The following is a 1,124,223-nucleotide window of genomic DNA, read 5'->3' on the forward strand; positions in this document are numbered from 1 at the left end:
CACACCCTTTCTGCCATTTTATGAAGTACCCTCCATTCTAGGGCTCAGTCCAGTAAGTGCTGAGAATCCTCATCTCTCATTAAATAAACCTTACAGAAAAATGTTTTACACTTCAAAGGAAAAATTCGATCTCTCCAAAGCCCCAGTGAGGAGAAGAGGTGGTGTACTTTCTGAGTAGTCAGTACTTTTGCTAGACTTCTCAAATCACTTTTTGGTAAGAGCAGGGCATTTTCACCTCTATAAAACAGCAGGTCAGAAATGAGGGATGAGAGGACTAATTGGCTGCTTTCTCCAGCGTTTGAAACATGAAAACTGTTGTGGTCAGAAATCTGCTTACTAGGGATGTGCTGTTTAATGAAAAACATTGCACTTGGCATGCGCTCCTCCTCACCTTCCTGGCACCAGTGAAGACGCTGCTCCTACTCACTTTCGGCCGAGAGCTTTGAAGTGCTTAAATGAGGATTATGGTAATATTTCAAATGAGGCAACTTACTTTATTGCCAGGAAAAAAGTGTTAGAGAATCTCGATTTCTAGTACAAATCTAGGCTATTATGAGAATCGGATATGTCCTTGAGAAGCAATATGTTACATTATTTTCCTGAGATGTAAAATCTATATATAGATTGTGATTAAGCTTTTTATGTATGTTCAGATTTTGTATTATTGTCTGGTTTATTATTCACTTACTTTCATCAGTTGCTAATTCTCTTTTTCCCTGCAGCCTATTTTATCCATTTTGAAAGCAGACTGGGTTTTGCTCATTGATTATATATAGCATGAGCTATTCCACACTGCAAACTTAAAAACTAAGAACTTTGCATTTAATTTTCCAACTTTAATACCTCCGGTATTTGTACCTTTTTGTACAGGACTTTATAAGACTGCAGGGGACTACTGTATCTGGTGCTCTTTGTACTGCATTTCTTGTCTCCGTGGTGTATAACACACTCAAGAACTCAGCTTTGTGCCACAAAATGGAAATTAAATGCATAAAAAACTGTATTTCACCAGGGATTAAGAATTGATATAAATTTCAGGGAATTCTGAGTGTATGTTATAATCAAAGAGAAGCCTGGATCTCATTGTGAGGATACGTTTCTTTTAAACATATACATCAGGCTAGACTTCTATTTTTAGAAATGTTCTTAATTGGTGGGGGGGTGGGAGGAACCCACATTTTTCAGTTGAGCAAATAGCACAAGCTTCTTGTTCTCTACCTCCCAGATTATGGACTAAGCAACATACCAAGAGCACTTGTAGGTGCTAAATCAACTTGACGTGACCTTTAATCTCTTCCAAAACAACCCCCATCCTCAGAGGCCCCAGCTGTGCACATATAAGCAGCAGAAAGCCCCTGGAGTAACTGCTCTTGCTGTGCTAGTTATCTGTTTCCTCTCACAATCCTCCTGACTTTAGGCTGCCTTTGATGGTACTTTCAAACAACATTCAACCCACAGTCACCACTCATATCCCTCCATGAGGTGTTGTGCTAGAACTATTCTTTTCTCATCATGTTATTTTCTCTTCCCCCCCCCTCCCCCCCAATATATGCACCTGGCTTCCCATTAAGTTACACCAGAAATTAATTTGATCTCCTGTAACTTGTTGTCAAGTTGCCCGCTATTTAGGCAGGGCTAGAACAACACTCAGTTTCCGAAGCATCTTTTACTGATTCTGCCTTTTTCCTTTAAAAAATAATTTTAAAATAAGCTGATGCTTCTCCCCTGAGAATAATTTACTGGGTTAACAGTGCAACAACAGGCAATACATTATTCAAAGCAACAGTTCTCTGCTTAGTTAATTCAGAGACAGCCGTAATGTCTGGGCTTTCAGAGCAATCGTTGAGTTTGTTAAGAAACATCACCTTTATTAAGGATTGTGGATCTCTTCACCTCTCATATATAAAATTATGGTTCATCAACTGGAAGAGGCAACCTTCAAACAGTTTAGAAAGTGTTTCCCAAGATATTGTGATGCTGCTGGGAAAGGTCTGGCTCTGGTATTTTATTTCTCCTGCTTGTACAGAGGGTGGAGAATCATCTCACAGGTGTTGAGACTCAAACCGAGCTCCCACTGGACACTGCAGAAATTTGTTTGCTTGAGATCGCCTCGCCCTTTACACACAACCCTAAATCATGTAAGTCCTCACGTGGCTAAATGCATGCATCTGGCTATAGGAGGCAGAGGCACAACTCCAATGCTTCAGCGTCGCAGAAGTGTAGAAGAAACATCAGCACCTCCCACTACTTTTTTTCTTTCAGTGTACTGACGGGGTTTGGCTTCTCTCTGGTCCCCATTCAGAAATAACCAGGACTAGGTTTTCTGGGGATTGGACAAAGTCTGCTATAAATCTGCCAATTTATTCTATATATCTACAGCATCCTAAGAGAGCTGCCCACTTTCAGATGCACAATCCAACAGCTGCCTGTGGCCACCACAGGCACAGGCACTCTGTGTGGTGCACAAGTCTCTGTAGTTCTGAGAAGACTATTCCACTGATCATACTGTTGACCTTCAAATAAAAATTTTAATCACATTTGGAAGATGAGTGGTACTCAGACATCACGGTTTGCTTATCAGCAGCCACTGCTCTGCCCAGCTTAAGTCCTGTACCTCTTGCTTCACCTCTCTACCTGTTTGCCACATCCTGATGTGATGATTCCTGCAGCCCCCGTGACATACGATGAGTGGGTGATGTGGTGGGGTCATAACACAGCAAAATCAGTGGCTGGAGTTCCTCATTTAGGAATGTCAATCCCATCAAGTTTCAGTGGAAATTGTCCTTTTAAATTACTATGTTATTTTTGAAATTCCTGTTCTGTCCCATTCTAGGAAATGTTCTGAACATTGATACCCTAGCATAGCACCTTTAATGACCAGCCATTTAGTTACCAAGTAAATTCTAATGTATTTCTATTGTAGCATTGCCCGGGCACTCCAGATCAAGGGCTAGCACCTCTGTATGTTAGGTTTTCCAAGTATAGCAAAAGATAACACCCCAAAATGTGGTTTACTTTTGGGAAAAATCCTTTGTCTATGTTGTTTCTTTCTTTCTTCTTTCCCTACCAAGGCACAGCTTCCTACTGTTACTGTTAGTATGATCTTTAACATTTTGACCCCTACCCTGAAAACCCAAAGGAAGAAGCCCTGGACATAATTTAGCCCAGGGCAGTGGTTCTTGGCATTCCCTGTGGGAGCACGCTTTAAGGAAGACAGCTGAAATCTGAAAAGAGGCTGGTGCCACATGCAAGCACCTGCAGGAAGACCAGGTCAATTCCCCCTTATGCACCTCCTTCCTCTTCTGTTCAGTTAGCAGAGAGGCAAGGCCGGCCCCCACAGCAGGAACACCTCAAACAGCCGAAGTCAGGATGCCACTCCTTCTCCAATCCTTTTGTATTCAGCCTGGCAGGTGAGCTATCAGGTTTGAGGGTTGGTTTTTGCATGGGACTTTTCAGCTGTGGTACTGAAAATGCTTTAGAATTATAGGTCAATTTTGTTTATGCTTTTGGTGGCAAAAGTACACCGAGCATTCCTTGCACTTCTGTTAGCGAGGGCAGCCCCACTCCTGGCTCTCACTTTCCCCAAGCACAATAAACTGGAGCCACGCTGGAACTCTCACCAGCGCTACCAGGGCAGTGCTGGAGGGCACAGAGGACACCTCGTCATGTGAGCCGTTACACAGCACTGGCCCATCCACCAGCACACAAAACCACAAATGTGCTTCCTCGCACTTGGTAGGAGCCTCAAAGCACTGACACCATCTAACATGCCAGGAGATAGGAGTCATGTTGGGAACAGGAGGTGGCAGGTGTTTCTAGGTGCATTTGATTTTCTTAAGAATCCCTTTAGATTCAGAGAGAGATGGGGCTAGACACATGAAGAATATAGAAGAAAAAGGCAACGTACTTTGACAGACAGTTATTGTTTCCTGAAACAAGACATCTGGGATATCTGACAGTTTTTCTTCCTGAGAAAGCACAATTGAAAAACCAAAATGCATCTCTCCATCCTGCTAGAGAAGGTGAGAAAAAAAAAGCCATGGTGAATGAAAGATTAGTCTACTTCGATTCCAGGCTTTTCAAATTAAACATTAATCCTATACAGTCCAGAAAAGAATAATAAAAAACCTGAATGAAAAGCAAAGCTGCAGCTGGAAGAGTGGTCAGATTCTTTGCTTAAAAAGTGCACAGGACAGCCATGTCTGGCATGGTTTCATTTAGAGGTCTGGACTGAACACCTAAGGCCAGCTTCCCGAAGTTTAGATTCCCAAATTTTTAAGCACAGCCAGGGGTGTTAGGCATACTCTCCCCTCACTCGGGTCAGCAGCAGGGAGCTTGAAACGTGAAAATGGGAGCCCTATCGTATTTTGGGGGGTGGTGAGCAAGCAGATATTAGGAAAGTACGGCCATGCAGCTTCTGTCTCTTGTTGTGACGAGGGGACGCAGCAACTGTTAGGGTCTGCAGGACAGTACACGTTCAGCCCTGAGCAGCCTCATTTCCATTGACCAGGACAGAAGCTGGAAGGCGGCTCCAAAACACAACAGTAATTTCTTTTTAAATATGACTGACTTGTCGTTCCTCGATCTTGAGCAAAGAGCTGAACTAAACACTTTAGTTCAGCATCTGTCTACAAAATTAAATATTAAGCAAACACTTTGCCAATAAGACTTCCTCCTACTTCAGCTGCAAGGTAGGACCTAACCATCATCTTTTTGTGGAGGTGGTAACTGCAGGTAAGCGCTACGAGATGTACAAAAACTCTGTCAGTTGATGGGCTGAATAAATCAATGTTAACCACATTTAAAAGGCTTCAAACTCATACCCACTCTTGGAATAAATCTGCATTAACTGTTGAGATGCGGGGCTAGTGTATTGCTGGTTCTGTGAGCCTCAAAATCCTCCACTCCTTATTTATCCCAATAATTACATATTTGGGAGCTGTTTAAACATCTGGGTGTCAACAAAAAAGTTATACTAACTAGGAAAAACAGGTTTATCTAACCTAATAAAATGCTGTTGCCATTGATTTCAGCCACATAACGCTGCGGAATATAAACAGCCCCAAAAGCTAATGTATTTCTATAAAAGCTGAGCAATCAGTGGTGGATGTGCTTCCTTTGCAGGATAGGTTGCTCAGCTGGTTTTGGCTGAGAAGGGGTTAATTTTCTTCACTGTAATGCCTGTAATAGTCAGGGAGATGTATATAGTCCATCTACATTTTCTAGCACATACCCATAGTGGGTTACCAAACAACTTTTGGTTGTTTCAGGGTTTCTAACGGGATGAGAGAGACTCTTGGAGTGAGTCAGAGCAATATTTCAGCTCTTTCTGTATTTATTGAATTCGGTATTTATTAAATTCGGTATTTATTGAAATACCGAACCAGTATTACTGCATTGGAGACTTCTGTTCACTTTTCAGAGGTAAATGGGGTTTGGATTGAGCAATTATATGTGAACGTAAGTCAGATACAGTCACCTCATTATTTTCTGGATGGTCTCAAGAACTTTATTCTGTAAAGATCAGCTAACAGGAGAAACAAAACAAAACTTCCTGGAGTTTAGGAGACTCAGAAAAAGTTATATTATTATTTGTATTTATAAGTACAGAGTTTGATTTGTTTCTGTACTTTTAAATACAAAACACTTTTTGAATAATTCTAGTCTTCTTCCATAGTTTCAGCAAGGAAAATTGGTAGATGAAAAATAAATATGACTTATCTACAGGCTGAAATAAAGCCTGCACTTTAAAAAGAATCTTATGCTTTTGGATATGGTTGCTAAGAAAAATGGTAACTCTACTTAATCCTTCTTCAAATAATCTCTGACCTCCATAATCTCTGGACTATGACACCTGTTTTCATGTGTGATGAGAGATCAAAAGGACACCTCTTGCTGTTAAGCCTGTATACCCCATCATACTGTAATAAAAATGAAGTATCAATTGATGCATCACACTAAAGGCTTAGTGTCAGATAAATCAAACCAAAAGCTTTTGGTCTCCCCTCTTTGATGTATTGGCTGTGACTTTTTCCTTAACAGTAACCATGCAGGCTTTGGAAGCCCTTTGGAAGCCAGGAGGAGTGAGCAGCAGCAGAAAGATCTGAAGAGGGGAAAAAGTAGTGTTATAAACATCTGAAGGCCACAGCCATCTTCCCATGCATCGCTCCTTTCAGTGACACCAAGGGAATGGAAGGATGAGAGAGAGGCAGAGGGGGTGTGTTTGTGCATGTGCCTGAGCACACCTGTGTACAGCGAAAGGAAGGTTACACTGGTCAGCTCCAAATACTGGCCCTGAGGGGAGGAACAGGACTAGGAGCTGGCTAGGGAGGGATACTGCAATATAAAATACCTGTTCTCAGAAGAGATATCCGCAGGGAGAACGGTTCAGGTCTTCAGTAGAGAACATACAGTTTAATTAATCTGACAGAGAAAAATATATCCAGATACATTAGCATGTGGCCCTGTATATTTACAAATTTGATTTCAGAAGTTGTGGCACCTAAAGAAAAAAAAATTTGAAGATCGCTGGGGTTTGCAATGCACGCGTAAATACCATTAACATTTCCCCCCCCCCATGTGACAGACAGAAAACCAGCATTAGAGCCCTCATGAGTTAAAGCATGGTAAGTCTCTCCATGCAGAGACAAACATCATCCGCAGTCAAAACTCCATGACCCCAGAAAGGAGTGTGGGAAGAAAGGAAGCAAACCCACCACCCTTTCAGTGACTTTGGGCTTTTTTTTTCCATGTTTATTTTCTTAGCACTGTTATGGTATATTTCCATTTGTAAAATTTAAAGAAATTAAAACTGTTATCTTTAGAAGTGGCAACTGAATAAATAAAGCACAAACATAAAAGACAATAAACAACAATGGAAGAAAATCAGAGGTGAAACAGTGACACAGAACAGGAAGTTACATAGGTAACTACCCCACTTGCTTTTGTCAGCCAACACTTTTTCCCCTCACACCCATAGTTAGCCTCTTAAGCGACCTGGCCAGGTGCAAATGCCAAACACTACTTCTTTCCTCCCTGAAGAAATTTTTTAAAATTATTTCTTTCTTCCTGTTTCTGTGACAAATACAGCTCTTCTCTAACCTAGAAAACTCTGTAAGGCCTAGTGAAACTAAGCATGAATCTATCCTGAGGCATCTGTGAAGCAAGCAATGGAAAAAAGCACCTAGTGTCTCATCTGCCTGGGACTAACAAATATTCTGAAAGGGAAAGATTTGGTGAGAATCTGAACATCCTGTATTTTCAAATGAAGGGAAAGCAGGACAGCTGAGACTATTTCAGTGATCCCTGAATAGAAGAATAAAAGCTGTTGCCACATTTGCATTTGTGCACGACGTCCCAAGAACACTTGGCTCAGGGGATGCTCTTAAAAGTAATGCCCACATTATCTTCCTGAGCAGGGGAAAGAGAAGCAGCAAGATACGGTGGATTTTCAAGTATTCTTTAAAAACCCTAACAAATTAAAACAAACCAAAGCAAAACAAAAAGATGAGAGCACACCATGTAAATGGTAGCCTCTTTCCATAATGGATACACTGATCAGAGAGGAGAAACACATTTTGTGAAAAAGGGTTTTAAAACACACTTAACAGGGCAAGTCCCCAAGTGCAACTTAGTGACTTCACGCTGAACCATAAACGTAATTTTGCCTTTCCACCAGCAGGTTAAGCCATGACTTCACCTGGCACAAGACAATGGTGAGAAACACCACGCGCTCCCCAGGACTTGTCTTCCCCAAGGCTTTCATTGGCTGTAGCGGACGTAACAGTGCTGCACCACAGCCTGGTGTAGAAATATCCCAAAGCCAACTTCCTAGCCAGCTGCATGGTGCAGAACATCCATCATCGCCTTTGGAGGTACAGAAAGAAATGCTACAGTAATCTGGAGCCCTTAATAGTTATGAATGCAAAGAAATACAGACTTCCTCACATTGTAAGGTCTTTTTAATTAGTGTTATAACCACAAATACACTTAAAAAGAAATTGTAACCCTCACCATATGACATTGATAAAACCGCATGCGCACAGCGTGCTTTAAAGAGTTGTACCGTACAGATACTGCTTGGAAGCACCAGTGCCTATTAATGGTGACTAAGGCTATCTCAGGTACTTGTGCATGGATTCACTCATCACGAGCCGTGTTTATATTTGGAAGTTCAACAGGTGGGACAGAGAAGCAGCCTGAGCCACTGTGCCCTCTCACCTGAATACACCTGGGCAAATACAGGCAAGCTATTGTTTACTGTAAATAAATAGTAAGTATAATATCCAATAAATGTCAGATTAATTCAGATTAGCAGTAGACTTTTGTCACTTCAAACATACTGTGGCTCACTAAGCAGTTTTGTGCATGAGCCCCTTTTACTAAACAGTCTCTGTGGCCAGTCTTAGCGAATAATTTTGTTTAAAAAAATCAGAAAATAAATGGGCTATGGAATCAGATTTGAGACATTAAATGTATTTTGCTTTTCCTAGTCAAGCCTATCCATTACCTACTGCTGTTCTCATTGCACTAGAAAAACCAAAATAGCACCTAAAGGTGCTAATGTCTGCTAGTACCTCCAGGTAAAGGATGGCTATGAAGACTTCCAACGTATTCATGGAATACGTTCATGGGGTGGTGCTCCGCTCTCTCAAGATTAGGCCTTTAGCAACTTTAGATCTCAGAGAGAGGGACTTCCACAAAATATTGAGGATTTCTGTCCTTAGACTGGCCTGATACTCCTCCACTGAGATGCTCTGACTTCTAGAGCTTGCAGCAATGTTTCCATCTGGAAAAATCCCTTCCAGAGCTGACTTGGAGGGATGTCGTTTTCTGCACTCACGGCTGGGCTCACAGTATTATAGAAAGGAAGTAAACGCATGAGAGATGACTATGGAAATGAACATTAACGGTTACTATTAGCATAATTTAGCTTCAGTTAGAATGAACAAAAAGACGACAATTATACATGAAAAATTAGCTTTTATTACAAATGTTTAGTATTAAGTAATGATTTTTCAAAATTCTTTTTACTTACTAAGCCTAAACATACAAAGTCAGAAGCAAACAAGAAATTGCTTGGTTAAAATCTTACTGAAGGTTAACTTGTCAGTAGTTTGATCAGATTTCCTGCAAGGCTTGCTTTTAAAATGTCTTATTATTGTACTACCAGCTTTCCTTTACAGAGTAGCTCATCCTCCAGTAGAGATGTGTAGTTATCAGCGTGGATTATTTCAATCATTTATATAAACAGAAGAAACAGAAAATAAGTTGTATCCATCTCTCAGTATATAACCTATTTCTATATGTTACACCTGGACATAATTTGGAGCCCAATACACCTGCTTCTGAAGCCAAAGACAGCTCTTACGCTGACCGCAGCGTGCACCATATCCGAAGGGCAACATTACTAATTTCATATTAATTGGTGAAAATATTCTTTGGTCACAAACATCCTGTATCTACCCAGTTTACAGTATCTCAGAAACTATTTTTCACCCATTTTAAGTAGCTTGTTTACATTTTTATTTTATTCCATGGCTTTCAGATTTTTCTTCTGCATGCATAATCCATACCTGTGTGCATGCATGTCCACAGAATTTAATCGAGTTGTTTCTCTGTAGACAGATCAAGAGTGAAGAAAGGATGTCCTTTATTTTCTGATACCTTTCAGATGTCCGACTGCAACAGCTCTGGTCTAAAATGGCCCTTCGCTGGAGTCCCTCTGGACAGGCAATTCATATTTAGTGCACTGCATTACTAAAGTTTTCAGAATATACAAAATATGAAAACTGTGATCACTTTATTACATTGTCTATTACACCATAAAGCCACATTATTCAAAATCAAAGTCTTATGTTTGGTGGGAAAAGTTTAAGAGAGTAAGGGGGGAAAAAAAGCTGCTAACAATGCAAGCAAGAGTGTCTCGACAACGACACTTCGCTTAAAAGGCACACCAAGAAAAGGCAAGCTAGGGTCCTCTCCTGATGGTTTAAATCTGTTTTATATCTTTTCTTATATACACAGCTATGCATATATATGTGTGCATACCTACACAAACATATGTACGCGCACACACCTTTGAGTTTGAGAATAAAAAGTTCAAGAATTAGAAATTCATTTTAAATAAATAAGAACCATACTAACAGGGGGAGGTTGGTGCCGTTATTTTTTTCTGCATTATGATTATAATACAATGACACAGTGATATGTTTATACCATTTTTTACTTTACATCATTTCGTTGTATAAATGTGAGGCATAAGACTACCAGGTGCAGTTATCTGGCCTAAAATAGTTTTGATGGATCTTCTGTGTTCTTGCTTTTTCATAAAGGATGGTCATTACTTTAAGAAATATGAAGAGAGTTGAGGGTAAGGATGTTCTAAACAATAACAATTAAAATTTATTTGACTCTAGGGTTTACATGTTAGAGCATGGCGTGCACACAAACACACACACAGAATGACAACGACAACAACGGCTGTACACAGCTCAAAGCCCAAGTACTGGTCCCAGCACGGCTGTAGCATGCTGATCTTGTAAAAACTGTTGTTCTCCTTTTGCATAAGCTTTATGATATAACACACCATTTCCAAAATCTGCATTGTTCCATCTTAGTGGTCCATATATGATGACGGTCAATGTTAAGAGGTATGAGATGATTACTAACTTCCAGGAAACACTTAACAGAAGATGCCCATACAGTAGTCACCATTAAAAGTTTAACAGCTGCAGGCTGAATGTAAAAATCTTCTCAGCTGTACTGTTTAAAGAAATATGACTATCACAGTAAAGTTATTTACACAAAAGGCAACAATAGGAAGGATATCAATAGAGAACACAGTAGATTGTTCAGAGAGTGGATCACATTTTCTGCTAAGTCTGAAATATTTCTTGCAATTGTAAGAGTAAATTCTACCTGCTAAATATCCCACAATATAAACCAGACAGAAGAACTTGTAAAAAGATATCAAGAGCTTGGTCCTGCATTTCTGTTTCCCCAAAATCTAGCACAGAAGACCACAGGAATTTTGAATGTTTACTGATTGCAGGACAAAACCCTCAGAGGACTGCAAAACACTGCATCTTTTCAGTACTTATTATATATACGCATTCAATTTATTTTCTTTGGCTTTTAAATGACTATCCCTTTGTATCTATAACATGAAACCAAATCAAACCAAACCCAAACCACTAATAACTCCCCTCTCCCCTCAAAATGGTGATAAAAATTAAATGAACCAAAAAACATATCTAGAAAGTGTAGATGTTACTTCATTATAAAACTACAGTGCAAAATAGAGGTTTATACTGGTCAGAATTGCAATAGCAATTGGAAATTTACACTGAAGGAGTGACTGCAAGTATTGCTCCTCCTGAATAACAGAAAAGTCAAAACTGATTAGGCACTTGTCTTCTTTAATGAGAGATTATTCTGTGTGTGTAAAAATGACAGAAATACTCTCTAAAAGAATGCTCTGTAGCGTAACCACTGTATTGCTCAACTACAGCCACAGTCCCTGGTTCAGGAGAGCAGAAAAACGTGCCTGTAACTTTATGCTTAAATCCTACTGGTATGAATGGGCTGGATACATGCTCAAGTGCTGTCCTGAATTGGGATGCTTGCTGAAATTGGAGTTTTAAAAGACAATATAGTGGTGAGCTTCTTTTCATTATACTACAATAACAATTTTATCTGATGTGGCTCTGCTCTCCACAATATTATCCTAGTAATTCCTAATAAAAAAGACAACAGGCACAAAATAAATAGTAGAACCAAAGATTACATAATAAATATGCTACTAAGTGGGAGGAAAATGTATTGCAACATAAGGCTCTGTAGTGTTGCACAATCAAGAAATCGTTCCAGGTGCTCCAAAACACAACTCCTAATGTACAACACCGAGTTACCACTGTACACCTGAAAAGACTGGGAAGCAACAGATTAAACTTCAATTACGTTAAACATTTGAAAATATAAATGAGTGGTAATAAGTTGTGCTGCCTTTGCAGAACAGCGTATGTATGTTCTTTCACTGCTCCAATTGTCATTGCTTGTGGAGGAATATTCAAAAGATTGGGTTTTTGACAACTGTCATAATCAAATTCCTTCAGACTTAAGTTAGCAGTGTCCACACTGACTCATTGTATTATCTCTGAAAGTAAAACAAACTCAGAAATTTTGTTGCCTCCTTTTCTTCGCATCCATCGCATCTAGGATAGGTTGCCTCTTTGCAGTGTACCTCTGACGAAGCTCCTCAATTTCTCGTTCCATCATAGGGTCCAAAGCCTTTAATCGCATCTGTAATTCTTCTAAACTCAGATTCTTTAACTGTAAAACAAGGAACGAACAAGCAAACAAACATGAAAAAGATTAAAAACTATTTCCAACAAAAATTAAAACCACCACCTTTCATAATTATTTAATTTACAGTTGCAGTGGGTTTTTGGTTGGGTTCCCCCACCCCACACACGCACTTTGAGTGTATGTACACACATATATAACTGTTTATATAACCAAAAGCCTTAGTACACTCTACAGTAAATTATTTAACAGCACATGAAAATACAAACACACAGAGTACATTTAATTTAAAAAAAAAATCACTTTGCAAATGTTGCAAATAAATATACGACTGGAGTTTAACTCATTAGGCTGAAAAAAGCATGCCACAGAATACACAATTATAGTCATGTATATAAACTGTATTGCTTAATCAAATACTTCTTAGTGAACTTCAGTCTCTTATAAAAGTCTGAAAAATAGACAGCTGCTGTAAGTAATAGTCTGAGAGATATTTATAGGTACTTTCTGATAAGAATGACAAGGCACCCGTCTTCCTCAACAGATTGCTGCCAGAACTAGTCAAGGCAAATTGCCAACAGAGCTTTTAAACAATACATGAAATAGTTTCCTGAATTCATGGGAGTTACCTATGACCAAGATCATCTCTTTCTAAACATATTTTCTCACAAATGTTAAACAGTTCTTTACATTGCATTTGTTAAAAGCCATGGGTCATGTAACAAGTAAACCGCTACACTTGCTTGCTGGCTGCTGCAAGTAAGTTGGAGTCTTGTCAGGTACTGGGGCACGTCAGGCACTACTGCCCGACCTGCTCTTGCAGGGAAGGATCTGCACTGGACATACGCTCCTTTGGCTGGCCTATGTGTTTTTTTCTTTTATGAAGTCTAGTGCCTCTGCTTTGTCTCTCGTCAGAATTGCCAAGGTGCCAATTACTGTTCACTGAGAGTGAAAAATATCAACAAATTTCAAATAGCACAAATGATTTAATCCTAGGGAAACTATAACCTATATTTTTTTGCAAATATTCCGACATTGCAAACGAGCACACCACCTAACTCGGGGCGGAGGGGAAGAAAACATTTTCTGAACCATCCTACTAATGAGTCAATACTTCGTTCTTCATTAATCTAGGGCAGTCTTCCATCAACACAATCTGATCTGTTTTCCCTGAGGAATGAAATACTACTTTTGATCTTTATTTTTATCAGCATCCGAGATGTATAAATTAGCAACACATATTGCTACATACACTTCTACTAATAGACTACATTGTACATAGTAAACAAACACCTTAAAGTCATAATAAAGAGGCAGTGCAGATAAGAAATTCATAGAAGAGCATATGCAAAAAGGTGCACATTTTCATCCAATATTTTAAAAATAACATTCCTAATGAAGCTGAGAATTAAAACCCAGATATCAAAATACCTTCCAGGGCCAAAGATCTTTAGACCTGTATGAGCTTCAGAGACCTCAGATGCACTCAGTAGCTAATCAGTAATGTCTGAAACCTTTTGTTTCTTAGGAGGGAAAGAGTTGCCGCCCAAGGAATTAAATATCACTTAGTTTACTGTATGTCTCCCATTTGATATATGAAAGAAAGCCTGGGGAAAAAGAATCGTATTTCCTCAGTCACCAAGACTTTTGCAGAAAAACACCCTTCCATTTTCAGAGAAAGGAAGGATTTAAAAAAAAAAACAAAACACAAACCACCAACCAACCAACCAACAAACCCCATTCTCTTTCATTTTTAGCCCATTGGTAAATGTAGCTGGCACATGACAGACACTTTTCAGTGAAGACGTTCTTTTAGAGGACTGAAGTGTCAGAGAGATTTGCAGTATAATGAGAAGAGATGACAGTGCCAATTCCCCTGTTTAACTGATCCCAATGCAACACAGATGAGAGAAGCTATAAAACCACATATTTTTTTTTAACACGTGTGAGAGGAGAAACATCTGGGGCTCCATAGACCAGCAAACGGACTAAGGACGGTACCATGAATAATCTCACATGCGATTTGTGAGAACTGCCACTGATGAAGTCTCCTACCCGCTCTGGGCCAGCCTGGGTAGCCACTTATTCCCTCTCAGTCACCACTGTAGACATCAGGCTTACACTGCATAGAATACATACAATCACATAATTATTCTGCACTGAAATTTTTTTTTTTTTAAAATAAATTGTCAGAGAAGAACATGATGGGTGAGTTTTTAGTTAAATTTCAATCAAGAAACAGAGCCAGCAAACAGAATTAAATATTCTTTAAAGATCACGGACAGCTGGGCTGGAAATTCAAATACAAAGAGAACTAAACTTTAAATCTGGAGAATAAGAATCGTTCAGAATGATCTCAGACACGTCACCCAGGGGACCCAGGGAGCTGCAGTACTCATCTGTATGAATGGCTGATGCTCAGGACGTTCAAAGGAAGTAAATAACAGAAAACAGAAACATTCATAAACTGAAAATAGAGTTATGAAGGTCTCATCTGACATCAGATGCTGGATTAGGCAGGAACAGTCAGAGAGCTCTATGTACTCTAGAAAACCACTTAAGCACATCTAAAAGCCACAGCTGCCTCTAGGATGTGCGTGTTTGTGTGTCCATGGACATACATGTCTCCTTGGTAAATTTAAAAATATTTTTCCTTGACTTCTGCGCTATAGACATTACCTTGTGAAGCCCGAAGCCTGCAAAAGCCTAAATGCTGAATGCAACAGGAAATATATCAAATCAGTTGTGCAGAAATAATTCAAACAAGATATCTAATTATTCCTATATAATTTATACCCCTGCATGATAAATTCTTAAAGTGATACAGCTCAGCACTCTCACTTACTTTCAAACAGTTCACTATTTTAACTACCATAAAATAATTTTGCCATTGGAACTACTGGGGCTATCAGTGTTAATGGGAAAACACAGAAGAACATTCAGCTGTGCAAGCTACAGGAATTAAAAAGTGCTTTAAATTATATTTTGGCAGCTTTTTAAAAAGCTGTAAACTGTAGCAGTTCCATAATCAGGACAGTATTTGTCTGACGATAGGTAGTTCAATTTCTGCCACTCCAAATAACAGAATCAGTCATGTCCTTTCGGAGATCAAACACCCACAGTCACACAACAGACAGCAATTAGTGTCCAGGTGGCCCACCACCAAGACAGAGGTCTTCAGTGACTGGAGCTTCCAGTAAAAGCATTTGCCTTCTCTGGGATCCTTCGTATCAGGTGGGTTTGGGAAAGCAACAGTCCAAACTCCAATTTATAATGCCATGAATCTATCAACTACATACAACAATAGAAAATATCCCAGAAAGTGTGTGCATTTGTTTTACACACACATATAGTCTTTTGGAGTGGGTATGCATACTTAGTTTTCCAGCAGAAAAATTGGATGTTTACAGAAGAAAAAAAAAAAAACACCAAACCTTTTCTCCCAAAAGGTGTATTTCTTAACCTAATCACTAAAGAAAGTTACAGTATCTAAGCAAAGCAATGAAAAAACAAGTCAAAAATGTCTCTAGAGCCAGATAACACTGAATAATTTCTTCTACAAGTTGATGGATTCTCAAGACACAGTTGCACCCAAAGAAGCCACACTGAAATTCTCTACCCTGCTTTGCTAGAGCGAAGGAAGTTGACTTTGTCTAGAAAGAGAACAGCTAACAGTCACCCTTGCGGGGCAAGCTCCCTGCCGTGTAAGGTGAGTGCCAGCAGCTCTTGCCTCTGTGTTCTCCTCTCCCTGATGGAGGGGAAATCCTGGGGGAGGAAAGGCACCTGTGCAGAAAGGAGCTCCATCAACCCAAGCTTCTAGTGGCAAAAGGTCCTTTCCACAGCACCACCTTGAGCTGGGACAAGCAGCATGGAATCAAAGCATAACCTTTTAACTGATATTACGCTGGTCAACACTAGTTTCAAGTTGATTGCATTTTGTACATGTCTTCCAACAGTGACACACAAGGAATTCTTCCCTCACATACTGATGCAGTTGTCTCTCAGAACCAAACTTCAGCAAGAAAAGTGCAACAATTTTTACTTTTTTGGTCTTTCAGTCTACCTTCTTGCACCTCAGATGGACCAGCTTCATTTGGATCAGTATTTTCAGCAAACCAAAGAATAACTGCTTGCAGTCAATACTACTTCTGCCTGCAGGAGGACCTACACCGTACCTTACATATTTTCTTTGCAACCCTGGTCAAATCATATGTTGACGAAAACTCAGACCAAAATGGGCACTTGGAAAATATATGTGCAATCCCACCTACAGACCTGAGTTCTGTAGCAGGAAGCTGAAAAGGGAGGAGATAAAGTACAACCAAAAACGGACTCTCAGAAGTCATCAAGTCAAAGGGTATAACGCAAATCCTAACTCCTGGCTTCCACCTGTGTCCAGCACAGGAGCCAGGAAGAAGGACATGCATCTGAGATACTCTGTGGTGCTTGAGATCCATGGATTTAGGCGACGGGGTCTGGAAAGGGGTCTGGAACTCATTAGCCACACTTGGCCAGCACATATCTGTAGCCATCCAAACTTTTCAGGGGGCGAAAGCCAAAGTTTTGGTGGATGTAGCAAGCTATAATCTTAATCCACCCTTGACAGCTAACAGAGGTAAATAAAAGCTCTAGGCCTGAGATGTTTTCAATATGATAAAATTAGATTTCATTAGTGATTCCATAATGTATGAGTTACCATTGCAAACCTCCAGTCTATCAAACTAAATTATGGAATACTGCCATTAAGCTGGTGCAACAAAAACAAGCACATGTATTTTCAGGGTTTAAATTGTTAAGAAAATAGATATTCAATCAAAAAATAATCTGTATCAAGTTTGTTGTGTTTACTGGGAGGGGGGGGAAATTCTTCCTAGCAACTGCTTGAATGAATCTTACAGATGCAACATGCCTTATTAGAGGTCTTTGATTAAAAAAATATGGATTGTTAATACTGTATTCTGAGTCATCTATTTTCCCATCTGCTAGTAATTCCTACAATATGAACTATCAACAGAATGGCTAACAACAATAATTTTCTAAGGCAATTGCAGAAGTGGGTTGCCTATAGCACTTTCAAGATTTAACCAGTGCATGCCTTGGATTGTTTTGTGTTGTTAGTGGCCTCAGGTAAGAGAAACTCTTTCTCTCCAGCTGTTCCCTCCCTCTACTGAGCAGTTTTCTTTTCTCTAATGGAATGAGCTCCACTGATGATTTCAAAATCCTTTCTTACTTATATAAAAGGTTAGACTTGAGTCAGGATCCAAAAGGTGGGCCTTATTTTTCTGGTCTACAAATTCAAACCCAAAATCTGTGAACCTGACTTAAGTGGCAGTTTCTTCAGGCTTGTGTGCAAGGAAATAGTCCACGGTTACTATTGTAACGAGGGGAGAACTGCTGTATGTCCTGTGCTGATAGAGGAAATTGTGCTGGGCTTGTGCAAGCAGTGTCAGGTGATGAGCTGAGACACCCACTGGCCACACGTCAGAGCTCTGACTTGCTGTCATCCCCACCCCTGCTGTCACTACAGTGGCCAAATCAGTCACAGGAAAACAAACTTGGATGGGGGATTGAGTGAAAGCATTTATTTCAGGATATTTGAAGAGCAAGTCTCCTTGTTGCAAAACACAAAACATGGGGTTATACAAATATAAAAAGGATGTCATTTACTATCATTATTTTTGACAATTTATGAGAGGGAAGAATGAACAACTTAACTTTCAAAAGCCAAAGTTCATCCCACAGGACCTGCAGTTACCTTAAACATTTTGGGGGTTAAAATAAGCCCATGGCACTGAGAGAAAATGAAAGACTGACAAGTTCACATAATTTTTAAGTGTCTTTTTAGGGACAAAATTGGATATGAGAGTCCCATGATTAATTCCTATTTTCACTAGTAAAACCCCCTCTGCTCAGACATTAAGATCGTACATCATTTTAATAACACACAGCTAAATCTCAGTTACTACCATCACCCTTTTTTCAGCTCTAGAAGGCTTTTTGTAGATTCATACAGTTACATTTCAATAGCAAACCAAGGGGAAAAAAAGTGTTAGTGCATACTATCATTTGCATACATTTGTTGAATACTGCCGAGGGCTTTGAGCACATTTAGTACTGGCAGTCCTAAAATTCCAAAATCATGAGCTGGGTCCTTCACTCTCATTAAATTACCCTTTAAAATTAGATTCCTAATATAAGAGGTTTTTAGGAGGAGGAAGGTGTCTTATTTTTATTTCCCTTTTCACTTCTGAGTCATAAGGAGGCAGCTAGGATCTAAACATTTATTCACTTAAAAAGGGTAAAAAGTTCAGGAAAATAAAACCTAGTAGCCAAAAATTTTAATGAGCAATCCTGACTACAGTAATGAAAATCTAAAGAAAAACATGGATCATTGTGAAGTACACTGTAAAATTAGCAATAATGCTAACTCTTGCCTGCTGCAATTTTACCCAGTTCCTGACAAAACCAGTCAAGTAGTGTGTATTAATCATATCCTAAGCAGTTCAAATATCGCTTACCCTGGGTTTACCTACTATTGCAACTATATGAACATCAGCTGCTAGGTATATAATTTTCACTCAGATGGAAGTACCTGAACACAGAGAAATAAATGGCAAGCAATGTATCTCAAACACCTGGCAGCTATTAATAAGCATCCATTAATAAGCACCTTTGATATAAAATCTTTAATATCAATAGACAATAAGTTTAATAAGTCTAATTTTAAAAGTGTACAGAAGGAAATAAATCCTACCATTCCCTCTGTCCTATGTAATTTACAGACACTATATTGTTACATTACACACTTCCAATTGAGTCTACTGAAGCACGACAATTCAATTTGCTGTTACCTTCTCTTTAGAATTGCATCATCCATCACAGACGTTTTTAAAAACTACTTTAGAGTATCACAGGCAAGTATTCACAGTTTGAAATGCATTAGAGAAAATCTTGTTTGTTTTTTTTTTTCCTTTTCTCCAATATACTGTGATTTTTTTATACATCTCAAGCTTAATGGTACGGTTAGACCTGAAGAACACTATAAATGTTTACTGGAGCTCCCTACAGAGTAAATAATCTAAAGCATACGAAAAACACTCCATATGGATACTCACCATGCTATTTAAGCTCGAGTGCAAATATACCCACACAGTGCTGACAGCAAAGCAGCTATCACACCTGATCTAAAAATATACAGGATTCCCCCCCCAGCCCTTTCAGCTTTTGGAGAAAAAAAAAAAAAAAAGCATGGGAAAACAAACAAACAAACAACCCCTAAAACACTACTTCTAATATTACCAAGCAAAGGTATAAAGCTTTAGAATGAAAGGAGCTCTTTAGCTAGAGCTCTTAGTGTGTTAAGTAAGTAGTACCAAAAAGTCACCAATTTATCTCTATTATCTGTAGCTCTCTTGTAGGGCATGTCCTTTTAGTTGTCCTTCATAAGGACCTCAGCTATCCACAGGTACATTACAGCGCCTGAGTTCAACGTATCACATTTCAGCAAACTGCAGTTATCATTCAGCTATTATAAACCCAAATGCTACATTCGTATTCAAAAGTTTTCTCGAGTTAAGGCATTGCCTCCTTGACATCTGGTTCTTTCATGAGAGGATAATTTTTTAAAATTCTCAGAAAACAACAGTTATTACATTTTTGTAAAATTCTACTAATCAACATGTAAATGCAAGGTCTATTAAGAAGAAAAAAAACTATTTGGGATGAGAGCCATTGTAAGAAATAAAGCCGTTCAGTTAAGACCCCCAAACATCCTGAAGATAAATTAAAAAATGAAAGATGTTCCCAGTTTTGCTAAAATATTTCGTAAATGCACGTTATTGAAAAGACATAAGTAACATGAAATAGAAGGCCTGAGGTAAAAAAGAAAGCTGTATTAAAACCTACAAATTCATGAAATACATAATGATATAATTTAAAGCTATTTTTCTTCAACAGTTCCATTTAAGATTATTTTAAAAATAGAAAAACTGGGAACTCACTGAATAATGAGTTATGACACAACAAGATGCATGCATGCAGAGGTAATCTTGACATTAAAACCAGATCCCGAAAAGCATTTAACCTGAAGAACAATGGAAGAGGCTAGAAGAATTTTAAACCTTAAACCTCAAACCTCATCGTCCTCGTGAGGGACAGTACAAGTGGATCTCAGGTTTCTTAAAGTACAGAATGCTGATACTCAAAACTAAAACAAAAGTGAATATAGCAAAACTAAATTCTTCTAACAGGAAAAGTCTGTTGGAGGAGAGACGCACCCCCCAACCCAAAATGCACACTCAAATTTATCTTACTTGCTGACTAACCTTGATTCAGTTATATTCTTTATACGGAAGAAAATTAATTTCAGTTTAAACCGGCCAATTTAAAAAGGATCTAGGCAAATAACATATCTTTAATAAATGGAAAAATGATAGACATACTGTTTGCTGGATTTTATTTCACGCAGAAAGCGTTCTGGTAATCACGTACAACAGAGGATGGGTTTCAGCCACTTTTGGTACAAGATGGACAGCAAAAATCCTATAGTCCAGAAACTTAGGGCAATTTATAAAGCAGCAAATGCCAGGTTTCCTATTCCCTGGGGGAAGGAAGAAAATACAGCAAAAACAGCAAAACTGAGACATTGTTTGAGAGAGGCCTGCAAAACATCAGAAAGAGCAGAATCTGAATGCAGCAACGGAACAAAGGCAGGGCTAAGCAGAGAGACTTAACTGAGCTGTCAGTTGCAGCAGGGAGAAGAGATCTCTGCCTCAGGAAAGGCACAGGGGTTACCGCCCTGGGAGAGGCATCAGGCAGAGGACAACAGCCAAGCCTACCTGAGCTTATGCACCAACACACAGCATGTGGATGCTGCACAGAGACCTGTAGCGATCTGGGAGGGGAGAAGCAATCCCCCAGCCCAAGGCTACCTGCATCTCTGTTAGACAGCAGCAAGTTTCATTTTCTGTACGACTTTAAGGATTTAACAGAAGCACTGTTAGCTTTTAAAGAATGAGTCTCAGTCCATAGTTTCTCAAATTTTCTTTATCCCCTCCTCATTAATTTTTTTAAAGATCTTCTCCCTCTCCCCCCGAACTGCTTAACTACTTATTTACTTTGATGTGGTTCACAGTTTGCTAAATGATTTGGGCTCCCAATGGCAGCAGCATGGCCTGAGGAGTCCCTGGACATCAGAAGGGGACCATTCCACTCCTGCATCACATTCACCAGCTCACCGGCCGCAGGGGATGGAGATTTCGTTTGCTTATGACAGCTTTGATGTTATGAAAACTTATCAAAATTGTTTAGGAAACTTTTTTTATTGTACTAAAGAACTGAGCAGATTTTTTAAAAAGTCTCTTTACACCTTAAACAGTAGCTTATTAACTCTTCCTAATGCTGGCTTCTACTGAAGTCTTACCTACAAATCATACCAATGAGACAGATACTGCAGAGTGTCAACTGGTTCATTAAAGTGGATTTAGTTTTCCTTTTGTCAAAATGCACCAGCTCCACATTTGTGAAACACAACTTAAACAAACACTATCAAATAACCTTTAATCAACCTGATGAAATCCACTTTACGATGGTCTAAACCTAGTAGACAGCTACTGTCTTGCTTCTAATCTGGACTTAATTAGATCTAAAATAAGTGCACAAATACAGAAACAAAAAATCTGCTGAATAGCACCACTTAGCTAGCAGCTTTTAAATTATATATATTATCTTTTCCTTTACAGACATGTAGTATAGGCTACTCTTACTACAAGTAATATACTAAGAAATATCCTGAAAGTAGGAAAATACGGAACAGGATAACGATAATCATTCATGTTAAAACACATTAATTAAGAAGTCCATGTACGAACATACAACTAAAGCAATACTAAATTAGAAAAAACAGACCACTCATCTTAATGAACAAGAAACCCAGGCTATCTCAACACCGAACAGTACTTAACCATAACCTAATTCTACTCTCTAAAACACAATTCACCCTGTGAAAAGTGTGATGTTCACTCTGTATTAGTTTAGAAACTCCATTTATTCACTGAACGAGATTCAATGATTCAGTGGCATATTCACTTACTGAGTCAGAACTGCCAAAATCATTTGCCAAAGAAATACTTTATTATAAAATATTTTGTCTATGACTCAAGCATTAATGTGATCAAGCCAAAAATTAGCATGGTTCTTTCTTACCTTCTTAGTATTATATCCTAGGAAGGTCTACAGCACTGTTCTCTTTGTCACAAAGCACAGAACAACACTAGTTTGTTTGATTAGGTTTTTCATACTATAATCTGCAGATACAGTTGTGGTTTATTACTCAGTGCAAACAGGTACAGTGCAAGCTTTTGTGCCAACACTGTTCATTAAACCCAGTCCTAATTTACAGTGCTCACCATTCCACTTCTGCATCTCTGGACTAAATTATGTCAATTACATAGCCCACAACTAGGGAACAGGACAAGCTCTGCAATCCCTTATGATGTGACCCAAGTCTCAGCAGAATCTTTCTGGCCTCTCTGCTGGTTTGCCAATTCATCTCTCGAGTGATTATCTAGGTTTCAATTATGTTTCAGTCCTCTAGACTTCAAATCCATGAAGAAACAAATTATAAGTCTTATTCATTGCATAGTATATCAACAATGAAAATACTACACATACTGCACTTGAACTTCTATAACGTTCAAGTGTCTGTAACTTCAAACCTAAATCCCTCTCCAGAAACGCACTGTTGGACATTTAATCCAGGTTTTAAAATTGATTTAGTATTCATTATTTGGAAACTGAAGTAGAACCAAGGGCCTTAACTATATTATTTCCAATCCTTACTACCAGGGCAGGAAATAATGAGAGCTCCCATCAAGCTCCAGCTCCTGCCAAACGATCCATCCAGCACATTCCTAGACCATATAAAAAGGATAAGGAAAATGTGAGCCAGACAAATGCATTCCTTAAATGCAAGGTGTCAGTACTCAGACAAAAATCTATGCTCAGTGCAGTCGACTGGTATACGGCTCACAGGCCCATCTTTAAATAAAATGATGTGTTTCACAACTGCACTTTCAGAAATAATTAAAAGCCAAATTTTATTTCAATTTACAGGGCATGTAAAAGCAGTTCAATTGTTTTGACCATCTTCAGAATAGTGCTTGCCCAAAGTAAAGACAAAAATATAAATGTTGAGGTTATGAAATGCTCTTGTAATTTATTTAGGCTACATCACTGGGGTTTCTGCTTGCAGAACATCTATTCCTCAGTTTGACTGTTATCCTGCATTCAAAGACATAACACTGAAGAGAGACAAATTAATGGCACTGTTCACATATTAAGTGTCATTGTTCAGAGTTTGTAAGAGTAGAGACGGCGTGAACAACTCCCTCATCACCAACAGATCCGACACACATGCATGAGCACAAATGCAGGGAAACAGGTTTAGTGTCAAAAAGTTGCATATCTGTCCTGGACTTTCTATATTAAATAGGAATTTAGCAACACACATGGGTTACTTCTTGATCCAGTTATTGCGCGCACCTTGATGTGGGCATTAGGATTTACTGTTGAAAAAAAACTACCGTCAGAAAGACATACAGATATACAGCTTATATTCTTGAATTGATGTTAATGAAATTAACCTTATTTGGCAGAAGGCTGCAGGGGGTGGAAAACTGTATCTCTATAAGGTTTGCATCCTGTCACAAGCAGAAAACAGTACTATATCAAATAGTTTAAAACTTGGTATTAACATACAGCAACAAATCCTAAGAGCCTCAGAAATGCAATAATTTTAAGAGTCCCCACTACTGGTCTCCTCTCCCCTTTCCACCCAAAAGAAATTTTCATTTGCAAACTCAAATGATTTTCCGGGTAGATTCTACTGGTGATGGAGAAGTGGCTTTTGGCTTTAAGCCACCATCTTCTGGAAAGTTACAGTTTTGAATACCGATTGCCTTGTCAAACCACCACACATATTGAACAGCGGACCGATTAGCCAAATCTTTTCTCCCAGAAGAAACAGACTGCAAGCTCAGGTTTGGATGGGTGAAAAATTAGACCTCTTTTTCTGCTTACTGCCTTTGAGACTGGCACCGCTGCTGACACAGCTGGAGACCTTGCATTCTTATGGTCTGAAATCAGAGTGTAATCAAAGACTAGATGTCCCAGCATCCTACCATCAGAGAAGTTCCACTAACAATTTAAGAATGCTATAGACAGTGAAGACAGCAATGTTCTGTTGGATTTTTTGACAGCAATGAAAAGGTAAGGTTTTCATTATGATACTCCTACTTAATCTCACACTTACACATCTGTGCACAGTTGAAATTACAAATACTGTGAAAGTTAGGAGAATTCACAATGCTGTAAAATCAAATGCACTGGAGAAAACAAAAAAATCATTCATTTTAGCAAATTATTTTGTTACTGTGAATGTCAAGTTCACCAAAGACTCTATTAAAAGGCACAATGACTGCAAGTTATGACTTCAAAATATTCTAAAATCCCAAATATATGAAGAGGTACTTTAAAGTAGTAACACAATCATGTTGTATATAAAAAAAAACCCCTGTAGACCTCATCCATCAGTTCATTTTTCAAAATAAGTAATTTTGATTGCTTCCATTTTCATCAGTGATTCTGACTTTAAACACTTGTTCAAACACAGAGGTATTAGCTTCTTGCAGTCCTCATCCATTTCAATCTCAACCACATTCCTCTTTCCACCCTTAGTATCTCCTCTTACTTTAAACACAGTCTTAGAGAAACAACTCATTCTGTTGTTTTTGACATTTGTACCTCCAAATGTCTTCCATTCTGGGAGTTTGTACTTATGCCATCTGATGGTCTGTATTGCACAGGGAACCCTAGTCATTATGAACTAAATGCCGACTAACCTGGTTGATGATGTTGCTAGAAAGCCAGTCACATTTAGCAGATCCTGGCCATTAGAGTAACAATAGCAAAGGAGTAGTTTCATTAATTTAACAATTTCTCCTACTTCCACAAATATAGTCTATTTATACTCTCCCATGTAGCATCACAGTGCGTAACTCCTTGCCTAGAAGCAGCAACACTGCAAAAACTACAAGGTAATTTCACTTAATTATATTAATTTGCTTAACTATTCTGAAAATATTTCACCTCTTGCCCAGCAATTTAATATAATGCAAAATTTTGAAAGCAATATTTCTTGAAATTTGTAAAATTTGCTGTTTATTGTTGCCATAACAACCACAGAAAATTGTGTAAGAAAATACTGAGCAATAAAGGATGAAACGCCATAGAAACAGATAAGAATAGAACATGTTGTATCAGCACTAGCCTTAAGGAAAATTTTAGGCACAAATAAGTCCATGGATAGAATTATAAAAAGGTGGAGAAATAGAAAAGGGCAGTTAAGGCGGGGAAATCGAAAAGGCAGTTATATGGCATACTGCCAATGGTCTCTAACAGAGATTACATGCAGATTAGTTGAAACCTCTAAGAAAACTAAACCACATTAGATAAAAATTCAGCAGAGATTATGATAGAAACTTGCCTTAATTTTTTTTTTTTAAATCTCTTGCTTATAACAACACTGCTGCAGTGTTGCACGACACAGTTAAAAGCCCTCAAAACCAGAATACAGTAATAGCTAAATTGCTGCCAGTTCTACATGGTTTTCTAAAATTCCCTCCAGCAGAAGGAACTAACAATTGACTTAGGAAGTTACGAAGGAATTCAAATGTAGGGATCTATTTTCCTGTAGGTCAACCCACTACTGCACTGTATAATAAATGTAAACATGAAATGATATCATTTCATCTCTGGTCCTCACCTTTCCAACGACCTTTCAGAGAAAACATCCTGGAGCCTGAATTTTGTTTGACATGGAAGTCATACAGGCTGGATAATATGACATTCCTACCTATGAGCAAAACACCTTTAATGCATTCATTTCTCCTAAAATAAAAAGTAAACTTTATACTGATATCTCTATATCAAAGCTAGAGTCAACACATGGACCAGTCAAAAATCAAAGTTTTGTGTACAGTAGAAGAAATAATACATTTACAGCTCTTTGTTTAAAGACTTAACAACGCCAAAGTCAAACCTCTCTCTAGTAAAACTCCTTTTTGGATGTTATCCACTGACTTGTATTGAGACCATAATCAAGGAAAAAATCTTTCTTTTCACATCTCTCTTGTTTCAAAGAAGGACAAGAAAGCAGATGGGATTAAAATGGAGCTCAAAACCAAAGATGGTAAATTTAGGTTTGATTCAGCAGACATATGGAAACCATTATATAAAGAAGGGAATTCTTGCATTAAAAATGTTAGTTCCGGTGAGATGCAACTAAACCAAAGACAAGAATCTTAACAGAAAGAACAGCCTTGATTTGTTGCTAATAAAACAACAGTAGAACTTGGGAGTAGTCTAAAAAGGGATAGAGATTAAGGAAGCAGCTTCATTCTACACTTAATCTGATCTAATGCCAGGATGTAGCCAAAAGGTTCAGTCCTGCTGTGTGAAACCCTTGGGCTCCTGACCGCTTCCTTACATGAGCTCTACTAATTCTGCAACTGCAGGGTGATCTGGGAGAGAAGGGAGGGGAGGACAAGGGAGTGTCAGATGTTTTCCTGAGCACACCAAATTGACTCATCTCGATTGATAGAAGGAGAGTAACAGAAACAAGCAGGTGCCCCCTTCTGCCATGCACATCTCTTTCCATAACCCCCAACTCCTGAATAAATCTGGGGTAAGATGCCACCCATCTATCCCCAGTTAAAAGCTACAAAGCCCAAGGTCACCCCACCAGCAGGCCAGAGACAACAGCTGTCTATTGACCTAAGACCGCAACCAATGTCTCAGCCTAAGTATTGATCTGGGTCCCTCTTCTCAGAGGCAAATTAGTAGTAGCAGTAGTATTGAAACTCATTGCAAATTAACTTCTTTCGAAATCTCTACCTTAGCTGAATTTGGGCAATATGACTCAAAGTTATCAGGACAGCAGCACAATCACACAAGCCTCATTCCCTCAGGAAACAGACCAAAAATAATATACAGCTAGGCTGCATAAAACTCTTCATTGTTTAGGGTATTCAAAAATTGGAAACACCAATATGAATAAATGTTAACAGAAAACACAGGGGAAAACTGAGTATCCCATTCTGATAAGTATAGGTTGGGGGGGAGGTGTCAAAAATCTATGAAAGATGACCATGCGTTTATGACGAAGTCAATAAAATTGATTTTACCTACTACAACTATTAAAGAATTAATTGTATAAAAATTTTTCTCCCAAAGCTCTGGCAACAGGATTAGTAGTTTCCTCAAATTTAGTCTGCAAGCAGAACTGTAAACAAGTAACTTAAATAAAACAGTGGGGATTCTGCAGGGCTGGGAAGCAACCAGCAGAGGCTTTTCTGTTTCTGGTGTTCATTGCACTTTAGAAGAAACACAGAGACCGTGCATCCTCAGCTCATTTTAGGATTCATGTTCTATTTGACAGCGAAATAACAAGACCGCCCTACCTATACCAAAAACGGCAGGGATTCTGAAAACCCAGCAAGCTGTAAGTGAAAATTTAATACCAGCAAGCAAAGCTTTTGTGCCAATTATTTCTTGTCGGTTTGGGAATAGTAAAGATTTTTCCCTACGTCACAAAGGTTTTTTTAAACGCAAAATGCACACAGTGAACGTTGTGGTATGTTCATTAGACATTACCAGTGGGCTACACAATACATGCTTTTGAAAACTTTTTGTAACACCATTTTACAAAGTAAACTATTGCAATAATTTCTTAAGTTTTTATATCTCTTCCTAATATAAACTAAAAATATAATGAGAAAAATGAAAGGGAATAAAAGCAATAGAACAAGAATCTAGTACCATATATTCTTTTATTCTCTATATAAATTTGATATTCTCACATTGTAAAAAGAATGTGAATTATGCCCCAGTAGTGGATGTAGATGGGAAGCTACTCAAACGCTGCATTTACACAACAGTGAATTGTAAAACACAATCTAACTCATCAAATGTATGTCTAAAAAGCCTTCACACCCTTGAAGAGGAAGAAATACCATCTTTGGAGAAAAATTTTAAGGTGTCACTGACCATCCACCCTTTATGTTGCCTCAGTGTTACTGCTGAAGCCCTGACCTGTGTTCAATTAACTGCTCAGGTTGCCCATGGTTGAATTTGGAAGTACTCAAAAGCTTCTCTCAGAAAAGCTGCCAGCTACTTGGCATCAGACCTTCTCACCGTTGTGCAAAAGCATCACTTTATCAAAAACATAACAAATTTAAAAGCAGAATACAAGTAGCAGAGTCCATAATTGCTTTGATAGCTCTGATGAATGTGCAAAGACAGTCTCTTAACACTTCAACAAAAATGTTTTAATTAAAATATTTCAGTGAGGAAATTGCTATTTCACTCTCTGTCATAGATTTTGATTATCATTTAAAGCAACACAGTTATCTACAATAAAAGTTTAAGTTACAATCACAGTCTAATTAGGAAACATTTCACCAAAAAGTGAATGTTTGTTAGGAAATTCTCTGTCCTATGAATTCAAAGGCATGTGGACCTACTTAATACAAAAAACAGGGCAAAAAATTCTGCAAGTATTGCAAAATAAGCTACCGCATAGCCCACTAAAACTCTCCAAATACTGAGATTCTGCAACACTGCAAGAAAAATGTATCTCACTCCTGAAGTAATGACACCTTTTACTGATAAGGGCTACAACACCTCATTCAGTTTTACTTCATGCTCTGCAACATGTAACACTGAGGTCAAAAGGCGTTCCTAAAATGACAGGCTAAGATTATTGCCAACCTAAAGTGGCAAATCAAAGGCAGCAGGGAAAGGGAGGTTTTCACTCACTGCCATCCAGGGCAGTACATGGTCCAGGACAATGTGATGAGCTATCACAGTACCTATACTGTAAGGCAGATGGCTTTTCATGAAGCAAAGTTTGAAGTGCAGTCAAACTGCATTTAGATTTCCTGTATCGCAACATCATGACATGTGCTAATTTAAAGGATTCAACTAATTTCAAGTAACTGCTTTGAAAATTTCAAAATCAGAACGAGTCTGAGATGGCTAGCCTCAACAACAAAGCTCTGACTGAACATGGTTCAGTTTAACCTTTAGATATGTATACCATAAAAGCAAAATATCACTTCCCACAGACAAAAACTAGAAGACCTTCTATACTGAATATGTGAAGTTGCCTAGTATATCCACTCAAGAATGATGAAGTAGAAAGGAAATTTTGGCAAGTAACGAAGACAAGAAACTCCATTAACAATGCCTATGACTGTCCATCCAGAAAAGAACTTCCTAAAGCACCAGTGTCAGCATGAGCTTGACATTTACAACAAACAATCTTAAGACATTCACCAGCCTCCTGAGACATCTCCTGTAGATCTCCCTAAATTGATACAAAGTCCTGCTGTATTTACAGCAAAATTCTATTTTTTTAATGTACAGATGTAGCAAAGATTCAACAGCAACCACTGCAGCAAGCAGAAAAAAATCCCTTATAGTGTAGCAAGTATGCAAAACATCACTCGTACATAAAAATATATATTCCATGTTCATGAATGCATCTAACACAGCAATTTCAGCTACACCTCACAAAAGGTTTGTTGTGATCATGGACTGCCTGGCACTAAGTACTATGTATGTAGATGAGTACAAGGCAAAATAAGGCTTGAAGTTTGCTGGCACAGTTGGCTAAAAAATAAAAATAATAGTAATAAAAAAATACAGATAAGCCACCCAGCAGTCATTTAAATACCTGACACCCACTCAATTAACAACTACCTGCATACAAGGTCGTTGGCAGTTTTAATATAACTTTCTTTTTTCTTTCTTTTCATTAAAGAATAAAATATTCTTCACGCTATTTCCTATCATATCAAGCACAAACACGCTTTCATTTAACTTCAGGAATGGCAAGTGTCTTATTTTAATCCTTCACCTTTGTTCAGTTGAAGAAACTTGTACAGTTGATAATAAGCGGCAAACCAGATCTTACTTAAAATAAAATTTATGCTACGTGTTTCTCAGGGACACTGCATTCCATATTGATAACTGCTTGGTTTTGTGGAATTTTCTGTTTGGTTTTATTTTCTTTTGCTTTTCATGTTTTTAATGTAGTCAGTCCTGCATAAGCAGCTGCAGGATCAAGAGGCTCCTGAGCCAGTAGTTTCATACATGAGGCGCTCATTTCCATTTTTAGCTGAAAAACTCTAGCATGCATTCCATAAATCATGGTCTGGTAATAGACAGGGGCATTCCCATGGCTCTGGCACCAACACCCGCTTTTGCAAAGGGGACTGCATATTCTCGGAGAGGGACTGCTGCAGGAGCTGCACAGTTAGACCCTGCACAATATAGCTGCAGGTGTATGCGTGTACACCTCCTTCTCTTTCTTCCAGTGCTTTGTTAGATCCCAGCACAGAAGTGTAGGTATGTATCAACTTCAAGATGGACATGTAAAAGATGGGTGCCAGTTTCAGGGTCCAGGGCTATATAGCCTCTGGGCTGCAGAGGACTGTTGGCAGCTACAGGAGGTTGCCATCAATTACGACAGCTCCAGCATATGCCGCAGACTGTGCCAGCACCACGCAACCCAGGTATACTCGATCATCTTTGTTTGCTTTTTGAGATGGGCTTTACAATATACAGCTTAGACCAGTTACTATATTTTCCAAATTAAGAGTAGGGTTATCATGTAATAAGAAACCAGTGCAATTGATTGGCAGCAGGTTCCAAGAAACTAATACTTTTGTGGATCCAAGGCTGTCACAGGACAAACTGCAAAAATAATGAACTCATTTTACAGTAGAAAATAAGATTAAGGAAAAAAAACAGAGACAACAGGAAACAGGATTAGTTATGTAGCAGTAAACACAAGGAAGGCAAAACCATGAAAAGAAAGAAGGATATCTTTAGAAAAATAAGCAGTAATCTGACATGAAAGTAATTGCAAACATTATCACATTCCCATAACTACAACTAAACCAGCCCAGCAACACCATGGTACTCCCTCCCCATGTGGGAATTTAACAAGCCTCAGTTCTAAAACAGATAACAAGATATAAAGAGAAGATTAAGAATTATCCCCTTGTGCTGACCCATTTGTTACAGTTTCTGGGCTTGTTGAAATTCTGGTCCTACCTCTACAGAAATACAAATGGCAAAAGGAATTGTTCAGCTATTCTGTGTGAGCACTCTAAAATTTCTCCCTCGGGAAATATGGCATAAGCCTGAAGCTCAGCAGCTTGCTTCTGGTGACTGTATTTCTACATGGCTGGCTGCTCTTGACAGTCCTTCTGAGGCACGTCTCCAACTCCTGATCACTTTTAAACAGGGTGAAGATCTTGATACAAACTGTGAAGAATAGGGGCTTCTCACTGAAAAGCATTTCCAAGCACAGTGTAGTTTATAGAAAATGTGTAACTCTCAACAATCTAGTTGTTATAGTCTCAACTGTATTGAAATCTTCTAAATACCAAAGCCCATGAAAACAAAATACAGACATTCCTTGTTTCACCTGAATTCAGTGAAGCCAATTTATGGTATTCCAAAAGGTACTGATTTTAGAGCGTGGACTCAATTTACTTTTAGAAAAAACCAAAACAAACAAACAACCCACCAAAAAACACCCACAACACATACACACAAAAAACCCCCAGCACCACCACCCCCAAAAAAACCCCACATTAAAACCACCCCAACCAAAAAAACCCAAAAGCCAAACCCCGCCAAAACAAACAAAAAACCACCAAACACCACCAACAACCACCCCCCCCAAAAAACAACCCAACCCCCCCCGAACTCCACACAAACCCCACAAAAACCCCAAGAGCCAATCACATACCACTTTTGTAAGTACTAGCTTAAACTTTACATACCCCTACAGCTTTGGAATATTTTAAGTTTTGAAGACAAATCTAAGGGCTTGCATATACACTTGCATATACGAGACCTAAGCAGTACACTTCACTGTATTTGTCTTCAACTTAACTTTTCCCAAAATAAATATGGTATGAAAAAAAGGATGCTAACCTTGGGAGACAGAAGACCAAGAAAGTCTCCCTGGTTAAACCAACTCCCATGGGCTCTGCCCTGGACTGTTGAGATCTGTAGTTTACATCCCCCTTCAGCCCTACACTGTGGGAACCGCAGGGCCCTCAGGAGAAGTGCAGGCAGGTGAGAGGTGCAGAAGCAATAAATATCACTGGTAGATGAATTCTGCCTCCATTAAGGTTTCCTTACTGTGGAGTACAGTTGTGGAAATTTGCTACACAGCATTTACAGACCAAGAAATTCCACTCACTAGCACAAAAGTAGTCCGTTCCCTTTCAGGTATTATTTCTGATGCTTTGAACCAGTTGCTCAGTACCGTGGCTGTCAGTAGTTCACCCAAATAATGTTTTGCAGAGTGCCTCGTAAGCCCTCTTACAACCCTTTTTTTTCCTCCTTCCCCCACACCTTTTCTTTTTTCTTAAGTCTCTGCCATAAAATTGTACATCATACATATTTTATTTCCATTCAGATTCAACACTAGGCATGGGAACATATTTCTACGCTACAGGTACTTTTGCAAAAGTCTGTGAGTAGTTTAATTTAAAAGCCATGGACAGCAACCTAAAGCAATTTTTGACCATGCAAAATGTTTTATAAATAGTTCCATGTGCGCCATTCATCTGGAGTCTCACTAGAGACGAATAATGACCTTGTATTTCATTCTCATTTACTCTGAATTAGCCAAACCTTGTGTTTTTAATTACATACTTAATACACCTGGCATGGTCTAATTACAGAAAACAAAACATCATTTAAACAAAAGGTGACCTTGAACTTAGTCTATCAAAATACTGGTTAAACTTTAAGTTTTCAATTTCTAACGAACTGCCAAGACATGCAATAGCAATTTTACAAATGCGATCATATGCCTTTAGAGCAACAGACTTACTGCATTAGGAAACATCTGTACACACTCTTTATGGCTTTGCTCATTATTAATGCAAATCCCTGTCAGATTTCAATAGTGCTATAAACAGTTCTATAGGTAAACATCAAGTTCACACTACTGATATTTTTTAATGCGTTAGACTCTACTAAATCTAGATTTGACAAGCAGCAGCCTGTTGAAGCTGGAGCAACTTTTTTCAGAAACTAGTGATTTAGCAGGAGTATTGCAACTATGAACAACGGGAACATGAAGCTGTAGCAATGATGATATGCTGCAGAAGAGGCAACAAAGGGCTTTGGCACCATAAACTGAAATAAATACGTTTGTTATCCTGCTGCTGGAATGTGGTTACTTACCTGCATGAAATTGAGTATTACTCAAATTCCTTCTTCAGTTGTGTTAAAGAGTTTTGGTGACTAATTGTTCTTACAAGAATGCTTCAATATATTAGTGAATGGTCTTCACATGTTTGATACAGGTTTTTACTCCTATTCGTGACTAATGCTTAGAAATTAGGCACAGCATATTTAATGAAGCATCCGGGATTTAAAGTCAACAGAATGTAATGCCTACACAAAATTCAATAAAGCCTAAAATTTCAGTAATATAACCAGATCACATCTGATTTTACCTTTTTTTTTTTTTTTTGACATTGCAAATTCATTTTAGTACAGGAATAATTTAAGTACACATTCTCCTCAAAAGATTTCTAGTCATTTTATTGTACTTGTGACTTTGGTCATCATAACATCCCTAGAGCTTCCCACCTCAACATGCCAGAACAACAAATGTACAGTGCATTGGAGGTAAATTATGCCAATAACAGTATTAAGGAAAGACTGGAATTAAAATTTGAGCATGCTCAGCAAAGACCTGCCAAACTACTGGCTAATTCATAAACAACTGGCTTTCAAAGATGTACTCTCAGAATATTTGTCTATGTTCTATGTTGCTGACCACTGCCTACTAAAACAGAATACTCCAACGCACAAGGGGTAGAGAAGCTGGCTATTTGAAATTTTGACAATGTTTCAGCATGAGGAAATACCACTATCACAGCCAACATTTTGAACATAGATGACAAGAAGGTTAGAGTGTCTTGCATATATAGTAGGTCTGAATAGGCAGATGCTTGTTATACAAATTCATACGGAAGTATCCTATATAAACAAGCAAACATACTCAGGGTTATCATGAACACTGACAAACATCCATCACTTAATTTACTTACTGGCAGAATAAGGACAACAGTGGTTGTCTAAAGGAGAAAAGAATCCCAAACTTTTAATACCAAACAGATGGACCTTAATAAATATATTAAAAGAAATGAAATAGTACAAAGAGATTTTCCAACATACACCATACACAATAGATGTTGATTAAATAATGATATACATCACTTATTATTTAACTGAACTGCAACAGCATCCAAGCCGAGACTCCATTGCCTGGCGTGTTCCAAACTGCCCAGAAGGGGACACAATCTAAATGAGATAAGCGTGTCAGAAAATAAACATCATTTGAAAGTGGAGATGAGATATGTGAAGCGTAAACTCTGCTCACTCTCGTACGAGACCTGACGGCAGGACTCCTGCATATTATTCTAGCTCTGCCATGAACTCATTGTGGATTCACCCACTTTCTGTCTACCATCATTCTCCTGATAACAGCACTTATTCATTTTTTGGTTATACAAGGCTATAATTAAGAAGTCGTCAAATAAATACTCAGATCTGAATCTTTCTTACTGTCATCTCTCCACCAAAAGGTTTCTGCCAGTGCAATTACAGTGCTTTAGCTATACCAGAAAATCCTGTTCTTACAACATAGGCGATGCCAAACACACAAATACTGCACCCACTAATATACCATGAAAATAATATATCATAGGTTCAAACAGTGCTTCATTCCCTTCAGATCTGGCATGGTTATGCTAGTTTGAAATGAAAACAATCCTGTCTATCAAACAATGCTAGTGACATAAACATAACCTGGAGCAAAATAGCTGTGTTGCATTAGCACAGAGGACTAAAGTCAGCACCAGCAGTTAAAAAGGTAATCTGAAGAAAAACACTTGAGACAATGCAGGGCAAAATGCTCTGGTGTAGCTGAGTTCTCATGAACTCTGAGATGAATGGGCACAAAGAGCTAAAATGCAGTTTATCTGCAAATAAAACACAGTAATAGTTTTTCCTCAGGAAGATTTCCAGGGGTGGGGAATCACCATTTTACAAGCATAACACTGGCAAATCCAAATAATCCTTTTGTTCAACTAAATCTGATCCAAGTAAACTCACATTTAGTCTCTGAACTGTTCAAAAGTACACAGTTAATTTCTATAGCTAGAATTACAGTACATTTGTCAAAAATATTGCAAGAAGGTAATATTTTAATATATTAATATTTTAATTTCACTTATCTGATGAAAATAACACAATCCTACAAATCAGTAAACAGTCATTTCTTTCCCTTGGCTTTTTGTTTTGGATCAAAATACAATCCTACGAGTTTCGAACACTTTTTCTTTAAGTTGGCATTCATATTTCTAGTAATGAACTTAATTAACCTATCTTAATATATGTATAGTATAAGATACTTCCTTCTTTCAAGCCCTTAATACCAGCCGTAAGACATGAAAATATAGCGCAAGCAGAAAATCATTAACTCTCAAAACGTTCCTACAAACCACTGGATTACATGAATGAAAATCTGAGACTGAAGATAATGGCTCAATCTATGCTTTCTACACTACACAACTATTTTAATAACCCTGGCAGCAGCCCTGAGGATAAATTCCTTGCTGTCTACCAGTGGCTAGACTCTTCCTTCTGTGAAATGAGTAATTTATTTATATATCTGAAAACACACATGAAACAGAGGGGCTTGCTTTGTTTGCTTGTTCTTTACTTGACAGTGTTTTGTTCTAGTGTCCAAAAGGAAAGACACTGAGCTCAAAAACCTTTTCTCTGAGTCTCTCTAGAGTCTGTTCAAGGAGTGAGTAGCTCCTTAGGAAGATGGCACACGGACCAACTAATCACCCCGACTGCTGCCAAGGGGTTCCAAGGCAGTTTTCTTTTTCTACTGTGCTGCTGTTCCAGACCAAGGATGGCTTGTCAAGGCCACTAATTTTAAGTTGTGACAGATGTCCTATGCCTAGAGAAGCAGCTATTCCCACCTGTGGATGCTCATGAATCAAGTACAGAATTGACACAGAACCGATGATATTCTTGGCAGCTACTGACACCTTGGTTGTGCTCCAGTGACCTTCAAAGTAGAAATGAACTCCAAATCTGTATAATAATTTCTGGGGTGGGTATTTACACTCTCATGCATATATCGTTTTATTTGTGCAATATTCTCCCTAAGACAGACATGTACGGGAAGATTTAATAACCTATAACTTGAGTAAGTTATTCCTCCTTGGAGGAGTAAGAATTGTTGAAGATAGTTCAAAGAGCTACAACTAGGAATAACATAATAAAAGAAGATTAAAAAAAATATTGTTTAGCTGTCAGGTCTATAAAACTGTGACACAAATCCCCCAGACAAAGTGACGGAAACACCTTCAATTCAGACGTGTTAAGCTAGTCTGGAAAAAAGCATTCAGTAGCACATTGTTGCAACAATCTACTTCAGCAAGAATACATAAAAGATCATTTAGTAATTTTAATATTTCAATTTTTCAGATTAATAGTAGTTGGACAAGAACTACCTTACTAAATAAAAATAATACAGTAGTACACAAGAAAATAAAACACTGTGCATCACAGTAAATGAGCTCAGGCTGTGCTTAGATTAGACATTAGGAAAAATTTCCTTACTGAAAGAGTGGTCAGGCATTGGAAGAGGCTGCCCAGAGAGGTGGTGGAGTCACCATCCCTGAAGGTGTTCAAAAACGTGTAGACGTGGCACTTCAGGGCATGGTTTAGGAGGCCTGGTGGTGTTGGGTTGTTGGTTGGACTTGATGATCCTAGAGGTTTTTTCCAACCTTAATAATCCTATGATTCTATGATTATTTAGTTGCTAATTTACTTTAAGATGATCTCTACATGTACTCATGCTTGAATTACCATGTCAACACATCCCAATTATAAGAAGCTCAGAAACCACAGAAAGAATAAGTTATTGTTCTGATCATTTTGAGTTGTAATGGATATCTCCAGTGGACCTGTGTGGTTTTGTGACTCTATCTTTTCCTTAAGTTAGGCATTCATTTAAACATAAAGGAAAGTGAAACTCACATTTATCCGAAATAAAAATTTTGAAAGGCCATGAAAAAATCATGACAGTCTATATAAGTCCCCTTTTATGCCCTTTGCAAGAAAACCATCTAATTATGACATTTTTGGACCTATCTGCTTTTGGTTTGAAGGAGAAAAATAACTTGTACAATTCTTTCACAACCACTTAGTATTTCCAGATTGTTTACGAAAACCCTAAAGAGCTAAGCTTAGAAAACAATGATCCTCAAGTAGTAGTGTATACAGGTACAACATGTCTTCAGAGAAATTCTGCCTGCCCACAAATTCATAGCAGAAGCAAATTTTCCTCAAATAAAAGTTGTCTTTAAGGTAACCCTGTTTACCCACTATTCAAAGGCAGATGCAAACTACTACTGAGACCCTGCAGATTTTCTCACATAATTGCCTTCATTTTTCTTGCTTACAGCACCTGTCAGACTACTAGATCCTCTGCAGAAAACATGCAGAAGGATAGACTCCTGACCAAAGAAGTGGTATTATAAACACAAGTTCTAAACTACTACTTGAATAACACAGGTAAGCCAAGTTAATGCCATGCTGAATTAGATGTAGAAACCTGGTATTTGCAAAGAGGATGGATGAGAGGGTCAAAGAGGGTCAGTACGAATTCTCAGAGGCAAACCTAGAGATAGGCTGATATCTTACAGAGATAAGAAAGCTTAAGCAGTTGGTAAGTACAAATTACTGGCTAGAACACCTAACTAAATCAGAATTAAGTTTACACATTTTCAGAGTTCATGCCAGAAAACGTGGTAAATCACAGTTGACAGATAATCTATTGACAATATATAGCTGACATAAAATATGCTTCCTGTGCAACTTCTATGTCACATCTGAGATTAATTTAATACAAATTATTTGATCTAGCCATTCATTAACTGTTATCACAGTGTTGTGCTCAACATTTATAGTAAAAGGAAAGGTAGAAGGAAAAGGCAGAAAAAGGTGAATCTGTTTGTACACAAGCAATGGGAAGCAATTACCAAAAAAAATAAACAAACCACCAAACAACAAACCCAAGAAAAAGCATTTAAAACAAGGGTTGCAGATGCTATCATCAGTCTTATACAGGAAAGTGTAAAACAGTTTTTGACTCTGTTTTTTACTTGTGTTGTTATCAGATAACTGGGATTTTACACTATTATAACAGAAACAAAGCAGCAACTCAAAAAAACCCTCTACTCCATTTCAAGAACTATCTTCTTTCTATTCTTTCTTTTTTTCATACTGTATGGATATCCAAAGAATTTCAGTTTGAACTGAAATACCAAAAACTGCTGAAATAAGAGAATGTGAATGTCTTCTACAGTGATATTAACATATAAAAGTATAACAATATATTACACCAACTATTTATCTCTATAACTCTGCTTCTATAATATGGTTATAATTAGATTGTATTGCCATGGAGAATAACCACAGTCCAAGCTTTTCTCTAATTTTGATTGCTGCTAAAATTTTTCCCTTCATCTTTGTCCCAGAATACCTTACTACTGAAAAAAAATCCCAGCTCTTCTAAATGCCCGGATAGGTAAATCAAAACCATAAACCTGGCACTGAAAGAGAACAAGCATTACAGTTTCCAATGTTACCAGAAGACTTGCAGCCTCATGGTGGTTTCATTATTTTCATTTACTTGCAGTAGTGTGTGAAGTTAACAACCCCAAAACTTAAATGAGTGGTTGTTATGTAAAGAACCACACATTTAGATTTAGGATTCTTCAAGTAGAAAATTAAATAAGCACAGTCCAAACTGCCATTAGCTCATCTTTAAGTTATTTACCCTTTTCCCTCATAAACATCCATAAATAACTACAACCTTGCCTATTTCTTAATCATCCTCCAATTGTGTCCCCCTCTATATCCTCCTCACCAGAACTTCCGTATTCAAAACCAGTTTTGTTCATTTTCTTCCCAGTTTTTCCCCACTTCCAGTATTTTTCCTACTCAATAATAGTTTTCTGTACAGTTTCTACCTATATTTTGCATTTTAAAAAAAGATTTAAGGAGCACACAATAAAAAAAACCCAACCTGTAAACTTATGTTTTGTTCTCCCTTAATTCTGCTAATTTCATTGAACTAGTCAATGTTGAAGTATACTTCCTGAAATTCTCTGTTTAATTCCCAAAGGCCTTTTTTTCATAAATAATATACATCACCACCTAAAATGAGTTACTGAACAGTAACTACAACGTATTTGAAACATGCTGCTTATGCACAATTCTAGAAAGATCCCCCCTCCCCCGCAGTATTCATAGGCATAAATATTCAGGGCCCTGCTGTGAAGGTTGCATATGAAGTGCCAGCTGCATCCTTAGTTCCTCACATCCAGAATCGCAAGCAACTTTTAATGGGACTTCAGGCAGAGTTAGGAATATAAACATGGATATAACTTCTTGAGGAAGTTCCATCACTGATGGAGAAACATAAAGCCTTGAGGAAAACAAAGACAGAAGAACCATGCTCAAGAGCTGCATCATGTGCCCAGAAGCCCTCTGTGATGGGACCATGCTTACAAAAAGCATATATGGAATTTATTGGGACAGATCCACAAGCCTCAGGGATGGGCACACTTCTCAGATCTCAAAGCACCCTTGTGCTCATGTGGATGCATATGAAACACAGCCCCAGACCTTTTGCAGTAGATCCTGACCTTGCGTGCTATTTTCACTACGCTATATCCTTGTGGGGAAATCATTATGCATACAGACGTTTTTGCCATCCATTTGAAAAGCTGACAATCTTCCTAACCCTTCTTGTCCAAATTAAAAAAAAAATTAAAAACAACCCACACACAACCAACCAAAAAACCCCAACCCGTGATGTCTCAGTCCTGGATGTATGACTTCGATAAGAACACAGGCAGGTTGATTTCTTGGCTTGAATCAGAATCTGCAGAAATGTCACCAAGTGCAACCTTGTATAGTTTTTTCCAAACAAAGAAAGCCAGTATGACTCCAGATATATTTTTCCCAAGTACGGAGTAATCACTAGAAAATACTATTTTCACTAAAAGAATTAGAGAAATGAAGAAGTGAACATGCATCCATACACTCATAGAGAAGATCCACAAGGGGATGTAAAGACATTAAAGCCGTAATAAAAAAGTGGGTCATTAGATCAGCCAGAAAACTCCTATTAAGCTCTTGGAAAATTTCACTGAAGAATGTAATGAAAACATTTCCAGGAGGGAGGTACACTCCTAAGGAGTGCCTAAAGAACAACTGCTATTTTTTGTTTTCAATAAAAATTATCCAAATCAAAGGGAAGGAGACCTCCCCCTCAAAACACAGAAGATGAGTACAAAGCTGGCCACCACCCACAGAAACCGGTCCATTTGGCTGTATATGTCCATACAAACAACTTGCTAGTTTTTTTTTTTAAATAAGGATGTTCTCAGAGAATCAGTGTAGGATCAGGAGACTTTCAACAATCTGGCCTAAGACTTGAGGAGTCAGGCAATGCGAGGCCTGTGACAGTAAGCCTGAAATCCCAGAACTGTCATCACAGAGAGGTGGAAGAGACTCTAGAATAAAAACTGCCTTCATGAATCTAGGGAAAACTTAGGTCTTTTCACTATCATAACTATCTGAGTATCTTTAGTAAAGATAAGTTACAAGAGAAAGACTAGTAAAATGACTGTGAGTAGGGGATTAAAGAGGTCTATCTAAATGGGACCCTGTGGATAAACCAGGCCAAGACCAAAAACATCTATTCATGTAATCAAAAAATATTTTTTCACCATTATCAGGAAAAACAGGCCCATTGAAGCATCTCAGGTACCAGAAAATTGGCCTGAGTATCACCCTGAAACCTGCTCAATCACAGTTCTTCAGTCTCCATTGCCCAATATTATCTGGGATCTCAAGAAACAGCCAGTAAGTCTGATACTAAATATGTCACTTCCAAACACCATCATCTTTTCCGCAGAGCATCAAGATCTCATTCTCCTGTTTGTTCACACCAATTATTGTCTTGGTATGTTCTTCATGTTCTTGACATACAGAGGCTTAGATTGTTCCTAATACTCTACTGCCACAGTGGAGCACAGCGTGGGATAGGTGGGGTGGGATATATCAATTTCTTCAACTGCAACTGCCCTTTGGGGTGTATCTGTACATAGCATGTGCCTGACTGCTGAACTTCACCAGCTGTAAGATTTAAACATTCACCACCATACCTACTTGCCAATCATCTAGCTGTTGCAAAATATCAAGATGCCTCTGCACCAGCTCTGACTTGATCACGATTCTGAGGACAGCTAGTCGCTTCAGCAAAAAGCCAAGAAATGCGTTCAGGCCACCCTGAAGCCCTTGTACTGCAGACAAGGCATTCTTCTCAGAAGTCCCAGAGAAAGCTGCCGACTTTAATGAGTAGGAATTTGGAAGCAGAACTTCTGTACATGTGATATGGGGCAATCTGAGGACACTTCTGTAAAAAGAAATGAAAAAGCAGCTAGACTGATTCTCTGTCTCTGGCAAGCGTAAGCAGTTATGTAGAAACTCACTGAAGTGATCTTAACTGTAGGACAGATGGTATTTGTGCTTTAGATCACTGAGGGGGAACCAGACCTGGCGCTCTTTCCAATAAAGCGAGCATCTGCAATGGTGCTTTTTAGTTACTGAGCTATGGCCGCACGACAAAAGTGCTGCATCAGGAAAAGATAAAGAAGAGCTGACCTAGACCAAGAGAACTTACTCTTATGTCAAAGATGGAGATGAAATTCTAGCTATAGAAGACTGCTGAAGCCAAGGTTAACCTTGGCTAACAGCCAAAAGCCCACTCAGCTGCTTGCTCACTCACACCCCTCTCCTTAGCTGGGCAGGGGGAGAATATAGGATGAGAAAGCAATTGTCTCAAGATAAAGACAGGGGGATTGCTTACCAATTACCATCATGGGCAAAATGTACTCAACATGGGGAAAGTCTAATTTTTTGCCAATAAAAATAGACTTGGGTAGTGAGAAACAAGAAAGAAAAGCATTAAAGCAATACCTTGCCTCCTCTCTTTCCCAGGCTCAACTTCATTCCTTCATTACTGACCCTCCTACCCACCACCACCACCTCCCAACAACACAGAGGGATAGAGGGTGAGCAGTTATGGTCCGTCCATAATGGATTCTTGCTGCCAGTCCTTCCCTCCTCATACTTTTCAGAGAAAAGTTTAAAGGTCTTTTCCAACCCAAAGACCATCTAGTCCAACTCCCTTACCTTGGGCAGGGACATCTTTCACTAGGTCAGGTTGCTCAAAGCCCTGTTCAACCTGACCTTGAACACTTCTGATGACAGGACATCCACAGCTTTGCTGGGCAACCTGTTTCAGTGCCTCACCAATGTTACAATAAAAAATTTCTTCCTTATGTCCAATCTAAACCTACCCTCTTTCAACTTAAAATCATTGCCCCTTGTCCTGTCGCTACAGGCCCTGGTAAAAAGTCTCTCTCTGTTTTTCTTAGAAGCCCCCTGTATATATTGAGATGCCACAGTAAGGTCTCCCCAGAGCCTTCGCTTCTCCAGGCTAAGCAACCCCAACTCTCTCAGCCTTTCATCACAGGAGAGGTATTTCAGCCTTCTGATAACGTTTGCAGCCCTCCTATGGACCTGCTCTAAAAAGTCCACATCTTTCTTGTACTAAGGGCTCCAGAGCTGGATGCAGTACTCCAGGTGGGTTCTCAAGGGAGCAGAGTAGAGGAAAAGAATCATCCCCCTCAAACTGCTGACCATGCTTCTTTTTACACAGCCCAGCATGTGACTGGCTTTCTGAGCTGCAAGTGCACATTCATAGACTCATAGAATGGTTTGGGCCAGAATAGTCCTACTCCCTTTTTAAAAGCATTTTAAAGCTCATGGAAGCAGAAATAATTGACATGTGAACTCTCAAGCCTTACTATCAGCCCCTATTCTCATCACGCAGTACGCATCATAACACATCTACTGGGCAATTCTGTTATACATGCGCTGTTATATGAAGGCTAGGTTGGACCGACTCTGCCACAATGACCGATGCTCAAAGCTACTTCAGAAATACATCTGCAGGACCAGCTCATATTAATCTTATCCCATGAGCAGGAGAAAAAATAGGTCAATCTTCCTTGTTTTCTTCCCTTCCCTGTTCCCTCCATCCAGGCTCCCAGTAGTCTTCTTCCGTTCTGTTTACTCTCTCTACCAGTCAGCATACGTATTCTAACAATTGAAGACACTATGATCTGGGTACCAGTGGTTAACAATTCAGCATTCAAACCTCACCAATGTTATGCAGTGAAAGGCTGTTGTGCTTGCATGAAATACGTCACTCTTCTTCCTCCTTTTCCTTTTTAAATGGATATGAAATTACATTCTACGATTCTATGCATAAAACTACTTGAAAGAATGTTAAGTCAAATACTTGAAAGACATTAGGCAAGAGCATGCTTACAACTCCTCAAGCAACCTTAATTTTGCTCTTTTCTTATTAAACACACATTCTTAAATTATATGACTACGGGTTAAAACTCAGTTAAAGAATGGGCCCATAATGGGTCAAATGATCATAAATGCATCACTCCCTAACTTTTGAGCATTTTATTTCAGCACCTAAAGACAGTTTTTAACACTTTTTTGCATTTAATGAGATTAGTCAAGAATCCTTCACACTTATCACATCACTTTTTCCCAGGTAACCAATAAACCAAACATCACAGATGAACATTCTCCTTCACCTATGGTCTTATACTCTTGTTAGAGATGGAGGAAGGCTTTCAACCCATGGCTCAACATGAGCAAGCCTGAAATAACACTAACAGATTGGGGGGTGGGGGGGGTGGGAAAGCAGCTAGCTAGCGTGTTCTTTCTTCTCATAGCTCCCACTCAGTAAAGCAGAGGCTCCAGTATTACTATAACTGAGGTGCTTCACTGGGCTCCCAACTACTCCTGTGTATCCAAAGTACAGCTATGATGAGGACTTCTCTTGATATCTGTGCTTGGCAAGAATGCCACACATAGTTGCTTTCAGACATAGATCACATTAAAGTCACTCTTCTCACTGCATAATAAAAAAATGCTCTAAATTGAAAATTGGATTACACCTCTACTAACCAAACATTTCTGTTAGCATACTATACTGTTGTCCGCTTACTAAGTGACAGTTTTCACAATAAGCACAGTACACTCCAGATGCCAGGTGAAGTTCACTGCACTGATTTTCAATTTAAAGTTCTAAAATAGTTTCTTGAATTGACCATCTGCAAAATCCTCTCTCTCCCATATGTTACAATGGCAACTGCCAGCAGCAGAGGCATTTCAGATAGTAATTCACTGATTAAAACTGTCAGGCTATTTTTCAATGAAGGGATCTCAGCTCTGGAATTAATTTCTCCCTAACCCATGGTCAAACAGCTTATGTTTGCCGATTCCCATAACATGGGATACAGAATTGCTGAACAAAATGATCACAGTGCTTGGTGACAGGACGGTTTGAGGACCACACGATACAGCAACTACCATTCTTTGGAGGTGCTCTATTTTGGGAAGCTGCAATACAATAGAGAAGATGAACAAAGGAAGAACTGAGTGAAGTCAAGCTAGATTAGTAAACTGATCCATTAGGACTTAGGTAATACATTTTCTAAAGTATCCGTGCTAATTCTAGGGTAACATAGGTATCTGTAAAAAAGGTGGGTGCAGAAACATAGCTTGGTGTTGGAAGCAATGCACTCCCTCCACACGCACAAGACTGCTGAACCTGTGAAACTTCGCAGCACTCGGTCCTCAGCAAGCTGCTGTTGCCATAACAACAGCTCTTTAAAACATGGAAAACAGGTCAGGTAGTTTCAAACTAACCACTGTTTCCAACATCAATGTTTTCCCCTGTAGGTTTGAATTGGCCCACCTCTGAGATGATCAGTAGGCTGTTGCCATAATGTCATCAGCCAGCAGAGAGGAGAAAACAAGACTCTTGAGTTTCACAGGCCATGGGGATGCTTAAGTAACACTGGGTTTGGCCTCCCTCCACCTACCGTTCCTTCCCCCAAATCCTCCAAAAATCCTCTTCAGAGGCATCAGCTCTTTTACATCTCTTTGTCTTTGCAAATATCCTTTGCTCTACAAGCTGTTTGGGGCTTATGTTTTTTTGGTTTTGCTTTTTAAATAAAAGGGTACTACACAATTTGGGAGTTAAAACCTGTTAACCACTGAACATAAGTGAAAGGGGCACTATTTAGCATAACGCCGTTCCTTCAAAAGGATCTATGTTACAGTACCAATCAGAACATGTTAGCAGTTGTAGGAGAACCTGATATAGGGAAAAACAGCCCCTGTAAACCAGGTCTCATTGACACCCTTGACAAGGAAGTTAACCAGCTCAAGAGGTAACAGATGAAACAGCTGAGCAAGCGCACACCAAGCTGCACTACGATCAACACACTCCTACCAATTCCTCCTCTCTTTTTAGAAGTAGCATTGATGGTGGGCTGCACACAGGTGCTCACATCTCAGTGAATCATTAGTCACAGAAAATCCCAAAGGACAAGTGTCACTTAAATTTTTTAATTTAATGTCTACATTAACTTAATCTGTCTGAATCATAGAATTATTAAGGTTGGAAAAGACCTCTAAGATCAAGTCCAACCGTCAACCCAACACCACAATGCCTCCTAAATGTAGGCTTACTTACATCAGCCTCTATCTTGACTCACAGTGGTATTTTATTAGTTAATTACAACTCTTTAGAAAGGCTGAAATAGCAATGAAATGTCTAACTTTGCAAAAGCAAAATAAAAAGCCCATTTCATTCTATACACACACACACACCCACAAGCACCATGGAAATACCACATTTCTACCTCTAAGAACATTATCAGGATAAGAGTTCTCATCTTGAGGTGATTATCCATCTCTGTAAAGTGCATATTCTTCTTGTGTGTGGATAGAATTTAGAACATGCAACAATAATTAATGGAAATCTTAAAGTAACAATTAATTTCAATGAAAAATAAGTGATCATTCTGTGAAAGTGATAATCCAACTGACACTTCACACAAAAGAGCCCCAAACTTTTGCACTAGAAGCACATGGAGAACTACCTTCAAAAAAAGGTTACCTCCTCCAGGTTCCAGTGGGACCAATGCTCAAGGACCTCCTGGTAAGAAAGCCTCCTCTTCCACTCACACACTTCTTCTAAAGAACTCACAAACTTCTATGCCAAAAAGCACAATCTTCAAAAGGGGACTCAACAAAATAAAAGAGAGTCATTTTGGGACAGCTCATTTTTACTAAGAGAACTTTTTGGATCTAGAGGACTTTTTGGATTGACGGGAAAGTCTGGTCTGTAAATGTCTTTGAAGAACATTTTTTCCCTCCATTCTTATGTGAAGGAAGAATATTCAAATATTTAAAAACTACTAAATATATTGGGCTGTAGTGACACCATGAGGGAAAAAAAATTCAAACATGTTTTTAGAAAGTTCCACCTAATTCACATTTACAAGCACTACAGCATGCTCATACAGTATCACGCAGTCAAGGCTGCATCTTTTGCAAAGTCCCTGCTTCTCAGTTGAAGACCTAACCTTGTCCATGGCCCTAGTCCGCTAAAATGCAAAATAAAATAAGTTAAATTCTTTAAAATCGTTTAAGCTAACTTGTTTTAGTTCTCAATATGGCCCACTAAAAACTGTCAGAGAAATGCAGTCAGGCTTCTCAGGTGAGCATCAAGCAGCTTTTTGAAACAGCTATAACTACGCTACCATACCGTTAGAGCTTTCCTACAGAGCAATTTTGTCCCAGTATATCTTATTTAGGTTAAGAAACTAAATTGTCTTACTAGCATTCTTACACCTGTACAACTCCTACTGCCAACACAAACGTACATGTAAGCAATACCAAGATCTTTAAGTAGGTGCTAGATGAGCCTTAACTCTTCAGGTATTTTTTTCCTAGGAAATAGGCATACTTGTCCTAAACTAAGGAACAGTTAGAGAAGCAGTCTAAGCTTGAAATTTCTAACCCTAAACCTAAATGCAGTTTCACATTTAGGCACACAAATGGAAGTAGTTTCTTTAATCATCTGAGCAGCTAAACTTAGCATTGCCATCAGTAGGAGCTTCACTACTGACTTTAGCAAGTATGAGATTAATCCTTCTACAGAGTTTTTCAATAGCTGCAGTTTTATATATTGGGCTTGCCTAGCTTTATTTTTAAATTGTTACTCATAAAACACTATAAAATAGGTATAAAAACTAGCCAAATTAATTTTGTGTGTTCATTGGGTTCTTCACCAACCCCCTTGGATTATTTTACATAGGGGTTTTTACCTTTTTAGGTACTGGTGTTGTCCATGAGACACACTTTTATCCAGACACAAATAACAACAATGATTGAAACAAAAAAAATAATAATCAAGTCTCCAAACAGTTAGCTTACAGCTTTACACAGCACACACCTCTACAAAGAGGCTTACCTTCTTCACCAAAAATAAAGTGACTAGTACATAGCAACGTTATAGCTCCCAATAAACATAAGCAGATATGGGCTAGAAGGCATCCATACGCAGATATCTATTGTAAAAGAACGACATTTACATCATTTTACTGTATAAATTTCACACATTACTAAAATACAAATAAATGAGAATAATAAGTGTATTCTTACAGAAACACAGATCTTGCTTTCAAGTTTCATTTGAGTTCCCTTTTATGTCCAAGTTATGCAAGTTATAAGAAAATGAAATAAAATTTACATTTAAACCAAAATATGCTGGGCAATCCTTCATTTTGCTAAATGTGTAGTAAGTCCAATCTAATCAGATATTTGAAGATATTGATTTCCTCTGTTTGAAGTCAATGCCTTAATGCAGAAGTCTTTCTTCAAATTCTACGAGTTATTTGCAAACAAAAACCACACAGAATTCTTTCTGTTGTTCATAAAACTCTATAGTATTAAATGTCAGCCATTTAATTTCCCATATTTTGTTTATGAAATAATGTTAACATCTATGCCTAATATATAGTCTACACATGGTATTTATTGGCTGCAGAACAAAACATGAAGCACAGGAATCTAATACAAGCTTTTTGATTATTGAGAGTTAGCCACACGGACACTGAACTGATCCAAAAATTTTTTTCTGTTAAATTGCTAGAATCCTATCTGACAAGTTCTCATGCTCCTATTTGAGTTCAGTAAAAATTAAAAAAAAAAAAAGCTACACTAAAAAAAAAAAAAAATCACCCCATGTTCTTTACCAAACCACGTAAGAAAATTCTCTTCAAAACTAAGGAGTTGCAAAAATTAACTTAAAACAGTCTTTCAAAATTCCAGTCGCCCACTCTCTTGAGGCAAGTTTTATTTTTACTTCTCTTCATTATCATTAATCATCATAGCAAAGAGTAAAAGAACAGTATTTGTTTCTTCGTGGTAAATTTTCATGATACTGTCATAGAGATGATATCAAAGTTTTGCTGAAGTCCTGAAGTAGAGCACACACCTCTTGGTGTCAGCACTCATTTTGGGGATCAGACGTTACACACAAAGGTGTGGTACACTGCCTTGACATTAACAGTGATTCATGCAACATGGAAACTATTTGGATTAAGTATCTTTCCCCCTCTTTTTTAAAGCAAGAGCAGAATAGAGAGACCTGAAACTGAATTGGTTCAATGGACAAAAAAAGGATCATCTAAAACTTGTCCAGCAAAAACTGGTTTTTTCCCCAAGTGTTTCAAAGCTCTTTCTAGGTTATACACATTACTTAGCTATTACGCAGTGATCTCAAAGAGGTATATTAGTACAGACAACTGGTTACTAAGGTAACAAGACATTACTTTAAACCAGCAGCGCTGCCCCAGCTCATCAGCTTCACTTATTTCTTTCCTTTGTTCTCCTTAAACTATGCATAAATTACAGACCTGCTGTATAACTGAATATATACACTAGGAGCTACACTTCAGTCTCTCTATTCGAGCTAATGAGGGAAAAAAAATGAAAGGGTATTAGATGATGTAAGCATTTAAACTCTTTGGAGTGAAGTAGTTTTGTTCTTTATATTAAGAATTTGAAAGTTGGCTGAAAAATAAGTTTTAAAGTGTCTTCTCACTAGAGACTATCTTGTAATTAAAAAACACATTGCACATTGAAGCTATTTGATACAATACAGTGAGATGGCAAGGATGCTTTAAACTTTTGGGAGAGAAAACATGGTTCAGTTTTATCTACCGAATCTTGGCTGAAATTTTCCAGAGGCAGACTCATGTCTGGAAATAAAGTTGACTGCTAATTGCAGAAATTGTCAAGGTTACCCAAAATCTAGCTCCTCCAAAATACTGACGCTCCTAGTAAATAAATTATGTCACTATTTTTGAAAGCTTGAGCTTGCAAGACCTATGGGTTCTCAACATCTTCTATGATTACAAACGTCAGCCATCAGCAGTAGCTTAAAAAGCCATAGGAAATAAGGTCACGGGAAACATCTATAGGAGGAGGCCACCTACAACAATCCTCTGCTCCAAGTGGGATCAACTCCACCAAAACTATTCCTGATGTGTTTGTTTAACCAGGTCTTCAACACTCACAATAATGGCAACTCCTGCAACCCTCTGAGGCAACCTGCTGTCGTGCACTGTTATCCTATGAGACGTTCTTCTTACTATCTAACTTGAAATAAATTACTGCAATCCAAGCCTGAGTTCTTGTTTTACCTTCAGAGGACATGTCAATGATAAGTAAAATCTTTAATTCTGTTTTTCACATGTAAGAATGCAAAAAGCTTTTTGGCCTAGAAGGGTATCTTCTGTGCTCTTTTAGGATACAAAATTCATATAACCTTTGTCAGATGGCACAATTCACCTTCCAAAATTGCAAAAGTACAGCTTTGGCACTTTCACGTCCTGTGAGGATGAGGGAGTTGGACTCTATGTTCCTTACGTGTCCCTTCCAAGTTGAGATATTCTGTTGTTCTGTTATTGATTCTGTTTACAGCCTAAACAATTTAGTTTATGCAAAACCAAATTACTAGGCTTGATTTTCAATTATTTACTCCTGTACTAATAGGTGAAGGGACATATTCAAACAGAAAGGATCTTATATTCCATACCAGTTGGAGAAACACTCTGCTCCAGTAGTGTTTCCCCCCTACTCTCTGCAAGAAAAATGATTCTCCTTTTGTGGTCAGCATATACAAACAGGGTTTAGTTAAATCAGTCAGTATTTGACTTGCAGAGGTTTTTTTGGGGGAAAATGAAAGGTGCAATAGGTTGGTCCATTCTCTTTGCCTAATGGAAAGAAAAAAAACACACCTAGTAATACATTTCTAGTTTACATGTCAGTCTGGCACAATCTCCCCTACTGCCTGCCTGAACAGCTGCATGATAAGCTTAACAAACCGTGACCACGACCTGCAAAACATCCACAGTGGACTCCTAATACGAACCTCCTTCCCATTGAATTACCCCTACACCTTTCATTTCTTTAAGTGACCACTCAACACACAAGAAGATTCTGTACTGGCAGCCCATTATAAGAGGTACAGAAAACCTCCACTGCTGAGGTTCACATTGTCCTCACAAAATGAGCGAGATAAAGCATATTATATTCATCTTCCAGTCTCTCCTCTCTTACAGGCTTCTGAACTGAAATTAATGAAACTCTGCGTGCAGGCTGCTGACACTAATAATACTTTTTTTAGGTATATGACTTGGTAAATAATCTCCTGTTTATCTCATATGCATACAGCCCATGCAAACCCAGAAACCCAAGTTTCATATTTGCTTAGTTAAGAAAATATTCTTCCTGTCAGCACCTGGAAATGCTTCATGATATTCAAGCAATTAATCAAAAACAAAGCAAAACTAATATATGCTAGTATTTCATTTAGAATTTTCAAATGACTTAGAGGAGAATATCAAATGGTTGAAAACAGATTAAATACATTCATTCCCACTAAGTAGAAAGAAGACAGTACCAAACAAGCTTAGCTCTTGCTTCAATAAAATCAGAGTAACCCAGCCAAGGTTTTGGACAAAGAAGTACTTCCAATGAAACTAACTCAGCCTAGCTTTATTACTGAAGTTTTAATAAAATTCTATACAGCCTTCAGCCATTTTATGGTATTTATTTTTTTACCGAACAATTGTCACATTATATGTTTATAAATGTTAACTAAAGTGTTCAGCATCTGCATTACTATTATTTCACAATGATTATATTCTAATCTATTTGTTCTGGTTGAAACCCAGAGAAATATTCTGCCTAGGATAACAGATGGCTCTTAAAATTTTCTTTTTGCTATTCCAGAATCTTCAAGTCACCCAAAATGCATCTACTTAACATGATACTGCAGTTACTGCAAAACACGATCTACATGGTCACAGTTTAACAATCTGGACAGCATTGCTGTTTGGAAATAATTCTACTAAAGACAGAAATCATTACCCTACCATTGCTATGAAAAAACAGATTTGCCTTTTCACATTTTATCATCTCATAACAAAAAGTAAATTACTCTCTTAAAATGAAATAGCATGTTCAATCAGTGCAAATGAAGTTTAGCAACTCATTCTGAGTAATGTTAATTCACAGGTCATCATCAATTAGATATCACTTCACTGTAGTTCATGTAAATCCTTCGTTAACATCGTGTCCCACGCTAATACACATTACTAAGGGTTACAAGGAGTTACAGAGCAATTTTATATCATAATGAGATGTAAAATGTCATGATACAGTAAAAATGTAACCAGCAGGTTATTTAACAAGAGGTATACGTAGCACATTAATCTAGCAAGCTAAAGTTTACCTGGTTTTCCCCACATTATAAAAATTTCAAGCACTTACTAAAAATTCACTTTTTTTTGTGAACACTGTCTTCTATAATGCCCATAAAAATGTGACATATGCTACACAAAATATCACAAAATCTTCAACTATGAACGACAAAAAGAAATTTGAGCAAAAGCTGCTTCAGCAACACCTTGCAGTTACACTGCTCATTTAACACACAGCTCTCTCCAGCACGTACATATCTCATGGAAAGCATTCCCCATGGAAGGAACAAAGCTATTATAATAGCAACATAGTCATACAAATACATAATATCTATAAAAAACCCCAACTGTTCTCAAAAGGACTGGTCACTTAGATGGTTGAAACAAACCTATCATTTGCTCTAACTCAGCACTCTGATGCAAGCTGCTGACTTGTGACCTAAGACTAAAAGTTGGCCCGTTAAACAGCTAAGCCTCATTATGAAAAACTGCTTATACCATGCATCATTAAGATTTCTATGATCATCATACCCAGACACTATATAGCTTTACCACAGCTTTACTAAATTCAAAGACATTATGCCGCTTTTCCTCACAATGAGTAGTATCTTATTGATTAGACCTACTGGCATCAAGGTTTGCTGTGATTAAAACATAACTTAACCCCAAGTAAAACTGACAGAATTAGAGTTAATATTGCTTTAATTTTGCCATCTGTTGCATGCCCCTTAAAAAGGATGTAAATGTGTGAAAGAATTGCCTATAGTCTGATAGTATTCATTGAAAACAAAAATCCACTATGATCCTAGACTGTGAAATATATATTAAAAGTGTTATATTAAGGCTGAAGTTTGAACAAACACTAGTTTGCTTTTTGCAAGATTTACATCCAGTCAGAGCTTCAATACTTCTGTTTCAAAGGCTGAAGTGGAAAAAGACAAAACGAAACGTCTACAAGTACTTGTAGAAGTAGAGAAATACATTTCTCTAGTAGTCACCGGTATCAAAGATCCATACTTTTGGTTTTCAGAATTTATCATGAGACACAAAAATAGACAACAAAAGAACTGAAAACAAAGAACAAGAAAAGCAACCCTATGCAAATTCCTAGTCACAGAAAAGACAACATTCAAAAATATTTGGGATTTCTTTTTTTTTAAAAAAGCAAGAAAAAATGTAGTAGAAAAACCCAAAAACCTCTTATACATGGAAAACAGCTCCTTAGACCTGAAGCATATGTAACAGGGTAAATTTGGAATAATGTAACATTCAAGGAGAATATACAGTACCAGAATTAAGTCTAGTTAAAAGTTATTTGCAATATACCTGGTTCAATATAATGCAAAACTGCAGTGGCAATTTTTTCTCATCAGTTCATAGAACATTACATCAGTAACCAGCTCAGATTGATCATGGAACTGAAGGCCTGCAGGACCAACCATCAAGAGAGGGATCTCAATTCCCATATAGCATTAGTGAAGAAGAAATAAGAAATAAGATCAGCTTTTGAATTTCAAAACAGATGTACTTCAACAGTGAAAAAAATACCAAGCACAAATATGTACTTACAGAAGAAGAAATGCTGCTAAAATTATTTTTTAAAAAATTTCAGATTGATGACCAAAGCATCTTAGTTTCTTGGAAAAGTCTTAAACTTCTATTTTCATTGGCAAAGAATCTTTAAAACAATTACGTCAGGGCAGAAAACTATGCCCACACAAAAACTTTCAAATCAGACTTAGTGCTAAGTTCATTTTGCTTTATTTTATACATTCATTTATCCACGTTCTGAGAAGAGTTTCCTGTATCATTTATTTACATCATCTAAAAAGAGCAGCAAGTGTGTAAGACTAAATGCTATATCTGCGTTCCATATATATGTATATTCAAACAAATTAAATAACTATGTATTGTTTTATCAAACAGTGAAATACACTAAGAATAGGGTAAAATACCCCTGCGACCTAAAGCAAATACACCATTTGGCCACAAGAATTAGCTTCCAATTCTGCAGGTCTCACCTTATATGCTGAAATAAGCAAACTGATGAGCTGCAGGGATAAGGATTGTTTCTTCCTCCTGTTCCTTTGTCCCTCCCACCTCAATGGCACTTCTGCCTCTCTAGCTTATGCTGTTAACAGACACATACACTAATAAACTTCTAAGTCCCTCCATTCGATACACTTGAGTATCTTTTCTTAGCGTGGCACTGCCATTCTGCCCTGGCTCACAAGTAGATCACTTGTTGGCTGCCAGCACTGGCGTGCTATGTACAGCTTACAAGGGTTTATGGGTAAATAAGAATAATGGTATCATTCAGCAAACGAGTTCTGTGACCTCCAACTTACAGAGCATCCCTCCTCTTCTACATAAAAGTTGGAGTACTATTACAGTATTCTACCATTAGGTTAGATTTTGATCATTTGTATTTTAGTTCTAGTGTATCAATCCCCTTTTTTAAATAAAATAATGACTGTTAGCAATTACTGTTAGGATCCCTTTCTAGATCACATTAAAGCTAATGCCAAACAAAATTGAATGGAATTATTTAATACAAAAAGTTTCCATTATTTATCCCTTTTATCAATCATTTAAAGACTTCATGTCAGCAACGGAAAACATTCGTGTTGATCTTACAAAGAGTAGACAATACATTATGCATGCTGCCTTCTGATTTATCCTTTCAGAAAGTCTCTTGCAGGCCACTTACCAATACCGCCCCTCGCTGTCTAAAATAAAAATAGAAGCGCTTCCAGAATATATAGATAAATAATAATTGCCTATGGTTCAGACCAGCAGGCTGTTAAAACCAATACCCTGTGTGACATCAGCTGGTACCAAATGTTTCAGAGAAAATATAGAAGTATTTAGCTTTTGTCATGTTTAAAAAAATACACACACACACTAACTACATACACTGCCCAAGCAAACACCTGTTCACTTTTTATTTTTAAATGCTATTTGGTCTTCAGTCAAAATCGTTTTGAAGCAACAAGCCTTATCACTGCCTTTTTAGGAAGTCACAGGCAAACTGTACATCGCGTAACTGCCATGAGACACTGGAGCAGGTTGTTTAGACAAGTTGTGGATGCCCCATCATCAGAAGTGTTCAAGGTCAGGCTGGACAGGGCTTTGAGCAACTAGTGAAAGATGTCCCTGCCCATGGCAGGGAAGTCTGACTAGATGACCTCTAAAGGTCCCTTCCAACCCAAACTGCTTTATGATTCTGAAGTCTTTGACTTGCCAGTCTAAGACCACTAGCAAGGTTTGCCTACAACACAGAGAGCAGTTAAGTTTCTGACAACCAGAACTCCTCAGGGTTGTTTCTAGGACAAATTCCTATTCCAAGAAGGCAACTTCATACATACAAGCAATGTCAACAAGTTCCACAGTTGTGGATGTTGGAATGCATGAATTACTCATGAGTAAGCACTTACAGAATCAAGATCTTAGCATTTACAAGAAGAATCACTTTTGCTTGCATTTCTTAACAAGCAATGGAAAACATAGGATGAATTTTAAATTGTTTTAAGGGCAATTTTGTTGCCACTATAATAACCCCACTTAAATAACAGCCAGTTGTTTTCCAACTAATAGTGCAAATAATTAGTTCGTTAGTCCATTATCAGGATGACAACTATTGCATTTTATGGTTAAAAAAAAAAGCCTAAAAAGACCCCACCCAAACCAAAATCCAACTTAATCAAAACTCTCCAGCAGCAACAGTTTGTACTGTGCTATTTAACTGGCTTTACTCCAGTAGCTTAAATTTAAGAGTCAGCTTTATGCAGAAATGCAGTAAGTGAAAACTGGGGAAAAAATCCCACACCTACAGCTGTCACCTAAAATTAAACACAACTTTTTTCTCCAAATCCCAAGTGTACTTTCAAAAAGGTGCTGTGTGATCATATTTAGCTACTGTACTGCAGTTAAGAACATGTTTTATCTGCAACAGATAAACTAAATTCTTTCATTCGAGCATGTTAAAAAGAAATAACAAAAGTGACAACCAGGTATAACTACCTCCAAGTCTTGAAACAGTAATTGTTTATTTCACTTCAAGAGCAACCTACAACTTAAGTAACATTTTTTTTTGCCCATTATAATTTGCAACATAGGCAAAAAGAAATACACTACACATATTTGGAGGGGGAAAAACCCCACCCTAAAATAGACTGGTGTTAGATAGAATAATTCTATGTAGAGAGATGTGCGCTATTGGAATAGTACCAACAAGCTGGCTCGTGCGAAACATTAGGTGATCTTAACTATCTCCAAGGAGATCAATTAAATGGCTCCAATCCAGTATAAAACGCTTGTCATTTTAGTGAGATACTCAGCAAACATGACAACAATATTCCATGCCTGTAGCAATTTATTTTTTTTAAGAGCTGGGTCAAATTTTAAAGTTGTTATAACACATAAATTACCCAGAACCAAAAACACTTAAAAAACAAAAAATAGTTCCAAAGAAGTATATTCATAACATCACATGCCACTTCTCATTAAAAAAGTTCTGCATTAAACAAATGTGCTTATTTCAACAACCAGGATAAGGCATTACAGTTAAATAATTGGATGGTATTCTTGGAAGTTTACTTATTTTACTTGTATTAACATAGTAACAGAAAGGGATTAACTATTTTTGGCACATAAAAATTAAATGGCATGCAAGAAAGTAAACAATACAAATGTACTTACGAAATCAAAGTCTCCATCTTGAGGGACTTTCCAGTTATCAGGGAAAACGTTTTTGGATATGTGGTAAGGTTCATGCATGTTCTGATTACAGTTTTCAGGGCTTTTATTCTTGGAATCTTGTTTATCAAAGTAGTCCATGAAAGAAGGTCTTTGAACTTGCGGTGAAGTAGCATTTCCTTTGTTAAAAGAAAAGAAAAAAAGAAGTTAAAACTATTTAAAAATTAAAGATTTATGGCACTATAAAATAAACTCCATTTATTAATTTTCTTGGATTTTACAGAAACTAATACAGTCATCTGTATGTGGTGCAAGCCTCCATTTGTCCCCTGAGGATCTTTGGCATAAAAGCTCATAGCCGAAGAATGATATTTTTGTAGCAAGATACAATTTGGAGAAATGTTCAAGACATTTCAGAGTTGCACACACAAATAATATTAGAAGTTACTTCATGCGATATGTATTTGTTGTTATAGAGACTGAATAACACAAGGTGCTAAGCATCCCTTTGGGTGTTGAATGCCCCTAACTTCAAAGCCTGGTCCACAGGCACTTGTAGGAAAGCAACAGAGTTGCACCAGGTCCACCAAAGGTAAAATTTAAAAATTATTTAGAAAAAGAACTTGCAAAAAACAACTGTAGAAACTATGTCTAGACACAGCTTAATTAAATTCTTGGCCAGTGAGGCGTCTCAGGAAATTATGGGATGACACTCTACAGATGGCTGCAAAGCACCCTATCTCTATGACGTGGAAACCCTGGGGGATTTCTGTCATCATCTACACACTGCAACAGCTTTATGAAGCAGATAGAGATCAGCATGAACTCCAGTCTATTACCCTTTTCATTAAACTAAATGTAAAAAAAATTTATTTACAACCCTAAATGACTGAAATTTGTCTTCATTTGTGGGATTTCAAAGCAAATTCATTAATAAATAGAATAAATAGAACCTAAGAAATGCTTTAGTAGTTCTACAAAACAGTAACCTCAGAGACTATATATAGTCTGCGTAGCATCAACACATGAAATGTGTACTGGCTTGAAGTGTAACACATTCTACATAGAGAAATAGGAAATAGATTTCCACAAGAAAAACATGAAACAAGATAAGAGTTTTAAATAATCAAGCGGGGGGCGGGGGGGGACACAACAGGGCACCAGGCAGACACAATAACAACAAAACACAACAAAAACAACCCACCAGATGCTTTTTAATTATAAGCATAATAAAGTAACCAGGAAGTTTTATTTTAACTACTTCTAACAAGTGAAAAGGTAAAGCACTGGAAATACCTTTTGGGTTTGTGTTTAACATGATCACTAGGACTTGCTGATCTTATCTGGCTTTACATTTGTTTTTATTAATTCATTAAATGTTTGGGGTTTTTTCCCCCCTCCTGTTTCACCTCTTATTTCATCATTCCCTCTAAGGTTTTTTTAATTCATTCTAGTTTTGCTGCATGATTAACAACAGCCTATTTTTCTCATTAATGCTTATTTTTGTACTGCCATCTTTTAAAGCATGCCGATTTACTTGTTCTTTTCTTTCTGCTTTTTCTACATTATTCTGTTCTAGTAAGATTTATTCTGGCTTTTTTAATGTGTTCTACTGTCTTACTCTAGGCTTTACTGCACTTGATTCCAGTTGCTTCTCTCCAACTCCACAATGATTCCTTCTTTCAGTCTGCCACGTTTCCATATACAAATTCTCCTCCTCACATTTTATTCAGCTGATTTTTCTCTCAGTTGTTGCCATGTTCTTTTCTAATCCCAGATCATAGTTACCTCTACTCACCATCTTTTGATTAATGACAACCACGACCATAACAAAAATTATAAGCGAATTATAAGTGAACTAAACTCCAGGTTGAATTTAACAGGCTACACAGCAGATACCTTGTCACCAGAATCTCCCAAGTTTATCCACACTCAATTCAAGATCACTTGAATGAGGTTTCTGGGACTGAGGGAGGGATGAGAAGTAAACAGCAGGGATGCCAAATAACTACAGAAATAAGCACTACAGAACTACAGAAATACGGGCAAAAATGGAAGAATCTAAACAGCAAAGTACAAATTTAGAAAACAGATCCAAGAGAAGGTAGTAGTATGAAGGAGGTAGAAGTAAAAACAGAAATACAATGCATTTTCTTAACACAAACTTTTTGTTACTTGCTGTTCGCTGCCCAAAAACCCTGAAACTATTTGTACCAAAAAGATAGGACACGACATTGCTGGCCTTTCACAACCAATTTTTTTCTTCTGCTGAGATGGTTGTACTTATGTTTCATCCTTCAGACTTACTTATAAACAAGATGATTACCAGTGTCTCTGTTAGAAACCCTATGTACCAAAATGTTGGCCCGTTACAGGTAAGATTGTCTCCCTCCTTTCGTGTAACAGAAAATAGTAAAGATTTTCCAAGCACTGCTTTTAAGTTTTAGAGCTATTTATAAATATCTTCCTTTTACAGCTAATAGAAGGCTGCCTACATATGTAAAAAAAACAACCCCTCCAAATTCCTTGCTATCACATGCATATTGAGCAAAGTGGGTCAACAGAACTGAAATTACTCCAAAATGAGCAAAGCACATTTATTTTACACTTTGAGAACTTGTTCTATTTGTTTTGATAAATAAGGATTTAGAACTCACTTCTGCTTCCAATTTAATATACAGTTAGTTAACCTGTTTAAAAGAACAACAGCTGCCTACCTTCACTGCAAATATAAAAACTCGCACACAAAACCAGAAATACTGTGCCTGCAAAACAACGGGACCAGAAATATTTCAAGGTTTGTTTGTTTGTCCCCCAATATAAAAAAAAGGATTTATTTAAAGATTCATTTTTAATGTTTTATTTTATTTTTACAAATAATGAAATGAAAAAAAATACTCTCTTAGATAACTAGCTAACTTAACACAAACAAGTTTAGTTAGTATTTCATGGAAAATGGGATAAGTTGATACCTACTGGTTTAAAGGCCCTGTGAAATCTCCTACCTCTTTTGTAATGACTCTATAAAACACTCAGTCTCTTTATGCCAGAGTAAACTGATGTAGACTGCACTTTTTTTTTTGCAAAATATAAGGTTATTAGAAGATCGTTTTGGTCTGAAAGCACTTTTTCTAACTTTCATGAACAACAGACTAACAGTATATTGTCAACTGTCTTTCAAGAACCAAGAAATTTATAAGTACAATATATAAAGATTCCTTTAAGGACAATTCATTCACTCAGCTATCCAGTAAGTTACTTTTTACACAAGCTTATATTCATGACAGAAAATCTGCAGCACCAACAGTATCACTCCACACTTGCACTGAAAACCTACTGTGCTACCGTTCTGTTCTAAGAGGATTTGGATTTTCCAGTTCTTCTCATTTTTCTTTGCTGTTCAGCAAGAGATGATCATGTTTAAAAATGTTTGCCACAGTTTGAACATTTAAGAATATCAGTTTCTTATCATCTCTATATTTGCCCAGTGCAAGACTTCAGGATGGCTTTGGGAAGAAAGCCACAATAAAAACAGCAGTCAGAGATGGCTGGCAAGCCACAGAATGCAGAGACCACCATGGATGCTGAAAATATACATTCTACCTCTGCAATACCCCTGATAGGAATACAGCCAATGGGGATGTCCTCAAATAGTTATACACGAAAACTTCTTCAAAAAACTATGCTGGAAAAAATGAATGAGGCAATGATATAACACCAACTCCATTACACTGTTTCAAAAACATATCATAGATATAATGAGTAATTCTAAACACACATTTCAAAATAAGAAGGAATGCATACTGTATTTTAATGCATGTTTTGATCAAATTCAATTGATGTCATCTATAAAGAAAAATGCTTTTGTAGTATTTGCAACAGAAAAGTATTATATTAATATTAAAGTGATTTTAAATACGTTTGAAGTTCTGTTGCTAGTTGTTGAATTTTTATACTCTATGGTGGGCTAAGCCACGTATACATTCCCCCATGCTGGTCTAGCTAACTCAGGGACAGATCATTGGCATGCACACACACACAAGAAAAAAAAAACACCACCCACAAAACACAACCTACCCCACAACAACCCAAAACAAAAAACAACCACAAGCCAAAAAGAATCCAACCCCACACCAAAAAAAACCAACACCTAGCCTTACTTTGTCAGGTGGAACCCATCTCTCCACAGCAGTCCCTGGTCCTCAAACAGGGTCCCATAGTCATAAGAGTCAAATATCTGTCAACAACACCAGAGGCACAAACAAGTTCTGACCCATAGGATCCATCCACTCCTCCAAGACTTTCATGACCAAGAACATCCTCATAACTCTGGAGTTACCCTTGAGGTCACTCTCAAGGTCTCCTCTGGCAGTATCATTGGCATGTGCCCACGTGCGTGGGCAGAAGACAGTAGTCCACGCCCTGGCAGCCTTTCAGTGTTGTGGGGCTGGGCTGGGGCAAGAAATATTTCCTAGATAGCAAGCAAGGTCAGCAGATGAGGATGTCTACCTCCTACAGAAAGAAGTCTACAGTTTCCTCGGAGGGGGCAGGTGGTGTTTTGGTTTTTTGGGGTTTTATAGGTTTTTTTTTTTACTATTCCCTATGGAAAGTCTCTAAGTCCTTCTCCTATTCCATTACTACCACAGCACTGGACCTCTTCCGCAGCTGCAAATCTACAGAGGAAAGCTTTCACAAAAGTCACGAGCTTCCACATCCTGGAGATCTCCATCTCCCACTCAGTTGAGGAACATTTCTAGCTGCTCCCTCTCCAGTAAAGTTAGGAGATCAGACCCTCCTGTCTGCAGTGCTTCTGTGAAGATCCTGTCAGTATCTTTATTTCCTCAAAATATATTGCTTTGTCACTATTAGAGCGAGAAGCTGTATTGCAATCATCTTTTACCCTTCTATGCACTACTACCTCTACCACAAAGGCTACAACAGATTATACAACAACATAAAATACTTCGGCTTTATATTTCATACATTCCTACCACTGCTTTCTTACCACGCAAGGTGGCCTACAACACAGAGGCAGTATATCTCCTGGGAAATGAAAGATAGGAGCTTTGAATACAGTACGGTTGGAGACAGCCTGAAATTTTGACCTTAGCCTCTGGGCAAACACATTCAACAGTGAACTACCATGTAGAAAGTTGCCACAACTACCTCCTTCAGCCATATTTTAAGCAGAAATTGTGACTATTTTATGAGTGGGCGAGTTCTGCTGCTAATACATGCCTATTAGACAACGACCTCAGAGAATGAGGTCAGTCTACTTAGTTTTTGTGTAGCGAGGAAGCGACAGCAGAAACTAGATCACTAGTTTCCTAGGCCAGAGCAGCTGGTGGTCTCCCAAAGGACGTATCAAAGAAACATTTGACCACAGAGAGCTGTGTAACAAAGTGGTTACTGAGTTTGCAATTTTCACACCACAGTGACTTATGCACCCAAATCTTCATTCAAATTCAGGCCTCACTGAGTATTTTGTTTGTTTTATAATATACCTATTTATCAGAAATAATTGCCACTAGCATTTAAATGGAAAATCCACATATTTTTCAACCAGCTGAAGCCTTCACAGATTTTTTGAAGGGCTATGAACTTAGGTTTAAAGGCTTTTTAATGGGGAAAAGTTTCCTGTACAAAACATTTGCTTTGCTTCCCGTGAATGAGACTTGTAAAACTGGTTTAGTAACTTTTGTTATATTTTTCCACCTTCCAGAGAAGAAAAATACTGAATGACACTACTATTATAAACCCATTAGTTCATTTCAGCTGAGTTATACCTTATTTCTGCTTTCAGCAAAATAAAGAATATCCATGTTAAGCTAGCATTTTGCAACAGCTCTTGAAGCAGAATTGCCAACATGAAGGGTTTTTTTTGAAAGAATTCCCATTTGTAAAAGATACTACTAGTGGTGTAAATGAACAACTTTATTACCAATCACAGGAGAGGGCTCAAGGACTGGAATAGGCTTGGAAACGTCTATCATCTCCTTCTATATATACACAGGAGTAAAGTACACCTGCATATGGCATCAAGCAAACCATCTTAATGTGGGCACAGTAAACACACTTGAACAAAACTACATCCATGAAATATAAATGCCCATGTTACAGCACCACTAAAACCAGTCCATAATTAAGCTCACTTGCTGAATTCCTACATGACCTGGGTCATAGGTTGTTATAAAACTTATTTCAATAGCTTTTGCTTTTCAGTTGAAAAACCAGCTGTAGGACTTACATCTTTTTAAGAGTTATGATGCATCAATCCGGAGTTACCCAAGCATCCACCTCCTATTACAGAGGAGACTGACTTACAGTATGGCACAGTCTCTCACTGGATGGACTGAAATCACTAAAAAAATAATAAGTAAGTAAAACCAACTCATGAATTCTCCTTTCAAAATGTAGGTTCTACAGCGTGGTGCATGTCCCGCTGTAATCAAAGATCCCGTAGTAGAATAACACAAGAAAGGTCAGTGAGTAAGTCATGGAACCAAACCAGTCACTTGCCAGCTGAATGATGAAACCATCACTTGCCATGAGGCTAACTCTGGTTTGCTGGCTTTCCTTCGCTGGTGTTACAGGTTGCAAGACAGTCACCTGTGTGGGAGGAAGGAGGCCTGCTGTCTTAACAGTTATATTCTTCTGTTTGATAAGAAGGAAGAATGTTTAAGAATTATACTGACTAAACCTAAAACATTTCATCTCTTATAGGGCAAAAAGTAATAAAACAAAAACCTGACCACTTTTCTACATTCTATCTGTCAAATGCCACTTCATTATTTGTCTGTCCTCTTTTAATATATTCAGCAGCAGCCATGAACGATCTAGAAGCCTGACTGAAGTCTGAAGCAACAGTTAGAAACCCAGAATAAGTCCAAACAGCAAGAGGCAACTTGTTTGTCAGCCCCAATCAGATGGCAAATACAAGTTCAACAGGAGAAAAAAAAAAAGGGGGTGGGGGGTGGAAGGATGGGGGTGTTAATGAAAAGGAGAAAGGAGAAAAATCAGAAGTACTCTTGGTGAACCAGAAAGCCCTAACACTAAGCCTTGCTGAAAAGGCACAAAGGGAATGTGGGGAAGCTGGTCTGAACACCAATCTTGGAACTGAGGTATGAAAAAGGTTCTATGTGAAAATAAGTACAATCTGAGCAGCTGAATAAAAGTAGTACCACCTTCCATCAATCCTACTCTTTCTTTATCTCTACATTAAACCTCCTGAAGTTCAGCTCTGTCCTCCCACCTCTCTTTATTCTGCATTTTTCTTGCCTCCTTCTAGGTACATACCACCTAGTCTCTGTTCAGAGCACACACAGGCATACTAAGCAAGAAGCCATAAATGTTGTTTATTGCTAGGCTGTATATTGTATGTTGGGGTAGAATGACAGGCCTCTTTTTGTTCCAAATCCCAATTTTATCTGGGCACAATTCCCTATTTGTGAAAAAAAATATGGTTTTAGTTATTTTCTGTCATGGCTCCCAGAGGCCTCTAAGCACGGGCACTTATAAATAAAAACTTATTATTGTTTCTTATTTTGTCCCTGGAGCAGGGACACAAGAGGCAGAAGGAAACAAAATGTGAAACTAAACACGAGCAATTAGGAAAAAAAAAGTTTGTCATAAATATTTTGTTGTCTCTACGAAGGAAATGAAATTCATCTTCCCCAGTTAACCAAGTTTATTTCTCCAAGCTTCTTAATTGCAATGTCCTATTATTCAGAAGTATCAAATAGTACTTTTAAGCTACCTGTTCTGATTTATTATAATCATATCACACAAGAATCTAGAAAGTGTCCACCTTGCCTATAAAGGTACATTGGAAAAAGCAACCAAACCTCAAAAACCTTGTATCTTTGTCAAGCACAAAGCTGCACAAAATCTATGTCTGCCTCTCAGGGAGAGCAAGGATTTGTACGTCCCTTCCCGGTGACACTTATTTAGGACTCTTGCTATTGCTCCTGTTTCAGCCAATAGCACATGAATCACAGAACTAGAGGAGGACCAGCTACAGTGGACATGACCTATATTTAATTTCAGCTGAGAGATGTGGACGTCCCATTCTTGAGTTATTTCTAGTTTTTTATTCAATGGGTGCCTAATGTAAAACACAAAAAGTTCAGCAAGTAAGTGCTAGAACCAAACCCGTTGCTTGCCTGCTGAATGATGAAACCATCGCTTGCCATCAGGCTACCTCCAGTTTGCTGACTTGCCTTCGCTGGACTTACAGGTCTCAGGACAGTCACTTATGGGGGGAGGGAGGCGAAGGAAACCTGCTGTCCCAAAGATTATATAGACTTGTTTGACAAGAAGGAAGAATGGGGTTAAGAATTATCCTGACTAAATGCTAAGGTGTAGAAAAGTAATTCCCTAACTACAGATTCCTACTGGAATCAATTAAAAATGGAAGACAACAGTACATTTTCAAAAACAATGTCTCCAGCAGCATAGCACACAAATAGGACATGAATAAGAGATTGCAGTGCAAACCTAATGACACTTTTGTGATCTGTTTGGCATAATAACAGATATTTCCTCTCAGCACATAAAAACTACATGGATAGTTTTTATGCCTGAAGTGATTTTAAAGGCTGCACAAAACCCTTCTTCATAATACTTCCACCCTAAGAATTACTTTATTACCATTTCCTCCAAATTTGCTTGTAATACCTCTTTCTTTTTTTGTTGCATCATTCACCTTTTCCTCAGCTTGTTGAAACTGATGAGCGAGATCGCTTGTACTAACCCTCTATTTGTCTATTAAACTGCCTTACAGTTTAATAGGCAAATACTCTGTTTCAGAATGAAAACAAATTAAAGTATGTACTGAGTGTTTCTGTGAGGTAAATCATCCTACTTAAACTAATCATCAGGTATGTTTATTATCTTATTGCTGAGAACTCTCGGAAAAAAAACCCTAAACCAACAAAAAAACCACACACAAAAACCCTAACAACAAAAACCACAAAGAAAACATATTCCTGCTTTGCACTTCCAACTAACCTTGCACAAATTACATCAGGTCTATAGGTGGAAACACGAATGGAACTTTGTTTGCTGTAAAGCATTCAAAGTTATTTGTTTGGCACTGATTTCCACTCGAGACATTAGCTTTATTACCTCTCACCCAAACAACTATCTGGAGTTAAACATTACACTGTGCCTCATGAAATCAGGCACCTACTGCCTGAGTTAGATTAATCTGTTGATGCTGCCCATTTAAGTAAATAATTATATTAAATTCAGTGGGCCTCATTCTCCAGTAGTCTCCAGCCAAATAATGAGCACATCTATATGTAGGTATGTAACTTAATTATTTAACAAATACATATCTATGCATATTTCAGTGTAACTTTAAAATTATAAAATGTTTGCAACGTTTCTTCCTCTTTGTTACGTACTCCCTCACATACTGTTGATGTCAATTTGGACTTTTTACTTAGGTTTCAACAATCTTCCGATCATTGCCTTAAATCAAGCATTACTGAATTACATTCCAACATATGTTCAAATAACAAGTTATAAAATCAAAATCTGCTAATTGATCATGAGTTACAAACCAATTTTGCAGCAAGATATGTACTGACTGCTGAACCCATGGAGAGTCATGGTGAGTTCCCAGGACCACTGACATTGAATCAGCAGCTTCTCACATAATAGTATCACTTCACTTTAGCCCCAAGGAACTGGGCCAAATGTATGTGTGACAGGAGGCAAAAAGCAAGAGGCAAGCAGTAGAAGGGAGAATTCACAGAAGGCTAATTTTAGAGTACTCCAGAGAGACTGAGCAAAACACCAAAACCAGGCTTCTGCTTTGACTCTCTCACTATAGCCACCTTTTTCTCCACAAATTTATAGAGAGCACTTAAAGACTCTTCTCCTGTTATAACCACAGGACTTGATGCTTAAAAGCCACTGATGATACAATGTTCTCACGCAGTATGAGAAAACATATTACATTATTAAAAGAAAAGTAAAAACATACTTTTCATGGTCCCATCTTCTTCATCATCATCATCACTATTTATTACCATGGTCCCCAAGTCAGATTCTAACATAGTGCTATTGTGTTCAATCATTGTCTGAGCGCCTTCACTCATCGTGCTTGTGGCCCTCATGGTACCAGCGCTCTCTGAACTGGTCTTCACCATGGTGTGAGAGTCCAGCTCATCTTCATCCTATGAAGAAACATGTTAGAATGCAGCAGATAGTTTAAAAAAAAAACACCACACAAAACAAAACAAAACCCCAACCACCACAATGTTAAGAAGCAATCACTCAATGCTTACTCATAAGTTCTATATCTCCATGTGACCTAGTTGTACTGCTAGACTTCCAGGTTTAAAACTTAAAAAGAAATTACAAAATAAAAAAATGTTCCATATAAAGGAAAAATGAAAACTGTCTTCTTTCTCACAGATGTAGAGCAGGATGGACATAGCAGAAATGTAGCCCACACACCCACTCTACATCAGCAGCCAGTTTTGAGTATCTCAGTGATATTCTTGACCCATTATACCTCCTTGGGTTGCAAAATCAATACTACCTTTTATAGACAATCATTTGGTTGTTTTGCAAAGGACAATCGCCAGGGACTTGTGCTGATCAGCCTTAACTAACTATCATGCCCAGCATCTTACATTACACACAGCACTCAGATGACAGAAACCCATTCGATTTAGGTATTAAACAATCCTCCAAAATAGTTTCTCAAGTCCACCTCAGAAACAGAAAATCAACTTGGCTTACTTCAAGTATTTAATTCTCTTTAAAAACCTCTGTCGCAAGAGTGAGCAAAGGAACTTGTTGATACTATGTAGAAAGATATCTGTAACAAACAAAAAAAACCACACACACCCCACACACACCCCCACAAAAAAAAAAAAACACACCACAAAAAAACACCACACCAAAAAACCCAACCCCACCTAAGCCTACAGGGTCTGGCACTTTCTATTTCTTACTGAACTCGTACTTTTTCTTTCCTATTATCCCCTAACAATTTGCGTCTAGTATAGACGTAAGTGCACAAGCCAGCTACGTTGCCTGAGTGCCTGTTTCTCTAATGGTTGGTGTAAGCAGATACTGAATTGTAGTTAGCAGCAATACCAATACAGCAGCTCCTGACTCTATTACATCTCAACTACAAGACACAAAAATTGATCTAATTTTGATTCAGAGTCTGGCTAACAGGATAACATACTGAAACCAGGATACAGATCTAAATCTGTGATTAAAGTTTCAAATGTCAAAAGAATCATTCTTTCCAGATTATAATTTGTGAAAATATTAAAGTTCTTCACTTGCGTTTTTTTGGGGGGTTTTTAGATGCATTCTAACACACTATATATAGTACCCTACCCTTAGAAAAACTATGATGTTCCCAAAGATACACATAGTTTACAGCTACAGCACTAGAGGACTGTGTCAGTAAATAAATGAGAATATTTTAGTACTGCTCCTCCTGGTGGCAACTTTAATTTTCTTTTACTTTCCGCCCTCCCCTGCAACATTCTTGCTAACCCCAGTGGTTTTTACAAGTTATATTTTTTTTCCCCCCTTTCTAACAAGGGTACTCAGAAAGTAAAGTCCAAAAGTGTCTTTTTGCATTATATTTTAAAAGTGCCAGGACAATTAAGTTATTATTTCCAAGTGCTTCTTTCAGTACTGCAATACAATGCCTAACTGACTCACAATGTACTCCTAGTTCTTGTATTAAGTGCTATAAATGTGGTGTATCTAACATACAGGCAGGCAAATCCTTGAGCTTAAGGCACAGTTACATTTGATTTACAGATTTGCTTGACTAACATTAATATCCATTTGCAGTGCATATGGTCCTAAACTTACTAAAACTGAAATTAGAAATGAAACAAACTTTTTTCCCTGAGGCTTAAAAGTTTTATTTTAGGAGTTAGTGAAAAAAGTGACAGCTAACAATAAGAACAAGTATGAAATGGAGTCCTAAGTGGCCATTTTCAAATATTCTGCTTCATTAAAAACACTGATATTTTATTTCTTCAGTCAAATCAAGTACATGGATTTGTTCCAAAGAACAGCATTTCATTTTCCAGTCTGAGAGTATCAAAAGCCTTTAACTTACTCTTGTCTCTCAGCAAAGGAAACAGTTACCTTCCAGTACCCAGGAGACTAAGGATCACAAAAGCCCACCTGGTACTAACAGAAGAGTTGTCCCAAAAAGAGAAGTACATGACGATTTTGACCAATAGTATTTTCCCTACATCAGGAATAATGTACCGAGAGAGAGCAATACAGAATTTTTTCTGGGCCTGTGCATGCCCCAAAATATTTAATTTTGTGGGTTAAGCCAGATTGTTTCCAGAACTATCATCCCAGCACTTCTCACAAATATGAGATTTAGATAATATGGCAGCAGACTATACTGGATCTGAAAAAGTAACTTTACAAAAATATTCAGTGGATCCAAATTATTTAAGTGCACATTTACATGAGAGATGAAAGTGATTTCTTCCTACGAATTCTGATTCATGCTTTACAGTTCATAAATATTGATGTAGAACTTCTGATCTGTTGTTAAAAAAGGTAAACTTACTGATTAAATAAAAACAAACAGAATCTCAATTTTAACCAGGAAAAAATATAAGGTATTAAAGCTGAAGTGTCATGTTCTTATAGTGTTTATGAAAACAGATCCAAGAATCAAGCAATAAAACCAGCTAACGCTGGAATTAAACTGTCTGCCATTCTCTTGTGTACAAGTAATAAACACCAAACTTGTATTTCACAGGGGTTTCCCATACGCCAGTAGACAGTAACAGAAAGAGTGCACGAGTGAGAGCTCTAATATCTCTTGAAATGCTACAGAAAACACAATAAACTATGGAAACTCTGAAAAACATTACAGCGTAAAGTAAGTACAAGTAAAACATTGCCAATACCCTGCAAAACTATGGGACTAACTGCTTGGATCTCCCCGTTCACCAAAATAAGCTGGAAGATTAACAAAACCAATCCTTAAAGCATGAAAATGCAGAGACTTTATTATCAGGACAGCCAATTCAAAAAGACTTCAGCGGAAACAGCACGCAAGACTTCACAACAAGCTTGTAACATAAGAGATATCATCACACAAGAAGTTTTCTCAGAAAAGGTGGCCTTGCACATCATACCTGAGTCTACATCACGATAGAAGAGAATGCACCACAGTGATAATGGATTTTTCTGTTGCATTCTTAACGTTCAAGGGAAAAAAAGGGGAAGACTGATAAAGAAAAAACTAAACAAGACAAGCAAATACAGCAGCTTGCCTTTAAAATGGCTTAACTACGGTTTGTGAGTATGAAAAGAACACTAGAGGGCACCAGAGACAGCTAACCAGACTGCAAAACATTAAAGGAAGATTTACATGCTGGCAAAATTTAGTATCCTGTAAAATAATTTCATTTACTATTAACACCTCATCATCACCTTTGAAAAACGTGGCTGTAGTCACAGCTATCTTTTTGTAAAAGCACTGTGGTAGCTACATAAACACATAATATAGTTTGGTGAAGAACAAGGATTTTTAAAAAGTTCCTAAACGTATAAAGCCCAACTATAACCCGAGTATATGCGTAATATTGAGTACATATTTAAGCTTAGACCCATCAGCAAAAGGGTGAAGACCTAACTTTCAGCACACACAGATCCCGTGAGATTCACTAGACGTATGTCACAAAACAGCGTTTAAGCTTGTTTTCTACCTCCTTCTAATTGATATACCTCGTAATAACAACCTGCTGCTCGCAATTACCTCCCTATGTTTACCCTTCCTATAATCGGTTTCTGGCTCTAAATTGCTGTGGATTTTGACAATATGCTCTTAAAAAGCTGTTTGTGCCCCTTGGGTAGCTATATTTCACTCAAAGTCATCTTTACACATTTCTAACTTCAGGACACTTAAAGGACTGCAACCAAATTTAATTACCACATACGTCAAGTGTTCTTTGGCTTAAAACTGTTTTTGTAGCATTTTTCCTTTAACACTGTCATGCAAAGTTACAGATATATATATATACACACACACACACACAGAGAGACAGTTAGGTAAATACATCATATACATACAAACACATGAATGATGCATGAAAGTAAATATAAAACCCTCCAGAAAAATACAGCCTGGTGTATCAGATTTAAAATACAGAATAACTCAAATGACTCACTAGTTCCTTTAAAATAACTATATAAATATTTCTTAAGGTCTTAAAGAGACAGACTCCAACTTCTCATGATTAATATAAGATTAACCAAAGAAACTTTTGTATGAATGAACAAATAAGTCTACATGTAGGAGTAACTGATTATTGATGGTTGGCTAAGTCGTTGATACTTGTCAAGCACTAAGCGTGTAAGAAAAACAAAAATGGTGTACTGAAGCAGTAATTCCCTGTTTGAATATTCCAAAATAATTAAGCATTCCTCACATAGAGACATTAAAATGTAAAAGAAAACATACAGGAAGAGCTGCTTGTTAGCTCATTCCTTTAAAGATCCACAGAAATAAATATTTAGACATGTTTCCTGCAAGCTGCCAGGCAACGAGTTACTTTACATTCTCCTAATACAGCTGCCCAGCCTCAGCATCCAATTCATATATCACACTTCAAAAAAATGCACGAGAGAAGAGATTGGTCATGTTTAGTAATGCCTAAACTAACATTTAAACTTTGATATTGGGATTAACCTTCCGTAGAATATACAATTTGCAATTTTTGCTTAATTAAAAAAATCTGTACAATTACCTCAGCACCTATCAAAACATTTCAGTTTGTCAGAAGGCATTCTCAATACACGAGCAGCTCTCATAACAGGCATAAAATCAATTCAGAGCGCACTATTTGTGATTATATTATATCTCTCTGGAAGGATACAGACATAAAGACTGTATTCAACCTGGCCATTTATTTACAGGTGTATAATACAAAGGTTTGAAAGCAAAAAAAATTTACATTACCACTGACTACTTCCTATACTACAAAATGTTTACAGGAAGCGGTAAAAATAAAAAATAAGAATCAATTTTAGGGATGTGATTCCTCCTCACTTGAAGGAAAACAACCTGAATCTATCCTGGATATAAGCACATAATTGTGAAATCTTTGCATCTAATTAATTCTCCAAAACCACCCACTCCTCTCCATTCTACTTTCAGTTATGTAAGTCACTTCTAACCTGAGTGCCCATCACAATACATATAGGGCTTTAAGAGGGAATTAAAGCTGTAAGAACTTATTCAAATATAAGTGTTAGGGTCAAATCTGGTTTCCTAACAAGAGGAACATCATAGTTAGGACATTTTACACCTTTCTTATTGATGGGTCCCCAAACACGTACCAGAGAGTAATGAGCACAACTGCTCACGCTTTACATCGGAAATTCTTGGGGGCTTAGATGAATAAATTCAAGCCTCCGACAGGTTAACTGAAACCATTCTTTTTCAATACTATATGGACTCAATTCACTGCCCACGAGAGACCTTTAACACTGATAGACTCTACTTAACACCAACACCAATATTTGCTCTTGCTTTTAGGTGTTATTAAATAGGCCTTTCTCCAGGTTTGAGTCTGCCTTTGCACTTCTACAGTGAGGACTTCACAGCGATGTCACTGGGAAAAATCTGGTTCTAAAGAATTATTTTCCAAAATGCATGTGCTAGGTGGCTATTACTTTCCAGCTGAAAACTGAACAGTGACTCCAAATCCATATGCAATCTGAAAACATTCATAGATATGAAAATATGAAGAAATATGCGCATGACTTACTGTCACCACTACTACCCATGGTAACATAGGGACTGTCACGATCTCTTTATAGAGCTGCTGCCATCACCGCGTGTTGGCTTATCAAAACTGTATTATTGTTTGAACTGTATGTTCGTATATTCATGCAAACTACACACAAACAGCCCTGTATTTCTTCACAGTTCTGTGGAAACCAGTACATAAAGAGGAGGTACATGCAATAGTTGTTTCTCTTTATACTTGGATGCTGGACTGCTGACTTCATCCACTACAGTATACCAAACTGACACTCATATTCTCTGTTGTTCATTCTTTCCCTTCTGGAAAGGAAAACTCAGAAGTGTAATAAAGAATTGGCTTATTGTTTTTCTGGCAGTTCCCCAAAAAAGTTCCAAATTTAATGAAAGACAATCTTTGAGCTTATTTCGAAATTAGGCATTACTTCACATTGAAGTGGGGGCTTTTGGGGGGATTTGTTGTTTGTTTGGGATTTTTTAGAATTACAAACACAAATGTTCCAATACTTTCATTTTATTCTTCTGGTTTTTAACCTGGTTTCCTTTAATAACTTGCAGGTCATTGATCAGTCTCTGCTTAACACACTTTAAAAACTAAAATCTGTGCTGTCCAGAACTTCACTTAATTCAGGCCACAACACACCTACATGTTGCTCAGGAGTCTCCTAGCATGCAGTACATGAATAACATGAATTCAGGAGACATGATACAGAAAATTTCTTTGATTAAATAAAAAAATTGTAACAGCTTGTCCTGATATTTTCTAGTTTGGCTGGTTTCGTGCTTTTGACTGATCAGAATCTTTAGTGACTGCAACAGAACAAGATGCTGCTGTCATCTCTCAAATCTGGAATTTCTTACAATGATGTACTGCATTGAAATTCAGGTGCAAGACATGGGAAATCTGATTTGGAAGAAGAGTTCTGCATTGTGACAACGCGAAAGCTATTCATAGGTCACTACCAAACATGGAGTTGTGACAAACTATACTTGCCAACAAGGAAATCCCTCCTCCTCACCTCACCATCAATATTCTTCATTTCACTCACTTGTACCCTCACTTTTTCTATTAAAGCTAAGTATTTCCAAACTTTTTTCACGCAAGGTTTACCAATACAAAATTATTAAAGGCATATATTTACTGACAGCAAAAGTCATATTTACTACCAAGTATCATATTACTGTTTTAACAAAAGTAAAAATTCTGCCCTAATTACAAAACTTCATCACAGATTATTTTTTAGAATCATAAAACCATATGAAAAATTAGGGAATTAAAACATCTTGACACCATAAAAGAACATAAAAATCTTTTTAAAAATAGGAACAAAAATCCCTTTTACTTAATCTTTTTAGAACGGCTAACTTGGAAAAAGTTTACTATTCGGTATAAACCTTATAGCAAAAATACCTGGACATCCTCTTGTCCATTACAAGATATTTTTTCAGTAGTAAATACATGGTGGCTTATAGTCTTCCTTCAGTACAACTGATGGAACCAAAGGGAAAAAAGGCATAAAACCTCTCAGAATAATCTCCAGGAGTAATGAAATTTATCTATCCATGATCAGGATAAAAATATGAAATTTTTGCACTGACAAGCACCACTCCTCACTTCACCAGCAGCACCAGCTAGTACTTCCCCTTTGTTTGCTCCACTTAAAAGTGGCATATCTTCTTAGCTTTGCATGTGTCCTTTCTCTACATTTGGAACTTTCCCCAAGCTCAGAGAGATCTATTCCTTCCCCCTACTTAAGTTTACAAGAATGGCACAAACTATTTGTAAAAGATATCCATTTTTTCTGCCATAAGCAAGGCTGACTTTGCTGGAGAACTACAGTTAAACCCTCAATCACCTTACCACAGAATTACAAACACATCCTTTGAATTCCTGTTGCTTCAAATGCACAGATAAGTCAGGCTGTCATATTTGCTACAGACCTATCTGAGCCCACAATGAATTTGACTACAGGCTATTTGTGTAGCCTAGTCTACTACTGGACCTCTCTCACAGCAAACAAACTAGATATAAGTTTGTAAGGATTAACCTCTCTGTGTTTTCCCCAAAGAAAATCAGTTACAATAGCCTGTTAAGCAGAGTTAGAATGTGTAGTTCAAGCAGTTACCACCTCTTTAGCAATATGCAGTGACCAGCCACTTGAACTCTTAAACTTGTCTCCTGCTCTAAACTATTAAGGCATAGTTTGCACTAATCTCTTCTGTGCTTTGTATTCAGCCTACCTTCAGTGTCTCTTTAAGTCCATCCTTCACAAAGTTTACTTTGCATTAAAATAGACCCATAGAGGCAGCCAGCTTATCTTGCTGAGGAAGCACACTACTTGGCTCAAAAATGCAACCACAAGGGCTTATGTAATTATGTCCAAATGCAATATATTATGCACTCAATATACAGGATATCTCTCTCAACATCTGCAAACATCATTCGGTATTACCTATTAATTTTAGTAAATTATAGCCTGTAAGTAGCATCACCATAGAAAACTAGAAAGGAGTAGAAGACATCAAATTACTAAGGATGAAAAAACTATTTAGAAAAGAACTTCAATAATTAACGCCAATGATACTATATAGCATGAAGTGCATGTTCAATATATGTTTTTTTAAATAATTCTGAAGTCTTTTGTAAGTACAGCAGTACAAAGGGCTTGCCCTAACAAACATTTTTTTTTTCTTCAAAATGTCCATATTGCTAAAGTTTTCATCCAGGATCTCTCATCCTTCTTGCCTATTTGTCATCTTAAAGTCTCATCTAGTGATCCCTCCACTCTAGGTAATACAACTATAAACGTTCATTTTCCAGCTTCTCCCCTTCTCTCTTTCATTATGTTGAAGTCATATTCTACTTTTAATTTTTCTACCACCTTTCTTTTCTGAGCTGACTAGTCTCATTCACAAACCTCCTTTCTGTCATTTCATTCTGTACACTGAGAAGTCAGCTCTGCCTGAAATTAGCCTCTTCCATTACCCACTTGTTTTCAAACCCCTTTATTCTTTTCCCAGGTCCCCTGCTACTACTGACAGGGCTGCCTCTAGCCCTCTGCAAGACTGTCATCACTGTCCTTTAAAACTCTTCTAGATCTTGATCCTGAAAACAAATTGAGCAAGGTGTGCCAATCAAGAGCTTCTCATGCTGACTAATCCTTTATCTCCTCTGCCTGTGCACCTCCGTCATCTACTCTGACCTTCTCCTTATATGTAAGAGCAACTTCTTTCAGGCAGAGGCTGACTTCTGGTGCTGAGTTTGCTGGTGCTCATGCACTGGTATATGTTTACAGCCCCTGAAATTCTGTTAGCATGAATAAAAAAAAAAGACAGACTTAGCATTTCTATAGACTACAACTACACTTACTTTTAAGAGTAATGCCACTTTGCAGCAAAGGTGGCTAATGGTATACCAGGCTGCATCAGGAGTATTGCCAGCAGGTGGAGGGAGGTGATCCTTGCCCCTCTGGTCAGCACAGGTGCTGCTACACCTGGAGTACTGGGTCCACTTCTGGGCTCCCCAGTACAAGGGAGACATGGGCATACTGCACAGAATCCAGCAAAGGGCCAGAAAGATGATTAAGGGACTGGAGCATCTGTCCTATGATGAGAGCTGAGAGAGCAGGAACTGTTCAGCCTGGAGAAGAGAAGGCTCAAGGGAGACCTCATCCATGTGTACAAACATTTGAAGGAAAGATGCAGAGGATGGATCCAGGCTCTTTTTAGTGGTGCCCAGTTACAGGACCAAAGGCAATGGACTCACACGGAAACACAACAACATCAGAGAACACTTCTTTACTGTGAGGGCAATCAAGCACTGGAATAGGCTGCCAGGGAAGGTTGTGCAGTCTCCCTCCTTGGAGACATTCAAATGCCACCTGGACACAGTCCTGGGCAATCAGCTCTACGTGGCCCTGCTTGAGAAGGGGGATTGGACCAGATGACTTCCAGAGGTCCCTTCCAACCTCAACCACCATATGATTCTGTTCTCTCAGCCCTGCTTACCAAAGATACTTCTGTTATTTTCAGATTTGAGGTACCTATCTTTTATACTTAGTGACAAGCAGAGTCTCACTGTCTTTTTAATGCATAACCTGTTCCCCCACCAAAGTACATGGTAAAATTCCCCTCTATTACAATGGCAACACAGCACATTCCTGCCCCAACCCTAGCTTTGAGGTTCCCTTATAGTAAACACTGAATAATACTGGGTTGGGCAGCGGGAAACCTAGTGTTATATTCTGGCTTTTGTACCCATGCAGGAAGCAGGAGGAGTTGCAAAATGCTTCTTCAGTCGAGGTGGACCAAACTTACCTTGTACCCTTCCACCCAGCAGCAGGAGAGAGAAGGTGTACACCACATACTGAGCTGGCATGGATTGTTTTGTCCCTACCTGGCAATCTGATTCCTCATCTGAGCCTCAGACTAAGTAATTAGATTTCATACCTAATTTTGGGTTAACGCAAAAATCATTAAAAACACACAAGTGTTTGAGATCTACAGTTCAGAAGGCAATAGTAGGGAGGAAAGCATGCTAGTAAAGACATCAGGTTTTTATGTTGATAATAAATCAGTCCCTTCAGAGATCAACTATTAAATACATCAGGTCGCAAACATCAACTCTGCATGTTAAGTCACACATCTCCACATAGGCAACATTTCCTAATGTAAAAAAAAAAAAAAACCCAAACATGAAGTCCCAACCTTCCCTGCCTGTTTTATTACTGTCTAAGCAAATCCAGTCCAGAGTAAACCATCTTTATAAACACAAGCTATCAATACTCTTGGAACAGGAAAACATCCAGCAAACAAATGACCATATTGTCTGTTGGGATACAAAACACTCCACAGAACCTGCTTGAAAAGTATTCCTATATAGAGATCGTCACCTAACACTCTGTAACATAACAAGGATTCTACAATTTGGGATAGGGCAGACTGCATTACTGCACTGCTCTTCTCTGTTTGCTCAAAGCTGTAAGACTTCTACTAACATTCCAGTCTCCATCTTCTGTGTGTTATTCCTGAATGACCTTGGCTCTCATTTTATGTGTGGCAATACACAGCTTTGAAGAACATACTGCTGCATTGCACAAGACTGCCCTAAAATAAATCATGTAGGGAGAGTAATAATGCCAGAAACACTGACTTAGTCCTAATGTTGCCAAACAATTCTAAATGCAACCTATTTATCACACGACCTGCTTCTCTCCTCAAACATATGCTGATGTCATTTAAGAATAAAATGCGGACACCATTTTCACTTTATAGGCGCAACTTGATTCAAACCATATTGTAATCACTACTGTGCTTCATATAACTAACTATTCTGTGTATTAGACTTAAAAAAAAGAAATTAAAAAAAAAAACTAAGTCCCCTGAACTGAAAATTAAACCACTTGCCTAGAAGCCCATATGTGACATTGGAACATTAGGAGTTCTGGGTTTTGGTTTTGGTGTTTTTTGTTTGTTTGGAGGTGGTTTGTTGTTGTGTGGGTGGTTTTGTTTTTGGGTTTTTTTGTTTGTTTGTTTTTAATATCAATCTGAACAGCTGAAGCTGACATGGTTTCCTTTCCCACCTCCTAGAAAAACTTTTTACTCAAAGCTGGCTCATACAGCATTACTCACAGCAGCATTACTCATCATAAGTAAGAGTGGAATACTGAGCCCTCACAGGCTAAAAACCAGGTAGAAACCTGGTAAAGAAGAGTATTTGAACACAAGTACAGGAAGTAGGGGAAAAACAGCAATTTATCTATTAAGTACAGATAGTTATATTAAAAACAAAAAAAGGTACACACCGAATTTTCTTCCTCCTCTTCCAGTTCTCTCTGCTGTTCCTCATGTCGCTTTGCTTTTATCTCCATAGCTTCAGTGATCAGGTCCCTTAAAATTGAAACTGGCTTGGCATTCTTAATAAATGTATGCTAGAAAAAAAACCCAAACATTAAATTATATAACATCATTGCAAGAGCTATGCTTCAGATGTAACTGCAAGTATTATTCAACACCACAGACTTCAGTGATAAATAGTATTTTACATTACACAATCATTAAAATCTACACTAACACAACATACAATATCGTTTAGCTGCTTCATAACTAAGATTTTATTTTAACTATTTTTAATAACAGCAAGCCTTGGGAAATGTAATTGTATAACAACTGTTTTATAGTTAAGGATATAATTGTCCAAAGGAAACATGCAGTAAGTAGTAAATAAGTAGAGTGGTGATTGTCTGACATAGAAAAACAAACTTTTTCAGATATTCAGTTACAGAATTTAATTAATCTTAACAAACTGACAGCATAAATTAGTGGCTATAAGCAGAGTAACTATGGCTGCCCACTTCAACAAACCTGTACTTTATGTGTCATAAAACATTTCTTGATCTATGATGCTGAAGTGTGGAACAAGCAGAAAAAATACATTACTTTTAGCAGGAAGATTAATTTTTAATTCAAGACCATTTAAAACACCACTCCTTCCTTTAAGACAATATGTGCATGACACCATTTACACTCATTTCATTGTCTAGTAAACACCTGCTGTTAGAAAAGTTGTGATTTTTGCATCATTATATGCAATACAATTTAGGTAACACTTAACTCTAAGCACCTCAGGAATATAATATTAAAAAATTGTTCTACAAAGAACAGAACTGAAGAAGCCTAGTGTCCTACACTTATTATCTATCTTCTCCTTTGATGTATTAATTCAATTACTCTCCTTTTTCCTGCATGATCTTTCCTCACAAGCAGTACTGTCATTCCCACTCACACACTCACAACACCTCCAGCTCCATCACACATGCTCCAAATTCCAGCTGGGGAAAAAGGCAACACATACTTGTGCTGGATACAGTATCTAGTTTTCTGGCCAGTAAGCATATGGAAAGAGGAACACTGAAGATTTTTGGTGTTTGTTGGTTTTTGTTTGTTTTGGTTTTTTTTTTTGGGGGGGGGGGGCGGGGGGGAGTTGGGTTGTTTGGGTTTTGTGTTTGTTTGGGTTTTTTGGGGCAGGGGGTATGGTGTGGTTTTTTTGGGGGGTGGGTGTCTCTCCTTACTTGCACACATTAATGCAAGCCTCCTCTATCCAGCTGCCAGTATTCAAATAACCATACAAACTTCAAATCTTTAAGGTCTCTAGTACTGATTCATACATTGTACAAAAATCTGTAACTTTCAATTTTTACTCTCCTTGCTGTCTACAGTTTGGTATTCTCACTGTGGAAAATAAAATATGCATAACATGATTTATGAATGTGATGATCTATTACTAGAAACTACTCTGCAAAATTTGTATGTTCTCCTTGTAGTGGAGTTCACTGGAATTTAAATTTTTAAAAAGGGTATTGCTAGCTAGAGACAGAATAAATCTAGCATGAGCGTCTTAAAGATGAAATTTCAGAAGATCAGGTTCTTATGGAGACTGATGAAAAAAGAAAATTAAGAATACAGCAGTGAAAAAGCATAAAAGAACACTAAATTATCCAGAAGTTGAATGAATTGGGAACCAGGAGCAAAGGACCTAGCAAAATTTTTCACTTCTGTCTCATTATCAAGGCAAGCTTATTTACAGGAAATTTTAGACTCCATTTCAATCATCACGGAACCTACTACAATTTTTCTAGAAATCTCCACACACACTACCTTTGTTCTTTGTTTTTCCTTAGTTACTTGTAGGCTTATTATGACAGCCCTGAAGGTGGTGGATAACACAAATACGGGGCCAAAGGAGAAAACTTAGAGTTTTCTCTCTTGCCCATGCACTAAAATGTGTGCTCCCTACAAAATTATGTCCATTTCACACAGACTAAATCTTCCATAGATCAGTTGCGTTGCTCCTGTTTGATTTTTGAGTTCTTTGAAATGTCTCTGCTTTATTTCTGTCTCAGTACTAAAATGATGCAACTGTTAAATTTCTGTAGCTGTTAGCAGCTCAGGTCAGAGAGCAGGCAAAAGCCCGGCACACCCTGCCCTGGCTCCATAGGTCCACACTGCCAACTGTGGCTCAGATTTAGAAGTGCCCACTTGGTATAACTCAGCCCAACAACAAACTCTTTATACTGTCCATCTGCATCTGACTCTTCTAGGACACAGAGCAACCTGGCTGCTTAATTTGACTTGACCAGAAGGAAACACTGAATATACTCCACAGGTGGTCCACACTGAGGGGTAACCTGGGCTGAATTCCTTTACTTAACACTTGCCTAAATCCTGAGTTCTACTGAGGGCCTCTAACCACAAAACAAGGATCCAATTTTAACAGCAAGAACCAGCCCTAAACTATATAAATAGCAATTAATTTTTAGGAGTGGCAAAGGAGGAACAAAAGGGGATAGAGATACAGGACCTGACAAAGACCACAAAATGGCAAAGAAATAAGGCGTGATCATAGTTAAAATGAGATTTGCCTTTAGACATTTTCACAACCGTTCTGGTTTGAGACTAGAGAGAAAAAAAACCAAAGACCATAAAACTTGCATTTCCTCAGTAACTTAAATACTGACCTGTAGCAGCTGTGTTGCTGTAGCTCTTTGTTCAGGATTTTTTACTAAGCATTTCTTCACAAAATCTGTGAATTCATCAGACCAGAGCTCTGGCTTCCGGAAGGTTGGAGGGGGATTTGTAGGAATCATAAAAATAGCCTAGATAAAAATCAAACAACAATAGCAAGTTTAAACAAAACACATCAGGACAGCACTGAAGCCAAGTAAATAAATTGCTTTATCCACCTTTCTTATCAGGCTAAGAATCTGGAAGACAAATTTGAAGTAAGTTAGGATTTCCACTCAGATCAAGATTCAGGAATTAAATCCATCTGCTACTAATGTAGCTACTTCCCATTAGATTTTCTCTGTTTAAACTGTACCCCGTTAAGCACATCACTCCTTATTTTATCTATTGCTGTTTACCAATCTCAAGAGATTATTATCTTATTATCAAGATTATTATCAAGAGATAATTTTGATCTTTCAGAAATTCTTAGTAGTAGCAATGACACTGCTTGTTTACACAGACACATATAAAGTTGCTGTGAAAAGCCAAGTTCACTCTCTCCTCTCTTAACTGCATTTAGTTTTATAGGAGAATTGCTTAAGAAATTAGGTAGGACTATTTCCTTTTGTGTTCACAGTTTTTCAGATGTAGTTTTAAAACTTGCTCTTCCTAATAAGATCTAGAAACATATGCCAGAAGACCTAAGACAACACCACTAAAAGATGACAAAAATAAAATAATCGAGTAACTTGTTTACTAGCAGTGAGACTTCACTTGAAATACAAAAGGCAGCATTTTACCTATATAACAGAAATGTCATACTGTCAAGAACCATATGCTGACAGATTTTTTGAGTAGGAAAAAAGCATTCATGCCATATAAAAAAACTTTTCCTACTTAAGATTACAAATACTGTGCCATTTTCTTTATTATTTTTCCAGGTTTTCCTTTAACCATAGATTTACACTTGTAGGAGCAAAAAAGCAGTACAATTCTGAGAGACTACTGTAAAAGAATTGGAAATTTTGAACTTCCATATGTAATCTCAAACGCATTCAGTATCATTGCTTAAGATTTACACATGACGGCAACACACTCTTCAGAGCTAGGTCTATTGACAGAAATAATAAGCTATTATTTTCTTCTAAAAACAGGTTAATTCAACCACATTTTCCACAGCGAAAGGGAGTAAATGTTTTACTTTTTGTTCTTCTACACAATATATGTGCTTGTTTTTCTACAGGCATAGGCAGAAAAGGGCAAAAACTTAAATGAGAGATTATGTACACCATTAACATAGTAGAGGCACCAGAAGCCTCAGCAAGTGCTTGAAACATGATAAGAAGAAAACTTCCTGAGATTTTATCCATAACTTCTTAAGAAGTCTGACCGGCCTTGAAAGTTGGGTTAACTTGTTCAAATCCTCATTCTAAAATTCTTCTCATATGCTGAAGAAAAGCAGAACCCATGCATAATTATGCAAAAGCTGTTTACTATAATTTTAATGAAAAAGTATTTCAGTACTGAATAATTTGCTTTAATTCAAATACTTAAACATTTACAAAACTAATTTCATTATCTGCCTAATACAAGAATGACAAAAAGGGACCTGGGGATTTTGTTTAATAGAGATGCATGCTACAATAGCTTTATATTCTCAGTGGGCAGCCGTGCCAAACTAGTATATGAACTCCGATAGGAAACACTGCACTCTATTACTCTGCAATTGGCCTTAGTTAATTCACTTGTGATACAAGATTAATTGTCAGTACAAGTGAAGTGCTTCTGATATAAAGCAGTGCCTAACTAATTCAACTGTTTCTGTCCTTGAAGGTAATGATCTCTCCTGAACTTTGAACTGATTACTTTTAATCTTATCTTTAGCTACTCTTCAATAGCTACTGCAGAGCTAGCTGTTAAAACACACAGCTGTAACAGAAGACTACTAACTTCTGTTTATATGGTGTCAAAACATATACCTCCTGTTTGACAATAAACATCGACCTGTCTCTTGGCAGGTGAGCAAAGCTTAGTTTCAGAGTCCTACTCAGCTCCAACCTTCTGGGAAAAATATTTGCCTTTGCCAATTATTTTCAGCAACTACACAACAATTAAGAACCACAGCAAAGTAGTGACTTCTTTATAATTCACGAAGGACAATGAGAAGAAAGAGGGAATTCATGAATCATTCTTTTATGGCAGGCAATAAAAGTCACAAAAGGAGATATTCAAGAGCTAGAGTTAGGGCCCTAAATCCACATTAAGGGTTTGTATGTTTGTTGAAAATACCTACTTCAGAAACATGCATATTTGTTTAATGCTTAAACTGTAGGCTTTTTTACATCTTGGTATGTGATTTGAGCTGTGTTAACTGGGGAAAAAAAGTTACATGTGTTTTTTTGTAAAACAAAAATATATATAGAAACTACTTATACCAAATGTTTAGTCCAACTTGTTAATTATGCCATGAGCTTGCTAGCGCATACCTCTCCCCCATCTCTCAGAACTTCCTTTCGTTAACTAGCCTGAAATGCTGGTGTTCAATTCTATTTTCCCCCTCTACTTCTTCATTTTGGCTTGCATATTTCTCTGCATAAAAGTTAAGCTCCCTCTTTCTTTCAAAACAAAGCTCCCACTCTCTCTTTCAAAATATTCTATGATTTAGCTTCCAAGAAGCTTGCAAAGCAATCACTGGAGAATTATAAAGCTAGTCCCAAATCTCCAGGAATAAAAACAAAACGCTTATCTGACAGCAATTTATTCCTCATTTTTGTTTCAATATCTTGTCAAATACATCTTTTCTATCTTAAAAGAACTCTGTCCTATTTTAAAACAAAACTAAGCTGTTTCACTCACACTGTTCCATGGGTGCCAAAGGAAGCAGGAAACCTAACAGACTTAGGGTTTTTCATGTTTCTTTCATTTTACCCTGTATTTTGCCCTCCTTGTGCTCTCCCAAACTATTACCTGTAGTAATTTTTTTGCTTCCACTCCACTAATAATTTCCCCTAAAAGTTTCCCACAGCTATTGGTATTAGTTAAGCACTCACAGCAGGGCTGATGGCAATGGTCTTACAGCCAGTGTTAGGCAACTGTTGATTAGAAGAGAAACCAAACCATAACAGCAGCACCAGCTAGCACTGAACATAAGCTACCATCCACCCAGTTACACAGGCTGATTGGGAGTAACAACCGCAGGAAACACTGGGAGGAAATTTTTTAGAAGGGGAAGGCTTTTATATACTATGAAAGAACTGGGGCTAATTCTTCTCTCCCACCTTCAATATCACCTTCCATTTTTCCCTTCATGTCTGAGACAGACTGACGAGTCTTACTCAAGTAACGAATCAGATACACAGCCAACTTGTTAGCTCATGACTCAGTCTTCAGTTTTAACCATTTAAGCATCTTTAAACAAAACAAAAACCCAAAACAAACCACAAAACAAACCACAAAACCCCACACAAAAAAAACCCAACAAAACAAACTCCAAGCTGCAAGACATCAGAACTCAGGCCTGAGGGACCACGGCAGCTTAAACAGTGTTTGTCTTCACCTGTCTGTAACAGAGAGCCCATTCCAAATTTGCCCTGAACTGGCCCTTCCACCTACGAACCTTGAGCGCAACTCTCTACTTTGAATCATTTTTCATACACTGCTGTGAGGCAAGCCCTACACACCGCAGTGAACACAGAATCCAAGGCAAATTACAGTACGTACCTGACAAAGGATGTGGGGGAAAGATACATTATCCAGGGCAGCTTTCAGTGGCTGCTTCTGAACTGGACACTGAACAATCCAACAGTTGCTAACCATAACCATTGCCTGGAAACACTTACCTGCCCAATAGCCACCAGTTCCAGTTAAGCTGAACACTGGACTGAGGACCAGGTCTTAAATGAGAGCAGAACTCTAAGTCAGCACATGATTTTCTTTTTATTATTCTTAAAGGGCCTAGCATTTTAAATGAAGTCCAGGCTGAAAACATTTTTATTGTGAAGGTTCTTTTCTGAACAGTTATATTGGCATGAAAATTTAATCAGATGAATTAGGAAACACCAAAAGAAAAGTGAGTCCCTCATATACTGCATTTGGAATTTCCTAATCAGAAAATCCTTGCAGCTCATTCTTCCTGTCAGTCAGGGTAATACGTCTGTATTACCCTGCCTGAACACATTAAATGATCAACGGTAATTTGGTAGAGGTACTATGTCTTTTGGGTTTTTGCTCCTTGAATTACTTAATTCTACTGTTTAGTTTAAATAAGTGACTTGTAATAAATAGCAGGAAATCAAAAGAATAACTTTTACTCTTATTATTTGCCCAGTATCACGAATGCTACTGAAGGAGACAGCAAAGATTTTTATACTGTGCCCATTTTATAATTTTCATGCTGTTAAGCTCCCTTTGCTAGAATCTACAAAGCGAAACTTTTTTTCCTAAGAGGGTAAGGATGCAAGACATTCACAGGCCGTTTGTGACTCCATAGATTTTGGCACCACAATTACACTTAGTTTATCAATCTACTGCAGAAAATGAACTCCAAAACACATTTAAACACAGTAATACATTTTAGAGTATGAAACCTTATTTAAGGCTGGGGGTGTTAAATTTTAAATATTTTAACATTTTATTAGCTTTAGAAACAAAGAATCTGGTGAAAGACACATTTTTCTCTTTGTGATAGATGTCGTGGAACTTCCCTCCCTTCTTGAATAGCCTGCAAAAAGGCTATTGCAACACCACTGATTATTCAACTGCACAATTCAACAGCTGTCTAGAAATGAAACATCAGCACGGACAAGGCGGGTGAGATACTAGCAGGTTCCACATTGGTTTTGCTTTGTTGACCTTGCTGCATGTTTGGTTTTTTTAAATTCAGAACTACAATATTGTAACAAAGTTTTTTGCAGAAGTTTGTAACAGTGAAAAACAAAGGTACTGAACAATGCTTTGTGTGTTTAAAGACAAGTAAGTCAGTTTATTATTTGCTTCAGTGTAGATAATAAATTTAAGTGTTAGAAGCATCCTAAAAATCACCAGCTTCCTCCTCCTGTCTGCAAACACAGTAGTTCATGAAGATCTAGTGTGCTTACACTTTCTGTGCAGAATGACAAACAGGTCTGGTTCTGTCAGACATCTATCAGATACTGGATCCAAGGAGATTCTCAATATCCCGAGTCTGAAAAAAACAACCACCCCTAACTGGAATCTGAATGTGTGATTCAAAACAATTGAACAACTTTATTCCTTTCTGGGTGAAATATTACTTCTGTTGAAGCAGCCGATACCATTTTTTACTCTTTCTTTTCAGAAAGAAAAAAGTGGCTTCTCAGTCACACACCAATTCTTACTCATCCAATTATATCTTTCTTTTTTAGGGGGAGGTAAGCATCACTGAGATTAGTAAAGAGCAGCAAGAGCAACATGAACTACAGAGATCAAGAAGGAACCACTCAAATCAAAACTGCACCCAGTGGCCTACACAGTTTTATTTTCTTCATTTTCACTGCCTATATCATACCTCACTTCTAACAGAGAAGCAGCTTGAAAAAAACACACTTAAGCAGAGCATTCATTTCAATTTTGCACAGGAAAATTTGGACATTTTAGCCTGAATTAAAGACTAGTAAAATGCAGAAGTTGTCAAATAAGTTTCATCCTCCTAATTTACCACGAACACTTTTTTGAAACTGTGTGTCATAAAAAGCATTTACTGGACATATGTTCAGTGAATAAATATTCCAGAGGGATCTAGCCACCCAATGGATAACTGCTTCTCCCATATCTTAGCTAAAACACATTTTTTTGTTTTAGCTAAAATATTGAAGAAGCTGTTACCAATTTAGGGGGGAAAATGTTCATTAAAGTTACTAATTTTTCAGTTGACTTGAATAATGAATTTTCAAAAGAAAAATGTTTGGAAATGTCATCTGAAAAAAAAGAATAAACAAACCACTGAAAACTAACAACAACAAAAAAAACCAGCAATTGCATTATTCTGAAAGCTAGATCATCAAAACAGAAATTAAACTTTTCCCCTTTCACTAATTTGAAAAATTGATAGTACCAAATATTTAAAAACACCTACTCCTAGCAATAAGATTACATTTTCAACCTTAAGCAAGGACTCTAAGTTTTATCACTGTTCAACCAAAGAGGCACTTCCTTCACTGAGAGTTAGCAATGACTGCTCATCCAACCGAGTAACAGGACAAGAACGCCATGCTGTTACACCCACCTGCCTCAAGCTCCCAGTGAAGTACAGCTAGAATTATCAACACCGGCCTAAAGGCAGAAGGGATAAGTAGAGATTTAGTCCAGAGAATTTCTGGACAAACAATAAATCAACAGAGAATTTTTAAATTCTAATGAAGGGAAATATATATGACATTTAACATGCAATTCTATTGTGCTAACCTTGATAGCTCTTTAGTAGCGGCCACTGAATAAATCACATGCACAATACTACATACAGTAAAAATGACATTCAAATTATTTTAGGATAAAATGGCAGACACCTCACATATTCACACTTTTTAAGGAATATTCACAGTATTCATGCATTTAACAAAATAAAATAAAATACCAGAATGGAGCAGGGGGTGACACCAAAAAACCCACAACTGTTCCCAGTGGTTTAACAGCCATTCATTGTCACAAGCTTCCCTCTGGAATGATGACCTTTGCTGTTCAAAGCAAAGTATGATGCACTTAAGATGTAAAGTAATAAAGTAATAAACACAGAAAAGATACATAATGGAAAGAATAATCACATGATTAACAGCAAAGATGGGTTACTGAAAGAGGAGCCATTTATATTGACCTGTATATTTATTATTGCTAGTAAGTTCATAGCATTTTGACAGTGTTACAATAGGTCAAGAATGTAAAGATAACAATCTCAAGCATTTTGCAATAGTAAATGCAATGATAAATCTACTGAAAAGCATCAACCCTTGCCTCATTAGCACCATCACGCAACAGAACTGTGCCTCCAGGTTCACCTCTGAACTTACTCATTCTACTGAAGGTGGGAGTTGGACTTGATGATTCTTATGGGTCCCTTCCAACTTGAGATATTTTATGATTCTATGATCCTGCCTTTAAAATAAAAATTGCTTTACATTTCATAAGAACAGATAATTTGTTCTGTGACAACAGCTCGAAGAAGTCTACATTCTAAGGCCACAAGTTCATTTTGGGTGGGATTTTTTTTTTCACTGGTTTTAAACAAGCTTACTTATACATCTGATTTTTAAATCCCATCACATATCATAACTTTAAAGTTGTACCATATCCTGAGACAAATATGCACTGGTATATTTAAAAGGCAGAACTTATTCCACTGGCTGTTATCCAATTAACAAGACAAAGAGCAAGTTCCCCCTACTAATTCATCTAAAAGGATTGTGTCATCTGCGTATGTCTGTTCATTATCAAACCTTTTTTTCAGATGAGTAATAAAAATATTTACCACCAATCTTTTCCCAGAAATACCACCTCAGCATGCTGTCCTACTGCAAGTCAATTTACCAATTTATCCAGTTTTTTGGGGTTTTTTTGTTTTGTTTGGTTTCTGAAAGTTTCTTGATGCCTCGTAAGTCATCACTTGCACTATCCAAAGAGATTTAGAAGTAACTCAAACAACTTGATGCAGTTGTATGCAAAGAAACAGAACTTGGTTTATCTGCAGTGGCCTTCTTTTGCTTGCTTATTTCTTATTCTTCTCCATGTCCATCAGACCTATCAATATATTGCCAGGCTTTCTTCCAACATATTTAAATAATTCCCTGTGATTTGGGGAACTCTTCATGACTTTTGCCTGTAGATTTTTCAGTTATTATCTTGTCCCAACTTTCCATCTTCTACTTCAAAATGGACTAGTTTGAGTTTTTATATCCAATTCAGTAGGGCTATTTCGATTTCCTGAACCCAACCCTTCAACACAAAATATTCCTGAATTCTGCCATTCAACCAAACATTGTCCTCCCATTTCCTTTTTATTTAGGGATGTAATATTCAAGTTCCCATTTCACCTGCAAGATTACAAATTCATCGATGTCAGTGAAATTAAAACAGAAGAGACAGGCAGCAATCTGATCCGCAAAATTCTTCCCTCCTTCAACTTAGATAGCAAGCCTTTAAAGAAGGGCAACAAATGCCTTCGAAACTCTGTAGAAATGAAAAATAAAGCATGGAAATACCTGCAATCTCATGAAAGATTTTTAACTCTTCTTTGGCTTCTTTGGGTTTTTTTTGGTGGGAAGGCAAGCGTGTTTTACATAAGTGAAATAACATAATTTTTAAAGCAAAGGCACTCACTGAAAACAAAAGTAATATCAGGCTACTCGAGGTTTTATGCTTAAACTACCCCAGGCAGCTAAAGGTCTTAACTTTTATTTTTAATTAACATATACCGGAATTTTCAGATAAAAAAACCTAACGTGCAAATAATCCCATAGGGTCGCAAAACAGTATAATTACTTTTTTATTGCAAGGTTATATTGAAAGTCCACATTCACAATATTTACAAATCTCCACATTTTTACAGTGTCCAGGGACAACAACAAAAAAAAACCCAAACATGATTACTAAAAAAATCCAAACACTATCAGAAAACAAGACAGTGAAAGCCAGCAAGTCTTACACATATGTACAAGTGTCAAACACCTGAAAGGAACTGCGGCATTCAGACACCATCTAAGACAGCTTTTCGAACAATTTCACTCACCAAAAGCAAAACCTAAATGAGCCACAAATTAATTCATTATTCTTGTTCTGAAAAGTATCCTCAATCTCAGCACTGGATGAGAAAGATACATTTAATCAGGAGGGGGAAGAAGGGTGCACACATGTATGCACATGTGGGTTTTTTAAGATTGGGGGGGGGGAAGATGTGTGGGAGTGTGTGTCATGTGGGGGTGTGTTAACATCAGAAAACGGAAATAGATACTAAGCCGTCCTTAGACTGAAAGAAGTATCAGATGGATGTAGTGGTTTAACCTTCTAATTCCATTTTTACTTGACACAGACTTGGAAAGGAAAGTATTTTTAAACATAGTTGTATAGGATAAAATTTTCTTTTGATAGTGACAGACACCACCTCCTCTTTGTGAGGAAATAACCGTGACAGACAGATGGGGCCACTTCAGACCACCTGCCAATTTGAGGTTCTACCATAATCCTCAGGGAACTTCACCAACATTTAAGAGCCTCTCAGACCATACTATACATTATAGCAGATCTTTGCTCAAGAGCCAAGCAACTCGCTGCCTAAAAGATATTTCCCAGCCACACAGGTGTCCAGGAATCAAAAGAGGAAGAAGGTGTCTTCATTAATGTTGGTACCTCTCTCAGATAGAATAATCCTGCTATCATGTAAATCTCCCCTTTCACAGAACCCAAGAGATCTAGAATATGAGAGTCCTGAACCTGAACAACTTTTTTCAGCATTGAACTTGAACAACTAGTTGCTTATCAGTTATGAAACAAGGAAATTATTCCAAAAGTGCACATTACATGACTGAATCCAGGGAATACTCTTTTGATTAATTTAGTCCTCTTTCACCATAGTTCTCTTACCCCTGATTCAGTACTATCTTGAAAATTCAAAGACATAATGCATACATTATGTGGCTGGAGAGCTGCCTGGAAGAAAAGGACCTGGGGGTGTTGGTCGGCCAGCTGAACATGAGCCAGCAGTCTGCCCAGGTGGCCAAGAAGGCCAACAGCATCCTGGCTTGTATCAGGAATAGCGTGGCCAGCAGGAGCAGGGAGGTGATCGTCCCCCTGTACTCGGTGAGGCCGCACCTTGAATACTGGGTTCAGTTTTGGGCCCCTCACCACAAGAAGGACATTGAGTTGCTGGAGTGTGTCCAGAGAAGGGCAACGAAGCTGGTGAAGGGTCTGGAGAACAAGTCTTATGAGGAGCGGCTGAGGGAGCTGGGGTGGTTTAGTCTGGAGAAGAGGAGGCTGAGAGGAGACCTTCTTGCTCTCTGCAACTCCCTGAAAGGAGGTTGTAGCAAGGCAGGGGTCGGTCTCTTCTCCCTAGTAACAAGCGATAGGATGAGAGGAAAAGGCCTCAAGCTGCAGTTTAGGTTGGTTATTAGGAAAAACTTCTTCACTGAAAGGGTTGTCAAACATTGGAACAGGCTGCCCAGGGAGGTGGTGGAGTCTCCATCCCTGGAGGTATTTAAAAGAAGGGTAGACGTGGTGCTTGAGGATATGGTTTAGTGGTGGACTTGGCAGTGATAGGTTAGCGGTTGGACTTGATGACCTTAAGGGTCTTTTCCAATCTTAATGATTCTATGATTCTATGATTCAAGGTTCCAGTTGTTACCCAGACTAAGAAACCTACTTTCGCTCAAGAAAACTCCAACAGTATAGCTTGCTTTAATAATAAAAATCTTATTCTCTTCTTCCCACAGTATTTTCTGCAGTTTCTGAGAAAATGAGGCAGTGATTACATCCAGAAATATATTAACATTTACTGAGACATGAAGTGGAAAAACTGCATTTGCAATTATCTTTACTAATGAAAGATTCAAGGAGTGAGTAACTTATATTTGTGAGAAAAAGCTGTAGTAAACTAGATGGACATTACATGTGAAACCTCATCCATAACCACACTCAGCAGTAATGACAGAAGGCATTCAAAAAATATGCAGTAGTTCTTTAGTCAGGATACATTAGACCTCAAGCAGCAGTACTGTGTTCAGTTTTAGGCATCACACTTTCAGATATGTGAACCAACTGAAGATGGCTCAAAAGCAAGCAACTATATTGCTTAGATATTTGAAAAACACAGATCTGCAAGAAAAGATTAAATGACTTAGGAATGCTTAGTCTAAAGAGGAGGTGACTATAGTGAGAAACATGATAACTGTCTCCAACATATTAAACGCCACTTCAAAGAAAGATAAAATATTCTTTGTTTCAAGTCTATAAAGAACAAAAGAGCTAAGAAGTTTAAATTTCATCAAAGAATATTCAGGTTACAGTGTAGGAAAGTTTCAAATAAACTACCCAAGAAGTTCCAGAATTTGTCATTGTATTCTACCAAAAATTATAGAGAGTTTCAGAATTGTGTGACCAAAATTTGGGCACATTTCCAAGATCTTTTCCACCACCACTTCCCCATTTGCCCTGTGTTCACGCAAATCACACAGTCTCAGAAGACAAAGTATTTTCCCTATGTCTAACCCAAAAATTCAGTGGAAGAGTGCATTACACAAAGATGAAGTGAAATGAAATACCATGTGCACCCTTCACAGGTTGCTCGCTCTCTTCCTGCAACAGCTCCTCTGCCTCTGATTTGATACGGATTATGTAAGGACTTACATTTAAAAGTAAATACTTTGAGAGGTTACTGGTAGCACAAAAGAAAGCAGAAATTTAATCTAGTCATGTCAAAACTGGAACAGAGTCTTGCTAGAAAAAATATTCTGCACACTGAATTTAAAATCTATTGTGGCTGACAGATTACCTTGGTAATAAAAAAACCACAAACCCCAAAGCAGAGGTTTATCATGTTTGGTCAACCTAGGTACAGAAACAGAATGATCATGTTTAACAGAAGAAACACGAAACAGAAAGGAACAATGCTTACAACAATGTTTGCTACTTCCTACTTAACCATTTACAATGGCAACACACAAACAGGTGACAGCAAAAGCCAAACCACCAGCACAAAGGAAAATGACCCATTCACTTGTGGTGTTCAAACTAAGAACTAAAATTAAACTGACAGAATACAATACTCCAAATATTAAATGCGTACATCCCACTGAAATAGAAATGTCTAATTACAGAAGATTTTCTAGTCTACCAAAGAGTATTGGTATATTAAGTTCTTACATCTTAAAGCCCTACCTTCAAGCAAAGAATGAAAACAAATTCTCCTGTCTCTGCTCCACTGACACCCAAGGTACTGAGAATCATAGGATTATTAAGGTTGGACAAGACCTTTAAGATCATCAAGTTCAACTGTCAACCCAGCCACCACCGTGCCCCCTAAACCATGTCTCAAAGTACCACGTCCACATGTTTTTTGAACACCTCCAGGGATGGCGACTCCACCACCTCTCTGGGCAGCCTCTTCCAATGCCTGACCACTTTTTCAGTAAAGAAACTCTTCCTACTGTCCAATCTAAACCTCCCCTGACAGAACACAAGAATACAAAACTCAACGGCGCTGCTTTCCCAGCTGCCAGGTACTTACAGAGAACAGTGCTGCTGTCCTTGCCTAGCTAGTATTTCCAATATTCTCCTTAATACCATCATAAAAATATAATTTACATTGTAGCCCCTTAATGTCACTGCTAGATTAGTCTAAAAGTTATCTACATCCTTTCCTGTAAGGAATTACAGTTGTTAGAGCAAACCTAACTTTTTTTTCTACCTCATAGGCCATGATGCAGACAGGAGCAGTGGGAGGCATCACAAAGTAAAATCTGAACACTTGATTTACCAAATGAAAACAGAAGTGTAACCAAGGTACAGTATTACTTACACAATGGTTTAAAAGGGGTGTTATTTTTTAAATTGTAAGACTAGCGTCAAAGTGATTAATACAGCTACAAGATCAAAGTCAGTTAAAATTCAAATATACCACAGGAACCAATACTTCAGTTCTTCATGGCACTTCATTATCTTGGTAGGTGTAACCACTGCTCTTAGACAGAAAGCAAAAAATATGAACTACATAATGGTGTTCAAAAGTAACCCTACCAAATAACAGAGGTAAAACAATATACCAAATTCTGGACAGGCTAGGTAGATCAAAAATAGATTATCTTTCTGAAATTTTATTGTGTCTGATAAAACTGGAATTGGTCATGATTTAATAACTGGCATGACATATATCCTAGGGAAGATTCTTCCAGAAGGGAAAATGTTCCAAAAGAGAAACCATACAGACAAAATTCAAATTCCAATTATTATTTTTTAAGAGACAGTAAAAAGGTTAAAAGAACTGTGAGCCAAAGTTGGCTCTCTGTATCTTCAGTTTTATTTATCAAACTGAAAAATCTCTCCAACTTTCTCTTTTCCTGTATAAGACCAAAACTATGAGATGTTCTGTTTGTATTACAATTACACTAATTGAATGCAGGTCACTTGCTTTTTACTGAGTCCAGATGACATTTAGTAAGCTAAACATGGGCCAATTAGGCTTTAAAAAAAAGGGGCGAGGGGGAGCTGATTGCCTCTGGGTAGGTCATACAGTGGCTACAGAACACAATTGCTTGAATTACAGTTTGACTAACATCAAACACAGAACTGAAGCTAAAAACTACCCTTCTTTTTCCTGCACACCTTCTAGATTTCTCACATTGAAATGTACTAATTCAAAAGCCATCTCTTTCCCACCCTGAAGCAATAGATATGAACAGACTCATGAGAAGTTTGTGTTGTTTCCTTTCTCCACATAATTTAAGAAAACCCCATTCTTAATATTCTAAGAAGTACAAACAATGTAGTTTCCACTTTATTTTTAAAATCCCCAGTGGCTAACTAACCTTTTCAAGCCTGCTCATCTGAACTTACCACAGTAAAAAAGAACAACATAGCACTGGAGATTTAGTGAACACTAAAAATAATAATGGTCTAAGCCTCTTCTATTTCTGCAATAACATTTGTATTCTTAAATCAACCTGAACTGCCATGTAATTAGCCATACAATAACCTTTACTGATAATGCAGAGAAACTAGTTCCAGAGGAGTAGGAAAATCTTCAAGCTTATCTCCAAGAAGCAAATAAACAATATGTCTTTGTTAATGTCTTAGTCGTGATCAAGGGCTGAACCTGCTCTGACAAAAACACTAGCTATAAATTGATAATTAAAATCTATGCTACTAAATAAAACATCGGTTTAGATTTAGTGTAACTGACTGCAAAACTGTCAATGGTATTCTTTCCAATCATGTCTGGATTGGACATCTCTTTTTTCAGTTTTCCGTCTTTCAAACAGTAGTATCGACTGCTAAAGTAAAACTTAAAATAGTAGCCCAGTTAGTTGCTTATTCTATAGCACACTGAATTACGCAAGTTATTATTTGTTTCATCTCAAGGTTTTGTACCCATCTCCACCTCCTCCCAACATGATCTGCTCCGCTTTTAACAAACTTCACCCAACGCAGGAAACAGAAGCATAACACAACGCACACTAATTAACAATCAATTAAATGTCTTCCAGACTTGGTCATCATCTTTAAAATATTGCACACCCTAGAGGAAATACACAGAAGTCATGCAGATAAACTGCTTAGTTGCGTGTACGTGATAACATTCTACAGAATCAAGGGCACAGGAAAAAAGTTTCTTCATGTAATTAAGAAATCATAGCATAAGATTTAACATTCTGAGGCCAGAATGATATACAGACACTGAGATAAGAGACCCACAATAGCAGGAACTGGCCTTGCACCTCAGTTTCTTTGCTTAAATCAAATTTTAAACAAACCTGAAGGGAGAGTATAAAAAAAAAAAAAATAGCAAGCATCTATCAAGATTCCCAAATTATTCAACCTAGAATATTTTATTGCAATGCTGACAAAATTTTATAGGTTTTGGTTCTGATCTGCGGTCTGTGTTGTACTGCTGTGTCCAAACACTTACTAATCACAATTTCTAAATTTTTTTTTAGGGTCTGGTTTAACCTGTTGCATTTTGTTCCATTCAAAGACCTGTATCATAGGTACAATGACTGACACTGCGGGCGGGGTGGGGGGGAACAAACTCCCACCTCACCCACCCCCACAATTGAAAGCAAAGCCCTGTTACTGTAGGTACACCAGAAATAACCCTCCTTCACAAACAGTTCAGGGAATAAAAATTCACAGCCTATATTACTGGAAAAATCACATTTTAGCAATGTAGCTGTTGCAATCACTCAAGTATGCAAACAATATAGCAACAGTTGCAGCATTGACTAGAAATGCTAATATCACATAAATGGGCTAAATCATACCCTTAATTTCTAGCAGTTTGTCCCCAGTTTATACAAAAGGACCTCAAGTCAGAAGGGGGAAAGAATTTTGAATGCAAAGGTTCTTCAAGACATGGCAGCCATATACAATTCCGTGTAAATAGCCTTTCTTCTCTCCTTCAACAGATATGTTAGTGTTTATACTCCTGGCTTTCCAGCAATACGATAACTATTCACTGAGTAAACTACATAGTTCTCATGAAAAGCATCTCAAAGCCTATCTTATCAAGACTCATCTCACTTGAACAGCCTCCAAATGGCACAGTGCTTTTATGCTGGTTTTGCCTGGGAAAGAGTTAACTTTCTTCATAGTAGCTAGTATGGGGCTATGTTTTGTATTTGCGCTGCAAACAGTATTAATAATACAGGGATGTTTTTGTTACTGCTAAACAGTGCTTACAGAGTCAAGGCTTTTTCTGCTTCTCTACCCCACCCCACCAGCGAGTAGGCTGGGGGTGCCTAACAAGTTGGGAGGGGACACAGCTGGGACAGCTCACCCCAACTGACCAAAGGGATACCCCATACCATATGATGTCGTGCTCAGCATATAAAGCTGGGGGAAGAAGAAAGACATGGGGATGTTTCGTCTTCCCAAGTAACTGTTACACATGATGGAGCCCTGCTTTCCTGGAGATGGCTGAACTCCTGCCTTTGAAAACACTGTAGATCTCACCTCTCTCTCTTGCCCTAATTTTATGTATTCATTCCACTCAAGCAGCTTCACAGAAATTCTTCTATCCAGCACGATGGTCCCCAGCTTGAGATAATAGTATCTAAAGACCTTCCTACAGCAGACAATAGAGGCAAGAGATATTCATAAGAAAATTGAAAAATAAAGCATGCCTTGCATCTATAATGTTAGTTGAGGGATGCATACAATTTTGGGGGAAAAAAAAAAAAGTGACAGCTGGTTAGCCTCCCAACACAAGAAAATAACTTAATTCTGTCAGGTCTGCACAAAGTCACAAAATTAATCAACTACTCCAGTCCCCTGGAGATCCAAGGTCAACAAAAAGGAAAATGGTATTAAAAGGTGTGGATGGAAGCAAGTGACTACAGACTTGAAAGAATTTCTGAGGGATACCACAGAGTCACAGAATGGTTGAGATTGGAAGCAACCTCTGGAGGCCATCTTGTCCAACCCCCCAGAGGCAGGTGCCCAGGATCATGTCCAGACAGCTTTCAAATACCTCAAAAGTATGCTCCAGCACACTTCCTAGCTGAATAGGTTCCTAGCACTCAAATACAACATAACTGAAGAAAAGCAGCACCTCATAGAAGCCAATAAATGGAGAAGTAACACAAGTGATAAAAATCCTGAAGAAAAGGCTTGACAAGGAATAGGGAGAATTGCTACTTCCTGTGAATTTCCAAGGCAAAAAGACCTCCTCTGGAAGTCCCCCATCTCAAATGATAAGTCCTGAAACATTGTCCCAGATGCAAATTTTTCTTAAAAGTGTCAGAAGCTATTTCTGTCTGTCATATGTACATATGATACGTATCTCCTCTCCGAGGAGAGACTGCTCCTCTTGGCCATATGTACATATAATGTCCCCAGGCCACAGAGGAGCTCTTATGTAAAAAGCTCCTGATGTGAATGATGAGAGGTGGATGATAGTGTCATCATCTTGTTAGAACCGGATGACGACTGAAGTTATCTATACCAGGCAACCTGAGCCTCAGAGATATTGTCAAAGTCAGTTACAACTCAGCACGCTGTGGATACAAGTTTCGGACATACAGTCCATTCATCCAGACCAAAGCAATATGCTAATATAAAACAGGGTCACCACAAGACTTTGCATTAAGAGAGTGCCACGACTGTACCTACAAACTCTACACCTCTATTAGTCCTTAAATTTTTGTGGAACAGTCTTTATCACTGTATTTGAAGCAGATGCCTTCCCTCTGCAACTCTACACATTTAGCCTAACACCAGGCTGCAAAGTGCACCCAAGTCTATCGCAAATCACAAATGAGAGCAACTGAATTAGAAGACAGCAAGAGTTAGAAAGCTGCTGAAGACTACTGGCTCAAACTTCAGGTAGAGAAAGGCTGCCTGAAGGCATGGCACTCAGCCTGAAACCACTGAGTGCAAGTGATAAAGCAAGGGTTTCTCCAGAACAGACAGCAAGACCAGAAAGCACAGAGGGTGATATCATGATTAGTCCTCCTGCAGTTTCTCTTGGCTCATTACAAGGACCAATGACTCAAAACCAGCATAGCATACCCCGAAGGACCTTTTCTGTGGCAGAGCCCCAGGCACTGCATAACCAAGGCCCCCAACAAGCCCAGTGTCCAGTGAAATATCTTCTTTGTAAATGGACATGCCCAGTGAAGAAGGAAATAAGCCTTCATAAGTTAAAGGGAATGTAAAAACATAGCTAGGAATGCCATAAAGATTATTAAACAAGCTATCCAACCAGGATAAAGAGCATTCACTTGAAGAAAATTTCACTTATTTTAAGCAGGCCTTTATTTTAAGCAGTAGCAAACTCCACAGACAACCCACGCAAAAGGAAAGGGAGATGCAAGACTCCTCCACCGTTCCTTTACATGCAGGAAACAAAGAGAGGGACTGTGAGCATGTCTGTTACAGAGGGCTGGGTTGTAATGCTGTACTATGTTGGACTCACACAAGCAACAATTTAGAAGGGAACCATGTAAAGAGAGAAGACAAACAATTCAATTGTAATTCCAGCACAGACTAAACTAAAAAGTTGATCTTAAAAACAGCAGCAAAAGTTTTAGATCGGATGAATTCATTCAGAGATTCAATGCCTGTAATTGTACCTTTCATACAACAATATCCAATGACTGGAAGTAAAAGATAAAATGTTTTCATGTGAATCAGCCTAGCAGTACAGATAAATACAGAATGATTTACCAAGAGGAGAATTTATCAGAGCTCCAAAGGATATACTTGACATCCAATCAATGTTGGGAATACATAACAAGACCCACGTAAACAACAAACATTTTCTACACACTAGTTTAGCATTCCCAAAGCACCCATTCTTAGCAATAAAACTGACAGAGCCTCACTTTAGTATCAGATGGAGATTTAAGTTCATCTAGCTCTTAGGCACAAACATTTCATTAAGAGCTATACAGAGACCAACTATTCCCACTCCTGTGGTCAAGCAAGAAGACATCATACAAATTACTGAACAAACAATGCCTTCGGAGTGGTAGTAAACATGGAGATTAAAAAAAAAAATTAAACAAATCCACAGGTTTTGTCTGCCTAAAAATATTCAGCTGTAATAGGGCATTATTTGCAAACATATAATCAAATAATTCATGTGTTTATATAGAATTCTTTAAGAAATATATCCATACCTATATAGCCCTGTGTATAAAAAACTCCATATGTATACACACACACGAGTTCTTTGATTATAGATACTGAGATATATACGTGGGTTTTATATAGACACATGTATCTCCCAAAGAACTAACTCCATATATACATAAAATACCAGTAAAAAATAAAAATTCATTGTTTTCTTCACCTTCACTCAATGGAGGCAGGTTTCCACAGGTTTGGAAGTTGCTCGTAACCACGGGACAGAGATTATGAAGAATAGGATGTTCATTTTTGTCCAAAAATCCTCAGGATTCTGACCATCTATGTATCTTCTGGAGCAAGTTTTTTAAATTCATTGCTCTGCCTCTGGGCAATGATTTGCCTGTATTTCCCATTAGCAACTCACACATACACGCTGACCTCATAGCCACTGGTGTTCTCCTTAGGAAGCTGGCATGCAGATACAACAAAATACAGATGAAACAAATACTACTGAAAAATCTGAAAGCAGAGGTTCCCTCAGTGAAGAGATCACCATGGCTGGGTTCTCATCTTCACTGAAGTTCCTCACACTGCACCTAAATAAGTCATAAAAAATACCAAATTAGAGTCAGGTGCAGTATGCCCTCTTCCTCTAATATGCAGACTTCACATATATGAAAACCAAAAATGTAATTCAAACAAATCCACACACACAATTTTCACAGATGTGGAGACAGAAGTTGTGTGAAACAGAACTGCAGCCTCTCAAGACGGAGACTTTGCCAAGCTCCACCCCTCTGGCTTTACTTACCTTTTCTCTCCTGCCTGCCGGATAGCTCCCCTTTGCCTAGCCAAAGCACCAAGGATAAGAAAGGAGGTGGAAGAGAAGAAAATTCATGTGAAAATCGGGGAGAAAGACAACAGTTCTGAGCAGATCTTGCCTGATCTTAACACAGACTAAGCATCAAAGTTTGGCCTTAACTTACAGTGGAAGACCAGCCAACCATTACTCTGGCTCAAAACAGGGCCATCTAACACCCTCCACTTCCAGAATGCAACCCACACCTGCCAAAGGACACAAAATCTTTTTTTGAGAACCACTGTTCTATGTATTAAAAATACTAATTAAAAATTTAAAAACCTAAACATACATATTTTAGTTGCCTATAACAAGTAGTCACCTTCATTTCAGTAGTGAATACTCAAAAAATTTCCTTAAATTATAAATACACTTTATGATAAATTGAATAAGTGAACATGTAGAACTTATAAATTTGCCAGAGTTTCCATAAAAAACGGCATCCAAAAACAAAGACGCCTTACCTTTGCATGCCACCCAGCATTAGATTTCTCTGCCACTTGGCCTTAACACCCCATACATATAAATGTCTCTCTCAAGGAAGGAAAAGCCGCCTTTGGTTGAATATCATTGGAATGGTTATTTGAAACCAGTAATCATAAAATTCTTTCAAATCCTTATCATATTACCAATATTTTATTGGAAACAGACGTTAGCAGCACAACTTAGTCAGAATTATTGAAAAACTTTTCTTTCAATTTCATAACAAATTAGGCAATGCTTAGTTGATACATCTGAAAAAAGTTACAGAATCACAAGCCCTAAGGCACAGGACTGGGTGTCATAATTTAAACCATCACCAGCTGAAATGCAAAGGCATTAGAAACATAACATTTTACTCTGCAAAGCAAATTTCTCTTGCAGATGATAATCTTTATTTGTTAAATTCTGAAGTCTCAACAGCAACCAAAAGCTACCATTTCAATGTCAAAAGCCTAGTAGAATTCTTACAAACTTAACACTAAAATTCCCTGAATGTTTACAAGTACTGAAACATGAAACAAATAAATGAACTAAGTTTTATTTAATGATTTATTAAAGGCTGCTCGGCCATAGCTGTCGTGAAATGACAGAGTTTTCAATTCCTAACACAAAAGCAAAAGATAAGCTAGTGAAGGGAATAATGTAGAAGTCAACTCACCTTGTGAGTCTACTACAGCAGTTGAGCCTAGGTAACAATTCACCAGTTTAAACAAAAAGGAAGATATTATCAGTTGTGGTCTTTAGCTCCAGATTTGGTGTCTTGGCCCCTAGCAATCCAGTCTACTGTCTTTAAAGCCACTCTGCAAGGCTATTTATAAAAACATATTTATCAAAGGAAACCGAAAAAGGTGGAGACTTTTGTCAATCACCGAAATTCTAGAGTATGAAATTGCTTATTTTAGTAAGATGTGTCAAGTAATATTATAAGAGGCAAAAAAAAAAAAATTTAATGTGTAATTGCCAGGGTTGCCAGTCTCCATCTAGTCACCGTGTATCTTCTGATATAACAGTTATGAGTTAACTGTGTTACAAACATAATTATGACATTCACTGTAGACTTGTTTCTTCCAGTAACTGCAAAGGTTAATTTTAGAGGAAGTAAGTTCCCTTGAGATCAGAAAGAAAGCTGAGCCAACCATGACTTATTTTCTGAATATACATAAGTAATCAAGGTAACATCTTAACTAGACTATTAAGAACACACTCAGTGCATGAAACAATACCTGGAAGACACGTATCTCTTAATCACGTGGCTCTTAATGGTTTATGAAAATGAACATTATACTCACTGACTTCATCCATAAGAAGTACTAAGACATCAAGAACAAACTCTACAAAAAGCCAGCCAATGAGCTCAAGTTGCCCTAGGAAGCCAAAATGTGCTATATAAAGATCTACACCTGCAAGGATCGTCAACAATATGTAGTCAGATATATAAAGCCCTAATGTTTTTTCTTAATTATTTTTATTTTTTAAAAATCTGAAGCTAACACCACAGTTCAAACACTATTATTTGGAAACACAATTTTACCCCTGCTTTGCAGTTATGTTAAAATATTTACAAAGGAATAGGTGATAAAGGAAACAGAAATGAAGGGGGAGACTGTTTTCATTTAAACTTTCTTTCCTGCATAACTGTACCTAACCTAATGTCAGGGTTAATAAAGCCCAACAGCACCAAATACTGATATCCTTTTTTTCAAATATGAGGAAACTGATTTGTGTGATACCATTTGCTGAAAGCAAAGCATGCCTAAATACAGGCCCAGATACAGGCCAAACAGTCATCTTGAAATTACCTGTCAAATACAGGCATAAGAAATAATAACCACAGGGATCATTTAATCTACCAACAAAAGGTAGATTAAGGCAAATCTGCCTTTCAAGAGGCAGATGAATCAGAAACAGATATAGTTCTGATGCGAAGTGGATGCTTGTAACTGCGTCATGTTTTAACACATATACAACAGATCTAACGTGAAAGGGCAACAGCCTGCTTTGACCCCCTTTTGCATAAATCAAAGTCTATGAGTAAACGTGCAAAAGCAGGTCTAATGAGAACAGCTTTTGTGAACAGTGAAAAATGTGTTGTTAAGTAATTTAAGTGTTCTGCGTGATTCAGAAATAAAGGGTGGGATTAAATTTAGACTACAAGAATGTAGTTAATCCCCTCCTACTTTCTTTGATGGGGCAAGAAACACCAGTCTTTTGATCTAAATGATTGATGCGTCTCAGAAATCAGAGCACTTCTTCCCAAAATTTTTAGGTTTTTCCACCTAACTCTTTGAATACTATAAATACAAACATATAATTTTTCAATTTGTTTTGAAGTCAGGTACTATTGAAAGCTCAGATACTCAATATACAGGGTCATTTGGTATCTCTGGGAACCTTTAAAAATATTAATCCATAACTCTCAAACATTTCAAGACAGAAAGACAGGTTGGCTTCTTGGGGAGCAGCTTCTCAAGAAATCCTCCATCTGCAAGCCTTTATGTTCATGTATACTCAGGTATTTCTTCCTCCAGGAAGTCCTCCTCCCCCACCCCCAACCAATATTACATCAATGAAACAATTTACAACTCTATTCAAAAACCAGCTGTGTCAGCACAGGTGACTGATACCATTATGCTGATGTAACAGCTTCTCAGCACAGGAAGGAGAGATTACTCTTTCCCATCACATGCTTCCAACTCCTCCAGTGCTTCTCTAGCAGCATTAAAATGAACTGAACTCATTATTTTGGTAGAAAATTACCCCATCTGAAAAAAAAAAAAAAACAAGCCACCCACCAAAAAAAACCCAAAACACCCCAAAAACAACAACAAAAACCCAAACAAGCAAGCAAAAAGAAGCTTCTATCAAATCACAAATTTGAATCAGCTCAGTGATGATACCAGACAAGTTTCTCAGGTAAGACAAGCACGACAGATCATAAAACACTAAGTGAAAAAATCCTGACACACCTAAGGTGTGTTTCCTTCCATGGCAGCACGCCAAGGTGATTAAATTTTACACTTTCATTAAATTGGGAAAAAAAGTAGCAAAGGCATTTAAAGTTTTTGATTATTTTCTCAATGATTTTTCTGAAAGCTTTTTTTAAATTATTATTTCACTTTAGGAACTATTTTAAATTTCTCCTTATACAGTTCACACTCTGAGAATTTTTTTCTTAACTTACAGACTTTTTGTGAAAGTTTTCAGAAGAACCCTGGATGACAAAAGGTGCAATTGAGGGTGTGACTCCACCATTCTGGTAGAGCTAGAATGGACGGAGTCAAGTCATGGCAATATCGATCTGCATTCATTGAGCAGCTTTGTCCATGACCATTGGCCAGCTGTCCCATACTGCTGTTCCACCACACCATCACTGCTATTAAGACACACGCCAGATAAAACACATTTAGCATAGACGTGTTTGTCACCATTACAGTCATGCTTGTGCTGTGCAGCCATATCATGGGCATGTTAAGCCAGTTGACTTTTATCAAAACTCATTTCAGGCAATACTAAAGCAGCTTTAAGAATCTTAATGCCAGATCAGAAACACTGCAAAAGAATACACTCTCTCTCCTCCAGTAAGTTAATTTAAAAACAGAAATTTAATAAGTTAAACTTTGTATAAGCTAGCTTTATGCTGAACCAAATCTTAATCTACCCCCACCTGGTATAAAGTCAACAAGCCAGCATCAGAGCTACTGCAGCGTATGCTTTAGGCACTTAGAGACATGCACTTCTGTGCTTCCACTCGGTCCAGGTACTATGAATGAACCCAATATTAAAGGTTATGAACTACAGCCTGAAACAGTAGGTATTCTTTACACAGAGGGAAACATGTAAACGAGCTCAGAGGCCAGATATGGTACTTTAGATACAGAGCACATTAGCACAGTGTACTGCTGCTGAGCTGGAGCCAAGTCACGTACTGCCCTCTGAGAGCACTGCTATCTGAGTACCCATCAACTTTTCAACACCCATTCAGACAGATGTGCCCTTTGGCTTTTAGCTCGTCCTACTGTTCATTCAGGGCTACCGCAGTAAGACCTTTCTCTAGCACTGTCAGCTTACTGTAGTATTTCCAGTCTAGCAAGAACCTTCTAGCTACTTCGTACTCCACATACTTTCACACCAAGAAAGAGGCTTCACATCCAGTTGCCTAACAGTCGCTGTTTATATATGACAATTACAAATGCACGCAGGATCAGCTTTGAAGAAACTTTGTACTGATTTTGCTACACAATTCAATTCATCTGACTGTTAAACAACACTGAATTCATGAAAGCTCCTCTTTTAATTTGTTTTAAAAGTTAGGAGCTTACACATGCTCATTTTCACCACCAAAAATCAAATCCTTACTGCTTCTGAATATCAAAAAAATACAGTTTGCACAAATCAGTTACATTATTCAGAGAAACAAATGAAAAGCAAGATGGAGCAACACTCCTCACTCATCCAACAAAAATTTTTAAAACAGTATTTAAAGTGCACGCATACTTGCTCTGGAGAAACTTGTAGAGAAAACTAAAATGAGGACAGCACGGGCAAAGCTCACTTGTGTCTGTACCTGCCCAACATAGGCATGCCCTCTGTCCCAAGGTCAGAGTTCATGATTACTGCATTTCTTACGGAACATCCTGGCTGAAACAGATTACTTTATTTCAAGACATGCATGTCAGTTTGCCCATAAATCTTGTGTTGCTAATGCTACCTGTTTTGCATTTACCTATGTAAACATTCATAGCATGAAAAAAAAAAAGGAGCAGCATCAGCAGAGAGAATACTGGGCTGCCATCTTTATTGCCGAGCCTCCATTCACAGCACCAGGACACTGGGACGTACTGCAGGGGCCATCAGAGGTTCCCTTGAATTCCATCAGAGGTCCGCCCCACTATAACAGTAATGAAGTGATCTGTTTTCAGAAAATATTTTCTAAAATTATTCTAAATTTCTGGGGGAGAATGGAAAACGTAAAACACACCTGAAACTCCCCAGACACTTCAGTGTTTCTGTAATTCTCACTATATATGAGAATTTCTCTCGTATAGTTCTGATTTGCTCCACCAGAACACCAACTCTTTTTTTTTTAACCTCCAATCATCAGCAGTGTAACATGGAGTTCAGGCATACACTTTGCAGAGGAGGCTTTTGCTGGTAAAGCAGAGTTTTTCAGGTAGGCAGGTAATGATAAGCAGTATTTCCAGGAATTACGTCCATGTTTGATTTTCTGAAACACAAACTAGAAACTGATAATGCATTAAGATTTGAGGTGTTTGGAATGCCATATGTATCATCTTCATAATCAGTGTGAATTCTCAGACATGGTAAAGAGGCACAGAAGAAAGAAGTCTGGAGTTAACACTTGTGTTGGCTTTCTTTCCCATGGGAATGCCAATAATGAGAACCCACATCTGGAATAAAAATTTGGGATCCATACAGACCACACTATCTAAAAACTGTGAACTTTTACTCTACTTTTCTGCAGGTAGACAACAAAGCTTTTTCTGCCATGGGATATCAAAAGTACTTCCTATATAGTCTCTCAATCCATTTTTAAAATAACGTAACACACACTGACATCAACACAGAAAATCCTAATACAAAAAAAATCACAAATTGCATATCCAAATCATTTGGGTTTGTTCACAAAGTACTGACTGTGTGTTAGAGCTTTGTTTAAGTATTTAGTCAGTAAAATAAAAGTCTGAAATGAAAAAGCCAGGCTGGTTTCATTCTTCTCTAAAACCAGGGTGGTCTACAGGCAATTTTTGATACCACTGATGTTGCCGGGGAAACAAAATGAAAACAGGTGCCATCAAATACAAATTAAAGATTTAGTTCTATTTTAAACCACCTTAAAACAAAGTTTCCATAAACTTTTTAACTGATACTACTACAAATTTGACAATACTTTATAACAAGAAAAGGATTATAAGTTGTCTTTAGACCATCAAGTTTTAACTGAAACAAATTTAGACTGATTGGCAACCCTTCCTTTTAAATAAATTTCTGCCATTAAATATGCATCATCCTCTTTAAAAATGACCTCGTGTACATTTTAAGGCAACATAATACCTAGACAGAAACAGGGCACATACAGTCTTAATAAGCTTTCCCCATTCCAAATTTTACCTTCCTTTCAATCCAAGCAATTTTTTAGATTTCTTTTTACAAAGTAACAAACCAGTATAGACTTAAAACATTTAAAAATCTGATGGTGAGTAGCAATAGAAGCGTAATATTTTCCTCTTAATCTGGCTGCAGTTTTCTCCCACATGATTTAAAAAAAAACAAAGGAATATCCCTTTAACTAAAACCCAGGTAAATACACACTTCTGCTTTTTAGAAGTGTAATAAAGCATTAAGAATATGGCGATACAGTAGTCAAGTCTCTCTAAAGCACTTTCTCCAAGTCAAGTAGCTATACTGGCATAAAACAGGGTAAAGTTTAAGAAAAAATGAACATATCATTCACTTTAATAAAGAAGCGTTGATCCAAGCTTCCAAGAAACTCTTAAAATTATTTACTGAGTTATTTTTTGGCTTAACAAGGCACTAGTCACAAACAAAAATCCAAATAGACCTACTTCAATTAAAAGCAATGCAGAAATTCTCTCCTCTTCAATACAGCTAGCTGCCAGACCTTTGCACAGAAATTAACTTGTATGTTTTGTGTTAATCCTGGAACTTGAAAGATGATAGAAACAAAAAGAAATAGAAGCATCTGTAGTAAATATATATATATATATATATATATATATATATATAGCTCTTCACTTAAAAGTTTTCAGATCTGTGTTATTTTTTACAATATCCTGCAGGGTATTTTAGAATTTTCAGTAAAAGGAGTTCTCATAAGTCTGTGCATAAATGCCTTGCTGAATAAGTTTCCAAGTCCATACTGAAAGTTTAAAAGAAATTGAATAAATTCAGCACACAATGATGTTTATAAATGATGGAAAAGCTTTTTCAAATAAGAATGTCTGTAAAGTTAATTAATAAAAAGTCTTGCACCATTAAACTTGTGATTCTAGCTTCAATGCATCTTGATGATTTACTACCGATTGCCTATTTCAAATATAATTTTCTTGAGATCTTCAAGTTGCAAAATAGTTTTGCTTTGCACTTCAATCCATGTTTACAGTTTTACTAACATCACCAATGAGCAGATCGACAGTGATCTATGAATGAGCTTTTTGGTGGGGGTTCGTTTACTTGTTTGTTTTTAACATTTGTCCAGGGAGAAAGCAGCCAGCTTGGCAGCAGAGAATAATGTTAACCTGTGCAGCACTAGGTTTGTTGAATACATTCCTGGCTTTACCCACATTAACAGTTCTATCAAATAGTCTTTAACAACGCTTACAGATGTAGGGCTTGATGCAATGCTCACTCAAGTCATCAAGAATCCTTCCATCAATTTCATGGCTTCATTCAGCCTCCACTTACTGTTCCAACACCTTTGAAAAATAATATTCTCAGGTCAAACATTTCCCTATTAAAGTATCTTGCAAATAAATGTGTAGTATCTTGGTATGGCACTTTTTTCAGATTAGCACTTCTAAGAATCTGAATCATATACAAAAGATACACAGTATTACATGAAACTAGCCAACATCAAACTTCCTTTACAGTTATTTTAGTTAAAGTTTCAAGTTAACTCACTTGTGTGTAATTATGAAGTTACTGTACTGATCCTCCGCTTACTTTGAAAGTGATTAATCAAAGTCAGAGAAAACCAACCATCAACCGAAGTATGTTTCAAATTTCCTATTCAGGGGTAAGTCTAAAAAGATGAACTAATTTAATTTTAATTAAATCCTCATTTAGAATCATGAAATAAATGTTTTCCATTTAATTCAAATTAAACTCCAGTTCCAGTCCAAATTTCAAATATTCTCCACTTCTGCTACTTTATTACACATGACAGATTAACATTTCCTTTTTGTGCACATATGCAACCAACAAACCTGATATCTTTTAAAAAATCTAAAGATTTTATACTTTTAACAGTAGAACGTTATTTATTCTACTCCCAAAAAATCTGGTGATATGAAGGAGTGAAGATGCATTCTCCAAACCACAGTGAAACATTTATGCTAGATTCTATAAACACAAATACTTTTAACTGCACTTTCTTTATATTGCAACAGTTTTACTACGTGAACTTTCAATCACCTCTTCACTGAAGGAAAAAACCAAGTTAGAGAGATGCAAGAAAAAAGGAGAGTAAATAAGAAAAGTAATACCTAGAGGAAGACAATTACATCAGATTGCAGACTTTTCAAAAGCTTTAATGTGGACAGAACAGGGCCTTGTCCACCTCCGCTTAATCTTCATACACACCTCAAGTAACCCAATGTTTTCATAGTATGTGTATCAATGCTAATGTCATATCATCTGTGCTGATTAAACAAATATGAATGTGAACCTTCATAAAAGTATTGATTTCTTCTCATTGGTGACCTCTTCCAGACTTGATATAGCTTCCCCTGTCCTACCTCAGTAGCATCTTCTGGATTTCTGAAGCTGAACTCAACCCAAACCTGTTTGCGGTTATCCCCACCTTTTACTTTCTTCTGCTCCTTACAGCCTGCTCGGTATCATTTTCCTATCTCTGAAGAGCCAGATACTGCCACCACGGTAGTATCTTGATTAAAAGAAACTAGATTATCAGGCCAGTTCTGCACCCATTTGCAAATCTCTAGGGAAAGAGAACTGAACTATTGGATGGATCTAGTCTTTCATGTGGTTTGTACTCTCAAGAGTCCCAGAAACCAGAAAGATATATCAATCTTCTCTGTGGGAAGAAGGGAGTACAGGCTCTTAATAAAGCAATGTGGCAAAACTTCCTCAAAAAGTTCCTTGGAGTATTAGGAAGAAAATGTTTCTCATCTGTACATCTTGACAGAGGATAAATTATATTTTTTCCTATCTTGCTTTCACAATGGTATTACAAAAAACCACATGAAATGGGCTGGTGTTAAGCATACTATCCCTTTACACAGCAAGCTGTCAAGTCTTGGAAACTGGATGCTGCTGTGCTAGCACATCATGGTCTAGGAGGCTTGATACATGTAAATGAATCTGATAAAGTCAAGCAATGAATTATCAACTGCAATTTAAGAAAATAAGTAAAATATCACAGGCTTTATTTCATCCGTTTTACAACCGGACATCTTTAAACTTGTCTTCATTGTCTGAGGACAACTCTCATACTATTTCTTTTACTCTGTCCATCTTGTTTACTAAGCCATGCTTAGAATATAGGAACCTTCATTAAAATTTTATGGTAGACATGCTGAAAAATGGGAAGAAACTCTATCTCTTTATCACAAGAAACTAGACTATACCCCAGGGCCACTTGCCTGGTTGACCTCTGCACTCATCGGGATATTCCCCACTGTCTCTTCTACAGTGAGTCCGTAGAAGGGCTAGTCACAAGGAAATAAGCAAATGAAATCCTGTTGAAATGTGCTTCCTCCATGAATCCTGCAGGCATTAAATACTAAAAAAGAAATTAGGTTCAAAAGGGTACTATGCCTGTATCTATGCCTAGCATTTCCACAAAGAATAGAAGCCTAAGTAGGAAAACACTTGAATCCTTCCCAGATCACCCTACAAACATAAGTGAACATCAAGCACATTTTAACTAAAACCATAAATCATAACTTTAAGTTTGGAGGTCCATATATATCTTGAAATTTAAAAATCAAAAAAAACCACAACAAACTATAGAGCAAGATCTCTGCAGCTCTGACCAGTTTACCCATGAGCCGCAGGTACAACCTAAACGATGATTTTTCTACAGGACCACAGTTCGCACTTCATTTAGTTTCAATCCATTGCTAAAAATAACTCAGCCACAGTGAAAACTAATGTCAAACTGACACAATTATGAAGTACCTAAAACCTGACTCTCTTCACTTAGTAAAAATTACATTGCTGCACTATTTAAGAGCTGCCATAATTGTATTCCTGAAAATTTATGTGTTTCCTCAAGTTAAGTTACATATAACAACCCATAGAAAACTTCCTTTTACTTACCTATTAAAGAACACTGACAAAATAAGCAACCAAGTCCAACTCTCATTACAATTACAGCAAGCACTAACTGGCATCTTAACTCTCAGAAAGAGCAGCTCTCCTGGTGATGAGATCTACTATCTAGATATTAAGGTTTTAGCCAAGTCTATGCAAATATTTCATTTAGATATGCACGAGGTATTTGCTCACAAAAAAGTGGAATACACACAGATGTGTATGTTCAAATATACACAATTACTTACTTTAGTTTGCCCAACATTTATCATCTCTCAATTCCAGAAGCCTTTCTGAAAGGAGTCAAATCGTGAACAGGGTGTTAGAAACTGGCCTGCACCTCAGCAATAACTTATCACACCAGAAGCCGTTCAGATGAAAAGGTCTGTTCACACACTATAAACACTAATCATTCTTCAAGGTTAGAGAAAAAAATATTTTTAAAACCCATGCTTATTTTTTTGACAAGTGAAATAAGTCTCGAATGAAAAAGCATTTGGCACTTTTTTGTTTTTAATGTACTGCTGAGGGAAGTGTCTTAATCTAGGTTTTTTAATTCATAAAAAAAAAAAATCACCACACAACAATTATTCACCTTTTGATCAGAGCAGGTGGACAGGCTGCTTACTGCTTTGAAGTAGCAGCATATTTAAATGAAAGTTTAAAGCTTTCCTTTTAAAGAACCCTTAAATAAAGTAAGTCACTTTAAGTCTTAGAGTTCAACCCTAACAACAGAGCTGTTGAACAGAAAAAGAAAACTACCAAAGATACAATTCCCAGATGGGGAATAGTATTAGTACTAGTATAGGTACAACTGGTTTGAACCACATAACACTACCACCTTCTCAAAGGAAAAATGCTACATATCCTATTACCATATGAAGTTGCATTTCTCACGGTGATTTATGTAGGTCTCAAGGTGATTTATGTAGGAAGCAACTCTTTTGACATTGGGTTTTTTTCCCCCCAATCTAAATAGAGAACATACTTTATTTCCCATTAGACAAATACTGACTGGTATTAATTGTGCTCATTCTTTTCCTTGAATAAAGTTTTAACACCTATTTGAAATTCTAGCTAGAAATAGTACCACAGAGGCAGATATATTATTAAGCAACACCTGCCTTCAGCTCCATGCAAACTGAAGGCCACTGGAAGTTTACCTCATGAAGTTCAGCTTTATCATGGCAAGAGCATTTAGAGATGGAAGAATAGGTGAAGTCTGGAAGGATGGAGGTTTTGTGGGGGTACACTTACCCATGAAAGATATAGAACCCTGTCTCATTTTATTGATATGCCCAACTAGAAAACATCCAGACAGACAGGTAGGAGAGACTACAAAAAAGTCAGTTTGTCCCTTACAACAGGTGTTTGTAAGGGCCATCTCCAGAGAAGCTCCACAGCTTGCAGACACTTACTAGTCTATCAGAAAAAGGAAGAGCAACCTCCTTCTTTCCCTTCAGACTCCCTCTCCATTCAAAAGGTAAATTAAATCCAGAGCAGCGAAACCAGCAGTACTGCACCTACAGCTATAGCTCCCAAGCATGACTGTATCTGCATACATTATGACCTTTGATGTACTTAGTAATTATTTAAGGAAACTCCTGTACACCTAAGTTTTAATGATAATAAATTTACAGACAGACATCTGAGACTCTGGTTTTGCAATTACTTTAAGTTGATCTCAGCACCAACTTGGCTGATGCCCAAAAAGGGATGATCCAATTCTACTCCTAGTTCCAGCCACACATTTTTAACTCCACCTAGTCCAAGCACTGTGTTAACAACATCAGTGAATGCTACTTCTTGTTACTTGGTTAGTTTTCTGATGGATTGATTTTCTGATCCAGCTCAGCTCATCATGTGGCCACGTAAATACTCATTCCAACAGAAATGGGTGATGAAAACACATGGAAATAGGGAGTAATGCCACCTCTTTGCAGCCATTGCCTGCACTTAGGAGAGTTTAAAGCAAACACAAAAACTCCATTTAAAGCCTAAAGAGGTCCAACGGTCTCCCAACAGCTCTTTGGGAAGCATACAGCAAGACACATGCTTCTCCAGCTCCAGTCTAGTGCCTCAACCATATCACGTCAGTGTCTTAGATCCCCACGGTAAACATACATTATATAGTACATCAGCATTTATTACTTAAGAATTTAGAATTAACATGGCATTGTATAAGACAACACACATCCTGGTTTCAGCTGGGATAGAGTAGAATTTCTTTGTAGTAGCTAGTATGTGGCTATGTTTTAGATTTTTGCTGGAAACAGTGGTGATAATGTGGAGGTGTTTTAGTTGTTGTTAAGTAGCACTTACACTGGGCCAAGGACTCTTTCAGCTCCCCGTGCTCTGCCAGGTACACCAGAAGCTGGGAGGGGGCACAGCTGGGACAGCTGACCCCAACTGACCAATGGGATATTCCAAACCATATGATGTCATGCTCAGTGTATAAAGCTGGGGGGAAGGAGGAGGAAGGGGGGGACGTTTGGAGTGATGGCGTTTGTCTTCCCAAGTAACCATTACGTGTGATGGAGCCCTGCTTTCCTGGAGATGGCTGAACACCTGCCTGCCCATGGGAAGCAGTGAATGAATTCCTTGGTTTGCTTTGCTTCTGCGTTCAGCTTTTGCTTTACCGATTAAACCATCTTTACCTCAACCCATGAGTTGCCTCACTTACTCTTCCAATTCTCTCCCTCGTCCCACCAGGGGGAAAATCCTGTCCTGAGAAATCAGATTCTTTTAAGAAAGAAAAGACACAATGGAAGATCCAGAGGAAGAGGCAGTCAGTTTTTTTGTTCTTTAACTATATGCATTCCTACAATTCAAAGAACTGGACGTGTTAGAATCTCACATGCTTTTTTAAAGACCTAAGATTTACCTACTTTAAAATAATCTTAATACTTTAAGTGGCTAAAAAGTACATACAATACATGCACAACAGAAATATTGAAGAATTATAACCTCCCTGAAGAATCACACTCAATGAGTTCTAATACAGTAAAATAATAACAGCAATGTACAATCAAAAATCAGTATTTTAAATCTCTCTAAATATTAGCTCACTCTAGAAATAGCAGGCAAGATCTCAAGTTACAAATTAACAAGAACCGTCTCACATAAAATTCTTAACTTCTAAAAGTCCTTTTCCTTTTAACTCAAACTCTTTTCTAAAGGTAAGCAAAAGCACTTAAATAAGAAAACCATATAATATACTTTTACAAACCTAAATTAAAAGCAGTAACACTGAGATAAGATAGGTAAACTCTGAAAGAAAATAACAGAAACCGATGAGACAATTCCATCCGTCGTAGAGAAGAAATGCAAGAGTAACTACACAGAAAGACATCTGACATTGCCAGAACTGTGTTTTCTTTTTTCCTCTCCTCAACTTCTGGCACAAAAGGCATAGAAGAAGCCATTTGCTCAATGTCTGAAAAACTGGTCCCGATCGGACAGTGATGCTCAACATGACACCTTCCTTGGTTCTTGCAGTTTACACAGCAATAATTCTCACTTCAATCTCCAGTTTTAATGCAATATGCTGAGGGGAAAAAAAAACTGGGAAAAGGTAGATTGTTGTAAGATACATCAGGAATAAAAGGTTATTACAAACAGATTAGTCCACGGTGGAAATGACACAGGCTAAGCAGGAGGCATGGATAATCTGGGTAAGTGCCATGGAAAAATAAATATCATGATTGGACTTAAAGCAAATGGAAGCAGTTCAGATTGGCTTCCTCCAACTCACTGCAGAACATGTGATGCCCACATGTCCATTTCCAAAAAACCTCACCATAAAGAAACAAAGGCCGTTGCATTTTTCAACACTTCAGTATCTACCACCAGCTTCTTCCATACCACACTAACATGAATTATTGCAGCTGCCTGATAAGCATGAAAGAAAAGAGTTTGTGGGTTTGGGGGCTTTTTTGACACACGCGCGCGCGCACACACCCACCCAGTTTATGGGTTTTTGTACGAGAGCTACCAGCATTTATCTGAAACACACCATCCTGTCAGTAAGTGTTGACCTTGCCAAGAAGAGCAAATTTTATAAAACACAGGTTGTAGTTTTAAAATAGGTCTACAAGGCTTGTGGCATAGCTGTCGCCAAAGGCAATAACTCCACTCAACCCACTTCCTCTGTCCATCTATGTGCTCCTACAACTTCTCTGGCTCAGTTCTAGCAGGTTTCTGTCACGTTAAGTTTTCAGAACATCAGTTCCTTTATCCAACTCCTTGTGGGGCCACAAAAACACTAGTGTTTGCTTAACACAAAGCTCAGGAACTCCTGGCTAGGTATAGGCTGTCTCTATAATCAGCAGCCCACACTTAAATTAATAATGAAAATCACAGCAATAAGTGATCACGTCATTGTGTGAATATAAATGAAAATTTGTGGTAAGGGTAGTCTTAGAGCAAGGACCTCAAAAAGCAGCCTTTCTTAACACTTTGCCATAAAACTAGTTTTTTGTTAATCTACTTGTTAACAAAGCCAGATATCAGCAGTAGGTGGATTATGATCAAAAACTTTGCAGCTTAAAGGATCTTCCACCAGAAACAACTCTCTTACATGACAAATTTGAGATCATGGCTTGATTAGCAAACACAGAAGATATTTCAAGAGCATGTTACTATTTTTTATCAAAAAGCAAAATCTCAACTATTACAGCAAGACAGCGCCAATCTCTATGCTTCCATAATAATTTTTTTAAAAAAAAATTAATTTAAAAACAAACATAAATAATAAAGACAGATATTGCATGAAGAGGAGAGACTGAACAAAGCAGTTAAGGGTTTGAATTAAATTCAGATAGCAGGAGGACATAAATACATTATCAGAACAGGACAGTTAACATGCTGTGGTCAATAAGAGACATAGGAGTGAAGCTGTTAAAACATATCACTGCAGCTTCAAAGTAGAAGACTGAGTCTTGCTCTAGAACCACACTGAAGCTCCCTTTAATTAGCTCCACTATAAATTTCTAACTGCTCATCCCAGCAGAGCAATCAAAGGTAGATGCAAACACTGTTAGCTCCATTAACCCTGGCTGCTGCACTGACCACTGCAACCAACAAGCTTTTAGTCCTGCCGGACGGGTTAAATTATCTAGGGGTTTTTTTTGTTTGTTTTTTTTTTTTTTTTAACTTATCAGCAAATTCCTTGCTATTTCTAGTGGCTGTATCACCACGTTACAGGGCAACCTTGAGGATATCTGTATTTTTCTTTTCCTTTAAAACTACTTGAAAACACTCTTCCTTTGATGAAAACTCAGGAGGAAACACAGAAGCTTCACTTTTCATTATTAGCAAAAGCACAAAAGGACTCTGACACTGAATGTGTGAGGCATTCCCTAATTCTTATGTGAATAAAGCATTAGGACTTCCTGGGCTGGCAAATGGTCTTGACCTTTGAGCCTCAAACCAAGTATGACAACTGCAGGTTCTGTTGAACTCTGATTTGCAGCAGAAACAAGTGACACAGCATTGATGACACTTATGCAGTCAAATATACTAAAACAGAAATACTGCAACATGAAATTTCATTTTGCAAGCCCCCACTTCTCATTCTTTCCCAACTGAAACTAGTACAATTCTTTGGAGTAGCTGGAGTGTGGTTAAGCAGAGGAAGCTATGCTTGTTTGCATGGAATCTGCTATTTCCTCTCTGCCAAAACACTTGTTTAAAGAAGTCATGTAATATTTCTATTAAGCTGTAAATACAGTTGACAAGGAAATGGCCTACTGGCAGTGCATTACCTTTGTGGCAGCGCCAACCAGCCTACAGCAAAATAGTGCACATGGTAATTTCAACATGCATTCCCAAGTAACAAAATTGTGCCTTACATAAATACCACAGAACTCCAGCAACATCTAGAAAAAGCAGCGAAAATTTGCCCAAGCTTTCATGCTTGCCTGTATCAATTCTGTGTCATAACTAAAACAAAGTAGGAAAGCATCTACATATGTCCAAAAGTCCTGTGAAGCTATATCATATGACACTGGGAAAACTATTGCAACTTAAATCTGTGTATTTCTTGTTAACCACTGTAAAAACTCACTAATAAAAATTAAGAAAAACTGTGGGTATCAAATATACAAAAGAGGACTAACTGCATACAAGCCCTTAAAAACCATAACGTAACTTATTAACAAGAACACATGTTCTACGTGATCCAGAATTGTTGTGTTAAATTACTTTGGCCTTTGATAGCATTCATTTGATTACAAGAATTAAACAGATTCACAAGCTTTCAAACTCAGTGACCTTTGATTTATAAGGAGCTATTGTAATGCATATAAAAATCCTCTCTGATAATGTAGTCCTCACCTTTCAACAGCTAGCACAACTACACATAATGTTAAAATGAACTCAGATGCAATTAAGGCATTTTCATTAAAAGTAGAGCAAAAAAACCCAGCATGATCAAATATATTTAATTTGTAATCAATAGTTCTTGAAAATATTTTAAAATGTTATTTCATCTTAAATTAAGTTCCCGCAAAAAACAAGCTTCAGGAGATACTTAATTTGTTCTCAGCTTTCTTCTGAAGAGTTTCAGTTTGAACAGTAATTTTAAAACAGTTAACTACACAGAGGAAAAAAAATATGGTGCAGGAAAATTACTAAGCTTTGCTTCCAAAATTATGTAACATTTCCGACTGCAAAACACCTACTAGCTTTAACTGGGCTGCACATTGCCATAAAAATTCAGGAAACTTCTCTGTTCCAAAAAGCACACACAAGGAGAAAAAAAAAAAAGGAAATCAAGAACCTCACAAACAAAAATGCCAATCAAGAACCCAACAGCTTTAAATACACTTGAACTCATACATGCAACGCCTTTTAGTACTCATATATGCACGGTACCTTCTCTTTCAACAGTGGTGGCTTCCTTATATCAAAATCCTGATATATGAGGCACCAGCAAAACAACGCTAAATAAAATATTCTAGTATGCATGCCATTTTTGCAGCAAATCACAAAGATTAAAAAATCTGCTTTTAGCAGTATAAAGTGCTTTATTAAATCCAAATGGCCTTTAGGTATAAACAATTCAAGAACAGAGTCTTTATTGATGCTCAGTGCAATCAGTGCAGCTATTCTACAGCTCACTTCAAAAAGATAAAAGCATGACTAACAGTGGCAACAATTATTCCTAGGTAAACATTGTTCCCCATGAACTTCTCCAAGTAATTCCTTTATAACTGCTACTTCTCATAAAGCAACTAATTCTATTTACATTTTATTTTGCAAAAAGTAAACTAATTCAGTAACCAACTTTAAGAATCCTAATATTAGCAATGCTCACATAGGACAATTCTGAACCCTTCTTTAGGTCATCTTTACTTCAAAATTCCCTTTCAAAGGAGGACAGCCTCTTAGTTACAGAACCCTCCCCTCCAGTGCAGGTACAATATGGCTCTATATGTTGCTTTCAAGTCAATTAAGCACTTATCACTCTAGTTCTTTCTCAAGCAGAGATAAAAGTATTCTGAAACCTTAGAGATGTGTGAAAACACAGGGAAACTGCAGTAAATAGGAAGCAAAACAGCAAGTAAAAATCCTTAGTCTTAAAATCATTGTCCATAAATGTACAGTTTTATGATTCCAGTAGTAAATTTTTTGAGCATTTGGGTTGGGTTTTTTGTTTGTTTTGGGGGTGGTGGTGGTTGTTGGGGTTTGGTTTTTTGTTTTGTTTTGGTGTTTTGGTGTTGTGTTGTTTGTTTTTGTTTTTTTTTTTGGGGGGGTGGGGGAGGTGGGGGGGTGGGCGCCTAATACAACAAACAAGACAATACCACACATACTCACCCTCATTGGATGAATATCAGCATATGGAGGTTTTCCTTCAGCCATTTCTATTGAAGTGATACCAAGGGACCAGATGTCTGCCACGCAGTTATAGCCAATCTCTTGTATTACTTCAGGAGCCATCCAAAATGGAGTTCCTATAACAGTATTACGTTTTGCCATTGTATCCTGCAAATATATTATTTATGCAATTAAAACAGAGATGTTTATTCTTAGATTCTTTTTATATTAATTCTATATTTACAAGTTAAATTAGCCACCCAAAGGTCAAATGGTAGTGACTTCCAATTAAGACCACACAGATTCAGCTCATCAGCCCACAGAGGCCAAACAGGTGATGATGATCATAAACCTCAAACAAACATTTAAAGTGGGATCATCAAGCTCTTGAAGTACACTGAGTTGTAAAAATAAACAACTAAAAACTGAATAGCCTTGCAAAACATTAAATACTCACGATGATAAGGACTGATAGCTCTACCACTACTCTATAGTCACTCCTCAGACACAGAATTCAAGACAGAAAATAAAAAGGAAAAGAACATGGTTAGGAGCACAAAAGCATTTTAAAACGATCTTTCCACAGGTACTTACTGTTAACTGGCCAGCCACACCAAAGTCAGCTAATTTTGCATGTCCCTCGGTGTTAAGAAGAATGTTTCCAGCCTTTATATCTCTATGTATTTTTCTCATAAAGTGCAAGTATTCAAGTCCTTTAAGAGTCGATTTCAGAATAGTTGCAATTTCATCTTCTGTTAGCTGCAAGAAAACATAAAACCATTTCCAGGGATACACATACAGTCTATATATTTGAACCACTTAAAACATAATCATTTCACAACATTTATTTTAAGTAACACAGACAATGTACCCTAGGTATTTTAGCACCAGAATATGCCCAAAAGCATTTACAATTCAAAACTCCGATCTACTAACTTGATCCATATAGCTAGATTCTTATACATCTAGAGTCCAATTAGAGCAAGCGAGCTGTAAAAACAGAGACAGGGCTGACTGATACAGATCAGATGGCAGAATATGCAATATTCTCTTGCCTGTCAATCAAAAGTTACTACTCTTTAGATGTCGATATCCTTCATGAAGACTGCTGCACAGTTTCTACAATATACAATACATTTATTACTAAGATAATACGTATTAATTGTCAAGTTATGCATTACCTTTGTCAAAATAAAGGTCATGATGGTCATCACTGGACTAGATGGCACATACCAGAAAATTTCCCTGGAAAAAGAAATAGCTCGCGCTCTGCTGTGGAAGGCTAGAGCTATTCCTCAAACGTCCATGACCTTAAGTTCTTTACACAGTTTGCCCAACAAACTAGCACGATCCTACATTTGGAAAGAGATTAAAGGAATACCATGTTTTCTTTATTTCTCAAATTCCTACATATGAAATACCTGATAAGTCTACAATTAGTAGTATCCAGCTTTTGTCTACTAGCTATTCCTAATTGCACTACTAATTTGTAAATTGACAGTAATGAGGAACTAAGAGCTTCTTCACAAGAAGAAAAAAAAAAAGGAAAAAGAAAAAAACACCACACAACACAAAAAAGCAAGGGACAAAGGTGTACAGAAAAATAGTCAAATAATTATTTATCCCAAAGCTTACAAAAAAATACATTCATCAGGGATAGCTCGCTACTTATTATCTGTAGGGAGATAATACAGAAACCAGAAATACAAATGCCCAACAGTTCCCAACTAGTTTACAGAATTGTACTGAAGTCTGTCAAGTAAGCCACTCCTTTTAAGGCTACTGCCTTCATTTTATATGGAATGTAAGTAAATTATAGTTTTCGAAAATAAATATTTATCACTCTTCTTGTGCTCCATACCAACACAAAGCTGTACAATTACACCCATACAAATGTGTCCCAGTGACCTTTCCAAAACCTTACTCAGCCCTGAAAAAGGACAACTAAGATGTCAGGGTACTCTTACACTGGAAGGTGCCAATAACTATTACCACATGTTCCTTTAAGCTGTAGACGATTACAGAAATTATTGAGATGCCAACCAGATGCTATTGGGATTTCCCTTATACCATTCTTCTTTTCTTGTTGCCAACTGATGCAGAGAATGAACACTCACTGAACTTCTAAGTTACCTGCATCACTTGAAAATTGCTGGATAATATCCTCATAGGAAAATATAATGACTGAATATATGGCTCTTCAATTTCAGCCAAAAGTATTGTATTTTTTTTAAGTATCTACCAACAACATTAATAAGCTTGCCATCTATGCAAAGATTTGCTGTTGTTAATATTAAGTGTTGATAATCCACAAGAGCTATGCTCTAGTATATCAGGTTACTATTGCACTATAAAGTTGTAGAATTGAACTAACATAAATCCTAACATAGCTGGCCCTGGATATATAAGACGAGGTACATTTCAGTAAGCACAACTACCATTATATGAAGATAATGCAACATGTCAGCCTGTGACTGTCAAAGTCATCACAGCCTGTTAATATCTTCTGGTCAATTTAAAAAAAAAAAAAAAAAACAAACAACCATATTCCTTTCCATAACATTTACCAGTGCATAATACTATCTTCTACAGCCATGCTGAATTTTTAATAGGTTTCTTCATGTTCTTTAGTAACAGTTACTTCTGAGAATTAAGGCAGAAGAGCTGAGGCTCTTTAGAGTTCCTGAAGTCAACAATACATCTTGCACAGTCATACCCAGCTCTCTTTCATATCATGTTTGCTATTTTCAGTCAGGATTGATGGAAAAGTACTCTCAAATTAGGCAAGTAACTGAATACAAACTGAGGAAAAAAAACCTGAAAACTTGAAGAGTAAGAAGTAACAGAGAAAAAGGGATCGCAACAGGGATAGCCCTATGCTATCTACTATGAAGAGAATTAACTCTATCCCAGCCAAAACCAGTGCAGATATTTAACTCTGTAAAAGCATCACAAAGGAAACACTAAGAACTCTTTTGCTTGACTTCTTTTCCAAGCAGACCAAGCTTCAGTTTTAAAACTTAAAAAAAAAAACCACAAAAGAAACAAAACAAAACCATCACCAAAACACAAAAACCACCAACCCAGAAACAGAAAAAAACTATCAATGATTAAATATCAATTATTAAAAACCTACTATAAATAAAGAGGTGGCATAGAAGACTGGGCAGTCCAAAACACTTCTCTTATTTACTACTTTAATATGTTGCAAACTCATATAGTATCACAAATGGTACAAGAAGCTTCAAGTATCAACTGGCAGCAAGCTGACAGACATTTCATTACCAAATAAAACACAATACCGTTAAAAAAAATTGACATATATTTTCATTTACCTGCTTCATAAACTACATGGCCTACTAAGTCATCAGCTAGCACAGTTGTTTATATTCATTGCTTTAGATCAACACAATAGGAATACATAAGCCCCTAAACAAGTGTTGACAGTAAGAGTGAATCTTTTGCAGGTACCAGACTCCCTGAGAACACTTCTCAAATTTTGTTCAACATTTATTCTAGAATAAAAGCAAAAAAAAAACCACAAGCACAGTTCATCCCATGTAATGCAGTTTCTCAAGGAAATACAAAGAAACTATTCATGCTGTTCAAGTACAGGATATTGATGCTTTAATATAAGAACTAAGCAAATTAACTTGGCATGTTCTTAGAAATGCAAAAAACTGCAAAAACAAAGATGAATACACTAATTTGGCTACAACACCACGTTGCATTTTTCCTTCTTTCTCTACTTTTCCAATCCTGTGCAGAAATTAAATTAAGCAAGAGCAATTCCTTCCAGTTTCAGTTTTGAAAGTGTTGGTACACATCTGCACTGCCCTCCAAAAAAAAACACCACCAAAAGCCCACAAGAAACAAAAACCCCACTCATGATCACTTTAAGCCAACGGAATGACTCAACAGAAAGGAAAAAGCAATTAGTCAGCAAGATTATCTGCACTTGAGTTGCTCATAACAAGTTTTAATTATTTAACAAACAGAACCACTTCCCTATTCCAGCTTCTATCCTCTATCCAGGTCTCATAAAACCCAAGCGTGGAGCCCAAGGGCATAGTTACACATACATTTATTTAAACAGCAGTGCCAAGCTCCAGTCCCTCCTTTCACTGCGGCCTACAGCAGTCACTCCCACTGTGTGTCAGCCCTTCCACTGAACAACTGTAACTGACCCTTGTTAAAAAATAAGCCTGTCTGTCAAATTAGTTTTCCAGCAAATCGGTCCCCTGATTCAATTCACAGTACAATCAACAAGGATGTAGCTGAGCAGCAGCTGCTCAAATTGGCATTGCTTTCCAAATCAGTACATGTGTTGCTATACCCAAAGAGTCCCAGTGACTTTTATAAACCTTTCCCTATGCAAGCAGAGGATGAAAGCAGTAGTGGCATTAGCTCCATGCTCCACAGCAAGCACTTACTGCCTCTGCTACGCATTATGCATTCCTTGCCTGCCATTTTTCTGAGATCTTTCATAGTTTCTATTCAGTGGCACACTGCTCAATGCTTTTATTTGTGCTACTTCTTCGTGCTCACTGCTATGCTGCCTCAAAGGAGTGTATGCTAGGAGAATTGAAAACCATGTTATACACAGCTCAAACAAGGCAGCTTTCCTGGCATTGCATCAAGGGAGTAAAACCATCTACCTGATTAGGAGTCAAGCAAGAAGGGACTTCAACTGTAAAATGAACTGAAGTATGGTCAGAAGGATATCTGGAGAAAGAGACAACCCTCATTGTGTAAGCTAATAATTTTGTGAAGTACACAGTGATTATCTAAAGACTCACACTACAGGCAATTTCAGCTCTGGCTATTAACAAATACTGTATCATGAACAGTTTATGACATACCAAGTGTAATACTTTCTGCCAAATCCACCCCACTTCAGAAAAAATACAATGTCCTGAATCTCCAAAGACCTCCATGCAGTTAATTCTGAATATGAATCAAAAATTATCCTGAGCACTGACAAATATATAGCAAGACAGGCATAAAACTTACTGCCTGCTTTCACCCAGAAACAACTGTTACGAGAAATTGTGCTTAGAAGCCTCGGCAGAGAAGGTCTCTTCAATATATTGTGTTCCTAAGGGAGGAAAATGCCTACCTTTAATTCTTGAAAAGTTAGCAGCTAAACCACAAGGAGACATTTGGATCAACTCTATAGGGAAAAGTACTTTTTGCAGCTGCATGGCAAAATCCAGCTCTCAGTAGAGGACAGTAACAGAATACCCATACCAAAAGGTTGGCAGAGAAGCTAAGAAAAACAGCAGAGCACAAGTTCAGCAAACCAGAAGAGAGCAAGTTCTCGAGTACTGCAGCCCCCATACACCATCTGGGGAACATCAGTAAAGGAAAGCTGTAGCATAGCTACATGTTACAAAAGTAAAAATAATTAAGTAACATCAAAATACATACTGTGGTCAGAAAAGCCCATAGAATTGAATGTCACCTATAAGAAGTAAGCAGAAAACGTAACTCATATTTATCAGAAACAGCAGTTAAGAGGGAAAATGAAGGGAGAACAGGCTTATTCTGCCATAAGTGATCTGAGACACATCAGTCTCAACTCCAGATGTCCTAGATCCGTCCACTTGTGCTTTGCAAAATGTGTACGTAAATATGTGTATATACACACATATATATAAACAACATATAATGTGATGGAGTTACTAAAGTAATTCCTGCTTGTGTTATTGCTAAACATGGCCAAGTGTATTCACAATACTACACAAAATGTTTAGCTTTAATATCCTATAATATTTAGAATTTCCAGCGTTACTCAAGCCAAGAAGCACACTCACCTTCCCTACACAAAATTACCTTTTCAGAAAAAAATGTACTGCCATATTGATTGTTACCATGCAATCATGGAAAAAAAAAACAACCCACCTTTCAAAATAATTCATTTCTTGATTTTTTGTGCAATTAAAACTTCTGTAGAACATATACTACCTATGCATACCACTGAAAACAAAGCAGAAAATGCCCCAAAAACATACTCCTAAAGCCACAAACATTATTCCACTACGGCAGTATGGCAGCTGAGCCATACACACACCATTTCTATCCTTACTGGACACACAAAGCATTGTACAAGAAGTTCTAGTTATGTTGTTTCTATAGACCAAAACTGCCTATTACATTTGTTTTTGCACAACATTGGTGGTATTTAAGTATTCTGTATGCTGCAAAGAAGGCAAAGGGTATCCTGGGCTGCATTAGACGAAGCATTGCCAACAGGTGGAAGGAGGTGATCCTTGCCCCTCTGCTCAGCACTGGTGAGACCACACCTGGAGCACTGGGGTCCACTTCTGGGCTCCCCAGTACACAGGAAACATGGGCATACTGGACATACTAGGACAAGAGAAAATGGCCTCAAGCTGCGCCAGGGGAAGTTTAGGCTGGACATTAGGAAAAACTTCTTCACTGAAAGGGTTGTCAAACATTGGAACAGGCTGCCCAGGGAGGTGGTTAGGTCTCCATCCCTGGAGGTATTTAAAAGAAGGGTAGATGTGGTGCTTGAGGATATGGTTTAGTGGTGGACTTGGCAGTGATAGGTTAGTGGTTGGACTCGATGATCTTAAGGGTCTTTTCCAACCTTAACGATTCTATGATTCTATGACAGAATCCAGCAAAGGACCAGAAAGATGATTAAGGGACTGGAGCATCTGTCCTATGATGAGAGGCTGAGAGAACAGGGACTGTTCAGCCTGGAGAGGACTCAAGGGAGACCTCATCCATGTGTACAAACATCTGAAGGGAAGGTGCAAAGAGGACAGAGGCAGGCTCTTTTCAGTGGTGCCCAGTGACAGGACCAGAGACAATGGGCACACACTGAAACACAGGAACTTCCCTCTGAACATCAGGAAACACATTTTTACTGAGGGCAATCAAGCACTGGAATAGGTTGTCAAGGGAGGTTGTGGAGTCTCCCTCCTTGGAGACATCAAAAGCTGCCTGGACATGGTCCTGGGCAGCCAGCTCTACATGGCCCTGCTTGACAAGGGGGTTGGACCAGATGACCTCCAGAGGTCCTTTCTAACCTCAACCATTCTGTGATTCTGTATTAGTATAATTTACAACTAAATTATTCCATACAGCAGGATTAGGTACACATGCCAATTTGAGTAAGTCAGGGGTGGTTGGTTGGATTGCTTGTTTTAGTTGACTGGTCTATATTTCAAGCTTGCATATTACCCCAAAATAAAGGGATTCTGAAATATTTAGCTACTAAGGAATATCCAGTAAGTTAGTTTACTGAACAAAATGTAAATATGTGTCCCTGTTTCAAGAGCTAGCTTTAGTTCTTGAAAAACAAGTGGTTGAGATCCCTGGAAACTAGTCAACGTTGTTCCAATTTATAAGCGTGTGAGGGAAGAGCCAGGAAACTACAGATCTGTTAGTCTAACCTCAGTTCCTGGAAAAATTACGGCGATCATCATCCCAGGTACTACTGAAAAGCATTTAAAGAACAATACGGTCATCACGTACAATCAACATGGGTTCACAAAGGGAGAGTCCTGTTTAATTTGATATCCTTCTATGATAAGGTCACTCGCCTATTAGATGAAGGGAAGGTGGTAGATGTAGACTTTTTGGATTTTAGTAAGGCTTTTGATACTGTCACTCACAGCATCCTTTTAGACACAGTGCACTGGGTGAAGAAATAGCTGAACAGCAGGGCACAAAGGGTTGTAGTGAATGGGGGTACATCTGGCCAGTGACCTCAGGGCTTAGTTGTAGGGCCAGCTCTATTTAGTACTTTTATTAGTGATCTGGATGCAGGATTTGAATGCACCTTTAGCAAGTTTGCTCATGATACCAAACTGGGAGGTGCTGTTGACTCTGCAGGGACAAGAGGTCTTGCAGAGGAATCTACATAGATTGGAGCATTAGGCAATGATTAATGGGATGAAATTTAACAAGTACAAATGCTAGATTCTGCACCTGGGACAGTAACACCAGGCACAAATATAAACTGGGAGAGGAGTGACTGGAGAGCAGCCCTGCAGAAAGGGATCTGGGGGTGCAGGTCAACAGCAGGCTCAGTAGGAGTCAGCAGCATGCCCTGGCAGCCAAGAGGGCAAACTGCATCCTGGGCTGCACGAAACACAGTACAACCAGTCAAAAGAGGGGATTATCCTGCTGTATTCAGCACTGGTGCAGCCTTACCTTGAGTGCTGTGTGCAGTTCTGGGCACCACAATTTAAAAAGGATGTAAAGGTCATTGAACATGTCAAGAGGAAGACAAAGCTGGTGAAAGGGCTAGAAGGAATGTCCTATGAGGAGCAGCTAAGGACTTTGGGCTTCTCCTAGTTTGGAGAAAAGGGGGCTGAGAGACAACCTCAGTGCTCTCTACAGCTTCACGAGGAGGGGAAGTGGAGAGGGAGGTGCTGATCTCTTCTCCCTGGGACCCAGTGACAGGACGCATGGGAATGGTTCAAAGCTGCACCAGAGGAAGTTTAGACTGGACATGAGGAAGCATTTCTTTACTGAGAGGGTGGTCACACACTGGAACAGGCTTCCCAGAGAGGCGGTTGATGCCCCAAGCCTGTCAGTGTTTAAGAGGCATTTGGACAAAGCCCTTAATAACATGTTTTAACTCTTGGTCAGCCCTGAAGTGGTTAGGCAGTTGGACTAGATTATTCTTGTAGGTCCCTTCCAACTGAAATTAGACTATTCTGTCCTATTTTTCCCCTGCCATAAGCACAGCAGTTAACCCCATTTGGAATTTACGATGTATTCCCTCATTCTAAACTTGTAATAAAAGGGACACATACCTGAAGACAGATGTGCTGTTTTGGCTAAGAAGGGGTTAATTCTCTTCACTGTGGTGGTTGGGGACCTTCCCAGCTTCCCACACTCTGCCGCATCAGTGGGAGGCTGGGAGGGGCGGGGCGGCTGACCCCGACTGGCCAATGGGATGTTCATTCCATACCATGTGACACCATGACCACTATATTAAGGGGGGCAGTTGCGGCTCAGGGAGGTGCGGCCTTGGGTCGGCAGGCGGTGAGTGGCTGCATCGCATGCGGTTTGTTTCAGTGGTTCATTCCCCTCCCAGACCCCCACGCAAGTTTCACGCTTCTCATTGTTTCCCTTTCCATTGCATTTTTTGGTTTGTTTTTTTAATTATTTTTATTTTAATTATTAAACTGTTTCTATCTCAACCCACAAGCGTTACCCTTCTGATTCTCTTCCCCGTCCCACTGGTAGGGGAGTGAGCAAGCAACTGTGTGGGGCTGAGTTGCCAGCTAAACCACGACAACAGATTACCTAAATGCATCAACAGCTTATGTCTTCATATATACAAGATATGAAAAAAAGTTTTGTTGGAAAATATGTAAAAATACGTTCTTTTTAAACACAACAAAACACAATGTATCATTCTTTACATCATATAGACACTAGCTGGCACACAAACTAACATAAGCATGATACAATTTGGTGGAATAGATGAAGCAGATACACTTTTTGAGCCTACCAATTGTTGGAAGCAACAAGGGACCAAAGTATACAAAAATGATTCAAAGCTCCTCCAATTATTAGTTTATTCACAAAATCTTCCAAAACCACAAATAAACTCTTAAAACCCACATCAAACTACTTCCTAATTATGTCTCCTCCCCTCTTCACCCTAAATCACAGGCTCTCCTCATAAGGATGGTTAAAAGTCACTACATAGGTAGCGTAGTGCCCGTGTCCCTGCAAGCACTTCAACTTACAAAGGAAACAGCTACGTATGGAATCAGGCTATAATACACCTTGTCATAGCACACAACTTGCCATCTACTTAATATCCAGTACTCTCTAGTTCTAACAGTAGTTTGAGGCTGACATACAAGTAATGCCATTGATAACTACCACACAGTATAATAAACAAAACTAATATTTTAATATTAGGAATATATTACAGCCAGTGTTGCTATCCTCGTCTGGATGTATGGCTCTTACACCATACTATTCCTGATCAAGCCATATGGGTATCACATTTCCTGTTATAACAGTTGATTTATTTTATCCTGAGCTTTTAAACATACAGCACCATTCTTCCATCAGCATAGCATGCTCTATACCTTGCACCTTAGTATAATTTCACAGTCATTACCTTTCTACTTCATTTCTGACTTCCAGTTGCATCAAGATCCTCATTTAAAATCCTGTGGAACACTTATCTGCCTGGTATCTTTGGCTAGTTCTAATTCTGTATGCTGTGTCCCTTTGATGGGTTGGTGCCACCTTCTAAACGTGAGTCAGCTGTGAAGCAGCTTCAAATCCCTCATCATCAAAACCACATGCAAGTTATATATTAAAACAAATGTGAATAATAAAGGTGAACAATTCTACAGCCTACATAAAAACATTAACCATGAAGCCAATCTTTAAAATGGAAATTTGGAGCAAAGCCGATCACAAAAAATTCAGGTGTTCCACATCTACTGGGAGACCAGCTAAGCCTATGTCTAACTGGCTGTGGATGCCGTGCACAAGGGGTGCATCTATACAGTCTATGACACACTACCTAATCCATGCAGCTGTTTGGACAACTCATCTACAGGTTGTCTGCTCACAGTCCACCATTCTCCTTCCTGAGGGTCCCTCTGAAGGGGTCTACGTCAGCTGAATTGCTTTAACTGCCTAAGTCCATTCCCAGCTGCTCTTTTTACACTAAGTAATACATGCACATTAAGCCTGATGCTTCCAGGGAAGTATCAGATCACTGCATCTAAACAGTCCAGTTAGATCAAGCACACTGGATAAGTCCACTCTCACGGCAAATAAAGGCACCATGGTATAATCATTCTTCCATCAGAAGCTATGAAGCTCCAACATCACTGATCTTCTCAGAATCACATACTTCTAGTCTTCATTTATGTGACGACAAGGCTGGACTAACAGAGAGGCTGAGATGCAGGAGAGATGAGCAAAAGTGCGAGGGAGAAGAGATAACAGTTACCAAAATATACTTCAAATATCACAAGCAGGAACGGTAACATGAATTAAGGCAGAAAGCTTCACAGAGAAGAATAGTTGTTACAGTTGCAGCTCTAGCTTGAAGTCACCTTATATTGTAGCAGTCAGTGGGAGCCAGAAACTTCAGTGAGACTATGCTCTCCAGAAGGAGCTTTCTTTGAACTTCACTTTCAGAGCAATTACCTTTCAGACTTTTTTTTTTAAAATGCAAAACTGCATGTTCTGTGTAATGACAGGCTGTGACTTTGTTTGAAGAGCACTAGGTCCTGAGTGAGGTACCAAATCATGACATCTAAATTACTTATGCTTACCAGGTTTGGTATAAGACTTTCAGTAATTGTCTCAAACTAATGGAGATGATCCCCTCTTCCTCCTATATTATAACTAAAGGGACACCTCGATATTAAGGTAATGGATGGAATAAGAACTCACTGTCATAGAAGAATTACCAGTTTTAGCCAAGTATAACAATTTAGACATAAGATCATACAAAGGAAGCAAGGGTCATTCTTCATACTGAGCCCAAGTCATGTTGCACATAAAGTCATATGGAAAATACACTGCAATAAACACACCAATGACCATTCACTGCACAGGTGATAATCAGTGTTGGTATTTTTTCAGATTTGTGTTTTTGACTACATAATCCCACTAACATAACTTTTGTTACGTTTCTTGAATGTAATATGCAGCAGACCCCATCTTCTCCTTAAATTAGCATTTTTATACTGGATAATTCAATACAGTCTTCCACCTGAAGTTTGAAAATTAGTATAGCCTAGTAGCAACATAGAATTATCTAAAACATATCTAGTGGCTCATATGCAAAGCTATTTCAGGATATCTTGGGCATCTCCCATGGCCACATGCTCAATATTAGCTAGCACTAATAAGTACACATAGGAAGATCAAGATCCGATTAGAATATGGAGGTCAGCCTCCTTAGCTCTTATTCTCCATTACCAAGTTCCAGCTTGCTATAAAGACATCTCCAACATACTCAACTAGCTAACCAGGTGTTCAGCACAACCTTATAAGTAACAGACAACAGAGCAGAGCCTCTTCAGCACTGTCCTAAGTACAGATAACATGGGAAAATATATTTTATGTACAATTCAGTAGCACGACAACATGCATTTGTCATGCCTACGCACAGCTGTGATCAGCACCAATTTAGTTAGTTTGGTTCTTCAAAGTCCTTTTCTGACAAAGCACTGTGAATAAGGTCAAGAACCTCAATGGAAGACCTAACCACAAGTCATTTAAAAAAACTATGACCACAAGCCTTTCAAACAGGAAGCACTTATTTGAGTTGTCCCTGTTTAAAAACAACCTTACTATCACATAAAACATATCTGCAAATAGATCACTGGGCTTACAAACTACACATCTGTTCACACCATCCACACGGGCCCTGACAGCACCACCAAGGGAGACCTTGGTGCATCTCCAGCAGCTCAAATTGGCAAAAGTTGCACCTGTGGTTTGAAGTCAGTTACTCACTTCTCATTCTCCTAAAATCTCCCCAAATATTCGTTTTGAAACTTGGGGGAGGGTGGGGAGTGAAAGGAGGTCTATTGAATATGCAACTAGACAGTCTGTACTGATCAGAAAAAAAATGTGAAAATTCTATCTCCCCCTCAACATACTATAGCCCCTCTCAGCTTTTAGCAGTGTCCCAACCGCAGAAAGAGATTAGTAGCGAATATAAACATCGTGAAACCCAGCAAATACAGCCATTAGAACTTCAGTAGGATTTTGTAAGCTTTCTTCTAAGAAGTGCATTTAAAAAAAAAAGTCATGCTAAGCATTTATGATGCTAAGCATTTTAACATTACATGGCTACAAAGAGTTTTAAAACTGGCTACAAAATAATCTCCAACATTTTATGCACCTACCTTGGGTAATCTAGGTGGGAAACTACAGAAATCACCCAGGAAGTTAATTCTCCTTAGAACTGACCTGTAGATTGTCACAGCAATAGCTGACTAGTTAATAACAGTATTTATTTTAATGGAAAGATGAAGGTCAGATGAAGTTTGGGGAAACAGAATTCTGTCTTCAGAGCACCATTTTAGTATTTTGCAAATAAGCACCACACCTCAGATTTAAATACCACACACAGTGATTCCTCACTGAGTGAATATGATCCACTAACACTGAGTCCTATAGAAAAAGAGGGAAGAGAGGACAATTAGTGTTTCACACTGCACATGTACTAGAGGATGCTCCATGGCCAGTTCTGAAACTTCCCGACTTCTGAATGTTGTTTTTTGGCAGACTTATTCACATGTAATATATAAATTGTTGCTTTAGAAACAGATTAATAACAGTGTAGCTCGAACTTTCTCTTCTTTCTGGACAATTAACCAACATATAACATACATCTTATTTCTGGCACAAAAACAACAAATACTTTTTTTTTCTGAGATGAAAACTGATTTTTTCCTATGAGCTAATTTACTGCAAGGTTGCAAGAAAGGTCTGAGATTCAGGCACCACAACCCATTTTTGAAGGAACCTACGATGCTACTCTAAATAACTAAGGAAAAATAATTCCTAAATACTGAGATAATCCCACCCAGTGATTATGTAACAGTCAATAATTCATTGCCATAATACGGATTTTTTTAGATAAACACTGAATAATCTCTGTGCTGCAATGAAGATGCAAGTATAGGCTACCTTGGTTTGTAAGACCAGATACAGAATAAAGCAACCAGGACATCTGGGATCAGCTTCCTTCCTCCTCTTCCTGAGTCTGGCTGTATAGAAAAGTACTTCAAGAGCCTTGGCCTAAAGATCAGTCTCTAAACAGTAACACAGCTGACCAGCCCATTGAATCAAGTCATCTCCCAGAAGGCTTACCAACAGAACATTGCCAACAGCATATCCAAGAGGGACTTGTCATTGCCATAACTTCTGGCCACCAAGATCAATTAAACAAGTTAGCCAGTGCAGAAGAAATTTCAGTCTTTGTGTATTGGCTGGCTGGCTACTAATTAATCCATATGGGCTCAACTGAGGAAGTTATGCTGTAATAGGTGCTACTTAAACAGAAAACATAGGAGCTATTAGGCCTTAGGTAACCAATTTACAGCTGCAAATCACATTGACCTTACTGCAGCATAGGCCTACAAATTTCACAGTAAAAATAATTTCAATTACTGATAAATGCAACTGCTTAAAACTACAAAATAGTTTTCTTATGAGCAAAGTGCCTTTAGCCCAGAGAGGTAACAAAGGTCTGCCCTGAACACCCATGGCAGCGTACAGAGAAAGCAAAACCAGGAGGATATTCAAACACAACACCTAGACATACAGTTACACTATTCATTTGAACTACTGGAGCTTAAACACATGAAAAACAGCAATTAACTAAGAAAACATGGCAGAAGAGTTCATGAGGCAATGTATATGTAACCGACAAATAAATTGGTATGAAAAGGAAGTCACAGTTCAGATGCAAGATGCAGGACATCTGGAACCAACAGCACATCACCTGTATAGTAGTACCTGGCTGCATTTGTCACTTACAATGCTGCCCCAATTAAGAACATTTTGTCTCCTAAACCCACTGCATAGCCACTACGTGGTATGCTACAGCCAACTGATTTTGGTCCCCAAAAGAGACAGGATTAGAATGACTCAGTTAATCATGATCAATAGATAAGCAAGTGCACCCTAAATTATCAGTAAAGAGGCAGGGTTGCCGGTATGTCAGTACTCCCTAATATGTTAATAGCAGCCAGCAGGACTAAGTATTGCTTCACATTGTAATTATCTCATTCTGTTGCAAGCTGCCACTGAAAAAGTCAGTCTCATTCATTCCTTTCCTCCCCCTTTCCTACTGCTCATTCCTAATGTCTCTCTCCTATCAGATGAAGCCACTGTGCTTCCGTAAGTCCCAAGTTCACTCACAAGGGAGCGGGGAGAATAGAGAGGAAAAAGTTCCCCCATCAGATCAAGCCTATCAAAAAACAAAACAAAAACAAACAAACAAAAAAAAAACAACCACACACACAAAAAAAAAATCACAGCCAGGTTGGAGGACAACAGTGGAACTGCTCTTTTTGGCAGCAACCCACAGTTTGACTGTGTAAGTTAGACGTACCTCCCAAATCAGTCTGAGAAAAGCAGGTAAAACTAGATAAACAGCTTCATTGCCTTGCACTGATGAACACCGCAACTCAAATGACTTCAGCGGGCATCATAAGCTTGCTCCAGTGCCACTGGCACACTAAAAAACTCCAGGACAGAATTCCAGAGGTCAATTTAACTTCAAAGTAGTGGCTCTGTCCTCTTGGACAAGAAACTGTTCCTCTCAAGCTACAAATCTCTTGATATGAACAGACTCCCAATAGTCACTAGGAGTTTCCTTAACTTCGAATTCTGCTTCCCTCATTTTTGGTCCATTAGAGCAAAGCCCGGTGTTTTTAACCTTCTAGACAAACAACAAAATTTTAAGAAGTAGGGGAAACAGATACAGAAAAAGATGACTGGGAAATTCTTAGTTTTAGAGATTAGCAACAAGGGCAAATGCACAATAATGTTTCCTCCCCAAATATGAGGGGACATCTACCTTTTCCTAGGATCATAATATCAAAATAAGTCATAACAACCATTATATTAAAGTAAGGTTCTTTCTTCAACTCTCTCTTCCTCAGTTTCTTTTCCTTATATATGGAGAAGGAGGAAATAAACTTTTCCTTGGCCCAACCACAGTCTTCATTTGACAACTTAGGAAAATTACAGAACACATAACCCTGTGTGTCTGGGCCTAGTCAACAAACATTCTGACAAAATAGGAATCAACTATCTCCTCACTTCCAAGAGAAGACATTTCTTTCTTTTTTTTTCCTGTGTAAAGTACAGTGAAACCACTTGTTCCATAAAAAAAAAAAAAAGGTCACAAACAGAATGCTGAAGTACTTTAAGCAGCCTCATTCCACTAACACAGTCACAAGCTTTCCATCACACCGTAGTCTGGGTGATCAGGTCACTGTTCCAAGAAGACCAAGAGAGTTCAAACAAGTCCAAAGCCTCTGCCTAAATCTTCCAAAACTTGTAAGACATAGGCATGGCATGTGAGAAATGGAGGAGTTCGCTTTGCTTTTTTTGTTACATGCACCAGAACACCCCCTATCCTAAATCAGGATAAAGGTTCTATCTAGCCTGATAGCCTGCCTGAATGTAACCACATGTCAAATAAACAGTGATAGTTGCCTGCTTCAGCTTCCCAGATATCTGAAGTACATGGATTTCCTGCTCCAGCCATTAAATATTTGCATTCAGCCATAGTCATTTCTTCCTAGTCTTATTCAATTGTCTTTTGAAAACAAACTCTTAGCATCTATAAGATCTTATATAACTATACAGTGGACCTCATCATCCTGTGTAGAGGAAAAAATTTTTCATTTACTAACACAAGTGATCTCTTGTTTTGGAATAAACAGTAAGGTATAGCCACATCTTACTCACTTTGTTTGTGCTACTCATGGTTTTCAAAGCCTTCCATCATGTCTCTCCCTCCAGGTACCTCTTCTCAGAGTATCCTAATCCATTTAGTATCTCCTTCTAGAGACGTATTCTTTACTTCCAGTCACCCTTCTCACCTTTCCCTAACTTCCTTAGTTCTGTTCTGTCTTTGGTACTATTGAAATCTTTGGCTACCACTTAATTATTTCTAAACCTTAAGCTGAAGTGCTTGTAACCTGTATGTAAAGACTTTGCCTCCCCCACCAAGCCAAATGTATCTCGTGACATTTATTTATGCTTATTTTCTCAGACACTCAGTACCACAAAGCCTTTCAGGTCTTTCCCTGTTTTTACTACTAGGAATATCTCTCTCCCATTAGTATTTCTACCCCCTTTCCCAAAGAAGATAACACAGACACATGTAGTATTCCCCAAGTGACCATTCACTCACACCGTCTTTTTCATATTTAAACCAACCACCCATCTATGACAGAACTCCCCATTTACTCCACTACAGGTGTATTTATTGAAAAGCCTCTGGAGTGGATGTCTGTCCATAAACCTTCCAGTACAAAGCACATCCAGATCAACTTTACCCCAACCAGCATTATTTGTGTGCCCAACAACTCCTTTATAGAACTCTACTAGCCAAGCACTGCATGACTTGCCTTTACAAAGTATGTTAACTTTACCCTCACTACATGTATCCATGTATTTATTTATTATTCTATTTCTTAGAATAGTTTATGCTATTTAAACATATCAACTTTAACCACAAACAGCAATAGAAGAGTTAGTTTGTCTGATCATCGGTATGCATTTGCTCTGAGACTCAAACATCTGCCTCCCTCAAATCACTAGTATCTCTACTATGTCAATATCCTAAAATAGATATAAGAGAAACTAGATTGCTGATTTAATATAAATACACACACTTTTAAAATAAAGTCTTCTACCATTTTCTCTCAATGCATACACAAGTTTGCTCCTTATTTTCCTAAATCCTATTTTAAATGGGACTTTTTTAATTCCAGACTAGCTTGCACCATTTCTTATTGGAGCTACTGACCATTAGAGAATATACAACTGTAAGGACACCAGCTTTAAAGGTTGCATGAAATCCAGCAATCTCCCATTGTTTTTGGCTTTTCCCCAGTCATCAGTTCAACATTACAGTAGCCCTGATGCAACCCACCTTTTCCAAAGGGGGTCCCTTTACTCTGGACATAAGTACTACTTCATAATATATCTAATTCCATTTTCCATTACATCTTATTTTCTAAGCCTAAACGTTTTTTTTCCTGTCCTTCTCTTTCGTTATCTGCTTCTAGGTATGCTGCAAGGAACATTTCAGGGCACATTTACAAAATGTAAAGAGCTAGCAAGTAGAGGGCTATCTCATGGTACTTGTTGGTAAAAACAAATACCTTATGTTTACAGCCCACTACTGAAGACAATGGACTCAGAGGAACTAGAGATTATTTGACATCTACAACAAAACATTTTTCAAAGAAGCTGTTTCTGAAGTAGAACTAACAAAGCCTGCTTCCTAGAGGTTTGCATCCTCCTCTACATTACTGCTGTTACAGGACCATTAAGACCCTTCCATACAACCCTCCTTTTGGTTCCTTCTCACATGCCTTAATTAGCACCCCTTCCCCTCCTCGTTCCTTGAGCAATGCCAATTACTTCTCATGCTCCCTAATTACTGAATGGGACCAAGACAATTCTCTGCCTATTTCCAAACCACACATCTACTAAGTGGCCTGCTGACAGACTGTGAGGTGGAAGGGGTAGGGGGAAGAAGCTACACACAGTTTTTCCCTTGTACAAAACAGTAATTTTCAAAAAACTTAAAAGGATCTTCATATTTCAAAATGCATTTGCTTCTGCTGATGATCACGCCACAGAGGAATCGGCAAACAGATAGTCAGAGCAACTGCACAAGCTTATTTCCTTGGCACAGATACACCCCTTGGCATCAGCCAAGATCTTGTCTCATAACTCTGACTTTTATTCTGGCTTCTAGTCTTAATTCACAGTTTAAATTTTAGTAAGTGTTATACATTTTTTGGAAGAAAAATTAAAAAAAAACAAAAACACTCACCGTTTTATTACGAAGTCTAATTATGTCCGAAACAGAGCCAGCTCCACAATATTCCATAACAATCCATAGATCTGTGTTCTTAAAATAGCTGCCATAGTACTTGACAACATAGGGACTAGATAGGTGAAAAAAAAAAGTTAAATAGATGAGTTCTTAGTAGGGGAAAACAATCATCATCACAAGGGTTAAAAATTACAGTTTGACACACACTAAAGAGCAAGTGTAATCAAATGAATTTTTCATTTGTAGTTAGCTTAACCAATGCCTTGTTTCAATAGTCTGACTGCTTAATAAAATTATAAAGCCACTATTATATATATAGTATATAGTAAGATCTATATAGTGAGATATACATATTTCTCTCTCAAGCCTTCAGTGATCTTCAAATACATAGTTTTCCCAAAGATTAGTCTTCTGATATAAAGCTTTGTTTTTCCCTCCTCCAAGGCCTCTCTCAATTTTTAACTCCTCTCACAGAGTTATTATCATAGAATCATAGAATCGTTAAGGTTGGAAAAGACCCTTAAGATCATCAAGTCCAACCACTCACCTATCACTGCCAAGTCCACCACTAAACCACATCCTCAAGCACCACGTCTGCCCTTCTTTTAAATACCTCCAGGGATGGAGACTCCACCACCTCCCTGGGCAGCCTGTTCCAATGTTTGACAACCCTTTCAGTGAAGAAGTTTTTCCTAATGTCCAGCGTAAACTTCCCCTGGCGCAGCTTGAGGCCATTTCCTCTCATCCTATCACTTGTTATTAGGGAGAAGAGACCGACCCCCACCTCGCTACAACCTCCTTTCAGGGAGTTGCAGAGAGCGATAAGGTCTCCTCTCATCCTCCTCTTCTCCAGACTAAACCACCCCAGCTCCCTCAGCCGCTCCTCATAAGACTTGTTCTCCAGACCCTTCACCAGCTTCGTTGCCCTTCTCTGGACACACTCCAGCAACTCAATGTCCTTCTTGTGGTGAGGGGCCCAAAACTGAACCCAGTATTCAAGGTGCGGCCTCACCAAGTACAGGGGGACGATCACCTCCCTGCTCCTGCTGGCCACGCTATTCCTGATACAAGCCAGGATGCTGTTGGCCTTCTTGGCCACCTGGGCACACTGCTGGCTCACATTCAGCCGCCTGTCAACCAACACTCCCAGGTCCTTTTCTTCCAGGCAGCTCTCCAGCCACTCCTCCTCAAGCCTGTAGCGTTGCATGGGGTTGTTGTGACCCAAGTGCAGGACCCAGCACTGAGCCTTGTTGAATCTCATACCGTTGGCTCCGGCCCAACGATGCAGCCTGTCCAGGTCCCTCTGTAGGGCCTTCCTGCCCTCCAGCAGATCAACACTTCCACCCAGCTTGGTGTCATCTGCAAACTTACTGAGGGTGCACTCAATCCCCTCACCCAGATCATCAATGAAGATATTGAACAGGACCAGCCCCAACACTGAGCCCTGGGGAACACCACCCGTGACTGGCTGCCAACTGGATTTGACTCCATTCACTACCACTCTCTCGGCTCGGCCGTCCAGCCAGTTTTTAATCCAGCACAGAGTGCACTTGTCTAAGCCATGAACCATGTTTCCCTTCTTAAAAGGGTTGCCTTGTTTTCTTCTCTCTTGAGAAAAAAAAAAACATGAAAACTCACCCATTTTCCTGGTTTTGCAAGCATGAACTCATTTCAAGTACAGATCTAGACTTCCATATTACACAGAACCTAGTGTTGGTCTGAGCAAGACTTCTGGATTTACAACTGCATTTGCAAATGCGTTTTCATATTCAAGTGTCTCATGTGAAGAAATAGCTGTCATAAACAGAACATATTGCTTTGCTACTCATCAGTTTGTTACTTGACATAATGCTTCCTTGGAGGCACTTGCAAAAGAAAGACAGACACAGATGTGGTAAACGTAGCAAGGATCATCCTTCAGAAAAGTGGCTAGGTGGTGTATTTACAGAAATAAGAAGTTGGAGGGCTTTGTTGGGGTTTGTTGTTTTTGGTGTTTGGGGGTTTTGGGGGGTTGTTTTTTGGGGTTTGGAAGAGGGGGGAGGGGGAGGGGGAGGTGTTGGTTGGTTTTGTTTGGTGGTTTTTTTTCAGGAACTTAAGCAAAGGAGGTTGAAGTTAGATTGCCATCCATCTCCCACAAAGTCAGGAAGTAAGATACTGATATCTCAGACAATGGCTTCTGGTCAGAACACCTGCGTTATGGGGTGGAATCAAGCACTATTAGTTTCGGAGTAAGGAACTATTTTAGGATCAACACGTTTGGCAGCAACATTTTTTGTTAGAAAACCAATGTAAGGAAGAGAGAGGACCTATAGTTGCCTCCTGCAACATGATGCTATCTTTATAAAAGATGGTCACAACTATCGGCAGTCTACTTGATTAAAGAGCAACTGGTAGTACTACAGGAACTTGCCTTTGCAGAAGGCAAAGTGGGTCAATTCCCTCGTAACTAGTCAAAGTGTCTACCATTTACAAGTACAACATACTGATCTTGCCCCCTATAAATTCCTGAAGCAAGGAAGGTTACTATTACTTCTGAAGAAAACCCACTGATTTTCATTACCATCTCTTGCTAGATTTATACTATGCTAGTATTCCCAGCAAAAATTGTATATTAGTACAAATCACGACAAAATAATCTTTTCAAAACATCAAGTGCTCTGCAATCTTAAAACACCAATCGCATTTGCTTAAAGCCTTGTCCTAGTTAGTGACATGGGCCAGCCTTTTCCATATGAACTGCTTGTCTTAGAATCTACATTTTTTTCCCCTTAGGAGAGCTTCAACACATAAAGCATGGCTAGTTCTAAAGACAGGCATGGAGAGGAAAGAAAGGGTATAGTGTTAAGATTTAATCATCTTTTGAGATGCTGCAACAGCTCAGTGTTCAGTGTTTTTCTGTAACATTCATGGAATCATCACATGTGAAAATAAAGTTCTAAAAAGCGTGCCATCCTCCCATGAGTACTGCACAGCACCGTATTTGCATGAAGGCACACAACACATGCAGACACATGGTGCAGAGCTGCAGCCCAACCATTCTTTTCAACCAGAGAATGGCTGCATCTTGTCAGTGAAGAAAGAGTTTGTGTTCTAAAATTCTGAACTCTTAAAATAAAGTCCAGTAGATCCTAGATGCAACATGTTGTTCAAAGAAAAGCAGGAAACAAAAAAGGAGGCAGAGAAAAAGGCAGGCAGGACAGGGGACATAGGAATAAGATAGTAAAGAGGCCCACCTAGGACAGCAATGAAAGTGTCACAAGGACAGTACAGAAAAAAAAAGTTAAAAATTTAGAAGATTCTCAAGTATTACCACTTCTTTTCTCTGTCAGTATATTTCACAGACACTTAAGTATCTATTTCAATCCTGATATAGTACTAACGGACATAAACACACTACAGCCTACATCACTGCTTCCAGCCAGTTCACGTGGCTCAAGCCTGTGCAGTGACTAAGGGCTGCTATCCCATCACTGACCCCACAGAAGAACTCCGAGAATTCCTAAGGTGCTATTTTACAGCTTATTCAATTCTTCCTTTATCTAAGGGGAAAGAAATAAAGCTGGGGAGATTAAAATAATTAAGAGCACAGGAACACAAAAAGTCAGAGTAAACATATTTTAACTCTTCTTCCAGTGCACCCGAAGAACTGAGGTCCTACTCTGGGGATCGAATCTAGCTCCACAGTTAAGCAGACAAATAAGACTGCTAATTCCTTTTTAATCTGTACCTGTTACACAACTCTAATTGGCAAAAACAGACAAAAATAGTCCCAGAGGGACAAAAAGGATTAAGAGGAGCTGCAAAGAAAACCTCAAGGGTCCCAAATCCTTTTAGTATTACCTGAAATAGCCTTATCAAACATCTACATGGAGCATGGGAAAAAACATAAATCCTTCCTTTTCCTCCCATTCCCCTGCTTACACATTTAACAAGCTTCTAGCATTCAGAGCAGTCAATGCCAGAAGAGAACAGATTACAACGTCCAGTGTGTTCATAGGTCACAAATACAGCCATCAGGGCTTGCACGCAGGCATTCTAAAGAGGTCTGAAGAATAGTCGCATTCTCATGTACTAGATATAATGTACTCTGAGGTCTCCATCTTCATACTTATAGTTAAGGATAACTATTTGAACCCTCTCTCCTCCTTCATAACCCCGTAGACAAGAGGTTGTGGATCAGTACAAGCTAGCTCTGTGTAGCACCTGAGCAAAATATTCAGCCACAAATCTGATTTAATTCAGACTGCATTAAGAAGATTGTCTTTAAATTTGGGATGAGTACTGCTCATTGCCAAACAAGAGCAAATTTTTCATTTAAAAGACTGAACTTAAACATTGACCACCACAAAAGCACAAACACAATTGAGAAATAACAGACCACTTGCTATAATACAATTCACCAACTTAATGACCAAAGCAATCAATATTTTAAAGAAAGTTTTTCCTAACTAGAGTGCAAAGCTTTCCTGTTTGCCTTTTAAGACATGAACAATAGACCCTTGTACCACTGATCAGACTTGAATAAAGACTCACCCTAGCAAATCTAACTTGGAAGTTGCAGCCAAAACCTTAAAAAGATTACCCCGCCAAAATACATAAATTTAAAAAAAAAAAGAGAGAGATAACTCCACAGGGGAGAGAAAATACAAAGCAATTTCTGTATCCTTGCAGACACATGGTGTTAAGGCTTCCATTCCTAAAATACTAGCAATCAGAAGATATATAATTTGTGAACAAGTGTAAGGTAGCAGTCCTTCTTAAGAACTATTAGAAGATTGCTCACTTCTAAAAAGGTATGTTCCTGCATAAAAGAGGCAACCAATAGAATACTATTTTGGAAGTTAACTGCTGGCCATTAATCTTGTGCTAGAAACACCTTTATTGATCTTCTGAAACAGGTAACTCAGAATTCACAAGGCCTAAGATGTTTTACAGGAAATATTAACCTTCAGGCTTGCCACTGCAAGTAAAGCGAAGCAAGCTTGGAGCACTCACTCGAAGCAGAGGCAAGTACATATTCTTTCAAGAGTTTCTGTTATGCACACTATTTGTAATTCCTTCAATCCAAGCTAAGGATAAGAGGAGGTCCAAAAAGTGGTTCCCTTAAGTAAACTGTCCTACACAGACTGCTTTAGTTTTCCATATGAAAAAAAATTTGCAGCTACATACATTTCAGCTGTATTCACAAGTACAAATACCTTTTCACATAGACTCTTAGAAAGGGAGAGGAATTGTCATACCTACCTGTCACATTGTTGCATTATAGAAATTTCTTTAATTATTTCTTGAAGATCGGACTCCACAGGGACCTGTTTAATTGCTACAACTTGTCCAGACTCTTTGTGTATTGCTTTAAACACGCTACCATAAGACCTAAAAATAAAAGAGGGAATTATTTTTTTTTAAACAAGATAAACTGCTTCACATTTCCATTATACCAAAACTGTAAAGAGGCACAGAAGCCACATGCTCGTGCAGAAGTTTGAGGGTTTTTTCAGGCTGCAAAAAGTTCAGTTCTATTGGGACCTCAGGAAAGACATGCCTCTGAATAATGAATCTTTGTCAAGATGTAGTGTATCTAACTCCAGTACAGGCGCAACCACCTTTGCTGCCTTGACAAACAATGGGCATCAAAAATGCATAAATAAATTTGGGGAAGCACAGAAGTTTACTGATGCATGCATTTGCTTTATTAGTAAAACTTGTCCAAAGCATTCCTGAGGACATTTACAGACACTCTCCCTGTAACTTAATATTCCAACACATGCTTTATATACTGTTTCCCTCTGATCCCATCCCATCATAAATAGCTGCACTTACCCTTCACCGAGTTTCTCCAGAACATCAAAGACTTCTTCAGGCTGCTTCGTTAAACTATCTTCACTTAGCTTTTTCAGTTTGCTAAAAGACAGACAAAAGTTATTTGTTTGTTTGGGGGGGGACAAGACACAGACCTCTAGCAAATTTTCATACAAATGAGCAGACAAAAAAAAGATTATGAAGAAAAATATATTCCAATGAAAATAAAATGCCTAATTAAAGGCAGTAATAAAATTTTAAATCAGCCATCATATAAGATGAAGTTATGACCGTTTTTGTCCTTATCACTCTCCCACTAATGTTTGCTCAATTCCAAGCAACATGGGACCAATTCACTATGCAAATCACTTCCTTTGCTAAAGTAGAAAACACCAAAAAATACAGCAAAGCTCACTTTCCAAAAAAGAGCCACCATACAAACATGCTCATCACTGCCTAGAGTACACCCTGTTACCAAAGAAAATTTAAACCAATCCTTCCCCCACATGAAGAACCCACTGTCTACACTATACCACTCATAAGCCAGTGAATTACATCAAGTTAAGACCAGAACCCAGGGTCAAGATGACTCTGGGAGCATATGGTAGCACTTCACCTCCACAGGTGGTAGCAGAACACTGAACTTCCAAGAGCCGAGTACTCCAAGAGTGGTTGGAGCAGTCCCTTTCGCATGTCTGTGAACGCACATAGGAATGGGTGCAACAAAATCTCTAATTACCTAACACCACCATATTTTGCCTTCCAGTTCTCTCTCATACAGTCTCAAATCACTCAGTATCACCCTACGATTTCTCCCAGCACCTTCAGCCCACTCTTACCACTATCCTTTGTCCATTACAAGCAGTCTTAGCCATTCCCCAGTCTCCAGCATCCCTATCTATCCAGCCGCCCAGACTCCTGGCAGATCTCAGACCCAGCTTAGTTGCAAGGTTGCAATGGAGCTGATGCTGAACATAGCACAGGAAAATATAACTGCACACACATTGCAGTGAGGCTGGGTAGCTGCAACGTGTAAATCCGTCACCCTAGACATTATAGAGAATTTTGCTGCGAGATTGAAATAACAAGTTAACTCTATATGATAGCCAAGGGTACTATTAAAGTAGAAGATGAGCTGGTGCTGTAGTGTTAGATATAGAAAATGTATTCCATATGCAGGAGGAGAAAAAAAAAAAAACAAAACTGTTTTTGAAGCACAGCAGATCATTGAGAACTTACGGAAAATACGTTATCCTGTGACACTTTCCTGGAAATTAATACAAAACAGGGCAAGGGAGGAAGGCACAGACAGAAAAGATTGTCAAACCTAACATTGGAAGAACAGTGTTCAGAAGAAACTCCTTCATATTAAGAGATACAATTCTGTGATATACAAAACTAGTAAAAAGATACAGTGAAAAAAACTGATGAAGGAATTCCTGAGTCAGAAGAGATTTGTTAATGCCAACCACCTAAGTAAAGACAAAAACTTAAAGTAATTGTATAAGCATGCAGGTCATATGGGTTGGTGTTAAACAAGGAAAGCAAGGGGGAGAGAAGGGTGCATATATTTATATATGAAAGTACTATTTCACAGATATAGCAATTATATGAATATAAAAAGCATCCACAATCAGTAAGGAAAGGTGCACGAACTGCTATAAAGACCATGTAGTTTTCTACAGTGAACAGGCAGGAAGCTGGAAAGCAGGTGTGTTTAAGGGAGGAATAAAAATCTCCACAGCAAAGGAAAGGGACAACTCATGAACATGAAGAAAAACACAGAAAACTCAAATGAGAGTAGCTAAATGAAGTTTGCAGGAAGGGCCTACAAATCAAACTCTTTCTTTTTTGCCCCCTCTCTGCTTGTTAGAGACTAGAAAGCAGAAATATGGAACTTAAATCTTGCAGGGAAGCACATATTTAATTACTGAACAAGTGTTAAGTTGAGACAAATAAAAAGGGGGGGTGGGAAGATTTTGCAGGTAGCTATTAAAGGACTAAATAATTCAAATTCTTTTTTCCCCCTCTGATCAGCTTATCTGCAGCCTTAAAGGCAGCATTCACAGAAGAAGTTACTGTAGTCATCCTCTGCTTGCCACCAACAAAAAGCATGCACAGTATGCTTACAATACGAGCAGAGCCTCAAAAAAATAAGAAGCATGACCATTAGCTGAGCCTCTCTCTTGATCAAACAGCTGTGTAACAGACGACATAATCAACAGGACAGTGGAGCGACTGAACTTCTTAGTAACAGCAAGAAAAGAGAAAACATACACTAACCTCAAACAAAGATGACTAGGAAGAGAACACTTCCACCTGCTCATCAAAAGAGCAACGTCTGCTAAAACGAGAAGTGGGAGGGGCAGGGAGGGGGGAATCCATACCAAAGGAGTTCCAGCAACACCATTAAAGCCAATGCTTTGGGAGTGCTCATTTCCCTAGCTCTTCTCAATCACAAACAGCCATAAACTGATCAAAACCAATGTCACCGTCAAATAACAGGTTATCTGGAGCATTTAAGAGGCAACCTGGAGACCAAAGAAATAAGCATTCTGTAGTTTTAAAACTATTTTAACATTATTCAACTCTGACAAACATGTTGTGAGACCAAATAATACCTAACACTAAGGCAGCTAAGTATTAAACCTATTTACAGGAAGAAAGATATGTCAACCTCCAGAATTTCATTACCAAATACACTACTCAAAGTACTTCACACCTCTTCACAAATATATTGTAAAAGTACAGATGCTAGGTCCAGCGTTCAAGTGACAGTATTCATTCCACAGCTCTTTGAACCACAGGAAGATCCTAATGACTCAGACTGTTTAAAGATTTCTGCTTCTAGAAGCTAATAGAATTCCCAGCTCTTTATCTACAGAATAGCATGTGATATACCCTGAAAGGGTTGCAATGAAGAAAGCATTTATGAAAACTTGATGAGAAGCAAGGAGGAAGACGACAACTGTTGTAACTGGCTGTGAAGCACTAAGTTGAATACAAGAAGAAAAGACTAGAAATATTATCTTATACTGGTTAAAAACAAGCAACTAAAAGTTGGGACAGAGAAACACATCTAAGACTTCACAATCAGTTTCTTAAACAGGAGTTGTTTGTGTGCATGTGTCCTACTATCCACACTTCAAGAATGTGCAAGATAAGACATATAGAGCCAAACCTTTCAGAAGGATCACTGCTTTTTTAAAAGCATTAAAGTGTTCTACGTAGGAAGTGAACACTATGACCACCCAGCAAAATACCTGTTTGCTAAGGCATGACTAGAAATATGAGGGGGGTGGGGGGAGGAGGCACAACTGAAAGACAAAGGGTTCAAGAACAATCAGAGAAAGGTGTCTTATTCCTCTCCCTCGCAGGTCCTCTACTTCAGTAACAGAAGCTTTTAAAACAGAACAAATAAATCAGTAAATTCAAGCACTGTCTTGTTCTGGACACAGGATACAAGTGCTGTATACACACACATATATCTATCTATCTGTGAGAAACTCTAAAGGAGGTGTGTAGAAGACAAGTATAAAACCTGGGGATAAAGGCATTCTGCTTTCATTTGTTCCAGAAAATGATCATGTAGTGCTGTGGGCTATTTCAGTAGTTTTCCAGGAAAGCTGCTCCTGAAAGCAGCAGGACTAACTAAACTACAATTCTGTGACAACAAGAGTTATCAAAAGGATTTTCTTGTTCCAAGCAGGTTTGACTTTCTGCATAACACCTAATTTCTTAAACAAGAAAAATATATCCTAGCAAAGAATTTTACTTTTATAAATCCAGTTGCTGTGAGAAAACATTCATACTTAGCGTAACCAGAATCTTGCGCATCATTGGTTACATCAGCAAAACTCCAAATAACTGAATGCAGAAAAACCTAGAAACAGTGAGAGGCACCCAAGACTACCAAACGTAGCATAAAGATCATAAAAATCTGAACTGGGGCCTGGAAGAGCAAGAGATATGGGTTTTTTCCCCCTACAATATGAAAAAGGGAAGTACGAGTTTAGTGACCTATGGTCATTATGTGCAGACTTCACAGAATAAATCGGTGATGTGCTGCAGAGGTAAGCATAAAAAACCTGAAAGCTAACAAAGAAAAATAAAGCAGGACTGAAAAAAGTAGAACTCCATCAATTTCCATAACTCATGACAGTAAACCGGACAGCTGCTCTGTGAAACATGAATATATGTGGCTTATTTTGCAGAAGAACTAGCACATTGGAACATTTAAAAACAATGGCTGGGATCAATTATACCAACGTATTAAAAGAGAAGTTAGCAAGAGAAATCTCTGCAGTCATCAGAAATAGAGGCAGCATACGAAAGCCTTGAGACATTTACACTGCTTTACACCATTCACACAAGTCAAAGCAAGTTTAAGACAGTTTACATTGGTAGAAATCTAAATGTAAGTACATAATACAACACTAAAACCCAAGCAAACTTACACTTTCGTCCCATCATTTTCAGGATGAACTTGACAATTGTCATCCAGATGACCTTACGCGCCCTTTGACACAAAAATTAAAACCAGTGTGTTTTTAGAATATGAACTGCCTGTGAAAAGTTAAGTTTTTCCCCTTCCCACAAAACTTAATTTTCAGTGAAAATTAAACTGCGCAAGTTTAAAGAAAGGACGGGAAAGCATTAACTGACAAGCTCTATGCTTGTTAGGAGGCCTCTTATTTGGCGGCACCATGCAGGAGATGGGCAAGATTAAAAACTATGTATTTGACAGAAATGCGACTAGCTACTTTCCTTTTCACTTGTATGCAATCTATCTCCTCAGAAACCTAAGTATGCCAATATATGCAATAATATTGCAATAAATAAGGGAAAGTTACAAGACACTGAGGTGAATTTTGTAACTGACCATTTCAAGAGCTAATGTCATTTTTAGTGAGGGGGGGAAAAAAGTATAAAGCACATCTGAAATACACTTAGAAGTTCAGATGCAAGTAAACACCATGTCGACTACCACACAAGTTGTTCAGTATAAAAATTGGAACACCTACTCTATTTTAAAAAGTAAACAAAATTATTCTCAAAAGGATTCCTCCTTAGAAGTCTTTTGTTACTGTTGCAGTACATTGGTCAAACAAGAAAATCTAGTGATTTGGACAGGATCCCCATTTAAAAGCCACAGCTGCTTAGCCTGTCACTTCGGCATCATCACTGCTGCTTTCTGAAGGGCCATTTTAAAGATTTACACAATACAAAACCGTGTCGTGTGTTCCTTTACAGGGAACAGAGGAATAAAAGTGCCCTATACCTGTGAGAAAACACTGGGATTCTAGAGCATCCGTGCAGCTTTTAAGTGTTCCTATGAAAGCCCTGCAACCTCTAGATGAATGGCTTGCACTACAGCTATCACGGCAATAGATCCCCATCAGTAACTGCTCCTGTGGACAGCAGGCACCAAAGCAAAGTCCAGTGCTCACATCTATTTCACCAGGTAAACATGGCGTGTCTGTCCTAAACCACTACTGCATCCAAAGCAGGCATCAGAAAAGTCAGCCCACAAAAAATAATCCGTACTCCCCTTCCAGGCTTGCAGAAAAAGGGGATGGCCTAGCAGAACAGTTGGGAATGCCAAACAATCAAAAAAACCCCAAACTTAAAAAACAACAGATAAAGGGGATATATATGCAGACTTACGAAAAACTGAGTTCAAATCTTCCCTCTCACTAAAGAAACAAATCCATTTGGTTCTCATCACATTCCAATTTCCAGAAATAAGCTTCAAAAAAACCATGGAAAGTATAAAAACATGGCAAAGAGTTTAGAAGTTCTCTCATTAGCTTTCTAATTCTTCCTGACTGAATCTAAGGATTTAAACAGCTCCTCACTTTCAATTAGGCCAGACACACACATCCAGCTTGGTAATAAAGTTAGAGCAAATCCCAGGTTTTTCTAGAAACACTCTTGTAGGTTATGCTACCTTCAAGCTTTATTTTCAGTCCTTTAATATCACCAGATCCCAAGCTTTGCACTGGTGGTGGTAACACTGATCACGCCTCAGACATTCCCATTTCTTCTCCTAAACTCTTGCTGGTGCCCGTCTTACTTCCTTTAGAGATATTCAGCACCATCAGCCTGAAACTACAGTGTAGGCCTGTCTCTCCTCCCTGCACTGCCTGCTAAAAACACTCTGCATAACAACGACAAATCAATTCTTGGTCGAAGTTTTCAGTAGTAGATACTGTTAGTTGATGTATTACTGGAGAAAAAAACAGTAGAAGTTCAAGAATGTATTCTCGTCAAGTCCTGTCATCCAGCAGGAAGCTGCCTTAAAGAATTTTAAGGGCATTAAATATTGAATGCAAATATTTTGAAGTAGAATGTAGACACTGATTTATTACCTTCTACCACCAATTTATATTGTGTAGTCCCTAGATTTTTTTCATTAAATTAACAGGAAATCAGAATAAAATACTCGGAGCTCTAAGGCAGTAAGTATATATGTAAACTGTGTAACTACATTCTGTATACCACACAGCTACATTCTATGAAGTACATAACTACATCCAAGAAAGGATTGTTCCAATTTAAATATATGATTAAATTTAAATACATTTAATAAATTTAACACATACAAACATACAGCAAAATTATTTTGTGCACTAAGACGACGGTGTCACATTTAAAGGAAAAGCTCACGGTTTCGCATCATTACACATGCACACAAAAAGTCATCAAATGTTAAAAGAAAAACCTACACTGTACTTAATATGACCAGAGAGGCTATATATTTCAGAAAACACATAGACTGTGGGAATACTCTTGATTTTTGCCTCTTCCCACTCCCTGATTTGCAACTGCAACTATGCAACTCCCACCCCCGCAAGCATCTCTCCACCAGCAGGACACAAGGGCACTTTCTAACGTGGAAAGAGAGAAACAACTACTTATGCCGGCTTATTCCAGACCCAAACTGTACAGTGCACGGACCTCCAGGCCACAAAGGGCTCTTCTCGACGATGAAATTCCCCTCATTCCACATTAAAGCGTTCCTCTTGTAACTCAGACAGTCCCGAAGGGTTTGGCTCCACCTGGACGTTTATCCAGGACGGTTATTTTGAGGAACCCCCTCCTCCCCCCCCCCCGGAAGACCTCCCTCAACGCCACACCGGCCACCGAAGAGGTCCCAGCCCCCGCCCTTCTCCCGCCACCCCCTCACCGCGCCCCGAGGGCCTTCCGCCACCCCAAGGCCCGACCCCGGACGCCCCGCCGCGCTCCGTCCCGGCCGGAGAAGGGTCGTTACCTCTTGGGCGCTGCCTGCTCCATGCCGCTGCTGGCCCCCCGGCCCCGCCGTTCGGAGGGGGGCTCCCGGCCGAGCCCCCGGGCACCACCGGGCCGGTAACCGCTAACCTCCTCACAACTTCCGCGCGAGCTCGCTGGCCCTTTAAACGGAGCTCGCGCCCTCCCTCGGCCGCCACCGCCGCTCCCGGCCTCTCTCAGGGCAACCGCCACTACCGCTACCTACCCGGCTACCGGCGGAGGCCCGCCCCATCGCGCCTCTCAGTGGTTAGAACCCGAGCCATCGCGAGTGCTGATTGGGCAGCGCGGAAGTCGCTCAGAACGGCAGGAGGGACGAGGCCCCACCCCACCAACGGGAAAGAGCGGGAGGCGTCGCGCCGGCGGGAGGAGGAAGAACATGGAGGGCGGCGATGCCGCCGGGCGCCGAGGTGCCGTGCTCCCGGCATGCTCCGCGCGGCGGCGGCGGCCCGCGGGGCACGCCGGGAGGTGTAGTCCTCCCGCCCAACCGGCCCTGCCACTTCTCTGCGGGACGGGCGCGGCCGGGCGAAGCAAACCGAGGAAACGAGAGACCCGGGGCTCCGCGGCGCCGCCGGGGCGAGGGACGGCCGCCTCTCCCCCACAGGCTGACCTCATCCCCAGGCTCTTGGAGCCGGGCCTTGGGGCTAAGGCAGGCCTAGGGCAGCGCTTGGCCTGAGGCGGAGGCTGAGGGCGGCTCGTCTCCCGCTGCCGCCCCTGGGGCATCTTCGGCTCGGAGCAGCGCTGCTGGGCGGCCCGCGCCTTTCATCCGCCTGTCTGCAGCGGAGAAGGGCCAGCCCGGTGCTGAGCTCCATGCAGCCCCGCCTTGAAAAGTTACATCTCCTCATGGACCGCTGGCTCTCCAGCACGGTGGAGTGGAAGTCTGAAGTTAGTCATGGCAGGACAGGACGGGGGAGCTGCTCTCCACAGCTGCCTTGGGCGACACCGTATAGCTCTGAGGTGAAAAACGCTGGTGCTTGGCTTTTTAATGCCAAAGCATACAAGTTACCCTGCAAAGCCATAGGAAGCTATTGCGTAATTATTCAAGCAACAGATTTGAGGCTGCCGAGTACTGTGTGACAAGTACCTGCAATTTCTCCACCTTACAACTTCTGACTTTCTGCTGTTTATGTAGCAATTTCAGATGCTGACTGACAGAGCATCCAAGTAGATCCAGCCAAGTCAATACCAGAAAAGCTGCATGTTCAAGCCAATTTCTATATCCTTTCCAGAAAGTGGGTTTATTTGCCTAACTAATGGAAATTCAAGGTAGTAAAACACTTGAGCAAGATCCATAAAAATACCGAGATGCCCAAGTCCACTTCAAGATGATTTTAGATGTGTGACAGCAGTCATCCCTCCCCCTAAAAAAATCCACACTCCATACCTAATTTCATCTCTGATGTGCATTAGCAAGGGAATGTTGAGTGACTGAAGTCCTACTGTTGTGCAAGTCTTCTACTTTGCCTGAGTCAATCCAATCCAGTTGACTCACTGTGGTTGGGCTAAATGCACACGGCAATACTGAATGAACCCATAAAACAAATCACACACCACCATATGACCTTCTGGGTTTCTTTGTTTTTCTGAGTCATGGAAAAACTGCAGTAGAACATCTTCCTTTGCACAACAGATTAATGCAGAGCTCTTCAAGTATCATCCCACAAGCCAGAGTGGCTCACCAACAGTACTGCCAGATGTGTCCATACCACAGACGACTGTTTGTAGGAGATGCCAATAAAAACCACCAAGGAGAAGGAGCCAACAGATGCCTCAGAAGCAGTGCTGTATGAGTGTATTAGAAAGTGGTGGGCAGGAACCCCACAAGACTCCCCATCCCCCAGTTCTAGGACAAGTGAGGTTAGGCAGGTAGAAGATGACATGTGGCTAGTGTCCAACTTTGTTTTACAGGGTATTTGGCTATACCCACTGACCAATTATTATTTACATTTCACCAGTTTCACCTAATGAAGGGTAGCCTGACATCCCTATTTGGCTGTGATACTCCTGGAATGCAGAGGCTGTCTCCACATCCTTTAACACATATCTTTAAGGCAATATTTCGTTCAGGTTATTTCAGAGGAGACAGGTTTTTTCCAGCTCCCCCTCTCAAGCCAAAGCTCCAATAAACTATACATTCAAGCAAGGAAAAGGAGTCTTAGAAAAAATACAGGTACTATATTATAGTTGTAACAGCGAGACAAAGAAAGGGAGCCAAGAAGTGCTCCCTTTCCCCATTGACACATATTTCTTTCTCTGGAAGAAGTTAGGCTAAACAGCCTAATCTGCTCCTCTTCCCTCCCCCTTTAACAACAGTTGACAAGAACAATTCTAAAGAAAATTTGTCCAAGAATAGCAGATTTAGTTATTTGTGCTCTTAATTCAAAACAATTTAATACCACAATCCCCACTCCCAGAAAACACCCTGACTACCTGATAACTGAGGATGAAGGGGGCAGGAGTGTCCTCCATCCATGTGACTGAAGAAAGAAAAGTGTGAAAAAGCCCCAAGATGCCTGAAACAGAAAAAGTTAGGTAGCCTGGCTTTATAACCTAGTGAGGCAGACTGTGCCAAAAAATGTGGCCTAATTCCATGCCCTTCTCACAGAAGTTTCAGTTGTGCCTTATTCAACCACCAGAATGCTTTCTAAGTACATTTATGCTGAAAATAAAATATCGCTAAGAAGATAACATATATACCATAGTATTTTTCAAGATCACTTTATTTATCTTTTACAATTTCAAATGGTATTTTTAGTCAATAATATTGGAATAAATAACACCATTTCACCTTTCCCCTGCAATACGATTTGGGAACCATGCTGTGAAATACAACACTGATTTGGTATTCCGTACAACACCGTACCTAGCCACCAGCAAAGAAGGAACTTTGAAAGGAAAAACAGACTCCCGCTGTTCTACTACCTCATTCAGGCTCTGCAGTCAAGGTAAGTCTAGATGTTCTGGAGGCATGAATATACTATGAGATTGCTGGTGTCTAGACAGCATGGAGATGAGGAAGTTGCAGACAATCTACATGAGTATTCCCATGGTTTCTTCCAACAGTGGAAGAAGCTAAGAAGGCAGGTGAGTAAGAAAAGGCTTAATGTAGTTCAATCTTAAACATATAGGAGAAAGCTAACTGAATTACTCTTTCTTCTAAAGTATTTCATCTACTTCACCAATTTATCAGCATGCATTTGGGCTCCCTTCTCTGCAGAATTGGCATCAACACCAATTCCTTAGACCAAAGGATGGGTGAAGACCATACTTAGTTTTTAAGCACTATCATTAATTTATATTATAATGTAGCTTTGTAAACAGATAAAATAATTTATATTATAATTACTTATCCTTCAATGGATTCGGGAATCATGATGGCATGGACAAGTTATTAGGTGCTGTATAACCGCAAACTAAGATAGTCCCCAGGCCCCTAAATATATGAACCAAAAAGTTCCAAGATATCACCACTGCCTCAGTTGCACATAATTCAAAATAAACCTGAGAAGGATAAAAATTGCTTGAGAAGCTCAAGTCTGAGTTTCTAACAGGTATTACCAATGGTAAGATTTAAATTCCAAACGTATACTTCAAAGTCATTCACAAACATCATGCAAATAAATTATGTATGTTATAGTAAGGACCTTATCTAGTCCTTCTGGTAGCAAATAAAAGCAGCATTTACTTCGAAGGTATTTGATCAGGCTCATTTAAACAACATGCATAGTAACCAATACATGATGCTATTAGAAAACAGCAGAATTAATAGTGCATGTTTTCCAAGAGATACATCTCATGAACACCTTATGCTCTCCAAACAAAATATCCCCCTAGTCCTTCATCACATCCATGGTGCTTTTCACAGCCTAGTTCTTTTCCATGTGTGCTTTCTACCTTTTCACCACAGCAGCTCCCCAGTTCTTTCACAGGGTCCTCAGCGCTCTCTCCCTCATGTCCCCTGTATCATTCCACAGCAGCCTCGTTCACCCCCTCGGCATACCAAAACCCGCAATATCCTTACTGCCCGCATAGACTCCCAAGCATGCCTGCTGCTCTGTGCTCCGTACAGCCCCTCCACGTCACTGATACCTCACCGTGCTTTGACCCACAGACCCCGGCGTTACCCCACAGAGTTACGAGTATCTGGTGTCTGCATCACAACCCGGTGTTTAGCTCACAGGAGAAGGCTGTCGGTCATTCTGCAGTGTGGTCCCAAATGCCGCAGCTAAGGACAGTTTTCCTTGCTTTTCCCTTGCCATCGGGTGGACGGCCCCACAAACAGGGCGTTTCCTCCTTTACCTATCACTTGTGAGTTTTGTAAAAATAGGAACGTACTATCTTTACAGACCTCCAGCTTTTCATCAAACATGATTAATATTGGCCAGCTAAGTCACAAATGATTGTGAAGGGGAGAAAGGCAAGGAACATCAGGCAAGCACAAAGACAGACTGAATGCAGGAGCCTGATTTCCTTAGAAACGAATTAATAAATTCAGTAGACAAATAGCCAACAACAACATGTTTGCATGTCTCTCCCTGGGACCACCTGATAGCAATCTGGTATGCTGAAAGTTAAGGAAAAGGCCTTGAATGAAATTCCAGCTTGTTTATACAGAAGATAAGAAAAACTGACTTCAGCCTGTATTTTTTCCTACCTATCATGTCTAATGTGAAGTAACCTTGAAGGCTTATCTAAGAATTTGTTATATACTTTCCTAACCCTATCAGTCATAAAATAGTTATAAATAAAATACAAAAGAACAGTGTACGCTCAAGTTTGGGCTAAAATTTATGGTTTTTTAAAGCGAGTTTTTAATCAAGCTTAGGAATAAAGGACAATTGTTTTTTATTTCTTTTCCTGAACTATTCACAACTTAATGGTTAATTAATGTCACATAAAAGGAAATTGACTTTTTGCAGGACCAGCAAAAGAAATATGCAGAAAATAAATAGTCAGGAAATAAAGGTACCATCTGCCATCCATATCCACTCTATTAAGATCAGCGTGATTCGCAAAATTCCTGCTTGACATTGAAATGAGCAGTAAAAACCTGCAATAGCAAACTATTAGCTGCAGTGCTGCGATTCTTCTCGCTACCTAGAGTACATAATTTTGGTGTCCAAAATGTTATTACTAGACCTAAAGACATTTGTTGATTAGCATAGGATTTTTCTGTTCACTAACCATTTAGCTCACAGTCTTACTAACAGGCTATATATAGACTTACCATTTGCTATTTTTCCTATTATAGCACACTCTGGTAAAAATAAACCATGGATACAGAGTTGCTGTTTACAGTTAACCACAGTCTGTACTACAGCTGCATTGATTGTGCTCGTGGGATCTATGGATTACCGTCATCTTGAAAAAAAATCTCATTTTGGTTTGTAAAACAATTACTGTTGTTGTGGTAATGCTCAGGGTTACTCTGGATTCTCTTCTACACAAAATTATTCCCCTTCTCTCTAGGGGCAACCATCTGTTCTCCAGCCTGCAAAGAAGCGTGCTCACACCCTGGAGAATAAATAAATAGTGTTTAACTAGCAAGGCTTGATGCCTGCATTAGGAATGGAAACTAGTATCTATAACTAAAGAATGATCAAATCATCGTTACTTGATGAAGCAAGTACTACACGAAATGAACTTCAGCTGCCTGAATACATACAGCTTTATGCCCAAGGCTTCCACCACCCTGAAGGCTGCATTTTCTGCCATCTTCCTTTAGCTCCTGAGCTGAGAGTTTGAGGAATACATGACAGAAATGTTTAGGGAAGATTAAAATTTTTTTTTCGGGACAATGCTTTCAAGAGGCTAACAAGACCCATTCTTTCAGCTTTAAAGAAGGGAAGTTTCCTTGCCTTTGTGGGCCTTCCACGGAAGTGCTTGAAGAGAATCATAAAAAGGTGGGAAGCACAAGTACAGAATAACAAAAGGCAAATAAGGAGAACCCAATGCAACTGGAAAGCACGTCGTGAATACTGACCGCTACAGAAGCAATGCCATGAAATGCTTACAGCTTATTCAATTGTAGGGCTTTTTTGTTTGTTTGTTTTTAATAAAACCCTTCCTATTTAGTTCTGAAGCACATCTCCAGCTTGCTTCATAGCTATAACAAGTGTTTTGTATATAGAAACACTCATTCTACCTACTCTAAAATCCAGAAACCACAAAATTTCAGTTTCTTACTTTCTTCCAACCTTTCCCAATCAAAACATGCCAAAAGATCATAATTCAAGTCCAAATAGGCTACTCGTATGACATGTACGTCACACTTAAAAAAAAAAAAAGACCTAAATACAATCCTAGTCTTAAAACTTCACAAAAAATGTTCAGTAGCATAACAGCCATTTCATAACTGACTGTGAAGTAATGGGTCTGATTACAAGATAAGATCCCATGGAAAGTAGAAATACATTCAAAACAAGAATAAGATTAAGATTTGAACTTAGATTCCCATCCTGCTCTTAAAAGTAGTGGGAAGCCACCTCCACAGCAGCCTACATAGTGAAGAAATAGCAAAGCAGCAAATAATAAAGTTCCACAAAACTGGTTTTATACGATGCACTGATTTGAGCCCCACTAATCATGCCAGGTTTGGTTCAATAGGGGAGAGTTTTACAGCATCCTCACTGCTCCCTGGGATGAGTGCTTACACTACTGTCACTACCGAGCACGGGAACTCTCTGCTGAAAACACAACTTTGAAGTGACTCAGTGTACACAGGTCAGGCTAGGAAAACACAGCAAAACACAGAGCAAGTTACTATCTAGAGAGCTTATGAACCCAACTAAATCTGAGACCTAAGCCTTTTCCACCAATCTGTCGGAAAAAATAAGTTTTCTTAGTTGCAACGAGAAAACCAGTGGAAGGTTAATGGATTTCTTTGATACCAAAAAAGAGTTTATCAACAGCCATTGACACTGATCATTTTTACCCAGGCTGGGTTTAGCAAAAAGAAAATGTTCTGGTGCTATAAATTTCTCTGCAGAGTGGAGGAAAACAGAGCAATTCCATATGCTAGGAGCTTTCTTAATGGAAACAGTTAATTTCCCACATGAGGAATATCACATGCATACCACTTCCACCTAAAATGAATCACTCCTTCCAGTTGAGAAAACTGAGGTCTTTTATCTTCCTCAGGGTGGAGTCCATCTCCTCCCATAGATCCCTACAGAGTAAAACTGCTAATCGTTTTAAGATTTAAAGACATTACTTCTTTTGTGTTCATATATCACATTTCAATGTCTTCTAAACAAGAGAGGGCTTAATGGTTTTGTGTAACCTTGAACTGGCCAGTACACAACTTTTATTGCTTCATCCTTGAGCTCTTCTGTAGTTTCATGATCTAATTTGTTGCACTGGTAGTATTAAGCTGCTCTTGCCGGATTAACAATATGCAGTTTAAATTCCTTAAAGCCAATTTTAAAATGAGTGTGCTAATTTGAATACTAGGTAAAACAATGAAAAACTGAAACAGAAGAAAAAGCCAAACTACAGGTTTTAATATATACTGTGTCTCTCCTTCGATAAGATTAATAGATAGTAAATCCCTGCTCTGTGTAGTTCAAACTAGGCAGAACGTCTCCAGGACCTGATCCAAAATCTGCTAACGTCAACAGAGTCTTTCTTTCAAATATACTACTTTGGGGATCAGTTCTCAAAGAAAAGTCCTGTTTAATTTGCTGATGGGAGTGTGAATATAAATGCAGATTTTTGCTTGACTGGTGTTTCCATCCTCGGCCTGATTCACCTCCCAGGAGGATGGAGGAAAGGTCAAAATCGGAGGCAGGTCGCATTAGACACTGACATTTATCTGACATAAACTCTTAATAATATGTCATAGGTTCATTTGATTAGAAACAATGCAGTCAGAGAAGATAAACAGTGTAGAACTGGTCCCCTTATCATGGAAGAGATACTAAGCATCTGAAATTTTAGACAGTGGGAAAATTTGCTGTTCAGAGTCACAGAGACACTTATGCGCTGTTGTATAACATGCATTACATATTAATGCATAATGTGTTACAATATCAATGTATAATATGCATTGTATATTTTACAATATGCAATGGTATAGCAATTTTAAGTGAGAAAATGTGTAGGAAGATTAAAGTCACACAACTGTGTTAGAATACACACAAATCTGTACAGCACTAATTATACATAGAGTAACAGGAACAGCACATTATAAACACAAATGCTTGATTCTATGATGTATTATGGGAATTTATCTTGACCTTTCAAAATGGTCTTTCAAAAACAAGTACCTCATTTTGACTGGTGTGGGATACTCAACAGCTCTTAATTAAATGCCTCAAAGGCAGGCTTTAAAACCGTGTTCTGAAGTATATTGAATTAGGATCCACAAGACTGGTTTTTGGCACCTGTTCTTGAAATGGAGGGAGGGGGGGGGAAGCACACTGAACCAAGATTATGCATTATTTTCCAGGAATTCAGCAATTTCTTGGAGAGATTAAATTTACTGCAGCTTTGAAATAACAGGGTTACTGCACATTCTGAATGGCTGAGTGTCTCTGTGGGACTGGATAATAGCTAGCACTGGGGTCCCAGGGGATTTTATTGCTGTTAACCCATCCTCCTGTTCTGTTCCTACTTTTACATGCAAAAGAAAATGTTTGTGCTTAATGCAATATTTATAGCTATAAGTAATAGTCAGTTCCTTTCTGGTTTTACGGTACCAGCATGTACAAGAAATACATAAAACTGTATATATTATTGCTACTACTTTGCAAGATGTTGTATATATTGTAAAGCTGGCTCTCTAATAGAAGGCAGCTAAAGACCTCTGCACTTAAATCTGCCAGAGCTGATACAGCAATCACAAACATGTGTTGTTACACTTCTTGTGGCTCATCTCCACATGGTGCAGCTGTTGTGTTGGCTAAAGAAAATGCAGGCCCAAGGGAAACAAATTTAATTCAGCTGGGGTGACTTCCACTAAAAAAAAGTGTTTTAAGGAGAACAGGTGTCTTACAGTAAGGGGGATTGTTTGAGAGGTTTTCCCCAAACTTGCTTTGCTTCTAGGAAGCCTATTCTAAAGTGGTGTGCCTGTGATAATAATCTCTTGCAGTCTAATTTTTAAATAATACCCTTCAGAAATGCAATGGATTCCAGAAATTCTACTTTTGTTTGTTTGTCATAGTCCTAGGGCAGGCAGGCTAGCACAGGACCTTATTGCACAAGTTAGAAGCTGGAAAGAGCCTCATTGCTGTTATTTGGATTCCTCAGCCGAAAGAAGGTTTGTTTAATCAACAAGTGACTGTGCCAAGGCAGACCTACAGTCCATGTAAGTCACCAGTTGATGCCCCTAGAGCTGTGCCAGTTTATACCTATATATCTATTGTTTTAAGCTTAATTTTTTGCTACAGTTTTACTTAAATATAGTTCCCTCCTAGATACGTTCTTACTTACTTAAAATAATATACTATGTAGTCTAATAAAACAGTATTGAGCGAACAGCTTTTCTTTGCTTTTCCAGAAAGGCATTTACCTTGCATACTATGATACCTTCTCTAGTTTTGTCATGCATTCCTGCCTCTCTGCTTCCTGCGTCCTCTTGTATATCAGGGTAGAAATTGTTTGAGTGCTGCTCAGTGGCTGACTCAGAAGCCTTCCTGCCTTGGCCAGTAGCAGATCCCACAGTGCTGAGGCAGCAGGATCCATGAAGCTGAGAAACACTGTTTTCCCAGCAGGCTCTTAGGAGTCTCCCTAACAGCCCTTCAGACAAACATAGCAGTGGCTGGCAGATCTTTCTCTTCCTGTAGTCAACCCTCTTTCCGAAATAAGGTTACTCCAGAAGGTAGTTTCTTCTTGTGTAGGTGTCTTCATACGGCAGTTTCCTCCTTTGGGCCTGTTTTCCCACAAGGTCGGAATTGCTTCTCTATAGGGAAACAGAAGTCCAAACAAGGGGTGATTTTTCCACACAGACCCCATTCCTACAGAGTTGCTTCTCCTACAGGGTGTATATGAGCTGCTCTTAGCACTTCCTTCTCAGATCTTAAATAAATAAATGTTATGACAACAAACTTCTGTTTTTCTTTTTGCAAGGTTAAGCACGTTAGCTCTTAACATCAATCTTTATTGCTACATGTTGTGTCCTCAGAGTGTCTTTTGCAGACCTTGGGCACTTTTTTAGGCTTCTTCTCAAGTTTCCAAATTGGAGACCCAGTACTCCTACTGACCTCCTCCTTTTGAATAAAATCCAGAGCTCACTGAGGTCAATAGCAAAATTCATGAGATTTTTGTTCTCTGTGTGTATGCACATAAAGACCTGCAACAAATCTTGTGTTTTCGCAGACTTCTCCTTACCAAGGAAAAGGAAATTCTGCCCTTGCCACTTTTCTCAGCAGGAATTGTGACAAAGCCCCTAAGTCTCACTGATGGTAGGAACTGCCACAGCCATGCCTGATGTCAGGAGGCAGGAGTAGATGGACCTGGGCTACACCACGCCAGTGAGGGAGAAAAGGATCCCAATTAACAAAATAAGAAGAACCAACAGCAGAATGAAACCTGCGTTCACAGTGAAGCCACAGTGGGGACCCTCACTCTTTACTCTATGTGTGTACAGCCAGTATCTTTTCCAAATACTGAAAAAAAAAAATAATTTATTATTTGTAGAGTGAGATTAATTCAGCAGAGTGTCTGAGTGTTGCCCAAGGAAGCTGGTTAAAGTGATATCTGAATTTAAGACTAGCCTCTTGTTTTTCATGGCATTGGAGTATGTGCTTATCAGGGACGTTCTGTGTTTGAGGTTCAGGGAGAAGGTGATGGCCATCTCCTCTGAATGCTTTCAGATGACTGATTTTCAGAACTCTGCTGGCATTCTTCCAGCTGGGGGCCTGGCCATTAGATAAGCTTAACATTATGGTGGCCATTTGCAAAACAGATGAGAGCAGAAATAGCAAGAGGAAATGAGAAACCTAAGAAACCTGCTGGAACTCCCTGCAAATAAAGATCCGACCTTGGAAGGAAAAGTCTTAGATCCTTCCACTGAAAGAAAAACTGGTGAGCATAAGTTTTCAGCTGCTAAAACTATAACCACTATCCCAGGGGAGATAAAAGCACCAGCCAAAGAAAGACCACCACAAGTGCCAGCCTCAAGAAATCTAGGAAACATTACACTTGCTTCCTTTGTGAGAGTCTGCACAAAAGTTTTCAGGTATTACCGGATAGGATCCATTTGCTTCTGCTTTCAGTTTGGTTTTTTTTTAACGATGAAGCCCATGGCCATCCTGGCTAAGAATCCTGCTTAATAATCCCTCCTTTGCCGGTATTTAAATAGTGTCACATGGCGTTGGAGCATTACACTACCAGCAGGTTTGACAGATATCGTTTGGCAGATCCTGTGGTGGCCGTTCACATCATCCTTCCAGCTGCCTCTTTCCCCTCTCTGCCAGATATTACTGTTTCTGGAAGCAGCTTGGCAAAAGGGGCCATACCTGTAGCTCAGCAATTCTAGTTCAGTCAGGTCCCATAATTCAAACTTGCAAGCAGATACAGCTGACAGCCATTCAGTTTTGTTCTTCTTTTAATAGCTGAAGTGTCCTTTGCACTGGCATTTGGAAACGTTGTGAGCGGCGATCCTTGGTTACCACGTTTTCCCTATCAGGATTTCACATGGCAATGGAACCGATGTGGTGGAAAACAGGAACGGGGCTCTCTCCACTGATAATTTCCTGGCAGAGGGAAAATATTAAGTCATCTTTTTTTAATCAAGTAGTCTCACCTGAGTAAATATTCTAGCAATTCCAACTTTTAATTTTATTATCATAGTCTATTGCTCAAGCTGTGTTTTCTGACTGTGCAGCAATAACAGTGCTACGAGCACATGAAGATTTTTCAAGCTGGCATTGTGTTCGGTTCCTTTTACATTTCCACACATAATCTGCATAACATTATTAAATCTTTCCTGTACATTATTTAGCCTCTGGGATCAAATGAAATCATACATAACTGGAACTCTTTGGGCTTTGACAGATGTCCTCTGGCAGATTTTTTGCAGCGGTTTAAGTTGTTACTGCTCTCAGCTATTTTCTTGGCCTTTTCCTGGAATGGGACAAGTCTCAGCTGCTTTGGTGGAAAACACTAACCTCTTAGCTTTCAAAGACAATAAAAGCAGGTTTGAGTTACTGCACCGGACTTTGAACTGAGATGGCTGAAACAAAGGTATGGTCCTTTTCACCAGCTCACCTCCAGGAAGAGTAATCCTTCACAGACCGCTGTCGAGGGGTTTGGGACGGTAACGTGTCAGGCTTGCTTGCAAGCTCTTGTAGGAATATTTACAGCATCTTGCCTCTGGTCCATTTTCTGTGGGAGAGCACAGGGAAGCTGGGTATTCTTTTGAAACAGTGAAGGTTGTAATAAAAATACGTAACTTCTGCCGCTCATTTTTGTAAGCATATAGATTCTTACGAAATCAATCTGCTTCATGGGCTGTCTCCTACCGTGGATCATGAAGTCATCCTAAATAACACAGTACCTAGACGGTGCAGAGTTTGTTTCCTTTCATCTGTACACCTGTGGAAGGCTTTTTACATGTGGTAGAGCTTTTTCTGCCTTGTGTATTTTGTAAATGACATCTTTGCTAAACAGAACCCTGGGCTTATGATCTCTGCCTAAGTTCCCACAATTTCTACTGATTTGGGCTGAATAAAAATAGTCATCCCAACATCCCTCATTTGTTTTTTAAAAGCTCTGTACCAACAATTTAATATGGCAAAAAAAAAAAACCCACACCATCCCATTGTAATGAGTTCAGATGGGTTTGAATAACTGAGCATTCAAATCTGTGAATAAACTTAAGCATGTGTCACTGCCTTCAGGAAGCGTACTTCAGTTTTAAGAAACCACAGCTGCAACAATAAGATGGAAATTTGACACACACTAGGTTGAAGGTGGCAAGGATTAAAGGTATGGAATTAGGAAAAAAAAAAAACCCTTGCGCTGTTGAACAGAATACGGGACATAAATCAATGACTAACTTTGGCTAAGCTTTGCCTTATGGAAGTACGCAGCATTGCAGCTTCGCAGTTATCAGTATTTGTCATCTGGAGTATCAGTACACATGCCAGATGCAAAAGAGGGGCCCAGAGAGAACATGGGGGATGAGGAAAAGAAAATTAATAATTTCAGTGACAATGTACACTATTTTGATGTGAAACAGAACTTCTGTAATATTTCAAGAGACTTACACACACACACATATATATATGTATGGACAAAAGCTGTTGGAAATAAGCCTTTGACTTCAAAATGTGCCTGATTAAAAAGAATACTGATAAGAATTAAGACGAGAACAGCTGGAACTTTGATTGCAGTTATGTTTTCTTCTGGATGTTTATTTCTAGATCACTTTGGCAGCTGCTTTTATCTACTCCTTAGAAGTTCTTGTAGATTTGAGGAACCATTAGCTGTAAAAGTAAACATCAGCTCTGGTCTGGTTTTATGAAACCATTGAGGGGGCAAAAGATAACAGACTAATGCTGAACTAGATCAGACTTAAGTGATGCTTTGAACAGCCTTTTAGATTTCAGGCTCCACCTGTAACTCTAACAGAAAGTCGAGTATCTCAGATATTCTCCTTTACCAAGCACACAGGAATGACCAACCTCTAGGAATGAAAATACTCTTCCTGAAAAACTTAAATTCATGTCTCACTGTTGGTTCAAAAGATGGAATGCTTTCAAGTGTGCCTCCACTGTCTAGGTACAGGGATGGTCCTTAAATGCAGTTCTGCTGCATTTCAGTATCTGTCATCTATAAATATTGTGCTTTGAATAAAACAGATCTGCGGTTTTGACTCCGCTTCACTCAATTTTGTTTTGTAGTTGTTTAAGAGTTATTTAATAACTGCGGTTTTGTATTTTCTTGAGCTGTCTGCTTGGAGACTGGAGAAAGGTCAGGGTTAACCCTGCTTAACCCTAGCTAATGACCTTTATCGGTGGTCTCCTTTTCAGATCCCGGGAGTGTCAGCAATGCTGCTGTGGCCACTGACTGACTCTCAAACCAGCTCCCACTGAAATAAACACACCGTATGATATTTACTTGATGCTTCTTCCCAATATAAATTCTTACCACACCACACTGGTCAAAGCCCTCCGGCCAATGTCACAGAGTCTTCTCCGTTTTCAGGTTTCACAAAGGGTTCAAGGACAAGATACATTTTGTTCAAGATTCTTTCAAGTGCCTTCATGAGACTTCTTGTGGGGCCTTTCTTGGATTCAGAAAATATTTTTTTCACTTACTATAATCAGCTTTGATTTCTCTGTCCTGAGCATTTCTGCTAGTGACGGAGGCTTCCTCACAACTCTCCACAGGCACTGCCTTAGGCTCTCTGAAAGCCCCTGGTCTTGCAGGCACCATTGATCCTTGTGTCCATCACAGCTGGGAAGGCTGTCATTCCACAGCGTGCCTTGTCCCAGGGTCTCTCTGGTGCTGTCCTCCACGCACACCCCACCCCCTGAAACGGCAGAGCGCTGCACCTACGCAAGTGGGTTCCATCCGGCGGTTCAGACAGGCAGACTCACAACCGCAGTGAAATTCAAAAGCTCCTGGTTTCATTGGAACAACCAGTAACTGTCAGGACAAATTTAGTGGAAAAGGGGAATACATATTACACTTGAAAGTTTCTAGTGTGGCTGACAAAATCTCTTTCCCCTCTCCGCTGATCTGAAAAGCTGAAAATAAGAGGCCTTGAGGCGGCTCTGTTTCTGCTGCAGTGTAATGTCCCTGGCTTTCAGCACTTCTCGGGTGCTAAAGTGAGTTCTGATGTTGAAATGAATGGGGTTTGTATTTTACTTGGAAACAGTTCCCAAGGGGGTATTTGAAAGAATAGCATAACCAACTAGTAATTTTCACAAAGCCTATCATGGGTGAGCAGGTCAAATAAATGAAATAGTTAATGCAAACAAGGCGGACCCGCAATAATCATTGATGCTCTGTACACGATGGACCATGCCATCTAGTATGGACAAAACAGGGGAAACGTTCCTTCACTAGTTTTCACCCTACCCTTTACCAGCCTGTGTAGCTCCCTCAAATACTTCTGCGGGGTCCACGAAAGGGAACTAAGGAGAGCAAATGGGATGCCGGGCCTCTGAGAAGGGACCTGTATCACCACGGGAGCAGAAAACGGGTCCATGGGCAAAGATGGTGGAAATCCACTGCTGGGTCTCAGCTCAGGGTCGTCCTGATTTTATATGCTTTCTGTCTGTTTCTGCCTCATGATACCCACAGAGCAGAAGCTGTCTGTCACGACACACTGTGTGTGCATGTTGTAATGGGAAGGGAAGGGAAGAGGGAAGGGAAAAGGGAAGGGAAAACAGAAGGGCAAAGGGAAGGGAAAAGAGGAAGGAGAGATAGAATAATATTCTTTACCAGAAAGTCTTGTGGCTAGTCCATGCCCAGCTCAAATACATTCTTGAACTGATCCATTCTCACCCACTGCTTTTACTGTGCAGCCTTTCTGTACGCCAGTGTGATCTTGTCCCAGTCTTTCTTGACAGTGGCTCTTTTTCCCATGCCACAAGTTAAATCCAAACTGTTCTGGTCTGAAAAGTCTCCAAAGTGTATCAGCATCACATCCGCAAGTTTCATCATGTTGGAGCAACCATCCTTTCACCCAACAGGATGGTATACACAGCGGTGCTCTGAGGTGGCAGCAGGGGAAGCTGAAGGGAGCACCAGCATTTAATGCAGAAACAAGGTGGTCGTAATAGATGACTGAGTGCCAGCAGCTGAACTCATGGAAAAGGACAGGAGAGCAGGCACAATGCAAAATCTTGCCTAGAAAGGTAACTGCTCTGGGATTTTTTGTAAGCTTTTATTCATTTGTTTATTGGTATCATGAGGCAACCTGAAAATAATGGCCCTAATTGAGGAGATCTTTTAAACCAGTGGTAAAACACATGCTCAGCAGTTAACTTCAGCATATAAAGAAATTGAAGCACCTGCTTAGGTACTGCCCTGGGTAGTGATGAACTTAAGCATGCGCTTAAGTGCTTTTTTGGATCATACCCAGCAGAGTATGGTAGTGGACACACCCGGGGTAGGGTCAGCCATGGCAGTGTCTTCAAGAGTTTCCAAATACCTTAGCATGGTAAGTTTTCCCTCAATTTCCTCGTATTTCAGGAACCTTCAAATATTCTTTAAAATACCCTGATTTTATTAAGAATTGCAGGGTTTCACCAGTAAGGTTTGTCTGGACATCGGGGTGAGTCTGCCCGGGAACAACTGGTACTTTTTCCTAATAGCCATTACTGTCCTCTTCTTTGACTTAGATGCTGCAAACAACTGGAAAAAGCATGCAGAGATTAATACAGTCATTGTGCTTGTCTGTAAGTGATGATTTGCATGTGCTTGCACCATGCTTGTAACGCTCTGAAAATATCTGAAATGCTCCGTAGTATCTTGGTTTATAACATGTCCTTCGCCACAGTTTACACATCAAGAATGCATGCTGAAAACAGGAAACACGCATGCAGAGGGTAGGTAAAAGGGGATTGCAGTATACATCTATTCGACGGAATAGTCCCGGTTTTAGAGCACCATAAGCATTGGGTTTGTGTAAACAAATCAGTGCTTAACCCACAGATGTATCTAATGACCATATGGATTCTGCATGTTTACAACTGGAAAAACCCCTCTGAGCTTTTCTATTGTTTGCTGACTTTCACCCTATACTATTCATTTTATTTGTGAAAACGGAGTTATTCACTGGGATATAAAACGTTCTTAAAAGGAAACGGAGTTATTTAATATACGCCACAAGACAAGATGTATGGCCCCTGTTCTCTGCTGCCTTGGAGTCCTCATGTCCTAGGTGAGTTACGAGGCATGCGACCAAATGTACAACCGCATTTCTTAAACCAATTTATTGCTTTTATACAATATTTCTCTTAGATTTCCCCCCACAACTGTTGGCTTGGAGACTGCAAACTTCATGATCCGACCAGGCTGAGGCAGCTGCAGAACTTCATCGGTGTCCGAAACCCCCCTTTACCCAGGAGCGAAGCGTACGAGCCCACGTCTCTGCAGCATGCGGGCGGCCCTGAAATGCCACCGACTGACCTCTGCCTTGCAGGCTGTGACTTGGCACATCTGCTAAGTGAGGTAAAATGCCACGACCAGAGAGCAAGCAAAGCTGGCCAGCCTGGGGACCCTCTGCAGTCCCTAGACTCAGCTCGGGGGCGGGGGGGGGGGGGGGGGGCTGAAATGGTGAGGAAGGGGCCCACTTGTTTGCGATGGGTGTCTGTTCTTCCAGCCGTGGCTGTAGGCAACAGCCCTGCTCAGTGTTTCGATGCTGACAGCAGGAAAGACTTCAGCCAAATGGTTGTTTAAACCGAGCTGTAATAAGGTACGGCACGTTGCATTTCTTTACATCATGACAACTGCTCATTTCAGGCACCACAGAAACATCTCGTTGCTGATGGCAGGGGAAGGAACGCTTCAGGCTAGAAAAGTCCACTTACGGAGGTCTTTTCTCCCCCTCTTCCCTGAGGAGATCAGCACGCAGCGGTCTGGGCTGAGCGGGAGGCAGCGCGCCGGGCTTGGGCTGTGCTGGGCAGGATCCCCTCGGGGCCGGACGTCTGTAGGAGAGGGGTCCTCCCGGCAGGAGACGGTCACCCCCGCCCTCAGGGCCGGGGCAGAGCATCCCCTCTTTGCTCCACGGCGACCCGCGGGGCTTTCCCGAGCTCGGGGCCCGCCGTCGGGGCAAGGCGTCCTCGCCCGGTCCCCGCGGGGCCGGCGGCCGCCTCCGCATCCTCCCTCGCCCCGTCCGCACCGTGCAATTGCGCCGCGGCACAGCGCGCAAGTTCCGCGGTGCCCACGGAGGGGTCCCCACCCGCCGCCGCGCTCACGGCGAAGCCGACATCGGCCTCGGGCGGTTCGGCACTTGCCCGGTGTGCCCCGACGTGGGAGGGGGGAGCGGGGCACGGCGACCCCGGCTGAAGAGAACTCCCCGGCCCCCCGGCCCGGGGCTCGGGGCTCCCTGGCGAGGGGAGGGCGAGGGGGAGCACCGTCGGGCCGGCTGCAGCTGTGGTGCCCGTCGGGGAGGCGTCGGGGCGGCAGAGCCGGCGGTGCCGCGGGCAGGGCCCCGCTGCCGGCTGCCCGGGGGCAGCCCCGCGGCCGGGGGGCGGCGGGCGGGGGGGGCGGGGGTTCCCGGCCAGGGGACGGCGGGTGGCGGTTGCGTGCCTGTGGGAGACGCGGGCGAGATCCAGCCCGCTAAGGTCGGTGTGTGTTTAATTGCTTTCCTCTTTCACGGAAATTAATCGCGGCGATGTTTTACGGAGGGCCCGAGTCTGGGTGGGGGAGATGCTGAGCGGGAGCTGCCTCGGCCGGGTCCCCCGCAGCACCCCCAGCGCCTTGCCTCCCGCCGCCGCCGCCTGTTCGCTAAACCGCGGCGTTCCTGACCGGTACGTTAAAAAACCAAAAAATTTTAAAAATCCCACCCCAACACATCTGCGTGAAGCAGGTGATGATTTAGTCACCAAGAAACGCCAGCGGAATCAGATGCCAAACCGACGGGCGGTCACCGTTTTCCTTAAAAAAAAAAAAAATAAAAAGGAAATTAAACAAGCTCTCGGTGAGCAGCCCGAGCCGTTTGCAGCTCCGGCCTGTCTGTCGCTGCCGAGAGGCACCTCCGCCCCGCGGGCACCGGGAGCCGTCGGGGCGCCTCCCTGGTCCGGCACCGGGCGCTGCGCTGCCGGTCCCGTCCCCCGGCGGAGCCGCTGCCCAAGGCCGGAGCACGCACGGGTACCCCTCGGGTGGGTCCTGCGGCACCACCGGCCGCGGCGACCCCGCTCCCGGCCGCCGCTTCTCCCTCCGGGTCCGCAGCGGGACGGGGCCGGCGGAGAGGGCAGGGCGCCGCGGCGGCCTCCAGGGGGCGCTGCAGCACCACGGGCCGCCGCCGCCGGCCGCTCCGGTGTCCCCCGGTGTGTGTGCGTGTGTCCCCGGCCCACCCCGCCCCGCCCCGCCCGGCCCCGCCGTGCCCCCCGCCCGGCCAGGGCACAGCGACGCGGAGCGCTCTGCCGAGGCGGAGCGGGGCACCTGCTCGGCCCGGGAGCTCCCCCCGTGCCCCGCCGGCTGCGCCGTGCCCGTCGGTGGCGGCTCCGCGCACCGGGCGGCGGGGGAAGGAAGGCCGGGGCACCGGGCGGCGGGAGGACCCCGCCTGGGGTGGACGCGGAAAGGTGACGCGGAAGCGCGGGGCCCGATCCGGCAGCCCCTGCCCCACCCCCCGGTGCTGTCACCCCTGCTCGACGGGTGTCTGCAGCCCCTGACCCACCCCACCCCCTTCCGACGTCCGAGCGGCCCCGGCGGGCGCGGCGGTACCGGCGGGTCTCGCCCCCAGCTCTCGCCGCGCACCTGCTGGCCGGGCCGGGCCGGGCCGGGCCGGGCCGGGCCGGGGTCACCGGGCGCTCCCTGGCAGCGCTGCCGGCGGCGGGAGAGCGCGGCTTTCTCGCTCCCGGCGGAGCCCAGGCGCACGGCGGGCGGCCGGGCAGCAACCGGCCCGGCGGCGGCCCCGCACCGCTGCCCTGCCCGCCCCAGCCCCCGCCTCTTCGAGGCTTTTTCGTTGGCTGGTCGGTTTGGGTTTGGGGGAGGTTGTTGCGGATTTACAAAAATTTTTTCTTTTTTGTTATTTGCTTGTGGGGGTTTCCTTCCCGCCAGCGAGTGCGGCTTATTTCCCCTTGCCGTGGAGATCAAAAAATGCCGGTTCTCCCGAAACAGCCCCCTCCGTCCCTTGTGTCGAGGAGGTTCCCTCGGAGCCGGCAGCGCGGGGCGGAAAACGCGGCTGTGTGAAGTCCCCTTTCCCCTTCGTTCTTGAAGCAAACCGGCCTTGCTCGAGAAAGCAAACTAACGAGGGGACGCGGGTCCCTCCCCCGCGGCGTGCCGGAGCTCCACAGCCCGGCGGCGGCCGGCGAGCCCTTGCCCCACGTAGGGACCCGCGGCCGCCCCGCACCCGGCCCGGGGAAATCTCTCCTTCTCCCGGAGCTGTCAGCCTCAGTGGCCTCGCTGTCCAGGAGGCGAAATACTATTTATTTCGGGTGAGACGGATTTAAAATAGGGCATTTTCGAAGAAGGGCTTTATGAAAAGAAACGAAAACCAGCCCGAGCGCCCGGCGGCGGCCGCGCTGCCCTGCGAGGGGACACCTCCGCGCCCTCCTCCGCCGGCTCCTGCGCCCCCTCGTCGATTAACTTTTTCCTACTGTATAATGAAAGGAGAAACAAAAAAAAATTATCCCGATGCAGCCGTCACTCCTGTCCCTCTCTCTTCCGCGATCTCGAATTAACCGGCACAAACTCTACCTTGAAAAATATTCGAAGCTGTTTTTAAGCGCCACTTCTTCCGACTTCTTTTTAGACTTCTCCAAGCCTACTTCCAGTCCGGATTATACAATAAATTCTCCATATCTGCGATTTAAGTAACGCACAGAACAAGATAACGTTACAGATAACAATTCGACACAAATTCGCCGTATGCAACTGCCCGCCTCGCAGCTAACGACGAAAATGAACACGGTGCTTTAATCGAGAAATTCGAAGAGGGTCACAGAGGCCCCAGTTAGCAGCAAATTCCCCGGTAATAAATCGAAACTGCTCTCGAAACTATGTGTCTGTTCCAGGTAGGGACTGTGTGCTCGGGCAGGGAGTGCGGGGCCGGCTCCGCACCGGTCCTGCTTCGGAACCCGCCTTTTTGGGCGCCCCAGCAGCGGGGAAAGGGCAGAGCCGAGCCGCCGAAGCGCCGGTCCGTAGGGCGGCCCTGGCCCGACGGCCACGCAGCCGTGCGGTCGTGAGCGTTCCCTGCCCCTGCGGGTCCCTCCCGGAGACGTGGGCGCCCGCAAAACCCCCACGCTCGGGGTCCGGAGGGGTTCTTTTAGGTATTTAAGCAAGTCACGCCGCCCGTGGCACCCTGGCTGGGGCAGGGAGGGCGCAAATCCCCGCGGCGGGGCGGCCGCTCTCGGGAGGGGGGGAGAAGTCACCTTAGGTGACGCGGTGGGGGGGTGGTGGGGGACACGGGGACAGGCGGGGGGCGTCCTGCCCCTTTAAAACCCAGTTGCTACCCAAACACAAGTAAACAGTGGGGCCGGCGGGGCGGGCCGGGGCCGGGGGCGGTCCCGTCCCGTCGGGGCGGAGCGGCGCGGCGCGGCCCCGAGCGTGGGGCTATGCACGCCGCGGGGTGGGCCGGCGGCAGCGGGCGGGCGGGGACAGCGCTCCACGCCACTCAGCGCTGAAATGTGATGGACCGGGCAGGGGGCGGCTCAGACTCGCTCCGAGCCTCGCCGGGGTCGATAGGCGGGAGGCTGCGGGCGGGCGGGCGGGTGGCGGCGGTCTATGCCGGGGCCGCCGCAGCCAGAGCTCCCAGCCGCCGCCCAGCCCTCCGCAACATGCCGGCCGCCGCCGGGCCCCGGCCCCGCTGAGCGCCCCCGCTGTGGATCTAATGTCTCCGTGAAGGTGCCGCCGCGGCTTTGCCCCGGGAGGAGCAGCCGGCTGCGGTAGGTGAGTGGCTGTCCCGGGCCGCCCTGCCCGCTGCCGTCGGCGGGAGCGGGGCGGCCCCCGGAGCGGAGAACGCGGGGCCGCCGGGCTTACTTTCAGTTTGCAGCTCGGCGGCGGCCGGGCTGGGGGTCCGTCGGTGCGGGACCCGGCGGCGAGAACCTCCCGGGCTGCGCGGTCGGTGTCCTGCACGTGAAACCCCTCGCGGGGAAGAACCGGTCCCTGCGTGGGCTGCGCGGGGTTGATCCGCGGGGTCGCGAAGGAGAAGTCCTCAGTCCCTGGACATACACCTGGGCGGGGGCGGGCAGCGGCAGCCGCGGCGCCCGGTGAGGAGCCGGCGGGGAGCGGAGACGCCCCCGGGGCCCACCCGCGCCCCCGGAGCGATCGCTGCGCCCTCGGGGCACGGCCGCGGCCCCGCCGCCGGGGGAAGGGGAGCGCCGGCCGCGCCGGCAGCGGGCAGGTAGAGAGAGAGGGGCGGTCTGCCGAGGCACCGGGCTTAATTTAATTAGGCGCTCTGAATGGCAAGGGAGAAGGAAGTGCCAAGGTTTAAGTAACATCCGTTTTTGGTTGGCTTTCCCCGCCGCACCTTACTCTAAGCAGCGTCAAAATCACGCACGAAGACACTTTCTGGTCTTTTTTGGATGGGTTTTAGTAAAGTTGCCCCCACTACAAATAGCAATAGGTGTGCCGTGGTTCAGGCAACAGTGTAGTTTTAAAAGTTTCCGCCTTAAACTACGGATTTCGCGTTCGGAATAGTTTTTCGGACTCGGTTCTTTGACCCGAAAACGAGCGCCCTGCGGTGACACCGCCGCACGCCGCTGCCGAAGGCGGCTGTGGAGGACGAAGCCCTGCCCTGCAGAAATGCTGCACCTTCCTCGATCCCGGCTCGCAGCCGGTGGCTCCCAAAGCCCGCCGCGGCCAGCCGGGACGGACGGGAGGCAGGAGCCGCGCTGGCAGCCGGCGAAAAGCGATTTTATTGCCTGTGTGTCCGGAAAGCGAATAGAAACTCACGCTACGACATCTTTAAAAATAAGTCTCTATATATAACCCCCCCACCCCCCCAAAAAAAAAAAAAAAGGACGCCATATATACTAGGTGGTATCGATACCACTGTCCCCGGTCTCGGTATAATCCCAAACGGGAAAAACTGGGCAGCAGCGAAGGAAACCCGGGAGAGCCACGATCCAAGGAAAACGAAAACAGGAGTGGGTAGCGCTGCAGTTCACACCCGACCTCCTTGCCACATTTTTTTCCCGGAGGGCCAGTTCGGTGCGGTGCCACAAACGAGGAGGAAAGGTATTTTAGAAAAAAAAAAAAAAAAATATATATATATATCCCAGAAGTGGTTTCTCCGCCCGGGGGCTGCGCGGTGCCTGCGGGGCGGCCCGGAGCAGAGAGGGCTGCGGGCCGGCGGCGGGCTCGGCGCTCCCGGAGCTTCGTTTACTTTTGTGGTTGTGTTTTGGGAGGTTTTGGGTTAGGAGGATTTTTCTGGGGGTTGTTCTTGTTTATTTTGGAAACTACGCGTTAGCAGTCCCTCCACCCAAATCCCGGGAGGCGCTGGGGCACCCTCGGCCCTAGCTCTTGTTTACAGGCCCGGAGAGACCCCGGCGCTTGCTTTCGCCGCTTTTCTGGGTCGTTGCGGCCCATCGGCTGCTGGAAGCGAACCCTCACCGACAACAAAAACAGGAGGGGCAGGGGCTTGCCCCCCACGCCGACGTCCCCCCCTTGCCCCGCGGGAGGGGAGCGTCTCCCCGGGGGCGCCGAGGGGTCCCCCCGGCCGGCGGGAGAAGCGGGCCCGGCGGTTTCGGTTGAATGGGTTGAGTGAAACCCTCTGACAGTCACACACCGCTCATTAGCTCAGGGCCCCGGCGCTCCGGCCGAGCCCCCGGCCGGGGGGGGGGCGGAGGGGTTGCGGAAGGGGGGCTCGGCCGGAGGGCTCCGTCCCGCCGGGGCTGCGCTCGCCCTTCCCGGCCCTGCGGGATGGAGGAAGGCGGCTGCGGGGCCGCCTTCGGAGGCCGCCGCTTTCCTCGCCGCCGGTGGGATCGCCCGGGCCCCGGCTGGGCTGCGTGGGGCGGCCCCGGCCATCTGGAAGGGATCTCAGTGCAAAGTGGATTTATTTAGGACCTGCGGCGCGGGGGGCTGGGGAGGAGGTGTGCGTGCGGGGTCTCTCTCCCTCGGTTATCTTGATAAATGAGTTGTTGTTGAAGAAAGAAAAATAAGCACCCGAGCTGGGATAAACGCGGGGGTTATCCCCACCACCACCCCACCCGGGGCCTGCCTGGGCTCTCCGGGAGCACCCTGCTCCTTCCCGGGGGGCGCCCAGCCGGGAGGGCTCGGGGTCGGGGCCTTCGCGCCCGCGGGAAGGCCGGGCGGGGGGTGGGAGCGACGCCGGGGGCCTGGTCGGGGCGGGGGGCCGGAGGGAGGCGGCCCCGGAGGTCCCCGCGGTGGCCGGGGCCCAGGCGCTGCGGGTGGGGGGGGCGGCGAGGAGCGGAGCGGCCCCGGTCCCGGCCACCGCTCCGTTCCGGGTGCATTTTCCACGATTCGTTTAATTTGACTCTGTGGCGCGTTCGGTTGGCTCGGCGCTGGGTTTTCTCCTTTCTATTTTAATTTGGGGTGGGTGTTTCTGGGAATGATACTTTTAAATATTTTTTTTTACGCTGTAGCTTCTCCGGTCGATGCGATCGGGGCGGTGGGGCGGTGGCGGCCGCCGTTCCCGGCGGAGGACGGGGGCGCCGGGGCCGGACGAAGGCGACCCGCCGGGGCCGTGCCTGGCCCTCCCCGGCTCTGCCGCCGAGCTCGCCTCCGCGGGGGGAACGACGCTGCTCTCAGTAAAACTCTCTTTCCCCTCCATTTCTCCCTCTTTCTTCCTAGGAGTTTTTTCCCCGTCTCGAAAGCCCAGCAGAGGCACCGGCTGCACCGCCGGCGTGCGCCCGCCCCGGGAAGATGGGAAGCAAGGCTCTGCCAGCCCCCATCCCGCTGCACCCGTCCCTGCAACTCACCAACTACTCCTTCCTCCAGGCTGTGAACACCTTCCCCGCAGCTGTGGACCAGTTGCAAGGTCTGTATGGACTCAGCGCCGTGCAAACCATGCACATGAACCACTGGACATTGGGCTACCCCAATGTGCATGAAATCACCCGCTCCACCATCACGGAGATGGCGGCCGCCCAGGGCTTGGTGGACTCCCGCTTCCCTTTCCCCGCACTCCCCTTTGCCACGCACCTCTTCCACCCCAAGCAAGGGGCCATCGCTCACGTCCTCCCAGCATTGCACAAGGACAGGCCCCGCTTTGACTTTGCCAACCTGGCCGTGGCCGCCACGCAGGAGGACCCCCCCAAAGTGGGGGAGCTCGCCAAGCTGAGCCCCGGACTGGCGTCGCCCCTGTCGGGCATCAGCAAGCTGTCCCCGGACAGGAAGCCTTCCCGCGGCCGCCTGCCCTCCAAGACGAAAAAGGAGTTCATCTGCAAATTCTGCGGCAGGCACTTCACCAAGTCCTACAACCTCCTCATCCACGAGCGGACCCACACGGACGAGCGGCCCTACACCTGCGACATCTGCCACAAGGCTTTCCGGAGGCAGGACCACCTGCGGGACCACCGGTGAGGGATCACCGCGCCCGGGGCCGGGCCGCGGGGAGCCGCCGCGGGGTGTGGGGGGAGCCTCTCCGGGAGAGATTCTTCCTCCGGCTCCGCGGCCGCGGAGGCGCCAGGGCAGCCCGGACCTGCGCCCTGCGTGGGACGGGCCCCCGCCTCGGGGGGCTGGGGGGTGAAGCCCCGGGGCTGCTGTGCTTCTGAAGCGCAGCCCTGGGTGTGCGGGGAGGAGGAAGAGGGCGCAGGTGGGTGCTCCCCGGCTGCCCTCTCCTCCGCACGCCGCGGGCTGAGGATCCCCGCTGCCCTTGGGGGAGAGTGGGCTCGGCTCCCGCCGGCCAGCGAGCAGATGCTGTCGCGATCTGTCGCCAGAGGGGCAATCACGCCTCGACACGAATTATGGCAAGTTTTTTTAACGGACAGAGGAGTTTAATCGTGAAGTGAATTATACGGGAGGGAAGAATTAAGCGGGGTCGGTTGGGGGGGGGGGGGGGAGAGCAGGGTTTGGGAGAGTGGGGCCTGGGGTCCCCGTGGCCCCGCGCTCCCGGCAGCGCTGCTCACCCCTCGGGTTCCCTTCCAGGTACATCCATTCCAAAGAGAAGCCCTTCAAGTGCCAGGAGTGCGGGAAGGGCTTCTGCCAGTCCAGGACCCTGGCGGTCCACAAAACCTTACACATGCAGGTGAGCCCGCCGCTCCCCGGCCTCCTCAGCGCGTGTGCCGCCGGCGGGGACCCGGCCCGGCCCGGCTCGGCTTGGCTTGGCTCAGCTTGGCTCGGCTTAGCTCGCCTCGGCTCGCTTAGGCCCGGTTCAGCTCGGCCCGCCGCGGGGCTGGGGCGGCGGCTGCCAGGGGGAGGGGGCTCCCGTGCGGAGGGAAGCGAGGGGGCTCCGGCGCTTGAGGGCTCCGTGCTTTTCCCGGGGGATGGAAGCGGCCGGCGGTAACCTCCGCGGCCGCGGGGAGACGGGTTAAAGCCAGCGGGGGAGCGGCTGGCGGCGGGCAGCGAGCTCCGGCTTCGGGTTTGTCCGCGCCGCCGCTTCGGGGCGTTTTTCGTTGAGGGCTCCAAGCCCTGGCAGGGCGCGGGGGAGCCGGGCGGAGCGGAGCGGTGCGGGGCTCCCTGCCCGCCTGCCCGGACCGCCGCCGGGCGGGCAGCGGGAGCCCCGGAGCGGGAGGACGGCGCCGGCGGCCGCTTTCCCTCCGCCCCGGGGGGTGCGAAATACCACGAATCAAGAAGTCTAAAATAACCCTTTTTGGGGCAGGACAGGGCGAGGGGGCGGCCTGCCGCCCGCCCGGGGCTGCTGGCGTTCGCATCCAACTCCGATATTTCAAGTTGTGCGTTGCGATAACAAAAAAATAAAAAAGTACAGTAATACGTTAAACCAGGTAGTTTGTGAAGGATTAATCCTTTGCTTGCTTCAAATCTGAACAGGAATCTCCACACAAATGCCCCACATGTGGAAGAACCTTTAATCAAAGAAGTAATCTGAAAACTCACCTTCTTACCCATACAGACATCAAGCCCTACAACTGTGAGCAGTGCGGCAAAGTGTTCAGGCGAAACTGTGATCTACGGCGGCACAGTCTAACTCATACCCCGCGGCAGGACTTCTAGAGCAGCCAGGGACCCGCGCCCGCTCCGGCAGCTCCAACGTGTCCATTTTACCCAAGGACTGTGTTGTAGGAACCCACAGACAGGCACACACACGCGCGCGGAGACACCCTCGCAGACTCGGGGCCAAGCTTTCCTTACCACACGTCTGCGAAACTCGTTTCGAGAGTGCGGACTGCAGGATCGGGCCCCTCTCCAACCCACACCCAGGCGTTAAAGCTCATCTTTGTAGATACTCGCGGCTCATTTTAGAGCTCTGTACAGAATGTGGTTTTTCTTCGTTTGTTTCGTATCGTCGTGACAGATGCACATCGGTAACAAATCGGGGAGGCAAAAAGTATCTCTTAAAAGTGTATTTCAAAATAAATCCTTTTTTTTTTTCCAAATACCTCCTGCCTTGTTGTATTATTCTCTTAACATTTGAGCTTTTTTTTCCTGCTGTGTCAATGCAATGGTAAAGCATATTGAATAAATTTCCTAGCCGGGTAATTGTACTGTCACAACAATTTTGGTGATCGCTTTTGTTTGGCCTGTTTCACTGTCGCTGTTGTGTTATCTATTGTTAAGTAAAACGAAAGTGCTATATTTGAGAGTTTATAGCTCTATTACTTAATAGTATGAATGTCTAAATATTAACTTCTGTACTTTTTTTTATTATTTTCCTGAGCGAAATATTATTTTTTTCAAAGAAGAGAAAGAAAGAAATACTTGCAAATAAACAGATCTTAGGAAATAATGCACAGAGCCGTTCTTATGCCAAAGCGGCTTATTAGTAACTTATTTGCAATCAGCCCATGTATTGTAAAAGTCATCCCTCTCGCGGAGATTGCAGCAGGCAGCCTCCTGCCTGTAGACTTTGGACACGGGCAATTCACCCGCGTAGACAGGGACTTTATCCTGCAGAAGACGATTCTTTCCCGACAGCTCTGGAAGCAAACAGCGAGGTGCAAATACTGCCCCCCACCACGGGGCTCATCTGCGGGGTCCCCCCAAGTTCACCCCAGTCTATTGGCGCCTGTGGGAGCCGCTGGCTGCCGGGCACAGGTTGCACCCGGTGGGGGAGGGGACGGATGGAGGGGCGAAAAGGAGAAGTGCTGTTCCCCCCTTCCAGGAGCCCCTCGTTCCCCGCCCTGCATGGGAGCTCCCCCTTCCCTTGCCACCCCCGTAAACCCCCAGACGCTCCCTGCCTCGGCAGCCTGGCGTGCCCACCCCATAGGCTGCATGCTAGGCGCCTGCACCCAGTATGCAGATAGAGGGGTGGTGGCACTGACACCTGGCCTCCCTTCCCTTTTCACCCCTGAAAGCCCCTCACTAGTGCCTCTGGTCCCCTCTGGGAAGGCCTGGTGACAGCACTGAAGCATTTTCCCTGATGTGTTGCAGGGTGGCTTGGTTGTGCTACCCCCTCTTCTGCCACCCCAGTGCTCTTGTCACTCCTGGCACCTTCCCTCCAGTGTCTCAGGGAGTTTGGGGTCCCAAAAGTTGTTCTTTTCCAGGCTGGGGACACCTATCCCGCCCTACTCCTCTCTCAAACTAAGGACCAGGTTAGAATGGCAGGGAGAAATCTTCCCCTGTCCCAGCTCAGGGAGCCCTGTCCTGGGAGAAGGGGGCAGCGATCCCTCCGAACCCAGCTCAGTGGGGGGTGCTCCACTTCTGGGCCCCACCTAGGAGGGTGCATGACTCCGGGGTGGTCTGTCTGTGGTCCCACCAGGCCTACAGGGAGCAGATGCTGACAGGGCTTGGGTGGCTGCTGTGTCCCCGACCCTCGCTGGTCCTGCCACAGAGAATCACACTGCCTGAACCCTGTTAATGAGTAGTGAGTCAAAACCAACAGTGCCTGGGCTGCAGCCGGGCCATCAGTGCAGAAAGAACTGCACTACTGCCTGAGGCCGCTTGTTATCGCTGTCAGCTGCCTCTGCAGAAGGCCACTGTGCCCACCCCAGGGCCAGGGGTAGGGACCCCTGAGCCAGCCCCGCTGTGCCCCAGGCCGAGGTGGCCAGGTGAGTTTCCACTGATGCGGCAGACATGGCGGTCTCAAGCTCGGCCAGCATTTCTTCGGCCATCAAAGCCTATCTCTCCATCTGCTCCTGTCCAGCAAGATCGTGAGGGAATACAAAGTTTCTGCAGCCAGAAATACTGGTCTAGTGGCTGAAGAACAGCCTCCCTAGGCAAAGTTTATTTAAGGGCCATCTGCTTTCCTCCTCTTCACCCCACTGTGACTTGTACCCCTTCCCTCGCTGGGGTGCTGCACCCCTGGGACTTCCTTCCTTCCTCCTGTGCTGGCAGCCCTTGTCCTCCCTCCCTAGCACACTGCTCCTCTCCAAACCTCTCTCCACCGGCGTCTCTCGCTCCCTTTTCACGGGCATCTTCCCAATATCTGATTCCTTCCTGTCTGACTGATTTTTCTGTTCCCAGTGCATTCCCATTCTCCCAGTAGGTTATTTCCTCTAAATTTCTCTGTCCTTATTGTTCTCTGAGTTCCTGTCCCCAGGCCCTTTTGCATCCCTAAGTACGCAAAGCGAGGCTGGGATAACTCCATTCGAGTAAACACCCCTGTCAGGATACATATGGGCTTAGTCCGCTCCTCCTAGGCCAAGCCCTGTGTGCAGTTTGTTTGGAAAGAACTTAATCAGATGAACGATATCAAAGGACTAAATTAAAACGATTGCATATAGCTAAGGTTTTATTTAATTGGTTGGGGTTGCTTGTTTAATAATCTTCCCCCTGAGCAGACACAGACTGTAAATTTATCTTCTGAGGATTTCAAAAGTTCAGCGGCGAGAGCAAAGCCCAAATTGCTGAAGAGGGGCAGTGACAAGTATCCCTAACAGTTGGTCCCTGGACTGGTTTTTAAACTTAAACCAGTAGCTATCACCTTAAAATGTCAAAGGATAATTTAGTATTTCTCCTTAATATCAATACACTTGCTTATGGCACTGACACGCTCCATTCGCTTTTTAAAAGATCATCTCTCCCTGGGAAATTTCAGAGACGGCTGTAAAGAACATGTTAAAATACAGATACGGTTTGTTCTTTTTAGACCTGTTGGTAACAGAAACAGGTCCTGTAAAGCTATCTCTGGGGCAGGGCTAGGGTTTTTATAGTCATAAAGTGCCATCCTGACTTTCACAGTGCAAACACTAAATACATTAACATCCCTGTGACTGCCGTTTGTGTGAAGTATCCTCCTTCCCTGTGGAGCTCAGTCCTAGGCACACAGCATGCAGCTCTGCGCTTCCGCAGTTCCCTGGAGCTTCCCAAACCACCTGCCTCTCACTTCCCTGTGTTCCACTCTCTCCCATTGCCCCTTTTTGTTTTTTTTTTTTTTTTCCACTGCCTGCACTGGCACCGTTTGTTCTGCGCCTTTTGCTGTGTTACAGGCAGCAGCTGCAGTGGGGTAGCTGGGAGGACTAGCTGTGCTACATACCAGGGACAGAAACCAGCAAATAATAAGATATACTCTGGCCATAATCCCCATTTTTTAAAAAATCAAAGTCCTTTAGGTTGCATCTGAAAACCGAGCTCTTTGCACATCAGTTGCTGAAATGGATGCTGTTCGCAGCTGATGGTGGAGCGCCTAAGCCCAGCTATGTTTGCACAACGCTTTTCTATGAAGTCACCTATTACATAGTAACAGCACGCCACGCTGTTCTAGACCAGCATGCCTGATGCCAGCACAGGTTTGCTAGCAAAGGCCAACTTTGTACTCGTCCCACCTCAGGAGCAGGCACAGCCTCGATCTAAATGGGAAACAGCCCAGCAGCAACCGAGGAATGCGGCATGGCCGTGTCTGGCCAGGGCTAAGGGCTGGTGCTGATGGTCCCAGGATTTGAACAAATCCAAGCCATTTGAGTAAAACATGTGAAAATCCATTATTTATTGGACTTCCCCCACATACCCCTTTCCTCTTCATTTCTTCTCACTGCTGTGCTTCTGGATGTTTGCTTCAAGAGCTGCTTCTCTCACCGCAGCCTCATCCTGTACTACACCCTGCCTCCTGCCTAGTCTCCCCTCCATCTCCTTCCCTATTTTTTTCCTCTTTTTTGCCTGCCCGTGTCTCATCCTGGGTTTCAACTTCTCTTTACCCTCAGCAAATTCCCTCACTCAGACTTTTCAGTTCTTGCTTTTTGAACCATCCCAGCTTCCACTTGTTCCCGTGATTTCTTCAGCAGCCACCACCCCATACAAACTTCCCTCTCTTCCCTAACCCAGACCTTGTTTTTGCTGCCTGGTACTTCTCATGGGCTGCCACTCTTTCCTTGCCCTCTCCACTAATCAATGCCATGGCCACATGGCACTCAAGAGGCATCAGTGCAGGTGCCCTAGAGGTACTCAGATCATTTTAAGCATGCCAGGTCTGGCACAGAGCCAGTAGCGTGGTCCCAGGACCTGCAGCACAGGTGGCTGGCAGCAGCGCCGGCTGTTCGGGGTGGAAGTGCTGTTGGCAGCAGCACTGCAGCTCTTGGACTTTGTGGCCCTCATGGAGGTCAAGAGGAGCCAATAGTTTGAGGTGAACGAAAAAAGCCATGTACTGGCCCCAGAATTTCAAAACTGAGTTTGCAGTTAGTCAGCTAAGCTACACGGGTGGCTCCGAGCCTCTAATCGCCCCATGCTCCTGATATTGTAACTGCAGATAGTCCTTTATGTGTGGAAGAGTGACTTTGTTTACCAAACTACATTACACAAGGATTTAGGCATATGTTGTTTTTATATTAATATTGTACTGTGCTTCCAGCATCTATTTCCCGTCTCACAGCGTCTCTTTTCCTCCCTAATTAATGGAAGCTTTTGTTAGTTCTTTTTCCTACTTACAGTGGTGTAATTATGGCAAAAATAGGGTTATCACTAGCCAAAATGTTATTTTTGTTGAAGTTATGAAAAAGAGGAATACTTAGATTTTAAAATGTTTATTTTCATTCATAATAAAGGCATCACATCTGTACAAAACATTCATTTTAATCTCTATTTTCAAAAATCCAGATGCAGATGTTTGTGAAACTTTTTCTAGAAGCTTCTAGTCTATCAAACAAGAGATGCAAAAATATTTATGCTGAGAACACTAAACAACTTTTCTAAATCTGCAGAATTAATTTTTCACATCTGCAGAATGTGAAATGTAGGCTGCTCCCCCTCCTCCGAGCCTCCCTTGCAAGCCTGAGCACCCTTTCCCAGGCACGACTTTCAAATACTGTCCAGGAATTTATGCTCAGCAGAGTGGGACCCTGAAAGCACTTAGTCCCCAGCACAGTGGCTTTGCACCTTCATCCCCACGCAGCTGAGCCGGAGCCATGCACGGCCACCTTCCCTGGGAAAGCTGCTTCCTCCGTCAGCACCAGATCAAAACTTTGCAGTGCCAACTGACTTTTAAAACTTACTAAAACTTTTACTGATATAGAAAACACCAAGCTTAGCCTGAAGTGAGCGTTCTACGCAGCAGGGCCCTGGCAGCACAGGTGTAGCGGGGGAGTGCAAACATGTCATGTCCCCAGCTGACATGCAGGCAGGGGTACAGAGAGGCGCACGGGTGGCCTGGCCTTGGTGGGGACCCCACACCTCTGGGGGCTGGACAGACATCTCCTCTCAGACTTGGCTGTGCTGGCTGAAACGGCATCTCTGCTGGCTGCAGGCTACTGCTAGCCCCAGCAGCTGGGCCTGGCGGCCGTCACGGGAATGGTTTGGATTTTGAGTGCTGGGGGAGCGCTCCCACAAGCCATCCGGCCTGTGACTCCATCGAGGCCACAGCAGAAAGGTGTTGAGGAGAGTGCTGGGCAGTCCAGTCCCTGGGCTGCTCGGGAGTGACCGAGCGAATCTCCAGGCCTTCGACATCTGTCTGCCATCACCCTCCTCCTGGTAGGAGAAGGGGAGCAGCAGGACTTCTGCTTCCCTGAAATTCTCGTAGGATCCAGAGAGTGGCTCCATCGCCTCACAGGGCTGACGGCTGCGGCTGGGAGATTACAAACTCTTTCAGCTTTCTCTCTGTGCAGAAATCTCCCAGACTTCTGGCTTTTCAAAGAGCAAACTTCACCTTCCCTGTACAGATCGGCAGGAAACCTGCTGGCGCAGGCGGCGCCGGTGGTGCCTTGCCGTAGGCAGCGCTGCGAGACTCCCACTCCTCTGGCAGTGCCTTGACCTGTGCTCCCTCGCTGCGTGATCATGAGGGATCTCCTATGCGCTGGGGCATTTTGGAGACCCATTCGTTCGTCTGGGGGAAGGAGATTGATTGATTGATTGTTTTTCTTTTTTCAAGCGTAAGAGGAAGTAAACCCTTTTTTTTCTTTCTTTCCTCGGAGATTATTTACGAGGCATTGTCTCTGATATTGCCAGCTGACATCCTTTGGCGTCACTACTACTCAGTGCACTGAAGATGCCTCAAGGTGTGTCAGCCGTGCTTCATGTCAGCGTGCTGTGATGTATCTCTTTGGCTGGGATTGAAAGGTACAGTTTCTAAATCTCCCGGTGACCCATTTTGCATGGATCACTGGTGCACTAGAATGTAGCTGCTCCTTCCCATCGTGTTAATGCAAGTTTGCCCATGTTCAAAGCAGCCTGCACTCCACGTGCCATGTTGAGCATACGGGGAGAGCTTGTGCTTGAGCCTCTGCATGAAATGGGTATGGCTGCTACAGGCTTGGTATCTTCCACACAAGTTGCGTGCTTTAGGTGCTTTTGTTGCTATATCACAGTCCTTTTATTTTAAACCTTGTAAATTCTTTGGCTTGATAAACCCAGGCAGGCAGGCAGCTGGATTATGTTAATCTGGGGCTCGCAGTTAGCAAGCACAGTGAATTCTCCCAGGTCGTGGAGGCGCCCTCTCCTCCCTGGGTCCTGTGGGCCCCACCAGGCTAAGCTGGGCGATGATGCTCAGCACTCAGTGTATAGCAGGAAAAGGATGAAAGCTTCTCTGAGGGAGCAGCTCAGCACCGCCTATGGTCACAGGGTGCCTGCTCGAGTGCCCTTGAAGCCAGTCCTGGGGACAACCCTAATTAACACTTAATTAATACTTCCAGTGCAACCCTGCAGCTCCCTGTGCTGTGCCAGCTGTGCACTGCCCTGTCTGCCTGCACACTGGGCTGGCGAGGAGAGCGGCAGGTACACAAAGCCTCAGGGGCCTTTCTAGAAGGCCCTGAGGCCCAGTTGCGATGGCAGATGGGAATTGTGGGCAGCTCCAGCCCCAGGTGTGCTCAGGCTGCCTGCGAGGGCAATGCAAATTCAGTGCACCTGCCTGCAGGGCACGCTGGCCTTCAGAGCTCTTTCAATGCAGCCTGACTGGGGTACAATGTAAACCTGGCCCTGATTTAGTCCAAGAGCTGGTTCTACTGGGATGAATCATTTAACCAGAGAAGAACCCCATGACTCTGTCTCTCATTTCCATGTTGTGGCCTCCTTTTCCCACTCTACTGTGGAAATGATGGTCTGATCCTGTCCTGGAGACACACAGGTATGAACCACAACAGAGAAACACCGGGAATAAAAGGAAGCCTTTGAGATGATTTCAGTTACATAGATGACAGAATGAATCTGGGTGGATGGGTCAGATCCCTCCCCTCCCCTCCCCATCTTCTTTTGTCACGTGCCCATTATCCTCTAATTTTCTTTCATGGAAAAGTGGGTCTAGAAATTAACGCTGCATTAAAAGGCATGTGGCAGCTCATATCATCACATCATGTTCTTGTCAAGCTACAACCATGTCTTTGTTGTGATTCATATTTTCAAACTCCCATTAAAAAAGTTGAAAAATACCTAATAGTTTTTCAGGAGTCCAGCTGTGGGCAACTCACATGTTTCTGAGTCTCATTTACCTGGTTAAAACAAAAAGCAAACTTTAGACACACAAAGATATAAATGAAAATTTAGACTGCGATGCAGTTGCATGGTCCTGTCCTTTCCTAGGGCACAACAGGCTCAGTTCCCTAAAACCACCCAGTAAATCCAAACGAGTTGGGATTATAGCACAGGAGCAAGGGCCGTAGGTGGGGACCTTGCTGCCTTTGCCCAAGTCTAGCCCTACAGAGGCAGCATTTGTTTCTTTGCTTTAGCAAGGTTTTCCAACTGGGAAGTGAGGATACGGGCAGATGAACAAGTTACTGCAGGGAAAACAGGGAGTGTGAAAGTTCAGCATCTCAGCTACTGCCAAGAATCTGCTGTTATGTATTCTTTAACCCCCTCATAAACGCAAATTCAATTTCCTTCTCCCACAAGGGATGAGATACCTGGCTTTTACTACACAGTACCGCCAGGTAAGAGAGTGCAGGTGGACACTTGCCACCAAAAAGCAGCCAAACTGTAGGCTGGTGCTACCTTGTCCTGCAGTTAGTTGGTTGTGTCCCCAAACTCTGGGGCACACAGGTTGATTTCCCTAAAAGCCCCACAGCAAAATCCGAATTCAGGTGAGGGAATGGCGTGGGAGCTTCCCTGCTCCCTGGCCTTTGCCCCACAGCCACTTGCAGGAAGCAACGTGGTTTGACTGAGATTCTTCAGGTTTCAGCAACAGGAAATTGCAGATGAGAGAATGTGCTGTAAAATGTACTTACACAGTTTCAGTCGCAAGCTGTGAAAAGTAGAAGCTCCCTGAGCTCTAAACTTTAACACTGCTATTAATACTGTTTTTTACTAATAGCATCGAGATCAATGAAGATCAGGGCCTCATCTTAGTAGACATCCTTCCAATGGTGCTCAAGAAACTCCCATCCTACCATCGCACAGTTGGCTCTCTAAGCATCCCAGCATACCCCCGAGTACATTACAGTGCCCCACCCCACAATAAAGAGGGTTAGGAATATGACTTTATTTTAAAACCTAGTTTTCAGGGGTTTCCTCTGCCAGGCAGCAGCAGAGGCACCCAGAAACACTCCTCACGGCAATGACGGATGCTGTTCAGGGGCCACGAGAGGAGAAATTGGGTTTTTGGTCAGTTCATTATTCCTTCTCCTTGGGGAGCCCTAGGGACTGTTCTCATACAGGTGTGGGTTGGAGCACTGTCAGGGAGAAGGTCCCTGCCCCAAAATCATGTGGGCTTTGTAAACTGCCCCCGAGGCCTTAACACCACTCTGGTTTCCACATTGCGTTTGCCGGTAATTTACACAGGCTGTGGTAGTACAAAGGCTGGTCAAGATGGTTCAGTGAACTCCCGGGGCTCCCCACATCTCTGGAGACTGAAAATATGTTCCCCCCAAAGTAGCCAGGAGAGGGGTGGGTGCATGGCTGGTAGGAGCAAGGCTGGCTGGTTTCTGCCCCATGGTGAGGCAGGGATCCTTCCCGCTCCCTGGGGACAATAGGCCCCATCCTGGGAGCAGACTGGTTTCAATATGGGGCTCTCCATCTTGATCCAGTTTGGATGGGTCAAGACATGTTGAGACATGCCCTTTCAATATGCTGCATTTTATTAAAAACAAAGTAGCTGTGGGCCAGATTGTAAAACTAGGTGGGCCTCATTTGTCTGTCCCTACTGTAAGCCAATGAAACCTTCAACATATCCAAACTCTCACCTTTTTACCCATTTGAATGAAAAAGCATCACTAATAAAAGAAAATGACTCACCTAATGCTAAACCTGAGCTCTGTAGATCAGCTTTGATCAAATTCACTGACATTTGGATAACTGCATTATTATAAGTAAAACATCTTTACAATTTTTTTTTCCAGACGCTCATTCTTTAAACTTTGCTTTGATCACTGTGCATATCCTTTTCAGCAGAAATTTGTCCACAGAGGGTGAATTTTTTTCATTTGTTTTTCATATGGATTCTCTTTCCTTTGTTCATATTTTAAATCAGTGAAGCTACCCTTCGAGCTAACCCTTATAATAAAAATGCAGCTACTGTGTGGCTTTTAACAACTCATTTAACTCATCTGTGTCTCAGTATTCTTGTTAGCAACCCAAGAAAACTAACACTTATTTATGCAATGAGGCTGATCGTGAGGCTTAATTAGATTTTTTTTTTCTTTGTAGGATAAGGTAAACTTTTCAGAAGGGCAGAGTAGGGAAGTGGTAGTTTCTGTTCTGGTGGTCTAACACCACCAATTTGCAATATGTTACAACAGTAGTGTTACAGAATGCTGCGTAAAAGAATATTTCTTTCAGAAAGTACTTTTGAATTAGTTCAAGTCCTCCAGTTTCCAAATAAGAGTCACAATCTGAGACGATTAAAATAAATGGAAGCAGGAATGTGTCAGGACAATTACAAATGAAAAGATTGAAATCACTGGAGCTGGAAGGGCAAAAATTCTCCTGTGTATAAATACGTGTCTGTGTATGAAGCTCAGCTTTAACTGCTGAGGAGGGTAAAGTTTTACTTTTATTTTTCTATGGAAAAAAAATCATACATCTATGATGCAATAAAATTTGGTTTAGCATTAGAAAAATGCATTTGTAACCAATTTTCCCCTTTCAAGCAAGCAGGAAGACTATTTAAGTTGTAATTTGCTAATCATTGTTTATTGTAATTTGACCATCCAGCTGGGGAAGGTAGACGCTGATTGTTCATTCCCAAAGCGGGCGGCTATCAGGCTCTAGAGTCAAGATAGTACTTATTAGTGTTATTTTACAGCATGGGCAGAGTTCTTGTTAGAGCTTGTAACAGCAGTGGATTAACTGCAAATAATCTTCAAAACTTTGAAGTCTAAAGCTGTAGCACCTTTTACTGTATTCTAGAAAAAAGTGATTGTGTTCAAATAATCTCTGCTGGCGAGCTTCTTCCCGTCTCGTACCAAAGTGCAGTCTTTAAGACTCGTATGACTGCCTGTGCGGCCATTTTGCAAACACGTATGCATGTCATCTGACAGAACGAGCCCTTAAACTCTGTTCGGCTTCTGTCACGAATAAAACTATTTATGAGTGCACACATTTGCAAAGATCAGGCCCCACGAACATTAGCTCTACATCAAGCTTGTTAGAGATGGCTTGTTTTCCCAAAACACTTTAGGCTGAGGATCCCTATTAATATAAACCTGCTTTAAACAGGAGATAGTAATTTTTTAGCACAGACATTCTCTAATATTTTCATGATGTGGCTCATACCTTAATAGATAGCAGTTCCAAAGCAGATCTAGCCGTGCAGCCCACAGTTGCATAACATATTTGCGGTAATGAGAACCCTAGCCGACATGGAAAATTAATATTAAGAAAATTAATGTAAGGAAAATCTTTAACGGGTTTTTGTCTGTGTCTAATGCAATTTAGCAGTTAGCAGAAGGAAGGAATTTAGTACCAGGTGAGTAGCCAGCTCTTCAGAAATCACGCTTCGTTGACCACATTTTAAGACCTGCTGTTTTGACTTAGTGCACCAGGAGGAATATCTGCTTCATAAACAACAACATGAAACATCTCATTCAGGCTCCCTCCTGGCAGTCTCAGCTGTTAGAACCTTGCCCACAAGAAAAAGACCCTTGGCACAAATGCTTTTCATGTTGGTGCCCTTTCTGCCTGGGGAAGTGTTTTGAAAGCTCAGAAAAGGGGCAGGAGAGCAGATTCCTACTCAAACCCACCTACCAGTGACAGGCCGAAAAAAAATGTTATCTTTTCATTAGCAGCATCTGTCAAGTCCTCTGGCAAAACAGAAGTAGAAGTTATCCCAATAAGAAAGGCTGCTGTGCTCATTTATTGTATTTTCAAGAAGCGAAGTGTCATAGCAACGGGGCAGTGTGCAGACACTCTTCAGCACAACAGGAGAAGAAATCCTGGATGGAGACCGACCTTCTCTGCCTCCCACCCTGGCCTCTCACGCCTGCTGCCCCACAGCACACAACTGCTACCCCGTCAGAGAACACCAGTGTTGGTATCAGCTTTTGTTCAAGGTGATCTGTAAAAGGCAGAGTGATTTAGATGTTATGGTCTTTTTGTCTCTTGCCTGGATTTCTCTTGAATCATGTATGAAGGACGTCGGGCGTATTTTTCCCCTTTTCGCTGCTAGGAAGGTAGGTCCTAACCCCCTTTTTTTGCCGGGGATTGTGATGTTAGAGATCATGGAAGCACAAGATATCTGACGTGACATGACATGACAGAAATCAAGGGGCAAAGAATTCTTGGAAGAAAAGCCATTTTTTCAATTTAGACAGCTTGAAATTGTTTTGTTTTGTTCAGCTCCTACGTAAATTCCTTGAAAACAATACTTAGTGAGAGGGAGGGATTTCTTGGTAAACACTGTGTATTGTCTGCTATTTTTCAAGGACTGGGCAGACTCCTAACAGCCTTCTGTGTCCTCCCTGAGAGACACCAATTGTGAGAGGAAGGGTTATAGTTGATTGGTAAGAAACGTGTGTGTGTGTATGTCTGCAAATAAAAAGCGCAGCAAATCCAACTCCCTTATCTCCCTTCTTTCTTGCATGCCAGGTCACCTTTAGCATCAGGCCCAGTCAGACCTGCTTACAAGCAGGTCTCATCGACACCAGCTGTTGTTGCTGACCTGCTCTGGGTACAGAATCAGGTCCTGCCTTTCCATATACCCTCCCTTCACCCTTTCATTCCCACAGCCCAAAGGAAGTGGAAAATGCAAGTAAATTGTTTTCTGCACTTGTTCAAAATAAAACTGAAGCAGATGCCAGAAGTCCTCTAAACTGAAAGATAATAATTATTTTCTAAAACACTGACATAATCTTTTTTTTAAAAAAAAAAAACCCTCTGCTGCTCATCCTTTTGTTACTGAGAGTGCACGTAGGCACAGAGTACAAAGTTTATTTTATCATGGAACTGACCATCTTCCTGGAAATCCCAATGGACACATTGGGAAATGTTAAGACGCAGGATCTTTCAGGATTTGGATAGCTTGTTTTACCCAGATCAAAAATAATTTCTTCCCCATAACTAATTCAGAGAATCTCTAAAACAGATTGACTAGCACTGTGTTAATTTGCGTCATCATCTCAAATATCGGCTGTAGCTTGATCACATTGTTCAGAAACAATGTATGTATAAAACACGCTTATAAAACATAAATATTGGTGTCCATTCTGTGGTGTGCTTGCCCATCTCATTTATTTACAGCCCTGAATATTTAAGATAACTTCATTCTGCAGCGTGTGGATGATTAATTCATCATTAGTTCATATATAAAAAGAAATAGAGTAATGCAAAATACTGTAATTTTTTTTTTCCTGGGAGACTGATATAATTAAAATCAACTTCTGTTAGTTGTCTATGTTTTTTTTAAGTCAAGTAAATAACACATATATATTTGGACACATATACATTATCCTCCATCCCCCTTCCCCTCCCTTCCCCCCCCCCAATATATAGGATGTTTTGTGTCTAAAACAGTTGCATTTGTCATCAGTAATAGCAAAACATGGACTTGATCCAATCGCTTTGCAGGTTTCTGTCACATAAATGTAAAGTAGTATTAAAGAAATACTCAGTAAAGAAATATTAAAATCGTATCTAATTGTACTCACCGTACTACAGTAGGAAGTTTTCTGTCTAGGTTTTGAACCCTATACTCATCTCCACTAGAAACCACTATTTTATCTTGCTTTACCATGTTCCTTTCTCATCAGAAAATTATTACTTATATTCTCATAAAACATTTGGCAGACCCATAAAGATAAAAACGTGCACAAAGAATAGATAACAAAGGTTTATATCAACAATACATATCAAGGAGAAGAGACTCCACTTCCCTTTTGCCACCTCCACCCGTATATTTTAACATTAATCAGATAATTGCTACATCACTGCTAGTAGTCACAAATGGCTCATATTAATTGATTTCTTCTCATTCAAAATGATTTTTTATTAAATCCTTAACCATCATTATAACAAAATAATATGCTAATAAACATTTTTACAAGTCGATAAAGTAGAACATTTGAACTTTTAGTCCTTGTTAGGCGAACCAAAAACCAAAAACACATCAGAAGAGAGGAAAATCTAAAATTTCAATTAATCTTAACCAGAAGTTCAAGCAATGAGAATATCGAAGAGACTTTGTAATACCTAATATTCCCTGAAAATGTTTAAAATCCACATGTGAATATAAAATAACTTCTTGTTTGACTTCGTTGACCCAGAATTGTCAGTGGAATAAAAAGTTCGGTAATTCCTAAAGGTAGCAAAGTGTGATTTGCTCTGATTTCAGCTTAAATGATCTATTTATCTGTATCTGCCTTTCCTCTCTTTCAGAAAGCAGAGAGGATTTGTTCGTTCATGGTCTTTAAAAACACTGTCTTATTTTCATTAAGCTAAGCCCACTGCTGATGTAATTCTTGCATTACAAAGGTCTTAATTTAAACCATGACATAAATGCTTTTCATCAGTTGATTTTTTGTTCTTTGTGCCAAATTTCTTGCATTTTTAAAATAAAGAATATGGTGTGTAATAACTGCTGCGGGACAGGCTGCTTTATTCTTCAATATGAAAGACAAATGGGGTGTGACATGCATACATTTCAACATGCAGCACTTACTTCTTCAGGACCTTTACTTTTTCCACTGTTTTCTCAGTAGACTATTTCACTTCCTTTGAATCAGGCCTAACGATAACACTGGATTTGAAGCACGGTTCTCGGCGTTGAGCACACTGACGGGACCAAGAGGTGAAAAGTGCTTCTAATCTCTCTCCTCTCTCTCTCCCCCCTCCTCCCTCTCCCGCTCCCTGCCTCCCTCTCCTTCCTTCCCCCCTCCACTCAAGGATTTGGGGTCTGCAGATGATAATTTACAGAGCGTTTTGGAAGAAGGGTGGGGATGCATTCCTAACACCCCAAATCCTGGTTTGCATTACACATTAGGGATTTCAAAGCACCAAGATTTAATCATAATCAGAAAGTAGAGAAATCGTTTCTACAACATTCTGCAGCGTTGAGTCCTTTCTTTTTTTTTTTTTTTTTTTTTGCTTTGGTCTCACTGTAACTAATATAGCAAATTTGTATCATCATCGTGTCATACTATCATTGCAATGATCGATGAGCTATGCTAATGCATCTGGGAAAACTGCATAACTTGTTTAATTTGGGTATTATTTAGAGTTTAGGAGCTTGGTTAATTTTCAGACGGAGTCAAAAGACACCAGCTGTTTCGCTACTTAAATGTGAAAGTACAGAAGAAATTTTTCTTGATTAACATTACTAGAAATGAATCAAGATTACAATGGGAAGGATGCAGATACTTTATTTAAGCAGAAGTTTCAATACGATCTAGCTGTAGTACTCTAACACCAAACCACAGTGGTTTTGATCTCCATGAGACAATATTGTCAGATACAGAACAGATTTAGAAAATCAAATGAATTTTTAGAAAGAATAAAATCTTTTCATGAACTCTGCATCTACTGCATTTTAGAAGATGTTGACCTGATACTTCTATATTTGCCCTGGCTTTATACTTTGTCCTTAAACAGATGCTTCTAAAAATTGCAGGAGACAGGATACAGTGGTAGTCTGACCTTTAGTTTGTCAACTTTTTTGTATTATGCAAGACATTAAAAGAAATGGAAAAAGGATCTTTTTGTATTCAGATTAAGTATCTGTAATTAATTAACCTAACTTCATTTAAAGTGATGTAAAGAGATTAATTTTATTTCCTGAATTGGGTATCTCAATAAAATTGAAGCTGGGGAAATAAATATTTTTGTTACTAAATACTTAGGACTACAGTATGTTGCCTATCTCTAAATTGCAGACTTTATTGATAAGGTTGGATATTATTTGGCTTGTTATTTTATCTTTTCTCCTTTATTCACATTCTTGTCTGAGCAAAATTCTTTTGTATGGACCTGAGCAGAAGAAGAGAGCAGGGCTATTCTTTAAGGGCGGGTTCATCTTTACATTTTTTAAACCTATTTTGATAGATTTATATTGAGGCTGAAGTAATTCACACTGGGACAAAACTTGGCATCAAAACTTTTAAATACAAGCACATTTTTCTTTTGATTTTTTTAAAGAAAATTTGAAAATCAGTCGACATGTTCTTAAAGACAAAGGTTTAAGTCCTGATCCATTTGAAGTCAATGGGAGTTTTGCCATTGACTTCAGTGAAGCCAGGACTTCCTTCAAATGATGGAAAAAAATTACATTTAGTATTTTCAGATGGAAAATTTGTGCTTGTATAAATTAAGATTGTCTCTTCTTTTGGGGGGGTGTACATATTGAATAATCCATAGCGTGAACTCATCGCTGGATATCTTTTTGTTAAGTGACTATCTTTTTTTCATTAAGATAAGTAACAGTTCAACATATGTGGTTACTTAAGAAATTCCTCAGGATCTATAGTGGAGTGTTTGGGATAAGATGTGAAATCAGCCGTTGTCATTCATGACAAAGATCCTACATAATTTTTCCAAGGAGTTAGGCATGCCAACAAGAGTGGATAAGCATGGGTGATTGTATTTTGCCCATGCACTTTCCATCTGAGGGTTGGATCTGAGGTGCGACTTTTGCCTTTCCTGCCCTCGGCTGCTGTCTAGTGTTGCTTTGCATTTAGTAACTTACACCTTTAGCCAGGCCAGGAGAACTTAATTAATTTGCTTCACTTCACAGAATGACGAGGTTATTGTTGGTGAAATCCTGCTTGCCTTAATCAAAGGACTAAACCTGACCCCCCCGAGAAGCTGTTAAGGACTGCTTGCATGGGGTACCTGCACGATCCAGCTTCCCCCCCCTCCCAGGTAAGGCTTTTCAAAGGATTTATAGCATGGCAAACCTGGAATTTGTTCCCCTTTTCACCTGGCAGTACAGGTTCAGTTGTGTTCAACTGTTAGTGATACTAAAGCTATCCGAGGTAGATGGCACAATTTCTGTATGAGAGACAAGTAGTTAAACCAGGCCTACCCTAAATGCCCTGCCTCAGACCCGCTGACCCCAATGCTCCCTTCCCTGGGGCTTTAACCCCACACGTGGGGCCTTTGGGCCGATCCAGGGTGCTGTGGAAGGGGCAGCTCCTTCCCCATGCTGGCAGGGTGGGACGGTGTCCGGCTCTGCCAGTTAGCACCGGTATTCCTGCAAGTGTTTCAGGATGTCAGAAACTGGATGAGCTGTATTGTCATAGTCTGGCCCGAGAGGTGAGCCAGCATTTAAGGCCTTTTTGGGTGTTTCCTTTGGATGTGAGATTGATGATAACTCTCTGGTGCAATTCTGTTTGTTTACAAAGAATAAACAGAGTCTGCTTTCCCAAACCCAAGGAGGGACCAGCAGCAGCGCGCAAAGTCTTAGCCCAGAATCCCTGCTCAGCCCTTCCAGAGAGTTTTCTGCTGAAAGTGAGCTCTGCTCTCTGCTTTCCTCCCTGGCTCTGCAGTCAGCACTTGCTCAGCTTCACCCCAGTTGCTGTCTCTCCTAACTCACAGATTTTGTGGACCTTTCTCTCTGTTGCCTGTACAGCTCGTGTCACCTGCACCGAGGAAGGCAGGGGGTCCCACACAATCTGGGGAGACCAGAGCTTCCATGTGTCTCCCTCCTCCACACACATGCCATGAAGCTGAACAAACTGGGTCAGTGGCACCATGTTATGGCCATGCCCTCCCAACCCGGGCAACGATATGACAGAGCTGCCCTTGGTGTGTGTACCCTGGAGGCCTGCCCTTCCCAAACGCTCAGCAGAAAGTTGAGTGACAAGTGTCACCTAATTGTCCAGAAAAATAACTCCTTCTGCTAGATACACGTGTACCATGGCCTTTTGAGCCCAAGTGTGTATCCTACTGTGCTCATGATGAGCGCACAATATCGCAAAGGCTTGAAAACGCGAGCGCTGACAGTGAGCACTGAGGCGAGGCTGAACAGTAAGTCGGACTCAGATAAAGTCAGCGACTGCTCTGTGAGCAAACACAGAAACAGAGCCAAGAGAGTGAAACGCTTAGCTTTTATTCCTCCACATATAACGTTCTCCCTCACCAAATGCTTTCTGCAAATGGAGTCCCTTTTACATACACTTTTATCGTTATAGTGCTTTCATCCATTTTGCGGAAAAACTACCTTACATGTTAATACTATCAATACTTCGCACCGTTAACATTCTATTATACCCCCATAAAATCTAATAATAAGTTAATATTTATTTTATATAGCTCTACAGCCCCAATCTGCATTTATGTATGTATGAACAAACACCACTTTTTTGCTGTCTAGAAGAAGTATCTTCTAAGATTTTAGGAGGTTGGGTTTTTTACATCAGCATGGTGTGCAAAACCTAACATAGAACTCACAGCAGCTAGATGTTGCAGGGACTGCCAGGCAGTCCTATGGCAATAAGGTGTGTTGCCTTGTGCTGCTGTCTTTTGTGATACAGCATTAATATTACCTGGTTCTTCATTGGCATAGTCCTTCCACGCCTGCCACCTTCTGCCTCCACATTTATGATCTGTTGTGTTATGGCTATGACCAAATACATCTGATTGATGTATTTGCAGATTCAGTTAAATATGTAAGGTGTTTCACTCTGTGACGAGAACTTGTTGTTTCAATTTGTGTAGCTTTTAGTGTACACAGAAATAACATGCTTCTGCATGGGTCTCCTATTTTTAAAGTATTGTAGCCTTTTCAGTTTGTTGCTCAGAGTAAACACTGGTCTCTGTATATCCATCCTGCTGTCCATCTGGTATTCTGAGATGGCAGGCAGTAGTAAAGGTGGGGCTACAGACATCAAAGATACTCATACGTCTTGAAACTAAGCACTGTGCTAAACTCCCTTTAATGCTGCTGTGGGAAAGTGTCTCCATATGTCATCCCATGTATTTTCTTTGCTATTTAAAATATTGCTTAATAGTACACTAAGCCGGTGGAAAACTATTTGCTTTGTTGGGTTAGTTCTACTCTGGCCTAACACAAGGCTGGGTAAGCACCAGAGCTGGTGCACGGGAATGACTGAGACCAGGAGCAGCTGGGGTGGGAGGAAGGGGGACTGGGGGACCCTGCAGGGAGTGGGCCTTCCATTGCTGGGAAGCAGTTATAAGTCCAGCTGAGGGGAGGAATCCTTGGCTGGCTGGGAGGTGGTGAGGTGGATATGTAACTGGGCTTGTACTTCATCAATTGCACAAACTCCCCATGAGTAAGTGGGGTCTGTATCTGGGAAGTGTTTTCAGACACACAGACAAACACACACATCCCCACACCCGTCTCCTTAGCTTGAGTCCTACTCTTTTTGGGCTGCTCGTCCCAACTTCATGTTTTCTCCCTCTTCTCCTCAGGAATTAGAGCATCTTCCTGCAACCTTGTGCTCTTGTTTCTTGTCTTCTCTCTGTCTTCTTATGATTCTGCCAGCTCTGTAATCACACTTTCAACAAGTCCCCTGGAAACTCCTTCTTATGTTCCCCTATTGATTTTCAAAGGGCTCTTTCAGGTTTTGACTTTGATCTCCTTCCTCGTTTTCTCTACACTGCACCTCTGGACCACCTCCTCCAGAAACAGAAACTTAGAAGTCATTATTGCACTAATGATTCATAGACCTACTGTGCATGTCCTGCCTCATCCTCCTGCCTTTCACTTTCACTGCCTGCTTTCAAACAAAAAAAAGGCCATCCTTTCCCATTTCTTAAATCTGGGCCACCACACAGCCAGGAACACAGAAGTCATGAGACCAGAAGGACAGTCACTCACTTAGTCTAGTTGTTTCTCTGCAGTTTTACGTCAACTTCATTTAGAAACTGTTGGTTTTTTTTTAATTTGGGTTTATTCTTCCATCTTCATTTATAACTACAGATCAAATGTCTTGTAAGACTTTGTCTTTCTTAGAGTTGTTATTTCTTATCCACCCCAGTACATGGTGACATCTGTTGTGTCTTTCTAGATTCTGCAGCTTTGGAGATGCAGTGTCCGGCACATTCCCTCCCAGCCATCCTTTGACACCATTTGGGCTACAGTGCTTTCTTGGTTGCTGCCCTACTCCTGCAAGACACCCCACCAAGAAATTTGGTTGAGAGGTGGGTCATTCAAAAAGAATGTGATAAGACTGACAAGACTGTCTTTCAACTCACAGTCTAGTTATCACTAGGTTAACTATTTCATCTGTGTTATTGAAGTGGTCCAGAGTCCTACTCTTGCACTAGGATTTCTCTTACACAAGAGGCAGTTACATTAGTGAAAGTCTTTGTGGATAAACTATTCAGTTCAGCCCTAAATCTCTCCTCTATGTTCTCCTCTCTGTCTTCCTGCAAGGTATGATCAGAGTGCATGAGACTGTTCGCATAAATGCACTTGGTACAACCCTGTCTGCGTGTTGCACAGTTAAGTCCTTTACATCAGTGGCTGCACTCAACCCCACATGCACCTTTTTATTACAGTATCCCAGTAGGAAAAATTAGAAGCTTTCAAATACAATGCTTTTATGGGAATAAAGGTGGCTTTTCAAAGGTGACTTTTAAATAGAAGGTAAAAAATTTCAAAGCTTCTGCTAGTGTTTAACTGTAATATAGCATTGATATGGAGGCTACATTATCAAGTGGTAATGAGCTCCAATCCTAACGGATGTGTGTGGCCAGCAGTTACAGCTAATCTGAGGGCTTTTTCTAAATCTTCTGTTTCATGAACCATGCATGACTCAAGCATGCCATATAGGAAAACTGTTTTTTCTCTCCCCCCAGTTATTTTATTTATAATATAAAATATGTATTATATTTTAATATAAAACATATAATTATATTTTCCAAAGACCTGCACTTATGGAAAAATACTTTTGACCATACAGAAACCGAGTGTGCACTACCTGTTATCCAAAGGATCTCATAGCATTTGAGTTTGAAAAAAAAAAACAGGTCTCACACCTCTTCATGAGGCAGCCTGTTTTGCATTTGGGAAGGTTGAAGGAGGGATTTGAGCAAGCTAATTCCTTACATTCAGGACTAGAAAAATGCCGGTCCATAAATTAAAACTTGTCAGAGAAATCAAATTCTCTTCACTTTGTTGGAAGTGCAACTTTCTTTCTAGCCAAAGAAGCAAGCAGTGAATCCCTCTACATTTAGTTTTCAGCATTTGAAAATTCAAGTACAAGAGAAAGTATCTCTCTGACTCTTCTATCGAGGGACCCATTTTCCTGCACTGATTTGAGTGGGGCTGTACCAGTGTAAGTGAGAATAGCACTTGACTTGACCCTGTGTTCGTGCTTATATTATTGCCCCTATTCACAGAGTGGAAACTTACTGGATTTTTGCCATTAGGAGGAGAAATTGATGATAGGAGTCAGGAATGTCTTTGGTTTATTTACAAAGCATGTACTCAGAATCTTGTTTCTCTGAACGCAGTAGAAACAAACAACAGGCACTTTTCTTACTCAGAGTTTCCAAGTTTGCTCCTGTAGCGCAGCATGTTCCCCATAGAGCCATGCCGCTCTGGTTTGGGCCCCTCGCAGGACTGCTTCTCTGGCTGCTGTTCCTTACGGACAGTGAGACACGCACATGCACACACCACTCCATCTTAGCAGCCGGCTCCCTAACCTCCACATCCCACAGCAGGTTCTGGTCAAGTTCAGCCTACTTCTGATTGAGCCCTGGCACAATTTGGGTGGCATCTTCCATTGTCCAGCTCCTACTCCTGAAGAGACTAAATTGCTCTGTTCATGTAGCTCAAAGGACAGACACCTGCATTAGATCAAAAAAATCCACTGCCATGAAAATTCCATATAGATACAACCCACACGCACATGCAAGCACACACATGCATGCGCACACACGGCTTCCGAGCCTTTGGAACAGATGAGTAACTTGTAGTATAACAGAATTACAAAATTGTTTCATAGCTGTCTAAAGAATTTACAGTTCTCAGTTCCTTTATCATAGGCAAGCTTTCACACTAGTTTTATAACAGCACAGCTTATTTCAGATCTGTGGTGTGAAGTTTTGTCAAAGGAAAATAAATAAATGACGGCAAAAATCTTGACAGTTAAGTATCATTTCTGAATGCCTGCAACAAGACAATGTTCTCACATTTCAAACTACTGCTAATTTTTACCGTATTAAGCCAGTCACTCTTTAGCTCTGCTACTTTTTTGATAGGAAAGTGCAGTGTGTAGTGTCAGAAAGAGATTTTTCCTCTCATAAAGAAAATTCCCCAAGCATTTCAAACTGAAAAGGTGGAGGCTAAGGGCAGGCACAGTTACACTGCACTGTATTTCTCAGCTCGCAGTCTTAAAGCTGTTTTCCATCTCAAGTAATATTTACTGGTAGCAAAGAACATTAGAATAGTTTTAAATGCAAGCGAAGCTAAAAGCAGTCTCTCATCAGAACCTGCTGTGCAAAAAGTGGAGAGCTGATGGAAGCAAAATATTCTTATGAAGTTGTAGCTTTGCAGCGCTTCCATACTTTCTTCCCAGGACAAACTGCTTATAACCTGAAGTGCACAAAGGTTCACTTTTTCTCTGATCTCTGCAGTTCCCCGATCTCTGTAATTTATGTATTTTCATATGGAAAATTGATCAGATCAATTCCATTTTAGGTACACATATACCATTCTAAAACAATCTAAGAACTATTAGTAGGGTGTGATAAGCATTACATTTATCATATTTACATCAAATAAGAGAATAGCTAATAGCTTATAAAATGGATTCTTTGAACGTGATGTTGGGCCAATAAGAAAGGGGTGTTTTCATATGTTTATTGCATGTCCACATTCCTTGTATTTGTCAATAGCATTGAAAGCTATGACTAGATAGGACAAAATAAACATTTTTAAACATGAACAGACTGCATTAGTAGCAGTGGGATGCATCTAGTTAACTAAAGACATTGTCCTCAGGCACTATAGAGATTATAATTACAGTTGCAACTCCACCTTCTGGCTTATTTTGCTCTGAGGAGTCCAAGAGTTTGGATTCTTTATTTTGAATAAATGTGGATACTTCCTTCAGGGTCTGAAAAAGGAAAAATTGACAGCTACATTCCAAAGAAAGCTTAGCTGGAAGGAAAATGACTGCTTGCAATACTAATGTGCTCTTTGTTTAGTGGCACAAATCAGTATCATCTCTTTAAAAGTGTGTAACTAGGATAAATATTGGATATGAGACCAAAGAGTTCTCTTCATGTAATGAGTTAAAGATTTCCATATGAAAATAAACGTATATGTGTGAAATACTTTTTGAACAACCTTCAACAAATTTGTGGGAAAAATACGGTGGAAAGCTCTTCTAGCCAGTGGCATTTGGGCTACTTCAAAGAAACACTGTGGGAACACTAAGATAAATGAATCAGATGGAGGTGGAGATTTAAAAAACAGCTCCATCCTTGACTAATTTTGTCCTGTCATATCAAAGAGTCTCAAGTTTTCCATAGTTGTCTCCTTATTTCTAAAGCTAGGGTACTGCCACAGACACTTTTCTATACTAAAGACAGTATTTTTAGCATTTGGTATTCCTCTTCACCACACCTATCTGTAGTGATTAATTTTCCGTTTACTCTCAATGGCTTCAGAACAACATCTAAACTCTTATGTTCTTGGTCAGAAGGATTTTAAGCACATAGATCTCTTTTAAAAAAGGAATTGTACACAGATTTGGTTATAAACATCTTTCTGCATCCTTAGAAATCAATAGGGACTGAGAGTCAGACATGGGGTTTAATGGAAAAAGTTATAACCCTGTGTAAAGACAAGCACCAGCAGTGGAACAGTGATAAATGAAGCTGTTCAGGCTCCCTGGCATGTTGATTCTGCAGAGTGCATTTTACTGAAACAGTTTCCATATCATGTTTGGCCTCATGAATGTTCGGTGGTAGAGGCCAAACCCTGTCCTCAATCCAATCTCTGCAATTCCCTTCAACCACGTTGCAGCTTTCATCTGGTTTCTTGCATCAGATTCTTTCACGGGAGCTCAGCTGTGCCAAGCATCTTGAAGTTGTATTACCAAGAATGTTTCAAGCACAAATCTCTTAGTCTCATCACCGAAGACAAGAGCCTTTGCCCAAGTGCAGAAAGGGTTGCTTTGCCCTAAATCCAAAGAAAAAACTGGCAGTTTTTGCACCACTTTGTGCTGAGATCTTGGCCTTTAAAGCTATGGCATAAACATAGGTGTTGAACCAAAGTAGGGTTTGGACTTTGGGAGAGGAATCAATGTCAGTAGGAATCTGTGAAATGTTTCCAGGTGAAAAGAATGTTCTCCCATGTGTCCCCCGACTGGCCTGTCTGAAGGACTTGGGAAAACCAGGATTCTAATTTTCCCCACTACAACCTGTGAAATCACAGCTGTGCCTTGGTCTGATTGCTGTTTCCACCCCCTCCCTCCCCAGGGAGTCAACCCTTTCTCCCTTCCTTCTGAGCAGAAATGAATGGGAGAGCAGGGAAGTTTTTGCTGGTCTTGGCTCAGGGCTGGGTGTGGCATTAATGGGCAAACCAAAGTGCCAGGACCTTCCTGGAGGAGAAAGGACTAATGGAAAAAAACCTGTGAGGAGCAAAGACAAAAAAGTGCAGCAGTGCAAGAGCTGAGGGCTCACAAGTAGATCAGGAAGGGGACCACCCTTAGAGGACCCACCAGCCTGCAGGTACCTGGGTTACCACTCAGTCCTTCACATTTCCTTAGCTAGCATGCTGCACCTTGACAACAAGCCTCTCCTGCCATCATCCCCCACGCTCCTGTACCTCACCATGCCATTCACCACATGCCTGAGGGACATCCCTCTGCTCCCATCCTGCTCTCCTGGCCAAATGCCTAGTTTGGCTCCAGGGAGGGCTGCTTTCCTCTCCTTGCTAGCCCCAGGGCAGCTTGCATCTAAAAATGACCCTGGCTGAAAGTAAGAGGAGAGAAGATATGTTTTCTCAATGCTACCATCTTATAAATCCTAGTGTAGACAAGCCGTTGCCTCGCAAGTGCTGGGACATTTAAGGGGCACAGTTTGGCTTTTGGGGTGCTCAAGCATATTCCTAGCTGAAATCTTGTCTAAGAGAAGCTTAAAGGTAGAGATGGGAGTGGGTGAAGGAGGAAAGGAGGGAAGCCTCAGAGAAAAAACAGCTGATGGCCAACAGCAAGGAAATGAGGAAGGTGGTGTCTCTTCCCCTACTGAGAATGGGACCATTTCATTTGAAGAAGAAACATCTGAGAAATAATTTAAAAATACTGTCTCAAAACAGCTAGGATTAGCAGACATCAGGCAGGGGAAATCTGTCTTTAAATTCCAGGCATTGGAACTGTATTTCTATTGTGTTTGAACCAATTCAGTCAACCCCACTTAATTTCCATTGTTGAGGGAGTCTAAAAGAGTCAAGAAAGAAAGAGAGAAAAAAAAAAAACAAAGCCTACTGGAGAGATACGCTGAGAAAGAAAAGAAAATTTTGAGAGGAGGAAAAAAGAAGTGGACAATTGACAGGAAGAATAGAAAATGTAGCTAGTTAAGTAATTCTTTGGTAATTCTTTTCCTGTAAAGATTTTGTCCTCAGACTATTGTAACCATCCACCTGTATAGTAACTATAAAATACACACTGGACATAACAAGCTAATCTTCTGACTTTTCTTTGCGTCACCTCTATGGGGAAAATGCCTATCTGACATGCTGTCATATCTCTTTGTGTTTTAAACCTGTCCAAAATGAGAAAGTGAAGCGGTTTGTTTGAGTTGCAGAAGGGGTTTTGGCTTACTCCCCATGAAAATATGATTATAAATTCCTCCTGCATTTACTGTTGGCATACTATAAACAATTGAGTCCACTGATTACTGAGTTATATAAGAATTCTTGTGTTATTTGAGACTTAATACATCAGGCACTGTATAAAAGTGACATACCTATTTTTTAACATCTAAAATCCAAACTAAAAGGAACTTTTTCTGTTCTGTGGGATTTTTATTGCTGGCTGGGGGAGGAGGAAAGAAAACTGTGGGAGTTCTTGCCTCATACTCCCAAGCTGATTGCTTTCAGTGCAATTTTTGCCCATTTGCAGCTGGGCTGTGAGTATTCCTGCTCTGTGACAGTGATGTCCCCATCCAGATATTCAAAGTGTCAGTGTCCTTATTTAAACCTCTGGGGTTCAGCCTCTGCGTTTGATTCAAGATTTTGAAAGTCCTGGCATCTACCCTGATGCTCCTTGATGAACTGGAGGGCATGAAGGAAACTGCATTTTGACCATCCCATTTTACCTTAGTTGTGGCATGCCACATTATCTGTCACAGATGGGAAAAAAACATGTGAATGAATGTAATCCATTTATTGGTTTATGGTCACAAAGTCCGCAAGGGAGTGTTCCAAATCCAGAACGCTGGATTTGGTATTTCAGTGAGCTAGCAGAAAGACATGGCTTCCTATTAACTATATGCCCAGCAGTGCTTAAAATTTTGGTAAAGCCATCAAATCTGCAGAGCAGCTACATATAAAAGTGTTCTTATCACACATGTTTACAAGTATTTTATTTCTTTGGAAAAAGCTTTCTGAGGTCTTCAAAATGTAAATGTAGACGACATTATCTGTGTGAGTACGACCCAGCTGAAGAACAAGTTTTCAGAAAAGAATACTATCTCATCCTGTGAAATACAAAGCTCTATGCATGCTGTTGTATTCTATTGGTGTTCTAGAGTATTTGTCCTATTCTGATGTATTCTTACAAACTGTATATTTTTGCCTATTACTGACATACCACGACAAACCTGAATCTTAGGTATTTGAGTAAGTGGGAGTGAGGGTGTTGTAAATTTACTTGTTCTGCAAGTGGCTCATAGGTTAAAAGCGTTCCTTAAAGACAAGGTAAAGCATGGGCAGTTACAGCAAAATGGACTCACATTGTCCCTCAAGTTTGCTTCATCTTGATCATGAAAGGAACTGTGGTATTAGTAAGAGACGTAATCTGGGAGAACTAGCAGTCTTCATTCTTTCAGTTTGGCTTGTCAGTTGTGGAATGAATTTTTCTGCTATAGGGACATTTTCCTAGTCAGAAAGTTGTGGAGACCATCACATTCATCTGCTGGAGTCCTGAAGCACCCAGCACTATTTGGATTTCTCCAGGTCACACCGGATTCCCAACAAACTCCAAGCGCACAAGGTGTTTAGAATGGATCATAGATCCCATTTGATAAAATGTGCAAGTGAGGCCTAATGTGTAACTTATTAAACTGATAGCTCAGGAATTGATTACTCATTGGAAAGAGGCTCATACAGCATACTGAAGAAGAATGCTATTAAATGGATTTCTACAGACAGGCTGTGTGGTCCACAACATTAAAAGAAGCAGGAAATCTTGTGTTCCACCTTTGATTCCACTATCAGCTATTTAACAACATTGTTTATTAATATAACCATTATTTGTATAACAGTGTCACTTAGAAGCTTTAAATACGGAACCCCAGCTGAGTAATTTCATCTCCAGGGTTCAATTTCCCTATCTCATAGTAATATTTTAGAGCCATGTTGTTAGGAAGCCTTAGCAATGTTTGCTGAGCACTTTGAAGAAATGAAGCAACGTACTAAGGTATAGGGAGGGTTGTTATTTTAAAAAAATCTTCATTATTTTTCAAAAGCAAACAATTTTGGCAAGATGATAAAAGGAAGAAAGAAAGAGGGAGTGTAGGACTGAAGACAGTATGTTCATTCTCTTCTCACTAAACAGTAAACTCTTTAAGGAACACTATATTTTTTCATTCTCATTGTTCTATCACCCAGCCTCTTGCACTCAAGAGCAGTCATTTCATATCTGTATTTACACTTCTCAAGCCATACTCTGTGCTCATGCTTTTCAGCACTTTATACATTTATTTAAGGATCAACTCAGACCACTTACTCCACTTATTAGGAAAACACATCACATTCACACATCACAGTCTGAAACTGCAAAGCTATTATAAATCATAAGATATAATTGACACCACCCTTTCATCTTCTCAAAGATGCAATGCTCTTTTCAGGGATTTTGCTTTTATTTAGGTTGCTTTGCTACTTCTTCCTTGGGATTGAAATAAATAGTCTTTCATTTCTTTTCTCAGCCAATAGATTTTTTTCCTCCTGATAGTGCACAACAACGTGATTGTTAGTTGTCAGTGTATGCAGGTCAATGCATGCATCTTTGGCAATCAAAAGCTATACCACAAAGATAATGCCTTTACCATAAGTCAATGCCCATACCACAACCATTAATCTAATCTTATTGTGCTCAAAGTATTGCATCATGTTTATTGGTAATATATTTACTGTACCATTTCTTTGTCTAAGTACCAGTTTGGGGATGACAAACAAGGAAGCACAACTCAAGTCATCACATTTGTGTGCTATGAAGAATAGGATAAAATGCTGACCTTGCTTTCAGGGGTTTTATGCTGAATTCAAGTAGTATAAATTAGGTAAATATCCACTGAGAGGAAAAAAGTAATTCACTCTAAAGAAAAAGACATAACACAGAAGAGACAATGTCAGGAACAGAAGGAGGATGTCTAGCAGAGAGGGCAGTGGGAAAGTGTCACAGGCAGCCAGAAGAGGGATAAGATTTGGAGGTTGTGATTGTAGAGATGCAGTCAGGAAGATTGAAAAATAACAAAACCGAAGAAGATATTATTCACTTGGAGCTCTGCTGGTAATTCTGTAGCATAATTAAGCTTCATCCGCAAGTTGCTGCTTGTCGCCTCATTAAGTCATCCACTTGCTTTTTTTAATCGCCTGTATTGCTGATAATAAGCATGTAAATGTTTTGTGGCGAAATTATGTGACATTTACTTACCACCATTTAAAATATGATCTAGCTCTGAAGGAGATGTGATTAATGAGACTCCACAGCTCTTTTGAAGTGTCTTTTGTTAGGATTGTGAAAAACAGAATTATAATTTTTAAAGAAATGCTAATTGCTTATGAACTTTAAACAAATAAACAACAGTCTGATCTGCACAGTTCAGGTAAATTTAGCTGGTGTGAATCAGTGGCTAGCATGTGACACAACTAGCTACTTGGTGTTCTGACAAATTTCTTTGTATTTTCTCTTTAAAGTCACAGTTAAGTCCATTGCTTAGCTATCCAATTTTTTTAAATCGTACATTAGTTAAAATGTTAGATGTGTTCTGTGAAGCTGGTCACAAGATACTGACTTGACTGTGCGTGAAAAACATGCTGGAGATAAGCTGTTTGTCTGTCTTTCTGCCTAATAATGAAAGGTCCAACTCTGTAAATTTAGTTAAGCCAAGCTATCTGGAATAGGAATTCAGTTTGTTTTAAAAGCCACTTTCTGAAAAGATTCATTTCCTAATCTATAAAGGGGAAATGGGCTCTTTTTGGATTAGAAAACTGAAGAATATCTTCTTCAGGGTTTGCAGGTTTATGCCTCCACTGCATGAACTCAGTATTCACACAGAATTGTGTAATGGTAAAAGTATTTGGCTGGAACAGCCAGCTTTATGATTGACTGATGATATTCTACTGAAGAAGATCTAAGCGAAGATAACATTTTCAAAAGAAAAATATTGCTGGCGCTTGACTACCTGTTCTGTACAGCATATATTCGCGCTCATCAACTAACCAAAATAAAAGCTTTAATGCTGCCAATTTGTGACCTTCTTTGCTGTAAAATATTCTGTTACTAAATCAGCACTTCTCTGCTGTCTGTGTTTGTCTTAAACCTTTTTGTGAAACAGTATCTACCTCCTTAGAGCCATTTACTGCTCTTGTTGTGTACGCAATGAGAGTTCTGTGCAAAGATCAAGGGGACATTAGGTGTAGTTACATCCAGGTGATAGTGATGCGGGGTTTACTTTAGGGTTGCTCATTTATTAGGATACATTTTGTGTGTTCTTACTGAAGGACAGCTCAGCGGTATTGGAGCCTGAACTCATTGTTCTCAACATTTAAACGCTTTTTATGCTGAATAGTTAGGATGAGCTGGGTAAATGTTTTGAGGTTTTTTAAGGTAATGAGTTAAAGACACATGAAACTACAGTTATGTTTTGCCAGCTTAATACAGCCATAAACTGTAATGCCTGATTTATCCTGATGAAATAATGAGAAGATGTTAACATTTCTCAGAATAATCTGTGATGAATAGGAAGTGTTCTTGCCTATGGCTATATTGTGCTAGGGTCTGATTATATCAGAGCTCATAAATTATAAAGTCAGAAGGGACCACTGTGATCATCTGGCTTGGCTTCTTTTATAACACAAGCCATGGGACTTCCCTGAATTAATTCCTGTTTGAACTGGAGCACAAAGTTTAGAGAAGCAGCCAATCTCAATTAAAATATTTCCAGTGATGGAGAGCCCACAGCAACCCTTAGTGAATTGTTTCAAGGAAAAACTATTCTTGCCCTTACATTTTTCTGCCTTATTTTTATTTTGAATTTGCCTTGATTCAACTTCCAGCAATTAAATCTTATTATGCCTTTGTCTGCTAGACTAACTCTCATTTATCAAAATCATATCCCTGCCATAGATACTTATGGTCTGTGATCATCTCATCTCTTAGCCTCTTTTTTCTTAAAATAACAGATTAAACCATTTGAGTCTGTTGCTATAAAACATGTTTTTGGATAATTTAATGAGTCCCATGGCTTTTCTCCATAGTCTGTCTAATCTATCAGCATCCTCTATGGATTGTAAACATCAGGAATGGACTCTAGCCCATCACAAGTCCTACCAATGCTAAGTGTAGCAGTCACATCTTCCTCACTCTTTGTAAGTGCTTCTGGTTGGATCCTTAGGATCCCTTTGGCTGCAGTGCCCATTGAGAGGTCATAGATTAAGTAAACTTTCTAGATCTTATGAGTAATTTAGAAATAGAAAAAATTTATATCAGAAGAGATTTTAACTTCCTTATGTAGAACTAAATCATATCCAGACTGAACCTAGCTGGACATGGGCACAGGAAAGAATTCCCTTCTCTGCCTCTCTCATATGTGTCTCTGTATGTGGTTGTGTGCAAAAGCTTTAGTGCTTAGTGGAGCAAAAGGGTTCACCGTCAGGTGCTCCACTCCACAGCAAATCATCTGGAGAAGGGAAGAGAAGAGAAGAAAGCGGTGGCTCCACCCAGCCGCACACCGACAGCAGATCTTGCTCTCTACCTTTCCACAGTGCAGCGGAGCTGGGCCAGGAGGAGGGCTGTCCTCTAGCATCCCCTCCCTGGGCACCACCAGGCCCAGGAGACTGTAAGAACATGAGGAGGCAAGGGAATGCATGGAGGTGAATTTCTCCAAATCCACACAACAGTGAAAGTCTGGGATCATTCAGTTTTCAAGCAAGGGCAGCAAGAGAGTCAAGACAATTCAATAGCCTGGCAATATTCCTTCAGCCTTGCATGCTGTCTTCTCTGACCAAGCACCTCCTTAAAGTCCCTTTATGCTTCATTTTGGAGTATGAGCGAGCATCCTCACACCACTTCAGAAAATGTCATCAGTAATTTGTGACTTACGCAGGCACCTATGTAAACCAGCTGCTCACCACTGGGAGATTAGTGAAGTTTATGCTAAACCTTGTTCCTGTGCATAGTCACTGTCGCTACATGAACTATTTAGATTAAAGCTGATGTAGGTATTGATGCTGATACTGGCATTGTATTTACTGTGGCAGCGTAGATAAGCCTTCAGCTCATAGACATTACTGATATCAGCCAATAGTATGGGGTAAGGATGGACAGGTTTTATACAGTAAATTACCCTGTGACAATGTCTCCATAGTGAATATATTTATACTAATGTCCCATTTACTGCATTTATTTGAGATACTAAAATTAAGTGCAAATACCATGGCCAATTTATATGCTTAGCATTCTGTTACACACCCTTGAAGTCTTAAAGTCATTATCATCATACATATTTAACACACTCATGTCTCTTTCTCTTTTCTTAACTATGTGTAGGATCTAAGATATTTTCCTTGGGGCTTGGAGAGGTGTCATTCCACACTGTCCTGTAGCACAGGGCCTTGGATATATCCCATAGGAGTTTAATGACTGTTTATCTTCTGATAGTGCCAAGAGGCTGTCTCGCACTCAGTCCTTCCAGTGGCTGTAGTTTCTCAATGCAGTGCTGATCATATCTCTGTCAAGGTACATTTTACTATCCCTCACAGCAATGCCAATGTCCTGGTGTTGTAATAGTGTCTCAGAGAAACACACGCTTGCCCATTGCTGTATTATATCAACATTAATTTACTTCTTCAATGCCCTGAGTCTTTTCAAGATCACAGTTTGTCCTGAGGAGATCCCCAATTACAACAAGGTCTCCTGGTTAGAAGGCAGCTAGGTTTTTTGTGGTAGTGAGTTCTCGTCTCTTCACATGCACTGTTCTTCCTCATCCTCTCACCACCACTAGTGACAGTGGTGCTGGGCCTATGGATGTGGAAATACGCAGACAACATTGTGTGCAGCCTCAGGATGCTGTTCAGGCTCTTGGTACATGTATTTTTTTATTCAGGAATGGCTGACTGTATATTTTATTGCTTTTTGCAGAGATACAGTCTCACACTGTGTTCAGGTGATTGCAACCACCCAAGCTAACACACTCCTGGGTTAAGTTACTGCCTCCCAGTTGGGAAACAGTCTCAATTCACAATATGCAGCACAAAAACAAAGTAATACAGGCTAAGTTTATGCTCGGCTGTGACAGTACTTTAACGTTGCATTTGCATTTGCGAGATGTGTGAATACTGTGTAAGTAACTTCTAGCTCGAAATTTTAACTTCTTGTGGTGCATTTTCTCAAAAGGTCCATTCCTACTGTGCTCCAAGGCCTGCTAGGGATGCTGCAGTTTTTCATAGTCTTTTCTGCTGTTTGGACCACATTTCCCCACATGTCTCACATCTGCTCACCAGGTTCCTGGATATCCTTGATATAATTTGGCCAGTTTATTGTGCCTCCGGCTCTCCAGATACAGACTTCTCTTCCAAAATGGCCCTGCTTTATTCTCCACAGTTTCTATTTTCAGTCATCCAGCTGCCCTTACATACACTACCTTGTGTGCCCAATTCTTCTTGATAGCTCCAATATTTTTGAGAGGCAAGCAAAGCTTTTCCCCGATGTCTGGCTACCCTATCAGAAAGCTAGACACAAGCACTTGTAAATCTTTTTCTTGCAAAGGTTGTTTTCAGATATCTTCCAAACCTCTGCCTTGAATCCAGCTGTAAAAAATAAAAAAAAAAAAAAGGAAAACTATCTACTTCACACATACATTGGGCAGAGGCCCATTTTTTTTTTATCCCTGGTTAAAAATGGTATATAGCTAGACTTTCTATCTGTCAGAGTACTTCTTGCTCATTTTCCCTATTTTCATGCTGCAGGATTGCTCTGGCTAAAAATTAATTTGGTGTATACAGAAATAGTTGAATTTTGCAGTGTCAGAAGCTTTTGTTAAAAGTTGTTTATGACTTTCTGCCCCAAACATACCCACACAACTGTATTGCAAGACACACTTCCCAGTGCGTGTTTTTATCCTGTTGGTAAGAGTGACCTTGACACAAAAGCTATGGGATATTTCTGTTTTCAGTGCAATGCCTCAATCCTGTTTCAATAGCATCATATTATAAGCTTGCCTATTGGCTATAGTAATTACATTTAAAGGTGTAAGATACATTCCCTGATAGGTGTGATGGGGGCATAGCGTTGAAGTTGTTTTCTTACTATGGCATCTTTCTCCAGTAGCTGCACCAAGGGCTTCCCATGTGTTTGAGAGTCTTGGAAGAAATATCGATAGATATTTCTTATAATATATTAAGAGAAAGGAGAGAAAATAGTGTGGAAAAGAATAAACATAGGTAATAAAAATATATGTAAATAAGATGATGAGAATATAAAAAGAGAATGTCATGGTAAAAGGCAGACAGCAGTCAGCCTTCCTTCCCTCTTCTGCATCTCCTCCTCCTGCCCACCACCACTCCCTGGGAGTCAGATACTCGTTAGCATTGTCTCCTCATTGAGCCCAGCAGTGATCCCTGAGCTAGTAGTGAGCCACGTCAGCAAGCTGGCATGGTGCAGATCACTGCTGTGCAAATGAGCTAGACTGGGTCTGGCAGCAGGATGGCGTAAGGCAGAACTTGTCGGTTCAGGAACATTTCTACTGCTTATCAACCCACGCTGGCTCAGGCAGAAGTTTCTTCATCAGCAGTGTAGACATAGAATCATAGCATCATAGAATGTCCTCCTGGACATTATTTAGCACATGAGACCAAACAATGTTACAGGGCTTTCGGTGAGGAACCTTGTGTGTACCTGCTTTTTCACACACATAATACAGCGGGAAGACACGACTATGCAGGTTTTAAACCAAAGCAGTACCAAGCCCTCAACAAAACCCACTGGATGAGAGTCTGTTCTGTGGCATAACTGGCATACACGTGAACCAGCCTGGAAACTGCTTACCATAAGAGAAATCAGGTGACTGTGAAAAGGATATGATATAATTTTATGCAAATAATAACTAGATGCTTGGAAGGTGGCTGGTATTTCATTCTGAAATGTTACAAATATTTAATTGATGGTTTAGTCCAATTGCTTCCCAAGACTGGCCATAGTTGGTTGCAAGACAAGCACTGGGTCCCAGAGTTGCTGTCCAAGTCTATCCGACTTCCTATTCCTGCTTTATTTGTAGGAGAGAAAGCACTCTGAGGTTCCTTGGGCACAACGAAGGTGCAAGTCTTCCAGCATTGCTTGCTGATGGGCATTGACATCTTCCCCACTGGCATGATGAGCTAAGGTTACCTTTAAACTGGTGGCCCTGGAAACATTTTGGAGTTCTTGAAGTTAAGCAAGCAACACATCTGCATAGGAACCCCATATTAAGTTGGGCTCTCACTGCATATCACTTTCCTCCTCGGCTTCATTGTACCTCCATTTCCATCAGAAAGAAACTCAGGCACCCTGTCCAGAAGAGAGCTGCCTTGTGTTTTAACCAGATCCCTGGTTTTGATCTAAGGAACCGAAACCCTGGGGCACACCAAACACCCACCTGTCAGGATGTCTAAATGCAGTTTGAAGAGCTGAATAGTTCTTTTTGTTGTTGTTGAAAAATTTTTCCAGTGAAGCTGAGGAGCAAGCTAGTTTGGTATTAGGTTGAGTGGAGAGCCTGAGAACAGCTTGAAGGCTGAAGACAACATGCGTGGCTTGGATCAGAGGGTTTTGCGGTGTGGTGGAGGCATTGAAGAGAGAAAGCACAGGGCAACAGGCAGGTTCAATAAACTTCAGTCAAGATCTTGCTTTTAAGTGCATCAATTATCAACAATGGAAAGTCTCATGGGAGCTGAGAGGGTGCTGGCAAGGGGAACATTGCAGAGGCCAAGGGTCACAATTCTGAAGGGCTGTTTTCAAATTACACTTTGAAACACTTCCTCTGTATCTTCACTGGGTAGCTGGTGTGTGCTGCATGCTGAGGCTCTGGCTCACCGGTCACATAAGGACCCAACCAGACTGAACCATGATGTCTGTAAGTGCTTGTCTTTCCTTTCCATGCGATGTAGTCTGTAGACGTAGCTGCAATGCCGAGTGCTCTGCTGACCTTCAGTACATTGGGTAGGCTGCAAAAAACTGTTCCAGCACAAAGGCTGGAAGTCATATCTCTGTATTGTCCTCAGCTGGGTGGGCAAGAGGAGGGGAGATTACCTGGAGAAAAGTTCTAAACATTTTTCCTCAAGTCCTGATAAACTCAGACCCTTTGAGGAATGTGTGAGCCTTTCTGTGCCACTCAGCCAGGCCTTGGGCAGGTTGGTAGCATTGTACTATTTACACCTCAGTCATCAGTCACATAAGAATTGATAGTTGCAGTTGTCCTTCCTTGCACTGCTTTGGGAAACCTCGCTTCTGTCATGAAACTGCTCTTATCTTAGTTTTTAATTTCTTCTCTGATATGCCTGAAGGCAAGCACAAAAGCCTTAAAAAAAAAAAAAAAGGGTGACAAAAGCATGGTATAAATAATGTTCTCTGAAAAGTCAAATGAGTTTTTTTCTAAGACCAAGTGAGGATAATCGTCCAGGCCAGTTGCTCAGCAAGCTGCTACTAAAATCCTACTTTTCAAAACAAAGATGCCTCTTGTTCTTTTCAGGAATAAAAACCTACAAACCCCTCTCCTGAGAAAACCAGGAGAGTTTTTCCAAACTGGAAGAGCAAACCTTCTCCCCCACAACGCTCCCCCCAACTACTTTCAGTCTAGCTGATACCTTATCACTCAAAACGTGAACCTCTTAATTTAAGAGTCATCTGAGGATGGATCAATCAGGAAAGGAGAAAACACATGAGAAGGATGTTCTGTGCATATGTGGAAAAGCAGTCCAGAAGAAAGGGGGGTACATGTGCTGAAGAGAGGTTGAACATGTGTTTCAGTAGGAGGTTGTATCACAATTCCCATATAAATTGGGTCTGGCGCAGAGCCTGTAAGCAGGCTTTGAATAGATTTGTGCAGCCTGCATGTACGAACACATATTGGGGAAATCTTCATGTATCCACATATTTGTTTCAGTTTTGAAGTGCTGGTGCGATGTGTGCACATAGGAGAGATTGAGAGCGCATGCAAGTGAAAGGAGAGAGGCAGTTTCTATGGATATGTCTGCAGAGCACAAATATATAATTTCTAGCGTGGGAAGAAGCTGGCATAGAAGACCCCTATGGTGATGAAAGGGTGATGAAACACCTGGGTTAAAAGAGGAATACAAAGAGAACACACAGAGTTAGACTGAGGAACATGGGAAGGAGAAAGACCGATAGGAAAGATCCAGAGACGGAGGAAGGGACAGCACACAAAAGGCAGAGGAGAAAAGCAGGGGAAACCAACTGTTGCACATTGTAAGAGGAAATATCTTAAAAGACAAAAAGATAAGAATGTTAAAAGGAAAGAAATAGAGTGAAGACATTGAAGAAATACAAAGAACATAGAGCCAATTTTGAAAATTGGTTTTGGTTAGTTGGATTTTTCTAGGGCGAGGACCTTCTGTTTGGATGCTATTGTTCTTTTGAGGTAAAATGCGCTGCAGAGCCATTACAGTCTTACTGCTTACAGTCAGTCCTGATTGCTTGCTACCTCTCTCATGATTTTGCCTTTTTATTTACTTTGAACAAAATTTTTCTTCATTGCCTTGACAAACCCCCTCAAAAAGTGGCTTTTTGTAGATGTACCTATGTGTCACTGTTACCGGCTAGTGTTCAAACTGTGCCATTTACTTACAAAAAAAAAAAAATAAAATCCCATCTCTTAAAAGATTTTGCCATGTTAAAGGAAATCCTCTGCCATTCCTCATGAGGTTAAATCTTGTCACACACATTGCAGGGAAACATGATACAAGAAGCTTCCCTCCTGGGCTTGCCTGAGATATTTCCATGCAGTACAGGTGGGATATAAGCAAGTACAGGTGGGATATAAGCAAGTACAGGTGGGAAACATAAAGGGTGCAGTGAAGGAGACCACCAGCTAGAAGAGGGGAGTAAAGAGCCAGTAGAGACCCAGAAGGATGTGGAGGTGAATTAAACAAAGCAAGGGCAGTCAGGAGAGAGGCTACAAAATGTGGAACAAAAGAAAAGCAGGATATAAAATAAGAAGAACTTGCTAAGTAAAGGAAATGAAGTGACATGCAAGCTGAAAATAGAGTAAAAACCAGAATTTAAAAGGAGAAAATTAGTAGGGAAATGGAAACGCAACAAAATTTGTACAAGAAATCTAGAATGGTGGGAAGAAACTACAGAAAATTCTAAGGCAAGGTAGAGAAAAGTAGAAATACTGAAATAAGTACAAGAAAAGCAGAATTATGAGCCAGTAAGTAATTTTTGAAAGAGTAAAAATTGACTGAGGTCAGTGTCCATTTATTTTTAGGTATTGTTAGGGAAGAGATGCACTATATTTTTATGTAAAACTTGGGAGGCTGGAAACAAATATTTAGACAGGCACTCCTGCTGGAAGGCAGATTTTTGTTTTCCTTAGGCTTTTTATTAACACACAGATCTCTGTAGCTAATTACACTGCTGCATTACTGATCATGTTATGTAGAGTATATTGACATTGAGAGAGGGTGGACAGGAGGCACAATAGTTTCAGTGATGTGTATATAAACATTTCTAGCTACACCCTCACGGGAAAAAGTTCCAACTCTCTCCACGCAGAAAACAAGTCAAGACCTTCGAGAAAGCAAGTGATAGAGATAAGTCTAAGCTGCAAGACTTTTAATCCTGCAACAGGATAGAAAGGGATGCTACGGAAATTAGAAACTTGGCTTAATTTCTCATACCCAACTTCTATGTATACACACCCCCATTTATTTTACCGCAGTGGTTCAGATCTTTGTGCTTTACTTGGATTAATTTCTAACCAGAACCACATCCAGTTATTCTAGACACTTTTGACCGCAGTTTTGCAGTATTATCTGCATTAGTAAGCACTTCATCCTGTGTATGCAGCCACTGACTTTGCTCGTGTAAGTGCTCACCATTATTAATAAGGCCTTTAAAATGTTTTAATTCACAGAATAAATTGTTCTTTTGGTGCGAAACCATACTTTGTCTTGGTTAAACACAAGCAACTGGATGGACTTTTTATGCATTTTAGTAAGGACAACACCGCTGCCCTTTTTTTTTTACATTTTCTTTGCTTAGATTGTACCCTCAGTTCTTGTATTTCCTATTTACAGTAAAGTAGAGAGATGAAAATGCTTATAAGAGTGAGGCAGGGAACAGTTTAACCTCTGACAAGGGCAGCATTTTTAAATTCAACTGTAAGCACTTAGTTAAGAAAAATCTGTTTCCACTTTCCTGATGGGATCCCTTTAAACAAAATGCAGGTTAACTACATACAGCAAAGCCATGATTGCAGCTTGCCAGAAAAGGCCAAATCCTGCAGATCCCTATTCACATGAGCAGCCCTTCAAATCTGAGTCTTTTTCAAGTAGAAAGAAATACTCATGCGATTTTAGGATTTGCAGAATTTGGCCTCCAGCTAACCACTTGGCAAAACTTGTGCTTCTACAATATTTGTAGTCCCAAGTAAAACCTCCTAAGTGGTTTTTGATTCCTTTGCAGTACTAAACCCCCTTAGAAAAAAAGACTGCTAGGTGACGAACTTTCCTGGGATTCAGAATGTTTGCTAAAATGATAACAAAACAAGTCCCTAAAAGCTGAGTCATGGTATTTAGAAAAACAAAATTTTACAACGGTGTAACCTAGGGACTAATGACTTCATCTTACTTCCTCTATGGATTTACATGAATGTAAACATGAAAAAGAATTTGGCTTGGAAAAGCTAATTGAAAACTGAAGGATAATCTAGTCATTTTTAGTGGGCCAACTTCTGTAGCCTTACTAGAGCAAAATTCCCAATGTTGTTATCTGACATTGAAAAAGCTTTGTACAGGGCTGTAGCTCTGTAACAGGAGATGCACGTCCACTGCAGTTAGTCTTTTTATACCCTTCCATATATATTTTCAGAAGTGAAGCAAAGGTTTTCCTTTCCTCTGTGGAAGGCAGAGAGGGGTTCCTCTTTTTCATCCTATTTGATAAGAAGTGCTGCACGGCACCACTGTCTCCTCTTGCCTGGTGCAATGTGAATGCCTACTTTGTTCAGCGGATATTTGAGGACAATATCTGTGCTAATCTCTCCAGTGATCCTCCTGCAGCCAGTAATGTCACTTCATATGGCTTCATTACATTGCAGGCCAGCACAATATCGAACTGTATTCAGCAGTCCTACCAGGAAGGAGAAGATAAAATCCACAGAGCAGGCATTCCTCAAGCAAAGTTCACAGCAGAAAAAAATAAAACAGAGCTACCGTAGGCTCACAGCAGAAATACAACCTTTCACAACTCCAAGGCATATCTATCCGATTATCCAAAAGGATTTGGCAAATGTCCAGAAGGAATGATACGGTTGTCTACTTCTGTGGGAAGAAACAAACTGGATAAAGTTAATTTCTTTCAGTGACAGACATCTGTGATTTTTTACTGGGTTTGCCAATGAAACTAGCTCCAAAATGCTGGGGGCAACAATATAGTCCTGAAGAACCCTGCCTCTGAATGTTAAATATTATTTTATTCTGAATACATTTTCCCTGTCTTCTAAAATCAGGCTACTAATTTTGCATGTGTGGAATTAGACAACCTAGCAGAGAGCATCTGATGATTCAAGAATCCTCTAAAATGACCCCAAAATAGCTGCTCCATGTTTCTTAATGCCACAGTTTTGAATTCTGCTATCTCTAGATCTCTCCCTCTCCTGCAGTTCCCCCTACTGAATCTATGCCAGATGCAGCACTAAATACCACTTTACCCGAGACTTATGCTTGTTCCACCTCTGAAGAGGAAAGGAAACCTTCATCTGACAATGTGTATTTTTGGTTATTTGGTTCTTAACATATTTTAGGTTCCTTCAAATTAGTCTCAAAGGTCTAGATGGCATCCAGAGCAGAAGGCAGGTGAGATAGTTCATGACAAATGACATTTATCTCACGAATATCAGCACCTCATTTCTGTATGTGTGTGTTTCTTCTGTTGCTGCGTTAATTATTCTTGGTAATAATATTGAGTCAGACATCTGAATGTATCATTGCAGACAAACCCATGTTATTTATGCATTTTCACTAAACTAATCCTTGCCACAGGCAAGGTTTTAGCCTTGTAAGGGGTTGCAAGCTGCTCATGCATGTAGTTGCTCTTCCCAAGGAACAGACTGTGAACAAACTTAGACTCGCAGTCCTGGTTCATGCCTTGTTCTCCCTCTCCTGTGAGGAGGAGTAAGAGACAGATCCTGAAGATTCTTTGATAAAGGTGAAGTCTTGTGTGACACTCATTTAAGAAAAATAATCCCGGGCCAAGGAACACATCTTTCTTAAAGTGATTGTAATTTCTTTATTAGGGGCAGGAAGAAAGAAAAATACCAGCTCTCGCTACAACGGAGATAATCCCAGCTGCCACGCAGCTCCCCAGGAGAGTCAAGTCCTGTTCGCTCCAGCACCTAATTCCAACTGGGCAGGGCACATCTTGTCTCCACTGGTATTTCTATTTGAAGGACCTTACCACCCCAAAGCTGGTATCTATCTTTTTTCTTTCCCTCCAGCAGAGAAGAGCCCAGCCTGGTGGTGCTGGGGCTGGGTGGGAGCCTGCGTGGCTGGTAGTGCACCTCTGCGGGCAGGCAGCGCCAGCTGCCCGCTGCTGGAGCCCAACGCTGCCCCAGTGCTGAGTGTCGGCGGCTTAAAGCACAGTTACAGGCAGCAAAGCTGCTACGTTAAGGCACACACTCTTACTCAGCAGAGCTGTTCCCTGTGTACCCTGGAATTAGAGCTGCTTACTTTTCTGACCAAAAGCCTGTTTTTACTATTGTTAGCACTGCAGAGCCATGGAGCTCTGGGAGGGTGAGCTGGCTTCTATTCTGTTTTGCACATCATCAACAAAATTGTCGGCTAATTTCCTATTGCAGAATCTTTATTACCAGCAATGACCTATGAGGCAGAATGAATATTTTTTACTTTCAAATCTCAGGTGGAAGATGCAGGTTGGCAGCTGGAAAAAACAGATTTTTGACCTGTAAGCTCAGCAAATATGATATGGAAGTCATCAAAAATGAAAAAGAAGGATCTTGCTTTTGTCCCTGTTAAAGAATAACTGAATTACAAACACATTTTTAAAAAGTCTGTTTGGTTTTTTTTTTTTCTTTATTGTCAGCTGCTCTTTAACGCTCTGTTAAATTCCTTGGTTTCAAGCTCATGTCGAAACATAGTTTTGCTAACCCTAAAGCTGGTGTCCTCCAGGTGTCAAAAATAGAGATTGGCTTAAAAATCTTAAGTTCCAGGAAAAATAAGGTGGAATTTTTAAACTTCTAACCTTTTATCAAATTTTTGTTTGTATTTTCAGATGTTACAAATGTGAGGGGTAGAAACACACTTAGAGAAAAAAGAAGCTTAAAACGGTCATGAGTTCATTCACGTCCAAGAATGGCAGTTATAAAGGAAGAAGCAAATATTGAAACTTAAGATAAAATCTTGAGACTTCAAAACTGAACATCACCATCCCCCCAGACCAAAAGCAGCTCTTATTCTGGAGTTCACACTCTAAATCTCCACTAAGGATGTAGAGCAAAAATAAAAGAGAAATTAACTTTAAAATATCCTGAAAGGAAAGCCACTTACAGCTCAGCAGCTGGTATGAAAAAAACTGAAGCACTGAAAGACTTGCGAGTGCAAATTAAGGTGTACTTCTAGCCATTCCTAAAGTGAAGCAATTATGTCTCCAGTCCTCTTTGCCCAGTGAATACCTTTCTGAGGTGAAGACAGTTAAAACCAGACTATCTCCTTATGGTTCCTCGAGGTCAACAGGAGTTTTAAATGTGAAAGGATGGCAGCACTTAGTCCTTGTCTAGTTAGCCATTATAGCAAGACCTGTTGACCCTATAGCCTCCTTATTCTACACTGATATTTTAGGAAGTGCACAAAACAGTTTAAATCAATCAGAGATTAAGAAAATAATAAAGAATAAAAGCATGTAACTGGAAAGCATCATTCCTTGTGGAAAGTGAACTAAATCAAACTTGTGCTGGACAGGTTTTCAACTATGCTGTCAAAAAGAAAAAAACAAGAGCGCGGCATTTGCACAGTTCATACCCTACAGTACAAAAACCCACTCCAGGCAAGGATCCAGTGGCAGGAACTGTAGTGCAATTAGAATTTGGAAGGAGGAATAAAAAGGGGTTGAATTCAACTTCTATTAGAAAGCTTATTGTAGCTCTAATTCTATAGAAACTATGGCCACTCGGTGTAATAAGCAGCCTACAGTTGGAGGCCATAGTGCAACTCCAAAAAGGACAAGAAACGTAGAGATCATATGAACCACCCCTTTACTCCCACAAAAAGAAGCAGTGAAAATAAGTCATTGGTGTAATGTGGGGTTCGCTCAGAGGAAACATGAAAAACTTATAGATCTACAGGGTATAAGATTTTCATTACTATAACACTTCTCCAAGGTGTAAAATATGTTTTAAAGAACTACTTATCCTATTGTTTGAAAATGAGCTTCTTTTGCTGATACGGAAGCTCATGAGACTCAATTTTATCAAAGGTTTGGCTGAAATCCAAATAAATTGTTCTGTGTGAACTTCTGTGTTTCTATCAGATTTGCAAAACTTTAAAAAGATAAAGTCAAGACAGAAGACTAATCAAACAGGGGAGATTTTTTTGCCATCCTTAAAGGCAGCAAACTAATCCAAAGTTACTAAAACTAACATGGGTGGAAGCAGTTTGCATGAAATTATTGTCAGCAACTTCGCTCACAACACGAAGTAAAATTTTTCTGAGATTTGAAGCGCCTGTTACACTTCTGAGAATGATTTTATTCCTTTACTATCCCATTTGCTCCACTTACTTTTGGCTGGGGCCCGAATGTAAAGAATGGCTGACTTTCTGGTATGTTGAGTGCAACCTTAAACCAAACCAGTCATAACCTTTTTCGACAGCTGTTCCCTTGAGTTTTCCAGCCCAGATCTTCATACTCACAAGAACCTGAGAAGTTGGAAAACTTTTAGATTGCCGGGTGTTCTTCCAGGCTGAACTCCTGAAAATCACTGCAGGGAAAACAAAATCAACATACTGCATTAATTTTATTTCAGAACACACAGCTTTCCTGAAAAAGGTGAATGGAAAAAAACCTACAAAATATCCCATATTTGAAAACCTTTATTGAATACTGTACCTTTAACCTGATGAAAAATCATATGTCTCCTGAGAGAATGGCCATTTCGTTGGCGGTTGCTGTTAGGCAAGAGAGGTGCACTCTGTTTCCTCCAAGAACAGAATTACTTTTATTTCTCGGTTTTGTCTTGAAATTAAAAGAAAAGCAACTTAAAGACCAAGAGAAAAGTGGAATGCTTCGTGTACATACATATACACGTACATATATATGTGCATACATACATATACATACACCCAAATATATTAATAAACTTATACATAAACTAAATAAACTTCAACTATAGCCTTAGACAGAGTTATTATTTGGTACTCACCTCCACTGTCGCACACATTTTGTTGTAGAGAAAACAAGAAGCCCTGCACTAACAGATGTTGCAAAGCTGCAGCGTGGTGTCCGCAACACCCTTCTCCAGAAGGAGTTGAATACACTGAAATTCCAGGCCTGATCCCTTATAATCACATCAGGTGCTATCACTGGTTTGCAAATCATCAACATACATAATCTTAGTTTTAATCAAACATCCAGCTACAGACTTCACTAACAAAATTACTCAGATTTTGAGCAAAAAACTCAGACTTCAACTGCCAGGCCAAACCTACATTTTCTGTGACAACTGCTGACTTCCACAGTGCAACAAGGGAAACTCCAAAAGGCAGTAGAAGAGCCCCTTCCTCAGTCTCCCTATCGAGCGAGCCCATTTTGTCCTTTGGAATAACGCATTGTATGGTATTTTCTACCTTGTTTGCTATTTAGAGTTGGAATTTATTGCCAGGCTTCCTGGCAGCAAGCTGTGCAGGTTGCAGGCGGAGGCTGATGGAGGTGAGTGAATTAATGTGGTGGCTGTTTGGAATGTCGTCCAGCTGCCAGGGAGAATTATGTTTGTTTGCCTTTGGCACAAGTGTGAAAGGAACAGCCGTAGATTTCAGAAGTGTGAGTCTACATTTTTATATCTCACACTAATGAATACATTTTTTTGTATCCTATACATTTGGGGAAATAGTAGAATTTATTTGTGGATTTTATTTACCACTTGTGTGGTAGAGAGGGAATGTTTCCTCAGAGACCGAGCTTGCACTTTAGAAAAGAAAAATGAAAAAAAAAAAAAAAAAAGAAAAAAGAAAGAAAAGACCTGACTAATCCAAAACAGTGTCAGTAAAAGTTACCCTAATTTGACTATTTTTACAACTATATCTGCAGTCAGATCAAAGGATGGGGAATTTCAGAGAGGTTTTAAAAGTTCTTTGTGTAACATTTTTTGGGGGGTGTGGGGGTGTGTGCGTGGAATGTCACTGAAAGACACAATTTCGTATTTGTTTTCTGCTGGAATTTGTTTCTTCCAGCCAGATTTTTCCTTTACCTATAACCTGTCAGTTATCCCTACACCAGCCTCCTGTGCTATCAACAAAGAGATGATAATGCTATTTGTAATGTGCTCTGATGTGAAAAGTGCTATAGAAGATTGAATTGTTGCTGCTGATAGGACCAGAAATTTCCCCAACTAGATCTGTCAATAGCTGACACTAAAACAACAAGGTACAAAGTGCATTTGAAGACTGTCAGACACCATTGCTTTTTTGTTTTCTCTAGCAAACTATTCCTTAGATAGCTGACTTGACCTAGCATGGTTTAAAAAGATCAAGGGCTCAGTGGCTCAGAAAGAAAAAAAAAAAGATGGAAAAGAATAATATTAGTTACTCTATACTCTGTAAAACCTCATGGTCTTTTTTCTCATTATAGTATGTAAATAAAACTGTCACTTCTATCTCTTCTGTGGGTCTTAATAATATAGGAAGGAAAAAAGCTTTCTGGTCTTTGTTCGGCAACAAACCAAAAATAATAGTTTGCAAAATTATTTTTTTAAATAATAATTTGAAATAATTATTTGCAAAGTCACTTTATGGGACAGATTTTAAAAAAAGAAAATAATGAATACTTATCCCTAGCTTCTTAGTTTCTATGTGCAGACATGTAACTTACACATGTCATCAGAGAAACTGCAAATGAAAATAAGCTTTGCAGCTTAATGTTAATGATCCTAAATTTAATGCATATATGTTAATTGATCGCCAGTAAGACTGAAATATACTATGACATAATTCAATGACTTTTTGAGGAGAAGCAAATAGATTAAACATCAGTGAGAAAATAATTTGTTGAATTGATATTCCTCAAACACTTGTTTCATTCCAGCCATTTAAAAAAATGTTAGTGACCTTGATCAGAGCCTGTTCCCTTCAAGGAAGGGAAGATGTATTAAGTGGCATGACCAGCAGGAGGAAGAAAAGTAAATGTGAGTTTGTAAGCAGGACTATTTTTTGGTAGGATGAGGATGTGAGATATCACTTTGGAGATGGGATTACGGGCAAAGAGGCAGGGACAAGAACATAGAAGAAGAAAGCAAAAGAAGAAAAAAAGGGGGGCAGCTAAAGGAAATGAAAAAAGAACAACAGAAAATAATGAGTGGAGGGTAAAGAATGCGACAGAGAAGAACAAAGAATAAGGGTCAGTGGGGACAGAGAAAGAGCATAAGAAGCAGAGGGGAAAGAAAATAAGAGGGAACTACATAAAATACGGGCAAAGTGGAAAAGCTAACAAGGGAGAAAAAGAAACCTCCCCAAATGAGTGCAAAACCCCTCTGAGGCACCCTATGGTCATAGCTGTGCAGCCTTGATGCCAAGATAACTATCGGGAGCTGTGGTCCAGTGTCAGAGGGAGCAGGAAAAGATGGCAGAAAAAGTCCTGTGGCAGTGAAACTTCACCTCACCTCGCCTCTCCCCGAGGCGAGCACTCCTGCCAACAGACCCAGCCGCAGCCAGCTACGGCTGGAGTCACTTGGTACTTGCTCTGTAAGCAGTGTGAGCCACCCAAGAGCAGCAGCAGCAGGGGCGTTGCAGGAAGCCAGATCTCTGCAGCTTCCCATCTTCTTTGCACATCGGTGCCTAAGGAGGTGAGAGTAGAAGGACAGCTGGAGAACAGAGCAGCAGGAGAAATAAGAAAAAGCAAAACCTATTGTAAAAAGGGTCACAAAAAGAGGGCAAAAGAGGGAAGAGAGTACCAGGGAAAAACAATTAATGGTCATGGCCTCTTTACAAGAAGAAATGACTCGTACCACATACATAAGTGATCCCTATGTGAGCTGTAAGTCATAGAGGCACAGCAAAGAGCCTTCTGTTGCTGTCATGAGCTGAGTGATGTACATGAAAGCAGAAGAGTGACACACGTTTCTGTCTGAAACCTAGCCGCACTTAAATGCAGAAATACTACTGCTAGGGCAGTTCAATGGCATGTATAAGTATCGGTTCCTTTCTGATCAGCTTTTCCCTTTTCCAGAAGGCAAGCCTGGATTTATCGTCTTTATTTATTTTGCCAACATGGCTGTATTCGTCAGCAGAGTAATTAGTTGAGTCAGTAGAGCTCTGGGAATAGACTTCCAGTTGACATGCGCTCCCTCTTCTGGTTGGCATTTGCCTCTACAGACCAAGATCAAAATAAAGAAAAACTTGGTTCCTCTAGCTTTTTAAAAGAAAGAGTTTTAAAACATTCTGCTTACTGTATTTTTATACAGCTGTGACATCCATGCTGCTCATACCAGCCTCGGTGGACCAACAGCACATGAGGATTGAAGCCTTCTGTTTTTCACAGCCCATGAAATCTGTTCACAGATTTGTTTGTTAAAATAGTATTTCTACTGTTTTACTGATATGAGTGTTCATTAGTGCCACCGTTTTCTTCCCCACAAGGACAGGTCAAGGACAGGAACACAGGGCAACCAAAGCTTGATTTTGGGGCAGTCTTGTACATGATCATCTGGGCATTATTGCAGGTAGTCTTGCCGGTTCACTTTTAGCTGAATGCATAGATAGTGGGGAAATGCAATACTGAGGTATATCCTAGGTGAAACAGCTCAGTCTGAGAATTTCTGTGAAAATAATTCATTCTTTGCTTTGGCTGTGGCCTGTTACAGCATAACCATGTGAGCAAGTACGCACACCTGGTAACACAACCGATCAGTTCAGAGAGCCGAAAAATGCTGCATTCAGAGGCATGGTTGTTAGGGCTGGGTGGCCTCTGGTGTGACCATCAGCCACAAGAGCACCAGATATCTAGTAGCGTGCCTTGCAGTATGAGTTAATGAACTGAACTCAATAGCAATCAACTCTTGAATTCTAATCCCGTCTCTAACACTGAGTCCTGGTCCAAGTCTAGTTATGATCTTCCTGATTTGTTTCCACATCTACAAAGTGGGAATAATCCATACTTGTAATACTTACCAGACACGCTCAAGCAGATCTTCAGCATTTACACTTCATATCATCTGTTAAGCTGCCTCTGCCTTACTAGGTCATGCCTCTTTGGCGCTACCACATAAATGTTAAACTTACCATCATCTGATCTTTGAAAAGGGCAGCTCCAATTCCCTGCCTTTTTTTTTTTTTTTTTAAATTACCCTTTGAAATACTGTTTTAATAAAAAAGAACAGAAGAAAAGTCTGCTTGGCCAATTCCTATGTCAAGATCTAGGACAGATTGCTGGATAGTATTTTACATTCAGACTGAAATTATTACCTTGGCCCTGAGGCAAAATGTACCAGAAACTTGTCTTGGGTCATGCTAGAAGCAAATGACAAAGAAAGCAAACATTTTTTATTTTAAATATAGTCTGTGAGTTTTTTTCAAACATAGAGTCTAAATTTAGACAATTGTCTTGTAGATAAACTTGGAGAAAATTTAGATTTTGTTTCTGTTCAGCAATTTTCTAAGTGTTCAAATTTAAAATAAGCCGTATCAGTCAATTGCTATTTCCTCTTCTAGAAAGTTTTCTTTACTGGCTTTAACTGTTTCCTATCATTATCACAGTTCAGTGCTGGCAGACAGTAAAGCAGCTGAACAAAATAGGCATCCACTAATATTTCAAGGACTTTTTCAACCCACAGGCAAAGCTATATTCCATTTGTCCCTAAGAATTTCTCTCAAGTTTGTTGAGATTTCTTTTGGGTTTTTATTGCAAGAAATCAATATTTAAATATGTATTCAGTTAAATTAAATTATCAGCTACTGTTTGCTAGGGCTTATAGCCAATCTGGAAAAGTTATTTTTTTTAGTATAATCCAAATGGAAATGTAATTTGTGTGAGAATTGCTTTACTATCATTATCTGCAGAAAAAGTCAGCACAAAGTTATGGCATTATTTTTGGGACACAAAATGCTCACGATACACTTAAAAAAATTGCTGATATTGCTATTGCAGTGATATGTATATGGCTCAAATGCATATGTATCTCAAAGTCTTTTTACCAACACTGTATTGTTTTGAAGGAACAAATCAAACAGCATTAACTTTCATTTGAGAGGAAATAAAGCAGAGCTGATGGGGTTCACAGTCTTTCTTTTCTATCCAAACACTGTTCATCAAACAGAATATTTGCTCCCTTGGATACCCAGCTCCTTGTAAACCCAGAGAGAAGCTGACACCTTAGAGATGTAATCTTGGGCAAATATCTTGCAGCTGTAACACAGAAACAACTCCAGTGACAGGAATTCTTGTGGCACACTATAAAAAAGCCAAGATACCAAACCATCACACCCAGTCCTTTTGCTTACATCATTGGTCCCCAAACTCTGCTTCAGGAGTGCTGGATGAGTAGATTGTGGGGAATACCGCTGGGCATAAGTACAGAGAGTCCTGCAAGGCAGCAGAACACAGCACTAGGGCCTGTCACCTGCCTTGTGATAAAATACACCACATGGATCCCCCAGCATATAGCATATCTCATGGCTAGACGATACTCCACAAGCAAAAAGCTCAGTGAACTGTGCTGCCTATCCTGCTGAGAGAGTTGCCCACCTCATCATCAGAACGGAATTCCAATCAAAATGAGGAGGATGGGCTTCACTTGCTTATGGACAGCAAATAATGTGATAGCGAGGAAATTAATCTTGCCCAGGGCACATCCAGGTTTAAATCACTGCTGTCAGATTTGAAGCAGTGTCTGAAAAAGGGTTTTCACCGCGACAGGTAACTACTTAGCCCCAGTGGTGTGTCTGTCTGTCTGTCTGTCTCCTTCTTTGACCGTCTTGCTTTCAAAACATGCTGAAAAGTCTTTATTTTACCCTGCATCAGAATGAAACCAAATGCCAAAACCTCAGAAATTTTCACGAAACAGAATCCGTGTTTCCTGGCCAGCCCTATTATTGAACCTTAATATGATACAACATGTGTCCATATTTGCACACATGGTCCACAGCCCTTACACATGTGTAAATCCTACTGAAGTCATGTATAAAGGATCAGGCTCGAAGGCTGTTATAGAAAAAGTTCATGTTTCACTGACTTTTTGGTATTCTTTGAAGATATTACATTAAGAGTAAATATAGAGAAGTACATGTTATATGCAAGATTTTCAGAGAACATTTAACTTCCACACCAGAAGGTCACATCTAAGGCAATATGGTCTTGGAACAAGTTCAAAGTTGTCACACTTGATAAAAATAGCTTAAAGGGCACATAACTGTGCTGGAATACGGGAAAACAGTGGAACATGAGAGGGAGAATGATTGAAGGCCCCATTACTAATTATGTACATACTTTGCTGCTATTGAAAGCTAGGTTTCCAAGCATGTACATGGTACCTAAGTTAAATAGAAGTCCAAGCAATTAAAAGGATATACAAGCTTTTGCATCGCTATATCTAAGGAAATAACATGTTACAAATGTAATTGTCTAGAATAATGGAAAATCTTTTACCAATAAACAAACAGAGGATACATGAATTTTTGTTTCTATTAATGAGGCACTATGATACAATGACAAAACAGAAGGATAAAATTAATTTATTCCTAGTTTCAAAATTATGTTTATGCACTTACATTTTTGCATTAGTTATTAATGTTTTTGTAATACTTTCTTGAAAACCAAACCCTATGCATTTATTTCGCTAACATAAGAAATTACATTCACTTTTTTTATGTTTCATTTGAAACTGTTGCAATTATTTTGTAAGGGAAAAATAATTGATAGTTTCTTCTAACATCCTGAAAGAGGGACAGATGTACACAAGAGCGAGCTGAACTTTAGGAAAACTTAAATTATACTGGAAGACGGGCTGTTATAGCACAATATGTGATACATTACGAACAAAAGTTTACATTAAATTGCTCTTGAAATACACATCGTATCATCTTGGCAGTCATTAGCCCTTAGGACTGTGTTTTATGTATTGGATACCTATTAAGCCATGGTCAAACCTCCTGGTGATACTTCAGCTGAATATTTAAGTGAGCAAAAAATAAGATCCTATAGTCCTTCTGCAAACTGATTCACTCGTGCCAAAGTCCCACTAAAGTTGTTTCATAACTATCAGGACACTCAGTAAGTCTTGGGTCATATGTGCCTTACACAGAAAGCAACACCATACATCTTCCAGTTTAATGTTTCATTTATTGTGTTGTCATCTCAATTTTGTCTCCGTAGAGAACATGCCATGCAGAGGAGTCTCCTGCTTTGCTTTTGAGACACTTGCTGTATTTTGTACATACCTTTTAATGATTGATGGCATGGTGCAATCTTTGTGCCAAAACTTCAAAAAAATTAATGTTTGATGATTTTGTAATGCAATACTTTTGACTCAGCTCTGCCCCGAATTACTACATGCAGGGCTCAGTCATGTCCTCATCCTATTTATCTCAGTGAGGCTCTTAATGATGAGAAAACAAAATTGCTATCTTCCATGCTTGGAAACAAATAACTTTTTTTCATCCACATTCTTCCCTGCAGAGAAACTGCCTCAGATACAGGGTTTTTTGACCAGGTTTCCTCTCACAGGAGACATACATAAATTACCATGTAAGGTAATTTATTTTACAGCATTGGACTGCAAAAAGTATGTTTTGTGACAGTGACACCGTTTTTGCCATAGCAATGAAGTACTTAAGAACTGAAGGTATGCCTTCAACCAGAGGAAGATGTCCAGAAGCACAGGTATCTCATGCCTCTCATGATACAAATAGCTAACAGGAAGATTTTATCTTTGATGATTAGGAAGTAAATGACAGCAAAAGTGCCTGGAAGCTACTCTAACTGGCAACAGAGAATAACCAAAACCCAGGAGGTGCGCTGGATACACAGAGCTTTTTATGCCACCCTTTTAAAAGGCTACATAATATTACAGCAGAGAAGCAACAATGTAATTTATGCTGCTCAGTTTAAAAGCATCACATTTTTATACAATAACAAAAAAGCAGAGAGTCTGAGTCATTAGAAAAATACTTGCACAGCTGGTAAATTGTATTTTCTATGGACCTTATACATGTGATTCTAAGCGCTAAGTACACACATTATTAGGGTCAATCCAAATCCAGGCTGTTGAAAAATCCAAAGTGTTGGAGGATTTAGGATCTTCCTGTGGATTTTGTTGTAGCCTCCACAATCTATGCTTTCATTAAAATAATATATGTTCTAACTTCCCAGGTTCTGAAAGGAGCCCTTACAATGTTAACCAGTGCACTGTCTCACAGACCGTACAGCTGACAGATTGAAACAATACTACCAGGATATGTAGAATAATAACAATATTTATTCTATATTTTTGTCTTCTTAGAATGGACTGACCACTGATTCAGAAGCAAAGAACTACTGTGATATGGCCCTGGCTTCTTGCTCAATTGGAGACGGTAATGTTTTAGTGGTTTTAGTGCTAACCATCTATGAAAGAGCACAAAAGGTAGCACACCCCTGGAAAGCAGGACGATCAGGGTCTGTGTGTCTGTTACAACCCTGTTACAAGGGGTTGTACTACTCTGTTCTTCCCTCTTTGCAAAGTGAGAGTGAAACAGTCCATCAGAAGTTTGCTTAGCTAGGAAAAATGACACATCTGCTGTCCATTCTTTTTTTGTCGCGGTGTCTGGAAAGTAGTGCTTCATTCCTTGTTGCATCTGGACAAAGAGAGACCTGCTGGAGGTGCTCCCAGTTCCCTGAAGTTTCTAGGATGTTTTGGTTTAAACTCCTGCTCTACTCAGACTTGGGTTCACCTACTTTCCCAGTCATATTTACACGCCGCATTTCTTTTGGCTGTATTTCTCTGTGGTCACTATATCCCTCTCTTTATCTAGTGTACAATTCTGAGAACTGCTGCGAACAGGAAGGCTTTTAGTCCCTTTGCCAGTTCACATAGTCTGCTGCTGGGAAGCCCTTGAGCTGGAAGAGATTAGGAGCCATATAATTCTTCATGAGCCAACGTCCATTGCTTTTAACTAAGTAGTTTTAAAGGCCATCCAAGTAATGCAAACTGGATTTGCATGACTCCAGTCCAATGGGTTGGATCTCATTGAAAGGATTGTGCTACCAAAATTATTTGCATTGAAGCAGACCTAAAAGCTGCAGTCAGGAATCAAAGTAGTATTTTACAAGACACTGTACAAACCCAGAAGAAAAAGAGAGTCCCTGCCTGAAAAATATACAATATAAAGGTGTCATCTGGCTTTGTGCTTTCCACAGATGTAACTGTTGGCATGTGTTTTGTACATCAGCTTTGCCACAGGAGAAAAAGTTGCACCTAATTACATCCTAAGGTAACAGATAACATGAAGATACAACTGATGGATGGGGAGCCCAAGGACATAATCATATGACAGGGATTCACCAGACAGGGAAAGTATCAGTTCCCTTGCTCCCAGCTGTTGTCATTTTGGTAGACATCCTGGTGACAGTGAGTTTTAAGAAAGGAGATGACAAAGCATAGTGAGGGTCTTTGCAGATGTTTAAAAAGTGGTGTCTCCATGTATGAAAGACTGCTTAGGTGATAACAAACACAGGGTGAAAAACTTGGTGTTGGGATGGTGATTTGCATCACTGCCAGAGCAGAAGTGAGTATGGATCTGCTGCAAGACTGAAGGAGGGGGAGTAAGGGTAATGTGCTTGAAAGAAACGCAAAGCACCGAAAAGGAAATCCTTTGTATCTGTTGTGATAAACTCAGACAACTTAGTGGAGGAATGCAAAGGGGAGGTTGGTACTTTGTAGAGAACAGAAATGGTGTAGATTTGCAACTGTGAAGTGCTTTAGAAAAGGGTGCTGTGCTACCTCAGACATGAGATGATGAGAACATGAACTTTATCTTTGCTGATTAATAGCAGCTGCACCACTTTCAGAGGTTTTCCATTAGTAAAGTTTAGGTTACCTCAATAATTATTTTGTCCAGCTTCCCTAAAACAAGTATTCATCCTTCCTCAGTATCAGATTTGTATGTCTGAAAGAAACAAATATGCTCTCTATGAAGTACAGCTATTTCTCCCTTTTCACATAGATCTGTTTCTTATTGAAGAAGCTGCGTGACACACGAGAGAAAGCAGAGGTATAAGAGAAAATAGCCTAAAATGGCTCAGTTTTTCCTGGTAATTTGTGACCAGAATTAAAATCAGCAGCTGTGTTCTATTGGAAAGAGAACATCTTTTCAGCACACTAAATTGTTAAGCCTAATTTGCATATCTAGAAGTGTCATGTGTTTGTTTGAAAACACAGTAAAGGTGATGACAAAATATCTGTAAGGGTATGACACCCATTACCATAAACCAGGGGATTCATGCGGTGTCAGCCTTGGAAATAAAACCCAAGAATTCATTTTTGTGAGTTCTTTCCATCTCATTGGACACATACGTATTTGTTCTTAGGTGTGAGGTATCTTCATAAAGCTTGAACAAGCTACCAGCAACCCGGTATCCTGATGTCAGCAAGCTTTATTTTTGCAGTCTGTGTCACAGTGTAAATTATTAATAGACTGGGTTAGTCACATTTTCTTTATTTCTTACAGAGACTTTAAGAATTTTTGAATAAGGAGGAAGATTCGGAAAAGAGCGAGTATTTTATCACTAATAAAATACTTCACAATATCTCGTAAACATTATAATAATCTCTCCCCTAAACCATGCTATAAATGTTTGCATACTTTATAAAACAGACTCTTAAATTCTGGCTGACATTATTAATCCAGGGTAAGTCAACACTTTTCTCATCCTTCCAGGTTTTAGATTATACAGAGAAAATAATAGGAGTATACAATGTAATTGAAATAGCATCAAGAACACTGATTTGAACTAAAATTCAAAATAATGTAAATTCAGTGGTATAATTACTCATCTTTGTACTACTGAATGATATTTATCTGTACATAAAGAACTGTTCACTGTATTGTGGCTGGATGATATAAAAAGCGTTACAGGAAGTATAAGAAGTATCACATCAATGCATGTTGGATACAGCACACTGGAAATCAATACCAGTTACTACTGAGCGTGTTATGTAAAAGTATGGATTAAAAAAAAAATAAGCCCTCGGAATATGCAAGATATGCAGTGCTGCCTACTCAGTGAATTTAAGATTGAAAGACATTTCTACTTTCTTCAACTTCCATTCTATACATAGATTAATGTTATTAGCGACGTTGAACCTAAAACATGGACAGAAAATTACATGAATGAAAAGAAAAAAAACAGGAAAACAAGTAATTGATAATGGCTTCCTAGATAGTTTCTTACTCTCTATCTACTTACTATTAAGCACTTGCTTAAAAGCAAGAACAAATCCACAGTGTCTCAAAACTCCTAATGTCTCAAAACTGCAGCCTGATGAATCAATGGTGTACCTATCTCCTAATCACCTTTTCCAGGTCTCTTCTACATCCTCGGTGTTGTATTCACCTGCTCTTTCTTCTCCTCGGTTTAAAATTCAATTGAATCATTAGGTTTCTGGCTTTGAGCATGGTGCAGTATCCTTTTTGGTGTCAGGGGATGGTCACTTGTTGCCCATCTTTTTACACTGTCAGTTCCCCCAAACCTCCTGCTGTGTGCAGATATTTTTCCCAGTCTCTACCTCTCATTTTTTCAGGGGCAGAGGGAACGCTCAGCAGTCATCCCCTTGGAAGTGGGTTGCTTAGAGAGATTTTATATCCATTATTTTGGAGTTGTGAAACAGCAACTTACTTTCATGACAAAATGTATCGGAAAATCATTTAGTACAAACCTCTGTAAATTTTTTGAGAGAAAAAGAGAGAGAAAAGCCTGCCTAAGGCTTGTAAGTTATATGCTAGCAAGAACAGCTGAAAAATTACCAAAAGTTCCAGAAATGACAAAAAGCCTCCCTGACATAGAAGATCCAAGAATCCCAACTGTATGCTTTACATGCTCTCTCCTTAGTCCTTTGTCTCTTGCATAGTCTGATTTCAATTTATATAGTCTGATTTCAGTGTTAGGACCCATGTTTATTTATTCATTCACAAAGTCCAAGAAATCCAGGGATCACTGCTGAAGTAATGAAGATTTCATTCGCACGGAGCTGTGGCTGCCAATCAGGTTCCAAGGGTGGCTTTTTGGAGCTGACACAGGTTTTCTTGGCTTTGCAGTTCTTGTAGCTGTTCAACATGTCTGATATTCATTAATATCAGCTCTACAATATGCAAATCAACTCTAAGGACATTTCCATTTACATTAAGGAGAAACTTTAGAACAGACCTCAGCTCCTGCAAAAATGCTCCTGGTTCCAGCTGCAGGGCAAGCCAAAGAAAGGGCATTGTGGAGCGTGACAGCTTCACTGAGAAACTCATTTTGCCAATAAATAATGAAGGGAACTGGATTTTAGCATAACTCAAGCAAAAACAATCCTGAGCTTTGCCGTTTCTGTCTTCATCCTCTAAAGAACCAACCAATGACACAAAAAGAAGCTCGCAGTTACTTTTTATCTTTTGATAATAGAATATTTCTAAAATCAGCAAAAATTATAATAGCACAGTAGTATTTATAAAGAATCATTTTAAACACACTTATAGAATATTTATGTATTTCATATTTATTGAAAGTTTTTTATAAGTACAAATACTTATAAAATATATATATTTGTATTTTTTTGTAAATAATATATAAATATTAGAGAACAGTGATCATTTGACTCTTGAAAAGCAGGACTATTTTAAAAGAATGTATGCTAGAAGTTGTCATTGGAAATACATATGTTTTGCATGAACAGTACAGCAACAGTCAAGCAAAAACCTGTGTGAAATTTTTAGCGCATAAATCTCCCCATGCCTGGAAGCAGTAATAAATTACGTGTTTCTTTACATATACATTTTAAAATTGTCAATCATACATTTCATGTACTGGGACCAGAAATAATATCTTCTTGGCTGACTTTTTTGATGTATTCCATAATTAGGTGTAGAAGTCAGATACCTCTTTATACCCAAAGGATACACAAACAGTTTAAGCATATCGGAACATGTCAAATATCTTTATATACTGTAAAATATCACTACTGCAAGGCAGGTAATTGTTCTTCTTTGTCATCAGTTTAACAAAACCTTGGAAAATACTTTCAAGTTTTAACTTTCCTGGTTTAGATGAGCACGCATACCTCTTACGATTTACCTGGAAATTACACCCGTAGAAGACCAAAACTGTGTTGCTTATAGATTCCCGCTCTGTTCGATTCCGCTTTCCTATCTTGTCTTTCATTCAGTCTGGTGTGTGAATAAAAGTTCAGTACCACAGGTATTCTGGAGGCACAATATAGCCTCTATATCAAAGGGCTAATAATTCCCAAAGCGATGTGAACATATGTAAAATGAATTTATGCATGCGGCCTACATTTTAAAACACCAGTTACTGCAGCTAAATCCTCACGTTTGAGTGCACTGTCGCTGTTTGGACCAGACTCTTTCCAACCCAACCCCGCTCACTCTGGCCAAGCTGGTTGTTAGTCCATCGCGCGCCCTTCTGAAGAGGGGGTTTGTCAGACGTTTGCCTGTTCCCTCAGAGCGAACATTCGCTGACGGAGGAAACACTGGGGGAAGCTGGTAAAGCCCCAGAGCCGGCTTAGCACCCGAATCTGCATAAACGTGCCTTGCTCCCCAGTGCCTGAGCATTCTGTCCCCAGGCTGCTATGGGGATTTATATTTACCAGAGATTTAGAAAGCGTTGGGAAAAATGATTTCCTGAAAAGCCAGATGAGGCAGCAATGAGCTGGGATTAGGTATCAAAAGCTACTTGCTTCCAGAGCTTTGTGACCTTCGTTCACTAAATTAATACTTTTCAGTTTTACTTGGTGTGAACTTAACTATTTCAGCACATTCTTGCTCATAATTATCGTTACAAACTCTAATTTTTTTTCTTTTCAACACTGATTTTCCACTTTAAATGTGCCACAATTCAGTCTATTTTCCTTTACACTTGGAAAAAAATTACTACTTCAAGACTACAGCTGAAGGTTTTTTTCAGATTTTAGGGAATAGAAGGACAAACAAAACTTACAACAGACAATAATTTGCACCTTTAAATCTCGAATATACCTAACATTCAGATTACAATGAAAACCTATGTGCAAATTTTTTTTCTAATTTTAATTTTTATTTTGGTTTATTTTTTCCAAATTTCAAATCTGTGTGCATTTTGGTGAACTTGAAAATACTCCATGGTAATAAAAATAGTATGGCAATTTTTGTTTCCCACTTTTTAATGGCTATATATGATTTAATAATTAGGTACATGACATCACTAATAAGCTATGTAATTCTAATACTGAAACAGATTGACTTATATTGCTTGCTTTTGTTGATGTAGCTTTTAAATGTCTGGAAAATATTAGAAGATACATAATTTTAGTCAGTTTAGTCATGGGCTCAGGAAATTCCCAGAAAAACAGAGGGGCAAATCTCAATATTTTGATAATGTACTTTTTATATATTATATTGTATATATATTTGTATACTTACATATAGTTTACTACAAATAATAATTTTTAGTAAAAACAGAAAAAGGAACCACCACGAAACACTACAGATTAACTAGTCCAAGTTTGAGCACCTAGAACAGCGGAGAAGGAAGAAGCCCAAGTAATTTTTATTTCCTTTACAAGTGTTTCTAAAGTGTCTCAGTTAGTTGTGCGTATTTAGGATCACCAACTCCTTCACGCTGTCAGTCTCATATTGTCTACAGGGCACCTGAGTAGGCTATAAAGAATCACAAAATAGTGAAGTATTTTCCCACATGGATAGACTGAGGGCTCCTGGGACCAACTGCCCGCATCCATGCCATTGTACTTGGAGGCATCGGAGCAGGACAGGCAGAATTGGAGCAGGACAGATGTGGGCAGCAGTTTACCCAGTAAGTTTACCTGGTTAAAGTATCCATGTTAGCTAACAGACATAGTGAAGGAGAAGTTTAGAGGATTGGAAACCCTTGTCCAGTGAAAAAAGATGCCGCTCAGAGGTTGTCACCCAACCCTCCTTGCCAGTAACCTCAGATTCTCTTGTGCCCTGCAAATGGCCGGGGCCAACCTACCTCCAAACCCCTCTGCTCACATGACTGCCCTGGGCTGCCTGATGTACAGGAGGCAGAGGACTGGAGTTCTGACATTAAAAGCACAACAGCTGTCAAACACCAACACCAGTACAGGGGTCTTTCCGAAACGGTGCTCAAAAGAAAAGGTTGGTTTAAGTTAATGAACAAAAGCGGTAGAAATGAACTAATACGGCTATATGTGTTTTTTAAAAAATCTATTTAAATGTCTAATTTCCTTGATTTTCTCCTTGACTGCAGCCTCAGGCAGTGGGATATTTACTTAATCATCCTCTACCTTTTCTTGACTTTCCTCATTTTTTATGAACTCCATTTTTCCTCTCCATTTTGCGCTTCATTGATTCTGCTTCTGTTGCATAAAATGGCAAATCACCCATAGCAGCAACATTGAAGCTGGAAACACACCAACAGTCTCTTTCATCAAGACACAGTCCTGTGCAGGTAGATGCATTTCCTGAGGACTTCCTTTAAGTCCTGTCCTCTTTTCATTTCTGGCCAAATGCGACACAATCTCGTGTACACTTTCCCAATCTCCAGGTAGAATTATACCCATTTTTGCTAGCTTTTAAGGGATTCAGAATTACTCAAGTTATATGAATGCACAAAATGTGCATACCACTAGATCTGCACTTTTTGGTTATATCTATCCTGCACATTTCACTAAATTGCTGAAATATTGAATGAACCAGACTAGCTCAGGCAGCTGACGTTTCCAGCAGACATGTCCTCGTTGCTTCAGTATATCCAAACTCATTGCCTGTTACGTGCAAATTCCCCAGGTACTCTGCTCTCATCCCTTTGTATGTCAGGGACTTCTTGTAACACTCACCAGCTACTTTCATTTCGTGCCACCCATTTCCCTACTGTCAAAGACTGATTCCCACATGACCCCTTCCTCCCATTTTTTGTGTTTTTTTTTTTTTCTTTTTTTCTTCTGTGGGAAATAAATTATTCAGGGCATCAACATACTTGAACTGGAACTGAGATGGAGGTAGTTATAATGAAATGCTAATAACTGCCAGGAAAATTACAGAGTTGTTCAGGGCTGCTGGGTCTGCCAAGCAGCTGCCAGGAGCACTACATGTCTCCCCTACTCTTCTTCTAGTTTACTGATTTTCACCCAAATTGGGCGTTGTTCTTCAATTCCAAACTTTCAGAAAACATTCCAGCGTTGATTGGATGTGTCATTCAAAAGTAATCACACAATGGACAAAGAAACAAAGGAATGCTTTTCTGTTGAATACGAGAGCTTTTGATGCATGCTTAGGGTGTGCTTCAACATTACACTTCTCTGTTGGCACATCCCTCTGTTGTGTCAATGCAATTCTGTAGGGAGGCTGTGCTATAAATGTGGTTGCTTTCGTTAATGCAGATTATTTCACCAAGCTGACTTGCAGTGCAGACTCCTAAAAAGTTTCACCAATAAAATTCACCACTCCCACCACTCTAGCAGAGGGGCAGAAACGTGTAGTGGTTGTGCAAAGGAACTCTTCAAGAACCCTAGCACTAGAGAAATTACAGGTCAGGAGCACATCCTTAATTAAAGACCACTGATGCTGTGAAGATGTTTCTGTCCCTCACCGGCCTGTTACCACCTCTTAGCCATGGGTTAAGATGCTGCAGCTGCTGAGGGACAGTCAAATGCTACTCTCGATTGTGAGCTGTGGGAGTGGTGACCTTCGTCATAAGAGGAAACACAGCCCAAGCTGCTTCATCTCTCTGTGAGGTGAATACTGTCTTATGGGCAGTGATTCATCAGTGAAGATGGCATAGCAAGCGAGGCGCTGGTGTATGTAAAACCAGGGTAGATTCATGATTAACTAAGCATGTGTATACCAGAGGCAGAGTAGACAGCTAACCCATCAGGAGCTGAAGCCTTCAGACCTTGACTAGCTCAGCCAGACTTCAACACACGTACTGCTACGGGAGGTAGACTCCTACCCAGGGTCCCACTCTTTGGGCTCTGCTTCACACAGACCTACCCCATGTTACATATATTAATTTATTTTCTGTTTTCAGCCATGTAACTACTCTGTGCAGATTAAACAGCCAGGATTTAAAATTTCCAGGAGGAATATATAACTCAACAGGCATTTCCCAGGCTTTTCTTTAAAACTCAAATCAGAGGTAAAAGGTTACTCATTATCTACATCAAAGCGATTCCCATGGGCACTCCCTACTGCACTTCACCTGGAAAAAACTGAGCCCACGCTCTTTTCCAGATCATCCACATGCCAACCCACGAGGAGTCCATTAACTCATGCTCCCTGAAGCGTGGGCCCAGGGCATTTGCTTGCTGCCAGGAGCAACCCCTAAAGGACTCAGGGCTGTTGGGGAGGGCTTTCCTCTGTCATCAATATATTAAGAGCTCTGGGCACACAGAAAATCGAAGGTATTTCTGAGTATTCTCTCATGCAAAAGGGTGATATTCAGAACCTATGCTGAACTTCACTCAGAAGATAAAATGGAAAACGTCCACCTTTATTAAACACACTGGAAACAACCAACATGCTTGCCATCACCAAGATGGTCACTCATCAATATCACACGAATCAAAATGTGGAGCTGGTGTCGGCTGAAGGCACACGATCAGGAGTAACGCTGCTCAGAGATTCATGGTGCTGCGGCTTAAATCCCACCCTCCTCACCGGAGGGGGCCTTCCTCACGCTTCCCCGCCTCAGGGACGCACACCTCTCCGCCTCTCCCGCCGCTCCCTCCCGGGCCCCGCCCGCCGCTCCCTCCCGGGCCCCGCCCGCCGCTCCCTCCCGGGCCCCGCCCGCCGCTCCCTCCCGGGCCCCGCCCGCCGCTCCCTCCCGGGCCCCGCCCGCCGCTCCCTCCCGGGCCCCGCCCGCCGCTCCCTCCCGGGCCCCGCCCGCCGCTCCCTCCCGGGCCCCGCCCGCCTCCCAAACGGCCAGCCCCGCCCCCTCTCCGGCGCAGCGCGTGGCCACCCCGTCCAGCCCCTCCGCTCCTGGCAGCGCGTGTGACCTCCGTCGGCTTCAAGCCCGACTTCCGGCCCCTGCCTTGGTGCTCTCGTCAAATCCTTCCGGCTGGGGACGCATAGGGTGGCGGACGCTGGAGGAGAGCACATGCGTCGGGGAACCCGGAAGTGGCTGTGCGGCGGAGCTGGAGCGGTGGCGGGTGTCTGCACCGGGCTCCCGTGGCCCGGCCGGCCCGGGGGTGGGGGCGGCGGCGGCGGCGGCCGCTGGGCGGGGAGGCACGGAGCACGGAGCCTGTCGGGTGTCCGGAGGGGCAGGTAAAGGGGCTCTGACGGGGCGTGGGGCTGGGGGAGGGACGTGTGGGTGGTGTCCCGGCGGTACGGGCGGGGAGGTCCCCGGCTTGCTGGGGGTGCTCGGGCGAGGCTACGGCGGCGGCGAGGGCGGGGAAGGGTCTCCTCAGGGCGGCGGCGAGGGCGGGGAAGGGTCTTCTCAGGGCGGCGGTGAGGGTGGGGGTACTGGGTAGGGTCGGTGGGTAACGTAACGTCGGCTTGGGTTTTGAAGGACTTTGGTTAAGAGTGGCGCGATGCTGGCGTTTTTACCTTGTGCCCAATGCTGAAGGTGTCGGGTCGGCGAGGTGTTTCTAAGGTGATGTTTCAGCAGGGACTGTTATCAGTCAAAAGTCACAGTGTTTCTGTCACTTCAATTTTCTATGAAAACATGGTAGACTGCTTGATTTCCTTGTCTGCTTTTTGGTTTGTTTGGGTTGGATTCTCTTTTAATAGTGAGAAAGCCAGTTATTAGCTCCAACATATATATGTATAAAAGCTGGAAATCTGTAAATGCAAATAGATGTGCTTTCATCTTGGTATATACTTAATCTTTATATGTAAGTATATGTATATAAACATCTAGACATATATGTTTAGAAAGTAGAATCTGAAATACAATTTTTCATCTGACTTGCTTTATTGAAAATTAGGCTCATTGTCTTGTCTCTTTTTCCTAGTGCTTGACCTGTAACACAGAAATCTTCCAGAATGCTGGAATCCTATGTAACTCCTATTTTGATGAGTTATGTGAATCGCTACATAAAGAACTTGAAGCCTTCAGATCTGCAGTTGTCACTCTGGGGAGGAGATGTCGTACTTAGTAAACTTGAGTTAAAGTTGGATGTACTTGAACAGGTATGTTTTGTTTGCAGTAGTTACAGTCTGTGTCTTTGATTTAAAAGAAGTTGACTAAATAATTTGCACTGGTCTGCACAGATAAATGTTAGTTTAGTACTCGCTATACTTCTTATTCAAGTCCTACCCCCGCCCCCATTTACTTATTCTTGCATTAATTCCATGCTGTTTGTTTAGTAATAAATGGTAATTCCTTGCAAATTCTGTAAGTTATGGGGTGTGAAAAAGGCTTTTTTGTGGATGTGTTTCTTCTTTCAGTAACCATTGTTTTACAGTATGAACATTAACTAAATTGCTTTTCCAGTCATATTTACTAATTCAAAATGTCACAAAGTAAAGTAGGACCTCTCTTTAATTATGCATATAAACACAGGTTTGTATTCTCCGTATTGTCTTATGACTCCAGTTTTCATCATTCCAGTTGTATCTAAACTTTAAGAGCAATTGAGGGATGTATTTGGTCAGTTGGTTTGTGTGGATTAGATCAGAGGCTTTGTAAAACTTAACCTTAAAAAGACAAGCTTGACGAAGTAAAACACTAGATACAGAATTTGGAGCCTGCTGTCAATATGAACTAGTGAAGTCTTAGCGGAGGGACTGTTTCCTTGCATGGTTATCTGATTTGACTACTTGAAGAGCTGTGTGTGTGTGTGAAATAGATAATGCTGTTTTCTGTTGTGCATGGTGTAGCAAGTCTTAGCTAGAGTCCTGTAGTCCAACTGAAGGAGCTGAGAGAAATGCAGCAAAAGATAACGGGATATTTAAACAATATGGCTATTGAAAGAAGAATAAAATAGACAGGGAATGTGTTTTTAATTTTGAATAAAATAAGGTGAGACAAGATAGGGCAAGAGTTATATGGATAAGGCAGAAAGAATGGAATAAATTGCACTCAGGGAGACTTAGGCTGGACGTCAAGGAAAATTTTCTCATGTTTTATTTCAGATTATGAGGCATTGGAGTAGATTGAGGAGACTGCATTGTTTCTATCAGGGGAGACATTTTAAAATTAAAATTATGGTTAATTAAGTATCTCTGATCCTGTTCTGGAAGAAGAGATGATCTTTCAAGAGATCCTGTCCTATTTTCTGTGCTGCTGTAAAAAGCCTGATTTTGTCTTCCTTCAAGTATTTGGTGGCCTCTGTGTATTTTCTGTCAAGTCTTTTGGTTCTTTGTATTCTTGGGACAGCTTGTCCGTACAGCTGATGTGTGTACTAGTCGGCAGTTTTGTAGGATGTGTTCCTCCTGTGACTATTCAAAGCCTTTGTTAATGTATGTATTATGGAATCAAAGAAGAGTTGATCAGAAGGGAATTCTGGAGGTCATCTAGTCCAACCTCCTGTTCTGAGCAGGGCTGTTGCCAGCATTATGTCAGATGTGATTGTGCTTTTCTCCAGTTGAGTCCTGAAATTTCCTGTCTTGATTGTGAAAACCTCCTCTTGGGCAAACTTTTCCAGTGCTGTTCCGTGTAGGGAGAAAGTTTGTCCTGATAACAAATAATGACTTGGGATGGATATATCGAACTTGCTGTGTTACCTGGCACTGTTAGGATTTTGCTGCTGTTGTCTATGTTCCCCTTCGAATAGTTGCAGTATGTTGGTACGTGATCCCTGGCTTCATTTTCGCCTGTGTATCAGCTGGGTACCTAAATGTCCAGTGCAGTCTGTTGCTGTCATGGCTCTTTTAAAGGCAGATGTTGCCGTATATACCTGTGCTCATGTCTTAGTTTGAATGGGGATGTGAATATGTGATGAAAGCAAAATTTAGCTCAGATTCTATTTTTTTTTTTACGTTATTTGGCTCTGTGTTTTTGCGAAACATAGTGATCTTAATTTGGCTGTTATTTGGAACTTGCCTAGCCCCACAGACTGTATCTAGGGTGTCTTTCCCACCCCCCTTTGCAGAAGGGATGCTGCTTTATGCCTGCTTAGCAAAAATCTTTGAGCACCCCAAGCTTAGGGAGCTCCTCTGAAAAGCTAATGACTCTAAAAGTTACCAGTATATGTTATTTTATTTGGATTATCTGCCTGAATGGATCAGTGATATCCACAGTTAATCGCTTTCACTGCTTGTCACTTCTAACATCCTTTTTGTCCTGTGCTGTTGTCCCCAGCATGGTTCCCTGCTCCTTATTTGGCATGAATGCAGCCTTGATTCCATGCTTTATGGTTTGGATAGAAATGCATGTACCCTGGGTATCATCGGCTGGAGTCTTAAACATTTTCATAGGATTCCAGGTTTTGTGGAACTACACATGATTATTTGGGAACTTTAGCACAGGTGCCAAACTACATGGACAAAGCACCTTATAACAGATCTGGGAACAAGTCTGTGCTTTCTCCCTTCACTCCTTGGACTTCAGTTGGTGTTAGCGTTCCCATGTCATGTGCTCTTACGGGCCACTAAACAGAATCCCAAAGAACAGATGAGAACAGGGCGTAAATTGCTGTCTGTCTTCTAGAAGATCTGACTTTAAAGGTCTTACTTTAATTTACTGTTTTTGGGATCAAGTTGGAATCAGTACTTTATGAAATCAGATGGAATATAGCTGTTGATGTAGAAGATTTATCAAACCCAAAGAGAACACTTTAGAACATTTTAGTACCTGAAAATACTTTGCATGTTGTTATGTATACTTATGTATATTTTATATGCCCTCATTAAATTAAGCTGAATGTTGCTGCAATAACTCTTGGTTTTTGTCCTCCTTCCCTGTCCTGTCCCGTCCATGTCCCTGTGTCCCCCCCCCCCCCGCTTTTTTTTTTTCTTTTGTTGGTAATACCAGTTCTGCAGTGAAGGCTAAGTACTGTTAGTACTCAGGTTCAACTTTCTAGGTACAATGTAGTTTTTGTACATAATTATGTCACTCTTTGAGTAGCCAGTTATTTTTATAATGATTATCTTTAGTTGAAGATTAAATCTCATAAAATTTTGATACTAGTTTTTTTCCTGTCCTGGATGTTTCAGTTACTAAAAGACTAAGCATTTGAAGAAATTTTCCATCTAGGCATAACTGGCATATTATCCAAAAAACTACTTAAAGTATTTTATACTTAAACTTCAATATTAATATTTAAATACTGTTTTATGGAAAAGCCTTTTAAGCACTTTTGGCAACTTTTATGTGAAGTCACTATGGTACCAGAGGTAACAGAACTACCTATGAACTTGGTAACTAGCTTGTGTGTAATGTTTCTGTTGACGCAGTGGTACCAAAGAGGTAAGATACATGGTGAGCTCTTCTTGCTGCTTGTGTATATTTCCACAGCATTGTAGCTTATTGTGTTACCTGTTTTACAAACTCAGAAGGGAAAGATGAAGTGGCCTTTGATTGGAAGACAAAGGAGAACTTGATTTAAAGATTACTGAGTTTTATTGTAGTGTGGACTTCTCACACCTGAAAGAATTTAGAAGGAAAGAAATATGTAAAATGGTAATGTTCTTAAAATAATTTAAAGGAAATGAGGGCATTAAAATATCCTTACTGTAAGTGTCTGTGTTATGTGCCACTAGGTTACCTGTGAAATACAGCCCTGAATGTGAAGAAAAGGTATTTGAGTTAATACTTGAGTTAGTACTTGGCTATCATCCCAAAATTTGGGAGTGTCTTGTATTTTAGGGCAAGGGGAATTACGATCATCTAGACTGCACGATGTCAGTTATTTGTATCAAGCCCAGGAGTTTGTTTTCAGCAATATCATTTTTTGAAGGGTTTAGATGATGTGAATGTAAAATATAAAACATGAAGTCTCATCAGTCATAAGTACAAAATGTATTAGGAATTTCATGTAATACTTAATGGAAGGGAAGGACTGAATGGGAAAGGAAGAGGAATAAAAATGGTCTTTGTTATGTTGTCGTATGAGCAAGTTACTAAATTTGGCACATGTATTGTCTACTGAAACAACACAACAAAGATTTCTGCATTGCTTTAAGGAAACTTGCTTTCGTAATTAGGATAATGTCAGACAACATTTGTATATAAATTCCTTTGAAAAAGAACAACTGTGTCTTCTAAATATGCTGTGCATTGAGTTGTATCGATTCATTTTGAAGGAGTTCCTACGTCTCTTCAGGTTCTTTCAATATCTTAGTTAGCTAGACGAAAATGAGATTGTGTTAAAGCCATCCAGCAAATAGTGGAAAAACATTTATTCTAGAATGCCTTTTGAAGTAAACTCAAACTTACACTTGTGAGCATAAGCCAGGATCTGAAGAGACATTGCAGTACTCATGAGTGACATAAAAATTACGTATCTGCTAGCCTGGAAAGGGAAGTTATTTCTATTAATGTTAATAGTGATAGTTCAGCGACTTGATTCATGAAGGCGTGGTGTCTTAAGTTGTAATGTATTTTTAAATGGCATATTTTTTTTACCATTTATTTCTGTGGGCCCCTACAAAACTGTGGGACACAAGTTTTTTGTTTTTGTGTTTGGTTATTTTTCCACTTACTGTATGACCAGTGTAGCAACATCTGTAGCTAAACTGCTCAGCGCTTGCTTTTTGGTGGCTTAACTGAAATTGTCTGGATGAAAACTTCATTTGTGTAGATTGTAAGCCTAAGCCTGAATTTTTAGGAGAGAGGCTTTTAGCTAAAATCCTGGAGTATATTTATGAATGAGCTGAATTAAAAAACACTTTTTGAAGAAAATTGTTAACTTGTTTTTACGCTTTTTATGAGAAGGTCTATATCATCTTGTGGAATGGGGTCTTGAAATTAGATGTGATTTTGTGTAAGCATGATGTGAGAGGTGTGGTTTCTTTCTTTTATAAGTTTTTTCATGAAAGCTCCTTAAGCCCAAGAACTAATTTACAAATGGAAAGCTGTACTTTGCAAAAAATAGAACTATAATTTTGGTGTAGTTGCCTTCTCTGAAGATTTTGTCAGCAGTGAATATACTGTATCTACTCTTGGCTATTGGATGCAAGAGGAATGTTTTTCTAGCACCGGTAGAAAGGCTGAAGAGGTATCGGCTGCAGAATGAAGAGGGCAGTTGTCTCTCTGATGCTGCTAGGTATTAATGCATAGGGATAGTTGATTTCTCTTTTGGGTGACTAATTAGAGGCTCTCTCAGGATGCAGTAGTATGCAACTGAACTTCTGACATGGTAGCTACTTAAAAAAAGTAAAAATTTTTAGTGGGTTTTCAAAACATATCACTAAGATTTAATTACAGTTTCAAGATGTTACACAAATAATGACACTAAGTAGCTTCACAGAAATATTCTATAGGTAGTTGTTATAAGTCAAGTACTAAATTCAAAATCCAGTTGTCCTCAAATTCTGTTAATGTACAACTTCTATACAGCAAGGACAAGTCTAGGGTCAAGCACTGCAGTAAAACGGGCTTTCTGGATTCACTTCTAGATGTGTGTATCTGAAATTCCCTAGCAACTTGCCTGCTTGACCTCAGAGTTTGTTGGACAGTCTGTATTTAACTCCTACTCATTCATAAGAGTACTGAGTTGAAGCATGTCAGTACCTAAAATGAGCTGAGGTGCAAAGGTGCTTAAGCCCCAGGTTGCCCAGTTTTGCCAGGTAAATTCTGAAGTTCTGAACAAAGGTTTATGTCCCTGAGTTTAATAAGGAACACAACCGTTAAGAACCTAATGGCCAAAACCATTGCCCAGCATCCAGGAGACTTAGATTCGCTTCTTTCTCACCCTGACAAGATTCACACCTATAGTTGCCAGCATCTAAGATGAAGACCCAAACACCAGGCTATAAGCAGGTCCAAGTGAAGGCATCTGTTGTTTTTTCCCCATTAAAAATTCAAACCGTTGTAGTCAAAATGTCAGGACAGGAGATCAGAAAGGTAAGAAGATACATCATTGCTGAAGTATCGTCATTAGAATACTTAGCATTGAGAATGCTGACTTAATATTTGATATTATGTCAGAACTTTATTTCTTTATTTTGCACTAAGCGCTTATTTTCATTAATTTAAATCTGATTTGTAGTCCTTGGACCAGGTCTCTAGCTGGAGGTGGCCATTCTGTCTGATAAGCGTTAAGCTCATGCTTCCCGGAACTGCTGATGCTACTGGGGGAATTTCAACCCTTTGAATCCAGTGTGAAGTCCAGTGCTACCTACCTGAGATCCAAAGAACTTATATCAACCCCTGCACGCTGTGTTCCCTATTGGCTAGCTGCATGTGGCAGCTGGCTGACTGGGGCTGTCCCGTGGGCATCTGCTCTGTGCATTGACTGGATGCAGTGCTGGGCAGTATTAGGAGTTCTGGACTGACTTGCACCAGTTTTTAAATCAGCGTGACATCCAAGTTAGGCCTTGGTGAGGAGGAGCCTGGGTTTTGCCAACGAAGAATTTAATAACTTTTTATTTACTGAGCGGTTTGATGTGAATGGGGCAACACGCTGAATGCTGTGGATAAAAAGACAAGAAAATGAGACTAACTGCTTCTCTAGTGAGTGCCTCCATCCTGATCATTGAATTACGTAGGGATTCTGCAGAAGAAATAATATGACATCGTGATTTTAGAAAGGGCATAATAAAATACATGAGCCAAGAGTCAAATCAGAATAGCAGCTGTAACTCTTCTCCTGGCATTTCCTAATTCAGAGTGCCTGGCTTAGTAACCTTAACACTTCTATATTTTTTTTAACACAACTATTTTAATGTCACTTTTGTTTTAATTCATATTGTAAGTATTGAAAATGGAAAGTTTTTAACCTAATTTACCATGTATAACACATAGAAATTCTAATTTGTAAGTCAAACAAAGTGCACCAAGTAAATCTTTGCTTTATGGAGTGATTTTTGATTGATATAGTGTTTTTGTGTTGACCTCTAATCCTCTGTTTCACTTGTTTCCTTAAACTTTAACATTATTTTAACACTAGGAAAAAGAGTACAAACTGTATTACCATAAATTAAAGGGACCAATTAAACATGTGTCTGACAACAACAAAATAAAGTCAGTATTTTTTTACTAAACCTTTTTGTTTTAAGTGTGTCATAGCTTTTGCATAAACTTCATTTTTGTTTGTGGCCAATCTTAAGAGCACTGAGCTCTTACAACTCGAAGTACTAGAAGTTGCCTTGCAGTGGCCTTGTCAGTGTTTAATTCCAAATCTGTGTTCTCCAGGATAATGCAGGTTGCATATCAGCTTATGTATTTACTTTCACATGGTTCATTTCTACTTGTCCCTTGAATAGTGACTCATTTTGCAGTAGCTTTGTGCAAGAGACGTGGTTTTAAACTGTTTTATTTTCAAGGACATGGTAATCCAGATGTCTCTTATGAAAAGACTAGTTGTAATATAATTGTGCACGTGATTATAAAGCCAGTTGCCAAACCCCATGGCACACTGCTGATCTGGGAAGGGAGATTAGTTTTGACTTACCTTTTGTTGTAAAATAATAAGGTTTTAAGTTACAGATGTGTCTTGAATTTTGATATGTGTCAGCAGTCACTTCACCACTCTTTTTGTTGTTGTTAGGAGCTGAAACTACCATTCACTTTTTTAAGTGGGCATATTCATGAACTCCGGATTCATGTGCCATGGACAAAATTGGGATCAGAACCAGTTGTCATCACTATCAATACGATGGAATGCATCTTGAAATTAAAGGATGGAGCTCAGGTAAGAAATACGATGAATCCTTTTCTAACATTGAGACACTGATGAAAATAATAGCTTCTATAGTTCACTTTCTTTCAAGGCATCTGAAGAATCAGGTATGTGAAGTTGCGATCCGTGTTATTTTCCGAGAGGCTAATACTGTTATTCCCATTATGGCCAGTGTCTTCATTTATGCATATTTTTAGTTCTTTATTAGCTGTAGTGGTGTTCTTGCGGATGTGAAAGCTTGTTAATAGTGCTCTGTCAGAATCTTCCTGTGACTAGAGAACAAATGGATTTCAAGAGCAATGTAGCATCCTACATGCTTCCAGCTTCTGCCTTTTGAGAAGCGATGCTGGTTGCTTGAGACCGCTCTGTGTGGCACCACTGGGCGTTTTTCAAAAGATGGTGTTATTATAGGAGGAGTGCTTTAAAGGTCCTGGAGGGTAACTCCCTTTTCTCTTTAGAAGTTATAGTACTTGTTTGAGTGTATTCAGAAAGCTTCTTACACCTAAGCGTCTCAAAGGGCTTTTTGTTTAGTTGCTTGCAATAATTTTTGTTACACTGTTTCACAGGCGAGGGAAAGATTTTCACCGGACACATGAAGCTGAGAGATGCAATACCTCGATTTTGTTATATGTCTAACTTAGTTAACACAAAATACTTGGGTATGTTAATGTTGAGCTTTTTTTCAGTCAGTGTGGTGCTTTAACTCTAGAGGTGTGTTGTGGTGGTTTTGGGTGTGTTTGTTTTTTTTTTTTTAATGGCTTCTTTTAAAATGTTGATCCCATTTCAATTTCAGCATAGAGTCCTCTGGTTATATTAAGGATCATGCAAAAGAAAATTCCAATCTGTGCAAAGCTCTATGTGTTTGGTAGGATGCTTGATAAGCTGTTAACATTTAACATCAATAATTAGATATAAGCCAGCAAGAATATTGGAAAACACTTATGTTGTATATTTCTGTAATATTCCTTTACAGTTCCAGAGCTAAAAGGCTTTTGTTGCTGGAGTAAAAACTTCTAGTCCTAGGTATGCCACCCACAAAGCATATGCTTGCATTCTGTAGTTACACTTAATCTGTGTGCGTACGTGCGTGTGCATATACACACGTGTACGCACAGCAACAGCCAAATGCTAAGTACTTTTCCAATGTTAAGGAAAGGTTTCGAAGCCAGATGTTCCATGAGAGATGTGTTTTAGAAGCAGCAAATTACAACTAATTGTAGAATTTGGAGAAAAAGATGTGTAGCCCATAACTTTGTGCAACCCAGAATTAATATTTGATATTGGACTATGCAGATGGCTACTGCTGGAATGATCAGATTTCTTGCTTGCATGGTATTTGAAACTTAAAGTTTGTGGTGCATACAGCAAAAGGTCAAGTGTCACGAATGTAAAGCACTCTCAAAACAAGTATTTGTTACAGATGTTTAAGATTCAGAGGCAAGAAAGGATTTTTGAAAATTGCAACTGACATTTGAACAAATTATTCGGTGGTATGTACACTCAGGAGGGCAAAATTTGGGTCCGCACCATGGACGGATTATCTTTGACTAAAAAGAATGTAAATGAAAACACTTTAATGCTGTTTTCTGAGGCTATGGTTTAAAAAGTTGACAGCTTGAATTTTATTTTTTAAATTACTATTTGAAAGTGTTTTATAACAAGAAAATGTTTTGACAATTTCTTGTGTTCTAACTTGCAGTGTGATACAGTGGACTTGGCTAAAACCAATTCTCATAAAAATCTTTGTAATCAGTGAATAAAAACCCTGAATGAAATAGAATATTTCTGTGGAAAATGGTAGTAAAATGAACTTACAGTGAATTTGGCTCCAACTGCAATTGTTCTGCCAAGAACTTTGTAACAGCAAAGAGCATTTTACCAAGAAAGTTCAGCTTAGTTCCCAAAAATATATTGGCTTGATACCCTGCATTTCCTTTCTCAGGTGAAACCTCTAATGAGCACATGCCTAATTTCAATTGGGCAAAAAATAAAGCTTCTGACCTCAATTTAGAATGGTGTGTATTCTTTGGAAAGGGGCTATTTCAAAGAATGTTTCTTTTGAAGATGTCTTGGGATTAAAATACATGCCGTTGTTAAACTATTGTCCAGTGGACCCTACAGATTCTTTTTTGTGAGCAGAAATCTATTTTCCATTGTATATTTTTGAAGAGTGCTAGCCCCTTGGAAATGCTTTTGTACATCTGTGCTTGACTCTCACTGATGCTGTGTCACTGTTAGTTCAGTTTCAGTGTTAGTTTGGTTTGGTTTTTTTGTTGTTTACACTATGACAGTGTTTCCTCCTCAGCTGAAATAAGTTTGGAGTAGACAGGAATGGCTCAACTTCTAGTTTTATGCTAGTATTCTCCTTTCTACGCGGAAACGTTGTGTAAGTGAAGTTCACCTGGTAATATAAAAAAATCCATGGTGTAGAATTAGTAGTATTTTTAGTGAATTTTGAAGCTTGAGCATTTTGAAGGTCATTGCTTTTCTTCTCTTTGCGCTTTTCTCCCTTCCTTTCCTTTTCTGCAGGTGATACTACCACTTTCAAAAACAGAATGTTAAATAAATATGGCTGCTTTATAAGCAAATTTAAGTGCATCAAAAACTGAACTTTGCAGTGATGAAAGTGGTCTTCTATTGAACATGCTTTGTATGTGCTCTTCTGGTTATGATTTTGGATAATGCCAGCAACTGAAGTAGAAATTTGGTGTGAGGCACTTTGCATTGCTTTTTGATGTCTCAGCTTAATGCAACTGTGCCCATTTTTTCTGCTCCTTAACATAATCTTCTGCAGCCCTGAGTTTTAAGTATGAGCATTTATAATGCTCTCAAATTCATATGTTGGTAAGTACAATTTGGAATGTGTTCTTACACACTTAAATGTGAATCTGAAGCTCGCTTGACTTGTATTTAAGGTAATTGGCTCCTGTGAGATTGTTCTTCATTAATGTTAGGTATTGTTTTAGAGGGTGGTTAAAGTTCCAGTTATTACATTCTTTTCATTACTTATCTCTAGATATTAAATCTCACGACTTTTATCTAGAATTTAAATCCCCTTGCTAAACCTCTGCCGTTTCTCCTCCTAGAGTTTTTCTCCCTTTTGTCCTGTTGGACCCTTCTTGACTTTTTCCTTTTCTACCCAAATTATTTTTTTAAAAGTTATTGGATATTCTTTGCTCATTTCTGTTTCTGCTTCCATGCCACAACACCTCTACCCAAACCAGAGGCTTTAAATTCAGCCTGCAAATTGGGAAGGGCAAGCCTATGTCTGTTTCCTTCACCTTCCTGACACAACTAACCGCAAAACTCATTTCCCTTATGTTCAGCCTTGAATTCTGTGGTTTTTATTCTTGGAACTGACGCAAATGAGGAGACTCAAGGAGAAATGTATTATCTGTATTACTGCTTCACTTTTGAGTCCTTGCCTTTAATCAGGACACAGTGCATCAAGAACATGCTGATGTATATGAAGATGAAAACTCTCTCTACCCCAAGGATAACTAATTATGGAATCAGGGAAGACTGTTAGCTACAAGCGCTTACAGGGGCACGGGGAAACCAGGTAGCTGTTTGGATCGGCATACAGAAATTAAACATTGTTCCTTTTATGAGGCATTACAAAGAAGGTTTTGAAGGAATATAAAAACTTTGTGGAAGCAGTGGAGAACAGCCCACAAACAACTGTCAGAATTGCAGATACATATTCTTATCTGAAAATCAGTAGAGACTGTCATCAAAGAATGCTGAAAGCAGAAACTGATCTTGACTAGGAAATGATCAAGATGGTAGATAGGGTGAGCAGAAAGGTTATGAAGGATTTACAAAGTGAAGACAGAAGTCTTGTGTTTGATGAGGGTATAGTTATATAAAGTATTTGCTTAGGTGGTAAAACTAGCTCCAGGTCTGAAGCAGCGCTTTGCTGTTCTTCTCACCTGGGTCCAATGGAATGTGGCTGTATGGACAAATGATGCTGTTCTTTTCTGTTTGAGTGTATATGCATGCTGTTCAGTGACAGCAAAAATATGGTAAGTCTTGAAGACAGGATTAACAAACCGTCTTTAGTGGCCCAACTTTCTGCTTTTCGTCTGTTCATGTAGGAGCTCTAGGTCTTTATAGTTGAGGTATTTTCATTTGACACTTACTCATTTTCATAGTGGTATCTTTAGCTCAGTCAGTCTGATATTGGGTTTTAACACTTGTATGAAAAGTTTTAAGGTGAAGATTCTGTTGAGAGCTGCTCTGCGGGAAGCATACTGTCGTCAGTGTTGAATCATAATCTCAGGTCAACGACGACTATGAAATTCATCATTAAGAAGCAAGTTCATGCTGCTTTTGTTTATTTTAATAGCTTAATATAGCAAATGGGATTTTATCTGTTTCTCTGTGTGTGTGCAAACAAAGAAGTATATATAAGTAAAAAAACCAGGTTTCCTTGTTACTTTTAATTAAAACAAATTTCCCTTGTATAAATTGGACTTTAAGTGGAGCTTAATCTTTTCCAAAGGTTCAGGAAGGTTTGGCAGAGCCTTTGGTCAGATTTTATGCCGTTTTCTGTCAAGAACTCCAGTCTAAAGAGTTTTTATGTTTTCTATGAATTGTTTGATGTGAAAAAATATATTTTAGTTAGCAGATTCTTTTTCAGGGATACAGTCTTTCTAAGGGAGAAATACCATGTCCTACAAATCTCTTGCAAAAACATTTAGTAAACTACTCTACTGCTTCCTCTGAAACAGTAAAAGGCAGGCTGCAACAGCTGCTAGAAAAGGCCTTGCAGCATTTTGTTCAGACTCTTGTGTTTGTATTTCCAGTGTTTTCAAATGAATAGCTGAAGAAGGAGATAATGAACTGCTTTGCTTAAAGCTGGATTAATATTCATACGTTTTAGCTGGGCCAGCATGAGTGACCATGTAATTTACCTATTTTTTTTTTTTCCATTAAGTACTTTCATATGAAAAGTCTTTACAAGCAAGGAATCTGGCACTTTAGATTGTAGTAAATCCGCTTGCAAAAGAAGAAGAAATTGTTTTTGCTGTGAAACTGTTCAAAGATGCCTGCAGGCACATTTCTTAATACTCTAGCCATAGAAGTCCTTCCACTGCCATGGTGTTGCTTCAGTCTGAATATCTGGCTTGCTTGCTTACATGCCTGTTACCGTGTTAGTAATTTTGGACAGTTTTAATGTGAATTTCTCATCATATTTCTTTCTGAAGTCCTTTTCAGGGCTAAGTAATTGTGATTTCAAATGTCTGAAACGGATTTCTATGAAAGGTATGAGTGGTCCTACTTGACTACTTCTGTGCTTGTGCCTGGCCCCAAAGGAGAGCTTCTAGTGTTGGTGTGCTGCCTACTGGCAAAGATAGAGGGGCAGTCCTGACCTAATCCTAGTGCTTAGTCTGGGTGAGTGAGATTTGCTTTTTAGGTGCTTCTGCTGAAGAACAAGCACTCTTGCTTTATGTGCAGTGCAGTACAGGGTGACATCTTCATTGGCAGTGCTGTTCCTAGCTCCTGAGAACACCCGCGGGGACAAGCCATGATAAATTGTCTCAGTATCTTGAGAGCACATGTAACTGTTGTGAGAAGCATCTGACTAGTAGGACATTTTTCTGAGCTGCTAAACAGCACGTAACTGAGCAAGACAAGGAACATATGAATGTCCACTGCAACCAAACTTTCTGGTTGTTGTAACATTTTCCCAGCATTCTTATCGTGACAGAACGTGTGCATGAAAGATGTAAGCAAGATATGTTTTTCTTTCTGCCAGCTTGTCTTCTAAATGCTCTCTCAAACTGGCTGCTTATTAGAAAAATTTAAATCTTTATAGTTTCATTCCTTGAAATATTTAGTACTGCAAATGTCAACATTGTACATCTTTAAAAAGAGAAGCCAAGTACACCGTGTCAGGCATGTTTACTGTGGTAACAGATTCAGGAACAGAAAAGCAGTCAAAAATGTATTATGGGCTGTATTCTTACTAAGGAGCTCAGATTTTGAATGCAGTTAATTTCAAGAGGAATATTGTCAAAATCAGCCCAGTCATTATTACAAAATGCATTGAGATTGTATAACAACAATCATTTCAAATAGGTTTTTTGTGTTCAAATGGATGCACTTTGTGAATTATAAGTGTAATGAAAATGCAAGGCAAGGGTATGGCTTTGTGTTGGTGTAGGTGTTGCAAGATAAGGAAGCTGCCAGGAGCTGTGTGTGTAGTTAAGAGTTTTCCCTTCAGTGCCTGTAGCAGCTGGAGCACTAGTTACCTAGTAAGTAAATGTTGCCTTTTCTCAGCTTGCCTGTCTTCTGAACAAGACCTTCGCTCTGTACCTCTTTGTGTCATAGTTCAGGTTTAGTTTGTGCTCTTGAAGAAATCTCCTGGTTGTCCAGACTTTGACCTCCATCAGGGGGAGGTCTCAGAACCAATGAGCTGGATCCCTTTTGGGTGAAACTAAAGGGCTCTAGGACCATGGTAATGTGCTGCAGCTGCTAACTGAAATTAATGAGAACAGTCATCTTGTGTGAGTTGTTAATAGAATCAATACTCTGTGATCACCAGCCATGGTATGGTCTTATATTAGGAGCACAGTGAATCCCACTAGACCAGATGAGGTCTTTTCAGAAGCTGTTCTGGCTGTCCAGGTTCAGAAAGTCCGTGTCTAATGCATATTTAATGCTTGCTTCTCTGCTTTTCATAGTTAGCATGTCTATGACAGTAGTCATTGCATGGAACATCTAATTATGGACATCGTGCAAGCACCACTCTTTTGTTTTCCTGTCTCCTCCTTTATAAAAGCACATCTTTCTCGTGTCTTTTGAGGCTGCACTGAATTGGTATGTTCCTCTTATCCAAAGTTTCAGGAAAAAGTTTACATGGTAAGAAAGCAGAATCTAAGCTTCCAGAATGATAGATTTTTATCTATCAGCTGGTAGCTGTAAAACTAATTTGACAAGGACATATTATCTTATAGCTGGAATACTGGTGGAGGACTGCTGTTTAAAAACAACTTTCTTCCAGAAGTAATAATGCCTTTTGACTGTTGGGGTTTTCTTGAGGGTCAGGACCTCAGGTTCCCTAGTTGCCTTGTCGTGATTTGTGGTGCTTTTCATGTTTTAGTATACTCATACAGTTGGTTTGTCTTAGGCCTATAGACTAGGCTTCTTGTGACCTATTCTAAATTGCCTTTTTACTTTTCTAAAATGTAAATATTCAGAATTAAAGACTATTTGGGTTTTTTTATTACTGTTTGGCTATATTGGCTTAGGCTGGCTCATTGCCTTTTTAAGATGTCTGTTGTGTGTTGGGAAACATGGCCTGGCCAAAGAGGAAATAACACTTTTTAAGTTTTAAACAACCCATTGCCCTCCAAAAACCCAGTTTAATTGTCCTTTAAATTCAAGGACAGAAATATATATACTTATGTATAAGCATGGGTTATATACATTAGTGTTTTAATTCCTTATGCATAAGTGCACATGAACTTAATTTTAAGTCCCAAACCGATGTCCCATGTTTGGAGGCTGAGCTTTTTTCAAATGCTTGTGTGGCACTAGCTCTGTGCCTCATTTAAAGTATCACCTTTCTAGAGGCTCTTAAAAAGCCCTCCAGCTGCAGAGATGGTTAGTTTAGTGTGAGGAACATGTTTGGAGCATACCTTTTAAAGTTAGTTGGTTTTATGCAGAAGATCAGTTGGAGATCTGTCTTTCTCAAGTAGCAAGAGGAAAGGATAACACAGGTAGGAACACATGGAGGAGGGCTGGGGCAGCCAGATGGACAAACAGGTTAGGTGAGGGGAGATTAAAGCCACGTGGTGGATGTGAAGGGGAGAAGTGGGTTTTGGGGGTAGTGGTCCTTTAAGCTTTCGTAGCTTTACAGGTAATGCTAAATACACTGTTTAATCAGGTGAGGGTACCATGCTTACATGAAGAATTTAACTTGTTTGCCTTGGAACACCTGACTAGCTGGGAAATCTCTCATTTTTTTTGGTGGAACCCTGTCAGGATGCTGCATTTTGGAAAGATATAAACCTAATTTTGGACATGTTGGAGTAGTTTTCCACATATATGAATCTTTTGGGGAATCCTGCATAGCGCTGAATTTCTTCAGTCTGTAATAATATTTCAGTCTTAGCAGTTTAATATATTATCATGTTCTGTGCTTTGAAACTTCTTTCTGTCTTCAGAGCAGATTACTAGAACACAGTTATTTCATGGGTTTGTTCTAAAATAGATGTGAATATGGGGCTTGCTGTTTTCTGGATCAGCTTGTATTTCAGCAGAAATCAGTGTTTTTATGCAACATGTGTTTCTGATTTGTACTTTTAAAAAGCCTTTGGCTTTTGGGCAGACACTTTTAAATTAATCTTTTTTTTGCTTCCCCCCTTAATTTTTCCTTATTTCCTTATTTCTCCTTATTTCTAAGTGGTTTGGTTTTTTCTTTTTTAAACTGAAAATGTGGGTGCACAGACTTCCTAATTATCTTCCTCCTTTTTGCTGAGATCTCTAGTTTAGGTATAATTATGCTTTGATATTTGGCTATAGAAGTTGATTGCTCTTATTTTTGTAACCTCTTCACCCATCCATGCTAGGTCCTTTCCTCTGTCAGTGTTCTCAAGTTCTGTAAAATACAATTTTTGACAAGTAATGAAATAAATACCTCAGCAGCTCCTTGTGGGCTTGTGAGTATTTTGCCTTGATTCCTGTCATCTTTCCTTCAGTTTACTTGGCTGATGGAGCTCACTCAGTGCCTTCCATCTTGCTTCCAGCTTTAGCCTACTTCTTCCCACATGCTGGCGTTTGTCTTAACGTGAGGTGAATTGGACAACTTGCTAATCTCACAGAAAACAGAACCAGTCCCAAAAGGTGATGAGGTTGCTTGATATCTTCGTTCTGGATTAGTGTGCTGAATTTGTTTGCTGGGTGATCAGGTGAGGGCCAAAGATAGCATACAGAGAAGACACTGTGTGTAGGAAAGGCTCAGCTCTGCTTAGCTGTGGTGTTAAATGCATCTAAATGTGTCCTTGACTGATCAGTCTCATCCTACTAGATGATATATTGAGTGGTTATCAGGTGACCTACTGGACTGACCTTTCCAAATGATAGCCAATGCTTTTTTTCCTGAAGAGTCATTTTCTGGGACTAAAGTATATACAATATCTGGTGCCTGTCTGTTGTAATGCAATGCCAATGCACTTTGCAATTTCAGTTCAACATACAGAGTGAAGAAGCAGACCTGGTCCATTTTCAAAACTGAGTTGGTTGAGGAATAACATGGTGAGAATTCAGAATCTTAAAATTTAGCATTAAACCAACAAATGTTCATATAATGTTTCTCAATACTGTCATTGCTGATGAGAAAATAATTATTTTCATTTGCTGAAAATTGAGGTTTTACGAGCTTGTTGCATGTGGGCTACCGTTTCTGAAAACAAGAGCTAGATATTAATCTGTGAGACTTTCCTTGGAGCTGGAGTGTATTAAGAGTAGAGATTTTTTTTTTGGTGTAGAAGCTGCAAACTGTGCTGGGAGTATGTCCTAGCTGAAGTGTTTCACCATTTCCGAGTTGTGGAAGCTCGCATATTGTTGAGAATGTGTTGTTGTTGTCAAATAGGGCACAAGTAACAGTTATTTTAACCCATTTCTCTCTCTGTGTCTCTCCCTCATTCCTCTTTTATTTTTGCTTTCATGATGTTCTCTAGAATTTGGTCTAGTATTTGACTGTAACTTACCAGTGGCAAGGTATGTTCTAGTTTGAAAAAAAAAATAAAATTCTGTACGCCAACAGCCAGTCAGCCAGTAAAACCACTTGACACCCAACTATGCACGTTTCTCTTTAGTCATGCACATGGAAACTTATAAATCAAATGCCAGTGTTAACAAAATCTGTTATTTATTTTAACCAAAGGCAGGTGCTTCTTCTGCATGGGTAATCATGTTTCTGTGCTCATCTCTGTATGAGTTCTGTCCTGCAATACAATCAATGCACTTTCATTTTTCTGAGCTGCCCCTTACACGTTTCCTTGATGCTTAGCATACATACATATCCCACTTTTGTTGTTGTTCCCACTTTGCCAGTGCGTAGTTCAAAAGAGAACAGTTAGTAGAGTTGCCCACGTGGAGGGGAAGAGTTTTTTTGTCTTGGAGGAAGCTGATGTTGCTGTTTTACTTATTTAAAACTTTAGTTCTGTATTTCCTACTTTGTTGCTTTAGATTGCCTTGCTTGGGGGATCATGATGTTACTTAAGTGAGGAAGTAGCAGACCTACTTACCTGTTGCGCTGCATTGGCGTAGAAAGCTGGTTCTTTATACATACGTTTGTGTGTGTGTATCTATGCATATTAAAGACAGCTTCCCATGTGAGTGTTTTTCATTTCTTTATTGCTTGATGATAAGGAGGAACAGCTGGGACAGGAAATACAAATAGCACTTAGTACATAGGTAAACAGTTTCTTTACAAAGTCATAATTTCACTGTTATTCCACCTTTTAGTAAGGTGGTGATAGCAGTGAAGAGCTGGCACTGCCACGTATGCCCAGCTGAGTAGTAGTCAATGTATGCATAACTTCCTTCCCTCAAACAAACCAACCCATTTTTTTCTGGAGTTCTTTCATGGACCATCTTCACATGTTCTGTAATAACTAGAAAACTGCAGACCCCAGACTGAGTATTTATACTGCATAGTATAGCTATGTTCTAGGAAGTTTACATTAAGATTGTGAATGTTATGGTTGTTTATAGACAGAATCAGTGGAACTTGCTGTGTGGGGAGAGAAGGGGGAAGAAGATATGCAAGGGATTTCTAGGCTGCAAAATGAAGTTGGAAACTGAATGTCAGGTTGAACTCTGAACAAAGCGTGTTGTTGAAATGTAAATGATAGTTTTGTTCTATACCAGCTAGGAGAGCTGGCATCCAGTACTTCTTTTTTTTTCTTCCTCCCCTTTTTTTGAAGTGGCTGTGCTGCTAAGGTGTTGAAGGGATGACATGTAGCAAACCAACATCTTAGTAATGAAATGAATGGCACAGTAAGTAAAATATTAGAGCTAATGTAGCAATGACCATTGTTAACTTGTGGGAGTGTGTTGTGGGTTTCAAAGCTGTGGTGGATTTGAATATGAATACACTAGAATTGCCTTTAGTGCAGCTTAATGCAGCATGCTTCTTCAAAAAAGTCACCAGGTTAGTGGGAGATATTAGTAATTTTTGTATTTACTAATGCTGGTGACTTGCCTATGCTCATATATTTCAGATGAGATTACCTGTGTTAGACTATTTACTGTGTCTGGGATATATATGAGTACAAAGGGGCTGTATGTATGTACATGAATCTTCTGAAAGGAACTTTGAGTGCTCATGTTGGAGAAAACTTCAAACTTACTGGTACCTCCAAAAGGTGACAGGGCTGTTGGTCGTTCGGGCCTCCTGGAAATTCACGCCTGACTTAGGTCCCCTTAAGGTAAATCTTTGGCTCTGTATATCATACTTTTAGTATCTTGAACTGCGAAGACCTTTAACCTCCAAAATAATGCAGCTGCTTTGGCAGGTAATGCAGGGAGGTACAGTGGAGTTTAACAAAGTATTGCGTTTTGAATAAACTTAAGAAAACTAGTAATTGCACAATTTAGGGGTTGCTTCAGAGTGACTGTTTTGAATACAATAATGCATGCCCTGAGTTTATTAATCTTTCTGTGATACTGCCTGTCACCTACAGATATGTAAAAGTATATCACATCAAAATTAGCAGGAAAAGTAGCACACAATCTTGCCAGAAACTTGTGTGTTAATACATGATGGTTTTGGAAACGTGTAAGTATCCTGAGTGCCCACACTTTAAAGCATAATACAAATGCTGTATGTGTAACTTTATGTATTGGGGGACCATCTATGGATACAGCTAAGAGGATGGTACAAAAATTCATCTGCTGGAGGAACTGCACTGCAGGGTAGTCCTAGGCAGGTAACTGACCAATTGGTCTGTGTTAGTCAGCCATCAGTCTGTACCTCCTTGCCACAATCCCTTTCTTTCCTTATGGTGTGGACTAAGGCGTTTGGAGAGCAGAAGCTGGCTTGTACGTCACTGGTGAAACTGAATTTCAAAATTAAGGCCAAGTTGCATTTGCTGTTACGCAGCTCAGGGTTCAAACCTGCACCAGCTGCTTTCAGAACAAGGTTGTTGCAGCATAAGTGTCTTCATTGCCCATGGTGACGAACCAGCTAAAAGAGGTTGGCTGGTTTCTTTTTTGCTGTGGTTAATTTGGTGAATTGATAATTGTGGGTGATGTCATGATATGTATTCTTGAATTTTGGAAAGGAACCCATTTACACAGGAACAGAGACAGACAATGATTGCTGCAATGCTATTACTACAGAATTGCGTTTCAGAGCAGACCTTTGGGTTGTTTTAAGTTTATAGGAAAAAACCCCACCCCAATATTAGTCTTTTCGATACACTTCATTACTAAAAGTAGAAACCACCAAAAGTATTTATATATTTTAATTCTGCAGGTGGGCAAGTAGATCTAAGAGTTGAGATTCAGATTCTACAACCTCACTGATTTATGTTCCAGAAAATAGGTTTACTAAGGCAAATCCAAATACTAACATGTAAGTGGTGTATTTCTCCTTATAAAGTACAGAGAAACTGTTCTGTGGTGTAGATAGAGGTATATAAAGTAGATTAAGAGTAATCCTTGTACCTTTGCTGAATTTACTTAGCTTTTTTCCTGACCTACTTACAGCAGGGAAATATAATGCCAATAGGCAGTGTCTTTGTTCCAAGGTATAGGGTGAAAGGATTTATATATCATCTTTGGCATAATTCCTAGAAGTCTAGGGTCAGATTCTGATTCAGCTTTCCCTGGCGTAGGTCTGGAGTACCTCAATTGATTTACTTTGGAGTAATTCCAGATTTGTCCCAATCCAGCTGACATCAAACCGGGGCCCTACAATCCAGCTTTGTTTCATGTAGTCGGGTGAAGAGTTTGGATTGGTATGGTTTAATGGGGAACGAGGTGAGGTAATGCATTTAAAAATATTTCCTTGGAGAGGAAGTAGTTTTTCCTCGTTTTGTTGATAGATTAAAGCATAGTTAAATTTGTTGGAATGTATTTTAGCTCCTCATTATAGCAAAATGTACTATTTCAGAATGGGCACGATTACAGATTTTGTAGTGGAAAAAGCCTGTAATTTATCCACCTTTGGTAAAAGCATTTTAAAACTGCAAAAGACAAAATACTTTCAATTCTTTCAAGAACAAAGTGTACTCTGAAATGATAGCTTGTTCCTTTTGGAAAGAGTGGTATTTTCTCTGAAAGTGATTCAATTATAACTTACTAGCTACAGTTACTGAACTTAAGCAGAAAAATTCCCTTTATTCATCTATTGCTTGTGACTGACCTTATGTGCTGGTTTTGGCTGAGAAGGGGTTAATTCTCCTCACTGTGGGGGTCGGCTACCTTTCCAGCTTCCCGCGCTCTGCCGCGTGGCGTGGCAGGGGGGGCTGGGAGGGGCAGGGCCATGGTGGGGGCGGCTGACCCCGACTGGCCAATGGCAGGTTCATTCCATACCACGTGACACCATGACCAGTATATTGAGGGGGGGCAGTGGCAGCGCGGAAGCGGCGCGGCGTCGGGTCGGCGGGCGGTGAGCGGCTGCGGCGCGTGCGGTTTGTTTCGGCGGTTCGTTCCCCCTCCCCCTCCCTTCCCCCTCCCCCGGGGCTTTGCGCCTCTCGTTGTTCTCCTTTACATTGCATTTCTGCTGTTGTTTCTTTTAATTTTAATTATTAAACTGTTCTTATCCCAACCCACGAGCGTTACCCTTCTGATTCTCTCCCCCATCTACCGGTGGGGGAGTGAGCGAGCGGCTGTGTGGGGCTGAGCTGCCGCTAAACCACAACACCTTAGAATACCTGCTAAGTAATTCCTGCTAAATAATTTTGATCCACAACTGATGCCTATTGTGTTTTAGTTTGATCATTTATGGGCAGTAATAAACTCTATCCCAGTGAGCTGCACTTTTTCCAAAAGAATAGGGAAGTGTTCAGGTTTAAATGTGCGCTTTCTTTCCTAAGGAAAAATCACTGTCTTTGCTTTTTACAGGCCATAGAACCTCAGGGAAATTGTACTCTGCTGCTGGCAATATCCTGAACCATCCAGTTGTCTCGGTCATCTTCTTAGTTTAACTCCAACTGTTAAATAAGCATGAACTTTAACTGTAAATATTTATTTTTTTGCCTCTGGAGAAAGTGGAACAAATTTGATCCCTCTATTGGGAAGTACGATCATTTCATCCCCCCCTCCCCCCCGCATGTTTGTGTAGTGGTTCTGCCTCTGACTTGCTAAGAAGCAAGAAGAAGAAGAAGGATATTTCCTGAGGCCATCACCTTAGCTTACTGAGGATCCTCACTTGGTTTCCTTTATTCAAGCACCCGTCAGATTTGGACTAGCTGGTGTCTATGGTGTTTAACAGAGCTATCCATCAAAATGCAAAGGTCTAAAGAGCCCAGAACACTGGAAGGGGTTGCCCTTCATTTTCAATACAAGTCCTTATGCATTGCATCTAATTGGAGGATGAATAACACAAACCTGTGTTGCTCTTTCTATTTTATATGCATGAATCGTTCTTCTGGAAGATTCTGTCATATAAAGAACTCTATTGATTGCTGTTGTTTAATTTGCAAGTATTTTCAATTAAAGCTGAAAATGTATTTTTGGTTTCATTAGATAGCAACTCCTTTTTTTAGGATTCCCTAAAATGAGCTAACAGCTGCTGCAGCAGCAGCAATGTGTAATTACATAGAATTAGGCCCAAAGCTCATTAGTCCTGATACTTTAGAATTGTGTTGATAATGAGGGACTGCTTCTCAAAGAACCACAGTGATTTTCCCTGCAGTTCTGTGAGCTGAGCAATCTCCTGATCAGTGCTGCTCCACAGCCCACCATGGGGAGCAGTTGTGTTCCTGTCCTTTAGGTGGGTGGGCTGCTCCTTAGGTTCATTTCCCCCCCACCCCCATTGGTAGAAGAGTGTAATATTTCATGGCTTCTGGGACACTTTCTGTAGGTGAATACCATGTGTTGTGTGTGTGTAGTTCTGCCTTCTGGAAGCCTCTGCCTTCCTGCATCTCTGCTGGACTCCAGGTGTTTAAGCTTTCTGCCCTGCAGTTTTTCCCCAGCAGGGCCTGCCTGATGAAGACCTGAGAAAGAGGGCGGACAAGAGTGTGCTGCTGACTCCATACAATTCATTCAGCCGGTTCCTGACAGTCGTCTTTCCCATATGTTCCTCAGGTGTGGACAGTGATGGGGTTGTGGGGTAAATGCATTGTTCTGGCAGTGGGAAGTGGCCATCTTTCCTGGAAGCTCTTCAACCCTTTTCCCAGCGTGCATTTAAATAGGGGCTCATTATATGATGGGAGAGAGGCTACAAGCCTCCTAGATAAAATGGTCGTGGGGAACAGGCTGCCTGCTCCAGTACATCTGGTGTGCAGCTGAAGCTCTTAGGAGAGGAGGCCAAAGGGAACAAGCTAGATGAATTGTCCTGCCATAATGCATATGGCCTGTGGGCTATAGGTTGTTCATCCTACTTTTTTGCTTACAATTGTGAAGAACATCAAGATTTCACAGTAAAACTTAAGAAAAATACTTAACAGCATAAGAAAAATCTGCTTAAGCCACAAGGAACTCTGTAGTTCTTTTTTACCAGCCTTCCACAAGGAGGGAGCATCTGGTGGACAGAATAGATCAGAGTCCCAAGTGCATATGCTAGTGGTTTCATTGTCATCAACAGACATTACGTTTTTGTTGATTTATTTTGTGCAGCGAATAAAACTTCATTTCCTGCTCTGTTAAGGATGTTCTACTTTGCTTGACTTGTACAAAAATGAACTACGGTTTTATCCGTATAAAAGTTGAAAGCAATTGGGTGGCGTGGAGTTAATGGTGGGAGTCTTTTTTTTTTTATTTTTTAAGCTACTTATGCGTATACAACAGTTCTTTTCATCTGAAATCCTCTAGCTGATGATGCTAAATCTTCTGCAGTTAACTTTCCCTCCTCAGGACTGTTATCTAAAGGTTAAGATACTTTTCTTTGTTCATTACATATCTAAGAGTATTTCACTCATAAATGTGGCTTATAAAACTGTAGTTTATTACCCATATACTGATTGTTTAAGCACTTCTGTCCTCCGTAAAGTAAAACCAAGTGGACTGTGCATATAGTTTTTGGAAAAGCTGAGTTTCGCTTCTATCGGGGGGGTGTGTGTATAACCTGAATTAACTTGAAAAAAAGAGTATGCTATGGCTGCTCAGTCATTTTACTTTTGGCATTTTTGATGAAAACATAGTCTTTGTAAAATGATGTTTCTTCCTATTGAAATTCCAGTGTTGTTTTTAGCCTTCGTTTCCCTTTTGTCTTGAGGGGACTAAAAACCCAAAGGAAACAAGGTATTGAGTTTGGAAGAACACCAGAGCAGTGTTTTCCTGCTTGTCAAAGCAGGACCCTCACATTTTTGGGCCCATTCAATATTGAGTTGTATCTAATTAAACTGTTGCTCTGTAGTGTGTGACTTGTAGCTCGGATGTCTGGTTCTCCACTCTGGACTGTGTTTCTGTCTGTGTTTCCTTGCAAGCTTTGCTGTCTTTGTTTTCACTGAAGTGCTTAATAAGGTACATGAATCTTGGGGCTGCAGGGCACCACCAGGGAGATGATCTTCTGGAGGAGAGAACTGGACACATGCAGAGCTAGTGTGTCTCAGGGCCACGTTTCACTTCAAGTGGATGGTTTTTGTGTGTGAAAACAGCAGAATATTTGGAACTGACGAAGTAAAGTTGTCTTGCTTTCAGGAATATTGGCAAACTTCATTTGAAACAGAAATAACAAAATACAGTTTTTCTTCAGAAATCTGAAAGTCTACTTTGGTGCTTCTGATTAAATTACTTTTTCCCACCAGTTTTTGTCTTGATCTAGTACTAAAAACAAGCATCAAGGCAATGAAAGCACAGGGGTCTGATTCCAGTGAATTGGCCAGTGTTTTGGCATCCGGTGAGGAACAGACTTGCTTCAGAATTGCCATCTGACGAGTGTTCATCTTCCCTCTGGCTGTGCTGGACCTGGCTAGAGGTTGATGATTCTGGCCCACAAATTCTTAGTTTGGGATGCAATTATGTGATTCTGACTATTTGAGGGTAAACCTGAGCTAATTTGAAACTAATACTTTATGTCTCTGTCCGTTGGTTAACCAATCTGGTCATTATATTAATACCAAGGTCCTATCCAGACCTTGGCACCAATGGACTGGTACAAGTCCTGTGTGTGTTGCTTGCTCATAGAAGATGGATCCTAGCTCTTGAAGTAATTTTTTTATGATCTGCTGACACTGGTATTTTGTGGTTTCTGATTCAGTAGGCTTCTGAGCTCTCCTGAGCAGAGAGCAATCTTATGTGCTCTTTTCTCAACTATTGTGGGAAAAGAACTGGGAGGCAGTTTGCCAGTCCCACAACAAATGATGGTTAATGCCACAAGAGAGAGAAAGCTGCAGGGATTGCTTCTAGCAGTTCTGAAGAGATGCATTGCTTATGAGATACCACTGTAACAGAAACATGAAGGAGGTGTGGTCCAGTGGGATTGAGTGGTGGCGACTTTCCTCTTTAAACTTTGTCCTGTCCTGCTCTCCATGATGACAGACAGAGCAGCACCATATGCATATGTGTTCCTTTTCTCCCAGTCCCTTGTGCCTCATCCCACAATTACCTTAATTTTTAAGTTCTCTTGTCTTCTGTCTGTTCTAATGTTTTTGACTTTTGCTCATTTTTTGATGCCTGAGCTGTGAGTTTTGCCTGCCTAAAATGTCTGGTGACATCTTATATTTTATGAATATGTAATATTCCTGGATATGTTAACCTGATTCAAAGCCTTAAGTGATGATACTTGCATCTTTAACACGTAGCATGTTTTCATTTTATACTCTTTTTTTACTTGAAGAAACATGTATTTGGATCTGTGCAAAAGGTTTATGTAAAATAATCTTGTATAGGCAGAAGGCAATGACATACTTAAGTGGAGTGTTCTGCTGTTTTCAGTGTTTGTTTCTGCGTCTAGGGAGATATGTAGTGCTTTCTCAAGTGATTTTGAAAAGTAACCTTCTGAACATATTCACGTCATAATAGCATAAAAGCTTCCTTTGTACATGATGATTTTTTTTTCACAATTGAACACTGTTGGAATGGATTTAAATGTGGTATGGTCCTGTCATCTGTGCTGGCTTGATATAGCTTCTTGCACAAATTAAAATCTTTTTGGTATTTGTTTCTGTTCTTGTCTAAAAATTCAGGTGTTGTCACATTTACTCTTCTTCTTGAATAAGAAATGGTTTCGTTCATGCAAAGTTATCTTCTTTCTGCAATTTAAGAAACACAGGTGTTATCCTAAGTATGCATTCTTCCTTTGCTCTTGTTTTGGTCCTCTGCAATGTGTGGCCTGTTCAGAGACAAATGGGCTCAGTCTTTGTCCTGTTCTGTTTCTGAAAGGCACCGTATGTGTAGAAGCAAATAGTGAAGTCTGGTGTTTCTTGATTTCAAGTATATACTGATTAATCAGTAGTGATCCTAAATTCTAAATGAACAACAGATGAGTCTTGCCTGGTGTGGGGATTTTTCTACTTGTGCATGTGCTGTAGTTTCAAATCTTGTTTTAGAAGTGGTAGGAGTGCATGCAGGAAGATGGGGAAAGGAGGACAGGGATGCCTACTGCCATCCAAGTCAGACCACACATGTAAGATTCTGGTAGGCTTGAGCATTTTCAGAATGATTCTTGAGCTTTGCTGCTGAGAGATGTCATATGTTTCAGCTTTCTACTCATCATTTACTTTGGATCACCACTTGCCATGCTACTTGTTACACTGTTCTCTACCTGAGCTATTTTCTGCTGCCTGAGCTTATGCTTTGCCTTTCTGAACTTCCCTTCCTTACCCCAACCACCTCTTTCGTAGAATCATAGAATCATTAAGGTTGGAAAAGACTTCTAGGATCATCAAATCCAACTGTCAACCCAACACCACCATGTCTCCTAAACCATGCCCTGAAATGCCACATCTACACATCTTCTAAATACTTCCAGGGACGGTGACTCCACCACCTCTCTGGGCAGCCTCTTCCAATGCCTGATCACTCTTTCTCAGTAAAGAAATTTTTCCTAATACCCAATCCTAACCTTCCCTGATGCAGCTTGAATCTGTTTTCTCTCATTCTATTGCTAGTAACTTGGGAGAAGAGACCAACACTCACCTTAATACAACCTCCTTTCAGGTAGTTGTAGAGAGCAATAAGGTCTCCCCTCAGCCTCCTCTTCTCCAGGCTAAACAACCCCAGTTCCCTCAACCTCTCCTCTTAAGACCTGCTCTCGAGACCCTTCACCAGCTTCTTTGCCCTTCTCTGGACACACTCCAGCAATTCCATGTCCTTCCTGTACTGAGGGGCCCAAATCTGAAGACAGTACTTGAGGGCTGAGTACAGGGGCACGATCACCTCCCTGCTCCTGCTGGCCACACTGTTCCTCATACAAGCCAGGATGCTGTTGGCCTTCTTGGCCGCCTGAGCACACTGCTGGCTCCTGTTCAGCTGGCCGTCGACCAACACCCCCGGGTCCTTTTCCTCCAGGCAGCTCTCCAGCCACTCCTCCTCAAGCCTGTAGCGTTGCGTGGGGTTGTTGTGACGCAAGTGGAGGACCTGACACTTGGTCTTGTTAAACCTCATGTAATTGGCCTCAGCCCATCAATCCAGCCTGTCCAGGTCCCTCTGCAGAGCCTTCCTACCCTTGTGCAGATCAACACTCCTGGCCCAGCTTGGTGTCCCCTGCAAACTTACTGATGGTGCACTCGATCCTCTAATCCAGATCATCAATGAAGATATTGAACAGGACCAGCCCCAACACTGAGCCCTGGGGAACACCACCTGTGACTGGCTGCCAGCTGGATTTGACTCCATTCACTACCACTCTCTGGGCTTGGCCGTCCAGCCAGTTTTTAATCCAGCACAGAGTGCACTTGTCCAAGCCTTGAGCAGCCAGCTTCTCCAGGAGAATTCTGTGGGAGACAGTGTCAAAGGCCTTATTCAAGTCCAGGTAGACTAGGTCTACAGTCTTCCCCTCATCCACTAAGCAGGTCACCTTATCATAGAAGGAGACCAGGTTAGTGAGGGAGGACCTCCCTTTCATAAACCCATGCTGGCTGAGCCCGATCCCCTGGGTGTCCTGCATTCTGGCTGGGCCTGATCCCCGGGTTGTCCTGCACGTGCCTGGGGAACGCACTCGAGATAAACCACTCCATAACCTTCCCCGGTACTGAGGTCAGGCCTATTGTGACTTCATTTTTAGTATGAATGTAGATTTATTGGCGCTATTGCATAGTTTATTTTGTCTTAAAGGACTGCAAGACCTGAGTTTTGGAACGGGTTCATATTGTATTTTGAAGACAAGTACTATAGCATGCTCCCCAGCAGAAAGCCATGCCTTAGAAGCTGGTCTTGCAGTCCCATACCAGTTTCCATAAATATTTACTTTATCAGAATCCTGATCTAAACTAGGCTGAAAATTAGAATAGCAACTAATTAGAGCATAAAGGCAGTTTTTATCAATGAAATGTTTACAGTGTTTGGAAACATTTATTTATTAAAGATGAATGAGTGCCTATCTGACCAAAAAAGTTACATTGTGCTGTCTTTTTGAGTTTAATTGTATACAGTTAAGAAAAAAAATCAGATTTTGGTTCCATTAGAATAGCTCAGTACCTTTAATAGACTATTTGGATGAATCTCATAATTGTAACAAATCAAACACTTGCACAATTTCTTGTGGGAGTTTCAAAATATTTTAATTTGGCTTGATAAGCAAAGGCAGCGTGCATAGAATTTTCTGATATAGTTTTTTTCCTGACAGTAAAAATACAAATAATAGTCTTCATCACACTTGTATTTATAAATAGAGCTGTTTATAAAAATCTTAATTGATAAACTGTTTTTAATTAACATTTTTATTTTAGGAAAAAATGCCTTTTCTTTACCCTCTTGGGAATCATACCATTGTCCTGTTTTTCTATTTGTTCTTTTGGGAAATTTCATTTCTCAAAAAATGCTATTCTGTGAACTGTTCAAATATTTGGTGTTTTGTTCAAAGCTTCTCATCTAAAACCACTTATATGTTTTCAATAGAATGTTAAATATTTAAGACTGAAGTCAATTCATCAGTGGAATGTCATGCCTCTTCTGATGATCCATTTCCTTAATGGAGTCATTGCTTTTCCAATCTCTGAATTAAAATCACCCCTTTCAAGGGACGTAGCTCCATATCTCATTTAACATACTAGAGAACAGTGACACATAATATGCTTTTAAAGAAATTTAAATTACAACAATACAAAATGCAAATGCTTTTCTACACCATTATCTTTTTTTTTTTTTTGCTGTAGTGTAAGACCTGGAGAAAAAAATCTTATTAGCAGTAATGTACCTTGTGATTTGGCAGAAAGAGGGTTCACAGTGTGGTTTTAAGTGTGAGGGTGTTTTTTTTTTGTGTGAGGCTGCACATAGTATGTTCCCACATGTTGTTAGTTACATTATCTGCTCAGTAAATCTGTTCTTTTGCTCCTGTGTAACAGCAGCTGTCACAAACTTACAGCAATGTGGAAGTTGTTGGAAAAATTGCCTAATAAAACTGGTAAATTTATCAAACCTCAGAACTAGTGCCTAGTACACGTACCTATTCAGAGACAATACTCACTGGGGCCTGTCTCTATTGTATTGAAACTAGCCACCCATTGGCGTTCGCTGTGTAGATAGCTAACTTTATTTTTGGCTTGGACCAAGCACTGGCTGTGTAGGTTATGCAGAAGGCTTCTTGTTGCTACAGGGTATAGAATTTAAGGTGCTTCAGGAGATCGTCTTGGGGGCAGCAGTGTTGTGTCACTGCCCTTGTGCTTGCTGAGAAGTCTGCAATGCCCCTGACTCCCAAAGTTGGTCATGTCATCCATGGCCATCTGCAGCCCTTCCCTCACCTGTGTGGCCCAGCAGGTTCCCCAGTTGTCAAAACTCGTGTAGCCCAGCACCTTTACCCAGTGTGTTTCACTGCTGTGACATGTTTTCCTCTTAATTAATGCAGTTCTGAAAACAGTAGTCTGGTTGCCCAAGGATTAATTTGAAAATATTTATCCATTTTAATTTCTTATGTAGCAGTGGTATCTGCACATAACACCACGTGAGCAGCAGGTAGCCTCACAATTCTCTGGAGAGTATGGTTTGCTACAGCTGGTTTTACTGTACTTGTATTCAATAAAATGTTTTACTGAATATCTCATAACAAGCTGCTGTTACACAGTCATGGTGGTATTTTCTAATATACCTAAAATAATCCACCTGCATGGTTTTCAGCAAAAGGTTTAATGAATTGAGCCTTCCCCCACTGCTGGCTGCCTCTTGCCTCCCCACCCTGAGTTGGAGAATGTCCCAAACTCTGCTTGAAAGGTAATAATGGGGCAAAGTAACTTGGAAACTCAGGCTCCTTCACTTGAGAAACAGAGCTCCTTCCTCTGGAAAGGGCGGGGGAGGGAAGGGGAAGGGCAAAACCCTGGCTTTGCTAGGTATGTAGAATCAATAAACATGCCTTTCATTGCTTATCTGAAATGCTTGAACACAGTATCTTTATCTTGACTATATTGCCTTATAAGGTCCTGCTTTACATCAGGAACAACTGGATGTATCTGAGGTGCATACTGGCACCTAGTTTCTGACCATTGTGCCATGGGATATTCAGATGGTTTAAAAAGTAATCTAAACAACTGTACATTAGTATGAGGAAAAACCTGTTTCCAATAACTTTTACAGATCTTGCAGGATTTAATATAAATCTAGTAATATCTGTGTATATAATTGTCTCTATATGATCAAAATCAATTATTGGACATACTTTTACATTCAGATGCCAAATTAAAATTTACTGTCAAATGTGCGTGAGGTTTCTTTTTCCATTTAATAATGCTAGAACTAAGATTTACCGCTCTGTGTGTAGTTCAGCTTTACTACATTGCAGCTGATTGAAGTATTGCTGTGAGATGCTTAGGGGAATTTTCTCATGATAGTTGGTTTGGCTGTTGTTCAGAGACTAATTTTCATAGCTTCTTCCAAACTATTTTGGTAAACTTACAGATCTTACATTTAATAAGCAATTCAACAAATTTTAGTCCTCCTAAAATCTTGTAGAGAGACAATCGCGCATTGGAGTTTTACATAGCAAAAGAGATATCTTTGAAAGACAGTAAGAGCAACGTTTACTACATTCCCCCCCCCCCCCCCCCCCCGTTGGGTTAAGCCAGGTGACTGGCCATCCTGTGACTACGTTCTTTAATACACAAGAAATACAACCTTCACCAAAATTCTGTTTTTAAGGAGCACTTTGGGTGGTGGTTTTTATTTTTTTGCTGTTGTTGTTTCTTTCCCTACCACGCGGCTTCCTTGTTTCCTTTTGTCTTTTGTCATCCATGTCCTACTATCCCACCTCCATTTCTGATCATCTACTAGCCTGTCCTTTTTGGCACTATTCAGTAGTCAATATTGCAGTAAGTAATTATTGAAGAAGCTTCCTACCATCCTGTATGAATAGGCTTTTAAGACTTGCAGGAGATCAGTGATCATCTAACCTGATTATATTATAAGAAGGTGTCTATAAATTGTACTAACTTTCCCTGATCTTTAGGGCTACTATAAATCAAGTTTCGTCCTTGGGCACATATGGCACCCAAAAAATTAGAGTGGTGCCTGAAAGTTTTCTTTGGGTAGACTTAGGAAGGATTTTTTTTTTTCTTAAAACCTGTTCAGGAGGTTTGCAGGGCTGTCAGCCCTAGGAAATGGAATATCTCTGGCCTTGGTATGGCACACTTGGAAGTATAAGAGAAAACTTCAGCTTGGCGATTTAATGATTTTCTCTGGTGTATACACTGCCACGGGGTCGGTGCTCTCCTAGATGCATGCTCTGGGTTAATGGCACTTGCAGCAGGGGAACAACATGAGACTCTTGGGTGGAAGGCAGAAATTAAAACTACTTTCTCCCTTTTCCCTCCTGACGTTAGGAAGAGGAGGAGGAGGATGATTTCATGTTCAGATCTTGTTACTGAGGTTGGGATGCTGTAATTTAGCAATTTTAACAGTAGTAAACATATGAAAAGACTTGACTAGTGGTCTGTGGCTGGCATGTACTTTCTTCATGAGGTATTTGGCAAAATGAGCTACATCATCTCTGGTTGCATGAATATGGGTGGATGGATGGACTTAAGCATAATGGAGCGTATTAAGCCAAGTGTAACACTTGCATAGGAGCAGTGAGGGAGAGAATAAAAGGGTTGGGGACCAGAAAAGAAGTGCCTAGTATGTTGGTGCTTCTTGAGCCTTCTGGGATGTGATGTGCACTGTGTCTTTCTGCATATTTGTCCTTAAAACTGTGTGGAACATGCCCAGTTTTTAGCCTGGATAAGCAGTTCTTGTGGGTCGTTTTTGTTTAATTCAACTGAAAAGCCACTACTTTTAAGCACTTGCTCTTCCATTCCTGCAGTTTTTTGCCCTTCATGACACTGATGCAGCAGTCAGCAAAAATTCCTTTTGGAGGCCCTCAATGTGTGGTGCTTCTGAAGACTTTTGAAGTTGAGGTTAGAGTTGGTTAAAATACTTTTGGGAGGATTTAATCTTGTTCAAAGAACTTAAAACATACAGGTGTTCTGTGTAAGAGAAACGTTCCCCTCTTTGATCATTTGCCCTTTGGGATAGAACTCAGAGCTACGGTGAGGGGTTATTCTATTTTGTCACTTTCTGCAGAGGTAAATCAGAATTGATAAGGAAAGAGAAAGAAGGTGCAATACTCTGAAACTTGGTAATTCCCAGCTTTTTTCATGTGTGATTCTTCAGCAGCCTTGAAGTGCTTTTCTGATTATTTACACATTACTAAAAGCAAAGTGGTCACCATCCATAAATGTCTTGATGCAACCCATTGAAAATCAGTGCTGTGCACCTTATTTAAACATACCAATGAGAGGTAACAAATACAATTTTGTCAATGATTTACATTAATCAGAGCTCTCTGAAAGTGAAAAGCTAGTGTCTGTTTGTTGACTCATCTTTAGTGCCTAATTACAGTGCAAAGCTTTTATTGTAGAACAAATCCCAGTTGGCCCTACTATGTAAAAACAAGAGGAGTGTGTTTAGAGTCTTCTGTTACCTCACATCATGCCTGTTAGGTTTTGAGAGATTTAGTTTTTGTTATGTTTGGAGCTTAAGTCCTCAGCCTGATACCAGAAAAAAATTAATATTCCAAATCCAAATACATATAAGGAACTATTTTTGTTGTGATTGACCTAAAATGATGTAGTGGTGAGGATGGTTTGCATTTAAAATAAAAATCTAAGCCCCTGCTTGGTTTTCTAAACCAACCATATTCTTACATAAATAAATAAATATGGTTTCCACTGTATATTTCTAGCACTGTTTTTTAATCGATTAAAAAAAGGCTATAATATCTATACATTTAAAAAACCTGATCAGACACGGAAATGTTTCATGTTGAAGTGTATACCTGAGTGGGGAGAAAAAACCAAACCAGGCAAAGATCTTTAATTTACAGGGTTAGTTATGAATAGCTATGGATGTTTTGTTATGAAAGTAATTGACAGTAAATGTTCTCCCTGACCTACAACATATACTATGTGCAAAATTTTTAATTAAATACAAGGGTATTTTTCTAGTAAAATATAATATTGTGAGTACCACAGATGAATATCACTTGATACTTGTCACAGAAAATGTTTTCATACGCTATTTTGCAAAGCTGAGTACAGGAACACAGACTACTCGTGGAAGATGTTGTGGTGTGTTCAGGCCATCTATATTTTTTCTCTTAAATTTGTTTTGCAGACTGAATCTAAGGGAAAAACTGCGTAGTATGGGTTTTGTACATGCAGATATGTATGGGACCCTTTTTGTTTGTGGGATTAGTTGTAAAATAATGTCTTAATAGATGATGATACTAGATATCTGACACTTTAAGCAAAAATGTGTATTTATACATATACTATATATTTATACAAACTCATGTAAATGCATATCAATTTATCTGTAAGTATATCCACATATACTGTGTGTATATTAATCTAGTTGTATAAGCTAAACAGATGAGTATTGCTAAAATACTTTCATGAACTAAGCTTTCTTGGGAAGTAATTAAAGACTGCAATATAGTACATTTGCACGTAGGAACAGAGGGTATGTGGTGTGCAGGTATGCACATAATGGGATTATAGTCCAGGCACAAAAGAAGAGCAGAGGTGGAAGCATCCTTGTCTTTTGAGGTCCTCCAGGTGACGTTAATTTGTAGCTGGAAGTGACATTTTAGTAAGCCATATCTGTGTATCTAGAAGTATTCATAACTTGAATTTGTAAATAAATTTGGCATCGACACCTGTGATATAAAAATTTATAAGGAGTTTAGATGATCGCACTGTGACTATTGCCATTTTTGTCATCTAGGGTTTTCACAAAAATCATAGAAGTGTAGATAAAATTGATAACTTTCCAATATTCTGTATCATGATTTGGCATGGAATTTTGGCTTCATAATATAGGTGCTCTTTGTTCTTAATCTGTATTGTTACTACTTCGGCTTTCAAAAAGCTACTGAAACCTGCAGGTTATGTATCTCCGTTATTGCATCTCTTATTTTTTAACTATTGCATTGAAACTGCAACTCTGTAATCGCTTCTAAACTAATTTTTATATTGTTTTTTTCGCTTTAAACTATATTTGTTCATCCTAATGGTTGTAGAGTGAGGGATAGTTTAAAAGAAGGCTGCGTGTGGGTAGAAGGCAGCTGTTCATCACTTGGCACAAATGCTTATCTACATGGAAGTGTGCCTATTGCTTCCACAAAGGGAGCAGGATTAGGATGAAGTTCTAACTGCCAGATCATGTTTATAAAAACACAGAAGTCACAATGTAGGAAACACAGTTCAGTATGCTTAACAAGATGGATCTTTAGGTATCATTGTGTGACCATGTTAAGAGGCTTTTACTAGCATGATGCACTGCCACAATCCCATCCTGTGGTAACTTTCTTGATGTGTTAGAGTATTGCCTATTTGAACCTTGTATTACACTTTAGAAACTGATTTTTGAGGCTAGTATAGGCATAGAGGAATTATTTAAGGACTGTACACTTTAATATTCATTCACTATGATGTGAGGGCATGTGGTTCTTTGGCTATTCTTTGTGATTCTCGCTCCTTGACCAGAAAATTAGGAAATAATGATGTTCCAGCCTGTTAGCTATATGAAAGCTAGATGCTTTTTTTTTTTCTTAACAAATATATAACAAATACTTAATCTCTTTGTGCAATGAATCACAAGTGTGTTCCTCCCCCAACAGTAAAGCTTGAGAAAGAGCAGCTCTCAGAATCGGTTGACCATGCTTATTCAAGACGTCAGAAAAAAACATTGCTTGAACTGATGTGTTTTAGAGCTTTGTATTTCCAGAGTAGTTTATCAATACTTTGTTGAACAAACATAGTTTTAAAAATTTTATTTGGTTATTTATTGTAATGGTATGTAGGACTGCTTTGGAAGCGATGGTTGCAGTGTCCAACTCTGTAGGCGCAAGTACGATATAGCTCAACCTAGTCTGTGAGATGGGGAGTAAATGTTTGGCCCACAGGTTGCTCATGGGGTGAAGAAGGGGAAAGGCAGTAGTGAGGAGACCTGCCTAGAAAGAATAAATGAAGGGTGTCTGTGTATGATGGATTCAAGAGTTGGAGGGACTATAGCCTGTGCCACAGGAGGGTGCTAAAGCATGAACCTGATCCCTGGGTGATTGCCAAGGGTGGATGATTCTGGATTGTTTTAGTCCTTAAGTTATTGCTATTACCTGAAATTCAGATCAAGACTTTTTTGTAGAGTGAGGGGTTTGCCTTCTGAATAATGGCTTGTTGCAACTGTTCTTCAGGACTGCGGATAAAAAAACATCAGTTAGGGAAAAGTCTCTTTCATTTGGTATGAATGCAGTTGCACTTAAGTGAATTTATAGTATTGTGGGTAGTATGTTCTAAGTTAGGTTTTTAAAGAAGCTAAAACTCTCCACGACCCCAACAAATACTTATCATTTTACATGGTGTATATATTAGAGGAACCTGAATGAGTTAATGGTGTGTTACCTATGATTACTCATTCAAATTTATAAGAAGAATTTATTGATGTAAATAAGTAGATAAAAACCTGATGAATTATAGATTTAAGAGACTGCTTTTGTGAGTTTAAATATATTCACTGGCCGATGTTATTCAGGAGCTTTATTACAGCTGATGTTCCCTGTGTTAATTTGAAACAAGATACGTTATTTTCTTCTTCTACACTAAATCCTCCCTGAGCTTTCCTGCTTGGCATCGTATGAGATTAGAGGATGTTTCCAGGCTTTTAACTTTCCCACATGTTTTTCCCCAAGTTCTCTTGAATATTCTCCATCCTGTTGTCCAATTTTTAATCTGTTACTTTTGCATGTGGCTGGAGTGCGCAGTTGAGCGCCAAACAGTAACAGTCCCATCCTCATCCCTGCAGCTCCTTTCAGAATATTTGTATGTTTTGTTCCCTGGGGCACTCAACTTCATTTCTTGCTGATACTCACTTTCCTCTCTCATTTTAAACCTGTACTCATTCTTTTGTTGCAAATTAGACCAGGGATAAAAGAAAAAATGTTTTCCATACAAATTGATTGGCTCAGATCTGGGAGAAGAGCTTTTGCTCTTAATTTTCTATTTAAAAAAAAATCCCTTCTGATTAGCTTGTACCAAGTAATGTGTATTCATTTGAAGAATTTTGAATGTTAAAATTTGTGTAAGGAAGTGGGATGGACATGGTCGTCACTAGAAAGAATAATATATTTTGGATCCTGATAAAGTCCTTACTGCCTGAGAGGAGGCACGTTTTATTTTAAACTAACCAATGTGATTAAAACTTTGCATCTTATAATTACAGTGGTCTTTTGTGAAACTGCAACAGTTGTAGTGTTGACAGTTACACTTCTCTTAATATATAGCATTCTGGTGATTTAGTGTGATTGCTGACTATTTGAGACGATAAATTGTTTGTTTAGGTTTAAGGAAACGTTTCAATGGGTTTAGTATTTAAAAAGCAGTGCAATATAAATAGCAATAAATTCCTTGAAATGGTGTACACATCACAGACTGACAATTCCAAAAGAAATGACTGATTATAAGTAAAAACTCCTTAATGTACATGTTTTGAATAAGTTGCCACCTATGTGTACTTTTTTACATTTATTAACCAGAAGTTTTTGCAGCCATTCAGCCAGCTTTGTAGTTTAGTCCATTAGTTGTGTTAACTAATGCTATTTAGATAAGATGTAATTGATGAATTACATTTGGTGAAAATCTGTTCTTGCCCATGATGGTATGTGACGTTAACTTAAGAAGAAAGAATAAAATACAAAATTTAAAGTGAGTTGTTACAAATACAGTAGGGCTGTTAATGTGTAATTTAAAGTTTAAATACAAGTATTTTGATAAAATTGTCTTGTTTTTATGGAAGTTTTCCTTGAGACAGTTAAATAGCTCGTGATAACTGGAACTCTCCACTAACTTGGCTTCTGTGTTCAGAGTTTGTAGAATGCAGTGAAACCTGTAGAGAGATTCAATATTGCTGTACCCATGGCTGAGAAATCTCATTTCTACCTGAGCCTTCCTGCACTGGCAAAAGTAGCCTGAAAAGTACCATTTCCAGCTGGGGAAGAATTATTCTGGTGCATGTCTGTGGAGAATGGCCACGAGCTCAAATTTGGCCCGGACACATCTCGGACAGTAACTGAGGACTGCTAGGCTAAAATCTATGACCCCAATGTATTTCAGTTGTGTTGGCTTTTAAGCCTGGTATCCTAAGGAAACCAGATGTGCATGATGATGCAGTCTTCCTCTTCTTTTGCACTGGTTTCTTACCTCCTTTCCTGTCTTTCCACCCCCAGCAGCTGCCAAAATCCAAACACTGCCCAAATGATGCTCAGCAATGAAAAGAGCTCACTTGGACAGCAAGTTCTCATGGCAAAGCTTTGTGCTTCAGGCCTTCCTCTGTCACATGTCAGAGGTTTGTCCTGATGTTAGGAATTTGAGAGCTGGGGATTCCTCAATTTGCTGGGGCCCTGCTGTAGGTATGCTGCTCAACAGTGTTTGGGATTAGGAAAAAAACTTGGTCTGGACAGTATTATACCTTCCTCTGAAGGAAGTGGGTAGCAAGATTATGTTGTAATAAAATTTATTGCTACATCCTTGGCAGGTGCTTGGTGGAGTGAATTCTTACACATGGGGTCTGGCTTTCTAATAAACTGCAGTAGGAAATGTGTGAGGGGAAAGTACCCCCTAAAGAACGTGCGAAATGGAGCTGCAACTACAACCCACTAGTACAGTGGGGGTGGGGGGGGAAACAAGTACCCTTAATAATGTGCTACCACAAAGGAAAATGTTGCCTTGGTGAAGAGTCTAGGGGCAGTTGAAATAGGAATGGGGACTAGGGCTAGCCTTCTAGCAGGTGGAACAGATTACAATAGGAAGTGACAAGAATGGGCCATGTTTTTTGTTAATGGCTCCCAGATGTTGTTTAACAAATCAGTGACGTGTTTGAGCCATGCCCACAATGGTGTTCCGATCTTCCTGCAGTGTTCAGAACAAGGTACTTGATAAGCACCAGAGAAGTAGTGCTCAACTATTCTTAATTAATATTTTGATGGACCTGTAACAAGGATGACAGTATGTGCAGTCTTTCAGTGTCTTCCAAAATAGCACACAAAAAATGTTAAACAGCTTAACTACTGTTACTGTACATAGAAGAAATGCAGTGGTGTAAGAAAAAAGTTTGTTGTGGTGCTGAGCAGTTCAGTGGCTGGACCTGTGTGTGGGTGAGGTGGTCCTGCAACAGCCCCTGGATTGCGTGTTAGGCTGGATGACCGCAGAACAGCCAGACTCTTTTCATGAAGTTTCCGTGATGGAGATAAACTGTTACAACTTGAAATACATACTTTATTTTGTTGAGACTTAATTTTCGAGGGAAAGTTTTCATTTTTTAAATAGATATCAGTTCTTCTAACACAATTTTATTAGATTTGATTCTTTCTGAACACAAGTCGAAAAAGGGAATAAAAATCTAGGCCACTTCCCGTTGCTTTTATCATGTTGTCCTGAGTGTGTTTCCTGTCACTCTCTGCTTGCACTCCTTCAGGGTAAACAGTTTCAGCCACTCTGCCTTCTCATTTCCAGGCAGAGAGAATCTGTGGGGCAGAAGGACCCTTTTTAGCCCACATCTATCCTATATAAAGGATGCCCCACATCATCAGTTTTGCTGAAGGAGCCCACCTAGCACTAGTCTTTATGCCTCTCCTCCCAACTCCTTTCCTTTCAGGCCACCCTGGTGTGAGAATTACTGAGTTACTGTGCACTGTGATTTTGTGGAACAAACATTTAGGAATTGCCTTTTTTTAATCCCTTCCATCCTTGCTTCTAAAGTAATGCCAAATCTTGAGTATAGCTGCCAGCTGCTACTGTAATATGTTACTGTTTGTTGTTTTCTTCTTTGTAGCTTTGAGAGATCTAGTCATGGATCAGGACTCCACTGTGCTAGGTGTTAAGCAGACACAAAATAATGTTACATAATTAAGATGCTCCCACCCATTTCCCCCCAGACCAAAGCACTGGGCAAACTTCTTGTAACATGAGGAAGAGTGAGATCTTTAAAAAACTTATCATAGGAGAAATTGCAGAAAAGCCATTTTGAGATGTTTATTTCTATTAAAAAGCACTTACATTATGGTAGGTGGCCTCAATTTTTTTAAACACAATAAATATATCAGAAACTTTACTAGACTATCAATTAACAGTCTATAATATAACGTCTTTCCAAAATAGAAAGAAGATATTTGTACAGCTAATTTCCCTCAAAGACTTGCAAAGTCATTTTATTTGTGTCTGTCTTGGGCATTGAGAAATTGCGGTGTATTTCTGAGGAGCACTTAGTGAGAATAGCCTGTTTTATTTATCTTTTGGCTCTATGGCCTTATCGCCATAGGCTTTCAGACTCTGACAGCTCCCTTTCTTGTAAACAAAGGAATGTTCCTCTCAAATACCTTGGATAATCAGCTAACCAAAACAGTAGCAACATCACAGGGAGCTGTTATTGCCCAGAAATCAATAGGTAGACAGCACACATTCTGCACAACTAGTTCAACAGTCTTCCTACAAGCTTCTTGGCTTTCAGCTGGGGCTGCTGTGGCAGCGTTTTAGCTTGTTCACACATGGATTTTTGACTTGTACGCCTATTTCAGAGTACATTGTGCTACACTAATATAGACTTAACAAAACAGGGCTTATGATAAGACCGATACAGTCTGATTATATACAGATTATTATATATACTATATATAAGATATTATATTATATAGACAGGTTTATGATAACAGACTGATATAACTTGTGATCTAGTACAGGTATCTTGGTGTGCCTTGCTGGTCTCTGCTGCTACTTGTTTCTCTGAATCTAACATGAGCTGAGATAAGGTGCAACAAGATGCAAATTCAGGCTAACACCTTGCTAAATTACCTTTTGATTGCTCCAGCTTGTCCCATTATTCTTAACTAGGTTACCCTTGTTTATTCCCCCCACTCATCAAGGTGCTTTGTGACTGCACCTCTGCCTCAAATTCCTCGGTATTTCCTCTTTGTGCGTAATTTAAAGAATTGACTTTTGATGTGTTTCTAACTGAATAGTACTGGAAAAAAAAACCTGAAGTGGGAAAATAAAGACTTTCCATCATGCTGTCATCTGTCTTAGAGAAGTATGGAGCTTAATCTCTGAGTACTCCCTCTGAGATATGTGATTTACCAGTTTGAAAAGATTTAAAATTGGGTTTTGTAACAGTTAAAGAAAATGGACTGTCTTGAATAGACTTTTGAAGGTACAAGTGTGTATGTATAAGCTATGTATAATTTCCATATAATACAAAACTCCGTAATTATTCTACAAAATAGTAACTCAGTCTGATTTGGCTGAATCTTCCTTTCAGTATCTTATACTGTCATAATTTTTAAATAGTCACATGTATATAACTTTAAAGTTAGTGTGTATTAGACTATTAACTCACAACTTCCAAAAGATTTACAGATGTCATATTTAAGTCACTGATTTTGCTGTTTCAATGTTGTTATGCTTCCAGTTTGCTATTCATTAGAAAAATAAGATTAATTTTTTGATTCTGTATTTCAGTTTTTAACTCCTAGTAAAACATTCTTTGCAGTATAATTGTTCAATGAAATAATTTCAGTCTGTATTAAAGTTGATGACTCGTTTGTAAGTAATGTTTGATATGTGCTAGCCAGCAGTGTTGTTGCAAGATTAGAAGTGTGTATGAATGAATTTGCATATTTGTGTGTATATATAATGCATATTAACAGTTATATAGCGGTGGAACATAGATATCTTTCTGAAAGCAAGATCTTGATAGTGCTTACAATTTTAATGAAACTTGTAGTGTATTTTTAAGGTAGTAGTTGTTAAAACTTGTAGAATATTTTGTTTCATTTTTGTGTGGAGAAGAATCATGGAGTAATTTGGGATGATCTCTGGAGATGATCTATACCAACTTTGTGCCCAGATCAAGTCCAGTTAGAGCAACTTGCCCCAGAGCTTGACCAGCCAAGTGCTGAATAGCTCCAAGGCTTGAGACTCCACCACCTCTCTGGGCAGCCTGTTCCAATACTTGATGACCCTCCTGGTGAAAAAGCTTTTGCCCTACTTGGAATTGCCTGTATTTCAGGTTTGTCAAAAATGTACTGTGAGAGGATGAGTGGCAACAGATAGAGTCTGGCTCCGTCTTCTCTGTACCCTCCCACTAGGTAGCTATAGACAGCAGTAGGATCTCCCTTCTCCAGGCTGAACAACCCCTGTTGTTTCAGTCTTCCCTGAGGGAGAGTTTATGTGCTTCATCCCCCATTAGGGCCATGATGGTGGTCCTCCATTAGACTGGGTTCCGTACATCCATGTCCTCCTTGTGCTGCAGAGCTCTAGACTGGGGCACAGTATTCCACACAATGTTTCACAAGGGCCAAAGAGAGGGGATGAATCACACCCCTGGCTTCACCCTTGCTAATACAGCCCAGTACAAAGTTGACCTTCTTTGCAGCAAGGGTACGTTGCCGACTTGCATTCAACTTGCTGTCACTGGGAACCGTGGATTCTTTTCTGCAAAGCTGCTTTCTAGCAATTTGGTTATTTGTACAGTTATACAGAGTACCTCCATCCCAGGTGCAGGAGTTTAGCATTTGCATCTGGACTTCATGGAGTTCCTGACAGCCCATTTCTTCAGCTTTTCAAGGTCCCTATCAATAGCAGCCCTGCCCACCAGTGCATTGGCTCCTCCCTCTACATTGGTGCCATCCACAGCCTTGCTGAGGGTGCACTCTATCCCATCTTTCAGGTCTTTAATAAGGATGTTAAACACCGTGGGCTTGGTACTGATCCCTGAAGGATGCCACAAGTAACCAGCCACCAGTTGGTCTTTGTACCCCTGATCACAATCCTTTGAGCCCAGTGGTCCGGCCACTGTTTCAGCCAATTTCTCTCCCACTATCCAGTTGATATCTCACCAATCTGGGGATAAGGTCTGTGCAGGAGACTGTGTCAAAGGTCTTTCTTGCTAGAATGAATATATTCTGGGTATTACTTTTAGTCTTGCTACAGGTAACTAACTACTCAGCCATATATGCACAGTCTGCTCATGGGAAATAAGTTCCTCTCTTGCAGTTTCTAATCTTATAATTTAATATGTGCTTTCCAGAAATAAAAATATGTATCTCTTACTGACTTGAAATGGATATTAAGCTCACTGTTTTAGAAATGACAAAGGATCATAAAAAGCAAAATTTTATAGAGGAAGAGAGAAAGCGATGGAGAACTCTCTGCAAGTTTGTGCAGTAGGTACTTAGGATCGGTTCAGGTTTTAAAGTTTTAGTTCATAATGGTTATTTTTACACATTTTCCTATGTAGTTTTTTTTTAAGAACTCAGTTTTCTTTAACTTGATTTCATGAAAGCATAGGGACAATATCTGCGTAAAGAGCTAAGTGATCCCCACGAGAAAACACTTTTTTCCAATTAAGCATGCTTATGGGGTATTTTGGAGGTCTTGCACGTTAAATAGGGTTTATGTATTTTTAAAATGAGAAAGCATCTTTTTAAAGAGAAAAGGAACTATGTTTTTAAATTTTGAAAACAGAATAATGAGCGAAGATAATAAACTCCACTTATTAGGAAAGATTATAATAAACCTCATCTAGTATGTGTTGAGGTGTTGCCAATTGTAATTTGCTTTCAACCTTGCAATAACTGTTTTATATAGCAGTAGAAAATTGAGTGAGGAACATGCATGTAAATTTACTAGCCTAGGTGTCTTTAGTATGTTACTTATGACTTGTGTAGTTTTAGATGTAACCGTAGTACTCTATAAAAATATTTCAGCCGATTCCCTGGTCTGACGCATTTGCCAAAAGAGAAAAAGGAACCCGTTTGTGCAAACTTCCATGTTCCCCAATCCAAGGTACATTTGTATAACAACTCCCATAAGCAGGACCTCATGTTTAATTTTTTTTTTACGTTTTCTAGGTTTTACTTATGATACAAGTTAGTGGGAAAAGATATTTTGGTAAATGAGTGTTACTTTCTTTAAAAATAATCTCTTTAGATAATAATGAGTATTTTTAGTTTTCTGCATTTGTGACTGTTGTTTGGAATCACTCTCATTAATGCTAAAATGAATGGGCATTTATCAAATCTCATATTATAACTACAGTTATTAGCACTTTCAGAATGTAACTCCCTTCCCACCCCCAGTATAATTTTGACTTTAGCTTTAAGATGTTTGTCATCTGGTGTGAGGTGGATTTATGGGAGCGCAGTAGTTTTAGTGCCTTTTGGCCGGGTGTTTCTGATGACATCACTGTGATCTAGACAGAGTGTGTGACTCTAGTTGGTTCCAGTGTTAAATAGTTTCATAATTATGCTAGTTTTGGCAGTTTGCTTGGAACTTTTTCCCATCTCTTTAATGAACATGTTTTACTTCTGGGCTTATGAGACAGCCATATGTTTGAAAAATTAATAGAGTGCTCTTAAAGTTAACATTGAGCAGAGGTGTGCAGATACAGAAAGCTTTTGGATATATGTCTACATAGGAACGTAGTTCCTATAAGGTCATGTCCACTGTTATCATCTTCCGGTAATTAAAGAATACAACACTTGCTTTATAAAGTATAAGTAGCTGTTGTGAAAAATGGTGTGTGTTCACACTCAAAAAAAACCCCCATGCAGCTCTGAAACCTTTTTGATAATTCTGTAATGGAAGGAAATGAAGGGATGTTGCCCCAGATTAAAAAAACCTTTTTTATATGTTAAGTCAGGTTGAATTCTTCTTAAACGTAGGTATACTGTTGCTTCATGTGGATTAAGTCACATAGGTATATTTCTGAGATAAAATTTGGTGTTGTACTTTCGCACCATACTGGAATATGTATGTTTTTGTTTTGATTACTTTTAGGTTGCAACCATTTTCCGTCACAACAGACTTGTTACTCAGGGAAATATAAAAAGCTTATTATATTGAGGTTATTTATAGGTTAAGATTTGAGACTTTCTTTCAAAATTAACACAATATAAGGGTTCTCTGCCCCTTTCCTTTAAAACATCCCTCCCAAAAAACAAACAAACAAAAAAACCCCACAAAACACCAACAAACAAAACAAAGCAAAACCACCAAAAAAAACCAAAGAACAAAAAACCAAAACCACCCATTGTGCTAGTTATTCTTAACTCTCTGAAAGTGGTAAAAACTTAAACCACTCTTATTTAATCTTTAAATGTTAGTAATACTCTATGTGATTTTTGCATGCAATTATGAGAAGATTCATTGAATACAGTCATGCCAGTACACAGAAAAGTTAGACCTGAATGTAGTCAGGCTTGATACAGCTAACGCTTCAAGAATAGAATGCCTTCCCCATCTCCCCAGCTCCCCTTTCTTTTTTCTCATAGCCAACAAATATTAAACGGCAAGCGTAATGCCATCCTATCAGATCAAATCATTACAGAATGCTGTGGTGCGACTATTTACAATCTGTAAGTGAGCTTAGGAAAGAAGGAAATGTGCTAATTGAGCTGTTTGGTCACTCTGACGTCTCGGGGTGGGGGGGGGATGTTTTTTGGTGTGGTGGGTTTTTTTTTGTCTTCCCCCCACTCCCAAGTTCAAAACATAAATAGCAGTATGGTGACTCGTCTGAAAAAATATTTTCATGCTCCGTATACACTAGTTTCCAAGAAAGAGGGTTAAAAGTTATTTCAAAAATTTTAGCTTAAAAGTCTGTGATGTAGTTTTTCTCAGTAAGCTGGAGATGTGAAGGATAGATGAGCTCTTCTGTTTACAAGATATGCGTGTTGATGAAGAGGCTTCCGTCTCCCCGGGTTTAGAGACACAGCAAGAGCTTCAAGCTGTCATTATTGCTCAGGTACACTGTGAAGAGAGTGACTTTCGAATAAAATTGCACCGTTGTTAGAAGTTCTGAGAGAGTCTTCAGGAAACTGAAATGCATCACAAGGTTGTCAGAGACAAGAAAGCAAACAAATGCCCTCCAGACAGAGTCAATGCTACACACCCGTTTCATTTTTTTCTTCCATTGGAATGGGAAAGTCCAGTATGACTAAAATGGCCAAATAACCATAACTTAAAAACCAGTTTGTTTCAATACTATATTAATGACTGGAAAATCTCAAATCCTTCTTTTAGAAGCTATCTTCTACCCTTCTAATGTACAAATGGGTCTGTCTTCTGTAATTTCTCCAGATAAGTTCAGTCTTCTAATTTTTTTTCCTTTTTTTCCAGGCTAAGATTATATTGCTTATCATATATTTTCGTAGTCAAATGGCTTCCACTTTATCAGATAACTTTCCTCTGTGTTCTGTTTTGCTAAATATGAAGTGGAAGGAAAGAAATTTTCTTTAATTGCTTCTGAAGTTGTAGAGTCGTACTTAAAATGTATCATTACATTAACTTTTTTATTTCTCATGCAAAAAATATTAAGAAGAAATAGATATATCCCCCAGCATACAGGGGAACACATGATCTATTGTGTACAAAAACCCAGCACAGTTTAAGCTGTTTGCTTTTTGGTGGTTAGAGGACTTCAGATTATTATAGCTTCATACTGCAGTACTTGATATTTTTTCCCTGAACCCTTCTTTTTGTGAACATGCTGTGTGATCCTAGTCATGACATGAACCGAAGAGCATTTTGCTCTTTTTCTGCAAGAGACTACATCTACTGAAGACATAACTGGGCTTGAGTCAAAGGTTTTAAGAATTAGCTTCCTCTCCAAGCTACTCTTATAATACAGTTGCAAGAATATTTGCATTACTTTTCTTGGCTTTTTTTATACTTGAGTCTTCTAGTTAAACTGTCATTCTGGAATGTAATGGGAATACTAGTGGGGTATTTAAAACCTTAAATTCAGCTAATTAAGATGTTCTTGCATCTGCAAATTTCATCTTGTAAGGCTTATAACATATTCTCTTAATTATGAGCCATGTTTCCCTGCTTCTGAATTCCTTAAAGTGAATAAGCTATGTAGCAGGTCAACTTGAGCAAGTGCCCTCAGTTCATTTATCTTTTCCGCAGCCATGTTTTACTGTTTGCTGTGTGAATCTCCTTCAATTAGCTGTATTAGGAAGGACATGACTCTGACATCTTGGAACGGTCTGAAGTGGTTTCATGAGTAGGCATGTAAGATCATAAAATTTAGTAGTTTCTCATGTTTGTTTTGGTAGTCACCAGGGCGCTGTGTCTGTTCAAAGCAGTGTTGCAGCAGAAATGCAGCTAGATGAAATGTGTTCAATTGAAATTTATTAAATGCCAGTGTTTTATTAAAAATAAAAGTGAAAGTATTAACTGCAAATAATTTTTGTTGTCCAGCTAGTTTTGTAATCTCTGTAGTCAGATGCATGTACAGGATTGAATTGATGGAAAAACAGTAACAGATGTTTACTTTACCAAATCTTTACCAAGTCATTCTTCCCACATTTATTTTCTTCTTGTTTGGCTGACTCAGTTGCTCTCTTTTCCTCTAGCAGGAAGATCATGAAAGTTGTGGTTCCAGTTCAACAAACCGCAGTACCACAGAAAGCATGAAATCAGCAGTAAAACCACGACGAGTCCAGCAGTCTGCTTCTCCTGACCCTGATTTACCTCCAGGTAAGCCATAATTTCAGAAGCTGGATCATATTTGAGTGATAGAAAATGACTAAATTTCATTCAGGTGGCCACAATGTCTAAGTTAGGCTATTACATCTCTGTCCACCTACAAATCATGTAAATGTGAGTGAAATACTTGAATATCATAAAATAGAACTAAATTGGAATAAAATGTAGTTAATCCGTGTATCTTCCTTCCATTTTATTGAATCCTTAAATTTACAGAACTCCTTTATAGTGCAAGATAGATTAGAGTGAAAACATAACATGCTGCCCCTACAGTACATTTTATCCTCTGCTGCTCTGGTTCTCCTGTTTCAGACAGATCCCACTGTTTTCTACTGCTCAATAACTGCTCAGTGGTGGTTCACACTGAGTTCTTTTCTTGTATTTTTTCAGACATTTTGTTTTCAGATTTTTATAATAGCTTTAAAGGTAAAGTTGTTTTTTTTTAATGAGAGTAATAATTCTGAAATGTTTCTTATCCAGTCCTATATCCACTGGTAGAGAGGTTTACCACTTCTCTTTTTCTGACGTGGAGTTTGGCTCGGTTGAGCTTGGAGCTATTCATATACATACAAAAATGCCTAAGGAACTATATATCTGATTATTATTCTCTCTGAGTTTGCACAAAAATTTGGAATATGAGATGAATTTTGTGCAGAAAAATGAAACTGGCAAGTACTAGAATGAATTGCAATTTACCTTCTTGGGGCATGTAATTGTAGATGGGTTAAAGACAGACAGTTTGTGTTAGGCTTTTTTTCTGTCTTTTGTTAACAGTAAGTTTATACTTGACCCGAATCAAAAGAGAACACTGAAGTTTAGTGTGTGAAATGTTATGTACTACAGAGTATCATCTTGCATTGGAAGGGGTACTTGAGGAGCCAGATCTGGAGGCTCCCTTAAAGCTCTGAGATCCAATAAACTCTGGTGGCTTGGAAGTGCAGGACTTTTGGCATCCACCTCATCCTACCATGGACAGCGCTTCAGCTCTGGCAGTCCCTTGGCATTTTGTTCTTTGGGTCTCAACTGTGAACGACAGGAGTCAAAGGCTTGCCAATGAACTGGATGATTATATTGCCTTCAGTTACCATTTTAGGATTTTGGTTCCTCAAGTTTGTTTCAGTCAGTGTTATCTGTGGACCTCCCAGAAAGGTATAGTCTTAGGGAAAGGCTGGAGGTCTGCTTACAGCAATGTTGACATCTGATGAAGTTAAAACATTCCAGAAGATGTTTCCACAGAACCAGATGCAACATCCACATTGAGAATAGGTTTGTGTTGTCTTTTATGAGTACATTGTAGCTCTTAATAATTAGTGTGCTTGTGGTGGGTTGACCCTGGCTGGATGCCAGGTGCCCACCAAAGCTGCTCTATGACTCCCCCTCCTCAACTGGACAGGGGAGAGAAAATATAATTAAAAGCTTGTGGGTCAATATGAGGACAGGGAGAGATATCATTCACCAATTACCATCATGAACAAAACAGACTTGACTTGGGGAAAATGAATTTAATTTATTACCAATTAAATCAGAGTAGGGTAATGAGAAAGAAAAACTAAATCTCACAAACACCTTCCCCCTACTCCTCCCTTCTTCCTGGGCTTAACTTTACTCCCAATTTTTTTCTATACCTTCCCCCCCCCCCCCCCCCCCCCCGCAAGTGGCACAGGTGTAGTGCGGTCAGCTCATCACATTTTGTTTCTGCTGCTCCTTCCTCCTCAGGGGGAGGACTCCTCACACTCTTCCCCTGCTCCAGCATGGGGTTCCTCCCATGGGAGACAGTCCTGCATTATCTTCTCCAACATAAGTCCTTCCCAGGGGCTACAGTTCTTCGTGAACTGCTCCAGCGTGGGTCTCTTCTATGCGGTGCGGTCCTTCTGGAGCAGTCTGTTCCAGTGTGGGTGGGTCCCCCACAGGGTCACAAGTCCTGCCAGCAAACCTGCTCCAGTGTGGGCTCCTTCCTCTCCATGGGGTCACAGGTCCTGCCAGGAGCCTGCTCTAGCACAGGCTTCCCATGGAATCACAGCTTCCTTCAGGCACACCCACCTGCTCCAGTGTGGAGCCCTCCATGAGCTGCAGGTGGATATCTGCTCCACTGTCTACCTCTGTGGGCTGCAGGGGGACAGTCTGCTACACTATGGTCTTTACCACAGGCTGCAAGGGAACCTTTGCTCCGGTGCCTAGAGCACCTCTTCTCCCTCCTTCTTTTCTGACCTTGGTGTCTGCATCTGCAGAGTTGTTCCTCCCACATATTCCCATGCCTCTCTCCAGCTGCAGTTGTGCAGGGTTCCCCACCCCTTCCCCCCCTTCTTAAATCTGTTATCCTGGAGGCGATACCACCATCACTGATGGGCTCAGCCTTGGCCAGCTGTGGGGCACAGCAGCACATCCTGGATCTTAGTAACATGTCGAGTCATCTGCTTAGATTTGTTTCAGCCTTTGTATCATATAGGTATCATGATAATGCTATAATTTGTTGAAATATTTTTGTTGTTCAGCTCTGCTGTGTTTCAGAAATGGAGGTAGGCAGAGCTTTGGTAACAAGAGAGCACGGCTGAACTGAAGATGTTTAGGTGTGGCAAGTCTGATATGAATTCTGTTGAATCAATAGACCTCTCTGTGGACTGCAGTGCTACAATATTTTGGAGGTTTCAATCTGGAACTGCATTCATAGCTCTTGCTGCAGAGTGCGGCCTGCCAGGTTCTGGAGAACTTGGAAGAAGAATACATGTGGATTTTGTGTTGTAACTCAGGAGAGAATTTACCCCTATAGATTTTCTAGTACTTGTAGTCACTTCATCATAGAACATCTGAATTTTAGTGGCAAAGATGGTCATAATGTTATATTTAAACATTAGAGGAATAAGAAGCAATTCCCAATTGTATTCAAAACAAAACAGTGTTTGGGGTTTTTTTGTTAACCTGTATTATACATGAACTTGCTGATGTTTTTATGACTTTGTTTTGGATAGTAAGAATCAGAATTTAAATTGTTTTTCTTGAGAGACTGATGCTCGCTCATGAGAATCTGATTCTACTATATTTGAAGGTAAACTTAATTAGAAAGCTGCTACCTGTTATAAGCTGGTACTTATAACAATATACTGCTCCAGTAGTTTGGAAATGTCTTTGCAGAAGTGTGAAACAAAGCTTTTATCAAATCTATGACCCCTGTTTCATTTGGAAGTTATAATTCTACTCCCTTTTTTAATGTATTCAAGCAAAAAGGCACACAGATGAAAGTGTTGTTGCTCTTTTCCTGGATACTGCTGGAAACTCTCAGTAGAACTTGCCTCTTTTTTCTTAATTTTTTTTCTGTTGCTATAATGCTGGATTTGTAATATTTTTGTTGTTCACAGCAGGAAAATGTAATTAGATTGACTCTGAAAGACACTTGAAAGCAAAATATGGGAACAAATTTTGGACCTGTGGAGGCACAGCTTCACTTCCTTCAGTGAAATATGTAGCTTGCTTTAAAATCATCATTAAATTACTGGTTATGATTTTATAGTCCCTAGTTATATAGTCTGCAATATATTTCTACACTGAATTTTAGAAAAGCAACTAAACACTTTGTGTGATCTTCCATTTATATACAGGTCAGTTTACACCACTCTGGTGATGAATATGGGTCCCTTATGCCTCTTAATTACTGAAATAGTAAATCATCTGGTTTTCTGAATTCATATTCCCTAAAAATATGTTACCATTTTAAGAAGTCAGTAAGAAAATTCTTAAAAACAAGTTATTCCACATATGTTTTCAGTAGTGTTTATTTTTTTTTTTTTAACCTTGGTATGCTAAAAACATAAATTCAGACTATGTTAGAAATCTGACAGTACTAATCTGTCAAGATCTTGCATCTCTGCGTTTCATGTTTCTGTAGGGAATGGTCTAAAACATTTTTCAGATTTTGTTTTAATACAATTAAAATCTTATTAAGATGACAGGAGGTCTTAAAATGCTATTTATGTTCGCTGGAAATAGCTTTGCTGTAAGGATGACTTATGCTCAATGACAGTTTAAAATGAAGCTGTTATGATAAGAAATGTGATGTGTTTTACAATTCACATTTTAATATCAAAATACTTCTAAAACATAGAAACGTACCTGATCAGAATCAAAATATTCTGCTAATGGTAGCAGAAAGCATGTTTTGCTTTTAATAAAAAAGGTGGTTGGAGGCTTTGAATGCTGAAAAAGGAAAAACGTTTTACGTCAACTGTGTAAATTTGCAGTTGTGGAACTCAAGAAAATCACTTACGTGATGGTGATATGTTCCATATACTCTGAAGTGAAAAGTAATATTTGAGGGTGAAAACTATGAATAGCTAGAAGAAGCAGAGTAGAGTGGAAGTATGTTGCGTTAATGGTAGGAGCCTGTGGAGTGGCTAGGGAGAGACCCTCCCATTGAGTCACGGGGTTCAGACAGGACCCCCTTGCTTTCTGAACTCCTTCTCCGAGAGGAGCCTAGGTGCGGCTAAGTCCAGTCTTAGTCTCAGACTTGGTCAACGGTTTATTTTCTGAGGACTGTAGAAGTAACCACTCATCAGAGTATTTGTTGTTGGTAACTAATTTGGCAGATGCCCAGGCTGGTCTTGTTCAATGAGAATGATCATGGCTAGATTACTGAATAGTGCAATTTATTAAAGCAACAGATACACAGGTTCGTTGGATTACCAGAGATAAGATTGCTGGTTACAAGACACACACAAATACCAAAGATGAGTACACTGCTAGGCTACAAGTATGCTAAGCAAATATGAAGCGACTCTAATATGAAGCAAAGCAACTCTAATACGTTAGGGATTTAAAGTGACTCTAAGGAGGTTTCCAGTCTTACCCAAAGGTGTCCCAGTGGGGGGAAGAGAGGCTCAGCCTGTCGAGTGGTACGCGATGGTATCTTCCCTAACACAGTCTTTCTATGCTACTTTTTTTTTCATCTTTTAGGTGGGGCTTGAGTGACTCTAGTCATACATACCTTTATTATGATTGGTGTAAAATTTCCTTGCTTTACTTCTAAAAGCATAGACTAGAAGAAATTCAGGGCGAATGCCCAGTGAGGGGTGGTTGCACCTTAGAGGCGGGTAGCTTTTTGGATGGAGGTGTGTTTTGGTATTATAATGAGCAAAGTTCACCAAAAAGACAACATTTTGTCAAAAGTGTGACGGAGTGTTGGCCCAGGGTAGCAAATATGCAGCGCACCAGCTCCATAATACCTCGAGTTCCCATTTGTCACAGAGCCTGGCCGCGATGCCTCCACACTGCTCCACCCTCTGGACAACTCCTCTTGGAGTCAGTGCGCCAAGTTTTCCTGGCATTGCCGACATCTAAAGTTACTAGGGAGCTTCCATGGAATGGATTCCTCACGTTATCACCCTGCAAGCTTCACCCACAATCTTCTTCAATGCTGTACCTTTTCTAAAAGCATAAGTTTAATTTCTAAGTCAGCTCCAGCAATTATTCCACAAAGTAGCAACCTGAATCTGCAACTACTGATCTCACAATGTTTTGATGTTCATTTTAGGTTTTATTTGAATTAAAATTGTTGATACAAATAAGTCTTATTTAATGCGAGTTTCAGAAAACTACTCTTGAAGCCTGTGGATTTAAACCTATATAATTAACTGGCTTTTTCAGTGTAGTTACCAAACTAGACCTCTACAACATGTATTAAATGTATTTTTAGATAGAATGTGAGTAATGTTGTAAATTTTAAAACAGAAATTTTAAAGCTTGGGTTTTTTCCAGCACAAATGAGTTAGCTTCATAGTTATGTTCAGTATACATAAAAGACATGAACATGAGTATTTCACTTCTTTACCATACTGGTAAAATATGAGTGTTTACTGCATACTGGGAATTCAGACGAGGTCGTTTTTCCAATCACATTATGTCTGAAAAAATTTAAATGTATTTCTTTCCAACAGGCTTCAGTGCAGGTGCTTACTGTTTGGGTTGTTACCAGAAATTGATTTTGTTATACCTCACAGGGGTCTTAGTGAGCATGATGTGGATATATTATCTTTTAGAATGAAGAAAAAGTACTAGGCATATTAATGTTTAGTTAACTTTTTAAAAAAACTAGGTGAGGGGCAAATAGGAATTACATGTGTGTACTTGAAAAATAACCTAGCAACTGATGTTCGCTTTTCCAAACCTATTTCTAAATATCTTTCAAGGAAAAAAGTCACTGTCATTAAAATTATTTGTCTACAATAATCCAGAGTCTTCTGTTTTTTTAATTAGTCTGAAAGTGGATTCTTGCCACGAAAAGTTAATCTCTTACACTATATCATATTGTAGTATTTCAATTTTTTTCTATAGCTTATTGCATTTCTAGGATGCTGATTGACTTAATTGCACTGAATGTTAGAGTTTGAAGTCTTGTGATTTTTTGGATAAAAAAAGCACAATGATACTTGGTTTTATTTTTTATTTAAAAAAAAGCATAGAGGTTGGAGATAATGACTTTAGTAATAAATGAATTTGGCATCATGTGTTCCTTAACTCCTAAGAATGTGTTTTATTTTATAGGTTATGTTCAGAGTTTGATTAGGCGTGTTGTAAACAATGTCAACATTGTGATCAACAATCTCATATTAAAATATGTAGAGGATGATATTGTTCTCTCAGTCAATATCACTTCTGCAGAATGCTATACAGTGGATGAGTTTTGGGATCGAGCATTTATGGACATCTCTGGTGAGTAGATTTTTTTGTTGTTTTAGGTGTCACAGGGGAGGCAATTTCATATTGAAATTTCATATTGAAATTTGCAAGTATAATTAAAATGGCTCTTTATGTCAGAAGTAAGATACTTTCTGCCTAATTTCTACCAGTTTTTTCCCTTGTCCTTCATTTTGAAGAGACAATTATAATAATATTATTGATTCTTAACACATTTGTATGATCACAGAAAATTATACAACAAGTTTTGCAGTCCTCTCTGCTCATATGAGCCATCCTTCTGTGACTGCATTTCATTTTGTGCTTGCTGCTGGCAGTGAACAGTGATTAAGCGATTGCTAAGCGAGTGCTTAGGCAATCTGTTTCTGTTTTAGTGAATAAGCAGTAGAATCTTAAGGCGTTCTGTTGTGGTTGTTTGAGATGATCTTAAAACTCTCTAAACAGGCTGGCTAGGGAAGTAGTAAAACATGCTGCACTATAGTGTGGCATACCAATTGCAAGACATGCTTCATTCCACTCCATGTTTTCAGGAAGAAAAACCCCCAACTAATTGATTTTAATCTTGGTCTTTAGTATCTGAATGTCTCGGTTTGTTGAATTACCAACGTTTATCTCTAAGTCTAGGTGTTCTTACTGACATTTGGTAGAGGTGGAATTTGGGCACAGTAAGAGTATTTTAGGATCACACAGATCATCTCTGGTAGAATAGGGAATTTAATTAATGTTTTCCTGACCACTGGACCTATTTCTTTGTTCTGGCTAAAATTACTACAAACTAATATGACAAAATTACAAGATACATTTCGTGTTAAGTTTACTGTAATAGCTCTTGTTTGCTTTGGAGATTCAGAAGAAAACTTTGTGGGGAAAATATACAAGATACTTTCTGGGAGAATAATTAGTTTTATGTTGCACATGAAGCAGTACTCTTATAAACAGATCTAAGGTACAGTGAAGGGATGAAAAATTGGCATTGGATGTAATTAACTTTTATCCTCACTTTCTAAGTATTCAGCTGCAAAAGTCTGTGACACGTTAAATTATTCTCTTTAGTCGCTTAAGCAAGTACTTTGCTTATGATTTAAATAATGGCCATGCAACTATCTTGTATTGTTTTCTCCTAGGTATAAACATGTATACATACCTTATTTTTTCTTATGCTATTTTGCTTTTTAACCTATATACTTCTTTTAAAAGCCACCGATCTGGTACTGAGAAAGATGATCAACTTCTCTGACTGCACAGTATGTCTTGATAAGAGAAATGCTAGTGGTAAAATTGAATTTTACCAGGAACCTCTGCTGTACAAATGTTCCTTCAGGACTCGCCTGCATTTTACTTATGATAACCTCAACTCCAAAATGCCATCTATTATTAAAGTAGGTATCAAAAATAATTTTTTTGCTATTCACTTGTGAAGTTTTGAGATTTTTCAAAATATACTTTGAACTTCGAAGTAAAATGAAAAGCTAATGCTGTTGTGCTTTGCTAAAGTCATTTTTGATTGTGTTTTGGTCATATGATGCAATTAGTCCATGTAGAGTAACAGCATGTAAGTTAGGAAGTAATACTTTCTAATATTTTCTATTTTTCCTGAAGTTCTAAAAAAGAAAACATAATTGTGAGGGGAAAAATGTCTGCAGATAATCTGTTAAAGAAAAAAAAATACTGTATGCTTTAAGGTGCCTGCACTAAGATGGAAAGGATTTTTTTCTTACGTTAATGTTTCAAATGTAGCTCAAACTCTCATAAATAACAAGAAACTTCAGTGTATTAACGCTATGTAGTGAACCACGTGAAATGGATTAGCAAGCCAAGCTCAGTTCCTAGTGAGCAAGGGTACAATATTTCTTGTAGACTTCTGACACTAGGTGACATGTTTACCTTTTGCAGTGCAGGGGCAAAAGGCTGATTTGGTGGAGAGACTACCTGTCACTCCTACGTTTTCTTCCTGCTCATGTAGTCATACATGTAAAGTTTGTCTTCCCTCCCTCCCTCTCTCAGTGAGTACCAGTGGTGTCTATTGAATTAGTTGAGGACTCTTAAATTAAGACACAGGCTTTATACCAGTTTTTTTCCAAGTTTTAATAAAATATAATCTTCAAGTGTATGCACTGCAAAATAATAAATTTTGAGGTAAATTTTGATGGGCATTTCTCAAGAATATAATTTAAAATTGTCACACTTCTAGTTGAGATAGAGCATTTGTTTGACCCTATATGAGTCAGGAAGTCCAAAGCTGTTGTGAACTTAAGGTTGGGAGTTGGTTGGTGATCATGTCCAATTTGTCAAATTTTTCGTGTGTGCTGTACAGCTGTATGCCCTTGATTACTTTGGGCAAATTTAGAGACTTGTGGATATGGTAATGGCCATATGAGTATTTATACAGAGAAGAATTGTCACAAAATGCTAGATACTTGCACACAAATGTCTGGTAGTAGGTAAGTTTGCAGAAATTTGTGTTTTTTTCATATGTGGATCTTAAGTTACTAATTCAACATGCAAAGACTGATTCTGCATAGTAGAAAGGAAAGGGTTTTTCTTTTTTTTGCTTCAGAGTAACTGGTAACAGTTCTGGAAATTTGCATATTAGGAGTTTTATAGACAAGTTATATATTCAGTGATATTAGGACTTTTAACCATGTGCCCTATAACTTTGGAATCTGTGAACTCCAGTGGTAAATAAGGAATCATCCTATGACTGTCTGTAGTTTACCAGTTAGGGTCTTTATGTTCTGTGGTGACAGTATGATTACTGTATATAGACAATAAATCTTAATGTTAAAAAGCCTGATTTTTAAATTACGCAAATAGTTCTGTAAATTTTGGCGAAGCAATCTGTACCTAGCTGAAGTCCTATATGCCGATTTTGCAAAGCAATAATTTATGGCCAAATTACAAGTCTCTGACAGCACACTTTAATGGAAATGCTGACATAGTCTTCCATATAGTTTAAAATGATGCTGCTGTTGTAAAAGCTACTGTAATTATTATATTATTACTTAAAGTTTTTAGTGGATACTGGACTAAAATAAAACTCATACTAGAATGCACAGAGGCAGCAGTAACTTAATTAAATATTTATTAAACTTCTCTGGTTATCTTTGGTGATCATTTATTTCCACTGCCCTTTAAGGCACTTTTCAGTTTGTTCAAAGGTGTCTTTTATCTTTTTTTATATATATACACACTGTGATTTTTTTTGTTTGTTGCACATAGTTTAATTTATCTTTTTTCTTATTTTTAATTAGTTTTTTCTTTTTTTTCTTTTCCAATCTTTAAACATACTGTTTATGAAGATATTCAGAAATGTTGCTTAAGGAAAACCATTTAGATATATGATGCTAGATTAATATTTAAGTGAATTAATAATTGTTTTTAATGATCCAAAGAATAATGATCAAAAGTAATATTTTTTTATCTCAAATCTTTTCTAGTATTTCAAGGCCATACCATTATGCAATGATTAGATCTACAGATCTGTAGATCTACACAAATTTTACATTTGATAACTTCCTGATTTGTTGTATGCATGGAGATTGTGTGCTGTGAATCATCAGGATGCAGCTTTTTTTAAGTCTGTATTAAAAATATTTAAGTATTGAATGGAAATAGGTGTGTTTTCTTACAATTCAAGTAAAAGGAGCTGTTATCAGTAAATATAACTACTTCATTAATGGAATTAACTCAAGGATGCTTAAAGCTTTTTTTGAAGTCTCCACTGCCAATGAAATTACTGTAGCTTCGGTGTGTCTGGAGGTTAGATTACGGAATGCTTGTGTTCTGGTGGTTTGTTTTCCAGCTAAAGACAAAAGCCAGCAGCACTCAGTCTTTCTCTCCAAATCTCTGAAGAACTTTACAACAAAAACTTTCATACTCTGTTGACTTGGTAAAGCACATCTGTTTTTCAGTCTTGAGTGAAAGTTTCCAAGACTTCCACACTTGTAATAGCATAGCTCTTCTGGTTGCTTTGTAGGGACTAGAATATTTTTATAACCTGTATAATTTCGACTACTATGTCTACTGCAAAGTTTTGGCCAAACTAATCTTAATGAGTTTAATTAAAGTTGAGACTTCTCAAAGGAGGACGGTTCTTAAATACTTGCATATGTATATATATGCTTTTAAATTGGGAACATTAAGCTCCTACTTTCAGGTTTAGAATGAAGATAGTATATGTGGATGGAGGCAGCAAAACACATGTAAAATGATTAGAGTTTTAAGCTTTTTGTTACTTTCCTTGTTGAAACCATGATAGGATGAGACAACCGTAAGACAGATGAGCTCATTTGCACTGGGGATGTGTCTCCTGCCTCCCCCTGTTTGCAGCAGCACTTATATTTGTCTGACCTGTCAGTTATCTAAGTCAGCAAACTATGTTGACAGAAAGCTAGCTGGAGAAGAAGAAATAAACAGTTTTCTACTGTTTTTAGTGAGATGAATCTCACTGAAGGGCATATGAGTTCCACTGGCAGTGAAAGAACAGGATCATGATGGGAGAGGGTAGTACCATACAAGAAGTCCAGGAGTGTAACAATTTCAGTTAGGCCAGTATATATTTACGTTCATTACCTACAGTGCTACCTAGTGTTCCTGTCCTCTATTATGACTTATGCCCCTGTGTGACTTCTAAAAAGGCTTCTGGCAAAATGGTTTGGTTTTTTTTTCCCCTCCAATTCTTAAGACAATTATTCACTCCTTATCCTTCCAGTTGTTCATCTGCATAGGAAAGATTTACTATTGACAACTTCTAATCAACTGGCCCTGAAAAATTGGTAATGAAGGATTAATTTTTAATTTTCAAACTGTATCTTATGGTTTTACATGCTGTTTTCTTTCAAAGAATTTTAAATCATAGCAAAATTCTGATAATCTTTCTTCTAGTCTATATAAATGGCTCATGCTATGTTGTCACTCATTCTGTATGACTGAGGCTGTGGCTTTATTAATATACTCATATAAATTTAATAGTGAAGTCTTATTAGTATATTAACATATTTTAATACAAATATTTATTTTACTACTGTATTTTTACCTGCCCGTGGATCTGCAGTACTGTTTACAAAGTCATTTTTCATGTGTCTTGAATTGGATTGCTTTAGGGCCAATGCTGATGTGTAGTTACTTTCCACTTCCATTATTTTTACTCAGAACATGTAGAAACTGGACCTGGAGCTAGAAATATGTCTCATGTTACAGACAGTAATTTAATTAACTTTACTCTATGCAGCTCTTATTTCAACAAAAGGTAGCTTTATCAACTCTGTTTTTGTCTTAAAGCATGATCAAATATTCATAAGCTTATTCTGAATTATTGAATAAAATAGCTAAAATATTTAAAGAATGATAAATTTTCATCCTAATCATTACAGTCTTTGCAAAGCTTTCTTTCATTTAGAGAAAACTCCTTAATTGCATGTTTGAACTGGGATATTCAGAGAAGCTGGTTTTCTGCACTTCAGTTTGAATGAATCCCTTTTCCACCCCTGTTGTCTACTTGCAACAATGTTGGGAGAGGGAAAGACTCAAAATGAAGGACCTTGTATTTTAAAACCAGTATATCTCTGCTTTCTTTAGCAAGCAGAGATTTTTTTGAAACTCTATAATGAAAACAAAAGTTTAATCAGATGCACTTACATCACTTCTGTTTTAGAAATTTCTTCAGCAACAATTATTAAAAAAAATTTATATATATGCAAAATACATTACATTTTGATCTAATCAAATCAAGATCTCTTGTGTAGCAGCCCAGAAAGTGTATGTTTTGGACAGTCATTGTTTGCAGCCCTTTGCCTTGTGTTGTATTGCGGCTTCTGTTTTTAGAAATTAGAATGCATATACAAAAATTAATATGGAGTTGTATGGTTTAAAAGTTGGCTTTAATGATGACAGAGCTTTATTTGTTTGTTCTCTTTCATGTTATAGATTCACACATTAGTTGAAAGTTTGAAACTTTCAATCTCTGATCAGCAGCTTCCGATGTTTATACGTATAATGCAACTTGGGATTGCTCTTTATTATGGAGAAATAGGCAACTTCAGAGATGGGGAAAGTGATGATTTGATTTGCCACACTAAAGATATGTTGGGAAATATCACAGGTAAATAAAATTTTTAATTTTTAAAAGGAAAAGTTAAAAACATTGATTTCTTCACTTCCTACAAGTATGAATGGCCAAGGCTAGTCATTGTGAAGTATATTGGCAGTCTGCAGTTAGTTAGAGGCAGTTCATTGCGCTGGGTAAGTATGCAGTGCTCTAACATCTTTTTCATGTTATGTTCTGGAAAGTATTCTGATGGTCCTGACTAAACTGAGGTTAAACTTTATCTAAAGACCATTTGAGGAGTTGTGACACAGCAGGATACTTTGGGTTTATCTGTCACTGTATTGTGCGGCAAGACACCTGTCCTTAGGCAACTTTGATTTGTCTTTTATTTAGTTCAAATTTGGCTGCTGCCAGCTTATAAGTGATGTGTTTTTGTATCTTTCTTTGAAACGTGCTACTGAGAATAGATATATCAGCATTTGTTCTAAACAGCAAAGTATTACTCTGCACTATGTTTTCAGTAGTTCTGTCCTTTTACGTTGTCTAGTCTCCTCTGTGTTTTTATTTTCATGAACACATACTCCCTCTTCTACATGATGTTCCATGGTAACTTACTGTGATGTGATCTTTTGAGGAGCATTGTGCTGATGACGGGTGAATTCTGTTTACCTTTGTGTGATGGCTTCCCATGCGCTGCTTTCCAAATATTGCCAGGGTTACAACAGTGATGCATTTTGAGTTGTGAACCTTTTACTCCAGTCTGTTTTATGTGGCTTTGCTAGGAGCTACCAAGTTCGCTACTGTAATTTTTATTTCTTTTCTAGTTGTATCATGTCATGTATTTGAGTGTTGAAGCTTTATGTTAGATGAATTGTTTGGAATTTGCAGCAACATGAGAGGCATATAGATGCTTAGTTTATATTAAAATCTAAGGGAAATAAAATTTCTAAGTAGACATTGGAACTTAAATACTTTCCTGCTTATTCACCTTTGTGTAAATATATATTCACTTCTTATGTAAAGTATAAACAGAGACTGTTCAAGAAAGTACAACATAATTTAATACGATTGCTTCAATCTTTTTTAAGAATTTATTCAGGAATGTCATGATCTTGGACATCCAACCTTGACTCTGAAGTTTTTGTAGTGTATGAGGCACTATTTAGAAGAGAGAGGGTGGACTGTCATTCCAAATTCTGAACTCTTGTTTTTATGCTTTTGTAGAGCAGAAGTTAATTTTTTTTGTCAAAACAGGGAACTTTAGAGACTTGTGTTTTAATTTTAATCTCAAGACATAAGTTTTGGCTATCTTTCTAAGGCTGAATTTGGATCTGTGGAAGTAGGAAGAGATATTTACCACACAGCCAAGAGCATGATAACTTCTAGAATATTCCTGGAATTATGTGTGAAGGTGATACAGCGTTCTTAAGCTATGCTTATGTTTATAGTATTACAACAATCTAAAACGTTTGGGTAAACTACTAAATTAATTCATTTTGTTTAAGAAATATACAATTTCAATTTACATAAGTCATTTATATGGTTTTGATCTTGTTGCTGTCTTTTCTGGTTTCAGAGAAATACATACAGTATAGGAAAAATGACAGCAGTGGAAAGTTTTTTTGCCAAAATATGGCCTTCAATATTGTTTGGCACAAAAAAACACATTTCACTGTCATGCCAGGTGTAGAATTCTCTGTCATGCTCCTGCTATGTGGAACTCAGCAAATAAGAAAGATGTCTGTAAATAGTTCTCTTGTGTTTTCTCTAAAGCTCAAATAGTTTTCTGCACTAGAAACCTATTGCCTTACAAGAAATGTGGAGTTTGTTACACAAGACAGATGATTGTCTGGTGTATTATAAGCGGGGTTCCCCAGGGCTCAGTGTTGGGGCCAGTCCTCTTCAATATCTTCATTGATGATCTGGATTAGAGGATCGAGTGCACCATCAGTAAGTTTGCAGGGGACACCAAGCTGGGCCAGGAGTGTTGATCTGCACAAGGGTAGGAAGGCTCTGCAGAGGGACCTGGACAGGCTGGATTGATGGGCTGAGGCCAATTACATGAGGTTTAACAAGACCAAGTGTCAGGTCCTCCACTTGCGTCACAACAACCCCACGCAACGCTACAGGCTTGAGGAGGAGTGGCTGGAGAGCTGCCTGGAGGAAAAGGACCCGGGGGTGTTGGTCGACGGCCAGCTGAACAGGAGCCAGCAGTGTGCTCAGGCGGCCAAGAAGGCCAACAGCATCCTGGTTTGTATGAGGAACAGTGTGGCCAGCAGGAGCAGGGAGGTGATTGTGCCCCTGTACTCAGCACTGGTGAGGCCACACCTTGAATATTGTGTTCAGATTTGGGCCCCTCAGTACAGGAAGGACATGGAATTGCTGGAGCGTGTCCAGAGAAGGGCAAAGAAGCTGGTGAAGGGTCTCGAGAGCAGGCCTTAAGAGGAGAGTTTGAGGGAGCTGGGGTTGTTTAGCCTGGAGAAGAGGAGGCTGAGGGGAGACCTTATCACACTCTACAACTACCTGAAAGGAGGTTGTATTAAGGTGAGTGTTGGTCTCTTCTCCCAAGTTACTAGCAATAGAATGAGAGAAAACAGATTCAAGCTGCATCAGGGAAGGTTAGGATTGGGTATTAGGAAAAATTTCTTTACTGAGAAAGAGTGATCAGGCATTGGAAGAGGCTGCCCAGAAAGGTGGTGGAGTCACTGTCCCTGGAGGTATTTAGAAGACGTGTAGACGTGGCACTTCAGGGCATGGTTTAGGAGGCCTGGTGGTGTTGGGTTGACAGTTGGATTTGATGATCCTAGAAGTCTTTTCCAACCTTAATGATTCTATGATTCTGTGATTAGAAGTACTTAATAATCTGAAAATATTAACTTAAATGTCTCTGGAGATTTAAAAAGAATAGTTAAATAGAAAGCTCATTAGTGTGCGTTTCAAGAACTCCTTGCATCTAACCGATTTTTTAATTGTACTGTTTGCAGAAGAAAGGGTGAAGAACTACTTTATGAAGAATTGTATGACTCTTGGTTTCAGTGTTGTCTTTGTACCACAAATATCTTTAATATGTTCCCATCAAAGTTCACCCATATTTGGTCAAGTTTTTCATGCCACAGAGAATTATTACGTATTTAGAGTTGATTGAACTTTGTAGCTTGATTTTTGGAGCTACTCAGGTGAGTTGGACCATTTGAATATAGGAAAGCCATTGAAGGAATACAGAGATCATATAAGTTAGTATGAGAACAGCTGGGACTGGTAGGCTGTTAGTTACAGATGAAAAGGTCTAAGGATTGGAGACAAAGATAAGCTTGGTAATGAGAACTGGGATGGACAGCTGTAACTGGAAGAGGATGGAAGCTGGATAGGAGAGATATGCGGGTTTTGTCTGGCTGCTTTTGGTTAGGGTGTGAGATGGGTGGTGAAATAGAAATATAGTTTAAGAGAAGATTAACCTTAAAAAGGCATCTGCCTGCAGGAATTCAGCCTTTTTGCATCTAGAACGGAACTTGACATTCTTATGTCCCAATATGAGTAAAATCTTTGGCAATGTGTCTCTCTTCATCCTTATTTCTAATGTATGTCCTCAGGAAGGTTGAATTGCAATTGCTGTCTCTAAATGGCATTTGCGTTCTTCTTTTGAACAATTGTGAATGTTGCTTCCTAGCTTGTCATAAAACAGCCACCTAAAAAAGAAATAATAGCATGTTACTTCACACTGATGTACACGAGTTGTCAGAAGGGTCAGAAATTAGAGTAAGGTTGCAATGACAAGAACTAACAAGGGGGAGACCTGTAATCTCCTATGCAGTTTTGGTTAAACTACGCTGTACTCAAACATCATCATTGTATTTAATTATGAGGTCATATCTATTTGACAGAACTGTTGTCTTCAGAACACTAAAGAGATGGCAGTTGTTGGGTGGCCAAACAAGAGTTGTAGAAACAGTTCTAGAAGTCCATTTCTATATTCAAAATATTTTTTTGAAAAATATTTTTGCACTTTATTGCTAAATATTTCACCACTTACAGGCCAGAATAATTACCAGGAAGAGTTAATTCTCTTCACTGTAATGCCTGTAGTAGCCAGGGACCTTCCCAGCTTCCCGTGCTCTGCCACGTGGGCGGGAGGCCGGGAGGGGTGGGGCCAAAGCCGAGGCAGTTGACCCCGGCTGGCCAATGGGGTGTTCATTCCGTACCATGTGACGCCACGGCCAGTACATTAATGGGAGCGGTTGGTGCGTGGGGTGTAGGTGGTTGTGGCTTGGGGACTGGGGGTGGCGGGTTGGCGGGTGGTGAGCAGCTGCGTCACGTGCGAGTTGTTTTGGTTGTTCATTCCCCCCCACCCCGGGGTTCGCGCCTCTCATTGTTTTCCTTTCCATTGAATTTTTGTTGTTGTTTTATTTTAATAATTAAACTGTTCTTATTTCAGCCCACAAGCTTTACCCTTCTGATTCTCTCTCCTGTCACACCAGTGGGGGAGTGACTGAGCGGCTGTGTGGGGCTGAGTTTTCGGCAAAACCACAACAACCATTTTTGCTTGTTTCCTGCATAGAGCTTAGTATATATGTAGGCATATGTATGCATGTGTGCACATGCATGTATACACACGTAATTAAAACTTTAGAAGATCTAATTATTTTTTCCTCTTCAGTGCAGTTAAGCAGGAGTGGCAAATTGACATTAACCATGTTTCCCATACCATCCGTTTGAGTTAAATTTTTTTTTTCTTACGACTTCATGTTATATCTGTCTCTAAGAAGAAAAAAAAACCTAATACTTTCTTAGCACTTCGTGGGTCATTCGTCATCTAAATTTCCAACCACAGATTTGAACTCTTCTGAGGAAACTGTGGATCTGCTACTATTTTCAGAAAAGAATCTTGTAAACAAGTACAATGATAAATGACATGTATTATCTGCTGAGCTATATTAGCCACATTTTTTTTCCAAGAGTAACGCTTCGTGAAATCCAAGACTAATTCTACTTGAATTGTGCCTAAATACGTTACAGTTTTATAATATACAGACCTCCTATAAGGATTTTATTTTTATCACTTTGAAAGTATTCTGAAGATTCATTAAACAGTTCAACCTAGTATTTAGTAGTAAGCAGTCCCCACGCTTTTAGTGATAACTGAACCCAGTAAATTCTTTAAACTGATTCTTAGTGGTTTTGGATGGAACTTACTTGTATTATGACATTGGTGACATAACAAAATCAGTCACCTATCCATGTCTAAGAGTGTTCCAGCAGCTGTTTGTTCCTAGATCCCCAAACATAAGATCAAGACCTTGAGATGTGGCAGCAGGGTAGCCTGTGTCACAAACGTGTATTTTGCTGCCTGAGTAAAATGTGCTCAAATTCTATTAAGCTGAAAGCATTCAGAGTACACGGGTAAAATTACAGGCCATAAATAACAAGTAGTAACTCACCTTAGCTTGGTATGTAAGTTCACTTAGTGCTGCGTGCGTACTGGACCAGGCTGCTGCTCAGGGCTGGACAGGGCTTTTGCTTCTGAGGGCTTGAGGGCTGCCTCAGCTGTGGGCTTGGATGTCTGACTGTACTGGTAGCACGGAGGAGGAAATGGATGCATTTCAGTGCAGAGAGGTATAAAAGTGAAAAGGGTTTGGACAAAAGCGTATGGTGGAACCAGCAGTTGTAGTTGTGGCAGGCTGGGACTTCAGAATAAGCTTTTGGTTTGTGGTGGAAAAAATTGGCTGATGTAACTAGAAATGAAAATGGTTTAGGCATGAAAGAGGCTGAGAAGCCAGGATGCTAGGGAGCGCCGGAACTTAGTTGCATGGAGCATCTGAGGTTGATGTTCTAAGGCTGAAATGTTAGAGCTGGTTAAGTAAGAATGATCTCAGAGGTCTGGAGAAAAGAAAAAGCTCAAACAGAGGAGGTTTGGCACTTGCTGGGCAAAGAAATACAATTAGTGGACTATAAATGAAGAGTTGCATGGCTGAGGGAGAGGTGCAGGGCAGGCAGGTAGAGAGCGGAGGTGGGCCTGCATGATGATGATAGGAGATGCTGAGCAAGAAGCTTGGGACAGATATGAGAAGCTGGAATCATGGGCAGTATGAGCTACTGAGCTTATGAGAGTGGTTTTAACAGTTCCTGGTACTGCCTCCTCTGAATGATTGCCTTCAGATTCTGTATTATGCCAGTTTTGGGCGTGTTTTTTGTGAATCCCCCCCCACCCCCTGAAATGAAATCCATGGCAGATGTGATTCCAGTACATGAAGCATGTTTCCTAGGTGTAAAATAGCAATAATATCAGTACCTTTCCATCCTGAATTAATACTGTGAAATTTTCTAATATCTGTAAAGCACACTGACCCTGTTGTGATCTTTACTCTCAAAAAACCTACATGAAAATAAGGAAGGCCTTTGTGAATGTGAGTAGTTAAAACTTTTACAACACTATAGAGAATAAAATATTGATAGATCCTGTAAAATTCAAATTTTTAATGGGCTGAAGTGCTCCTTGTTGAAAACTTGGTGGTAAGAACAGTAGCGCCGGGAATTTTGGGGGATACCAATGGAACAAACAGCAAATCAAGAGAATGAGTTTAATATATTGCCAGCTTTTGGCTGCATATGTGATTTGAGTTGACTGAGAAAATCAGGTGCAAATAATTTGTGACAGCAAGAAATCCTAGGTGAGCATTAGTTGCTGGAGAAGGAATCAATGCTGCAGTACTCTATTAGGATAAAAGTGGGAGAACTGAAATAGATTTATTTATCCATACTTGACTGAGGAAAAGCAGCTGTGCACTGTGTTAAAGAGTTTGGGTAGAGGAGAGTTATTTCTAAACAGTGGAGAAAATGATCCCCAGTTTGACTGAAGTGATGTCAGGATAGAAGGTTGCGTGTGCCAAATTACACTTGCCTGTGTATTTTTCTTGTCCCTTCAGTTTTTGTCTTCTCTTGAGAATTAGAGATGGAGATATATGTATGACCTTCATACTGGGGTACATAATATTGTTTCAGCTCTTCATGTTTTCATGTGTTTCGTGGGGTAAATGACCTGTCCAGTAAACCCCCACGCTCTTTTCTTTTTTTTTTTTCCTTTCCCCCTTTCCAGTTATCTAGCTCCATTATCAGAGCTTCTTCCTTGCCTGTATACTTTGGTATCCTCCCAAGGAACAAGCAGTTATACTTAAAATTTGCATTTCAACAGCCTGTAGAGACGCAGCACAGACAGACATGGGCAGAATGGGGCTTGTGGGGTCAGTGTGTTGTGCAGCTGTCTAACAGCCAGCATGACAGTGAGTAACTTTGTTGTAGGCATCTATAATAGTGCATGGTAACTGGCTGCTGAGATCCAATATGCTGAGAATGGGTATCAAGCTCAATGTGTGGAGATGGCCAGAGCTCATTAATTTGGAATACATGTTTAGTCACATAAAATTGCTTGTGTCTGTTAACATCAGTTAAATGAGTAGCAAATTAAAAAAATGAGTAAAGATTGAATCTTCCCAAATTGTAAAGTTCCAAAGTTGCGGAGATAAAAATTGTTTATATTAAATTTTTATTGTTTTAGGGAATACAATCATTTTGTGGATAACTAGATTTTTATGAATGCCTTTTAGCATAAAATAGATGTTTATCTTGCCATTTTCTTTTTTTCTTGGAAAACATTAGTATTCCTTAAGTAGAGACCCCCAAAAATCTGATTAAACCTTTGAAAGCCATGAGCCCCACATTGACCTTGTTTTTACTTACAACATAAAAGCTTAAATGTCAGGCAAGATTTTCTGCTGCTGATTTTAGAAGTGGCTTAAAGTAGATAGCAGAATGCAAGCAATTTTTTTATGCTTCCTGTGAGCAAAGCATATTTCTAATTGATCTGCTTGAACTTGTATGCAGGATATGAAACAAATACTTTTTGGATTTGCGTTGTCAGACAACTAACACCTTCCTCTCCCTATTGGTATGTAAGTGCAGATACCCAATTTAATTGTCCTGTACCTCAGCCCAGGGCACTTGCCATTTTTTTGTGGTATTTCACATTATTTAGTCTCTTTTGGCAGTAAAACAGAAAATAGATCCCCTACCTCTTGTCCTGGTTCTGGTGTTTTAAAATCACTGCCACTTGTTTTGTAGCTCACCCTTAACTCATACATCTGCTCCTAATTTTACTGAGGTTAGGATATTGTTTAAATAATTGGAATTTTAAAATAATTGATTAGTAATCCCAAGTAATGTAATGGGAGCACTTTAGGATAATTATTGGTGTTATTTCAGCACTTCAGAATTGTTGTGGCATCTTATTGGAAACTTCTTGACAAAGTTGGAAGGTGATTCATTCTCTCCCTCCTTATCCATCAGTTCTTCACTAGGGTAATTTCAATTTAGAGTAAGGCAAGCCAGGTAGACTAGGAGTAGAAGTTTGGGGAAGTTTGTTTAGTAGATGGAGGTACATGCCACGAAAAAGCTGATTCTCTAGAGTTGAACCCAAAGCTTTTGAATGTTGCAGTCACATCCTATATCCAGTGGGCAGTGCAAATCAGCAGTAAAAGGGAGTTATGATTTCTTCCTGTGACTTATGTTTGTCTGTAAGGTTCAGCTGTATGCTGGTCTAATGGGATCCAGAGGTTTGAGTTTAAGGAAGATGATGATGTTGATGACAAAATGAGAAGAAACCTTTAAGTCTTATTATTTTGCAGTATTGATTCCTGGCTACCTGAGTCACTGCGGTGGGTTGTCTTGTATAAAATAGGTGTGATACCACTTAAACGTGTAGAACTGCTGTCACTTGAGCATGTGACTTCTTAAAATACTGTATTCATGCTACATTTATGATAGCATCAGATTTTCAACTAGGAAGTGTTGGGATTACATTTGCTTTTAAAAGGAGATCCAGAATACCTTTCAGTAGAGCTTGGTACATGGGATTTTTACTTGCTGCTGGCGTTGGTATAATTTCCAGTTATGTACAGTGTCCTTCACTGATAATGTTGTACGTGTGTAATAGATCATGAGCCACTATTTCTTAATATGTACTGTGAAGTAAAACTAGTTAAACATCAAGAATTTAAGCTACTAGCATAGTAGATACTGTGAGTTGTCTTGTGACAGTCAAATTATTGTCTTTCTATGGTATAGATCCTAAACAAACATCTTTCAAATAGAATTCAGTTTGGTGGCACAGCTGCTGAATAGTATAAACATAATGGGGGAAACTTTTACAAACATTGAGTTTTTGTTCCCCCCCCCGTATGTTAGTCATGCCTGTGCATTCCTTTATGATAAATACATGCAAAGGGAGGACTTACAGAAAATATTTATTACTCTGAAAGCATGTGTGTTATTACATTTGAGAGTCTTCAAGGGCAGTTCATGCAGCAAGGACAAATTTAAGGGCTATTGCATTCTCGAAGTCAGCACCCAAACTGTTATCAGCCAGGTAACTCTTGCTCCTTCCAGATTTAGAGTTTGGTTTTTTTTTTTTTAAACATGACTTATTCCATAAGTTTTGTATTCATAGTTAATGATAATGTTTTCTTACTTGTGAGTTTGCAGTAGCTTCTTCAGCTTATGGCAGGTAAAATATGGATGAGGAAATGAATTTTAATGTCTACATTATTTAGTGGTGCAAGAGTGAACATCTACAGCTGTGTTCTTGAAAAACTTATCAAGTTTCATTTATGCAGTTTCATGGTTGATTCAACCAGATGAAAACTTAACGTTATTGCCAGCAGGGGTGGTGATGCATTCCCTCTCTTTTGCCCTAGTTCCAGCACTTGTATTTATGTAGCTACAGGCTAAGCTGGATCAGCCTTACCTGGCTGAACACTAATACAGACAGAAAAATAAACAAATACAAAGAGAGTAATTTTCTAGTGGGTTAGTTCCAGACTTATGGTGAGAGATGGAAACTTCCAGACTCTTAGAGATAAGTATCTCAAACCCTTTAAAACAAAGGAAAGTGGATTTCTGAAGATCAGACTTGGTTTGAATATGGAAACAATGAGATGCAGTCATGCTGCAATCTTTTAATTTATATAAAATGCATTAATTAACTGGAATCACTACCCTACGCTAGTTAAACAAGATTGTTCCAGTGTGATCTCAGCTATGGGTAGCTAGAAAGAATGAATTTACAAACCTGATGAGTAGGAGTGTTTTGTCCTTTAACAAAGTCATATATGTAAAATGTAGGGGTCTTACCATTATGTTTCACTATCCTGTATGTTTGCAGTTGATGCAGCGGTTAGCATGGTTAAAACCAAAGAGACTTTGTGTTTCCAAAGTACATACTCCCCTTCATGTATTACTTGTTAGAAAGGAATTTACATTATATATATGCTTTGAAGTGTTCAGAGGATGTTGTGTGTTGATTAGTAGGCTGATGTGCATTTGTTGCAAAATTTGACTGTTGATGACATAACTGTTGTAGTAGTTTTAGTGGTAGAAGATAGGTATGTCTTCCTCTCTGTCTTTTATCTCACAGTGTATAGTTATCACCATTTTAGTTTATCTGCTGTTTCATCTTATTTAATGGTTTCTAAAATATCAATAAATATTATAAACAAAACTATCATTTGTCATCTTCTACTGTTGTCTCTGTGTGTACACATACTTCAGCAAAGAGGTGTGCTTAATGATGGCTGAATTTTATGGCTTTGTAGACCAAATGTTATACATGACACAGGTTCTCCACCTCCAGATTTATTTTCCCTTTTGGCAGACCTTCCACCATTTCTTTTGTGCTTGCCAACATCAGTCTAGGCTAAACTACTCAAGTCATGCTTTGTATTAATTCTTTTTCCTTCTACACCTGACTGTTCTGCCTCATGGCCATTTCCAAGACTTTATGTGCACCTCTTCTTTATTTCCTGTGTTTCAAGATTTACATTTGCATTGCAGTCTGATCTCTGATAGTTGTAAAGAGCAGGAAGGAAGCTTGCATTGCTCTTGTTGAAGGAGGTGTCCTTCCTTCCAAGCATGTGCAGAGAATTCTCATGGGTGGTTGTTCTTACGCTTTCTCCCATTGCGCAAGTGTATAAATAATTAAGACTAAAAGGCTAAAGGCTAATTAGACTAAAAAACTAAAAGCTCTAAAACTTTATAAGAGTGGGTCCTCTGAATTTAAAAACAGGTAAACAGAAATGGAATATGCCTGTTTCCATTCTCAGTTAAATAACCCATTCAGTATTGTTCCCTGTGGGAACAGTTCTGTATTCTGTACTACCTATGGAAACTCTGAAGCAGTTAATACCCCTCGTGAGTCCCGTAGGAGTGGTGATGGAGGCAGATAGGCTAAGCCAATGCTGCTGTTTGTACATGCACAGCGTGCTCCATTTGGGTCACAAATTTTAGACTCGTCTCTTTTGGGAAAATCCTTGTTTTGTTCTGTATGCTATCCCTAATATTTTTTTTTTCACAGACCACCAACATTTGGCTTTTTGACTCACACGTGGCACACCAGCTTTTTCTGAGTGTAGATAAACCTGCATCTTTGAACACTTGAAAGGCTGACTTTTAAACAAAGGAGGCTTTCAATCTTAATTTTTGGAATTGTGCTGTGTTTACATTTTCCTTATTATGGCATTTTGCAATTGAAGTCCTTTTATATTTCATTTTAAAATGGAAAACTACAAGATTACAATATATCCATATTAAGTATGGTTTAATTTGCAACTTCAGAAGGGCTTTAACGGAAGAAGCCTTGAAAGCATGTGGTATAGATGACAAATTCCGGTCTCACTGCAGATGTACAATAATGAAAATGTTGCAGAGGTCCTTAATATTTTTTTGAGGAAATTGTTCATGAACCAAACAAGTGTTATTTTTACTTATTTTCTATCATTATAAACCAAATATCCTCGAATGATATGTGGAATATTGTCCTAGATAAATTTCACATACTATAATTTTGAGTATAATAAACTATTTTCAGGCATGGTTGACTGGAAATTTGACTTAGTTTTTGTTTTAAAAGGCACAGAAGATGAAACAAGCTCAGTAATGCAATATCCAACACAATATATTAATCAAGATCCTTATTTGCATCAAGACGATGACCAGCAACAAGGATGGGTTTCTTGGGCTTGGTCTTTTGTTCCTGCTATTGTGAGTTACGATGATGAAGAGAATGATTCTAGTGGAACTGATGATGGAACCATGCTACATCAACAGAAATCTCAATCCCTCAAGGATCCTATTATTTCAATTGGGTTTTACTGTACAAAGGCAACAGTGACTTTTAAGGTAAGTAATTCTTTGTGTCGTATAGGATTTATTTGGCTTATTGAGAAAGTGGAAAGATTATCTGAGTGCTCGTCTAGCGTTTCATTCGAGACAGGGAATATTACATTAATGAATAAAAAAAGTGAATGTTGAAAGTTCCTCTTGCACCATAATATAATGTTAATTGCAGTGTGAGGCAGTTTTGCTATTTGCAGTAGGATTTGAATATGAATATTTTAATTTTAAAGGGAAACCACTTGATTTTACCTAGATAAGTCTTTTTAATGGGAGAAAAAGCTTAAAAGGCTTTTTATGTATGCTTCTTGCAGTAACCTATCCATCTAATGTTTATATAAATATACTTTATAAAAAAGCTTTTCTTTCATATAGCTTCTAAATTGGAGGGCTGTTTTTTCTTTTTTTTAACTATAATATGTGCGAATATGAATTTAAATTGATAATATTGAAATTATTTTTCCATGGTTGGAATTGAATTAAAGAAACAGAGGATAGATTACATACAGACTCTGAGCTATAAACTACGTATGTAGAGAAAGATTTGAGTATTTTCTGCAAACAAATCTCAGAAGAATTGCTCTTTATTCTTTTTATAAGCTTGCAGAAGGGAATATGGAGAATCTGAATAAGATATTAAAATGTACTGAGAGAAATTAAAAATTAAGGTTCTGAATTAGCAAAATGTTTCTTACACGTGCCAAACTATATGAAAGCAATTCTATGGGCACAACTACAACAGAAAGTTTGTCTTGGTTTTACAATTAAATATATATATTAAATCAAGGCTAGAACTTTCCCACACAGGAAGTAGTACTATTTCTATGAGCAGCAGAATAACTAAAGTTGACTTTTATGATTTTGAGCCTTTCAGATGAACTGCAGTACTTTCATAATGATCATATAATGTTTTTGTTCATGATTATACACTCAATACCACCAGCATCTCCCTGTCCCTTTTCTGCACATTTGGTTCGTCATCTGAGTGTGTTTTGAGTGCCTTCATGGCTACTTCATCTTATCTTAGTCAGAAAGGATGAAGACAAGTGGCTTTGGGAGCTGTAGGCGTTCCCTGAGGAGGTTAATGTTTTAAGCCATTAATCTCCTTGCAAATTTGGTTGCAAAATTTGAGGACGTAAAGCATCAACAGACATTCTGTCATGCTCTCTTTTGTCAATCTGCTTCAGCTTTCCTTAAAAAAAAAAAAAAAAAAAAAGGCTAAAACTAAATAATGGAAAATATTTTCTTCTACCTTGAATTATATCCCTGGGACACCACTTAAAAGAACCCATCGACCAGCCGAACTTCTGAATTTCTCATTTATCATGGCTCAGCACCTTCTTTCTTTTGCGCTTTGTCATACAGTAGTAATTTTCTGTGTTCTTTCCTCACATGAGAAAACTCATTTAAAAATAACATGAACGTCTTTGAACAAGATTCTCTGGATTGGCTTTCCTAACATTTCATTGGGAAGCTTACGCATTTTATATTAGGAAGTGATAAAAAGTACTTAAAATGTAACATCCTACATTCTATAAATTTTAAATGTAAAGTGATGTATGATATTAATATGGTGACAGTTAGGAGGAAAACAGAATTCATTGTTCTGCTTGCATGCAAAGAATGTATGGAATTAATTTGTGGTTCATATTTGGTTAAAAAATAAGGTCAAGTTACTGCATTAGCATTCTGAACAGCTGATATCATTCCAGCTAAAAATCATGCCAAATTAAATGTAGCATTTTCTAATAATGGTGAAAATGATTCTTGCAATGTCTGAGTTCTTTTAATCAATTAATTGCTTTTCCTCTACAATAATTGCACACAGGTGAAGGGTGATCATTGAATTTTTTTAATCCAATTTTCTTGGACATTTGGGTTACAAAATTTTAATTTGAAACAACATCCATGTGTATCCACTCTTGGAAATAATGAAAGCTTGTGGATATTTTTATATAAAAACCAGAATTTGAACTATTGAAGTTGCTCAACATAAACTTAAGTACTTTTTAAAGCAAAACATAACACCTCCATTATTTTGTGCCTCTCTTCTCCTTTTTCTTAGGTGCAGGTTATATGGTTTTTAACCTGAGTGTGTGTGTTTTAACACTTCAAATTTTTATATCAAAATCATGCAAGAAATATAAATGCATGCTTCTTTCAATTGCCATGACAAGAAAAAAAAAGTATGGTTGTAATCAAAATGTTTCCTTAATAATATCATGCTGTTTGTTTATTTGTTGGGAAGGATAAATAACATACAGATTTTTACAGCAAATTATATGCTAATTTGATACTGTGTTAATAATGGAGCTGTGTATCTGTCTCATCTTTTCACATAGTTTCTCTTTAGATAAGCAAACTAAAAATACTATAGTGGATTTAAAACTTGGTTATGGCATACTTCAACCAGAAGTTGAATATGAGAAGTTCTAATATGGATAATGTGTTACAGCTGTCTAACTGCACCTGTTTCCTGCTTGTTAATAAATTTTAGCCCATAATTTAATTTGTCTTCATCAGTTTGTACATTAATGACATTACTGATGTTTAATACTAATATTGACTTATATAAGGTGTTTATCCTATTGTTTCATAGCTTACTGAAATGCAAGCTGAAAGTAGTTATTACAGCCCTCAGAAAGTAAAATCCAAAGAAGTTATATGCTGGGAACAAGAAGGAACCACAGCTGAGGTAATTTTCTATTGATGGGTTTTTTTTTTTTGATTGACTATAAATACTGTGCTAAATAGTTACTAATAAAATATTTTGAAATTATTTCATTATTGATTGTTCATATTCTGCTATATTGGATGAGTTTATTTTAATAATCATGTAGATAGAAATTGTCTGTTTCTAGTGCTGTAGTGATCAGACTCTAATCCCTTCCAAGTGCACTGCTTGATTAACTTGCTATTTACTAAAGCTCTAAATATATAAACCTGAACATATTTTGGTTCACTTTTCTCCATCTTTTCTACTTCTCATGGAGTAGAACTCTTAAAAAGATCACTTCTGTTTTTCCTGTCTAGGTTCTTCTGAAAGGTGATGTTTTCTTTGACTGCCAAATAGGTTTTGTTGGTTGCCAAGCTATGTGCCTTAAAGGAATTATGGGAATTAAAGACTTTGAAGATAACATGAATAGGAATGATGAAGTGAGTATACTGAAATATTAATTGACTTGCTGAATAAAAAATTCTGGTATGCTTTAGAATTATTATAGAATCATAGAACAGTTTGGGTTGGAAGGGACCTTTAGAGGTCATCTAGTCCAAGGCCCCTGCAGTGAGCAGGGACATCTTCAACTAGATCAGGTTGCTCAGAGCCCTGTCCAACCTGACTTGGAGTGTTTCCAGGGATGGGGCACCTACCACCTCTCTGAGCAACATGTTCCAGTGTTTCACCACCGTCATGGTAAAAAACTTCTATATATCTAGGAAAAATCTACCCTCTTCTACTTTTAAAACCATTACCCCATGTCCTATTGCAACAGGCCATGCTAAAAATCACAGAATCACAGGTTGGAAGGGACCTCAGGAATCATCTAGTCCAACCTTTCTAGGAAGAGCGTAGTCTAGACAAGATGGCCCAGCACCCTGTCCAGCCGAATCTTAAAGGTGTCCAACGTAACCGAGTCAACCACTTCCCTGGGGAGATTATTCCAATGGTTGACTGTCCTCAAAGTGAAAACCTTTCCTCTGGTGTCCAATCAGAATCTCCCTAAGAGCAACATGTGTCCATTCCCCCTTGTCCTCTCCATGTGACTCCGTGTAAAAAAGGAACCTCCATCTTCTTTGTAGCTACCCCTTAAGTTCTGGTACATGGTGATGAGATCCCCTCTGAGCCTCCTTTTCTCAAGGCTGAACAAACCCAGTTCTCCCAGCCTACCCTCATATGGCAGGCTTCCCAATTCTTTGATCATCTTGGTGGCCCTTCTCTGGACCCCTTCCAGCCTGTCCACATCCTTCTTGTATAGAGGGGACCAGAACTGTACACAGTACTCCAGGTGTGGCCTGACTAGCGCCGAGTAGAGTGGGGTAATGACTTCTTTCTCTCTGCTGGCGATGGCCTTTTTGATGCCACCCAGCATCCTGTTGGCCTTCTTGGCTGCAGCAGCACACTGTTCACTCATGTTGGGCTTCCTGTCCACCAGGACCCCCAGGTCCCTTTCCACAGAGCTGCTCTCCAGCCAGGTGGATCCCAGTCTGTGCTGCACTCCCGAATTTTGTTTTCCCAGGTGCATGACCTTACACTTCTCCTTGTTGAACTTCATAAGGTTCTTGCTGGCCCACTCTTCCAGCCTATCCAGATCTTCCTGCAGAGCAGCTCTCTCTTCGAGTGTCTACTTCCCCACGCAATTTGGTGTCATCTGCTAACTTCATCAGGCTACACTTGATGCCGTTATCCAGATCACTTATAAAGCTGTTGAATAACATTGGGCCCAATATTGATCCCTGGGGGACTCCACTTGTGACGGGTTGTGACTTGTGACACTTGGAAAAGGAGCTATTTACCACCACCCTTTGGGTGCGGCCTGTCAGCCAATTCCCCACCCACCGCACAGACCACTTGTCTAGGCCATAACGCATTAATTTCTCCAGGAGACGACTGTGGGGGACTGTATCAAAGGCCTTGGAGAAGTCCAGGTAGACAATGTCCACTGCCCACCCCATGTCAACCAGGCAAGTCACTTTGTCATAGAAGGCCACCAGGTTTGTCAAGCACGATCTTCCTTTAGTGAAGCCATGTTGGCTTTTCCCAATCAAGTGCATCATTTGACTAGTGATGGCCCTCAGGAGGATTCGTTCCATAACTTTCCCAGGGATTGAAGTAAGGCTGATGGGCCTATAGTTACCTGGATTCTCCCTCGAGCCTTTCTTGTAGATTGGGGATACATTTGCCTTCCTCCAGTCCTCTGGGACATCCCCCATTCTCCATGACTTCTCGAAGATTATGGAGACTGGCCTTGCAATGATGTCAGCCAGCTCTCTCAGCACCCTCGGGTGGATGTTGTTGGGGCCCATTGATCTGTAGGGGTCAAGCTCCTGCAGTAATTCATGTACTAACTCTTCCTTCACTGATAGTGGGTCGGTATTAGGATCAACCAGCAATTTCGTTCCCAAAGCCTGGGACCCAACAGTATTGGTAAAGACAGAGGTGAAGAAGGTGTTGAGGACCTCTGCCTCTTCAGCATCATTGGTGATTGACTCTCCTTTTCTGTTTAACAGTGGGCCTATGTTTTCCTTCTTTTTCTGCTTATGGTTGACATACCTGAAGAAACCTTTCTTGTTACTTTTCACTTCTACAGCCAGTTTCAATTCGAGTTGGGCTTTTGCTTCTCTAACTGCATCTCTGCACACTCTGGCAATGCCCTTGTAGCTCTCAACGGATAATCCTCCACTTCTCCATCTCTGGTATGCTTTCCTTCTGGATCTGAGTAGACCCAGGAGATCATGGTTGAGCCAGGGGGGCCTCTTGCTCTGCTTACTTCCCTTTCCTTTACAGGGGATAAATTGGTTTTGTGCTTTCAATAGAGTTGTTGAAGAAGTCCCAGCACTCCCTAGCTCCTTTGTCTTCTATGAAGCATCCCATGGAATCCCTACCAACTGAGCCCTGAGTGAAGTTTGCTCTTCTACAATCCAGAACCCTTGTCTTAGAGCTGACCTTCAGCACACTCAGCAAGATCCCGAACTCCACAATATTGTGGTCACTGCAGCCAAGGCTATCACTAACCGAGATATTACAAAGCAGGTTTTCTTGGTTTGTGAATAGCAAGTCCAGCAGTGCCTCATTCCTGGTTGGCACATCTAACATCTGTATCAGGAAACAGTCTTCTACACATTCCAGGAACTTGGTGGATGATGTGAGCTGCCATATTGTTCTTCCAGCAGATGTCTGGGTAGTTGAAGTCACCCATCAGGACCAGGTTCTGTTGGCCAGAAGCTCGCTTTAGTGCCCCAAATATCACTTTGTTGGCTTCGTCATCACGGTTAGAAGGTTGAGAGCAGATGCCCACTGTGAGGTCCTGCTTGGAGATGACCCCTTTGACTTTAACCCAGAGGCATTTAATAGAGCAGTCACAATCACCATAGCTGACTTTGATACATTTGAGGTTTTCCTTAATGTAGAGTGCGACTCCTCCACCTCTTCTACCCTGCCTGTCTTTATGAAAGAGCCTATAACCATTGCGATCCCCCAGTCATTTGAGTTGTCCCACAATGTTTCAGTTACTCCCATGATGTCATACCCTTCTGAGTGGGCACGGAGCTCCAGTTCCTCCTGTTTGTTACCTAGACTGTGTGCATTTGTATACATACACTTGAGGTGATTACTCTTCTGTTTCACATCAAGGCAGACAGCTACAGAACATCTGTCACCACACTGCTTGGCCTGACCTACTCCTCCGTTGGATGTGCTGGTATGAGCATTTCTGCAATGGAGACTACCCTCCAAGTCCTTCAGTTTAAAGCCCCCCTCACCAAGTTAGCCAGCCTACTGCTGAAGGTTCCTTTACCCCTTTTGGACAGGTGGATTCCATCCCTCCCTAGGATGTTGTAGTCATTGAAGAACACCCCTTGTCATAAAAGCCAAACCCCTCACGGTGGCACCAGCCACGTAGCCAGCAGTTGATATACGTTATGTGCCTGTTTCTGGCTGCTCCCTTCCCTCGAACTGGCAAAATGGAAGAGAAGATGACTTGGGCGCCAATGTTTTTCACTTGTTCCCCCAGCGCTCGAAAGTCTTCCTTGATTTTTACCCAGGTTACGGATCTCAGTGTCATTCATGTCTACATGAAACAGTAGCAGTGCGTAGTAGTTCGTTCTCTTGATGAGTTGTGGCACCCTCGGCCATGTCTCGAACCTTGGTTCGTGGAATGCAGCATGCCTTTGAACTTTGAAGAACTTTGAAGAGAGAGTTCAAGATGGGGTGTGGGACATGTGGCATACAGAAACCCTGCTCCCCGGCATTGCTTTCGGGGACACAAATCCTTGTGATTGAGGCTGCAACTTGCGGACAGCGTGAGGCTGGTAGCAGCCCCCTGGCACGCTGGGTCTGGGGCTCTTAGAGTTGGGTTGCTTGGGAATGCAGCCCAAAGCGGGTGGTAAACTCCATCTAAGGTTAAATACTGGCACAAGACCGATAGCCCACAAGTACCATAAGGGAAAGCTGAAAAAAAGTTTGTCCCCATCTTTTTTATTAGCCCCCTTCAGGTACTGAAACGTTGCAATAAGGTCTCCCTGCAGCCTTCTCTTCTCCAGGCTGAACAACCCCAACTGTCTCAGCCTGACCTCATAGGAGAGGTGCTGCAGCCCTTGGATAATTCTTGTGACCCTCCTGTGGACCCGCTCCAACAGGTCCATGTCTTTCTTGTGCTGAGGGCTCCAGAGCTGGACGCAGCACTCCAGGTGGGGTCTCACCAGAGCAGAGCAGAGGGGCAGAATCACCTCTGTTGACCTCCTGGCCATGCTTCTTTTGATGCAGCCCAGGAGATGGATGCCCTTCTGGGCTGCAAGTGCACATTGTTGGCTCATGTCCAGCTTTTCATTCACCGGTACCCCCAAGTCCTTCTCCTCAGGGCTGCTCTCAATCCATTCATTCCCCAGCCTGTATTGATAATGGGGGTTGCTCTGACCCAGGTGCAGGACCTTGCACTTGGCCCTGTTGAACCTCATGAGGTTCACATGGGCTCACTTCTTGAGCTTGTCCAGCTTGCCTCTGGATAGCATCCTGTCATTCAGGTGTGTCAACCACACTGTTCAGGTTGATGTCATCTGCAAACTTGCTGAGGGTCTATTCCATCAATGACATAAACAGTGAGATCAAGATATTAAACAGTACTGGTCCCAGTACAGACCCCTGAGGGACACTACTTGTCAGCGATCTCCATCTGGACGCGGAGTGTTTGAGCACTACCCTCTGGATGTGACCATCCAACCAATTCCTAGTCCATCCATCAAATCCATATATCTCCAATTCAGATAGAAGGATGTTGTGGCGGACTGCGTTAAAGGCCTTACAGATGTCCAGACAGATGATATCTATAGCTATTCCCTTGTCCACTGATGTAGTCACTCCATCATAGAAGGCCAATGTAGTAATTAAAATACTTGGCTGCAAGAATTTAGAAAGGCTGCTGTTACTGATTGTGATTTAAGGTTTTTTTATGTCACTGGAATATAGAACTCAATGTCTATTCCTTACTCTTTGAAAGACAAATATCGAAGAGTGAGAAGCTGCAAAACATAAGACTTTTGGTTTTTTTACAACCCCACTACCCCTCATCATTCTGTATGTCTGCATACTTCAATCTTGTGTAGCAAAACAGTTGAAACTTTGAAAGTACTTAAACCAACAGAAGATTGGAAGGGAAGAAACGTGAATACTGTATGCTAAAGATAATAGAAGTGTAGTTCAAATATTCAGTGAGTGTTTTGCCTCATTTTTCAAGAAGTTTGAGAGCAATATCAAGTGAAGGAGTAAAACAGTATTAATTTCTATATTTTAAATAGAAGCAAAACTTGAATTGCTTAATAAGACAAAATCAGGTACCCATATGAACTACTCTTAAAATATGTAATGAAGTGGTGCATTAAGATTCTAAATTCAATAATGAGGATTTTTAGCAGAACTCTGGTTTGAATAGTGCCCTAAACTACTGGAGAACAGGAATTATTATCTGTGTATAAATAAAAACAAGTAATGCAGCCAACAACAGACCTGTTAACTTGATGTTAGTGCTCTGTGCAGTCTTAGTATTTTAAGGAGAAAAATAAAGAATGTGGAAGGAAATATAAAGTGACTGTGTATTAATGTCAAGTATCTTATTTGGAAAATTATCATATACCGTACTGTAGTAGGTAGGATGGGACAGGTTCTTATACTTCCCATGTGAGAGCAGAATGGCTTGGCATCCATTTCAAGCATTTGTATACGAATGCATGAAACACAGAAAACAATCAAGAAGAATTAGGTATCCATACACAGCTCTAGAGTATGACTTTATTGGGATAATGGAAGTGGGGTGGGACACGTTACATGATTGGTATGCTACAGTCGATACACATAGGCTTTTCCAGAAAGACAGGCTGGGGAGGCAAGTGTGAGCCAACTGTAAGAGGTGCTGTGCTGGCCTTGTTAGATACAGGGAAGATGTGGTTGGGGATGTAGGGCTGGACAGCAGCCTTCTCTGCAGCAATTATGAGATTGTGAGGTATAAAATCATGAGAGAATTGATTTTTTGGGTTGGAGTGGGTGGGTGGGCAAATGAGTTTCTTGTAGGTTAGTTGAGAAGGGGCATTTGGGTTTTTGTTCTCTTTCATTTTTCTGGCACCCTCTAGGAAAACATCTACTTTTGTGAGAATGGTGGAGATGTTGATAGTGCCTCACCTGTTCTCTTTAAGTACTGCTCTAGTTGAAACTGTGCCTTTCATAAAGGTTCCAGCTTTGTTGTATGTGATTGATTTTTTTTTTTTTTCAACCACCTATTCTCAGTCTCACATAAATAACCTTTTTGAAAGAAGTCCTGATGCAAGAGTTGTGTTAATTAATTGTTTATTATGTAAATTAAATTAATTATTCCAAGTAATTAAAAAGAAGCATAGAGGGTTTGGGATATGGAGAAAGCATGTGAAAATCTAGATGAATAAAGAACGATAAGGTAGCAAGCAGGTCAAACACTGAAATAACTGCTTACTGTGAAGAGGATAGGTAAAGCATCTGAAAGGCATTGGTCAGTCAGAGAAATGAAGCATCTAGTGACAAGATTGTGTATGGTTAACAGGATGGTCCAGAATTTGGAGTAACAATGAGGTGAGGTTATTTTCTGTTAAAATAAAATTAATATGTTCTCTATCATGGGTTGCATAATATTCTCTAGCTCAGGCCATTTTTATTAATTTGAAAATGGGGAGGGGAGTGGACAAACTTCAGTGTTACTCAAAGTTATTTTAGCTGTCTTCATTCATTATGAAATAAGCTCTTGAGGGATGCTATCATGTCATTTTAGGGTTATGCAGAATTGCCACTGCTCTGTTAACTTGACTGTATTTTTTTTTCTCCCTTGCCTTATTGTTTTTTTTCTGCTACGTCATGAAGGAGGCTTACTTCTTTAATTGTGGAGAAAATTTGAGCGCAAAAGGAATGACATACCTTACGAATTCACTATTTGATTACAGAAGTCCAGAAAATAATAGTATTCGGGCAGAATTTATTTTGGATGCAGCTCATCATAAGGTCAGACAAGTATATGGGTTTTTTTAGAAAAAAATTCTAATGCTCTCTGATAGATTTCTAATGACTATTTAGGTCTGTGTGCTGTTAGAGGACTGATTTTCATTACCTTGTCATGTTTAACCGAATCTTTGGAGATCGCAAAAACATAAGTTAACCTGGTTGCTTAAAGAGTTTAAAAAAAAAAAAAAGTCCAAAAGAAACCTCAAATTCCCCTCCTGTCTCAAAATCTGAATTAATGCCATAGCTTCCGAAAACACTAACTAGAGAACACCTGCAGAGAAAAACAGAGATATGAGGGAATGCTAGCAAAAGGTCGAGCTTTACCAGCACATACATCTTTAAATCCAACCAATAAGTAGTTCATGGTCTTCAAACTAAGTGCTCTCTTGGAAACCAGACTTTGGGCAGTGTTAATTTTATTGTTTGTGTGCTGTATTTGTCTACTTAGAGGAAGTGTTACTAATTCTGCCTTTGGTAGAGATAAATTTTCAGTCACCAATAGACTCTGGTGAAAATTGTGCAGTAAAACTTTATTCCCTGATTGTCTGCAATTATTAAAGACTGGATGTGATGACCAAGGTGGTCCCCTCCAGGTGTGTTCATAGGTGGAGTTCTATGGTCTGTTATTGTACAGGTAACCCACTTACAATTTTGAATATATCTAAATTCTTTTAAATTTAAATTTTGCAATTTACACCTCTCTATTACTACTGATGAAGAAGTGTAACCCTGAGGAATCCCATAAAAATTGAAATTAATTAGTGAAATCACAAGTACTTACAGATATTCAAACGTTTCGTATTTATTAAAGCTTTAGTCTTTCCTTGGCCTGTCTTCAATGCTTTTATGATCTGCCTATTTTTTGGCAAGAGGGGAGGCAAACCTGCTGTGTAATAATGGATTATATTATGTATAAATCCCAATGATGGCCTAAAGTCTTAGTAAGTTTCATACTGTTTAAAGATAAAACTACAATATCCCTTAAATAAAAGAGCCAGAATGAATGAGCTCCAGTTTTCACTGTATTCAATTAAGCAGATCTGTTGGATGCAGGAGGTCAAGTGAAGAATATTTACTCCATTAGAGGTACTAATTAACTAGATGTTATTGTTGAATTGATCAGCGTGTCCACTGGAATTATGGATGTGCCTTTGTGTGGCCTCAAATAGAAGTTACATTACCTATCGGAAAGGTGAATTCTTTGGGATAACCTCTGTCCTTTGTTTTGATAAGCCTTTCCGTGTGTTGATGCACAATCCAAACATGAATATATATCTCTCTCATGCAGCCTATCAGTTGGTAATCTCAAGATTCTTTCCTTATACGACGTTTTCTTTGTTTGCTTTGCTTTGTTGGTAGGAGACATACACAGAGATAGCTGGAATGCAGAGGTTTGGGGCTTTCTACATGGATTACTTGTACACAATGGAAAGCTCCAGTGGCAAAGGTACCTTTTTTCCTTTGTTTACCCTGTTAAATAATAGAAACAAAGACTTCTCATGCATAGCTGGTCCTTGACCAACTGTCCTCTAACTTACCTTAGGTCCATCGTTTTAAAACGGCTTCATCTTCATTGATATGTTTGAGACTTAGCTGTTTTGGTTAGGTGTTGATGGTGTTCTTCCTTCCCCCCTCCTACCTACCTCCCACTCCCCCTGTAAGCAATCACAACACCTTTTACAGTCAGTTGCTAAACTGAAAATAGTTCTCTTGTAGCAGTGGTGAAGTTCATAAAGTATGATGCCTTTTTTTTTTTTTTTTAAAGTTGTCATTATTGACTTTGTGGGGGGAGTGGGGTGGTGGAAATCTTTTGAGAAACCCTGGTTGAAGAATGAAGTTGATCATCTACTTGGTGCAGAAGATGAAAAGGGCTATCAATCTTCAGTGGAGAAACATGCAAGGATGAGAGTGTGGAGAATTATTCCTTTAATGTATATATCTGAACAGCTTTGTGAGCAAATACTAGTCTAAACCATGCACACATAAATATTGGCTAATTCTAAGTAATTTTTGAGGTTCCTATCAATTATTTTCTAAATCTGAGACAATACAGTGAATTCAGTGCAGTAAGTATATCTACTTTTGTGAGTGTCATAAAAGCCAGGACAAAAGGGTTAATGTATCAGTGAGTAATGCGTATATATTTTTATGCAGATATTCTTATAATGAATTACGATGTGATTTTCCTCTACCCCTGGGAAGATTGTCATCTACAGCTGCTGCTCCACAATTTTATTGCCTAAATAAAGCTTTCTTCCCCACCTGTGTATTTATTATCACGAACATGATTTCGGTGGACATCTGTTGGGAACTTCTTGCTATTTTGTGACTGAAGATTTATCTGTCCTTGCTACCTAATCCAACTGATCTGGGTTTTCTTGCATGTTTTTGTCTCTACGTAAGAAAAGTCTCAACTTGTATGTTTCTCTTTTCTGGAATTGTTGGATATTATAAAAGGAGTAGGAAAGAAAAACTTCCAGTTTGGTTAGAGGATGGATTGTGCAAAGCTTATGAAAAGAAATAACTGATGCTATTGCCTTTGATAGTGGAGGGATACACTAAGTAATTTAACAGTTTTTTCCTGGCCCTGAGGCCTCCCTCTCTGTACCGTGAATGTGATGGGAAGCTGAGAAAATGTACGTTAAGTCAAGCTTCTACTGTAGTCTACTTCTGGTTTTAATGAAGAAATAACTGTATAATTGCATGCAGAACTTCTGTGCAGAGAAGTTGAAGACCTAGGATAAGCCTTATCTCCTTTTTGAATTTTGGTATAAAAATTTGAATATGCACAGATTATTTGATTATGGGAGAAAATTGATTTTGTGGAGTTTCTCTGAATGCACAAAGAATTTAATGACATATCTTTTTCTGAGTGTAACTAAACCCTTTCAGAAATTGCTGAGCAAAACCACTTCTTCCCATCCCCCCCACCCCAAGGCCGGGCTACTGGTATTTTCTGACTTCCTTCCTTCTCTTCAGCTTTTCTTCTGTTTCTTTCAGTTTTTCTCAGGGCGTTGGCTTTTATTCCCTGCATCAGCCACCAGGAAAATACATCAAAAATGTAGCTGGGCTTCTGATCGAGCCTTGCTGAGTGGTTGTTTTGTTTTGTTTTTTAGTACCTGACTACATAAAAGAATGCAGTAATTAATTTTTTAATTAATGCTTTAAGTTGTTGTTACAACTCTAGAATCAAGAACTTAAAACCTTGAATTTTCAAATAGTTTTGTTCCTCAGAAAAACAAATGCGACATTTTCTGCTAGTTATTGTCTAGCTAATTTTCTGTTTTATGAGTCAAGTATGTAACTTTTAAATAGAATTTGAATAAATATGTGTAAATTATTTCATTTGAAATGAAGGTAAAAATACCTCAATATTTTGAAAACAATAGAAATCTTGCTACATTTTTAATATATGGCATTTATATGAAAGTACTTATGTAAAACTTTGCATTTTTTACTATTTCTTGTTTTCACATTGTTACCTATGTTTTTAGTTACAGTCACTGTGCACCACCTTCCCCTAAAAACCCTAAGCTAACTTCATTTATAGGAGGGAGTTGCTGTGATTGTAAGATTTTTATCTGTCAAGGCAATTTTGGTTTGACACCTTCTTTGCCCCTTTAACCTTTCCCGAAGCATACGATTACTGATTAAACCACAAGTGCCTCATGGATAACATTAACCTCAGGAGTTTCAGTTGTCACTTACAGAAGTGCATTAATCACTTCTAGTATTTTGAATGAAAACTAGATAGATAGTCATGCACAGTAGTCTCTCAAATTCTGCCTATCCTTACCTTCGAACTTTATTCTTCCAATTTTTGTTTTGTATTTCAGGAAAAAACTGTAGTTTTCCTGAAACATTGTGTAGCCTCTCAGTTCCCTGATCATTGATTTGCATGACCTACAGACTTAATGGGGTGTACTTTTGAAGTTACTTGGTATTTATATTGTCTATTTTGGTGGCGAGTTTATTATGCATCACTCTCATTTTAGGATATTTTTTGTCAGAATTAGACATATGGTTTGCGGAGAACTGAATACTCAGTGAGCAGAAATTATTTACCTTCATGGCTCTGCAAAGTTTCAAAAGTAACCTGTGATCACCTACTTCTGTAGCACCAATAGGTTTTCTATCATATTCTTTTTGCACTTGGTTAGAATTAAATGGAATTATTCCAGAAAGTAATTTGTATAAATGTTGTCACTTCAGTATATTATTTATATACTGAATATATATATTGAAATATATATCTACAAATACAAATGAGTTTGTTTTTTTCTTTTTGAACAGGTAGGCTGTTATTCATTCTAAAGGCTTTTGGCTTTGATATTTTTTTTATGTGAGGTTATGGTTTTTTTACACTTAATAGTGTTAATCTGAACTGGATACTGTGTAGAATTGGAAGGACAAAAGTCCATGTTAACTGCCCATTAAATAAAGCATACCCTGACATCAGGCAGTATTGCTGGCTTTTTAAAGAAAAACAAGTATTTTTCAGGATTTATTAAAAAGGTTGTAACTTCAGTTCTGTCGGAAGATTTGAATAGATTTTAAGAGGTAGTATCTTTCTGTCGCATTCCCCCCTCCTCTCACCCCCCACCCCCCCACCCCCACCCCCCTTTGTTTCGTTTCTCCGAAGTGGTAAACAAACGCCAAGGGAAGCAGAGGTGGTAAGTGCTCTCACCATTGACTTCTGTTGGGCTTTTTTATGGACAGTTACTTTTTCTGCTGAGTATATGGGAATGAAAGGCCTGCAGAGCGTTAGGCCAACTTTGTGTCAAATTCAGCATAGTCTCGGTTTATTCGGAGACCTTTTCCTCACCAATGCTTAGAAGCAAGAACATTTTATAGAATATGATTTAAATAAGGGGGGAAAAAAAACCCTATCCATCCCTCCTTTTCCCTGAAGCTTGCTTCCCTTGTTAAAAAGACTGTTTTGAGGGGGGGGAAAGGGAGTGTTCCCTTGGGGGATGAAAGATGACTAGGTTCCTCTCAGGCAACCAGAAATAAAACGTGCTTTCTTCCAGTTGGTTTAAAAATAAGATTTGCCTTGAAGTTGTGGAGCATACCATGCCAGGCTGCTTAACCACAAAGCCTCAGCTACTCAGAATTTGACAGAACCTACATCTCTCTAACAAAGTGGGTAGGTCAACCGTCTGCAGCAGCTGCAGCTCCCACTGCCCAGCCTGACGAGCTGAGCTTGTCTTGCGATTTATGTTACTATGGACAGATTGTGTCAGCGAGGAAGATGGTAAAACAAGAATTTTGAGTTGTCAGGTTTTTCCTGTGGTTTTGGGCTGTACTTCTCTATGGGTCTGTTTAGTTTGTTACTGTAACAAAAAGCAGGAGGTTATTAGATTTATACCAGGAAATAGGTTGATTTGCATACGGGTAGATGGGTGAAAAAAGGAAGGGATGGGACCCATCTTGCATTGAGTTAGGTGTACAAGATCCATATTGGATAAAAGCTGTGAAATCACTTTAAAAATATTACTGTTGAGAATGATCATCATGGAAGAAGTCAGTCCACCACTCACACAGACTTTGGTTTCTGAGGCATGACTTGATTGTGAGTGAAGGAAAACACATCAAATGGACAGCTCTGCGACTGAAGTTCTGTTAAATTGTGGAAACCAGGGTGAAATTGATGGCAATGGCTGTGCCTTTCCTGGCTTTCTTACTTGTCATAGCTTTGACCAGGTGGATTTTGTATTGCTGTGCTAAGGAGTAGGTGCTATCCAGATTCACTGAATGAATTAAATTGTCGTCCTCCAATTTTATCTCAGAACTTTTTCATTTTTATAGGATAAGTGGTCTCAGAATCCATTTAATCTTGATGCTTATTTTGTCAAGGTTGTTCATTTGTATAATGGTTTGCAAGACTTTTAATGTTCAGTGCTTGTATCAAAGCAATGTAAGACACTGTCAAAGTGATAATTTCTTAGAGGAAAAAAAAGAGTGAAATTCTGCAAAGTATGTATGTTAGAGGCGTGAGGGTACTTTTTTACAAGTCATATGTAACAAGAGAGCTTAGGCTTCTGAAATTTTGTAGTTTAACTGAAGAATTTCTGTGAATTATGTTTAGAGAAATGTAGCCATACTGTTTGATAATTGATGAGTAGCCTGTACGCAGTGAATGTGTGATTTTGGTCTACATCATTACCTTATATCTATATCAGAAAAACAATAACTGTACTTTAATTGATACACTAGTTGCCATTCTGAGCACAAAGGTTATAGGTATTTTGGAAGCAGAGACTGAACCACCCTTTTATCTCTGTGGCGGTCCTTCTAAAAATGATCTGAGATGTAATGATTAAAGAAGGTTTCATTCTCATTGCCCATGCTTTACCTTCTCAGCGAGTGGAAGGAAGGGTCAGTCTGGTTTATGACAATACAAGTGAGTGTGATTCTCATCGCTGTTCTAGCCCGTATACCAACACCTATCATTTCAAGGGCCCCTATCTGTAGTTCCTTTGCAGCACGCCTTTTCCTTGATTGTTTGGGATGGGTATCTTTGTGACAAACTGTAGAAAGTTTTGAACAGCACAGCTGTCACCAGCATGTGGGATTAAGTTTCTACAGAAGTTTAAAGATAGTTTGAACACCTTCAAGGACTCCCAAGCTTGAGAGATACAAAGCTAATGGAAGGGTTCCTAAGATGTGCTGTGCTTGAAAGCAGAATCTTGCTCTGTTTGCCCTTCGTTAGACAGGAATAATGTTTGTTTAAACATATAAACTAGTCACAGTATATTTACGTGTACAATTTCAATTGTTATATTTTCTCTATATTAATAAGTCTGTGAACACAGAATTTGAAACAAAAGTGGCTGATGGATATAATGAAATTGTTTAATTGTTTGGTGTAATTTGTTATTTATAAAATTTCTTGTAGTTTCTGGGAATCAGCAAGACCTTTCTTCAGTAAAGAGTGAAGATTTTGGAAATGTTCAGGAGATGTCAACAAAAAGCCTCATTGTGGGCCCACTCACTCTTCGACTGGATAGCAGTGCGGTACACCGGATAATGAAAATGATAGTTTGTGCTCTGGATCATGAATATGAGCCATACAGCAGAACTAAGCCAGGTTTGCTCCTGTTGCATATACGCAAATGTACAGAATTAAACCAGACCAAATTCAGTGCTCTTGAAGGTGCAACTTCCAAGTAGTTAAACTCCAAATCTGTCAGGAGATTTCATGAGTTCAAAGAACAAAATTTAAAATAAAGATAAAATTAATTGCAATATCCCCATCAGTGTTGGATAAATCTCAGAGAGAATTTCAGGCACATCAAAGGCTGTTTGTTTCAATCACAAGCCTCTTGAGTAAGGAGGGCTTTTTTCATTGACAACTCTAGCTTAATTTTGGAGTCTTAGAGAAGAAAGTCTCCCTGTTGGTGTGTATTTCTTTCTTTGAAAGATTAGTTACACAGCATAAAAATGCATGGAAACAAGCTATGGCAAACTGTTAAGATGAGTTTCTGAGAAAGAGCTATGCAGATTTCAAAGTCAGGAAAGTCCAGTTACAATTGCATTTAGTCTTAGGTTGAACCAGTGTGGAATGAAATTATTAACTATGAAGGGGAGGGAGGAGAACACGTTCCGTTTTTTGCTAGTCCCTAACCATTTCTGAAGTAGCAACTCTAGGGCATATTTTATATATTTTATTCAAACATATGTAATCTTGATTTATTGTAGATACTATGGATGGAAATAGAAGTATGCCAAGCTCGGAAGAAATAGCATCATTGGAGGAGTACATTCCCACTCGACTTACAACGTTCACTGTTCTTAAGTGTACAATTATAATCCCTGTGGCAGAATTCAATTTACTAGACCACTTGATGCCCATAATCATGGGTGAGAAGGTATGTATACGCAGATATTTATTCAGTTCTTTATATCAGCATGTGCTGTTTCATACAAATTTTCTCACTGGGCCGTTATTCCATTGGCCAGACATATTACTGAGTTCCAAATGAATTTGGTGCCCACAAACCTTCCTTTCAGATACCTAAGACGAGTGGTGTGTGCGGTGACTAGCTAGACTTGTAAACTGAATGTGTCATGTACTGGTTGGAAAAAAGAGTTTGGAAGAAGAAAGATTTGAAATCATCAAGCAAATTAAAAAGAAGTAGCTCCGACTTGAAGTGTTTTATGGAAACTTTCTGATTGCAAGAGCACCTGTTACCATTTTGCCATGCAGGTCTTCTCAAACTTGGTCAAGTCTGTAACCCTGGTATACCTAGCCTCAGTAGAGATTTCGTAGATGTTAAAAGCCAGCTAGCTCTGTGTGTACTAGTTCCAGCCAGGACACCAGCAGGACTTTGGCTGTTGAGTGTTTAACTGCTGAGTGACTATCTCAGAGAGCCAGAAATGAAATTTCCTAACAGCCTTAATTTGTTTTATCTTCTGGGTATATGTAGTGTAACTCCACATAAAGGATCCTGTACTAGTTTTATTCCTACAGGACTCCTTCCTCTGCGCAAAGCTGAGCTACCGTAAGGGTGAATCAGTGTTTTGTAGTGAAGACTTGTAGTAAGTTTACTTCTTGCTGCAGAGTCTGGAAGGTATTTTATGGATAAGGGAAGAAGAGGGGAAGAAGAGGGGAAAAAGAAATCAGTTCTTTATTGAGTTCAATTTCTAGGAATTTTAATCTGAAATTAAACACTTCAATGTGTTTTTCACAAGTGGACACTACATGTTAATTTTACTTGAGGACAAGCTTTTCTAGTTGGATGTATTTCTGGAAGCTCTCACTATCTGTGGTTCACATTAAAGCAATGGGAGTTAGGCTTTTATTTGTCAAGTACTTTGCTATGCTAAACTTTAAAAATTGGCATTCAAACTGACTTCCAGAATTAGTGAATTAATTTTGTATCAGCCTTTCTTTTCAATGATAATTTCTCATCTAAAATGGAGGTGAAGTTGTATATTCTGAAGGTGTTGTGAAGGTATCCTTATAAGTATTTGTGAAGCATTTATATTTAAGAAAGGTGAAAATCATTTGAAAAAATTTATTACTTTTTTTTTCCCCTGAAGATGGATTTGAGTATTGTTACACGATAGAATGCACAATGACATTAAATTATCTTTGTAACATAATAGATACTCGCTGACTAGGGGAGCAGTAACTTGTGGTGTATTTTCTCATAGAATGTGCTTATTTACAGCATGTTTATATAGTTTAAGATTGTATGTGTATGCACAAGAGGACAGAGTACAGGAAGTATTCATTTACGGTGTTTTCCATGGTGTGTTTGTATAATCATTTTTACTGATGAATTGAAATACACACAACATACACATTAATACCACTCAGATCACTAGTCTCCAGGCTGCAACATCTATAAAATTTCAAGCACATGCCATTTATGTGGTGCATGTGCTTAAGGAGTGTGTATCTTTTAAATTCAGACTGCTTATTTTTTCTGTTAAGGTGGCTGGAGCAAGTGGACTGGTGACAAACCTGTTACCTTGTGGTGTATTAGGATATATTCAGAAGGTTCCAATATTAGAAAATGGGACATTACCAGGTGCCTAATGGGAAGCATTATTTCCTTTCAGTCCAGAATAGCCCAATGGATTGTGGTGCTTTTCACCTTGTGGGCACGGGCAGGTGGTGGTTTTTTCCAGTGGGGGTACAGCCCCATATTTATTGTAGGTTTGAGGCAAACACATTTAACTCAAGTAAACTTTTGGTTATTGAATTTTTTTTTTCACTTGGAGTTTCAATTTACATTTCCTGAGTGAAGTCAAGCCTATTAAAAATAATAATTATTTTGACTCTTAGATTGACAGTCATACATGCATCAGCTTTTTGTTTTGTTTTCATACAGGTTTAAATTTTTAGACTAAGAGTAATTTGGACTGGGAGAGGTCTCTGGAGGTGATCTCCAGGAGTCCAACATGCTGCTCAAAGCAAGTCAAGTAGAGCAGGTTGCTCCAGGGGTTGTCTGGTCAAGTGTTGAATTAGCTCTAAGGGTGGAGATTCCATAGAAAACTTTCCCATAGACCTGCTTGAAATTGCCTGTGTTTCGGCTTGTGTCTGTTGCCCCTCATCCCCTCACAGCACACCTTTGACAAGAGTCTGGCTCCCTCTTCTCTGTACCCTCCCAGTAGGTAGCTGTAGACAGCAGTAGGATCTCCTTTTGGATTTTTTCCAGACTGAATGACTCCAGTTGTCTCAGTCTCTCCTGAGAGAGAGCTCATGTGCTCCAACTCCCTAACCACTTTGGTAGCCCTCCAACAAACTTATTCTGGTATGTCCATGTCCTTCTTGTATTGGATACAGTACTTGATTTTAGTGGTTACTGTGAAAAATATATTTGGATGTGTAAAATGCAAATTTTTTCTTTGGAATGGCATAACTTTTTGCTGAGGTGTCTGGCATGACTGAATACATAATAATATATGACAGTGTAAAGGTGTAAAGGATAGCATGAGTTTAGTATGGTGATAGTGCTTTGGAGTGATAAAAGTGTAAGCAAATATTTTATAGACCAAAATGCTTTGACTTTACATATTCTTGTAGTGGGCTGACCCTGGCCAGCTGCCAGATGTTCACCCAATCATTCTCTCACTTACCTTCCTCAGCAGGACAGGAGGGAGGGAATAAGATGGGTCGAGATAAAGAGGAGGAGACCGCTTACCAATTACCATTACGAGCAAAACAAACTCGACTTGGGGAAAATTAATTTAATTTATACAATTAAAATACATTTGGATAGTGAGAAACAAAGACAAGAATCAAAATAACACCTTTCCCCCATGGCCCCTTTTTCCCAGGCTCAACTTCACTCCTTCATTCCCTGACTCTTCTACCTCCCACTCTGCAACACAGGGGGATGGGGAATGGGGGTTTGCGGTCAGCCTCTTAACAGATCATCTCTGCTGCTCTGTCTTCCTCACACTTTTCCCCTGCTCCAGTGTGAGTCCTTCCCACAGTCCTTGAGGAAAAATCTGCTCCAGTGTGGGCTCTCCACAAGGCTGCAGTGTCCTTCAGGGCATATGCGCCTGCTCCGGTGTGGGGTTCTCCATGGGCTGCAGTGTGGATATCTGCTCTGGTGTGATCTCTTCCACAGGCTGCAGAGAAAGACTTGCTCCACCTGGTCTCCTCCATGGGCTGCAGGGGAACATCTACTCCGATGCCTGCAGCACCACCTCCTCCCCCTCCTTCTTCTCTGACTTTGCTGTTAGTATTGCTGTTTCTCACTTCCCCCCCTCATTCTTCTCAACCAGTGTGGCATTTTTGCTCTTTCTTAAGTAAGTTTCCACAGAGGTGTCATCAGCTTGGCCGACAGGCTCAGCTGTGTCCCGCAGTGGGGCCATTGCAGCACTGGCTGGAACTGTGTCCAGCATGGGGCAGCCCTTGTTCTCCCCTCACAGGGACTGCCCCTGCAGCCCCTGCTGCCAGCACCTGGGCACCAACACCTAAGACAATTATGGATAAAAAGTTCATACATGAATTTTAAACTTTGAATAAATACTTTTGAAAATATGAGGATTCATATTATGATGGGCATAAGGCCATGGTATCTGTAAAGTTTGTTACATGTAGATTTGCTTGTTCACGGGGGAGGTAGGAATATGTAAATATGGTAGATAATACATCTGTAATGTAATAATTGCATGTTTTTCCCCCACTTCCCCTAGAACTTAAGTGGACCATTAAATGCTGCAAGCTTCCAGCCCCTGCGGCCTTTACCTTCCATCCGAATTTTAGTGGATAAGGTTAACCTGGAGCACTCGGTGCCGATGTATGCTGAGCAACTGGTGCACATGGTCAGCAGCCTCAGCCAGCCATCTGACAACCTGCTTCATTACTGTTACTCACACTGCTATCTGAAGGTAAAAGAAGGCTTGAGATCTGTTTCTTACTGCAGTGCACTGAGAAAAAGCTAATGTAAGTGTAGATAATCCTAAGTGTTAGCAGGTTTCCTGGGAGAAAGTTTTCAGCTTATCTAAAAGGACATAGAGTAAACATGTTTCACAGAATGTTATTGTTTGGGATTGCTGCTTCTGACCTGAGCCAAACATTTCATAATATGAACAGAGAACTTCACAAGGAAACTACAGACTGAAGCCCCAAAGTCTTTGTGGCAATATTGAGTTAAAATAATTTGGAAAGAAACCTTTCCCCTCTTCTAGGATAATGCTTATAGAATATATAGATCACAGTGAATTACACTTAGAAACTTGATGGGATGTTATGAGAAAAAAACATCACTTCTTAGTATTATTGATAGAGCAAAACCATGATAGTGAAGGTATGCAATCAAAAACGGTTGCCAAAAAATTTTATTTTGTTCATTATAAGAGGAGAAACCTCTGAATATTCTCGATTAAAGATCCGTTATGTGAGAGGAGTTCTTATTGCTGGGGGGACGTTTTAGAAGCTACTGAAAAAATGCTTTGAAATTATTCAGTTGCCATCTGCTGAGACTTTAGTAGAATGAAAAATTGAAATCTCAAGCAGAGTTTTAAAACAGGCCTTCCAACCTTTTAGGATGTGCTCAGGCATTTTGAAAACTTCCAGTGCTATTAAAATGTAAATATTTACTACTACTCCTGGTAATTCTGCAGAATTTTTCCAGTTATCCATTCAATTCTGTGCCAATATCTTAGTAGAGATTAAAACAATTGTATTCTTACTATCTGCATAAAACAAACTCCTTCCCAGAATTGCATGGCAAGCTTTAGGTTTTATGGTTGACATGTTTCCCTTCTGTTGCATTTAAAGTGATTGGGATGACAATATTGTAAGTCATCTGTATGTTTTTTTCAGTTTGAGGGGATTTTTTTCTCTTCAAAAATTTTTAGCAGCTGTTTGATCAGCGTTTGCAAAACGTGGACTTCAATTTTGAGTTTCGTAGGGTTTATTTGCTAGCTTTAATATAGGCCAAAGTGTTTTGTTCTTAGGTGAATGGTGGTACACAGCATGTTTAAAAACTCAACTCTACAACCATTTGTTTTCTGTTTTGAACGGGGAAAAGTCATAAATAATAGTTGTGATGAACCTTTCTTTAGATGCTGTTATTAAGAAAAAAAGTTTTGAAGGGAAGCCTCTCATTTTCTTAAATACAACTTTTCTAGGCCAATGTTACTGTAATTACAAGAAGTGATTTTATTTATCTTATATGAAAGGCAATGTGCAATCTGTGAATTTAAAGGACGTAGAATAATGTATTTTGGTTGATAAATTATAGTGCAGTTTTTTTTTTTTAAATTCAGCGAGTAGTTAACACTTGCTTTGAGTGAAGAAAATATTTTTACATACATTCCTATTGGACCTTATTTTCGGTAGATTTTTCTAGTTATATTTGTGTTTGGGGCAAAAGGAATTATTTATAAATAATACACAGTTTATTTTGTATTTTTTGAGTATATTTAAAAATGTGTTTATTACGTTATGAAAGTAGCTTGAAAGTGATCTAATTGCGATAGTATACCCTTTAACCAACTTAATTTGTTTCAGATATTTGGTTTTCAAGCAGCACTGACTTCTTTGGACAGCAAAGGACTGTACTGCTTCCCCGTTCCAGTTATCCCCTCATTCAGTACCGCTCTTTATGGCAAGCTGATCAAGTTTCCCAAATATTGGTGAGCATTAAGCATGTACAGTGTATTTAAGTAGTGTACTCAACTACTTTTGCATTTCTAATGATTGATTAAAAAATGTCAAGCTCCATATATCTCCCTAAATTCTGTCTTTTCTATCATATTCTGCTATTAAGTCTGTTATAATTAATAGATTTGTGTGTAAGGATAAGTCTTAGTAAACATTTTAGACCCTTGGTTGGTTGAGAGAGGAGGCTGTGCAAGCCCTGTAGTAAATGGATCTCTTGTAGACCTTGTAGAATTCTGTGAACCAGTTTCCACTTTTCCCTGAGTGGGTACAAAAGCTGAAGTTATATACTGATGGCAAGCTTGATGTGTCTATCTGAACAGGTCAGCTCTTTCTGTCTTAAACTCAACCAAATAAAAAGATGGGGGGGGGAAACCCCCAAAACACCTCAAACCCACAAATAGTCTACTAGACACTTATTTCTGTTACTAATTACATTTGGAGGTGTTTTAACATTGTCATGAGGTATTAAGCTGCTTGTTGTAGTTCAGGTTTTTAAATGCAAACTCTTTTGTTCTGTGCTTTATTATAAAATGAGGTCTATAATTTTTTTTTAACTTCCATGTCCTGGAATTTCAGTATTTAAATTTAGCTCTACAGGTAAATCTTGTGATCATAAATGTCAGTGTGTAATAATTGTTATTAATAAATTGTATTTATAAAAACTATTTTCAAGAAAACGTGTTTTAGCTATACTTTGGATAGGACATTAGTTTTCTTTATCCCTCATTTTGAGTAGTAGCTGTCTGTACTACTACTTTATGACTAAATCCATACAAAGAATCTTACATAAAGGGACAAGATAACAGGAAAACAGGTTAATGTGTTCGATGCTTTGGCTTCAAACTGTGTGTTGTGTTGGTGACTTCTAACAGCCATTTGTGAAAGTTCAATGGATTATTAAAAAAAAAGACTGTGTTCATAATGCTACAAAGAGAATATATTAGTTTTTCTCTCACAAGCTGTGATATCATGTTAAATATATGAGGCTTTTAGCATAATCAGCACACCACCAGGTGGTAGCAGCCTAATTGACTTCCTCATATTTTCCATGAATAGTTTACAAAAGTACTAACCTCTTTAAATGAATTGCTGTTCTGTTGCAGCGTTTTGCTAAAAAATAATCAGTATTACCAGGATAACCTATAATCAGCACTAATCAGAGTACTTCAGTCCTCTGGTAGGATTGACAGCCTTTCCTGACATGACCTGACATTTAACACTAAGTTCTGGTTAGTGATCCTTGTTAGTATACTGTGGTAATAAATTAGTGTTTAATGGTAAACTTAAATTTACCTAGTACATTATAGAACCTATTGTTAGTTGTGCAAAACAAACAATTACTTTAGAGATGAAAAATAGATGAAAAAACCCTGTTATCTGACAAGTTCCTGATATTCAAGTGTTAGTGCTTTCTCCTGAGTATGCTTACGCTCTTTTTTGTGTGTGCATGTGCTCAGTGCACTCAGTCTCTTGCTCACTCATGCTTAGTTTCTCGTGCTTTTCCACATGCACTCTTGCATGCTTGCCATCGTGCTCTATCTCATGTGTGCACGGTCTCGTGCTCGCTTTCTCTCATGCATTCTCTGCTTCTCTCTCATGCTTTATATCTTACTCACTTTCTCTCTCTCTTTTTAAAAATCCATTGTATTATGATGCGTGCCCAGATGGAAAACAGAGTATGGTAGGCTAATAACATAGAAAAATAAAAATGAGCAGCAGTTTTGTGGAGTGGAGGCAGGGGAATGGTCCTGTGTTAAAATAGCAAATCATCTATCAGCATTTATTACTAAACTTATGAGACCAACACTTATTGTGGTCTACTGTATTTTAAAATAATTTTAATAGGCTTCTTGTTTTGTGATATTGTATCTTTCTAAATCTTACTTATTTATTAACAGTGTGAAATAATTATATAAAATTAACTTATTCCAACAATTTATCTAAACTAAGCAACACCAATTTGCGGGTAATAAAGTAGAAAAACAAATGAGTACAGCAGCAGCCTGGTTAAATGAAGTGTAGTTTGAAGTGAATAAAACTCCAGATGAAACGCATCAAATAGCACTTGAACTAAATCGAAATCAGCATGAGGACTGAGAGCTTCATTGAAGTCACGCAGTGAGTGAGAATTAGTCTGGTAGGATAACCTGGTAATGTCATTAAACTTAAATTCAGTCCTCCCCCCGCAAATTATACCACCTGCTTTATTTGGATTTTTAGATTTCACATTCCAGAGTTTCTTAAAGTACACACATCTGATGCTACATGTGTTCTATTTCTTCGTAGAAAATATATACCACAGACCCATACCTTTTAAAAACAAAGACATTTTATGAACTGTTATGGAATCCCTCAGGTAGTATGTTTTGAGTTAGCGGTGAAAATCTCAACTTTATTTCTGACATAAATCAGTAGAATAGCTTTCTTTTCCAGTTTCAATATAATAATCTCAAAAAGTATATGGTGCATAAATATTGTAGGAATATTTATTTTTTAGAACTAGTTGATAAACATTGGTAGCACGTTTTAACAGACAAAATTTCAGCAACATCAGTCCAGTAAATTCCAGTAAATAACCATATATGTTACAGGAGTGCTGGTTTTACCTACTAGATTGATGTCTCTTTTAATTTTAGGTAATACACTTTCTTCTTACAAAAGAAATGTGCTCAAGCTCACTGGTTAACTACGTTTTGGACATCTTTTAAGTTGTATAGCTAATCTTTTTTTATAATAAAGTAAAAACATCTGGTCTTTTGTTTTTGTCAAGCATAACAAGATGCAAAATACAATGTTAATGTCAATATTTTACAACCACTTTATGTAGTGTTGCATGCCAGATTGTAAAGCAGCTTTCAAAGCTTTCAGGAGGATGTCTAAAAACAACCGAGAATTAGTAGAATATGGTCAAAAGCCTGGAATGAATGACAAGAATGTTTATTGCCAGACAGAAATCTTCAGAGGAATTAGCTGATTTCTTTTTTCTTTATTTTGGGTACAATGTCTGCGGTAATAGGTGAGGTAATTAAGTGTAAGACACTTTAGTGTTATAATTCTCTATCACACAGTATTGCTTTTTTGTGCTTCTGGAGAATATTAAAGTAACATTAAAGAACATAGATTCTGAATAGCCTTCCTTTATTTTTCTGCTGTTTGGACTGGTAGTGAAGTATGTCGTCATCATGTTTTGCGCTAGGGATTGGTCCATTTGTGTGTGTTACTTTATTGCTTTTTTTCTTTTCTTGACCCATCGTCTCTAAACCCCTTCCCTATGACAAGTGTTCCAGACTCTCGTTTTCCTTTATCAGGTCTATGGGAAGGTTCTCACTTACTGTCTCCCCCTGTGACAGCTTTTGAGACTCTAAACACTGATGGAATAAGGCTATAAATGGGGATGATGTGATCTATCCCTGTGTCCTTTCTGTTCAGCTTCTTGGTCCAGTAGTCTATTTTCAAGGGGTCTGTTTCCATGATAATGAGTCTCTCATTTTCAGACCAGAGCAATAGCTGCTGGTTTGCTGTCTGCAAGGAAGCACCAGTACAGACTTGACAAATAGATGGTCATGTTTAATTTGAGTATGTGAATGAGCCTTTTATGAACAAATTGAGGACCTGCTGGGTAGAACAGTATCCAGGATTTAATGGTCTGCACTTCAATTATTTGAGAGTACAGAGCAGTTCATCGATTGTTCTTGAGTTGTTACTCTGTCAGAACTAAAATCTGGAATAGAAACTTGCAAGTAGATCTAGATAATTACTGGTTAAAAAATATTTAAGAGATTAAATGGTTATAATTTTTGCAAAGATTCTTTCTTTTGAGTTGTTTTCTGCAGATACTGTCTTAGGAAGGAAATTTCAGCCTAAACAGAGGCAGTGTGTTAGTCTTAGTCAAGCAGCTTCTGATCAGGGACAATATGAGATTTGATTTGTGTGGGCATTGTGTCCTTTCAGGCACTCTTTTTTTTTTTTTTTTTTTTTCTTCTTCAAAGAGCAATCCATTATTGACAAAAGCTGACAAAGGTTTAAAATTTGCTCTGCTGTTAGAGGAGGTCACATGTAATATATGCTGGGCATCCCAGCTGCCCAGAGATATGATGGCACTTTTCACTTGGGAAAGCTGTGGACTACAGTCCTGACATAGTTATTTTATTAATATGTGCTCTCACAGTACTGGAAGATCACTACAGAAGTCTAGATGCAGAGATTCTCACATGGAATACATATGTGCAGTTTCTGTAAGCTTTGTTTTTATGAAACCTTAAGAACATATTATATAATATAGCTGTTCGTAATATTTCAACACAGATTTAACTGTGAAGGTAAATATTTACTATGTCTCTAGAACCTGTTACATTTATGTTAAATTGGTGCCTTAGGTTGTAACCTCCTTTTGGCTAACTATTACACAAGGATGTTGAGAAACATAGTTTGCCAGTGATCTGAACATCAGCATTTTGTAGGTTTCTTGACCTGAATTCCTAGCTTTTTTTTTGACTTTGTCACTGTGTAGTTGCCAAGTGGTTGCTTTGTGCACATAATTTAGTTTAACTCTTTTAATTAATAACTTTAATATTTACATTACAAAAACTGAGGATTCTAAAGACCTTGTGTTATTACTGTTTAGATTTCTGCTTAAACCTTTGTTACTGTAAGGTTGTTAGTATTTTTATACAGCTTTACTTCCATTTTCTTCCATCATGTATCCTTTACAAGGCAAACATCCCTCTCAATCAAAGCCATGTAGTGGTATGTAATACAACTGTATTCTTATTGATAAAATTCATCATTAGACCCCTTACACAATCCACTAAGGTCATTATAAGCTCCTATATGAGTTGTGAAGTGTACCTGCTCATCTCCTTTATGGGTCATCTTGAAAATCCTGTGTGCATTTAATGGTGTCACAATGAATTGACTGGAGTGAGAGCAATTCATGTTGATCCACAAGCAGTGTGGTAGATGAAGATCTGGCTTCTTGCAGAGTAAGAAGTTCTTTAGCAAGGAAATTAGCCCCTGCTGACATGGCCTTTACCAAAAAGGTACTACTGTGATGACAGTAGGAGATTTTAGGATTTGCTGCTCGCTGAAGAGAGCATTAAAAGTGTATAATGGGGGATCAAGTCAACTCTCTCTTTGTTACTTTTTTGATTGAAACATCTTTGCAGGGCATGTCCAGTGGAGTAATGATGTTTAGAACTAGAAATTACAGTAGATTTGTGAGCTTCAGACTCATGAGATGTAGCCGTCATGCAGTTCCATGCAGTTGTGCTAGTAAGAGGCAAGCGGACCCTGCTGGCAGGAAACCAGAGCCAGATATCCACAGACTGTGAACATAAGATCATAAATCTACGAAGTTTTCTAATAAATTGACACTTGGGCCTTGATTTTGGCAGCCTGTTTTATTGACTAGTCACAGTAAATCAAGAGTAATGTCAATTTAGACTGGATGTGGATTGTGTTTCACATGGGCAGTTGAGGGGCATGCTCGGTTCCTGGGTCAGAAGCAGAAACAGGTTGAAAACACATGAAACTAATTTTGTAGCATTCAGTTGTGACTATTAGTTATGTCAGTAATTGGATATAACTGCCAGATGAAAATTCAGGGTATCCTTCGAAACAGAAAAGATCTGAGATTGCATGCCTGAACAGATGCCATCAGCGTATGGGTTCAGAGAGAGTTTCAGCCACATCAGCATCATGTGAGTTAGAGCTAGCACATGTGAAAACCTGCTTGAATTATTGAGAAATGCCAGTGATATGGGCAGTGCAAAACCAGACAGAAAGTCATTCTCTTGGGCTCTGGAGAGGTGGTTGTGTAGAATTGCCTCAGACGTGAACAATCAGTCTAGGGAGTAGTCTGGATTGCTTCAGCGTTGTGTACTTCTCTGCCATTGCCTAGAAAATGTACCGAAGAATATAATACTAAGATTTTTTTTTTTAATTTACTGGTAGCTCTTGTCATTCTGGCTTTGTGAGCAATGAATTTTGACCCTTTCAGAAGTTTGGTTTACTGCACATCTTTGTGTCTGTTTGAATATTAGGTATGTCAATATATAATAGCAAATTGTGAACAGCAGTACAGGGTGATTTAACACTTCGTTTTAACAGAGGAATGATTTTTCATTGATAATGTGGTTTAATATATCTTTCATTATAAAATTCAAGTAGGCCATGCTTGTATATAAGGATGAAGATCCTTGAGGAACTTGCGTGGAGCATTTTTTTATTCTGCAGTGATATTAACGTATCAAGTTTCAACATGAACATTTTGGGCCAGTTTTCAACTGCATTCTTCTGGAAGGAGCTGTTGTCAGTTACCAAGAACAACCCTCTGTCCAGGAGGGCTTTTGCATTCTGAGTACATGACTTGCAACTTGATTAGTGTGGCTACAAATTAACTTCAGTTGGAAACCTCCAGTTTAATTTTTTTTTTTTAATCAAGTCCAGATCTAATGTTACTGCTTCTCAGCAGATGTGGCAGGCAGCATTCAGCAAATCTGTTAAAAGTGCACTTTTAATCAATGTAAATTGGAAGCAGTTGTATTTTTTTTAGTATTGTCCATGAGGAGGAATTTCAGCAGAGTTGACAATAAAGGATGGTCATCTGTAGTGTTTCCAGTGTAGTTATTTAGACTAATTAATTGTCAAGTCTCTTCAGTGAAAGTCAATTAAGCCTATTAACTAATATCTGTCCAGGGAAAGTGATTGCACATGGTGAATACTTTATCCTGGTTGTTGTAACTGTTGCCATCAGTATTTGCTGGGATTTGTACTAGAAACAATCAAATGGTATTTATTTCAAAATTTGTAGGATTTTCAGGGTTAAAGCCACATTTTGCTTTACTTGAGACTGGGTAAAGGTATGAAAAACTCATTGTCTTCAAGCTGAAGTGCTGATATACAGCATAAATAGAAAGAAAATTTGAATCTCTAATATATATTCCTTTTGTACTGGATGTATTTGGAAATTCTGTTTTTCCAACTTAATGTTACCATTATCTGGAGAAAATATCTGGTTAGGGTTTTAAGTGATATTTTATGGAGCTTTACCCATGAAAATTCTGGCCAGAAAGATCCACTGGTGGCCATTCTTCATACACAGTGTTTGTCCTTTATTTTTCCAAACCTTAGCCTGCAATTTGGTGGCTTCCCCCCCCCTCCCCCCAGACATATCTGTGAACCAAAGAGAAATAGTCTCTGAGCTGGCATCTGTATTACTAAATAAAACATTCCAGACAACCATCTCTGTCCCTGAGGCCTGGAGGCCTCTTATGGCACAGTTCACATCCACATGCCTACCTGTAGCTTTCCCTTACACTCCCAAACGGAGGGGGAAAAAATATGCTAAGAAGGATATGGTCAGGCCTCAGTCTGGGGACAGCTTCTGGCATGCTTGGTCCTTTTGGCGTTTTTTGAGAAAGCACTGGCTGCTCTGGCCTGAAACTGGCAGGGAGCAAGCTAACAGGGGGACAGTGTGCACAGCCACAGACCACTACTGCACCCTGTGCCTGGCCTTCCTTAGCTGGCAAATAAGGACATAACCTGCTTGAAACTCACACCCTGAAACTGAAGGGCATGGAGTTCAACTGTGGTGTCATCCTGCTAGCCACCCCCATTCTAATGTTGGTTATTACATAGGATTCTGAAGGAGTGTTAGAGCTGCTCTCCTACCTTTCACCCTTTTTCTTTGCAGCTTTTTTTTAAGAAAATGCTATGGGAGTTGACAGGATTTTAAAAAGTTTTAAAAATTTGTAGTTGTTGAATGCAATAACCTGAAGAAAAAGCTAGCTTGTCTTTCATGTGTTAGGACTTTTAGTATAGTTCCCTTTAGAATTATGTTTCTGAAATTGTATTATTCATTTTGTATGCTAAATAATCCTTCTTCACCAAAGCAGTGTGTTTTAAAGGCTTCTTGAATAAGCTATATGCCTATTGAATAAGCTGTATAGAATTGCTGACTTTGTTTATTGTTTTCTGGTTACCTTCGTTTATGCTTACGGAGGATTGTTAAGTTGCTGGACAAGCTGTAGCACATCCTTCTTTTCACTCTGCAGAGTTCCACTCTTGAGTGGTAAGCTTCATTTCCACCTGGAGTGAGGTACCAGAAACTATAGTCTTAAATTATGCACCTGTTTTCACAAACATGTTAACGTGACGTTCAGTTGAATTTGATAACCATGATAAACAGTGACTAAAACCAATTTATTAAAAAACTAAAAGCTGTCTATATCTTCACTTGGAACAACAAATAAACCACGTATAAAGGCTTATGTGCGTGTTCACCTGTTCAGCTGTCCATAATAGCTTAGCAGCTTTACTGCATCTGTGCTTATCTCTAGGTAGGAAAGCACACTGTCCTGTGTCCAGTATCATTTATTTGCTGTATTGTCCTCATGCTTGTTCCCTCTGGGACTCAAATGTGCTTTTTCTTTTCTATGGAAATAGTCCTTCTCATAGAATTTTTTCAGTGTGACTTGTTTTGGATGAGAATGTTAGAGGGCAATGTGAACAAAAAAGTAAGAACAGAACAACTGACATCAGGCTTATGTGGGATGAGGCCCCTGAACAGTGAACTATGAGAACAAAATCTATTTATCACAACAAATTTGGAAATCAGTTATACCAGTTGCAGATGCCTCTGATATTGATGCAAGAAATGGAAGGGATTATGTTGGTTGCGACACTGATAAAAGAATTGTGGATTCATTTTTCAATTAATCAGAATTTTTATCCTTTATAACATGTATGATTTTTAAACAAAAGCCTACAAGATTTTAAAGTAAATTTTAAACTAGTTTTCTTTGCTGATGTTTAGCTAGCATTTCCTTTAAGTTGATGATTGATTACAAAATAACAGTTGAATAGAAGGAAAGATATTTGGTGAACATGATTAGAATATTCCTTTGATAGTCAAGAAATGTGCGTATACATGCAGCATGACAGAATTGGGTCTGGGTTTTGTATGCTTAACTTTTAAAAGAAGGGAGAATGGAAATGGCATTGTTATAATGCTGTCACTTAGTCTTTTGCTCTGAAAGTACGTGTGTTTGTTAGTATAATTTTTATTTTGCATACATCTTGGATTTGGCTGTGTAAGTATATTGCAGCAAGAAAGTTTTTCTGGTGTGTTTTACTGACAGCATCTTTTCTTCAGTATGTGTGTATGTGATAATTTTGGTGGTCTTGAAGTCTCCCTAGGGCTTGTGGAGTTTTTAAGTAATGAAATAGATGTAACGAGACTCCCATGGAATATAGACCAAAACTAAAATTGAACACAAAAAATTTTATCCATAGACTCTGCTTCCAAGTTTGTTGTTATTCTTGAAGAAACAATGGTGTAAAGTCGATGCTGGAGTCAGTGCTTAAGATAGTAAATTTAGATTTAACAATAATTTTAGTCTTTCAGGTAAAAAGTATTATGCATTTACTGAGACATAATGTTTTGCCTTAAATAGCTTCTGATATCCTTTAAAATTCTTTTGAGGTTGCTAATTAATGAGGTCACAATAATTTTAACAGCCTTTATATTCTTTTTGCTGTTATGCAGTGTATACGTGCGAATCCTTAGCACGCCTTGCCCATTCATGTCCTTGCTGTTGACAATACCCTTGATCCATCCTTTGCTATATTAAAGGCTTTCCTGGTAATGGGAAAAACAAAACACCTTTTCCCCTTTCCATCAACTTCCTTTTGATGCTGTAACTTCTATCTTAAAGGATGCTAGAATTGGCTTCTGGGGTGCTTTTGGGGTACTTTCAGGCAAGGAAGAGTGGAGTTAGGTGCTTTTAATTACCTTGCTGGATTTAATGGCATTCAGTAGTTGCATGAATACAGAAATAGGGTTTCATTTCTTTTAGTCTTATGTACTTCCTGTTTATGGCATCTCCATTCAGTGCAATATTTTAGTTCGAATATTTATTTTGTTATAGCTAATGCAGACATGCACCTTCTTACCCCTCTGACCTTTATGGTCTAGCTATAAAAAATTTGCCAGAATTTCAAACAACCTTTTTTCTCTGTAAAGACACTTTAAATGTGTCTTTTTCCACCAAAAGATTTTACCTGTTAATGAAACAAAATAAGCAGTGTGCAAAAGTATTTAGTAGAAGAAATTCACAGAAAACCCCAAATCCTAACTTAGTGTTTTGGACAAGGTTTCTTATTTAGATCAGCTGTTAGCGTTTACTTGAACTTGGGGTTGTATTCATATCTTGCATCTTTATCAGGGACTTTGGAACTGTGTTAGTTCCCAAGATGATCTTCAAACTTTTCAGAGAGGAAACAAAATGGGAGTTTTGTGCTTCTTCCAGTGAGTTGTGGTCCATCATCTAATAACTTGGCAGCTGTTAATAACCCTCAAGAAAAAAATAACTAGGCAAATGTATCTACATTTTGTCACTTTTTTCTCTGTTTAACACAATTTTCATGGGAGTACTTATGGGTGTGTTAAGACCATGTACTCAGAAATGGTATACGTGAGAAATTTGCAAGGGAGGGCAGAAAAAGGGGGTAGGGGTGTGTGTATGGGTTAGATGTATTTTCTTTCTGTTCCCATTGTCAGCATTTCATTCCACAGCAATCTTCCTCTTAATATTATAAATATGACTTATTTTTCCTGATCCCTACTTTCAGTTTCCAAACACTTTCAAAGAAGATTCGGTCATACAGCTTGTTCTCCTCATGTGCTTTGAATTTCTTCTATTCTTGTATTCTTCCGGTCTTCCAAGCATTTCATTGGAAATACTCTAAAGATGCTTCTTTTCCTTTGCATTCTCTTCTTTGTTTCTTTTTTTCTTGGTGTCTGTTCTCAATCCTTGTGCCTTAACCCCAAATCTATTAATCCCATTGTATTGGGTTTTTTTCTTTCTCTTTCCTCTATGATTTGAAACCTGTGAGAGGAAGATAATTTTGTGGGCCTTTTTGTGCCTTTTTCCTTCTTACATGTCACTGTCCTCTGTCACTTTCTCTCTTGCCATTTCTACAAGTGTTAGGAGAATGCTTTAGAAATTACTTAGCATTTTGTGAGACAGCAGTCTGTGGATCTGTCCTTGTGACTGTTCCTGCTCAAGGCAGTTTCTCTTTCCTTGCTCCCCAGAAAGAGCGCCATCTTCTATCTTAGTTAACTCTCACAAGCTACTGTTCCTAGCTGGCAAGACTTGCTAATATCCTTACTTTAAACGGTGTATTCAGATGAGAAGAAAACAAAGACTCTGTTCACCGTATCTGCATCCTTGAGGGTTCCTGACATCTGTGTTGTTTGGAGAAGGGTCAGACTTTGGGATAGCAACTTAAAATACAGCTCTGCACTCAAGTTTTCCCTTCTACAGGATAGGGTCATGTCTGGTCAGCTGTGCTGGCTCTGGCAAATGGAGAGGTCCTCACCATAGATAGGGCCCACAAGCTGGGCTGTTTTCTTGCAAATAAAGAACATGTAATTTTTCAACACGTTTGATAATTTCCAAAGTGTTGTAAGAAATAGCAAAGAGGAAAGTCACATTGCAAATCTGGGGGAGGAAGAGAGTTTGAAATTCAAAATCATTAATAAAATGGAATAGACTAAGAAATTAAATACCTGCACGCTTTGAAATAAATTTATTAGGAGATAACTAATTTGTATTTAAGACGCCAAATTTTGCAGCTCTGCCAGGAACAAGCAGGGTAATTTGGCAGTAACTTACAATGAGTGCAATTTTAAAAGATCATATTGGATAGAAATCTGTATCAAAAAATCATTTGTGCTACTGGTAATTCAACAAAATTCTGTCCTACAAAATCGTATCCTATATCCTACAAAAATATCTTGTAAATGACTGTACTGTTAGCTGCTGAATTGACTGTGTGAATTTCCTTTGGATTGAAGGGGTGGTTTCTAAGAACTGCTGGTCTTGCTTCTGCTCTGCCAGCATGGAAGAATGGTGAAAGTAGTTGCTATTTGCAGGCTGCCCCAGTCACGACTGTTGCTCCCCTGATACACTAGGTTAAGCATGGATCTTCTTGCCAAATGGCAGCAGCCTTTGTGTCCTATTCCTATTTTGGGGCATCATGTTCAGCAGATGACTGTGTTTGTCCATGCAGTTTTCATTGAGCACCAGCATGTTTCCGGGCCTTCCTGGCTCCCTGTTTTACCTGCTAATGGCAACCAAATGTCTCTGTGTGGCAAACTTAGAGGATTGATTTAATGGCTGTTGCTGCTGCTTCTGGGAGTTTGTGAAGGGGGAAGGAGGAGAGGAAGAGAGAGAGCCCAGGAGAGGTTGCTCCTCTGAACGGTAAAGCAGGTTGCTCTGTGGGAAGGCAGTTTCCCAAACCTTCTTCCACCCCTGTGGCTACTGAGATTGGATTATGCTGTGGTATCCAAAGCAATGATAATAAATTTACAAAAGCTACAAAAGAATGTAACACTTGCTTTGTTTTAATAAACACAGATCTTTGTTGTTTGGAGGTTTATGGACACTAGCAACTTTTACCTGTTTACCTCTGGTGGTTTTGGTGGTCTGGGTCATCTGCAGTTGTTTAGTTACAGCATATCCAAGTTCCAGCTGATTTGCCTCCCTGTCAGGGAAACTAAAATTTACCAGGAGGTGAATTATAATCATTACATTTACTTTGGCATTGCTGCTTTTCTAAGTAGGAGCTAGTTCTCCTGAAGAGATACATGGCACAACTCAAACAGAAGATGTGAAAGTGCTCTGCTTCTGGTATGATTCCCTCTGTATTACTTTCATCAAGCCAGTGGTTTGCTATAGGAAGTCCTTGCTTCTTTCCGGACTTTTTTTTTTTTATTTAATGTGCTTTGATCTTTAGTCCCTGTAATGAGTACCAATTTTTCTTATGGTTCTTATACTTGGATCTCACTCAACATAATGCAGCTAAATGTCATATCCCTTCCCTTGTCCCTGCTAACGTCCACAATTAATGACAATAAGATTCTTAGTCTCTAACTTTTTAATATGAATCTTTCTCGCAGAAGTAAAGATAGATGTTTAAAGTGTAAGAAAAAAATATCCTAAATGGCATTAATTGGATTCTGTGAGGAGGGTTTCTTATCCCTTGTTTTCTGATTTCCCCCACACACCTTGCGGAGTTCTGAAGATGCACCTCTTCAAAGATAAAATTTATGCACAAGATTCAGTTGGTTGATGTTGTGTGTAAAGCTAACCATATAAAGGACATAAAGAAGACTGAGGACTCATACTGTAATCTCGTCAGAGCAGAGAGCTTGGAATGTTATTCCCTTTTAGATTGCTCATCGCTTTAATGATACTTTCTAGGGACAAGTATTAACTAGTGATTAGAGAAGTGTGTTTCAAAGGAAGAAATAGCGGTTAGTGACTGACCTTCACTTGCAATTTGGCGGGAGTTCACATCCTTAGGATCTGTCCCACTGATGAGCTTTCTCAAAGCCAGTAAGCTGAATTTCATTTCAACATCCTAAATATGTTAAACCTTGAAGCTGCAATATAGAAACATGTTCCTGCATTACAGTTTCAGCAGCCACCTTAGTTTATCATGTGTCCCAAAATAAGACTGAAAACCCAACCCCTTGTGAGCTATCCCTTGTTGGTATCAACAAATTTTTAGTTCACATATGTTGCATTTTGAGGCACATAGGCAGTGACTTAACTGGGAGTGGAGATAGACTGCTTTCATGCCTTCTTTCTTAAACTTTTCATCCAGTGGGTAGAAAGACTCAGCTGATACTTAGTGTGGCTGGATTCAAGCTGAGGGAAATTAACTTTTCTACCCTCGCATTCCAGGTCTTCATTTTTTTCTTGCAGCCTTTGACATTTTCTCTTGCTGTCTCACAGCAGATAAAGTTACAATAACCATCCCACTGAGGTCACTGCTTCTCACTTCCTTGTTGCTTCAGTATTATTATTCACATGTAATGATCATCATTTTTAAGCTAATGATCGTAAGTTTTAATGTCCAAATGTAACAAAACGAACTAAATTATTTTAAAAACAATCCAAGTTTAGAGCTCCTAACGTGTATGTCCAGAGTCTTGCATCTTTTCCTTCAAAGAGATTTTTTTTTTTTGGCAAGGTCCTTTTAGACATTGGTTTGATTTTTTTTTTAGTTTTTTTTTTTTTGTTGTTCTTGCAATAATGCATTTGTTTTTGCTTTGTTGAATAAAGCTAAGTTTTATTGTTCCATTGAAGCACTCACTGTACTGAGAATTGAAAAGGGATATTCCTCGTTCATTATCTAAGACATATTGAAGCTTGTACTTTGCCTGCGTTGTTCTGTTTTCACAGTTGTTTCAGGGAAATCTGTATTTTTTCTGAAGTTTGAATATGAATTAACACTTTACAAACATTTTTCATCACTGACAATTGCAATTCCAGAACTGCTGTTAAAAAAAATCGACAGAAGTCAGTTCTGAAATGATCATTTCCAGAAAAAGATAATTTTTTTATTATCCAAAAAAAGAGAAAAAAGTTGGTGAATTGTGAAGTTCATTGTTTTCTCCCTTGTAATAAAATGTATGACTAGCAATGTTTCCTACAAATAAGAGGCAAAGGCAGCTGCAGCTGCTAAAAATTCACCTGTGTAAGAGATGACATAACATGTCAGGCAGCCTTTAATGAAGCCTACAGAAGGGCAGAAGAGGTTTTGGAGACATCAGCCTTGGAGATGTTTTTGGAATGAAATGTTCCAAAGTGGGATTAGTTATTTTTTTATAATAATTAACTTGGTCCTCTAGTGCAAATAACTGTATGTTGCTGTCTGAAGACTAAAATTGGTGTTAACAAATGCAGGCATGTGATATGACAGTCTTTTATTGTGAGTAGTAGTGACTTCAGTCTCGCATTTAAAAAAAATAATTCCAAGATTGTAGTGGTTAACTTCCTTTCCCTTTCTTTGTCGTGCGTATTCCCTTGTCATTAAATAGCTAGACGTTGTTTCCCTTACCCAGTAACAGTTGCTCAAATGTTAGGAAAAAGGATCAAAATTGTCATTTTTAAGTTGATATGAAAGATCAGATTAAAGAGAAATATGGATTTGTTGTGGCTGTGTAGAAGAACCCTTCATTCATGTCAAATAAAATACTAGCATATATTTTCTGTTTGCCTAGAGAAGAAAGGCAAATGCTGATTGAAATTATTTAGGCATTTGAATTACATTCAGGTTCTTCTGAGGCATGGTTGCTGGGTTCTAGTAGCAGGTTACTGGTTTTGTTATTTTGGAAAAAATGAACTAATCGTATTTTACTGTACAGGATATGAGTAATAACAAAAATTAAATTTTTGCAAACATTTTGCAGGTTTCAGCATTGCAATTGGGGACTCTGTATAAACCTCTAGAGCCAGCTGTTCACCACCACATTCTTTCAATCACTCTGAGGTGTTGATTTTAAAAGAATAAGTTGCTGTTCCTAAAGTCTACAAACTGAAAATATTTCATAGTGGGCCTGTGAACTTACATGGATTGGTCATATTGGTGCCGATGCATGGTGTATAATAAGGACCAATTCATGTTTTCATTCAAAAACAGTGAAGAAAACTATTTTCTTTAATGGTACGCCAGATTTATCCAAATATTTCAGCAAGTCTGTGTTACAGTTTGTCAGCAAACTGGGTACAACCAAAGCGTATTTAAAAATCATTTAATTAAGACAGATTCATTTTCACTCCATGCCACTACACAGCAAGACTTGCTTGTTCATATTTCCTTAAATTTATCCTGGAGCTCGTCCAAGTTTGGCTTTAATGAGTAGCCTATCCTGCTAGTTACATTAGGATTTATTTTCCCCTAGAGAAGAGCGTTTGAACTGGTAGTTTTTTAACCTGTTCAGTTAAATGAACATATGTTCAGAACTGCATCTTAACTCTTGAGTGCAAAGATTTGAGAAATAATTATTGCTATTGTTGTTACAGTTTTCAAGTGCCCTTTAAATAGTGGTTTTAGACTCCAACTCTGTGCTATAACTGTTTTAATATGATTATGAGTTTTGATATGAAGTCACAGTCAGTTGTTTAATAGAAATTTCATGATACAATATAGAACCACAGATCTGACTTGGTTTACTGAAAAAATTATTTGTACTTGTATTTTCACTTATTGCTTGAATATATCTCTTGGGTCATAAAACTTGGTTAAATATAGCTCAGTACCTTATTAATGATGGATTTTCTGTATTAACAGGTGCAGTTTGGTAGCAAACTTGTATTTTAAGTTCATTTCGATGCATTATTTGTGTTTCAAAACTATTATAATAAATCCTGAATTATAAATGTACTTTCATCACTAGCCAGGTCTAGTTAAAATTTCCTTTAAGCAACATTTGCTGCACACATGGTACAATACTTCCCCTGCCTTGATTTTTTTTTTCTATAAAAAAGGATTTATTTTCTTCAACTTCCCATCCCTCCAAAGTTATCTGAAAAGGACCAGTAGACTTCATTCCTATGGGTTTGTTACAGTACAATAAGCATAGAATTTGCATATTGTTAAAAAAAAAAAATCATACACTGTTATTACCCTTAAGGGACTATTTTATGTGAAACATTGAAGTTTTACATTTAGCATAGTTCAGTACAGTAGCTGTAATATGTATTAAGTGAATAGTCAAACTTTTAAAGCAGAATCTTTCCCATTGTCATATTGTATGTGGCAATTGTCACAGCTCTTCACAGTCGCCCCCCCCCAAAGTACATGGATTTGTTGGTACAAATGTGTTACTTTACATGGTATTGTTGCAGAGTCATGTTCATTGTGAATTTTGCTGAAAAGAGTTTAATACCTTCTTTCTTCCTTCCCAATTTTACATTAGGGAACCTGTCTTTTGAAATACTCAGACACTTTTTTCTGAAATATTTAGTTTTAATCCTTCAAAATAATACTGAGAAATAAGAGGGAGAAGTAGAAAATGTAAGTTAACTAAAAAAGTAACAAAAGGAAAAAGAACACAAAGGAAAAGAACAGAAAGCAAAAATGTTACAGAGCACTCCTGCAATGACATAAATAATAACAGATCACAATACATGGCTTGGAAAAAAAAAAAAAGAAGGAATACTAGGAAGCATTCTGATTGATGCCGCCATGCTTTACATTTCTTTCCATGTAATGGCTGCAAAAACTTTGCTAACATGCATACCTAGTTTTCTAAATTCAGTTCCACATAAAAGTAAATGGTTTGTGCTGATTAATCCTGAGTTTTAAAATAAATTTTTCATTTATTGTGCATATAGCATTCTGTTTTTACAGGGATGGATTTTCCTAAGTACAGAATCACCTTATACACACCCTCAGTTATGCCAACCTTTTCTGCTTATATTGATAAGTTACAGAGCTTGGACTTACACTGTAGGAAATTCTAGGGAAACAAGTTCAAACTCTAACTCAGGACCAGCACTAGAAAAGGCCGCAGTGTTGCAGTCTTCACATGTGGTTTTTGTGGAACCCAGAGCTTTTTTTCTGGTGACTATATGGATATATGTACATTTACACCGAGGAATGTATGTGCATCTGAGAAGCTGAAATGGGACATGTCTTTTATCTAATTGTGACCACAAGTGAGTGATCTTCATGTGTCCTCTTATGTGTGTTGTGTGGTAGAAATTGTCAGAATATTTTCCAGGCTGTTAGTTCCTTTTGTCTGTCTGAGTGTGTTTTTCTTTAATTTTTTTTTTTTTTAAATGAGGCAGCATCTTTCCCTATTTGCCTGACTTCCTGCTAGTATTATTTCACCTTTTGTTTTGTCTCTCCTTAAAGTAGTTCTAATTTTCTAACTAGCTTATTTTTTGAAGTGTAGACAAAAATGTGTTTTTAAATGGCTTTCTTGCACCAACAGATTTCCTGTGTGTTTGGATGCATTCTTTTCTCAGATGGCCACATGTGGTGTTTGTACTTTTTGGGAGAATGTTTTCAGGAAAGGTGTGTGGTGTGTTTGAACTTCAAACTGAGAGACAGGAAGAGCTTCAGGACTTTTGTGCAAATATTTCTTACCCCTTTGGTGACCTACTGTGCTGCAGTTGATAGTGATGCCAGGCAGTGAGGCCGGCATGTGGTCTGCTCATGTACTCTAGAAAGATTGTTGTGTGGCTGTCACCAGGAAAGGCAGGTAGGAGATGCTTAGCTCCCAACAAGCAGGGCAAACGTAATTTTCCTTGTTCTAACTCACTGTTTAGTGTTAGTGACTGCTATAAAAGAAAATAAACAAGGCTAAGACAAGATCTCTTCTGAAAAGGCCTCTAATGAGTTTTGATTCTCCTAGCAACAGGGATGGTACTGATCCAAAATATGGTAGTTCCAAACTTCAAAGGCTGATAGTTTCATTCAGACAGTAGACCACTTTTTTTTTTCATTCCGAAGGAAATTACTACTACCAGACACAAGGCTGAGTACTCTCATATAATTGTGAAATGTTTCAAATGGCAATTATAAATGGCATTTGAAGCTGGCAGTACAGTTGCGTCATTAGCTTCAAATGAGTTGCAACTCAGAGGCAGTCTTGTTGCTGGTTTCCTTCCCTTTCTCAATATTCATGAGAGAGGTAATCCTGAGTCCAAGCTTTGAGGTTGAAATACCTTGCTCTAAACAATACTGAATACTATTACAGAAGACTACAAAATCTGTTTTTGTTTGTTCTTTGTCCTCCATCTGTATTTAGATCCATTTTCTGAGAATCTTTCATGAGTATCTTCTTTCATAGGAATCAATTTTTTTATTCCCTTGTTTTTATTTTTAGTGAGGAGCAATGGAATTGGCTTTTTGCGGATGTAACTTTGATCTATGGTGTAGACATTCACAGCTGAGATAATTATCTTGATCTCCCTTATAGGCAGTGGGCAGAACTGGTGACCTGGAGAAAGCAGTTCATTTAAACCTCAGACCTGGAATGAATGGATCTCTGTTACTTATATAAGTGCTGTTTTCTTTCCTTTTACCTTAAAAGGGTCTATACAGCCATCTTGGATATGGATGCTTGTTTATACTGTAGTTATCTAACACTTGATGAGATGATTTTCTCTTGTTCCAGAGGAGATGGTTTTCAGTTAGCTGTTTCCTGGTATGGACAAGGAATTGGGGGAGGAGATGTATTTGTGACTTAAGGTGAACACTTCTACGTGCAAGTCCAAATTCAAAGTGGTGACAGTACCTTTGGCTGTACCACTGTGTTAGTGTGGTAGTTGATACATGTCTTCTGATGTTCAGAATGCTTGTTTCCAAACTGTGTTTCATATGTCTCATGGGCCTTATCTGCAGCTTATGGGCTCTTCTGCTTCTTCACTGAAGTGAAAATGATGGGTCTGAGAAGTGATGATGCGCTGTTTTCTTCAGTTTCCTTGGTGAAGGGCCACTCAACCAGGTGCAGAATGTGCGAGGGAGTCTATTTCTTATTGCCAGAATTCTGTGTCACTTCATGCTGCTACAGATTTTAGAGTTTGAGCATCAGGAATGCCCTGTTTCTGAGTTCATGGAGCCTCTTGCAGAGTCCCTACTGCTAGTATGATCTCATGTGTGTTAGGTCATATGGCTGCAAGCATTTTCTTGTGGAGCCAGATAGGAGACGCAGTGTATTGTGACTGCTTGTGACAGTTCTTTGGAAGGTTTTGATTTTGCTTATCGAAAGAGCCATTCAGTGTCTGCAAGGGAATGTCTTTACGCTTTTAGTCTCTCGAGATTTTGGTACAGGATGCTTTTTTCTTGGACTAAGGGATTGTGTGAGCAGCTTCTGCAGCTTTCCCTTGTTTGAGGTGCTGATTCCCAATGGAACGTTAACTTAATATTGTTACCTTTCATGTGGCTTTAGGCTTGTCTTTAAAATCTTCTAATGGAGGAGATGCTCCAGAATGAGAATGAGCTAATCTGTGCATCAGTGATTATGTTTTGGGACACTAGAGAAGATAATGCCAAATAGCACAAAAAGTACATTTCAGTGATGGAGCAGAAGGTGATTAAGGCAAAAATAAAAATGCTGAAAATATGCCACAGGAAAAGGCTCCAAAATAAGAATATTAAGGAAGCTTTGCAGTTTTTGTTGAATGTAGCAAGTCAATCTGCTGCTTAATTTCAGTTAATAGTGTATCTATTAGGAAGAAAAAGTAACTTCCTGACTTCATTGCAGTTGCGGTAGAGCCTTCTTGTTGTTAGTGGACTCTATTGTCACAGAAGTATTTATTGCCAAACAGAACGTCCTGTATCTTGTACTACCTTCCCAAAGCCTGTCCCCACCTGTTCCTCCTCCCCAGTTATAAGGTAAAAGGCATTGAAAAATATTAGTATCACTTAATGAGTTCTATGTCAGCCAAATATGGAATATCAGGATAAATATGGAATGTGGGGCTTTTTGTTTGTATTTTGTTGTATGGATATTGTCTGTATGTGTTTTGGATCACTGGATATATATCTCATTTAGCAATTTGCTAAGCTTTTAAATAAAGTTTCTTCAGAAAATTCAATTTTTGAAGAGTTTTCTGTGTTTTTAATAACTGCACAATTTTATGAGTGCTTTTATTTTGGTGGAAGCACTTGGAATTGCTTCTATTAAATATTTTGAACACAAGAGGTAATTTGATGAAAATAGATGATTTTTCCCCTCATGTTTTGGAGGGAGCTGTGAAGTTAAATCATGGAACGGAAGTCCTACTTAGGATGAATTTAAGTATAAGTAGAATCAGCTCTTACAAGAAGAAATTTAACAGGCACACAGCTCCAACCTCACAAACTAACTGCTTATAGTCTGGTATACTGTGAGTAAGTTTTTTAATTGTTGTTTTTTTTTGTTATTTTTTTTATGCACCAAAGTAATGATTGTCCTTTTGTTCTTCTCTCAATATTTTAAACAGGACCAAGCGAGCTCATGTCCCACTAACAGAATGCATATTTGAGCTTCCTAATTTGACAGTTCAAGCAACTAGAGCTCAAACCCTTCTGCTTCAAACTATTTATCAGAGCTGGTGTCATCCTGTTGGAAATGTCAGTTCGGTGGTGGTAAATGAAGCCTTGCTGAATGAGGTTTTCCAGACTTCAGGTAAATATGTGATGCTTTTGGTTAAGTATTTATTATGGTACAGAGCACTGCTAGTGAATGTGCATACACCTATATCCTTTAAATCCAGGTTTTACTTACAGTAGTTAACACACAGAATGTTTTTGTGTGTATATGGGTATTTATGGCTTATGCTTAAAATGCAGGATGTAAGCTAAGCCACCAAGCTTCGCTCCTTGGCACCAATTTCTGGATGCATTTAATTTTCCCATGCAGGATAATTTTTCCATGCTTCCCTCATCTGAAACATCTACCCTTGCTACCTTATATGGTGCAATGTTGTAACTTAAGATCATTCAGAGGTGAAACTGTTACAGGAAATAAAAAATAGTGGATTATTAAGGGCTTTATTAATCAATGGCACACATTGATTATTTTTTTTTAAAAGGCCTGCATGTGTTTTTCATCCAGTTTCGTAAATAACTATTACTTAACTCTTGTGAAATTGCTGAAGGTATGCAAGTCTCAGTGATGATCATATAAATAATGAAATTGGTTATCTGTCATCCTTTTGCAAAACACCCATAGATTCTGGGATTAAGTGAAGGATTTTGACCAGTTTACAGAGGAGACCACAGTCTGCAAATGCATAAAGGACACCCAGATGAAGATAAGACTTTTGGGTGTTTAAAAATGTTTCTATGCAGGCTAGAACAATTTAGACCCGCTATTGTTTAGACCTGTTACTGTTTATCTGTTGTGAATAAACACATAACAAGAATAATTGAGGTCTTTTGAAATCTCCATCATTACCAGTCTTGGAGAATGATTCAGATGTGCTAAATCATGACTTGAAGCAGAATGGTAGAGTAGACTACCACCGGAAGTCTTTATCAGTTCTATTTTTCTCAGTCCTATATTCCTTTTTTCAGTCCTGTTGGTTGTTTTAAATCTGTGTTCATCTGGTGGTGCAAAAAACCTGTTGAATTTTCAAGTGTGTAACCCTTGGAATAACTATTTTAAGTGCTTCGTTTTTCCTTCTTTCTCAAAAGTTACTGATTCTCTTAATTCCTTGATTCTGTGTGGGTCACCTAAGGATGAGATTGTGAGGTTTTATTTTCAAGTACTGGTACTTCTGAAGGTAGCAGGTTTACAATCCATGCCTCAGAGGAATGTTAAAATACCGTCATTTGATCATTTCAAATGGTTTTAGGATTTGCCTAGTTCCAAACTAACCTGTTTCATCATTTAACATGTTTCAGTCCAATGAACTGTGATACAGCCATGCTAACAATATATCAGCAGAACAGAAATCTGGAGCACACATTTTAAGTACTTACAATAAACTAAATTAACAGCACAGTACACTTGTTTTGGTCATCTTGTTTGTGGCTTGATGCTCGACCTGGTAAATTTTATACTTCTGTAGTTGTACTTCACATTAACTACATGAAGGCAGTTTTGAGTTCAAGGCTCCGAACAGATTGCTGCCTACCCTTTTGCCCTAATCGTTGGCTTGGTTGATTCAGTAAGTCTAGTACCTTTTGTTGGAATACCTTTGTGTAAAATTTAGTAATACGCCTTGTTGAAAATCATCCTTATACTTAGTGTCAGCTTCCACATACTTTAGCAGTAACAAGTATGTGTGTAAGCTTCTAAAAAAACCTGACTGTAGTTGTCCAGGCGAGCTGAAATGTCAGCTTTTTTTCTTTTCAGTGAAGTAACTGAGAATTATGTAGTCAATAAGGAACTTTTCAGTAATCACGGCACATCTGTTAATCGCTGATATTTTTGTACTAACATTCAGCTTAGTTTCTCCAACATAAAACAACAGCTGATGACTGTTCCTTGGTAGTCCTTGGTTTGGGTTCCTGCCTGTGCTGCTTTGGGCTTGTGCAGATTGGCTTTTGATGGGTTGATGGCTCCTGTGGTGGGCATGGGAGTAGTCCGGCAGGGTGGTATTTGGGTTCTCCTTCCTGCCATTGTCTCTCTGAGCATCTTTGTGGGAGTACAGATGAGCTTTTATTGTATAACCTAACATCTCACAGAAATAACAGCCTTTTGGTCAATGGTATTCCATTCAATGTTTTCTTTCTGATCGCAGTTCATATTTAGCTATGCACAGAAATAGTACAAAAGTACTGCAAGAAAATAGCTTTCCATCCTTATGGTGTTGTGGATTAACTGTTTCTTTGATCAATGCAAGTATAAACACATTTGTTCTATTTTCTTTTATAGCTCTTTCCCTTTGTTTAGTGGCTTTTTATGATTTTGTTTCTACGAAATTGTAGTGTTCTTGCAGGAAAAATTAATGATACGATTGAAGATCTACTTACCTTCACTTTATCCTATTTCCAGGGGTTCTGCTTCTTGAGATTCATTGCTTTCATTCTGCTGTTAAGAGTCATAAACTGTGTGTTCCATGAGTACTGTTGCCCAAATTATATTCTGCCTTTACATTTTCAAACTTCTAAAAGCCATCTTTCTAACTAACTAGAAATATAGCAGGAAAACAGCTATGTCTCTATCTAGAGTCTTACACCTCTGTTGAAAAAAAAAAACAACAAAGCCCTGCTCAGACATGAATTATTCTCAAAAAAAGAAAGGGCTTATGTAGTTTGTCTTCCTATTTTTAACCATCTACTGTTATCCAGAGATTTCCAGCAAATCTGCCTGCTTATGGTCTAGATCAGAGGATTTTACACGTTGTTGATACACAGTATGACACAATGCTTTTTTGTCGTTTGTGAACAAACTGTGCCCTCCTGTAGAAATGTTTTAGTTATGCATTATCCTTACAGATCTGTTCTGCCTATTTTGAAAATATACCAAGACTTCAAATTTTTCTTCTGTAGTTTACTACTTAGGCTTAAATGTGTTTGCCATTTGTTTACATAGCCTATGTCTTTCTCAACTGCTGATGTCTGTGTTTCCACTTTTCCTGTGGTGATTGAGGAGAGTTATTGGGCTGAAACAGTTGTTACTGAGCTCCTTATGTCTTTATTGAGGCTTTGTGCCAGGTGCTTTTTGTGAGTGAGTGATATGCTGAATCAATATGTTATGGAGGCCGTACTTGAAGTCAAAAGTGATACCACAAGCCTTTGTATCCTCTCAGCAGAGATCTTTTTTAGCAGAAATTATGGTCCCTAGTTCTATGCTTTTTCCAACACAGCCATCTCCTCCAGCCTTAGAACTGCATCATTGAAACTGTAGGGAAAGAACAGATGAATGGGGGGGGGGGGGGGGGGGAGAGAAAGGAAAAATGGAGGGGAAGGAAGAAGGGAGAAAGAGGATCAGCTAATAAAAAGGTAAGAGAGATGCAGGGGAAGGCAAAGCAATGAGAAGCAGGTAGAAATAGTGGAAAAGTAGTCAAAGTTAATAAAGCCAGAATTTAATAGCAAGACAAGTACAGATAGAAGAGTTGCAGGAGGAGGGGAGAACATGAGAGAAGAGAACATGACTGTTGGCCCTTTGACGTGTTGGGGAGAGTCGCACAAAGTATGAAAGCTTCTTTAGGACCTCTGTGCTGAGTAACTGCTAAAAAACTTTCTCTGCATGTAGTTTAACAAGGGAGCTCTACACTGTGTATTTCTACAAACATAGGAACAGAATTTGTAGCTAGGATCTGGGGTTCTGTCCTACAGTTTCGTCTGGAGCAGAAATGTTCTTCTGGTCCAAAACTTCCTTCAGAACTAATTTAGGCTGAAGGTGTGGTGTAGAGATTTGGAACAAACTCTCAAGCTCTTTCCTGTACAAATTCTTGTTGGAAGTAGATTCATGAAATACCAGGAAGGGAAAATTGCTTGAAGATTAACACTCATATGTCCCCCACCTGCCTCCTCCCCTTTGCCCTCCAGAAACCTTTTTCTACTAGGAGAAAAAGTGTTTCCTTAGTATTTTGTAGCTTGTTAGTTATTAGACTTGCTGTCTTTATCAGATAGTCCAAGAGTTTCTCATTTGATCAACGTGTCAAAAGGCAAGTTGTCTGAAAAAATAAGTTTTGAAGCCTCAAAAGCAAGGTGTGTGTGTTTTTTCTGACAGAATTTAAGAATGAAGTGCCTGTAGTACTTTAAATTTGTATTTGTCATACATATAGTAAGGTCTGTTATCCTAAAACTATCAGTGAAAAATGTGTATGGTACTGTGACTAGCTGACTGAGCTCAGAACTTGCGGAGGGTAGGTAAAATGAGTATTTGAAGAAGGATATATGTTTTTTACACTAGGTATTTATTGTAAATATGTTAAAATATTATGCCTTCCTTAGCTTGAGACTATTTAATTCTGCGAAGAGCAAGTTTTCAGTTATAACTGAGTTGGAATTTAAAGATACAGGTAATGGCTTAATGGGGTTTTTGAAAGCACCTAACTCTCTTCATTGCAGTGACACTTTAGCACTTTTGTAATCCATAGTTTTAAATGCCTACTTGGCAAGGGTTCTTTTCAAATATCAACTGGTATTTTTGGGGCTCAGAGAAGCCAAGATAATTAAAATTTGAGATAAATATGAACAATGAAACTTATTACTTGAATGAATAGGCTTTACCCTTAAAAAGTGCAAGAAAGATTCATACTGCCTAAAATAGGAGTTGTGCAGGAACAGAAAGAATAGAAAATTGAAAATAGTAGATGAGAATACAGAATGACAAAATGCAAAATAAGAAATAGATAAATGAAACAGCTGCGAACAACTGTTTGCTCTTTTTCATGGACGAAGAAAAACCCTTTAACTTCTTGATAATACATTGCATCTAAAATAGAAAAAAAGAACAAAAGTAGTCTTCAACCCACACATAGCCCTTTGGAAATTTATGTTTGTACTTTGGTTTTATTTTATAATCCTTTTGGTATACAAGCACAACAGTATGTAACATGTCAGTTAACTAATATGTTAGTTCTTATGCTTGCACATGCCTGTGAAACATCCCAATTTTGCTTTTAATCCACTAGAAATGTGGAAACAAGCATGAATCTGAAATGCATCATGCTTTCTAAATTTTTTGCAAGAAGATATATGTTGTCAATAAAATTATTTTACGATTATTATTATACAATTTTTAAAATAAAAATAAGTGTCCAAAGTATCAAAATTTTAGGAAGATAGTGCCAGTTAAGTTCTTTCAAAGGTTGAGCATAATTAATCCTATGGAGTCATTTTAGTGTGTATTTTATCATTATTTGTTAGTAGGTACCTGAAGCACTCAGTTTCTAACCATTTCAGCCTGCCAAGAAAACATATACACAGTCACACATGGCTTTAGTTTACTCTGGAAAACTGGAACTTGCTACCACTTTTTCCTTGTCCTATTCAGGTAGTTCATTATTTTGTTGACAGTTCTGTTCCATTAATCTGGTATTTTTGGGAAAATTGCTTGCAGACCTTACATTTCTCTATTGAAGGTGATCAAATAGGCATTTGAATCCCTCATGTAAATGATGTCTTAAAGTTAAAATAAAATCTACTTTCCAGAAAGTAACTGTAAAACTATTTTATGCAAGATTTCATGTGGGATACCTTAATGGTTGAATAATAAATTTTACCTCATAAAAATGAAATTCAATAATACAGTAGCTTTCTCAGCGCAGTAGCATCTGGTTGAATCTCATGAGAGCCAATATTTTCCAACTCATTAGGATCATGTCGTTCTGTATGTCGTCAACATTGACTTAGCCAAGCTACCTTTACTTACATAACCGCCAAACTATTAAATAGGTCTCTTGTGGAGTGAAGTCAAATATTCCTCTTATTTTGCTTTTGCCTTGGAAGAAGAGAAGAAAATGTACATACTGTAACATTTAAACATCTGGTCTAAACCACATCAGGGTAACACTGAGGAAAGTAACAGGATTCAGTATTCTTCCCAGGTGTACATATAAAAAAGGGTTGTGGAGCTGCTGCATAGTTCTTTTAACCACTTAGGAAAAAGACTGAAATAAGTGACTTGCCTTTCTAATACCCCTGTTTTTAAAACTACTTTTTTCCTCTTGCCTGCTCCCCTGCCACCAAACCCCAAAATACAAAACCCAGCAAAAGTCCAACATTTTGAAGTTTAGTGGTAGTGCAGGTTGTTAAGCTCTAATCACTTCCTTGCAACATATTGGCATTTAATCTCCGTTTGTTCCACATAACGTAGCCCGTTTTGGCGTGCGTTTTGAGGAGTATGACTTAGACTTTCTGTTTAAAATCAAAGTGTAAGAGTGCATTCTCTGGAAGTAATTGCTTGGGAGTGGCAGGACACAGCTGTATGAAACTTGCACAGTGTAAACAGTTTACTGTCTTGCATGGGTGATTGTACCCACATGTGTCCGCATCCTTCATGTAGGCTTCTGAATGCAATGTGTAAATAGTATTTTTATACGTTGTACATATCTGTGGAAGTCTGGTAGATTATCAACTCTAATTTCAGAAGGAAAGAGTGTGGATAAGCAACCTAAGCACAATTTGTACTTTATCTTAATTATTTGAGTCCAATATAGCTGTGTATAAGCTTTTATTTCCTCTTACTGTATATGTTTTCAGTGATATTCGTAAGTCATGAACTGACTTACACTGAACATGGGGTAGGTGGGACATTTTATCACTTCAATATGTAATCAGTGAGGTTTAGCTTGTTGAGTATCTTCTTAATAAATCCCCTGCCTGAAGCAATGATTCTGTAGTGTCCTGAAATAAGGAACTAGCACGTGAAGTATGCATGTAAACCAGTAATTATAACTGCCATTTTATCTTTTCCAGTCTAATTAATATACACTAATAAGCTTTGAAATTGCAAAATACAGCATTCTGATGAAAGAATGGTGGTAGGAATACTTAAGGCTTTCATACAAGCTTAACTCTTGATTTGTAACGTCATGCTAAAAAATTTAATGCACTTAAAAATCCACTCAGACTTTTTAAATGTCTGTTGTGGTGAAAGTGAATGTATACATACTATCAACAGCCCAGTCAAGGAGAAAAAGAAAAGCTTAAAAAAAAAAAAAGAAATAAAAAAAGGTTGTGAAAGGACTAGATATATACATGAAATCTATAGATGTACACAAATGTATATGAGATTCTTAAGTCAAATTGTGTTTCAGAGTTGTAGGAGAGCTCAGTTCAGTGTGTACATTGAAATTAGCAGCAGACTCTTGTTGGGTATGTTGGTGGGCTACCAAGAACAAGACACCTAAGTTTAGAGCTATAAATAGTGCCCTTCCTCCGGAGTCTGTAGTTTATTTGCACAAATAGCAATACAAGGTGTGACTGAGAGCACCTGTTTTGTTTGTTCAGCTGTCAGCTTTATGTTATTTTTTGTTCTATAAAGAAAGGTGCGTTTGGACAGCAGAGAAGTAGGTTGCCTTTATGCCTTGTTTTTTTCTAAGAGCAATAGAGCATATTCAGACTAAGCTACTGGAATTCAGTGTTACAACAAGAAGACTGGGAAGAACACAAGTCATAAATCTGCTGCATAATAGGAACTGGAAAATTTCTGAAAAGAGCTCAGAGCAGACACAAAAGAAATCTTCAGAGATAACAAAAGGGAAGATTCATTTCTGGGGGAGGACCCAAAGAAGTTGTTGTCAAATGTAGAGTGAACCAGGAAGCCATGTATAAGAATAAAGCATGAATGAGAAGGAAGGATAAGGTGTTTTAAAAAAAAAGGTGCATGCAGAGGTCCTGCAACAAAAGTATTGACCCTAGTCATGCTACCATTTGCTGAACAATTGCTTTTCCGAAGAGTAAAAGGAAAGTATTTCTTTGTCCCTGGCAAAAAAATAATAGGATTGTCAGAAAATTCAATTTGGAAGGGACTGCAGGATGATTCTAGTCCAATCTTCAGCAGAGTAAGTTCCTTAGGACTTTATCTAGTCAGGCCTTGAAAATATTCAAGGATAAGAACGCCCTACCTCTCTGTTCAACCTGTACCGCTGCTTGACTGTCCTCATGCTGAGAAAGCTTTTCATCCTATCCAGGCAGAATGTTTCTTGTTTCCATATATGTCCATTGTCTTTCATCCTCCTACTGTGCACTGCTGTGAAGAACCTAGCTGCATCTTCATCACAACCTTTTTGTACATACTGGAAGGCTGCTAATATGTCAAATACATTACTGTTGTTTTTCATGTTTTTAAACATCAAAGCAAAATCATAACTGAGGAGTCCTATCTAGTGCTAAAACTCAGCGATAGTGCCTCTAGAATCTGTTTACTGTTTTAATTCTCATGACAACTAGATTTAACCTGAGTTTCGATGCTATCAGTACATACAAACTAAGTCACAGTGTTGTCTAATAGTATACTGGTGTATGACATCGAATACTTCCAGCTCAGACCATCACTCTGTGATTGTCTGGCAGTTGTGGAAATTTCAGGAGTCAGTATCTGGTCTTTTCCCCTTCAGATTAAAGAATCGTGCTCTGTAGGGTATTAGATCAGTTTATACAGTGAGATATTCAGAGAGGTAAATGAAAATGCATACAGGTGATAGAACACAAACAAATGATCAATAATTTATGTCTACTAATTGAATAATCTTTTGTGTTTATGGTTTCATGAGACTTCCTTTCATCTTAAAATGTAAACAAAGCTATTGCAGGCTACTAAAACTGCCTGTTACAGGGTTTTGTTCACAAGTTTCATTTCTCAGGCTTCGGTAGTTGCTATTTAAAAATCTGAAATGTCTCTGTGATCACATTCTGTAGCGCTGTTTCAAAATGCCACCGTTGGAGTGAACGTAAAGCAAACAAATGAACTCCCCAGTAAACAAATAATACTAGATCCTTAACTTAGATTGTAAAATTGAGGTATAATATTTTCATACACAGAGTCTTCCCCCTTCTAATGATTCCATACTGTGCAGGTGAATGCCCTCTATGTGCATTAAAATAATGTGTCCGCTATTAAATTTCAGCATCCAGTTACAGCTTGGTATAAGAGTACCTTTCTCTGCCATTCATCTCTCCATAATATGTCCACGTGTTCTATTTTTTTCTCCATTTGGGTAAATAAAAGTATTAAAATTCCTATATGGATATGGCTGAAAAATGCGTGGGGATCTTCCCCACTTTTGTCAGCTGCAAGTGCCAAGAATTGTAAGGATTAAAAAAGAGCACAAAGATAGTGAGTAAATTAGGTATTTAATCTTTCCCTAAATTAGTGTAGATCCAGAAGAAAATGTTCCAGGTCAGTGTTACTATGCAGATTGTCACTTACACAGAAGATCTTTTCTTGGAAAAACAAAACCCACTAGCCTCAGGTTTATGCATGTAGAAAGGTAATGAGAAAAGATTGTATTGTATCAATTTGTTATGCATTTAATTCAGTTTATAATGCTGTGCAGGGCAATAGTTTTGTTTGAATAACAACATGGGATTTTTTTTACTATTGTAGGGTTGAAGTTAATAAAAATACTTTGTGGTCCTGAAACAACTTGGATCACTTTTAAAAAAATTGGAACATCTTATAGCATATCTTTGTCCCTGTTATTCAGAATGAGAAATTTTGCAGTTTGGAAAGTAGTGGGCTAATTAGAGGTTTTGATTTTGATGAGGCAAGAAATATCAGTAAGGAAATTTTGAATGGAACAGGTTACTAGGGAATGTGAATGAAATGAACAGTAAGTACAGAATTGAAAAAGTTCCTGTGAGGAACTTCTTGTAGACAGTTATGTTTGCTGTAGGAGTAATCTTTACTTCAGGGAAAAAAGCCTAGGGCAGAATCAGAAGTAGGGTTAAGAATAAGCACCTTTATAAATTATTAAACATGGTTGGAAATATGTTTTCTGTTTGCAAACATGTAATACTGAAGGCTGATCTTGAGCAGTGAATTTACGTGATGTGTGTGTAGTCTTGATCAAATAAAAGTTGTACTAGGTGGAAGTCATGTGACAGATTCCATGTATTCTGCTCCTTCTTAGAACTTATTATAACAGTGCCAATATGAATTGTTTACAAAATACTAATATGCTCTAAAATTTATGTAATGAATTCTTGTGAATGATATGGAAAATTGCTTTCCACTTGAGGAGGGATTTTGGTTCCTGTGACAAGGTAAGCTTATAAATACCAGTGGTATTCTTGCCATAGAAAGATACTGGAGTATTTCATACTACAATAGCACTTGCTAGTCCGATGCCCCACGTGATTTATTATTATATTAAATCAGGCTTTTTAAAAAGCTACATACAATGTAATTATTTTAAACCTAGAGATTATAGATCCCCATCCCAGTCTGTAATTGCATGGATATTAAAGAAAAATATATTCTTCTCCAAGAATATATCTTGTGGGAGAGTTGTTAAGCTGTTGAAATGCAGAATATATGAGGAGTGATTATTGTGACTCTTGCAGTAAAGAATAATGTTTTTCCTGCATGTCTAGTCCACCTCATAGTCATAGAACAGAATTAATGCAAGATATGTGTAATAAGGTAACGGTAAGGACAGAAAGTGTATTTTTACTGGAAAATACTAACCTACAATTAGAGCAGCGCTTTGACTGTGACTTCTTTAGGCTAGTATGATGCCTCTAAAGATGGACAGCTCTTTTTGAGAAAAATTTTACGAATGGTAGAAATACACAGTAACATAAAAAAGTAGTAATGATAAGGCAAAGTTAGTGAAACATTAGATTCTTAGGAAACTATGGTAAGCAAGAAAATTTTAAAATCAACATTTTACAGTTTTGATTTTGCTTTTGGAGAGGTGTTATTGAGGAAAAAACAAAGGGAGGTGTTCTGTTACAGTGTTCCTGAACAGTATCCAGTGAATGTCACTTCTGCTTGTGTAAAGTGTAATAGGAAAATTAAATATGGCACAGCAGATGTAACTGCTTTGATCTTGCTTTGAAATGTTGTACTATTGTAGGAAAGTATTCCTTACTTTGCAGTATTGTTCTTGTAGATTTATTTTTTTCATGAATAAAGATACATATCATGCTGTGCAATATGTTAATTAAAAGCTTGTATTCTAAGGAGAAGTCAGAGTTCTATCTGTAACCACAGCTCCTGGATTTTGGGAGCTTTGTCTCATACAAAATAATTCCTACATCTGCGTAACATCCTCCAAAACATACTTTGGAACCAGGGCTGCTGTCGATTCAGAGAAAGTAATCAGAGCTATTTCCAGAAACACCTTTGTTTTAGTTGGTGGTCATCTAAATAAATGTAGTCCCCAGTCTGAGCTTAGTTTCTTTCTGTTATGATTACATCATAAAGCTGGTATGGATACAGAACAAACCAAATGTGTGTTTTACTTTTTCACCCTCAGTTTTTGCTTTAGTTTTTCTTTTTGAGGGCAACATGATAAATCCTAAATGATATTACACCTTCTTACGCTGATTTCTCTTGTCTTTACACCTTGGCTGCTTTGCTGCATCTCATTCATGATCTTTTACTCTTTTTACTGTGTTTACCTTGGGTCCTGGGATATTTGACAGGGTTTTTTAATCAGATATCTTTTGTTCCAATCTTTTTCCTTTCTCCTTTTGATTTGCCCCCTTTTTTTTCTTTCTGTTTTTTGTTTTTGGGTTTTTTTTGTTTTTTTTTTTTTTCTTTAATAAACAGCAGAGGATCTGATGAGTTAGGTACAGAATGGTAAAATTGTCTCTTGCATGGTATCTTCATATGTTGTTTTTCTTGTTCAAGATGCTTTTTCTGAACTGGGGATTTTTGTAACCTTTTTTTTCCCCCCTCAGTTAATGTAGGCTATGGGGAGTGACTGCAGAAAATATAGAAATTAAGAAGAAATGCAGCTTTTGGATAGTGCTATAGAAATGTTTTAACTCTAGGCTCATGCAAAGGGGTTTTTTTAAGTATTCTAGTAATTTTTCAAATTTTCCAATTTAAGACACTGATGTGTTTTTTTTCCTCAATCGGCTGTTGCAAGAAGAAAAGCTTCATTGCTCTAAGGGGTCTGATCTTGTTAAGAAACTACATTTAGTTCTTCATAGGAATTGTCACCTTAAGTGGGAGTATATTGTAGTCTGGCTCTATGTGTTTTCTGAGAAGTGAATATTGGATGATTCAGAGGAAGATGAAAGAATCCCAACATTACAGAAGCTGATGATATATAGTGTCACCTCTGCAGAGGCCTTGAGTTCCCTTCTTATGTTGGATCTCTGGGTTGTACCTGGCTTGCGTAACATACCAACTACTTCATTCTTGTGTTAGTTAGCATTTGTCATTCTCCTATACGTTATCTCAGATTTGTGATGTAGTGAAGTAATATCAAACTAGATATTTTAGTAATGGGAATTACTAGAGAAAAGAAAAATAATATCAAAGAAAAATACTAATAAACTAGTTATATGCTTTACTACAAGCTGGCCAAGAAGTGTTTCTGTGCTGACTTAAAGAGCTGTCCCAACTTACTATTTTAGGAAGTCAAGGAGTCCTTGAGAATTCAATTTTCATCTATCTTCTGGAATGTTTTTCTTATATTCTAACTGTCTTCTGAAAGAAAGTTTTCCTGAAAAATAGCTTTTCTGGTATCTCTGTATTAGCTTATTTAGTGTGAGCTCAGTGGATTCTACTCAGAAGCTATTTGGTATCTTTTCGCTTCAGTTTACGTAGTGAAAAAACCATCCTCCAGATACAGTTGTACCCCACTGTTTGGTAGCTTGGTCCATTCAGCTTTCTGACTTCATATTTTCTGATATTTTGGCTGTTGAAGGTCTATGTTAAATTCTGTTGCTCCCCTTTAACATGCGTACCAACGTGGCATCTCAGACATCCAGACCCCAATTAAATTGTGAGATGCAGGATCACGCACTTTTCTGACTACCTTCAGAATTGTTATCACTGTGAAGAATTAATCAGCCATCCATTTGCAGTGAGTGTCAGCAAAAGGAGGAGTTAAATAAGAGCCTGGTTTAGTTTTTTGCTTGGTAAAAGAGAAAGTTTCAAACTTAAACTTCCAAAGGGCGACTAGACTTAGGAATAAAATATGTGTTTTTCAGAGACACTTTGGACACCCCATGAGTCTGTTGTGATTTTGCTGTCAGAGGTGAGTCCATTTTTACCCAGTAGAATGGAGATGAGTGGCAACCCTGCCTGCCAGAAGGGAACAAAGGCTCCTCTTCCCTTCCCTCCAAAATGTACCAAAGCAAAAGGATTTTTTGTTATGGCCTGTTACAAACCAAGGAACTGCGAACAGAGAGGATGTGTGTGTTTGTGGTTTGTTTTTATTTTTTTATTTTCTTACAACTAGTTCTACTATCTTTCATGCTTCCCAGGATTTAAATAAATTTTTTATGAGCGCTTGACAGTGAATATTTGTAATTAGTTGTGACCATGTGCTTGGTACGCTCTTGGCAGTAAATGTCTGACTGGCAAGTTTAGAGTTGTAGAGTATACAATATAAAACACCTGTTATATCTGTTTTACTTAACCTTTTTGCACATTCTTTTAGAATCCCTCTTAGGTTCTAAAGAACATAGTTTCTGCATGTATTCAACAGCTTTTAAAATACTATGAAACGCATTGTGTGTTAACTAAGGTAACGTACTGTTCAGAAGGGTGAACTGCACTACTCTGGGCATGGTATTAGAAAACCGCATCTAACAATACACTGTTTGTGCCAACAAACCAGATCACTTCAGAAACACTAGGAGTCCATAGATATTAATGTCTTCTCCTTTTAGACTGACCGTAAGCTTTAAGCAAAACATTTGTAGTTCTGTTGAAAGCTCATATGATCGCATCTTGCTATAGCTCTCATAGCTCCTGGTTTCATCAGTTAACTCTGTATTCAGTCCACTGGCCTTAGATGAGGTGGTTGTGATCACCAAAGTGCTAAGCACTTGATCTTCTGTCTTTCAAGAAAGCTTTTTATAAAACTTGCTTTGATGTGTACTTCATGTCCAGGCTACTTTCCCAGTGGGATCACTTTTATGCTGCTATCCATTCATATGTTGCAGTATCCCATATGTTGTCAATGAAACACAGCTTGCCAGCAGATTTGTGCATATCACCAAGATCGTACCTCTACCATATTCAGCAATAAGAACAACTACTTCTTTAATTCATAAAATTTGCCTTATGTAAATTTGCACAAAGGATTGAAAAACTCTATTTGCATGTACAGAATAGTCCCTAAATAAAGGAAAAAAAAAAATCGCTGAATAAAGGAATGGTACTGGACCAGACTATTGCTATGATCTCAGTTGTCCCATCTCATGCCCTCCCAGTTCCTTTGCTACCTTCATTTGTATAATTTTTCTGAGTTTGAATATAAACCTTTAGGGGAGTTTCTTTCTAACGATGTCAGTAAAGAGCTGTTCTAACTTAAAAACTGGAGGGGAAAACGCTCAACAGAAAAGAGTTGGTGATCAGTTTTTAGGGCATTGGAGTAAGCACTAAAAAGTCGGCATGTATGGTTGTGAGATGAAATTAGGAAATACGGTTCAGAGCATTCACTGAAAACATATTTTTTTTCCTAGTATTCATCTGTCAAGCATTCAGTCAGATGCTGCATTTGCTATGGTATCATTTGATGAGAAAATTGGGCTGCAGAAAAAGAAGCTGCAGACTTTATAACAGAACTGCTTGAAGCACATGTACAAGTAAAATGGATGATTTTCCAGAGAAGTAAATTTGTGTATTTCCCTCCCTGTTACATTCTGAAGCTGGTCTGAGTTATGAAGATTGTCATTTAGGTTTCTATAATATTGCCCAATCTTTTCTGGAAGCTGTCTAACTGTACAAATGCTTCCAGGGTGAACATAAGACTATGGTTTATTGCACCAGGTGGCTTTGTTCTTAGGCTTTCAAAACGGCGTAAGTATCTGTATGTTAATTAGTTTTTTGGCAATATTTTAACTTCCCCTTGAAATTCTTGTTTGCTGTAATACAATAAGATTTCTCTGTCCATAGCATAACAATTTCTGTTTGTATCACATTCCTTATTCTCCTTTGCGGGTCTTCTTTCAGTGTTTTACTCCCAGTTGTTTGAATATAATTGGACATATTTTGATAACATGTTTACTTCCTATGCATTTATAGTATTTTAAAAGTTTTTACCACAAAGAATGGAGAAACTTAAAGCTTCAATATGCCAGCCTCAGTATATACCTGAGTATTATCTATTTGGAATTCCAGTCCGCATTTCATTTATGAAAGTATAAGCTTCTGATAGATCACAGAAATACTGCAGGAGTCAGTTTGAAAACTTTACAAAGAATGGCAGAAAAAAGAAATTGTTTGAGGAGGCAGGCTATTGAAAAGACCTGATGGTACAAAGAGGAGACTTGGGTTTCTGGGTTTCTTCTGCCTGGGGAAAGGGTGGCAAAGGGGGATCCAGTGTCAACACCCAGCACTTGCAGGGGGGTGTGACTCACTCTTCCTGAGTGAGCAGGGAGGCTCCTGAGGAGCTTTGTATGTCACCCCACGGTCACCCATTGTGATAGCAATGCCATTGCAGTGCCCCAGGGCGGGTAAAAGTGGGGTTCTCTGGGGCCCCACTGCCAGACTGCCAGGGGGTCCCAGCCAGGACAGAGCTGGGCCAAGACCAGACTGAGGCTATGGCCCAGTAATGTGAAATACAGAGAATAATGAGGGAGGAGAACCTTAATACGTGAATGTTCTCTGCATCACTGAGCAGGACTACAGCAGTTGGTAGACTGCTATTCCTCTTGGAGCTAAGAATCTTGAATTTGATTATGGTGGTAGAAGCAAAGGTAAGAGATCAAGTTGAGGTGGCTGGCGACCTACGTGTAGGTATGAATACTAGCTCTTCTCAAGCAGAGGTAGGTGCTCTTTGAAATCGTGTTGGAGTGGTGATTGTGTCAGATTTCTTCACGTGGTGGTTTAAGAGGTATCAAAAAACTCAGAGTTGCAATTAATTTGTTAACCTTTCTGAAATTTGAGTAGTCTTTTAAGCAACTCGTCTCTAAGGATGACTTCCCTCATTTTTTTCTGTCCTGCAGTATGACTTGCAATTGCTGCCCAAAATGGTAGTAAAAATAATGAGCAGATACAATAAGTAAAATAGAGCCATGAACTGTAGTGTAAATTTTTTTTTACTGACTCTGACTTTGCTCTATTGCTGTTTTGAAACTTTCTTCTTTAATAATACATTGTTTAATAAGTTGTAGTCAGTAGAGGTCTTTCTAGCATCTCATAATCTAAAGGATTATGCCCTTCATTTCCGTAAAACCCACTTCAGTTTTCTTCTATACTTAGGCATCATGTTCTATTTTGTTGAGGTAATACAGAGTTTTTTCTGGTTTAGTCAATTAGAAAATTACTCCTTAGTGCAGTTGCTCTTAAAATCACAGTTCAGAACCAAAGTACCCTTGGGGGTGCTTCCCTGTTTGGACACAGCTTATCAGGGGGAGCTCAGAAACTTGCTGCCTATATTAGCATCAGGATGCTTTCTTTTCATAAGCCACTGTATTATTATTTAAACAGAAGAGATTAAATATTTATAATTTCTGTAAGTGACCTTTTGTACCAATAATACACATATACTTTTTGGCTTAGATGGGAATATCTTTTGGGGAATATCTTTTCATTCTTTGCCATTTTTGTCTTTGGTTTCACTGATTTTAAGCATATAAACAAAAAGAGCATAATACTGAGAAACAGCTTGTCCTACATCAGATTAGCACTGTACATTGTCTTGTCCTCCCAGAAACCTCAAGGAAGAGCTTGACTTCTGAATGCCAATCAAGTCGTCATTTTGGATTTTGAAAGGCCACTGGTCATCTTAAGGCTTATCTGGACTTTGGAGTGGGAGATGAAACTCGTAACAGAAATCACTTGCAAGCTTGGAAGTATTGCTTTGTAAAAGGCAAATCTACCTGGTATTTGAGGCAACTGCATAATGTATTCAAAATGAAACTTTTCTGTCTAGCAAATTGAGGTGTAACAAGTTCCAGTAGCCAAAACAAATTCCAGTTAAAAGATGCTTTTTTATGTTGACAGTAGTTAATGGCTGCAACAACTCACTGAGACTGCAGGGGTTTTCTGGATAGATTGATGCTGCTGTTTAAATATTTGGGGCGGGGGGGGGAAGGAATCCTGTGGCCTGTATTTTAAAAGAATTGAGGCTGGATGATCACAAGGCTTTCCTTTTCATTCTGTGTTACTTAATGCTTCACAAATTTTCTGTTTGAAATGTTGTTTCCCCCAGATCTCTAACTGGAGCCAGCTGATTTCTGAACTATCCTCTTGATCAGGCTGTGTCTGTTTGATTCAGTTGACCCATGTTAGCTTTTGGTGCTAGCTGAAGTGTATTTTGCTGTTGGTTTATATTTAATTTGTATCTTGTTGTGTGTATGTTTTCTTTAGATGAAGTGTTTGTTCATTCTGTTGTGTAATAACCTAATAGGTTTATCTGTAGTGAGTGCTGATTGAAAAACGAAACATTTCATCGGAATTATGAGAATCCAGGCATACAATACCAAATCATAAGAAAAGTTTACAGAGCTTGCTGACTGTGACATATTACAGGAGTTGGCTCATCTCTGTTTTGCTTTGCTAATTGTTTTAAATACAAGTTATTAAATGCGGTAAGGATAAACCCCAAGAAACTGTTTGAAGTTAAGGAAGTGTAATATAATTTCCTGGTGATTGCTATGTCATTCGTCAGTGTAATCTTTAACATCAAAAAAACCCAAAGCAACATATTCTGTTTTATAGTGACTCAGCTATTTCATATGCTACTGGGAACATTCTTTATCTTCTTAGGAAGTTATCAAGCAACAACTGTTGAGTAATCTTCTTTATATGTATTGCCAGTAATTCATATATTGTAATTAAAGACAATGACAAGAATTAATCTCTTTTTAATTGAAGATAGCTGGTTTTTATTGTGAGGCATTTGTATTTAGTTTACTACCTCAGATATTTCTGAGGTAGTTTTGCGCAATTTCTCTTTGGCAAAGGAAACTTCCTGAAAACAAGAGGGGGTGGAGGGGAGGGAGTAAACAGAGAAATGTTTCAACGGCATTCTGCTCGCTCAAGGTGTTCTGTGGAGGTGATGGCTTGGGTTTGTATGATTTCAGGAATTCTAACATGGCTGTTCATACTATTTCCTTGCTACAAAAGTTAATGGGTTTATGGACTGCCGTGTATTGTGGATAGAAGCTTTTTGACTTCTAAGTTATACTTGCTGCTGCATTTGAAATGAGATTGTTCTGGCAGTGAAACCTTTGATGTCAGGAAGGTAAAATAACAGCTTCTTCACTTTGTCCTTGATGTGGGCAACCAACTTTATTAGCCTTGGAATCTAAATGTGTCAGATGAATTCCTTAAGCCTACTGTGAGTTGCCTGTGTTTTATCCTGCTTTTCACAGTGCAACGTAATGTTGTGCAGTGCTACTATTTTTATACTTTGTTCCACACCTGTTTCTTTGTTTAAGAGAAGAAAAAAAAAAAGACTTCCAGAATATATAAGTACAAGAGAGTTGTCCTTCAGATCATTCTCATCTGTGTTAAGAACTGTTTGATATTTCAGTTGTAGGACTCTGTTTCCCAACAAAAGTCATGTGACATCAGCAGTGAGGTGCAATAAGAGCTCTCTTAGGATTACTTTAAATAGAATGGAAGACTTTGGGTATATAAGGTTGTGTGGCCTTGAATGTGAGTTTTATTTGATATATGAGCTGTGACATAGCTATTGCATGACTGAGATGTGCCTGTAAGCGATGTAGTGTACAGATGGGGTTTCTCTGAAACAAAGCCAGCGACTAAATCTGAATGTGCTCATTTAAAGGGTAAAGAATACTTCATAAAACATATGGAAACATTTCTATGTTTTTTCATTAAACAGGCTTCTTACTCCTTACGCATTTTTTATGATTGTTCATGCTAATATGTCATTTACCTGAATCAAGACTGCCTATGCATCTGTTTGGTTTAGTGACATTTGTATAATGTTATGAATACTTTATTTAAAAACACACTAAATACACTTTTCTATTTTATTATTCGAGAACTTTGCATCATTTCAAAGGTGAAATATTCCTTTTCACAGAACTCTTGGAAGAAACCTTACCATTATGCATTGCAAAATACATGATTTAGGAAGAATGTGAAATGATAGTAATAGGGCAGTTGCACAGTATGATTTGAATTACATGGTTATTGGGATCTGCTGAAATAAAAACCAGGATTAAGTACATTTGAACAAGAAATGTAGACCAAATTTATACAAAAAGGATCTTGCTCTTCAAAAGTATGGATGCTGAAAATGTGCAGGAATCATAACAGCCCACAACTCAACAGGGGCTTTCTGTGTTATGCTATGTCAGTAAGGAGCTAGTGAGAATTTTGTGTGTGTGATAACAGTAAGTAAAAATATGAATATGTAAACATACGTTTTGTGATATGTATGAGGCAGACAATAAAGCTTATGTCTAGTTTTTTGTGACAAAATTGGAAACTAGAAGAGGGCACAGAGGACATCTGTGAAGCTCATGAGAACCGGAGAAAGACACCTTCAATTGCAATAAGTAAAAAATCCATCTTTGTTCTCTGAGAATTGAAAAATGACTGATGGTGCCACCTGTGTAATTTTAAATGAACGGTAAATTGGGTAGCAAAGGATTCTGTAATCTTTTTTGCCTTTTCTTTGCTAAAACCCCCCAGTTAAACATAGGGACATTGGTATATTAAAAATAAAGGGCACATTTCCAATAGTTCAATGGTTACATTTAGGCTACCTTACCAAGAGAAGCATAGAACCGTCAAAAAATTTTATGACTTACGAAGTAACTGCTTCCTCCAGTATGAGTTAGGTGTCATGAGACAAACCAGTATATAGGAGATTCCAAAGGATGCCAAGCAAAAGGAGTTATTTCCACATGGGAAGTAGTCACACTGTAAAACACCCTGTTACAAGACAATGTGCTTGTTCTTGGTTTACATTAAACAAACAACCAATCTCTGGATAAATATGGAGGGAAAAAAAACCAACCAAAATAATGGAAAGCCTCTTGAAACAAAGACAACAGTTTTGGTTCAGCAGTCACACATTCTTAACAGTTGGAGGACTGTCTCGGAAATGTCATTCAGACTTTCCCTGTTTTGGTGCTGTTCCTTCCTGAGCCAATCCAGCATTGGTTCCAGGTGGGATGTTGGTCTAGGTGGACTCTAGGTTTAAAACTTACATTCTTGAACAACGTTTTGAATGCAGACTGTTTATGTGAAGGAAACGTTTTTGTCTTAACTGATATGAAAATTTGGATGTTAGTCTAAAATGACATACAGCAAATATATGTTGTATAATTACCTTATTTAATGCAAACTCAAAATATCCAGTACAGGGAATTTATCTCCCTCATTTCTTTTTAATGGGTATTTCCTTCTTAATGACTAATGAAATTCTAAGAAAGTGAGTAATGACATTTGACAATGTAGTGGCTTTTAATAGGAAACTATTATTGTCAGCAGGTGCCAAGGATTTTACTTTCTGTTATCTTGTGTAACTCACCATTGGGACAGGTGGCTGTCTTGGTTACTTGATACTGAAGATAGTCCTGCTGTATCATGTTATAGGAAGAAATGATCTCTTGCTGCCTGTCTTGTAAACATGCTATATATATATGTATTGTTTTGCATTACAAGCACTGTTTTAGAAGTTTGGACTTTTTCTGAGAAAATGAAGGACGTATTCAAATGTTGTTTATACAGTGTTACTCAAAGCTCTGTTACTGAGCCTATTAGTTCTGTCTTTTTATTCTTTCTTCCTGGTTGTGTAGGCAGACTTTCTATACAGTTTCCTTATCTTTGCTGTCTTGTCTTCTGCTTTCCTTCACTCGGTAGGGGGCTTGCCTTAAGCTGCCTTAAACTTCCATCTTCCTTTCCTCTTCATTTAATGTTTGACAGTCCATTCTTTTCTCTTTTGTTGCTACCACTGAGAATCCAAAGCATGTGAGCTTCTTCTGAGCATATGTGATCTGTAATTACTTGCAGGGACCCTGTGGAAGAAGTACACATTATTAATTTTTGTTGTTTTATGGAAAAAAATATATCAATCAAAAAAAATTTCTGAAAACTGATTGGTAATATTTTTCTAGTTAATTTATTTGCAAGGATGTGAGGTGGAAACTGCAAATCCTGTTTGTCAGTCATGCCCACACATCTTTCTCCTCATTTCCCTGATTCCAGATCCTTAGTTAGGGTCTACGTGCTTTAAATTCAAAACATCCTTTAGTAATATGTGCATAATAGCTTATTATGGATCTAAATTTTTTTTCACTACAAGGAAAATCCATAGTGGGTTTTACCACTTAAATGTAATAAATTAGAGTACTGGTGGCATTCATAGTGATGCTGAAAAGCAGCTAATCTAGCACAACAGGGCCCTGATGCCTGAGGTCTCTAGGCAGTAGCTCAAAACAAATATTTACCTTTGCAAGGAAAGATATTAAGTACATTACCCAGAAACAAAGCAGTGGTTTGTGTCCTTTCTTTGTGATTATCTTATACCATTTATAATGGATTCAGGCTTCTGCTTTGTCCCCCCTCAGCCCCATGATTCAGTGTGTTTTAGCCAGATTTTTTTTAAACTATTTTTTCAGTCTAATCATACCACTAATGGAAGCCTTTAAGGGTTCAAGGAATAAACATATAAAACTTGGATCGAGCTTTTACAAAGACATAGTCTTTTTGAAAGTTTTGGCACCTGTTTATTCTTGTATACACTATTGAAGTGTTTTGGTGCCAGATTTTGATTGCAGGCATTTTCATCAGGATAAGAGGGTTTTAAAACCTCATCTGTACTGTCTTACAAAGGATGTGATTTCCTATTATTTTTAGCTGATGTAAGGTCATACTACTGTGCAAGGGGGTGGTCCTCCCTTCCACTCCTGACAGCAGCTTTCCCACACCTTCTAATGGTCAGGGAGATATGTGAGCAGTTAGTTCAGCTTGTAGATCCAGCTGGAAATTGCTCTGAGGGTTATTTTTCAGTCAGTTTAGCCATTTATCTGGTTTATAAAGTGTTCATGTAGGCACTAGAGGCAACTCAAAGCAGAGGGAATGGTGGCATTGCCCCAAGGGAGAGCACCTCAGAGCTGAATGAGTTTATAAGCTGGTCTTGGTATCACGCTCTGCAGCAATATCGAGCTCTTATTTTAATGCATCGGCTTCTTTTACTTTCTGAAAGATGCACAGTGTTGCAGGTTAAGATCATTTACATTCTTTGTATTTTTAAAATAATTATTAATACCAACTTCTTATTGTTTACACCGGACTTATGTAAATTGCATAAGATTATTTGTGCCTCATCTATTAATGCTGAAGTCCATACTGCCTCAGTCAAAAGGATGTCAAAGTTGATGAAATTCTACATTCTGCTACGCTGTAACATACTTGTAGCATTGTGCCAAAAATACTTTGTGCATTACTCTTGAGAGGTAAACCAGCTGAAATTTCTTTTAGTAACATCCCTACATTGAAAATTTGCAAAGCAGATGTCTGTAGTCAGAGTGTAGGTAGGATTTAGTCCCTCAATTTTGAAGTGGCAAGTGACTTCCTGTAAAGCAAAGTTTTCATTTCTTTTATATAGTACTGTTATTTGGTGGTCATTTCAGAAGTTGTCCTTACTTAGCCAACGTCATATGGTGGGATTTCTGCAGATACACTTCCATAAAAAAATTCAACTCTCTTTTTTTCTGGCCTTAAAGGGAGGGGGGCGAGGTCAACATTGAAAGGTTGTAACCTTACTCAGTTTGGAGATGTAAGAGGAGAAATTTAAAGTAAGAGTCAAGAGAATAGAAATTCTGATTATAGGAAAGAACATATGAACATTGTGTTTGCAAAGGGATCCAGCAATTGTAAACAGTTGTGAAGCAAGCCTCTGTACAGCTGCATGAGTATGCAGTGCAAAAACCCCTACTATTTGTATCCAAAACTGTTCTAAGCCTTAATACTATCCATGGTATAAAACCAGTTACAATGTTTTTGTACGAGCTACCACACCTCACCTGTAGATAATTCTTGGTTAACAAGAAAAGTCCTCGTGTGGTATTATTGGAACAAATATGAAGTTATTCTGTTTGTTATTTGGGGTTTTTGAGGATGGTGGTGGGCTTTGTTTTGCTCTGTGTTCTATCCAAATAGGTAAGACACAGTCTCCTTGGAGTCTCTCAGTCACTTTCCTTCTAATTAAATGATTGATTTCTGTGTTTTGCTTTATTTGATATCTGCACAAATATTCTCTGTACATCAGGCCATACGGCTGTATTCTGTGCAGTTTCTTACTAAAATAAATACATTACCTCACCACATAATCAGCCAACTATGCCACTGATGACCCAACACTTACGGTGTAATGCTGCCACTGTTGAAGCTCAGCCAGACTCCAGGGACCTCTCTGTAATATGCTGCTGTAGGCATTTCTTAGAGCCAAATACGTTCTTCCCTGGGTTTCATTTCCACTTTCATTTCCTTTGGGATTTTTATTTCCTAAGGAAGGTTGGCCTTTCCTTCAGTTTCTTGAATACGTAAATAGTCTACCTGTTTTGTGATCACTGGGCGCAAGTAGAGCAAGAGTGAGTGTTCTCCTTCCTTTTCATCTTTGTTTCTTTATATTTCCCTTGAGTAAGTAATGTGTTTGTATAGGTGTATTTTTTTTATCCTAACAAAGTAACTGATCAGCAATGCAGATGAGATTTCTTTAGGTGGCATTCTTCTAAGATACTTATCATTACTTTTTCTTTTGGTTTTCAAATTACTCAGTTTATACAATTGCAGCAGAAATATTTTAGACTTCTGCTAATCTTTAGGGAATGTAACTGAGAATTGTCAACTTATGTGGGGCTGAAAAGCAGCTTAACGAATTGTAAAACTGCTTTTCTAAAAATAGAAAAATGCATTATCTGTGAGGAAGTTGTTGGAGTAATTCTAAATGAGTAGGTTTCTAAAACTGCCAGCAGCCTCCATTCTTAACATTAACAACTGTCTTCTGGGAACAAAGAAAAAATTTTGATCATCAACAAGGTTATTCTTAATCTTTCTTATTAAAACATCTGGATATTTTTGGCCTTACCTTACAGTGATGACATACTTTAGCAGAGGAAATAAGAGATGCATACCTTATACAAGAAATGAGATCTCTGTCTTGTTTTCTTTTATTTTACACATTGCATTTATGTGTGTCCATATCAGTAAGGGCATATTTTCTTCTCTAAAAGGCATTTGAATGTTAAGTATTAGGGCAGTATGTCTATTTTAGCTTTGCTGCTAGTGTTATAATTCTTTACTTTTTAAAATTTGAATCGCTGTTATGTGGCAAACTGCCTTTCACAAATCACATTAACATCATCTTCTCTTTCCTTGATTTCCTGTTGTAAATACTTTATGCCTTTTGTATGGTCTGTCTTTTATGTATGGTCTCCTATTGCAATGAAATACTTTGGGTTGGCAAGATGACAACCCAGATCTTTCCACCTGTGAATGTATTGGCAGATGTAGAGTTTCCCATGATAGTATGAAGCCTATTGAAAGCTAGTGTGTTTAACATCAGTTGCCATTTCATATAGCTGGTCTACACATTGCTTCTGTGTACTCTGTGAAAAAGTTGTTAGTTAACTGTCTCCTCTGGGAATTCATTTGAAACATATGTCTGATTATTAATTATGCATTCTGGTTGGTGTGTTAAAAAAATTTCTTTCCTGTATTTATTGATGTCTGAAGTATTGGGAACTACACTGTCATATGTTGTGTAACCACCACAAGAAGTAGCTAATATATTGTGATGGAAATGGAGAAGCATGACGTTAGAATATTTTATTTATTCGATCATATAATTGAACTTAAAGACAAATTCTTCCTGGCTTCCCTGCTTATAGACCTATTCTTCAAAGCATGGATGTAATTTGAAAGTTGTAGTATCATAGTTTGTTTTCATTTTGCTAAGTAGGGGCTGCTTCGCACTCCAAAATTAATTTCCGTTCTTATATGTGAAACTTCAGAATTTGTTCTAGTAGCATAATGAAAAGTCCTGAAAGATGATGCAAGTTAAAGCTTAATTTAACGTGTCTTGTAGTGTGATCTTCAGGGAGAATGTCACTTATCTCTACTTGCCTATTACTAATTTTCCGGTGACTTCTCACAAGTTATCCTGTTTATCCAGAGAGAGAATCAAGTTCTTCACAGTGAAGGGTTTAATATTGAGCTCAATTTTCCACGGTGAGAAGAACTGCAGGCTTGCCTCTGGAAATAAATATTACAAATGAGCAACAATACCACTGTTACAGATGCAGTAATTTTAGTTTTGTTCCATAAGCAATTGCCCTCAGAGCTAAGTTAACATGAGAATTAACTTGAATGTGGATAACCGAGATATGGATTGCAGGGAAGAATTTGATCCTCTTCAAAAGGCAGCATAAAGAGAAGCAATATTCACAGCAATTCCTAATTAGCATTCTTGCATGGACCCCTTAGCTCTAAGTTCTGCAATGCTAGCATATGTGGATTCAAGATATGTATATATATACACATTATGTGTAGGCTTAAAATTTTGTTTGTGAGGAAAGAATCTGGTATGGAGAAATGTTCTGTGATGTGTGTGTTTATTCTTTCTGGGAAGTGACTGGAGACTGTTGAGATCAAAGTCTGTCAGCAGGAGTAGTTAATGTGAGGTATGTGGAAATGCATGGTAAAGAAGATTCCATGTTGATATTTTTTTTAAGGTTCTGTGTATGTTTATTTTCAGAGAAAGACTTATGGCTTACATTGTTAGAATACAGTGTTCTAGACATGAATGCCATCTTTCCACAACTGGGGTGTATGCTTGTGCCTATAGGACAAAATTACAGCAAATGAAATAATAAACATCCTTATAGTTATTTATTATGTTCCAATTTTTCTGTTATAAAAGGAGGAGATATTTTCTGAGTGTGACATGCTAAATATTGAATTAATTTCCAAAGGAATGTCTGCTTTTCATTTTTAAGATGGTACTATATTTAATGCATTCTGGACATGTGAAAATGATTATGGAAATGAGGGTATGTGATCTGAGATTCACTGCCACTTTGGTGTGCAGTGTAACTTGTGTTAAAGACCGTGTTATTCAGCACTTCTGCTAATACGGACGCTTTTCTGTTGAGCATAAGTTATCTTCTTTTATTTCTCTTTAGGAGAGTTCTGTTTTAGTATATTCAAAAATTATAGTCTCAATATTGCAAGTTGCATTGAGAGCTCCACTATTGATTTTTTTTTTTTAAAAAATGTTTTTATCTGGGAAAAATAATTTGTCTGAAAAAATATGTTCTGTTAATTGCAAGGTCCCATATATTCCTTCCACCCCCACTCCCCACCACATCAGAGGAGAGTTCTAATTTTTCAGTGTTTCTCCAAATATTCAGCAAAATGTTTCCAAGTAGCAAACAGAAGAGAGTAGCTCTTCTGATCTGGGGAAGTAGAAGGGCTGTTGCCATTTGCCTTTTCTCCTACAGATTGTTTTTGATGATATTTCATGACTAGTCTCTCACATGTGGCTTGATGGTCCCTGGGGAAGAATAGTAGTGGCTTCTTACAGTGATGCTATGTAAAAATGACCTGACCTATTGACTGTCCCTCAGTTTACTGTTAACTAATTATGGTAACTGGAAAAGTTTATTAGTTAACATTGCTTAGTCATGAATTAACTTGTTAAAATACAGCACATGAAGAACTTCATTTGGAAATCTTGAAGGACTCAGGAGAATTGAGTTCTTAGCTTGAGACAACAGCTGGTTGGACTGCTAGAAATTAATTGATTTTCACATGTGAGCTCTGTCTGAATTCCAAGGAAAAATACAGTGTTTTCATGAATTTATTGATGTGAATAGGAAGAAAAGATACAATATATTGTTACATAATGGAGACATGTAGTCCTCTCTAAGGATTTAATTTAGCTGAGCTTTAACCATAGATTTATAATTAGTATGTAAATACTTAAAAATAATAGAGAAGTAAATGGGTTTTGGAAGATTAATTATCTGTTGGTTCCTGAAGACTTCAGAAGAGTAGAAGACAAATAGTGTTTTATATTGGTAAATAATCCGCTTGATTGCTTTGTTGAAGAAATTGTACATCAAGACTGAAGTTAAATCTTTAAGAATCCGCCAGGATAATTTTTTCTGTCAAACTGTGTACAGAACGCATTACATTAAATCCACATTTCAAGGGCATATTATGGGAGGAATCTTCTTATCAATGCACATCTTATACAAGTAGATAGTGTGCAAATACTTTATCCTGTTTTCCTCACAGTAATCTTTTCCCTGGATCTTTGAATGAGGAACATAGAGTTAGATTTTCATTTTTATGTGGAAACAAAAAAGAACATGCAGTTTATTTATTGAGTTATTTTGCCTTAAATAGTATTATAAAATACAAAACCAGTGGTAGTGGCTTAGTGATTTAATTACCAGTAGATGTAAGAGATACAATTTACTACAGAAAAAAGTAAAATCTCGGAGACGAAGCAGTTGTGTACTTTCCAAGCAAGTAATACAGGACACATTTAAAAAACATAAGAAATGGTTTAGTTTCATTAACTGTGGTCTAATATGTTGTGCATCCCACTCTTGGTAAACCACAGCGGCATTTACTGGCTATTGCTTCAAAGCACTACTGTTTTTCATCCCTTTTCATTGGCCAAATGTGTCATAAGAGCATTAACTAAAGTCTGGAAAACAGTTCTCATGGATTTTGCTTTAATGATAACTCTAACATATAGTGCACTTGCTGATATAATCAAGTGAATGGAATTTCCAAAATCTTGACTTAATGTCTTTTAAGTATGAAGCAATAATGTTTTTATGAAGTAGCTTTTAAATAGCATTTGTTGAAGTGGAGAGCAGCTGGATTAGAAGGGTCTGTTTCTAACTGCAATCAGCAATGATCATAGTATCATATTACAGTCACCCTATAAAATAGCTTGTATTTTAAGAAAAATGGGAAAAAAGTGGAGGTAAGAATGGAGAGAGAAGTAAGCATGGTCTGTGTGATGCCCAAAGGGGTCTGGAATTGGTTACAGTTTGATAATGTTGCTTCAGCTGTTTGGGCAACAGTGTAATTCTTAAAATAGGAAGTTCTTTATCAATGTAGGTTTTATCAGGTTTCTAAAATGTTGTGGAGATACAGTCAATATGAATTTCTGAAGTATTTTAAGATGTTGGGTGGCTTTTTAATTGTAATGTTTACCAGGGTAAGATTTAACTAGAATAAAGACCAAAATTACAGAACTCTCTGCAGTTCTTCCCTCCATTTCTCTGTATGATGAAATCTTTTTTACTACTTCTGCATTTGTATCCATTTGTATAAATAGAATGTGTCTCTATGCATATCCCACCTTAGTTTTGCCCCTTTTTCAGTTGACAGGCTCTTTGAACAGGGACAATATTTTATTTTGTTTCCTACAGAACGTGTTGGTGATGGAGTGTTCTAAAATAGAAAAGTCACTGCTGAGACCCAAACTGTAATTTAGGAAACCATTGCATCCTTCCAGTAATTGTTTATGGGTTCTCTTCTGTAATACATTGTATCAATGGATTAACTTCACTGTGAGCCTTTTTTGTATGTTTGTTTCAGCAATAGCTTGTAGTTATCCTGTGGTAGGCAAGAGGTGTATACTTTAATAAATGATCAATGTCTGTTGGCTTAACATTGTGTAGGAATGTCTTAAATGTTAGGCCTCAATGAATGAATGAAAATTTTGGAGACATGAAATGCTCTTATTCAGCTGTGCTCTTGTTCATCAATATTCTTGGGTAGTTCCCAAGTGGGGGTCTTATATGCTTTAACTTCTATTAATTTGTTTAAACAAAAAAAGCATGCTATCTGCAGCAGAAAATGTAGTTCAGCAGTGCCTTTATTCTCCTAGGTGTCTTAATTTGATTTATTCCAGAAGGGTTTGATACAGTCTTAGGAAGGATCTGATTAAGATATATGTAACAGATCTGTGCCTAAAATCCCAGCCAGCTAAGGTGAACAAATTGTTGAACTGGAGTTTTAAATTAAAAGAAAACAAAAGTGTAGATGACTTGATTGTGAAGAAATTCTGAATACCGTTTGACTTGTGTAGGCAAAAAAATGCACTCATCTCTGCTATCTAGCTGTATAGATACATCCTTCATCATTAGAATAAGAACTGTGTTTCCCTATCAGTTAGCTCAAATAGCTCATTTTTCCTCCTGGAGAGGACCTTTTGTTTAAAGTACTTCACTTGCCTGAGCTCCCTCGACAGAGAAGAGGGTCTATGACTTGATGTAATTGTAATGATTGCAGTTCCTCGGGATATGGGAACGTGCTAAAAGAAATTTGCATCATGATGTGCCTAGATTTGTTTTAATTGGAAAGGGTTGTCTCAGAAGGCTCAGGCCAGATTCAGATCCATACCTACAAGAAGGCCAAGCCAAGTTCCATATTTAGGCTTCTCAGGGGATTAGGTCCTGATGTTCTTTTGGCTTCTGTAGGACTTGCCCTTTTGTGGAGCCCTACTACTGTGACAGTGTTCAGGGTGCTCCTTCCTTGTCTTCTGTCTTTTACTAGGACATTCCACGCTCCACACGGAGAAGTGGACACCTGAGCACCATGCCTTTGTACTGCCATAATATGACGATACTCTTAGTAGAACATGTGATTGGGTCTGTTGTTTTCATAGGTGATACTGAAGCTTTGCTTCTGGAAAGGCTGAATCTGGGTGACTTGGCAGCAGTGGGCCTGATGTATAACACAGCGATTATTGTGGCGTTCAGTTAACCCAGAAGATTGTCCTGTAACAGCAAGGTTAAGATTATTTTGTGTACAAGCGGAAAACTTCTTTTAGGTCTACATATATAACAGCAACACTGTAATAGTTCTGTGCTAATTGTGTAGTGATTATTTGTATTGTATTAATACTATTACAAAACGTGAATCCTCCCCTATCTAATGAATAAATGCCCCTGTAAGACCTTATACTTCTCTAGAGAGAAACTAATGCCCAGAGGTTGATTAGAATGCAAGTTTCTGAATGATAGATCCATGTATAATCCATTATATCCTTGTAACACCCAGGGAAAATGACTGCCCCTCACCCTTCTCCTAGCTCTCTCTTTCCCCCTCTCTAATTTATGTTGTCTTATAGTTCACTGCATAATATTGATTAACACTTATGACTGCTAATGTATCTTTTAAATTTTTTTTTAATAGTCACAGAAATACTTCCTTAAAGGTTTCCTGAAAATTCATATTTTTGCCAAGAGGACTAGTAGTTTGGAAAGGCATAGTTTTACTTTGTGGACATCATGTTATTTTGCTCTATAATGTTGTGATCATCTTTAATTGTTTTTAAAGAAAGATGGTTTAGGTTTTTTCTGAAGTAGAGCCTACTGATTTCTCAGGAGCTCTTATATGATGGTAGATAAATTTAATAAAAAAATTATTTTTTCTCCTTTTGAATATGGTTTGTTCATCAATGGTATAATATGCCATTAAGTCTTGATAACTTTCCCCGTCTGCCCTACTCTAATTAGTCTTGTATCTTTGATATGGACTCTTCAGTTTACCAGAAAAGAGTAATTCCATGGTTAAAGCCTTATATACTTTCTTTTGTAGGCTGTAGATCCAAAATGGGTGTAAAATATGTACCCCTGAAATTATAGATAATCTGTTTTGATTTAGAAAGATGGAGTTGTTTGCATAAAAGGAATAATTAACTTTTGCCATTTCCATTTCCCTATATTCTAAATATATTTTTTTTTGTTTTGAAGTGTGTGTTTATGATGTTGTTATGACACGTGTTAGTGGCTGTCATACTGAGTGTGGCTGAGGATTGTCTACCTCTCTGTCTCTGGTGCCCCATGTGCTTGCTCAGCATTTACTACAACCTGTTTGGCTTACAGCTACTTTTATACCACATGAGGAAATCACTATGTGATTGTTACTTACCTATCAGTAATTCTAATGATTAGATCTTATGTTACCATAATGTTAACATAACCTTTATGTATATTTTTGAGCCACCAATAGTGATATTCCTGGTGGATGACAGATACATGGTCTTGAAATGTCATTAGGTCATGTTTAAGTGACCTTTAGGAAGCCCCTTCTCTTCTTTCTTGAAGTCATGCAATTAACTTAATGAAGAAGAGGCAGTTGGGAATAGATTTCTGCACATAGTGTTCCCAGGTGCTGCCAAGTACTGCTGTACACAAGGAAAAATGTGGTAACGTTCTCAGTGCCAGTCAATGTCCACCCTACTGATGTGTTGAATCGATATCTTCCTCCCAGCACGTGAAATCTGAAAGAGCTATTATGAGTGTATAAATATGTTGTCTTCAGAAAAGAGAGCTATGCGTAAGATCTGGTAAATTTTTGTGATTCTAAACAAACACCCAAGAGATGCAAGCACATGCGCCTCCATATTAGTTGAACTCAAAATTTAATGGATGAAATGCATATCGGGTTTGTCCTGATAGTGTGTGTATTTCCTAATTTTTTCTGGGCAATTTAAAAATGCTAAAATACATAGTGTACACTGAACATTCTGGATAAATAGATGGTAAATTTTTTTAGAAGTTTTTTCGCTTTCTTATTGATTCATTTTATTCTTGTTTTTGACATGTGAAGTTTCTTAAATGAAAATTAGGCTTACTGCTTTTTCTGGTTGATTAAAATACTTTTAACATCTGTATGACCACCATGAAATTCTGTGGGTGCTGGTGTCTTCCAAACAGTTCTGACAGAGATTAATTTTTGTTGGGTTTTTTTTTTTTTAGAAACATTAAAGTCATACTTTACAATCATGCTCTAAACAAGCAAGTTAATTACAGTGAAGTGTTTATTCTGCACTTCTTTTTATCACGGTTTTAGGAATTCACCTGTGATCTAAGCAGAGAAAAAAACAGAGATAGAAGAATGCTGTGTAGTTACAGTAAATGTGACAAAGTATAATATACAACTAGTAAGAAACTTTATGATATACTAACTATAATTGATTCCAGTGATTTGTCTGTTAAAGCCAATGCAAATAATTGTAACATCTGTCAAAAACCAGCCACTAGCATGAAAACCTTTTAACATTTTGCACTTAATAAACTATTTTATACATAAACTACCTTATTGTTTATATTAAAAACTAAAAAATATTCAGTCTGTTCCAGCCATTCTAACAAAAACTTTAATAAGTAGACATTGCATAAAAATGACACAATCCAGCAGTTATTTGGTAAGGCCAGCATAATCATAAATTTACCATCCATGCTTTTCCAAAAATACTAACCCATATTGTTCTCCCTGGACCTGTTGCAGGGATGACTAATCCAGCTGCTGAGGTCTCCCTTTATGTGTTTGATGGAACACTTGGCTTGCTAGACTACAGCTGTGTGTTTATGTGCAGTGCACACCTGCAGAGGCCTGACAAATAGCTGTAGTATGCAGAGTATACAAAATTACCCTGGCAGTGCTGCAAATAAGGAAGTTTCTGTTTTGAAGTCCATATGTGTGTGAGCTTGAGATGCCAGCTGGGGTATTTATGTTGCATTGCACAGATGTAAAACTGCCAACTGATTTTATACCAAATAAAGGCTAATCTTTTTATACATACTTGGTGTCAGAGTTATGAAGTGGTACATAAGAATGTTCTCACGACTTAGCTCTTTTAAAATAAAAGCTGACATTAAAAATGCTCAAACTCACAATATGCATAGAGGGTAAAGATAAAAACGTACTGTATTTACTTAGATATCTGCTATAGCACAGTATCTTAAGGGTTTTATTATTAGTGATGTATAGTTATTAGCTGCACATAATCAGGACTTGATTTATTGTATGCATATACACTATACTATATATCCTTTTTTTCCAGGAGGTCACTTCAGCTCTGTGTTGAATCCAGTTTATGGGTTCTGAAATGTGAAAGCCCAATTTATGTAGCTACTTAACTTGAAAGCTTTGCTTCCCTATTTTCAAATGTGTTTAAGCACAGTGATAACTTTTCGTCAAATATAACACATCTTTTGGAAATTGTTATCATTGTTAGTGGACCTTGTTTGTGAAGATATTTGCCTTCAAATACATAAGAAATTAAAATGGAAGCACTAATTTCATTTGCTAAAACTAACAAGTAGCACAGATAGGTCTTGATTGATTGGTCATTTTAGCCAGTACCGTGACTTTTAGTATGAACTAGTTGCAAAGACAACAAAGTGAAATAAATAGTTTGTTTTAATTGTTCACTGTGTATACTGAAGTACTGCATACTTAATCCTTTTTAAATGCGTAAAAGGAGGGCTGTGGCAGGGAGGGGTTTAATGTGCAGACATGTAAGTGGACAGTTTCTGTGCTTCTGACTACCTGCTTTGGAAGTTCCTTAAGCACTTAGTTACATTTTTAAGCCTAATACATTTTTCCCTTCAATTAATTTTTTTTTCCTCGTTACTTTATCAAGCAATGTTAGTGCTGGTTTTAATTTGTTTTTTATTATGGGTAACTGAAACATTTGAGGATGTGTAGAATTCTGCTTTGGCTTACTCTGTCACAATGTCTACTTGAAATGCATTTATGCTAAATGTGTAAGAAGAAAGAAAAATGGAGCAACACTGAAGTATTTCACTATAGAAGGTGTCCCAAAGGACTTAGGAATTAATTTTGCTAAATGTAGTGTACAGCTTAGAAATGACTAGCCATCACACGCAGCTTAGCAGTCTGGTGGAGCTTTTTTTAAACCAAAAGAATTTCATACGTAGACACACATGCATGCACATGCTCACCCTGAGATAGCAGTCTTGGGCTTCCTGAGCTTAAAATTAACATCTGCAAATATCCCCCAGAAGCTCAAACATCCAGATTCACAAAGGTCAGAAATAACAGTTTCTTGATTACTAAATTTTAGAGCAGAAATTTCAGGCATTAATATTAGTTAGCTGAAGAGGTAATGACATACTGCAAGTGGAAGGAAGAGTTGGAAAGTTGAGCTGTACCCCCATAAGACTGCAAAGGCGTGCCTTCTTGGCTAACATAAAAGAGTAAGTGTGAGATGCTCGTGCTACTATTAACTGCTGAGAACCAGTCTATATAGCATAGAAGGCTGGGAAACAATACAGAATGCCAAATCTGAGTGAAAAATGGAAACACTTCAAAAGAAGTTACTTCTGCTAGATGAATATAGGAAGTCTTAATTGTTGTTATATCCTCTATTTAGGAAGTATATTTAAGACCAAAAGAGGAGAATTCTGTTGGTGTTTGAGGAAATATGTTGCAAAGATGGCTTAGTTATTTTGTGTCAGGGCCAGCTCTCTTATAGAGGATATCACTTCAAACAGATTGCCGCCGCTGCAGGTTGCAAACACACAATTGAAGGCTTCTAGTTCTCAGCTCATGCACAGATGTCTTTCAATAAGTTTAGCCAGTAATTTCTTCAAATTGCTCAGTTTATCAGCAGCACATGTCATCAATCCTGGAGTGGTTGCTCAAGTCAAACTACAGAATCCTTAGCTTACAGACACAGCTGCAAACAGGTGAACAGGCAGAAAGTAATTTGTGCAGCTTGGTGGCTGTCAGACAAAAGACAGACAATCTGTGTTTAAAACAGATTGCAGGCCTTGCATGAGCCAGACAAAAGGGATTTCTACAACTGCAAATAATTCCAAGGTTAACATATTTTCCTTTCTGCCATTAGGTGATTTGTTAAAATTGGAAACAATGAGCATTATAAATCTACACAGAAACTAGAGATAAGATGAAAGAGAAAAACAGATCGCTAAATAAGTTTACATCCTTCTGTTGAAAAGCATACAACTGGCATTCATATAAGCGTCCTTTTTATAAACTAAGCTGAGCTATAATACCTATAAGGACATTTAGTACATATTTGAAGTTATGGTAAAGACGTCTGATTGGCAAAAGAAACAACACTGTAAAAAGAATAAGTTCATAGTAATGTTCCTCTGTATTACAAAGTTGACTTTTTTTCTTTTAGAATTTTCCTTTGGATATCATTCTAAGATACTGTGAAGATTTACCAGGATTTCAGTTTAATTTTGAAGTCCTCTACTTCCTCGGATATTTTAATATTGGGTAGGTTTAGCAAGATGTACTGTACTAAGTATATCAGAGTGAAAATTTATACCAAACAAGCTTACTGTAGTGCTAACCTAATTACAGTAAGTTAGAAAACATGTACTTCCCCAGTCAAAGACATTGCTTCTTCAAATGTACGTCTATAGAATATCTATTCCTTCCACTTCTCAGGGTCTCTGTAAACTTGCCTTGACCCCAAAACTTCTTCTGCAGCGTTCCATGAGGTACTAATCAAGCTAATGTAATATAGCCCTTCTTCCTGTTTAGTTCAGTGAGTAAGTACTTATGTGCAATAATACTGACGGGTAATTTTATGCTTAGTTTAAGTTTCCTGACAAATTTATTTTCCATGTTATTTAAAACTTATCAACATAGAGATATGTGGATGGAAGAAGATGCAAAAAGTAACTGTCTACTTTAAGGTAGCATCTGGTTTTGTGAAGATACAATTCTGTGGGTAGAGGATAAATCAGTCTGCTCAGGACACTGAACTACATTGAAATCAGTGCACTTTCTGTGCTTAATATAGTAATACATATTACAATGAATTCATTAATACAATTGTATGATTCTGGTTAATCATACAAAAGTGTTTACAAAAATTATTTAAATTGTCCTGTCAACATTCACTGTTTTTTAAATGAAAAACAGGAGCTTACTTACAAATAGCATGTTCGTTTTGTCATGTGATCACGCCTGTATTACATACTTGAGTCCCAAATGAATGTTGTCGTACATGAAGAATACATTCGTTAGGCTATTGCAAGTTTATACATTTGTGGAAATACAGCACTAAATAATTTTGCAGGGAAACCTTATGCTGAGGTTGAGTCGAAGAATTCCTTAAATTTCTCAACTACGGAGAAGTATGTCACAAGCATGTGCTTTAATAAGCTTATAGTATGGAAGTACCCTTTTTCACAGTTGGTGGTGTTGGGTTTTTTTTTTTGTTACAATGCTAATTCCAAGATTAAATTGCATCCTTAATATAAGCCGTGTTACAGGAGTTTCCTTGCATTTGGATTTTCTTCTTTTTTTGTATCTTAATAGACAATAAGATTTTTAACCTCTCAGAAATTAATCACACTAATGGAGATTTTCTGTTCCTTGGCCAGGGAAGATTCTATATTAGCTTCTTTTTTAATAATGCTGACAGCATGTGTATTGCTTGTTAGTTGCACAGGGTATGTGCTGTGGATTGTAGCCTGACGTTGTTATGGTGTTAGCGTGTATGGGCTTCATGTATTCACTGTGAAGGTGAGATCATCATCTTTAAAGGATGGTTTTAATTTGTGTTGGTGAATCAAGTGGATACTGTATTTAAGGAGGGGAAAAAAGTGTACTTATGCAGGTTGCTGTCTGCAGTCCAAATTGCTGATCAGAGAGTCTTTATACACATCGGTAATGTGCTGTGCAATATAAGCTGAAATATATTCCACAAGGGAGGAAAACGGAATAGGTTACATACGCTGTTCCTAAGTGCAATGAATATAAAACTCCATTACTCACTTTAAGCAGGTGCTTTTTATATGAGGCTTTAAAGAAATATAAAACTGCTGGTGAAATGATTGGTTTGTACAGACACGACTTAACTTCCAGTACTTTGACCAGATAAAGAGGCTAAAAATATTTCTACAAACATTTCTTTAATGATTTCAAGGATTAAAGGTTAATATCCTCCTGGTGTAAGAAAATGCCATTCCAGACACTAAATGTACTGTTTCTCTTTAAGTCCTCGGTAGTTGGGTAGAATATTTAAAAGAAAATTTTAGTTAAAACTTAGAGTATTGTGGTTTTAAGTTTGTATCCTCAACAGTGTGTATTTAAATTAATGGGAGAGCACAGTGATATTATAAAGAAACGCAGTGTGATATGGAAAACTGTGATTAAGAGTGATACTCCATGCTGAAACAAAACTCATCTTTAAAGAAAATCTTGTCATCTATGCATGTGGAAAACTGCATGTGAAGGGGTAGTCTCAAATCTTTCTGTTCTTTAAAGCACCATATACTGTCTGAGAAGGAAAATCTTGGTCAGACTGTTCAAGATAATACTGATATACTGTATTTTAGTCTTTTTCCATGTAATCTCTGTCATATTTTACTTAACCACCCTGTCTGAATTACTGTCTCCCTGCCATTTCCTACTCCTTTGCAGTCAGTGTCACCAGCAGTACCCTCTGTCCATCTTTTAACCACACGACTGCTGGCTTGCTTCACCTCCCAACTGAAAGATGTTAATGTTCTCTTTTGCTTCCCCACCATCCCCAGCAACTCAGGTAATCAAACTGTTAATGATTACACCTTAGATGTTAGTTCTTTATTATTTTTTGACAATACTGTTCTGAACACCTCTGTCCTTCTTTTGAATTTTTATAAACTTTTGTGTTTTCTTTACTACTAAACAATTACTGCATCCACCCTCTAGAATCCTCAACTTCTTGACCTTTTTACTGGTCCATAACTGTCCTGTCCTATATGCAGTTATCTCAAATTGAGCTTGTGAGAGATTTCAGTTGTTAGATACTCTGTTTGACAGCAAGAAGGTGACCAGCTGTCATGTGTGTTACAGGGAAGCTCACAACCATGTGTAGGTCTAGGTAAGATCTGGCATTTCTTGTATCTTGAATAGTAGGTATGTTACATAGCACTTCAAGGTTTGCAGCTGCTCTGGTGAATGAGGCTTTTTAAGGGCAAAGGAATATAAACTTCTAGGAAACCAGGCTTTATTAGTTTCATAGTTGCCAAGTAGCTTATTTAAATATATATGTCTTAGAGAAATGAGCTCCTCAGTTGAAACAGAAGGTGATGAGATCTGAGATGAGCTCTGGTTCCTCTAAGACTTTTTTCTTTCATCCTACATTTTGCTGTCCTAGAAATGCGTAGATGTCCTTTTCTCTAATTGCTATGCACCTTTTTACTAAAAGAGCTGTAAAATGCAGGCTTTGTTCCAGAGCCTAAGAAACATTGCAACTTAGACTTAGTGTATTTGAAGACAAGACCTTTGAACTGATACTGGATTGAACTTGAACTAAACTTAATAGAAACTCAGGATAGAAAATGCAGTTTAGTTTGTTTGTGCCTATATTAGCATACATTAATAAGAAAAAGTGTTTTAATACACCTGTTTGACATTTTGCGTGAGCTATTGAACTTACACTCTCAGGTACAGCAAAACTACTGTATTTGAAAGGGAAAGAAGGCTTACATGACTAAGATGGAAGTAACTAATTGTCAGTGCATGCTTCCAACCAAAGGGTGTGTCACTAGCGGTGAAAACTGTAAGCGCTTCCCCTGTCCATCTGTCTGTTGTCTCTTTCCGGATGTTGCTTCAAATAATTTATGGTGAAAGTTTCTCAAATTCTTATTTATGTGTATCCTGGCAGCATTTGCAAGCATGTTATTTTTAGCATTTGTCTACTGGCAATGTGTAGATATTGGGATTAATAGGGTGTGCTTTTTGAGAGTTAGAAATTCAGATTCTGATATTTTTTCTGCATTTTCTTGGAAGACAAAAGTTATTCTAATGCATTAACTTGGGCTTCTACTGTTTGTCTCAAATGATAAGAGTGGTATCTGAAATGCAGCTGGTGAATTGTGCAGAAAGGAAAAGAAATCCTTTTCTTCTGTCTGAATCTCTGTTTACAACAGCAGGAACAGTGCCACTAAAGCCACTTTAATCCTGTGTCCTGACCAGTGTTGTATTGCCAAATCTAAAATAATAGTTTCAATTAGGTATGCTTACAATTGGCAATGCCTAAATAGCCTGAGTGTTAGCAATAATAAGGTTAGTTATAACAAGTTGCCCAGAACTACACTTTTCTTTGCAATACTATATATGTTTCAAGATGGAAGGCAGTATTCCTTCTCTAAATGTTGGCTGTTTAGACCAAAAGGAGCAGCAAAGACTATGGATGGATTGTGTTTCTGTACCCTACAGTGAAGATGTTCCAGGACGGTCCTTGTCCTTGATAGGTTGTGGTAGTTAGTCTGTGAATGTTTGCTGGCCGGCCTTAGTACAGCGGGTAAAGGGAGTTCTGAAACATTTCCCAGCTCTGTTGTATTTTCAGAGAAGTTTTGTTTATTTTTTTTTCAATAGTAGATATTTAATTCTATGAGCATTCAAACTTAAAGCATTATTTAACCTGACTAGATAATCACTTAAACCAGGTTATCAGTAAAGAATTATTCAAAGCTGTTTCTGATCTAGAATGCCTTAAACATGTTATTCCAAGTATTCTGTGACTTCCTCAAGATTGCTTTTCAATCTTTGAATCACAAGTTTCTTGTTTAATGCTCCATTTGAAGCAGGGTTTTAGAAAAATCAAGAAGTTTGTGGATGAAGGCAGATGGGGACCTGTATGAAGGCCGTTTTGTGGAATCTCAGAAGAGGAATGTAGCAACAGGGATTTGCCAGAGTTAAGTGACTCTCCCTGTAGGTGCAATGGTGGTGTGCTTTAGCAAGCTGGGCAAATTTTTGCAGTATGTGAATCTCCATTATTAAATGACGGTCCTGCATCTGTTTTAGTGTTTAGGAAATGGAGAGGCTTTAATTAGTTTACAGGCAGTTTAAGGATTAAAGCGGTTGATTACAGAGATTTCAGTATTGATCTCTAAGGTAAAGACCAGTGTCTGACTGACTGTGTACTTGGCCCTGAAATCTGTCTGTGAAAATACTGAAAGTGAGGGGATTCATTTTTGTGTTGTGTGTGTGCATACACGTAGTTTTTGCAGCTTATGTTCTGGTGAAGAGAACAGTAGATACTTACATTGATAAATAATTTGTCATTGTTGCCCAAGAAGAAAGCGCCTTGACATTCTTTAGAGAGTATTTCAGTCTGTCAGAAATTGCTTTTACCCTTCCATGCATTTACTTTCCCTTTGAGTACCATGGTGGACGAGAAAATGAAAGCAGAGCTATTTTTTAGGACAGGTTTCTTTTAGGTGTGGAACTGTGGCACAAGAAGCTCAGGATAGTAGAAAATCTGTCCAACTCACCATAGAGGCAAGCCAAGTCCACCATAATCCTGTTGTTACTGCCCCGTTAAGTCTTGGGAGTGGGTAGGGATGAAACAATAATTTCCTAGAATAGCGGTAAGTAGACTGTAAATTGGTTGACACAGTTACAAGAAAATAAATTATTACAATAATCAGAATAGCAATAGTAATGCTAAATAAAGTTGAGTTAGAAAAAATAGACCTGTCCCTTGACACCTCCTTAAAATAAGCTGCCTGCATTACTATTTCAAAGAAGAAACAAAATAGTAGCCTGTGAGTGTCTATGTTAGGGATGTAAAATGTGGTCTGCAGACTATGGTGACAGATTAAATATGTGGAATTGTGAACTTCACAAAAATTTAGTTTTAGTACAGAAAAAAACTGAGTATTTATAACCTGGCTTTTACATTTTAGAAAAATACCTATTTTTCTGTTTTTCCAATTTATAAAACAAAACAAAACAAGGAATCAAAAAACCCCCGAGCCTCCAGTGTTTTCTCTTCAGGTGTTGTGTGCGAGGAAGCACAGTGATTGAAGGAGATGTTGACATGCCTTTTCTGCTCCTGTTTTACTGCAATGAAGAACATGAAAGCTTATGCTTCTCTAATGCTTTGAACGTGAGAAGTAGGACTGATGCCAGATAGAGCTGGTCTTTGTGGCTTCTGTTATGTTCATGCTGCAGGGAGGAAGGAATTAAGTATGGTTTTAGCTTCAAGTTCCTCAGAAGTGCCATCTCTGTAACCAAGTTCAGTACACACTCTCAGAAGTTCTCAGTGAGGGCACTGCTTAAGCAGGAACTGAACACAAATGAGTATCTCTCATGAAAGAACTTAGGTTCCTCTTATGCTTCAATTTGTTTACTAGCTTTTCTGTGTTAGTCTGTAAAACTTAAATAGATGTTGCTGTGAAGATAATTGGACATTTTTTTTCTTGATTCCAATAACACTTAGGCCTAAATGTTATTTCACTTGGTTAATAGCTCCTTGCTTTTATTCATGGATTGATCTTTTACTGAGTTTGAAATCATTTGGACATGTATGTGACAGTTCTTTATTATATTATGTTGCCAAACCGTAGTTTATTGGTACTTAATGCTTTAAGTATTGAAATTTTTCCTTTTGCATCCATAACTTAAATATGGGGATAATTAATGTGGAGGAGCTTCTAGGAGTTTTAGTCATGCCTTATTCATTTCCTACTTCATATTTTGCAGTTCTGTCTTTTATGATCTTCCTAAAGAATTATTTATTGTATTTCAGGGATTTGGTGACGCACAGTCCTGACTCTTGTCCTCAGAATCAGTAACATACCTCTTTTGCTGGTGTCCTGGCTTTTCTATTGATCAGCTTAGATCTTGGTTTTCCGTTAATTATTGCAAATTCATCTTATAAAAAATGGATTGGTAAAAGATATATAGGCCACTGGTAAAATCACTAATTAGGTAATCTTTTTTTTAACAGGTCATAAATGATTGCTCAGCATTTATAGGCATATTAGCAGAATTCTTGGGCTGATCTATCAAGACACAATTGTGACTTGACTTTAGGTAATAGATTCCCTCCTGCTTGCACACACAATGTCACTGAATGCAGGGACTTGGGGCAAGCTGCGTAGTTGGGTTATGTACATGGAGAGGACCAAAGCTGTGACCAGAAAAGTTGGGAGGAGGATGTGAATGCCTGCTTTAAAGTGTGGTAGAATCTTCCTTGACGATGTGATACTTCTGTGCGTGTTTCTAGAACAAAATTACTCTTTAGGCTTGGAGTTAAAAATTAAAGTATAAATTGTCAAGGCGTAGTATATTTTGTTAGAAAAACCTTTCTGCCTATTTTTGGTTTCTGCAGTAGGAAAAGAACAGCTTTTTAGGTTTTTGGTGATGTGTTTTATTATATGTGTGATAGTCTGATTTAACTAAAATGGACTGTGTTTGATCACCAAGTATAAACATTGTTACATATTTGGAAGGAAACACTTGATTTTTTTACTGCAATTACTCCTATGATGGGCAAGATGTTTCCAGTACACAAATCACACAACTAGAAAATTGTAATTTTTATCTGGAAGCAGCCATAGGTTATAGTTGGTGGAGACAGGTGTATGTATCTCTCTGTCTCCATAAAGTCTTTGATTACCATGTTCCTGCTGAAAATAATAAATTAACTAAAGAAAATGTGAGGTGTACTGAAAAACAAACATGGTTGCTCTGTTGTCCAATTTTGAGTACACTGAGCAACAAAGTCAAGTAAATCACAGTGCTGCTTTTGAAAGTGAGATTCCAGAATCATGAGTACATGACAAATTCTACTTTGTTGTCTTGTACCTTGGAATTAAGCCCCTCTCATACTTCATTTGCAGGATGTCAAATTTGGATAATGTTGCTGTTCGCAATGATAGATTTGGTTTTCCTGGTTCCTCTCTGAATTCATGCTCAATGTCTCAATCAAAATCTTGTGGCATGTTTGTCTCCATACTAAATTTGACTTAGTATTTGGAGACATGGAGCATTTCTTATCTAGGAGGTTAACACCTCCCTGCTCAGTCAGTCCCTTCAGAAGGCAATGCTTCTAAAAAGTTTATAAACATGGAAAGGAGGGAAGGAAGCCCCAGTCTTCGCTTGTTTAAACATTTGTTTGCTGAAGTGGGTATTTAAGGACTATTTTAGCTAAGTGTAGAACTGTTGAGACTTTGATGTTGTAATGGTATTCTAATGATGAAAGAGATAAAAATGGAGAATATTTGGGAAGAACTACAGTTACGGGATGGAAGCTACAGATAGTCAGAGGTATACGTAGGAAACAAGGCTTCTTTCTTCTCTATAGAGCAGGCTGCCATTTTAATAAGTTTATAAGGGAGGGTGCATGATTTTCAGAGACTGAAAAAACTGTGCTGTTTCCTTATGTTAAACCTATTAATTATGAATGTCTGTGCACATTCTATGCTTTGAAAAAGAGACTTGTAACTTGGCAAGGGGAATCACCTTAGGTTCAGTTGATTTTTATTTTCATGATGAAAATAGTTAGACATCCAAAGTTCCTTATTCCATATTGTAGGTGCCGCAGGATTTTAATATTTAGTGAATGGGTTTTCTGAGTATCCCTCAGTCCAGAGCTATGAAACCGGAGCAGAATTAATTTTTCTTACAACTTCTCCTTGATTACTGTGGCGTGCTGTGGTTATCAGGTGTGAAAACTGAGGGCAGGATGATGTTGCCATTTGATGTCAAAGCAGCGTAGAAAAGGAGGGGCATGATTATGCTATGCTTTCTTATACTATATTTCCAAATCGTTGAAAACAGCTGAGAAAGTGTTCATCGTACCCCTCTAACAGGTGTTCCAGAAAGAAATAGCTTAATACTGCTCTCAGTTACTTCTCCATATGCCTTAAAATATAATTGTTAATTATATGATCATGTATTGAGGGTTATGGGTTTCTTCAAGGCCAAGCCATTCAGCTTTCCTAGCTTCCCATCATGATCCCTATGTGCTGGTTGGGTGAAAAACAGTGCACTGGCTAGTTTGAGCTATGCTCTGCTACCTGTTGTGTGTATGCTGACTGGTCAGATAACAGGACAAATATACCCATGTTTTCCTGAAGACTGTAGGAAATAAATATCTTCAACGCTGCCATATCTTGCTGAAATTCAGTGAGTCCAGAAGTTACTTGGCGAACAGAAACAAAAAGGGAGCACAATCACATGAAACTTGGTTTCTTCTTTTCAAATATGATACTGAAACAAAATTCAAGTTATGCATGTAACTAACATGGAAAGTTTTAGTCTTAACGCAGAGAGGTTGTCCAGGGTAATGCATCTAAAAGTGGACTCCGTGATGGAAAATATTTAGTTTTAAAAGCACTTAATCTTCCATAGTGAAGTGAGAGAAATGTATCGGACATCACACCTTGTATTTTGAGGCATAAGAGAGTTGCTGAAAGATGGAAACAGTAGGAAGCTACCAGTTTTGAGAAGACTTGAAAGATGGGCATCAAATTATGAATTCAAATTTGTTTTCCTTTGACTGTAATCTTGGCTGCTGCAAACAGTGTTTTATAATCTTTGTTTTGGAGTAGGCAGAAGACAAGGAAAAATATATTTTCTTTTCTTTCTTTGCCTTCCCCCCCAGTGACCTTTATTTGCACAAGTTTATAGGAAGTTTGAGGAGGCAGAGCTAGGACTAAGGAGTGCCTACAGATACCCTATGTGCTTTTGACAAATTCATGCATTGTGTCTGATACCACGCCTTAGATCAAAGGGGATTTTCAGCTTTAAAAGAGGCTTAATCCAGGCAAGACTGGGAATAAGGGTGTATTCACAAGACTAAAACTGGTAGCTGATCTTTCAGACTGAGAAGCAATGGGATATTATAGTGGCAGGCACACAAATGGGTTGCAGTGAGCATTCTTTGAGTCTGAAGCCTTCCTGAATCATAAATTAGGAAAAGGCTGGGCATACCTTGAATACAGAAGACAGGTTAAATTTTTATAAGAAAGTATACGTAGAACGTCAAACCTACTTTCACATGGCAGTCTGGTTTGCTAAATGCTGTGTGTCCCTTTGTATGCTGCTTCTCTCTTCTAACCTTGGAAAGTACTTTTTATTCAAAAATTATTTTAATGTCTTAACAGGACAAAACTTCAAATTAATATATGTCAAGAAGTATGCTTTCCAAATCATTTTATATGCACTACCAAATACACTTCAGTGGTTAGGAGCTGGAATAGGCACAGCGAACTCAGCACAATTACCAGGTTTAATCCTAAGTCCTCTGTTTCCTATCATTTTTTAGGAATTTTTCCTTACTAGTTAATATATGTTAAAGGTTGTTCTTTGGGTGAAGCCTTTGAGAGATTGTGCAAAAAGCTAATGAGTTCATTCTATAGAAAATATATTAAGTTTCTTTAATGTGTGTAACTATCTTGAAATAGGTATCAAAATGCTTTTAAATTTTTTTTTAACCTGATATTCCATAATACTTTCCTTGCACAATTATGGATTTTGGAACAAATTCTGTTACTTATGTGAGGAAACGGTTCCATAATTATACTAATGTTTGTATAATTAACAAGCTGCTTGCCAATTTTAACTGACAAATTCCAAGTCACTTTTTCATGAAGGGAAAAAAAACCATAAAAAATGGTAACTTCTGTTAGTTTTTCCTTTCAGACTTCTTACAGGTGTTGAAACTATTTATTTCTAATTTGCAAGTAAATTTTTGTGTGTGTGTGTTGTTTTTTTTTTTTCCTGATAGGCAGCGCTGTACAGAATAGGAGGGCTGGGTTCCTCCACCCATGCTCTGGGGCTGTTTTGGGGGCTGCCCTCAAGCTCTGCCAACATATCTCAGTCCTGACTTGTAAGATCCCCTGCTGCTGCTGCTGCTGCTGCTGCTGCCATAGTTCTAGGCAGCTCTTCAGAAGTGACTGCCAATAGCACCGATTTCTTCTAACCGGTGCAGTAATTTTTTGTTGTGCACAAATGGGGTCTGAGGAAAGACCACCAAAACTTATTTCCACTTGTGTCCTAAGGAAAGGTTTGAACTCCAGTTGCCGTTGCAAAATGGCAAGTGTGCCGTTGGCCTTCTGTGCCATTCAGCTGCATGGATTTAATGCTTTACATTGCTACTGAGTTGTTGTCTAAATGTAAGCTGAAAACACTTAGTCATTTTAAGGTCCTGAAATGAAAGGGTCATAATAAAAACATGAAAGAGAATAGCTGAGGTGGCACTTATAAAGTGAAAACAAAAGTGTATGTATGTGTGTGTATATATATATAGTTATTTATTATTCCAATTTCTAAGTGGCCTTGTGTGTTTTCCTCACAGTATCTATATATATTTCATGCATAACTGTTTGTATTAAAGTGCCCATATACAGCATTCTCTCACTTCCATTTAAAAACTGTGAATCACAACAAAAATGCTATAAGAACATCTAAGGTTGATAATTAAAGTATAATTAAGTTTAAATGCCTTGGTGAAGGAATATAAAAATATTTAAATTCAACAGGCTAGTACATTTGCAGTTTTCTTTTATTAGGTGTGAAATCTAAGAATCCCCTGCCAACTCTTGAGGGCTCAATCCAGAATGTTGAATTGAAGTACTGCGGCACATCATTGGTCAAATGTGCCTCTGGGACCGTGGGATCAATAAAAATTTGTGCCAAAGCCCCAGGTATGTGCAGCTGGACCATGTAAAACTTTATTGCCTGTATAGGAGAATTGGCCTTGCTTTTTACAAGGAGAGTTACTGAAACAAGAATTTACTCATTGTTCCTATGAATCAGAGAGGGGTTTTTTTGTATTCTGTTTTGGGGTTTTTTATTATTATTGTGAAGTGTGCCAGGATGATCCAGTCTGGCCCCAGTATAGTCAATTTTTATACTGAATAAAAAAATAAAGATGTTGGGGTTTTTGCTGAGACAAATATGAATCTAAAAGCACTGATGAAACTGGAATAACCCTGTATTTTCCTATTACACACAATATTTGCATTTTGCTTTATTTGTAGCATAATTTTGATGTATTTTGTTATTGTTTAATGTCTCATTTTGTATTAATGCTACAAGTATGTATTTTGCTTGTGAAGTTTTTGAGGTCTCTGTGATAAACAGTTATTATATTTCTTTAATAGAATTTTTCTTGAAGAGCATGCAGGAACTTTTCCAATCAATGTCTATGATGTCGTCTTATATAAAGGCAGCTAATGTAAAGAATATTAAAAATGTAGTGTATTTAACTCCAAATGGAGTTCCTGGTGATTTTTAAAGATATTATTTTATAAAGTTGGGGTAGAAAGTACTATTTTAAAGCGAATTGATTAGTTTATTTGAAATCCTCCTGGATGTGAAGACATTTACAAGATAGCATTAAGGAAGCTGTTTAATAGTTTATATGAGATTGCTCTTTCTATTTCCTCTTTTAATTCCATACCTACAATGTTAATAGCTGTTCTCTTTGGAGTAGTGAATGTTTATGTGTTAAAAATTTATCTTGCTACAGTAAAAGCTGTAAAGAGTCTAATCTTTACCTTAGGTGACGGTGGAAAAGAGAAGCTGATTCCTTTAATTCAAGGCCCTTCTGACACCAGAGACTTACACAGCAGTAAATGGCTCAATGAGAGTAGAAAGCCAGAATCTCTCTTAGCTCCAGATTTGGTAGCCTTTACAATCCAAATTCCACAGTATATGGACTACTGCCATAACTCTGGTAAGTGCAAAACTCTTGTTAAGCTGGTATCGCATTACATTTTTCCTATCCAATGTAATTTTCAAAAGAGGGGCTTGATATAAAATGTGCCAAATGCCAAAGTATCTTTTTCACATACTGCACACATTATAACTTCACTAGCTCACTGAGAGAAAAAAAAAACGCTAAAAGCAGCATTTTTATGTATGTCTTCTTCAATAAGGAATGCTTCATTGACTTTGGTTGCCTTTTAAATTATTTATACAGAACCTTTTGTAAACTTTTTTGGGGGCAGGATCCATGTTGACAATATTAGTTTTATTCTTTCTTCCCTTTATCTGTTGGCTTAAGCTTCTTATACAGAAGTTGACATACTGAACTCAAAATGGTTCATATATCTTTGCAGCATAATTTATAATTAAATTAAGAATTTGTTTATCATAGAATTGTTTTTAATACAATGATGATTTTTAAAATGCTACAGAGCACATATTTGATGTCGTCAAATGTGGTGTTGTCGTGGACTTAAGTAAGAAACAAGTTAATATTTTCAGAGAGTTGCTTGGATAAATTTAAGGGTGTTGTTGACTTTGTGGGCAGAAGTACTCTTACCTGACATTCTTATGGTTTCTGTGGGCTTTAAACAAAACATTGGACTGTTTTAAGCAGCACTGATAGTTTTGAAATGTATCTAGTTTGAAATTACTATAATATAGTTTGTGAAATACACATAGGTCTAGGTTTTGCTGTCAGTATGGTGCATTTTAAAAATTATGCTTTCATGTTTTTAAAAGTTTGTCCTGTTGCATGCTAAGAGTGGAATCAAATTTGGGGAAAAAAAAAACAGACCCGAAAAGCAAAAGAATTAGCTGACCCCAAACACAAATGTAAACTGAAAAGTGTGCTTTTTTCTCCTTTTTTCATGTGTAATGGTTGTTGAATGTCATTAGTCTGAAAAATAATAGTGAATTTATTACCATCTTTGTAATTTTTATGTGCATATGTAAGCAACATTTGATTCTTATGCAAAGTAAATATTTATAAGTGCTGTGTACTCTAGCAGTTGTTAGGTTATTTTTTCAGTAACTGTACTTATATGTTTCTTGGAGAGCATCATGGTAGAAATGTTTATGGCACTGTTTTTATAACAATTAGCTTAAGTTCCTGCCCCTAAAACATTGCCGAAAAAGCAATTAGTGATTCAACGGTCTCTGAATTATTCAGATCTGTTTCTTTAAAAAAGTGAAAATCTGTTGCAGGTTGTCTCAGTTAAGTAGCTTTGAAGTGTTCATAATAATATTTATTACTGCAATTATTGCATTTTCTGCCTTTTTTAGGATCTTTTCGGTTTCATTTTCTAATTTTTCTTAGAATATTAATTACATTTTAAAGGAGCTTAGCATATTTACCTATACTATAGAATTACTGCTATTATTTTGCTACAGGTCACAGTGATCTACATTTTAGCTCATCAGTATTATGGATAGTCCAATTAGACAGTAGAGAGTTCTTGATAGGTTGCGACAGGAGATGCCTACGAGAATTAAGGCACGACAAATGAGGTGCCAGCCACGGTCATATGCAGGGACTTTGAGAGGCAGAAAGCTGGTTTGTAATAAAGTGTCTGTGCTACCTGTTTTGTAGATGAAGGGAGACACATTTAAAATCTTAGCAATTTTAGAATTGCAAATTTCTGGACACTTCACCCGCGCCCCCAGTGCCTCAGGAAGATTGTACTGATTCTGTGTCCTCCGTGATAGTCACTAACCTGCATGCTCAGAGTCTAGCTCTGCTTCTCTAGATCTGTAAGGTGGCACCTGTGACTGATGGCAAATGAGCTGACCGATGTGTTAAAGCTTTGGTCCCAGTAAACATGAAAAATAGTCTACTGCAAATTAATTTTTTTTCTTTAACGTAACTAGGAAACATTAATGTTGAAATTATCTCAGGTTGTATACAAAAGGATGAGAGAGTTAATTAAAGCCTTTGCTTTCAAATACTTGCTGAAGGAACTGAGGCAATTTAATACAGGAAATATGGCTATCCTTTTCATTACGACTGTGAAAACTACATGGAGAGAAAAAATGAAGTGACTCAAGAGCGTAAAAATGCTTTTGCTGTCAATTGCAGTCACTTCTGGGAATTAAGAAGGCTACACTGGATAATTTGACAGCAAATTCAATTTGTGCCTCAGGGGAATAAAAGCATTGTTTAAAGCTGTACTACTGGAGATGATTGTGCAGCACTGCTATTTGAGAGATATCCTAATAGATATGATGTTCTGGAATAGGAATTTGCACTACAGAGAGGAGTGAAGAGATTAGTGCAACCTGCTTGTAGAAAGAATGAAAAAAGCTATCCAGGAGAGATGAGAAAATTGATCTAGAATGGTTCAGTGTTTCCAGATTGCTGGAGATAAGGCCAGTGTTGGCCAAGTCGTCTGGCTCCACAAGTACATGTACAAATAGCTGTGTAGCAGATGCTCTCAAAATACACACGTGATTTCTCGAAAGAGCTAAGGGGGACAGCAGTTCCAGCCTGGTAGGATTGGATAAGTTGTCACCCAGCACCCCGATAAACTCAGTTTACTTCTCCCCATATACAAGGATTCAGAAAACTTTGCAAACTCGGTGTCAGTGGAGGTGCTGGTCATACTGTGCAGCGGGGCAGGGAGGTGCCTCACAGCTGTACAAAGCTGAAGAGCTGCAAGTTGGCCACCTCTGTTAAGAACAGAATGATATCTTGTATGAGAAATCAAGAGAAGCAATCGCAGGGGAATTTCTGGCTATGCAAGTAACTTTTAAGAATTTTTTGCTTATATAAAAGTTAGTGAAGGAAGATTAACTAATTAATTCATTATGCATCTGTGAAGTTGAATGGAAAACAACCTGCTTTAAAATTAAAGCAGTTATTTGGGTATAAAATGCCAAGGAGGAGATTGTGCAAATGGCATGAGGGTTTGGAATAAATCGGGCGTATTTACCTGGACACCAGGAAGGGGGGACCTTTCTGTCTCTACTCCCTGTCGAGTCAGCAACTGCCTACTGTCCTGTACCACTTGAATCATAGGATCCAGGGTGACCTGGAGGGTTGCACAGCTTCCTTTTACTGCTTGTCTGTAGGTGGCCCTGCAAAGGTTGAGGGTATATCTACACTTTAAGTGGGAAAGCACTTCACATGAGTATTTTATTTCTTGCTATTTTGCTTGTTGCTGCTGAGAGGAAGAGGGGGGAAAAAAAACCAAACGGTTCTAGTAGTACCATACTGCATCGAGTATAACCAGCAAAGGAAAAACCTCTATAAAATGTAATTCCGAGAAGGGCAGCATTGAAGTGTGTGATGTATAGCAGATACAGGCAAAGTAAGTATTACATATAACAAGTGCATATACTGATGATTACTTAGTGAGAGTGTTTTACTGTTTACAAAGTGTCATTAGCACAGTGGAAAACTGATCCACCTATGACAAAGGAAGTATTTAGGGACAAAGAATATAAATATGAAGTTGTTTAGTCCTTAAATACAAGTCTGCATGCTGGTGCTTTTAATTTTGGATACTTCTGTTGTATGAAAAACTGTCCCAGATATCTCTGTGCATAGTTGTAAAAATCAGTGGATATGCTCCGCAGTCTTTAGATAAACTGCCGCCTTAAAAATGATTACAAAAGAGGAGATTATTCCATTACCCCAGGGCTTGGGAAGGTCTTCTTACTGCTTCTCTGAAATAACCCTGGCTTTATTAACCCTCAGAGCAAGCTGCAGACCTTGTTTGTTTCACCTGGCCTTTGAGAGAAATGGGGAGATTTCAAAATGAATGCTGGTGTTAGTATTTAATTATGAGCAGCTGTTGAATAGATGAGGTGAGCTGATTAAGCTCTATTTGGTTTCCCGTATTGAATAATTGGGAGTGCTTGCACAGCCGGTGTATGGAAAGCTTTATTACATATAAATCAAGAGGAACTAAAATAAAAAAAATACAATTAATAAAGTTTGGGATTTTTTTGAGATCAGCTTAAATATTCAGTAATGCAGCATTGAAATAAGGGAGTAAACAAAAGTACCTGTATTACTATCATGCTCATGTGTGGTAAACTGATACACCCAGTGGAGCAAAGCAAGTGAGAAGGCTTCTCTAGTTTGAAAGCTGCATGAAGGCTGAAGAGCAAATATTCAACCTTCTAAAAGTTGGTATTTCTCATTTAAGTGATACTTTTCTTAAACTTCCAAAGATCTTTGGACTTCTTTTTCTCCACTGTCAATATTTGGTAAGATTAGATAAAACCACTCCATTCTCTCTTTGCCCCTTCCCGCCCCCTCCCAGGAAAAAATAATTTCTGAAGTTAAAATATTTTTAATACTGAAGAAATCATATCTTCAAACATGAAAAAAGACCAATAAATGTTGTACCAGCGGGAACATGAATTTTTTTCCTATCATAAACCAGCTGATTTTTATCTATTAGAACTTATTTAAAGGGAGGTGAGAGATTGTAGATCTACATATGTTTGTTTTTATGCATACACACCTATATATGCCCCCAACTTCCCCTTTCTTGCAGTTAAGAATACCTGCCGTTGACATATTTTTTCTTTAATTCTGACTGCTTAGACTGGGGATAGTGCAAAGTCTGGATTTTAAAACTGGAACAATGATATATTTTAAGTTTTCATTTCTAACTAAAGTCAGTGTGCTAGTAAATAACAAAATAAATTGTAAAGAGGATTCATAGACTAATTTGAAGTATTTTGAAAAGATTTGACACAATGAGTAAAAACACTTAATATATTGGCGTAATTAAAGACTATTCACATTTGTGGTTTGGGCATAAATGTGTAAAAATTATACCCATCTATCTTATTACATTTCCTTTTCTCTCCCTGAGGATTTCACTATGTACTTTATCTGTAATTGTTGCCAGTTTTCTATCAAGTTCCCACTGGGCTTCTGGTGCAAAAAATCTTATCCTCTTGATGACAGAGCTTGCCTGAATGATTTCATGCTCTTAGCATTTTTGTTCACAGGAATTAGGGGCAGAATGTAACTGCAGCTGAACATAGCATCTATTTTTGTAATTTTGAAGTTTAGACTCTGTTATTGGAACTAAATGAAGAGATGCAGGTGTTCTCCAGTTCAAGTCCTTTGGGATTTTTTGATGGTAGATGCTTGAAAAGAAAATGCATGTGTTTCCAGAGTCAAACAGCAGCTGTGGACAAGGATTTATGTTTTTCTCAGAACTTTGGGATTTCAAAATGTTACATTTAATCACATGCACAGAAAGGAGAGCAAATGTTAAAGATGTTACATATAAAACTAGGGGACTGATCTTTTTACCATACCAACTAGTTGTGGGAATAGAGGAACAAAGTGATCTTTAATCTTAATATGAACAATTTCAAAAGGATTATGATAGTTGCCAGGACTCTGGTCTTTTGAGAACTGTGCTCTTGCAGCACACAACATTTATATCCTCTTAATTGCCTTTAAAATCTGGTTTATTCTTGTATTTTGCCTTGGAAATATATGAATGCTAATAGTATAAGTTACTGAAAACAAAGTATTCATGTAGTCTTCTGTTGGAGTAGGGTGAATTTACATTTGGATAGGATTACATTTTTAGAAGAATCTTTCTAATAATGTCCTGTAGTTTTCAAAATTGGATTAAAAATAGCAGTTCAACTTTGGATAAGATTACATTTTTAGAAGAATCTTTCTAATAATGTCCTGTAGTTTTCAAAATTGGATTAAAAATAGCAGTTCAACTGCCTGAACTGCGAGCCTAAGTTGAGAAGTTTTCCGAGTTACAAAACTTATGAGCAAAAGTATTTTGTGGTAATGCAATTTCTCCCTCCCATTCTCGCTCTAGTGATTTTGAAATTAGTTGATTGTAGTAAACAAAATGTCTGACATATTTTAATTTTACTAGAAGTTCAAGTATGGGCAGCAGATGGTGGTACTACCAAGAGGTTCAGGACGGGAGGATGGTGTGGGGAAAGAGCAAGCTGGTAATAGTGGTAAATGCAAGTTAGTTAATACCCATCTGAGAAAGTAAAAGCCTCTCTTTAAATTAATTTAATTTTGTATATTTACCAGCTTGTGTGTGCTCCATCTTCCCCCATTACCCTCACAGCACAGTTGTTGTCCGCTACAGCCAGGTTAAGTATCAAATATTATATATAGACCTGTGTCACCTCTGTATATACTGTTTTACAAATATCCAGCACTTATTTTTTTCTGAGAGGGAAGTAAACTTGTCCTCAAGTGCAGTCTGTTACTCTGCTGGCTCCAATTATAAATTTCATGTACATGGGAGTAGCATCAGGGAGGGACATGCTATACCATGCTAACTAGATTAACATTATTTCCAGTGGGTAGCATAACTCTGGCAACTGTCAGTAAGTTCTGGATGTAGAAAGGTAATTGTACAATGCAGGAATAAGCAGCTTGTTCAACTTTCCATCAAGTAATTCTGCAAATCCTCTTGGGGGAAGAGGTGTTTTTATCTCTCTGCTGACATTGCATTCAGTTTCTCTCCATATCCCATAAATCCGTCAGCAATACATGTACCCTGGAATTCTGAAATTGTGATTAAATAGGATTCTGAGTTTTGTAAAATAGTACTTGAAAAATAGATATTAAATAAGAAAAAAAAGAAAAAGAGAAAAAAAGCTACACCCTGTCCTATCATTTTAGGAACTCAGCCTGTGGAGTTACATTCCCTGAAAATATTTCTGTTTTTCTTTTAAGCCTGACTGACTTTGAGATGTACTGTTCAGCTGCACTATGGAAGTAAACAGAGTAGTATCTTTAGCAAAAGAAGTGCTTTTGCCTTTTTCCAATTCCCTTTTCTTAATAGTATCCGTTAAGTGTTTGGTAATATGGCAAAATCAGAACAAAACTTGGACATCAAAGACGGGGATTCAAGTCTAAATAGCAGGAGCCTGAGACATTGCACTAGGAAATCTGTTGAGTGATGAAGTTGGAAAACCTGATTCTCCCCTGGGTTTATACCTTTTTCTTTAGAAACTCATTGCCGGACTCTTCTTTTAACTCAGAATAACAGCATCCTGCCTATAGATAGTGTAGCTGATCTTGTAGTTCTTGGGGTAGGATTTTGTCCTTTAGTATTGGCAACTGAAGATTTGAACTCTTGAGTGGTGGGTAATATGGGGTATGTAGGCTTTAAAGTGCATAAAGGAAATCTCCCTGCCTTCTCTTTAAACAGCACATAACCTAGAAAATTCGGTAAAAGTAACAAAAAAAAAAAAAAAAAAGGTTGTTTAATCATAGAATCATTAAGGTTGGAAAAGACCTCTAGGATCATCAAGTCCAACCATCAACCCAACACTACCATGTCTCCTAAACCATGCCCTGAAGTGCCATGTCTACATGTCTTTTATATACCTCCAGGGATGGCGACTCTACCACCTCTCTGGGCAGCCTTTTCCACTGCCTGACCACTCTTCTTAAATGTGTAAAACTTAGGGAATAAGAGGGAAAAACTTAGGGAAATAAGAGATTATTTCTGCTACCTTTATTTTGTGTGTATGCATGTGTGTTCCATAGGATTTCTGTTTGCTTTACAATCTGGTAGTATCTAAGTGTTTCATACGGCCACCAAAGTCATATTTGATGTTTCTGGTATGAAACAAAAACAAACCCTAAATGTGGGTTTGAATGGTATCTTCTATTTCCGTAACAGTATAGGGTAATGTATTTGTGCTTCAAATATTTATGAAAATGCATTCAACTTTGCACTTGTGGCGTCTGGAAAAGCATTGTTTGGCAAGGTGACTAGATACTTCTGATGGTGCAGAGGGTTTTGGACTTGTGACAGGCATAGGCTCTCAGCAATTGCTGACACATAGCTTTGGACATTGAAATCTGTTTTTAATTGAGAAAATATATGTTGGCCAACATATTGGGATAGTTCCTACTCATTTTGAAAAAATGCCATGGGATCTTTAACTTCCATTTGGATGCTTCCCAGACATGGGCATAAGGGACTGTAACTGTTTACTTTCAAATGGTGTTTAAACTGTTTCCAGGTTTTATAATTGAATTATATTGCTCTCACTACTGCTTTGGTGATGTAAATGATTCCTACAACATGGTTATTTTTTTTGTTATGAAGTAGATATAACTGAAAATCAGTAGACTTCAGTGATAAAATATAAATGAGTTTTGACCAGGTCAATTCTTGTTTTTCAAATTTTACTAGCAAGTGATTAAATTACATCTTACTGAACAGAAATACAGCACAGTTGATGAAAAACTGCATTAAATGAAGTATCTCTCATTAGTTTTAATGCAGAAATTATGATCTAAATATATATATGTTTCTAAATCTGTATTTTTTTTTCCTCAGTAATTTTCATGGTTCAACTCTGTGGTAGGTTAAAACCAAGCTACAGGTCACTCCCAAGCTTCCAACGTTCTGGTTATAATACACACAAATATCCTAACAGTCTCATTTATAAGTTTTAGGATGCAGTCTTACATACACAGAGTGAATAATCAACCATATGGTCCCCTTCCACCCAAATGTTACTGTCCTGAAGTTCCCATAGAAGTTCCTTTCCATCATGTTACAAATAGCCATTTGTGGTTACAAAATAAAATTGTGCCATTACCCATTGACCGGATAGTTAGTCTTATGTAGAAAGCAGCAGTTCACAGCCAGGATTAGACAGAGCAGGTTAGAATCATATCAGTATATTGTGGGTTGTTTTTTCTTTTGTGTGGTTTGGTTTTTTTTTTCTTTTTTTTTAAATTCAACTAGATAACCCCGGTGATGAGCCCCAAGCTGAGATGTATTCCTATAGTTGACCAAACTAAAAATTATTTTGGACAGATTGTCTTCAAGGTGTCCAACTTCAGAAACATTTAAATTAGTTATTTTCTTCATGTGCTGTGAAGCTTCTGAAAATCAATCTCTATTTTTATAAAAAAATCTGCAAACCATATAGAAATTAGTACTGCAGGAACCATTAGTCACTTTTAACCTTTAGACCTTTTAATTTTCTGTGCTGTATGGGCTGATTCCATTTAGCTTTTACTTGTGCACTAAAATAGAACTAATATGTGCAAGACACTCATGTATGTACTTGTTGTGTAAGGTGGCAGAAATACTTAAAATTGATATGAGAACAAGGCACTGTACAACTTTCCAGTTCTATTTAATAGTTAAAATTAGCTTTCTTGTTAACATGAGCATTTAATGTTGAGTATCTATATAGCAGATTTCTAAGTACAGAAACTTCAAACGCAATTCCTGTATGTTTGAGCTATCCTGACATTCTTAGTGTCACGTGGAGTACTAAATCTATTTGAGAAATGCAGTGATAGGATTATAGTGGATATATAGTTTAATTAAATAGCTAAATATTTTTAATTCTTTATTTTAATCTGATTTACACTCTTCAGTAGAGGAAAAGGCATTCTGAAAAGGGAAAAACCAATTTGTTTTTCTGAAGTCATGTCTGAAAGAGAATATTCTAGGTGTTGCCCTAATCTTGCAGCTGGTTCAGTTGAGAAACATTTGCTGGAGCGAAGTAGTTTGCTGATCTGAGTCCCGAGTTCCCATTCAAACACTCTTCTTCTGCTAATTGTTGATACTGAGCTCCACTTATGGCACAGCAAATTAATGCACAGTCTGGTTTTCCTAAGTCTTTTCCTAATTCCTGATGTATTTTCAAGATTAAGTAGATGGATCTGAGAAAAAAAAATAAATTTGTGATTTTCCCCAAGAGGTTTAGAAAACTGATTCTTTGTCTGTAAGCAGAATAGGAAATCCTTTTGGGGTCATACTATCTGAACGTAATGAGAACGTTGCATGGCTATGCACGGAGGAATGGGTGCCCTGACAATGAGAACTGAAGGGGATGGGGGAGTCAAACAAACACGTCAGCTCTTACTGTTGGCACTGTAAGAGCCTGCCAACTCTTCCACTTTTAGCCCATGTGCATCATCTGTCACTGTACAGCTTCTCAGGCCATTTGCCTGGGATCAGTGCCAAGCTGCAGAAGTAGCTCTGACTATGCTGCCTCGTGTCCAGAAATCTTGGAAAAATAGCCCACTGCCTGTGGGAAGGTGGACGTGAAAGGAATCAGATCAATCGGAGTTTGAGCCACGTCTTTTTGAATTTCAGTGTTGACAACTAACGGTCATGCCAGAGGAAAAAAAAAAAGACCATGTTCTAATAATATGATACAAACCATAAATGAAAATAAAATATAAGCTCAAAATGAATGTTAGGTTTCAGAATAATAATCTGAATAAATCAGAGGCTGGCTGCTTCTTCCCATCTGCCCCCACCCTCAAAAGTGCCTATGCTTGTTTTATTTCTGGAAAAAAAATACTACTTAAACAATATAGAAAGATTGCTTAAATAAAATATAAAATATAATATTAGAACTGGCTATCATAGGGATTCTCCCCCCCAGTGGTGACAAAAATGGAAGTTTTGTAAATAGAAACAATTCTCATTGGGACTATAAGAGAAGATATGATTGAATCTATTGAAGCATTAAATACGGTGTTTGGCTCAACATTAGTGAGCAGGGTTATGGAGCGCATGTGAGGGATCATCACCTCTGGATATTATTTTTCTTCACTGTTCTGTATTTGTCCATGGCATAAAGGATAACCAGTCTGATGGAATTAATAATTTTGTAAATGAACTCGACATCTTTTCCTCACTGGGCTTTGCATAAATTATATATACAGTCTCTTTTTTATATTTAGTGTAAACTGTGTTCATTTTTAGTTATCTATTCAATTGAAATAAATGAATGCAAGGAGATTATGAATTCTCTTCTTCTAATTTTTGAGCTCTCGTATAATGTCCCTGCTGTGATAAGAGAAAGAGGAATTTAGTATCGAGGAAATATTCTCACTAGGTTGTAACCTGAAAATTCATGCAAGAAAATAAAAGCTGTTCAATATATCTTTGTAGTATTTGAAAGATATTTTAGCCCAAGCTCTGGATTAATATTTTTCAGACATTAAAATTATTTTAAAATAGTTGGTTTGTACATGTTTGATAATAGATTCATTATTAAAAGATAAGCTTAAAATTAGTCTATTATATTAAAATTGTGTTTTAAAACCAACTTTTGGAAAATGATGGATACAAACTAATCTTCAATGTAATGGAATTTTCTGCAAACAGATGTGTGTATTTTCAAGTGCACGTTTGTCCTTTAAGCAGTTGCGTGTCTAAGCTAACGGAATAAAACTTCAGTGCAGATTGCAGTCAATTGGTAAAATTGTTTTTAACTGAAAAACAAGAAATAATGAAGGTATATTTGATTGTATGATGGAGTTTTCAAAACAGGTGTAATAAAAATATAATAACCTTCACAGTATTAATTATACTTAAAGACTTTTATAATAATTTGAAGCCAATAATACTCTTTTATTTCTTCACTGGTAGCAAAACACAGAGGAAGTATGAGCCTGTGAAAGGGATGACTTAACACCAACTGTTGATGCACTTTGAGTGAAACATCTTTATCAAGTTAATACAAGAAGCAGTCATGCCCTACTTGAATTACTCATTTATAATGGCTGAGCAGCAGCCTGGATGTGGACTTTGAAATCCTGGGAAAATAAGATGCATGCATGCATTCAAGTGTCTAAAGTCTTTGCTTTAGAGCAGCTGTAAAATGTTGAAATGAGATGTCAGCTACTAGCTGTTGCCTACATTTTTAGTCGGAAGGGAGATGTGATCATTTAATTGCTAACCAAGGTTAGTATTATTTTAGTCATTGCATCCTCAGTTCAAGACTTACTATTTTCAAGAGCTATTTGAACATTTAGGACCTAAGAATCAGAAGATCTATCTGCTGTTTGCACGCTTTAAATGTACAGATTATTCTAACATTATTTTAACACCTTATTTGTTTTGCTATAATACATAGATTTTTCTCTAACTTCTGTTGCGCTTGTAGTAATGAGGAAGTAGTAATACTATAGATTTGTAAAATATCAAAATAAAGCATATGTATGGGTAGCAATTTAAAAAATGCTACCTGCATGCTTACTAAGGACATCAGAGTATAATAGCTGGTAAAAGCCATGTATTAAAAGGATGTCTGTCTCTTTGCACTGTTGGGATGTTGCAGCTGACTGCATTGCCAGGTTCCTTTTCTTCACAGCTTGATACCGTGTTTCCTTTGAAAAGATAGACATGTAGGAAATTAACTGTTCAACTTCAATTTTTCTTCAAATGCTTGCACAATACCAAAGAGTGTGCATTCCGTTACACTTAAAGATTTTTGATAAGAAGTGCCAGATGTTGTGTCTCAAGTATCCTCACACTTCCCAAGTCAATGGTACAGAAGTAACTATTTTTTTATGGCAGGAATTGTACAAGCTGCTGTGACACGAAGTGAGTGAAAGCAGGAACACCCACTTCTGCTTGTTGGAATATCTGTAAGGGCAGTGTGAACTTTGTGTTGCACTTTGGAGGCAGACAACAATGTCCATGTTGCATCTATCCAGGGATACTCATAATCATCTCACAGCAGTCGGTGAGCTGCAGGGGTGCTTATGTAAGGACCATTCAGGAACTGGTCAAGTAGTTTTTTCCTTCTTGTTTCCGCTACAAGTAGAATTAAGATTCCTTGTGCTTCATTTCAGTCTGTTTCCTGGAGTATGGCATCTCTAACATGCACCACAGGAACTTTTTTTTTCCTCTGGAAAATCACTATCTCAGAATTTTTATGGAAGGAGCAAGGTGTTTTCTACACAACGGCAGCAAATTAAGCCACAAACTCAGAGATCATGCCTTCCTTCCTGTTAATGGGAAAACTGAGAGCCAAGAATAATCCAACTTAAAGGTGGATGTGTGATGGGTAAAATCTTCATTAATATTTGTCAAAGTCAGCACTACTAGAGGTAATGGAGATATATCCAGGGAGGACAGTATTTATCTTACGCTGTTGTGCAAAGTGGAGCGTTTTGGAATGGTTTGTGTTACTCTTCTCCACTGAGGTACCCTAATGGGCTGTTCCAAGAGGATGGTGGAGGGAAATTTGCAAGAAGGATGCACTAACCCTTGTAGCCTTGACTGTGGCTTGGCTCTGTTTGGCTCTGTTTGGCTTTAGCTGCCGCAGTTTGTCGCCTCTTCTCAAATGGCAGCAGCTAAGCTAGCTCCAATAAATGGTTTCTATATATTGAGGTGTGAATATACTCGAGCAAGTGACTCCACAACTTTTGTTTTTAAGAGCATAGAAATTAGTAATTAAGAAGCATACTTGTACAAAAGTAGCATGAGGTAATGCTAAGGGAACAAGATATTTTGCATTCATTTTTCTGTGAGGTTCCATAGTGAAACACTTGCAAGTGAATGCTGTGATATCAGGAGTCACTAAAATCAGGATCAGTTGCAACAGCGTTGTGGTCCTGGCTTTGAGGAAATAAAGCAACATCTGAGTTCCTGCCATGCTTTCCGACATGGAGCAAGTGAAGCTCTGCCACTTCTGTCAAATATATATACCTCTGTATATTCCTATTTTTAGAGCTCTTTCTAGGGGAGGTATTGGCTTGTAGCATAGCCCACATGTAGGACTGCTGTTTGTGTGCTCCCAAGCCACTGACGTAGCCTTTGTGGTTAGTTGTTTTGGGGCTCACGCCTCACAGAGCCATGACTCCCAACAGCACTGTAACATAGAAGCCTTCCTACTGCCGCTGCTTCAGAGAACCAGTGTAACAAATAAAAAAAAAATCATTTTAACTAGTAAAAATGTGAAGCTAACCTAGTTACTCCTTTTCTTTTTCCAGATAATTTCATTTTTTTTCTTAAAAGAGAGATAAAGCCCTGTTCCTATGATTCATGTTTTAAACTGGAATGCAAAAATAAGAATTTCAACAGGCTGGAGATGATTTATTAATTACAGTTGGTAAAAGTGGGAATACCTAATTACTCCTTACCAGACAGCTGTTATAATTTTCCTGAATATTTTCATGTTAGCTGTACCTGTATATATACATGCAGGTGTAGAAGTGTAAGGAGAGAACAAGGTATCTGTTCTCATTATATTTGCGAATAGGATGTTCTGAGTATTGGTGAGATTTGGGAGAAGAACTTAGAAAAATGATGTTGTTGTCCAAGGTACGTAGTTTGACCTACCCCTATAAATATATCAGAGAGCTACAATTTAAGAGAAAATATAAATCTTTTTAGCTCTAGATGCTCTTGTTTCCCAGAGGATTACAAGTGGAACGGGAGGACGACTTCTTTAATTCTTTTATCCACAACTCAGTCCCTTTTGGAAAATCTCCAGTTGGTTCTTGATACCCCAGGAAGAATGCCAGCTGAACACTTGGTGGTTTTTGACAAATCCTACCTAGTTTCTGTCAGTACCAGTGTAGTGTGGTTGACATCTTTTAGGGAAGTGCAGACAAACTCTCCCTATATATGGTGGGATAGAAAATAGAGTAGTGGCTGATAGGGTTTTTCTAATACTCTCCAGTAGTTTTTCCTTCATAAGATAGGATAATAAAATATCTTATGACATAATAGTTTCTTCATAGTTATTTTAGGAATTTTTACATGACTCCACCTGGCCTTGGCCTGTCATGAATATGTGACACTTGCAACACTTTTAAATGAAGTTTGCATGCCACATTATCTTATACATAATACATGTTTTAGTTTATATAAACCTGTATCAATGCTATCAACATAACTTTAGAGGAAATCGTTATTTTGAGCTTCATATGACTTCTTTACTAAATTTTTAGTGTGCTCTTATAAATTAAATTCTCTTCCAAACAAATAGGCTGTACCTAATAAAGATACGTGTCATCCTACTACAAATCCTAGACAAAAGCTATTAAGTGTGGCAACTTGAAATATGTGAAAGGTGGCTAGTGTCACTGGTTTTAGTGCTGTGGTTTAAGAATAACGTTACACTTAGAACAGCAGAATGTGCCTTGCATGTCAGTGTGCCAATGCAAATAATATTCAGACTTTTCTAAGGCTTTTTAATATGTTTCTTCTGTGAAGTGCAGTTTAATAGTTAATTACTGATAGTGTCTATTATTATTGCTGTGCTTTGGATCAAGGAAAAGATAAAATAGTCTGAATTACAGAGTGTTCAATAGCTTGAATTTTCTGCCCTAGGAATAACAAAAAGTAGCAGTCTGAAGTTGAAATTTATATGGTGAATAAGTTTGAGTAGTTTTCTGTGCCATTAGCGGAACAAATTAAACTTTCGCTGGTTGAGTGCATATACCTAAACAGTGTAGTGTGGGAGGATTATCAGCCAGTTAGTCTTATTGGTTTATTGGCAGCAGAGCAGATTTAAACCAAATTTTCCCATGGCAGAGGTACTGTATCAGCGATCCCAGAAGTTTTCGAAAGAAATTTATGAAGTGGTATGAAAGTAAATTACTGAAGAGCCATCAAAGCAAGTATGTTATTAATTGACAATTTATTGACTTCATCCTTACTGCTAGTTAAAAGAAGAAAACAAAAAAGATTAGGATTCAGCCTACACTTTGAAAGCTGCGTGAGGTCTTTTGTACGATATTTCAGTTAAGCTGTAATTAATTAACTTAATTAAACAAATATTAGTAAAAGAGTAAAAACACACTTATTCTGATGGACCTATAAAAATAGTCATAAGATCAATGTAAATAAGTAATGGAAAGTGTGAATCTGGGTCTGGTTAGGGCAGAGTGTAACACCAGTTATCTTTGATCTTCTGAGAAACTTAGTCCTTGCTCAAGCGAATCTCTCAGACCTCACTGACTAATTGCCAAAGAACTCCTGGGTCTTTACCCTTCAGGTTAAGATCAAAAATGTATTGTGGTCTATTATACTGGGCCATTTCTTTGTGCCTAGGTTTAACATGTTTAATTCAAACAACACTGCAACTTGCTTTCGGTGTTTATTTTACCTGCATTAAAATAGTGGGCTGGTGATTGCAGTAGAAAGAAATTATCTTGTGTCAATTCCTTTTTCTTCTATTAACTTACTGGTCCTGGCTAATTATTTAACTTCTCTGTGTATCAGTTCATCTGTAAAAATACATGTTACCACCCATGCGAAATGCTATGGGAATTACCACAAGAATGTTTTCAGACTCTTGCTTTGAAGGTATTGCATGAAGCCTGGAACTTTATAGTGATAATAGTTATATATTAAGTATTAGTGAGCATGCTGTAGGTTTTTTTAAAGCATCTAATATTTGAGAGAGGAGTTTAATTCCTGCTAATATTATGTACAAACGGGGGTCTCCTTAAGCACTAAAAAAACCCCCAAAGCTGCTTTTCCCAGATTAAATAATGAATAATTTAAATTTATAGGGGTTTTTTGTCAGTCTTGATTAAGATATGTAGATTTGATGAGAGGAATATTTTTTTCTATTACTACTAGTCCCTAAAGCCTCCTGCATGTAAAACACATGAGCTCTCTCCCCTCCTGTCTTTTTCTGATGCCTGTGAACTTTTTCTGTAGGTTTGAATGGCTGATAAATTGTTTGCCAGGTAGGAGGGAGAATGCTTGACTTGGACTCAGAGTTGAATTTCTTGAGAAAATATCATTGAGTAGTGTGTCCACAATGTCAGCTATTACAGAATAGTTTACTTCACTATCATCTTTTTTGGCCAATTTACCCATGAAAGCAGTCTCCTAGAAACCTGCTTAATCAGTAATACTGTTTTGAAAATAAACATTGTGTAAGGATCTGTCCTTTTCTATTAAAAGCTCCAAAGATTCTAAATAAAGCTAAGTAATTTTTTTTCAGTCACCCATGATAAAGTTCCCTTCTTTGATATTGTCAGTTTTACCTACTTTGTTCGTGGTACTTCAACTTTGATCTCAGCTAATTGCCATTAAATTCACACTGCTTACTGACTTGGCAAGTCAGAGCAAGTTAATGCCATTCATCATGAGGAGACCAGTTACTTTATTCTGTCCCCTCTAGGCATGCGCTTGTTTGTTTAACAGCAAAATGATTTGAGCAGTTTTACATATGCTGCTCATACATTTTTCCGTATGAAAATCAGTAACATAGCAGAATTCAAAAATTAAAGTTTTTTAAATGCGTTTATTGCTTAAGACATAGGTGTATTGAAAGATATTTGTTCGCGCTGTTTCAAATGCTTCTTCTATCCCACAGTGAGATTTCAGACGATGTATTTGGAGCTCGTCCTTGGGTCAAAGAAGGACTTTTGTCTGTTTGATTGTTCTTCACCTTTCAGAGTAAAGATTGCTTTTGCCTGCTCAAGCTGTTAAAATACATTTAAACTAAACAAATACAGGCTTTTTTCAAAGGTTATTTTGTCCCCCTCAAACACCAGAGACAGAATCTGCCAAGTAAGTGTCTGTCCTGGGGCATGCCCACCGTCCTCACCTAGCCGATGTTGTGGTAACTTCTGGACACTGCACAATTTACCAGCATTAATGCTGAGAGGGAGGGACTAGTTTACTGAATAAATATATTTATCCATCTTAAATATTTTAAAATCTTAAAACAATATTTTAAATATTAAACAATTCTGGTGAAGCAAATATGTTGTAAAAATTTCATATATTAACTTAAGCTTTTTTTCTCCAAAAGGAGGAAGACTGCATTCACTGGGAAATTGGATAGTGGTTATTTTTAGCCCCCCAATCCAATATTGCTCTTAAGAAACATCTGTATACTAATAATAGTTCCTTTTCCCAGAGGATGTAATGACAATGTACATTTGAGGCAATCTAATGCATTACTAATAAGCTAAGAACAAACAAAAATCATGAAGTAGATTTTTATAACGTGTTGTTAAATTGACTCTTAATTTGAAACTGAGAAGAAACTTGAAACATGTTTAGAAACATTATTACTAAATCCTCCTGAAGGCAGCTTGGGAGATAATAATAGTACTTCACACGTTTGCCAGTATGTTTACTGAATCTTTGAAAAGTTTTTTGACATTAGTTAGTAATAAATTTTCTGCATTGTGAGAAGAATCTTTTTGGTATAATCATCTCTCTTCAGAAAAAAAGGGGGAAGTACATGTGAAAAATCAGAACACACTTTTGTTTGCAGAAAAATGTAGAAATGCTGCTTTCCCTCCTCCCCACCCAAAACATTCGAATTGGATTTTCTGATTTGATAAAAATTCTTTGAGATTTTTTTCTTTTTAATGAGCATTGGTTCTTTGGTGAGGTTTTTTGGTTTTGTTTTGGTCACTTACTGTTCTTTATTTCCACTTACTGGTACCATCTAGTGTTTTTCAGTGTCTGTTTGAAGTCTGCAAAATTAATCTTACTGGAATATTCTTTGAATTTTCATCTGTTCTGACCCTCTAATGAATGTTTATATCATTGCATGGAACAGCTGAGCAAATTTTTGTGCATTTTGATAACTAAGACAATTTAATTATCTTTAATTTTTCACATCCAATATAGGTAATGAATAAGAACATGGAGAGGGAAAAAAGATAACACCAGTATGATGGGAGAAATAAAAGATAAGCCTGAACTTACAGTAGGGCCCAGCAAGAGCTATTGGACAGCATTTCTGAAGAAGTACTGAAAAAGTACAGTATGGTCAACTGCATCCAGACGCAATGTTAAACATTCTCCATTACTTGGTTAAATGCTAGGGTTCAGTAAGTAGTGCAGTTCTGTTGTTGCTGTTGTTTCTGGATAGCGATATGTCTTAAGAATCAGTTTGAAAAGAATTGCTGCATTGTGCCTTCATTGTTCAAACAATTTCACACCACAAAAGATTGCCTGTAAAGTGCGTACAGTGGAAATGAAAGCAGAGCTCAGCCAGGTGCCAGAAGCAATGTAGCCAACTGTGGAAGTAGAAACCTCACCTGAACCGACTCACTCTCTTCTTTCTTGTATTGCTCACTAACAAGAAAAAATTAGTCTCACAACCGTTCTGTCAGCTGGATCTGCTAGAAATTGTGGTACAAGGATGTTAATAGTAGCCTCAACATAAAAGATTTCAAACTACTGTGCAGATGTATTATCTGTTCAGGATTTTTTTGGGTCCTTGGGGTCCTTCATCTCATTTTGGAAGGATGTAGTGATGACGTGTTTTGTTTGTTTTGGTTTTGGTTTTGTGATACAGTTTTCTCCTAAGACTTGTGTTAATGTTCAGGAAGCAAGATTTAAATAAGAGACTCTTTTTTAGTGAAGTTCAAATTCTTTCTCTAGAAGAATAAAATGTGATGTGAGACAGTTAAATACAGTAAAAACTGAAATAAGCTGTCCAAGGTGAAATCACTAGACCACCCAGGTCTTGGACCACCCAAGGGACCAACAGCAGGCAGTTGCCTGAAAGAGGTGGCCTTTCACTAGAGGTCGAACAAGTTGTATTGCAGATCTTGGAAATATTTGATAGTGATGTCTTAATGCAGTTGGCTGCCTACTGGAGGTGGTCCTTCTTCTAAGTTCCCGCTGTATAAGCAGTGTCCCTGTGGAAATGGCTCTCCTTACTTAGTTATGACCTTAACCTTAAAATTTTTTTCTCTTTTTAGGACAAAATTAACATTACTAGTTTAGCAATGTGTTGCTACTGAGTAGAGATTTCACGTTATTACAGACTTCGTGTAGTGTCATATGTAAATGAGATTTTTGAATGGGGGTTATCTGTTCAATGCCGATTTTAGGATTTGCAGTGAGAATCAAATCGGATGCCCCCATGTAAATAATTCTTACATGAACTGCCTCAAACTGTACCTCAGTGTGTGAGAAATAGTACAACATGAAACCAGCTAATTCAACATTAGATTTGCTCTGTTCACAGGCTTAGATGGCCTTTGGAAAATACAGAAAAACTCTTCTTTGGAAATTATTGAAAGTAGCAGTTTTTGTCCATATAACCACAGTAAAGTGTTGTATATGAACTGTGTAAATATTTTCTATGATTAAAAATAGACAGTGTTGGGAAATTCCCTTGAATTAAAGTGTTTCCTGTGGCAATCATCATTTCAAGATGATTTCCCATTCTGTTATTTTAAAAAATTTGTTAGGTAAAGTGTAAGTCATATAACATAACCAACCCAACCCAACATTTTTATGTACATGCTTTTATAGCAATATTGTTATTGTAATGATGATTACTTCAAGGTATAAAGAAGATTTGCTGAGGGGTTATACCTTCTATTACATTAACTCTTTTTTGGGTTCAGATTTCCTCCATCATGTCTCAGTAAAATCTTGTATTTCTGTACCATTCTTATTTCAGTAGCTAGAGAAAATATGTAAAAGTAAACTGTGGCATGCTACGCAACACTTCTCTAAAGAATATTGCTTTATTTCTTTAGCATTCCTTTGCATTATAGGTTTTATTTAACATCTAGTTTTCTGATTTTTTTCTTTTCATCCTTTCTTAAAACTAAAATAAAGGTAGCATCAACTTCTCCCTTTAGCAAGCTGGGTAAAGCACTGCCTAATTAATTATTTAATTTCACTCCTACTGGAGAGTGGAATTTATTTCATAGCTACCAATCTGTGTACTTTCATAGCGTTTTATTCAATCTAAAATGAACACAAGTGTTCTTATGGCCCTATGGAAAGATACAAGGAATTCCAGTTTCTTTGCAAAACAGGAAGAAACTTTCGAATAAAGAGGACTTCAGTTAAAGCACTGTAAGCACCTGAGGTAACCACCTTACAGGGATGGCAGGTCAGATGATGTGGATGGTGTGGAGGGACTACTGATGGGATACAGTGTAAATGCTTGAATGTAGTGCCTGTGTATTATTGTGGATGTATGTATAGGTGTATACACTAATTTTGATCTGTGCATTAAAAATAGATTAGTTATCAAGTTAATATTATTCATACATAAGTTCCACAACCACTACTTTGTTCATTTAATTATGTTAAATACTGGTGAGGCAGAGCCCAGAATAACAGACCCAGCCTGGCTTTTTAAATTATTTTATGTATGTGGAGTGTAAGAATATAGATTTGGGTCATCCACATCATCAAATGAATTGCAGGTACCTATGTAATAATAATTTTAAGTTAGAACAGTTCACAAAAGGTCCAGTCCACATGTCCTACAAGCCATAAAGCCTTTCCATTTTACTACCCTGTAAGATACTGAGTAAAAAAAAGAAAAAGGAAAAAAAATCCTGCAGTGTAGTAGTAGAAAGCATAGTAATGATATTTTAAATTCCTTTTAATAAAAAATGATATAAAATAATATTGGTGATGAAGAAAGCAGTCAGCATTTATTTGTAGGTATAGAGTTGTGTATTTTTATTACCAACCTTTCTGATTTTCCTCCAGTTCCATAATGCTAATAATTCGTTGCAAATCCATGTAAACAGACTCCCAACGAACAGTTTTGCTGAGGGGAATGTTCTCGGCAGGGCTTTGTTAACCTGACATTCTGTGGTTTCGCCTCATAAAACTAGCAAAGGGCTCTCTGCGTGGAATGTTAATGGGGTGAAGTAATGAATGCAGGATGGGATGTAAGATTTGAGCATGCATAAAGTCCTTACGTGGGGGTTTCGGAGGAGATCCTTGCAGACAGTAGCTAAGAGATAAAAGCATTGGGAATTTTTTTTTTTTAAAAGCTAACAGTTGGATCTCTTTGCTGGAAAACAGGCTTTGAAGTTTAGTGATGGTATGAATGTAAGAAAGTAATTAAGAATTAAGCTACATTTCTTTTAATTTGGTCTTGGTGAAAGGAGCAAAGTTAAGGGTCATCCCCTTGGTTTTAACACAATTTTAAAAACTGTTAAACTGCTCTGATTTCAAAACATTCTTAAAAAGTATGGTCTTTTTAGTTGTGCAGTAATATATTGTAATGAGATTTTCTTTAAGAGGAAGGTTGCTTGTGCCATACTTCTTATTTTCTTTTCAAAAGTAGCACTTTGGGAAACATTTGACTAAACTGATTTAAATTCCTGGAATTTGTAATTGCTTTTCTGGGGAAAATATATTCAATACTTTCCTTCATAGTTCCCAAGGAACCAAGCAGTGAAATTTTTATGCAGGTCCAGTGCTAATTAGTTACATTGTTCAGGCATGACCTGATCTTGAATTTGGTGTAAAGGGTATGCAAACATGTATGGATGAGCTGTTTCTTGTTCTGTGTAAGAGTGATGTTTGCTAATTGAGGGCCCAGATCCGGCCTGGTGAAGCAGGTGTATTTATCTGTGTTACAGTAAAGCCCACCCATAACTGTCAATCTGAGGATTTTGACCAGGTTCCGCCCCCCCAAACCCCCCCGCCCCCCCAGTGACTTGGTCACTTCATCCTCTCGCTACTCGGTGTTCAAGTGCTACCCCATCAGAATGGCTAACCTGAAAGGGTTTAAGATCCCTCTCTAACATTATTAGATACATGACAGTGAAAAGGGATGGATAATTGGAATTTGAAACTGATAATCCTTGTTTTGGAGTGGGGGTGTCTCTTTTTCCACAAGACAGAAGATTTTTGTATTTCTTGCTGAAGTACAAACAGGCAGTTGCATTAGAATAAAGTTTTGTGATATGGAATGAAAAGTACTGATGCTACAGAGAAAGGATACGGCTTGTTTTGGGAATAAACACTGATTCAGATTCACAGAAAAAGAAACAACCGCTAAAGAGTGGGGGTATGATAAACTAAATATTGCGAAAATTGCTTACTAATTAATTTTAAAAGTAATAGTCTTAGCTATTTTAGCTGCCTGATTGTAGATAGGGACAGGGGACAGACCTGGGCAAACTCAAATTTACTGGCGTTTCTGTTTATCTACACTTGCATCTAAGATAAATGAAAGAATGGGGTGATCATCAGTCTAGATCACTACTTTTAATTTTCACTAGGTTTTGAGAAAACAAGTTTGTAGCACTGGAAGAATACATGTGTTGGTTTTTTTGTGTGTAGGGGGTGATGAAGAGGAGGGATTTAAAGAGACTGAATAACTTTTGTAGTACTGTCATTGTTGGCTGATACCAGTTCTGGATAGATTATGGAATATACATATGGAATTTCATAAGCATATGGAGTACAATTAATGCTGGTAAAAATGGTCATGAGGGAGAGTGGAATGTGAGATTTAAAATGAACAGTAGCACAATAAATATGTTGTAATGTTGATGTAATATACATGGGCTTGTGTAATTTACTTGTTTTAAAGAATGGAATGTCTTAGTTTATTAAGATTATTAAAAAGGCAGTTAAGACAGCTTTATAGTCCCTGAATATTGGTAAGGACACAGATTTTTGAGGCTTTTCAGAATCTAACAACATTGAACAGTGATTCCAGCAATTTAAACTCAGACGTGTGTATTTTAATGAAGGTTATGATTAGAAAAATTTATGAAGGGCAATCAATGTATTCTCTCTTACTGGAAATGTTAAAACCAAGTGTGGACTTTTTCAGAAGATATGCTCAAGTACAGCTGTATGTTTGAAGGCTAATACAGTGAAGTGCTGCCGCCTGCTTTTCATCAGAATTATTTAGGTGGATGGATCTTGACTTACCACTGTCTCTAACTTAGTACATTGTACTGATAGGATTTCTATAATAATCGAAGACTATCTGATAAGTTAGCAAATATAGAGCCATTACTAGTCTTCCTTAGAGCTTTTTTTCGTAAATTCTTAAGCTGTAGAATTCTGCAGTACTTGCTCTTCCTCTTGAATTTTAGAAATCAAAAATATATAAAGAAAAAACTTCAAGAGAGAATTATTGGAATTAAGTTGCATATTAGTCTTGGACATTACATTTGACATTAAATACATGGAAGGTATGTAGTGAAGACTAAGATTGCAGCTGGCCCTACTCTTCCAGGCTTGCAGGTATGCTGTCAGTGAGATGCAATCAAGTGTCTCGGTTCATTCAGTTTCTGGTCATTCAGATTACTTCAAAAGTTCAGGTTTGTTGGGTTTTTTCCCTCCTATTTGATGTGAAAGTTTAGAAGTTCGGTTTAAAATGCAGGCTTGAAATATTTGAATCGTAACAACCTGTTGCGTATGTTGTATACTGTCCGGTGGAACAGTGATTGCATTGCACTGATGGCACCCAGCTGCATGTGTCCCCTTTGGATAGTGCATTTGTCAGTGCCTAATGAAGATACAAGATTTGGATGAGAGCAAGCTGGCTGAAAGCCAGATAAGATGAGGTGATGGCAGTGGTTTGAGAGACGCAGCTGGAGGAACCCTCAGAGGTCATGTTATTCTTTGAAGGAATGTATCCAGTATTAATTCTTGGAGCACAAAAAGTGTACTGACTAGGTGCTCATTAAGCCAAACTGGGTTAGTTTTTGGTTTTTCCTCCACCAAAAAAAGTAAGCGGGCTTAACAGGGCAACTTTTGCTGACAGTGATATAACAGAACATTATACTCTCAGAAACTATGGAGCATGTAATGGCAACTCCAAGTATTGTACAATCAGGTCTTAGAAGCATAAGATAGAAATTAGCTAGAATGTTCATTCGTTTTTTCAGATCTCTTTTACTTTATTTCCTATTTTTTATAGCCATTTATTTAAATCAGTTTTAAAATTAAATATAAACAAATTCTCAATCATTGAAACGGGGGGATGGGTCTTTTTTTTTTTTAAACTTCCAGTGTAATGGTGCATCAAGTTTTTGTCGAGGCTCTTAATTTGCAAGATCTGCTGCTTAATTAGAATCTTCTTATTACTAAGGACAATTTATCTGTATAATCTGCTTCTAATGTAGTTTTTCAAGTAAAATATTAGCTAGTTACTCTTAAATGATGGTTAAGAATGGAGTAAGAAGATTTTGATGATGTATTTTGTCATCTCTTGAATACTTACGCTATATGCTGCTTCAGGAAAAGCGAAGAATGATGGTTACAGATGAAAATTTTAGAGGTTGTGCTGCACATTTCTTTTAAAAAGGTATATTTATTGCTTGGATGATGGCAAAACATAAGAACAATGTAAACTGTATGCCTCAAATCTTTTACCAAAGGATGAGTGCTATTTAAGCTTATAAACTGTTGTTATTTCAAAACAGAATCTTAGAATTTAAGACACACATGAATAAGACACAAGCAGACAATATTTACTTATGTATTTACTCCAGCTTCACTAGAACGAAAGAAGCAGCATTGGTTTTGACTGGTAAAATGCATAGACCTTCAGCTAATACGACTTTTTAAGGTCTGTCCAGGATTGACAATTGTGTAGTCGGGTTTAAAACTGGAAGATAGACCTTGTTGTGAGCATAGAAGCCTGAAAACAGAAGTCAGCCAAAAGTGAATCAATGCTCAATCTCTAGCCACATTTAATTCACTTGAAAGTGTGGTATTTACTAATAAATCCACTTTCGCAAATCTTCAATGATTTGAGGAAAGTTTTCCCTCACGTGGAATTTAATAGCTGATTTGATTAGTGTTGCATCATTTGTGAAAAAGCGTTGTATAGATCTGTTCCATTTGGAAAAAAAATTGGGCCGAAAAAAAAGGTGTGTACACAATTTGATCTTTAAGGAGTGTTACAGCACCTCTATTCCAGCCATCCAGTTTAGGGTTCTTGAGTTCACAGTCCCTACTGGCATCAGCGTGTGTGTTTGGCCCTCACCAAAGTCTCAGTGAGCTTTTAAAAGTCTTAGAGCTCACGCACCCTCCTGAGCACTAGTATTTTGGGAAGACCCAGAGAGTCCCTACATATGTACTCCTAAGGCTCAGGAATGAGCTATTTCCTGAGAAACTAAAGATGGTTCTTCAGCTGTTCATAGCAAGAGCCTTTCTTTAATCCTTTTTAGCTTTTCAGCAGGGTTGTTTTATGCCAATACTAGTAAAACTTATATTTGTTTGCTGAAAAGGTCATGAACCTAGTAAGATTTGGGGCCAGAAGAGAACATAGGAAGTCTCCTAATGATAGTAGGAGTTGGAAAGCTAGGACAACAAAAGCCAGATTAGTCTGCATGTAATGCAAGGAACCTCATAAAAGGAATGTTTCCAGTATTTTTCCTTTATGTCTTTCTACTGTGCTGTCGCCTTCTGCTCCTTTAAGCCCAGTGATCACTGTATTTTTACCTCATGAGTATCGCATATACCTTTTAAAAAGAAAATAAGTGCATTAGAAGGTCTTAAAGAGAGAAGTTGGGGACTAATAAGAAACTTGCAGAAACTGTGAAGTTATATTGCTTCTCAAATGTAGGAAGCAAACATTTAAAATTAATAATCTGAATCCTCAGGCTTGGGGATTATTATTTAACAGAATAAAGTTGTGACAAATATTTTATGTTGTAACTGACATTTAAAAAGTGTTTAATATATTTAGGTTATTTTTAGGTTTATATTTAGGTGTTTTGCTTAAGAGAGCATGAATTTCTGGAAGGCATTTGATGCTTAATCACGTGAACCATGACTGTCGTATCACAGGAGCAAAATTATCATTCTACCATAAATATTTAATCTTAAAATGTGGATTAAAAAATTGCTCAGCTGCTTTTCTTTATCCTTTTAGTGAAGCAGGGAGTCCATAAAATTTATTTTTGTTTGTTTCCTTTGTTTTTTTTAATACACTGCAAAAGGAAGTGTAAGAAACTGAACTATAACAATTATTTGTTTTTAGATTGTTAGAATTCAGGGACGCTTATCATATAGTTCATGTTTGACAGAGAATTCAAGTTAAAGCTTAGACGTAATGTAACAATTTGTAGGTTCTTTTTTTCTTGTATTTATTGGAAAGAGTCTAAATGTCTCTTAAGATAGAGAGTACTTTTCTCCCACAATCCTATAATTCAAGTATTAAGTTAGTTGAAAGTGTTGAATTCTGTGAAGCCTTTATCTCTCATAATAAGTGGCTGATGCTGAAAAGATCAGCTAGCTGCTGGTTGGGTCGCTCTTTCTGGCTTCTTGGTTTGATAACCCAAATCAGTAATAATTCTGCTTCATTAAAGTGTCAAAGACCTAGATCTGTCTTCTCCTGATAAAGAACAGGCGTTAGGGCTTTAGGGCTGTCACTATAGTCTCATTGGATTATGCAGCTAATTTATAGATTTGTGTGAGGCACAGCTCTTTGACAGCGATGTCCTTTGTTAACATCTTTCTTATCAAGCTTTTCTTTTTCGGCTGCTTATTTATTTGTTTCCTCTTCTGTAAAGTCTGCTAAGGAGAAAGTACTATACTTTCTGCTGTTGGGGTGAAGAGTGTAACCAGTAGCTGCAGTGATAGCATTAGCAGGGTTAGGGCAGTGCTTTAAATTAGTGCTGTAAGAGTGAGTTTGATTTTATTGGGATAGAGTGAGAAGTTTGCCATACTTTGCCAAAAATAGAAAGCGTTCTCACCCTCATAAGTACAACACTAGGCATTAGTGTCTTGACAGGTTTCCCCAAGAGTTTTTTTTTTAGTTGGTTAATTTGTGCAGTTGTTTGTTTAGACTGTGTGTGCTCTGACAGGACTGTAATGGAGACAATCCTAAGCACAGATGGTAGAGAAGCCAGAGAGTGAAAAGTAGAATGATGTAAAAATAACAGTTCTCTAGTAACACTCTTACTGTGATAAGCAGAAATCTTTTATATAATGGAAATACTGTTTTTTTTTGGAGGGGTGGGGACAGGGGGGCAGAAGGTATATTTATCTGGTTGTGAATCCACTAGTGTGAAATTACTGTGTGTACAGGGTAGGCTCCTTCTGATGTTTTTGCAATTCTGGGAAATGACAATACTAGCATAATTATTTATATGCTTCTGTTGATTAGATTTGTAAGAAAAGATACAAAACCTGATTACATGAATGCAAGAGGCTACTTTTCCTGACCACAATGTTTATTGGAAAAGAATGAGGATGCTGAACACAACTTATTTTCCAGAAAATAGCTTTGATTTTTATGACTGAAAGTATAAACCCACAAGCTGCTTTGTCTTAAGTAGCAATGATGACAGATTCTTAATTATAATAACATTACTGGAAAGCACTGTTACAACCTGAAAAGTGATTTCACACTTGCCATCTATTATTTTGCTGAATTATTAATAGATCCTTGGCTATATTTTATTGCTCTGAAAGTTAATTCATTGTGATGATAGAAAACAATTAACTCTATATGTGTAAAAGCATACACATTTTTCAGTCAAAAAGTGTTTTGTGAGATTGCAACTAAAGAATATTTTTTTAAATGGTAATATTATATTAAAGTTGTGTTTTGTAGTATGAAAAATATATAAGGCTAAAACATTTCTGTTTCATCTGTTGCTGGCAAGATGGTCAAATGGCAAAAAAAAAAAATCAGTTTTCTTTGAAGTGCCAAAGATTGGCCAGTCTCCCAAGTGTCTTTTGGTTTCATTCATTTCTTTTTTCTTCTTATGTTGTCGTTGTGCATTGCATTTCCCTATCTCCATAGAAATTCCTCCTCAAAACCTGCTCTTTTGTGAGGCTGTCAGTTAGCACAGAAGCAAGAGATGGAAAAGGCTTGTTAGGTCACCCAGTCAGCCTTACTGCCTGTGAAGCGAGGAGAGGTCAGCAAAGAGGGGAGAAATGTTTTCAAGTTTCCTCTGATATGTTGTCAAGTCACTACTAGCACATCCAAACTAAAGCCCGGCAGTTACCTGTGTTTTCTGCTGGGTACTAATGGACCTGGTCCATGTAATCACAGTATATGTTTCAAACATCATATTACAAATAACGTTTTGGTGTTTAGTACTGAATCTGAGATCTGTGAAGGAAACTAAATGCTGATAGTAAGAGGCAAGTGTCTGTGTGTGGAAGATGTAGATAATGTATATGTAGTATGTACGTGTATGTTCATATTTATGTCACATGACTAATGGATTTAATTTTTCGATCATCCTATAAAGGCTCTGCACTACAGATAAACGGTAACGCAACCTGAACTGGTATTTTGATACAAGTGAAATATTTTCATGTCTTTCGGGATGTATGTAATTGTTTAACTATGTAATAAAAAACAGGTGGATGCTAGACTGATTTAAAAGGGGATGATGAGGAAGTAGGGGAGAGAAAAAGTTTGACCAAGTACATATATACACATATGTATGCGTCTATATGTTTGTGTATATATGTGTATGTATATACAAATGCCCTTTTCTCTCTATCCTTAACTTTATGTTGGACATGTCATTTTAAGAGAATAGGCAGGTCAGTTGGTATCTAATCCCATACTTTTGTGTTTGGGCTTAGCTGATATAATTAGTTGTCAGTAAAAGGGTGATGCTCTGATTACTCTTTGAATATTGAAGGTGCTGTGGTTAGGAGCACATGGGCTGGTTATATCCCACTGTTGGTGTCAGAGCAGTCATAGGTTGGCTTAAGTGCATATGTGGCCCGATTGGTTAATTAACGAAATTATAGATACGCGGTAGTTTGATCCTATCCCTTTGAGAGAGTGGGAACCCTCCACGTCTTTTGAAATAAATAGTAATGTCTTACAAGGATCAGAGACAAAAAATCATTCCACGTTCCACTCAACTTGGGCAGTAAATTTGGTAGTAGCCTGACTTACAACCTCTTGGAGTTCAGGATTGATTTATTTATTTATTGCAGTGTGCTTAAGATTGTTTTTAAACTCTGAATATGCTGTCTTTTAGGTAACAGCAAGCTTTGCAGTCCAGTAGGTAAAACTGGGTAGCGTGTTTTGGTTCCTTGTGGTAAGGGAACTAGACTCAATGACTTAAAAAGTACATATGCCAAAGTCTTTGTTTTTCTTTTTTTTTTTTTAAATGTAATTTGTCCCCTTCTTCTCCATTTCCCCCCGCCCTCTAGTCAGGCAGCAATTAGTAACAGAAACTCAAAGAGTAGTACCTGGAACCTGGTGCCACGTTGCTCTGTTACTTAAAGAGAACACAATATCTTCTTGGTCTAGGTGGACACATTAGCGCTCCTGAATTTTCACCAGGAACACCCCCCAGCTCACCCCCCCCAGATTAATGTAAAGTAAGATTTATTTCAATATAAACTTGTGCACCTGGGATGTTTCATGTTTGCTTTTCAAAACCAAAACCTTTCAGCACGTCTTTTCATAAGCAAAATTAGAATTGCTAGTGCCAAAACCAAAATGTTTATCTGAGAAATCCTGATTGAATAGGACAAACAAATGTCTGGGGAAAGAATTTTATCTGATACAGTAGCTCTGCTAGTCTAGCTCTCTGTGGGTATTCTGGTCAGAAGTGCAATTAAGACAGTTGTTAGCATTTTCTCTCTTTGTACAGGTTCTTAGCATTAACAACCAAGATCCTTCTCAAATGGCCAGAAAAAATCCATCTGCCTTAAGAGGAAACTCCCTGTTAGTTCCAAATTATGGAGAAAGCTGATATCTTTGCAGCCATAAAGTCAACTTCATGTGTAATGCACCCACAATTCCCCCAGCTGTCTGCTGGCATGATAGCTATCAACATAATCACTAGACATGCTCTGTGGCTCTGACCCTTTTCTGCCCTTTGTATAGGAAAGTGTCTGTTCCGTGAGCTAATGATCAGACATAGATAATAAGGCTTTCCTTTCCTTGCCCCGGAAATCTACTTCAAGGTTGTCATTCTCTTCTAAGTAAGAGTGCTAATACAGTTCCTGCTTGCCTCAAAAGTAAGAGAGCTCATCACTGCTGCTTCGAAAACTGCAAGTCAAGCTTTGGGTTTGACCAGTTCAGAAGTGACATCAAGCTTCAGAATAGCTAGGTGGCTCCCATGTATTTATAATTATGTTCAGAGTCTTCTCCCATCCTGTTATCCATTTTAATTCCTTCTAACTCTCAAAACAGTTATGCATCACAGTCATTGGATAGCATTGCCAGTCATAGTTATTTGTGGACTACAGTAAGAAATTAGGAAGTTTTCTGCTCGTTTTTCCCTTTAATTTTTTACAGAAGTCACAGGTATTCTGATAACTCCTTAGCCAAAAAAAAAAAATAAATAATTAAGCAAATGTAAGGTACCATCAAATACGAATTCTTTTTCTGCGGAGATTGAATGACATCTATAATCTGTGGTACTGCATGTCATTTTGCAAATCTCATTAGAATTTTTCAAATCTAGGTTTTAAACTTTGAATTTTTTATTATTGTATATAAAAACTAAGTTGTTTTTTTGTTTTTCAGAGTGGCTGGGAGCTCAGCAAGCACATCTTGTTGATATCAAAATTTTTTGTGAAATTGTTCCAGATTTGTATCAACTACTATATTGTTTTGTAGAATGTGTCTGCATATTTCCCAGTGTAGTGGGACTTCAGTGGTTTTAGGGATTTTGAGTCCTGAGATGAAATGAGTATTTACAAATAACTGTGATTTTGCTCGAAGTATCATTTCTGGACTCTGATTTTTATTTTTTTACAGTTCAAAGTAGTCTTATTTCCAGTTATTTCCCTGTTTCCCTCTGCTCTATGATTTTGTGAGCATAAACAGAAGAAAAAAAATCTGTGGATAATTAAATGAATGTTTGGGAGATGTTTATGAAGAGCGGCTGGATGAGCTGCAGGAGAGGGAGGACATTGCAAGGTGACAAGGGGAAATGCAGTGAGGGAGAAATAGGTTTGCCTTCACTGAAAGTTCATGGGAGTGGCTGTTTTCATCCTGAAATATTTACATACACAGTTGGAAGCAAGGAGGCTTCCACTCAGTTTTCCAAAATTAAATGCAAATGCCTTAAATGCAAAGGCCCTTTGTGCCTTAAACGGTGTAGGTTTTAGGATATTTTAGTTTGGTTTTTTTAAAGGGAATCCTATGATTCTTCTTGAGTAGACTCAAGACCTTTTACCACCTGGCTTGATGGTATTTAAAGCCAAGTATGTGTTGTATTATTTAGAAGATAAGCTTGTATAATTTTCATCTCCAGGTAGCACAGCTGTAATAAAGGTTTGGAGTTCTGTTCATATGATTAACTCTACTTCTGAATGATTTTTTTCCGCATAAGTTATTAAGTAGTTGTCATTGAATCTTGAACACAAAAGAAGCTTGTGTTTGTTTTGGGTTTGTTTTTTTTTTTTTTTATTTATGACATTACAGTATTTTGCAACTAATGTTTAAACTAGTGCATTTTCAAACTCTTGAGTGGTGTGAAGACTGTATCTTAGAGGGCCTCTTTTCACACAGGCGCACCCCCCCCCCCAACCCTTTTACCACAAAAAGTTGAAAACTGTTGTGCTAGGGAAGTCAGAAGGCTGTTTGGGGGACTGTAATGGTAAGTTTTCGTGAAGGGATCAGGGTAATGATCACTGTATGTTTGGCCTACTTCCTTGGTTTTGATTTTTGTTAGGGGATTTTCTGTGAAACATTGCAAACAGTTATGCTTCCATACCTCATATTCCTGGTCTGTCTCTTCTAATAAATTGTAGACCTGATTGCAATGTTCCTACAGCCTTTCACCTAACAATAAATGACTTCTTCCCTGTAGATTACCAGTACATTCAGGAAGCCATTGAATAATTGGTGGTGATCTAATCATCTAGGTTTGTGGAAAGGTTGTGGAAGAACTAGCTTTTTTCAAAGGTGCATGTGATGGTGGTTTTTTGCAGCTGGTTTGGGAAAAGTGTGCCTGAGGGGTACAGGATGAAGGCTGAAAGAACATTCATTTGTGAGTCTGACAGGGATGTTGGTTCAGGCCAGCTTCAGTTCAGAGGAGAAGCTGCTGCTCTGAACGTCCAGGCAGGGTTTATCCCACTAGGATTCCAGCTACTCCATGGAGGGGGAAGGCAGCTGACCTGGTAGAATAATTTACACTGAGATAAAGTTCTCCTGATCCAGGAACTGTTACTCTGGTGATAATCCATAATAGCTCTTTCAGCACCTTGTTTCTACTATGATTCTACTATGGACATACGAGTTCCTCATCACCTGCTGCCAGTCTTAGGACAGTGCTGCATTGTAGATACGGCTTTAGATTTAGTAAGTACAATGCAAAAATAACAGTAAATTATTCATGGGGACAACTAAGTATGCCAAGAAATAGATCTAGGCTCTGGATTATGAGTAGGGTGATTACTCTGTGGTAGCCCTTTAAACAGAGTTCTGAGGAGCAGCACTGCCTTCAAAGAATTTTTTTGAGTATGGTATTGAGAACCTTGTGTTTAAGAAATTGTCTGTCAACAAATTAATTAACATGACTGCTCTAGAGTGGTTTATTTTCTTTAACATTACTGCCCCCATATGGATATAGTCAGAATGTACAGTGGATATAGGGAAGGCATTTTGTATATAAAGCAGTTTTTAAAACTTTTTTTGTCAACTGAGCTCTTAGATTTCAACTTGCTTTTGTTTGCTTGGTATTCAAACAAAACAAGGTATGGCAAGGTGGGTGCTGATGCTTTCAAACATAACTTGACAAGAAATGCACTTCTAAAGTAATTTTAACTGGTAATTTTGCAAAGGCACCTGTAGCCCACAAGTTTTCTAGAAAACAGTCTTACTGCTAAATAAGAGATTCAAGCACTTAAACTTTCTTTGTAAATTAATCTTATATAAGTGTAGCTGCAAACTTTAAAAATCCATTTCAAGATTTTAAAAATCAAATTTGACAGGTCATCTCTAACAACTTTTGAACAAAGTCACATAGCTGGTACGTGTAACTGAGTTAAAGTTGATTTTTGTTAAAGCTAAGCATGGTAATAAACTGGCAGAAATGCATCTTCTCATTTAGATTATGTAACTATCACTTCAACTGATTTTACTACCACAATTAACTGGTTTCTATGAGTAAGTAAAAAAAAAAGTAACATCTTTTTTTTCGGTACTTTTGTGTGGTTCACTGTATAGTACTAAATTTTCAGTCCTCAACCAGTTTGATTGAAAGATCATTTTTAACAAGCCCCATGCAAGAAAAATCCAAAAATGAGGAATTAATAAAGATTTACTGTTGCCGCAGCAGCATTTTTTCAAATGGCCCTTTCCAGGCAACTAGGGGAACAGTTAAAACTTTTTTTTAAAAAATCAGTTAAAGTGTTACAGGCCAAGTCGAGTGTTCTTACAGGCCAAGTTGAGTGTTCTTTATTTATTCCAAGTAGCTCATTCAGTAAATTCTTTGAATGTCCCAGAGGGCTCTGTGTGGAAAGGATGTTTACAAGTACAAAGTCAGTGTTATACTTACACTATATGGTTGCTTAACTCCAGTTTGTATTAAACACACTGGTATACAATACCATTTGCTACATTAAATTTGTTCTGCACAGAGTGACAATAATTTGTAATCTATTAAATATAGTCAATAATTACTTTTTTTTGCTCAAAGGTACCCTTGTTAGTTTCTTCTGCATTTTGAGACCATTAAGATATTACCAACAACAATTTTTGCTGCGTACAGCAATATTTTTCCCCATTTGAGATCTAGGAAACCTTTCATTCTCTTCATCTGGATGGAATCACTTATTTTATGTTCATCCTGTGTGTAATTTGATAAAAATGGTTTTCAATGTAAAGGCATTATCTTGCAAATTTATTTTGGAGAACAGGCGTTAGTGTTTGCAGCGGGGAATATGTAGGCATTTACAATAACTTCTATATCTTCTATATCTACAGTGAACCTTTGTAAATACTAGTAAGTTATCTTTTCAGTAACACTCTACTTTTCAGATTTATCTTAAGACTGAGGCTTTCATTTGCAATATTGGAATTAAACTACCACACAATAACATAAATAAAGACAAAATGAAAAAAGAAGTTACAAATGTCCTCTTATAGTAAGGATAACAAGCCCTGCATGATTATCTGTTAGCAACAAAAATGTTAATTATCTATTGTAACTTTTAGCAATTTGCCTTCCAAACAGCCATCACTGCAAAGTGGCACAGATCAGCAAATCATGTGCCTGACAGTATATGCTGCTTTTTACTGTGATGAACAGAAAAGGAATGGAAAATATTTTTTTGAACTATGGAAAATGAAACATTAGCTTGGCAAGATATTTTTCATGTCCCTAATTGCCTATTAATAATTAAGATATAATATGGGTTAGCCGGGGTGATAGTATTTTAGGAAAGAAATTAGGTTAAAAGAAGGTTTACTTCTGAACCCACTGTGTAGCCAGATAAGAATTGAAGTCATGCTCAGTGGTAATGAATCTGCTGCTCTTCTGTGCCATTTTAGGGCAGACGCAAAAGCCAATTGCACAGAAGATAGCAGTAAAATGACTACAGAGAAAAATTAGCTGACATAGAATGGGGTGGAAGAACAGCTGTTGAAGTAGAGCTGAGTGACACGCTGTCTTGTGCCTTATTTTCCTTAAGAGAAAAAACTTTGAGATCCACATGGTCTGAGTTAACTGATTCTTCTGCAATACCACTCCAGTGAATCTCTGTGAAGTGAGAATCCAAAATACATAGAAGTTTCTTGTCCTATTACCATAACTCTGATCAAAAAAAGAACAAAATGCTGTCTCAGTTTTGCTCACTTTCCCTGTTTCTGAATCTGTGTTCCTTTTAATTTTTGTTCAGTTAAATCTATCCAACTGAAGAATATATTTGAAAGGCTATTTTCACGTTTGACTTACAGCATCAAAATGTACGCAGCTAATCTGCTTTCTTGACTATTTTGTTTAGATTTCAAGTAAAAATAATCCAGACCTAGTAGGAACTTTATAGATGATAATTATTTGCTATATGAGACCTATACATCATTGTCATAAAAATTCAGTTACCAAAATTGAGATTCAAATCAAATTACTGTAAATTATGTCACACTGTAAAAGTAAATGGTACATTCAAAAAATAAGATATATTACATGTTCAGAAAGCTCAACGTAGTTAAGAAACAAACCCAAAAAGGGTAGGTGTAAGACAACATGTCTGTAAGAATATGGGGTAATGCTGATGGGTCGAAAGTGAAAACATTAAATGTACTTGAGGGGTTATGTTTGAAGAAATAAGGAAAGATGTTGATGAGAATAAAGATATTTAGTGCATTGGGAATAATATGGGAATTGAAAAGGAAGGTGAGGTAGATGGAAGGAAGCTGTTGGATAATAGAATGGATGGAAGAAAGATTAGAACTCAGTGAGAGAAACGGTAGTTGGAGGTAAGATTTAAAACATGAGTAATGGTATCAGTATATCAAGAGCCTAAATTAATTATACCTTAAAAATTTATTTTTAAGCTTTTCTTTTGGGAATCCAGCCTGGTAGATCTTGCCATACAGTTAAATACTTTGGGTGGCTTTTGAATACTGGATTTCCACTGAGACCAGCCGCATTGCCAGAATTTCTCATGCTACCATTTTCTATTTTTTCTCCCAAACTTATCAAAGGACCAAAAGATAATGCCAGTCTGCTGCACTCTAGTTGATATAAATCATATTAGCCCACCGTGTTCTTGTGGGAGTCTCTTACATAACTTCAAACAAACAAACAAACAAAAAACCAGCCAAGCAAACAGGAAAAGAAATGCCTGTTTTGTTGTCCCATCCTCTAAAACTGTTCTACCTACCACTGTCATCTTCAGTGTTAGCCAAGGACTGAAAACTTAGACATGTATTGGACACAATGGATATTGGTGCCTTTTTGTCCCCAAATGCAGATATAATTGTTATTCATTCAAACAAAGTAAATTTTGTGGCAGAAATTTTACAGAATGGTACAAATATATGCAAATGGCACGTGCTCCTCTGTAATTCCCCAGAAGAAGCGACAGAACCCTTCTACTTTATCTGGAGCTTCTGGAGGGCACTGGTCCATTTTTCTGCCCATGTAACACAGCTCCATTTGACCTGGATCACCAGAGGGCACTGCTGGGTCTCTTTAGGGGGCCGTACAGTTAGTCTGTGCCTGGGAGATAGTTGATGACTAGAGAGGGAGCTGGATTTTTTTCATAACTTAATCTCTGATAATACCTTTTTTACTTTTTGAACCAATGAACAATCTGGAAAGAAAATGACAGAAAATACATTTCCTGGGTTTTGGTATGGGTTTGATTTTTTGGGGTGGTTGGGGTTTTTTTCACTCCTGTCCTTTCTCTTACCATGGAAGCCTGACTCACACATTCCTACTTCAGGCACCTAAAGTATGATTCATGAGCAGACATTTAGTACCCACAGTTTCCTGGTAATCAATAAAAACATGCACTTCTATGTGGCAACTCACTGCTTCCACTGGACAACAGGAAAATTGCATTGCCTGTGAATAATATCTCAATAAAGGGAGATTAGGCCTCTCTATTTTTAATCTACTTGATTACTTTGCACTGTATGCTCACTTTGTAATGAAAGAATGATGAGGAAAAGTTTCTTCACAAAAGACTATCTGTTTGAGTCTTCAGCTTAGAGAACATTTACAAACATTTTGCACTGATGAAAAATACTTAAAAGATATTCAGAACTGTAGGTTGCTTCTGAATGTGGCAGTAGTGACAGGAAAGTAAACTTTCATGTAATAATGATTTACATTACACTTGAGCTTTATTATTTGACTTATGCTATACTGAAGCTTAAGTAACATGAAGTCTGTGGATAGAATAAATGACTTTTTCTTTTTCCCAGTGAGGTACTTAACATGCTAGCATTCTTGCATATACTGTGAAAGTTACTTCTGTAGCTTCACTTCAACCAGCTACATGGAGGTAACGGTGGTTCTGGTGTTATCTGCCATAGGCGGTTCACAAGCAGTGTGTCTGTTATGTATTTGTTAGCATGAGATTGCTGCCAGTACTTGAGAGTGAAAGAATGTGCAGAATGAGTATGTGCCAGCCAGCATGCCCCGACAGGTCTGGGAGCTTGCGCGTTGGGGGCATGGCTAGACCATCTGGGAGGATGGGTTAGTTCTGCTGGAAGGCGCTGCGAGCTGTGCAGATTTGTTTTTCAGGTGGCATCCATGGAGGATTCTCATCTCTTTCCTGAATGTGGTGGTCTCTCGTGACAGGAGTCTTTGCTAGGGCTGGAGGAGTCAGTATGCATATCCTTTGAGAGTAGGAATAAATATGGTATATAATTTTTGAGGAATGTCTTAAATAGAATATTACCTCTTCAGTTGTAAAAAAGAAAAAAAAAAAAACCCAACCAAATCTACATCTCAGTGTTTCTAGGTATTACAGTAACAGTGGTATGTCTTACATTAAAACTCTGTCTGTAGAATATATTGGAGGAATTAATGCTAATTGGTTTTCTGATATCAGGAAGAAACTGTTAATAGCTGTTCTTCTGTAAAATAGTACAAGACTGAATGAATTTATGGATTTTTATCAGTAAATACTTGTTTAATTCTAAATGCCATATGGATTACCCCCGTAGTGTTCCTCTCATTATATTAATGTTTCAGAGTATAAAATGTGCTGCACAGCAAATATGTGATGTTCAAAACCTCATCTATAAAATACTATCTTTTTTTCAGTGTCTGTAACTGCTTCACTAGCCACTACAGCTGGAGAGTATAAGATACGGGCACAACTACAAAAACTCAGATTAGATCCACAGATGATCTATTCATTAATTTGCTTTTTCCTGCTTAAGTGAAAAACTAATGTCTAATAAGGAAGTGTACAGTAGGTTCTTTGATGTTAAAAATGCTCATCTTTCATGCCTGAACCCTTTTTTTGCCTTGATTTTTAAGCACAATTAGTATTCATTAAGCTGTGGTCTGACACAAAATAGATGTTTAAGATAGATTGTTTTTAACTGGTGTGTTACCTTTATACCATACTTCTGGGGCAGGAGACTTACAACTTTCATACATAATCGTGTATGATATTTAAAGAATACCTGATATGACTGTAGCCTAAGAATAAGCCACCTAGGACAGATATGTAAAAGTCAAAGTTTAAGTGAGGTTAATCTTGACATCCCTGTTTACCTTAAATTTTAAACTCTGTCATCTTTTGACATTGGACACATTTGCTTATTGCATTTCTCACAACTGAGTTGCATTTACATTTAAATACTACTTTCGTGTTTTCTTTCACTCTTATGATGCTCCTGTGATTAGATTACAGGTGTCATGGTATTTATTTTTAATCATTATTGGAATTATTTAAATTATGGAGCATCCTTTTTTTTTTAGTGGCTGGGAGTTTCAATAAAATTAAGTTTTAGCCTGTTTTAATCAAAACCATCCATTAAACATCCCTTGAATTTTGTTGCCCTGCTGTCATGTAGCTGAATGTATTGATAAATGAGGAGAACTAGACAATCGCGTATTCAAAAATACAAATCCTTTAGGCTGTTAAGTAGTATTTCTTGTAAATTTGTAAAGAAGCTGCAGATTGCTAAAACAGAAAATCATAATGCAGTTTGTGATAAAGATTTGCTGCTGTGCAGGAAGATGTTCTGAGTTGTGTGGTTGTGCTAAAAGGATTAATGTAGAATTCTGCAAATAATCCTCTGAGTTACAAAGAATACGTGAGGGTACTAGGGACAGTTGCATTTAATGAAATAACTTAGAGTGCTGTCAGGTCTTCTGAGATTTGACAGATGCAGACCCTAACGTAAGCATGCTCTCATAAACAGCAACCAGTACAAGCAGCACGATAAGGTGCTTGCTTACTCAGTCTACCTTGCTATTTTTATAGCAATCCATGCAAGAGCTTTCCAGCTGAGGGTACAAGAATTTAGAGCAGATCCTCTTAATGTTCTTCTGATATGCCCATAACTATAGCAGACTGCTGTTGTGAGCCTCCCTGTTTCTTTCTCCAAGGCACACCACAAACACAAACGGATTGATCTGAATAGAAGTTTTTTTCCCTCAAATTAAGGAGGTACTCAAGTTAGTTACTGTGCCAAAACAGTTTGGATATTCCTAGCTATTGATGACTTGAAATTATTTCTGGCAAATTCTCTGGATTTTAAGCAAAGGCAAAGATTCTCTTCTTTGCATATATCTGTAAAATAAGAACATGAAATTGAAAACTTCCAAGGCAGTCATATTAACTATTCTTCTGGTTTTGCCTTGGACTGAAAGCAGCTAAGTAAACAGAGTTATTTTGAACTATCTTGTCATGTTCTTCAGTTGGACGCTGTTTAGCATCTAGCTTGTCACTCTGGAGATAGCTGAGCATAGATGAATATTTACAGAAAATTTATGTGATTTTAATAACCTTTGGACTTGATATAAGCTTGCATGAAAGGAGAAACCAGCTATGCAGCAATAGTAACAAAGCAGATGAAGCTTACGCCACATAAAATTAATGATGTGGTAAGGAGCGGGAAGCAACTGAAACACAGCATGTATGGTAGTGGTCCTTTTTTTAACAGTATATACCAACTGGTTTTCGCTTAAACTTATGACCTGATGAAACTTTAAAATTACTCAGTCCATGGTCCAAGATGGAGGTTTGTTAGAATGACAACTGCATACTTGAAATGGTTATACATCAGTCACTTTTTAAAGTTTTTAAATGTTCTCACCAGTTAATGCACCCCCCACCAAAACGCAAGCCCAACCCAAAAGCCAAGTATCCACTTAGTATCACAAAACATAAAGCTATGAGCAGGCACAAGACTTCATGAACATCTGCATTTTATTCCAGAAATCTGGTTTCTACACGCAGTGTTATAATCATAATAAAGGACTATGAGGTTAATGACCTGGGGAAGAAGCAGCTGATCAGAATTATTTCCCTTAATGTCAAGAAAATTAAGAATCCTCTAGCTTTTTTCCTCTTACAGATACAGAAATTACATCGTATGCTTGCTGTTATGTTCACCTCTTGGTTTTAGAACTGGCACCTCTCCAGCCCCAGCATAGAAATACAGCTCTGAGATATCTGGATTAGCAAAGAATTTGTTTAGCTAGTGCTATGGTTGCACAGTAGGGACCATACAGGGCCCGCAACATGCGCTGTCAGGCAGAAAATTTAAAATTGCATGGGGTATCTAATGCATGGTTACAAGTAAACGTTTCTTTTAACGTTTGATTGTTTAGATCTCTCTTTGATTATTTTCTTACAGCTTTTACCTGATTGGACTTCTTTTTTTATTATAATTTTAATAGTCTGACATGTGCACTAACAAATGCAGGAAAACTTGATCTAAGTAGTTTGTAGCAGGTACGGTTTTTGCTCATCTGTAAAATATGATGTAAGAGCACAGCCACTCTTTCAGAGCACATCCCCAAAAGATCTGGTTAGAAAGTTAGTATTCTGAAGATGTCATGATATATTGTTAGGCATCTGCAGGAATATTTGCTTTGTAAATAAACTCAGTGTTCTTATAATGCTTGTGCAGATGTGTTTTACAGTTTACTTAACACTTCTTTTGCTGAAAATCTTAAATGAGCTTTGTAAAATCATGAAGCTGTAGTGTTCAGCTTACTGCCAGAATAACACTAAAGGTTACAGATTTCTGTTTATTTGTAACATTTCTCTCAGAAGATGCTGTAAAAATGTGAAAGTTGGTCTCAGTTAAAAATCAGTTCTTCAAGACAGCATATTTAAAGACTCCCACTGTGGCCTAAATGTGACAGCAGCTTTCTGTACTTCTGTTCGTTAAGAGATGCAGTTTCATAATTTACCTTACCTGTGATTTTCCAGTGCCCATACTGGAGAAGTTTATGTGCTTTTTAAAAATAATAAATATCATAACAAAAATAAATACATTTTTATTAATAATAGACAACTAGAACAGAGCTGTTGGTATTTTGAATGAAGAGAACCATTCACTCAAGCCCAAAAGTGAAAGTAAAATTCCTGCTATCAGTTTAGCTAGGAGGTGATTTAAAACACTGACTGAACTAAACATAATTTTGGATTTGTTAATCAAAATTTATATAATCAATTCAATTTTACCTTGTTTCAAGTTTTTAAAAAAATTTAACAGTGATGGAATAGGTTAAAAATTGATTTGAAAATAGGTATATTTACATAATAGTGTAACTAATGCTTTAATATATATTAAGCATAGTTAATCTCATACAGATTTCCTATAATTCAGAAGTATTAGTAATGAGATTTAGCAAGCCTGTCCCTAATAAGTTCTTGATTAGATCCACTGAGTGAGAAGATATTCAACACAAGTCTTAACACTGTTCAAGAATGCATATTTCAGTCTAAAAGAAAATGAGTTTACTGTATTTGTTAGGTGTTTCAGTTTTTTGGCTGCATCATGTCTAGTTCTCCTGAATCTTTAGAATAATTTATCTTAATAGCTGACCTTAATTGTTCATTTGAAGTTTACAAACATGCCGGTATTGGAAGAATAGCTTAGCTCTACATCAACTAAATGCTGTAGTAATTCTGAAGCAACTAGTAAACATCAAATAACCGTCTTCCTGTTCACTGCAGGTAGAAATGAACTGCACAAACTTTGGCTGTGTTTGTAGTTTTGTGCATTAATTTCTGATGTGAAAAGGTTAACAGTTACTTTTTCTCCTTGCTGCATTGGAGGCTCAGAGCTTTGTTTCAGGCAGAAGAATAAAGCAACTTTTATAGTAAACCAGTTTGTCACTCTGGATATTTTTAAGGATATTCTGAATGCTGTCTTTCATAGGTTTGTTTTTTTTTTATAATACTCTATGAAATTTATAGTGTAGTGTGCTTAATCCTTTGATTTTATGCCCTCAATATGATCTGTAAAGACAGGTTTTTATTATTTGTCTACTGCTGGTCATGGTAACATTCATTATATTATTGTGAAAAATTATTTCAATAATTCAGATTTTATGTTAAATTTACCTGGGAACCTTTATCTCTACAAATTGGAAGATTATTTCAGTTTTTAAAAATACTTCTAAAATGTTCAAAATTGCCCTCAGTAGTAAAGTCAGGATGATCAACAGTCTCCTCCAGTATTACTTGTGTTGGTGCTTTGTGTTGGATCCTTTCTTTTCTGGCATTTTTAACATTAGTTGCTTCATCTCTGTAAAAGCACTGTGACGGGCTTTCCTTTGCCCAGCTAAGATGCTTCTTTGATCAGTATCTGTAACATTCACAGTGACTGTATAGAGTCTGAATTGCTGTACATTTCTAGTAGCATAAATGCTAGTTTAGGAAGTTACTAAATAATTAGAGGATATGTCGTATCAATTCCTCTTTGTAACCATTATATATGAAGCTATTCTAAAAGGGGATAAAATTGATACCAGTAAAAGGTGCAATTTTACATTTCATATAGATATGACTGAATCTGTGATTAATACAGTAATTGTTTATTTCTAGGTTTTGTGTTTATTTACAAGAATATTACAGGAAGGAAAGCTATTTGTTCTGCTGAGTTTACTAGCATCCCAGATGGAACTTAGAGAAGTAACAGATAAAACTGCAGGCAAGGAATCCAGATTGCACTATATGCATTCAATATGCTGATATGTAAATTCAGTCAGAATTTTAGGCAATTTCACTATATGCAGCAACAAGACATTTCTCCTAGGTATTTATGCTATGTGGGAATTTTTCAGTTAGTACACTGTATATCTTCAAAAGTCCTCCAATATGTAATGTAGTTAATTAGAAATCTTTCTAAAATATCTTGAAACTATAGCATGTTCCCAAGACTTTCTGAAGCTGGCTCCCCTCCTCTAGGTGTGAATAGAGTTATTTTCACATTTGAGATGTCAAGGTAGTCCACCCGTTTGTGTCTGGGTACAACCATTTCAGTATACGTGGAGATCCTTAGCTGTTCTCCTTCGTTTCTTACATGTAGGTTTCATAAGTTGAGGAAGGCTTTTCAGTTTTATATGGTAGATATGTCTACCAAAATGGTACCATAAAGCTCAAAATTAAATTATATTTAATGGACTTGGGGAATTTCATTCAAATTTGGAATTAAGTTAACATGATGTTACCAAGGTTACCTCTAAAATGTAATTTTCCTTGTTTGTGGAAATCGAGTGCAGATTCAATGAAATGGGGGTTTTTGGGTGTATGTACTGTCATTCGCAAATACAGGACCCTTTTGAAATTACTGCTTATGCAGACATCAGCTGCAAAAGTGACCACAACTGACTGTCCATTAGAAAACTTGCCCATTTTATGTCCATAGTATCTAAAACTTCTATTTCTTTTCCACTAAGTAACCAAGCACTACAAATCTCATATTTTTCAAAGATGTTGGTTAGTGTGGGTTTTTTTGTTTTATTTGTATTTTAAAGAAAATATTTGCTTTCAACTTGAGTCCTATATATCAAGTTTCAGTGGAGGGTACATATGGGGGGAAAAGCCAAGTTTACAGTAGAACTCCCTGTGTAACTTAACTTATCTTGTAGTGTCACAACTTTGTCAGTGTAACATACTGTGGTTATTTTTATTTTGGCTTATTCTTTGACAACTCATATGCAATCTTGAATGACTGGTGTAGAGCATGAAGTCGTCTTAAGCAATATAAAGGAATATAGGAATTAGTAAGGATTTTCTGTTTAGGAGATACATAGTTTTCCGTTCTTCCTCCACTTATATTTCTGCAATAGAAATGCATAATGTTATGTAGAATTTCTACTGTGAAGCTTGCTTGCCTTCCTAAATTATTTTCTGATTCCTCAACCTCTGTGTCTGTGAGTGTATTCTTTTATTTCAGCACCTAAGAAATTATGTGAAATCTTCTGTGTTTCCTGTTGCCTCTCAGAAGCTGTAATGTTTAAGAAAAAAGGAAACAGAAACCACAGCTGTATATTATTCATATTACTTTTAAGAGAAAGTACGTGAGGCATCTACTGCTGAAAAGATTTCAGTTTTATAACTTAAAGTGCAAGACCAGTTGGTATCCATAGTCACAACAGTACAAACGGACAACTGCTGAAGAAGGAATGAAAATAGCTCCCTTGGTGCCCTGCTGCCATAGGGGAAGAATCCTGTTACAATTAGCAGAGGAATACTGCTGCAAGAAATTGCAAAATAGCATTTTGGCAGATTATAGTGAGGTGTTTATAAATACAGAAGCTGAACTGTATTAAGAAACTTCTTGGCAGTTTTCAGAGCATTTGCTGGTTTAGTTTAAAACCCAGATTATAAAAGTAACAAACTGGAGATTCTATTGAAAAATCACTTAAAAGGAGATATATTGAGGCATGGCTTATTTTACCTGTATCATTATTTCACAATCTTCCTGTAATGTTGTGTCACAACAGGAGAAAGGGTGTGGTAGCACTCTACCAATCCAGTCATAGAGAAAAGGAGGATGCAATCCTGATACCAGTATGCTTTTGTGTATACAGTTATGCATGGTTTTGTTATGGAGTGAGGAGGAAGTCTGACCTTTAAAGACAAAGGTAAATCTGTGCTTCTTTTCTGATGTCCTCCTGCCATATGTCTGACTTTACAGGTGCTCTACAAGTCTAGGAGTGGTTCTATATGACTAGTCCTTTCAAACCCTCAAGTTGCATCAGGGGAGGTTTAGATTGGGTATTAGGAAAAATTTCTTTACTGAAAGATTGGTCAGACATTGGAAGAGGCTGCCCAGAGAGGTGGTGGAGTCATCATCTCTGGAGATGTTCAAAAAACGTGTAGATGTCACACTTGGGGACATGTTTTAGGAAACATGGTGGTGTTGGGTTGACGGTTGGACTTGATGATCTTAAAGGTCTTGTCCAACCTCAATTTTTCTATGATTCTGTGATTTAAGATAGCTTTGAGATTTCTGCTCTCAGTTTCTCCAGTCTTTTCCTGCTCCATATGAGCTATTCACTTAGAACCCTGGAAGTCTGTGTCCTGATCAGCCTTGCACTAAACCATCTTACAATAGGTATATAATACAGTTTTTCAGCCTTGTCTATCCCTTATTGAAAACATCTTCATTCCAGCAAAATCACATGATAGATTGCTTATCCAAGTCAATTATGGTCTTCAACCTGCTGTTATGCAAGCTTTCACGTGGAGCATTTAGGCGGTCTCTTAGATCTTGAAGGTTAGTCATTTGTCCATCAGGGTGCTGTAGTTGCAGTTGTAGCTCAGGGTTGAGAATACCCGTGTGGAGGTGTAAGTTTTTGGAACGAGCTCCTCCATGAGCAACAGCAAGATTTTAGTCAGCAATCGCTCTGTCAAAACATTATCTCCCGCACTCACAAGAGGTCTTTGTCCATCGACACGTGTTTTCTCAGCGGCTTGCCCCTCCATGGCCCTTTGGCCTTCAGCTGAAGCTTTCTCTGCAGAAGTTTCTGTGTGGAATCTGGAGGTTATTTTAATCAAACTGTGCAGCAGGATTGTCAACAGCGATTAGAACTCATTTGTTGCGTATCTGGAGACCTGGGTATCTTTACATACTGTTTACACAGACGTTAATTGACAAAGTGCAGCTACTGTTGGTAGTTAAACATACCTACTTACCAAGAACAATGCAATCATAAAAACTTACAAAAAATAGTACATTTGGAAAAGAGGTTCTGCTCTTGCAGTTTGTCTAAGGCTCTGAGGTCCAGGTGGTTTGGACCTGGAGTTGTTCAAAACCCATTTGTTTTGGAGTTGACTATAGTAAATAGGCAATCATTTAAAAATGAAGAAGAGAAAATTACTTAACCAGTAAGTGAAATTCAAGAAACACGTGTGTATACATTTTTATTTCTGTGCTCCCTGCTCTGGGATTTGGAGAATGTATAATACTTTTGGCATGGAGCATACAGTGAATCAGGAAGCATAAATACTGAATGAATGGTATTGTGAAACAGAAGTTTCTAGGTTTGAATGGTTAAAACCGACCCCTTTGACTGACCAGAGCTGCACACTATGTTCTCAATATCTGCGTACACAATGGATTTATGCAGTGGTATAGATATTTTCTGGTTTATTGCCTGTTCCTTCCTTCCTACTGAACACTTTTCTATAATAAACAGAAATCTTGTTTTCTGAGTCAAAGCAGTCAGCTCAGCTGACATTTTACATGTGAAGTTAAGATATGAGGCAACGATACCAGTAAGAAAAGTATGTTTACCTGTATTGAGTCAGGTGGGATACTTTGGGAGTTCTTTGGTCAGCCCTGTTCTTGGGTTACTCTGGATAGCTCAGCAGAGCTGGGCACCACATTCATCTCCTGGAACATCTTGGGCAGCGCAGGACCCTGCAGGGCTCTGCATTCTTCCATAGTGAAAATTACCATGTTTTCCTAACATTGTTTTTCTCCTCAATAATTTAACCAATCTCAAATTATTTATCTATTTAACTTAACTCTTTTATCCCTTACAGGTAGCATAGTCTCTTTAAAAGCCTCTGGTGAAACACCTTGTGGAATTTATCTAGGGAATTCCAGTAGACCGCATAACTAAATGTGCTTTTTCTGTATGCTTGTTGGTTCCTTAGAAGAACACTAAGTTTGAGCCATAGTATTTCTTAATTTAGAATTAAATTTGTTCGCATTTGTTGCAGACTAGAATATGATCCAAAAGTAGTACTAGACTCCTGAGAAGGATTTGCTGCCCTATTCGGCTCACTTCTAATCTCAATCCATTAAATGTAGGAATTAGCAAAATTATTGTTTAACAAAAAATATCCATATAAATATTTTATTTCTAGTCTGCTTGAGAAGACGTCTGTTTTCAGTAGAACATCAGAAATCCATTCCGTGGAATTATTGCATTTTAGAAGTGAGACTAAAACTCCCTGTAATCTGAAAAAATAGCCACCACAGCCTTTAAAATAGAATCGAGGGGTCTCAGCCAAGTAGAGCAAACAAAAAATTAGCAAAATTGCCTTATAGTTTATTCAGAGCACCAACTTTTTACTTTAATGAAATGTACATAAGAGTGAATAACTGTGAGTAACTGTGAGTTGTGTTGGTTCCACACGGAAAATGAAAAGTTACAGCCTTGACATTACAACACATATTTGAGTTCTTTTGTCACAGAGCTAAAATTCTCAAACCTGTGTTAACATTTTGAAAACCTGGTCAGGTGTGATCATGTTAATTTAATTTATGGCATTTGTTAGAGGTCTAAGTAATTGTTGTCATACATGTAATTGTGGTGGTATCAGATACAGAGGCAGAACTGTTGGTAGCCTGACAACTAACTCTTCTATATGTGAAAGTGTCTCAATGCTAGCAGAGGAGATCTTATCCATGAAGTTTCGTAACAAACACAGTCTAAGGACTTAAAGTCAGATTGATGATCAGATTTATAACACCAAATGTTAGGTAGCTTTCTAGTGGGACTTTGGAGGGGGAAAAAGACAAAGGGAGACTTCGGTAGATACTTTTGTAAACTGATTAGTTGTAAGCACTACTATGTGTCCAAACACCCGCTTGCATAGCACTGTCTCCAGTAACACCCTCTGCATGGAGTCATTTTGGGCCACCCTGCATATTCCGAGTGGAAACGTAACTCTCTGGGCAACTTGAACATTGTATTTGTCGCCCCCACCCCCCCCACCCCCGCTTTTTTTTTTTTTAATTAATAAAACAAACCAAGTGTTCTAAACACTTCATGTTTTCTAAAATGTTCATATCATTTAATTCACTCGCTGACAATATGGTTCTGAAGTCATTATAATATATCCTTGCTTTCTATCTGTATAGCTCTGTCAGTTGAATTTAAGGCTCCTCGTTCTCCTTGTATTTACAGAATAGTAAGTGTGATGGTTAAATATATAAACAGGACCTAGAAATAATACTTGAATGAGACGTTCTTGCATTGAAAGCCTAGAAATTAAGGAAGAGGTGCTATGTAGCTCAGCATAGGAATATTGCTGTTACGTTTTTGTAGGGGCAATTCAGGAATCATCCAAATAAAGCTGACATTTCTGTATACTACAGCTGCCTACACATTTCCTATTTTTCTTGATTGTTATTGGCTATTAAACTGTTTCCCAGAACACACATCACCATGTTCTCTAAAGGAAGTTAGTTTTGCTCAAATGAATTTTGGAAAACAAAGCAGCCTTTCAAGATACTTTTTCTTCCCCAAAAAAACATACAACAAACAATTTAAATACAAATATTCTAGCATCTTTGTGAAAACTTGCATCTCAGCATGTCATAACGTTTTTCCTCAGTAAGAAATACGAAATACTAAATAGACTTAATTCCATTCTTAACATCAAAGGGCAGGGATTATTTGAAATAAGTGAGGGTTGTTCTCCACAACTTGATTTGATATATCTTACTTCAGATTGATTTACAGAAATATGGCTCCTTGTACTTCAGAAAAATGCTGCTTGACACACAACCCTTTGTGTTAACCAATGTATTCAGCATTTTTGTGTTTTGCCTCATTATGTTACACCTTTGGCTATAATTCTATGTTATTTCATAATTCAGCATTTGTGAGTATTTGGGTATGTATATTGATGGAGATAGGATGTTTCTTTTCTTTAACCCTAATGATGGCTTATCAGAACATTAAATTGAAATTAGGCCTGCGTGATTTAGAGTTATGATTAACAGAAGTCACACCCATACACTTACTTTTGCTACTCGTTACAGCAGGTACTTAGCTGTGGCGCATAACTTTAACATCTGAATTCTATCCCTGGGTCCTGCTGTCCTGCTGTGTGATTTAATAACTTCACTTCTCTGGCTCACTTTCTCTATTTTTGAAATAAAAATAATGATGCTGATCTCTTTTGTTTCAGCACTTAATGCTTTTTCTGCTATAAACCTCAGTAGGAGAGTTACAAGGTCATGATAGTAATAGAAGTAGATTCTTACTGGATGTTTCCAAAGATCAAAAGCTTTAAGGAAAAAAAAAGTGTTAAACTATTGTAGTGCATGTATGCTTGAGCAAAGAATAACTGCTGTATGAAGGAACTGTTTGATATTACGGACCAAAGCGCCTTAGTTCATGGGAAAATGTTACCCCACTACTTATGTTTTAATGAAATATTCTAATATTGGTTTAAGCAACTGAACTAATTGATCTTAGAGTTATTTTAAGCACTTGGTGAGTGTAAAACTCTATGAAAGTACAGTAGACTTGGAGGTTTTTCTCCATGATAAAATTGGGATAATATTTACATAAAAGGCCATCTGTAATCATTCAAGTCAACCTTGAATAGGGAGACATGCAGACATATATTTCAGTAGTTAGACAAAATTTATTAACTTATTGTAGATGGTATAATGTAAAAATAATTTTTCACAATTGCATTAACTTTGATGTAGCTTGAAATATCTGTTTTCCTTGTCCGACTTGGCAATTCAGGATGAAATGCAGGACTCGGTCTCTTAGATAAGCTGATTATTTTGCAGGGCAATCATATAGGCTTGTTGTTGATATTCCATAGTGGACAAAAAGGTTGCATGTTTAATTTTTATGCTGTGTAACTGCAATCTCTAACTCCTACTTCAGCTCTCATTCTTCAGCTTGGGATGTGACTGAAAATGGCTGTGGTGCCATAGGATAGCTAACTGGTAAAGCCTGTTTGGAATGTGGGTAAGCGAGCCATTTTGGCAGTAAGCAGAGTAGTAAAGAGCACTCTTTTTCCCTTAGTTGACTCCCAGGCTAAAATTAAACAGAGTTAGATATTTCCACATTTAGTAATTTACAATGCATCTGTTCTGAGTCAACTAGCAGAACAAACTAATTACCTGTATACTTTTTTTTTTTTAAAAAAAAGAACTCTTCATTTGGGTGTAATATGCAGATCTGCATTTTTATAGTATGCCTTAGTGGAACTGCCCTTCAAAACAGTATGATAATAAGTTAAAAGATTAGTTCTTCTCTCTGTTATCCTTTAAAATAATTGGATACTAAATTAATAATGCTAACTCAACCTGTATTGGCACCTGCTTATCATTCAAGTATCCTGAGACATCTAGGAGTTATGAGCTCAATGCTAAAATAATTCATGGTGTAGTTTATATAGCAAGATGGTATAATGTTTTCTTTAGTTACTTAGTTACTAAAAATAAACAAAACTTGTAGGAATTAGTTTTTATTGTAGATCATTCCCTTTGTTCATATTTGTGATCCCTCCCCAATAGAAAGTGTACATTAACTAGAACTTCAGTTTCCTGTAGAGGTTTTTCAGTTCATTTTATAGGGGAATACCTAAAATGATTTACTGAAAGTTTTTACTGGAAATAGCAATATAGATGTGTTTGGATACTGCATACACACAGAGCAGAATTTAGAAAGAACTCTGCCAGTGTGCTCCTTTATTGTTGCAGAGATAAAATACATTTTTCTGCACATAAATAGCAAGGCTGCTTCTCAATGTCTGGTGCGTCATGGTATGTGGTGGTGGTGGTGTTAAATGTTGAGTTTCAGTAAGTAAATTTATGACTGAACTATTATTGCCTATTCTTCCTAGCAATTTTTTTCCCCAAAATGTTGGGAGTGACCCAGTAACGCAGTTCACTCTTTCACAAGGTTTACATCTCCAAAAAGAGAGCTGTTTTGCCAAGTGTTGCCATCTCCCTTCTTCTTAAGGCGCTCATTCACCTCTACATTTCTCTTTCACCATCCTGCTGCCTTCATCCTTTTCTTCTCTCTCTGTGATATTTGAAGCCCTTTCCCATTCTTCCTTATCACTGCTGAGCATCCCTCAGCACCACCACTCTGCTGCTTGACTTCGCCCCATTTCACCTATCCTGCCTTTACTTCCGGCCTCTTTTCTCTGCAGCTGCATCCCCCAGGTGTTCTCTTCCACCTCACCAGAAATGTACCATATTCCCTTTTTTGTCCCCCTTATTTTATGCTTGAATTTCCCTTTTGAAGGAGAGGGTAGGGCTAAAGTCCCAGGCTAGTGATCCCTCTCCTCCCTGTTCCTCCAGCAGCCTTTGCTCAGCACTCAAGGTGGGAGGAGGTGGTGCAAGAGCCAACCCAAGTGCAGGAGGCCCCAGGTTATCCTTCGCAGGCCCCCTGTCTCTTGGGAAGACGAGAGCTTTGCTGCAGCTGTTATCGTCCAAGGAAGCTTGTCAAGAAGCTCGTCTGCAGGATGAGACTGCCAAGTGCAGCTGTGCTCTGCTGCCTCCTGTTTGTCCTCCTTCACCGCCCGCCTGCAGCCCCCCCGCCCCCGGTTCGCTCCTCCAGGAGAGAGCCGAAAGCTGGGGAGGAAAGAAATTATTTGACCAAACTGCACCTGGTAAATGACACTGTGACTTTGAGGAAATTCTCAAATATTCAAAGATTATGTGGTGTTGGGTTCGATTCTTATTTTTCAAATAATTTACTAGGTAGATGTAATAGATAACTCTGGCAAGAACTGGGATCTGGAAAGAAAACCTAGTATGGTATGGGGCTAAGGTCTGTTTTTTTCTGAAATGTAAATTTAATTAAAAGGAGAAGAGGGGAGGGGAGAAAAGAAAGTTCACCACAGTCTTAATGAAATCCAGGAAACTCGAGCATTGCATTTTGACAGAGACAAAATAGCAATTAAATTTTTTTCTTAGACGTGTAAGGAGTCTGCTGCCAACTTACAGCTTGGTCCTCACACCAGTGAGATCTTCCTTGAAAACTGGGGGGGAAGTTCTTATTTCTTGGCATGAAAATACAAGTTTAAGAGGGTTTTTTTTGGGGGAGGAGGCGGGGAGGAGGAGGCAAATCCGAGAAGCTTTTCTTTGACTACATAGTTATTTACTTTGAAGAAAGCTGTTACACAGAAAATAACTTTACATAGGTGATTAAACTGCTCTTTGAATATAGTGGCTGACTAGTAAATGCAGCAGTAAATTTCAGTAATTCGATGTGACAGAAGTGGCTTGGTAGGAGGCCAAAGTTACCTGATGGTCAAATTAAAAGGCAGATAATATAATTGCTTATCTGACTACTTGTACTGGTGTTTGGGGTTGGTTTTTTGTGGTTTTTTTTTTTTTCCTTTTTTTCTTTCTCCCAGACACAAGCTATCAGTGACAAAAAGACAACTGGAAAAAAAACCTATTTTGCTCTCTGTTCTACCTTACTTTAGAGTTTTAGGGGATTGTGCTAGTGTTACCTCACCAAAGTGAAAAGGTTTTCAGTTTCAGTTCAAAGCATGACTTAAGTATATTGAACTTGTTAGTTGTAGATAATTTTTGCAGTAAACAAGAAATTAAATTGAGTAACTAGCATCATGTGCTACAGTAACACTTTTTCTTTTCAGGAGTCTGTTATAAATGTGGGGGTTTTTTGTTGACTTTGCCCGTAGGCTGACTTTATTCCTCACTCTTTGGGAGGTCTCTGATTCCCACTTGTCATATCACATATACATTAAACCTTTCATTAAGAATTGCTGACAACAGGCGGTATCTCTTAAAGATGTGGGATTCTCTTATTTTGGCATCCAAGCATCTTATAAAAGCTAATGATTGTAGCATATACTTTATCAGTCCTCTGTTACCTTCTGCTTCCTTTTTCTAGTGTCCTTCAGATCCTGCCACAAGGCATATTCACTGCTTTTCTTACTTGCATGTTACCCATTTCCTTTATGCTTGACATCAGCTTTGCCTTAAATTGCAGATTTATTTCTAAGGTTTATTACTGACATTTAAAACCATCAGATCACATTGACTAGTGTGTGTATTAGGAGCAGTTCTGCACAGTGTGTGTTCCAACTCCAACCTTGTGCTCTGCAGATGATTTATCTTTGTGTATTTCTTGACTGCTATCTTCCCACTGTACTCATCAGGCTTTGCTTACGTTGCCCCAGGTTGGTGAGGCTTCTGCCGTTTGGCATTCAGCTGGTTTTAAAATTTTGTATATACAATAAACTCACAACTTACCTCTTTTGTGGTTTTTTTTTTTCATTTACAATTTTGGTGATGTATTACAAGTGTTGAAGCATATGTTTTTGCAAGGTACATTGAAATGTGTGACAAGCTTTCTGAATTTATTGGAATTATTAAATTCAGATTGCTGCATAATTATATTGTGTACTACAGAGTAAATATACTATATATTGCTTTAGGAACTATGAATCTTTGAATTAGAGAATTACTGTAATTCCCTAGAACTTGGTGATAGGACCTTCCAGCAACCAGGATTTTTTGTATTTAATACACTTCTTAATTTCATTTATTTGTTGTAAAATTGCAAAACTTACATGCAAAGACAACTGCCTATTAATACTTGCCACACTCTTTCAATATAATCAATACCTTTGTCTTATATTAATCAATTTGCTTCTGAATTTTGCAGCTTTTTAATTAAGTTCTGCTCCAATAGATACCTTATCTGTACTGTTAAAACAAAAGCCTTACAAATACATCATCAGATTTTTAATACAGATTTTTAGTAGTGCTTCAAAAATTGGGTTTTAGTGTGCTTGCCTTGAAGTATATGATTTCTGGATATGGAGAATTGTTTTTCTCCTATTTTGAGCCTTAATGTTTCCATGTAAGTTTTTCTTCACGAGCATAAGAAAACTAGAAGTTTACTTTTAAGAAATGGAGACATAGTAGCTCTATCTTGTAATCCTAGGACTTCAAAAGTGAGATTTAAAGAAAATAAGATATGTTGTAAAACTTAAAATCCTAAGACCTCACAGTCCCGAGACTGCCAGTGTTAGCAGAGTTCAAAAATTGGCCTTATTTTACGTAGCTAGTCCACGGAAGAATATTCATGACCACATTTACATGAAAAATGTTTATCCTGAGCAGCTTTGGGCAGAACACTAACCTAAACTAGACCTGCCTTTATTAAAAGAACCCCACTGTCCTAGATCAAGTTTTTCTTTATTGAGGTTGGGGGGAGTTGTGTGTTACAGTCTTCTCTTTCTGTCAAGGGTCTCATTGACTCATTACTTGCATAATGTTATTGTTGGCTGAGAATCTGATGAAAGGTGTTGTGTGTATTCAGTTACACACACAACTTTGTGAAAACAAGCGTTTTTCTTGGCAAAACCTTGTAATAAGCAAAATCAAAATGCAATTATCTGCCTTTTTGTGTCTTTGTGTGTCCATAATACTGGCAGTGCTGGCAAGTTTACAACTTTCAAGAAGTTGTTGAAGTTTATGATTTAATTATTACTCTTGAACGGAATTTAAAATAAATATATATGTAAGTCCAATCCAAACTAAGATATGCATCAAGGATGATACGTGTGCAAGAAAAATGAATACATATATGGAGATTCTTTAGCAGATAGTTAACATTTTATTTTCTTTTCTGTGGTGTGTAGGTGCGGTACTCTTATCCAGCGTACAAGGATTAGCAATTAATGTTGATACAGTCCTGTATACTTGGCTTATCTACCAACCTCAGAAACGAGCTAGTAGACACATTCAGCAGGTATGTATGTTAGGGAGGGGAAGCTTTCTCTTCCATGTATGCCAGTAGTGCATTCTCATTCCACATATTTGTTTTTTGTCACTGTGTTCTTTGTAGTGTGCTACACATTCTGTTGAGCTTATTTTGAATTATTTAAAATGGTAAGTTTTGCATATTAAAATTTTCATTTCACAACGTTTTCATTTATAATGTTTAATTAAAAGAATAGAGAGAATGTTTTTTTTGATGGTCACTGTTCAGGATCAGTATTTTGCAACTAGGTTTAACTACTGAGACCTCATAAGCCTCCCGAGTTGGAATAGTAAATCATGTTTTAACCATTTGGGACAGTCTATCAAATAATTGCATAATGTGTTATAAAATCACTACTCTTATTAATTAATAGGAGATGAACCATATAGTTCATAACTTGACATAAGTGATTATGGTAGTAGATTCTGTATATAATGTCAAACCATATATTTTCATACAAAGTGCTTGCAAAAGATACAAGAAGTTAAGGCTGTGGGTCTGTGTGGCACAGTGTTTCCTTTGACATATTCTTGGCTTTCATGCCCCATACTCCTGACCTGGAAAGAGCACAGGTTTTGTCTTTCAACTTTTTTTGAACTGTTTGGCAGACCAGTAGAACGTTCTAAAGTATAAATTTTCAGAATTGATCAAATAGTGGTCTGCGTAGCCTGATGTTCTGTCTCAGCTCGAAGTGGTCAATTATTAGAGTGGCCAATAAAAGAATCTTCCGTTATTTATCTCATAATTGTAGAACACTATGCACGTCAGGGAAGTTCATACTGGGCCCTTGAAGTGGGAAGAGTAACATGATCTGTAAACATTTGTTTCTCTTGTGTAAATGACCTTGTTAGGTAGTAATTGTCAAACATTAACTTGATTCCCTTTAAGCTCATTCTGCACCAGCACCATCTGAAAAACTTCAGTGTGTGAATTGCTGCTTTATTGTTTTAATAACTTTATGCTGTTTTTAAACATGTTGAGTTATTCTTCATTCCTGCATCATAACTGGAGCAGCACAACATTTCCTGGTATACCTCTTTTTTTTTTTTTTTTTTTTTAAAAAGAGACTGTTTGTTTATTTTTGCAATACTATTACGTATCCTTCCAAAATGTAAAGGAGACTGGTTATTTCAAATGTTCATGTAAAAGTCTTTCCTTAACATTAAGATATATAATCAGCTGTTGCTCAATGCTTTCTCTTTTGATTGCCTTTGTTGTATACTGAGTGACTAGAAAGGTTTAGTGACTACATGGGGAAACTGGTTTGCCCATGGTTTTGATCACCAGTGGCAAAATTTTTAACCAGATTTTGATTAAGTAGTTACTTTGTAATTTGTGTCATTACCTTATGCAGCCTTCTGAATTTTATGATCTGATTAAAATTAATGTTAATTTAATTTTTAATTAAACAAATCTAATGTTATTAGCATTTAGAGTTTAGTCATTTGAAATCAGTTTAAATGTGAATTAATAAACTTACCTGTCGACATCATACTAGTTTCACCATTAACATCACTGTGGTGATAGACTGCATGTAATACTAGAAATGATGCTATCTGTAGTAGTCATGAAGAAACTTTATTTGAAAAGAAAACTATACCTGTATTAAACTATCCTTGATCAAAGACTTTTTTTCCTTTCAGTAATATTGTAATTATCCTAGGATAAGAATTCTAGACAAGGTTATGGACTTGTGTAGTTTTTTATTGGAAGAGATTTAGCTTGTTACCATAGTCTAAACAAAACAAAAATGTTCTCTACAACCTTCATAATTTTTGACCATTTAATGGAACAACTGTAAGACATGCTTTCAAGCAAGTGTTATAGTCAAAATGTTAGATTGATAAAGCTCTCTTCTTCCTCACAGTCAGTGTTAGTTGCATCAGAAGAAAATACATGGCTTTAGAAGTTCCTTGTGTGAATCAGGGATCTTAAACGTTACGATATTTTAAATCTTAATGTCTACTTAATACAGTTATTTGCTCTGTTCTTTTGAGTAAGTCAAAATTTTGGCTTTTATCTGAAAGCACAAAATCACAACGTCTTTCAGTACATTTGGGTTTGTGTACATGTTCTATCAAGTAATAACATTATGAATTCAGTAAGTTAAATTATTAACTATTTAGGACCACAGCTGTAGTCATGTAAACTTCTGATTGCATACAGGATAGGGCTGGGATTGTCTGGCTCCCCATAGAGACAGGTATGCCTTTACTTACTGGAACTTCTTCAGATTTATTTGCTTTTTAACTACTCCTCTGGGATTCTTAGGTTTATAACACCAATTTGGTAGTACACATATTTTCTGTCTTTACTGAAATACTAACTGTGTTGGTGCAGTGTTGTCTGAAAGCATGAAAAGTTAGAAATATCAGAATATACTTAACTTCGTAAGCTGAAATGGGAGAGGACAGAACCAAGCATAAATGTAAATGTGTTTTTTTTGTTTGCCCCTTTTTTCTTTTTATCAAAACACATATATTTTCAATGAGTTTTCCATAAAGTCATACTGTGTCATCTTTAAGGTCAGTGTGATGAAGCCACCAAGAAATGTAATCCTCTTTGGCCTTACTGAGACTTTGTCAACTGGAAGAGAACAATGAAAGACTGCTGTGCTGGGGTGTGAGGGTAGACACCGCCCTGCGAGGACTATCTCTTTTTGTTTATTACTGTTTGACTATTGCCAAAACTACCTCTGTTTGCACCTTGCTTACCTAGCAGCTAATAATTGTAGAACTAGTGTGATAGTGGAGGCCGTTATGTTCCTTGTTTTGTACAGATGTTATTTCTTTACGCTTCCTCCCCTCCTTTAGGCGGTGTGTCGATTTTGTACAATTAGGTTATAAATTCTTTGGCCATGTTCATGTAGTATGTAGTACACTATGTCACATGTCCTGATATGTTCTCAGATAGTGTCTGAAAAATGAGATAAATGAGGATTTTGGAAGTCTGACTAAAGGTAAACACCAAAAGGGGAGAGCATCTATTTAAATGGAAAGTTAAGTTTGGCATAGTGGTCAGTGAATATAAACTGGTTCTTCACATCTTTAGGCTAGAAGTAAAAGATTTTAAGATCTCAAGACTACAGTAAGTTTTTTTGCTGCTTCTATTATCATTAGAAGGAAATTTTCTAACTTGTTCCTATATGGAATTTTATGTCTTTAGGAAACATATATGACAACTGTTTGCAGGAGAAGGGGTTTGGACGTAGTGTTTAAAGAAAATGTTAGAATTTGGAAATTCACTTGATGTACAACACTTCTATATAAGTTATATTTCTGTACAGTGTGCAATTTACATACATCATTCTTCACATTTCTTTTAACTTCAGAGGGGAAAAAAAGAGGAAAACTTACAAATATAACTAGTCCTTAAGGCTTCTGCATGATTTTTTAAAGTACAGTGGAATATTTGATGCCAGATGCTTTCAGTGAATGGCATTGTAGCTTCTTACCTTTTCATTACAAAGTGACAGTACATGCCAAAATGAGGCTGCTGTTAGGCATTTGAACAATGATCTGTGTGGTTGCTGTTGTGGCTATATGGTCAGTGTTCTAGGGTAAATGGATGTAAATATAACTTGTTTTTGTCTATCCATTCTGAACTTCAACATGCATCTATAAGTTTTCTGTTGTCCCCTTTAAAGCGCAGAAACAATGAGAACATTGAAGTCCAAAAATCCATGAGGTGCCCTCTGAGGACTTGAACAAATCTGCATGTTGCTTTTGAATTTCTGTCGTGGATACTAGAAATACGTGGTGAAGTTCTTAAGTTTCTTTGCTGAAGTGAAAGCATGTAAAATAAGCCTCTTCTCTATCTATAGTCTTGTCCATTATTGCCTCTTATATTATTGGTGATATTGGACATAGGTCAGTATAATACCATTCTGAGGGGCATAACTGGATTTTAGTCATGAGTAGTAACGCTTCTCATAAAATTTGGTTTGGCAGAAATGAAGTAACAAGTCTCTCTCTATATAAAAAAACACAGCAAGCACGAAGATTTTGTTGTGTGCTTTTTATGTCCTTATTTTAATATGTTTTTGGAAGTTTATGGTTTGTAAATTTTCCCAATAATAGAGGAAACTAGTGAAACAGTTTGTAGTAAGAAGTTTTGCTGTCTATTTGTATACTATATGGTATACATGTGCAGCATCTTTTCTTTAAAAGGTGATACAGCAAAGCCAATGCTGCTTATGTTTATATTAGGAATAGAATTAACATCTTTGAACAGAACTCAAGGTGAAGTCTTTAGTCTCTCAGCCTTTCCTCATTTGAGAGATGCTCCAGTCCCTTAATCATCTTTGTGGCCCTTTGCTGGACTCTGTCCAGTATGTCCATGTCTCTCTTGTACTGGGGAGTCCAGAACTAGACCCAACACTGAGCAGAGGGAAGGATCATCTCCCTTGACTTGCTAGCAATGCTTTGTCTGGTGCAGCCTAGGATACCATTCACTTTCTTTGCAGCAAGGGCACTTTGCTGCCTCCTGTTCAAGCTGGTGTCCACCAGGACCTTTTCTGCAAAGCTGCTTTCCAGCTGGACGCCCCCCAGCATATACTGACTCATGAGGCTGGTCTTCCCCAGGTGCAGAACTTTGTACTTCTTGTTGCTGAACTTCATGAGGCTCCTGTCAGCCCATTTCCCCAGCCTGTCATAGTCCCTCTGGATGGCAGCACAATCCTTTGGCATATCAGCCAATCCTCCCATTAATGAAGACTTTGAACAGGATTGGACGCATTATTGACCCCTGGGGTACATTGCTACTTACTAGAGTCCAACTAAACTTCGTGCCACCCTCTGGCCCAGCCATTCAGCCGGTTTTCAGTCCACTTCACTGTCAACTCATCCAGCCATACTTCATGAGCTTCAACATTAAGATCTTAAAGGACACAACGTCAAAGGCCTTACTGAAGTCAAGGTAGGCAGTATCCACCGCTTTCCCTTCATCTACTAAGCCAGTCATTTAATAATAAAATGTTATCAAATTGGTCAAGAATGACTTCCACTTGGCGAAAGTATGCTCATTACTCCCAGTCACCTTCTTGCCCGTCATATGCCTGGAAGTGGTTTCCAGGATTAGTTGTTCCATCCCCTTCCCAAGGACTGAGGTGAGGCTGACTGGCATGTAGTTCCCTGGGTCTTTCTTCTTGCCCTTCTTGAAGACAGAAGTGACATTTGCATTCTTCAGTCCTCAGGCATCTCTCCCAATTGCCATGATTGTTCAAAGAACATCAAAAGTGACCTTGTGATGACATCTGCCAGCTCTGAGCACTTGTGGGTGCATCTCATGAGGGCCCATGGATTTATGTATAGTTTGCTTAAGTATTCCTTGACCTGTTCCTCTTCCACTGAGGGTATGTCTTCCTTGCTCCATCCTTTTCCCCTGGTCTTTGGGAGCTGGGATTCAAGGCTGGCCTTGCTAGTAACTACTGAGGTGAAAGTGGTGTTGAGTACCTCACCTTTTCCAGTAGGAAAAGAAGCTCTTGAGCTTCCTGACTTGATATCAGTGTGTATTGCCATAGAAGATGAAATATTTTAGCTGGCTCTTTTTTAGCTCATTTGCCCTCCTGCTCCTTTCCTTTTCCGAACTCAAGTGAACAAAAGTTAGTTAAGACTGCATAATGCTTATACAATTTATACAGTTTTCAAAAACATTTTATGTTGTTTTCATATCTAGCAGCTCTGAATAATGTACAAACATAAGAAAATACTGTTGTTTAGTGTCAGACAAGAAAAAAACCAAACAAACATTTATTGGTAACAGGGACAGGAAGAGGTGGTGTGGTGTAGCTGGCAACTCAGCCCCACACAGCCGCTCGCTCACTCCCCCACCGGTGGGATGGGGCGGAGAATCAAAAGGGTTGAGGCTCATGGGTTGAGATAAGAACAGTTTAATAATTAAAATAAAACAATAGTAACAGCAACAACAATACAATGAAAAGGAAAACAATGAGAGAAGTGAAACCCGGGAGGGGAAGGGGGAATGAACAACCAAAACAACCTGTACACGATGCAGCCGCTAACTGCCTGCTGACCCAATGCTGCCAGTCCCTGCTGAGCTGCAACCACCCGTGCGCCAACTGCCCCCGTTAATGTACTGGCCGTGGCATCACATGGTACGGAATGAACACGCCATTGGCCAGCCGGGGTCAGCTGCCTCGGCTGTGGCCCCGCCCCTCCCGGCCTCCCACCCACGCGGCAGAGCTCGGGAAGCTGGGAAGGTCCCTGGCTACTACAGGCGCTACTTAGCAACACTGAGCCACTACTTAACAGCAACTAAAGCATCAATGTGCCATCGGCACTGCACCAGCTACAGTAAAGAGAATTAACTCTATCCCAGCCAAAACCAGCACAGGTAAGCAAGAGATATTTGTTATCATGAGAGTATTTTCGCCTTATCATCAGCTGGTGATCTTTCCAGGTTATCAGTGTAGCAAATACCATGTGCTGCTTTGTCTAGAAAAAGATACTACTGGTAGATCACCCTTCTTGTTTGGAGCACTGTACTGTGTACATTAGTCAACCCCCGGAACCATTGCTAGCTAATGGGTTAAAAACCAAAAACCCAGAACACCCAAGACACAATATATGTTAAAGTGGCAGCAGTTGTTGGAATTGTTTTTGTTAAGTTATATTTGTTTATTCTTTAATAATACTGAGCTGAAATAACTTGAGTCTTGGTGCAGAGCAAGGAATAAACTTTATAAATCCACGTACTATAACCTAAAGTTCAAAACTTTATTGTCAAAATCCTTACTTTTTGACTTGTAAGCTAGAGACATCTTAGAAATTTTTTAATTCAGGACCTTCTGAACATTGTGCCTATTAAGATACTTACACCAAATTTTTAGTTTAAAAGCCGCAAAACTTAGAGCTTGCTGCTTAATGTATATGTTAAAAAAGAGGTAATTTGTTATGCCATCTTGTTATTAACCTATTATGTGATAGTTCTAATGGTTAATGGCCTGATTTTCAACTTTTTAGTGCTTCATATGGCAAGAATAAATTAAAAATATACTTTTTGATTTTGCTCGCCTTTAGTTCAAAACCTGAAGAATAGATGAAAAGCATTCTGGGGAAGGGTATTTCATGCTAAATTTTTTTTTGTACGGAAATTTGGTATGTTATACCTGTGAAATGGAAATACTAATAAAAGTTTAAAGATATCAATATTCATAAATAATATTATGTTGGACACATGGGTAAATTTTTTGAATGTAGATGTTTTGATTTTCAGCTCCACATTTTAAGAGTTAATGCATTAAGAAGAAATCTGATAAAATTGTAACTATTCTGCTTTACATACAGTCTGCGTGACTGCTCAAAAAAATTAGTATAAGCCAGATACGCTGCTGCATATTTCTGTCACTTTCTTTGGCTGTTCTGTACACATGTGTGTGCTACTACCTAATTTAATGAGTATTTCAGTAACGGAGTAGATCTAAAACCAGCAGTGCAGGGAGAACATCCTTAGTCACATACGGGGGCAATTAAGGAAAAGACATTGTACTACTTCCAGATTCATCATGCTTTAAAGCTCATACATGATTCCAGAATCCAAATTTCTTCCTTTTTTCATGAACATTCCCCCCATGGAAGATTGTGTATCCCAATTCAAAAAACCAAGAATTTTTCATCAGCTGGGTAGGTAGGTAACAGAACTGGTCATTAGCAATTCAATTTAATCCATTTTTTGCCTTCAACTTTTTTTCTGCTCATTTTCTCTTTTCTCTACCTTTATCTTAGGAATTTTACTGTGTTATAAAATCCTTTCACTGCTTTATGGTAAGTTCATTGTGAGCTGAGAATATTATCAACTCTTGATGGCATGCTTTGGGCAGTTCTTCATTCAGAGGTCTGCACCAGAGGTCTCTCTGGAATGTTTGCCTAAGATGAAATAATTTTATCATCACAACTTGGTCAGTAGACTCATGAAGAACAAGTAATTCATCTAATTTTATTTGGTTTAGGTTGACTTTTAGAATATTGCAAATCTTTGTGTCTTTAAGAGCCGAACACTTCTGACAATGAATGAATGACACAACGTAAGAGTAAGTTTCAGTACCCAAACTTAAGATTTCTCCATGTTGTAGCAAAGCTGGCTGTTGAGGGTAGAGCTGTGTTGCTCTTCTTTAGTTCTAGTAGTTCTTGTCTGCCTTGATAAATAGCAGGAGAGGCTTTGATAAAACAAGCATGTTTCTACGGTAGACATAATTATCTTCTTGGTGTGCAAAGATCTCTCAAATTATAATAGGTTTTGATTTCTGATGTTGCTTTCAGGCCAGAAAGACTGTTTATCCCTATTAGAATCTGTCACCTCTTACCCCAAGGAACGCAATTAATTTTCTGAAGGATGTAGGAATGCTTACTTAAGGAACTAAAGCTACATGGGACTTGAACCTTGCATGTTCTATTTTCAGAGGCCCCTTGAAACTGCTGCTAGAATGCTTTCATCAGTTGGTGAAAATGTGGGGGTTCTTGGCTGACATCAGTTCATCACATAAGTTTGGAAAGATTACAGCTAATCAGTGATTGGTCTTTTATCCCAGCAAAGCACTTTTCTGAGCATACCTGAAATTCCTATCTGAAGCAGTTACAGAATTCCATTTGAAGTAGTAAGTTCATCTGCCAGGAAAGAAGGTGCTTTTGTGACCCCCCAGGGTTAGGCATGCTTCATCTTTAAATTAGGAATTAATTTAATTTTAATTAATGTAATTGTATTAACTTAATTTTAATTGGGAACTAGGCCAAATGCCTAGTTTTCTTTTGAGCTCTCTGAAGCAATTTAGGTGTGTGCTTATATTATTAATCTCAGGTAAATATTCTTCTCTAAGGCAGATACGTGACAAGCACTGCTGTGATGCAGTGTCTTGCATAATGGCATAAGACATGAACAACCTTAGATGTTCACAAAACACCATGTCTGGAGTAGAACTGCCATCTGTCCCCATTCCAAGGATGTCATTAACTTTATTTCCGGCTTGCTGCTTGCAAGCTACTGCACATGTACATACCAGTCTGTGTGCACCCAGCATCCACCATATGGGATAGCTGGATTTGGTATCATTTCAGAGATGGCAACCCATGTCTGGGCTGAGATTTCTGAATTCAACATTTCACAAGCTAGTGCTTTATTTTTTTTCATTTCATAATTAATATTAAAGTTCCTACCTTGGAATATTCTTTTGCCTCTGGTTTGTTATCAGGGAGGTGACTGTATAGGCATCCCTGAAATTAAACTTACTCATCTGTTCAGTCAGTCAAGTTCTCTTTAGAATGCATTTCTCATGTTCCCAGATCTACCTGTATCTTCTGCAGCCTCGCACTCATGGGAAGTTATAATTCAGAAATAAAATATTTAATTACCAAAAATCCCAAGTGAAATAAAATATTAATTTATTCTAGCTGGGGAAAATTTCCAATAGCCCTCTTTATAGGATGTTTTAGCTTCTATTAGTTGGCATATCTCCACGAAAATCAGGAAATACGTGGGGCTTCGTATTTTTGGCAGGTTGGTTTTTAGCTGTTATTGTTCTGTGCCTTTCTATGATTTTAGATCTTTATTGTTTCCAAAGTCATGTTGACTGCATAGTATGAAGTAAAATAAAAAATATCATTTGTATCTGTTGATCCATTTACATGCATAAATAGCATATATGTATATGTTTTGTGTACACATACTTAACATGGTGTATAATGTGTTAGATTATTTGTGTCAATAAAACTTAAATCTGGAAAAGGATAGCTTTCCTGTAGGTTTATTTTTAAACTTAAAAAGTTCTGCATAAAATGTTCTTCTGCTTAAAAACTTAATTGTAATAATTATACTGGAAAAGTAGCAATTTTTCTTATTTTGAGTACCATGAGTTGTTATTAATCTAGTATTTAGTGTATAATAGGCACAAAACATCATTAATAAAACTGTGGGCAGTATTCTAGAACAGATTCTGATTTTGACTTCGTGTCAGCAAAACAACCTCATATAAATGTTGCCGTAGTTCCATAACTTTATTAAATGTTCTTTATTTATCTTCTTTGTAACACTACCAGTTAGTAACCATAAAGGTTATATCCCAAGTAGGTGTGTTAAACTTTACTATATATTACTTAATAGCTAGCATTTTGGATTCTTGTGACAAAATGCTTGTGATAACACTTGCCTGCAATATCTCCTTTCCCATCAGATTCATCTCTTCGTACAGCTGTGGGGCTCTTGTCATCTGCTATTTCCCAAGCCACAATTTCCTCATCAGTTTGTGGCTAAAACCCAAATCTTGATGATCCTTTTCCATCCAGTTCAACGTTGATCTTTCATCTTCTGCATTCTTTTAACCAGAAGTCTTTTGCCAAAAACCTGACAAGATTGTACTGGGCGTCATCAACAGCAACATCAGGCTTGATTTCAGTGAGCAAAGATGAAACAGCTGTTTCATTGTCCAGATCAGCACTCAAGCACTCAATATTTGGTCATAATTTTTTCCAGCTTTGTCTGGCTGTGATAGCCTTGATGTTTTTCGCTATATGACTAGTGGTGTAACTTATTATTATATTTTGATCCATTTCTTCAGTGGTTCAGAAATAGATCTGCTTCTTCAGACAGTATTTTCATCCTATTGTCTTTTGTACTGTCTTGTATTGTCTGTGTTCATTCTTCAGAAACTCTTGCTTTGCTTTGGCAAGTCAATGGTCTTGCAAGGTTACATCCAGAATTGCCAAATTATGGCTCAGCGGTTGCCGTGATGGGAAAGCTGCAGATGGCTTTGCCTTTATCACATAAACTGCTAAATTTTGAAAATAAGTGATGTAAAGTGTCTGACAAAAGTTTACAAAACTTCAGACACTCTCTCTCTGTATGCATGTGGGAAGTATTTCTGTAGCATAGAACTTGTCTTTTCAAAGCCAGTGGGTTCTTTTGTTGTTGTTATGGCTAGAGGACACCAAAGTGGCATGTTACTGTATTCCAGAATGGCTTTTTAGTGCTTTTTGGAGACAAAGCTGACGACTGTACTTTCAGAGAGAGGAGGAGACATGAGAGTTCTGTTTGTCATTGACATAAGTATTTTCCTATTAACTTTGCATACCACTGTATATATAAAGTTGATTGTTTTCACTGGAGTTAGGATTAAATAGTTGATTGTCTTTCTTATTTTAATTTACTTTCATAGTGGAAAATGGTGAAGGCGTTTGGAAGTCATTCCCCTTCAATTAAACGATTTTTCTGTTTGTTTTGGGGTTTTGTATGTGTGCACGTGTTGCACACTGCTTGATTCAGTGATCTGTTTTCTATTGGAGAAAATTTACAAGCACATTGCCCGCCTCACACGAATTTGTTTCCCACAGAGATTCCTAATGCAACGTGTGAGGTTTCTCATTACCCAGCTATATGGATTACATTTTCGCTCCAATACCAACAAAATTAAATTACACAAGAATTGATTAAGATGCATGTAATCCTAATGTCTGATCTTTAAGAAAAAACTTTTGTCATCTTTAAATGATAACCCTCTGCAAAATCAATGGTAGAAATATTCTGCTTTTGTCAACTGTGATATAGCTACAGTATACGCAGCAGCTAATGCTACACCAAAATGTTAACAGACAACTGTACAGCAAAATTGAGGGTCCTTTTTTTAATGATTTTGTCTTTTCTAGCTCACATTAATAAAAAAAAACAACAACAAAGTGAGTAGACTGATTCATTTGTGGACCTGCAGTTCTAGAACCCATGTGGATTAAAGCACATCACTCTTTTCTAATCTTGGAATAAGGATGCAGTCCTTCAAACTAGATTTTAATGCTCTGAGTTTTGTTTAACAGTGTCATATTTTGAGCAGTTTGTCATTTATTGATATGCTTGAAAGACCAAACAAATCAAAATCAGTAGTGGTCACAAATTTTATCTTTAAAATCTGAGGAACAAATATAATAATGTGTAAATAACAATGCATCTTTCGAACTTTAATGAAGCTTGATAAATTTCTTTGCAAAACTTTGCAACCTTCATATGTGGCTAAAATTTTCCAGTTTCCATTAAACATTTAGATAATCTTTTTGCTTTGGTGATCCTCCAGGTTTATTCACATGCATTTTGATTAGCTAACAAGCATGGTATTTTAAGTTAATAAATTATATTTCACCTCTTTTGTTATCATAGACCTTTTTTTCAGACTAACAGGACAGAAGTAAAGAATTAAAGGTGCAAGTCTGAATGTAGCATTTCATAATTTGTTTTCAAAATATCTGTACTCCAATCATTGTTTCAAGTTGTCTTCTGTACATTTCCAAATACGTAGTGTAAGACATGCTTCTCATGACAATGTCATAATTCAACATTAATGTGTTTTGATTTTGAGTGGTTCACAAGGCACTTCTTTTCCTAGCAGTCTGTAGGAACTGTTCCACTTGGTGTGTCAGTAACTCGAAAAAAAGAGGATGAAGCATCAGTTGGAAGTGCACCTTTGGCAAGGCAGCAATCAAATCAAGCCTCTGAGTATGCCAGCAGTCCTGTCAAAACAAAAACAGTAACAGGTATGATTACTTAATTGAAACTAGCCACTCTGCTTTTGCAACCTCCCTCAATACCATGCATCCCCAGTGTAACAGCATCAGCTGTGCAAATACTGTGGAACAACTTTCAGTTTTAAAGATATATTCTTTCAGAAAATTTCAACTTTTTAAATTAAAAATAGTAAAATTTGCAAATTTGAAATATATGCTGAATTTTTTTCCTCACTTTCAGTTAGGTACTTCCTTTGGGGCCCTGATAGTTTCATGTAATGCACTTTCTAAAACGAGATGAGAGATGTACTTTCAATAGAAAATCTGTTATTTGCATTGGTATTTAATATTTTATTCCATAACTTTATTAGACTTTATATGCTGTGATTAATCTCTCTGATTTCAGGCAGTCTGTTCACATTGCTTAAAGTCTGGCATGTATGGAGGTCAAAATTTGTGCGTAAACAATTAAAACTCACTGTTTTCAAAATCACTTTCACATAGTAAATGCATTTATTGTCACTTCTGTTTCTGGAGGTCAAGAAATTATTAAATCTAGGAATAGTTTCTGGACATTTATGAGTGGTAAAGTTGAACTTTGTTGCCTCTAATCAAGATGTTATGGTTTTCTGGGATTTTCTAGGCTATTTATTCATATAATGCTGTCTGCAAGTAGTAAAGTAGGAGATAATCCAAAAAAAAGTGGCTATCCGGCTGAGACTTGTAGTAATCCTTCTGAAATACGCTGAACAAATTCTCTTTTCCTTTGCATTGATGTTTATTTTCAGATAATCATGAAGTACTTCAAGATGTTGTCTACTGAAACTGAGATTACATTCTTGTCTGTTGGTGGTAGGGTTAATTGGTATTTTGAGATTAAAAAGGACTGAAACCAGAAAATCTGTTTGCTGAATATTATGTGGGTTGCCATGTTATCACTGGTAGTAAAACAGATTCATTTCAGAGACTTCTATTCCAATTATGAATATCCTTTATTTTTACTATTTACCCTTTTATTTTTACCATTTATAACTTTCCTTTATTTTTGCCTGTAATTAAGTTACATTCATATATATATGAAATATTCCTAACTATATTTATCATCTGTTTTGCTATATCAACATCCTAAATGATATGATTTGTTTTTTCTTGAGGTTAATTTCACCTGTTCCTGTCAACAAAGCACAAAGGTGTAATTCACTAGAGAAACTTGTAATTTTGAATATTTGACATTCAAAACCAGCTATTTGCATAAACAAACGCTAGATTAGTTTGTGTTAATTACCAGTTTATAAAATATGCATATAGCTTGCAGAACTAGCTTTGTACTTGTGTTTTGAAAATTAGTGTCCCAGTCCGGTACCTGCCCAGCTTGGTAGCCAGTTTTGATCTTCATCCTTTGTTATTCTTCACCTTGAAGTATTATGTTTTCTGCAGTAATGATCACACCAGAATAGTCTACTAAAAGAAAATGTTATAGTTCAAAATCTAGAAGTGCTATGAATGTCAGTTTTGCTTGTGTTCTGGGTTTTGTGTCTGAGTACAGAAATGATAAAAGAAAATGATAAATTACAAATGAGGTTCTAAAAGCAAAAGAAGGATTTCTGTGCATCTCACGTTCTTCCACTTTTTTATTTGAAGTCAATATCAAGATGCGTTTTCACTTATTACAACATACATTGCTGCAAAAATGAAAACTTCATTTTTAGGTTTCATTTATGTTAGCTACCACTTACTTTACTCATTCAGTTTATCAAATAAGTTTAGCCTAAATGCTGGGGGGTTTTGTGATTAAGCAGCTATTTGGCTTCTCTATAAGAAAGTTTTGTGGCATAGAGTTTCATACTAATAAATGAAAGGTGATAGTACTAATTCTCAAGAGAGAACTTTTTTTTTTAATTAGAAGCAATCTTCTAAAGAGTTACTAAATTGGATTTCATTAATTCTTAACTGTTAGAAATTTGTTGAAAAAGTTTCTGTTTTTTTCATACATATAGCAGAGGGTCTATTTTGTTTGTTTTTAAGTTGTGGTGTGCCTGAGGCTGCTCCTTTGAAGGCTAGCTGGTGTTTTAAAATGTCTACTTATTTGTTATACTCTGGAGATAAAATGCCAGGTGTGATAAACCTGAAGTATTTGAGATTTACTTGTAAAAATGGGGAATAAAAATATAAAATGAATGCTAAAGAGCAAAAGCCTTGTATACTAATGAAATAATTTAAAGGGATGCTATCTGTCTGCTTCAGCAGACCACAGTGATTTCCCTTAATTAAGGAAAGAAAGAAGAGCCATGTCACACTGCAGTGCCATGCAGGCTTGTTCTCTGTATAGCCTCCTGAAACTTTGTGTGATGTTAGCAGCTTTTTCTGTAGAGTTAATCTTGTGCCCTGTTTGTCAGAGTTGGCTTTGCACTGGAAAATTCAGGGGACGGTAAAAACTAACATGTATGCCATGTCACAAAAAGAAGTCTCTACTTTGATTACAAAGCCAGCAGTTACAGTGATTAGAAAAGGTTGGATGGATGCAAGTGTGAAAGGTGAGATCTCATTCTCAGAAAAGTTTCAGTGGATCCTTTCTTTCACAATTCGTTTATTTACAGGTATATAATGTGTCAGAATATGGTGAATGAGTGACTAGTTTATTAAACTAAAAATAGAGTGCCTGTGATTCTTCAACTTTGTAATTTTTCTGGGTCCCTCACTCCCACAATTTTTCACTTTATTTCCACCTACTTTCTCTCTGAATTTTCTTTCATTATTTGTCTCACCTTTTTAAAGCAGGAATACCACACTGATTATACGCTAGGACATATAATGCTACCTATGCTACAAAAGCATTCTAGGTAAAATGGGCAACAACCTTTGTAAGCCGTGTATTTCTTGATCATCAAGGCTCTAGCTACAGATGCCTTCAGTTGTCAGAAAACCAAGATTCCTACGTTGATAAAAGTGAGATTCCTACATTGTTATGGATAGTCTTTGCAGATTGAAAGAGTTTGTATCTTAAAGTCATGCTATTCAGATGATGATTTTGAATTTATCCTTTTCAAGTCTAGCACGATCTCAGCAGTCACTCCCTTGAGAACTGCTAGAAACCAATCCTATGTATTAAATGAAAGCAGTTTGTAATCACAGCCATAAAATGATTTAAAACATTGATCTTGAGTTCAGTTTATTAGTTAATGGCTGCTGAGATCTTGCCAAAAATGGAGCATGGGAAAAGAGGAAAACTACTCTATATGGTATCTGTCTGTGAAAATCCAAGGTTTCTGTTGTTAACTCCCAAATTGTAGTTATTTCTGAATCACCTTAACCATGAAGGCTTCAAAAACAGAGTAAGATAATAGAATATGTGGTTTAAATTTTGTATGATGTGGCTGTGAACAAGCAAAGTGATAAAGAAACAGGATTTTAAAAAGTAGTATTTACCTCAGTTCCTCCCTCCACCTACTTCTCCCATTCTCAGCAATTCAGCAGTTCCCTGTTAGTTCAATGAAAAGTGATTTGCAGACCTGTAGCTATACAAAGAAGTATAGCTCTTATGTCTCGATAGTGGCAAAATGACTGCTATATGTGTGTATGAATATGTAATATATATATACACACATACACACAGCATATGTGGCGTACCTGTACAGGAAGATATTATGGGCTGCAGTAGATGGATAGGGCAGTCTTTGAAAGCTGTCCTGTGCATGATTAAAGCCGAAGTGTGTATTTTCACACATTCAAGATGGGTGCTCATTTATTACTAAAATAACTGGTTGATTTCATTCATATTAAGGTTTTCAATGGTTACAATTATTTTCACTTTGTTTGAAAAATATAAAGATGAAATTGGGGTTTTTGGGGTCTTTTTACTGCCTTCTAGTGAGGTCTTTTTGTAGCCATTACATTGAAATTTAATTTCAACAACATCTACTGTGACATCCAGCATTAGCAGTGCTTGGAAGAAACCGTGGTATCCCAGACATAATTTCCATGCTGTCTTGTGAGATGTAACCCAGTGACTGTGGCATCTAATTTTTCAGTAATAGTAGAAAAGTAGACTCGCACATGCTTTTTCGTATGAGGAACGCTTTTAATGAAACTCTCTCCTTCAGAGAGTCAGAAAGGTTGATAATTTTTTTTCACTCAGAATCCTGAAAGTTGACTTTTCTTATACCCACAGGATAGGTAAGTAAGTAGAATTTGATGTATCATCTAAGAAGTCATGAAACTTTCAGGTGGAGTAGGCCCCATAGCCTCTTGCAAAGGCACCAGAAAACTCAATGTCCCATCCCATAATTGAAAGTATACTTGTCACATAAAATTTTGCTGATCCATGTTACGCAACAACCAAGTATTTGGTCATGGTACATGCGTTTCAGCCATGTCGTGAGTATACATCAGGGTATATGACAGTACGCAAGTGGTCTTCCTCACTAAGCCTAGCTCCTGTGACCAGAGATGGCTCCATTTTGTTGTCTGGTATACAGATTGCAAGGGCATTTGCAAAAGAGAATTAAGCGGTGGGTTTTGGACAGCTTTTTTCCATAGGCCAGCTTGATCAGGTCTACAGGTCAGAGAATGCACTGGTCATTTAATTCCAGTACAATGTCAGTATTACCATGGAATAATGAGTCCCAAGTTGAAAGCTGAGAAGAGAATCCAGCATTGTTTCATTCTGCAGGAAGTGTGTATGTGGTACATAACAGTATGTGCATATGGAGCGAAAGATAGGACACGAAATCTTTCCAGTTTAGAAAAATCTCTTGTGTTTCTGCAATATTGATGTTTTGTTCTGTGGAACTGTTGTTCTCACAGAGAAATAATTCAAGAGTTTTAAAGTTTCATTACATGTGAAGTTACACCTAGCCTACTATTAATTGGTACTTCAAGCAGATGGAGGATGATGACTTAAAAAGGAAGTTCAAAACTCTTTTAGATAGCCTTTATATAGCCTGTACAAATTGTCTGATTTCTAATAAGGACAGAGCTCCAGTTGCCAATTTGTCCCTTCTTCACCCTGCTTACTTATTTTCTCAGAGCTTGTAGAAACATAGTATCTTTAAGCTATTAATCCTGTCAAATTTGATTTATATTGACCACCAAATGCAAAAGGAATTAGAGAAGCAAATGAGTTGCATGCATATGCATAGAGTATAGGATTGCATAAGCCTTCTTTTCCATAGGAAACCAGGCAAAGAAAGATCCCCTCCTTTCCTTTTGATCCCTTCTGAACATCTGATAGCGTAGATCTAACAACATGCTTATAAGTTGGTCTTCAGATACTTACTATAATTAGAACTTGTTGGTTGTTTTGGGAAGTGTTAGTAATTAGATTCTGAAAGCTTTATTCAAGAAATTCTTAAAATTCCTTCAAAGTATACACATGAGAGATTTCTGAACCACTATTAAATACTTCTCCATAAAAGTGGAGAAAAGAGGAAGCTTTAAATCTAGACATGTCTCTATTTTATTTAGACCAACTGATGCTGTGTTAGTGTTTTTATATTTTTGTCTTAATAAACTTTCTGTTGAGCACAGCGTAGCAGAATATGACCTGTATTTAGCAAAACTGGATGCAGTTACTGATTTCTTTTTTTTGTTTTTTCCTGAACGTACAACTAGAATGCTGAACTAGATTCCTGCTAAAATGAGCTGTTGGAATGCAAAAAACTGGCAAATGTGAGAGAATCTGGCTGATGAGAAATCAATGGATTATTTGAAGTATTTGAATTAGTAGGTCACTGTTTCTGCTCAATGAACTGAATGACTATTGTTTATTCATGCCTGCTATGAGATGTATGACTGATAATTTATTTGGGAACATGAATGACATTAAATAGATGCTAAGTAGGCAAAATAAAATATAGGCATTTATATCTGACACACATTTACCTAGGGTGCCTGAAAATAGTAGGAATTTTATGTTTTTATAAATGGGGTTTAATTCTTGGAAGGATTATTTAAAAGGAAGGTCTCCAGGCCTAAAACAGGTGATTTATAGTGACTTTTAAATGGGTGTACAATCACATACCCATTGTGAATTTCCGTAACTAGTAAACTGTTTGACTTTTGTGTTATGATGGCATGATTTCTTCAGTTCAGTGTGTGAATTTCAAAAACATTAGTAACACAAAGCCAATGTAGTATAAAAAACACACTCTCTGTATGGAGAAATTCAAAGTTGAGGGAGAAAGAATGGGTGTTTATTTTTAGATAGTATTTAAGGGACTCAAGACCTTTCAGTGTATTTTTAAAAAGGCAGATAAATAGTCAGAATTCGTCCTGCATTTACCAGAAAAGCTCTTGCAAATCCAAAGGCTGAAATTCTTACTTCATAATCTAAAATTTATTTGGAATGGTAAGTGATATTAAGATAAATTCAGGCGTGGACTTTAGATGCAGACACACACATAACACATTCTTGTAATTCCTAATATAGTAGCTTAGTTTTGCCTGTGAAAGGCTGTTACTGATTTGTATGAAAGTGCCAGTCCTTTATAATTTTTGTTCACAGAATAGGTATTTTCTGCCAGAAATAGTTCAGCAATTGTTAAGAATTTGGTGGGAGGAAACACTCACCATATCCTTTCCCTAGCCAGCCCCCACTTTCACACAGAAAGATCCTTTTTGCTTGTACAACAATGCTAATATCACATTTGTCTTTGTTTACTGAGGTATGCTTACTCTAGAACAAGGCACGTTGGGTAAGAAGTCAAAAGCGTCTCTATTTTAACACTTAGTCTGCTGCTAACTCATTGAATAACCATTCTAATTTACTCACTACACCTCTCTGCTGCTGTTTTTCTGGGTATAAAGGACTTGTTCTGGCTAGTTGTCAGGGACTGCAATTGTCATCGATTGACAGAAGTAATATATTATGTGCACCGTTAGTAAAGTAGAATGCAAAAATGCTCAGAGCCCACTAGAGGAATTATTTATGCAAAGACTATTCAGTATGTGGGCAAATATATTCCATATTTTTATAAGCTTAGAAGGACTTTCTGCTGTTATTTAAGTTAGTTTAGTACTGCTTTTCTTCTAAAGCATCCTGATGAAGAGTGCAAACTTTTTAACATACATATCATCATAGTCTGTTCTCAGAAAAAATATCTCAGTTATGTGAATAATTCAAATGTCATTCATCCAGGAATGGGGGTTTAGGGAATAACTTCTCTTCTGATATTGCAAAAATAAAATTTGAATATTTCTGAACCACTTCTGATTGATAATGATGGTTCAGAAAATATTGGTAAATACAGCTTTGAGTTTCACCTAATGGTTTCAATGAGCCTGCTACTTAGATTAAGTTTTTCTTTTTAAATGGGATTGTAGGAGAAAATAGTACATTAAGATAGGAAGAGTTTTTAACAAGATATTGCTCTGGTTTTGCAATTTCTTGTATATGTGTAATGTTCAATATTAAGTCATAGAACAAAATTATTACATGGAAATCCATTCTATTGAGAACAGAATTTGTTTCTTTGGCTGTCATACATATGTACGAAAAACTGTGAATCACATGTAATGTTTTCGTATATCTATATTTATAGACATATACGTTTAGTTCCTTTGTGTTGCAAATATAAAAATACTTCGAGGAAAATTGGAATGCAAACCTAAGTTCAAACAAGCTTTTATATAACAAGTTTCACTGAATTTTTACTTTTGCACAATATTATACGTAGAAACCAAAACCTGCTGCGTTACAGAAAAGAGCAAGTAAGTTTTAAGTAGGTGGTAGTTTGGTGGTTTTTTCTTTTTTTTTTTTTTTTTTGGGGGGTGGGGGGGGTGGGGGGCTAATTTTTGTTTTGTTTTACATATGAAGAAACCAATTAATCTTCAGCAAAAAAATTCTGTAGGCCACTTAGATATTTTTTCAGAGTTGTTTGAAGTTTTAATTTTCTCCTCCGCTGCATTTTAACCTCATTTCTAATCCCTTAGACCTCTTGATAAGTTCCTTAGTGGCTTGCATTTGTTGCAAACACCTTGGTATTTCTGGTTTTATTGCTGATTAAAAGCCCTATCTAATGCATGAAAATGTGAATAGATATTAAGAAATCCCAATGAGTTTTTTGACACTGTGGAGAGTAATTTTAGCAGAGGCAAAAACTTTCCAGAAGAAGCCACGTAATTACAGTATATTTTCCTTTGATTTTTTTCTTCTTTTAAATAACTATTAATGTTTATGAGTTTTGCTGTCGTGGCCTCTTAGTAATTATGATTAGTTTGCAGTAGGATTTTTCTCAGTTCTGATGTGTGATAAGCTGTATGACAGATGATGTGATGTGGGAAGGAAAGCTTGCCTAGCTTTTTGAGCTGATATGACAGATGCATTTTGAGTATGGACATACAATGGGATGGTGGCAAGACTATTCTACTGCAGGCTGCTGCATGGGAGTCTGTCTGAGAACCTTGTCTTTCAGTAGGAGCTCTCTCTGCTTTTGGGGATCACTTGAAGCACAGGTTTGCCTGCAGCAGGATAACCTTTTCCAACCAGAAAAGGTGCCCTCTTAATGCTGCTGCCCTCTTAATGCATGAGGTATCTGAGGGACATAGTGGGCCAGAAGAAATGAGTCATCTTGTGCCAGAGGGATGAGGTCTGTACCACATACAAATCAGCAATAAGTTGTTATTGTATTTTACCTCCCTTTAATTCAGTTGGTAGCTGTAGGGAGAGAGGAGGAACTGAAAGCATGAGGCCAGTGGTGAGTACAGATTATCCATAGTCCTTAACCCAGTAGTGGAAAATCTCTGATCTATGGACTTAACTGCTTTGGTTTATTTGAGAAATATCCATTTGCCCCAGATCTTTGCACTTCAAAAGTTGTATTTACCCTGTGTGTTCCTTAGGTCACTGAATATTAATAGTACAGAATAGCACCATTTTCCCCAAAGATCTTTTTATTTTTTAAACTTTTAAGTGTTTTATGGATCAGACTTCTAAAGCAACCAGTTCTCAGTAGGCTAAAAAAAACCACAAAGGAGGAGGCATATGTCTATTAAGAAAGACACCTCTGTCTAGAATTTATACCTATAAGTCCTGCTTAGTGGCATCTCCTACAAAGAGAGTACTGTTTGTGAATAATTTTGCAGGATTCCCCCTTGGAACTCCCTCTGTACTTTAACCATAAATTGTGAAATGAATTATGAAAACTGCTCCTTCTGGTAGCTCAATCCTGATCTGATCAGTCCTTCTTAAAAAGTCTGTTCATTACCAGTGTGTGTTCTGAAATTGATGGTGAGTGTGGCAGCCTCTGAGTGATTGTTAGTTCTTTGAAATAGTCGTGGTGTATATTTTTACAAAAATACCAGTTACACAATATGGGATTAGAAGATGAGAATAGGAACCTTTTATGTTCCTGTACAGTGGGATTCATAGAAACTTGACTTGTACAACCTGAAGTAGCCCCCGTCCAATTTTTTTCCCTCATCAGCTTTTAAGTGTGTCATGCAAATCATATTTTCTATCTTGCTATTGCTGACTGACTCCTGGCTTCAACACAAGGCTGATTACAGTGCCAGGAAATGTTCCTAGGTTTTCAGTTCAGTAGTAGCTGAGTAGCATAATTATTTTAGGAGATTAACCTTCGTACTGAGATAGATGGAGCTGATCCAGTCTACACATCTACTATTGAGGACTCGCCAAACACACACGGTAGCCACACCAGACTACTACAGTCTTTTAGTAGTTGTCATCTACTGATGGCCTTGCCTGATGGGGAGTTCAGACATTGTTCTGTCCCAGCATCCCTTCAGACAAAACTCTGGGACTTACCAGTACAGGAAGAAAATGAACAGACGACTTCTTTCTTCTTTTCTTTTCAGGACTTACTTCTGTGCTTGCTTCTTCTTTCCACTCTGAAACAGTTCTTATTATTTCTCTGTTTTCCATGATTTCTGGTTGAATCATTCCTTATCTATTGATTTTTGAGGCACCTTCCCCCCTCTCCACCCCCCCTTCTTTTGGTTGAGTATGGGGCATTACAGTGAAGGTATTGTCTATCATGGATATTCCTTGAATTTGAATCAGCTTTTCAGGTTTGAATTGCATATATATGGAGAGAAACAAGTGGTGCTTTTGCCAGCTAATTTTATTTTTCAGTCATGGATAGTTGTTTCTGGCATTAGAAAGTTGATTCCCCAAATTGAGAATTAGCAGTGTGTGTGTTTCCCAGCAAACAAAACGTGAGGCTGAAACAAAACCTAGCTTCAGATCCCACTCATGGGGAATGCACTTGTTCAGTGGCATAAGATGTTGATATTCCCTGCTGATTGTGCTGTCGAATATATAGTTTTACCTGTGTGTATATATATGTATTTATCTGTTCATCCTGACCTGAAGCATTCCTGTGTGTGAGATTTCCCAAATCTCACAGTGACTTTGTATACTGGTCTCACCCTTACCCACACTTATATTCTGGAGTTCTACTCTCTAGTACTTCTTCTATTTTACTATTTCTTGATACTCAGGATGTTCCTAATTCTTACCTTGTAATATGTGTAGTGTAGGGCCTGACTACACAGAGAAGATGGTGAGAACTGAGGTAGGGTAAGAAGTTAAAGAACAGCAGCTATTCCTCACTGAATGTCTTTGTTTTAACTTAATCCATTCATGATGTGGATGGAATACTCACTGCATGGCATAAAACTGTCCACATGAGAAAATATTATGAAATAGCTACTCCACGCTGCTTTCCCATATGAACAATTTACTCGTTTGTCTCTCCAGCACAGCTGACAACAACAATCCTGGAATGTCATGCTTTTTAGTCTCATGATCCAATTTTCATTCTTTATCATTCTAATAGATCCATAATTGGAGCCAGGAATATCTGAGAGGACTAATTACACTGCAGCAATAAAAATTCTCTTTCACTCTTTGACCACCTCTCTTTTTTAATCTTTTGATTCCCCATCAGTTTAATAAAGTTAATGCTTCTCTTTCTTTTCAGATAGTTAAAAATGCTATTTGTTGAAGGATTTATGATTCTATGATTCTATGATTTTGTCTAGAATATTAAGCAACTCTGGCCTTTTCTAGCCTTGATGGGAGAAATGTCACAAATTAATTCCTCAAGTGGCATTAACATTGCACGCTCTTGGCAGAAATTCACCTCTTGGATGTTTCATTTTTAATTCCTTGCATGTTTCCTTGCATGATCAAAACTGACTGAAGGCCCAGTGATGCATATCAAGGGGCATATACTTTCGATCACCTGAGTTCACTTGCTAGCATAATTTTGTTTTAAGAATTTTTCTGTAGTTTGTACGACACTGATTTCTCGTAGCTGTATAATTGGGAGACATAAATTGTCACACTTGTGCTGATTTCAATTTAGTTTAAAATGAAGACTTCATAATTTATTCCTGCAGTTTTGTCAGCTCAACAACATGTAAGCCAAAACTGGAAAAGTTAAAGAAGCTGACTACAATCTGGTGGGTATCCCAAAACATAAGAAGGAGGATATTCTTTTAAGAGATGACAGGAGGAACTATGTACCACTCATACAGCCTTTAATGAATTTGCAGCTGCTACTTGATGTCCTCACTAGGCCTCTTCTGAAGTTCTATTATGCTTATATTAAATTAAATACTTCTGTTATCTAAAATCTTTTCATATTCATGTTATTAAATAACAATTTAAGCAAATTTCTCTTTTTACTAGAAAACATTGAATTTTGCTGAAATATTTCATACTTTATTACCTTTAAGCTTGACAAACTAAGAAAATAGTTTAATTTATATGCCTTGCTTTGGAAGCATACTCAAGTTTTTAGGTGAATTTTAAGTGAACAAATCAAAGGCTGTAATTCAGTATGAGCTGTCTTTCATTTCTTACAGCGAGTTTAGAAAACTAAAACCTTTTTTAGACTACACTGGCAGCAATGTGCATGAAAACCTTTTGGGCTGCTATTCTATCACCAAATAGATTGTCACACTTTGAAAGCTGTCTTAATTTGCTTAGGCCAAATATTCTTCATAATATGCTCTTAGCAGTTTATGTTAAAAAAGTTTAAGCATTTTATTTCATTGCATTTGTCACCAGGCTTAGCTGATACAGTTGTATTGCCAAGTTTAAAACTAATAATAGACACACTATTATTATGTCCATAGTGAGATACATAGTGAGAGAAAATTCTCTTTTAAAATTTAAAATATCTTTTTCTCACTACCAGTAAGTATATTACTTAGTTATGTATTCTTTGTGTAACTGAGTTTTGTTGTTTGTTAGAATCTCGTCCTTTGTCACTTCCTGTGAAAACCATGCTGAACTCATCTGAAAGCTGCAGAAGTCCTGAAGAAAGAATGAAGGAATTTATTGGAATAGTGTGGAATGCAGTTAAGCGCCTTACACTTCAGGTAAGATGAAAAGGAAGTGGGAAAAACCCTATGTCTTTCCAAACTTTATGATACTTTTTATGCATCCTAGTGCTTTTTATTAGAGGGTGTTTAAAGGAGCTCCCAAGTTTTATTGTCTTATTTCAGTAGTTTCAAAGTCTTAGAGAATGAAAAATAAGATCTAGATTTTTGGTAAATTAAGCAAAGAATGCTTTGGTTTTAGAATATTAGTTTTCGAAATATTTTTTTATATCTGAGGGGAAGATACTTTAAATTTAAAATGTTTGTCACACTTTTCTGTATTACAAACATAGCTATACACCTTTTTATCTATATTTAGATTTGCAGAATACCTTCCTTTCTAAAAATATTTGAGGAAAGTGCGTATGATAAATACTTTCTTGGGGTGTATGACAAAATGTGATGTTATATAGTGATGGCTCATCTGTTTACTTGTTAACCTTTTTATAAAGGACAAGTAGGTGACCACTTGGGTTAAACCATTTCATCCTAGACTGCTCTAGATTGTGATTGCTGATCCGTAAAAGCAGAATTTTCCTGTAGGAGTATATATGCATGCTATATACAAAAAAGGCCGGGTTAGAAGTCCAGTGTTACAATTGCATGATTAAATACTAGATGACTTAGAAAAGCTAGAATTAGGACTGTCTTCTTCCAAGTCCATATCAAGTGCCTGCTTAGAAATTACCCTAATTTAGAATTATTATAATCTGTGCCTTTTGAACACTACATTTTATGAGACTGGTGTTTTATGGTACATCAGCATATAGCAGCAAAACTGTTTTTGTGTTAAAATTTTAAAAATTTTGAAAACCCTGTTTCTGACAGAAGGTAATGCTGGTTCCTTCTTCTTACCAAGAGATATATTTATTTATATACAGGCTCATCCCAGAACCTGTGTCTGTTTTACTCCTTTTTCATGCAGAAAGTACTTTGGGTTCAAATTAGTAGAAAGTTTGAAAGTTGAAGTCTTGCCTGAGCAGGAACTTCAGAGTCGTGACTTGATTGCAGAACATTCTGAAGTTGAGGATATGCTTTCTATTAACTCTCTTTAGTTTTCAGCTAGCTCTTTAATCATTATTTCATTAATACTTTGCTTGTTTTCCTTTCTTTCTTTCTTAATGTTGTCTCTACTGGAGATTAAAATGGGTAGATAAGGGGAGTCAGGAGAGATAATTTGTAAGCTGTTTGAAGGAAGCAGTGCATTTTTGTTACATGTCTGGGTGGTACCTAGCACAGTGGGACTCCCTGTATAAACCAGGCTTACAGTTTGAGTCATAGTAGAAGTAATAATATAATAATGGGGATGATGAAGAGCTGGAACCTTTATAAATGGGGAAAATTGAATCAGGACTAAGATATTCTGCTCATACATTTTTCAAGGTACGCTTTGTTGTGTGAGAAACCAGCAAAGTGAATTTCTTCCAAAGAATGGTTAAGATACTGACCAGCGTAAAATGAAGTTTGCCCGTTACCAAATAGAAAAAAAACCCGTTGTGTTCAAACTAGTGGGTTGCTTTTATGGAGATGAATGCTGATGACGGTGATAGGCACGTGTTTTCTCAGTGAGTAATTTGTAAATATATCACTGCTCTGACATAATACACTCACAGATTAGAGCTAATACTGGCGAGGATTTTTTGTATTAGATACTCCTTCTGGTGTTTGAGATTCTGGATTTATTACTTTTCACAGGGTTTTTGGGAAGGTCCTTATGCTTTCCCTATTCATCACCAAGAATAATAAATTATATTCTTTTTATCTGTGTTGAAATTAAATGGCCCTATGAATTCATACAACAGCTTACACATTTCAGGTATGTTTCATCCTTATGCTTTGATCATACTTGATAAAGATATGCCAATATCTTGCCTGAAGGACATTACATGTTACCAGTGAAAAGTTTCAACAGACTCCAAGGAAACACCGCAGAAAATGTCCAAGAACATGCTTCCAAACAAATATGCAGTAATCCTTCTTCATGAAATGTGAAGGATTTCTAGATACGTATGCAGTTCTTTTTATTATTGCTAGTAGTCCCTATGTCTATTTTATTTAAATATACTTTTCAAGACACAAATGCATATATATATATTTTTATTTTTTTTTTCTTCAATACCAGCCTAAATGGGAAACCTGAAATTTCTGCAAGGCAGTGCATAGAGGATAAGATGATGGGGGTTATGGCTCTGTTTTTTCAATTCAAGTACAGTATGATATATTTCTTTCTTTAAACATAATATGAATTTTATTAAACACATAAATATATGTTAAATTCATACAGATTTTCTGTATTTTATTATTGTTTGGCATGAAAAAGGCAAAGGCAAATTTCTAGAATACTTTGTCTGGTTAAATGCTGGAGCACTTAGACTCTAAGGTTTTTTCTAAAGCTATTTTCATGTTCCTGGATCTTTTATTAACACGATAGTAGAATAGAAAAGTCTGTAGTTGTTGTCAGATAAAACAGAACTTCATAACTTAAAATCATCAGAGGATTATTCTTTTAATGGAAGTTTGAGTAAGTAAATGTGTTTGGAACCAAAGTAACTGGAAAGATTATTTTGGATGTAAAGCTGGTACTTGTTTAGTTCTAGCCCTGGCTTGCTCATGACAGAATATTGCATGAAGATTTTGCGCATTGGAATTGTGGTAAGCTATTAGTATTTAAGTGAAAAGACTTTCATACTGAACCTACAAAAAGTCATTTTTATTTTTCAGTTGTTGTAGGATTTTATGTGCAGCCTTGAAGTCTTTCTGGCAGTTGCACTGTGCAGGAGGCTAATACTCGCTTTTCACGTGTTCTTCATACTAATAGTTGCTAAAATTGTGGAGCAGTATAAACACAATTATTTTTAATTGGTTGTTAATGCTGAATTCCAGTGAGAATAATGAAGGATCTGTACTAAAAGCAAATGAATTAATGAGTAATGTTGCAGTGAATGCCAACTAAATAAGAGTGTAATTATTACATATAAAACTTAGCCAGATATTCCACATGCCATTAAATATCCCTGAAATTATTTTAAAAAATTAGTCTCTTTCCTGAAATTATTGAAAATAATATTTTCTTTAAAGCATATAATAACTTGTGTAAAATTTTAGTCAAAGTGAAACACTGATTGAAAGAACAGTAACGTAAGGATGAGATTGACTAGAGTTCCTGTTCTTTGAACAGTGGTCTTTATTCATGGGTCAGGAAGAGATGCTGTGACTTGTAACTTAGCAGTTACACCTTTCAGCAGTTATTCAGCACTTACGAGATAGGATGATTTCTTAATTTGTTACTTACCACAAACTGACAAGAAATGAAATTTTCCATAGCTAAATAAAAACTTCTTAAAATTGGGCTTCCTTAGAAAAGGAGTATTGTATAGTGCTAAGGCATTTTGTTCTAAGTGGTGAAAGAAAATGCAGCTGATCCTTATTACACTCATTTGTATGTACAGGTAGCCTGCTCTCTTAGTTCTCTAACTCATGTGCTCTGCTTTCCATTTATATCATTTTTACTTTTTGTCTAACTTCAAAACATGAATTTCTGGCCTGCCTTTTTGAATTCTAACAAACAGTTCATGTCTGGCTCAACTGCAGATGGTGTAATTGGGTAGAGCTCATTTGGATGTCAGAGGCTGAGGTATGGTCTTACAATAATGACCATACCAGAACCCCTACATAAGATGTGTAACAGTGTTTCTTTGCTGTTTTGGGAGTCATTGCAAGATTATATTCTGTATCTGAAACTCCCAGGAAAACACATTAGCCTTTCTGATGAGAGCGTATGATGGATGATGATTAATGCAGAGAGAGGCCACTTCCCAGGAGGCACCTTTATGTGAGTGTCACCATGTGGGTCATCTTCAATGCCTCTAATTGGTTTACATAGCTATTGAATGTTGGTTAGAGAAGGGAATCTCCGTAAGGTATCACTATCATGAATGTCTGTAAAGACGTCTGTACAACCTGTCTGCCCTTGATGCACTGCTGCAGGATATTTATGGCATGTCACTTGTTTTGTTTCACTTCTTCCCACATACCCTCCTAAGTTAGGAATACCTAGTTCTTCTGCAGTATGCATTTCACTGTTCTCCCTATCAAGCAACACTCTCTTTTTATAAAATATGAAGTAAAAATACTCCATTTATTCCAGTAACTTAATGCTTTCCTTTGTATACAACAGATATCTTAAAGTCATTGCACTTTTTTAGGTTTATATATTAGTAAAAGCTTAAAGCAATGTGCTTTGCATAACCTTTTAAAAGTAGAAGAGAAAATACTTCTTAATTCATTGGTTTACCATTAGTGTACGTTACTTAGCATGTATAGGCCTTGACATAATAGAAAGGAAAATAGGGGGTGATTCTGTTTCAAGAATTTGTAATGATTCCTTCTCTTTAATATATGAATGTGTTCAGTATTGGCTAAAGAACACGTTGCTACCAAAACTGAAATAAGATCCTTGAAACAGAAAGGATGTTGCCATGGAAAAATGAAGTAACACTCAGTGCAGCTGTGAAGCATTAATGAATAGGATATTTTTTTAAAAGATCATTTGTGTTTGGTGTGGCTTGGAGGGTCCCAACCAGATGGTTTCCATGAACAGGATCTGACCCCCAGCTTGAGGACTTCTTACTGGCAGATTACTTCATTTTCTTTCCCTTGGATTGTCAGATCCTTACATTAATGCAAGATTTACTGCTGCAGGTTTATATTCAGTTACATAAATCAGTTACATGTTACATTAAATTCACTATTTTAGACACACAGTTTAACAGTTATTTAAAAAGTGTAAAAAGATTTATATGATAGCTTTAATATATGCTATTGATGTAGTTTAATTTTAAGATATTTGGATTGCATATATTTTAAAGCACTTTCTGATGGGTAAAGCAATCTGTAGCACACATTCTCACTTTTGTCCGACATACAATGTCATCATTTTAGGTGCACTCTTCCATTCCTTCAGTGGATCTTGTTATAAGACAGAACTCCAGATTTTGTCAGATAAACGTACTCAGATTCCATTGAAGTAGATAGTTGTGTGTAAGCAGAATTGGCCTCTTGAGAAGTTCAACAGGTACAATTCAATTTTACACTTCTTGGGCCCTTGTGAATCCAGGTTGGCAATTTCTTCTGTAATTATAATAATTGCATGATTTGCCCTAAAATGTGGAATTTTGCCATATGTTCATTGTGTTGGCCTTTGAAACCCTACAATAATATTTTGCAAAGTTGATTTATTTTTATAAAACTTTAAATGAAACGCAGGTAAGCAAAGCACAGGTGTAAGCAAATCTAATATTACATGTGGAGGGTCTGATGTTGTCATGTAAACCCCACCAAAATTTGTGATCCGATTCCCATTCAGTTGTTTGAAAATGAATGGCAAAATAATGCCTATACAAACAGGAATTTCCCTGAGGCATTTGAAGGAGTGAAACTGTTGTGATTCCACTTCAATATTCTTGATATGGCAAAGTAAAATAAAAAAAATGATCTGAGGAGCTTGTCTTCAGTACAAAGCTGTACTGAACTGTAAATGAAGTGTAAAAACTCTACTGCGTATTGACATCTCTTCTCAAGAGTACTTTGCAAAACATCTCCTGTAGATCCTGCTGCTGGTAATGCGATGAAGTATAGTATCTCTCCAAGTTGGTGGAATTTTTTGATTATTACCACCACATGGTTTGTATATTCAGGCAGCATTTGATGTTAATCATCATGGATATATATATATATATACACACACGAAGAATGGATGATTTGTAATAAACTGTTTACTCAGCAAATGCTCTGATAAAACAAAAGTTATACTGATCATGCGTTCTTTTGTCATCTATTTATCATTATCCCACAATGGCTTGACCTGCAACCTATTAGTAATAGACCAGAAAACGATCTAATGTGTCACTGTAAAAATCTTTGCAAATTGACACAATGACTAATTTACTAGTTAAAAAAAAAAATCCAAATCTATTACATCTGTAACAATACACTGTTGATTTTCATCCAGTATAAATAAAGTCCGCTCTGCAACCTTGGATCAATAAACTACTTATCAAAGATGTAATTAACTTCATTTTACAACTCAAACAGTTCTAAAACTAGAAACAAACACAGACTTCATGTAACAATGTATTTATTTTTGCAAAATTCTACTTATATTTTTCTGCAGTGAATTCTTGTCAGTTTGTCTAAGCAAGAGGGCATAAAAATGCTGAAATAAAGATGAATATCTCTGTTTTCCTCACTAGGCTGGCAAAGTGCTTATGGTGTCGAGGAATTCCATCTCTATTGCAAATCACTATTGTGGTCTTGAGGGACTATTAGCCTTCAGGGAAGGGTATGGAGTACAAACCTTGGTTATCACTTTTAAGCTGTGATGTATTTTAATGATGTCAAATTGAGAGACTCTGTTACGTAAGTTTACAGCAAACAAATGTTCTTTTATCACAACTACAAATAATATCATGTCCAACATTTTGTATGCTAGACTTTTCCAAACAATGTGAAGAAATTAACTGAATCATAGTTTGTACTTGCTTAACAATGTGTTCAAATGTGCAGGCTGTTAGGGCTATTTGATACCCAGGTGCAGAATATTACTTTTAAGAACCATGGGAGACTAACAGTCTGCAGCTTACACCACCTCTGGGTTAACAAGTAGTGATGAGTTTGGTTCTTGGTTTGGGCTTGCTCAGCCTTGCTAGAAGTTCATAAGGAGATGGCAGAATGGTCAGAAGTGTTTCAGGGTAACAGCGTTGCCTGAAAATAAAGAACAAAAAAGTGCTATTTCATATGAAACAATATGCACTGCTTCTGATTTGCAAGGAAGCTGTATAAACTTTGTGAACTTTACTCATTTCTCTTTGTGTATGTATGCACCTATCCATTTCTTTTAAAGTCAGTTTTTCACTAAAGCTTCTATTTTTCCTAGTTTATCGTTTTTGTACATGCTTGTTACTGTTGACTACAAAGTAAAGACAGAATATTCCCTGAAATAGGTCTTTATAGAAGTCTTTCTATAAAGTAACAGCATATAAAATCTTGGTTAGTTCTGGAGGCTTAGCTATTGCTAACAAAAGCTAGTGAACTGCAAAAAGAGGGTTTTCTCAACTTTATTGTGAGAACATTTTCTGACTCAATTATGATCCTTGTAAAAAGTGGTTGAAACATAGATGGATGTATTTTCAGTTTATATGGCAACACCTTTCTGATCAAATTTACAGACCAAAATCACACCTTTTTCTCCACTCCCTTCCCCATCTATAATCATAATTTACAAGAAGATACTGTTTTCCAACATTTTGTGTCTTCTTTCCTCTTAATTCAACTGAAAGCTAAGACTATTTTCAATCAGCTGTGATGGGGTGAGTAACTTGAGAATTTGTACCAAGACGAATATTCCACATTGGGGAGGGAAAAATTTTAATCTGTTTCTGAGGAGACTTTCTTGGCTTTATTTTTTCAGCTTGAAGTGCAATCTTGTTGTGTATTCCTTCCAAACGACAGCCTGCCTTCCCCAAGTACTATTGTGTCGGGTGACATTCCCGGGACTGTGCGAAGCTGGTACCATGGGCAGGCCAGTATGCCCGGCACGCTTGTCATCTGCTTGCCCCAGATAAAGATTATGAGTGCTGGACACAAACACATGGAACCACTGCAGGAAATCCCATTTGTTGTGCAGAGACCCATCATGGAAGAAGGTAGTGTGATAAACTCAGAAAAGCTTACTCTTTAATTTCCATTTTTAACTGTTGTGAAAATTATCTTAATTTTATTTTGAAAACTTCTGATATTGTGCTGTTTTTTAGCCATATGTCATGTATTATTGATGGTTAGAGATACTAATGACAAGGTTTGCCCCATGGAGATCAAAGTGAATCTCACCATCAAAGAGCTAGTTCTGTGATATGTTTTGTTTGTTTGATGAAGCCAAAAGTATTCAGAAGTGCCGTTTTTATCTTAATTGGTTTTGTTATTTGAGTTACTGTGTAGCCACAAACAGTTGGTTTGACACAACAGGAGGAGGCAGGTTAGGAAGAACTTCTCATGCCACCTTTGCTGGGGGGGAACCACAAACAAACTTGGATTTACCATTCAGACTGGACATTAGGAAAAGGTTCTTCACTGAGAGGGTGGTCGGTCACTGGAACAGACTCCTCAGGGCAGTGGTCATGGCACCACCAAGCCTGTCAGAGCTCAAGGAGCATCTGGATGATGCTCTTAGTCGTATGGTTTAGTTTTAGGTAGGCCCATGAAGAGCAGGGAGTTGGACTTGATGATCCTTATGGGTCCCTCCCAACTTGTGATATTCCATGATTTAATGTAACACAAGAAGAGAAATTAATAAATAGAGCAAACTATCAAAAGACAAGAATGAGGCTTTATTCGTCATCGGGATAGGCACCAGTTGTGTTCTGCTTTGTGTCAGTAGGGTTTGTAGCAAGGTTTTTGTAGAGATTTGAAGAAAAATATTGAGATGGTTTCTATGAGTATTTTTACATATTTGAGGGTATTAGAATGCACCCACCCCCATCCTCCATTATGGGGGGATGCTCTTGTGCTTAGGCTAAGGATGAGGAAAAGTACGGTCATTCTTACTTGAAAAGCTAATGTTAGAGGCCAGGTTGGATGGGGCTTTGAGCAAAGCTGGTCTAGTGGAAGGTGTCCTTACCCATGGCGGGGGGATTGGAACTAGATGATCTTTAAGGTCCCTTCCAACCCAAAACATTCTATGATTCTATGATAGAGGTTTGAGTTGTAGACCAATCTGAGGGAAGAATCAGCTTTTAACATTCCACAGCTGAGAAATGAAAGGAAGGGATAACCCATAAGGACCTAGCAAGTGAAAACCAGCTGCTTATGTTCAATACATTCAAATGCCATAACTCTGAATGTCACCCCCCTTCCTCCTTCCACCCAGCACCCAGCATTTATTGCTGAGCACAATGTCATATGGCATGGGATATCCCTTTGCTCAGTTGGGGGTCAGCTGTCCCAGCTGTCTCCCCTCCCAACTTGTTGGGCACTCCCAGCCTACTCGCTGGTGGGGCGGTCTGAGGAGAAGACACCTTACCACTGTGCCAGCAGTGTTCAGCAATAACAAAAACATCCCTGTGTTATAAACAATTTTCATCACAAATGCAAAACATAACACCATACCAGCTACTACAAAGAAAATGAAGTCTATCCCAGCCCAGACCAGTACATTGGTGTACAGTTAGTTCATTATTGTATTCTTGAACTATATTATTTGGAAAGAATTGTTGCTGGTTGGTGTAGTCATTCGAAGATGAAGAGAGGGAGATGCAGCAATTGTTCTACTGCTTTTGTGACAGCATTTTCTGAGAAAGTTATTGTTATCTGCATACTTATTGCTGAAACATAAGCAGTTACAAACGCCATACTATGAAAAATTAAGTCAAAAGCACATTCAAGAGGTACTCCTCCTTGAAATTCGTTTGGATTTATAGCAGTGTTTTTCCTCCCCCTTTATTCTGCCACTTATATTCCCTTATATGACCGTTCTCCTCCTTCCTGTATTTTACCTTAACTCACAGCAACAAAAATGGAAATTGTACTGTTTAATACTGAAAGTCATATTAGAGATGCTGCCATCTGAAAAGAAAACAAAAAAGAAAAAAAAAAGACACACAGAGAAAGGTATATGTGTTTTTCCTAATAACTTTGAGTAGGAGTTATCTAATTTGCTAATCATAGTGGCAGATAAAAGATAAATACATTTAACCAAAGTCTTTTTTTTTTTTTGTTTTAAACTGATGATGTAATTTAAACCATTTATGAAAGTACGAAGCAATTTGAATTTTGTCAAACCCAGATTTGAAGGAAAGATCTTAGTGAGAGAAAAGAATCCCCCTTGTTGGGTTAAAGCCTACGGTAAGGAATTTATTTGTGTGTGGCTTTGTGCTCTGGGAATAATGCCAAACAGAAGTTCTCACAATCTTGATATTTTTGATTCTCTAATGGAGCTATTGCCTTCTCCCATGCCAAAAGTCCCCCTTAAACAGGCTGTTAAAAAGTTGTTTCAAAGCTTTTAAGTCACTTTCTTGTTTCTTCCCATGTAGAGGTAAATAATTTTTATGGAGTTTTATTGGGAGAGTCTCTTAATTTGCATTCTGTCTTTGAACACGACTTCAGGGACATACCATCATTCGTAAGACACGTCACCATCTCTCTGAAATTATATTTATTCAACCTTGTTTTTCCTGGAAACTATTTTTTTTAATCAATCCTTCTTTTATAAAGATGATACAAGTAAAAGGCTTTTTTACAAGGATGCATTGTTACTTCTAAGAAAGTGTTTGTTCACTCATGTATTTTTCTTATTACATGAAAAACTAAAAGCAGAGGAAAAGGGAGCATAGTCATACTGTCATTTGGGAATATTACGGCCTAGTCACAGAGACTTACTGACCCCGAGATGTCAACATACTGTAAAAATAGCTTATACAATATCCCACAATCAGGTCTTTCCATTTGTTTTCAGAGTTCTGATACATTTCTTTCCTGAGGTAATTGTAGTTTGCAGGAATACTTAAAAGAGCACTTCAAGTACATTACTTCAATTCAGAAACATAACTTGGCTCAGTCATGCTAAGTAACTGATGAACAGAAATTGATTTATCTATGTAAAGAATGAGATAGTCTGAATTTCTGTTTAATAACTTGCAACTGAATAAGTTCATTAAAGGGTATTAAATTACATTAATTATCTTTATAGTTCAAATCAATCAGATAATAGATCTGTGAGGTAGTATTTACTAAGTATGCTAAAACAGAATCACAGAATCATAGAACAGCCCAGGTTGGAAGAGACCTTGAGTGATCATCTGGTCCAAACCTTTGTGGCAAAGGGAGCCTAGATGAGATTATCCAGCACCCTGTCCAGCCACATCTTGAAAACCTCCACATCCCTGGGGAGATTGTTCCACTGAATGATTGTTCTTACTGTAAAAAATTTCTTTCTTGTATCAAGATGAAACCTCTCCCAGTGCAACTTGTACCTGTTTCCCCTTGTCTTCTCCATTTTTGGCTCCTTGTGAAGAGGGCAAGTTCTGTCCTATTTGTAGCTCCCCTTTAAGTAAAATAGTTAGAAGAAATTAAACAGAAACTCAGTCTGAGCAGGACTGAAATGTTTAGAGAATTGCTTAGGGTGAGTTGTGACTTTCTCTGCATGCTTGTGTACATCCAACTTCAAATACTTGACCATCTATGTACTCTCTAATTCCCAACCTATAGCGATAGGACAAAATGTGGTAAATTTACAGTTGGACAAAATATATTGTTATGATCAAGACTTCTGGACTGCTAAAGTGGTCTTCCAAAAATTTAAGATGTTATAATAGGAAAAGAAATTGAAGACATGAGGGAACTAAAATTTTGCTTCGGATAAAGCACTGAGTTTGAGAGTAGTAATGAGAATGTCTATGAAATCTTCCTGTGTTTAGAAGTTTCTATTTTTAATTATTTTAATGTAGAATCTTTTCCTGGCTTTCACTTTTTTTTTTTGGTTTGTTTTTGAAATGATCCGTGGCTGGCACGTGTAAAATTTTCCTCTTTGGGTTCATACCAGTAACTTTTATGAATCCATCTTTGTAAAGATGTTTGGTTAGGTCAGATGCAGTAAGATACAGATATTTAGGTAAGAGACAATAGACTACAGAAAGCCATTTTAGAAACCAGTGTTCAGAGTATCTTAAAATTGTTGGTATTGCTAGATACCATATTCACATTCTTATCTGGGTAGCAGTATACTGATAATCGTGTAAATCACTGTATTCCAGACATTTAAATCTAAGATATGGCGCTTTTTTTGTGTGAAATACAACAAATTATATAACCTCACATATTTTTGTAGCATATGTTTAAACTCAAGTTGTTGTTGACTGGCTTGTAGGGAAATAGAAAAATAGGGCTTCTAATACTAGTGTGTGAATTAATTTTAATCAAATGTATTTATCATAAACTACTTCAATATACTTCAGTACATTGGCATTCTTAGAAGTTATAATCTTGCATAGATTTAAAAAAATGCTCACCTTCAATAAAATAACTGAAAAATAATTTCTGTAAATTGTGAGATGGATATTTGACATTTAAATAAAGCGCTATTTGAGTTTATATTCAATGTCACTTCTAATTATTTTATTAATGTATCTGTAAACCTTATAAGATTAGTTCTCACATTTTGGTGACATTCTTCAGTATCTGAATAGCAATGAAGTTCTGCATAAACAACTTGTGTTTAGCTGTTAAAGCTCTCTAGTAGTTGGGTTTAACTTAGAAAAGCCTGTGTATTTATGCTTACATTTGAAGCCTGTGGGACCGTCTCATCTGCTGAAAGTGAGCTCTGGACTTGGGTTTAGGGGTTTCGAAAGGGTGGACCTAGGATTATGCAGCCATACAACTGCTTCCTTGTTGCATGCCTGGGAGGAAGTACAATAGTGACCTAACATGTAGTGATTGCAATATCTTTTAAACTTTGCATGTCGCATGGGAATGTGAGCACATTGCAAATCCGTGTAAAGACCCTGCAGTGTGGGTACAGAAAGGGAAATGAAGACAAAGTTGTCAAGATGCTTTTTGGAGATTGCAAAGGATACCTTTAGCAAGCCTGGGAATAGATCCTAGATCATATGCATGATAAAGCTTTCATGATATCTCTCCTACCATTACTAATTTTAAACAGAGAAAATTTCTCTTTTGTACAACTGTCAATACTGTATGCACAACACTGTGTACAACTGCCACTGCCACTTCTGCAATCCAGTTTTTAAAATAGAGAAGTGTCATATAAAAGTGAGAGCAAACATATAACAATTATTAGTAGTTATGTACATTCCTTGGTATTGTATGTCATGCATTTGGAAGGACTTATAATGAGCATTAACTCCAGCTAAGAAACAAAGTGCGTCAAATAACTACCAGAGAAAGTGCCTGCACACAGCAAGAATTTGTAATTGTATATATTTTGGAAAAATAACTCAAACACACTGTAGGAAAGGAATCTTGCTAAACTATTGCAAATAGCAGAGAAATGATGAATGCCAATTCTTTGAAAATTGTCTGTTGATTGGGTCAGTCAACTGCCAAAGATCTGGAAGTGGTATTTATAAATTTAGGAAGTTATCAAAGCAGTTGAAATATCTTAATGAATGCAATTTCAAGTTTTTTAAATCAATAGTGATGTTTGAAGAAATTAAAAGTTAGGATTTATGAGAGAGAGATATCAGGAATTAACCAGAATCTTCAACCATACTAGGGGTCTTTCATGTGTATCTTTTATAATCTTGTCCATAAGAGATGTGGGGTGAGCTCTAGTTCCACTGAAGGCAATGCCAGGTTTACTTGTAATATTTCAGCCGAAAAGGTTCTCAGCAATTAGGTGACAAAACAATAGTATACGTGGATGGGAAGGTTAGATGCAGAGAAAATATCTGCCAAGTGTGGCACCAGCTTTTCCTTCCTTACTACTAATAAATAATTTTGTAAATAAATCCTAGAAACAATATTGCTTTTGAAGGTTAGACACTTTGAATTAATTATTTAAATAGTTTCATAAAACCAATCTGCAAATGAATGTAGGTAATATTTTTTTTTTTTTAAAACAAATAAAGGAAACATAGGTGTGACAACTAAACAAGGATTTATCAGGTGGACAGTTTCAGTATAATATTAGAATGGTCACATAGTGTGTATGGAGCTGAAGAACGGGTAATTGATGATGTTAGGGGGAATTTTATAGTTGCAGATTTGCCATATCTTCACTACAGTGTTTTGTTCAGCATGCTGTGGTTTCTGTACATTGATAAAATTTGGTGTTTTCCTTTTAAGGTAGATAGTATATGCAGCATATACTGAACGTTAACAGAGTTAACATTCAATATTTTCTTCAGAGGTTCTTTCTTTCTAATCCATGAAATATAAAATATATTAATTTACTGTGCTGATCACAGAGAAGAATAAAGTTCACGCACAGTAATTAGAAACATGTCATTAGACTTGGCTTCGCATTTGATTTCTTTCCGTCTATTACAATTAATATTTTGTATTTCTTGGCTGAGTGAACTTGGAAAAAATACAGATTGCTAACTACTTTTAAATTTCTGATCTAAAACCTTTCCAAAATATTTTCAAGTAACTTTGGCTGAGCTGAATTCTTCAGCATGCAATCAATTCAAAATAAACTACTGAAGTTTCCAGTTCTTTCTTAGGATGAGACACACAGACTCTCCTGATACATACTCCTGACCATATAAATTTATTGCTGGTGCCACTTGTGGAAGAAACAATAGAACTCTTATTAAAGTAATATTGTCAAAAAGATGTTTGGATCCAACTTTATTTTAATTTCAAAACTTTTCTAAAGTTTCTTTTAAATAATCACAGTTAACACTTAAGTTGTGCTATTTCTTAGGAATGTGATTTCTCAGCAAGACGCTGTTGACCACAGGCCACACCAGGCAGCAAACATGTTCTCTTGTATATTGTTCAAATGCATTGGTTTGAATTCTTTATTGCCTTGTGAGATTCCAAAAGCCCATCCCAGTGTACGTTTGTATTTGTCTGCCATCTTGTAGTCTGAATCTCAAGACTGGCTCCCATCTTTCTGGGGTGTTAGATTAATTTGGACTCTTCTTAGCCATGACTCCAGGCCCAAATCCCGAAAAATAAAACCTCATACCAAATAATTTTCTGAATTTTGATATAGGAAGGAGAACTTTTCTCCTTCTCCTCCTCCTCCAGGTAAATGTGCTCTGTACAAAGGTAAAGACTTTTAGCCCAGGCTGAGGTTTGTGGGTGCTCATCAGCCTGCTGTGTTTGGATGTGAGACTGCATCCAGCCACTTTTATATTGCTTTGAATTGGGGCAGGCAGTTTCTCTTGGCGGATTGAAAATTCACATGCTGGGCACAGACTTTGTCATTCAAGTGGGGGGACAAGAAGGCTCAACTTCCCCAGCAGAAAATCTGGTAAATGGAATGGTGAAGACTTTCTTTAGAGGGGAGAAAAAAACCCCAAACCTGCAATAATTGTTATGCCCTTGTTCTTTCTAAAGAACAAAAATCCATATTTTTTTTAACTAAAATGAGTATTACCCATGTATCTTTCATTGTGTCATTTTCCTCACTTCTGTTGAGCATTCTTTGGGTTTTGGATAAGTGTCTCTTGCAGAGCCTAAATTCTTTCTCCAGGACCCAGTTATCATATGTGGGATTGTATTGGGTTTACATGGCAAGGTTTTGGTAGCAGGGAGGACTGCAGGGGTGGCTTTGCTGAGAAGATGCCAGAAGCTTTCCCCATGCCCAACAGAGCCAGTTCCAGCCAGCTCCAAGACAGACTAAGGCTGAGCCAGTCAGCAATGGTGGTAGTGCCTCTGTGATAACTTATTTGGGAAGGGGGAAAAAACTGCTGTGCAACAGCAGCTGGAGAGAGGAGTGAGAATATGTGAGAGGAACCACCCTGCAAATACCAAGGTCAGTGGAGAAGGAGGGGCAGGAGGTGCTCCAGGTGCCAGAGCAGAGTCCCCTGTAGCCTGTGGTGAGGACCATGGTCAGGGCGGCTGTCCCCCTGCAGCCCATGGAGTTTCACGGTGGAGCAGATATCCACCTGCAGTCCATGGAGGACTCCACGCCACAGCAGGTAGATGAGTCCTGAAGGAGGCTGTGACCCTGTGGGAAGCCTGCACTGAAGCAGGCTCCTGGCAGGACCTGTGACCCTGTAGGGGACCCATGTCTGTTCCTGAAGGACTGCACCCTGTGGAAGGGACCCATGCTGGAGTAGTTCTTGAAGAATTGCAGCCCATGGGAAGGGCCCACATTGGGGAAGTTCATGAAAGACTGTCTCCCGTGGGGAGATGCTGACACTGGCTGGACGCTGCCAATTCCCTCACCGATTATTCTTGATAATGATTCATGGTGGGCTGCCAGGCATTTTTCTGGGTAGGCTCCCTACTAAACATAAGAAATTGTGCTCCCTGTTTGTCTGTAGTAATTTGTTTTTACAAAATCCATCATCATGCTGTTCCTAGGAGGTTAAGTGGAGGCAGTGGAAGGAGCGGCACTGTGATCAAGGTCACGCTTACCTGAGCACTGCATTGGGCTAGGCGTTACTCCATGGCACCACTGTTGAGATGCAAGCTGTAAATTTTTGGAAGAAAGATAATTCTCCTTTTAGTATTAAAAACTGTGAACAAGTACAAGTATATGATGTAAGGAACTGCCTCTGCCATCCATATGCTGAAATAAGTAGGGGGTGGTTTCAGGATACTTCTCAGTAATCGTGTAACTTAAATCATATAAAGCAAAAAGAATGTTCTTTAGAGACTATGTTGTACAGGTTTTTTTCACAGTTTGAGGTTAAAATTCTCAAGGGATTTCAATTTTTTTAAAGTTGTAAAAAATTTATTGCGGTTGTTTAGATTTCATATAGGAGTATAGAATGGAATTGATTGTTGAATTACATTTGTGGGAGTTTGGGATCAATTTAATGGTAGCTGATTGCGCTTGCTGACTTCTAAGGGGCTTGAGGATATAGCCTTTACTGAGTTTTGGGAAAATAGTAGCCTAGATATTATTATGCAATTATTTATCTGTTTTCCCTTCTTTTTAATCATTAGGTGATGCTTTTCCGTGGACTATTAGTGTGCATCATTTCAGTATATATACTCTTCTTGGACAACAGATGACACTTAATTTAGTGGAACCAATGGGCTGTACTTCTACTTTAGCTGTTACTTCACAGAAACTGCTTGCTTCGGGGCCAGAATCCAGACACTCATTTGTTGTCTGCCTCCATGTCGACCTTGAGTCCCTTGAAATAAAATGCTCCAACCCCCAGGTTGGTATATTTAATTGATTTATGGAAGGAAATTAAAAATAACTCTATTTAAATACAATTGATCTGCATTTTGTTGAAGAGGGTCTCTTCTGTCTTAATTTTTTTTAACTGGGCCATCGAGATCAAGGTGCTTAGATTAAGATTTGCTTTGAAGCTCTCTCAAGTTTTGTAATTTAAACTCTTCTCAAAAATGTAATAGCTATAGTGTAAATGCATCTTTTGGCTGATAGAGTGAAATGAATTGCAGATGTACCATTAAATGCTATAGTGCTGTTCTGCTGTCACTATGGATTCATATATTGAAATGGTTTAATGTAATTTTTTACCATATTTTTGTAGAACTAACACTTATTCAAACATAAAACATTTTTAGGCATATAATTGTATCCTTTATTAAAGGAAAAAAACCCAGATGGATGTGTGTAAACAAAAGTTACCACCTCATTTATGTTTATTAAAAGGCAAAGATGTTGCTAGATCTTTAGAAAATGTACCCTGTATTTTACTGACCTGGATCAAGTTTGCTGTAGTTCCAAACAGAGTAGGTTTGCTATGCAAAATTTTGAGTAATCTTTACTGCAGTTTGAATAACACTTTCCTGACAGTTGCAACATTTCCAGTGGTGCTGGAGAGAACACATTTGTTCTTGGGAGCTGCAAATCTGCTGGGGTCTGAGCAGGGCTCTGTCTGCTCCAATGTTTTAGCCACATGTATGATTTTTTTCAAAGGATGTCATGGACAAAATGGACTGTTTATTTCTTCATTTAATAGAAAGAAAAGGAAAGAACACCAAGTATTATAATTTTGATCTGATAGACAGGACATCACATTTGTAACAATTTATGGACCTATTGCCTAAATCTGGGAATACTAAAGCGAAGGTGGTTGGTGTAATTTTAATGTTATCCCTTGTGTGTACTCATTACGATATGTTTCTCAGTCGCATGCAATTTTTCCCTTGCCTCATTCCACATTCTATGAATGAAACAAGTGTTTTAAACTACATATTTACTTTATCCTCAATGTGTGGTCTCCTGCCCCATTCACTGCCTTCCATCCAAGTTATTTCTGACTCATTTGCTATACGCCATTGTCTTCTGTACTGGATGAGCTCACACTCACTAGGAGGAGGGCTGGTAGAGAGGGATTGTGCACTGGACATGGCAATTAAAATTTAAAATTGAGCAGCCTCAACAAGGTCTGCTCAGACTTGTAAAGATGTGTGACAGCTGTGTTTGCACATATAAAGGGCTGTCACTGTGTTATAAACATATAAATAGAAAAGGACAAAATTACAATTTTGCTGATGATTTTGCATTTTATGTTTAAAGACTTCTGAAAGCATTACCTTGCAACTTTGTGGTATTTCCATAACTTTTAATGAATTCATATGCAATAATTTCACAACCTACAGAAACCTGCCTTATTCTATATTAATTTTCACAGAACTGTACAAAATTCATCTTGATATTGCATCTATTCAGAGAATTGGTAAATATTTTTGAGATGTTCATGTAGCAAAATAGTTTGCTACATTTGATTAGTACAGTCTCAGTGAAATTCCAGCAAGTTGTGTGATCAACTGGTTTTTTGTTTTGTTTTGTTTTGTTTTTTAAGCCTCCTAATGTATCATGGATAATATATGTAATATAAATGTATATGTAATGTAAAACTCATAGTTAATATATGTAATGTAAAACTCATAGTTAATATATGTAATGCATTAATAATGTTCACTTACAAACAGAATGGCATTGTTATAAGTGGAAGCCTTACCTAAATTTGAGTTGCACATTGAAAAGAATAATGGAGTAAGTAAAACACATTTTCAAGCTTTCCTACCAAAGTGTGATCAAATAATTTGTTTTGAAATCTGTAAGAAAATATTTGCACTAAAAAATTTGAATTGTAAGCTTCATGTAAATCATCTTACAAATACAGTGAAAAGTTAAAATGGAGTTGTACAGTGGAATATCAGACCAAATATTTTTGTCTTAATGGATATCCTTGTACACTGTGATGAGATTTATTTATTGAAATATTGTAATGACCAGAAAGATGTGGATGAATTATTTGAGTTTATTGAAGGTTCTTGAGCTATACTTTTTCCCTCACATCTGACTTCCATGTTCTTTCTGCTTTACTTACGCAAAAGGGGGGAAAAAAAAAATCAGTCTTCTATAACCAGATGTTCAAGAACAGAAGATGGGAAATACAATTACATAAATAACATTTGATAGTTATAAATTCACAGTAGAGTAACTATGAAATTTGATTCTTCAGAAAGACAGGCAGTATTTTGTCTATAGATGACAGCCTTAAAGTAGGTGATACGTAGTGAATTTGTTAAATGGTAGCAAAGGTGAAGTATTTTACTATATGACTCCTGTGATTTAATATGAAACCATGTTCTGATGGTTGTATCCCTTTAAAGTCAATAGATACTTCCAGTGTGCAAAAATGCCAGGATATAGCCTTTTGGTGTAGTTTTCAGTTTTGTAGTAATGTGTTATTTTTTAAGTATAAAATGCTGTAACATATTGAACTTTACAGATTTTGCCAAACAGTCAGTGGGGTCTTACTGAGTTATGTGTGGTTTTGCTGGGGAGGGAGTGGAAGCAGTGAGAGAGGGAAACTTTTCTAAACAAACACTGGCAGTTATTCCTATTTTTGTCATACATTTTTCTCCTCTTGAATGGAGATAACAGTTAATACATAATAATTCTTTTTAGTAATGGTCAAAATTACTTATAAAGGAGAGGGGTCTTACACTTCCATTAGATCTTCTAATATAATCACAAATGGATTTTCAAAATATCAAGACTTCTTACGTGAAAAAGTGCAACCAACAAGAGGAGTAGAAATCCTTCCATTTTAACGAGTAACAACCAATGGAATAAAATTAAGTGTATTAAAAATAATCAAAGACATAACTTTACCTCTTTACCCAAGTTTTAAAATTTTATTTACATATAGACCCATGCCGCATTTTTTTGTTTTAATGAGGTTTTGTTGCAAGGCTTTTTTGTTTTTTTCTACTTTTTAACATATCTCCATTAAAATAATTTCCCTCTAACCAAAGTGTGCCTTTTTCTTGGTGAACTTGTTGTTTTGTCACTGGTTTCAGAGCAGGGTGGAGTATTAGGGTCTGGTTGCTGGCGATGTTCAGAGAGATGGCCACTGCTGTCTGAAATAGCCACTGGTTCAGAGTGGCTGCAAAGATTCCAGCCTGAGCAATTTTTAAAAAATCTCGCTGATAACATAAGTAATTATTAGCTTTAATAATTGACTGTTGCAATCCCAATAAAATTTAAACTCCTCAGTGTTAGATAGCTGATGATAAACCTCTTTACCTTGTGTATGAGCATGTATGTACAAACACAGAAGTTGCATCATTCCTTCTTTTTTGTTATTTTGTGCCTTTATTAACAGTAGCATAATTAAATTTCTGGAAGCCCTGTTTCATTAAGACGTTCATAAGCTTAAATTATCCTTTCATTTCTTGACCAAAAAATATTTTGTGGGAGGAGAGGTTGCAAGCATGTATGATTTGGATATATGCCTGTATCCTGTTAATTTTCTAGAGGCTCTTTTGCCAGCAATGTGTCAACACCAGTTAAAGTTATATTACTCAGTCAATCAGATGGACATTATTAGTTGATCTTCCTGCATTGCATGGAAAAGACTCAGGAAAACTTAGGAATTTTTAATTAGTAATTTAAAAGCTACCAGTGCATATGAGAGTGCGATGGACACAAAATATTTTAAAGCATAACTAAAAGAACTTTTTGCCACAGCCAGAGTTATTGTTTGTAGCTTGCTCTGTATGTGAAGACAAAAACAGTACTGAGAAGCTTATCTCCTTTAAGGAAGAATTCTGTCAAAAGAGTGTATGACCTGTTCGGTGTAAGCCTTGAAACTTCAAAAGAAAATCCAACATGAATTAAGAAGGTTTTTATAAAATTCCAGCACTTCACCTCTTAAGAAAGGACCGTAGCATGTACTTTGAAACTTCATCACACACTCTCACGCACAAAATCAAGTACTGTTTTATATCAAATGTAGATTGACAACAGTGTTTTTCTGCATCTGTTCTGCCCACATAAGAAGCCAGCTTCATAGAGTAGATATGTCCTGAGGCTTAAAGTTCTTATAAATATGAGAATTTCCATTTTTTATAATGGCAAGTTGGGTATGGTATCCAGCTGTGGGTCTGCTTATGTATTGTTTGCAGTTTTCTCTGAGCTTGTTTTATACACTATATTGCAGTATGTTGTCATACAAATTCCTTGATTAATGCTTATTTACAAAAAATTATGTAAATATCTTAGAACTGAGTCAAACAATGTGCAAGTTAAACAGTGTGTTTCTGAATATTGGAATGATATATGCCAGGAGACTATTGAGTTTGATACTGGATATTCTTCCTAAAATATAGAACTGCTTCATATGCTGTGTGGGATCATTATTTTAATACCATTTAAATTAATATTTTTGCATTGTTAATATTTCATGAAGTTTCTATGTTTGCCTTTCTCTAGAAGCAGTATCTATACATACAAAATATACCATAAAATACCTTTGTTTAATAGTTAAAATTTATATAGAGTAAAAGTTTCACAAGACCATGTTATTGGTTATGTTTTCATGAGCTACGTGCTATGTATTTAGAAAAAGCAGATTATTTTTATCAAAATCATTATAGTGTAACTGATGTTATTTATCTTAATTGCAATGTAGTTGCTAATCAGAACATTACAAATGGTGAGAAGTTCAGTTCTGCTACATTCTAAGCCTCAGTGGAGGACTTTGATGATTTTCCTTTACCTCATTAAGGAAAGGTTCATCTTTAAAAAGGCATTTTTTTGTTTCTTTTAGGTGCAGCTTCTGTATGAACTCGCTGAGATCACAAGTAAAGTTTGGAATAAAATTCAGAGGAGAGGAATTCTGTATCAATCTTCTGTCTATACTGAAACCATGACAGGACCTGCTCCTCCTAGTTCTCCAGTTAAAAGTAGTGTTGGTACCGCTCCACCAGATACCAGCACATACAGCCCCTCTGCTGACATCGGGACCACCACAGAGGTAGGCTTTCTTAAAAAAAAAAAAAAAGTGTCACATGAGTTCTAACTTACATAGTATGGTACGCAGTCAGGTAAGAATCAGAAGGATCAGGAAGAGCAGTAGTGTCCCTATGGAAAGTAGCTTTGACCCGATAAACTAATGAAGAATACTTAACTACTCTGTGGAACATTCAGTTTGGGTGGAAGAAGAGGAAGGAGCAGAAAAAGGAGGAAATTGTTATATTGCTCCTTGTTGCATTAATGGTAGAAGCCTGTGGAGTGGCTAGGGAAAGACCCTACCGTTGAGTCATGGGGTTCAGACAGGACCCCCTTGCTTTCTGAACTCCTCCGAGAGGAGCCTAGGTGCGGCTAAGTCCAGTCTTAGTCTCAGACTTGGTCAACGGTTTATTTTCTGAGGACTGTAGAAGTAACCACTCATCAGAGTATTTGTTGTTGGTAACTAATTTGGCAGATGCCCAGGCTGGTCTTGTTCAATGAGAATGATCATGGCTAGATTACTGAATAGTGCAATTTATTAAAGCAACAGATACACAGGTTCTTTGGATTACCAGAGATAAGATTGCTGGTTACAAGACACACACAAATACCAAAGATATGAGTACACTGCTAGGCTACAAGTATGCTAAGCAAATATGAAGCGACTCTAATATGAAGCAAAGCAACTCTAATACGTTAGGGATTTAAAGTGACTCTAAGGAGGTTTCCAGTCTTACCCAAAGGTGTCCCAGTGGGGGGAAGAGAGGCTCAGCCTGTCGACTGGTCCCAGCAGTCAGAGTGGTATGCGATGGTAGTATCTTCCCTAATACCCTCTTTCTCTTCACACATTTTATACTATTTTTTTATCTTTTAGGTGGGGCTTGAGTGACTCTAGTCATACATACCTTTATTATGATTGGTGTAAAATTTCCTTGCTTTACTTCTAAAAGCATAGACTAGAAGAAATTCAGGGCGAATGCCCAGTGAGGGGTGGTTGCACCTTAGAGGCGGGTAGCTTTTTGGATGGAGGTGTATTTTGGTATTATAATGATATTATAATGAGCAAAGTTCACCAAAAAGACAACATTTTGTCAAAAGTGTGACGGAGTGTTGGCCCAGGGTAGCAAATATGCAGCGCACCAGCTCCATGGTACCTCGAGTTCCCATTTGTCACAGAGCCTGGCCGCGATGCCTCCACACTGCTCCACCCTCTGGACAACTCCTCTTGGAGTCAGTGCGCCAAGTTTTCCTGGCATTGCCGACATCTAAAGTTACTAGGGAACTTCCATGGAATGGATTCCTCACGTTATCACCCTGCAAGCTTCACCCACAATCTTCTTCAATGCTGTACCTTTTCTAAAAGCATGAGTTTAATTTCTAAGTCACCTCCAGCAATTATTCCACATAATCCACCCTGTGACTATAGTCACTCAAGCTTTGCGCTCAAGCTCCACGAGATTTGGGATGTATTGGGTGTGTCACATGCGTTCTTGTGGTGAGGATTATCGAGGACATATATATCTTGTGGGGACGTTTCATCATAATTCAAAGTTTAACGGACAAGGTAGCTGTTAAAATACATCACAATATGGTATTAGTATTAGTAAAATTACAACAGGGTGCAGCATCTTGTTGAAAATTCCTGTTGCAGTCGGTGACCATCCAAATAAAGTGTCCCACCAGTGGTGTTCTCCATCCTTCTTCACTCTAAGACGCAGTGTATCTCCTCTGCATCATGATGGACAGTAATTAGAGTTCCTTTTCCGTTGTTCCGAATTCTTTGCAGCAACTGGTTCAGATCATCATGTTGCAGCAGTTTTCTCACCAATGTGAGATTCATTCCAGTAGGGGTAGATAACAAGTCTTGGTATGATGTGTGGTTAGATTGTAGCAATTGGTAGGATGTGACACTCCTATGTTTATTATTTGTCTGGATCGTTTCTCTTTGATGTGAATGAATATTAACTCTTGTCAATAAATTATAGTTACCGTTTTCCAAACAGGAAGCATAAGGCATTTTTCAAGTCCAGAATTATTAGAATAGTAACTGGTGTTTTGGAAGTACCTGTGATACCTTGGCTGCTTGTGAGTCATTCCAAGTAGCTTCAATAGTCGGCCTGTCATGCTGAAGCCAGTCACTACGATGTCTGAGTCAGTGGAGAGCTGCTGTGTGTAGTCTCTTTGGCAAGCAGGAGAGGTACAGGGGCAGTGAAGGCTCCCAAGGCTGGCATTGCAGGTCACCCAGCTGTATGCTCACCCCAGGTCCATCCAGCCAGTTACCCTCCATATTTGAAGTACTTCTGGAGCTCAGGTCCTTCCCCTCTCCCAGCTGTCCCATGTCTCAGGTGTGCTTTTGTAACTCAGTCACACGATGATTTGGGTATGTAGCTTCAAATATAAAAAAGATTGGATGCTTGGTTTTATATATTTCTGCTTCCTTAATTTACAGCACTGCATAACTGCATGGAGCAATCTGGTACCTGATCTTAATCTCTGTATGTGCCTAAGACTGTAAAATATTATTTTGAGGCATGGGAAGGAGTTCTGCTTCTCTGCCATACTGAGGAAAGAAGGCTAATTCTTTTATCAGCATGAATACAGTGTTAAACTTCCTCCAATGAGTATCATTAGCTATGGGTCACTGGGTAGCTGATATAGTGGAATGGGTGGTCACAGGAGGCTGTGCAACTGAATAGTCCTAGTATTTGTGATTTTCTTAGTGCCCCTGTCAGGCTTACTAGTTAGACTGGAGAGTTGGCCTTGTTTGTGCTCCAGGAGAGAGCCAAAAATGCGTAAGATGAGTTGACGGTATACCAGTGGTGTATCATACGAATGCAATGCTTCATTCTTAACGTGAAGCTATCAGAATGCGGAGAGACTGTTCTGAGAGACTGGGTTTCATTCTCAGGATGAACAGCAATTTGGGGTCACCTCGTAGAACAGTTCTGGAACACAGGCAAATACACAGCAGTTTGAATGCTGAGCGCGATGCCATATTCAAAAACATTTGGCCAGGATTTCTTTAACCCTATGTATGGTTTTTATTAATTCCTGGGGTTGGAGCAAATTAAATGGCGATTGCTAGTGCTTATGTTTTATATGCATCTCATACACACAGGGAGGTAACTGTCATTAGAAGGTGTTTGAGCTAGAGTTTCACTTCTTAAGTTGTTTCACTAAAATGTTTCTAGATGATTTGAATAGTCTTGGGTTTGGTGTATTTCTCTGTGTGTGTGATCTCAACTGTGAAAAATTTTGCCGTGGAAACAGGGCTGAAGGTAAGCAATAGTAGTAAGAAAAGAATATGGCCACAAAAATAGTGTTTTTTCCACCTACTCACATCAAATCCCTTTTTCACTAAAATCAGAAACCAGCAGCTTTATAAATAACAATTTGGTTTTGACCCTCTACACAGACAGCAGTATTGGGAGTACATGCTGTACTCGGAGCATTACTTGAAACTGATTCAGTAATTGTTTTAATCCATGTTACCAAGATTTTTTTGGTAATATGGGTCCAAGATCAGCAGCATGTCCTACCCCTTTGCAAAATGTTGTTCGTAATTTATTTTATTTTCTTCCTGTTCTCAACAAATGTTATGCACTAGCTAAATAAATTTTCTCCTGATCTAAATGAAGTTTGGTGAATTAGCCAACAAAGGACAATGTTAGAATTTGTGTTCAGACTTTTCCACTCTGAAGAGAAGATCGTAATTTCAATCTTGTTAGAATAGAAATTCTATCAAAACACATGGCATTAATATTGGAATTTTTTCACAATACGGGACTTAGAGTTGACATAGCACATTACAACTGAGGTTTGTAAACTGCTTTGTAAGGAACGTATCATTGTCCTTAGACAAGATAAATTTTAAAATTACCCATGCTTTGAGGATAATATTAAAGATATGGAAGAGGAAAAAAAAGTACAAACAGGTGAAAACATTTGCATGAAACCATGGTACATATGACTGAAAGACTTAAGAGTAGAGCTCCTCTTCATCATCTCCATTCAGAGCTCTCATTTCTGTCTGTGTTGGTAGTTCTGGTTTCTGTTCTTGAACAGCCAAGGTGTTCTGTCTGTGGCTGGGGTAGGAAGGCGGTCCAGAAGAAAGAGACAACACAAGGGATATATAAGTGCACAGATAGAAAAGCAGGTGTCATTTGTTTAGTGGGGACAGTGAGGTGAGAGAACATGTACGTGGCAAGATACCTGAGACTGTAAGAAGTTCTTTGTCAGAAATTGAAAATGACAGTTAGAAGGCTAATTTTTATATTGTCAGGAAAACATTCACAGAGCTGTTCAAGTAAGAGGGTAATATGTTTGTCGCAGCAGCTGAGGAAAATCTTATTCTACTTCTGATTAACTGGGTGGGAATATTAGGTATATTGAGGTGATTAAAATCAGAACATTTTGTAGGGTATACAATGTTTTTACTTAACAGTAATAAAAAGAGAAAGGTGAAGGTTTGAATTACTATGGTTGAAAAAAAGGCTTAGAATCTTTCATAGGAAGTCAAGTCAGAGTTTAGATTCCTGTAAGACTAGTAGCTACAAAAATGTGCTGTTTTGGAGTTTGTGGTTACTATCACTTTTATAAATTTGTGAGTCCATGTTTATACTTGAAGACCATCTTTGATATGAGTCTTGTGATTTCTTGAAAGAAGTTAGTGGTACTATAAGGTGAACAAGAATGGATAGCCAGTGGAGGATTAACCTAAATGATTTGGTTGTTATGGGATGTAAGATCAAAGGTTGTCTTGACCTAGTGCTTTCTTGTATTTAAAGACTGAGATTTAAACCAAAACAAACTTCAAAAAACCCAATTATCCCTTCACCCTCTAGGACTAACTTTTTGTCAAGCTAACAGTTGGAGTGAGGTGAATCACCTAGTAGCATGACCAAGTTAATGTATTCTAGAGGATATAAACATTTTCCAAACAGATGCCACCATTTGAAATCGGTGTAGTCATCAATTTATCTGAATTTTTAAAAAATTTTTTGTCCTTTGGTGGCCATCAGTAAAAATAAATCTCTAAATGTTTTGAAGCTATACAACGAACTTTTGCAGATCATGTGTAAAGTATTTAAGAACACTGTTCCTGAGACTATGCAGAGTCCTGTTGTCTGAGAGTTCTGTGGTGCTGTTGGGGGTGAGAAAGGGAGAGAGTTAGGAGAGTCACACTTGGCCAACCAGTGAGAAATAATAAAAGGAACCATATTTTCTTCCCACATTTCTAATAGACTATTTTAGACAATAAAAATTAAATAATTTGCAACATAATGGTTGGCAGTATCTCCATAACACAGTCTCTTCTGCGGTTGGTGGCTGTCTCTGAGTGTATTCAACACATTTCCTAGTATCAAAGCACAAGCCAGGTTTTTGTTATAATGACATGGTTGCTGTCCTGGTCCTTGAGGTAAGGATTGTTGACAATTTAAAAATATATGTATTTGAAAATATATGTATATGAAAAAAATATATGAATTGAAATTAGCTAAGGAATGTTCTCTTCTCCCTTGTTCTTTTTCACCAGTGAAAGCTTGTCCTTTGAGAGTAGTTAATAAATTAGTTTCCCTGTTTCCTTTTGCGTACTTAATTACTATCACCATACCTACCTGTAGATAGTGTGACCGTGAAATTGTGCTTCTCCTTTATTTGAAGAGGGTAGGATGTGAAGATGAGAATCTGTTCACTTGTGCTGTCTCCAGCTGCTACTTTGAACTACATCAGCCCGCTGAGTGCCTGAGTTATACTCCATATAATATACACTTCATTTCAAGAAAAATAACTTCCTTAGTATGTTCAGATATGTACAGAACCCTGTTATAGATTCAGGGGTGCATATAAGCGGCATCTCCCCAAAAGCAGGCAAAGTAAGTCGACAGGCCTGTTAGACAAGAAATGTAGACAGGATTTTTTTTTTTATTATTGTTTTGTCTCCTGTGAAGTACAGCAGCTACTTCTACCTGTCAAATTGCCTAATGGGCTGCAGATGTCAGTCTGTTATACCATACGATTTTCAATGAGGCCAAGTTTTTCTTCTGGGTCTGGTGTGAAGACAGTTCTCCACAGTCTATCCAAGTGTGGATCATTGTATATGACATCCATCTTAGACGTTTGACTTTTTATCTGGAGACCCTGTTTGTTCACAAGAGCCTGGCTAGTGAAATCCCAACAAGTATTTTAAAACCCAATTGCATTGTCTTGCACCAAAGTACAGTTGAGGGCTGAATATTTTTCCAGGTGCCTTCTGACAAAGTAATTTTAATTTCAGAAAAATGTGAAAGCGGGGTGGGGGATGTCAGAGTAACTTAATGCTTGTCAGATTCATATGTCGTGGTATTCTTCAAGTACTCTTCAGAGACTTGTATAGAAAATCTGAGCCATTGGGAGGAATTGGTGGTGTTTGGAGTCAGGAAGGCAAAAGTTATCTTTAATACCTCACAGAAATGGTGATTGTAGGAACTGGGATGTCAGGAAAGTTAACCAGCTGAGAGTAAGTGATACTGCATGGAAGCAGAGGATGACTAAAAAAGGCATGCTTTCAGTGAATGGTAGAGCAGCAAAGGAAGGTGGAGGCAGCTGAAAGTCTGGAGCAGCATTCCACCATTTTCCTGGGTCTGATTTATCCATCTGTGGTTTTGCTGCTGGTTGGAACTGGACCACTCCTTTCCCTTCTCACAGAGTCTGAATTCCATCAAGGGGGCAATAAAAGCAGATGAAGCTGTTTTAGTGCAGGCACTCACTGGCGAGGAGACCTAACACCAACAAAACCTGGCTTGATTGCTGTCTTGGTACTGACAACAACTTTCAAATACTCGGAGAAATAGAAAAATACTTTTATTTTAATATCTTTTAAATACTGTGTATTTAATGTCTTTACATTCTCTAAAATGCTAGTATTGTTTACTTATAGATACATATTTTGGCCTTTAGAAATTTGAAGGTGCTTAATCTTGACCTCATGCTCTTTGCATCAGCAAATCAGCAGGAGCAAAGCTAAGCCTGTGTTGCTTGATTTGGAAAATACAATTCTGTATTTGTAAAGTATAACTTCTTTTCAGGCTACTGTAACAGTAATGTTTTTAATGAAAGAAATGGAAGAGATAATACATAACAATAGAGTGCATCAGCCACAATTTCACCTTGCAGCTATATATTTTACAGTCATTATTGCTGACAGGCAGCAATGAAGATTACGGAGTAATTAAACAATAATATGTGTCTGTACAGATTTGACTTAGGGAGATTTTCCAGAAGTTTGCGTTTTATCAGAGTCTGTATTTTGTTTATATGTTCCTGTAATTTTAAATCTTGAATCTGCTGAACAAAAATACTTTGCTGTGATAGGTGCGCTTTTTTTTTAGTTTAGAGATTTTACAGTTAATGTGTTATTTTGTTCTGTGGGAGACAAATGATTATTTTTAAAGCTTCTTTCAGCTGCAAGGGGCTTGCTATAAATGAATCAGAAGAAAGCAAGCTCTCACAACTGTTTATATTAAACAGCAAAAGAAGTAATTTGTTTATGTGATCTGTGGATGATTTATATTTTAAGCTGTGTGTAATTCTTTTCATGCTGACAAGCTGAAAGTGAGCGCCACAGTCCTATGTGGCTAAAGCTACCTAGCTTACTGAATTTTAGTCTGGATGGTGGTAAGACAGGGAAACACAAGTGAGAGATTTAAGTACTGGCAGGCTGGAAATAGTTAATCATTTTTACCATCTCTCCTTTGGAACAGCAAAAGAAAAGGTAGTATAGACTACAACAGGCCACTTGTTACTGTTTACTTAAGTGCAAACAGTGGTAGAAGTGTTTAGTCCTTGGGGAAACTCAGTGATTGGGCAAGAACGCAGAAGTTATTTTGATAAGGCATAGCAGTAGTGTAGCCAAACTGTGATCATCCCTGAGCTTTAGGCAGGCCAAGGATGAAGGCCTCATATGTTTGGATCCTTCTGATGAATAAAGATAAATTCTACTAAGAAAATAAACTCAGTATATTGGTCAATTTGCAACAATTGGTGAAAGAATTAAATTGTATATTTTAGGACTTGGCATGAGAAGTTGTGGGAAAATAGTTCAGGGTTTCTGACTCTGGCTTGATTTTTCTGTAGATCTGGAAACAGAGCAGAAAATTACTGCATAAACATTTTTAACAATACCACGCTGGGTGCTGAAAGTTCAAAATGAAAATTGAAACTGCATGAGAAGCAGGAGCATAGTCTCCTCACTTAAGTTTCTTAGTTTTTGACTGCAAAAAATTTCTAAGAATTTGAGCTTATTTAAAAAAAAAAAAAGTCAGCTACTGCAGACCATCAGCTTTTTAGTCCCTGTGACTGCTCAGTGGTTCTGGTTACAGTACTATTAACAGAAGGCTAAGAAGAAATGCAATCTTTTCATTCTTCACCTCCCAAAGGATAGCCATATAGCAACATCTGCCTTCAGAGGAGCATCTGCAGTGCTTCTGCCACTGAGAAAGAGAATGGTCCAATTCAACTGTTTATGTATGTTTGAATGGCAGAAAAAAATTAGATAGTATGTTCTCATTGAACTATTGAAGTAGGGGATGGGCGGAGCCAGTAACCCAGTAATCCCTGACAAGGACATGGTGTTGAGCAGCTGGGGATGTCTGTTGATAAGCTCTGCAGCTGGCTTAGCTGCAGACAGAAGAGGTTATCTGAGAGTCTCAGTTTAACGCAGCTTTAGCTATACTGTCGAGCTAGCAAGTCCAAGCAGTAGTGCACACAAGTGACCTGGAATACCGATGGGAACGCAGTAACCCAAGTACAGAATTGCAGTGCAAAGCTGAGCACAGGTGACTTGAGGCCCTGGTTAGGACTTGCGGGCCCTGTGGTAGAACAAGTTCCAAAACCCTAGCAATTACAGGTCCTGGTGTCTGAGCCTCAACTTACCCTGCTTTTGGCTGTGTCCAGAGGTTCAAAATTCCTTCATGACTGATAATGCTAGTATACATTGACATTCTCCATTTGAGTCCTAGAAATTCAAGGACTGGTTTTCTTTTTCAAGTTCATTTCCAGAAATACATGCATGTGTAGGCCCTACTTGTGCATCGACTAAATGAAGTTTTGTTCCACAGCTACACAATTGCATGCTACACAATTTGAATAGGATTTAGTAAAGCCACCTCACATGCTACAGAACTGGAAGTGTGAGAAACATCTGCAAGTCAGACAAGCATAAGCACAAACAACATTGGAATGATGCCAGCGAAAGCTTAGCTCCAGCAATAGTAATGGAAACTGCAAGCATCTCGGCATCTTTTCCTCACCTGTGTACTTTTTGGTTACAGCATATTAGATATATGGCCTATTCCATTATGTATTTAGAGAAGAAGGAAGCAGTTGCTAATCTTGTATCTGGGCCTGTACCTGTAACTCTGTTTTTTTGTAAACTTCATAGATAAGATAGGCTTGGAAGTTGGTAGGGGCCACGTTCCCTAAAGTTCAGGGTTTGCTGCTTTTCAATTTGATTGCATATTCCTGGGTTAATTTGCTTTTTATATATGCCTGGTTTATGCTAGATAACTGCAGTTCTTCAGGAGTCTCACAAATTCTGTTGTAAGTAACCTTGTGCCAAGATTATCTGGCATAGAATCTGGCTGATTCTCTGAGAGGCATAGTACATCATCTAATATCTTCAGGAAAATAAGCTTAAAGTGTGGGAAAATGATAGCCTCAATTTTCTATAGAACAAAGTTATCTATATACTCAAACCACTAAACAAAAACAGCTCTCTGTGGAAGAAAAAAACTCAACAAAATGCATGAAACATATGAACACATTAAATTACAAAAATGAAAGAACCCAATTATAAAATTCAAAACTTGCCATGGTGGCAGTACATATTTGCTGTTAACTGTACCCCTTTAAGTTTAATTTACTATTGCTTTCTTCTTTTTTTAACTATTAGAAATGTAGAGACCTGCCAAAAGTTTAGAATGAAGTTGATTTTCATACAAAAAGCATTTTGGAATGCGTCCAGTAGGAGAGTGGGGGTGTGTATGAAGGGCAGGAAGGAGACTTGTCTCTTGTTCCCACCCTCTCCATCACAAATTGTAAGTTATAGTTTGTCAGATTGTTTGCCTACAGTACCAAAAGAACTTGAAAAATGCTGCAGCTCTAAAAAAAAAAAAAAGCTTTTTTATAGAATGAAAAAAATAGAGAGCAGCAAATCAGTCCACAGAACATCAACATTGGCTTGAACTTTGACTTGATCTGTAAACAAACATATTCTCAGGTTTAAATAAGTATTGTTTCTCGCTTTCCTTAACCTTTAATTGAATTCCATTTCTTGATACCCTGTGAAATCCATCTGAGGACCTCAGCTCAGGGAAATTTTCCTTGGCTGGCTCCTTCCTTCAGATCTGCCCTGCTGAAGGGATCCCCCTGTTCCAAAGTACCATTCACTGCAATATCTCTAGAGCATGTGAGGTTTGATGAGAACAGTTATCCCAGACTGAATGGAACTCCCACACAGAAACGTCATCTTTTAGGGGTATTATTCAAAGGCATATTATGAAGGTGTTATTGGGAGGCAGAGTGTCAAAGAACTGTTTGGACGAGTTACACGGAAGAAACAAGAAGAAGAAGAAGAAAGGATTTTATTGGCAGAGAGGCTCAGAACTGATGCCATGCTGATGGCTTGAAATTGCAAGTCATGAAAAAGGATGAGGCTTCTCTGATGTCAGAATGAGGACTTTGCAAATAAAGATTCATTAAGAAGGGAGACAGGATTCTCCGAACATTGTGGTTTTTCCAGCTCTGGAAGGATACATTTTTGCTCCTGCTTTTTATAGCTTTACAAGTAGGCAGAGTAGGTAGTTGGAGGGGAGGCAGGCCAGTGTTTGAAGAGGGTGGACAGGGGATAGTCAGAGGATAGCAAAATGGCTGGCTGCTTGTTGCATCTTGGTTGATGCCACTGTGCTATCAATGGAGCCTGCCATTTCAGGAGAAGCAAAAGGACTAAGATGGGTTAGTCCTGGAGAAGTGGCTTCTCTAGCTACCTCCTTTCAGATGCCAGGGAATTCCCAGGCCTGACACTCTCTAAGGTTGTTTCCCAATTATCATTCCTTCCCCATACTTTTCCATTACAATGACAGGTGCCAGCATCCTTGAAGAAACAAAACTGAGTTTTGCTCACAGTGCTGAAAAGATATCTACTTCTGTTGCTGTCAGCGCTGTCTCATAGGACAATTAAGTGGCACTGGAGAGTGTAGGGCTATTTGTGAAGGCAGTAGGAAATGTCTTGCAAAGGCATGGTTAGTAAACAGTACTCAGAGGTAGGAGTCTTTGGACAAAAAGGTCTGGCAAGAAGTAGGAAGAATTTTGCTGGGGGAGCAAATAGGAAGTATGAGTCACAGTTAGGCAGAAAGAAGTTAACCTCTGGCTTGAACATGTTATTTAGCAGGTTCTACCACCTCTTCAGTTTTTCATCTTGTTGGGTGCTGTATGTCCGCTATGCCACACTTGCATTGGCATCTTAGTGAAATGAGCTATGTGAGGTTTCTCCAATTAGATGTCCTACTGTGTTAGACATTAAATATTATTAGATATACAGCAGGAGACAGGCCCTGCTACACTTAATCTAACTTTGCAGACAATAAGAGAAAAATGAAAGAAGGAAAATAAGAGGGTCATGTTAAGTCCATGGCCAAGAGAGGGATTTCAGGTGGTTTTGTGTAAGGAAGTTTGCTCAATGAGAACACAGTGGAGAAGAAATGCTCAGAAGAGAAAGGATGGGGGGAAGTAGGAAGGGAGAGAAAGCATAGCATATGGCAGAGGTTTAAAAAAATAGCCTTGAGTAGCTCCATTCTCCCATTTCATTTATAAGATAGTTGTTACTGACTTAAATACACTGACAATTTGGTGACAGTTGAGAATCTTTCAGGGACGAAAGGATTCTAAGAGATAAGTGTTAAAAATCGGTGGACAGAATGGTATAGGGAAGTTTCCCTCTGGGAGGTCTGTTTGAAGGGAACTGGATGAATCTCCTTTAACTCTGGTTGTCTGCTTGTTCTCTTCTGTGCTCTGTTACCAGCTCTCTCATCCATTCATCCCTTGTTTCTGTAACTTCTGTAAGTACGTTCAGAGTCTTTCCCAAATTAATTTTCTTAACTCCCATTATTACAGCTCCCTGCTCCATCCTCCACGCATGCAAATACGTATATACATACACATACAAGTGTTCTTCCTCTCTTTCTGATTAATCTTGCTCATACCCTTCTGGTCCTTGACCAGCTACTTCAGACCTCTCTGTACATGTCTGTCTCGTATAGGGAGAGCAGTGTTTTTCTTTATTTCAGGGCTAATTGCACTTCCTCTGCCTTTATGGACTCCATGAAGACCACACATTTAATTGATAGGCTTCGAAGATTGCTTTATTTACAGAGCAAGAACTTCATTCAGACCAAGGTGTAGGTGTTAGTTTGTTTCTGCAGGTCTTTCATACCTCCAGCTCGGTTTGTGTTTGTTCATTCATTCATTCATTCTCTCTCTCTCTGACCATTAATAAGTGATCAAACATTTTCTAGCAGACATCTGGCATGTAGCATAAAGGCATGAGAGACAAAACCTGTCATAGGACAATGAATACACGTTCCAATTTATTACCCTGTTTGCCTTTTCATATTTAAGATGCTAGCATAGATTGCACCTTTTCAGAGGTTAGTACTGTCAATACTACATGACTTTCTTACCCTTTTGTTAGTTCTTTTGAAGGTGAGCTACTTGTTTTTCCTATGAGTTGAAACTCTCCATTGTCTGTCTTTCATGCTCTGTGATCTCATTCCTACATGGCATTCAAAAATCCAAGGAGTAATATCTTCTTTTAGTCTGGCTTCTACAATGTCACCTAATGCTGTGCCCATGGTTCCCTGACACATTATGACTAATATCTAGGGAAATCTTCCCAATCGTAACAGCACTTTCTTCCTGTACACTAATGAAACACTTCTTACAGAGAATGTTTTCTTCATCATGAATTCTTTTGAAAAAGCAGGCATTTTTTTATTTGCTGTTCAGCAAATAGAATGATGATTAGTAATGATAGCACTAACCGCTAATATTAGAGATTTACGAAGTTGAACTGCTTAATTTGTAGAAACAGTGGCTTTAACTCAAGTAACTGCCAGGGTATAATTTTTTCTGTGATGCCTTTTTTTTTTTAACAGATTTCTTTAATACAGTCAACACAGATTTGTACATAGCCAGTTTTGCACATACCTGAATTATGTACTAGCTAGTTACATTCATAATGAAAAGACACCATTAGATGGATTAATAGTCTTGAACTATGGTAAAGTTAGAATTGGACTCATATTTCTGTGTTTGCCTCTTTACAAATGGTATCTGAAGAGCAAAAGCCCACTGTCAATTGAATGACATTTCATAAAGCAAAACCTAATTCGTCAGTCCATAAAACACATGTTGCAGTTTGTTTCTAAATCTAGCAGTGATGATATTTTAAAAAATTGCACAGGTTTATGATTATATATAAGGTTACAGAAGTAACACTGATTTTTCTTAAAACATAATTGATGAGAGTAGGATGTTTCTTTTCTACCTGAATTGTGTGATTTCACCATGGAATGAGCATTACGGTGCTATATACCATTTCCTTCCATCAGTATTAGCCTGAAGGTTTGTCTTACTTGAGCTACGGCCTGATTTTTTTCCTTTAATTAGTTTTAAAAATTGAGAGGAAGAGTTTATAATGTATATATACTCCACTAAGAAACCTCATATTAATAGCAGCTAACGTTCTGCACCTCTGGAGTCTAACAGTTTTTTAAAAGGTAGAACCTATGGCTCTACGCGTAGTCTGTTCAGAGCTGTAAGCAATAATGCCTTATATAATAAATATAAAAATAAATAGAAATATACCTGTTTTCTTTCATGCATTTTGATTAATGCAAAGCCACCATCACCATAGACAATTTAAGATGAGTTGAATCTTAATTCTCATTTCAGCACTTCATTTTACATGTGTTAAACATGAAACTACAAGACCTGGACCAGTTCAGGTGTTATTTTCTAGTAACATATGTTAGCTAATTGCACAAGCTCTCCCTTCCTCATATGAACAGATATCGTGAGTGCTAGGTTCTCTATGTCAGCTATTGACAGTGTAGGTAGTTTCTTAACAATTGTAGTAGATATCACCTAGGTTTTTCAAGGGTAAAGGTTACTGCACACAGATAAAGTACCTTTGCTGTTTCTGTCTGTGTCCTTTAAGAGTTTTGCCGGGGAAAAAGAAAAAAATTAATTTTAGTGACAAAGAGCCAAAAGCATAAAGCAGGAAATGTGTTTCAGTGTTTCTCTCAAAAATGAGGTGGTAAAGGTAATCATATTCTTCATTATGCAATAAATTCTAAAAGCACTAAGTCAGCTGCTCCATTTGGCGTGTATCAGGTAGCCCAAAGTCATAATGGACTATGTACGTGCAAAACTTTTGTAAGATTTTGACCTACCTTCTTGTCTTATGGTTAGGTTGGTGATAAGAGAACATGTATACATGATAGAAATCCTGTAATTAAACTGTAGGCCTGAGTTGATTGAAAATGTGATTTATCAATGTAAGTGCTTCCATATGAGCTATGTAGTTAGGTTTGGGATAAGTTCTACCCATCCAGAAAATAGATTGTTAACAGAACTTCCGTACTCACATTCTCCAGTCTTGGACTGAAGAATGAGTCAAGTATTGTCAGATTTTAAATTTTGCTACTAAAAGTAAGCTTTTCTGGGACATCTGAAGCTGAAGTGAGTGCATTGCCATTTTTTGCCTGACAGGTTAAAATGGATTCAAACAGCAATGCTTTTTGTGTAGGTGTGGGTGTCTTTCATATAAACCATCTCGGCTAGTCATTAGATAAATCTCAAAATTCCCAAACATATTGTTCATCATAATTTGCGAGTCCTAATTCCCAAAACCTTCATTGACAGTTAAGGCTTTGGGTGTTTATTGGTCTGTAAATCTTAGAAACAAGTTGGTCTTAATAGATCAAAGTGACAATACCCTGTTCCTTTCATTTTGTCCTTGAATAATGAAGAAAACTTGCCACAGTTTGTGGACTTGCAAGTGAAGATGCTGGTGGATTTTTAGTTGCTTCTGGTTGACATTAGTGACTTGTGTGTCCATTGCATTCAGTTTAGTAGGCTGTAAATACTAGGAGCTGATGAGCAATTATATGTTTGCATCTTTTCTTTCCTATTTGGAGGCAGTAAGTTCCAGCAAAGGAGCAGGATGAAGCCCTGTGGCCGACAAATATTTTAGTTGTCCCATCAAGAATTAACAGAAAGTGCCTGCAGGGCTCGGATAAGCCAACAGGATTTGCAGTATAGCTCTCATTTGTCAGTTTCTATTCCTAGCAACATTAACCTTTGTGTCGTCTTTGTTGAGCCCCTAATGTTTTAGGGAGCGAACGGAGATTATTTATGGCACAGAAGCTTCTACAAGCTCATTTGTCAACACATCATAAACTTAAGAATATCTCAACTGACAATTACCTTTTTTAAAATAACAGAAATATTTAAAAAGTGGCAACTAAAATGTTTCCAGTTCTTACAAAAAGGTGTTGTTTTGTGAAATCATTACAGGGAAGCACATAGAGGAAGGGGTAAAAAAACCCAGCCAATTCAAACCTGTGTGTATGTAGTATAGACGTGTTATGTCCGCACTGGGTGGCTCTTCATTTGGCACCTCCAACAATTCGCTCTTCCTTTGCCTTTTAGATATGCACATGCCTGCTTACCCCCTTTCCCATTGCATCTCAAAATATTCCTATCAGCCTGTGCTTTTTCACTGATGGTAGTATTTCATTAGTGTAGAGTTAATGAGGAAAGCTTGCTATGCCAAGAGAAACTAAGTCATGGAACCTTACAGTTTTACCATATACTCTTTGCCAAAGTCTGTTACCTAAGAAAAGGGGAATATGTTTTGGGTTTGGTTTTTTTTCTGATATTAAAAAATGGCTTAATTCAAATCTGCTATTAGTGAGTCTGTATTTATATAGTTTGGGAGTCTACATCAGTCTAGAGAAAAGAAAAGAGAAGAGCCATGAAAAGAAATACTTTTTTTTTTTTCCTCAGCTATTATGTCTGTTTCACAGGGTGATTCTCTTCAGGGTGGTGATGACTCTCCATTCTCAGACTCCATTACATTGGAACAAACAACAAGTAATATTGGAGTCTCAAGTGGACGTGTCAGCCTATGGATGCAGTGGATGTTGCCAAAAATTACTATAAAATTGTTTGCTCCTGATCCTAGAAATAATGGCACAGGTATTTTTCCCCTAATATACTATTTTAAATTCCATACATTATTTTACATCACAGTATTAGCTATTCAGAGCATTTATTGACAATATTAAACACTGTAATGCAGAAATAATGGGTTGTATCTATATTTAAACTAGAGTGACAAGCTGTAGTTAGTGCATATAATCAGAATTCAGTATTGTTCTTCGGCATAAACTTCCCCCTCCATGTGGAAAGCTGGTTATATTAAATCGGTTATATTAAATTTCTGGTTATATTAAATTGCTTCATTTTGATACATTAGTAGTATGTTTTGTGTATGTCCCTGTACAGACATGTAGTTTTGTATTGATAATTTCAAATTTAAATTTTACGTAATCATCATAGTATAATCCTTAAAGTCATAGGAAGTTTAATATGGAGTTCTATGTAGAAGTCTCGACTTCTGCATTGAAAAGAGAAATACATGTGGTATACAGCTTCTCCTTTTTTCTTTGCGATTAAGGTTGGATTATCATCTAGACAGTGGTTGTTTGAAAGGAACTGAGATTCTAAAAATGTACTCCAAGACATCAGATATTTTTTTTTTTGTTAGGAAACACTGCTGCTTAGCAATTAAGGTTGTTATTCACAGAAATTTGAAAAATAAGGGGACTGATGATTAAAGCTAATTTTCAGACACATGTACTTGAACCTCTCATTTTTAAAAAAACTAACTACATGAAAGAAAAAATCTCAAGTATTGTTAGAGTAAATATCTTGGCAAATACTTTTTAGATTTTTTTTTTTTCCCCCCAGGAATTATACTATGAACACCTGAACTAAAACCCACATATCTAAATCTCTTCACATTTGTATAAAAAGGTTTGGATTCTAGGATTTTTTCTGGTTCCTATGTGAGTGACACTTGAATCAAAAAGTGCTTTATGAAAAAATTCTAAGTAGAAGTAGTATCATCCTATTTACAAAATGTAGTGTCTCAGATATCTTTCTTGCTTAAGAACTTAAAAGTTTGAGATTAACAACTATTAATTTTTATTTTCTTCGACCATTACAGAGGTTTGTGTTGTCAGTGAATTAGAAGATCTCAGTGCCTCAGTGGATATGCAGGATGTCTATACCAAAATCAAATGTAAAATAGAAAGCTTCAATATTGACCATTACAAAAACAGGTAATTCCCAGGAGTTATTCTGCTTTTATTTCAGGCTGAAAGAAGGCAGCAGGTTTGGGGTTTTTTGTAATTCTTAACTTGAATTTAAGGTAATTGTTCAATTTCAGTAAAATAATTTTAACCTTTTAAGTAATAAAAATCACTATTACATCTTCTCAGAATTAGATCTGATTTCAAGGAAATACATAAAATTGTTATAAATCAAGAGGGCATTTTTTACACTTACTGCTCTGTTGGTCCATTAGACAAAAATAGTTCATTTTAGCTGAACTTTTGAATGGGATATTCCTTAAATATTGCTTCATGTGTCAGCAAGTGCCAATACTTAATGATTTATGGTATTGTACTCTTAAATATTAAAAAGAAATTTCTAAAAAATGGAGATGTTTCTTTTGCTGTGGCTTAACAGCAGTGCATTGCAGGGAACTTAGCTGATTATCTCTGTCTATGTGACATGGCGTAGTGTTATGCAGACATGCACGAGTAAAATTTCAGTAATTAATGTCAACCACTATATCATCAATATTATGTACATTTAGGGTAGGTAGTTAGGCCTACTATATCTCTTGCAACTTTAGCAAGTGTTGTAAGTTGAATAATTTGCTGCATCAATGTGTCTGTGTTCATTTGGCACCCAGATGCACAGTTCTGTAGAGAGATTGTATGTGCCACCTTCTAGCTCATATTGGCTGTGAACACACTAGTCTTGACAAAATAAGAGAGCACCCATATATAGTCTTTGATGAAGTCGGTTAGTGTCTGTAATTACAGGTCAACAGATGCCATTATGGGAGACAGAAATTAAGAGAAAATGGAATAGTTATTGCATTATTCCCAGGGCGGGAGGTAGTTAAAAGCTTCAAAACACATTTTGGCATGGAAAATTACTAAAGTATTTAGGAGCACGAATCATTTTGACTTAGGAGCCAATGTCTGCAAGATCTTATTGGGCACTTATTGTTTCCTGTGCACAACAGGAAGAAGATTAAGTATCAACTTAGTGAAGTTACCAACATTCTGAGACTTTTTCCCCGATCATCTGTCTAAAAAAAAAAAAATTAATTTCTGTTCATTTGCCTAAGTTACAAATGCAGTTATTGTTTGTACATATTGTAATATTTGATAATCAAAATTGGTACTTTATTTTTAAAAAAACCTTTTAAATCAAGTCACAATGGTTTAAAATGCTTTGGAATCCCAGTAGCTAGGTGCTCCTAGCAAGTTTCTTTCTCCGTAGATTCTATGGAAAGCTTGAGAGAATGTACTCCACTCCCAGGAGTGTAATGCTACCTTATAAATGTTTTCAACTGCAGGGTGTTCTTGTTTGCTAAAGTTATACTGAGGTTTTTAAAAATAAAAAGTTATTCCACGTGACCAAATTGTTATTGTTCTCATATATATTTCATAATTTCTTCAGAGTACCTTTCTTTATCTTAAATCTCTGTGGACTAAAAGCAAAAGCAGAGGGATAGATAAGGTGAACGTTCTGTCTTCCAGGCCAGGGGGAGACTGGAAGTCAGGACATTTTGAAGAAATATTTCTACAATGCAGAGAAAAATTTTTGGTGAGATTTATTTAGTAAACTAAGGTGCTTACCTGAATAACTTTTCTTAAGCAACATATTTTTCTTCCTATATATGTTAAAAAGAATGATTACAAGAACTGTAGTACAAAGCACATATTAATACTTAATAGCTCATATTTTCTAAATACTATGATTTTGTAACAAATATGAGTACAGCTTTTCGTTCAGTTTCTTGGTTCTTGTAACCATTCTCCTCCTCATTCCAATAAAGCTATCTGCTGAAAATCCATCAGTAAGTCCTGTTTCTGTATGCAGGGTTTTACTATACTTTTATTCTCATGTGTCTTGATGTCTTGCTGTAGGTTGCCCTTTCACATAAAATTTTATGAAGTATTTTTTTATTACCAGTTTTTTGCTCGATCTGACTGAATTTCAGCTTTTTAAGTAAAGGTATGGATTAGGCTTTTATCTTGCAGTTATATAGACCCGTACAAGTGTAATGTAAATTTTTTTTTTTGCTTATAGTAGTTTTTTTTTTTTCTTTGTGTCTTCCCCTCTTCCATGCCTTGTTCATTACCTCAAGCCTTGGGGAAGATTCTTGGTCTCTGGGGCAATATGGCGGTGTGTTCCTTTCCTGTACTGACAAGCTGAACAGACGTACCCTGTTGGTTCGACCCATCAGCAAGCAAGACCCTTTCAGTAATTTCTCTGGCTTCTTTCCTTCTGTAAGAATCTTTTTTAAAATTTTTACTACAGAACTTCCACTAATAAATTCCAGTTGGAGTAAAAATTTAAAAAAAAATCAAATGGCTTTAGTTTCTGGTAATCTGAATTTATTTTTTACTAGATGTAGTTATTGCTTATAGTGTTTATATTAGTTGTGTTATTTCCTTCTGATCCTTTAGTAATAGTTGTCAGTCATTTTTAGGAGATAGTCGATAGGGAAATGAGGGTTGGGGTTGATGATTCACAACCTGGTACATAACAGCAGTCCACTGAAGTCAGTGGGATTCATTTATATTAAAAGTGAACACATAGAGTAATGTTTGGAGACAAAATGTGTAAAGGCCAGTACTGAACGCTGAATTTTGTTCATGTAATTCTGGTATCTGAATAGGGATTTAAGTACTTTGTATTACTGCAGTTTACCTTTATGCAACCTTTTAAAATTACTCTTAGAATTATGGTAATGCAACAATTTACAATTTCACATTTGAATGCTTGGAACATTACCTCCTGATTCAGAATATCTCAGTGCGAGGTATTTAACCCCTTTTTTTTTCTTGGGTGTTTATCCTTGAAAGACTTTATATGTTATGACACTGGGCTCTTTATCCTCACAAATATATGTCTGTATAGAATCTGTTTATGTTAGTGGAAGTTCTGTGTGGTCTGATTTATTTTCATCATGAATATTGATTGGTAATACTTTCTCTTACTCTGTTTCAATTCTTACAGGAACTTACCTTACTAATTTGTTTTAATTCACTCAATCATAAAAGCTTCCAGTTTTTCAGCATTTATGCTGTGTATCCTGTTTATTTAATAAAGATATTGTTCTACCATTAACAAGGTTTAAATTACATTAAATCATTTTTAATCAAATTTGAGATGCTCAAAGAAAGGACTACTTGCAAAATGCCGTTGCTTTCATTTGTGCTCACATAATTAAAGCTAATATTTAAACAAACATAGAATTCTGTCAAAATGTTTATTACGCTGGTAAAAGAATGGTTTTCCTAGTTGTTATTTTTACATTTTTCGTTCACTAACAATGTATGGCTGAAAGACTTTCAAAGAATACGAAAACTGTACTATACATCTTATGGGAGTTAAGCATCTAATTGCCATCTTTACCTAGGGAATCTGTCCTAAGTGAAGGAATCTGCTATTTCTAAAGTACAGTGCAATATACCTTTAAGCGATGTGCTTTAGCACATGGTATAGCTACTCTCTTTAAATATTCAGAGGTGATAAGGGCAAAACCAGCTCAATTCTTACAGTATTTAGTTGACTACGTGTGGTTTATAAACCCATGCCTAGATGGCGTGAAGCGATCTCAGCACCCAAGTGTTATTTTAGCACCTATGGTATCTGCACATACAGAAGGAACAATGCAAGGCACAGCCAAGGGAGTAAGATCTACTTCTAAAATGAAGGAGAAATGTATATAACTGTGTGAAAAAAATAGTAGAAAATGTTCTGTAAATTTAGACTACTGAATATATGGGGGCTTTTAGCCAATTGGATTTGAATTTCATACAACATAAATTATCAGAAAAGAAAGAAAATGTGCGGGAGTTCATAGTTTTGGCTGACACAATACAGTGAAGAGTGGACACACTGTGGACAAATTGTCCATTCAAAAAAAAATAATTTTTTTCTGCTATTCAGAGACAGTGGAAAGCTATTATAAAATTTATAACCCTAAACATCCTAACTAGCAGAGAATATGTTAATTGATGGATGTTATACATGTACATTTTTGCAGCACATTTGTTAGTTTGGTTTTGTTTTGTTTTTTTCTTTCCCTTGAAACAGACAACTGCAAAACTTTTAGATGGCTCGCACCAACAACATGGATTTCTTTCCCTCACTTATACCAAAGCTGTGACAAAAAATGTCCGGCACAAACTGATATCAAGAAATGAACGAAGAACGTTCCATAAACTGTCAGAAGGTCACACTGATGGTTCTCCTCACTTTCTTCATGAGATCCTTCTTTCTGCTCAGGCCTTTGATGTGGTCCTCTGTTTTCCATTGCTTAACGCGATTGCAAGCATTTTTCAAGGCAGGGTGCCGAGGAGTCAAAAGGAGAAAAGAAAATCACCAGGCCAGCCTATGAGGACTCATGCTCTAACTTCCCGCAACTTGCCTCTGATTTATATCAACACTGGTGTAATAAGAGTCTTCTTTCCCAAAAATGAGGAAGATCATCATTCTGCAGAAGGTACAGTATTTTCGATTGGAGATTTTTTGCTGTTCAGTGTTATAGACAAATACTCTCTAACTTGGTTAAATCACTGACCATTGCTAAGGCCTTCTGTTTTAAGGGTCAGTTAGAAACATCTAACATTCATGCTACTCCTTTGCAGATTTTCTGAAAAGTTTGGTTTGTTTTGTTGTTTGGTTTTTTAAAGTTGTTTTTTTGATCTTTGCTTTCCCAGTACCCATAGAGTTTGCATTTAAAATGTGATTATTTTTTTTAAAAAAAAAAAAAAAGGTCAAGAGTTGTAGAAAGAAAACAACCCAGTTCTGCTGTGGTGATTCTTGTGTCAGCTCTCATTATGCTGATACCAGTTCAGACTTCCATAGACACGTGTTCCAGTGATGGAGTGTTAGCAGGGAGCCTTTGCTCTTGTGGAAATTGACACCTAGAAAACCATGCAATAGAGGCAGGTAGATACTCTAGTTCAGTTTGGAGAAAGATATTAAAATGTACCTTGTGGTTGATGCCCAACAGATAATATAGCTTATCATTTATTTAGTAAGTCTTAGTTGAAGCTATTCAGACTCCCTTATGTCTTCATTAATAGGAAAGCCTTATGGATTTCAGGTGTTTACAGTGGTGTGGGTAGTTTAAGGTGTTCTTTCAAACAACCGTAAGTAGCTGTTTGATCTATGGATAATACTTTTTTATGTAAGAAATTGTTTTCATACGTAAAACATATTTACACCCCTATAATGATCTTCATATAAAAAGCAAAGGGATGCTGACATTAAAATTACATCTTGTAACAGCTAGCAGGAATGCCATCGCTGTCATTACAAATTTTAATGAAACAACAATAAAAAAAGTGTTTTACTAGTATCATTATATGTTTACGTAAGTCCTGTAGGTATGGGGGTTTTTTATCGTTATATATGATAGCACACAATATAATCCTAAGAGTATAGTCTTAAGATTTTTCTCATAACCTAATTTCGAGAAGTGCAGACAGTGAGAATTTCCATAGATCATTTTTTTGCCAGCATCCTCTATAATTTTCCAACTGGGAATTCTGAAAACACAGGAAGATAAAATTAGACTGGCTGTATTGGCAAGAAAGAATTATGATTCTGGTTGGAAGGGAGTTCTAGGGCATGCTGTCAAGGAAATCTTTTTCAAAAAGTATGTTTTTGTAGCTTTGTAGCTGTATACTTCATTAAAAAGAAATTATAAAAAAAACTTTGTCTTGTTGCTATCCCTTGCTTGAAAATGCATGGAAAGAACAGAATTGCCATGGTTAAGCATGGATGCAGGAAGAAAGATTATGCTTTCAAAGAATAGTACTAGAAATTATCTTTACTAAATTAATAAGAAAGCCAGCTCTTCCACTGGAAAACTCTGAAATATCATCACTGTCAAAATCAGTGCCATTCTCCTTTCATTTCTTCTTCCACCCCAGATTTTCCCAAACTCTTGTCTGTTTCTGAATGTGAAATAAAGTGCTTTCTCTTCTTCTGCTTATTGTCTTCAAGAACAGTAGAAATTAGAAACAATAATAAGGAATAAGAGCTGAATGTGACCCATGTTAGTTGTGTGCTAGGTCAGAGGAGTGTTATTGATTTTGGAGATATGCTTGCATAGACCTTATTAATCATTTATTGATTGAGAGATTTTTGATCCAATAAGGCCTGTGTGTTTCAAGTTGCGATCTCTGCAGTAAAACTAGAAAAACAATAACTTCAGTTTCTCTTCTAGTCAATCATCTGCTTTTCATGCCTTGTACCTAGCAATAGCTACCAAAACTATCCTCCCCCCAAAAAACACATGTAATTGTGACTTCACGTAGAGAGTTAAAAAAAACAAAACCTCTCTGTTCTTTATTTGTGCAGTCCAAAAACCAAACTTGCACAACGAACTGTGGTAAACAAACACTATGAAATAATCAAAATCATTATTTTTCTCCTGAGGAATTTGCATACACACATGCATGAATACACCCACACAATTGTATAACATTTTAGTTTTGTGGTTTTTGCAGCAGCAGCAGATTAACTTTTCTTTTTCTGGTCGGACTGGAGGGTAGCATTCTATCCTAGGCAATAGGCAATGCTGCTTTCCCTCAGAGTTTGGTTTGTTAATACGTCAGGTGGTGCTTCAAGCTCTGACCAACAGTCCACGTTTACTTAATGATGAAGTACAGATAACTAAATATGTAAAAGCAGTATATAATAAAAACAAGAAATACTGCGTAGCAGAACACTATAAATAAAAATTATAAAGTGCAGAAAACAGAAGAAGTGGTAAAGAAAGGGAGAATCCGCATCTGGCTGATTTGAGGACAATAGGAACATTTTTTAGTATATACTAGGAGCAAAATATCAGGAATCACTAGAAAGAACGTGACAAATTTGTTGATAGTGAAAAAGGCAGCATCCTAAATAAACGTATGTCCTGCATTTGTAGAAGTGATATATTCTTGTCACATGAGCGTGACTCTCCACTTTGAAGTCTGTCATAACATATGGTCTGTAACATCCTCCTTGCTTACTATTAAACAGTTTCAAATTAGTCAAACTGAGTAACTTGTGCTCAGGGATCTTAGTCTTCTGAGGCTAATTTTTAACACATCTTGGAAGAGCAGGTTTTAGACAGCTGAAGGTATATCTAGTAAAATTGAAACGTGATGTTAAAGTAAAATAAGACAGGTAGTTTTATTGCCCTCCCTCAGAGAATGTAAAGGAAAAAAATCTACTACAGGATTCAGTTAATTAAGAATTACATATTTGTTACACGATAATAAATACAGTTTTATGGTAAATTAATCTTGTTAAACACACATGATTTCCATTCTTTATTATGGTTACAATTCTTAGTTTATAAAATGTTTGCTAAGATTTTATATGCTTAGACTTGTAAGGAGTTTGACATTGTGTCTCATGGTATTCTAATTTAAATACATCCCCATACAATATCTGTGGAAATGTTAAATGAATTAAAAATGGCTAACTAGAAGTCTAAAAAAAAAAAAAAAATTGTCAGTTGGGAATAGTAAATGAAATTGGTATTTAATAATCTGAAAGTAAATATAAAACCATTGATGCTATCATCAAGGTATGTTGCAAAGAATTTCCTGCGGAAAATAACGTTAGGGACTCTGTAGGCCATGCATCTGGATCATAGTGCTTACACTGCTTCTTGTAGAAAATATGCTAAATCTTCTGAAGCTAAAGTTATATATCAAGAAAAGAATTTACACAGATTATATCTTCAGGACTGGAGAGACTATCCTGGGAGACAGTGGCTGAAAACAGCCTAAGGGTCGTGGTGAACTTCGTGAAAAGAAATAAGGGAGATAGCTGTACTTCTGCATGTGGCAACTGATGGAATATCTTATCCCATTTGCTTTCTATTATAAAAGTGGGTATTGATAAAAGTGGAGAGGGTGCTGAGAAGCACCACAAATGTTCATGAAGTGCTGGAGAAGCAGCCTTACAGGGAAGAACTAAAAAAGCATAATGTGTTTAGCTCAGCAAAAAGAAGACTGAGATGAGTGGGTAAAACCAAGTGAGATTGTGAACATCATTATTACACTTGGGTCTGTAAGATTTTCCTAGATTGTACTCATGTTGTGTAGTGTAGACTTTTTTCCCTCTCAAATTTTTAAATATATGTAATGACTGTGATTGTTTACTACATTATTACCATATTTTGAAAAGCTAATGGGAGAATTCATGGGTTAATGAATGGAGATATGTATTAGTCATCGTAAATCATGAGTCAGATTACCACTCATTAGAAACCAGCTGAAAATATTAATGCCTATAATTCTTTCTGGTTTAAGACTGACTTAATTTCTTGACTTACAGGAAGCTGTACACAAAAGAACCACACTCAGTCTTGAAGGAAAACCTAAAATGCTTGCATAATAGGGACCGTGATGAGTTAGTGCTGTGTTTATTTTGCTAAGTGTCAGAGACAAATTAAAATTTTTAGCCTAAGATGTATTTTACTAAGAACTACTCAGAATAAGGCATTTACCACCTAATTAAATTGCAGGTACAATCTGAAGTATATTTACTACCTTCACTCCTTTTTCTTACATGATGGGGGGTGGGGGTGAATCAAACACGTTGAGTGTACAGTGGCAAAAATTCTAATACTTAGTACAATACCTTACTCATTTTTTGATCTAAAGGTTGAAAAATACAGTTTCTGATTTAGTCACAAACAGGATTTTGTTGTCAGCCTAACTTTTCTACCTTAGTTCTGGCCACCAAACCATCTGTATATGGTTTTGCTCTGCTTTGTGGTCTAAAGGATTTGGCTTTGTTTTTTCAGTAGATGAGATTCTTTTAAGTCAATTCTTTATGTTCTAATTTAGTTGTATGTCAGAATTTGTGTTACCACTCTGATATTTACTCTGGTTTTCCCTACAATTATTTCAAAATATCATATGAGAATTTCTGTGAATTGTGTGATTTCTTATATCTTTTTAAAAAACACGAGTGTGTACATATATAGCTGCAAAGCATGTTGCCTTATGCACCAAGACAATGCTGGTTTTGGAGGAGCCATATTTTAAGCTCACAGATTCCTCTGGTTCTTTCCACACCAAGCATTTCACTGTTTGGTAAAATATTTAAACCCTGTTCTGCTGCTACAGTCTTGTTTTCGGAAGTCATATATGAGTCTTGCAGAATTTTCTTGGATGTGGGAGCAAGTATGCTGTTGTTCCATCCTTGTTATGTATCACGCTGGTGTTGAAGTGAACCATTTAACTTCAGAGATGAACTCCCTGACCTTATATCACATGTTCTCAGGACCCTCCTAGTCACTATGGAGTGGTCTGAGCAGAACCTTATCCAAATACTTTGCGTATGTCTGTGTCTGCTGAGAAGGAGATGCAGTAGACTCAGTCTCTTCCTGTAAGGAAACTTCACAGACTTTGTTTTCTACAAGAAATGTGGAGCTATTTTTTTCTGGGCAGAACTTTGGTTTTCTCTCTGGTATGACCACTGCTTTTAAAGCAAAGCACTTATACATGTGGGCGAAATTTGAATATGATGGAGATGAAGTGGAAAGCAGAGGTTTTTCTTCTTGGGGTTATTTTGTTATTGGAGTGGAATTTACTGTCCAGTACTACATCTTGTTCTTCGTATATGTGTCAAATTTTGAATTCTTTTGTTTCAATCCTTGTGTTTGAACTTTTCATGTGTGTTGCAACCCATACCAAATGCTACTAGGATGGTTACATTGCAATATCCTGCAGTGTTTTACGTTTAAAGGAACCAGGGCCATATTAAAAAGGGTGCATGATTCAGAGTGCTTTACGTGCTGATATTTCAGCAGGTAATTATTGGAAAAATAGATCACAAAGAAGTCTGTGGGATCAATAGAACTTTGGACAAAAAAAGTGTCAGAGAAAATGAGAATTCACAGACGAGGGTTCAGTTGTGTGATAAAACTCTGTGGGGAAATGAAATGACAACAGTTTTGTCTTTTATGTATCGCAACTCTTGAGTGCTATTGATTTTATGGGTTCTCTTTTTTTTTTTTTTTTGGCATTAGTTGTTGCTCCTGAGCAGAGCTGAATCCTTAGCAGACATTCTTGTTTAGATTTTTTTAAGAAATAGTTTTTCAGTGTTTCTGCTATGCGCGTTTGACTCTTAATCAGACACATGTGTTCTCTTCTCATAACTACAGCTAATCCAGCAATTAAAGAAGACACTTTGGTTCTCAAGATTGGATCTGTCTGTATGGCTCCTCAGGCTGACAACCCTCTTAGTAGAGCTGTGCTCAGAAAAGACATTTATCAGTAAGTGCTGGGGGAGGGCTTTGGGTCTCAGAAAAATTCATTTTGGGAGAAGTTAATTGATCAATAAAACGGGTACGTGCAGCCTGTAAAAATACTTTTCACATACAATCTTTTGATATTCAAAACCAGGTTTTTCTGATTTTCTTCACTTGTGGGCTTTCAAATCCATTTAGACAAATCAAGTTCTTCTGTGAAGTGCTGATGAATAACAGAATTTAAATGTCAAGTCATTACGAAGCTTAAGCTCACAGATGAGAACATTTTAAGAGACTTTCTTTTATTCGGCTACTACTAAGTTCACCTAAGAGAAAAGGAAATTTTTTGTGACTACCAAAGTGCTCAGTAGCCATATAGTGTGAAGGAGATAGATCTTAATAATATAAATGGTAAACATATATTCAAACTGTAGAAATCTTGATGTCATGTAGATCAAAGCTGAAGGGAATGCAAACTTCTAAGGAGCTCTTGCCCAGTAAACACATTTTCTGTGAAAATGTCATGCTCTGGATTGTGTCACTAAGTATGTGCAAACCACACTAATCATATATAGGCAGCAAAACTGGTGAACATATGTAATCAACGTGATAAAAGTAATATATGATCCTTAGTAGAGTTGGCACTGTTGCCAGACATGAAAGTATGGTTGCAAATAATACCAAGTGAGAAAAGTCACAGAAATACAGATGAACAAGTGTCTTATACTTCCCGTTGGTCTGTTTTTCAGATGTGGCAATATTTTTAACTACTTCATAATGCTCTTCAATAGAAATTACAAACATCAAAATCTTTTCCCAGCAGTAAAACATTTACTGCCTAGAATATGACAGCAAGTTTTACTTTTTGTCAAGACTAGGATTTTTAGGAGACCATGAAATATCTCCAGTTTCTCTTCTGATAACTTAGAAGTTGTAAGAGTCTTTTTCTCCATATTTCCATGTGGAAATATTTAAATTAGTGTTTTTGCTTGTATGTTTGGTTATAGTAGTTTATCTCTTTTTTTATTATATTATGGAGCTTTCATGGAAGAAACCTACAGCCTGGCACCAACAACAGCTTTGGGTGGCAGGGCCGGATCTGACTATCAGTGTGTCCACAGATAAAAAGAGATCTTCCTGACATTTGTACTGGCTCTTCCTGGTTCTGCCCTCTCTGTCTGAGGAGAGCCCCATTTGATATCTGCTTTGAATTACAGAACCACCGTTATTCTCACAGCAACCAAAAATTTATCAGAAAAATCCCATATGGTGAAGTGGAATCTGCAAGTTCCACCTTCTGTAAGTTTTTTTCTGTCACCAGAGGAACTTCGCAATATTCTTTATGCACGTTACAAATCAGTGAGTAAGCAACATGAGGCATGAGATTTGCATCTAAAATCAATGAAGCTATGCCAGTTAACATTTTTGAGTCCAATGTCTTTGCATCTGTGGCTTTACCTGAAATGTGGAAATTCCATGCTTTTCAAACCAGAAGTCACTCAGGTGCTTCAAGGTTCTGATGCTCTTTTGCTTTATTGGTCTCTGGGTCTTATATGCACACATGTTCCAGACTAGATTTGTGCAGTGTAAATTTGGTTTTCGTAGTTTTATACAGTTTTGGTATGCTCTGGTCCTCCTTTAGAAATCAAGACACTAAATTGGTAAGGTAGAATCAAGCAGTGGGCCACAGACATCTCTCACCCAACTGTAACTTGCTTCTTTGTGACCAGTCTCACAACATCATGCTTCCTGTGCCGTTTTCTGAGAAATGTCTGCCATTTTCAGTAATTTCCTCTAACTGCTTCTGTGACCATTTTTCTAATTTCTCAGCAGCTGTCAAATTACTCAGTCTTATCTTTGTTCCTTTAATCATTGAATTATACTAGCTGTAGTGTTTTTAAAATATCTTGGGGCAGAGTGTCGAGTTACTTTGCAGAGTTTTATGAGACAATATTGAAGTTGGTAGTGGGTGGTCTCTTGGTTTTGGGAAGAGGGTTACTATTTTGATCTGTTTAAGCAAGCTTCAAAACTTTCAAGCAATATGATTTAGTATTTTTTAATTACAAATATTAAGATTCCAGTTTGGAATCAAAGTAAATGCATTTTCTAATTACATATTCTTTGATCCAGAACATACTGTAGTTACAGAAGCATGGCTGAAGATAGCCATTCATTTTCTTACATGGCAGTCACTGCTGTTAGACCAGTGGAGTTGTGAGTGGAGGTTTTTGTATTGTTAGGGCAGGACACAGAGTCTGTATTCAAGAGAAAAAAAAAAAAAAACAAACAGTGGGATACTTTTAACACGTAGGCCTGATGTTAGTATTTGTTTCTTCATATATGAGATTTCTTAACTTGCACAGTATTTGCCCTTTTTAACCTGCTCATGGGAGATGGTACTAGATAGCAAAAATGTATAACTGGAGCTAATACAGAATGCTTAAAAATCAAGTGGTAAAAGGAACAAACCCACACGATGTGTAACTCATGTATTTTGGTGAAAGATTTCATAGTAAATATCGACAGAGGTACAAGTAGTACAATATCCAGCTTAAGAGGCTCAAAAAAAAAAAATACAGCAGCCTCTTGATTGCTGAAGAATTAGCTGCTACAGCATTCTAATAATCCCAACATGTCATCTTCTGTCTTTTTCCAACCTCTCTTTTCCTCTAATTTGCTGCTCCTGCTTTTAATAGAATAAAAGAAAATAAATCATTGTCTGAACCACTGTCTTTACAGTGTTTCTGGAGTGGGGATACAAACTTAATTTGCGGTGTCACTTTGGTTTAAACAGTCTTCTGTTTAGGTCTGAACTACAACCACATGCAATTAATGTCACTTTTGTAGTGTTTCATGAGAAAGAAGAATTTTTGCTTCTCATTTAGAAACTGTTCTTTTAGGAAAGGCTGAGAAACTTTTTCATGGCTGAAGGCTGAATAGGCTTTCCAAATATCTTTTGATTTTGTCCCATAAATTCATACATGAAAAACTGAATGTGCTCATATATCATTAACAGAATGCCAGTGCATGAAAGGTAAATCTGGTATGGCTGCAGGTCATACTAAATAAACTGGGCCACTTCTGGCCTCTAAGCTGAAGCAGCTCCATCTGTGTCTTAGGAAAAATAGTTTACTTGCTTAACTTGGAGAGAGAACTAAATTGAAAATGCAATGTTGGAAAACTAATGTGCCCCAAAACTTTGGGCACAAATATTTTTTCAGGTGATTATTGGAAGTTGGAAAGAAATGTATTGACATAGTAACTTCAGCCTTATTATACCATATGAATATTAGTCTAAAAATAACTATTTCCTCCAGTAGAAAATGGACTAATTTATTTTAGACTTGTTAGTACACATAGTAAACAAAGATGCATGTACCATAACAGTAAATGCAGGGCTCCTGAAAGTACAGTGACACATTTTTAGCTGGTCATAATAAGAGACAATTTCTCCTTCTCAATTCTGGGTTTTTTTTCCTACAAAATCCTAGTATTTGGTTTGTTTTTTTTTTAATACTTTCTCATGAATTTCTGATTCGTGAACCACAGCTAAGGTGTGTTTGTCTTCAGCAAATATGACCAGAATTGTATGTTCCCATCAAGAAAGTGCCAATTCTGTGGAGCAGAACACTTGCAGGTGTCAGAAGGCCCTGGGACGAGGAGAAGAATAAAGGGGATTTTGGATAAGGGTGCAACTGAGGCAGCTGCCTTGCCTGGCTGAAAAGAGGGAAGAGCAGTTAATTAAAACTGTGGACGAGTCAGAGTAAATGAAGTTTCTGCTAAGCAGTGAAGGAGAACACCACATTTTTGTGGGTTTTAACTACCTGATCATATTAAACTTGGGACTGGGGGTGCTGCTGTTTTGAGAGACTCAGCAGGCTGCAGAAAAAAAGATGATGTGGCCATTTCTTGGCTTTTGTGATCATGCTATGTATGTTAGAACTTTCAAAGTGGCCAGATGAATGGTCAAATACATTTGACAAAACAGGGAAAGGTTTTGGGGAGGAAGAGATAGGGGAATCATGTTAATGCCCTGATGGAGTGAAAGTCAGCCAGTTATTTGATATTAGGGAAATCACACTGGAGGTAAATTTTATAAATGCTGTAACTACAGGAAAAAAACAAGTATCTCTTTGGAGGCAAAAATTACATTTCTTAGCCCTCGCTTGCTTTGTTTGGCTCTGGTGTCTAGTAAGATAAAAATTCCAGCTGAAGTTTTTTTCCTCAAGATTTTCGTAAAACTCTTTCATCTATGGATTCTTTGGTACCTAACATCAAAGGTATGCTTCTGCTACAGTGTTAGTGTAATGAAATTAAGAACTTAACTGTAGGCCAACTACACAGAGACCTTTAGCAGTTGTGGTGCTCGTAGAAATGCTTTGTTCACTTTGGAGGACATCAGATTTCTTATTAGCAGTGAGCACTTCTCTAAAAACTTAATCATATATTTTTATGTGGAGATCACTAAAAACAGTTACGTGGCTGATTCTGTTACAAAAATCCAAGGGAAGCATAGAAACGTGGAAAATTTTCAGTTGGAAGGGACTTCTCTAGTTCATCTAGTCCAGCTTCCTACTCAAAGCAATTCAGAACAAGTTGCTCAAGTCTTTCTCCCGACAACAAACCTTGCAGATTATTTAGATCTGTTTGATAATCACTTGTCAAAAAAACAGACTTTTGATGGATATAAAGCAATTCTGAGGGCACCAGGCCAGAAGATCCTTTTCCATGTATGGAGATGGCTGCAGCAGAGTAGCATCTCCTGGGGTAGCTCAAAAAGCCACATTTCCTTCTTTGTGTATCTTCATAGGTTTTCCCTTTATCATTTGCTTAGTTCTTTCTCTTTTAATAAAAGTGGCTAATGTAGAATATCAGCATGAATAAATTATAATGCTTTAAAGAAGTGTAACTAATCAAATGTCTGTAGTTATCTGAACCAGTTTTCTGCCCAATTATCTCACATTCTCAGGGATAATTTTGTCACCTTTTTAGATTAAAACAGTGTTTTCCTGTATATACAAACAGTGCTTAGTGCAGTTAAGCTGAGCATAGTTGGAATCCTTGAACACTTTTAGTCAGTGGAAACATGACATAAAAAGGACTGAATTAAGGGGGGGAAGTGTGTATGTTGGGGGTTTATCACAATGAATACCACTAGTTGTGCTAAGCTACCAGCAGCACTGGACAGTGTCAATAGGAAAATGACTGAGAAAAGTTCATCTCAAGACCCAGCAATTCTGTTTCTCTGACTGAAAACTAAGAGGAAGTAGACACACTTATATTTTACAACTTAGACCACTTATGTCTTATTTAGGCTCTGCTTAAATATGAAGCACAGAGCTGAAATTGAGATGATATTTAGTTCTACTTCTGTACTGGGACAAGGGCCCTATTATACCAAATACTGTGCAAATTGCCTGCTTGATTATATAGATAATTGCCAGTCATTCCCAACATGGTTGTTTTTACAATATTAAAACATGCTCTGATGTAAAACATTAATTAATAGAATTTTAGGTAGTATCCATAAGCAGATAGAGTAAAGTAATTTTGAGGTAGAATATTGTTAAGACAAAAATGAAATGGCTGACAGAGAGCACAGAGCATACAGGCTGTGTGGAGGCTATTGTGAAAGGCCTTGCTAATAAAGACCGGAATAAATATTACTAAACTATCAAGCTCTGGAAGCTTAGGTGAACAGAATCACAAGCTTTCCTCAGCTTGGCCAATAAAGAATCTAATTGTTGTCCATGCTCTGGATTCATCATTTCTGAGATCCAAGGATTTCATTCATGTCATACATCAAAGCTTAATAGTCCAGGTCTTGAATGTTCCATGGTCATTTTCATGTGTAGATCTTTCATAGATCAAAGCATAAAGCTGTCCTTAGACTGTTTTCAATTTGTCAATGTAAATGGAAATTCTTTAAATACTACCCACCCCACCCCCCAAAAAAAATTACATGTAAAGTAATCATGAAAAGGTAGCTGTAAATTATTTCATATTTTTTCTTAAAAATTTTCGCCTATACAAGTGTTTTTATTAGAAATGTGTCTAATCTGTGTTTTTCATTTTTGTAGTTTACTGTTTTGTGCTGGTTTTTAACTCTCAAACATCTACAAATAACAAAACAACGTTGTTTTTATTATAAAATATCTGCTATTTATCTTTATTTCAAGGAGCTTTATCTAGACCACGCTTGTAATAATCATGTAATGCCCATAATGTGTTAACAAAAATCCTTCAGTTCAAAAAAAAGAGTAATAAACAATTTTGTGTGTCAGTGCTGATAGTGCTGGAGTGCAGGGAAGGAAAGAATGATGGAAGGAGTTTATGCAAGAAGCACATACATAGCCAGCAGTCTGTGTGGAAATATGTTTTTTCTTTCAAATGTGGTTTGGAAAATCAAATGCTTTTCAAAACTTTTCAACAGCACCCACATCTATAAGCATCTTTTCTTCCAAAATATTCTTTGTTCAGTATTAAATTGCTGTGGGACATATTTATATTCAAAAAACTATACCTTTAAATTATTGTTAGAAAAAGCCTGAATTTTCTATAACTGTAGTATGCGCAATAAGGTTTTCCTTTTCAAACCAATTAACAGTTAAAAAAACAACCAAACTTCTTTTCTGCATACAAGTTTAGTGTTCAGATAACTAAACAGTTCCCAGAATACACACCTAATATGACTATTTCCTTTTAAGAGTCGATTATTTCATAACGATTGTAATAAAACTTATTTTCTGTTTTTCTTTAGGTTTTTTGAATACTTCACTGAAGCTTATTTGGTAGGCAAACAAAGAATTAGCTAATGCTGACCTAAGTGTCTTTATTTTTCTCTGAATAAAGGCAACAAAGATAATCAGTGAAAAAATGTATGCATACATATTTTTTGATGGAAGTGTGAGCAGCTTATTAAAATGTGCATATGTACCATAGAGAATTAAAAAAAGTAAAAGTTACAGTGCATCATAAAATCTCTACTGCAGTTTTTCTTTAATTTCAAAATGTTTAAAACTGCAGAGGTAATGTTATGTGGGAAAATAACTTTTAGGGAAAAAAAAGGAGAGGTATTTCTTTTATTGCATAGAGGTTGTGCAACAGGGTTACGCTACCACCATTTTTAGTACTTTACTTCCTGTGTTAAGGCAAAAAAAATTCTAACAGTGAGCATTTTGAACTTGTTCCTGTAATTTATTTTCTAATTTTTCAGATTTCAGACCAGGATGTTTTCCATTCATCAAGATATGTCTTTTTTTTTTTTTTCTTTTTTAACAAGATTACCTCTACATTTAATCTGCATATGCAATCTTTTTTTTTTGCATTTGATAATCTTTAGCTTTATTAATTGTTGGATTGGGGTTTAAATCAGAATGTTCGTATTGAATAGCAAGTTCTAAATATTGTCCTTTGCTATTGTACTTGAACCCATGCTTTTTCTAGCATAAAGACCTTAGCAAAGTCATCTTTATCTTCAATAAGAATCCTATACCTCTCTCTGGAATAGGGCTTGGACGTCAAGTCATTTCCTGCTTTACATTTCTCTCTCCTAACTTTAGTAGAGAGGCAAAAAAAGAAAGTCTACTTAGACCTTCTGCCCAGTAAAATATTCATATATATGGATAGCATTACATGGAAACACCACTCCTAATTAACACTGGCATGTTTGAGGCTATTGCAGCAGTTATTAATTTAAAACCCTCGGTGGAAACTAATTGTAAAATAACAGCTGGAACTGCCCATTTAGTTTCAGAAATATAGCTTGTTAATTATCTAATACCAAAAGCTATTCAAAGCAAAATTTGTGTTTGGAATTCAACTTTAAAATGTTCAGCTTTAACTATCATCGTATTTTTACTAGAAATCTCTTCAATTGTGAGTTTTACTACAATCTGCAGTAATACATGACTGATTTGCCTAAATATATATATATTTAAATACATATCCTTATAATGTGATAGTCAAAATTAAATAAATTTCATAATAAGAAAAGCATTTCTACAACTTTATTTTTAACTCTTTCACTGAATTTTTTAATCCGATTCTTAGAATAATTTTTTGTTTCTTTGTGCAGTTCCTCATAGAAGGCAGATTGAAATATGCTTTACAGAAACACTCCTATCAAAGAGCACTGCCATTATTGTGTCATTTAAGCATCCATTTGTTGTTAATCAGGCAACTTTTTTGGATACCTTATCAAGTATGTCAGGAAAACAAAAAAAATCAAGTAACTGTCAGTAAAAAATGCATTCAAAGGAATAACCAATTCATTCAAACAGAGCAAAGGTGAAATCTGTAAAATTGTCTACTTTTTGAAGTCTCCTAGTAACTCTCAAGCAGTGCGTGTGCTAAAAAAAGATTTTAATATGAAAAATAACATTTTTTTATAACAATAACAATGGTTTATTGTTACTTTCAATTTTGTTTTGAGAACTTAATATGTATTCTATCTGCAAAGTTCGTCCTTTCTTGCAGTCAGACGCTTCTGACTTGGCTGAGGTACTTGCACAAATGTGTTCTTCCCCCTAGCAGCATCCCAGCCCTTCATGAGGGGGAGAGGGGAGGAGGAATGGAATTAATTTTATGGAGATTCACAGAATTGTGTTTATGTGTGCCCAATAGTCCTGCTCTAGAGGCAGGCAGAGATTTCAAAGAGCATCTTCATAGATCTCCTGTAGCTGTACGCTTCTACGGGAGAACTTATCTTGGGCCGCATATCTCCGGGACACAGGGCTCTACCCACCCTGGGGACAGTGATGCACAGACATCAATATGATGGATACAAAATGTCCGTTTATTTAGCTGCGTCACACGCTTATGTAGCTCTTGCGCTTCCTGTTCCTGCCACTCCTATGGGGAGGAGTCTATCTTTCCGTCACATCCCGTGATCTTCCGGTCGCCGATCCCTGTCTATTCCCCTACAATCTCCCAAATTGCTTCAGGTTTGACATGGAAGATCATGGGAAGTTGCTCATGTGTTTGGGAGGGACTCCAGCGGCGAGGCATGGTGAGAACCACTCTGAGTTTGGCACCCTGTGGAGGTGGCTGTTTTCAACAGTGCAGGGCAACGCAGTGGGCTAGCTATGACTGGCTTGCACACACAGTCAGCAGGCAAATGTGATACCGCCAGCCTCATGCTCCATGTTCAAGCCTTGTTTTGGCTGTTTGCCCCACTCTAGTCTGTTTGCTAAGCGGTGGAGGAGTTGCAGTAGAGTGAAGATCTCAGTCTTGGTGCTTGGGGCAACTGCATTTAGTTTTTCTGGTAAAGCTTTTAAGTTTACTGTGTGGTTATGATTGTTTTATTATTCAGGTATAGCTCATTCTCACTAAAACCTGTGTGTGATTTAGAACTAAATTGGGAATAGAGTTTCAGACTCCCTTTAAACTGGCCTGTGGTTTCAGGTAGTGAAATTCTCAGGTCAAAGAGTTTAGCTGTAAACTTGGGAGACATGCATGAGAGAAGCATCTCTTCAAAAAATGAGTCTACAGAGTGTTCAGTACTATATTTTATATAATTTATTGTAGCATGTACTCCCTTTCTTTTACTATTTAATCAAGATACCATCATTTAACAGCTTAAGGTCAGAAATAAGTAACAGTTGTAAAGTATAACTTTCACAAGGGCATTGCTTTCTCTGTTGTGCCAGTGCACTACACTTTGTTCTATAAAAAGGTTTCTCAGCTGCAGGTGATCTTAACTCCTGTATGTTCTGCAAAGTCAAGGGTAGGTTTAAGATACACAGCAGCCTGAACTCAGTTTCCTTGGTCTTCTGATATTTCTTCTGCTTCAAATACTGTTTTAACACAATTAGTATTTACTGTGTGGTATATATGGAGCTTGACATGTGAAGTTCATACAACTTCAGTTTTGAAATCTGTAATATGTTTACGAGTGACTGAGTGGAGGAGAGATTAGGATTTCGTTTGTTTGTACTGGTTTGAGTTATTTAGCATAGTTTTTTTTTCCATCTCCTTTCTTCCAAAAAACTGCAGTTCTGCTGTGATGAAGCCTATTACAGCGAAGCCAATGAAAATAAAATCAAACATATCAGAAATTGTTTGAATTTTGGTTAGTTTTAATCCTTTTAATCCTTTTAATTCTATTCTGTTGTTTTATATAATGAAATGCTCAATATTTTGAACTACTTTCCATGGTATTTCTTAATCTTTAGATAATAAATACTTGTTGTGTATAGGTAGTGATTTTTTTGTTTAATTGAGTCCTTAAGGTCTTGTCATCTTCTCCCTAGGAAGAGTAATTTCTTCTCCTTTTTGTTTTGTTAAGCTTTTGCACATTTTAAATGAGCCCATCAGAAATCTCATGTCTGTGTTTCTCCTCAGCCAGCACTGAAACACACGTCCTTCACTGAAATCAGGTTGTGTAACTATTTGCTTCCCTTAACTCTGATAATGGCCCTTCTTCCCATTTGAAAATATTTTTCGAACTGTTAATTCTTCCCCAAATTAATTCTTGGTTTGTTATGGTGGAAAGAAAATATGTCGGATGTTTGAAGAGCTCTTTGAGTTGAGAAGTCTCTCACATTCCCACCGAAGCACATGGTGTGCAGACTAGCCATGCCAGTGAAGGTGCTAAAGGAGTAAAACATGGCCCTGGGCTTCCTTGGGGCGGCCTGGAGTGGGGTGGATGTAATGTTGATTTTTAACATTACTTTAGCCGTTGTCTTCTTTGGGCAATGAGTTTTGTGCCCACTGAGGCTGCAAATCTAAACTCAAGCCGTTTTCTAAGACTGCCTTTTCTTTGCAGCTTAATGTGTTGCTGGTGGTACTTGTGTATAGTGAGCTGACTGAGGGAGCTGAAGGAGCTCAAAAAATTTTGGGGTCATCAGGCAATTTTTTTCAGTCACACAAGGATTAGCCTTAGCAAAATGGTAGTATTGCAGCAGCCTGGGCTTGGATCAGCTTAATCTGCCATCGCACTTTGGGCTTTTGAAACACAGCACAGAACCTGACACTATGAACTCAAAATTTTAATAAAATTCTCAGATTCAGCATTACATTATTAAACATACTGTAACAGTTTAAAAAGGTAAACAAAAAAAGGCACAGAGACAAAGAAAAAAGACATTAAATAGCATTTAAACCCAGGACACCTTTCACAGTTTACATACTCGGCAACTTAAATGCAATGAAAAATTTTGCAGATAAGCTGTAAAACTGGAAAATAAAAGGAAATATGAAAGCTAGAGTTATTTTTTTATGTGAGTTGTTGTATGTTTTATGTTATAAAGCAAGGTTATTGAAGTTTTTACATGTCTTTTCCTCTTTCAAGTTACCTCCCTTTAATCTTTCTTTTTCTCTAACCAAGTAGCTTTGTATTTTGCCTGTTATTGCAAAATATTGGGGGGAATGAGAAGGGGTGTTTTGGTTTCTGTTAATGTGGGAAAAAATAATTAGTTGGTCCTCAGGAATTAATGCAATCTTAAGAGTGGGAGTGGTTCCCCTATACAAGTTACTTTCCTTAAGTAAAGTTCAGTAAATTTACAGAAACTTCTTACACTTTCTTGCCTGGATTTCCTTTGCTGATTCTTAAAATATATGATTGAACCACATACCAAGGTGGTTTCTTTTCTGTCTTATATAATGAAAATTAACATCCAAAAGTCTTGGCTGTGATAATTTATTCTAAAATAGTTCAGGAAAGCTTTTAAAAACTTTTTCCTCTATTGCAGTTCTCTTCTCAACTGTTTATGAGTAAATATAATTTCCATCAGATTTGGTTTCAAGAAATGTGTGTTTGTTGGAAAGTATTTTCCAGTAATATGTAAAGCAGACTTTTTTCTTTGTAGTATTTCTAATTATAACAGGATCTCAAGTTAAATGTAATGCAAGTTGTGTGCTTCTGTTACTGGGAAAACCATATTCCATTTGTAATGAGACATTTGTTAACTTCTGTATACAGATTGCGGTTCATTGCATAAATATTTGTGGGCTCTCTGATGTCCCTCACAGGGTTTTATCTATGATAAATTCATACCACAGTTCTTAAACTACTTTTTGGGTAGAAGATTTCTTTCTTTTACAGCACTGTTTGCCAATGTCTTCCTTTTCCATTTAACGTTTTTAAGTATCCCTACTTTGGTTTTCGATTATTTAACAAAAAAGATTATCAGAAATATACAGAATGATTACATGTTCTTTGAGCATATTTTTCTATGGGATACCATTCAAAGCTCCCATGGCAAAATTATATCCTTGTTATTGTCATCCTGAACAACTCAAGTTGTACTGTTTAAGTGAGTGTTTCATCGCCCTTACTGATTTTCCAAGAAAGCTTAGTGCTCAGCCACCTTAAGCACAGTCAGAAGTCACGCGTAATATTTCTTATGTTTATAGTCTTATTGTGCACACTACTTTATCTCACATTATTGCTATTAAACCTGATTATGCCTAAGTAAAAAACAGATTAAAAAGTTTTATACAGTGCTTTTGTTGCATTTCAGAAGCTGTTCTTTTTTTTTTTTTTATGTTGAAAGATATAAATACATCTTTTCTTTTTTTTAAGGACTGGTTTATATTATTATGGGGTTTATTAGTTATAGGACACAAAGACAAATGTAGCATTCTTCATCCTCTCAAAACATTTTTCATGCCCTCTGCTTTTGGTTGTTAGGGTTTTTTTTTCTGTAAGAAGGCAATGGCTAACACTGGTATGTTAATGGCTAACACAAGTGTATGTTGAGAGTAATAAAATACAGAGATAGTATCAGGCATATCCATTGAGTTCAGTGTCAATGATTGGCATAAATCGCAGCTACTCCATTTTTCTGGCATGATAGTGTGTGTTCTCCAGCGATAAAAAATATAAACAGGTGTGAAGGTGATAGAAATATCTATACATATATGTATCATGTACTTGCAGGATAGGAACAGAACATATTTGAACTCTTTGTGATCACCAAAGTTATTTAACTATTGAGTAGATTTATTTAATCTTTGTATGTGATAGCTTTTCAAGGAACAGGAAGACACTTGGAGACTAGCGAATCCAGCTGCAAAGCAAATCTGAAATTTTTCTGTTTCCCAGTTTAAGGCTGGATGTGTATGGATGTGTGCGTATATATATTCAAGAAAAATTCAGAGGAGTACAATTCTCTGGTATGTGTTGATTCAGACTCTTTTGATTCACTTTATTCTTCAGTCAGCTTGCAATGGTTGATTTTTCCATGTTCTTGGCCTAATAAAAAAATGCCTGATATATTACGTAACTGCAAGTGTTGTAGAAGCTGCCTTCTAAAAATAATTTTTTAAATCTACATATTGTATTCTTCACACATTGCAGCTCATAAAACATTTACGCAACTATATTTACTAAACTGGACTCAAACTAACTACAGATGATAGTTGCTGTTCCCAAATGGGCAAGTTTAGTGAGCTGGGTATGTGTATGTGTGTTTGTATCATCTGTGTAATGTCCTTGTTTTGTTTCTGGGTTTTGGGGGGTTTTTTTGAGGTGAGGTTTTTTGGGTTGGTTGATTTGTTTGTTTGTTTTAGCCCCAGACAGAAAGTAAAACTCTGAGTTTTCTTCATAACCACCACCGTTTATATGTTTTGGGTGCCTCATGGAGTCAGTTGAACTACCTAACATTGCAGTCTGTAGTCTTCATGGTCATGTTGTGAATACACGGGGGTATTTTGAGTAGATGAGGATGACTCTTGTCTGATATTGCCCTGTAAGTGGACCTTACTTAAAACCTCTATTAAAAAACCTCTCTAACAAGCTTTGCGTACATGCTGAATAGTAGGCTTTAACTGATTTAGTGACAAGGCTTTATATTTAATGTTTACAAGAGTGATGGTGTATTCTGCGGCTTCCTATGGCAGGATGTAGGTTTCTAAGAATATGTTGTCTCCTGCTGCCAAAAGATACCTCAGCAACAGTTTATAATGAATGAGAATCCTCTTGAGTTTGAGCTCTGCTTGTTTTTATCATGTCCTTTACCTGTTCTCTCTGGTTCTCTAAGATTTTTATAAATTTTATACTTCTGTCCTGAAGGTGATTTTTGAGGTCAATTTCCTAATAGGTTTCATTTGTTCTGGTTTTCATCTTTTAAAGCATATTCTAGGTATGCTAAAAAGCCTTTCCATAAGCAACCCTTTTAAAGTGGTGCATCTGTGCAGATATAAAAGTTTACTTTCAAAAAGTTCAATGTATTGATATCACAGTTTAAGATGTAGCATTAGTATGCTTCTAAAACAAAAGCTACCAATTTATTTTTCATCGTGGAAGAAACAAAAAGCTACAGTCACTTCAGTCTGAAATAACTATTTTTAATCTTCAGTTGCAGCAATTTAATAACATAGAGGAATGGGACTCAAAATGTGTGGCTTATAGTCATAACTTTGTTACAGATTTTAAGGTGAGAATCAATGTATCAGAATTTCATTTATAAACTGACCTTTCAAGGAGACCTCTCGAAGTTTTGCTGCATCCTTCCACATCTTTTGGATGTTTCACAAAATTAATTAAAGATGTTTGGAAAAAGATTAATCTTTTCAGTGATGTGCAAAATACTTCTCAATAGCTTTAGTCTCTTGTTTCTTTTAGAAAATCTTTCTAGATTTCTCTGTGGAAGTTTACACCCTTTGTCAAAGTTGGTAGTTCTTGAAAACTTCTCTAGTGGTTTTGCATCCAAGAGAATGTGCTTGACTTTCAGGTGTGATTCTGTTAGTCATACTTTGAGAAAGAGTAGAAACAATATAGTAAAGAGGAGATGAGGTCTCTAGTAATAACATGCCTAAAAGCTTTACCTTAAGTCCCTAAAAGAACTGGTGAAATACCATCAAAAGTTGTATCATAATCTCCACAATTAAAGTATGCTGTAGTGGAGTGCTTCTTTCCTCTGCTTCAGTCCTCCTGCAAAGCCAGAACAAACTGGAAAATGCTGGTGGGAAGCAGTTTGTTCAGGAGGATATTTTACTTTTATAATGGAAAAGATGAATGTTCAAAAGCTTTTTCTGAGAGAAAAAAAAGCCCTATAACAGATCTTAGGAAAGCTGGAAGGTTTTGTGACTATGCTTTATCTGGTTTTCAAGCAGTTGACAAGGAACCTGTAAAAATCCAATAAGGAATAATGCAAGACAAGTGAGTTTGAGGGCACTCTGTACTTTATGTTCAGGAAGAATACTCTAAGCAAATAAAGGAGAAAGCTTACCAGATATATTGCGTTTTGTCCTGTGTTTTGGTAACGCTACCTTGATTGTTCAAGTCTTAATATTTTATAAAAGGAAGACAGGAGAAACCAGTTTGAACATCACCTTTCAGCTTTTCATTCCTTTAAGAATTAAATTAAGTATGCCTGCCTTTACACTAAGCAAACTGGAAATGCTTCTTAGCATTGTAGTTGATACTAAATTTCCTCTAGAAAGAACTAAACATGGAAGTGGGAGAACCATTTTCTGTATAACTGAAGTCTTACCTGTTGGTTAGTTTTTGCTTGTGTAGGAAGAGTTTCTGCCCACAGACATGTGAATTCAAAGCTGAAATTCTCTCAGGAAACTAAAAGTGGTAGAACCTTGCTATGTCGTGGGCACTGATGATTTTTCATTGACCTCTCTGAACTCAAGACTTATTCATTATATAGGACATAGCTGAAGAAAAGAAGTAAAATTTAATTTAAATCACAAAGGGAAAAGTTCAGACTTACAGGTACAAATGCACCTGAAATGAAGGCATTCATTTCAAGATGTGCTTTCAGAAAAATTAATTTTAGGGAGGTATGATATCTTTAAAAAAAAGGATGGACTGGGAAGAGTGGGAGTACACCAAATTTTTTGCCTCAAAATATAGTACAGTAGATGCAATCATTATGCAGACATACATCATGTCTGAGGGGGAGCCTGTGGCAATTATCAAAGAAAAACTGATATTCACGTGTAGAATCATAGAATCATTATGGTTGGAAAAGACCCTTAAGATCATGGAGTCCAACTGCTAATCTGTGCATCAGTATCTTGAGAAACCAGTTTATTTGCAACCTAAATGAGGAGGAAAGAATGAATGTCTGTAAAATACTGTTTTGGCATGAAAAAAATGCAACATTCAGGCAAATCTGGATTTCTCAAGTAGGCTAATTGTGTTTTCAACAGGAAATCTATAGGCTTCTCGGATAATCAGTCGCTTGCTTTCTTCTCTGTTTAGGTGATTTTGACTTCCTTTTCTAAAGTTCTCTTGACATCTCTTAATTTTCCACGTTCTGCTGCAAAAGGATCATTTCAAGAGTCTAAGCTTGCCCCTCTGTTTAGGATTAAAGGGCTGTCTTTCCATCCAGCCTGTCTTAGTACATTCCTAAGGCAACTTGAATCTTACTTCTGATGCTTGTAAATCTGGATAAATCTAAATATTAGGATCATACAATATGTATTTACTGCATTTAGAATGGAGAAGCAAGAACTAGTCTGGTTTCAACAGACCAGCAGTGGCTAACTGGCTACACTTTCATAACCTGCAAGTTGGGGGAGGTCTGGTTAAGCCTAAGTGTTTTACTATCCTCCAATAGTTTTTGTGTCTAAAACTATTTTAAATAAAGTGAATCCCTGTGTTCCTGCTGAATTCTAAATTTTCTAAAGTGATCCAAAGGCATACTGTAGATATGTTCAAGTCATATAAGAGAATATTAAATAAAAAAGTAGCATGCCTTAATCATATCATTATAACCTTAAAACACACAAAGTAAAGATTCAAGTACTCCCACACAGCTCATAGTGTGAATGAAAGGTGCCATTCTTTGTGTTTTGCAAGGAAGGATTCATGTGGGATGATCAGATTTATACAGATGGCTCTGGTTTCTTCTACTCCCAATTAGAAGCTTGAAACTATATTGCCTCTCTAGTCAGATCATAATATTTTGTTTTCTTTCAGTATGCACAAGGTAAATTTTAATTCTCCTGGGAAATGTGAAATACGCAGTATTCAATACCCCTCATATTTCAATATCATCGTGAATAATGTCTGCTTTTTGCAGTCCTGAGAATCACTGAGAATAAACTAAGAAATTTATTTCTTTCTTAAGAAATTTATACAAGATCTTGAGAAACTGATTTAATCAGTGCTAAAGGTAAATGTGAATTGACTTGGACGGTTAGATATTTTTGGTTTAGAGTAGTTTCCTGTTCTATTATCTATGCTGTAATATAATCTGTTACAATCTACATGTGCTGAAAATATGCATTGTTTAATATAAAGGGAAATTCGGTATTTATTTCTAAAGTTCTGTACTACTTTGTATAGAATTTGACACACTCCAGGTGTGAGTTCGATATACTGACACAACAGCGAAAAGAAATCCTGTCCCATGTCATCTTATCAAACACACGGTGGACAGTATGTCTTCTAGCTTGTACCATCATACCAGGTTGTACTGCATCATTTAAAGAAATTCTATGCATCAAATATGAAGACTGTGTTCAGTGAAACTCTACCTCAGTATTTCCAGGTGAATTTATAGAACACCTGAAAAGACTGAGGTATTGTACCACTAAACTAGGTGAATCAACTAAAGCAAAGTAAAATACAGGATAAAAGCAATGGGAAATTAAGAAGATTATTTACCTTAGCTATGTGGTAAATGAAGTACACGTGAAATATTTGAAAAATCAAAATTAAAGGTCATTTTGCTGCCAAACAGCATTAAGTTTTGAGATAAAATTCTTTCTACCATGAAACAAAAGCATAGAAGTCTTTGGGTTATATTGTATTTTGGGGGTTTTTTTGCTTACCCCAACCCCAGGATTCCACTCCACCCACTTAAACTCTTCAAGCTCTCTCCTCACTGACTCTATTTAGAGAAACTCCATTCCACTTCTTTTTTCTGGAAACATTTGGCATCCAAAAATATTATACAGACCGTCCTTTGAAATTGTTCATACTTATCATTTATACAGTCTGTCAACTGTATATTTATACTATGCTCCCTGAATTTTGGTGAAGGCTTCAAAACTATAATGAGATTCCTTAAACTGTCTAAACATGAAACAGTATAAAAATGAAAAACGGATCTTTAAAAGTTCAGACTTGCTCATGCTGTTGTTTTTGCTGAGGAATTTAAACAATAAAATTACAGAAGTAATTAAACAGATGACATCTAAATGCATAGCTGCAAACTTCGGCTTTGTTTCATTTTACGCTTTTTTTTTTTTTGAGAGAGAGACTGAAATTACTTCATAGTTTACCATTCCATACCTTATCATCATAGGATTATTCATACTGTGTTCCAGATACAACTCTAGGAGACAACTGCACCGCAGAAGTTCTTCAGCTTCTTTTCAGCCAATTACTGTACCAGAGCCTTTGGAATAAGGGGCTACTTTTAAACGTCTCGTCACCTCACAGGATATGTAGAGCATTTCCTGCCCGTAGGACTAGAGGAAGGAAGCACAGGGCCAAAATGTTTGATGTGTGATCTACTGTAATTCCTTTCATGTGTTCAGTAGCTTTTATACGATCAATGCACCGCTACCAGTCCTGACCTTGCTGTGGTCCAGTTGACTAAAATCTGACCTTCCTAAATGGATAGCAAATGGAATTATAGTAGCATCCACCTGGCACCACCACAGTAATTAATGGGCATAAGAGGGTGTTGAATTTTTTCCTCTGAATATGTACCTACTGGGTTTCAAAATAAAATATTTAAATAGTTACATAAATAGTATACGTAGCATCTTGATAAAAAGTTGCAGTAGTTTTTATATATATTCTTATATATTTGCTTTCTTATAGCGCTGTATATGCAGTGATCTCAAAACGTTTTCTATGCAATTAACTATATTCACAACATCATTTTGGCATTATTCCCACAATATATGTGAGTAAACTGTTGAAGAGCTTAATTTTGTTGCTTAGAGTCACATAATAAGTTTAGAGAGAACAGGAATGAGAACTACCTCTCTTATTTTCCTTTGGCCTGTTCTAGCCTTGCAGAGAGGGAAACATGTCCTGCGGGCCTGCAGGAGGCCTGCCCAAGCAGTCTCTCTAGTCCCAGACCTTTTTGTGCACAACATATGAAGACCTGGCAGACTTAGATCTTCTACATGTCCATGCATTTGTCAGCTCAAGCTCTAACCAACACACCACCTTCTATTCCTTTTGAAAGGGTATCAGCCACATGTGCAAAATAGGCACAACCATTGAATTCAGTTCTCCAGATTTCTTCTTCTGTATGTTCAAATCCAAATCTCTCTTCTCTTGAATTATGATAGCTCAGTGAAAATCAGTCCTATTTAAAATATTTTGGATGAAAGTAAATATCTTTATGACTCAATAGTTGCAGTTGATGAAACTGGTCAAGTAAAGGACACAAAGTAGCCAAAAGAAAAGTGACTGTAATTTTACAGTCTTTCATCTCCGAGCAGTTTGTTTAAGAAATGAGATTTTTGTCTGTGGTATCTATTTTTAAGAAAAAGCTTACAAAGTAATTGTAAGGGAAGACCTATCTACTTCAGCTTGACATGAAGAAGCTGTGGTGAAAAGTATTAGGAAAAAGAAAATAGCATATTTTGGTAAGATTTTTTTTAAAAAAAGTTAAGTAGTTTGATTATTACTAGTATTATTTTCTGTAGAAAAGTTATTACTGCGTAACTGGGAAAGTCTAGAAGCAGAGAGAGAAGGGTTAAGTCTGTGATTCTATCTAGCCCATCTACGTCTGTTTCAAATGTGACTGTTCAATACCTAGCTTGGAGATATTTAACAGAAACAGTTGTAGGTACAGTAGTACGATGGCTTTGCTGAAGATCTTGAATACTACCTCTTAATGTCATTATCTGATTGCCAGGAACAGAGATCTTTGTAGTAGTAGAATCTGTGTTGTGCTTGAGGTGTCTAGAAGCTAAGCATGTCTTGAAACAGCAGTAGATCAAACTCCTTTTCAAGCTCAATTTTCTAAATACATCTAACATGTCCTTATGTATTCCAGACTGACACTGAGGAGACTAAAAGACATATAATGATACTCAACTAAATCTTAGTACTCTCTTATTTGGTGATCTGTTCTGGATGATCGTGAGGTAGATGATTTGTTCTGTGTGTCCAATTGTCTTTTGGTTTTTTTCCCACCAGGCACCTAGGCAGTCATGTTTTGAATGATATCTTAGCACACACTAATCCATAGTTGAATCATCTTTTCTTTTTTATGACTTGAAAGTACAGAGCTCCATTTCTCCAACATGTTTATCTTTGTGTTACCTAAAGATCTTTGTAGCTGCTTGGTGTCTCATCTTCTTCTCTAGCTCTTTTTACACTTATACCAGTTCCTCTTCACCATGACATTCATCTGTAGGTATACAGAACGAAATGGAACCATGCACAGAGACACAAGTCAGACATTTATCCAACATTAGTTTAAAATAGAGGAAAATTACCTATTATACTTGTATTTTTCCTTTGCTATATCAATTGTTTGAGGCAGTCTAGCCCAATCAAAAGAAATTTTTATATATGTTTCAGTCATTGCTTGTCTTTTTTTAACATACTAATTGTACAAGTAATCTACCTATAAGTTCACTTATGTCTATTCGCAAAAGCTGTAAACACTGCAAATCATTGCAGAGTTAGAATTATGACTGTTGATGACTACAAAACACATTCAGTTAGAATTTAATTAATAACTTCTTCCTCTGTGTTAGTACTGTGATGCATTTGTCCGCTATATAGATGTTTAGAAGTGGTCAGTCATTTTTATATTACTCATGGAGCTAGCACTGATGTTTTCTTTTTATAAGGCTCTAAGGCTCTTCCACATCTGAAGATGAACCCAGGTACCTTAACCACGTTGACTTACAGCACACCCACCACATAGTGCTGTAGGTAATGCTGATGTATCTGGATGTGCAGAACACAACACAAACACTAACTGGGGGAATGTAGTTTTCCTTGTTAAACAGAATCCTGTAAAGATTAAATGTAAGATTAAAAGTGACACGAGTGCAGACATATGAACAAAATAGTATCACTTGCTAATGAGTAAATCATTAAAAAAAGGAGCCTTACTGTACTCAGTTTATATTTGTATTTAATAAAATTTTGCTGATATCCAATCCAGAGTATGCTGCCAGCAAGTGTGGGAATGGGGCAGTAGTTGAGTTGTGAGAGGGGAGAAGGAGCAGCTGCCAACAAAGCCAGTCATAAGTGGTATACTTCCTGGGGAAAAGAGGCAGAAATGGTGAGAATTGGAGTTTACTGCTGACAGCACTTGAGAGCCTGCTCTACTGACCCAGACTAAAATATACTGTTTCCAACATCCCGGCAGACATAAAACACTACATTTGTTAAACCACAAACAAGTCTTCCTATGGACAGATGGCAGGGTAGGAAACAAAGCTGAGGTTCCCCTTTGGAGAAGATACGGAGCTCACTCGGTATGGCAGAATGTGTACAGAGTTTTAGAAATATGTCAGGACCCTTCCTTCTTGCCTAAGGATGTCTCCTCCCCTTCTCTTGCAATGATAGAATTTTCTTACCTGCTGTATTTCTTTAATTTCAGCATTAGTGCCATGATCCCATCTTTCTTATCCCTCCTGTCCATTCCTGGGCCCTCCTTTTTTTCTCCTTAACTTCTCATTCTTCTTTCGGTCTTCCTCGCAAATATGTTTTTAATCTGTCCAAACTTAGGCAAATCCAAGTTTTCCATCATGAGCTGTCGTATACCGGTTTCTTTTATTCCTGTTCTAAGATCATGTCTGTACATGTTCTGTGGTGTTGGGAAGTTCTGTTTCTCTCCCAGTGGCTCAAGTGTTAGCTGCTTTGCCTGTGACAAAGAGGCATCTATTTGCCTTTCTTTCAAAAAAAAAAAAACATTGTTCCCTTTCATTGGAAAACTGATTCCTGTCTGGAGTTTTACTCATAGAAGCTTAGCATTTTCAAAGGCCAGTATTGTTGTTATAGATATTCTAGGTTTACCACCTTTGTTTTCCGTGTCCTTATTGACATCTATAGCATCCCACTCCAAATGGAGTTGTGGTCCAGTGCTTCCCTAAAAAACAGTTGTTTCAATTTCCCCTCTTTGGTATAACACATTCGGTGGCCTTGTCGAGGAGAATATATTAGGAAACTTGTATTGCATTGAACTGGGGAAAAGGCAGATAAGGAGCATTAGGTCAGTGATAAGTATTGCCGATTTCTACCCTAGTTCAGTCACGTCTCATTCAGAGGTTTTCAGGCTACATTTGGGCTGGGACTCCACAAGGTTAAGCAGAAGAGGAAGTGGTCCTCTTGCTTAGCATCGATATCCAAGTCCAACCAGGTTTTACCCCTACAAAGTAGAGAGTATATATTGATTCAAGCTTATTGGCTGTTTCATTTTAAATTAGAATAGGAGGAATCTTTTACCACTAGACAAAACCTTTAATAATTTAAATTCAGATAGATAGCTTTGTCATCTCTGTACCTGGAAGCGGAAATCAGTGCACACAGAGATCTAGTAAGTACTAACAAAAATTAGCTGTTTTGTGTAAAGTCTATGAATATTTCTTAATCACTACATAATGTATGGTCTTTAAATGCCATTTTCGTGGCTTGTTTAGCTTTTCATAGGTCTCAGATGATCTGTAAGTGAATAGATTTAACTTCTTTACAGTGGGTCTCAGAATTATGCCTATTCAGCAGCATGTAGTAACTGGTTCAACATGAGCTGTTTCTTATATAAACATACAAAAAGCCTGACCCAGACTAAATCAATTTAAAAAAGAAAAACATTAAAGATCTGTTTTCTGCTACATGCTTATGGTCATCTTTGGTTGCTTATGATCTTACTGTATTATTGACCATCTATTCTACACCACCTGCCAAAAGGTTCAGATGGGATAGTGAAGTTGTTTTCAGAAGGGGGAAGCAATTAAAATCAGAACTCCTATAGTACATTTTAGCTGGTAAACCAGCATTTACGTTAGGAGTAGAGAAATCGTTAATTTGGCTTACTCTGTTTCCCTGATTTTATTTGTTACAGGGATTTTGAAAGCTACAAAAGCAGAAAGGCTGCAGAGTTCATACGTAGCATGAACACTTAAGATTAGGCCAATTCTGCTGCGGTTTAACTTATTCTCACCCTTGTAGGAAGCACAAAACTAATAAAATGGAGGCATACTTAGGAAAATAGTTGATACAGAAAACCAGAAATGAGTGCTTGTGTAAATGCCTGTATGTATATAATATCTTTAGGAAAAGGCAATATTTTGATCCTTGTATAAAACTGGCAGGATGTACTTTCTGAAAGCAATAATCAGCTTAGGTGAAACATCAAGACATTAATAACTAATCCTCGTATTTTACATGTATGTGTAAAATACGTGTTTCTTGAAATGGGTAATCTATAGAAGCACAATTTGTTTGCTTGGATTTCAGAGGTGTATGTAAAGAATCAGAGGAATAGTTCTGTATTATATATAGGAGATTGTTAATAGTAGGAACAGAGTGAAAATGCAGGTTTTATACCAGCATGAAAGTATTAGGCTGTGATATCGCAAAGCAGTACAAACATTATCCAGTCCTTGAGATTTTACAAAATTAATTTGATCTAATAAAAAAAGATCCAATGCACAAATCTTATACCAGCAATGCAATGCACTAGTACCTGTGTGCATTTTACTGCACCTAAAAATGTGTGCCAAAGAGTGATTTTTTTTTTTTTTTTTGGGGGGGGGTGGGGGGGTGGGGGGGGGGGTGTTATTTACATGAGTAAATTTATGAGGGGAAGAAAGCCATTGTCACAATGGGGAGTTCCAGATTGGTGCATGCAGCCACATTTTGCTCTAGGAATTCATTTCACAAGGTCATGGTTGTGCTGGACGAGCCTAAGGAATATAGTGCTAGATGCAGCTTAATACAAGTTCTCAAGCTGCTCATAAAAGAATGAATGAAAAATATTCTTTACTGTGAAGTACAGGAGAGAAGAATTAATTATGCAGGTGAAATTAGTATCATATTCTGTATTTTATATACTTAACCAGATTTCATAAAATACGTAATTTGGTGGTTTATTTTCAGTAATATTTCGCAAAGCATATATTCCAGTATTTACCTGCATTGTACAAAGTACGTAAATAGACACTGGGTCATACATTAATTTACATTGTTTTGTTTTGTTCAAAAAAAAAAAATCAAAACCAACAAAACAGAACTGCATTCACATTGTTGAAATAATGCCTAGAAAGAATAACAAAAGACACAGTTGTCTTGGTTAGATCTCTTTATGTGGAAGGTTGACAAACACATTCTTGATTTTTAAGAAACCACATTTAATTTTGAAATACCACTACTGACATAACAGATTTTCAGTGTATTTCTGCCAAGCATTTAAGAAAGTTACAGGGCTGCTGAACAATGTCATCACACTGCGTCAGCAGGAGTGACTTGATCAAAACGGCTTTCCTGCCAGTTACATGCCTCTGTGGGTAGATATGAGTAATTACTAAATTTTCTTAATTGCTGGCATACTCCATTGGTGACAATGGCAATGGTATTAGCAGTTTCAACTCTGTTTGGATTTGGGCACCATTGGGATTGCACTTTGAAATAGGTTGCATACCTATACTTGCAGATTGCATGCAGCGCGTGCCTCACAGGTTGAGATGTGCTGCTTTAATCCTTATTTATTTTTAGATTGTTAGCATCAATGATTAAACAAATTGCAGAATTACAAAATTCTCTGTGGAGACATTAGTTATATACTAAATAACGACTCTGGCATAAGACAACAACCTAGAATGGAACAGTAGATTGGATGGCATATGCAAATAAGAAGTTTAAGCTTCAACTCCAACTCAGATGTATGAAATCAGTAAAAATGGACTACAATTTGACATGATCATAGATTCAGAGCAAAAGAATTTAAGATCCCCTTGCTCCATTTACTGGCTTGTTTTGAAGAACAGTGATAAGGTCGATTTTGCATTTTTACTGTAATATCAAATGAGCAGTGCACATAAAGCTATACTGTCCTCAGTGTAGCAAGGGCAGGATAATTTTTGGAAGATTTACTAGTGCTTATTGGCCGAAGATAGTAGTAGGAGGATAGTAGGATACTAATAGTAGGAGGATATCTAGGAGGATACCATTAGAAATAGTAGTAGGGGACTCCTCTGACACTGGTCTCTGTTAAAACTGCATGGTCTTAGCAGCCTCCACTCATCCCGTAGTTCTTGAATGTTTTGTTAAAGTTAGGTATGACTGTTTTCCAAGCTCAGCTCAGGATTGAGATACTTTGTAAAATCTAACATAGTAGAATTTAGCAGAATCCACAAGTAATGTGGTTCACTCAAAAATGCTTTTTTTTCTCACTTGTCAGAATAATTTTAATAACAAAGCACTGTACTGAAATTCCAAGTTAAAAAGATTGAATTGTTTTTCTGTCATGTTGGAATGTTCTTTTGGAACAATTGTCTTGCAGTAAAGGTGTTCGTAAATCTGATACATAGCTCTTCTGTTTGAGGACTTGAGTGTGACATCCTTTATTCAGCAGATGAGTTAGTCCTGCTTCCCTGTACGGCTGCTCATATGGACCCAATTGAAAGTGCAATGAAGTCAGTGGATTGATCTTGTATGGACTTTGAGGGATCTGGCAAAATTTAGGAATATATATTTTTCTGTATCTCCCACTGAATTCCACAGTAAAGTGGCAGCTGGATACTTCTGAAGATCTGGACTTAAAATAATGCTTAGATATAGTCAAGAATGGCAAATTTTTACCTTAATTTCCTTAATGTTGTACCTTAATGAATATCTGATTGGTCTGACCTTTGTTGCTGATTCTTTTTTTTTTGTGTGTGTCCTGTCTGTTCCCCCTCCCCCCCCATTTTTGGCATTATAGGAGAGCACTGAATCTAGGAATACTTCGAGACCCTGGATCAGAGGTTGAAGACAGACAATATCAAATAGATCTTCAGTCTATAAATATTGGTACTGCTCATTGGAATCAGTTGAAACCAGAGAAGGAAAATGGAAAAGGAGGGGTTTTGACAGAGAGTGAAAGAAATTCTCAAAACCCAGCACTTGAATGGAACATGGCCAGTAGGTAGGAAGGTTTTTTTAACTTACTCTTTTCTAGAATTACACAGCACAAACACTGTTGATATCTTTTGCTGTAAATCTGAATCAAATGATTCTGTATTGGTTTTGCTTGACATTACAAGCGTATTTCCACAGAGTTTTGGATTATATGTTTGAAATGCATATTACTATTATTATTACACTGTAGTTACTGTCTAGTTATTGTGTGCCTTTGGTTCCATTATAAGCTCTTTCCTGAGTGGTTTACTGTATGTCCATAAAATAGCTCCAGAGCTCAGACTTCAGTTTCTCTGTCTAAAAGCAGTGGGAGGTTTTGGTTTTGTATTTTCTTTCTTTTCTTTTTTTTTTTAAAAAAAACAACTTCTTTTGTTTGTAGTTTTTCAAAGCTTGAGTAAAACCAGCTTAGACATTTCTAAGTTAAAGGAGGATAAAGTAGAACATTTCCTATTGGTTCTGAACTGTTTTTTGCACTTCTGTAACTAAAACCAGATGAATTTTGAAAATGAGATATTTCAACTGAGTCTCCCTTATTGTGCATGTATGATATGTACATGCAAAACCCCGCCCTGTAGTTCAACAGGGTTGAAAGATAAAGCATGCGTACACTTGTGTGGTATTTTAATGTTTTCACATATAAAATAGGGGGGGTTAATGGTAATTTGTGAAAATATGAAATTTTAATTTTAGTTTTAATATACATTTTTATACTTAAAAACTCATACAGGTAATTTAAAACTAAATTTTTGTAGACTGTGTAGCAGTCAGAGTTCTCTTTTCAAAGTGACAGGAATAAAGTCTGATGGCCAAGAGCAAGCTTTCAGAAGTCATTTTGTGGATTTAGATGCATTTCTGCTAGAAGATACCTCATTTCCCAGACATTTATTTATCTTCATTTAAAAGTCCTTTGTATGTAATTCATGCAAAACCAACTTGATTTTTATGAAATGTGTGCACAATTCTATGGTTCCTAAGATAAGATTCCTATCTGAATTGGGGGATAAGTTCCTAAAAGTGATATAGAAGAACAGGCAGAATCATAAGGAAAGACAGAAATTGAACTATAACTGTTTAATTTTTTAAAAAAGGGAAGATGAGAGGACTCTCAGAGATTTTTCCAAAAGTGAGGCAAGCTGCAGCAAAAGAAGCTACTTGAGCATGGCATGCAGACTGAGCTTTCTAAGTGATGAATTGATGAAAGACCAAGAGAGCAAATAAGCTCACTCTGGAGGAGTGTGTGCAGGAAAAAGATGTGATCAAGAATAAATTCCAGTTTATTATTGAAAAATAGAGAGCAGGAAAAACAGATCTAACCAAAGCAATAATAAAACCACAAGGAGTGATAGGAGTACAGATAAAAATTTAAACCGAGTAAATAGTATCTGTTCTTCATTTATAAGATCACCTGGTTCTTTCCTGTCTTTTAATGATTCTTTTTTTTTTTTAACTAATATAATTCCAAAGACAATTTTTATTTTAAATTCTTAGCCTTGAGAAAATGTATATGGCCTTCTAAGTTGGGCCTTGACATTGGGCAAGTTGCCCATTAAGTTGTTTCTCACAAAACAACGTAGGACCAGTGGCATTTCTTGAAAGATAAGATGACATTAATCTCCAGAGGACTTCTGGCTGATTTGGAAGTTAAGCTAACGTAGCAAAACCAGCCACCAAGGAACTGGCTTTCCTTTTCCTTCCCATTAGTGACTGAAATCATATTGCCAGCACACTTTGGTCTGAGCTTTGTGGTTATAGATTTGGATAGGAAGTTTGGTGGGATTCCTGAAAAGCTGTTAAGAATAAGGGAAGCAGCTATTACAGATAATCTGAATTTGGGTTGGTTTTTTTGTTTGGTTGGTTGGGGGTTTTTTTGTTTGGTTTTTTAAATAACTTCCTGGACATTCTTCTTTTCCTCAGCAGACTTCCAAAATAAAATATATTAGAATATACTTGACAAATAAGTATGTTTGTTTTGATATCGCTTTTCAATGAATCTTCTACTTGGGTTTTCATTTCAATCAGTTGTAATTAAATATATTAGCTTTTCCTTTCTGGTATGCAATACAGTATCTTAATTGCAGCTTGAATTTGTTTAAAGAGAAAGTTGGTGTGAGTGTTTTCTTGTCCTGTTGGCTTAAAATTTTACACATTTACCACAGCTCTTTTTCAGGATGTTCACATTTTTGCTTTTCAGTTGGCAGTCAGTTTTGTTGCATCTGGGTTTATTTTATGATCTGTGGAAGTGGTGTGCTGAGAACTGGAAGAACCTGCATTGAACTCTGCCATCTGCTGAGATATTTCCAGCATGCACCAAGAGGGTGGCTGTGTGGTGTTTTACATGGTGCTTAGTGTTTTCAGGGTGAAGTTCATCTTAAGATTTCCTGCAATTACCACAGAAGCTTTATTCTTTGACCTATTTGTGATACTGTTTTCTCTTTTAATTCTTCAAGTTTCTTAGACATGTTTAACCTGGAACATAATGAATGATTTTTACTGAGTTATTTTAGGGCTCATTTCTTTGTTTGGTTTTAATATATTTCTATTTGTTTTTACTTACCGTTTACACCCAGTGTTCTGGTTTATTAGGTTCACTGGGGTTTAAGATTCTTTTCTGAGATCAGTTTCCCTCATTTTTTATTTCTTAGGCGCGATGTGGTGCAGTATAGAATCCAACTTATATCCAAGTATTTCACACAGTTACTTTACAGAAAACTTTAGCATAGATACCAAGCATTCATTTTCCATTCCCATTTTTTAAAGCATTACTGTATTTTTTTTAATAAATACTTGTAAAAATTTGGAAATCGATTATATTGTAATTTAGTCTACTGGGTTGAAATTTGGTCCTGTTTTAAAAATTTGCACGAAAACTAAATCACTCTAAATATAAGATCTATGGATATCCAAACAAATATTTGAAAGGTTTTGACAGAGTTTATCATTTAAACCCTTTAACAGTCTTTATGCAGAAAGTAAATCTTTCAGATTTTCCCACCACTTTTTCTGGAGTTCAGTATTTCTAGTGGTTAATATCTCACGGGTTTGAATTTTTTTGAAACTTTACATTGTAATTTGGAAACCAAGCAGTCTTGCTTTGAGACTAAGTGTTGAATATTTTAAGGTGTTTAGTGTAAAATTCTGTAAGAGGGGCTTTTGTGAAGTGCTGGTGTGATGCCTCCTGTGCCTCCACAGGTCACCCCAAGAAGAATGGGGGAACTGGAGCGCTCTGGTAGGGTAGGTGTCCTCTGTCAGAACAAAACTTCCAAATGCTGTGCTGTACTGAGGATCAGGGATCATAACTCTTCCTATTATGAAATATTTATACTTCACTGTAGATGTTATAAAAAGCTCCCTAATGGTGTAATATATAAAAAGAATACTGGAAACAGTCAGACAGTTCTAATAAGGTTATGTACAAATGAAACCTGTCCGCATTTATTCCCTTTACCAAACAGCATGTGGGGAGCTGGGAGTACTTAACCAAAAGAAGTTTTCTTGATTGAAAACTGCTTTTTCAGCTTGCAGCTCTCCTCCTCCCTCTCCCTCCTCTCAATGGAAAAAACAACAGCCCTGAAGGAAATAAAGAAATATATCCTCTCTTGAGGCCTCGCCCCCATCCCTGTACAATCCTTATACAGCTCCCAGCAGCAACTTCTGCTTCCTGCAGCCTGAATAAACTCTGTTGAAAAAAATAAAATTAATTGAGCTTAAAAGCATTACTTCTCTGTGTGGTAATGAATTGAGTGGGGCAATGTACTGCATTACAGTTTTGTCCTTGGCATACCACCATCTGGAACAGCTCTCTGTGACTCTCATTGAGTACGTCAGGAAGCCAATGATCTGTTGTACAAAACTGAACAAAATACCACTTCTGCTTTGCAAGGATCCTCAGAAAGGTTTCCTGCAGACTTTTCTTTGAATAGTTTTAATTTTCATGCTTTTTTGGCAAGTTGAAGTGAAGCTTGCCAAGTCCTAAGTAGGAAGACCAGAAAAAAGTGATCAGTAGGTCCATGTGTATGGAAGCAGGGACATTCCCTGTGAATCTTTTTGAATAAAATGGAGTACATTTGTATTCAGTCCTTTATTTCAGTTGCTGCATTTATTGTACCTGAAGTCGTGCTTGTATTCATACTGTGCAAAGCCTTACTCAATAAGATGGAGTATGTTATTTTCTTTATTAATCTACAGCAAAACAATGTTGCGTGGCATTCTTAAAAAGATTAAAATTAGCTTTACTGAGGCATAATTACCTAACAATAGTCGTTCTGTACAGCTAGATGATGTACTTTTGTTCATTGTCTAATTTTGGTCATTAGGTTGTCCTCAAAATGTTGCTATGCTATTTCACTGTATCATGATGCATCTTTGCAACACCTCAGAGAGCTGAAAGGATGTGAACTGTTTTGCCCACTGGGAGATGGAGGTCTGAGGCATGATGATGTCATTAGTAGTTAGATATCCTAATAACATTTGTGGATCAGGGATTAGCTGATGTATACAACTACATGGGAAACCTGCAAGAGAAAAGTCTTTCCTGAGTCCTAAGTTAGCATGCTAACCAACATAACATCTTTGGTTTTGCACGCCTCACACTACTAGAGAACACTATTCAATTATGTGGCCTATTCCATGCTAATACTTGTTTTTTTGCTGTTTCAAGTCACAGAATTATTTGTGAGGATTCATCTCTCTCTGTAGATAGTAAACTTACATAGCATAGATGAGCTCAGTTGTCATTCATGCATTGAATGTATATGAGTTTCTCCCTGACCTGTGTATTTTTTAAGTATATAAGGGCTCAAGCTCTAGATTCAGTAAGGTATTATTAAGAAAAAAATAATAATTAAGAGTAAGGCAAACATTTCCAAGTTTCACTTCTATGTTATGTTTAGCTCTTACTGGCCAGTATTTTCTGTCAGTTTTGACTAGTTTTTCCACATAAGGTGGCCAAGTTGTAGTCATCCTTGTGCATTTGCACAGCTTATCCAGTCTCACATCATTGCACCTCCTTGATTAGTGCAACATCATCTCTTTGTCAGTCCTTCCTCCTCACGTAAATTCACCATGATTGAGTGCCTGTAATCAAATACTGATGATTTGATTTGGTGTAATGAAATGTTGTTGCTTTGATTACAAAATTCTGTTCTTCACCTTTTTTTTCTCTTCTCTTCCCACAACATTTTTTTGTCATATTAATCATTTAACATGTCTTTGCTTTCAGGTTACTTCTAGACTTTTGTGTCTATCCATTTCCTCTTACATGTCTTCTTTCATTTGCTTTGACACATCAACACTCACTGCTCATCAGACCTCATCATCCCATTCACCAAGGCTGCCACATTTAACTTTCAAAGAAGCACTTGCTCGCTTCTAGGCTAACCTATATGTTATAAAGGCATTTCCTGTGAACATTCACAAAATTATTGCAATGTCTTCTTCCAAATCCTTCCAGAAAAATCAGTTTCTATTATAATGTAATATAAAAACTCATAAGACAGCTTTCAAATTGCCACTGCATGGATATTGTTACCTATGGTGCTGTTAGTTGTTCCCTTTTACTTCCCTGTCTGCGGGTGTGTGTTTTCTTATACTTCAATTGTAAACTTTTGAGGACAGAGACCATTTTTGTCCTGTGCTTTTACAATGTGGATCTGTGGTCCATAACCAGAGTTCACGTTATCATGCAGATATAGCCCAAATTCAGCACTGAGTAAAAGGCACCTCCAGGCCTTATCACAAATGCTTTGCTGCCTTTTTGCTTTGTGTTAGCATATGGTCCTTCAAATGTGCTGTACTTTTAAGTGTAGATGATCAACTGCTTTAACATCTCTAAAAGTACTAGCTTTTCCTTTTTTTTCCAAGACAAATATATAACAGATGCATAAATGAACCATGGAATGAATGTGCTGCAGACATAGAGCCATCATTACGCTCTTCACAATCAAGTTTTTTCATAAGCTCATGTGGTGTACACCTGTGTTAAGTTAACGGTGCACTTAGGTGCAGTGTGGAAGACTTAATAATTCAAACTGGAATTTGTTTCTTTGTTCCTTTTGTGCTCTTTCTCATATCCTCTCCCATCATTATTTACTGTGCTCTGTTTGCCTTCTGTTTGTACTTACAATTATTTATTTTGCTAATACTTGATTTGGCTGAACTTCAAATTCACCAACTAGAAACACGGAATGTAGTAAGTAGTGCAGGACAGGGATACCACATAAAGATGATTTTAAAATAAAATAAAAAAATCAGCAGTCAACTGTATTACCAAAAAAAACTTTAAGATGCACTGTCCTGGGTATCTACTCAAATAACATTTGAAAATTAGGGAAGATGTATGAGCTGAAAAATAATTTAACAATGATTGAAGAGAACCAGTTGTGGGTTTGGGGTTCAACAAATAACTTGCTTTTATAGTTCTGTTTCATATATTAAAATCATACTTACCAGCAGTTTTATGCCCCTTCAAGTGGAAGTTTTCTAATATATAGCTGTGTGTTCCTTCACAGAATTGTTCTACTACTTAGCACTTTCATTTTCCTCAAAAACAAAGGCATTTCTTTCTCATCCTGTTGTGCAGGGGAAATAGGAATTGGGTAGAAAGCTGTCTCTTTTAAATCTAAAATAAAGGTGATGGCAGGGAGAGAAGAATTTGTAGGACTGGCAAAATCTGACTATTTTCTCAGTTGAAGATGTACACTAATCACTAATGGGTCTGCTTTCTGATTTGGGGCTCTAATTGGGCTACTCTGGCTTTAGAAACCGTCATTACAGACCAGCAGAGCTACAGCTGACCAAAATGTTAAAGCTTTTGATGTAAGATGGTAGTTTTCTCTCACTGCCTAATTGGCTTGCTCTTAAGCATACTGCATACTACTTACGGTAGCATGCAACCTGCTCAGCAGTGTTTGTGAACATCATTTGAAGCAGAAGTTTATTAGACTTGTGCTCAGTAAATACTAGCTCTGTGCTCTGCAGCATCTGCTGTTAACTTCTGTATACTGTTGTCCTAAATAAATTTAAAAGCTTTAAGGCCTACCCTCATCTGACTGGATATATTCCCTTACAGGTCACCATGCGGTCTGCATGTTTTGAGGACAGTTGAGGATATTGTTAGCAGAATTTGAAGCATTAAAATCAGAATAGTCTAAGCAGTAAATTGTCATCCATGGATCTTGAATCTTTTGAATCTTACTGAATTACAGTCAAGTTATGATATCGATTTAATTTCGTTTTGGCCTAACTCTTGGCCTACAAACCATCAGCATTTGAGATCTTGTACTTTTCAACAGAATCCATTTCAGAACCATTACCTTTACTAGACTAGGTATATCAATACCTGTTCTTAATCAAGAGATTTAATTACCTATTCCACATGCAGTCCAGAGATTTCTGCATAGACAGGCATATAACCATATTGTTTAATGACATTAGCGTGGATAACTCTAGCTGACGGCAAGGACTAATTGTCTAATTGCATAGTTCCTGTGTCTGGCTCACTTGTGCCATTTACGCTGATGTCCAAATTGCCGCAGCTCAATTACTGGAGATTAAAGGTGATACAGGGATACTGACATACAGATATATCTGAAGAGTCCTGCACAGATCTGTTCTTTTCTTCTATACAGCAGTGTAGTTCAGTCATTTCCTTTATATCATGATAGATAGTTGCATAATTTTTTATATACTTTTAACTGCATTGTTTCACAGTTGATTTTCTATTTCGTAAGTGTGGGAGAACTTACCAATAACTTTTTGATGTTCAGAGTTCTCCCAGGTGAAATGCAGGCACTTAGCATTTATATAAATAATGATAGGTAAAAAGAATTATCAAAAAACTATCTTGATGGAAGGGTTCTCCCAGGAATTTGAACTGTATCCTCTTTTAGGGGCTGAACACCATCTTGATCTCATCACTTTTTTTTTTTTTCTTCCCCCTCATCAGCGGCTCTCAGATGGCATTTTGTGGCATTAGTTTATTTGACCTGACCCAGAAGATTCTGGCTATTTGGAATGTGTTGTCATAAGCTATTAGTGAACCATCTATAACGGCATTGTGCCTCTAGCCTTAGTATTTGGTTAAAGAATAACAAACAAACAAACAAAAAAAACCACAAACAAACCACCAAACACCTAGCTGGAAAACAAATGTAATTATCAAGTTTAATGGCACAAATATTCTTGGCAAGCAAACGTTGATATTTAGACGAAAAGGTACCAACTAAGAGCAACCAGTGACAGAAGCAGTGAAGGAATACTGACATCCCTCCATTTTCAAGGCATTTTAAACATCTTGGGCAGCCCTAGAGCTTCATGCGGTTTGCTAGTTTAATTTTTCATGTCTTTGATTTTTGTGTCAGTCATGTCGTTGTGTGCAGAACTTCTTCACCACAGAGTTTTAATGCATGAATTCAAATATTATGCCAGCTTCAGGACAGCTATTCATAAAGTGAAGGGCATCCACAGGCAAGTTTGAAAAATACTGATAATAAAGCTTGTATATTTGTTCAAATGATTTTTGTATAGTTCATTAAACAGTAGAAGAAACAATGTCAAACGTGTCTACATGGAGATGGGTTGAAGAGTAACATCTTTAAACATACTTTTTCTGTGAAATATAGGTAGAATTCTGCCTTTATGATTGGAATTAACATGATTTATAATGATGATATTTAATGCTTATTGAGGTAGCAATGAAATGCCAAACTGGTATTGAATCACTTCAGTGCTACACACTGGATGTAAAGAAGAATGAGTTTTTGCCCCTCAACAATTTAGAATATGCTTTAATCTTTTTTTTTTTTTTTTTTTTAGCATAAGGCGGCATCAGGAGAGGAGAGCAATTTTAACTCCAATTTTAACAGATTTCACAGTTCGAATAACTGCAGCTCCTGCAATTATTTTTACAAAAATTGATGCTGCAGAGAATTTACATCCAGAGGTTAGTACAAAATGCGAACAGAAATAGCATAACTTTTAATATGTGGATTATCTTAATATTTTATTGTTCCACCATTTTAAGTGTTCAGGTGTTTTTAAATGCAGAGATCGCCAACTGAAAAAAAAAAAAGTCTTAATCACTGGCTGACACGTTCGTTCTTTGCTGGAGTAAGAATTTGTGTATAACATTGGATATTACAGGCATCCAGTCCAGAGGTAGATAAGCCTGTTTGCAATTCAGCAAATGGGAATCCTTTAATGTTTTCCAGCAATATTTTTAAAAGATTCATGATGGAAAGGTGTTGAGAAGAGGCGTTACAGTACGACATTACAAAACGTATTCACAAGCTTCTCATAAAGAAGCCTGAAAATGCAATCTATACACTATCTCTAAGAAGAAAGTTGAGCCAAGTTCTTTTAGCCAGATTTTTCAAGCCCACAAATTTCCATAAAGCATCCATTCCCAAACCACAACTCTTGGGTACTTCAAGGTATTCCAGATTTAACAATCACTTTTACCAGTCTGTGGCTCAGCTTGTTAATGATGAGTCTGTGAAGAATGTTACGCAAAAAAGGTATTGGCTCCCTGTTTGACATTAGTTTGTAGCTCAAGAATTTAAAACCTTTTACGTAGGGGAAATATCAGAAAGTTTTTGTCAGCTCACAAGGAGTATTTCTCATAAGAGCTACCTCCTGGGAAGAGCAGAACTGGTACAGGAGTGTAAAGGATATTCAGCGTGTATTGCAATGTGCAATAGGTGTACCTTGATGGAAAATAATAGCTAATGGGTATAGAAAAATAGAAATAGCTTCACTTTACACAAAATATGTCATCTCAAGGGCAGACAGAAAATTATTTAATGTAAAAAAGTAGAAGAACGCTTAGGGGGTGGCTAGGATCTGTAGACATTATTAATAAAAAATAATTAAAAAAAAACCCAAACCACAAAAACTCTGAGCTTTACTAATGGTTATGTTCAAGAATTACAGTGTTTTCTGTGCATACATTCTTCTTGTAATCTACTGCCTGGGTGACAGTCACTGATGGAGAGGTCTAGTTTATATTGTGAAGAGCTTGAACATTGAGCAGCCTTCTAATGAGAAGGGGCAGTGCATCTGCTTATTAAGCAACTCTTCTGCATTGGTTCTGTTTTTCATCTCCTTATTGCTTGCCAGCAGTGGTGAAGAGCTTTTTTTTGTGCTAGATAACACCAATAAAACAGTGGCCGTCCAGCTAGCTTTGCCAAGGTATTAACAGTGGTTTACAAGCAAAGAAAAATGAAATAAGGTGATTATCAGTGAGTTCCAATGCATGATTCCATTATAAATCAAGCAGAGTTTGTTTAAAAAAGAAAAAAAAAAAAGGAAAAGGAAAAAAAGTACATCCTTTTCTTGGAAGAGAAGGAGAATTGTAGTCATTGCCAGGAAATAAGAACCAAAATATGACAATCCACTGTTTGATACTACCAAGAGATGGAAACAAGACCTCACACACAAGATACTTTTCTTGCAAAATTCATCTTAATAGTTATGCTGTTGAAAGCCAAGCAAAGAATAAGCTGCATCCTTGTTTAGAAGCCTGAGACACCACTTTCTCCTAAAAAGACCTAATTAATAATGTGTATGGTTTTGAAGCATTGACTACAACAGAGAATCATATTACAGTTATATAGAAGCTGAAAATTATTTCCCCAGTAGGTGTTATCTAGTATTTTCCCTTCATTTCTCCACAGGAAATTTTGGTGTGTGGTCATTCTTTGGAGGTGAATGTGACAACAAACCTGGATTTCTTTCTCAATGTGGCTCAAGTACAACTTCTTCAGCAGCTGGTACAAGCCAATATGGTTGGACTGGAACCTTCCAGTAGCACCACTGAGGTAGGTTTTTCCCTGTTTTGCAGCTAGTTTTTTTTTTTGAGTACAGTAGCTCTGATCAGGTGTTTGCATCATCTAGACAAAATTATACAGGTAAATTAAATGCGTGTATTACTGCTTGTTTGGTCATCTTTAAAATGCATTATAATGTTGTTCTAACAATAGGATGTCTTACTTCAACAAGACTATTATTCAGTAAATTAGACGAGGTGATTCTGCAACATCTTATGTACAAGGAGAATTATCTTATGTAAACAGTGAAGGAAATCAGTTTTGGAGTAGGTTTTTGAGGTGGTCTGTCATTTGATTTTAACTTCTCTTGAAGCTTTGGCATCTTCTTATGAGTTCACATACTACACTGTGTGCTTCGCTAAAACCAGTAAACTATAAAATTTTCCCTGTGCCGCATAACCACTGCTCACATTACCTGTCTTCACTCAAATCCCTAAGATTCAATCCACCTCTGAATATTCTCATCCTTCTTCAATAAGAATGGTGATGGTACATCATGAAGGGTCCTTCATCTTCTAAACAATTAATCTTTCCTTTTTTTCTGGAATTTTACAGCGTTCAGCAACTATCTCTTGAATTTGTCATTCTTTATTTCTCAAAGTTGATACCTCAGTTTGCATTAAAAGGCCAGTCACTAACTGTGACAAGCTTGTAAATTTAAATTATTAAATTTCTGGGCTGATAGAGAAAAAAGATAGGAGAAAAGAAAATGAAAACTTTGCCATAAGAAAAAATATGTATTTTGTATCTTCAAAACCAGGAATCTAGTCAGGCTGACAGCATCTTTTAAAGACAGTAAAAGTTAATATGTGACAAGGCATTAATTCCAATGAAATGGTTGTTGGATTCATTACGAAATTTTCACAAATAAGAACAAGAGTTACGGAGAGTGAAAGAGCAAGATACAATCAACTCTGCATTTCCAAGATTCTAGCTAATGGGAGAGCTGAAGAAACTTTCATTCTTCCTTTCCTGAATCTCACAGATTCAACATGCATGTGAGTCTGGGTGGAAGTAGGGAATGCTCTAGAGCAGCCAAAGTACTCGTATTCCTCTCTCCTCCCTCTGTCAAAACCCCAGAAGTTGTTTCTATCCTGCTAATCTAGGCATCACATCATCCCTCCCTCCTTTATCCCTTGCCAAGGATAGAGGGAAATGAAGGGCATTGTTTCATTATCTTGTTGAAACATGAAAGATGTAGAAAAGAAATGCAATGTATCTTTCTTTTCCTTGGATACTTCGCAGACACAGGGCCTCATTTGGAGGTGAACATTATAAATAAGTATATATGGGAATATCTTCAATAAATAATTTGCAGAGCACTGTTTTCCCATTGTGTGGGATGGATAGAATCAGAATATTTGAATGGATGCCGAGAATTTTAATCCTGACATGGCGCTGTGCACATGCGCTGCACGACTGATGTGGACTGTACAAATTTAAAAGCAATTTACCACGTAATTTCAAAAAGCTTTTTGTCGATTACATCCCAAGATACCTATTTGTTCTTCACTGATATCTCCCTTGCATTATTGTTATCTCCTCTAATGAGTAATGGGAGAATTTCTTGTTCAACATGGTGTTTGTCTTCTCTTTAATAAGTTATAGAACTGCATCGCGATTCACTGTACTGAAAATGTAAAATCCAATAGCTGGTTACTTTTTGTCCAGTTCTGTCTTCAGTGTTGTGTAGTCTCATGTGCCTATATGAAGCCACCCCACCCTCTAATATGTGCACATTTATTATTATCCTCATGTTTCTTCTTCAGTCGGCAGAGAGAAATACAATACACTTTGTATGCTGCTGTCTTCATCTCAATGAATGAAGTCTGGAGCCTGCACATGGCTATTCATACTTAATACCTGCTAATTATTTCATTGCAAGAATTAAAACATAATATAGGCTGGAAGATGCCTCTGGAGACCCCATTCTTTTGCTCAAAAGAACACTAATGTCAAAGCTAGATCAGGCTTTTCAGTGTATTGTTCAGTCAAATCTTTTTCTCCAAGGAAGGAGGTTGCACTGCCTTTCTGGGTAATTGTCCTGTGCTTAACTACACTCACTCTGGAAAGTTTTTGTCCTTATGTAGATTCAGAATTTTGCTTGATACAACTTTTAACCATTGCCTCTCAATACTTCGCTGTACATGTCCAAGAGCAGTCTGACTTCATTTTCTTCATAACCCTGCCATCCTTAGCTTTCTCTTTTTCCATCTGAACAAACTTAGCTCTCTCACCCTCTCCTCATAAATCCTGTGCTTTAACCTGTTTAACCCTCTTGGTGATCCTCTGCCCACTCAAGTTTGTCAATCTTTTTCTTCTATTGTTGAGCTCAAAGCTAGAGACAGTACTCTAGTTGTGGACTCACAATCATCTAATAAAAGGAAATAACCTCACCTCTGATCTGGTGGCTATGCTGTTGTTAATACTGCCCAGTAAGTGCTTAGACTTCAACACTACAGGGGCATGCTGCTATCACATGATCAATTTGTTGTCCACCAGCACCCTTGGGATCTTTTATGCAAAGCTGTTCTGTAGCAGCTGGTCTCCAGCCTCTATTTGGTTTGGGATTTTTCCATCTCAGGTGCAGGAATTTGCATTTACCTTTGAACTTCATGAGGTTTCTGTTATACCATTCCTTCATTTTGTCAATGTCCCTCTGAATGGCAGCCCTACCCCTCAGTGTATAAACAACTCCCATCAGTTTGGTGTCATCTGTGAACTTTCTTTGGGTAAGTTCTGTATCATTGCCAAGGTCTTTAAAAAAAGACAGTAAACATCATCAAACCTTGAGGAGTGTCACTCTAACTAGAGTTCAGCTACACTCTGGAACAGTGACCATTACTCTCTGATCTTAGTGGTCCAGTGTGTTTTTTTACCTACCTTGTTGTCCAGCCATTCAGTTCACACTCGGATCCAACAGTTTGGATACAAGTCTGCTGTGGAAGACAATCCAAACTTTGCTAAGGTCAAAGCAAACGGCATCCAGTAGTCTATCCACAGAATCAGTCATCTTATCATAGAAGGCAATCAGATTGTGGTACGGCATGATTTGCCTTTTGGTAAATACGTGTTGTTTGTTCCCAAACTCCTTTTTGTCCTTCAAGTGCCTGGAATTGACTTCTCTGAAAATGTGTTCTGTCACCTTCTCAGGGTCTACAATGGGGCTGACTATCAAGTAGGTTCACTGGGTTCTCTTCCTTGCTCTTTCTGAAGATGGGCATGACATTTACTGTTTTCCAGACATGAAAGACTGGCAGACAATATGTCCTTTCACGTATGATAAGGAGAGTCCCAGCAGTGGCACTGGCTAGTTCCTCAAACACCTTTGGATATGTTCTGTCTGGTATTTAAAGAGAAAAATTGAGCTGAGGTTATCCATCCTCCAAAGGCTTTCCTAAAGTATTGCAAATTACCTAGGCTGTTATGCAGGTCAGAGTGATACACAGAACCTGTGCTGTTTCTCCTCTCAAGACAGTCATGTTCAGCAACACAATTCATAGAAAATAGCTTTAAGATGGTTTTTCCCACAGTGTCTATTTTCTTTGCAGATTTAGAGATTCTGGTTCATAGCATTTGAGGATTTTCACCAATATTTCTATTAGATGCCTAAGCATTATTACAGAAGAGTAGGAAGAAACAGGAGAAAATATATTCCCCATGAGAAAGTGCAAACTGGAGTGGAAAAACCAAGAAAGTTTGTATTTCCAAATCAGAATGTATGAAATATGTCTTCCAAACCTGCCCCAAGATAGCATGGCAGTGATCTTTTTTTTAAGTTGAAAGGAACAGAAGAGACATTTTTACATATATTTGAATAAATGTTATTGTGGTGTTTGTACATGAATTTACACCACTGAACTGTTTGCATTAAGTACTTGTTCAGTTATTTTCAAAGATATTCAGAATCTATGCACGTACACTGCTTCTCTTCAGGAACTTGTGAATGAATGAGGAACCACACAATAAACAAAAGCGTGTAAAATTAGTGCGCACAGGCATTCTCTGAATAGGAAAGAGGGTAAAGGAATACCTCAAATTTCTTAAGATAACTGGCTGTAAATGAAATTTGGTTTATTGATTGTCCTTTTTTCTGCTAGAATAATGTAAAGATAGAGGTAGGCAACAAAATCTTTGACAAGAATGTATCTGTTAAAGTGTACTTCAATACAGAAAAATGAACTGTAACAGAAGCTGTAGGATTCAAGAGTTGCCTAAAAGTGGGAAGAGAACAAGTGTGGTGAATTCTTCGCTCTTTTTTAATGCATTGGTGCCACTTTAAAGACACCGTGGATGAAATATTTAAAGAAGTCCTAGAAAGCATTTGAATTTTTACAGATTTGACCATGGACTACTGAAATTTGCAAAAAATTATTGTTTCTGAAGGTGTCCAGCTGATTGAAAATTCTGCATTGTTAGTAGAGATTTAGTCTTTTTGAAGAAAAAACAATCCAGCATATAGAATACACAGAATCATTTTTCAGATTTAGTGAAAAGGTTTAGGGAAATTTAAGGTCTGAAGGGTCTTTTGAGCACCATAGCTAGGAGACAAAAAGAAAGTTAGATTGGAACTCAGATTATGAATGGAATTTTGTATGACAGTGACTTAAGGCAATGAGTGTATTTGCTTGTCTTGTCTTTAAGCACTCCCATTATTACTAATTAAGGTAATAATCTTGATTGTGTGTCTTTCCTGCAGGCAAGCTGTTCAACCACATTTAAATATGTGGTGTTTAATCTGTTTTCAGGAAGTCATTTTTATAGTATAAGGCCTTCTTTAAAGTAAATAGTGGTGAATTGTATATTCACCTCATTGTATTTGTTTCCTGTTAGTGTCGGTTCAAACACATTTATGCATATGTGTATAGTTACCATTGATTTGCTTTTTAGCATACAAAACTTAAGGTAGGACAGAATCATGGAATAATTATGTTGGAAGGGACCTACAGAGTTCATATATTCCAGGCCCCTGCTCACAGCAGGCCTAATCAGATCCGGTTGCTCTGGGGCTTCAGTCAAGTCTTGAATACCTCTGAAGACAGAAATTACACAACCTGCCTGGGCAGCCTAGTTGACCACCCAAATGGTTAAAAAAAAAAAGAAAAAAATCCTAATATCAAATTGGAATTTTGCCCTCTGGTGAGCTCAGTTGTTATTTTTCTTGTACTGTGAGGACCAAAACTGGACAGAGTATTCCAGATGTGATCTCAGCAAGTCCTGAGTAAAGGGCGATAATCACTTCCCTCAGTCTACTCAGGCTTCTGCCAATACAGTCCAAGATACCGCTGGCCACCTTTGCTCCCCAGATACATCACTGGCTCATGTCCACCAGGACTGTCCTGCAACCAGCTTGTATCATTGCTGAGGTTCTTCCGGCCCAGGTACGGGACTTTACATTTCTCCTCATTTAACATCCTAAGGTTCCTATTTGACTCATTCATCTACTCTGTGGATAGCAGCCCTGCCCTTGTGCGTATTCATTGCTTCCCCTTAATCAGTACCCTCTGAGCATAATCATTCAACTAGTTTTTTATCCATCTGGTAGTTCATCCATCCAGAATGTAATGTCCAAACTTAGATACAAGAATATTGTGGAACTGTTAAAAGCCTTGCCAAAGTTGAGGTAGATATCATCCACTGCTCTACCCTTGTCCACAGACCCAGCCATTTTATCATCAGCTAATATGTTAGATATCTGCTTTGTGTATTCTGAGGAAGGTCGAGGCATGTCAGTCTGAAGCTTCGCGTTGTTCATCTTAGCTTTGTCATTCAGCTGTCTTCATGTTTTTTGATACTTTAGCAATGCTTTGCATTTTTTCAGAGCCAATATTTTCTACTGCCTGCAGTAAATGTCCAAGTAAAAACTATGAATATATAAAGCTTGCGTCTTTTTCTGCTTCTATCTAGCACTCTTTCTGTAGGCCTCCCTGCTGATTCTTTCTCCAGCAAGGTGAGCACTCAAGGGTGTCAGCTATGTGGCCTGATGACAGGTCTTCCATCAAGCAGCCCTTTGAAGCTAACCAGTTTTCCAGAGAAAGACAACAAAATATTTGGGGATTCTGGGTATGATTTATGGGGCAGGGAGTGGATCGTAAGCGTCAAATAAATATACCTTGGCTGTGAGATGAATGTTTTGGAATTGTGAAGCCACAAATATTTGAGAAGTGCAAACATCAAGGCTGAAGCAGAATCATCTAGGGTTGTGTAAAGAATTATAGATACAAGGAGTTATATAATTAAAAATTAAAGGAAATATTATTCAAATTTGGATGTTAGGAAAAATATTATTAGGTGTATAACACCACCAAAGGATGTGACAAAAAGATGTTGAGCCAGGGTCATTTCACTGATTTTTTCATACCAGGAGAAGACTACCTGCTGTGGTTTTATGATTGAACTGGTTCTAATGTTATACACTCTAACCGATCATGACAGTCCCCTACCAATTTCTAATTTATGTTATTTTGAGCTCAGTAAATTCTATTAATCTGCCCTGGATTTTAAAAAAAAATAAGCTACACTTAGTTAAAATGGCAAAAATTAGTGAATTGTGTTCTCCGAAGCCTAAAACTCATTAAACAGGTAAATCTCTCTTTATTAGATAAAGAGGAACCTCAGTGTATTAAGATGGCCTGGGCCATGTGGATTTACCAACAGTAAATGGCTTTTTTATTTATTAGTATCAAGTAATCATAAATCATAACCATAGTATAAATTGTTATTGAATTATCTTTTAATAGTGCTTCTCACAATTACAATTATCTTGTCATTACTTCTGGCAAGTAATATAATTACTTGTCAGTAGTATAATTACTTGTGAGAAGAGAGCCTACTGCTGATACATTTATTCGTTGGTCCCTAAAGCATCAGCTGTGAACAAACTTCACAGAACCATCATGTTTCTCAGCACCTCCTCGCTCTGTTGCACCTGACTGGGGCTCATGCCCGGAGAGCTTTATCTTAAGTATTTAACCTGTTTTGTTGGAAAGAAAGCAGTCTTTTAATAGCTGAGTTGAACAGCCATTGTGTGGTTCTTCAACAGCAGGAGTTGAAAAGCTTCTTTGGTTTTTACTTTTACAGGAAAAAAAATTAAGCATCCTTTATGCAAGCAAGTTTAGCATGTTTAAAAAAAAATTTGCAGTGACAAAACTGACATTCATGAATATTCCTGTCCATATTAATCTGAGTTTAAGTTTTACTGTGATGTAATTAATAATTAATTTGCCTTTTTTAATGTGTAAATGAGGATATAGTGAGGAAAGGGGTGGAAAGCTTTCCAAGGGACTGGATTTAAGCAGATTGAAAGCAGGTGGCTATCCACATTTTATCACAATTTTGTCACATCGGTCATTAAGAAAACCGATGCCACTGAAATTAATTCACACCCAACAGATGTTTAGTACCATAAAGGGATATGACCTGCTTGCCACCAGTTGCTGGAAGGAAAACATTTTTTCTTTTGATGTTTTGCATTAGGTACCATGGATGTTACACATGTGTCTCGCACACTGAAAATAGAACTGATTTTCTTATATAAATTTTACATAAATGCACACTCATCCCGGCATTTCAGCTGACATAATTAATGTTTTATAGAGAAATGTAGGGTTTTCCAAGTGTGTGGATTCTTTTAGTAGTGGACATTGTATTGAAAAACAGAGTAATTTCTGTTTCTAAGTCACATCGAAAATCTTAAAACTATGTAACTAAATTTTGTCTCAATGTACTAGCAGTAAAAATCTAACAGTAATCTAATGGGGTACAAGTAATTTATCTTTTTAAAATATCATGGTTGTAGTAAATGGATTTTTTTTTTCGATCCCTGCCATTAGCCCAGGACTGTATGTACATATACGCGTTTGAAGTGTAAAATTTCAGATTATAAATTATAATAATAATCTGTACATGGTTACGATAAATTTATAGATGGGGTTTTAAACAGTCAAGTAATCAAGACTGGAAATACCCTTAGTTTGCAGCTGCCTGTTTTGGTGTGTTAATAAACATTTGACCTTTGGAGTCAGGGAAGCAATTGTGGGGTTTTTAAGGTTTTAGACAAATAGGAAATTTGTATTTGTGCTTTTCCTCCCCTAGCCTCCTGTGGCAGCATGGTGGTCTAAATCTGGGTTTCAAATAAAGTTAAGAACTTTAGGTTCAAGTGATGGAAAGGCAATAATCCGACACAAAAAGAGCACGTGTGCAGCTCATTATTTGTGGGAATAAATAACATGGGAATGTCATTACATGTCTGGCTGTGAGCAGTGATGTTCTTTCTCTAAAGAGAAGGGGAAGAATGCAATGGTTGCCTTTTCCCAGTGTTCTTGTTGACTTGTAGCAAATGAGTATGAATCAACGATATTACAATGAATAAGTTTTCAGCACAAAATAATTTTACCAGTTTCTGTTGGGATCTCACTCTGGATATGAATTAACTATGTTTCAACCCGTGGTGATATGTGCTAGGTAACGTATAAAACATGCCATGTACATGTTCTACATACTTTATAATCTTTTGTGAGGTCAGTATACATCTGTAATTTAGGGTATGTGTGTCTTTAATAATAGATATTTCTTATAATTTCTCAGTGCTTGAAAACATGACTAAGAAGCTACTAGTATAGATTATCTGAGGTTTGTCTTACTCTTCATAAAGTGCACTGGTACTTGGAGTAAATGGGAAGAGAAGTTACTTTTATTACCACTCCAATTAGGGCAATTATATTCTAGTAATGTATATTGCTATATTAATGATATTTCTAATGCAGGTCCACTTCGGTGCAAAAGTAGGATTAACAAATTCTTTTTCTCCCCTTAAAAAGCATGCAGACAATAAATAACAAATCTTTCTCTGCCTAATATCTTTATGTTCCTACCAATACCTTCAGAAACCTAAAAAATGTAGGCCCTGCTTTTTAAAGACTCTCTGAAATAAGGAGATAGAGCAGAGGTCACATCCTGAAATTATTTTTTTATTATAGTCAGCAAAACTTTCCTAGCATAAGTGACCATACTGGTTTTTTCCTGTTTTTAAAAACATGGGTATTACTTAATATCTGCTAGAGAGGATCTCTTGGATTCCTTTTTAATTTTACCTCTGTATTTACAATGTATAAAAATTAATATTGACCCTCAAATTAGGCCAGTATTAAAATACTTCTATGTCTTTACATTTCTTTGCTTTTGTTACTACTAACAGTCTCTTGCAATCAGTTCTTCAAGGCAGTCTTGGAAGCTGAATTTATAATTTTGGTCTTTAGGCTTAAAAGGGAAGAGCTTTCCTAGTTCTTTCTTACCACTAGATTATCTGACAAAGCTAGACACAAGTTTAGCATGTGTTGATTTGACAGTACTCAGGAGATCATTATGTGCTTTCTGCAAAGACATCTGAAGGGTTTTAAAAGTATAATTATTGAAAGGTTACAAAGAACATTTAATAGTGCAGGAAATAAAACTCTATCTCTGCCTGTAAGTATGTAGATAAAACCAGGCTCTGCTGCCAGCTTCTTTCAATAATTAGAATTATATCTTTTATAGTATGTCTGAGTTTTACTTTAAATATGTTTATAATTTGGAACAATCTCTATGTGGGTCTTAAAACCCACTGGATTAAGGTACGTCTGTAAACTGCAGTTACTCAGTTAGTAAGACTATGACTTCTCAGAAGGTGTTTTTCCTTCTCAGTGTGAATTCAACTAGGTCGCTTAATCTCTGATTCTACTGATATAAAAAAAATTTTAAAGTAAGGCTAGAAGACATAATACTGAAAGTCATTAGTTTTTATCAGAACATTACAATTAAAAACAGAATTCTGTACCTGAGTCTTGAATATAAGATCAAAATGTAGTTTTAAGTTGTAGTTGCTCTATTAGTAAAATTGTAAGAGTTGAAGTTTTGACATTGCTGAATTTCTGGAATATTTTATTATGGCTATATAACCAGAATAATAAGGATTGTTAGACTTTTGTTTAACTTACTGATTAGCCTACTATAATCTTCCAAGTGCCAAGAGTTGTTCTTAACTTTCTCCTTTCAAGAGTTAGCATTGTAATTTAGAACGATATTAGATCATAACAGGTGCCTAGTCAATAAATGACCAATAATTAATTCAATAGCTTAAGCCAATCCACTTGCTCTTAATTTTTTCCAGGCATGGGTACATTGAATGACACTGTTTCATCAGTCACAGTGAGTCTGACTTCATTAAGGGATTATCTAATCATCAGTGCACATGGCTTCTGTTGGAGGCATCAAGTGGGCTTTGAAGGATTGGTATTGATAATCGGTTTATTCAATTTTAGTCACTGTTTAAGGGAGAACGAATGACTGGAATTTTTACTGATTTATGAACTTAAGCAAATTAGGAGATGTAACAAACTTTAATGAAAAGAGATAAATTGCCAAAATGACATTAAAAACATTAATTGGAAAATAAATAGGGGTGTCAGACAAATAAGCCATATGATTACCCTAAATGAGACAAGTAGTTAGTGTTAAGGCTGAAGGAAATTGCATTAAAACTGACTTGGGCAAATAAAGAGGATGTCCTTTTGAAAGTTGTCTAACATTGGAAGCAAAGCTGACAGGTGTGCTAGCTTTTCTATCTTTAGGAATTTCTGATAATTCAGAGTTTTATAGAATCTTTGATTAAGGTGACAGTGGAGATCGCTGTGATTGGAATTACCTCAGACCATAAGATTTCACAGAATCACAGAATGGCAGGGGTTGGAAGGGACCTCTGGAGATCATCTCGTCCAGCCCCCCTGCTGGAGCAGGCACACCCAGAGCAGGGGGCACAGGAACGCCTCCAGGCGGGTTTTGAATGTCTCCAGGGAAGGAGACTCCACAGCCTCCCTGGGCAGCCTGTGCCACTGCTCTGGCACCCTCACAGGAAAGGAGTTTTTTCTCATGTTTAGGTAGAACTTCCCATGTTCCAGCTTGTGCCCATTGCCCCTTGTTCTGTCGTTAGGCACTATTGAAAAGAGCCTAGTCCCATCCTCTTGACACCCACCTTTTAGGTATTTCTAGGTATTGAGAAGGTTCCCCCTCAGTCTTCTCTTCTCCAGGCTGAACAAACGCAGGTGTCTCAGCCTTTCCTCATGGGGAGATGCTCCAGCCCCCTGATCATCTTTGTGGCTCTCTGCTGGACTTGCGCAAGCAGTTCCCTGTCCTTAAACTGGGGAGTGGAGCCCAAAACTGGACACAGGACTCCAAATATGGCCTCACTAGGGCAGAGTAGAGGGGGAGGAGAACCTCCCTCGACCTGCTGGCCACACTCCTTTTATTACAGCCCAGAATACCATTGGCCTTCTTGACCACAAGGGCACATTGCTGGCTCGCAGTCAACCTGCTGTCCACTAATTTCCTTCAATTAATTCATCTCTAGATGAGAGATTTTTAATTAGAGAGATTTTTATATGATTGTTCCATAAATAATTTTTCTTAAGACAATAAATAACTCCGTGATAGAGTCCACGATAGTAATTCATAAACTTTTCCAATAAGTAATTTTCTTCCAGTTAAAAAAGCACATCTTATTTCCTGTTTAAAAATGGCAATCTATGACTTTAGAAATTCAATAATTGCTGTTAATGCCCAAGTGTCAGAGTGGCAGTCTGTGTTACCTCTTTTCCCTTTTGTCTGGAAAACACACGTGAAATAGCTAACTATATTTAAAAACTGGAAGAATAAAGAGAAAATACAGTGGATATATACTGGCTTTGAATCTCATTGGAAGAATTTTCTTCATGTGTATTGAAGGAGAAGAATGGGAAAAATTGGGGGAAAAAAGCATCATTTAAGGTGTGAAAAACCTTCACACTCTTCCAGATATTTGACTAGACAAATCCTGAGGACTGTTGAATAACTATAAACATCATTAATCTTAGTTAGGAAGCTTGATTTCACTGGAAGATCTTCATAAATCGAAGGATTAAATAATTGTCTCCTGCCTCAAAATTAGAATACATTGTGGTTCTGTTTTATGCTTTGGTTATATAAATATAGACAGTCATCAAAGTAGCAACCCCTTGTTTAAACTTTAAAGGTGTGATTTCCAAATGGACTATATTTGGTGATTTATAGGGCAATGTTGTAAAGATTAGTGTAGACAAAAATAATAAAGAAGCTATGATTTACGGGTAAATTTTTTTTTTTCTTTAAGTGTTTTAATACTCTGTAAAGAGTTCCATGCCAGGTTGCCAGTGCTGTGTTTTTACTTATTATAAGCCCTAGCTTTATACTCTCTTATAAATTCATCTTTGATGTACAGTAGACCTATTGTACTGACTTCTTCATAAAGTATGGTCTATTATTGCAAAGAATATTGCTTTGATCTGCTTGACAGATTTAAAGTATGGACACATATGTGGTGTTTGATAAATTACCTGAGGGGCAAAGAATGTTGCTGCCTTTTCATAATTATTCACTTTTTCAGAATTAATATATGCCAAATTCTTACAAGAAGATATAATACCTGCACATGGAGAACAGGAACAGAAGTGTTAGGAAAAGAAATACAAATATAAGAGTGAAGTGCAGTTGATGTCCTGATTTTGTTCAGTGATGCACCTAAGATTATAGGTGCAATGTTAATAAAAGGACAATATTTCCTCATTCTTAAAAGAATTTTTAATATTCTGGTAAAACTCTTTCCAATATAAATGATAACTAGTTTTACTGCTGATCAGTGATAGAACAGGTGAGTTCTCAAGGAGTTTATTTCTTAGTCTGGCAAATTCATTTCCTGGTGTCCTTCACTTACCACCTGGAGATTTTTGGCAAAAGAGCATCTATTTGTCATAGTAGCATTTAGAAGTGGAAAATACAGGAATTCTACTTTGAAAAAGAAATTAAATACAAATGAACACTCATCTTGGTCTGCGGCTGTCCATGGAGGCATGCATGGATAACATATCTTACTGCAAGTCAGTAAATCTTATGCTCCTCGATCAGATATGGCCATTGAAGTCATTACTAACTATTTTCTGCACAAAGTACTCTTCCATGAGCTTCAGGGTAAGGCTAGACTTTTGAAAAAATAGTAATTTCTACACAAATAATAATTTTGCTTAAATTTACCTTAAAGAATGTTCCTGTCTAATAACTCGATATTGGAGGTAATTAAGAATCCAAAGCACAATTATTTTGTATCTTCCCTGAAGAACTTAATAGGTACTTTCAAGTACTTAACTTTTTCTTCACAAAATCTCTGTAAGGATTGTAGCTCTAGAAGAGAAATCAGTTGCACTAGTGAATGCAAGATGCTTGCTTTCAAACTTCAAGGAGTGTTAAACATCTGAATTATTTTCCAGAGGATGTCATCTAAAGCCTTCACCCATTTTCTGTGTTCTGCCAGTGTATTTCTCCCTATCCCTTCAATCCCAGTTTGTCAGGTTATATAGTCCTGGTTTTTTATTTTCTGTTAGCCCAAATACACCCTTCAGTAGGCAACAAGCCTATCCCATACAACCTGAAATTCAGATAGATAGCTAATATACTAATAAATAACAGCATAAGCTATTTCTTGAAAGAATCATAGCCAAATTCATCATATTTCCCATCCATCATTCTGGTTTTTCATTCACAAGTGTTTAATTGCAGTGATGAATGCAGCACTCAGCAATCAGTTGTTGTGAGTATGGAAATATTTGCTCACAGTAGAAGTAGAAACCAAAAAATTGTCCCTGTTTGGGATTCCTCTCAGACCTCCCATGCCCCTTTTTGGCATTCTGTTATTTCTGCCTGAGCAATGAACAAAGCTTCCAAAGTTTGTCAATGTACTTGCTGTTAGTATATCTGTGTTGCTAGCCTTTAGAATACAGTAGATCCTGCATAAATTTGATGCTTAAAAAATTACTTCTTCCCCAAAAACACATGAAAAGAATCTTCTTGTTAAAGTATAGGAGAACCTGTATTTAAAAATTGAGTTGGTGAAGGCCAGACTCGGATGTACTGGTAAAATGGTTACACAAAGAGTAGTCTGGGACTGAAGTGTTTGGTTGGAATTTTTATTCATAACTGACATATATTTCAAGCATAATTTGCATCCAGAGCTGATAGCCAATGGACACAAGCTGTCACTCACCCGGGCAAAAAGGGGGCAAAGCTGGTGTAGGCAGATCTTTGTTTTCTTTCAGAAATTCAAGTTACAACCTGCTGGCTAATGTTTTCTGCTTTTGTAATACCTGCTTCCAGGTATTCGACTTTTGAGCACTCCATCTAGGCTACCCAAGCACTGGCCTCAGCAGTGTTCATCAGCTTGCCAGATGATATTTTGCTTCTAGACCTGGCTTTTGGCCAATCACTTTGAGTAAACCCCATCAGCAGATGTGACATGTTCCATAAGGCTAACCCCCACGCTCTGATAAATTGCAAAGACAACCCACCAGCTTCCTGAATAAATGATATTAATACTGGGGGAGGGAGAGAAGCAAAAGTTGTTTTGACTTTGGCATTTTGTTCTTTTACCACAAAAATTATTTTTGGAGCCTAACTAATGTAAAGATTGGATATTTCATAGTGAGCAGAATATTACTTGTAATCATCCCAATAATGGAAAAGGCTGGGGCAAGTATGGCTCCTATCTGCACAGTTTCCCAAACAAAATCAGCAAAGGCTTCAATGGGTAATAGGCAACGCACTAATTACAGCAAACTAATTGTTAACAGAGAGGTCTCCAAAAGGAAGGCACAGGAAACACATCTGTAGCAGCTGATTCCTTTATAGCCTGGTTGAGTCAAATTGTGTACTGATTTGTCACATTAGAGACATTGCAGTAATATCTGCAGAAGATGTAAGTAGTTCTTTATCGCTGCAGATTAGAAGAAAAGAAAGCATTTCTGATAAGTTATAATAGCCTGTAATATGCTGGCTCAGGAAGTCTGGAATAGTATTCTGAAGAAGTATTTCTCTGTGCTTGCTTTATTTACTCTTTTTTCCTTATGCATCCACTTATGGCTGCTGTCAGAGAACAGGAGTCTAGAAGAACCTTTGGTCTGACCCAGCAGGACTATTCTTAGGTTCTCTTGTAGTTTATTTCTGATTATGGCAATCTCATCAACCTTCTCTTGTTATAATTTCACTGTAAGATAAAGACGATGATCAGCAGGAAGTATGTATGAAAGTGCTATTATAATTGTTTCACACATAAAATTTGAAGGAATAATAGCTAATGAACTTTACAGCAGTCTTCCTTGCCTGTGGTACTTTAACAGAGCGAGCTCTCTTGAGTGAAGAGCAATTTGATGAAACTTCAGTTGAGGTTATCAATATATTACTTCTGTGGATAATGAAAAAGAAAACAGTACCATATTTTTGTTGAAAACAAACATAACTTTGCTTTCCATTTGTATTTTGTTTAAAAATAATAACAATCAGAAAACTGGTAAAACAAGTTCCAGATAATACTACTTAAGAAGCCAGACAGCCAAAGTGTGAAGTGGCAGATGCACATGTTGCACAGATGTTGTGTTGACTGGTTAGTATCCTTATGGAAAGCTTGTGTCATTGGAAGTATTTTTAGTATGTTGAAACTTTGACAAGTTGGCATCCTCATTTACAAGTTTCTTTTGAAGAAGCTGTTTATCTTTTGTCTTTTGATTCCTGAAGTCTAAGGTAATCAGTGTTAGAAAGCCAAAACAGTCTCAGTTTCTGTATTTTATATAGATCAGATAAATTTAGGTATGTCTTGATATCCAAAAGTGTGTTGGCACATAAAAAAGGTAATGTTGTGTGAAGATAGCTTCCTGAGGGTTTGAAGACTTTTTTCATTATGCATTTGAAATTTGTTGCAATGACTAGAAGCAGAGCAAACTTACTGTACAGTAACAGTAATGTCCCAGAAACAATAAGTACTGAAATGTGAACCAAGAAAATACTTCTCAAGAGAATTTTGTCTTTCCTGTCGTTTGCACAGTTACTGATCAGATCTTGCATATCTACTCAGTTTTGCCCTGTGTTTTAAAGCTTCAAATTTTCATTTCAGGGAGCAGAAAATCATGTAGCATGTAGTCCCGTATCTTTGATATCTAGGCTATGAAATGCTTTCCGGTGGGTTAGCACTACAGTAATTGGAGAATCACCAATTTATTGCAGCTGGTTAATATGCTTAATTTATGAATAAATATGTTAGCAACGATCTCATTACTTGGGATGTGTGGACTGCATTTTTGCATGAATAATCATTAAATGTGGCTTCCCCCTGCTCCATGATTGTACATTTAGAAGCATGGGCATTATAAAACTTTAGGTTAAAAATAATATAACAGCCCTAAGAAACAAGGTGAGGAGAAAGTAACAAAATTTGGATTATTTAGATTAGAAGCAGTTTGACAGAGGTTCTCAAGCAGCTTGGCAAGGGTTAGCTTAAATTAGGCTTTGTTATTATCACTGTTTTTATTTTATGGCTTTGGAAATAATAAAATATTCCCAGTGAAACGTTTTCTCAGATGAGGAGGATTGCAGAAAGTGGTAGTTCGTAAGCACACACCACAAGTAGATCTCCAGAGTAGCTCTAATTTGTGTCACTGGCATTAAGAGATGTTTTATGCTTCCATTCCTGTAAAGTGAGGCCACTTCTGTGTGCCTTAAATCTAGAATATGCTTTGTAGACCCTACATGGATTTGTAAAGGAGAATCACTTCCGTAGCCTTAAAGCTCATGAAGTTTTGATAAGGAGGGATAGCATTTCATATCAATTGAATAATACCCTTAGAATGTGAAAAGGAAAATTAAGAACTAGGAAACAAAGGGAAATCTGTTTTGCTGTAAATATGTGATCTTTAGCTTCTGTCCTAGAATTAATAGGAAAAGAACAAATGTTCCAAACTGATTCTTGCAACCAAAATGGCTGTATTGAAGACATTTTCACACTCAGATTCTACAAATATAAAATTAAAGTGAAAAAAACAGGATTTATGGTCTCTCTTTGAGAAACAAAGCTAAGAAAATATTTATTTTACAACAAAGTCTCTGTTCAGTAAGCATTCTAACTTACATAGTTAAAAAAGACCAATAAACGTATGAAATAAGATCGATAATAAACTTACAAGGTAAAAAATTCTTAGTATAGTAAAACCAAACTTGAAATTATAGATTGAATGTGTATTTCCTTTTTGCTAGGAAGAAACTGGTTTTTTTCGTGCTAGGTTTTAATGTCCACAAGCACAGAAACTATGCAGGGGAAAAAATGGGAAGCTGTACCCCATAGCTGTTTTAAGACTGTGCTTGATTTAGGACCAATTTCTCTGACATTTTTCTTAACGTTTTCTATGACCACTTAAATTAAGGTGGTAAGATGTTCATGCATATCAAGATCTCACATAAAATATAGCTGGGGAAGAATTCACCCAAAACAATAATCTGCAAAAAGTTTGTAAATTATAGGCATGCTTCTAAATCTTCCTTGCATGGACACTCAAAGGAATATTGCTTCAACATCAACAGGTATTTTGTAGTGTTAATTAAAGGAAAAATACAAGTATTTCATCAGAATACTGTGATGCTTCAGATCAATACTGTTTAAATACTTCCTACTTTCTTAAAGTGTAATGAAACTGCCATGCTGGGATATAGCTCAGGTGAAAATACCTCATAGGGACTGTTTTTATTTTCTGGAAAAAATAAATTAGAACAGCAAAACAAAAAAAATATACAGTGAGAAACAAACAAAAAGAAAAACCCCAAAGTGTTGATTTTCCTCTATGTTCACATTAATAGTAATTAATCTCTCAGGGTTTCAGATCATTTCAGATCATTTAATGTATTAACCAAAAAAATCTGAAGTATTCATTATAGAGATAATAACAATATTATTATGGAATAGGTGCAAAATTCAAACTGTTTTTTAAATGATAGTATGCGTGCAAGAAAACATATTGGTTCATTTTGAAAAAAAAGGATTAGAAGAACAGAAACTATGTACGAATTGTTATCGTTATGCCATAAATAACAAATATAGTTGGTTGTTGAAATGTAGGCAGGACAAAATCAATAAAGACAACACGGTGGCTCAAACTCACCCTAAACAGAAGTGTGAGAGAACATGTGCTTGGACTTTCTCACACTGTGGATGTTGAATGTGTCACAGTGATGATTTTCTTAATTGTCTGATGAGGAGACGAAAGTTTGAGTGTTAGATCACATGATGTATGAGTGAGGGTTCTGCATTCTTTGATCTTGACTAATCTTCTCCTTTAAGTCATCTAATGCTGGTGTACAGTAGAGTTTGATGCTGTGGCAACATAACCGTGCTGTCTAAAGGTAACAGTTTCTTCCCCGTATGGAACATCACCTGCTTGGTAGTGCGGAAAACTTGATTCTTGACAGTAATTATAAACACATGGATTCAGTAATTCTTCATTTTCAAGCAAAATAATATGGTTTTTTCTTAAAGGGAAAGCTGAGGAGTAAAAGGATAAAGGATAGTTGAAGCCTGTAAAGAGTTAATTGAAGTTATAGTCAGTGGGCAGTGAGGAATTCTGATTTTGAACTTGCCTGTTTTCTTTGCAGGAAGGATCCTCACTTTTTTTCCTGGCATTCCCTCATGAGAAACAGTCATTTTCATGCGTTTTAACCTATTTTAGAAGTAAATGAAGCTAATGTGATCCCTCTGTATATCAGTCTTCCTCAAATAATGTGTAATGTTCTGTGTTTTCAGCCACATTAAAAAGCAGAATAGAAGTCTCAATGTTAATTTTTTTTTCATCTGTTTTGTGAAAATCAGGAAATGGATGGTGAGAAACCAAAGCAGGTGTTGCCACTGAGGGGAAGCTGTTACTCAGTAGCTAGCAGTAGACATTGTTTGGCCCCTTGTGTGGCTTGTGTGGACTGGGTGGTTAACTAGGGATAAATATGCTGCTTAATTTCATACTGATTTTCTTAAGGCCAAAATATTACTCTACTACTACCCTATCTCTTAAGCCTTGAGGCACAACTTTTCAAAGTTTACTGCTGTTAATCATATTAGCTGCCTTCCTGCTTTTTCAATTTTTTTCTGGCCAGCTGTAGTCTGTTTTCAAATTCAGGTAATGCTGCATCATCTGAGACTGCCTAATAGGAATGATACATCCTGTAACCCATGCCAGAAACTTAGACAGGAAACAAATGCAGGTATTTTCTCAAAAACTCATTTGCCTATTATAGAAATTCAAGAGCTTTTCATGCTGTTTGAAGAGTGACAAGAATACTCATATGAATAATTTTTTTTTATCAGTAGTGAGTTTAAATATAAATGAGAATGGCCTTCTATGTGTATGAAAACAAATGGATGCAAAGATGTTAAAGAGGTGCAGGTTATTTTATTGGACAGAATTAAGTGATGTTTACTGTTCCCTCTCAAAGGAATTTGCATGAGTCTGAGCTGCAAAGGTATCCTTGGGACATTTACAACCAATCGTATGCTGAGCAGAATTAGCTATAGCCATATTGTAGTTTAATCATTTTTATAATGTTTTAAACAAAAAAAAAATCCAATCTATGATCAGAATTCTTTAATCATTAGACATTAGTGAAAGAATGACATCTGAATTAGTCTCATCTAAATCTGAAAATCTATGTTCTGCAGCACCTTTGTAAGAAGGTGAATGTTAAATTGTAAGGTGATGCACGTTTCCTATTACTGTTCATGTTAAAGACCTGAAACCTTGAAGTGTGAAAGGAAGCTGTGTGAGTTAGTTTCATGTCTGCGTGTTTCTTTCCAAATATATCATAACATGAAGATGTGCATAAAAAGTTAGCACATTTGAGACACAGTGTGCCTAGAATTGATGGACAAAATTTGCACCATGTATAGCTTCATTTTTTTAGTATAGGCTATTCTACAGATTAATCTTAGCCACTAAGGTAGTAAGTAGACTTAATAGATTCAATCCTTTAAATTGCATGAGATTGTTTTTATGACAAGAAAGATTCTAATAAAATTAAAATCCAAATATCTTGATGTCTAACAGCCACTTTCTTTCCCTTGAAATAGAAAAAATAATGCCCTCTTAGTTTTTTCCTTGTGGTTGCCTATAGTTTGATAGATTGTGCAATAAGTTAAAATTAACCTTTGTTTGCTGAAGTCTAATAGCATGCAATACAGTAGAATCTTATAGGTGGGACAGTGTTCTAGCAATGCTGAAACTGTACCTCATACAGAGTAGTCACACCTGAATGGAAGTCATAGGCCAAAGAGAAACTAATCTGTAAATAATGGTCTTGCTGCATAAAGAGTTTCTGACTGGTGAATCTGAAATAGGTTTTCATTTCAATTGAGAAAAACTTAGTGAGTACTCCTTCCTTTCTTGGGAAGGCAAAAAAGTGATTTCCCGACTTTGTTAAAAGTAGATATAAGTTTTTTGCATTAGATTCTTGCTTTCCAATTTCCAATGAGCCAAATTGTCTTAATTTCTTTGACATGTCTTCAGATGAAGACAAATAGACTATTTGTATTATTATAGACAAGACTATATGTTATTTTGGTTTATATGGTGGTCTGGACATTATTTTGGTTTCTGTGGAGTCTTGCCTTTAGTGCAGTACTTAAAATTTGTGGAATGGCTAAATCTTTCAAAACATTAGTCATCTTGTGATATTTTTTACCATTGAGCTATTCTGTTGATACAATTTTAAATGTAGAGTAGCTTGATAGTGTCAGAGTGCCAAAAGTGTAACTTCTTGAGAATGCCAATAAAAACCCTTAGCTGGAATAGCTGAATAATACTTGCATCATTTTCCTGGTAGTTTTACCACTGCTTGAATTCCCACATAGCCACTTGCCGGATGTTTTCCTGAAAATAAAGAGGTCTTTGGTTAGTTCAAGGACACTATCAAAATAAAATCCTTGCCAGTATCTTGACTCATCGCCATACCATGTTTCCATTATTAGGAAGCTTTGTCTCATCATTTGATTTTGTTGCCAAAAGCAGCAGGGAGATATCTTTTTGAAGGACTGTGCAGTACTTTTTGGTACTTCCTATGATCAAACATTTTCATTCCAGTAGAAACCTAGATGCAATTCTTGTACTGGGAAAATGGCCGTGATCTTACTAAGACTCTTCAAAGCAGAAATTTACTTTTCAACAAAACAAAAACAAAAAAAAAAAAGGTGAGGGACCAAAGTAAATTCACACTAAAATAAGAAGCCTTAAGATAAAGAGTCCATTTTACAGATATGAAGGCAAAATGCACAAGGATTACTCAAATGACATCCGTGTATGTGAATGTGCATGCACATGCAGAGTTTTCACAAGTGAAAACCTCTCAGGACAAGTGCTTTGAGTTGTGTGTTAACCTGGAATTTGCAGAAATGCATAATTTAGTTTTATGCTTCAAATCTAAGCAGATTTTTTAACATATTTTAAATCGCTCCGGAGAGTTTCTTTCATCCCCCTGCAATGCTGCACAAGTTGCATCCACACTCACACCTTAAAAAACTGAGATGGCTAAATTTAAACTAAGTATTTTGAATGGAAGAGTATACTTTGATCTTACACTTCAGTCGGGGTTTCCAAAAGTAGACAATAATTCTCTCATATTAATATCCTCTCCCTGATCAGCAACATTAATTTCTGGGATTGTGCGGGCTTCTGAGCTTCTTTGAATCCCAACAATTTATTTTTGCTCAATGTCCTCCTTGCAGGGAAGTTCACTTGTCACAGTAATAATAATTTTCCACTTGCCTTGAACATTTTTATGTTGCACTGGACTTCAGTTGAATGGGGCAAAGAATGTAATAGTGTTTATTCCTGGACACACAGTGTTCAGAATAGAAGGATAATAAACACCTTAGCTGTATTTCATTTCTTTCTAATATGTTCGATGTATTCTGCCATCTACCACAAAAGCCAATATAGTAAAGTTACAGTGGACTGCATTTTAGTACAGTCTCACCCTTTGGTCACAAGGCCCACAAAGTACATGGATAGCTTCTGTGGCTTCGGTAAGCATGATAAATTCTGGTACTGTTTGTATTCTCATGTAGATAGTAGAGGGTGGTTGTCACACTAACTTACATTTTAGAGTGTTTCTGATGAGTATGGAGGAAATTAAAGAGCAGGGCAATACTTCCATTTTTACATTTTTACAGCTAGCTTCACTGATTGAGTTTGCTATATCAAACGGTGAAATCATAGATTATGATTGTGATAAGACACTGATATGAGTCATGCGCATAATACTAATAACGTTTACTGAATCAAATTCAGGTTTGCAGCTATTTCCAATTACTTTGAATTTATTTCTGCAGATAATTGGCCTCCAGTACCTATTTAGAGAGGAGACATCATAAAGCTTTCAATTGTTTGTATGTAGCATGCAACTTTGGTCTTTCTGCTATGCTAGTAAAGGGGTTTGCTTAATAACCTTGCATGTTTCCAATTTTTTTCCTCAGTGCATGTTTTTAGGCAGTATTTCCAGCTCTCTTCATTTCACTGAGACTGTACCTTCCCTCCAAATTATCTGTGACTCATTGCATGAATTGACTGAAAGCTTCATTCTTGACTCCTCCTAGAGTAAAGATTTCCACTAATTTTAACTTTCTCTGTCAAAGCACAGGTGTAGTAGCAACTTAGTGTTCTCAGAAATGAACAGTGACAACTATTTCAAATTGTTGGAAAATTGCTTAAAATAGAGAATCCATAAAACTGAAAATCTGTTAGCTTTACTGAGTAGGGACCCTGCCTACAGGTTTCACGAAACTCATATTTGTCTGAAGAACAGTGAGTATTTTAGGAAGTGAGGCATTTTTTTCTTCACATAGCTACAGGGATAATTAGGTCTTGTATGTTTGCATTAGTTCACCTGTATGGTTGCAGTAATTTCTAAGTTTTGCTTTCCCACTAGAATACATTACATGGTCTCCAACATTTTCTTAATACAGTTCAGCCACTTCTGATTCTTTGCCTTCCAAGGTTGATTCTTTGCCTTCCAAAAGAGGGACAGAAAAGAGTAGGAGAGATTCTGAATCATAAATAAATTGTCTGCAAAATTCTTATTTTTTTCAGTGGGAAGTGGGTACCTAACTGATCTACACACTCTGGAAAATCTTCCTGTTTTTCATAAAGTTAATTCTACCTGGCAGTATGGCATTTTACCCAGATAAATGTTTATTACACATTGAATATCTGGGGGTTTTACTGATTGTGTCTATTGGATCCTTAGTGTTTGTACAAAGCAACTTCTCAGTAGGCTGATCTGGGTTGTGTGCCTTACTGGGTCTTTGTCCAGACATGTCCATGATGAAGCCCACCATAGTGAATGGATTTATGCCTAGAATCAGTATGGCCCAGCTACCATAATAATGAAAGTCAGAAAGTTAGCTTGGCTAAGTTGCGCATCCTGGCTCTTTGAACAAGGCTTTATGCATTTCTCAGCAAGCTGAACCTGAATCCAGCAGCTAGTTTCCCAGATTTTTAGGTGCTGCATTCTGACAGACTGGGAATTTTCCAGTAGGTGCTGTAAAATTGAAAACTAATTTATTAAAAAAAGATTTTTGTACTATGTATATATATTACATATATGCAGACATACTAATGATCACCACTCCGAACAGTTAAAGCTTGTTAGTATTTATGTAATAATTCAAGCAGAACACTGGTCCCTTCTGTAGAAGGGGGCTCTGTGTTCCATTCATTAATCTTATGCTTCTCCCTAACTTTTATTTTGCTGTAGATTAAAGATGTGCTTAGAAGTAGTTCATAGCTGTGTCATACTGCTGGATGTACTACAGGTTTGGTATCTTAAAAAGGCTTTAGAGGCAAACAGAAAATGCTAAGATACTGCCTCAAAGATTGTTTCTGAGAAAATATTCTATAGCAGTACACCGAAGGATGAACATTTCGAGTGACATTTGTAAATGTCATATTTTACTGTGCGTTGAATAGATAAGGCATTTCTGTCCATCTCTTGTTTGGGCTGTCTGGAGATTCCGGAAGATGGACCATCCCGAACTTGCTTTTCAAAGGTTGTTTTTCAGTACTAGGAATGAGAGCCAACGTTTCTAAAATGGTGTGCAGAAAGGAATACCTTGCACAGCACAGCATATATAGTTGACTTAGAAGCTATTTGGAACACTAGTTTTAAGGCAGCACCTCACAAATATTTTGAAAGTATGGACTACAGACATGTTGTTCTTATGCTGTGTGCATTTCCATTTACAACTGGGCATATTTTCTGTATGGCCACTGCAGCAGTTGCATAATTTTAAAAATCATACTTAGAATAATATTTGAGAAAATATTTTAATAACATTTAACAAGTAGGAAAAAAGCAGAAAAAATGCAGCAATTGTTAGTGAACCAACAGAAACTTCATGGCCCAAAATTGGAAAAACATTACTTTTATGAAAAAACAGTAAATGTAAGTAATATTCAGTAATAATGGCAATCTTTTTGCATCTTTAATATAATATACTGTAATAATGCCATATAGAAGCATGTAAAGGCCAAAAGTGGTTTTCATTGAGCAGAAAACTTGTCTTTGTGTGTAGGCCCTCTAATTGACATTAATGTCATTATCAGCCCACAGTTAGATGGCTCCAGTGAAATCTTAGCCCTACAGTTAGCACCTTTGAAAATGGCAGACTGATGCAGGATGTTTCATAATAATTCTCTGTTGATTTTGAAGTAAGGTATAACGTCAAATCTGAGCATGGTTTGAGTGTGGGGTGCACTGACTAAGGCAGCTGGGAGACTGCCAGGCTTGATCAGTCAGAAGAGCCTGAAGATGCAGCTCCATGTGTCATCTACTCCTGAAGTGGGCATACAGAGGTCCTGTTTCTGACCTTTCCTTCCTGCTCCAATACCACAATTCCTTTCTTTATTTTAACTATTTTTAAACAAGTTCAGAGGGCACAATTTAGGATGCAGTTTTGAGGCTCATTAAGCTAATTCAAACTGGGCTGCCAGTGTCTGTCTTTTTCCTTCTCTGCTCTGTAGTAGTACAGTGAGACAGGGCAGGAAACAGAACAGGCAAAAATAACTTTTTTTCTCAGTTTTTCTGTGGTGGTTTTTGTTGGTTGGTTGGTTGGTTTGGTTGAGTACTTTTGGTGGTTGGTTGGTTGGTTTTTTGATTGTTTGGGGGTTTTTTGTTGTTGGTGGGTTTTTTTCTGGGATTGTTTTTTGAGTGTTTCAAGACCTGAACTGCTGTTTTAGACAATCGAACAAGGCACAAAGGAGGAGACACAAATTCAGTCTGGCATGGAGTTGCACACCAAGGCTGTGACAAACAATTTGCTAAAAATGGGGATATTTTGTGATAGGATATTTTTGTTACCAAAAAAACCATAGTCTAGAATTCTTAATTTCTTAGCCTTTAGTTCACATGACACTTCATGTGCTTTACTTCCTCATGTAGTCTTCTTATAAAATACTCTGGACAAATTGAAACATGATGTAGTCAAACATTAGGCTAGATACAAGTTTATTTGGCTTGATACAGGTGAGATATAACTACCTTAAAAAGGCAGTAAGACAGAAAAATAATTTTCCAGACATCTGGAAGCTTTAAAACCTGAGGCGTTCGCTTGACATCCCAGAACACATTTCAGTGAGCAATTGTGTGCCAGCAGTTGGACATTTCTCACTGGAGCCTCCTGTGCTGTGGATTTTTCTGCTTGTGGCATATAGTCTGACCCAGTCTGACTTATATTACTGGAAATAATGTAGAAGGAAGTTTGTTTAGTTGGGAAACATTTGCACATGGCATCTTCTAATCTGCTGTGCGTGTAGTTATTTTAATTGCTTTTAAGATGCTCAAAACAGGTCAAGGCTCTAATATATATTAAGGGAAAGGTCATAGCATCTGATTCTGGGAATAGTTCATTTAACTATGCCTATTGAATTAAGAAGCTGCAGGTAGATTCTGTATTAAGAAAGTCAAGTACTAACTTACTTTACTGTGTTACAATAATGACTCTTCATTGTTCATACGTTTATTCATCCTATCCTAGAAAATGATGCCTAAATTTGCATTCTGAGGCTCTGTTGAATCCAGCTTTGAATCACTGCCAGGGTATTTGGCATTTGCTTCTGCATCTTTTGATTTATTTTACAGAACACTGAATATTAGTCAATGGGAGAATATTCCAATTTACTCCAATGGGAGTAAATAACTTTGTTAAATTTCTCATCTCTAGATGTCATAGCAGTGAATCATCTGATATTTCAATATTTAATATTACTAAATTATTTAAATTCTTGCATCTAAGAATTGTTTAGTGAATTCTTACTTTAAACGTACTCATCACGTGAGAAAGTTTTTGATCCATTATTAAATGCCTGGTCAAGAAAACATCAAACAGGGATTTTTTGCACCTAAGCCCAGTATTGTGATAGGTACCACCCAGTAGCTCAGATTTCCCATGACTGGTCAGTGGTAACACCACTTAAAATAATCCTACCGCAGGCTGTGCTAATTCCAATGGCAGACTTGTTTATACAGCCATACTGGGTACTGAATTAGGTAATTGGCCTGTCTAGTGTTTGAGAGCAAGCTTTCTCTTTCTGTTGTGAAACCACAGCCTTAATGACTTCAAATTGTGCGTCCTTGAACATTTTTTGTTGTTGTTTTTTTTTCTCAGTGTACTGAGGCACACCAGTGAATGGGAATTAATTCAGCCTCCTGAAAGGTTTAGCTAGCTTGATGAGAAAGTTACTTACTTGAGAGTCAGATGAACATTAAGCCACCATTTAGTTCCGTATGTCTTTCTGCATGGAAATGTGACCCATAACTGAGACTGGTAAAACTGCAGTTGTCTTCTGAAATCTTAACCCTGACATGTTAGAGGATGTCAAGCTGAAAATTTCAACTACTTCTTTTTAAAGTGTCCAAGTGAAGTATGCAAGCAGTCTCCTGTGAAGTAACACTGTTTCTTGGCTTTAACAAAAAAAAAAAAACAAACCCGACCAAACCCTCAACTTGTCTAACATAAATATGTGTATTTATTTTAATGCAGATTTTTTCATAAAAAAGCAAAGATATTAACTTAAAATTCTGGAATTCAATTTTAAAAATAACAGAAAAAAGCTAGTACTTTTAGTAAAAATATTAATGAAAAAATACTGTTGGACAGAGTACTCTGCCAGATTTCAGCCTGGTCTTTTTAAATTGAAAGTGTTTCTTTAAAAAGAACTATTGAACACGAAAGTTTCTTTCACAGGGTAGCAAAATACCCATACTGTTTGTATTAAGATTTAAAAAAAAAATTCTGTTGGCTTTAGAAAGGGTTTAGCATTTGCATATACCCATATTACATTGGAACATTTAGTACAGCTTTGATTTATGAATATTTGGATCAGTGTTTAACAGAATGTAGCCTCTTACTCTACTTCTGAAGAGCTGGAAAAACATTGCACAAAGAAGCTACTTTCTATTGCTCCTTGCCATCATATCTTTCACACAGTTCCTGCAGTATTGTGAAAACTACAATTGAATTCCTGTCAGGAGTATTTCTGTAGGTCTGGGAGCTCATATACATGGTTAGATTTCAAATTAGCATCATTTGTTTTGCAGCAAATTCTGTTTAAAAAGAAAATTCCTTAGTGGAAAAAATTACAATTGACTTTTATATGAAATTAACTATTTCAAACATTTATTTTTGTTGCCTCATTTTGGCTTGATTTAATAGTTCCCTTTTTGGAGGGCAGCTTTGGGTTCATGTAATACAGAACTCTTTCTGCAGTTGGATGGATACAAGTAGAAGCGAGTCTGTCTAGATTAAATTGTAGGACTGAAATTTTAATTTAAAACTTAAAGCAAAATTTTATTAGTCTGGAAGACATAATTTAGCAGTCTAATATGCTTGTATGTATGTCTTTCATTATATTTTTCATGTGAGATTAATATGTCAATTTGAAAAATCATTTTGATAGTGGTCAGAATTAAAGTGAATCATATAACTCATACAAAACAAAATAAAATTGTTTTAGTTCAAGTGTTCAGTAGAACAACATAGCAAACTTTGGTTAGCCAAAAAAAGAAGTTCTCTAGATAACAATGATATGTCAAATAAATTTCTAAACTATCGAAGGCTCTTCAATGGAGTAGATAAAGTACTTAGAACAAAGCCAGAAAGAAACTATGCAGTGATTTCTTTGTAATTCCAGTTTAAACACAACAGAAAAAAAATTGGAACATATTCCTTTTCTGTAGCTCAGTTTGTTGGTAGGCAAGATTTTTATTTCCGTGAAAATATTACTACTTTGTAGCAAAAGAAATAAAACTAGATCATATGCCACGGTGATGGAGCAGATGAGATTGGCACTTTGATTCTGTGGTTTCACACTTGTGATTCTTTCCATAATTTATGTAATTTGAAGAATGATCTCATGATTGGCTGAAGGAGTTTGATCAGAGTTAAGGAACAGCTATGCAGAAGGCTGGAAATTTCACTTCAATAGTGTCATTATATAACCATAATTAATATTAGAAGCTGGAAAATTTATGCAGATGTAGATGCTTTTGATCTAGAGCAGTCGCATTTCCAAAGATTATGTTGCTTACAGTTATTCTATTAATTAAAGAATTATCCTGTGAAGCATCATTAAAAGGAAATGAAACTGATAGAAATGTTTATTGTGAAATTTGAACATACTTACATTTGTTGTTGTTGAAAACTCTTGAGAGATTAAGAAAGTGCAAATGTAATGAAAAAATGCTGCCAATTGTTGTAAACCACCTTCCTTTGATTGGGAAAATGTGTTAATTATTGGTCTAAAGTGTTAGGATATGTGTTTTACCTTGATGGTTTTATTGCCTCTCTATATGGAGTGAAAACGTTGAAGACGTGTCACTACCATCTAAATACTTTTATCAGGAATGGAAAATAAATAAGAATTACCTGGATAAGATTGCAGTGACCTCAGATGGGACTGCTTGACAATTTTGGAAAGAAAAATATATGTATTTACCCTTGATTTTTATTATGTACTCCTCTGTGTGTGTTCTACAGGACATGCTATTTCCATGCCCTTTCACTAGATAGATATATGTGTCGTATGCCCTATTGAACTCAGGGGGTTGAGCTAGTAAAGTTACCTATCTCAACACATGAAAAGGAAGAATTAGCCACAGTTCCCTAGCTACTAGTGTAGCTTTCAACACCTTTTCTATGGTGTCTAGTATTGATAGGATATATAACTGTGAAAGGACGAGAAAATGCACTGAAGTGATCTAAGAAGTAAACAATCGTCTTGACATGTTTTTTCTAGCTATTGAAAACCTTTCCATATTGCAACTCATTCTGACAGTGAAACTGTAGAATTCCTCTGATTTAAATACCATCTGGTTATGCTCAAAGCTTTAAAGCTATTATCTCAGCATAAAATTTCAGCATCCTATACTTTTTTTCATCGCCAAACTACCCATTTTTAAGCCACAAATATTTTTCCAGTCCCTTCAGATTTTATCTAAAAGTATATTTTAACAGTATTTAAATAGTTCTTAAACAATAACAATTTATCTTGATAGATGACATGCTGTGTTTTTTCATTTTATTTTAATTAGCCATTGTGGAACCAAATTCCCTTTTGTTTTATTCCTTTGAATACTGTTTAATTATAGTTATCATGCCAAATATCTTAAAGGTTATTTTACCAATACAGTTTCATTTAACATAAGCCATGTGGAATCAATAGTCCTGTTTCCTAAAGTGAATGCTTGGAAAATCTTACATTCATATGTTAAGAGTACACATCCTTTCCTCATTAGTTGGAAAGTACAGGGATTTTGGCACAGGTTCTGTGTGGAAGCATTGTGCAGCTTTTATATGGATTTTGTTTTTAGCCTTTGATGACACTGTTTAGAATAGGAAGTATCTAATAAGTAAAGCATTTTGTCTAATGTGCTGCCAGTGTGTTTAATATATGCCTGGAGGTCTGAAACATTATCTTCTCCACTACAGTAATATGCATTTAATTCTCTGAAAGCAGAAGGTCGAACTTTTAAAAGGGACTCAAAGTACGTTTTCAACTAAAATAATTTAAAACACATGGGATAGAGGACCAGAGTAATGTACAGTTGGTTTTTATGGTTTAATCATGATCATGTTAATGCACACCAGTAGCTAATTAAAGAAAACTTTTATTGTTCATTTTAAATGGGTTATGTAAAGAGTAAGAGAATTGATATAATACAGCCCAATGATAAATGTTACCATTACATTTGCTAACAGCAAGCTGATATTGCTGCTCCTTGACATCTTTAAAGTATTGGCCCATTTATTCCATAATAAAGCAAAGAATCTCTTCAGAGTAGTTATACTGAGAGTCATTCCCTCTCATATCCTTATCCCATTAGAGGAATATCTAAATGATTCCCAAGTTTATTACTAGGCGTATTTTCAGGTTAACTGTGAAACTTGGTTGGAAGGCTTGATGCTTACTGAGCTGAAATTGATGCAAGAAGTTCCAGGGGTACTTCTGCACCTTTATTTTGTACCCAGTTGTGTTATATAAACCTGTCTTGCAAATCATTACTCTCTTGTTCCAACCTTTATAATATATGTGGTAAGAGCATACATAAGTAGAAGTTTCATTGTGGAACTGGGTGGCATGGAAAATAGTAAAAGGATATGGTGTCTTTCACCTTTCGGGCACTGCTTCATATCCCATGCTGCTTAGTATTGAGCAGAAGTTACCTTTTGACTGCTGTTTGGTGACCTGCGTGAATTGATTTGGGGTCTCAGTAACATTTCTGTAGTCAAATGTCCGCATAACAGGAAACTCAGCAGTTGGGACCAATTAGCACCCTTGCAGTAGTCCTTATAGAGAAATTATACTCTGAATGGAGGTGGAGGCAGAGCCATTTTCCTGCCTTCCTTGAGGTGCTTTACACAGACCACATTGATTAAATAATTATACAAATAGGCAGAAGAAAAGAACTAGGCTTCAAGTTAAAACTCTTTAGGTGTGAGAAGAGAGGATCCATTCAGAAACCAGAAGTACTACGCTTTCTCCCTTCACTCAGTAATATACTTGCAATGCTTTTCTCCCTGGAATATTATAAAACTTATTAAACTAAAGTTGCTGGAGAGGGGAACCTCAATCCATCCCACTCCTACCAGTTTGATGCCAGTGCCAGCAATAGATGCCCAGAGCCTGGAGAAGGATCACACGTCAGCAGGAGAGCACCTGAAGAGCAGCACAAAGGCATTCCAGCCAGTAGGTCAGCTTCATCAGGGGCCCAACTTAAATGCCTCTATGCAGACGCACATAGCATGGGCAATAAACAAGAGGAGTTAGAGATATACGCGTGCCTGCAGGGCTATGTTCTTATTGGCCTCATGGAGACATGGTGGAATGGCTCCTAAGACTGGAGTGTTGGAATGGAAGGACACATGGTCTTTAGGAAGGACAGGCGGGGAAGATGAGGAGGGGGTGTCATCTGCTATGCCAATGACCAGCTGGAGTGCCTGGAGCTCTTCCTGGGGATGGATGAGGAGCCAACCGAGAGCTTATGTGTCAGGATTAAAGGGAGAACAGGGACAGGTGACATTATAGTGGGGGTCTGCTACAGGCCACCCAACCAGGAAGATCGAGTAGATGAGGCGCTCTATAGACAGATAGGAGCAGCCTCACATTCACAAGTCCTGGTCTTCATGAGGGACTTCAACCACCCTGATACCTGTTGGAGGGGCAACACAGAACGGCGTAAACAATCCAGGAGATTCCTGGAACACATTAATGATATCTTCCTTCTCCAAGTGATAGAGGAGCCAACAAGGAGAGGTGCTGTGCTGGACCTTGTTCTCACCAATAAGGAGTGGCTGGTGGGGAATGGGAAGCTTAAGGGCAGCCTTGGCTGCAGTGACCATGAAATGGTCAAGATCTTTAGGGCACCGAGGAGGGCACACAGCAAACTCCCTACCCTGGACTTCAGGAGAGCAGACTTGGGCCTCTTAAGGGATCTGCTTGGTGTAGGGTACCATGGGATAAAGCCGTGGAGGGAAGAGAGATCCAAGAAAGCTGGTTAATATTCAAGGATCGCCTCCTCCAAGCTCAGGAGTGATCCATCCCAACAAAGAGGAAGTCAGGCAAAAATGCCAGGAGACCTGCATGAATGAAAAAGGAGCTGCTGGACAAACTCAAACAGAAAAAGGAAGCCTAAAGATGGTGGAAGCAAGAGGCAGGTAGCCTGGGAGGAATACAGAGAAATTGTCTGAGCAGTGTGGAGTCAGGTTCAGAAACCTAAAACCCTGATAGAGTTAAATTTGGCCAGGGACACGACGGGCAACAAGAAAAGCTTCTATAGGTACGTCGGTGATAAAAGGAAGGCTAGGGAAAATGCAGGGCATCTCCAGAAGGAAAGAGGAAACCTGGTTAGCCAGGATATGGAGAAGGCTGAGGTACTCAATGGCTTTTGCCTCAGTCTTCACCAGCAAGCACTCAAGCCACACCACCAAAGTCACAGAAGGCAAAAGAAGGGACCGGGAGAATGAAGAACTGCACACTGTAGGAGAATATCAGGTTCAAGACCATTTAAGGAACCTGAAGGTGCACAAGTCCAGGGGACCTGGTGAGATGCATCCAGGGGTCCTGAGGAAACTGGCGATGAAATTGCTAAGCCACTATTCATCATATTTGGTAGAAGCTGTGGCAGCCCAGTGAAGTTCCTACTGACTGGAAAAGGGGAAATATAACCCCCATTTTTAAAAAGGGAAAAAAGGAAGACCGAGGGACCTGCAGGCCAGTCAGTCTCACCTCTGTGCCTGTCAAGATCATGGAGCAGATCCTCCTGGAAATTATGCTAAGGCACATAGAAAACAAGGAGGCGATTGGTGACAGCCAACATAGCTTCACTATAGGCAAATCGTGCCTGACAAATTTGGTGACCTGCTATGATGGGGTTACAGTTTTGGTTGATAAGGGAAGAGCAACTGATGCCTGCTACCTGGAATTGTGCAAAGCATCTGACACTGTCCCACAGAGCATCCTTGTCTCTAAATTGGAGAGACATGGACTTGATGGATGGACCACTCAGTGGATAAGGAACTGGCTGGATGGTCACACTCAAAAGAGTTGCAGTCAACAGTGTGATGTCCAAGTGGAGACCAGCGATGAGTGGCATTCCTCAGGGGTCGGTATTGGGACCAGTGCTGTTTAACATCTTTGTTGGCGACATAGACAGTGGGACTGAGCACACCCTCAGCAAGTTTGCCAACGATGCCAAGCTGTGTGGTGCAATCGACACACTGAAGGGAAGGGATGCCATCCAGAGGGACTTTGGTAGGCTTCAGAGGTGGACCTGTGCGAACCTTATGAAGTTCAACAAGGCCCAAGTGCAAGGTCCTGCTCATGGCAATCCCAAGCACAAATATAGGCTGGGCAGAGAATGGATTGAGAGCAGCCCTGAAGAGAAGGACTTGGGGTTATTAGTGGATGAGAAGCTCAACACAACCTGGCAATGTGTGCTAGCAGCCCAGAAAGCCAACCATATCCTGGGCTGCATCAAAAGAAGCATGACCAGCAGGTCGAGGAAGGTGATTCTCCCCCTCTACTCTGCTCTCATGAGACCCCACCTGGAGTACTGCATCCAGCTCTGGGGCTCCCAACCCAAGAAGGATGTGGAAACATTCAAGCGAGTCCAGAGGAGGCCCATGGAGATGATCAGAGGGCTAGAGCACCTCTTCTATGAAGACAGGCTGAGAGAGTTGGGGTTGTTCAGCCTGGAGAAGAGAAAGCTCTGAGGAGACCTTATAGCAGCCTTCCAGTACCTGAAGGGCACCTACAAGAAAGCTGGAGAGGGACTTTTTACAAGGGCATGTAGTGATAGGACAAGGGCTAATGGCTTTAAAGTGAAAGAGGGTAAATTTAGATCAGATATAAAGAAGAAACTCTTCACTGTGAAGGGGGTGAGGCACTGGAACAGGTTGCCCAGAGTTGTGGATGCCCCATCCCTGGAAGTGTTCAAGGCCAGGTTGGATGGGGCTTTGAGCAACCCGGTCTAGTGGAAGGTGTCCCTGCCTGTGGCAGGGGGGATGGAACTAGATGATCTTTAAAGTCCCCTTGTGACCCAAACCAGTCTGTGATTTTATGGCTCTATTACTATAATTTAGTGGATGACATAGTATTTTCAATCCCTCTAACCAAGTCAAGACTAACCTAAATGTCAGGTAGCTGTAGGAATTTCTGCTGCATAGAGGAGAACAAGAGAATACCATGTAGTACCCGTAAGAGCATCTTTCACTACAGAACCATGCTTTCTAAAAAGATTTTTCATCAGACTGAGCTGAAGGCTATGGAGCAATTAAAAGTTGCTCGGTTTTGCAGCATATGCTCTTTACTTCATTTCACGTAGCATTTCCATGAAATGATATGGCAGACTTGTTTCACAGCTCCATCCCTTCTGCCTTCTGCTTGTCCTCAATACATAAGTGATAAAACCATCTCTACCTTATTTGAAAGTGCCATCAGTGCAGGATATGAGCGAAGCACTTTATAGTTTACCAGACAGAAAGGCTGAGGTGTAAATAGCCCAACTTTGCTAGGTTATTAGGATTTCTTGGCTCACAATGTAATAATTCATTAAAATGGTCTCTAGTTATTTTTACAGAGGCTGCATTAAAAGTGGTATCACATTTACAAGTCAGTGATATAAGTCTGCCATGGAAATCAACCGCAAGGAATTTTATTGGTTATTTGAAAAATATGTACATGAGTGAATCTGAAAAGATTGTAACCAGAGCTGGCAAGAACCTTTTCAAAGAAAATCTCAGCTAGTTAATGGTTCTGTTTTAGGATTTCCTCTGTAATACTTTTTTCTAGCATGTTGATTCCTTTAAAGAAAAGGAGAGGGGGTTGTTCCCTTTGTTTCATAAAGCACAACATAAAGGAACCTTTAAAGAAACTGCTTCTCTTTAACTCCCCAACAACCCATTTTCTGCAGTATACGCAGAATCTACTAATATTGTTGCATAAAGACCAAAGTTTGAAGACATTCAGTAATTCACTGCCCTTCATTCTTGTAGTTAAGTTGCTGATAAAGTTTGTAAGTACTTGTAATTCGTTATTATATTTTTCAATAGGAAGTTAAAGTATGGTTTGCCTTAGTTTATATCTCCGTTTTCAAAAATTCACTAGGGTGGGGAAGATAAAAAGAAACTATTGAAGTATGTCCTGGAATGAAGAAATTAAATTGAGTCAATTCAATTGAGTCAATGTGCAGTGGCAGCCAAAAAAAACCCAACAAAATATTGGACATCATCAGGATGGAGATTGAGAACAAGACAGAAAGCATCATTTTACTGCTATATAAACATAGTGATCCTGCTTCTTTAATACTCTGTAGAGTACTCAAGAAGTACATAGTGGAGTTACAGAAGTAGAAAAGAGAAACTAGAATAATTAAGGGGCTGGAGCAGCAGCTTAGTGAGGAGAGATTAAAAAGGCTGGCATTTCTCTGTCGGAGAGAAGGCTGAAGAGGGGCTATTATCAAGGTTTACAAAGTCATAGCAGCAGTGATAAAGCTGAATGTGGACCTGAATGGTCAAATCATGCACTACAGAAGGTTGGGGAAATGCACTGACACCAGTGGGAGATTGGTTTAAACCAAAGGAAAAAAAAATTGGAACTTGTTGCCCCAGAAGGTTGTGAAGGCCAGACACCGTCAGCATGTTCCAAAAGGAACTAGATGAATTCATGGACAAGAAGTCCAGAAGTGGTTACTAAAATGACTACACAGATGTGTACCACTGGCATCCTAAATGCAACAGCTATGGATGCTTGGGAAACAGGAGCAGAAGATAGCAGGAAGTGGCCAGGGTCCATGGTCTCTCTCAACAGAGCCTCCTCCCAGTGCTGTCAGAAACAGCATACTGGGCTGGATGGGTCATGAAGTTGGGCATTTCTTATGTTAGTTCTTGTATGGAGCAGAGCAGAAACACTTCTGGGCAGAACAGATGGATGTTAGCTATGTTGTGGAAGCTATACAGGGTGAATGCATGACTCTAAACTCCGTATGTATCAGAGAAGTTGGCTAAACATTATTGTTAATAATTTAATTTCTGCAGGGTTGTTTTTTCAAAATATATTTGCATATGCACTCCACCTAGTCCTTGAAGTCTTTGGAGGATTTCTACTTGTTTCATGAGCCATATTGGACATGTTTTCTTCCTGAAGCACCTCCTTGTCTTGGCTATGTGTCTCATGACCTGGTACTATGTGGTCCCTGGACACAGCCTGGCAACTTTTTGTTTCACTCTTGCATTTCTCATGACAGATGGAAAGTTCTTTTTTTACTATTTACCAGTGGTGTATGTTTTCTTTTTGAAATATTTCTATATGCAATGATTTCTCATGTGAAACCCTGTGAATGTCACAGCCAAGACCATATGTAACTTGGTGAGCCTTGGTAAGCTAAGAACTCGTACCCCATCACAGAGGCAGTCTTTAGATAGCGCTGATATTTCCTTCAACTTTGGTGTTTTATATAAAGCAGTTTCCATGACTCTTAAGAAAAATATTTTTTCTACAACATAGTATTTATACATTTCAGCTTAAAATTTCCATTTAGTCTTTTTGTGATTTTGCAGTAGATCAATACTACATTCTGTTTCATTTAATCACGGTGAAATATTTTAGTGCCAAAGAGGGCTTTTTGAGCATCAGTGCTCAAAACTGGAAAACAATCCTGACTAGGTTTCTCATTTACATTGTGTTATTTCACAGAGACATGGTTTTATATTAAGCCATAGATTTCTTATAGATTCTTTAAAGAGTTTACATTCAAAAAAAAAAAATGTTTAAGCCCAGAAATCATTACTCCTTTTTTTCCTTCACATGTTCTTTTGGCAACTCATCTGTTGTGAGTCATCATTTCATTGGAACAGACACCTGCTGTGTTTTCATGAGTGATTACTGTGTTAAAGTTAACTTGGCAGATATTTTTTATAATTCTCCTTTTTGACATGATGTTTATATAGTGATTGTTTGCTGCCACTGAAATGGAAATAGTTGCGATATGGATATCATAAGTTATTATAATATTTTCCTTTGCAGGTTTCCAAACAAGAGCAGAAAAAAATGGATGTGTCTGATGGAGGAACTGTTGAGACTTCTTCCCGTTATAGCGGGGCACAGGACAGTGGAATTGGCAGCGACAGTGTTAAGATCAGAATCGTTCAAATCGAGCAGCACAGTGGTACCAGCCAGCACCGCATTGCCCGTCCTTCCCGCCAGTCTTCCATCGTGAAGAATCTCAATTTCATTCCCTTTGACATTTTTGTTACAGCAAGTCGAATCTCCTTGATGACTTACTCATGTACTGCCTTGCCTAAATCAAAATCAGTACAAGATCAGAAAGATAGTGAGAAAATAAGCAAAAGCGCCTTGAACCTTCCAGAAGCAGGCTTAGGTGGCAGCCATGATACCAAGAAGTCCAGTCAGCCATGCATTTCCTCTGTCACAGCAGACGATCTTTTGAACAGTAATGTTCCCCTGTCTACTGGGAGAAAAACGGGTCTTTTGTCACTGGAAAGTCTGCACGCTTCCACAAGATCGTCTGCTCGACAAGCCCTGGGTATTACCATTGTTCGGCAGCCTGGTCGCAGGGGAACTGGGGACATAGAGCTACTGCCTTTTCTTTACCTCGTTGTATCGCAGCCCTCTGTGCTTCTGAGCTGCCACCACAGAAAGCAAAAGGTAGAAATATCAGTGTTTGACGCTGGTCTTAAAGGAGTAGCCTCAGATTACAAGTGTACAGGTAAGAACATTTAACATTCTGTCCTGTTTATAACTGTCAAAATAATTGCACTTCTCAAAGTTACTGGAGCAGTGCAAAACAGCTGAGAGGCTTATAGGACGTCTTTAAAAATCAAACAGTAAACATACATATTTTTGGGATTATACCCCACAGCTGAATAAAGTTAAGTGTGTAGAATGTTTGAAATTAATTAAGATCTAACCTTTTAGCAGCCGGTTTTTCCAGTTCCTCGATATTACTTTCTCATTACCAGATTGCAATAGGGATTGTTGCATTACTCTAATTTCTCAATATTTTCTAAGGAAGTACAACTTCTAAGGAGGTTGTAAGCCAAGCTGATTTCATAAAAAGCATTGTTTTATGACTAAGTATTGCAGTATTTTCCTATATTAGCCTACTGATAAAATTTAAAGGTAAACATTGTAGAAGCACCTGGTGTTTTGATCATAAACTGCACAAAAATTATAGTGATCTTCCAAGTGACAGCTCATGATTCATGTATTTTAAGTTTTCATTCAGCTGAGTAATAGAGTTTTGCAAGAATTTCTTTCTCTTAATGAATGGTTTGGATTTTTTTTTAATATGCAAAGCTTATAATAAGAAATATCAGGATAACTGTTCAGAATAATATACTTTGAATATTTCTTTTTCTGTCTTATCTGTACTGCTGAAGAGAGAAATTAAATGGTTGCAATTCATTTGGGTGACAGCAAGTACTGGGTGTAAGAATTTAATGAGATACATCCTTACAGAGTATTACCCAAAAAAAGTGTAAATGAGGATGCAGAGGTCTGCAAAACACGCAGACAGATAAGTGTGGGGTTTTAAATTTTTCAATGAATGAGAGCTGTAGATAAAAAACATTGCTAGTTTTTTGTTGGCAGAATTCATACAGCACACTAGTTGTGAAAAGTAGCATGGGGGGTTTGTGCAGCTGTACTAAATCTTTGCTGAATGAGATGGTATCTTTTGAAAATTGGCATTAGAATAATGTTCTTATGCAAAAGACTAAAAATTCTGATTTTAATAGATCTTAACTTTTTTCAGAAATCTGGTGGAACTTTTAAGAGGGATTAAACAGTGAGGAAGATTAGACAGCTGGAAATAAGACACTTAAAATAGGGAGAAGATTTGTTCTTTGCCATGTTTTCTTTTATCATTCTTCCATTTTCGTCTTTGCTGTTGCTATTCTGTCTTGAAAGAAACACAGCTGTGTCACAAATTCAATTTACTCAATTTCCATGTATATTTGTTAAATATTGTATAAAAGGTGGCCATTGTACCAATTAATATGAAAAGAATTAACAAATCAATTAACAAAGCAAAGCTTGAAGGAAAGTTGGAGTAGCTATAAGTTAAAGATCACAACTTCATTAACTTAGTGTTTTGGAAAGATGCGATAGGCCTTCTTCATTTCTCATGTCTGAGGCATTCAAGTGTGTCCTTGGACAAGCTGCCACCACATTACCAATAAACTGGGCAAAGTTCTCTCCATTCTGCTTCTACAATAACCTTCTGAAGTCTTCTTCTATCTTCATACCTATGGGAACAATTCTAGAAAACACAAGCTGTAATAAAGTCTTCCTACAAATTGGACATGGATCAGAGAGCACAGAAGCATGGCAAGAAGTTTAAATAAAAAAGATGGTAGGAACATAACAGCCTGAGAGCTTCTTGGTCACCAGCAGTTGTTCAGTGAGACCCAAAGAGGTCTTCCTGGAGGACCAAAGACTTGCCTTACATGGGTCTTACCCTTTTCTTTGGCTTTTTGTCTCTAAAAGAGTATAGAGGCAGGAGTCAGATATTATGTGGAGGCAAAAGTTCTGGTCTCATCCTTCTGTCTTTGTGGGCAGTAGTAAGTACCTTACTCATGTATCAGACAGAATCCTGTGCTTGCTACTGAAGCATTAGGACTCTTTTCAAAAGGGTTTGATTGAGGTGAGTGCCAAAGTTCTAGTGCCTAAAAACACCATCCTAAATGTATTAATAAGTTAATAAAACTAATCCACACTTCAAGTCACACACTAATTCACACAGCAACTATACAGGTAGTATAAAGGTTTTATTGCCTCTTGTTTAGGAAGACCTGCTTTGCTTGTAGTTCCGTTGTTCAGGATTAATTTTGTCATACCACTGTAGTAATATGTTAGTTTCAGAAATTGCTGATTTTAATTTCTGACATGTGTATTTGAGGGAAAATAGCCATGAACTGTGTATTATATATATGTGTGTATATATATACACACATATATGCTCTATATATTGCATATCATATAATACAGCATCAGGAGCTTTGCGTGGCATTTGCTGCACTGCTGTAGTCAATCAATCACACCAATTTTTCTTGACAGTGTGACTGTTGGTGGACAGTTTGATCTGAAAGAGCTGTATTGTTCAAATGAAGAACAATATAAAGTTTATTTGAAAGAGTAAGTTAGCTTTTCTTCCTCTGTACAATAGGTATGCACAATTTTCTGTATTTCTCTGTATACCGAGGACTGGCGGGTGGGAAAAAGACATAAATTATGTTTAATTTACAGTGAATATTGCAAAAGAATATTTCCAGTTAGGGTCTCTATAAGGCTGCTCTTATGTCTGTATGTATGCATGCAACTATCTCTCCATTATCTAAGGTAGGATGGGGAAGAGGACACAAGCTAAACATAAAAGGTATATTTTAACTAGATTATAAGAACTGATGGAGCATATTCCCCCTTAAAAAAGAAAAAAAAATTCAGCAGTGGGAGTAGGCAAGCAGGCCTGATGAAAATATTGTGTGCATTACATTGCATGATGGAGATAGGCAGCAGCACAGCAGCAGCTCAGAAGGTTGGGCCTATAACATAGCAGATTTCATCATAACCTAAAAAATTGAGACTTGCCTGGGTAAAAGGAAAAATACATGATGTTTGTTATAAAGTTTTATTGGTAATCCTGTGGGGGTGGTTGCTCATTACTTATACTAAGATGGTTAAGCATACATAGTTTAGCCATATATGGAATATGTAGATTAGATCCAAAACATGCTAATAAAGACTGCCATTTCAAATCATCATTCTGTATATATTTATACAACATATACACTGCATAAGAATATTTTAGGAACATTTTAAAGCATTTGGGATCAATTTTGTTGTGTAATTCTTAAGACTTGACTACTTTTAGTTCAGTAGCAGTAGATTCAGGTCTTATGAAATACCATGCTATTTCTTATGGCTTTTCTAAAAGAAAAAAAAAGTACGGTTCTGAAACAACACTAAAGTCTTGCAAGGTAGAAGGAAATACAAAATTCTAGTGTGAAATCAGGAAGGTCTTATTTTATGATGGACGTCAGCTCAAAAAAAGACCATTAGGGTAAAGAAAAGCTGGTAATAGTTTGGACCTAGTTGTGTTTTCCATCCCTCACCTCCCATTACTGTATTTCTAAGAAATACATTGCTCAGCTGTAAATCAACAAAGAATACTCTAGAATTTAGAACTTCTTCTAACAGGTAGTTTGATGACAGTCTGTTTTATGAAGTTTTGAATAAAATAGGGAAATTGTCCTATAAAACTGCACCAGTATGAATTTTAAAGAGAATAATAGTTAATCCTGGGCTGGTGACAAAATTAAGCTTACTGCGTAGAAGTGAAGTTTTTAATACTGTTATGAAGTCACATATATGTTATTTGGGACAAGGGGTTTGTTTTTATTTTTGAAAGATTTCAAGTTAATAGAGCTTAAAATTGAGGAACTTGTACATTAAGTGATCACTCGGTTTTTGGTGAGAGAGAGCATTGCACAGTGGCCGGAACACCAAACTTCATCGGAAGAACTTGGCTCCACTCTCACGTGCTGTGTTATTTTGCTTAGTCTCTGAAACATGAAAGAAATAAGAATTTAAGAATAAAATAGGAGGGAACAAGCTATTTAGAAGTTAAGTATCGTTAGTGTGTTAATTAGCAATTAGTAGCAGCACATTTCCATCAGGCCAGTGTCTGTATGTGGGAGCATTTGCCTGCTTTGGAGCTAAAGACCTGATGGTTGTGCTTTCAACTTCCTGAGTCCTTCTCTCCAACCACGTCCTCTTGCAAGTCAGTTTGGAGGAGGAGGAGACTTATTAGGTTATTAAAATGTTAGCTCAGTTTTATTTTGGTTGTGCTAAACTGCTTCGTTTGTGTTGTAAATTATTTTTGTAATTGCACAGCTTGATTGCAGTTATGCTACTGCCAGGTACAGGAACTTCAAATCAAAGTAAATAAATTAATGGAATAAATATTGACTGCTTAATAAGCACCATTAAAAAGATTAGTTGCTCCCTGAGTTTACTTGTAAGATTCTGTATAAATAGCCTGAAAGATACTATAAAACAACTTTTTTTTTTATTCAATGATCATCCCACATTTAACAAAAAGGCATCTGCTAACCGTTAGTTCTTGCAAACAGCATTGGCCATTTCCACTTAAATAAAAGTGGGTGCAATTGTTTTTAATGTAATCTCATAAGCTGCTTTTATAAATATTGTTTTAAATCTTTATTTGCTTTGTTTCAGGTAATGCAATCCAGATACAAAATTGCCTCATTTCCTGAGCATTGTGCTCTGGGCATTCTTGAAAAATCTTTTTTCTATTTGTTTGTTTGTTTACTTTTAAAGAGGAGGTTGTGGTCCTTGGTTTTTTTAAGGGAGAGAAATTTCTCAATAAATATCTGTTATGCATGGAATTTCTTCAACTTCTACCAGTGAAGCATTTGCAGAAAAAGCAGGCATTGTAAGGCCATCCAGAATTATTCTTGATTTTTATTTTATTTTATTTTTTTTTACACCCACGCCTTTGATGGCAGGGGGTCCATGAAGAGCAGATGCAGTAGCTAAGACCACATGTAACCTCTGATCTAATGGAAAACCCAGGCTGCGTGGAGAGCAATGCAGGCTGGCTCTGGCAGGAAGTCTGATTCACCACCTCTCTGTCAGCCTGTGCTTCCTACAAGGCAGAGAGAGGATTTAAGGCTGTTTCCTAGCATAGCATTGAGGGAGTTCTGCTGCAGTGTCACCTGTTCCCCTCTGAGTGTATTTACTGTCCAGTACATCTGCATCTATGGGCAGGGGGTGTGCAGCCCCCACCTGTAAAGACAAACTGGCCTGGGAATGTACATTCCTCAGGTTACTGTAAGTGCTCATTTTTGAACTTCCTGACACAGCACTTATGAGTATGCTAGTAGAAATGTTTTCCCACTTGTGTTCTTTAAATTCCGATGGAAACCATTTTTAAAACAAGACCAAACGTTCCACTTCAGAGTTTGAAATGCAGAGATGATTGCAGCATCGTACTGGCTTTTAAAATTGACTGCAGACCAAAATATGATTCATCCATTGAAATAAAAGCGTGTTACAGAGCTCGTTTGGTCTGGGTAAAGTTCCAGCTGAACAGGCCAAGTTGCTGTCCCGCGCACACGCTTGGTAGCCCTGTCCTCTGCCTGGTGGCTGCTGGGGTGCTGTGGATCACTGAGCACACACACCCCACACACCCCCACACCCCCCCATTAAACCCTCCCACAGGCTGTGCCCCTGAGCTGTCCTGGCTCTCAGCTACAATGACAACTCACACAACAACTCTCACTCAACTACACAGTGGCTTTGTGGAACAAAACCACATTTTGGAGAATGAAAATCTTCAAGATGTGAAATTTCTCCTGCCTCCCTCTTTTCCTTTCCCCTTACTTGCCTTTCTCTTCAGAATTTTGGGTTTTGCTGTCTGTGGTTAATGTAGGAATGAGGAGACAGCAGGTGAAATCAAAAGCTTGCAAATTCAAATCAAGTTTAGAGATGAGGTTTGGACCTTAGCAAGACTAAATGTGACTTCGGATGTTCAGGTGGATTCAAAAATAGTCAGACGTTATTTTTTTCTAAAGAAAAAAGGGGGGTGTGTGTGGGGTGTGTGTGTATTGAAGGCCTCGGCTTCTCATTCTTACAGATTTTAAACTACAGTCTTGGTTGTCAATCTGTGATAGTTGTCTCACCATTTTTCTTTTGCTGTCACAGACGAATTTTTCACATGATGTAGAGGATAGAATTTCTGGCCGTCTTCACTGCTCTTCACTTCTCAAGCTTTTCTTTTCTCTCTCTTGGCTTGCTGTGGAGTAATTCTAGCCTCTCCTTTTACTTATATATGTATCCCTTGGGTTTTCTCCAGTATTTTCTTTATACAAATAACTGCAAATTTAAGTGTTGATTTTTGAGAGAATCACAGAAAATGGAAATGGAAATGACCTATTATAATACATTATTCAGACCAGTTCCCTGCTGATGCATAATTGTTCCCTGTTGTATATTTTATAGTGTTCTGTCAAGTGTATTTTTAAACATTCTGAACAGTTCCATCATTTCCTTGAGGGAGAGGAGTCCTTTTTCTAACAGCTCGCCCCTTCAGTTGTTCTTCACTTTTCAGCCTAAATTTTCTCTTTTTAATTCAATTGCTTCTCTGGCAATTCCTATGTCCTTGGCATAGGGATGGATTGATTGATATTGTTTTATTGCTTTCCTGATCCTTAATCCTATGAAAATGCATGTGCTATTTTCTACCTTAGAAGGTATTTAATCAAGATACATATATTTCAGTCTTTTGACCTTTGATTTAAATTAATTTGTCTCACCCAGGTACATTTTATAGCTCCTATTTGGAACTTCCTTCAAGTTTTTGAGATATGCACCAGCATAGTCAGTTTTGAAACCTCTGTATTTTAGCTTTCTTCTTATCATGTAGAAACTTATTGATTCATTTCTGGCATATTGGGATGTACAGTCAAGTCTTACCCAGGTTCCACATTAACCATATGCCTTGGTGCTTGGAAGCACTCAAATTAGTTCTTTGCATGACCCTCTGGGATCATTACCTGCAACACAAAATTGTGTCAATGAAACTATCATGCTTCCAGAATTTGCTCGGTTTCAAAATAACACATTTCACTTGAATTAAAAAAAAAAAAAAAAAAGACAAAAAATGGTTGAAATCAGTAAGGCCAGTGCTGGATTAAAAGTAATATATTTTGTTGGACCCAGGCTAATTTTGTGCATTGAGGTTTTTTTGTGTTGTGTTCCTAATCTGTAAGTTCTGGAGTCCTTTTCATTATTCATGTATCCCAGTGCTGCAGTGCCCCAGGTAATGAAGAGGTGATGGTGCTGCATTCCTTGGAGACATGACAGAGCAAAATAATCTCCTGAGAGCCCCATGGTTCCTCTATTTTTTTGATTTGGTGCTTACGTGCTGCAATTCCCAGTGACCTGAGGGCAGTGTTTGTATAGCTAATGTATTATGTCACGCAAGGATTTTCTGCTATGTAAGTTCGTTTCATCAGAGGTATTTTCATCTTTAGACATCTACAACTTTGAAACAATTATTAGGTATTTTCTGACATAAACGCACCTTAGGACAATAGAAATACCTGTAAATGTATTTTTCAAAAGAAATGTTTGACTAGATTTACTGGATTTTATGAAAAGTTCTGGATTTCTATATACAGTATGGGAAGATATCTTTATAAGACAGAATAATGGCATATTGCAATATTTTGCCCCATATTGGTACACCTAAATGTTTATACTAATACTTCTGAAGGAACAATAACTTAGAGATCAATTTAATTGATTCAGTGATGTTCATTGCACAATGTTCAGTTATTTTTACAATGCTTTACACTATATATTCTGAAAAACATTAGTATATTACTTATTTATGATGAGCTGTGAGCACAAAACAAGACATTATGGTATAGATCCAAGTTAGAGATAGCATCCCTGCTCAGAACAACTACAAAACTGTATTTTGGAAAAGATGTGTACTTTGTTGGTGAAGGTTTTTTATTATCATTTTTTTCAGTATACTAGGCAAACTCCAGACACAGGAAACAAGATATTCCCTAAAGCAGTTATTGTAGAAAAGGGAGTGTGCCACACCATTCTGGTTAATGTAATTAAAGGAAAGGGCTAGGAACCATAAATAATGTAGAAATTCAAGTGGAAAATATACAAATCTGTTGTATGCAGTGACAGCTCTTAAATAACTGTTGAGAGCTGACTTTATAAATGTATAGCAGGAATAAAAGGAAGGAAAGGCTGTAATGTATATGCCATGCAGTACAAATACTGCTGTAAAGTCATTGCCTGAAAATTGATCAAATAAAAACAGAAGAATGTGCTAACTTTTGATCTTTTCCATATAGATCTAAAGTCATGATCAATTGGTTTCAGTAAGTTCTTTGAAATCACATAAGGGTTCATATGTGCCAAGTTTTATATGAATCACATGATAAGGTCAAGAAATACGAATTCCAAAGCTGACTTTATATACCCAGTCCACATATGACTATGATACCATATGCTGGCTATAATAGTGGGTATGTAAATACTGTTCTTGAAAATAATCCGTTCAGTAAATCTCAAATAAAGCAATTATAGCATTTTTAATTGACTGAAAATGGGAGAGAATCACATCAATAAAATCTCATTATATTGTTCAGGATGAGGCAGACATTCAATAATGAACATGGAAGTCTTGATATTAAAGAATAATTGATTATTTAGGATTTAAGATCTGTAGTGCCAGAATTGAGGACTGTTATATTGAAGGTCATGAGTTGCTAAAGACTAAAAAGCATTTTTACAGTACTGTTTTTGCCATTTGTGATGTGTGGAAAATGAAGACAAGGATAGTACTTGGAGGAAATTAATTTTAATCTGCTATTGTAATATTATAAGCTGATCAAAGGAATACAATTCAAGGTGGTATGCAAGAATAGCTACTGATTAGCTATTGAGTGAAACTCCAAAGGGAATAATATAACCACATTGTCAATACACCCTGTTTGTGAGATCTGGTAGCATTCTGGTCTTTTAGCCTTTATCACTCATCTTTCTGCTACTATTTTCTCTATGTGGCAATGAAAATACAATCTAGAAGTAGCAGGTTTTGAGCACAAATTCTCTTGTAAGGACTGCTTAAGTGTCATCATCATTAAAGCTAAAACTGTGTGCTATTTAAGGTCATCTTGTGGTAACTGATGTCTTTTACTCATATTTTACTTGGTATTTTTGCAGGTTTCCTACATTTTGTGTAATTACAGCTTTGCCGTCTTCCCTATGTATGCTTGCATTTTTATACATATGCAACTATCTGCAGGCACAGATAGTGTGTATAACAGTAGTATTAGGAATATTATTTATTCTGTTACATTTTAATCTTTTTAATTTTATTTAATCAAATTTGTATGTAGCCTTTTGTTATGTATCATATTCCTGGAATATCATTAATGACTATGATCATTATCACCTGTAGATCCTGGGAAGACTCTACCAGAAGCTCTGGATTATTGCAAGGTTTGGTTGCAGACAGTAGCAGGAGAGGTAGATGCTAAAAGTGGTATTCCACCTCCTCTTATCACTGTGCAAATTAAAGACTTCCTTAATGGACCAGGTAAGCAATGCACTTTAATCTCTATTTTCTAATGTAATCTATTCGTAGATGTGCCCATATAGGACACGCATTAGATCATCAGAAAAATGTTGTATTCCTTGCTAATGAATGTGAAGTTTTCCTCCAGCAGTTGCCCTGAATTGAAATCAAAGTTGATGAATGGTCAGTCCTGGACCAGTGTAATGTTTAAGGTCTAATTATTTATTTTCTTCCGAAGGTAAATTTAGAAATTTTACTCCAAAAAAAAGCTGCGGCTGGCAAATTTGCAACAGAATGAAACCTACCTGCTTCTAGCCCTAGAACAACTGAAATTTTATTACAGTTATGCTTATGAAAGCTGAGTTTTAAAATGCTGCTGCAGATTTTTATAAGCTGCCTTCCCTTGAGTTCTTTGGAATCTGGATACCTGGCGTTGCAAATTCCTATCATCTAAAGTGTTGATACTGTAAAATCTAAAAAACAGTGATATTGCGTTTCTTTAATTAACACAGAATGTAAGTGGTGTAGTATGAAGGTTTATTAACATTTACTTAAAGTAACATGACTTGCAGTTTCGCTCCTAGAGTGAACTGTAAACTGCAGTCAGTCATCCATTCTGATTTTGTGAATGATAGTGCAGTCTTACAGCACACTATCTAAACCTGGCTCTAAACCAGAATTACTTATTTCTTCTGTGTTGCTTACTGCTTTAGGATCTGAGCACTGCAGAAATACTAATTTACCTGCACAAGCCTCTCATGGGTGATGTAATAGTATGCCCTCACCATTTCACATAAGACAACTGAGGGACAGGGAAATTAAAGGTTTTCTCATTATATTAAGGTTACCAATTTAAGTCACAGAATTTAGTTTTCCAAGGTACTTGAAAATATAGAAATTTAGATGTTGAAAACACAGCTCATATTGTCTTTGAGTGAAGCAGTAATCACTGCTTCGATCAGACCGCAGGACATCAAATTGAACAACCAGAGAATGAGACATACATATTTACCTGCTGACTACAAATACTTTGGGTAAGTATCTTGAAAATCCATTTTTTACATGCAGGCAAGCATGAGTCTCAAGGAAAGAATATAAAGATGTGAACAACCTCGCCATTGCCCCTTTTTTGTTCTTCTGTGCTGCCTTAAAAGCATTACTTTAAAAGATTTTAAAACCACCTGACAGTGCAGAGCTTTTGTTATATTGATTCTTATTTGTCTTTATTAATAGGACTTTGAACCTTCAGACCTACTGCATGTTCTACTGCCATGTGAACTAAAGATTAATGGATGATAATAGTAGATTTTCATTCTAATTATGACCAGCGCAAAAGGCATAGAGACACCTACTATCAGTGGCCTTTTGGTCACCGCTGCCAGATTGATTTTCTTTTATTCGGAGGTTGTGGGTTTTTTTTTTTTCTCACAACTTTTTTGCGTCCTCTCTCCCCACATCTGGCAGATTCTTATATTCCCAGACCCTTCATCTGTGCATTCCCCTTTTCTCAGGGTTCTCTCTGTAGTTTCCTGGTGCAGCCTTTATATTTAATTTATTACAATCCTGAAGGTGTTTCCCTGATGCTCTTCTGTCAGTAGGGCAGACTTCTAACTAACCTAGCAAACATGGAAGTTTGTACCAGCTTGCAAAGTATATATTCACAAGTAGTCTAAGTGTCCACACCATTCTCAACAATCCAGTCAGATCTTGAATCAGTGTTAAGGCTCTCCCATGCATGGTATTTGGCTAAATATGCATCATAAACTTCAGTCTGTTTATTCTCACGAAGCATATAAAACTTCAGAGATCTCCTCCAGAGATCCTAGAGGAGATCAGGCTTTTTTTTTAATCCTCTTTTTGCTGCTAATTGGAACTATCAGTACACATGACTCAACAGTAATTACTCTGAATTTTAATGAAGTTTTGCCGGTGTAGTGTAGCAAAACAGTTTTGCATGCCTTTGCAGATTTTTCTAACCTCAGCTGTTACCACTATGAAAGCCTCTTCAAATAAACTAACCTTTACCAAGAAGCCTTCCTTGGGGACTGGAGGTTTCATTGGATGAGTAATGGAAGCCGCTTTCCGCATGTGATTGCATCAGAACAGCACATGCAAAGAGTTATGAAAGCTTGACAGCTCCTCAGCAGGCTACTGGAAAATAAGTTACTAACTCTCCTGGGGGGAAAAGTCCTCTAACCACAACTTCTTCCAGGGTGAGGTAGCTTGGCCGTCAGCAGGCCTGGAGAAAGTGTCTACATCACCAGATCCTAACTAAGCTGGCAGTTGTTCACTGAGGACAAGAACCTCAGCAAAACTCCTGAGAGCTCTTGTGAGGCCACCAGATGAACAATATTTATGATGGGAGACATCACAGTTAATAAATTGAAGAAATAAATGCAATGCTGGAGTATGCTTCTATTGCAGGCCTCAAAGGCCTACTCCTTTTTTGGGGAACATTTGGCAAATAACACTGCTACTAACTGGCATATTTTCTTAGGACATACTGTGTGTTTTCATATTCATTTATGTATATGTGTTTTATAACCGCAGTAAGTGAATTATTAAAATGCATTGGATGCACTAGTAGGTGCTACCTGTTGGGTACAGCTGATCTGCTGTTCTGAAATGTCAGCAGATTTTTAAAAGCTGTACCTATGCAGACAAAAGCCTGGATGTAGCCGTTGGGATAACTGTAGAGTTTTCTGTATAGATTTTAAGTGTTCAAAGTTCAGTGGTTTAATTGTAATGTCATTTTTCTTACAAAATAAGTTGTTGGTGTGCTGAGGTTAAATTTCAGCTATAGCAATCAAACATGCCTATGTTTTATGATGCAAACTACTATGCAAGCAGTTAAAAGAAAAAATCTGCAAATGGTTCCCAGTGTTTGCTGTGTTAGATAAAACTGGTACTCCTTGTAAATAGTTTGTCAGCTGAAGTAGATAAGTAAATAGTGTTCCATAGAAAAATCATATGGTTTCACCACACAGGAAGCCAGGTTGTCAGTCCATATTAGCTCGGAGATCAAAAAACTACAGCAAGTAGCTAAACTTGGAAACCACTAATTAAATGAGAATAACAGGATACATTAATGCACTTCTAGCGACATGAGTTGATTATTTTGTACATTTCTGGCAAGTAAAGAAAAATGATATTTCTTCCAGATTTAAGGTAATAGGATCCTAGGAGAAATAAGCATTCATCATCAGGCCTGTGGGAACAGACCTCAACTTTAACCCCACAATGAATTAAAGGACTATTCTTTCTCTTTCTACAGTAACTAATTATTTAAAATTTTTTAAATTCCATCTACATCAGTTTACATGACCCTCTCTCTTTTATATTCAGTCTGTTGCTGGATTGTACATCTAATTCTTGTCTAATGCATATAAGGGAACTATTTATTGCTTCAGCATTAGTTGTTATTCATTAGGTGAGGAACAAATATGACCATCTTGTTTTAATAGTTTTTGAAAATTTATATCCTTTACCCTCCAGTCCTTTGTTTGGATTTTTTTCTTCTTTAAATCAACTATGCTTTTTTGGCTATAAAAGCTGTCTATTTTATCTAGTCTGTCTGCATGCAAATGATACAAAGCATGTTTATGAAGCACAGCTTCATACAAATTGCCTTAAAATGCTTATACACACAAAATATAGATGGTTTATGCCAAAGTCCTCTTCCCCCAGTGATTTCTTGGGAAGACATTAGGCAAAGTGTGAATTAACGGTGGTCATTGATGCTTCACCTTTCAAAATAATTTCTACAGAAGAAACTATCCAGACGATCTAAGAAATACTGTGTCCCAATGAAAGATAAAGTGAGAACTGGGGAACCTGGGGGATTGCTCTTTCCTGCCAGTCCCTCACTGGCACTGTTTGGACACCACTAGGGGCATAGCAGTGGATCTAGAATTATACATAAAAAGCAACAAACAAATCTGCACCATGGCACACTCTCCAGCTTTTTTCCGCCTGTTTGCAAAGGCAACAATTGTATCCATTAGCAAGGTCAGTGGTTTGGAGAAACCTGGAAAATAGCAGCTACCAGAAGAAACCCACTAGAACAACATCTCCAGCAGGTGATAGATTAGTTGGAACAAATTGGAACCATTGCACTTCAGCAATCCTGGTTTCTTTCAAGCTGTTTTAAAAATGTCGTCATTTTAATACACAATATCAGCCCTGCGGAACAGTCCACAGCAGGTTAATTTGAATCATATGATGTATCACTGCCCTCAGCTGACATGAGCTCTGTTCCATGTGTGAAGCCATAATAAATCCATTCCCAACCGAGGCAAATTCCCTGTGAGAAGGTGAACTAATCCAGGCCTCACACTGGCATGTTAGCCCTCCATAATTGAAAGCAGGGCCACCTGTTCCCAACACAGTTAGCCTATAGAGAGAAAATTAGCATTAGATCAGATACTTAATATATTGAAAAATCATTCATACTACTTGCAAGTTCAGCTGTGGGCTGCTTAGCATGACATCATATATAAACCTAGGAATGTGCCCACTTGATCCCAGTTTAACAGTTTTGTTAACCATGGTGTTTGTTAACTTTGAAATGAGAATTTTTTGATTTAATGAGAGCTGACACGTGAGAAGGGGAACTAGCCAGGGTGCAGACTTTTCTAATTAACTCTGGGTCATTTGCAAAACTTTTGAGCTTTCTAGTAGGTTTTTTTTTCCTTTGCTCTTTTACAAACAAGTTTTTAAAGCACTGACACTGTAGCCATGAAATGATATTTATTTGATTAAAAGGGCAAAGAGAAATATTCCAAACAGGTGTACCAGCCTGTAGCTATTGCTTTGTTTTTGACACATCTATTGTCTGTAATATCAGTGTAATAATGTGTAAAATTATCAAAGTACCTTTCTAAAAGCAGTGTCTACAACACTTAGTTTAAAGGAAGTTTAGTTTCTTAAATGCATAAGTACTGAAAATTAAGACTGCACACTGAAGTGTATTGGCATTCTTTTTAAAACTTATTTCAAACATTTGCCCAATTTTCTTTTTTTTTTTTTTCCTTTTTTTCCTTCTTCTTCAAGTATGTCTTGGTATAGGTGTATTATTTAGTAGCTAAAGCAGATGATAGAGAGGTAATATTTATGGGTTCTTTTCCACAAACCTGCTCCATGACCTGGAACAATTTATTTCATCTCACTGTGCTGTGCTTCAACTTCCCTGACTTTCATGGCAGTGCCTTCTGATGCCCACATTATAGCTTTTGGCCTCACCACCCAACCCTTGACACGCTTCTGTAATATATTTGGTAGTTGCACAGTTGCTTCCTCTCAGTCAACATCCTATGAATAGCAGTAACCCTCCATCCTTTATGAAGGATGTCTTTGGTCTTATCGACCTACAACTATTTATTTTGGTTCAGTTGTGATAATTTGAGGAAAGTAGTAGAATTACATCACTGAGCTTTGTCTGAGACCTCAAACCCAGGCACTGGGTAGGTAGAGCTGTTAACATCTTCGTGTCACCCTTGTATAATATCAATGACATACTAGGTCATGGAAGTAGGAGTTGTTACCACTGGGGAAGGCCCCACATGGCTCAAGTTGATTAAGCTCTCTGAAGGCTGTAGTTTGCCGTATTGGCCTTAGAGAGCTGTTCCTGTGGGGCTGCAGCACACAGATGGCAGTAGGTAGAAATACTGAGCAGTGACTACCAGCCTCTTCCAGACTAATTGGCATCTGTCTCAAAGGAGCATAATACAAGATGGACTGCAGATGGCCTCTGAAGCCTTGTCTCAGGTTTCTTCCTTCTTTTCCCTTGATCCAAATTGGGAATGATGAATTAGAGGATAAAAACAGTTCGTTTGTATTATTCTTGCTTTTCAATTTCTTTTAATTTGTCTCTCTTTTGATGCCTGACCAGGGACAATTGAGAACAGTACAGCTAGTCTTTTCTTTACATGTCTCTCTCTTTCCTATTTTTATAAATTTAATTTTTGCAATTCAGCCATTTCCCTGTTACTGAAGGGCCACCCTGACTCCAAATCAGAATCAGGGCTCAAGATTACCTTTACCTTCCTCAGATTTCCTCTGTTAGGCTCCTTACATCAGGATGGGTGGCTCCCAGAAAGAAAGAATATTATTGGTGGTAAAATGTTTCAAGCCTTTTGTCTGCTCCTCTCCTGCTTAGGATGAGGAAATTCAATCCTCCTAAGAGTTCAGGGCAAATAGTAGTTTCTTCTATGGCAGTACTATTTATTAAGAAGTTTAGTATTTTACAGCATTCTTGGGGTGGGGAAGGGCAAGACCCATGTCCACCCAGAGGAGGAAAGACCTGGCCTTTTCTACATGAGCTATGAGAAATAAAAGATCCACTGCAAAAGGAGGGGTATCAGAAGTGAACAAGTTCTTGGAAAATGCCGTATTTTTCTCTCTCTGAGTTCAACATTTCTCATAGTCTGTGAAAAGATCCCAGCCTTATAAATAAAGTTTATAAATAATTTTCATGGAGATTACTTTCTGGTTTTTCAGGTTAAGAGAATACTATTGTAGTTTATTAGTCATAGAAATAGTAACCTGGTGTACATTAAGTTATGGCATATATTACAATAAGCTCACTGATTCAGAAAGAGCTGGGATTGACCTAAAGAAACTTGCTAGGAGCTCTGTTATTTTTGTGCTGCTTATTCTTAGCCCACCAAATAAAAAGTCCTTTTGAGTAACAGCATTATCCCAAGTTCACAGAATAAAGTTATATCTTCACAGTACAAATCTGAATGTTATGGAGAACAAGGGTAAAATACTCATAACCCTGAATTTTTTTATCTGAAGCTCTAAGTAATAAAATGACAAAGAAAGAAATTGTTTCAGACAGAAATTTCAGAGTGCTCCTTATAGGTTTTCTTTTATAGATGTTATGATTTTGTTCAAACAGGCCATATTGAATCCATTGGGTTTTTTGTAATAGATTTCAAAATACATAATAAATGTAAGTAATATGATGACTAATGGGTCAAGTGAAGTTGGAACTTTTTAAATGAGCAAATAGCTGGAAACAGTTTTCAGGAAACTATTCCAGTTGATTTTTGGTCCCCCACAAGGTGTACATTAACATAAACTCCATAGAATCGCCTCTGGGACCTGAATTCCCTCTCTGATTTCATTATTGCAACGTGATTCTTTTCCTTTTGCTGTTAAGTCATCTCCTGGTGTGGTGGGAGCATATAATAAGTGTAATTTATTTATATTTATCTAATCTCCTTTTAACTCAATAGTTATTTCATCATTCTGTTTCCTAGTAGCTGTTCGGAAAGTTGTGAAGGGTAATTAGAAACTATTAACTGACGGACATGGATTTACTGGGTAATCTAAAGAGATGTAGTGAAGAAATTGAGAAAGAACACATCAAATTCTACACTTAGATGCTACACTCTAATATAAAAAGATACTGCTTTCATATAATCTACTTCAGTCTGATTTAAACATAACCAGAAATAACTCACTAGAATGCAATCTATTTCCAAGCACAGTAATTTCTTTACTGTTTATTTGCTGGAAATAGATAACACCTGGCAAAATAAGTTATTGCTATTACGTCTTAAATCTAAAGAAAGCATTGGGGTATAATTGTGGTAGCCAGTCACTAGCAGGCAAAGGAGAGGCTGATGTAATTGAGGAGGTAAAGGTGGCTTTGAGCTACCTTTTGCCCTGTTGTGATTCTGATGTAATTTTGATCAATTCAAAGAGTTGTTTGAATTATAGGAACCTGTGTTTTCCTACTGGTACAGAATCTACAGAGTGTTGTGTGGTATGCTTCCCAAGGTGTTAAAATCATCTAAAAAGACTCTTACCCTTGGATTTTGCACCCTGGAAATTTTATTCCAGCTGCATCTAGGTGACCCTTGACATTGTAACATCTCTTTTTAGCCCATTTTGAGTGACTGGAGAAGCTGCTGAACATGTATTTTCATCAACTGCTATAAATAGCTCTTCATATTTCATCAGTTTTCACTGTTTCTGTCCGTCACTTAAATATGTTTTTGTTAGATGGAATGATAAAGTTGCTTTTACATTGCTAAGTAAAAAGTGTAAAATAGGACAAAGCCTAAAAACATGTTGATTGCTCAATTGGATTTTTATTTTTTGAACGTTTTACTTAAAATGCCAAAGAATCTCCATATATAATCTTTTCCCAGTTGTAAAAATAACCTATGTCATTATGAGATAGTTCAAGCATTTGCAGTGAAGGTTTCAGAGTTATATTTTCTGCAGTTATGCTTCTGTCAGGACTGGTTCACTGGATAATAATGACTGAATACAAACTTTTGTCAGCTTATCACTCATGGCAGCATTTTTCTGTGTGACACGTGTGGTTTCCAAACAGAAGACAGGGAAGTCATTTGCATTTCTCTGGTGTCCTAGTGTCCATTCTTTCAATTGCTCTCTTGGATGAGCACAGTGTTTGTGAAAACAAGTGACTAACAGCAGTGATAAAACACAGGCCCAGGACTACAGGTGCCATGCATGTGCCACTGCTGAGCTTCACCATAACCCTCTGGCTGCCCTAGCCCAAGGAAGCCCAAGAGAGAAGTACTGCTCTCATAATCATCTCCTTTTACATCTTTCCTAATCAGTTTACTGTCTGGCTTTAGCTTGACTCCGGTTCTATCAACTTATGTATAAGCAGTTTTTTGGTTGTAGGGCTTTTTGTTGTTTTTTTCCTCTTCTGGGATATTCTACCACAGGAAGGTTTTGGCAATAAAATGTGCCTTTGACAAAGTAGTTAGATGTGAAAGCTGTCACACCAAGCAGTAAGGGTCCTTTCCTCATTTACTAACTTGCAAACTTAATTATGTAGCAAAGCCAAGAACATCTATTCTACTTTACTCCTTTATTACTACATCACTAATGGAGAAAACAAAGTCAATAAGGGACTTGTTTTGAAAATGCCTAAATGGTTCAGAAACCCAGATCCTGGTGTGAGCTGGATTTCAAACTTGGGTCATTTTAAAATTGCTGCTCGTTTGTTTGGTTGGTTTTGGGGGTTTGTGTTTTTTTTTTTTAAAAAAAAAAAACTTTCATTAGAATAACGCTTCTTTCCATTTGAGTATCCTAAGTAAATTAATATCATAATGTCACATGGTTTCTACTTTCTTTGTAAATCTTTCTTCATTCAAAGGGGGGAGAGGACCAATGATGTGTGCAAAAAGGCAGGCAAGTCTTGGGGTATTCTTTAGTGCCAAGAAGGGTGGAGAGATTTTCAAATATATTATGACATTTTTCTTCCCTTTGTTTTAATTAAAAATATCAGTACATAAGTATTTTGAAAAATCTTCTAAGTTGTTCATGTGTGGGTTTGGATGCCTAAAAATCTTGCTCTTTTCTAATGTCCAGCTTTTGAGCTTTGATATTTGCCGTTCTACTAGGCCCACATGCCAGCTAGTGTTTTGTAACAGTTTCTAGTTCAGCGTGGAACACTTTTAACACAAGAGAAAGCATTTTCAGAAAACCATTAATTAAAATTTTAAGTTACGATTAAAATAGCTTTTCAGTCTTAAATTTCAGTCAGCTGTGGCTTGTGGAGTACTACAGATTTTTCTAAGATTGTTTTGGGGTTTTTAATTCAGCTGTAGCAAATCTTACATGGCCACTAATAAGTTTCTCTTATCTTTGTAGAAAAAGTGCTAGTTTATAATTCAGAAACTTATCTAGTCAGATACCAAAGCTTATAACTGAAATTTAGAAATCTCAGATATTTTGGAGGGTCAGAGAAGTGCTTTGTTGTGTGCCTGGGACTTTCTGAAGTCAGTAAAAACCTATGCTTCAGAGCAGCTCTGAAGCTCTGCTCCTGCAGCCTTTTACTGTTGTTGTAAAAACTTGTAATTTACCTAAAGAGTGGAAGAATCGAGCTCATCAGTTTGCATCAGCGTGAAGAGTAGAACATGATCCTGGATAACTTGAAACTAAGACTGAATTTTGGTGAAATATTCATTCATTCATTCATCTGTGTAAAAACTTCAGCAAGCACTGTTTCCTATATATTTGTAATGAAACTTGAAACTAAGTAGTGCTGTTTTCTCTGAGCATTTCATATATGATATATATTAATATAAGATATATGCACAGAATTTTAATAATATTTGGTTCTTGGGGGTCGGGTGGTGGGAATCAAACAGCAAAGTGAAAAGCAAACTTTTCCCCCTGCCCAGGGTAGCTGTCTCATTACTAGGTGAAAGCTGAATTTGAAATGAAAAGTTATAAAAACTAAGTTAAAGCTGGATTTCTGTAATGAAGTGTAATGTACTGATAAAGGGGCAGATACCAGCACAGAAATAAGTTTCAACGATCATAAAATCCTGCTTCCCACCTGTGAAATAATCTTGCTAATTGCAACATCTCGGCTACTAAAATTTCACTGTTGTCAATGTAGTTCATATTATTTGCGATTTCTAAAAATTCTCTGAGACTTTTAGCAGTCTGGAAAGTACTAAAATTCTTTACTAAGGAGACAAATAACATTTCAAAAATATTAGGTTATTCTAATCTCCCTGGAAAAGAAAGAAATCTAAACATACCTCAGTTTTTATACTTGCTTTTTATTTCACATTTTATGTTGAAACTGCATTGAAGAATACTGCATATTAGCTGCGTAGGAAACAATATAATATGCATGTTTTTCACTCATTTAAATGTGTTGAAAATGTTCGCTGTTGCCTTTGGAGTTTAGTCAAATAGTTCTACTGGATGTAAAACTCCAGAGAATGTGAAGTATATTTTCATTCTGACACAAAAGGACTAATGTATTTACCTTCCTACACACTCAAATAAAATGCGTGTCTTTCGGATAGCTGTGGTGATCCCAGGGAAGAAACAAGGAAATAAGATCGACATTGTGACACATTTCTTAATTTGAAACGGTATATAGTGAAGATTGCTTATAGTTCTTTTCATGGTGTTTTAATTCAGATCTATTCCTAAAAACGTTATTTCATTGTTTTACCATTGATTCAATCTTTTTACTGAAACATGTTATCTCTACTAAATGCCTAATATTTTTACATTACTTAAATAATTGCACTGTAGCTTCTCATATTTCTTTCTCCAATTCTTTCCTACAGCTGACATAAATGTGGACATATCAAAACCTTTGAAAGCAAATCTCAGTTTTGTCAGGCTTGATCAAATAAACCAGTTTTTGAAGAAAATCATAACCACAAATGATGATGAGCCCAGGAAGGAGGGTGCTCAGTCAGCTCGCATTATCCCAGATGAGGATGTCACTTCGATAACGAAACACCCCAGTACAAAGGATTTGCTACCTGCAGCACACACCAATGCTGCACAAAAGGCTTCAGTTCAGGAAAACTTGTGGCGAGCCCTTTCCTGCTTCCAGAAAATTTCCATTCACACTGTTCAAATGGTTGTTTCAATGGAAACCATCCCACATCCCAGTAAACCTTGTTTGTTAGTCTCTTTATCAAACCTCAGTGGGAGCCTGAATATTAAAAGTGGACATAAAACTGCAGGTAAGAGTTTTTGAAAGTGCTACTGATTTGTTCAAGCGGTGGTCTAGTAACCATTTCAAAGCGTGGGCATTGAGGGGAGCTCCTCTAGCTAACATAATAAATACACAACAGAAAATAGCAAATCCCTGATAGATTCCATTACCTGAATTTTCCTTTCAGTGAGGTAGCACCCAAGAGTGCTTAATTTTTTATTTAATATCCCCTAGCTTGTAATTACTTATTTATTGACGGAACCACTATTCTGGTATTCTGATAATTCAGCACATAACTCAAAGGGCAAAATTTTGACAGTTTTCACTCTATAGCTACAATTTCTTTTTAGGCCCCTATATTTCTGTTTAAAAAAAAAAAAAAAACCACAAAAACAATTGTTCAGAGCCCTGACATGTGCTACTATGTAAATATTGGGTCATACAATTATTCTCCTCCAGGCTTATGAAGTTTTAAATTTTTACATGCTTCCTCTGCACAGCTGAGAGTCACCCAGGGAAAAAAAAAAGGCACTCCAGCCTCATTATAGCAGAACTGCAAGGAAACTTTACACCTTGGGTACAATTAACAGGATACCAGAGACTCATTTAAAATGAAGACATTTTGAGTGTCTTTGTAAATTGTTTTATTAGTCTTTTAATAAAATTAATAAGATGGTACATTTACATGACGTGGAGATGAGCCAGATGTAGGTAATTGGCAGAGTAGCTTGCAAGGTAAAATGGTCTGTAGCTGAGAGGAACAAGTTGTAGGCCAAGTGAGGTGGTGATTTATTTCTTTTTCATCAGAAGTATTTCTCCTCAGGCCAGCAAGTTTCAGTGCTTCTTTACTGTATTAAAAGTTAAAAATGAAAAATTTAAGGTTCATAGGACGTGAAAGCCTGTGAAAGTGCTGGAGCCTGAAACTCTTGATTTATCCATAAATAAACAGCAGTGCAGGCAGGAACAGTGCCTGCGTTCCCACGCTTTTCCAATCGGATCGCAACCCTAGCATAGAAAGCAGTGCAACAGAGTAAAAGGCCTTTTTAATGTCCTTTAAATAGTTCTAGTTTTTTTTCTGTGTAATAATCCTCTTTCCTTCCATCACTTCCCCTCTATCATTTATACATTATCTGTCCCATGGTACATTATGGTGTCCACAGCAAGCTTCAGTACATCAAAGCCGAGCCCATTCCGTCACTGTACTATAAAGCAATTTAGCAAACTCAGCAGTGTATATCACTTAGCCTGGAGTTTTTTGTCCTCCCAGAAGGAGGACATACCTTGCCTTGCACATTAAGCCTCAGAAACATTCTGCTACAAAGTTCTATTTCTTAATTCTTCTGGCAGTCTGAGAAAGCCAATCTTTATTTTTCATGTCACAAGATATACATGAATCTTCTGTATGTTTGTAGTCTAGCAAGCATTGTTAAGTAAAGCAGTACTGATGTTGAATCTAATGAAAATGGAAATCAGTTATTCTATATGAAGAACTTTGATAACCAGACAATAGACATCAACAGACTCTTCTCACATTTTTTCCAGTTAAAGTTGCCTTATCTTTGCTTTGTAAAAACAAAAAATACATGTGCATGAGGTTTTGCATGCTATTGTGACAGTACGATAAATTGTTTTAAGCTTGAAGAAGCGCAAAAGACACAATTCCACAAAACTGATTGAAACTGTCAAAAAATCTTTTAATAAATTGCTTGGCTTTTTATTTAAAATTATTATTTTGACATTGAAGTTCTGACAGAGACCAAAGTGGAAATTTTAACTTCAGGAAAGAAGATAAATTACTCAGTGTGGGGGAAACGGTATTATAATCTTGTGTTAAAAATACTTTAGAATTCCACCACAGTTACTAACTAGATTTGTTTTATTATTGCAAAGAAATTATGCAAGCTAACTCAATCAGAAAAAAGCATAGTAGCTCTGTCTTGGGAGCAAGGAGCATTTAAATATGTCAGTTCTTCTCTACTTTTCTTTTTACAAAAAGTTTTATAGATATACCTTTTGAGCTGAACAGGGTTAATGTCAGATTGTTTTTTTTATAGAATGAAACTAATACGCAAATACTTCACTGTGTCTTTGATTTTACAGTCAAATAACTATTGTGACCATCTGCAGCAGCTGCATTTTACGAATTATTTGCTGAACCAAACTAAGCACAATGACAAAAGTAGTCATCTCAGATGTACTGTTAAAACAGAGGAAGAAAAAGGAGCATTGCTTGCCTTTTGTACAGTATGGCCATCTGCTGTACAGATGTTATTATATAGAATGACTTCAGATACAATAATTGTAGAAAATTTTCATTAAAACCTCAACAATTTGCACTTGTTTACTTTAATCTGCATAACTCCCCAGTGAGACAACACAATACGCTTGGGGTTTCTTTGGTTCTCACTAGTTTTCTCTTTGATCCTTTTTGATGTGCTGACTTTAATAAACATAGTTAAAAACACTGTTCAAAAACATCATGGAAAAAACTACAAAGGAACAATTATAGCAGTAGAAACTACTCTAATCCCTTACTTACGCAAGCTATTTTTAGTGAAATATGGTTTTTTTACACATTTTATGTGGCAGTGTTTTTATAAACAGTGTAAACGACCCCTTTTCCAGATGAGTTTTAATGTAGGAGATGAAGTTGGTTTGTAAGGAATCCTATTTGCTAGGAATTATTTTGCAAAAAAAAACCCTTGCAAGAATGTATTGTCAGCATTTTTCCTCCCTTATAGGGGAAAAACAAGAGTGCGTGACCTTGTGTAATGCTTTGATTTTTTCAGCTGAAATTAAGAAAGAAGCTTGCCATATAACTTTTTAATTATCAGTTTTCCCTCTAGACTTTCCTGGTTTAACCATGGAAGCTAAAGGCCTTCTGTGTTAATTTTTCTTCTTAATTTCTTATGAAATTAAAAAGATGTAGCTTCTGAAAAAAAGGGGCTAATTAGTCAAATTATTTCACTTTTAACAAAATAACTTGCGTTGAACATTCATATTGCAATTGGATCAAATTAAAAGACCTCTGTTTCTACATATCCTGCTGCAGTGTTATACAACTCCAAACCTTTATTGTGTCAAGGGACTTTGTTTTTTGGATGTTTTTCACGTTTTAATACAACTGTTACTTATAACAACATGGTTACTATTTCTGCTAGAATACTTATGTTCTCCTCTGTTCTTATGGCGAAATCCCGACTATTCTGGTTTTAGTAAAGTAATACTATCGTCGAATGTGGTGCAATGTATTGGCAAAAAACAAACCAAACAAAATCCCTTTTCCAAAATAAAGGTATTCTTAATTTTACCTTAGAACAGGCTACCAGTATAGTTTTTCTGAGACCCTTAAGGGCAGGAGTTTAAGTCATACTGATGTTAAATAAAGTAATTATCTATAGTAATTTTATATTTTGTGGCTTAGAGTTACAGGTTAAAACTTGTACCCGTTTCATACAAGCAAATAACAAGCATTTAGCTCATTTTTGGCAGCTTATCTGTACTGTTGATGAAAATCCCAGGTTCAAGAACTATCATTAGACATGGTTCAGTGATTTTTGTCCTCTGAAGTAAGTGGCATCTTCTACAAAGTGGCTAGAGCTCTTGAGTGCCACGTACCCAGTCAGATTTGAGTTTGCTTGGTATCACACTTCAGGTACGTAGCTCACTCCAGAACAGTCACATGCTTTTAAAGTTGAAATAATTTTTAGCAATAAATACTAGGAAGTAGAATGCAATTCTAAACATACGGCTTTCCATTAATTTAGGTTTGGTGTTGAAATTAGCGCTACCTACCTGCCGAAAGAGCGGATAAATGAGAGAAGTCGAGGACTGTACTCTCCCCAGAGTGAAAGACAGCAAGAAGCCTGTAGCCTGTCGGTGGAGCTTTATTTTGCTCTGGCTGGACACAGGAGGGAAGTCTTGCTGTTCAGTGTCTGAACCAAGAGAGTTACGGATATAAAATATTCCAAAGATCATAGACAGAATTCCCCAGCCCTTTGTCCCGTATGCAGAGATGATTACTTTAGCATATAAATAAAGGAAAAAAATAAACACTAGTTGAGCGTACGATGATCGCAAGTATTTTTACTAAAGCTGCAAGAAATTACATAGTTAAGATACTTTACAGAAATATTAAAAATTAAATGCAGCTATTAATTGGTATAGAGCAAAGACCAAACTTGGAGCTAACTGACTCTCTCGAGAAAACTCTGCTAAGGCGTTGTCATAGCCTTTGGATGCTGCAGATATGCAAGTTAGCCCATGGGGAAATAAAACATTAAATTAGATATGACTACCTAAAATAATATGCAGCAGTAACAAGCCATTTACAACACCCAGAAGACCTTTGTTACTTTTAGAAAGAAATATAAACTCTTTCCAACACTTGAACAATAGGAAATTAATTCTTTGTCAGTAAAAGCCAGAGGACAAACTAAATATTTAAATGGCCACTGAGGATTGAGGTGGAAGTGCAGCTTGTAGACAGCTATACAAATCACTAACAGACCTTAATGAATATTGGGTGTGGGCATCAGGGTCCTGTCAGATTTGACACTGTGTCCCAAGTAGCTTAAACCCAACACTCAAGAAAAGGTGGAGACCTCATCAGGTCTCTAACATCTGGGATTTTATTTGTCATATTGGCATACTCTGCAAGCGCAAAAGAAAGAGTAAAAGGGGATTATCCTGACAATGAAATGAGTTACTGAATCTTGTGATAATGAAAAGCAGAAGAATTCTAATTCCTTTCTATAGTCCCTGAGGTAGAGGTGCGTTTATAGTTCTGCAGGAGTATAATGTAGGAGGGAAGAACAGATGGCCTAAAATCCATGAAACAAGACACCACCTAATCCCAGGACTGAGTACCACTATTAATCCTGGTCAGAGTCCCTACTGGTACTTTGTAACAGGGTTCAGAATTGCTACTGATGAACTAGCATGTTAACTTGGGGGGAAAAAAAAAGAAGAAAAAGTTAGCTGTAGGTTGTTGATTTAAGACAGTGTGCACTAATTTTGTAGAACTGCTTTTACAGTTTAAGTAACTTGACTTTAAGAAATGGACTCCAAATGAAATTTGATTCAGAACAAATATGGTTGTTCTTGTAATCTCTTCAGCTTTTGTTGTGAAAGTAATTGCATATTTTTCTGAGACTGGAATTTCTTTTGTTATGCGGATCCCAGTGCTATATGTGGCAGTAGTAGACAATAGAGCATTTTCATGGTAGTCAGTTCTATAGAATATTCACATCCATGAGGAAATACAGAAACAGTGAAAGCTGAATGTTTTCTTTGTACTTTTTATGCTTTCTGTGCAATTTCTCCAGTTCAATCTACATTTTGCAGTATGAGGTATAGAGCACAGAGATTAGACATTATCACCCAGTCTTAAGGACCAGATCCTTAAATTGTTGACATACTGGCAACATGTTTCTTCTTTTTCTATGACAAGAAATTTTTCTGGGATGAGATTGCCAGCTTGCTGCCCAAACAAAAGGTGCAGTTATATAATAAGTTTAGGTTACTGCGGCCACACACTTGCACACCCTGCTTTGTGCTAGCTCTGTTACTCGGGCAGCTGTTCATTGAGTTGAGTCAGGGCACTGATCAATCTGAAAACTAACCCAACAGGAAGAAAAATTTCCAGCAAGATCGTCTCCTTCAGCTGGCTCACTGGACAGGTACATGTTAATGACCAGGCTGGCACAAAAGTTAATTCATAGAATTATATAAAGGAGAGAGGGGGAAGAAGGATCAAAGGGAGGAGCAGATCGGAAAATAGGAGTCTGGACCTGGACTGGCCTTAATCCTGGGGAACGACATCCCAAGAGTGGAGGGAAACTGGTTCAGTTTGTGTGGCCTGGGTCTATCTGTCAAACCTTGGACTTCCACAAGCGTAATTCACTGGGTTATAGAGGCTCAAACAGCTCAGGTGATGCCAGGCACTATCTTCAGGATGGTTTCTTTATAAAGAAAAGTTACCTTCTAGTTTATGGACTATTTAGTTTATTAAAGAAGTTGAAATCCAGTGAATCAAATGTAGAACAGAGGAGCAAGACACCAAAACTGTAATTCTAATTCAGTGTTGTGGCAATTATATAGGTCTACATTTTGAGTGGTGTCCACTGTTTTGTAATGCTTCATTTACTGTGCAACCATTCAATGTCTGATTTTTCAGTAGTGATGAGTATCTACAACTTTATAAATCAGTGACTGTTGTAGGTACCAGCTGTCTCCTGAAAATAAACCAAAATTTTCAACCATCTGCCTAAAACTGAGATGTGAAAATACATAGATTTTTTTAAATAGAAGAACTTCTCCATGCCCATCTGTAAAGCTGGGTAAGAATGTTTAGTCACTTCTCTGAAAACTGCTGACATCTAAAAGTAAAATCTTTATGATACGAGAACCAAGAATTACTCATGTCAGTATAGCACTCAGTTTTGAAAGCTGGACTCACGGATGCAAAATTAACACTGTTTTTGTTGGTTACCATTATGCATTTTTCTCTACTTAATTAGAATAAGATGAGGCAATATAGACCTTTACAAATATATTCTAAATTTTTATATACCAAAGATAGCCTTGACCAAAAATGAAAATCCCTGTAGATCTTAACTGTGTTATGCCCTCTCTGATCAGGCATCACAAAATCCAAAATTGCCAAACCAACAAGTTAATTGAGATTTTTCAGCTATTTAGTATGCAGTAGTGTAATGAACATGATGTACCTGCCCAGTTATTCTTTAAGGGAGATGAGCTCATTTCAAACAGATAACCATCTTTGACTTCTCTTCTGATTCATCACTGACCTGAACTCCATTTGAACCTTGTTAGATACAAAACAAGCAAGATTCCTGGCCTGAGCTATAAAATATAATTAAGCCCTTTTGAAATGATGTGTAAAAGAACATAGCTTTACCCCCACTATAACCACTACCACCACCACAACCAATAAAGTTAAATCAAGTACTGCCTGTAATGGATTAAAATAATAAATGTTCCTGGATTTTAGTGTTTGAAGTATTTGAAGAAAACAGGCTCCCAACAGCCAGGACTGCTGAATGCATGGGGACATTTATTAGTGACGAATTCAAGGGTTTGGCCTGTTTAAGATCATTACTTTCTGTTTACCGTGTGTTACACATCTCATATTTTTACAGAGCCCACATGTGTCCCCATGTAATGCTGAAAAGTTCTCTTTCACGAAAGAACGGTTAATTGGTAATGTGTAAATATTGTTCTCGTGGGGAGAATGAACTATCGTAAGATTCAGCTCAACAATAATGAGAAATCCAGTGCAGTCAGTGGTTTGTTAACTAAAACTCTCCTGGAAAATTGTCCTTTACTACATCTCACCATTTGTTTGCTACTGCTGTTTCCAGGGTTGAATAAATTGGCTGACTCTTAAATTAACTGCACTATTTCCCCTGTAATTGTTTTCATAGCTTTGTTATCCTTTCTTCTCAGAAGCTGCTTTGTAGAGGATACCTGTCAACAGAGCAGTGTAACTGTAGCATGACTACTCATTACATGATGTATCTGAAGTTTTCTTAGCATGAAAAAAATCTTGTAGATAACTGTATCAATATATTAGCTATAATAACATATTTACATGTTCAAAGCTGTCTTAGTATCTTTGATAACCTTAAACCAGCTAATGAAGTTGCAAATATAAAGAGTGAATGCTCAGAAGCAAATATCACAGATTATCACCTTAGTAATGTCCAACATTAAAGCAGAAGTTAGTAAGGAAAACCAATTGCTAATTAAGCTTCAGCAGCCAGCTTGTATCTCTGCCGCCCAGTCATGGAGGGCCCATGGGAGAGCCGGGACTTCCTCCTTCAGAGTGCACCGCAATCCTTTGGGTGGGAATGCAGTCCGCCAGCTGCTGCAGTTGGGGCAGACCACATCGCTCACACGCATCTTGCCCAGTCCAGACCAGCGTGGCAGGCTCTGTGCTCTGGGACACAGTCTTGCTTCCAAGCTGCCCCAAACTCAGAAAATCAGTTTTCTTCATAGTGCTATGGTTTGCAACAAAGCTACTAGTTTCCAAGAAGCTTTTCAAAAGATAGCTCAGCTCTAGTCCAGTGCCATTTGCTGTATTTATTATAATACATGTGTTTCCATTTTCTTAAAACTCTTCTCCCATATAGAAGTTTGCCAGTTAAAATCATGCTCTATGTTGTATTAGGTGACAGTGCAGTGAACCAAACAGGATTTGCAGCTATCAAAGGAAGAGCAAATGCACAGAGCATAATAGAAGGGAAAAAACTCCTGCTACATTTCTACTTGTTTCATTTGGAGTTGATACAAGTATCAGTATTTTAATATCTTTTTGAAAACAGAAAGTCGTAGTTAATGTCAAAACATTGTCTCTCCCTTTGTCTGCGAACCAGGAAAAATAACAGAACTCTCTCTCAACACCTGTTTTGCCTAAACACTAAGTGATTGTCACTGTAAGGCAAGGGTTGTTCTAATGTATTTGCTGTGTCTATTGAAATGGGCCAGCTCTTGCTTTTTTCCTGTACACACAAATGGATTTAGGTACACAGGGAAGTTTAACAAACACAGAGCCTCCTATTATTGGTAAATGCTAATATATTATTGTTAATATAAACCCTAATATGACTATATTTAGTGTACTCAGATTCTATGTCTTTGTAAAAGCATAAATCAAGTCTCTACTGACTCAAAGAAGAAAGATGTTAGAATATCAAAGCAAATCTCTTTTAGTAAATTTTCTTCACTATTCTGTTGTAATGATCTCCATTTTAATTTCTGAGCAAATTAATTTCTTGACATTACCAAGCAAGTGCTAGCTTTTCTTCAAACCCTCCTACATATAAAAATACCTGGATATTCCTTTTAAGCATATGTCATAAAGGTAAGCCTTCCAATGCATGCAGAAGCCTGGTGTAAGTTGCATTTTGCTCAGCGTGGCAGCATGTTGTGGTGCTGTTGTGGGTCTGGGTGGAGTCTGACAGTGGAGGGTTGGCAGCATTTTTTAAACACTGTCCAAAGCAAGTGCTTCATATTTATTAGTCTCTTGGAGGACTGTTTTAAAAGTCATGAAACTATTTGTTCCTAGAAGTAAATTATTGCACGTACTGAAAAGTGTGTTGGTGTTCATGAGCAATGATCCAAACAGAGCAAGTTAACGTCTACATATCACAACAATCGTTTATGAAGATATATTACTTCTGTGTGGTGCCATCTGAAGTTCACTTCAAATGGAGACTTTGATTTAATCTGTTTAAACTGGTTAGAATTCTACAACAGAAGTTTGTGAGAGATGCATGAAAGGACTGACTGCAAATAGTGTGTGGGAGGGAAGAAAATAGAGAATTATTTTGCATCTTTACCTTTCTGAGATGATTGTTTTAGTCATAGGAAAGCAACTTCACTAACTGAGCATATACTTTGAATGTTAGTATGGCATTTGGCAATCCTAAAATAAGCTCGCTTCTAGTATATACTGGTATTTCTTCACTCCCTTCCCTTAGGATGTGAGATTATTCTTTTTCTGATGTCCTTTTAGAATTTCCATACTAGTGGTACCCCATCGAAGCTTCCCTCAGGCCCAGAGATCTCTTTGCTTACTGTTGCTTTTTAGGGTTTGTGCATACTTGTTGTTCTTCATTATTTTTTTTAAGCTTCCTCAAGACATTACTTTGTGCAAGTTTGTCTGAATGTTCTCTGCATTTTTTTTTTTATTAAGAGCACAGTGGTTTTTTATACTGAGAGTCACATCCTTCCCAAAAGGGCATGTAGATATAACTGCTAGGAAGGTTGAGGGTGTGATTCTTGCCTATTACAAGAGAATTTGGGTCACAGCAAGAAAAAGAAAAATCACTCATTGACACCCTGAGCTTTTCCTGGTATTTGTAGAACACAATCCATGGATGTGTCTTGTAATATTTAATTTATTTAAAATTTACCAACACTTCCTTATTCTTAATTGTGTCTTCATTTCTCATTGTTTACATAGCGCTTGAGAAAGGCACTGCTGATTTTGAACCAGCAGTATTATGTGCTGAATGCTCGGTTCTGTTTCTAAGCCGTTGGATATTGTGTTTTCTTTGTACTTTATGGAGCTGAGATGACAACAGAAAAAGACTGCAGAGCATAATCCTTCCAAGTGTAATCCCAGTGAAAGAAAACATAAATAAAACCACTTGTATTGTGGCATTCCTTTTTCCCTTTTGTTATTTCTGCAACTTGGCACATATCCCAATAAAACTATAGAACATTTCTGTATGTTGCAGAATTGTGCAATAGTTACTGAGAATTTCTTCTCTTTAAAATCAAAGTTCCATGTAGAACATTAAAAAAATTAGTTTCCAAACATTGTAGTGCTTCTTAAAATAACTAGACTGAGCATAGTAGGGTGAGGGTGAGCCCTTCCCATAAAAATAACTCTCTTGGTTTAAGACTGTATGTGCAGCTGCTTCATTCCACAGTTTATAGAATCAAGTATGAACCAGTACCAAAAGCAGAGGCGTCAGGGTGTGCTGATATTGGTTTTCTTGATTATCACTGAAGTTCAGTGTCAAAGAAAACACTAAACCGTTTCTGTTGTATAAACCTGCTACACATGAGACCAGATGCAGGGGTTCAGAAGCCAGACTAAATAACCCAGAGCTAAAACCCGTTTTCCAATCAGTGACAACAGTCCAGTTGATTGGCATGGGACACAGGTCCACTCGAGCCCTTGATCATTCTTACTAAACTCCAGACTGCTCAAAGGAGAGGTTCTTCTTGTTTGTGGTTTCTACTCTGGTTGAATACAGTTCAATGCCATTCTTGGTATAGGAACTGTTGGATCACCTTCCTAGTGGGTGTAGGATTAAAAAAAAAAATCCAGTATATTTCCCTCCATTGTATAAACTATTTCTCAGCATTATGAAATCATAATTCCCAGGATGCAGACAGACTTCGTTCTGGATTCTAAAGGAGATTCATAGAAGTCTTAGTGCATGTATTCAAAACAGTAAGTTGTATTTTTGTGGGATTTTTCTACCAGCAAAGGTATGGAAATATAGAATGGACCTGTACCTTGAAACATCTGTATGTAAGCCTTAGGTGTTTTTAATCTTTTGCCTTTAGTAAATATCCAGTTTCATTAGAAAAATAAGCCATAGGCATTATACAGTATGGTGACATTCAATATTCAGTGTTGAATCCAAGTATGAGCACAAGAGAAAAAATTAACCCAACCTCAGATGTAGTCCTTTTCATATAAATATACAAAAGAAATAGAGGTATTAAGTATGGTTTGTTTTATTAAACAGTGATTTGCAGTAATTAAATTCACAAGAGATGTGACATCTCTAGTGAGTGTTTCTTTCCTAAAAATGGTTTTGTCTTTAATAAGAGTACATAAGTTCTGTCATAAATCTAACCTGCCATTATCATTTTTATGTTTTATAAAACTATGTAAAGTGCAAATGGTTATGATGTGAAAAGTTTAGATTGAACTGGTTTTTAGGTAAACACATGTTATATATTTTGAGTTACAGTAATTGTTTTGAATTATTTGAATTCAAACATTACCGTTATTCTCCTACTAAGTACTCCAAAGTCTAGCAAGGCAATATTTTATAACTAATCTGAACGAAAGCAGAGAGAATCGTTCAAAGTAACTTTTTCCTATCAGTTTAAAATATAATCAAGTGAAGCAGCTGCTCTTGTTCTTAATATACTCTTTTGAAAAAAATTTCGTAGTTTAATGAAAAATGTCTCTTCTCATAAACCTTAAAATACTCACACGCAAAAAGTCGTAATGGTTTTGGCAAATAGTTCTTTGTAAGGAATGTGCATGAGACATACCTGCTTCCATAACTGCAACACTGTGTAAAGTGTGCTCAATAGTGTCGGAAAAGCAAGCTAAAAAAAAAAGTGACAAGTCTTGTCACCCAACCGTGATGCTCTTACTTGGAGAGGAGAGCGGTTGTCCACGCAAGTATTTCCATGAAAGTCAGTGGGACTACTTGTGCGAGTAGTTGCTTGTGGGCAGAGATTCTCAGGCTCATGGCGAAGTGAATTCAGGAAACAAGCACATAAATGTTGGCAGAATAACAACCAGCAGGATAATTGTTGCTCTCTCTGTTTTTAGGAATCCATGGATCGTCTTTTGTCCTTGATATAAAAGATTTCCTACTTAGAACAAGTCTCAAAGAAAGAGCCAGATCTCTAATGGGCCCTTTTTGCTGCTCTGTTAATGTGGAAGCCAAGTGGTGTAAGCACAGTGGTGATCCTGGCCCAGAGCAATCTATTCCAAAAATATACATCGATTTGAGAGGAGGACTGCTGCAGGTCTGTATAAGATGCTTATGGTTCTGCTATTGAGCTGGACTAGCTTTGGATGATTGAGATTTCATAAATAAATTGCATTAAAGCCTGTAAAGCTTTGCAGCCTACAACAGTTAATTGGGTTGGGGGTTTTTGCTTGGTTTTTTTTGGTGGTCTTTATTTTACCTTTTCAAATAAGTATCTGTTCTTTCATGTAAAACCGTTGATTGAAAAATTGTGTACAGTGTTTTTGGCTTGGGGTTGGTTTTTTTTGTTTTTTAAATACGGCTTCAGCTATGTATTGTAGCTGTATGTGTGTGTTCCCTTAAAACTACTGGATCAAATTACTAACACTTAATATCTAGGACCCTGTTCTGATGTGTGTGTGTTTGTCCACGAGCTATGTGTCTGTAATGCCTAGGGGTAGCTTTAAGAAATACATATCCTTTCTTTTTAAACTTGCACAAGTTTCTCAGGGGAGTAATTACAAACTGTTGTTTGTAGCAATTAATACTCAGTTTTCCATGCTATCCTCTCCTTTTTGGAAGTGCCCACAACTTGAAACTGGTCCAAGAAGCATGGGAGTTCTTGAAATGAAAAATAGATTCTGTGGGGTTTAGACAAGTGGGCTTTAAGATAGGTCTTGTTTTAATTATTTTTATTGTAGTATCTATACACACCAAATGTTTTAAAATAAATATATAAATCAAGCATATAAAACACAAAAAGGAAATTTTGACATTTAGTCGTGTCATTAGGTCCTTTCCCAGAATTGGCATTAGAAGTTCTTAAAACCACAGCACTGGGAATAGGGCTGACTGAATAATACAAATTTTAAAAAATTATATCTTAATGAATAAATAAAGTACACTTGTTTCTCTGCTTCTTTTTTATTTGTTATTCACAGGTACTTGGCTGATTACCTCTACATGTTGTTAATAATAAAAAGTTTGGGTTTGGTTTGTTTTTTCCAAAATTTGGGGGTTTTGACAAGGACCAGAAAAATGTCTATAAATCTGAGAAAGTAATTTATTATTAGAGTATATATGGGGATAATTAGCTTTTGCAGAAAACAATTAAGTATTTGGTCTAGCAGAATAGATTTGAGAACTCTGACAAAAGCAATAGTAATTCTGTTTCAAATTAATTTATTTACAGCTAATGATTTTACCAGCTCTGAACATGACCTCATCTTCTACCACTGTTAATTTGTATTGCAGCAGAACCTAGAGAGCTTATGTGAAATTGGTGCCTCATCTGTGAATATTGTAGTAGGAATTCTGTGCTCTGGAGTTCCAGCTGCCTAAAAATAAAATTAATAAAAGGTGGGGATGGAGGGGAAGCATTCCTCCCACCTCCATCAGTGGAGGACTGAGGCCTCTGGTATCAGCTTAGGTGACAGAGCTCCCCTGAGTTGGTGCTAGACCAAGTGTGGGACCCTGAGCCCAGAGGTACTCTAGAAACTGCAGTAGAGACACACTGAATTAGGGAGATGACCTGGGTAGCGTGGGACTATTTAGCTCAGGACTTGGCGTAGCTGGGTTTCAAGAGGGGAATAAACATGGGCTTACATGTAGATGCAGGGGAAGGAAAAGCTTCCACCTTGACAGCTGTACTAGACTCCCTTCAGGCATCATCTAATTTTTTTACATATTTGAAAATTGGTATTCCACAGTGAAAAAAAGGTTGCACTACTATTTATGTGCACACCTGAGTTGTTTACTTTACTCCTACCCTTACCGTGGACTTTTAAGTTACTGTCTGGTGATTTTGATTTCATCCCACACTGGTTCTAAATCTTATTTCTTTATTAATTGCTAACTTCTTCCTTGTCTTCCCTTTTGCTTCTGGGCCCGCTTCTGCACATAAAGACTAAAGGACTTGTCCCCATTATAACACACGATTCTCTCAAACAGGAGTTCAATTTGAAAAAAGCAGCTCTGCTTGTCAAAGCTGGGGCAGAGGAACGTCTACTTGCCTTTTATTTTGCTGTAAAGTGTATGAATCTTCTGGACTTTGCATGCCAGTTTTTCTTAGATATTTTTCTAAATTTCTGTTTTAAACTTCAAAATCTTTAAACTTTTCAACCTCACTCTAAGAACTTACAGCACTTCCAATTCGTAAGCTGTTTATACTCAATATTTGTGCTTGAGATGATCTTTAGTATGTCTTTCTAATCATCTTCTTTGCTGTGTCACTTACTCAGTTTTTAATGAATTCCAGGATTCCACTTTTGGAGTAACATGCTTTTTGAACAGTTTAAAATTTGCATCTTTAATGTTGGGTTTTTTTGGTCATATTTTAAACTGCAAAACCTGTGACCAGTCCTACCAGTATGTACCGCACTCAGCTCAAAGTTCTTGCATATCACTTTTAACTTCTGTACTCTTCCAGACAGCATCAGTATCAATTGTAAGTGGTAAGAATTAATGCTTTCCTTCGAATGATAAAAAGAACAAATTTACCAAATGATTTTGTAGAGATCTCTTGTTGTTCCTGTTCATTACTTTCACATTAAATACACTTGCAAGCAATTAAGGTATAAGTAGAGCAGGCTGAAAGCCATATAAAGTTCTGGTTGTTTTGGGGAGACTTTTTCTTTCAAAAATTACTAAATATTTGTATGTAACTTTTTGCCTTTTCTCTTTCTTTTACTATTTTTTTTTAAAGGTTTTCTGGGGTCAAGAGCATTTGAACTGTTTAGTTCTTCTCCAGGAACTGCTGTGGCAGTACCTCACTAAAAAGAGCAGTGCAGAGACATTGATATCTGAACATACACACCCCACTCGTTTTTCTATGGGAAGGAGTCAGGCCTCAAAAACTGAGCATACCTCAGATGATCTGAGAACAGGCCTGTTCCAGTATATACAAGATGCAGGTAAGAAGAATATTATTGCTCTCTTCTTTTTTTTTTTTTTTTTTTAATTCTAAAGTAAATACAGTAGTAACCTATTAAAGATTACTTGCCTCTTTACAATGAATACTTTACTTTTTTGGAAAAGCAATTTAGAAGACATCTGCTGGAATGAAAAAAAAAAAGTACTTTTTTGATTTCTTTCCATTAAGCTGTAATCTTTTAAAAGTCAGGGAAATTGCTTTTTTATTTTCTCTCCTTTTGATCCTGAGGGGTTTATTTTTAACTACTTTGGTCTCATAAACCAGCATGTTTCTTTCTAGAAATTATATAACAGATTATAGCTTGCTTTCATTTGACAGAAGCAGAAAAACTGCCCAGTGCCTATGAAGTTGTGTTTTACAATGAAACTGAGGATAGTCCGGGAATGATGTTGTGGAGATATCCAGAACCCAGAGTGCTCACTCTTGTAAGAATTAACCCTGTTCCTTTTAATACCACTGAAGACCCAGATATTAGCACTGCTGACCTTGGAGATGTTCTTCAGGTGGGTAATGAGCGTTTCCTACTTCATTAACAAAAGAAAACATTATTGCTGTGAAGTGAATGTTTTCAAACTTAGATTTATTAAAAATGAGCCCAAAACAAATGTCAGGAGCTCTATAAAATCAATAGGAGGTGAATTCCACAGCTTGAGCACATCATTAGTTTTAAAACTACTTGAGCAAACCTTTTAAACACTTACCTGTAAAGTTTTTCCATGACATAATAAGCTATAGCCAAACTTACCAGTTCTGATCTGCCAGCATGCAGAGTTTTTACTCTGTCTTCCTATGATTTCATCCATCAGCCATCTGAAAGACTTCATTTGATTTTAAACTGAAACACGTGAGGAAGGACCTGGTCTGAAATTGCGAAGATTCAGTAGAATCATTGAACTAAAATCTCCACTCCAGCCATCCTCTCCAGTGTCTGTGATGGCAGATGGCTGTGCTGCTTCTAGCAAGAGCCACAGGGTAGAGAGAAAGAATCTATTTTCTCTTGTTTTGATTTGAGAGGGTTTAAGTGGGAAGTCCAGTTTGACTTTGTAAGATCGTGGAACTCCCCTTCAAAGGAGGGTTGAGTGCTGCAGCTGTGCGGCTCTGAGCCCCAGAAATACACCATGCCGCACAAATACACTGATCCTTAACTCTGAGGATTTTTGCTTTCTAAAATACACAATCAGGTAGTTACATTCTCTCCTGTCTAATGTAATTAATCTTTATAAATTCACTTACTCCTTGCATATCTCTCTTGATTTTTGCTCAATTTTAGTTTTGTTAATATCAGGGGGGGTTTTATTACAAATTTGATCTGTCTTTTTTTTTTAATTTGAATCTGCTTGTTAATCAGAATAGTGTTGTGAGTCAAGGGAAATCAATATCTCCCAATTCTTCCTATCTGTTCAGAAATGTTGAATTATATTTTGTTATTGTTATAACTTTTAAAATTGCATTTAAAATTGAATTACGCACCAAGATGCTTTGAATTATGGATAAGTAGGACAATCTTCCTCAGATAAATGGATTAGTGTTATTACCATGCACGTACTGTTAGTGAGATCATGTAAGTGTCCTGCCAATTTCTTTGCCCTCTAGACAGCCAAATGTCAGCTCCTATCAGTTATATGAAAATTAAAATTAAATGGGAAAAAAATCAGCTCCACTTGGCATGAGGTTTGAATCAAAGATCAAAATTGTGTTATTGTATGCTGCCTTGATGACCCTATTAGGTTGCTATGAAAGCCCGCAATTTGCCTTCTTTCAGGATGGTATTTTCAGAGCAGAGCACATCGAGAGTTTGGTATAATTACATTAAGCTCCCATTATAGATAACAGATATCATGAACATAATATATGTGCTTGCATAATAATATGACCCTGGACAGGGGGAATATCAGTTCTTCAAGTGGGCATACGCAGCTGGACTTCTAGTAGCGCACATGTTCTACTGCTTTGTGCTTCCATGCTACGGTCTAGAGAAAAGAAGGTAGTTGCAATCCTCTTTCATTTCCCCTGCAATTGCATCAGACAGCATGATAGAAACCGGGAAACACTCAGCTACCAGCATTCAGAATCTTTCACCTTCTACTGGTCTTCATGTAATCCTTCAGATTTGCATTTAATCTTATACACTGACCGCAGAGAACTGTTTCCATCAGTCTCGTTTTAAGTTTGTGGTCAAGCATCCCTGTATAGCTTCCCTCTGATCCTTGATGCTTTTTACTGTGGCACACTCACTTCTTAAGGTCTGTCAATTTTATGATTAATTAATTCTTAGTAGTCTTATATTTCTACCTTGGGCTTACAATTACAAGGGAGGAGATGAAAGATATAGACAAATTACAGAACATCTATTCAAAAACTGTGCTCTTGGGCACATGGCGTGCAGAAATGCCTACAAGAGGATCCACATTTTGGTAGTGGGCCATTAATTATGGCAGTAACTGTTGCCTCGCTCTAGGTGGTGATTTATCCCATTTTCCAGAAACAGCCACGCACCTACACAGAGCAGCTCTGCACAATGTAGATGAACAGCCATTTTAAACATGGACAGTATGCAATTTTTAATTAGTCTAACATAGATATGTGGGTGGAATAAGTAATAGAGAGTCAATTTTCAAATTCTTTAGGTAAACGACATTTACCAAATAGTCATCTAAAACTTTAGGTTCTGATTTAAATTAATCAGGAAGCCTTTCATCAGCTCCGCTCTTTTCCCCATATGGATATATGTCTGTTTCTTAATATACTGTGTATTTAGTGCATATGGAAAATTCACAAAATACAAAGAGGAAAAAGACAAAACATCACTTTTACTTTATTCTTTTCTTGACATGAAACATTAGAGGGACATCTGCAAGCCAAAGACTTCAGCTTTTTTGAAAAAAAGATCTAAATTTAAAGACAGTAATGGTATCAAAGTATATTAAAAATATATTCTAAAAACTTTCCCAGGATTGTGTATATGTTCAAATGCTAGGAGGACCCATAATGTCACCAGCTGTGTTACCAGTCTCTCTTAATCCTTTACTTCACATAAATCCAGGCAAAGGTACACTTTTGTAGTTTGTCTTGAATTAAAGTTTGCCAGTTGCATGTTCTTTCTTTCCGAGTAAGTTGCTGTGACATTTCATCTAGCTTTCTATCTTTGTTAAATTTATACCATTTTAATCATGGGTAGGTTTTAGAAGTCTCTTTGGTTTTATAGCTATTCTCCAAATTCCTGGAACTTGCAAAAGCTTCACCATAAACAGGATTTTTCTAGATATTGAAGTTGTGTGTCAATTGCTGTGGCCAAAGATAAGTGAACAGCTTCAGATTATAAGAGTTGATATGAACTATATTGTTTCTGTAATACCTTACCTTACTGCTCCCAAGCTCTTGTCCCAAGAGCTTATTGTCTTGTGCTTTTGCTTGTGTTGTTGCAAAGGTAAGCAGTTTCACTGGTCAAGTTTCTAATATTTTACTTTCTTACAATCCCAACATTATTGCTTTTATTTGTGGGGGGAAAAGGAAGGACTGATGTTTCTGCAGTGGAGCTGTTGCGTGTTCTTTAGTGATTTGAAATGGAAGTTTGATCTATTTGTTTGAAGAAAATGAGAGAAAATTCTAGATGCACTTGTAAGAAACTGCATCAGGATTGTATTTCTTTTGGGAGATTGAGAGTATCTGAACTTGTTCTTCCTGTTTACTGGACATTGCGGCCCCTTTCTATTTAATTTTTAATCTCCCATTGTCCCATTTTCACATGCTACAAATGTTCTTTGGCTCTATGTGATTTACCGTGCCTTCAGATAACTAGTATTTGATGAAACACTTTTAGACTTCCCTGGTGCCCCTTCTTAATTTTTTAAGGCGTTCCTGTTTAGTGAGATAAGGTGTTTCTTACCCTCAAGTACCAAAGCCGCTGTCTGGCATCACTTCTAGCCCTTTTGACCTGGAGACCTTTTCTTATATTACACCCCTTGTGTCTACATCACTGCCAAGATCTTTTCTGAATATGCCTTCTCAAGACCATTTTAAAGTTTATATAGTAGTATTTTCAAGTTCTTACTAATGAAGAAAGTACATACACAGGAATTATTTTTGGAACACAAAATCAGTGAAGTGAAGCAAAAATCAGTTTGCCACTGTGCTTACAAGTGTTTTGGGTGCAACCTTGTATAGCTAACTGAAAAAAAAAGTTAATACTGGGTTCTGTACCAAGAAAGAGATGCGATATGGATGTAGAATATTCCCCAGTCTTTTATACTGAACATCTTCCTAGTTCCTTGATCAAAACTATGAACTCTTGGCTGACCAATCAGCATCTGTTTCATTTCGACTAACGGTTGTCTGTTTCCAAAGTTGTGAGATTTTTTCGATCAGTGTTTAGAAAGCTCTAGATACAGCTAAATAGCTTGGTACAGGTCAATGTTGGATGAAGGAATATACACACAAGAGCAGTATTTTCATTTTCTCTTAAGAAGAAAAGGTAAATGGGCTGTCTTGTCCAACTAACATGATAAATATTGCTCTAAGCCACCACTAATGTACCCCTTGTATAAAGCGGATCTACAGATAAGACCTTGGTACAGATAAGGCAGCAACTCAAATGTTGGTAAAGGCATACCCTTTTGATCTTGGCTACTGCTAAGACTATTTTTAAAATACATGGAGAATAAAAATCATATTCCACTGATAAAGCCACTTAAGCAATGCATATTTCATAAGACTGAAGTGTTGAGTCAATCTAATATCATGAAATCCAGGGTAATCCATTACTGCCCGAATCAACAAGGGCAAAGGGTAGAACGGTGTTGGTGTGAGAATCATATTCACACCTCAGGAGCAAAGTCCAAACGTGGACAAATGTCACAAAATTAATTCAAAAGATAGTAAGATGAAGTAGGGTCCTGGTTCTGGCTGGGATAGAGTTAATTTTCTACGTAGTAGCTGGTATAGTGCTATATGTTGGATTTAGTATGAGAATAATGTTGATAACACCCTGATGTTTTAGTTGTTGCTAAGTAGTGTTTATACTAATCAAGGACTTTTCAGCTTCATGCTCTGCCAGGTGCACAAGAAGCTGGGAGAGCCAGGACAGCTGACCCAGAATGGTCAAAGAGTATTCTGTACCATATGACATCATGCTCAATATATAAACTGGGGAGGCCAGGGGCAGTGATCGCTGCTCGGGGACAGGCTGGGCATTGGTCAGCAGATGGTGAGCAATTGCACTGTGCATCACTGTTTTGTATATTCTTTTGTCATCATTGTTATTGTTGCTGCTGTTATTATTATTTTCTCTTCCTTTGCTGTCCTATTAAACTGTCCTTATTTCAACCCACAGTTTTTACAGTTGTGTTTTTTTTCGCAATTCTCTCTCCCATCCCACCAGGGTGGGAGGGGTCTGAGGGTGAGCCAGCAGCTGTATAGTGCTTAGTTGCCATCTGGGGTTAAACCATGACAATTAGCATATTGATATTGGTACCTCAAAAAGGGCACTCTCTGATACAACACATGAAACCTAAATCATTCAAGTAGATTGCTGACAAGAGAAAGCCTTGTGGTTGAAGATAAGTGGCTGAGTAACTTTAAAAGCCTATTTTATTATGTACTTAAAGAAACTATGTACACAAAACCAGAGAGACAAAGCCTACTGTTCTTGCTCCAAGACAGTTACTGTTACATTTAGGACACTCTCTTGTGCAGATAATTTTTATAGTAAAAATTTTGCAGATATTTATAGATTTGTCTCAGCAAATATTCACATGTGAAGTCTTAAGGTATGCTTCAGTTTCCCAGTTTAACAGTAAACTATGTTCTATGAGGCAACCAACTTGTCATCATAGGGCAACAGGTCCTTTATTTGCTTTATGACATTCTTGTTTCATAGCAGTTAAAGTTGGAATCTGTTGGTGGTGATGATTCTCATTCTTGTGAATCTGTCCATAATAGGTTTTCCACTGAGGACTTTGAAGCATGATAATAGCCTTCAAGGAGAATATGTTTTATAAGGTATATAGAAATGTCTCCTGCAGGGATATCAGAGTTGTAGAAGATACATGAGCAGCTCAGGAACAGAACTGTGCTAGACATTCCAAACTGCAGAGGAAAGGTTTCATAGTCTCTCTCCTCATCTCCCAAATGATGAGAACATTGGCTTGAGCTGGTTACAAGGACAGCTGAAAGAGAATTCGTGGCTATTTCCTCCATCCTGATTGTTCCAGTTGCTTTGGAAATACGGCATTAGGAAGAAAGGAGTAAGAGCAATTTCTAATTCCAAACAATAGTTTATGGTTATGCAAATAATGCCACTGTCCCAGAACATAAAGAATAATTAAAGAAGAATATATTCCACACCATAACAAGGGAGCATATTTCAGAGCTCTCATGTAATGCTAAATTCAGCCATGCTTATACAGTTCGTTAGATCTGCCAGGTTGCAGTAGTTGAGAAAGGGTAAGAGTTCCTAATTTCTGTGGTATTTTTACAGTTTGAAGCAGGGAGTTGCAGAAATAAAATTCTGTTAGTGATTCAGTCGTGACTTTCAAATTGTAGAGATTCAATAGGAGTTGGCTACATTTAGGCATTTAAACTCAAAGGAAGTTCTGCTGGGTATCTGTGCTGTGGGGCTTAAAACTGCTTGCACTATGCTTCTAGTTTCCCAAAGTCTTCCTGTGTCTTCCTGGAGTCTTGAGAATCTCAGGTTTACATTTGCCTTTGCCTCTGATTAGCCTGTGTTGTTTTACTCTTCTGATTTCATCTGGGCCACGTTTTTATATCATTTATCTTTACCAAGAACAAGGTTGACAGGTTTGGGTTGGTAGGGGAGAGAGCAAAGACTGGGAGGGGCTCACCAAGATAGGAGAGCAATCTGTATGTCATCAAGGAAGTATTCTGCTTTTCTGTGCAAGCAGGTGAACAGGGCGTACAAATGATTTCTTGTACAGCTGGAGGCCAGTTTTAGCTAGTGAACTTGTTACAGAGATGCTTAGTGTTTGTCATTCCATTGTACAGTCATCTTTCCAATAAGGGATATTGCTGGCACTGACCATATATCAAACAAAAAGCTATGTATTGTCACAAGAGCGTTTACGCAAGTGGCCATGGATTTAAAAGGTGGAGAAAACCAGATTTTTCTAATCAAAGTGATCATATAATGCGTAGTGCTCTGAATTCTGAGCTCTCTGATTTATTTAAGCTGCATCACCAACACAGACTTGAAATTCTTTCTGCTGGATTGTCATCCAGTGAGAGATACAAGCTGTTAAAGCTTACAAAACAAAAGGAAGATAACCTATAACATTTGTTCATTTCTCCGTATGACGCTAAAATGAAATATCTACTGAGCTATAACCCTGACAGGTTTTTGTATTTGAGGACGTTTCCCTTGTGTACCTGCCAGGATTCCTATTGCATGCAAGTGTAGTCAGCATTATAACAGCTGATGAAAAGATCAATGTGTGCTGTCTCCTTTTTTGGCCCTTCTCCTCTATATAGTGGTGATTAAATTAACCAGATCTGAAGGTCTGCTGGAGAAAATTAGGGCAGTGAGTATAGTTCTGAGGTTGCAAGGGCTTAACAGATATTTAATAATTACAGACTAGGTAAATAAAACCACTCCGGTAAAATTCACTCAGAGCATTTGCTGGGATGGTGAAACCTCTTTTAGGAGAATGTAAAATATTTCCAACTTCAAAAGGTGAGGATTCAAAAAATTGTTGTTGCATTGCCGTATATGCTTATGCTATTTAAATAAAGCATTTGCAAACTCTGCAGACTGGAATCTGATTTTTTCAACACTGTCAGCCAATGAACAGTCATTTTCTAACACCTTGTGGTTGTTTAAACAGTGGCTTAAGGAAGCAAGAGCTTAAGAATGACTGACATTAGACCTACTGTAAGTCATTATTCCAGGAAAGATTTGACATGACAGTCAACAGGAAAAGAATTACGGTCATTGTCAAAGACATTAGTTTTCCCTTTTAACAGAGAATACCTCATTTTTGGCTGGCTCTGCTTCCTTTTTACTTTTCATTCCCTGATGGGGCTACAGTGTTCAGCTGGGCATTTGAGACTTTGGGAAGTGAGGTTTTTGGGAAGCCACAAATTTTATTCATGTTTGATTTATTACTTACATTCCCAAAGCAACAACTGTTTTGGAAATCCAGATGATTTGTGTGTGACAGGTTAGTGATTTAAGTTCATAGTGTTAATAGATAATAAGCTGTAAAGTTCAACTGTGCTTATCGATAAATGTGGTGGTTTGCAAATTTTTGAACCTACTGCCATGTAGATCAGTACTGCCTTCAGATAATCAGGCTTTTTAGATGGACAGTGAAATAATTTGTCTAGCTGTTGTGAATTGCTCAGAAGGCAGATTTGGTGCTTTGGCTGGAATTCTGCCTTTTAAAACTTACATTTCTTGTTAATTCTACCTTTTGATGTTACTCATAATGACTGTACTAGTCATACTACTGTTACACATAGACCGTATACGGTGTTTTTATGATCTCTCCACTGTGTGAAGAGTTGCAACAATTTGAAACACAACAATACAGTATAATTATAGAGTAATCTGATCGTAAACTAAAACTGTAACGAATGCATTTTATTCTAATGTAGGTAACTGCTTTCCCATCAGTAGAAGCAGTGTTTACATCCATGCATGTGTACAAAAATGGATGCAGGTCTTCATGTGAGCAACTGGTCTGTTTAAGAAGGCTGAAGGCTTGCTTGTAGCCTGAGCCACTTACACTTCACATGATCTGGATGTGAGCAAGTTTGTGGTGCTGGGCAGAGTTTGGAACATATTTTCCGAAGTTAAGGCTCTGACTGTTAATGATAAACATTGTCTTCATTTTCTTGCAAGGAAGGAAGCTGGGGTAAAGGAGTTGCAGTGTTACAGGGTGAGTCTTAAGCAGATGTTGAAACAGAGCCTGTTCTCTTTAGAAATTCCATCTTTAAACATTATTTGTGAACTTCCTTGCCTGAGAGTAAGATTATCTCAGACTTTACTATTTTGTTACCATATTTTGTGTGGATAATCCTAATTATTTTGCTGTGTGATCTTAGTGTTCACTGCATTGAGATGAGACAGTATCGTTTGGCCAACAGTTTCTGTGCAGTCTGCAGGGAGTTAAGCGTAACTTGTTGGGAATGTTAATGGAAGTTGTGCATAATTTGCCTGTGCATCACACTGAAATTTACCCTTTGGGGTTACTGAGCCAGTGAAAATTCTACCGGGTGCCAGAGGACTGACGAAACCATCAGATTATCTTAATGACAGATTTATACTCTCCTCGTGTTCTGTACTTTTCAGATTTTGTAACTCTGATTTATGAAATTTTGCAAACCAAAGTCCTTCCTGCTGTACGCTGAGCTTGTGGCACTTCTTGTTGGAGTCAGGCTTTACTGTGGTGAGAATATGTGGTCAAAATAGCCCATATACCGAAAATTACGCTGTACTTTATGTATTAATAGACTGCTACCCTCAGTCCCAGAGGTGACTACATTTCAACACCGCAGTGCTTATATTATTAATAAATACTGAAGCTTATAAAATGAAAAGCCTTAAATAAAATGTGGAAGATTGTTCCTGTATCAGGAAAAGAGAATAAGGAGTATTGCAAGAAGTAGGTCAGTCCCTAACATCAGCTCTCCTATCTATATACTTTTGTTTCTCAATACTTGCAACAAAAAATTAAGACCCTAATAAATTAATAAAATACTGTTGCTTGTGCTGTTAGAAAAGCAAGTGATCTTCACATAAACTTGGTCTCCAGAATAACAGTTAGTAGAATAAAATGGGTTTGACACTTAATAGTATATCCATTTTCCTGTTTAAAAAGTCCTGCAGAAATCTTCTCAGTTATAGCATAGTGCTGTTCTGTGCTTTCTTAACAAAAGCTGTTAGTGTGTTTAGAGTAATTTCTCCATAATGAAAAAAGCCAGTATCTGTGACAGATTACATTACTGTACACACCTGCATTTGCTCTGAACCTGCTAGCCTGATAAATTGATAAGATAAGTTGGTCACATGTTGTTTTAAAAAGGCCAAGAACATAGTTCCTAATAAAAGAATGCTACATATTTCTTCTAAAAGGTTAAAAAGCATTTCTCAGGGCTCTTAAATTACCATATTCTGATACCAAGGGAAAATAAAACCTGGGCTTAGAGTCTTGTTTGTACTTAGAGGGCTTTCCGGACAGGAAGGCAGTCTTGATGCAATTCAGTAAGCCACAATACCAGTGGGGCATTACAGGTGAAAAATTTGCAGCTGTACCCCTCACCACAATGTATTACAACTGTACAGTGGAATATTTCCTGTACAGAAATAGGGCTTGGTTAACTTTGTTTCCCAAGAGTAGATCACATTAAAATGTTATAAAATCATGATTTCCTGCATTTGAATACTTGTGGTTTCTCAACTGGTTCCAATATTACAAAGGGTTTTTTATAGCTTCTATTAGTTGAAGATGTATAGAAGCTTTTTTTCCAAAGTCAGCTAAAAGGCAGTTATGTATTTTTAAAGAACAATTTCTCTCAGAAGACAGGAGTTTTCTTTCACATCTCTCTATTATAACTCTATTTAATATTTATTTTATAAACTGCAGTACAGCTGTAAATTTAAATAAACTGAAATAAATACACTAATAGGACCATAAATAAATTTGTTAAATGGAGTTGAAAGAGCTGAGGTATACATTATTACTCAGAAAGCAAAATAGTAGTTACTTTTGTTATTCAGCCAAATACCTCAGTATGGATAGGGGGAAAAAATAAATTAAGCAGATATTGCATATTCAATTTTAAAGTGATTATTTACAATTTAAATGTTCTAGCTTTAAGGCCAAAATTTGTTAAACCAAATGCCAAGAGAAGTAAAACAAATTCTGTGGTGAAAATTGAGAGGGCATCATAGTGGAATAATTTCTACTACCCAAAATATACGGGTACGTAACACATCAAAATGGTGTCAAAAAGTACAGAAAACAATAATAAAAATACAAAGGAGATTATGGGGGGGGGGACACGACAGCAAATGCTTTGTACAGCTAGAATGTTTTTAATCCCAGTACTGCTGCTAGTCCTAATACTACTAATAGTAGGTTAAGTTTTTACCTCACTGTAAACCACCGCATCTTTTTTTCTTATTTGGATCTTCATACAAAGGGAACACTGGTGGTCTGTAGCTGTGCCAGGGGAGGCTGTTTTCCACACTGATATGATACAATCTTAGCCTTGAGGAAGGCTAAAAAAATGTTATCCAGCGGGCAGTTCAGTTTGTAGCACAATTTCACAGTGTCAATCATATAAGATAAACAGGAATGCGGATGTTGAAGTATCCTACAGTTGTCCAAGATGTCGTTCCACTGGTCAGATTGGATTGTGTATGTTGTGTGAACAGGCGCATTATGGAGATTTTATTCTATTTAATATTAATTTTGTTTTGAGCATATTTTCTATAGAATATATTTTTCTGCAGGGCTTTGTGCTATTTTTATATAAATAATACTTCAAAATCAAATTTAAAAGCAATGTTCTTGGTAGTTATTGCCAAGAATTTTTCCCTAATAAAAATCTGGATCAAGCTTTTTATTTCCTACTTCTGTTCACCTAATGGGAGAATTGTATTTTTAAGGCAGTTGGCCCTTAAACAGTAAAATATCCTAATAACAAAATAGCTTTATTACAGAGCAATCAGTTTATTCAGGCTCAGGAAGCTGGAGTTAAAATCTCAGCATGGGTTGGCGTCTGACACAAAGTGCTAGTTTGTATTGTATTCTGCCTCTCCTTCACTTAGGTGGCCCAGCTCAGAGAAGATAAAACACACACATGCTTCCTGTCTTCTGTGTGCGTTTTCTTGTACAGTAGTTGTTTCTGGAACAAGGATAACTTCAGTTCCAAGAGGAAGCGCCCACCATCTGAGGGGCTGAGATTCAAGAAATGAACATTTAGACTGTAGAAGCTTATTTTCTAGCAAAAACATGAATCAAAAGGAAGTATTGCTGAAAGCAACATTAAGCACATTCTTCTGTAACCCAGCTGTTAATATCTTTCATTGTTTCTCAGCTGGACAAGATGTATTTTGCAACCTAAGAGATTTGCGTGTGTATAGTGAATGCTCCCATCTTTTATATTGAGTTTAAAAATAATGTGCTCCAGTATTTAAGTAATAATATAATAACACTTTTTTTGTACCCTTCATGTTCAGTACCTCAAACCAGTAGGCAGGTGGCTGTAGCTTTTTCCTAGAGACAAAAAAAGTCTGTGAAAATGATGGAATTAGCTAAGAAATTATTTCAATTATTTCTATCCGAAATGGCAATGGTGTCTGTGTCTGAGACCTGTTAGCATTCTGACAATATGTATAGTGAATAATAGGCATGATTTTTTATGGTAATGTGCCAGCTTGTGGAAGTGCACTAGTGTTGGCCCTCTGCTTAGCTAGAGAGCTCAGCTGTAGAAACCTACCTAGGATAAGTGGTGCGCACCCAAGGCTAGAACCATGTTGTGATCATGAAAGCCTTTAAAAAGCACATATGGATCAACAGTCATTTCTCTCCCATTGTGTCTTACTATTACACATAATTTTAAGTGGGAATAACGAGTATCCATGTGGTCAATAGGATGTACACCACATGGATGAAAGAATCTATGTGTAGTATCGCGTTAACAGATTCTGTAGTATTTCTTGACCACTAGTGTCAAAATAGGAATTAAATTATTCTGGTACAGATAATGTGTGACACGATATATAATGAATAAGAAAAACCATGATCTATCGCATTGTAGTGCATTAGTGGGAGTACTTCATGTTGGTTTATTAATACTGTTTTGCTGATAGGTTAATAAGCGTGCAGGAAATTACTTGAAGGATACAGATTTTTAAGGGGTTCTTCAAGTTTCTTTTTGTTTGGGGATTTTCTTTTTTGGGAAAATGTATATGATAGAGGTTTCAGCTCTGCTGAAATTGAGACAGACTGTTTTAGAGTTGATGTATGTTCACAGAGGTGGTTCTCATCTACATTAGTGTAATATATATGAAGATTTTTTTCTTAAATTAGAGCAAAACAAGAGATTCACAGAGAACAGGAATGCACACTTTTGTAATTGAAAATATTTCAGCTCCCAGGCAACTATTTCAGCTGAGTTGTTTCTTTGTGTCCTGTACTCGCAGGGGGCAGGGCTGGAACTGTCACTTGGAGGCAACTGCTTTCCTTCCTATCAGAATTTCTTAATACACCATTTTCATTCTTCATCAGAGCGGTGCCATACTGCCAAGCAATTTTCAGATCTCACATGTCTATGGTCCACAGCGTAAAGAGAAGTAGGAACCTTCAGATTCTCTGATTTGTTTTAAATGTATTTATCTTATTAACAGTTTTTTTTATAAATACTTAGAGTTTAGGCTGTTCTCATGTAGCTTTTCAGTACTGCTTATGATCTTTATGGTTAATGCTGCTGAAAGAAAACCATTTGACTGCTGGTTTGCTCTCTATTGCCATACTAATCCTTCTAAATAAGTGTTTGTGCCATAGTATGTGGTTTTCTTGCAAAAGGGAACTTGGAGATTCTCGGTTAAATATGAGCCCACGGTTAAATAATAGTTTTCTGCACACATAAGTGATAGGGGCTCTACAATAATGGTTCTCTTTGCATTTTACAGGTGAATAAAATCATTGCAATTAAAACTTTCTTTGAGAGCTAGGAAAGAAGACAAAAAGCTGTGGAGAAGTGTCTGTTGAAGAAGCATGCTTGTTGTTTAGCCAAGAAGTTTGTGGTTAGATATGCTTCGTTAGTGTTTGGTTTTACAGAGGCAGCACTAGCGGTCACATTTTCTGAGAGGTAACAATTATCTGAATTATAGCTTTGGTTTTATTCAAATATTTTAAGGTAAAAGTACCATATTTAATTCTACATATGGGGAATTTTTTGTTGCAGCTAATTCACTTATTCCCACTGCCTATGACTCAATTCTGGCATTACAACCCATTTCCAGGCTTTCACAACTATTATTTTTGGCAGCTAATATTGCCCAGAGCTACCATCTTTCCTTAAACTTATCCAGATCAGGCATTAGTAATAAACCCCCTAGAACAAATAAAGCTAGATACATAGGAATCAAAGATTCTAAGTCAACTAAGTCTTTTGCGAGCTTCAAACTAGAAAGTTTACAGTTTGGACAGTCCCAAAGCATGAGCTGTATTTTGTATAGGCAATCACATAAAGCGTGACTGACTTTTTAATTCTAATGTGCAGATGATGTCTTGAAACATACTGTCTCTTGCTCTGGTAGATTTCTTGACATATTACAGGAAAAAATAAATGAGCAAAAATAAAGAGGACTGATCTTTTCAACATGCTTACCAGCCTGCTTTAATATTAGGTGATATGTTCTTTCTGGCTACTTATACTCCTAAGTCCAGTGGTCATTCCTGTGCCTTTCCAAATTCTTCATAATCCACTTAAGAGGTTACCATGAAGTTCCTAAAAGGCAAATACACGGTTATATCAGAGCCTGAAGAGGAGTTATTACTTCTTTATGGCATAATAATTGTTTTGAACATTTTACTTGGTCATCTTTTCCTCAAGATAAGTTTCAATATTTCCTCCACCTGCTTTTTTTTTTTTTAAACAATATATGAAATCTGTTTGGGTTTTTTTCCAAGTTTTGATCTGCCTTTGTTTTCAATTTCTCTATATTACTTTCCTCTAGCCCTACTGATAGTTTTACGTTTTTCGTATCGTAGTGCCACTTACAAAATTCCTTTATTATGCTCTTTAACTTGTTCTTCCAGCTCATTAATCTTAGTGGGAGTAGAATTCATCACCTTGCTTAGCCTCTTTTAAAATGCCCACTACTTGCCATTCTGATCCACTTTTGTGAGATTATCATTAGGGAGACTTGCATATTAAGGAAAAATTTTGTTGTGAGATGTAATCTAAAAGAGATAAATGTCCTAAATGATAGGATAGCTTTACAGTACTTTTGTTGCACATGTGTTACTCAACAGCATTGACAAGAAAAGATAACTGAGGTGCGTTGATAGGCAGTAGGAAGCCCAAGACCAAACCAAGTATTCAAATATATTGAATTAGACTACTAAAAAATCTCAAGGTATTTTAAGGACTGAGATTTAAAAATATGCAGAAATAAAAACTGCTGTATATAGAAGTACCTGTGCAACTATGAAAGGCTGCAACCTTTTGTCAGAAATTATACAGATCCTTTTGTAATGATATAATTCCAAGACCTTATACTATAGGAAATATATGCCAAGTATTGCAATATTTTAGATAAAATCAAATGTTTTATCACCAGTGGAGACAGTGGACATTTAGAAAAGAAATGTGTGTGTGAATGACTCCACAATGTAGTATGAAAGATAGCAGGTGATGGAAGTTGCTGTTTGTGTGTTCACAGTCAACATAGGAGGATTCCTTGGGTGTATCCGTAATTCAAGGGCAGGAACATTACCGTGGTGTTGGAATTTTGAGTGTTTGTCCACAGGCATTAAAGGTTAAAATAATTTAACTGAGAAGTTTTGAAGAAATCTAAAACCCTATATGACACTAAGGGCAAAAAGAATAAATATAGGGTGACCAAAATATAGCTACAGACACAATAATGTAATATTTCATATTGCTGCTGGTGTGTACAGCACCATTGTAGGGTCAGCAATCAGCAATGTAGAACCGAGAAAGGTGTTTTCTGGGTCATCAAGCCCAGCCTCTTCTCATCGGGGCAATACTGGTTACTGCCTCCATCTCACGAACAAATCAAGCTTTTAAAATCAGCAGTTATGAGCACCAGGCTTTCCTTGAACCTCCCTCTCTTTTTCTCCTCAGGTTTCTAGCCTTACACTTTATTCATAGAGCAACTCAATTTTGACCCATAGTTTCTACAGACCTTTCCCTCTATGAACTCTTTCTCTCCTGAGGTGTCTGCGTAGAACAATCATGTTCCTTCTGTTTCCTTCACTTGGTCCTCAATTCTGCACGTGCCCCAGTGTGAGTTAATACACTTTTAACATGAATAATTCGAAATGTGTGCCATAATCCACATGAGTCCCCACTGGTGTCTTATACAAGTCAATTAATATTTGTCCCTTGCTTTTGGAAATAGCTCACCTGATGGCTTTCAGGATGGCATTTGCTTTTTCCAGGCGTCATCATACTGCATCATAATTTTTCAGCTGATATTTACATATCTTCACTGTTTCCAATCAAATATGCAGCTTATAAACAAATGTGTTGCTACCTTTATGTATACGGCATGTGCTTTTTGATGTTGTATCAATCCCTTTTTCTCAGACTCTAGTCTGAAATTAAATCGGCACTACTGATCGATATTGCTATGCTACTCTCTTATATGCATTACTAACATCAGAGTTTTGCTGGCAGTTATCAGATACTTTTTTGTTTCGGGCTTTTTTTTTTCCCTCCAGCCTGACCTAAAAAAAAAATTTAGTGACTGTGGTTGTTTTTTTCAATCTTCAGGAATTGTTGTGACTTGACAGGTGTAGTAAAAATCAGTGTTTCAGGCCCTGTGGTTTCACATGTTAATTCTTCCAGAATTCTTTGGTGATTATTTATGTTCCCTTGCCTTCCTGAGCTTGAACCACTGAGCTCCCTGAATTTTCCTTCTTAACCTCCATTCCTGTTAATTAATCAGCCTACTGTCACCTCCATGTGTATTATAGTCCTTACTCAGTAACAAGGAAGAATACTTTTAGAGCTTTTTCTAGCTGTGCCTGGATTCACTTGCACCTCTACCACATTCTTACTTTTTTCCTGATTATTTATATATGTATGTCTACACACAGACACACAGGGATAAAAAAGGTAATAGCACAGACATATGCATTTTTATACTGTTTTCTTTACGTCAACTTGACTTTTAGTACTTCTTGAGTATGCCATAACTGTGGATTTCTGTATCTTAATTCTAAAAAATCTGTATATCTTACTGAAGTTTGCATTTGTTTTAAATTCACATTCTCATTCACTTTCATGCTATTATATGAAGAAAAAAAATAAAGGAGGCTTACAACACAGTCCTTTAAAATCTATGCTTTTATTAAAATTTGTATTCTATTTTCTTTAGAAATGTCTCTAATAACATTCTCTCCAGTTCAGTGATGCATCCAGGAATGACCCAAGTCGCTTATTTACAGACTTAAAATTAGGAACTTGGTTAAACTGAAGCTACTATATATTTATTGGGTTTAGATTTTCAATGTCACACAGTTTTCTAAGTGGCATATTCCATGAAAGAAAAGATCATGTGATTACAAGTACTTCATGATTTGTCCCGGGATTTTTATTCATGTGTTGGCCTACCACAAGGAACAAGTAAGTAGCTACTTCTGTGCCTAGTAAGAGAAAGTTTGAACTGTTATACTACAATGAAGTTCTACAAACATTTTAATTTAAGTCAAAACAGCACAGAATCTGAGTAACGATTACAATTCTGATTTTCTGTATGACAGCTTACTTTTAGTTAGTTAGTTTTGCACTTTTAACCTGTACAGTAAATCCCATTATATTTGGAATCAAGCATAAAATAATTATGCCTTCTCCCGTTTATCACAGATTCCTTGCAGCTTGGAGTACTGGGATGAGCTTCAGAAATCATTTGTTGCATTCCGGGAATTCAGTCTATCAGAAAGCAAAGTCTGTGAACTACAGCTGCCAGATATCAACCTTGTGAATGATCAGAAAGAGCTCATAGCCTCTGATCTGTGGAGGATTGTCCTGAACAGCAGTCAGAATGTGGCTGATGACCAAAGGTAATTTTAAAGGAGGAGGGAAAAACAGAAATCTAATGCTATACTCCGGAGGGAACTTTTTCAAGAGACTTAGGAAATAAGATACTGTTTTTATATGCAGTAAGAGTAGCTGGTCTTAAATGAGCTTCAGAATGCAGTTCGCTTTCCTGCAAGGGCATGGAGTGTGCACAAAAAGAGCTCTCCTTTAGATTTATAGGCAGCATGGCAGCATCATATTCATCAATTTTCTGAACACAAGGATTCCTGAAAAGTGAAGACAAACAGGCCATATCCTGAAACCTCTTAGCTGCACAAGGCAGTAAAATTAAGCTAATTTACAAAAGAAGGCTGAAGTGCAATCCATTGTATAATGTCATAGTAAACACTCTTCTTCCCTGCACCCCCCTATACTTGACCTTTATTCTGACTTCAGTGTACGTCAGTGACTAAAGTAAGCCAAGTGTCTATTTTGAATACATTAAGCAAAACTTTAGTACTTCAAGAACATTACGTTATTCACACAGCTTGCTTACTATGCTAACGGTAAAAAGATTCAGTTGGTGTTTTGAAACAATGGGCATCCATTTTTCATTATGTTTATAGCTGGAAACGATGTACAACGACAGATATTGACTCTATTTGCATTCATTCAGTTTTGGTTAAGATGTAGAGTAGGAAGGAATGAGTACAACTTCTCTCAACAAACAGCAGTGGAATTGCTTTCAAAGACCTTCTTAACATTTTATAGTTAGAGCGGAAAACCCAGAATGGCTCTGCTGGGTCATTGGTATTTGCTGATTGTTGCTGCCTTTGTATGAACACATGCTTGAATGAGTGTGTAGCATTCACATATATGTTACGTGAAGCTACAGAATTCAGAGAAATCAGGAAATATAAACATGGCTAACAAAATCAATGAAGAAAATTAAACATCTGGTTTCCATTAATAGTATCAGGTTGGAAATGATTTCTTGATGTTAATTGTGAAAGAATGCATTTTCATCATTGAGAAGTTAAGTGTTTTAGACAAGGTTAATTCCTCTGAATGTGGGACCTTGGCAAAATTGCCTTCCTGGTCAGCTTAACACCACAGAAATGTGAACTCGGTGGGAACTGAAAATGAAGTAGTAGATTTTTTTTAGTAGATTTAGTAGATTTTTTTAGTAGATTTTTTTTTTTTCCATCAAGGCATTTGGCACTGTAATCGTGTTTATTGTTTTCTGCTCAAATACGGTTCATCACTATATGCAGTGTTTCATTCAGGGAGCTCTGATAAGCTAATGAGTTGTAATCATTCAGAAAAAGGCTAGAGCTGAAATGAAATACAAATAAACAAAAAAAGCCCAACCAGTTTGGACTGTAATTAACATAAGAAACATTTTACAGCACAACATGAATTCACCTGCCTAGAAGGTCTAAACTCATGAGTTTTCAGCTGGGAGGATGCAGGCCTGCTCCACAATAATAACCATCCTCAGTGGTATCAGTGTGTCAAGTTATAAAGGGAGATATCCTAATGGCCTTGAGGTACAGAAGACTCCAAGGAAGACAATTGCTCTGTCCACAGCAATGATATTAGAAGTACTATGTCCTCCAGATTATGTGTGTTCACATAAAACTAAAGCAGAAACTACAGCTGAAAGAACAGGAGTTAAACTGAAGCATTGGTAGTTCACTGAATACAGATAGTAGGAAGGGGAAGAAGGCAGCAAAAGACATGCACCATGCTACTGAAGCATTTGAAGGTCAATAAACAGAATAGGAAGAGGGAAGTCAAGGGAAGGTGTTACGAACTGCTAGCTCCTTAGGCACGTGCATGGAGACTGCAGAGTCACTAGTCCTGATACTTTTTTTATAATATAAATTATAATAATAGTTTAAAGAGGTGTAGTTTACACCTACTTGACAAAACAGTAGACTGAAAAGTTAAAAGATTCATGTAGGTAAGGGTGAACTCCATCCAAAAGCCAGAAACCTGAGGGTTGCATGAGAAAAACCTCTGATTTCAATCAGAGAAGAGAAAAGATTATATTCATAGAATCATAGAATCCTTAAGGTTGGAAAAGACCTTTAGGATCATCAAGTCCAACTGCTAACCTATCACTGCCAAGTCCACCACTAAACCATATCGTCAACACCATGTCTACCCTTCTTTTAAATACCTCCAGGGATGGAGACTCAACCACCTCCCTGGGCAGCCTGTTCCAATGTTTGACAACCCTTTCGGTGAGGAAGTTTTTCCTAATGTCCAGCCTAAACTTCCCCTGGCGCAGCTTGAGGCCATTTTCTCTCATCCTATCTCTTGTTACTAGGGAGAAGAGTCCGACCCCCGCCTTGCTGCAGCCTCCCTTCAGGTAGTTGTAGAGAGCAACTGCCTCAGCTGCAGTTTGAGATAGAAACCCAAACTGATCTCTCTTTGCACTAGCTTCAAACACGGCTGTACTGCAAGCTTTCTTAAGGGTGACTGCAGGAAGGGCTGGTGTCCTTCCAATCCTGACTAGCCTGGGGTGATCCTTCTCAGAGAAACTTAACAGGTCAGAAAAAGAGCAGCTGTTCCTCAGAGATGAGGCTTTGACCTATGATGTTTAAGGCACACTGTCTCTTTTTTGGAGACAGAGCAAATCATGCCAGCCACATGTCACTGACCTCAAGGTTTTGAAACAGTTCACAAGCAGTGAAATACATATGGTTACAGCTACAGAACAAGTTTAAAGTAATGGTTAAACGCTAAAGGATCATGCTAAAGGGAAGCCTTGTTTAGGAGGTAGTGACAGATACTGTGGACCTGCAGAGAAGGCCAACCTGTCTAGTCCCCTAGTAGCATAAGAAGTCTATGTTGGCAGTAACTTTTCTGAAGCTGTGGCTCTATCTTCATCAAACAAATGTATTGCTGCCAGTATGGGTATTTTCTTGTGACCAATCACCCTAAAATGTATTCTGGATTCTACTTGACAAAAAAATCCCAAACTTTTTTGCTTTCGAGAGAGAGATTGACCAATGTCATGGTAAATTTCAACGTTAGGCTTGTTCCTAAAGCAATTGTTTAACATGAGATCTTAGACTTGTGAGAAGAACCACAAGGAGCTGTGCTTAAAGGCAGTGCACAGAGTTAGACCAGGGAACCTCAAGGCTGAGGGCATCTGCAAATGAGAGCAAGAAGTGAAGGCTGTCTAAAAGTTGAATCTCGGTTGTCCTGGAGACTTGTGATGATTTGTTATTAATTACATGCTGTAGCTGTGTGATTAATTAGCAAATTTAATTCACTATTAATTGTAAAGTGTAAAAATGCCTAGTCTTGTTGAAGTTTATTTTCTTAGTTTAATCTTGTATTTTGGGTCAGACTCAACAGCTGCCATATGCATGCAGCTGCTGCTTGATAATATTTTTTCCTTCAAATTCTGCAGGGTTTTTTTTGTGGTAACCTCTATGATATGCTAATTATTAATACCAGAGACCTGATCCCTTGTGTTTTAAGTACTTTATTACTGATTTCTAACATCAGCTATAAAGTATAAAACTTCTGTGGCTCATGTGACAGGAAGACATTTGTGAGAAGATACGGATCCAGCTGATATGTTGAGCAGTAGCTGGCAGGCTCAAGTATGTCAACCAATAATGAATATGGGAATATGCAAAGATGTCAGGATCCAAATCCTGTGGTATGCAAGCTCTTTCTGAGATTGATCAGGAAGTAATTAGAAGTATAAAAATTAAGGAGCTATCTGGTTAAGGATATAGTGTATACATGTTTGTTTATTTTTAAGACTTTTATAGACCATTCATTATTCAATGAATGAATAAGGTTTCAAAGAATATTTATGAATGTTCATTCAACGAATGAACAAATCTGAACTCCTAAGTGAAATAATTTAGCACCCCCTTGGGGATTTAGTATGGTGTCTATGGAAGGAATCATATATGGTGAAAATGGCTGTTTACGGAAGACCTTAAAACAGGGGATTAAGAGGAAATGATCATAACATAAATTCTTTTTAAAGGTTGCATTTTCATGCTGCAGGACTAGCAAACTGTAATCAAAATTACTTTTATATAAAGCTCTCTTTGGGTGGTGAGACTCTAAAGCCCCTCCCTGGTTTAGCTGGGAGAGGTTTATCATTCTCTGCTTAAATGGGTTAAGTTACAAGATGTTTTATATACTTGCACATCTCCTGTGTAATATAAAAAGCATTTTTATAATTACTGACATACTAATGTGAAATAGTAATTGAAAATACCTTAAGACACAAACCATGAAACAAGTACAAAAACTTTTAAATAAGCCTTAAATTGCTACTTTTTAAAAATTAAAGCGAGGAATCATGATCATGTTTCTTGCTAATTGTTTTAGCTTTTATTCAGAGTAGATGATGTACTGGATTTTGACCTCTAACAATTTGGGTACAGACCAGCATTTGAGTCATAAATTAAATGAGTTAAGTGGTCTCTTTCTTCTTCCCAGTGGATATTTTCCCATGTTGCGGTTTCATTACAAATGGCAGTTTTGGTTTAAATATTCCACTCTTAAAATAACAAGAATAATGCAGGTCGCTGTTAAGTCATTGTTCCCAGTTGCCATGTATTTAACGTGAACTGCTTTGCATGATGTGAAACTATCATACTTTATAATATATAATGACTTTGAATGTAGGTATCTTCCATTTTAAAAATTCTGACATTTCACAGGATTAAAAAAAAAATCTGGTATTAAAGTCCAGGTCAGTTATTTAGAATTTCCTCTGGTTTTGCTACACCCATCCCTTAGCATGTTGTGCCAAATACAAAGCAGTAGAAGCTAGTTACTCCTTTTTTCCCTAGCTGAAAAGTTGTGGACAGCCCACACTGTATTCTGTAGCTCCAAAGCAGCCAAGAGAATGTGGCATTTTTTGATATATTCATTTGTTTCACAAATTTTGGTTTCAGTCAGATCTACCTCTATGGCATTAATGCTCCCACTATTTTTCACCAAGACTTAAAAGAAAATTTCCGGGGTTTTCAGCTAACACTGCTTTATTTTCTGTTTGTGCACAGTTTGTGATGGGCTGTGTCTTTGATTTCTCTGCTCTATGCAAGGCAAAAGAAGAAAGTAGCAGGGCTAAAGGTCTGACAGAAGTCTTCCTCACAAAAAGTTTAAATGGGATTTAATTTAAAATCAGAGGGTCATGGTAGTGATTGTAAGGACTACAGTCCCCCTTTAAAAACTGTTCACTTGATATTACGATCTCTTATTACAGATCTTCTTTAAGGCAATGCTGTAGTAATTTGGATGCTGCTCTTAGGATATTTTGTACTGTAACTGGTTTATACTGTTACTGTATTTTTATTTTCATAATGGCAGGGGGCCTATAATTCTGGATATGGTTTCGGGTTGAGTAAAAATCAAATGGGCCCCTTCACAGATAAAGCAATAACACCTGAACAAAGTCTGGTGAGACAGGAAAGTAGTGATGAAAGAATCCTCATTGCATTTTTTTTCAGATGATTCTTTCTCTAGAGCGATTTTCCCTTCTAAAATGTGGTTTGGCCCGCATTGTCCTCTTCCTCCTCTCAGTCCTCCACAGCCAGCACCAATCCTGCCTACCACAGGAGAGGATACAAGGCCAGGTCTGTCCCAGGGAGCATCATTGTCCCACCCAGGGAACCATTTCAGTGGTGGCCCTTTATGGTTTCTCAGGAGACTCTCCACAAGAAAACAAAAAACAGTTTGGAATCATTTTCTTACCAACATTTTGAGTTCCAGAATATTACCTCTGCTTGGTCTGCTGCTTGTGGGGCAGAAAAATCAGAGCAAAGTAGGGGTAAATGCTTTAAATTATTTCCCTGGTGTGAAGCTCCTGCCACATTTCCTCCTGCATCAAGTGTGTCATGTTGCTGTGTAATCATTGTGGTTATGAATGAGGAATGACAAAGGTCCCATCACACTAGAATGCTCATTACATAAAAAGCTGGTATATAAAATTTGACTAAATAAGAATTTGAAGGGTTTTGTTTGATTTTTATTTTATGAAAATACCCATCTCCAAAAAAACATGTCCAAGGAAATAAAAATGCTGAGTCACCAATAGGTGATTTGAGGAATTTGTTTCTGAGGAAAAGAAATTTATAATTTCAGAATAAGCCTCAAATTTCAGAAACAAATGCCCTTCCTTTTTAATGCAGGTAGTGTTGTAGCTGTTTGTGCAAATTAAGTCTCAATTCAGAATATCAAAGTGTAATTATTTTTTTAAAGTTTCTCATAGTTTGGTTAACATTTGTTTGCACCAGTCTACCCTTTTTCTATTTTCATTCCATATGTCCCTGAATTTCTATTTGTAATCAAAATGCAATGAGCAAAAATTCTTAAATTCTTAAATGTTGACAGTTATTCTGAGAGATCTAACCAGTTTCACAGATTCAAAATTATTTAATGGTCTAAATCAGCATATGAATTTTGGTGTCTTTTGGATTTGCTTCCGTGCTTTGTTCCAATCATTTAAGGAATATCCATGGTACAGCAAAGAAAGCATCGCACTTCTCTGACAGTAGTCACATGTTTTATCATGTGAACACAAAGAATAATTTTATTTCCAAGGAGGCCAGTTCTCAAAAGCCTTACATCATTTTTGAAATGTAAATGGGCAATTTGAAGAGGTAAAGAAGCACAGGAAAGCATCTAAAAATCAGATTAAGTGATCTGTCTTTCATCCTTCACTGCTCTAATCAATTTTTGATATCCTGTCTTGATTCTTTGATAATTAGCCAATTTTAGTTGGATTTTACTGCTACAGAACTATTTTGATCTATGTCCACAAATCTAAAGTTGGATTTAAGCTCCATAAATAAATACCATACTAGTTAGTTACCGTAACACAAAATAATACTGATAAATTTACCGGTCCATGGAATTCTACACATTTGCAGCTGAACATTTTGAACCCCTATGATGTTTGTGCATAATTTTGCAGTAACCACATGGAGTGATGAAAAATTTGATCCTAAAAGCGTATGGATTTAAAATATCTTTAAAATATCAGTTGAAGTCTATTCATAGTGCTTTATAAAAGCTACTTTCTGACAAAAATAGTAAGTTGGCCTTAGTTAATCCTTCGATAAATTTTATTTTAAAAATAAAAGCAGTATTGGGCTGAGGACATGGACTTGGTTTTCTTGAATCAAGTCTATGCTTTTAAACTAAATCTCTTTAGTGCCAAACTGCAAAGGGATTGAGAATAAGGAACATTAAGGATAGATTTGGCTTAAATTAGAAAGTTTATTTGTACTTCAGTGATGTCTTAGCAACCTATAGAATTGTGATGTTAGTTTCTCTCAAGAGACTGAAAGATAATGCTTGGAAATTCATGGTGTCAAGAGCATGGCTAGGAAAAAAAAAACAGTGGGGTGGCATTTTAAATGTATAGTTAATCTGTTGTAATAGGTGCTAGTAAAATGCTCCAGGCTGAGCTTAGAGCAGTCTTTTTAAATGATGACTGTAGAATGAGACGGGCAAAAGAAAGAAAGCTTACAGGGACAGGGTTTATGCGTAGAAGTATTTTGATGGTTGTGGGTTGGTTTCCTTAAAATAAAATTTTTTTTAAAAATCATTCTCTTGACCAGATTAACTTTCAGCTCATTCTTATAGATTGAATAATGGTAATGTAGTCTGTTTAGCTACTTCAACAATTAAAGATACTTGGTATATTTTGGTTTTATTTTCTGTAAATACGCTTCACTGTTGTGGCTCAAATATTTCAGTTTGTAAATTGAAAGTGCAGTGTGATAAAATAATTGTTGAATTCCAATCTTGTCTGCTGTGTTCTGCTTGGGAAAGAGTACATACACTAACATTAGCAGTTGAACGAAAATTATGACATTGGCTGTGTCAGAAAACCAACATGGCACATGGTCAAGTCTTACTGTAAAGCAATAAAATCCTGGAAGTGCTGAACTGCCATTTTGTTTTTGCAGCTCAGAAAGTGAATCTGGTTCACAAAGCATGTGCGATCAGCTTGTAACCCCCACGGCATTAGCAGCCTGTACCAGGGTTGACTCCTGTTTTACTCCTTGGTTTGTGCCATCATTAAGTGTGTTGATCCAATTTACTTATTTGGAAGTCCACCTCTGCCATCATCTTGATCAACTAGGCACAGGTATGTACTCCTTTATGTAGAATAATAAAAGCATATAGTTCATACGTGCTGCTTAATCACGGTTTTGCTGTCTGTAATCCCCATTTCCTCATTCAAACTGGCATTCTTGAAATAAATTATCAGCGGCAGCCACCGGTGGCACAGACTTCAGGGTAAAACTGATTACTTCTGTACGTTGAGAAAGTACATACGGTAGGCAGTGGGGCTGGCTGATCAGCCCCCTCTCTCCCTCCAGAATGGGTAACAGTAGAAGCCATCCAGTTTTCGTAGTCTGACTAGTGAGAGCAGGTGCCACTTCAGTTTTGAGCCATCTTAGTGAATGAATTTGATCTTTTCAATTTTCCAGCATATTAACAGTACTATTAAAATACCTGAAGATTTTGCAACCCCCTTAGTAAGAATTCCTTGGAAGAGCTCTGAGAACTGCAGATTTAACTGTTATTTCAATTATGATCACATTTGGAGCTACATCTGGTTTTGCTCAGTGTTCTCTGTCGTTGCATTAATGGCAAATACATTCCAAGAGATCTTTAGATTATTGTCTGATTTTCAAATGCCAGGAATGCTTTCCATGGAAGATGAGCAAATATCTTAGATAATTTTGACAGGGACAGCTTCCTTCATGAGTAGTTTTTGTGTTTCTGCAAGTATTATAACATATTCATTATGAAATCATACCAAGACTGACACTCAACAACGAGCAAATAATTCGTTTATCGGCTACCTCTATCAGTACATAAGCTTCCTCACTATAAGACTCTAATTCCAGATGCTCAATCTTTCAAATTACACATACTGGAAAAAGCAAAAATCAGATTAAAATCAAACCCAGCTGTTTCATTTTTTCAAGAGTGACTGAGTTTATGCTGATGCTGATGCTGTTCTTGTTATAGCACCTAAAGGCCTTAAGTTTTGGGGCTCCGTTGTTCTATGTTGTACGCGAAGGGAGCACAAAACTTATTGTATCCATTATGCTTTTGTAGAGTAATAGGGCTTGATCCTGGAAAGTGATGAGTGTTTTGGTTCCAAATCTGTAGAGCACTTGAGCATATGCTAATTTTAAGCATGTGAGTAGTTCCAGCAACATAAATAACATCAATGGAAATACTCGCATGCTTAATGTTGCACAAGTGGTGTACGTGCCTTGCAGTGCCTGCTGCCACAGTGCTCAGCACTCTGGAGGACTGAGACTTCAGTGAACATGATAAAATCTCATGCTTTAGTCTCGGTGTACTGTTTTGTTTAATTTCTAGTATTATGGGGTAATATGTCACATCTCAGTGGGTTTGTGGTCTTGAACTCTCTGTAATTGCAGCAAAGACAATTTTAATTGTGGAGCCTGTTTGCCTGCACAGTCACCTGTCAGCAAATATTATATTGCTAATTTTTATTGTATTCATAATGTGCTATGTGTGGAATATCATATATATCTACAATAGCAAAAATTCTTACAGAAATAGGGTCTCTGCTCCAAATAGGTGGCAATCTGAAGTATTGTGCAGTGTATAGATGAAGCAGTTTGGCTTGCTGGTCTATTTACCATGAAAAGATTTTGGTTTGCAGATGCTTTTTGTTTGCAGCTGCTATTAATTACAGTTCTATTTTACATCTAATAAACAGTGTGAACAGGATTAACTTCAGATTTCAGAAATGTTGACTCTTTTATGAATTTTACTTGTTTTCATCATATGTACAAGCAGTTAAAATACAATTTACAAAAACATACAAAATGTGGCAATGGTGATGTTCTAGTCTTGTTTGTTCTTTTACTTTTCAGCACCACCAAAGTTTCTTCAGCCTTTTCTATCTGATAAAAACATGCCTTCTGAACTAGAATACATGATAATTTCCTTTGATGAACCTCATGTATATCTTCGTCAGTGGAGCGATGAGTCGATGTTCCAGGAGATCCAGTTTTCAACTCAAGCTGACTGTAAACTTTTGGAGTGCCGAAATGTGACTATGCAGAGTGTTGTGAAACCTTTCAAAATCTGGGGGCAGATTGCTATATCCAGCAGCACAGTTGGAAGGCTATTGGACTGCACAATAATGGTGGACCCCATTTTCATCAACTTTGGACAATATGCACTTCATTCTCTAAACACAGCAATTCAAGCTTGGCAGCAGGTATGCAAATACAACAGTGAGAAAAAAATGTAGCTATTGTGATTCATGTAATAGCAAATTAGAATACTGACTGCATTTATTAAAAATATTCCGAGATGTAAAAGCTTTAATTTGCACTGAAAGTGTTTTTTACTAATAAACATTAATTCCATGAAAGCAATGAAAATCAGGAGACAATGAATGCTATATGTAAAGCTAAATGTAGCCAGAACTGCTTGAATTTCAATGAAACTACATGGGTTTATACCAGAATAATCAGAATATTGGTCTCGAAATGCATACTATTCCATTAACTTATGAAAAGGTGAGTGATGCATGATATGTAAGCACAGCTCAGTCTGACCGGTAGAGCTTATTGTTTCCAGTTACTACTTCTATCCTTATTGAAGTTCAACACTAGTTTCACATTACATTCTATGCAAGCGGCATTAATGGCTGAAGCCAGTCCCAGCATAAGGAACCTTGCTTCTGCAATGACCCCTCGAAGGCCTGTAATTCCCTTACTTCACTATAGCCTTGAAATCAAATCATTCTCTTCATCTGCCTGAAGACCTATGTGGAGCCTGGGAATTAATTACCTATCATGGCACTACAATAACAAAGCCCCCAAAAAAGGATAAAACATCTGTTTTATATAAAAAAATTCTTTTTTAAGGGCATTCCATGGTTTTCTTGTTGCAAAAGGACATTCATAAAACAAGATCTAGTGTGATTTAAATCTTTACAGCTGGCTCAAATATCAATGTGAACAAAAATCTTTGTAGCTCCAATTTCTGTTTTTTGTCATATTTTGAACAATGCATTTAATAAAAAACAAACATAGAAAGTATAAGAGAGCCCTTGGTAGGCTGTTTAAACCCAAAATATTTCTGACTTAGTACTAGTCTCTCATCTAAGACATGTGTGGCAACTACTGCAAAATGGCCTTCAGAAAGGTCAGTTTCCTCTTAGGATGGAAAAAAGAAAGTCTCTCAGACATAGCTATACATATAAATAAAATATGGTGCATAAATATTTAAATGTTTTAAACCACATCACAGTGTGAATGACTGACTGACTACTCTGTGCCTTGAAGGAATATTCTGAGTTGAAAAAATGGAACTGTATATTTGATTAAGTAGAGCCATATGTCGCATAGTATATTGCTGACAGGTACATTCTATGAATAGTTGGTACTGATTTATACATGGATTTGGCAATGTTAACATGAGCCACAGGAGGATATACTTCTGTAATTGTTGCTGTAATTTTCTCGTTTCCTCTCATGTCAAGGGTACTTGCCACCATGTTCTGATGTGGTGGGTATCTAGCCCTGAGTATTTGAGATTAAAAACTTGCATTGCTTTGAAATTAGGGAACAGTTAACACACAAGTGGGTTCAAAATGGCTTATTAAATTAATTGTTACCAAGATGTTTTCTATGTGGCTTTACCTCCAGATTGGGGGGTGGCACACACTGCATGAGGAGGGATTGGATTTCCCAATGATAAGCATTGTTTGATGTTTGGTGTTCACGCAAAATACAATATAAATGCTGCCTACTAAAAGCATGAATTTAATAAGCAGGAAAGGTTATTTGAATTCTCCACATATTTTTTTACTGGATTAATATCTGAAACAAGTGATGTTGTAGTCAGTGGACAGACAGATGAAGCATGAAACGATTTGGCCCTGCACCTTTAGGTCAAGAGTGCAGGATTAACATAAGCCTCTGTCAGTGTCTTTGTTTCATAGATGTGGACTGATATTTTTTTTTTGTCTAAGTAATGATGAACATTCTGAAAGCAGATTAAGCCTAAAAAACACCAGGCATACAACTTGCTTTATACTTCTAAGTCACATGCTGAAAATCTGAGAGGATTAGCACTTTTTAAAAACAGTTTCCCCTTCTGACATATTTCACTGTCTAATCTGAAATCCCTGTTTAAGTACAAGCAGCAACAGGCTAATGCCCATCTAAATGCATAGTAAAATAATGGTTTTAATAATCAAATAACTGGACAGGGAACTTCAAGATTGTTATTAATTTAGTTTTATTATTTAATAATGATATACAGAGTATCAAGTGAGATAGAAAATGTGTGTCTCCTCTGAATATACAGGGGGGGTGGTTTTTTTCCTCTTTATTTGGGCATTTAAGCCTCCACAAGTTGTTCTATAGCATTACTGCTTTGTGATATCTAGAGACACAGGGTCAGCTGAGAAAGCAGCTCCCCAAGTATGGTACTAAGTGAGTATTCTTGGGGAAAAAAGCTATTTCTTTGTGGTCTTGCACAGCAAATGTTTTCCTAAACCCCTCAAAAGTTATAAAAGCTCCTGTTTTAAACCTGTTTTAAACCATTAGAATGTCTTTTCCTTAAGGTCCGCATGGTGCCTAACCTTTCTGTTGGCAATTGTGTAAGTTTTCTTAATGAGCTGGGATCAGTCAGAATGACATCTGTGATCACAGTAGTTTCCCCATCTTTCTACCATAAGCACAAAGAACAAAGGAAAATGCTACAGAAAACTTGCATGAAGCTTTGATTTTACTTTGTAGCTGATATTGCTGGGATACTTCCAGGAGAATAAAGTTTAAACAATGAGAAGGAAAATGTTCTTTTCTCTTTGAGGAACTTTGAGGGAGATAAGAAGTTGCTAAAGACTTCCTGTCCAAAAAATCATTACTAGGTATGAGAGAGAGAGGGGGAGAGGGAGTGCTTGCACAGGTCTTCGGTAGCTTGTGAAACACACAGACAATAACTTTGTGCATATAAAGAGACCTAGGCTTTTATGTTGGTTTTTTTTTCTAGGTTCAGAAATACTTTGAAATAGCTGTGAACTGAGACATGAGCAGAAAGTCCTGAGACAGGGAAAGCCTGGTGACTAGTATTATGTGGGATGGTTTTCCCCTCTCTCAACAGAATTCACAAAATATTTGAAAGCCCAGTAAAGGAGAGACACTTTCCAGGCCTCTCTGAGAGAAAAGAACAGCTGAAAGAATTATCTAAAGAGGGGCAGGAAGTGGTCCCCCAGGAGCTGACCCTAATCTGTATCTGATTCAAGCTGTTGATCTTTTGGTGATTCTTTTGATTTGCTGTTCTAATTCAGAGAGGGAGATTTTTTTCCTGATCCAAACTTAGGTGTTTTCAGCTTCTAGATTCATCATTCAGCCCTCCAGCATCATTGCCACACAAATGGCCCAGTTCTATTTGGTTTTACTATGTCTGTTTTCTGTACACTCTCTTTTATCAATCCTTTGATCCACCCTTTTGCTAATTTTTTTTTTTTTGGTCCCTTTCTGCCTACCCTAGAAGCTTATACTGTCAGACTTCAGCAGTGAATTTGGGATCCAGTTCCCTTTGATGGGTGCAGGGAGCTGCTGCAGCTCCCCGGGGGCCAAGAAGCATGGGTGGTACTCTGTCTGGGACAAATCTCCTGCATTTACTGTAAGGAGCATAAGAGTTGCCTAGAACCCTGCCTGTACAGTGCATAGTTGCCATACTGAGCTAAAGCATCCCCAAACTTGATCCTTTAGTCAGCTGTCGTTACCAAGACTTGAGGCACCAGTAGCTCTTAAGCCTGGCAGCATGGAGCAATGCCTTATTATGTAAATCTTGGTGTTTCCTTGCTTAAAACCTTGGAACTGTTATAAAATTGAGCTTAAAATACCTCTTTTGCTTAACTTTGAGAAATGTTGCTCTTAAAAGCAGTGAATTCTAGTAGTAAATCTAGCATTTAAGACTAATGATTAATGGCACTCATTCATCAGCACCAAAATGTGTGCAAATCTATTAATAATCCCGGATGGGATAACATTCCCACCGTACAATTTAGGAGTTCTGTGCATGCCAAAAACTTGCTAGATTCTCTTTTCCATCCGGAAAATGCAAGAACCTGCAGTTTGTGTTAACTTCCTTAAAATGTAGTTAGTCAGGTAGAAAGAAGGAAGTCCATCATCTTCTGACGGTATTCTTCCAGTCTGTGCGTGATCAGCAAGAAAATGTATTGCAGTGAAAGAAAAAATTCTTAAATTACTCTGGGGTTATATCTAGGTTTGACTCTAACAACATGGTGAGCTCTGTGGATACTAAATCCTCCCTTTCAGAAAGAACATTTTGCAAAGCTGTAACAGGAAAACGTATATATTTGTGGTAGACTTATGGGTATGTGGGTATGGCAGCTTGACAGTAAAAAGTCATAGATCCACCACTAGAAAATGCCAAAATAAACTCTGCATTCTGAAGTGGCACTGTAAATGTCAGCCTTTAGCATACCCAGATCCACTACTGGATGTGATACAGACATATTGCTCTGTAATGAGTTTTACTGCTTTGAAAAAGTGAGATTTCGGTTATGCTCACCTGACTCATTTCACAGAGGATACCTGATCTTACGCAGAAGAATTTATGAGGTTTGGAGAGAAGCTCTAATCTAAATATTCTCATGCTTAAATACTCCTAGGGTGAATAATTTTTTGCACAAACACTCCCAGCCAATCATTCTGACGTTTAGTCACAGGAGGAATTGCAACCTGCACCTTAGGTTCTTCTGAAGTTAATGATGGAGGCTAAATTAGACATCCCTTGCACACTTCACTTTTCAGGAAATCTGTTTCATGTGTATCACCCAGCAATGTGCTACAAGCAACGTACCAAATTGTTTCTCATGAATAACTAAGGATCCATAGGGATCTTTGAGGAAATGTTTTCTCTCTCTCTTGTTTGATCTCTAAATTTCTGCAGGCTTCCAGGCACGTTGTTATCAAAGAACTAGAGACCTATATGATCATAGACAGAAGAGGTGCTAGCTTCATTATGTCTGTTTAAAAGGTCCACTGAGAGAGCAAGGAGGGGAAACAGAATCAGCTCTCAAAGACCATGGAGGTCCCATAAGTTAGAGAAGACATCATGGGAAGAAAGGATGAGAAAAGAGCAGCTGGGCTATATTGTGGAGAGAAGGGATCCAACCAACAATAAAGCATTGTCAAAAGTGTGTGCTAGGAAAGATGGGTTAAAAAGAGGTAATGAAAAGCACAAGAAGATTAATTCTTTGTGTTATACCCATTAAATTGCATGAAGACTATCCAAATGTTGCTTTCTTGGAGCAATTGTTATAGTTGCTAGATAGTTGCTTGTAACTGGAAGGTGCCAGCCCAGCAGTGACTAGGACAGAAATACATGAGAGATGATCTCCAAATCAAATTGTCAGTCACACTTTGACCTCTCCTGTATAGAGGATTATAGCTCATGCATGCCTTCAGGGGCAGAAGACCTGTAGCTCTGTTAATTTTTATGACTACTATATAGTCTCATTGTGTCAACAGAGCGACAAGCAGCCGGATGAAAAACAGAAAGAGAGGGATGGAAGGATGCTGCAGGCAGAAGAAAAAGTATTGTAAAATCTGAAATGAAATACTTTTCAAACCCATGATAGTCTCTGATTTTTCCTTTTAGACTGTCAAATTGCATGATGCATTTTCGAACTAGCCTCGTGGAGCTGTGAAAATACTTTCCCTGTGTCTTCTGCTTTTTCTTTAGTTATTTTTTTAAGTGTTGTGGTATGAGGAGAGTCGTCTGCTGCTGACCCACAGCAACGTTTCAAAGTAGAAGCAGCAGCTGGGGAAGAGGAAGTGCAGCTTGTTGTCCTGAGAGATCAGTTGTCAAGCATGGAGAAACCTCTTCGTGCCTCTCTGCTCAGCCTGTAATGCCCCGCCTGCCCTATGTGATGTGTCATTTCCAACTGAACTTAGTTTTGTCAAAGTCTTTTTTGTAAGTTAGGAAATCTGGTTTTCTTGTTGTAGTTTTAAATATTTAAGAAACATAAAGTGAATTATGTTAAGTCTTAGGGTATATTTTGTCAACCCAAACACTAGTTTTTGCAGAGAGTAGAGTACTATGAGACCAAAGCTAATGGCAAGAGGTCTTGAAGCATTTCTGTGTTGTAACAGTCGCCACTGGGCAGACAGCTGCCAAATGTCTTGTAATTAATCTGATGCTTACTGGCTTTCATATCCCTTTCCTTTCAGAACCAATGCCCTGAGGCAGAGGAGTTGGTCTTCAGCCATTTTGTGATCTGTAATGACACACAAGAGACACTGCGGTTTGGCCAGGTGGATACTGATGAAAATATTTTGCTGGCTAGTCTCCACAGTCACCAGTACAGCTGGCGATCTCACAAGTCCCCACAGGTATGTCAGAAAGCAGCCTTCGAATGCAGCAACTGCTAAAGCTGACTGGTGGCTTTATGCATTGATTCTTCGGTTTTCTCTCTGGTCTCAACTATCTCTAATGCTCCGGTTCTTTCAGGAGCCACATGCTGGGGCTGCATGAGAGAGAAAAGGTAAACAAAGAGTGAGGAAAGCCAGAAGTGTTTAGAAGTTACTTGAGGGTAGAACTGGATGTGCACGACCGCTTTCTGTAAAACTGAGCAGTTGTGGAAACTGAAGCTTCTGAAAAAAAGCAAAAGATGATCGCTTGCCAGGTTTTTATAACTAAGTGATCAGTGTCTGTTTTCTGTGATGTACATTAGAGGTTTGGGAAATTTTCTTAATGAATTGTTTTTACCAGAAGCATCTGTTCACTGAAATTGTTTGCAGAAGAGGGTCAAACTGGACAAATCTCTCAACTCAGCATGTGCTTGCATTAGAAAAAATTTGAAATTGTCAGAAACACCCCACTTATATAGTTCAAATAATGCAGTTTCTGTTTCTTGGGTGGTTTTATTAAGGATAAACACTGAAACTGAAATAAAATCTTTTAAAGTTATCAACAGGAAATATTTCAGTGAAACCATGTTGTTGGTTTTCGTGAGTGGTAGTGAAAAATGGACTTTTCATCTTGTCTCAAGATAGGGCAAGAATTTAAATCTTAAAAAAGTGTTTATGAGACAGCAAAGCCATTTCTTCTCTCTTCTTTATATTTACGCAGCTCCTGCTGAGTGGGAGACTAGAGAGCTGTGCCACCCCACTTGCTGAGCAGCAGTCCTGCACAGAAGTGTTACCAAAGTTTTTACAGATCCCAGAAGTGTGGTGGGTGGGGGTGCCTAACTCCTCTAGAACCCTGGAAATACCTTAGCATGTGAGAAAGAAGGTGAAATTTGGATGGTAATACTAAACAGGACCTGTGCCCACTTTCCACTGCTGACAAGTTTCAAGTTCCACTGGGATGCAGAGATAGCAAATTTACTCTTTCGTTCATATGGTGGACATGCAAAACTACTGAATTTTACATGAATGCAGCAATCTGTGCAGAGCAAATTCAGCCAGAGTAAACAGTTGCAGTTGACGCTGAAGTCAAGGCATAAGATAAGAGGAAGGCAGGCTAATAAAGGAGTGTCTCACCCCAGCGACAGAGTTGTTGTAAACTCTGTGCACTGGTGTAACAGTGCACAGAGGGGAACCTTTGGAGACTTAGAGTCACTGGAGTTCTGTATGTCCCTTGTCACGTTTTCAAAAAGGACAGAATAGTTTTCATACAAGCAAAACGCCTGTGATGCCCCAGCCCACGGGCAGGCAACCCAAATGGGTGACTGTGCTCTGTGCAATTGGGCCAGTGTCAGATTGCGAGACAGGATCCCCACTCATCAGGTGACAGTGCTCGCACTTGGGTTACGATTGATGTGACTCCCCCGAGTTGTGTGAAGGAGAAAGAACAGCCAGGCTTGTAGAAAGCTAGATAAGTGTGACCCATATTTCATAACCAATTGTCACTTGCTTTTGTAGCAACCACCCAAAAAAAAAATCATTTAAACCTTTTCATAAACACATGGAAAGAGAAGGCAATGCTTAAAGCAATTATAAATAAAACCAGAACTAGGTAAGGCTTTCCTCTTAACAATTTTTCCTTACCCATTTTTTGGTTACTTACATAAAATTATTCAGTTGAGAGAATCCTCTTTTTGACCATCATTGTAGGTAGTAATGCTAATGGGGTAGTTCTGATTATGGGGTATTTCCAATAATGGTACGCTTCCAATAACGGTGCAAACTGGAAAAAGTATTGAAAATTAGGATTATCTCAAGCAAAGTGAAAAGCAGAAGAGTTAAAATCGTAGCTTGTTACTGATACTTCGTCAGTTGCGGCCAAGCTGCTACAGACCACCAGCACATTATATGGCATTAGCCATGCAACACCTGGAGAACTTAAATACGAAACATTGATCTTTAGAGCTGTGCAAAACATTCTGGTTTTGTGGCCATTATGTAAGATTCTTATTAAATTAAAAATAAACGTTGAAAGATGAAAGGTGGAAAAGTCCAGCAGAAAACCAAATCACACAATAGGGAGTGGGTGAGGTGACAGTAGGAACTTCAGATTCATTTTTCAGATATTAATTCTTCAGCTGGAAGTTGGTGATGTCAAAGGGTTTCCCCGTTCTGTTTTGCTCTGATCAGATTTAGATTCACTGAAAAGTTGGGCTGATAAACAGTAAGGAGTGTCATGTTGGATTCCCATGTCCCAGGAGATGGTGAAGCTAACAGCTCACTCCTCCTGACTCAACCACATTGCTGGCCAACAGGCTCTTCTAGTAAGGGGACTATACCTCCCTTGTCCCAGCCCTTGGAATAATTTCAAGAATATTTCTGCTCTTTTAATGTTTTTCAACAGTCATCTCTTGCTGGGAAATTTAGAAACTAAAAAATAGCACTGAGGTAATTTCACTGAAAACATATGGAAGCACAGGCTTTCCACACACTGTTAAGATAGGAGCAAATTTTCTTTACAAAGGTCGGAGAGTCTTGGCATCCGTCTATAAGCCATGTTCATTTGGTTAATGTTAAATACAAATCACTGTAAGTTTAGCATGCTTCAGAAAGGCAGTTCATCTAAACAGTCTAAACAGCACAATTCTTTGTCATTTTAGATCGTACGAAATAAGTTTAAATATTATTACAAGTGTTGTCATGTAATTTTTTTCAATGATTAATACAAATCCTTGAAATGAAAACGACGACTCAATTAAGACATCAGGTCGTCCCTATTATGCTATGGCACTTTTCTAATTGTTTCCATGCAAAACTATCTAACAGCTTATTATCCAAAGGTCAGAATAATGCCCAAGCATGAACAAACCCTCCAAGTGTCATATTCATGGAATGCTAGATGACTTCATAGTTATGAAATTATTTCATTTCTCATGATAATTCCCAACTTGCCAAGTTAGTGAATTTTAAGAACTCTGAGAGCAGATTGTAAGATAAATGTGAAATAATCCATACTTCTGGAGTCAGGGACTTCCCTCCAGGCATTAGTTCATACTTGACTTACTTGACTTACTCTTGGGGATAAAATGAGTTAGGACAAGGTCTTAGATACCACATTCTCTTACTGGGAAAGAAAACCAACTTGCACAACTTTGGCTGGCTCATGTTTCTTGTTACACAGGCACTAAGAAGCAGCGGTTGCCATGAAATACTTTATTTAACCTCTGCAAAATGTTTTTTTAGTATGGCAAGGCAGTTCAGTTAAATGAAAATAAATAGTTTTAAAAGGATTGTATTTCTTTCACATTCACATCAGTAAAATTCTCCATTTTTCTTATGCTAATTAAGCATAGTGAGAGATGCAGTAATTGCCCATTTGAATTATTTAAAACAAATATATATACCAAAAATAAGTTATTTTTGTAGTAGCAGATAGTTATGTAATGCTTAATTTACATTTAGAATTAATTTTAATATTAATAAAGCTACTATAGGCTATAATTAAAAATTGTTCAACTTAACAAAAACAGCTATAGCACACCAAGGATTTGGATTTATCAGCTATTGATGGTGTCCCTCCAACTGTTTGGCTTAACTTAAAGCTCCTTCCTTCCTTCCTTCCTTCTTTTTTTCCCCAGCCTGAATCTACATTTCAGGGAACCTAACCATTCCCTTTTAACTTTCACTCTGAGTCCTGCAAGTCTCGCTAGTTTGGCTAATATTTCAGTAATAAGTCTGAGGTCCGATGCTCACTCTTCTACTCTGCTCCATCCCCCACGTTTTCCTCAGATTTCATGAGGTTTTTACCTTCCTTACGGACAAGACACCCCCAACTATATAGTCCTTTTCAGAACTGGGATAAGTCCAAAACTGATAATATCTGAGGCTTTAAGCAATTCTAGCAAAAGCTGCCAGACCTCATGAGTTCCTTTTGCAGATTTTAATGAAAGTTAGAAGTCTGTTAGATATCGTTAAAAGGGAAGAGAAGCTACATCACTCCTGTGCTCTACAGACAACACTGGCTCCTACGTTATTATTGGATCCAAACTGCACTCCTTATCTTGATCTTCAAGTTGCTTTGTGGGATGGGCCCCAGTTATGTCAAAAGTCATGTTTGTCTCCAAGACAGCTGTGTTTTTTAGGAGAAGAACTGGAGCATATGATACATATGGTGAAACTCTGAAGTTAGAAGAGATCAGATCTTCCTAGCAATTTACTCAGAGTTAAGGAATTCTGTCTTGCAAGACAGTAGGCAGTCGGAAGGTCCCACTAGGGATCACAGCAAATGTAAAAAACAGCTATTCCTGTGAGAGTCCCCTGACTGTGTTCTGCAGAGATTGTTTGCTTGCAAATAAACAGCAAAATTGTTCTATAACATGCTAGTTATTACTGGTTATTTTCCGCAAGCTCAAACTTCAGCAGAGTCCTCTGAAGAAGCAAAGAATGGATCCAAATTCGTTATTTTGCTTTCTGTGCAAAACGTAATTTGCAGAGGGGAAGTCTGCATTTAAAGTAGCAGCTCCCAAACCTTTTTCCAGAGTCTTCTCCTGAGGTTATAACAACAGCCCATTTTTACTTTTTACCATCCGTAACTTGAAGCAGCAGGTGTAGTGGGTAAAAATCAGTTCCTATGTTGATTTGGGCAATGACTTCAATGAGAATGTGGCCAAGTTACTGGTTATAAACAAAATAGATTTATTTCTTATCAAAGTAGATTAATATACCTGGAACAGCAATGTGCCACTTCATTGCTACTTAAATAGAATTTGAGGGAAAATATATCTATCATTTGCTTTCCTGTTCTTCTGAACACACACTTATAAATTATTGAATAGATATTAATAGAGGTTAATATATTAGTAATACCTTCACTAGAACCCATTTAACATTTTTCTTCTCTTATTTTAAATAGTGTGCCTGCAAAGCACAACTTCTGCTAGAATTTTATAAACATAATTTTTAAATGCAGTTGTAGATTTGGAAATAGCTTTAAGAACCTCCTCCTCGTTATCCTACAAAAAAAAAAAGCTGAAGCCAAATTTTAATTTATTTTGCATCTCCAGCAGGATCATAATTCATTGTTATTTATTTCCAAGTTGCAATTTTTCAGGTATTGGGTTATATAAAGTGTAAGATGATATACAGTACTCTGTGGGTTCAAACTTAGAAACTTTGACTTATATATATCAGTTATTTTGGGGATATTTTCCTGTTTTATTGTTTAGGGATGTTACAGATTCTCTGCACAACTTTTTGTACTTTACATAATCCTCCCCAGGTCATGTACAGAATATCAGAGAAAAAAAAAAAAAAAAAAAGAAATGTATTGTTGCTTTCCTTTGGGGTCCTGCATTCAAAATCAATGGTTGTATTATATTATACACAACTGACTTTCTGGATAATATCTGGGGCAGATAAGGATTAATATTATCCATGAATCACTTGAACCCTCATAATTTGGTTACTGTTCCTTAGCCAAAAGACTCTTCCCCAGAGCTAGTTCATACCTGTGAGGTTCAGGCCTAAGCTTTGCAGGTTGTGTTGAGGCTTCCAACACCCCCAAGAGCCACCAAGGGACAGAGCTTTTCTGCCAAGTGTGACCTTTTTTCTACTAGCCAGCATGGGGGTGATGGAAATTGCTTTCCGTCATGCTCCATACTGGCCTTCTGTTTTACAAGCGATGATGGTGTAGAACTGGTCAGATCTCCCAGGTTCCATGAGAAAAGGAAGCCGAAATGAAATTCAAACTGGTTTTGGTGGCTGCTGCATCTGGCAATGTGCAGAATGAATGTTTCACTCACTGTTTTACTAAACGCTAATTGGTTTTATTATTTTAAGTCCTAATCCTGGTCAAAGGCCACCATGTATCCTGCAAATACAACCAAAAAATACCGATCATCCTTCCCCTTTAATTTTTCAATTAAAAATTGCTTTAGCGTCAAGTCTTAGACTTCAGCTTCCATCTCCAGGTCTCCATTTCCTCCATGCTGCTGCGTCATCACAGCTTTTATTTTGCTAACTCGTATCTTTTAAAATTACCAACTGCTTCCACGCCGTTAACCATGTCCTCACTTGATTCCTCCCAGTCTGTCAGTGTTGAGAACAATAACCCTTGTTCTTCCCCAAAAGCATTTTTTAGTTTCATTTAAAAGACAGATATAATCTAACTACAGTGAAACCGAGTTAACTTTGGTGGATCTACAAGCAAAGTAGAAATCAAATTTGTATCACTAAGCATTTTGAGGGCACAAGATTTAAATTACTTACACAGCTGCAAAATGCTGCCTTTTCTGGACAGGCTCCATTCTTAGTCTCATTTTTAATCCCCCATTTTAGTCTTCATGCCTAGTCATATGTAACTTAGCTTTATTTACTCAGATCGTATCTTTCACTCACATATCTAGCTGAAAACCTAAGTAAATTTTGAGGAGTGCATAGAAACCTTCTGTGAAGAGGCATGATAAAGAATACAGCTTTTCTAGCCTTCCACTCCAGTAGGAGCAGCTTCATCTTAGTCTACCTCCCTGAAGGCAATTTCTTTCCCTCGCAAAACAGAAATCCATAATGGCTCAGAATTACAGATCCAAACCCCAGAAAAGTCTAGTCAAAACAAAAAACTGTGTTATCTGTTGATATGTTTCCATAACAGAAAATGCAGAAATCCAGTGGATACACAAATGAGTGCCTATCTTCACATATACAATAGCTAGTCTGTTTTAAATTCTCTCTAAGCTATAAATTGCCACTTATCACTGGGTTAGATTTGTTAGAATGCTTTTGAAGTCCATTGAACATTTTTTGTACCTTTTTACAATGACTTCTCTTTTCTCCTAATATATGTACCATACTTAGCTATACTTGCTGAACTGTTTTTAATCAGAGTGTTTCATAAATACTTAGAATTTACTTAAAGCTTGGTAAATGAAAGGGAGTTATATGCCGATTACCATGAATCTGTAGTATTAGGTCAGTTTTATAACATTAGAACTCTGCCTTGCTGAGTACCTAACACCACCTATTATGACGTCTTCTGCTAAAGTAATGTTAGCACCTGATTACTTAATTTTCTAAAATTACTTCAATTTTTATTTCCTGCCATATATCTCTATATCACTTAGTGTCATTTGCTAATTACTTCTAGCCACATTTTCCAGAAATCTCACATTTAAGTAACTGATTCACCCAGAGATCCCTTTGCATTTTCATGGAATGCAGCTTCTTAGCTCAAAAGTAAACTTACACAGTACCCAATTCTTTTATTGTTATGTCATTAATACAAATATATTAGATATCTTTAAAATAAATTACGAAGTCTGTTCCCTTTGTATGTCGCATTTACCAGTATACAAATACTATGTTTATAAAAGAAGAAATTGCCAATATATGATAATAGCTCTTTTTTATTTTTCTTTCTGAACCGTGAAGTTAAATGGAGACTAATTGTGCTACAAAGAAAATTAGTAAGGCAGCATTTGGGAGCTAATGACTGCTCAGGAAAAGCTGACAGCGTGTTCCTTGGGAACATTCAACTCGTGAGCAAAGCTGTTTATACAGGGTGGGAGACATCCTAATGTTGGAGCTACATACAATTACTAATCATCAATTATGGCATTTATATGACATCTGTCTTTGGAGCGCACTGTATTTTGTGTGCCTTCTAGCTGAGACTGACCACTTAGTACCTTTTCTCATTATTTGGCTGTCATTTCCAGCTACTAGTCTCTCCAAAGTAAACAGTTTTCTTGTTTCTCTTAGTTTTCATATGTGATGAGATTTATTCCCAACTGCCTCTGTAAGAAACTGAACTGATTCCAGCCACTGCAGTTGGATTTTTTTGTGGTGTTTTGTTTTCCCTTTTCTGTAACTAATACTTAAGAATCAAAGCGACGTGTTTGCTTATGAGTTTGAGTGTCCTAGTGCACATCTTCCTTCAACGTATTCTTGACTATAAAGCTGTGCCCACGCATGTGCACATCCAGGTGCATGCCCGTGTGCACACTGGCACATATTAGCCTTTGGGCTTCCAGCATAAAACTAATATGAATCTGAATGCAACAGTCATCACTCCTGCAAATTCAAAAGGCACCCACTGAATGGATGTTATTGTTGTGTGTAACTTGTGCTGAGGATACCACAAATTGCAAACAGGCTACTGAGTTGTAATATCTTTGAAAGTTGTTGCTGTGGTTGTTTCTTAAAACAATGAAAAAAAAAACCTCAACATCCAGCCTTTCACTAAGTCCAACTGGCTAGACCCATGGCCAGTGCTATCTCTTTCTGGAAACAAGTCATGGGAGGACATAGTATTTACAAGTTTCAATTTTTGCTAGCGTAAATAATCAAACTTTGGGCCTGATCCTGTTCTCAATTACTCTAAATTAATTAATGACAGATGTCCAAAATCAGAGTGAAATTCAACTCTTGAGAGAATTCCCACAAGGCCTTTATATAACTGTTTTAAAGTGATGCTTAGGCTCTGTGCTGGCCCTCTGCAAAGAATAAATTTTACCCAGAATGCTTATTGCTTTGATCCCTTATATATATAACTCACATCCTTAAGTTTGCACAGCCACAAAAGATCTATACAGAGCTAAATAGCCAGATCTTCAGCTGGCGTAAATTTATGTAACTTCATTGACCTACATGGAACAGTACCAATTTTCACTACTCTGGCTTAAAGAATCTCCATGGGATAGAGGTAAGTGCGTATGGTGGGTAAATGGATGAAAGGCTCTTCAAATGATGAAAGACTATATTGCTCTGGAAGTGATTTAAGTTAAACTGGAAAAAAGCCACTCCTTTTCCGGAATAAATCACACAGGGAGCATAATTATGCAGTTAAATTTCTTCTCATGCAGTCAAGCTTGAACTTGCCACCACATTTGTGTAAGAAATGAAATGTTTCCCATCTCTCAGCAATATGCTAAGTTCTGCATTTAACACGCGTATGTGAGCTATGCAAGTATACGTGCAAATAGATTTGCATTCTTCTTTATTTTGAAGAGAAGGTTATTTGTAATTTTCTGTCTTATTCTGAAGTCCAAAAATCTGGCCTGGACCTGTGTTCCATATCACCTTGCTGGCAATAAAGGGGGTGAATTTCTAGAACAATTTCAAGGGCCGTAAAAAAAATCTCTTATTTCCTGTTTTAAGCTCTCTAGTCTACATACCTTTCTTTTCCGAACAGTTGTGTGCTGGATTTCTACCATCCTGAATACACTCTTAAAGCAAGTCATTTATAGAAACTCATGATGCAGAGCCTTCTTACGGTACTGTTGATTCTTCTGTTTGTATCTGAAATCACAGAGTCACTGAGTGGATCATCCAGAGAACTGGTGTGCTTAGCATTGCTGAGTATTAAAACAAAGAATATTTTCTGTCATGGGAATTCCTATCCTACTACAAGGCTTTTTTTTTCCCCCCAGTTATGTATTGAAGTAGTAATTGCTTTCTTTCCAGCTGTTACACATCTGTATTGAAGGCTGGGGAAACTGGCGGTGGTCTGAACCGTTCAGTGTGGACAATACAGGGACCTTTATTCGCACCATTCAGTATAAGGGCCGGACAGCATCACTTATTATCAAGGTGCAGCAGCTCAGTGGAGTTCAAAAGCAAGTAAGTATTTGATCCACTTTGGAAAAATTAACATAAGCAATTTAAACTGTTATCTATTAACGAATTAGTCACCTGATTATTTATTCTCTCCTACTGGGATCTGCAAAAAAACAAGTATAACAGTCTTCTGGGGGCATTTTCAGGAGTTGTAATAACTCTTTTCTTCACTTTGATATGAATCTTAGCATTTAAAAGCTTTTACCACCACATATTTTCTGTGTTCCAGAAAAAAAAATCCTTTTGCATGGTTTGTAAGTTCTGACAGTGCTAAGTTACACAATCTTTTGCATATTTTAAGCTCTTGAGAAGCACAATTAATTATTATTTTTTTTTAAGAAACTGTTCATATCTTATTCTGGGTTGTAATTCAGGCCTTTGTATTGTTAGAAGAGAAAGAAGTAATGACCAAATTAATGTTTGAAAACAGGCTGCTGTGCAGTATCTTTTCACGTACTATCATTGTGAAGAAATCTGTAATAACACTGCAGTCATTCTGCCTGCATTGGCAGAAGCCAGAGCACACGGTGGACATAACATGTTTGGTTCACGGATATAGCGGAGCACATTCTGTTGTGCAACAGAAATACAGCTGATCAGACACGAACAGTGCCTGGCGTCACTGAAAGCCCTGCTGAGATTTTGCTTGGTAGGTTGTAGCTGTGTTGTGCACCCTCATTAACAAAAATCAAATGAAGTTGGTTGTAGCAGGGATACATGTGGAATGCTGTTCCTTGGTATAGCTTAGAAAAAGGCAGATATATGTTCTATGATAAACAGTTCACGTATGATGGACAGCAACAACTCTGAGTCTAATCTGGTCATTTTCTAGGTGGGTGTGCTTAAATACAGAAATATTATACATCCACTAATGGAATCATAGGCTTTAGAACAGCAAACACACTGAAAGGTCTGGATTGCTGGATTGTGATGGGAATGTTGAGGTGTTAGTAGAAACTTTTCTCCTGAAGTACATCACTGTGTCTTCTCAGAAAGGGCTCAGCATTCAGAGACCATCACATCACTCTTAAAATCCAAACCAGAGCTATGTCAGCCGTGGGTAGTACTGCTGAGTTCAGTAGGAACAAAAGTGGATATGTTACATATTTCTTTCAAGCCCAGATACTGCCTTAGCAATATTTCAAGTGTTTTAATGCCTAGGTTTCTATGAAATTACACATACATTTGGCCAATAAAAATAATGTTTTACCATTCACTGCCTTCAGCAGTGCTTGGGAAAATCTAAAGTAGGGAGATTATTCTTGTACAGGTTTTCACTCTATAATTCAATTTTGATGTTACTTTTTCACAATTGTTTATATATGAGCTGCATATTTTTGTGTGTTTTAGATCCTAATCTGTGGAAGACAGACAGTCTGTAGTTACCTTTCCGAAAGTATTGAACTGAAAGTGGTGCAGCATTACATTAGTCAGGATGGACAGGCCGTTGTTAAAGAACACATCAACTGCCTTGCAGCCAAGCAGAAGTTGCCTTCATATGTCCTAGAAAACAATGAGGTCACCGAGCTGAGTGTGAAAGCTACAGGAGATGAAGACTGGTCCCGAGATGTATGTCTGAGTTCTAAACATACAGAACACAGCACTGTCATTCAGGTATGGGTAGAAATAGGTATATGGAATATAGCATAAAAAAATGTCTGAGAGAACTGGGGACTTCATGTTTAGACTTCGATTTGATGTGATGAAATGTTGAACATTGTCATCCTGAAATAATTTTAGTGTAATGCTGCTGATCTCTCTGCATATAGGTACCATCTTCAAAGAGTTCAATTACATATGTGTGGTGCACAGTTTTGACTTTGGAGCCCAACTCACATGTGCAGCAACGATTAGTAAGTACATGTAATGCCTCTGAAATCTAAATGTTTATGCCTTACATGTCATATAATTAATTAAGGGCAGAATGACCCACTTGAAAGATTTATTAGTAGCTCATTTCAACAGCTGTAATACTGGAATAAAATTAGCCTTAATTTGGTATATTCTTTCCTTTTTGTAGATTGTTTTCAGCCCTCTTTTCATTGTAAGGAGCCATCTTCCAGACCCAATTATCATACATTTAGAGAAAAGAAGTCTGGGACTGAGTGAAACACAAGTGATTCCAGGGAAAGGACAGGAGAAAGCACTGCAAAATATGGAACCTGATCTTACACACCACCTGACATTTCAAGCCAGGTAAAATACTCGTTTTCCTTGCAAATGGTTTATTTGTATGGAAAAGAAGAAATAATTTAGGCTTTAACTTCTGGTGCATTTTTTCCAAGAGTATGACATATGGGGAGAAGATGCAACAGAACAAGTATATGTGGCCTGAAATGATGTGATAGGAAATATACATTTGGTATAACCATCCTAAGCACATTGGCATTTGTTTGCTTAAGCAGCCCACGTTTTTGTGTTTTGAAAAATGAATTCCTAAATGATCTTGAAATGTTTTTTGAGAATACTGAAGCATTTCTAGGGTCTCAGACACAAAGGTCATTACAGTGTCATAACAAATTCCTGCAAGTCAGTTAATGTTCAGGAACTCTTTTGACATCATAACTTGATTCATCCATGATTATCTTGAGACCATTCCTACTGTACAGTACGCTTGGAAAGCTTCATTAAAGAAAATGTTACTGCTACTAATGCTTGGTCCTACTGTGTAAGTGACTGAATCTGTTTTCACTGGCAGGGAGGAAGATGATCCATCAGAATGTGCAGTCCCTGTCTCAACCACGCTAATTAAACAGATAGCAACTAAATCCGATCCAGGTGGCAATGTCAACCAAATACCGTCTGAGTTCTATGGCACCGCTAATCCTTCCCAGCCTGCATGGCCATATAATAGGAAGGATTCAGACAGGTAATTCTTTGCTAAACCTTCTTCATGGTTGTTGCATTGCCTTTTCAAATAAACTGAAATCACATTCAAGAAGCCTATATGTGATCAACAGTGAATATGTTTTCAGTAATTACATGATTTCTGTATATAAGCTGCAGAATCTGTTGCAGGAGGGAAAAATTTGAGGTCAGTCTAGGGCTGCCCTTGATTACACTGAGAAGATTGCATCAGCAAGGATTAAAAAAAAAAAGCACCTTTATCCCTAGAGGCTCTTGTTTATTCAGTAGCTGTTTGTTTCAGGAGAGAAACAGGGAGTTGCTATAGGAGGAGTTGCTGAAAAAAATGGAAATGTGATTTTATATCTACAGAAGTCACAGCTTTAGTTCTGAAGGAGAGTGGTAATTCTGTTAAGGCATTTCTTTAGTTCACCAAATTTAGGTTGAGCATATGCAGTTAGAAATATGCCTTTATAGCCTACATGTAGCTAGATCTGTCTGACTGCATCTCAGTGTTCCAGAATGCTAAGGTAAGAGGAGATTGTTCTTCTATTTCAAAACCAGAAAAGCCGTGCAAATTGCTGAAAATTACCACTTCTTATTTGTAATCTTGAATTCATTGTTCCTTTGACTTTATGTTTTTGTTTATTTGTTTTTGAACAGCAATGAACAACTCTCCCAGTGGGATAGCCCAATGCGGGTAAAGCTGTCGGTGTGGAAACCATGTGTTAAAACTCTGCTGATAGAACTCCTGCCCTGGGCTTTGCTTATCAATCAGTCCAAGTGGGACCTCTGGCTGTTTGAGGGAGAGAAGATCATTCTTCAAGTACCTACTGGGAAAGTAATTATACCCCCCAACTTCGAGGTAACTCTGCCATTCATGTTAACATGCACAGTTCTGCTAAACATTCTGATTCTGAAGAATGGTTATTAACGCAGATGATTCCCAGTTTCCAGTCACCGTGTCAGTTAGTCATATGATGAGGAGTAGAAATAAGAATAGAAATTTGCAACACTGACTGAGCCACCAAGTGGGTAGCACAGCATACTTGATAGCAGTGTTTGAACAACATATCTTAGAGAGGTATAGTCAAAAATTGTAAGACACTGTAGGAAGAAGACCTGCATCCCATCTGGTTCAGCAGCCTTCCGTCCTTCCTCCCAATTCAGCCAATGAATCCACAATGTGGCATAATGTAGCAGCCCAAGTAAATTGCTCTGAAGGCCAAATATAGACTTTGGCCCCTGCTGTGCTGACCTGTCACACGGGAAGTGTGTTGACCACAGTAGCAAAGTTGACAGCCTGGAAGGAATCTTTGGTTTGAGAGTGGTTTAGGTCAAGTTGTTTCGTAGCTTATATGCTACCAAGAAAAGTTCAATAATGAGATAGGGTGAATGACAAATGAGGAAGATTCTTTAGGATGTCTGCCTTCCTGAATTCAGAGTTTTGTGTAACAGCTCTTCTCACGTACCGTAGCCTGACCGTGCACATGGTTTTTTATTACAACCCCAATAGTCTTTATTTTTGAAAGAATTAAAATAATTTGACAGAGCGTCGTGTCAATTCCAGTTGGACAATCTGATACTTCCTGTCTATTTTGCCATCTTTTTTCCCCCCGATGTATGTCTCTTAACAAACAAAAGGTCTGCCTATTAACATGTCTCAGTGTAGACTACGGTCTTCATTCCACCGTGAGCATTAGTCCCATATCCACATTGTGGTTTCATCTGTCCTTGTACCACATCAAAAGTATCAGAGGGAGAAAGGGAGGAAATGAGATTGACTTCATACTGGAAACTACATTGAATTGTAGTAGAAGTATATTGAATTGTCAACAAGTGATAATCGGTCATTTTTCACTTGCAGGAAGCTTTTCAGGTTGGAATCTACTGGGCAAACACTAATACTGTGCACAAATCAGTGGCAATTAAACTGGTTCATAATGTGACCTCCCCAAAATGGAAGAATGCTGATAATGGGGAAGTAGTAATGTTGGATGAAGAAGGTTTCATTGAAGCTGAAATAAAACTTGGTGCTTTTCCAGGTCATCAAAAGGTTAGAAGAAAATTATCATGATTTATAACTTTATAATTTAAAAACAAAGTCATATAGCAGATGAAAACAATCAAATGTACGCAGTGTGAAAGCTCCTACCTAATTATGTTAATACATACACAGAATCACACAGAATGGCAGGGGTTGGAAGGGACCTCTGGAGATCATCTTGTCCAACCCCCCTGCTTGAGCAGGCACACGCAGAGCAGGGGCACAGGAACGCGTCCAGGCAGGTTTTGAATGCCTCCAGGGAAGGAGACTCCACAGCCTCCCTGGGCAGCCTGTTCCACTGCTCTGGCACCCTCACATGTAAAACATAATGAGAATATAAACAATGTGTGAAGTATATTTTAAAGAATTAGATTGGCAAAAACATTCTGCCCAATTTACCAAGATAATACATTATCTCCTGGAAAAAGAATTAATGAATTCTCACTCTGGTTTGGAAAACATTGACAGATGCAACTTCAAAAGTATGTGATGTCGCTCCAGTTATGAACTGTGTGAATATAGACAGGATTTCCGCAGTTAAAAAGAAAATGGCAGTTCTGTCACTGTATTTCAATTCCATTTGTGGTTTTGTATGTGACCTCCTCATCATTTTTATTATCTTACAGTTGTGTCAATTCTGCATTTCTTCGATGGTTCGACAAGGTATACAAATTCTGCAGATAGAAGATAAGACAACAATAGTCAATGATACATCATATCAAATCTATTATAGGCCACAGCTTTCTATTTCCAAACCCCACTCAGGAGAAGAGGTAAAGCACTGTGCATATGCTTTTTGTTTGTCATCTGCAGTACATGGGTGTTCAGATTTGTATGGTCTCAACTGCATATAGCAGAGCTTGAACAGAAATCTTTAGAAATAATAATGATAAAGTATTTTAATTTAAAATACAGAAACCTTGGTAAATCCAGCTCCAGTAATTAACTGTGATCAGAAATCTGTGCAAAGCAGGAGATTCTTGCACATTGCAGAATTAGTTCTGCCTGTTCTCCATCTGTTCAGGCACTAATGGCCATTTCTGTAAAATAGGCAGCATAATCCGTAGTAGCTGTTAAAATTGTTCTCAGAATTTTTACTGAGTTCGCGTGTAAAAGAGGTATATTGGCCTGGCAGGCTGAAAACTTTTTGTTATCCTTTTGGGAAGATTCCAGTTATCTGAACAAAACTGCAGAACTAGAGACATGCCCAAAGTTTATGTTTTTCATCAAACTGCATCATATCGTGAATATCCATTTTCTAATAATCGCACAGTGTATTTAAGGACTAGCTTACAGGAACCAAAATGTGTATATGGACAATATATTTTAATCAACCATTTATACATAGTTATTGAAGATTACATTTATAGTAAAATATGTGGAAAGAATTCTTAGGGTCAAACTTGCAAGAGGAGTTGGCAGATAAACAAATTTTTCAAGTTCCCTATTTCTGTATTGTTTTCCTTGTGCATTAGTTTTCTTCACATCAGTATCTACATTTGTGCATCGCGCATTTATGGCAGTCTTATGGGCTGGGGAATTGGAAGAATGTTGAGGCTGAAATCCATTCTTAGTTTTATATCTATAAATGGATTTGCTTCTCACAGTTATGTTACAGTGATGTAACTGTTGCTTTTGGTAGAGTTATGTTGTGCAACCGAGAGTGGACTGTAGATGACTGTGCTCAGTTAACTGTGTAAGTATACCCAAAGACAGATTTTGGCCAAATAGCTTTTAACACAATGGACTTAGTGCAACCTTTAGTTAGGTGTGGTCAGTTGGCTACTTGAGACTGTTCTGTGCAAGATCAACATGAATAAACTTCCTGTCAGGAGCCAGCATGTTGTGCTACCACCATCTTTTTTCTTTCCAGGTCTTCCAATCATCAGACAGTACGGTGTTCAGTGTCAGTCCAGCCAGGGCACCACCCGGCGAGGCACTGAGCGCTGTGCCCTGCTGGGACCTGATGTCGGACACCAGTCCCTTAACTTCGGGGGCGCCTCTTACTGAAAAATGCATACTGCTGAGTTTCAGTCCAGGCGGCTGCGCTGGGAGTTGTGAGCTGTGGAGCCTACCGGCTGTCATTAAACAGGAGTTTCCTAGACAGAGCGTGGCAGTGCCCACAGGGGTTTGTAGTGAACGTGGATTTTGTACCAGGTACTGTACGCTGAACAGTCATGAATAACAAACTTTGCTTGCTGCTATAAAGCCTCAGCTAGTAACAAACCGTAAGAGATTAATGCAAAAGTTAGAGTAACGCACACCCACCGTATGTAAAGGCAAGTCTTACTTTAATTTTTAAATTGTTATCTTTTGATGGTTTTGATGCTTTCATTGTTAATGGATTCATGTTATGGCCACTTACAAATTGTACAATTTTTATAACATATGGGCTGCTATTTTTGTTACATGCATACAAAATAAGACCATGGAAAGTTTATATTCAAGATTATGGTCTTTTTTAATTTGTGGGTGACAAATTAAGACTTCAAGGACAGTGTGAAATAATACAATACAAAAATTCAGGTTTTGTTTATAAAAGGTAAAAATCTATTTTAGTAATAATAATAATATGATAAACAGGAGAAGCAAAAAAGTGGTGAAACTCTTTTGAGACAACAAGGAAAGATTTCAAAGTTTTAAAGCTTGAAATATCCAAATGTGCATTCCACTTACAAACAAATGCATCCAGCTAGTTAAAAATAATGGTCCAGTGATTTGTGAGATGCCCAGCTTTAATTCTCAGACCTGATATCTGAATCTATTCATGCTTATGCTAGTATAAACAAGAAACAATCTGCTGAAATTAGAGAAGCTACATTAGTATATATTACCAGCCATATGATCTTTCTTTTGCCTGAAGTGCTAGATATCATTCAAACCCTCATACGGTTCCTCTGCGGAGTCTAAGGGGTATATCATTGTATATTCTAAAAGATTCTCACACAGACTTCAGATGAAAAAAAAAATCAAATGCAAAATACAAGGAATGGTTTCCTTATAATTCTGAGACAGGCATAGACGACCTCATGTTCCTCATCAAATTTTCAGACTGGATTTTTTAAAGTCACCATGAGGTGAAGTTTTCATTAGAAATAGCACAAGAAAAAAAAAGAATTTGTGTTTATGTGTGAAGACATTTTATGAAGCTAATGAGTATAGCTAAATTAATTTATTTTCATTTTGGAAATTTATGTACTGATGATCCATAACATTAACATTTGAAAGGGCAATAACATTGTGGATCATTCCAGGGGAACAGTCAGTTACAAATTTATGCATTTGTTAAAAATATCTTTCATCTCTATCAGAGAAGTATGTGTGCAAATTCTTCTGGAAAATTTGAAGATTTATGTTGAAAATTTGGGCCTACAATCTCATGTTTTTAATTTAATATAAATCTCTGCTGGCTAGGGCTTTCATCTTGCAAACACACGTGCTCAATTTAACTCTTGAATAGTCTGTATGAAGTGATTTCTTCTCTAATGTTTTTTGTGCTCTTTCCACATGTTCTGTTTAAATATAATTCTTAGTACTTGCCTAAATGTATATAATTATTTGTAGAATTGGAACTTGATTATAAAGAATCTTACAGATACTATTTTGAATGTTTTTAATTGTCCAGAGTAATAATATGTAAAAATCTCATCCAAAACATGCATAATCAAATATATCTGCTTCTGTTTTAGAGCTATAGCACTGACTTATCAAGAGCATCTTGGTGTGACGTACCTCACGCTTACAGAAGATCCTAGTCCTCGTATAATTATCCAAAATAGGTGCTCTGTTCCATTGCTTGTAAAAGAGAACTTCAAAGGTAAGTAGTATGCAGTAATTAGAAACAGTGCGCTGTCATAGTGTAAATTATTTTACTGTATCTCCAATACAAAGTTGAGTTCAATATGTGTTTTGGTTACATCAAGAAGTTGCTGCCCTCATAAATGTCTGTCTCAAAGTGAGAAACTCTGGAAGATACTGAAGCCTGGAAGCTAGTGGAGCAAATTGTGAGGTTAGGAGTATGAACGTACATGAGTCCAGGCTTTAGGGTCTCCCTGGTTCCAGCTGTCAAGGTGATTTGGCTGTAGGAAACTAGTAGGTAGTGGAGTTTTGTTGACATCAGTTCAATCCCTTGGAACATTTAAATCCCCCCTGAGTCTCAAATGTAACACAAAACATTCCAAAATTCCAGTTACAGTATGTTAATGTAATGATCAATGGAACATTATTTGTGTAAATCTTAATGACAAAAAAAAAGGATAGGAAAAAAGCCCAAACACATAAACTTCCAACCAATAGAAAAGTAATGATTTTATTTACTAGTAATATTTCAGACAGAAATTTCCTCATTTGTGTAAGCGTAGGTGAGTTTTGATATAGTATGGGTTTCAGAAAGCCCTAATCTTGTATGTTTTATAAAATTTCAGATACACCAAAGTTTGAAGTTTATTGTAGAAAGATTCCAGCTGAATGTTCGGTTCATCATGAACTTTACTATCAAGTCTCCAGCTATCCAGATTGCAAAACAAGAGATTTGTTGCCCAGCATTCTTCTGAAAGTGATGTCATCTGATGAATTAGTAAATGAATGGAGTGATTTTGTGGACATCAACAATCAAGGAACACAAGTAAATCGTTATAAACTATTTCCTAGTTCACAGCATAAATTATTATCTTCCTGACCTGCACACTATACTGTTCCTCTGCAATAAGCATACAATTTCTGTTTGTTTGGGGGTTTTTTATTTAAATCTTGAGAGCTCTCCTTCCTAAGCCCCTTCCTGTGGAAGTTTGAGAATACAGATTACCTTCTTCACTGGCTGTATTTAAAAATAGCTAGATCAAAAATACAGGCTTTCTAGCACTTAATTTTTTCCACTTCTTTTTAATCAACCTGGTGTTCCCTGGAAAAATCAGTCCTGAAAGTTTCTGGCCCCTATAAGCCAAGAATCCCACAGGACCCAGGAAAATCATTCTGTTTGGTAACTTAATTATCACAGGATTTTTATCTGTACATCTTGTAGGAATCATCACTGTCATTCTCCCTCTGTGTCTTTACAGAAGCTACACATCTTTCTAAAACAAAACAAAAAAACCCCTTTTTCTTTCCTTCTGTTATTTTTCTCCTGTTCTGAGGTAAATGAAAACTTCCTTGACTGGAGTAATTCTTTTTGATGGGAATTTTTTCCATCTTTGAAGTCATTAGTTTACATGGAATCAACATAAACTGCTTGGCTCTTTGAAAGAAATACTAGTTTCAGATGTTTTCCCTGGGGACCAATCACAAAATGCTCTTGATTATTGAGTGTTATGTTATATAGCAATAGTAGTTCAGTTTCATTCAGCAAGCCAGTCAAGCAATGCAAGGTTTCAAATTTCAGTCATTAATGTTATGCCAGACCAGGGTTCTTTATAAGTATCTGGCTCCTAGAAGGAATTAGATGCTAAGACAACATTTGGGGATCATTGTCTACTTGAAGAACTCTCCAAATAAAAAGTGTAGCCTTCTGTTATTGAAGTTTTAGGATTTACGTGTAGAGCATTTCCCCAGGATTTCTCAGTCTTTCCCTTAGAAAGCTGTAAATATAAGTAAATAAGGAATATGCTAATAGCTTCACATACAACTCGGTTCAGATTGTGAAATAACTGTAATTTAGAGGATCCTAAGTAATTTGTACTCTTTCTATCTGGTCACATATAGGTACTTCTTATTCTAATAGAAAGAAAATTTTATTAATTTTATTTATCATCAGAATCATCTGAAATAGGAATTAAAATGACCAGTATTTAAGATGAAAGAGCATTTCTTAGACTAATGAGGGTGTATTGAAAGTTCAATAAATGTCCTTTTTTCTCCAATTCCATCGTGCAGGATTGTGAATCTCTTTCAGATAAACAAAGGATTAAAACTGACATATCGAACTTAGAAATTCTCTAGTATGTAATTCTCAGAGGAATAAGACATAATTTGAGGAACGATATTTAATTATCTGTACAAGGTTATTATGAATAGTGTAATGAGAATCAATTTAAGTGCTGATCCTACTAAACTTCCAAGTGCTTTTCCATCTGGTGACTTTTTAACAGCAGTAAAGATTCTTCAAAACAAACAACTGTTTATTTTACCTATACTAGCCCATTATCTTTGTGTTATTCCCTGAGTTAATAGTCCTTTAAATTATAGCTTCTGTCATTACAATCGAGTAAACAATTGTGTTGATAGTAGCCCTACAAGAAAACAGAATCCAGCTTGCTCTAACACAGACAGTTGTGAGTTTTTCAAATGTAAAAAGACCTTATTCTTTTATATTCTAGAAAAACATAAAACTTGCACAGAAATATTGCAGAATTAAGCTCCAAAAACAATATGTCATTTCTTTAAGTAGAACATTTATTCCTAAGGATAACTTGTTCAGAATTAAAGTTTGCCTATCTGTAAGCAAGGCACAAACCTGTTGTCAAGTTCCCATTTTCCTGCCTTTTTAGACATTTTACACTTTCCAATAGACTTTTGCCATTTCTTTGTGGCAGCACCTTGCTTGTGAAGGTGTTCTCACCAAACCAGTTTAACTGGCTTAAAAATGTATTCAGTGTTGAGTTCTTAAGTTGTTACTTGTTTTTATTAAGTAAATAATAATGATAATTTTGATTGTTATTAATAATTTAATTTGTTGTTACTTTTTTTTCATATGTGTTTTGTATCATGCTATCAGTCATTTATCTAAACAGCTCTGAGCTAGGGCATAGCAACATAACATTAATTTAGTTTTTTTTTTTCCAGAGGGAAAGGCGGGATTTTGCAGAGGTCCAGGGATATGCCTTTCTCCTTAATCCAAAACCACAAATTAAAATTTCATATTTATTCTTTTTTCATATAACCTCCCCCCTCCCTAGCACATCTTGCTTATTTCTGGAGAAGTTTTCTTACTAAATTGTATTCAGTTATACAGTTAAAGGATGAGGTACAAATTTCATTTTGCTATACAACTGAAATACTTAAATTATCAGAGCTGTTACTGTCTGAAGTATTGAAATCTGTTTCTGTTTTTCCTGAACAGTATCATGGTTCAGGTAAAAGATCTCAATCAGAAGGCCTTAATAGGATTAATTCAAATTATGACTTTAAAAATAGTACTTTCAGTAGCATTCGATATGTTTCTAACTCTCTCCACTAGATTGTGTTCTTAACTGGCTTTGGCTATGTTTATGTGGACATTGCCCATCAGTGTGGAACAACAGTCATAACCTTGGCTCCAGAAGGAAGAGCGGGACCCGTCGAGATCAACCTCAACAGGTACATAAAGCACGTAAAAGGTGATAAAAAGCATTGCCAAACAGTGGTGAGAAGTCAGTCAGCTTTTGAAGTGTTAACTGACTCATGAACTTTGGCTTAACTGTTTGTTTTGTTTAATAGTGCTGCATGCTCTGTGGCATATGTTTAGACTATATGTTATGCTTTGTATATCACAGTTAAAAAAGGACAATCTAACATCAAAAGTCATGTCACTTCAGGGTAAACACTAGACGTCTGATACAAAAAGAAGTCCTGTGTTGTTCATTTAAAAAAAGACATTTTCCATCATAATTAATTTTGAGTGTGTTCATCAGTTTAAAATGCATTTAGCTAGGTCCTGCTATCTGTAATCATACAAGCTCCTACTTAAATTGGTAGGAAGGTTGATGTGCAAGGGCTGTAGAAATAGTCATACAGTCAGTAATTAACTGTACTTGATTATAACACTTCTTTGGAACGCTTCCCCACACACCACAACCCGGTCCTCAGCTCCATTCAACTGCAATTGTAACACTACCTGTTTCCAAGATGTAGAATGGCTGGCCTCCAGCAACATCGTTACAATTAGAGTGGAATTTGTTGTACTGTTTTATTTGTCATGTAATTAAGTATTAATCCCCAAGAAACTGGTCATCAGCAGTACATAATAGCCCACTTGCTAGTTAAACTTGGCAACAGGCAGTTAACACTGGAGGGGGAGAGGCCCTCAATGCCATCAGTGTAAAAATGCTGCGATGGCTTTGTTGGAGGGCACTCGCTGCATGTGAAATGAATTATCCATAACAGTAACCCTCAGTAGTGGCTCCCGGAAAATATTGTAACAGCTGGGGCTATATATGAACTATCAGAAAATTGTATTGTTGTCTGCTTTAATATCTGGCTCTGTTGCAAATTCAGTAGGGAATTATTGTGTATATAGAGGCCTTCCTGTCCAAACTATCCTGTTGATTGATAAGAAAGAAAGAAACCTTGCACAGATGTGTAATATCCCATTTCTTAGAAAACCTCCTGGATAGTACCCACTGTGGTGATTAAGGCTGCCAGATCCCATTAACGTTAACATGACTTGCACAATGAGTTTCCCATGTATTATAGAGAACATCTCTCCTGATAGCTTTTTGAGAAAGCAAGATGCCAGGTCAACTCAAAATACATGAAGTAACAAAATTTCTTTTCTTTGCTGTGTAGAAGTCAAGACCAGACCCTGTCACTGAAAATCTTCATCAGCCAGTTAAGTCTTGCTGCGTTTGATGATATTACAAACCACAAAGTGTCATCTGAACTTCTGCGTCTCACAGCAGACAATGTTTTCCTCCACATGGCACCAGCCACCAGCTACCTGAGACCCCTGTCACAGGACTTCCAGCAGGACACAGTGGAAGGCCTCCCACAATTTCATAGCCTCCAAGTGTATTGTGAAGACTTGCAACTGGACAATCAGTTGTACAGCAAATCCAATTTCCATTTTGCAGTCCTGCTGTGCCAAGGAGAGAAAAATGAGACTGTGCAGTGGTCCAGAGTGAACAACCTCATTGTTTGTAACAAAGATTTGGAAATCTATAAGGAAAACTGCTTTATAAAACTCTGCATTGCATTTTCCGAAGAAGATAATTTCATGTTTCACGTGAACGACCTCAGCTTTGAGCTCAAACCAGCTAGGCTGTATGTGGAAGACACCTTTGTTTATTACATTAAGACTTTGTTTGATACATATCTTCCAGAAAACAAAACTGCTTGTCAATCCATGAATACTTCAGATACTACCCTGATACTGCCTGAACAAGTGAGAGAGCATGCAAGAGCTTTAGTCAAGCCAGTGAAGTTAAGAAAATTAACAATACAACCTGTTAATCTCCTTGTCAGTATTCATGCTTCCTTGAAACTGTATATAGCCTCAGATCACACTCCTCTCTCCTTTTCTGTGTTTGAGCGAGGACCCATCTTCACCACTGCCAGGCAACTTGTCCATGCCTTGGCCATGCATTATGCTGCTGGAGCACTTTTCAGAGCAGGTCAGTACTTTTCCATAACACGTAACATTTTTAATAGGTACCAGGATTCCGTGATTCTCTCTCAAGCTGGATAACCTAGATGTTAGCCATACAATTATTGTTTTCCTCAAGCACTGTTTGATAATGATATTTTCAGACACCTTTCATGTCCTGCCATATGACAGAAGGGAAATAAAATGGCTGAGCAGACACCAGTGAAGATTTGTAAAGTTGTGCTAAACATTAGCCAGCCGCCTGAAGGCTTTACGAAACCCTGAACACAGCATAAAAATGTATTCTAGCTGGCTTAGGTTTTGTCATTTTCTATTATAGCACTAGTCAGAATCAAGCCACATTCCTCACATAAACGCCCCAAAACTACGTTTAATCAAATTATTCAGCGTGTTGCTCTGCATTCAGAAGTAAATTATAGCCTTGAATGTTGTTTTGTTGTTAAAACTCCTTTTGGCTGCAGTTTATGATTAGGAATCTGTCTTTCTTCATACAGCCTTCATGCTAAACTGGCACACAGATGTTTGTTGTCCTTTGATCCAAGAACTATGAAGTTTGCTGTTACTAACTTTTTTCCATATAGGACTAGCAATTAGTCTATTAGGTTAGCAGGTACATTCTGTTTCCCATAAATATTAATCTAGAAATAATGAAATCTGGTCTTTGCTGTGTCTTAGTGTGGAACAGAATTTGTATCTGAGACAGGAGGAAGCTCCTCCGTAATCACACAGAAATACCCTACTCCACACTGAAGCATGGGGTTTATTTTCCTGCAATACTAATGGTCAGATGTTCTGAAATCCTGACGTTTCATTTGTGCCGCAAGCATACCTGTAACCTGATTTCTGTGCACAGTTTCCAGAATTGTACATAAGCATTTCAAGTATTTAGGAATAGAGATATGCTGATCTGGTCTTTCACTGTGTGCATATCTGACTTGTGTAGCTGATTATGGGAACTGCGTACGCAATTGTGCACCAGAACATTGTGCACCGATTCATTATTTTCTTGCATTATTTTGCTTGCAAAATTGGCAGGTTTTTCTTTTTACTACTTGTTTGGATTTGTTTTATAGCCAAATCCCATAGTACAAAAGGGGAGCTCTGGTTTCTTGCTAATTAAGGGTGAAACTGGCCAAACGTGGTCCACAGTGTGAGTGTTTCTCTCCACAATTGGCTAGCGGTGGCGATACAAGTGGCAATAGACTGCAGCAGGAAATTGGGGTTGTACTGGCTTTTCATCTGCAACATCCCAGGTGAGGCACATATGCTAGGGCGGGATTGCTGAGCCTGGTCATGGTCTTTCCTCCTGTGCTAACCTTGCAGTGTGCAGCAGTGCACAGGCCCCTCCTTGCTCTGGGCTCATGATGTAGCTGAAATCAACCAGGATTAAATATTGAGAAACAAGTTTTGCTTCAGTGGAACTTCTCTTCAGGAAAATACATAGGATATATTTAGTTACTACTTAAATCCCACTCAAAGCACTAAAATGTATTTTTTTGAAAGGGGTTACCATGATTAAAATGGTGAATTGTGTTCACAGAATCACAGGATGGTGGGGGTTGGAAGGGACCTCTGGAGATCATCTTGTCCAACCCTCCTGCTGGAGCAGGCACACCCAGAGCAGGGGGCACAGGAATGTGTCCAGGCGGGGTTGAATGTCTCCAGGGAAGGAGACTCCACAGCCTCCCTGGGCAGCCTGTGCCACTGCTCTGGCACCCTCACAGCAAAGAAGTTTTTTCTCATGTTTAGGTAGAACTTCCCATGTTCCAGCTTGTGCCCATTGCCCCTTGTTCTGTCGTTAGGCACTATTGAAAAGAGCCTAGTCCCATCGTCCTGACACCCACCTTTTAGATATTTATAAGTAATGACAAGATCCCCCCTCAGTCTTCTCTTCTCCAGGCTGAACAAACGCAGGTGTCTCAGCCTTTCCTCATGAGAGAGGTGCTCCAGCCCCCGATCATCTTTGTGGCTCTCCGCTGAACTTGCTCAAGCAGTTCCCTGTCATTCTTAAACTGGGAGCCAGTTCTTCTTGGGCAAAGAAGATGCTTTGTTTTGAAGAGTTTGTGACACTTGTCAAAAGGCTGACTGTGTCAACAAATCTAAAAAGGAGGAAAAAAAGTCAAGTAAAAAGCTTCATATGGTCTGCAAACCCTGAGTCCTTTCCTCACCATCAGATGAGTTACACTTCTTGGATTGGTCTCTTATGGAAAAGGACCTCACTCTCCTGCATTTTAACCACATTAATCTGCAAAACAAGGGTTTGTTTGACCCCTCTTCTGCTCACCACTGGACATGCATAAATCATCGTAGCATCTGCACAAACAGCATTCCCATACCGCTATGCCTTATGCTCCAAGCGGGATGTAGTCTCATTTTGCCCTTAGATGCGTGTAAAACTATTGCTGCCCTGTGGGAGGGGACAGGATTTGCCCCAGAGCCTGCTAAAGTGAGTGTATCAGGCCTCCCCATATGGTGCAAAGGAGCGGCTAGAATCCATGTCTCATAAGCAAAGAATGGAGCTGGAGAGCTGTGCTTAGATATGCTGATTAGCATTGCTTGTCTCAAATTAGCAAAACTTGCAATGGAAATCTCCCATCCTTTTCTAATTAAGTTAGCTTCTATTTAAAAGTTAATAAAATTCTATTTAAAAATATCACTGGTATCAGCCAGATCTAACCCTATAGTTGCCTATAAAGAAAATTCAGTGGCTCTCTGCTAATACAGTCATAGTTACTTCATATTAGTGGAAATAATTACTAAGCATACTTTGGGAAACAGTAACCTGACATGATACTGTATTTCTGCAAAGTAAAATGCAGCATTGAGCTTGTGAATTGAGCAATTATTCCTGATTCATCATCTTCCTACTCCCAGCTTACTCCTACACCTTCCTCCTTGTGTTGGGTGGTCCATGCTGGCAGCGAGGAGCCATTAGTTTTGCTCCGAGCATTGGCCAAGGAGGGTCACCCTTGCTGCAGGTTGCATTTTCCTCCGGTGTGCTCTCCAAGGGTGAGCATGCTCCTTCCAAACTTCTCAAAGCTGACAGCCCACAGGCCAGGGTCAGACTGCAGCAGCCCATCCCCAGGATACCGCCCAGGTTTGTGTTTTACTGGTTTCATTCCTGCTTTTAATCCGGGTTTCATTCCTGAACACGCTGGCTGGCCAAACAGGTGAGTGGCGTTGGAGTCTCTCATGTCCCAGCCTGGCAGTGCCTGCAGGGCAGCAAGGAATTAATCTGCGGTGTCATACAGCCCCTTTCCATCACCTCATGTTGTCCCATCACTGCCTCGGGACAAGGAATGCCAGTGACTCTTGGAAAAAAATAAAAAAGGCTGTTTGTAAGGGATTGTTGCAACATTATTGATCAGAAAAAGCAGAAAGAGCATCTTTTCCATCTGTACATGCCTTCCCGCCCCTCCAGCTTTTCATCACTTCACACAGTGGCAAGGATAATTTGTTAAAAATACTACCGTGAGGGAGTCTCAGGCCCAGCCTGGAGCGCTGGCTTCCCCTGGTCCCCAGCAGGGAAGGACTGCCAGGGGGACACTCCTCTCCAGGGCAGGCACTGCGGGGCCACAGCACTCATTGCTGCTCTGCTCATCACATTGCCAGTAGTACTTGTTTTTTGTTTTCATAGTCCATCCCACCCTCTCCCTCATGTCCACTGTGGTTCCTGCTTTTTATACTACATGAACTGGAGTTCTCAACCTGCCAGGGCTGAAATGTGGGACAGATTCAACAAGAATAATAGATTTTCCGGGAGCTTACAATGATAGTATGAGATTAATTCATTTCATATGAGTAACATTTTCTCTTCTGTTCAGTTTCATGATTCAGCCTTCCACAGGAGTGACTGGGAGGGGTTACTAGAAAACAAGAAAAGCATCTGGATAGCAGGAGTTTGCAGTGATGAGATGGGAATGAGGAGGGCAGCGCAGATCAAGGGCCCTCAGTGGGAGAGCAGGAGGCCAATCTCTGTCCATCTTTCAGTCTCCTGGCCCTGTCGCACCTCGTATCGCTCTGACAGTGCCAGTTGAAATTCACGGTACCACGGCTCAAAGACCAGGCAGTTCCTGTTTAACGTTTATTGCCATTTCTGAATCGCTCTCTCTGGGCTGCCGAAAAAAAGTTATGCAGCACTATTTCCCTAATAAATCTGCTGCCAACCAGCCTGAGAGAGACAAGACCTGCAAACAGCTTTCCAGCAACAGATTGCTGCACGCTCGGCCATCCAGCAAGCTGCTGGCAACCCTGCGTTTATATAGGAAACCAGATCTGCAGATACCTCTCCTGGGATATGCACAAGGAATACTCCCCTATGAGTAACCTAATCAGCATGTAGATGTCATTGCTGTTTACACAACTGTACTGAGCAAAAGACATTTGTCTGGCTTTCACTGCACTCTGCAAGAAAATGATCAGCTTAGAAGGGTTGGGGTGGATTTAAAATAACTTCTTAAGCACTTGTCAAAAATCTGCATCCCCTTTCCTAACACTCCATCAAGCAATTGACCTCCACACTCCGGTAAAGCAGTACATTGTATCAGTGTAAACTCCCTGTCACAATTCTATCACATAAGGATGTGAAATCACAATGCTGCCTTATAGCATCTAAAACCGACCCAGCAATCTGAACTTGCAGTCCCGTTCCTCCGTAGCTGTGAGGCTCTAGCATCCGCCTCCCTAGCACACTTTTAGCAGAAATACGGGAAGCTCCTGGAAGGAAGTCATTCTAAAGCTATTTGTGAGTTTGCCAAAAGGATTTCTTTGATTTACGAAGTATGAAAGATTGCCATTTCTGAATTCATAGTGGATGAGTTATTTCCCGTGTTTTGCTCAAAGGAAGTTCATAATGCGATGAATTCTAGTGTGAAAAAGAGAATTAAGGAATAACCTTTTCACAACTGCTGTTTCTGCAGTTTTTGCAGCCGTAACATGTGTCCTGTTTCTCCACACAGGCTGGGTTGTCGGATCGTTGGAAATTCTCGGAAGCCCAGCTAGCCTGGTGAGAAGCATAGGGAATGGCATAGCTGATTTCTTTAGGCTTCCCTATGAAGGGCTGACCAGAGGCCCAGGAGCATTTGTCAGTGGAGTTTCCAGAGGAACAACATCATTTGTAAAACACATTTCCAAAGGTAGATCTTTCACTTTGTTGCTCCAACTACTGCTTTGTTGTTGTGCATTGTTAAAGGATGTGTTAAAGTTTTAAACAATATTGCTTGCAGCTTTGTTTGGCTTGCTAGGCTGCAGCAAAATGCTGGGAGGGTAACAAAGCTCATATATAACATCTTATGTATTAAACAGATCACCGCTTAACTACAGTGTGTAAGAATGTTTCAGAAACTTCAGAATTTTAAACCTCCCAGTGGGAAACGGAGGTTGGCTCAGACAGTATTTCATGTGATAACTGCAGAAATATTAAAGGTGTTCTGTACTTCTGCTAACCATCAGAAATTCTACACTGTGTCGCCTCATCATATTTATTATTTCTTTTTTAAAAAAAAAGAAAAGTAGATACAGTTGTCATGACTGTGTAAGTACGTGGATAGGTTTTGACAGCAGGGCTGGGCTGGCCTGAGAACAGGAGCAGCTTTTGTTTTGCGAAGTCTGTATAAACAGTGCCATCGCGTGGCTTCAGCCGCGTGGGAGAGACCGCGGGGCGACTGCCCCAGCCACTCGCTGCTGCTCCAGGCTCCCTCAGGACATGTCCTCCTGGGCTCCTTTTGTAAATATTTGTTTACCTTTCCATCAGTCCCCCTCCATTTAGTTTAGCCTTACAGAAGTTTGGGAGCTTTGCAAGTATGTGCGGGCGAGTTGCTGTTCCCACCAGCCAGGCAAACCTGGTGCAGGCTAATGTGTAAAAGGCATGACGTGGACCGTAGAAGCAGAGTGGTGATGCTTAACAAATAGTAAAGCATGTTACACGTGGGTGACTGTTCAGTTGACTTGCTGTTCTGCTTCTAAGCTCGGTATTTCAGTGAGGCATAGAACGCCTCCGTGTTTTAAATTAAAGCATTTTGATCCAGACCCAAATGTAGATCTCCATGCATTTAGGTACACTGACGTCAATTACCAATCTGGCAACAAGTCTTGCTCGGAATATGGATAGACTGTCACTGGATGAGGAGCATTACAACAGACAAGAAGAATGGAGAAGGCAGCTTCCAGAGAGCCTGGGAGAAGGACTGAGACAGGGGCTCTCTCGTTTAGGCATTAGCCTTCTAGGTAAAGTACTATTAAATATCAAGTTGAGTAATAATACTGTTTTCTGATCTGCTTACCAGCATGTGAGTTATAATTGCAAAATCTGTTTGGGTTGGAGTTTGTTTGTTTTTTTCTGAAATAGCCTCACAGCATGTATAGGAGATGCTGTTTCTTTTCATCAGGATTTAGCGACTTTTGTATATGTGTGTTTCTGATAAAATAATTGCAGATATAGAACAAAGTTTGCACTCTCTTTATGAAATAATATTTTCATTGGTACATGATGCATAGCTGAGAAGAAAAAAATAATTCTGCATTGGTCAGGGTGACTTGTAACTAAGTCAGCACAAAGACGTCATCACGCTGATGTTTACTTTCCAATGAGTTACAGGAATGCCTTCCGAACCTGCTTGTTTTTGCTGCACTGTAGATATCAGGGATTCTTGGTTTTGTTTGAAAACCACTTGAACTTAGTGCAGATGTTAAGTAAACTTTGATGAGGAATTCTGCTTGTACAAAGAGACCCAGATCATCCTAATTCAGTGTGATTGTATTCATCAAGCAGCCAAGTTGTATGGTTAGAACTGAAGATTACTCCGGCCATTTCAAAATAGTACCTAAAAATTTGAAAACTAGCCCGCACTGGAAAAAATCTCTGCGAGAAGTTTTGCAGTAAGGGGCTGGATTTTCTAGGTTGCTTCTACTTGTCACACAGCAAAGGAATGCAGAACTGTATTGTTTGGCAGAGTTCCTCAGTACATATTAAAGTGTATGAATCCCTTAGAGATCAAAGTGACCAAAAGCGGTCCAGTGCAAAAGGTTAGAAGAGCTGAAGCTTGAAAGGATTTGTCCTCTTTCTTAATCTTCAGTAGTGTACACAACTCCTAAATTTGCAACCGCAACCCTGAAAGCCCCAAAGAGGAAGTGGTAAAAATGTTACAAGTTTGGGTTAAGTTACTGGAAATTATTTTAAGCAATAGCATTAGATGATGTGAAGCACTGTCATTTGATAATGCCTGTAAATGGGCAAGCGAGTGTCCTGGGAGAAATGTGCATAAAGGAGAAATTTCATGTATTGGTAGCTACTATCCCAATAGTAAGCTGTTACCGGTGTTGCAAATCAAAGGCAGTTTGGAGGAGGTTTTATTTTTCTTTCTTGTTTTACTGGGCTAAGGGCAGTCAGGTTGAGTAGCTGGATGAAAGATTATACTTTTAGAAGCGCTGTGTCCTCCTGGTGTGTGTGTGCTGGTAAAATGGCTTGGTGATTTCGGCTCGGTTATTAATAAGACAGCGAGCTAACGTGGTGGCTATCCCCTTCACTGACACACCAGAGCCCTTCGGAGCAAAAAGCATCAGCTGCACAGCCTGAAGTAAAGAGCAAAACTTTGTAGCTTTGGCTGTAACAAGGCAAAGTTTCTGCTCTTCAGGAAAGCTGGGAACTCGTAACATGCATGCACAAATACTCTGTGTCTGTACCTCCCTGCGCACAAGGCTTCGGTTGTTTGCAGGAGTACGTCTGAGTTAAAAACAAAACAAAAAAAAAAAGATAATTTCTGTGTCCCTGATTTCCTAAGAAATCAGGCTTCATATTAGAAACTATGAGCTTCGTATTAGCATTTAAACAGTGCTCCTCTGCAAGCTGGGATCTTGTTCTTACTCCCGCTGTTATTATTTAGAGATTCCTCCCTGCTAAATACCTCTGTTCTTAGCAGTGGAGGCAACGAAGCACACAGATAAATAACTATGGTTACTGACAAGTATGAGAACTCTCACTAAGGGAGGAATCAGAAATCTTCCACAGAATTTGTATCAGGCAGAATTTTTTTATTTAAGCCTGATTTTTTAAAATCATGTTTTCTCTGTATACACAGCAGCAATCACATAAATTGTCTCGAGACCTGAATTATGAATAGACCTACATTTCAATTTTTACAAACACATCAGAAAGCCATTTCTCTCCTGGCCATTTAGTTTAAAGAATATTATGCTTCCCACCAAAAAACAGTCACGGTTGAAAGGGAGGTATCACCATGCTGCTTTCTTCCACCAGCGTGTTCAGAGTAGACATGAACATGCTTACAGTAAATACACTTCCAGGTTCTTCATACATAATGAAACTAAGTGGATCTTCTATGTTATTTTCCTTCACAAGGATGAAGAGTTCAGACGAGTGCAGGAATGCAGAGAGCAAGACCCTTTGAAGCCATAATTTCTATGACTTTCTAATTGTAAAATTGAGAAGTGTGAAAAAGATTTCTGGGATAGGCACAGTACTATCATGTTTGTAAAAGCTATCTGACTCATGCAAGCAGCTTAAAGAATTGCAAACGCAGATTTCGTGACTAGGCAAAGGCATGTAAGAGCCCTCAGTTCACTGATACATTGTCGTATCTACACTGAAAGAAGAGTTGCATTTCTGATTTTTCTGAAGATCTGGCTCATGGTGGCCCTGATTCAGGAAAGCACTTAAGCATGTGCTTAAGAGCTTTGCTGAATGAGGGCCAAAATCATGTACTCTTGTCTCCTCCTCAGTGCAAGTTGTTCCCTGTGGTACATTCTTAAGTGCTTTGTCCTGTCTCGTTTTAAATGACTCAAGCACTGTCAGGGTGTTGTTTGATTTGATTGTTATCTTTGGCGGGCTGTCGTCATCTTTTCTAGTTTGGGGGAGTCTTCTGGGTCACTTTAGTAACATCTGTGCATAAAAAGACACAAAAGCTTATGATAGGTGTGTTTTTTCTTTTATATGATCAGACAAGAATGCAGTGAAATTGTATTTAAAATACTTAGACAATCGGCATTCCCCACCAAGGACTTATCTTTTGCATTTTGCATGACAAGCTCAAAATAATAATTTATAACCATGTAGAAGAGAAGATTGAAAGTATAGGCTTTATTTTCAACTACCGGTTTTAGTGAAAAATATTGTATTGAAGTACCTTCTTTTAAGAAGTTGAGCATATCTGAGTAACTGAAAAGCTGACAACTATTAGAAAAGCCATTTTTCACAGCGGCAAAAGTGCTTGACATGTCAGTTACTCCTTCCTGCTTTTGGGGAAAGCAAATTGATAGTAATACTGACTGACAGTGTAACTCTGCTGCTATAGAAGGTAGAGCCTGGATTTCAGAAGCTCGAAGTTTTGTTGTTAAGGGTAGTGGTTGTTGTTACTGTGCAACTATCACTAATCGGGGCCGCTCTGTGTTTGCCTGTCTGCGGCAACATTAAAAGCCTGTGCTAATTCTGAAGGCGTGTGCTATTCCACACACTAATTCTGCAAATACATTAATGCACGCCAACAGGTGCTCTTCTTTTTTAGCTGTATTTTTATTTGATGTTTGCTGTAATGAGGTGATGCTTCAGCCCTATTTTTGGTGTGAAACACTTGTAGCTCTTCTGAAGGACAACACAGAAAAGAAAAAGAAGCAAAATGACTTCAGCTTGGCTGGCTTCCAGCCTCATGGCAAAGCATGGCCAGCTTCTCCTTCCTGGTGGGGGATTTTTTCCCAATTATTTCTTGGTCTGAAAGCGTTTGTCACAAGTAACGTGAGCTTTGCTAAGTTGTGTAAGCCGTGCTACGTTCACCAAACATTGTCATTCTGCGCAGGAACCAGTTGCTACCTGTAATCAAATTCTTCTTGAAGTAATACAGTGATATACTCAGAACTGTCTGAATTTTGTAGTTATCAAAGTATCTTTTTTATGGTTACTGAGCAACATGTATTAACCAGAGTGCACCCCAGCTGATGTTTAGCAGATGTTATGGTGTTGCTGGAACCTCTTTGGTCCAGTAATGGAAGAATATGTTTTTGTTTTGTTGCTTTGGTGTTTAATTTTATTGAGGTTTTCTTTATACATACATAATCTGTGCGTACATATGTGGACATGCATATAAAATTGAATGCCTAGCGTAAGCAAGGAAAGAAAAATGGAGAATAGTTCAATTTAAAAAGGAGGAAAAAAAAAAGGCAAGGGACATTACAGAAAGGGACAGGGACAGCAGTAGGACACCACAGCTGTGTCTAGACTGTGAGAATGAGACCTGGGGGGAGAGAGCTTCTGTGGTAACTCCGTCCAGCATGGTGCTCTGACCACTAACTTTATGTTAGAAAGAAAGAAGCCATATGGACACCGGGGTATATCTGCTTTGCACAGTTTCTGGAGGTGCAATGAACCTCATGTGTGTGTCACCATTATCTCACTGCCGTTGGCTTTTGAGGTTGCTCAGCCTTTGACCTATTTGGTTTTTCCCTTTGCCCACACATGGTGTGCACAGGGAAGGAGCTGCACAGATCTGGCTTCATGCAAGGATGGTAGGACAGCCACTCCCTAATGAAAGGAGCGAGGTTATAGCTTATGTGATTTGTGGGCATGACCACAGCACGTGAGTGAGTTGTGTCAGTGAGTTGCAATTTGAGATAAGAGATTACAACGGGTGAGCAGAGAGGGAAGAGAAGATCATTGGTTATATTTTTTGTAGGTAGAAAGACAGGACTTGCAAAAGGGTTTAAGGTACAAAAGTGCAATGGCTTCACAGACAAGTTCAGGGCATGCATAAAATGGCAGAATAACAGAAACTGTGGAAGCACTAAACAACTGGCTAATTAAGCTATATATTATTTGGGGTACTATATAAATAATCTTATATAACATAGTCACAGCAGTTTCCATTCTGTTTCCCTGTCCTCTGGGCCTAATTCCAGCTGAGAAGTGCCTGGAGCATACCACAGGTCCTTTGGAGTAGGCTCTTATTTATTATTACCTTATAACATTGCTCAAGTGTATTGCAGTAAATAATTTACTAGTGCTAGGACTTAGGTGGATTACGTTTAATAAGGCAATAACTTCTGTTCTGAAAGTGCAGTTGCTGTGGATGACCTCGATAGATAGGGTGAAGGAGGTCACAGGGTAATGTAATACTGTAACTTAGCAGAACACCAAGTATTGTTTTATGCCTTTAAATGCATCACAATTGTACAAAAGAAAATACTGGATGAACAATCCCAATTGTGTAATGCGGTGTTGGGGTATTATTTCAGTCAAGCAGCAGGAGCAGCTGGTAAGTACTAATGAAACAGAATTCAATTGAAAATTGTATCATTTCCATGGCATGGCAGTAAAGAAGCTTCTTGGCCTTTGTGGTACAAAGGGTGAACGTTCAGCTGCACGCTCAGTTTCAGTGAGGGAGCTCAATAAAAACTGGGTATCACGTTAAAAATAGACCAGCATTTTCTGGGAAAATACTACATATTTATCAGTAAAGGGTGCACATATAGAAGTTGGAAGGAATCTGTCTAAGAGGAGAGGGAGGCATCTGGGGGGGATGCAAGTTTCTTGAATTGCTGATAGATAGTATTCCAGGGACAAGGATCTGGGGAAATGTGTGCTGCTTCTCATCCTCATCTTTTCTTTGGACAGAATACCAATGTACAAGTACAATATCAGTTCTTGTTGTTCAGAGTTAGCAACTACTCTGTTTATCCAGTAACGGTAACTAAAACCATCTGAAAACCGGTTAGTGGCTAGCTGACTAGTGCATGTCACGCTGGTAAACACGTGGGGCCAAATACCTCAGCTGTGATTGTCAGAATTTGTGGAATTATGCCTGGATTTGCTTCCACACACAAAGCAGAATCTTCAAAGCTCTCTGGGTTGCAGTAAAAATGCCTGGTTACCAAGGTAACACTTGGTCCTACTCCTTAAATAATGGTTTTATCTTGATATTTGCAGCTGAAGGTGCAAACTGAGAGCTAGCCAAGGAGCCTGCAAACTTGCTTTTCACTGAGCAAAGAACCTCGGATCAGGCAAACCATTTTCTAACTGATGTCACTTTGTCCAATCCTTGTACCCTTAGTGATTTCCAAATAGCTTATCTATCAAAATTACAATAACTAGAGACATGTCTGTGGTTAAGTGGCTAGAGTAAACTCAAGATCAAAGAAATGTACCACCTCACATACCTGTTTACATTTAGGAAGATTTAAGTCAGAGTTCTCTGTTGATACTAAAAGCTGGGAAGGTCACTGTGTCACTTGTAAAAGTTTGACCCATGTGCATTAAAGTAAAATATGATCATTTTCACAAAGAAGTAACAAAAAGTCTCAAAGTCTAATTCTGTTAATCTTAGTAATATATCAAAAGTTGCATTAGCTTATGAACATTTCTGGCAGTGGAAGAGGATATAAAAATGATCTATTGAATACAGGCAGTTTTTATTCTCATGAAGTCAGTCTCAGGCTTATGTGAAAATCTCATTTCCATAACAGCTCAAGTCTTCTAAAACAAGTGGGTTTTATTCCAAGCCCGACATTTTCAGAATTGCTACATAGAATGAGCTAAATTAAACTAACTCAGCAAAAGCGTTTAGTGAACGTAGTTGAAAGATTAAAACATACTGTCAAGTTAAGTGATCTGAATGTTTAAAAAAGTAAAATACATTTTAAAAAAAGGAAGTGGGGATTTAACTTAAACTGAAGCAAAGGTATCATTTAGCTAATCGGTCGCATGCTAAATAGCTGTATAAGAAGGGTGGTGTACAGCCTGTAATCCAAGCAACATTCAGGTCCAGTAGTAAGATTTCTTCTTATTCTGGGATATTAATCTTCACTAATTACTGGAGACTCTTGTTTTTTCAGGTGCAATTGCTGGGATCGTGGATCAGCCAATGCAGAATTTTCAGCGAGTGTCTGAGGCCCAAGCTTCAGCAGGGCACAAAGCCAGAGGGGTCATCTCGGGTGTGGGGAAAGGAATCATGGGTGTCTTCACAAAGCCCATCGGAGGGGCAGCTGAGCTTGTCTCCCAGACAGGTTACGGTGAGTTTCTCTATTTCCAACATCTCTGTTTAAATTTTAAAACGCTCGTCAGATACAACCTGCTGTGCCTTACTTATTCGGTAGCTGAGTGACTTAGAGAAATGCCACCTCTGAATAGTTACAACGTCGTGCTCGTCTCCTTAAAAGCCATCATGTTGTTCTTCTCTCGTGTTACCGATCAGCGTTGTACAGACACAGAAACACAGAATGCAGAAAGCATGAAGTAATTCTTGGAATACAGTAGAACTAGTTACAGAAACATATGTGCTTACAAAACAGTTTTTGACATAAAAGTATTAGAGCAATACTATATCCAATTAGAGCCTTATTTTGAGATTGCTTTGTTACGGCAAGGAAGGAGTTGTGCTATCTCTGCACAGAGAGAGACGTGTGTTCCTGGGAGAAAGAAGTGAGTCATGTAGTAGGAGCATCCCCTTTAGACTGGAGAGTTGTGAGAAGACAATCCCATTTTGGATATACGGGTAACCTTCTAATGAACAGAGGTGGGTTTTCCAGCTAGACTGAGCGCTTAGTGGCAGTGGTGGTGAATCCTTTCAGATTGATGTGAATACTTTTGGGTGACTAAAAACTGTAAAAGATAAAAATAAATTATCAAAATACCCTCATTTCTTTGCTTCCAGTATCAATAGATCAAAGCTGTTGGTCTGGATTTTTAAAGGGGGGGCGGGGGGCAGTCAGGGAAGAAAAGCGGGGAGACCTGTTGATACAAGCACAATGTGTCAATAATTTTGCTGCACTAATTATGCTGGACAAACGTTGAAGATTTAAGCCTTTAGTCACTAGCAATATTTATGGTTGTGATGTGTTGATTAGCTTACGAGTAGCCCTCCTAGGGCTTAAGTTTAGGATTTTGTTTCCACACTTCCCATTACATTCAGAACTCGTTCCTTGAAGCAATCTATTTAAAGAAATAATGAAACATTTAATTATTACAACTCTTTCAATTTAACTTCATCTTGTTTGTATGAGTGTAAATAATAACTGTTCTCCTGAATTATGCATCCCTTAGGTGTAAAACCCGTATCAGTAAAATCGGAAACTTGTCGGTTGTCGGCTGGCTGTGTGTTGCTTTTGCTGCCCATGGTATTAGTCTTTCTAGATTTAATTTCGCTGCAGTCTTTATCAAGAAACTTGTAACAGTAGAGGGACACTTTTAATTGCAGATATGGTACACAAGACATCATGTTTTCCATGAGCATGTGACAAAAAGAGTTAGCCAGGAAAAAACATAAAAACTGTATCAATAATAGCTGACAGTGCGTGAGAGGAAAACACATAAGAGTTCAAGAAACTCTTACCCACAACAGGATTGGAAGTGGGACTGTGCCTCTTGGGGGAGACCGAGGGGTGGGGGACCACACAGAAATAAACACATGTTCTCTCTTTCTCCATCTGTAAATATCATATTCACGCACATAATGCTGAGAACCTCGGTAAGCCAACTGTTACAACTGGGATGCTGCTTTTAAGTATTACCATCAACATGTGTGCTAAAAATTAAAGGTTTTTTTCAGCGCTGCTGTTTTGTTTAAATTATTATCCATTGTGTAAAAAGGAATCTAAGTTATTGTCACCCTTATGCAAAAATGCCTTTTGCTTCAATAGAATGCTTAATTAGACAAAAGAAAATTTCTTTGTTTATTTTAAGAGTAACTTTGCGCTAAACCGTATAACACTAGTGCTTGCTGCTTAACCTACTTCCTGTCTGTCTTGTAAAAATTTTTAAAACTACTTAATTTGTGAATTTTTTTGCAACCCACTCATTCTTTCTGGTGACCATACCTCATCTTTAAAAGTTTACAAGCCATCTGAAAGTATACATACTGTATCATCTTCAACTTTGGATAGTCTATTTAGAAACCTGCTTAACTGCTTCTTGTAGTCTCCATTCTGTGCTGGCACTAAGAAGAATTCACAATAAACCAGATGCCCCGGGAGATCTCATAAATGTATATGGATCTGTGTTTAACAGCTGGATTAAGTAATTGAACATTTAAATACAGTATCTAGGCAAACTTGCCTTCTAATTTGTATATGGAAGTATTTTAATATTAAGCAAGAGAGCTAACAACAGTCTTGATTTTTTCTACCTGAATCCTAAGCGATGTGTCCGATCCTACTCTGGCATGATGGCTCTCAGGAGCATTATGTTTCTCTTGATTGCAAGTGTATGGCCAATTTTTAGAACACACAGTGGGTTTTTTTTTTGTTTCTTGCTAATGCAACATCACTGGGGTTAAGTGCACAACTCTTGCATTGTAATATTTAATGAATTATCTTGACTACAGCTTCCAAAGATGTGACATCATTTGGGATCTGCACTATTTTATGAACTCCTCTAAACAGATGACATCACTGCAACATGTAGCTGTTTTGTAGAAAACAACTACTAAAAAACTTAAATTCTCTTACCGCAGGTATTTTGCATGGAGCTGGACTTTCTCAGCTTCCCAAGCAGCGCTCTCATCCAAATGATCAACATGTTGAACAGGCGCCAAATAGCCACGTCAAATATGTCTGGTAAAATTATTTAGACACTTGCTCATTTTTACATCCACATTGTTTATTAATAGGTTCTGGCCTGTGGTCAAGTTAACAGGCTGCTTCCCTAGGAAAGGCTGAGTTATGGCAGTTTGTTTAGGAACATTAAACACAAAGGTAGTGCATAGAAACCCAATCTGCAAATGATGGGCTGCTGATCTGCTTCCAGCTTTGGAACTACAGAGCTGATCTTTATTTAACGGCAGTCAGTGAGTTCTTACTTATTTCTCATTGCAGCAAGCCCAAGAAAAATACTGCACATCTCCAAAAACAGCTGTTAGTGAAGATAGCTTTATTTTCTGCACTGAATTTGTAAGCCACTTCTCAGGGTAATTTTTCTATTAGGATGGGAAATAGGCTGACCTAGCACGGTTATTAGGCCAATTTTGCAGTGAATGATTAAGGAGTTTTGATAAATAACAGTTTCACATTTATTCTCTAAATCTTAAGTCTTACATCTTTCAGTAATGGAGATTTGGAATATACTCCCTGCCTTATTTTATATTTGTAGCTGATAGCTACAGGCTTAAGTAAAAACAGTAGTGATCAAAAGTCCTGGAGGATCCAGTGCATAACACTGACTACTACTTTTTTCCTTCCTCCTCTTCTTCTTGTTCCACCCCTTGATAATGCAGGAAAATGCTGCAATCTCTAGGAAGGCCAGAGGTCCATATGGCCTTAGATGTCATGATTGTGAGTGGATCAGGCCAGCAGCATGAAGGTTGCTTGCTGCTCACCTCAGAGGTGCTCTTTGTCGTCAGCATCAGTGAAGACACGCAGCAGCAGGCATTCCCTGTGACTGAAGTCGATTGTCTGGAAGATGATCAGCAAAAAGACCTGCTGAAGGTGCAGCTAAAACAACAGAGAGTGCCTTCGGACTTGGAGGTAAAGACTTGACTACAATTTTCATTCAAAGATAAATTTACACTGATGATGATGCTTTCAGCAACAGGCATACTCACCTTTGGGTTGGGAGGCCAGAGGTCTAAGTGCCAAACCAGGGAACCTGCTGTTTTCATGCACCTTTGGATGAAAGGGTCCTCCCTTCTGTCCTCTTATTGATCGTGACATTTCATATCCATGACAACCATTTTCTGAGGGAAAAAGCAGAGGAATTCTGCGTTCTTGGTGAGCGCCGCCTCTTTCTGAAGAGGTTCTCATGACTACATGTGCCTGAGGTGTTTATTGTTTGGCAAGTCAGGATTGCAGCCTGTGCCTACAAAGTCACAGCAAGAACAGTTCTTTTTATTTTTTCGTGAATTCTGTTTTAACAGTTCAGTGGTGCTGACGCATGCTCCTTTCAGCACGTTTCTTATCTTGCCACTTCCAATGCAGTGGTCTTACTGGGCTGCTAGCTGTACTCACTTCTTGAGATCTTCCTCCTTCTGCAAATGCTAACTTTAAAATGGATCAGTTCTTTTGCTGACATTGGATGCACCAAGTGTTTGCCAGTAAGAGCATAAATCCGTCATCTTAATATTGAAAGATCTCTAAGCTATTTGAATGCTGAGGTTTTGGATGAATTATCTTCTTTTAATAGTAGAAGAATGTTATATTTTTACACTTTCGGGAAACAATGTTTATTGTATTAAATTCCCAAGTGGAATCATATGAGAGATCATTTCAAAAACAAACATGCATGTCCTGATTGTTGTTTTCATGAAAGTGTGTCAGGTAGTTCATAGACTGCTGTTCCAGAAATTTCTCTGTTTCAAATAAACAAAAAGAACATATTTAAAACCCCATGAAGTATGAGGTGTGCCAAAAAGTAGGGGAGGTTTCAGCACCTTCAGTAAAATCCTAACATTGCTGAAGTCACTGAAGAGTTTTACCATCGATTCCAGCACAGCAAGGACTTCATCTGTGTCATGACAGTGCTTGGATTTTTTTTGTGAGAGCTTTTTTTAGTGCTGAATTCTCTATTCACATTTATTGTCTTTCCACTAACCTCAGTCTCACAGAGTGCTGTTGACTGGAGTTGCCTTCTCTCACCACAAAGCTACATGAGGCATTACTTAAATTTTGATGCAGAGGGGCGAAGCTCAGCTTTTTTATCCCCGAGTGCTATGTGGTTGCTGGAGGCACACATCAGACTGAGTCCAGACTATCCTGCTCAGTCCAGAGCTACTGTCCTGGAGGGAAGAGGAGGATAATCTGTTCTCCCTAAGGCACTTGATGCACTCAGCCCATCCTAACCCTAACTTTAGCACCAGTCCACATCTATTTTTATTATGCTGTAGTGTGATGGCTCTTGTCTCTGTATCTGGTTATCCAAGGGGTGAGGAGTAGGCTGCTGCACTGGGGGAAGGGCTGCTTGCCCAAAGGTTGCTGCAAGAGGGTGATGAGTTAGAGGGACTGCCTGTGTGGGAGAAGGGAAGGTGAGGAACAGGGAGCCTAATTCTAGTCCCACAGCTGCTGCAGCTGGGAATCTATAGGACTTCTGGGCAAGTGGCTCCTGTACATGCACAGCGCAACCCTGCACAGCATGTGCAGAGTCCATCATTCCCACATACACATGCTAGTACACACAGTAAACATGACCTGCTTTGGAGGTACTGGACCAAATACATGGTTTTGTCTGAAGTTCTGGGTAGAAATACAGGAGTCCTACTCCAGTGGCATAGCAATGCCAGGAGCTGTAAGCCCTGAGCCACCCAGCCTCAGTACACAACCTCTTTGGCCAGCACGGGCTCTTGAGAATGCATTGAAAACGTATGGCATGATGGAAGTGATGGAGTGCCTGTGCCCCAGGTGGAGCAAAGTCAGCGGTGGCAAGACAGCAAAAGCTGAGTGGTGCTGTACAGAACAGACCTGGTAAAATATTCCTTCAGAATGCAGACGCTGGTGCTGATCTTTGTGTGAAAATGAAAAGAAATGTGCTATAAGGCAGAGCAGTTGAAAGTAAGACAAAGAATAAGAAAGTTTATTTGTTTATGCTAAGGCAGCTACACAGTAAAAGATTCCAAAAGCTTCATAAAGCTTTATTAATTACCTAGAGTTAAGTAATATTCTTTTGTAACTGATATTTATTAGTTTTTTGCCTTAGTGGATTGGGAAATTTCATACTTAGTAATTTCCTTTCTGCAGCTGAGCCTGTCAGTTCTGCAGTGCTTGGGGTGTTGTGTGCTCCGCTGGTGCTGGTAGGAGCCAGGGCCTCCCCTTCAGCTCCCCAGCAAGAGCTTCTAAAAACTCTTTGAATGTGATTAGGAAAAGGAACCTTAGGAGCAGGAAGCTGAGACTCACAGGTGAGCAGCCTCAGAGCTGCAGACCTACACCTACATAGACACGACTCCTATATATTAATGGTATGCCATCTTGTTGCACTGAAGACGTCCTCAGCTGAAGTGCAGACACGTCTGTACATGATGAAATTAGTAAAGATGGACAGAATTTTTAGCTGGAAAATGCCCAGTCAAATCAATCAAAATATCATGGTGAGTTTAGCAAAATAGAGGTGGTTACCAAATGTAAAGTATGTCTGGGGTTTTTTTTACTAATTCAGTCAAAGATCCTAGAAATAATACAAGTTGAAGCATTTCATTTCAACTTTATAAAAATCCACTTTTTTGTGTTATTGCTCACAAAAATAATTGCCAAAAGTTTTGTTTCAGCTCTGCCCAAAACAGTTTCTCCCCTTCCCTCTCCTCAGCTTCTTGGAACTATTAGGAAACAAAACATGAGTTATTCTACAGCTGTAATCACCAGAGATGTTATAGAGCATATTTTGACTCCTTCAGCAATAGGTTTGCCTGATGGCTTGTTCGGCTCCACAATATATAACTTAATCCATATGGCTAGGAATGGCCTGGATGGATTTTTGAAACTCTGGCACTGACAACATTGTTATTGAAAAGGAAGCGTTAATTGTGCTTGGATTATCTTCCAAAGTAATTGAGACACTGCTTGCTTCCAGACAGACATCAAACTCAAAAGGCCTGCTCTTCCAGCTGCTCTTGGTATGGCTCATAACATCAAGAAGACAGCACTGTAGCTGCTGCAGAGTTAGAATTGCTGAAGGCTTATTCTTTATAAGCCATAATTGGAGGAATTTTAGAAAAATTCTGGAGTTCTTAACCCAAAAGTATGGCCTTCTAGAATGAAAGGATGGGATATCTTCAAGGTTCCTCTAGCAGGTACACTAAGCAACCCTTGACTAAATTTTGATTCATTGAATGGTCTGGCTATTAACACTATAGCTGTTTGAAGTAGTGAGCTAAGGCACTTAGTGACAATGTTAGGTCCCATTTAGGAAAAAATGTAGAATAGCAGTACTTCCACGTTCCTGTTGTTGTCTTAACAATATAAGCTAAACTGAAACTGGCTGGAGAAGCAGATGGTTGCAGATGAAGTCACCTGGAAACAAGTTACTTTGGAAGACCATCCAAAAGCACAGTTAGTATTTCCTCCAGAATAATTATGCTGTATCTGTGGGATATAGCATGAGGCTGAACGAAGAATGGGTTCACAGGAGTAGGTGAGTGGGATGCCAGCACCCTTTCCATCTCCTTTGATAACCTGGGTCTTTTGGTCAGTGTAGAGGAAGAACTATAATCCAGCTGCCCCTGGGCTTTTCTCCCTAGAAGGAGAAGTCAGGAAAAAATGTGGAGCCACCTACATGCAAGATTTACCCCTTAACTTAAAATCTAGTTTACATAGGTGGTACTTTAGCATATTTCTCTCCTTTCAACTGGTAAAACAGACTGACTGCTGAGATGCTACTTCTGTGCCACCAGACTGAAGATGTGGTTCAGCCACCATTCTCCACTGTTAGCCATGAGGCTGCTGCAGCAGTCTGCCTTCTGATTTTTCCCTCCCATTAAAGTCATTCACGAAAACCACACTCTCCTCTGCCCATTTCATAATTTCTTCTGTTTCTAGGCATAGGCTCCAACCTTGAGCTTCTGAGCTTGTTCATGAGCCTGCTTCCTTCAGCATTTTTGTGGTGATGATTGAAAACAGGAGTGTTTCTACTTGCTGAACAGCAAATCTATCTCGAAAGACATAGTAAAAAAACCAGAGGGGGCTGTTTTGATTTGGATGTGACATCTGCCACTATCTATCAATCATATTAATTCTTTCTTCAAATAAACAATGGTTTGTTTAAAATGAGCCTTGCAGTCCAGAGATGTGATAAGATATTGATCGTGGATGTTAAATTGAATCCTATGGCACTGTTTGAAAATATCATCATGGCTAGTGAGGCAGGTGTAAAACTCCCAGAAAGACAGTCAGAAGATAGCAGTCTTTGAATCCTTAGCATGACATCCAACAAGCAAAGACATTTTAAACCCTACAAAAATAAAACTGGTCAGCAGTTTTCCAAGTGTAAATAAGGACGCATCAAAGCCCAGCCCTAGGACAGCTTCTGCCTTTTTGATCATCATATTTTGGAAATAACTTCTGTTCTGAATGACTTTGCTAGTGATACCACTGTAGCATCCATGGTGGTATTTCAGAAATACATTTTTTTGAAACCATGTGACTAGCTTGATGCCTGCTTGCATGCTTTCCCTTCTCAGACTAGTCATAGTTATCTTCAATTTCTTCTTCAAAAAAAGGACATAGCAGATTGATCTTCCAAAGCCAGGTTTGCCCATGGCTTTTCATCTAATACTTTATCTGGTTGGAACCACGCAGTAGATGCCACCTTTCTGTTGACAATATTTGTTTTACTGTATTTGTTTCCACTAGAGGTAGATTACTTGCATCCCTCTTGCCAGAGCGCTGATCCTCTACATATTTCAGCCTGCAAAAAGAGATTTCTCCAGAGGAGTGCTTCCAACTCATGGTGGTGGAAAAGGCAGTTTACCTAGACACCTTAATGTCTTCTCCAGAAACAACACACCCAAACCATCTTCAGTAAAACCCTTTTATTTAAAAAAAATGTAATTGTGTGGGTCCTCTGACGCAGACTTTTGGTTACCAGAAGCAGATGGATATATCCTGTCATAGAACATTCACCTGGAAGGTAGCTTCTAGTTTTTGTTTTAAATCAAGTAAAAAACTTAACTCCCCAGATACAACTATGGGCTGTCTTTAATTGTACTTTGTGAGACAATGTTTTTGCTAATTAGAATTGCTATTGATAAGCACTGCCAAGAGGTACCGGTGTTTCTCTAAAAGGGGTTCAGATGTGTTTCCTCTCTACAAAGAGTTGAGTGTCCAGCCCTGAAATTCTCAAAAGATGCTGCTTAAATTTTCTGTGGCAGAGTTAGAGCTCCTCAGAAGTGTCCAAAACAGCAGAGGAGAGGACCAATCCACCAAGCACTAAATTATGGGAGAGCACCATTGATTAAAACATCCATTAAACCATTGTAAGAAAGACCCCAGGAAGGAAGATTTTTAACTACAGGAAGTAACGTGGAAGTTACTGTCCTTACTACTAAGTTCAGTTACTGGCAGTTACTCAGTAACTATTTTATCTTCTCTGATTTCAGGCAGATGGAGCTCGAGAGAGACTATCAGAACAACAATACAACCGCCTTGTGGAGTACATTGCAAAGACATCTTACCACCTCGCTCCCAGCACCCCAACAGTACCAGCACTGCAACCTGTGGCTACCGAACACCTTCCAACTATAATGAAAACGTATCAATATGTAGTTGATCCAAATTTTGCCCAAGTATTCATTAGCAAATTCACCATGGTGAAAAATAAAGCCTTGCGGAAAGGATTTAATTAATAATTATTTGTGGTAAGTATAGTAATACCTTACCGTTTTGAAAGTAATGCTTTCTCTGCAGTAACATACATCGAGTAGAGATGCATGTAATTTTTGAGGAGGTGGGAGATAACAAGTTAAGCCCAATAGCTTTTCTAATCTTGACAACATTCCTGCTCCCTAGCCAAAATACTAGTGCTGGAAGGAAAGTGTTCTAGCAAACGAATGAAAAGGAACAGCCTTGGACTATAGCTCAATCAAAATCTGTTTTCTTTTCAACAACCAAAATCAGAGAATAAGGAAAATTTGCGTGCATACAGACGTTTTTGCCACACACACAAAACATGTATCAATACCTACTATATCATCTTTTAGGGTCTGCCAGTTTCTGTTATAAAACAGGTTTATAACTCAGCTGTAAAAACTTGCTCAAGGCTGAGCCTTCCGCCCTCCCCACCTCCATGCACTCCCCCCAACATGTACGTCCTGAGGCAAAACATTTTCCCCCACTAAATCTGAAAAACCCAGTGTGGCTGTTTTAAGTTACTAGTGACAGCTGGGTTTTAGCACCACTTTAACCTTAAAATAGCTTCCTTTATTTGACTGAAGTTTTGCAGGACATTAGTCCTTAATGTAAACGAGTGCCTTTGTGTGGTTTGGAGAACAAAACATGAACTACAACGTGAATTTATTTTTAAAACTGTCTGTATACAGAAACTTTATTTTATCCACCATCAAATTTTCAGAAGGACTTCCAATGTATATATGACATTGTGCATTGTCTGGTCATTAGCTGGAAGCCAGTAACACACAGTTGAAAATTTAAGAAACAGAGCTTAGCCTCACTAAAATCTACCAAAAGTCTATAAGCTCAAGGTAACATAGATGTGCAGGTGCTAAGTATAGCCTTATTAGGTCTCACTCACTTCTGATCTGCCACCACTACATAGTATGTGCTCAGTTAAGCCCTAACGCATTTTGCGCTTATCAACGTTTGAGCAAATAAAACCAGGGATATTTAGAAACAAGACCTTTCACATATGTTTGTGCTAAGCAAAGTGAGATTTCTTTTTTCTCAAGTTGATCGAAACGTATGGGCCCACAGGTGCCAGTTGCATTAATAGTTAATGATGCTGTCACAATACACTTACGAATATGATGATAAACACAGCAAGACAAATGAGCTTTCTAAGAAGTGTCTTATTCTTCTGATGCTTTACAATTCATAGTAGACAAGAAATCACTGTCTCAGGGGACAGTTAGATTACTTTACAAACCAAATCTGGCTATGGCAGTTTAATTTTAAAAAACAAAAGCTTACTTGGTTTTCAACTATTAGTGTTACTTTTCTCCCCTTTTCTATATACTTATGGACATGAATTTTGTCTGGGGATTCCTGAACATGGCCGGAATGGGAGACAGGAACTGGAATAAAATCTGATCATCATTTGGAGCAGATTCATATGCTTTATAGTTAATAACTTCTATGCATACTTGAGATGACCAAATGCACAGTAAATACGAATGTAGTAACTGCAATGTTTTTCTCGTGAGTTCTGTTTTGCTAAAAGGTATTTCTAAAAGCTGTGTCTCTTGTGTACTGAAAATACAGAAGCCTGGGATCTGCCTTTTCTGACTGTGAAATAAGCCCATCCATTATCAACATTTCATGCAGTGATTTAATAAATTAGTCACTGTTTAAATAACACTGTTTAAAAAAATGTGTATGTGTATATACACACCCGTGCTTCATTCCTGAATATTTTATGGAAATAGTTTAATACTTCTAATTTTGCATATTGGTGGATAAATTGTAATATAATGAGATTGTTTAAAGATAATAAAGCTATTCCTGTAATACTTGTTTTTGTGAGCTATTTGGTCATTCAGTCACAAGGCAATGAACTCGTCACTGCGTAGAACAATAACAAGACAGACACACAAGCTTCATGGAGACCCCATTAGATTCCAGTTGGTCACTGGACTTGGTCATATACCAGAAAATGCAATAGATCATGCAATACTTGGGAAGTAAAAACCAATGATTAGCTTGCCAAAAAATTGTGTGCTGAGAAGTTTTATGCTTTTGTGACTAACTGAATCAAAACGGCACTGTAGCCACCATTTGAATTAGACTAATCTGTTCGTTATTTATGTGGTACACAAGCCAGCCACGAGGATGCAAACACACCTGTAACAAATGAGGGAAGGCAGCAGTTTAATTTCTAAAAGTTTGACGGTTGCAGCCATTGTTTACGATACATTTGTGCTTTTCCTGAATTATATTCTCCTGGAATAAACACTTGCTTAAATTACACTCTTCTTCAGTGAATTAAGCTAGCATCTTTACTGCATTAGGCAGGTTCTTTCTCCCCCTTCTGACCACATGTATGGAAACATGTCTGGAGACGGTATATAAATCAGCCTCTCCTACGTATGAGCTGTGTGAACTATAAAGCCAAAGTTGTCCAAAGAGCAGCTGCCTGTACTTAGCCACTAAAGCACTCCAATGTGTGTGCTCTTAAAACATGCCTACTCTCAGAATGCGCCTTAGACCTGGAGCTCACACAACTTCAAATCTATCTTTTTAGTTTGCTTCCAGAACAATCACTCATTCCTCAAGCACTCGAGAATAAAGCAAGCCAGCCAAAACTTTGAAGGCATGGTCAGGCTTATACATGGCAAGACCTTTCATAGTTTAGGTCAACCAATTCCTTTTCATGTATTATTTCATACATAAATATAGCAAAAAATCATTACAGACAGTTGGGACGGTCTCAGCGCAGACAAGCATGGGGGTTTTTTCAGCGCTGCACCTCCTAGAAACAAACAGCATGCCAGACCCTGTAACAAGCAGCTGATTAGGTCTAACATGGCTCTTTCTTGTAGTATGCGAAGTCCTGCTCCCACATGTTCCTACTATAGGATTAGCTGAACTCACTGAAAAGACAAAAAGGAAAAATTTGATGGGTTGGTGCTGCTTTCAGAAAAGGGTAGCCCTTCTGCCTACCCCACCCAGCTTTGCCCGCCTGTCCTGCTCCAGAGGAACACGAGCTATGGGTTGGTTGGCATTGCCTGCTGGAAGGCAGTACCTCCTTTTGTGCCATTGTGAAAACGTACTATATACAGAAAGCAACAAGTATAAGCTGCAGCCTCTCAAAGCACAGGCATTTTGGGTTGATGGTTGGACTTGCTGAGCCTAGAGGTCTTTTCCAACCTCAGTAGGTCTATGAGCCTATAAAACTTAGTGCTGACCTTGAATACATTTAGCCAGAGCTATATTTGTGCTCTGCTGCACAGTCAGTGCGCTATCTCCAGTCACAAAATGCCTTTAAATCAACAAGTGCTGGTGACTGAAGGAACACAGACTACAACAATAACTGCTGTTGTCTGTAAGAGCTTAGCAGAAACTCAGAATTTAAAGTAACTTGATAGCAACCAGGAAGATGGGCTAGAGCTGCAAGGGAGGTCGGGTCTATTAGGCTGCGTACCTGGCAGTAGCAAGTTGCTTTGCCTCTGAAGCTGTCAATATGACTGAAGACCCCTGGCTGTTTAAACCTGCAGCCATGCCTGAGAAAACGTTAGTCAGTACTTAATGGCATACAATGTTTATACTGTACCCTGGGAAGATAAATGGGTAGCATTTGCTATTGTTAAGCTGTGGTTTACATTTGTAAGCGCAGGGGTATTTTGATTACTAGATGGTTTACCCTGCACCACAAATGTCAAGTTCTTTCTTTGCTTAAAGGAAGCACTGGCTGTATGGAAAGCTTGAAGAAAAAACAATTGCATGTTGCTAATAGTGTGCTGGATCAGATATTACTTATGTGCCTTCATTAGTCCAAATGTTGCTCACACCTATTTAGTTAACAAGCCATTTAAAATAATGAGTTACTCTGAATAGGATTTGCATTGAAGACCTTCAAATACACCACCGATGACTTAATTTGGCACACTGCTTCATACAAAGCCTTCCCTCCTTTCACACTATCAGCTTTGACTCCTCTCCTGGTACCCACATTCATCAATCAAGAGCTACCACCCTAGTACCATCTTCAGCACCCAGCGACGCACAAAGCATGTTCCGAACAGTGGGTATCGTGGCAGGAGATAGAGAGTCAGGTCTCAGACAACACCCAACGTAGCAGAGATCAAGATGATGCTTAGCTGACTACTTCCAGATATTAAAAGATGATACGTGTCTAGAAGCAGACTGCAAAGATTCTCATTAGCATAATATCCTAAAATAAGTATTTCTTGTCTGCTTTTACCTCCTTTCCCCTTGTACCTCAAATACACATGAGCATACCTGCAGTTGAGTCATTCTCCAATTAGAATAACATACCATGTGTAAGAGTGGGCACTTGCACAGTTTCTAAGCCTTGCTGTAAGTAAGTTTGCTGCTGTAAGGAAGGCAATACAGTGATGGCAGCAGAAAAAGATAGGAAGGTTGGCTCATATATTTCCAGAATTTGCCTCCAAATTCTTTCATCCCAAGGTCAGTTCACCTTGTGAAAGCACAGGTAACACAGACCCTTCCAGACATCCAGCCTCTCCCTTCCTGTAACACCTAACCTCTTGCACGTTCCCATCAGCAGTGACCTAGCTGTAACTGCTTAGGGATATACTTTGTTATCAAATGTGGAATTTGGCCAAAATGGAGATGCAAATAATTCCTGGGAGAAAAAAACCTAGCCTTAGTCATCTTCAGCAATTTATGAAGAATTTCTACCACTCTTCCCAGCATCTGAGCACTTCAGCATTTCGACATTAATGAGGACAACTCAGCGCCACTGACATATGTATTTTATTTATTGAATTACATTAGAGCATGCCATGCACCAAAGTGCATTACACTTTACAGTTCAGTGAACAAATGCAGTTCAGTCATCGAGTCTCCTTAGACTGAAGGAGATCTGCAAGATAAAAAAAAAAATATTAAGTTATGTTGGACAAATTTCATGCTCTAAGTAAACATATTACTATGTATGAATGCAAAGAAAGAGAGAGAACTGTTTATGTGGTGGTTTAGTCTAGAGGAATTCCCCCTGTTATTTCCTGATGGTTTAAGATTCACACACCCTTCATGTGGCAAACAGAAGTGAAACATGGAACAAATCAAGAGCTGGAACAATACTGCACAGCACATCAGATTCACTATACATGCTGCACTGATAACTGAATCAATCTTGCTAAGGGCCTGAAAGAGAAAGGAATGCAGCTTTCAGATGGAAGCCAGAGAGGAAACAAGTGGTGTAGGCAACCTACCAAGGAAGGAAGAAAACCAAATTCAAATTGCTTCTCCACATTATATTGAACACAATCCAAGACCAGCTGTGCTCCATGACAAGAGTCATGCAAGTGGTGAGCACCGCACTCTTAGCTTGCCCCTTTATTATATTACTGAGCACGCTGCAGAGGTAGGATACGCTTCAAATTTATACTTGCACTGAGTTTCCGTTAGCAGTATCACCATCCATCCAGCATCACCACCATCCTGATCCATCATCAGTATCATGGACACAAAGTCCATGCCAGGTAGACGAAGCAGTGTAAATGCACACTTAGGTACCAGGCTGCCTACACGCCCAGCAGGAACAAACTCGGTGCAGAGTGCCAAGCTAGCACCCTCACTCACGAATTCTCCTCCCCACCTACCCTACGCTCTGTTCAATTTTGGGGCGAAGTACTGATTCCGCAGTGAGCATTCCATGAGGTTAAACCACTATACTTACTGCCACATACAGAATATATTCAAATAAAATGGGAGATGTAGAGCATGCATGACCACTGTACCCATTACGTAACTATACCAAAAAAAGCATCAAATTCAACCTCCATCCAACTTCCATAGCTAAGATTAAGCTACTGAGGCAAATGGAAACGTATTCCATGTGTTCTGTGTGCCTGTCCTCTTCAGTCTTTCCAGAACATCTGAGGCACTGGCATTGGTTTCCCCTTCTTCTACTTACATTTTTGTGCAGGCACAAAAGAAAAAGAACCTCGTTCTCCTATGGAGGAGTGAAAAATACCAGTTCTTATATAGATAGGCTAAGGAATAACAAGTATCAGCAATTCAAACAAAAGTCACATATAATGATTTGTCTTTCACATTTTCTGTTGAGCTGATCTAATTAAGGAATGGAAGAAATGTTTAGGAAAAGTAATTCTAACAGGTGCACACAATGTGCAACAGTTTTTTTTAAATGCAAATGGGAACGTAAGCTGAGAGTGGAGCTCTCTTTGCAGTGACAAAAATCCTGCTCATGATTCCAATTAAATATTCAACGTGCATCCTTGTTGACAGTGTTTGTTTCGAATGATTTTACCACCAGATGGCCTTTCAGAATACTCTGATGAAGGCCACCTGACTGAAGAATGCAATTCCAGTGTCTAAGAAAGTTTAAAAGTTTCTATATATTAGCAATAGGACCAACCAGAAACAGAATTACCAAGATTAAAACCAGGAAAATTTATCATTTCATTATTTATCTTTGTTGCAGTCACAACTGAAGAACAGAAGTTCCCCCTTCTCACAAAAAAAAACCAAAAAAGCACCAAAGGGACTGCCACTTTTTTTTTCTTTTTAAATTTGTTAGAAGAGCTGGAGCTCTGCTTTTTTTATGTGGTTATGTTATGCAGAAACCAGATAGTTGTAGATTGTCACACAACAGAATTTAATATTAATAGTGTTAAGTACAAATATTTTATTCAATTTTGCTGCTTTAAGCAAACATGCTGAGAAAATGCAGCTGGCCAGGATAATTAGAGCCACAGATTATCACATAATGATCACAATATGAAAACATTCCAAAAGAATGAAAAAGCTATCATTCAGGATTAGTTTGAAGTCATTTTAAAAGAAGCAGAGAACCCAACGTAAGAAATTTGGATCAAGAAAGGGGGAGGAATTCTTTATTGAGTTGTCACATCATGAGCTCGTGCAGCTTAGTAAGCGTGCTTCTTAATAACTATGACAAGGTTGAAATCAAGACTTTTCCTTCCTGCTGTTACGACAACAAGTAAGGGAGAACAAAGTTTGGTTGACTTCAGACAAAAGGCAGTGTTAAGTGCTAGGAAAATAAACAAAGTTCTATTCAAGCTTAGTTCAGTATGGCAGAAGCCTGAATATTGGTATGCCATTGCAAATTTTTTGTTTATATATATAAATATATATGTATGTATATATAAAAATATATTTCCCCCCATTACTAGTTATCTTCCCCCTCTCGCCAACTTCAAAAGACAAAAGGATGTGTGGAAGCTGCCTACGTTTCTTATATTAAAATGCATGGTATCGGAGAAACAGCCTCTCCACTTTCTCATTCACTGTACCACCACAAGTACTTAAGTAGTAGAGAGAGACAGCCCGAAGCTAAGCCGTTCAAGATGTGACAGCATCAACATATCAGTGATATCAGGCAAGTCTTATACTTTAATACAAGAGCTTTGTCTCCTCTCCATGGCTGTGTGAGGAGGGAAAGGCCTGCCATCACTCTGTGCAAGTCTCCTGTATCACATAAGTCAAACAAATTACCCCAAAGGCATTCAGGAGCTTTCTATTCTGCCTTTACTCCCTGCTCCGTAGTTCTCATATTTCTTCATGGTTTTATTACCCAGCGGTCTCTCCAGTGCAATTTGTATCCTTTTCCTTTGGGAGCACCTTTCTATTTGATCAAAAAGGAAGAACCTCCAAACAGAATCACAATGTTTCACTGAAACGTTCTAACTTACTCTTGTTCTAATGCAGAGTAGCTTATTACCTGTAAATGCAGGTTAAACATCATTTGGGCGGTGCAGACTCAAACACACCAGCTGCTCTCATGGCTTCAAAGTCCTTCATGGCATCGTAGTTTTTGTAGAATTCTGCATAAGCTCGTTTTCTGGGTTCAGCAACTCCAAACTGGAAAGTAACACACAGAAAATGAAAGCTTGCAACCCTTTACGAAAATAATTCTTTTTATATTAGTAGTATGATTTGTATTAGTGGCTATCAGTCTACAAAGTCTTTAGCTCAAATTAGTAAAATATTACTGTTCAAATCCACCAATCCATTGGTGACCAATCCACCATTGGTCAGGAAAGCAAATGTCTGAAATGAAACCTTAAAATTAAGTCGGTTACAAAGTAGCACATTACACTTCTAAGATCCAGAAACACTCGGCCTGTATCGGTACTCAAGTATCCAATGCCCTCCCTGCTAATAGTTTTATACATAAAACGTGCCATTGTGGCAAGTTTTGTGCCTGTGAGCAGCTGCAAAACTGTAACTCCAGATAAAATGGCATCCTAAACCAATGTATTACATTTGAGCTTCACTGTAGGTCAACTACAGATGTCTGGTAAAATTTTACAAGCTGTCAAGCCACTCTTACAGCTCACCAACATAAAATGACACAATCCTGACTCCTTGGATACTCCTTCCCCTGAAGCACAGGGATACAGTGAAAAAGCCTCCAAAAACATGAACGAAAGTCCAAGGTGGGTTTGTCCAACAGTATCTAACGTGTAACGAAGTAAATCACTACAGAGATCCACATTACTTGCTCTAAATGTGGCCTTACTAGTATATTAAAGTGTGGGTGCCAAATAAGGTATAAAACCACAGACTATTAAAAAATATATATATTTTAAGTCTGACCACAAACAAGCTTGTCTACCTCTTAACACATGTGTTAAGTAGATGTTGAGCTTTAACTGTGCAAGTTTATTATTTTGATAGACATTTGTTGATCTCTGAGAAGTTTAAGACAACCATGGTATTTTTGAGATGAACAATCTGAAATTAACCTAGTTCCTTGTCACTTTTATCAATAGCTTCTGGAATACTCAAATGCTGCAGATTGTATATGAATGAGTTCAACAGGCAAAGCAAGATCCAGTCCTTCCACACTAATTCAAACTGTGTTGCTTCTTTATGTATAAGATCCAAGAATTATTTAGTAAAAGCACTCAAGAACAACTACAACTCTTATCTTTGTTAGAAGTCTCTTAAGGACCACAAAAAACAAACTCCAATCTGTAAGCGGGTTTCTTTGGAAATGTAACACTCCATTTCCACACAATACTTCAAAACAAGGACAGAAGGACCATGCTAGCTTTCCCCACACAGATATCTTCAGTGTGAAGGATGGTTTTTCCAAACTGCTTGTATGTAAGCTTTCTGAAATCCGTCTAGATATAAAATAAGACTTTGACAACTATCTCGAGTCTCAGATACTGTGACAGAGACCATCTAGAGTTAATGTGCATCAATCGTGTGAACAACCAAGAGCAGTCTAGGACTAGGAGACTCAAGTTTAAGTTGTCATGAATTGCATGATCTAGGTTATTTATATCGTTTCTTCAAATGAAGATTAGGAAGATTTATTTATGTTCTGGAAAAATGCTTACAAAAATACATTATTAAAGCTTTCTGATTATCAGCTCAGCCAAATCACAACAGAAAAATATTATGAATTCTTAGAACACCCTAATGAGTCCAGTTTATAATGGAATGGCTACAGAGCTCACCTTGTATAAAGCCGCACATCCCACAGACACAAAAAATGCCCCAAATAGGTGAAACTTCATCCGCCTGGCCAAAAGGCGCCGCATTTGTGGCTTAGGCAATAGTGCAGACGACATGGTAGTTGTATTTCCTAAAAAAATAAAACAAAAAGAGAGAATTGGAGGACAAGAAGCTCTTCTTAAATAGTTTTCTGTAACTCTACTCTAGAAAGACTGTGCTTTTTGTATTGTGCGATAATTGCCTTTACAACATAAGCAACAGTGCTTCTCTCTATTTGACTTTTCAGTAAGAACATTTAAGGGACAACGTTCAAGGACAACCTATTTATGACATCAGTCTAAGGAAGTTGTTAAGACTCCTTACAGCCACTACTCACAGAAGCAAGATCAGCCATCGCTGTTCACACCAAATTCTTCCCTCCCTGCGGGGTCTACCATTTCAGGTCTGCTGTTCTGGTGCTTACATCATTGATCACGTTTTATTCATTTCTAAGGAAATGCACACACCTCTTGAACTAGCTCGTGGTTTGGTTTTTCAAGGTACCTGCAAACTCTATTGCATTAAAGGATTTTGTTTCTCTCCAGTAAGATTTCACTAACACCCCTCAAGGCCCGAGGCTGGCGGCTCTCCCTAAAGGCAAGGTGAGGGCTGGCTGAGCTGGGTGTGGGCCGAGGCAGCGTAGCCTCCCCCGCCAGCAGGGCCGGGCAGCGGAACGGGAGAGCCGGAGGCAGCCCGGCTCTCTCTGGAGGGCGGCCCCGCGGCGCTGCCCGCAGCCGCGCCCGCCCGCCGTCCCCTCCCCTCATATTTAGGCGGACCCCTGGGAGGCAGCACCCCTCCAGCGCCGCGCCGCGAGGGAAGGAAGAGGCCGCGGCGCCCCGGCCAGGCTGCCGCAAGCCGCGCGCTGGTTCTTCCCTCACGGAGGGCGCCGCTGCCCCCCGCGGGGCGCCCGCTCGCCCGGCGGGGCCCGTCCCCGCCACCCTCAGGGACGCCTGGAGGTCACGGGCTGCCGCCGCGGGGCGTAGGGAACCCGGCGGGACAAGGGGAGACCGGCGGGCCCGGGGGGACCCGGCGGCACGCGGAAGGAGGGGACGGGATGGCGGCCTCACCTCAGCTCAGGGCTCAGTTCAGCTCGGACCCACCAACGTCCTTCCGCCCCGCCGGCCGGGCGCCCTCTACGGCCCCGCTACTCCGCATGCGCGAGAGGCGGTGGCCCCCGGTACGGCGAGCGGCTCGGCTCAAATCCCGCAATGCGCGCACGCCGTGGGGCGACGGCCCGGCGCGGAGCAAAGGCAAAGCCTGCCTGGCTGAGCCGGGCCGGGCCGGGCCGTAGCCAAAAGCCCTCGCAGTGCTGCTTGCTCAGCGCCCCACCGCTCCCCGAACAAACCAGTGCCCTCCACCCTTCCCACACGTCAGTCGTTTTTCCAGATTTCCAGAGCAGCCATCAAACCCAAACGGCTGTAATACCAGAATACATGAAATAATCATCTTTATAGAGCTTGCTAAGAATGATTGGCCAAGCCTAGAAATAAGCAGTTTGTAATCCTTTCTCGAGATCCCTGAGCCAGTTTTTGTCCCTTTCTTGGAAATGAGGCACACATGTGCTTTGCCCATGGTTTTCACCTAATCACCACCTGCGTATGGTATTGTCATCGGTTTTATTCCTGGGGACTTTCTGTGGGATTTACACTAAATGCTATAAATTCCTGCCCTGAAAAAACTGAAGCCCCTCCTGTGCAGTGAGATATTAATTCAAGCCTTGCACTCCCTCACCAAAGCCAGCAGATCATCAAATGACAGGAGGAGATGGGCCCTTAAAACTAGAGGGAATTTGCTTTTCCTGGGATGGCATTAAGGAAGAGGAAAGTGTCAACAGAAAATTGCAGAGAGAAATCATACAGCTGCAGTGACGAGCTGCGAGAATGGTCTGAATAGATGCAATTTGGACAACGTTTCTCAAAGTGAAGAAGTTTGTTACAAAAGTTGAGACCAAAATGAAGAATGCCTCTCCAAGAGTATTTACTCTCATGGGTTAACACAAAAAGCCAAATGTTACTGATGTCATGCAGAAAGAATGACAAGCTGTATCTATAACCTGGTTGTGGGGGTCCACAAGGTCCATGCTGTTCCTGAGGAGAGCTCATGCAGTCATTCCATGAGACAAGGAAAGAGAAGGCAGGGAGAGTTGTCTAGGGGATCTTAAAAGCTCCACTCAACTTGCCCTCGTATTACGCAATGTCAGAAAAAGAGAATAAAAAATTAATTGGAATAAAAGCATAGCAGGTTTAGTGGCCACTATCATTATAAATTATATATGAGGAATTTTCCAGTCTTGGTGAGACAGAATATTTTGGTGGATGGACCTAGGTCTGCAAATAAAAAAATCTTGGTTGCTGTTTTCAATAGCTTACTTCATGGCTGGCCAGGTCATTAAATTCTTTTCTATGTGACCAGTTTCCCCATGTGCCTGAGATACTGCTGGCTAGGCATCTTTCTGTTATAGTTAAGATACTAAATGAAGTGCTAATTGTTATTATTCTTTGACGTCATTACTGTGGAATATACAGCCAACTTCTTATTGTTCTGTATAAAGGGCAGTTAGGGACTGTGCAAATAAGGGATAAAAAAAGGATAGAGGATACATTGGAGGAAGAGTCATGGAAGGAAGGCAGAGATAGTGAGCTCCATTAAATCAGTGCACAGAGTTGCTTCCTATCACTCCAGTTTCTGAATGGGTTACAAGGCTGAATGTGGTTTTGGACCTGAGTGAGCCCCATGCATCCAAGTGCATCAAAGCAAATAAACCGTCTGAAAACACTGAGGCATACAGCATAGAAACAGCATTAGTCCTATCCTTTCCTTCCCAGTCCACCCAGTCCTTGGGGTTCCTGACACCTGCTCCATTTGTCTTTTGGACATGAATATTAGGACTGTTTGAGCAAAAGGTGCCACTGTTACTGAACTAGAGTCTGCAGTCCTCTTTTCCTCTCCAGAATACTGTAGTGCCAGCAACAGGTGACGCTTCTTTGTGGTATCCTTGAAAGGGATCATCTTTTGAGGAGTGAAGGAAGGCATTAATGCTAAATTGTTTCTTGCTTATGCTCCATTGAAATTCAAAATAAAATTTACCTCTGACTTTAGTGAGAGAAAATTTAGGCAGCGAATCCTTGCCTTTTCCACAAAGAGTGCCAGCTGTGATACTTAGGACTGTACTTTCTGTGGTGTGGACTGGAGCCGACTAGGAACAGGACTGTGACAATCAAATGATTTTGCATATGCCACAAAAAGTCTTTAGATAATCATAATCTGGATCAAATTAGAACCAAAAATCTACTGGAAAAAGATCACGTGGGACATCAGCAATCCCCTGAGCCAGCTGCATTCCTAAGTACTTTATTATAAAATCTACCTCTCTATCACAAAAGAAAAAAAAATTAAACAATGCTATGTGCCACATATGAAAATGCATACATTTGTGTGCCTTCTCCCATTTCTGTGCCAGAAATTAACAAATCAAATACTCTCTTACCACGGCTGTGTCGACATCAATCTATGGTGCTTTGGAACAAACAAAGATATTGTGGCACAAGAAGTTATTTAACAGAATTGGAATGGCAGCTGTACAAAAAATAAGGGTGAATCAATGATTCCTAAATGGAAAAAGTCAAAATTAGTAGGGGGGGGGAATTAGTTTTGTACTTCCAAAAGGGCACTATAAACAAAGGAGCAAAAAAAAAAGCAGAAGTTCAAATTAAAGTAAAGGGAGCAGACAGGGATTTCACAAGCCTTTGTTGATTTTACACATGCTTCTGAAATAGAAAAAAATCTCAAAAAAAGCAATTTCTTAAGTTTTGTTCAACTTGTAAAAAGACAGATTTTGGTATTTTTGTACACATCAAATACTGATATAATTACATGAATGATCCTGTGTTTGGTATCATCATGAGCTATATTGTTAAAAAAAGGGACTCAGCTCTTTCCCAAGTTCCCAACTTGCAGTCAGGACAAGGCTGATGTGTGAATTCAGGCCCAAGAACTAGAAAGCACACCGGGTTTCACAGCTCAGACATTAAGATTCATGCGATATTTTTTTCCACTGTTTTTTTCTGAAGTAGGGTGTGGTTCTGCATTAATGGTTCTCACTCTGAAGTCCTCCAGGTTCAGAGGGCCTATCTGAAAAAGATACACTGCTCATTTCAACAACAGGAAAACCTTGTTTAGAGAAACTGGATTTTTAAACAAGTAATACACTGTATATCTGTCATTCTTACCTAAAAGTTTGACTTAGACAAGTCTGACTTCATCGTTCATTGCTGGAAACCTTCTACATTATCATCTGATTTCTTAGGAAAAAACAAAACCACACCCACTGAAACACCTCCTTCCAGTCCCTGTTCCTTGCTCAAATCTGTTAAAATTATGCCAGGATTCTTTTGTCTTATATATTTTCAAATGTTATGTAGCCTGTCTGCAATGGAAAGAGAGTCATCAAACACAATGTTTTCACACTGTTCCTTCACTCCTCTGTATTTGCTGAGAGGTGCCTTATTCTGAGAAAATTTTTTCATTCCTCATCCTTTTTTTTCCAGACAGGAACCTGCAGAGTTAAACCGCCTTTACAGACAAATACTCCAATCTACAGTTGAACCAGTGTACACACAGAATTGTTACACGTAATTCAGTCTCTACAGTCCCACCTTAGCAACCGGCAGCCTGTCAGATGTAGGCCACAAGCATCCCTTGCCTGGGTTCAGCTCCAGAAAGTGCCCTGGGTGGAAACAGCATGGGAGCAGAATTTCTCCTTTTGAAAATTAAAGCAAGGACCACAGCACGAGGACAAAAGGCCAAGCTTTTAACACTCCTTTTCAAAGCACAGTTTGGTTGATGTGCTGTGATACAAGATAAAATTCTCTAGCTCCAAACATCAGCCCCTGTATGGAAACTCTCATGTGGCAACGTCTGCATGACCTGTCCAGCAATCCTGGTGAGTCTGTACATTTCCCAGTACTCTCCTCCTTGATCATGGATGTGTTACAGTAAGGCTGAGCAGAAGATTCGTGGGTATCCTTCAGTAGTCCAAAGCCATTGAAACAAGGATTGTTCTGCATACCTTAATAGGGTTTAGACCAGACCTTTTCTTAGCTACTGTTGTTCCTAGATGTGACCAGTGATCATCTGACCTCCAGGAAAGCAGAAAGTGGCCGACTGCCGCTGTTCATACAACTATAATTTTGTTCAAGGAATTAATTCTCACAGAAAATGACAGACCAATTTATCTGTGGGTGTAAAACAGTGGCTGTGAAGTGGGAAAGCCTCCTTCAAATAGAAGATCTGACTCACTCTCCCCAAGGCACTAGATTTGGCCCCTTCCTTGGTTACGTTCAACGTGCTTACTCTGGGCAGCTCTTGGCTCTCAGAGGAGTGAGCTGCATAGAGAGAAGAGGCCTCGCACAGATTAGGGACTGCACCCCGATAGAGAGAGACCTAAAAATTTGCAGCTGTAGGATTTAACCTAGAGACATGTCTGCCCTTTACTCTATTTACCCAGTACAATACAGAGCTCATTCTGACAAGGAAGAGTGGCCCAGGTCATGTATAAAGTGCCACTTTTGCAATTTTTTCCTGTGATAAGTTTCTAGACCTTTTCTCATAGGCTTCTCAACCTCTCATTTTAGTCTGTTTTAATTCACGTTGAGGTGATGACATGGTAAGCGTTACGAGATGTTGACAAGTTTTCCTTTCTGCGTCTGAAATGACAGTCTAGAAGGAGTGGGGGTGTTTCAGATTTGTTGTGACTTGTATCATCATACTGCAGTCACGTCAACCAAATTGTGTCCATTTATGAAAAGAGTTCATGAACACAATTAAAAACAAAAATAAAATAACAAGTACCCCAGAGATTATGTATTTCTTGACCTCTTTATGACCTGGTGAACAAACTGTGAGCCTGAAAGCTTGTCCGTTGTTTCCAATTACATCACCTGGTCTAACAAAAGATATCCCCTCTTTCTAAAAAATGCCGTTGGTTTTGTTTATTTTGTTGTTGGAAGAACCTATCAACTTAGGATTTCTATGTTGTGTAAAGGCTCCATAGCTTTTATTTGGTATTTGATGGTACTGCAAATATAATAGATTTTTCTTTACAATCATAACTTTGGCAACACTTGAAGTCCCAGAAGTCAGGCAGTCTCTGACGACACAATTCCTAAAATCCACGTCAGGTTGTGGTCCCAGGTTTAAAATGTGAGGCACAGTCAGACGTGTGAGGCTTCCAGAAAGTAGTCAAATCATCTGTTCATGTTTTTTTAACAAACTTGTTACTGGCACAAACTTTTAAAAATATGTATACTTAAACCAGCCTGTTTTAACTTTACTGTTTTGTTTGAAATAATCTAATTAGGAATTGTGGATCTCAGATTTCTACTGCATTGAAATTTTTGAGCTTCGTGATTAACAAAACTGGCAATAGATAACAGCATGAGCAACCTTAGTTAAATATATTTTGATTAAATGACTTCAGGATACATTTTCGTAAGACAAATTTGGCCATGTTCAGTATGGCATAACTTGTAAACGTCCGGAAAAATCACGGCATTTTTCCAAGCAGGAGGCATGAGATTACTATAATCCATAGCCTCCACCACAGTATTAATTAGCATGGCTCACTAACCAGGGACGTAATATTTGTAAATGAAACTCTAGAAGGGCATCAGTAAGGAACAGGATGTTGAAGCCAAATGGAAACCATGAACCAATAAAAAGGCTGAACTAGCTAGAAGTGCAAGCTCAGCCTTTGAAGTTAGTTCAAGTACTGCATGCTTTAATTTTGGTGTAATCTTATGATGGGGGTACAAACAAGAACTCAGAAACAGATTTTGTAACATTTGGCCCAATTGTAGATGAATCAGTTTGTTGATGGTTACCAACAATTGCACAGCCAGAGAAGCTGTGGTCTTTGTTAAATTAGATTGAATAATTGGCTTCAGTGGGAGTTTCGGGTGCAGAGCAAATGAAGTGTCACGGCCCTTGACTCTCGTAAGATTCCTTAGCAGAGGCTAAGCTTTTGCATTCAGAACAACCTGAATATGGATTCAGAGAAAATAAGTCCCTCAAGAGTTCATCTGTGCACTCCCCTGTCCTAATATGAGTCTGAAAATACTTAGTCATTCCTGGCAGATGTGCGTGTCTTATCTGTTTTTAGAACCCCTCTGATGACAATACGGGGACCAAAAGCTCTCTGGGCGGTTTGGTTCCAATGCTTGACTATTGTCTCAGAATACAATCTGTGTTTAATACTACATTACCTTGGCAAGCCCAACTAAGCCTATGTATTTCTGAGTTTTGATTTTGTTTTGCTTTGGTTTTTTAAAATATACTTTCATGTGGAGCTGCAGTGACAAAGCCGTGCTTTCCTAGTCTTTCACTCAAAAAAAAAAAAAAAAAAAATCACTGTTTTCGTCCTTTGGACAGCTTTCTGAAGGCCTACTACTGCCAGGTGCTCAGCACCTCTGGAGGTACAAATTAAGAAAATGAGTTTCAATACATTCGGCAAATTTCAGGATCAGGCAGCCAGGAGTTAAGATGATCTTTGAACTGGAAGGTCATAACTGGAAGGTGAACACAATCATACACACTCTCCATTTTCAGATTGTGCATGCGGTTCATTAGCTTGAAAATAGTAAATCATTTATCGTAGTCTTTAGTGACTAGTCTAGCAAGTGCTGTTAATTACTTCCTCATTTGGGAGAAAAAACACAGAGAAAGTTAATTTTTTTCTTGCATATGCTTTCTAGAGGAAAAAGTTCTCCCAAAAAGTGCACTTATTTTCTCTTTCCAGCAGCCATGCGGACCTCTGAAAAGAGCCATATTCCTCAACAAAGCAGGTGTGATGGCTCTGTCCTCTCAAATGCAAGTGAGTACAAACACAAACACTTTAATGAAACACAAAGACCTTCAATTAAAAAAAAATAGAAGAAAATGGTAGGAATATTGTATTAGGAAAAAGATGATATACACCAAACTTAAGCCCTATGTGATTATGACAGTAAAATAGTTTACCAAACAAGGTCATTTTATGCATATATGTGTAGAGCATATATAGATAGCACACAAGCACACACAAGTCCATGAAGTACAGATTTTATAGACATGTATACATGCCTGCGCACACATACACACATACAAAATTGTAAAGGTATAAATTACTCTAGAGGTGTGACAGATTCGATTCCCAAAGTATCTTTTTCAGGAATGAGTGGTATTCAAACCAGTCAAGGTCTAGGGTTTACAAAACCGGTACTGGTCAGTTGGGTCTCGCAGCTGGGATGAAATTCATTTAGTTGCCTACAGGTGAAAACTACTAAGAATGCTAAAAGCTTGTTGATTCCTTGTTGATTTACTGAGCCGTAGGAACCACGGCCTATTATAATGAACATTTCCAATGAAATCTCTGTATTTACTGACTTTGACAGATGGGGAATATTGCATAAGCTATTGTGTGCCTGTGCATTCCTTGAGTGTGATGCTGTGTTTTTTTTCTTGCTTGCCTTGTCATTTGTTTCATTTAACTTTCCCATTAATGGCACAGTTGCTTTGCTTTGTTCAAAAATCCTTTTCTGAGAAGCGAGTATTACTTTCTTTTTAAACTTCTTGCCAACAGAAGATTGTCAAACGCATATGGTAGAGAGGAATCATGTACAAGATTGTTTTAAAGGAAAAAGAAATATTTAAAATTAAAAGCACAAATCCACTTACTACATTTCCACTTTTCCTTTGACATAAAATGAATATTTAACGTGAGAAATGCACACAGTTCATCAGTGTACTCTGAACAAATACATAATTAACATGTGGAATAAGCAATGCTGTTGTCAACGCTTTCACATACGTTACCATGAAACGAAAATACTTTAATTAGTAGAGAAATAGAGGAAAATCCAAGTAAATGCAGCCTGTGCTTGACATATAAATTACCTTGGCTCAATGAATATTTAAAATAAGAGAACCTCATGTCTACCTTGACTACCTTTACCATACTAGGACAGCTTAGTGGGTCCTGCATAATTCCAATCTACACCAGCGCCCTGATAAATTATTACTTGGCAGAGAATTATCAATCGTGGCCATTGTGCAGATGCTTTACTAAATCACTGGCGGAACTCAAAATGTGTGTTTGTTAGCATGCAGGTAGAAAGTGTACACTTTGGTGTTTTATATTAATCCAGTGTGCTGGACTGACAGAGCCTTATTTGAAGGCTACGTAATAGGAGGAATAATAAAAAACTATATAGCAATAACATGTGGCTTCTGATTTGGGAACTACAATTTAGCCTATTAGACATGGACCTGTTCCAAAAGTGCACATTCAAACAATCGTGCATGAAGGAGTTAGAAACACAGATGTGAATTATAACTCTCTGAAATCCTGGGAATGCTCCAAAGCAGGCCGTTAGAGGTAGGTTTGAACTGTGAGTACAGATCCAAATCTAAAATTTTTGTTCAAACCTGTCTTTCCCTAACATTTTTACAGCAACTACTGAATGTATTAAAACCAGCAATGTTCCATAAGTTTAAAAAAACACCAGTTAACCCTATCTTAGCTATATTCAGACATAATTCATAATGACTGACTAAAAGCATTTCAGTAAAAAGGCAGTAACAAGAATCATCAGTTGACCATAACGGGGAGAGTTTAAACAGGTCAAATTCAATCTGGATTATGTAGCTCCATTGGCCACATACAGCATATCACTGTCACTGTGATCAGTTTGGTGCAGTATTTAACATTAGAAATATAAATAATTTAAGGATTTTCTTTTCAAAGTTAGGGACAGAACTTTGAAACATCTGTTCTCTTTTCAATCATTTTTACACACAGGATAAATTCAACAGTTTTGACTAGAGCAATAGTGTCGAGTGGGATTGAGGTTGGCTGTTTCACCAGTGTACAAGTGGTAGAGGATAGAAAATGTCCCCGAGTCTGTAATCCTGTATAGGGCTAAAGGCACAGGAGCAGCAATGAAGGGACACCTGCCATTTTTCAGTACTCTCAACAGCAGGAAACTGAGGGTCCCACATTTATGAAAATACCCAGTTCATCGATGCTTTTATCTGTAGACTTCATTAATGCAGGTTTCGCCTTTTTTTTTTAAGTGAAACATATTTACAAAGTGAGTTGCAATGCTTCTTCTCATATAAAAGATGTAGAAGGTATGGCACAAACCAGTCTGGCCTTGGCCACCCAGTATTGTATAGTAAGAGAACCAAAAATAGAAACTGGGTCTGCTGAATCTGGTCTACTGCTGTGTCTGCAAAGCACCTCTCTCTGTTGCTGATCTCCATGCCTGATGATTAAACACTAGATTTTCACAGCTTTAAAGGGACAAACGAAGCCACAGGTCAGAGTCTAAGACTGTTCCCCATTAATAGTACTTTAAGAAACAGCCACTAAAAAGAGATCATGAGGAGTATGGAGGCAATGGTAGAGCAGCATTGTACAGACACAGGTGAGAAAGCATTTTGCCCCTTTTTAAATCGCCTGGTGACCACCACTATCAGTCTTGTAATCTGTTGTAAGTGGACATCCTAATAACATAATCTAGTGCTACATATTTTCAGGAATTCATCTCATAGTCTGATACTCTGTGTCATGCAGTAGCAGGAGAGAAGCCAAAGCAAAATGTATAAAGCCCCTTCCTGAAGTGCATAGTCACAGCTTGTGTTGATATCAAAAGTATTTGAATGAGCAACTTCGGGACTGCACCCTCAAAGGCTATAAAATGTTTTAATAAACATGCCAGGTCTGATGAGAGAAAAGTGAAATACACAGTAATAGCATCTAAATGTAAATGATGACTTTAAAAAATTCCAAAATAGTCCCAATATGTTGCATTACTTGGGAGTAAACAATAAAAGTAAGTCTGAAAGAATATGATTGATTGTGTATTTTGAACGCCACTAAAGCATAAATCCATCCAGAATTGTTTCTAGGTTTGCAGATTTCTGAAAAGAGAATTGTTTCTATGTTCTGAAGCAGCAGACTCCACAGAGAGCTGTTGTTCTGCTGGAGACTTCTGAAAGTCCCAAAGTATATATAGTTAAAATAAAAGAGGAATAAAGCTTTAGTTATCTGAAGGGAGAGGCACTAGGGTTGCTGAGTAAAACTCTTCTAGCCCTTTAAAACTGCTGAGTTCGCATAGGTGGTAGATCAGTAACCTGAGAGAGAATAAATGTCAGGAACAAGACAAAAAGGCAATGGCAGTGTAAGCTTTCTGAATTGAGATAGAGTAATCATTTAGAACAATAATATTTAGTTAGTTTCTATAACTGTTCAGTTCTCAGGCTCTCTGTTGGAACTGGCAGCAGTCATTACTTGGTCCCTCGGGACAAGACTAAAACTGCTATTCCATTTCAGATGTATCACCAAATAGCAGTTATGGTGTACCTGCCACTGCATTAGGGTAGATTCAGTAACCCAGAAGTGAAAGTGTCCCTGTCCCTTAATATACTCCCTGTCCAATTGCTCAATATTTCTTTAAAATTAACACATAAAATGGGCATAATGATATGACATGTATTTCTAGCATTACTAATGCATGTGATCCTCCTCTGTTGCATAATAAAGACGTAGCCTATAAATGACTGTGCATGTGTGTGTGTATATATACATGTATATATGCACATATATATTTCAGTTAACATGGAGACAGAATGCAAACTGGAGTGAGAGTTATCATAGGTTTGCAGAAATGTGAGTGGCTGGAGCCAGTTTGCAAAATTCTACTCACTGAAGTACATGAAGTACTCTTTTTTTGTTTGTTTTTAAGTTTGATAGGCGTGTATGGTATTAATCATAGTAACTGTCTGGGACAGTAGTTTTTGCATGGGGGCTGGTAAATTTTCGTTAACAATTTGGCAAGGCTGGAACATATTCACAAGGAGTTTTATCATCTGTGACAAATATCTGGATAATATTTTTCATTTTAGGAGTAATCCAAGTATGATTCAAGTCAAAGCTACCAGCATAAGATAAGCATTGTCTACATGTTATTTAACTGTCTCAAAATGCCATGAAGGCAAGAATACGACAAAACAGAGACTGACTGCCGCGCTCCGGCATTTGATTGCATGCATGTACTGACCGCAGCAGTAGAAGGTGGTCTTTCACGTGTTTTTTAGACTGACATACATCACTGCATTTATGGCATCTCATGATTCTTCTTTGCCTTTCACACTAATGAGTGGTAGGCCACACAGTACCACATGTGCTCGGCTCAGTACAAGATGCTACATTCCACCCTCCTCAGATGCACTGAGCATTACAGTTTAGTGCATCTGTGAAATTTGGGAAAGCATAAAAAACAGAGACAAGAATTTCATGTTTTACTCCCTTCTGGCTTCCACCCAAGACTTCTTTCTCAGGTAATGTCACACAAGCAAACAATCCAAACACAGAAGGAATCAAGATATGCACAAAACAAACTCTGTCTCCAAACAGTGGGGAATGTAGGAAATGAACCAATGATCTCCCTTGCTCCTTCTGCAAGTTTATATGGGCAGGGCAGCTATATCCATAAAAGACATTCTCTTTCTTCCTTGCTAGCCTATCTGAAGCAACTCCTGATGGAAATTCCATACAATTCTTGGTCGTTGTGTCAAGAGTGAGAAAGAAAAAGACTATTAGTTGTATTAGCTGTCACTCCACACTGAGGAGGAAGGCAGTCGTGGATGGTCCTTAACAGCATGAGCTCCAAGTGAAGGACCTTTAGTTCTGACAACAGAGAGAGGGCTGCATGGCTCGTTCTTCTTGTCCAAGAGCTTGGGAGTGGTAGCAGAAGACAATCCCACCCCTAACTCAGGGGTAGTCCTTGGGAACTCAGCAAGCTGGAGCTAACTGCTCTGCCTTTCTCTTACATGCATTATGCACAGGTAGAGGAGAAAGAAGCCAAAAACTTTGTGGCTGGGGACTGGTGTTTGAAGTGGTCTGAAAAATGTGGAGAGGTCTATCATCATCCTGTCCCCTGCCTAGCAGTTAATATTGCCCCTGTCCCCTCTTAACTCCCGATTAATCCTTTGGTCCTAGTCCCAACATCAACTCTGCCCCAATTCTGTTCAAAACTCTTAAAACTGTAAAAAGAAGCAAGAAAGTAGGGAGAACCACAGAAGACCTATGAGCTCCTGCAACCTTCCCGTGAGTAATGCCTTGGGAGGAATGACAGTTTACAAAAGTTCTCACTCACATCCATGACCTGATGTATTTGATGCCTTTCTTGTGGATCAAAACTCAGAAATGAGGCAGAAGGTGTACTTTGGAGCAGGAATCAGACTGGATTGGTAGCAAACCACAACAGGGATTGATTTTATGATAGTTCAGACACCTCATGAGTTGTCCTTGATGAATAGAAGTTGCATGAATTGCAGTACTGATTGGGCCAAGACACACTGCTTCAGGGCTGTCAGTTCAATGCAGTGTGTTCAGGCACTGGGAAGTTTAGGAGGACCAGTGAGGGCAGGAAACCAACTTGCCTAAAATAGCAATGTTGAAGTACAGAATTAGAAGAGGAAGGAGGAGCAGAGAAGGAAGGGGAGCAATAGTCCAAGTTCTATTAATTTTTTTAGGTCCATATAATTTCAGCATAGCCTTAAAAACAAAAACAAATCCTCCAGGGGATTCTTCCATCTAGGAATTCAAGCTTTGAACCAAATCTGCTTTTCTGTCTTTATCAGATCTCTTTGCTGTCCCACTTCTTTCTCCCATTTTAATATTTAACTGGCTTTGGCAGAGATGGTCTATTGCTAGTTCTGTGTCAGGCCCTTGCCAGTAACTCCATGGGGTCTGAGCTTCCTCCAGTCATCTCGTGCTCCTATTTAAAATATTTTAAGTAGAAGGCTTAGATAACCACATTTCAGAGACTACCATTTTGCAACAGAATTCCATCTGGTCAACATTAGGTCCACTAACCATGGTTGAAGTGAAAAATAATCTTGCCTTCATGTTGAGGCTGTACAGCTTCAGTTAAACGTGATTTGGAGTGGGATAACTTGCTACTAATGAGCATCAGCACTGACAGCAGGAAAACTAGCTTTTAAGAATCCAAATTTCAAAGCATGCTTGTTGGCAGTCTGGTTCTCGCTTTCTGTTTCTTGGGAAGATTTGAGTGTTTCTCCAAAATCACACTACTCTTTGGAGAAATGGTGGACTTTTCGGAGTTTCCAGGCTTTGGGAAGGACATAGACGAGGTACCTGCATATAGAAAGAAAATTAAAATTATGGAAAACTGAAGGGGTTTAATATTACATAGTGCTGTTGCTAGCCCTACTGCTAAATGGAGCTATTTAATGATCAAGCAGGTCATAACAGCCCTGGGGAAGATCTAAGAGGATATTAAGGGCTGAAACAGGGTTGAAGCAACGCCTCTTACATCCCCCAAAAGCATACTGACAAACTGGGGAGGAAAAAGTTTAATCTATCTGGTTGTACATAAATTGATGAAGCACAAGAAGCCAGGGAGGTGAAATATCTGTGTGATCCAAACGGGATTGCTGTGCCACTCTGCAGAATGAAGAAATGGCCATACTCTTCTCTGAAATAGGACCTATGCAGTAAAGGCAATGCTGATACCCTGCAACTTTCACTTTCCTTTTCTTAGAAAACTTACCAGTCACGAGTATGGTGCAGAGAGCAACTCCCCTGCAGACAGCATAAGAGAGGCAGAGGTTTATGTACCCAACTCCAAAGGAGAGCAAACAAAGTCCTTAGAGGATTTCACCTAAGCTATAAGCTTGTCCTCCTAAACTACAGAGCTTGGTTAACAACCTGTAAGGGATGATGATGAGTTTTTCTCCAGATCTTCTTGCATTTTAAGGAGTATTCTTTCCTGCTCCAAGGCTTCTATGTACTTGGAATAGGACCAGGAGGCCTGCAAGAACCATTAAAAACCATCAGCCAGTTCCTAGTCCATTTCAACAGTGAGACAAAAAGGCTGTTTGTGTTACATCTCTGTTATTGAATAATCACAATTATTAAGAAGAGAAGTTTTGCCATGACAATACTAGAATAATGGGAAAAATAGTATTGCTGCAAATATGCAAATCTCAAAACACCAGCAAATGCAATTTTAGCAGGTTTGACAGGTATGATGTTTACATTCTTTTTTTTTCCATTCCTGGTTTGACTCCCATTCTCTCTCATCTCCAAAACCTAAATACAACAGACCTTTCCCCTCCCAAAATATCAGTCATTTGTGCTATCGAGGACTTGATTTTACCTCCCTGACACATCCTTCCAGTGTGTCCTGTCTCAAATCATCGATGGTCTCATTAGCCTCACAGTTCTTTCTGCCTGCCCTCTCCAGCAGAATGCTGCTACCACTAGAGGCAGATGAACTGGAGATGTCATCCTTTCCTTTTCTAAGGAACAAATGGTGCTCTTTACGTTGCATCAACCACAGTTCAGGTTCCTTGTAAATTTTAGGTTACTCTCCCAAATCAGTATGGGAACTGTACTTATATTTGGGCTTTTTTTTTCCTTACAGCATGAGAAGTTTGGGGCTGATTTGTTATGTCATGACTCAGTAGGAAGAAGTTCTAGCATCTTCCTATAGCAGAAAGGAGAAGAAACTGCTCTATAAAAGATTATTGCTCTTTCTGCAATTACCTGTCTCTTCTTGAGGGCTTAGGCCTATGATATTGATATACTGGCTCGCTCAGCTCACTTGTTTTTTTTAAATAGGTATGAGCAAAAGTAAGATCCATTTAAGGGATAAGAGTGTGTCATGCTTTTGGCTGGGCTAGAGTTAATTTTCTTCATAGTAGCTAGTATGGGGGTATGTTTTGGATTTGTGCTAAAAACAGTGTTGATAATGTGGAGATGTTTTAGTTGTTGCTAAATGCTTACACTAGTCAAGGACTTTTCGAGCCTCCCATGCTCTGCCAGGTGCACAAGAAGTGGGAGGGGCGGGGCGCAGCCAAGGCAGCTGATCCAAACTGACCAAAGGGATATTCTGTATCATATGACATCATGCTCAGTGTATTAACTGGGGGGAGTTGGCCAGGGGAAGCAGCGATTGCAGCTCAGGGACTGACGGTGTCAGTCAGCAGGTGGTGAGTGGTTATGTCACTTCTATTTTCCTTTCCCTGGGTTTCACCTCTCTCTCTCATTATTTTCCTTTTCATTATATTATTATCATCACCATCATCATAATCACTATTACTATTACTGTTTTATTTTAATTATTAAAATGTTCTTATCTCAACGCACAAGTTTTCTTACCTTTGCTCTTGCAATTCTCTCCCCCGTACCACAGGAGTGGAGGCAGTGAGTGAGCAGCTGTGTGGTGCTTAGTTGCTGACTGGGACTAAACTACGACAGAGTGTGAGCTTAACTATGCAGTTTGCACTGTGGTTCCAGATTTTGGGGGTATTTCAGACTGCCTGTTTCTATATTCTGCTCATTGCTAATGTAATGCCACAGGAAGAGCTCTATGGAATACAAGCAGTGGCCGAAGTGTGATTTACTCCTGAATTACATGGCACAGCTGTGATTATGTGGTTGCACAGATTTCCCGTTACGTTACGGCAGTGTCAACTCAGCCATGAATGATCCCTTGATATGCCCAAGGTGGCATGTCTATTCTTCCTGTTTCTCCAACAAAATGACTGTCACCTTCTCAGTACAGATTTGATGCATCACGAGAGTTGTTCTGGACGAAGTACTAAAGAGCTATTTTCTGTCAGATTTTCTATTCAAATACCTAGATTTCCTAAATCAGTTCAGCTTCAGTTTTTGACATATAAGCAGAACAGGACTCAAGCCTAAACCAAATTCTTTCAGGATATGAATTTCACGAGTAATGAAAAGCTTCTTATTCTAGAATTGAACCCCCTTTTCTTTAAATATTCTTTTTAAGTCTACACACCTAAAGGGCTTAATATGTTCTTAGATAGTCATACCATTCAGAGCCCTAAATCTTAAAAAAAAAATAAAGAAAGAAAACAAAATAATCTTTAAGGTAGGTAAATTTATAACAGCAAAGTTAATTGTAGAATAATGAACAGTTATCAAAGAACTATGTGATAACAGTATTCAATACCAAACCCCTCCTTCCCATTCTCCCAAGATCATTTTATCTCTCTTGAATGATGATATCTGTAGTAACATGTTTATTATTCACCTGCCACCCATATCCATCTGAAAATGATGCTGGTCCTCTCTCCACACCAATCTCATCTACCAAAGCACTGCTTGACAGACTGATGAGTTTTGTCCCCACTTCTCTACCCTGCCAATAATAAGAACTCGTAATTAGAGGTAAAAAATAGCTACTGAGCTAAAGTAAAAAGCAAAGTCTGAGGAAGCAAAACTTGTCATTGGAAACGAGATAGTGTCATATGCAGTAACATTTTGTAATGTCCAGTTTCATAATTTATCACGAAAAGCAGAAGATATTGCTTTTTTAAAAGCATTTCTTTGTCCTAATTGACATTTCCTGACCTCCATACTCCTGCAGACTATCTTCGTTTCAGGTTTGATACCTGCTTCAAAATATAGCTAAGTGAGAGGGCAGACCTGCAACAGAACATATTTTAAGGACAGAGAGGCCATTGTGATCCTCTAATTTGGCCACAGATATAAATGTAGAACACAGGATTTCTCATGATGAATTCCATCTTGGTCCTGTAGCTGCAAATGAACTACAGTGTACATGTTAAGAAAACAGGCAATCTCATTCAAAACATTTACAGTGAAGGGCAAGGCATTGTAACCCTTGTAAACCATTCTAATGATTATTTGTAGTTTTTATGTTGTTTTAGCGTTTTATTGAGGCTGCACCTTTGCACGTTCTGTCTGATCATCCCAAAATTCTTTATGAACATTAATCAATGTTCATATTTAACCTCAGATAATTAACCCTGCAGCATCCCCATGAGGCGAGTAATATAACCCTCCCATGCTGCAAATGAGAAAGTGAGGGGAAAAAAGGGGAGGTCAAATGATTCCTAAAGTCACTCAGAAAGTCCCTGAAAGATCTGGAAAAGAATCAGAATATCCCACATCCTTGCTGCCACAGTGCCTTTTCCTTCCTTATCATCGTCACTGTCCTGTGGACACATCATCTATACAGGTGACTTTTGGGTGTAGAACTTCCTAGGCAGTGTGGTGTTTATCTTCTCTCCAGAAGCAGGCTTACTAACATCTGTGGCACACTCGTTGGAACAGGGATACCAAAGGAAATACAGAAATAGTGTGTATACTAAAATACTACAGTTTATGTTTGCTAGCTTTCTCAATAAGAATGGTGAATTAAATGAGGTCTTTAATAATGTCTTCGCATAATATATTAGGCAATGTTATGGCAATGTCGTATCCCATGGCATTACACCACTTACTAACAAACAAGCTTACTGCTAAGAAGCTTAAAGAGAGATGAGGGGAAAATGGAGAAGGAAAACTAATGCTTATGGCTTTACCTTTCTCTGCTAAGGGCATGGAAAGCCTAAGTACAGATTTGTAGTGTAAGTTAAAACTATTCTGTACACTTGAAAGCAAAAAATCCAAAATCTATTTTGGAGGTAAAATGCAATTGTGTATACAACAAATTACAAATACTGGCATCAAAGAAGTCTGCAAAAAGTGACTAATGATATTTTTTAAGTATGTGGCGTGTGCATCTAGCAGTTAACACAGGAACAGATCCACAGACGGGCCAAAGATGAGCCCGTATAGCTGCACCCCACTAAGGGCAAATGTGAAAATGGAGAAGCAAACCATACTCTCCCAAGGCATTATCTTTTAAAACTATTTCACCTCAGTACTAAAGCAATCACATTATGTTGAATGCTCAAGCTTACTTCACCCTGTACCTACCCATCCCTGCCTTCCAGACACTAAGCTTAAAAGAGGTCTCTGCATTGTACAGTGCTTGCACGTCAGTGACTCCTCCCCTGCACTGAGTCCATTGCCAGGAAGCCTTTGATAGGATTTGCGCCATAAATAACAAATAGGCACCCACAAAAAATACTGAGATAGTCAAATAATACAAAAGTCATACATCATTGTCCAGTGAAAGCCTTGTCTGCCCATTTTTTCCATTATACTACATAAAAGTCCAACTCTTATCCCGTCAGTTCAGAAAGTGAGGTGAGCCCAGGTAGATTGGGCACCCCAGGAACAAAATTGTTAGAAAAGAGAAAGTAAAATTCCTCACCCAGGACCACGATTGTTCCATTTGACATAAACCCAAAATGGCAACAGATTGGGGGGGGGGGGGAGAGTGGAATATATATAAGAAAAAAATGTCATTTCTAACCCTTGCCAGAGCTTTCTTCTCCTTCAACATGAGCCTGGTGGGGCAGAGGAGCATAGACATTATTTTAAATGCCAAGAAATCAGCACCTTCTACAAGCTGCCAAATGAACCTGCTATCGCTTATGTTGGATGAACCTTATCAGTATCCTTCAGGGATACTGAATCATTTGAGTAGTTATGTTGTCACTGAGGGGTCAGAAATTTCAGGCAAGAGAACAGGGAATGGCAAATTCTTTAAACAATAACAGAAGGGGAATAGGGTTTCCAAAAGTGATCTGTTCCACCTATTCTTCCAAGAGATTTTAAAAGGTAACTGGTTTACTGATAATATTTTGTGAGAAGAATAGCCTGCAGACTGTTTACTGAACTGCATTCTCTGCCTGTCACTTTCTAAAATTTCTTACCCTATTTCCCAGCTTCGAAGGGTAATTCACCTTTCCCATTTGTTCCCCATAAAAGTTAGGCTTTTGCCCTCCTGGCCAAGATTTGCTCTTTACTTCCTTGGTCTTAATCAGAAGTCTTATGTGCAAGCAACAAACAGATGGAAAAAATAAGTCTATGAAAACGCAAAAGTGCATTACTTTGAAATATTGCATTCTTGCACTGTAAGTGTTGCCAATGGCCTTGCCAGACATATCTGTATGGAGGCAACGTGCTTTGGAGAAAGGAACATGAGTTCTTGGATTTTAGACTTCACTTGACATTGGTGTGTGGCCTTGAGTAACGCTTCACTGGTCCTCAGCTTTCATGTGTCTAAAACAGGATAACAATGTATACATGTTCTTTCGGGCATATATATGTCTTTATCTGTCCAGGTGCTCATGTGGTTCTCATCACAAGTAATATCTCAACACATGTGTACATGGTATTTAAAATATGTAAAGGTCTTTTAATGCTACTTATGATAGTTTGCAAGTCCAAGAATTTCTCTGCCCTTAAAGGAATGTTCTCTCCTCAAAGCTGGCCAAACAATTACATTTCATAAAAAATAAACTTTTGCAAAGCCTATAATCAATAGGAAAAAAATCCATTATATTTTAATAATAAAATTCCAAGAAAAACAATTTTACAAGCAAGCATTCCGCTGTAGAGGTCACAGTTCTCTTAATGCACTGAAACTGTCTGGAAACTCATTGTGAACAGTCTAACAATCTCACTGTCAAAACTGAGAAATATTCAAGAAAGGACAAAGATTATACACAGCAATTAGCACATAAATATTTTTTAAAATAATGTGCAGACTTTTCAAATCCTCCTTCTGAAAAAGAGATATGAAATCTGGTTTTGTTTTGCTTTGCTTTCAATAGTGACTGAGGACTGTAAATTCTAAAATAGGACAGTACATACTGAAAGTGCAAACAGGTCTGCAGTTACCCATTGTACACATGGACCGTACATAGATTTTTTTTTTCTTTTAAATTCAGCCCTCTTTTTTACTTTTCTCTTGGCACAAAAGATGACTAAAATACATTTTCCTCTCTGCTTAATGAAAGGAGTATTCCATTTACTCATCTGCTTCAAGTTAAACGTATGTACATGCATTGGCAGGACTGGGAGCTAATCACCCTAGGACCGGGTCGCATATAAAGCTTGAATTCTAACAAAAAGATTTCGGTAGCTTTGGATCAGGCTGAGAAAGGGATATTTGAATGCATGTATGTTTGCTCATGAAGGAGTTTTTATGCAGTTCATCAGCTGTCACCTGAAATTTTGTAAGCCTTACCTCTGCAGTTTTGCCTTCCTTCTTTCGCATCTTTTTTCCCTTTTTTCTCTCCAAGGCAAGTAGAATTTTGTCACTAGCCAAGTTGCTTTGAAACTTACAAAATTTTGGCCAAAATTTAAACAGAAGAGCAAAAATAGTCATCTGCGCAGAAAGAAAAGAATGCCAATCTTGACCATATTAAGAAAACAGAGTTTACTGTAAAATAAAATGTAGTTTACCATGAGAATGAAATAACTATTTCATTTTGAATACACAGCCTTGTTCCTCCCACGTACTCTGTCCTGACATTTCAGCCCAGCTTTGCTCGGCACATGCTTTTCATCAGTGTGTTTATTACTGGTGAGAAATCTTCCTAAAACACAGTTAAAAGGCACTTTCTTTTTTTATATTTCCCTAAACAATTGTTTGCATTAATGAAAACATCCATCATTTTTTACAAGTATTCCTGATAAAATATACACCAGTAGAATTGCTTTTGCACCACTGTTCTGCTCAAGTATTTCAAATATTCAGTTCATTAGGGAGAGGGGTTTTTTTCCCTCCTTAAGAGAAAGGAAATACTTTTTTGCCTCTGGAAAGGCTCTTAAACCACATTACAGATCTATGAGCAAATCTTGGATAATTTTTAAATGATATAATCTCTCACAGGGTCTTTTTTGAACTAGAATAAGAAAAACAATTTTAGAAAAGCAAACAGAGGGGCTCAGTGAATTCTGTTGCTGCACGTACTAAGGCTCACATTTTTAAATTTATTTAGATGTTTAATTCTTATTGAGAAACTTGGCTTCAAAGGAGGCAAGTATGCTCAGCACCTCACTGCTTCTGGCTCAACAGAGTTGAAAGTGACATGTGAGTCACTGTCATGTTCCAGTCACAGCTTTTTGGCCAAGTTCTTCCCTTGGTTTTGTGCCACATTTCTGGAGTTCACTGGGCTTTACACAGGCTGAAATGAGACTTCTTATTTCTTTTAGGACCTATATGATCCCTTTTCTCTAACAAACCATTCATCTTTGGTGATCCAAACACTTTATGGGCTCACAGTTGATGTTTAGAGGTGTTGGTGGCAATTTTATAGGAAAAGAAGGGGAACTAGCTTTCTTGGGTTTTGAAGATAAGTCAGAGAAGACAGCAATGAGGAATAAGAAACCAGTAAGTCTGTAGTAAAGGTTCACAAATTGCTGTTCAGTCTGATTAGTACAAAGATCAAAGAGAAAATGGTCTACAGCCATTTAATACAGAATTTCTGTAATAAAGAAGGGAAAGACATTCAGTAAGTTACGCTGTCTTTGTGCTTTACTCACATTTGCATTTTTTTCATAAACTACAGAAACTACAAACTTTCTAATTACAAATTGCTTCTCTGACATTAACCAAGTGGTAAAGAACAAGCAGTTAAAAACATTGACAGAATTAATTTCTGCTGCCAGAATTCCTAACACAGACCTGGATAACACCTTTCCAGGATCAGCTAGCTGTCAGAGATTGTCCAGTTTACTGAGCAATAAATACCTGAAAAGCATCTCTGTCACCTCTACCACCCAATCCTCATTGAAATGCATAACTACAGTGTTCTCCTTCATGCCTGGGTTTACATATGGAGTCCAAATTATCACAGAAGCAGCAAAGAATGTCCTTAAAAGCAGACACACAGACTTTAGCCAGATCTGTTACAGATATTCTCTCAGCTCCTTACCTGTGCTTCTCTAAAAATGTAAGGTCCTAGTTCTTTCCTGTGCTCCAGAATCTTCTTTGCTTGTTCAGTTGGGATGTCAATCTGCAAAGCTGGGGGTACAGCGGAATTAATAAAGCAGTCAATAATAGCTGTGATCTTTTTCTGGACTGTGGCATCATCACAATGAGAATGGCACAAGTCCTGAAAGACAAATAATAGCTTTTTCACTCAATGGAGAGAGAGATGCAAGACCCTTTACAGGGGCCCAGTGATCAAAGAGTAATAGTCATACTAAAATAATTATACAATAGATTTCTTCAGTATGTACCACAAAATTCTTATAGCAAATGTGCATGGTCAAAGACATAGTTAAGACATGAGTGGGACTTCTGGTTTGCAAATGCAGATATATAGCAATCATTGCTTTTATGTGATAATTGCTGCCTGCACATTCTGATGGATCAGGATAGTTTTTATCCTACATTCTGTCTAAGCACATCACCGGCAAATAGGAGGCATTTCTGAAAAGATAAATACATCTACAGGTGTGAAATGCACTGATTTTCACAATGAGCCTGCTATGACTAGCATAGCTATGGTAACTAAAAGACGTCCTCTAAATAATCCAAGGAAAGAGGTAAATTACTTAGAGGGTACAAGGTATTATAGCCAGGAACATTAGTGCAAGAGGGGACAATTTCAGCTACTGGTACAATCTTCCCTTCATTGAAATCTTCTAGTTTCCCCATTCATTAAGATTTTCTAGTTTCCCAAAACATCAGTGTTTGAAATAACTCTGTGCAGAACAGAATACAAAACAAATCTGAACTTCCAAGGATGAGATCTCAAAGAAACACTTGGGGGTTTCTACTTTTTTTAATATGATCCAATTGTTCTTGTAAAGCCTGTTATTACTGTGTTTTCACGCTCTGACAATGCTACCATTGGACTTCAACAGGAAGGAAAAATAATTCAAAGAACTTCCTTCAAATGCTTTGAAACGTGAACTTTCCATCTATCCATAAACATCAAGAAATTTCTGTAACACTAGGAGATTATCACATATATCTGCTAAAGACACAATGAGTACTCTAGAGAATTTTCAGGAAGAGAGCTCTCTAAATGAAGAATGTGCATTTAGTTTTGGTATAGGAGGCTGGATATTTACTTTGCAAAGAAATTAAAAACAGGGCTTTTAACCAGAAATGTGTTATTTGAAAGAGCTGGCTTGTTTTATTATTAATACTTTTTAGTTTTGTGAAGGAAAACAAGAATGATAACAGCTACAATGAAGAAAATAAGGCAATACAAAAACATATTCAATATATCCTAAGAATATATTATGGCTTTCTTTGCTCATCTAGCACAGAAGAAAGGGCAGAGAGCTGTAGTAAGAAGGAAGACAAACAAGCCATATGATATGAAGAGGGATGAGACATGAGCATAGAGAAACAGATGGAAGCGATCCACAGAGTTATATTTCTTCATATTTGTTTAAAAAAATATATTTGTTTTTTGATTGTCCCAAGATGTGCCGCCAGCCCAGTGGATTATGAGGAGCAATGCAGTCATTGACTCCTAAAGGGAGTTCTGTCTAAACTGATGGCATGATAGGGCTCAGACAATACAGTTATGCACAGTGCAAAGTGCTGCCCACGTCTTTGGCAATATTCCTCCAGTTCAGCCTGACCCACAACACTCCTACTACTCCAGCCCTTTGCTTCTACAAAGAGCATCAGCTGGCAACCACGACAAATCGCATGCATGTAGAAATATGGTCAGATTGTAGTTTTTCTTGATAAGAAGACAAATAAAATTAACAGAAATGAAGGAGAGGGGGTGGGACATAAAACAATGAAGGCTTTCTTCAGAGAGCAGACCCATAGAGAAAACAGTCTAAACTACACTCCACAATAATTTGCAGAAAGTTTCCATGCCCTCCAGAATGTAGCAACGAAAAGTCACAAATCTGGAAAAAAAAATCTAATATTTTGAGAAGGATTTATGTCATGGAACTTCAGGTGCCTTCATGTCCAGTTTCTAGTCTAAGCTAGTCACTCTGTAACCGAGAGACACGGCAGCAGCCCTAGAGAGCATTTCAGCTGGTGATTCCTCACTTGGGGATCAGAGAATCTGTGAGGAGGGGAGATTACCCCCTGGAAACAGAGGAGCTTTGGCTTCTAAAGCAGACCCCAAATTCAAATATGTAAAATTGAACAGTGACAATATACCCATATGCTTGCAGCAGGATCTCCAAGAGCTACTGCAGCATCAGCTGTATTTACCTCCTAGTTTCTGAGCTTGTTAGCTAACCTCATGCTCACTGCCTGTTGTGTGCACACAGGCCATGTTCAGAAGCCCAGGAGAGGCTCTGCACACTGGTAGCACTTTTGCATCAGCAATATCCCAGAGGCAAAGGGAATGAGGAACAAGTGAAAGATCCGTGGTGCCTCTGGCATTTAGTCCAGGGTGCTACTAGGAGGCTGAAGTGTGATTAAAAAGGCTCACTCTGGAGTTTTCCCATTGTGTTTCACCTGACACCACAGCAATTTTACAAAGGGGCATGTATTTGGGAGAGAGGCAATTCCTGCTAACTTTCCCCATTACATTTCACTTTGGCTGTACAGAATGCAAGGGAGCTGGGGTGCGCATTGTACGTATAAGCTTTTTGGGTAGGTACTATCTTTACATCTGTACATTTGATTGAATTTAAAAGTTTTCTCTGATTTTTGAGGGATTACCAAATCCAGCAATAATCCAATTATTTAACAGTATGTAACTATAAAGACAGAATGAACATTTTATTGCTTGCATATTTTCTGCTGCTCAACAGTTGTATACCAAAATCTGGGCATTAGCTAGTTAGTAGTGTTCCTTTAGAGACTCAGAAGACTGTTACAGTTTGAAAAAGCATAAAGAAATGTAGGGATAATATATTCAAGTCATTAAAAAGAACTACCCTTAAGAAGTGAGGATTTTCATCAAAGAAAAAACAGTTTGGACAGTGAAAGTGGTTTTGCTATGAACAAGAAAATGCCTAGAGATATTCCTGTTAAAATTCTCCTAATATGCAGTAATGGATGCATTTGCTTACAAAAGGAATTATATTCCCCTTGCTCCATTTTACCATCATACCTTGTACTTCTGTACCTCTTGCCAAAAGACCACTCCATTTTCCAGTAGGTCTCCTTTCAGTGACACAAAGCGTTGAAACTGATTTGCTGTCACTGGATTCAACAGCACTTTGCGGAAAGCAATTATTTCACTAGATGAAGAAACCCATTTATTGTCCACACGCTGTCAAAAGAAGAAATAAATGCACCAAATAAACTTTGTTTCAAAAAGCAATAACAAAGGCATTAGTTAGCGTAAGCTGTCTGATTTTTATCTTTGCACTGACCCTAACTTTCAGTAGTTTATGAGTTTATGACATGGATACAATAGAATGTGGCAAGGTTTCATTTCTTTCTTTCCCTTTTTTTTTTTCCCCCCAGTTTGGTTTGGGCAACATTTTTTGGAACACGTGATGGGAGAGGAAATGACTGACAATGATTTAGACCATATGACTACATACTATAAAGTATGGAAACAGCTATTGTTATTGATTATGGCAACCAGCTACTTTTCTAGAGAACAGTTTGAGTTTTGTGCAAACAAACAACAAAGAAAAAGGAACAGACAAACCACATAGCTTAAAGTTGTAAAATGCTTCTGACAGGGATCTCACCAACAAAATGAGCTTTGAAATGTGTTGCCATGATCGCCAACAGAAGCCAGAGAGTTTGCTCTCTGTGGAATATAGCTACCAATAGTAAAACAGAACTTAAAGTCATCGAGACATTTTGGAAATCATCATGCTGCAAAGCACAGAGGGGTAGGCAGCCAGGAAAGGGTGGAGAAAGAAAGATGGCTTATGCAGGGACAGTTTGTTTGAAGTGAAGTTCAGGCTGGCCTGCCTTCCTGAACAAACAGTTCTTGTGCTGTCACTGATCAGCAAGCCAAACAACCCCGCTTGGTTATCAGATGGATGAATGAAAACTATCTTTTAACAGTGGTATAAAACTCTTCAAGTCCTGGAGGCATGCAGTGCCTTTCAATGGTCAGTATGGGACAGAAGCATTTTTAGTTGCTGCAGACAGTCCTGGAAATCTAACCTAATTCTAAGCTGAAAGTCTTTCTGCAGCTTCTCTTAAAAATAGGGGTTATACTTAGTGTCCTGCCACAGAGCCTGCCAGGGATGAGAGCCTACCCTTGCGAGAGTGGTGGCTGTCCAAACAGTCCTTTTGTTAAAATAAAATTGACTCAACTTAGACAGTAAGGTGGCATCTTCTCAGCCCTTCTCCAATTCTCCAAACATGTTCTATCTGCTGTGACCAGGATTCAGGCAACTTTTGGGAAAAAATATTTCTGGGGCATATTCACGAAGGGAAGAACAAAACGTTGCTCCCACCCCTATACTAATATATGAACACTGCTTATTTTATGGGTCAACAACCTTGCAACAGAACATGGAAAATAACCATCTTCCTGACAAACAGACAAAGGGAAAACTCAGTTAACAAAGCCCACATGCACTTTGGATCCCTTTCGAGCTAATGGTTTGCATGGGTAATTGGTGACCGGGTCTCCAGTTTGATTTCAACAGACAATAAAAGTTCAACTGAACAAATGTACACAACTTGTATGTTGGCAATCACAAAGAGTTCACTGCTCTTCAAGAGGAAAAAACTGGCAAACATCTGATGAAATGTATTATTACAAAGGTTTAAGATGTTTAAAATTGATATTATCTCAGTGCTGTAAGATTAAAATACAATTCTAAATGAAACAGATACTGTGAGATATGATTAAACCTGCCCACTCCACTGCATACTTCACATTCCCTTTTGTGTCTGCACGTAATCCACTTGCAATAATAAATAAACTACCAGATGCTGGAATGAACAGCTTGTCCCAATAAGTCCACTGCATGCAAAATACAGATAAATGTGAACTAAAGGTACAATACCAGTTTGAGGAGGGTTAAGAGTGCTTCCTCAAAGCCCAGGACAAGAGACATATTTTTTTCAAGTGCAACCTCTCCAGCCAGGAAGGGAGAGAAATTTACCGTGAACATCCAGCAGGGAGCTAAATTCACCAGTAATGTGAGTAATCAGTTCACTGTAGCCAATACAATCATGCCTGCTTTTGACAGCTTTACATTGGGGCCTCACACAGACAGCAGGGAAGTTGTGAAGGATATGCAAGGTCCAAACAGCAAATACAGTGAAACTGCACACACAGGAGACACAGTAAACTTCACTTGCCATCCACATCCTAGTTGTCTTCTGTTTTTGGCGTGGAAGATCTTCGGTTATGTCCATTATCTGTGGTTGAACAAAAGATTATAATTGAATATTTTAACTCTTTTTGTTTCATGACAGCCATCTAATGATTGAGGCTACAACAGTAGAATAGTTGATATATCTTAATCTGGATCTTTATATCTGAAACTTGTTGTGGACCCACACTGAATGCCATCCCTTGTTCAGCTATAAATGAGCATGTGTTCATTAAGACTGGAGAGTTACAGAAGACAAGAGGCAATGGCAGTCAAACTGTGGTCTTCCACTGGTTTACCTTACCCATAATATTCTGAGCGACCACTTGTGTTGGGAACAGATTTTGGGGTATAACTTTTTTTTAATGAAATATTTTTAGTTCCTTTGGAGAGCTGTATCAGAAATACAGACTTGATCCTGCATGTTCTCTGTAGCAAAAAATACACCTCAAATCAAGGGCAGATTTTCTGAATAAGGACTACATAGCATGCCCACAGTGTTTGGTCACTGTGAAATATGAAGCCAAGTGGAGAATGTCATCTGGTTTCATTTCTTCTAAAATATGTTCTTCAAAGGACCTTTTCATCCTCTGAATTTGCAGTAAGAAAGAGAAAAGAGCAGTCAGACATAAATGGAGTTAGAAAAAGACTAAAAGCTCATTAGGAGTATGTATTTCCTGTAAACTGTTTATTAGAGTTGAATACAGAATTTTCCAAACAACATGGGCTACTTTCCCTGCCAGCACATTGCAGCAGGTGCAAGAAGAGGCATGAGCTAGCTTCTAGCCATATTGCACGGTTTTGTGCCACAGCTCGTAAAGGAGGCAGAGTTCAGCTAAAAAAGGGCAGAGGGTTAGGAAATTTTGCTTTAACGTAATAATTATTAAAATTACAGAATCTGCAGTTTTCAGATTGCTTAGTGCTTTGAATCAATGAAAAGAATCCAGTTCAGGTGCACTTCTGACAACCTTTTTGATGTTGAAAAGGTCATTGAAAACAAGCTTTATAAATCAATGCAGTCTGCCTTTGTGTCTGCTTGGTGGAACTGTCAAGTTTCCTTCTGCTATGGCACTCACATTTCAGAGCTTTTGTGGAAGTGCAAAAAACCAAGTCTTTTTGCATCTGTCACCAGCACGATGATCTCCCTACACGGATCCCAGTCACAGAGGCACTCTCATAAAAGGCAGATGTTAGCTCTGCCCATTCCCCCGTCTAATGAGCCAGCAGGAGTGAAAGGCCTCTCATTCCCAGTTTTCTGGCAACTTTCTGAAGTAACCAATTGGAAACAAGGCTTGTAGCAGTTAACCTCCCCACTAAGCAGAATTTCACAAGTTCTGGAGTAATTTCTGTAGGCACTGCAGCTCCAGATGAGGGAATATGGACAGCGTGAGAGAGAGAGAGAGAGAGAGATTGAGGGAGATAATACAGCATGAGGAGCCCACACATTTGCTTGTATTCTCATCCCCTTGGGCAAATTCCTTACACTAAGCAGCATTTCTTCTGTGTGCAAGTGTATGGCTAGGGCAGAATGGCATGAGGAGAGTGTAGCACTACAGCAAAGATTAGTTTACTCCCCTGGCAGCCTGGCTGGCAGCAGAGCTAACACCAGCTCCTTCAGATTTGGGATCTAACATTAATACTTTCAGCCAGACCAAGCCTTCAGAGAGACTGCCTTCACAATTATCAAGCTAAATGCTTCAACCTGTACATGCTAAAGCAACTCTTTCAATGTAAACTGAGTGTGAGTTGTGGGCTGCTTTTCCTCTGAACCATTTTATCCCAATGGTAAATTATGAGCCAAACAAAAAACAATGCCTGGATGTGTTGCTGTTGTTAAAAAATTACCTTTGCGCATCCCTCCACCCCGTGGTGCTCATCTGCCAGGAACAATGGCAGCCATTGTTTTTCTAATCTCTTCTGGACGCATTTCTGAATTTCTAGCAGAACCACCGATGAAAGTCGATCATGAAGTATTTGTCCCCATCCTCCACCTGGATGCATTAGCTAAGCAATCCAAATACAATAACACATGACATAAACTTTTGTGTATACCAAAAGTCCTTTATCTCTCTATATCCTTGATTTAGCAAAGCATGAGCTTAACTGTAAGCAAAGCATTTAATGCATGCTTACCCAAGGCTCACATGTATTTTCATAAAAGGGAACAGATTACATTTGTCCCTACCTATAATAGAATACAGACTCTGGCAAATAATACCCCAGCTTGACCGAGTGAATTCCCTAAGTATCAAGATATATTGGAGTGCCACAGCTCAGACTTGCTGTCTGTGGCTTTACTGACATACTAAAATAGAAAGCTGGAACAAGTCACTCTGCCTGAAAGCCATTTTTACACTTTTTCTGAACTGTGTTGTGCATGCTCTGGCTGCGGCCTCAGATCCGGGTTTAAGAGAGATGTTCTGTAAGGACAGGGGAGGAAGAGCCTGAAAAGGAAGCAGGGGGATCCCCACAACCAGAACAGAAACAGATTTCTGGCCAAAAATATAGGTAAGATTTGAGGACATAGCTTGCGGAAAAGTTGGAGTAAAGCAGTTTACGGACTTTTATCTCAGTCACAGTGTGATTGTTCTTTATGAACGGTTTTGTAACTGGTACCTGTTCTTGTTGTTCTCTGGTAGCTGGGCTGTTGGGTCCAAAGAAGTATCTTTTGTTTAAGTACTTGCTTTTAATGTCCTTAGATTTTTCCTTCCTTTTTTCTTTATCCTTGTGGAGCATCTTTCTGAACTGTTCAATATCTAGCCAGCACATGAGATCCATGCTAAAGCAAATTTAAACAGAATGTTATTTCAATATTGAGTTAATTTTATCAACATCCTAGGGAGTTATTAGTTTAACCACAAGCCACGAAAGTGTTCAAGTCCTAAATACCAGGTCAGATTGGACTGAAATTTTATGTCATTTTTTCTTTGCTAGTACCATCTGGTGAGACCGTGGCACTTGCTGAACAGGCAGATCAAACACACATCTTAGGGATCTCATTTTAGGATCCCTTCTGGGGTACACTGAAAGGCGTAACCTCCTCAGTGTGCTGCTGCTAAATCCAGCAGGGACTGTGAACCAGAGCCATAGTGCAGAGCTCACAGAGAGAATGAAAAATGAAACAGATGAGAATTTGCAGCAGTATTGAGGCTGTGAGCCACTGAGAGACAAGTTGACACCTCCTATTCTGCCTCCTCATCGTATTGACTGAGAAAGGAGCAGAGATGACAGCTGGGAATGTCAGGCCCAGAAATCACCCCCTTCCTAAGTGCTAGAGTTTAAATCAGTCTGCAGTCAAGCAGACAAAACCAATTTATGGTAAATTTTGTTTCTAGGGCTTTTTGTGGGCTGCCTTTTCATAAAATACTGATTCTACTACTTATTTCATTATTCATAGTAAGTGACAAATAATCTCCACATGCGATTCTTGGTCTGTATATTGTTCATAATCATTTGAGTGTATACTGTCAATTTAGGTTTGTTTTAATGGAACATCTATTGGTTTTGTTCTTTAAACCAGAGGACAGAATAAGTGACATACCTTCAATTCCAGTTTAATTTATATGACTGTTTTCCAATAGTATCTTAATAGCTGAAGTTTTGTGAGCATTTTAATGAGGACACTCACTGTATTTGCAGCAGGAAACATGAAACGTTAAATTCAGACAAATCTGTTCCATTTTTCCATTTGGTTAATAACTGGCTTTTTCAAAGCATTAACCTATGAGTAAAACTTTCAAAAGCATCCAACTGATTTAAGAACAGATGTCCCCCTTTCAAAAGTCTTTTGAGACCTTTACAGACCTAAGTTCTAGTTCATCACAATGTGCATAAGTTCACCCAAATGCAAGTGATCCAAGTCACTGTGGTTTATGGACTTACTCCTTGGCATCTACCTATGAAAACTGACCAAATATGTGCGTCTTATTTAAAAAGCAAAACATAATTTTAAAGTGTGTTAGGCTAAACTGTTTACAGTGGTGGCTTATCCTGGCATACTCTAATTTTTCCTTTCAACAGATCAGGAGCATGTGCATAGTCTGTTAGTCTGGCAACACTAACAAGTGGTAACCCACTAACCCAAAGTAACACAAATTGTCCTGCAATTCTGTGAATATATCCTATATATTTAACAAACTATTAATTAATGGAACTTTGATTAGTTTCTTACCAGAGTTTGTGCCCAGGTACTCAGCAGCCTGCTCTTCCTGAAACTTGGATCACTTATAATTGGGCAATAACAGAACCATAAATTTTGATGAAGAGACAAATGACACATTTGTTGTTTTTTGCTGAAGTTTTCAAGACTGCATTAGCTCTAGGATCTCTTCAGCTTATAGTATCATTAAGCATCTTTAATGTAGCATGCCAGCTGGACTTCAGAGTTACTAGGTCTGGACCCAGCTCTAAAACACTGTTTTGTGAGACATTTTCAAACGTTTTTCTATACTATGAATTTTTACAAAAGAAAATTTCTCCATAAATTAATCATTTCTCTGTCTGTCTCTCCCACTTAAGATGGGACTTGTCTGTTATTAGTAGAGAGGCTCAAAGTCCCAGGGGCAATTCAGCATACCTGTCCAGGACCCCATCCTAGCCAGTGACCTGTTCTCTGGCAATTCCTACCATTTCCCCAGTTAGAGAAGAACTCTAGACCAGTGGTCTCTAAAGCAGGATGTGCACACCCCAGGGAGTGTGTGAGAAAATTCACTGGGGGCAGGAAGAAAATATTAGAACTTCAGTAGCACATGTATATAATTTATTAAAAAATAAATATACATATATTGAGGGTGCATACTCAAAAATTTTTTACTGATAGGGTGCATAATCAAAAAAGTTTGGAGACCACTGGTCTAGACAGCTAATTCAGAAGTCATTTAACCAGAGGCACCCACAGCATAAGAATCTCCATCTGAACCCTTTACCTCCAGTCTTTTGTAGTCAGTGAGCAGGAATAGCCACCTATAGGAATGATCCTTCCAAACTGGTTTTAGATGTTACCTTCAGCATTAGAAGAATTGTGTCCAGAGTGTGTTTCTCTCTCTGACTACAAAGGGAGCCTATGATGGTAAGCAGAAGTGATGACATTGAGTCTTGGCCGGAGGAGTCCTGTGCTAGATGTCCATCTCTGGACACTTTTGAAAAATCTGACTAATATCCGATCTAAAATGATAGCAGTGCTTGACTAGAAGAAATATGCAATATGCAAAGCATCTGCTCATGGGAACCCAGGTTAAAGGAAGGAATTGACAATTTAAGGACTGTTAGCTGTTACTTAAAAAGTATATTTGCATTTTACTAAAACAGGATAGAGATTAGTGTGGGGCTTGGGGGAAAAAAGTGGCAAACTCACGTTTACTACTGCTATAACTTTTGTTTAGATCTTAATTTTAAACAAATGGGCTCACTTTTTCAAAAATGCTGCAAAAACTGTATCTGCTATGAGCTGGTACTTAATTCTGTTCAGATCAGTGCAAACATAAAACTGTGGTTGCTCTCACGCTGTGAGAATAATGTGGCTGTCTTCTATTTGTACATTTTTATAACATCCAGCTTTAATTTTTAAAATGTACTAAAGTGAGTCTGTACTAAAAAAGAGAAATTTTTACTCATTATAGGCTAATTGCTCTACTCAGGGGTTTGCCACTAATCAAAGCAGAAACTGAAAGCAGAACTGTAATACAAACATGTTATGACAGGAGAACTTTTGTCCCAAAAATGTTAAGACAATTCAGTTGCGTGATCAATGCACATGTGTATGTCATAAATATGCAAACACATTTTTTAAAAAGACTAAATTCTCTGAACATTTAGATAGCCAAGATCCTCAACAAAGATTTCTTCTGAACTTAAAAATGGCTAAAATATTAATAATGAAGAAACGTACCCAGCAGAATGCTCATTAAGAAAAGCCCAGAACTGTTCTAACTTCTCTTTGTCATGGATGAGGTCAGATAGATTAGGACATGCCAATTCTTTGGGAACTTGATGCAACTGCTGATCTTCTTTGAGAGCATCAGGGCAGGATGGCAGACCAGTATCAGCAACAGTACTCTGAGGGGAGATATTATTTCACTAGCATAACTGCTTTTTTAATCTCTGTATTTTGCTCAGTCTAATAATCCGTGCATTAGATAACTCCTGTCTCTGTAGAACAGCTTTGTGATTGCTGAGAAAATAGAGTTAAGGCTCCAGCTCTTAATCAGCTTTAGTTTTATGTTTGCTTTAAACATACCAGTGTGTGCAGGTTCCGTAATCAAATAAACCAATATATACCTTTAATTTACTTGAAATTGAGGTATTTACTCAAGATTAAGGGCCCAAAATACATTCCACAGACTTCAGTGGAAACTGGCTTATTGATTCCAATCATACAATGGCCTGATGTTGATATAACTGACAGAAGACCTGTATTTGTAATTAACAAAATGGCTGTCAATCATTTCCCGAAATGAGTGGCAGAAATCGGACTACATGCTTCTCCAAACTGGCATGTAGTCAGTCTTTCATTGCTGATACTCAAAGTGTTAACCCTCTCTGATAGAAAGAGAGTTTGTTATTGTTAGTAGGTACTTGTCTTACCTCATCCTTCTTGGAACCACTCTCTTGATGCAAAGCCTGGAGCTCTCTAAAGTACACGGAGTCCAGCTGTCGAGTTTCTTCCACCAACTCCACCTAATAAAAATAATATCTTATGTCATCCCTACAGTACACATTATAGAAAGATGGAGAACGGGACAGGCACCTTGCCAGTGACAGTGGACAGAAAAGAATACATTTTCCAGTAATGAGACTGATGTTTAGAAGACACTAGAAGTCACATCCTTGTGACAAACAATTCAATTAAGAGCTCTGGTAGAACAAAATTTTCAGATCTGTGTAGGATCACATGTAGATTTCTACAGAACATCAGTAAATAACCTAAGTATATATTTAAGAAAATAACTTGGGTTTTTTATATATTATAAATTATATTGTATATATATTATATTGTGTATATTGTGTTAGACTTACCTGATTGCCTATACCAGCAAACTGTATGTCAAAGTGCCACTGAGAAGCATAAAAAACTGGTCTTAAAACTGTGACTCTCAGTAGGAAATGTCAAAAAGATAGAGTGCCACAGATTTCCAGGAATGGAAATTTAAGAAAGAAAAGTGCTATAATACCTTAACAACAAAGGTGAAAGCTTTCAGGCTTTCATTCTTGTCCCCTTCCTTAATTTTTTACCAAGTAATGACTTAAAATAAATTGTGCATGATTAGAACTCATGAAGTATTGGCATTTTTTAACTAAGTTAGAAGCCTTATATATACAACTACAGCAGTTCTCCATGTTATGTGCAAACGATCGGCAACTGCATAAGGAATAGTTTGGTAACCCTCTCAGCTGACTAAACCATTCAAATGCAGGTTTTAGGTTATTTAGTGAAATTGAGCCAATGCGTTATACTGATTAGCATGCCCGTTGCAAAGATTAGAAAGCTGTGGTCTTATTATACAAGAGTTTATGTGCAAGAGAGAAGGGAGATTTTAGATTAATATTCATTACGCTTTTGTCTAAATGTGAATACCACACTAATCACCGTGTTATCTGAATGCCTTCAGGCTCAGTGTAACTCTATTCCACTATTATAAAGTGCTTTTGGGTATTCTTTCCTTTAAAAGAAAACGTAGTTTAGAAGTAAATAGGAAAATACTTCAGAATACTTTTCATAAAGTTTAAGCAGAAAGCAGATAGAGGCAGGATGAGAGTCAACAATTAAAAGGAACTCTCCTGTTTTCATGTTTCGTTTAAAGTTAAAAATGTAATACATAGTGACCATGTCCCAAATAAACAATTTTGGACTCACCTAATTCTTGATAAAATATCTTGTTTCGTTATGGCCCAAATATATCCTGCTGATTGGTAGAACAAAGGGAAGAGTAGAGCCAGGGACAGAACAAAATATAAAGCAGACCTTGTCTTTGTGCTGGGAAGGAGTGTGCCTAAGCATCAGCCTGCGCCTAGTACAAAGAGACTCTAGTGCCTCCTAGAACAGGTCGGTTTATGTCTGTGTATTATAACTCTTCACAAATGCCTGTATTGTGTACTCAAAAGGATTTGGTTCTGGTTTTTCATGCTCTGATTAAGATGTTGTATTCTTAGGGCACTGAGAAGTCTGCATGTAACTACACCTGCAAAGCAAAGCATCATCTAAACTGAAAGGGCAGTAGATTATTCCTCAGTTAACTGAAAGGGTATAAACTGACACACACCTTAACTTAACTTAAAGCAAAAATTTATATTTTCCGTTCTTACTTTGGAGGAACTCTCCCATCACTAGAAGCAGTGAAAACACTGTACTCAGAGAGTGCTCAAAAGCAGAGTCCTTTTTAGTTAAAAATGATGTATAAAAATACTCGGCTGAGATGATGACTTGACTCAGTGAGGACTGGCAATAGATACTAAGCAACTATTATTCATAATACACATGGAAAATACACATCTACAAAAGACTGAAACTAGTCTGATAGAAAGTAAATAAAATTTTGTATTAATGAAAATATTGATCAATTACATGGTGTTCTGCAGGTCATAAAGAATTATAGCTGAAATAGCTTAAAAAAATATTTATCCAAAAGCTTTGAAAAGATGCTAAAAACTGAAAAGAATATTTTGCAGACATGTTTGTATTAGTATATTTCATTTTACTAAGTTTTTTTCAATGTTCAAACTTTTAAAGTTTCTAAGGAAATTAGATTATCACAGGATGAGAGGGAAGGTCCCCTTGTGAATTAATTAGAAGGCAGAAAATAAAGAAATAAGTAACTTTCATTATGAGGTGGGGTTCCTATTGCAGTCTCACAGGGATCTGCACTGAGGTTGTTTTTTTAAACATTCAGAAATTATCTGGAAAAGGAGGTGAGTGAGAAGAAAACAAAGTTTGCAAAATGATTCCACAGAGCAAAAAATTAAACTGACTGTGAAGAGCTGCAGGATTTCGGGACACTTTAGCATCTGCATGATAAAAGGGCAGCTGAATTCAATGACAATAAACATTAAGTCATTCCAGTGAGCTCCAAATTAGGGCTTTCCATTAGCTGTTATTACTTAGTAAGGAGATCTTGGAATCATTGCAGATGGCTATTAGCTTACATTTTGCACATCCACTCAAAGTTCACCAGGAGTCAAAAGGCAATTAGAATCACAGGAACAATTAGGAAAGGAACAAAGAGCAAAACAGAAAACATGATTCTGCCACTGGATAATCCTTAGTGCATCCAGATCTTGAGTACTGCTTGCAACTCATCGAAAGAATATAAAATAACAAATACAGATGGGGATGATAAGTGTAACAAAGGTATGGAACGCCTTCTGTAAGAGGAGAGGTAAGATAGCCTAGGATTCTTGAGTTTCAAAGAGATGTAATTGAAGTGGGATACAACAGAAATATGACAAGATAACAATTGTTCACTGTTCCTCATGACATACAAAACTAGGGCACCAAGTGAAATTATCAGGGAGGGGTTTGCAAACAAACAAAGATAAGCATTTTTTGGTCCTATTGCATGATTAAACCATGGAACTCACTGCTACAGTGAGGCTGAAGATATATTAAATGACTCAAGGCACATTTACATAAACCCTTGGGGAAAAAATAATCAAAGACTATCAAACACAAAAATGTGGGTAAGACTTCTGCTTCATGAACCTCCTCAGCTGCAAAGTGCTGAAGTTGGCAATACTTCTGTATGGTTTTTTAATGTTCTTATACTCTATTCTTAAATGTTTAATACTGGCCACCAGCTAATAGGCTTAGAAGACCATTCTGAACTTTGATTTTAGGTATCTGTTCTCCCAGTTGTTCATACATGCATGCACCATATAGTAACAAAAATACACTGTACTACAAACTTCCACAAAAACATTTCAAAATATTTTGCAGGGGGGAACGTATGCCTGTTCTCATTACATGCTGACAGAAGTATCAGCAGTAAGTGATGATATTGCCTATAAAAATGGAGATGCTTCATCTAGGGTCACAGTGGAGAAAAATGGCAACAAGAACTAACTTCCAGCTCTCCAACTCCTGACTCTCCATTGTAAGTTTCTCCTTCCATATCCAAGAGAGAGATGTTAAAGACTTGGAATTAGAGGTTTAACCTACAGCCGGTAACTTGTATGTAAGTTTAAAAAGAGCAGACACAGCATCCACCACTGCCTCCGCCATTTCTTGTTCTTATTTGTCAAAAGCAGAGTTGGGACTGCAGCCACGTCCTCTGACCTGCAAGAGCCTGCTTAATTCAAGCCTTCAGAGGCTTTCTGGGATTAGAACTGAGTACACCACTGAGGCACCTACTTCAGTAAGCCTGCAGGGCACAGCTAGCCCTTACACAGCAGGGCAGCTACCTAAAAAGTGTTTGGGGCAAATACAGCTGGATCACCATATCACATTTGCTATTACGCTAAGCAGTAGCTGCACTTTAATTCTAAACACCAAGAAGTACTCGATAAAATTAATATGGACCTATCATCACTGTACAGACACTCAGGAAACACTGCTTATTTTGTGCTTATCATTAAAAATATTGAAGGCTTGTGGGCAATCCATCATAAGAAAATTACTTTTGATCAATGGCAAGATTGCAGAAACATGACACTTTCTGAGTGCTAAGAGAAATTTTGCCATTGCAAGATACACTCCTCCCTAATTCACAGACCAAGGGATCTATGAAGTCTGCACCTTCCTTTTGGATGGGAAGTCTGCTCTCCAAGGAACTTCAGACTATTCCTCGCATGAGCATAGAAAGGAGTGAGTGAGCAAAACGTCCTGTAATACTTCTCCCTTCCTGACTATAAATGTAACAGGGTTGCATAGGAAAACTTTTGTGATTTTCATCTCCGACATAAGAATTTTTCATGGTGTCATCCAGACTAGTTACCTTCCCATAAGTGTATTTGTCTGCTTCCACCATTTTCATCCATGGTTCTAGCAGAACAGTGAGGATATATTCTTCTGCTGGGTCAAAAAGATCCTCAAAAGCTGGGTCAATTTTCTGATAAATCATGTTTTTCTTATTCTGATGAAGTCCGATGTCCATACTGGCAGATGGGGCAATGTAAGTTGCATAAAGGAACTACAACAAAACAGAAGAAAACTGTTTCTTAGCCATCATCCATCCCAATGGTCACAGTCCACTGAAGGAGAGAACTAATGCATATTTGTCCCCCACTGCCTTGCTGTATTATTGTGAACATATATCTAATTACACCTGCCTTGTTTTTACCCATATTACTATGTTGTCCAAAATTCAGTTATAGCCATAACTGACCTCCCTGCCATTTTTACTCCTACTTTTTAAAATGGTTAAATCACAAAATAATGCTTAACATAATTTTTGCTTGGAGATGTTTGGCTGATTCTTAGTTAGATTCAGACAACCACAATCATTACAGCAACTACAGTCTTCATGAAGTCACGTTGTTTCGCAGAACATGTGCTGGGCCAACTTCTGGAGGAGTCTTACTTCTGAATAGAAGGGAATTTGTAAATTTAAGGTTAAAATTAATGAAAAATTATAAGATTTCTTTCTGTGTGGAGATTCTTTTGCACAGTCCTTTGACATTTGGGAAACTCCATCATGATAGAGGATCATTAACAGGAGATACCACCATGCAACTAAGGTTTAAATCCTTACTAAAGCAAGGATTACAATATGCTTTTTTATGAAGCACAGAGTTTGCCATTCAACATGTACAAACAGAAGAAAGCTGAACCTGGAGAATATTTCCTTCTCACTAGCAGCTCATTCATGAAACATAGGGTAATTTTTTTATTTATTTCAAAGGATTTTTTTTCCAAATAGCCCTTTTAAGTCAAATTCTTGTTTTTAAATGCTTCATAAATTGCTATGAAAAAGAACATTGAAAACTCAGAGAAAAATATTTTCTTCCAGGAATATCTTGGAAGAAGAGATTCCAGAATATCTTTCTCATATATCACGATTCTGACTGCAGCTAGGAACTCAAGTGAGAAAAGATGCTGCCATAATACATTTCATATACTTATAAATGTTTTCCCTTCTTCATATTGTCAAAGTCTAACTAATTTTCAAACATATGGTCAGGGGATCAGACTAGTAGCATAAATCAGAATTTCTCTCTAGAATGGCACTGAGGATCCCATCTTCACTATTTATTATCACACAGTTTTGACAATGAAGAATGCAGGTTTCTGATAATTCTCATTTTTCTTATGTTGCTAAAACCCAGCTGTAACTAGCAGATGTACAAAGCAGTAGAAGAGAAGAAAATAATACATTTACTCCGTGTTCAAGCAGTAATAAAACACTGTTGTGTTTAGATTTCAAGTACAGTGGGAGAATGCTTGAGTACATTAAATAATTATGTTTCTGTTTGTTTTAAATGAAATTGTGATTTATTATCCTCTTTCTTTCAAACAGCAACAGTATCAGACTACATCCCCCTTATTTTGGACCTTACCAATTTGAAATAGACCCTTTAGACTCCCCTGATATCAGGTCACTGAGGAATATAGGGCTATGATGGCTGACCTCCACCCCCCAGTTAGAACTTGTTATGATTACTATAGTTACTGCCTATGCAGAATTCCACCCCCTTTCTACATAGATCTAATCCATACAAACAAAGATGTTTTGTGGCTATTGTGGCCCAGGTTATCAGTACAATAAAGAACCCAGGTGTAAGGGTATGGTCAAAGAATGAGGACATCCACAGGAAGAGGTCTGGCTGAAAAACAAGATCATGCTTATCCTATATTATGCCCTTCTCAGCAAATCCCCAAATAAATTTAAATTTAACACAGGCAGCATTAATTAGATTCATAGTGATTTCAAAAGTTGGAAGTTATTTTGAAGAAGCCTAACACTAGTAAAGTTTCAGTTACATCGTGTTCTAGTATCATCCAAAACATTCAACATATAAAATAGCCAAATTAGAAGGGACCAGTCCAATGACATAAAGATGTGGTATCTGTAAAAACAAACTTTTTAAACAGAGTTAACCATTTTATTTGTCATTAGGGATACATTGCTCCACCTGTTATGCCGCATAAAATCACACACACGAGATCTGTAAATTGGTGAAAAGGGTCCAAAATAAGTCCCCAATATTTTAACACACATTTAACCTCGTTCTTTAAATGACTGGTCATTTTTTACCATAGTTTTAAGAATAAAATCAAAACAAACACCCCACAACTTCCTTAGGCAGAACTATTATTTCACCCATGATTTTGTATTAAATGGGTTGAATATATTTGCTATTCTTCTTTAAAGTTGACAAAAAGTATCAGCCTACAGAGTCAGAAATTACCCAGACTAAGGAAGCTTTGGCCAAAAACTATTGACAATCTGCTCACATAAACACTGTTGTAATATATTGCCATATTAGGGACTGCCTTCGCAGGCTGCTCTACCTGCAGGACTGTGCCCAGTCCTGTATAATTTCACCTGCAAAACTGGGGCATAGTAAAGACAGACACTTTTTTTCCAGAAGTAATAGATAGGCCTGGTAATACATGTGAAGCCAAAACTTAGACGTGGTTAAGGTAGCTCCAAACTCAGAGGACCAGACCCTCAGTGCTGTAATCAGGACGGCCTCTTCACTTTTGAAGGATGCATATTTACAGTGTCTAAAGGATGCCATCTTTTTGCTTAAATACATGTAAGAATCCATTGCTAGGGGATTTGACCCACCAAGTAAAAAGATAGCATCACAGACTGACAACATGAACGCACATACTTGCAGACAGGGGAGAAATGAGAAAGAGCTTTCATCCCTATGTCCACTGCTGAGGGTTCAGGAACATCTCTAGGTCTGCACTTATTTGAATGCAAAGACTGCAGAAAAAACAACTGTGAAGTTTTAGACATGCCAAAAGAGAGGAAAAGTGTTCCCTTCCTTCCCATAATGAAGGTTTACAGCCACTGGACAATGAAGTTAGTTAGCAAGATATAGGGGGAAAATACATTGTATCCTTTAAAAAGGAATATTCATGGCCTTTTTTGACTCCCATGTCATGGAAGCCTTGTGGTTTTCTGAATCTCAGTGGAATAGTGAAACTGTTGTATTGGCCAATCTCCTAAAGTATCAACAGGAAAAAATTACATTAAATGAACTTAAAGGTTATAAAATTCATACCAAAAAAACTTAACATGTGACATCAAGTGCACATCATACTTTATTTATTCACTGTTTTGTTCCTTTCATAAAACACAAAGAATTTTCCTGCCTGCCATCTATACATTTCCCTACAAATGTGTTAGAATAAGTGGTAGATTGAACCCAAATCCCTATCTGGAAATTTGGTCAGAGTTTGCATCTTGAAATTACTTATAATGGCACAAATCTGAAGTCACAAAATGCTTAGGAAATTCATATTAAGACTTTGGTCTCATTTATGACTTTCCAAATTCAGGATTGTTCAGGCCTTGGGTTTTAGTGTGAATTCATCCCCAGAGGTGAAGGCTTTGGTAACCATCTCAGAATGACTAGAGTAAAGCAAGAAACACAAAAAAGATTTAAGTACAAGTGCTTTGTATTGCTGACTAAAAGTGTGGATATTGCTCGTATCTAAACAAGGGGCTTGTGCAGCTGCTTGACAGAATCATATGATGGAAGAATACAATGCACTGGCTGGTCTTAAATGGAAAGGCTAAACTGCCTTAACCCCCAGTCCTCGCTTTCCACTAACATAAATCTTGTGACTGACTCTAAAAGTTCACAGTAATGATAACTCCCTTTGTCTAAATTGATTCTTGTATTAAAACATTACACTTCCCATAACTGTATTATATTTTCTAACTCTAAATAACTATTTTGTTTTTATCGAAAACTACAATATGTGTTTCTTTATTGCTTTTCTTTCCCGATTTATTTTACACTCCTGTGCATATATTTATAGAGAATAACCATATATGTTCCTGGATGATTACCGTTACTCATAGTTTTTCTTATCCATCAGATTTCATTCTCACTGTAGTTTCTTTCCCTGGATGAATGAATGTACACCTAGGAATCCATTTTCTTACTCTCATAAAGCTGAGATAAAAATGCCTAACAAATGAAACTATGAGTAGCAGATACACAGCAGTGCAGGTTTGCTCTTGGTTCTAACAGGAAGCAGGCAGAACACATACAGAATACTCTGGATGTCTTTTTCTGTAATAAATAGTAAAATAAATATGACGATGTGTTGTGTGAATCCGATCCACATTCTCTTAGGAGTATTTGGAATACTATCTTATTGTGCCAAAGGTGAGCACAGAATTTGGGAAGGCATCTTTTCCATAAGCAAAGCCCGTAGATTGGATGCAGCTTGACTCTCTACCATGTTCCAATGAAAACAAGAATACTTTTTGTGCAGCCTTAAAAGGCAAGCTTGAGAATGATACCAAATGTTGCAGCACATGTGTTGATTTGTTATGTTACATTTCAGCTGTTAGTTATGCTAATGGAACAGTTTCACATATTTCGTTTTGATGTATTTACTTTAATGGCTATGTGTATGTAGCTCTCTGCAATTGCCTGGTAACACTGATTGTATGATGTTCTGCTGTCACCACCAGGCCAGCACTGGAAATAAGATAAGAAAAGGAAAAAAGAGCTGGGCCTTAATTTTCAGCCATGCAACCACTGCAGAAAGAGCGTAAGCTGGTATGAAATGAAGCCTAATTGAAAACCATCATGGACCGTAACCTCAGATTTGGCCTGCAACAAAACATATAGCAAAATGTAGACACAGTCTTCATTCGATTGATTTGCATGCCCGTTGTGAGCAGGGTCCCTAGCCACACACAGGCCCGGGCAGATACAGGTGACAGTCAGTCTTAGGGGTGCAGTCAATTGCCTAGAAGTAGAGCTGGGGGCGAAAAAAACTAAATAGGGTAGCAGTTCAAATTAGCCAGTGTGTGAAAAGAGAGAGGAAGAAATCCATGCCTTGGCCTTTGCTTGGAGTTTCTGTACAAATAACATCGATTCAGGTGAGAATTCTGGACAAATACGCAAAATTCTGTCATTTGCCCCAGTAAAACCTCCAAGTATGAAAAGAAGACAAATTCAAGGAAGTCCGATGCTCAGTAACACAAGCCATACAAAGAGATCAGTCTCCACGGCTCTCTACAGATATTTGTTCCAACGACATGTGAAGTAGCTTTGCTCTATTACAGCATATGTTGAAATATGCAGATAGGATATACTCCTACACGAGGTTTACGGAGGAAAAACAGACCAAAGTTTTACAAAGTGATTTTAAAAGTTGCTCAGAGTCCTTCTAATGATATCACACTGCTGCAGCCTCCTTCTCTGGCAGTACTGGACTAATCTGTAGGTGACAGCTATCAGCACCCATGTGGTGAACCAGTTCATTTTTGGTTTATTCTCTGACTTGAAGTGCATGGTCAATTAAGAATACTCATTTATAGGAAATATCAGTTCTGCTTGACAGTAAATGAGGGTCTAAAGATCAAATGGGGGGATGACAACTGCGAAAAGAACGTGATGCTCTGACAGTCAGAAAAGGAAAAACAGGACTGACAACTGAAAGATCCATTTTCATGAGTAAGGTCATTATCTGAGGTCTGGACTGTGAGACCTGCAATTCTAACCCACACGGGAGATGGAAGGAAAGGTACAGAACAATTAGATGATTTAGAAAAAATGCTACCTCTGATGTTAACACTAAACAGACAGTTTCCAAACACGACACAGAGTAGCAAAGGGGAGATTAGGTAAACTGAGTGTAATAGATAAAACTAGGAACAGAGCAGAGCCTAGAAATCAAACTATGCATGTTTAACATTTAAATCAAGAAATTCCATGGAAACAATCCAAAGAGCTTCTTTTATTGTCCACAAACCAGATTTACTTTGGTGTGGGTTGTTAAGATTTGGAAACTTTTCTACTTTCTATCTTCTTTTCAGTCTTTACACTAAACAAATGTATTTGTGAAAGGAATGAACAAATGCATTTGTAAAGGGAAAACACATTATTTACAACTTACTTGAGCTTGCTTGCATATTTTAAAAGGATGAAGGGTTTCTTGGTAGAAAAGCTGATGATAAGCCTGTAGGTCAAACCAAAAGTACACGCTGTTCTTCCACAACTAGAGATGAAAAATACTGTAAGTTGTTGCTACCCAAATATCACAGCTTTATAAAAAGTTGACTTTCCAATGCAAGTAATTATTTAGTTCCTTGAGGTCATCATAAATCAAGCTCAATTTAAGATGGATTTAATCTTCTGTTGCATACTGGCAGACGGACAACATATTTAATGGCATCGTTACTGTGATACTGTATCTTTTATTGTATCCTTTATGCATAATTGGCCATTAAAATTGTTAACATTGTAGTTAACATTTGAAGAGTAACCACATTTCAGCGGCATAAAGCCAGCACTAAAGGAGAAATGCTGATAATGGACATGCAGAATCTGTGCCACGGTGAAATAGCATTTTGCAGCAATAACCAAAAAAATTAAATATTGTGTACTTGACATACGTTACTGTGACTATAATTACATTTTTATTACATGCATTTCTGAGGCACAGAGTTTTGGCTTCATTTCATGAATTCAAACAAACATCAGAAGATCTTTCAGAAGAAGGAGTCTAGATCCTTCACCAAGTTCTCTGTTTTAATCATGTGCTTATGGGCTTTGGATCTTATAAATACCCTGAAACCCCCATCACTGGATGTTAAAGAAAATGTTCCAAAAAGATAAGGGCAGGGAACATTGCCACACATACTGTAGCCTGCCTGACTTGGCATATGAGTGAAATAGGCTCCACAGCTGTAGACAAAACCTTAAAGAAATAATTTTCAAAGAAGTCTGGCACCTCCAAAGGCTAGAGGACATGCAGGTGGGTGCCTATCTCTTGTGAAAAAAAAAAAGTTACTTTTATTTAGATTTCTATCTATACACATTTAACACTTTTAGCTGAAGGTATTCAGCTTTGGAAATCTTAGCTTTTGCCTTCTGGTAGCCAAAGGCCTTTCTAGCTACTGCTGCTGGATACTGGGTTGTGCCAGTGATGAAATAGATGTCCATCTTCATTGCATTCAAATCTCCCCTAAAGACTCAATCTTCCTGCAAAGCCACTAAACACTGACTCAGATTCATAACTTGTTCCAACCAATCTTCAGTTTACACCCAGCAATGAATGATGGATCTGCTGACTGCAGAGAAGAAATAGTGTTATGTTTCTAAGAAATCCAAGAAGCTTCGTGGAAGCAGAAGAACGTTTTTAAAACATTGGAGATTTTGGACATCACTAACGCAACAAGCAAGAAGGAGGCAGATTATCATGAGTAATAGCATAGCAGATTTTCCATCTTTTTAAAAAATGTTTTTGTGGGTTAAGACCTCATTTTTTCTGCCAAGCTAAAGGCAAGTTTTTAAAGATGATTAGTCTTTTTTTACCCCTGACGGTACAATCAGATTTCCAATAGGTTTGAGACAGTTAGGATCTGACAGCTCGGTTAAGACCTGTCATTAGTTTGAATATACACATGAACAGTTTATTGTTGTTGAGGGATTGGAGTCTCACAAGTAATAATTCATCCAGTCATCAATCTTTCTTTCTCCTTTTTTTTTTTTTTTTTTTTTTCAGTCTGGCTGCCCTCTGTAACTTGGCATTCAGTCAATTGTGGACTAAATTATCACAGGGTAGGAAAATGCTCATACCTTATTCCCTGACTTCTCACAGAAGTGTGTGAAGTAGTAGCCTGCTCTGTTCTCCAAATAAAGAGACTGCAGCATGCTTTCCATTCTTGATCCCCCTAAGACAACACTGCCAGCAGCGCTTTTCCCCTGGACAAATAAAATATAGTTATACAGCAAGGAATAACAGGCTTTTGTTATTTGTAAATGTCAGTACATTGCAATGGAGGGCCGTGCAGTATGATCAACTAGTGTCTTCATCCCAAGAAGACTCCATTTTCTATTATATATGCAATTGATCGTAGCTCTCCATACCATTTTCCCACTAAATATTCACAGCCAATAGAATAAGTCTGATGACTGAAGGCATGCAGAGTAGCAAAATGACCATAGCATCCATTAGGTGGTTCTTCAATACTTGAAACAGGAAAACAAACCTGGCCTTAATTCTGTCATTAACTCTTGACTCTGAATCTGGGGAGTTCCAATGACATTAAATCATATCACTTCACTGTCAAAAGTTGTTTCAGCTAAGGCTACTGTTTTTGAACGCACAGAAGTTAACAGGTGGTTATTTGGCCAAGCCTCAAAACAATTAACTATCATGGAACAAAAGATAGGTCTCCTGGGGTTACACCACTGACATCAGCATCAAAATCATGAGGATTTTAGGGAAGAGGAAATTCATGCCCTTTACTGTGGCTAGCTCCTGGAGCATTTGAAGGATACATCCATTTTGACTATGCTCACGGAGAAGCCAGAGGAGGGTACAAACTAGCAAATCAGCTTCTGATGACCACAAGGGAGAAACTTTGGCTGACTTGCCATCTCTGATAGCAGAAATGGGAGCAGATGAGTGTGGTGGCAGACAACCAGCTTCTTTACAAACAGTAACAGGGATGGAGAAGGGCAGGAGGAAGCCAGACTTCTGAAGCAGAGCAGAAAGATCCCAATCCCTCATATGAAGTTGAACTATGAACCCCTGCATTCCCCTTTCAATCATGTTTGTGGTGGCAAATCGTGCGGTCCTGTCTGTAGGCTCCAGTCAAGGCCTGTGAGTGTAAATTGATAGTATTTTTGTCCCTCAGCTAGAGGGAACCTCTGCATGATGAAGGTGTATAAAAAATAGTAGTTCATGGTGTGAGCATTTCCTGAATATAAGTTTCTAACTGCACATATCCCCTAATTGCAAAGACTAGCATTTTCTTCTGTCAAAATGAACAAAGAATTAAAATGATTGCAGTAATAAACAAGTAAAGTATGATTTTTATGTAAAAAAAAAAAAACCACGCAATTATGTGCTCAAGTGATCAGCAAACTCCATGCATATGTACAGGCCCAGATTTCATAATTTTTTGTTGGTTTGTTTTTTTTAGTTGTGAGGCCACGGGTATCAATACCACTGTGAAGCAGCAGGCTGTTTCAAGACCATTCCACAAAACTGAAAAGTTTCAGATGTATTTTAAATTGCCAAATCTTGACGGCTCACATGTTCGATTTGTCGGCATTTTAACAGTTATTGAGAAAAGGCTCCTCTGCGCAGCCTGTCCCTCCTGAGGTTTGCTGGATTGAGGCCCTGCTTAGCAGGCAATAATTCAACAAAGAAATGAATGAAGTATACAAGCAATGGAGAGGAATTGTACAAGTGAAACATTTTCCTCTTATGAATTCTACTATTTTAATTACTTTCTAGGGCAGATTCAGTTTTCACTGTAAGCCTGGTATACTTTTCTAGGCAACGATTCCACTGAAATATTTATCCAGTGAGTTTTCCATAATAGCCTACTGAACATATGGTCACCATGGAGAAGATCAACACTTTCTAGTGAAAATAAACCTCTGTGTGTGCCATGATTTCCTATCCAATAGGTGACAGATACCACACAGAAAATGCTGACGTTCTAATTATACCTCTGCATACAGCATTGAAATTCACATAATCAAACCAATTTCTCCCCATCATTGACTACTTCCCCTTTAATACTACAGAATAAAGTGTTTGAACCCATGATTCAAGACAACTAAAGTTTTCAAGCACTACTTACTGGGAGAAGCTCAGCGTAGGTGTACTTTCTGTGACCCTGGTATTTGGAGTCTGCAGTGCCATCCAAAGCTAAGCAATGAATCATGTCTCTGCTTGCTGACTTTGGCCTGGATCCACAAACAAACAAAATTTTCAATACCTATTTAAGAAAAAACTAGGACTGCTTATAAAATAAACAACTAAGAAAGGGCATGAGAGAGGTAGAATGACATAGTGAATAGTAGAGGAAAAAGTACATGGAGTTCAAATTTATAATAAATGTAAAAAATGTAGAGGAATACCTTTTCTTGTGGCCCTGTGGAAATCCCTGACAGCATATCTTTGAGGGCAAGTGCTTGACACAGGTTAAAAGAATATAAATGAATGTAGAGAATATCAACAATTGTATGGGGAAGGATAAAACACTTGTATTTGGAGAAATAAACCCTTCTATGTTGTGGCACAAACAAATGAGAAATTAAGCAGGCAGGGAGGAATTCTCCATGCATGCAATTTGTACCTTCAATAAGCAGATTATTATATTAAAGAGTATTAATGAAAACAGTAGGATCTAAAAGCCTTTCGTAAATATTTAAGGTATATTGGCGTGCAGAAAGATGTACAAGGGTCTTTTGTACTTACCACTTTCTATTGCTAGAAATGTCATCCCTCTGGGGGCTCTGACTTGATGACAGGGTAGGTGATAATCTTAATGATCGCTTCAAAGAGAAATTTGGTGTAGCTAGTTTTAATAAAGTTGTTGGTGAGCTTGTTCTACTTTTCTAAAAGACATAAAAGAAAAATAAGGCAATTTTGATTATTTTTCCACCTTTGTGTTTTCTTAACATGTTCTCATTAACTACTCAAAAATGTTGAAGAGTTTTCAGGACCATTTGTCCTTGTCAATCACAATATGTAATACTGCAAATTGCAAAAAGCTTTTCTGAATATCTTCCAAGATTTTTCAGCACACCTTAATAACCACTATAACTTAAAAATTACATTTTTAACAGGTAGAAACATGTTACATGCGCTCTACATAGAATTACGGAGGATGTCAGGTGAAAAGCATATGAACATGTTTTGTGAATCTAAAAGATTACCTTAAGTACCTCACTATAAACCAAGGCTGTAAGACAGATTCAGTCACTCAGACTAAGAGAGAATGGGAACATTCTGCCACACCATCACTGACTTATTTTGAACAAAATCATGCTGTGACTTTCTGGAGATGCCAGTTGCATTGAGTTCCCTCAGAAATTCACCCAAAGCTGCTGCTGCCTCTAAGCTCTTGGAGCTGGAAGATTCAAAAGTCCAGATTTCTCAATAAATAAATAAAAAAAAGGTCCATCAGCTGATTCTGTGAGGTTCATGAGTGTCAGGTCATAGTTTTCTTCAAGTGATGAACTCAACAGGGGCTAGAAAACCTGCAGAGTTAGGATCCTGTCTCCCTGACCTACAGCTAGTCCTGGGTCATTAGCACACCTTGTGAATCCAGAACTGGTCTCTGTAAAAGGCAGCTGCTTCTGGCTCCTATCCCTGCTATGATCAGCAGGAATCTGGCTCCTGAATCCAGCTTCTTTAGAACAGGAAATCTGTCCCACTGTTTTTCCTCCATTGTCTCCATGAATTAGCTTTTCTAAAAATATCATTTTAGTCTAAAACTATCAAGCTCAAAGTAACAAAGATGTGTGTGAACAGATCTGTGGCATAGACCATCCAGTCCTTGATATGGGGACCACAGTCTCAATTCACATTCTCCAAGTACCTTCTGTTCTGAGGCTTGACACTGTGTTGCTGAAAACCTGCAGCTTTCATGGCAGTTACCTCCCAAATCCAGACTTTCAAAGAATAAGAGAGTCAAAACTGAACTGGCCACCTGCAAGCTGCAAACTCTGAAAAGGTCTGTGTTTTATGGTTCATGGTCCTCTATAGAAAGCAAAAATCACATGTAGCTGATTGAAGGACTGTGGTGATAGAAAATGAGCAGAACTCTGTCCTTTTTACAAAAATGAGGGGTGGATTCAGGGTAACTGCAGTGAAGCTGTAAGAATTACTCTGGATTAAGAGAAGGCTGGTTGAAGGCAAAATCTGTGCTGCTAGATCCTTCATTTTGCAGTTCTGAGAATTCCAAGCTAAAATATCTATCCAAAAGACTTATGAAATAGCCAGGATGTAACTGAGAAGATAATTTGACTCAATTTATAGCAATCTGTTGTATAAAGTACAGTAAAATTTTGTTGCATTTTTGTACATAACCATCTGCAACAGACCAGTTTGCTAAACTTGACTTCCTAACAACCAAGTACCATATTCTTGTCTCATTGAATTCAAAGAGTTTTATCATTATTTTTGATGGGACAAGGCTTTGTTTTTCAATGTTGTGATCCTACCTACCTGAGGAAGGGAAGGCGGTATCCTGGGCATGCAAGACTTAGGTGTCAATGGTAGCAATGATACCATTTGTGGAAAAGGATCAATGTCCACCCTTGGTCTCTCTTGACATGTGTGCCAGAGCTTCAGTTTTGTACTGGCAGTTTCTATTGCTGTTGAATGAGACACACAAAATCTGGGACCCCTAGGGGAAAAAAAAGCTAATAAGTAGAACTTTCCCAAAACATGAAATATTGGGCTATTCGGCTTTTTTTTCCCCCCCATGATGGTGTTTACTGTATCAAGATATGGTGCTATATGCACCTAGAATAAAAATCAGTTAGCCTTAAAGATGCGTTAATACATTGCACTCTTCCAAATTTAAAACCAAGCTACACATAAACTTAGGCTGCAAATTCTGCACTATTACATAGTTGCCTTTGCATGAGCCTGCAGTAGGATATGTCCCAATAGGAAAGGACTGTAGGTCACAGGACACAGACCACAAGTCTCATGAGGATCCACAGCAAAGTTCACAATTGCAGGTATTTGTTTATGCATGCAATTTTTCGATCCCCTTTGGAGAGAAGAGAAGACCTTCAAAACATTAGCTTATGTTTTGGAAACAGGTTAGAATTTGTATACTCACTTAAGCTGTCAATATGTAAAAGGTATTTTGTATGACAGACATTGAACATTAAAGTCTCGGGATCAGATTCCACATAGATGTATACACAGAGCATCCTCAGAAACTTGAGAAGGGAATGGGGAATAGGTTAGGATAGAATTAACCTTCTATGCCTGGAGGGATTTCTCTACCCTGCAGCCTAAAGTTTAATTGAATGGCATCCAAGGCAGCTATACACAAAGTAGCTCAGATGCTCTGGCAGTAAAACAAGGGCTCAGTAAGGCAGATCTACCTGGCTTCTCAGCAGATTGCAGTGTAGTTTAGGCTCAACTAAAAATTCAGAGGCAACATCTGCTAGTATTTACAATGACATTTCTTCCCATAACTGCAATGGGATAAGTGAGATGGAATAAACCTAATGGGCTTTATCAAAGAAAAGGGGAATTTGTTAAAGAACAGAATCTTAGTTCATGTTCATTTTTTCATACCAGTAAAGAAGTAGAGGTTTCACTACTTCAGGCTGAATCCGTCTTAAATGCCTTATATTCCACTGATCACCATGCAGTAGATCAAGTCTGAGTAACACTTCCGAACTGAGGAAATAGTCTCCACTGCTCAGCAGATAGAGTTTTTTCATCTTACTAAGTAGCCTTGAGTCAACAAAAATAGTCACATAAGCATGTATCAGATGCTATAAAGAACTAAGTACAGTTCATCCTACTGGTTAAACTGCTGTCATGCAACCTGTTTTTAATTGCAAGTGGCAGAAGCCAAAACAATTTTTCTGCAAATTAGAGACAGGTTGTATATAAGATAAAATGTGCAGTGCCTTAGAATAGACAATCTGAATCCAGCAGAGCCTTTCACTAAAGCAGTTAGTCATACTGAATGCTCTACTTGTTAATTTAAATGCTTTTATTGTATTTTTTTTCTTTCTCTTGCCATCTGTTTTCCAAATTTTTTTTCTAACAAAGCCTTAATACTACAGTGATTCTGACTTCATGTAAGCTTTGCAAATATGACTCTGCAAAGAGGGTTTTATCAGCTTCAGCAAAGTCATTCCTGACTTACCTTGTCAGGACACTCATAATTACTTTAAATGTGTCAGTTCTATTAAAAAATTACAATTTATTCTGAAATCTCAAAAACCTGCATTGATCTAGCTGGGTTACAATATTAAAACAAAGGGAAAAACTGTTAAATAATGGGAAGTACCTTTGCTGCCTTGTAGTGTCCTTAAGAGCCTTTAGTCTTTCAATATCCATCCAGAGCCACCAGTACCTCTCCCCAAGTGTTCCTTTAATGAACTTCTTGAATCTTTCAAACTCGTGTCTGTTGCCAGTGTCATAAGTCCTGTGACTAATACACCAGGCAGCCCTACTGTCTGCCCCATCACTTTCAGAACTCGATCTTAAGCTTAATTCTTCAGTATCTTGTTCTCTTACATTTCCCTTGGACTCCAAAACAGTAAATGGAGAACTTTGGGAAAAAAGTGACTCTTCAGTACCACGGGCAAATTCATTATTTGCTAATTCGTGTATAAACATTTCAGGCTGTTTGTGGAAATCCACGTCCCTCTCAATGTCAGCAGCTGGCTGGTGGGTCATTTCTGAAATAGGTTTCTTCATTACAAATGGAGTGCAAGCTGGTATGAATTCTTCCGGTATCTGAAAAATTGCACTTTCCTGTCCATTTTCTTCTTTTGCTTCACTATCCCATTTTGGGTCTAGATAAACTCTTAACTGAGTGTGAGAAGGAGGTTCAGCAATGGCCACAGAAGAACCCTCCTCAGCCTCTCTGGATCCCTCCCTAATAATGTTGGCTTTTGCTGATGCTGTCCTTGAAGGGGAAAGGAAACTCCGATGGTGGCATTCCTTAGACAGAGAGCCTGCTTCTGCATTAAAACAGAAAAAAAAAACCATTGAACACCTTTTGACTCAGGACTGTTCTCCTGCATATCAACATTTCCAAGTTTAAAAATGCAACGTATTTATATTGTGCTGCTGCAGGAAAATCAGACCATGTCACACTGCAGAGCAGGGAATAGCAGAGGTGCTTCTGCTGTTTCTGTTTGGCTAGAAACTCGGCCCCATGACTCAGAAACTCATTCCCTGTTGAATTCCAGCAGAGCAGCAGAGTTCAGGAACAACCCCCTCCGGAGCCAGTTGTCTTGTTTACTCAGCTGAGCATCCCAGCTCCTCACCACTTGTTAAACCACCTTGTAGTGCTGCAAGGCCTGGTTTCTTCCTCAGCATTCGGTCATAGTTTGATCAAAGACACAGTATGTAGTAGGACTGGGGGTTTTTTTGATGTTTGAGGAACCTAGGAAGTGATAATTCTTTGTCTACTTATGCTGATTACTGCAAAAGATTAAAACATCGAACAGGCCTCTGTAAGTTGAGTAAAACATTGACATACACAGAAGCACAACAGAACAAATGATTATGTCACGGGCTCTGGAAACATTTAACAATCCTGCAGTCCAGTCCGCCACCCACAAATGGCTCATTTCCATTTAGACATGTTTCATAACTAACAAATTCAGAACAGTGACCAGCTCTGGGTTTTTTGTCTACACTTCTCTATTTAATCCCTTATACGCGACTCCTCATCGTCCCCATGCTATTAAGCATGCCCTGCCATCCTGGTCCGCCGAGAAAGAAACTTACTTACTGCTTTAACTTGCTCAAATATCTTTTCTGATTCTGCCAGACTTTCAGCAAAGATGACCTTGACTGTACATATTGCTTAACTGGGTTAATGCTGTACAAGTCAGCTCTGTAAAACTGAGTAGAATAACTACAGATTTTGTGAACAGCAGCAGAGTCTAAGTGAAAGTAAAAAAAACCAAAGTCATAATTCAGCTTTGGCTCTACGATATCTTCATATAAGTCCAGTGTTTAAACTGTAGAATAAACTGAATCTTCTGTATTTCCCTAAAGCTAAGATGGAGGCTTTCATACTCTGTTGTATCACTAAGGCAAAAACATTGTCAGTGAGGAGACTGCTACAACCTCTAAGCACATGCACTACATCGGACAATGATAGAAAAGGGCTCAATCTCTCAGATCCACTGAATTCACCTTTGTAATGTTATCAGCCTGTGTAACCCCCTGTGGTGGTCTAGTCAATAAATGGCAAGAGCACCTAGTCTTTCCTTCGATCTTCCTCCAAAAATAAGCCACATCTAACCAGTGCTGGCCACTGTCACAGACAGGCACTTGGGTTAGGAACATGGCATAGAGATTCCCTGCTTTTTTATTTACATAAGTTTGTGTGTAAGTACATATGGCACGATATGTTGACATTAATATAAAAATCAGTGTGATTTAAAATATATTTTCCTATTTCTAAACTATTTCAAATGTTTTCACTTGAAAAAGAAAAATTATAGCTTCTTAGCACAGTTCTGTGAATTGTAACATGCAGAATGATTTCACAGGACCTGAGGGAATTAGGGAGAGAGATACACAGCTCTTGAGTAATCAAAAGCCAAGTGGTTCAGGGTTTTGCTCAAGATATTAATTGATGACCCTGATCCAACTGAAGAAGTGAGCAAGGAATTCAAACTGGATTTTCCAAGTAAATACCTTCAGCTACTGAACTCTTTCTAATTGCAGGCTGGCTCTGAGAAACTTAGCTGATACCCTTTATTGCTTCCAGTACCTGACCACTACACCAAGTGAATACTGTGCCTAAAGAAAGTTTTCTGACTGAAAGAATGCTGGATTTCCCATGAAATAAGAGTAAAGAAGAGTAATAAGCACATGTAAAATGAAGGTGTATGTTATAAAATAAAGTTTTCAGTGAGAAGATGTAAAATATTCATTGAGGCAAAATGCTTATGACTGCAGGATAACTGCAGCAAAAGAGACAGAGAGGCTTTCCATAGGCCTATGGCCAGCCCACTGCAATGCAGAGCTACACTACATTATGATGTTCTGCAAGAATGGTGCACTTCTGAACGCTCAGCTCAAAGCACTGCAAAAATTAGTGGTAGAGTCATGAGCTGCAAACAAGTGCAACTTGAATAACTTCATTAATAATCCATGCATCAGCAATTTATCTCCTCGGGTGATCCTCATGGGTTTGGGAAAGAAGACAGAATTCTGGACTTCTCATGTCTTCCAATTTTCCATTCAGTCATTGGGCTCCAAGGTCCCAGCAGTACAAGTCTCAGAGTGGAATGCCTGCTTTTTCCTCTGAGAATGCAGGAGAGGCAGCTCCTAACATATGAGCTGAAACTTCTTTGTTCATCTTGCTACTGCCCACAGAGCAGAAGCAAGGCTATGCAATCAGGTTTGCCCATATGTACATCTGTATGTTCTCTCCCAGTACTTTTGAACCTGAACAATTTCAGTTAAATTTGACAGATAGACGGGAGTGTCACAAACAATTACGTTCTATAAGATTCATAAAAATTGGCAGCCAAAAGGCCTTTACGTGCCCAACATAAATACCCTAAAAAGATGGCTGCAACACAAATCGTACATTATCAAATACCCAAAGAATCCAGGCAAGAAAGTCTTTCAAAACATGTCAGATTAAAAAAAAAACCTCATCTGAAACTTACAGACATCTATGAGACAGAAATATGTAAGAAAAGAGGCTTCTATCATCACAAAGTTACTTGGCTACTAGCTCAAATTTTCATTTAATGTTGTAGCTATGAAAAGAAACAAATCCCTGACTGAGGCCTAAGATACCATGTGATACTCAGAAAGTAATACACAGAGTTAGCAGCAATTCCTTGGAATGCCTTTTTTTTCCACCTCATCAGACTTGTGTTATAAATACTATGGCTGAGCCCCTGTTACTTACCCAGAAGGCTATCTTTTTCGCTTAATGAATCATCTCTTTCATGCTGCCCAGGCAAACACTGAATATCTTGAATTTGACTAGAAGCTACAGGATGCATAAATGAGTCTGTAGTTTTCAAGGGTTCACTTTGTTTTGCTAGTGTAAACCAGTCCTTTGTCTGAGAAACCGTAGCCTAGGAAAAGAAATGTCATAGAGTAATTCCAATTCCTCTATTTATTGTACTGTTTCTGAGAGCAGAGGACTTACTGTCTGTAGTCATTTAACACAGTCTGTTTGTGTAGGTTTCTGTAACAATAGTTCCCAGTGAAGAGAGCTGTATGACAGTAGCTGGGCACACTTGTAACCCAGCTTCTGTTTAAGCTGTATTACAACCCATCAACCTCCTCCTATAGTTCAAAGAGCTTTGAAAATAAGGGATACTTGGAGAATCCATTGTCCAATTAGGTTGTGACCTCTGTTACAATAATTTAACCCAATGCATTCAATCTAGCTTGATGTTACACTCACTAAACATGTTTATTTTACCTGGCCAAGCGATACATAGAACTTCCTCATAGTCAACAAAGTGTCGTCCTCCTCAGAAGGGGGAGAATTTAGGTCTTGCTTCCTTATCCAGGGGTAGTAGTCACTATCTATAATGAAATTAATACCAGTCTTGCTCCATTCTACTTGTGATATCAACTTAGCAAGCCTGAAATTAAACATTAAGACAAGAAAATAGTTCATTTTAGCTTTTAGTCAGAGAAACAGTTGATATTTTCCCTAGAATAGGCAATAAAAGCCGCGAGCACTCTAAAAATAAATTGCTACAGAGAACTTCATTATCTGCTTTATTATTTCACCCCTCACCTGCTGCCACATATATAAATGCCAGTACTGACATTCCATAGCCCACCAGCTTTACAGTTGGTGGCCTGCTTTGCATTATCAAGCTTTATCAGTAACATTGATTTCTGTCAGGATGATCTTGCATGTATCTATGCAGTCCCAAGACCTGCCAAAAAGCCCTAGACAATTTTGATTGCTAAAATGGAATTATTCTCTCAGATTGCAGGAGCCCTGCATCACTACCAGACACTGTCCACACACTGCCAGTTTCATTTGTCATCACTACCTGAGGACAAATAGGATTTTATTCTAGGGTTGGGGAATCTTCATCTTAAATGCAAGTTTCCCCTTTAGCATCTCAGCCTATCTTGATCCTGATTCAGGAAAGCACCTTAAAATACTGATGTCAATGGAAATTAGGCACATGTTTCAAGTTAGTTTTATGTAACCCTCTTGGGTAACTCTGCCTGATCAAGGAAATACTTTGCTATAGCAGAAGATCAAGCTTCTAGTGTTTCATGAGGCCCAGATATGTGTAAAGCAGGCTGCTATTAAAGGCAAAATAACAGAATCACACAAAATCACAGAATCACAGGTTGGAAGGGACCTCAGGGATCATCTAGTCCAATCTTTCTGGGAAGAGCAGAGCCTAAACAAGATGGCCTAGCACCCTGTCCAGACGACTCTTAAAGGTGTCCAACGTGGCTGAGTCAACCACTTCCCTGGGGAGATTATTCCAATGGCTGACTGTCCTCACTGTGAAAAATTTTCCTCATGTCCAATCAGAATCTCCCCAAGAGCAACATGTGTCCATTCCCCCTCGTCCTCTCCATGTGACTCCATGTACAAAGGGAGTCTCCATCTTCTTTGCAACTACCCCCTAAGTACTGGTACATGGTAATGAGATCCCCTCTAAGCCTCCTTTTCTCAAGCCTGCCCTCATATGGCAGGCTTCCCAGTCCTGTGACCATCTTGGTAGCCCTCCTCTGGACCCCTTCCAGCCTGACCACATCCTCTTTTTTTAGCGGGGACCAGAACTGTACACAGTACTCCAGGTGTGGCCTGACAAGCGCCGAGTAGAGTGGGATAATGACTTCTTTCTCTCTGCTGGCGATGGCCTTTTTGATGCCACCCAGCATCCTGTTGGCCTTCTTGGCCGCAGCAGCACACTGTTCACTCATGTTGACCTTTCTGTCCACCAGGACCCCCAGGTCCCTTTCCACAGAGCTGTTCTCCAGCCAAGTCCATCCCAGTCTGTGTGGCACTCCCAGAATACGTTTTCCCAGGTGCATGACCTTACACTTTTCCTTGTTGAACTTCATAAGGTTCTTGCTTACCCAATCCTCCAGCCTATCCAGATCTTCCTGCAGAGCAGCTCTCTCTTCTGGAGTGTCTACTTCCCCACTCAGCTTGGTGTCATCAGCAAACAAAATGGAGCATTCTTTCACAGTTTGTTTATTCTTTGCACAGTTTTCCCCTTGAATTTAAGTGCAGTATTTGGGATATTGAAAGCTAAAAATATTTTTAAATTTCTCAAGCAGAAGCCTCTACCCCAGTAACTACTGTTACTAGTTACTACTAGTAGTTACTAGTTTCTAGATAGTAACTAGTCTGTCATTACAATCACCAAACACGAGTTTTGTGAACCCTAATGCCAGGCTGCCTTTCCTTGTAGGACTCCTAAAACACACTACAATTATCAGCATCTAGACACAAGCTTAAGGGATGTAGAGGCAGATCCTTCCAAAAAGCACACTAAACCTCCTGAACATCTGCTGAAAGGACATCTGGAAAAATATAGCAAGTGCATAACTGTAAGTCATCCAACTATGCCACACCATCCCCCAGAGAACCTTGCAAAAGGAAGTCTGACTGTAGGTCCAAAGATACAAAACTAATAACTGAAATAAAAGGGACTGGCTGTTTTTTTCCAAATAGATTTCATGGATTCATATATTTCACTTATATGGCTTCTATATTGTTTGGAGAGAGATTCATTGCTACCGTGATATGTCAGTGGAATAGAAACTCAAAAATCAGCAAACCCCTCTTTCTCTGTAATGGTATAATATAGCATATAATTCATGGTCAAGGAAAATTACAGAATGCTGAGTGAAAAAATTCACTGATTTTACTTTATCCAGGTCACTAAAATGCTAAAATTAAACAGATCAAGAGGTGACAGAAAACATATTAAGAGTACTGTCAAGATTAATTAGGCAGAAGAGAAAAATGTACAAATTTAAAACTGAGACACAGCGTAAAAGATTGCAGTACCTGTATTCAAAGTAACAGTCGCTTTCTAGAAATGCTGGAAGCCTTTCTTTCTTAATCCACTGAATTGCTTGTTCTCGATCAAGACACTATGAAAAAAAAATATGAAGATGTACAGAATTCTTTGCTTTCTTGGGTTTTTGATCACGTAAATGATTATCTCCATCCCACTTCTACAGAAGTATTGTCTCAGAAAGACAAATATACAGAATCACACAAAATCACAGAATCACAGGTTGGAAGGGACCTCAGGGATCATCTAGTCCAATCTTTCTGGGAAGAGCAGAGCCTAAACAAGATGGCCTAGCACCCTGTCCAGATGACTCTTAAAGGTGTCCAACGTGGCTGAGTCAACCACTTCCCTGGGGAGATTATTCCAATGGCTGACTGTCCTCACTGTGAAAAATTTTCCTCGTGTCCAATCAGAATCTCCCCAAGAGCAACATGTGTCCATTCCCCCTCGTCCTCTCCATGTGACTCCATGTACAAAGGGAGTCTCCATCTTCTTTGCAACTACCCCCTAAGTACTGGTACATGGTAATGAGATCCCCTCTAAGCCTCCTTTTCTCAAGCCTGCCCTCATATGGCAGGCTTCCCAGTCCTGTGATCATCTTGGTAGCCCTCCTCTGGACCCCTTCCAGCCTGACCACATCCTCTTTTTTTAGCGGGGACCAGAACTGTACACAGTACTCCAGGTGTGGCCTGACAAGCGCCGAGTAGAGTGGGATAATGACTTCTTTCTCTCTGCTGGCGATGGCCTTTTTGATGCCACCCAGCATCCTGTTGGCCTTCTTGGCCGCAGCAGCACACTGTTCACTCATGTTGACCTTTCTGTCCACCAGGACCCCCAGGTCCCTTTCCACAGAGCTGTTCTCCAGCCAAGTCCATCCCAGTCTGTGTGGCACTCCCAGAATACGTTTTCCCAGGTGCATGACCTTACACTTTTCCTTGTTGAACTTCATAAGGTTCTTGCTTACACAATGAACCTCATTTTTGTTATCCAGTTTAGACTTAATTGTGCTGGGCCAATTGAGTTCCTTTACTTTCCGATTAACAGCTAACAAGGTCTGAATCTGATTTCACCTATAAGAATACCACTTTTAAAACAAATCATGGGTGTTTTTTCTTCAGAAATAATGTGCATATGAATCATGCTTTTACTGTGCAATTCCAAATGCAAATTAGATGTTTATAAATTTTCTGCAATAGGAAACTGCTAATTTTTCTGACTTTATCACATTTTATAAATAACCACTATTATATTTTTCCTCAAGAATTTGAGGGTTAAGAAACCCTTAACTTAAATTATACTCCCAGAATGGGAGAACTGTGGATATTAAAACGAAAATCAAACAAATAAAAAGCCAACCATTTATCACCTTTTTCACTTTTATGTTGGAGCATTGCGTAACTGCATTGCACACAGTAACTCTTGTAGTGGAAACCTAAGTGCGTTATGAATCAGGCCCATACAGATTTCTGCTCAGGCCATCTAAGCCTCAGTACCTCATCAAAGCCGGAAGGGAGGTGTCTCCAAAGATTGGTTTGAGGGGTGTGAGGGAGGTGTTGAGCAGTGAGCTACACAGAGCCAGCTAACCAAAAAAGTATGCCTAGAGTCTTACACAGAGAGCAAGCTCTCTATGAGCCAGAGGTATCCATAGCCATTTCCCTTAGAAATGACACACAGCACACTTGTTAATTTTCTTTTTCCAAAAGCTTATGCTTTCCACTCTTAGGGAATGACCTGTTTTATTTATCTGAGGTGCATTTTTCCTTTTAGTGAAGGTGAGATTGATGATTTGGAAAAATGCAGTGACTCTGCTTATCCATAAAAACAGGTGAAGTTTGGGCAAGGATAGGTGCTACTGGTTATATCAAATAATCAGTTCATGTAGATTACATTTAAAATTTTCTTTCCATGAGCTAATATTCCACTAGGGACAGGGTTATTTCTGTCTCTTATATATCTGTAGGGGATTAAAAAAACCTGAATTACTCAGAAAGTGGGTGGTTTCACTTAGAGAGAAGAAAATATTTCAAAATATGGAAAGCTTATGTTGGCATTGGCTCATACAATGTAATTTGTGGAGATGGAGACTAATTACTCCCAACCACACAGTGTATGCCTCTTTTTGGTAACTGACAAGTTTTTTCTGAAATACAGAAGATTGCCTCTTTATTTTGGTATTTAACATTTATGTGTTTACTGACTCACAGCCCAGTATTTTTTATCTCAGTGATTCATAACATGATCATGTCTGTACATGGCTGCTACACAAAATTATATATATACTATCAGAAGGAAAGAAACTCTAGTCTTTCCCCTTCCCCAGAGGAAGATGCTACATTTAATCTGATGAGTTTTGTTACCTTGGTTAGCTTCCTTACACAATCAGCCCTAGGACTTGCTGGGACCTAATCCAGCAAAGCTTTTAGCACGTGTTTAAGTTTAAGCATGTGTTTAACTTCCCTTGATTAAAGTTAAACACATCTTAAGTGCTTTGCTGAACTGGGGTTTCTCTGAAGTAAGGTATGTGGGATGCCAGCCAGTTTCTTTCTGTAGTTGTGATCAATTCTACCCAAGTCTGCTAGTCTTTTTCTTAATATATTTTATGCCAAATTGATTAGACTGTTGATAAGAAGATACTTACCTCCGTATCAATAATTTGCAAGTGTGCATGCACCCATGCAGAGAACTTTTGCTTATCTGCAAATTCGTAACAGTCTGAGAGGGAAGAAAAATGCAGAGAAAAATGCCACTGGGTGTACTTCTTAGGCAAGACGTGTTTAAATTCTGGCTGTAGCCTGAAAGGCCTTATAGGATTCTCCAATCATAGCTCATTTACATTAGTTATGTGCCAGTGATGGCCACTGAAGCTGACTTTTTGTAGTAATGTAACATTCAAAGCAACTGTCAATTTCTTCAGTCAGTGTGAAGAAAGCAGTCAAAGCAGAGGAGGCAGCATCACCCAATGCCTGGAAGATCAAATCCTATTTGATTTGAACTGAACTACTTGATGTAGTTGGTCCTGGATGACTTCTTTTGGTTCAGTCATAGTGTAGTACAATGAATGAAGCTGACTTCTTTCACCTTGTGTAGTTACAGTAACAATTTTTGGCATACTGTTTTTTAGGACATTTTGTTCCAGCTCAGCCTTGAGATGCCAAGCTAAACTGGATGAGGCATCTGCGTTACCTGTCCAGTAAAGGAGGAGTCAAAAATAAGAAGAAACATCATCCTTTCCTCCAAAAAGAAGTGTACTGAGGCATACTGCTCCTCAAAAGGCATGATGCTTCCCATCTATGGAAAATGGCCCAGAGAAAGAAATGTATTCTTAAATAAAACAGGAGCCCTGTTGCTCCAAACCACATGAAAGATGTAAGTAATAGTGAAATGCCTTTGAATTTGTCAAGAAAGGCCATCCATAGTTGCAATGCTGTAAGGTTATCCCAGAGCGCAATGTTAGTCACACTTACACAAGCACACAACTTTTCCTCAGTTGAATCCTGAAAGCAAATAAGAAATCGAGACTAGCTCTTCTGCTTTTGTGCTCTCAAGCAAAGCACTTGTGAAAATAGTTACTTAACGTGGTCGGGATGTCTGTGAGCCTTGTCCTATTGTAGCATTTGTCCAGTTTAGAGGCAGATAATTGCAATCTCACATTACTATCATTTTGTTAAGCTTCGTTGCCTTTTGACCTCTCTCAATACTGTTTTCTTTTCTGAAAATCATTAAACTTATACTGGGCAAAGCAGCAGACTTACAACTCCCTGATTTTCTCTCAGCTTTCCAGCTATGACATAATCTAGAGCAGCCGCCTCTAAAAATGTAGCAAGACCTTAGGCTGGCCTTGAATGAAATGAACTGAAATCACATCAGTCACACCAATGCAAAGCAAGCAAGAAAGGAATAAACCAAGTATTCCAGTGAAATATTTTTTCTCCTCCAAAGCTATTGTTTAAAGGTAAACAATTAGTTAGGCTGTCTTGTAGTCTCTCAGGTGCTTCAATTCCCAATTTTTACCTGCCTACTTTAGTGCTGAAGAAAGCCCTGAAAGTAAATAGGTAAGAATACCAAAACTGATAGTGTCTAAGCAAGCCTGAAACAAGATTTTTTTCTAAAATCCAACCTATCTTTCTACTAATTTAGCTTTCTTGTTGCCAAAGATTATTTTCTCTGGCCATTTCAATTGATGCTAACCATGTAAATCCTTTGGGGATTAATGGAAGAGAGACTTATGTGTTGCCAGACCACAGATGAGCTCATAGCCACACAAGGAAATTAATTAATAAGGAAAGACTGAGATGCATTAGTTTCAGTCAATTTGCACATTCCAGGGATCACTAGTAAAGTAACTGTTGTCATAATATTTTTTCTTTTAATATTAAAAAGTATTCAGACCACACAACTGACTCCTGCCCTACAGAATTTTCAAAATTCTGTGCTACGGGATATACATGTGTAATTCCATTCACTTGCCTGCTAGACACATGTGCATTGCAGGGCATAATTTGGCCCATCATTATGTTTTCCTAACATAAATTAACATTTTTCCCAAGCTACCAAGCCAAACACAACAATAACTACTGCCAGTATCTCTACAGTAAGATCTAAATATAAACTCAGGGGCTATAAGATGCTTACCATAGTGTTGTAATTTGGATCAATATTGAAGGTTGGAGAAGCGCTGCGCATTTTGGAGAACTGCCTGTCATTCTTTGCTTTCCTTAGAACATCATAAATGGGGTTTGGAGGTTTCTGATCATGCAGAATTTTTTTCAGCTGGCTTTCCAGGTGTCGTGGGGCATCATTAACTACTTCAAAAACCCCAAAGTCAGAGTTAAACTTAACTGGTTGGGCAAAAGTCTGCAAAAGAAGTTTGGAAAGTTTATGACATTGTAATAAAGGAACTCTTTCACTTAAGAAAGTTACTTTTTATAGTACAGAAGCATCCTACAGAATGCAAGCTGGTATTATGAGGCTTCTTTCTCTTGCCTGCTGTAGTTTATGTTTAGGGCTGGGAATAGTAATTTTTCTGCATTCCTGTTATTTAGTCTCTTTGCTGTATACCTTTCCAAAGCAGTCCTACTTTTTGTCTCAGCTATGCTTAACTGTCAAGAATTTAACTCATTCTAGATCACAGACCATTCTTTTTCACATGCAGATAATAGATCCAGTACACAGAAGTCTAGAATATATAACGCACAGTAACTTTAGTAACTGGTCTGCAGGAGACTACTTACCTGTAGGACCAAATCTCCAGTGTTACTCTCCCATTCATTACCACAAACAATCAAGGCTTGAAAAGATTAGCAATGAAGCTGACCTTTTAAATGTAATATGCATTGGAGGAGGATGCATCTGAAGATTTCCATATGTGGGAAAGGCTTTTCACCATATTGTTACTTGTGCGTCAAACACCTACCAAAACCTATGCCCATAGTAAGTATTATTATACATCACTAGATCAGTCAGACACTGTATAATACATGAAGTAGACCAAACTTCAATGTCAGTTATGTAATTGCAATTTTTCTCAACTCAAAAAAAACCCATTGCATGGATACTCATTAATACAGAGCCATCTTTCATCTTTTGAGCTCTGGTATTAGGTATTTCCCTAAAAGACTATCTTTCAAATTTGCTTACTTGAAATGAAGAGGGAAAATATGGATGAATTTTACTGAAGTAATGAGGGATACCCAAGACAGTTATGAATATGAGCTTATATACAGCCAGGACATATAAGCATCTCCACACTGAGCTGGAGGACAAGAAGACATTCTGTATTTAAGAACTGAAGAAAATCCTATCCATATCCAGACCCAGTGGCAAAATTCTTTTTGGCTTTGTTCCAGACAGGATCCCACCTGGTGTTTGTACAGTTAAGTTCCCCTACACTTAATAAGATTATTTTATTTTTTCAAGCACTGTATTTTTCATTTCCTTGAACCTTTTCATGTATCGTATACCTACACACATAGACATAATTCATATACATACGTATGTTGAATACATGCTACATATAATATAGAAATACATCACAGACCAATTTCATTCTTCTTCAATACTATGTAAGTCCAAAGTAACCATATCAGCATCAGCTATTTTGTTGCTTCTGTCTGAAGCCCCCTTGTTGATCAATGTCTTGTAGAGCACTGCCCAGGATTGAACCACGTGGCTGCAACATGTGGTTACAACATTCCCTACTTATCCCATAATGTCTCACTGTGGAGGCTCAGCCTGGCAAATCATGTAGCATGTGAGAGCTTTACGTGTGTGATTAGTGCCTATGACATCACACTGTCCCTGCTCAGAGCTATGCATTGAATTGCATTAAGCTGTTTAGTTACCTAACTTCAGTTGAAATCACGGCTTGGTTTTTGTTCTCTGACACCTTGTGCCTCATTTGGCATTAATTTTCTCCAAGGTACTGTGCAGGTTTTAGTGTTTTCTCTCCAGATGTACTGAACAGCATTTTAAAGAGGCTTTTATGTGTGGTAGATTTCTCTATACTTCATTCAGACCTTCTCCCAGTTTGGTATGTGTACATTTCATTTACTTTCAAACCTAATTGGGACTGCTACCAGCTTTTAAGTGACAAAGTGTGCAACCATAATAACCTCCAAATGCAGTCTTCCTTATTTATTTTTTCGTGTTTTTAAAAAGGAAACAGAAGAAAGTACACTAAGAATCAAGGTGCTTCAGTCTCTCAGGATTTGAAATGCTCTTGCTTGTGGAAAAAAGCAAAGTGCAATTCCCATAATGTAGGGCTACATGACTAGGCATGACCAGATTATTTTAGTTCCATGTTATTCAACTTGAAAACTAAGCAAAGGCAACATTAGTTTATCACACACAGCTACTTTTACTTAATCCTTTGTAACTTACTCTAAATCTAGGTTTTTCAATACACATTCTAATTATCTGAACAGAAAACACACAGCAATTTTAATGCAGTGAAACAGATGTTAGTGACAATTTTTTAAATGTGAAGTGTATTGCTATTTTGCAAGTCTGACTACAAATCATTTATAAGAAAAATATACTAATGGAACAAAAGAACATATGCTCATGGAATAAGTAGATTAAGACTTCATATACTACATATTTGCCTGGAAAAGGTGGTTCTAGTCCAGACTTTTGGGTTTCAGACAAAGGTGTAGTCACCTATCCCCAGGAACATCAAAAGGCACGCATACTTCTTTTATCAGTCAGAGAGTAGCCAGTAGATCCCCTTTATCTGACACTAGTAAGACTACATCTGGAATATTGCATCCAGTTTGGGGTCCCTAGTACAAGAAGGATGTTCATAAATTTGAGTAAATCGAGCAGACAACTGCTGAGATGGTCGGAGGCTGGAGCACTTGCTCTGTGAGGAGAGGCTGAGGGAACAGGGCTTGTTTAGCCTCAAGAAGAGACAGCTCTGGGAGGACCTAACAGCTGTCTTACAGTACTTACAAGGAGGTTGCTGAGAAGACAGAGCCAGGCTTTCACGGAGGTGCCTGGTTGGAGGACAGGAGACCATGGTCAGACACTGAAACAGTAGAGTTTTCAACTGTATATAAGAAAAAAGGTAATTGTGGGACACTTAGCATTGGAACAGACTGTCCAGAGTGACAATTGAATCAGTTGTTGGAGGTTTTCAAGAGCAACTGGAGAAAGTGCCAAGCAACCTCGTGTCAACACTAAAGCATTGACCCTGCTTTGGGCGGGAGGCTGGACTACAGACCTGCCCAAAGCCCCTTCCAGCATGAGTGATCTATGATTTTGTACAAATCCCAAATTCTACCAGATAGACCATCTCATCAAAGTATTGTATAAAAGCATTTTAGAACAGTTTAAGCCCTTTGGGAGAAGTATATTTCACTTGCTTAATTAAGAAAGCTAGAATAATAAATCAGAATATTTTTATAAGCTTAATAAAAGAATAGGTAAGTCCTGACCATCTTAACTCATCCCCACCACAAAAATAAAAGTGATAATGTCATGACAAAAATCAAATGGGAACACAAAAAAAAAATTGACCTGATTTCTTGTAGGAAATATTTTCCCAGTTATAGTACAGGACAGAGAGGATTAGTCAATCCATTTCCCTCTCAGTATGTGAAAAACTTTGGAACACAACACATAGTCTAACCATTCCCACACATTAAAAGCCACAAAAAAAAAAAAAAAAAAAAAACCACAAAGAAAAAAAAAAAAAAAAACCTGCTCAATACCCTGTAGCGAACTTAAAACCTTTCCCACAGAAATCAAGTGCCATAAAATCCTACAGTGTTTCACAGGACAATAATGAGAGAGGTTTATAGCATCACCAATATTCTAAGTCATTGCAATAACAAGGAATCTCTTCAGTGAAGATGCCTATGTTAAAAAGTGGGTGATAGCCTGCACTATAAAGGAATGGGAAAAAATTATCCGTGCCAATCTAATATACTAAGAAATGTCTTTCTTACCCCACATTTGGCAAGCATTTTGGCTTTTTACAGACAAGTAAAATACACTAACAAAAAATAAGAGTATCAATGCACCCTTCCCTACATTCTCTTCTAGTCTGGGCCAATTTTTGATCCTTTGAAGATAGAAAGGGAAAACTACTGAGCCAAATTATACCTCAAGATGTTAAGAAAAAATAAATCAGGTTTGGCAGAAGCCTTGAAGCTTGGGATTCATACATTATGAATTTAGCACAATAAATAGGATCACAAGGAGTTGAGAATACCAACAAATAAGAAGTCTACAGACTTTGCAAACTGTTTCACTCACAGGCAATTTTCCCCTTGAACCCAGTATAACCAATGTAACTCAGTGTAGTCATCTCAGCTTCAGAAAAAATCTCCAAGCGAACAACAAAAAGCTGTTTTCAGACTGTGGTACAGCCATGCTATTAAATAAATAAACAATTGCGTGTACATTTTTTACAGCAAAGAAATTTCTTAGCTGTCAATTGGACATTGAATATGGTTTCAGCTGAAGAATAAATAGAATACATAATCCTGAAACCTAAAGTTATGCACTTAACTGAAGGGAAGGCAAATTTCCCTCACTCCTCCCAAAACAGAAACCAAAACAGCATCCATCACTGTGTTGCCAGGATATCAGACATATAAATCTCACTGTTCTCTGCCTTAACAGTTTTCAGATATACTTAACTTCAGATACACTTAACAAATGTGTAAGTACATGCACCACATCCCACCCCGAGTAACGTAGTTTGATCCCAAGAGAAACAGAATGACCATTGCTTGGCCGCCTCTTAGGTTAAGGCCCTGAAAGGGCAGGAACGAATAGAGACCTCATCCAGGAGCTTTGCCAAAACTTCCTTAAGACGGGTATGTGTGTATCATAAATAAATGTCAGTGAGAGTCCAGACCAGAAGAGAATTTGAGCAGCTGTAGGAAGTGCCTGGAAAATTCACACTACACATGGTCAATGGCAAATTTCCCAGTGTCCTTAATAAGTCCAGGATTTCCCTTCTATTGATGAGTAAGACACAAGTCACATCACATTCCACAATCTAATTAAGAGAAAAGAGCATTTTCAGTAAAACTGCTATCAATAGGAAAAAAATCAGGAGAGCTTCCCTGAATATAGCAAACAAGTTTTAGTTCTGGGTAAGACTGAACATAGCATGCATGTAGGGCCTTACTTATGTAAAAGCCTTTTTAAGGGGGGTTGTATTGACACCTGCAGCCTCCCTCCACACACATGAAAAAAAAATAAGGGGAGACTAATGAGCATGAATGGATGGCTTGAATTGGTACATTGATGCGTTGAATTATTCACAACCATCTTCAAAAAGAGAAGGGCCTGAACTGTGCAGCAGAGTGGATTGCTTTTTGCTTTCTGCCCTTTCCTTCATCTGCTACCAGTAGATCAGGCCTGTTTTCACTCTTGACAGCACCAGGTTTTCAGGGCCATTCTGTTTTCAGAAAGACCAATTGGCCCAAACTTTGCCACTTGTGCTTTAATTGTTTTCAGGATCATCACCTACATCAAATCCTGGATTCCAGACCACTCAGCAGAGTCACATTTAAGGTAAAACTGTTAGCTGCATACTGGACCATATCTGTCTTCCTAGACCATTTAGCACATTTTTTTTAAATCACACACAATAGTTCCTATTAGCGTGAAAATTATATCAAGAAATCTATCTAGAGTATACTGCCTCTTTCTGTGTGGCACTACTAATACACCTCTGTGCTGCTAAGCAAGGAAAGGAGAATGTGTTTAATGTGATAAAAGGGATGAAGTAATTGCTTCATTCTCTCTTTTTTTTTTTTTTTATGAGAGGAGAGCTTTTATAGTGAGAACAGCTTTCAAATGAAGTAGTCTTCAAATCTGAAGTTGATAAAACTGTGGTCACTTGGTATCTTTCTGCTGCAAGGGAAACCCACAGCCAGGGACTTGACACCAGCAGTGCCACATCCTGAACATGCTTCAACTGAGGTGTAGTTAGCTCTTTTCTTTCTAGTGCAACACTTTGAGGACACAATGAGGACGAGTGTATCTTCATCAGGATCACTGGTAACTGGAAAATGAGAGGTAAGGCCCCAGCACGGACTTGAGGTGGAACGAGTAGCAGGCAGCTTGTGGAGCCCCGGAGAAACAAGTTGACATTACTGCGCTTTCTTACTGAGGCCTCCAACACTCCACTGGATGGTGATTTCTGACTTCTGAATTTTCATTCCTGGCTAAACATATTCTTGGATGTTTTAAACCCATGGATCAAAGACTTGAATTCTAGGGATGCCTGATGGGCTAGAGATGGAAATGTATCCAGGCCAAGGTTTCTCTTAAAACTTTCATTTTAGATTAGTTACTAAGGAAAGTGTAATTCATTTATATATCATGTAATTGGTTTCTGCTACTGTGAAATCACTGTAATACTGGCAACAAGTGCCCTCACATGTTTTTTTCTATTATTTTGTCTTTCAGAAATATTTTCCTTACAAACTATCCTTCATTACAGTAGGTAGATCTTTGGAGTACCTAGATATCCGTGTCAGATTGTACAGAATATTATTATAACAACAGGACTGCTTAACGGGTATACTGTAAATCAAAGCAAAAAAAAAAAATCTGCTGCTGCTATAGCAAGTCCCCAGTGACACGTTATAAATCAACACAGAGGCACTCTCTTAAAATAAGCATATGCTATCCCTGATTTCTTGTATCAAGTCACACAATATTTTCAGTTTAACTTGTTGCCTAACTACTAGCACACCTGGGTAATACTGTTCCCAGGCAACAGTGTGTAAGCACAACAAGAATAAAGCAATGGAAATTTCAATGTGGTGTTTTAGTAGAAGCCTTCTGAGGAGGAGAGGGAAATGGGGAATATAAGGTATTCAAACCACAGAACTCAAGGCATTAATAGAACTTAATCCTGAAGAAAGTAAATCCTCAAGAAAAGCTCACAGAGAAAATAAAACCAATTATGAGAACATTACAGATAAAAATAGCTAACAGAGCATCTGTTTTCATGAAGGTATGTAAATATATAGAAAAGATACCATGTGTCATCTTAGAAACCTACCAAGTGCAAAAGTATTTACTCATGAGAGTCTGTGAACTCTTTTCTATGGGCTTCCAGAGCAGTCAGGAGTGCCTGGACAATCACTGCTGCTCAGAGCTGATAAGCTGTGCCAGGTCTGCAGACTGAGGAGCTCTCTGAGGCCAATGAGAATTTTGGCCTCTAATAGATGTCCTGAAATCTGTGCATGCCCAAGGAGACCCAGAAACTAAGCAGGCTGAACTTCTTACCTGCTTCATCCTCTGTGATTTGGGGAAAAATTGAAGCATAGTTTCCAAATAAGCAGCAAAGGCGTGGAGGATGGTATTTGTGTGCTAAGAACAATCTGGCACATGGAGGGAGGCCTGGGTTTAAAAGCTACGTAGTTAGGCTTCAATTTAGGCAGATATCCTAAAGTAGCTGTGGGGCTGGCATGGGGGTGAGGGGAAGAAGGAAAAAAAACCCAGGCCACTCACCACACATTTTCTTCCATCTGTGTCTCCCTAGCTTTGTAAAAATTCTTAGGAATCTTGCCACGTGGTGAAAGCATGTAAAGGCTGAGCTCCTGAGAGAAGTTCATATCACTGTTGTGCACAAAATCCACACTCTGATATAGAGCTGTTTTAATACCTCCAGATTCTATTTTAAGATAAAAAATTGGCATAGGGGACCCTATCCTACCATCCTTAGTTCTACAGCTCCCATTAGGTCTACTTTTAGACAAATCTGTGATGTGGTTTAGAAAGTACATCTAATTCTAGTTCAGTTTGGTAAGTCTGAATCATAACAGACCTTTCCACATTGTTCCCATGGTGTCTCCCAGCCAACGTACCTCAGAGCTGTCCCACAGCCTGTCCCGCTCCTAAAGCACTGCGGCCCAACAGACTGCACTATGAGAACACATACCCATTCCTGCAACTTGCTTGGTGGGAACCACCACCAGCATCAGGAAGGGGCAGAATATTTCTTGATGCTCCTTGGACCTAAGACTATGGTGCAGACAGCACTGGAATAAATTAAGTTATGATACAGGCTAAGGCAGCATCCTTCTAGCTGCAGATGGGAGGCAAAGAGGAGGGGAGCATCAACTTTGAGGTCTTCACAGCCATGAAGAGAAACAGAGTTGTTTTCTGAGGAAAAGCAGTTATTAATCACCAAGCACATGGCCAGAAGAATGTAGAAGAACAAACATTTGTTATGGTGGCATGTTGTGATACTGGAATACCAGTGGACTCTTTATGCTTTTCAGTTAAATGTTTATGTATCTTTTCCATTTCCTATTCATATTATTTTAATGTACTGTGATTTAAATATGTAAATTTGCAAGAGAAAATCTATCTCCAGAAGTCCAGCTACTGTGTTATTTTTCCTGACAGGTAGTAATATTGACCAATAAGAGCTGCTACCATTAAAATACAGTCAAATTGTAGAAGTCATTTAATTTCCCAGTGGCAAAGTGAAAAATGTTCTAAGCTGGATTATCTTACTACTAATCTTAGTAAGGTGTTTCTTGTATTTTGCAAAGGATTTCTGTGAGGTACTTACTGGAAGGCTCAAAAATTCATTAAAGTAGTCCACAAGCATATCATCTGTGGCTAAGCATTCTTCCTACAGAGAGAAAAAAACACAAAATAAGACTTGTACTAATCTTTGCAAACATGGTTTGAATGTACCATTGCCTCAAACAATGACTTTTCCATGAGATATGACAGGAAAACTTCTCCAAAGCGTTATTTCCCACTTTTGAGAATATAATCATTGCATCATTGCTATATTCTAGCCATTGCACATCACTGAGGTCCTCAGCAATTTTGAAAACCCATGTGAAGGTAAATTCTTTACGAAGAAATTTACAGATAAAGTCTTCATAAACCCAAAGGCTTCTAAATGCTGGAAATCTGCATGTTTACTTTTGAAAAAATATGCATAAGCTAACTGTCTAGAAACTCCCTGCATTTTACCTTTCTCTCTCACATCTGGGAAGGAAGGGAGTATACAAGTTCACCAGAACTTACTTCTGCTCCCACATTGCTGCTTGGGGATGTTTTGGGGGCTGTTTGGGGAATAAAAGGGAGTTCACTGATCCATACTTTGGCTCACCAAGCAAGCAGTGTATGCCATACTTGGAATCACAGAAGTGGGAAGTTCCTGTTGACTTCATCAGAAGTGAAGTCTGCATCTGCAAGTGGTTTAGTACCCTTTCTGACCTGTGCATTTTAAATCCTGCTAACAAGACTCAAAAACTGCAGAATAGAAATTAATTATTTTGCTGTTGGCAAATCAATTTACATGGATCCCAATCTTACTTTTAATGCACTCAATACCACCTCCACTCCCATTTCAATTCAACAGAAGTTAAAAGTAGTATATTATTCCATTGGTCTTCAGAAATCTGTCTTCAGTATAATGAACACTCCTGAACAGTTTTTAATAGTTTCAGTTTCTTGATTATTCTATTATTTCTGCCTTGCAACGCAAGGAGATTGCACCTAAATCAAATGTATTTGCTGGTATCAGCAAAAGTCTTCTGACACAAATCTTTTTTATCTTTCTTAAGTTCATAGCATTGAAATGTGCTAGTGAGGAATAGTGTTAAAGAGAGGTTATGCACCATGTACGTGGTATCACCTGTAGGCAGGCAGTATCTTGATCCAAACTCTACAGTGTCTAACCTAAATAGAGACAGCATGTACTTAGGTAAGGAAGAAATGTTGAGCTAATCTACTTTGATATGAACTCAGGAAGGCCTCTGCATGGCAAGACCTGATGGTGTTTGTCTGGCCCTAGTCTGCCAACATTTATTCCTTAGCACTTGTGGTTGCTACTGTGACTGATACAGGACAGTTAGCTCACGCTCATTCCTGCAAAACACTAACAACACTGAAAGGAAGACTTTCTGCATTACAGAGATCGTGCTTTATTTGGATCACAGGCCCATGGTCCAATGCAGTTGCAGTACCATGGACCTAGAGATGTTAGGGTGCTGATTAAATAGGAGAATTTACCAAAGTGTCTAATCCAAAGCGTTTTGAAGTCAACAGAAAATCCTCTGCTACTGCCACTAGGCAATCAATCAGATTGCAGTCTGCTTCATGTTTGGTTTGGGTAATGCACAATTAGATTTGACACTGATAAGGAAGAATCTGAAGATGGCAAGATATTCTAATACCCCATGTAAATATTTTATTGTTTCAAAGGACTTATTCAAAACAATTCATTTATTACTGGCTGAGTTATAAGCTCTTTAAGAATACGCAGGTAATGTGTTTTTAATTTGCCAGGGATATAATTCTCTGTAGTCCCATATAACAGCAAGAAATGTAAATGCAGTGGTTGATTAATCAATAATAAAATGTTTATGATCTTATTAATGCAAGCTTTACTACTTACTGATCTTACTGCACCCATACACAATATACTTTCCTCTAGGTTTTGGAGGGGTTTTTGTGGTCAGTCTTATTTTCATTTGAAAGTATAGTTGCACTTTCATATTTGCACATTTTAGGTTATGGAGTTGCATATATAGTACTATAGCTTAGATTTTTGTATTAGGAAGCATTTTGTTTCATTTCTTCCCATGACATCTTTCCTGCTGCACTAGTCCCAATTATGACTAGAAAAAGCTGCCTTACAATTGCAACTGGAAGTGAAGGTGTACTAAAAATTGGCCCAAAACTGCAGTTTTGCCCTCATGCAATTTGTGTACAAATAGGAATATCCTGGGCCTGTTTTCTATCGGTCTTTTAACATTGAAAGGAATTTTTAAATCATTTTGGCAATTGTATCCAACAATCACTTAGATATTTTGTGGAAACAAACCTAATGACATTCTATCTATAGTATTTGATAGCTTTCTCTATTAGTGCTGTCATGAAAAGTACAGAACACAGAAATATTGTTAGACACCAAAGAAATAGCTGAACGTGAGCACAAGTGGCACCATCTTGAAAGGTTTGCATTTCACATTGCAGCACCCACTAAAATGGTAAATACCTCTCCATATACTTTCTCCAAAGAGAAATTATATATTTCTCTTGAAAAATATATAATAAATGGCATCTTTAAGTGTCAAAAGTTAAACTTGGTACAAAACCCCAGTCCTGCATAGAATTCTGACAGCTTCATGTCTTTGTGTGAAATTCACCTGGAGTCAGACATGTCTAGTCACATTAAGTAGCCTGCAGAATCAAGGTTTAATGCAATGTAAATGTGCAGTTGAGATATGTTTTCATATATATATATAAAAAATGTTTCTTCTCATGTACATATTTATATATGCTAAAAAGCTGCTACATATGTCATTTATCTCTACCTGAATTCAGTCTTGATTCTGTTTATGATAATATATTAGTATCTCGGGGCTCCCATAAGGAATAGCAATACAATTCTACTTTAAAATACACTGTTACAAATGTATCCAAAATGGGGAAGAAACAAACATTACCTAACCTGCAAAATTTAAGGTCTCATTTCATAAGAAATGCAGGTAAACAGATAAACATGTCAAATAAGATGACAAACATCAGGGAAACCTACAATTAGTTATGAGCAAAAGGTGGAAAAGGTAAAGTAAGGAGAAGATTGTTAAACCTGTCACGTTGGATCTTTCAGTTGATTGTTCCTTTCCTTCATCTTATTTCATTTTCCTTTCCATTTCCATCCTTATTCTCCAGACTTTCCTGTTTCTTTGGTGTTTTTCTAATTATTTTCAAACTAAGTATTTTTTTTGTCTGAGAAAATTTAAGAAATTACTCAGTACTCCAAACTTAGAGGAAAGAAATGAGAAACCAGTTTCCAAATAGTTTCCAAAAAGTATTTTTGTCTTTTTTTCTCTACAGTTGCATGACAAAATGGATGATGAAGCCTTATAAGGCATACTTACAAACACTTCTTCTGTTATACATGGAGGCTCTGAAACACAAAAATGAAATATTGTATGTTATCCAAGCAATACGATCAGGCTTATTCAACTACAATTACTGAACAGAAACAAAAAGTAGTGAGGCATGACAACCTTCCTGGATATTCTGAAATAAAATAACTTAGCCTGAGGAAACAAAATAAACTCTAAGGATATGCAGTAATGTTTATCCATGCATAAAAAGGTTGAATATCACAAGAATTATTTAAATATAATGGAAGTATTATTTAACTAGATTATTCTCATATATATCCATTAACTTCAGCTTTCCTTTGCAGAATGGATTACTAGAAGCTTGCTGGTTTTAATGAAAATACAGATTTGTGTGAGACTCTGGGAGCCTTGAACAGCAAATATTATGAATCGTATGATAAAATTAAAAAAAAATGTAATTGTGGGTGTTCCCAGATAACCAAAATCTCACTCATTCTAGGAAAATATATCCATCTTTTGTGATGCCACTTGAAGGGAGTAAAGTTCTCTCTTCAGATTGATGAATTTTGCTAGGCAAGTTTAAACCTAGCAGTTCAAAATCTCCCTCTTTTGTATCACCACCTCTGTACCTGAGACAATCACCCTGGGGCCAGACGCCCTGTCTGACACAGAGTCAGTCCATCACCCTGTGTGGAAAGTACTACATACCAGTGGTAAGCCTCTTCAGCCGCATCCTGGATCTACAGACATAAGGGCCAGCACGCACACCTGAAAGCTTACGACCTCATTTGCAAAGGTGAAACCCTTGACTGCAGACCAGAAGTGGAAGCTGCAGAGTCCCTGGGCCTGCCTGGGGACTGCTGATCTGCACCAGGGCAGGCTGGCTCTGCTGTGCGACTCACAGCAAGCAGGTTGCTATGGCACTGCAAACAATGCACAGGATAAGCTGAGTGGTAAGCAAATGCTTCTACTGCTGATGCGAAGCTCCCTGAAGCAGACTTGGATATCATGCACACTGATGATATGGTACCAAAAGAGATGCTTGTGAACTTGGAATTTGAGAATACTTGCAGCAAGAAATGAAATTAAATACTGTTTTCTCAACCAACCTAGGCAGCTCTTAGTCCAAAATTATATTCTACCTTCTCCTAAATTAGCAAAACCCTTCAGCCATGTGGGATTTTGCCTTAAAAATCTCTCACGCCATATGACTAATCACCAACTGATCTACATGTGTCAAATAATTCTGCATTCGTAAGCGGGCTGTAAGGCTTGATCCCAAGTAGCAAAGTCAGTCCTATCTATGGTAGAAAACTTCCGCTGCAGCCAAGTAAGAAAAGGTAAGGGGCTTTGTATTGCTAAGGCTGAGGTGAAACGTGGGCTGTTTCCTAACAGGTATAAATGGCTTCATTATGATGTGCCAGAAACACAACCTGAAGTGGTGGTAACAGCCTTCTCTACTTCCTCCTGCTGCTAGGGCCTGGACCTAATGGAAATCCAAAGGCAGCTGCATTTTCTCCCAGTTAGGGAAAAGTTTATTAATACCCTAGGTGGAAGGAAAAAAGACATTAAAAGACATAGAATAGAGCATACTCCCAGAATGTCAGTTTCTTCCTTGGATCAAGGGGGGTACTCCAGGATATAAGAAAAGGTCACATTTCTGGTATGGTCAGCAAAAGTTGTGTACAGAGAAGGAATTCAGGCTCCTATACAAGGATTCCAGTGGACTTCAGATGTTCCACAACTGGGATCTGACAACATCCATATCTAGCGAGTATCTGGTCCTAGAACTGCCTTAATTCTTCAGGCACCTTCAGGTTTTTTGGCATGACGTTTCCCTTAAAGGTCCTACTGCTGCTTATTTCCAGAACAGCACTGTTTTCAGTACCTTGGCATGCATCCCACTGGGATCTGTTGTACCAGATATCATGCATGCAAGTTATATTAAGGGCTCCTTTGAGAAGCCTAATCCATCAGCTATGCTCAGAAAGTGCCCAAAAGACACCAAGAGCTTCCAATTCCCAGCAAATTCTATCATTTGTGCCACCTTTCACAGAGCAGTATAGTATCTTCAGTCATACTTTTCAGCTATGAAAAAAAGTTTTATTTTAATTCATACATGACACTAGTGGAATCCATGATGAGGTAAAAACAGAATAAATGCACATGCTCAGGGACTACAGCTTTAAGTCCAGGAATCGTTGACTGTCAAAAAATGAACAAGCAGCAAATCAGACACCATAGAGGCAGGGAAAATGGCTTCCTCTCCTAGACATGGTGTTTTGCACCCTCCTCTCCAGGTGTGCATTCCCACTCCAGAGAGTGCCTGCCCAAATGCAACAGTCACTGTTCTAATTACTAAATGCCAGAATAACACCTCTTCTAATTGTCTTGGTGTAATGTTGTTAGCTGTCTGATTAGCTTTTTAGGGTGGAATATTTTGTGGGACTTTTTTCCACTTAAGGGAAGAACACTATTTCCAAAGACCTACAAGAAAACCGGAATAACATCATAGCCAAGATACACATTTCAACCAAAAGTTTGGTATCTATGAAAAGCATAATCAACAGAAGCAAAGAATAAAATATAAAGATTCAAACTTAAGTGAGCTACAGACGATTTAAATACTTTGATAAGTATTCTGATGAAGTATTAACTACCCTTAAGTTCTCTGTATGCAAATTCTATTCAATAAGACGTGACAAACAGTAGATTAACACTGAATAGCATACATTTAAACACATGATTTCTTAGTGCCATGTATCAGGACATGTTCTATTGTGATTATGAAATATTTCAAATAGGTATACCTGATGTACATGTAAGAGAAATATGCATAACAAGATAGCCCACAAAATGTAAAGTGAAATCTTTCCAACAGATAGAATTATTGCACTGCATTGAGACTGCATTGTCTCATAATCAAACTACTTAATATGATCTCAAATGTTTAAGTTAATGTTCATTCCACCACTTTTCCCCCTGCCCCTTTTTCTTTCTGATGTAGGTTTAGACATAGGCTTTGATGTATAACATTCTCCTGAACTCCCTTAATTGCTTGTAATTTTTGAAGCAAAAACAGAAACATAAGGAATGTGTCCTTTTTGAAATTAGAAGTGGAAGCCACAAGTCAGCTTAGATAGCATTGAAGTCTGGAAGTGAGTCAATAAAAAAAAAACAAAAGTCCTTTTTCTCTCCTTCTGGCATCTGGTGTATTTTGGTATAAAACTCTTAAGTCTTTGTTCTCTTTGTATTGTGCTTCAGAGACTGCATTTTGCATTAAGCTCATCAAGAAATACACACTGTACTCTCTCATGGAGAATCTATTAGCAGTCATTATCACTTTCTCATTAACCTTGGTTAATAACACACATTTACACCAAATATTTTGTGTGTGTATGCTCACGTTTCAGTACTGATGTTATATTGCCAGTTAAAATTTCACCAGCTAGTGAAGCTGTGACATAAAGATTAAGCTCATCTTCTTCCTTTTCCACATTTTTCTCTTTCCATGCTCTTATTTTCATTTGGATGATTATTTATCTTAGCAGAATTGCAGACCTACAGAATATTTCATGGATATAGTAAAAGCCATGATCTGCCCCAGAAAAGCATCTGAACTTGTAGAAAAGATGAATGGCTAGACAGAATGTAGAATAAGTCTTAAAAAATGTAATAATACAGTAAAATTCTAGACAAGAGAAAGCAAAAAGACTAGAAGTAGATTTCAAATTATTAGCATCTTGGGAAAGCAGTAATCCAGCAGAAGGCCAGCACAGGAAGATATCTGCACAGGAAGACAAATGGGAGGAAAACATACATTTGTCCTCTCCATCCCTGCTGCCATCTCCCTCCTCTGCTTATTACTGAAGAGCCATTTGGAGAGGTGAACTTTCAGTCAAGACTTTAATCTGTCATTGTTCCTTTCCTCCACACTTCTCAGAAATTTATGCTTTCAAACATTTAGCAGGGAAAGTGTTTCAAAGTATCACCCAGCAAATCAGATCAAAACTTTGCTCCCAAAGAAACATGCATGTAAAAGCTATGCCAGCTTGCTGGGTGAACAAGTCTCTTCTTTGTGACTTGCTCAAGTAAAGACAGACATAAATTGGGTTGCTTTATTAAGTCCAAATGTGCATTTTTGTTTTTAGGTACTAACCTGTGTCTGATTCCTGGCAGTGGTCACAGTGAAGTCATGAACATCCCCACAATTAATTACTTATACAAAAAAGGAGTGAATACTATTTAAAAATGCAGATAGGTATCTAGAGGGATCTCAAGGGCAGCCATGAACTAATTACCACAGATTTTCAATAGAAACTCCCCATCTCAGGTAGAGGTGGACATTTCATAATGTGATATCTTTAATACCTAAATATCTTTGCAGAAATCTAACTTTAGTTAAATGTAACTACTTTCTTCTTTGGATGATTGCCACATACATTATAGCTTTTGCATCTGAAAGCAGCAATCTCAAACTGAAAACAGGTGCTAGGGAACCTACTTAAATATTGACTGCAGAACTGCCAAAATAGGAGTCAGATCCTGAGAGGAAAGCGCTAATTGATAATCAGATAGCTGGCCCTTAAATGCCTTAAATTATTCTGTTGGCAAAATGGCAGAAGCTGCCCGTTGTAGTGGTGTGGCCTCTATGTGTTGAATCTGAAAGTTCCAGTTTACAGCACGGTTTAATGCAATTCTGTGTCTGTCAGAAAAAGTTCATACACACACACAAAGAAACAGTCATTGGGAATATAAGCACTCAAAAGAATTCTGAAAGGAGAGAGGAAAAAAAAGCCATTCCTGAAGATGGTCTAGATGAAGAAAAAAAAAAGAAAGTGCTTGAAGGGCTAAATAGAAAAGGAAAAGATGAGACATAGCTTTGGTCTACCATCGTTAGGAAACTTTTACTAGTGGAGTAGACTGTCAGAGGGAATGCAGGTCCGAAGAGCCTGAAGAGTCTACAAGGGTCTCTATTTGGATAGCCACTGGAGAATATTCCTTGACTTGTCCATGTCACCAATGGCCAAGGATTCCTATAACAATCTTATTCTTCCAGGACAAGGTAGAGGTGTTTTACCAAGTTTAAAAGCTTTAAATAAAGTTTGACTTCCCTTTGCTTAGTACAGGTCTTGGAAAAAATAAAGGAATACAGAGGCATACCTGGAAAGTGAATCAGAATTTGTGAGGACCACTTAGAAATTTGTGATATACATTTGTAGTCTTGCTACCTACATGCCAGCTACCTACTTCATATCTGCAGTCATCTGATCCCTTCAGAAGTTTTCACTAGTGTCTTAAGAGATAACTGCTAGAACTTTAGGAGATTATCACACTATCTTTTCTAACTTTGGAAAGGACCATTAAGACTAATTGAAAAAGCTGTTCAGCAAGATTGGGGCAGTTTGAAGAAGTACATTAGAAATAAAGTAATTCTGTGAAGACAATATGAAAATCAGGGAAGAACTACTAGACCCACAGCTATCAAACCACATGCAAGATAAAAAAATTGGCATGGTGCATAAGTTTACAGCAAGGCAGAGAGAGTTTATTGCTAGCAGCCTTACTACAGTTAACGTAGCATAGCTTTCAACTGAAACATAAGATACAAATCAGAAGAAACTATGGCAGTTATTTCTCAGAGATGTCACTATCAGGATGTAGCAGAAATTTTGGCATCACATACAAAAGATTGCACTGTCACTGTCTATTGTCTATTTTTCATGCAGATAAACTGGAGTCATGTTTTATAATACATTTTGGCTGAGCTAATTTAAGCCTTGCATGTTTACCACCACTTCTTACTTTTAGTTGTGCAAGTAATTTTCATGACAATTTTTTTTTCTGGGGTTACTTGTAGCTTAGTTTCAGTCAGATCAGTTCCTTGATCTTGGCTTAACAGGTGTTCTAGCCAACTATGGGGCTAATGCAAGAGGCATATGCAGAAGCTTCAGCAGATAGGAATAACACATGCCTATAGTGCCAAACACATCCTTTAACGAGATCATCCCCTGACAGTAGGGGGCATATACCCAATAAGAAATATTAAGTACATGCATGTCTTTCCAGTCTTGCTGTTACAATCAAACCGATGTCAAAGGCAGCCCCCAAACCCAGAATTCCCCAGCTAAGAGCCAAGTTATCCATGTGGGATGTAACTGATGCATCGAGCCAGTGGATAGCAGCGGTGCTGTTTGAGACAGTGCATCCCACTGACCATCATTTCCCACCTTTTTGTGTTATACTGCCATGGCTGCCTGTCCAGCTGTATAATGAAGCAGACTGGGAGTCTGATCCAGCTAAAAAGAAAAATCTGGAGGAAACACAAAGATTTCATGTACACCAGCTTCCAGAATACAGCAGTGTCAACACAACAGGTGTTAAGAACGATATAAGAATCTATAACTAATAGGTGCTCTGTAAGATTTCAGTAATGCTTCAGAAAAGCATACAAAATTACAGCCTTCTTATTTTGTAGGTATTCTACTTTCCTACCTATTGCTCTCCTGGACTCCTGAAGTACCTAGTTAAAGAATAAAGAACACATTAAGTTCCCAAATTCTCACCCAGTCTTCATTTAACAGACTAAAACTAAAAAAATTCTGCCATTTTGATATTGTTTAAAATATCTTACATGAGAACACTTGGCCCCTTCCCAATTTTGAGTTTGAAAAAGTTTGTTTTCACTTTCTTGTTCACTAAAGCTATCAAAACATCAATTAAGTATGAATAAAATGCATACAATAAGGTATTTTTCCTGTGATCATTTTAAGTCATGATAGATTGAGGAGGCACTTGTAAATTATCCATACTTTGTAAAACTACATTGGATTTTGTTATCAAATACTTTTTTTGTAGTTGGGAAATAAAGTCAGAGTGTGCAGCTCCTGAAGCTATCAGCTCTCAAATACTTCAACACTTCCATGAGGAAGTTACACTTTGTAGCCAACACCAGGCTGGCATAGAGACTGCTGGATAATCCAAGTCCATGGCTGAGAGAGGAACTGAGCCACCAGGTGCTGTTTAGGCCAGTCTTATGATTCCATGATCTTGCCTGGTTGCTGTAGGACCTGGCTCTATGCCCAGCACAGCTTCACCCTGTAAAGGAGGCCCTGGAGAAGTAATACCATCTGAATCACTTCCCAGGATGCCACTCTTCTCTTGAACATTTTGGTATGCAGCTCCCGGGGGCAGGAATTATGGCCACCCTTGCTTTCAGCTATTCAAAACATTTTGCATTTGTAATGTTGAGTTCGTGTGTAAGGGTTAAAGCAACTGAAGTTCTGTTCTGTAAGAAAAATCTCTGGTGCCCCCTTGTGATAAAATATTTTGTCAACGGAATGTATGCATTTGAAACCAAGGACTATTTTCAGTGAGAAAAGCAGTTCCACCCTTAAGATAGTTACACATTTAAGTTAGCTAATTGAGCAAAGCATTTCAAGAATTAGTTTGTTTTCTTGTTATCTATTCTGTGTTGTATGATATTCTCCCTGGACTACTCTATGACTATTACTTAAACCAAGGAAAAAGTCCAGAACAGGAACTTAAACAGTGTACCAATGAGCATTTGTTTGGAGCAGAAATCAGGACCCACATCTTGATTTTCACAAAAAAAAAAACCCATGCTCCCATCTTACTGTGCCCCTTTGGGATAGAGTCTTGGAACAGTTTCTTGACAGAAACACTTCCAACAGCAAGGCTGGAAAATACCTGCATCCCAATAATAGTTTTTGTACACTAGAGTACACTATGGGACAAGGATAGAGGAAAATTGAACCTGAAATTCCAATGTATTGTGGGAGTGCTCCTTTGGTACAGATTTCTTCCAAAGATGGGAGAATGTTCAACACAACCAAACTTTGTGTTTAAAAGCCAAAGATGTTTCTATTGCCACAATCTGTGTAGCATCTAATCTATCAAAACGTGCACCAGGAAAATGTGATTAATTCATGCCAGAGGAAAACTTTATTTTGTATCCCAATGGTCTACATATAGGCTAGGTACTGAGCTACTGAGTCTTGGCAGAACAAGGCATTTCTAGGAGATGTGTTCTTCAGGCCTCAAATAACATATTATTACACACAATTCAGTACTTAAGATTCACTACAAAGAATTTACACTTGCAAAATATAATCTAATCACACCAAATACTAAATCACCACAAGGCTGAAGTGGCGGGGGGGGAAGCCTGAAGCTTAGCAGTACAAAGTATGAAGTTATGCACTTATGGTTCAGTAAGTTTATGGAAAAAAAAAAAGAATGTTTCCAAAATTTGTGAGGTAAGGATGTGGGAGTACTATACCAAGTGACTAAACTGCAAGCATGCAGAAGATATATAAAAGAAATTCTGAACTTAGTATGCATTGGTCAAAGTATTTCTGGCAGAGAAAAAAAAGCCCTAATATTTTTCAAGGTCTTGAGGAGGTTTTACCTGGTATACTGGTTGCAAAGGTTCACAGAACAGATTCTAATGGAAAGAGAGAAGAGACAGTAAGACAGTCCATGAAACAGAGGTGTTATCTAAGGGATGAGACTGAGTTCAGAGTTTTTTTGTCAATTAAATAAAGAGCGAGGGGATATTTATACTACACAATCATAACATTGGGGAAAAAAGTCTAAGGAGAGGAACAGATGTATAGAACAGCTATTTTAATAGCAATGCTGAAAAAAAGGCAACTGGTTAACTGAATAGTAGAGCAATCTGGGATAGGTCTCCAACACAAAGGTCATGAGACCGTAATCTATCCAGTTTTAAGACAGAACTTGATGAGTTGACACAAGAGTTTGCTCCAGACTCCAGTAGTCCCTTTCTAATCTACCACTCCTGTATTTCTTCATGTGCCTATGAAAACAGAAAGAAAAGGGGTTACTTGTATTAAAATTAACCTAAATAGCCTCAGGGGTATTAATGAATAATCAATATATGAAATATGAAAATAATCTGACATTATGTTGATGAGCTGCTTAATTTAAGGAACAAATCTTTGTAATTTTTAGCTAGTTAGTGATAGAACATACGGACATTCTCTGTCCTATAAACAATTCAAAAGATTTATAACAATTTTTTGCCTAAGCTCTTCCATACTTGTCACCAAGGAAAGAATGATCAGAGACTTAAGTAACTTCAATTTCCTTCTCACAGACCACTTGAGGTTTATGGTTACTGCTCCAAAAAAACGATTTATGAAGTACAATTCTTGTAGCAACATCTGTCAGCAGGAAAAGGTCACTTCTAAGAATTCTTTTTTAGAACTTAAACCCACAGCTCTGGCTCAAACCGTCACCTTCAGAAATCTAAATGCATTGCCTGGGCATTCTTTGTAGGCAATATCACTCCTCCCTCTATAGATCATGGCTGTCTGAAAGGAAATAAGAATTGCAAGAATGAAGTTTTCAGCAGCAAATAAACCCAATATTATTTTGAACATTAATTTTAATCTCATTACCCCCATATTCCAGAATGAAAGACAATTCACTCCTCCTTTTCCAACAATCTGTTGTCAATTGTAAGAAAAATTCTTGAGCTGGAGAATAATCACGGGTAGGATATTTTAGGAAACTCTTCACATTATAATTTCTACCCAAGGACCGCTTTTGCATCCTCCTTCTCTGTGTGCTAGCCAGAAGTTTTAGTACCTGACCTTGGGTCTCTGAATTAATTCAGCCCAGTAGAAAAAGAAAGTTAATCTCTAGACTCCCTGACACTCATGGACTGGTTTGTTTGGGGTTTTTGTGTTGTTGTTTGGGGGTGATGGTGTCATGTTTGGTGGGGGTTTTTTGTTTGGGTTTTTTGTTGTGGGGTTTTTTTTAATGGTTGGTAGGTTTGCGGGGGGGTGGGGGTGGGAGGGGGTTGTTTTGCAGGCCTTTGGAGGGGGGAGTTGTTTGTTTTTTTAACACAAAGTAGGAACTTATATTCTCCTTCGTGGTTTCATTCAAGTCCAGACTCATACAGCTTGGTGGTATCTGTTTGAGACAAATCAAGGGATACAATACACAGAAAAAAGCATACTAAGAGGGACTCGGAAGAGCTACTGCCACTCTCCTACCCCAAAGACTTAATTTCTGTCTATAACTCAATCAAATATCATGAAAGAATTTTGATTCCTTTCACCCAAACTATTAGAGGCTATTAGGTAACTATAACATATCTTGTGTTCTATTAGATGTTATCCATTATGCAGACATTAAGTATATCACTATTTTATTTCTCCCTTATGTCAAGACATAAAGTTAATTTTATTTTTTAAAAAGTCACTACCAGAGAGGAACATTACCAATAGGCAAGAAGTCTGGCTTTCTCACTTCCCCTCACCTCTGGTGTAGCAGTGAACAACAGCAGAGAACATATTTCAACCAAACATGAGCACAGTTACATTCATGATAGACCTAACTGAACAAAAGACATTTGATTCAGGAAGACATTTTTGTGAGGCAGATTTAGAAGGGGGGAAAAAAGTTTTAAATATGCCAAAACAGGGGGGAAATACTCGAAATAGAGTTCAAGTATTTTTCCTCTCAAACTACTCCTTGTGGGATGGACACTGTAGGTGTCAAAGATACTACCTTTAAAAAACAAATAATGCCTACACCAGAACCAATTTACCACCCCTATTTTTCCTGAATTATTCAGATTTTAGCAAAAGCAAGTGCTTTGGAGAAGGTCATACATCTTACCAGATTTTATTTTTTTTTCCTCAGAAGGAAAGGACACTTAACTGATTCTTAAACTGACTTCCCATACAGCTTTCCATCCAAAGGTGCACCTGTTTCAGAAATACTTCCAGAACAATTACGAAAGTTTTCAAAACAAGGCTTGCACCTCATGTATTTCTGGACTGGACTGCAATACTGCACATCAGAAAGCAAGCTAAATCCACTCCTGTCTGTCATAACTCTCCCATCAATTTCAAGGATGCACTTAAAGGCAGTGATGCCAACAGCAGTTTTACATACTATCACATGCTGTACTTATTCTGTATTGCAGTTACTACCATCCCCTATTTCGTTTGATAATTCAATGATAATAGCTTAGTTTGGATTAGTTTTGTTTCTTAGGAAGTTACAAACTATATGCATTCAGATTATTGTGTAATATAACTTCCTGCCTAGAAAGTTGTCCTTCGTCATGCCAGTTTAACCTTCAATAGAAACTATTAAACATTTCTAAAAATGTATAGTTACTTGTCCCAACATCCTTCCCCTCAATTGTTCCCTCAGAATAGATTATATATAAACTCCTCTTTCAGTATTCCAGTTCAGTGCTACCAATCTAACCCTAGTCAAGAATAATGCAAAGGCTTAGCAAATTCAAACAAGTATGGAAAGAAAGTGCTGATAATTTTATTCATCCAATAAACATTATTTTCTGTCTGGTATATTGGGTTTATCCCTTCTTTAATGATACCATGATTGGTAAATAAAGTCAGCACTAAAAATTCTATGACATTTTACTCACCATGTTGTTCCCCCTCCTTCCAAATACTATGTGGAGTTATTGTCCCAGAAATCAAGTACACTAAAAGTACTAACCAATTACAAATCAACAGTTAGAGATAATAAATAGGAAGTGATGTCTCTAGAACATCCTGAATCAAATTATCCTGGTCCATTTGTCTTAAACCTCCACAGATTGTGTGGAGAGGAAAAAAATCTCAGCAGTTATTTGTAATTTTTAGACAAAAATAAAGTGATATGTGAGTAAATATTAAGAGGCAAATACACTGCTTATTGCTCTAGTTGAAGGTGCTTTTTTTATCAGACTACTTTTTAAGTAGCTCAGTGATAAGGTTTACCTACAAATACACACAGTGAAGTTACAACATCACAAAATATAACACAAAGGACAAAATCAGAGGGAGAGTGGGGAAGACACAGCAGCTGACTACAAGTGTTCTGCAAGATGCTTGTGACAAATTAAGTCCTTGAAAGGACAAGTATGACAATATCAGTTGGAGAAGTAAACTGATATTATATCTCATAGCACAAGTCCACTTCTGTCACCTGTATTTCAAGCTCTTTACAATTTCTAGGAGTTTAAGAAAAAAACACACACAAAAAACCCAGAAATATAATTTGACTTCTGAGAGGCAGATTAAGTTTTTTCTGTAAAGGATCAGCATATTTAGTTCAAGGGCAAAATCTGTAAATTCCCTTAATTAAATCTACAGCTAGAGAAAGGATGATTTCTAGCAGTAGATAATCCTTTAATTCAAGCAGAAGTATGAAGATAATCCAGTATCAGGGAACTGAAGTAAGGTCAGACTAAGTAAAAATGTAAGTTCCCCACATCAAGGTTAATGCAACAGCATATTCAGAGATGTGAATGTATCACCTGAAGTTTTCAGGTAAAGACAAAGCTCTGTAAAAAACAATAAAACAGAGTATCCACACAGCATCAGCTTGATTTAGAAATTACTGTTCCATTGACTTGCATTACAGAAGCTAAGAGAACAACAAAATAATTACTCTGATATAAAATTCAGGCAATATATTGCTTTTGAGGTACCATTATTTACATAGGTAGAAGTATTTCTTGCATACACACCTAGTGCCCCACTTTAAGATACTTTGAAAACATTTACTGTCATTTAAAGTGAATAAATAAATCCCATTAAAAAGATTTTTTAAATAAAAATAATTTTCTTTAATTTGTCTTTAAGACAAGAATCACATTTTTAAACATTTATGAGGTGCTGTAAGCTAGATATCAAAGACTACATTTAAGGTACTTTATTAAAAAATTTAAGGTGTTAGTAAGTGCCTAGCTACTATAGAACAGGTAAAACGACATAAAATGTTTCAAAATGTTCACTTTAAAACCCCAAAAATATACTAAATTGATTAAGATATATACATGAGAAGTTATCTTAATAAGTCAGCAAAACCACATTGAATTAGACTTTCAAAATGCATATATTTAGGAAGAATGTGAACAAGATTTGGAATTTAGGAGAAGGGGAAAGGAATTAAGTGTAAGGACTTACATGCCTTACAAATTTAGAGTCTTTTTAAATTTCTTTTGCTTTGGGCACTTCCTGGAGGAGCATCTTTTTTGTTCTTCTGTTCTGCAGATAAACTATTACATTCTTTTGACCCATGGAAAGCACGCAGACATAAGATACAGAACTCAAATGCACATGCCTCCCTGCTACATAGTCCCCGTTTCTTTACCAATTGATATTTAGCAGGATATTGACATCTTGGACAGGGTTTTAGAGCTTCGTCAGTGAACAGAGTTTTAGCAACCTGTAGCAAGAGAGAGATAAGAGCTACTTAGTGCTTGTAAATGAAGATTTTTCTAAAAAACTGAAAGCAAAGAGTTTCTTAGCTACCTACTTTTATGTATTCTTCCTGTCTACTAGTTGAATGGGGAACAGAACTGCATCTCCTGGGTGTAAGTTCAGTGTATGAAGGTGGTGTTAGTACTACAGGAGTTCTGGCTTGAGCTTGAACGGGCCTTAGAGCAGATCTATTGAGAACATTAAGTCTTGTGGCAGCATCTTCAGCTTTCAAGAAATATTCCTGTTAAAGTTTATAAGAAAAAAGAAACACAGAAAAAAACCACACACAAAAGGAAGCAAATCAGGGGTTTATTTCATTGGGATTTGAAGTTCCTTTTTTTGTTTGTTTGTTTGTTTTGTTTCTGTGTCCCCCCACTCTTTTCTAATGTGATGTTGCAGGAAATTTTGTATAGTGCATGTACTTCCCATTAAATGTTTATATTTAGTAAAGGAACATGAGACCAGAACCATTGAAAACAAAGTCTCATAAGCAGGGTGAAAAGCCAACTGTCTTATCACTCTCTACTGGTCCTCAGGTTTCTGAATTAGGAGACATCTCAATAGCAAGCATAAGATTTGTCACAGTTAGAGCAAGGTTACACTTAAGTGAACATGTATACACACGTGGAAGATCTAAAAAAAATTACACTGCTATTAATATGCTTACTTTTCTAGATGCCTCTTAAGAAACTTTTGTATGTCCTCCTGATGTTCATAAGTACACCATGAGGAAGCTTAGCCACAAGCACTCCTGAAAATAATCAGGAAGTAGTCTAGAGTGGGTCCTACCGCACAGTGGACTACAGTGAAACTGAAAATAAGGAACCACATGGCACAAAGGTATGAACAGGGTTTAAGATCCAAAGCCAGAATCAGCTGAGGAAGAGATCCTACAGGATTCTCAAGAAGGAAGCCGGGGTAGGGGGGAACAACACACGGACACACAACACGACAGAAAAAAAGAGAGTATCACATGGTTGAAAGACTATTACTCAAACTGTGGACAGTTGAAAAGTGACAAAAGCTATTACATTCTCCTGTTTGAATACTCATGTTGGAACTGCCTCTACCAATTACCTTTCTGTAGCTCTACAGATGTTTCTTCTTTCTTCTGACAGGTCCTCTTTCACACTTCAAAATAATATTACCTTTGAGACAAACCTTACCTCAGCTTCTTTCAGGTGTTGTAGGTACAACTTTCTCCTCTTATCTGCACTTTTATCTTGTACAATGATTTCACGCCAGTTTTTGCTTACTTTCCAAATGCTGGAAATGAATGAAAAATGTTGTCCACTTTCACATTTTTGCCAAGTAGTACAGAAGTCATGATAGTAAGACTACCTTTTAAAGATTTTTGCATGATTTCAGACTATTGGCCATTTTATAGACTACTGCTATATATTTCAAGAGCTCACAGTATTGTTATGAAACACAGATCTCATACTATGGTGCGCCACTGTATAGAATAATGGAGTCTAGAGAACCATTGCAATATAAACACAGCATATCTTTGACTTACTAAATCAAATAACTTTCTTCTTTCCACATAAGCCACTTACCAACTTTGTTTCTGAAGTCACATTTTTGCATGTTAAGGGCTCTGAAAACATCCATGTCCTTATACTTCCACCTATTCTCCCATTCCCTTTGTAACTATTAATACACGTGGCACTCTTGATTTCTTTGAAATAAATTAGTTTCTATTGATAAAAAATTAATCTAAAACATTATAAATGAAGAAAAATTCTTTGAGCATCTTTGGGCTTAGAAATAACTGAGGAAATTAGATAACACAAGGAAAAAAATCTACAAAATGTGTTTTGAGTACTGTGTGTTATTGGGGAACTTGTAATGAGAAGAAATTACTTTCTAGGCTTAGAGAAATTTTTAATATATTTTAAAATTTAGAAGTACTGTGATTTAGTTTTAAGTTTATAATTCCCATGTTTGGCTTTTTGTTTGATAATTCCCTCATACAATATATTTTTAGAACTACGTAGAAAAAGCCACTTGGTTAATGGTGACAAAACTTTTAATTTCCCCAGAAACAAAAAACTGTATTGACAAGACCCACTATTCCAGAAGTTATTTTAATTTACTTGCAGAAACACATATTTGCACTTTTTTTGTGAGGGGTGGGGGGGCTAAGGGGGGAGATGGGGGGGAACAGCAGTACTTACCTGCATAGACTTTCCACTGTCAAAGCATCTAAAACTCTAGCAAGAACATGTTTTAAATTTCTGTATTTTAATTCTGTTAAAATATCTAATTTTTCACAGCCCATTTTCTTGCCAATAAGTCCAGCAAGAACATGTTCTAATGCAAATATATCTGTTCCATCAACGTTCTCTGATATTTGATTTTGGTCTGATCTTTGTCTTTGCAAGCAAATTTCATGAACTATTTTCAGAGCTGGAGTTCTTGAGAGATCTCTGTAACTTACAACTAGGTCTCCACCAGGCTGTTCTTTTAAAACTAATGCATGGTCTTCACTAACAAAGTCTCTTTCTTCTGTTAACATACATGCTGAAGTAGCAGGACTGCCATGATGATCTTCTGTCTCTGACTGCGAGCCTTGTTCCCGAAGAGTGGATAGCCTTCTAACTCGTTCAAGTTTTCTTGTCTTTCTTTTACTATGCAGAATTTTCAAGCCTTCTTTACGTTTCTGGAAGAACTCGTGGAAAGACCGCTCATGATCAGACAATGAGTCTCCAGATTTGTCCAAATGAAGTGAATTATATCCACTATCCTCAGGTGTTAAAAGATCTGGGTAACTTGCCATCTTAACAGGGGGAGAGTTTATATCACATATTTCAAAGTTAAAGTTCTCTGCAAGACTGTTGCTAGAAATCAGGAACTTACCCTCATTGGCCTCAGGTAACACACTGTAAGTAGGAGTCCTAAGCAACCCATCACTAACACTCGTAAGGATGCTTCCATTGAACTCATTGGCATTACTAACAATAATGGCCTTACACTGAATTGGAGATAAACTTTCTGGTTCTAGCAATAAGGGGTCCTTACATGTGGACTCATCTAGTGTAGAAGTCCTTTGCTGTGAAAAGGAAAGTCTCCGTTTGGGGCAATCGGGATTAGAGTCCTCAGTTTTTGAAGTGCTATTTGTCAGAGGTTTGTAACTGTTATCTTTTGGAGAATCTGAAGCAGTTTGTAAGAGTTTTTCTTCAAAACTCAGAACACAAGAGCATATTTTTTTCCTGCTGCCTCCTGAAGGACTAGGTTGTCTTTCACAACATTCTACAGTTGTGCCAGTTGGAACAGTCTTAGATAAAAGCAGCCTCCTGCGTAGCGAGGAGCCTTTTCTACTCACTTTAGGAGTTTCAAAAAAGCCTGCACTTCTATTTGCTTCTCTTCTTTCTGATAAGGAGATAGAATTCATTTCTTTTTCAATAGATGATGACACGGGAGAGAGGGCATTTGGATGAGTGCGCTCAGAATGCTCTTGCAGCAGTGATAAACTTGTTATGCTCAGTGCTTCTTTATGTTCTACATCAGAATTTTTTACGGACTCATTGCTTCTGCTGTCCAGAAATACTGAAGTACAACATGTGTCTTTAAAATTGGAATATTTAAAATTGCTGCTGGGAGATGTTAATCTATTTCTTTTAAGAATATTGAACATTACTGAATGATTGTCTGACATCTTCTGCTTGGTGCTTTGACTTTGTAAATGAAGATACCAGTGTTATTTCTGAAACAAATTACAGAAGAGGTCACCAAAACACCCTCAGATTAGTGAGAAAGCCTTGTGTAAGTCTATCAAGCTAGCAGACATGACAAAAGTATTTTCATTAGTCTTAGTAGAAACAGTGCTTATACATGAACACAAAGATAAACTACAATCAAGTAGATGGTTAGAATGAGTGATTAAAATGCATAGTTTATCGTAAGTGGGGAAAATTAAAACATACATCCAGTTAGCTAATTGATCTGCCAATACTCATCCAAGAAAAAACACTTCAAATAAGCAACACAGCAACTACAGTCTTATTTGTGATGAAATCAGTGACAAAACTCCCTCTCGTTCCAATAGGACTAAGATTTTTATTAGCACTGTGTTATTGGTTTATCCAACCACTAACAGTTCAGTCCTCAAGAATTAGCATAAGCTCTGGTAATAGATGAGTTCAGAAAAAAAAGGCATCTTTTCCTTAAGGAAAATTAGAGGATTAATCATGAAGTCAGAAGTCTAGAAGTCTGCCTGTTATTTAGATCCCTACAGTCCCTGGAGGGAATAAAATTTGACCTCTAGTTACAAAGTGAACAGTGCATTCTTATCTACCTTAACATTTAAATGCTATCTTATAAAGAAGCTCTCTGCTTTTGCTCAGCTCTGTGGGTAAACTGAGTGTTCTGAACCTTTACACTTTAAAGAAACTGATAGACTGACTATACATCCTCTTACCACATGCACAGAAATAAAATTTCTTAAAACTTAGTAAGTATAAAAGCTTTCAAGAGTTACTATAGCTTTTCCTAGAAAAGTTAAGTGGCTGATGCACCCATTTAAGTAAGAGATGTGAGAATACAGACTTATTTTTGCTCTTCGCACATGGCAGAGTTTCTCCACCCTAACCAGAGTGGCAATAGGTCACTGCTTTCTACACACAAGACACAGTAATTGTATAAAAGATGTTATGAATAATGCCTGTGTGAGGTTTCTCACAGAAACCATAGTGGTTCACATCAATGTTGTAAGACTTTCAGAGTCTGAATCAGCATCTTTTACTGGAGTATGTTACTGGCCTCTAGAACTGGTATTTTGGAACATAAGCCTGGAAATAGTCATTGAAATTTCAGAGCAGACAAAAATAGTCTTTAAAGGGGGCTTAAACACCAAATATTAAGACATTGCTAATATCCCAACAGTCCTGACTCAGTCAAGCCCTAAGCCACCAAATACAAGCAGTAGGAACCCAAATTGCCTGGAGGGGAACTATTATGTGATATCGGGTCATTTAACGAGCATTTTGTGACCCATACTGAAGGCACTTTATAAGACTACTGCAATACAGAAAGTACTTTGGTTTGTTTTCTACTGTGAGGAGACAGCAACATATAGAAGTTCAAAAGGAACAGGATATTAAAGAGCAGACTGTGAGAACTTGGCACAAAAGACTATGGAATCATATCAGTATGAAATCAAACAGATTAAAAAAAATCCATTCCCATAACTGAGAAAAATTCCTCCAGGAAAGAAAGGCGTGTGAAAATCGTCCCAAGATGACAACAAACTCTAAAGTCTGGCCTGCTTCCTTTCCCTCTCCCATTTTCCTCTACAAATACCTTACTTTCACATTTGTTTTCCCTCACTGCTTTTTCTTATTGCCTGTTTTCACTTGGTGAAATAAATGACAATGCAAATAGAAAACACAAGGGCATAACTTTAAGCTAGTTATTCCATCAATTTGGGATAACTGCCTTGGCAGTGCAGGACCAACTCCAAGCAGCATCTAGTGTTTCCTCTGCATCACTTTCCAACATTTTAGACAATAGGCTGAAAATACTGTGTCATGAACTAGGAAATAAATTTTTAAAGACAGGAAAAGGGTATAAAGAGTCTCTGTGTAGTACATTGCTGCCCATCAGTTGATTATTCACACTATGAGCAGAGGATCACATCAGCATAGCTCTTTCTGTAAAAGGAGGAAGACCTGTAAGAGACCTGTGAGAAAAACAGGGCATTATCTTTGTGTAATCTACAAAAAGAATCCTAATTTCCCACGCCAAATTTTGGTGAACTGCAGTTAGTTGGTAAACATTGGCAGGAGATATTCCTACCGAAACCACTGATGAATAGAGATTTAAATTTTGAATGCTATTTAGAGACATCTATTCAAACTTTCAACCCCACCCTCAAAAGAAAATCACATACCAACACTTACCTTTAAAATTATTAATATTTTCCTTAAACACAAACTAAACACACATTTAACAAAAGTGCACAGGCTTGCAGGCTTAGAAACTTAGCATTCAGGTGGCATGCTGAAAAAACAACAAAACAAAAACTCACACTTGCAAGTTTCCTTCTCAGACATTCCATGGGAGAAGTGATCTGATCTTATGAACAATTAAGAGTAGAGGAAATGTAAAATATTACAGTATAAAATAATTTAAGCAAACTTGTGTTTCAAGTAACATAAAAGCATAGAAAAACAAGGTTTTGCAGCTGTAGGGATGATCAGAATAGCAGAACTAAAGGCATGTTGACAACTCAAAAGCCAAAAATGTGCTGTAAATACAGCAGTGTCCAGCAGGAGGGGCCTGTGAGCCTACTATATTGATTTTGAGAGAACAGCTTTGAGAAAAACTATAGGGAAGCCACTACAATACAGCCTTTACAGGCTGCACTACAATATTTCTTTACAGCAAATCCCAGTATACACCTCAGTTTTGTAGACACTTTTTTTTTCCAAACTTACTCCTTGTACAAGTTAAATTTTAACACAAGGTCTCATTTTACAAATACAGTACAGAAGGGAAAGCCTTTCAGAGGTGCTAAACATCTCTCATAATAAAATGAGATGCTACTTATATTCATAAGAGATGCCCCAAGAAAACCTCTTATGACCTGTCTAGCGTTCTATAAGCAATTCCTTTTTCATCAGGATAAATGTTCCATCAACTAGATTTGATATGTAATATCAAGCCCTTTTCATTTGGGGATCTTGAAGTAATTTCTGAAATCATTGTTAACCTTGTCTTAGACATTATAAAACAGATATGCAGGGAGGAAAAGACTGGTCACACAGCAAGTCAGTTACAGAGGAAGAAATAAAATCCATGTCTGCTAAGTGTAGATTCTTGTGCTCTATACATTTCTCGTATCTATTATTAATTCTGTAGTTCTCAAGTTGACCTACAAGTCAACTGCAAACCTCCTGGCAGTTTACAGAACAAAATATTTCTTATTCAGAGACCCAAGCTAAATTGAGAACAAGATTCGGATGTTTAAACAAGGAATAATTTCTGATAACCTTAGTCTTACAAAGGGTCCTAAAGAGGTAAAAGTGTCAGTTGCTCAAAGGCAGTATAAATGGCACCTATAACTTAGACATGAGTTCTAGAATGAAGTCATGCCCCTTCCTGATACTAATTTACATTCCCCAGTAGCACACTGCATATTTATGCCAAGACATTTTCTGTCCTTGTTTATCACCATTCACCTTTGTTAACAAAACAGCTAAAGGCAAAGTTTCAGTGATACAAGAATATCTTCTCTGTTATTTAAGCACGTATCTTACCTGTAGTAAAACTGACTTTATCAGAAGACCCTGCTCTTTGAGAACCAGGATCTAAAACCAGCAAAGTCATTAATACTTTCAAAGGTGTTCATATTGAAGATGACATAGCTAAATCCTGTCTGCAAGGTGTGGGTCACTTACCCTAATTTGTGAAGCAACTGGAGATCTTCCAAAGCAAGGGTGCTGTATTCAAAGTGTTGCTTACCCCTACTGATAAAGTAAGAAAGGATGTGGAGAGAAAAGAGAGATGCAAGAGAAACGTTACCCAGCTGAGGTATAGTTTTCAGTTGGTCTATGTATGTGTTCACTGCAGTGTCTAATTACCCGGCGACGAAGATTATTGACGGCCACTTGGGGACTAGCACCCGAGGGTCTCTGTCACCGGGGATGCCGCACACGAGCAAAGGAACAGCTTCACCCCCTCATCTGGCAAATGGCTGGGCGCAGGAAACAGCCTAGCGGCCCCTACCACCGAGTACAGCTGAGGCGGCCGACGGGGCTCCCTGAGGAAGGCAATGAGCCCCCCTCACCGGCTAGCTACAGAGAACGGGAGTCCCGCCGCCTCACAGCTCGCCGCCCGGCTCTGGGGCCCGTTGCCCTTAGCGAGGAGCCGCTTCGCTTCTCTCCACCTACCCCGGCTCCTCGCGGGCGGCGACGGCCGCTTTCCCTCGCTTGGGTTTGAACTACCCGCCCTTACCAACCGCTGCCGCGCCGCCTCCCCCGCGCTGCGGCCCTCAGGGGAACGGCGCCGCCCCAGGCTGCGGGACGGGTGCCTGAGGAGAGCGGCTCCACCCGAGGGAAGAGGCCGCTCCTCAGCGACACAAGGAGACACCGCCGAGGCTCGCCTTTCTCCTCACGCTTTGAACTCCAGCCCTGAGGCCTCCGCCACACCCAGCCCACCATTAAAAGCGCCCGTGGGCCGTCCTTCCCCCTGCTCCGCTTCTTAGGTGCTTGGCGAGGGTGAGGCTTTCCCGCCCCTCCGAGAGCCCTCTTAGCTCCCTGCGGGGGGCACCAGGGCTGAGGGACGGCTTCGGAGGTGCTGGTCGATTGCGGCTAGCTAAAGGCTTTCACAGATAATGACAGTTATCTGCGGCACAAGCTTTAAGCTTGAGTTATGAGGGTGCTAGCTGAGGTAATTAGTACCGGAACAAAACAATCACGGAGCATTTGTCAAGTCCTTTAAATCAGCTGTCAGTCGGGTGAGAGATGTCCGGTGACGTCGCCTAGGTTTTACCGTGGTTTTAGTTAACCTGTACATTAAATAAAAAAATAAAAAAATAATAATAAAAAAAAAACCCAACAACAACTGGGTGCTTGTTTCTCCTGAGCTCGGTACCTGGGGCTACACAGGCGGCCGGGGAACCGGCAGGCCCGAGGGGGGAAGCAGGCGCTCGCTGCTCAGGGACAGAGGAAAGGCCAAATAAATCAGGCTTGTGCCCTCCTTCTGCTGGGTATTACTCTCCTTCACCTCTTGATATAACATTTAGCCCGGGTTATCTCTAATTTTTCTGGTTCTTTTCCTGTTTACGCCCTCAGTTTTCTTCCCTCCACCAGAAGAATTTCAGGTCTGAATGAGACACGTCAAATCGTCGCGTGTGGGTCTAAAAGCAATACCTACACCCAAAGAAACCAAGTAGAGGCTTTCCAAAGAAACGTCGAAATTGAGTAACGTAATTCCTATACGTGAGGTTTGACGCCTTCCCCCTTGGCAACCTCCGCTCCTCCAGCCTTGCAAAGCCGACCCGGCAGCCGGGCGGGGGCGGCGGCGCCCGGCGGGCTAGAGGCGCCTGAGGAAACTCCGGTTGGCAAGTGCCCATCCACAGCCCGGGGAAATTGTGACATTTTTAGGTAAAGAATATTGCTTTATGTGCCTACAAGGCAACAGTAACGGGTACAAAGAGAAAGGCTCTTGGGACATCTTTCCCTTCCTTATTAGAAGGAGAAATCAGTAGAAACTTTCAGAAATGTAATACAAGTTTTCCGAAAGTGGTTTTTGTTGTATCATCTATTTCACATTAATCGAGAGAAAATATTTTTTCAAATAATTCTGTTTTATAAATATAACATAAATTGCCCTGTGAAATTGGCAGCTTGCTAGCTCCTTAAAGCGGGACAACACGGCAGCTGCAAGTTCCGCCTCTGTCACCCATCGCGGATGGACTTATGTGACTAGGATCAGAAATATCCAAGAAATGTAACAAGTTGTAATTGCGGCTTTTAATGCAATACACCAAATGCATCACACGAAAAAAGTGTGATTTAACAAGAAGTGTCACACAAAAAAAAACAAACAAAAAAACACTCCACAACCCCAGAACAAAACAAACAAACAAACCCCAAACCCAACCAACCAAAACCTGAGAACGTTGCTTCTAAACAAACGAATGAGGTAAGACAGTCTGCAACGCACTCACACTGCGCTCGGCTGCGACGGCTTTTCCTTCCCACCTAAAAGGTACGCCCCGCACCTCCCCACAAGCCCTTCCTCACGCTTCCCTGCCAGCTCCCCAGGAGTGGTTTCACCTTAGGGGACGGTGGAGGTCTCCCGCAGAGTCCCAACCCCGCCTGCTACTCTAAATCCGAGGAGCACGTTTATCAGAGTGGGGGTTTAGTGTTAAAGCGCTCCGCTCGAAGGAGCCGGGCTTTATCCGAAACGGCTGAAGTAACCGAAGATTTAAGGTCCGGTAAAACATCCTATTTTTTCGAAGGGAACACTTAAAGGATGCTAATAATTATGCAATTACGTGATTTCTTTCTTAATAGCGGATACCTTAGTTTCACAAAATTAACTGTTTTATGGCGGTCTTATTCTCAAGTCCTCTTAAAATGATGGGTTTGGCAAGTGCATTTTAGAATGAGAAACGTGTCCGGAGAAATAATACCAGCTGGTTTTTATTTGTTTATTTATGAGATGGTAGTTACTTAGTGTGCGTTTACCAGGGTTCAGGTATGGAGAAGCAGGTGAGCTGTCTGAAATCATTACTGTAGTTTCCTTACGTTTAACTTAAATACAAAATTAGGAAAACCGCAACTATTTATTATTCCTCAAGTTTATTTTAGATAATCTATAGGTTATGTGTGAAGGTGATTTGCTACTATGAAAACAACATCAGTCAGTTACCACTGATGAAACATATCGATGCTTTTGGGTGCTTAGGAAAGAATTTTTATTCGATATTCAGAAACGGAGTAAGAATTTTTCTTAAAATAGGGAACCTCTTGAGTGATGAGGTAAATTAAACCAGCATATTGGCAAAACACAGTACTTGTTAAACATTTTTCCAGGAATAAAGGGGAGATGGCTAATTCCACGGAACGCCTGTCGAAGCTGCGCAGCTCATACCGCCGGTGAGGCTGAGCCGGTGACCGAGGGAGCAGCCGGTCCCTGTTTCAGCTCCGTGCTACGGGAACCGCCGCCTGCCGAACCTCTTTCATAATACGACCTTACACTTAAAGTAAGTCGTAAGTTTGGGTTAATATAGGTACCCATACGACACCGCCCACAAGATTAAAATGTCGAGATGCGGTTTTTATCCAGGGTTCTTAGACAAAATGCTTCCGAAAATAGAAAGGACCTTGAGGTGACACACCTCGGCGGTTTGAAACTCCACAACCCTGTGACCAGACCTGTTTTTACTTTATCTACCGTGCAGCTGCCGGCTTTCTTCCTAGGAAAGTGACGCGGCTATTCGGATGAAAGCCTACTTATTCAGAAATGCCACCAAATACTCCGTGCTGTTCTCCAAGGTGGTTAAGGTAGATGGCGAAGTGCTTATTACTTCCCCGACCCTGCCACTCAGGGGCAGGAGGCCGGAGCTGGCAGCTGCCTGCGACCGCGGCTCCCACACCTCCCTGGGGGGCGTGCCCCCCTCGCGCTGCCCACCGCTGGCTCGCGCGGCCGGCTGCCTAACGGCACACCCTGATGGACGCGTCACCGGGCGTGACGCAGAGCAGGCGTCAGCAGCACCGGCAGCGTCCATCAGCCCGCGCCCGGGGTGTCGTCATCAGCCGGCGCCGAGCAGGCGGTGAGGCCGGTGGAGGTGGCTGCGCAGGTGAGCGGGGCCGGGGCTCCCCAGGGGTTTTCGGTCTCCTCCCCTTGGGGCCGGTGTCCCCTTCGCGGTGGCCGGGGTGGCGAGCGGGGAAGGGCCCGTCCCGGCCTCGTGGGCTTCCCTCCCGCGTGTAACGGCTCCGCGGGGCGGTGGGGGAGGCCCTGGGGCGGGGTTGGGGCGGGCTGGGGTGCGGGGGCCAGCGGGCCGTGAGGGCGGCGCGCCGACTCCAGTTATTGAGCTGTGGCTCGTCCGCCTTAGCTCAGCTCTCCGTTTTAGAAGATGCTGCTCTTTTCGAGTGCTAGTGGATGACTGCTTCTGTCTTACTATAATTTATGTACGGCCACAAAAAGGCTATAACGCATCCGGGTTAAGGTGCCCCTGTAGTTATGGTGGAGTAAAACCTTACTTGAAAGCTATAGAGTTTATAAAATTATCTCCAGTTCTCTCAAACGGAGTGGCATAATGGGGGTTTTAACAAGACGGTTTTGTCGAATGCTGATCAGGTTCTCTTAAACAGAGGATGAACTGTTTCTGTCAAACCTGTCCCTCTGTTTTCGAGACCCTAGTTTTCCCAGTTGAATTTATACTGAAACAAACTGTGAAGATCAGGGAAATAATCTTCACTATAATATTAAGCAAAAGTGTCTGAGAGTCATGCTCGTAAAGAAGCATCATGAAGGCTATTCACTGGCATAAGGGATTCTCATCTTCTATGTCAGGCAGAACAGTGACAGAGAAGACAGCAACCTCAAAAAAACCTGCAGGGAGACATTCACATTCTAGCCTAGACTTGCACTGAGTGGAAAGAAAAATTGTTTATTGTCTCTAGTGGTTACAGCAACAACCTTAAAATTTATGGTTGCAACTGTATTTATATGGTAGGATAAGATTACTTAAAGCTTGGTAAAATGTTTGTGGAGTGTATGTAACTATTTAGTCTGCTATTGTGAAGGAATACTTGTGTCCAAATAACTCTGAACAATCAAAACCATTATAGGGCATTAAGAGGTGTATACCGCTGAGTTATCAAACCCTTTTTCAGTTTGGTAGTCATACCCACCTATGTTAAGATTTTGAGGGTGAAATTTCTTCTCTCTGGCCCCTCGTTGTTTTGTCTGGATATTTTAAATTCCTATTACTTTTCTACCTACAGTGTGTTCCCAGGATTTCTAATCCCTTAGATCAATAAAAAGGTAGATTAGGTTAGCTCGTGGTGTATCAGAGGGGAAAAGAATATAACAAGGCTTATCTTGTGTATGATAGCACTGTTGTTACACGAGTAATGCATAAGAAATTATTTATTTTTATGTTTCCAGCAAGGAAATTCTTACCATTGGCAGGAGGGAGGAAAGAAAGTAATATTCATTGGGCTTTAATGTTTAAAATCCCATTCAACAGAAAATGTTGTGCTGTCTCCATCTTTGAAGGTTTTCTACACCAGATTAGTAAAGCTCTGAGAAACCTGATATTCCTCTGCTTTTGCGAAGTTGAACTAGATGACTTTCTGAAGGCTCTTCCAGCCTGAATTATCCAATGTCCTGTGTATCAAATACAGATGGAATTTGTTTGTATTTACTTTTAAGGAAGTTTTTCATCTTCTGTTGCTTTAGATTGAGATATTGAAATTATTGTGTATGCCTTGAAAAAATAATTTAAAAAAACTAAACTGCTGTGTATGTTGTATGTTTTTTGTTCAGAACATGGATTCACAGAAGGATGTTCAGCCTCCAAAGCAGCAGCCAATGATTTACATTTGTGGAGGTAAAGACATCAGTGAATTTTTTTATTTGTTTCTGGAGCTTTGGTGTTTTAATAATGAATAATGCATGATCATTATACTGAAGGGTACATAAATAGAAGTAGTTACAGTGTGGATCCTGATGTTCTTTAAAGCTTTACATGCTGATAGTACCACATGTATGTGGTATATATGGATAGTGATGTGGAAGTAATAATTCACCAGAGCTTGTGTTGCTGTGTGGAGGTCCTCCATCTCCAGAGGACACTTTCTCTTAGAGTCAGCTTGTGGTGCAGACAGCAGACCTTCTATTTAGTGCACCTCTGAGAGTTTTTTTGAAAATGCTGTGTGGTCACGCAGCTTTTATTGAAGTGCAGTAGTCAAATGCTCTTTTACCTATAGATAAGTCAGCAACTTAAAAATCGGTGATTTTGAGTTGTCACTTCAGGAATCTCTGAAATATTTTGTCTTTTAAGAAAATAAACTTGAGGCTTTGGAGCTGAAGTTTTCATTAGTAGAGAGTCTTGTATCAAGAATGGAATGTGTTCTGTGCAGTAATAATTTGGTGATTTTTAGAAAGATCCTCTTTGATCTTAATATAAATGAACCTTGCTAATTTTTTTGTTTTTGCGCAGTATCTTGATATCATCCAGCTCTTGATACAAATTCACTACAATTATTTTTTGTTATGTTTTGTTTGCCACAAACAGGAATTTGACTGTTATGACTTTTGAAAGTTATCTGTGCATTAACAATGCTGGTTTTGTTTACCCACTGCCTTTGTCTTCCTCCATCACATCAGAATGTCATACAGAAAATGAAATAAAGGCGAGAGATCCTATCAGATGCAGAGAATGTGGCTACAGAATAATGTACAAGAAAAGGACAAAAAGATGTATCCTTTTACATGGGCACTTGAATGCATTTGGGAAGCTGTGGATGGGAGACAAGGTATATAAGGGGAAACTGAATGGAAGTTTTGAGTAATTATGTAAGAATCCTTCAGGGCCAAAAATCAATAAAATAGAGCAAAGTACTATAGGGAAAACTGTGCACTGTGACTGGGGATCCTGTTTTCATTCCTGGCAATTTCTCTCTTTTTCTATTTTCTGTGCAAAATATAATAAGCTGTGATCGTCTGCTGGATGACATACTGTGCATAGTTCATATTAGTGAGCCTTTTAACTAAAGGAAAGCGTTGTGGGGTTAATTAAAGATGAGTTTTGCAATGCTTTTAGGTAGTTAATTGTGACCTTAGATTTAAGCAGTCTCTTGGTTTTGTTTCGGTTTTTTTTCCTCTTCCGCTCCCCTTTGCTTTCTTCTCCCTTATCTTTTTTTCAACCACAGTACATTTTTTTTCCTTTAACTGCACTATTCCAGTGGTGGTTTTTGATGCCCGGTGATTTCTGCAGAAGATGTAGTGCCCTTATGCTGCAGTTTATTCTTGCTGATAACTTTACTCTGTAAATCCATTGGTGTACAAATGCACATGCTTATTTGTGTTTTAAGATATTGAAATATTAAAGTTAACTGTGATACTAAATTTTGTCTATACTGTCTTCCAGCAATAGGTTGCTAAAGCTGACATTTAAATTGTAGTCAGAATATGTAGTACTTTAAGTTCAGTGGTATTATATTCTTTTTGAGTTAATATTGTTTTCATTACTCTCATCTAAATTTTATTTGCATTTTAACTTTGTTTAAATGTTCTTTGGACTCCTGTGAACTGCCTACCTGCGTTTTGAATAAATTCTACTGAAAATAAATAGAAGGCTACACAAGGTTGGGTCTGAAACACAGATGTGGATTTCAAAAGAGCAAATCTCAAGTCCTTGAGACCACCCAATTCAGGCACCCAGCTGTGGAGGGAGTGTCAAAAAATCATCTCTCAGAAACAAAGAGGGGAGGGAGGCAAGGTAAACATTAGGAAAAAAATGCATAAACAGAAATTCCCGAAGTCCTTCTTGATGTAGTTGTACTCAAGGAAAGAATTAGGTCTGTGCTACAGAGATAATTTTGGTAGCATCCCAGAACTAAAACAGCATCGTTTTGCTTTTCAGATGACTTCTCACAAATCTGTACTGAAAAGATTGAAGTGGATGTTCTGTATTGATGAGCCAATACTCTTTGCATCTGTCTATTTGGAATGTTTGTTAAGTAAAACTAAAATACCCTTATCACTGAAGTGTACTACAAAAAACTACTGGGTTGTGCCTGATGCTTATTTAGCCTCCTTAAGTGTTTCCAAATATCAATTTTGATGGTGCTAATAATGATGCTTTTAATGTTCGGATAATGTGTTTAACTTTTACCAATATAATAAGGCATCTTTGATACAAACTGCATGACTATGTACTGGCTCATAAATGATCTACAATGGGTCGTTTTAGGGGACAAAAAAAGCATTCTTGAGATTTTGTTTTGGAGCTGTTTGGTTAAGATTTTATTAGGTATTTTACCTGCTCTTAGCTGTAAAGACATTTCTTATCCTTGGAAGCCAGATACACTCGAGTATGAATTATAACATTTTGACTAGATGGTCGGTATGAGTTTGTTCAGCAGCTGGGCGTGTGTAGGGAGCACCTCACGCCTGCAGAGCAGAACCAGGGGATCCGCTGTGGCCGTGACGGCCGGGAAGGGCGAACGCAGGAGCTGCCCGCTGGAGAGGGGGCAGTACCAGTGCTGCAGGAGGGCTGGGGCGAGGAAGGGACGGCTGTGGCTGGCCTGTGGCTGCGGACGGGCTGGGCGCCTCTTTCTGCCAGACAAATGCGGACAAGAACATCTGCTGCCCTCAGGAAGGGGTGCAGACTTGCTTTAGAAAACAGTGGCGGGGGACTGTAGGGCTAGCTGGCAATAGCAGTGTGCGCGACTGGCTTTGGGAGGGGGACTGGTACGAAGCTAAAGAAAGTACCCCACTGAAAACAAACAGGTGATGTTTTATTAAAGCTACGCCGCCAACTGCTGTATTTCTGCCGCCGCGCCCCCTCCCGCCGCTCTCCTCAGCCCTGACTGCGGCGCCCGCTTCCGCCACGGCCCAGCTGCGCAGGCGCGGCGGCGGGCGGGCATCCCCTGGCTGAGGCGTGGGCCAGGTCGCGTCCGTGTCCCGGCGGCAGCAGGCAGGTGGGTGCTGAAGACCGCAGCACGACGCCAGTGCCGCCGCTGGAGCTCGGCGGGGCTCTGGGAGCTTCGCAAGGAGATCACTGAGGAGGGCAGCCCCGCAGCCGCACCGTCGTCCCCGCTTCCCTGCCGCTCGCCTGGCCGCGTCGCTGCGCGCCGCCGGCCGCCATCTTGTACATAGCAACAGTTGCTACGCACGGGCTGGCCGCGCTGAGCCGGCTCCGGCTGGGGTGCGAGGGGAACCTCTGGGTGCGATTTTAAGGTAAATTCCTGACTTCGGAGGGTGAAAGTTGCACGGTGCTGCGGCTTCGGGGAGCTGGCCGGAGGCGCGCAGCGTGTTTGGCCGGGGCGGTGCTGTGCCCCTGTGCAACCGGGGTCTCTTGTTACCGCATTGCCTCAGAGCTGCTCTGGGCAGTCGAGGGAATTCCCTGCTCCTAACGTTTATGGAAATACTGAAACGGCAGAAAATGTTGCAGTTTTGTGATGAGTGCCTCTCTTGCTTTTTACTCCTCTCTAATAATTTCTTGTATTCATCTAATGTCTCCAAGCATGTTGTTTCTTTTCCTGCACTGAAACTAAATTCTTGGGGCAAAATCCTATCTTTCTGCAGTACTTAATTATGACCAGTTATTATTTAAGTAATACTGTAAACATTTTTGTGCAACTGCAAATTCATGTGTGTAATTATGCTAGACATTAGAACATAATTAGTTTAATTGTATCTCAGTACGAGAGGGACATTGAGAGGTTGAGGGAGCTGGGGTTGTTTAGCCTGGAGAAGAGGAGGCTGAGGGGAGACCTTATTGCTCTCTACAACTACCTGAAAGGAGGTTGTAGCGAGGCGGGTGTTGGTCTCTTCTCCCAAGTCACTAGCAATAGGATGAGAGGAAATGGCCTCAAGCTGCATCGAGGGAGGTTTAGATTGGATATTAGGAAAAATTTCTTTACTGAAAGAGTGGTCAGGCATTGGAAGAGGCTGCCCAGAGAGGTGGTGGAGTCACCATCCCTGCGGGTGTTCAAAAAATGCATAGATGTGGCATTTCAGGGCATGGTTTAGGAAGCATGGTGGTGTTGGTTTGGCAGTTGGACTTGATCTTAGAGATCTTTTCCAACCTTAATGATTCTATGATTCTAACTGGGTTTATATCCATACGTAGTTGTTATCACATACTAGCTAGCTGCCCTTACCGTACTTGTTAAAAATAACCAATCACTTTAAGCACTATATAACATGGGGGGGGGGGGGGGGGGGGCGGGTGTGGAAGGAAGAATTTCTGCTCCATAGAGCTTGGGATCAAGATCAAAAAAGATGCAGATGAACAGATCAAAGGTACAGGCAGACAGGAAGTGTCCAATTTGATCATCTTAATTCATCAGTTACGGACTTATGGGAAAAGATTCAGATTAGTACAATAATATAATCAGAGGCATAGAAAATTAAGTTAATGGGGAAAAACAAACAATTGGACTTATTCTGGATACACAGAAGACAATGGTTATCACTCCATTAGATACACTACGCTGGTTAACATCTTCCCTTTAAAAAAAAAAAGGTGTCCTGCACCATCTTCTTATTCATCCCCACCACACTTGCTTAAAGTAAGTAATACCACATTTTGTTTTAAGAAAAACAGATAATGTGGTCAGCAAAAATTGGCAATTTTTCTTGAAGCAGTCTTTCTGACTTGTTCTGCTTTGCAGAAGCAGTAGAGTTGTACACATTGTTTTCCCAAAATATATCTCATATATAACCATACTTCTGTCAGGAAACCTCTGTCAAGAACAGTTTGTGTGATCAGATCTTCAAATATGAAATTTTTCTTTTGTGGCAATAGGACCACTTGCATAACAGTAGTACTTCGGAGCATGAGCAGGGTTATTCCTTAAATTGGCATTGCTTCAAAATATAACTGAGTACCTACAGAATCATTACATTGTTTCCTTTTAATGTTTAGTTATGGGTGATGAGTCAGTACCATTTTTGCTGGACCAAGGAACCACTAAAACATATAAAATACCTATTGGTCACCTGGACTACAAGTTCATTGAAAAATGCACAGATGTTAAACACCTGGAGAAGATTCTCAGGGTATTAAGGTAAAAATTATAATTTCTTAACTTCATTACTAATTATATTCCTGTTCTGTAAAATTCGAAGGAACCTGTACCTAAATACTCTTATTTGTCTTGAACCTCTTTGTGACTTTCTAATTTAAAAATTAAAATACAGAGTTAATCACGTTAACAGTGTCAGATGATAACGCTAGAAATCCAAGTCCTGTTTAAACCATCCAGAAGGTCTGAGGAACACAGTGCCAAGTTTTTCTCAAATGCTGCTGCTGGATTCTGGTTCTGCCATGAAGCCATCTTGCCTGGCTGTTTGTGGTAATTTTGGATGCCATGCCTGTTTAACTTGTGCTGAAAATGACGAGCATTTTTTTATTAGCATATGAGCACTGTCATGATAATTTTGAACTGTATCTGCGTCCATTGGAAAGTGGTTGAAGGTTAACTCACTGGAATTTTCTGGTCAAAATGTTATTAGGTGATAGTAGAATTCACTTGTAACAGAAAATAGTCCTCTGCAGTCACTGTCGTGACTACACATGCAGAGAAATACGGAGGATGCAGTGCAGTTAGGTTCTTTTGTGTAACTTTTATATCTTTGCATTTTAAAGGTCTGGTGAAGAGGGATATTATCCTGAACTTACATTGTGTTGTGAAAAGCGTATTGAGCATTTAGATCCAGGGAGCAGAGCTCTGAGAAAAGATAAGCCCGCAGCCACAGCTTCTGATTTCACAGCTGAAGAATGGAAAACAATTAGTGGGGAACTGATGGTACAGTATAACTCTAATTTGGTAATGGTCAGTAATGTAATCGCTTTGATGTGTCAATCTTCCTCTCTTGCATAAGTAGAATGTAATTATTTGATTAAATGAGGAAACAAAGGATTATGTTGGGGTTTTTATTATTTTACCGAATTAATGTCACTTTAATCTTTAATTAAACTTTAATGCCCATTTTAACTCTACAGATTTTTTGTGTAGATTACTTTTTATTCAAACAAGCACAATTGCTTTTTGTCTTAGTTGTTTTTCCCCATTAAGAGCAGTGCATTATAAGGATAGTTGTTAGGGTCATTGTAGACTACTCTACTGCTTTAAGGTACAGATATATTATTTATTTTCAGAGCTGGGTGACAGAAATGAATGAAGATGATAAGAAACCACAATTCCTGACAACAGAAACACTGCACGAAAGACAAGATAACTTGCCACCTATTCGTTGTTCCAGCAGCTGTCTTCCTGCTAATCAGGTATCTCTAGTTTTCTAACGTCTGTTAATTATATGTCTTCCTAAAATCAGGAAATTTTATAATTACAAACTTCTAATCATTGAGCCTTTCTTACTAGATTTTGTTAGATCTTGTTAACTAGAAAATAAAAACATTTACGTTCCCTGGCAAGAGACCAATGCTTAAACAAAAGTGTCTCCTTGGTACTAGCATGTGTCTTGTAATAATGTGTTAATTCTGATCAAGAATTCACTTCTGGAAAAAATCTCCTTAAACAACCCTTTGTGTTCTTTGATTCACATTTCAAAGTGGTGTTTAAGAATATGAACTAGGTTCTTTTTGGATGAAACTATGCCAAGAGACTTTCTCCAGCTGCCAGCAGGCTTTTATTTCATGAGACCATACAGGAGCTAGTCCAAAATAAATACCCTGAAACACATACAGTGTGGATGCTGGACCATCTGCACCAGCTGTTTCATCCTATAGCCACTTCTCTATTGGATTGCACTGGTGTACATGTAGCTTTTGATTCCCCTTATTTTATACCTTGAGTTGATATTCCAGCTTTAGCCATAAAGCAAACTTCATAATTTACCCATAAAGCATACCTAACAAATCTTAAGAACTACAGAATAAACATTTACCTTTTTACCTAGGTATTAGTTTCCTCATGTTTTTTTCCATTTATTTATCTACCTGAAATGTGTTTTGTCTGTGACCAGCTTTCCTTCCCCATACTAAATTCAGTGTTATTGGAGGGATTGGCAGAAAAGTAGATGTGGGATGGGATTTTTCTGAATTGTCCAATGTTATCGTGGATGGTTTCAGTCTGATTCCCGCTATTTTCTTTGGAATTCTGGAACACTTATAACAAACTCACTGACGGATTTTTCTTTCTGGAAGTTTAGAAGTGAGAAATGTTATGAAAGGATCCTTACAGGTCATGTGATATTTCTTATTGATAATTTGACAAATTTTATTGGAATAATTATTTATTAGTAAATGCCTGATCTGTGTTCCTGTGTTGCTGTGTTATCAGAAATTACTCCTTATTGTCAGCTGGTACTTAGACATCAGACCAAGACATTTGGGATAACTAGGCACTCTCCATTATATGGTATACAAAAAGGATGGGAATTCCAGTGTAATGCTTTATAAGGGGTTAGTATTGAGACTAAGGTGTGCTTTTGTTTTGTGGGTTTTTTTTTGGTTTTCCTTCACGTTTTTGCTATGTGTGTTCCTCTTGACTATCCTATTTTGCTGAGATGAAGAGTGCCACTGTCGCTTTACTCTTGATTTATGTCCTGTGTGTTTCCTAGAACACACAACGGTAAGTAAAACATCATGTGAACTCAGTGAATCCAGATTAGAATGTAAGCATAAAATGGTGGAAAGTGGCTTGAAATCTAGGATATACAGTTTTACTAAAGAGGATCTGTTCTCCATTCAAAGATAAAATATTTATTCAGATTTTTTTTCTCCTACTTCAAACCACGCAACGGTCTTCAGGTCAAGTTTTTATCACTTTTGTTCTTCATACAAGGTTTAGGTGTTAGCATTATTACCCGGGAAACCTAGATACAGACAGCTTTATGCCTTATCTGTGGTATATGATTTCCATTCCTTCTGTCCAAGCAGATGGCCTCTGAAGTAATTGTAACCTGTCCTGGGAGAGAGATGGGAGGCATGAAACTGAGTTTTAGAATTCAATCTTCTTATGCAGCAGTGCAGTTATACCACTACTAGATCACTAGTGAATAAACCCAAGTTGTTTCTGTAGTATACACTAAATTTATATCTATAGTATAAAATCTCAAAAAGATTAGATTAATATACTTATTAGTTTATTATTTCTTTCTTGCTGACAAAACTATGTGTAATCTTGTAATTTTTAAGCATGTTTTGCTAATCAGTTAGGACTGTAATTATTTTTTACGCTGGCATCCCATAATTTCATAATGTGGTATCAAGTATAAAGTTGGCATGATAAGTTTCTCCTCTCTGCTAGAAAGAAATCCACAAACCCTTCCACAATTTTATGTTGTTATTTGGTCGGAGACTGTGTATGTTCATCTGATCTGATGCATAAAAAGTTTGGTATCCTCTGTGAAGCCAATTCTGGAAATCCTTATTGACCCTAAACTAGTGGATTGCACCAGCAGGTACAGGTTTCGTAAATGGAAGCAGTATCTTGTGTCTGTAACCAGATTTTCTTGCTGATATTAAACGTAGGTACAGTTTTAATGCACTACTAATAGCTTGTAACTCTATATGGTGTTTTCATTGATGTGAAGTCATGGGGAAGATTTTCCAAAACTGAATAGATAAAGCGAATTTTACCCAATATTTCCCTCTTTAACAGTGTAAGGAAGTTTCTGTCTTACACCTCTGTTTTTCTTTCACACAGCCCAGGACTTTGAGGTTACATCTATACCGCAAAATAAGAGAGGACTGCAGAGACAGATTTTTTCTGTTCCTAACTGTCCACATTGCTTAATTATTATTTTTGCTGCCTTGCTTTTTCCAGGGCAGAACTAATGCATGGATTTAGAGGTACTCACTTCCAAAAGACTCTATGGATGGGATTTCAGCAGGCTTAGGTTCCTTTGGCAAAGTTTCCTAATACTATTCCAGAAAGATTTCTGTCCTCAGATACCTCCTCATGCTACAGTCCAGGGAATGCAACACACATTCCAAGTTGTATGTTATAAAAATCCACAGTGATGGTATCTATATAGCCTTCATATTATTTTGCATACTCTGAACTAAAAAAGAACACTGGTTAGACGTCACAGTACGGTAATGTCTTAGGCCATCCCACAGGGTCAGGAGGAGAACCAAGGTCAAATTCTGTGTCACCTGAACTGAAGCCAGTCCGTGCTTTGATCTTTGGTCCAGAAATTGTTCACCGGACTTCAAACCCTGTGGGAACCATGCATTGTGAGTTCTGGCAACAAAAATGGCAAGGGCAGAGGGGTTTTTTTGTTGTTGTTTTTTAGTTCCACAGCATGCAAATATACATTTTTCATCAAATCCTCTTGGATGAGACACTCCGAAATGTTAGTGACTGAGAAATTCTTGACTCTGCTGGAGCCGTAACTTTGTTACAATGGTCCCAAGAATATGAGATCTAGGATTTTAAAAATTGTGCATCTTTGAGTCAACATTTCTTCCTCATTCCTTAAAAGGACATGCTGTAGTTCTCACCCTAAATTAAAGTTGCATTAGTGTAAATACTTTGAGTTTTCTTCTGGGAGTTTCACTGGTTTTGTGCTCATTTAAGTTAAGGACTTCTGGTTTGAAAAAAATATTTTATATTTATTAAATTAGTAAGTTTGTAATATACGCCAGGATACATACGTATGATAAGTCATATTTCAGGGAACCATATTTAGGAGTTACCTCCTCCAAGCATGCACTGATCACTAAATACATTTGTCATTTTGTCTAGCTTATTGAAAGACTGAGAACATTAAGAGTAATGCTGAAGTTACATACTATAAGAGTATGTGTAACCTAACATTACAGATAGTCAGAAGTGTTTACAGGAAGGGTCACATTTGCATTATGTAAATTAGGGTGTTTACATCCAACTGCAGAAGTATTTCCTTGTTACAGAGTCACCACTGGTAAAGCTAGTTTAAGGGGTTGTTGCTTGTTTCTTTGGTCCAGTTTATCACATGCTCAGTTGAACTGGTACAGATACTTAGGGATTGCAGTGTAATATTTCTCAAATTGTTTGTCTGAACCCAGATAATTGTAGATCTGCAACTCTACAAACAATTACATTGGTCTAACTCGGTGATTGATGGATTGCAAAGTAAGAGGAGGGTTGAGCGGCCAGGACAGAGTAGATGGGGAATATTTTGAACTGGCTGTTCCACTGTGGAATACCTGTTTGGAACCACACCTTGCTATTAAGTATTGTTAAAGTCAACAGGCAGGGAGGGATGTATCAGAAATATAGTCTCATGACAGAGGTAGAAGAGATACCAAAGGTGCCAGCTATGGAAATAGGCTCCATTAGTGTAGGATATGGGTTGCTGTAAAAATCAGTCAAATCTGTTATGGCGACTGATTGTTGCACGAAGGTCCTAAGGACAAATTTTAGTTAAGGCAAATCTTAGTGATGGAGTTTGTCTAAAAGCTAGGAGTGTAAATCATCTCAGGAATTAGCTTAACTGGAGTGTGAAATAGTCAAAAGAAGTACAGACACTATTTTGAAATCAAACGCATTTTTCATTTGCAAGTTTGTTGTGAGGGTTTCAGGGACTATTAGCATCTGTGCATTACATGCTCTTGGGAATGGCAAGCCTGAAATGAGGTTACTGATTCAATCTCGCTGTCAAACACTTCGTCGCAAGGCTGGGTTTTCCAAAGACTGGGTTCTCTCATGCTGTATTGAAAAGATGGTTTGGCAGATGACAGCACAAGATACTAATTAGGAAGAGCAGTCTCATATCTGAGTTTTATTCAGTACCTCTGTGACATGTAACCGGGCGCAGAGAGAAAGTGTAAGATTGAAGAACTTCTCAGATTGCAACGATATGTGAAATACATAAAGATTTTCTTTAAAGCAAGATGAACTAAGTTTTCAAGACTATGCTGAGATTAGTCATGAATCGTGTTAGTTACTAGGAGCATGTATTGCAGAAACAAAAGAATTTCTGCTTAAAACAATTGTTTTACAGACTGGCTCTTTCTCTTTCAGAACCAAAAGTTACAAAACAAAAGAAGAAACAAGAAAAACATTCCACGGGATTACAGTGAATGGGACAAGTATGTTAAATCCTTCATATTTAAGTTCTAATTAAGTCTTACATATTTGTTTAATAATGGAACATTATTAAATGTTGTTTTTTAAAGTATTTTCCAGAGATAGTATTAAGGTCAACATTTCAGGGAATTATAACACTTAGGTGAAACTTAGGTTTTCCATAATAAATGTTCTGTTAAAATGCAAATGATGCTTTGTGGTGCTAACAGCTGAAAACAATTTAGTCTATACTTTTGTTCAAGCTATGTGAAATATAACAAGTCAGCAGAAAACACTGATTTTGTTTCAGATTTCATTTTTCCTTTCAACATCTAAGATATAAAATCTGTGGATGTATGTAAACCCAAGGGAATAAAGTTAGCTTAATTTATCAGGTTTTTTTGAAAGCACTTTTAGGATTGTTTAACATGGGCTTATAAATTTGATCTTCTGTGTATCTAAAGTCACAATTCTAAATTAAAAATAAAATTGATGAATCCTTATTCCTGCACTGAGTGCCTCTGACCACAAAGAATGAGATTGAGGCAAGTGCATCAGTTTGCTCAGATGCATTTACACATAATCAATCAGAGGTTTAGACAGTAGCTGACTATTTCTAGGGTGGATGGAGCCCTGATTCAAAGACATTCTGCATCATGTAATGGTGGCATATTATCCTCCCAAGATCTGTGACTGATGCCCCGAAACTGTTGAGCACGGAGGGGGATATACACGTAATTCTGTGTTTGGCACTGTAGCAGCTTCTGTCTAGTTCCTCAAATCTGGAATATGATGCTGTAGAATCAGAGTGAGGAGGCATGAGTTTCCAGTGCTGTAGATGGCGAGCTAAATCTAGAGACTGTGGGGTTTGTGTAATGAAACTCTTACTGTCTTTCTCTACTCCAAATCCACTACAAAACCCCCATCTACCTAAGATGCTGTTCTTAAACAGTTGTACCTATCAAGTTATTTTCATGCATGTATGTTTTAGAAATCAGTGTCCTCTGCTCAAATGTGGATAAACAAAATAGGTTATCAAAATAACTTCTGCAACAATGTATTCTTTCATCCCTCTTTCCTCTGTGTCATTTAAGTAATTTTGGGATTTCATTTGCAGTTGTATGTGCTTAATCTTTAAGTGCTTTAGCAGGCTGATAATACTGAAATATGAATTTTCCCATATAACGTATTTCTCTGGAGAATATAAGCGTACCGAAAAATAAATTTTCCAGTTTGAAGCATATCATGTTTTTTAAACATTTTTAAGATAATTTCAAAACCTTCAAATAATTCTTTAGGTAATTTCTGAACAAAAAACCTTTCACTTCATATTTTAAAGGCACCTATTTTGAAATGTGGTTAATTTATAACAAATAAGTAAAAATAAGCTAGCAAAAGGTCAGCATCAAAATGGAGAATGACTAGCCTTACCTGAAAAGGATAAATGTTTAGAATTGGATAAATTCTCAAAATTGTGTGTCTATTTCAGATAGAAATTATTCCTATAGTCAAGATTGTTGTGGAAAGCAAAGGATATTTTTCATTGAGTCCTAAACAGAAAAGCAGCAAGTGTAGTGTAGATTACTACACTTCCAGATAGTGTAGGAACTGGTTATTACTGTATTTGTTTTATAGGACTATGGCAGCAATATTTATTTGATATAAATTCCTAACAACTGTTTTCAAAAGCTGCTTCAGAGTAGCCGTGGAAGTGCTGTGAATATTTTTAAATCTCTCTCACCTTTACAGTATTAATTGCTTTGAAGCTGTTTCTTAAGTATTTTGGCAAAGGTTAATACAGATGATCGATAGGGCTGGGATTGAGCCTGATGATACTGTTTCTTAAATTTCCCGTCTTTTTGGGTGGGATGGTGAGGAGGTGAGGCAGACATTTTCTTGGTTTGGTTTTAACCAGAAGGGAGGAAGAAGAGGTAATGTATAAGCAGGAGAAGCACACACACAAAAAAAACAACGCAAGGAAAGGAGGTAAGACTAAACATCTTTTTCCTAACTAGTCGTGGTTAACTGAACACAGTCTGAACCTCTCTTTTTCCTTTAGTTTATAATGGGAATATAGTATGCCTTTCTATTAGTAGAGGAGTCTTGCTGCGCAGCACTATTGAATTTGTTGTTTTTGTTAATTTAAGGTTCGATGTGGAAAAGGAGTGTTCTAAAATTGATGAAGGCTGTGAAGAAAATAACTCAAAAGGAAGATTCTTTAGTAGGCCAAGTCTACCTATAATCGAAAAGAAAATAGACACAACTGGTAATGTCTTAGAAACATAATTTTTCTTTAGTTATAATACTGTGGTGTAGAGTGTGAATACAAATTGAAAAGCAATTTATAGAAGTGAAAGTGTCTATTTTTCACCCCCTAGAGGTGCTCAAAGTTCTTAGGAGGTTAACTGAAGCCATAATTGAAAAAATTCTAGTCTTGGTGTTAATAATCAGTTAAAATATTGATGTTGTGTTTAGGTTGAGAGCACTAGGTAAAGAAATAATGCATAGTTCTGCTATTATAAATCAATGGTAGAGGTTAGCCAACCACTTTCATCTTGCGTTCTGAATTATATGTATATCAGAAGGATTTAGGTTCTTATTATAGAAAATAAAGTACAGATTTGTCTTTTAGTAAGCCACATTATTTAAAAAAAATATACACATGGTGGCATTCAAACTATTTTAGCTGACAATGTTTTGACTGCATCTGTGAAAGTTGTTAGTTATGTATGAATATTTTTTCTAGGCATGACAGTGAAAGAGAAGATTTTTATTGCTACTCGTGAAAAAGAAAAGGGAAATGAAGCCTTTGCCATTGGGGATTATTTGGAAGCAGTGACATATTACAGTCGGTGGGTAAATACTGTTGTGTTCTTTTATTTTAATACCTGTTACTTGTGAATATTGTTTTTAAAGCAATGTAATTAAAGCATTTTCTTACTGAAGCAACTAGTGACAATTAGATTATTTTCAAGAGGGCAAAAAGATTTGCAGAAGACTACTTAAAGTAGTGTTGCATCCAGATAATTATTTTTATTTATCAGGAAGATAAGTGGATAAATAGTGATGGGATGCAATCTGCAAGTGTCAGAAAGTTCTTCAGGTTTTTCAAAACCATTGAGATTCAAGGGCAAGTTTACAAAAATAAAAGGATAAGCGGTGTGTTGAGAAACTAAATTAATTACAAAGGAATTCTAATTAATCATATTGGTAGGCTTGTCTCCATTGTTAGTAAGTAAAATTGATTTAATAACTTCTTCTTACGAGAAAGAAAAATCATTGTGTGCAGCTTCATCATAACACTGTCTGTAATTAGTAGCAGTCCAGAAGAAAAGTATATAAACACTGGATATAAAAAAATATGAAACTCTTACAGGTTGCTTGTCTAATTTAGCGCATGGTGGGCTACATTCAGACTTTGGCTTCATTTATATAAATAGAGGTTGTTGCTACAGGACCGCTGCTGTAGTTGTTTCAAAAGTAGAAGAGTTAAAGGTGAACGGGATTGAGCACAAGAGAAGAGAAGGATAGCATTTCATTTAAGGTATCTGAATGCTACCTTGGGAGAAGTAGGCTTTTTCTTTACCTTTTTCACATTGTTCAAACACAGTGCCATGTATGCAAACCAGGATTTGCATGAGACCAACATTTGTTTCTCATTTGCAGACTACCCATCTTGAGACACTAGAGGTCTGACTTGCAAAAGCGCTGACTCCTAACATGCTGAAGTGATGTTAAAAGAAACTCAATTGTTATGTTTAACTCTGTGCTTTGAAATTATAAGGACTTAAAAAACCCATGAGTTCTAGAAGTGTCAAAGTTGTCACTTAGAAATTGAGAGCATATGGGAATCTTGGTGTATTAATTACCAGTGTAAACTGAGGGTAATGATATGGTACTACTGTGAGATGAAGTGTTATGATAACTCATGGGCTGTGATATTATGGTGAGATATCCTAAAAAAAAAATTCTGAGGAAGCTAATGTGTCTGTGGTCAGTGCAGAGAAGTATGGAGAAGATAATGAATAGGAATAAATTGTGTGAAACAGCAAGAAAATAAATGTTGAACAGATTTACGTTTAGGATGCACCATTCATACTGTCACTGAAGGAGGGAGGGTTTTGTAGAACAGCTTATGAAAATTTACCTGGAGATTGTTGATGTATATATGTGCACAAAGGTATTGATATTCATAGTGCACAGGCTGTTTAAAATGAGACATTTGATGTGCATTTTTTTGTTCTTGACTTGCAGCTTTAAGATGGTTTTATTTATTTTAATACATGATCATGAATATAAAAACTGTCCACAGTTGTATTTCATACACAAAAAAATAAAATAAAAATTTTCTCTTGCCTGTTCCAAGACAAACCTTCATACATTTAATCACTGCTTAGACTAGTATGTATCTCTTCCTCCTCACCTTCCTACTCTTTCTAAAGAGCCTGCATGCCTCCATCACAGCACTCCAGCCATGCAAACTATCCCACCATATCTCTGTTGTCTCACTGAGATCATAGCTGCACAGACCTTTCATTCTTTTTTATTTCCCATGCTTTGTGCTTTTGTGCACAAGCACTTGAGATGGTCCTCTGGTCATGCTTTTTTTCACAAAGTGTGGGTCTCTTCCAGCATGCTGTCCCCCCAGCACTTCCCTATTGCTCCCTCTTCTCAGTGAACACAGTTTAGAGCATTCCTTGCTACGTTAGCAAGGGTGTTGGCAAAGATTGTCTTGCACCACTTTGTCATATGGATCCCAGTTGTCTTTGTTCCTCAGAGACCATCCTGTTGTTATAGAAGCTAAAGCCCTGCCTGCAATACCAGCCACACAGACAGATATTGAGCTGGATGATACATTCACTGCTACCTGAGTCTTTCCCTTTTACAAGCAAGGTCAAGGAGAAGCCCGTGTGGCCCCCCATGGTCTTCATCATAGCCTCCAGAGCTCAGTAGTTAACTCTTGATACTCCAAAGGTTTCATTTGGCAGTTTCATTTGAGTCTACGTGGATGACAGCAAGAGGTATTAGTTTAAGGGACAAATGAGCCATAGCATCTTCTCTGCAACATTTCAGATCTAAGCCCTGGCAAGTAACGGACTCTGAAGATGGTAAATCTAGTTGATGGATGCTTGCCTCTAGTCTCACAGGAAGGAGTCTGTAACCATTATTGTGGTTGGAATATCAGTATTAATATTGTTATAATACTGTTTTCAGCTTCCAGTAGTGGAGTATTTCTACATTCAGGTTTTCTAACTATAAGCCTATCATGGTCAATACTCCATTTTTTCAGGAGTATATCAGTAATACCCACTGCAGCTGCATATAATAACAAAGCTCAAGCAGAAATCAAACTTCAGGACTGGGACAATGCTTTGCAGGATTGTGAGAAGGTACTAGATATGGAACCTGGCAATGTAAAAGGTAAAGTAGAACATAAGCTTGCCCTTCTATGTGTTATTTTATTTCTAGAAAATAAAATGGCATATATCCATTCATGTTGTTAGTTGACTTCATTGAACTTTAGATCAAGTCCAAGTATAAAGAAGAAAACTGAGTAGCTCCCCAAAGTAAGTTTAATAGCATTTTGGGGGTCAGGGAAGTTTTATGCAGTCCATCCTGTTGATCTGTAATGTGTATTCTTATACAGTACCATGGGGCTAACTGTTATTTTTTTAATATGATGACTATAAGCCCTCTTGTATTCATGCAGCGCACTGTCCATAATACCCACAAAAGTATTAATTACCTTAAAAGTGACGTGAAAACAATGAAAGTTGCTGATCTAAGCCTTTCTAAAAGCAAGGGCTTGAATGTAGCTAACTATATTTGCATGGCAGGAGGCAGAACATTGGAAAAATATGAAAAAATGCTTCACAATTCATGATTGCTATCCCAAAAGGCGTCATGTGAAATTACATCATTAAAAAATATCAAGAGAATAGCTATTACTAATACAGAGTCATTATGCAGTAAATGCAGAATTTTAAAAACTGTTTTATGCTTAATATGTCTAGAAAAATAGTGTGTTATCTGCTTTATGCTTCATATACATAAATAATATACTATGTTCCTCTGTAGCTCTGATGCGCCATGCCACTGTACACAATCAGCTGCAGAATTACCAGGCAGCTATAGAGGATCTGACGAAAGTATTATGTGTTGAACCAGAAAACGCTATAGCTAAGGTAAAGATAATTCAGATGAATATGACTAGAAAAAGTTTGCATGCAGTTGTAGCTTAAAGTGAGTACAGTTTATATTGTTTGATTTGAATATGAGTTTTGAGGACACACTCGATCTTATTGTGCCAGTGATCAGTTTCCCAAGACCATATAGGTGCCTGTGGTGGAAATCAGGTACCTGAACATGACCAGAACTTCTGTTCACTACTTAATTGTGAGAACCTGTAGGCACTCAAGTCATCTTTATTAACGTAATTTAGGTGCCTAAAATTTTGCTGCTGAACATGCTTACAATATTAGTGTCTTAGCTGACCAAAGTTATTTGGAAGTTTCTCTCAAAGAGATCCATTGGGATAGGTGTATTTAAGTTTGACACATAATCCACAAGAAAAATTCAAAAGAGATGCCAAGTTTTTATTGCAAAGTTAACCCAAAATGAGAGGATCTGGGTTCTGTCCTCACTTCAGCCTGATTTCTCACCTTCAGGCTAGAATGAAGAACCTTTCATGCCTTCTGATGAATCTGGACCCTTCTTAGCCAATTTTGGGTCTAAGAAAGCTGTATGTTTTCTTTGGAAACTCGGGGTCAGGATGTGGTCCTTGTACTACTACTACTATTTAGGAGACGATTGGTTCGTGTAATTTCATTGGTATCTTCTTAGGGATGTTTTGTGGATTAGGACCCAGTCCTTGCATTTGGATTCTACATGTCCTAAGAATCTTCAGTACTAGGCAGTTCTGATACTAAACTGCTCTTTGCCTGTTAATTATGAGTCCATCATACTGTTACCCTCCCAGTTTCTTTACGTATGACTTCTGGATGCTGTGCAATTGCCTCATCACCTGAATTCTATTCAGATCTTATTTTTGGCACGTTTTGAGCTGCTAGCAGCTTGCTGATGGCTATTTCTTTCTGTGGAGTTGATCACTGCTATTGCCTGCACCAGTGAGAGAGGTCCAAGCCTGTTACGTCAAATGCACCACACACAGCATTTGTCCCGTTTAGGGTGTTCTTGGAGCTAGGTTCCTGTCCAGAATAGTTCCCAAGTTCTACACCAACCAAGGAATCAAGCTGCCTGCTTGGTTCCCCACCCCCTTTTCTTTCTTTTTAAACACCTGTCTTAATTTGAGTTCTAAAAGAGCTTTTGAGTTTGGTTTTTTTTCTAAGACTGAACCACTAAATAGCTTGTGAGTCTGTGTGTTGTCACAGTGTTGACAAACCAGACATAAGATACTTATTCAAGTATGCTCTTCCAGAGATCCAGATACATTAGTAGCTTTGCTGAGCAATGCTTCTGTAGCTGGAAGCAGATGTCTGTACTTTGTCCTTATCTGTGCCAGCTATTATGCCTTGGCTGAGACATCTAGAGGTGACAGACTGCTTGGCAGGGCATTTTTTGAGTTACTCTTTGCTCGGAGGATCCTCAAAACCCTCCTGAGCTAAATATGAATGTATTTACATGCAGAGTGAATGTTTATGTGCAGAGTCACTAAAATAAAGGTAAATTGCTTGTCAGCAACTGGAATTCTTCAAGGTACTTTGTCCACATGAATCTTTGCTTGTCCCTGCTCTGGTTTTACCTTTTTCTTGAGGAAGTGAGTACTGAAATGGCACTTCCTTGTACAGTATTGAATTAAATTCAGACTAGTGCATAATGTTGGGTGTGTCTTACTCTGCTCTGAAAGTGTGAGGTGCAATTGGAGGGTTTTTTTTGAGTAATCAAAAAATGTTTATGGAATGAGAGGCTGTTTGAGCATGTAATTTGCATTTCTTACAAGAGCAGCAAACCTTTTCATTATTCAACAGTCTTCTTCTGCTACGCTGCTAAGAAGTTGTTGCCTCTTTTGGTTCTAGTTCTATCAGTTACATTCCTCCACCAGATACCAAATTCTCTATAGCATAAGTTTTGATAAACTGATTATAGTTTTTTTCAGAGATTCTGGAAAAAGCCTGTTTTCTACATGTCTCTTCTGAGTAGACCATGCCAGATATCACAACAGTACAATCTAGTTTTTTTCCTTTTAATTTTTTTTGCTTAAGCAGTTCCTTCAAGAAAATTACTTATTTGTGTGATATCTTCTGAGTTTCTAAGAGACAGTTGAGTGTTAATCTTGGTTTTGATACTGACTCTTGGAAAAGTCATGTTTATTTTCTCTGTTTTTATATTGGTAACATTTATCTCAATAGTCTTCAGGATCTTACGTGGATTATTTAACAGAATGTATTTTCTGTATATAAATTACCATTTATATACTTATAGAAAAAGGCTTCTGCTATTGCTGTTTTTTCTTTATTACAGAAAAATCTGCTAGAGATAGAAAAGAAACTAAAAGGTTTAAAACCTGCATCAGAGAGTCAAGGCAAAGGAAAAAGAATACTTATTCAAGATATAGAGGATGCAGAAGGTGATGAAGAAAGACGGGAAAATAGAGAAGAACATGACAGAACCAGTGGAGATAAAAGTAATGTCATGTAATTTCCTATTTATTTTTAACCTGATGAAAAAATCATTGCCTTTGATATTGCAATGTTTATTCACACAATTCATTCATATCTGCTTGCATAGAATTTTTCCTGTTTGAAGACTAAAATTGCATTCACTACTTAAAGTAGATCGGCGTGTGAAAACTTAGAATCCAGTTTTATTACGCATCTTTGGAATTATTTCTACAAAGGGTATAACAGAGACAGATAGAAAATGTTGCAATAAATCACCTACTTCCCTCTCTTCTGTGTAATTTTATACCTATCCTTTGATGTAGCCCCAGTTGGGAATTTCTTCTGATGTTAGAGAACATTTTGTGTTCCTTAGCTCTTTCTCTTGCACAGCTTTCCTGCCTTCCCACCATGACTTCTTCTGCATTATTCCTCCCTTGATTGGATCAAAGGGTGTAAAAATGATCAAGTGGCAGGTAATTTCATTTGTTGTTGTTGTTTGTTTTGAAAACTATCGTGCTTTTTTTGTTTGTTTTCCATGTAAGAGATCATCTGTGTGCTCCAAAAGTATGTATTAGAGATAAACAACATGTAATTTTTGTTCTGTATGTATTTTACAAGTAATTGAAGTGCAACTCCCATTCATGGATGAGTGTGTGACTAACTGTGAGGCTGCTGAGATGAAGCTACAGGCCTAATGAGAGTACATTACTTGTAGGAGGAAGTGAGGCAGCAGGGGCTATCAAGGCTTGCACTGGCAGGTTGCTTTTAGATTCCACTGCGTGTCTGGGCTCCAACCTGCAACACAGTAACATCCCTGGGTTGATTTCCACCCTTTCTCCTTTCTGTTGGTTCCTTAAGGTAATGTGGGACAACAACTGTGGCTTCTGTGTTTTCTGTAGCCTGTGTAGTTATCTTGAAATTAAATCAGTCTGTGGCTTTTCCAACTTAATTGAGAATGTTAGACTGTACATGTATGACATAATAATGCATTATTTGCACACAAATTGAAGGAAAATACATTTTTCAAAATCGGTAGGTATCCACTAAGTCTCTTCAGCTAAAACCCTGGAAGAAAGGAAGCAACATGTCCCTAGCCTTAAGTATTAGTTAATTTGGGGTTGCTTTCCACCAGGAGCTAGATGACTAAATGCCTTCTAGCTCCATAGGAAGACTCTCATTCTGTTGATGAAAGGTTGAGCTTTTAAATATAGGGAGGATTGTCCATATGTGTTCATCTGATATACCTAAGTATTTTTGAGATTTAGGAGGCAAGCATCTTCATAGATTACTCTGTGTTTTAAAGTACAAGTGGAAAAAATACAGAGTCAGTTATTGAATAAATCTCATCTGATATGGTCTGTGAACCTAATAGCAATAAGTAGACTATGTGTCTTGTATGTCTTCTCTATATATCTAGTCATGTAGTCGCAGTCAGTCCAGTACTCCATGTTGTCCAGTCATGTAGTCACATTTTTTTCACATTCTAGTTGGTAAGCCTCACGCATTCCTACTAAACTAATAATTCAGAAGTTGGAAGAAAAACAACAAAATATTTTTTTTCTTTAGCTCTGAAGAGTTGATTTCTCAGCTTGAAACAAAACAGTCTAAATAAAGATTGTAGTCTCTCTTCATCTTCTATGTCTCTGAAAGCAAAAGTAAATAAAATCCTTTTTGTACAACAGAAACAGAAAATTGCTTATGTCCTAGAGACTGTAAAAAACAGTATTCAGGCACTATAAAAACTAAAAATCATGTATGTACTGACAAAGTGCCTGATATTTTGATGTGTTTATAGAACTTGTAATCTCAACTGATAAAAATGGTTTAAAGATAAATAAATATATTTTAAATAGCCCCATTTAATTCATAATAATTTGCTGAATTGTGTGGTATTTACTTGATCTGTAACAATAATTTTAAAAATATTGTAGTAAACAGTTCTGAAATTTAGTAAATATTTATTCATAAAAAAGAGCATTTAAACAAATGAAGTCTAAGCTAGCGTTGAAATTATTATTTCCCAACCTGTTATTGCTGAAGTTGACAATAAATCTCTCTTTAAAAGATGTACTTCAAAGACCTACAAGAAACCTCGTAACAAACAAAGCCAAGTTTTCCAAGTTGACCATGGGAAAAGATGTTGCCTAGAGAGTGCTTTCTTTGTGCATGGTTTATTTATTACACTTAGAGGTGAAGAGAATATTCCTCTGGATGAGACCTTCTTCCCAATTCAGGACATATATATTTTTTATTTTCGTATGCGCCCTGCTGGTTTGTACACCTTGAGATTGCTGGCTTGGCACACTGACACTTGGTGTAGAAGCATCAGAGCACCTCTTTTTCCTTTGTGTTTCCTTCATCTGAATTCTAGTTTCACTGCCTATGTGGTATTAAACTAACTTGATGCCACAGCAGTTGGCTACAGAGAATTATTTTGTGATTTTTTTTTTCCAGTCTGTTTTCTACTTGATGGCACAAAATTAAGGTTTTTGTCATTGAACATGACAATATTGTGATTTGGAACCACTGTTAGACTGAAGATCATCTCCTTATATTGCTCTGCTATCTTGTGACTTTGTTTTCTTTCACTAGATCATCCTTTTTTGGGAAAGTTGTTAGGAGCTGAATAGGTATGAAAACTCTCTACATCCTTGATGAATTATGCACAGTGTTCTCAACTGGTCTTGACCATGATTCATGGTTTCTCTCAAGTAATGTGCTTCCTGCCCTTAAATAAACAGAGCTGTCATCATAATGACTGATTTACAGCCTTCCAAAACAAATAGGCATTGATTACACTCTCTTAATTTCTCTTGTTGATTTTCTAAACATGTTTTATGAAGATGTTTTATCCAGATAAATCTGGATCCTTCCTCTTTATATTTTTACTTGTTCTTGAATTATTCCATGTGGAGTAGTGAAACATTTATTTGATGTTACAGGTAATTATTCAACATATGTGTGAATGTTTCATGGCTTTTCACAGAGAACAGTGAGTAAGGTCTTAGATTAGCATTTTGAAGTGTCTGATTTGTTGAGAAGCAAAGCATATTGGGTAGGAGACCATTAGAAATTAGAGCTCTTCCCTACTTAAGCAATCAGCTGTGCTTGCTGTTGTATTTTTGTCATTCCTGGTATTGCTTTCTGCTCTCCTCTACCACTGAAGCTCTGGGATAATTGAGATGTTACCAGTTGGTTAATGCTTACTGGCTGCTCTGTATCCTCACTTACCTGGCCTTTATGCCATACATAATTTCGCACCTATGCAATTCTTAATTTGTAGTAATCTCTGTGACCAGAATTTTACCGGAATAGGAAGTTTCTTTGCCATCGTAGCCTTGAATAATTCACTCTGTTCTCCTTATGGTTAGAAGCCTTATTGATGAGGTCTTGTATGAGGACATTTGGTCACCCTGTTATCCAATATAATACTTACTCTGTATTCCTTGATCCTCTTTTCAGTGTGCTTGTTCATGTGCTATTTTTGATTTTTAGAGTTTTAAATTCTCTGAAGAAGGAGCTCTCATAATTGATTTGTACAGCATCTAGCACAATGGAGCCCAACCTCCTGTGGCTTTTAGGCTCCATTGCAAGCTTGTAATATGCAAATTTAGATAATGTTAAAAGAAACAGCATTGAAAATTAAATCTAGAATTGCGTTGGTGATGCATATCCTGAAGTTAAGAAAAACCCTCAGTTACAGTGTCAGTTTAAATGCTGACCAGTAAATCTTTTTTCATTCTTTATGAACACAGACTGCTCCTAAGCAGGCAGAGGTTGGGGTTATTTGAGAAGTCTGTTCATTATATGTTCTGGCTCAGAACAATCCAACTACAATCTCAGTCAGCTAAACCAAGAACACATAATACAATACAGGTATTTGCTGACTGTGTGTAGCACAAAAGTAAAACATTATTTAAAATTATTAAAAATTAATCTGTGGCGATTTGGACCATTCCAGTTGCCTTCATATGTAGATAGTCCAGAGTGGATAAAAGAGTTGAGAATGTTTCCTGACTTCATAATAGGCAAGGTCATTGTGAACTGAACTTAGATATGTTGCTTTTAATTCTGCCGTCGCTATTTTTATGCCATGCTTCTGGAGGATAAATACTTTGTGTAGCTGGAAATTAATTTTAAATTTAAGTTATCCATTACAAAAAAAATGCTTCAAATATTCTCTTTGGAGTATTCAATAACTTTTGTTTTATGACAGTCCTTCCATTTTAAGCTCATTATTTTAGTATGAACACGAATTAAAATTCTTCCTAGTTTGTATTTGTTTACAACAATGCAAATCCTATCCATACGTTTCAGTACCTTTCTCTAACTTTCATTTGGAATTTATAATGTAACTAGATCTTTTGGGTTTTTTTTTTTTTCTTTGAAAAGTTCACAAGTGCTGATATTTTTATTTTTTTTTAAGGCAAAGCCCAGTATACTGCTGTCATGAATACATTTCTCCATAGGGACCAAAAGAGGAATATTGTTTATGTTATAAATACTGAAACTGAAAGGCACTGAGAATTAGATTTGAGAAATATGTATGTACAATTTTGCGCATGGTGTTTACTCAGTCCAGAAATATTTAGGCGATTAATGTAACCTGACAGCTAAGCAAGTTAGCTATGGGTATTCTTATTTTCAAGGGGACTCCAAATGCTATAAATGTTTCCGTTTTAATCCAGGGTTAGTTCTGGGCACTTAATCTTCAGGAAATTTTCTCCTGTATTCAGGAAATTACATTCACATTAATGACAGTCACATTCACATCACACATTATCTGCCTTTCTTGCTTTGTCTTGAGTAGTTGGGATGCTCTTCAAGAGTGTTTTGCTGTAGCATTTTTTTTATAAAAACTTGTCCCATCGCTTGTTTGTCTGTGACATTTAAAATTCTTTTTCCCTTTTTCTTTTTTTTTAGTAGAAGGTACACACAGTATTCTCTGTTTTGGTGGATGTAAAATAAAAGTATTTTAGCATGCATCCTAAGGAAATTATTATTAAGTACTATAGTCTTCATTCATCTGCCCAGCTGGTCTTTTACCCTGATCCACCCTACCAAATAGACTTTAAACCTTTTTGGCATATTTGGCACTGCAAAATTTGTTGGATGGTTGCATAGAGGTCTCAAATATAAATAAATTACATTTTATAAAAATGTCTGCGTGGATAGATTTATCCTCTCATTGGTCCTTACTGTCGACTATAAACTTGTTATTAAACATGGTATTTCAAAACAGAGACCACAACTGGGAAGGATGCAGTTGGAGCTTTTGTCTGTAGCCTCTGAGAATCTTTTGTTTTTAAAAATAGTATGCTTTCCCATCCTGTTCAGTTTGACTTCAGTAACACTTTGTGCATTAAAAAAATAATTTCTGTATTCTGGAACAATCTGGAGTTCATCCATATTCAGTCAACTTCAGAAGTTTAGTTCAAGTCAATTGGAAGCATGTCTCCAATATCTGAAGTGATCAAAAAATTCTGTTGGGCAGATGAGCACATCAAGTTGAGGGAAGGTGAAAACCCAGCATCTTAATTAATAGTACCAAAACACAGGGTTGCTGTTGCGTGACTGGTAGTATCGAGAGTCAGACTTTCTGCTGCAATCTGTATTTGAAAACCCTGGTGGTAGTCTGTGAGGGATTCGGTGAATAAGGAATTATATGTGTCAATATCTGAAACCCTTATTGTATGGTTTTTTCTAATTAAATTAGTAATAAATAGTAGCAAAAAGTGAATTATCAGAACTCTCTATAAAAGGCTTTTTGACATCATGTTTAAATGAAACCTTTTCGAGAATGATTTATAAGCTTTTACCCCTCCTTTTCTATGTTGTATTTGAGGGAGTTTTGAAGTGTGCAACGTTACTGGTTTGTTAGCTGTGTGTTCTAATTTTAACATGCAAGCATTTTGATTTGGCCATGGAAAATCAAAGCATCAGTATTGTACTAGCCAGTATTTAAAGAGTTAATTTCAAGGTGAACCCTGTACCATTCTGACACGACAGAACAGGGGTTTACAATGTACCCAGCAAGGAGAAATGAGATTTCGTAGTAATACCTGCTCAGTAATAATTGCAAATTACTTGTAAGTAGGATTTTTCTTCTGTGTTCTTGGCAGTGTTTTCTGAAGCAAATAAATCGTGGTAACGTTAGGATGCCTGGAGGATTTGGTACCCTGTTCTTTGGCTGTACACCCCTCTTTTGCCAGGACGATAGTTCCTTCTGATGATGCAAGCTCTAACTCAGCTCATTAACTTCCTCGTAGAAATTGGCTTGCCAGTCGGAGGAGTGGCGGCTGCGGAGGAGGCTGACATGGGGAACGCGCACAGAAAGTTTCATAGCAAAGGCGGTGGCAGTAAGGCGGAGGATAGAGAGACACAGAAGCAGAAGGAATCTGCTGAGAGCAGATTAAAAGAAGGCACATCAGAGAAAAAACCGCAAAAGCATTTGTCAGACCATGAAGGTGAAGTTAATGGCTATTTATGCAGCGATCAAAAGAGTGAAAGCCCTGAAGCTGAGATCTGCAGATCGCACGGAGCAGGCTCTCAGTCGGCTGGTGGTGGCAGTTCTACTTCACTTCCTCCTGCTGCAGCAAAACTAAAAAGTGAAGGGAACGAGTTATTTAAGAGTGGACAGTTTGGAGAAGCTGTGCTCAAATACTCGGAAGCAATTGAATATGTCAGCGGTCTAGGTGAGTGTGATACCTTGTACTTAATTCTAGGATTATTGTTTAGATTATTTAAAGGAACTACAAATGAACTAACCTAGCCTATCCCTGGGTTTTTGGCAGGAGTTACTGTGCAGTAAATTCTTTGTCATTGTTAGAGGTTAATTCTCGTGATGCAAAGTACAGGAAGATGAACAAAATAATTTTTTCACTTCCTTGGGGCAGAGCTGTTTGCTTTTATTTATGTATTTGAATAATTACATATTCTAGGTGATGTGATAAAGGAAAGCTTCTTACAGCTTTGCACTGTCAGCAAACTGCATGACTGCAGTGCAACTTACAGTATGCAAGTCTTTAATTCTTGAGTGTCATTTTAGTAATGGTCTTTGATTTTAATTCTAACTTATTTTAGGAGAACAAAGTCCAGATGATTTAAGTATCTTGTACTCAAACAGAGCAGCGTGTTACCTCAAAGAAGGCAACTGCAGTGACTGCATTCAGGATTGTAACAGGTAAATTGCAGCCTCCCATGTAGAGCAACAACATTCCTGATGATGATTAAACTTCTTAACTAATATATTCTTATTGCAGCTTGACTTAGAACAATCTTCAGTAAAGTCTGATTCCCTGTCTAAATGACAGATACCTTTGTCAGTTATGTAAACACCCATATGGAACCTAGAGAAGGAGTAACTTCTAACTTAACTGTCTTACTGTGTGAGGCAGTTGCTAGGCTTCTTGTGTACACAGAAATGCATAGCAGGGTTAAAATGTTTCCTATAAAAGCAGGCTTACTTCAGTCATGCTCTGTAGTAACTTAGGTGTAAAAGCTTTGTTAAGCCAGATGCTTATCACAGTGTTGGAAATTTCTTTCAAGCATGCGTATGGTGTGTGTGTGTTTTCTTTGTGTTTGCTTTGTTGTTTTGTTTTGTTTTTTCTAAATATATACTTGGCAAAGTTATAAACAGTAATTACAACTGTTAAGGAGTTGAGCCTAAGTCCTTTCTGCTTATTGTGTCTTTTAAGGATACAGAGTTAGAGAGGATCAGGCACCTTCAATAACTTCCAAACAGTGCCTTCCACTAAATTATGGTTGTATTTCTAGATGCCTTTTTTATATATTTTCATAGATAGGGTTAGTAAGACAGAGGCTTAAGGTGCAAAAAAGGATCCCAAGACAGTTAGAAATCATATTAATTAATCGGTTGGGTTTTTTACTGCACAACCCAACTGTTAAAAAAAAAACCAACCCCAAACTAAAAATAAAATATGCCTGTAACTTTGTATTAACTAAATATTTGACTTACTGTATATATTCTACCTGACAGAAAAGCTTTATGAAAATGTCATCTGAAAAAATTGACTTGTTAACATGTGTTTTGTTAAAACAGATGCAGGACCGTAGACAGTTAGCTGATAAAACTTAACAGCCATCACATTCTTCTGTTCAGGAGGTTTGAAACATGTAAGACTTCAACTGAAATCAGTAAAACAAAGGTTTTGGGCTTTGTATTCTTACCAACTGGAAGCTTAGTTTCTTACTATGTAATGATAGCGTCCTTGCTGTCAAGCACATTTTCTGGATATACAAGTGCTTAGTGAACACAACAGAGACAGAAATAATTCAGAGACTGGGAAACAGAACTGCAAAACTGCAAGCATGCATGAATTAGGCAATGTCAACTAAATTTTCTCTAGGTAGCACAACATAAAGGATGATCTACAAGTAGGTTACTTGATTTCAGAGTTAAAAATAGTGTAATGCTGATATTAGCAATATAAAAATAAGTATTGAACATTTATCTTTTATTAACTTTTAGCAATTTAGGGCTTAGAAGTGTATCAAAACTCCACTGTTGGATTGCTCTTTGTCTTGAGACTCTGACTTGGAAGTGCCTTTGTTGTTACAGAAAGTGAAATAGGGCCCCTATGCACTGATGTTATTTTATTTAATGCTGTGATGTGTTTTGGTCCCTGGCTGTATGATATTTACATTCTACCCTGGAAATGTAGTTTCCATTCCCACTGATCACACAGAATCACAGAATCACAAGTTGGAAGGGACCTTGGGGATCATCTAGTCCAACGCTGTTCTTAAGGCACTGTCATCTTCCCCTGAGTTTATTTATGGTTGGTTTTTTATTCATTCTTGATGTTAGGAACCTGAAATTGCGATAATATTCTTCTAAGTTAGCGAATGTCAAGCATTTTTGCAGAGGTTTTGTACAGGCTACGATGTTGTGCACTGTTGTATTTTTCAGATGCGTTCAGCAACATGAAAACAAATGGAATGTTGGAAATATTTATGAAATGGAAATTGGAAATGTTTATTCTAAAACTCATTATTTCTCTAGCTTTAGGGGGAGTAATTGAGCAAAGCCAAGTTACAGCAAAGAAGGCCAACAGCCTCCTGGGCTTATAAACAGGAGCACAGCCAGTGGATTGAGGGAAGTGATTATCCCCTTGCACTCAGCACTTGTTAGACAACATGTATGATAACTGTCAGTTTTTGGCTTCCCCAGTACAAGACAGACAGTGGTCAACTGGAGTGAGTTCAGTGAAGTGTTACTGAGGCGGTTGTGAACTCTGGAGTGCTTGCCTGGAGAGGAGAGGCTGAGGGAACTGGCTTTGCTCAGCTTAGAGAAGAATGGCTTCCAGGGGTCCTAACAGCAGCCTGCCAGTACCTCTGAGGAGATTATCCAGACAGTGGATTCTGGCTATTTTTGGCAGTGCATTGTGGGATGACAAGAGACAGCAGAAAACTAAACCTCACAAGGTTTGGACTGTGTATTAGGAGAAACTTTTGCCCATGAACGTTGGGGGACATTGCAGCAAGTTGTCCAGGGATGTTGTGCAGAGATTCCCTTGGAGGTTTTCAGGGCCCAACTGGATAAAGCCCTGAGCAACTGTGTCTGATCTCAGAGCTGGCCCTACCTGTAGCAGAAGGTCGGACAAGGGACCTCTTAGCCTGAATTACTTCAATATTCCATGAAATCTAATTGGCTAGACTCAACTTAATTTCAGTATCTCAGAGTTTATCTCATTTTCTTCTTAGCAAGAATCATTGATTTATAAAAGGTAGACTTTAATAAATAAAACCTTTGTGGACTGCTTCTTTGTATTGCTGGAAGAGCACATGGTGTTTGAAAGGAGTTCTGATTGCACAGTGTCAGGGGTTGAGCTCAGTTTTGACCAGGCACACTATCAGAAGAGTAAAAGGACAGAATACAGGCAAAAACCTAAAAGCCAGAAAAATACAGGTGTATATTAATGTCTCGCTACATGCATTTATTATGTGCATACTTTCATGTAAGGAAATAAAACTGGAAATCATGTAGGCAAAAGCACCATATACTTGAAATCCCCATGGATCTAGGCATGACTTAAGAAAAATAGCTTTTGTTCCTGAACAGCTGCCGTTACGTTAATCTTTTCTTGTGATGAAAGTAGTTTTCCAGATGGAAGATAGGGATTTGAGTAGAGTAAGTTGTAGCAAAAGCACTAACAATTTCATAACTGCATGTCATTTAGGGTATTACTATAAACTACTTACTACCATTTTCCTTGGTTATGTTACTGTAAGGCCCATCTGAAATCACAAAGTTGTTTGTTACGAATAGTTGTAGATATAATGAGATAGTTTTGTTAATATTATTTCAGTTATTCTGTTTCAGTCCTGCATTTTTCTGTTGTTTTCTCCAGAGCTCTGGAGCTTCAGCCATTTTCCCTTAAGCCACTTCTACGACGAGCAATGGCAAATGAGGCTATGGAGCGGTATCGTCAGGCGTACATTGATTATAAAACAGTCCTACAAATAGACAGCAGCATCCAAGCAGCAAATGATAGTGCTAATAGGTAACTGTGCTTACAAATTTTCTACTCATATCAGTGCAAATAAAAAAATAGAATTCAATTTTGTTTGTTTTACATGCTCCCTCCGTTCTGTATCAGAGGCCGGGTTGTCAGCATGAGTGTGTTGTAACTAGAGGACTGGCAGTTTCATTTAGTTGTTTTCCCGTAGCTTCACAGTTGTCCTCTGCCAGCAGTAGGTCACTTTGTTTTAAAAATCTAATATTTTAAAGGCTTTTTTTAATTGGTGCTTCAACTGATTTTCTTTCCTAAGTTGTATTTGATACCACGTAAAGTAATACTTTAAGGTCCGTACCTTTTCTTTGACATTTCTGTTTCCTTTTCATATTAGCACTCTTCCTGTGGCAGTTGGAGATTTATGTTAAGTGTGAATCCTTCAGTATGCTGCAGCTGCGTAAACAGTGAAGTAACTTGATACAGTGGTTGGCTGCAAAGCCTAGAGGTGTAAAAAATATAATTGAATATTATTTTTAATTTGTGTTAATACTTCCAACATCAATTCTTGCTGCTGAGAGACATCCCAATTTCTGTAATTACATTTCAATAGTGTAAAATTAGTGTTTACACACTATTGTACTTGTGTTCTCATTAACATATAGTAGGTACTTCAGTGCGTGAATGATAGGATTTTCCATTCCCTTTCTTTTAGTGGGCAAAAAAAAGTATTTACGAAAGCAGAACAACCATTAATCATTGAGGAGGAACTCGCATGTGACTTTTAACAACGGAATCTAATACCTTTTTTCTTTTTAAGATAAGGCCATGAGCTCTTACATTATTGCTTCATTAAAAAGTCCATAATATCTTTAAATTCTGTTTATTTGACCAGTGGTGGCCAAAGGAGATCATGATGCTTTATCATCTCCTCTTGGAAGTCTTATTTTTGATGATACAACAAATTTTTACTGATCTTCTGTACTGATCTATGCTGATAATAGAGCACTTGGATTGGTGACATAATTACTCATTCTGGTATCTGTGTGATTATTATACTTTTTTTTTCCCAACCTTCTTGGCTTATTTTATCTGCAGATACTCTTTTCTTATTTCTCCTTGACTTGTAACTTGCTTAGTAATAAGCTTATTTCCTTTTTTCCCCCTTAACACTCTTCCTTTTCTCCTCTCTAGGCCTTCCTTATGTTTTTAGCTTCACTGCTCATTACTCTTTCTTCCCTGGCAACCCATCACCTTATTTCAGCTGCTTCCTCCTTCTTCTCTTCTGCTGGTAATTCATTTTTGCTTGCAAATTCTTAGTTTCTAAAGCATAGATCTCCTGCATAATTGAACTTTTACTATAATGTGTTTTATAATATTTTTATCATTTATTAATTAAATTGAAACTGTTTATCAAGTTATTAATTTTCATTTCCAAAGTATCAGACCTTTTAAAAAATGAATTTGTACAAAAAATTATTGTTACTCTACTGCCTTTTAACTTAAAGGGATAACCCCAAAATGTAATTTAATTTTTTTAATATTAGGAATATCAGGTCTTAACAACCTGCTTTTATTGGGAGATTTCTTTCTTTTTAAGTCCCTGCAGGAAATTGGAGGGCAATGCTGTAGGAAGCTGGCAGGAAAAACTCATCATCCTATTTGTGTCTGAGGGTGGGTTTGATAAATCGTGTTAAGGCTTGTCTTTCTGTACTTACCTAAATAAGCAGGCTTTCCAAAAATCTTAGAATGGAATCGGTGTTCAGTCTGGTGTTTCTAATAATTCTCATGTAAAAGACAAATAGAATTTTTAATATAAAACCTTTACCTGATCTATATTTTTTATGCATATAAAAAGCCTTTTCCTGATCATTTTGCAATCAACAACATTTTAAAAAAATAGTAAACAAGAAAACTTGGTTGGATAATTTATGCTCATTCTATTTCATTTTTCATGTCACATTCAAGGTTCTTACTTTTTTTTTTAAATGTTAATGTATTTTTTTTACACCTGTGCTAGATGGAAATGCAACTAATATACAGATTTCAGGTTTATTGGCTATACTATCAATGTGACTTGTTTTACTACTCAATTCAGAATTCTCCTTTGTTAAAGTAGATAGTAGACTTAGGAGGTGAACTTGACTCTTAAGCTCATTTTGAGATTAGAAGATGTTTATCTCACTATTATTCTCATTCTCATAATTAACACATATTTGGTTTTGTTTTGTTTTTTAAATACTAGAAAAATTGTAATGGAACCATGAAGTTTTGTGTGGCTTTACTCACTATGTTTACTTAGACCTTTCTCCAAAATGTGTCACAGCAATGGGAAATTACCACCTGAATGGATTTTTGGATTGAATCTCTTATGTGTGGAAATAGTTGACCTAAATAGACTTACGTGTGTGTGCGTGTATGTGTTAGTTTAAGAAAGACTGAACAGTTTTCATGTATTTTCTTTGCATTTTTAAATGGCGAAAAAGAATGCTTGATTGACAAATTTGACTATTCTATAAAATGCAACTTAATACCTACTTTGTGACCTGCATTGCTTTTTTAGAGAATTGTTGTGTAAGAGGTTTCATTTGACATTGGCAAATTTATGCACCACGCTGTGTCTGAGCATATTGTAATCTACACCCATTACAAGTAACGCCTCTGAACAGCTGAGAAAAGTAAACAAAAGAAATCCTTCAATTTTTTTTTCCTATTTCTTTATTGCATGTGGTAGGCGGCATTTAGAGCTTAGCTGCAAAATTTTGCTTGAATATTTACAGATTGTGCTGAAGTCAGCTTCTTGTCTTCTAAATGCCAGCATAAATACTCTAAAAAGGGGGAAAATCTTAAATGAGTGCAACACCGTTGACTGCCATGACAATCTTTTTTTAAACTAGTTATAAGGATATTTTTTCCAGTTGTTTTTTGAAAAAATGGAACATTGCATTATTTCATTTGGGTGTAAGTTATTAAAGCGTGAGTTAAATATATGAAAAGTCATGTTGGTGGGGCTTTTCTCTTCCAGAATAACAAAGACTTTAATAGATCAGGATGGTCCCAGCTGGAGGGAGAAACTGCCACGAATTCCAGTTGTCCCAGTTGCTGCTCAGCTACACAGGTGGGACGGAGGAAACTGTGCTTCAGAGAATAAGCCAAGAAGTACTACAGATACCAACAGAGGAGAACAGCTGCAGATGGAACGTACGTATAGTTAATGTAAATATATATATATAAAAATTTAATTTAAAAATGGAATATGATTTAATAATATCAAAGAAACTGCTTTAGAAAATATTTATCAGAGATTTGTGAAAAGCCAAGTTAGATGATGGTCATTTACGTGACTGGGTTTATTGTGTTTTATGGAGCCAGTTATGATAAATTTTTTTAAGCCCAATGATATGGTTTGCAGCATGTAATTTCTGAAGTTATGTAAAACAAAAGAAAGTACACCAGAAACTCACTGGCAGACATAGCTCTAAGACTCACCATTGAGTCCTGCCACAAGTATCAGTGGTTTCCCTGACATCATACTACAATGAGAACCCAGTTTTCACCAAAAAACCCACCACCCAAACAAACACTCAACCTCAGTAACATAATCAGCTGCATAATCTGTAGCTGTCATTTAATTGCTCATGTAACCATTACTCAGCGCTTCAGAATAGAAAGGGTAGGTAGACTTCTAGGTGGCCAGTAGTTAGTGAAATGGGCTATAGAGGAACACTTCTGATTTTTTTTTTTTTTTTTTTTTTTAAATGTGCGATGGATTCTAACTTTGACAGTGTGCATTTAGTAGTCAGCTTTCAAAGATCTTAGTTTTGGACTTGTTCACACATAAGCACTGAGTGCTTGACTGCTCTAGGACACTTTCTTCTTCCTGATTTTTTTTCCCCTTCGTTGTAGTTTCTATTTTTCTTCTGTAAATCAGGTGGAGGAACCTTTCCAATTCCGAGGCAACAATGTCTGTTGGGTTTTGTGTCTTACAACTTGAGTTATAATTTAGTTGTGTTTCTTGCATAAGTCTATTCTGGTTTCATGTCATTACTTAATTTTTTTCCCCAAGTCCGTGTGTAGTTTTCTCGCATAGGGGACCGCCATGTTTTTATAGAAGAACTCACTGAGTTTAATTATGGGTTAAAATTATCTAGTTATATACAGTGTTTAAAACCTGAAGCTTGGCAAGGGACTCATATTTAGCGAGGTACAAAAAGTAGATTCTTCCATTATGATTGGCTTAGAGCTATGTTATTGTTTGGTCACAATAGAGACATGAAACTGCAGTCAGGATTTCTGCTGCAAACATAGCTAAAAATTGTAGCCTAACGCAGAAGCATACGCAACAAATGATGTTTAGAGGGAAATGAGTTTAGAAGGAAAGACAGTTATGGAAGAACCCAGTATTAACTAAAAAAAAGTTTAGTTAGGTGTTTTCAGGTTCCCGGAAGCATCTTCTATAAATAGTTATTAACAGAATATTACTGATATATCACTAACCCCTACTGATGTGATGATTTATTTGTCGTTGTCAGTTTAGCATAGTAATTGTGATGGATAGTTGCATGCAGAAAGAATATTAGATCACGTTATGGCTGCCGTGGTGTGTCAGTGGAGATCTAGAAGGCCTTTAATCCTGCTGATTAAGTCTCCACCATTGTAAATAAGACTGGCTATCTCAGTGGAGATATATAGGCCTTTTCTACCACACAGACAGGCTGGGCAGAAGGAGGTGAAAGTGTAGAGCTCTCTGTTGCATTCCCGTTATTTTCAGCAAAATAGTTACCTGGGTGCACAGGGAAATACGTGTTGTGACAAATGTATATAGGATAGTCTATGCCTTTCTTAGAGCAGCAGGGAGATCAGGGACAGAAATGGAAATGTTCAGGCTGATAAAGATACTCCAGATGCCAGGCATTTATTCTTAGTCTGGGTAGGTTATTCAGCTACCTTTACTGAACTGACCTTCTTATGTAACGCTGTGATCCTTTTGTAATGTAGGTGAGGAAGCTGAGGAGAAGTTCAAGATGTTAAAAAACGAAGGGAATGTTTTTGTAAAAAAGGGTAAATATGAAGAAGCTGTAAATAAATACAGCGAATGCATGAAGTTAAATACCAAGGAATGTACGATCTACACTAACAGGTAAAGATCCAAAATCTGACCCCACTTTGTGGGATAACAATAGTTATATTTTCTCATGCAAATAGAGATCTTGCATCACTTCAGCTACTGTTGTAAAACACAAAATGGATTTTTTTTCCCACTTGATGAGTGCTTCTCACAACAAAATTGATTTTTTTTTTTTGTTAAACTGCATTATTTTCCAGGGTGAGCAAGTATTAATGTCACTCACATATATCTTAAAATCTTTATATAACTAGAGTAAGCAATAGTAAAAGTTATAATTAGCATAGCATTTTGCAGCGTTTTTTGAGATACTTGTATAATTTTAGTTAAAAACTAACGTGCTGTAGCAGTATCTCAAATACGAAGGGTCATAGTTCAGAAAAAATGTACATTTTGAGAAAATAAAAGTAGACACATGTCATACAATAACATTATTTTAAAGGTTGACCTAATTCTGCAGCATAATTCTTTATGCTGTAATCTTACCAGCTTTCACAAACTAAGAAGGATTTGATTAGGCCAGTACTTGAATAGGAGACTTCCAAGTAATATTTACATGCAGAAAGCAGTATTGCTTATTTAATCTAGAGCACTTTTTTTAACCTACAATGGCTGTATAAAATCCACACTATATCCACTACTATACTATCATATTATACTGACATAAGCTCTACTTTTAAAATACATCTCTGCCTAACTTGAAGCATTGGTCATGCTTGAGTTTTGACTTTTATTGCAGGAATTGGCCCTCTCTAAATTACTCCCGTGATGTTATTAATACTTCCTGGTTTTGATGTACTTTAAAAAGTACCACATTGAGACATTAATGTTTACAAGTCAAATACTGTCGGCACTACAGCACTGTAGAATTTACTTACATTGCAGTGTATTCTGTTTTTCTGTGTTAGAGCTCTCTGTTACTTGAAACTGTATAAATATGAAGAGGCTAAGCAGGATTGTGATCATGTTCTTCAGATAGAAGATTCTAATATTAAAGCTTTTTATAGAAGAGCACTAGCGTACAAAGGATTACAGGTGAGGAAAAAGAACACGGCAGGTATTCTTAAGCACTTCTAAACTTGCTGATCCTCTTCAAAGGCAATCAGGTAGCTGCAGTCGATGGGTGAATACAAACAAAGTATGCAGTGCTGATGATATATTACTTCATAGAGCATTAGGTATACATAAAATATTATATAAATGTTTTTACAACATGAAAACCTGCATGTTGACTTGTAATAATTTGAGAAAGTACAAGAATATTGGAATAAATGAGGTTTGACTGGAGATTGGTTAAGCAAGCTTCAACTCTGTTCTAACATTCTAATATTATTCTGGGTATCTCAGTCTGGTTTTTTCTGTCAAGGTGTTTACGGTATCTTTGCTGATAACAAATGGATTCTCTCCGAGTCTTGTCTTCATCTGTCCAAACTAAAATCTCAAGATGTCTTTTGGCATCTGCTCATATTTGAGTGCTTGTCGTATTAAACCAGGGTATTAATTATCTTCGTTCTTGCTCTCTTCCTTTTCTAAACACGTTACTAACCTTTGTCGGTAATCTACTTTCTCACTCTGTGGACAGTGTGAGGGCTCATCCTTTTCCTTCCCACCTACACAGCGTTGTTGTCTGTACTGTGTCCAGCTTACACACAGGTTCTTTGAGTATCCTTTTACCTTACCTTCATAAACACAGGCTTATGTTGCTCATATTCATCCTGGATGTGACTGCGAATCTCATGTGCCATCACTCGAACCATGTCATTCCTTTTGTCCATCCTTCTGTTGGTTCCCCTTCTTCAGTGATGTTAATTAGCTTCTACACTCTGTAATTCTTTCATAGCAATCCTTACCCTACCTGTCAGCTCTTACCTGGTATTGAACAATCCGATCAGCTTCTCGCTACTGTTGGCTCATGATGGCAGCTCTCATTATCTACTTTGTATTAAATTTTACAAGTGCCTTTAAACAAGCATCTTTAAGTGCTTCCTGCCATGTTGCTCTTTATAACTGGAGGTGGTCACTCCAAGCATACACTAAGTTCCAGCAGTGTCCATCATAACAATACTTACCTCAGATCTCCATTACGTTTGATGTCTTGACAAAAAAATCACCTGACTGTCTTTCAGCTTACAGATCACCTGAGGACAACCTGCCTGTGTGTGGCCATATACTAGCCTGTTCTCATCCTGTGTTGTAATTCCAAATGCAAGTCTTAGGAACCATGATATATTTGTTCCTCTGTTACAGTAGCTATGAAATGTTGATGTTTTCCTTTGATTAATTTTCAGAGAAGGTGAAAAGTCTTAATTTTGTATAAAATCTTTTCTGTAACTGTGCCAAGCTACCTGGTATTAATCATCTGTAACCTTATGTTGTTGAAGTTGATAAAAAATCAGTATAAATATGAGAAGTATATAGTGATTCTACCAGTCAAAAAAAACAGGAATTACAGAGTAGTAAGAATGTCAAGAATTGGAGAAATAACTTTTGCTTTTTTGAACATCGTAGAAAGAATTACTGGTTTTGTATTCTTGAAGACATAACCTGAAACATGCTGTTCACGGATTCCTTCAGAACAGTCTGAGCCAGGGACTTCCAAAATGTTTTGTTGTGGTTGGATTTAGTGCCTTCATTATTGCTAATTCCAGGGATGTGAGTAATTCACAAAACCAGGGAAAGCAAGAGAAATTATTTGAGGTTGACAAATAACTCTGTAATAAAAGATTTTAAGAGCTAAAAGCATGTAGTTTGGCAAAGACCTAACTGACCTGGGAAGTGTTATTTGTATGTAAACAACCAGATATTTAACCACAAAAGCTGCAGTGGAATTTAATTTAGTAAATTAGGATTTTTTTTTAATAGATCTACTGAGATGCAGTTAAGGGAAGATCAGGAAAAAATCATGCTGATGTGATGAATTAGACCTGTAACACAGGACACAGAACGACAGACTGCATCTTCTACAGCTGATAGTCCAGTCTCTTCCTTTGAGTCTAACCATATTGTATGGGTTTTGTTGAGAAGTCTGGCAGGCTGCAGTTTTAATTCCAGGAGGGCTGATTGTTTGCTGGCCCTTGTGATCGTTTTCAGAAGTCTGTTCCAGAATCTCATTTCTCTGTAGTTGTGAATCTTCACATCTGTAATTTGAATGGTTTGGCTTAATTAGTAGCTGTTCTTTGATGAAAGCGCTCTGCCTCTTTTCTGCAATCATTTGCTAAGGCCAGATAATTCTAGCTCTCTTACTCTTCTTTCATGACATAGCAGACTTCACTTACAGACTTGCCGCAATGGCTCTGCACCTTGAATACTGGTCATCGGTATTGAACAAAATATTCCACGTAGGGATGAGAATATGAGTGACTTGTGCTCTAGTGCTTTTATTGCAGTTGGGATGCTGAGGAAGTACCTCAGCTGGTACATGAGGGTCTTTTTCATGACAATATGAATGACTTACAGTGTCCTTACGATATTGCTTGGGAACAGAAGAAATATGGGGTCCCTCACACAAAGAAATTATGTGCATCTTTTACCATCTGCATGGTCTTTTACTGTTTACTGTTACATTTCATCCTTATTTTTGATACTCCAGCCTTCAAGGTGTTCTGATTTTAATATGTGATATTCAAGTCTTCCTCAGAATTGAGGTAATGCTACTAACTTTGTCCAGAAAATTTAGTCTAAAAAATCATAATTCCTCATGTCAAAATTTGAAATAAAAATATTAAACAAGTTACAAGACTGAAGGTGGAGGAACTGTGTCCTAATGCCACTCTGTCACTGTGTTTGTCCTTCTAATCCTGTTGTTTATCCCAGAGTTCATAATGTAATCTCAGTCATGGGAAGTATAACCAAAGTTTTCCCTTCTTTAACTGTAAGAGATGGTGTGCTGGTTGAAGTCCAGGAAGATTAGGTATATTTTTAATGTAAGCTTTATTTAACACTCTTTTATTGGCAAAGCAAGTATGCAAAATGTTGAAGGACTCACATGATATTAATCTTGAGGAAGTGTTACTCTGTAAGCAGCTATGCTTAAAAGCAGCAACCGTCAATAATCAAATCTCTGATACAGGGAATATGTTTCTTAGAATAAATTATTTCATATTACGTATTTAATACGGAAGTATTTAGTTGTAACGTACTAACTTGAACTCATCCCCGATTTCCTTTTTTCCCTCTAATGAAATGACTGAATTTAGATTTTTTTGTTTTTTTCTACTTAATGCCACAATCCTAGCATTTTTATTTTCCTTAATTGTAAAGGACAGGATGGTAGTTCTAATGGTAGTTCTAATTTTTCTAGTGGTGTGTTTATTAAAAAAAAATTCCCTACTACTTACAGAATTATCAAGCCAGCGTTGATGATTTCAACAGAGTACTTCTAATAGATCCAAATGTTCTTGAAGCAAAAAGGGAACTAGAGGAGGTAACCCAACTGCTTAACCTTGACAGCAGTGCTGCAGCTGGTGGCCAGGAAAAGCAAAGGAAGAAAATAACCATACAAGAGGTATAACTTAACTTTTAAAAGCAGGGCAGTACAGAAGCCACAGATTTGAAGAGATATCATTAAAGCTTTTGTTTTGCACTTGTTAGCTCTACACTTTTTTTGGGTGGGGTTGTATTTTTCATGTTATTTTGAGGGCACATTGGAGGATTCTTGCATATGATGTGTTTGGCATCCCTTCTGTAGGAAAGCCTGGACTGCTTTGAAGTGTATCCAGACTCATAGCAGAAATGGAAAAAAGTAGATTTAGATTGCACTAAACTTGAGGATATGCTCATTGTAAACAAAAACGGTTTAACAGAATACAGCTGTCAAATAGCAGTTTTGCTTTTAAAGTCTGTGCTACTCAGGAAGCCTCTGTGTGCTGGCAAAGGTTCACTGTCAGCAGGCGTGCCGGCTGGGCTCGTGCTAGTAGTAAAGTTACTGGTCTGAACAATGAAATCTTGCCTTAAAGAGTGAGAGAATGGGTAAAATACCTGTAGGATCTTACACAAGAAACACATGATGTAATGCTATGTAGTGATCAAAATGTAAGCCTTGCAGAGTTCTGGGTAGAATTAGGCGATGAAAGGATATTCTCAGTCATCTGATAATTTTGGATTGTAACTTTGCTGGTCCTTTAAGAAGCAGGGGAGGGAGAGGGGGTGTCCCTTTTCAGTTTAAAATACATCGTTAAAACACATAGTTTGCCAGTCTGTACACTATTATACAGGGATACTGTAATTTGATTGAGTCATTTCAAAATGGTTGTATACTGGAAACTGCAGTTATTAATATAGAAACAACTTGTTTTATTGAAACACGTCACATTGTCACGAGTTCATGGGATTTTATGTAACTGGCATAAGCTGGGCATAGTGTTAGTTAAGCTCTGAGTTGTGACAAACAAAGGGACCCGGAGAATGTCTAGAGGAGGGAGGTTTGGGAAGTGACTGCATTGCTGAGAGACTGGCTAACTACATTCCTGGCAGTGGTAATTTTTCCAGAGGTGGGGCAGGAAGCATTTATGTTTGCTATCATAATTACAGCTGCCCCCTTAGAGAACCTTCCCTGTCTTATCTGCTGTAGTACTAGGTAGTTCTATGGAAACAGACTGCAAATAAAAGTAAGGAACATTTTTTGGAAACCAGGATCTATCATCATTTTTTCATTTTAATCAATCTATAATTATATATGACATATATATATATGATTTCTGTCTTGATACTAGGGGTTGTTGAAGAAATAGAACAAAATGTCTATGAGCCCAATGCAGTATTTTCCAGAAATGACTGATCTAGCTCCCAGCACAGCACTGTACTGTGCAACACAGTATCTTCAGACTTTCTGAAGAACTTAGCATCTGTCGAAGAGACCCCGCTCACTGAGGTTTAGTCAGTTTCTACTAATTCCACAGCTCTTGATAGCTTGAAATGGATTTTAGCAAGTGCAGTTGAACCCAATGGTTAATTTTGTAGTGACTGATTCATGAAACTCAATACAGGCTGCAAACTCTGGAGGCGTGAAGTGGGTATTGAGGCAGTTGGACAACGCTGAGCTTTGTCCTTCCACAGCGGGACTCCAGACGGCAACCTGACACAGGTGCCGTGTACCTGTACCTGTACTGTTCTGAAGGCACAGCAGTGAAATGAAACCCAGGTTATCTGGTGACTTGAATTCAGTTCTGCCTGTCTTCTGCCACTTCACATTTAATATGTGCATACAGCCCTTCTTAGCTTTCTCCCAGTGGTCTTCAGTTGTCCCTCTCTACAGCAGAGTGCCAAGCAGTGACAGGAAATGTGAAATAAGCACTTTTGACAACAAACCTTCACAGATGAATTAGAGAGGTACTATTCTTGGCGGGAAGTAGGACATAAAAGAACACAGTTGCCCTCTTTTATGAAGAGTGGGATGCTAACTTTAATCTAGTGACATTATTGATGGACATACACATGTGGCTTATGAAGCTTCGGGTTATCTATATGTCCGCATTAATGTGATTTGTTGCCAATTTCTTTGCGAAGGTGTCTGAATCCGATGAAGAAGAGAGACAGTTTGCTACATCAGAAGATGTGACTGATCATGTTACTTCTAAGGAAGCAGTTGAAAAGTGTGTGCCACTGCAGACCTCTGAGAAACTGCACATTTCTGAACCATCTAATGCATATGAATTTGGTCAGATTATAAATGCAGTGAATACCAATAAGGATAAAGCTGCTTGTGCAGATCTTTTAACAATTACTGATCCCCAAAAATTGCCAGTGCTGCTAAGTAACAAACTTGAAGGGGAAATCCTTTTGATCTTTATCCAGTCGTTGGAATATTATGTACTTGGAAAAGATCCTGGCCTTGTATATCAGCACCTTTTCTACTTGAGCAAAGCAGAAAGATTTAAGGTAAGAGCCTAGATTGAATGCATACTTAAATTGAACAGAAACTTAAATGAAATTTTAATCTTACAAAATCAGTGTATCATTTCCTTTGATCTCTGTCAAATGCTATGATTTTCAATCAGCCTGTACTGATTACAAAATAATGTTTTTTCAGGTAGTGCTGGCCCTTCTTACCAAAAATGAAAAAGAACAGGTTCAGCAACTGTTTGACTTACTTACAGAAAACCAGAGTGATCAGTACTCTTTGGAAGATCTTGAGAGCCTTAAAAAGGTTTATGAACTTTAAGAAGTTAAAATTTATTAGTTGCATGCATATAGTTCATGTTGATAAGATGGCTGTATGAACTCTGCAGACTCGCATCGGTTGAACTGGGTCTTTACCCAGACTGTTTGAATTCTGTTTTGGTTTGACAGCATATGCACATTGAAAACTTGCTGCTCTTTTTTCTTGTAGTTGTATACATTTTTGATCTCTAGAATGTAATGCATGTCTTTGTGTTTAGTAACAGAGTTCATGAAATTTGGCATACTGGTTTTATTTAGATTGTGTTAATAATATACATATATATTTTACATTATATATATATGATATGAAATATCTTGATGGTATGATAGATAATACACTTTGCCATCACTTGTTATATCATTTTGTGTCGTATGGTCTTGTGATAAAGAAGTGTCTTTGAGAAAAACGGGTCAGTGAGTTAGCAATAGCTTTGCTGAAATGAGTTTACAAAAAGTATTAACATTTTCAGATAAAGTACTACAGGCCACCTGTTTCTTCACTGTCCCTGGTCTATACAAAACGATCTACATATCTTTGGTGCAATACAGCTTAGCAGCAAAGGTGAATGAATAATATATTAGCTTGTCATGGAACACTTTGAATCAAAATAATTACCCATTTATTCAATGATTATGTTTTCAAAATGATTAACAAGTGAGTAATTTTTAATGGAGAGATAATTGTTTTCTGTGTGTGTGGAAGGACTGCTGGTTTGCACAGCTTTTGGAGTGACAGTGGTAAACAGGAGAACAAGTGGCTGCACTTAGCAATAAAAATATTTAACTGAGTTTTTTGATCAGAATATTTAAAACACCAGCTATTTCTGTTTACAGACATATTTATAAAGCTAAAAGTAAAACCGTTTTGTGGACCAGTATGATTTTTTTTTTAATTTCAGGCAGTATTTAAGTTTTATATTTGATTCTGACTCCTTTTTTTTCCAAGATGGAGCTTTCAAATTTTTCAAATACCCCAGTGCCTTCTTTGCACATGTGATATAAATGTATATCAAACCCAACAGCACTGCAGAAATACCATTAAGAATGTTGTGCTAATGAAAATATTTCTCAGGTGTATATTAATTAAAAAATAAAGTCTTTTCCTGAAAAGTACCATTATGGATTCTCTTTTATGGTTCTACACTTTTTAGGCTTATGATTCTGACATGTAGATGATAAGTTTTGTCTTGAAGTAGAGCACCAAGAGTAAGGCTTCTAATTTGTAAAGCACTGTCAGTACAACGGTGGGGTTTGGGTTTAAATAGTCTCATAAAAAGAGGACGTCACCTGTTTGAGAGAGATCTGTCACTCATCTGTGCATAACTGATTGTACTTCACCAACAATGTGCCAATTTCAGTCGTCAGTCATGGGGGCGAGGCGTGCACGCTCACCAACTTCTGTGTTAGTATTTTTTCTACTGCAGTTCAGCATGTTCAGAGAAGATGCATTGTATGAGTGCAGTTTACTGACATGGCTTAGAAAGCTTCACCAGCTTTCATCTAACAGAGTTCAGAGTGTTTTAACAACAATAAGGAGGGTTGTATTAATAATACACAGATCAGGAAAAAGTTCTTTTGCTAAAAGCAAGCATAGAAACCAGCTATATAATTTCAAAATACTTGCTTGAAAACTGTAGTTGAGTAAGAGCCAGTGTTAAACTACCACGCCACAGAAGCTCATGATGAAGTTAAATCTTTCTCTGTGACACCAAAACCCCAAAGTATTAAAAGCTCTTCAGATACCTTCGCAGAAGCAGTCTTGCCTGCCAAAGCTTGTATCCCAGTTGTATAGTTCATTTTGACAAGAATACAAAAATCAGTCTTTGCAGCAGTAAATCATAAGAAGAATAAAAATTGGTAAATTGCTAGAAAGCTTAAACTCAGCCCTAATGAAAGACACGGCAACAAATGGGGTTTCACTGTCTCTGTGTGACTGAGTCTGATCACTTCAGTTTAAGGCAGATGGTAACCTTTGGCTGGTTGAGTATTTAGACAACCTGTTCTGGAACGTTACTCCAGTATGTTTCCCAGGCGTTGTCATGTACCAGGAACTGCTTTTTAAAATTTTAAAGCTCATCCCAGTCCCTGATCCCAAAGGGAGAAGATAGTTCCTCAAAGTCCTGCATTCCTGAAACAGCTGCCAGGCCGGGCGTACACTCTCGGTGGCTCCTGGGCACCAGCCCCGCTTCCCTTGTGCTCAGCAAGCAGATGTTGAAAGGCCCTGCTCTGAAAGTGGTCCATGTGCCATTCAGTGCCTTGTGATCAGCCTCACTCCCACATGAACCCCTGAAGCAGAAGCCATTCAACAGTAACAGATGCAGTAATTGCCATCACCCTGCACTATGGGTAGCAGGCCCCTCGAGGTTTAGGCACTGAATCTGTACTACACCCATTCCTGAAGGATCAGGTCAGCTCTGTTAGTTGCAAAACCTCGTCTGTCTGATGTGGCTCACAACCATCTCGGCTATGAACTTTTGGCCTTAGCTTCCAACATTAAATAAATACGAATGTCTTTAAGGTACAAGGGATTAAAGAAGCAGCTGTAATATTTATTGTTTTAATAGCTGTGAGATGGCAAAGAGATACGGTATTTCTTCTTCAAAAAAAGCAGCTAGCACTCGCAATTGTAAGGAAAAAATGGTCCATGAAGCCAGGGGCTAGGGAATAGGGTTTTGTACTACCGATATTTTTGTGTCTCCCTCCCCGGTATTTTTGACATTTTACAGAAGCCAGCTCCAGGTTGAACAGGTGCTGCCACCCAAAGGGTAACGTAAGAGGTGCTACGAGGGATGCGCAGCATCACGGCCTGGTTGCTTCACTGGCCAAAAAGCTGATGCACTGCAGAGCCCTCACCACCACGCTTTTTACTCTACCATGACACAGGCCAAGACAGCAGAAGCTGCCGTGAGGCCAGTTACCGGCAAACCACAGTCTCTGCTTTTCTGTGGGAAGTTTGGGTTTGTTTTTTTTCTCCCACTCACCAGCACCTATTCTGCTCTCTGTAATCCATAGGCACATACAAAGGGCTGCTCTTCATGGCTGGCAGGCCTTTCAGAACCATGCAAACTGATGTATAGACTTGTGCATTAAAAATAAACAAAATACAGTTTTGAACAGCAGAGCCCAAGAAATCCTTCCCCACTGGTAAAATCAAGATCTATGACCTGAGTCAGTGTGACTGCAGTCACAGCCCGTGCACTGCAGCTACCCAAGGGAGGGAGGTTAGGCAGCTCGGAGCAGGGTGGCAAACCCTGATGGCTGGCTGAAAGAGCCGTGACTACCACTTAGCCATAAGTACGCCCTCATTTACTGAGTCTCTGCCTGTGCAGCGCTCTTCACCCACCCCTTGGGCTGTTAACACACCTCAGTGCAAGGCACAGCCTCCAGCTGCTGCAAGTGCAAGGCACCAGTGTCATTGCCTTGCAACCCTGTGCTCTTTCTCAGTTGCTACTTGCTAAATGCCACCCTCATAAATAAATTCAGCAATGTGAGAGTATTTTACTCACTAGCAAAGAGGGATTATAGGGGGACAAAGTGCTCAGTGTACAGAATGGCATGTTCAGAAACAGCTCGTGCACAGAACCTGTGAGGAAAGGGTAGCTTAAGCCACATAAACCCCATCAGCACTGGTCTGGTGCCTAAACCCAACAACTCTAATCTAGGCTGTTGTGAATTTTGGTGTCCTTACTGTGGAGACAGTCAGCAATAACATCCTTCTGCCAAGCTGGCTCATCATGACCCAGTGAAGGGAGAGCTGTGTCTTGTGCTGGCTTTGCCCACCAAAACAGTTTCTGCTGATACCTGGTGTGTAGGCAGGTGCTGGGGCTGTCACGTCTCAGAGATCCCCCTTTTCTTGATGTGAGGTGGAACAGCAGGTTCAATTTTGTGGTTGAGCTTCCAGCTGCTGCAGGGAGGCTAGATTTTTGTGCCAGGTAGATACCTCTTCCCTCTGCTGCCTGATCTGAAACCAAAACATTTCAAGGGTAGCCCAGTGCAGCATTTGGTCATGGTTTAGGTATCAGCCCCAAGGCTGGTAAGGAGATGCTTTTACTGTGCTGTTCTCCCAGGCACTTTGCTTCCTTCTCCTGCCCCAAGGTTCCTATGGAGAGAGAATTCAAAGCCAATAGCCAGGCACTGGTGATGGGGCCAGAAGTTTTACACAGGAAGGCACGGAGGTCTGTCTGTCTACGTAACTTAGAGAGCGAGCGCACTGACACCTCGCCCTACAGCACATGGCTGAGGAGCAGCAGGGCAGGTTCGGTCAGCCATACAGTTAGTGCTACTCGTGTGGTTTGTGTATCTAACTCTTCCTTTGCCTCTCATATAAACTTGATTGCAAAATACCTCATGTCTACAGTTCCCCGTTGTTTCTCCTACCCTTTAAGACTGAGGGTAGAAAGATACTGTCACCAGTTTGGGATTTTCTCAAAGATCAGACCTGGGGGTTCTTTGACCCTAATGTGGGGAACATTTTGCTCCCACAGCAACATCAGATTGTTGTACCCGAGAAGACCACGTGGCTGTCACCCTTACAGCAGACAGGAGCAGTCAAGGTGGTAATGGTGCACTTTAGACCTTTATAGTTTCAGACAGGTTCTCTCAGGCTTATTCCCAAGTTTCTGCTCAACTCTAATTCAGGTGAACTTGAGGGATGGAATATTTATATCTTTTCCCCAAAAAACACTTGAAGAAGAATGGCAAGTAGCTGTTGTCCCTTTACACTCAAGAAAGTAAGACTTTCAGGTTACATGACTGCCAGAAAACAAGGTGGCAGTAGACACAGCCAAGCAGTATTTTTCCCAAGGGAGGGCCATCTCTGGTTAACAGGATCCACACCAGAGCCCAGGCTGCAGCAGTGGCTCCACTGAAAATTTCTGCCATTTTTAGAGTTTTAAAATGGCCACTTAAATCTCTCGTTGCCCCTTGACCAGCCCCCACTCAAGGCAGAGATAACCAAAAATGCCGCTGCCTTTTATAGAGACGTGTCATCACTGCTCTTCTGCAAGGCACCATGGAAGGTGATCAGCTGAGTAGCTGGGCTCCTCCAGCTCCCTGCGCACGCCCACCTCCTGCTGTCTCCCAATCTTTGGCACCTCTTCATTTCTTGAAAACTCCAGTGCAACAGGGGCAAAGAATCCCAGCCCACGCTGCAGAGCGCCCGGCTGCCAAGCACAGCAGACACAGGGCACCGTGCCGTCCCTCAGGCGTGGCTCAGGCAGGTTTCCAGCTCCCAGTGCCACTGACCCACCATCAGAGCACAGCTCTGCAACATGGACCAAAAATCCAAACTTCCACTTCCAAACACCTCCACAGGACAGCATGTTTTACCTTTCATATTTCCCCCTCAAAACCCTTTTTGCCCTGGTATGATTTGGCTTAAATAATTGAATAAATTTTAACTACACAATTCCATGTCATATGACATGGTATTTTGGGTTTGGGCTTTTTTATTTGCTTTTCAGTGAAGCAACTAAAATCTCTCCCCAGAACACCTAAATCAAGCAAACTTTTATTAGGAAATTAATTTTAAGTTCATTATTGCCAGTTAATATTTTTCAAGCACCTGCTTGGTTATCCTTATGAAGCATTATTACCCACAAGAGCAATGGCACTACTAAGTAGACAACTATTTAAAAATTAATTTGGTTTTGCATATCAAAAAGACTGAAGAGATGTAAGTCAGTAAAAAAGTGTTTGCATGTCAGTAAAAAGCAATCAGCTCTTACATGCAAAAGTTTGAGATATTGATTCAATGAAACGAAGGGATGTACGAGTCCAGATGCTTTACTACAAAAAAGCATGTTGAAACATGGGGAGGAAAGCTTTTAAAACAGGTTTGATCTATTTAGAGTTGTCACTATCTCAGGTATTCTCCGATAGACCATATGTTACAATTAATTTCCTCTTGAGATTCACAATCTGACACTGATTAGTCAAATTGGCCAGGAACCCTGAAAAACTTTCAGAAAAAGAATGACCCTGTTGGGAGACCAGATGTAAACTTTTTTTCTTTCAATGAAATAAACCAGAGGAAAGACACTTTGCTTTATTGAATTCTTATACTGGTAGATCTATAAATAAGAAAAGCATCTTCTGTATTCGTGTACTGATGGAAGTGTTCTCCTTTTTACTTTTCATAGGCTCAGAATTCAGTGCTGCACTAAACTTATTAGTGCTGTTTAGACTGCCTTACAGGTGACATAGTATCACTTTTGAATAAAAAAAGTTAGAAAATGAATCAGCAGAAGTTTTATGCTAAAAACTTATCCAAAAGTGAACAGAAAAACTTACCTTATTTCAACATTAGTTACCTCTTAATGCAGAATACAAAGTTAGCAAAGATGATTTAAGTGATTGAAAAAATAACAGTTTGTAAACACAGTTTACTCTTTTGAGTAAACTTCACTTCCAATTTCCTGCACAGCAAAATGGAGGCTCAGAGAAATTACAAGTTAGAGTTAGGTTTAAACTCACAGAAGCAGCTCTCCCACCTCCCTGCTGTTAGCTTAGACTGCGTTGCTACAAACTGATGTGCTTTAGTAATTTCATAGGTGTACTGGATAAAGTAAAATCTCACATTTGCAAAGCTTGAGACATCAGCAATAACTTTATTGCTACTGCATGAGACATCAGATTCAAAACTAAACAAAATAAAAGCCTAAGGGGAGGTTCACCATCTGCTGGATGGCATGCAGCAAATAGCCTCTGGCTTAAGATGACTAATTGAAGGTGGTCACATGAGACTGTTGCACAGAAATTTAACTTACTCAGAGGTTCAGAAATAGGAGGCCTCGAAGGTTCACTAGTCGGACTGCATCTGCAGTGGCAGAAGCATGAGTGGCTCACCGAGTCACGTTTTACTCCATTCTCTAGCCTCTGCCTAAAGAAGCAGTTAACAGTTCAGTTAATGGCTAACAGACATTTCCGTACCGGCCTGAAAAAAAAAAATCACATCAGAATTCACAAACCGATGTAGATGACGAACAGCAGACGCTTCATTCAGTTAATGCTGATCCTAATTCAATACATTTTCTCTTCCGTAACAATGAATTTTTAAGTGTTCAGACTGGAGAAGAAAAAAAACACTGATCAGGAACAAAGCACAAAAAAGGAACTGTTAACACTAACTTCCCTCCAAAATATAAAATTTGCATTCGCTGCCAATTCAGACTGCCTGATGACACGGCACCAAGGCATACAGGTGATTTCTGCCATTTCTAGGGTACACTACGTTTCACTTGTCCTATGTCTTACTCTCTCTTCAAGCATCTGCCATTGGAAATGGTATAAATAATGCCCTAACTGTAGTTTTAGAGTTGACCCAGCATAACAGTTATCCCGTTGTTATTCACTCTGATATACACATAGCTTACATATGGATTTGGGATGAGGCAGATCCAGCTATGCATTCAATAATACATCCCCATCAGTTTCTTACTTCCTGAGCCTGTCATGATGCAGGTGAGAAAATGAGCCCAATGAATAGGCAGTTCAGCCAAGCAAAAAATACCAGTCGTTACCCAGAAACTCCAGCCAGTTTGTAGTGTTTCAGGATGAACTTTGTACAGACTGTGAGTTGAGAAAAGCATCGCTTTAGAAGGAGAAAGAGTTTGAGTTTAGCTCAGAAATCTGACTGTAGCCTGTCCGCTTGTACCAAGACAGTACAATTTTGTTTAAAGAGTAATATGCTTATGCCAGAGCTGCATCCTCTGAGGAAACCATTTACTGTCCCGGCTGCCACAGAGGCAGCTCAGGTTGCTATTCTTTAGGATGAAAAGAAATCAGGTTGAAGTCTTGTACAAAATGCAACTAATTTTAGATCTTGTATTTCAAAGTATCAAAGCACTCAACTTCCAAAGCACACGTAACAAAATTAAAGTGTTTAAAGGCAACAAGAGATGACAGCAGTCAGCGCTCATCAGCACACTAAACAGAAGACCACTAGAAGTCAGTATTTCGACATTTATTTCAGATATGCAGTTTACACGCATATTATTGAGCAAAACTGAATTGCAAATATACAAATACTGTAACAAGCATTATCAAATAACATAACTGGCACTAGTGTTATAAGCATATTACTGAAACTGGTGAGGCTAAGTCATGGAAGAGGACTGCAGCTGATGGCATTTTCTTTTTATCCAACCAAACTTCCAGTAGCACCATAATGGCAATACATGAAACAAGACAGAACATTGTTAACTGTTATTCTGATATTCACAATTTTTTTTCCATTTTAGTGAATTACATAGCAAAAAAAAAATGTTAACAGTGCAGGCGCTTTGGCCAACTTCAGCTTGTGTTCAGCTGTACATCTTCCATATGCAAAAGGAAAAGAATAAAGCCAGCATATTCGGAACACATCTTTGCACTTGGGCAGTCATTGCACTGCACTTTGATTCTGGGACTGAAGATATGTATGTCTTGCAAAGAGATGTCATGTCCACTAAAGCCTGAGTGATTCTTTGGTAGGCTAATACTTCATTATTATTATGCGTTTATCTACCAGTCATTTTATTCACTAGAATTTTCTTTTGTGATCCAAGGTGGCCAAAGAGGACATTCTGGAAAACATTACAGTAAAATCCTCAAACGACCAGGCACTTCAAACCCAGTCTTTTCCAAAGGCACCAAGAATTGATGGGGCACCGTTTTCCCCCTGATGAAAGGTGACTGCATCTGCTTTTCTACAATGCTTATAAATCACAGGATTGTTATTTTACAGTCTTTATACACTATATAGTAGCCTTACCTGCTGCATGGTTGGTTGCATGAATAAATAACCCCACTGTTCTTCACAGGTGACGTCTCCATTCTACCATATACTAAGTACCAATTTCTTATGTTTCAAAATTATTTAAAATGCCATAACCTTGCTCAAAGTGTACACACATACAAACACTTCTGACACAGGCTACACCCATCTGGAGATACGCGGTTCATTCTACATGCATTCTAAATACAGTGTGTCCAGTTATGAAACAAAATCATTACGAATATTCACTGTTGAAACATGTTTGTATAGGTCTCCGCAAAACTTCTGCTTCCCTTAAATAGAGTTCACACGAGAATGGTTTTAAGTCACTAACGCTCAGCTAACACCCATTTATCCCAAACCCCATATTTTCCAAGTGAACAGTGCAGGACATATTATTCATTTCAGCATTTAACATATTAAGAATTTACCAATTTTTGTCTAAATACACCAAGTATATGCTTTCAAGCAAAGTTGTGGCAAAAATACAAAATATGGACGTATTCGTACTGCTGTAATGCACTTGGTTAAAGCCTTCATGTCTCTTCACACAGGCCTAAGATCCATATGAAGTACTCTGCGCCTTATCAGACAAGTATATATAAAATGCAGTTGTATCAAAACCTTGCTTCTGCTGGTCACCTGACACTTAACGGAAGTCGCACATAATTCAACCAGCTTTCACACAGGGTTCTCTAGTGGTAAATATATTTTTGCAGCACTTACAGGCTTAAATTTCAGTCTGAATAGCAGTGCTTAATTCCACAGCATGTTGTGAATGGTTGTTGTTTGTTTCTTTCAGTGTTTCACCAACCCCTAAATCTACATCTTTCCAAGATCCATTATTAATGCTTTCCTCAGCGATGTAACTCAGCTGTGGAACATCAGTGCTTGGGGCTGTTGGAACAGGCGCGGGGACTCCACTTGGCTGGGGAGAGTTTTCCAAGCGATCGTTTTCCACCTCTGGGAGAACACTGACTGTGGTAAAGCGAGTATGATAGTCGCTGGAACCATGGCTACAGGAAGTTTTCATACTTTCCATATCTGAGCAACTAAACTCAGAAAAATGACTCGAGTGAGAGTCTGCTACAGACGGAATACTATCGCTAAGAGAGGGAGAGTCAAATTCACTGGAGTTTGTGCTTTGTTGTTCCAACAGCTGAGCATCCATGTCCTCTCTTGTCTCATTTATCTTCATGCTACTCTTCTTTCTCAGCTTACCTTTACATTTTTTTCCTGCTGTTGGTTCTTTGGACCACTTGGTGGCACTAGATTTACTCTCTGGCAAGCAGGCTGACGAACAACCGGCATTACTACGACCCGCAGCACTGCCATCATCAACACTACTGCTTCCGCTGTTGTGTCTGAATTTGGCTGGCTTGGATTCAATATCCACTTGCACTTCCATACTGTTGCCTTCCCTAGTACAAGAAAGAATCTGTGAGCATAAGTGGTCATCTAAGACAAGCCAGCTAATGCAGCAAAACAAACTCCTACTGCTTTCCAAGATACACAGCAAAAGAAAGTTAGAGATGTAACTTGTTTTAGAGAGGTGTTTAACCAAAGAAACAGCCCAAAGAAAAACACCAAGTCTGAAAGATCAAACACTTTACTGAGCTACAGCAATGGCGTTCCTCTTTGCAAATAACCTTGACAAATACGAGCAGTCATATGTAATTCAATTTGTAACAAAAATTCGAAGTTTCAAAGGGTAATCATTAAAGTCAAATAGCTGAGGCAGGCTTAGAATATCCTTTAATAAGCAAGGCTTATTAATCTTCCATTTTCACCATATTTCTCTTACCTGTCCAAAGGGATGTAGGAGTTCAGAATGGATCCTGCCATCGCTTTGGTACTGGCATTGTCACTAACTGTTCCCAAGCTAACTGTGCCAGATTCTCCACTCAGACTGTAGCGTTCTTTCTGCACATCTGCTTGTACTTCCAGTCTTGGAGACAAAGAAAAAGAAGCGTTGCATAAACTGCTGCTACAGTTACAACACACCGGTTGAAAATTAGTGTCACCTTGTAGAGTTTCTCCACCATTCAGTAGTAAGTAGAATTTATTAGTTACTCCAGTACAGATGCTCATATTTACCCACTGAAACAGGTTCTCTTTCCACTGCCAAAAATTACCATTTTCTGATGAAAAAGCCAAACCAAACACACCCAAAAGCAAAATCAGATTATTTTCCCAAAGCAAAGCGTTGCATGTTAACCAGAGGTTCTGGATTCCTTCCTCACTGAGATTTACAAGAACAACTTCCAGGCTTAGCTACAATTCTTTTGCAGATAGTGTACTATACTCTAAAAATGGAAAAAACAATCAGAAGGGTACTTAAGTTCAAGCCATTATAGTTCCCCTGTTTCTCTAGCTGCAAAATTATTACTAATCAAACAGCAGGCAGAGAACTGTGTTCTGTACTCTGCTTTGTATTGTATTGTTATCAACTGTTACAGGAATAATAGAAACCTGAGCAATCTTAAGTTGAGCTGAGCAGATAAACCAGAAATTAAATTACAACCTTTTTTCCAAATGCCTTGTTTATCTGTGTTCTGACAGTGAACTGGAAGTGGTTTTTTGTTTTGTTTTCCACTCTCAGCTCTCTAAAGATGAGGATAGGTATACCTCACTCAGCAGTCAGCTTGAAACACATACAGAAACTCTTGACGCTGTCCTGCCCTTCGTATTCTGTATAGCCTGGACTTCTGAATTACTCAAGAAAATGAGCAGTGTTAGCACCCAATTTAAAAAACAAATTCCATCCTGAACCCTGAACATTAACAATCCTTTCCAGACACCTCCCTTTCTCTTCAGGGTGCAGGACAGCCAACAAACAGTAAGGCCCCAATTCACAGGAAGCACTGAGCGTGTAAGCGACAAGAAGTTGCCACCTTGGCAAGATAAAGTGCCCAGCTGGCTCCCCTCCTGCCGAAGCCCATTTGAATCCACAGTCCAGCCAGGCATCCCGAAGGCACAACTTAGTACTTGTAGACTACTGAACAAGTCAGCAGTTCCAGCCTTGGGGTGAGAGGCACCAGACAACACAATTGTATTAGACATGAGGTGCCTCCCTCTGACTCCTGGGTAGAGGCTGCTCTCCTGGCAAGCAGGAAAAACACATCTCAGGCCCCACTCACACTGAAAAAAACCTCAAACTCTCCTGTGAGGATTGTGGCCTGACAGGATCTTTTGGAAATCAGCAAGTTTCTCAGAGATGAACTGTCTGTATCTCCCAGAGGCAGTTCCTTTTAATAGGAATCAATTTAAAAAAAGAAAAAAAATCAAAAAACCTAGTAATAGCACTTCCTCTGCTTACATGTAGAGTAGGATGCTGCATGGTAGAAAGCACATCTCTTACCTGTTAAAGCAGTTAACCATTGCACTTCCTGAGAGACTCCCTGTTATACTAGCCCCAGCCAGGGCCATGGTACTAGCAGTTTCACTTAGGTTGTCTCGAATGGCTCCTATTCTATCCATGTGGCTACCACTTGCACTCAAGCTGCCAGTCAGTCCTCCAACGCTTCCCTCGCCTATGCTGGGGTTATGACGTGCCTCTGCTACTGAAGTGGTATCTAGACAGAAATAAAGAAGGCTTGTCAGTTATGGAAGTAGAACTTAGTAGTTTCTAGAATGTGACCATGGAAACAGTTATTGAAACTATGCTCAGAAAAAGGATTTATAAGACATGCTGTGACAAAAAGATAACTTTGTCAAAGAAGAAAAAAAACCTTTCTTGAAGTTGCTATAATGGTTATGCCTGACATCACATACTTAAGATACCAAAACATTAACCATTGATAGGGCAGGTAACATGGAGGCAAGGAAAAGAGAGAGACCCTACCACAAAGGATATTGTCACGTAATTAAAATAAAAACAACATCAGATCAGCATTTTGTTCCTGCTATTATAGATAAAAAGAAAGCCAGTAAGCTTCCACAAACCAGGGTTCTGAAAAAGCAGTATTAGTTTTAAAACTTTTACCTATGGAAAAGACTTAAGTCTGGCTTTGATTCAAATGGGCAAGAAAAGTGTTAATGCTTGTATTACAGCACAGCACAACATGAACACAGAGAAGCTATCCTCATCTGAGAGCTGGTCTTTCAGCAACCAGTGGAGGTAGTCCTAACTGTATAGTACCTCTTCTGCAAACAAGTACTTTAATATCTAAGGCCATCAAACATAAGTCAAAGCCTGAATTTCTAGAAAATGAAACAGAATTTTCTTACCTACAGCTGCATTTGTTCCACCAACATTTATATCATTTTCATCATCAAATTCTATCCTGACACCTTTTCCATTGCCTGCCGACACACCACAACCTCCACTTCGGCAGAGGGAAATTGGAACAACTCCATACACGTAAGCCAGCATAATAGGAACACCAATACCTACAGAGGAAAATAGTCTTTCATTAAATGTGACATACATTTTAGAGCCTTTCATAAAAGCAATTTCATTTTCTGTTATTACTTAATATTTCACACTTGAAATGAGGAGGGAGCAAAATTAAGAAATATTGGTAAATCACTACAGTGAAATGACAGGGAAGTACTTTCAGCAGGCAGAATGTCCTCTTATCACCATTGGTAGACAGAGAAACTTAATGCTTGATGAATTAATGCTTCCAGTATACCCATAACATCTTTTACAAACAAAAATGAAAGTACTTTAAAGGTTCATATAAGCTCCATCGGGGACTGTAATAATGTTCCACCTGAGAAGAAGAAATAGCAGAGAACTATTTCAAGTGTTATTCAAGTAAAAACATTACTACCTCTACTCATTTATTAAGGGGCTTGATTTTTCATCCACTGAAGTCAGACAGGGCGTTGCTATAAATTTATTAGGACTTAATGTTATTATTACTGTAGGATCTTTAATACTTATTGTATCACACTGATTCACTTAAAAAATTCTATTTATACAAGTTTTCCTTAAAAGTAACCAATTCTGTGGAGCAGACTGGCAGGAGTTAAGGGAAACCAGTGAAAGGAACTGCGGGCTAAAGCGCACGCAGATATACGTACTCATCCATCTTACTACTTCTAGTGACCTGTGAAAGTTACTCCTTTGGAGTATGAATTAAACCATTCTATGGCTTTGCTGATGGAGGCACACAGAAGGTACAGAAAGAATGGCAGACTGAAAAATGGCAAGCTGGCACATTCTGAAAAAGCCAGGACAGAGGCAGACCCAATGCAAAGGCTCCTCTGTCTAACCCAAAAGAAGGGTTAAATTTATAAGTAGACCCTTTCACTAGAAATTCCTCAGCATTCAAGGAGGAAATGCATAGTCTTAGAGTCGTTATTTTGGAAGCCATATAATGCCTTGAGACTGGAGGCCATCATGGCCACAATGGCAACCGGGCAAGAGTAAAACTCCACAAAATAAAGCCAACTCTTTCCCTAAAAAGCCAAGTTTTATCTCTTATCAGGAATAAGAAACAGCTCAAAAGAATTAGGTAAAGCACACCTGTAAGTAAATCTATGAGACTGTGTCCTACTACCTGTTTACTGGGGATCTGACATCACAGCTATGTGAGAACAATGCAGTACAGACAAACACCAGAGAGTTTTATGACCAGCATATCTGCATTTGCACAGTAGTCTGCCACTGTTAGCAAGCAGTTTAGAGTGACAGCTTCACGGCCAGTTTAAACTATCACTGGCTGAAAGTGGCCCTGTCTTCCTGAGGACACTTATCCCTCTCTGAGCATTACTTCTGGCACAAGGGAGAACACTCCATACATAACTGTGTGATGAATCAGATCAAGGGACTGATCCAGCTTAAAACTAAATGGTAGGACTTAAAATGAATCAGTTATCCACAGCAGCTTACTGTGCAACCGTAAAGATGCCTGTGCTGCAACAAAGGAGAAGCAAGGCAGTGCTGGGCAAGTCCACGCCTTTCAAAAAGAAAAATCAGCATTTGTTTACAGTGATCTTGAAATTACATGGTAAGATGACAAGTATTTTGTACTGTACAGCCAAATTTTCCTCGAATGCTATCCTCAGCTATCCCTATGAGAAAGAATGCGATAGAATTCAAACTGACTCTCAGAGCACAACAAATAGTTTGTCAACTACTGCCATGTTAAGTGTAAGAGACTGTATTTTTCTTCTGTGTTGAGAAAAGTTTGATAGGAAGTTAGGAAGTTACTCAAATATGAACAGACTCTGTGGCAACAGCTTTTTCTTGGTCAGTCATTAAAAAAAAACTTCTAATACTTCAGCTTTAAAAGCCATATATGACAATATGTAAACTTCAGTTTGCAAGATAAAAATTATTTTTAATTCTTCATTTTAATGCAGCATTTCCTGAAGTACTGTATTCTCCATTCTGCCCCCAAAAAAGTATAACCTCAGACTCCTCACCTATAAAAGTAAACTATAGGACTTAATTCAGCTGTTTTGTTCATGAGGGCTTATAGAGTTCTGGTTGCAAGATGCTACCAATACACAAAGTCATATTATTTACTTACCTACAGTTACTGCAGCTACAACTGGAGAAACAATTACAGATAAGGTTACACCACCTGCTATAGCCAAGTTTCGCTTGTGCTTTGAAATGTCTTTGCCTTCGTATCGATTGTGAATCTTGAGAGAAGAAAAGAAGGAAGGGTTTTTAGAGTGTTATCATCATCAGTAATACATTGCTGCAAGGATGGAAGAACTGACATATAATGGTTTGTGGAGTCTGCACCCTAATCTCTTCCAGAGAGACCACATTCTATGTCATCTTTTGCTCCTTAACTTATCTCAGAGAAGAGAAAGTTTATACATTTCTTAATTTTAGGCAACTTCTTAAAAATTAGAAGTCCTCCCATCCAGCAACTAAGCATTTACTTTCACCCTCAAGTTAGAAGAGCTAAATCACTGCATAGCTTTTTTTGTTTGTTCAATCATTACTCTAGCTTGCATTGTTGGGGAAAGTAAGACAATTTTCAGGATCAAAGAATTATCACATCTGATCAAACTGACACTTCTTGTTCCCAGCTATCTTTCACCTGAACAACACGGAATGAAACTTGCACAGATTATTAGACCCATGGAAACAGAGGTTGACAGAACAGCCATGAAAATCTTGTAGTAAGGCAGCCTTCACCAAATGTATCCTGGGAGGGGGGAGAATGGAACTCGGTTGCTCTGGCACCCTCTCATGACACGCTGTTCAGACAGGAGATATTTTAGCAAACCTGAGTCTTCGCTGTGCTACTATTTATCAAGTAATCTGCTAACCAAAACCCTTACTAATGGTTCAAGTCTGCGATAACTCTGAAACATGACTGCCTCAAACCCCACATGAACCTGAAAGGCCTTCAAAGATCACTGTTTTACAAAGACTTCCTACTTTCTCTGTGTTTTGTTTACTCTCTCTAGGACAATGGCTTTTCACATATACGCACTTCATCTGTCATCGTTCTTGGTTAAGACATAATTACAAAGGAACAACAGATCACTGTTTTAATGGTTGTCACGAGACAAAGTTAATCCTCACTACACCTAAGGAGGAACACAAAAGAGCACTAAGAGGGCAATCACAGTATTTTCTATCAATTTGCTACTGCAAAAAGAATGACAAAAATGAGCTGTAAGTTGTATTAAATGTTGTGCTTTCTACATTATAATTTCAATTTGAGATTTGGTAGGGTAGTTCTCATTTTGGAATAAAGTTCAGGCAAGGCAAGCAGGAAAAGGGCAGAGAAGACACTGCACTTTGTAGAATGAGAATGCATTTACTCGCTCTGAGGTACATTATACAAAGAGCAACACAAAGCAAGGGAGCACTTGAATGCAGAGCATACCTATGGATTAAAAAGAAAAATTGAACATGAACACTCCCACAGTACAAGCATGTAACAAGTACAAACCTAGGAAGATCAGGTTTCATGGGGCTCTGTAAGCAATTAGCTGGATCACCTCAGGCACCGAGTTTTACTGTTATGGGCAATTTTAACTACCGAAACAAAAAGCATACAACACAGATATCTATAAAGGCTACTGGATTCCCAATATAAACATAAAGCAACAAAAAGGAATGGAAGGGAGTGGCTACAGAGTAGAAACTGATTGAAAACATGAAGATAGTTATTCCTACCAATGTAACTTTCTATGAAATAAGAGACTTCCAAATACTGAGTAAAGAATAAAGAATATCCAAATAAGAATACCGGGCCAGAAGAGGGATTTCCATAAATGCAGAAAACTGGTAGATTACAAGACTTGTATCTATTTAAAAAAAAAAAAAGAGAAGACTAGCACTTCCTTAAGGAAACTCTATCAAAGCACAAACTCTTCCAATGCAGAAGATGGACAGAATGTTGTGAAAGAACAATGAAGCTTCCTTTACAGAAGCAGCAGCAGCATTTATAGAATGTAGGTCAGCTTACTATGAATGGGTATAAAGGAACAGCATGGGGGTGTCAGGAGAAAATCAGAAAGGTTAAAATAAAGGAAACAAAAAGCAAGGGACATCAAAGTCAAAAAGAAATTATTCTACTAGTACACTGCTAGTAAGAGGAAGACCAAAATGGATCAATTTGTTATTTAGCAAAAAGGAAAGACAGCCAGTGGATGGAACTGGAGGCCTGTTCAATTTTTTTTCCCTCAGTTGGCACTAAAGATCAACTGTGAGCAAGGTGACTGGTGACAAAGGAGTAATATCTGTACGAAAATGGCACGTTAGAGTGTACTTACATGATCTGATCTGAAAATATCTCAGCAGGCCCCATTTCAGAGCCCCTAGTAATAATTTTTGAAAATTATTATTCATAGATGATGTCTGAAAAAAATAAAAAACAGGAAACTGGAAGAAGTTAAACTGCAATGATAATCTTCAAAAAGTGTAAAACAAGAAGCTGAGGAGTTTAAAGACCAGTGAACTGAACTTCAGTGTCCTGAAAAGTGGGAACTTTCAGACACCAAAGCAAATGCAGGAAATAGAGAGGCCACATTGATTTATTTTTTTTTCAAGTAGAAATCATGTCAATTTAATTTTCTTCTGTGATAAGATAACTAGCCTTGAGGATGGGGAGAGGCAGATGTCACACACCAACTTAAATGCAGTTTTGACATTTTCTTGTACAATGCTCAACAGGTTCTAACAGTCCAGACTAAAAAATGGACTAGAGAAAACTACTATTAGATTCCTGTAAAACAGACAGAAAGCATCCGAGTTGTTATTAGGTTTTTTAACTCCCTAAACTGAAACTCTTCATCCTGTACTTTTCCAAGAGATATGCCCTGGATCCAAGAGTATTCAACATTTTCATTAACCTGGAAGATGGAAGGAGAAGAATGTGTATGTTGGATTTCAGGCCAATAAATCTGGCAAGTTTGCAAGAATACCAGAACTCATACGTCTTGAGAAGTTGAAAAAATGGCCTGAAATGACTTAAGATGCAGCCCAATGGCAATGAGTTCAAGACTAACCTCAGAAGAGGCCAACTGCTCAAATTAACAGTAGGGTGGGGAAGGCTATGTGTTTTTAGAATACACAAAATGAAACTGGCATTTTGCTGAGAAAGAGATAACTTTCTTAACAAGTTATATGCACAGGACCACCCCTTCATTTAACTCAGCAGTAATAATGCTTCAGCTTCACTGCTATATTCAAATTGGACAAAAACAAAGGTGGAAACAAGGTGGAACAACTGGAAGGAAACCCAGAAGAGAAGAGGAGAATCAGAGGTCTAAAACAGTGTGTTTTCTTGACAGTTTATCAAGAAAAACTGGAAGTGCTACATTTTAGAGATAAGAATAGAAGTGGACTTAAAATCATAAAATATGTAATGGGATATTGCAAAGCAAAAGGATTCTTTATGCCATCTGAAGACAGGGCAATAACAATTTGGTGTAGGAAAAGAATATACATTAATGTTAGAAAAATCAACTTTACTACAAAAATTAGGCTTGGAGAGCCCATGGAACCTCCATCATCGGACGTTTTGAAGACAAGTGCAAACATGTGGCAAGAGTCACTGAAAAGTGACCATTAAGCAGTGGGGTACAATGGAATTCTTATGAGGCTAACTTGCTGAGACTTTACCATTAATAGGTGAAAGGGTCTCAGAGATGGGGACCTAACCCAAAATTTAATGAGAAAAGCAGAACACGCAATAGCAATTTGAAACAGGTAACTGCTGCCTTATTCCTCTTATCGTTTATAAGGTTTCAATGAGTGTATGGGACTATGACAAAACGGAAGGGTCAAAAAAAAAAAAACCAACCAACTGTAGCAGGAAGCAGGAGTACTTGCTTGAAAGAAAAAGATGAAAAAGAATACAGTGGAAAAGCTCCATCCCTGGACTTTTTGTCTAGCAGCAACAGCTTATGTTAGAGAATGAACTTCCCCTCTCCCCCATAATAAGTGTAGAATTATGTCTGTGCCAGCCACTGTGAGAATCCATGCTGATAAAAGCAGAAAACCATATCTGCTGGTTATGCCATCCAGTACATGTAACTGAACACTTAGCACCTGCTGAACCAAGCTATCATTTCAAAAAGCCCATTTCGAAAGATTTAGATAACTTACTACTTTATCCTAAATTACAATTAGGAGACAAAATTATCTTTTGTTTTCCTTGCAAATTGTCATTTACTTCATACTAAAAGCTATTACATTTCTGAGAGGAAATACATCAACTGCCTTCTGATTAACATGGTCATTTCTAGCTGACTTCCACTAAGAGTAATATGAAGAGAGATGCTGTCTAGCTGTCTCCACTGAGCACTGCTCCACATGGTGGACTGGCCCAAGGCAATTAAGCTGCTGAGTATAAATGCTTAAATGTGTGCGTGCACAAACCTATACTAGCAGAATTTTATACTACAATACTGGTAACTATCTGCTTTTAGGAAAAATAAGAAGGATTTCCTTTCTGCCTTCCTTCTCCTCTAAATATTGTTTAATTCTAAAGGAAACCAGAGATTAAAAACAAAGCAATTTTGAAAAAGCATGCACGAACTTCTGTGGCAAGATGCAGAAATTGGAAATTTTTCTGTTTTTTGCTCTGCCTGTTTTAAGAGGAACTATATTCTTAAAAACACTGGTTCTCCTTCTTGTACAATTGAAACAAATATCCTTAAGCAGTTCAGGGGTTGGTTTGTTTTTTGGGGGTTGTTTGGTTTTTGTTTTGTTAAAGGCTGGTGAAGATAGCCAGCTGAACATAATATTGTCCAAGTCATATAATGCAGAAGGTAAAACCTGAAGCATGTTAGGAGTTGTAGCACATTTTACCTTACGTCCCACATACACAGGAATTCCAATAATCATAGCAGGAATAGCAATGCCAGCTATTAAGGCAATTCCTACAGGAGCTCCAACAAGTGTCCCTAGTTGCCACAGTATTTTCTTCTTACGGCTCCATGGTTTCTTTCCCCAAAACGTGCAACCTGATGGGCTAATAGAAAGAAGAAAACTGTAAAGAAATTGTAAATAAATCAACATAACTGTATACAACTGAACTGTTCTCTAGTTACAAAATTATTGTTCCAAGGTTCAAGTTACAGATGTTATCAATACCAAAACAGTTATTTCTTCAGATTTTTTTTTTGCCTTTACAGCCTATTTTGCAACATAGAGTGAAGTATATTGCATATTACCACAGGCCAATCTGTGGTTCACAGGTAACTTACATAATCAGAGCTTTAGTATTGCTTACTACAAAGACAACACAGCAGTATTAAGACATCAGTAAAAATAGTGGGTATGTTCATCTAAAACACTTCATTTGTTGTACTAAGTACATATTGCATGCATGAAACAGGAAAAAAAATAAAAAATAACAAAGAACTAATTTAAACATATGCATTGAAAGCTAACTTAATTCTCAAATATTGTTACTTCACCTGTGATTCTCTATTCCAACGGCAAGAAAGCCAGACTTACAGCACCCAGGAATCTGCTTTCATGTACTTTAGAAAACAAGTTATCAATCACAGGTGTTTTTTTTCTTAAATGTACCTTAAATAATGTAAATCTGAGATCTCTTTCATACACAGCCAACAGAATTCACAGCCACAGACAGCACAAGTCATATGATTGCAGCTTCCATCATTCATTTTTATTATATAAGCAGCACAGCGTGGGCATGGCTTTATGTCATCAGCTGTTTAAAAAAATAGATATTAAGATCATATCAGTTCTTTAGATAAGCAGATTTAATAAAGATATAGACATCTGTTTGGGAAAACTGATCGAACCATTATCTGAAAAATGGAAGAAGTTTATTATAAGTTTGCTTTACAAACCTTGATTTGGCAATGACTTCATAGCTATTTGTATTTGTGAACTTTGGACCAAGTAAAACTAGTGAAAACAAGGCATATTAGATCACATTCAAGTAATTTAGTAGTTACTGCATACACTCTGTTCAAGGATTTTCTAAGCTTAATGCACTATATATTAGAGTTGGACATTAAATATGTACGTTACAGGACTGATAATATGGTCTCTTTAAATATAATCCTCTTTTACATTTCATGCTGTTATGAATCTTTTACTTGAATATTCAGTCTCCACTCTATTAATTCTTATCTGAAATCCACCTTCCCTTCCACCTTAAGTGCATTTCTTTTGTATCACCAACCTCCTCTGGAGTCCTTCTCACAGACCTACTTAATACTCATGCCCTAGGAAAAAGTATTGTAACAAAAAAAAATTCTGGAGGCTCTCCTTGTTCCCAAGCCAAATATTGAAAAACGCGGTTAAGTGACTAGCTCTATCATTAACAAACAAGGGGTCATTAGGCAACAGTGAAATACTTGTACACTGAACACAGCCACAGTTGTGATCTTCATTCCTTCACATTACTGGTTAGCATCTGCACTTTGGGACAAGCTGTTTACTCACTTGCAGCTCCTAGTGCAGAAGTCCAAGTTTACTGCCTCTGTGCTACTAGGTAGGACAAAGGGCAAAGAGGGGTTATACTTGGTATAAAGAATATCCAAAGAGGTGCGGAACCAGCAGAAACAGAACCTCTAGCAACCCCAGTGCAAAAGGACAGTGAGCAGCTGCAAGGATGCACTAGCTATTCCCAGATGGGAACAGATGCACAACCTACAGGGCAGTAATTTATTTTAGTCTCTTTTAGAATTTATTTGAAAAGTAGAGCAAGATGCCAATTTTTAAGACAAGATGGAGTACCTTGCTAAAATAAGCCAGCACAAATAAAGTATTAGAGACTCCCAAGTCTAGGGCTGGATTGGAGAACGACAGCTCTAACTTACATTCGAGGTACAAGAGAGGCTCTTCTCCCCGAACATCTACCTTGTTTGGTCAGGCAGACAAAAAAGCCGCCAAATAGATCCGAGTTTGGTGAAACTCAGAGCCAATTCTTATCAATAGCAAATTGGACTCTTGCTCTGCAAAACACTACTCTGAACAGTTCACCCTCTTTTTTGGGGGGTTACAAACAAGTTCAATTTTAAGATGGGATTGTTAGCTTTCTGGTAGCCAAGACAGAAGAACATTTTATTGAAAAACAGAAATTGGTACTAACAAACAGATGTCAAACATCAGAATTGGCATCAGACTAATAGTCTCTTTTGAAAGCAGAAAATCAGTGTTTTTTAGTTTTATTTTAAACAGCTTTTATTATTAGCAGCCCTGTGAAATTTCACCTACAGTGGAGAAAATAAGTGTTCCCAGTGTGTAAGTGACACAACTAATGAAGTCAGCCTGCCAAACACAGAGAATGCTTTGCAGCAAGTTCCTTGACTTCACATTTTCAGCTACAAAGGAAGAATTTAAACTGTTGACAAGCCTGTAAGGTTGAAGTCAGGTGCCGTAGTCACAGAGTACTTCAAATTACAACATTTAAAATTTGAATTAAATCTTAAAATTGTATATTTTATGTTTCTGAAAGACGAAGACGCTAGTATCTACAACACTACTATTCAGTTCTTTCCTTTTTAGAGTTAATTGTGCAAATGTACTAGAAAGATATTTTACAGGCACAGTATCCTAATCATAAATACCTGCTGCTCCAGATTCCTGGCTGTAACTAATAGATGAAGAACGAATTGTTCTCAGGCGCAGACTTTGCGCTCTCTCCTGGCGAGCAGCATCACAGGTCTGGTTTGGATGCCAAATCTGCTTACAGTGGTAGCAAAACTCAGTTCCACAGCCTTCTCGTCCACATGTAAGTTTGGGACAGCTGGCACATCCAAAAGCGATCACAGCATATCTTGAACGATCAAGAGGGGAAAGAGAGAATTTTGTTAATAATATAGATGGAAGCAGACAAGACAGCTGCCAGAGCAGCTGAAGCATGTACAAAGGCAGTAGACATCAGGAGCCAACATTAGGTGGCCAGCACAGGTTCCTTACTATCTCTCCCCTTCCACAACTCTATCACTATTGCATTAGACTAACAATGTACAGCAATGCTACAAATAGAGTAACACTTTGCTCTACCCCACCTTAATAACTTGATGTAGTACTGGAATATTCTGTATTTAAGGCTGAATGCAGTGCTGTAATGTTTAGGGTCACAAAGCAACCACAGTTTAGAAAAGCAGGACGATAAAACCAAAAAAGGTATTTAAGCAACAAGAAAGAGTCATAGTTTCAAAAGTGTGCCAGTCACTACGGGCATGTCTAAGCTTGACCCTTTCTGTAATCTGCGACAATACCTGCTAAGCGATCTGTAATCTATTACTGTAAAGGCATCTGACTTGGTACTGTATGACATTTTAGTATTTTACTGGTTGCCTTTTATCATGAATACCACTATCTACTTTAAATGGATGTTTGTTTACTCTTTATACTTTAAAATTACAAAACCACAAAGCAAGTATTTTATAAATAAGGATTTCTCAGTTAAGTACTTTTTTAAAAATATTTTTTAAAAGTACATTTCAAACTGTAAATGCAGAAACTGATGAGTTCAGGGCCTCACTGCCACCTTTACTCTGACAACACTTTAGAGCAAAAAGCTCCAAAACCATTGAGACTTACAAAACTATGTCACACTATTTTGTAATCAGACACTGCATCAACAACTCTATACAATGACAGAGTTGTTGCCACAAATCAATACCCCCATCAGGTTTGTATTTCAAAATTCACATGATAAAAATGCAGATAATGTGTATTATAGTTCATATTAATACTAAACATATATATATACACACATGCACCTGAATTCCTACCCATTGTAATTTTTCAATGATTTTATGTAATAGCTTTCTTTTAACTAGGAAACAATAATAGGTCCACTGGTATGAACACTTAAAAACAGATCTATAGTTTTATTCATGTGAACAGTCCCCCTGAATAGACTTCAGATTTATAACTGGAGTAGGGCTTAAATGTATGGCTGTTCAAATGAAGGTAATTTTATTTTAGAAGACTATTTTTACACCCTGTCCAATTTATAGCAGTTGCATAAAATTAACTCAAAATATTCTTTATCAGAAATGATACTAAAAAAGTTTTTCCCGTATCTATCTGAAAATGTAGTCGCATCTGAAGCCTGTAAAGTTAATGCAAGTCCTATCCCTTTAAGTGTTTTAAAACCATATGTTTGAGGTTTCCCCCAAGAAGTTCTGCAAACAAGTAGGATTTTTCAACCTTTAATTTACAGATGATGCAGTTACAAATAAAAATGAGATACATGCTTGTCTGTTTTCAAATATTTACTTTCCAAATAAAAATTTGTTTCAATAATTGCTAGACTATTCTATATTTTTGCCCAGTTAATCAGCTCTATTTTCCCACTTACAGCAACTGAAGAGATAATTGCTGCGTATGTACACAATGAGACTCTGATCCAAACAATTCTTCAACTTACAGGGATGCATCCAAGACTGACTAACATTATATCAAAGAATCTCAAGTGTAGGCCACAGAAGGAAGTATCAATTTATATCCTGCTTCCCACTGCTAATAAAGAACGGGTGCATCCCTGAATGCCCTCCCCGTTTGGGATCGATGTATTGGCATACCTTCTGAAAGTTAACTTTTTAGATCAGATCAAATCTCAGTCCAAACTGTACAAGATTACACATTTAATTTCAACATTTGGCATTCATTTTACAGATGATGCAAAAGCCAAAAGTTCTTATTAGGCTGACAGAATGGACAAACAACCAAATTCAAAGTAATAATGAGTATAACAAAAACCAGAGGCAAAGAGCAATTAATTGAATAAAGGATGTACAGTAAGAAGAGGAACGACGAACTTCTGCTCTTTTGCCCAATCTGCTTTTTGCTTGACAAAGAAGAAAATCTAGGAATTGCTGCTCTCTTCTAATGTCAGCAATAAAATCTCAGAGCAAAACCATCAAATAATTCAGAGAGAAAAATAACACATTTGGAATACTGATTCACTAAGGCTTGTTAAAATGACATTGGAAAACTGATATGAAGAGACAGAATACCAAAAAAAATTTCATCAGGAACAAAGCCCAAGAGGTTTCTTTATCCATGCTCCTTCCCCAGGGAAGGATCACCTATTTGCCAGTGTCCCCTAGCAAACCACTGCAGGTTGGATGCAGCTGGCCCAGACTTTTACACCTTTTCAGGTAACGATGACAGTCAGGATGCATTTGAGCTTGCGACAGAAGCTGAGGATGAAGTAGCCTAGGGTCACAGAAATACCATGGTGCCAGCGGTATAGACCATTTCTAGCACTAAAGGAATCTAATGCCAGAGACCCCACACCTCCCAGGCAGCTCATCCAGGTCATAACTACTGCAACAGAGGTTCTCCTCCAATCTGACCTGCAGTTCTCTTGTTGGAAAGATCGTAAGAAGTTCTCCACTGGATTACTACTTCTCTAGTAATACACTTAATACTGCAGTTAACTTTGTTTCAAGATCTATTTGGTTCCACTTTTGCCACCTCTAGGACCTGTTTTTACCCCAAATAGAGTGAAAGACAGTTGAAGACGACACTTAAATTCTTAACCATTCTTTATTGTCTCCTGAGAACACAGGGGCCCCACAACATAGGGGGAAAAAAAAAAAAAACAAAAAACCAACCCCAAAACAAACTCCACAACATTTTAATAGGCTAACCTAGCTTCCCTCCTTTTTTTTCCTTTCCTCATCTTCCCCCCCTCGGGAATCTAAAGTTTTTATTATTTGCTCTTTAACTGATCCAGATCCTTGTCCAAGTGTGATGCCCAAATCCTAAACACAGTATTACATAGGATATTTCATCAATACTGAGAAGAGCTGAAGCATTGTCATTCATCATCCACTCAGTTCCTTCTTTTACCTATTTGTGCAGTAAATTTTTCCTACCAAAATACTCTACTTCACACCTATTTCCTATTTGTTACAATACTTATTTCTCATTTTAAAGACAACTTGAGGAAATAATGCTACCCTCTGAAATCATTGCACCTCTCCTACTTTGGGATTAATTGCAAATATAGTAAATACATTCCATCCAGCTCCTTCATGAAATATTTGATCCATGCTAAAATCAGGTCAGCTACCATCACAACCCTAACGCATTCTGCTAGTACTATATATCAAAAACTGTTCAGAAAAAAAAAAGCCCTCAGTTTTAATTGCATATTGTAAAAGTTGATTACAGTTGCCTGAGCAATTAGAAACTGCGACTACTGTCGTACCACGTAATTGTTAAAGCAAATGTCTGCTGATCTGAAGTTTGTTCTAAGGATGTAACATACAGCATGCACAATGTTTGCTAGCATAGGCTGTTCAGTGAAAGTCTGAATAGTGTTTGCTTCCCTAAACCTCATGCCTGTACAACTCCTTCCTCCATTCTCCTTCTATGCTCCACAACAACATCAAATCCCTGTTATTACTTTCTATACCACTCCCACTCCTCCTTCCCGCCTCCCTCTGGGTGCTTTCTCCCAGCTTCCCTGGGCAACTGCAATGCGAGAGATCAGTGCCACAGCAGGGTCCCAGCCAGGCACATACCAACTTGCCAGACGGTGCTGCGGTGGCTGCCTGGAAGGCCAGATTTAAAAGGTAACTCTAGGATTCCTATGCAGATATTTCCATGGAGGCATTACTGATGGTCCTTTTGCCCAAGTATTAAGTTTTTTTTACTGAAGTGTCTTTGATTAACTTACGCTGAATGCTCAGGCCCCTCTGCTCAATGTATTTGAAGGTGTGTAAGGTTTCAAAAGAGATCAGAAGGATGGGAAAAAAACAAAACATGATTGCACGAGCTCTTGCTTCTTTAGGATGACAACCACAAAGAGTGATCCTGCTGAGAAGTATCCAAGTAACCAACTTCATCTGATTTTGAACAGTAATGAGAATTCTCTAAGAGGGTACTTATCTGTGCATTGAAAACAGAATCTATCACTTGGAAGCATTTCCCTACCACATGAAATATTCTGAAAAAATCATGTTATCAAAGGTACAGTTAAGGTTACCCATATAGTACTATTTTGTTCCCCTCACACAAACACTGCCATAGTTTAGCTGCCTGGCAATATCCTGTTTTCCACAGGATTCCACCTTCAGAGTAAGGAGCATGCAGCAGGCAGTTCTGGAGCAATAATTTAAATATTTGCTATATACTATCACATTGCTGTGGTCCCGCATGATTGCACAGAACTTGCATTTTGCCCTGACAACCCGCTTTTTATTTTTGTAATTGTATTATCTGTAGCAATTATTGTTACAGTTTCTGACAGTTTAAAGATACTTAGGATTTTTTTAAAAACAGAACTGAGGCACAAAAAATAAACACGGTGAAAAGTCTCCATTGAACACATCTGCCTTGCCTTAGTCTACTTACTGAAGTACTAAAACAAAAAACCCATCAAATGCATCTGCATCACTGAAACATGGTTTAATAGTTCTTACGTGCTTCCCCTTACCTTGTGTAACAACAGTTCATCCAGAACATGAAAACTCAGGGAAACTTGAACAAAGAATACTTCTGCCTATCAAATAATGCCTTCTAGTGCCTGTTTTCTTTGGCAGTATTAAAATTAAGAGCGAGCTCTACTGGTTTTGTCCACGACTTCCTTACAACCTCATGCAGCAAATCCGTATCTCAAGTCATTTTTCCTTCTCTGCTCAAACTATACCACAACAATGCTACCCACTATGGACCAGAGGGCCTAAGAAACTATCACCCTTCCAGTCCCTGCTTTTGACCCGCATGAGCAAATTGTTTCATTTAAAGTATGAAAGCAAAATTGTACTTCAAATATGTTTTTTAACATATCATTTAGGTTTGAAAGCCTCCTACACATAAGCACCTGAACACTAATACGGGAATATTTAATCTACCTAATAGCCAATCCTATTTTGCTTTTCCTCTTCCAATATTCTTCCTTTTCTTCTTTCTACTTACTGCTCATCTGTGAGGCTTTGATCTTTGTCATCTTCTGTGAGTTTTTGGTGTGCACTGCACATCCGGATCACAGTCATGGCTATAACCTTTAGACATTTCTGTAATGCAAACAATCTCTAAAAAAGCAATTACTGAAGAATGGCATTATGAGACACCAGTAGCAGAAAAACATGATGAGCTGCTCAGCAGTATTCAGCCTACTCATGTCAGAATTCAGAATGGTTTCAGAACCATTTAAGTATTAAAGCAATGTTAAAGCATTACATTACTCAGATTACAAACAGAAACAAGCTGATTATTATCTTACATCAGAATCCTGTTGACAGGCAACAAGTGGTGTATCAACCAGCCACAAGATGGAAGATACCTGAAGCTGGAGAGGCCTTTTTATTGAAAGAAAACCTTCAATTATTTTTCCCAGTTTAAAAACCAAAATACCCACTGTGCTTTAACAAATGGACTAAGTTAAAAAGTACAATCACCAAATTTCCAATTCTCTTTAGTCTGAGCTTTGCATTGTTGTTGTTCGTTTGTTGGTTGTTTGTTTTTTTTTTAAAGGATAATTCTGCCTGCTACCTACTCACACAACACATAACAAAATGCTAAAGTAAAGCAATTAAGTGTTCAAAAAGCATAATGCTATGAACTTTATCTATTTATGCTGTCACCTTTTTTGCAGACATTGGGAAAAATACATACCCACAGTCTGGAGCTGGGCACCACCTACAGTCAGGATCTGCAACCAGCCATCGCCTGAGCATAAACTCTTCATATTTTTCCATCAAGATGTCATCATTCAATATCAAACGAATATCATGAGGATTAAATCGTTCCGAGCATTCTGGACAGCTAATATTAACTCTGCTCTCTGAGATTTCTATCCGGAGATACTGACGCAAGCAATCCACACAAGATCTATGGTGACAAGTCATTATCTCTGGGAACCTGTCCTTGGAGTGCCGCAAAAGGCACAAGGGGCATTCCATGAAGTCTCCACTTGGTTTGCTGCTAGAGGTTGTTCCGTTATCAGAAGAGGTACATGTGGAGAAAATAGAGTTCTTGTCTGTACACATTTCTGAGTGAATACTTTCAATACTTGCAATTCCATCAACACCTCCATTTAAATCCCTAGACTTGCGTTTTGTGTCTTTTTTTCTCCGAAAAAGAGAGCCCAATGAAATTCTTCTTTTCTTTGGTGCCTTTTTAACTGACGGCAAGCTCACAGAGGAAGCAGAAGACTGGAGGTCCCGATCAGAGCCCATTTGCCGATGTAAACTCATGTCTAGATCACTCATCAGAAATGGGTTAAATTTCATATACAATCCTAATCATTTTTAAGGATCAAAATAATAGAGTCAGAGGATACAGGCATATTATTATGTAATCCAGTTTGAGAGTCTTCACGCATAAAATTCACATGTATCCACTTCCAACGAATTCTTCAGAGGATTTCCCTGTATTAGGAGGAAAGACAAAAAAAGATTAGAATCACATCCATCATTTAAATCACTTTTGGTTCTGAAACACCACAGCACTCCAATGACCTGTTATTCGTATTACTACCATCTTCTCACCATCTGACCCAATACTTCTTTCCCTCGGCTTTTTCTATCCTTCACACCGTTCTCACCTTAACAAGCCTGAAAATTTCCATGTGGTAAAGGAACACCTTTGTTACACTTAAGCAGTGCCAAGAATGGCATCTTTGCTCCCCTGCTCGCTAAGAGGGGTGGGAGTGTGTGTGTGTGTACACATGTGTGGGAACCACCATAACCCAAGATGACAACTAAGTAAATGTACAACAAGTTCTTCTATAAAGCATAGTAACAGGCTTACAGCATTGGAAACTTTCCTGTTACTTCTACTTTACATTTTCTGCCTATGTGATAAGGTCACATACAAACCCAATAGAGTTAATTAAAAGAAACGAAAGATTTTTGTGTGTTTTGAATCTATTTAGACTGCCAGCAGAAATTAAGTCACTGTGCCTAAACAGCTCAAGATATTCTCAGAATCTAAGGGTTCTCTGAGGAGTCTGCAGATGCATATTTATAACGTAAGACACCCGAATATTTCAGGAAGTAGAGCTGCAGAGTGAGTGACAGCCAACACCGTCTCGCCTTTCAACTTTCATGTTGCAATTCAAGCAAAGACTAGAGTTAAGGTGACAACATTTGAATATTTCATCATACTGATTTTTATTTTAAAAAACCACAAAACCCAAAAACCAGATTCCCATCACATACCAAGCTTCAATTATTCCCTATGTACAAGATGACAGCAAAGATTTCCTTCTGTTCCCTGTTGCTTAGCTGACTGGCTCCAAGAGGATAGAGGAAGAAAGGTGTTTTCCTATTTTCCTCCAACAGAGGAGACTGCTGCAAGAAGTGGCAGATCGCCTACAGCCAAAACCACTAACCTCCCCCAAACATGCAAATATTCCCACTTCTTGGAAGCTTGATTGTACAAAAGGAATTTTTCTCAGTGAACTGCTCCTGTGACAGAATGATAAGGTATTTCTTATGCAACATCAGTGTTGCCTATCTGGATGCAACTACTGCTGCCACCATTTCTTTCCTCAGTGTTTCCCAACTTACCTCCCAGAAAGGAGTGCACTGGGTTTCTATGGTTTTACCATAGGATGCTAAAATCAGAAACTGGATACAAAAAATAAGTCAAAACAAAGGAATGTAGAGGGACACTGATGACAATACAAAAACATAAATTCTTACTTATACATCTTGGTATGGAGAAGATGAAGGGGGCAGGGGTGGGTGTGTGAAAAAACAACACTGACTGAGGTGAATGCCTCTATTTACCCAGAGCCCAGGCAGTTTGCACACCAGCTAGAGACCAGCTGAAAACAACTGTGTATTGTATTTCTCCAGGGTAGGATCACTGAGACGACTAGGTCAAGACAAGGAAGTTTCAGAGGAAGACTGACCAGCAGCGGAAACAGGAATCCCTCTCCAAAGAGGAAACACAGAAATAGCCCACGGGCTGTCCAGCTCATCAAAGAAACACAGGCAGCAAACCCACTGCTGGGCCCTCTTCAGACTACCGTTGCTTGACATTACATACGTACTAGCAGGTAGCCGTGTCAATACTACTCAATTTATACTACCATCCAGTACAGTAGTACCCTATAAGAATACTACCTTCATCAATTTAGAAAAATATGATCTACAAATTAACCCAAAATACCCTCACATCTCCTAGTTTTGCTAAAAAAAGATCTTATGTTTTCAGCCACTAGACTTTTTGTTTAAGAAAAAAATTAAAAGCCACTATATTATTTTTTTTCAAATGCTGAATTATTACTACTTCCCACCCCCCTCCAAAGGAAAATCATACCTCTGTTGAACACTATATATAAAAAATAATCTTATTCCCAGGGTCTAAAATAAAGCATATTTCAAGAACATAACATATTCTTCCTTCCCTCCTAAGGGAACACTTTCAGCCTAAAATCTAGTCAAAAGGAATCTTGGATGCTCGACCTGTTTCTGTTCCCAAAACAAACTTAATAGTTTTACAGCAGCTAGTTCTCATTAAATGAGCTAAAACGTTCCTTTAGGTAAAGAAAAAAGGTGGAATCGAAAAAACTGCTCAACAATGACAGAAGGGATCACCCTTCTCTCTAGGATCTTGGCATGATGTTATAGCATAGATACATGCTGTTGGTACACAGCATCCGAAATATACTACAGATACACAAACCTTATAGCCTATGGCTGATGATAAGTTTAAATGTCTAGGAGTGCAAGAATAACCTTGAAAGCATAACTACACACAACATTTGTATGTTCGCACAGACACTACCAGGACAGTAGAAAGTGCCATCCTCCCCAGGCCAGGAGAGTCCACGAACAACATGAACTGCATCAAAGCACTCATTTCAGACAAGAAGGTGTTGGTTTTTTTAAAAAAGGGAAAATATAAAATAAGAAAAAGTAGGAAGTAAACACAGTAACACAGCCAAGCGTATGACTACAAGCCTTCCCCTCCTCCCTTTCTCTGGAGAGGAAAGAATGCGTATTACAGCATTTTTGCCAGTTCCAACAGATGTACAAAATCAAGAAATAGCAGCTCTGGTGATGAACCAGTTGTGGGTGTTTTGTTTTTTTTTTTTAAAATAAATGTTCTCCCATGCTCTGAAGAAAGAGACCAGTATGTCCTATAGCTCTCTTTGCGTAATGGGATCTGATAAGCAGTCTCTCGGAGACAGCAGTTTGCTCTTCTAAAGAAAATGGTTACACTTCGTCAGGATTTTTGACTAGAGAAGCTGCAGGTTATTTCAGGCAATCATCAATTATGGTCTCTAGATTCAAATGCATAACGCTAGTTTTAGAAGCCATACTCTTCCTTATATAGTAATTTTGGATTGCCATTTTTGTGACGTTCAAAGATAACTTTGCTGTAGTGAAAAGATTCAGATGATTTATTACAGGAAAAAATGAAGACAAATGTTACAATGCTAATAATCAGAGCTGTACAAAATCATAAAAGCCTTACTAGCACAATCTGGAGCACTGGCCAGTTCTCATGTTGCCCAACCCAACACAGCATCTGCATGTTTTTGCAGACAAAAAGAAGGAAAAAATATTTTATTCTCTACAGCCAGAGAACACAATGCCTGTGTTATTCCAGTAACAACGAGTCCACATGAAGGAGATACACTGTGTGAAAAATGAAGCTGTGAAATCAAGAGACTTAAAACGAGCCAAGACAAACAGTTATGGTAATAATAATGAACCATCTGATTTTGAGGGGCAACATTCCTTGCCAAGTTCTGCACCACTCTCACTGACCAGTATAAACTCTGTCAACATCCAGAAGAAACTAATATGGGCAACAGAGAAGGGATAGAAAAACCACACACAGAGTATAACTCCTAAAAATATAAGTTCACCACTGTCCTCAACATTTCCTCAAAAGCACTTACCAACTACAGAAAAAGCATGTTTCTGGCTTCCCGCCACACCTAAAGCCCTACTGCAAACCCGAATTCCAGCCATGCTTTGCATTCTGTTCGCACCACAGACTACCACAAAACACCAGTTGCTACTGCGCAAACACACCTTGTCACACGGAGATTTCCAAAAGCACAAGTGACATTTACAGACATAACTCTTGACCATGCTGCTTTAGGTAAATGCTATTGCTGACCATATAATGAAGGGGGAGAGAAATGATATCAGAATAATCTTGCAAAAGAAGTAGTTTTCAACTCAGAGATGACTGGGGTGAAAAATATCTTCTAGCATGGTTCTCCATGACATAACCTTTCTTTGTCTCATCTTGCCAATTTCAAAACTTAGGAAGTACACTAGGGCTACAGTACAGTAGATAGTACATATATAGTAGATAGTGTATCTAAATAGTAGAGTATTACCCTACTGAAAAGAGTGATAAAGCCCTACTTCCATAAGCCAGCTGCTGTGAGAGACTGACTGCCTCATGCTCCTAACTGTCCTCCAAACACACCAGAGGCACAAGCTCAACATGCTGCCTGCTCTTCTGTTACATATTCAACCTGGTGCATGGGAGCAACAAATAAGGGAGTCTGCCATCAGGACAAGCAGCTTTACACACATTTGCAAAATGAAGGCAGGCTTAAACATTTGAGTGGCAAAGGAGAAAACCCACCATAAACATAGATGTAGCTACATCCTCACTAAAACCCGTAAGCATTCCCTCATGTCACTGGTGCTTAAATGGCAAATTTAGACCTGTCCTGTTACAAATGAACACTGTCATGGTTTTAGCTGGGATAGAGTTAATTTTCTTCACTGTAGCTGGTATAGTGTTGTGTTTTGGACTTAGTATGAGAATAATACTGATAACACATTGATGTTTTCAGTTGTTGCTAAGTGCTTACACTAGTCAAGGACTTTTAGAACCTCCCATACTCTGCCAGGTGCACAAGAAGCTGGGAGGGGGCATGGCCAAGGCAGCTGATCCAAACTGGCCAAAGGGATATTCCATATCATATGATGCCATGCCCAGCGTATTAACTGGGGGAGTTGGCCAGGGGAAGCAGCAGTCACAGCTAGAGGACATCAGTCAGCAGGCACTGAGTGATTGCATCACTTCTTAGTTTCCCCCTCCCACCACCACCCAAGGTTTCACCTTTCTATCCTCTCTCTTTTCCTTTTTATTGTATTATTATTGTTGTTGTTGTTATTACTATTACTGTTTCATTTTAATTATTAAACTGTTCTTACCTCAACACAAGAGTTTACTTACTTTGGCCCTTCTGATTCTCTCCCCCATCCCACAGGAGTGGAGGGGGGAGCAAGCAAGCGGCTGTGTGGTGCTTAGCTGCTGACTGGGGCTAAACCACGACAAACACTGTTCATTTTAGGCATTTGCTCCTCCTTGCAACTTAACCAAACACCAACTTTGTGTTAGCATACTGAAAGCTATTTCTTGATCAAAACTGACTAACAGCTTCCTCTCTGACATCTGTAATTCCCCACATCTGTACTCTGTAGCTGCTTTCTGAGATGCACTGCTGTGGCTTCAAGAGAACTGCAAGAAAAAAAACAACCCAGAGCTTGAAATTCATCCACTGCCAATGCATTACAGATCTGAAATATATTTCTGTCTCCTCCTTCCAATTAATATCACCTGTCAATCTCACAATAACCTGGGATTTCTAAGCTATGATGTTCTTAACATAGAGGTATCTCTAAACATCTAAGAGGCATCAAAAACATTTTCCTCCTTATTTACGCCATAGTATAAGAACTGTAAAAATAGTGGAACAAAATGTAAAACAAAAATATGCAAAAGCTTAAGCTACTAAATTAAACACCAATGCACAGGAGTTTTAAACAGCCAGCAAGTTTCTCATTTCAATAGGCATTCTTTAAATGCCAATTCATTTCACAATAGGTTTTAAATTGGGGGGAAAAAATTGCTGGAGGATTTCTAAAAGAATATACCCCTACTCGCCTTATACATGCCTCAGGCTCAACTAAAAATCCAGCATCACTAGAGTTAAAACAGAGTGAGGAACAGTCTGAAAGAGCTTAACAGTTTGAACAGCTATGTGCTTCTGTAGCACTATGTCCCATTAAAAAAACCCCACGATACTCACGTCAATGCACATGGTGTCAGAGCATGGGAGGACTGTTAACTTGGTTTATTCACAGATGATTTAGCACAAGCAGAATCAACACTTTGCAACTTGGAAGTAAACAAATGGAAATTATGTCGAAACAGCAAAGGTTCTGGCAGAACCTTTATGTGCACTAAATTGAAAAATAAAATCCTTTAATGGCAACATAATGCAGGATAGGCAAAATGCTTAACAATTAGCAGAACGCACTTACGACTCCTTCAATATATTTCCCCTCAAAAACTAAAATTAGGAATAGTAACATTTTCCATTTAATGTTTACAAGACTGTAAAGATATTTAAATTCCATTTGTGTGGGGGTTTTTTATGTCTCTGACTGATTTCTAATAAAAGGTGAAATTAAAGGGTTGATACTATTTGGATTAACCGAAAACTTTAATCTATGACACAAAGTTTAAAAATTCATATCAGAAGATTTCTCAAGCTTTTAAAATTACCCCAGACCTACAGATACTTCTCAAACATTTATAGTGATTTGTTACACTATGCCAGGATACAAAAATGTAAATTCAAAGTGACTTAAAAAATTAATGTAACTCAAACTGAGCTGTGTACAACTACTTTAAAAATATACTCAAACAAGTTTTACTTCATTGTGGCTTTTCTCTTTTTCAAAAGAGAGCACCAGCACACTAGTTTAGGTTTTACAAAACTGATCTAAGCAAAAAGTAATTCTTATCTTTCTGTCACTTTTGTGGGAAGATATCCTTACTTTCCTGTCCTAAGAGCCACATATGTGAATGCTTCTCTTAAAGCACAAATCCCATTCATTATGAAAGTTACCAGAGTTGCTTCTACTACTAGTAAATCTTTTTCAGAGTGAAAAATCACTTGACAATTTAGTTAATTAGGCTCTCATTTCTTCATGCTTACAATGGCCTCTGTGCAGCTATCAGTAGTCCATTATTTCAAAAAATAGGACTCCCAAATCCACAACTGATCAAAGACAAGTTTTTCAAAACTTCTAGAAATCTGCTGTGTCAAGTCTCAAACTTTACATACCATCTTTAGACAACAGAAGAACAGCTCCAGTGAAGTAATTCTACTTTAATTTATGCAAATCCAAAAGGCTGGGAGGCGAGTTGCCTGCAAGTACCATATCAAGCATTCATTCACTAATTTCACATTGCAGCTTGCAGCAGGCTCAGTGAAGGTGCTGAAAAAGTCTGGGACATACCCATATCAGCACAGAACTGATAAGCAGAATGGAGTAGGGCCCTTATCCCTAAATTGAAAGGAAGTTAAACCCTCTGGGACAAGCTGGCTTGACACACATAGGCCATTAGACCAGTACCAAGTAAGAAACAAGGAAGCTTCCAGGAGCAAAAGGACATTGCTTTAACATATGGGAACGCAGAGTCAGTTTACTTTAGGAAAGTTTTCTAATAATTAGGATCAGTTTAGAGATGCCATGTAATGCCCTGTTAAAATTAAACAAGAGACCAGTACTAGATACCAAAACCAGACAAAAGGTTAGAGCAATCCCTTCACCACATGCAAGCCCTTCTTTTCAGTTCACAAAAGCAGTAACAGGATGGCTATTTATTTGTAAAGCATCTTTCAACAAACATTAAAGTAGAACATTATGGTTTCTGTAATCAACTTTATGTCCAGATTGTTACTCCATATTCTAAATCATGTTATAAAAAAACTTGATATTTACAGATACTATTACACAAGAATTTAAAAGAAAAGCACTTGTGAGTCAGAGATACTTTAATCTCTTAAAAATCTACATACTGCACTGTTACCATGTCCCAGTTTATTCTGATTGCACTTATTTTTCCTTAAAGTCTTGTGTCAATTATCTGGAAATTCTAGTTTCACTTACAGAACAAAGCAATATTGTTTGTAAAACAATGAAGCAAACAGACTATAAACCCGCTTGTGCTCAAAGCCTGAGACGGTCAGACTAACCAGGCATTAAAATCAAAAGATTGACAGTATTTAAAATACACTGCAGCCTGTAGAGTACATGCTGCAGAATTGCCAAAAGTTAACTGATATACAGTGCTCTATTTTAAAATTCACAATGGTATGTAGCACATGACAAACCAATCCTGACAGCTAGAAAAATCTTCAACAGCTTATTAAAAAAAGTTATGCTTCTTCCTTAGAAATTTATGTGCAATACATCCTGTATCATGTGTCCATGACAGCTGCTATTAGGAAAGGAAGTCTTGCAAGCTGCTAAACTCATTCTGAAAGTCTCTGAACGACTGATTGCCAACTCCAGCAAAACTGTTCCTCTTGTGGATAATGTTTATAAAGAAAAGAGTACACTAAAGCACCTCCCCTAAGTCTGGTTGGGCTTCCCCCCCCCCCCGTCATCATCTTTTCAAACCCCAAAGTAACACACCAAAACAAAACTGCTTAGAAGAGAAACATCTTTTCCTCGAAGATTCAAATGTTCAATAAATTTCAGCAGCACTTTCATAAGCAAGGTCAGCTATGATAAGATGGAGCCCCTCTTAAGGGCCCACATTGTAGTTTTTTTCAACAAATGCCAAACAGGCAAGAACTCCTTAAATTCTAAAAACATTAATTTTCCAAACCAGCAGCATTAAATCTGGGTATATTGAGTGCAACAGTTGACCAAAGCTAAGAACTCAGTGGAGAGACGCTCTCTTTTTGTGAATCTCTAGGCCTACATCTGTTGCAAATAAGGCTAACGGGATCCGTTTTCCCTTATCTAACTCAGCAGGGCAGTCTTAGTTCAACCATGCACTCACTTGCTGTGTCGAAAGCTTATCCTATGCACTGTGGTGCATTACTGTAAGTAAATATACACCAAACACAGCCAACAGAAACCAAAGTCTTGGAAACACTGTGGGGAGAAGGGGGGGAAGGAGGAAAAACAAAACAGCACCAGAACTTTTAAATATGTTAATCCTTTAATCATTAAAATCCTCACACTAGTACTACTTTTTTTTCTTAGGTAAGTGATGGGAATGTATTCTTTGTGCAATGACATGTATTTTCACTTCTGAATAGTGTAGAAAGATTTATTTATATATACATTGAAGTGATGTTCTAAATCATCTGACTAGCTAGTGGTCTGTAAAGTAGAAACACCACTAAGGGATTAAAAACTGCACAAGCCGCCTATGCACCAAAAGAAGTTTTAATCTAACTGTAGTAATACTTTCATTTAAACTAAGCATTCTTTCTGAACATCAGCTGAAAAGAAAATTAGCCTGTATGAATGCATCATTCAAAAGAATGGCAAATGACTGTTTAACCTGCCTGAGACACAAAATTTCCCATAAACCCAAAAATCTTTCCCATCCCTAAAGTAAAAATATACTGTAAATTCTGCTTTAAAATTCTAATGCTCTGTAAGAGCAATCAATCTAAAAGAACCAAGGAACTTAATTCTGAATTCTGTCTTGTGAGAATGCTTATATGGTAAAAACAGATCCAGATACTTCATCAATACAGTCTTAACAGCATAAATGAAACAAAGTAAATTATCTGGCAACAGCAATAGAAAATATTCCCAAAGTTAGTTTTCAGAGGTTTTTTGCTCTGCATTTAATTTAGTTGAAAGCAAGTATTCCCCACTTTTGCTTTTATTCTTTAAAACTACTGCTGAATGACATCTCTGAATTTCCTGCAGCTGCTTTTTATTCTAAACTACACATTGCAAAATAGTCAGAATAAATATATACACCAGTGAAAGAATATCAGAAAGTTTTGTTTCTTGCAGTGTCACCAGTCCTGCAAGTGGAAAACACTGCAACACTCCTGAATGCTGAGATCATTCCTACAGGAAAAACTGCTCCAAAATGAAAATAACCAAGACTCACAAATTTCCAGAATACACACATGTAATTTCAGGTCTGTAATTTTGCCTGATCAAACAGTAATGGCTACATACTGAATTCTGACAAGCTTTCGTTTTCAAGAAGGCTTTAAACTTTGCTCTACTATAAAACCAAACCAAATAAAATGTACCGAGATATAAGATGGGACAAATATTGTAGTAGAGGGATCTGAAATCAAAAGCCAGAGTTTCAGAGAGACCACATGGACAGAATTTGAAAAGCATACCAGAGAGAGAGCAGCTTGGGGGGAATATATGAGAGGTAACAGATCTCAGTTCCTGGCTCCTATTGATTTTTAAATTCCACAAGAGCCAGAGGTTTCTGTCCTGCACTGAGGAAAGATTATTGACCAGCTGACTGGCAGCATTTTCCAGTTCTTTTTTCTCTGGCATAACAAACCTTTATTTTCAGTGTGGGGAAGAAAAAAAAAAAAGAAACCCCAAAAAACAACCAAGAGAAATAACAAACACACACTGATATTGAAATAGCTTTGTCTTTAAATAAGAGGTGCTGGAAACTATTAATGGGTTACTTTTTAATCCTCTAGTGTATTTTACCAGTCTTATTAACAAAACGGATATACAGATATACTTTGGATATAACTCAAAGTGAACTAACAGGGAACAAGTTCATAAAGACTTTTGAATTATTCCAGTGAGACCAACTTAGGCTCTGTTACCTTACCATGGGATGGGTTAAGTTTCTGAAAGCCACTGTGACAACTCACAGCAACTTACTAAGCCACTGTAACCTGAGAGTGTCTCAGTCCTTGAGAACTGAATGGCTACTGTGCATTGGTCTTGTTCGAAGTCTCTTTACAGAGAAACTAATAACTTTGGTAAATATAGTTCAATATAAAACTTTCAGAAACACTTGGGTGATTGAGTGAATAATCCATACCAGTCTACTCTAGCAGCAGCAAGTCCAGGATACAGACAGGAACTATGACAGAGTTTTCTGAACTCTGTTATGGCTAATGCTGTAACTGCTGAAACTGCCCATGGGGCAGGTACAAAGTTACACCAGTGTAACTACCCACTCCTGTTTGCTCAAAAAGTGAGATCAGCGTAAAACCCAGTACAACATCCCCAATTCTACTACTGCCTGACCTATGAATTTATTCTGTCAGTATGTTAACTGAAAAATCTTGCATGGACATATTTCAAATCACCAAGTCCGTTTTTTGTTGAGTGATAGCTCTAGTTAAACCAGTGCAATCTGAAATACAGACCGAGATTTAAAAAAAAAAAAAAGACAGAGAGAAAGAGAGACAAAAACAAAGACAGGGAACGGTCTAGCCAGGGAAACAAAAATACTCCATCCTGCCAGGAACACTGCCTCTAGCTTCCAGACAGGAAACACTCACTGCCTCCAGAAAAGCCATTGGCGTCAGGAAATGGCAGAAGTACCATGAAACTTATCTCACAGCCGAACCTAATGTAGAACGAAAGGAGAGCGTTAGAAAAGGAAGGTAAAGACAAACCTACTAGCCAAACATGCAGATCTTTGCTTGTGAATACATGAGGTGAAAATTTCAATCTTACTAACGCTTCTTTGGGGGAAAGAATTAGTGGAAAGGATTCTTCCAGTCCTGCTGAAAGAACTAAATAAAACGACCAGGCTGAAAAGATAGAGCCTATTCAGCATACACAGAGCAAGAGAAGGGGAATGATCTAGCAGCCTTTACAGACAGGCTCCACTAGCACTATAAATAGTGTAAACACTAGTTAAAAAGCACAAAGCAAGAAAAAGCTGAATGCTTGTCATTTAAAGGACATCTGATCCTGTACCTATGCTGGAAATACAATATATGCCAACAGTAGGAGTTATTCTGCCAGCACAGTTATTCCACCTACAACAACATCATATACTATGCCAAAAAAATATGCAATGTCAGCACACAGCAGGATTTAGCCAGGTTGATGCACGTTTTTCCAAACATTTCTGACAGCAACACAGTGTAAGTCTAACAGAGACTGGGGACTAAGCAGAGTTTCTCTATGCAAAAAACCTGTATCAAATGGCTAGAAAAGTTAGTGCAAACACACCCATTCGTGGCTTTAAGGACTTACTCTTTTGAAACTTTTAGTCCTCATTGCCTCGTTAACCGCATCCAAACAGGAAGCAACGCGGGGGAGTTTGTGAATCCCCTGCAAGCCACTGTACATTAGCCAGAAGCCTTATAGTCCTGCACGTCAGGCGACGTTCTGGATCACACGCTGCTGCTGAAACCTTGGCAATACTGCAACATTCTGCATTGTCAGAACGCTTCACACCAAACTTAAACAAAAAAAACCCCAAAACACCCCCAAAAAATCCCCAAAAGCCTCAGAGGTTCCCTGCTGTGCTTAATATATTTAACAACAGAATACAATGTCAGGAAAAAAACCAAAACAAACAAAAAAACCAAAACAAAAACCCACGGGTCCTACAGTGATTTTCCTCTGGCAGTTGAGGAATGCTGCAGCAGCACTTAGTGGCAAACTCAGTGAGCCACTGCCAGAAAGGAGAAAAGTAAGCATGGGTCAAGATGTATTTGCACTATTCCATTTACACCATGACTTCTAAATTAGCAAGTTATGCCTCCACTGCCAGGCCTCACAACACGGAGTCTTTCTGAAATACAACTCCCCTGCGCTCATACTTTTGAGGAGGGATTGCAAAGCCTTTTCCCCTTGATGCTTTCCCCCTCCACACCTCCCCCTCCCCGATTTACCCATGCAAACTCACATATTCTAACACATCTTCAAACACACTTTGTTGGTTGTTACTTCCCCCTGCCCAAGCATCATCTTAAACGGCTCTTTCTACACAATTATGGAAACATCATTAGTTAGGCCTCCTTGTGCAACAGACTGTGACACATCATCCATTTCAAACAATTATAGGCACAAAAAAATTAAGCATAATGCAATTCCTAGAAAAGCTACTGTGCTTATTTTCTCCATTATTTAGGACAGCTAAACACTTTCTAATTATAGTCTCCAAGCAAACCTGCATTATTTTAGGTTCTGAGGTAAAACCATAGTTTGTGGTTTTTAAATAGTAACACCGGTAATATGTCTTCAACTATACCCTTTCTAGTAAAACTTTAAAAAACCCCAACACCTTAAGTCAGATTTAAAAGCCTCCTACACTACAGAAACATCACATTTGGTAAACTGAATTAGTACAGAAGATGCTGCCTCAGGCCAAGAGTACTTGTTAGCCAAAACCTGAGATACAGTCCTCAAATGTCAGGATGACTTTTTCCTTTAAAAAGCAGAGTAAATAATTTGTAAATGCTACAAAAGCTTCTTTGTTGATTTTTTTTAAATTGGCTGCAATCCTCTAGCTTGACTTTGAATCCTGTCACAGTGACATCCATGGTTCTGCTCTGATGGCCTTAAATATAGCTCTCCTGAGCTGTTTGCATCCAGATTAAATCTTAGATGAAACAAGTGTTTTAAATTGAATCTAACATGGGCTTTCATATTCACTTCCAAGTCAAAGATATTTGTTTAATCAGCAATATCAAAAGCCGACCCTCTGTTCCTGTTAAAAATAAAATACTACTTTCTCTGGCAGATCACAAATTCAGTGTCTTTAAGTCCCTGCTATCTTTCTACTGGCAAGTTAACTATTATGAATTTCAAATTGCAGTAGATGATTACTGATTTTGCTTAACTAAACCTAGTGTTAACATTGGGAAAAAAAATTCCTTAAGCAATACATGTAGTTTGCTTCTGAAAAATATCCTCACTTGGAACACCAGCAAAGAACTGTTACTGTAAAGTTTAAAAAGCTAAAAACAATATCCTGCAAGCCTGGGGTGCCAGGCACGACTATTTACAAAATAATCTGAAATGTCTGTAACAAACCAGTGGGACAATACATAGTTTGTCAAGTGCATTTTGTACCCACAAAAGATATACACCAAGTAGCAGGCTACAAACACCATTCATAATTTTTCCCCCCCACCCCGCGCTCTGCTTTGATTCCAGCAAGAACGACTTAATGTGCACAGTGCAAAACCTCACCCTAACTCTGCTGACGTCAAAGTTTTCTTGCCAACAGATGCTTGTGAAGTAGTCACATAGCACAATGGAAACTTAATGTAACTCAGAGGTTGGACTCCCAAATTGGGAAACAAATGCAGAAAAGCAGGAAGACAAATTCAGTTTTTCAGTCTGAGACTATGGCTGTATCAGGCAGTCTCTCCTGTGACTGGCTCATTTTCCAGGCTTCAGGTAAATTCTCTGTATGAACCAAAGCCAGGAAGAGAACAAAGCAGCAGCAGTAAGAGCTGAAGAGGTTAGCTGGAGTAACCAGCTAAGCAGCAACCAGAGAGCAGGCATGGCAGAGGCACAGCCCGCTGCCCTGTCGCGTCCTCCCAGCAGGTCACAGCGGCTTGGCACGAAAGCAGCACAAGCCCTCAGCTAGTGCACCTTGTCCCTTCGGGCCATGCAGCCTGACCCAGACAGAGCAAGGGCAGACAGCAGTGCGTTTGTCTTCTTTTCCATCTTCAAAAACAGAACAGATGCCTCAAGTAAGAAACATTTGAATTATTCTAAAACCAGAAACTGGAGCCAAAGCTAACAGTTTGTATACTCGGCAGATCACTTAAGACGAAGGGATTCCTGAAACTGCCTGCAGACACCATGTCCATGATGGTGGCAGAATACCTCACGCTGGCTATCTAGGGAATGAACAATAATACTTTTTGAGATCTATTTAGTAACTCAAAAGCCTCCTCTATTCACTCAGCTTTTTACATCTACCAGGGGTCACCTCTGCTCCAACGCAACACCAGTAACATTCTAATTTTTCACTCAGAAAGGTAGCATTCACTCAGCAAGCCACACACAGACACGAAGGCACATTCACAAGTGTGACAGCTCATGTCACAGATCCTCAAAGTCCAGCCTGCACACAAAAGGACATTTGCAGTGACCTCACCGCACAAGGACCTTGAGAGCTGTCCTCACACCTTACTCTCGGCTACGCGCATACATTTATAATAAAAGGCTCCTCACTTCTATCAGAGCTTCTGCCCGCCATATAACGAGCACCACATCAAACACAAGAACCTTCACAGAGGACAGCAGTAGCTAAAATGGATTTAAAACACGGATTTTACAAACCTGCACACAAACATTCAAGGACTAACAACACAGTTTCCACAGCCACTGACAACATGACTCAGTTCTTGAATGAGAATCAGCTCCCCGGAGAAAAATGAGCATCTGACACAGAAACCAAACAAACCAGAGATTATCTTGACATTTTAACACAAACCAACCCCAAAGAGCTTTGAGCTTCATATTCAAAAGGCCACATCTACCTCTAGATAACCTGGTGACACTATGAAACATTACCTGGAGTTGACTGTATCCTGTTCCAACTCGGTGGACTGATCTGGACAAACCTGTACTTGTGTTTGCCATCTCCCAGCAAGACCGGATCAATTAAAAAATACCTGGACATGATGCCAGCTGCTTTTCAGGAGGTCCAGCTATCACAACTTCTTTCCCCTCAGCTGTAAGGACTACTACACAGGTAAAAATGCTAGGCTCTAGTCTCAACCCAGACCTTTCCTTTGGCTATTGAAACAAATTCCAAAAAACACAGTATGTTTTCTTAGGGGGGCAGAGGGGAGGAAACAGCCAGGGTAAACAACTCCAAAACTATTTAAGGTTTCAAGAATGGAGTATTATCACCAGCTCCATTCTTCACGCAGCACTGAACTGCCTACAGCAAAGGCGAAACACAGCTGTGTGATAGATTTCTTCCCCAAGTCTGCTTTATAACACAGGATAAAACATCCACAGAATGAATAAGTATCCTTGATGACTGTTTTGTATTCGATTTGAAATGTACTTCTCTAACCTTGTTACACTGCAATATGCATGTGGTTTCCTTGCTACAGCTACCTTGAGACAAAAATGAATCATACGTTGTACCAGTGCCAAAACACAGAATAAAGCAGGCCCAATCACTATTATTGAGGAATGAAAGTCCCCTGCAAAAGCTTCAGTTGCATATTTGTTTCCATGGTAGGATTAACTTTTTCAGTGGTTTTGAAATATAACAAATTGACCTGAAAAATAATGCATATAAAACGTCAAAAAAGTTGTAACAATCTAGAAGTGAGACATTTTAATCAAATCATTTTAACATAGGTAAGTTGTTAAATAGGAATTTTTATGATGTAGTAGTTATTTAGAAGCTTCAAGTTTGCGATTCAAAGCAGTAGATACTTCCATGGATTTTATTTACTTTGCCAGAAATTGTTAATATTTTTACATTTCTGGTATATGAAGTCTGTTTTCAGTAAGGACGGTTTATAGACTATTCTCTAACCAACTAAACACTGCATTTAAAGAAAATAAAAAACTAACTGAAGAGTTATTCCAAAATTAATTCTGAAATTTTTAGCTGTTCTCTCCTTCCTTTTCCTCAAATCTTTTCCTGCTCACATCTTTTAAGATCACCATTATTAATGAAGGTATTCATGGCAATTCCCTTTCTGTCTTTATTTCTGACCTTTTTGATTTGCAATCCCATTGCTCAGAACTCACCCTCAAATCATTCTACTGACTGAAAGCTATCAAATACAGCATTGAAGGAACGTAAATGATGTCTCACCCTTTTAAAGTTGCACGCAGCTACAGAAGTACTCTGCTGCAAACTTTTGGACAGTATTATTAAGGAATCCTCTTTAGAAAAGCAAAACTGTTGTCACCCAGCAAAAGGAAATCACCACCTTATAGCTATCACAGTTGTATAACAGAGAGCTGTGAAATGGAATTTAAGGAAGCAGAAAGGCTAAAGCACATTCAGAAGGATTCTAACATCAAAACAGACAGAGAACATGAATAATAAATGCAAGTAAACTAGAACAACAATTCACCAAGTCAACTCTCATGTCACAACACTATGTCTGAAAAGGAATTGTTCCGGCAAGACTTTCATTATTTACTTTTATTAGCAAACCTTAACTCACATTGAAATGTACACCGAGTGCAGCCTTTTTAAATAACTGCTGGTCACGCTGACTTCATTCCATACTGGGAAGATAACAGCTACATTCAAAAAGATACTGCTTTGTTTAAATTTAAGCTTTGCTATAACTGGAGTAGTTTGTATCAGCCTAGACTTCCCCATTAGAGAGGTTACAGCAGCTTCAGCTGCATTTGCAGCTTTTCAATGGAAGAGCGAAGAGTTTGTGTCAGAAACAGCTAGCAAGTTACTCAAACTTAACAGCTTTGTCTTGAGTACAATCCCTCTCCTTTCTATTTAATGTCCTCCATATGTCCAGTCACAGTCATCTCTGGAACCACAATCCTAGAGAGGACAATGCTGCTGAGACAGAAGGCGGGGGAGAGGAAAAGACAGAAGATATATGGAATGGGTGGAGTGATAAGGTACCAGAAAAGTCACAAGTATCTGCAACTGGCACACTGACACAATATTGTTTGTCTACTCGTTTCACCTCACCAATAACAACATGGCATACGAATTACTGAGAGGAGGGAAAGGGAGGAAAATCTGACACAAATTGTTCTCAGGACAGTAAGAAAAAAAAGTACAGGTTTTTAGAAGCTGCCCTTTTTTCATTAGGCACTCTTTTAGACTGATGTAAAATAATTGTGTAAGTGACATCGTTTACTCCTTCCTTAAGTTCGGCTTGATAACAGAAAAGGAAATTAATATACAAGTTTGGATCACGCCTGTATTTCAGCATTCACACAACTACGGTTCCTACTTTAACTTTCTATCTTAATATAGACACCTTCTCTAATCCTTTTACCTTTGTCTAGAGTATCAAGATACACCAAGAAAGCTCAGCTACCAAGTCTTTTTCCAGCAACCAGGAAAATAAAATTTTTGTATGAAGGAAGAAAATGTTTTTCATGTAGAATCAAGTACTTCCCACAGTGTACTTAACCATACTACATGAAAGTCCAATACAGCCATGCCATACCGGGCAGGAAATGCATAGCAAGGCTACTGTAATCACATCACAAGTGCTAATGTGGTTTTGGGAGAGACAAGCTTATCCTTTGTCTGCCCCCCCTGGAAAGTCCTTGCCCCAATAAATATGTTATCTGCTTCTGACATACAGCATTATCAGATACACTACAGGCAACAAGACACACACAAAGCTACACTAGGAGCTGTTTGGATTTTTAACACTGCACACTTGAGTGCCCAAAAGTTAAAGATACCAGAACGCAAGTTGTCCATAAAAACTAAATTCAGCATCCCCCGTCTATCTACTTGATTGTGTAGTTGATGTACCAGAAGGCAATGCAAATGCTGGTCCAGCCTCAGCACATATGATGGCTCGATGTGAGTATCTGATTCTTGTCACCATTTTAAGGGACACTGGGACATCTCTTCCTCTGCCCACAACAGAGATCCAAGTGCCAGGGTGCTATAAGCAGATGTGTAGATTAAGTGGGGCCAGCTGCTCCCCACCCAAGCAGATGGTTGCTTACTACAGGGACAGTTGCGAGTATAGTGCCAGGTAGGCAAACTCTAGTGAGAGAAGATGGAAGACTACTCCTGTTTGGATCCCACCTAGTGCTCCAGGAGCTGTTCCCAGGTCCTGGGGAGAAGGGCACCAAGCCAGATAGAAATATCCTAAAGGCTGGATCTGGCTTCTGAACTTCCTGTAGGATCACACAGAAATACTAATTCTTCTTGAGCTGGCCTCATTTATGGATGGCTATTTCTCATTTCCCTACTAAATGAGGCCCTGTAGCTTATGTATTGTACATCTTTTGCTTTACAACAACTTTATACGATGCAGAATTAACATATACCATAATAAGTCTGTAAGACATTTTTACCAGACTAATGGCTTCAAAAGATTATCAATCTTCAGAGTACTGCTGTGAAACCTTCATAGTAATTCTGCAACAGAACGTTATTTTTCCAAATTTGCAAAATGGGAAACAGACACCAAGGCTAAAACTGCCACCTGAAATAAGATTAAGATACTGCAAGCTGCCAAGGTTGTAAGGCTGTTTTGTGTCAGTATAGGGTTGTATAGGTTCAAAACTTACGCTGAGCACTGACTGCAGGTCAACACCTGAATGTCTGAAGACGGGCATACACAGCAGTTGAGTGTTTGTTTTCCTGTAAGGGCCTTGCCCAACACCACATAAACACTCTACAAATGAGGCTACCACAGACTCCTCATTCTAGCGTTTCCTATGCTAAGTGTATGCCCCAGCACGCTCCAAATAATGTGGCTGTTGTCTAGAATGATTTAAATGTCAACAATATTTTTTTCTGTTGTTAGGGCATGAGAATTTTCTCTTACCCAAATTTTATAAAATTTAGTAATGGGCAGACACCAAATGAGAAGACTTAGCTAGCGTTACCTAGAATTAGTTTACCTTTGAAACATCTACCCCCATAACAGATTTGTTTAATATTGGCCAATGGGCTTCTAACGAGGAAAACAAACATAGAAGAATGCCTTCCCTGAGGGACACTACTGTCTGCTCAGTGCTTTTTTTTAACTAGAGGTTGTAGAATACATCTCAGTGGAGGAACACAAGAAACTGAAATAAATCCATGCTCCTGCAACAGCAGGCAGAGCTTAGAGGGCTATCCAGGGCTAAGCTTCATTCACCTTCCCATCCCTCCCCCCCAGCAACCAAACCCACATGACACTGTGCTGGCCCAGGTGTTGGCCAATACTTAGAGCAGGGGTTAAAGATAATACCTGTGAACAGTCCCCTCCTTCCTTCTATCATTATCTTTTGGAGATGCTCAAGTTTGAGAGCTGCAAAAATACACACGTATGGCAGGAGGGGAACGGAAAATAGGGAAAGCTATCATAAAAAGAAGTGTCTATTCTAAAAAAGTTTAGAAGTAGCTGCTTCAGTAGTTTCAGCCTTCAACACCCACAATTCCTTTATCCCAGCATGCAACTTTTTCTTCTTACTCCTCTTCAAGGCATACACTTATCACTTTTCCTCTTCCCTCTGTTGCCTCTACCCACCTTTTCCTGGACCTCCTCTGAACCTGGAGACAGGCATCTCCCAATTTGTCTGAAGCCTCTCAACCTGGCAGAGAATCAAGTGCAGAGGAAGCATTCCCCCTTCTCACTTGGGCTGCTCATTACTGACTTGATGCCTGACAGCTGGGAGACAAAATTTAAGCATCTTAAATTGTTACAATGGCTGAATAAGTCTGGTTGTATGTGAATTTTTCAGGAATTTAGGTACCACCTCAACCAGTCTTTACACAGAACTGCTCAAAACCATTCTCTAAAAATTTGCCGTTCTTTGCAAGTTTTCACAAAGAAAGAATAAAAGATGGAGCAAATCTTCTCTAAGAAATAAAAAAGAATAAAAGACAACCACCTCTGCTCCAAAACAGAGACATTACAAATTTCTCAGAGCAGTTACAAGGGATTATATTTTTAAACAGTAAGAAACCTTTCCTTTGCATTCTTAGAAACAGCATTTGGTGTTTTGTTTGTTAAATACTTCGCATTATGAAGCCAGGCATAGAGGTTTTCAAGTACATTTTATTCAAAATGTAGTCGGACTGAAACATTCGTCTTTTGTGGCTCAAGTTAGATATTAAAACAATCTCCTTTACAGAAGATACTGTCAGTTCCAAGTATTGCATACACATACAGCCATACACTCCTAAAGATTAATTCTTTGTTGCTTACTTGATGAGAGTGACCCCAGTCAAAATGAATACCTACCAAGCCTGTTTCCACTACACCATGCACTTAGCATATGTGTAAGTGTGTCTTTCTGTATATAGCATAAATTCTAAAAACAAAGCATGAAGAGAAAGGACACATAGCTCTTATTTGACAGATAGGAGGTTGAGGCAGACAGCTAACATGACTTGCCAAACTCTCACACAGACAATGCAGAGAACAGCCTGACAATGGACAGAGGAGAATGCCTTATGTCACAGTCAGACTGGCATCACACAAAGAGTCAGCCTCCTATGTCTGAGCTATTAAGCATTAAGCCACAATAACTTCACAATTTGCACTCATTTGCCTGTACTCTAATATACGGAGCACACCAGTCCTGTCTCTCACCCCCATGGCTATCCTTAAAAACATTTATAAATCCCACCACCATTTGGAGCAGAAATAAAACGTGGGGTTTCCTCCCCATAGTCTCCCTCAAATATCCATAGACTATGCCAGTACAAAAAGATTATGTTTCTCCCTTTGATAGACTGCTTATTTTACAGTACAATATCCTCCCTATGACTGACATCATTGGAGAAGGAACCCTTAAATTTTTCTTTGTTCAGCAAAATACATGGTCTGTAATGGTAGACCTGGAAGTATTTAATGCCACTCAAGAGTCCACCTTTCTCATTGTTGGAAGACCCACATATCTAAAAAGAAAGACAAATACTTAATAAAAAAGAACAAAAAAAAGGAACAATCCCAAAGAACCTAATGACATTTCTAGTACTAACTTCTTAAACTATAATAGAGAAAGGTTTGATACTTTTAGATTAGTTTTTCTGTCGTTAAGCGCCTAATAAAACTTAGTCTACACATAGAAAAGCTCACTCTAAAAAGTTTAAAAGCTCAAAGGCCTTGCTTGCTTTTGCTTCTCCAAAGTAAAGCAGTATTCCCTAACCGAGAAATATACGCAAGACTAAGCCCGCTATAGAATCAAACGGATTCTCAAATACAAGTTTGAAAAGGATTTAAGTACTATATTACGCTAACCCCAAATTTAATTTTAAAAAGCCATTTAAGCAATTACTTTATTTGATTATATTTTGTAAAAGAAACTGCAAACTTCCAACTGTCTCCTAATTCATAAATTTGTGAATTACAGCATGAACTACATCACAAAAAACCACTCTGTTGGAAGTGCTAATCTTTTTCCAGGCATTTGCCTGAAAGGGACGGGATCTAGCTTTTAGGTAAGACATACTTTTTTGATACACCTTGAATATATATTGTAAAAAGGCAAATCTATATTTTACTCTAACATCAAAAATCTTACAAGAATGTATTAAGATGTTACAATTTTAATTGTATTGTATTGAATTGTAACAATTCAAGATATCAGTAACCGTTAGAAAAAAAACAATTATATTTTAATAATCATTGACATTCCAAACTACCCTCAAAGTCCACCAGAACATAAGAACAGTTGCACTGGATTTCATGAGTACAGGATCCTGTCTAAAGAGCGTGTAAGACTCCATGGCGCAGATGAAGGCTGAAAGGGATCTCCCACTGGGCCCATGCCCTAAACAGGAACTCTTAACTTGTCAAACTGCTTTCAAATCCAAAAAGTAAGTTTCTCTCCCTGCCAGTATGTTCTAGCACTTTCTATATTGCCATCCATATACATATCAATCTCTCTCTCAATGCTGTGAATCCCCAAGAAAGTCTATGATACTGAGCTTAACTGCCTAATTAAACACAGCTCAAAACAATTATTCCTTTAAAACCCATATTTCATTTGCTACTCATCTTACCAAATATCATCTTGTTCTCACATTATGATATGAAAACAGATGCTCTGACTTACCCTCAGCTTTCTCATATCTGAACAGAGTTGTCACCTAGAGAGATGCGAAGCCTTGGAGCTGTGGGATTAGCCAGAGACTGACAGAGGGAAGTACCGTATAAATCTTTGCATCATCTACAGCTACATACAGCCACTTATAATACAGTAAAACTTTTCCAGATTTACAAACAAACAACTGAAGGATATTTGTTTCTGCTTTTGTCAGTGTATTAGCAGAAAAACAGGAAATGAATCAGACAAATAATAAACCTTGAGAAGAAACACTGAAATTTTTTGGTCTTCCATGAGATTCATTCTTTTTTAAAGTGACAGGAACTTCAACAGACTGATCCTAAAAAAAAAAAAAGGAAAATCACAGTTTTAACAGTCATTAGGAAAACTATGGATTGTTCAGAAAACAAATTTGTGCCGTCTTCTTTATTACAGATATCACACGTCTCTTCCACAGTCTCCCTCATGCAACACATTTTCAGCTGGCTCTTGAATAAATGGCATTCAAGTGGCCCATATAAGTGCACTGACTGATGGAACACTAGCAAAGATAAGAAGAGATAGGAGGGCTGCCAAATAAACATCAGTGCCAAATTACAGTGAATCCCTCACTTTCTTTCCAGCTTTGTCCCACGACAGGCTTTATTTTGAACAACTCTGGGCCTCCATTTTACACATACGCCGTTGATACTGCATTTACATTCCACTAAGACTTCCTTCAATGAACTTTAAGAACTAAGATACAATGACAACAACAAAAATTAACCTCAACTTCTGAAATCATATCCCTGTGGAAGTGCAAAATCCTGACATCCTTGAGCACTGTTTCTTCTGGACTGTCTCAACTCTTGTTTAAGAGGAATAAAAATAACCATAAAAAAAGAGAAGCCAAATATTCAAGAAAATGCCTTTCCACAAAAAATAATCAGTTGAAAGATTATTTTGACTCAGGATGTTACAGGACATTAAGACAGCTGTCTAATGGCATACACAGAAGACCAGAACAAGACTATAACCCCAACTAGATACCGTGGTAATCACTTCAATTTCAACTTTGCACTAAAATAATTTTTCCCCTGTAATCAAAACTAGTCTACAGGAGAGAAAACAAACAAAACTGCATCTTGACCAGGTACAGTTTTTGTTAGTAAGTTCCACAGGAAAAACTTTTTTTTTTCTCATTTGTGAGGCAGTATTAAACTTGTGATAAAATTCCCTTGGAGCATGCTGGATGTCTCTCAGCTGACACTGGTGTCTGTTTCAGTGATTTAATCCCAAGCTGCAAAGTTTTCACCAGCCTCCTGCAGGGGTCAGAAATGAACATGTCTCCCTAGCCCCATGCATAACTTCTGCCCTTTCCCAGTCTGGGCTGGGGAAGGGACTTGGATTTAGTTTGGTTTTAAAGGTGGAGGGGAAGCTTGACCTCCTGTCAATCACGATATTGAGGGCAGGGGGAAGGGGCAAGCAGGAGTGCTTTGTATTACTAATATTTCTTAGATACCTGACCAGGTATGCACAGTTAACAGAAGTGAAGAGATTAATTCCCTTTGTTTTCTTTACAGCATGGGGTGAAGTAACTCCCTGCTATTTTCATATTCCCCTCTGATTACATACAACTTCTAAAATAGCCCACACTTTTTATCAAAATTGTTGAATTAAAGAAAAATTAGATATTTTTGTAATAGCAACCCAGTTACTCTAAATAATTATTTTTACTCTAAATCTTATTTTTCCTCCTTAGTTTAAATGGCACAGAAATATATTAGTTAGTTATGAACTAATTTGCAACCACAACTGGCAAGAAGGAAAAATTTTAAACTGATGCCTTGGATGTCAGATGCTCCAGTAATTTAAAATTCTGCCTCTTAAAAACAGTGTTCGTATATGATCTTCAGTGAGGAATGCAAGCTCCCTCAAATCTAGAACAAGCTTGTTAAGAGCATTAAACTAAACATGTAACTTCAAAGTTAAAATTTTATGGCTATATAAATATACATTAGTATTTCAGTTTTCTTACAAATATTTTCTTAAAAAAACCCAACAACTTCCAAAATACCAAATATAGGAAAGCAATGCACTTTATTACAATGTAAGCATACTAACCTATTCTAACCTATAAACAAGCTTGTGAAGAAAAGCTTTCTTAAAGAATTAAAGTAACTATTCTAATCTAAGAGTACATTACCATCTAGATGTGACAGGGATTTATTTTCCAGTAATTTAACTCTTCTTTTTAATGCTATAACATTTAATACTATGCCCTGATTAAAAGCAAGAGGGAGTCAGACCAATTACTGAGCTAGGCAAAGCATTTGGTGTATAAAACATAGTCCTTGTATTCATATGTAATTCACACCCAGTCTGGCTTGTCAATAAGAATGAAGTATTTCATTAATCATGAAGCTGGAAAATGTTTCTGTGAATCCACTAAAAAACTGCTGTGAGGTAGAGCTGAACTGATAGAAATCTTAGAAGTGATGTTATTTCCAAGAGATTGCTGAAAGCACTATATTACAGAGCATAATATTGAAGGAGCACACTTTTTATTGAAGTTTTGATAACAGACCAAAGCAAACCAAAAAAGCATCAAGTTTTTGAAAATGCTAAACATACACTTACAAACACAGCCAAGAGTATACACCCTCAGCATCCTAAGAGGATTGGGGAAATCAGTCCTTATATGTCAGGTTTGCAGAAGAAATCAACTGCTAATGAAACCTAAACAAGACAGAATTTCAGGAGCATTCAATACTGCAGTTATAACAAGAACAATTAAAACAAATGGTGTCCAACACTTTTGAACATTTGATCCCTGTGCATATGTAAGCTTATTTGAAGATCAAATATCTGCAGGCATCCTAATTAAGCAGCCTTTGCCAGTAAAAACTATTATGTTTTAATTATATTCCTTAAGTAATGTCCTGGTTAAGCAGAGCATGAGAACAGATGCAATCTAGTCTATTTTGGGGATACTCTAGGTAAGGAGTCATTGAAGAAGAAAATACACTGCCCTGCAGCATAACTGCAGAAAAATTTAGCTGTGTTGCCTCTTTTCATCCAGGGAGCTCATCTCCAAGGAGAACTTTTCTTTTTAAATCACCATAATAAAGATACGCAACAGATGAGAATAAATCCAGTAAATCTTTTCCAACACTAGTTCACAGAATCATAGAATCATTTACGTTGTAAAAGACCCTCCAGATCATTGAGTCCAACCTTCAACCTAGCACTACCAAATCCACCATGTCCCTAATGTAACCTAATTCAAGGTGTCCTATACTAACAATTCTTTTCCTATAAAAGACCCAAGATTAAAATCCCTGTAGATGTATATGCATGGATATGTAACAAGCTATGTTTGGATTTTATTCGAGAAAGGAAAGTGAAGTTATTTCACTTTTGAAGGAAGTTCTTTGAAGTCAGGAGCTTCACTGTTTATTTGAAACCATTTATTTCCTCCTACAGTTCCAAAGAAAATAGTTACATAAATACATTAGAGGAAGCAGGTGTATAATTTCATTGAAAAGCTATTTAAGTTTGTTAAAAAGGAACTTTATGTCAGCACAGGAGATCTTTCAAACATTTTCTTAAGTTACTTGCTAGAAGATACACTTCAATATTTATCTACTACTTTACAAAAGGAAAGCAACCACAGGGTATTATTCCACAGTACTAGCAAGCACTGCTCTGTGGCCCTAAGCACAAAACTAAATGATCACATGCCAAGAAAACACCAGTGTTTCTAATATGGTTCAGCAACTATGCTCAACAAAATTCTCAACATCACTAAAATTAAATGGTAAAATAGCTAGGGACATAACAGTTAAAAAAAAAGAAAAAAGAAAAGAAACTTTAAGCTAGACTTCAGAATTCTGTAAGATACTACACCATTTGTTTTCGATGTGCCCTCATTTTTAGGTCTTGTTTTTAAATCAGTCAAGTTACAGTAATACCTGGAGTTGTTTAAGACTAATTAAGCTATATATAACTACAAAATGTATTTCTGCAGGGAAAAAATACATTTACAGAATTCTATTAATGTGCAGTTAGGCAGCTTGCAGATTTTTTATATTTTAATATAATTTCCTCCAACAATGCACAGAGCAACTTGATGTGGACAAAAACATGGCAGACAAGTTCCACAGGAACGTAGACAGATATGAAGTTACTTCCCTGAATTTTGAAACATTAAATACTAAAGGGACACAATCCAATGTCCAGAGCAAGAAGCTCTGGCATAGAGGGACTCTATGCTCAGCAAGCTTCGCTACATAGTTTGAGAGTCCTACAGATGAAGCCCCTACTGAATTAGCTTAAGTTGTTTAAATTAGAACAAGTAGCGGTCCATGCTGCCTCTGTTGTGGGTTAACCTACCCTGCAGCAGAAATTCAGAACAGGGCCACCCTGTCCTCCTCAGAGTGAGGTCAGATGTTCAAACTGCCTTTAAGAGAGGTTTAAGCCAAATCTCCAGACCTGAATGGAAGCAGAGGCATTCGTTTCATTATGTTGATGGTTGTAGATTAGTAAATTCCAAGAGGACATTAACAAATAGAAGGTGGTAATAGGTTAAACATTTTAAACCGCTGTGGCTATTTGCTAAATTAACCATGTCCTTAAGATAGCAGCTAAGTTTCCAAAGTAGCTTGCTACACTATTCCGTGTGGCTTGCTGTGCACATAAAAGAGTACAGCAGTCCTACAAAAGGCAGCAGCAAGCTTAAAGCAAGGACGGGTATAGCACCTCACAGTTAAACAGCAGATGCTATGGGGGAGGAGAATGTAAGCAGTCAGATTAAGTCAAATTGGAAAAATACAAGCATGCTATTGAAAACAGAAACCAAATTAATAAGAAGTTAAATGCATTGTGACTCACCTTATTTTTACAGTTTAGTAAGTAATTTATTTCACATGACAATGATTTCTTGTTAAAAGGAAGGCTAGTAACTGTATTATTGCCTGACACTTCCCACTATAACAGCCTATTTCCAGATCTGCATAGAATCCCCTCAAGCAAACTGGGCTGAAAAGTTATATACTAAGATCTTCAGCACTCATATTCCAACCAAACTACTTAAGCCAATGACAAATTAAAAAACCAAACAACCCTCAAAAACCATAACACTTTAATGAAAAAAAATCTTAGAACATAAAAAAAGAAATCCCAAACTTGCAGTATCTTATCTGGAAAGATTTAGCACTAGCACGCTTTGAGGCTGGAATTTGAATTCTGACCTGCATATCTAAGGTGTACATGTTATCAGCCTTCCAGCAATGTGAATATTGCTACACTTGCAAGTTTTTGGGAATGGGAGAAGAATACATGAATTTCGGCAAAGAACAAATATTTTATCTGCTAAAATCTCTCCTGAACTTGATCCAGCCTGGAATCAAACAGTATCTGCCTTTCACTTCCAGGTGCACAATACACTGGGTCAAAGTACCAGAAAAATAAAGCTAGGAAGCCAACAACTTTTCCAAGATCCCTCTACTAAGTAACAGCAATACAGAAGACACTCTAACCAAACATGGAGGGGATAGGATTAAACTCATGGAGAGAAAGGGGCTCAGGGGAAAGATTACATGAAAACAAGAATGGAAATAGTCCAAACTTACATGGTCCTGAGCAACCCAACCTAGGAGTAGCCCTGCTTTGAGCAGGGGTCAGACTCCAGGCCCTCTGAAAGTCTCTTTCAACTTGAAACATACTGTAATTCTAACAGTGGGAGTGGTGACTGCCAGAAGGGTGACTGAAGTCTGCACCAAAACAGGAATAGGATGGCTGAACAAAGACTCTATCAGAGAGTGCCAGAGAGGAAAATCTAAGGCAAAATAGGGATTCTAGAGTGAGGAGACCAACAGGAGTTGTTCACGAAGTAATCTGGAGACTACCAGAACAAGTAATAGAGACAATATATCTAACAAAAAACCCAATGAGGCAGGAGAACTGACTAGCTGATCACAAACACTAGAGGAAAACAGACAAACAAGCACAGGATGAAGATAACACAGACCCTACATAGAATAGTTGAAGCGGGAGAAGAGGGAAGGAGCATCTTCAAATGACAGGTGAGAAAGACAAAGACATCAGAGTAGGAATTGAAAAGGTTATGAATTTAGATTGGATAAGATATCTTCCTAACAAAAATTGTAACTGACTAAATGTGAATAGGATTTGGACAAAGCACTGTTAACTATGCAGAAAGTAAAAGGTACACTCCTGGTGACAAATAAAAAAAGCAGCAAAAGCAGCTTGTACTGTTAAAGCATACCTTCCTCTAGCACTCATCCTCCACAGTCCAAAGACATCCATAAAACCCTCTGCATACGCACATGGATCATACTGTCTAGGGTTGATCCCTATAAAGTATGACAGTATTATTAGATACCACTAGCTCAAATAGCAGCGGTCTGCCTAGTGAGTAGCTTCCAAACCTGCTCATATGATTACAATTATTATTTTTAACAGCTAGGAAACAGCACACAAACTACATTGGAAATAACTTCATCAAGTAAACAGAATTAAGCCTTGGAGTTTGGAAATGAGTGCTGAAGTACATTATGACAATTTAACTGCATTGCTTTTGCCCCCCCCCCCCCCCCCCGAATCTTTGCCAGGTTTGCACTTACCAGGTCACTCCTCAGTATTTTATTTGGTCTTACTCATAGTGCCTCTTATATAAAAAAAAAATTAAAAAGGAATACTGCATATAATGCTGCACTGAAAGCAGGAATTTCTTTATAGGCCATCACAGCGCACTGACATGTTAGATTAATATTGCTGAAATAGTCAAACACCATATTCACCCCACTGAAGTAGCATCGTTATTATCCCTATTAACAGATACAACATTAAAGCATATGATTAAGGATGAATTTATTTACCAACCTCAGGTGCCTGATCTGAGACACACAAGAACTTAATTTCTCTCAGGCTATGTTACACACCAAATTCTATGTTCAAAGACATCTGCAGTATCAACTGCGTACACAAACACAACACACCACCTCCACCTACCAAACCAAGGAATACCACTGATTTTACATAGCCAGGATTCAGATGCCTTCATCAGGCAATAAGAAAGTCTTTTCAGTTTTCTGGTTTATTTGCATTATACCTCCAAACTTATTCAAAGGGAACAGTTGCCCTAGAGACTAGGTTTGCTGCTGCTCAGCCTAGACAGACTCCCCAGTGGACAGGGCAAATGTATTCCGAGGAATGCTTCTGTGGGGAAGAAAAAGAAGCCAAAAGAACACAGCTTTATAATTAAGGGCTGTAACTTAATAGAACTAGGCACAGAAGGTAATCAGACTATGGTTGCTTCTTTAGCCCTAGTTCTGGCATTTCTTAACATTTGAGAATTTGTAATTTTAAGGTTTCAGGTCAATAAACTGCATGCAATGGCAGTATCAGTTTCACTTTGACCTCTGCAATCCTTCACATTACAAAACCAGGGCAAATAAGTCTAGCTCTTGCAGAAGCCATACATACCTGTTTCTGGTACTACTACTGCACTAATTATCATGATTTCTGAGAAACAAAGTCAAACTACCAGCATCCTGAAAGCATTTTCCTTATCTTCACAATATAAAGACAAGAGTTCTTGCCTCCTACATGCTACTAAAACCTAAGCATCGATCTATTGAGGCTTTCCATAAAGTGTTGTATTTTTGTTCACTGAGCTGCCAACTGGAAGGTCCCTCCTTTCAGAGCTCTAATTTGGTCTCTCACCAAATGACTTTTAGCACAATAAAACCATTCTTCTGCGTACTCTTAGAAGTGTTTTCATGCATTTCAGGAGGAACCCCAACCATATCAAAATATGTATTATTATTTTTACTTTTAACCACCAGAGATGAACAAAAGCAAATTTGCAGAAGGTTTAAGAGAATCTGTCCACAAATGCAGCATACTGTGGTTTTACCTTAATTGTGCATATGCCATTTTCCATATAATGGCTTTAAAAGGCATACAGTGCAAAGATCCCCACAGCTTGTGGGAGATAATTTAGGTTGAATATGTGACTTAGAAATTATTTATTACCCTTAAAACAGAAAGGTGATAGTGTGTGACCTTTGAGATAAGAAAAAGGATATGATTACAGAGCCCTAAAAAATACAGCAGTACCTCACACCCCAGAAAAAAACCAAAACCAAGCCAAAACAGAAAAAAGAAACAATAAAAACAAGACGATGTCACTATCTTCATATTTTACTCAAACAACACTTCTTGGTCTAGATCTAGCCACGTATCATATTATGTTGATTAGGGCAAGGTGTAGGAGGTGGGAAGAAACCGTTTTCTCTGAAACAGTAAGCAGAGAAACAGCTGAAGCACTGCTGGGCAGGACTAAACAGGATGCTTCTATTTCTTAACCCATACCCCAGTAACAACAACTTCTTGCAAAGCTTCAATTCAACAGCAAAAGATAAGTTTATCTGGCATATCACATACCTTATCTACTAATTAAATTAACACTGAAAACAGGGGAGCTTGTTCTTCCTTTCCCAGACAGGGAGGCAGCATGTAATCCTAATAATCTGAATTCTTGCAAGGCAGGATCTTTCTCTTTGTCCTTGTTCTCTTTTCATTAGTTAGTTAATCTGTTACCTAATTCATCTTGGAATCATCTTTAATTGTTAATAATGGAAAGACCCGGGACTCCTGTGCTGAGCCTACAGGGCTCTCTTCTCTTCTTACCCTGGCTAAATTTCTGCCTGGTGTCAGGTCACAGAAGGCAAAGTCTACTTTTCTGCAGCTACACACCACCACCGCAGACAGTCTGAACAAAAGTGTACTGCCACATAAACAGGAAAAAAGAGGCAACAGCAAATAGGAACAGGAAGTGGAAGAAAGGAGAAAAAATATAACTAGTCAGGTAGGATTTTAAGGAGGAAAATCCTTTTGGTCACTAGATACAAAAATTCCTCAGTCGAAATGGAGGTGGCTTAAAACCACAGTGTTGTGAAATTAAGAGAAATAGTGAGCACAATAGCTTTGCAGGTTTCTTGTCTATGTTGTCCCACAGATAAACTTGCACTGACTGCAGAATCTTACACTTCAGGAAAGCAACAGCCTGGCTTCACAGGCTATAAGCACTAAAGATCCCTTTGCTTAAAAAGGACCTAGAAGTTTGATACCTCCATCTCTGACCCTGAGTAAAAGAGCTCCTGGTCTTCCAAGATGTATTTTTAGCAGTGTCGTATAAAAGCAAGCTTGACTCCTTTTTCTCAAAATGCAAAGTCAAACAAAAAATATCAGTTACAGCTTCACAGGTAAGATGAAACTGAGAAGGTAACCGCTTTTCTCAGGAAAAGGTAAGATGAAACTGAGAAGGTAACCGCTTTTCTCAGGAAAAGGTAAGATGAAACTGAGAAGGTAACCGCTTTTCTCAGGAAACTGAAGCAAGGTCTCCAACTCAGCAAAAAAAAGTGATTTTAAAGGCTTTATTCTGTTTATATTTGACTTAAGACAAAGGAACATAAAGTCAGAGCACCTCCATCACGACACACAGTGGAGAAGTCTGATAAAAATTATTTTTCCAGTACACAATCTAAGAAGAAAGTCTTTAACATTGCGCATACTTCATCTTAGAGTCACATTTCTTTGCATTGATCAACATATTACATTGCTTATTAGGGAAACACGAAAGGCAGACCCAAAGTAAGATAATTCCCAATGGCTGACCAGCAGAAAATGTTCCTCAGCAGGCTTCACCTTTGCCAGTTGGGTGGTCTCACTATAGTGACTATTTATTCCCATTGAAATGTTATTCTGCTATTAGATGCTCCCTACATAAAGCATTTTGATATGAACGAGAAAATCCAAGCAGTATGTTGCAACAACCACTCTGTCAGCATCTTCACTTATTATACACGCTCCCCACACCAGATGTTCAGTTAATACTTACTAAAACATTTACTGTCAAGGCACAATTACATCTTGATACAAGGAAGAGCTGCAGCACTGAATATGGGCCGAGCATATGGCCCCCAATTTTCAGGTCATAAAAAGCCCAAAACACTTATCAACTATTGACAGAATAAAAGCCTTTTTTTTCCTCCTAAAAAGGTATAAATGTTTTTTCCCCAAGAGAGTTCTGAATGACGATACTGTAGAAGATATGCCAAAACATCCCTCCCCTTGTGTAGTTTTACTGAAATATACCGTAAGTTCTGTGCACCGTGTACTTTCAGCAAAGGAAATGGATGAATGACACATTTAGGCATGGCATCACCAATAGCCTTTTCCTCTGGAATACAACCATTATGGTCCTAAGACAGACTTATTTGCCTAAGAGCGGACAGTTAACAAGGCTATTTTATATAAACATTTAAAAATAAAAGCAAGTTGCAGCAACACTAGTGCTCTGATGTCATCATATCCAAAACGCTAGCAAGGTAGTGCTGTAAAACCCCCAAGCCTTAACTAAAATCTTCTGTCTCACCTGAACCTCCACCACCCAGTAGATCCCCTGATGTGCAGGACCACTTTGCACTCCCTAGAAACTATTACTTGAAAACATACATGAGGTGAATTTGTCTCACCAGAAATCTTACCCAGAGCACTGAACAGTATAGCTGGAACCATCTTACAGACTAAGCATTTTCATATAAAAATAGAACTTGATTAACTTGATGTGGCTCGCAGAGTTTGGTTTTATGTGGAAAGTCTGATTAACTGACAAACTTAAGAGTGATCCTTTTCTTTATTAAGGATACGCAGCATCAGTGAAACACAATGAGATCAAAGCAACATGACTCTTACTGCAAACAGTTTCTCCAGAGTTAGTCCTCTTGCTGAAGCAGTTCTTCATTCACTAAATGGAACAACTGAGGTGTACAGCCAGGGGCTCCAATTTAGAATAAGAGCTCTAATCTGCCTTATGGAAGCAGCTAAAGGACCTATGGAAAAATGCTTGTTTAACAGTAATTTGTCTCAACTATAAATGGAAACAGAACTGACATAGTCCCACAATGACAGTTTGTGCTGAACAATAACAGGATACTTGCATTAACAGAGTTCTGCTCTACCTAGGAAGCAAAACCAAGTGACTATACCAAATTGAATGGGTACAAACATTTATTTCTGCAAGATGCCCTTCAAATGTCTCGCTGAAGACATCATTAACGATATGCTGGCCACTAAAGAGAGGAAGTTTTAATGCCTGAGGAAACACCTGTGGATATGTAAGTTTTATTTAAGCTCATTTTATTAGGTCTCTTTGCTAAGTTGCTTTATCCTAAAGCAACTCTTATATCAGCTTTCCAGACTGGTGCAATATATCTACATGTGAAGTGAACCTGCAGTAAACTAACCCTTCAGAAAAAAAAAGAAATCTACAGCTATTCTCGCCTTGTAAATGGCAATCACCATTGGAGTGTTCCAGCTGCCTGTCCAACAAGATACTAATAGTCACCCAGCAGGTGACTGACTTCAATACACAGTTTAAGAGTGGAAAAGCCTAGAGTAATCTTTCCATTGCAAAAAACTAACCTAAAGCAGAAGGACTCCTACTTTTTCTCATTCTATGGATAAACCTCAAGCTAGGGTTAATTCTTCTTAGAAGCATGACATAACTTCTATGAAAGTGAAGCAAGACAGACAGTCAAAGCCCTCTGACTTGCCTTAATGAGGAAAGACCTAAGGGTGGTATCACAAATGACATCTCACAACTCGGTTATGCAGCTTTTCTTCCTCTGAGTTCTACTCTGAAGAACTCAAGGACTACTTGTAAGCCATACTCACAACAGGAAAAAAAATTCTAGTAGAGCCCTGTAATATTCTAGTCCCACACAACATTTACAGTTCTTTTTAGATATCTACTGCTTTGTTTTGGATCCTTGAGTCAGTACCTGCACTAAGATGAAAAAAAAGGTCAAAACAAGCAACCCATGCCAGAGAAGGACCAGCAATCAAGCCAAGGTAAAACACAGTCCTGCAGTGCCTGAGAATTGCCGGAAATGTACATGAAACAACCAGAGATCACTGAAGAAAGAAAGAAAACTAAGCTTTCTTATGACACAGACAACCAAAGTCTCTTCCAATCAATGAAAATCTAAACTTACAAGAAACTGTCAGATAATAAGGTGAACATTAGTTCACAGAAGTTTGGAAGAAATTTGGCAATCCATAAGTAGCAGCAATAGACCAAATACCTACTTAGATAATAACTTATCACAAAGCACTAAAAAATAAAATAAACAAGAGTGCCTGAAGAAATCTTCTGAGGTAACCTTCAAGCAAATACTTCAGAGGGAAGACTGAAATTCTACTCTTTAGTTCAAATGTACAGTTGTTTATTTGGACTTCTATTTCTTCCCGAGTTAACGCAGAACCCACAATATCTGAAGTCTAACCTATATACAACACAAAAAGGTTTCAATTTTTCCTTAAAGATTATTTCACTGAAGGCTTAAAAGACAAACTACTAGAAATGAACTAGACTAAATCTCAGATGAAACTTCCACTTCAGAGACTCAGAAATAAAAGAAAGTCTCCTCTTGTGAAAAATTAGGAACATTGAAAAACCCAACTGTTTTTGAGGTACTGATACAGCCTCTTCCATATTCCTTCTATGGGGACAAAAATTGTACACTGCAACACTTCTAAAAACGACCAGTTCTCTAAGACTCAGCGTAACCTTTCACCTTCTTTGTGGAAGACTACCTCCAGGTGCAATTCAGATTCAGTATCTTGAAGCTGTGTTACGTACTCCGATTCATTCAGCTACACATCTTCCATCAGTTCACACAGAAGGAATAATGGAAGCTTAGAGCTAAGACAAAGGCAAGAAGACGAATATCTGAAGTCAACCTCTTTAGGGGTAAGCCAGTGTTAGAATGAATTTTATTAGTCCTTCAAAGAGCCTTTGCTGACCCTAAGAAAGAATCAGACTGACTCACAACTCAGCTACAAACTAGAAATCACACTAAGAAGACTAGGGCCTAAAACATGTATCCATCAACTCGTTCTAGTCAGGTATTAAAATTTACTCTACTAGGCTGGTATGTGGTGTTTACGTACAATTCAGAAAACAAATCACAAAGCTAATTATGAATTTCTGACCATGGGCCAGAGTAAACTGACCCCATAATGGAGACCACAAGCTTGGCTGAAGGCCATCAGGAGATGGTGGTGCAGACCAGTGTAGTTGTACTTCAGAGTTCAAAGACCTTTCTTAGCGCTTCCAAACCAGGATTCAGAAGTCCTGTGAAAAGATTTAGGCACCCTACTTTGTTTCCCTGGAAAGGAGGGTGGGGGGAGTCTTTGCAAGGAATACTTTAAGACTAAGTAGGTATCAAAAAGTTGCAAACATAAAAAAGCCCCAAACTGGACTGGTTAGGAAGAATCACCTACCCACTGAACAAATTCAGTCTGAAGTTTTTGTCATAGCTAAATCCTGTTAATTAATAATAGGAAAAAAAAAAGTATACACATTTTACATCACAAAAGGCTCTACCCAACTGCTAAAAGAATTCAAGGGTTCGTTTTCTTTCACAGGTTGATGATATTCACATAAAGCAAGTTGTCCTAATGCATATATTAATGCTAACTGGGAATCCCATAGCTAAGGGAGCTTTAATGATTCATTTACTAATGGAGAGACCAGGATTTGTACACACTATGAAGGTAAACAAATATATCTGTCAAGCATCTTCCTTCCTCCTGAGCCTCACCTAGCATAATTAATCAAAATCTGATGATTGCTCTATGTAAGAAATGTGTCATTTGTCTGGTAGATTTAAGGGGAAGGGGAGAGAAGAAAACCACACATACACATTTCAACTCCCACTTTTAGAAATTATGATCTGATGTCCTCAAACTCAAAAACAGATTACAACATAAACATAACAGCTAGAATTCAGCATTTTATAAATGCTGAATTGTATAAAGTACAGCTGAAATTCTGGCATACTTCAAAAAACCATGCATATAAAAGCTACACAGAGGTAAGCCTTTTACTGAACTCATTTTTAAGAGTAGCATTATTTCTGTTATGCAAAAGTGAAGCTTTCATTTTCTGGACCAAACAAGCCCAGGTCACATGCAATGTAAAACAACCCCACGTGCTTTCTCAGCTTTCTGAAAGCTTTAAGTACAAGCATTTAAACTTTTACAGGTAAACTAATGGTAAGATTTTGGAAGTTGTTAAGTAATGTTACACAGCTATTATCTCTAAGCACACAAGTGAATTCTTTTAGCTGGGCAATTTATAATTTATAATTTATAATTCAGTTTGACATGGGTATTAAACTGAAAACCTTCCTTTCCAATGAACGTAGTAAAAAACATTTCATCAGACACTGAAATAGTATTAAAAACACACCTTCAAGGAAAACACTTTTTAAAATGAATTTATAATTAGTTTTGTATACAGAATTAAATCCTGCAAGACCCATTTCACAAACTGCCCTTTACTTTTTAAAAATAACACTGTCCTTGATGACAATTGAGATAAAGCACTAATCAGTACCAATGCCAACTACAGTACTTCAACAGAAACAAGATTTGTTGTGCTCCTCATGGGGAAACACAGGCAGGCTTCCAATAAGTGACCACAAGGGCACGAAGGCTTCAAATTTTGATTTCTCTGCTCAGCAATAAATACATTCTACCACTGTCCCTTTGGCATATCCCCATAACCCTACTCCACTACTATCCCTTTGGCAAAGCCCCATTTCCTTCTGTCATACAGCACAAGAGCCGGACGGGAAAGGCAGGACACCTCCCCAGTGCCAACCATCACCTCTTCAGCTCACTTACACGCAGGCTGGCGTTCAGATTGTTAGTTACCCGTTTTCCCTGTCCTTCCAAGCCGTGCCTGCAATAGTTGCTCTGTGTATAGAAAACGCTGCCAGGTGGAAAACTCCCAGCTCTGCAGAAGGACCTGGGCAAGGAAAACACTCGGCAAGACTCTGGCTATCATCACTGCTTGTTCTCCCACCGCCTTTACAGCCGAGATGCGATATCCCCAGACACTCGAAACCCCTCCGCTCCTCCGGTTCACCGGATCCGGGGTGGAGAACAGAGCAGAGGGATAAACGAGAGATACCCGGGGGGAGGGGCGGTGAGCCCTGCCCCCGGCCCGCGCTGAAGGCCCGGGAACGGCGTGCCCCGTTCTTCCCGCAAGTTCAAGTGCAGGAGTTTCCCGGGCCCCGGCGGCGGCCCGGTGCCGCTGCCGGGCGGCAGGAGCCAGGCGCCCGCCGAGGGGGACCCCCCGCGCCGCCGCGGCCCACCCGGGCGGAGGGCGGCAGCACCGCCCCGCACACCCCCGCACGCCACCCTGAGGCCAAGGGAAACCCACCCGGCGACACGACGCCACCCCAGGCCCGCGGGCGAGGGGCGGCCCCGGCCGTCAGTGGACGTCCCCCCCTCCTCCGCCACGGCCCGGGGCGGGACAGGCCCCTCGACCCGCCCGGGGGGAGCCGAGGGGAGACAATGGACACGATGACTTCACCCTCCAGCAATGTGAGGAGCAGCGGCGGCCACCGCCGACCTCCCCCCGGCCCCCGGGACACCCCTGGGCCGCGGCTGACCCGGCCGCGGCGGAGACCCACCCGAGCCCTCTCCCACCCGGGCCTGGGCCCCCGCCCAGAGGCGGCTCCGGCTGGAAGGCTCCGCTCCACCCCCCACTCTCCGCCACGCTCAGGGCGGCGGCTGCCGGCGGAGGCCCAAGGCGGGGGACGACGAGGGACGCCCCACACCGCCGCCACCGGAACCCCCCGCCTCCGCGCCCCCTGCCCCGCCGCGGGCCCACCCCCACTACCTGCGGGTCGGCGGGAGGAAGCGGCGCCGCTCCGCCCGCCCGGGCCCAGCCCCACGCAGGAAACGTCTCCGTCTGTGTGTGTGTGTATGTGTGTGTGTGTGCGCGCGCGCTTGTGTGTGAGGGGCGGAGGGGGCGGCGCTGCCGAGCGGGGCGGGGCGGGGCCGGGCTCCGCCCGCGGAGGGAAAGTGGTGCCGGAGCCGTCGGTTTCCGCGACGCGCTGAGCTCACGCGCAGGGCGGTGCCGCCCCCTCGTCCTATCCCGGCGGCCGCTGGGGCGTTGCGGTTCCCCCTCAGACCGGCCGCGGGGGCGGGAAGTGGGACCACCGCGCCCGCCCGCCAGCCAGCTCCCCGCCGCTCCGCTGGGCTCGGCCGGGCCGCAGGGAGGTGTCACCTCGCTGGGCCGCCGCGCGGGGACTTCGCAGCGCTGCCAGCGGAAGCAGCACGGCGGGATTATTTACTGTTCCGCGGGATTCATACCCGTTAAAATGCAAAAGCGCGAGGCGAAGGATCAGCAGTTGCAGTGTTTCAGCAGGCTCGCGCCGCTGAGCGCCGATTCACTCGCCGGCATGGCAAAACACTGATCCCGTGCTGGGAATACAGATGTGTCTTCTTTCCACCCTATTCTTGAGAACCTCTCTCAGAATATGGCCACAAGTCCCCAGCTCCTCCCTCACGGCACGGCCTCGCTCTCCGTGGGCAGCTGCAAGCACCCCTGCCTCCCCGGGCGCCGGCCTTGGGCAGCCAAAACCCGGCCCCGCTCCTCGGTTCTTCCACCTCCTTTTGCTGCCGACGTTCACGCCGCCTTTCGCGGGATTCCCTCTTCCTGCAACCCTAACTCGGCCGCTGCCCTCTCCCAGAGCGGCTCGCTGCTCCCGACCTCTGCTTCCGGGCTAACTCCAGATCACTCTGCTCTGCCCTCTGGCATGTTTTAAGAATTATTTGTATACATTAATATTACATCCGTTTTAAATCGTGTGCTTTTTTTCTTTCTTTCTCTAGTTAATCATTCATGGTGTCTTGTGTCACCTCTGAATTCTCTGGAACTGGAGTTTGTCCTGACGAGCGGTGCTTCCGTTAAGCCGGTATGGAACCTAAAAGCTTATTCTGGAAAAAGTTACTAATTACCCAACCTGTATTTAACATGTGCAAATATTGTAAAATGAGTAAAAGGTACCACGCTTTTCCTGCGGGATTCGCAATGTACGGTCTGTTAAAGGCTTGCGCATGTACTTACCTTTATTTATGTGCATTGTTCCATTTCAGTCAATAGGACTACTTCCAGTACATCAAATTAAGAGTGAGCACAAGTCATTCCATGGTGAGATACTTCATCTGAAATGACAGAATAGGCAATTACCACAAACAGGGAGGGGAAGTGGAAAATGAGGGTAACAGCAATGAGATTATACTGGAATTTGGTACATTGTGTACAAACCACAGCAGTTCCTTCTTTGCTTGTAAAAGCCAGTGGCTAGGTGAGTTACTTGGGCTTCAGTATTGTAAACTGGTACGTGTCACCAAAGGTGTGTAAGTAGTGCCATTGTGTTCTATTGGATAAGATAGGAAGAAAAATGTTACATATTACTGTTTGCAGGATAAAGTCTTGGCCCATTTCTTATGTATGAGATTTGGAAAACAGAGAAGTTGAATTAGAGAACTGAAGTTCATAAAATGAGGGGAGAAAAAGGGAAAGGCAAGAGTGGAGGTGAATGAGAGAAAGAAAATGAAGAAGGGAACAGGCAGGTTAGCATACGGAATAGCATGACAGGTGAAAAATTTTGACTGGAACAGTAAACTCTTTTACCAACTCAAATGTGCAACCACCAATAAGACAAAAAACAGCAACAAGAAATGCAAAGCAATGCAGTAATATATTGCTTTTTAAATGTCAAGAGGGATTCCGCAAATCAGTACAAATATTCTGAAGTCTCTTGGCTGATGCTGGAGAACAGGAGGGGAATAGAGCCCAGGTGTTTTAAAATCCTGCACTGGGAGATTAAGTGGTCACTGGGGTGGTCAGGTAATTTCTCCTTGAAACTGATAAGGGACAAAGCAAACATCCAGCCGGCTACCTTCCTGAGGACTTTGGAGCAGAAAGCCTGCAGCCACGTAGGTGCTTTTCATTAGAAGCATTTAAAATAGTCAATTAACAAAATACAGAAAGCAGAGAGGAAAGAGAATCTTTTCTGCACAAGCTGTACACAAAAGCCGACAGTGGTTTGTTTTTATATGTAGCAAAGATATGTTTGCTTGCTTGCTTGCTTATTATTATAGAACAGGATGACAAAGAGGTCTTAAGGAAAAGTAGGGGCTGCCCAAACCCTTTAACAAAGAGGAAATACCTCATGCATGCTGCATTTTGTGAAGCATACAAGACCTATGAAAACAGACAAGCCTGGCTTTCCAAAACACTTTCTGGAGAACATCTAGGGTTGAAGCATTGTGGTATTTCATTCAGCTGCTGGCAGAAAAGTCCAAAGTATTATTTCAGAATACAAAAATACCACCCTCCAAGCAAAGCATCTGGTCTGTCCTGAGGAGACATAAGCACACACAACACACTGCCAAACATGAAAGGGCAAAAATCATATCGGCATGAAGAGAGGTGAGCGGACAGGACTGGGAAAGAAAAGTGCTTTTTCTCCCAGTGGTAGGGAATGGAGAAAGGGTATGACATGGACAACCTTATCTTAATTTAGTATATCCTTCTCATAACCTATGCTTGTTTTGAGAGCTGGCCTCAGTATAGTTTCAGTATTTACGTATGAAACCCTGCTCTCTCATATGAAAGGGTACTGTAAAATACAGTGCCTTGAGCCAGTATTTCATGTGTTTATGGTCTTTTCTTTAAACTTATGTTGGGAGACTATCAAATATGATGGCAAATGTTTCCGTCTCTCTGATCCCACATCTGAACCTGTCTTAGAAATGTTTATCTGAATATTCAGCCATCATCTTCAACATAAAATTGGCAAAGCCAAACTCTTTTTCTCTAAAGATAATTTTATATTTCCTGCAGCCTCTGCCATCATCTGGTCTCCAGTCCATCATCTGTAAGGGAAAAAGAGACATCCTCAACCTTTCCCCTCTTGACACACACATTTGTGTCCCTGACCTTTCTCTCATTTTGTTCTGAAGAACACCCTTTGTTTGGGGATTCACCACTCTTCCACATTTTCCAGTTCAACTGTCTTGCCAATTTTTTTTTTTTCTGGAGAGTTTATTTTTAACGCCCCTGATTTTACTGATCTGTCTTACAGTGTTGCCCCCCAGATGGCTGCATTTGCACAAAAAGCATAGCAGAAGATTGATGTGGCAGCAGGAACAAGTGGCATGGGAAGGAAGAGAACTGTTTAAATCAATTTTTCCACTGGAGAAAATGTGATATGAAAATGCATTCTGACTTGCAACTAAAGAAGAAAGGAAAAAGACTCTGATGAACTAAAATGCCTGCAATATGCATTGATAACAAAACATGTTTTTTGGCTGGGCATGCAAAACCAGGCAATGCTAATAAATATCAGTATATAACTGATAAATATCTTATTACTTATTAGTATAGCTGAGATACAAATTGCACGGGACAGGAATAGGTATTGAATTCTGTCAGGCTTCTGTTTACCCTTTCTGAAAGATTATTTGCCATGCACTGATCGTCATCAATTTTATTGAGTGCGGTAGATTAAAAAATACATACTCTGGAAGAAATCCAGATTAGGATTTTCTCAAAAGGCATCACTAACCTGAAAATAAAATGAAAGGATATTTAAATACAGAGGTACCATGATGACAAGCCTAGGATAATGGATTAGTGTCAAATAGAGCTATCTGATGTCAATGCAACCTCACTGATCCAAGTTACAAAGTGGTGAGATACCAGTAAACAATATACAGGATGGGAACTTTCCAAATTATTAGCATGTCATAAAACGTTAAAAATTACGGCTTCCATAGCCATTTCAAACATCTCAGTTATCTTCGAATTACGTCATCTGATCTAATCAGTTTCTGTAGTAGTCAATAAAGAAAAATCAAGGGTAGAAAATTTAGGATATCGAGAACTACAGGTCCCAGAATGTGCCTCCTGCAGAAAGAAAATCTGTTTAAAACAGTTAAATAGGTTTATCTCCAGCCCCAAAGAGAGAGAATTGAAACGGTTAGAGAAATCTGGGTACCTGAATTCAAAAAGTTGCTCCTAAACACGTAGCAGATGTCTCTCAACTTGTAAGGCTCCAAAAGTCTGCAAAAGACTTGTTTACGAGCTCAACATTTCTTGAAGACCTAAAACTCTGCTCCTGGACTATTTAAGCTCTGGAGACTATTCTGGAAGACAGGTGCCTAAAGGTGAGAGTTGCAAGATGCACATGTAATACCGGTGTATTTTCTTGGAGCTAGCCCTTTTTAAAGGTCAGTTGCTAACACTGTCTGTATCCTTAGGTAGCTTCAATTTGTTAGAAAAAGATGGAGTATAACTCAAGTCAGAGTTAGTTATATTGTGAAAAGCAGTAGGCTATAATTTCTGTTGCACAACACTGTTTCCATTCTAGTCTCCTGGGCTTTCCTCCTCTGTTACTCAGAACAGCCTGAAACTTCTGTTTTTCTGGGTTGAAAAGTTATGTGCTTAGTCTCTGCCCAAAGGTGAAATTGTTTCTGGAAAGCTTGAGCAAGAATGTTTTTGCTGTTTTAATTGTGAGAACAGCGGGGTAGGGGGGAAAACTGCATAAAGGTAAAAGCGCTTGAGTGTTTTCTAAATAACTTTTTCATCAACATCACTAGATGTGAAAAGATTAAAGTCATGGTGGAAATAACCCTGCTCAGGAAAGGCCTATACTTTTTCTAAAGCTGGTCTCAAATTAGTCAGAGGGTTCTTCAAGCAGCATGTACAGTCCAGCTTTGGCAGAGCTGGAGGACATTTAGGCTTGCCCTTCCCAAGCAGTGCCTCCATATGTTTATAGTGACAAACCGACTGAAGCCCAAAGTCCTAGTCCACCAGTTGCCCCATTGTTGCATAATCCTTTCTGGGGTGGCTCATCCACACTGTACCTACAGGTTCCCTCATGAATATACTTGGATGGGGGAGGCTAGCAAGGGAGGTGCTTGGTGCCCCTGGGGATCACACTTCAGCCTGCACCATGGCCACATTCTGCTACTGATGGTACAGGACCTCCAAAAGTGTCACAGCAGGCCTTGTGGCCTTGTCTTTCTGCATGTCCTCATGCCACAGTTAAGTATCATCGCTCACTCACAGGCATTTGAGGAAAATATGCTGTGTGGCAATAAGGGGCCAAAAGGAGCCTTTGTCACTGTGTCGATGGGGGTATGCAGAAGCAGAGTGTTTCTCCACAGGAGCACCTCACAATGTCTGGTGAGATGCCTCAAGTCAGCTGCAAGGAGGTCAGTGGACCTGAAGGCAGCATAGGTTTGCACCCAGGGTGAAAACTGCCAGCCTGGACAGCATGAGAAGGAGATTCTAGGCAGCATGACACCACACAACCGGTTGTCACATGCTGTCACCTGCAGTCAATCGAGGCATTGCATGCCCGGCATGAGCACATGTTGAACAAAGGCAGTGAGAGAGGTGTCCTTGGCTGGACCTGTAGCATACAACCTCTGACTCCCCCGTGGCTACAAAACCATCTTGTCAGGGAGCAGCAGAGGCCAGCAGCTCCCCATGGCGGCAGGGCAGGGCCTGGCAGCCAGTGCCTGTCCCACCACCCCAGCCCTAAGTCAGGCAGCTGGAGGACACCGGGGCAGCCCCAGCCCTGGGCATTGGGCACCTCCCTGGGGACAGGCTGAGGCCAGGCCAGAATGTGATCCCACAAGTGGCCCTGGCTTAGTGTGGCCCATGGCAGGGCAGGACATGAGAACCCTGGGCACAGTCAGGGCTGTGGGTGCCCTCAGGGCCCCAACACATCCTTATGGAGAGACTCCATATGGCTTTGACCACCACTGACTGCAAAAGGACCTCACACAAGCAGAGCTCTGTGGGCACACTTGTGTGTGCAGTCACGTTGGTGGTGGAAAAAGACAGGGGTGGTGGTCAGTGAGGAGCAGCTGCCTTTAGCCCCTGCTTAGAGGGTACATGGTTTCTGATACAATGGCTAAGGCTGTGAGAGCCAAATAGGCAAGCAGCAGTAGGACACAGGACCTCTGTACAGGGAGAGCTTTCCAGCACTGCGTCATCCTTCCTGGCCTTACCAGGGCAGATAGGCCATTCATGGGGAGAGTTGCTTGCTGCATGTGGGGAGATGCAAACACAGCTCTACGAGGTGGTCTGTCAATTCCTGCTTGCAATAAAACATCTTGGAGCCCCAGCTGCTGTCCAAGGGTGGGGGACACAAGCAGGGCACTCTGAGGCAGCCCACTCCTTCCTACCACCAGCAAGTGAATTCTGCCTGCCATGTAAAACAGCTCTCCCCATGGGCTGAGGCCACCACCAAGGTGGCAGTTTCACCACGAGGACTGTGCTTGTGACCATGCCTGCCTTCCTGACAACATCTCTGGCAAGTTTCCTGTTTACTGTGATTACTCTCAGCGTGATCCTCATGAAGCAACAGTTGAGGCCTTTTCCTCTTGCCCAGAAGTCTCCTCTGTTGTCTCTCCTTCCTCAGGCTAGCCAGGAGCAGGCCTCCCAGACTGCCTCTGGAGTGAGGTGGGAACCGCTTGCTTCCTTGCATGAATCTGACTCCAGACTCACGTTAGGAACAGCAATTTCCCATGGTCAGAAGCATCCAACTCCAATAATCTCTCCAGCAATTCCCAAGACTTCGAGCCCCTTTTGGGGCTGTCATTGCGTAGAGAGAGGGCAGTGACTGCTGTGCCATGAGATTACCCAGGAATAGTATATAGTTAAATCTTTGACAGAGAGCTCTAAATAGTTTTGATGCATGGTAGGCAGCATAGCAGGATGTGCTAGTTTGGCCATGATGCAACATGACTGGAAGACAACTGCTGATCTCAAATGTCCCTTCCACATGCAAGGGAAGTATCTGAAGCAACCAAAGGTTTACAGTCTAGTCACCACTCAGACCAGGCTACAGAGAAGGAGAAATATCAATGAAGACATTGATGTAATGCCCCAAACCTTTGACAGAGATGAACTTCTGTCTACTAAGCTTCTTCATCCTGCAGTCTAAGCTGGTGCTCACAGAAATGTGCATTGTCTGGGGCTGAGTCCCAGTTCCTGACACCTCCACCAGATACCTGGGTGGTTAGCTTTGGAGAAGTGCTCCGAGTAATGCCCCCTGTATGAATGCAGGCAAACCCCTGTATTCATACACAAGGTTGCAGTGCTGACCCTGAGTGTACCAATACCTTCAGGAGACATGCTCCAGTGGGGACCTGAAGGAAGTCAAAGCAAAGGAGTGGCAACAGAGCTATCTCCAGCAGTATTACCATCAGCTGCAGATCCAGCCCTGCTGGGAATCTTTTCTCCTACATGTGCAAGGAAGAAGCTGAACTGGAGATGATCCATGCAGTGTTTGGGCTAAGACTTCAAGGGCAGCCCCTGCAAGCTCCACACCTGCAGAGAGGAAGGGAGCACATCCCACAGGCTGCTTCCTTCTAGGTCCATTGCAGTCAGGCTATACACTTGTGAGGGGTGAGAAGGCCACAGGAGCATTGTGGGAGTCCTTTCTTCTTTTACTTTGCTTAAAACCAACTTACTTTGTGGGTAAGGGGCATTTAAAATAGTTTTTTTCAACCTGTTAATATTTGATTTGGAATTTGGCATGCTTTTTCAACTTTCTATCTCCTCTCTGCATTCTTGAAGCCTTTGGCAGCTCAGTTTCTTGTCTGCCCAGGGATGAACCAGCCACCTTTACTCAGTGAAAGAATACACGGGTTCTAGACCCATGAAAGGCAAGAAGTGAATCCCACCAGGTTCATTGGAAAGGTCTAGGATTTTTTGTTATCCATTAGTCATTTAATTACAGAGTTGGCAGAACATTCCTGGGAATCTCTCAGATGTGCTACAGACCATGGTATCTGGGAGAGGATCAGCTATGCATTGTTAGGAATGGGCAGTAGGTGTTTACCCATAACAGCTTCCACGCTAACAACCTTCTGGATCAGCTAGGGGATAATCCTCTGAACCACAGCTTGCAGAGTCTTATCCTTTATCATGCTCAAAACCATAGGACTACGAAACGTATTATGCAGTTTGTACACCGGGGATTTTATGTGCACTTGCATTGATGGCAAAGTGAGGAAAATGCTGTGATGTGTTTTCTCCTCCCTGCTGTCCAACAAGGTCCCCAGGAACTGGTTCTCCATCCAGCTTCACCTCTGCCATACTACAAATGGGGTGATGTGACTCCTGGGTGGTGTGCTGACTTTGCCTGTCCTTCTCAAAGAGAAAACTGAATTGATTTAAAATATCTTTAATGTATGTTTCAGGCCACAGTTGCTAATTTCTAGAACGAGGTGTCTTGAGCTAGCCTCTTTCTTTCATGCTAGAATTTGCCTACTGTCCCAAAGTAATCGAGGCAGGAATCAGTGGATTTGGCTCTCCTGAGGACTATGTCTGCCTCAAGTTCTGCAGAAGGTACTGTGTGTGTTGGTGTTGTTTCTTTTTTTTTTTTTTTCTTGGTTTGTCTTCACAGGGTTTCTTTCCCCTTGATTCCTTTCTATTTTTGCACTAGATCAGCTAAACACACGACACCTAAGACTTCACTCACTCTGCCCTTCCTCCACCCCCTACACTCAATTCTGGCCAAGATACATGGACAGATTTCCTCTCACCCAGGAGCAATGAGTCACAAAGTCTGGATGATTAGAAGGAAGGATTAGGGTTTCACCTGCCTTTTGGGGGATCATTTTCTCCTTCAGATACCATTCCTAATCCTATACTCACTGCAGATGCAGTCTACCACAAGACCTGCAGAAGTGACTCCTCTCTGGAGACTGCAGTGCTACTCGTCGCTTTCTGGAAGGTGTTTCTGCACCACATTTATCCCTAAAGGGTTAGAACTGACACTTGACACTGAAACTTGTTCAATTTTTTTGTTTGTTTCAAGTTTCGATAAAGTTTAACCACCGAGATAGTCAAGGTTTCTATTTGAAGCAACAAAAGGGCAGCCATACTGCTCAGCAAGCAGGCTCTCTGATGTTGTTGTGGGGTTTATCTATAATGCAGCTCTACTTTGGTTCAGCCAGCTGCACAACCACAGAGCACAGAGCAGAGTGAAGAACAACAGCTCACCAGCCTTCCAGGCTGCGAAATGTTCTGTGTTGTTACAACATTAATGCTGATATGAACTGAGTGGGTTGAGATCTTGGGATCCTAGTCTTGCCATTGCTGCTTGACTGTTTTGTCCTGCACTTGAGCAGGGAGACGTTTTGGGTGTGTGTGGTAAGGTTTTGGTTGTGGGGGAGCTACAGGGGAGGCTAGAAGATTCTCCCATGTCCGATCAAGCCAATGCCAGCTGGCTTCAAGATGGACCCACCACTGGCCAAGGCCAAGCCCATCAGCAATGGTGGCAGCACCTCTGGGATAACAGATTTAAGAAGGGAGGGGAAAGAAAAGTGCACAACACCAGCATCAGTCAGAACAGAGGGGTGAGACTATGTGAGAGGAACAACCCTGCAGACACCAAGGTCAGCAAAGAAGGAGGGGGAAGAGGTGCTCCAGATGCCAGAGTTCAGTGCAGCCTGTGGTGAAGACCATGGTGAGGCAGGTTGTCCCCCTGCAGCCCATGGAGGTTGACAGTGAAGCAGATATCCACCTGCAGCCCATGGAGAACCCCATGCCCAAGCAGGTGGATGCCCGAAGGAAGCTGTGACCCCGTGGGAAGCCCACACTGGAGCAGGGTCCTGGAAGGACCTGTGACCCCCTGGAGAGAGGAGCACAGGCTGGAGCAGGTTTTCTGGCAGGACTTGTGTCCCCCCACGGGGTCACATGCTGGAGCAGTTTGTGAAGAACTGCAGCCTGTGGGAAGGACCCACGTTGGAGAAGTTTGTGGAGGACTGTCTCCTGTGGGAGGAACCCCATGCTGGAGCAGGGGAAGAGTGTGAGGAGTCCTCACCCTGAGGAGGAAGGAGTGGCAGAGACAATGCATGATAAACTGACTGCCACCCCCATTCTTTGTCCCCCTGTGCTGCTCAGGGGGAGAAGGTAGAGAAAATTTTGAGTGAAGTTGAGCCCAGAAAGAAGGGAGGAGTGGGGAGGAAGGTGTTTTAAGATTTGGGTTTTATATTTCTCATTACCCTGCTCTGATTTAATTAGTAATAAATTAAATTAATTTTCCCTAGGTTGAGCCTGTTTTGCCGTGAGGTTAATGGGTAAGTGATCTCTCCCTGTCCTCATCTCGACTCATGAGCCTTTCATTGTATTTTCTCTCCCCTGCCCAGCTGAGGAGGGGGAGGGATAGAGCGGCTTTGGTGGGCACCTGGTGTCCAGCTGGGGTCAACCCACAACATGAGTGCTGAGTTCAAACAAAGCAAAGATTATGAGATTTGGTATAAAATTATTCCCTGGAACAGTAAGTAGCAACACACATCTCTGCTCATGTGGAGGTCTTTCTGCAATGCCAAGATTGTGTGTTTTAAGCTTCAAGTCACCCCAGTTCACCGTCTATTTAGCTGTCAGATCTGGGCCTTGCAATATAGGATCTGATGGTACTGGTAACTGGAATTCATTATTACACGCAGATTCTTAGCTGACGTTTAAAAAAGGCTGGATGAGTTTATGATCAATAAGAAATTCACGTAACTACAGAGCTGAAGAAGACTATAAGCAAATGATGCAATCCACTAACCACCGACCAGGGAATAATTTGCACCTCCACACGTGCATTCAGTCTTCATAGTAGAGCTGTTCCTCTGAAGCCTCTGATACTGCCTATTGCTAGAGACAGGGCTCAATGGAGTAATTACCTTAGTCATAATGACAGATACTCCAATGCCATCAATTTAAATCCTTTTCATAGTGCTGAATTACAGCTTGACAGTCGAGATCTCATGACACACTCCTGCTTTTGATTCCCACCTGCCTCGTGACAACTGTATTGCTTGGTTACATGAAAAAAACATCACCATTGCCTAAAAGGAAGACAAAAATGACAATAAACTTATTTTTATGAATGCTTTGGATTCTTTGCCATCTCCTACTTGCTTTCTGTATTTTTTGTTTTTCCTTTTTGCAAGATTTTACATTTATTGGGACTGACTCTTTTAATTACTTGCAACTTTCCATTGCCCTGATGTGATTGCTTTCCAGTTTGCAATTTCTTTTTGTGTGCTGCTAGAAGTTAGGATCTGGTGTTGCCATTAGCGTTTTACTAGGTTGCAATTTGCACCAGTGAAACAACTCCCCACCTCAAAAGTAAGTTTAATGTGTCACAGGATGGAGGGACGCTTGCTTATTTTGGTTTTGTTGGTAAAAATGAAAAAAATCTCCCAATCACAAACTGGGTTCCTATCATCTGATAACAGGAGTGCATGAAGACTGATTTTTAAAGTATTTTTTCTTACTTACCATGGTGAGACAAAATACTTGGAGCCCAGCCACCTACAGTTAGGCTATGAAGGATGTACCGTACTGTTCTGAAGACTAGAGATACTTAAACAGTTTATATTCTGACACTGAAGTTGTAGGTTAATGTAAACATTTTATCATATATCCAAGGAATGCCATTTTCCTATGACATACTGTAGCCTCATGACAACTAGTTGTCTATGAAGAAGTGGTATGAATCACTTTCTGGCTGTCAGTCTTTCTACTTTCTGTGTAGAGAAAGCACAGATTACGATCTTAGATTCGTGCTTACATGAATTTGAACAGTTAAGGTTAGGTAAGATGAATTCTGCCCTCAGATTAGTCAAAAATCAGAAAAGATATCAAATGTTCCTTTCTTCCTTCCTCCACAGCATTACTAAAAACCTAGATAGTGATTCTTGCAGAATTATTTGGTATAATAAACACTCATACTTAAAAGCAAAGTGCTATAATTAGTCAGTGATGATAGCTTACATAGTTTAATTTGCAAATAAACTCTTATCCAATTTCTAAGACTCTTAAACCAATTTTACCACAGCTGGAGGGTTCTGTCAGCCAGATCACAGCAGGCAACTTGAGGGAAGCATTGAGGGCTTTTGCAAGGATTTTTTTGGTGTGCAAAGATGTGAGCTAGCCAGTTGGTAGTTTTTATTCCTCTTTATTGCACATGACACCTTGATGTAGTGCTTGTGCAGTAGCAGAGATGTGTAAGGGACTCTACAGCCAATAAAGACAATTAGAGTGCCCCTTGGGGGATGAAAGCATGTCAGGACTAATGGAGGGTTAGAATGAGTAGAGGGAGAAAGTACAGGATCACAGGTCTTTGCACCATACCCTTTTCAGAGTCCCTTTTTCCTGAAGGAGGAAAGCTAAGATATAAAGCTTACCAAGGAAGGTAGGGGTCCCCAAAAGACCATTTGTATATCCTGTTTGGAGAGAGGGAAGGGGCTGGCATGTGTGGGATGCAGCTGGCACGGGAACCCAGACCCAACAGCTCGTGTGCATTGTCTCTGCCTCTGTAGCGGTTAAGGGGCTCAAAGCCAGCCTCAGAGCATTATGACTGTTCAGCAGCAAATAAACCAACAGTAAGAGGTTTTCCACGATTCCCTTTGGTTATAGCTGAGGATTTGAGGGAGTGTATGCTATAAAAACAGGAGACAGAACACTACTCTGGAGCATCTGGTCTTGAGCCTCATTGCATTTCTGAGTCCAGGCCCATGTTCCCTGTACAGAAGCCAGAAAAGAATAGTTATAACGTTATTGCTAAAGCCAGGAATCATCCTCAGGACCGATAGGTTAAGAAAAGCCCAGAGAGAAGAGTGTTAACATCCTCATAACGCTATGCCCATGATGGCCTGCTTTCTTTTTGTCTTATTGCTAAGAAAAATAAAGGATGCATAAATAGAAACACTGAATATAGACTGCAGGAGGTTATTTTAGCACAGTATGAAGACATGATCCCAGTAAACCTGTAATTTGAATATATATTTTTGTTGCAAGATCTAGTGTTCTGTTTTACACGTAGGCAGGCATACATAACGAGGGCAATGAGGCTGTCAGTTCTGGCCATCTTGGTAGTATTGCAGAATTCTGAAGAAGATGACAAAACACTGCAGTCAGTTGAGAAATCAATTTAAGCAAAATCCTGAGAGAAAATAGATGGTTATCTACAGAAAAGGGGAAATTAATGGCAAGTGGAACTTCACTAAACTATGCCCTGTTTTGGAGAAAACAGAGAAGTTCTAAGCCACAAATAGAGTTGAGCTTAAACAAGTTCAGCAATTAAACTTGTTGAGCTAGTTTAATTGCAAGAAGAATAATCCATAATATCTAGATATTACATTTTCTCAAACTGAAATGGGCACTAGTAGAATATAAGGTACTTCTATACCAAGTGTCAAAGAAATATTCACAATAATCTATGCATGGAATGCATAAATAGCAGGGCAACAAGAAAACCATATGTAATGTTTTAACAGGAGTTAGGCAAATCTTGGGGCATCCAAACTGACTAGTGCTGCTGTAGCTAAAGAAAAGCACCTAGATGCACCTTCTGGTCATTCTCCATTTCAAAGTTCCTTCATCCCTATTGCCCAAGAATCTCTTCACATTAGAATGTATCAATGGGCAATTCTTTGATACATAAATAAAACTGATAATTTGATATATGTATAATCCTAGTGCCAGTCTCTAGAGCCATGAAAATGAAAGACAGTTTGAAAATAGCTGTACAGAAAGAAGGCTCTTCATTCCCTTCTTTCACATGCACAGATAGGCTTGGAGGAGAGTGTTGATGGCATTTACTTTCCTTTCGGAAATATGGGGAGCTATTCCAACTGGCTTGGCCAGAGTTTGCCAGAGCACAGCCCTGCCATGCACCCCCACTTCTCTGCAGTGTAGTCACTTCCCCAACTCTTATGTCCCTTCCAATTTAATGAGATTATTTTTCCTTGGTGTTTAGCAGGATTTTCCTGTCCCTTCTGCTTTGTTTGGTTTGGTTTTTGGGGTTTTTTGTTTGTTTTTTTTTTAATGAATAATCATGCTTACTAACATCTTATCCATCCAAAAGGCCAAGACTTCAGTACAGCTTTGGAAGTACTGCATGCTGTGAGCTTTCATTTGTCTGTTGTTTGTGCCTTCCTTTAGATTATTAATAAAAAAATTCAGAAAAAATATAATTTAACCCATATAATACTCTACTAAATATCCTTCTTGGCACAACTAAAGGTAGTGTCTCAGTGTCAGTGCACAGAGCAAGAGTGAGATCAATTCTTTCCAATCTGTCTAGATATTTCCAACTGCGATCTATGGAGAGCTGCCTGGTGGTCCCCACAGGCTCCTCTGATCACGCGTTGCTGGCTCCTCATCTTTTCCAGCTGCTAACTTCTAATAAAAGCAGGGGCAAAATGGTATTCCACAGAAATAATGAATACAGCTGCCCCAAGGGTATTATGTGAATGTGCGCTGGAGAAAAGACGATCTCCACAACCCTGAAAGCAGGGGAGACAGAATTTGTAAGACAGACTCTTTGTTGACCTGTGATCTACCATGTGAAACGTTGTACATCTGAGCGGCCTTTTAAATCCTAGTTCGATTAACCTCTTCAGGGCCCTTCTTTACCCTCATCTTCCTCCCTACAGTTGCAATGCAGTTATAAAGCACTTTTCCTCTAAATCTAGATCCCTGGAAACTACATGTAGGATAAGATCCTTAGCTCCTGAGGCAGGGCCATTTCGCTGCCAGTGCTGGACTTTTTAATAGTCCTACTCTTAATCTAATTACTTCTCCAGTCTGGTTTAAAATTTTCTTGGTCAATGCAGAATTCAAACAAAACTGTAAGCTGTATGAATAAGCCTAGCCAAATGGGAATTTTCTCTGTCTAAAGGTCAGGTTTGGGCTCTAAAGAACAGCCTGTGTAGTAATGAGTGTTTGGCTCCCTTGAAAATTGCAATTCTATGGAAATGTCACAGGAATACATGTACCTTTATTTAAAGAACTGGGTTTTTTGTCTGGGTTGCTTGAAACCACATGACTGAGGTATTTTACAATGCAGCTGTTACAGATGACTCTGGCATAACCTCCTTTACAGTCAAAGGGAGGCATGGAAACTGACAGATCTTCAGATGGGAGAAAAATCAGTTGTAGCTGTGCTTAGGCTTGTCACTTGCTTTTCTTTTTTCAGGAGAAGATGTGGGTCAAATTCTGCCCTCACACACATGGACTGCACTGTGGGCTGGAGAGTCAAGGGGCTCAGCCTGGCTATGCATGCAGCCCACCGGGGTCTGCCTGGGGCTCAGCCTCCTGACACCCTACTCACCTCCAAGTACTGAAGCCACGAAGAGCCCCTTTGACGCTGCAGCCCCTTTCACACTACTCAGTCAGTGCCCTACACCAAATTCAAGGTCCTAGTTAATTAAATTCTCTCTGTATCTTACTCTCCTGTTTCGTGCCTTCCTCTCTAGAACAAATCCTGACCCTAGCATGTCCTTGCATGTCCTTAGGGCTACAAGATTTTTTTTAAGCTAAAATAAAATAGGTAAGAGTCTCAAGTACGTACTACTGATGAGCAAATAGCTTTTGTTCCAAAAGAAAACATGATGCAAAAAAGTAGCCTTCAGACAGAAGACTGTGGAGACATATCAGCGGATGTTCACACTCAGCATGGCACTTACTGCTACCCTTTCAACAATTACCACCTCCTGGTGTAACCCAGGGCTGCTGAGCTGATACAGAGTTGGCCTTCCCACCCTGGAGGGTGCCAGTGTACCACTGAAGGGGCAATGTCTTTCTGATGCGCGGTGGGAGGACAGCTGTGGCCAGCCTCAGCCTCATCTCCGGGGGCTCCACAGCACCGCTCTTCTCTCTCACCCTGGCACCATTCTCTCCCCAGAGCACAAGCCACACATCTCGCTAGTTCTGAGCAGCAGATGCTTATGACGCCAGCCCAAATGCTTGCTAACAGAGTGAGCGGGTCCTATGAAACAGCGCTAGCCACAGTCACAGACATGTAGGGCACCCTACAGCAGTTTTAGTTTCTCCTTGTAAATGACTGCGTAGAGACAGGGAACTTTTTGGAACAGAAATGAAAGCAGCAAGGTGGATGGCCAGGCAGAGATGCTGGGGTCAGACAGGGAGAGGCATCATATTGTATCCTAGGAAGAACATAATCAAAACTGCTGGGAGGGAGCATGCTTCTGGCATATTGTTCTCTTCCTTCAAAACGTGGTGGTGTGGTTGTAGCAGGAGCCGGTGAACAGCTCTGCTTATTGTGTGACTGTTCGTTATTTCAGTCCACCACAGATTTGGGGTAAAATTACCTAAACATTCAATATTCACATTTTGAAATATTCTTTTAATTCCACAACCATAAAGACTGGAGATCTTACAGTTTTGAAAATGAAAGAGAGCCATACAATAACTTGCAGACACACATACTAGCTTTTTACAGGAGGTTATAGACCATTTTCTGACTACAGTTAAGCTGTAATGAATGTAAAAGAACTCACACCAGCACACAAAAAAAGGAGGAGGAAGACAAAAGAAAATCTATTTACTTTTAAAGGCCTGTTGGCAGATAACATAAGATCAAAATTTAGGTTTTGAAAACCAGTACATTCTACCAGGCAAAATCTAATGAGACTGATTTTTAAACAACTTAGCACAGTTACATTGATTGCAAGAGCAATTTGGGTAATTACATGTGGAAATGACCATAATTAGCCAGAAATGAGCAAGAACCTTGCAAATGTTCCCATGAACAAGATTCTCTTCATCTTTCTATGAGATGTTCAGTGCTTAGTGTACAAAGTTCCTTTCTTTAAGCCAATAAAAAGGTGTGGTTAGATCAAAAAAAGTCTGTTGTATGTTCATAAATGATGTGTCATAATCCAGAGACCTAAAAACCCCCAAACTGTGGGGACAGTTCTTCACTTTTACACATGACTGTTGGGATTATTTTGGGAAGACTTTGTCCATTCTTACAGTAGCAGTGCCCAGTGACACATGGAGCGGCATTTTGATATGCAGATGTGGAGGGGGAGGAATCATGCATTTTGCATTGAAGTTCTGCCTGGCATCATGTCAAAAAGTTAATTTCAGTGCAGTAAGAAGAACAAAGAACAATTTTAGGAAGGGTTTGATATTTTATTCATATTTAGATTAGGTCCGGAGAGATGATGAAAATGTTAATTGGCCTCTCTGAAGAGACAGGCATTCTCACCAAGAAGAATAATCATCTCAAGCAATTGGGTCTTTTTTATTCGTTAGTCTTTTTTTTTTCTTTTAATCTCCTCTATGCAAAGCTAAAAAGAAGCTGAAGAAAGCCAGGCCAAATGGCAAGAAAATGAGCACAGGAACAGAAGAGACTTCAACTGACGAAGGGAACTGTGAGCAGGGACAATAGTCAAAGCAGGTCTTATCTTTCTGGATAGAAATGAATTGGCTAGGACCTTTCATAATTGTTTATGATCTATTATTATTGTTGTTATCATTATAGATCTCTTAAAGAGAGAGGAAAGTAGCTGATAGGAATCTATGACAACTTTAGAGACTCTCTAGAAACTTCCCCTGTTAAAAAGCCTCATTGAGTGGTTGTAAGTATCTTCTCTGTTTAAACACATGGTGCTGGTGATAAAGGCTTCCCAGCAGAATGCTCAGAATAACAGTCCAAAGTGACTATCACTATAAAACTCAACATACTGCCAGCAGAGCTGTGTTTTTGGCAAAACTCACCCTGTTGTTGATCGGCACAGTGAACTTCCTCTGTAAAACTCATCCATGGCCCGCCTGGACAAGGTTTGTAAAATAAATACAGCAAAGTAGATTAGCTTGAAAGCTCTAACTAAGAGGTGGCAAAACCAGGGGGGACTGTGCTGAAGCCCTGTTGTTCAGCGCTGACAGGCTGTCTCCTAGATTAATATAAATTTTTCAATGTTCAGTTATTGTAGTTGGCTACAGTACTCTTGTTTCCTGGTGGTGTTCCATCTGTGTTAACGTTTTATATCTGTCTTTTGACTACTTTTTCCACTGAGCTCTCCTGCTTCCTTAGCGTTGCTACTAAACATGACACAGGAGCCTGGTAGATGTTCTTGGGGGCTGTTGACTTTGCTAGGACCTGATGCCCAGTTCTGTCTCATCATGTCTGTCCTGGCCTAGTCCTGGTAGCCTGAGGAAGAAGAGTAGCCATGCCATTACCTAATGTGAAATACATCCTTTTGTTGTGATAGCACAGGACAAAACAACCCTGCGTGGGTAGGGTGAGTAGTAACACTACCTGCTGTTGTAGCTTCTTATCTTGAGGTAAAGAAATGATAGGTGAGGAGAGAAAGTGGGAGACTATTTAGCAAGCCTTTGTCCCAGATAGGGGACTTGCTGCTCTCCCTGTACACTGCTGAGTCATAGCAGAATGGCTGCAATAAAAGCGGAGCAGTTTGCAGGGGGCTGAGGAGATGACATCTCTGCTCAGCCCACCCAATGCAGTGGGGGATAGTGGCCATCTGGCCTAACAGGCCTCCACCAAGAGACAATCCCTTATTCATGTGGGTCTGTGAGATGACTGCTTCTCTTTGGGGAGCTTTTTCTGCTCTTCAGCTGCCCCGCCTGATAAATTCCTGTTTGGTTAAGTCCATCTGTTTGATTTTCCTTTGGAGATGTGACATGCTGGGCATTTGGGTAGTCTGACTGTGGGGTTGAGCTGATGTTTCCTTGGTCACCCCTGAGAGCGAGCCTGGCAGATGGTTAACATGATGCTAGTCTCCAAGCTGGAAACATTTATGAAAAGAATTATATATGGTGGGAGACTGGGCTTGACAGCCTCACAAGCTCACACCAGTCATGCATCCCTGTCCTGTCCTCTCCTTTCCTATCCTACCCAACTTCTTATGTTGTAGTTAATACTACAGTTTCTGAAGAGGCAGAAAATGCAGTATCACTGCTAGTGAGATAGCAGTAAATTCCTTTGTGAATGTCTTAGGCTGTGATGATCCACAGACCAGCCATAAGTTTGGGCTAAACTTGGTTCTGGCTTCTGCTGTCAAAGGAATGAGTTCAACTAAATTTTTCTACTTTGGTAAAATATAATACCTGATGAGGGCTGTCTGTCTATGGATACTACTTAAATGTATAGTAAGCTCTAGTATAACATTCTGATTTAAGTAAAAAATGTTAATTTAATAGACAGTCCTTAGTTTGCCTTTTCAGGGAGTGAGTGGATCAGAGCTTCAGCTGGCACATCACTGTGTGACTCCATCAAAGAGCCGTTATGGTACATACCAACAATGGGGCTGGCTTCAGGGCTATGATTACTCTTGGCCAATATTATATATCCTTACTTTGCAAATAAAGTGAGTCTGCTCATAAAGTAAACATCCAGCATGGTCCATGAAAGGCTTGGGAAACAACAACACCTGCCTGAAATGCTCTCCCAGGTAACTCAGTTTCATATGTAGGTGTTGATAGCTCTTTTATGGGCTGCTTGGGATACATCAGATGTATATTATATCCTCTTTTACTAAAGCGCAACTGAGTCTGGCCCAGATGTTTAAAACAGCCGCTGTGTAGTCTGCGGTGATCATTTTCACCACTTGCTTTGGCAAACTTTCATAACCTGGAGAGGTTCAACTGCAGTTAGCTTCAGTAGTGTAAAATTAATTACTTTTGTATATTCCTGTGCTGTAAGCACTGGGTGCAGCTACTGTGCTGTAATATTAGATTAAACTGAGTACATTATTAGCTTTATCAATGATTCATTGCAATCTTAATGCCAACCGAAAGGACACAGAGTACCCATTTACCAGTGTGCCTCTAGCAAACACTACAACACAAACACGTGCTTTTTTTTAGAAGTGTCTTCATCAAGGAATATGAAGTGGTAGAAATTTCCTGAGTTGAGTACATGTGTTTCAAGTAGATTGTATCAGAAATAGGGAAAAAAACCCCTGTGTTTCATTTCAGACTTAAGGTAAGGTGCTTAAGATGGGACTCTGAGCCGTATATTCCAGGCAGCCAGGATTAATATAAGATCTGTGTGACAGCAGACAACTGCAGACTGAGAGCCAGACCATTTGTAACAGTGATTGACAACTGTGTCATGGAAGTCTGTGTGAAGGCTGGAGCAACTGAATACAGCTGTGAAATAAGGTTGAATGAAAAAAAGAGACTCGCAGAGACTCTCAGAAGCCTGTGGCATGTGAGAGATTGCCTCCTCTCAACCATTCCCTCCCTGTCTTCCCCCCACCTTTTGGAAGGAGCTGTTGCCTTGATTCATTGGTCCATCAGTTTCCTCCACTGAAAAGTCATTCCTTGATCACTCACTCTTTCATAGCCGGTCCTGAGGAAAGGGTGGGCACTTTGAGTGCTATTAACATGTAGAGAAATGCTAACTAATAGCAGAATAAAGAAAACGGGAATTCTTCTCTTCCTTTCCCTTTCAGTTCAGGATGAGAAGCAGTATTTCAAAGGGGAGACTTCAGCCAGTACAGATGCAATACACAATTTCAAAGTTTTCCCAGTCTTTTTGAAAGCTGAGGCATTGGCCTGTGACATGCATACTGTCAACAACCATATATTCACCCCTGTGGGCTTGAATCAGATCCTACTACACCCCAGTTTGTCACTATAACTACTGATTTCAGTTAAATTAGTCTTTATTTACACTGGTGAGTATGAAGAAAGGCAGGTTTGCTAAGTACAGCAGATCACATGAAACCAGTCTTTTTGTTCAAGGGAGGCATTAGTCACCACTGCAGGCACTTTGATTTGTTAGTCTGTACACAGCGCAAGTAGGCTTTTGAGAAAGCAAAAAAGTGTTTGCATGGGTTTGCTGGGATGTTCAGCACTCTTGTAAACCCTTGTGTTCATTTTGGTAAGGTTGATTAAAATACCAATTGTCCACTTCAAGAATTAATCAATGAAACTCCAGAAACAAACCACACTGAAGGTTAGAAGCAAGGGTTTCTGTGTGCGAGACTGACAAGGATATACGTGTGTCCCAAGAATAGCCCACAGCTGTTTACAGGGCATCTCTTTTAGGACCTGAAGGATGGGAGTAGTGCCATGTGTCTCAATACACGCGTACGATAAACATTACTCACTGGTAGCCATTTGAATGTGTGCTGATAGAGCTCAAAGTCCTTCTGAGAAAGTAAATAGTTATTAATGATAACAATTACATTACTGGGGTCTTTGGAGCCCTGCTGGGGTCCTCTGACCCAGGACCAGGAGGCTCAGTAAACCATGAGTAAGAAAATTAAACTTCCTGTGATTAGGTTTCATTTCACTGTAGACAAATCTGTTTTTCTACTGGAAAACATTTAGGGTTTAATGACTCAGAAATAACTGAAAACTACTGAGTACCACTTTTTCCATTTGCAGATGAGAGTAACTGACGTTATCTAAATGAGAAATCTAAATCACCAAAGTTAGCTATTTAGCCCAAATGAACAGAATCACAGAGTGGTTGAGGTAAGAAGGGACCTCTGGGGATCGTCTGGTCCAACCCCCCTTCTCAAGCAGGGCCACCTAGAGCTGGTGGCCCAGGACCGTGTCCAGGGTGCTTTTGACTATCTTCGAGGAGGCAGGCTTTACAACCTGCACCAGTGCTCAGCCACCCTCACAGTAAAAAAGTGTTTTCTTATGTTAAAACTCATACATTAAGTCTCAATTTTCATGTGATGCAAAAACAAATCATTCTGGAAACTAAAAAATGAGGTTTTGCTCTCTGCCCTTCAAAACTGAGTAAGCAAAATGGACGATTTCTGTCAAGAACAAGTGAGTAGAAGAAATTTTAAAATAATTTCCCATTGAAACACTTCTTCAAAACATTTTCAGCCAAACCTAATTAAAAGGGCTATTTCCTAGAAGCTTTCAGAAAATTTGCCCATTCCTTTCATATACGTTTTTGCAGTATCACCACACTTCACCTCATGCACGGAGCATTTCCCTGAAGAAATCTGGAATGTCTGGTGTTTGATATGCCTCTCGCAGCTTGCTGATGCTACAACACCAGCAGGAAAATGAGCCCCTGTACGTTTGCTAGGCTATGAGACAGCTGGGGGAAGGCAGTGCTTTGTTAATACTCAGGACATATATGTATAAATAATTCTGCAGATACTCTATGCATATACATATATATTTAAAATGGTGAGTATTTAAATCAGTACATATGTAACATATATGTATATATAGATGCATTTTTGTGTATGTGTGTACGCGTATATATTCGCACACAACCATATGCATTTAAGATTATTCTATTTCTCCTTCATCTCTTCCTTCTATCGAAGTCTCTTTAGATTGTAAGCTTGCTGGATCAGACGCTGTGCCTGTACTGGTGCATCTTGTCTTAGGGGGGAAACGAGGGTATTCCTGTAATATAAATACTAATTTATAACTAAAAATCTGTGTTCAAAGAACACTAAGGCTGCAAAGTCAGGCAGCCCAAGGTAGGAAAGACCAGGAGTCCTGTGCCGCTTTAATTCAGTCTCCTTTGCATACTGCTAATTATCTGATCATACATTCTGCTTTTTCCTTTTTCATTGCCTCATTCAGTGTATGAAATGCGCAGTACTAACTTATTGAGCAATGAGGCAAGAGTGGTTTTCCCCTGACTGTTCCACATATGAATTTACATCCTATTCATTGCATGCTGTTCAAACACCACTACCGAGAAGACGTTGTTTCCTCATTTCTTTATTATCACTGGTGCTCATCTCTATCACCGTGGAGTGCCTCGCGAGTTTCTGTTCACAACATCCTCTCTTTAGTAGGAGTGATGGCCATCACTGATGGCAAACTGAGCTAGATTAAGGTGAAAAATTAAAAAGCTTGGGGGACGCAGTTTGAGATATAGGTAATTTTTCACAGTATCCATCACCAAACAATACTTATCATTTCAAAGTTCAGCTCCCAAATACTTCAGTTTGGTGCTCAGCCCTTCTGAAAAATGAGCCCATGGAGCACCAAGACAGACCTTAAACCCCAGATCACAGGCTGAAGCCACTGGGCCATAGGAAGCCAGGTGTGTGCCTGTGGAAACACAAGAAGTAGAATAGGGCTCTCCAGGCTCTCTCTGTGCTGTAGGTGCCCATACATCCCGTGGTGAGAAACCTTGATTCTGTCCTGCTCCAGGTGAGCACACATCACGGGATCTGCAAATGGAGTTCTGGAATGAATTAAATATAAAAATTAATAATGCACCTTGTGCAGCACTCCTGGGGAGACCTGGCTTGAGACCGCATTTAATTTCATGCTCCTCTTAAGTATTACATTGTCATTGCACTATAGAATGCTAAAGTAAAAACACTGGGCTACATCCCGTGAGCAGTGGCAGAGGGTTGGCAGCGAGGTAGGGAGAATCAGAGCCGCCAGCCCTTGGGAAGGTAGCAGGGGCACTGGTAGCTGTGGAGTGGGTGAGCTGTCTGGATATTTCATGAAAGTCATCCCCCTTGACACCATTCCTGGTGTTCAGGTCGGACTTATCGTCATTAAGTTTCAAAGTCAATCTTGGGTATATTTCTGTAAGGCTGCCATTTCCTGTAAAGATTCTCCGGCTTTTCACAGCCTCTGACATACTCGCATCTGTTTGCACTCACTTCGGGCTCAGAAACATTTCTTGAGAGAAGCAGCAAGTCAGATGAATTTTTCTAAAAGAAAAGGTGGATTTCTTCAGCACAATTCGTTAGCATTGCAAAAAAAAGTGTGGTTTGTAAGAAATTTGTCTCCTTTCAAGCCTTTGGGCTGATTTTTTTTTTATGGGCTTTTTGGCTCTGCTCTCTGTGAGCTGTTCCCGGCTCAGCTGGCACAGCCAGCCTTTGTGCATGACTGTGAGAGCCTCTGCATTTCTTGTGACCTTTGAATTCATGCCCACGCACAGAGCAGTCCCCAAGCTGCTCTGTGCTGCCTTAGCCCCAGCCTTTAAGGACTACCTGAGGTGCAGCGCCAGCTGAAGAAAATCACCAAGGCTGTTTTTGGAAACTACCCACAACCAACCTGTAAATTTTTCCTCCTTGTAACATAGAAGAGATGTGAGCTGTGTTTCGATGGTGCCCCATGCTTGCACCTTTCTGGTACCCATATGAAAGTACAGGTGAAGAGAGGGAGATGTAGGCTTCGGTGTCACGGGGCTTGTTCTCTTCTTGTCTCTTTTGGATCACCTGTGGGCTGTGGAGCTGGCACCACAGCCAAATGCTCACCAGGCAATGGGGAAGGCAGAAGTCTGAAAGCAGAGAAGATTGCCAGGGAAGGAGCATGCAGGGTGGCAGCATGAGTGGCCCGAGATGTGAGAGATGGAGAGGCTTGGTTGTGTGGCAGAGAGGACATGAAGGAGGATGGAGTCCTTGGTGCTGGGAAGGCTGTGAAGGACGGGAAGGGTGGGTCCACTCTAAGAAAGTGGGAACCAAGAATTTCAGGAGGGGTCAGAGGGGAAGCCAGTATGACAGGCCTGGCTGCAGGAGCAACAACATACACAGCTGTCATCCCTTATGTACCTTAATGCTTAAGGCTGGGGAATGAGACTACCAGGACATTCAAAGGCTTTTCAGGGACACACAAAAAACCCAGGCACATTTTAGAGGGGCTCTGACAAGTGGACGCACAGCAAGAGCCCAGCTCGTGCATACGTGGAGGGGCTGAGCAGTGGGGACACTGTGTGACGTGTGGTGTCACGGGCTGGGGTGCAAGGGGAAGGTGGGTATATCCCCTCTTGTCCTGCCTGAAAATTCATACTGGGCGTTAAGATGCAGTACTTGTGACAGTCAGGGGCTCAGCTTGATGATCCCAGGAGCACCTTCTAGCCCTTTCTCTTTAGCTGGGGCATACATATCGCTGCCCAACACCTCATCTAGGCGTGCTAGATTCATACAGCAAACATAGCAGCCCCACTGAGCCCAGAAGTGGGACTGATCTCTACATATGCCCTATCTGTGTTTTTTTGCTAAAGCAGAGGTGCATTGAAGGGAGGTACAGAGTTTTGTCATGTAGAATAGGATAGGATAGGATAGGATAGGGTAGGATAGGATGGGATGGGATGGGATGGGATAGGATAGGATAGGATGGGATAGGATAGGATAGGATAGGATAGGATAGGATAGGATAGGATAGGATAGGATAGGATAGGATAGGATAGGATGTTTCAGTTGGAAGGCACCTACAACGATCATCCAGTCCAACTGCCTGACCATTTCAGAGCTCACCAAGAGTTAAAGCATGTTATTAAGGGCATTGTCCAAATGCCTCTTAAACGCTGACAGGCTTGGGGCACCAACCACCTCTCTCGGAAGCCCGTTCCAGTGTGTGACCACCCTGTCAGTAAAGAAATGCTTCCTCATGTCCAATCTAAACTTCCCCTGGTGCAGCTTTGAACCGTTCCCATGTGTCCCGTCACTGGATCCCAGGGAGAAGAGATCAGCACCTCCCTCTCCGCTTCCCCTCCTCATGAAGCTGTAGAGAGCAATGAGGTCGCTTCTCAACCTCCTTTGCTCCAAATGAGACAAACCAAAGTCCTCAGCCGCTCCTCACAGGACATTCCTTCCAGCCCTTTCACCAGCTTTGTTGCCCTCCTCTGGGCACATTCAAGGACCTTCACATCCTTCTTAAACTGTGGGGCCCAGAACTGCACACAGCACTCGAGGTGAGACCGCACCAGCGCTAAATACAGCAGGTCTTCACCTTTCTGATGCCTATACAGTGGATCTCCTGATCAGGGTCTGCACTAGGGCTAGTTCTCCTACTAACTATCGACACAACTCCTGATGGTTTTAAGAAGAGCAGGAGTGGACCAGGGAATCTGTGAAATTTTAATTTCAGGTGAGAGGGTAATTTACCACCAATTAGGAATAATTCAACTAAATCTGAAAATTAAAATATATTCAAGAAAACAGTAGTAGAGAAGCAGCTGACTTTCTCCTATATTTGCATAGAAGCAGGGAACTTTATTTCATTTTTCTGTGGACCAGAGAAAATAACTTCTCATATTAGAGTTAGTTGACTCCACAGCCACTGCAGCAAATCATTGCCCATTTTTATTCTATGTCTGGTAAGGAACTGGAAATCTGTTACCTGGGCTTCAGAAACAAGCCGGGAACATGACATTTAGGCCCCTGCTCCTCCAGTTTGTGTGCATTATATCGGTGATGTGGACCACTGTGAATTAATTGCTATTGCCTTTTATGTACTTTAGCTGGCTACAGCTGCTCGAGGCACTTTTAAATATCCCAACAACTCCAGTATTGTTTGCTGACACTTTCTAAATGCTCTGCTCAGCATTTGTTTGTCTTGATAGCATCAAATGGCCTGTTTCACTTGCAGGCAGCGGGCCTTGGTTAAGGGCCTGTACAGGTGTTGCGGAAATAATCCAGGGCAATTCTAGAACCATCTAAAAGCCGTAGTGTTTATTTCTCTGTACACACAGGCTGCTTATCACAACCACCTGGAAAATTCCACACATGCTGTTGCCCCAGAATGGGTCTTTGTGACAGTGCAGGAAAAATATTTTTTTCAATCTGATTGATTTCATTCTGGCAGTAAGTCTCCAGTAGGTAAAAGCATGTTTGATTTATAGTAGGAAGGCAGAAAGATGAGAAAGAGCTTTAAATTAAAATGGAAGCTTTGTTGGCATAAAAGATTAACCCAAAAATCTGCTGTTGCTGGACAGAAACCTCCTCCCTTGCCGTAACTCCAGTTCCCGCCATCAACTTCTGCTTGTCTGAAGTTATGTTGTGTGTAGCTTACAGCTGCGTGTGTTTGTGCCGTGGTTGTATGTCAGTACAACTCGGTATACTGACAGTTAACACAGAAACAGCCTCTCCTGGGTGCAAAACACACGCTTTCTCCACTGCTTATTCCTCAGCTCAGCCAAAGTGGTGGCACTGGTTCAGTGGAGACCCACAGGTCTTGGGACATAGGCGTGCTGGGGAAGAGGAGGGCTGGGAAGGCTTGAGCATGCCAAGCAAGTGCCTGGGGCTGGCTGTACCTGTGGAAGGCCAAAGCACCCAAAGGGCCCAAGGGTGTGCCAGGCTGAGCTGCCAGGGTCTGCCCTCTCCAACTCTTTCACAATAACTAACTGAAACCCAAGTCAATAAATGAGCCTACGACTGGGGGAAAGTGTCCTGTTCTGTGCCTGAAGTGTCATTTGGGGCCACTGTCTCAGAAGCAGCATAAGCAAGAAATCATGACCCAGGAAAGCAAGAGCTTTTTCCTGTGCCTTGCTTTCCTCTGAGGTATAGGCAATGTGCTCCTCACCCCTACTACATCACCCTCAGTTCTGCTGAGAGGTGCTTTGGGACGACTGAAAGGGCGTTGTAAAACCTGTCCTGCCCTTCACCTACTCTCTTTGACAGAGCAGTGCACTATCAAAGTGCTGATACTCTGTGCCCAGCCTTTTCCTTCCTCCTCCACCTCAGCCTCCAGCCTTTTCTTGTGCAAACATATAGGATTGGAACCAACTGTAATCTGAGTGGCAGGAGCTGTATGGCCATTCCTGGGTGACCTGGAGCATGTATGCCGCAGCAGCTGATGCTAATAAGGGACAGGGAAGCTGTGGCCCTTGTAGTTGTCCTTGTAATCCTGCATATGGTGTGTGTGTGGATTTCCTCTCCCTGCTACATCCCTGGTCAGCTGCACAACCACAGTGTTAAAGAACTAAACTCTTTCAGGATGCATCCTACCACCACTCAGAGGTAGTTCAGCTAGATAGATGTCCAGGCTGAAAATTAGTATACCAGGGAATGCAATACAACACATTATCCCAGGTGTCTCTGGAAGTTATCCCAAAACCATTTGGATGTTGTAAGAGGATGACTTTCCTGCAGATGTTCCAAACCCTCCCGCAGTGACTGGTGTGCTCATAGTAAAGTTTCCTGCACCAGCACCCAGATTTGACTCTTGCTCTGCAGTGTAAACCTCTTCACTCCGGCTTGGCTCTGCTGCTTCCTTTAACATATTCTCCATTTTACAACTGCTTTAGCAGTCTCCTCCCCATGACCTACCATATCACTATTATCTTCATTATTAATCGTATCTGACATTCAATTGGCATGTTTTGACAATCTTATCAGTGAGATTTGTGTTCTCATTTGGCCTCAGGCTGTCAGGGATGGGAGGACAGGGAATCCTTGAACAAGCCTCAGCCCTAATGATAAATATGGAAGAGACATCTTTCTTTGTGACCTCTTGCCATGCTCTGTAAGAAATGATGGGGGAACCTATTATTAGGCTGAGTGCTTCCACTGAATGCCCCAGGACCCCTTGCCTTCACTGGGTTCAGCAGGCACTGCCAGAACACACACAGTGCTACACCACATAGTACTTAGTCGTCTGCAAGGAATCACATGCCTGTTCTTTCCCAGCTCTCTCTCAGTCCTGCTGGTAAAGTTGAGAAGCGTACCCACAGTCAGCGCCTGCCGTCACTTCCTGAACTCCAGAGCACGAACTCCTCTGAAGCTGCCCTGCCATTGCTCTTGTCAAGTCTCACCAGCAAACATGCAAGAGCAGTCTGCTGCCTTAGGTTTCTAAAGGGATTCTCAACAACACTGGAAATTTATTTTGTTTCAAAAAATGGCAAAATCTGAAAGACCTAAAGATTAATGGAGACTAATCCACTATGAGACTAAGAGACTGCTCATTCTCATGTTGACATCTCCTAGACCGTGAATTTCTCAGAGCAGAGAATCCCTCTCTTCCACACTTTGTAAAGAAAGGCAGGCTTTTGTGGTGCTAGATACCTTCTGAGGGAAAGCAGGACACCTGGTCTTAAAAGCCAGTAAGGCTTCTGCATAGCTTCCACAGATGCTTTTCAATTCCAGAAAAAATACTGAGCAAGGCCTTCAGAATTTAGCCCATGAATTGTGATTCTCATAGCACACATGGATCCTGAGATGCTTTGACCTGAAATTGTGTCAGGGAGGTCTCTCCTCCTGCTTGTGTTCCTGGTGGGGCAATACCCTTAATGTCTGTAGCTCTCATATGATTGCAACTTGCTGCAAAGGAAGCAATTACAGATGAGGCCTGAGCTGCCTGGCCTTATGGCTGCCTTCCTGGGTCTTGCGAAGCATCTGTGGACAATTGGATGGATGGAATGTGCTAACGACAATATTCCCCCACACCAGGCTTGTTCTACCACTTACGTCAGTCACATGCTGGAGCCAGGGCGAATCAGGTGAGCCAGATAAAGGTCTCAAGTGTGGAATTGTCTCCAAGCAGCAAAAGCTGAGGTGCATCTGTACGTCACCCCTGCACAGAAGAACTTGGGGAGGGAGGGCTGGAATATAAGGAGTTTTCCTCTAGCTGTCCTGTGCAAGGCTACCTTGAAGGGAAGCTCCTGGAAAGCTGAGGCTATGTCTCCTTATATTTTCCTAAATCACCATAAGACACTAGAGAAGATGCAAGACCAGGCAAAATTGTCCAGGTGCCCTGGAAGGGGAAGCCAGCTGAACTAGCTGCAATATGATGTAGCCTACAAACCTAGTCCATGCACATGAGCTTGTTTTTGGTCTGGGGCACACTGTACCCTCTTTTCTCATGCCCATTGGCAATTTGGCAGGCTATCAATAAGGGTTATACAAATCTCACACGGGGTGTCTGTACCAAGTAGGTTATCCCTCGCCTACTGCTAGGCTGTCCTGCAAGAGGTTCCCACTAATATTTTTCCCTCTGATGACACATTTTCTAAACCACAAAGCTGCTTTGATCTGGACAACATCAAGAGTCATGCTGTGCTGTGGGTTTTTCCCTTTAAACTCTTGGCTATTATGCACACTGGCAGCTATGCCTCCCCTCGGGGCCACTGCTCAGAGGTCCTCCAAATTGGCTGGGTGTTTTCGTACAGCTCTGGATCTTTTTTCTTCCCGTGACCTTCATCCACAGAGGTTTTGCTTGTCCTTGAGTCTTGGCTGCCTTGGGCGGCTGCAGCTGGTAGCATACTTGAGTGTAAATCTTCCGTGTATACAGGAACTTGACCTGACGTGAGTCTTGCACTGCTGACTCCTTTCTCACGTTCCTCCTCTGCAGCCAGGCCAGCATACAGAACTTTTGCAACGTGGCGCTCCTGTTCCGTGAGCCACATGGATCAGACACAATTGGACAGACCAATCCATGATTCATTGAAAAGTTGCTTCTTACTTAGGGTTCAGGGCAGGAGAAAGGCTTGTTTCATCTTGCGCATGATGATCCAGCGTGGTGCTATCACATGTGTCAGAGAAGTAATACTTGGAGATCTGCTTATTTAAATGGAGAATTTGGATTCAGCTGACCTGGGATTAGTCATGTCGCTGACTGAAGGGCTGCTGCTTTGGGTTTTGATTCCAGTTTTTGGAGCAGACAGTGTATGGGAGGTTGTTTGCTAGCTTCCTGCCTACTTCTGCCTGCAGCTGGATGTGGTCCCGGAAAAGCCTTTTGGTGATAACCATGAGGCACCAGCAGAGCCAAACCATTCTGCCTGGCAGCCTGTCTGGGAAGGTTGTCCCTGCTGTCCAGCAAGGACTTTGGAGCGGCTGTTTAAAGACAGCAATCTGTTTCAGGCTGCCCATGGGACAGCATTGCAGGAGCCAAAAGGGGTTTCAGGCACAGAAAACACAGCTTTTCATGGCTGTTCTTGACCTCACCAGAAAGGGGGGAAAGTTTTCAGCTGCCACCAGCTGCTGAGTGCTCTGCATGAGTCTAATTGATGGTGTCCATCCGCTTCCCCATGAGCAGTCATCCATGCAAAAGCCGCCACCAGCCACCTCTACAACCAGGCTATGTGACAGCACTCCTGGGACTGCTGATGGCAGGAGGCTGTCTGAGCACCACAGGGTGTGGTGTACCTCACTGCCTTTTTTAGGGGCACGCCAGGGCCCTCTGTGCCTATTAGAGGTCTCTGAGTAAGGGAGCAGCTCCCTGCCTGGGCTGGTGGCCAAGAAACCTACCTGACCCCTTATCTTTATCATAGGCCATCAATTGTCAATCAAAGGACACTACCAACAAGGACTTCAGCTCACTCTCTGAGAGCATGCAGTTGCGTCATGCATTGCTAATTCTGCAGGACTTTCCATCTGTGCCTCTCCACTCTTAACCTGCTCTTTGCGGCAGCACCACATAGAGGCAAAGTGAGCAAGTTTTCTTCCTTTCTTCCATCCATTGAGTGCCTGCTCACACTCCAAAACATGCCTCCTCTTCCCTTTTCTCTGATTTCTAAGGGGTTCCAGTTTCTCCAGGCTCAGTTGCATTCCCACCTCCCCCTTCCCATGTCTTTGCAGGCCACGGTCAACAACAAGTGTGAGCTATGCAAAATGCTTGTCTCCCATCAGGTGTAACAGATACTACCGCCATTTCTGCCCAACACCATTGCCAGTAATAAGTATGTAAATAATGCATGAGCTGATGCTAGATGAGGATCAAATATGCACAGCTGTGAGTTATTATGTGGTACTGTGCTTTAAGGTTAGGGAAAAGAGCCACTTTACAGCTACTTAGGATTTTTTGTATTCTATTCCCAGGAACTTTCATCTGAATATGCTCACAAGAGACCATCTTAATTAGTCACAGTCCTTCATTTCAGTTTTGCTTTGCTTGACTGTTAGTTAAACAGCTGAGTTCTCCCTGGGCTAGGGTCATAGGAAAGCCAGTGGGAGATGGGTGATAATGGCAGTGGAGATTTGTCTTTGCAGGAGAGCAAGCAGAAAGTTTTCAGGTAAAAGGGGAGGATTGTTCCCATCTCTTTGTCTCTTCTCTCACTCAGAATTGCCCTGAATAATACAGCCTAAACCATCCCCATCTTAAGGCCTAGGGATACCTCCCTCCTTTGACTGCAGAATGGAGAAAGTTCACCCAAGGCAGGACGTTAGCTCTGGGGAAAGGAAGCAGCCATTTACCTCTCCAGAAAATTTTGACTGTGCCTTATTTTCAAGTTGTCATATTATGTGAAATGACAGGCAAACACAAAGCAAATCGTCTCCGCAGCTACCAAAATTGTCACTTGCGGACACTTTTGTGTTCAGCTATTACACGTATGCTTTTCTAAATCTTTTCCTGTCTTTGTTGATGTTGCTGCTTGCTCGCTGAGACACATCAAAAGGCTTGTGATGCTCCTTTTTTCTCCTGTGCAAAAGGCACCTGTGCCTCTTGCTACCGCATGCTGATATGTTTCTAGCACACTTGACACACGCAAGTCAAATGCTTTTTCTGCTGCTGCTGAGCTTGTGCATCATGAACCAACTTATGCATGTGAGTGTTCTTTTCACAGCCCGGGGGGCAGGCACTGTGGCAAGGCAGCATGGCCAAAAAACAATGAGCTCAGGTCAGGAAGGCTTTGCTCTGCAAAACTTCTCACTGAGGATGACTCAATGCCAAGTCAGGTGTGTGCTGAAATGGAGGGGCATTACCATGAAATTGCCATCCTTCCCAGGTTGGAAACTACAGGCAGCCAGTATGAATGTCAGACGATCAAAGACAGTGGAGATGCCAAGTTCCCAGGCTGTTTTGGGATTATAAAGAATGTTTTAAGGTTATAAATAAGGTGTTTTGGGAACAGAGGAGGCAGAAAGGCCTGTCCTCCTTCTGGCTGGTTCCCGTTCTCCCCAGAATTGGGAAGGTGTATGGGGCACAAAGCAGGGGTCCTTGCCTCAGGACACTGCTTGTCAGGTGGGAGCAGAGGGCAAGGCTGGGGCTGCCCATGGGGCAGGAAACCAGGCCTTGAACCATGGGGCTTTAGCTTTTTGGGGTATGTCACTTTGCAGTTTCACAATTTTTCATCTCATCTTCTTGTACATAGGTTATGATTTCTGTCCCCCACTAAATCATTGCTTTGTTCCCAATGGTAGCTCTAGGATGGTGTTCTCTCAGGAGCTGTAACAAAATGCAGCATTTTCTTTTAGGTTATCCTTCCTTTAGGTGGACTGAGTCATTGGTACTCACATTATGCTGTTCTTTGCTGGAGTATTGAGTGCAGGCTGACACAGGCACCAACTCAGTACCAAGAAAGGACAGTCTCTGCAATGGAGACAGAGGGGAAGCAGTCCAGCAGTGCTTCTCCCCAAACACAGGCACTGCCTTTTGCCAGTGTGAGGGCAGCGGTTGGTAGAAGAGACCTGCATGTCTCTTGTTATGACTGTGCAAAGGAATGTGCATTTTCTTTAGCTTTGCAAGGGGCAGGGGCTTCTGGCCTGGCCATGCACATCCAGGTGCTTCTCACCACTTTGGAGGGAACTGCCTGGGGGAAAAAATCAAAATCAAGACCAACAAAAGAAAAACAGCTGGAAAGATGATGACTTATCATGCCCAAAGCCCAGGCAGGGGTAGAGCATGGCAGCAAGCAGGGCTCTGACAGTCATTCGGGGAGATAAAATTAGAAGCCCTGCAGCTTGGGGAACATAGAAAAGCCCCTGTGGCTTGGAACCAGGCACACGACAGCAGGAAAGAGATTTCAGAAAGACACATAAACTACAGGGAGTGCTGCTGGCCGTTCATTTGGCTGACTTATCTCTGTGTCCCTTAGGGGACACCCTGTTACGCCATCTCAGCAGCAAGAGGCTTTACCTGGATCCTATTTATCTGTGGTCATTAAAAATCCCCTTTTAACTTTGCTGAGAAAAACAATGGTTTATCCAGTGCCCCCCAGTTATTCTTGATTTAGTGGCATACTTCTTTTGGCCGATGGACTGTCAAAGGTGTTTAAAATCATTAAGCATCCAGCACTCCCACAGCTTTCCTGGGTGATGTGCACCAGATGATTGCATTGTGAATATTTGGAAATCCCGGTGGGGATCCTTTCTAGGTTTCCTCCGCTCTGCAGTGCTGCAGTAAGCATTCCCAGCCGCACCCGTGGATGCAGTCACATCCCTCTCCCATTCGCTGACATATGGAATGAATAGCTAACAGCTTTATTGACATTTCTATACCGGGTGCAACTGTCATAACAAAAAGATACCCAGCCATCCAATTTAGCTGCAAATTTACCTCTGTCTCACAGACCCTAGACCTGCAATTATGAAATGTACTGCCATAATAAATACCAGATTTTTCCAGTATGGATACTAAGAACTTCGGGTATTCCCACACGCTTCTCTGTCATCCTTTTCGGATCTTTTCTACTATAGCACATTTTGAATCTAAAGCGATACGGCCAATCAGTAGTAAAGCACTTAGATGGCTTCTATATCAGTGCTTAGGAAAACAGTGTCAAAATTGGGGAATAAGGGAGGGGAGCAGAGAGGAGGCTTTTAGTTTCATTTAATGATGTCTACTAATACTTGCAATGTCAGATGATGAAGCAACACCATCTACATCTGGAAGACAAAAGGAAATAGTTGTAGTTCCATTTTCAAATCCTAAAGCTCATGAAATGACAAATGGTGTTTATCCTATCTGGAAAAAATGTTATTCTTAATTGTAATACTGTCACTGCTGCCAGCTCTCACAGCTTCAGTGCGTGGCTCATGACAAATGGTGTCTTTTCAAGTTCTGTTTTGATTATATAGGAATCTCAACAATGTTTTTTTTTAAGCTTGAAAGTATATCCCAGACAAAAACCTGAAGGTTGGAAAGTGGAAGACAGAGAATTCACTATATGTTGACTTTAAAAAATCCCATCATTTTTAAGGAAGTGTAATAATTTCTTGTTATTTTTTAGTTTTCCAAGTTAGTAGTACTGCAATCCAGAACAGGAAGGCACAATATATACACATACACATACATACATGTCACTTCATTTGTCGCTGCAGTGTCTCTCTGCAGAGAATATCCTTTGGTTTTGCATTTATCATATTTATACATGCAAGCCTTGTGTTTTTACATACCTATCGGACCCTTACATTTATAGAAGGTGCTGAAATATGCAATTATACTTCTGTTTGTTCACCTGGTTACATTTCCTGGACTAGTTTGGGAAGATGCATGCCATAATACCCCAAAGAGTATTCATACCATAAGATCATGAGGAGAAACTTTCTCGGGGACATCTAATAATGTGGTTAAAAGGTCAAAAAGAACCTGAAAAAAACAGTTCTCATACGTCATTAGACACTAGATTTTCACATCAAGATACAGAGAAACTAGATATTAAGAAAGCTTGCAGGAGATATTTTTCTGCTGGTGAAGATTGGTGGGAACACGCAGGTAAATCTAATGCTTAGATGGAGGCAGTTGGTTCATATATTTTACCATATATATTTTCACTGGACATCAGGGAACGTTAAAAAGGGCAATGGCCCATCTCCCTAGTTTCCTGGAAGTGCTGGGTACTAATTCACATGCAGAGCAGCAACGCTTCTTAGGTACTGAGTCACCAAAGCCCTGACTGTCACTGTGCATCACCTCTCAGAAGCAAGGGGACGATGCATGAGCAGGAGAGGACCTTTCTGTCCCCTGGACAGCTACAGCCAGCTTTGTCTGTCACAGTCGGCTTGAGGGAATGCTGTTGTAGGATGCAGGAATGTCTGACTGTGGGATTTTGACTTGAAATAGACCTTGGTCTAATCTGAAAAAACATTTTCATGCTCAGCCACAGAAAGAAGTTGTCAAGACGATGGTTTCACACGCTGGAATTAGAATGTTTCTTGTAAACATTAGACTAACTTTGTTCCTTTGAACATGGAGGAGCCTCGCTACAGGGAATGCAGGGTTTATGGTTGCGCTGGCGCCCTTCCTGTGACAAACAGAAAGAGCAGCAAAAACAACAAATTTGAGAAAATAAAGCCAGGCTGAGAGGAGGTGAGCTACGGGAGCAGCCAGGGGTGTAGGATGGAGGACAGACTGTTTCTGTCCTCCTGCACCCCTGCTAGCTGCATCTTCAGAGGAGGGACAGGTATCTGCAGGCACTGAGGTTTGTTCGTGGACACCTTTGTGGGCGTGTAACTGGTGGGATGTTTTTGACATGTTGTCTGGTTTTTGCCCTTTTTTTTTTCCCTGCCAGGCTGGGAGCCCGTTCGCTAGTGTGCTGAGTGTCCCCAGCTCTTTCTGTAACTGCCTGTAGCTGGGGGTGTCCTGTCATTTACAGGAAGTACAGTGGGGCATCCTTAGACCCCCCAAGATAAACAGCTCTCCTACTATGTCTCCAAGCTGAGGCTTTGGATGCTTCCTGGTTTGGAAGGTCACTGCTGAGATTGTGCTCATTTGCATCTATAAAGAGCTTTGAGATACTTGCTTGGACCATGCTGTGGAAGCATGACACCTTGTAGACAAGAGAGACCTAAATGGAAAGTTCAGCAGGAGCCTGGCAAGAGGAAGCTTTCAGGGTCGCTGAAAGGGGTCCCTCAAACATGCTGCCCAGCACTCAGTGGCAGGCAGCATGTGAGTGAGCACATGGCTGCTCAGCCCCCATGCACTGGCAGACTGCTAGGGCAAGGATTCATTTGGGTTGTCCCTCACCTTCTGGCATCAAAAGGAGCTGAAACGAGCCAAATTATCAAGCTGACATGATTTAAACTTCCTGGTCTTACTCAGCTCATTACAATAGAAGGATATTTGGGAGTGGTCTTACCAGAAGCTCAGCACATTGAAGGGACAGCATTCTCCACCAGAGATGAGCAGCAGGAACTATTAATTTGTTTGAGGATGCCAGGCGTGCCACATGCCTTTCTAGAAACAACCATGGGATATGTAGGGCATTGGGCAGCTAGTTCCCTTCTGGGATTTCAAGCAAAGGCTTGGTTGTGGCTGTATTTACCAGGCAGCTGTTCACTATGGACTAGATGACAACAGTTTTACAAAGACTATACTGCTACTGTCAAAGCGTGAGGGTGCTGGGACACTGCTGATCTGTGGGATTCAGACCAACACCCTTTGTGGCATTGCCAGTCCATTTATGTGCACAAAAAATACCCAAAATCCATGCATCCCCCTGTCAAGCCAACTAGCTCTTGATAGTCCTCTTTCCTGCCTGCGCGGGCCAGTATGCGAGGTGTGGAAAGACGAAGGGCACAACTGGTCAGACAGGGTGTGAAAGGAAGGCTGTGCAAAGCAGCAACATGAGGGCAAGGCATGGCCCTACTGCCAGATGCACTGTGCTCCAGCCTCTGCCCAAGAAGAGCAGCTCCTTCTCTCCACACATTTGGGCTGTTGCAGTGGAAGAAGCTGAGGCCATGGTCCCATAATGTCTCTGGGCACAGATTTGTGCTTAGCCCTGGGCCTTTGTTCTGGGTGATGCCTTCCCACATATATGGATCTGCAGCAGGTGAAAAACAGGCAGGTCTAAGGACAGACTAGGTGTAAGAGCTTGGGGTGCACCTCACGTTCCCAGCAGAGCCCATCCGTATCTAGAGCAATTTGTAGAAATCATAGATTCCCTTTGGATTTACACCATTAGAGGAAAGCAGAAGCTCCTGAGAAGTTCATGTTCCCAGAAGAGCTATGTACTTTAGTACAAAGCACACCCACCCTTTTCTCTGACCTCTTTCTTTAGGATGATTCATGCAGATTTCTGCTTGCAGTTGCCTTCGATCACTCCGGTGAGTTTGCTGTGATTCAGCTGTTCTCATTTTGAACTCCCTCAGAGCATTCAGTCAATCCCAGCTTACCAAGGTCAGAAACTAATGAAAATAACATGATAACGATTTCCAGAGATGCTTGATACACCTGATGCTCAGCCACTTTTCTCTGCTGAATCATCATGCAGCTTCTCTGCAGGAACACAATTAACTCTAACACTCAGTGGGACAGCAGGCACAGGGATGTTTGCCACCATCTCCAGTGAAGAGTTCACATTCCATCAAAGTGGTTTTTACCGTGTGTTATGAAGAAAATATGACATGCTACAAACACATAGAAATAGTTGGGAATATTATTTGGCAGGGCCAGATGGTATAGGGCTTGTCACTCTTGGCCCCAAGAGTCATGGCTTTCCACTAAAGAGAGGATGTCCTGTCTGAAACAGGAAGATGCAAAATTACGAAAGGTAGAAGATTCAGCATCTCCAAATATGCTCAGCATGTGGAACAGACGTGGCAGAAACCACTCTGCTTAGACCTGGAAAGTTGGGAGAGGGTCACATCTAGGAGCTCAAGTACAAGCTTGAGTGGAGAAATAGATATCAAGGTGATCCTGAGAAGAACAGCTGACAGGGAGAACCAGGGAAATTGTCTAACACATCAGCCTCACTTTTTGCAGTAAAAAGCATAAATAGATACATGAACAGGGCAACAAGCTGTTTTAAATGGGAAGAGGTGAAGGGAAAAAAACCCCAGGTTTTGTTGATTAGAAAGTTCCACTGCATTTAGCAAAGGGCTGAAGAAAGAATGTGATAAGGAAAGACTTGTTTTGAGGCAGGTTGCCAACTGAGCTGTGATATTATTGTAAAAACCCTATTTTGGGGCTTGCACAAGTATTGGGAGACAGTTTTTTAAAATTCCAGGGGAAAGGGAAACCAAAGCAGCAAGATCTAGTGAAATCTCTTTTCTGTCTGCTTTTCTGAGCAAAAACAACTGAATTACAAATGAAGATTATTTGTGTTCAAGATTCAACATGCTACCTTTTAATTTCCAGGGGAGAATTTCCAGTGCACATCTGTGAACCATCTAAGAAGTCCTACAGCAAAAACAGGGAAGATGAATGATGATATTAACCAGTAAAACAAAAAAAGGCAAAAAAATCCAAAGATAGCAAAAAAAAATCCTGTTTGGAAGGAAACTCAAAACACAGGGTTCTCCCCCACCTTTTTTTTTTTTTTGTAAATACTATAAAGACCATAATGGGCATGCATATAATTTCTCTTCCTTCGGGACACAACTGCAAACCAAGTAATGGCAAAAGACACTCAAAACAAGTTGGTCAGAAGACTCGAGCAAATGCCTGGCTCTGATGGAAATACCTCAGCCCTTTTTCTGATCCCAGTGCCTCTGCCTTGAGAAGTCAAGTAAAAGTTCCAGCACTACTGCACACCCACGGACTGGATCAGGTCTTGGCTCAAGAGTGACAGAGCAAAAACTTAACTTCCTGCAGAATGGAGGATGTTGCTTAGCCATCTGCAGAGCCTCCTGGGCACAGGGTGTGATGAGATCACAGGAACAATCCTGGTCCCTGTGACAACAAGTTCCTCTGGGGGAACTTGACTACCTACACTGTCAACAAAGCCATTGGCTTCCTAGAAACAATTGCTTTTCTTTTTAGCAAGTTACTCCCTCACTGCCAGGTGACCAGATTTCACACCCACCTCTACTCTTTGAAACATAAGTTCACAAAAAAGTCTTGATCACGCCCCAGCCATCTCCTCTCTAATACGAGCAATCCTGGCTTTCCCGTCTTTCCTCTTAAGGAGCTGATCCCCTTGGCCCTTTTGGTTGCCCTTCTCTAACCCACTGCATCCTTCCTCAGACACAGACACCAGAACCACACACACTACTCCAGATGTGGGTGCACTGAGCTGGAGCAGCAAAACGATGCCCTCTGTCTTCTTCTGAGTAGCCTGCCTGAGGACAGTCACCATCTTCCTGGCTTTCTGGCTGCCACGGCACACTGAGCCAAGGTTTTCAGGGAACTGGCAATGGTGACTTTCTTCAGCTTTTCCTTGAGTGGTTGCTGCCAGTTTGAGTTCAGCATCATGTAAACATGGTTTAGATTATTCTGCCCAAGATATCATCTTATCTTTCTGTATGCTGAAGCTCATGTGCCACATCTCTGCCCACTCCGTTAGTTTTGTTAAGTCCTCCTAGAGTTCTTCACTGACAGCTCGGCATTTCACCAGACAAATGAGCTTGCTGTTGACTGCAAACCTGGGCATCCCATGACACACACCATTCCCCAGACTGCTGGTAAAGATGTTGAATACCAGACCTAGAAGTGGTTCCTAGGGGCTCTGTTTCTGCTTTTTCTCCATCCTGAAAAGTCACTGTTGAGACTTATCCTTTCCCTTCCACTTCAAATCACAAAAGGACCTTTTCTCCAGTCCATGGTGACTTTGTATCTTCATAAACTTTATTGAGAAACTGTTGAAAGCTTTCTGAAATCCAAATATATTATGTCCAATTTATCTACGTACTTGTTACCACCCCCATGGACTTCCAGCAGACTGGTGAGGCAGGATTGTCCCTTACAGAAATCATGTTGACTGCCTCCTTCAATCTCAGGTTTCCCCGTGTGTAAAGTGGTCTTATGGCTCTGCTGTCATAGGAGGGATGGAAGTCAGACTCACTGGTCTGTTGTTCCCCAAGACACCTCTAACTGGGAGCTATACTGGCAACTCTGCCTTCCTCCAGCACAGAGGCCATTTGTAATGATAGTTTATACACCATGGCCAGCAGTTCTACAGCTTCATATGTGAACAATCAAGTAGTTGAGGTTGGAGGGCCCATTGGAGACCCACTGATCAACCCACCCCTGCTCAAAGGAGGGTCAGCCACAGTAGGTTGTTCAGGGTTGCGTTCACTTGGGTTTTGAGTATCTCCAAGGATAGAGGCTTCACAACCTCTCTGGCAAACTGTTCCAGTGTTGGACCACCTGCACAGTAAGATAATTTTTTCTTACATTTAAATGGAATTTCCTCTATTTCAGTTTGTGCCCATTGTCTCTTGTCCTTTCACTAAACATCATCACTGAGAAGAGTCTGGCTCTGTCTTTTTTCCCTTGGCTTGCTCAGAAAGCATTCAGGTAAGAGACAGCAACATGCTAATTGCAGTGATGGAGTTCTCAGAGAGCACAGCACAGCCTGGTCAGGTTTTTAATTCATGACAGTACTTTTCCTTGTAAGGATCCATGTAAGGATCCCCTCTGTTTAGTACTCATGAGACTGCATGTGGAGTACTGTGTCCAGTTTGGAGCTCCTAGTAAAAGAAGGACACTGAAAAATTGGAGAGTCCAGTAGAGGGTCACCAAGATGGTCATGATGCTGCAGCACACACTGCAGGATGAGGGACTGAGAAAACTGTATTTGTTTAACCCTGGAGAAGAGAAGGCTGAGGGATGGTCTTACTGCTGCCTACATCTACCTAACAGGGAGTTAAAGCAAAGACTGAGTTACATGCTTCTTGGACATGCATAGCGAAAGAAGAGTAAATGTGGTTACAAGTTGCAAGAGAAATTCCAGCTGGACACATGGAAAAAAATTTCAGTGGAGTATTTAAACAGTGGAACAGGTTGCCCAGAAAGGTGGTGGGAACTCCATACTTTGAGATACCCAAAACCTGACTGAACTAGGCCCTGAGAAAACATGAAGTAACTTTGAAATTAGAGCAATAATTCTTCCTCCACCCTTAGCTTTTGGCATTCCCTGAAAGCTGCTCACCAATAACTTAGCAAGGTAATTGCCTTCTTGGGCATAAGCATCTGTGAATGCCAGGCTTCATTACCGGTCAGTGCAGAGAGTGCGTTTAATGATGCAGCTCTCTGGTAATAGAACAAGTCTGGCATCTCATAGTGCCTCACAGTGCCTGGAAACATAAAGCTGAGTGCCCTCCAGGGCAGTGAGAGCAAGTCCAAGATGAATAACTCTTCCACTGCAAGGCAAGATGGAAAAGACTCCAGAACAAACATGAGGACATTGCTCTTTTGCAGGCAAACTAATCCCTGATTTTCCATCCTTTCATGTAATCCACCCACCACAGAAAGTTGCTAACTAGGACTTGGAAAGTAAAATGTGCATTAAATGAATGGGTTTGGCAGAGGGAACATCTGTTTGTGAGTAACTTCTTGTTCTCTACATATGATAATGGTTATGGATTAGGGTACAGAATATGAACTTGTTTACAGCTCCTAGGAACTGTATGTTTTGAATCATTAATAAGGCATGCTTTTAAATGCAGAATTTCTCATCAATATGAACGTTGCTGGTTTTCCCCCTCCCTAAATAGGTGCAATGCAGTTTGCAAATTAAATATCAGTGAGATTCACTGAATGTTGCTCTTTCAGCAGCCACAGAGATCAACATTTTTATTATCACAGTCTGTTCTACTTGGTATGTTGATATTCATCACAGTTACCCGGCAAAAATAGAACCATTTTCACATGATCTCTAAAAGATATTCCAGGTTTAATCTGACATGACACCAAAGGAAGTAGGAAATATTTACTGGGAGGGAGTGGGTCTGCTTGTTTAAAACAAAACCGGGAAACAGAGAACCTAAAATGAAATTATCCCTAGCTTAGAATATATATATTTACACTTCTTTCTCCTTACAGCAGTGTAGTCCCTTCTAAGGGAGATGGGCTAACCAGAAGATGGATGAAGAGGACTCTGCATCTAATGCTCTGCCTTGAAGAGTTTTCCAAGATCTAATTCTCACCTCACTCAGCTCAGATGCTTCCTTCTCTCTTTGCTTTTCACTGTGCTTTTTAATAGCCCATTCTACCATGGGGATATTGCCTTTTAAAGCAATAAAATTAAATTTTTAGTAGAAGTATGTATGTGTAAATCCCAGCTAATCATTACACTGACTTAAGCCTGGCTAGTGTTAAACGCAGATTTCTAGAGCTGTGGATTTGCTGAGCTCCCTACACATAGCACATGGCATTTGTTTATTTTTACCTGTCATTTTCATGTGATATTGCCCCTGCCTTGGTGCTTATTTTCTCTAGATTGCAACCTGAACCCCCCAAATGCTGCCACTCCTGTGTGTGACTGGGAGGTCTGCATTCCAGCTCCCCATCTGAAGCCCGTCAGAACTTGGAGTGAGAATAGTCTGTGACATATTCCAGTAGGAATGCCTTTTTAAAAGAGTTTTTTTGGCAACGCTCCAAACACAGCAAGTGCGGGACGGGGATCCGATTTCACTTCTAATGCAAGAAATATTCATGTGAAAACTTCTCTTCCACAGAAGAGATCGCAACGACAGTTAAGTTGTAATTAGTTTTCTAGTGTTATCTGATTTTGATAAGCATACACATGCACCGCACCCACACATAACCACACTCGCCCTCTCATAGCTAAACTAACCTGAAGGGAATCAGTAGTGTGCTTTTTCATGTGTCAGAAAAGATACTCAAAATGACTTGGGGATGGCTGGACAAGTTTATCAGACAAGACAGGACAAGACAAGAAAAACTATTAAAATCACAAGACGATTCACATGACTGTATTTTGGATTTGTTATTACTACTTCCCCCAGTGCAGTATTTGATGGGGGAAGACTCTAGCTGTAATGTGCTGCGGTCTCTGAGGAAGCGAGCCCAGGACCACTGCCCAGCAGGATGACCTCTCCAAGAAAACCTGTAAGCCAGCTTCCCATGAGAGAACATTTTTCACAAAACTACCCCATCTCTATTTGCCAGTTCTCGAGAAAGACCTGCCAAAAATAAGCCCGGGAAATAATATTTACCTCTACTAGCTACTAAAATTCAGCAGATCAGCAGAGATGTTTGCTTCACATCATCCTGCAATGTTTCACACATCTTTCACCTGCTAATTCTTCTCAGTCGTCAGGTGCTCCCTACCTGTCGCTGTACCCAAGCATATCACCTCTCCCCTTGTCAACACCCTCTGTGGTCCATGGTTGTCTTTACTTTAGTCTATTAAAATCGTTTTATTAAAAGTAAACTGATCTCAAAGCCATTGTTCCCAAACAGTACCATGAAAATTGCAGCTTCTGTCTCAGACCTATAAAAAAAGATGCATACTTTTTGAACGCATAGCTTGGTCTCATGAAAAATTATACCTACGATCCTTTCCTTGTCTGTGTCCTTAGACCGTCAGAGCTATTACAACAATAAGTAACATCAGGGGCTTATAGCCACTTCCCATCGCTACAGAAAGGCTTAGGCTACCTTCTGGAACCAAATCACTCAGACGACAAAGATTTCGCCTCATAACATAGGCTGAGTGGCTCCGTTGCTATCTCTGGTGGTTTGTGTGAATGTAAAAGACATGCAGACACAGAGAAAAAAAGATAGCAACTAAGTGCGGACAAACAGAAATCTCACAGCAGGAAAAATCCCCCCACCCTTGCACAGACTTTTGGCTGAAAGATAATGTCTTTGTTCCCAGCCCCAAGATGCCGTCACTCCTATTTGATTTCTTCTGCTCTAAAAGAAACAGACTTTTGCACATGCTTTGTAAGTGAAAGGGATTGCATTAATAAAGCTGTTTATTATTATTTTTTCTTCTTAACAAAAACTGCCTGCAGAGTCCCTCCTTTCAGCCAACAGCTTGTCAGAAAGCAACAACAGTAGGCTGAAGGAGTCTGATACGTTACCTTCATCCTTATTAGCCACTATTGATCCAAATGAAGAAGCAGCAGGTTGTTCCAGATGGATGCTGGGGCATTTGAGCAGAGGCTGTCTATATTGGAACTGATCAGATATTTGAGCTTTGATACGTTTGCAGATAAATGCTCCAAGACACTGTCAAAGGGACCCCATATAGGATACAGCCTGTGGTGGTTATAAGCCTGTGGTGGGCTCTTAAAAAGATTAAATTTGCCTCCTCCTCTAGGGAGATCTCCACAGTAAGAAAAATTACAAACTTAAAGATAAAAACATTCCAACCCATCTTCCAAAAACAAGACCACCTATCAAAATGTTATAATCCAGTCATGAATACTTTAAAAAGCTCAGGAAGATTTCCATCCAGGTGGGCCTCAAATTGCTGTATAGGTATACCTACTTACAGGTACAAAATGTAAACAGAACATGATAGGGTTGTTTTGCAAATGAGAAATCCTGAACCTTCAAAAGTTAAATGCCTTTAATAAGACCATCTCCTCCAATGCTGAACACTGGATAATTGAGAACTACAATTAAGAAATTCAAATATCTTACCTAACTCTGCCTTGCTCCTCACTGTATCACATTGATTTTTAGTGTGGTGAAGACCCTGGGGTTACAGAGACGTGAAACGAGGCCACAGGAGAGAATAACCGTGTATAACATGAGCCTCCAATGACAACTATGGCAGTGGTATAGCTGACTGTATAAATGTAAGGTACAGTGGCAGCTGGGTGTCTGACCCTGTCCCCTTGCTCTGAGTTGTAAGAAACTCTTGTTATTTAACTGTGGTTATGGGAATTTTTACATCTGTTGCCACAGGCTTATCAGAAATACTGGTCTTATCACTGTGAGATAAAATGATTTATTAAGGGTAATAGTTTAACAGCTAACACCCCCCCACAAAATTGCGCACAATGTCCACACACAATGTCTTTCTAAACCTAAGGATTTATTAAAAGTGAAAGAAGAATTGAAAACATTGGAGTGATGGAAAGCAAATGAAATCCCTTTGATTTAGTCACCCCTCTGAATGCGTCAGGCAGTACATTTTCTGTTGCCAGCCAAGGCAGGCAGATCTGGAGCAGGCTTCTTTTGCGACTGTGCGCCATACACCAAGAGTATAAACATGAGAGAAGAACTGCTCCAAAACTGGACAGATGCATCACCATGTGCTGCCGGCATCTTTCACTTTCAGCAAGCAGCGAACAACAGAGGGGCAAAGGATGGGAGCCCAGTGGTGAGCAGGGCAGTGAGGCCAGGACGGGGCCATGTTGAACTTGTGAAGACAAAAGGCTTTCCTGTGCATGAAGAGCATTTTAAAAGCTCCCTCTCATGGCCCAAGAGTTCACAGGCTTGGTAAGCAGGCTTTGCTAAAGCTATTTAAAAACTTTCCTTGCCTAATTTGAACACAGTGGCCCCGTTCAGGAAAGCGATGTTTTTCTCTGGAGTTACATCCTGGCTTTGGATGTGGTGAAGGTTTTTCTGAGAAAACCTTTGTTAGCAGTGTAGCAGGGATGTCATCCCCCTCCACACCAAGAGAGGGTGAGGGGTGGGGTGCAGGGCCAGTGCAAATGGCTGGGGCAGGAAACAAAGATCCAGGGAGGGGAGTGGGATTCAGGGGTCAAAGCAAGCATCTGGGTTCTGTGTTTGAGCAGAACCAGAATCAAGACTGCAAATATGTTGTAACAAAATATTTCCTGGGATTCCCAGGGCAGCTGTAGGAAGCCAAGTGCTCTGAGGTTCCTCGGGACTCCCAAATGTGCCTGTGGTGGCAAAGGGCAGCTTTAAGCCCCCTTGGGCCTCACCCAAGTGCCAGCCAGCTACAGGTCAGGATGGTCAATCTTTGACCATGAAATCCATTCAGCATAACCTTCCCTGTATTCACTAAGCAATGTGGGAACTGGATAAAAAGTCTTCGTAACATTCAAGACAACATAGTATAACACAGCATGGCAGCATGGCTTTTGCTGTTCCATATGCTTTCCCCAAATGCCCTGTAATTACAAGAAGCATAAAAATAACTTCCCCCTGGTTCTCATTTTGCTACCATTATCCACAGTACGACAGTGTCCACATCTGGATGGCTGGGGATAAGTATTACAATTGCAGTGCCTGCTCTGAAGAGCTCACGACTGCAATGGAAGATTAAAATGGAAAGATAAAATATCAAATTTTCAGCTGAATGCAGTCTGGATTCAACTGAAGGAGAGGCAATAAGATTCACAAGAGCCAGTTTTTCCCCCACGTTCACCTCTTCAGACTTGGCCAAGAGGATGATGTTCAGGACACTATCATGCAGATAAGAGCATTTTCCAGCTGTCACTAACCACTTCTGGCAAAAAGGGTGGTGAAGAAGGAGCCAACAAAGATTTGGTGTGATATTTAGGACAGATTTACGTCTCTTTGCACTGTTTGAATGACACAAGGAAGATAACACCACAGTCCTTATAACTGAAAGCATTTTAATCTTGCTGAAAAAGTCTGCTCCAAAACTGTAGTTACTACTACCCCTCTTGCCACAGACGAAAGCATCCCAGTCACAAGATGCCTGCTGACCACGTGAGCTGAATGTCTGAAGTCTCATTCTTGCTTTTTATCTGTGGGAAGTCCCTGCTCAGATCAAATGCATCATCACTGCGTGAGACACAAAAGCAAAGCTCTATCATTTGTAATTATAATCTGTCCTGGGACATATTTCACCTTTCAGGGGTGTTAATCCCAAAATACTGGCCAAGTTCTTTGTCCTCACAATTTCCTTCTATTTCAGAAACGCAGCAGTTGCAAAGTGAGTGAATTTTTTCTTTACTTTTTGTCCTAAGGTTGCTGTGTGATCCTGCACTGCAGAGGCTATATAGACCTGGTCAGAATTCTAACTAAATAATTTTCCCTGCAAAAATGACCCACTTACCCTTTTTGGAGCTACTTTTCGTGATAAAGTAAATATTGTGGCAGGGAGAGTGGAGGGACGCTAGCACTTTCTGGCCTGAAGATCAGGGTACTCTTCTTGGATGAAAGAGCTCCAGGTTCATGTTCAATTACTATTTGATTACCAGACAAATAGCTAATCTTTTTTAATGTCCTTTTAGAGAAATAAAAACCAAACCAGACAAGACGTAGAAAGGCCTTGGTGTTGACCCACTCAAAGAATTTGAAAATTCTAAAATCTCAGCTGTTTTCCTGGGATGGCATGAAAAGCATTTCACATCCCCCTCAACCAGTAAGTTTTTTATTGGAAGCAAGAGCTTTTAGTGGGGCTGAACTTCCCCTCAGTGGCCCTTCCCCTTAGAATTGGGGTAATTTGTGTTGGAAGAGACCTTGGGAAGTCATCCTGTCCCTCCTCCCATGCAAAGTTAGTCCAGCCAAAATCAGATGGCTCAGGGCCTTGTCCAGTTGAGTTTTGAATGTCTGCTGGGATGGAAATGACGCAGCTTCTCTGGGCATCCTGTTCTAGTGCTGAACTACCCTTATGGTGAAAATTATCTTCCTAACAGCTGAATGAATTTCTTTTGCTGCAGTTTGTGCCTATTGCCTTTCATCCTATCAGCAGGCACCACACAGAAGAGTCTGGCTCCTGTTACTGAGTTGCGGAGAGTAAAAACATCTCCCCTTGGCCTTCTCTTCATGAGACTGGACAAACCCCGCTTTGACTGCCTCTCTTCAAACATCCTGTCCCTAACCATCTTGGTGACCCTCTGCTGGTCTTGCTCCAGTTTGTCAATGAATTTCTTGAACTGGGGAACCCCAGAGTGGAAACAGTACTCCAGCTGTGGTTTCACAAGTGTGGAATAAAAGAGAAGAATGACCTCTCTTGACCTGCTGGCTACACCCTTGCTAATACAGCCCAGCACACAGCTGGTCTTTGCCACAGCGGCATATTGCTTCCACACAGCCAGCTTGAGGTCCACCATGACACCCAGATCCCTTTCTGAAAAGCTGCTTTCTAGACAGTTGACCATACTGAACTGTTGCACAAGGTTATTCCATCCCACATGAAGGACTTCGCATTTGCCTTTACTGATTGTCAGGAGGCTCCCGCCAGTCCATTCCTGCCACTAAAATGCAGTCCCTTTAAATAGCAGCCCTCCCCCCCAGTTTATCAACCACATTCCTGCAGTTTGGTATCATCCACAGGTTCCAGTTGCTAATAAATGCATTAAACAGTGTTGGCCCCAGTATTGGTCCCAAAGGGGCACCACTAGTAGTAACCTGCCACCAGATGGATTCTGTACTGCTGATCCCAACCTTTTGAGTCAGGCAGTCCAGCCAAGTTTCCATCTACCTTATTACCACTTATCCAGTCCATATCTCACCTTCTTACAGGGACATAGTAAAGATTTTTTGGTGTTTGTAAGATGTTTTAAGAGCTGCAGCCCCTGTGTAAAAAACAACACAATAAATTTGGACAGAAATATATTTATATGTATGTGTGTATATATAGATATAAAACATTTTCCAAGTGCTTGACATTGCAAATTAACTGAATTGTTCTTTATACAATTTTATTCATACCAAGTGGGAAGTGTTGATTCGGAGCTCAAAACCTTTTAAACCTTGAGGGGTTTTAGTGGTTGTTTGGGTTTTTTTTCCTGGTAAATGCTTTCAAATCCCATAGTTAAAAGACGCTGCAGGAATAACTGTGAGTTCCTAATGAATCTCACTAACTGCAACTATAGTGACCACTACTCTTAATGTACTAATTTTCCACAAGACTCCTGCCTGCTGTAGTGGCTTATGTGGTTATTCAGGTTTCTCTCCATCTGCCTGTGTAGTTCCATGCCTGTTTTTCCTCTCTGTGCGACCTGTGGTTCATGAAGACAGCCCACTCAGCTGCAGCAGGCACTACCCTCCCCTCTTGCCATGGCACTGGCAATGACAGAAACAGCAAGTCTGACTTTAGGACCACCCCAACCTTTCCCTCTATTCTTTCCCTCACATTAGGCCAGGCCATTCTTGAGACAGCAAAAATTAGTTTCATTTACAGTGCTGAGAAACTTTGAACTCAATTTGAACAGATGATGAATTTACTTCGCAACCATGATTCATTCTTAACACTGAATGGGACAGCAGGGGGGATGGAAAAATTGCACTTGAAGAGGGAAGACTTTTTGCAAAGAAACTGAAGAAAATTTACTGAGAAAGCTCAGGGGATCTTTACTCTGCCAAAAGGGCAGACAGGGCTTCTGGTGACACTGTAGTTGTTGTCTTCCAAGGATAAAACATCCACTTTTGAAGGAGAGTCTTTTGTGCCAGAGGACTAGCTGTAGGCATTTGGGGCAGGTTTGGATGGTGGAAAGCCCTGCATGTCACAACAGACACACATAGAGAAGCTCACTTGCCAAATGGGTCAAATACAGTGGAGTCAATGCACCTCAACCACTACCAGTGCCCATCAGGATTGAGTCTCACTGTCAGAATAGCTATCCCAGCACTGTAGGCTAATAGCAGGCACTGGTTTTGAGATGGTCGTGCATACTGAAATTTCTGTTTTGTTTCTGCTTAGGCAATGAGAGGAGCTTAGTGACAGCTTTCCAACATCCAAAATTAGGGAACTATTCAAGGTCTTAGAAGGCAGGAAAAGGAAATAGCACACAAGTTCACAGAAGAGTTATTTTGAGAAAAAAAAAGTCTGTATCTTCCCACACAGCATCTGCAACTGCTGAAGCTACTCAGTAGCCTGCTAAGTTGCTTCGGATAACTGGATGAAGATGGGTGTTATCTGAGGAAGGCAAGTTTGACAAAAAATAGCAGGAAGCAGAGTATAGAGAGACTGACACTTTTTTTGTTGAAAAGCTCAGTTGGAAAGCATGGACACATGGCAACAGTCAGAGAACAAACCCCACTGGACAGATGTTGGGCACAGTGCTTAAAGCATTATTGGAATGCACTCAAAGATGATGGGGATGTGACTAGTCATAAAAACCCATATAGAATGAAAACTCTGTAGAAATTGGATTTGCTCTAAGTTCAAATGGGTGTATCTTAGGGTGGAAAATAGTTTCCTGCTTTTGTCATTTAGTCTACAACATACATCATGATAGAAAGACCCAAGAAAGCCATGGCTTGCTGCCTTTTTCCTCTGTGAGGACCATTCTCATGGACAGTATGAGTGATGGTTATTACTTAATGCTGATACAAATATTTCTGTGATATTTTAAAAATAAAATTTAAAAATTAATAGCATTCTTTAGAAGAAATCCCAAAGTGGATTGCAAATTAATACCACAGATGGAAGTAGCTTTTGGGGTGGAAAATTACAGTTGTCCATGCAGCATAATACTGTATGCACACGCTTGTCAGAGAATGAGGAATATTAAGGTCAGCTCAAGTGATCTGTGTTTTTCTTTCTGTTTAGCATGGAAGTGACAACTCTTGTTAACAACACTGCTGTCTACAGAAAATGTCTTGCTGACTCTTGCAGACTATGGCTCAGCCTGGTGCCTGTAATGTCAGCTGGTATCTCTCCAGAAACAGTTTACTTCCTGATGCACTTCTTGAAGATATGAAACACCCATTATTATTACCAAGCCTTGCCATCAGCAATCTCAGCTCTAGGGTACTGTGGTGATTAATAATTGGGTAACATCTGAACACAGTTTGCATGCTGTGGAGGAACAGGGTGCTTGTGCCATGCCTAACACAAACTGGCCCTGCTCTCAGTTGGGGAACACTAGGGTACACGTGATATAGAACATGGATAGTGTTTATACAATGGTGAATTGCATTATACTGATAGAAAGACGTTGTTTCAGGGAAAGTACTAGAAGACTGTGGAGAAGAGTGAAGTCAGTTAAGGTCACAGAATCACAGAATCACAGGTTGGAAGGGACCTCAGGGATCATCTAGTCCAACCTTTCTAGGAAGAGCGCAGTCTAGACAAGATGGCCCAGCACCCTGTACAGCCAAATCTTAAAAGTGTCCAATGTGGCTGAGTCAACCGTGTCCCTGGCGAGATTATTCCAATGGTTCACTCTCCTCACTGTGAAAAATTTTCCTCTTGTGTCCAATCGGAATCTCCCCAAGAGCAACTTGTGTCCATTCCCCCTTCTCCTCTCCATGTGACTCCATGTAAAAAGGGTGTCTCCATCTTCTTTGTAACTACCCCTTAAGTACTGGTACATGGTAATGAGATCCCCTCTAAGCCTCCTTTTCTCAAGGCTGAACAAACCCAGCTCTCCCAGCCTATCCTCATATGGCAGCCTTCCCAGTCCTTTGATCATCTTGGTGGCCCTTCTCTGGACCCCTTCCAGCCTGTCCACATCCTTCTTGTATAGAGGGGACCAGAACTATACACAGTACTCCAGGTGTGGCCTGACAAGCACTGAGTAGAGCGGGATAATTACTTCTTTATCTCTGCTGGAGATGCCCTTTTTGATGCAACCCAGCATCCTGTTGGCCTTCTTGGCTGCAGCAGCACACTGTTCACTCACGTTGAGCTTTCTGTCCACCAGAACCGCCAGGTCCCATTCCACAGAGCTGCTCTCCAGCCAAGTGGGTCCCAGTCTGTGCTGCACTCCTGGGTTGTTTTCCCAGGTGCATGACCTTACACTTCTCCTTGTTGAACTTCATAAGGTTCTTGCTGGCCCACTCCTCCAGCCTATCCAGATCTTCCTGCAGAGTAGCTCTCCCTTCTGGAGTGTCTACTTCCCCATTCAACTTGGTGTCATCTGCAAACTTCATCAGGCTACACTTGATGCCGTTATCCAGATCACTTATAAAGATATTGAATAACATTGGGCCCAATATTGATCCCTGGGGGACTCCACTTGTGACGGGTTGTGACTTGTGACACTTGGAAAAGGAGCTATTTACCACCACCCTTTGGGTGCGGCCTGTCAGCCAATTCCCCACCCACCGCACAGACCACTTGTCTAGGCCATAATGCATTAATTTCTCCAGGAGGAGACTGTGGGGGACCGCATCAAAGGCTTTGGAGAAGTCCAGGTAGACAATGTCCACTGCCCACCCCATGTCAGCCATGCAAGTCACTTTGTCATAGAAGGCCACCAGGTTTGTCAAGCACGATCTTCCTTTAGTGAAGCCATGTTGGCTTTTCCCAATCAAGTGCATCATTTGACTAGTGATGGCCCTCAGGAGGATTCGTTCCATAACTTTCCCAGGGATTGAAGTAAGGCTGATGGGCCTATAGTTACCTGGATTCTCCCTCGAGCCTTTCTTGTAGATTGGGGATACATTTGCCTTCCTCCAGTCCTCTGGGACATCCCCCATTCTCCATGACTTCTCGAAGATTATGGAGACTGGCCTTGCAATGATGTCAGCCATCTCTCTCAACTCCCTCGGGTGGATGTTGTCAGGGCCCATTGATCTGTAGGGGTCAAGCTCCTGCAGTAATTCATGTACTAACTCTTCCTTCACTGATAGTGGGTCGGTATTAGGATCAACCAGCAATTTCGTTCCCAAAGCCTGGGACCCAACAGTATTGGTAAAGACAGAGGTGAAGAAGGTGTTGAGGACCTCTGCCTCTTCAGCATCATTGGTGATTGACTCTCCTTTTCTGTTTAACAGTGGGCCTATGTTTTCCTTCTTTTTCTGCTTATGGTTGACATACCTGAAGAAACCTTTCTTGTTACTTTTCACTTCTACAGCCAGTTTCAATTCGAGTTGGGCTTTTGCTTCTCTAACTGCATCTCTGCACACTCTGGCAATGCCCTTGTAGCTCTCAACGGATAATCCTCCACTTCTCCATCTCTGGTATGCTTTCCTTCTGGATTTGAGTAGACCCAGGAGGCCATGGTTGAGCCAGGGGGGCTTCTTGCTCCGCTTACTTCCTTTTCCTTTGTAGGGGATAAATTGCTTTTGTCCTTTCAATAGAGAGTTGTTGAAGAATTCCCAGCACACACTAGCTCCTTTGTCTTCCATGGAAGCTTCCCATTGAATCCCTCCCAACTGAGCCCTGAGTGAAGTTTGCTCTTCTGAAATCCAGAACCCTTCTCTTATAGCTGACCTTCAGCACACTCAGCAAGATCCTGAACTCCACAATATTGTGGTCACTGGAGCCAAGGCTATCACTAACCGAGATATTACAAAGCAGGCTTTCTTGGTTTGTGAATAGCAAGTCCAGCAGTGCCTCCTTCCTGGTTGGCACATCTAACATCTGTATCAGGAAAGAGTCTTCTATACATTCCAGGAACTTGGTGGATGACATACAAGCTGCCGTATTGTTCTTCCAGCCGATGTCTGGGTAGTTGAAGTCATCCATCAGAACCAGGTTCTGTTGGCCAGAAGCTCGCTTTAGTGCCCCAAATATCGCTTCGTTGGCTTCGTCATCACGGTTAGAAGGTTGAGAGCAGATGCCCACTGTGAGGTCCTGCTTGGAGATGACCCCTTTGACTTTAACCCAGAGACATTCAATAGAGCAGTCGCAATCACCATAGTTGACTTTGATACATTCTAGGTCTTCCTTAATGTAGAGTGCAACTCCTCCACCTCTTCTACCCTGCCTGTCCTTATGAAAGAGCCTGTAACGGTCCATTGCGATCCCCCAGTCATTTGAGTTGTCCCACCATGTTTCAGCTACTCCTATGATGTCATACCCTTCTGAGTGGGCACGGAGCTCCAGTTCCTCCTGTTTGTTACCTAGACTGTGTGCATTTGTATACATACACTTGAGGTGATTACTCTTCTGTTTCATCTCTTGGGAGACAGCTAAGGAACCTTTATCCTCGAATGTGCCCAGAGGAGGGCAACAAAGCTGGTGAAAGGGCTGGAAGGAATGTCCTGTGAGGAGCGGCTGAGGACTTTGGGCGTGTCTAGTTTGGAGAAAAGGAGGTTGAGAAGCGACCTCATTGCTCTCTACAGTTTCACGAGGAGGGGAAGTGGAGAGGGAGGTGCTGATCTCTTCTCCCTGGGATCCAGTGACGGGACACATGGGAATGGTTCAAAGCTGCACCAGGGGAAGTTTAGATTGGACATGAGGAAGCATTTCTTTACTGACAGGGTGGTCACACACTGGAACGGGCTTCCGAGAGAGGTGGTTGGTGCCCCAAGCCTGTCAGTGTTTAATAGGCATTTGGACAACACCCTTAAAAACATGCTTTAACTCTTGGTGAGCTCTGAAATGGTCAGGCAGTTGGACTGGATGATCATTGTAGGTCACTTCCAACTGAAATAGTCTTCTATTCTATTACTTAAATATTCTATTTATTTAAATCCAGAGGAACTCCATCAACATTGAATTTATTTACTTCATATTTGCCTAATTTTAGTTTGATAGGATTGGCCCCTGATTTTCCGTGCTTTATTTTGCCTTTGCTTTTTTTTGTATCCTTTCTCAGCACTCACCAGCCAGGCTTGCACTGGTTTAGTCCATTCTGTTCACATCCTTGTTTACATTCTTTCTGTACTTGCCCTGTATTCTTCTCAAACATAATACAGTTATGTGCATAAATAGTGACTACAGAAAAGTGTGTAATTTTTGCACATCCCAGTCTGTATCACAGTGTTATAAAGCTCCATTCATACCTGTTACATCTTTGTTCCCAAAGTAACAATAATGTTCCAAAAAAAAAGGGGGTCCACTTCAAACAAATGGCAGAAATAACTGAACAATATCAAGTCAATTATATGGTGACACTCACCGACTGGCATCCTTGCACTCAGACCTCAGAACAACCGAAAGTTTTCAGGTGAGTCCAGCTATCGGAGTTGCTTAAGAACCCGGTGGCAGATCTTGCTGCTGGGGCTGACAGTGCGCTACCTGCCACCAGCAGAACCCACTTCTGCTGTTCAGGAGTTCGGGAGGTGGATTTCAATGGGGCTACAGGAATTTTTACTATTCTTTATTTTACAATTGAAAGCTCAAAGAGAATGGCTTTGACCCATAACATTTATGCTGCACAGCTGTAGAAGCACATTGCATGCATCCACTGACAGAGGAATTTGGGGTCCATAAGACTGCATTGCCATTAGCTGGAACAGGAGCCAGTTCATCTCAAGAATCCAGTACCTGTAAGGTCTCTGGAAATCTTTTGCAATGATAATCTCATGCATGTCAGCCTTTTCGGAACTACACTGCCTGTGACTTACAAAGTCTGTGCTGGACTCCATGCTTCATTGTTAGCATAGGGGAAAAAGATACCTGGTATGTAAATTAAGAAAATAGCATAGAATTTATTATTTCCCTTTTTAATATCCATGAAGTACAGACAGCTCGCTTTACATTCCTTTGCTTTCCAACACGCTATTCAGAATAATTTTCCTGCTTTCAGGACTAGTTTCAGGACTTGGTCTTCAATCCACCTCATTATTAAAACTCCAAGTTACCATTTTTTTTAATTTTTCCCAACACAAAGAAAATGCTTTCAGAGTTTAAAGCTAAATATATTGCAAGCAGAGCCTAAGCATTTTAATCAATATTTAACTTAGCTAGATTCACTTTACACTGGGTAGCCAAGTTCCATGCATTAAGAATTATCTTGCACCTCTTAGTTTTACAGGCAGTTCTTACCAATACAAGCACTATTGCTGAATTCCAGCACACTAGTACCTGAATCTGCAAGGACTGAGAGAACAGGCTAGAGGCTCGCACTTTGCACTTATTGTAGCCTTTTTTCTTAAAATTGCTAACAAAAGGATTAAGATAATTTGGCTGTAAAACCATCTCCTCCAAAACCTAAGCTTATTTCGGTGTCACTGTCATGTACTGTTCCGGGATTGTTATCTGCAGTGAGACAGATTCTGTCTGTTAACGTGCTTCACTGATGAGACGCCAGGTGGTTAACATACATCACAATTTTGTTACATTTTCCACTGTCCTTAAGCAAGTTATTTTAACCTATATAGTAAACCCAATACATAATAAGACAGAAATTGGTAGAGCAAAGCTCATGAAATTGGGGAAGGGGAATATGACCTGTTCAGTGTTCCAGTAGTCCATGGCAAGGTCAAAGGTGGTGGGGGTCTCAAACCAGCTGAGAGGCAGCTCCACCAAGTTACTCTCATGCTCTGATTTTATAGCTGGTGTGAAGCCCCTAGTCCCCACATATCTTTGTGCCCAGAGTCTTAATCGCTGCAGCACACCCTGCTACGACTCTTGGGGCTGAACAGGGGCTGTTTGGGTAGATAAATGAGGGGTGAGGAGGGAGGAAGGCCTCATGGTTCAACAAAAATGTTTGCACTTCTATAATTTAAAGGAGCCACACAACTAAACCCTCAACCACGAACTGTGCTTGTGATTAGTGTTTAGCTGCGAGTGGGTGACAGCTTCTTGATTCAGTTTAAATACCGCCCCCAGGGTGTTCTGTTAGAAACTGTCCAGGCTCTTGACATAAGTTTAGGTGTAATTTTCTGGCAGCTGATAAGCAGTGTAGGGAGAGGCAGAGGCACATTACCAGAGTCTGCACAGCTGGGGCCAGGGGCTAAGCAAGGGGTGACCACCAAGTCTTCACCTAGTTCCACCCCTCACCTCAGCCTCATCGTGGTGTTCTCCTCTTCAGCAGACCCCTGACATTAGTCCTGTCCCAGGGTCGGGACCCCACAGTCATGCAGAGCTGAATGGACCTAAACTGAAAGAGCTTTCAGAAAGTCTCAGCCTGCTTGTCAGTATGGTTCAACCAAAGGATCAACTCTATCATCTAGACTCGCAAAAGCAGGCAAGAATCTCATCTTAGAGCTGGTTCATTAAAAAAACCCTAACAAAGCAACCACCCAGCTTTGGCAGAATAAAAGGGGTGTGTCTTCAACATGGACAGTGCAGCAGGGTGATGAGGGGACACACTGACTAAAATCTGCCTGAACGGGTGATTTGTAATGGCAAATAAATTTGTTTGTTTACAAATTGGAACAACTCCTTGAAGACTATTTAGCAATAGAAAACAGTCAGTCTTGTCTCCGTAAGAGCATCTACACTTTTCACAGGGTTTTAAAGGCGTTTATAGTCTGCCAGTGACAGCATTTAAGCAGTGTAACTCAGCTTACCCGTCTCTTCCCCCATTCCCAGACTATTAATCAGTATTCCCATCCTTTTGTGTTTCTATCATAAATTAAAACCAGATATTTACATTCACAGAACTGCTAAGACAAAATCTACTGGATAAGTTACTTCCCTAAGTTAGCTGCCCTACTAAGGCATAACTCTGACGAACTGATGAGCTCCCCATATCCAAAAATACTTTTCTGGACTGTGAATGGTTGGACAGTTGTCTGCAATTCACGCAGTTGGAAAGAGACAGTTTTGTTTATTAGATAGCTTTGTCAATCTCTAACGGCTATCTCTATGTACTGTGAGCATCAGGACAATGAAGATGGGCAACTCCAGTGTCAAAAGTTGGAGTAATAGAATTGCTTCAGTGAAGTTACTCTGGATTTACAGTAGGGAAAGTGAGACTTGAATCTGGACAACTAATAAGGGGTCAGTAAATCCTTTTCTACCTTTTTTCCCCCCCAGAAAGACAATGAAGCTAATAAAAATGATACTGGACTGAAAGTAAAGAGAAGTGGCTGTTGCACACAGTTAACACTGCACACAGTGCTCTCCTAAAGAACAGGGAGTTTCCACCTGGGAAATTCCCTCAAACTCTATGTTTATCCTCATGAAAGATGAGCAAGCAGCCAAGTAAGGGAATGCAAAGGATACAACTGCTCTGAAGGAAGATGGACCTTTGACTGCGGAGGGAGAAAGATTTTTCTAGAATCAGAATTACTATTATATTTAAATTTAAGAATCAGTGTAAGTGACAGATGTCTTAGTGGTCAATGTGGACAATGCAGGCTAAGACATGAACACTCAACAAGAGAGGTTCACGTTTGATCTTGCCCCAGCCCAGTGCAATAAAATCTGTGGTAAAGGGCATTTTAAAAAGCACAACACAATAGAAAATAGAAACAATGAAGCTTACACAAAAGCTCTAAGACTGCCTACCTTATACCTCCTGTAGCCCTAAGAATGCTCTTTAGTCTGGCTGTTTCCATACTACATAGGTGTCTCTGATATTAGCTATGTTGCACTAAGAGCCCCACCAAAATCAAGGTGACATTTCTAGGCAACTTTTTGCAATGCAGCAGCCCAAACATTGTCACTTTGTTCCCACAGTCCAACACTGTGTGTGGTGGTGGTAAAAGCAATGAGTTTTTCAGCCAAAATAAAGCCTTACAAAGTACCACCTGCCATCAGGACCCTGAGTTCCTTTTTTTCTTCCTCCCTCCTGTCTCTTGGTGGATTCTTGATTGCTTTTACTTTTTTTTTCTTTTTCCCTCCTTGAAGTTTCCTGAACTTCTTCCTTCCTGGATACCAGGAGACATGTTGGGCCACCAGCCCGTCTGCTCTGAGAACAAACTACTTGCCTCCTCCATGGCTGTGAGGGGTTTTGATGCTAACCTCTACTGCGCAGGACCAAGTGCTGGCAAGGGCCATATGAGAGCTGAATAAGACCTTTAAGATGTGATCCTGGGTGAGTGCCTGGATTGGCAACCCAGGGAGCAGAATGGGTAAGACTTGGAAATGCTATGGGAAAGAAAGAAGCCCATTTTTAAAAACTTATATTCACCCTATGAAAGTTAGATTCCTAACTGTGGGATTGGGGAAGTCTGAGCAAAGTAGCTCCACAGCTAGTCCAAGACACGGTTGGAGAGCACTCCCCTAGCTTCCCGCACACAAACTTGCAATGTCTGGCCTGACTTCTGAGGCTGGGTGCTGGATTTAGGACCTGGCCATCAAGTGCTGTCATTAAACGATGTGCTAAGAATGGAGAAATGTCACTGAAGACCTTCCAAAGCTCTGATTCCATAGCTCATACATCCTTTTGCTGCCAAACTTGTTTCCAGAATGAAAACTGATCCCCTGCTCAACAGGGAAATGTGAGAGCCCCTACATCCAGCAGAAAAGAAAGGGAAGTGCCTTAGTCACAATCCTTCCTACTCTGTCTACGCTGAACCTCAGCCAGAGGCACTGACCCTGGGAATGGGTTTCTTGAAAACTTTAGGAAACAGCAGACACCTGCTCGGCTTCTGTATTTTAGTCTTCCCCCATTTCCATTATGCCTAGCTGAAAACAGGCAGGTCTTCCATACTTGGCCATGATTCTGGACCTAAATCATCTCTGGACACCAACCGCTTTTGCCCACAGCCACTGAAATCAATGGTACTTCACACACTGGTGCAGGAGCCTCAGCCGGAGAGTGATGATGTAATATCAGAGCTCCTGTCTGCAATTCATGCATGCCTAAGAGTGCTAAAGAAATAATAGGAAACAACAACAAGATTAATAATTGACATATCGAGGAATATATATTCCTTTGGCATTAGATTATGCTTAGAATATATTGGGTAAAATTAATACAATTCCTTTAAGTAAAAAAGCCTATAGGCTATCAGTACTTATATTTATTTTTAAAGTCTTTTTATGCATATTAATGACAACGTCGCTCTAAGATTGATAAGTTATACTTATCTTACTGGTGGGGAAGCAGAGGTTAAGTAAGTTTTTTAAGGCCACACAGCAAGTAAGTGCTTGGATTTATAACTCCCAAATCTGCCTTCTGCTCAGTCCAGCAGGCCATGCTGACTCACTGTGGAATGTGTATTTCCAGCAAACTCTTAAGGGACAAGAGGAATCAAAAGGAACAAAAGGTACAGATAAAGTAAGCATTAATTCTACACAATAAATGTTGTCTGCCATTCAAAAATGTGAGTCAACTTCGGTTTAGGATGTCACACCTCACCAGCACATTAGCCAGAAGCAGGGGCACTAGAATAACATGAGGGAGATTGTTCTGACAGTGTTTTTAACAAAACTGAAAGTCAGACACAACAGCCTAATGACAGTCATGGGATTTCCAGTACAAAGAAAATCTAATACGTGTCTGAGATTTCAAATGAAGTTTATGGAGATTTATCCCAAGGTAGCTTTAAACTTTAGAGAAGCCAGAACTGTTCCCTTCCATGCAGATCCTGGCATCCACAAGACTGTAAGAAACCAGCAGTGATACTGTTATTCCAGCTTCTGGAAGACTATTTCTGTGCTACTGCTCGATATTATATAAGTCTGCTCCTCAGTGTTGGACCTATCTGTATGTACTGCAACATTTTAAAAAAACCAAACTTGTTTTAAGCAAAATAAGAATTTAAATATTAATTTACTCCTACTAAAGATGAAATATTTTAGGAAAACTAAGAAAATTAAATGGAACTGACCCTGCAATATCAAAGACCTTTTGTCAGACATTAATCAAGACAAGTGTGAAAGGAAGTGCCAATTATGTGACAATACTGTAACCAGACCGTCTGGAATCTGGCTCTGGAGTGGCAATAAAGAATTCATTTCCATCCCATTAAGAGTCTCCATCCATAAAAAGTTAATTTCCTTTTATAGGTAAACAGAAGGGAGATGCCCAACCTGACATGGCTCCCTGAATAATCAGACGGGACTTCTAAAGGCCTTAATGCACAAAGCAGCTCAAGATGCAGACTGCCTGCTCCATGTACCTTCTTCCCACTGCATCTCATTTATGGTTATGCAACTTATGTCATGGGATAAATCCCAACCCATTGCTGGCAGATTCCAATTTAAGTACCCACAACAATCTTTTCTGTGCACTGAAAGAGGGGTAGAGACTGAGACACAAGTGACAAAGAAACTATCAATAAAAAAAAAACCCGGAAAGTAGAGAATAAGGAACTAAACAGCCCTATTTGAACTTGGCTTTCATTAAAGTCAAGCAGCTGATCCAATACCCGCATGTAAAAAATAGACAAGGAAATCACATATTCTGATACTTAATTTAGAACCTGACATTCTAAACTTACTCTGCGGGTAGTTAAGTCAGAACCAGACACTACTCGTGCTACGCATTATGGTTTCAGAAACACAGCCTTCTGAGTCCCAGTATACAGAAACGTCTTAAATGATGTTGCAAATAAAATTCACAATAGAAATCTTAGCAGTTTTAGTCATGAAGAAAAGCTCCAGTTCTACTTATGTTTCTTGTTACAAAACTGGGAATGTTTTGCTCATTTTGAGAGCTCTGGTGAAGTGATGCTTAGATAGCTATAACTGGAAGAATGAAAATGAAGAGATTTTCACAGAACTGTTCTTTTTGCCTGGAGCATGTCTGCATCTGCCCAGTTTTCCTCAAAATATTTGCAGTTTCTAAAGAAATTGCTAATCTCTGAATCTTTCTTCTTACTCTTTTTGATCCATTACTTTTAGCATTCTTCCCTCGTGCCAAAAAGTCACACTGAACCTCAGATCCTAATGCATGCCTGCCTACAACCCGCCCCCCCTCCCCAAACCAGGGAAGTTACTCACATATAATATTTTTTAATGAAGAAAATATGTTCTGTCTTTTGTACCAGCAGCTCTCATATATGGTTTGTGGCCTCCAAACTGCTTGCTAACTGGCCATGCAGAGATAAAAGACTACACAGTACTGACTCCACTTCCTCTCCTCCCTGCCGCTGCACCAGGTGTGCATCCTTGTCTCATCTGTGAAGTGACAGGGCACAGCTGAAAAAGCCAAGGTACATTCATTAACCATGGTAGATGTATGGCTGGTTCTACCAGCTCACTGATGCTTGGCAGGAACTAGTAACCACGGTGGTCTTATCTCTTAACATCTGTTTTGGCCTCAATAGACTCACTCAGTCCTACGTCAAAAGTCTTGCAACAGGAGGGGAGTATCTGCAGTGGTGTATGTCCACTCTAGAGGCTATTTCAGCATCTTCTATATGCCCAACATAAGCCTATTACAGAGCCACAGCCAAAAGAAGGGTGGTAAACTTGGGGCATCCTTCTATGCTGTTCTTGTGAGCTGTGCTGCTGCTATAGACTACAAGAGTCCAGAGGCTTCACTACCCTGTTCCATGGTCTAGAGACTGACTGGTTTCCATCCAGTCCCACTATACAGAGAGTCTCACAAGTGGTGCACAGACTCCTCACATCCACTGATGTAAACTAAGCTCATCTTATCAGCTCAGATTTTGGACGTTTTCTATTGAAAGCTGAAGCAATCAATACATGACTTAGTTTAAGGTAATGAAAGTACCAAAAGAACCAACTACAGTATTAGGGAAAGAAAGCAAAACTGAAAACAAGTCTTATACAATACGGTTAGCTTCTTGCATCTTTATTACAGGAAAGTGTCAATTAAAAAGATGACTGCTAGTGATATCAGTGAACTGGTGAGCTGGAGGCGACTGATAATCATCTCTTCAAAATATGGTATCTTCCGTCCCACAAAGAGCTTTCAGCATAGACTAGGCTAGGCAAATAAAGACACCTGGAAAAAACAATGATTCAAATAAGATGAGGGATAGTGTGCTGTAAGCAATGAAGATGACAAAATGGAAAGAAGTTACGGGGAAGAAATAAGTTTTATAAACAGAATTCTGGTGCATAAGAAATGAGGTAAATCTCAAGCCTAGGTGAAACATGATAGAGACATGGAGTGGAGGGCAGGATATGAAACAACGGGGAGGGGCAGAGTTAGGAAGAGCGCAGTTGGAGTGAGATTAAATTTCTGGTAGGGCTAACTGGAACAGCTTCCCGATTCAGATCCTTAGGATCAGACATGTGCTAGCGCTAATGCCAGGGCTGGGGCAGGAAGGCACACTGGGAATAAAGTAGCAGGTTCCTGGGTGCCAGCAGGAGGTGAGGTCTGTTGGCTTGTACCTTTGTGTTAGTTAAGATTTAAAAACTGACTTGCAGTTAGATTGATTTCTTGGCTTAAAAATATGTATGAAGTATTCCTAATTGCTCTACTGGCGCATAGCTTTCTGCCTGGAGGAAGACAAGAGCTTTCAAGACTCTACACCTTGGAATTTCAGAACATACATGAAGGTCAAAAGTTTCTACAAAGCTATTGTCCTTCTGGCAGAGTGACTCCAAATGCCCAATATGAAACTCCCAGCATCCTGGAAAGCCTGAAAATGCAGGGAATAGACACTTCTCCAGCTTTATTGCCAGACCACATTTTAATCCTCAAAACGTTTGCTCTATCTGCAGAGGCTTTCTGGAGGACCAGGTTAAGCCAAAGCCAACAGTTCCCCCACCCGTTGTTGCATTTCACATAAAAAATGGACAAAACAAACTGTACCACACTAGCAAATGAGTTGCTCACTTTGCAAAGCATACAGTGTAACCCTAAAAAACAAAGAGAACTGACTAACATTTTGAAACTCAAGAATTCACTTACTATCAAAATAATGGTGCTCGGTGGGTGAAGCACACCTTTGCGAGGTAGGTAATGTGATCTACACTTCCCAAACTGTATCACTGAGACCATGAAAATATGTCAGTAAGTCAGTGCACTGAATAAAATCAGAGCTGGTGGTATATTAAATACCGATCTGGTGACAAATGACATAAACCAGAATTCCCTAAACCAGACTTATTTCAAACTGATCTCACTAGAGGCTCTGCTTGCTATTCCTAAACCTCCTTTTGGCACAGGAGTGCGCAGAGTAAAGACACACACATGCTCATTATCTGCACATCTGCAGGCTGAAGTTCTAGTAAACATTAGATTAAAGAATAGTTCCTTGGACTTTGAAATAAAGAATAAAGCTTTGACTTCTATTATCATTACAATTTTTGAAAACAGCCTTCAGTTCAAGCCCCATGTTAATCACTGGTGTTCATCCACTGACACAAGGATTCAAACCAATACCATAAATGGGAAAACGACCAGTTCTGTTAAGGAACACGTCTGGCAGGATTGAGCAGTCCACATACAAACTGCCATGACTTTCAGTGGGGTGCTCCATTATTCTTTATGTCTACTACAGCAACTGTGCTTGCCAGCTTAAACCTGTGGATGTCTACATACTTCATTTTTTGTCTGAAAATATCTGTACCAAAACAAACCAAGCCAGATGCTGAGCCTGCAATGAGACATTAGGATGAGCATATGGCATTTCAGTTCTTACACCCTAGCAGAAATCCACTATCTTTATTAACTAGTTTATATCAATGTGCACACTTCATTAAGCCAACACAACCTTTAAACTTTACTACCTTCACACCACTGCAAGGCTATGTCAGCCTTTCCACTAGAAAACTTACCTGCCAGAGATTATGTTATTTGAAAAATTCTTTATACTAAGGAATTTGGCTCAATAAGGAATTCATATTCTACAGTTCAAAACAAATATACTATGATTTTCTTCTTGCTTTGCATTAAGAAAATGTTATCTGTTCTTTTTTTTCTTTGGCAAAGGAAAATGAGCTATTACTGCATGTACTTGATCCTTCATCTGGATTCCTGCCTTCTGATATTTAGATAAACATAATTTAATACACCAGAAATATTTAATGTTTTACAAAGAGCTTCTGTTCACATTTGGTAAAACTTCTTTTGCTAACCTATGTGCAGAAGGATTCTTGTATAAGAGGAACTAGTTTAGCTTCCACATGAGCAGCTGTTAATGTAGGCACACATTCAAGCATGCAGTTGTCTGAAATAGCAGCGCGCTAGACGTTGAAAATCAAGAAGGGCCAGCTCAGGTTGCAGCGCTGCATAGCCACTCCTGTGAGATGGTGTAATCACAAGCCAGTGAAATCCTTCTGCTAGGAAGCTATTACTGGTCACTCGTTGCACTTCTTACAAAGCATTCAGATTGGCCTTAAAGCAGTGATTCATGAAGGTATCACACTGCTCTGCCTCCCTTGCTGCTGTCTTGGCTCACTGCATTCGGTTCCCTCCTATTTTTCTGCAAACCATACATACCACACAACAAATTCTGTTCCAAATGTCTCCTCATTTTTCCTTATCCAGAAGGTAGTTTAAAATCACAAATGGAAAGAATGTGTCACTTGAAGCCATGGTTGTGACTTGTTCACACTTTGACTTCAGAAGAGATTCTGATTTGTTGCTTTTTAGTTACCGCAATTTCCAGCAGATTTCCCATTCCCTTGGCAGTAATGAAGAACAATAGTTTTGTCTCCTCATAGTCATTAGGAAATATTGGTTGCTTAATGCTTAGTTACAACAATGATTTACAAACTATAAATGCCTACAGCAGAGACACATTTTTCAGGGTTCTGCACACAGACTGCTTCAGCTGAAACATCTGAGCGTTAGTTCTGCTTTGCATAAGAGCACAGACTACAGCAGATCACTGTCGGTCAGAGACTTCTAGTTTTCATCTCAGATTTCTCTGGCTGCATGACCCTGGGAACACTTTGCTTCCCGGTGACAAACACCAAAGAACTACCAATTAGTTGCATTTGTTTCCTAATACTGTATATTTTAAGTGTTCTCCCTTTGAAGCATTTGTAAGAGCAGTACAAAAGATGCCAGGCAACACAAAATTCAGATGTTTAAGATAACAGATGCATTGTACTACCCTGCAAGTGTAGGTACAGAATTATCTCTACTGTCACCAGAAATTAATTCAATAATATTAGTAGAGATTCAAGATTCATGATACAACAGTATTTCAGCACTTACAGAGTTTACAGGGAACTGCAGGTTGTGAAACTGCAATGACGTTTGAATTCTTCTAGAAAGCCTGAACACCAGGGACGAGTAGTAACAAATGGCAACAACAATTTCTGTAACATTTTGGATCACTTAGGAAATTTTATAAAGTGTATCCCAAGCAACCAATCTACAAGGATTAATTTCGAAATGTAAGAAAAGAAACTGAGTGAAGGAAAAGCATTCTGACCTAATTCTCACACCATCTAAGACTTATTTTAATCACCAATTCAAATATGAATTTAACAAAGAGCTGACTTCAGAAACAGGAACAACTTCAGAAACAACTGGCTTCAGAAACAAGTTAACTTGTGTGCCAGCTGAGGAAGAAATCAGTTCTGTTACAAGTCAACTTCGGTAACGTTTAAATATATGCTAGACTTTTGAAAAATCTGAATATGACGACAGTACTACCCTTTTCTTTTTTTTGACTTTGCAGGAGTGTTCACTTGCAATATGTACCTTCTACCACTACTTTAAAATGATGCCATTGAATTTCTGAATAAATTACTTAATTTGCATTTCTCTAACATACTATGACCAAACATATTTTGATTAGAAAAAGAGCTACTAGCCCATCTATAATACACTGGCAAGTTGATTACTTTTACTTCCTTTGTAAGTAAGATAGTAAAAACAGCCAGAGAGACTAGCTAATTCATGCTAAAATCAAACTCCAGATCAGCTGCAGACCCAGAAACTGCCCGGATCTTCTGTTTCAATAGTTTAAAGTGAAACCATGTTCTTTCTCTCATAGGGGATTTTCATGATACACCTCATAGTGCCAGATCACATCCAGTAATGAAATACCTGCTGTACTGTGGCAACCAGAAACAACAGCTACCCATGACAGTCACACAACAGATCATTCATTCCCTTCTACAAAGCAAACTACCAACGTGAGTGAAGAAGCCCTTCAAGATAGAAAGCTTTGGTACCTGAACAAGTTACTAAGATAGGTAAGATAGGTGTCATCTTGCCATGGAATAAATGTTAGCACAGGGACAGTCCACTGCAGAATAGCCTATGTGCATCCATTTTATATTGCAGTTTACCTTGCACTGTCTTGTCCCCCAAGTTGTTTTATGACACTAGAAAAAATCACTTCATTCCTCCATGATTGTTTTCTGTCTCAGTTCTTTATTCCATTTTAGCTCATTAGTCTGAGAACAGCATGAGACAACAATCTGTCTTGGATCTGAAGAGCGCTTAGCAAAATGGAGTCCCTGGATCAAGGTATCTATACACCACTGTGATAATAAATAAAAGAAATCATATTGACCTACAGACAATCTAAACTGATCTATGTCATTATGCTGAAACAGTGAAACCCCCTATGACAACAGCTTCAAGAGGAAGTAGGCTAAAGTCCTCTTTCTGTTCCTGTAAGGAAGACAGATAGTGTTCCTTGAAATCTAGTGTACCAGAGGTAAATTCATTCTTTAGAATCAACCTTTGAAAAGGAAGTCATTAACGTTTATAGATATATTGAAAGGCACAGCTGTCCTTTTTCAGTAACAGAGGTACATACAGAACAAACTCCTCTTTTAGTCAGACATTTATCACATCCTTATTTCAAAGAGTAGTAGTCATTCCACTGCTGAGGTTCAAACAGTGCTTTGGATTTCTCTGGGTTTAAAAAGTGACATACATTAATTTGGAACACACCCACCCACACCCCGATTTTTCAAACCTTCTCAATGTGCAGCTCTGAAACTACTTATGCATAGAGCACAGGCAAAGTACAGCAAGGCTACTTAAGGGTCAAAGCTTGGTTTTCTTGGTTACATTTTGTACCACCTCATAGGTAATCTTAAATCTTGAGAGTCCTCTAGATCACGTGTTCAATACCTGAAACCTTAGGTAAGAGAGAGAGACAGAGAGATAGACAAGAGCTGTGATTCAGTAATAATACAGAAACTAAAACAGGCAAATCTAAAGAAACCGTGCTCTAAAACCCCATTTACACCAACAGCGTGGTTGCCGTTTCTCAGGGAAGGAACCTCCCCACTTCTGAAATGCTCATTAACAATGCACAACAAACAAATAAACTCAGTAAAATGGAGTAGCATCATTACCGCTGCACTAAGTAATAATAAACCAAAACGTATTTACTACATATATTTATTTGTGGCATTCAGCCACACTGAGAATACAGTTACAAATTATGCAGATAGTACATACTGAAAGACAACATGATTATTCAAGATACAGAGTATTATTAACAGAAATGTACTTATTTAGAGAAGTGAATGTAATTTAGGTATACTATGAGTTTATATTTCCCTGTTCATGAACAGATGTACAATAATGGAAATATTCAGGAGTATGCTCTGCTTTTTGTTTTGGTTTAGTTTTTTTAAGATGCTTTCCTTTCTGTGGCCTTGTGGCTGATAGAAAAGTATTGTTTCATTAACCTTTAACTTAAGAAATAAGATCGAGAATTATTCAGATGCAATTTATAATGGGGCTCATCCCAGTGAAGCCTGTGTCACACATCAAAACAAAGACAACCCTCTTCACTCAAACCCATAAACAAGAACGAAAAACATACATGGTAACAACACAGAGAGATGTAGGTTACTTTTATCAATACTTACTGTAATTTATAATTTTATAAATATTTGATGTTATTTAGCAACAATTTAAGAACAGCTAAGTGAAAAAAAACCTGATTCATTAGGTTTGCAGAATTCATTTTGTTTGGGATTTTCAAGGCGATGGCAACAGGAGAGTTAGATGTCTAATCAGCATGGGAGGAGAGAACCTGCTTTCTTTGAAAACCTCCAACTTAGTATGTAGTACCTTTCTAGCCTTCATAAGAAAGTATCTAGCTGATTCATATCCCTAGGTTATTTACAAACAAAGGATTTCACAGCTAAGTACAGGATGGGTTAAGACTTCATTTCATACAATGTTCCTAAATAATAACATTTAAAATACTTCTATTCAGCATACTCAGAAAATCATTCATAAACCTGTACGTGCTGTCTGGAAACAACTGAAATGGAAAGCAATTCTAGAAAGGAATTCTATTCAATCAAGTCCTCTCCACAAACATGAAAACAATACAATTATATGGTTCAGTCTGGTCCTTGTGGGAGGAAGAAAAAGTTATCCTTCATGACATATTTCACAAAGACAACGACCTTACAGAATTATTATATACAGAGCAGAACACCTAAACCACTTTTTAACCACCCTTACAAAGAAAGGTTTGCTTAGTAACTTTTCAACAAAAAGGTAAAATTTTCAGCCTAAGGCCGAAGCAGCTTTACTTCCAAAGAACAACAAACAGCTTTGTTCTACAAAATTTACTTCAGGCAGGTATTAACAGCATTGAAGAAACACGACGCTAACCTAATAAATAAAGGCGTGATCTATACATTAAAGACATAGTAAAACTTGAACTGTTTCTCATTCTTTTTATAAACTAGCAGATACTAAACTATGGGGAGCCATTAAAAGAACTATGAAGTTGCAGCTTATTACTGTCTGTATATCAGAATGTGTTATTATATTATTCAGATTTTTTTGAGGAGGACTTCTAAAAGAATATTTTTTTCTCAGCTGAAGTACACATGAAAAAAATTTGAACAATAGATTTACCTCTCTTCATAGGGAAAATAATACAAATTTGATTCTGTACCAGGATATATTTTTCATGCCCAGGAATTTAATATTCATTACAAAAGGCCTTTTCTAATCGTAATATTTTATGAACACAGAGGATTATCTTCACATCTTGCTTGCAAGTCAAGATAAGTCAGAGGTAGCTTAGGAATGCTTTAGAATTTAGTGTTTTACTTGAAATGAATTAATCCCTCTTTCAAAGGGGTTAATAAGTACAAAAGGCAAACAGTATATACAGCTGCCACCGCCTGCACCAACAGAATCATTCCAAGAAGCTCAAAATAAGATTAGAACAGGGAAAAGCACGGCGCACTTCTTTGCATTTGCTTCAGTGCACAAGTTCAGGCTGGTTTTCTACAAAAGGAAGCACCCCACTAACATAGTATGCTATTCCAAGTGACAGAAGAGCAATGACAATGATGAGGAGCAGCACCCTCCAGAAGCCCAGGTCTTCCACAAACTCTTGCCATGTTGTGCGGAAACTGGAAAAAACTCCTTCACCTTGCTGTAGGTTTGGATTAAGGAGGGAATGGCTTTCCATTGCACTACGGAGGATTAAAGTTAAAAATACATCAGAGCAAAAGAATGCACCTTTAAGTACGACAGTAATCCTACTAAGAGCAACCGAAACATTCTAAATTAAAAACTAAACCCAATTGCAGATTTATAGCGTTGCCTCAGCTAAATCAAGACAAAGCAGATCAGGAAAAGACTCCTAACTCTAAACTTAATTTAGCTGAAAGGATGTTTTATTAACCTCTGCAAAGAGAATGATACTTGTATCTCTACAACCACACTGAGTTTGCAGGCTTGCCACCTAGAAGCCTTCAAAAGTGAGTCCTCATAATTCCTACTAAATATGGCTTAGTAAAATCTAATGAAGCATAAGCTAAAACCTCAAGGGGCACAGCTCTCATTAATAAAACAAATAATGATTTAAAGATAAACTCTGATTAATAAAATGGAAACTTTAGCCAGTGTAATTTAGATTCTGAACTCTGTAGTAATCTTTACCACTCTCCTGCATGTCTTTGTTACAGAGGCCTCTTCTCGAGCATAAAAATATCACAGAAAACAATAAATTTGGATAACAAGTTCAGAAACTTCCTGATCTTCAAGACAAGTTGGCATTGCTGTGTTTTCTGCCATATGGCGTTCAGCAACTGCTTTGATGTTTTAACATTCCGCTACCAATCCATCAGGCCCCCTTAAATTGTCAGACTATAAATCAGGGACTGGAACTCTCACTTTTAAATGAGAAACAAATATAAAATTGGAATGAGGCAGTCATCTTGACAATGAATCACCTTTAGAAAAAACATAAGTTGTTTCAAATACTGCATGATTTCTTGTATCATTCCCCCAGTTTTGCTGGTTTCACAATGGATTTATAACAGTAAAATTTCTCTGCTGCTGTATGAAAAACCTTGCAAAGAATAGGAAAACTTTCTCATCACTTGATTTCACTTATGTAAAATTTTAGCCATCTGCACAGTCCTACTGCTTCTCACTTGAGTGAAATTTCATACTCAGGTGTTTACAGGATCAGGCTCTGACAAGCACTGAATGGAAATTGTGAAACCAACTACGTACACAATGATGTCAATAGCAGAAGGTAAGCAGAGAAAAACCAATTTTTTTCCTCCCTTCTAATTGCTTTCAGTTACCGTATTCCTAGATATCTGTTATAGCAATAATAAAAGAAAACATTTCAGGATAAAGTAATTTCCAAGTCAAAACTAATTGTAGAAATGCTATTGTTCTTGGTGACAATAATAAATTGACAAATGATTGTTCTCAGGAAAAGGTCTCATTTATGAATCTCTCCTCTAAGATTATATCACGGAAAAACTTCACACTATTCATATGGTATTTTTTCTTAGGAAGTACAGCCACTGAAAAATGATTAGCCTAAACTCCCATAGCTTGCTGAAGTATTGCAGCATCATGTGCACAAGATTTCAGAAATTGCCTATTAAATAGCTTGTCTTTTTTGTTTTTTAAATATATACCTTGTTGTACAGCTATTTTTGCTTGCCCATAGCTGCAGGATTTAGTCATCTTCTCTGCTTATTATGATTTCCCAAGCAAAACAAAGGTTTTTTACAAGACAGCCATTGGTGTAGAACAGAACTACTCACCCATTAAGTACTGACTAGTTAATACATAACCACAGAGAGGTTAAATAAAGGTGCAATGCAATTTAAGTGAAAAGATCACATGCTTGCTCATTAAATAGAAAAGGGTACATAGAAAACACTTTTGCTATTTTATATTACAACCCAATTAAAATCAATGTTATTCAAGATTTTTTTTGGTATTACGAATTACAGCTGCTTAAGAAATGGTAATGCAGCAATGCATTCTACAGAAGAGTTTGTGCCACATAGGCCAGGCAGACGCTCTCTTCTGTTTCAACACAACGCGGAAGTTCACATTTGGATGCACCTGTGGGTGCAGTCACAGGTCATGCTGGGCTGTGTAGATGGACAGATTGTCTGTGCTGGAAGACCAACAGAGCGAGCTCTGCCTCCTGACAGCACAGTGCCACTCCTCACTGGGAGGAGTGCAAAGCAAGAGAAAATAAATTCAACTCGGGAACCTAGCTTTGGCCTCTGCTTACAGAGCAGCAGCAACTGTATGTAATAAGGAGCAGAAAACTTAAGTCAGAGACTGTTTTTAGAAAGAGCAACCATTAATTCTCTGTAGGTTCATACATAATGTAAGAGAGGCCTGGGCGGGGGGGGGGAGAGGACAGAAGACATTCATCTAAGTGTCTCTAATATGTGAAAATAATACTAAGAGGGAGGAGTGAAACTGTGGAGGTCTGAAAAGCCGACTGTTACAAAGACATTATTTATTTACAAAGCAAACAGCACAGAAGCTCACTTGCTTTTGCTGCTGTAGGCATCTGTTATTTATTATTTTAAAAATAATATATTTCAGACATTTTAAATCCGTTCACAAACAAGCTGGGTAGTGCACTGTTTATGTCTCTGTGCCTCTCCCCAAGGAGAGTTGCTGACTTCCTTGCCAAAGCAAACAATATAACATTTATGAAGGTCAAATAACAGAAAGGAAGCTACGTTCATTAAAGGGACACTATCAGATCAAAAATCATAATTCAGATGGGGCTGAGCTGTTGGTCCATATGTTTAAACAAAAACAGCATGAACACATTTCTTTGTGACAAGCAACTTTCAATAAAATTTGGTTAAGTCAGAAAGGTAATATGCACAAATTCTTGTCATTTATACCCATGTAATTTTGAGAACAATATTAAATTTTCTATTTCAGGGTTTAAAACAGTATCTCTGATGAGTGGGTCACCTGACTTCCCATCTGCTCACTGGGAGTATTTGGCATGATTTCTGTAATTTTGTTGGTTTCACCTTTTCTGTTTACTCACTCAGATAACAACTCCATCGACACAGTTTAATTTTCATTTAGAGTACATTTTAACACAAACTGAATAACAACTACATGACAAAACTCCCTGTCTTTTGTGATATTGTGTTCCAGCAGTCACAGTTCATGATCATTATTAGACAATATAAAAAATTACAAATTTGAATAACTGCAGTATAAGAGCAAGTATTCCAAACAACACTGGTATCCTGTTTCCAATAGAAATTAAAAACAAAACAAAACAGTGCTGGAAAGATCTCTTGCATTATTAATCTCAGTCCACATTCTGTCATGTGTACTGGAAATTCAATGATTTCTGCAAGAGAACTAGCCTCCTCTGAAACTTGCAAGGCTTCTTGCCTCATTTAAATCCTACAAGAAGGCTGTCTTGGAAGCTCACTGTAAAAAACCACTCCCAATTTTCAATCAAAAAAGTATTTGTGGTTTATCTGTATCCTTTGGCTCTTGTGCTATGATCATCTTTTGTCTTAAAGAGTTATTTTACGTTGTTCAAAACCAGTATTTCTTGTCAGCAACCACACACCTGTCAGTCTTCTCTCTGCCAGGCTAAAACGAGCTCTAGCTGCCTCCTTTCACAAGGAGACGCTCCATTCCCTTGAGCACTGAAGTAATGCTTTTCCATGCTTCTTAAAGAAAAAATTAAACTTTTCTGAAAGAGGCTAAACAGCATTACAAAATGTACTACACAGCAGAAGTTACCGTTGCTTTTTACAATGGCACTGACAAGTTTTCTTTATGTAGTGGAAATATCTCATTTTGCACATTGTAGGACTTCATTGCCTTTTTCAGGGTAGCTTCAACTCCTGGAGCTGACTAATACATCAAGCCTTTTCTCCTATACCCTTGTTTTCCACTGAGGAATTTCCATTTTACGGCATACAGCTTTAGGTAAATGAAGTTTCATTTTGTGCTACTGAATTACAATTTATTCCTACTAATTTCCTCTCCCTTGTCATCCCAGATTTTTGTCTATGCCATCCCAATTTTCCTCTGCGTTGCCTGTATCTCACTTCCTAGTATTACTGACACGATACTATTTTCTACATCAGTATGATTTATGAAAATTATAAATAAGCACAGTCCTAGAACCAGACCTTTAGAAATTCATTAGTAACTTCCCTCTAAGCTGATACCTTCCCTGAAGTTGCCAGCAATTTTCCTGAAACCTTCTGTCCTCCTTTAACTATCTCTTTAGTCACCACAAAATTCTTATTTTATTCTCCATCTTTTCCTGGACTACTACCAATAGAAATTTCATATATGGCACTGTATCAAATCCTTTATTCAAGTTCAGATAGATGAACAGTCTGCTATCCCTTCTTTGCATAGACAATCCAACTTATCGAAAGGGTGTTAGGTTAGCCTGTGAAACCGGCATTTTGCATTTCACCCCATTTTCCCTTTGGCTTTCTGATAAGTGGCAGAATATTTATTTTTGGCAGCCTGTAATGGAAAACTAGTAAATATTTTTTAAAATTTCCACCATGAAATGAAACTCTCAATAAAAATTTTTTTTTTCTTACACTTCATCTGTGTAATTTTTCCAAAATGTAAAATTTGATTTTTATGTGGTCTGATAATACCAGGCTAAACGTCACAGTGTCTGTTTTGCGGAATAAACAATCAAGTCACAAAAATCTAAAATCTGTAAACATTATTTCTCCTAGGAACTATTTTTTTTTTGCAAATACCTTTCGCTTTCAGCAGTTTGCATTGTTTCCAGCTTTGAGTGAGCTCCTCTGTTAAATCCTTTCACCTCTTGCTCCTCCAAAGATTCCAGCAGTCTAATCACATCTTTATTCACACCCCTTCGTTTTGCAAGAACAAGTGGCGTTGCACCTTGGTGATTGCTAAAATAACCCCACAAAATGACATGAGAAGAAAGAAACTTTTAATACAGTAATTTTGTAACAAGGCAACTCAGCATAACACATTACGTTTTAGTAAATCCTCAGAACTATTTTCTGTCATATCAAACAGTAAGCACTTCTTATCTATACAAGTTATAGCATAATTGGCTATAGAATAAAATCAGTATATTTAGGTTTGAAATTGCACAACACTTTTTCCTTTGAACAAAATCAAAATTCCTAGTACTCTAATCTAATTGGAATTCTGGGTGTTACAACAAAAAAGAAACAGTAGATTTACGGCAGTGTTCAAGATTAAGCTTAATTTCAAGAAGGAATTGTGCAATCTGGTTCCTCATAGTTCCTTTTCCATGTGCCTATTAGGACATCAGGCAAAAATGAAGTAAAATACAGATGGTCCCTCTGCTACTATTAAAATAATACTGAACAGGACCAGAGCTGCCTTCAGACTAGGGATTTTCACCAGAGTCGTTCGAAATGAGGAAGAAAAATCCTCAACCCACAGCCCATAAAGAATCTGGTCTGCCAATAACTAGTTTTGCTGAGTTGAAAACATTAATGAGGGACAGGTGAAAAAGGGATAGATTAAAAAACTCAAAGGTTTTGAAATTAACTACTAGTTTTTGCGTGTGGTGTGAATATGCAGAAAGTTTCACAAACAAAATAATTCAGTTACTGCAATGAAACAGCTAGTTATTTTGCAGCTTGAGAGCTTACATCTGAGCACTGGCATCTGACAGCTGCTGGAAGCCAGAAGGAAAGAATATACAATATTTAAAAGAAGGACTGAGTCACAGACTTTGAGGGAGGGGGAAAACACTGAAAGGGAGCATTGTTACCAAAGGAGTATGGGAATGAACTGACACACACATATATACTGTATTTTCTTTGTCTTATACAGTACAACAATTAAAACAATAGAACTGTGGTGGAGAAAATTCTTTTAAAGTAGTCAATGTGATTTTCTCTTTGGTGCCAACCACCCACACCTGGCTGTCTGGCCAAAGCAGGATAGCAATGTCATCAGTGACGAAGAATTAGATACAGCAGCCCACACCAGCAGCTGCTACTTTTATTTGCTTTGCTTGTTGCACAGACTAGCAGGAACTGGCCTCTTACTGCTTTCCTGACTCCTTGTGTTTTTGTTAAGTGATATCTTTGAAAAGTTGAATTGAACCAAATACAGCATTTCAGCAGCAGCAGATTTACATACAAGGCTCTGGTGACATAAGGCTAATATATTATGAAATATGTGCTGTAAAAAAAAAAAGATTACTTACCAAATATCAATTTTAAGTCCATTAGAAACTAGGAACTGGATGGTATCCACATGCCCACACAGGTGAAGGGCTGTATTACCTTGGTAATCGGTGGCTAGTAAGTCAGCACCAAATTTATGCAAGAGTTGACAGATGTCTACATTTCCTCTTGCTGCAGCAAGGTGAAGGCCAGTTCGGCCTCGGCTGTCACGAATATTTGGGTCGAAACCACTCTCTAACAGTCGTTTGGAATAGTTAAAATCTCCATCAATGCAAGCCTGCAGCAGTGGCACATTTGTCTGGGAAGAGTCGTTTACAAAAACGTAGGACATTGTTCTGATTCTCTCCGGATTAGGTGACTAACCTGCAAGTAGAAGTGGGAAGAAATGATGGTGAAACCAGGCAAATAAACACAATGCAGATATTTGGTAGACCGCTCAGGTTGCCAAACAAGAATGCGAACTAGCTTATAAACCAACTCTGAAATCTTCCTGTACTACGTATTACCTTCGTGCACTGCATTCCCTTCTGGTAGTATGGAAAGTCCTCCTTTTGGTGTTACTCATGCCTCTGTTAACAGCAGCAAAGCTTTGTTATTACAGAAAAGTGATAAGATCAATGCCACAAATGCAAGGCAGGCGACTAGCTTTCACCTAGTAAGAGTACATGTAGTAGTATTGATATTAAAGGGCAAAACACTGTAGATCATAACTGAAAGAAGAAGAACCATCTTGCATAAATTGGGAAACTATAAACAATTCACTTAACAGATGCAGTCACACTAACTGCAAATCTTACTAGCTATAAGCAAAGCTACTCCAGGGTGATTTCCACCATCTGAATTTGAACTTTGTTGGACAAAGTACAGTCAGTTGCTAAAAATCCTTGATTACTATAAATACTAATTCCTTCATTCTGCAAGAAACATATTTTTCAATACTCTGCAGAGCATTATTCATATAGAGTCACAGATAAATGGGCTGCTGAACAAACACAAATAAGGAATAGGAACCATGGAAAACTGAGTGTATTATGTGAAATACCCATCTGAAACTGAGAACTGGAAGTGGGTACAAGGAAGAAAATGGTAAAATCAAGTATGGAGCTATTGCGGGTTCAAGTATAACCCCAACATGGAGAAGCACATATGTAGTTTCTCTGGCTTAATATCAAATAAAGGATTAAGTCATTCCTGTATAAGGACTTAAAAGAGGAAGATAAATGTTGTTTCACTAGGGACTTCTTGATATAGAATATTTCATGAACTATTATTTAAGTTCTGCAGAAGAATATTTTAAGGATGAATCAGATAATGAGGGTATGATAACACTATGTGCTTACGGGTCACAGAAAAGGTGACTTGAAAACAATAAGGAAAAAAAGAGAATGACTACGCAAGAGGGTTGTAAATGTGCATGAGGCAATGGTAAGAAGAAATGAAAACGTCTAGAAGACCGGACAGCAAAGCTTTGCACTGCCTCAGAGAGGAGGCAAAAAAGAAAAAACATATAAACCAGTACAAATCCTTAGAAGAAATCTCAACACAGACATGACACAGTTCAAGTGTCAGGAAAGAAAAGAGATTTTACTAGATAAGCTTTGAATGGAAACTGAACTGAAACTTCCCTTGAAACAGTATCTTTCACTGGCCCAGGGTTTGTATTTTGGGTTCATGATGTAGCAGTGTTCTGATTAACTATCTGCACCTCTTATTAAGACTGCTATATGCAGATATAAATTTTCTCATCTATATAAGGTATCCTTCCACACCAGCACACTCATTCAGCTGGGAGAACGGAAACATGGCCAGTAGCCAAAGAATTTGATTTAAACCCTCTTCTTTTTCTGAGAGTTTATAATGTCTATATTTGATAGCTCTTCCCTCATGTTTTAGATCACATTCAAGATCAAAGTACCTACAGAAGTAATTTCAAAATGTTTACACGCTGGCCTGATCAACAGGTGCAGCATTTGGGGCTGTTGAGGTTAATAAATCATATTTAAACTTCACTAGGTACTATTCCCTATCTGGAATTCTGCTCAAAGTATCAACACTGTCTAGTTTCCCAGTGCAGGAATGCACAACTTTTTTTTCTTTCGTGGGCACAGAAGAGAAAGAGATAGGAGTAACTTCTACATCCTGGTATCTGTATAAGGAATGATTTTAAGCACAGTACGCTCCCCTAGGCTGCAAGTATGTTTTTAAGCACGTGATGGTATACCACTGGCTCAAGCAGCCTCTTCCACAATCATCTCCAATAGCAAAGGCCAGTTCACTGATGTACCGTAAAACATTTAATGCAAGGCTAATGTCATTTTGGGCACTAACAGCTTTCTTATAACCCAACTCGAAAAGAAAGGACAATGTATGTGCTTGTATTTCCAATTAATACATTACAAAACCCCTGGATGTTGCAAAGCTAGGATTCCCAGCTGACAACAACTTCTGTTTTCTTGCCATTTCCCACTCAAATCACAAATGATACAAGAATAATTCTTCAACTCTGCTAGTCCAGTCTTCGCTGAGAAAAATATTGGGCCATGTTTCTGTATGATGCGATTGTGACCTTTACATTCTGCGTTAAATCCTCCCTAAAGCAAGATCGTAAATCATTTAAAAACCTCCAATTATCGGCCATAGTAACTGTATATCAACAGCACAAACCCCTACTTGTACTTGATAAAAAGATCATGGTTTGCTTGTAAAATAATATTTGAGTGTTTAAACCTGTTTAATAAAACAAGGCCTAACATAAATCAGCAACAGAATATTATACTGGAAAAGACACATACCATTTGAGAACAGTATGGCATGCTCTGTTAAATGTAAGCTAATGTTTATATTTGCATACCAGACGTGTATGTCTGGTAAATCCTTACAGAATTCCCCACAACTCTGATGAAACATTAGCTAATAATACCAGAAAAAAACCCCATCACCGCCTTATCTTCTCAGGAAAGGAAGCACAAAGATTAGCAGTTATCAGAAAGTGCAACTGGAAGTAATTCAGATTCAGAATTTATTATCACTAGAATCTTTTAGAATTGATCGCTGAAGTGTAGAAGGCTGAAGTGAAACCTTAGTATTTCACATTAAGAAAGAAAAAAAACCCCAACAAAGCCTTCTTCCCAATGCTTGAAGATTGTAGACTAAGCAAATGCATTTTCACAAAAAAAGAAGTCTGGACCATCTGGTTTGATTTATCTTTGTGATTAAAAAGATTTTTTTCTTCAAATACCATTCTATTTCACATATGGCTACCTAACCTATGCCAGATACAAGCTGCATACAAAGCTGAACTATACACCACCTTTAAAATGCCATACCCCAAATGGTATGTTCTTTCCTCAAATTTAACCCAATTTTGCAAAATTTCCTGTCTAACAAAACTCAGAAAAAAAATTAGTTGACTTCATTAAATATTTTTGAATAAACAAACTGGTTACATTTCTGTCCACAGTACGTATCAGAAAGCCTATTGCCGTAATGAATATCTAATGCAGTGGATTTAGAAACAAAATTCCATAGCATGAGCCATTTTCTTTGAATTGCCTCTGAAAGGTGAATCAGGTAACAGCTCTGAATCTACCTAAAAGCTAGTACACCTACCATTAAGCATAATGTCACAGGCACAAATTAGAACAGACAGACTTGCATTAGTAACAAGACTTAAAAGTATTTTAAAATGAGCGTTCTGAGTATCCCTGTATATTACTGCTACTGGAGTTAAATAATTCTAATTTGGTTCTGCAAATGACTGCTTCTAAAAATGCATCACTATCTACTGAAAATGTATCGTTTATACTTTTGTTTAAAAAAGTTTTGCTGTTATTAACTTAGTACTTTGATAGAAAATTAGTTTTGTGAAAAAAAAGTAAATTCAAAGCCATCCTCCCAAGCAAGGATTCCCATTAGAAAGGCATAATATAAGAATACATCTTCCCTAAATTTATACAACACAGATATAGCCTGAGCACAGTGTACTTTTATTAATAGTTTTAGAAATTATGCTGTAAGCCAATTCTTCAGTGACACATGGACTACTGCATAAGAAAAATCTAACTCAACTGTTCTGTTTTCAAAAGAAATGCTTATATTAAGTGATTCTGTGAGAATAATTTTATTTTATTAGAAGTCAGTTGTCTCTCACTGTACTGCACACAATGGTAACTCAGTGTCACACACTGATCTGTTGTATAACATGTTCACACCTGCAGAAGCCAGGAGTGAGCTTGAATAATTCAAACCATACAGCTAGATGCAAGTTCTGTTGCTTCTTAAACTAGTCCTAAATTTGCACTAACCATGGACAGTTTTATTTTACAGTAAATGTACACTGCTGTCTCTGATTTCTCAGTAAGTTCAAGAGCTACCAAACAGCTCCAGAAAAAGAGAATGGCTAGATTGTGAGAAAGAATCACTAGTGGACCGGTCTCCCCACTACAAAGATATTAATGAAGCCGAGAAGTTGTAATCAATCACCCAGTCACTGCTACACAGGGTACAGCAGTTCTGCAAAACTACAGTATCTCCAAAAACATTCAGGAAAACTGAACTAATCATCCCTATTTTAGAACAACACATCAGGTCAATGGAACAATATCAGATTGCTCAGTACTTGAGGCTTCTCAATATTAATACACACTTTGGCATCTAGAACCAGCATCAGTAAGACTACTACTACAGAAAGTGCCACCACCAAAAATGGAAACTAAAACAAAACCAAGAAAAAATAACATCCCCCACCCTGCACCAGCAAAACACACAACATACATTTCTTGTAAAATCTACATTTGCCAACTCCCTTGTGGAAAACAGCTTCCTCCTTCTGTAATACACTTGGAAGTACTTCAGTGGCAGTGGCTTGCAGAGCTTTTCCTCTTCAGTCTTTAAATGAATGAAAAACACACCAGTTCTTTGCTTAACCTGTAAGCCCATGACCTCTGAAGGCAAAGTTTCCTGGTCAAATGGGATCATCCCCTGAAAAACACTATGTGAACATAAGCTCTCTTTGGATACACAATATAAAATTTTTACCTTGCTTGTGTATCCTCTAAACACTGATCAGATGTTGAAATGCAAACCGAACAATATTATTCTCTTTTGTTTCTAGGTAGCCTGAGGAAGAAATTCCTTGGTAAGTTTTCACGCACACTTACACTTCTGCGTAAGTTACTAAGAAGTCATTTAACTGAGTTAAGTGTTATATTTAGTAAAAAATCATGATCAGTTGTCATTTCTTTCTAGGAAAGAACCCTTTCATCTACATCAAGTTCCACTGAGAGCTCTGTATCTTCTGTAAAAAACCTTTATCTATCCAGTCCAACGGGAACAGTTTTATTGCTCCACTAACATGGATCTGCTGCTAAAAGCAGCATCTCAGATTCAGTACAGCATGATGTCTGTTTTACACACAGCTGTATTTTGCAGCATCTTCCCTTCTTAACTATAGTTATTTTTTCAAAAGTTCCTGGAGTCAAGGTACAGGAAGGAACAGCAGGTTCATAAGACCTACCTCTTCTTTCATGTCTTTAGCCAGACACATGGGTAAGTGGTCCTACAACATTATTCATGCCATTTGTGTTCAGTCATTTCCATTCCCTTCTGCAGACATGAGACATACAGATATATTCTCTCGGTGTGAGGACCATCCTGTAAGTAGACACTTCAGTGCACTGCCCATACCTAGTGCTTTGCACGTACAAGCTACAAAGTACTTTATGAAAAAATCAGAATAATTATTGCAGCTCTTTTATGGATCAGCAGTGAATGGCATTGTAAAGTATGTCAACATTACAAGACAAAAAATAAACAAGATCTCAAATGCCAATCCAGGGTTGCAAAATACTCCCCAGATAATATAGCACATGCATTGTGTATTAAAGTACACAAAATAAGGGAACATCAGGAAAGACATCATTCTTTTAAAACAGCTTTATTAACAAGCAGATTCACAAACATTATATCCTTACTACACTTAACAGGTAACTCAGTCGCATTACCCGTTTCAGTGCCCTTTACCCCTATCAAATATACATTTAAGTATTTTTGAACCTTGTTCATCTTTCATCTTCTGCAAAAAAAAACATTTAGGAAGAAGGGCAATTTACAGATTTCTTCAAATCATTTCTAACTTTAATTCTCCACAACTGGCTCAGGTAAATCAGTAAATAACTGCAGTACTTCCCCGATCCTTGTGATCAGTTTGAATACCTCTGCTTTTATAGAAAGTTATTGAATCACATCAGTCATAATTACCAACCTTTTCACACCTTTATTCAAATTCCTTCTTTGTTTTTACTGGGAACCTGCAGGGTGCTGATGTATGCTGGTCAAGAAAATATTAAGGGTCATCGCATATTGTTTTGTTGTTTATTTGTTTTTTAACAGACTAGCAGGAATTTGTTCCACTCCTAATGAAGTGTTTGTATTTAAATTTGCTGCGGGCTTGAAGCAGTCTTCTGGAAAAGCAGACAAGAGTAACTGAGCAAGAAGGGATGGCTGGTAAACCGGCTGGCTGTAATCCACCGAAGCAGGCACAGCACTCGTGTCCAGCTCAACAGTGCCACCGCGTGGACTGACAAATTCCTGTGGAAATGGTGTGGTGGGTAACCCTGGACTCACACAGCCCACTTTTTCTACACTTTGTGGTGTTTTCTATGTTCCTGAGAAGGAAATGATGGAAGGCCTGAAAATAATATTTTATAAAATTTGATAAAAAAGAACTCTGAAATCCAAACTGCTATTCCCTTGTGGTATAAACAGCAATCTTGTTTAAGCTCTGATTCTGTGTTAGTGAAACGAGGACTTCAGTATGTGCCTTGAGTTCTGAAGACAAAGGTATTTCCTTCAAAAAAGCAGGCATTTATGCCTCTTTCTTAAAAAAACCCCAAAAACTAAACCCAAAACATCCCACACACACCAAAAGGCCACTCCTTACCTAGACAAACAAGGAGTCTGAGATGACAACTTTACTAACATGTGAAAAACTTTCTGCATCCAGCAGCAATCATCAGAAGTAAGAGCTTAGTCAGCTTTATGCCAGCAATAAAGCAAACTTAGAACCAAAACTGTATGACTAAAGCACTTACAATTATACAGTCCATATTTTCTTACTTTATTTCTTATAATGTGTATCATAGCTTATATGCTCTTAGTCATACATAGCCTTGATGGCATGGTCTTAGTAATGTACACAACATCAAATCCAGTTTAATGGCTAGTGAAGAGAAGCAGGTCACTTTGAAAAGCAGACTTCTCCTAAATTTGTAAGTCATTTATATATAACTGCATATTTGACTTTACCTTTAAGATAAATTATTGCTCTTACGCTACTGTGTTCATTAGAGTTTATTATTTTATATCAACAAATAATACCACGATAAGATAACTAACGCAGTCAGATAGGTGACTTGTACTATGACTGCTGGATACAGATATTTCTGCTCAGAATTTTCATGTTCACACAATAAATCATTAAACCAGTTTATCAAAGCTGAATAGTTAACTGTTCACGTTAATAGTTTACTACTTTCAAATATTCTAAATTTCTATCAGTCCAGCATGACTTTAAATACTTAATCATATCATAGAATCATTAAGGTTGGAAAAGACCTCTAGGATCATCAAGTCCAACCAACAACCCAACACCACCAGGCCTCCTAAACCATGCCCTGAAGTGCCACCTCTACACATTTTTTGAACACCTCCAGGGATGGTGACTCCACCACCTCTCTGGGCAGCCTCTTCCAGTGCCTGACCACTTTCAGTAAAGAAATTTTTTCTAATATCCAATCTAAACCCCTCCTGATGCAGCTTGATGCCATTTCCTCTTTTCCTATCACTAGTAACTTGGGAGAAGAGACCAACACCCACCTCGCTACAACCTCCTTTCAGGTAGTTGTAGAGAGCGATAAGGTCTCCCCTCAGCCTCCTCTTCTCCAGGCTAAACAACTCCAGGTCCCTCAGCCTCTCCTCATAAGACCTGCTCTCCAGACCCTTCACCAGCTTCGCTGCCCTTCTCTGGACACGCTCCAGCAACTCAATATCCCTCTTGTAGTGAGAGGCCCAAAACTGATCATGTTGGATCACATTATGTGTCATGGTAAGATGAAATGGTAAAACTATTAAGGCTGTATTTCTAATATATATATATGTATTATATATATGCTATTTTTCATTAATACTTACTTAACCATGTTTAGGCTCAAACAATTTCTGCATGCAGACAAACCTGTAGTATTAGTGTCTGCTCAACACTCTGTCTTAAGGGACTGAAGAGGATAAATTAGCAGTCTAAAAGTTCCAAGGACAACTGGCAAGTCTCAGGAGAATCAGGGAGACCACCCTTAAGCTCCTGATCTGCACAGAGGCTGGAATTGACCAAACACGTAATGGAAGATGGTTGGAAAAATGCGAAATGGATTTGAAGCTGTAATTATGGAACCTGAGGGTGAGGCAGCTCAACTGATGTGTACCAATTACATCAATGGATCCTGCTGAACCTAGAAACAAAAGAAATCACTCGTACAGGGAAAACTTTCCCCTTTAGATAACTTAGTAAATGCCAGTAACTTATCTGTAAAAGACTTGATATTCAATATGAAAGCTGGGGTCCAGACAATGAACAGCAATACCGTACAGGCTGTTTGAGGAGAACCATGGATTAGCACAGTGGCATGATAAGATTCTTTGGTTTGTTCTTTGCTTGTTTACCCATAATATTTACTATCTGATTTACCTTTTTGACTGCTGCTGAGCATTGTGGTTACAGATTCATGGAACCATTCATTGTAACTACAAAATACTGCTTGTTACTGAGAACCCAGTATTTCAAATAGAAAGTTAGGATTCTTTTTACGCTACCTGAATCACTCTACCTACATTGAATTCATGTGCCATTACATTATATTAGCCAGTTACTCAGTCTTACAGTGCCCTTCTGCAGCTTTCATAGTTGACCTTATCTTTACTACCCGCGTCACTGGCAAATGCTATCACCTTGTTGCTCACTGCCTTTTATAGGCTGTTCATGGAAATGCTAAATATTCAGAATCCAGAACTGAACCCTACAGATTCTTCCACTCAAAAGACTCATTTTAACTTCACCAAAACTGCTGTCCTTGATCAGATTGCCCAGCACTCCGCTTTCAACAGCAGCAATCAGAGATCGTTCTTCAGGAGTATGAGCTTGGCTGCTTTCTGCAGCCCATTCCCCAAGTACACCCTAGCAGCCACTACTGTTACATCTGGGACCTCCCCAACTAGTCCTTTTAGCAGCCTCTCAGCAGACTTCTTGTCCATGAGATTTTCTAATCCCTTCCAGAACCTGCCCACACTTTCTACCTCCACAGCTCCCCCTGTCACCTGTACTGAAGTCCCTTCCTATACCCATCTGAAACTGCCCTCCCACCAGCACACAACCCCAATTTTAGTGCCGTAAGATTGGACGAATAACTCTCACCTTATCCACTGCCTTAATTTCATAAGTCTTGATCACGCCCCAGCCATCTCCTCTCTAATACGAGCAATCCTGGCTTTCCCGTCTTTCCTCTTAAGGAGCTGATCCCCTTGGCCCTTTTGGTTGCCCTTCTCTAACCCACTGCATCCTTCCTCAGACACAGACACCAGAACCACACACACTACTCCAGATGTGGGTGCACTGAGCTGGAGCAGCAAAACGATGCCCTCTGTCTTCTTCTGAGTAGCCTGCCTGAGGACAGTCACCATCTTCCTGGCTTTCTGGCTGCCACGGCACACTGAGCCAAGGTTTTCAGGGAACTGGCAATGGTGACTTTCTTCAGCTTTTCCTTGAGTGGTTGCTGCCAGTTTGAGTTCAGCACCATGTAAATATGGTTTAGATTATTCCACCCAAGATATCATCTTATCTTTGTGTATGCTAAAGCTCATGTGCCACCTTTCTGCTCCCTTTCCTTTTTTTTTGGCAATTTATTTCAGCCCTCTTTTTAATTTCTCAACTATTTCTGCATGTAAGAAATTTCTTTTATGCTATAAGCACCCAGTCTGCTCAAAAGCCTCTGGTAGGGTACTTTGGTTTTAGTGCTTCCTGAAAATCCAAGTAGACTGTATAAATCACGTCACTAGCACCTACAATCCTGCTCAATAAACTTTAGTAAAACCTGACGAGCCTTAGATGCAGCAAACCTTTAAAAATGTATCCAAACTCAGGCAGAACCAGTCCTTAACATACTAACACACAGCAAGGACAGCTTTTATGCCTCTCTGCACAAAAACTGTCGAGCAGAAGACAGACAAGCATTCTGCACCATCCATGGGAAACCAATACACCAGAAGCTTTCCCTGAAATGTGCTGCTGCCCTTTTTCTGATACCATCCATTATGCTGATCTGATGGTATAAGAAGTCTTGAGCATGCTGGAGAACATCACCCCATCAATGAACATTAAAAGATTCATTCCTTTAAGCTTATGTTATAAAATTCAGCTGATGTAGCTGCATTACTTGGATGTGTGAAATTTGCTGAGTGACAAAACTGGTGTTTAAGCAGCTCTATTCCACTTAGTCAATTGAAATTTTATCGACAGAGTAAAAGAAAGAAATGCCACTTGGAAAACGGGTGTTCATATATGAACTAAAGCCAGAATCTATGTTCATTAAGTACAGATATGGCTTCAGTGAGGTACTGCACGAGATGAAACGTTTTTTCACATATTTAGTAAGTATCATCTTTAAATAGTAAGGCAAACCACAGCAAAGCTGAACAGTTCAGTATTTGTGCTCTTGACTTAGGTGATGGCAGAACCTCAGTAAACACCAACAATTGAAATCTGGTGGGACAGGCCCATGCACTCAAGACAGGCCCATCAGCCTGCCATCTACCCTAACAGCATGCTAAGAATGGTCTCTACAGAAAGCTGAATGCATCATGTATTTCACATAATATGTATAAACCAATGCCCTCTGAAATACTTCATGTGCTTATTAACTGACCTAGCATCCACAACTGAGATCATGTGGGAGGCAACCAGCTGACAGACTGATAAGGGAAACAGTCCTTAAAATTCCAGCATACCCAAATCGCTGGAAGAGCCACTAGTAGTTCACTCCTTGGATGACCAGGTATCTCAGGTCCTGGGCTGCAGATGAGGACTTCAAGGCCATGTGCATTCAGAAATTAACTGCACAAGAAAATGAGGTGGGATAATACTGTCAACTTAAGGCACCGCTTAGAATCCCTTGCTCTTGCTGATGAGGTAACTCCAATGAAGAACAGACGACAACACCTCCTGAGAGGAAACCTACCACTGAGTGCGGATCAGAACTGATTTTATGGTCCCAATCTTGCAGAGACAAACTGACATTCCTCTGGTAAGAAGACAGCAGATGCACATGCTACACTTCAGCCTTTGACTCATCTCAACTTACTTCTTACTTCTCAATACCTCTCTTCAACAAAAAAAGAGAGCGATTAGCCAGCGTCATTTACTGGCTGTCACCAATCCTACTACTCAGACTGCAAAAATTACTATAACTATCTTTCTTCTAAAAGGCACATTTAAGAAGTTCTTCTTAACAATCTGTTTTACAAACAAAAAAGAGAAACACATCTAAAGTCTACAGATAAGACTAAGCTCAGTCCCCTGCTGCAGCAAGCAAAAGCATTACTTTTACAAACCAGTCACATTCCACCCAAAATGTGTTGGGCTTTTGCTCCTCCTTGACCATCTGGAAGGCTGCTCCTGAACATCAGTGCTCTCTGAAGGTTAGAAATGTTCATACATTATCAATCTTAAAATCTATGTTAAATTATTCATGTACCAACTTCATTCTATCAATTTATTCCCTTCCCAGTTGATGGTTCAAGAGAACGCAAAAAAGGCCTTTATTCTGCAAAAGTAAAAAAGCCAAATACTTCTTTCGAGAGACTCCTAATTGCCCTACCTGTCCAAGGCACATCTTCCTGCATCTGTTCCACTTCATCTTTTTACCTGAGAATGATTAACATTATACAAAGTATTCTAGAGCTTTGTTCATGGAAAACAATAACGTCTTCTTCTGGATCATCAAAGGTCGGCATTCACTTCATCCACAATCGCATATTTTGTAAATACCCAACACATATTTTGGTATTTTTGGTGCTGCTTCCAACTGGTAAGAATTTCTTCCGTAAATTGTGTACTTACAAGTTTGCAACTGCAAACACTCACTCTTTAAACTGTTATTGTACTTATTCTCTAGTTCTCAGTATTTCCCAATTATTTCTGTGCAGTACTGTAACCCTCTTCTATAGTGCCAATGCCTCCCAACTCTTCATCAGTACCAAATTAAAACAGTAAAGTTTTAATTATTATATCAAGGCCTTTATTAAATACAACTGGTCTCAAAACACATCTTCAAAGAACTAATTTTATCTTTTATACTGAGATTTGATATTATTTTCAGTATTACTGACCATAGTTTGTATCTCGTTACTTCCCCATCCCCTTTACAACTCTGCTGTTATCCCTATCTTTTCAGCACAAAAAAATCTCCTTTGCAGCGGCTGACCTAAAACTTTAGTGTTGTCTAGGGAAAAAAAAAAAGAACTGCTCCATTTCCCTTAAAAACAGCCATTACTTTATCAAAGACAGTTCTGAGGGCAGGTTAAAAAACGCTCTTCTGGCAAACGTACGCACTGCCTTTAGTTTCACTTATCTTCGTTGCGGTGCCTGTCACCGCCGGGACCCCCCCACCGCTGGGCCGCCGTCCCCGCCCCAGGCCCCCGGCTTCCCCCGCCGCGCCCCGGCCCTGCGCCCAGCCCAGCCACCCCACGGCCCCGCCGGCGGCCCGGGGGCAGCGCGGCCCGCTCCCCTCCGCGGGTCGCACGGCCTCAGACCCGGCTGTGCCGCTGCCGGTGCCTGCGCCGACGCCGCTCATCCTCACCCCGCGCCCCGGCGGGCGCGCAGTGCGCGGCAGGGCCTGGGCCCGGGCCTGCCACACACACCGGCCGGCGGCAGGGCCGGCGGGCAGCGCCCTCCCCTCCCCTCTCCTCACAGACAGACCGACCGACGCACGCCGCTCCCCCCTCTCCACGGACAGGCGGACGGACGCCACGCCACCCCTCTACCCCCGCGGTACCTGACACCCGGCGGCGGCAGCTCGGAGTCGGGCGGAGGACGGAGGCACGGCGGGGCGGGCGGGCGCGCCCGCCCCCTGCTGGGCGGAGGCCGCTGCCAGCCCCGGGGCCCAGACCCGCTGGCCGGAGGCCCCCGGTAGGACCGAAGCGGGCGGCGGGCGGCCGAGTCGCCGCCTGGGGTCTCCCCGCGCACCGAGGGCGGCCGGGCAGCGGCCGGGGCCGGGGGCGCGGGGCCGTCCCGGGACGGCGGCGGGAACGCCGCTTCTCACAGGGCTGCCGTCCCTGGGCCGCGCTGGGCCAGGCGTCCACCACCCTCTCGTCTCTGGGAGTAGGGGAAACGTTAAAATAAAAAATAAACTTTTTAAAAGTTATTTTACTTCCCCATAAATATTAGAGTGGGGCTTTTTTAATTTTGCTGCCCCTGCTCTTACAGCTCATGGTGCCTTCCACAGCAAGGAGGATCAAAGACCCTTCGAGCCTGGCGCCGAGGAGGGTGTGTGAGGCACCTCAGCCTTCGTGCAGCAGCACAGAACTTGGTGATGTGGTTGGTGCTGTATCTACCTTTACCCACCTACACCAGCATTTGCTTACCCCTCTGTCATTAGTGTAATCCAGACCAGTTTCTGATTAGTGTCAGTGTCAATTACACAGCAATACTCTCAGAAACGTTATGAACTGATATGTAAATACTTTGTCTTCCTCTAACATCATAGCACCATTTGTAATTAACCCTCGCTTTGCCCCAACAGTTTTCAGTCCGGGGACAAAAGCCAAAAAAGCACATATACAAGATGGCTCCAGATTGACAGCACCCATTCAAATTGGTTCACTAGAGTTGTAAATACCATAAAAAGCACAGCAAAAGCAAGGCATTACACTGAAGATTTTTTCCCCCTTATAATTAAAGGTTTTGACAATGTGTTTATTATTCCCACACAATGAATTTTGAAAGACAATTAATTTTAGATAATCACAGGTCCTCTTCTCTTATTTTCTCAAACACAGAGTTGTCTTCATTTGGCCTAAGCAAAAACCTTTTCCTTGATACAAACCCTGAATGAACTACCTGCAGTGAAACAAAAACACAGTTAAAAGAGTATGTGCATTTCAATAACTGGATAGATACAAATATAATCCAGAAAATCTGATGTCACTGTTCAGGTGCAGTGGTTGATCTCCTTATGTTGTGAGGTTTTTTTGTTTGGTTGGTTTTGTTTGGTTTTTTGTGGTTTTTTTTCTGCTGGAACAGGACACAAGAACAGTTTTTTCTGCTTCCAAGGCTAACTGCAATGCACTAAATGTGGTGCAGGTTGAAAAGCAGTTCCAAATGTGCTAACAACAATGTAATTTGGCATTACAGTGCCCACAAGGACATATGTACAGGTACTTTAATGGCCTGCTAGGCTTTCTGAATTACATTGACTACTGTTAATCACACATTCTTAACTTTAACCATAACACCTACTCAAATAATACTTTTCAATTCTACTTTTCCTAACAGGTACCATGTACTCTCTGAAACTTCCTAACACCACATCACCCAGCAGGTATAAGCAGGCAAATGATAAGCACCCAAGGTACAAGCGGGCAAACTGTGCCCTTACAATGCACGTATCTGCAGTTTTCTGTTGTACCAGGAAAATTCATGGCACAGATTTTTCTTCTGCCTCTTGCAACATGGTATTTTGATATATATGTAAAGTAAAGTGGCCATCCCAAAGCTGTGGCAAGCATGCTGCAATAACTAACATTAGGGTGTTAGGAAACTGTAACCAGGTTTTGCATAAATTATCTCTGTAGAAGTTATTGCATACCTCTTTTTCCAAGATTGCTAAAAGACATTACAGCAAAATTGCCTAGATGCAGGCATATTCTACAGCACAGCCTTGCTATCCGCAAAGTCCACCTATTGCATACGAGTTAAATAATTTTACTCAATATAATAATCTCAATTCAAAAGATCGTTCTTGATTTTCCTACTAAATGTTACTGCTGTGCTGGACAGTCTATTCAAACAAGAATTTACAGGCTGTTGTGCTGATCTAGTAGTATCAGTATACTGCTAAAGGGTCACAAAGAAAACCAAAGTCTTGATTCTCATGAGTTAGCAGAAAATATTTGGTGTGAGTTTTCAGAGTCTTTGGACAGCAACTTTCTACCAACTCTGAGCAAAGACTTGTAAAATTCTTGGCGATACTAATGGGAAAATTATATAGGCCCAACTCAAACAACACTTTTTCAAATGAGAATGTGCAAAGATACACTTATACATTTTTCAATTGTCTTCAAAGAGAAATAGCGGAATAGGAAAGGGAAGCCTTAAGAACCTTAATATTACAATCACAGCATTTAGAAGGTCACTAAGCATGGTTTAAGATTTAATATTAACTGTCTAACAACACAGCTTGGTGCATGAAGGCCTAAGCCAGTTTAAACTTGCTTATAATATGAGGCATAGCATGCCACCGTACTATCACTGTTTAACGTAACATCGTACCTTGACTTGCTTTAATAAACTCCATTCTAATTATCATCTGTAATTTTCTTAGTTCACTGAGTTTCATATTAGCAGCCAGACACAGCACCAGCAAGACACAGCTGATAAGCTCAGTGGTTTTACACTGCCCCGTCCAAGGCGGCTCTCCTCACAAAAATTCAGAGGGAACATTCACAGTCCATCATACTCACAGTCAAGGCAGTATTTTAAAGTATGTTCAACTTGGAACAATTGCCTCAAGCTCAGAGTGCCATGTAACATAGTCCTTGCTAAAGCTGTACCACAGCAAGGCCACTGAACTGCATCCTTCAGTCTTCATCACAGATGCAATTCTATTCAGAAAGCGTGTTCTCCGTTATGATCATTTGCAAGTTATTTGTGAACACTGAAGGCCACACCTAACCTAGAATCTCGCCTCCAGCAGTGACAAATACAGAGCGCTTCACAGAAAGGGGCAAGAAAACCCACCACACAGGTTAATCAATTTGCTTACTGAAGAGCAGTTAGTGATTGGTTTTATGCTGTTCCTGAAGATATAGCAACATTACTTTTTTTCTGAATTCAGATTAGATTTTGGTTTTCTCTTTTAGAAATAGATCCTCTTTGGCCAATCACACACTGTAGTAAAGGTCTTTATTTTAATTCACTTTACATTATTCCCTTTCCATTTATTTATTACCTCATATTCAACAAATTACTTTGAAAAGAAACATCTTTTAGCCATTTAGCTGTTCAGGAACTATTATCTATGAACACTAATTCCAGAAAGTGAACTTGGAATTACATCTTTTACATGACAGGAACGCATATGTATAGATACGTAACATAACAGATTTTACAAATGGGTACAATCCCCAGCTACAGAGGAAAATGAATGCATAAATAATCCCAGTGCGGAATCCAAGTACAAGCCTGTAAACTACATCAGCAGCTGCATGTTGATATACACACGTGATCCCTGTATATATTCTGGCCTTCTGTAAACTTCAAATGTCTCATTCCAACACGCTTGCAAAAAGCAAATAAAATGAAGCAATTTGTCATTAAACTCATGAAACTAAAATAATTTTTTTTATTCAGGCACATTTCTTGCCCTCTTCTTCGTTCCAAAATTCAAGTTTAGCTCCTTTTCCTACCCAAAGAAGTTTCCATTAAATTTATTAGGAGACTCCCTAATCAGAAAAACAGAGGTTGGGCTAAACAAGCAAGACACACTGTATTTACATTTTGGAGACACTCTCTCATTCACTAACCTGCTTTTGTTGGATGCTGGATTTCTTACTATTTTTCATGGATTCAGGCATCTTGATCTCCTAAAAAGATTGAAAATTTTAAACTTAAAATAAGTTTGAATGCTCTCTCGAGTACTCTTAAATACACTGAGCAAATCAGCATTCAGTTAAACCTACCAGAATCAGTGTAAGATACTAACTGGCATATCTAGCCTTTTCTTCACAATTCTGTTTTAGTCCAAGCTACCAGAGTACTATCAACAGGTGAACAGTTAAGTAATGAATGCTCATCTTCATAATTAAAGGTTTACTGTACTTCCATTACAAATAAACTTTGAATGAAAGAGATCAAATCTTCTCTGAAATTAAAATTGGTCTTTTCTTCTGAATTGCTTATAGTTTAAAGCTATGAAATAACATGCCTGTTCACTGCCTCATTGCTCACTGTAATCAGCATGGGCTAGGAAGATCACACACGTTCCTTTCCTTTTTTCTCTTCAGAGTTTTCAGTTAGCAGAGACTCAAAGTCTTTAGATGTCACAAGGTTAAACAAAGGAATTATTAATGCTGGAAATTATTGTTAAAAATAACAAGTATCTAAACATATTTTCATCCTTAAAGGCCTACACAAAAGACAGCAGAAGTATTTCCACTACAAATCAGATTTTTATTTTATTAACACTTCTATTTAAAACCAAAAAGCTTCTCAGTGTGAATGTCAGATCTCAAATTGGCCTAACATTGCAGCAGATGGAGCAAGCAAGTGAAGTGGTGAAAAAGTGAAAGCCAGAAATGGATACAACAGGGTAGTGCAGAACATTCAAAAATTATGCCATAGATATCCTTTATAATATGCAGCAAAAATTAAAGTCAAGGAGAGAGAATGCAAAACAGATTATGAAAACTGTGATGATAAACCTTCTTTAACAGCCAGAATATTACTTCAGTAAAACTAAGCAAAGATATACTTTTTATTCAATTAATTCTGTACTTAAACGTTGAAAGGCACAAGATCCTTTTCCTCAGTGGGACTCCTCTCGGCACATTTGAAAGAATGTTAGAGAAGCAGGCTTATTTCTTTTAAATACAAATTCAGATGTCAACATACACACATGCTCACCATTTCTTGGCCTTCTTTGGCTGCCTTCATCATCTGTTCCAATATAATTTTCTTCAAGCAGCTACTGAGCAAAAAGGCCTAAAGAGGATAAACCAGAGAACATTCTGATTTCATCTATTAAAAGATGTACTTGACTCTTCCATTCCTCCTCCACCAGAAAATTACAGTCCCTAACTACTGAACTATTACTTCCATAATTCAGTTAATTTTACTCTGTGCTTAACATCCTTACAGTGCACCAAACTGGCTGCAGCGCTTAAAGCCCAGCCTCAGCATGACTAACCCTCATGGCAGTGCTCAGAGCAGAGAATAAGAATTTTTGTGACTGGTTTTGTGAGGCAAGTTATTCTCTCTAGTTGTGTGGGGCTCCTACCTTAAAGGCTGACAAATTACACCAAAGGCTAAGTAAAGTTAATCAATCATGGCACTATCAGCATCAAAATCTCTTTGACAAACGAAGCAAGGTGGAGTTCACAGGCACTCAGCACTTCTGAAAAAGCCCTTGTGGTTACACAAGATGGCCATAACTGTTTGTAGACCAGCTCACAGTCACATCTTGCACAGCTAATATAAGTGAGCAGTACATGTTCATCCCACACATTTGGTATCTAGCAGAGGCACCTCAGAGAGGAGTGGAGTTGTTCCTACTTCCTTATGCTCTCTGATGAGCACAGACAACTCCACAGGATGATGCAGCCCAAGTTAAGGTCTGAACTGCCCTGGAGGTGGACCTTACTGCCTACTGTCCAAAAGGAAGCATCTCAGGTAGGGTGTCAAGCACCGAGAGGTGAATCAAAGACAAAATATCCTACAAGATCAGTGAGGGAGGGGGGAGCCATCTCTAAGTTGCAAATCATCCAGTCTTTCCATTTTTTGCAGTGGGCTCTTGAACCACACCCTTGTTTCTTCCACACAGTAGCACATTTCTGGCCTTCAGCTCTTCCTCACACTCCTGAGGGAAAGTGGGACACAGGTTTTCTAATCAACAAGTCACTACATCAAGCACAACCCTAATAGATTTCAGAGAATTAATACTGAGGTAATTCTAGGTTTTTTTGTTCTCTAACAGCAAAGAAACTAGAAAGCTTATTGCTTATGGCTCATGTACTCATAAGACTTAAGCATGGCAGGGAATTAACACTTTCTAAATAGCTGTGTGAACTGCATCATCACCCCAGAATTGAGAAGTCATGTGTGAGAAATTAAACATTTTGATTTTACTTGAAAAATCCTGTCTGCTGCTGGATGGGTCTCAGAGGCAAGAGAAGCAGTTTACTTGAATAACAGGCTCTATACTTTTTATAGAAGCTCTGTACCTAAACTGAGACCAGTGCTGTCTTTAATACAGCAGAGCCTAGATAATTTGCCAGGCAGCATAACCACAGAAGGATGACTTGAATTTCTGGATACCTTTCTCTTTAAAGAGCTGCCTGAAAAGAGTGGGAGGAATGGCACCCTATAAAATCTTATTTAAGAATTATTTATAGATAAGAAAATATTTATGATGTCACATATACTCACCCTCCTGTGTTAATACGGCTTATATTTATATTTGAACAATAGATTTATTGTGGAAAATGGGAGTCCTTGACCTTAGGTGGGTCTGACCAATTAATGACTTTGGATACCTATTGCTACTGAGTCCAGTAAATAAATGGCATCTCACCACACTCCATCCCAGGCTTGCTGCTGAGTGATAGACATTTCTCTTCAGTGGAAAAAAAAACACAACAAAACAAAACCCACAAAAACTTTCCTTATACTAGAAACTCAAATGCTTTTCCCCAGATAATTCTGTCCCTAGGCTAACCTGCTTGAAAGTATAGCCACTGCACTCTGGTAGAGATGGACTAACCACTTTTGAAGATTCCCTGTGGCTGTAAGATTACATTTTACACTGATCCTTTCCTAAAAGGACCAAGAATTAACCTGTTTTGTGTGCAAAATTATCCACTGCCATGTGCCTGAATCATTGTACTCAAATCTGAACTCCAGAGTGTCTTCTTCACCATCCTTTGTAGCACCCTGAAAAATAAATTAAAAAAAAGGCACAACAACCAATGAAGAGAAGAAACAGCTCAAAACAGCGTTGAGGTGTTCAGCCTTAAATCAGAATTATAAACAAAGCAGCTGAAGATCTGTACCAGAACCCTTCTCCTGGGGGAGGGAGCAAGTGGGAGGTAGGACAGGGGAGTCTTTACAAGCATAAAGCTGGCTGAGGTAGTTCTTTTGCTCCCACAGAAAACTTTCTGCCAACTCTACCTCCAACAGGAAAGGGGCAGGTAAAGTATGACATGGAATGCCAGGGAAGGGACAAAACATAGCAGAGTAAGGCTAGATGGTTTACTGCTGTAAAAGCTGCCAAGGGAATATGTTTCAGGATAGATTTGGAGGAGAATATGGGCAGATGGGAGGGATTTAAAGCAAACCACTGCCTTCCCCCCAGACCCGACAGCCTTAGTTTTCATGAAGGGAAAGTGAATTCAGATAAAAAAAAAATCAGTGAAGTACTTACAAGAAAAGTAACCTGCCAACTTTTTAACCTGTTGACTTTAAAGCTGACCTCTTTGGTTTGCTTACTAGGCAGTTTTATGCAGCAGTTAATCTCATTATTGCCAACATAGATGTCAGCTGAGCAGCCTTCTTCTGGATAGTCACAAACGCAAGGATCAAGCCGTACATATCCATAGAACTGCATTTCTCGAATCAGCTCCAGGAACTGCACCAAAGAGACGGAACTAAAGCAATTTGCTATAAAGACAAGTGAAATCTAGTGATTTGGGGTGTGTGTGGGGGGGGTGTCTGTGTGTCAGGGGCGAATCTTTCCAATGCCTAATACTCTTTGTCCTGGGAGGACACAGATTCACCACAATATGTCAGCACTGGATTCAGAGAATAGCACTCACGATCTAGACTTAGAAAGTTTATTCTTTTTTTCAACCCACTGGATGTGATGAGCTGGGTCTTTTGGATGCTTAATTGGATATGATGATGGGAAGAGATAAAATTAACCAGTAAGAACCTGTACAAAATACTGAGAACAGCAGTCCCAGCTGTCTGAATTTCCATCTGATATCCCAAACTGGATGGCAAACCTTTGCACCTGAGTTTAGCAAATACAGAAGACTAGGATTCACAGTCAAAAACTTCCTGCTAGGCCTTGGGATCCAAGTCATTCTGTTGGGATATTTTAAATTTCTAGCAGAGATGGGAACTTCCTTTCCTATTTGGCAGCTCAGTGTCTGGCCAGGAGATGGGAGACCCTGGGTCTCTAGCTCAAACCACTCCACAAAACCATACTCTATTTTTAAAGTCACAGCCTCTAGTATCATTGCTTCAAAAACCACTCCTTTGGTCTATTTACATTGTTTAAAAAATACCATTTTACCTTTGCTTTGTTTGCATTTTTTTGTAGAAATTTAAGTTCCTGCATCTGCCCTTCTGTTGGTTTAACCCAATTCCTCTTAACTTCCTGGATTGCCTTAAAAGAATTTTTAAAAATAGCGAGAAGTCAGCAAAAGTGTATTTCCTTTCACACACAAACACTCAGAAACATATACACAGGAAGAGCCTTTTTTTTTTTTTTTTTTTAAGAACAAGGCTTTGATTTTGGGACAAGTTCACTCTACACCGTTTTTTCCTCCTGAATTAGTTTCCAAAGCTAGTACAACTCAACACACCTACAGTTCAGAATTCAAATGCTGTCATATCATGGCAGAGTGCCTACACATAGAGAGATAAAGATGCATACAACACTTGAAAATAGAGTGCATGGACACCTGATTATGTCCTTTTTGAGCAATAATTTTCCCACGCACAAAACACAGATGAGTTAGAATCTCCAGTACACAAGTTTGGGGGGGAAAAAAAAAAACCAAAACAACAAAAAACCAAACCAAACCCACACACACACACACACACACACACACAAAGCCACCACAAAACACCCACAAACCAAAACATGCTCAACAACAGCTATACACAGCACTTAAAAAAATCACAACAAAGCAGTGTTAAACCGGAACCACTTACAAGCTTTTCAAGAATTTGTATAGAAGATGAAATTAATTTGGGAAAGTTAGCTTTTAAAATTCTAAAGACCTTTCAGTTTTACCTGCATATATAGCAAATCCAGTGAAGTTCTACAATCCATCAGCAGCGTATCAAGGGAAGGATCCATATACCTTTTCCATGCCAAGGGAAAAACATAATAAAATATGAAGATATGCTTCTAAATTCGGCATTGTGATTTTTCAGCTAAGTATGATGGGAACACAGCCCAAAAAGATATCATTATTTACCAGGTAAAAAAAAAAACAAAACCAACCAAAACCCACAAAAAAATAAACCCAACAAACCCAACACCAAAAGCAACCACCACCAAAACCCAGTTGTGCCCTTGAGGCGTGTACTATATTCATTCTTTATACCTTGTAGCAGAACAGAAACTAAAATCAGGTTATACAATGCCTCCACTTTGATTTTGGTGCTACCAAACATAACAGTTACAATGTAGAACTAAAACTCTCCCCCTCATTTTCTCAATTGACTTGGGGTTCGTCTACATAAAAGTTGGCAAGACTCTCAGAGCACCCACTGTCACGCTGCAGTGCTGCCATACAAGACTCAGCTATCTGCAATACCAACTACTGTAGAACTGCAGCAGGGTCAGATCACAAGAGCCACAAAGCAAGTTAAATATTCAGTTGTCCATGCTGCAACAACTATCTTGAGCCATTTTATTTAAAAGCAGCTTGGGTAAGTCTACATGACTGTACAAACAGAGCAGCACTGGCTCCACAGCTGGTACGGCTGTATTACTCACGTAGCACAGGTGATACACCTCCTGCAGCACAGGGATAACCCAAGGACTGCCATTTCCTACCTCTGTGCTTTGAAGCACTGCTGGATGGAGAACTATCTTCTCAGAAAGTCACTGCAGCAGCAGTGCTTTCATTAGGCTGCAAGGTTCTCTAGTTTATAACGGCATATATAGCGAAACAGAGAAAGCTTTGTAGAGGTCAAGGTCTAGCCCAGTAGATTTAAACCGGCCAAGTTACAAGCATCAAGCAACAGGTTTCTGTGTAGCTTCAATCCAAGCAACCTTGCTTGCTGCCACCAAAAGGCATGGTCTGTTCTTCCTCTCCTGCTCCCAGTAAGATGAATGCTGGAGCAAGGACTGTGAGGCAGCCAAAATCTACTCCCTTTTTAGTGCTTCATTGTAGGGAGAAGCAGACCAGACCACAACCACAGCAGTGAGCCATTAGACTGGCTCAGCTATACTGCCTAATTGCACCCTCAGGGCACTGTTTGACAAGAGGGACTTTGGCAGCAGACTCCCTGTCTCCAGGGTTTATCCTCACACACAAGTCAGCACAACTATTTGCTGCACAGCAAACAAGACTGAGGAACTGACCCAGGCAAAAAATAGGCCAGCAAAACCAAATAAAAAAAATTAAACGGGCAGGAACTTATTTTTAGACCAGGTTAGCTCGCCAGCCCAGTTCACCGTGTCTGTGCACACAGTTCTACCAGCAAAACTGAGGAGGAGCCTGAGGCACGAGCAAATGAAAAGGGGAAGAGTGCTCTGCTGCTTAAGCCAGGCCACTTAGCAAAAGAAATGCTCAGGCTATGGCCTCAGGTATTTTCTGTATTAGTATACAGAAATGAGCACTTTAGATTACAAGTAATCCATCTCTACCCAAACAGAGTTGCAGCTTGCAACTCAGAACTCAAAGTTCTCTTCTATATTGTTTACAGGTATGTTCCATTTGTGGTCACTGTATTATGCAATATAAAAATTAGGAGGCAAGCAGCCACAAAGCATATCTCTATAGATTCTGAAGGAGAGAAGGAATAAATAGCTAGCTGCTGTAGAGGACACTTCAGTAATACTACAGTGTTAAAATGTAAAACACACAGGGCCACAGAAACTGGTCAATTCCAATAACAAATTTGCCTCTGAGAAAAACAGTCAAGCTGCTGAGGCTTGAAGACTTTGTAGCTAAGTTATTCAAGGGATTTCTCTGTTTATAGCAGTTGTCATGCATCTTGGTAGTTTCTTTAAGCGTCTTGCTCACCACTTTCTGATCCCAAGCTTACAGTGCAATTCTTTCATGCTCTGAAGACTCACATAAGGAAGTTCAAAGTCTGCCACTTTTTTCACCACTGGGAAAAGAAAAAAACCACAGAGACATTTGGTAAAATCTAGTGAAATAGCCCAGCTACTTTTATATATCAGTTTGTGCTGGTTACCAATGTGCTTTTAGAGAAGGAAAAGAACTTAAATATAAATGCTGGGTTAAAGTAAGGTGACAGGTTAGTTACCTTCCTCGCTTCTCCAGATCTAAACGTACATAGCTCTATTACTTACAGAATAATACTAGTCTACTCCCTTAAACTGTGTCTTATAGGATATCCTTCTCTCAAAACACAGTTAAGCAGTATAGATGTTTCTGGATTTAAAGGACATGTAGAGGCAAGCTTCCAGGACTGGTGTTTTCCTTGAACAGAACACCAGACAAGAACACTGTAACTAACACACAGCAGGAAAAGCAAGTCACTCTTCAGACGTCACTACTTTACTGCACACTTTTTAAAAATAATGTCTAAGGCCACAACCTGTAAACATTTATTTCTAAGCCAATACCACAATTCAGCAGAACACTTAAACGTGATTTTAAGCATGTGAGCATCTAAACATTTTTTTGGCAGTGGACTATGGGTTGGACTTGATGTATTTGTGAGGAATAACAGAGATGCACAGAAATGTAATCAGTTGAAAAACTTTTCTATTCTTCTGTGTATCTAATGATACCACAATACAAGGCAAAAGAAAATCCAACTGCAGTTAAAAGAGTATATAAAATGTGTTATATCTAGATACATCTGAGACATAGTAACAGCCAGGGATTCTGTTTTCTTAGAGATACCTTTCACAGCCAGAGAGAAGGGAGCAGGGAAACGATAAATAAAATAGACACAGACAGTAAAGTTCCTACCCCACTGAATAAGCCTGAGTTTACTACTGGACCTTCATCTTGAAGGGTTCAGAAAAACATTAGCATCTTTATGCCAATGAGAAGACTGAAAAAAGCTAGATGACTTGTCAAGGCCACAGAGAGATGCTGCAATACTGAGCTTTACTCCACTCAACAGCAAAGATTGTGTTCTCTTCCCTGATGTGGCCTGAGCATATCCCAGCCCCAGGCCTGGATCCAGCCTCATCCACACACCTGCCCACTTAGGAAACAGGACATCAGCAGACCAATGAGGACATAAAAGCCCCTTCACATTTTATGACCATAAAGAGACTCACAACCCTGATTTACAGCTTGCTCAGTACCATCATGGCTAAACTTAAGTTTCTATCAGTTAAGAAAGGAAACGTGTCATGATATAAAGGAAAGTAAGCCACAGACATTGTTGATAAATATAACAAAAGAGTTTCCTGTCCCATTGTTAAACTCAGCATGTGATCTGTAAATTAAGGACTGTTTTATGTAGGTATGGCCATCTAATTAAATGCCTACCCAGAAGTTCCCATGCAGTAAATTTGCTGCATGTCTTGTAAACTGAAAGGGACACGATAGTACATGTCAAAGTCTCACCCCTGCTCCACACTATCTATTGCCATACTTTGTTCCCCACTACCACTCTTTCTAAGCTGTGCGGTGAGAGGGCTTGAGGGGCTTTAATCAGATGGGATGGGTCTTTCATCCTGAGAAGGCTCACACAAGCTCTGTAGACTCTAGGCTCAGTTACTGCAGCCAACAACAACAACAAAAAAATCCAACGGAGGGCTAAGTTAAGCACCTTGTAAAACTTACCAGAGAGAGCTCCATCATCATGATCTTGGAAAAAAAATAAGCTAAAATATTTTATTAATTCTCTTGATAGCCCCATCTCGCATGATGTAACCTTTAAAAACAAAGAAGGTCAGAAGCTTAGCTATCCATTAGCACGAATAAGGAATAAATGTTCAATACCTATTAATGTAACTTAATTTTCCCTTATGTCCCATTTAACTGCTCATTTAAAAGCAAATATAACCATTCCCATATTGAGTTTGTGAGGAATTTCATGTTTTAAAGGAACATAAAAATATAATAAAATAGAAAAGTGTTTTCTACTCTGCCATGCATTTAAGTATGCTTTAATGCAAGGCACCTGCCATGTTACTCCAGATCTTTACTACTAAATCCTGTTGTACAGTAAGCACTGTGTGCTCTGAGCTAACAACATTGGTCATAAGCATCACAAAATACGTATTTTTACACAATTGGTGTATTTTCCAAGCTGATAGAACCCTCTTCTTTTTCTAGGAACTATCTACAAGTCCTGCCCCTTTACTGAAAGCACCAGTCTTACTTGTAGGGTTCTACAGTTCTGTGTGAAGGCTTCTGACAAGAACAGACTTGAGCTTTGTTCAGCTTTTGTTATTGACAGTGCATAAGGAGGAAAAATCTTATCCATTTGGATAAACATTTGGATTGTTTTAGCTTGCTGTGGCCCCTCTACATCTTTTCTGAAAGAGGGCAGAATTAGTGCTAACAGAAAATGCAGAAATTATTTGCAGGACCGGCTGCACAACAGTATAGTGGGGATGGAAAAATCAGGCAGAGGTGACCACAGAAACTGCTGAATCATATTGGGGGAATTGCCTTGTTCTATTTTAGGTTCTGAAAAATCAAAGCATGAGCTAAAGCAGACATAACCTAGGAGCACAGTTCCATCAGAGCATTCCTAAATTCTGAAATGACTGTAATCTCCTGAGTTCACTCAGGAAAGTGGTGTGGCAACCATAAGAAAACTCTCCACCCCTGAGAACGCTCCTGTCATAGCTCATCTGGCAGATTGTGCAACGTGATAGAGGAGTCATGCTTTGGTCAGAGAAGCCGGACTTTCTTTGCTAAGCACAAGGTGGAAGTACCGGTTTTCAGTCTTCTTCCAAAGGGTGCCAATCCCAAAACTCTTCCAGCTCTGTATCACAGTGACAGCATTGTAAGTTTACTCATCTCCACAGTTCAGAAGGGTTTTTTCCAGCTGTATCAGCTGGTTTAAAAAGCAGACACATTGTTGTGCATGCTAAAATAAGTAGACATCAAGCTAAAAATAGGTTGGGAAGAATTGTTCCAAGTTAAAATTAAAGAACACATTAATGAGGTTTTCCTTATACTTGTTAATATCAGGGCTGTTACCAGAGAGGGCAGCAGAGCATTAAAATCACTTGCCTCACACTCAGTTCAGACACCAGGTATAATGGAAGAAAGTTTCAGAAGTCCAAACACAAAAGACAAACAAGTGAATATTAGCAGCACCATCTTTCATTCTGTCTGCCTCTGTGCTAAAAAATCCCCACAAATTACTTTAAGAAATTAGCCAGAACTTCAACATGTTACACCTTAGAAGCATAACACTAAGCGTGGCAGATGGCATTTCCCATCTCTGATTCAGTAGGATTTTGACTTATTTTATTTCCTGGATCAAAGCACAAGCTGGTATATGCTGCCTGAACACCAGGATGTTAGGGAGTGACGGCTGCAAAATCTACATCCACTGCAAAAGAACAGTGACTGTGGTAGCACATTTACGATGATGAAAGCTAAGTAATTCCTAAAAGTCCTATCCAATCTTTAAAGTCAGAAGAGAAGAAATGGTGTCTGCAGCATTTCAAATGTCATTGTTTCTTTAAAGGGCCACATAAACATTAAACATCTATAAATGCAATATACAAAGCAACATACAACAGCACTGTCTGGCTTGGAAATTACCTTGACCCCACTGCAAAACTAGCAAGTTTGTCAAGCCCAAATTATCAGTATTTTTTAAAGTATATTAGCAAATCCTTTCTTTACAAAAGGTACTTATGCAAGTCTCCTATCTAAAACATCTCCTTACTTCTTCCACCCTATTAGCACCTACTTCCCTCTCCCCAAATCAAAATTCCTATCTCCCTGCCACCCCCAACACCTTTTACCATCAGCATCTCCCACCCCACAAGTCTCCTTTTGCAGGGCCTAAGGCCAGCTCTGACACTTACCTTCCTCTGGAAGAACTGGTCTCAGCATTGCCTCAGGTTGTGCAAACCCCATAGCAGAACAAAGCCATCAAGGGGCTACCCTGTGTTATCCACCTCATGGTAACTGTGCACAGATACTGTGTGCTCTGCAGCCAGACTAGCACGGGTCAGCTTGATGGAGGAGGGTGAACACATGTTCAGCTCACTTGTACCCACAGCCAGCTAAGAACTACCTCCACAAACTCAGATTGCAAAGGTGCAACAGAAATACAGTACACAGTTCTGTATGGTGAGAGGAAATTTCAGATTCCCATGACAAAGAAGAGTACCCATCTGGCAGGTGTATGCTTTGTTTTTGCTGTCAAGATTAGGAAATGGGAACAACTGAGGAAGAGGCTTCAGCCTTGCTCATGCATACACACATGCCAATACACAAAACATGCACAGCCACTGCTGCTCCTCCTCTCCCGGCTTAAGAAGGGAACCCCAGCTGAAAAAGTTTCAAACGCAAACCAGCCAGTTGTGTAAACAACATTTGGTTGCTACTGGTTTCAAAATTTAATTAGCGATTGTTTACTGCATGTATTACACCAGCTGTTACGGCCATCCCAGAGCCACAGTGCCAGAACTGTGCCAATACTGCAAAGCAAGTTCCACAGTTTCACAGCAAACATCAGGGGACATAAAACAAGTAAAGGAGAACCATGCAGGAAACCAAGACATCTCAGTTGCACGGTAAGTTTTAACAGCAGTGCACCAGCTAAGGCATAAGCCAAGACTAGACCATCATTTCTGACTACAACGTTCAAGCACTTTCACCCACACTATGCTAAACCAAAGGGAGAGCTAATTAAGAACGTGTCCCCATAAGGAACAGTATATGTTTTCTGATTCTGTCATATTGAAGGACACCTGACCTTGACAGCCAAATGCCATAGAAGCAGAAGGCATGTAACATTAAGAAGAGATAAACCATGGGCAAATGTAAGAACCAAAACCCCTCATCTGCAAGATCAGCAACACTCCCCCTCACCCCTTGTACAATAAGTCCCTTGAAAACCACAGAAGATATTCCTGTATGCCTTCAAATAGGGAGTTTTATCCTTTCCTGACTGAAATTATCTTCATTTTCGCCCACTTCTTACAAATGGAAAATTTCAACACAATGCTATAATCCCGTTACCTCTAATATTCTTTCTGCAGTGTCCGATGTCTGGATATCAAGTCTAACATTGCTGCCATCAGCGAGGTAAACATCCAGAAAGGCTCTCTGGGTTTGGATCTTAAATGTATCCTGTTAGGTAGAAACAGAACACTGTTTTATTGCTCTCTATATTGCTGGAGCCCTTCTGAAGATGCTGCTCCATTTCCCTATTTACTCCAATAAAATAAACAATTAAGATTTTAGTAACTTACTGTTTAGTTAATAATAATTATTGTTAAAGCTCACAGACAACAAAAAAATCAGAGGTAGAACAGTAAGTGGGAAGATACTGCAGAATTAGAGGAGGGTCACTTTGATGTTAAGCTGAGCACAGGTTACTTAGTGTCTCAGTATCTGTAGGAACAAAGCAGTCACTATCCTAGGAAGTAGAAACTCCAGAAAGAGGAGGCAGATAAAGAGCTGCATCTGAATATTCAGAAACGGTGTATTCTTCACTGGTTTTATATCAAGACTTTACATTTCCCTAGAAGACTTTCCTGAGCTCCAACTCAGAAAGCCCCATGCCTTGCTATGGACGAAAAGTCAGACTTACTTGTTTCAAGAGAATGGATGCTAGTTTGAGAACTCCCTTGGGGGTGCGTTTGGATGAGGCACAGAAACATATCGCCACAGTTCTTCTTCCTGTTGACTGCCTTGTATCAGAGGACAGCAATGGTCTTTCTAGCATTTTTATTAATTAAGATCCATAATCCATAGCGGAGATCCATAGCAGAGGAAAAACGCTGTAATTGTGCATACTGCATGCAATATTAAATTTTAATTTTTTGCATCCACTTTTGGTAGCCTAGTGGAAGATACGAGAAACTCCCTGGGAGCCCTTAGGTTTCAAGTACTCTTGGTATCTTGCTGTAGAGTCTTCATGGTGCCTGTATACAGGAGCATCTCCTGACCCCTGTGATATCAGCAAGAACAGGGTGGCAGGGATGACATTTATGCTGTGTGCTCCTTTACCTCGCTTTGGGTACCCTGGAAAACATGCTAAAACCTATGACTCCAGCTAATTAACTCAGCTCAGACTGGTAACTTTTTTGGCTCAGAAAGACCACATTTTCCAGTAAATCTGGCTTAATTAAGAGTTATTTCAAGGTTAGGGCCAACACAAACAAAATTCATTTTCTTCCACATGATCTAAAAACTAAGAACACATCAACAAGTTTGTAGAATGACATGTGGGGAAAAAAAAAGGTCTTGAGGAAAACCAAAACAAAACCAATCTCTTATTTAAACAGACTTCCCACAGATTTTCCTGCCACCTAGTATTTCACCTAGCAGCATGCCTACACATCTGTTTGCACATATAAAAGAACAAGAGAACCTCTTCTCAAAGCATTAGCCAATGCCCTGTCTGAAGTCCTTCTGGGGATCCACACAGACTTAATCTTTATCCCCAAACTTCCTTCTTATCCAGCCAACAGAACAAGTAATTCTTCTTAATTAAAATAAGCATTACTTTGCTTCTGTGGAGACACAAAAGCCCCTCTCTCCCTTAATTGAGAAGCATGTACTGTGCTTACCTGAGTACTTTACTACTTTCCTCAAAAGAGAGTGAGCAGACACTTCATCACAAATGCCTTTGGCGCACATATTTTGGTATGAAACATCTCACACATGATAAAAGTGTATGCGAAATGTGGAACAAACATAGGACACAGACATCAGAATGAGGTAAAGACACGTAACTCATTACTGACTCTTGACGAAGAGCAAGCAGGTCACTTTATAGCCAATTTGCTACCCAGGACTGGGCAGTGCTGGGGGGAGAAGGTGAGCGCAAAGGCTCGCACACCACAATAAGTGCTTCTGGGTGTAGGCTGCTAATGCTGAAGTTCCCACTGGGAAAGGACATGAAGGACTCTATGCATCTACTTCTGCCAGATCCTCGCTGCTGTTCCTGCAGCTTTCACAGCCTGGGTACATGCCACCTCATCCACTGTGGCAGCCCAGGGTCAGACACACAAAGGTCACTATCCTTCTGCCACTCAAAGAGAGTCATAGCTCCAGCACCCTACCCTACATGCCACCTCACTACTCAGCAATCACGAGGGGAAGAAGAAAAGCATGATCAAACTTTCAAGCTACTTCCAAGGAGTTTGAGTTCTCCAAGAACACTGTGCAATATATTGGTAGACAGATTAATCTGAGGATCTACAAGAAAGGATGTGTTAGGGAAAAGAAAATCTCAGTCCATCTAGAATGGTCATATTCTATCTTTCTATTCTATCACCATTTAATACTTAAACCATCAGTTTCCACAGTCGTCTTTTAAAAACTGCTTTAATTTACTTGACTCTACTGAACTACAGGCACAGCTTCATTTCATGGTCTTGGGGACAAATTCCCTACTTTATCTCCAACTTTTGATTACTGTTCTCTTAATATGGCTATGACAGCAAGTCAAAACCAAGAATTATCTTAAACTGTTGGGTTTGGGGACTTTTCCCCCCTTTATCACATGCTTTTACCCTAGAAGGCAGAACTGTCTGTGCCAAAAACTCCACACATTGTTCGGTGTTATAAATATTTGTGTTTAGCCGCTTATCAGCAAAGTATTGTTGAGACAAAAAAAAAAATTACTTACACAAAAACAAAAGGAGGAAACAGTGCAGTCTGTAAGGCAGGAGAAGACAGTGTTAAGTGAAGAAATACAAATACTAACATGTCCCTAAAACAACACAAGAGAATGCAGCATAAGTTTAATACAAATACAAAGGAAAGAGCATTTATCAGTGTTAGCAATAATCCATTTAGTAAGTGCACATGGCAATCCCAACCACTTCCAAAATGGACAGAAGAATACTTCTGAAAGAAATTTGAAGCAGTGAGTCAGAAAAGTTAAGATCTTCTCCCAGGCTGCTGTTTTAGTTTTGGAAAAAGCAGTAGAGTCATTGTCTCGCCTACTCAAAACAGGTACCAACATAAAAAAAAAAACCCTGTCCATGCTCAGAAGTACTTTTCATGTTTACTGCACTTTTGCTCCCAAAATTCAGGGAACATGCCATGTAACTAGAACGGGACACTTCCTTGTATCCCTTAATACTGCTTATCTGAATCTTCCCTTAACGCTGTCACTATCACCTGTGGTAAAATCTCCTGAAACATCTAGAACTGCTGCCTATTCCCCACTTGCCTGCCCCAGTAGCTTGAAGCACACCTCAGTCATTAATATAAGAATATAGAATAATACAAAGCTGGTGAGGGATTTTCTTCATTTTTCAGTTTTGATGAAAAGAACAGTTTGGAAGAAAAAAAAAAACAAAACCAACAAACCAACAAACCAAAAACCAAATCAAAACCACAAAACCAACAAAACACCCAAACAATCCCAAAAGACCTGTTATACAGTTCCCCCACAAGAAAAAAAAAAAAAGATATCTAGATACTTTTTTTCCCTTGCCAGTTTTCCATTAGAAAACTTAAAATTAAGTGATTTTGTTTTAACAGAAGTCAACACCAATCTGAACCCTCGGCAAGCTCTCAATTGATTTGTGGCTCACCTAAGCAGCACGGGCCATGAAAGGGGAAAGGGCAAGAGAGGAGGCCCTTATGACAACATATTTCAAAAGAACAGGTCAGGGCACTGAATTGCATCTTAACATTGAAACGATAAAACAGACATCCTTGAATTAAAATTCTTCAGAACTTTCTATGCTAGAAACCTTCCCCCTGGCCAACACACAATAAAAGTCTGAAAGTATGGGAAATTCCCACATGAAATTCAGATTTTTGGCCAGCTGCTTTTGAAATAGAAGTTCATAAATAAGAAACCCAACCTGATTTGGTATGAAATAAATAACATTTTTAGAGCAGTGCTGAAATCATAGATACTCAGCCTGACTTCTGTTTGTGTACACACACATCCAAACACATTTGTTAGTTACTACGAGTGAGTACAGAGGAATGCTTCAAACGCGCGTTCTCCATCACGTGCACAAATGGCAACTGTATGGCGAGTGCAGAGAAGCAGAGGCTGCACTGTCAGAGACAGGGACTCTGTCCAACAAAATGCAGCCCATGATCAGGCCAGCTTTGATTCCTGGTAATACCTGCAGATTTCTGGGTTACATTTTACCCCCACTCTCAACAGAATACAAACCACAGATCTCATATGGTAGTCAATCCTTGGCCTCATGCTTGCTCCTCAGAAGGAAAACTGCCTTACATCACAGACCTTTGATGAAGGACCACATAAGAATACTGCTTTTTTGCCTGTTATCAGGCACTGGTTGGCTCTATCTGCTCAAGAACTCAAAACTTTTTATCTGTCCTTTTGGCAACACCTGAATCCTTTTGCTCATGCTAAAGGCTGCTGTTTACCAGCAACACAGACCAGAAAAGGTCAGCCTCCTAGATCATTAACTCCAAACCTCTGCTGCTGCAAGGAAACGTATCTCAATTTTATTCCTAAATCCATAATGACTCTCTGTCCTCACAGCTGCATCCTGAATATACCACATTACTCCATGGGTGCCCAATAAAGATACAGCTCATGATCTCAGATTACATTCAAGGATATGGAAAATTTGCATTAAAATGAGACTGATAGGGATGTACGTACCTGCTCATACCATCTTTCCCCTGATGAAAAAGGAGGGGACACAACACAGCTATGATGGCCTCATTTTGTTAATGACTTCTTGCAAGAACTATGCCATTTGTTTTTAGGGGCTGGAAGTAGTGGGGCATATACTGAATCTGTCTCTCCAGCTTGGTCACTGGCCAAGTTTGCAGGGTTTGGAAAAGTGGAGGGGCAGGGAGGTTATGGGTTATATTGTTCAACTCTGCTACGTGATGGCATTGGTAAACATTTCAGCAATATCCATTTTGAGTAAAGCAGCCATTGTGCCAAGCTGCTTCCCCATGTGTCAGGAGCCCTGCCGTCCCCTGACAACTTCTCCTATGAGATTAGGTTGCTGCAGAAACAGCCACAGCTTGCCTGCTATAAAGAGCAAACCATAACTACCTATGCAAGAGGTAAAGCTGGTGCTGGGCAAAAACAGGGGCCTGGAAAGCAGGGTTAACCTGCATGGGCTTGTCCCTGCTTCAAAAGCTTGCCCTGTTAGATATGATCGAGGGATATAGCTGGTTGGTGTGATGCTGACTGCAGATACAGATGAGTCACATTCAACACTGTCAGGCAGCTGCAGTAAAGCCGTGGTCCTTGCACAGCACTCCCACTCCAGGGAGTGCTGGTCTCAGCACACCCTTCACAACCCCATTCAGAAGCAAAACACAGGACAAGGACCAAAAAGATCTTAAATTCAGTTTGACTTTTCCTTTGCATCTTCTGTTTTAGTCAGTGACATATACAGTAACTTGTTTCAGGTAGCCAAGACTGACTAGTCAAAGCCAGTTCACGTCACTGACAGAAAAGGAGCATGCTATTTAATAATTTTAATGATGTTTTATTCTTGAATCTTTCATTAATCATCCCTCTTGCAATGTAACATAAACAAGAGCAAGTGTGGGGTAATGCCTGGTTTTAACACTAAATAGCAGTAACACTGAAACCCTAACTATGTTTTCACTCCTAAGCAACATGTAGGACATAAGTGCTGCCTACACATCTTCAACACCAGGGAAGGAAAGAACAGTACAGAGGTGCTTTAAAGATTAACTTCATTCCATATCTTTAAATGCAGTTTCAGAAATTTTGTCACTCTGCCATAAAACATCTCACAAGTCACAGTATACTAATAAATTCTGGAACATGCACAACAAAGTTTGTTGAATGAGATTCTTTAGTAACCAAAATGAATACTTATTCAGCCATCAGTTACACCAGTTAAAGACACTGTGTGCAGCTAATGACAGCAGATACACTCTTGTCTTTCACAGGATTATTTGATCTCTTCTAGGAGTTTGTTCTTTACCCTAATGAAAGAACACATAAAGTACTACTGCTATTTGTATTATGAAGCAGTAATTTATATAAGCACAACAATTTTAAACTTAAATTGTAAGCAAAAAAAGCTGGAGAACTACTGTCTTTGCCAAGCAGGAAGCTTAAACATTGTGTATGAAAATCCATTTATTGTAGAACAGAAATTCGGGTTAATTTTATGTCTTGAGAATGTACTGACCTTGCACTAACATTTAAGGTATAATTCAGTACCTACCTTGAACTCTACTAAATAACAGACTGCTTTTGGCAACACAGTCATCACATGCCTTAATAAGCACACACACATGTGTACATAACCATAAATCAAGTAACTATTACACATGTACTTATCAAGTCACCCCTCTTCACCAAAAGGGCCTACAGTAAAGAAAAACCTAAATACACAACATCCTTTCTGATGGCATGTTAAGAGAAATCCACAATACTGGCATGCCAAAAGACATCTTTAAACACTGCAAACATGCATTTTGAAGAGTTATTTCCTGCCAGAACTTTGTCAGAAAAAGTCAGTTGGCAGTGTTTGAGGGTAAATTGCAGGCATTCCTGATGGATTTAGTTTTCTTTAGCAAACCTGTTATCAGTCTCATCAAGACTTATTAAGACTCAGGAATAATTGCTGGGAGTTATCTGTAGGGCTGTAACAGGCCTTAGATGAACTAAAGAGAGACTGCTTCTCACAAAAGAAATCCCTAATCAGAAAGGAGCTTTTCATGCACTGTCTTGAGCACTTCAGTTGGCCTGAATTTAAGAGACAGTAAATAAACTGTATATTTTTATTTCCAGAATATATAGGAAAAACCTTTCTAGAATTTGTTAGGAATGCTTCTTCACACTCTTTTCTGTAGCCTTTCTGAACTTCCCTTACATACCTTAATCACACATTGCAAGTGAAGAGCTCTCAAGTCACAAAACTCTACTCAGTCCGTCAAAACAGCCCCTCTCCAGAACAACTCACCACAAGCAAGGTTACAGCAGCATCAGCAGCGTGCCAAGCACTTCCCAGAAAACTAAAGCAGCATCCACTCCCTGAAAATGCTGCTGGAGTCATACTGCACCCACCTGCTCCAGAAACCTACTATCCTCATAATAACCACAGCAGCTGGAGAGGAGGTAAGGGAAGAAAAGGGACATACAGCACCTTGCAGTAGTCAAACACAAGCAAGAGCTATCCAGGCTTCAAGCCTGCCAAAGAAATATCATATCATGGACCACATTAAACTGTATTTCCAGAGTCACCTAGGTTGCAACAACCCAAATACATGCCAGATTCTGCCCATTGCTACATTTGCAAGATAGGAGAACGTGGCATTTTCACAGCAGTCATCAATACGCTTATCAGTCCAAAGCACTGACGCTACCAAAAAGCATTTACAGTTGCAAAACCTAAGAATGTGTGTAATCCTTCTATTGAGCTCTCACAAAGACTCTTCTGGGAACTGTTTAGAGGCAAAAGATTCATCAGCCGTGCCACAGGATATAAAAACAAAGCAAATAGTTCTTTCCATGTGAGAAACAAGTTTGTACATGGACAAAACAATAGCAATACTATTATTATTGCCAACCAGGTTACACAGAGAGCACTCTGTCATCAGAACTCACTGCTTTACAAGACAGACCAATATGCTAAGAACACAAGGAAAGGAAGAAAGCAAAGGAAGCGTTGAACTCAGGAGGTAGGATAATATTTCAACTCTTTCATAGAACAAACTATTTGGCTGAAAAATTCAAAACTTACCTGCTGTAGCTTTCGGAAAAAGCCTATGAAGACATCACTTTTGGTAATATTTGAATGCAAAGTAACTGAAAAACAAGAGGAAAAAGGTGAAGGAGGAAACCAACTTAGCCAAAAGGTAAAAAACATGGCTAATGTCTAAAAACAAGACACATACAGCATGACTGTTGGTTAAGCCATCAGTGCTACTTTACTCATCCTTTGGTTTCCGCACAGCTACCTTTACTAGCCTGTTAAATCACTGAAGCTATGAACAGTGCAAAATACATGTAGTGTTGTTATTCTCCCAAAGCAAGACAATAGTAAGGTTCTTGGCCACATAACTCCATGGTCACTCAGGGACAGTAACTCTAAAGGGAACTGTTGAATACTCAGGTGAGAAAGAGAAAGTAATTAAGATTTTAAAGACTAATCCTGAGTTTCTGTTTTGTACATGTTGGCACAAAGTATCTGAGGCCAGAGGCTACAAAACCTCTTTCAGCACATCCCTCAAACACCCTTATTTTTGGGTAGTTGAAATGGTTTGGGCTTTTTATTTCTTCGCTTACGTGAAACTCACGAGACGCATTCTAGGGATCCTGCAGACCTGGTATATAACATAACACATTGTGCCTGAGATTTAATTTTTCTGGAAACTCTTGTGAATTCTCACAAGTCTCCCTGGAAACCCACAAAGGGAAAAGGTTTATGCAGAACCCAGTTCCATTTTACACTTCTACCAGTCCAAGTGCCTGTCTTTGCCTCCCTCTTTTACCCACCAGCCATGAGTTCTCACATGCAGCCCCACGTCAGCACTGTGAAGCAGCAGGGGTGGGTTGCTCAGCCCACTGATCTAGAAGAACAGGGAACAGCCAGACTACAGGCTGCCACCAGAAGGCCAAGCTGGCTTAAGTTTAGCTAAGTTTAGTGTGAAACTGCACCCTTACATTTTGGGAAAGCCGCAGAAAGGCAGCTGCTTCAGAAATAATAGAAATATGATATGCTGCCCTTCTAGAGCCAGCGAACCAACAGGCTGGACAGGGCTGCAATATCTACACTTAGCCCCAGCCTTTTAGGTACATCCTTACTCAGCTCAGTATAGAAGGTAAAGCACCCTGCAGTCACAATCGGCAGACACATCTGAAAAGGTTTAAGCCCCACGTACGAAAGCTGATCAGGTTACTATAGCCAAGCTCACCATTCTGAAGATACTGCTCCAGCTGAGTCCGCCGCTCATCTGCCATCGACTTGGTCATTGCCAGGTAAAACTTTGGAGGGAAAGCAGGCACGGCACTCCCAAAAAGCTGCCTCAGCTGCAAAACAGCCAAAGGAAAGCTCCACATCACTGAAGAAGTATTCATAGTACCAAGGAGCTTTCAAGGCTCTCTTGTTTTGACAGTGGGACATGATGACCTACAAAGGGCATGGGATACCCACCCAGCACCTCCGTGATGGCCCTCAGGGCCCACAGCAAGGGAAAAGCCTTTGCCCAGGCAGCCACCAGAAGACAGCCCAAGTTAGCAACCTCTTTTGATGAGTGTCTCATTTTTACAGTCTTGCCACTTCTGAGCTCCTGCTCTGAGCCAGAAATGTAGCATTGTATTAACGTTATCATCTAGGTCTTACACACCTCATGGACAAGCAACATATGGTTACAGATGTCTTCTCTTTCCAATACATCCATACAGGATTTCTTTGATCTATACATACAGAACTACTTCTTAAGAACTGGTGACTTCTGCCCTTGACTTGTTCTACCTCAGAGGCTTCTATTATTTTGTCTGAGAGAGGTAGTAACTTTTATAAGATCATCTTTGGGAAACTATAGGCCAGTCACCCTCACCTCCGTCCCTGGAAAGGTGATACAGCAGTTCATCCTGGAGGTCACCTCCAGGCACGTAGAGGACAAGAAGGTTAACAGAAACAGTCAAAATGGATTCACCAAGGGAAGATCATGCTTGACCAACTTGATAGCCTTCTATGATGGCATGACTGGCTGGGTCGATGAAGGGAGAGTGATGGATGTTGCCTATCTTGACTTCAGTAAGGCATTCAACACTGTCTCCCAAAACATTCTCATAGACAAGCTAAGGAAGTGTGGGTTGGATGAGTGGACAGTGAGGTGGACAGAGAACGGGCTCAAGAACGGAACTCACAGGGTCATGATCAATGGAGCACAGTCTGGATGGAGGCCTGTCACTAGCGGTGTTCCCCAGGGGTCCGTGCTGGGTCTAGTACTGTTCAACATATTCATGAATGCCCTGGATGATGGGATAGAGCGTAACCTCAGCACGTTTGCTGATGATACCAAGCTGGGAGGAGTGGCTGATACACCAGAAGGCTGTGCTGCCATCTGACGAGACATGGACAGGCTGGTGAGCTGGGCCGAGGGGAATATCATGATGTTCAAAAAGAGCAAATGTAAGGTCCTGCACCTGGGGAGGAACAACCCCATGCTGAACTATTGGAAACTACTGGAAAGCAGCTCTGTTGAGAAGGACCTGGGAATGCTGGTGGACAGCAAGCTGACCCTGAGCCGGCAATGTGCCCTTGTGGCCAAGAAGGCCAACAGCATCCTGGGATGCATTAAAAGGAGTGTGGCCAGCAGGTCGAGGGAGGTTATCCTCCCCCTCTACTCTGCCCTAGTGAGACCACATTTGGAGTACTCTGTCCAGTTTTGGGCCCCCCAGTTTAAGAAGGATGTGGAACTGCTTGAGCAAGTCCAGCAGAGAGCTACCAAGACTGGAGCATCTCCCTTATGAGGAAAGGCTGAAAGACTTGGGTTTATTCAGCCTGGAGAAGACTGAGGGGGGATCTCATCAATACCCATAAATATCTAAAGGGAGGGTATCAGGATGATGGAACTAGGCTCTTTTCAATAGTGCCTAACGACAGAACAAGGGGCAATGGGCACAAGTTGGAACACAGGAAGTTCCACCTAAACATGAGAAAAAACTTCTTTGCTGTGCGGGTGCCAGAGCAGTGGAACAGGCTGCCCAGGGAGGCTGTGGAGTCTTCCGTGGAAGCATTCAAAACCCACTTGGACGTGTTCCTGTGCCCCCTGCTCTAGGTGTGCCTGCTCAAGAAGTGGGGTTGGACAAGGTGATCTCCAGAGGTCCCTTCCAACGCCTAACATTCTGTGATTCTGTGATCTAATACTGTCAAAGAAAAAAGAAAAAGAAACACCACAAAAAAACCCAACCCAAACAACAAAAACCAGAGAAGCTTTCAGGAGCACAAACTACCTGAAAGTTTGATTCTTCCTCCAGCTATACCAGCTGGCTAGTAAGAGCATAATGTGTCTATAAAAACAGTACTTCATTTATAAAAATAGGCCAGAAAGGACAGAGAACCACAATTACATTACCTTATGATAATATTAGATAGCCCCAATATAGGTCTGAGCAGTAGTTGGTCACTTAGAAGTGTAAAAATTGTTTGCTATAGGCGAATTATCTCAAGAGAAGGATGAGCTATGTTTACCTTCCCAATATGCACAGTACTAAACACAGCAAAATACAGCAAGTTTGCCTGGAAACATTCTTTCACCTAAATCAAACAATATGGCATCTGATGAATAAAATGAGACTGCTGTAGTATGGTGAGACATTACTACTAAATAAATTTTAAGCACCAGTATTCAACTCAGCAATTAGTGTTACTAAATCCTGTGATTTAACTCCCTCTGGTCTCAGCTGCTGAAGTCTTCCACATGACTCCAGCCACTGAAGCTTGAAGGAAAAAAAGAAAAAAAAAATCTATTACTGCTCAAGAACTAGCAATACCTGTTCCTGCCTGTTGGCTACAGACAGGAGTGAGGCGTATTCTCAGAGCTCCACTTTCTCTACATTGGCAACACACTGCTATTTCCAAGTTCTTGATTGTTATAGATATATTATCTCTATTATATATATATAATATAGATATTATAGATATGTGTGCATCACTCTGAGGTACACAGAATAAAAGAATTAGATAACACTACACGCTTTGGTTTTATGTAAAGCTAACAGTAATAGCTAGTATAGAGTGGTTTTTATCTTCAAAGACCTTCACATATGTGATCTTCCCCCAGGGACTGAAAAATACTATCTCTGCTTTACAGGCAGGCAAACTGAGGAGATATAGCAAAAAAATTTGCCAGAAGTATAAGCCAGAGCCACACCAACAACAAGGAGGTCCTCTTTCTTCCCCCTGTGTTCAGCCATGCCTCAAAGTGGTGCCATCTGTTATCATCGGTTTGCACAAGCCTACTTAAAAAAAATAAAACTATTTAATCTAAGTGCTGGCTGCTTGGTAAGTTTCTTGAAATGCAATTGCGTGTCCTCAGAATTTGGGCTACTGAGAAGAGAAACTCCCAACCAATTAGACTTTTTTGCATCTCAAAGAATTAAGAAAATGCCCATAAAGTGCCTATTTGTGTACAGTGCTGAAAGTCCACCAGACTATCAGCCACCAGCATGAAATTTCATTCTAGCAGAACGAAACCAGCCAATACTTGTCTTCACAAACCCAAGAGCCTAGGCTACATTTTATATACAAGCCAATACCACCACTGTACCTGGTGGTGCCAGGTGCCAACTGCCTGCTGCCCTGCTGGCTAACACAACTGTAAGAGATGGGTCCCCTACGCAAAATCTGCTTCTGACCATTTTTTGAGGCTCTGGGTTTGTTTCTGCAACCTAAAGCCACTACACAGAAGACAACATGTGTCTCAGCCCCAAGCCAGGGTACCCTGTGCACTGCCATTTTCTGTTACTGGACTTACTTTACCAGACAGGTACTTCCACAACATCCTGCTCCACAAGCTCCAAGGGGAGGACTCCCACCCTTTGGCCTCTCTGCGTGCCTGACCAAGCAGCTTCTCTGCCAGACACTATGTGCAGCTCCCATCAACAACACGCAGCAGCCACCTGCACCTATCGTGCCTCACAGCCCACAACCCAGCACTGAGGCTGAGCACAACTCCACCTCCAGCTCCCCACCCCAGAGCCAGCTTCAAAAGCTAGTGGCAGGAAAGCCCACAAGAGACTGGATCACAAAAAGCTTAAATCTGACCATGCTAGAAGCCCAGACAGGATGTTCAAACCTGGTGGAGGAGGTGCTCATTCTTCCACCAAGATTTCTACCTAAAAGAGATAGAGCAGCTTCCCTAAATATGGCAATTTTAAGCTCTAAGAGCTAAAGACACATGCCACAGTCGGTGCTGTTTCTTTTTCATCTTTCTGCAATAAATACTCCCCTCCTCAGCAGGAGACAGTTTTAAAGTGTAGTTGATCAGAATTAATCATTTCCTACTTAGTCTAATCCCATAGGTTTGCTTTTTGGTGTCAGGTCCTGCCTATGCTGTCTAGACAAGCTATTTCACCCAGGGCCATACTCTATCATAGCTGTGCAGATGCCGAAGTCAGAGAGAGCACCAGAAACAAAAGTGCTAACCTGAAAAAAATAGAGCAACATTATAACTATAAAGCTATTATGTACGGATTATATACAGAATGAACAGGCATCTAGACACTTCCTTCTCGGTTACCTTATTAAATATTAAAAATGGAGGAGGCTAAAAATCCTTAAACATGTTTTATGTGAAAATTAAATATATGTATGCAGAAACTGTCCAAGAAATCAAAGGTATGAGACTATTCTGGTACATGACTGGCTAAAGGAAGTTTCAAAAAATTTTTTTCTATATTTAATTCCTTTTAATCAATTGTTTTATCTGATTAACAGAATTTTTTAGAACTATTTTCCCAACAGTTGTTCATACCAATCACAGATGCTGCTAACTGACTCAGTGTCTGGCATCATGACCAGAATACATGAATGTTGCATATCACTCTTAAGCCTACAAAGGATACTTCCTATTTACTTCCTGCCTTGAAGTAAACCAGTGAATACTCCAACAATTGCAAGAAATAATTGTTCCTTTCAGTCGTACAACAGCACATAGGTTCATTATTACGATATTTGTTTAGAGAGGGATGCGCTAAGCAGCTGCCAAACTGAAAAGCCAAATGCGACCATCACAACATCAAAGGTGGAAAACAAGGAGAGCCTGTGTCTTTAGCAACTGTTCCATTTCGAGGAAATCCAGTAACAAGTAGTGCAGAAACTACTGTTCGGGTAATCTCTAGCCCCACTCTAGAAGCTTCTGTCACTTGTATATTCTTGCAAGAGCGCCTTACCTCTCCATAAACAGAATAAAGATCCACAGCTCTATTAGGGGTGCTCTGGTCAGTGTGCAGTCCCCACAGAACTAAAGTTGAAGAACACGCTACAGTACAGAGCACGGCCTAGCTGCCCTTGTATAAATCTAGAGCCAAAGCTTAGATCCTAAAAATGCACATGCATCTACAATCAACAGTCCTGCTAAAGGTGTTCATGGTCATTTGCAGAGAATGGCTACAGAAGTCTTAGTTCAGTAAGTGCAAACAATAAGAAATGCTGCCCAACATGTATGGCGTTCATCCTGAGCAAAGGGAGGCTGGTCCTTCAGCTGTCCTTCCTACTGCTAATACTTAACACCTAAATACTCACGACAGGAGGAAACAAAAACTGGATTTCCCACAATTGAATGCTCTAGCCCCTAAAAGAAGGGCCAAAAGGGGAAAAGTCAGAGCCACCTCTGGGCCCTCTTACAGCCAACACAAAGCCGCATCTCCCAGAGGAAGGTCAAGGGAGTAAATCCTCAGACTAAGACAGGCACCTTCTGGCAATCCACAGCCAAGTGCCTATCTCTGCAAGATGAGAAGGGCTAAAGCTGCACTGCTCTCCTCAGCATTTCTGCCAACCCTGCCTAAGCAACTCCTTCTAAGTAAGATCTCTTTTAGGATATCATTCTTGGTTGTTCACGCCTCCCTCTATACCATTTGCCTTGGGTGTTCAACTTAAAGCTGAGAATCCTGTTTAGAGGTAAGGCACCTAGAGGTAAGGAAATGTTGCTCAGAGTTAGTACACCTGCACCTCCCCATTCAACAGTGTATCCGAAACCTCATGCTCTACCACATTACACTGCCTCTGAACAGCTGCTCCCTTCAGACAGCACTTTTGTAGGGAACAACTGCTCTTGGAGAAGGCAAGGAACACAGTTTGAGAAGCACTCTCAGAATATGAAGTGATGGGGAGCAGGAAAATGCACAGCAAGAGAAAAGGGGCATGTAAGGCACAGCATCACAAACAAAAATTGTGTGTCCTGATTTTGTATCACAAGTTAGAAGAGGAGCTTGCAGAGGTAGAATAGCAATGCTTGAGAAGCTGCCACCCTGAAGGGGATCAGAGGCACAACTAGCCCAGCATCACATCCAACAGAGGTCAGATACAGGTCCTCCAGAGTAGTGTTCAAGAAATACTGTCAAGTATAATCATGCAGCAATCTGTCCGTGGGAGAATCTCATTCGTAATTCACATCTTGCATCTGTCACAGAACTGTTGCATCTGTGAGGCTTTGCAGACACCACGTGTGATCTGGTCAGGAGAGTGAAGTTACTGTATCCTGGAGTTTAAGACTTCTCGTATGTGTGAATTTTTCTACCTTAGCACAGTATTTCAAGCAAAATAAGCAGAACAGAATATAATTATAGACAAGCAACCTCACGTAAGTATAGGGAAGACAATTACGGGACAGCAGTGTAGTTGTTAAGTATCAAGACCAAGTATGGCAGCTACCAGCAGAGAGAAGGAATTAAAAATAAAAATCAGCTAATGAGTTGTAAAGCCCAGCAAGAGGCAAACTGTCAGTTACAGAGGATGCAGAGAAGGGAAAGATTTTGCCGAGAGCATTAATGAAGTTAAAACCTCTTGAGCAAGAAACAGTAAGTCTTAAAGAAAAAGCAAGCAAATGCATAAGCTAGTTTATTAGTTCAGATATGTTATCCAAAATGCTCCATTAACCAAAGAAAAATATTACTGTGGGAGCTCCCACGGGGAAAAGAATTGCAGAGCTGGGGCACAAGAGTATACTTCAGCAAGCATTGCTTCTCATGGCAGCCGTACTGCTGACTCAACTGCCTTTTAGCTGTGCTACTCCAACTGCTTGTGCAGCAGAGTTGGGAGGGAGAGACCAATCCCCATCAGGGGTTACCTGGCTGAAAAACTGCTCCAGTCCCATTGCTCAACTGAGAGCACAGCAAGGAGGCTGCCAAAGAAGCAGCATCTACCTAACCCACTACCACGAGAAATGTTCATCAAACAAGGCCCTAAAATAGGGTTGTTAAGGTAAAATAAAGCTGCTCAGCAGGGATGAAAGCGTGCACCCAGACTTTCCCAGAAGAGCTGGGAGATATTGGAGCCAAGGACTGGCAAAGACCAGAGAGATCAGGATAGCAAAGAGAAGGCTGGTAACCTCCTTACTTCCATGGAAGAGCTCAATGTCACATGTTCCCTTTTCTCTTCCTAAGAAAACCAGAGGAAAGATAGAGGTGAAAGGGACAGAGACAACTCAGACAAGAAACAAGACAAAAGCAGAGATAAACAGGCGGATTCACCCTGAAATAATCCCCTTCAGTTAGCTGGGGCCATGTGTTATTCCCTGATGACCACTATCTCTTGGAATGCTCCAGGACCGTGCTTCAGCTGTTTTGTAGTTACCTAGTAATTGCCTGTGTGGAAAGGGTCACTCCTGAAGCATGCGCTTAGGCAATTTGGGCCAAAGGATCCAACACTTGGTTATCCCCTGGCTTGTCAAAAAAATCCCTGCAACTGACTGTGCAAGTTGCCTTGACTGACCTCTATACGCTCTCTAGAGTTGCTTATAGGATTAAAGACACCAGTAAAGCAGTTGCATCTCCCTCCCAGAGGCCAAGGAAAAGAGGGACTTGCAGCCCACAGCTGCTGCTGCTTGGCTGATCTTTCCCATTAAGCCAAGTTACCGTATCCTTCAGCAACATCCCTTGGCTGTTTTTCGGACGTGCCTCTCAGCTGCTGCTGGATTTCACCCTGTAAACATAGGTGCCCTGCAAGCAGGGCTCCCACAGGACAGCGCTGGGGGGACCAGGCAGGGTGCGAGGGTCAGGTGGGAGGGCCGGGCACGGGCTGGGACCGGGCACACCCTCCCTGTGGCGTTAGCATGAAGGAAGGCTTTAATAACGCGGACTTGGGCAGAAACAACTCGCTGCAACCATCCCACGCCGGGCCCGTGAGAGCCCTCCAGCCCCGCGGCCCTGACGGGGCCCCGACGGCCGCCCGCACCCCGGCAGCCCGCCGCCCCCCGAGGCTTTTGGGGGTATCCCGCGCCCCACCAGCCTGGGCCGGCCCTCACCTGCGCGTCCCAGCGGCGGAGCTGGCTGTACCGCGCCTTGCCGAGCAGGAAGCCCTCCAGGCACACCGAGTACAGCTGCAAGCACACAGCCGTCAGACCCCCGCCCAGCTCCGCCGAGCCCCCGCCGCCCGTCTCCCCTCCCCGCGCCCACCACATAACGCCCCCCGCGCCTCTCCCGCAGCTCCTCGGTGGCGCTGATGCTGAAGTGCAGCTTCATGGCGAGGCCGGGCCGGGCCGTCCCCTCAGAGCAGCGGCGGGGCCGAGGGAGGCGGCGGGCGGCGCAGGTGGGAGCGGGCGCGGCACCAGGGGGCGCTGCCGCGGGACCATCCCTTAGGCCCGGCCTACGCGGCGGCTTTGATTTAAAATCCCTCCAGTAAAGAGAGGCGGGTCCTTAGGGCGAGGGGTAATGCAGGGTTGAAATTAATGGTCAATTAGCCCCAAGGGGTGAGGAGCCGGTGCCGGGCAAGCAAGGAGGCGGCCGAGGGAGCCGGTTACAGCAGTCTGGGTGGGTGCAAACTGTACCCCAAAGGGGGTTATGAAGTGGTAATTCATCATGAAGTGATGGTAATTCACTATTTTTCAAGGCATGAGAACTCGGGACTGCCTGGTGAAAGGGGTATGTGGCAGGTTTGTAAGAAAAGAAAGTCCTTTTTTCACACAGTGACTCACTGGAAAATTGGAGATCCATCTCCAGCCTGGGACTTTTGTTTATTGCTAATTACCTGACAGTAAAGGTGAGTTACACTTTCCGTATCTTGTAGCTTCCTTTACTGTATTTCTGATACCGCTGAGGGAAAGGCAGCGCAGGAGCTGGGCCTTCTCGTGTGAATCACCATGGAGGTCCTTGTAGTCTTACATGAGCAATGCCCCTGGAGACGTGAAACGAGTTCATCAACATGGAAATAATGCAAACCAGGGCCTGACACAAGCATAGTACTCTGGCCTCACCAAAAGGCTCTTCATCAGAGGAAGAAAATTATTTTGGGAAGGCCATGATTCACTAACTGACCTGGGGATAACCCTTTCCCAGTGGAAAAAGGTTTGCACATGTTTTTAAAGGAACAGGATTCACTGTGGGCATTCTGGAAAAAGTGGAGAAGAGTAAGTAAAATAACACTGTGTAACACGTTTGTTTTTCTTCTTCATCTGTGCAGCCAAATATAACCAGTCTGACAACTTCTGGAGCACCTATGCAACCACGCTCTTACAGAGCTAACTTTGTTCCTCCTGGTGTCACGGCTACCCTGTTGTACTTTGGAGATGGGGCATCTCTACCCTGGGGAGCTCTAGAGAAGGTCTGCTTCTTCTCCTGAGCAAGGCCCCTATGTGCATCATTGTTTGCATCTTGAGTCACTTTGCAAATCCATGTTTCCACTTTTAACCTGGGAGGCAAGGCGGGTGCATGGTGAGTTTGATGGAAAAATGTGAATTGTAGGCAGACAGAGGAAAGATCTACGTTCCAGATCATGGGCAGGAATTTTCCACTTCTGCCATCGTTCTAGGTTGGTGGTCCTTTCTCATCTGCCTGAATCTGGTTCCCTGCTGGACAACTACAGGAGGGGAAACTGAGCTACCTTTGGTGGCAAATCTCTCTAACAGTGGCAAGGGACAGGATTAAGCAAGCTTCCACTTACAGATGTGACAATGCAGTATGTTTGGGGCCCACTTTTTGAATGGTAATCTCTGTTTTATGTCATCTGCTGACTTCAGGTTTAACCTAGACCACATGTAACCCAAGGTCCCAGTCACTGAAATGTGACACAACCAGTTAGCATGCCCAGGGCATCATTTTTGTTTTCTGAATGCTCAGGTATCACATGGAACATTTTAAAGTGTGCTCAGAGCTATAAAAAAGTATGTACTTCTGGACAGCTACAGCCAGCTGGGACATGACTTGATTAGGGATGTTTCTTTAGCAGGTTATGTGGAAAGTAGGAGCCTATTTGGCATAGATATACTGCTTTTAGTACTTAATGTGCAACAGGCCCATTATATGGGCCCAGCTTGTCATTTCCTTTCTTTTTCAATGATTACATTCAATCCCAATACAATAAGTGAAAAATCTAAGAAAAGTTTCAAGTATTTTTTTTGGAAAATATTATTTCGTTTCTTCTTGTTGCCCAAATCCTGCAAAGGGTGCTCCAACTACACATGCACCTTGTAGTCTTAGTGTAGCTGAGAACATTAGTTTCCAGTTTGTATTCCCTTAAGATGCCATGTCCTAAGGATTTGTAACCCTGCCAGCTGCATTTTCATTTCGGTACAGCTACTATACATGATTATTGACCACATCCTACAGAAGGTAAAAAGGACTAAAAGCTTTCCTTCGTAGAGGTAGTTGTACCACACGGACTTGCAGTTGCCTAAGGAACAGCAGTTAGGCTGCTGGTGTGCTGAAGTCTCTGCCCGCCTCACTGAGGAATCCTATCTTGGGGTGTTCTGTGTGTTCCTCCTGGCTTGTCAATTGAGGAAAAACCTGTGAAGATGGGAGCCACAGTGACTTGTGGCTCAGAAGAGACAGGATCCCAAATGCAAATTGTCACCCAGTGGGAGTACAAGTTTTTCCCCAGGTTTCAAGTCTTCACATGAGAATAGGGAGGTCCTAGACTCTCCCCCTTTTCTATCAGTTGAGCTGCCGATCCTCTTTAAGTCAGCATGCTGCCTTTGAAACTCCATCAGAGAAGACCTGCAGCATTTCCCAGCCAAACCTTGTAGTCTTCCTATGGCTTTTCATTGCAAAGGTGGTGTGGGGCTCTAAATATCACTTGCCATGATGTTGATGAGGCAGCTAATTGATGCAATGGGACGTAGGATGTGGTATTGCCCTTTGTAAGGAAAGGACTAGTTGAAGGGAAAATGGGAAGAAGGAAAGGGAAATAGCAGTTTAATTCAAAGTGCCTGCTTACATCATAAAAAGTAATCTGAGATACAAACTGAGACTTTTTTGAGAGTAGCCTCTGATTCCAGTAAATCCAAGCCTATGCTGGATTTATTCAGCAGGCATTTCTAATCTTGAGTTGTCTCCCAGGGACAACTCACGTACATGGGAAGCTATGAAGAGTTCACTAGTAGTTTAAACTACTCCAGCAGGGAGTGAAAAGGTTGCTTGTGTTCAGGGAGCAACTCCAATGGAAGGATCAGTCACAGAAATAGAGCTTCCTACTTAATCCCAAGTAGGATGGCCAGAAACATGCAAATACAAAAGCCTAGTGAATTGTGGTCCCAACCGTGGTGCTCTCTAGCATGTCAGTTTTGACCACAACTCCTGGACCTATTGAGAATAGATACAAATACTGGTGGCTTTTCAGGAGGGACTTCTGCAGAGCAATGAAGAGAATGCATGCAATCCAGATTACCCAGTACCAAACCTTTGATTTAGTTGCCCATAAAGCCACAGTCTGCTTGTGGAAGTGGATGGTGAATATAGCGTCATTCATTCATTCAAATCGCCATTTATTTTGGGAACAGGCTTTTGGCTGCTGCTAAACTCTGAAGCGTTTGCTCTGGTTAGAAGGGAAGACAGGGAAGGACTGAAGGAATGAAATACCAGAGGATCCAGCAAAATCAGCTTAGCACTGGGTGGCTGCAGGGCCGTAGAGAGGATCAGCGTAAGCCCCTGACACATGCTAGAGGGAATGTATGGCAGAAGGAAGTGACTGCCACTTAGGCTGGCTATTAACTCATGGAACAATGGCCTACCTCTTTGGAATAAATTGATTTTTCTGTGTATTGCATTGTTTTATGGTAGTACTCTAAAAATACATTGATAGAGGCACCAACAAATGTGTTGTTCACTATATCTAAGATTAGAAAAAAAACCCAGAACAAACCCCAACCAAACAAAAAAACCTGATGACATTAACTAAATAGGCATCTGTGGTATACAGTGGGGAATTACCACATAATCAAGAGTGGGAAGAAATAAATCCAACCAACCGAGGGTTTTTTAAGCCATCATGATCACCTCAGCAGAATTGCCTCACCGTTTCCTTCCATCACGGAATTTACCTAGTCTTTCAGGCTGGGACACACCCTAGTGCCTGACGCACCCACAATCATCTTGTACAAAGCTGGTAGAACGAATTTTCCTCCGTTTTCAGTTTCCCTATATGCAAGAGGTTAAAGAACTTGCACGGGCTTACAAACATAAATATCAGTTTGGTTTAACTCTAGCAGACTCACTGAAGACATATCACCTCTTATCTGAGGGAACAAGCAGAAGTCAGATGGGCTCTTACTTTCCTGCTAGGGCCCTGAAACCCCTGCAAATGGCTAGGCCTTTATATAATCCTTTAGACTTTCCATGAAACCTTTAATATCATAAATTTCTTCAACATTTTTATTATGGTGCTAAATATTTTTAGGTCTTTAGAACAGCCTCTAAAGCTTTAATGTTTTCATAGTTGACATTACATGAAATTAAGGTTGTACATTCAATCTCTTATGTACATATCTTGTTTGAACCACCTCCTTTGTAGGATTTACCATCCAATTTTAAAAATTCTTAGTTGTACACTTCATCTACCTCCATCAGGACAGAACATAAGAATTGTACAAGCTTAACCAAATGCTTTTATAGTGAAGTGAGGTATTTTAAATAGGATTCATATATGCCAGACCAATTTCACCTCTCCATGTTAGGCTTATTTCTCAAATTTGCTTAACAGGAAAAATCTGGTCCAAAGATCTTGGCAGAAAGGGGAAAAGTAAGGCTGCTCCTGAATTGCCTTCTGGGGGACTGCAGAAAGCATACTGAAGGGTTTTAAGACTGCAGTAGGTGTACAGAACACTGGCATTCCCCCCGTACAACAGGGATTTCAGAGCGCCTGCAGGGAAGAACTCAATAACCCCTTCCTGTCATTCCATTGAAACTGTATCCTTCAAACACCGCAACTGGAACCCAATGGATTGCAGTAGCTAGGGGTCGTGCCTTTCCCTATGACTAATAGATCTTCCTTCCTTTCCCCCAGCCCAGCCAGCCAGGCTCTTCTCCTTTCTCTGTATATGGAGGAGGTGCCATCTCCACCGCTTCCTTTCTCCCCCTGCATTATCAGTTTTGACTTAGCAGTTTACAGAGCCAATTACAGGCTAAACTCAGTAGAAAATGCCTCTCATTCTGCAAGTCTGCAGACAGCATTCCCTTAAAGGAAGGGAGAAAAAGCAAGGCAGCAGCTGTAGGCTAATCCATCTGTAGATGGACAACTTCAATGTATCTAACTTACACAGTGAAAGTTTTACAAGAAAAGCTCAATGCTCTGAGTTATGCATTTAAGAGTTTTAATCCTGCAAAACTCTCAACCTCAGTAAGGTCCTGTAGCAAACTGAACAGCTCATTTGCTAGTGTTGGCTCTTCTCACTTCTGCTGCCATAGGTCATTTGCTTGGATGCTCCTTTTAGTGACTGACAGAAAAGCTGACCTGAAGGTCCCATCAGCCCCGAGTGAAGACAGGATTATTTCTATGGTATTGCACACTTGATGAGGATTTGTTCAGCACATTAAAAAACCCAAAATGTAGCAAAGATAAAATTAAACTAATTGGTTCTTACTAACAGAGGAAAACAAAAAAACTAACAGTGGGCATTCACTTGTTAGGGAACTCAGCATTAGAAATATCTGACTCGGGAGGATCAAGTGGTCCTGTCCACAGAAGGATTTTTACTGTGTAAAAGTGTGATCTTTTGGTTACTATGCATTCAACCTTTAATACATTACCACCTGAAGCCTTGCCCGTTTTGTTCTAGGAATACCTTGTGTTCATACGCTCACAGTACCAGAATTTTGCAACACTGCCTACTGCAGACAACACTTGCTCATTCACCTATATCCATACGACTCTGCCTCCATCTCAGGGATCATTAGCCATCTAAAGACACAGCCAGAGGCCTATGCAGAGACTGTTCTTTCCACCAGAACCTGTGAGAACAAACACCACGTGCAGGTGGTCAGACGGGATGACATTTCTTACTGCTCATCTCAAGGTTGGGTATTTAAAGGTCTCCTCCTAACTAGACAATGACAAGAGCCCAGACATCATGCTATTAAGGACTTAAAATCCAGATATGGATCTAGCTGCTTTTTAAATTTGTTTTAATGCCTATGTTTATATTATCAGTAACAGGTGGCTAAATGCAGGCTAATCTCTAGAAACTGCTAAAACATACTACAGAATGGGATTCTAACTTGGTATTCTGAATAACAACCTTACCAGAAGTACACTGTAGAGAAGAAGCCATCACAAGTCAGTCAGTGTTTAAGGAATTTTTATTAAACCAAGAATTTTATAATCCAAATTACGTTTCTTTGCTCAGCTATCAATTCTCACTGTCAACTAAAACAGCAGTGATATTCTGAGCTTTTCCACAGTAAAGAATTACAAAATTAAAGAAAGGAATGCTTTAAATTTTTGTACTGTGCTGAAAATTCTTTTCCCCCGGGTTTATAAAACATTAATTTGTATTTTTTATTTTACTATTTTTTTTAAATTTTAAATCAATAAGTAATCTAGGACTAGCATTTGTTTTGCTAGCCCCGGCGTTGCTCTGTACATAAGCTTCAAAGTTTCCTTTCCTTTTTTTATTTATTTTATATTTTGCAATGTTTTTCTCAATATTTAATAGTTTTTCCATGTTTAGATTTTTTTTTCTTCGGTGAAGCGAAGTTCTAGATTGTAGTCCCGGATCTTCCTGCAAACAAAAACAGTGATGTTAGCACCTTGTTTTCTGACACGCTTTCTGCAACTGAAAGCCCAATAGCACTTCGGGCTTTTGCAGTATCAACTATATCAAAGTTCTTCACAAACAGTGGATCAGAGTTACCCCCCACTTTTTAGAGACATGAAAGTGAAGTATCCCAAGTCTGTGATACTTAATAAAACCGACTCTAGAACTAAACAGTACTCTGGCACAGCATGGCCTTAGACAGCGGCCATGCGCAGTAATTTGTTACTGTAACTAACTTGACTGCAGGTCTCCTCTACTCTTAGGGCCAGCATACCAGGGCTCATCAAATAACTACACTAGTAGCATTTTCAATTTCCAATTACTAAAACATCACGGAGCACATGGAGTAATGGTCTCAAAATTTGGGCATCTTAGTTTAGGACAAAGAACTTATTCAGCACTTGTTTAGCTCCAGTATGAAAGCGTCACTAGCAAAAAAAAAAAAACAACGAAGTAGTGTGGAAAAAATATGACTCAAATTCTGCCTCCAAAAGGGAGGTTGCAGAAATGAAAAGAGCAAGAAAAAAGAAAATTTTAAGTGATCAAATGTTAAAGCAGGCGTCTTCAACTGATAGCTATAAAAGTGGAAAGTTCATATACAGGCGAAACCTAACTGGACTGAACAGAGAGCAGACTCCTGTATTATCCTCAACTCCATCACATTTTCCCCTTTCAAAATTGTAAAGCTACCATCTTCTGCCTCTGCCTGTCATGCACGATTAAGATACTGAACCCAGAGAAGGCAATAAAGAAAATCAGTATTTTAATTAACATAAAAGATAAATTCACCAAAATGTGAAGTCAAGACAATATGTAGTTTCGTTTCTAGTTGTGTAATTTTAGATTTTGGCAAGTATAGACAAGTTATAGTGCAAATAAGCTATTTAATTTCTAAGGAAAAATGGTTGGAGTATTGTTTCAAGCTTATTTCAATTCCACAAGTTCCTCTTGAACAACAGTATGAATAGTAGCATTTGACAGAACTGCCAATTTGTGCACACATGCCTAGAACTAATTCCAGCTAACTATGCTGTTAAAAACCATGCTTTAACTCCAGCTAAATATGCCAGACACGTCATTAGCATTTGCTAACCAAGAGTGACAGAACTGGACAACAGGACTGAGGACAAAATTCGTTTACAACTGTGACCACAGCTGCTACTTTCTGTGGCTGCAAATGATACAGAGCCTGGAAGCATACTGCTTATAAGGCTATAGACTAAGGACAATCGCCCCAGTCAACCTGTAAAACTACAATGCTCAGAAAACTTACTTATTAAACACTTGGAACCCCAGTGGGATTATTAACTGCCTTTTGAGCAGCCTCTTTAGCTTGGTGGGCTTGTAGTACGGCTACAGCTTCATCAACCTGTTAAGTAAAGAAGAAAAATTAATAAAGGAAGCGTAGCAATTTCTGTATATTTAGGTTTGCATGTATAATTGAAACGTGTTTCATGTAAGCTGCTGCCACCCTCTGAAAGAGGGTATTCTGACTTCTCACCCTCGGCCACTGCTCCACTGTGTCAGCATAAACACCTGTTAAATCAGTGTAGACTTAACTACTGATAAAACATGTGTAAGGCAGAAGTCCACCTACCTTCGAACGAAGAGACTCAGGAGACTCGAGCATGTGGAGGAGTTCAGAGTTGTCAATCTCCAACAACATACCAGTGATCTTACCCGCCAGAGTAGGGTGCATGCTTTGAATGAGAGGAAATAGACGTTCACCTAGAGAGAAAAATGTTACTCAGTGACAAATCTCATCTGACAAACAGCCTAGATTCAAGGGAAAAGGGGAACAAACACCTTGTTCTACAGCTAAACCTATTTATTCTGCATTTTAAGTTTGATAAAAGAGTGCTTTGACTGTCCTTCTGCTACAAGGCATAGAGAGAGGTATCATGTACATACCTAACATCTGCTTTTGTTCTTGTGGAGGAGCAGAAGCCAACATGGAAGCAGTCAAGGGTTCCTGACCTTGCACATGGACAGCAGGCTGCAAATTGATTTAACACCATTTCAAAATTAAATTCTAGTTCATAATTAGGCTTCAAATACCCAACGTTCCACAACTCATCATAAAAAATGCCTACACTGTCAGAAACATGGAAGAAATTACAACTAAGTCAATTTAATCAAATAGTGCTGGTTAAAGCTGAGTGATGCTGGAAACTGGTATCAACTGCACCATTGTGGAGCAAACACCAGGAGAATTCAGGCTAAGATATCAAGGAACTGGAAAACATGAAGTAACACAGGATCACACCCTGTTCTGGGTGAACTTGAAATATACTTAAAACCCCACGGCTGCAACACTGCTGCCACAGTGCAGAGCCTGAATTCTAGAATAACAAAGACAACTCTTAATCATAAGCACCCTCCTCCTTCCTCTACAAAAAACACCAGAAGCATGGACCAGTTCCTAAAATTACATACCTGCTGCATAGCAACCTGCGGCTGTGTATTAAGATGCTGCTGAGGATTACGAACACCTGCAGCGTATTTGTATTGTGGTACTGTGCGTACAGCAGGAGTAGCTGCAGTAGCAGCTGCTGCAGGACGTGGACCCATTGTTTGTGTTGATGTATTAGCTGAAAAAAAATAACAGAATTGAGTATGTGAATAATTCATTTTTTTATTTAGCCTACACTGTACAAGTTACAAAAAGAGAACCAAACCAGCCCAAACAGAATAACTAATTTAGGTATTTTATTATAGAGTCATCTCAGTAGTATTGTCAACTGTCACATCACTAGTCGTATCTGAAGGTTCAAAGCTCAAAATTTACTGGATGTTACTTTGAGTCACTTCACTAATGCACTGCTTTTCTTAGACGCTATTGGAAAAAAGATCTGTGAGAAAACATTCACTTTAGTGGAGTATTAATTTAACTTCATTTTAACCTCAAAGGACACTTGATTTCCTGAGCACACTATGTCAATAGTCATCCTAAAAAAGATACTTTCACAAAGCAGATAGCTAGAACATACTACTGTCTAATACATTCAGTGAGAATTAAGACTCCGTTACAATTAGTTCTGGTTCACTCAGTGATTTGCAGATTCTGCATACATGACACTGGCTCACAGAATTCTATGACAAATAGTAAGAACTAAAATTCTATCATCTCAATATTTCTACATATAACCTATCATTACAATTGCCATGATGATGCTTAGAAATGGCAGAAGCTGTCATGTAGTATTATTAAAATGCACACCAAAAGAAGTAGTGCTCCATCCTGAAGAAATGGGACCACAGCAGGTGTCTCTGCTGGGACAATATTTGAAGCAAGAGCCAGAAAAGGAGGGAAGTGTTACCACACAATACTGAACTTAGAAATGCATTTGAGCGATTATTCTGAATCAGCAAAATTAAAGAAGTCTAATACTTAAAGTTTGCATAAACAAAACTCACCAACACGTTGTGTTGACATGACTCGTGGAACTTGTGAGGAAGCTGGTCTCATGGTGCTAAATGGTGGTCTGGGTGCTGCTGGGCGGATAGCACCAGGCATGTTTTGGAATGCTATGTTTTAGAGAAAATAAATTAAGTTACACGCTGAAACACCGAATGGTGAAAAGAGTTCAGAAGTAACACCACTAATACGACAAAGAGAAGACTGATACTGTAATGCCATGAAATTTGAATATATTTTCATTACATACAAGGTGCAAAGGTAAATGCTATGGAGTTTACTGCAATCACTGGAAAGAGGTAAAGAAGTGACTTACGATGAGGTCTGGCACCCTGAGCAGTCCAGCGAGGACTAGGTCTAGCAAGTTGAGCGAGTTGATTAGTAGGATAGTATGCAGCACGGTTCTGAGTCTGTCAAATATAAAAACATTGCGTGACTTTGTTATCTTTGAAGGGTACACTGAACAGTCCCTCACCTTTCTGCTATGACATTAGAGTGCTGAAATTACAGACATGCTAATAGTTACATTTACTGTTAAATCTGAACAGATTTTATATACAGTACAAACCATTCAGTTACTCATCTCTACACGTACCTGTGGGATAGCTGCCATGAAGTAACCTGAAGGAGGTGCTGGTTGGTAAGGGTTGATTACAGGATTAGGTACAGCTCTTACACTTGCCATTCTCTGCATATACTGGTTGGTGAGATGAGCTTGGCGCTCTTCTTTACGCTGGGCTAGAGCTACATATAATGGTTTAGTAGCCACAATTCTACCATTCATTTCTGTGACAGCTTTGGTGGCTTCTTCTGGTGATGAAAAGCATACAAATCCAAATCCTTTGCTGCGGCCACCTTCCATCATGACCTGTCAGCACAAAATTTAGTTTTAAAACAAAAGAATGTCATATCCACTCAACTCGCAAGAGTGTTTTTCAGCTTAATAGAAGTGAGACCACAGGTTTTACTAAAATGATTTATAAGAAGGAACAGAATGCTTAATTAATAACTTGCTATTTACTGAATACTGATGAAAATCTCAGTGAGGTAATAACGAGCACATTATTGCACCAAAAATATTTTTTTCTCACATTAATATCAGCACTCAGTTTATCTCAAGAAAGGATGATCATATGCATTTAACCTGAGATGTACAATAATCAAGAAAGCAGATACCCGCATATATAGTGGCAGTGGTAAGTGACTCGATCACATCTGTTAGTCAATGAAATAAATTACTCTTCCTTGGTGAAGAATCACTGTTCGTTTTCAGAGAAAGGATGAGCACAATCTTTACTTTACCTTTGCACTAGTGATTGTACCAAATGGGGAGAATTCTTTTCGAAGACGCTCATCATCAATCCCATCATCAAGATTTTTCACATAAAGGTTTACACCCTAAAGAAAAGGCAAGTTATTTCTGAAAGCAAGTGACCTGGGTAAATCTAAAAATATCATAGAATAAAGTTGTTATTCTTGAATTAAAACTGAACCTGGTATCTGGTGATCCTGTCCTGCTTCATTTGTTCAAACTTGCGCTTCAGCTCCGTCTGTCTTTCCACCTTTTTCTGAGCCCGGCCAACATAGATTTGTTTCCCATTGAGCTCTTTCCCATTCATCTCATCTACAGCCTTCATTAACAAACAAGAAGTTAGAAGTGCTTTGTATTCCAATGTTTTTTCAGGCATCCAGAAAAATGTAATTCAAATACGAAAAGTTACATAAGGATTCCAGAAAAAGAGGCGATCCATCTCAAATATCACTAGTGGAAACAAATACCCCAATACTTCCCCTGCTTAAGTGAAATGGAAATTGCTTTCCGAGTGTGTTTCTGTCCAGTTAAGAAAAGTCACAAAGGATGCAAAGAACTTTTCTTATATCAAGTTGGCAAAAAATAAATCAAGTCACATAATGAAGAACTATTTCTCCAGCCTCATCTTGCTAAAGGCAGAAAAAAGAAAGCAAATTAAGTTGAAAAGCTCTAATTCACACATTTGACTTGTTTTTAAAAGCAACATCTGAAACTGTAGCATCTAGCAGATTTTCTTATACTATATGTTAAGCTACAGTTGGCATATATGGCTTTTAAAAAGAATTTTAATATTTTCTTAAGAAAATACTTAAAGAGTATGAAAATATTAAATTTTTTTCCTTTATGCTGTTTCAAGTTACAACTATTAAGATATTAAAACTCTGGCACAGATTTAGTCAATTAATTTAAAACTATAAGTCACCAGCTTACTGTATACCTTCAGAATCAAAGCCATTAAACACAGATTTACTGAGATATTAAAATTTTGTTATTTAAAACACCCAACATGTGATTCTGATTACTGTAAAAGAAACAATTCATCTATGAATGTATGCAAGACTGAACAATGTAGATGTTAAGACAGACAGGATTTGTTCTAATCCCTTGTTTGTACACTTGCAGTACTGACAAATCACCGAAATGCCTTTTGAAAAGCAAACTTCGTTTGCTGCCCTGGTTTGTTCTGTGATGAGTTTTTCTTCTGATGCTATGTCCCTACTGCCACAGTCAACTGACACATCAAAGCAACCAACTGACAAAGAATTAAGTTATACAGCACACTGGCATGTTAGAGACACAAACAAATTAAAATGACCCTTCTTCCAAAGGTACCCTTCAGAGTAAAAGCAACATCACAGGGCTCTACGACTGTTTTCTTATAGCTGTGCCAAACATGCTCCATAAAACTTCCCTGCTGACTTTGCACTGCTGAAGTTTGAAAACACAATCCTTTCTGCCTTGCACAAATGTTTTGTGCAACCATATTGGATCCAATGATTCATCTGGGTTTTGCAGAGATGTAATTATTTGCTACGCTTGCATGCTGCCTAGCATGAGGGAGTCCAAATCTCGTTGAGACCTTTAAAAGCCCAACTCCAGCAGGTTATTAAATTATTCAAGATTACCCATTTCTACACTAGTCCCAGCTGTCTCAGAGTATCTTGACTTAATAGGCTCCTCAGATCAACTGACATTTGCTTGTTAGAAAGCATTCTAAATGACAGAAACTATGCTAAGTCATTTAGGAAGCAGACACCTGTTTTTGCAGTGTTCTTGACCAATTAAAAACCCTTAATGAATTCACAAGATTTCAAATCACTCAATGAAACGTATTATTCAGGTCTCAGTTACAGAATTCCTAAAGTGAAGTCCAAAAGCTTACTTTCTGGGCATCTTCATGTCTTTCAAAACTAACGAAGCCAAAGCCTTTGGATTTTCCACTCTCATCAGTCATAACTTTCACACTTAGGGCAGGACCTAAAAAGAGAATGAAATACTTACGCTTCGTACATAGAACGTCTTCTCTTCACATTTTGAACATCCTGTTTGCAAGTCTTAACATTTAGTTTGTTTCACTTGTATTACAAAGGACTCCTGCACCAACCATAGTATCTAGTAAACATCACCCATTAATATAAAACTGCTAATGTGCCCTGATGCTGAAATTCAGCCGTTACGGCTGAAGCCTGCCATGCTGAATTTAGAATCATAGAATTGTTAAGGTTGGAAAAGACCCTTAAGATCGAGTCCAGCTGCTAACCTATTACTGCCATGTCCACCACTAAACCATACCCTCAAGCATTTATTTCTCTCCTCCTGTACTTTCAACCAAAATGGGGTAGTGAATGAAACTGTTTTTCTCATTAAAAATTACAACATTTAAAAAGCATTAGTGCTTCCATCCTTTGAAATAGGTACTGAAAGTTGGAGGAGGCCTTTCTGTTAGGCATGTGCTTCACCATTTATCCTGGTGAAAGGTCATCCCAGTTCATCAGTTCCAAACCTTTGAAAAATTGCAGTTCACAGACTCAATTGAGACAGATATTAGCAGCTAAATTTGCCACTGTTTTGACCATAGATGCTTCCAATAGTGAAAAGGAATTTCCTGTAAATGCTGCTTAGGGCTGTTATAGAGTATACAAGAGTATACAAGGCTTTGTCCTGCTTTACATGATGTCCACTGGAGAACAGCAAAAGCACGGAGGCAAGAAAATACAAAAGCTGAGGCTGAAAATAGATGTGCCCTATAAACCAGTGTAACAATCTGTAACTGAATTAATCAGTTTGCCACTTCCTATTTCAATGGTGACACATCATATATATTGCTAGATCATGATCATATGCCTGCCATAATTTTGCCCCATGCATAACTGAGGTTCAAGACAGAACCAAATAGCCTGCCAATGGAAAAGTTCTCTATAATTTCATATTAGGACAACCACCACAATGCAACCAAATAATGAAAGCAGAGATACTCTGAATAAAGAAAAGTCTGCAGGTCAATGAAAGCAATAGCAAACTCATTTGTCATGTATCCTGTAGAGAATTCATAACATCAATCTGTACTGAAAGAGAAAAACACTTCTATTTGCAACTTAAAAGAATTTGCAAAACCCATTCAAAAGATTATTTGGACACATTTTCAGATTATTGGAAACAATTCTGATGGCAGGATTACGTACGCTGTTCTGCATATTTAGAATTCTGAGTGGTATTACTGCACTTTGAATCTGAAATTGGAATTAAGTATCAACTTTTCAGTACCTTTAATTTTTATTTTCTTAAATCAACATCAGACAGCCAGCTGATTCCTTGTACTATAAGGTACTGTACAGATAAGATATAAGTAGTAAACTGAAGTTCACTCATTTATATAAAGTTTAAGACATTACCAAACTTGCCAAAGAGTTCCTTAAGTCTCTCATCATCCATGTCTTCTCCGAAATTCTTGATGTAAACATTGGTGAATTCCTTTGCTCTGGCTCCAAGCTCTGCCTCACGTTCCTTGCGAGATTTAAACCTTCCAACAAATCTAGTTGCAGGAGAACAGAATAGTGTAGATTAAAGGAGTCTGTCAAGGTTTGAAAATTTACTTTTATCCTCTGGCATCAAATTTTATTCTTAATCATTGTTCATTATAGGCATGAAATTCTTTAGATAAAATATTTACAACAGAACTCCATCAGAAAAACAATTTCACTGTCCTTGCTACATCAGTGTGCTTATCACCATTACTGGCATAAATATGCCTTCAAGCCATTGGCGAGATTGTTCACTCTTATAAAACAGCCTTTGACAACAGGAGCTGGACAATGGGAAAGAGTAATAAGTACAGTGGCTAAACAGAAATTCTAGATATCAGCATAATCCCTCTGCCATACTAAAAAATTGGCAGCCTTAAAGCAGTTACTGTTCTCTGATCCAATTTTTAAGCAAGGAGTATTTAACTAACCTCCCCCCACTCCCTTACACACCTCTCCAGCCTATACCACAGCAAGACTTTTGTTTGATTTGTGTTTTTGTTGGTTTTTTTTTTAATAGGCATAGAAGAATGAAGAGTTCAACCTGCTCTTCAGTCAAATGCCATTGCAAATTGGCTGGGAACACCAAAGGTCAGTTCATACCATCAGAGAAAGAACAGAAGCTGAACAAAACACCGCAACCCAAGGAAGTGCAGGCGTCACATGGCTAACACTGATTTCTGACCATTTTGCTCTTGAATCATATTGTCCAACTTTGTAGCTCCAAATCTGACAAATCCAATTAAGTAGCATACAGTAACTCAGCGTTTTCTTAAACTTTGACTTCACCCAATTTATAGCAACAAGGATGTAAAAATGATAGTGCAATTTATCCTTTAGATTTTGATAGTGAGTGAAGTACTTGAATTCACTTTTAAAAACCTTGCCTGAATGGAAATTCAAAGGAAAATTAACTAACATGATGTATTTTACCAAAGTTTATATAAATCACGTGCTTTTATGACTACATGCTGACCTTTTTTACTAATTTAAAAAAGTTGCATAAAGATGGAAGCTGAGTAAAAACATCCACAGTACCCCAGTCAAGCGCAGAACAAGCAGGAAAACTAAAGTTTTGAAATATAAGTTCTCCCTGTATGTGGCTTGATCCATCCATCTCTGCATGCAAAAATAATGCATGACGGTAAGCTGATGCTGATTTCTGTTTTCTTTTTCCAAAACCTCTCAAGGATTTACAGAGCTATTCTTTTACAACTATACCAAATACCATAATGGTCCCTTAGGCATAGCTGTGAGGCACTCGGCCCTGCCTCAAGCCTAGATATCACTAACCAAGTAGACAAGTAACTTTTCTCCCTACCGTATAGAACAGCAAAAATGTTTAGAACATTATGTCTCTCAGTTTTATTCTCTACTCCTATTTCCTAGATATACCTAATAAGAGACATTCATGTAAAGACATTAGTGTAATCTGACCCCTATTCAGGACTGCGTAACTCTAGAACTTTAAGTTTCATCCAAAAAATGGGTAACATACCTATCCCACAACTCTTATAAATGAAGTATTATTCAGAATACCCAATGGATTGTATTTTATCTCAGACTAGTAAGATCAGAAAACCACAGAAGTTCCCAAATCCTGATTACAGCATTAGCTTGTAAAACAACTAATAGAACAAATTTTTTTCCCTAGACTCCATTATTAGCATTTTCTGAACTTATTCTGCCTTTAGAATAGGCAGGTGACACAATGCATCGTATTCCTAGCACTAAAATTCTAAATCCTCTTTAAAATTAGAAGTTTTTAGAACCACCTGTCTTTTCTAGGTAAGCCTTAAATATTTGTCCGCTGCAAAATGAACTTCAGTCTGTTGATCCCCAGCTACGCATTTATGTACTTACACTTTGCGGTCATTAAGCAGCATACCATTCATTTTTTCAATAGCTCTTTCTGCAGCTTCTTGTGTCTCAAAATGTACAAATCCATAACCCTTGGATCCATTTTCATCACATACCACCTATTAAAGAAAAAACCCTGTTGTAATACCCATGGAGTGTTTCCAGCGTAAATTGAGTTTTTTGTGTCAAACCATTAAACGCAGAAATAATTTTCCACTAACCTTACAAGATAGGATGTTTCCAAAAGCAGAAAATGTGTCATACAAAGCTTTGTTATCAATTGATTTGTCCAAGTTTTTGATGAAGATATTTCCTACACCACTTTTGCGTAGAGATGGATCGCGCTGAGACCACATGATGCGCACTGGTTTGCCTTTAATGACATCAAAGTTCATGGTATCCAAAGCTCTTTCAGCTGGAAAAACATCATGGAGTTAGTAAGAAATGCTAAAGTTATCTTAATAAGGACACAAATAGCATTTGAAGTGCAATGCTCCATAAAATTTTCACTATTTTAAGTCCAGTAGCACCAAGATGCCAACCCAAGCCTCCAATGTAAATAACCCTCACTCCGTTTTATGCAAGTAAAAACTAGCAAAAACTCCTCAGCAAAAGCTGTGCTTGCTCAGGAGACAGGAAGGAGCACAAGTCAGCTAAACAAGCTGTAGAAAACCCAATAGCCTAAAGGATTGGACCCCATCATGAAAATATGGTACAGTGACAGGAGAAAACATATTGAGGGATGACAGTTACTACCTATTCCACAGGACGAAGAGTTTTCGCATTTGTAACAATCAGCTGACCACTCCCACATCACATAGATATATATTGTACCAATAAGAATATTTTTAGGGGCACAGCATGTGCCTACATGAGGCCTTTTATAAACATTAACAATAGAAGTCCTAAATCACCAATCCCCCTAAACTGACAAAATTTCTTTGCTAGGTGGAGTTCAAGCCTGGTTCAGGCAGCTGTTCCATACAACTCCTTCCTTAGTGACAAAAAAGATCTGTGATGCACTTCAGGGCAAGGAACAGCTCAAAGATATTTAAAACTAGCACTTACTTAATTTTGAAAATCTGAAATTATATGTATATATTAAAAGCTTATGACAAAATACATACAAGCTCAATGAAGGAGCAAACATTAAGACAGCAAAACAAAGTAGTGTAACCCAGGTTTTGTTTCTCCAGTGAAGCAGTTTTTCCAGTAGAACTCCACAACTAACTTTTCAAAGCCTGAATGTAAGTTCTCAGTGTATTTAGATAGGGAATTATCAAGACTTCTTCAGTTTTCATACGTCCCATCAAAGCAACATGACATGTCTGTGATGTTTTAATTCATAAAGGTATTTAAGGAAGAAAGAGCAACAGTTCTCAAGTATGGCAGACACATTTTATGATCTCCCACATCAGCTCCTTTTCATCGTTCCTGCACATCTGGAAGAACACTGAAGAAAGTCCCAATAAATACCTGAAGCCACACTCATTGGTATGAACTCGCTTTGCATAGAGCAGAGCAATGTGATGTTAACAAGGCTGAAATGGATTTGGTATTAGTTTGAAAACAGTAACTACATCAGTTAATTGCTTTTCTTAGGAGAAGGACCAAGGGCCAATCCCATTGTGAAAACCCTTATGTTTTTCTTCTTTAAGTGCTGCTTTTATCTTTAGCTACGTTGCTGGATATCACGGCCAAAGAAAATTTGCCATCAGCCTCTGGTTCAGCTGGTACACAATGTTTTACGTCCTTTTTTGCCATGTTTTCAGATTACAAGTGAATTTTAATATCATAGTCTCTGAAAGACATCTGTAGAAGTTAACAAGACAGGCTTCTAACATTTTCTCGTAAAAAAACCCTCATGTATTGATACTATTACCGTATTCACATGACAGTAGCAAGTCAACAACAGATTTAAGCTGAAGCTGCAAAAAATATAAGCATTGCCAGTCTTTTAAATACGTTAACAAGGCTTTCACAAGCTTTAATATAAATTAAGCAAGGGAGAAAATACAACCTAGATACTGATAATGAGAAACAAAAAGCACTGGAAGGCTCTACATTACAACAGAAAAAAAAAAGATGGCCGAAAAATAAGAACCATGGATATCAGACTGGCCACAGTAGAAACGTCTAACACTTTGGTATTGCCCTGGAAGTCATTAGAACTATTACTGCCAGCACCAGCAAAAGTGCCAGCAACAAACAGTTCATTAGTTCCAGAAGTAGTAACAGGGCTTCCTTTACTAGAAAAGAGGCTTTTCTAATACATGCTAATTGCTTCTAGAATAATCCTGATGCTCCTGTGTGTTCCTGGACACAGTTCCCAAACATCTGACTCAAAGTGGGTCCTAGCCTTCGGAAACATTACCTCTCTCCACTAATACTGAGCACGTATCTTAGACGAATGCAATTTCTCCAGAAAGACAAGGACAGCATGGAAACTCTCAACAGCTCTCCTCTTCTATGGAGCAGAAGTACCAGAAATTTAAAGATTTCTGCTTAATCAACACTACATTGTCATTCCACAACAGATTTTAAGACGTTACTAGAATACATCTCCAACCAGGTACAAGCTACTGTCATTAAAATTCACAACCAGTAAAACTGGCTTACTTTCATTACACTTCAGCTATAAAAGGCTGCGCGCTGTTTGCAGAATGCAATTCCATTCAGCAGTTAACTTGTCACCAAGTGGACACACCTACCCATGCTGTAACTTTTGCTGATTCTGCTGGAGCTTTTATTGAATGAGTCACCAGCTCCCATTTTAGTTGCGAGCAACTGGACAGCCCTCTTTAGTAACAATTTCAAAATCACATGGAATATACGCTTAATGCTAAACTGTGCTAAACGTACATAGCAATAGCTATAAAATAAACACCTGGAAACATAATCATTCAAAAAAATCTGAAGGGAGAAGTGCAGTTTCAGATTGCTCAAGAATATTTCCAGTTTAGTGACTAAACAAGGTCTGGGTTTTACTCCAGACTATGACTCAAATTCAGAAAAGGCACAACTATGAAATGTGCACATACCTCACAAATGTGTCATCAGGCCTAATTAGTTCTTGGAAGAGCTTTGAGATCCCTAGTTTACAGCCAGCTGGTGATGTCAAACACACCTTCAAAGACATTTTTCAAAACCCCAGCTAGTTGTTACTAGCTGTTTAATAAGCATAGCCTGAGACATAGCTAAGAATTAGGCTAACACTAGCTGCCAAGAAAAGGCAGCTAGTTTGGAATCAAAATAAAACCAGTACTACTGTAAGAATAACCATTCATCCTCAGAGCTCCTATTTAAAGGTTTCAGTAAATGGATAGACAGATCCATTAATGAAAAAGATCAGCAAATGCTTTCTAGGTATTTGCCAAGAACATAGAATTCTAAAAAAGCTGCAAAAGTCTAATCATACAAACTAATTTAAGTATATTTTAAACAAGTGCTTCCAGCTACGTGCCAGGTGCAACTTTGATACAGATGAGAACTACTTTTAGCTGAACAGGACTAGGTGTAGAACAAAACATGCATGCTTCCCAAAGACCAAAAAAACCCCTTGTAACATTTGCAGTAACAGCATTTTGGCAAGAGGCACATTCTCAAACTCTGAATGCAACGCACTGCTCAGGTGAAAAAGCTGTCTTTGTTCCCACATCTGACAAATTACAAACTAAGTCACAAAGCCCAGGGTTGAACAGGTTGCTCGACTAATGACAACGATGAAGTCGGCCCTTACAGAATTCTATCATTACTAAGGAGAAGCATTTGAATCACCTTCAACTTCTGCCTTCACATTATCATATCGCAGTGCTGAACTGTGATAACCACTTATTTTTCTCTTTGAGAGTAAACTGTGCCGTAAGCTTTTATCAAATGAAAGCAAAGTATGTTAAAACAAGCATTCAAACCATCCCATCCTAAACAACAGCTGAATAAATTAAAAGCTATCTGAAGTGAGAGCTGATAACAGGTGAAATATCTGCCTATTAAAAAGATGAGACAGTAACTTTTACTACCTACATACGGATATCATCGGTACACCAAAGTCTGATCTGATAATGGCTACACGCTAAAGCCAATCTTGAAAGCCAGTTAATCTAATTGCTTGAGAAGTTTGTAATTCCAATGTCTCACGTTCATATGCTTGAAAATAAAACCATTATAACAGAAAGCTGTTTACTTAACTGTACTTGAAATCAAGCATGTTCTAGCTGGCCAAATTTATTCTCTTAATTGGACTCCACAAAACTTAGAGCTGGTCACATTCAGATCTTTCACCCAAACACCCTCCAAAAGAACAAGCCAGTTTGCCAAACTTGGCACAAACGTGACCAGAACTACATGGAAAGTTTCTTTACAGACATAACTTTAGAGAACCAGCAACACGTCGTATAAAGCAAGTTTGATAAAAAAAGACAGCTTGGGAAACAGAATGCCGTAGAGTTTACTACTAGGAGAAAGGGATGAGAATACAGCTTCCTACATGAAAAGCAAGCATAGGAGGCCCAAGTAATTTCATCCCGTCCCTACACGTGACAGACCTGACATGGTGTTTTAGCTTATTTTGCTTTCGCCTGTGGTTTGACTGGACGTCTATGAAACTACCAGGCGATCCGGTACGTCCTACTTCCTTCTTTTTGGCCTCTTAATCACCCAATACACACCCAGCTCCTGCGTAGTTACTAAAAGATGCTAATGACTAGGATGTTTTATTCAAGCCAGCCTTCATCTCGGATTCTCGATGCAGCCGCGCACGGAGGTGCCAGCCTGTGGAGAAGCCGCCTGCACACACAGATAGACACACAGACACCCACGCTCCCCACGGCCGCCGGGAGCCGTACCGGCCCGGGTCAGCTCCCCAGGCTTCCGGCGGGGGCCCCCGGGTCCTTCCCGCCCATCACCGCGGCCTCGCGGCTGCTCTCGGTTGCCGGCGGCCGGACGCGGAAGCGCCTCCCCCCACCCCCGCCCCCCTCCCCGCCACGAGGCGCGGGCGGCCCCGGGCCGCGTGTCAGCTAGACGTGGCCCCCCCACGCGAGCCTCCCCCCACGCGGGGCGCCAAATTCGCCCGCGTCCCGGCAAGGGGAAGCGGAGGCATCGGAGGGAAATGGATGCGGGCCGGCGGCGGCGCCAAGCCCTGGTGGGGGCGGGGGAGAAACATGGCTCCTCTGCCGGCGGCCGCCCCGGCGCTCCCCTCACGCCGCCGCCTCGCCCGCCGGCTCCCTCCCGCCCCATCCCATGCCTTTCCCGCGGCCCCTCACCGTCAGCAGGCTGCTGGAAGTTGACATAGGCATAACCGAGCGACCGGCGGGTGATCATATCCCTGCAGACGCGGATGGAGAGGATGGGCCCGGCGGGGCTGAACTTCTCGTAGAGCATGGCCTCCGTCACGTCGGGGTGCAGATCCCCCACGTAGAGGGAGGCCATGGGGTAGCTGGGGGCGCTGGGGTTCATCCTGCCGCCGTCTCCCGGAGCGGGGGCGGGCGCTGACGAGGCGAGGAGGCCGCGGCGGCCCGGCGGTCCGTGAGGGCAAGGGCCGGCGGCGGGGGGGCTCACGCTCCGGAGGCGGATTCGAAACTTAACGGCTGCAGGAGACTGTTGAGTGGCGGCGGGCGGGTTCTGGCTCGCTCGGTGCCGGGCCTGGCGGGGTGACGGCGGCGGCGGCTGGCGCTGGCCTCGGCGGGGATCGGGATCGCTCTGTCTCCTCTCGGCTGTGCCGGGTCCGGGGGGGGCTTCGCTTCACCGGGTTATTTTATATCAAACCGGCCGGTTGCAGAAGGTTGACGGGAGGTGAAAGAGGGAAGGATTATTATTTTTTTTAAGGTTTTTTTTTTTTTGGATTTTTTTGGATTTTTTTTTTTTTATATTTTTAGTAATAAATGGTGCGGCGGGGCCGGGCCGGCGTGTCCGGGTGTCCGGAGCACACGCACTGCGCACACAGCTCCGACGGCGGCCGGGGGACAAGGGGGAGGCCGCCGCCCCGGCCGCGCGCTATATATACCCGCCCCGCCCCCACCCGCCCCCACCGCGCCGCACGCCACGCACCGACCGCGAGCACCGCGCAGGCGCCGCCGCGGGAAGGGGGCGGAGAGACGCGGGGCGACGGCGCCCGGACGGGGAGGGGAGGGGCGGCTGCGCCGACCACGCATGCGCGGCGGGAGGGGCGGGGGTGGCGGGGAGGGAGCGCGCCTGCGCCTCCCGACGTCACCGGGGGTGGTGGGGGCTCGGCGCCAGGGCGCATGCGCATGCGTCAGGGCACATGTGCGCGCCGGGTGGGGGGCAGGCGGGCGGGTCAAAGGGCGCGTGCGCACCGAGCGGACCAACGGCATAGCGGCGTAGGGCGGGAGGGGGTGGGGTTAGCGGCTGCGCGCATGCGCCCCGCCCCGCGCGCGTCTCAGGCCGCCCGTGCGGGGAGCGGCTGCTGCCAGTGGCGCGCGCGCGCGCGCGCGGGCGGGCGGGGAAGGTCGCGTGCCAGCCGGAAAGGGATGGGCGCCTTCCCGCCCTTCCCTCCCGAGGCGCATGCGCGGGAGGGCAGCTTCCGGCGTGAGCGTCGTGAGTGGGCGAAGCTCCCGCCGCTGTAACGGCCGCCTGTTGGTGGCGCCTCAGCTCCCCCTCCACCCCATGCTCCCCGTTCCTCGTGAGGGTTTGAGTCTGCCGTACGGGAAACGGGCGCTCTCCCTCCCCTTCCTGTGGCGGCTCGCCGGTGACTCTCGGCGCCCCGCTGCCCCCCTGCTAGGGGCGCTCGCTCCCCGGGCCCAGCCGTGGGGCCGCTCAAGGGTGAGCGCGAGCCTCCTTCTGGTGCCCGGGCTTGGAAGTGTGTTTGTTTGTTTATTTTTTTCACCGCTGGCTTGAGCGTTGGGTGCCGTGACCTCACGGGCTTGGCGCGCTCGCACCTGTAGGCAAACGTGCGGCTGGCTCACCGGGAGCCCAGCGGTGCCCTTAATTAACCCCCCCGCCCACCAACCCCGAGCCTTGCAAAGCAGAGGCACGCCTTTTCCGGGCTGTGGATTTTGCTCAAGAAGCGGTGACGGGCTGAAGCAAAATGTGAAGCTGCACTCCGGGAGGAGGATTGTCAATAGGCTGGGAAAGCCTATTTTAGCGGAGACGGAGCGTTTAGGATCTGCCCTGCTTGTTCCTGAAGTTTAATGTATTTGGTCGCTGTATTCTCTGTCAAAACATTGAAGTTTTGGTTGTAGATTGGATAGTATCGGGAATTAGCTGACCGTCTTTCTGTAGCTCTAAAGTGCGTGTAAGGCATCTGCCGTTATCCTAGGCAGTTTGGGGGCGGGAATGATGAACGGCAAAAATGTCCCGTTAGAAGCCTGTCAAATCACTGTCGTGACTTGTGCCATATAATTTTTCGGGGAGAAGAAGCAGTCCTGCAGATTTTAAAAAACCTGTGGCAAGTGTACTGCTGATTTACTTTTAGCCAGCTTCTCCAGTCCTAAAAAATGAGGCCTTTCACAAAAAAAAAAAGGGAAAGTATTATCTTTTAGAATTCTATGTTTTTTCATTATCAACCAATTAAACGTTTCCAATTCTTAGAAAAGAATAGAATCAAATCAAATGTGCTGCATTCCTGCAAAACAAATTAGTATAGATGAAAGGCAAGAAGCCAGATCTTAGTTTTGGAGAAGTCTTGGAGATAAGCTCTTTTATGTTTAATGTTGTTTTTCTTCTCTTGGGGGGTTTGTTTTTTCTTTTTCCCCATGTAGTTTCAACAGAAAGAGGAAGAAATGCCAGCATTTTCATATCTTGTTTTATTTTTTTGTTTTATATTTCATATCTTGTTTTATTTTTCTTTCACCAGCATTTACCATCTCAGGTTTAAGTAGAGCCATAGGAGGGAGTACTTGGGGAATTCTGCTGTCACGTGTGAAGAGTTCCACTTGTGCTCAGCAGCTGCTGCAGTTTTACTGCCTCTTGTTGGAGTTCACCAAACCCATGGCAGCACTGGCATCTCCCCATCTGCTTCGTGGCAAAGTATGGCATCTGTGTTCAACCCCACCCCACCCTGTGCTGCTGCTTTAAACTGAGATGATGGTGACTTTGTGTTTGAAGCAGCTGACAAATGAACGTGCACTCCTCTGCTGGCCCTGCTATAGCAATGGTTACTTCTGTCAGACGAGTGAAGTAAAATGCCAGAGCCAACAGTATCTTACAGTGAGATTTGATGTGTTTTTATAGGAAAAATAAAAATCTCTAGTTTAAACACTGGTTTATAATGCCCTCCCTAGGATGTAATGTGTACTGTTCCTGTTTCTGCTCTCTCCCTTCCTTGCCTGGTTCTGTTCTTCAGCATACCTCCTTTCCTCAGACTGTCGTTTTTCAGACTGCTGCTTTTTTTGTGCTTAGCTCTGTCATTAGCACCTGGTGTATTCTTACATGTTTCTTCTTGCCTAGGCATGTTTTGCTCTTTCGTGTGAGTTAGGTCACTCCATTTCTGCCCTCAGCACTCCTGGATGATGGCAAGAAAGAGCCAAGAGCATGGCGGGGCATTTCTTTTCTCTTGACAAATTAAAAAAAAAACCCCAACATTTGTAAGTTTTGTTCAGCAGAAGGGGACTTTATGGTGATCTTGCAACAACATATGACATACTGCCTCTTAACATATGACCTCAGAGTTTTCTGACATTGAATGCTGTTGGGGCAGTAAAAATGCACTCTTAACCTTAAGACAGATATCCATACATTTTGAACAATAAATTATTGTTCAAAAGCACTGGAACTTTATAGTTAAATATTTCTAGTATTTCTTCTTTCAGCAAAATAATATGCTGCTTGCATCTTGCCCTCATAGATTGCACTCATTTTGCTTTGACTTGAAGGAAGGATGTAACGGTTAGTAAAAGTTTTGCTGTCTACTCCCCCCACACCTCCATACTGTCACAAACTCTTAAATGGGAAATTTGGATATCCTTTATGAGAGAAAAAATCCTTTGCAGTTAGCTGGCGATGCCCAAAACAATTATCTTGTTCTATAGCAAACACATTAAACTTACTTTTCAGGATGTGGCCTAAGTGTTTTAAGGCAACTAGAAGGGATAGTTTTGTGGCTGAGGCACGAGATTTGCATTAAGCTTTAGGTTCTGCTGCTAGTCATTAACATTAAAGCTCATAAAGGACTTAAATGCTTGCAAGCTTGGTTCTGCTGATTGCCAACCCAGAGGTGCGGTCCAGAGCCCTGAGTGAGGTTTGGGGTCTGGAAGGGATCCTGGCAGGAGGGACCTTGTTGAGTGTTATGCCGATACTCATCTGGGTCTCTCCAAGATCCGTTTTAGCTCTGCTGCTCTCGAGTTCTGCATGGTGGAAGATAAAGGTTGCTGTAGCACACTTGTCTCGTCAGCTGGGCTTATTGCCCAGAGCCAGCATATGCCCCGTTGTTGCAGGTGTTACACATGTGTGGCTGGGCCTAAAAGTTGGGCCTCTTAACAGAAACTGCGTCTTTTTGAAACCCCAGGCTTGAGATTTAGCTGGAAGATGTAACTCAGTGTTTCTTTTGTCAGCTTCAGAGAATCTAAGCCAAATGGGAATTGAATGAGGGGTAATAATTCTTTAGTTATAAATCTTTGAAGTATTTCACAATCCAGATAAGGTGACTTACCTGGTGGACACGTTGCCTCCTTTCAGCTAAATGTTAGTAGAACTACCAAATAGGGAAAAGAGTAAAGCCTCTACAGCATTTTTCACTCACAGCTTGATTAATATTTTAGGCTACACAGATATGTGTTTTCTAAACACAAGTTCTACCAATGTCGAACAAAGATCTTTGGTAACATAAAGCTCTAAGCAATACAACAGTTTTCTTTTGTGCCAATGGTATTATGATTTGTGAATGAAATTATTTTTTATTCCAGGCAATCGCGGAGATAGGGAAGTTATTGAAATGTGTTCAGACTTCAATAAATTTCCTTTCTGTTGCCTAGGAATTATGACTTTTTAATACACGATGAATTGCACTAAACTGTTGGAAATGATGCAAACCCAGCTTTGTAGTTAGCCACGGGAAGCATTGTTAAACTGTATCTGAAAAATGCTAATACTGAAGATTTTTTAAATTAACACAGCTGACAGTTGATTTGAAAAAGAAAATTTTATTGTTCAGAATACACACGCTGTGTTTCTGAGTTCAGAAACTGCATGGTCTTCTTCACATCTCAGCGTTCTCCTTTTCTGTATAGCTGCAGAGCAATGCCATGTGCTAAAATTGCATTGTGAAAGCTAAAACCTTGATGGTCTGCGTAAAGAGATAAGGAAGACTGTGTACCTTTTGAAGGGAGTGCCCGTTTCTTTAAACTGAGTGTCTAGCTGATAATGCTGTTTGCTTTTGGTAGCCTACTTAGTCCAGACAGGCTTTTTAGTGCTAGATAATCTTTTGAGCTGAGCCAATCCCAAATCCTGCGCAATTTAATTAAAAAAAAAAAAAAGGAAAAAACCTACATCAATACCTCAGAGCTCTGTATTTTGAATCTTCTTGATTTCAAAAGCAAGTGGGCAAAAGCAGTTTTCCTTTCTTATTTTTGGGGCTATCTGATGAGTATTCTTCACTCATACAAAGAACTGTACGTCTCCTTTACTGAACTCATGAAGGAGAAGTCATTTTCGCATTGAACAGGGGGAGAAGTGTCAGGCAGTCATGACATGGGAAAGGTAATAATTACTTTATAATGTGCCCGAACCAAAGAAAGCTACAGGTTTGTGTGGTGGGATTGTTCTCTCTGATGCCAAGTGCAGCTGGGGGAATGGGAAGGTACCGAGCTGAACTTGGTCAGGAATGTTGCAGCATTTTCCCCCTCGTGTCTCTGCCAAAGTATACTCTGTCTTCCCCTCCTCACTCTTAAGAACTGGTAAAGTATTGTGCCTTGGGAGATACTGTCAGGGTTGGAAAGATAGATGGGTGGAGGAGGAGGTCCTAGAGTGGGTCCTGGGACTGGGCGGGGGGAGGTGCTCTGGGAAGGCTCTGTGAGGAGGAGAGGGACAGTGCAATGCAGGAGCAGGGGCAGTCCTTGCCTGCCTGTCACTGGCTGCCCTCTGGGACAGGCTCAGCTGTTCGGGTCTCCTACTGGTTCTTGTCTCTCACGCCTCCTCCCTTCCCTGAGCGTGAGCTTCGAGCTGCCCCATCCCGGCCCCTAACACAGCCGCATCCTCTGCTCTATTTCCCTGTCCTCCTTTGCTAGATACAGTCCACCCCCTTGCTTAGAAACCATGAAATTAAGGTATTGTGAAAAACAGATTTGTGTTCCTCCCTCTGCCCTTTACTAGCTAGAATCAGAATTGCCTAAGTCTGAGGCTTGCTCCCTTCACCTGTAGCTACAGTATTTCTTCCTTAAGAGCCAAAGTACTTGAAGCAAAAACATTTGAGTGTCATGCTGCTGTTCCCGAGAGTCCTTAAAGTGCCACACAGTGCCTGGTAAGTGTTGTATACTTGGGGAAACAGAGTTATTGCCATATTGCAATGCAAACCCCAAGAGCCGCAAGATGAACCGGTGGGGAAGATGACCAGCCTGGCTGAGCAGGGAGCTTTTTGCTAGCACACAGGAAAAAACCGAGAGTTTACCACTTTTGGAAGAAGGGGCAGGTAACTCAAGAAGAGTACAGGGATCTTGTTAGGTCATGCAGAGAGAGAATTAGACAGGCAAAAGCCTAGCTAGAACTCAGTCTGGCCACTATTATAAGGGATAACAAAAAATGTTTTTACAAATAGATGACCAACAAAAAGAGGATCTCCATCCTCTATTGGACGAGGAGGGGAACACTGCCACCGAGGATGAGGAGAAGGCTGAGGTACTTAATGCCTTCATTGCCTCAGTCTTTAACCGCCAGACCAGTTACCCCTGGGGTATTCGGTCCCCTGAGCTGGAAGGCAGGGATGGGGAGCAGAATAAACCCCCCATAATCCAGGAGGAAGCAATTTATGACCTGCTGCTCCACCTGGACACTCACAAGTCCATGGGGCTGGATGGGATCCACCCAAGAGTGCTGAGGGAGCTGGCGGACGAGCTCACCAAGCCACTCTCCATCATTTAGCAGCAGTCCTGGTTAACAGGGGAGGACCCCGACAACTGGAAGCTTGCCAATGTGATGCCCATCTACAGGAAGGGCCAGAAGGAGGATCCAGGGAACTACAGGCCTGTCAGCCTGACCTCGGTACCAGGGAGGATTATGGAGCAGTTCATCTTGAGTGCAGGACAACCAGGTAAGTGCAGGACAACCAGGGGATCAAGCCCAGCCAGAATGGGTTCATGAAAGGCAGGTCCTGCCTGACCAACCTGATCTCCTTCTATGACCAGGTAACCCGCCTAGTAGATGAGGGAAAGGCTGTGGATGTTGTCCACCTGGACTTCAGTAAAGCCTTTGACACTGTCTCCCACAGCACCCTCCTAGAGAAGCTGGCGGCTCATGGCTTTGCTGTACTCTTCACTGGTTAAAAATCCAGCTGGATGGCCAAGCCCAGAGAGTCGTGGTGAATGGAGCTAAATCCAGCAGGTGGCTTGTCATGAGCGGGGTTCCCCAGGGCTCAGTGTTGGGGCCAGTCTTGTTTAATATCTTTAGCAATGATCTGGATGAGGGTATAGAGTGCACCCTCAGTAAGTTTGCAGATGACACCAAATTGGGTGGGGGTATGGATCTGCTCCAGGGTAGGAAGGCTCTGCAGAGGGAGCTGGTCAGGCCGGATCAATAGGCCAAGGCCAATTTTATGAGGTTCAACAAGGCCAAGTGTTGGGTCCTGCACTTGGGTCACAACAACCCCATACAACGCTACAGGCTTGGGGAAGAACGGCTGGAGAACTGCCTGGCAGAGAAGAACCTGGGGGTGCTGGTTGAAGCCACCTGAACATGAGCCAGCAGTGTGCCCAGGTGGCCAAGGTGGCCAACAGCATCCTGGCTGTATCAGGAATAGTGTGGCCAGCAGGAGCAGGGAGGTGATCATGCCCCTGTACTCAGCACTGGTGAGGCTGCATTTTGAGTACTGTGTTCAGTTTTGGGCCCCCCACTACAAGAAGGGCATTGAGGTGCTGGAGCGTGTCCAGAGAAGGGCAACAAAGCTGGTGAAGGGTCTAGAGAACGAGTCTTGTGAGGAGCGCCTGAGGGAGCTGGGGTTGTTTAGCCTGGAGAAGAGGAGGCTGAGGGGAGACCTTATTGCTCTCTACAACTACACGAAAGGAGGTTGTAGTGAAGTGGGTGTTGGTCTCTTCTCCCAGGTCACTAGCAATCGGATGAGAGGAAATGGCCTTTAGCTGCATCAGGGGATGTTTAGATTGGATATTAGAAAAAATTTCTTTACTGAAAGAGTGGTCAGGCATTGGAACAGGCTGCCCAGAGAGGTGGTGGAGTCACCGTCCCTGGAGGTGTTCAAAAAATGTGTAGAGGTGGCACTTCGGGGAATGGTTTAGGAGGCCTGGTGGTGGTGGGTTGTTGGTTGGACTTGATGATCCTAGAGGTCTTTTCCAACCTGATGATTCTATGATTCTATGTTTGTGAGAGATTGTGGACTGTTAAAGATGCAGAACTGGGGGGGAAGAGGCCGGAAGGAAGTGTGGTAAGTATCCTAGTCCATTCTCCCCCCAAGTGAGAACGCTGTATCATCCCAACCAAGGTTTTTCAAGTCTTTTCATAGAAAAGGGTGGCAATTCAGTGATCTCTAAGCCAGTCTATTCCAGGGCCTTATTCTCCTTAACTTGGAGATTATTTTCCTAATGTCTCACCTGAGTTCCCATTTTTACAGTTCCTTCTTGTTCTATCCCCAGTGGAAGTACAGATCACTTTAAAAATTTCTTTTTTACAGATAATCTGTTTTGGATGGGCATTTCTAATTTAGCATGTATACATGATAGTGATTTATGTGGCAGCATGTTCCAATCTGCCACTCCCTATTCCAGAGCAAGTTGCTATAGCTCTGCCACATGCACAGCGTGTACAACGGGGTGCCAGTCCTTTTGTGTTGTGGGGATTTTGTGTATATATTCCTTTTGCAAAAGGCTGATGGTAGTAGCATAAGAGTGTGTTGCCTGAGAGAAGACACGGACCTTCACTGGACCAGCTGTAGTTCATTCATTTGCCATGAGAACCGGGTGGACCAAATTGCAAAGGGTGCTTTGGCCAATTTCTCTATGTAAAGTCCTTTAGCTGTTCGCTATGAGTTGAGACTGCCTCTACACAGGACATATTTCTGTGTTTCTTACTCCAGGGATGATGCTTTCCCCTAAACTTTTCTCACAGGTCTCACTCAGTCCATGCTCTTTAGCCATTTTATTGTAGTCCTGCCACCTTTGAATCACCAGCCTGGCATCTTCTAACTCTGTGCTGAAACCCTGCTGGCTCTGAAATGTCAGCCTGCAGCTCCTCTAGCGCAGCCCTGCAGGCCCTGGCAGCCTGTAACTAATTATCTCAATTCACACGGTCAGCCAAAGAAAAGTGCAGGGACTGTTTGAAAATGAAGTACAAAGAGAAAAACCAAAAGGAAAACAAAACTGAAGCAGAATATGATTCACAAACCTGCATGAAACTAAGCCAGGGAGAGGACAGAGAGAGGCAGGGTAGCTGCCAGGGTGGTGGGGCTGGGCTAGTCTCTCTGCATGGCCAGACAGTGTCTTCTGCAGCCTGGTGCTGCTGCACTGGGGGTGGGTCTGTGGCAGCAGCATGGCATAGGAAGGAAGGATGCTTGCTGAGGAAGGCATGCACGGGGCTTGGAGACACTGCTCCTGCACAGCATGAGGAGTTGGCCAGTGACAGGAAGCCCTTATGGGACCCTAAAAATGAAGGTCGTACCTGAATAAGCTCCTTCTGAGTCTGGCTTGATTGAACTCTCACTCCTCACCTTGGTCTATGCCTATGAGCTCCACAGGGCTGCACCCACCTCAGGACCTTGCAGACCCATGTGCCAGGCTCCCCTCTCCCACTGCCAGCGCAACTTCTGTGCTGTGCTCACCTTCCCAGGGTGACTTGACACCATTGTGTCCGTTGGGGGAGGGTCTGGGCAAACACCTTCTGGAAGAGTTGAGACAAGACCTGAAGTGTGAGGCAGGAAAAGACCTGCATATAGCAGGTGCCCAGAGAGAAGGTGCAAACAGGGTTGAATGGCTCTGCGTTTGAAGGAGGCTGGTGACACTGAGGATAAAGGGGCAGGTGGAGAGCAAGAAGGAACAGATGACAAAGACTACAAAGGTAGCTGTATGAGGTACTGTGAAACCCTGTCCTGGGCATATGCTGACAGGACCTACATAAAGCATGCTAGTAAGAAATAAAGCCATCACGATTGTTTGGATAAATTTGATCCATCATGAGCAGTTTATATCAGTGGGTGCTTCATGTCACACACTGCTTTTAACCCAATTTTAGGCCATTACAGCTCAATTTATTGTATCATCAAACTGTGGCCCTCACTTGTGAAAGGAGCCAGCCAGCTTGCCCATAGCATGACATGGGCTTTCTGGCCAAAGCTGACCCTGTTCCCCTCTCCGCCACTGACAGCACAGAAGTTTTTCTCTCAGTTCAAAGGGATTGTAGTGGCAATTAATAACTGTCTTATAATAAAGCTCTTACTTGTAAGAGGTGGGAATTAGGGTACTGCCATTGTTAGGTTGGACTCGATGATCTTAAAGATCTTTCCCAACCTAAATGATTCTGTGATTCTGTGTATCATAATAACTGTTCAGTTCAGGTGCATTTTGTGGTGTCTCTGGCTTCCAATGCATTTTGGGTTACAGTAGGGACCCAACATGGCCAAACCTAGTCAGTCTTTCGGAGAAGACTGGGAGCATGGCCCTGCCCAGCCATCCTTTAGAGGGCACTGACTGACCATTTGTGGCTCCACTAGCAGCTGAACATACCCAGTGACTTGCTGCCACTGAGAGGAGAAGGACCATTCCCCTTTCCTGCTCCCTTCTTCCCTTGTCCTCATGGCTTTCTCCCCTTCTCCAGCCCATGCAGTCCTGACCAGTTCCCTCTTAAGGGGTGGTTAATTGTAGGGTTGGGGTTTTGGGGGTTTGTTTTTGGGTTTGTGGTTTTTTTTTTTTTTTCAATGAGTTAGTTTCCAATGTTTCAGTGACTTAAATCTGCTTGCAGAATCAGAGCTGACACAAGATAAGCGGCAGGGTTCATGCCCAGGGACAAAGGGACACTGTTCCAGTGCTGATAAAATGTTAATTGGCCTTCTGGCCTCCTGTGAGACTACGTCCTTTGCAGCACAATTCTGGAGGAATAATTAGCGCTAATTGTTTGGTCACCCTGTTTTACCCAAAAAAAGGGGGAGAGTGGAAGGGAAGGAGAAAGATGAAAGGACTGATTGTTGGCAAAAGGACTGAAGAGAGAGATGATATGTCAAGAGGGGCTTCAGGCCCTGGGGCTGGGAAGTGATCTGATGGGAAGAGGATTTCAATGACTGCCAGGAGGAGGGAGAGCAGACCCTCCTCCAGAGCAAGAGGGATTTGACAGGGACCCTGGGGCAGTATTTAACACCTAACATGTTTGACTTCTGTCCCATTTCTCCCAACAGAAGGGCAGGAGCCAGCTAGTGTGGAAAATAGATCGTGGGTCTCTGGCTAAGCACCTCAATCTCTCTGAAGGCCCATGTTATCAGTGTCAGATAAAACACACTTCATTTTTGTGTCTTGCAAGGGCATAGACTCCTAGAGCTGCTTCCGCCCCTCTTTCCAGGTTAGCTTCTTTCCCCTTGGGCTTTGTACTGGTCTACAAAGAAATAAAGTCAGTAAGTAGAGGAAGAGGAGAGCTGGGCTGGAAATGGAGCAGGAGCTCTCCTCCCACCGAGGTGACCACAGGAGTGGTCCTTGGCCCCTCAACAGCCTCTCCTCCCAGCTGAGGGGGACTCTACTCCCCCTGGTATGGGAGTCAAACCAGTCCAGTCACCTGCAGCCCCAAAGGGCAGGTAGCAAAATGCCAGATAATGCACAAATTAGCAAAAGACACAACACTGTACAAATTCCCCACCCTTCCTAGGAAAGAAGACTACTCACTGCCTTACTTTGACACTGGGATGCTGAAGCAAGTAGACTGTTATTTTCAAGCATGTGTTGAACTGAGACCACTTGAGTCCCAGTCATCTCTGCAGAGGAGCAGAGTGAAAGCACTGGCTTCTGGAGCCCATGACAGATGCTGCTTGTGGGTAGCTTAGAGGCATCTGAACATTTTGGTGCTTTTCTGCTTTTTAGAAATGTCCACCCTGCTCTGAGCATCCATATCTCAGTGTCCATTCATACCTTCTGTGTGCCTGCCCAGCTTAGGGCCATCTTACTGAGAAATACCAAAACCCTTAGCTGTGATGGCGTTTTGTTCCCACTCCAGCTCACTCAAGAGCCTCCTGGTGAATGCTTGGTGAGGGCTTCTTCCACCATGCTTATGTGTTTGGTGAAAGTAGTGAGAGCACCAGGCACAGGTGACTTGACCCAGAGAAGCGAGTTATCAGCGGTCTATAGCAACATCAGCCTTGCTTAACCTTGGCTAGAACTGTGTGCCTCTGGGCCTGATGTGGTGCAGCATGAGCTCTGCTCCACACTGTGCTGAGGGCTTGGAGGAGAAGGGGAGGGCAAAGCATGGCATCAGGGCTGTATATAACACATCCAAAATAGGACTGGAAGAAAGGAAGCAAGGAGGGGATTACATCTAGCCCAGTACTGCAGACTTAGCTCAAAGCAAGGGCTTTAAAAAGAGCTATGATACTCCCTTTGCTTGGGCTGCATAATCTGGGGAGCATTGGAGGCAACTTCCTCCATCCCAGTTCCTGCTGCACTCACTCTCCTGCTGCCTTCCCCTCCAGATATGTACTTGCTCTATCTGTACAAGTGTCAGAGCCCCCTAAGCGAGCACAGGACATTAACTATTAGCCATCGAGGATGTGACAAAGTCCTATGGGACACATGATAATCTAAACATGGCTGCTTAAAATGAAAGGTGGACCGTTAAATAGCCAGTGATTCTTAACTGTAGTAGCATGAGTGCCGTTAAACCCAAAGAGAGAGGAAATAGAAACAGCTACTAAAAATGACATTGCAAAAACAATCCAAAGAAATACCATATGAACATAGGAAAAGGAACTGTCTTTTCATGCACTACAAGCTGCCACTTTTTGAGAGCATCAGGAAACAAGCTGTTGAGTGGTGGAATGGATAAAACTGGGCTTCCAACTTCCCCTGAACTGCCCGATCCACTAAATCTTGCTGCCAGTGATGCCACTGCTGGGCCAGAGGCAGGCAGTGGCATGGCCACCTCAGCTGTGCCCATGAGCTAAGGGGTGGCTGGTGCGTGTGCTGAGTGGCATGTCATCTGCCATCAAACCAAGCTCCTACAAGCTGAGCTTGGACTCCATTTCCATGGACAGGGTCACCATTATGGGATTCTCTTCTCTGCCCATCCACTGATTGTCAGTAAATCTCTGTGTATCTGAGGCATCTTGGCTAAATTTGATTGAGCTTACCTGGGGAAAAAACAGGCAGACGGGCCTCAGGATTATACAAGTCTCTTGCATTTATGAAATGCAGACTAAAAATTGATCCATAGCTCAGAAAAGTGGTGAATGGTTCTGGCTGTTGCAGGCTGCTAGAGACTGAGACACAGAGATGAACTCCCTTTGTCAAATGTGACAGAGAGCTGGGCATGCAGGACCAGAGGGGAGGGCCAGCCAGCGTGGGGGCGGCCACCCCGGTGCAGATCTTCGCCTGATGGGAATCTGCTGCTGCCATCTTCCCCTGCTCTCAGCCTGGGATGTGCCTCTTGCAAGGAGTGAAGGTCTTCCACATCTGAGATGCCCCAGTGCTGAGAGCAGGGGGATGCTCAGGTGCTTCAGACACTTGAGTGTGAAAGTCTTTGGGAACATACACTTTGATTTAGATAGGCAGAAAGGCAAAGGCAAGCAACAGGGCTTTGATAATCACAAGGATCTTGCATTTAACTCTATCCCAGCTGAAATCAGGACACACAAGGATAAAGACTGGTTTCTACTAGGTGGTTTTTATTTATGTGCCAGGTATTTTTCTCCATAAGAACAAGCCTGTTTCATCCAGCTGCACCTTCCAGCAGCTGGATGTTTTCATGCTCTTTGCCTGTGGTGCACGCTGCATGGGCATGAATAAGCAGGTATCAGTATGGCACACTGGCAGACTCCCAAGGGATCCGCAGTCAACAGTGAGCACAGTGATCCAAAATCATCTTCCATATCATGTTAGCGAACTACAAAGCCTGAGGGCACTGATGGTAGTGTAGCTAAACGGGGAGGACTGGGCAAGCTCTAACTCCTCTGTGTTTTTTCTGACATCACTGCCCCTTGGGGCTCACACTGGGTTTATTCAGCAGTCCCTGTCCTCCCTGGTGCTGCCGCTGACTTTGTGTGGCATCAGAACAGCCTCCCTGGAGTGAAAAGGAGGATAATAACAACCTCCACCTCCTGCAACAGTGGCACTACAGCCAGGTTACTGATTTCAAAACCCAGTTATCACTGGTTTAGCTGTTTTGCATAAAAGCAATCCCCTGTCCCCATCTTCATAAGACCTGCTGGGCAGCTCAGACTTAACAGCTAAATTTCTCCACAGGGTCACAAGCAGGATGTTGCCACATTATAATCAAAAAACTTCCCCAAATCCAGGTGGAAGTCATCCAACAAAAGCCACCACAGAAACTAAGGAGAATAACTCCTTAGAAGTATCGGCAGCTACCCTTGGTCTATAGGAATGTGGAGCTGAAAAACAGGGCTGGCTTTCTAGGGCTATTCATTCTCACTTTCTGAGTAATCCTGTTGATTTTGAGAGTGAAGACAATCCTGTATTCTGCTCTGGAAGGATCAACCCCAGTAAGGCATGAGTGTCCCAATACAGACTACTGCACAGGAAGCTCTGCTGCTAATTAGCTTTGGCTTTCCTTATTTTCTGTATAATACTATGTGTTTGCTCTATCCATCTTCGTGATGGATGAAGCCTTCTGCCACTGTAGCCGAATGGTGGCTCTTTGGGGCTGGAGCACTCTTATGAAAGGCTCTCTCTTCTGCATTTTTTTGTCTTGGAAAGGGATTTACCTCCACGCTGTACCCAATGTGCAATTACCTGTACCTGTTTTCCATCACAGCACTTTGATTTTACTGCCTTTCCCCTTCCATTTTTGTTCTTATTGCAGGGCCCTCATGAAAGTCAGCATTTTTATAGCCAGGATTTACCCACTAATTCCTGCTGCTGAGTTGCAAATAGGGGCCCTGACATGTATTGCTTGGTTTATCAGAAAGCAGGGTTGTATGGTAAGAAACCATGGAAGGTTTCTTACCATACAACTCATGGAAGGTGGCCGCATTAGAATGGCCACTGGTAAGAAAAAAAGAAGGGTAATCATCGTAGGCGACTCCCTTCTGAGTGGAACAGAGGGCCCAATATGCCAACCGGATCCATCCCATAGGGAAGTCTGCTGCCTGCCTGGGGCAAGGATAAGAGACATTACCAGGAAGCTCCCTAGGCTAGTAAAAGGGTCTGATTATTATCTGCTAGTGGTTGTTCAGGTTGGCAGTGATGAGGTAACTGAGAGAAAATCGAAAGGGACTTTAGAGAACTGGGGCGATTACTTGAAAAATCAGGAGTGCAGGTAGTGTTTTCCTCCATCCCATTGGTAGCCGGGAGACGTACGGAAAGGAACAGGAAGTCCCATCTCATTAACGTGTGGCTCAGAGGCTGGTGCCAGTGGTGGAATTTTGGTTTTTTTGATCATGGGGCAGTTTACATGGCACCAGGCCTGCTGGAGACAGATGGCGTTCACCTGTCGCAACGTGGGAAAAGGATTCTGGCTCAGGAGTTAGCAGGCCTCATTGAGAGGGCTTTAAACTAGACAAAAAGGGGGAAGGGGATAAAACCAGGCTTGCTAGGGATGAGCCTAGGGGTGGCATGCCTGTGTTGGAGAAGAGATCCATAGATCAACTGAAGTGCATTTATATCAATGCACGCAGCATGGGCAATAAACAGGAGGAGCTGGAAGCCATTGTGTGCCAGGGAAACTATGATGTGGTCGCCATCACGGAAACATGGTGGGATGACTCGCACAACTGGAGCGCTGCAATGGATGGCTACAAGCTCTTTAGAAGGGACAGGCTAGGAAGGAGGTTTAGGGGTAGCCTTGTACATTAGAGAGTGTTTTGACTGTCTGGAACTCAACGACGGTAATGATAAGGTTGAGTGCTTATGGGTAAGGATTGGGGGAAAGCCAATAAGGCAGACATCCTGGTGGGAGTCTGTAATAGACCACCCAACCAGCATGAGGAGACAGATGAAGTACTCTAGAAGCAGTTGGCTGAAGTCTCACAATCTCTAGCCCTTGTTCTCGTGGGAGACTTCAACTTACCAGATATCTGCTGGAAATAGAACACAGCAGAGAGGAAGCAGTCTCGGAGGTTCCTGGAGTGTGTGGGAGATAACTTCCTGACGCAGCTGGTGAGCGAGCCAACCAGGGGAGGTGCCCAGCTGGACCTGCTGTTTACAAACAGAGAAGGCCTGGTGCGTGATGTGGTGGTTGGAGGCTGTCTTGGGCTCAGCGACCATGACATGAGAGTTCTCGATTCTTGGAGAAGTAAGGAAGAGGGTCAGCAAAACCGCTACCCTGAACTTCAGAAGGGCAGACTTTGGATTGTTAAGGAGTCTGGTTAACAGAGTCCCTTGGGAGGCAGTCCTGAAGGGCAAAGGAGTCCAGGAAGGCTGAGTGTTATTAAAGAAGGAAGTCTCAAAGGTGCAGGAGCAGGCTGTCCCCATGTGCCGAAATCAAGCAGGCGGGGGAGAAGACTGGCTTGGCTGAATAGGGAGCTTTGGCTGGAACTCAAGAAAAAAAGGAGAGCTTACTGCCTTTGGAAGAAGGGGCAGGTGACTCAGGAGGACTACAAGGATGTTGTGAAGTTATGCAGGGAAAAGATTAGGAAGGCGAAGACCCAGCTGGAACTTAAACTGGCCGCTGTCATTAAAGATAACAAAAAATGTTTTTATAAATACATCAGTGACAAAAGGAGGGCCAGGGAGAATCTCCCTCCTTTGTTGGACGCGGAAGGTAACCTTGCCATGAAAGATGAGGAAAAGGCTGAGATACTTAATGCTTTCTTTGCCTCAATCTTTAACAGTCAGACTGGTCATCCTCAGGGTTGTCAGGCCCCTGTGCTGGCAGATGGAGATAGTATGCAGAATGAAGTCCCAGTTGTTGAAAAGGTGGCAGTCACTGACCTGCTCCTTCACCTGGATATTCACAAGTCCATGGGGCCAGATGGGATCCACCTGAGGATACTGAGGGAGCTGGCAGAGGAGCTCGCCAAGCCACTGTCCATCATTTATCAGCAGTCCTGGTCAACCGGGGAGGTCCCAGATGACTGGAAAATAGCGAATGTGACGCCCTTCTACAAGAAGGGTTGGAAGGAGTATCCGGGGAACTACACACCTGTCAGCCTGACCTTGATGCTGGGAAAGGTCATGGAGCAGATCATCTTGAATGCCATTATGCAGCACATCCGGGACAACCAGGGGATCGGGCTCAGCCAGCATGGGTTTATGAAAGGGAGGTCATGCCTCACTAACCTGGTCTCCTTCTATGATAAGGTGACCCGCTTAGTGGATGAGGGGAAGGCTGTGGATGTTGTCCACCTGGACTTCAGTAAAGCCTTTGACACTGTCTCCCACAGCATTCTCCTGGAGAAGCTGGCTGCTCATGACTTGGACAAGTGCACTCTGTGCTGGATTAAAAACTGGCTGGACGGCCAAGCCCAGAGAGTGGTAGTGAATAGAGTCAAATCCAGCTGGCAGCCAGTCACAGGTGGTGTTCCCCAGGGCTCAGTGTTGGGGCCGGTCCTGTTCAATATCTTCATTGATGATCTGGATGAGGGTATAGAGTGCACCCTCAGTAAGTTTGCAGATGACACCAAGCTGGGTGGAAGTGTTGATCTGCTGGAGGGCAGGAAGGCCCTACAGAGGGACCTGGACAGGCTGGATCGTTGGGCCGGAGCCAACGGTATGAGATTCAACAAGGCCAAGTGCTGGGTCCTGCACTTCGGTCACAACAACCCCATGCAACGCTACAGGCTTGGGGAGGAGTGGCTGGAGAGCTGCCTGGAGGAAAAGGACCTGGGGGTGTTGGTCGACGGCCAGCTGAACATGAGCCAGCAGTGTGCCCAGGTGGCCAAGAAGGCCAACAACATCCTGGCTTGTATCAGGAACAGTGTGGCCAGCAGGAGCAGGGAGGTGATAGTGCCCCTGTACTCGGCACTGGTGAGGCCGCACCTCGAGTACTGTCTTCAGATTTGGGCCCCTCAGTACAGGAAGGACATGGAATTGCTGGAGAGTGTCCAGAGAAGGGCAAAGAAGCTGGTGAAGGGTCTCGAGAGCAGGCCTTAAGAGGAGAGGTTGAGGGAACTGGAGTTGTTTAGTCTGGAGAAGAGGAGGCTGAGGGGAAACCTTATCACACTCTACAACTACCTGAAAGGAGGTTGTATTAAGGTGGGTGTTGGTCTCTTCTCCCTAGTAATAAGTGATAGGATGAGGAGAAATGGCCTCAAGCTGCGCCAGGGGAAGTTTAGGCTGGACATTAGGAAAAACTTCTTCACTGAAAGGGTTGTCAAACATTGGAACAGGCTGCCCAGGGAGGTGGAGTCTCCATCCCTGGAGGTATTTAGAAGAAGGATAGACGTGGTGCTTGAGGATATGGTTTAGTGGTGGACTTGGCAGTGATAGGTTAGCGGTTGGACTCGATGATCTTAAATGTCTTTTCCAACCTTAACGATTCTATGATTCTATGATTCTAAGGCAGGAATACACAACCAGTTGTGCAACTCCCTTCCTTGAAGGAAAGAGTTTGCCATTACCCTAAACGGAGCAAGTCAGAGCAGCCAGGCACCCTGCACTCCTTCCACACTGCTGTCCTCCAGCTGCGCCATGGGGGAAGAAAACATGGTGGCAGGAGATTTCCTGGAGATACTGAGTCCTGACTAAGGCAACAGGCTGCTGGCACATAGTGCAGGCCAGCCACAGTCTTGGGCCATCTCCCAACACCTCTGAGCAACCTGCAGAAAGTGCTTGATGCCAGCCAAAGGGCCATGGGGAGAGCTGAACCCAGTTGCCTGGGTGGGTGATACCCCTCGCTCAGCTCATTGCCAGCGCTGCTCCCGGTGGTGGGGCTCTGCGCAGCCTCCCTTTCCTCCCCTCACACTGCTCATACCACAGGCACCTCCAAATGGCTTCTCTTCATCCTCCTTTTCCTCTTCACAGGATGGTCAGAAGAAAAGCCCCACCCAAGAGTTTCCTGTTCTCAGAGTTACCTTTTCTTCTTTGGTTGGTTGGTTGGTTGTGTTTTTTTTTTTTCCACTTCACTATTGGATTGTCTCTCACTCAGCTTCCTGCTGGATCCCTGGCTGTTTGCTTGGAGCCTCTCAGTTGCTTCCCCACTCACTGTTAGCACAGTTTCTGGCTAACAGAAACAGAAGTTTCTGGCCAGGACATGGTTGCAGGGTTCTCAGAGCCTGGCACAACTTCCCATACCCCAGCCCTTCACCTGCAAGCAGCTACTGGGCCAGTGGTTTTGAGCCACAGCCTGTTTTTTAAGCATTTCCTGTTGTCGCTGTGGAGATTCTGTGTGATTTCTTTCTCAGTCGCTGATGAAATCAGCTTTGAAGACAAAATGGGAGCAGAGGGGTCTGAGCTTGGTCTTATAGCTGGTGCAGAACATCCCATGTCCCATTTAGGGGCTGGAGCACATGCTGCCTCCTCGTGCCAGTCACAAAATGGACAATGCCATGCATCCTCACCCAAGGATGATTTCCATAATGAACATCAGTAGGTGTTGCAACTAACATATCAGCAAGGGCATCTGTTGGAAATAAGGTGTGCCTCTACTTTTGGCCCAGTTACCCTTTCTTTTCTGGAGCGTCAGGCAGCCAGCCAGCGCTGTGATAGCCAGACTATGCTGCAAGTCGGGGGACAGTGTTGGAGCCCTTCTGGGCTGTGTAATTGCTCCTTATGCCCATAGCTATAGTGGGCTGGAGGAGATGTGCTCAGTGTTTTTCACTTGATTAACAAGATGAGGTCCTCATGCCCTGTGCAGACAGCCTTCACGTAGGCAGCGGGCAGGGAAGTTTGCCTCCATTTTGGAGCCAGGAGTGAGTATAGAGTGAGATAGGCTAGAGACACAGAATGTAGAGTGATCAATCAAGTTAGCAAGTTCCTATTCATATTCTGAGCTTGGCCTGGCCCTGGACATGATTTCCAAAGCTCCCAAGTTACTGTCCATCAGCTGAACCTTTGGGACTGATCTGTTGTGCATGAGCCCAGTGATGTGTGGTAGTTTGAAACGCGAAGGAGTGCAACCACTCTGGAATACCTGGCTGGTATTCTGGGAGTGCTGGGGGTATCTGGGGGTCCATGTCTGTCCTGTATCGTGAGGGTCTTGCAAAATCTTTGAAAAAATATGCAAGCAACAGGATGGTGCACAGGCTGCTTCCCTCGCTATAAACATAGTTTCACTCTTAATGAAGCCTTTCCAATAGAAATGAATAGATGATACCCTTCCCCCCCATTTCGAGCTTCGGTGAGAAAGCCAGACCACAGAGGCTTTCTTGGCTCTCCTCCTGCCTTTCTTTAGTCCAATATCGTAGTAATGGCACAAAGCCTTTCTCCCTGCTGTGAATAGAGATTATCGTAGCCAAAGCTGCATTATACACCGTCATCCCAAGTATCAGGAGAGCCAGTTAAAAACAATTGCCTTCTCCATCTTCTGGCTCTTCTCCTTGTGCCTTTCAGCCAGTTGCATCAAGAAAATCTGCATTTCCTAACAAAAGAGCCTTGTTCTCCACTGCTGTTTTGGGTAGGATCGAGTGTCAGTGGTATGCCTGCCTGCTGCGTCCCCCGCGAACGCTCAGCTCAGGGCCTGCCCTGCCGGAGCATGGGGTCAGAGAGCTGACGGGGATTTTCCGACTAGCTGCTATCCCTGCCCTCGTACGTCACTGTGAATGGGAGCCAGAAAGAGGTGGCCAGAGGCAGCGGTGCCAAGATGCAACTCCCGGGCATTGCCACTGCTGATATTTATAATTTCTCCTGTCTGTGCCGTGTTGATGAGATGATAGGATAGCTGTTTTGCTAGGCAAGCTGTATTTTTTTACCACCGATATCTCTTGCTTTGTCATCATTTCCTTGCTTTATTATGAAGCCCTTTTTTTTTTATGAAATGCCTCACTAATTCCTATAAATAAGAAGGGTGAGGCACATACTGGAGCAACTTAAAATGTTTGCAGTGAAAACCAGTGTTACAGACCAGAGATGTACAGACTGCAGACTGTCCACTTGGACCATGACTCACCACTTTATTAGTCTGAAGAACCATATCCAGCAATGGCAGCATTTGCCACTTCATGGCCTGATCTGGAGGGTGCTGGCCTCTTATGCCGACTTCTACAGAAATCTTCATGTGCTTTATGTGGGGCACGTCATCAGTTTGCTGGCCCGAGGCTGGAGCTCTCGGTGTGCTGTACGGCAGAGCCTGCCAAGTAGACCTGTCTCATCATTGGTTTCTCTGGCAGCAATAAAGATTGAAGCATTTCTCTAAAATCCAGTAACAATCCAGAAGGGAATGAGAGCCTGTGGGCAGGAGCCTGCCTGGAGAGCTGAATGGAGAATTGTAGCCCTATGACACAATTTACAGAAGGTTGGCTCAAGAGCTTTTTAGCTAATTAACACTCCTTGCAGTTTCATGGGCTTTGCCACAGCAATATGTTCTTGCAGGTGATGTATGTCCTAACCAGTGCTTCAGATTAAAAATCCTAAGAATAGAGATGCAAACAGGGAGGCAACGGATATTCAGAAGGGGAGCATCCACTGAGGACAAGCAGAAAGGGCAGCCCTTCCAAAAAATGAGGTCACGGGAAACCTACCTATGTTCATGCAAGGTTGGTTGCTGAGCCTAGCGCTGTTCCAGTCCGGTGCTCTGCCCAAAACCACTGCCTTCTCTTTTGAAAAGCAGAACTATAAATTACAGGTGGGCTTGAAACAGAAGCCGGGATCTCAAAAATCACATTATGTTTCTGGAAACATCTGATTCATGTCCCAGATTTGCTGCTGGTCTCCGCTTCACTACATCTCAGGATGTGCTCAGCTGTGCGGATGGGCTCAGCTTCCCCTGGAGTTCAAGCTCTGTGGATCTGAAGACCTCTCTCATTTCACCTGTACAACTACTACTTTAGCCTGAATCCAACCCTCATTTATTTGACAGGCTGAATTCAAGCTGCCGGTTACAAGCCTATGTTCTGAGAGGTCCTTTCACCTGGAAGCTGCAGAATCCTCCCTGCAGACCTGGGCAGCTCATCCCTGTGAAACAACATGGGGTGGAAAGTCACATCTGGAGTATGTGACTTAAAAGGGAGTTGAAGAAAGTTGTCTCTGTGGAATAATCGCTGGAGGTGACTTAGAAATTAAACTTATGTTTTTAGAAAAGGTACAGCATTGAAGAAGCTTTCAGGGTGAAGTGCAGCTGATATGTGAGGAATCCATTCCATGGAAGTTCCCTAGTAACTTTAGATGTTGGCAATGCCAGGAGAACTTGGCGTACTGACTTTAAGAGTTGTTCAGAGGGTGGAGCAGTGTGGAGGCATCACGGCCAGGCTCTGTGATAAATGGGAACTCAAGGTACCATGGAATGGCTTATTTGATGTGAAAAAGCTGATTGCTCCTTCCTTGAGGTCTCCTTCATGCTCCACTTTTTAGACAGTTAATTGCCATCCCTGTTTTGTGAGCAGCAAATTGATGGCACACAGATCTCAGCCTTTACTGCTTCTCTGGCTTCCTCCCTGCTGCTTTGCAACATTCAGAGGTTTTAAAAGAAGGTAAGAGCAGAACATGGAAGGTTGTCCAGAACTGCTTATCTCCTTTTCCTGACCCCCAAATGGTCATGTCCTGCAACCCTCATGGAGCAAGGGAGGATGCTGGATCACCTTTTAACTCACTTTGTTTTCCTGACAGCATTGCCCTTCTGCCCAGGGGGGCTGAGGTCTCTTGGGATCCTGCCATCCCCTTTCTTGTGGTACAGAACTGGGGGTGCTTTTCTTTCTGTGTTAAAATATGAAAAATGATGGCACTTGAGGGGAGCCTCACCTCTAAACCACATGGTGCTACGGAGGGATGCCCAAGATCACTCCCATTTGGATGGGAATATCTGAATTAAAAAGCCTCAGCCTGCTGCCACCAGCCTGGTGGTTCATCCCCCAGCCATAGTCCCCTGGTGTTGTCCCCAAGGGATGTCCTTGAGGCATGACCCCTCCCTCTGCAGGCTGCCAGTGGCACATAGGGTGGCCGTGCCCCAGAGCTGCAGCTGGGCTTGGTGCAGGTGGAGGAGAGACCAGCATTGCTGCTGCTGTGGCAGGCGAGAGGAGCACAGCAGCAGGGTTTCTGACTGGCTGGAGCTGCCTTTCGAGGGCCGCCAGCTGCATGTCCTCTGAACCACACTGCCAGGGATGAGAGGGGTTGAGGCACATGGCAGCAAAGGCAGCCTGTCCCCCGGGTGCCATGCAGCGGGTGCTGGAGGGGACATTACGTTCATGCCCGTAATCCCACTACCAGCTTGTGGCCAGTGACTAAATAACCTCAAGACAATTTTTAACTTTCCCAGCACGAGCTCCTTTTTCAGCAAGATGACGTGGCCCCCTGGGAGGCTCAGGCACTGATGAAGCAGCAGTCTTGTTGGATTTCCCCTCCTGCCACTGACAAAAACCACAGCTTCCTTCCCCAGCAGTGGGTGGGTGCTTCTGGCGCCCTCCCAGCCCCGTTCCCTGGGGCAGCCAGGTGCCTGCCATCCTCCCCAGCACCCTTCAGCCCCGGGTAGAAATACCAGGTCCCCATATCATTTTTGTGCTCCTGATCCCCTGCACCCCCGGGGAAGGGATGATGGAAAAAGCTGTCCCAGATGGCATGTGCTAAATGCACCGAGGGGCATCGGTGCAGCACGAGGTCAGGGAAGAGGGTTTCAAGGCCCTTGACAGCACACGGCCATCACACCAGAGTGGCACGTGTGCACTGTCACTGTTGGTCCTGCTCTGGGCAGAGGCGTCAGAGTAATTGGTAGGCATGTGGCTGCCCTCCATCTCACTTAAATGATGATTTCCTGTTATGCTGGGGGGGGAGTGTGCCCAGCTGCTTTTGAAAGGATGCCAACGGCTTTCTGAAAGCAAATACGTTACATTTGCTGCATCAAGTCAGAGCAGTGCTGCCTCTCTTCTGAGCAGGGGGTGAGCCCCATCAATCAATTAGCACTGATTAACCAGAAGGAAGAGGAAAACTGCCTCAGGTAACATAGTCCTGCTCCCTGAGTACTGGAGCAGAGTGTGTCAGGTCACAGTGCTCCTCAATCACAGCCTTAGATGCATGGGGTAAACTGTTCCTGGCTGCTTTCCACTAGGGAATAAGCATCAGGGCTGGGCAGGGGGTGTCCTGGGTCAGGAGAGGGAGGAAGGGGTGGGGAGCAGAGGTGGGGGGACAGGGCTGGGCAGTGGGACAGGGTAGATGAGACATGGTCACCCCACAGGGAGCTGGCTAGCAGGGCTGCCTTTGGAGCGTACCTTATCTCAGAGCTCCCTGGTCTCAGACGTTTGTACTTAATTGCTTTAATTCCTCATTTCCTGGCTTTCAGCAGTCTGACCTGCACAGTGGCAAAGGCAGTGTTTTTCAATGCAGCGTTGCAAACAGACCCTGAAGGTGCCTGGCTGCAGTGCAAAACCATGGGTGCTCCTCCTACCGCAAGTGCCCAGCCCAGCTACCAGACATCAGAGTTGCCCTTGCAGGTCCAGCCCCAAGTGTTGAGAGGCATCTGTGATAGACTAAGGGCTGGGAATGTGGTTTAATTCAGCAGGGAGCTCTGCTGTGTTTTGTCCAGTTGAAATCGATGGTGTTGCTAGTGGGAACTGCCAGCTGCGTGGGTGAATGGGACCTGTGCGCACTCCTGAAGAGACTCACAAAGGAATATGGGCAAATCAGTGTCTGCCCAAACTGAGAGGCCTCAGAGAGTCTGATTTGCACATTTTTTTTGTTCCAGGGATGGAGTTTTTAATAAAATATTTTGCCAGCAGATGATTCCCCTTGAGAACTACAAGGGCATTGCCAGGGCATGCAGAGATGCAGTTAGAAAGCAAGAGATCAGCTCGAATTGAAATTGGCCAGAAAGGTCAAAAACTACAAGAAAGGGTTCCTCAGGTATGTAAACAACAAGCAGAAACAGAGGGAAAATACAGGCCCTCTGTTAAACAGGAGAGGTGAATTAGTCACCAACAGTGCTGAAAAGGCCAAGGTTCTCAACACTTTCTTCACCTCTGTCTTTACCAGCACTGTTGGGCCCCAGGCCTTGGGAGCGAAAACCAGGTTGATGCAAACACAGACCCACCATCAGTGAAGGAAGAGTCAACTATTACAGGAGCTTGACCCCTACAAGTCGATGGGCCCTGACGTTATCCACCCAAGGGTGTTAAGAGAGCTGGCTGATGTCATTGCGAGGCCAGTCTCCATAATCTTTGAGAAGTCATGGAGATCAGGGACGTCCCAGAAGAATGAAAGAAGGCTAAAGTCACCTCTAGCTATGAGAAAGGCTTACTTCAGTTCCCAGGAAAGTTATGGAACAAATCCTCCTGGGGACTATCACAAGTCAAATGAATCACAGCTGGGAAAAGCCAGCACGGATTCACCAAGGGCAAACCGTGCTTGACAAACCTGATCGCCTTCTGTGACAAAGTAACCTGCTTGGTTGGTGTGGGGTGAGCAGTGGACACTGCCTGCCTGGATTTCTCCAAGGCTTTCAATACAGTTTCCCACAGCCTCCTTCTACAGAAACAGATGGGTTACAGTCTAGACAAGTGGTCTGTGCGGTGGGTGGGGAACTGGCTGACAGGACGCACCTAGAGGGTGGTGGTAAATAGCTCCTTTTCAAACTGGCAACGTGTCACAAGTGGGGTCCCCCAGGGATCGATATTGGGCCCAATGCTGGTTTATATCTTCATAAGTGATCTGGATGGTGGGATCAAGTGGACCCTGATTAAGTTTGCTGATGATACCAAACTGAGTGGGGAAGGAGACACTTCAGAAGGGAGAGCCACCCTGCAGGAAGACTTGGACAGGCTGGAAGAATGGGCTAACAAGAACCTTATGAAGTTCAACAAAGATAAAGGTAAGGTCTTGCACCTGGGAAAACATAGTCCAGGAGTGCAGCACAGACTGGGATCCACTTGGCTGGGGAGCAGCTCTGTGGAACGGGACCTGGGGGTCCTGGTGGACAACCACCTCAATATGAGAGAACAGAATGCTGCTGCTGCAGCCAAGAAGGCCAACAGGATGCTGGGTTGCATCAATAAGGGCATCACCAGCAGATAAAGAAGTCACTATCCCACTCTACTCAGTGCTTGTCAGCCCACACCTGGAATAACGTGACCGGTTTTGGTCCCCGCTATAGAAGAAAGGTGTGGACAGGCTGGAAGGGGTCCAGAGAAGGGCCACCAAGATGATCAAAGGACTGGGAAGCCTGCCATGTGAGGAAAGGCTGAGAGAACTGGGTTTGTTCAGCCTTGAGAAAAGAAGGCTTAGGGGATACCTTATCGCAATGTTACAGTATTTAAAGGGTAGCTACAAAGAAGACAGAGATTCCCTTTTTAGGAGTCTCATGGAAAAGTTGAGGGGTAATGGGTACAAGTTACTCCTGGGGAGATTCTGATTGGACACAGGAAAATTTTTCACACTGAGAACAATCAGCCATTGGAATAATCTCCCTGGGGAAGTGGTGGATTCCCCAATATTGGACACTTTTAAGATTCAGCTGGGCAGGGTGCTCACCATCTTGTCTAGTCCATGCTTTTGCCAAGAAAGGTTGGACCAGATGATCCTTGAGGTCCATTCTGAACTGTTATTCTATGATTCACTTCATTATTAGTGGGAACAAGACTTAGCTACTCTTGAACTCAGAGAGATTTTTAAGCCCTCCTACCTCCAGCAGAAGCCAGCTGTACCTGGCACCTGAGCAGAGGCAACCTGAGATAGCCCTGCTTAGCCCTTCCTTCCCCAGCACACCGGGGCACGGCTGCTTGGGGAAAGCTGGGAAGAATACCACAGCATATTTGCTGCAGTATTTTAAGTACAAAGAGATACCAGGCTATGATTATCTTCCATGAGGATGTGAACAGATGAAACATGGTGTAATTTGTTATTCTTATGTTAAAATTGCAATGTACGAGCTGCTAAGGTGGCTAAGGATTGAGTGACAGCAGCAGCCTGCAGGTCGGCTTGTAGCAGGCATTGAAGTTTGAGGAATTCTCAAGGGCAGCTTCCTCTTGTTCCTCAGATCTGCATGGCATTTGGTGAGGTTTACATGGAGATGAACATCTCCCCCCCCTCTTTTCAGTGTGAGAGTTTGCCCTGGGCTTCCCCGGAGCGTTGTGGGGAGGTGTGGTTGGACACCAAGAGCAGGTCACAAGAAGAGTCCTTGCAGTGCTGTGGGTGCCTCTGTCTGCCTAATTAAAGACTAATAATTAGGGTTGCCATTCTCTTTATTTTTAATTATGAGGTAGCACTTTATTTTAGAGGGCAAAAATAACTCTGTAATTATCTTGCATGATTACTCAGTTATTAGCCAGTCCCTTTTGCTGCAGACACCCAGGAGAGCCCTTGGCAGGCTGTCACAGGGCTACGTGGGCTGGATGGGACCCCTGGTGAAACCATCCCATCCTCTTACCCACACCACGCACAGGCCCCATGGGGGATGAGAACAGCATGAGCCTCCAAGCACAGCGGATGACTCCTGGCAGTGAGACACAGCTGTCCAGGAGCCTTTGGCTCAGCTTCTGTGGGCTGCCCAGGCCTCACCATCCCATGTCCCCAGTGCACCCAGCCCAGCTCCTTTCACCTACGCAGGCACAGGCCAGGTCTGTCAGCTCCAAGCACCGACTATGCTAATGCCCCACGCTCGCCAGGAGCAGCCTTATGCCATAGGGCAGTGCTGAGCACTGCGGTGCACAGCAATATGCAAACAGTTGAGCAGCATCAGCCAAGAAACTGATGTGTTCTAAAACAGAATTATTTAAGAAAGAATGGAGGAGTGCAGAAGGCTGCTGTGAGCAGCCCTGTGCTTCTCAGCCATCTGGCCCCAGCCCCTGCTGGTGCACGGGGTTGTTCTTCTCCAAGGGCAGAAGGTGACATTGCCTTTGCCCAGGCAGGTTGCAGCACTGCCTGCCTCACTCAGTTCTGAAGGCCCGAAGAGTTTATGTGGTCACTGCAGTGAGAGCCAAATGGGGCTTCTCTGAGCACAAGGGAGGAAAGTGGTGCCTTGGCATAGGGAGCAGCTTGGCGTTGACCTGGCTGCCCAGTGCCCTGTGGGCTCACAGCTGTGCTTAAAATGTGATGGATGGGTTAATTTTTCCTTCTGCTCACAAGCCCTGGATAGGTGGAAACCCTGTTCTCAGCTTAGCCTCCATCACTGCCTGCACCCCACGCTCTGCCAGGCACGGGGAGGTCTCTCGTCCTCCCTCTCACCCCCGCCAGGTTTGCTTCTTTAGCTGAGCCATTCTGGAGGCTGGCTGGTATTTCAGTCACTGAAGAAATTAGTAACTGATTTATATAACATCTCGTGTGACTGCAGGGTCTTCACGGAGATGCAACTGTGAACAAGTACACTATTGGCAGAACAAGAAAATGCTGCCAGAAAACTACCCCATGGTTAACCATGGGAATCACATTGCCAGGCCAGCTGCCACTCCGCTGCCTTGCAGCAGCATCCGTCCCTGCGTGCTGTGGCTGTGTCCCATTTTGCCACAGCTCAGCTCCGCAGGCGAGGTCCCAGCAGCTGCGTTCTTGTGCCCCTCTTTCTACAGGCACCAGGTCAGGGCCTGTCCCAGCAGCACAGTACCCAGCATGTCCCCTCACCTGGGGCCTGGTCACACCAGCAACGCCTGCCAGTGCTAGCAGTGCCTCTCCTGCAGCCTCTGCCTGGGTATGTCGATGGTTGATGCCCAGCAGATGCAGGAGGCTGTGTCGTAAGGCCAGCTCGCGTTTCAGCAGGAGCTGGGTGCTGCTGGCTCTTGCTTTCTTTCTGGCGCCCTGCTGAGAAGCCAGTGGCCGTCTATCACCTCTGGCCATCGGCACTTGTGCTGGGGCAGGAGAGACGGACTCCCCGTGTACATATGGGCAAACCTGGGCAGAGCAATGCCAGGGCATCAGAGCCTGCAGCACTTCTCAACTCTCCTGGGACTGAAGCTCTGAGCTGGGACGGTCCAGGGGTTATTTTGGGTGTGTGCATGTCCATGGGCCACCAGCTGCAGACCTGACGCCTCTGTGCAGGAACGGAAACCCTGCCGGTTCAGCAGCGGTAGGTGGGAAGGCTAAGCAGCGGTGCCAGCTTCCCTCTCAGCACCTGTGATTTAGCAGTGAAGTCTAATTAGGAAATAACAAAGAAATGCTTGCAAAATAAAAATGCTTTTGATGTGAATAGAAATGTTTATAATAATCTGAATTTTTCTCATGTAGATAGGGCTCAGAAAATGTATTTTGTCAAAGTGACACGCAGTGAGCTCTAGTAGGTGTACCCATTTCAGGATAAAAGGAACCAAAGCCACTCGCTTGATGAATCTGAAGCTTTCTTAGAATTACAAAAGGAATAAATGATTTTAATCATATTAACTCCTGGGTGGTCGCCTGGATCTTTGTGAGCAGCATTCATCACATCCCAGATGGTGTAGTTTTAAGCGTGCACAAAAGCAACTTCAGATGATCTCTTTTTCAGTGGTATGAGTTATCGCTAACACCCAAAAGGCACTTTGGATTTAATTTCCAATATGAGAGCGTCCAGTTCACTAAACCTTGGTGTGGGAAGACAACTGCTGCTCTCACTGGTGGAGGAGCGCCCTGCGGCACCAGCACGTCCCCGCAGCCTCCCTGGGCCTCTGCCGCAGCCTTGGCATGCACAGCATCCTCCCCACCGGTGTCTCAGAGAGGGTCTGGTGGCTGACAGCTGGTGAGAGGAGAGGAGGAGCTGCGGGAGCTGGGCCACTTGCCTCTGCCACACAAACAGCTGGCCAGGAGACGTGGCCCCTCCTCATGCCTCCCACAGGTACCGGTTGCGACAGTGCAGTTCTGGCCCGAAGCCACAGCAGCTCAGCATGGCATCTTCCAAGCAGCTGCAATCAGGACATCAACTGTTGAAGCTGCTATATGGTCATGTTTATAAAGAATGAAGAACAATGTCTAGGACTGTACCTTTCCCTCCAGCAGCGTGTTTGCAAAGGCGATTTCTCAGGCTGACTTTTGTTCTCAGGTGAGTGAGGCCACTAAATTTTGCCATACTTACATTTGTTCAGCAGTTGTTGCCAGTCTTCTTGATTCAGTAAATCAAAGTTCTTCACCAAAGGACTTATTCAAATGCAAAATGAGTTAGACTTTTTTTATCTTACTGCACATCTACTTCAGGAATTTCAGAATATTAAGAACCCCCAGAGACTCCTTTCTTCTCTCCAGTTACCATGGTTCATCTTGACAAGCAGTGATGTCCCCACTTGCTGGCAGCTGCTGGCAATGCCATGGGCTCTGGGGAGTGATTAGGGCAAGCGGGAACAATCGCATGTTGTTTCTGGAAGAGGCACCAGAGTCCGGCTCCACAGTAGGATTGTGGTGGAGTATCTTAAGAAAAAACATTGTGGGGCAATGGAAACCAAATGAACTCCCCACTCTCCCTTTCCCATCCCCTCTCCTCTGACTGAGCTGGTAGGAGACAGCAAATGCTAGAAACTGTAAAATTCAGTTTATTCACTCTAGATCCTGACTATGTATGACAGAAAGATTCACAAGTGAAAAAGCACCGAGAAATGCTGTGCCGAACATTTACATTCTAAACTTGGTCCGATACAGCATGTTGGTATCTCCCTACAAACCTTGCTTGGCTTCTATCTCCAGCTCATCATGGTTACAGCAGCACGCTACTAAAACCATAATCTTGAGGCAAATGTTAAGAGATCTCATCAGCACATTGTTTACTGTCAAGTAACAACACAACATGAGGATGAGTTAAACTTCAGTGTTGAGAACCATTTACATGTATTGTCTATGAAGAGAAAGTTCACCTTCCTCTCTCCTTAGGGGAAAACGACGAAGCATTGTGCCTTTTTACTGCCTAACCTAGTTTCTTTTCAGGTATAGAAACAATTATAAACATTTTTAGGGTCAATACCTATTTATAATTACACAGGAGTAGAGAGCATGCAGGGCAGGATTCAGCAATGCATGACCTCTGTTTCACACAGGAGTGGCTCATCGATGAATCAGGCCAGCTCAGGTCATAGATGCTCACAAAAAACACAGGTTGAAAAAGCTGTTGCTTTTTCAACAGCTCCACGGGTTGAAAAAGCTGTGTACCACACGTGGCTCTTGCAAGTTTGCAGGCTCAAGCTTTACATGCAGACTGTGGTTTCCTAATGGGCTGTAGTCAGAAAGGGTGCTCCCGCACTCTCCTGGTATTGACACTGGCACCTTTATGCCCTTGTAATCAGGGACCCCATCCAGTAGAAAATAAAGATTAGTTTTCAGCTGCATCAGTCTTCTGATTGTGAAAGCACATGAAGAGATGCGTAGGATAGCCCAGCCTTCCTAGGAAAGAAACACAGCAGGACTGTAAATCTTTCTCACCAGTGTAAACTACAGCTTTTGCCATGATGCTTTTGCTTTTTAATTGCAACATGTGCTTTCTGCCCTGTTGAGCTTCCAATCCAGTTTCTCTGAAAGGCCACAGCAAGACCCCTACTGATTTTGGAAACAGCTAATTCCCCATTGGGTATGGGGCACAGCACAGCAGCAAGGACTAGCCTCCAAAACCAGAGAGAGACCTGCTCTGACGGGCGGCTGCACGTGGGGAGTATGGCTCCTTTCCTTTGCTTTGCAGTGAAGATGAGGTCAGTGGCCTGATGTACACCACTCCGTGCCAATCGCATCAACATGCTCCAGACGGCTTTGAATTAATAACAAAAACATGCCCAGGTCCCATTTGCAGGTTTCCCGAATGCTTTTTCTGCTTGAATACTTACTCTCAGCAGCTTTGCATGTCATTTTGCCTTGGTGTTCTGCTTTGTGTGTACGACAGGTTGAAACATCAAGAGTTTGTTATCTGCACAGCTCCTCTGTTTATTCAGAGATTATGATTTTGGCAAGAAATAGCTTCTTGAGGCCCTGGGGTGCCAGCAGGCACAGGGGTCACTTGCAGGCAGGGCCCACGGAGAGGCACCAGCCCTGCCAAGGGGCGGCTGCCCTGCTCCATTGCCCTCCTGCCCCAGCCACATAAGCACAGTAATGAGAGAAACCTGGAAGGTTTTGCAGGAGCTGCCTGCTGCTTTCCCCACTGCTTGGCAGTAAGGGAACCGGTTACAAAAACAACAGGGTTAGGAGTCTCCCTGCTCCTCAAATCGTCATCTCCAGACACACAGAGGGTGCCCTTTCAGGGAGCTGCTCATGCACATCATCTCAGGAATGCTGCCAGAGCTGCCTGCTCCCAGAGACACAGACTTTTAAACATATGCAGCCTGGCACTGATGTGGGGGAAAAGGGCAGTGGACAAGGCTGCACACATGAAACAGAGTGGGCACAAGCCAGGACAGGGAGGGGCAGCTCCTCTGACTTCAGCCATCGAAAACTGGGGCTCACTTGCCCATCGAGAGAGGAAAGAGGGAGAGAGGGACGTCTCCAGGAGACACAGTTTACCCTGCGTCTGTCACAGAGAGGGTTAGTCACCCCTCCAAAGGGTCCTTTTCTGTTGGCTTTAGAGGGGCCAGAAGAATTACTACCACCCTGCATGTCTAGGCCTGCTCCTGTAGCCAGATGGAGAGAGTGCTCCCACTCTGCCTCCTCCATCTACAGTACCAAGTCCAAGGGTTAGATGCTTTACAGGTCGGCACCTCGGCTGCTTTTATGGCTTGATGGTGAGGGATATTGTCCAGGGGTCTCTGTGCTCACAAATGCTCCATTAGGCTGGATGCGGTGTTGAATTTGGGGAGCCTGACATCTTTCTTGTACTACATGACCTGGCACACCAGATGCTTGCTGTCATGAGACAGATAACGATGCTGTCCTATGAGCTAGACAAAAAGAAAGATTACAGGTATCTCTGGACAGAAAACACAGATGTTGCTGCTCTACTAAGAGAGCTCAAGTTCATTATTTACTGCAGAAAATGGAGTTTCAGTGGGGCTTGCCAATAGCACGCACATGCAGGCACCAAGGCTTTAGTACTTAGGTCTCTGGACAATTCTCTGGTGAGGTTACAAAGCAGCTAAAGCTGCCAGGCAGTCACGGACAGAGACATGAACTCCAGCACCATGTCCAGCCTCTGGAGAAATTCTGCAGATGCACTGAACAACAGCTGAGAGCATAAGGCCCCCCAGGGCATGTGTTTTGTATGCCTCTGTAGAGCCTAGCACAGCATTTGCTGCCATTATCAACAGCACAAACATCTCCTTAGAGATTTCCCTCTTCTCTCAGATAATTCTGCATATTCTGGCAATTCTGAGGAGCAACAATTCTCTCAGTCCTCCTCCTTCAGCTACAGAAAAGCCACAGTTCTACACAGCATCCTCACGCTCTCCCTCAGACATGCAACTAAAGGTGGGTGTCAGACACTTAAGAGCTACTGCTGAAAGTAACTACAAAAGTACTTGTTTTTCCATCAACAATATAAGCAACATTTTCATTTTTTGAAAGGTAGATTTTACTTCTTGCTGTAATACACCACTGAAATTGCATTAGAGTATCTGATAGCTTCTCAGTCTGTTTTTCTTTTTTTAATTGAGTTTTATCTTCTGCTGCATATGGTCTTAGCATAAGGAGTTTAAGTTTATGACACAACTGGAAACCTTAGCACACACTACATGAAAGAAAAGACATAATTAAAGAGGAGCTAATACCACAAAAAATAGTGTTACAGTCCATTCTGAAGGGTTAACAACTAAGAGAAAAATGTGTCATCAGAGTCTAACAGACATTTCTTGAACAAAGAAAAGGTCATTTGGCTCATCCCTCTTGGACATCTTATTTCCTCTTGAAAGATATTTAACTGACTCTTTAATTTGTCCCAGGAACCTTATTAGGGAGAGTGTGATGTAGCTTTTGCTCAGTACGTGGCATGAAGTCTGCTCCTGATTCAGCTTATATTTCCTCAAAAATATGTTTTTCTATAAGGCTTAAATCACATCTTGAAGTTCCTTGTTTGAGTAATAAATGTTTTAATCAACATTTCAATTTGAAGATCTCTTATACGAATTTAAGTCAAACCTGGCAGCCCTGAAGACTGAAGTCCATTCTTCAGCCAGGGAACAGGAGCAGGAGCAAGGCAGGCAGCTACCTGCAATTTCTCTGCCAATGCCTCAGCTGTGACCTTCAGGGACAGCTTATAGGGACAGAGGAGAGTTTAGGCTTCCTCATTATCTTTCCAGGAAAATGTAATTTACTATTACTGTGCCACAAAACCTAGAGAGCCCCAATGCCAGATGGTGTGATTGCAGCAGAGAAAGAGCTGGCCTGTTTGGTTGGCCTTTGATGGATGAACTTTGCCATCACCAGTCTGCACTGGACGCCTGCAGCGAGTCCATCCAGCTCCTTGGAGGTTTATCACTCATGCTGCCTTCTCAACTGGAGCCGGAGCTGACAGGCAGGTGACGGAGGTTGGGCACATCATGTCCCCAGGTTCCAACAAACTGAATTTCCAGGGAACCATTTTGGAATATTGCATCAGTGATGATGCTGATGATGGCCACAAAGATATGCTCTCCTAATGGCTCAGAACTGGCTCTTCATTTTACTGGTTGACTTGTCATTCATACCGTCAGCCTTGGACAGGATTTTCATGTTCCAAAGCTTTAATGACCACAATGCGTTAACTGACTGATCTGCAAAAATGACTCAGGCGTCCATTATGTC

The 1,124,223-nt window shown here is 39.2% G+C and overlaps 12 protein-coding genes and 1 long non-coding RNA gene across 29 annotated transcripts; 5 read left to right on the forward strand and 8 right to left on the reverse strand.

Moving 5' to 3' along the window:
- Positions 1–8,962: 8,962 nt before the first annotated feature.
- On the reverse strand, positions 8,963–150,644 carry STK3 (serine/threonine kinase 3). Of its 4 annotated transcripts, none has more exons than XM_075085488.1 (12): positions 150,403–150,633; positions 147,587–147,648; positions 143,151–143,231; positions 142,575–142,703; positions 137,328–137,442; positions 119,348–119,512; positions 118,754–118,921; positions 81,288–81,425; positions 78,576–78,701; positions 66,973–67,165; positions 56,985–57,160; positions 8,963–12,333 (listed from the first exon to the last, which is right to left on the reverse strand). In XM_075085488.1, the coding sequence occupies exons 4-12, from the start codon at positions 142,589–142,591 to the stop codon at positions 12,175–12,177; spliced, it is 1,257 nt and encodes a 418-aa protein (XP_074941589.1). In that variant the 5' UTR covers positions 142,592–142,703; positions 143,151–143,231; positions 147,587–147,648; positions 150,403–150,633; the 3' UTR covers positions 8,963–12,174. The 4 variants fall into 4 exon arrangements, with proteins under 4 accessions (XP_074941589.1, XP_074941587.1, XP_074941590.1 ...); XM_075085489.1 differs by lacking the exon at positions 147,587–147,648 and having other exon boundaries at positions 11,592–11,922; positions 12,245–12,333; positions 150,403–150,644; XM_075085486.1 differs by lacking the exon at positions 147,587–147,648 and having other exon boundaries at positions 150,403–150,644.
- Positions 150,645–166,948: 16,304 nt separating this feature from the next.
- LOC142053969 (uncharacterized) lies at positions 166,949–168,425 on the forward strand. Its single transcript, XR_012659401.1, has 3 exons — positions 166,949–167,256; positions 167,337–167,546; positions 167,838–168,425. It is a non-coding gene; the product is annotated as an uncharacterized LOC142053969 (long non-coding RNA).
- Positions 168,426–171,582: 3,157 nt separating this feature from the next.
- OSR2 (odd-skipped related transciption factor 2) lies at positions 171,583–177,499 on the forward strand. 3 transcript variants are annotated; one of them, XM_075085490.1, is made up of 4 exons: positions 171,583–171,929; positions 174,795–175,522; positions 176,091–176,190; positions 176,934–177,499. In XM_075085490.1, exons 2-4 carry the CDS (start codon positions 174,867–174,869, stop codon positions 177,114–177,116), a joined length of 939 nt encoding a protein of 312 aa, XP_074941591.1. In that variant the 5' UTR covers positions 171,583–171,929; positions 174,795–174,866; the 3' UTR covers positions 177,117–177,499. The 3 variants fall into 3 exon arrangements, with proteins under 3 accessions (XP_074941591.1, XP_074941593.1, XP_074941592.1); XM_075085492.1 differs by having other exon boundaries at positions 171,586–171,929; positions 177,016–177,499; XM_075085491.1 differs by having other exon boundaries at positions 171,731–171,925.
- A 61,483-nt stretch (positions 177,500–238,982) lies between these two features.
- VPS13B (vacuolar protein sorting 13 homolog B) lies at positions 238,983–725,828 on the forward strand. Of its 5 annotated transcripts, none has more exons than XM_075085497.1 (62): positions 238,983–239,124; positions 239,814–239,991; positions 247,455–247,598; positions 286,801–286,924; positions 293,465–293,632; positions 294,815–294,996; positions 299,543–299,717; positions 311,617–311,885; positions 314,479–314,574; positions 314,913–315,035; positions 321,976–322,113; positions 323,473–323,560; positions 329,012–329,203; positions 329,815–329,984; positions 333,772–333,966; positions 335,594–335,718; positions 356,539–356,723; positions 402,686–402,820; positions 403,681–403,854; positions 458,576–458,685; positions 471,077–471,224; positions 483,415–483,542; positions 491,011–491,245; positions 500,181–500,401; positions 505,280–505,486; positions 521,589–521,760; positions 522,794–522,908; positions 524,406–524,472; positions 526,975–527,383; positions 533,066–533,177; positions 558,970–559,173; positions 567,978–568,104; positions 569,837–569,980; positions 606,961–607,663; positions 616,973–617,110; positions 628,174–628,581; positions 640,672–640,871; positions 643,518–643,725; positions 644,064–644,248; positions 661,329–661,525; positions 669,446–669,627; positions 671,405–671,754; positions 677,759–677,920; positions 687,395–687,550; positions 688,898–689,161; positions 689,317–689,400; positions 689,568–689,743; positions 690,246–690,416; positions 691,055–691,256; positions 692,259–692,447; positions 693,065–693,211; positions 694,312–694,595; positions 696,128–696,255; positions 696,863–697,062; positions 699,610–699,728; positions 700,917–701,740; positions 706,692–706,868; positions 707,788–707,958; positions 714,568–714,744; positions 717,183–717,285; positions 717,942–718,191; positions 723,744–725,828. In XM_075085497.1, the coding sequence occupies exons 2-62, from the start codon at positions 239,845–239,847 to the stop codon at positions 723,987–723,989; spliced, it is 12,030 nt and encodes a 4,009-aa protein (XP_074941598.1). In that variant the 5' UTR covers positions 238,983–239,124; positions 239,814–239,844; the 3' UTR covers positions 723,990–725,828. The 5 variants fall into 5 exon arrangements, with proteins under 5 accessions (XP_074941598.1, XP_074941595.1, XP_074941597.1 ...); XM_075085494.1 differs by lacking the exon at positions 524,406–524,472 and adding an exon at positions 525,017–525,158; XM_075085496.1 differs by lacking the exon at positions 524,406–524,472 and adding an exon at positions 525,017–525,158 and having other exon boundaries at positions 471,080–471,224.
- Positions 725,829–728,757: 2,929 nt separating this feature from the next.
- COX6C (cytochrome c oxidase subunit 6C) lies at positions 728,758–734,702 on the reverse strand. The gene is made up of 4 exons (XM_075085499.1): positions 734,586–734,702; positions 733,482–733,609; positions 731,732–731,871; positions 728,758–728,884 (listed from the first exon to the last, which is right to left on the reverse strand). Exons 2-3 carry the CDS (start codon positions 733,593–733,595, stop codon positions 731,752–731,754), a joined length of 234 nt encoding a protein of 77 aa, XP_074941600.1. The 5' UTR covers positions 733,596–733,609; positions 734,586–734,702; the 3' UTR covers positions 728,758–728,884; positions 731,732–731,751.
- A 4,852-nt stretch (positions 734,703–739,554) lies between these two features.
- Positions 739,555–810,238, reverse strand: RGS22 (regulator of G protein signaling 22). The gene is made up of 26 exons (XM_075085500.1): positions 810,214–810,238; positions 809,533–809,561; positions 806,196–806,258; positions 797,777–797,998; positions 793,135–793,220; positions 790,555–790,720; positions 790,030–790,201; positions 786,424–787,102; positions 785,697–785,858; positions 784,605–784,785; positions 782,850–782,989; positions 782,230–782,335; positions 780,209–780,334; positions 778,524–778,625; positions 772,423–772,617; positions 768,080–768,172; positions 767,385–767,551; positions 764,114–764,276; positions 763,343–763,501; positions 761,484–761,543; positions 759,313–759,474; positions 756,199–756,378; positions 754,485–754,646; positions 750,648–750,755; positions 748,292–748,394; positions 739,555–747,718 (listed from the first exon to the last, which is right to left on the reverse strand). The coding sequence occupies exons 1-26, from the start codon at positions 810,236–810,238 to the stop codon at positions 747,576–747,578; spliced, it is 3,954 nt and encodes a 1,317-aa protein (XP_074941601.1). The 3' UTR covers positions 739,555–747,575.
- Positions 810,239–821,978: 11,740 nt separating this feature from the next.
- Positions 821,979–826,446, reverse strand: FBXO43 (F-box protein 43). Its single transcript, XM_075086181.1, has 4 exons — positions 824,966–826,446; positions 823,952–824,051; positions 822,841–823,026; positions 821,979–822,750 (listed from the first exon to the last, which is right to left on the reverse strand). The coding sequence occupies exons 1-4, from the start codon at positions 826,444–826,446 to the stop codon at positions 822,502–822,504; spliced, it is 2,016 nt and encodes a 671-aa protein (XP_074942282.1). The 3' UTR covers positions 821,979–822,501.
- Positions 826,447–833,966: 7,520 nt separating this feature from the next.
- On the forward strand, positions 833,967–837,377 carry POLR2K (RNA polymerase II, I and III subunit K). Its single transcript, XM_075085503.1, has 4 exons — positions 833,967–834,099; positions 835,794–835,857; positions 836,637–836,729; positions 837,215–837,377. Exons 2-4 carry the CDS (start codon positions 835,797–835,799, stop codon positions 837,235–837,237), a joined length of 177 nt encoding a protein of 58 aa, XP_074941604.1. The 5' UTR covers positions 833,967–834,099; positions 835,794–835,796; the 3' UTR covers positions 837,238–837,377.
- A 1,505-nt stretch (positions 837,378–838,882) lies between these two features.
- SPAG1 (sperm associated antigen 1) lies at positions 838,883–879,495 on the forward strand. The gene is made up of 19 exons (XM_075085501.1): positions 838,883–839,213; positions 840,907–841,048; positions 841,630–841,789; positions 842,143–842,268; positions 846,959–847,026; positions 849,151–849,269; positions 849,750–849,855; positions 852,294–852,424; positions 853,082–853,188; positions 855,485–855,647; positions 861,894–862,319; positions 862,708–862,807; positions 865,998–866,150; positions 869,125–869,300; positions 871,098–871,239; positions 872,133–872,259; positions 875,564–875,728; positions 877,729–878,100; positions 878,252–879,495. The coding sequence occupies exons 2-19, from the start codon at positions 840,909–840,911 to the stop codon at positions 878,381–878,383; spliced, it is 2,913 nt and encodes a 970-aa protein (XP_074941602.1). The 5' UTR covers positions 838,883–839,213; positions 840,907–840,908; the 3' UTR covers positions 878,384–879,495.
- A 6,835-nt stretch (positions 879,496–886,330) lies between these two features.
- On the reverse strand, positions 886,331–946,270 carry RNF19A (ring finger protein 19A, RBR E3 ubiquitin protein ligase). Of its 2 annotated transcripts, none has more exons than XM_075085505.1 (10): positions 946,184–946,270; positions 907,140–907,894; positions 901,121–901,329; positions 899,106–899,250; positions 898,380–898,542; positions 893,623–893,737; positions 891,368–891,529; positions 890,499–890,712; positions 888,942–889,085; positions 886,331–888,558 (listed from the first exon to the last, which is right to left on the reverse strand). In XM_075085505.1, the coding sequence occupies exons 2-10, from the start codon at positions 907,754–907,756 to the stop codon at positions 887,868–887,870; spliced, it is 2,460 nt and encodes an 819-aa protein (XP_074941606.1). In that variant the 5' UTR covers positions 907,757–907,894; positions 946,184–946,270; the 3' UTR covers positions 886,331–887,867. The 2 variants fall into 2 exon arrangements, with proteins under 2 accessions (XP_074941606.1, XP_074941605.1); XM_075085504.1 differs by lacking the exon at positions 946,184–946,270 and adding an exon at positions 945,708–945,821.
- A 67,067-nt stretch (positions 946,271–1,013,337) lies between these two features.
- On the reverse strand, positions 1,013,338–1,035,176 carry ANKRD46 (ankyrin repeat domain 46). Of its 5 annotated transcripts, none has more exons than XM_075085512.1 (4): positions 1,035,109–1,035,176; positions 1,021,443–1,021,785; positions 1,019,983–1,020,141; positions 1,013,338–1,015,407 (listed from the first exon to the last, which is right to left on the reverse strand). In XM_075085512.1, the coding sequence occupies exons 2-4, from the start codon at positions 1,021,751–1,021,753 to the stop codon at positions 1,015,191–1,015,193; spliced, it is 687 nt and encodes a 228-aa protein (XP_074941613.1). In that variant the 5' UTR covers positions 1,021,754–1,021,785; positions 1,035,109–1,035,176; the 3' UTR covers positions 1,013,338–1,015,190. The 5 variants fall into 5 exon arrangements, with proteins under 5 accessions (XP_074941613.1, XP_074941609.1, XP_074941611.1 ...); XM_075085508.1 differs by lacking the exon at positions 1,035,109–1,035,176 and adding an exon at positions 1,034,520–1,034,574; XM_075085510.1 differs by lacking the exon at positions 1,035,109–1,035,176 and adding an exon at positions 1,026,938–1,027,057.
- Positions 1,034,688–1,067,767, reverse strand: SNX31 (sorting nexin 31). Of its 2 annotated transcripts, XM_075085506.1 has the most exons (15): positions 1,067,633–1,067,767; positions 1,067,482–1,067,556; positions 1,059,424–1,059,538; positions 1,058,250–1,058,314; positions 1,050,571–1,050,681; positions 1,047,196–1,047,286; positions 1,045,447–1,045,534; positions 1,043,481–1,043,550; positions 1,042,755–1,042,847; positions 1,041,882–1,042,085; positions 1,041,296–1,041,391; positions 1,039,367–1,039,444; positions 1,038,268–1,038,327; positions 1,035,109–1,035,583; positions 1,034,688–1,034,839 (listed from the first exon to the last, which is right to left on the reverse strand). In XM_075085506.1, exons 1-14 carry the CDS (start codon positions 1,067,696–1,067,698, stop codon positions 1,035,488–1,035,490), a joined length of 1,308 nt encoding a protein of 435 aa, XP_074941607.1. In that variant the 5' UTR covers positions 1,067,699–1,067,767; the 3' UTR covers positions 1,034,688–1,034,839; positions 1,035,109–1,035,487. The 2 variants fall into 2 exon arrangements, with proteins under 2 accessions (XP_074941607.1, XP_074941608.1); XM_075085507.1 differs by lacking the exons at positions 1,067,482–1,067,556; positions 1,067,633–1,067,767 and adding an exon at positions 1,062,994–1,063,134.
- Positions 1,067,768–1,073,725: 5,958 nt separating this feature from the next.
- Positions 1,073,726–1,090,326, reverse strand: PABPC1 (poly(A) binding protein cytoplasmic 1). Of its 2 annotated transcripts, none has more exons than XM_075085515.1 (15): positions 1,089,574–1,090,326; positions 1,084,534–1,084,727; positions 1,084,316–1,084,431; positions 1,082,333–1,082,463; positions 1,080,814–1,080,908; positions 1,079,113–1,079,250; positions 1,078,922–1,079,017; positions 1,078,215–1,078,487; positions 1,077,936–1,078,029; positions 1,077,619–1,077,729; positions 1,076,638–1,076,792; positions 1,076,113–1,076,197; positions 1,075,799–1,075,929; positions 1,075,475–1,075,570; positions 1,073,726–1,074,165 (listed from the first exon to the last, which is right to left on the reverse strand). In XM_075085515.1, exons 1-14 carry the CDS (start codon positions 1,089,764–1,089,766, stop codon positions 1,075,478–1,075,480), a joined length of 1,905 nt encoding a protein of 634 aa, XP_074941616.1. In that variant the 5' UTR covers positions 1,089,767–1,090,326; the 3' UTR covers positions 1,073,726–1,074,165; positions 1,075,475–1,075,477. The 2 variants fall into 2 exon arrangements, with proteins under 2 accessions (XP_074941616.1, XP_074941615.1); XM_075085514.1 differs by having other exon boundaries at positions 1,082,324–1,082,463.
- Positions 1,090,327–1,124,223: the final 33,897 nt, after the last annotated feature.

The sequence above is a fragment of the Phalacrocorax aristotelis genome, chromosome 2 (assembly GCF_949628215.1).
Source record: "Phalacrocorax aristotelis chromosome 2, bGulAri2.1, whole genome shotgun sequence".
NCBI lineage: Eukaryota > Metazoa > Chordata > Aves > Suliformes > Phalacrocoracidae > Phalacrocorax > Phalacrocorax aristotelis.

What these genes read in the sequence shown, in the direction of transcription:
- RGS22 (XM_075085500.1), bottom strand. Translation starts at nt 810,238, where the DNA reads ATGCGGCTGAAGAGGCTTACCACTG. An exon ending in AAGAGGTACAGAAGTACAAG is followed by an intron (nt 756,379 to 759,312) that starts GTATGATGGTAA and finishes TTTGTCTTTCAG; the next exon opens with GACTTGTGCCATTCTCATTG. An exon ending in TAAGGCTTACAAAATTTCAG is followed by an intron (nt 750,756 to 754,484) that starts GTGACAGCTGAT and finishes TATTATTGGCAG; the next exon opens with GGTAGAGAAGTGGGGACAAA.
- PABPC1 (XM_075085514.1), bottom strand. Translation starts at nt 1,089,766, where the DNA reads ATGAACCCCAGCGCCCCCAGCTACCCCATGGCCTCCCTCTACGTGGGG. An exon ending in GGAACTCTTTGGCAAGTTTG is followed by an intron (nt 1,080,909 to 1,082,323) that starts GTAATGTCTTAA and finishes TTCTCTTTTTAG; the next exon opens with GTCCTGCCCTAAGTGTGAAA. An exon ending in AGAACAAAAGCAGATGTTAG is followed by an intron (nt 1,075,930 to 1,076,112) that starts GTATGTACATGA and finishes TTTTCTCTCTAG; the next exon opens with GTGAACGTCTATTTCCTCTC.
- ANKRD46 (XM_075085512.1), bottom strand. Translation starts at nt 1,021,753, where the DNA reads ATGTCCTACGTTTTTGTAAACGACTCTTCCCAGACAAATGTGCCACTG. An exon ending in GGACTTAAAATTGATATTTG is followed by an intron (nt 1,020,142 to 1,021,442) that starts GTAAGTAATCTT and finishes GGGTTATTTTAG; the next exon opens with CAATCACCAAGGTGCAACGC. An exon ending in CAAACTGCTGAAAGCGAAAG is followed by an intron (nt 1,015,408 to 1,019,982) that starts GTATTTGCAAAA and finishes AATCCTCCGTAG; the next exon opens with TGCAATGGAAAGCCATTCCC.
- FBXO43 (XM_075086181.1), bottom strand. Translation starts at nt 826,446, where the DNA reads ATGTCAGACAATCATTCAGTAATGTTCAATATTCTTAAAAGAAATAGA. An exon ending in ACAGTGGAAAGTCTATGCAG is followed by an intron (nt 824,052 to 824,965) that starts GTAAGTACTGCT and finishes ATTCATTTCCAG; the next exon opens with CATTTGGAAAGTAAGCAAAA. An exon ending in GACAGGAAGAATACATAAAA is followed by an intron (nt 822,751 to 822,840) that starts GTAGGTAGCTAA and finishes CTCTTGCTACAG; the next exon opens with GTTGCTAAAACTCTGTTCAC.
- OSR2 (XM_075085490.1), top strand. Translation starts at nt 174,867, where the DNA reads ATGGGAAGCAAGGCTCTGCCAGCCCCCATCCCGCTGCACCCGTCCCTG. An exon ending in GACCACCTGCGGGACCACCG is followed by an intron (nt 175,523 to 176,090) that starts GTGAGGGATCAC and finishes GTTCCCTTCCAG; the next exon opens with GTACATCCATTCCAAAGAGA. An exon ending in ACAAAACCTTACACATGCAG is followed by an intron (nt 176,191 to 176,933) that starts GTGAGCCCGCCG and finishes AAATCTGAACAG; the next exon opens with GAATCTCCACACAAATGCCC.
- RNF19A (XM_075085505.1), bottom strand. Translation starts at nt 907,756, where the DNA reads ATGAAATTTAACCCATTTCTGATGAGTGATCTAGACATGAGTTTACAT. An exon ending in CCAGGAATCTGGAGCAGCAG is followed by an intron (nt 899,251 to 901,120) that starts GTATTTATGATT and finishes TTTTTTAAACAG; the next exon opens with CTGATGACATAAAGCCATGC. An exon ending in TCCTACATCCCTTTGGACAG is followed by an intron (nt 888,559 to 888,941) that starts GTAAGAGAAATA and finishes TTCTTGTACTAG; the next exon opens with GGAAGGCAACAGTATGGAAG.
- SPAG1 (XM_075085501.1), top strand. Translation starts at nt 840,909, where the DNA reads ATGGGTGATGAGTCAGTACCATTTTTGCTGGACCAAGGAACCACTAAA. An exon ending in CAATTAGTGGGGAACTGATG is followed by an intron (nt 841,790 to 842,142) that starts GTACAGTATAAC and finishes ATTTATTTTCAG; the next exon opens with AGCTGGGTGACAGAAATGAA. An exon ending in GCTGTCTTCCTGCTAATCAG is followed by an intron (nt 842,269 to 846,958) that starts GTATCTCTAGTT and finishes TTTCTCTTTCAG; the next exon opens with AACCAAAAGTTACAAAACAA.
- POLR2K (XM_075085503.1), top strand. Translation starts at nt 835,797, where the DNA reads ATGGATTCACAGAAGGATGTTCAGCCTCCAAAGCAGCAGCCAATGATT. An exon ending in AATGATTTACATTTGTGGAG is followed by an intron (nt 835,858 to 836,636) that starts GTAAAGACATCA and finishes CCATCACATCAG; the next exon opens with AATGTCATACAGAAAATGAA. An exon ending in CAAGAAAAGGACAAAAAGAT is followed by an intron (nt 836,730 to 837,214) that starts GTATCCTTTTAC and finishes GCACTATTCCAG; the next exon opens with TGGTGGTTTTTGATGCCCGG.
- SNX31 (XM_075085506.1), bottom strand. Translation starts at nt 1,067,698, where the DNA reads ATGAAGCTGCACTTCAGCATCAGCGCCACCGAGGAGCTGCGGGAGAGG. An exon ending in TCCGCCGCTGGGACGCGCAG is followed by an intron (nt 1,059,539 to 1,067,481) that starts GTGAGGGCCGGC and finishes GCTGTTTTGCAG; the next exon opens with CTGAGGCAGCTTTTTGGGAG. An exon ending in GGAGCAGTATCTTCAGAATG is followed by an intron (nt 1,058,315 to 1,059,423) that starts GTGAGCTTGGCT and finishes CTTGTTTTTCAG; the next exon opens with TTACTTTGCATTCAAATATT.
- COX6C (XM_075085499.1), bottom strand. Translation starts at nt 733,595, where the DNA reads ATGTCGTCTGCACTATTGCCTAAGCCACAAATGCGGCGCCTTTTGGCC. An exon ending in GATGTGCGGCTTTATACAAG is followed by an intron (nt 731,872 to 733,481) that starts GTGAGCTCTGTA and finishes GTTACTTTCCAG; the next exon opens with TTTGGAGTTGCTGAACCCAG.
- STK3 (XM_075085489.1), bottom strand. Translation starts at nt 150,425, where the DNA reads ATGGAGCAGGCAGCGCCCAAGAG. An exon ending in CTGGAGAAACTCGGTGAAGG is followed by an intron (nt 142,704 to 143,150) that starts GTAAGTGCAGCT and finishes TTTTATTTTTAG; the next exon opens with GTCTTATGGTAGCGTGTTTA. An exon ending in CAGCAACACAGCTGCTACAG is followed by an intron (nt 78,702 to 81,287) that starts GTCAGTATTTAA and finishes TTTTTTTTCTAG; the next exon opens with CATACATTTATTAAGAATGC.
- VPS13B (XM_075085494.1), top strand. Translation starts at nt 239,845, where the DNA reads ATGCTGGAATCCTATGTAACTCCTATTTTGATGAGTTATGTGAATCGC. An exon ending in TCTCTGGCTTCTTTCCTTCT is followed by an intron (nt 525,159 to 526,974) that starts GTAAGAATCTTT and finishes CCCTTGAAACAG; the next exon opens with ACAACTGCAAAACTTTTAGA. An exon ending in AGATCATCATTCTGCAGAAG is followed by an intron (nt 527,384 to 533,065) that starts GTACAGTATTTT and finishes TCATAACTACAG; the next exon opens with CTAATCCAGCAATTAAAGAA.